This window comes from Armigeres subalbatus, chromosome 3 (genome assembly GCF_024139115.2).
Source record: "Armigeres subalbatus isolate Guangzhou_Male chromosome 3, GZ_Asu_2, whole genome shotgun sequence".
In the NCBI taxonomy this organism is placed as follows: Eukaryota; Metazoa; Arthropoda; class Insecta; order Diptera; family Culicidae; genus Armigeres; species Armigeres subalbatus.
Window position 1 is genome coordinate 218,199,742 of NC_085141.1, and position 1,065,041 is coordinate 219,264,782.

Consider the following 1,065,041-nt stretch of genomic DNA (forward strand, 5'->3'; position numbering starts at 1 on the left):
AACTGTGTGAAGATTTCGGGCGAACACTCCAGTTCGTTCGAATCGCGCCGGGGACTAAGACAAGGTGATGGACTTTCGTGCCTGTTGTTCAACATTGCGCTAGAAGGTGTCATGCGGAGAGCCGGGTGTAACAGCCGGGGTACGATTTTCAACAGATCCAGTCAATTTATTTGCTTCGCGGATGACATGGACATTGTAGGCCGAACATTTGCAAAGGTGGCAGAACTGTACACCCGCCTGAAACGTGAAGCAACAAAAGTTGGACTGGTGGTGAATGCGTCAAAGACAAAGTACATGCTTGTGGGCGGAACCGAGCGCGACAGGGCCCGCCTGGGAAGCAGTGTTACGATAGACGGGGATACCTTCGAGGTGGTCGAGGAATTCGTCTACCTCGGATCCTTGCTAACGGCTGACAACAACGTTAGTCGTGAAATACGAAGGCGCATCATCTGTGGAAGTCGGGCCTACTACGGGCTCCAGAAGAAACTGCGGTCGAAAAAGATTCGCCACCGCACCAAATGTGTCATGTACAAGACGTTAATAAGACCGGTAGTCCTCTACGGACATGAAACATGGACAATGCTCGAGGAGGACTTGCAAGCACTCGGAGTATTCGAGAGACGGGTGCTTAGGACCATCTTTGGCGGTGTGCAAGAAGACGGTGTGTGGCGGCGAAGAATGAACCATGAGCTCGCCCAACTCTACGGCGAACCCAGTATCCAGAAGGTAGCTAAAGCCGGAAGGGTACGATGGGCAGGACATGTTGCAAGAATGCCGGACAGCAACCCTGCAAAGATGGTGTTCGCTTCCGATCCGGCAGGTACGAGACGGCGTGGAGCGCAGCGAGCGAGATGGGCAGACCAGGTGCAGAACGACTTGGCGAGCGTGGGGCGTATCCGAGGATGGAGAGATGCGGCCTCGAACCGTGCATTGTGGCGTCAAATTGTTGATTCAGTGTTATCTGTTTAGATGTTAACTAAATAAATGAAATGAATGAATATATGTTCGTTGGAGGAAATGAGTCGAGAGTCCCCTTAATATTAGTGACCTGATAGGTTATAAATAATATGTATGCCGATAGAGATATATGATCATATTTTCATTTTAAATACTCTTGGTATCAAATGTGTGGTCTATGAATGATATATTTCGTACTAAGATGAAAACAGTGATGCATAAAATCATACCTACAAATAAAAATCCATGAGAAAAAAAAATTTCACCCCCTCAATATTTTTGGAAAGTTGAAGGGGGGTGACATAAAATAAATTTAATATTTGTATCGGCCTAAGTTGGTTTTTCAAAAATGGTTAAAATATTATTTTTACGTTTTTATCGTTTCGATTTTATGAAAGTACGTTAAATTTCCAATGGAAAAGGTACACGTCAATTTTTTTCTAAGTGCAGCCGTTTCTGGGATACAACGGTTTGAAGATAAAAAAACATTTTTTTTATTTCCAGTCTTTTTCGAATGCGTCTGCTATTGTCGAAATTAATTGATCAAAATGTAAGTATTGTAGCAGTGGTTGGTCATTTTCATGGTGGCATTATATGTGATAAAAATTTACTTTGTAAAAACCAAATATTTTGTTTTTTGAAACACACACTTAGATTCATATTTTTTATGAAAGAATAAGTCAACCATACTTCAATATATGTTATAGCGTAAAATTAATATCAATCTCTGCACATTGAGTCAAGATTAGTAAAAATGAAAATAGCAAGTAATTCCCGGAATGTAAATAAATTGATTTCAGATAATGATATGTAATATTCTATCCAAAAATAAATATTCAAGCAACGATCGCGTGTTATAGTTAGCTTGTAGCATAGAAGAGGAAGAGAATGATTAATCATAGTACATTAAGATAGTGTTCATTTAGCACTTCCACAGTTATTAACTGCGAGGTTTCTAAGCCAAGTTACCATTTTTGCATTCGAATATCATGAGGCTTGCACGATGATACTTTTACGCCCAGGGAAGTCGAGACAATTTCCAATCCCAATTCGCGTTTTACCGCACCGCTAAGGAGGGCCCCTTAGCATGAAAATTGCCCTATACCATGAAAATGACATACCACTGCCCCATTACTAGCATCTTGGACAATAAATGATGATTTCATTAACATTTGATTCTATGTTAAAATGTTAGATTTGAAAAACATTCGAAAATGACTGGAAATTTAAAAAATCGGTGTGTTGTATCTCAGAAACGACTGCACTTTGAAAAAAATGATGTATACCTTTTCCATTGGAAATTTTACGTACTTTCGTAAAATCGAATTGATAAAAACCACGGTCATCCACATAAATGCATCAATTAGTTGGTAAAACTCGTTAAAAGCCTCCGCTTTTGAATAGATAATGGAAAATGTCCTGGAAATAAAATATTATTAGAATTTTATAAAATCGAAGTTAATAGCAAATGCAAACGCTTTTTTATGTGCTTTTTTATTGTGCTACTTCAACCTGCTGATTAGATAGCACTATTATTAGCATACTCTTTCATTGATGGAGGACGAGCATCAGAAAATTTGGGGTTTATTATGCTGTCTTACTGCGTGTAGCCGTTTTTTTGTAATTCTACGATATTTTTTCTAATTTTCAAGGACTTTTCTTTCGAATTTCCACGAGAAATTCTTTTGAATAGTGATGAGGATCAATTCAGAACAATTTCCTTTGGTCATTCCAATTAATTTATCGTGAAAATTTGGAATGACAACGGCAAATTCTTCCGTATTTCCACGAGAATTTCATTACTATTTGAATTTCTCGTTGTATTTGAAAGAATTTCACGTAGGAAATTTGAAAAATAGCTGACTATTGACAAATACCCGATACGGATCACTTCTGAATCTTCAATGAATAACATTCATACACAGTAATATGATTCTAATATTTCTCCCTGAGCTCAAAAATATGAAGCTTTAACTTTTTTAGCTGACATCCTTAAGCAGACTGACATTGTATAAAACCCCATAAACCAGAAAGGTCCTCTTAGCGGAAATGATGTTTCAAATGCGAAGTTTTTTGTCTGTACTATGTTGGATGTGGGAAGACTGGATATCAGGGTCCATCGGCGAAAGCATCCGAAATCCACATTACAGGTCAGACAAGACTGCGGTCATCAACATAAATCCATTCAGTAGTTGTAAAATTTGTAAACCATTCCTAACTAAATGTTGGAAGGTGTTCTGGAAATAGAAAATCAATATGTTTATCAAATCGAGGTTGATAGTTCTGCAAATAGTTTTCTTGGGTTTTCAGTAAATAAACGAAATGAGATAGTTGCTTAGATACCATGCAGCGTCGAAAGCGGTTCGGCGTCGGAAGCAGTTTTCGTCAAATTATTTTATGGCAGTCGCCATTATGGCGAACGTGGAAAGCTTGATTATCTGCTACAAAACATCAAAAAATAAAAAATATTGAAAAATTCGTGTTGAGAAAATCGATTTTTATGTTTTATTTTCAATGTTTGCATATTTTTTTTCATAGTGTATATTTTTGATTACCTAAAACTTCGTCAAAGACACCAGAATGATCGGACAAGCCGTTTTCAAGTTATATTTTTTTGCAAGTGTTCAAGGTGTTTTTGCTTAGGCCCTTGTAAAAAGTTACACCAGAGTTAAAATGGCAAACACATGATGCAGATAAGTGCCCAATAGTGGACCCCAACCAGCCATTTTTGCATTATTACAGCACAATGTAAACATTTTGATATGAAATTCCATCGGGAAAACATACCTTGCAGTCCTATGATTTGATTACATGCATTGGAAATGCTATGGAAAGTAAAATTAAATGATTTTTTACAATCCTATAAAAAATAAACACGAGAGTGTCCATTATAGGAATATTTTGGGGAGTCGTTTCGTAAAATTTCAAATATTTCGCCAAAAAAAACAAGCTTTTAACGAAATTTAACGGAATTCCGCCTCGTACGGTCGTGCATTATCAAAAATTTTGGTTGCGCCGCTGAACAAAATCATAAAGCTGTTTTAAAATCCTAATGTTATTATTTCTTATAATTAGAGTTCATCACTGCAGTGTTTTATTAGAAATGTTGTAAACAGCTGGTCGAAGTCACCGAGGCAGAGGACCTCATTTCGTCTTTAAAGTTGCAGTGCGATATGGAAGTCGAGCGGTCTTCTATTCGTCTTAGAGGTGGGCCCTTTGGCACGCAGATAGCTTGGTTCAAGTTACCGGTAGCGGACGCCAAAAAGGTCCTGGCGGTCGGGAAACTGAAGGTTGGATGGTCAATATGCCCAGTAAGCATATTCCACTATTCCAGCCACCTTTAGTCGAAAAGTGTTTTAGGTGCTTCGAATCTGGTCACAAGTCATGGGAGTGCAAGGGGCCGGACCGAAGTAACCTGTGTCGTCGTTGTGGAGAGGAGGGACATTTTGCGCAGGCCTGCGATAAAGCACCAAGGTGCCTTATCTGCACTAGTAGGAAGCAAGCCCGTAACCATGTTATGGGTGGACCTACTTGTCCCTTCGGTGGTGGCAATAAGAAATCGCCGTGCGAGTAGCCATTGTGCTACTGCCCAGCAGCTGCTGTGGTAGTCGGTCTCTGAGTCAGAGACCGACGTCGCTATTCTTGCAGATCCGTACCGTGTCCCTGTCAATAACGGAAACTGGGTCGCGGACGACTCTAAGATGGCGGCGATCTGCACAACGGGCCGGTTCCCGGTCCAAGAGGTCGTACACACACCTGTCGAAGGTGTCGCCATATTGTAGCTGCTATGCCCCACCACGGTGGCCAATAGAGCAATTCACCCGGATGGTCGATAGGCTATCGCCCGACCTTGTAGGCCGGAAGCCGGTTGTCATAGCGGGGGACCGCTGCACCAATCAGAGAGGCGGGCGCCGCTGCACCAATCAGAGAGGTCAAGCTTTGTTAGAGGCTCTAGCAAAGTTGGAGGTTGTGTTAGCCAATGACGGCTCAACCAGCACGTTCCGTAGGAATGGGGTTGAGTTGTTCATTGACGTTACGTTCTGTAGCCCGTTCTGTAGGGGGACTGAAGTGGAGGGTCGACGAGGGCTACACCCACAGTGACCACCTAGCCATCCGCTACGTGATCAGCTGTGGTGTGCAGCAGTCGAAGTTGAGGAATCCCCATCAGGTCCGTGGGTGGAAGGACCAAAGCTTCGACAGCGAAGTTTTCACCGCGGCGCTGGGACTGGAGGGTAACACCGACAGTCTTACAGGGGACGCACTGACAGCTGTCCTGTCACGTGCATGCGATGCCAGCCGAGGAACGGTAGACCTCCAGCATACTGGTGGAGTGCAGCAATCGCTGACCTTCGGTCAACCTGCCTTAGGGCTAGGCGAAGGATGCAGAGAGCTCGCTCTGAGCAGTTGAGGGATGAACGCCGCTTGACGTTCAAAGCTGCGAAGTTGGCCCTTAACAAGGTCATCAGTAGCAGTAAGAGGAAGTGTTTTGACAACCTATGCCTGAACGCCAATGCTAATCCTTGGGGCGATGCCTACAGGATAGTAATGGCGAAGACCAGAGGGGGGCTGGCGCCTCCCGAACGGTCGCCGGAAAGGTTGAATCGCATTATCGAGGTTCTCTTCCCGTGCCACAAGTAATGGCGAAGACCAGAGGGGGGCTGGCGCCTCCCGAACGGTCGCCGGAAAGGTTGAATCGCATTATCGAGGTTCTCTTCCCATGCCACAAGCCCTTGGCCACCCCCAGCACAGCAGAACGCGAGTGCTGAAGTGGCAGCGGTGACGAACGAAGAGTTGCTTGCGGTGGCCCGAACCCTTGACACGAACAAAGCCCCGGGGCCCGACGGATTTCCAAACCTCGCTCTGAAGGCAGCGATCATGGCTAACCCGGACCAGGTGGAAAAGACAGAAGCTGGTGCTATTGCCGAAGCCCGGGAAGCCACCAGGTGACCCATCGGCGTACAGACCAATCTGCCTACTGGACACCACAGGGAAGTTGATTGAGAGGATTATCCTCAACAGGCTTACCCCGTACACCGAAGGTACGAACGGCCTGTCAAGCAATCAGTTTGGGTTTCGTAAGGGTAGGTCCACGGTGGATGCTATCAACTCGGTTGTGAAAACTGCGGAAGTAGCGATACAACGCAAGCGGAGAGGAACTTGATTCTGTGCGATAGTGACGCTCGACGTCAAGAACGCATTCAACAGCGCAAGCTGGGATGCCATCGCGCTCTCGTTACTCCGGTTGGGCATTCCGGTGGGCCTGTACAACATTTTGGAAAGCTATTTCCAGAATCGCGTACTCTTATACGAGACCGATGAAGGGGAGGGTAGTGCTTCTATCACTGCAGGAGTCCCTCAGGGATCTATCCTGGGCCCGGTGCTATGGAACACTATGTACGATAGTGTTTTAAGACTGAAGTTCCCCCCAGGTGTTAAGATCGTTGGCTTCGCCGACTATCAAGTGGCAACGGGACTGGGATAACTCTTCCAAGGGTAGGTGGACCCATCAGCTGATACCTAGCGTATCAAGATGGGTTAATAGGAGGCATGGGGAAGTTCACTTCCATCTGACACAGTTCCTGTCAGGCCATGGCTGCTTTAGGTGGTAACTACATAGGTTTGGGCATACGGACTCTCCCTAAATTTATGCTCTGCTTCTGTACCGTCGCTCTAAGAGATGTTATATTTGAATGCAGTGTTGGTCGTGGGATCCACGGCTCATCCTAAAAATCTGAGGGAATAAATATTATAAAATTACCTTCTCTAAATATTGTTTTATGTGCTTTCCAGACTACGAGCTATATCACTTGATATAGAGTAGTTTGACATCAAAGTTCACTTATCTTATTTTCACTGCAAATAATGCATATGACATCTCATGTCAAGATTCTCTATATCAAGTAATTATATCACCAGTCTGAACGTGGTATTAGAATATATTCCTTGGGTTTAAGTAAAGTTTTGCTGGCTTTTCCTCATATAATTTTCTAATAGTATACATTTTGTCGTCAACCTTTGCCAGTTCTTACTTTTTCAGTTAGTGGCGTCATGAATTTCCACTTAATTTTTCCGGAAAAATAGACCCAGATTTTTCCATAATTGCAAAAAATCCAACCTGTAGCTAAATTTATCATCAAAATCTGAGACCGTTGAGCCCATCTTGTACCACGGTAAAACATTTTTTTTGGATTTTGGTTAAAGCTTTACTGTACTATGGATATTGTGTTTCGGCAAAGATATATTGGTCCATTGTAGCAAGAGTGCCGAATTAGCGAAATCAGTGGATGGTTGTTAGAGCTAGTTCTGGTCCCTTCATGATCATCTATTTGTTTAAACGAGGCTAAACACTTAAAAAGTGTTGTTCTGTAATTGTGCTAACCGAAGTGTCATTTCTGTGTAAAGTGGCATATGCAATCGAGGAATTAACGATCGGAACAATTAGTGGGCTCTCCCAGGCGTGTGATACAATCACGTGCCTCATAATATACTTTGCTATCGCAACGCTGTATCATTATTTTAAATTGATATAGGGGTAATGACGGCTTTGGCAGGTTTTGTTCTATTATTGGCAGGGGGCTTTGCATATCAAAGAATATTGTGGCCAAATTTCATAAAATTCGGTCGACAAAAACTCCTCTGCCAATAATAGAACAAAACCTGCCAAAGCCGTCTGTTCCCCTATAATAATCCCATCGAAGATTCACATGTACGTACACCCAACTGAGAAAAAATGATGATTCAATCTTCTTCAATACCTTATTATGTTTGACGATGAATCTTAAAAATCTATTACATTCCTATCAAATGTGTAATGCTCTTGAGCGCTCGCATTCACATGAATGGAAGAGTCTCAAACACGTTGAGAAATGTTGACATCTCGTTTACTGAACGATTGAGAGGATGTTCTTTTATTCGTGCACCAGTTGTGAAATATTTATGATTGTGATTAATTCCAGTACCTACGTCGTATTGGTAAGGATAGCCTTTCTTGACACAAAATATACGCAAACGGAATGAGGTTTTGCTTTTCAGTGATCAAAATAATGTAGACACTGACAACTGGAAGGTTTAGAAGCAGAGGGGTTTTCGTGATTTATATTTTCATTGAGTTATATTTTCATTGAGTATAGCGAAAAATGCTTTTGTTTTAGAGTTGATATCGGTTGCACGTTACTCACAGTCACAAGTAATGCAAAAAATCGCGAAAAATAAGTAATTTTTGAGGTTTTTTATTGTTTTTGTGAAACGAAAATATCTTGAATAACTTTGTGGTCTATTTCTCGAGTTTTGATTTTGACCTCCTCAATTATGGTTGAACGGTATATTCATGCTTCTTCAATTAAACACAGCTAATTATGTTGTTTGTGTGGTAAAACTTATTTTAGGTTGATTATTGGCAGGATTGACCGCATTCGTTAGATATTATTTTGATTTTTTTTGTCATAACGATCCCTTGTTCCATTATTCCTTGAAACATTCAAGTTCATTGAAGTTTATGGGACACAAAGCACCATACAAGCGTTGTGAAAATTCTCTTGCGTCATCACAAAAGCTGACAGGTAGGATACTGAAAGAATAAAATCTCTCAAAGATTCGACACACGTGGAATTGTCGACCATCTCCCATTCCGTCGACGTAGTTTGAACCGCGTACATTTATATGCCTCAGGATGCAACAATGTTTGTATACCTCCCTCTGGACCAGGTGGTGAAACGACCTGGAACGGGGTCTGCATTGAAAAGAAATGGAACAAACATAACAAACACCTCCGTGATTTTGCGACGCGATAAGAAAATCCAAAGGGTGAACTTTTTCAGAAGAATGAGCTCCTGTTGCTGGAAGGGGTGATACATTTTGCAAACTTTATTTGTAACTGCACTAAAGTTTTTTTGCTGTGAAATATTGAGGTGGCAAATAGTTTTTCAAGTAGAGTGGTTTATCAAGCAGAAAGTGCTTCAAAAAGAAAAGATGTTTTACTACAGATGAACTCGTGCAGGAATCTTCTTCTTTTGCAACCCTACATGCCCACTGGAACTACAATCTCTCATTTCTTTTTGTTATTTTGAATTCTTTTTTGGTTTTTTTACACCAATCAGAGACTTTTTATGTCTGCAATATGACACATGAACAATTCTCTGTAAAATCGAAGGTCGATTTATTTTTGTATTTTTTATTTCTCTCAAATTTTGCATATACTTTCCTTGTGATCAAAAAACATAATTTGCATCATTGGTTTGCCATTTTGACTCTAGTCTAACTTTTGACAAGGGCCTAAGTAAAAACTGTTTTAGGTAATCATTGAAGCTCTGTGAAAAATTATACACTGTGAAACTAAATTATTCAATCATTGAAAATAAAATTTCTAAATCAATTTTCTCACGGTCACGGTACCAGATAATATATACTTTTTTGCGGATAATGGAGAAATGATGGACAAAAAAGTTATATATATTTTTTTAAAAAAAGCTGGGTTTTCAAAAATGGTCAAAATATTTGTTTTACGTTTTTATCGACTCGATTTTATGAAAGTACGCAAAATTACCAACATCGAAAGTGTACAAAAAAATTAATAGGGTTTAATTGTTGAAGGATTCAAACTTTTCCTAGTAAATCAATACACACAAAACGTTATTTTAACCTCTTTAGGATGTAGATCATGCTCATGGGTCTACATTATTTACGTTTGGGATTTTTTTTGTTTGGTTTTTGGTGAGATTTTTTTGATATTTTTTGGACTCTCGATAGACTGCGAGGTTGATGGCGACATGCAGACATGCCTTCTTCATCAGAATAGTCTATTCCTTTAAATAACAATACTAGTGAAATATAATAAATAAAATAAATAAAACAATAAAACAAACTAAAACGAATTGCCGCAAATCGAAACAAGTTGTTTAAACGATAGACAAAAATGAGTCAGTTTTGCGAATTAAAACATCATTATCCTTCCAACCCAACCAGAATAATCTAAACGCCACGATAATGAACTTTGTGCAGCACCAAGCTAATCGTTCCGCGGTACCTACCTGAGTACAGCAGACGGGAATTGGAGTTGGCAAATTTACATTAAAACTTCTCCATTGGCGGATAAATTTCCTGCGAATAGCCCACACGGTTGTAAATTGTTGAAAAGGTGAATGAATTATGTATGCCTTCGCCTCCCAGCCGGCGGAAGCCAGAGGTGAACCGTTTGGAGTTGACGCCTGACCCGACCGCCATTCGGATAGTACCTAGAGCCAATTTTCCGGCTGAAAAATCATACATTCCGTGTTGCGAGGCCATAAGCCTCGTTCCGTTCCATGAAAATTGCTACGACTGCCGTATGCTTACTCTCACTTTTCCATCAAGTGTGCTGGTTGAAATGCAAATGGAGGTGGGGGCTGGAGGATCACATACTAACACACCGCCAAGAACTGAGAATCGCAACTTTTTGGTGCATGTGGTTCGTGCCGAATTAAGTTTTCGATTCCGGTTGGCATGTAGGATTTTGTCAAGGCGGGTAATTATGAATGGGAAAGTTGTGAGTGCAGCAGCCCGAAAACTTTGTAGCTTTGTAGGATTCTTCCAACTCAAGCAAGCAGTCATTAGTAGGATTTAAGTATTCCCTTTGGATTGCATTCCACGTTGTTGATAATATGTCGTTAATTATGAAAAGCTGGGTGAATTTAAATTTTGCTGACACATGGCGACATGGTGGCGATTTTATATGGCGAGAAGACGGTGCCTCGATCCTCTAAGAGTAATAGGAAGAGGAGCAATTAGTCATGAGATCAAAGGCTTATTGCCAACTGTTGCACCAATAAAATGAAACCAAAAGCTATAAAACGGATTCGAATTATGGATGTTGTGAAGTGGTCGATAGTCCCTCTCCGCTCTCCCTTCCACTGCACCACTCATCTTTTAATCAGGAGTTCTTTATAATATTTAAAATTACAAATCATTTCGAAGCAAAGATTTTCTGAAGTTGCGAATTCGTGTTTCCTGTTACTTGATGCTTCTACAATCTCTTCTCCAGAAAAAAACTGCGAGTCGTCAAAATGTTGAGCGTTGCTAATTAAAACAAGCAGATTGCCGCAACAGAAATTGTAACTCAATTTCAATAAACAATCTAGTTCTGGAAGAAGAGCTGAAGTTGAATGTATTTTTGGTGCAATGTTATTTAATATTTTGTCTGAGCTCTGATCCCAGGTCACTTTGAAAAGCTGCCATTTTTGACGTAGAACTACGTCTGTCTTTTCTATATTGACAAAAAAACGAAAAACCTCATAAAAACATGATAGACTTTGATTGTTAATAACTCCGCCATTTCTTAATGGATTTTCAATTTTCTTGGACCATTCGATCAAGAAAGATTCAACGCTTCATACCCGATGTAAACACGGTTTTTAAGCGGTTGTTTTTTACACAAATCGTATATTATGCGATATTTTTTTCACTCGGATTTCGGGATTCGGGATATTTTGGGCTTTACGCGATTGTATACGTTGTTTCAACTTACGCGGCCCATATCCTTCGCGTAAAAACCGACTCCAGTGTGTTACAATATTTATACATGATAATATTTACTTTTGAAAACTAACAATCGGTTTCGGTGAATCAGTCAATCTCGCAAGTGCATCGCAAGCTTCTTCTTCCATAGCACTACATTCCAACTGGTCTGCTTTTCAACTTCGTAATCTATTAGCATTTCTTTAGTTACTAATTGAAAGCTTTCTATGCCCGCCATTGCATTAGTATGTATCTTGTGTGGCACATACAATTGATTCTGACAACCCAGCTTTAACGATGGGATTTTATTAGCCGCCGAAGGTTTAAACTGACTTAGTAGCGGGTGCTTAGTCTCCGTTCCAGTTTTCGTCGGTGATGGTTGCATCGGTACACTATCAGCCAGGGTTGCAGGGTTATTACGGGGATCTTGAAATATTTTCCGCTCCAAATCCGTGCCGACTAAAATCAAATCCGCGCCATTTCCGCGGGGAATAAAATCTAAATCGCGCCAAATCCACGCGACTTAGAAATAAATTTTGTTGTCAAATATCGGTTTTCTCTTTAAGAATGTTCTACAAATAGTTTCATATGATTCCAAACTACAACTTCAAACATCATATTTGGAAAGAAAGGAAATCACAACTAGTATTACAACCCTGCTAAATAGCCGAGGCTACTTGGAACTAAGCAGTTTAAACCTGGTCAAAATTATTTCTATGGGCACCGCTTTATACAGAAGATGATGGTTTTCACATCTTTCGTTGTGGGATTTTCGATGATCAAACTTTAAAAATTCGGCCCAAGATTCATAGATATACAAAGAATGTTCGGGCCAAATTTGAGTATTATTGATTATTACTAAATTGACAAAAATAAGAAAAATTCGCCAAAGCTGTCATTTTTCATGGAGCAGTAAATTAGAGACTTCGGTTTTTGATCAAAACTTCTATATAAACATTAAATAATTGAATTCGTATCCAAGAAGAAATAATTAAAAATCTAACATAGTTCCTCAAGTTTCGTTGAATGCAATCCAGAATCTTGAGCTTGAAGCAGAAATCTCTTCGGAAGCTTCGGAGGGAAATTTTAGGAATTTAGTCGGGAATATTTGCGGAAATTCTTGCTTCTTTAATTCATGTAAAAATTTTCACCAGGAGCTCACGCGGAACGCGGTAAATCCAAAAAGATTTACTAAGGTAATTTCTCCAAGATTTTTTACGGAAATTCATCAACAATTCCAGGAAATCCAACGTGTTTTTAGTCATTCCTGCGGCAAATACTTCGGGTTTTCGTTTCAGGCTCAAATGACGTAAGCTGTATTTCCCAAAGTATCAGCAGGATTACCATCGGATCGTATAACCCCATTGATAAGATTACGTGATCCCCAAAATTGTAGGTTGGCTACGAACGGATTTATTGCTAGAGGTGATTTTTTAAGCCAGCACAGAACTATTTGGGAATCACACCACAGTGTCCTACTTACTTACTTATGGATCCTGTACACCTCCGGTGGTGCAAAGGGCCGACTTGAAAGATCTCCATCCTGAGCGTTGCCCGGCTATCGGTTTAACCTGTTGCCAGGTTTAGGCAGACCAGACCATTTCGGTAAAAAAACGGGACAAACACACTTGCAAAACGGGACATGTCAAATAACCTAGTGACAGTATTCAAAAGCTGTAGAAATTTCAAAATGTATGGGCTTAATTTTCATTTTACGTGTAAAAAGTTGGAATGATTATTCACCATCATAATCTTCTATTGTATTAGTTATTTGGGAGAATACTTAACTACAAATATTTCACTCTTCAAAGGGGCGCAGACAAAAAGACAAAGGAACAAAAAAATAGGATTTATATTTTAAAAACTTGTAGAATTTCACCAATATAAAAAAATTATCCAATCCTGGACAATTGGAAATAACAAAAAATAGTCAAAGTATCCTGTCTAAAGCCGGTCTGGGTATTAGAGAGATGAGAAAAAATAATTTAAAAAAATCCCAAGGAACAAATGCGAAAAGAGAAATAGGGTTAGATTATTAATTCCCCGTGCTAAGACCCTTTTTCATGAATATAAGTGAGGGAAATCTGCTGATAAGAATAACAAGAATCTCAACAAGGAAAGGACATTAAAAAAGGTAATTTTAATTATTTCCATAAATATAGCGCATGTGAATAAATGTCAAATCTAATCAATTCATAGTCCTTATTGATAGAAATTATTTTTAAATGACGCTAAAAGTAGCCGAACACCATGTGCTTCCAAAAAGGCGGGATTCGTGCAATTTCGTCGCGAAAATTAAAACAAATCCTGGCTAATTTATAGGCTGGTTTTGAAACCATCAGAGACCCAGGGAGTGGAATTTAGATCCTAGACGAGGACCAGCAAAGCCCCAAGCTGCTGGTCTAGAGCCACGGCAGCTTCCGGGGTGGGCACTCAAGGCCTTCTTTTATTATTCTCCCTGGTCCTCAGGGTCGTTTTAATATTTACTGTGTTGGTCTTTGGAGATAATTCTTTTTGTAATTCTATTTAGTTTTATGTGGTGGAAAGGCGAACAATAACAAGGTGGACGGAAACAACGGAAAACAAGATTTCGTTTAACTTAATCTTAAAGGACAGCTGTGGTTCGGAGGGCCATACAAACTTTGATGAAATAAATGTTTTTTTTTTTTCGTTTTATTTAAAGACTAAAGAGTGGGTTGGGGTGTTCACAGGGTGAGCTCACCGGTACGTTGCGGCCGTTTCTGCTGCTGCTGATCCATTCGATGCTTTTTCGATGAGGTTCTGCATGCTTAGGCTAGTGAGCTAATTCCCGTCGTAGTTGGTAGTGCCTGGTTTTCAAATCTAATTTATACGCTATCCCAACTACTTACTCTAACTAAGTTGTATGTAACACGTATTTTAGAGTTCTTAGTTTTCATTGTGTACTATTAGCGCATTGAACAAATCATAGTTTATTGAGAATCGGCAAACAAAAACACCCTTCAAAATTTTTAAATATGTCTTATGAAAATCTGTTTACGTCCATGAGAATTTTCATTCGTCCAGTCTAAAATTCGATGGATTGCTGTCAAATAAATCTGTTGGTATTGGTGTGCGATTTCTACAAGTACACCAAATTAGTTTTTTATGCGGTATCATACCGTGTTAAATAAAAATAACAAAAAATTTAACCGTCTAAGACGTACTCTCCATTAGTAAGTACTCTCCATTTAATTCCACCAATTATTTTCGATATCTTTGCAGATACGTATTTCGACCACAACTGTGTGGTCGTCTTCAGTGTCTCGTACTTGACTCGACTAAAAGAGCTTTAAGTATTTTTCCAAAAAATTCAATTAATATTGGCCTGTTCTGAATATGATATGTGTACATTGTGAAACATAGAATAGAATATGTGTATGGAGCATGTTCGCGGTTATCCAAGAAACACCTGAAGTGGAGGCATTCAGATCTTTACGCGTAACCAATGATCTTCAGGCCTGTTTTGTAAATGTAATGTACCCATTGTGGTACAAATAACATAATCTGCATATGGAAAATCTTCGTGGTTATCCAAGAAATCTCTGAAGTGAAGGTCATCAGGTCTTCAGGCATAACTAATGATCTACAGGCCTGTTTTGTAAATGTAATGTACCCGTTGTGGTACATATGATAGAATCTGCATATGGAAGATCTTCACGGTTATCCAAGAAATTCATGAAGTGGAGGCCATCAGGTCTACAGGCATAACTAATGATCTACAGGCCTTTTTTGTAAATGTAATGTACCCGTTGTGGTACATATGGTATAATGTGCGTATGGAAGATCTTCACGGTTATCCAAGAAATCCTTGAAGTGAAGGCCTTCAGGTCGACACGCGTAACCAATGATCTACAGGCCTGTTTTGTAAATGTAATGTACCCATTAAGGTACATTTGATAGAATCTGCATATGGAAGATCTTCACGGTTATCCAAGAAATCTTTGAAGTGAATGCCTTCAGGTCGTCACGCGTAACCAATGATCTACAGGCCCATTGTGGTACATATGATAAAATCTGCATATGGAAGATCTTCACGATTATCCAAGAAATCCCTGAAGTGAAGGCCATCAGGTCTACAGGCCTGTTTTGTAAATGTAATGTACCCGTTGAGGTACATATGAATTATATGCGTATGGAAAGTCTTCACGGTTATCCAAGAGATCCCTGAAGTAAAGGCCTTAAGGTCTACACGCGTAACCAATGATCCACAGACTTGTTTTGTAAATGTAATGTACCCATTGTGGTACATATGATAGAACCTGCGTTTGGCAGGTCTTCACGGTTATCCAAGAAATGCCGGAAGTACAGGCTTTCAGGTCGACAGGCGTAACCAATGATCTACAGGTCTGTTTTGTAAATGTAATGTATCCATTGTTGTACATATGATAGAATCTGCATATGGAAGATCTCCACGATTATCCAAGAAATCTCTGAAGTGAAGTTGGAGTGAAGTACATATGATATAATGTGCGTATGGAAGATCTTCACGGTTATCCAAGAAATCCTTGAAGTGAAGGCCATCAGGCATAACCAATGATCTACAGGCCTGTTTTGTAAATGTAACGTACCCGTTGAGGTACATATGATATAATATGCATGTGGAAAGTCTTTACGGTTATGCAAGAGATCCTTGAAGTGAAGGCCTTCAGGTCTACACGCGTAACCAATTATCTATAGACTTGTTTTGTAATTATAATGTACCCATTGTGGTACATATGATTGAACCTGCGTATTGCAGATCTTCACGGTTATCCAAGAAATGCCAGAAGTGAAGGCCTCCAGGTCGACACGCGTAACCAATGATCTACAGGCCTGTTTTGTAAATGTAGTGTACCCATTGTGGTACATATAACAGAATCTGCGTATGAAAGCCGTTTGCGGATATCCAAGAAATACCTGAAGTGGAGGCCTTCAGGTACAAGACCAAGAACATATGCTGTAAACACATTCTGTTCTTTGTACTACAGAAAGCATGTACCATATTTGAAGCCGGAAAACTAATCTTTAGTTGCGTGTGTAGATCGAAAAGCCTTACTCCAGGGATTTCTTGGATGACCAAGAACATATTCTGTGAACGCATTCTGTTCTTTGTACTTTAGAGGGCATGTACCATATTTAAAACCGCAAAATTGATCTTCAGTTACGCGTGTAGATCAAAAGGCCTTACTCCAGGGATTTCTTGGGTGACCAAGAACATTTGCCTTAGAACACATTCTGTTCTTTGTACTACAGAGAGCATGTACCATATTTGAAACCGGAAAATGTATCTTTAGTTACGCGTGTAGATCGAAAGGCCTTACTCCAGGGATCTCTTGGATGACCAAGAGCATATGCTAAGAGCACATTTTGTTCTTTGTACTACAGAGAGCATGTACCATATTTGAAACCGGAAAATTGATCTTCAGTTACGCGTGTAGATCGAAAAGCCTTACTCCAGAGATTTCTTGGATGATCAAGAACATATGCTGTGAACACATTCTGTTCGTTGTACTACAGAGAGCATGTACCATATTTGAAACCGGAAAATTGATCTTCAGTTACGCGTGTAGATCGAAAAGCCTTACTCCAGAGATTTCTTGGATGATCAAGAACATATGCTGTGAACACATTCTGTTCGTTGTACTACAGAGAGCATGTACCATATTTGAAACCGGAAAATTGATCATCTACGTTTTCTTTCTCTGTACCACGAGGAGCATGTACCATACTTAAAACAGGACTGCAAATCTTTGTTCCTGAGCTCAAGCCATTTCTTGGATAACTGGACGACTTATCTGTGACTTTATGCAGAATAACTATCATTTCGGTCAATTTTGAAAGTCAAACTTAAAAGTTTATTTTCGGTTCCAGTTAACAAAAATTTCCTATTGCAATCCCATTTCGACCGCATAAAAATGGTTTCGATTGTGCTGCCATTCAGTTAAATGCCTCAGTCTGTCAAACAACTAACACACATGCTGAACATGTACGTGGGTAGTGCTGCCAACAGATTTCTGTTATGAAATTGTTTCTCCTGTTTCAAACTTTTGGAATAGTGGAAAATTTTAGTGTGAATGACGAGTGTGTATGAAAAATATTTATTTGGAAGACTTTTCTTTTATTACACTAGCGGAAAATATTTGAAAAACCCACTTTTATTGACTGCATGATGTATTATCAGATGTGTAATATAAGATTATTTCAGTTCAAACTGCCAGTTTGGCAACGCGTTTTTCGACTATAAACAAGGCGACGAAGAAAATAAATTTCAAACGCTCTAAAGTTTGAAAAAACACATCATTTGAACGCCTTCCGGCAGTTATTTTGCAATTATTATTCACTTGAGCAATAAACATTGCTTTTATTTAGTGCGCAGTGAGAAATTTATGTGAAAAAGTGCGGTGAAAATCAGTGAATTACGTTGATTGTACGATTTCCATCGTCGCACGGATAACGTAGGAAATTATGCAAAAGTCACAGCCGCAAAGTTAAATTTAACTGTATTTCAAGAAAGTAACACCGGAATGTAATTTAAATAAATGCAGATCGTGGTGTACACTTTTTTCTATCTCGCCAGATGATTAGTTCATTATTTTAGTTTACGATTCGCGAGTATTTAGTGATTTAGAATTTGATATGACGAATGCTAGCGCCATGGACGAATTAGCGCATAACCCTAGTCTCTCTTTCTCTCTATCACATTTCTTCTTCCGTTGTCTTCACAGAGTTCACAATATTGTCGGTTAGGCCGAAATAGTGTAGGCCATTGTTCCATGTCCGGGGAATAGTACACACGCGCGCAATGTTCTAATGGTCCATCAAGCGAGCCGGCACCTTTATTGAGCAGGACGACCACAGATTCGACGAAACACAATTGTTCTTTGTATAATATGTCCGCCCGACCACTTCACTGTAATTCATTTCCACACCACGGGCTCGCTTGGTATTGTTGCATGATTATGATTACCACGAGACTAACGCGACTAGAACTTACTTTAAACTTTTGGTGCATTTTTTCTAGCCGTTGTGGTGTATCTCGTTGGCAATCCATGCTATTTAAATTGATTTAGTTTTTTTAAGATTTAAAAGTGTTTTAACTGTGGATTTAGTTGATAGTTTTCTTTAGGTAGTTTTCTAGGTTAAATCTACACAGGAACTGTGGCAGTTAATTGTACATTAACACACCAACCGACATTGTCTTCACTCCTCCGGACGGTTCCAATTATACAACAACCCCTCTTTCTCGTTCATCCTTTTCTTTTTATATCTTTCTACGTTTCCAAGAATATTCTAGAAAGTTTCTCTCCCATCTTCTCACGACAATAGTTCTTCAGGTTCAGGATTTCTCTCTATAACGATGTCTTACACGCTAAACAAATAATAATTATTTTTAGGTAGGTGCCAAACTAATAATATTTAAATTCCGATTGTTGGCTACATGCAAAGCCTGTACAATCCTAACCGGACACTTGTTTTCCTTTTTTTCATTTCTTGTGAATAAATTTTTAGATATAAATTTAAATAAAGTATCTCAATAAATAGATTAATCATAAATAATGAATAATTAAATAAATAAATGAAATTAATAAATAAAGCCTCTGAATAAATAGTGAAATAAATGAATAAATAAATAAGTAAATAAATAAATGAATAAATAAATAAGTAAATAAATAATGCATCTGAATAAATAAATAAATTCTACAATCGGAATACATAACAAAAATGAATAAATAATAAATAAAGACACCTTAAGCTACTAAGCGTAAAATAAACATCGTAATCAAACACAAAAATGTGGAAACAGACGATTATTATACACTTAGACATTTAAATTAGAAATATAAACATACAATTTGAATAAAAAAATAACAATAAATATTCTCCAGACCATCAGCTGGCCTTTCCAACACATAACAACATTGTTACCAAAAACGGTTGGTAACAGTTTACAGATCGGACTCTCGGAGATTCCTGCCGGATTGTATTTTAAATAAATTGGTTCGATATTCTAATTTTCTGCAACAGAATCTCATAGATCCCGCATACTCATATGGAAGCGAAATTTTCGGACAAGCTCCTAATCTGTAAACTAGCCTTAAAGTACGTGAGGACCGAAAGCCGACGAAATTTTCCTTCGGTTTTAAACTGCTTTAATCTCGATTTAGCTGATTTATTAATTATTTTTTAATGTGGTCGTTTTTTCACAGTGGATGATGTCCAACCATTCAGAATTATTCAGAAACATTTTGAATAATTCTTAAATGTTCCGAAAAGAATCAAATGATTGAAAAATATGTATGTGGTAAAGCAGATTTGTAAAAAATAGAATTACCTACTTCGCAAGAAAAAATCGAAAGTGAACTTAATCTGGATATTAGAATGTCTGTCCCTGCGCTTCATTTATTGACGTTGAGGCGTGACCTGATTTTCAGGATATAGTTGCCTGACAAGTTACTAGACAAATTTTAATGCCCTCGGAATAAGCAGGAAAAGATCGTTGAAATAAAAGCGTTGAAAAAGAAAAGTCGATCCATGCAATATCCATAACGGCATAGATAGCATTATTTTAAAAGCAATTCTAATAACATAACATAACTTTTTTGATGGGTTTCGTCCACTTTCTCCGTATTTGGTTTTAGCTACATGCCTAAAATATTGAATTTGTTTGAAGGTCTTTGAAATAAATGAAAAACGGGACAAATTGAGGTTTTTGTAGATTACGACGGGACAGCACAATAAGGTCTTAAAAACGGGACTGTCCTGTTCAATACGGTAAGTATGGTTAGCCCTCCTGTGTGGACCATATTGCCACGCTCCGCCAGGTTAGATTTCGGTAGACTTCTTTTGTTTCTTTATTGAGGCTTCGCCGTCATGAGCCTCTGGGTCTGCCTCTGCTGCGATGTTCCGCTGGGTTCCAGTCTAATGCTTGTTTACAGATTTCGTTTCCGCCCCTACGTAGATTGTGGCCGACCCAGACCCACTTCCGATCCCGAATTTCTGTTGCTATCGGCCTCTGGTGACAATGACGATGGAGCTCGTTGTTTGAGATCCAGTTGTGAGGCCACCAGCCCCGAGTTATATACCGCAGGCATCTGTTAATGAACACCTGCAGCCGTTGAGTGTTCTCCACTGATACACACCATGTTTCGCTAGCGTATAACAGCACAGATTTCACGTTAGAGTTGAAAATTCATATTTTGGTGCGTTCACTTATCTGCCTGTTTTTCCAGATATTTCTTAAACTTGCAACGGTAGCCCTTGCTTTCTGTGCGCCTATGTCGATATAGGTACCGCCGTCTGACGCCATTTGGCTATCAAGATATTGGAAGCTTTCAACATTCTCCACTGATTGCCCGGCTACTGTGAAACCACCTTTGAGCCACCGTGTTTACATCCAACGATTTGGTTTTGTTGACGTCAATCGAATCTACCAGAATTTGGTCGATTACGATGAGGAACAATAACGGTGATAGAATACATCCTTGACACCAGCTACGACCCGGATAGGGTCGGACAAGATCCCATTGTGCAGCACTCTACACGATGATTTTCTCAGGAACCGCCTTGCGTCTCAGGGCGCCCCACATATTCTCGTGATTGAGACGGTCGAAAGCTTTTTCGTGGTCAATGAACACCAAGTAAAGGGACTCTTGGAATTCGTTGACCTGCTCTAGAATTATGCGGAGCGTGACAATATGGTCCACACAGGATCTTCCGGCACAGAATCCGGCCTGCTGCCGCCGGAGAGTCGCATCGATCTTCTCCTGAATCCGGGCTAGGATAATTTTGCATGGAACTTTGAGAACGATACACAGCAACATAATGCCTCGCCAGTTATCGCATACAGTCAGGTCACCCTTTTTGGGCACCTTCACTAAGATACCTTGCATCCAGTCGACCGGGAAAGTTGCGGTGTCGCAGATATTACGAAATAAACGATGCAGTAGTTGAGCGGATGTCATGGGGTCAGCTTTTAGCATCTCGGCTGATATGCGATCGACCCCTGGGGCTTTATTCGATTTCATCCTTTGGAAGGCTGTTTGAATCTCTAGCACTGATGGAGCTTCGGTATTGACGCGTGTTATACGTCGGATCCTAGGCAGATCATGCGAGGTGGTGGTGGCCTGGCTGGCACTTGAAAAAGTTGTTCGAAGTGCTCGAACCAGCGTTTCAGCTGGTCAGTTGGGTCGGTCAATAACTGATCATTCGCGTCTTTCACAGGCATCTTTGCATTCATCTTCGCCCCGTTTAAGCGTCGTGAGATATCGTGGAGGAGGCGAATGTCCTCGGTTGCGGCGGTTCTCTCTCCTTTGTCGGCCAGAGAATCTGCCCACGCTCGCTTGTCCCGTCGACATGAGCGTTTTACTTCCTTATGAAGAGCGGAGTATCGTTGACGGGCTAAGCCTTTGGCTCCTCTGGTTTTTGATCGCTCTATCGCGGCTTTGGCTTCTCTTCGCTCCTCTATCTTCCTCCAGGTCCCATCGGTGATCCATTGGAGGAGGAGGAGTATATATATATAGGCTTTAATTTTACAGAATAAAACATTCTCAAATTATTTGTGAGACAGGATACTAATAACATGGCTACGAAATTCGTAAGTTATTGTAAGCCATTTCCCAGTACACGATGCTCAAAAAATCTCCGCATAGTGACCGAAAAAGTATTTGATAAATTGAAATTAATGGAATGTAATATTCCTTTGTTTATTTGTGATTCGTGTAGACCGTTAAGGACATAGTTGGAAGAGTACCACGATGGCCGCCAATATGGCACCGGACCTTCCACGGGCCAACCCCACACCTCCCGCACTCCTCTCCCACCAACATTCGAATGCATCGAACAGCATCGAACAAAAGTTTAATATTCGAATTACTAACCTGCTCACAGCATATTTATTCACTTCCCGTGATAATGAACATGTTTATCCAAAGAGTCTTATGCATTTCGGCTCGAATAATATCATAAATTAGCAGTTTCGTGCCAATTTAGGGTAAGGGAGGTATTTTGGACCACCAGTTCGACGGCTCATATTTTGGACCACTCAGTGCAAATTTCTCGTGGTGGTTCAAAATAAAAGCCCCCGTAAGGGTGGTCCAAAATACATCCCTTACCCTATTAGCCGTTCGCGATTTGTTGGGCTTATCACTGCACTTCACTTCTTCTCAAAGGGCACTGAAAAAATCAACTTTTCACTCACTTCTCCGCACATGAGGAGCCCGAAATGTTGATGGAATGCAAATTAAACATCACTTTTCGAAATCAGTCACTTGTTTAAACCGAAAACTTAATATAAACTGCTTTTTCTGCCCGAAAAAAACGATTAAAAACTGATCGCGGAGCGAATGTAAACAACGGCACCGGCAGCAGCAAACTAATAATTAGGGTGATTCAAAAAATGATTTTGCTCCGCCACGCTCAGTCGATTGTGATTTATAATTTGGGTTCATCCGATGGTTTGGGCTGGTTTGAATAGAGGCTTACCGTGCACAAGTCGTTTCAGGTTTGTATGACAGTCTATATGGCGAGGTTGAATTTAACATTATTCTGATTGTGGTGCTTCGTCATTGGGCCCTGGCGAGGGGGGAGACCATATGACTGGATGATATATTCAAGAGCTTCAGCTCCATAGACAATCCATATTGAATGGTCGTTCCAATAGTTGCGAGTCGATTTTAATCGAGGTTGCGAATCTTTAGCATGATAATTAGGCTTCTCAGAAGGCATCAGTGAAACGTGCAATTCAACAAAATACCCAGAAATTTTCTGTGATATCTATCGCACCAGGGGCAGATACTGCTAGTCTAGTCTAGTCTACACTATCGCACCAGGGGCAGATGCTTCATACAGTGGGTCCAAAAAGTATTCGTCTAGCTGCAATTTTTTTAGTAAGATGTAAATCTTAGGCGTGATAGAAGTGAAATCAAAAAACTTTCTTCTAAATTTGGTAGAAAACTTATCAACACATGATTATTATTCAAAAACAAATAGAAATTTCAATTATTTTTTTTTGTATGTAGAGTAGACCTAAATTTCGTCAATTTCGCTTGCTCAAAAAGTATTCGTCTATTCAGAAAATAATCGAGCGAAATACGAATATAATAGTTTTATTCGCATGTAATTACACTAGCACACTCTAGTGATGTCTAGCAACATTTTGTCAATACTCAATGACAGATCAAATAATGTTTTTGTTTGTTTGTTTGAACTTGGCGCGGAAAACAGAAACACCATGGGTGGGAAAAGTAAAAATATGAGTCCCAATGAAAAAAAACTTATTCTACGCCTGCATAATTAGTGCAAATTGACTTATGACTTTGCAAGAAATGTGGGTAGACCAAGGGTAGCAAAAATTCAACCATTTAATTGGAGATTGGTCGCATCAGCGCAACAAAAATCTATCAAACAAAAAACAAGGTGCTCATCAGCGATGCTAAACTGATAACGATGAGCGATTTATTGTGCGGAGAATAAAAAAATCCTTAAAAACGAGTTCACCCATATAGGCAAGTGAGTTGGAGAGAAGAAGTGCTCAGATATGAACCAATACGAACAGAAATACTTGTGAAAAGTATGGGTATAATGGGCGAATATCACGGAAGAAAACTCAAGTGAGCCATCAAATTATCAAAAACAGCTCGATTTCAGCTAAAAATATCGCTGGAAGAAGGATGACTTTCGGAATCAAGTCATGTTATCTGACGAAAGCAAGTACAGCATATTTGGATCAAATGGCCCATGTATGCTATGGCGGAAAAGGAATATTGAGATACAGCCGCAGAATCTCTTTTGAGCAGTAAAGCATGGTGGGGGCTCCGTCATGGTCTCTGAGGTGCTTGAGCGCAACAGGTGTGGGAAAATTTTACATTATTGAAGGAATTATGTATCACAAAATGTTCATCCGCATTTTGAAAGAAAATTTTAACTCCATTGCTGAGAAATTAGGCTTACAGGGAACATATATCTTACGGGGTGATAATTACCTCGAGCACACAGCCCAAAGTACTAAGCTGTAGCTACTCTATAATACCCCAATCAACTCAAAACGCCTCTTCAGAGCCAAGATATGAATCCAATTTAACTCCATTTGAAGGTTCTGGACGACAAACTTTTCGTGAAATTCGTGAAAGTCATATTTCCAACAACAACGAATTGAAATTAGTGTTGAAAGAAGAATGGAAGTCCCTGGAATGTTGCTTTCAGCTATGTGGGTTCTCTTTTCGCCAGCGTATGGAGGGGAGGCACTGTAGCCAGTGTAATAAAAGGTTTAGTTTCCATACTAGTTTTCATACAAACTTGAACCGGCATGCGCTCAACCACTTTTTGTTCAAATCGGTTTTTATAGGACACTCGGAGCATGGGACGGAATCGAGTGAGCGTGGTGGAGCTGGGTCGTTTTTTGAACCACCCTAGTAATATTCTTTGTTTTTTTTAATACGACACCAATACTACTACAGTATATGACAGTTTTTATTGTACAAATACTTTCAAAGCATTGTTTTGGTACTCAACCCACCTTCACCTTAAAACAAGTGACTGTAAATGTTTATGGTGATGTGCAATGAGTGGACGAACAACAGCCACCGTTATCCGAATCACACCCACCAGTAACTGAACTAAACCCACCAGTCGATGAGCAGCGGCCATCTTGATCAAATAATTGTCTTGAAGAAGTAAGGTCAGCATCATCAATAGCATCGGCTTCATCTCAGGAAAGCGTTACACCGGAGTACTCCATTGCGTTAAGTGTTGAGACGTTGAACACTGGAATCGCTGGGATTAACGTTTCACCAGTATCTATGAGGAACCTAAACAAAACAGGTTACCTCAAACGGAACTATTTGTACATGCAAAAAGGGTTACGGAAGCATATCTTCAATTATTTTGAGCAGATGAAGATCTTGACCAATGGAAGCGCAAGGCTGCAATTTTCGATCAGATGATATCGCTGCTTCAAGAAAAATTCACCGAAGCAGGATGATAGAGAGTCGACGAATTAAGGCTAAGCTAAGCTAAGATGAATTAATACTCAAAATCGGTGGTGTGAACGTTGTGAAAAATAGTTCTCAAAAATAAATCTAAGATAGCGGCAATTTTACATAATTACTTATTAAGGCCACACTCTTCCTCTTTCCAATGACATGCTGACCTCTAAGATCAGTTGAAAAATGTTAGAGTTATGAGAGTTTTGATGAATCAAGAATTGGCTAAATTCGAGGGTCCAAAAAAGGAGGAATTTAACTCAAATCCTTCATATACTCGCCGAAAGCTTTCAGATGAACATAAAGACATTTTTGAGAACCTCGTGCAAATAGTGCCCCGGTCTAAGCGAGAATTACTCATAAGGGTTAAAAACAAAATTGTGCTAGTTCTTCGTTTATATATTCGTATCTTTAGCTCTTTCAATGAACCTAACGGGCGGTCCATATACCACGTGAACAGGTTTTGTTCAGTTTTAGATACCCCCCTCCACCAGCGTTACATTTGCCATACACCCCCTCTCCCCTAAACTGCCCACGTGGTATATGGATAGCCCCTAACCAAAAGTTACTCATGGATTTTTCCAAAATAATATTTTACATGTTACTTTTTCAACGCAAATTTAATTCAATGAACGTCGGCACTCACGATTCTGGTCATAACTGTTATCCTCGTCGTGTAATTCATCCGTTTGTACTTTCTATTTTCTTCAATTATTTAAAATAAAGACAAATTCTGTTACCTAACAACACAAATGGTGACAGCCGTACGGTTAAGCGGCGCCCATCGGACCGTAAATGTGTTATCACAGCCGCTCGTTAAATGAAAATATCTTTGACGCACCTGTCGTCATGTGCCATGCGATGTCTCATTTGCATCGCCGGCATCCATATTCCAAAACCCTCGAGCATCATACATAAATGCCGGCATACAACATATTTCGCCGTTCTGGTCGTTAGACAGATTGTTAGCGAGGTAGCGCGGATTGAAAAATGTTTATACTTCATTTAAATAATTTTCTGCTCATTTGCTTCGTGGTACCATGCCTTGGCAAGTGGTGACTTTTAGTCGTGGTGACAGCGCCATCGTCCTTTTGGTCGCACTTTGCACACTAAAGGGGTTGTCAGTTAAGGGAGCATGGGGTACTTTAATCCTTATACGAGAATATGAGGAAAAATCTTAATTAATTGTCTGCTTCTCACCCCAGGGGGGCTGAGTTTGATCCCAGTTGGCACTGTTGACATTTTTTTAAGACGAAAAATGTTTGTTCACTCCTTTCCTTGGATATGAAGTGAAGCCGTAGATACCAATCCAAAGTTTAAGGATACGATATTAGCGTCCAGGTGTGGGAGTCATCTTCCTGGCGGTGAAGAAGATATACGACGGAAGATATACGAAAGTTAAAAAAATCCACTTCAGCGAATCAATGGTCAATCAAAATCACGTGCCAACATGTAGCAATTATATTATATATTCAGGATTTTCGACTTTCAGTTCAAATAATTGACAACGTTTCGATCCGGATGATTTGGATCCTCATCAGAGCTCGAGATTAACCAACCCTGATGAAGATCCAAACCCCCGGATCGAAACGTTGGTAATGATTTGAAATTATCAACATTTTCATGTGACTGAAAGCCGAAAATCCTGAATATTAGCAACTAATCCAGACGAAATCCCCAAAAATCAACAATTAATAAAATATTTTAATGTTTTCATAATGTTGTTCGATAAAACACTAATAGCAGAAACAATAGATAAAGCTACTAAGGATGATTCCTAAACCTGAATTGCATCTTAATTTTCGAACCTGGTACGAACAAGATGCAATTTGTTTGTTCTTATCAATAGCAGAACACAATACCTGTATAACTTTTTCAAGACTTGACCACCATGTTCGGTATGCTAAAAAATCAATTTCCACTTGATAGACAAAACCTGCACTACATTGAAACATAGCTAATGAATTCAATTATGTTCAACAAACCCTATGAAATATTGCCCGTTCAGTCCGAAAGTGTAATTCTCCTCCACTGAATTCTAAACACGGAGCAAGGAATTTTCTCTTCCTATGTTATTTGATTTTACGTTCAGCTTGAGCTACATATGTACCTCAGTGTAGGAGTTCCACTGGCTAGCAAACACTTTCGAAAACTCAAGCATTTTGTTGGTACTTGGCCCCTTGCTATATTGAAAAGAAATGCTTGTTTCAAATTTCCTTCCGGGCTTGCACTCTGTGTCAAAAAGCTGAAAAACTATCACACAGAAGGACCAACCCCCACGGGGCACAACTGGGATTGTTAAAAAGCACTTTGCAAACAATGGAAGATGAACCCAGCAATACAAACTACACCATGGCATGGTAGATCTGCTTCAACATTCAACCGTTCATTCTAATTCCCTCATACGAGAACGAGGTATCCATCCTTGCTGCCAGCAGAGCCTCACCTCACTGACTGGCTAGATGCCGATGATGCCGAGAACGGAGCTCGACGAGAATGACACGAGGAAATATCTCTGGGATGTTTGCAGGAAGCAACAACTGTTAAGCATCCGTCGCTACGACGGAAAGTTGGATGGATTCTAATCATACTTCCAGTGGAAATGCATCGTATGTAACGAGGAATTTCATCCTTCTCCTGAAACAGCAAACATTTCACAGCTTTTATTATAAAATAGTATTCAACGGTCCATGATTATACGGGTCTGGAACGATTTCATCAATCGCATCAATTTAGTTTCGTCAGAAATATGTTTTCATAAAATAATAGTTTATTAGATTGAAATATGAGTTTGACAATATACCATTGAACTTCGGTACTAGCTCCGAATGAATGACCCATTGTCGCCACAAACTAGAAAGCTAGTCAAAAGATCCAATTAATACAAATCGGAAAGTTTTGACGGGTCGATAATTACAATTACTTTCGACACACATGTTCTATATAATTATCATCACAAATTGAAAGTTTCTCTTTCGACATGACATTTTAGAGGCACTGAACCGATGATGTGAAGCTGCTTTCATATTCTAACTTGGAAATGTAATACTCGATGCGGAGGTGTTATCCTATTGTGAATGGTGAGAACTATTGTTTTCCATAATTGGATGCTAAACGTGCTACCAGAGTGGACTATGGAACTTAATTATTCGAACCACAAAGCAGTGTGCTTCTAACTACCTCTGTTACGACCGAAAGCACTCGATGCTATGCGAATGCGATTGGAAACGAGAAGAAAGAGCCATGCTGAGGAACGTTTCATTTGGGTTGTTGGTTACCTAATGGATTGCATATTTGAACTATGTATTCCGAAGGGTTGGCACGGATAGAATTCTCTGGGAAAGCAACATCAGTGGGTTATTGCTTCGTGGGAAAATCGTAGGAAGACATGGAGAACAATTCAAACCATAAATCGTATGTGCAGGATTCAAATGATTCAAAATTTATTGGCGAGTTCAAATAATTAAACAGTTAGAAAAATCAATTGCACTAATTATTGCAAACCTTACCATGTTCCTCTATTTGAACCTTTTTTACGTTAGACAACGTCTTAAGAGCATGTACTGGCTGTTAAATCTGAATATGAAATTTGAGGATAATCACGGAATATAAAGAGATTGTCAAGATCGATTCAATTAATCTTAAGAAATTTTCCAAATAATTTGAAACTGCACCGAATGATCTCGATTGAGACATTACTTCCAACCTCCTTTGTTTCACAGGACCGGCCGGGGCTACAATTTCAAATTGTAAAATCCACTGTTCTCTTGTTTTTCGACCGATTTGCATGAAATTTGGAGGAAAGTTGCATTAAACCCTATATTTTTGTGTAGATGTTTTGATTTGATGATTGGGTCCTTGGGGATGGTTTTATGGAGGGGGTCAAATGGGGTCAAAAATAAGTCAATTTCATTTTAATCGTAGATAACTAGTAGTAAATGCTCTCAATAATGATGCAATCGTTTCTATTTATCATTTTGCAATACTGGGAATGGAAACTGCGCGTTTGGACCTCCAAAATCCGGTTACAGAACCTGGAACCTGGTTCCCCCAGGGAGGTGGTCACTTTTTGAGTAGTTCTAGACCCCATCTGCGAAACATCAAACTTCATGATTTTGCAACACAAATATAATAGAAGGCATTTGTAGAGCATCTGGGCACATTGGGCACTTCCGGAGATTCCCTGGGAACCTTGATGCCCTCAGAGAAGTGGTCGCTTTTTGAATAGTTCTGAAACTCAGCTTGCAACATATCAAATTTTCGCAACACAAATACAATAGAAGACAATTGCGGAGGTTCCCTGGAAACCTACTGCGTTTCACAACCTTGAGTGGTTAGTAGCTTGCGACACATCGAACTTGATGATTTTGTAACATAAATCAGTAGAAGGCATTTGCACAGATGTGTAGAAGGCATTTGCAAATGTGCACTCCATACTCGAGTATGCTACAAATTAATGCACAATATAGCGATTTTAGAGCATAGACATCATCGAACTGTGCCTGTGCCTTAGTGATGGTAACTGAGACATGTTCAGTGAAACGAAGCTTGCTGTCGAGAACGATTCCAAGGTCTTTGATCGATGTAACTCTCTGAAGCGCTGTGTGACTCAGTAGGTTACAGAAGATCGGCAGCGAGTGAATGTTATGGCTTTGCATTTCGTCGAGTTCATCTGCATACCATTGATCTTACACCAGTTTGAAACATATTCAATATCAGTTTGCAAAGCACAGCAGTCTACAAGTGATTTTATGGCACGGTAAATTTTCAGATCGTCAGCATAAAGCAGTTTTCCGGAGTCCAGGTTATTACACAGGTCATTAACAAAAAGAATAAAAATGAGCGGTCCTAGATGACTGCCCTGCGGTACTCCAGATGGAATGTCATAGGCATCGGACTTTACGGACTTACGATTTTAACCATCGAATGATCCAGGTAGGTAAGCCCAGTCGGTCAAGTTTTTCAATCGCTAGTGCATGAGGGACCTTGTCAAACGCTTTTTAAAGGTCGAAACAAATAGCATTGACTTGGCTACGGTTCTCCAATTCGCCTAGAACTGTGTGCTTAAACACCATTAGGTTGGATGTTCGGATGATGGACTGTAATGCTGTGTATAACACGCCATGCAAAGACATTTGTCGAATAGGACATTTGGCCGAATAGGACATTTGGCCGAATAGGATATTTGGCTGAACAGGACATTTGGCCGAATAGGAGATTTGGCTGAATAGCACATTTGGCCGAATAGGACATTTAACCAAATAGGACATTTGGCCGAATAGGATATTTGGCCGATAGGACATTTGGCCGAATAGGACATTTTGCCGAATAGGACATTTGGCCGAATAGGACATTTGGCTGAATAGGACATTTGGCCGAACAGGACATTTGGCCGAATAGGACATTTAACCAAATCGGACATTTGGCCGAATAGGACATTCGACCGAATAGGAAATTTAACCAAATAGGACATTTGGCCGAATGGGACATTTGGCCGAATACGACATTTGGCCGAATAGGACATTTGGCCGAATAGAACATTTGGCCGAATAGGACATTTTGCCAAAACAGGACGCATCCATTCAAAGAAAGCATTACTTACCCCTTCGCCTTATACCAGTCAAACACATTCTTTTCAAGATCAACACCTTTCGCCTTATGCCGGGCAGACGTATCCATTTAAAGTTTCCACTCCCTTTGTTTTATACCGAGAAGACGCGTTCTTTTAAAGAAGAATTTATCAACTCTTTCGCCTTATACCGGGCAGACTTATTGACTCAAAGAAGGTATTATCTTTCCCCTTTTGCTTTATAGTGGGCGGAAGCGTTAATTCATAGAAGGGACTACCTTTTTCGTTTATTTATACCGAGCTGTTGTCCATTCCATTATTTTTTTGACGTAGGACTACGTCTGTGTTTTCTATATTGGGGTACACTTTACGATTGCGAAAATCGGGGACCGTCACGAAAATATGATAGACTTTAAACTTTAATATCTAAGTTTCCCGATGGATTTTCAATTTTTTTGGACCATTCGATCAAGGATGAGTCAACGCTTCTTTGCATTTATTTGAAAATACTGATTTTTTACTGTTTATTATTGATAATTTATAAAAAGTTTAGAAACAGGCACACTAACCAATCACGTACATGCATCACTAGCACAGACATCAAAAATCAATCACTTGCGGGTTTGGATCTAATCCTCAGTTTTAACAAGATTTTACGCATAGCAGACATCAAAGCAATCGTAGCGGAGCGGACACAGCATCACGGTGGCGCTAATAACATTTTCAAAGAAAAGCCATCGCATTGGTGGTGGTGCTCGATGTGGTGCTGCAGATCATTCAACCTCAACGAACCAGAATTTCATATGAAGAAAAGGTTGACCATAAAAATAGCACTGTGGCGATCCCGCACCGCCAGCGCCGATGCTGAAAATTTATTACAAATTGTGGTGTCAGTTAGTTGGAAAGGAACATTGGGAAAAGAAAATTGGTTCTTCTCAGGACCAACATTTTATGAAAAGAAAGAGTTAATTGCAAAAATGGACTGTTTCGGTGGCATCGGGTTTGGCGTGGTAGCTTGGTTGCTGTTAGTGATTCCATCCATTAAAATTCACTGCATCATCTCCCTACGACGCGCTATCAAATTCGCTATTTACGATTGAGTTTTGCCCTTTGAAGAATGTTTATTTCGGATAGTCGGATCAACCTTCTTTTGTATAAAATCAATGAAGACGTCACCTCAGTGGAAACTTTCTACAGCAATCACCCATCGGTGAACGTCGCTCGGACAGACAGATGCCAAGAAATAATGTTTGGTAATATGGAGAAACTTCTTCTTGAATGAAATTTCTGCTGTTATTCCTCGTAACAATACGCATCTAAGATAAACAACATCTCATAACCAAATTCAGAATTGAGAAAATTTTATAGAATTGTCATTCATAGAATTTGTCATTCTGCGTTGTCGGGCCCGTTGTCTGCGGAATCCCGATCGAAATGGCTCGCGCGCGCTGAAAAGCAGCTTTCTTATATCTAATGAAGTAATTCCATTAGCCCCGCCCCTTCATTAATCGTTATGAGTGCACATTATATTTACACCCATATCAGCTCACAAAGGGGCGGGGCTAACGGGCTTAATTTATTAAATACAAGAAAGCTGCTGTTCTGCGCGCGCGAACCGTTTTGATCAAGATTCCAGAAAGAGCGGTTCGACATTCGATGCAGCGGAGCGGACACAGCAGCATGAAGGCGTGTGTGGCAGTGGCTATGCAAAAAATTTATTCCAAATTTTGGAGGCTTAGCGAAAAATCATAAAGTGGTGGTCGGACAGTTTCATCGCAAGGTGCCTTCAAGCGTTTTGGATGCAATTAGTTATTGGAAAGTCGCATTGGGAAATGAAAAATGGTTCTTCTCAGGACCAACAGCTTATGGAAAGAAAGAGTTAATTGCGAAAAAGGATTGCTTCGGTGGCATCGGGTTTGGCGTGATAGCTTGGTGGCTGTTAGTGATTCCATCCATTCAAATTTACTGCATCTTCTCCCTTTGAGGCGCTATCAAATTCGCTATTTACGATTGAGTTTTGTACTTTAAAGAAAGATTATTTCGGATAATTTTTAACATGTACAGTGATCGGCCGGCTTGACCCTCCAACTTCAATTTCAATTATTGTTATTATTATTATTATTTTTATGTTTTTACTTAATTTTTAAAATATAATGTATCATGACGGCCTTCAGGAGGCGGTAGTGTTTTTTTTTTAATTTGTTAACCTGACTACTATGTACACTAATATTTACAATAAAAATTTGATAACCTAGATTGGAACTAGCGCCCTAAGCGCTTCTTGGTCCGAGTGCAAGCAACGGACCCTAAACTTTTCTTTACACTCACCAAAGCGTTCATGTAAGGTTTTTATTCCAGCCAGACGGTGGACCTCGGATGTTCTTGTCCTGGGAGGGGTGTTGAGGATCATCCTCAGGAATTTGTTTTGGACCCGTTGAAGTTTGAGGTGGTGGGTTTATGCGCAGCTCTCCCAGACCGGCATGCCATATTCGATCACAGGGAGTATGATTTGCTTGTAGACAGCAAGCTTATTTTAAAACCGTCGTGCGCCTTCTTCCAAAAATAGCCAAAATTTATTCTTCCTGTTTCTTTGGCTTCCCTTTCAAATGTTAGTCTAGAAATAATATACATTACATACAGCTGCGTAGTTCAACCAACAGTTCAACGTCGCCTTTGCGTACAACCCGGTTGGGCTGAACCTTTGAGTGCACATTTTTTAAATATATATTTTTTTTGTTTTTTTTTTACGTAACTTTCAATCGCCAATATATAAATAAAAATGAGTTGTGGTTTCTTTTTGTGAGTAGATGTTGAAATATTGTGAGCAGAGTGTATGTAATTAAGAGTGGCGACATGTGCCGCATTTGACAGGTCTCCTGCTCGTTTGGAACACGATTTTATATGGGAATGACAGATGAATTTTGTTCCAATTCTGACAGTGTCGCCACTCTTAATTACATACACTCTGATTGTGAGGTAGATATGGAAACATGAGGACATGAACCCAAATTTAAGACTTTGATTAAACTGTTTATTGAATAAAATATTATTAAAATTTTATGTATAGTCAGTTACAGTTCATACTTTCAATGAGTTGTTTGAATCTTTAGTTTAGTAAATTACTGGAGAACATTCAATTGATAAAATGTACCCGTAACGCTGGGTAGACACCTTTACGTGGTGTGTTACGGGGTAAGTTCTACCATGGTCACATTGCCAGCTACAGGTACATCCTGGCCCAACAAATACCTTCCCAATATCCAACTCCGTGGTACTTTTCCCTTCTCTCCCTAGTAACGGTACAGATAAGCGTGGCCAGGAATAGTTATTCTAATGATTTTGCCATTTTGTCATAGATTGAAATTGAGGACTACACCCACCTTGATTTCTGATAGCAATCTAGACAGAGATTTCAAAGGAAACATGAGTATCACTAGTTTCCAGTCCACGAAATGATTTATAGTAATTTATTTATTTTCCATATTTCATTATAACTAATTTTTCATATTTCATTATATTTATTTTTCATATTTTCAAATTTTAACTTTTTAAGTTTCCATATTTTTATAATTTTATATTTTTACATTTTTATTATTTTTTAGTTACGTATTTCACACTTTCCTAATCTTACACTTTCATGTTTTATTATTTTTATGTCTTTAAATTTTCATATTATTTTGTTTTTATATTTTTATATTTTCATATTTCTTTAAATTTTACATTACACTTTCTTATTTGATATTTTATGTTTTAATATTTTTAAACTATTATATTTAATATTTTTGTATTTTCAGATTTATATAATTTCATGTTATTACACTTTCATATTATAATATTTTTATATTATCATATTTTCCATATTATATTTTTCCTATTTTTATACTTTTATATGCTCACATTATGATGCATTTATATTTTATATTCTCATACTTTCACATTTGTTATACTTGTATATGTTCATATTTTTATACTTTTGTATTTTTAAATTTAAAATTCCATATTTTAATCTTTTGTATATCCATATATGTGTATTTTCTATTTTCATCATTATATTTTAATGTTGTTATCATTTAATTTGCATATTCACATATTTCTATATTTTCATGTTTCCGGTATTTTTATATTTTTATTATTTAATTTTTTAAAACATTTATATTTCCATGTTATATATTTTTGTGTTTCAATATTTTTATATTATCTTATTTTCAGCTCTTCACATTGTCATATTTTCAAAATTTTATTCTTTAATATCATTTTTTATATTTTCAAATTTTCAATATTTTCATATTTTCATGTTTTTATGCTTTTTTGTACTAATATTTTTGTATCTTCATTTTTAATTTCTGTTTTCATATTTTTATTTTCATATAGCAATTTTATTTTTTATATTATAAAATTTTCATATTTTCATGCATTTATATATTTATATAAAATATCTACAAAACATCCCAGGAAGGAAAGCTTCACAACTCACCATGTAACCTTTATGCAGACGACTTCCTGGCACATGACCTGCTATCTGATACTCATAACATTCTAAATAATAATTAAACTCTTTACAATTTCCAGCTTTTTCTTCAAAAGATGTACATCCCGAGTTAACTTCGGCTCCCAGTTGATGTTAAATTCTACAAATATATATAAAATTTAATATAATTTCTTATTATAATGTTATTCATTTCACTACATATTTATATACATACAACTACCAAAATAAGAACTTAAAAGAACGCGGTGCGTATGGTACGGTATGTCCACGCATCCTTCAACCCCTGTAGATTCGTGATATGTATCACGTTGAAGTGACTACTTGAACACGATACATCTCGAAGAATCATCTCTGCGGCAAACACAACGCAGTGGGCCTGGCCGCTTTGACGTTTATGTCATACCACCGGTATGCTGTGAGCCTCAATATTGACAAGAAAAATTATTGGGCGTCATCTAACTCAATGATTTTCCAGGATGCTTTCTTTGTACTGGCTGCGTTTGTGTTCGATTAGATTAGATTAGATTAGATTAAAGAAAGATTATTTCGGATAGTTGGATCAACCTTCTTTTGTATAAAATGTTGGCTTTTGTATAAAATCAATGAAGACGCCACCTCAGTGGAAACTATCTACAGCAACCACCCATCGGTGAACGTCGCTCGGACAGACAGATGCCAAGAGATAATTTTCCAAACGGTGTGTTGTCTGCTGAATGCCGACCGAAATGGCTCGCGCGCGCCGAAAAACAGCTTTCTTATATCTAATGAAGTCATTCCATTAGCCCCGCCCCTTCATTAATCGTTATGAGTGCACATTTTATTTACACCCATATCAGCTCACAAAGGGGCTGGGCTAACGGGCTTAATCTATTGAATACAAGAAAGCTGCTGTCCGGCGCGCGCGAGCCATTTTGATTCGAGCGGTTTGACATTCGAGTAGTGGAACGGACACAGCAGCACGAAGGAGTGGATGGCAGTGTGGCAATACTGAAAATTTATTTCAAATTTTAGAGGCTAGGCGAAAAATCATCAAGTGGCGGTCGGACAGTTGCAACACAAGGGTTCGACAAGCGATTGGATGCAGTTCGTTATTGGATAGAATGCGCATTGGGAAAAGAAAATTGGTTCTTCTCAGGAACATCATTTTATGGAAAGAAAGAGTTAATTGCGTTAATGGACTGTTTCGGAGGTAGCTTGGTTGCTGTTAGTGATCCCATCCATTCAAATTTACTGCATCATCTCCCACCGACGCGCTATAAAATTCACTATTTACGATTGAGTTTTGTACTTTGAAGAAAGATTATTTCGGATAGTCGGATCAACCTTTTGTATAATGAGTTGGACAAAATGTGATGCAGCGGAGCGGACACAGCAGCACGAAGGCGTGGGTAGCGGTGGCAATGCTGATTATTCCAAATGGTGAAGGCTTGGCGAAAAATCATAAAATGGCGGTTGAACAATTTCAACGCAGGGTGCTGACAAACGTTTGGATGCAGTTAGTTATTGGAGAGATTGTGAAAAGAAAATTGGTTCTTCTCAGGACCAGCATTTTATGGAAAGAAAGAATTAATTGCGAAAATGGATTGTTTCGGCTGCATCGGGTTAAACGTGTTAGCTTGGTTGCTGTTAGTAATTCCATCCGTTCAAATTAATTGCATCATCTCCCTCCGCCGCGCTATCAAATTTGCTACTTACGATTGAGTTTTGCACTTTGAAGAAATCGGAAATCATATCGGATTGTCGGATCAACCTTCTTTTGTATAAAGACCTTTTTGGAGGACACCACACAAGTACCCATGGAGCTATATATGCTTGCAAATAATACAGCCATTAAAGTTGACTAAAAGTGGAAAAAGGCCCTTTTACGACCGAAATAATGCCTTATTACTTTGACATGATGAAATAAAACATATGTTATGTATCGCTGCATTCGTAACGCTGAACTAGTAGATCGTTGCTTGACAGGTGATGAATAAATGCATCTTTACATCAGTAAAACTAATCTAATGCGATTAGCATTTAATATGCTGATCTGTGATTGATTACATGCATTAATGAATGCTTGGTGGTTACTTGGGCATCCTTAAAAATGGCTGAAATAAAGCAGAAATAAGCAGAATCAGAAGTGGCGTGAAACCAAACGCAAATATATTTATTTGCAACGTTTGGTTTTCGCCCGCGATGTAAGCGTACGTGGCAAAGTAAGGATTGTGATGTCCCCGACTGAAAGCCAGTCGAGTGGCTTCAGCGGCCGATGGGTCATGTTAATTCCACGGTTAGAGACTCAAAGTCCATCCAACTGGGAACTATTATTAAACTTCTTGATTCAGTTGGCCTCCGAGCAGTTTGCTCAATGTTAATAAAACGACACAAATTATTATGGCAAATACCATCAATTTTGAATAGCTACGTAGTCCTACGTCACCTTTGCGTACAACCCGATTGGGCTGCACCTTTGAGTTTTTTATTATTTTTTTTATTTTTCCTTATACCGACCGGATGTGGTCATTCAAAGAAAGCTACACTGCCATAATCTGAAAAAGTGACGTATACGCCAAATTACAACACACACGTTTTCCATTTTTCTGTTTAAGAGCTCGGTGAGTACTACTCGCCAACACCATTTTTGGAAAATGGCGTATACGTAACTTTTTCAGATTACGGCAGAGCACCTTCTGTCTTACACCGATCAAGCGTGTTCATTTCAAGAAGGTAATATCTCCTCACTTTGCCTTGTAGCGGCCATTTCCTTCTTTCATTGCTTTAATCCACAATCGAATAGAATTTAGACCGGATTACAATAGATATTTCAATGATAATTTATTATTCTAACTGAATTCCGCCAAATGGCATTCCTCGGAATGACTTTCGGTGAAAGAGTACATTCCATGAAATGTCTTTCGGTGAAAAAATGCATTCCGCGAAACGTCTTTTGAAGAATTGGTACATTCCGACAAATGTCTTACTGCGAAACATAAATCCGCGAAATGGTTTTTGGCAGTCTTCACGAAAACATGAACCGCGTTTAAACAAGTGCAGTTTTCCCGTGTGCATGTTCACACTCAAACATGCATACTAGATCCAAACCGAGTTCATCATAAACCGAACCAAAATCGCACCCGGTTTGAACACGAGTGTGCGCCCAAGTTCAAACACACGGGTTTGAACATGGAAGTTTAAACATCAGTTTACACACAGCATGCTGTTCATCTGTTCATATTGGTCAAGTGGTTTCTCTTCTTCAGTAGCGGTGATGGCCTAGTGGTAACTCGTTTGGCGTTCACTCAGGGCACTAGTGTTTGAATCATAGTCTATGGATTTTATTTAGGAATGGCACATGAATAGTTTAAGTTTTATAAATGCCACTTTTCAGCCCTTGTCAGGTGGTTTGCGCTTGGTCCGATATCTCAATATCACAACAATTTGTTTATTCAACATTTTGCATACAATCTTCAGATATTATTCTTAATGTTTTTAACAACTGAATATTAGGTGCATTTTTCCGGTAAGACAACCGGCAACCTCCAATGTAATGATTATTTAAAGTGTCCTTGCGTTTATGTTCTAAACGAAGTAAAATACATAAGTCTCTGTTCGTCTGTCTAAAATGTAGCCCCTAATTATTTTATATCCGTAACATATGCAAGCATGCATTTTGTTTTGTTAGATACGATGGGATTTGCATATCGTGAATAAAATATAGATGTTGATTCCAAAAAGTTCTAAAACACATTTTTAGTGGGGGAGGGAGGTTGATAACCAAACATTCAAATTGATAGAAATTTAAATAGATAGTAGGGGGTCTGTTCATAATGTATTTTATATTGCTATGTATAAGTAATCAGAGATGCATCCTGAACAGAACATGAGCCAAGAGCGTGCCTTGGTGTTCTTAGTTTTGAACTCTGAACACAGTTCAGTGTGCACTGGGTTAATACGCAAGCAAAACGATCACGGTAACTAAGATTCCTTAGATTTGGAACAATGCAAAAACATACGAGCATGCTTGATTATTTTCTATCCGTTAGATGCCCACGTGCTCTACTTCTAGCCGAAAAATGTGTAGCATGCTGTCGCTTGAATTTGTTTTCCTAGGATACAAGTTGCTAGGTTAGGTCAGTGCTCTTGAACAGTGTGCAGTGTTCAGAACGTTTTGAACACGAACACGCGTTCTCGTGTTCAGATGCATCTCTGTAAGTAATACGCCGATGACATTATACAATACAAAGAAAATTCACAAACGATAGAGCTTCAGGTCAGAAATGAGCCCACAAATCCTAAAACATAAAAGTCTTATAAACTACATGGCTCTCATAAAAGTTAAAATCTCCAATTATGACAATCTAAAAAATTGCGAAACTGGAATTAAAGCCCCGTTGATCATAAGGTTCTTCAAAAAGGTCGAAAACCCTCTCTCCCTGGAATAAAGAAATCTCTATGCAACCCAGAACTTCGCTTCAGATTCTCAGTATATTTATCAAGTACCACTGCAAAGTAGAATAAATTATCCTTAAATTATCCAAAATTTTAGAAATATGAACTCACCAGTTTTTTGGTGGTTGCAGAAAAAGAATTGTTTTCAGAACCTCGAAAATGGAGCAAAAAGTTCCGCTCAGAGCAGATTCGAACCTAAGACGTCCTGAATCAAGACCTCACCTCTATAAATGCTTTGTTATGCAAGTGTGAAAAATTTGCACAACATGTTTCAATTTTTCAATCATACCTTCATTGAAGTTTGGTTAAATTCTCTTATTCGAGATATGAATAAAAGGCTGGGAAACGTGAAGAATCAACAATAGTTTCCCTAGCAACCCGTTAATTTGCCTATTCTCGTGTGCAAGCGCACATGTTTGAACCCAAGTTTAAACTCGATGTTTGAACATTGTACATTGCGCCTGGGTGTATCGGAGTTCAGGCTCGTGTTCAGATTGCTATGTGCAAGTTCGAACATAGCAAGCAATGTTTGATTGGGTGCACAAACTTACGTGAACATCTCACACATGTTGCACCTTGAAGATGGTTTTTGGTGTTTTAGTATACAACCAACTTTTGCCGATGTATGGCTCACTTCTCACTTTTTACATGAGCAGTGAGAAATGAGAAGTGAGTTCGTGAGACGTCCCACTTCTCACTCCTTATTTCTCACTTCCTACTGTAAAAAGTGAGAAGCGCGAAGTGCGTAGTGAGACGTCTATCTATCATTTTTTACAATGAGCAGTGAGAAATGAAAAGTGAGAAGTGAGTAGTCAGACTTCTAACTTCTCACTTCGAACTACTCACTTTACACAATGAGAAGTGGGAAATAAGTAGAAAAAAGTGACATCTATTTGGCTAAATGTCTTATATGGCCAAATGTTTTATTCGGTCAAATGTCCTATTCGTCCTATTCGGCCAAACGTCCTATCCACCCAAATGTTCTATTCAGCCAAATGTGCTATTCGGCCATGCGCCCTATTCGGTCAAGCGTCCTATTTGGCTAAGCGTCCTATTCGGCCAAGCGTCCTAGATGGCCAAGCGTCCTATTCAGCCAAGCGTCCTATTCGACCAAGCGTCCGATTCGGTAAAGCATCCTATTCGGCCAAGCGTTCTATTCGGCCAAGAGTCTTATCCGGCCAAGAATCCTATTCGGCCAACCACCCTATTCGGCCAACCGCCCTATTCGGCCAAACGTCCTATTCAGCCAAATGTCCTATCCGGCAAAATGTCCTACTCGGCCAAACGTCCTATTTGGTCAAATGTCCTATTTGCTCAAATGTCCTACTCGGCCAAATGTGCTATTCGGCCAAGCGTCCTATTCAGCCAAGCATCCTATTCGGTCAAGCGCCGTATTCGGTCAAGCGTCCTATTCGGCCAAGCGTCATTTTCGGCCAAGCGTTCTATTCCGTCAAGCGTCCTATTCGGCCAAGCGTCTTATCCGGCCAAGTGTCCTATTCGGTCAAACGCTTTTTTCGACCAAATGTACTATTCAGCCAAATATCCTATCCAGCAAAATATCCTATTCGGACAAACGTCCCATTCGGCCAAACGTTCTATTTGGTCGAATGTCCTTTTTGCCCAAATGTCGTATTCGGCCAAATGTGCTATTCGGCCAAACGTCCTATTCAGCTTAATTCCCTATCCGGCAAAATGTCCTACTCGGCCGAACGTCCCATTCGGCCAAACGTCTCATTCAGCCAAACGTCCTTCTTCTTCTTCTTCTTCTTATTGGCATTACATCCCCACACTGGGACAGAGCCGCCTCGCAGCTTAGTGTTCATTAAGCACTTCCACAGTTATTAACTGCGAGGTTTCTTAGCCAGGTTACCATTTTGCATTCGTATATCATGAGGCTAGCACGATGATACTTTTATGCCCAGGGAAGTCGAGACAATTTCCAATCCGAAAATTGCCTAGACCGGCACCGGGAATCGAACCCAGCCACCCTCAGCATGGTCTTGCTTTGTAGCCGCGCGTCTTACCGCACGACCGCTGTACCGCTAGACCATAATGTACAAACAACATTCTTCAACAAGATAACGAAGTACCACGACTTGGCGGAGGAGTTGAAGCAGATGTGGCACCTGGAGGACGTGCGTATAATTCCGGTTGTTATCTCAGCAACCGGAATCGTCCCGAAATCTCTTCTGAGATCCTTAGGAGAGCTGGAACTATCTCATAACCTCCATAGCATCCAAAAAACAGTGGTTCTTGGAACTTGCAATATCGTAAGAAGATTCCTGAACCACCATAACTAATACATCCGGTGCAAACGTTTATTATAGGATTTTAAGTCAACCGGCGAATGAGATCCACAGAGCCTAATCCCCTTTGGCATTCAGATTGCCCGGGGTAGGTGAAAATTCCCAGCACGCTTGCTGAGGAAGTGCCAAAACTCTATAATAATAATAATAATTGAAACTATGTGCGGTAATTCAAACTCAAACTCATGTCCTGAAACACGGTGGATGCACAAATATAGTCTACTCGAGGCACTCCATCAATTCATTATTTACTACAGCTGCGAAATTCCAAAGATCGTACTCCTTTCGATGTTCTTTGCAAACTATCCAGAACTAATCAAAAATGCATCCCCGTAATTCCGTGAAACTATGCCACATAAGTCAGCTGTAAAACCAAGAAAGCCTCAAGGTATCCTTCGAAAGAGCTTTTACAAGAAAACCGCCCTGGTATCGGTTATAATCAAGGTGAACCAAGCTAGCCGGTGGCACTTAGAAAGACCAGCGTTAATCGATAAAGAAATTAAAAATGTATGCCAAAGTCAACAGACTCGCATGACGACGGCAGTGAACGCTTTATAAAGCTATGGATTGAGTAACAAGACGAAACATTTCAAAGCTCTGGGACGTGCCCAACATGGCCCGACAAGTAGAATGTGTACCCTTGTGTACCTATGCGTACGTATTCCACCGTCTATATGTTCCCTCTGCTCCACACATCACAGTATGAGATGGAAGAGTTCATGACACTATGCCCTTTTGTCTGAGGCACAGCACGAACCCACGTCGCTTTATATCCCTTTTTGGATGAAATTACCTTTTGAAAGCTTCTTCCTCGGTGGGCATCAACTGATAACTGAACGAGATACAAACGAAGCACACGTTATGTGAAGGAAGATAGCGTGACAGCGTTCAAATGCGCATGCTCTCTGAGGTTGCTTGTATGGGGAAAACGATTGTAACCGAAGCAATTTGCTGATCTAACGGCTTCCACTGGGACAATTGTGTGTTCCAATTTACTGCTCTGCTGCAATTCTAGGTTGGCGGTTCTGTAGAGCCACGTTACAGAAAAATCTCTATGAGTAATTGATACAAAAAGGTATCGATATAGATTTCCGGTAAAACATAATTGAATTCAGTTCGTGAGAAAATCAATTTATATACCTACAGTTTCGGGAATTCATTACATAAGACATTGTCGAAAGAGTAATGCAAGCAAGATAACATCTTAGGTGGATACTCTCAGGTTATCACAAGGAAAGTTACAAGAAATGCACATTACCTAGCTCACGGCAGAATCATTCTACACATATTTCTGCCAAGTCATACCTACGTGATTTATAACCATTCAGCACGCTATTTTAGCGCCGCGGTGTGAACTCGATGTAGGTGCATGTATTGTTCATACACAAATTCTGCAGGGAAAAAAACGTGCTATCGCTTTCCGGTTCGGTACGCTCTGATGTATATTTCATTATGGGCCCTGGCATTGGCCAGTTACGCTCTGCAGACTTGCATTCTCACTGACCATGCAGTGAGCTTTAATATGGTCGGTGCGGTTCGACCTGTCCGAGCGAAAATTGAACTCAGTAGAGGCCGCTGCATCCTATGAAATAGATATTATCAAAAGCCATATAATTAACTATAAGTACACAATGGAATGAAAGGCTTCCGAATTGATGATGGATACACATTTACCGTTGAATTTGACTCAATATGATAATTCCTAATATTGGTTTAAATCCAACTTTCGCATATCGTCTAAAAACCACTGTGCCAAAGTAAATCTTTTTACTTTTACAAAACGAAATCACCAAATAAACACTTACCTGTAAATCGTCACAATCCTCAATACAATTATTATTCGGAGCTATCAATTAGCACACAATCAACATCACTTTACACACCCTTCCCAGAATATTTCCTCCTTCTACCCTACCTTCAACCTTCTACCCTACCCCACTACACTCATCATCTATTCATCGATATGATACAATCGATCGGGACCAGCCATGGCAGCTAATGCACGAACACGGATTTCCGGATAAACTGACACGGTTGATCAAGGCGACGATGAATCGGGTGATGTGCGTAGTTCGAGTTTCAGGGGCATTCTCTAGTCCCTTCGAAATCCGCAGAGGGTTACGGCAAGGTGATGGTCTTTCGTGTCTGCTATTCAACATCGCTTTGGAAGGGGTAATACGAAGAGCAGGTATTAACACGAGTGGTACAATTTTCAATAAGTCCGTCCAGCTACTTGGCTTCGCCGACGACATAGATATCCAAGCGGATCGAACTAGTCACCAACACGTCGAAGACGAAGTACATTATAGGAAGAGGTTCAAGTGAAGACAATGAGAGCCACCCACCGCGAGTTTGCATCGGTGCGTGATGACGAAATCGAAGTAGTAGGAAAATTTGTGAAATTCGGCTCACTGGTGACTGCTAAAAGTGATATAAGCAGCGAAATTCGGAGACGCTTAGTGGCTGGAAATCGTACGTATTTCGGACTCCGAAAAACGCTCCGATTAAATAGAGTTCGCCGCCGTACCAAACTGACAATCTACAAAACACTCATTAGACCGGTAGTTTTCTGCGGACACGAGACCTGGACGATGCTCACTTGGAGTTTTCAAAAGGAAAGTGCTGCGTACCATCTATGATGTGGTGCAGATAGCGGACGGTACGTGGAGGAGACGCATGAATCATGAGTTGCATGAGCTGTTGGGAGAACCACCACACCGTGAAAATCGGACGACTGCGGTGGGCCGGGCATGTAGCCAGAATGTCGGATAGTAACCCGGTGAAAATGGTTCTCGATAACGATCCGAAGGGCCCAAGAAGGCGAGGTGCGCAAGGTGGATCGATCAGGTGGAAGATGTCTTGCGGACCAGGGATGGGAAAAATCAAATTTTCAAAAAATCGAGTATGATCGAAGTCCACCCGTGATCTTACTTTTAAATTATCAAGTGATAAAAACTCGCAAGCGATTAAGAATCGTTTGAAACTCGTATCTTGATTTGAAGCATTTACCGTGACATTTTGAACTATTTTTCTTACTACCATTAAACCGTAACGACAAATAAAAGATATAACGGTACTGTAGAACAATTAGCTGATATTAGTAAAGATAAATGTTTGAATGAAAATTCTGTGTTTATAATCGTTTGAGTACAAAATTTGAGAAGTTGTCGCCGGCGACAACTCGCCTACTGTTTTCACGTGAGAAGTTTTCACATGAATATTGCAATCATTATCGTCTGATAATGATTCAGCACAACACTGTTGCGGACCATCCGTAGACTGCGTGGTTGGCGTCGTCGTCGTGGACCGAGCCGAATGGAGAAGACTCTTATGTACCGCACAGGCCACTACGGCCTTAGTCTGAAAAAATAAATAAATTCTACCCTAAGGTACTTAGGTACCTTCTATGACCACGTGATTTTTATCTCCTAGTGTAAAAAAAAACCTTATTTTGCTCAAAATATATGATTTACACGTTGATTTTTGAAGATGGACAAAAATCACTGGCGGTGCCAGAATACATGACTGTATGCGATAACTGGCGAGGCATTATGTTGCTGAGTACCGTTCTCAAAGTTCTGTGCAAAATTATCCCTGCCCGGATACAGGAGAATATGCGACTCTCCTGCGGCAGCAAGCCGGATTCCGTGCCGGAAGATCCTGTGTGGACCATATTGTCACGCTCCGCATCATTTTGGAGCAGGTCAACGAATTCCAAGAGTCCCTTTACTTGGTATTCATTGGCTACGAAAAAGCTTTCGACCGTCTCAATCACGAGAATATGTGGGGCGCCCTGAGACGCAAGGGGTTCCTGAGAAAATCATCGGCCTCATCGAAGCACAGTACGAGGCCTTTTCGTGTAGAGTGCTGCACAATGGGGTCCTGCCCGACCCTATCCGGGTCGTAGCTAATATGAGGCAAGGATGTATTCTATCACCGTTACTGTTCCTCATCGTAATCGACGAGATTCTGGTAGATGCGATTGACCGTGAACCAAACCGCGGGCTGTTATGGCAGCCTATAACCATGGAGCACCTAAACGACTTCGAATTGGCGGATGACGTTGCACTACTCGCGCAACGGCGCTTTGATATGCAGAGTAAGCTCAACGACCTTGCCGATCGCTCCTCCTCGGCAGGTTTAGTCATCAACGTCAACAAAACCAAATCGTTGGATGTAAACACGGTGACTCCTTCCAGTTTCACAGTAGCCGGGCAACCAGTGCAGTGGAGAATGTTGAAAGCTTCCAATATCTTGGTAGCCAAATGGCGTCAGACGGCGGTACCAAGATCGACATAGGCGCACGGATCAAGAAAGCAAGGGCTGCCTTTGCGAGTTTAAGAAATATCTGGAAAAACAGGCAGATAAGTGAACGCATCAAAATACGAATTTTCAACTCTAACGTGAACTCTGTGCTGTTATACGCTAGCGAAACATGGTGTGTATCAGTGGAGAACACTCAACGGCTGCAGATGTTCATTAGCAGATGCCTGCGGTATATAGTTCGGGCCTGGTGGCCTCACAACTGGATCTCAAACAACGAGCTCCATCGTCGTTGTCACCAGAGGCCGATAGCAACAGAAATTCGGGATCAGAAGTGGGGCTGGGTCGGCCACACTCTACGTAGGTCACACTCAATTTTTTTGTGGTTTCCCCAGAAAATCCCCAAGTAATTACGAAGGAATTTCCGAAGAAATTTTCAAGATGCAAGTTTTCTTTAAGGATTTTTGAAAAAGATTTGGAACTATTGGAACTTTTCAAGGACTTCTTTAAGAAAAAAAACTGAAGGAATTCTTAGAATTCCTTTTTTTAATTTTCGAAAGAATATCATGATGCTTTCCAAAAAAACCTGTATCTATCTCCGAAGTATTTTTCCTGAGAATTTGCCGAAAGAATGCCTTGAAGAAAATCCGAAAGATTTCATTGATGAATCTACAGAGAAATTCAAGAAATTCAAGTTCCTTTGGAAATTCATTTAGGTTTTTTTTTGGCAATTCCTGAAAGTAATTCCTGCGGATTGCTAAAGGAATTTCTTAAGAAAATTACCGAGGATTTTCCAAAAGAATTCTTAGACACATTTTGGAAGAAATTTGCGAAAGAATTCCTATAGGAATTTCAGAAGGTGTTTCTAGATTTATTTACTGAGGATTTTTGAAGAAATTCTTTGAGGAAATTATTAATGAGTCACTGGAGAATTACCGAGAGTAAATAATTCACGATGGAAATCCTGGAGGAATTTTTGAAGGTATGCATGAAAGATCATCTGGATGACTAATTTAATTAATTCCTTGGGGTATCTTCTCACTTTTGGATAAATTCATGAAATATCACCTGAATGAATACTCTAAGAAATTTCCGAAGGAACTCCTGAAGTAAATTCCTATGGAAATCTTGAGAATATCCGAACAAGTATGATGATGGATCGATCGATGTGTTACGGGGTAAGATCTACCACGGTTACATTGCCAGATACAGGCAAATCCTGACCCAACGAATATCTTCCTCATTAGTAGTAGTAAAATTCTTCCTTATTTAAACATTTTTTGTTCTACAATTATTTTTAAACATGTATAGTGATCGGCCGGATTGGCCCTCCAACTTCAATTTTAATTATTATTATTATTGTTATTTTTATGTTGTTACTTAATTTTTTAAATATAATGTATCATGGCGGCCTTTTCTTTACACTCACCAAAGCGTTCATGTAAGGTTTTTATTCCGGCCAGACGGTGGACCTCGGATGTTCTTGTCCTGGGAGGGGTGTTGAGGATCATCCTCAGGAATTTGTTTTGAAGTTTGAAGTTAAAGTTTGAGGTGGTGGGTTTCAGCGCAGCTCTCCCAGACCGGCATGCCGTATTCGATCACAGGGAGGATGATTTGCTTGTAGACAGCAAGCTTATTTTTCAGGGACAATGACGACCGGCGGTTGATCAAAGGGTACAGTAGTTTCAACAAAACGTTACACTTTGTCACCGTTTTGTCAACCTGTTGCCTGAAAATAAGCTTGCTGTCGAGGGTCAAGCCAAGGTAGTCGGCCTCATTAGCCCATTCCACAGTCGTGCCATTGAGGATGATTTTACAGTCCCCAGGCGGAACATGTTTAGGGGATTTAGAGTGGGGGAAAATGATGACCTGGGTCTTCGCCGCGTTGATACAGATCTTCAAGCTGATGAGGTACTCTGTCTGGGCATCCAGGCCTCGTTGGAGTTTTGCCACTAGCGCTCTGATCACTCTACCATTGTAGACGATGGAGGTGTCATCTGCGAACAGAGACAGAATGCCGCCTTCTGGAGGTTCTGGCATGTCGGAGGTGAACAGAATGAAAAGCAGGGCCCGAGGATACTGCCCTGGGGGACGCCTGCGACGATGTTGTGCGCATTGGAACTCGCTCCGCTGATTGAGACCCGGAATGTCCTTGCCGACAGGAAATTGTTGATGATTTTCATCAGGTAGCTGGGAAGATTGTAGCGTTGTAGTTTGTACACCAGGCCATCATGCCATACATTGTCAAATGCCTTCTCGACATCGAGTAAGGCCATGGTGGATGTTTTTGAGACAAACTTGTTCCGTCTGAGGACGTTGGTAACTCGAGTCAGTTGGTGTACAGTTGACCGACCGCGTCGGAAACCAAACTGTTCCTCGAGCAAGATGTTGAGATTTTCGGCAGACTCAAGTAACCGGTGATGAATAGCTTTTTTGAATAGCTTGGATAACCCTGAGAGAAGGCTGATGGGACGATAACTTCTGGGGGAGGAAGGATCCTTCCCAGGCTTCCGGATGGGGATGACTTTCGCTGACTTCCAGGACGATGGGAAGTAGCTGAGCTAGAGACACTGATTAAAGATCAGAGAGAAGTGCTCAAAGAACGGAGCACTCATGTGTTTGAGCTCGAGATTCAGGATGCTATCGAAGCCTGGGGCCTTCATGTTCTCCGATGATTTGATATAGGCCGTCAATTCGCCAGCTGAGATCTCCAACTCCTCCGAGAAGTCGTCGGGATTGCGATAGCGCAGAGCTGGCGGTCGATACTTTCTGGCGTCTCCGGACGCACCTCGTAATCGACGCACTGCTGGAACCGCTGCCAGTTCACTAGATGGTAGTTTCGCCGTAACTGCTGGTGCCGATTGACCGAGGAGCCCAGTTCCGCCACCACCGGATAGTGATCCGAACTGAGCTCCTGGTAGACGACCGGCTGCGAGACGTGGTCACTCAGGTTTGTTATGTAGAGGTCGAGGGTTGTGTGGACACTGTAAGAAGAAGCGACTCGCTCAGGGGTTCAATACAGGGTCGACATTCTCGGGAGGACACACTTTCTATACCTTAACTTTGTTACAACAGTGGACCAACACAGAACAAACAAGACACTCTTCCTAATTATTACAAAAGTTACAAACATTCCGAATAAGCTTACACGTATATTTTTCAAAGATACATAAGTAAAGGGGGGGTGGTATCGTTGCGGCCGTTCCGGATTCGTTGAGGTCTCTGGTTCGTGCATACATGCTAGGTGGAAGAGGTGTTATTAGCAGGTTACCTTAGCGATTGTGGTGGCATTGTAATCGAGCTGCAGGTCCGTGATTCGTTTGAAAGCTTCATACCGACGTTCCGCGTGCTCGCGACCGGCACAGTGGCACATCGGATATTGGGTAGCAACAAGCGGGGGCGGACCCACCGGGCCTTGCTGAACCCTCACCTCCATAGCTTTGGCCACTGCTCTCCGGGGCGTGTGGTGTGGCAATTACGGAGGCTTAGCAACCCCCAGCACGGGACTCGCCGATCCATCACGAGGGGGGGGGGGTGCTTCGGTCGTCCGTTCGGTATTCAATACTGCTTCTACGACATAATGTTGAACGATGATGCACATTCCATACGAGAGATAATCAAAATCACTCGACAGGATTATTCCTTGCGAATATCGATTGCGATAACGATAGCGATAGCGATAGCGAGAGATGTTTTTGGAGGTAAATCAAACCACTCGACCGTATGGGGCATCAGACTACCTTTTTTTTCAGGAATCGATGCTGCCAACCTTTACGACATCCGATTGTCAATTAGGTGATTAAGGGGATGTTAACAGTATTTTGAACCGTCTGAGACGAATTAAGTACTGTCCATTTAATTCCACCAGTTAATTTTCGTTATCTTTGCAGATACGTATTTCGACCACAACTGTGTGGTCGTCTTCAGTGTCTCGTACTTGACTCGACTTAAATGGACAGTACTTAATTCGTCTCAGACGGTTGAATACATTCCACTAAAAGAGCTTTATATATATTTTTCTGAGTATTTTGAATTTACCGTTCAATTTGTTTGTTAAGTTTGTTTTATAAATTCAATTTGGTAACATTATATTTAGTGTCTTGCTAACCTATACTAATTAAGTAATATTTACAACAATTTCTTCAAATAAATAGTTTGAAATTGAATCTAACAAATCTAGCCTTAAGTATTCGATATTGTATCGAACCATTGTTCCAAAGTTGTTGGTAACAACACCGGACCGACTCAGCCGAGTGGGGGAATCCGGGCTCAGGATCGTCTAGTGGCCTTCCTCCATATCGTTGCTCCAGATGGTGCCGTTTCGATTGCCGCGACTGTTGCCCCAGGCTTGATGTTTGGCTAGGCTGACCAGATCATTTCGGTGAAAAAACGGGACAAACGCGCTTGCAAAACGGGACAAGTCAAAAAAACCTTGTGATGAAATTCAAGAGAGCTGTGGAAATTTCAAAATTTATGGGCTTTATTTTCATTTTCCGTGTAAGAAATTAAAAATATTTTAGAGTGAATCATTCACCACCATAACCTTATGTTGTATTAAGTTATCTGTGGCAAAATACTTAACTACAAATATTTCACTCTTCAAAGGGGACGCGGACAAAAACACCAAGAACAGAAAATTATGCATCTTTCAATATTAAAACAAGGGAAATTTTGATAATTTATTTTAATCTACCTTAATGTACTATTAAGGGTTTCATTATTTACCAATACCAAAAACTTTTCCAATACTGAACAATTGGAAATAACAAACAATAGTCAAAGTGCCCTGCCTAAGGTCATTAGAAGGATAAGAAAAAATATAGTTTTAAGAGAAAATGTCGAGAGACAAACACTAAACGAGCAATAGGGAGGATTTTGAATATAAGTGGGAAAAAATCTGCAGATAGAATAACAAGAATCTCAACAATAATAAATAAAATAAAATGTAATTTTTTATTATTTCCATGAATATGGTTGGCACATGAGAAAAGATGACAAATATAATCAATTCAAAGTCCTTTTTGATCGAAATTAATTTAAATGACGCAAAAAGTAGCCTCACACTTCGAGAATCTTGTCCTTTGATTTTGTTCCCATGTATTCCCAAAAAAGCGGGACTCGGGATTGCAATTTCGTCGCGAAAAGTAAAAAAAATCTTGGCCAATTTAAAGTCTGGTTTACAGCTCGAACTATCGAAGATCTTCGCCAGATTGTATTTTGAATCGGGTTGAATTTTTAATTTTTCATAACGGAATCCCATAAATCCCGTCCACACACATATGAGCGAAATTTGCAGACAAGCTCCTGATGTGTAAAGTAGCCCTAAAGTATGTGAGGACCTTAAATCTAGCTTTTAATCCAACCAAATTTTCTCTTGGTTTGAAACTGCCTTAAACTCGATTTTGTTCAGTTGATGTATAAATTATTTTTTCATGCCGTCGTATTTTTTACAGTAGATGATTTGGAAATATTTAGAATAATTCAGAAAAACTTTGAATGATTCTTAATGTTTCGAAAATAATCAAATGATTGACACGTTGATCAATGGAAAATATAAAACGGCATAGATAGCATATTTTTTTGTAAGTCACTCCAGTAGCATAACATCTCACACTTTTCTATGGGTTCTGTTCACTTTCTTTGTTGAGAGATGAGCCAGCCGAAGGCAATTTTTTTTATCTTTATAAAAGAGATTTTCAGCCCTAGGCTTGCTCATCTTCAACATATTGGAGCTCTGGAAGAATCAATGAAAAAACGGGACAAATTGGGGATTCTTTAGATTACGACGGGACAAAACAATAAGGTCTAAAAAACGGGACTGTCCCGTAAAATACGGTACGTATGGTCAGCCTATGTTTGGCATTGAGGTCGCCGGCAATGATAAACTGACCTTGCCTCCGCGTAAGCTTGACGATGTCCCTCCGAAGGGCAGCCGATGATCCATCGCCGGCTTTGGCTTGCGTTGGGCAGTACGCCGCGATGAGCGCGATTGTGCCGACCGAATGGCCTCGATGACACTGAGCTGGAAGCTTGGAAGCAGACGACAGTTGATGTTGTAGCGAAGAGCGATGGCCACACCGCTTCCCCTGGTCGGCCGGTCGAGTCGCACGATGCGGAAGTCCGGGATGTTGACGTTCACCTCCGGTTTAGGTGCGTTTCGATGATGAACGCCACGTCTATTTCCTTCTCCTCAGGGAAATCCTTCAGCTCAATTATTTTGCTCTTTAGCGAGCAAGCGTTCCAGTTGACCAGGCTCACCCTAGCAGCCATTTTCAATGATGAACATGCCAATAGTGAAGACCTGGTCGAAGCGGGTTTTGCAGCCGCGCAGTCGAGTTGCGAGCTGCGCGAAGATAGGCATCAGTTGCTCCGGAGTGTACAGCGGGGCAGATTCTTCCGGTGAGATGGCTTCGTTCTCCGACTGCCGACGGAACCCAGGAGGAGGGAGCGGGGGCCATTCTCTGGTGGACGGTGCCGACGATGCTGGAGCTTGGCCGATGCAGCTGCCGCTGCCAGTCGCTAGTGCAGCTGTAGTGGTGGGAGTATTGGAATCACACGACGGGGAGCCGGAATGGCTGGAAAGTTCACCTCGTTGATTACAGGAACACGGTTCTTCTTCGGAATGGTCCTGGTGGAAGCCTTCTTCCGGATTTTTCAGGAACTCGGCTCGCTTTGGGCAGCCCTTTGTCGTGGCCCGATGTTCGTCGCCACAGTTGGCGCACTTGGGAACGGTCACCTCCATTTTGTCGCACTCGTCAGTCGGATGGGGTTCGCCACACTTGTTGCAGCGCGGCTGCATGCGGCAGTTCCTAGTGCCGTGCCCGAAATTGAAGCAGTTGGTGCATTGCGTGACATCGCGGTGCACTGGCCGATATCGCTCCCAGTCAACGACGGTGTAATTTATAACGCCAACTAGCTTCAGGTTCTTCCAGGTAATGGAGCCGTGCCAGATGGAGCCAGATGGATCAGGTAAAGCTGCTCGCGATATCTCCTCGCCAAGTCGTGACGAGCGATCTTGTGCACGGCCACTGGCTTCAGTCCGCAACTTTCAAGCTCTGCTTGGAGCTCTTCCTCCTTCATGTCGTGAAGTCATCGCAGCAAAACCTTGAGTGGCTTTGTGCCGGGGTGGTCATGAGTGTAGTACTCATACTTGTGGACCTCGAGGAACTCCACGACGGATTGGTGATGGTCCCTGTTTGGCGGCATCACTTTAACGCCCTCGCTGCAGAGCCGAAAAGTACATTTCAGCCCCTTAGCGATGAGCTGGCGAATTTTTGGGCGTAAATCAGGCGGATCGCCCTTCGCAAACACGGGCGAGCACTTCTCCTTGCGCGAGCAAAAAACACATCCGTACGTGCTGCTGTCTCGAACTGGAATGAGCTGCTCTGAGCGACACCTTCCTCATTATCCAACTCCGTGGTACTTATGAGGGTGCCGCTAAGTCGGTGGCCTCTCGTTAAGTAAGTACCACATCAACACTTTCTTCCTCTTCTTAGTTACGGTGAAGATGGGCTTGGCCAGGAATGGTAATCATGTTTTTGTTATTTTTATTTAAGACTGGAATCAAGAAGAAATTTTCAAAATGCAAGTGTTCTTTAACGTTTTTTTGAAAAGATTTTCCTATAGGAAAAGGGAAAAATCTGAAGGAATTCCTAGACTTTCGAAAGAATATCTTGATGCTTTAAAAAAAATTCTGTATCTCCGAAGTAATTTTCTAGATAATTTGCCAAAAAATTCGTAAGATTCGGTTCTCCATTTTAATTTCTCGGAGAGTTTTGCTATCAAGCCTGCAATTTCGAAGTAATTATGCTTCAATTTGTAATGTTATCACTGATACGACAACTGCAATGTCTATTTTTTTTAAATTTATCTTCAATCACGTGACTCAATATGTTAGGATATAGTCTGAAAGATGTCGAAAGACTTTGCCGAAGAAGGTACGTAGTTGGAAGCTTTACAAAAAATGTTATTACGCTTCGAAAATTGATAGTTCAAACCATATGCAAGAAATAAATGTTTCTGTCAGCACTACCGGACCAATGGGTGTCAGAGAGCAAAACCCATCTTCCTTCAAGTTGGAGTTTTTACATTGTGAAATGATTCCGAATAACTCCCATTGGCTCCAAAGCCCTTGTAGAAGCCTTGCGTATTGGATGAGCTACAACAAGAGCTATGTTGGACGCTCATTCCCAGACGTCGTCTGACCATTTCGAAACCATGGATTCCGGGAGGCTTGTTTTTAAACAACGCAGGGTCCGTTCTGCTACTATGAATAAAATCCATTGCTTACAGCTACGTAGTAGGGTAAAAGACCCAACAGTGGAGGAACTAAGCACGTTCCAACACTAATTTCTCGATTACTTCTAATCTATATTTCATTTCCCTTGAGAGTGCATCCGAAAGCTCATTATTTCAATTTTATCCAGAGCGTGTCATAATTGTATCAAAAGCCTTTTTTGTTACCAGAAATCAATCCTCCAATTATTGGTGCAGTGTTCCAATAGTTGCGGTGTTTTGTTATTCGTGTTCCTATAGTTATGAATCCCATAGGTTTTACATGGGATTCGCAACGCAATTATTGGAACACTACCACAACTATCTGCGCAAGGGAAAGAAAAAAATAAAGTATTTTAAAGATACTTTACCAGTTTAAATGGAATTCCAATGTTGTTTTTGTCTCTATCGTGTTATGACAGGTCAACTAATTGATTGTTAACGTGGGTTACTGAGTTTAATTGTTGGTTTCCTGCAAACCGTACTACCGCAACTGTAGGAACACCCACGACTATCGGAACTTTTCCCCTAATACGTTACCTTTGTGTACAACCCGGTTTAGTTGCACCTTTGATTCAAAAATTACCCCTTGGAAGAAATCAAAATGCGTAGTTTTTTTTGGAAGGCGATAATGCATATGAATTAATGCAAACAAATATGATTGGATAGGAAGAAAAGCCTTTTTAGGGAAAATCCATAAGGTACGTCACGCATAGATTATCGATTTCCAACCCCCTTCCCCTTTAGTCACACTTTCTGTATTGAACCTCTAAAATTTTTGTATGAAAGCATTAATTGATTTGTTCCACATATGCTACTATCATTTGCATTGATGATACCACGAAAAGACTCCATGAAAGCAAAGAGCAAACCGGCGGCAATCGAAGTGAGCGAAAAATAGTTATTACTCTCCAGGCTGTTTTTCTTTCCCGCAAAGTGATTTCTCCCCGGAAATTTGTGAATTTTTAGCATGTAGAGGGGGAGATCCAGTTGTGGGCACCGTTCGGTTATGGGCACCCCTACGTATTTTTTGACAGAAAACAGGTGCTGTCATTTTGACAACCGTTATTAGTTTGCTATTGTAACAAGATGTTTTGTGCTCCATGTCAAACCAAATGGGGATCTCTACTTTGAACTAGAGACAAATTATTTTTTTTTACAAAAAAAAACAACACGAAAGTCACTTGTCATAAGACGAGTTTATACAATCCCATTGAATTCCCCCACTTAATTGTATCTTGACAGATACGTATTTCGACCTCAACAGTAAGGCCGTCTTCAGTGTCTCGTACTTGACTCGACTCGTCGAATTCGATGGGATTGTATAAACTCGTCATATGACAAGTGAAGACATTCCACAAAAAAGCTCAAAATAATTTTCTTATCAACACAAAAGTGATTAATCAGGATTTTTGTTTGACTTGTAGGTATATCAATAAAACGTAAATCAATAAAAAAAATTGAAAGCCATTTACCTAAAGTGCTATTTTAGACTTTTCTCATGTGATTTTTTTTTTCAATATCCTCCCTAATGCACCGATGGAGGCATCATTACTGCTAGGTAGATTGATCTGTTTTTTAGTGCCTCCTGGCTATTAGAATAAATAAATTATTCCTTTTCTTTAAATCTGAGTAGTTTGTATTCATGCTTCTTTATTTTTAGTTGAGTTTTCAAGGGTGCCCACAACCGAACCACAAAATTGAAAAGTCCAAAATGTCAAATTTTCAAAATTGTCAATATTTTTTTCAAACCGATGAAATCAAACTATTTGGTATACAAATGTCGGCATAAGATCAACTTAGGCCAAACTTATGGATCAAAGACAAAAGAGTGCCCACAACCGAACCTCTTCCCTTACATATGTGACAAACCGACAAAAGTAGTTCTTCATTCTTGTTTTTCACGATGGAAAGAATTTATTACAACAAGATGAGAAATTTATTGCCGGACTGGCTGATGCCTCACCAACATTCCGATTGATGTTTTGCCAATTCAGCGATAAAGTGGATTTATTGAAGATTGCAGCTTAATATGTAATACGCTTATCGGCCAATACGTAACCCCAGATAATCTCTGGAAAAAGGCATTTCCATTTGCTTCTGATCCCTCGTCACACTACCAGTGCGTGATAGATGGCACGTGCTTCGAATAGAATCCGCCTGTTGATTGTAGCTTTTTTTTCTGTGTCGAACGAAAGGCTAAAGGTCACATTCTGAGAGAATCTTTATCCTCTGCACCGTGCGTGGAGCAACAGTGTCTAGCAACAACGTTCACGCTTCGGAATAAACCCATACAATTCCGCCTTCATAAGATTTGTTCAATGTGTTCTTACAATGACATATGCATCCTGCAATATGTTCGAGATTAACACAGTGTTTTGAATTAAAGAGTAAATTTTGTTTAATCCCCTAGTTTTATAACAACCAAAGAAATTATGGGCTTGCCAATCATATAAAATATATACATAGTATCATGTGTTATAAGTAGCTGAATTACCTTAGCATCCAATGTATTCAACTTATTTAACAAGTAAGGATTGATTTCGAAAAATTGATGTTCAGAATTCTTTCTATGCTTACTTGCTTTTTATTTGAAAGAAAATCCTTACTCACTCATAGTTTTACATCTCGGAACAAAAAGGGTTACAAGCCTGCTCTTCTGGCCCACATACTAAAGCGTATTCAGAACATAGCAAATGTTTGAGAATTGAGACATTCCTACATAAAAAGCGGCATTAGGTGTCAGCGAATAGAAGACTTTCCGTTTCGCACATTCTTTTCCTCATATGGTTTCCACGGACCACCAAAGCGTGAAACACTACGTACGTACGTATACAATCGTTTAGCGTCGTATTCGTATCTTTGTGGGTGAAATGTTTGATCTGCCGTGAGCAAAAATATGATGAAATGAATTTCCCATCTGAAATAGAAATTCTCTTGAGTATGTTCGCAGAAGACGAAGGATCAAAAACTGTTGCACCAAACACTTTCGGGTGTGACAAAGGGAAAAGGATACGGTAGCCAATGTGTACCAAAATGTTCCGGTTGATGAACCTAGTTTATTGCGGTAAGGCGCTATTTATAGAATTTCTTTCATCTTTAATAGTGCCGAATTCATTCATGGGTTATGCGGAGCACACGTCATATGTTTACCTTGGAAACATAAAAATTCAGCGAATAATATTGCTCTTTGAATAAATTAATGCATTCGGGAAATACAACGTATTCAAGTTCAACGTATTTAGTTCTTGCTACCGGTAACTGTGATTTTCCTGCTAATCAATATGTGTGTTTCCTGTAAGGGCCATGTATCAGATTTCGACATATTTCGTAATCTTAGCACGATTAAAGCAGGGCGATCAAGTCTCAATTTTGCTAAATGTAATGCTAAAAACAACAGAAGTAATGCGTTTCAATATCCAATGCTTGCCAGTTGAAGGAGTTGCTGAAGAGTACCAACAGATTGTGGGAAAATATCCACAAAGCTGGGATTGATGAGGAGTTAAAAGTCGATGTCCAGCGCAATTTTAAAATCAAAGATGGTGCCCATATACAACAATTGTTAGTCCTAAAGTTATGCAACCATTTCGTAGAAAACTTGAGGAACATTTCCCAAGACCTACGAAACTGAAGCTCTGCACTACCGTCGGCATATGGTATCGAAGTAATACACATGCAGCCAAGGTAACCAACCCATCTTTTGAATACCTTTGTAGTATCCAACCATGTATCCAGGCAAGAATTGTTTATTTTTGACCCACGGATTATTTGGACATCGGTATCAATCGACAGCATACACGCAAAATGAAGCGTTATCGAATTCGTGAACTAACAAAATCACGGTTTCAGGATCAATAGTAACGTTTACTAGAACGTTTTGGAAAACGTGACTAGACTAGACTTTGAAATAAATCACGTTGTAGTTTTTCTAGTTCACGAAATCGGGAATGTTTTCTTGCGTGTATGTTTTGCGAGAAAGCAGCTTGTGAACAACACATAATCACGTGGAATTATATAAATAAATCTCTATCTCTTCTTTTCTCTGCGCAGAAAAAATAAAGAACCTAAAAAAAGTTTAAAGAACTCAACTTTTAAGTTCTGTCCGAATATGACATTTGGCCGAATAGGACGTTTTACCGAATAGGTCATTTGAAAAGTGAGAAGAAATACGTCTCACTTTTCATTCCTTATTTCTCACTTTTCACTGTTATAATGATAAGCGCGAAGTGAGTAGCGAGACGTCTCACTATTCACTTCGTGCTTCTCATTTTTCACAGGGATAAGTGATAAATGAGTAGTGAGAAGAGAGACGTCTCACTTGTTAGTCCTCATTTCTTACTTTTCGAATGACCTATTCGGCCAAATGACCCTTTGGGCCAAACGACCCTTTCGGCCAAATAACCCTTTCAGCCAAATGACCTATTCGGTCAAATGACCCTTTCGGCTAAATGCCCCTTTCGGCCAAACAAACCATTCGGCCGAATGACCCTTTTGGTCAAACGACCCTTTCGGCCAAATAACCCTTTCGGTCAAATGACCCTTTCGGCTAAATAACTTTCGGCCAGATGGGTTTCAGCCTAATGGTTTGTTCGGCCTAGAAGCATTCTGCCAAATGGCTTTCGCCGAATGGGTGTCGTCCAAACGACCGTTCCCCAATCGATTCGTAGCTGTGCTGTGTTTTTGCATATGAAAATATAAAACATTTCGCTGGGTGAAATATATGTAGAGTTAATATTTTTTTTTTTTTTATTTATTTATTTATTTATTTTAATATTTTTTGGGAAGGGGAAAAGCCAAGGCATAAAAACCCCATGAAACAATCAGTACAATATTATTTCTTAACTTAACATAATTTCATTTTTGCAATTCACGAATTCCCAATTACTATGCATATACAAATACAACAGACCTCCGACAGTCAGAAGTGACTGATATTGAGGCCTTTCATTGACGGATTTTTTTGCATTCAAAGCCAACGGCGGTTTTTATACTATGTGCTCAAAAATATACACTTTAAGAGCATTTTTAAATCTAAAGAGTGGTGTGACGTTGGAAATATTTGTAGGTAAGTTGTTGTAGTATGAAATCGCGCTGTACATACATCCTAAACGTAGATAGTTGGTTCTTGGCGCCAATATGCGTAGATTATCAATCGAACGCGTTTGATAGTTGTGGTAGTCACGGCTACGTTGCAAATTCAAATTATTTTTAATTAGATTATTTTTTACTTTATAAACAAACAATATTGCTTCATATAACCTAATTTGTTTGTAGTTCATCATGTTATTATTGATGTAAAGATCAATTGTTCTTGTATCGGGATTGTTGTATTGCTCCCAAAAAATTACTCGCATAAATTTGTTTAGAGTTACAATTATTCTGTTAATAACATAAGTAGGAGCATTTTGCCAGATGATACTCATGTACGTTATCTGCGAGTGAACATGTGCGAAATACAATGATTTTCTTTCTTTTGATGGTAACATGTAACATGTGATGGTAACATGTAACTATTTTAGAATTAATGCTTTCAACATGGCTATTCCATTTCAAATTTTGCTGCAATATTAATCCTAAATAATTGTGAACAAGAATTCTTTCTACTTCATTAGTTCCTAGGAACAGATTGTAATTTATAGTACTAAAACGATCCGTGCTTGAAAAGATCATGTACTTTGATTTTGCAGCGTTCGTAGTAAGGCCGTTATTGTAAAACCAAATCTTCAAAAGATTCAGGTCATGCTGCATATCATCAAATAATCGATCTAAACTCCCTGCATTATAGACAAGAACAGAATCATCTGCGTACATTTTAAGCGAACCTTTTAATGGAACACGAAACATATCGTTAATATAGATAATAAACAAAAGCGGACCTAATATGGAGCCTTGAGGTACTCCATGACATATTCTGTTTTCCGAACTAGTAACGCCTTCTAACTGAACTATTTGTGTTCTGTTTTTCATGTATGATTCGATCAGGTTATATGCATTTCCTCTTATTCCGTATCTGTTCAGTTTTAACAACAGCATATCATGCGGGACACAATCAAAAGCCTTCGATACATCTATCTATGTTCGTTTGGATCTCATTAACTAAGCTGACTACCGCACTTGTGGTGTTAGAACGAGGCTGAAAACCGAATTGATTGCTATTGATCACATTATTATGAGTGAAGAAATCAAGCAGTCTCTTATGAATCAGTTTTTCAAACGGCTTAGACATATTAGAGAGTATAGAAATAGGTCTATAGTTTTCAACACTAGATTTGCATCCTTTTTTTGTGAATTGGTGTTACTCGTGCCCTTTTCAATTGGTCTGGGAACGCTCCTTCTACTATTGAGCGGTTGATAAAGGTAGTTAGCATCGCAAGAATAACATCAATATTTTGTTTCAAAAATTTGGTGGGAATCATATCTATGCCAGCGGAACTTGATGTCTTGATTTCTTGTACATAATTCCCTATTTCGTTGTTCGAGGCTGGCAGCATCATAATCGATCTGGATGAACTACTGGATAAAGTACAAACTCGTGGTCGGTTATTATATTCACATAATAGCGCATTTTGTAGTTGACATGGTATGTTTATAAAATATTCATTAAATACATTGCATTTTTTAATCGTATCTGTTACAGTGGTGTCTCCGATTATGATTTTCGTAAGTGAACTTTTGACATTTGTTTTTTTATTAAATACTATTTCGTTCATAATGTTCCATACTTTTCTAATATTTTCACGATTATTTTCTATTAATATTCTATAGTATTGTTTTTGTTTATATCTTGTTACCTTGGTAACATAATTTTTCTGTCTACAATAGTTTGCTTTAATTTGAGCATTATTGGGCCACTCTAAAGTTCTTCGATAAAGCTGTTCTCTTATGCGAATTTGCTCGAGAACATAATCATCTACCCATGGCACTTTACGCGAGTGTTTTTGTTTAAGTCTAATCTTTTGCGAACTATTTATGATTACATCTGAAGTTAGAACACATAGTTCACTTAAATTTGTTACTTGTGAAATTTTCTGACCGAGGTCAAAAGAAGCTTGTTCAAGATTGAATTTTGTCGCTTCGATGACTGGGTTCACTTTTAAGAAGTCAGAAAAGCATTTCAGACTGATCAACATTGCTCTATGATCAGTGAAACTAACATCGTGTAGGCCTATTGTATACTCATAGTTAACTATATTTGTTAATCCGTGGTCGATAATTGATCCTGACGATCCACTTCTATAAGTGAAACTAGACGCATTTATTTCGTTGAGAAATGCAAACCCATTCGATGTAACCATTTCCTGATAATGAGTTGATTGTGGGCTCAAAAGATTGATGTTATAGTCTCCAACACACACTAATCTATTATGAGTCTCCAACAGCTTGTCGAAGAAAGCAATACTAGCGACCAAATCAGCATGAGGTGGCCTATACACAACCGCAATTTTCAAATTTGGATTCTTCAGTTGAGTAACGATAAGACTTCCCTCAAGAAACTCCTCTTTCACTATGGTTTCAAATCCAATCGAACGATGAATGAAAATACAAGCTCCTCCTCCACTTCTCGTTGACCTCGGGCAGCATACTGCGACATAGTCATCTAAGTGACATAGATACAAATCATCCGGTCGTAGACGAATCTCAGTAACACATATTATGTGAACTGTCGATTGGAAGTTGGATATGTATAGCTTAAGTTCGTCAATTTTGTTTCTGATGGAGTTAATATTAATTGAAATAATATTCAGGTTGGCATTTGTGAAAATTTCATTATACGCTTTGTACCTAATAACAATATTATCATTAAGACCAACAGAACGGAGAAAGTCCCTTTGGTCGGTGGTATCCATTGCACTTATAAAATTCAAAACAGGTCAGCAACAACAGCAACAACAGCAGCGAGCAGCAGAGTCTAAGATCTTCTAGGACTCCGTAGCTTGTTGACATCCTCCATGACATCAATAATGTGTACGTTAGCAGCATCATCTCTTTTGCAGTAAACAACTCCCCTGTTGCACCATACATATTTGTATCCATGTGTAGATCTCAGAGATTTAGCCTCTCGAAAGATCATCCTAGTTTCTCCGGTTTGGTTTTCGTTAATGAAGACTTGAGAATGCTGGATTCGAGTTTTAGGTGATGATCGGCTAGTTCCAGCTTCCGTTGTAGCAGCGCTATCAAGACCAATCTCATCGAGGTAGAGAGATTTACCCTTCCCTGTTCGGAGAATATCGTTGCGGACCTTAGTATTGTTAAATTCGACATGTATCATACCGTTTTGAACACGTCTGGTTTTCTCAATATCCGGAGAGTAAAGCTGTACCCTACAGCAGCCGCGATTTTGGTAACGATGAGTGTTTCACTGAGAGCAAGAGATTTAGGCACACCGTTGATAATCAGTTCATTCTTTAATGCAGCTTGCTCAGCAATTCGTAATCTTTTCTGCACGTCACACACGGAAGATCTCAGAGTCGTGAGTTGACCATCATGTACGCTCATCTTGGTCGAGATAGTAGTACAGTCTGTTTTCATTTTTTCAAAGCTTGTTCGAATAGGGGAAAATACCTATTCTTGGCAGTCTAAGACATTCGCCAAATTGAATGATTAAAATAATGAATAATCTCGAACGACATTCCAGTTCGAGACAGCAACACGTACGGACGTGTTTTTTGCTCGCGCATTTTTCGAAGTGTTTTTTCTCGTTCTTTCGCTGTTTACGTTTTCGCTTGTCGCGTTGGCGTTATTTTCTCCCGGACCCGTCATGGGAGACTCGGTGGCCGATTCGGTCGCTGGAAAAGTGCCTAAGCGCACTGCTCTTGGAGGCGCGGGTAACCCCTCCAAGCAGCTTTTGCAGAGCAACGTGTTCTCGCCGTTGCCGCTTGATGACGCCGGCAATCCGCCGAAAAATAGGAAGAAGCAGCAATCGCAGCTGCCGCAGGTGCAACCGGAGCGGAAGGAGAAGTGCCCGCCCGTGTTTGTGAAGGGCGATCCGCCGGATTTACGACCAAAAATTCGCCAGCTGATCGCTAAGGGGCTGAAATGTACTTTTCGGCTCTGCAGCGAGGGCGTGAAAGTGATGCCGGCCAACAGGGACCATCATCAATCCGTCGTGGAGTTCCTCGAGGTCCACAAGTATGAGTACTACACTCATGACCACCCCGGCACGAAGCCGCTCAAGGCCTTGCTGCGAGGACTTCACGACATGAAGGAGGAAGAGCTCCAAGCAGAGCTTGAAAGTTGCGGACTGAAGCCAGTAGCCGTCCACAAGATCGCTCATCACGACAAGGCGAGGAAATATCGCGACCAGCTTTACCTGATCCATCTGGAGCACGGTTCCACTACCTGGAAGGACCTGAAGCTGGTTGGCGTTATAAATTACACCGTCGTTGACTGGGAGCGATATCGGCCAGTGCACCGCGATGTCACGCAATGCACCAACTGCTTCAATTTCTGGCACGGCACCAGGAACTGCCGCATGAAGCCGCACTGCAACAAGTGTAGCGAATCCCATCCGACTGACGAGTGCGACAAAATGGAGGTGGCCGATCCCAAATGCGCCAACTGTGGCGACAAACATCGGGCCACCACAAAGGGCTGCCCAAAGCGAGCCGAGTTCCTGGAAATCCGGAAGAAGGCTTCCACCAGGACCATTCCGAAGAAGAACCGTGTTCCTGTAATCAACGAGGTGAACTTTCCAGCTATCCCGGCTCCCCGTCGTGTGATTCCAATACTCCCACCGCTACAGCCGCACAAGCGACTGGCAGCGGCAGCTGCATCGGTCCAAGCTCCAGCATCGTCGGCACCATCCACCAGCGAATGGCCCCGCTTCCTCCTCCTGTGTTCCGTCGACAGTCGGAGAACGAAGCCGTCCCACCGGAAGAATCCGCCCCGCTGTACACTCCGGAGCAACTGATGCCGATCTTCGCGCAGCTCGCTACTCGACTGCGCGGCTGCAAACCCGATTCGACCAGGTCTTCACACTTGGCATGTTCATCATTGAAAATGGCTGCTAGGGTGGGCCTGGTCAACTGGAACTGCTTGCTCGCTAAAGAGCAAAACAATCGAGCTGAAGGATTTCCTTGAGGAGAAGGAAATAGACGTGGCGTTCATCACCGAAACGCACCTAAAACCGGAGGTGAACATCAACATCCCGGACTTCCGCATCGTGCGACTCGACCGGCCGACCAGGGGAGGTGGTGTGGCCATCGCTCTTCGCTACAACATCAACTGTCGTCTGCTTCCAAGTTTCCAGCTCAGTGTCATTGAGGCCATCGGTGTCGAAATCACCACTTCGGTCGGCACAATCGCGCTCATCGCGGCGTACTGTCCAACGCAAGCCAAAGCCGGCGATGGATCATCGGCTGCCCTTCGGAGGGACATCGTCAAGCTGACGCGGAGGCAAGGCCAGTATATCATTGCCGGCGACTTGAATGCCAAACATCAAGCCTGGGGCAACAGTCGCGGCAATCGAAACGGCACCATCTGGAGCAACGACATGGAGGAAGGCCACTACACGATCCTGAGCCCGGATTCCCCCACTCGGTTGAGTCGGTCCGAGGCCCACGCAACGCTCGACCTCTACGTAACAAACCTGAGTGACCACGTCTCGCAGCCGGTTGTATACCAGGAGCTCAGTTCGGATCACTATCCGGTGGTGGCGGAACTGGGCTCCTCGGTCAATCGGCACCAGCAGTTACGGCGGAACTACCACCGAGTGAACTGGCAGCGGTTCCAGCAGTGCGTCGATAACACCGTCGACTACGAGGTGCGTCCGGAGACGCCGGAAAGTATCGACCGCCAGCTGTTGTTACCGGCGGGTAACAAATAATAAATAATTTAGAATTATGATTGCGGGAAAATAGGGTAAATAATTGTAAAGTTTATTCGCGAGTTTTAACGGTCATTTTATATTGACGCGCATGGGGCAGGCGATATGTGCGTGAGGCGCACCAGGTGCGATGAAATCATTTGGGTGCTGAGTGGGTGACGAGATCCACTGAACTGGATATAAGAGGAGGAGAAAAGAAGCGATTATCGGTTTTGGGCGGGAAGGTGTTGGTGAACGCTTGGTATGGCAGTTGATGTAAACCTGCGAATTGTAAAGCATCAAAGGAGGATTGGCTTTTTTCTGTCCGCAAAGGAGCACATTTTCGATGACGATTGAGTGAAGCGATAGTGAGGGTTTTTGTCACCCAAGTTCGAACCAGAAGATTTCGGGACTGTTTTGGCCAACCAGGCCCCAGTGGACCGTTGAAGACGAAGCCCAGGACATCTGCAGTGCAAGTGTCTATTGATAGTGGCCCGTGTATTCGGAGTTAGCCACTCCGTGGTCATCCCCGTACCTCCGGATGATATATTCAACAGCGTCGGTTTATCAAACGGAGCCACCGAAGATTCCCCGCCGGAATCACTCCCGGGACCGCCATTCTCTGAATTCCGAGATTTTCAAGCCCGTTGCCGGCGAGCCCCGGCTGGTCTACGTGATTGTCAAGCCATCTCATCATCGACGCGGCCGCCATTTGGATTTCAACAAGAGAAACAAGCGTCAGTGAAGATCGACCTTCCACCCTTGAGGCCGCTGGTTTGCTTTCCAGTGCCCCACCCTTCGTTGATTACCGTCGTTGATACCGCTGTCGATGCTCGTGGCCCTCAGCATCATTCGACGATCGCCGATACGGGATTATACCAAACCAACCATCGTCCGGTGGATTTCCACCGGATCCGACAAAGCTACCGCTAGTCCACGTGATTTCTAGTTGTTCCACCATACGACGATCGCTAGGACGCAATCGCATCCGGGCCGTATTCTTCTCAGCCGCACACTTTATTGGATTACTGCCGACACCAACGAAGCCCCCGCTACGATTGCCTCAATAAAACCAAGTCCGACCGTGAGTAATTTGCGTAAGTTAGGTTCCCGTGATCCGAAAGCTCCCCCGCGTCCGTACGCCCTGAGACCCGGAATCCAAAAGAGGTCTTGAGCACCCACCCCACGGACTGCCGTTGGCTTTAGACCAGCAGTCTGGGGTCTGCTGCCGGTTTCCCTCCGAACCCGAGCTTTTAGGTTCCGGGGTCAAAAAGTAGGTCTTATACTGTGCGCTATCGAGGAGGCGATCACGGCGGCCCGAGAGCAACACGTACCGACGGCTCGGCAGGTAAGCAACTCCTTAAACATCGATACACTCACCAAAGATTTGATTCGATTGCGGGATGTCACTCGCAGGCAGTTTCAGCGTACTGGACTGCCTGAGCTTAAGGCACGCTGCAATCGAATCACAAAATTATCAAGGCCAGAATGGTGGACCTCAAAAATAACGACTTCTCGAATAAGATCCGCACTCTCCCAGATTATGCTAAGCCGTTCTGGAAAATGACCAAAATTCTAAAATCCAAGCCTCGGCCCATTCCACCTTTGATCCCACTAGACAATAATGGCTCTAAGGATCGCTTGATAACTCCTGCAGAGAAGGTCGCTGAAATAGGTCGTCACTTCGTCAGCTCACACAATCTTGGGCAGAACATCGTCAGTCCACACGAAGCAGCCGTCAACGATCATGCTAACAACATCCATTTGATTCCCAACGACTTCTCGGAGGAGTTGGAGATCTCAGCTGGCGAATTGACGGCCTATATCAAATCATCGAAGAATATGAAGGCCCCAGGCTTCGACAGCATCCTGAACCTCGAGCTCAAACACATGAGTGCGCCGTTCTTTGAGCACCTCTCGCTGATCTTCAATCAGTGTCTCCGGCTCAGCTACTTCCCATCGGCCTGGAAGTCAGCGAAAGTCATCCCCATCCGGAAGCCTGGGAAGGATCCTTCCTCACCCAAAAGCTATCGTCCCATCAGCCTTCTCTCAGGATTATCCAAGCTATTCGAAAAAGCTATTCATCACCGGTTACTTGAGTCTGCCGAAAATCTCAACATCTTGCTCGAGGAACAGTTTGGTTTCCGACGCGGTCGGTCAACTGTACACCAACTGACCCGAGTTACCAACGTCCTCAGACGGAACAAGTTTGTCTCGAAAACATCCGCCATGGCCTTACTCGATGTCGAGAAGGCATTTGACAATGTATGGCATGATGGCCTGGTGTACAAACTACAACGCTACAATCTTCCCAGCTACCTGGTGAAAATCATCAACAATTACCTGTCGGCAAGGACATTCCGGGTCTCAATCAGCGGAGCGAGTTCCAATGCGCACAACATCGTCGCAGGCGTCCCCGGGGCAGTATCCTCGGGCCCTGCTTTTCAATCTGTTCACCTCCGACATGCCAGAACCTCCAGAAGGCGGCATTCTGTCTCTGTTCGCAGATGACACATCCATCGTCTACAACGGTAGAGTGATCAAAGCGCTAGTGGCAAAACTCCAACGAGGCCTGGATGCCCTGACAGAGTACCTCACCAGCTGGAAGATCTGTATCAACGCGGCGAAGACCCAGGTCATCATTTTCTCCCACTCTAAATCTCCTGAACATGTTGCGCCTGGGGACTGTAAAATCATCCTCAATGGCACGACCGTGGAATGGGCTAATGAGGCCGACTACCTTGGCTTGACCCTCTACAGCAAGCTTATTTTCAGGCAACAGGTTGACAAAACGGTGACAAAGTGTAACGTCTTGTTGAAACTACTGTACCCTTTGATCAACCGCCGGTCGTCATTGTCCCTGAAAAATAAGCTTGCTGTCTACAAGCAAATCATCCTCCCTGTGATCGAATATGGCATGCCGGTCTGGGAGAGCTGCGCTAAAACCCACCACCTCAAACTTCAACGGGTCCAAAACAAATTCCTGAGGATGATCCTCAACACCCTCCCAGGACAAGAACATCCGAGGTCCACCGTCTGGCCGGAATAAAAACCTTACATGAACGCTTTGGTGAGTGTAAAGAAAAGTTTAGGGTCCGTTGCTTGCATTCGGATCAGGCTCCAATTAGGGCGCTAGTTCCAATCTAGGTTATCAAATTTCTTATTGTAAATATTAGTGTACATAGTAGTTAGGTTATCAAATTTAAAAAAACACACCAGCGCCTCCTAAAGGCCGTCATGATATATCATATTAACACTTAAATAACAATGTAAAAATAAAAATTTAAAATTGAAGTTGGATGGCCAAGCCGGCCGAGCACTGTACATGTAAAAAATAATTGTAGAACAGAAAATGAAACAATAAAGAAGAATTTTACTACTACTAATGAATAATCACACTAAAACACAGTTATAGTTCAACTGGTATACATTCGTATGCTCTTCCTTTGATGATTGGTGTTCACTTAATATAATATCTTTTACCACAAACTTAGTAAATTTAATATAAAGTAACAGGTCAACGTTTCTTCTATTGGCATAGCAATTTCTATTATCAGCAATGAGTTTGCTCTCTTTAGCAACTAGACATGGAAGTAGAAAACTGCTAATGTATTGGTGCCAAATGCTGGTTGTTTATATCCTACAGTAGTAAAATTCATTCATATTAATCGGCCGCACGCTTATCTCGCTTCACTCAATTTAGGAACAGACTTTATTATTTATCAAAACTGGCTTAAAACAAAACATGAATTTTTAGCCTTGGCATCAATTTTATGTCATGTAGACAGATAGGCAAAAGCATTTAAACACATTGTAAAACAAATTTAACCCTTATGCGGCCAACAAAAAACAGACGTGAATGGCAGATAGGGTACTAGTGTATTCAGATATTGACATTTTCATAACTTTTACCATTTTCAACCTATTTGAATAATGTTGGCCATTTTGGAGAAGGGAACTTATATGCTTTTTGTCCGCTGCCAAGATTTACATCTTTTGTCTTTTGTAATGCCTTAGAGTCGTAAGCAAAAGTCTATCAACCAGTTTCAAATATACAACTTGCTCATGTTTGTTTCATAAAAAAAATCATGGTGGTTGTGTACAAGACACGACCGGTCGACGTAAACTACGTAAAACCAAATCTATACACATAAGAATTAATTTTTGTCTGTTTGTCCTTATAGATTGGAAACGGCATGAACATTTGTATGTAGAGGTTTTTGGGAACGATAAAGATTCTTATGATGGTAATAGACCCCTCCTCTTCTGGAGGGGGGACTCCCATACAAATAAAGTACAAATTTCTGCTTTAATCGAAAATTAATCTAAAAAATAGAATCTAAATTTGCAAATTTCGAATAGGGTAACGGTACCAATAGTGGAGGTATTAGTAGATCCACAAAAGAAAATATTTTTTTAAAATTGATAATTATGGGAAATGCACTGCTTTAATATCTTAGTCAATAGATAAACTAATAAATTTGCTAACAAAAATGAGATAGATGTCATTTAACATCAACAATTATCAAATATTGCTTGCACCACTATGGGTACACTGTTCCTTTAGTGGCGGTAAAAATTAATTTTTGTTCCTATAGTGGTGCTATCCATTGGTTTCTTATGAGACTCGCCACTATTGGTACAGTTGCACCACTATAGGTGCAAGGGAGTCAATTTTGTTAAGGAAAATCATTGTTTTCAATAGTTTTTCAAGCGAAATCTTAAGATAAGTTGAATTTAACAGGATATTTAAAGCACGACGCATCAACTGAAACCATCGTAAACTATATAAATATGATAAATCTCATTAAAACCCCACTACCTCCACTATTGGTGCTACCTCCACTAAGGGTACGGTTACCCTAGTTCTATTAAATAATTTAAAAATATATAATTAATCAATTTTAGGTGAAACGAAGCTCGTCGGTTCTGGTAGTATAGTATATTAACAATATATTCCACCTCGTAAGTCTTCATATGTTGAATAATGGGCAGCACTGTCCTATCCAGCCGCTGGAGCCACCCCATTCTTACACTACGTTTCACAGTTGAATAATAGATAATACCCTAAAAGTAGGCAATTATTTATGGTTGAAATGCGCTATGTAGGAACGGAAATGGTTGATTTTTTTGATTTTTTTTGGAGCTTGGAAAGTATTGAAGTTGCAAAATGAAACGGTCCTGTCAGCCACATAAGGGTTAAAATACTACGGTGTTACTATCACTTTTGATATAATGCATGGTCTGTGTAAAAAATATGAAGCATTTGTATTTTAACACTTTTTTTTTTTAAATAAATGCCATCGCCGGATATTTTGTTCGTATTTTTGCTAAAATCAACTCACATAGAATTGTGCGTGGTATCTCCTTAGCGTGTGTTTGATATGCTCACAAACACATTCTCTCGCTCTATTCCGAAGTGTGCTGCTGTCAAAGAAAACGAACAGTCCCGATTTTATTTAGTGAAACATAAAGCAAATATTGCTTAAATTTGCTCTTTTCGGTTATAATTAAGTGGTGATAAAGTGTAAAAAGTTGTTTACGTACTTAATTTGTCGTGTCATACACAATAAAGAGAAAAAACAGGCGATCCAAAAAGTAAGTAACAGTTGGCTTTTCGTGTGCTGCTTTCTTGGGCGATGCAATAATGGCAAGGATTTCGTAGGTGCAAATTTGTTTCGATGATTAACACATCAAATCTTGCTACTTTTACACAAACAACTTATTGAAATCAAAGCTTAGACTTGAAATTGTGTGATTGAATCAACATTATGTTCAAAAATAGTGTATGTTTGCTTTAAAACGCAAATATTTTTGAGGGTGCCAACAACTGTCGCACCCTGCCAATGCCGTATTCTACCCTATCTTCGTATTGCTTGGCAATAAATTCTTGTGAGGATCTCACTTCCTGGACAGTTTTCTGCATTTCTGTTTGAGCAGCAGTAAGTTCACTTAGAGACGCGCCAAACTTTGCCATCAGACGATCATTCTTCTTGAGACATTCCGTATTAGCTTCACACTTCTCATCAACTTTATTTACGGATACTTGCAAATTTTTCACCGATAATAGCAACTCATCCATCTTTTTACTGTTTATGTGCGATGTCTCACACTGCACACTGGGGATTTTCAAAAGCAAAAGGCTCGAAATTCAATTACCCCAGCTGATGCTGCAAAATTTCGAGATAGTATATGTTTTCTGAAGGGAAAAAGTGCGATAAATCGATTGCGCGGGGTTTCATGCTGGTCAGACCACTTTAAAGTGCCCATTTTGCCCAAATTCCCCTAAAAATCACAACATTTCTACTATGCCTCGAACTGACGCTGATATTTTTTCAATAATTATAAGTTTCCTGAAGGAAAAAAGTGTGATAAATCGAATGCGAGGGGTTTCGTGCTGGTCAGACCACTTTAAAGTGCCCATTTTGCCCTAATTCCCCTGAAATCATAATATTTCTACTGTGCCTCGAACTGACGCTGATATTTTTTCAATAATTATAAGTTTCCTGAAGGGAAAAAGTGTGATAAATCGATTGCGAGGGGTTTCGTGCTGGTCAGACCACTTTAAAGTGCCCATTTTGCCCAAATTCCCTTGAAATCACAATATTTCTACTATGCCTCGAACTGACGCTGATATTTTTTCAATAATTATAAGTTTCCTGAAGGGAAAAAGTGTGATAAATCGATTGCGAGGGGTTTCGTGCTGGTCAGAACACTTCCAAGTGCCCATTTTGCCCTAATTCCCCTGAAATCACAATATTTCTACTATGCCTTAAACTGACGCTGATATTTCTCCAATAAATATATGTTTCATGAAGGGAAAAAGTGCGCTTAATCGATTGCGGGTGGTATCGTGCTGGTCAGACCTCTTTAAAGTGCCCATTTTGCCTTTTTTTTTTGCTTTATTAATGTGTAAACCCATTTTGCCTATATTTCCTTTAAAATCGATATTTCTGCTATGCCTCGAACTGACGCTGATATTTCTTTAATAAATGTATGTTTTCTGAAGGAAAAAAGTGCGATTATTCGATTGAGTGGGATTTCGTGCTGGTCAGACCACTTTGAAGTGTCCATTTTGCAAAATTCTCTTGAAAATCACAATATTTTCCCTTTACCTTGAAGTGACGCTGATATTTTCTCAACAAAAATGTTACGAAATGTTTCGGAAAAGACAATAAAATTCAATGAAGAACATTCTTCAGGAGGTAGAAACATATTGTTCAAACACACTTTGTCTTGTGCGATTCTTTCTTCAAAGGATGCATTTTCCCGGCATATGGTAAAAGGAAGATATGAATCCCTTTTATTCAAATGCTTCTAAAGTATTTTTTTTAAACTAGAATCAATGTTAATCAATTTGATTCCTTCTTTCAATTGATGTATTTTCATGGTTTATGACAAGGGAAGATAATAATAAGAAAATATAAGATATATTTGATTCCTTCTTTTAATTCGTGTAGTCGCTTGGTTTAAGGCAAGTCAAGCATTTGCCCAACAGAAGGCAAGAGGGAATATGGTTTTTGCCATTCTCGTGCAACAAAGTTGTACCGAAATGCTATCATTTCACTCCAATATCGAACTTTTTATAGAAAGCTCAGGGAACAGAGACCCATAATGTTATATACCAATCGACCCAGCTCGACGAACTGCGTAAGTGTCTGTTTGTCCGTGTGTATGTGTGTGTGCGTCTAAATTAACATACTAATTCTATACCGATTCTCTTACATCAAGTTACAGAGAATAAAGTGTAGTTGATCACTATTGAATTTCATAACGATTGCGCATTCCAAAAAATCTAAATATTAAAATAGTTATGAAACATAGTAATTAAGTTATAGCATGCCATAAAATGCCTTGAAGTATCAACCCATGCAAGCTCTTCTACTCGATTTAGTACACGACTTTACTGCCGTCATACGCACATTTGTCACATGTTTGCTTGGATTTCCTATATACATGGGACAGTTATGCGTATAACGGCAGTTTAGTATGTACAACAATTGAAACGCAAGCTTTGATTGCATACAAGTTACGACGCATAACACCAGAACGTTTCTGCAGCTTTCTGATATAATAAAAAATCTCGCATAAAACGCGCACGCTAATAATACTTTACTTAGTGATTTTAAAATTAATGTCACAAATAATTCAGCATTTCAACGAATTTTCCGATAATGCATTTGATTGTTTGATTGGGTTGTTTAATAATGCACGAGAAAGGCAATCACTGCTAGGTGGATCAATCTGGATTTTTTTTTCTTTGAATTCAGTCATTCGCTCGGTTTAAGGCTATATGATCCCTTCTCTGAGGGATGCATTTACCTGGAGGAAGGCAAGAAAGAATATGATTCTTATTTTAAATTCACATTTTCTCGGTTTAAGGCAAGAGGAGATATGATCTCTTTTTCCGAAGAATGCATTTTTACGGCTGACGGTAAGGTAGGATATGAAACATGCATTTCCCCTCTCTGTCATTCCTTACTTTTAAGCATTTATCAGTCTTGTCTTAGAACACATGTCTCGAATGAAGACTCAGAGTTCCATACATCAGCGTCAGTTCTATGCACAACTGAAATATTGTTATTTCAGAGGAATTGGGGTAAAATGGGCATGTTAAAGTGGACTGACCAGCACGAAATCCCGCGCAATCGATTTATAGTACTTTTTCACAATTGATTTATTACACGTTTTCCCTTCAGGAAACTTATAAATATTGAAGAAATATCAGCGTCAGTTTTAGGTGTAGCAGAAATATTGTGCTTCAAGGGGAATTGGGGCAAAATGGGCACTTCAAAATGGTCTTACCAGCACGAAACCCCTCGCAATTGATTTATCACACGTTTTCCCTTCAGGAAACTTATAATTATTAAAGAAATATCAGCGTCAGTTCGAGGCATAGTAGAAATATTGTGATTCCAAGGGAATTGGGGGAAAATGGGCACTTCAAAGTGGTCTGACCAGCACGAAACCCCTCGCAATTGATTTATCACACTTTTTCCCTTCATGAAAATTATATTTATTGAAAAAGTATCAGCGTCAGTTCGAGGCATAGTAGAAATATTGTGATTCCAAGGGAATTGGGCAAAATGGGCACTTCAAAGTGGTCGGACCAGCACGAAACCCCTCGCGATCGATTTATCACACTTTTTCGCTTCAGGAAACTTATAATTATTGAAAAATATCAGCGTCAGTTCGAGGCATAGTAGAAATGTTGTGATTTTTAGGGGAATTTGGGCAAAATGGGCACTTTAAAGTGGTCTGACCAGTACGAAACCCCTCGCAATTGATTTATCACACGTTTTCCCTTCAGGAAACTTATAATTATTGAAAAAATATCAGCGTCAGTTCGAGGACTAGTAGAAATGTTGTGATTTTTAGGGGAATTTGGGCAAAATGGGCACTTCAAAGTGGTCTGACCAGCACGAAACCCCTTGCAATCGATTTATCACACTTTTTCCCTTCAGTATACTTAAACTTATTGAAAAAATATAAGCGTCAGTTCAAGGCATAGTAGAAAGAATGTGTGTTTTCGGGGAATTTGGGCAAAATGGGCACTTTAAAGTGGTCTGACCAGCACGAAACCCCGCGCAATCGATTTATCGCACTTTCTCCCTTCAGGAAACATCTACTTTCTGGAAATTTTGCAGCGTCAGCTGGAGTAATTGAATTTCGAGCCTTTTACTTTTGAAAATCCCCAGTGTGCAACGGTATCACGACACACTAAATGTGCGAAATATTCGCGGTTTTAACAGTGTTTTTTGGGTATTGTCTACACTATTGCAATCGTCACATAAAACTACATTGGACGAAATGCAACATGTTATTTTTTCTAGCGGTTTTATTGCAGAGTTTATTCGTTTTAGAGAGCGATATAAAAACGCGGCGTTACTCTTGAATGCTCAACTGGCGTAATGATCTTCCTAGAGGGATGATTTTTGAGTTCTGAGAATAATCATCAAGCTCAAACTAATATCGGTCTAAAGTGCGACGCTGCAATCAACTAAACAATTGAAAGTTCGACCGAAAAAAAAAGCAATTCGAGCGAGATCGGGCAGGTTTGTCTAGTAGGTTATCTATAAATAATCTCAGACACCGAACGTTGGAAGATTTTTTCCGAAAATTCCTACCGAACATTTAAAAGGAATTTCCAGATGTTATTCCGGAAAGAGTTCTTAAAGTAATTTTTAAATGATTTCTTAAAGAATTTCGGAAGTGATTTCCGAAAAAATCCTGAAGGAATATCCGAAGGTGAATTTACAGAGGAATATCCGAAAGGATTCCTGAATGAAGATTTGAAGGAATTCTGAAGGATTTCTAAGAATTCTCCATCTTCCTAGAGGGATTTCTTAAGGAATTACTTGAAGAATTTCTGTACGAAATACCCGAAATAATTGCTAAAACAATTTCTTAAAAGCTGGAAGGTCCCTTCGAACCAATTTCCGCATGAATTTCTAAAGCAACTTTCAAAAAAAAAATCCGAAGCAATTCTCCTAAGGGAATTTAGGTTTCTCTAATACAAATTCCCAAAGGAGCTCCGAAGAAATTCTTTTTAAAAAACCGTTAAGAAAAATTCGAAGGAATCTCTTAAGGAATTTTCGAAGAAATTTTCAAGATGCAAGTGTTCTTTAAGAATTTTTGAAAAAGATTTTTCTGTTGGAATTTTTCAAGGACGTTTTAGAGAAAATCTGAAGGAATTCCTAGAATTCCTTTTTTGAATTTTCGAAAGAATATCTTGATGCTTTTCAAAAAAAATCTGTATCTATCTCCGAAGTAATTTTCCTGAGAATTTGCCGAAAGCATGCCAGGACAAAAATCCGAAAGAATTCCTTGATGAAGTTACAGAGAAATTCAAGAAATTCAAGATCCTTTGGAAATTCCTTTAGGAATTAGTTTGGCAATTCCTGAAAGTAATTCCAGTGGATTGCTTAAAGGATTTCTTAAGAAAATTCCCGAGGATTTTCCAAAAGAATTCTTAGACAAATTTTGGAAGAAATTTTTGAAAGAATTCCTAAAGGAATAATTGTCTAGTAGGTTATCTATAAATAATCTCAGACACCGAACGCTTACTATTTCTTGAAAAAAAATAAAAATAAAATAAAATGGATCCTCGACTCTCGTGGATAAAGATGTAGCATTGTTTATCAAAAGAATGTTAAATGTTTATCAGGAAAAGCATAACACGTGTGCATAAACAATGAATCTAATATCAAGAATGTCCGTCATGACTTGAGCCTTTGATGTTATACTGCGATGTTTTTCTGAAACGATTAATGTTGCATGAGATGAATTCCCTCAGAGTCTCAAAGAATGGGTGCTTATAAAAGCATGCCAACGCTAAACTTCCTGTTCACACTCCGTTATCTACCGAGGAAAGCAAAAATGGATCTACTCGACAAGCTGCAAAGATACCGCATTTTTCGATACGACTATAAAGGAGCGGATGTCGCTTATCTAAGCACCGTCGATCGCATCGAGTACTTCAGTGATTTCATGGGAATTAATTTGTTCAATCGGAAATTCAAAATCTGCAATTTTCGCTTTTTGTGGGGTGTTAGCACGCTTTTTATTTACGTCTACCTGGTGGTCACGTCTACTTACTACTATCGGAATGATATTGAAAAGGCTTTGTCGTGCGTAACAACCTTCGGATTCTCAACACAGGTAAAATATTTCAGACGTTCACGTCTGGAATGACAATTATTTTGATTAGATGACCAAGGAACGCATCATTCTTTTGGTATATCTTTACTACATCATAATGTTAAAACAAACGAAAATTGATTTTTGATCATATAACATAAAATGGGTTATAAAGGGGAAAAATAATATTCAAACTATTCGCAGGCAGCATCAAAAATATATTCATTCATCATACGGCGCAAAAAGGTTATCGAAATTCACGAAATAAATTTGGACTTCTTCAACATGGATATTGTTCAAAATGAAACGGTTAAAAAAGCGTTCAAAAGAAGTGTTCAACTAAGCCACGTCCTGCAGACGCTCACTATTTATGGGTACTGCATTCTCACCGGAATCATTGGCTTGGCACCGGAGATCTACGGACTTATCACGTCGAAGCAAGTGCTTTCCTTCGGATTTGAGGCCATCCATTCCGATGCCTGGTCGGCTTATGCTGTCAACAGTTTGTTCCAGGTCAATTGTGCCTATTATGTGGCCTTTCTGACTACGGTCACCGATTGTGCTTTCATTCTTTATCTCCTAACTGCGACTGGACAGATTGATGCCATCGTAGGGCTTCTGCATGAGTTGGACAACATGATGAGTACGGAGCATGAGAAGGAGCGAATTGACGGACAGCTCTACAAGATAATCAAGATGCATCAACATCATCAACTGTACATGAGAAAAGTGGAACATTTATTTAATTTGTACTTTTTGATTTCCATTGCTTCGCTTTGTTTCAACATGTCAATCTCGTTGGCAGCTTTAATTCTGGTAAGAACATTGTTCATGGGTAAGTGTTCGCATCACTAAGAAATGGATGCAATTGCAATCCACCTCCGTCTGCAGTCATACTATTCAACTCGGAGCAATTCTCCAAAGTAATTTATTTCAATGACTTTCATTTTCTGACTATTTTTCCTTGGACACACGCTTAGATCGACTGGTATCTTGGCATAGTGGTTTTCTGCTTCGCATCATCGCAAATATTCTACATGTGCTTTCTTGGAACGTACTACGAAACTAAGGTAGGTCAACTTCCCCATTAGAATGTAACAAATATTAAACATATTCGGTTTACTCATTTGATAATGCATTGAGACACAATGCGAATTAGTATTCAACTCTTCCGTTATCGTCATAATAATGAAAATAACATTTAGAATCCTGAAAGACAATTACTCAAAAAACTTATGATTATGAAAATCTGAAATGAGTTTAGGAACATTAAAATTTTCTCCGATATGGGCGGATATTTATCCATATGTAAACAATCTAATCTTGTTATCATGTTGTCAGATTTCGGACAAAACTTTCAAAATTTTTCTTAACGCTCAAGAGACCAAAACAGAAAGTAATCAAGGAACCAGTTCAAACAGCATGAATTGCATATTAGAGGCAAACTATTTAGAAAAGTGGATGTATAGACAAAAAAGGGTCACATTATAATTATCTTTTAACTAAAACGATTGTAATAAGATCCTTTTAGGCTCCAGTGTTGATCACATATGGGGGATTTTTAGTTTGCATACATTTTAAATCAACTCTTAATGCTGTTTCAATTTATTTGATAAAAAAACTCGAATTTTCTACTTACAAATTTTATAGAGTTTTAGGAGTCATCCAGCATTTTTTCCCTTTTTCCAGAGCGAATTCCTCATAATGAAAATTGGTTCATTCGATTGGTACAAGTTATCGGTGAGAAATCAGAAATCTGTTAAATTTCTACTCACTGGAACCCAGTCACCGATTTTGTTGACTGCTATTTTGGAGAATTTAAATGTTGCTGCTTATTTGAAGGTAATTTTAAAATTCACACATTTCTTATATTTTTTATCATTGTGATGTGGTTTACCATTTCAGATACATAAAACGGTCTATTCTGGATTAATGTTACTTCTGCGTGTTAAAGAGTAGAATAAAGCGCATTCTAGTTTGATTTAAAATAGCACTCTCTATTGGCAAAGGGTGACTGTACCGGTTTTGGCCATGGCTCCTAATTTGGTCAAATTTGCGGAAAATTCCGAAAACAAAGAAAGCTTTCAAAGTTTTTTTAGCTTTACTAAGAGATATATCTCTCAGGCGTACAAGATGAAAAGCTGTTGAAACTATTGGATTATGTTGGAAAAGGTGTATTTTTCAGGGACGGTCGAATTAGCACTAAACTTGCTTAAACTGGTGTGTTTACCCTATCACAATTGCATTTAACCGATCTTTTTGGAAGCCATTATAAACATAAGAAAAATAATAAATTTAAAAACCTAAAATTACATAAAATATAAAAAAAAATCTGATAAAGTGCTCAAGGGCAAATCACTTCAAATGTGTCTTAATTATACACCCAAAACATTTTTAATAACATTCAGTGCATTAAGCTTTTTGTATCAAATCTCGCTTGCAAACCGATCAGAGAATGTCATTCTTGTTATACCAGCTCATTGCATTAAGTCGGTTTATTTGGTTTCGACCAATACATCCAAACGACTCTCGTTGGCTCCTCATGGAACAAGTATATGCAATATAAGTTTTACCCACACAATCTTCACGATTCCATTTAGCTTAATGATGGAAAGGGATACAAATTTACATGGTACCAATTTCATTTGTATGACGCTGGGTGGTGCGGATAGAATCGATTTGGTTGTCAAACTGAAGCCAAAATTTTCTATTTTGCCGGAGCCAAACATTGAAGATTGTGGTTATGTTCGTTTCTGATCTAATATTGAGAAGTATTGTTATTATTTTGGGAAAAATAAAAATAAACTTTGTTTGAGTTTTGTATTCTTTGTAACAAATATTCTCACATTATATTTCGAGTGGAAAATTAGTGGGAATGCAACTAAAAAGCACTCGTTACGAAATTTCACGAGATTCAGCAGCTGATTGGAGCATGAATGTATGTAAACAATCGTAAAGTCATGTAGAGTCTAGCGCATTTGTGCGCCCTCATGCAGCGTGGAAAGAGAAATTCGAAGAGCGGGAAATATTTGACAGCCAAGTAACTGCAAAATAATTTTGTTTATGGGAGTGATTTCAAAATATCACTCTGCTCGCTTGAGCGCAGAAAAGCGGCTCTATCCGCAGCACCCAGGTATGACGGATTGCTATCCCTGTCACCCTTCTTCTTGAGTTTGATTGGTAATTATCACATCCACTTAACAAACAACGTGGATTATGATAGTCTTTGGTCACTGCTTATCTTACCTGGCATCAGGGCCGGATTTATGGGGGGGGGCCGGGGGGGCCGTGGCCCCGGGCCCCACAAATCTTATGTACTATAACCAACCTTTTTTGTACATTTTGGGGCCCCCACATACCGTCGGCCCCGGGGCCCCTTTCGGCTAAATCCGGTCCTGCCTGGCATATAAATCAGATGATTAGGGCGTCAGTCGAGAAACGCTAAGCGTGGAGAGTCCGGGTTCAGTACTCGTCTTTGGCCAATTTTTTTTGTAGGGTAGCTAAGGTCGAAATATACAGCATTTCATTCCTCGATGTGAGTTTAAAAATAGATTCAATGTAGACAACAAACACAAACAGTTCTTATTTTCTCGTGACCGGGGACCTAATCCAAGGGCCTGCTGATTGCTTAATACAATCTGAGCATTTGTCGCAAATTATGGCAAATTGTACGTGGAACTAATGCAAGATTAAAATAAAATCATGCACTCTCTGGTTGGGTGTAGAATCAAAAATGTTGGAAAATAAGAATTAAGTAGGCCCCCATAGAGCATTCGTGCAAGACATTGATTAAATCCACTTGATGCTTAAACTGCCGTGACGAATCTTGACAATTTAAAGCAGCAAGTTCTTGGTCAATTTTCAACTAAAATGCTAGTGGTTTCAATTGTGACCAAGGAGCATTGTGGTTCCAGAAGGTAGACGAGTAAATGCTAGCAACCGGGATAAACACGACCATTCGTGTCGCTGTCTCAAACTGGTATCTGACGAAATATGAGTGTCGGGAGTCGAGCAGTCGGCAGTAGTAGTAGTTTTATTTGCGATGCTTTAAAAGCTAAGCATCATTCGCCACATTCAAATCAATATAAATATTACATTCCATAACATTTTTTTAAATTTGCTTAATTAATTATATCTCTCTTCATTTCCAATTCCTAAAAATTCTCAAAAATCAAATCTCTATCGTGTTGGTATTTGTGGCAATCCATCAGCACATGTCGAACCGTCGTCCCCGCAGCATTGTGGCCTTTCATCTTTGTTCAGTATATAGCTATGGGTCAGCTTCGTATGTCCTATCCGAATCCTGGTGATTGCTACTTGTTCCGAAGTGTTGTTTACATCCTTCCAAGGCATTGTAGTTGCTTTAAAGCTGCGGGTGAATTTTTCACATTTCCGCCATTCCGCTTGGCGCAGTTGAGATTTGGAAAATGTTACAAAGTCCCTCGCCGGTACAGGTACGTCGGTACATTCTTTCATTCGTCCGTTGCTAGCTAGAGCATCAGCTTACTCATTCATTGCTCGCTACATCGGAATTGCCGCTGGAGGTGAAATTCGAAGCCACCGTAAAACCGCTCTAAGCTCGGACTTCACAGCTACACTATCCACGTGCGGAAACGAAGGCTGACACAAGAAAGAGAGGGATTTTCGCATTCAAGACTCCACGGGATTGCGTCCGCGAGTATTTCGATCTCCGCGTGGCAGCCACCTTCAGCAATTTCTCCGGTTGTGGCATCTAGTGAAGCGTATCTGGCCCTGTTATTAGCTTTCGAGAGGCACAATGCCACCAAGTGATCCGACTTTCTACCCGTGCTTACATTCGGCGACGAGCTGTATTCTGACGACGGGTTCAACCAAGCCATTCAAACATCAAACTGCCGGCCAACTCGTGGCTGATGGACCAACAGGGCATGTTTTCCTTAACGACGCCGACTCTGGCCGCCCACCGGCCGACATGGAGCGCCACTCCGAAGCTCACCCGAGTCCGACACTCCAAAAACGAATCCCTCAGATATCCGTAAACCCCGTTTCATCCGAAGACCCATCCCGGCTGTGTTCGCCGGTAACTGCCCAGCTCCGGACGACAGGTTTTATATTCAACCCGGAGAGATAAACTGGCCGGATCCGCAAAACGAACCCCCCCCAGGCGGCAAAGGTACCCACCGCCATCCAACATCTCGCACGGAGAGTTATAATTACGAAGGTATGACCAACAACAAACGGCCGCAACGGAACTAACAACAAACTAACCACTAAATCAAAACAAAAAGAAAAACATTCAGTTAAATAAATAAGTGAAATGTATCTCGATCTTTAATTAATTTCTCGCTTTCCTCAGCATGCAATTGTGTCGATTTTGAAGTTTTGTCCACTCCTCATCTTCTTCCTAGTCGTTGTGTCCCTCAAGCAGGCCTTTAGCCGGCCCTGAGAATTAAGACCCTTAGTGAGCTAGTTTGGGGACGTGTGGACGTCCACTGCCTAGACGTGTGGACGTCACCGACAGTTACAACCTTCAACTTGAGTATTCTAACAGTAATCTGCTAGAATTGGAAATGAGCTTGAGTTGCGTGCTCTTGCCTACGCAATGCGGTCGGGTCTGAGCTTGACGACCGACTGGCAAATAGCTTACACAACCTCACTTGATCAGTACCGTTGCTGATGAAGAATGTGTATAGCCGCCAGACATTCTAAATACTCACGCTCCTCTAATGTGAACGTGTACAATACACATGTGGAAGTATTGGCTTGAGATATGAATTGCGAGTGATTTGACTATGCGTCCAATTTGGCAATCTCGAGCTCGTTCAGTAGCCGCTAGGTTGCGAAGCCCGACGGAGGTCCTTCGTAGCTTAGTTGGTTAAAGCACCAGTCTAGCGTACTGTGTAGGGTCATGGGGTCGAGTCCCATCGAAGGGAAAGTGGTTACCTCCAAAACATTTTCCAAATCAATATCTTCCACATAACGTACATATTCACATATGAGTTTTCATAACATTGTAAATTAACGTCCAAGTCGGGTGGTTTAATCCCCGGAAATAGGCAATTACCTTTGATTGAACCGTAATTGAGTATTTGAACTAAAAACCCGAAAAACCAGTGCCGCGCCGTCGGCTTAGAACGCTTAATACATCGTAAAAAGGAAGTCCATTACATCAGTCAGTCGATTCAACCATTATTCTGCTGCTCTTTTAACCATTGGACAAACGCAACTTTCTTCAACATTTTGAAAATCGTTTCCCGGTTACCGCCACCATACCTCTTACTAATTTCTTTTAGAAGTTGCAGTCGGATTTGACATTCTTTGACAAGCTCATATGTGTGTTTCGAAAAAGTCAGCTTCTAGTCAAGGTGCACCCCGAGAGCTTTGGCACTCCTTACCTTCTTGACAGCACCATCAGCTGTAACGAGATCAGACAATTTTTTGTGTCTTCTACCTTGGCATATATGGAGAAAATTCGATTTTGCAGTGGAAAAGTGTAGTCCGTGCTTCTCAGTCCAAGCAACCACTCCGCTGAGCGCAGCCTGAGCTTCCGATCTGGCTTTTTTGGGGAATTTGCTAAACGCGATGAGTATCAAATCGTCAGCATAATTCGACGTATTGCATTGATCGCAATGTTGAACAATGTAGGCGCGATAACGGACACTTGTGGAATTCCATTTTCAAGCAATCGGCTATTATAAAAGCTTCATCGACGAACACTCAGAAGTTTCTTTCTTCGAGAAAATTGCTCACGTACCTTTGCATTCTGCTACCAAGTTGCCATTCGCTAACGGTGGTGATAATTGGATGTCTCCATGTTCGATCGAAAGCCTTTGACAAATCAAGCAGAACAACTTCCGCGTGTATACCGTTGTTGAGTGAGCCCTCCACTATGGTTTCAAGATGCGCAAGGTGACGGTCAACTTGTAGCACGCAAATGCGGCAAAAGGTTTTTCCCCTTTTCCCGTTCCGTTCCCGACTCCAAAAACAGACGGCTTAAGCGCCACCTCTTTTTTTATTTTTACAAGGGAGAATGCATTTACACACTAACCCAGTACACGTGCATTGTAGTTGCCAAACTACCACACGGAAGTGTACTGGAGTGTCGGACTCGACCATACCGGTAATACCGACTAAACTCCCTTGGGCTCCACCATCGTTTTCCCCAAGAACTACCTCCCAGTACTACTTCTGGGGGATGGCAGTACTAAACGTACTCGCTCATTCTCGCTCACACAGGCACCCGTCCCATGCGAGACTGACTTGGGTGCTCGCTCTATCGCACCCCCAAACACACCCTACATACTCTGTTGCACCTCTGTCATGCCGTGTGGGTCTAACTTGTGTGCCCACCCTTCTCATGCCATGTGGGTCTAACTTGTATGCCCACCCAAACCCTTGATTCATGCTCATACACTCTATGCTTGCACACACGCTAACGCTCCTATGGGTCTGACTTGTGTGCCCACCCTTCTCATGCCGTGCGGGTCTAACTTTTGTGCCCACCCTTCTCATGCCATGTGAGACTAATTTGTATGCCCACCTTTATCGTACCATGTGAGACTGCTCACCTCTTTCATTCAGTTCGCGCTGACACATACTACTCGAGTCATTCGACCTAACACTCCCTCTGGCATCCCTTGTGGGACGTTTCGCTTAGGTTCCCACTTCTGACATACCATGTGAGTCTGACTCACCTCGTTCATGCCATATGAGACTAGCTCAACTCGACTCAACTCATTCCTTTCGTACCATGTGAGACTGACTTGGATGCTCAAAACACACTCCTCTGCCACGCCGCGGGGTATCGGTAGTCGTAGGAACCAACATTCCTGCGCTACTCCCAGCGCGGCGTGTGCAGTCCATACATACACCTATTCATTCACACTTCTGTCATGCTTCGAGGTGACGATTTCGGTTGCCACCCGCTGCCCCATTACCTCTGCATGGGCAGACCATTCACACACTTCTTCGCGTTCGGCACTTTCGCTCTAACTAACCAATCACAAGTTAGTCATGCTTGTCGATTGTTGCTCGGCGCGCCAGATTCTCTGCAAGCTGCAGGCAATCTGAGTGGTTGCAGTCGAGACTGCGTTCCACTTCTCCACCGCTTGACACATCCTTTGGATAAGATTATCCGGAGTTGTGTCCCGGCCGCAAACGTCTAGCATTGCTCTTCTTTCGACGTCGAAACGAGGACATACGAACAGTATGTGCTCTGCAGTTTCGTCAACACCTGGGCAGTCAGGGCAGACGGGGACCTCCGCGTGCCCAAACCTGTGGTGGTACTGTCGGAAACAGCCATGGCCTGACAGTAATTGTGTCAGATGGAAGTGAACCTCCCCATGGGGTCTCCCCACCCAGCTTGATATGTTAGGAATCAGCCGGTGGGTCCACCTACCTTTCGAGGAGTTATCCCACTCGCGCTGCCATCTGCCAACCGAAGTCACCCTGGTACGCTCGCGGGCTCCTCTGGTGCCACGTAGGTCAAAACACTCCTCGTTTTCCCGGATGACCAGCCCGACTGGCATCATACTCGCTATCACGCAGGATGCGTCGCGCGATACCGTGCGGTAGGCCGATATCACCCTGAGACACATCAAGCGGTAGGTGCTCTCCAGTTTCTGCAGGTAACTGGTTACCCCCAGTGCTTTTGCCCAGGACCGGCCGCCGTACCTAAGAATAGATGCGGCAACGCCTGCCAGTAGCCTACGTCTACTGGCGCACACCTTGGAGCTGTTGGACATCATCCTCGATAATGCCGCCACAGCAGTCGAAGCTTTCTTGCACGCATATTCGACATGGCTACCGAAGGTAAGCTTGTCGTCTATGATGACCCCAAGAATCTTCAGACTCCGCTTTGAAGTGATCGCGACGTCTCCCACGTGTACAACTGCATGTTGTGCCGACTGACGGTTGCTGACGATAACTACCTCCGTCTTATGTTGCGCGAGATCAAGGCCTCTCGCACTCATCCAGTCCGCCACAGTGCTGATCGCGTGTTCTGCGGTTAGCTCTACTTCGGAATTGACTCCCCGTAGACCTCTAGGGTTACATCGTCAGCAAAGCCGACGATCTTCACACCAGGAGGAACTTTAGCTTCAGAACCCCGTCATACATCAGGTTCCATAGTACTGGGCCCAGGATTGACCCTTGCGGGACTCCTGCGGTAATAGGAATACTTTTCTGACCGGCATCGGTCTCGTATAGCAGCACACGGTTCTGGAAGTAGCTTTCCAAGATCCGGTACAGTCCCACCGGCAGGCTAAGCCGGTGTAACGAGAGCGCGATGGCATCCCAGCTTGCGCTGTTGAATACGTTCTTCACGTCCAGTGTCACCAACGCACAGTATCGAATTCCTCGCCTTTTCCGTTGGATCGCTACCTCTGCAGTCTTGAGGACTGAATTGATGGCGTCCACCGTGGACTTACCCTTCCGAAAACCAAACTGGTTACTCGACAGGCCATCCGTACCCTCTGCGTACGGGGTGAGCCTGTTGAGGATGATCCTCTCGAGCAGTTTACCCGTCGTGTCGATCAGGCAAATTGGTCTGTACGCCGATGGGTCACCCGGAGGCTTCCGGCCTTCGGCAGCAGTACCAACTTCTGCATTTTCCATCTCTCAGGGAAGCAACACTCATCCAGGCATCTCTGCATAGCTAGCCTGAACATGTTCGGGTTCGCTATGATAGCAGCCTTGAGCAGAGCATAAAATATTCATCTTCATGAAGCAATTTCAGTCCGAATTTTGACAAACATCGCATGACTATTCAAAACATAGAATGACATAGTCAGACGACTATTCCACCAATTCATTCATTCGGCTGTCACTGAATGTGCTTACAATGTGCAGGAAAAACATAATTAGCATTGTTTATATTGATGTTTACCGTTAAAAGTGCCTCGTGGATGAAAATCGGATTCAGTTCTATGTGATAAACTACTTTACTCATTTAAAACTTGTTCAGATTTCAGATAATTTATCAATTTGTAGAACGTACATAAATATTCAATGACTAATATTCAATCGAATATTGACAGTCCAGAGCCGACTATGAATGTGTCTGGAAGTGAGCTGACAAGTGAAGAGAGATGGACGTCACCAAAAATTTTCGATTATTTTACACTCTGGCCTTGAGTGCACTGTTTGGAACTCCATCGGGGCCTGGAGCTTTGTTCATCGCAAGAGTGTTAGCCACTGCGAGTAACTCTTCGTTCGTCACCGGAGCCACCATTTCGGCCACACTCCCAGCGCCACCTCTGAAGAGGACCGTCTGTCGAGGTTTGTTTGCCCGGCAAGAAACCCAACTCAGGGCGGGTTTTATGTATAAGAGTCCAAATAGCGATTTAGGGGACGAAACAGGAATTCAAACAAAAAACCTACTCGAGATTTCACCAACTTAGGTAACGCCTTAAGCACTTCACAAAAATGGTTGGTGCTAACCGTCGTTCTACCAGTACACAAAGACACCACTCACGCGTATCATCATTGGAAGACTTCTCTAATTCAGAAATTACCAGCCGCTTCAGACACGTGAGTGGAGAGACTGATTTCCCAGGCAGTCTATCCTGGCGTACAAAAAGAAACAGAAAACAACTAGGTAGAACGACGCGAACGTGAGAAATCTCGAAGACAAAAAAACTGTTACAGGGAAAGCGCTAACACATTACAAACTACAGCTTTAGTATAACACAAACAAAAAACATTTTTGGCTTTATTCACGTTTTCATTAAACCTAGGTTTTTATTTCATGTTTCGTGTTCCTTCTTCTCTTCTTTCCTCTCTAGCTTTCCCTACTGTGTGTGTACGGATTTCTGTTTCTAGTGACGTTTAACTACTAATATCGATCCTTGTCGATCTTCGAGCTCGGTTAAGGCTCAAGACTCCATCACAATGTTTTGAAAATTAATGACTGTATCGCTTGTTTGTAATAGTGATGCAATTGGCACAAAAAAGTGCAGCAGTGATAAATAAATTTTGTTTACAACTGAGGTGGGTGGAAATGGGGTGTTAAAAATATGCCAGCTGACACATAATGTTGCCAGACTTGACGAAATGTTTACTTTATATCATAACACATGTTCACGGTGTACCAAATATATGGATATTTATCGGTTTAAAAAATTTTATACACCACTTGGAATGTAATAGAAGCTTACATAACATGTTTAAATATTTATTTCTGGTTTATTTGTTCAATCCGACAAACAACAATGATTTTTTCCAATAAATAAATCTGGCAACGGTGAAGAGATGATTATTTTCTTGTGTATACACACCTTTGTTTGCGTGTTGGCTGGCGTATACGTTGTATTGTTCGGATTGAATGAAGTTGCATCGCGTAGATTTTGTACTCACCATTTCACTTATTGCGCTAGTGAATTTGAGTCTTCCGCATTTTATTACATTCACAATACGGTCGTCAAATTTGTCTCTCACTTCGATTTTTGGAAAGCAGTTTTCGACAGTTTTTGGACGTGAAGTGAATCAATTAGTGTCCAGGATTAAAGAAAAATGTGAAACTAAGTTAGTGAATAGTTTTTAGGAAAGATAAAATCACGAAAACAGTGGGAAAAAATCAAAGTGAAAAATCAAGTGGATGTGTATGTGTTTGATCCGAACGTTCGAACGTTAGTATGCGTTCGATGAACATACGAATGTCGGCCTAGGAAAAAGGCAGTTTTCAGCGTTTTTCCAGCAATTCCTTAGTAATTGCTAGTTTCAATAAGTGAAAAATTAATATGGAAATGCCATGAATATATTATGATGGCGGGTAAGTCGGTAAATAGCCCCAAAATATTAAATTTCTTTCAAAAGTGCATTAGTATTAGTGCGGATTTGAATAAATCATCGTCATTATCGGATTGATTACGGTTTATAGAGCCTTAATGTGTGTGGAGTTTACGCATGCGTATTGTTAATTATATTGGCTTGTTTTGTACTCACGGTACCCTTTGTCCGGCAGCGGATGAATGCTGACGGTAAAACAGAATTTATCGGCGGCGGCCGACGAAACGATGTTATTGCGGCAACCGTGCCAAATGTGGCGATGGTGGAGTTTACTCGTGGACTACGATGACGCTTGGTCGTAAAACGCTGAGTCGCTGCGCAACGGGAATTCCCAGACGGTGGTTGGTCCCGAACTGGTACTGAAACGCGCGCCGGCTAAAGATGGCGCAGATGACGACGATGGGGATCGTCGAAGGCTTGGTGGTGTCACGCTACGGGTCGTAGCTAAGAATAAGGCTTTCGCTGGCCACTCTGTCGGACGATAGTCCCTTCCGGCTTTCCCCTCAAACCGGGACTTCTGTGCGCTGAAGCGTGGGGTCGAGAGTCGCGTTTGGCTTGTGGATGCGGTGTGCCGAGTATGGGCCGTGGATCGCTAGAAGCGATTCCTAAATAAAAAGCCGTCGAACGGCTGTTCGACACATTTGTCAAAAAAATTCTCCACACAACAATTTCACTAATTACCTTTTTCTATTTACATTCGCACACACAACTTGACCGCACGTAACCCTTGGCAAAGGTCGTTAAACTTTGGCTACACTGAAGGAACAGAAAGTAACATTTAATAAAGACTTCTCACATTTTAATAAATTACCAAATAAAACACACCGCGACACTAAACAATTACACGCACTCTCGCCTCTTCCACGGTCCAGGTCAGAATGGACGAGTAGAAGTTCTTGAAGCCCTCAGAATAAGTGAGGACTTATTGCTTCGTGCCCGGAAGTACGTGAAATTACCGAAGTAGTTGAACGACTTGATCAAACGACGATTCTCATCAACAACGAATGTGAACCGATTAAAGCGCTACTCTTTTGCTTTCCTTTTCGTCTGAATGACCTGTCTCGCTTAATTTATCTTTGGACTCTTATACTTTTTAAAAGAGAGTAATGCTCGGATTGACCCTCGGGTTTTATAGCGGAGTGGGAATGATCGCATACGCTTTAATTAATGAAGGCGACTTGAATGCAAGCTATGCGGATTTGAAGTAGTGCATTTTATTGGAAATGGGGACACTGAATATCTCAAACATAAATGACTATGGGATGCAAGTGAATTTAACAATGAACATAAATAATTATAAAAAGAAAATAAATTAACATTGAGAACAAAAATAATAAATAGAACGGAAATATTTATATTAGGTTATTATATTATATGTACAATTTCACGATTATATTCAATAAATCTAAAAATAATATTTACAAAATAGTGACCATGTTACAAACTCCCATACCAGGACGAAAAGCAAACTATTTATTTCCGAGTCGATTTTTGGATTCGATTTCTTGTGATAAACGTCGATTAAACATTCGCTTCAATATTTTCCCGACGCAGCTGGTCTGATATGGGTCTGTATTCATCCGCTTCGTTTCCTTTTTTCCAGGTTTTTGTAGTGGTATAATCACAGTTTCTTTCCATTCAACGGGAATGTTCCCACTGCTCCAAGCACTATTGTATAAATTTAGAAGCAGTAGTTTTGCCTGGAGGCCCTCCTTAGCCGTGCGGTAAGACGCGCGGCTACAAAGCAAGACCATGCTGAGGGTGGCTGGGTTCGATTCCCGGTGCCGGTGTAGGCAATTTTCGGATTGGAAACTGTCTCGAGTTCCCTGGGCATAAAAGTATCATCGTGTTAGCCTCATGATGTTTTTTTTCTTCCTAAACAATGGAGGGGGAATCTGCTCAACAGACATCCTGGGTTGACCAGGAAGTGCGGGGTTGGGGATCACCGAGGGAGGCAGGACTACATCCCCGACTCGCTAAACCGTTTCCATTGCCGCCAAGCCTATAATCCCTTCGGTACAACCAGAAAGTAATGCTTCAAAGGGGGGCCAGTGCACAACGCACCCTCGAGGTTAGCTGCGTGTCCTTGCAGCACCGAACATCGTAACTCGCTTTTTTAGAAGACAACCATGGTATCGTGCCAGCGCGTTGCCGGCTTTCCAGGTGGCCTTACCACGCCCTATGTCCTCGGAAGGTGGGAAGGGTCGACTTCGCGCCTGCTTCCCTCTGCACGACTGGTATCAAGAATGATGATGCCGCGTGCACCCCAAATTGACCTTTCTGCGATAGGGCCATTCGCCAGCACACAGAGGGACTTGCCGACGCGAGGCCTACGCCTGCCCCAGCCTTGACGAGGACCCCTTTCCGTCCTCGGGCTCGGAACCCGCCCGGTTGACCGACGCCGCGAGAGCGACGATACCATGTTGTTCTTCGCGCGGCCACTTGTTCGATAAAAGGATCGAGTTCGACCACAGAGCATGACCACCGGTATGACCCATGAAGCCGACTCCGATCCCTTGGACCACCTCTTATTTGCGCCTGAACTAGCCATCCTTGAGTCTGTGTAGCTCCGAGACGATTTGGGCGATAGCCGATAAAACGGCGTTCCAGCCAACTTCATCTTTACACATCCTCCGAACTAGGTTGCCCGGGGTAGTGTCCAGACCACATGTGGCAAGCATGTGGTCATGCATTGCGCGAAAACGTGAGCACACGAACAACACGTGTTCCGCAGTTTCCTCTAAACCTGCGCACACCAAACACTCGGGCGAGGCCGAGCAAGTCAGCTGCGTTACCTGCACTTTGATTTTGCAGCACGCTTAAACGCCGGGCACATCGAACCCCCCATGGGGTGCTTGCTGTTTACAGCTTTGCTGGAACAAATCAAACAATTGGGAGGGTTCGTGCAGCATTGTGCCTTATGTCCCTCCAATGCGCAGCGTCGGCAGAGATTGCTTCTGTCAGGGCCTTTGCAGTCCCATTGCTTGTGCCCCGGTTCCAGGCACTTGAAGCAAACTTCGGGTTGCTCGTATATGCGCACAGGGCATACCGACCATCCCACCTTGACGCTCCCTAACTTGACTACCTTGGAGGCGTCCGCTGCAGATAGCCGAACCAATGCTACCTGCGTCCCTGCCGGACCTTTCCGTAGCCGAACGGCTGCGGTGGGCGTCTCCACTTCACACTGTCGCCGCAGTGCCGTGACGAGCTCTTCGACTTCAGTGATCTCGTCCAGGTCTTTAACCCTTAGATTCACCTCCGTCGTGAGTGCCCTCACCTTGACCGTCTCGCCTAGGACCTCCTCCGCCAACTTCTTGTAGGCGGCGCCCTTTTGCGAGACTTCAGCTTCAGCTCGAGTATCATCTCGCCCATCCGGGTACGTCTTATTCGACGTACGTCGGCGCCGAGTTCACCGAGCTTGACGTCACTCCTCATCGCCTTCAAAACGTCCGAGTACTTAGCCTCGTCCGCCGTGATGACTAGGGCATCGCCCCTGGAGCGATTGGCGCCTACCCTAGACTTCTTGCTACCCTCATTCGCCTGGGCCTTCTTTTCGGCCCTTGACGTCTTCGGTTTCCTCTTGTTCTTGACCAGGGTCCAGGAGGCGTCATCCCCCTCTATTTCCCTGGTCTGGTGCGGCTGAGAACTTTCAGCCTGCCGTAACCCCTTACCACCGTCTTTCCTGAGTGGACGGACCTTTCCAGGTCCTTCCTCCCCCGGTTTTGGAGGTACTTGACCGGGGTTCAGCTTCCCAGCCCCACTACCCTTGTTCGGGGTAGTAACCCTCCGCGTTTTGGAGCGGCCCCCAGGGAGCTCATCCCCTGGAGACTGTCTCCCCCGTTTTTGTGTCTGCTCCGTTGGAGCAGTCACCCCCGACGTACCCGCAAATACTTGAGCCTCAGTCTGGGTAGACTTTGGCACCACCGTCTTCGCTGGCACGCCTTCGGTCTATTCGACCTTGCCCGAGTCCGCGAATCCTTGGGCCTCAGTCTGGGTAGACCTCGACTCCACCGATTTCACGGGTTTACACTTGGCCGTCCCGACCGCCCTCTCCAGCTTGGCGTCCAGCATCGACTTTCGAAGTTTCTGCAAGCTCCTCTTGAGGTCCTTGCTGATATTATGCTTCGATGACGCACAGTCGATGATGGCGTCCAGCTGTTCCGTCGCCACCTCGAAGGCCGAAAGCCCATCGCGTTTGCGGTTCATCGCCTCCACAAGCCATGGGCCGTCAATAACCCCTACCGGCGTTTTTCTAGCCGAGAGGAAGGTTGAGTGACCCATGCTGGCGCTGCGCACTGAGCTGCCGACTATTGCCTCTGGCCTCCTAGGCGGAGACCTGAACAACCTACCTCTTGCGAAGGGGTTGTCGCCTACACTACTACCACTAATTGAGGATTGACTTGGTTTTCCATTTTGGTCCCACGAGTTGCTCGGGAAAAGAGGTCCACCACGCCAGAGCCCAGCATGACGCGGTAAGGGACAATTACTGTGGAGGGTGCCCAGGTACCCCACAGGCTCCGTTATAGGCCTAGCTTATTATTTCACCCCCTGGCCATGCATCCCCTTGGCACGGGTCGCTTGACGCCTTGGGATTAGGGGTTAGGGACGATGGTCCCGGTCTAACTCGCAGTGGCCATGGGGAGGGGTCGTCAAGCCCTTGGACAAAGTCCCTGCTGCCCCTGCCTCATGATGTACGAATGCTAAAATGGTAACCTGGCTTAGAAACCTCGCAGTTAATCACTGTGGAAGTGCTTAATGAACACTAAGCTGCGAGGCGTCTCTGTCCCAGTGTGGGGATGTAATGCCAATAAGAAGAAGAAGAAGAAGTTTCGCCTGGATAGGCGGCCAATGCTTGTAACTCTGTCTGGATTTGTAACCATCGATGAGCAATTCCCTTCTGTACTCCAAGGGACACCCCGTGCGTGGCTTTGTTGTGCGAACCTTCTAGGAGATACATTTCGTAATCCGTGATATTGGGAGCACAGTCTAAAGGTGTCTTTGTTTCTTGGATTGCCAGTATACTAGGAGAGTATTTATTGATTAGTAGCTGTCGAATGCTAGTTGTTCGTACCCGTTCCAACAGAGAGCGGTACAGTGTATCAAGGGCAGAAGAGTGTGATAGCTGAAGCGCAGAAAAACATGGATAGAAACGATATGCGGAGGTTTTACGCAATTGTCAATGGCGCGTGGCATAAGTCTGCGCCAGTGCCCGCCATGTGCAATGACCGAGAAAGGAATTTGCTGACAGACAAGACTATGGTGGCAGCCAGGTAGAAGGAGCACTTCAAAGATTTGTTGAACGGTGGAAATGAAGGTGTTTTAAGGAGCAGGAGATGGACATAGTCGGCAACGGCCAAGCAGGGGAACCACCAACGCTGGACGAGGTAAAGAAGGCTCTAAACGTGCTGAAACACAGTAAAGCTTCTGGGAAGGACGAGATCCCGGTCGTGCTTCTCAAACACTATCCAGAAAATATGGAAGGATGAAGAACTGCCTGCCGGCTGGTTGGATGGCCTCATGTGACCAATCTATAAGAAAGGGCACAGACTAGAGTGTGCCAATTACAGGGGGATCATCTTTCTGAACTCGGCGTACAAAATCCTGTCGCGTATCCCGTGTAACAGACTGATATGGCTTGAGGAGTCCTTCGTCGACGAATACCAGGTAGGTTTTCGTGAGGGCCGTGTATTAGACGTCTGTATTAGATGTCACTTCACGCTAAGTCCAATCCTTGGACTCTTGATACTGTAGGGTAAGAAAACTGCTCCGGACGGCGTGTCCGCACAACTAAACTTCTGTATCGAAAAGACTCAAATGGACTTCTTCATTATGGACTTGTAAAAAAACTTCTCTTTCGAAAAACTTCTATCAAAAGACTTCCTCGATGTATTTACACCAAGCTTAAATACTAGTTTACAGTTTACCTAGCCTAAGTTATTGTTATGCTACCTGATGATTGTTGTGTTACTGCGTTGATCGTTCGTTATGGTTTTATGGCCCTTGGCATTTTTGCCTGTTCCGGGTTTTTACTGTTGTAAAGAAAGTTTACCTAAAGAATGCAAGCGTTGGTGTTTTCGCTTGTTTGCCAAAAAGGTTGTTGATTATTTATAGCTCTTGAATGTGTGACTGTTTTGCTGGGTCATCATTAGTTTGGATTATTCAGGGGGAAACCCTGAACGTTGGGAAAATACAGATAGTTCGGTTGCAGTTTGATTGTATGATTATGTTTTAGGGAATTACAATATTAACTATGTTAAAGCATACTAGTTGCGTATGCTACAGCCGATCAACGACGGATCAGATGTTCAGCCTGCGGATGATCCTTGAGAAATTCCGGGAGTACAACTTGCAGACTCACTATCTGAAATGAGCTGTGGCAGATAATGTCCGAACATGATTTTCCGGCGAAACTGATTAGACTGATACGTGCAACGCTGGATTGCTCGAAATCAAGTATTCGGATTGCAGACGAAGTGTCAACCTCGTTTGTGACCTTAGACGAATTGAAGCAGGGTGATGCACTTTCAAATTTATTGTTCAACATTGCACTCGAAGGCGCTATTAGGAGATCTGGCGTGCAGAAGAACGGCACTATCATCACACGGTCGCATATGCTCCTGGGTTTTGCGGACGACATCGACCTTATTGCAAACAAGGTATGCTTTTTTTTCTTTTGCTATATTTTCTGTGATATTTATATCAGCACATATTATGAATCCTCAATACGATTACTGATTTTCTAGTACTCATGCTCACATAGTAGATCTATAACAAAGAAAGACATTACTCTTACTGTATGCGATTGCTTCTCTGATTGCTGATGCTGTGTGTACAGATGGAAAATCAGGAAAATAGATGATTATTCATTTTGAGCAGACAGGAGCATAGTGAAGATGCTGTAAATTGATTTGTACACTTGTAGATACGTAGGCATATTCAATGGAGCAAAAATAAGCGTCAAGCAGACGGGTTCTTGAGATGATTGCAATATAAAGCGAATCGATTGCTGATTTCTGATCGACAATTTGTACCATGAAATACCGTAAATTTCTCGCTGAAGTTCCTCGTTCTGAATAATTAGCAAAAAAAATTAAAATGTTGATAAATCTGTTTGAATTTGTTACCTTAATTGCAAGAATAGTTCCAAGAAAGCACCCAAAGAAGAGCTGATAGCTGACGAAAACAATGAACACGATACCTTGATACCATGATAGCTGAAATAGTAAAATATATTGTATATTTTATTATGAACTTTTGGCTCACAACCTTTTGAATTGTATTACCATTACAACTGCGTATAGCGATAAGATCAAACCCGCTGACAAGCTAACAAAGCTTATGAAAAAATTAACTCTAAACACGATTTCAACGGTTCGTAAATATCTACAAATATAACGTTATTAGTGGTGAAAGTTACTCATGCAGATCACTGACTTTACTTAAGATGTTCTTGGTGGCGTTGGATAATGTGCTCGATGCAATCATCCACTTCACAATCTCCTGCATCGACACGGCTGCTTAGTTCCCTCAATGATTCGATAATTAGGTCAATCTGCGTGAAGGAACTCATCGAAATAATCATATAGATGCAATCCGGACCCATATCGGCAGACGAAACATAAACTGTCATACAGATCTGAACCAAATAGTTGATTATGTATCCGAGCGTTGAGAATCTTTCGATGTGTGGAATGAAGAACCCAAATGGTAGTAATTTTGTTCCGGTGAAAAACAGAAACAGCAAAGGAGCGAAATCCATACAAAAACTCGTAAAAGCATAACACAGCAGCATCGCCTTCAAAATTACGCTCAGAAGGAAAACATTGTTCGTCAGTAGAGCTCTCGTTCGCGTGTTGCACTCCTCCCGGTACAGTGACTCTGTGTAGCGATGCAGCCAAACCAATTTCTTCCGGAACACCGCAAAGGTTACGATTTTCGACACAGCCTGAAATGCGACACCAATGGTCGTCCAACAGTCGATGAGATCTTCCAGACTGTGGCGCACTTCGTATGCTGATGCTGTGCTGATGTAAAAGTAAAATATCGCAAACACGATGAAAAATACCAGTTGGGTGTTGGGTATTTGGAAACCATCACTGAACACGTCCAAACCAGAAAACTTCGATATTAGGTTTGGATATTTTATTTGATGAGCATAAAAGTCAGCTGGTTCTGGAAACGAATGTTGAAAAAGTTTGAATCGGTGCAATTTCTTGATGATATTCATTCCTGAACGCTGCAACTGGACTGCGTGCAAGTAAACCACTTAAGTAAAATACATTGAAAATCAATCAAAGCATATCATTGATTTTCACCAAGAAACTTGCAAACCTATAACATAGCATTACTAGCAATAACTCATAACTGTAATTTAGTATCAGATGCGAGACTCCCATCACAATGCAAACAAACGCAACCAATAATCAACGCTGAAGAATGAACTGTGAAAACATATCCCAATAATTTTATTTAATCTCTTACTAGGAATGTTTTGTGATAGCAAGAGCGGAAAGGTTTTTAAGTATTTATAAACTTGTGTTTTTCCTTTTGAATGAAAAATCCTAGTTTATGCGTTTTATCAGCTATTACACAACTTTTTAAAATAATAATGAAATAGAAACAATCACGCTAGTTAGCCTTGCAAGCAAAGACGTAGGATTGACAATCCGAAGATGTCGAACCTAGGATGTTTTCGGGTGAGAAACATTCTTGGCTCGCTGGGCATAGCGTATCAATTGCGCTGGACAAGTGGCATACTTATGCATTGGTGGGAAAAGAAAGGCTTTCAATTAATAACTGTGGAAATGCTAATAGAATACTAAGTTTTACGGTTCTCAAATAGATTAAAAAACTAGAAACAGTTACTAGAAAAGGTGTTTTCGAAAGAAAGTGCTGCGTACCATCTATGGTGGGGTGCAGATGGCAGACGGTACGGTACGTGGAGAAGGCGAATGAATCACGAGTTGCATCAGCTGTTGGGAGAACCATCCATCGCTAACACCGCGAAAATTGGGAGATTGCGGTGGGCCGGGTACGTAGCCAGAATGTCGGACAGTAATCCGGTGAAAATGGTTCTCAACGCTCCGACGGGAACAAGAAGGCGAGGTGCACAGCGGGCAAGGTGAATCGATCAGGTGGAGGACGATTTGCGGACCCACCGCAGGCTGCCTGGTTGGCGAAGTGCAGCCTCGGACCGAGCTGAACGGAGAAGAACGCGGCACAGGCCACTTCGACCTTAGGCTGGTAATAAATAAAAATACTAGAAATGTATGTGTTAGCTAGGACGCCAAACAGACCTGACACGACGGCCCTCCGACGAGACAGGAGATTTGCGCAGGCCCAATAAGCCGCCTTTAAAAACAACCATTACGAACGACATAGAAGATAATACGACTCGATACAATCGGCAACGACCTGAGCGACGAATAAAGGATCACGATTGGAAACTTGGAACATGGAACTGCAAGTCGTTACGCTTTGCAGGTTGCGACAGGATAATCTACGATGAATTACATCCCCGCAACTTCGACGTCGTATCGCTGCAGGAAATCTGCTGGACAGAACAGAAAGTGTGGAAAAGTGGGTATCGAGCGGCTACCTTCTACCAAAGCTGTGGCACCACTAGGGTGGTCGGTATTGGCCAATTTTGACAAATACCGGTATTCGGTATTTACAATCACCTATATATATCATGGAAATCACCTAATCAAGTAACGGAGAACCAAATCAACCATGTTCTAATCGACGGCAAATTCTTCTCCGACATCACGAACGTACGCACTTACCGCAGTGCGAATATTGAATCCGATCACTATCTCATTGCAGTATGTCTGCGCTCAAAACAATCGACGGTGTAAAACACGCGTCGGAGTCATCCGCTAAACATTGGCCGGCTACAAGACGAAGACTGAAATGAAATTGGCACTCCCAAGTAGCTGAGTAGCTAGGCACGTGCCTCTTAAAGATATTCGATGCGCCATCGAATGCACCGCAACCGCTGCACTAGGCACGGTGGCCCCGGATCAGAGAAACGACTGGCATGACGGCAAATGTGAGCAGTTAGTTGAGGAGAAGAATGCAGCATGGGTGAAAATGTTGCAACACCGCAAGAGGGCGAACGAGGCACGATACAAACGGGCGCGGAACGGACAAAACTCGATTTTTCGGAAGAAAAAGCACCAGCAGGAAGATCGAGACCGTGAAAAGACAGAGCAACTGTACCGCGCTCGTAACACACGAAAGTTCTATGAGAAGTTGAACCGTTCACGTGAGACTGCCTGACATGTGTAAGGACATAAACGGGAACCTTCTTACGAACGAGCGTAAGGTGATCCAAAGGTGGCGGCAGCACAACGAAGAGCACCTGAATGGCGATATGGCAGACAACGGTGGCGGTATGGTAATGAACCTAAGAGCACGCGCGCAAGACATGCGACTTCCGGCTCCGAATCTCCAGGAAATCCATGAGTAGATCGGCCGGCTAAAAACCAACAAAGCCGCTGGAGTTGACCAATCAGGAAAGCTCTTTAAATTCAGTGGTGGGGGGCCCTGGCTATAGAGCGCTGCACTGGGTAATTACCAAGGTTTGGGAGGATGAAATTCGGCCTCAGGAGTGGATGGAAGGTGTCGTGTGTCCCATCTATAAAAATGGCGAAAAGCTGGATTGTTGTAACCAAGATTTTTTATGTACAGGTTATCCGACTTCGTCAATAGATTGGAATAACCAGCGCGGGGGGGGGGAACATACATTTTCAGTGCAAAACGTAAACAAACGAGCATAAATTCCCTACAAAAATCCAAGATGGCGGAGTTGGGGATATTGACAAGTCGGATAACCTGTACATAAAAAAATCTTGGTTGTAACTACCGCGCAATCACAAGGTACTCTCGCAAATTGTATGCCGCCGACTAACAACAATCGCAAAAGAGTTTGTGGGACTTTACCTGGCGGGATTTATGGGTGTTGGCCATACGTCAGGTATTACAGAAATGCCGCGAAAACAACGTGCCCACACATCATCTATTCATCGACTTCAAAGCCGCATATGATTCAATCGATCGGGACCAGCTATGGCAGCTAAGGCACAAAAACGGATTTCTGGATAAACTGATACGGTTGATCAACCCAGTTGCTATACGATGCAACATAATATGCTAAAGAGGAGGCGATATATATATTAGAGGGATACGGGAAAGTGACTATTAAACATCGCTTTGGAAGGAGTAATACGAAGGGCACCGGTTTTCACGAAGTCCGTTCAACTATTTGGTTTCGCCGATGACATTGATATTACGACACGTAACTTTGAGAAGATGGAAGAAACTTACATCAAACTGATGTGAGTGATTTAAAGCGGACTAGTCACCATTACGTCGAAGACGAAGTCCATGAAAGGAAGAGGCTCAACAGAGGACAATGTAAGCCATCCACCGCGCGTTTGTATCGTTGTCGGAATGGAGGAGGCTGAAGAACCCTGGTACTTAAGGTTATTGATGATCTTCGATAACGATATCACCAAGAAATTCAGAGACGCATTGTGGCAGGAAATCGTACGTACCGTGCAAACTCAAACTTCGGACGCTTAAGCACTTTCTGATATACAATCATCCAGTTTACTCACATTTTAAATCACACCGTTTAAATGAACATTACAATCACTAAGTACAGTATTCATTTTTGAACTACGTATTTAATATGTGTAAGATTTTGCGAAGAATGTTTGCAATTTATGATAATGTCCGGCTTCTGTTTGATTCAAACCTCGGACACCGGGTTGGATTCATATTTCGGACGAAAAGATTCAATCTTCGGACACCTGATTGCACAGTACCGGGAAGAATAATTGAAAACAATTTTCACTGCACAGTTTAGACTGTCTTTTAATCATTTCGTCGCATTGTTTTAACATATCTTATTAAAATGTAACTAGGGTAGAATACGGCATTGGCAGGGTGCGACGGTTGTTGGCACCCTCAACAATATTTGCGTTTTCCAGCAAACATACACTATTTATGAACATAATTATGATTCAATCACACAATTTCAAGTCTAAGCTTTCATTTGAATAAGTTGTTTGTGTAAAAGTAGCAAGATTTTATGTATTAATCACCGAAACAAATTTGCACGTACGAAATCCTTGCTGTTATTGCATTGCCAAAGAAAGCAGCGCACGAAAAGCAAACTGTTACTTACTTTTTTGGATCGCCTGTTTCTCCTCTTTATTGCATATGACACGACAAATTAAGTACGTAAACTACTTTTTACACTTTATCATCACTTGATTATCACCACAAAGAGCAAATTTATGCAATATTTGCTCTATGTTTCACTAAATAAAATCGGGACTGTTCGTTTTCTTTGACAGCAGCATTTGGGCTCCCCCCTTCCAGAAGAGGAGGGGTCTAATACCATCATAAGAACCTTCATCGTTCCCAAAAACCTCTACAAACAAATGTTCATGCTGTTTTCTAGTCTATAAGGGCAGACAGACAAAAATTCATTCTTATGTGTATAGATTTGGTTTTACGTAGTTTACGTCGAGCGGTCGTGTCTTGTACACAACCACCATGATTTTTTTGATGAAACAAACATATTATATGATATTATCATGTAAGGACCGCAAAGAGCAAGTTGTATATTTGAAACTGGTTGATAGACTTTTGCTTACGACTCTAAGGCATTACAAAAGACAAAAGATGTAAATCTTGGCAGCGGACAAAAAGCATTTAAGTTCCCTTCTCCAAAATGGCCAACATTACTCAAATAGGTTGAAAATGGTAAAAGTTATGATAATATCAATATCTTTGTACACGGGTACCCTATCTTCCATTCACGTCTGTTTTTTGTTGGCCGCATAAGGGTTAAATTTGTTTTACAATGTGTTTAAATGCTTTTGCCTATCTTTTGTCTGTATTTGCCTGCCTATCTACATCACATAAAATTGATGCCAAGGCAAAAAATCCTTGTTTCGTTTTAAGCCAATTTGATAAACAATAAAGTTTGTTCCAAAATTGAGTGAAGCGAGATGAGCGTGCGGCTGATTAATATGAATGAATTTTACTACTGGAGGATATAAACAACCAGCATTTGGCACCAATACATGACAAGTTTTCTACTTCCATGTCTAGTTGCTAAAGGGAGCAAACTCATTGCTGATAATAGAAATTGCTATGCCAATAGAAGAAACGTTGGCCTGTTACTTTATATGAAATTTACTGAGTTTGTGGTAAAAGCTGTTATATTTAGTGAACACCAATCATCAAAGAAAGAGCATACAAATGTATACCAGTTGAACTATACCTGTGTTTTAGTGTACTTAGTCATTATTTTTATCGTTCTATTTGGCGAATGTCTTAGACTGCCAAGAATAAGTATTTTCCCCTATACTAAAACAAGCGAAAACTATTAGTCTTTCCGACCCAGCTCGACGAAACATTTCGATGAAATATTTCAGAAAATTTCCCATACGAATTGAAGCGTCCAAAGTTTGAGTGTGTCCGAATTTTGATTATCCACGGTACTTTGGACTCCACAAAACGCTCCGATCGAATGGCTTTAGGGAGAACCATCCATCGTTCACACCGCGAAAATAGGACTACTACGTTTGGATGAGCACGTAGCCAGAATGTCGGACAGTAATCCGGTGAAAATGGTCCTCGACAACGATCCGACGGGAACAAGGAGGCGGGTTGCACATTCAGCAAGGTGGATCAATCATGTAGAAGGAGATTTGCAGACCCTCCGCAGACTACATGGTTGGCGACGTGCAGCCATGGACCAAGATGAATGGAAACGACTTTTATTCACTTCACAGGCCATTTAGATTTTAATATAAGAAAATAAATAATAACTACAAAAGACAAGTGAATACTAAAGTCACTAGATAAATAGTGACTTTAGTAAATACTATTTGAACCCCGATTATTACCACTCGTATTCGGCTGGTCCCTTTCCAATTATATGACAAGAGGCACAAATAGTAACCAGTTTAGTTTTTACCAAAAAAATACAAGTATTGAGACTGCTTCACTGGAGCTCATTTCGTAGTGACTTGTTTAGTTGGTTTAGTTGAAGTTCAAATGAATTTCCCGTGGGAATTCACAAAATTTTCTCATAGAAGTCAACATAATTTTACAAACTTGTAACCGTTCAGTTAAATATCTCTTAGATTTAATTTTAATTTTAATTTGCATGTCTTGTTTTGAAACTTTTTAGTTAATTTTAGAAATTGTGTAAAGAACAAGTATGATGTGAAAATCATCGCTGTCAATTTTTTGCATCATTTTCCATCAATTAAACCTAATTTTAAATATTAAAAAGCTTTCAATGAAGGATTCAATGTTGGATATTTATAAAAATAGTGAAGTACAGAGTATAGTGTCGTAAAGTAGAAAATGTGAAATATTGGGAAATATCAGTTGCGAAAATTTCCACGTTGGCATTCTGTCGATTTGAATAAAAAAATATAATATTGAAAAAAAGTGATTTTTTCAAGAACTACCTAGTGCCCAACCGTATTCAGTTTAAAAATTAAAAGTATGCACTCGCACAAGTTATAGAAAAAAAAATACTTCACCAAAAACCGGCATCACGGTATTGAAGGGTGAGGCATTTTAAACGGCCGTCTCAAATACACATCGACCTGGATTGCGCTGTTGGTTCTCGTGAATACTAAGGAAACTGTTCCGAGTACCAGGTGCATCCGACTATGAGTTCTGGACGACAATGATATTGAACGGAAAAGTTAAGTAAGAAACTAGGTTTGATATGGAAGGAATAACTGCTTGGGTAAGTCTGTTCCTTTTCATTTTCGTTCGTATATCTACTACTCAGGTTTTATCTGTTTTCTGCCCAACATATATTTTTATGTTTTTATAATCTATAAGGAATACCAGGTTTTTTATATTTTGAAACCTACAAAAACATATTCCTGTGGAAGGCTTTTAAACAACCGGGAAAGACATTAAATCTAGAAATAGTGATTTTCTTATTTGTGCTTCAGGAAGTGTCGGTGTTTAGACGATATTGAATAGGGTTTTTGTGAAAAAAATGTATGGACCACTTTGTGAGGGAAAAAATGTATGGAGAACTTTGTGGGGGAGCATGAATGTTCAGCTCTGGGCGGCGTTAATCACGGCTATTTGCCGCCTGTGAAAGCTCATTGAGTTGATTTTATAACAATCGGGCAGTGAATAATGTATGACGTGTCCAACTCTGAACAGAACTGGAAATCAAATGGTCAAATCAAGAAGACAACAAGTATCGCTGCAGTCGTAAACATCATGTACGGGACCAAAAAAAAGTGAAAGTTCGGTGAGATTAAACCAGTTTATTTATAATCTATGATTCATGTTCTATCAAACGTTCCCTATCGTTATTCCTTTCACATCAACACATTTAATCCTTTCTTGACATCCATGAATTATCTGCATATTTATTTCTTTCTTTTCCACCTCTTTTTTTTCTTTTCTTCTCATTATTACTACAATGAATATTAATAAGCATCGGTTAGACGGTTCTATGAAGTTGAGTAAATCACTCAAATTGATTCATCTCCATTCAATTTACGCTCAACTTTCGGCATTATGCATTATTGCACACTAAATATAATTGAATGCGTAATATTTTATTACACTACAGTACATTCACAATTGCAGTATTCTCAATTCATTTAATTCATTACAGTTGACACTCACTCTACAGCTAACGAGCCATAGAAAATGAATCCAGTATATTGTTACCCATATGCGATGTTTCAATTACAATCCAGGTTCATGAGCCCTAATTTCCATATAATTTTTTTTTTTCAAACTGTTAGCACATTGTTTAAAAGCGAGTCCCACAGTAAAACCTAGTAAGGGGTGTTCATAGTAAGAATTATGAGATTTTTAAACTCATTTCAATTTGAAAAGATCTCGTGCGATCTACGAAATTTTTAATTTAGTCTCATTTTCAATAACAGAAGATACAAGATGTGCAATAATCTCAATACACCCGATTCTGTTTTTACACGGATTTTTTTTACACGGCCGTGTAAAAAAAATCCCATACAATTTTTTTGCAAAGTTGCTCCATTTTGCATGATTCGTCGAGAAATCATAAATTTTTTTTTACACGGATTTTCAAATTTTGAACTGAAAACTTTTTTTACACGGAACGCATCCCCCGCGTAAAAAAAGAATCGGATGTACTCTTAATAATTCAAGTAGTGCGCGATCGGACACGTCTGGAAGCGCAGAACGATCTGGAGATCCGCGTTATGTTGTCCTGTCTTGTGTGGTCGGAAAAATAAATAACCAGTGCGCGATCGAACGTTTTTTGGCACAGGACGATCTCGAGATCCGCGTTATTTTGTTCTGCCATGTGCGGTTCGAAAGTAAAATAATTAGTGCGGCATCGAACGTGTTTTAATTGTAAGTGCAGAGCGATCTCGAGATACGCGTTATTTTGTTCTGCCTTGTGCGGTCGGAAAGATAATTAATTAGTGCGGGATCGAATGTGTTTTGGAAGTGCAGAACGATCTCGAGATCCGCGATACTTTGCTCTGCTTTGTGCGTTCAAACTAATTACACGTTACACACGGCATTCCGTTTACCAAAACGAACCTGGCTACAGTCCCTACCCCCTACATCCAATATCCCAGTGATTTCTCGTGGAAGTGCAGATGACTCGTCGGCTTCCATCAAAGCGAGTATCACGTCAACATTTTCCTACCCATTCCTCAATTGACCTGCATTCGGACACGGCCGGCGCCGGTATTGCTTAATTTTTGGTCACCAGTTTTTACACATTGAGGATGATGTTAATCAAAAATATCATCTGTTGGTTCTCTGTGTAATCACAGCTGGCCTGGCAATAACGGAGTAGCAACCGTGGGCGGTCAATCATGCTCATGTTCATGCTCAATTTTAGAAATTGTGTAAAATTAGTAGGAATATTCAAAAATATGTTAATGTAGACCTTGTTAATGTAAAAGTTATTTCTGTAAAAATTGTTATTGAAGAATTTTGTAGTGTAAAATTGTTAATGTATAAAAATCTCAAATTGATAATGTTCGAATTGTAAAATAAAATAATGGGCAAGTTGGAATGAATGGGTGATGATGTTCTACTGTTGGGGGAGAAAGACATCATGTTGGTTGACATGGAAGAAGTGGATAAGGATAATAGAAGCATGAACGATCGGGTGGGAAAACTCGATGGAAAATGAAAAGGTCTGCATACCTCTATGGTTCAGATTACTGCTAATTAGTAAATAGGCGTCCGTGCAAGTAAGCCGTAAGTGAAAGTGCCTCTGTAGTGGCTCAGTGATTTTTAAATAGAAGTGAAGAACAACCCTTCTCGGTGTGGCCAGTACGGTCTGTCGATTGCGTCAACGAAGGGCACGCCGAATTCTCCTCGATAGCGTCCTTACAAGTGGCAAGCTGCCGTTTCGACCATTCAAGGCTACCTCCGACCCTGCCATTGCATTGCCCTGAGCCGTTCAAGTAACCAACCCCCCATCTTCCTACCAAGCTGCCGTCGACAACCAACTCACCTGCTACCGCGAGCGCTCGCAAACTTCGTCCAATAGCACCACCAGTACGTACCGAACAATGGAAAACCAGAAAACCACCCAACATATGTCGTTTTCGTTTTTGTGGTGTAGCTACACCGGAAAGTGCATAATTTTGCACCACATAAACGAACATTTTCAGTGCAGTCCCAATAAGATTGCGAAAGTATGTGTGACATCGGTCATCTTCCATGCTTCTGTCATATTTGTTTTTGTTCTTGCTGCCTGCTTTGAAAGATGTATGTTATTCCAATCATTCTTGTTGGGATTAAATTGAAATTGTATGAATAGTGTTACTCTTATAGACATTTTACTTTTACTTTCTGTTTAATTGCATCGATTATCTAAAGCTGAACACAGTACTCACTGTCTGACAGATCATGAAAACGATGCATGATATTTCAAAACGAATCAAATATTGCAAAATTTCACGGCCAACGATTCATTAAGAGCTTCTTTGTTTCTGATGGAAGTATTAAAATATGCAAAAGCATATTCCAATTAATCACAATACAAAACTACAAGTAGATTGATTTTTAGGTTTTCATTGCGAATTCTTGGGCCATTTCAGGTTTTTGAGAAGAATGTTGGATTCTTAGGGAAACGTTTGTTTGTACTAATCTTAAATTTGCTATTATATAACAATGCGGCGAACTTCGGTTCGTAAGAGACATACATTTTTCTTAGCACTCACAAATTAAGTGGAAAGTAGAATTTATTATAAATAAAATTGGTTTCCAAAGTTTTCCAGTTTTATAAAATATTGCTTTGCAAAGATATTTATTAAACGAATTAAAAAAGTTCGAATCAGTTTATACATTCTAAGTTCGATTCTAAACTAATCTTGTTATACATGTACATTCGTGATATGCTGATTGAGATAATAGCCGTTTAAAATTGCGCCATTTATTATACATAATAAATATGATAAAGAGTAACTTGATGCCCATCCACATACATTCAATTCCACTTGTACACGATATTTATTAAGATTAATGGCGTAATCTGAACACATCGCCTCATCTATTGAATTTTATTTTTAAGGGGTGACCTGTCAGCCATTTGAACATATGTACTGCGACTTAAACATTACAATTCACAAATTATGTTCAATTATGCTAAATATGCTCAACTACGTTTTCAATTCCATGGATTAACCAGCAAAGGCTCAACTAAAAGGTGGCCCATGTAATAAAATGTGAGCTAGCAAAGCCAGACTGTAATTATTGCTATTGAGTCATTAGATTCTATAAGATAATAAAAATTATCAAAATCTCAATAGATCAAAGCTGAATATTCAAAATCTGAAGAGGTTGTAAAAATCCTTTGCAAATACCAAAAACTTGGAATTCAAAAGAGTTTATGGAATGATTCTTCACCTCAAGCTAGTTGATTTTTCCAAAAGATACTTCGAAGAACAAGTTCTGATGTTGGTTCAAAATTTTGGAACTATTTTCAAGTTCCACAAAAAAAACTTGTTTATTAGAATAATTTCATTCAAACCGATGGTCAAAGTAACGAAAGATAAAATTTAATAGCAGGAACATGAATTAGTATACAATACAACTGGTTGAATGTAATCAATTTCTTTTACCTTGATTCATCGCCTAACTTTTATAAACTAATCGATTAGTAAATGTCCTTCACTGTTTTTAATTATCCTTGTCTTATGACATACATAAAACTACATTTTTATTTATTTTGTATTAGATAAATAGAATTGAAATGCGCAATTACCATTCCCACTTTATTAAAAAAATCTAACTCCAACGCGCACCCGGTACATCAAAACCGAAGCCAAAACAAAACAGAATTTGACAGCAACAAGCGCGTGGCATGCGGCTGTATTGGTAACACCACCATTCGAACAAGCTACACTCTCGATTTTATGCGTGCTACACTTTCCGTACGGTGCACGAAAAAGTGGGGTTTGAGTGTAGAGCGAAAACCAAAAACGAACAATTTCAGTGCAGAAAGTGTACACCCGGTGCAGCTACACTGCAAAAACGAAAACGACAATAGATTTCAAAGTGCAATAGCCCAAGAAATTATATTCCTACTAACCACCTCCAAATAAACTGCCATAGTCATTTTACACAAAATCACAAAAAAATTATTCCAGAGTTTGTATACCCTTTGTTCGCGTAGCCCCTCCGAATTACCCAGTAGCATGCCAGTCCTGCGTCAAAGTTCAGGGGTCTCATGTTACTGAGCTATTGACCGGGTGTTGTTGATCCGCCTTGAGGCTTTAGAGCAAGCTCGTAAGTCTAGGAAAGTCTGTTCGAGAATGTCTCTGGGAAGAACAATCTTCAAAGTATGAACATAACCAAAATAACCGGCATTTATTGGTAACCCGCTTCGCAGAACCTAAAGAATAATTTACTCCTGTTCGATTTGATTCCATTCTTCAAAACGTTATTATTCAATATGTTAGAATGTGAATATTGAAAATGTGTAATGAAGGAAGCGTTATTCCAGTGAATCACACAATTATTTATTGAAACCAGATACCCAATTAACCACTCACATTTCCTGTCAATCAACTCCAAGTGCGATAATGAATTATGTGAATTCAAATTTCTCGTCAATTATTCAGACTGTTTAATAAGTACAGTAGAATGAGGTGTCTTTGATAGTTTTTTTTTTGCTTTTAAGAAGCATAATTGTGCGTAATATTTACAATTCACTAATTTTGTTAATCGTTTGAGGACAACCGATTTAACCACTTCTTCTGAGCTACAAATTGAAATCGAAATAAACGGTGCTGCCCATTTTCTGTAGGGGAGAATGTTCCCAAACCGACCCCCAAATGGCAGAGGCCATGAGGTCGCGAAAATTATTTTTTTTTGTAGTCTATACTGCAGCGGGAACATTATTCTATATTTCTGAGGCTTTATTGTGGGTGCAAATGTGGAAAGTTAGGAGATACAGGGGTAAAGAGAAAGTACATATACGTTTTCGAAATCGACACCTCATCTGGTCCAAAACTGACCTATATTACACACGCAATTAATTTGAATAATGAGAAACAAGAGTGCCGACAGCGCCAGCTACGAGAAAAACCGGGGAATCGGTATAGAAGTTGATGAAGGGTAAGACGGTGTAATCCCGAGTAGCACACATGTTACAAGTTGGTTGCCACGACGCTTATGTGACCAAATTTGGTCACAAAATGTGCTACTTGGGATGGTCGTCCCTGGCCAATACGCCCATGTGAGATTTCTAGAAAACTAGAACTAACTAGGGTCTACAATCAGTTGGTACCTTTAAATATTTGTAAGACCATCATACTATGTGAATGTGGAAGTATTTTTGTATTACATAATGAAAATATTAGCAAAATTCAAAAAGTTTTGATGTAGCTTCCAATGTTTGTTTGCTCAACATTATGGAGCGACGCTTGTATACTGTCCGCAAAACTTGCACTGCAGCCCTCAGTTGGGTAACTAAATAACTTTCCTCAGTAGTAAATCTATATTATAAAAATGAAATGGTCTGTGTTCGTATCCGCATAACTCAAAAACGGCTGGATAGATTTTCTTCATTCCTTCGGCAAATATGTTCGTTATCGTTTCCGACGGGTTTTTATGATATTTCCTAAGAAAATTACGGATTAGGTTGAGTAAATCGTGAAAAACCAACAATAAGATTCGTATGGAAATTTCATATGGGCAGTTCAAAACGCGCATTTACTCCTACTATGCAGGACAACGTCTGCCGGGTCGACTAGTATAATATAAAATTGCTTCCATCTTAAAAAATATCGCGTTTTATGAAAATATGTTTCACTGGTCAAGTCGCTCCCATGTAAGCAGGACGATATACTCTATTATTCCTACTGGACACAAGCGCGGCGTACTCAGCAGCAGTTGCTTCCAAATGATATGGAAACTATCGAATCGTAATTTTAATGTAAATAGTACTTAGGTTATTCAATTTTGAAACACGTCGGCGCCACCTAAGGCCGCCACGAAATAGTAAATTTATATTCTGAAAAATATTAAATAACATTTAAAAAATAAAAATCGAAATTGGCCCTTTATTTGTAAAAATATTTGTAGAACAAAAATTTATTAAATAAAGAAGAATTTTACTACCACTACACTATCGAAATGTAATTCAAACCTGCTCAAATGGACTTATGCTGTTTTTTTTAATGTCTAGCACATAGAAATTAGTAACTTTATGAGGCAGCTAAAATACTAATAAACGTCTTTGTAGTGGTATACATTATGGTGGGGCGTTTTGCCCAGGCTTTTGTTGAAACCCATTTTTTCATGACTTTTCATGAAAGCTTTATTAAGTGTTTTCTGTAATATTTTCATATGACAACTCACAGGCAATGCATTTACGGCTTAACACAAAGTTTTCCGACAACGAAGAGCAGGATGGATTACATTTTAATGCTCCATATGGTTGTGAAGAAGGTCAACTAATTCTAAGAGTCCCTCTGTTTGATTTCTTTTATCTACGAAAACGATTTTGACCATCCGAATTATGAGAATACGTGGGGGTGCCCTGAGATGCAATTTATTCATCAAGTCCAGAAAACTAAATCAAAGACTGGGAATACTGATAGCCTCCAGCTTCTTGGGCTCTAACGTCTAACGATGGCCGATGAGTACTAGGAAGGTCCGCGTTCATTCATTAATTTGTCTACATCTAAACAGATAACACTGAATCAACAATTTGACGCCACAATACACGGTTCGAGGCCGCATCTCTCCATCCTCGGATACGCCCCACGCTCACCAAGTCGTTCTGCACCTGGTCTGCCCATCTCGCGGAAGGTCCGCGTTGCATTTGCGAAAATCAGAAAAATATATATAGCTCTTTTAGTGGAATGTATTCAACCGTCTAAGACGAATTAAGTACTGTCCATTTAATTCCACCAGTTAATTTTCGTTATCTTTGCAGATACGTATTTCGACCACAACTGTGTGGTCGTCTTCAGTGTCTTGTACTTGTCAAGTCAAGTCGAGTCAAGTACAAGACACTGAAGACGACCACACAGTTGTGGTCGAAATACGTATCTGCAAAGATAACGAAAATTAACTGGTGGAATTAAATGGACAGTACTTAATTCGTCTTAGACGGTTTGCGAAAATCTTAACTCCGAATATTGAATTCCAACATAAATTAAAAAATTGAAGTACAAAGCAGTGCCATCTATCCTGAGACATCTGGTACATCTCATTACATGTTTTAAGAAATGTTATATCCTAATATTTTTACCATTATACATGTAAACATCGATGGGCATCAATGAAGTTACTACTGGAGAAATAAGTGGTAGCCAATAGGAGTCAAGGAAGGGAAGTAGTAGTCGTTCGCGTGTATTACTTTTATCTCAAACAATGACCTTCTTCGAACAAACCATCGTGTGTAAAGCTTGACAAGTTTTGCAAATTTCATTATTCAATTTGTTGCATCGTACTGCTGGAAGCAGATTCTTATACTCCCGTGGGTCTCGTCAAATATTATTTACAGGCATACCTCGATAGTACGTATCCTCGATAGTACGTACCCTCGATTGAACGTACAAAAAGTTTTTTCGTTCGATTTTCTGTACGATTTTAGTTAAAATTTGAATATGTTTTGATCCTGGCACATGCTTGGGGTCCTCCAGGAGTTCCTCCGTATGTTCATCCAGAAGTTCCTCCAGGAATTCTTCCGGAAGTTTCTCCAGTAGGATCTCCAGAAATTCTTCCAGAAGCTCCCCCAGCAATTCCTCCGGAAATACCTCTAAAATTTTTACAAGGACTCATAGGAGTGCGCTACTCAAATTTCTCCAGAATTTTTTTCTGTGAATTCTTTCGAAAATTCCTCCGAACATCCATCTTGTCCGTTAATTCTTTCAAATATACCCAAAAATTCCCCTATTACCTTGGTGATTTCTTCAACAATTCACTTAGGAATTCCCTTAGAAATATCTAGGTCTCCTTTTTCAAAACATCCACCAGAAAATTCCCATGTAACTCCTCCTGACTGGAGTTACTCCAGAAATTCCACCAAGCATTCTTCATTAATGACTTCGAGATCTTTCCAGAAGTACCATTTGAATTTCTTCAGTAGCTAACGTGGAAGCCCTCGATAGCCACCTCCTACTCACGCTCCGGGAACTCTTCCGAAAATTGCTCTAAGAACTCTCCCGTAAAATTGTTCAGGGATTTTTTCTTTGTGAATTCACCCGGAAATTTCTTGAGAAATTCGTCTACAAATTCATCTGTCTATTTCTCCAGATTTTCTTCTTAAAATTGCATCAAAACTCTTTCGGAGTTACTTCCAAAAATTCCCCTTGAAATTCCGCTGGAAATTATTAAGGGTATTCTCCCGGAACATCCTGCCTGAGTTCTCAAGGTTTCTGCGAATACTTCGCCTAAAATTTCTACAAAAAATATCTAAAAAGCTCTTCAGGATTTCCCGAGAACTACTTTCAAGAATTCGCATATCTTGAAACAATAACCCTGGACATTCTTTTAGAAACTCTCCCCCTTTTTCTTCCAGTAATTCCTTCATGGATTTTCCCAAAAAATCAGTCAAGAATTCCTTCGGGAATTATTTTAAAAACTCCTCCAGCAATTCCTTTAATAATTTTCCGGGAATTTGTTTCGAAAATCCCTCAGAAATTTCTCAAGATATTCTGCAGAAAATTCTTCCAAGAATTACTCTGGGTTCCTTTTTCAGGAATAATTTCGGGAGGAATTTTTGGAGGAGTATCCGAAGGAGTTCCCAAAGGATTTCCTAGAGAATTTCCTAAAGTAGTTCCTGAAGAAAATCGGAATGGAGCTCCTGGTTTGAGTCCCAGAAGGATATTTTGGATAAATTCTTGATGGATTCCCTAGAGAAACTCTCAAAGGGACTCCTAGAAGAGTATTTGAAACAAATCTAGAAGAATTCCTAAAATAAGAAGTTTTTCAAAATCAGAAAAAAATTGTATTAGCAATTTCAGGGGCCGTTCTAGAAGCTATTCTTTAGTTTCCTGAAGAACAATTTTCATATTTTAAGACAAAGTATCTTTATGTTTGGCCGAGAATATATTGAATAAAGGGGATCTAGTGGCCATGTTGCCAAAGATATTTTCTCACGTCGCACTTTTTGGCCAGAGCTCAGCTCCGCGCTAGTTGCAGTTGTGATTAGATCGCCACCCAATGCAAATAAATACTAAGGTATGGAAATCCATATATTGTGTGCGTGCCTTTTGTGTATGGCGAAAAATCTTTCACTACTACATTCGAACGAGCTCCCATAAGAAGCCGTGCAAATATGTACGTCACCATTTGCTGTTTACATTTTTCATCATCCACTAATACACTTGCATTTGGTCTTCTTCCTCACCTTCTATTTATTCTCATTGATCGCCACCCAAAGATTTAGATTTAAGGCTCCCCCAGACCTAAGCGATTTCATCGCCGCGACGCACAGTGCTTTGTCCCTTGGACAAAAATGGAAAAATTGACTCTCGTATTTAGTCGAATCAAGTAGACCATGATATTAACATATGTTTCAATTATGCTGTGTGCGCATTAGTATCTTTGTGAGGTCACTGGGACAATCAAAACAAATCGTGTTTGTAAACATTTCCATCGTTGAAAGTGGATGATTTAGCACCTGTTAGTTAAAAGCATCTTTTGCATTGCCTAAGTTTTCAAACGGCACCTTTCACTGTGAAAATCGATATGGAAAGCGTAAAATCAAGTAAATCAGATCCAATTTAATGTGTTTCAGTTTGACATATATCGATCATTGTTATGAGTAAAGCTTTCAAGTCATGGGCATGAAGTTATAAAGGAAGAAATAATCAACAACTTTAAACAGCTTTTTAAAAAAAGTACATCAAAACACATCTCTAAAAATCGCACCAGAGCTCATCTCTAGACCAACATTTGAAAAGGGCGTAACAGCCAAAATTTATTCCTTCTGATTTTTCGTCTACATATATAGCTATTTATGTAGACGAGGAATCTGAAGGAATAAATTTTGGCTGTTACGCCCTTTTCAAATGTTGGTCTAGATTTATAGTATTTTTAAGAGAATAGAAGTGATTCCAGCTGCTCTTATTTGCTCTATTAATAGCTGTTAAAGATTTTCTAGGTGATACTCTTGCGCTTAATAACATAGATATATACAAACAATAGCTTTCCATTGATCCGTCCCAACGAAAAGCTCATGTGTTGAAGTTTCTATCGGATTTATATAATCCAGATAATTTCACAGAGGAACTTGAAAAAGAATTAAAACAGTTTTACAAATTCTTTTGTTTGATCAAAAATGGTCACAACGCTTTCGATCATCCGAGAAATTTGAGAAGCAAAACTCTCGCGGATTGTCTTCGTTGGTAAATCTTCCTCGCAATCCGAATACAAATATTGAAAGAATTGCCGAGTCTTCATCCAACATCGCGAAAGGAAGACCTCAAAAACCGTTTCAGGAATGTTCAAATAAAACAAAGAAACAACATGTTGAAGACCTCATCAATAATAATGAACCTTAGGAGCTAGCATTTGCGACCAATATATCAAGTAGCTCAAGCGCAAATCAGGAAAGGTTATAACAGCGGCACAAAGACTGGCGTTGTACATCGACTTTGATTTATCCGAGAGAAAGTACAATCTGCTTCGAAGTACTTTAAACGAGGTTCATGCAAATCTGCTTTCAAGTCTTTAGGCGTTGAAACGTCCGCTGAGGTTGATTTGCAAGACCTAATGAATTGTACCTCGCTAATCAATAACCATGGCTCCGTAAAGTGTTATACACGCCTGAGCCTACAAAATAAACTTGGAAAAAACAAATTAACAACAACAAATTCCAATGATTTCTGATACCGTCGTTAAAAAAAACAATTCCTCAAATCATATCTAAGGATATCCTGATTCTATAGTATAAAACATTAGAGCGGGCGTTAACGTCACTTATGAGATGATCAATTGGAAATTGGTCAATTGTTGTAATAGAAACTCTTATCATACCTCATATTTTTCGTAAAAAGATCCTGATTCTTTAAGGCTTATCGTAAAATCTGGCGTCTACGGCATTTATGCAATTATTTATTCAACATAGGTCAATTACGCCAATATTAGTTTTTATCATAAGTGACAATTTTCCCAAATGGATCTCGATTATACGAAGCATATTATATGTTATGAAATTTGGCGTTTACGCCACTTATGCAATTATCTATTTAACATAGGTCAGTAATGTAACTATAGTAGAAAAAATAGTTTACAGCCATTTCCTCAAAGACACCATTAAGTTAAAACGTGTAGAATGTAAGTTGTGATTTTTGTCCCGTAGCTCCATACGTTCGAAGCACTGTGCGACGGCGACAACTAGTCGCCGCGATTCTATCGTTGGGTCGCTGCAGGCAATGTTTGATTTATGCTTCCATACCAACGGCAACAGAATCGCTGTCGCCAAGAGATAGAATCGCGTCGTGTAATTGGGGAAACCTTTAAAGACTTTATCGACAAACATTACATCAATTAGTCGAGCTAAGGTGATCGGTATATAAAAGCCTCCTATCAAAATTCTTGGAGTGGCCTCTATTCTTTTTTGGCCATATAGCTTTGACAGGGCTGTCGGCCCGCGTCCATTCTTGCTAAAAACAAGCGAACTAGTCCATCGCATTGAACGCGTTGACATGCGTCCACGCTTAGATCTTACTCTCTGCGCCGTGACACGTAAAAAAACGCGTCGACGCGCGTCGATCCTCGAATGAAATTAAAATAATACAAAACGTCAAATATGTGTTCCGTTAGACAAAAAAGCGATATAGAATTTAATTATTACCATATTTCTTTCGGATATTCCTACGCCATTTGAATCTTTGCTTCGCTCTGATGGGATTGTTCCTCTAGATCCAAACCAACCAAACTCTCGGGCGCATTACCACACCTCGTATGTACTTTAAACTCCATGAAGCTGTCTAGTGGCGAACAATATTGGTTGGAGCGAGGGTTGGAAGTCATAACAAGTGGGCAAATTGTATGTAACGAATATTAATGAATAGTAAATAAATTAATTAATAGTTCAAAATAAATTGTGTTATCAATTAAAAACTATTTATTTGGCTCTTAGCTTTTAAAATGTTAAAAGGTTACACAACGTTTAGATCAGGGCTGCCCAACGTACGGCCCGCGAGCCGGATGCGGACCTTGGCTCCATTTTTTGTGGCCCGCTGTTTATGAAATTTTGGCAATACGGATGAAACCGATTCAGGACGGAGAACTTGTTAGGAAATGCACATCGGCAGTTGGTGATATCGTGTGCTAAAACAAAGCCTCCTTCAGTAGTATTAGTTTCTGGTAAATCACGGTGAAAAGTTAAAGTTTTCACAGACGATTTGAAAAGTACGTTACGTTGAAAAGCCACCTGCTTCTGATTCTACCTGGTTGCAATCGATGAAAATACTTAATGCAAAAATTAAGGCACATGTAGCTGCCTCCATAAGGGAAATGTATGACCATATTCAAATCACAGAGGAATCAGAAGCTTTGATCCCAATGAAGGAAACGACTACCGATATCGGAAAAAACACTATCGTTGTGACACTTGAAAATTAAATCAATTTGTCTTTTTGTTAATCAATTGTCAATCAGCCACAAAAGTTGTTTTGTATATCTATGTGAACAACTCTTATCAAGAATGAAAGCAGTAAAAAGTAATTGTTGATCTTCATTATCTGCTTGCAAAATTCGACCACCGATTGTGAAATCAATATGCGTCGAGTATTGGAAAGAAGCCAACATTTCCATGTCCTGTTACGTAAAAAGAACAAAAAATAAGAACACACAAAAAAAAAAACGTTCAAACGCAAAAATGTCGTGTTAAGCTTTTCCTTTAAAAAACATTTCCATTCTGTTAAACTAAATGCCATTCTAAAAAAATGCTTTGGTTATTTTGAAAATGTATAAGAAATATGTACCGAATATTTCTTGGCCCGCCAGCGAATGGTCAATCTAAAAATTGGCCCGTGGCTTGAAAAGGTTGGGCAGGCCTGGTTTAGATCAACAAGCCGCTTCTAGAGAAGTTAAATCTGCATAGTTCTCATCAACAAATCCGAAGTGTAATGCGTATTCACAGAAATACATAGCACTAAGAACAAATTTAAGAATATTTTGTGTTTTCACAATGTGTTGATTATATTATTTTGGAGGTTATTTATGGATTACAAAACGTTTACATTGCATTGGAATAATTCATTCATTATTCGATTAAACTAAAAACCGAAACATATCCTGGGATCCCGAATAAAAAATACAGTAGAATAACAGTACAATTTATTGTAACACTACTATTAATAACATTAAATTGGCGATAGATTATATTGTAAATGAAGCCATAGAAATACATTTGAATGCATTGTTATGAACCATTTATTCAAATGTAAATGAAGTTTTTGCAATAGAATGTACGGGTTGTTAAGTATCGTAACTACACAAAATCTGAGATTTTTCCATACATTTTTTTCGTCACACAATAGGCAAATTTAATAAGAATCTATCCCAGAGTGTGCTGCGTTAGATTGAGTGAAACCGGCTTGTTTACATTCTAGTTTGAATTTTTGATTATCTAAATTATATCAATATTTATTCAACACACCTTCATTTTCCATTGGCAATGGGTTTTTCTATCGCTTATCTTTCTACTCTGACCAATCCTGTGTGATTACGATCGAAAATAACAATTCCGGGAGTTCATAACCTTTGGTCCGGATCGACATTTTTTCAAATTTTTCTCGAAAATTGTATGTAATAACTACCCGGATTGATGTGAATTGCAAAAAAAAAATTTATCTTCAATTTCCATAGTTTCTGATCTCCCAAAAAGTGTATTTTGATCAGAAAATCGGAAAATGTTCGTCTTTGGCATGTTTCCGTTGGATTATTTTTACACTCATCACGTTTTTCATAGTTTTCAATCTGACACCAGATGTCGAAGCGATCGCTGAGTTTCAAGTAAATTTGCCTATAGAGTGTTGAAATATCCGGACAAATCTGTCCAAAATACAATGGATTGTATTGTATTTGTATAGTAAAACAATACGATTTTTGATTTCTCAGTTGTCAGACCGCATCGTGCTTTCGTGCTGTGCGGTTCTTTCTCTCTTTGCGGAAGGAAGTTTTTAATACTACCCGAAGCTATTTTAATTTCAACGGTGCTTCTTAGCGCTATTTGTACCCACTGATCCCTGTTACGATCTTTGCAAGGACCCGTGCCTTCGTTTTACGTTGGACCCGTTTGCGGAAGTAAAATTCCGACAAGCGGTGGTAATCCTGCAGGGACACCGTTCTGGGAAAAAACCTCTTAGAAGGTCACGTCTCCACGCTCAGCCATGAGCATTAATAAAAACAAGAGGAAGAATCTCTGAATTCTTCACTTCCTTCAAAGAAACAAGGTTTCAAGACCGTCCTGCCTAAGCGCGGAAAAATAGAAGGAAGCTGGAGAATTCAGATATTCCTTCTAACTCTAATATCGGAAATAATTCTTCTCCAATCGAACTGAGCAATCAGTTCGATTTGATTAATGATGAAATTGAGCAAATCGAATATACCTCTAGCCCAGGTGATTCGATTCATGCGAAAAAGCAAAGGATTCCGCCAATTGTGGTATCTGTTGCCGAGTTTTCTGGTTTTCGGAATGAAATCTTGAGTAACCTTCAGGGGATCAAGGTTTCATTTCAGATTGCTAGGAAGGGTGACTGCCGCGTTTTGCCGGGATCCTTTGACGATCGCAAACTTCTTCTTCAGTATTTAACTGAGAAGCGCCATAAATTCTTCACATACGACGACAAAACTGAGCGATTGTTCAAAGTCGTCTTGAAAGGTCTCCCCAGTGATGACAAATCACTGGATGAAATTAAAACTGAAATTTCTCAATTACTTGGATTTTCACCAGTCCAAGTAATTAAGATGAAAAGAAATCCCACTCTGATACTTCTCAGAGGGGCATTTCTCAAGAATTTTATTTAGTTCATTTTAACAAAAGTGAACTAAATAATATGAAAAGTTGGAAAAGGCCTGTATTATGTCCCATGTCCGTGTTACATGGGAACATTTCCGCAGGCCTGGGGAAATTCAAAACCCCACCCAGTGCCGTAAGTGCCAAAAGTGGGATCATGGAACCAAACATTGTCACATGGATGCTAAATGCATGATTTGTGGTGGAACCTCTCACGCCAAGGACGCATGTCCTGTGAGAGAAGATTCCAATAAATTTAAATGTGCTAATTGTGGGGGCAATCATAAATCCAATTTCTGGGAATGCCCTTCACGCAAAAAGTTTTGAATTCCCGTGCAAAATTGATGACGGAAATTCCAATCGGATCCCAGATTCGACGGGTAGAAATTTTTCAAACGCTCAAATTTCGAAACCAGTTACCGGTCGAGCAATTCATACCCACCAAAATTCACAAACAAATTTTGCCGCTCATCAACGGGTAGCAAGCACTTCAGTAAATTCCAATTTTTCCAATGTACCTACGTATGCAAACATCGCTGCTGGTAGACAAAATTTCTCTTCTCAAAATGAGGTTTATACCCATGTCCCAACGGAAAATAACGGTCATGTTGCCGATTCAGGTAGCATGACTGCTTCCGATTTTGATTTTTAACTGAACAATTGCATCACATGATTGATGCAATGTTCAAAGCAAATACCATACCAGAAGCTGTTCAGGTTGGTATAAAGTACACACAAAAATTGTTATCGGACTCCGTTTCAATGGATCCAAATAATTGTGTGAAAGTTCTAAATTGGAATGCCCGCTCTCTAAAGGGTAAGGAAGATGAATTATTCAACTTCCTTTCAGTTCATAATGTGCATATTGCCATTATAACTGAAACGTATTTAAAACCAGGACTCTCCATTAAAAGAGATCCAAACTATTTTATCTACAGAAATGATCGTCTTGACAGCGCCTGTGGTGGGGTCGCCATCGTCATTAATAGACGTATCAAACACAAATTATTTTCTTCATTCGAAACCAAAGTTTTTGAAACCTTGGGAGTTTCTGTTGAAACAAATTTTGGACAATTTTCCTTCATTGCAGCCTACTTGCCTTTTCAATGCAATGGGCAGCAAAAGAATTTGTTGAAAGCTGATCTTCAAATTCTGACTCGCAACAAATCAAAATTCTTCGTAATTGGTGACTTCAATGCCAAACACCGTTCATGGAATAATGCTCAAAGCAATTCCAACGGCAAAATTTTATTTGAAGATTGTTCTGCGGGATATTATACTATTCAATATCCCAATGGCCCTACTTGTTTTTCTTCCAGTCGAAATCCTTCTACAATTGATTTAGTTTTAACGGATTCAAGTCAGCTGTGTGGCCAATTGGTAACTCATGCTGACTTTGACTCTGATCACCTTCCTGTGACATTTGAAATCTCACAAGAAGCCATTTATAATCCTATCAGCTCTACTTTAAATTATCATAGAGCTGGTTGGGATTTATATAAAACATATATCGATAGGAATTTTGATGTTAATATTCCTTTGGATACCAAAAGTGATATTGATAATGCGCTCGTATCTTTGACAAATTTAATTGTCGAAGCCAGAGGCATTGCAATTCCTAAATGTGAAATTAAATTCAACTCCATTATTATTGACGACGATCTTCAGCTTCTGATCCGTCTTAAAAATGTGAGGCGAAGGCAATACCAAAGAACTCGCGATCCCGCTTTAAAAGTTATTTGGCGAGATTTGCAAAATGAAATTAAAAAACGTTTCGCTATTCTGAGAAATACCAACTTTGAGAATAATGTCTCGAAGTTGGATCCCAGTTCGAAACCCTTTTGAAATTAACGAAAATTCTTAAAAACCTCAAAAGCCAATTCCAGCGCTTAAAGAGGGAAATAAAATTTTATTAACAAATGGCGAAAAGGCTCAAAAACTTGCTCAGCAGTTCGAGAGTGCCCATAATTTTAGTCTAGGTCTCACTAGTCCAATTGAGGATCAGGTTACACGGAGCTTCGAAGACATTCTCAACCAAGATAATGTTTTTGACCCTTCGTTGGGAACTAATTTGGATGAAGTGAGATCGATTATTAGAAAATTAAAAAATGGTATGATGATGGTATTTTCTACATACTTATCAAAAACTTCCTGAGAGTTCTTTATACTTTTTGGTTAATTTATTTAACAAATGTCTTCAATTGGCATTTCACTTCCAAATTTGGGAACCCCAATCGGTCGCGGAGTATGGCGTCTCCAGCCCCATATTCTTGACGATGCTGAAGTTATGAACGAGCTATCACGGAAGTGGATATACTGGGTTCGCGGTAGAAGAAACTACAGCTCCTGGTTACAGTGGTGGATTCTCTATACCAAACCAAAACTGATCTCCTTTATGAAATGGAAAACGTCAATCGTGCATCGCAACTTCAGGGATACGATGGAGTTGTATCGTTCCTTGTTAAAGGATGCCTACGACAGCTATTTGGGAAATCCCAATCGTCTTTCAATTATTAATAATATAAAAGCACAGATGCTTCGTCATCAGCGAAATTTTTCGACAAATTTTCGGAAAATCAACGAAACCTTCATCTCAGGGGAGTCAACAACACTTTTCCATGTTGCTCAAATAACTGGAAAAAGAGCGAAGAGTACAATCAATGTACTGCAGGCAGAGAACGGCAATGAATTACATGATCCCGCTGAAATAAGTGACACAATCAAGGCGTACTTTGAAAACTTGTACAACTCGACGGAAACAAGTAATTCGTTTAATTTTGAGCCAGCTAAATCGATTCCTGACAACAACCCGTCGAACGTAAATATCATGCAAGCAATGACACAAGATGAAGTTCTGGCTGCAATTAAAGGCAGCTGTTCTAGAAAGAAAGAAAGATGGTTTGCCAAAGGAATTTTACTTGAAAACGTGGCGCATTATTTGTTTCGAATTCACCAACGTTCTGAACGATGTTCTTCAAGGGCAGACCTTGAAACAATTCTTCGACGGTATCATAGTATTAGTTAAGAAAAGAGGGCGAGACAAAACTGTCAACGGATATCGTCCAATATCTCTATTAAACTATGATTATAAATTGCTAGCCAGAATTCTCAAATTGCGAATGAATAGCCTACTACCTCTCGTTCTCTCGGATCACCAAAAGTGTTCAAACGGGAAAAAAACTATTTTTGAAGCTACATGTGGTATTACAGATAGAATTGGACAACTTAAGCATTCTCGCGGACATTCACTTTTGGTATCCTTCGATCTGGATCATGCGTTCGACAGAGTAAATCAACAATTTCTGAAACAAACAATGCTGAAAATGAACTTCAACCCAGCGTTCGTGAATCTTCTGAGTTTGATTTGGAACCAATCCTTTTCAAAAATCTTGGTGAACGGACGTTTGACACAAGAATTCAAGATCAATCGATCTGTGAGGCAAGGTGATCCACTTTCGATGCATCTCTTTGTCTTGTACCTGCAGCCTTTAATCGACGCCATCACGCGTCGATTTCCAGATGCTGTAGTCAATGCATATGCCGATGACATCTCTATGTTTCTTGAGGACGAAAGATCGCTAATACAAGTAGCTGAGATCTTTAATCGGTTTGGCGCAATCTCTGGAGCAATCTTAAACATGCAGAAAACTGTTGCGGTAATGATAGGAAACATCAATCTTACGACTGAAACAGAATGGTTGAACATCGAGAATTTTGTTAACATTCTTGGAGTACGTTTTGGAGACAACATCAAGCAAGCTCAAAAAATTAATTGGCAAGCAGTGTTGACTGGATTACGAACTCGATTGTGGCTTCATCATCCAAGAAAACTGAATCTGATTCAGAAAATCATTCTGCTAAACACCTACATCAATTCCAAGCTTTGGTATATGGCATCCAATATACCATTGACAAAGGGTTTTACTAAAAAAATAAGGACAGAAATCGGTAAATTTATTTGGCATGGTCAAACGCTCCAGCGTGTAGCATTCAACAACTTAACGCTTCCAAAATGTAGAGGTGGGCTGAACCTTCATTGCCCCGAAATCAAATCTAAAGCTCTGCTACTCAATCGTTTGATTAGTCTTGTGGATAGCCTCCCATTTTTAAGAAGCTTTCTGGTTGACCCAAACTCCTATATTCCGCCAACGTATAAGCACATAACGCTACTGAGAGAAGAACTGCTCATACTGCCGGAACAACTGAAAATCAATCCATCTTCTCAAGGAATTCTTCAACATCTTCTTTCATTGAAACCGGATCCTGGAATTGTATCTGCAGCCCAACGAGAATGGAAAGCTGTCTTCAAACAACTTCATGGTAGGACTTTAAATTCATCACAGCGCTCAAATTGGTACATGGTCATGCATAAAAAAATTAAACATCGGGAATTGTTGTACCAAAGAGGCGTCGTAGATGATGACTACTGCCCAATATGCCCAGGAGAACCAGAAACTATCACACACAAATTATTCCGTTGTCAACGAGTCAGAGATGTGTGGAGCTACCAACGAAATCAAATGTTGAACTACGAGCCACGTCTACGGAGTTACGAGCCCGAAGATTTTGTTTACCCCAATTTTCGCAACATTAACCGTAATTCCAAACAGTACATTATCAAAGCTCTAGGAAACTACTTTAGTTACATGGTAGAAACGCCAGAAGACTCTATAAATGTAGATAACTTCATGTTTTATGTTAATGTAAATTATTAGCCTAGTGACAAATAAAAAATTTTACAAAAAATTGGCATACTTCCCAGATAAATGGAAAAACGCCAAAGTTGTTCCAATTTTAAAGCCGGACAAAAATCCAGCTGAGGCTTCTAGTTATCGTCCAATCAGTTTGCTTTCTTCAATAAGCAAACTGTTTGAAAAGATTATTTTAAATAGAATGATGGTTCATATTAATGACAATTCTATTTTTGCTGATGAGCAATTTGGTTTTCGCCATGGGCATTCAACCACTCATCAGTTATTAAGAGTTACGAACTTAATTCGGCTCAACAAATCCGAAGGATATTCGACTGGAGTTGCTCTTCTTGATATAGAGAAAGCATTTGACAGTGTTTGGCATGAAGGTTTGATTGTAAAATTGATGAATTTTAATTTTCCTCTGTACATTATTAAACTGATCCAAAATTATTTATCAGATCGCTCACTGCAGGTAAACTATCAGAATTCTAAATCTGATAGATTACCTGTAAGGGCTGGTGTCCCCCAAGGCAGCATACTGGGGCCCATATTGTATAACATTTTTACTTCTGACTTACCAGATTTACCACCAGGGTGTCAAAAATCTTTGTTTGCAGATGACACAGGTCTCTCAGCCAAAGGGCGAAGCCTTCGTGTCATTTGTAGTAGATTGCAAAAAAGTTTGGATATTTTCTCCACTTACTTGCAAAATGGAAAATTTCCCCGAATGCTTCCAAAACTCAGCTTATAATTTTCCCACATAAGCCGAGAGCTTCTTATTTGAAACCTTCTAGCAGACATATTGTCACTATGAATGGGGTTCCAATTAATTGGTCTAGCGAAGCTAAATATTTAGGACTTCTGCTAGATCAAAAATTAACTTTTAAAAATCACATTGAAGGCCTTCAAGCCAAATGTAACAAATATATTAGGTGTCTATATCCACTTATAAACAGAAAATCAAAACTTTGTCTTAAGAACAAACTTTTGATTTACAAACAAATTTTTAGACCTGCCATGTTGTATGCTGTGCCAATGTGGACTAGTTGCTGCAACACCAGAAAATGATTCTGAAGTTGCCTCCGTGGTATAGTACCAATGAACTTCATAGAATTTCTAATATTGAGACATTGCAACAAATGTCCAACAAAATAATTTCCAATTTTAGACAAAAATCGTTGCAATCTTCTATTGTAACGATTAACTCCTTGTACCCTTAGTATAAAATAGGTTAAGTTTAGTTTAAGTTGAAAACATTGTAATTCCTACATGGTTCAATTCAACCAGAGGAAAAATTCTAACTGCCAGAGGCAATTGAAGTGTACTAATAATAACTAAAAGCGTAACATAGCAAATAAGGATGATAGTGTTAAAAAAACACGGAACACCTAGTCTAAGAGATAAATGCATGTATTAGATAATTAGCAAACAAAATTAGTTAACAAAAAAAAAAAAAAAAAAAAAAAATTCTCAGTTGTGACAGCTTTACTGTTCAACATTAATCAACAATGCAATTTAAAGGGAAAAAATTCATATTTGGCGCTATGAGGCAAATATTGTTGAATAGTTTATATGCAATGTAATGAAACATTTCAAAAGTTATCAATGTATGAATCTTATGTACGAAAACGTTTCAAAAACAATTGCAAGTATTGTTACATTAGAGAAATATGTTGATGTATTGTATCCTCAGTGTTGATACAATCTGTGCAACCCTCAATAAACAATGTATCCTATTGTATACCGTACATGGTATGGTAATTCAATTGTTTACACTATTGAACCAATACTACATTTTTATCCGGGATGCCTATTAAAACATGTTGCAATTAAACGAAGAAAACAAACTTGTGAATGTTCGTTCATCGAGCTCTCATCGGACGCAACCCAGAAACCATTGAGGCGTATCCACAACTGGGTGCTGCGGATAGAGCCGCTTTTCTGCGCTCAAGCGAGCATAGGGATATTTTGAAATCACTTCCATAAACTAAATTATTTTGCAGTTACTTGGCTGTCAAACATTTCCCGCTCTTCGAATTTCTCTTTCCACGCTGCACGAGGGCGCACAAATGCGCTAGACTCTACATGACTTCACGATTGTTTACATACATTGATGCTGAATCTCGTGAAATTTCGTAACGAGTCCTTTTTAATTACATTCCCACTAATTTTCCACTCGAAATATAATGTGAGAATATTTGTTACAAAGAATACAAAATTCAAACAAAGTTTATTTTTATTTTTTCCCAAAATAATAACAATACTTCTCAATATTAGATCAGAAACGAACATAACCACAATCTTCAATGTTTGGCTCCGGCACAATAGAAAATTTTGGCTTCAGTTTGACAACCAAATCGATTCTATCCGCACCACCCAGATCCACAAGAAAGCCGCTACGGTCACTATCGCAGACAATAAAAACAACGTTTCAAAACGGAAACAATGGAAACGCTGAGCTTACTTGATCATGTTTCACAAAATGGTTCGACTTTGAATCACAAGTTGGCGCTGCTGTCGGAACAGTCTGTTCGCTAAATGGTGGTATGGAATATTGAAGAGTGGACTATCTTGTACTTAAATATCTTTGGTTTCGTGTAAGTGTCTCTGATTACAGGTCCGCCACCCTCATTTTTGGCCCATCATACAGCAATGTGTTGTATTCGAAATGATCAGTTTGGATTTCAAGGTCTATCGTCGGTATCTTCAGAGGCCGATTGCAACTGAAAATCGAAGGCGGAGGTAGAGCTGGGTTGCAGTATCAAAGTTGTTCCATGTTACGGTGCAATTTATCAAGACACATTAATAATGAACACTTCTATCACTTCTATTGCTTAGTGAAATTCTTATAGGCACAAAAGTGAATGAAGGATTGATACAGGTTACTATATCTGTAAAGTTTCAAAAGTTATCAAGACATATCAGACGATAAAGATTCAAGCATGGACATTATCAAGAACTTGAACAAATACTACGTGTTTCAATATGATATTCGCTCTGCCGACCAGTTCTACCGGGAAATGATAGTTCGCGTTTACAAACTTTCCAGATTGATGGGAATAAACTTTACGGATAGAGAATTCAGCGTCTTCAATGCAGTCTTTTTGCTTGCAGTAGTTTTTCATGGAATGTATGTTTACGTATTTTCCACGTCAATGTATTACTACCAGGACGATGTTAAAAAAGTATTGCTCAATGTGACCACCGTCGGGTTTTCAATTCAGGTACGTTTAGGTTCTTATATTAAGTTCTTCGTTCAACAAGATAATACCATGATTTCCTTGTCTCGTTTTCGTACAGATGATGGCAAAGCTTTATTTATTTGTATACAACCGTCTAAAAGTTATCAGTTTATGCGAACTGAATAACAAATATTTTGAGGAGCACCATTCACGCAGTAAGGCTGTAAAAGATGCCCTTTTTAAAAATGCTAAGTTGACATACGTTCTGCTACAGTTGGCCGCAATGTTTCCATCAGTTGTAATGTTCTTGGTGGTGACTTTTTCAATACTGTACACACTGATCACATCGAATAAGTTGCTGCCATTTGGGTTCGAGTGGATGCATTCCGACACGTGGACCGCCTACAATGTCAACATTCTGTTTCAAATCGTTTTATTGGTCTATGTCGTATTGGCCACTGTAGGCAGTGATGCTATTTTTATTTTATTCCTGTTGGTTGGCTCTGGACAAGTGGATGCCATTACAGCAATGTTGCAAGATTTGAATGCCATGATCGAGAATGACATCACTGAAGAGCAAGTTACAGAACAGCTTAGGGAAATAATCAAACTTCATCAACATCTTACTTTGTATATGGCGAAGATGGAGGACTCATTCAAAGAATATTTTTTGATTACATTGGCAGCACTATCGTTCTGTATGATAGTTTCATTGTGTGCAGTTCTAGTAGTATGTGTTTTCAGAACTATGCAATATGTAATTCAATTGATAAGTATTCATAACTTTATTTTTATTTCAGATTGGATGGGTCATGGGAATTGCGGTAATTTTATTTGCATCAAGTCAATTATTTTACGTTTGTTGCCTCGGTACATTCTGGCAGATCAAGGTACATAATAATTAGGAAAAATGATTATTCATAGTTTCAATGAAAATGTAATTCACAGTGCGACGAATTGCTTATTGAAGTATGGACACTGAAGTGGTATAAGCTATCATTGCGCAATGAAAAAGCGTTCCTCATGATGCTGAGTGCATCACAAGTCCCTTTAAATCTCACAGCAATATTCACATCTCTTGATATGTCTGCGTATCTCAATGTAGGTATAGTATTGCATCTGGTAAATGACATCATTCATCAAATCATACATCGATTGCGAACGTGAATCACTCATCTAGGTGAATAAATATTCTTTTCAGATTCATAAAACCTTGTACTCCATTTGTATGATCCTCATTCAGAGTACAAAATAGAAACACAGCACACCAGTGCTGTGAATCAACTTGTAATGATTGGAGCAGCACTTCATAGAACGGAAAACAAAGTATAATAATATGCAAGCAAGATAAATTATGTGTTTGAAGATGTTCCGCCTTTCCGCTTTCACGCACACTTATGAAAAACCTCGCCGTGTTTATTATGCAAGAAGAGATGAATAAAATAAAATGAAAACGTTCAATGCGAAATTATTATACGAAATAATCAAACAACCGAAAAGCTTGAGATGTTTTAGATTTGGCATCTCTTAAAATTCACCCGTTTATATAAAAAAAAACTCAAAGGTGCAGCCCAATCGGGTTGTACGCAAAAGTGACGTAGGACTACGTAGCTATACGAAATGGATGGTATTTGTCATCATAGTTTGTGTCTCTTTATCAACATTGATATTTCACTCTCGTATAAGCTCTTTCTTCCTCATCAATTATTGGTGGCCTTTATAAGAGCCGTTAGTTTATGGTTTCGATGGGAATCTGTGAATTCCGGTTATTTTTAGTGGATGCTGAAGTCCATTTCTCCTGCTTCGGTTGGTTGGTCCTGAGAAGAACCAATTTTCTTTTCCTAATTCCCATTCCAATAACTAACTGAATCCAATCGCTTGTAGACACCTTGCTTTGCAACTGTCCGACCGCCACTTGATGATTTTTCGCTAAGCCTCCAAAGATTGAAATAATTTTTCAGCATTGCCACACTGCTACCCACTCCTTCGTGCTGCTGTGTCCGCTCCGCTGCATCGAATGTCGAACCGCTCTCTGTGGAATCCCGATCAAAATGGCTCGCGCGCGCCGAACAGCAGCTTTCTTGTAATTAATAAATTAAGCCCGTTAGCCCCGCCCCTTTGTGATCTGATATGGATGTAAATATAATGTGCACTCATAACGATTAATGAAGGGGCGGGGCTAATGGAATTACTTTATTAGATATAAGAAAGCTGCTTTTCGGCGCGCGCAAGCCATTTCGATCGGGATTGAGAGATGCGTATTGTTGCGAGGAATAACAACCGAAATTTGACTCAAGACGAAGTTTCTCCATATTACCAAACATTATGTCTTGGCATCTGTCTGTCCGAGCGACGTTCACCGATGAGTGGTTGCTGTAGAAAGTTTCCACTGAGGTGGCGTCTTCATTGATTTTATGCAAAAGCCACCATTTTATACACAAGAAGGTTGATCCAACTATCCGAAATAAACTTTCTTCAAAGTGCAAAACTCAATCGTAAATAGCGAATTTGGTAGCGCGTGATGCAGTAAATTTGAATGGATGGGATCACTAACAGCAACCAAGCTACCACGGCAAACCCGATGCCACTGAAACATTTCATTTTTGCAATTAACTCTTTCTTTTAATAAAATGTTGGTCCTGAGAAGAACCAATTTTCTTTTCCCAATGCTCCTTTTTAACTAACTGACACCACAATTTGTAATAAATTTTCAACATCGGCACTGGTGGTGCGGGATCAGTGCTATTGTTATGGCCAACCCTTTCTTCATATGATATGCTGGTTCGTTAAGGTTGAATGATCTGCAGCTACACATTGAGCACCACCACCAATGCGATAGATTTCCGTTGAACATGTTTTTAGCGCCTCCGTGATGTTGTGTCCAATCCGCTGCGATCGCTTTGATGCGTCCGCTCTGCGTAAAATCTTGTTCAAACTGAGGATTAGATCCAAACTCGCAAGTGATTGATTTTTGATGTCTGTGCTAGTGATGCATGTACGTGATTGGTTGGTTTACCTATTTCTAAACTTCTTATCAATTTTCGATAATAAATAGTTAAAAATCAGTATTTTCATGTAAATACGTTGACTCATCCTTGATCGAATGGTCCAAAAAAATTGAAAATCCATCGAGAAACGGCTGAGATTAAAGTCTATCATATTTTCGTGACGGACCCTGATTTTCGCAATCGTAAAGTGTACCCCAATATAGAAAAGACAGACGTAGTCCTACGTCAAAAAATAGAGAAAAAAACCACCTGGCGATAGCAGTTGGATGGGGAAAGCCAACGTTAAGTTGAAGGTATTAAACTTAGATTTAGAATTTTTGAACCTGTTTGAACCTTGAGTTAGGTTTAAACAACTTGATATCTCGGCACGGAAGCTACTTAATCCCGGGTGGCACGACAAATGCTGGGTAAAGCGTACCATTGGTACTTCGCGTACCTAAAGGAATAAAATAGACCCCATCTCGCGGTCCTTAGCCTTTTACCCAGCAACTCCTATCCCTACCTCCCCGTGGTGCTGGCCGGGATACGAGCAACCTCAGGGAAGACCAACCCAACCCCGGTGCGGTGGGAACTATGGTCGTATGCTGACAGCGAAGGGAGGGGGTAGGTGCAAATCTCTCCGGAGGTGCAAATCTTTCTGAGCGTCTGTTCTCCATGTAAGGATCGGCTCACAACAGCGTCTGTTCTCCATGTTAGGGGCGGCTGATCATCGTCCGAGTACCAGCGAGGGACTCCAAGTGAAACTGTGCACCATGATCCACCGGGAATAAGGAGGAATGGTCCTCCGGAAATTTAGGGGGTTTGATGTAAGCCAGGCCCTGTAAGCCAGCCTTTAAAACAACATACGCAACGAACAATCAACAAGAGAGTACGGACCGGAACCATCGGCGAAGACCACTGCGACGAAAAGGGACTTGCGATTGGAAAAGGTTCGTGGAACTAAAAATCTCTCAACTTTATCGGGAGCACACGCATACTCGCCGATGTGGATTCGGCATCGTAGCATCGTAGGAGGTTTGTTGGAAGAGATCAATGGTACGGAAGATCAAAGTTGGAAGGTAAGATCAAAGTTGGAAGGTAAGATCAAAGTTGGAAGGTAATCATACCATCTACCAGAGCTGCGGCAACACACACGTTCTGGGAACAGCTTTCATAGTGATGGGCGATATGCAAAGGCGCGTGATCGGGCGGTAACCGATCAATGGAAGAATGTACAGGTTGAGGATCAATGGCCGGTTATTCAACTTCAGCATAATCAACGTCCATAGCCCGCACTTCGGAAGTACTGATGATGATGAGGCGCATTCTACGTGCAGCTGGAACGTCTGTACAACAGCTGCCCAAGCCACGACGTCAAAATCATCATAGGAGATTTGAACGCTCAGGTTGGCCAAGAGGAGTTTAGACCGACTATTGGAAAGTTCAGCGCACGAAAACGGCCTACGACTATCTCGAGGCAGCGTTGCCGGAAGAGGGTGAGCTCGATGGGGCCCCTCTTGAGGACTGCTGGAATACAGTTAAAGCAGCCATCGACTACGCAGCGGAGAACAACGTCGGGTATATGGGTCGAAGTCGGCGGAACGATTGGTTCAACGAAGAGTGCAGACAGATTCTGGAGGAGAAGGACGCAGCGCTGGCGGTCGCGCAGCAGCAAGATACCTGACAGAACGTGGAACGTTATAGACGGAAGCGGAGACAGCAGACCCGCCTTTTTCAGGAGAAGAAACGCCGCCTGGAAGAAGCGGAGTGCGAGGAGATGGAACAGCTGTGCCGTTCTCAAGAAAGTTCTATCAGAAGCTCAACGCATCCCGCAAAGGCTTCGTGCCGCGAGTCGAAATGTGCAGAGATAAAGATGAAAGCCCAAGCAACACAAGTCAAGTGAAATTAGTTGCAGCAACCCAATTGTGACTGAATCCGGTCACATATAAGTTACTGTGATCTTTGTGCAACATGTGTGCTGCTCGGGAACATCTTGACGGTCGAACGTTTGGTGATCGAAAGGTGGAAGCAGCACTACGAGGAACATTTGAATGGCGCTGAGAGTGCAGGCGGTGAAAGTCAAGGCAGCGGAGGAGATGACTACGTCAGTTCAGCGGGCGATGGAAGCCAACCAGCCCCCACCTTGAGGGAAGTTAAGGATGCCATCCAACAGCTAAAGACCAACAAAGCAGCTGGTAAGGGTGGTATCGGAGCTGAGCTCATCAAGATGGGCCCGGAAAAGCTAGCCACTTGCCTACACAAACTGATAGCCAGAATCTAGGAATCTGAACAGCTACCGAAGGAGTGGAAGAAAGAGGTTATATGCCCCATCTGCAAGAAAGGCGACAAGCTGGAGTGTGGAAACTTTCGAGCGATCACCATCCTTAATGCCGCCTACAAAGCGATATCCCGGATCATCTTCCGACGCATGTCACCATTAATGAATGAGTTCGTGGCAAGTTATCAAGCCGGCTTCGTTGACGGCCGCTCGACAACGGACCAGATATTTACCGAACGGCAAATCCTTCAAAAATGCCGTGAATACCAGGTCCCAACGCACCATCTGTTCGTTGATTTCAAGGCGGCATACGACAGTATAGACCGCGTAGAGCTATGGAAAATTATGGACGAGAGCAGCTTCCCTGGGAAGCTTACCAGACTGATCAAAGCAACGGTGGATGGTGTGCAAAACTGTGTGAAGATTTCGGGCGAACACTCCAGTTCGTTCGAATCGCGCCGGCGACTAAGACAAGGTGATGGACTTTCGTGCCTGTTGTTCAACATTGCGCTAGAAGGTGTCATGCGGAGAGCCGGGTGTAACAGCCGGGGTACGATTTTCAACAGATCCAGTCAATTTATTTGTTTCGCGGATGACATGAACATTGTCGGCTGAACATTTGAAAAGGTGGCAGAACTGTACAACCGCCTGAAACGTGAAGCAACAAAAGTTGGACTGGTGGTGAATGCGTCAAAGACAAAGCACAGGCTCGTGGGTGGAACCGAGCGCGACAAGGCCCGCCTGGGAAGCAGTGTTACGATAGACGGGGATACCTTCGAGGTAGTCCTTGGATCCTTGTTAACGGCTGATAACAATGTTAGTCGTGTAATACGAACGCGCATCATCTGTGGAAGTCGGGCCCACTACGGGCTCCAGAAGAAACTGCGGTCAAAAAAGATTCGCCATCGCACCAAATGTGTCATGTACAAGACGCTGATAAGACCGGTTCTCCTCTACGGACATGAAACATGGACAATGCTCGAGGAGGACTTCCAAGCACTCGGAGTATTTGAGAGACGGGTGCCTAGGACCATCTTTGGCGATGTGCAAGAAGACGGTTTGTGGCGGCGAAGAATGAACCACGAGCTCGATCAGCTATACGGCGAGCCCAGTATCTAGAAGGTAGCTAAAGCCAGAAGGGGACGATGGGGAGGGCATGTTGCAAGAATGCCGGACAGCAACCCTGCAAAGATGGTGTTCGCTTCCGATCCAGCAGGTGCGAGACGGCGTGGCGGCGCAGCGAGCGAGGTAGACAGACCAGGTGCAAAACGACTTGGCGAGCGTGGGGCGCGTTCGAGGATGGAGAGATGCGGCCTCGAACCGTGTATTGTGGCGTCAAATTGTTGATTCAGTGTTATCTGTTTAGATGTAAACTAAATAACTGAATGAAAGTACTAAGTTATTCCGATAATCTAAGTTATTACGATATCTGAGTGTCCACATGAGTGTTTTTTCGGCAAAATTAGCCTCTCAGGAGAAACGATAGGTAGGGATTTTGAAAACTGTTCAGGAGCATTTGAACTTAAGAACATATGGAGACGCATGGTACATTTGTGCGATGATTCATCTTGTGCCTAAACTTTTTACGTAAATTTCATCACATCCGTTTTATTAAATAAATGAACAAGTGTGCAAGCATTTGTATGGAACTTATATTATAAAAAATCTGATCATAATTGCTTGTTGTGTTGTGTTGAACACGCTTTTGGTTAACATTTCGAATATTGCGATTAATAAATCAATAGAATCATGATTTCAAACAGCTGGTTCTCAGGCGTCTTCAAAGTGATTTATAGAATTCTTTCCTGGTTGTCTTATTAATTTCATTCCAGTGGTTTGCAGGTTTTGTTATATTTCTAGGGAGCCATATTTTTGGATAGATCAGCTGGAGTACAGATGCTGTGATTTAAAAAAAATAGAAATTTTTTTTTTACCAAATTCAATATGAATAAAATTTACCTGCAAGCCCCTAAAGCCCTTGCGTATTATGTGCAGCCCAAATTAGTTTGATGCAGATGGTTCTCCAAATTGTTCCAGAATTCCGATCAATTGGTTCACCTGGTTAACTAACTCTGGTATCAAGCCAAAATCAATTCAACAAATCAAGTGACGTACTTTATAATAATTCAAAAATCACTATAATAAAGATTAAAAAAATCAACATATTCAAAGAAATTCCTAGATCCCTTGCATACTATATGCTGTTAAAGTTAGTTTAATCCAGAGTCCAGACGTTTTAGGTTCTTGAAATTATTCTGGAATTCATATCCATTGGTCTACAAGGTCAACAACTTTTGATATCCAACCGAAAGCAACCCAGCATGCCTAACAAACAGTGTTGGGAAAGGTACAGTAAACAACTATGGTTATCTGAATATTTACATTTTATTCGATTAAATTTCGTGCTACGTAACATCGAGACAATATGCCAAAAAATGTACGGTAACATTGTGACACTATTTTTCTCCATCCGCGGAATGTTTGTTTGTTGCTGCATGACAGTCTCGCGTCGTTCGTCCACACAGCATTTCTCTAGCTCGTGTGTAGCGCCGATTTCAATTTGATACCCGGCGTAGTTGAGCTGCTAAACCAATTGATATGATCTGCATCAAACTAATTTGGACTGCACATAATAAGCAAAGGCCTCTAGGGACTTGTTTCGACATGCTGGGTTGATTCCGATTGGATACCAGGCGTAGTTCATATTTTAGACCAATTGATATAAACTTCAGAACAATGTGGACCACCTCAACCATCTGAAACAAACCAATTTGAACCGCGCATAATACAAAAGGACTCAAGGGACTTGGATGGACATGCTGGGTTGATTTCGATTGGATACCAGAAGGTGTTGACCTTGTAAACCAAATGATTTGAACTCCAGATCAATGTGGAGAACCTAGAATATCTGCATCTAACTAATTTGGGCCGCACATAATACGCAAGGGCTTTAGGGGCTTATAGGGACAAGTTGGGTTGATTTTCCATTATGAAATTTTTGTCTGAATTGGTAAATTTTACTCATATTGAATTTGGTAAACCGAAATTTTCTATATTTTACATGACAGCATCTGTACTCCAGCTGATCTATGAATACGGTTCCCTACAAACATAACAAACTAGCAAACTACAGGAAGCTAGATGAGGTAAATAAGACAACCGTGAAAGCATTGTAAACATCGCTTAGGGAACTGCGGGTTGAAATCATGATTCTAATGATTTCATGTTAACCAAGAACATTTCCAGCATGCAATAAGGTTCAGGTTTCCCATAATGCATGTTCCATACAAATGCCTGCACACTAGTTTACTTATTTGATAAAATGGATGTCATGGCATTTGCATAAAAAATTAGTCACAAGCAGGGCTGACAATAGTCATCGTCATAGCACGAAATGCCACAGTAGCGACGAGTTGCATTGTCTTCATTGCTACTCTACACATCGTCAATGACGCGCACGACGTTAGCTTTCGTCGTGTAGCCAAATCGTCATGACCAGGGATTGAATCCTAAAGAGAATGAGCAAGTCTCTCACTTATCATCTCTGTATACATATACGATATGTAGCATCCCGCGAGAGACTTTTTTTTTCGCAAGTTGTCATGATAGAGAACTGATTCGGGAGGATATACTCCATGGTAAACTTATTTTAGAAAGCTCCAAATGCGGGAAGCACTGGCTCTGATGATGCATTTCAACTTGTTCTACACAGCCAACACGAAATGAGTGAAAATAAAGCGAGAATCATCATTTTTCTGTGGGGACTGCCTATCCGATTCTGTTTTTTCGCAATTGTATACAAGTTTGATAAATTTGTTATCATGGCTTGTTATGATTCGGAACAGTGTTTGCCTCTCTTTTATCGTTGTTCGTTATCTATTGAGAGCGATTTCTGCATCATCGGAGAACGAAGACTTCATTCCGTCATTCTTCAAGCGGCAGCTGCCATGCGAAGATTTTTATTAATCCTTTGTAATAATGAATTTGAAGTAACGTATGAAAGCGTTATGAATGTTATCGATACATTTATGTTACCAAGGTTCTAACTATTTCTTTATTTGAGACGCCATTATGTTTTTAACCAGTCGTCTATAATGAAGTGCAATCCAATGTGTGAAGAAGTAACGACGAAAATCGTCATAACTTTTGACTGCGCGACTATCTTCGTGGTGCGCATGCGGCGTGAAGAAAACGAATAGGTGTTGCGTCGTGCAATGTTACGACGAAGACTATATTTCTTTCGCTTTCTTCATACGACGAAAATGACTATTGTCAGCCCTGGTCACAAGTATAATCAACACTCAAATGTACCATGCGTCTCCATATGCTTTTATGCTAATACACTTCTGAACAGTTTTCGAAATCCCTACCTATCGTTTCCCCTGGGAGACAAATGTTGGCCTGAAAGCACTAGTGGGGACATTCAGAACTCGTATTATCTCATCTGAATATGCAATCATGCAGCCGTCAAGGCGATGAACCCTTTTCTACTTTGTGACCTAATAATCTTGAAATTTTCACATTCAAACAACAAACGCCAGTAACCACTCGATTGCAGAGGTCGAGAACAACAAAGGCAACACATGAGCATCGCGAATACCACCTTTTTTTTCTAATTTAGCCGTCCAGTTTTATCATCATGGTAAAGGGCGTTAGTTTCAAAGGTATGATTGTTTGCCAAGGTCTTTTATCAATCTAGCAGCTAATGGATTTTGACCTTTTGATTTTTTCACATCTTTGCCTCCAGACTATCCTATTTTTATCTTCGAATTCCTTCATTGTTTTTACTGATGTATTTGCCTGCGTTAATTGATTCCGTGTTTTCTGCATGAACTATTTCTTTTTCTTGTAGACAGTGTTGTTGAAGGAAACTATATTCTCTTTCACTCGTTAATGCGACAGAATTGACGGCAATTTATATTCGACTAAACATAACACAATTGAAACTTGATTCATACCAAAATAAACGTATTATTTACGAAGCCAATTATTCGACATCCTCGAGCCTCCAGTTGCCCGAACAACGATTAACGATAGAAAACAAAGTAATTTCCCCATTTGCTTGGGGACACTGACTGTTTGTTCGCTTGCACTAATTGGTGAGCTTCCAAGGTTTCCAAGGAAATTTCCTTCCCCAATCAAAGACCGGTACACGTGCTGAAAAAGTGTGTTTCATCGTGTTATTTTCCGTTGAAGTGTGGGATGTACTATCGAATGTTGCTTTCCAAGAAACGAAGTCTGGGATTGTTTTGCTTCGACGTAGCCTTCCTACTTCGTTACAAACTTGTGAAGCACTGTTACTGACTGTTGCCCACCTCATATGCAAATTAGGAAGCGCTTATTTTACACATTTGTTTATACTCATTGAAAAATTGTCTGCCAAAAGTAGGGTATCCAATAATAGTTTGAAAAAAAGCTTTCTTTCTCATTTGATTACTGTTGGTTAGATTACAGATACAAATTTGATTCATTCACACGAGACGAGCCAGCCCAGGGCTGAAAGTCTCGCTAGCATAGACAAAAAAAAAAGCTTTCTACAGAATTCCCTCATGTGTTCTATTTCATTTGGATCGTTGGAAAATGATAGCTCTGACGTGGTTATTTCAGCGTAAAGTACTTTATGAACCCTCTCAAACACAATTGAGATTATTGAGGATTGGATTGCTAGTAACTATATTTTAATTTGTTTTACAATTTTACATAGGACTAGCTTTTAAGTAACTTTATTTCAAAGATTTTATCTCGCTTAACTTTTCAAAAGGACCTAAGTAACGTTTTTTCTATGAATTGATTTGAATAATGCAATCAATAGCTTTCATGTTGTTCTGTTGATTGCGCTATTCAAATTAATTCATGAAAAAAATGTTACTTAGGTCCTTTTGAAAAGTTAAGCGAGTTATGATGTTTATGAAGCTAAAACGCTTCAAGGATCTTATAACGTCGTCTAACAAATTTTGGTTCTAAACACAAAGTGTAGGACACAAGAACGTAATTACAAAATTTTCACGAAGAGTAATATCCCGTCTGACCAACTTATACGATCATTGATTTTTTTCAGGTTCATGAAAATTTCGAATTGGAAAAAGCTTTTGGAAAAAGCTATAAATAAATAATTCTCACAATAACTAAATTACATTTCTCAACACTGCTCAAATCCAGAATATTCGAGTGATGAAAGAAAATCAATTGACGCTATAAAGAAAACTCCTTGAAAGTACATTTCTATACATTTGTCGATACATTTACGATGAAGCTTATATAAAAGCAAATTTTCTAGAGGAAGTTTTGTCGGAATTTTCTGTTGAAATGCTATGAAGAAGTTTCAAAGATATTCATAAGAAATCTCCTGAGAAGCTCCTGAGTGAATTCCCGGAGAAATTCCATGAGGGAGTCTGGGAAGGTGTTTCTGGGTAAATTCCTGGACCTGGATTCTCGGAGGAATCTGAAAGAATTTTCCTTAGAATTATCAAAAGACCTGATAAAATTTTCGAAAGAATCCTGAGGCTTTTTTACGGAGAGTTTTTGATTTTTTTGGGATGGCATTCCAAAGGAATTTCAGGAGAAATTTCTTGAAAATCTTTTGAAACATTCCTAGAGAAAATTCTAAAGGGTTTCATTAAGGAGGTATTTCTGAAAGTATTGCTGGAGGAATTTTCCAAAGGAATTCTTGGAGGATATTCGGATAAACTCCTGTTTTTTTTTGGAAGAAGTTTCGGAGTTATTAACGGAAGAATTGCTAGAGATTTTTTGGAAGAAGTCCATTAACAAATTCGCAAATTAATAACTTGACCAATTATCCCAAAAATATATAAATCAAATCTCGCGGGATTTTTGAAAACGTCGTAAGTCCAAAAGAGAGGCTTCCTTTATTTACTTTCTCTTTCGATTATTACAAAGCCATACTAACATTTACATTGGATTTCCAGTAATGATCTGAAGAAAATAGCTTTGTCTAGTGTGCTTAGGTGAAAATATTGCAACAAATTTTAAACTAGCCTAGATATTATCAAAAGAGAGCGTAATGAAAGAGAGTCTCTCATTTGGACCTACGACGTTTTCAGAAATCACGCGAGAAATATTCTTTATATTTTATTCTTTTACAAAATACATTGCTTTGAGATCTAACTTCATCAAAAATCAGAGACGGTTCATGAATGTATTAATATCGTTATTTCAGTTAGTTGTAGATGCGTTCGTCTTTGAAACGTATATCAACGATTCATGGTGATTCATATCATTATTCTTTTTCAGAAATGATTTAGTGTAATTAAATATCGACTAAATTATTTCCTTTTGCATAAATAACTTTGATAGAGTTTGTCGATGATTGGTCAATAATAATAAATAATCAGCTATGGGCCATTTTAGGAAGCAAATTCGGTTAGCTGATCAAAATTGTATTATTAACTAATAGGACGCCTAAATCTTTTGTTTCGCATTTTCTCAACTGTCTCTCATTTGACAAATAGAAAGTAATTTTGGTTTTACAAAAAAGGATTATATTCCTTCCAAGGGCGTAGCCAAGGGGGGCAGGGGGGTCGTCGCCCCCCCCCCCCTCTAAATTGGGGGAAATTGAACGGGTACTCCAATGAATTCCCCCAAACATGGGCACTTTACGATCCAATCATATCCAGAAATAGGGTTGAAATTCAAAAGATTCCCAAAAACACATTAGGGTTTCAAGGACCCATAATATATGAAAGTTCAAAACAACTCGGGCTCAGGAATTCTCCTTGAAATCCTTCTAAAAGCTCCCCTGGGAACTTCTGAATTCCTCCGGAAAGTTATCCACAAATTCCTCTGAAAATCGTTCGAAAATCCTTTTCATGTAATTGTAATTCCTCTTTATCTAGAAACCCCCCACTAAATTTTTTTTAGGAAATTCACGAGGAAATTCCTTGAAGATTTCTTTTCTCCTCTCCAAGATTTACTTCTGGATATTTCTTCGGCTATTCTTTCTTCAGGAAGAATCCCGGATTTCCTTCAGGCATGCATTCGAGAGTTCCGTCAAGAATACATACGGAATTTCTTCCAAAAATTCTACCAGAAGTTTCTTCAAAAATTAATGACGGAAACCCTCCGATTTAGCTCCATAATTTCTCTTGTAAATCTATAAGAAATTCCTTCGGAAATTCTTCTATGAACTTCTCCGGGCATTCCTCTAGGAGCTTTTCCTTTAATTCCTCCGGGATTACTTCCAGGAAATTTTCCGGGAATACCTCCAAACATTCAATAGCGAAATCATCTAGCATTCCAATCTGGAATTCTTTTCGCAATTACTTCAGAATATCCTTCAAGAAATCCTCTAGAAATATCTTCATGAATTTCTCCTGGAATTCGTCCAAGTATTTCCCCAGAAATTCTTACAGGTATTTTTTCGGGAGTTTCTTCAGGTACTTCTCCAGGAATTTCTTCAGGAATTTCTCCGGGAGATTTTCCGCGGAAGTGTACTAGAATTCCTTCCGGACTTCAATCGGAATTTACTCGGATATCTGCCAAGAGTTCTTCCAGAAATTTCTTCGAAACAATCCGCAGGGTTTTTTTCAGCAATTCATCTGGGAATACTTTCAGGATTTCATCTGGGAATTTCTGCTTTAATCCCTTCTGGTATTTTTCTGGGAATTCCTTCAGATATTTTCTCGGAAATTCCTTTAGGAACTTCTCTAGAAATTATTTCAGGACTTCCATGAGGGAATTCCTCCGGAAGTGCTTGTGGGAGTTCCTCCGGGAGTTCTTCCAGGAGTTTTTCCAAGAAATTCTCCGGTAATATCTCCAGGAACTTTTCAGGGAATTCCTGGACGATATTTGGCAGGAATTTCACGGGAAATGGGATTTTGGAGGTTCCTTCAGAAATATTTTTTCTCTTCCTCTAGGGTATTCCACCGGATGTTCCTCAGAAGTTCCACCAGTAGTTCATTCGGGAATTCAATCAGGCTTTCTTCCAGGAATTCATTTAGCATTTCTTTAGGCATTTATCTACAAATTCCTCCAGAAGTTCCTCGGAGAATTTCTCTGGGAGTTCTTACGGGAATTCCTCCAGGAGGTTCTTTTAAGAATTCTTCCAGGAGTTCCTCCTGGAATTCTCACGGAAGTTCCTTTGGGAGTTTATCCTAGAATTCTTACGAGAGTTCCTCCAGGATTTCCTCCGGAAATTCTTCCTGTAGTTTTTCAATAAATTCCTCCAGAAGTTCCACTGGCAGTTCCTCCGAGAATTCCTCTGATAATTTCTCCGGAAATTCCTATAGAAAATCCCCAGGGAGTTCCTCCGGAAATTACTCTGGGAGTACCTTTTCAGAGAAACACCCGGAGAAACTGCCGGTGAAACTTCCGGAGGGATTCTCGTAGAAACTGCTGGTGGATCTCCCGGAAGAATTCCCGAAGGAACTGCCGGAGAAGCTCCCGTAAGAACTCCCGAAAGGAGGAATTCCTAGAAGAACTCCTAGAGGACCTCCCGGATGAGCTTCCAGAGAAACTATCGGAAGAACTTCGGGGGGAATTTCCAGCTTAATTTCTGAAGAAAGCCTAAATGATTTCCTAAAAAAATCCTGAATAATTCCCTGGAATAGCTTCTGGTGGAACTCCCGGAGGAATTTTCTGGAAGAATTTCTGAAGAAACTCCCGGGAGAATTTTCAAAGGAACCCCGGGGAAACTACCAGAAGCATTCTCGGAAACAAGAGAATTCATCTTATAGACAAATCTCGTCTAGCTGAAACCGTTGTTGGGTTTTGTAGCTGGACCATCATCACCATCAGAGGACCTCCCGGAGAATTCCCTGAGGAGCTCGCAGAGAAATTCTCGGAGGAGCTTCTGGTGGAAAATCTATATAAATTCCTGAAGAAGCCTAAATAAATTCCAATTTTGCCGAAATTCCCGGGAGAATTTTCAGAGGAACTGCCGATAGAACTACCGGAATTATTCTCGAAGGAAATCCTAGAGAAATTCTTGGTGGAAATGCCGGTGGAACTCCTGGAAGAATTCCAGGAGGAATTTTCGGAGAAACTCCTGGAGGATCTACCAGTGGAAATCTTGAAGTTTCCACCGGAATTCTTTCAGGATTTCATTGCGAATTAATCTAGGAATTCCTCCGAAAATTCCATTGTTGATTTCATTTTCAGTATAATTTCTGTATAAATTTCCGGTGGAATTCCTGGGGAATTTCTTTGAAATTTTCACAAGAAATTATTCGAAACAATTCACGGAAAATTTTATGGAATTTACACAAGAAATTCTCAGGAATTCTCTGAGGAATTTCCACGGAATATTCTTATTCTTAAAAATTATGGGAAATAGCACGAAGTTATTTGAATTATTGCAGGGAATTCTGCAGAACTTAGAAGTTCGTGAAGATTTTCTTGGAGTAAATAATGGTGGAATTTTCGGATCAATTCACGGCAAAATTTATGGTGGAATTCCTGAAGACACTGCCGAAGAAGTTGCTGGAGACATTCCTAAAGAATCCCTGATAGAATTTCGGATAGAATGCCAGGAGCAATTGTCGAAGGAATTCCTGGAGAAAGCTTGCATATTGATTTTTCTGCCTATTTTATAATAAATATTATTTCAGTTTTCATAAACTTGTGGAAGAATGAAGATTTTTTTAAAATAATTGTTATAGTCGATTTTATATTCTTTCTGCATACTAGGATCGTTAATATTTTTCTCACTTTATTTAAAAATATCTGATGAGCAATAAATCACGCATTTTTAAATCCATTATTGTTTTAATCATTCTTGTTTCGATTTGGTTTGGATTTGGTTTCATGTGTTTTTATAAAACTACTATAAAGCTACTATAAAACTACGATTTAGAAGACCAAAAAAGTTGCCCCCCCCCCCCCCTCTTCTCGAAATCCTGGCTACGCCCATGATTCCATCAATGATATTTCCATCAGCTGATCAAAATGCGATCCAATTTTTTTTCTTCGCTGCCCCTATCGAAGGTCGGCACAGGCATAATTTATACCATGCTTTGATTTTTTTAACAGTGAATTATATTTGCGGTACTTGAATGAAATTTACCCAGCATTTTTTATAACTTTCTTATATGTAATTTTCACATCATTTGCAAAATCTTGATTTACAGAACAGTATTTTTAGTATAAATGCGTACTTCCCACAGCGATATATGGTTCATTCTTGTTGTGTATTTCTCTCTATTTTGTGTGGCCGAAATGAGATCATGGTGGTGTTTGACAGTTTCTAATTGAATAGCGGGAACATTTCTAATCAGAAACAAAACCTATGTGAGCGTACAGGATCGCAATGAAATAACAACACAAATAAAAGTTCCCTCAAACACACGCGACGCGATTCTATCGCTTGGCGACAGCGATTTGGTCGCCGTTGGTATGGAGGTGTAAATAGAACATTGCCTGCAGCGACCCAACGATAGAATCGTGGCGACTAGTTGTCGCCGCAGCAGCGATGAAATCGGTCTGGGAGAGCCTTAAATGCCAACAACCATACTCGCATCAGCCGAAATCTACCCGTACTGAAGGTTGTTCTCTCTTCGCTTTTCTTCCTATTCTCTCAGGTAAGAACAAAATGTATGTCTGTCACCATGCTCTGTACACTTACAGCGCTGTACGCTTACAGCGCATTTACAACAGTATGTCTGCCCCTAGTATAAGTAGAAAAATTGAGTGTTTCAAAAACGTCCTGAATTAGCGCTGAAATTCCCTCTCTCTAGAGGTACAATTTCAAAAAGCTCATAAAGTACGCATTTCATAACACAGGAGTGAGATCAATATATCACAAGGAAGCCATTTTTATCTGTAATCGATTTACATCATCGTACTATTGAGAATCAGTTTTAAATAGCAACATTTACTTACTTGATACTTGATGGGCTACAGCTCTTCGATGAACCTACGCCAACTGGTTTATCCTTCTCCACTGGACTCGATCCTGGGCCAATCGTTCCAGTCCAGCCCTGAACATTGAGCGCCCTCAGGTCCTCTTCAACTGCAAAACGCCATCGTGTACGCGGCCTTCCACAGAGCCAACGGCCTCTCTCGGGTCTCTACTAAATATTATCTTCGCTTGACGTTCCTCCGGCAAACGAACAACGTGTCCAGCCCACCATAGTCTGCTGTGTTGTATAAGCGTAACAATATCCAGCCCATAATATACCTGGTACAACTCGTGATTCATGCGACGCCGCCAGATACCGTTCTCCTGTTTACCTCCGACTATTGTCCGCAGCACCTTACGCTAAAACACTCCGAAAGCTCTCCGATCAGCCTCCTTTAACGTCCATGTCTCATGGCCGTATAAAGCCACCGGAAGAATCAGAGTAGTATACAGCGCGAGTTTTGTTTTCGTTTGCAGACTACGGGACTTAAGCTGGTTATGAAGTCCGTAATAAGCCCTATTTGCAGCTGCAATACGCCTTTTCACCTCGCGGGTAACATCATTATCGCACGTCACTAATGTTCCAAGATACACAAATTCTTCTACCACTTCAAATTTTTCACCATCCAGCACTATTTCGCTACCACCACCACTAATGAACCCACGTTGATTGCCAGCGACCATGTACTTCGTTTTGCTGGTATTGATCGTGAGTCCAATCCTCGCTGTCTCCCTCTTAAAAGGCGCAAAAGCCTCTTCCACGGCACGGCGATCAATTCCGATAATATCGATATCGTCCGCAAATCCCAGGAGCATATCCCGAGTAGACGAAAATAGCTCAATAATATCAAATGTTGATAAGATAGCAAAATGAGATATGGACATGATTGATATAAGAGATAAAAGATCAGACGACAATATCAATATTTTGCACTAAAATATCATTATGAGATCAGGTTATGTTATTTGTAATAAGTGATCAATATCATGTGCCATTAGTTTGTTCTTATCCATAGCATATCTTGATATTTAAATGATATTTCGGTGCAAAATTTTGATATTGTTGCCTGATCTTTTATCTCTTATATCAATCAAGTCCATATCATGTTTTGTTATTCTGTTCATGGCTTCTGCCCGGGATGCAATTTTGTGATAATGGTACCGCTTCTTTGCACACCAGCTCTCCTAATAGCTCCCTCGAGCGCTATATTGAACAGTAGGTTCGAGAGTGCATCACCCTGCTTTAATCCATCTAAGGTAACAAATGACGTCGATATTTCATCCGCAACCCTTACACTTGATTTCGATCCGTCCAACGTTATACGAATCAGCCGTATCAGTTTCGCCGGAAAACCATGTTCAAGCATAATTTGCCATAATTCATTCCGTTTCACTGAATCGTACGCCGCCTTGAAATCAATAAACAGATGATGTGTCTGCAAGTTGTACTCCCGGAATTTATCAAGGATTTGTCTCAGGGTAAACATTTGATCCGTCGTTGATCGGCCCTCACGAAAACCTGCTTGGTATTCGCCGACGAAGGACTCTTCAAGCGGTCTCAATCTGTTGAACAGAATACGGGACATAATTTTGTACGCCGAATTAAGGAGGGTTATTCCTCGGTAATTGGCGCACTCCAGTCTGTGCCCTTTCTTAAAGAGAGGGCAAATGAGGCCGTCCAACCAGCTAGCAGGCATTTCCTCGTCTTCCCATATTTTCGACATAATATGGTGCAGAACTTCATAAAGCTGCTCACTGCCATGTTTGAGAAGTTCAGCCGGGAGCTGGTCCTTCCCCGCAGCCTTATTGTTTTTCAGCTCTTTGACAGCTATTTTAACCTCATCTAGTGTAGGTGACTCCACAGCTTGTCCATCGTCGCTAATATTTATTCTGTTCACCGATGCACCGTCACTTCCTCCATTCAACAAAGTCTCGAAGTGTTGCTTCCACCTGGCAGCCACTTCAGTTTTATCTGTCAGAAAATTCCCTTGTTGGTCGTTGCACATGACGGGAGATGGCGCTGTCTTTCTCCGCACGCCATTGACAGACTCATAAAACCTCTGCATATCGTTCTGCTCCATTTCTTCCTGCGCCTCACTAATAACTTGTTCTTCGTACTCTTTTTTCTTCCTGCGGTGGGTTCGTTTTTCGGCTGCTCTTGCTTCCTTGTACCGATCTCTATTCGATCGGGTACCTGACACCAACATCCGGCTTCTGGCAACGTTCTTCTCGTCTGTCACTCTCTGACACTCCACATCGAACCAACCCGTCCTGGGTCGCCTCTGTGCAGTGCCTACCACTTCTCGTGCTGTTGTGCTCACCGCTCCATGGATCGACTCCCATAGATCGTTGATGTTGTCGCTAACGTTGATTGCACTTATCCGTTCGTCGAGCTTCTGGCGGTACTCAGCCGATACTCCTTCCGCCGAAAATCGCTGGATATTGTAACGCATCGTTCGCTGTGATCTTTCGTTCGATACAGCAAATAGCAACATTTATACAAGGTAAAAACTGATCATGGTTTGAACTGAAATGTGTCGTGGTTTGAACTTGTAAATGCAGTAATGTTCTACAGCTGTCCGCTAGCTGGAGCATTTTGTTTACATTTCTAATATGAAAAAATCGCAATTTTCATATCGATAGCTTAGACGATTTTCACACGTTTCGAATTACTAATCCAATGCGAGAAGATGAATAGTAAAACAAATTTGCTTTTCTATAGGTTTCCTCAGCGTTTCATGTGTGTAATTCGTATTATATTTAAGAGTTGATACCAGCAGAGAAATTCGGAGACGCATAGTGGCTGGAAATCGTACGCACTTTTGACTCCGCAAGACGCTCCGATCGAATAGAGTTCGCTGCTATACCAAACTGACAATCTACAAAACGCTCATTAGACCGGTAGTCCTCTACGGACACGAGACCTGGACGATGCTCGTGAAGGACCAACGCGCACTTGGAGTTTTCGAGAGGAAAGTGATGCGTACCATCTATGCAGATGGTGCAGATGGCGGACGGTACGTGGAGGAGGTGAATGAACTACGAGTTGCATCAGCTTTTGGGAGAACCATCCATCCTTCAAACCACGAAAATCGGACGACTGCGGTGGGCAGGGCACGTAGCCAGAATGTCGGACAGTAACCCGGTGAAAATGGTGCTCGTCAACGGTCCGACGGGCGCAAGAAGTCGAGGTGCGCACCGGGCAAGATAGAGCGATCAGGTGGACTTGCGGACCCTCCGTAGACTGCGTGGTTGGCGACGTGTAGCCATGGACCGAGCCGAATTGAGAAGACTCTTATATACTGCACAGCACAGGCCACTTCGGCGTTAGTCTGAATAAATAATAATAATAATATTAGAAGTTGCTGCCAGTAGTTCAAATCGGGTATACCCCGTTAGGCATAAGTACGTAAAGCATAAGGACGTAATGCATAAGTACGGTAGACACAATGAACGTTAGGCATAATGGACGTTAGGCATAAAATTACCCAAAGCCCATGACATAAAGAAGGCAGAATTATGCCAAACGTCTATTATGCCTAACGTCCGTTATGCCTAACGTCCGTTATGCCTAACGTCGCGGAGCCGTTCAAATCATGGTACGAATTTAATTCAAACCATGATCAGTGTAGTTCAAACCATGGTACGAATCAAAGTTATGTATTTATTTATTTTATTTTATTTTTCAATGAAACTAAGCATAAATATGTGAACCCAGGATATTTTTATAAAGAGAATGAACTAAGCTTCAATATAAACTAGAGTTCGCAGTTGTAACATGTCCCTATGATGAATGGAAATCTTTCAATTGAAACTTCCCCATCGACCTGATGTTGTTGAAATGTAAGATATTGTGGTAAAAATATTTCGAGATATTTGAATTTTCACATTAATTAACGATATTTTTCAGTGTAAAGTCATTGTTTTGAACAGAGTAATATTTTCTCGATACAACATTTTAAGTCACCTACAAATCGTTCTTCGAAGAAAGTTTATTCATGCAATGAACGGTTTCCGAGTAACATTTTTTTAATCCTGGAATCCTAAAATGTTAATATTCCCGATACGTCGTGTTGAAAAAAAGTAAAAGTAAATATAAAAAATTATTTGATTTTTTTGCAAACAGTTTTTACATTTGCAGTTATGTAAATCTGTTGATCTGAATATTGATTTATTTTCTATCATCTTACATGTGATGCAAAAACAGTATTTAATAGATCACGACACTCGTTGTACAAACCTTAGCTATTCGATGAGACTATCCCACCCGTTACTACAGATTTTGATTTGGGACTAATTACTATCTCTAAGTGGGAAGCCATTCTTAAACTGTCGAAATTAGCCCCGGCCATGTCCTTGCGGAAGGGAAAGGACGGTTAGTTGAATACCATATTAGATAAAAGATGCAGAGAACTCTACGAGCTCTCATACATCCTCGAGAGCTTTTTGGAATTGTTAGTTTGAAAGGTATTACAACAGGAATCGTTTTGCTTTGTTTCAACGCATAGCGCTCATCTCATCGCATAGCGCAAGCCATATGACAGTATAATCAATAAAAAGAAAATATTCATCTGACAAGAATAATAGTTGACCGTGAGAATATCTCAAGTGCTGATGACGATAATTCGCTGCTACATTGTAGCTTTGACCTTGTCCAAGGTAAATTAATAGTGTGAGCTAATAAGAAATGCATAATAACATACGATAGGCTTTTAGTTTTTGACGTTACATAACGTCATACTCGAAGGTGCTGGGTGTCAAATAAGAATCCTCAATCATCAAGAAAGAAAACTATATTCTTCTGATTATTTTGAATTCAAAGGGCAGCCTCACCAAATGTTCTAGAGAACACTGTTTTTAAGTGGGTCTAATTATTTCTCCGGGAGTGAACTTTTGCACTACCATGTGATATCTTCTTATTAAACAAAAGATCATTTTCAAAATAATGCGAATAACTTCCCCGATATAACTTTCGTGGCCATTATTTTTCTCGAAATAATTGCAGATACTCTTGTTATTTTTTAAATCTTAACACTGTTCTTTTAATAATTATAATAAAATCTCTCGGTTCGTATACTAACCCCCTGTGCCGAATGTCTATGGGAATATTCTATTCATTTTTTTATCAAACCATCATTGGTACAAATTTGTCTGTTGATGTAACAGCAATAAATCCAAACTCATTCGGCCGAAAGCCATTTGGCCGAATGTCACTAGGCCGAAAGGGTCATTTGGCCGAAAGGCTTATTTGACCGAAAAGGTCGAAAGGATCGTTTGGCCCAAAGAGTCATTTGCCTGGAAGGGTAATTTGTCCGAAAGGGTCATTTGGCCGAAAAGATCGTTAATCTGAAAGGGTCATTTGGCCGAATTGGTCATTCGAAAAGTGAGAAATGAGAAGTGAGAATTAAGACGTATTTCTTCTAATTTCCTAATTTCTCACTTCTTACTGTGAAAGGTGAGTAGTACGAAGTGGGTAGTGAGACGTCTCACTATTCATTTCGCGCTACTCACTTTTTACACCGAAAAGAGAAAAATGAAGAGTGACAAGTGTGTCTCTCTTCTTATTCTTAATTTCTCACTTTTCAAACGACCTATTCGTCCGAATGACCCTTTCGGTCAAACGACTTTTTCGGTCAAATGATCCCTTCGGCTAAATGACCCTTTCGACCAAATGACCCTTTCGGCCAAATGACCCTTTCGGCCAAATGACCCTTTCGGCCAAAAGACCGTTTCGACCAAATGATCCTTTCTGCCTAATGACCCTTTCGGCCAAATGATCCTTCTAGCCAAATGACCCTTTTAGCCAAACGACCCTTTCTGCCAAATGACCCTTTCGACCAAATTACCCTTTCGGCCAAATTACCCTTCCGGCCAAAGTACCTTTTCGGCCAAACGACCCTTTCGACCAAATAACCCTTTCGGCCCTTTCGACCAAAATACCCTTTCGGCCAAATTACCCTTTCGGCCAAAATACCCTTTCGGCCAAATTAAGCAAATAGGCAAATAATAAAAATAATAAGCAAATAGGCTAAACGCCATGATAGTATCGTTTCTGTCCCGTTCTCTATCTTTGCCATCTACTTTCTTCTCATACATTAACTAATTTGTGTCCAAAACTTGGACTTCCATGCCCTACGAAGCCTTACCCCCTTGTTGGATGTTTCCTTCAAAAAATCTCGTGGTAAAATTCTTTTCCCTACTTCTCTCTATAAAACTGTCACAACTCGAGCACACTTTCAAGTGTTTACTTTAGTTTATAAAAAAAGTTTTATAAATGTTTGGATTTCTTTGCATACAATTCTCAACCCTTTTTAATAAAAACATTTTCAATATGTCCCATTCTATTGTTCATGGAATAATGGAAAACAAATTCGTCTTGAAAATCTATTTTCGAACACAGCTTGGCTCATAATATCCTATTCTACATATTTATATTCTTGAAACAGCGCATCATATGGCTGAGCTATCGCTTTTTTGTGTGGAAATTATTCTCTCAAAATTCTAAATCGCATGAATAGAAATTGCAATATTAATCTTCCCCATTGTTAAAAAAAAGTTCAATTATTGTGATTTGACTTTGTTTTGCATCTTTATTAAGGAGGCCAAGGGCTGAAGGCTGGCTCACCTCCGGAAATTTGACTTCTTTATCATCTTCTTCTTCATTGGCATGGCATTATACCCCCCACTGGAACATTGCCGCCTCGAAGTTTAGTGTTTATTGTGCTCTTCCACAGTTGGCGATAAAATGTTTATCACGAATAATGTTCAACAGATCGGCGGTGCATAGTCAGGTGCGTAGGTTAATAGCGGGGGTAGCATTGTCTATCATCCGCTATGGCGTACCAGCAAGGGCCGTAGCACTAAATGCCGAGTACAACGTGAAGAAACTTATGAGAGTACATCGACTGATGTGCCTACGAGTCGAGAGCGCATATCGCACCATATCATATGAGGCGGTGTGCGTTATAGCTGGGATGATGCTGATAGACATACTCCTAGAGGAAGACGTGGCATGGATACAACCCCAGACAACCTCGTCGAAAGAATGCGTCTGGATGAAGTTCTATGGAATGCGGTGAACCCAGCATCCCAACAGATTAAGTCGGAACTGCTGCGGTGGTGATGCCTCGCTGCTTTTCTGATGGAAGTGTCACTTCCAGCTGATGCGCGTAGTCTTGGGCTAATCTACCGTCTTGTAGTGGCCCAATGTTAAGCCGTGGCGATTGACTTCGACGCGTGTTGTACACCGTCGAGCGTTTTGAGCGCAGGCATACTGCAACGAGGTAGTGGTCGGATTCAATATTCGCACTGCGGTAGGTGCGGACATTCGTGATGTCGGAAAAAAAAATTACCGTTGATCGATTTGGTTTTCCGTTTTTTGGTTGGGTGATCTCCATGTGGCCTTGTGGATATTTTTGCGGGTGAAAAAAGTGCTTCGGACTACCATCTTCTTCTTCTTCTTCTTCTTATTGGCATTACATCCCCACACTGGGACAGAGCCGCCTCGCAGCTTAGTGTTCATTAAGCACTTCCACAGTTATTAACTGGGAGGTTTCTAAGCCAGGTTACCATTTTTGCATTCGTATATCATGAGGCTAGCACGATGATACTTTTATGCCCAAGGAAGTCGAGACAATTTCCAATCCGAAAATTGGCTAGACCGGCACCGGGAATCGAACCCAGCCACCCTCAGCATGGTCTTGCTTTGTAGCCGCGCGTCTTACCGTACGGCTAAGGAGGGCCCGTGGTTGAATGGTACAAGCCTAGACTATTGTTTGAGAGAAGCATCACTTCCACCCGTTACCACAGATATTGATTTGACTTTATCAAAAACTTGAGTAACTTGAGGCTGTTAAAAAAGAAAAGAAGGAATCGAAATGATAAATCATGTAACACAGGAAGAATTGAGATTTTTGATACAAAGTAAGACTGGGATGAGGATGGGATTGAACCCACGAAATCCTGCCTATAAAACATAAGCGATAGCCACTAGATAATCGAGCTCGTATTGTCGTATAGCCCAAGCCATATGATGGTACAATCAATTAATATACAATTTTCATCTGGCAAGAATGTTTGTCGACCGTGGGAATATTCCAAGTGATGATGACGATAATTTATTTTGCTAAGTAGCGAACTACTACTATGCAATAATATTACATTGTAGCATTGACCTGCCCCAAGATAAATTAATTGTGTTGGCTAATATGAATTATATAATAACATACGATAGGCTTTCATTCTTCCATACCTCAATCATGCGATCTAGGTTTTGAGTGAATAGCTGATTGCTAATATTATCTAACTTGCGAGCAATGGTCAGCTCATTGCAGTTTTAGTATTATACTTATTAACGTACAGAGTTGGAAATCTTCCAGTCAGCGTCTGACCGGTTGTTGAGTCCAGTTGACAAAAACAAATTGGAAAAATGAACTTTATCAAAAACTTGAGTAACTATCGATCGTTTCAATACCCAATCAATTCGGCAGAACAGTTCCACCAGGAAATGGTATCCCGAGTCACCAAAATCACCGAGATCGTGGGAATAAACTTATTTGATCGAAAATTTAAGACGCTTAATATACCGTTCGTGGTAATAATGGTTTTATACGTTGCTTATTTTTATGTTTTTGCTACATCGATGATATACTATCAAGATGATATTGATCAAGTATTGCTCAACGTGATAACTATTGGATTTTCAATGCAGGTGAGATGCCTGCTTTAATTTTCAGAATAGATTTGTAAAATTCTTTTTCAATTCAACAGATGTTGGCTAAGCTAGTTATGTTTGTGTTTAGACGTGAAAGAATAATCGTTATGGAAGAATTGAATCGCAAATATTTTGAAACTTATCATTTTGACAGCGTCGGTGCAAAAGATACCCTTATCGAAAATGCATTGTTGACGTATATAGTTTTACGGGTTTTAGTGTTATTTTTGATTTTTGCTGCCTTCGTTATCCTGTTTTTCCCGATGTTCTACAGCGTCATTACACTGAATCAAATGTTGCCGTTCGGATTTGAATTGACACATTCTGACACTTGGGTTGCCTTCATCGTCAACTATTGTTTCCAAGTCAGTGTATCGTTTGTTGTTGTGTCAAGCACGGTGGCTAGTGATTCTGTTTTCATTTTATTTCTGTTAATGGGATGCACACAAGTGGATGTGATCTCTACCTTGTTGCACGACGTGAACACCATGTTTGAGAAGAATGCAAGCGAAGAGCAAATAACTAAAGAGATCAAGAAAATTGTCACCCTTCACCGGCATCTCATTCTGTACATGACGTATGTAGAAGATTCATTCAAAGTATACTTCTTGGCCACTTACGGAGCTTTATCAGTTTGTATGATCATTGCATTGTTCGCAGTTATATTGGTTCGTGGCTTAATAACAGCATGATGTATCAAGTTAAGAATTTATTTATTAACTTTCAGATAAACTGGTTCATGGGATTCCTTGTTATATTTTATGTGTCGAGTCAATTATTTTTTATGTGCTTTCTTGGTACTTTTTGGCAGACTAAGGTAAGTTCTAGAAATCAATAAAGTGCGTATCATAAAAAGAATATTTTATAGAGTGACCAGCTACTCGACGAAATATGGGGTTTGAATTGGTATCAGCTTTCCGTGCGGAACCAAAAGTCATACCTGCTGATATTGGAAGCTGCACAAACTCCCCTCAATCTTTCCGCAATATTCATACCTCTTGATATGACAGCTTATCTGAGTGTGAGTAGGCTGTCACTTAAGAAATATTATACTGGAAACTATTCTTTTTACAGATTCACAAAACGATGTATTCAATGTGCATGTTTCTGATCCAATCTCTTGAATAAATGGTTGAATATTAAATTGGACAGAAAATTGCTTCAGACATGCTTCACCTGACTGGGGTGCCCCAGCCTACCAGCACACAATTGTTGTAGCGATAACCAAACTAGCAAAAAACCAAAAGTATCTAAATCTAATCAAACACAAATATTTGATATGTGAAAAAAACAAAGAAGAATATAAACATAGATTAATCACCCTATTGATTACATACGCACTTGGGAAAATTAAGCTTTTTTTAAATTATTTTAATTTTTTATTTTAGGATTTCTAGAATATGAGATTTTTAGATATTCAGATTTTAATATTTTTAAATTTAAAATCTTGAGGTTTTTGGATATTTAGATTCTTTATATTTTTAAATTCTTTATATAAGGATCTTTAACTTTTTGTAGATCTTGAGAGTTTAGATTTTTAATTTTTGGATTTTTATATTTTAGGATTTTCAATTTGTTAGATTTTTTGATCTTAAGGTTTTTAAGATATTTGAGCTTTATTATTTTTAGATATTTAGATCTTAGGATTTCAAATTTCCTAAATTAGTAGGCTCTTTAGAATGCATTTTTTTTTTAAATTTTAGAATTGCTAGATTTCCAGACTGCTTAATTTAAGGATTTTAAATTTTATGGGATTATTGGATTTTTTAAATTTATATTTATTTCATTGTTTTTTTTTCAGCAGATTTTAGATTTTTAGATTTTTATATTTCTAGATTTTAGAAGTTTAAAATTTATAGATTTTGAGATTTTGAGAAAAAATAAGTATTTTTTAGGTTTCGAGATGTTTAGATATTAATATTTTGAAAATTTGAAGATTTTTAAAACATTTAGATTTATTATTTTTTTGTTTTTTAAGATTTTTAGATTTTGAGATACTTGGATTTAAAATTTTTTAAATTAAAAATTTATAAATTTCTGGATTGCCAGATTTCTGAATTTTAGAACTTTCAGATTTTATATAATGTTTCGTATTAAGATTTTTAGATGTTCTGATAAATATATTTTTGGATATAAAGATTTTTGAATTTGAAAATTTGAGATTTTTGGATTTGTATGCATTTAAGATTCTTGAATAATTACATTTAAGGTTTCTGAGATTTTTAGATCTCATGATTTTAAAATTTTTGAACTATTTGATTTATTTTTTAATTATAAGTTTTTTTTATTTCAAGGTTTTACCTTTTCAGATGATTAGATATGTAGGTTTTCACATTTATTGTTTCTAAAGTTTAAATTATATACACTGGCCGGCATAATAAAGTGCCCACTTGCCGTTTTTCATACAAAATGGTCAACTTTGGAGCTCTAGATCTCGGGTTCCCGTGAACCGATTTGGCTGAAAATTTTACCAGAGCTCAGATATAACTTGAATTTTAACATATCTAAGTTTCGACCATATTGATTCACAGGTTAAAAATTATTGCGGTATTACCAAAGTGAATTTTTTGGCAAAAATTTATTTTTAAATATCTTGAATTCTATAGGTTGTAGACTGATGACATATTCAGCAAAAACGCGTATTTTGCCAATACAAAAAGTTTGCTATATATACCTGTACACTTAGAGATGTAGTTTTCGAGGTATTTGAAAACAATTTTTGCCAAAAATTCACGTTGGTATTACCGCAATAATTTTTAACCCTGTGAGTCAATATGCTCGAAACATAGATATGTTAAAATTCAAGTTATATCTGAGCTCTGGTAAAATTTTCAGCCAAATCGGTTCACGGGAACCCAAGATCTAGAGCTCCAAAGTTGACAATTTTGTATGAAAAACGGCAAGTGGGCACTTTATTATGCCGGCCATGTACATTTTAGATTGCTGATTTTTTAGAATTTAGAATTTAGAATTTAGAATTTAGAATTTAGAATTAGATTTGGAATTAGATTTTGAGATATAGGGGTTTTATATTTTAAGATTTTTAGATCTTTAGATTTTTAGATTTTTGAGATTTAGATTTTGAGATTTAAATTTTTATGTTTCTAAATTTTAGGTTTTTAGGGTTTTAGATTTTAAGATTCGGTAGATGTTTGGATACCTAGACCCTTGAATTTAGGATTTTTAAGTTTTGTGATTCTCAGATTTTTAGCATTTCTTTGATTTTGAAATTTAAAATTTTCAATTTTCATATTTTTAAGATTTTCAGATGTTTTGAAATTAGAATTTAAAATTTTAGAACTATATAATTTTTGTGTTTTTAAGCATTTTAGATTCCTAATTCATTTTATTTTAGAATTTTGAGATTTTTAGATTTTATGATTATTGAATTCAGAGATTTTGTGATTTGAAGATTTCGAGATTTTTAAGATTTCTAGTTTCTTTGATTTTTAAATATTTAAACTTATTTTTTTTAGATCTTAAGAATTTTGAATGGTAACATATTCAGATTTAGGATTTTTCAATTTTTAGATTGCAGAGCATTTTAGATATTTTATGTATTCAATATTATGCTCTTGAAATTTTTAGATTTACAGATTTTAAAATTTGCAATTTTTTAAATTTTGTTTTTTTTTAGATAAGTTTTAGATGCGGTTTCGCCCTTATAATACTACCCGACCAGTTAGTCATAACAAAATTTTATCACAATTATATCAATATGTGTTACAAATAACAAAACTTGCAATTATTTTTGTTTTAAAATCTCTGCCAAAGATGGATGAAAGGAACTTTCATAATCGTCGTAACATAATGTATGTATAACATAATGTGTTATGTTTATTTTTTATTATTAAGTCAGTATGACTTGAACCTACATTCAAAGTTGAACCAGCTGGACAACGTTAATTGCCTACATTATGGATAATCATATTCTTTTCAATAACATAATTTGTTATAGTATAAGCTATTTTCACAACTTTTTCTGTAACACATCGAGTTATATTTTTGTTCAATTGATAACATATTTAGTAATTCATTTCATTTATTTAGTTAACATCTAAACAGATAACACTGAATCAACAATTGGACGCCACAATGCACGGTTCGAGGCCACATCTCTCCATCCTCGGACACGCCCCACGCTCGCCAAGTCGTTCTGCACCTGGTCTGCCCATCTCGCTCGCTGCGCTCCACGCCGTCTCGTACCTGCCGGATCGGAAGCGAACACCATCTTTGCAGGGTTGCTGTCCGGCATTCTTGCAACATGTCCTGCCCATCGTACCCTTCCGGCTTTAGCTACCTTCTGGATACTGGGTTCGCTGTAGAGTTGGGCGAGCTCATGGTTCATTCTTCGCCGCCACACACCGTCTTCTTGCACACCGCCAAAGATGGTCCTAAGCACCCGTCTCTCGAATACTCCGAGTGCTTGCAAGTCCTCCTCGAGCATTGTCCATGTTTCATGTCCGTAGAGGACAACCGGTCTTATTAGCGTCTTGTACATGACACATTTGGTGCGGTGGCGAATCTTTTTCAACCGCAGTTTCTTCTGGAGCCCGTAGTAGGCCCGACTTCCACAGATGATGCGCCTTCGTATTTCACGACTAACGTTGTTGTCAGCCGTTTGCAAGGATCCGAGGTAGACAAATTCCTCGACCACCTCGAAGGTATCCCCGTCTATCGTAACACTGCTTCCCAGGCGGACCCTGTCGCGCTCGGTTCCGCACACAAGCATGTACTTTGTCTTTGACGCAGTCACCACCAGTCCAACTTGTGTTGCTTCACGTTTCAGGCGGGTGTACAGCTCTGCCACCTTTGAAAATGTTCGGCCGAAAATGTCCATGTCATCCGCGAAACAAATAAATTGACTGGATCTGTTGAAAATCATACCCGGCTGTTACACGCGGCTCTCCGCATAACACCTTCTAGCGCAATGTTGAAGAACTGGCACGAAAGTCCATCACCTTGTCTTAGTCCCCGGCGCGATTCGAACGAACTGGAGTGTTCGCCCGAAATCTTCACACAGTTTTGCACACCATCCACCGTTGCTTTGATCAGTCTGGTAAGCTTCCCAGGGAAGCTGTTCTCGTCCATAATTTTCCATAGCTCTACGCGGTCTATACTGTCGTATGCCGCCTTGAAATCAACGAACAGATGGTGCGTTGGGACCTGGTATTCACGGCATTTTTGAAGGATTTGCCGTACAGTAAAGATCTGGTCCGTTGTCGAGCGGCCGTCAACGAAGCCGGCTTGATAACTTCCCACGAACTCGTTCACTAATGGTGACAGACGACGGAAGATGGTCTGGGATATCACTTTGTAGGCGGCATTAAGGATGGTGATCGCTCGAAAGTTCTCACACTCCAGTTTGCCGCCTTTCTTGTAGATGGGGCATATAACCCCTTCCTTCCACTCCTCCGGTAGCTGTTCGGTTTCCCAGATTCTGACTATCAGTATGTGCAGGCAAGTGGCCAGCTTTTCCGGGCCCATCTTGATGAGCTCAGCTCCGATACCATCCTTACCAGCTGCTTTATTGGTCTTTAGCTGTTGAATGGCATCCTTAACTTCCCTCAAGGTGGGGGCTGGTTGGCTTCCATCGTCCGCTGAACTGACGTAGTCATCTCCTCCGCTGCCTTGAGTTTCACTGTCTGTACTCTCAGCGCCATTCAGATGTTCCTCGTAGTGCTGCTTCCACCTTTCGATCACCACACGTTCGTCCCACCACACACCATATTTAGTAATATTTTTGTTAAAACTAGAATCGATTTTGTTACATTTTTTGTTATTTTAACAACTAATGGTACATGTTTTGCAACAACCGCTGTAACAACTGTAACAACTGCTGTAACAGAATAACAAGGTCTGATATAAATCTGTTATAATCTACTGGTCGGGTAGGCATGACACATGATTTTTTATTTTCTTATTTAGAATTTCATATTTTTATGTCTATGACTGCAGCATTCCTTAAATGACTAATTTGTAGTTAGACTCAAATTTTCATGTATTTCTTTCTTAGTATGTGTATTCAGATATTTCACTAAACCATTCCTGTTAATTTTCATGATGATTAAAACCATAAGATATCCATGACTATTTATATTCGAATCTCCAATTTCGCATTCAGCGTTTATTTTTTTCATCGAAGCAGGCAATTAGTTTTGCAGGGTACATCAAAAAGAACAGAAAATTAAGTTAGATTAATGTTTAAATCACCAAAACATTATGTCGTATAAAATTATATTATTTTTAAGAGTGATACCTTTCTATAAAATGTATATTGTTAAATAAAATTCCGTGGTTCTTTACAGTGGCCCCATATCACAGCATTTCAGTAAGTGTCCACGAAGCAAGACCGTGCTGACACAGCTTGGTCCGAAGGTGGTCGCTTGATGTCCACTTCCTTACACATTCATTGCAGTCACGCAAATTTCCTTCATCCAACGATGGTTCTGATGATTTATTAATTTGGGTTCGATCATTTGTCAATAACCGATTTCGAAAGATCAATTTCAAAATGTGTTGTATGGTAAACTTTTTGTACTATGTTTTTTCTACAATTCTGCTCAACGATTCGTTGTTTGAATTCCACTGGTTCCGGAGTCAAAGCATTCGTTGCAGGAACCTACGAGTAAAATGCATTTCCAGGTTCCTAGATTCCAATCGTGAGCTTTTCTTTGTTGCGTAGGTCTATGTCGCATCCTCTGTTATGTAAGTTCATGGTAGGAGTAAGTGATTCAAATCGTTCGGGGCTGTCAGTTTGAATATGAATCTGAAACATTCATTTTCCCAGCAGCTGTTCTAGATTCATTTTTTATACCAGTCAAATGTCAAAAAAATAAAACTGGTATAACGTTCCGTTCTATTTTCTGCAGATTTGAACCACGATTGATTCACGAGATTCAAATATTTTTCAATTGTTTTGATGTATGAATGCGTCATTTTATCTGCGGATCAATCCACTTTACAATTATGGCGCCTTTCTTGGCAGCAACATAATGACTTCATTTAATTGAAAATTTGAAAAACATGAATGGAACACTGCTGGAGAAACCAGCGAGTTTGTTCTTTTTTGCTCCAGATTTAAACTAGAATAGTGGTCGAAAATTTAGAATGAAACTGAATCACTACTGATTTCACTCTAATGATAGCAATCAACTACCGGTTTTGGTATTTATGGAGAATCGACTGCTCAGAAATTCACAATCGAGGAACCCGATGCAAGATGGTAACGAAAGAAGACATGGGGGCCACCTTTAATAAACAATAGAAGGATGTAACTGGGTCTGGGCTAGCAACTTGTCACAGTGCTGGAGGACATTCGTTCTAGATTAATGTGACCAGACGTCCCGCGTTTCGCAGGACGCTTGCTGGTTGTGGGGTTTGAGTAAGTTACCATCAGCGTGTCAATCGGCAAGCAGCAAGCCATGACTCGGCCTCTTCTTGTCAGATCTCCGTGGCGTGAACACGCACCGACGCTGTCTTTGCATTTCGCTCCAGCCATTTGGAGCCACACATTTTGGCGATCCTGCCGATTGTTTTTTGTGTCCCGACGCTTATTTCGAAAGGTGAGTTGAACTCAAGTGACTAATTTTCTGAAATAAAAGTATTTAATGGTTTGAAAGAAATAATGAAAGGACTAAAAAATGGTTTGTAGTTTGGAAAATCACCAAGCGCGTCGGGACGATCGCTGCAAAATGGATTGTGGTGTGGAAAATCACAAAGCGCGTCTAAAAGACCGCTGGTAAATTGGTTATGGTTTGGAAAATCACAAGGTGCGTCTGGGAAACTGTCGAAAAAAAGTGTTGCCGATCTAGAAAATTCCAGGGTGAGTCCTGAAAGCTTATATTTTGGTTAAAATAAATTTAATTTAAAATTCATACAATTGACAGTGTACATGAGAGCACAAGTTAAGGTTATTCTAACGAAATAACGATATGAATAACTATCATATGCCACAAAGTTGTTTGGAAGGCAAAATAGATTATCTTGAAGTTTATTCTGGGATTCACTGACATAGTAGTCATAGCGGAATTGCCCGTTGGATCAGATATCCGAAAACACGAAGTTAGTTTGGAGTTGTTAGCTAATAGTACTAGTTAACATAAGTCTAAAATTGAGGTATGATATCTCTATCTTTTTTGAATGAATATCATTTTTTAGGCGGTTGTTCGGAAGATTAACACCGACATGGTACCAACTTAGATTTCCATTTAAACGAGCATTCTATTTACCTCAATACAGTTGTTCATCGATTGTTAGACATGTTTATTTTGGAGTTCAGTTTTCAAATGTATTAATCGATTTTTCAAATGCCACATGTTCAACGTTCATCTTCGTCTAGCGAAAATAACTTTGAAAAAAAAAACACTGCTTCTACTGAGCTTAGAGAATGAAGGTTTGAATAATTTTGGAATTCTGAACGATCAACTAAAGTTGAGTTGAGTTGAAGAAATCTTGAAACCAATTAGAAGTAGCGACTGACTTTGGAAGGTGAATGAAGTCATACTTGATCGGCTGACAGTTGACCGTAAAAATAAAAGTTAGGAGTCCGTAGGCACAGACGGCCAATATGGGCCCTCTAAACAAATCTTCGAATTTAACGATGATAACAATTGAAAGAATGTATCCCCAACCACTAATTTAACTTACCATCTATAATACCCAAACAAAATTTGGACTAGAAACCAAGTATATTCCAAGAAAACGTTTTCACTTTGAAACGCTACATTTTCGTGCAAATTCAAACCATGCTGGTTGAAACGCGCCACCTCGAAGCTAAAACGCGCCAGCCTAAAAATGTAAACAAACGCAGTGAAACTGACAGAAGAATCAAGTATCAATAAATGAGTCCTATTCTCGTTTCCTCTCAAATGAAAGCTTTTTTGCTGAATTGTCGTGTAACAGGTTGATGTGTACAATGTGTACAATATATGTTTATTTTATAATTTATTTGGCCGGCGCATGTTACCTTGTGCATTACGGAGCCAAATCACTATTTTCTTTTCACGGTTTAACGCATCCAAGAAATTCCTGCAGAAAAGTCTTAAGGTCTACATGAATAACCAATCGGATCCATCGGACTGTTTTGAATATAGTATATGCTCTATGTGATGCGTAGACTAGAATGTGTTCACGGTATGAGTTATTTGCCGCCCAAGAAATCCCTGGAATATGGCTTCAGATCTACATGCAAAACCATTGTTCAATTTAATTGTTTTAAATATAAGAATAGAATGTATTCACAGTATGGGTTCTTGGCCGTTCAAGAAATCCCTAGAATAAGGCCTTTGGATTTACATGCGTAACCAAAGTTCAATTAGTTTGTTTCAAATATGGTGCATGCCCTTTGTAATGCAAAGAAGAAAATGTGTTCACAGAAAAGGTTCTTATTGGTCCAAGAAATCCCTGTAATAAGGCTTCAGATCTACATGCGTAACCATGGATCAATTGTATTGATCAAATCATAATGGTACATGTCCTTTGTGACATCAAATATGGTACATGCCCTTTGTGACACATAAAAGAGAAAGTGTTCACAGCATAGATTCTTGGGGGCCCAAGAAATCCCTGTAATAAGGCTTTTAGGTCTTCATGCATAGCTAAAGATCAATTGGATTGATTTAAATATGGCACATGCCCTTCGTGATACATGGAAGGGAATGTGTTCACAGCATAGGTTCTTGGTCATCCAAGAAATTCCTGTGATGCATAGAAAAGAATGCGTTTCCAGCATAGATTATTGGTCATCCAAGAAATTCCTGGAATAAGGCCTTTAGATCTACATGCGTAACCATAGATCAATTGTATTGTTCCAAATATGGCACTTGCCCTTTAGTGATGCATAGAATTATCATTTGTTACGCATGTAGATCTTAAGGCCTTACTCCAGGTTTGTCTTGGATGACCGACAACTTAGACACGTAGACACATCAGTAGATATAGCCGTAGACACATCAGTTTCTATAATTTATAATGAGCATGTACCTCATTTAAAATCGATCGATTTATCTTTTGTTACTCGTGTAGACCTGAGTGCCTATCTCAAGGGATTTCGTGGATGACCGAGATCCTAAGCTGTGAACTCATTCTATTCTATGTTTCACAAAAGGCATGAACCATATTTAAAACATCCCGATTGATCTTTAGTTATGCGTGTAAGCTTAAGGCCTAATTTCAGCAATTTTTTAGATGACCGAGAACCTCAGCCATTGACACATTCTATTCTACACATCCAAAAAGGCATGTTACAAATTATAAAAGCTCATTTTATCTTTAGTTACGCGTGTAGATCTTAAGGCCTAACTCAGGGTATTTCTTGAATGACCCAGAATCTCGTATGAATCTTTTCTACACATCCAAAAGGGCATGTGCCATATTTAAAATAGTTTGATTGATCTTTAGTTACGCGTGTAGATCTTTAGCCCTTACTCCATGGATTTCTTGGATGCGCAAAAATCTATGATGCGAAAAACTCTACTCTGAGTAGTCTCCACACTGTTCACTTCTCTCCCTTCAATTCTCCTCACACGTTTCCTTTCTCTATTCTCAAATTTCACTCCTTGCTTCCCATCTTGCATCTCTCACGTCTTGTATCTAACTTTTAACATCCCATTTATCAATTCACACATTCCTCTTCTTGTCTTTTCACTTCTAATTTTTCGCACAAATTATCTCGCTTAATATTTCGCACATTCTACTTCACGCTTCAAACTTTTCACTGATCACATCTTATTTCGCACTTCTTATTGGGGGGAAATGCTTATCTAATCTTCCGGTCAATGTCATCATATAGTGCATATACTCCTGTATATATACGATTGTGATGCATCACCAGTGCTACGATGTGCACGTATTACCTGGCAATCAAACTGCATTGATTGTCTGCCTTTTCAGAATTCCCAATAAAATTCCGTTGAAATATCACAAATGATGGTAATTGTTTGTGGAAAGGGAAAGAAAAGTGCAGTGGGTACTGGCCAAGTTCCCCTGGCGGTGCTAAAATGATAAGCGGAACAATGCCTAATTTCATTTAAATCTTTTAGTATTATTAGTGATTAGCACACGTTATTATTTTATGTGGGGGCAAGCATGGAACATATTTTTCAACGCGGGTGTCAGGCGGCTGACCCATGCTCGACCAAAATAGTAAAATTTAGCTAGAATATTTTAATTTTGTTTGATTGTTTGCTATTGAATTTTATATCAGAAATCGCGAAAATACATTAAATAAAACTTTGTAAAATGTTTAGTATAATTATCTTTAAAAGGCATGGTTTGATTTTTGTATTCGATGAACCTAGAAGAATCGTTTTGCTCACTGAGCAGAAAGTACAAATTTGGTAAATTTAGATTTGTTCAACGGATATTTGTTGATAGATTGAGGTTAAGAAATCGTCTGTAAATTATTTAAAGAATAAACTGTAAATAAAATTGATATTAGCATACTCTTTCGACAGCCGGCTGGCAAGAGTTTAAATAAAAACAGGTAAACAACATAGTCTGTGGGTCGAATTGCCAGCTTGAGGCAAACCTCCATGACCTACCTTACCCTACCAAACCACCAACTCCGTAGAACTTATGAGGGCGTCGCCAAGTCGGGGGCCTCTCGTTAAGTAAGCTCTACATCAACATTTCCTTTCCTATCCCTAGTTACGGTAAAGATGGGCGTGGCCGGGAGTAGTAAACCTCATGCTTATGCCATTTTTATCTTAGATTGGAATCAAGGGTAACTCCCCACCTTGATTTCCGATAGCAATCTGGATAAGGATTCCATAAGAAACATGAGTATCACTAGTGTCCAATCTACGAAGTATACCGTAACAACGCTAACGCTAACGCTAACGCTAACGCTAAACTTTTCACTGATCACATCTTATTTCGCACTCGCACTGCGTATCGTTTCTCACTAATAAATTCTCATCCTTTATTTATGCTTCTCCCATCATACTCCCCACTTCTCATATCTCAAACCCCAGTGCACAATTCCGGATTGATTTAAAAAAAAATATTCAGTGCTTTTAGTGGCATTTCCAATTTCTTCTTCTCACTTGTTATTTCTCACTTTTCACTTCTCACAACTCATAACTTCTCACTCACCACTTTTCACTTTAATCTTCTCACTTTTCAATTTCTACTTTTTCACTTTTTATTTGATAAATATTTAAAAATAAATTATTAGTGGCACATGGTCTTTTCATACCATGTCATCTATAGTCAAGCATATCTAACGAACGCTTTTTTATTAAAATTTGTGTTTTTATATGAAAACTGTAAAAATGTTAACTTTTTAGTAACTTGGCACAATCTATACTAATTTGTTTTTCCAAACATGTACAAAGATTATTAGAAAAATGTTTTTTTATTTTATTTTATTGTAGATGTCTTAACCATTATGTTCAATATGTTGATCTAGAAACATGTTTAGACTTCAGGTGCCATCGGTTATCTAACTTAACCCTGAAAATGCAATGGCTCATATTAGCTGACTGGCGCCTTATAAACCTAGTTCTCTTACTAACGCACAATCACGATTTTGTTCGATCATGGAATTCACTTTGCAAGTACACTTTTTTTCGTTCGCGCTCAAATGCACTGCGGCTCATTTTGAACCGTGTTTTGAGCCCTTCAAGAACAGAGTCAACATGCCATACTTTGATTCTCAGCTATTCTCCCGATGCTTCTTCTTCTTCTTCTTCTTGGCATTACATCCCCACACTGGGACAGAGCCGCCTCGCAGCTTAGTGTTCATTGAGCACTTCCACAGTTATTAACTGCGAGGTTTCTTAGCCAGGCTACCATTTTTGCATTCGTATATCATGAGGCTAACACGATGATACTTTTATGCCCAGGGAAGTCGAGGCAATTTCCAATACGAAAATTGCCTAGACCGGCACCGGGAATCGAACCCAGCCACCCTCAGCATGGTCTTGCTTTGTAGCCGCGCGTCTTACCGCACGGCTAAGGAGGGCCCCTTCTCCCGATGCTAACATACGTTGATCAATCTTGAATGATTTTTCCAAAACTTTTTCGGCAGGCTGATCCTCTAAGATAAGTTCAGTTTGTTCCAATTTCCGTTTTAAATTAAGGATCTCTCCGTCTCGCACTTGAAGTGGCTGAACGAATAGAAGGCCCGGAAACCCGATCGATCGATTCAGCTTGACGAATTGAGGTGATTTTTGTATGTTTGTGTGCGTATGTGTGTGTATATGTGTACAAAATGTGTAGACACACTTTTTGGAACTTAGTATTACCCGATTTACTCCCAACGAGTTGCATTCGAAGGGGAATGCGGGAATGCTATTGAAAATTGGACCGATAGGACATTGCATTTCGGAATTATTAAAAAATCATTGTTTTTTCCCAAGGATCTAGGTGGATTAATCTGTTTTTTTTCTTCTGTTGCTGGGTTTTTTTCTTTTCTTCCTAAACAATGGAGGGGGGATCTGCTCAACAGACATCCTGGGTTGACCAGGAAGTGCTGGGTTAGGGACCACCTCCAATGAGGGAGGCAGGACTGCATCCCCGACCAGCTAAACCGTTTCCATTGCCTTCGGTACAACCAGAAAGTAATGCTTCAAAGGGGGGGCAGTGCATAACGCACCCTCGAGGTTAGCTGCGTGTCCTTGCAGCATCGAACATCGTGACTCGCTTTTTTAGAAGAACACCATGGTATCGTGCCAGCGCATTGCCGGCTTTCCAGGTAGCCTTACCACGCCCTATGTCCTCGGAAGGTGGACAGGGTCGACTTCGCGCCTGCTTCCCTCTGCACGACTGGTATCAAGAATGATGATGCCGCGTGCACCCCAAATTGACCTTTCTGCGATAGGGCCTATTCGCCAGCACACAGAGGGACTTGCCGACGCGGTGCCTACGCCTGCCCCAGCCTTGACGAGGACCCCTTTCCGTCCTCGGGCTCGGAACCCGCCCGGTTGACCGACGCCGCGAAAGCGACGATACCATGTTGTTCTTCACGCGGCCACTTGTTCGATAAAAGGATCGAGTTCGACCACAGGGCATGACCACCGGTATGACCCATGAAGCCGACTCCGATCCCTTGGACCACCTCTTATTTGCGCCTGAACTAGCCATTCCTCGAGTCCACGCGCCACCTTCTGTGTAGCTCCGAGACGATTTGGACGATAGCCGATAAAACGGCGTTCCAGCCAACTTCATCTTTACACATCCTCCGGACTAGGTTGTCCGGGGTAGTGTCCAGACCACATGTGGCAAGCATGTGGTCACGCATTGTGCGAAAACGCGTGCACACGAACAACACGTGTTCCGCCGTTTCCTCTAAACCTACGCACACCGGACACTCGGGCGTGACCGAGTGTCCGAACCGGTGTAGGTACTGTCTGAAGCAACCATGGCCTGTAAGGACCTGGGTCAGGTGGAAAGTGATTTCCCCATGACGCCTCTTGACCCACGTACCTATCTCCGGTATCAACCTATGTGTCCATCTACCCTTAGTGGAACTGTCCCACGCACGCTGCCATTTGACCATTGAGGCCAACCTGACAGTCCTACGGATGCCTCTCGTTTCGAAGCACTCTATGTCTTCACCGATAACGATGTCAATAGGCATCATACCGGTGACGCAAAGTGCATCGTGCGACACGGTACGGTACGCGCTCGCATCTCTTAGGCACATGAGCCTATACGTACTTTCTAACTTCGTTCTGTAGCAGTTAATACGCAGGGCCGTGCCCCAAGCAGGCCCCCTATACCTCAGTATGGATAGAGCAACGCTAGCCAGAAGCTTGCGCTTGCTGGCATAAACCGCAGAGCTATTGGACATCATCCGGGACGTGGCTACCAAAGGTGAGCTTATCGTCGATCATTACCCCCAAGAGTTTGATGGAGCGTTCAGAGGTGACCGTGCAGTTGCCTGCCCTTATCACCGCTTGTTGCTCCGACTTTCGGTTGTTAACAACAACCACCTCAGTCTTGTGGTGAGCCAGTTCTAACTTCCTGGAACTCATCCACTCCTCCACAATTGCGATCGAGTGGGCTGCAGTCAATTCCACCTCTTCGATCGATTCGCCGTAGACCTCCAGCGTAATATCGTCAGCGAAGCCGACGATTGCCACGCCCACCGGGAACTTCAACCTCAAGACACCGTCGTACATGACGTTCCATAACACCGGACCCAGTATGGAACCTTGCGGAACCCCTGAGGTTATGTCAACGCACTTCTGACCCGAGTCCGTGTCGTTACCAGTACTCGATTCTGGAAGTAGCTTCCGAGAATCTTGTACAGGTACTAGGAAATTCCAAGACGCAGGAGCGCATCTGCAATAGCTGCCCAACTGGCACTATTGAATGCACTCCTCACGTCGAGAGCCACTACTGCACAATAGCGAACACCCCTCCTCTTACGCTGGATAGCTATCTCCGCGGATTTGGTAACCGACAAGATAGCGTCTACGGTCGACTTACCCTTTCGGAAGCCAAACTGGTTACTCAATAGACCACCCTCCGTGCGTATTAACAACCTGTTGAGGATGATCTTCTCGAGCACCTTCCCCGCCGTATCAAGCAGGCATATTGGTCTATATGCCGACGGATCCCCGGTGGTTTTCCGCTTTTGGCAATAGGACCAAGCTCTGCCTTTTCCATGCTTCAGGGAAGACTCCCTCGTCCAGGCATCTCTGCATAACAGATCTGAACATCTCGGGAGCCTCGGCAACGGCCGCTTTGATGGCCAGGTTCGGAATACCATCCGGTCCTGGCGCCTTACCTACACTAAGGGACTGTGCAATCCCCGCACCCCTGTTGCTGGGTACACAAATCAAAAAGTAGTTGTTTATCAGCATACGATTAATCATCGCTGAATGAGCACCTTTTCATAATGAAAAACATATACATCATCGACATGCTGCCAGTCGTCTTATTTCCGGAAGTAAGATCTGTAATTCGAATGATACCAACAAGATGTGTTTGTCTTTTACTGTTTTACATACCGATTATTGATTCTGCTTGCACTAGAGCCCACAGCTCTTCAACAGCATGCGATTCACGATCACCGAGCATCTTTCCATTATGGAAAAATCCCTACATCCATCGACATCGTTCATATTATAATTCGTAATGATGTAAACATGAAATGTGTTTGTCTGTTTGTTTGGATATGTTTGTCTTTTGCTGTTCTACATACCGATATTGATTCTGCACGCACTATGTCTGTCATTTGTACAACGCAAGGATAACCAGGAACTGCTTGAAAATTCTCCCACCTGTTCCCGTCAAAAAAAAGATCATTGTGATCGAAGTGAAACGGAAAATAAGTTAAATAATGAAATTATCAAATACTCTTCTCCAGAGAATCACTTACACTACACAGGCGTGTCGTTAGCGAAATTTGAAAATTCCAAGGCATTCCGCAAAACTCCAGCCATTTTGATGCTTATCCCTTTGCCAAATTAACAGTTTATCATTCTGTCGGCCTCTGGTTCTAGTGTTGCTAGTTTAGTTCAGTCTATACATGAAACTAAGGCTGTGGTATGGAGTCCCGTTCACAACATCTGGATCGATAGAATTGAGAAAATTCAATCAAAGTTCATAAAATACGTGCTTTGATTGCTTTCCCCTGAGCCCTAACGCTCTACCACCTTATAAGAACCGGTTCTGTTTGATAGGTATGGATACACTGCAGAAGAGACGAAAAGATATGAGCGCCACATTTATCTCCAAACCTTTATCCATGGATCCTCGATCAAATTAGCATAAATAGGATTTCTCCAAAGTGCAACATCTAGTGGCAAATTCTTGGCGTCCAGTAAAATTTTCACCCAAGATGCTAAGTGTTTTAGGTGCTGTTAGTGATTTAAAATGCGTATTATTGAGAAAAGTATCGATAGAAAATTGTTCTGTGAGATGAACCTTCTTCAAAGTACAAAACACAATCGCTTTGCGTCGGTAGCGGAATCATGGCGTCATTATCGGCCCGAGCGACGGCTGTCGACGAAAAGTGAAATTTTCTAGCTAGATTCTGACTTTGATTATGTTACTATTTTGAATCACTTAAAATGCGACTTAAGGCTCCCCAAGACCTAAGCGACGGCGACAACTAGTCGCCGCGATTCTATCGCTGGGTCGCTGCAGGCAATGTTCCATTTATCCTTCCATACCAGCGACGACAGAATCGCAGTCGCCAAGCGATAGAATCGCGTCGCGACTGTCGCGTCGCGTGTGTTTGGGGAAACCTTTATTGAAAATATATCAGTTGTTTTTAGGACTACTATTTTATACAAGAGAAGGTTGATATGTGATGAATATTCTTCTAAGTGCAAAATATAATCGCTAGGCGACGATAAGAATTTACCATCAGCAGCAGAATAAGTGCGCGGCGGAGGAAGGTGGTGCAATAAATTTATTCAAATGCATGACGTCTACAGAGATTATGCGGCCAATCATTGTCGAGCTGACAATAAACAATTTTCGTATTTTGAGATACGGCAGTTTTGTTCGTAACCAGTGACAGTGACATAATACTGTTGCATGATGGTACACAATCCTCAATGCATCAAATTGTTTTACGTTGTTATGCCGGACGATCGTGTCTTGTAAACAACCCTTCTGATTTTTGAATTAGAATCTTCTGAAAATTATATGGACCTCAACGCTCTTACTGAAATCCTCCCACCGCCTGAAGCGTTATGTTATTGTGAGTGGCCCCAAATAGCCTGATTCGTATGCGCAGACATCAGCAAAGCATGCGTCAGCGCAGGAAGTAACTGTCATAGCCGGCACGTGGAAACGTCAGCCTTTTGATTACCAATCGGAGGTTAGCCACAGGTACGCTGACGTTGCATCAAACATCCGGTCTTCGCGATTGCATCACCCGGGATCCAATCATTGAACCAGACTCTCCGTTGAGGCAGCAGTTGGCTGTTAGGTGGTCAGAGTTAGGTTACAAGGTTGGTTCAGTTAGGGCAGTCAGTTCAGTACGGCATTCGGATGGAACAAGACGTTCAAGTTTAGACAAATAATCAAAGATCCATAAGTTAAAAACTGTTAAACGAAAAATGTATAAACAGTGTGTGAAGTGATTCCAATGGTATTTGAAGTATTTTTATAAACCCGCTCACGTCCATGCAATATTAATAGCCGCCATCGGAAAATTCTACGACAATTCTATTGATTCTTCGGAATTTCCACAGACAATCCTGCGGATTAGAGTTTCCATCCCGGGACATCCCGGGATATAGGAAAATTCGGGATTTCCCGATTCCCGGGATATTATTTTTGAAATCCCGGGATACCCGGGACAAAAAATACTGTTTCATTTCCGGTTCGCAAACAGTGTAATTTTTCTTCTTACAAAAGTTATTTGTTTTGAACGCGAAACCCAACTTAGGTGATAAACTCATATATTCTTATACCTCCCATCAGACATGATTTTTTTTCCAAGTTCGTTTATTTAATAGGCTCAGCCATAATGCACAATCGATATCATCTTATTATTTAATTAGTAAGAGAGGGACAGACATGAAAATATCAGTGATAGCTAATAGAACACCTTCACAAAAGATATTAGATTCCTCTGTACCACTCAATGTAGGGCTAATGTCTGATACTTTTTCCAGCAGCTACTCTCTATTAATTAAACGACAAGTATCTACAGTACAAGATCAGCTACATCTATTTGGCACCTGCTTCCTACCCATCTCCCGTCTACAGCGATGTTGTGTACACTAGCTGTAATTCGCCTTGCTAATCTCCTTGCGCCACCCAACATTGAGGCAGTCTTCCTGAGCTTCTTGCCTCCAAACAGTTCTTGATCCAATTCATGTCCTTCCAATCGACGTTCGTACAACAAACTTTCCAGCACCTGCGCATGTATAAGTGGTTCGACCCCTATTTTTTTTTGGTTCTTGCTGCTGACCAGCTCTTGACCAAAGCTTCGCTTGGACTCCTTGGACCAACTAGCATAGAGGTTCCCAAACTTTTGGATATGCGACCCACCTAGCAGAATCCCATATTGCTTGTGATCCACCAGGTACCAAATGCATTGATTTTGTGAAATTAGTTAAAAATGAGTTCGCGTTAGATTGAACAAATCATAATAAATTACTTTTTATCCCATCATTGTATTTGTCAAAATTTCGTCAATTTTTTGGATTGGGTGTGGATTGGATTTGGATTGGATTTGGGTTGGATTTGGATTGGATTTGAAATTTATTCAAATTGGATTTGAATTGGATTTCGATTTGATTAGGATTGAATTTGGATTGGATTTGAATTAGATTTGGATTGGTTTTGAATTAGATTTGGATTGGATTTTAAATAGATTTGGATTTGATTTAGATTGGATTCGAATTGGATTAGGATTGGTTTTGGATTGAGTTCGGGGTTTAGATTTGGGTAGTATAAGTCTTATTTCTACTTGTCCAAATATCGTATAACTAAAAAAAGGCCATTGACCTCGTCAGATTTGTTGTTCTTTAATCATCCAATCATTACTTCGATCCTTTGATAGATAGATTTGTGATTTCTGAGACAAAATAGTAAGAGTAAGTAATTTAAGGACTACTTCGATAACGATAACGGTTGTACAATGATGTTTCGTTGACAATAAAGTGACCGTTGATTTAACATTATCGTTATCGAGTACCTACTCGTTGATTTATCGCCAATAATTAATTAATAATTATTATCCATTCTACTGCGCATCTTCCATCTTTCGTCACTAGGGTATTGAATGCAATCCCAGCAACTGTCTAAACCCAATGCATATTCTAAACAATGCAAACAGTCAAGCCGACTTCAACTGCCGGCGAACCCTTCTTCTCGGACTCGGCGATCATATATTCCAAAAGGGTACTCTTCCTTCCGAGAAAAACGTATATTTTAATATTATTTGCTTCTTGAAGTCGTTTTTTTTTTCGAAAAAACTGATTCAAATTAGAATTAAATTGAGTTCCAATTTGAACTCTGTATTATCAGGCCTTTCTAAAATAAGAACTTTACCCCTGAACATTGAATAAAATCGTTTTTGAATAAAAAAAAAAAGTTTTCTAAGGAAACATCGAAAAATCCCGGGATCCCGGGATTTCCCGGGATATACGAACGAGTTCATCCCGAATCCCGGGACAACGAAAATGGCCGGGAAATGGAAACTCTACTGCTGATTTCTAAAACATTAAATCGGTGTGGAAATTTTAAACGGTGGCGCATTTGTGCAAACATGTCAATGGCGGCGTGATGCCAAAAACTGTTGGCGCATACCTCTACCCCGACTTCCTGCATATAAGGCAGAAGTGGAAGTCACTACCGTGGCGCATCGAAATCCGTACCCTTAAGCACCTTGATATACGAAAAAGTCATTAGAAAATAAGAATCGAATGTAAATAAAACTTTTTTCATTGACATAGGAGCATAAAGGCTTCCACTTTTGAAGTGTTTCACATTTACTTATTAAAAACTACGAAAAACATAATAAAATAATGAATAAAATCAACTACTCCTGACTCGAAATCCGTCTACCGTGAACGGATTTCGAATCAAATTATCAAAATCCGTACAGCTATTTTTGAACTAAATATTTAAATTGAAACAGTCTGATTGACTAAACTACCACTGTAAATAGTTCGATACGCACCTTGAGAAGCGATCCCTTCGATTTGTATTCCGCTTATCTTATGTAATGATACGCAATTAGCAAAGAAACACAGTTACTTTTGGTGCAATACTGCTCTACCCGAAAACAAAATGGCGGCAAAAACTCTGCGTTTGGTGGGTGGCGATTTGTTTTTGATTTTTGTTGTTTTAATTTTAAAGCCTTCTTTCCATTCCTATGCCCTAAAATCTTACTGCCAAGTATCTGAACAGGACAGGATAAAATATTTCTACATTAATTACCTTTAACCCCCTTTAATTTATTGATATCTCATGAAGTGGACGGATTTCGGCGTTGCACGGATTTCGGTCCCGCACGGTAAACCACCGAGCTCGTCGTATCGCGCAATTTGAAGAAAATTTACATCTGCCAAGAATAATAGTTGGCCGTGAGAATATCCCAAGTGCTGATGACGGTAATTGATTACGCTACTCGTAGCCTTGACCTTCTCCAAAGTAAATAAATCGTATTGGCTGATATGAATTAATTAATAACATACGATAGGTTTTTGTTTTTTTCATACCTTGGATTCTCACCGTTTGGTATGAATAGCTGATTGCTAATATTAACTAACTTTCGTGCCATGGTCATCTCATAGCAGTTATAGTTTTACACTTTTTAACTTATAGAGTTGTACAACATTTTTAAGCATTTATTAGTTGGCAAAATGAACTTTATCAAAAATTTAGGCAACTATCGACTGTTCCAGTATCCAATTCATTCGGCAAACCAGTTCCACCTGGAAATGTTAATCCAAATCACCAAAATCACCGAGATCGTGGGAGCAAACTTATTTGATAGAAAGTTCAAGACATTCAATTTACATTTTGTGGTAGTAATTGTTTCATACCTTGTTTACAATTATCTTTTTGTTACATCAATGATATACTATCAAGATGATATTGATAAAGTATTGCTCAACGTGATAACTATTGGATTTTCAATGCAGGTATAATATTTGGTCTAATTTTCAGTATAGATTTATGGAACTACTCCTTTATTTCAACAGATGATGGCTAAGCTAAACATGTTTGTGTTTCGTCGTGAAAGAACAATCATTATCGAAGAACTGAATCGTAAATATTTTGAAATTTATTATTTGGACACCGTCGGTGCAAAGGATGCTCTTGTCGAAAATGCAATGTTGACGTACATTATTATACGGATTTCCGTGGTTTTTTCGATTTTTGCTGCCTTCATAGTAGTGGTTTTTCCGATGTTTTACAGCGTCCTTACTATGAATAAACTTTTACCGTTCGGATTTGAGTTGACACACTCAGATACTTGGGCTGCCTACATCGTCAATTATTGTTTTCAAGGCTGTGTATCTTTTATTGTTGTGGCATGCACAGTGGCAAGTGATGCTGTTTTCATTTTATTTCTACTAATGGGTTGCGCACAAGTGGATGTCATCACTACCTTGTTGCATGACTTGAACACCATGTTGCAGAAAAATAGCAGCGAAGAGCAATTGACTAAACAGATCAGGAAAATTGTCACCCTTCACCGACATCTCATGCTGTACATGATAAACGTGGAAGATTCATTCAAGGTATACTTCTTGGCAACTTTTGGAGCTTTATCAATTTGTATGATCATTGCATTGTTTGCAGTTATTTTGGTAAGTTGTAAAATAAAAACGCATGATGTATCAAGTTCAGCATTCAATGGCAATTTCCAGATAAACTGGTTCATGGGATTTCTCGTGATACTTTTTGTGTCGGGTCAATTATTTTTTATTTGCTTCCTTGGGACGTTTTGGCAAACTAAGGTGAGTTCTATTAATCAGTGAAATGTTTAACCCAAAAACAAATATTTTATAGAGTGACCAGCTTCTCTATGAATTATGGGCTTTGAATTGGTATAAGCTATCCGTGCGGAATCAGAAGTCATACCTGCTGATATTAGAAGCTGCCCAAACTCCCCTCAACCTTTCCGCAATATTTACACCTCTTGATATGTCGGCTTTTCTGAGAGTGAGTTAGCTGTCTCTTAAAAACTACCAACATCAATGGAAATTCTTCTTTTTTTCAGATTCATAAAACGATGTATTCGATGTGTATGATTCTTATTCAATCTCTTGAATAAATGGTTGCACTTCAAATTGGAAGAGGACCTTGCATATCAAGCACACATATGCTTCATCGCTAACCACACGAGCAAAAAACTCATACAAGAAGGGCCATTCACTACTTGGGCACAAGGACCACTTACCGGCACACTGTACAAAAAATGTATGGTGTTTGTTATTTACAAGTCATTGGATTATGATTAACAATTTTCAAAAACGTTTCCCGACTATCTTGCACAATCCTTAATATCAATCCATACTTCCTCACTTTGCCGAAACGCAACTGCCGATGACATTTTTTTTAATTTTTTCCAATCGATGAATTCGTTATCGCCCATCTGGAAACCTAGTGGAAACCATCGTACTGCTCCATCCAATTATTGTTTGTAACAAACAACACGACACAAATATATTTTAACTTATTACCGTCATATGTATTCACTGTATTAACCATACAAAAAAAAAACAAAGAAAAATAAAAAAAGCATTTTAAAAATACATGTTTAAACAAAATAAAAATCCACGGCATATCCATTGCCAGCTATATCGTGCTGCCAAATTTGCCTGAAGCATTTCAATATGATAAATAATCCTCGAATATACACCTAATACCTAATACATCCTTAACAAAACTAAAATTCCTAAAATTCACAGGGGAACAAAATTTAACCTTTTACGGGTCCTCAGTATATAAACATAATTTTAGGTCAATCAATACCCGAAACGGTATAAACACATCCCAAGTAACATTTAAAGTTTTATTTCGCTCTAGGAATGGATTTCAAGATCAACTTATACCCAAGTAACAATTTCCATGCTTCTTGGATTTATCTAATTCTCATTGCGGACTTATGACAGCAATCACCATAGCTAATTGCTCAGTTTTATTGGTGCTCTTATTGCTATCAATAAACCTGGCATAAATCGGCTTAAAAAAGCTTCAAACGTCAAATGCCTATTGACCATATGATTAGATCTATGGTTGTGATAAAGAGCGTAATAAATCCAATTTTCAACGCTCGAATAAAGCTACAATTTTTGGTCATAATGTGGTCAAATGAACTACCCGCATAAAAATGTTTGCATTGCGAAGAGTTTATGACGGTGTTTAATAAAAGCTAAATTTTTCTGATCAAATTCCATGATGACCATATTGAAAATGGAAATGCATTTCGAAGTCAGTGAAAAATATCACTGAAATTTATGATTAAACGTTGTTTTCACTATCATGCTTTTTCTGACAAATAATTTTATTTACTAGTAATAAATATTTTCAATTTATTTCCCTGAAGTACGTTATACTGCCGGCGCGTGGTGTTCAACCTTATTTTTTCACCAGCTTTGACCATGAAATAGGACGCGCACCTCATTTTCAATGGCAGTAAATCGAAAAACAAACCTAAAAGAAAATATTATTTTGTTATCATCATAATTTTCATCAACAGTCCATTTTGTTATTATTTATCGATGTAATTTTAATTATTTCCATAAATATGGTTGGCGCATGAGAATAAATATCAAATCTAATCAATTCAGTCCTTTTTGATCGAAATTAATTAAATGACGCTTAAAGTACCTCACACCTCGGGAATCTTGTCCATTCATTTTGTTCGCATGTGCTTCCAAAAAAGCGGGACTCATGTAGTTTTATCGTGAATATTGAATAAAACCCTGGCCAATTTATAGTCTGCTTTACAACTCGGACGTTCGGAGATTTCCTCTGGATTGGGAGCACAGATGGGAGCGAAATTTGCAGACAAGCTCCTGATGTGTGAACTACCCTTGAAGTACGTGTGGACCTTAAATCTAGCTTTAAATCCGACCAAATTTTCTCTCGGTGTGAACTGTCTGAAACTCGAAATTTTTTACAGTGGATGATTTCGAAATTTTCAAAATTATTCAGAATGTCTTTGAATGATTTTTAATGTTTCAAAAAGAATCAAATGATTGAACAATATTTGATAAAGCAAATTTGGAATGAAATGGAAACCTACTACGGAAGATTGAAAAAGAATATTCGAAAATGAACTTAATCTGAAAATTAGAATGTCTGCCTCTATGATTCTGTTATTGACGTTGAGCCGTGACCTGGTTTTCAGAAAATACTTGCCTACCAATTTACTAATTCCGTTTAATCCACTAATGAAATTAGCCAAATTTTAATGCCTCCAGAATAAGCAGAAAATATCATAGACTGTATAAAAAATCTCCCGGAGAAGCATCTGTTGTCATTCACTGTTAAAACATTAAGAAAAATTGATCAATGGAAAATACAAAACGGTATAGATAGCATTCTTTCAAAAGCAACTAATAACATAACATCTCATATTTTTTATAGGCTTCGCCCACTTTCTTTTTTAAGAGATGAGCCAGCCGAGGGCTATAAATCTCTCTAATAAAGATGCAAAAAACAAACACTTCCTATTTATGATCGATGTAGAATCAATGAAAAAACGGGACAAATTGAGGATTTTTTAAATTACGACGGTACAGCACAAATAGGTCTTAAAAACGGGACTGTCCCATTAAATACGGTACGTATGGTCAGCCTAATCATGAGGCTAACACTTTTATGCCCAGGGAAGTCGAAACAATTTCCAATTCGAAAACTGCCTAGACAGGCACCGGGAATCGAACCCAGCCATCCTCAGCATGGTCTTGCTTTCTAGCCGCGCGTCTTACCGCACGTCCATTTGTCGTCATTGCAAGAAAAGCGTGTGCAACTCGTTGCAAAACTTGATTTTTTCAGCCTTCGTAGTATTTATCCAACTTGGCAAGCCTCGTTCGATAAACGTACGACTCGTGCTGAAAAAATCATCTTTTTGCAACTTGTTGCACAAACAACTATTTTTATACGCGAAATGCGTTTCAAAAACTCTCTCTTTTTACGGGCATTTATTCTTAACCGATGTATTGCAACAAGTAGCATTTCACGTTGCTCTCCCATTGTTTTGTATTGAAAATGACCAACAAGTAAAAGTTATAGTTAAAATATTGGGTATTATAAACTAACTCATTTTTCGAGCACGATAGAGATCTGAGTAGGCAAAGCCGCGTTGTCGATAGCAGTTCTCTTCTACTGTAACGTATTTTTCCAAGAATATTAGAAAATGTGATCTCATAACTAGTGAAATATCAATAGAATATCAATACAAATACAGATTGAAGATTTTCTCAATTCACGCACAGAAATATTCCGAGGCGGAGCACTTTAAATGTTTATAAAATTGAATCTTTTGACGTCACATATGAGTTTTCATAACATTGTAAATTAACGTCCAAGTCGGGTGGTTTAATCCCTGGAAATAGGCAATTAACTTTGATTGAACATTACCCATTGCTTTTTTCAATTGCGTTTCTTTATGTTGATTTTTTGATTAACATTAGTCATCACTCTTGTTCAATTCGAATTCCGTGGACATAATCAAAGCCTTGACAGTTTATATGACAGATTTGATATAATTTATTCACGATCCAATTTTGCCATATTTTTTCCCAGAAAAATACTAAAAACAACTAATGATTTCCATCGTCTGTTGCTTATAATGAGTTATTTCAATATTGTGGAAGTCTAAAAAATAATAATAATCATTCCAAACGTTTTGGAAGACTATATTTATGACAGTAAAAAATCATTTGACTGCTTTATATTTGTGCAATTTTGACCTTTCCGCAAAGCTTCTCTCGATACATTTTATAATGGGCGAGAAAGGCATCACCGGTGGATTAATCTTGTTTTTTTTTCGGTTTAGAAATTGTCTCGACTTCCCTGGGAATAAAAGTATCATCGTGTTAGCCTCATGATATACGAATGAAGAAATGGTAAATTGGCTTAGACACCTCGCAGTTAATAACTATAGAAGTGCTTAATGAACACTAAGCAGCGAGGCGGCAATGTCTCAGTGAGGGATGTAATGCCAATGGAGAAGCAGAACCTTGATCGAGTTGCATTCGACGCAGAATCCTGTTCAATTGTTCCAGATCGGACTATAGGATCGGAAGTTATGGCCAAAATACAGATTTTAAAGTAAAAATCGCGTGAAAATGTCACTCATTTTTCAGGCATTTATCTTCATTTGATTTGCTCGCATCAAATTGCATTCGCCAACGCCAACATTGATCGTATCGTTCATCGTTCCAGAAGTAAAAAATCTCGCTTAACTTTTCAAAAGGACCTAAGTAACATTTTTTTCATGGATTAATTTGAATACAGCAATCAATAGCTTTAATGTTGTTCTGTTGATTGCGCTATTCAAATTAATTCATGAAAAAATGTTACTTAGGTCCTTTTGAAAAGTTAAGCGAGAAATTATCTATTCTTGTCTCTTTTCGTTTAAACATTTTTGGTGAGGATGGTAATAATGGTGCTAATATTCTGTTCAGATTACAAGCTTTATAACTAGATATAATATGAAACGATAATATAATATAATATGTGAACATTGACATCAAGATACTGTTTATCAATTGATAAAGCACTATTGCTGGCCTCTTTTGAACTTCTGATTGATTATTTGTTCAAATAAAAATGATTAAAATTTTATGACTTTAAACATTTTACATGGTATCATACCAAAAATGAATATGTACAAGTTACAGTGATGTCTCGATTTTTATCACGCCCCAATTTGGTCTGCCTCCGATTTCGTCTACCATCAATTTGCTGACAATTACGCCTGAATTTTGCCACATTTTTTGAACAGGATTTTATTTAAAACTTGTACTGTCAATAAATTTTTCAGCGCCAATCCATTTATTGATTTATATTTGTGAAATAAATGCATGCAATCAAATATGATGGAAATAATGGGATTGCTGTTTTGACTTCTTTAACTTTTCGCGATATATTTTATGATAAGCGAGAAAAGCATCATCACCGCTAGGTGGATTAATCTGTTTTTTTTTTTTAATAATTTCGACCTTCTGTCCCATCTTACCTTTTAATCATTCCAGCTTTCGGCCTTCGATCTTTTGACTCCGATTTTTTGTTTTGACCATTTGCCCCTTTGACTTTTTGGCTATTCGATCTTTTGCCCTTTCTATCAGTGTCAACCAGTCAACCAGTGAGCAATGCGTCAAATTTCAAAAAAAAATTGAGAATTGTTTTTAACGATAAAATTTGATCCTAATACGATTGCGATTGGGGGCAGCAGGGACTACGTCCAAGGGCTTGACGATCCCTCCCCAGGCCATCTGCGAGTTGTGGGGCTTGCCTAGGATGTGGTGGGGTTTGACAGTGGGCCCTGTTAAACCTCTATAAAAAGCTGCATGTATCCGCAAGTAGGCTCCGCCAAAGCGACCGTGTGCCGCTCAAAGCGCACAAGCCCAAGTCCTGGTGTTAGGTGGGACGCTAAACAGCCCTGACACGACGGCCCTCCGACGAGACAGGATGTTTGCGCAGGCTCAATAAGCCGCTTTTAAAACAACTATTACGAACGACATAGAAGATAATACGACTCGATACAATCGGCAACGACCTAGGCGACGAATAAAGGATTACGATTGGAAGCTTGGAACATGGAACTGCAAGTCGCTAGGCTTCGCAGGTTGCGATAGGATAATCTACGATGAATTACATCCCCGCAACTTCGATGTCGTAGCGCTGCAGGAAATCTGCTGGACAGGACAGAAAGTGTGGAAAAGCGGGCATCGAGCGGCTACCTTCTACCAAAGCTGTGGCACCACCAACGAGCTGGGAACCGGCTTCATAGTGCTGGGTAAGATGCGCCATCGTGTGATTGAGTGGCAGCCAATCAACACAAGGATGTGCAAGCTGAGGATTAAAGGCCGTTTCTTCAACTATAGCATCATCAACGTGCACTGCCCACACGAAGGGAGACCCGACGACGAGAAAGAAGCGTTCTATGCGCAGCTGGAGCAGACATACGATGGATGCCCACTGTGGGACGTCAAAATCGTCATCGGTGACATGAACGCTCAGGTAGGAAGGGAGGAAATGTATAGACCGGTCATCGGACCGGATAGTCTGCATACCGTATCGAACGACAACGGCCAACGATGCATAAACTTTGCAGCCTCCCGCGGAATGGTAGTCCGAAGCCTTTCTTCCCCCGTAAGAATATCCACAAGGCCACATGGAAATCACCTAATCAAGTAACGGAAAACCAAATCGACCACGTTCTAATCGACGGTAAATTCTTCTCCGACATCACGAACGTACGCACTTACCGCAGTGCGAATATTGAATCCGACCACTACCTCGTCGCAGTATGTCTGCGCTCAAAACTCTCGACGGTGATCAACACGCGTCGGAGTCGTCCGCCGCGGCTTAACATTGGGCGGCTACAAGACGGTAGACTAGCCCAAGACTACGCGCAGCAGCTGAAAGTGGCACTCCCAACGGAAGAGCAGCTAGGCGCAGCATCTCTTGAAGATGGCTGGAGAGATATTCGATCCGCCATTGGAAGCACCGCAACCGCTGCACTAAGCACGGTGGCTCCGGATCAGAGAAACGACTGGTATGACGGCGAATGTGAGCAGTTAGTTGAGGAGAAGAATGCAGCATGGGCGAGATTGCTGCAACACCGCACGAGGGCGAACGAGGCACGATACAAACGGGCGCGGAACAGACAAAACTCGATTTTCCGGAGGAAAAAGCTCCAGCAGGAAGATCGAGACCGTGAAGAGACGGAGGAACTGTACCGCGCTAATAACGCACGAAAGTTCTATGAGAAGTTGAACCGTTCACGTAAGGGCCACGTGCCACAGCCCGATATGTGTAAGGACATAAACGGGAACCTTCTTACGAACGAGCTTGAGGTGATCCAAAGGTGGCGGCAGCACTACGAAGAGCACCTGAATGGCGATATGGCAGACAACGGTGGCAGTATGGTAATGAACCTAGGAGCACGCGCGCAGGACATGCGACTTCCGGCTCCGAATCTCCAGGAAATCCAGAAGGAGATCGGCCGGCTGAAAAACAACAAAGCCCCTGGAGTTGAGCAACTACCAGGAGAGCTATTTAAACACGGTGGTGAAGCACTGGCTAGAGCGCTGCATTGGGTGATTACCAAGGTTTGGGAGGATGAGGTTCTGCCGCAGGAGTGGATGGAAGGTGTCGTGTGTCCCATCTACAAAAAGGGCGATAAGCTGGATTGTAGCAACTACCGCGCAATCACATTGCTGAACGCCGCCTACAAGGTACTCTCCCAAATTTTATGCCGTCGACTAACACCAATTGCAAGAGAGTTCGTGGAGCAGTACCAGGCGGGATTTATGGGTGAACGCTCTACCACAGACCAGGTGCTCGCCATACGTCAGGTATTGCAGAAATGCCGCGAATACAACGTGCCACACATCATCTATTTATCGACTTCAAAGCCGCATATGATACAGTCGATCGGGACCAGCTATGGCAGCTAATGCACGAAAACGGATTTCCGGATAAACTGATACGGTTGATCAAGGCGACGATGGATCCGGTGATGTGCGTAGTTCGAGTTTCAGGGCATTCTCGAGTCCCTTCGAAACCCGTAGAGGGTTACGGCAAGGTGATGGTCTTTCGTGTCTGCTATTCAACATCGCTTTGGAGGGAGTAATACGAAGGGCAGGGATTGACACGAGTGGTACGATTTTCACGAAGTCCGTCCAGTTATTTGGTTTCGCCGACGACATTGATATCATGGCACGTAACTTTGAGAGGATGGAGGAAGCCTACATCAGACTGAAAAGCGAAGCTAAACGGATTGGACTAGTCATCAACACGTCGAAGACGAAGTACATGATAGGAAGAGGCTCAAGAGAGGTCAATGTGAGCCACCCACCACGAGTTTCTATCGGTGGTGACGAAATCGAGGTGGTTGAAGAATTCGTGTACTTGGGCTCACTGGTGACCGCCGATAACGATACCAGCAGAGAAATTCGGAGACGCATAGTGGCTGGAAATCGTACGTACCTTGGACTCCGCAAGACGCTTCGATCGAAAAGAGTTCGCCGCCGTACCAAACTGACTATCTACAAAACGCTTATAAGACCGGTAGTTCTCTACGGACACGAGACCTGGACAATGCTCGTGGAGGACCAACGCGCACTGGGAGTTTTCGAAAGGAAAGTGTTGCGTACCATCTATGGTGGGTTGCAGATGGCGGACGGTACGTGGAGGAGGCGAATGAACCACGAGTTGCATCAGCTGTTGGGAGAACCATCCATCGTTCACACCGCGAAAATCGGAAGACTGCGGTGGGCCGGGCACGTAGCCAGAATGTCGGACAGTAATCCGGTGAAAATGGTTCTCGAAAACGATCCGACGGGAACAAGAAGGCGAGGTGCACAGCGGGAAAGGTGGATCGATCAGGTGGAGGACGACTTGCGGACCCTCCGCAGACTGCGTGGTTGGCGAAGTGCAGCCATGAACCGAGCTGAATGGAGAAGGCTTTTATGTGCAGCACAGGCCACTCCGGCCTTAGTCTGATGATAAATAACGATTGCGAAAAAATATGTTGTAGCTCAGAAAGAAAGGTGTTCTTTCGAAAGAATAGAAATCAACAAGTTTTTCAACTTGTCGTAAGACGAGTTTGTACAATTTCATTTAATTCCACCACTTAATTGTACCTTGACAGATACGTATTTCGACCTCAACAGTAAGTAACAGAGTCAAGTAAGAGACACTGAGGACGACCTTACTGTTGAGGTCGAAATACGTATCTGTCAAGGTACAATTAAGTGGTGGAATTAAATGGAATTGTACAAACTCGTCTTATGACAAGTGAAGACATTCCACTAAAAAGCTCAAAATAATTTTCTTAACAAAAGTTTTTCATAAATAAAAACTATTTATGCTTAATCGCATGATAAAGGTGCTATTAATTGAACGGCTAAAACACAATTTCCGCCGCCGCAACGATACATTTTTGATGGTAGCAACGGCGTTCAGCGCTAATTCCTAGTGCTGATGAGGACAATTAAATTCGCTTCTCACGAAGCCTTCACCTTGGATTATTGGCTAATATGAATTAAATAGTATGCTGTATAAGCTTTTGATTTTTTCATACTATCATTAGCGACACTCTCTGATTGCAGGAAATAACTAAATTGGTCAGCTCATAGCAATTTGAGGGTAGTACTGGATAAATTACAGAGTCGGAATTCTGCTAGAAATCGTTTATCTGGTTATTGCGTTCACTGTATCTTATTAACATGAACTTCATAAAAAAGTTAAGCAACTATCGACTGTTTCAATATCAAATTATTTCAGCGAGTAAATTCCACCAGGAAATTGTATCTCGAATCAGCAAAACCACCGAGATCGTAGGAGCGAACTTTTTTGATAGAAAATTTAAATTGTTCAATTTACCGTTTGTGGCAATAATGACTGTTTACATTGTTTATCACTATCTTTTTGTTACATCAATGATGTACTATCAAGATAACATTGGTAAAGTATTGATCAACGTGATAACTATTGGATTTTCCATGCAGGTGAGTTGTTTGTTCTTATTTTTCAGAATAGATTTATGGAATCTCTCCTCCATTTCAACAGATGTTGGCAAAGCTAGTTATGTTTGTATTTCGGCGTGAAAAAATAATCATTATCGAAGAATTGAATCGTAAATATTTTGAGGCTTTTTATCTGGACACCATCGATGCTAAAGACACCCTTGTTGAAAATGCAATGCTGACGTATATTGTTATACGGTTTTCCGAATTATTTTCAATTTCTGCTGTTTTCATATTCATGATTTTCCCAATGGTATACAGTGCCATAACTTTCAATAAAATTTTACCGTTCGGATTTGAGTTGACACACATCGACACTTGGACTGCCTACGCTACCAACTATTGCTTCCAAGCCTGCGTGTCGTTTATTGTTGTGACATGCACAGTGACGAGTGACGCTGTTTTCATTTTATTCCTATTAATGGGTTGCGCACAAGTGGATGTGATCGCTACATTGTTGCATGATTTGAACATCATGATTGATAAAAATAACAGCGAGGAGCAAATAACTAAACAGATCAGGAAAATTGTAACTCTTCACCGGCATCTCATATTGTACATGACGAATGTAGAGGATTCATTCAAAGTATACTTCTTGGCAACTTTCGGAGCTTTGTCAATTTGTATGATCATTGCATTGTTTGCAGTTATTTTGGTAAGTTTTTTTTACTCAAAAATAACAGCATGCTAGTTGAATATTTATTTATCATTTTCCAGATAAACTGGTTCATGGGATTTCTCGTGATTCTTTTTGCATCAAGTCAATTGTTTTATATTTGCTTCCTTGGAACTTTTTGGCAAACTAAGGTGAGTTTAGTAATTAATTAGTTCCTTCTCCTAAAACAAATATTTTATAGAGTGACCAGCTTCTCCATGGGATATGGGCCTTGAACTGGTATAAGCTATCCGTGCGGAATCAGAAATCATATCTGCTGATATTGAAAGCCGCCCAAGCTCCGCTCAACCTTTCAGCAATATTCATACCCCTGGACATGTCAGCTTATTTGGGTGTAAGTTATAAAATACCGATATAAATACCGACATAAATGAAGACTACTCTATCCACAGATCCACAAAACGTTGTATTCAATTTGTATGCTCCTCCTCCGTTCTATTGAATAAATAGTTCCACACAAAATTGGATACACTTCTTTTGCACGCGTGCTTCATCTGACTGGGGCAACCCAGCGTACCCATCACGCAAATGCTCATAGACAACTGACGTTTGTAAATGCATACCAATATCTTATTTCAATAATCTACATATTAAAAATGTATATGTGTAACACTCCCCTCTGTTTTTGTTCTAAATGTTAGTTTTAAGACGCTAGTTATATAATTTCACATATTTTTAAAATATTTATTCAGATTTGATTACTTAATCTTCTTTTTTATAATTTTCACTCCATATTTGTAAAGGCCTTATTATTGTTGAAAGATCTTCTTCTTGATATTGCATTGACAAATCAAAAATGAATAAAATTAAAAGATTATGCAACCTACTGCATACCACATGGAATCTTTATCGTTTTTGCTTTAATGATCCATGAAATAATGTCCTTTAATATAGGGGAACTGTTCAATTTCCCATCTCACTTATCGCAAAACAGAGAAATACAGCACCAATCTTGTCGTTTCTTTTTGCTAACATGCGTGCTCACTGCTGAAAAAAATCACAAAAATAAAAAAATAAATCAAATTCCTTTCCATTGCTTTGTTTTCGATGGGATGGAAGTAAGAGCTATGAGATGAAGTGCCGAATCGTTCCCCTATGTAAATTGAATTTCAATCTTTAATTTAATGTAAACTCCCATTATCACCTTCTAAGGACTGTTCAGTTTATAAAGAGGACACTTTGTATTGTCAATGTTTTTTAAACCATAAATCTTTTTCGAAATCTGTTTTCTTTTCGTTGAATATATTATCTGACCTTCTAGAAATGAAATCCAATTATCAACGAAACAATTCTAACTCAGAAATTTGGGATATTCATAACAAGCTCAATTTATTGGATTTTCAACAACTCCAACCGTTTATATTCCGTTTTTGGACTGCTGCAAGCTCTACTGTTTCTAGATATCGACATATCATTGAAAGTGTGTTTTTTCCGATCTTGATCATTTTGTTGACATGCCGATTTACAATTCTTTTACAAACTGTCAATTTTGCTTATAAAAAATTCTGTTGGAAAGCTTATGTTTACGCGAAATTTGAGAAGCTTTGACAATAGACGCCATTTTGTTGGATCTAAACTGTTTTATCTCTTTTCAAAAATTACAGATGATTGACTATGTAGGGGGAATGACGGCTTTGTCAGGTTTTGTTCTATTATTGGCAGGGGTTTTTATGACTGATTTTGCTCAAAATTGGCCTAAACATTCTTTTGCATATCAAAGAATATTGTGGCCAAATTTCATAAAATTCGGTCGACAAAAACCCCCTGCCAATAATAGAACAAAACCTTCCAAAGCCGTCTGTTCCCCTATTCCATTTATTTTCGTGATTAATAATGAAGAAATTACAAAAAAAAATAGAAATATTTTCTTTTGGGATGTGCCAGACCATCAAAACTGTCCTTGAGTTCAGAACTTGCGATCTACAGCCAAAATACAAGCTTTTTTCGTCATTCCAAGCTTGGATATGCATTCAACCATCTCCATAACATATTCCTGGAGATCAAGAGACATGACCAGATGGTTTTGGGATATCCTAGTCATCCAAACCGTCCTTGTTTTCAGAACTTGCTATCTACAGCCACAACACAAGCATTTTTCGTCACTCCAAGCTTAGATATGCATTCAACCCTGTCCATAACATATTCCTAAAGATCAAGAGACATGGTGAGATGGCTTTGGGATATCTTGGGTTATCCAAAGTGTCCTTGAGTCTATAACATGCGATCTACAGCCACGACACAAGCTTTTTGCGTCACTCCAAGCTTGGATATACGGTCGGGGTTCAACCAAACCACACCAAGCCGCTTTTCGAGTGACTTGTGATATTTTGTTCGCACAAGGACAACTGAAATAGTTTCATACCAATTTAAGCATGCATTTGCTGTAGTATATCCTCAGCTATGGGGTTGAGGGTTATCCGATACGATTTGCGATTAATTAAAGCTGCCAAACAAAAGTGTGAGTAGAACAATGGATAATTTTTCGTTGTCGCATGTTGCGATTTGGCTGAACCCCGACCATATGTTCAACCACATGCACATTTCTGAAGATATAAAAACATGTACAGAAGGTTTAAGGGGTTTCATGGGTTATCTAAAGCATCCTTCAGTTCAGAACTTGCGATCTACAACCACAGCAGTGGACTTTTCCGTCACTCAAAGCTCTAATTTACGTTCATTTGTAATAATCACATTCAAATAGCAGCTTTGGGAAAACATTTCTTAGCAACTGTAGATCTCTAGCTCCGAATAAAAGTATAGTTTAGATGAGCTAGAATTTACACACTTTATAACAATGACAGTAGAATTCAAGAAGATGCAATGGATAACCAGTAATTCCTCCATGAGTCAATGTTCTATGACTCGATATCAACTTATGGAAGCAAATTATTCCATATTGAAACATATTTTCTGGGTTACTGTAATGGTCTCTTCAAGCAGCTTTCCAAAGGTTTTCTATTCCACATCTCGATATTTCCATGAGTCGATAGTCCCTTCAATATCGACTCATGGAGGTTTGACTGTAGTTGAATACCTATTGTTAAAATGAGTTGATAGTATTTGTGAAACTAGCAACACTGTAAATTGAATGTGCTGAGGAAATGTAGAGTGCAGTTGTGATGAATTCGGCGGCTTGCAAATTGAATTGGAAACTAGATTGTAAGTTACTTTTATATTATATTTTATAGTTACTAATTGGAAATAAATTCCAGCTTTGAAGCTGTGTGTAAGACACTGCTATCAAAAGAGTTTCATTCAAGCCAATGAAAACCCATCGCAACATACTTCAAAGAATCTAACACTCTAGAAAGGATTCGCCATGGATGAGCTCAGAAGAAAGCTTGAGTTGCTAGAAGAGCAAAACAAGGCATGGCGGGCTGAACAGCTCGAACGAGAAAAAAGAATCCAGCTGGATTATGAAAGGAAACTACAGAAATTGGACGATGATTACGAGACTGCGGCAAAGGAAATTGAATCGGAATTTTGTGCACGAAGGGAGGCGGTAATTATGAAATATAGTAGGCGACACATCTGTGAAATAAAGCAAATTTCCACCGAAGAGGAAATTAAGCCACATAATAGTTTCGATAGTGTCTCCTGCCTGAATGCTAAAATTTCAATTACTTCTTCCGTGTCAACAATGCCCCTGCCGAAGCCATCGGGTGCCGTATCTGACGATACATTAGAAGCAGGAACGGTTTTGCGTAAAAATATCTCGACGAAAGTAAGTTCAATGGAATCGACAAGCACAATTAATTTCTATACGGATGATCATGGTGATGAGAGACCGACCGATACGGCCGGTATTATCCATTCGCGCACTGGGATGGAACAAAAACGTATTGAATTTCAACCGTTAGGTGTAGCGATTGTGATATATTTTCCAAACAAATGTGATGAAGCGGCAGCAGTAGTTCGAAGAAGCGCGGTTGAGTACATCAGTTTAAATGCAGTGGTGCAAGAAAGAAGCAACAGTAATTTAATTATGAAATTTTCAAAAGATAAACTAGTTTTCGATCCAGGAGGGACTAATAGACGCAATGTTTTCTTCAGAATGGTGAATAGAAAGATTTTGAATGCATAGTAGGTTTGTTTGTTACTAGTTTCACGGGAGGGAGTGTTAAAATGAGTTGATAGTATTTGCGAAACTAGCAACACTATAAATTGAATGTGCTGAGGAAATGTAGAGTGCAGTTGTGATGAATTCGGCGGCTTGCAAATTGAATTGGAAACTAGATTGTAAGTTAATTTATGTATTATATTTTATAGTTACTAATTGGAAATAAATTCCAGCTTTGAAGCTGTGTGTAAGACACTGCTATCAAAAGAGTTTCATTCAAGCCAATGAAAACCCATCGCAACACCTATCAAAAGCTTAAGTAGTAAATTAAGTAGCCACGGCTACAACTGTTGACTGCACCTCAAGGATAGTTTGGATGACTTAGAACATCTCAACTATCTACCGATCTATTTATACTTTCAGGAGATGTAACATTGTAAAATTGAGATCCAGTTCAAGAAGCCGGTCAAAGTGGATACTCGATTTCGCAATGAATGTGTGTCCAGATTCGGTACCGGTGAAGCAAGAGTCACGTGATACTTTTGCTGACAGGGATGGGATGGATCGCCCCTTCTCGATGATTGAATTCTAGCTTGCCCTCCTTTCATGTAACAATTCCACTCCAGTGATGGATAGAATCAGGTTCAATTTGTTCAAAAACCTCCCAGACGTCGCAAAGAGGCGCTTATTGAGCTTGTTCAATCAGTTACTGGAGTGCAACATTGTTCCAGATGATTGGAGGCAAGTGAAGGTTATAGCTATCCAGAAGCCCGGAAAACCCGCATCGAATTCATTGATTCGGTTTGCGTCGATGTCTTATCTGACAAACTCCACATGGGTGGACTTTCATAAAGTTTAAACAATTATTTGTACAATATGTTGTCAGAGAAGCGTATTAGTTTTTCTCATGGTGACTCGGCAACTTCACGAATTAGCTACATGGCTCTCAATAAACAAATAAACAAATCTGCAAGGACCGTTGCAAGATACTCTGGACAACTCTGGACAAACTCTGGACTACAAGATACTCTGGACCGGCTAAGTTCTCGCTTCAACTGATGAGTAAGACAATCACTCATAGCATGTCTTCTAAATACCTAGGGATCTGGTTAGACTCGAAATGCACCTTTGGGAAGCACATTGTGTATCTGACACAAAAATGCCAGAAACGGATCAACTTCATGCGAACAATAACCGGAACATGGTGGGGAGTGCACCCCGAAGATCTTATCATGTTGTACCGAACAACCATTCTGTCGGTTCTCGAATACGGTAGTTTCTGCTTCCAGTCCGCGGCTAAAGCATACATGCTGAAGCTTCAACGGATTCAGTACCGCTATCTCCGTATAGCGTTAGTTTGTATGAATTCGACTCATACGATAAGCCAGGAAGTACTTGCGGGAGTACTGCCTCTGACAGATCGTTTCGGAGAATTATCGCTCCGGTTCTTCATACGTTATGAGGTTCTAAATCCGAACATCCGGTCGTTGACAACTTCGAGAACAAAACCCTCAATCTCGATTCATGAGTATTTACCACTGATATATGACGCTGGAGGCAAGCCCATCTTCGGTTGACACCAATCGTGCTAACTTCTTAGACTCTGACTGTTCCTCTGCTACTTTTGATCTGTCCCTGAAGCAGGAGGTACATGGGATACCAGGCTTCTTTCGCGCGGAGGTTATACCTCCATTATTTGCAAACAAATACGGGCACGCCAGCGAGGAGATAAGCTTTTTCACTCCACTGGTTTCGGTATTTTCAATGCGCCTACTTTAAGCTCAAAGAGCCTAGTTCCGTGTATACTGCTGAACTAGCAGCAAAAGGTAGAAAATATTTACAAATTTCAATCACAGTAGGCCTTGATTCATTGAAAAACATTGGCACTCATCCGGTATCAACAAACAAACAAATTTCAAATATTTCTTATACGTTATTCAAGGATTTGGTACTTTTCTGATGGATTTTTTGTAATAATATAATTTTATTTTCTAGGAATGAAGCCACAAAAATCAACAAAACAATGATGATTATAATCATTATTTTTCTAAGGGAAATGAAATTTGCAACCGAGCACCTGGGTCAGGCGTTAGCCAGGTATTGTTAGGCTGGGTTTACTACGCTGGACGCATTAAAATAAACTTCGTTTGGCCTACCCAGATGCCTCCGGCCCCAGTCAAGAAATACTTTAAGGGGACTTTAAGGGGGATGGCGCTCAATGCTCTACGTGCACATCCACACTTATTGTATTCCCACCTTTCCCACTGAGTGCACAATAACGTTCTGGAAGCATATGTGCAACAATACTCCTTTAGTAGAGCGGCGGAAGTATCCTTGCAGCGGCGGACTTGAGGCACCTCACCTTAAGGTTGAGTCAATTTAGGCCTTATGTAATTAGTGAAAGAAACCCTTTTATAGATCCCTTAACAAATATCAGCACAATGACTTTAAACAGTTAATAATGGTTCGTCGCAGGTCAATTGTAACAGGTCTAAGATTCAGTAAGTGGCACATTTAGTTGTCTGCTAGAGGTTTAAAAATATTCGTAGTGAGGTGGGGCCGGAGGCAGCTGGATAGGGCAAATAAAGTTTATTTTAATGCGTCCAGCGTAGTGAAGCTAGCCTGACACTACCTGGCTATCGTCTCGCACAGGAGCTCGGTTGCAAATTTCCTTTCCCTTAGAAAAATACTGATTAATCATCATTGATTTATTAATTTTACGAGGCTTCATTCCTAGAAAATAAAATTATATTAGGGGAAGTGTACTGGTTTTGGCCACCTTAGTACCTAATTTGGCCAACCCTGAAAATGCATATTTTCCAAAAAAGATCGATCAGTTTCAACAGCAAAGACAGATAAGGGATATATCTCCTGTTAGAGCTAATGAAACCCTCGAAAATTTCTTCACTTTTTAAGATACGCGAAAAACTGGTCAAATTAGGAACATGGCCAAAACTGTTACAGTTACCCTATTACAAAAAAAATCCATCGGAAAAGTACCAAATCCTTGGATAACGTAGAAGAAATATTTGACACTTGTTTGTTTGTTGATACCGGATGAGTGCCAATGTTTTTCAATAAATCAAGGCCTACTGTGATTGAAATATGTAAATATTTTCTACCTCTTGAATGTCAAAAAGGCACTCATTTGGCCGCCATTATCGTGCGCAAAATACTGGATACACTATTCACTCGAGCAAATCGCATCCCTACCTCCTGACCACTTCTTCATCTTCACCGACAGTCTTAGACTACGTTCAGATTATGAGCTATATCACTTGATATAGAGTATCTTGACATCAGTGTTTGTACATCTAGTTTTCACTGGAAATAATGCATATGGCATCTCATGTCAAGATTCGCTATATCAAGTGATATAGCTCATAATCTGAACGTACTATTAGTTCCTTGTAGGTTGTTCGGTCAATGAAACCGATTAAGCACTCGTACACAGGAAAAAAAATCATTGATAGAATTAAAAAAACCATTGGTAAATTTAAAAAGTTGCGTTGGTTCTTTTTCGTAGAGAGTTCCGTATGGTCAAAATAAAAGTACGCCAACTGTTGCAACAATCAGGGTTCAAAAGTTGTATGACGCTCTATAATTAAAAGTTTGAACATTCAAAACTAAATTGTAGAACTGTCAGATGAAAATGTACGCACTGTAGAAAATATAGTAAAATATTTTTATTCAGAAAAGACTCATTTTCCAATTAAAGGTTTACTTCTAGCCCCCCTCTCGTACCCTTTATCTTTCAATTTTGACGTAGGACTTACGTCTCTCTTTACTATACCGGGTGTAATTTCAAAATATTCAAATCGACCGCGTTACGCTGTGTTGAAAGATTTTAAACGTTAATAGCATTCGTCTCAGTGGACGAATTTCTGCGGTAAGCCCCTCAATCGACAGATTTCAAGTATGCCTTCCATGTCCATGCTTGATAAGACCCGAAAAACTTGTTTCAATAGGCATGAAACTGTTTTCAATGAAAAACATTGAGCTCAAGGGAACCTATAAATATGGGTACCGCATGATTCTTGCATCATTCCATTACCACGTTCTGAGCAGCCGCTGGGTCTGCCGAGAAGCCATAAAATAGCGCAACGCGATTTTTCCTTTCATTCTGACCGGGACAAGCGAAGCAACTGCATCATCGATAGAACAGCACTTTTAGTAGGGAATGAAGTCTGCACCGACCGCTTTTTCGGCTCGTCACCATCGAAGCGACCATCATCATCCGAAACTTAGCCAGCACATCAGCAGTCCACCCTACAGACCCGACAAAACAGCAATGCTGAGCAGATACCGGCAGCAGCAGCAGAGTCGAGCCGAGACCGGCCGGCATCGGTGCTGAGCCGAGACAGGCTGAAGAAAAGCCACATGATGCAGCATGTATGTCCAAAAAACAAACGGTTCTTCCGAGAGCCAATAATAGAGATCAATATCAATGCTTTCAATACCCTTCGGGATAGAAATTGTACTTGGGTGCCAAATCCAATATTCTAGAGATAAAATTTTATGCGTGATTTTCATAAATAGCGTCAAAACTAACAGTAGATATTTTTTCTGATTTAACCGCGAAGTGGACGAAGGACTTCGCTTGACCATGCCTTTGAAGATTCATTAGATGTCCAAATCTCTCACTTAATCTTATTTGGATAAAGAAAACACCGATTACAGCTAAAACATTAATAAACTATCAATCGATTTTTCATCAAATGTTGGGTTTTTTGGCATTGATCAAAAAATATCTAGATAAACATTGTTTGCTACTGACCGCACACAAAGCGAACGTGACTGAATGATCGTCCCATGTTACCAATTCTAAATCTTATCACCCGAAATCCCATGTCCGGGTGTTTCCTTCCTTCTACTTCTAACAATGTTGTCTCAGAAAAGAACACGTACTTCCCACCTGAACTGCAATTCTAAGCTCGCTTGCCCGGCTTATTGGCCTGTATCTAGCGAAAAGTCCCTTCTCGAACGCGTTGATGATGATGACTCTTTGGCTGTCAAAGAAGCGGGATATAAGACACTAGCTGATTGGCCCACCAATTGGGAAACAGAGAAGATTCAAAATAAGGTATATAAGAAAAGTGCATTCGCTCGCAGAGCATTCAGTCTTTTTTATACCATCACTAGAAATTCGCGGTTATTTGAAAAGATCGTTTTCTTACTTTTTGCACTTAGCCGAAGCAAACAGCCTTTTTCAAGGCTCTAAGGGTTAAAAATAATGTTCTCCTTCAGTCGCTATCGCACGGATTAGAAGGCCCTTCAGTGGAAAGGCTGAGATACAGTCTACATCCCCTGCTGAGCCAACTTGTGGTTTATTTCAGGCAGTCCTTCAGTGGGAAGGTTGCCACTGTCGAGGTTAATATTTCGTGACCGGACAGATACTTCCTGAATTTTTTGATGATTCTTGTTCGAGGTAGATTTGATTTCTGTGTCGGTTTGATGAGAAGATTTTGCCAAGGAATGGTATGCAACCAACGACGAACCGACGTGTCACTGGCGCTCTCTGATTGTCTCAAACTTTTTAACGGTCATTCGTTTTTGCGGGCGATCGCTCCTGTCAAATGAGCTAAGACACAACGCCGCTGCAATGTTAATACACGTAGGTTGGTGGCTGAGCTACGAAAACTTCGCGAGCCATTATGGGGGTGGCGGTAGTGCTCGATGATTTTTCATCATGGCGTCGTGGGCAGCAAATTTGAATTATTGTCCATGGAGTGACACGTCGGTTCGTCGGTGATGCAACGCCGATTATTTATCCAAAATAGTTGATGTGAGAAATTTGGACATATTATGTATCTTGAAGGCATGGTCAAGTCAAGTCCTACGTCCACTTAGCGGTTATGTCATAGACATTACCCACTGTTCGTTTTTTAATTAAAATAAACAAATCGCAATGAACAGCTTATAATTTTATTCCATGATCGCATGTATTTTTTCACTAGTTGTAAATCGCAACATCTCTTACAATACGGTGGACCTTTGTACATTCCAGCTTAGGATCCGGTCCGTAGCCAGGATGAGGGAGAGCATCGTATCCATCTGTGGGTTTTGCGCCATGAATCCCCTGTCGGTTATCTAAAAAAAGAAAGAAAAATGTCTTAAATATTGTCAACCGACTCCGGTGCTTCAATTCCTAATTTTTGCTCACTAAAGTAACGAAGCATGATCTACAACACTTCATATTCTTGTTTAAAAAATGGCACCTACCTTTGTATTTCGTGATCAGTGCCGATTTCCACTGCCACTTTCATGCTGTCTTTGTTCGGGCATTCGACCACCCGGTGGATTTTCAACTTCTGCGCGGCGGCCCTCAAATTGGTGTTTTTTTTTCTCCCCTGTAGTGTGGGTCATTCAGGGCTGAAATCTTCCTTTATCGTCCCAGGAAGCAAATTAAATTGTTCGGCGGGACATTTCTGCCGTTTCTGCAATTAAACAACAAAAGTCTTCATAAGATTCTATCGAATGTCTAAAGATACACTCCGGACTACTGGACATTCATAAGAAATCAGAATAAATTCAATTTACTTACCATAAGAACGGTCCTTAAGTCGGCTGTTTTTTTTTTTCATATTATTCGCCAGGAGCGAGCCACGGAACAGAACAGAGGCCATCGTAACTGCCCGAATAAAAAATACCATAAAAAAACAATAACTTTTTTTGTTACCATAAGAAAGAATACATTAAAATTACAATAAAAAGTTATGTGATCTTCACAATAAAATTACAATACAATATATTGTGCAGCACCATAAAATTTATTGTTTTTGGGACTTTTACAATAGAATCATACGGTTGTTAGTTACCGTAACAGTAGAAAAATCATTTTTTTCTCATACATTTTGAAACCCAAAACAATTATTTCTATTGTTCTGATATTGTTACATTTTTTTAAACTAAGCAATTGAATTTATTGTTTATCAATTGTTTTTCATATTAAAAGGACTTATTGTTAATAAATTGCAGAACAATAAAAACAACTGTTCTTTTTTTATTGATTTTGAATTGTCATTCAATTAAAATACAGTAAACTAGGATATGATTTATACTGAAATAATTATTTTATTTCCTTAAATCACAATTTGTTTTTCACAACTTTAAATATATATTTACTTAATTACAAATATAAGTACAACTCATAAGGGTTCAATAACAAATTACATAACGTCAAAAAATAAATATAATGTCGTATATTATTTTTACTCATATACGTTCTACTTTTTAAATTGACAATGGTAGTATATGGACAAACCTACAAACATGCACTTAAGTTCTGTTCAAAAACTGTGAAAAAATATATAAATATCGTTTTATTACAAGATTAATAATCTGTGGAACATACTAGATCATCTTGGAAATAAAGTTCTCCATGCTAAACATTGCTATCATGTAACTTGCGTTTATCCAGCATTATGTAACAAAATCCTTCTACCTCATCTCATTTTCCTTGTCCTCATCCACAGTTCCAGTTCCTACACTCTAATTCCACCTACTTCCTGCCGCTGCACCATTTGGTTGAACAGTTTGATTCACAACACTAATGCGATTAGGTAATTGCTATTATTTAGTGAAGCAATGTAGTTTCCACCGAAGGTGGAGTACACATCCGCTTAAACTACTATAGTTTCGGGCTAGTTCATAGCGTCTCCCTTTTTTTAAATTGGTTCCTGGACATACACTTGCCGACCTATGAAAGGAAAAACTTTAATGAGTTTTAGCATTGAAGCACATTGAAGGATAAGGGGCGATTCAATGAATGCGTCTACTAATTTTTAAGATTTTTGGACCCCCTCCCCGCTTTTTGGTATTCTTAGTATACATGTACTGTCTCCCTTAAACTTTGGACTTTTTTGGGACAAATAAAATACGACGGACTTAGTAGAATCAATTTGGTCAATTGATGTAACTATTAAGAAAACATTTTTGTTGATTCTTAAGGTAGATTACGAACATGGACAAATAAAAAAAACCTACTAGGAACATTGCAAACGTAAAACCATATTTTCACTTACCATTTTTTGGTTCTACCACAGGTGACCGTCCTCCTGATTCGGCCAATTCGTTTGCGGTTTGCCTTCCTTTTATTCCTCGACGACGGTTGTACCAATTTGGCACGGTTCAGTGAACGACTTCTTTGACCTATTCAGTTCTGCACCTTCTTGACTAAATCGCTGGCCTCCTGGAGGACCGTATTGAACATGTTGACCGTCTCTCGGAATTCACAGGCGTACAGCATTGAAAGCGTTCACTTATATATTCTGAGTAAGATAAGCAACGACGAACTGGTTCCAGCCGACCCCGGCCTACAATCAATGAATTGAGAAATATAGTTTAATGTTAACAAGTATATTCAAAGGCATTTTGACATTTATTACCAGACACGTAAAGATGGTAGAAAAATATATAATAACCTGAGAATAATAACGATAAAAAAACAAAATACAGACGAATAAAAAGCAATAATGAAAAACTCAAAAGGAGAACAAAATAATTACGTGAGAAAGTACACTGAAGTCGGTTTTCAAAAACCGGAGTAAAAAAAGACTTCATCAAAAATCGGTTTTCACGTGTTCTCCTGAAAAATCGCGTTTAAAAAACTTGGTAGAAATTCGCATAAATCTTAAAGTCCGCGTAAAGATAGGCGCCTAAAATGATCCGCGTAAAAAGCGACCCAGTGTAAATTAAGAAAAAACAGAAAATGAAAAAAAGTGAAGAGATGATCTTAGTACCCTGATTTAATGGAATATCAACATTAAAAAACTTACAAGTGATTTTGCAGAGAGTTGTATGATGTCAAACTTGCCTCTGTTCTGTGTCCCTTCCATTTCCGGAAAGTGCAGATTGGTCGATACACAGTTTTTCGAGGGCGCAATCCTTTCGGCGACTGCCATTAATGTAGTTGTTTCTGCTGGCTGTGAATCCGAATTCTTTGGCAGCGTACATAAACTTAAGTTGCAACCTAACCAGCTTACAATATCTGTTGGGGTTTCTGCTGGAGCTCGATCACCAGCTGCCGTCGAATCAATCAAATTGCACTATTATTCTGCATCTGTAAACATTTATAAACAGTTTCAGGGCTGTATTATTCAAATTATTTCACTTCAACTTACCTTCTGTTAGGAATTACAAGAAGATTTTCTTGAATATTTCGAGTCATGAATGCTTCACGCTGGTGAATAACTGACACCACAACCGAGGCCACTCACACGGTGATTGAAAAATAATCAAAGTGGGATATTTATATTCGTAAATCTTTCGGATCAGCTCAATGGAAAAAATGTTTGTTAAATTTATATTTATTTGGATTTCAATTCCCGCGCGTCCTTTTTGAAGCCAAAACCGAGGTCAAAACAAATAATTTATCAGGTGCCAGCAGGATTCTCATTATCTGGTAAACGGTTTTGAAAATATCTGAAAATGTATGAGAAATCTTATACATTATTAAGTTGTAAAACTAAACAATTTTGCCGATATTCTGGAGGATATTCTTACCTATATTTTCTGTCATGTATCGGGACCTTTCATTTGCCAGTGTCAGCGACTATCAATCCAGTGACGTTGTCGGCGAAAAATATAGCTGTTTTTTAGGTTCTGTTAGAGGAATAAAACTTCTCGAGCTTTTTCAAATATTCATAAAGAGCTCCACGCTCCACTATTAGAAAGCGCATAAATTACTGTGAGAAGAAAAGCCCAAATGCAAAACCAATCGCTATTGAATTTCACAACAACAAGAAAATCTGTAAATTCGTGGTATGAACAATAAACATCATTGAAGGAATATAAATTATTGTTATTTTATTGTAAATACAATAGACAGGATTCATCGTTTAGAAAATCATACAATACAAAAACAATAATTTTTATTGTTACTTATAAATTGTATTGTTTTTTTACAGTTTACACCATGACACTTATGGTTTATTTTTATCCGGGTGAACTTTCTAAAACGCAATGCGAACTCGGCAACCAGACAAATTTTTCTCGCGCGCGAAAGGTAAATAATGTAAATAAACATGGCGATGTCCTCAACAGTGCGAGCCACCTCGTCTGAACTATGGGCGAATAGTAAAATAACAGGTGGCCAAAAAGATATATAGCTCACATCAACATTTCATTAAATATATTGCAGGTTGCAGTGGAATGTCAGAATGCATGAAATCTGGCTAGCAAATGTTGAGGAACGCCTGAAAATCTTGCAACCAGTGTTGTTGGCAATGAAAATAAAAAGGTTTTGGTGCTTCGCAAAACATTTTTTACAGTCTTGGAGGAGTCAAATGAAATCTTTGGTTTTCAGCCAGACTATATTCCAAGAAATATCAAATTTTCAAAGCAGTAAAATACTTAGTAAAACACGACAAATTTCACTTCAAAAACGTATTTTTTATTGTCGTAATTATACAATTAAAGTCATTTCTGAAAGTCTGGCATCACTGGCGCGCTTCGAAAACAAACAAACGGACAGCTGACGTCTAATCGTCCAAAAGATATTTTAGTTACTAGATAAAGATTGTCGCTGTCGTCGCTGTCCGGAACATCTTTTGCTGGCGAGGATAGGGGAGCTAAATGTCAAAGAAGGAAAATCCATACGATTTGACAGGTATGTACCACACATGTTTCGGACAGCAGAACAAAGGGAACAGTAGCGACAATCTTTATCTAGTAACTAAAATATCTTTTAATCGTCCTTCTCTTTCACGCTCATAGGAAGGATATGATTGGACACCAAAAAGTTGACAGCTCGCTGCTTGCATTTTGGTTGGAAACTTCTTGCAAGATCTTTGCATTTCGCGTTTTGGAAGAAATTTGCAATATCTACATAAAACTAAAAATGCACTAAAATCACTTAAATGCAATAAGAATCATTCCAACCTTTCTATAATCTTATGCTGTATTATTATAGTAAGGAAATTAATCGGAGACATTTTTGGTCTCGTATCGTTTCCGGCATCCATAGTGCAGTGAAATTTTCTTATTTTTTTCGTTTTGTGCCGTTTGTGCCAGATGATTTGACACTTCTACAATTCTTAAGTTCAGAGTGGAAACTTTTAAATTTACACGTTTAACAAGTAAAAACACTTTCAAATCAAACACATTGCTTTTACTGTAAGCAATCTAACTTTCAAAATTGACAAAATTAAACACTTTTCAATTGTAGAACACAACATTTTTATTGTAATCAATGTTTGTTTTTTCTGTGTATCTTCTGAATGGGATACGGAAAGCTTTGATTGCTTTATCAAAACGGTCTTATACAATCACCATGGCTTGGGTCCCTTCTCATTGCTCGATCCCGGGAAATGAGAAAGCGGACTCTTCGGCTGAGGCGGGCGCTTTGGAAGGTGATATTTACGATCGGAAAATCACCTTCGATGAAATTTTTTCATTAGTTCGTCAGGAAACCTTGAACAGCTGGCAACAGAAATGGACAAACGGGGTGTTGGGTAGATGGCTGTATACAATTCGCCCGCAGGTGTCGAAGCGTCCATGGTTCGAAAGAATTGAATATGCCCATTCCCTTGTCTGTCGTACCCCATTACGAATGTCTTCCGTTAGTTGTATATTTCAATGTCTGTCGTTAATCCCTTCCTGTTTGTGGGTGATATCAAGATCTGTTTTGGCGACTTCAATGCGAAGATAGGATCCGACAACTCGAACCATGAGCGCATTATGGGGCGCCATGGTCTCGGAGAAATGAGCGAAAACGGAGAGCTGTTCGCAAAATTTTGTAGTAATAACGACATGGTGATCGGGGGATCGCTCTTCCCTCATCGACCGGTTCACAAGGTCACGTGGGTCTCCCATGACGGCTTTACAGAAAATCAAATCGACCACATCTGCATCAGCCGAAAATGGAAACGGAGCCTTCTTGATGTACGGAATAAACGTAGTGCCGATATCGCGTCTGATCATCACCTCCTCATAGGCGAAATACGCCTGCGCATTGCGCGAATTCGTCGGCAGGAGGAAAGAGTTGGACGACGATTCAACACACGCCGACTGGAAGATGCCACGGTGAAACGGTCCTTCGTTGAAGAACTGGAGACGCGTGCTGCAGATATTCCGGAAGGTGGCAGCGTGGAAGACCAATGAACCACCATCAAGAATGCCTTCATCGCCACCAGCGAGAACAATCTAGGCGAACTGCGCACCCAGAGAAAACATTGGATCACCGATGAGACCTGGAGGAAGATAGAGAAGCGAAGAGAAGCCAAAGCCGCGATAGAGCGATCAAAAACCAGAGGAGCCAAAGTCTTAGCCCGTCAACGACACGCGGCTCTTGAAAAGGAAGTATAACGCTCATGTCGATGGGACAAGCGAGCGTTGGCAGATTCTCTGGCCGACGAAGGAGAGAGAGCCGCCGCAACCGGAGACATTCGCCTCTTTTACGATATCTCACGACGTTTAAGCGGGGCGAAGATAAATGCAACGATGCCTGTGAAAGATGCGAATGATCAGTTATTGACCGACCCAACTGACCAGCTGAAACGCTGGTTCGAGCACTTCGAACAACTTTTTCAAGTGCCAGCCAGGCCATCACCACCTCGGCATGATCTGCCTAGGATCCGACTTATAACACGCGTCAATACCGAAGCTCGTACATCCGCTCAACTACTGCATCGTTTATTTCGAAATATGGGACACCGCAACTTTCCCGGTCGACTGGATGCAAGGTATCTTAGTAAAGGTGCCCAAAAAGGGTGACCTGACTGTATGCGATAACTGGCGAGGCATTATGTTGCTGTGTACCGTTCTCAAAGTTCTGTGCAAAATTATCCTAGCCCGGATTCAGGAGAAGATCGATGTGACTCTCCGGCGGCAGCAAGCCGGATTCCGTGCCGGAAGATCCTGTGTGGACCATATTGTCACGCTCCGCATCATTCTGGAGCAGGTCAACGAATTCCAAGAGTCCCTTTACTTGGTATTCATTGACTACGAAAAAGCTTTCGACCGTCTCAACCATGAAAATATATGGGGCGCCCTGACACGCAAAGGGGTTCCTGAGAAAATCATCGGTCTCATCAAGGCACAGTAAGAGGGCTTCTCGTGTAGAGCACTGCACAATCGGGTCTTGCCCGACCCTATCCGGGTCGTAGCTGGCGTGAGGCAAGGATGTATTCTATCACCATTACTGTTCCTCATCGCAATCGACGAGATTCCATTGACCATGAACCAAACCGTGGGCTGCTATGGCGCCTATAACCTTGGAGCACCTAAATGACTTCGAATTTGCGGATGATGTTGCATTCCTCGCTCAACGGCGCGCTCTGATATGCAGAGTAAGCTCAACGACCTTGCCGAGCGCTCCTCTTCGGCAGGTCGTTGGATGTAAACACGGTGACTCCTTCCAGTTTCACAGTAGCCGGGCAACCAGTGGAGAATGTTGAAAGCTTCCAATATCTTGGTAGCCAAATGGCGTCAGACGGCGGTACCAAGATCGACATAGGCGCACGGATCAAGAAAGCAAGGGCTGCCTTTGCGAGTTTAAGAAATATCTGGAAAAACAGGCAGATAAGTGAACGCACCAAAATACGAATTTTCAACTCTAACGTGAAATCTGTGCTGTTATACGCTAGCGAAACATGGTGTGTATCAGTGGCTGCAGGTGTACATTAACAGATGCCTGCGGTATATAATTCGGGCCTGGTGGCCTCACAACTGGATCTCAAACAACGAGCTCCATCGTCGTTGTCACCAGAGGCCGATAGCAACAGAAATTCGGGATCGGAAGTGGGGCTGGGTCGGCCACACTCTACGTAGGGGCGGAAACGAAATCTGTAAACAAGCATTAGACTGGAACCCAGCGGGACATCGCAGCAGAGGCAGACCTAGAGGCTCATGACGGCGAAGCCTCAATCAAGAAATAAAAGAAGTCGACCGAAATCAAACCTGGCAATAGGTTAAAGCGATAGCCGGGCAGCGCTCAGGATGGAGATCTTTCAAGTCGGCCCTTTGCACCACCGCACCGGAGGTGTACAGGATCCATAATTAAGTAAGTAAGTTTGTCTTCCTCTCGTTGCTGTCTCCCAAGAATAAGTTGGTTTATCCCGTTTCAGATGCGAGCATCGCGAAGAATGTCAATTTTGTGAACATCAGCATTGTAATTACTTAAAGCCTGTCCACGTTAAATTTCGGACACCCATCTTCCAACGCGATTTTTTAACATTTTTACCAAACACTGAGACTAACTATTTACCCTTTCAAATAAACGAAAGATTTAAAAAATATATATTATTGATGGGGGTCCTCCTTAGCCGTGCGGTAAAACGCGCGGCTACAAAGCAAGACCATGCTGAGGGTGGCTGGGTTCGATTCCCGGTGCCGGTCTAGGCAATTTTCGGATTGGAAATTGTCTCGATTTCCCTGGGCATAGAAGTATCATCGTGCTAGCCTCATGATATACGAATGCAGAAATGGTAACGGGGCTTAGAAACCTCGCAGTTAATAACTTTGGAAGTGCTTAATGAACACTAAGCTGCGAGGCGGCTCTGTCCCAGTGTGGGGATGTAATGCCAATAAGAAGAAGAAGAAGATATTATTGATCGACATTAGAAACTTTTCGAAATCTGAACAATTGAAAATTACAAAAAAATAAAGGCGGTCTTGGGTGGTAGAGGGTGTTTTTGCATCAGAATAAATTAAAAATTAGCTTTTCAATATGCTTCTCCCATCATGAAATAAACTTTTTAGTCCCGCCTTATCTAAGGATCGATACCGCCACGCTTGTCAACAATTTGTCTTTACTGGAACACACACTGGAACTATTGATCATCACTCATAAAAGCGCCGCAATTACTATAGAAATACGTTTGTAGCGATCTTCTGGAAACGATCACGCAATTGATTACGTTGATTTGAGTCTCCTGAACCGGCTTACGATTATTGACAACTGTTTTTGTCTTGTGATGCGCTAGATCCAGTTTTTGAAATCCGTCTACTCCACTACTATGCTAAAAGCTGGTGTCGCGCCCAATTCACCCGATTCTCCAGCCATGGGACCAAAATGAATCCCTTAGGGACACTTGCCTGGCACTCGTCATATCTATCTATGTATCGTATGACATGGTTCTAAAAGTGGCTTTCATTTTCATGAATCTTACGCAGACTTTCTAGGACTCCCAGCCAGAGTGAGGCATTCCCAATTTTCGCCCAATCAGCGCTATTGAAGACGTTTCTCACATCCAGTGTTATCACCTGCCCGCCGTGGTGTATGATTTTCTTTAGTCTCGCCCGGTACTTTTAAGGAAGGAATAAACAAGAATTTACATGGCTTATTCAAGCGTGTTCTACCACAGTGAACTGGCTGAACTTTCTTTCTGAAATGAAAATTATAAGTCGTTTTCGGGCTGTGATTTTTCTTCTTTTGTCCTATCCATCACAGAATGCTAATAATTAACTGCATTTCCCCTCATGCCTTTGAAGGGGTGGCGAATTGTGCGCTGATTAAGCATGATGTGATTAAATCTTTTTAAACATTCATACATATATAATTTAATAGTGAGAACATCACAAGTGTTCAATTACCCAATCAATCAAATGGTAGTTCTGTACGAATGAATGAATGGATTTATTGTTCTAGATGCTTCTTTTTCCCGTGCAGAATATGCCCTTATATCCAATATAAAAACAGAAATACACAATACTCGCTAGCCAAAGCAAATCTTAACATGGAATTGATTAAAAAGCTGAGTAAATACAAGTTGTTCAATCGTGAAATCCGATCAGCCTCTAAATTCTATGAGGACATGATTTTACGTTGTAACAGAATCGCCCATATTATGGGGGTGGACGGCTCAGATCGAAAATTTAATTTAATAAATGGTCCATTTGTACTAGCAGTAATCATTCACGCGATGTATGTCTATACTCTCACTACGTCATCAATTTATTACCGCGAAGATATTGAACAAATTTTGCTTAATGTGATCACGATTGGTCTCTCAATTCAGGTAAGTTAGAATTGCTGTTCCATTATTGTTGAATTTGCTGAAGTTTACATACGTTCCAATTTCAGATGATGGCCAAAGTGTACCTGTTTGTTTATCGTCGCCAGAGTGTAATCGACATCGTTGAAATGAACTTCGAATACTTCAAAAAAGACTTTTTTGACAGCCGTACTGTACAAGCAGCGTTAGCCAACAACGCTGTGCTGACATACGTGATCCTACAGTTGGTCGGAATGTTTTCAATGATTCTAACGTTCCTATTGACAGCCGTTCCTGTGCTGTACAGTGTTACAACATCCAATAAACTTCTTATCTTCGGATTTGAATGGTACCATTCGGACAGTTGGACCGCTTACAATGTGAACGTCGCATTTCAGGTTGTTGTGATGCTTTACATTACGCTGGCAACAATATCCAGTGATGCTGTATTTATTATTTTCATGCTAACGGGCTGCGGCCAAGAAGATGCAATCGCAGCAATGTTGCAAGATTTGAATACCATGATTGAGAACAACGAAAGTGAGCAGCGGATGACAGAACAGCTTACGAAAATTATCAAACTGCACCAGCATCTTATGTTGTACATGTCCAAGTTAGAAAAGTTATTCAACGGATATTTCCTCACGACAATAGGATGTTTATCGTTTTGCATGATTGTTGCTTTATTTTCGGTCATACTGGTAGGTCAGCTTTGCATTTTAAGTTGTTTGAACGCTTTCTTACTGTTCTGTTATTTCCAGATCAAGTGGTTCATGGGAATAGTGTTGATTCTTTTTGTATCGAGTCAGCTATTTTACGTTTGCTTGCTTGGTACTTTTTGTCAAGTAAAGGTCAGCTGAACGAAACAAATGATTGTTTGAATTGCTTTCATACTATTAATTGTTTTCAGAATGACGAATTAAATCACGAAGTATGGTATTTCAATTGGTATAAGTTGTCCGTGCGAAACCAGAAGTCGTACCTGCTGATGCTGAATGCTGCGCAAAAGCCACTTAATTTGACGGCGATCTTTATGCCACTTAATATGTCGGCTTATTTGAGTGTAAGTATACTTCAATGACTTAACCAATTTTGTATTAACAGTGTCTCCACAAAAAGTTCTGATATAAATCCGGTAAATATTGAGGAAAGTTATTTTGTTGTCCCACTGAGTTCTCCAGTGGAAGTTTTGCGGACGCCGCTCCAAAATGTTGAGCAACCGAACATGGGAAGTTTAACTTTTTGAATTTTGTTATTACAGTAGATGTACCAGTCGTGGTTAAAGCACCAGTTGTCGCACTAGTGCATTATGACTAAAATAAAACTCCCTCTGAAAAATAAGAAATTGCCAATAAAGAAATCAGCGTATAAACAATATAATAATATAAAATGTCCACAAATAATGCAAAATTTCCACAAAGTAAAAACAAATTCGCACTTTTAAGAGGAAAAATTGCAATTATAGAAGAAGAATTTCCCATTAAAATGTTCCACGGGAAAACCCTTAAAATTCCATAAATAAATCAATATTAGTAATAAACAATCACAAATTTTCCACAAAAAAATAAAAACTTTCGACGAAAATATAGATAAAGAGCAATAAAAAAAAATATAAAATGGCCATAAAGAAATGTAAAAAACAATAAAACTGGGCATTTTTCGACAGATGAACCCTTGTGGGCTTCGTGGCCGTGCGGTTAGCGACGTCCATCGTCTAAACGCATGTGCTAGGAAGTGTGGGTTCGATTCCCGCCCCGGTAAGGAGGAAACTTTTCGTGATCGAAAAATTCTCCACTGGTCCACTGGGTGTTATGTGTCCGTTGTCTCATGCTAGGTGTTAAGTGTTCAGTCTGTACGACCTCTGGTCGAAGACGGTGTTCCTGTCTTTTTTTTTTCTTTGAAGGCGTTTAAAGTTCATCAAAAATTCTATCAATTTTATTGCTTCCTTATTTTTTATTGCTCTTTATTGATTATTTTGTGAAACAATTTTAATTTTTTATGAAAAAAAATATTTTGTGGAAAATTTTGTATTTTTTTGTGGAACATTTTGATTTCTTTATGGAAAATTCTTCTTTTCAAATTGTAATTTTTACTTTTAAAGCTCTAATTTATTTTTGTTTTGTGGAAAATTCTCAATTGACAATTTCCACATTTTATCTATTTGGTGGGCCACTGGGCCAGATGCAGTAAATTTAACCACAACTTCCTTTTTTGGCTCTATAAGTCCAACAAAATGTTGCTTTTTAGTCTCAATTCATATCATTTCGGTAGATTGGTATGTAGGGATTATGTCAGAACCAAAAATCATGCTGAGACCCGTTCCAGAAATGGCCAACAATGGCGTTTCTTCGAACTGACCCTTCGGGAACCGGCCCGAAAAGGACAGTTCAATATTTTTGCTCCACAATATGGGTATCAAACTTCAGCATTTTGGAAGACTAGTGGAACTATGACATCCAGATATGATTCTGGGGATATTAGCCACACTGTGGCCAGTTCCGAGGCCCATGAGGAAGCCTCCAGGAAAACCAAAATCGTCCATTTTCAAAATATCACAAACTATGGCAATATGCAGTGGGGGAGGTAGCCAGAGAAGGGCAGGGAGGGGCCGTCGCCCCCTCCCTTAAATGGCTGGAAGATTGAACGGGTACTGAATTGAATTCCTTTAAACATGTGCACTTTACGATCCAATCATATTCATATATCATATTCAAAAACTTATAAGGGTATCCAGGATCCATAATATATGGAAGTTCAAAACAACTCGAAACATTTCGGGCTCAAGAATTCTCCGGAAAGTTATCCACAAATTCATCTGAAATCGTTCGAAAATCCTTTTAATGTAATTGTAATTCCTCCTTATCTAGAAACCCTTCAGTAAATTTTGATTAGGAAATGCATGAGAATATTCTTTGAAGATTTCTTTTCTTCTCTCCACGTTTTACTTCTAGACATTTCTTCGGCTATTCTTCCAAAAATATCTCCGGAATTTCCTTCAGGAATGCATTCGAGAGCTCCTTCAAGAATACATATGGAATTTCTTTCCAAAATTCCACCAGAAGCTTCTTCAGAAATTTATGACGGAAATCCTCCGATTTCGCTCCACTATTTCACTTGGAAATCTATAATAAATCCTTCTAGGAACTTCCCCAGACATTCCTCCAGGAACTCTTCCTTAATTTCCTCCGGGATAACTTCCAGGAAATTTTCCGGGAATACCTTCATAAATTCAATAGCGAAATCCTCTAGGATTTCATTCTGGAATTCTTTTCGCAATTACTTCAGAATATCCTTCAAAACTTCCTCTAGAAATTTCTCCCGGAATTCGACCAAGTATTTCCCCGGAAATTCTTTCAGGTACTTCTCCAATTGTTCTAATTTTTCCACGGAATTCTACTAGAATTCTTTCCGGACCTCACTCGAAATTTACTCCAGGATTTCATTCGGAAATTAATCTGAGAGCTCCTCCAGGATATCTTACAAGAGTTCTTCCAGGAATTTCTTCAGAACCAACCCCCGGGAATTCATCCGGTAATTTTTTCAGCAATTCATCTGGGAATACTTTCAAGATTTCATCTGGGAATTTCTTCAGATATTTCTCCGGAAATTCCTTTAGGAACTTATCCAAGAATTATTTCAGGACTTGCTTGTGGGAATTCCTCCGGAAGTGCTTGTGGAAGTTCCTCCGGGAACACCTCCATGAGTTCTTCCAACAATTCCTCCGGGAATCCCTCCAGGAACTTCACAGGGAATTCTTGGAGGATATTTGGCAGGAATTTCACGGGAAATGTGATTTCGGAAGTTCCCCTGGAATTCAACTTCGGGTATTCTACCGGATTTTCCTCTGAAAAGGCTTTCTTTCAGGAATTCATTTAGGCTTTCTTTAGCAATTTATCTACATATTTCTCCACAAGCTCCTCGGAAAATTTCTCTGGGAGTTCCTCCAGGAATTCCTCCGGGAGGTCCTTTAAGAACTCTTCCAGGAGTTCCTCCTGGAATTCTTACGGAAGTTCATTTGGGAGTTCATCCAGGAGTTCTTACGAGAGTTCCTCCAGGAATTCCTCCGGAAATTCTTTCTGCAGTTCTTCAAGAAATCCTCCAGAAGTTCCACCGGCAGTTCCTCCGAGAATTCCTATGATAATTCTCCGGGAATTCCTGCAGAAATTCCTCCGAAAACTCCATTGTTGATTTCAATTTCGGTATAATTTCTGTTTAAATTTTTGGTGGAATTGCTGAAGAAATTCTTTGAAATTTTCACAAGAAATTATTCGAAACTTTCACGGAGAATTTTATGGAATTTACACAAGAAATTCGAAGATTTTTCGCGAAATTCTCAGGAATGTTTACTGGCAGTTCTGTGGAATTTTCACGGTGCGATTTGATAGCAGAGAAGAAACTCGACTGGTTAGGGAAAGAGCTTACAGTAGACAAGTTTATTACATTTTTAAAAAACGCAACGCTTACTTTGCTAACATCCCCCTTAAGCGTGAAGTTATATAACACCTAGCTTCTTCCTGTCTTCGGTATGCTTCGGACCAGATAACGATTTTGTTTGAATGTCAGTCGCTTCAGATGCTACGAAGACCAACTTGATGGTTTTGTCTTCGACTTGCTCCCGTACGTAGTGATGTCTTAAGTCGATATGCTTGCTACGTGCCGAGTAGCCAACTTCACGTTCTGCCAGGTTGATGGCACTCTTGTTATCGCAATGGATCACCAAAGCACCGTTCGTCCCGTGAAGCTCGCGGCGGTGCTTTGTCGTACATTACCAGCAAATCAATTTGTGACTGGGGTTCGGATCCGCACAGTCGCATCCCACAGGACGGAGAAAAGTCCAAATCGAAGAAGAGCATCTACACTAAATCGGTCCCATCGAAGATGACGCTCAAGCTGAAGGATGGCTTGGCCGTCGATCCTGATTCCGGTCTAGATGACGTGGCCCATGTGTACAAAAAGCACAAAGATGTGTTTACTGTGTGTACTGTGTACTTAACAAAGTCGACATTCAATCGGACAAAAACTCGTACTTTAAGATGCAGATCCTGGTTGCAGATAAGGGCAACAAGTTCTGGTTTTTCCGCTCATGGGGTCGTATCGGTACGACCATCGGTGGTAACAAGGTGGAAAATTGCGATACATTATTGGATGCGATGAATTCTTTCGAGCACCATTTAGAGGATAAAACCGGTAACAATTGGACCGACTACCGCCATGGTTCTTTCCATAAGCATGCGGGAGCCTATTACCCGGTGGACATTGAATACAATAATGAGGAAACCAAATCGTTGGCCGAAAACAGTAATATTAAATCCAAGCTAGAGCCAGCGGTACAGGACCTGGTGCGAATGCTCTTCGACGTGGATATGATGAAAAAGGTGATGTTGGAGTTTGAGTTGGACATGGAGAAGATGCCACTGGGTAAACTTTCGCAAAAGCAGCTACAATTGGCAATGAAAGTTCTTACTGAGATATGCGATTTGATTTTGAACGGTGGAAGCTATCCTCAATTCACCGATGCTTCGAATCGCTTTTACACGTTAATTCCACACAACTTTGAGGTGGAAACTCCAGCGGTTCTGGATACAGTCGAACAAATCAACGAAAAGCAGGCAATGCGGTAAGTCTGGTCAGCAGCTTTTGCAGCAACCCTGAACCGGCGCATTGGACAGTGGCGAAGAGGATACTTGAGAGGTACGAAGCACGAAAAGCTCACGTACACACGGACCGGAGAGACGAGTTTCCATGGCTACAGCGATGCAGATTGGGGCAACGATCCCGATACACGACGATCCGTAAGCGGGTATGCGTTCCTGGAGAGTGGTGGCGTTGTCAGCTGGAATTCGAATCGAGAGGCAATCTACCGTTGCACTTGAAGAAACTCGACTGGTTAGGGAAAGAGCTTACAGTAGACAAGTTTATTACCTTTTTAAAAACGCAACGCTTACTTTGCTAACACGATTTTTCAGATTTTTTATGAGAAACAGCACGAAGTTATCTGAAGAATTCCCTGCAGAACCTATAAAGGAGCTCGTGGAGGATTTCCTGGAGTAAATAATGGTGGAATTTTCGGATTACGGACATAATGCCTGGAGCAATTGTCGAAGGAATTCATGGAGAAGCTTGCATATTGTTTTTTCCTGAATATTTTATAATAAATATTATTTCAGAGAGGATTTGTTTAGGATTTCAGATGTATGGTTCTAGTTTTCTAAAACTCATGGAAGAATGCAGGATTTTTATAATTGTTATAGCCAATTTTATATTCTCTCTGAATACTAAGTTCGTTAATAATTTTCTCACTTTATTTAAAAATATTTGATGAGCAATAAATCATGCATTTTTAAATCCATTAGTGTTATAATCATTATTGCGTTGCATTGTGGGCGTGAATGCGTCACGTTCATTGGCGTTGCGTTTTAGTACAAAACGCAGAAATCAACGCCCAGCGCGAAGCGACGCGCAACGCGCTAATGTGAACCAGCATATACTGTTGGTTGTGGATTTGGTTTCGAAGTTTTGGGAGTTTAGAAGGAAATAGTGCCAAGTACTAATATTCATGTGTTTTTTTTAACTACGATTCAAAAAACCTAGAAAAGTTAGAACTTCGGGCACTTTATAGTCTCCAAAGTGCTCAAAGTTGTCTTATTTTTACCTTTTAGACTTTAAAGGATTTAGACTTTCCAGAGGTAACACGGTTGCTGAAATCTGCAAATGCGATCAATTATTTTTTCAGAAGTTATGATAAAGAAATCCGGACTGATTTTAGATTTGGGCGTAACTTATTTTGTAAACAAACATTAAAAGGTGAATTCCAGCTACAGCATTTCTTGAGAAAACCACGGTATGAATCCGATAGAATAGGCTTTAGGATAGGAAAGGAAATTAATTTTGGAGTTTGTTTACAAAATAAGTTACGCCCAAATCGCAAATCAGTCCCGAAATCACGTTTAAATGGATTATGACAAGCCCACATACCTAGAGGTGAGCCTGCCAATGGCTTCAAGCTTCTCTAATAAAGACACAAAAAAGCACACGGAAAATTATTTCTACAAACCTCAAAACATTTGTTGAAATAAGAAGAACCAGAAACATTATGAAGCCTGCTTAATGTATGCCTTTGTTCTTTTTGTGTTTCGCGTTCTACCAAAACGATTCTTCTGTTATAGCTTTCACACTAACAGTTCCAAAAACTCCCGTGAGAGATCTCTGCGTCTTTTTTAGATATAGATGTCCAACTAACCATCATTTATCTTTCTGCATTCACAATGGCATGGTCAGGACAGATCTCGACTGTTGGAGAGTGCCTTACTTCCATGTCTTCTTCTTCTTATTGGCATTACATCCCCCACTGAGAAGCCTCGCTGCTTAATTTTCATTCAGCACTTCCACAGTTATTAACCGCGAGGTTTCTAAGCCAAGTTACCATGTTTGCATTCGTATATCATGAGGCTAACACAATGATACTTTTATGCCCAGGAAAGTCGAGACAATTTCCAAACCGAAAATTGTCTAGACCGGCACCAATAATCGAACCCAGCCACCCTCAGCATGGTCTTGCTTTATAGGCACGCATCATACCGCTAGGCTAAGGAGGCCCCTACTTCCATGTAAGAGGAAGTAATTAATTCAATATCAATATCTATAGTTAAAAATGGCAGTGATGCTATTCTCATATAATAGTCTACCCTTGTAACATCTACGAATTCATGTGAATCGCTCAATGTTAATACTAGTACCAGAACTGTTGTGCAATTCAGCATTTCCTATTTGACTCGGAATGTGAATGCGCCTCTGGCAATATGGGTATCAAACTTCAGCATTTTTCAAGACGAGTGAATGTATGACATCCAGATACGCTATTAGCCACTTTGGGGCCAGTTACGAGGCACTTGGGGAAGCCTCTGGAAGCACCAAAAACAGCCATTTCAATAAAAAAATAGAAACGGGGGAATTATGAGAATCACACATCAGCATTTCGCAAGACAAGAAGAATCATGACATCTAGTAACGATTACGGAGATATTCTTCACTCTTAGCACATATCTAAAGTCTTTCCATGCAATAACATAATTTTGATTTGCAGATGCTGGAAAATGCCAGTTTTGGTTCCCCCATAGGTTTCTCTAAGGGCCTCGGAACAACAGGGTTGCCAATTTCCCCAGAATCATATCTGGATGTCACAATTCCACTCGTCTTCCAAAATGCTGAAGTCTGATACCTATATTGCCATAGTTTGTGATGTTTTGAAATTGGCCGATTTTGGAGCCCCCCAAGGGCCTCGGAACTAGATCCAGGGTGGCCAATATCATGTCTGGATGTCATAATTCCACTAGTCTTCCAAAATGCTGAAGTTTGATACCTGTTTAGGAGTGGCACAACCCACCTGGCTACAACCCTGGAATCAGAGTGCACTGCTGTGACCTATATATGAAAATATGGAACGAATTTCCAGCAGCATTCAATTGTTTCCTCTGCCATACCAGTCGAACAGCAGATAACACGCAGCTCAACTGATAGCAGAACGATCTCGTAGGTACAGTGCTATGTATGTAGATATATCGTAAGGCTAGGATGGTGGTGAATTTCACTGCCGATGGCAATATAGCAGTAAGAGAAGGAGCTGACTCTCTCAGAGCCCGAGATATATCATCGCACCGCGCCGATCGAGGTCGTGTGATGACGATTAGAATTAAGATTTCAGTTGCAAGTAAACAACCCACCTACCGTGTGTGGAGGATCCGCGCGAGGTCAATTTTATCCGTTTTTGTGTATAGCCCTAAGTTCAATGTTAAATTAAATGTAATAAATAAATATGTTAGTGAAATTATTCCTATGAATAAATGTAGTGTTGTGCCTAAAATGTCGCGTGTGTGTTGATTTGTTCGTGAGAAAAGTGTCCTTGATAGGCAGACAATTGGCAATTGGAAGGCAATTGAATTGCGCCACCAAAAATAATCCCTTCAAGTGTTGGAGAGCCAGGAAATTTATCGAAGGTATAGAAGGGCAAGTCGGTTCCTCAACATTTTTGGTCCTACGAACCGGATGATTGGACCCTGGTGAGGATTTGAAAAGGACTAAACTGGATAACGAAGCCTGCGGCAGGCTCGGATTGGCGCCATCACAAGTAGACTGCATTGTTAATCGCTATACCTCTACATAAGAAGTGAAGTCGCCATCGCACCTGGAATTTTGGCACAATTGATTCCACGCCATCATAGAACAACACTACAAAGGACATCCAAGGATAAAGCACCGATCCTCCATCGCATCTAGGCAGAAAAAACTTCGTTTTTGGACATGAATCGATTGTCTTGTTTCCACAGGTGAGTTGGAACAACTGCTATATGTCCATTCGAAGCTGGGAGATTGCGCCATCCTAACACACGCTGTTTTCGGTGTTTTTTTGTATCCTACAAAATAAACTGTACTTGGGGTGCCTGGATTTTCTGAGTTGGATATACATTCGAGGAACAAGTTATCTTTAACGGACGGACTCGGGCAAAAACAATCTTCGGATCACGGTATTTAAGCCTTTGGACCATAGGACGGACAACTGATCCAGCACAGGATTTACTTTTCCAGGTAAATATATTTTAGATCAGTGTATGTCCAGCCTTTTTGCTAGTGTCTCCGCAATACTAACGCCCAAATTTCGACGTATTTCCTCTACAATATCTATTATGCACTGAGCTGGAAGGAAGGAACTCACATACGAACATCAGTTTGTCAATCCAACGGGATATTTGGAACCTGAAAGCGGACAAGGACATCACCCCGTGAGGCCAAACTTCATTCTGGTCGTCTGAGCCGAGAATAGCTATTTTCGTGAGATGGATTGACGCATGGCAGGAAGAGGCGGCATCAAGTCTTGTTTTGTTGGTGAGTGCTACAAAAGTATATGTCTCCGAAGCGGGACTGCAGAAAATACACGTTTGTAAATGAATTTTTTGAATCCTCTTCATTTGCCACGCAATCCCTGAGCAAAACTGTTCGTCATTAGAACAATTGACTCATTCTGCCGCAAATTTTGGATGCTTGGATGGTTTGCTGAACGATTCGTGTGTGGATTAGTATCGACATTTGTTGCACGGGTTAGTTTGAACGGTATATGTTCTGCCGAAGCTTTATATATTGGATACTACATGGAAACTTTCCTCTTTCTGGATCCCCATCGGAACTGTGAATGAATGACGACGTGGCTGTGAATGAATTGCGGATGAATCATATTGAAATCGAGTTGGTGCTGCTGTTTGTTCTCATAGGTGAGCTACAACAGTATATGTCCGCCGAAGCTAGTCTCTGTATACTACAGTTGGTTTCCTCCTCATCTTTCCTTATTGGTTGAACGAGTACGTACTGTGCTACAACAATTGGTGGTGCGTCACAACGGAACTGGTTTAATTTGACTGAATTGTGGAGGACTGGAGTACAACGTTTGGTTCTCTCAGGTAGGCTTGAACGGTATATGTCAGCCGAAGCCTTGGACATTTCGGATATCTACACCATTCACTTCCTGTATTTATCGGTTCGAGGACGTGCGACTGCTATGGCGCCATCCCGTGAGAAGAAGCCGCCTGCGCTGAAGCTGTTGATGGTCCAGCTGAAGAACACCCAGACATCCATGGACGACATCTGGAGATTTGTGGAAGGCTACGAGCGGACAACAACTGCAAGTCAGGTCAACGTGCGCTTGCTGAGTGTTGATGAGTTGTGGCAGAAGTATGGGGAGATTCTAGCAGATATTCAGGCACACGATGATTTCGAAGATGAAAATGAGGCGTTCGATAAAGCGAGGCTAGTGTATAGTGATAGGTACTACTATTGTAAGGCGTTCTTGATGGATAGGGCTAAGGAATTGCAGGATCCAGGGGAAGCCGATCGTTCCGTACGAGCTAACGAGGCGTCAGCGCATGGTCATGGGACCCTAGACCATGTACGATTACCACAAATCACGCTGCAGGAGTTCAACGGAGACATCGATGAATGGATTAGCTTCCGTGATCTGTTCACTTCACTCATACATCGGAAGATAGACCTGCCGGAGGTGGAAAAGTTCCACTATTTGAAGGGATGTCTGCAAGGAGAACCGAAAAGCCTAATCGACTCGTTAAAAATCACGAAGGCCAACTATCAAATAGCGTGGGACTTGCTGCTAAAACGATACGACAACAGCAAGCTTTTGAAGAAGCGACAGGTGCAAGCTTTGTTCAATTTGCCAACGCTGTCCAAGGAATCTGTAGCGGATCTGCACACTCTGATCGACGGTTTCGAAAAGGTCGTGCAGAATCTGGACCAGGTGGTCCAACCGGAAGATTATAAGGACCTTTTGCTCGTTAACCTACTCACTTCTCGACTAGATCCGACAACACGCAGAGGTTGGGAGGAACATTCTTCAGCCAAGGATCAGGATACGCTAGCAGATCTCTCGGATTTCTTGCATCGTAGGATCCGAATTCTTGAATCGCTTCCAGTGAAGGCATTAGATTCCAGGACTTCGCTTCATGCTCCACAATCATCGAGACAGAAGGCGTCAGCTGTGAAGGCCAGCTACGGTTCTATACAATCGTCTGGGGGACGATGTGTGGCGTGCAAGGAGAACCATCCCCTATACCAATGTTCTTCATTCCTACGGATGTCCGTGCGAGAAAGAGATGCAGTGTTAAGAACGAACTCCCTGTGTAGAAACTGCTTCAGATCGGGTCACATAGCGACAGACTGTACGTCCAAATACAGGTGTCGTAACTGTAATGGTCGTCATCATACAATGGTATGCTTCAAGCAGCGGAAGGATCGTTCACCTAAGATTGTCGCTGCTGCTGGCAACAACAATCCTCCACGAACGGAATCTGGTGATGCACCCGTTCCTTCATCCTCCCAGGTGGTTAACATGGCAGCCACCGATGCAACAGTGTCCGGTTCTACCCATCAATTCTCCTCCAAGGTTTTGCTGGCTACGGCGGTCGTTATCGTGGAAGATGACGAGGGTAGTCAGTTTCCGGCTCGTGCTCTTTTGGATTCCGGCTCCGAGAGTAATTTCATCGCCGAACGATTGAGTCAACGCCTCAGGTCACACCGAGAGAAGGTTGAGATCTCGGTACTCGGCATTGGACATGCTGCTACGAGAGTGAAGCATCAGATCACTGCATTGGTCCGTTCGCGAGTTACGGCTTACTCGCGGAATATGAATTTCCTCGTCCTCCCAAAGGTTACGGTGGACTTACCTCCGGCAAAGGTGGATACACAAGGATGTTCGACGCCCAATGGGATAAAACTAGCAGATCCCATCTTTTTCTGTTCAAGGTCAGTGGACATGCTACTGGGTATTGAAACCTTTTTCGATTTCCTTGAGTCTAGCCAAAGAATTCCACTCGGAGACCAATTACCGACACTAAACGATTCGGTGTTCGGATGGGTGGTCTGCGGAGGCCTGCTAAACCCACACAAGGCCTACGCATCAACTGTAGTACGGCAACTACAAAGGTATTAGAGGAGCTAGTCGCACGGTTTTGGGCTAGTGAAGAAGTTGGAAATTCCAAGGTGCTTTCATCTGAGGAAAAATTGTGCGAGGACAACTTTCGGAAGTCGGTTCGTAGGGAACCCGACGGGCGGTACTCCATTTCGCTGCCAAAGGATGAAGACGCAGTTTCCAGGTTGGGCGAGTCACGGGACATCGCATTCCGGCGGCTTCAAGGCACGGAACGCAGATTGGCGAAGGATGCCAGTTTGCGGGAGCAATACCATCAGTTCATGGCGGAGTATATCCAATTGGGACACATGTCGAAAGTGGAGGAAGCAGGAAATCTCGTGAAACGATGCTATCTGCCGCATCACCCTGTCTTTAAGGAAGCTAGCACAACTACAAAGGTCCGTGTTGTGTTTGACGCATCGTGTAAGACGTCGTCCGGTGTCTCGCTGAATGACACGCTTCTAGTAGGACCGATTGTACAGGAGGACTTACGATCGATCATGCTCCGAAGTCGAGTGAGGCAAATCATGCTGGTGGCCGATGTGGAGAAGATGTTCCGGCAAGTCTTCTTGGTTGAGGTTGATCGGTCTTTGCAATGTATTTTGTGGCGTTTCGACCCAACAGATCCCGTGGGCGTGTACGAGCTTAATACTGTGACGTACGGGACAAAGCCGGCGCCTTTTCTCGCAACACGTACGTTGAACCAGCTAGCGATGGATGAAGGAGGGCAGTACCCAATGGCTGCGAGGGCAACCACGGAGGATACGTATATGGATGACGTAATCACGGGCGCGGATACGGAGGATGCCGCACGTAATCTATGTCAGGAACTCAACGAGTTGATGTCAAAGGGAGGCTTCAAACTACGGAAATGGGCATCCAATCATCAGACGGTGCTGCAAGGTGTTTCCGCAGAAAATCTGGCGATCTGTGTGGCGGAAGGAATTGACTTGGATCCGGATCCTGCTGTTAAGACGCTGGGTTTGACTTGGTTGCCGATATCCGATCAACTGAGGTTCCAGTTTTCCATTCCAACTTGGAATTCAGTGACGCAGCCAACCAAACGGCAAGTTTTATCAGTGATCGCTAGTTTGTTCGATCCTCTAGGACTTCTAGGTGCAGCGATCACAACGGGCAAGATTATTATGCAGCTCCTGTGGAAGATCCGGAATGAAGACCAAGCACTGGGTTGGGATCAACCACTACCTTCGACGGTGGGTGAGATGTGGCGAAAATACCATGAAGAGCTCCCGTTGCTTAACAATATTCGCATCGATCGTTGCGTCATGGTTCCAAGAGCAACATTGATCGAGTTGCATTGCTTCTCCGATGCTTCTACCAAGGCCTTTGGTGGATGCGTCTATATTAGGAGCCACGATTCAGAAGGAAGGGTCGTGGTTCGGCTGCTGTCATCCAAATCCAAGGTTGCACCCTTGAAGACACAGTCTATTCCAAGGCTGGAACTGTGTGGTGCGTTGCTGGTGACGCAGTTATACGAGAAGGTTCGAGATTCGATTCGAACTCCAGCTCAACCATTCTTCTGGGTTGATTCAACATGCGTTCTGCGGTGGATACAAGCCTCACCAAATAACTGGACCACTTTCGTCGCGAATAGAGTCGCGAAAATCCAAAGTATCGCAGAATCATCATCATGGCGGCATGTTTCTGGTAAGGAGAACCCGGCGGATTTGATCTCAAGAGGTATCTCACCGAAGGATATCCTAGATAATGCTTTCTGGTGGGAGGGACCAGATTGGTTGAAAGAACCTTCAGACCACTGGCCAGCGGCTTCATGCTCATCAAGCTCAGAAGAAGCAGAGAAAGAAAGGCGGCGTGCAGCAGTTTGCGCTGTTTCGGCGAACGCCGATTTCAACGATTGGTATTTGGAGAAATTTGCTTCGTATTCAGACCTGATCCGGAGGACAGCTATCTGGTTGCGTCTTATGAAGCTTCTAAAGAATAATTCTCAAAATAGAACACCGGCAGAATTTCTATCGGCCCAAGAGCTCAGAGAAGCGGAATTTGTGATTGTTCGACGCATCCAGCAGGAGGTTTTTGCTGATGAGTGGAAGGCACTATCCAGGGGAAACACTGTTTCGAGGAAATCTCCACTTCGGTGGTTCAACCCACGTATTTCCGAGGACCAAGTCATCCGAATCGGAGGGCGATTGAGTAACTCAGCAGAACGGGAAGCTACAAAACATCCGATGGTTCTTCCTGCTCGACATAAACTCACCAGGATGATTTTGAAGCACTACCACTTACAACTTCTACACGCAGGGCCGCAGTTGCTACTCGGAGTCGTCCGTCTAAGATTCTGGCCGTTGGGCGGAAGGAGTGGCACGGAACATCGTTCACCAATGTCTAAAATGCTTTCGTGCTAAACCAACACCGATACAGCAGTTTATGGGAGAGCTGCCTGTCCTGAGAGTCACCGTGTCTAAGCCATTTTCACAGACCGGTGTAGACTATTTCGGTCCTTTTTATGTGAAACCTGCTCCTGGACGTTAACTGGTGAAGGTGTACGTAGTGGTTTTTATATGCCTCAGCACTAAAGCGGTTCATTTCGAGCTAGTGTCGGACCTACGTACAGATCGGCACTGCATCGCTTTATCAGCAGAAGAGGAAGATCGGGATATATATTCCAACAACGGCATAAATTTCGTCGGTGCTAGGAATCTGATGAAGGATTTTGAAAAACTGTTGCAGAGCTCGGATCATCGAGATAAGGTCAGCAAGGAATGCACAGAGGACCGAATCCACTGGCACTTCAGTCCGTTCGCTCGGCGGAGAACCACTTTGTCAAGGTGGTTGGAGAAATACCAATGTCTCCTAAAGATTCTAATACTCTTTTGGTTCAAATTGAAGGGTGCCTTAATTCGAGACCATTAACGCCGATGTCCGACGATCCCTTAGATCTTGAACCACTAACCCCAGGCCATTTTTGGTCGGTTCCTCAATACAATCGCTACCTGAACCAAATTTAGAAGCAGTACCGTTAAATCGACTGAGTCAATATCAGCTAATACAACGAATGCTGCAGGATTTTTGGAAGAGGTGGAGAAGAGAGTATCTGTGTCAGTTACAGGGTAGGTCCAAACGCTGGAAGCCGGCTGTCAAAATAGAAGTAGGAAAACTTGTGGTCATACGAGATGATAATCTACCGCCTATGAAGTGGAAGATGGCAAGAATCCTTCAATTACATCCTGGGAATGACGGAGTAGTTCGTGTCGTCACGCTTAAAACTTCCACCGGATTGATGAAACGGGCAGTTGAGAAACTATGTCTTCTACCAACACCAATTGAAGATCGGCAGCATCAAGCATAAGCCTGGACAGCATTCGTTCAGTCTATTTTATTTCGTCCCGTCCAGAAGAGGATTCTGTTCTTTTTTCTTTCAGAAATCGGAAATTTCTGGGTGGGTGAGGATGTTTAGGAGTGGCACAACCCACCTGGCTACAACCCTGGAATCAGAGTGCACTGCTGTGACCTATATATGAAAATATGGAACGAATTTGCAGCAGCATTCAATTGTTTCCTCTGCCATACCAGTCGAACAGCAGATAACACGCAGCTCAACTGATAGCAGAACGATCTCGTAGGTACAGTGCTATGTATGTAGATATATCGTAAGGCTAGGATGGTGGTGAATTTCACTGCCGATGGCAATATAGCAGTAAGAGAAGGAGCTGACTCTCTCAGAGCCCGAGATATATCATCGCACCGCGCCGATCGAGGTCGTGTGATGACGATTAGAATTAAGATTTCAGTTGCAAGTAAACAACCCACCTACCGTGTGTGGAGGATCCGCGCGAGGTCAATTTTATCCGTTTTTGTGTATAGCCCTAAGTTCAATGTTAAATTAAATGTAATAAATAAATATGTTAGTGAAATTATTCCTATAAATAAATGTAGTGTTGTGCCTAAAATGTCGCGTGTGTGTTGATTTGTTCGTGAGAAAAGTGTCATTGATAGGCAGACAATTGGCAATTGGAAGGCAATTGAATTGCGCCACCAAAAATAATCCCTTCAATTGTTGGAGAGCCAGGAAATTTATCGAAGGTATAGAAGGGCAAGTCGGTTCCTCAACAATACCCATATTGCTAGTATGGAGCAAAAATATTGAACCGTCCACTTTAGGCCTGTTCCCGAATGGTCAGTTCGAAGAAACCCCGTTGTTGGCCATTTCTTGAACGGGTCTCACCATGATTTTTGGTTCTGACATAATCCCTACATACAAATCTACTGAAATGATATGAATTGAGACTAAAAAAGCAACATTTTGTTGGACTTATAGAGCCAAAAAAGAAAGTTGTGGTCAAATTTACTGCATATGACCCATCAGTGATCCACCGGAATAACTTCGGATAGGAGGACCACATCACAAGTCTCAACATGTATTCTGAATTATGGGATCCGTATGAGCAGAACAGTGATAAAACCAGGGCAATACGACAAAAAATGACAAAATGGCAGTGATTTGATTTTTTTTCCTTCACTCAGGCCGATACGGGTTAAAAGAAATTTATGAGCTTCCGATGGCAAACAACCATATTATGGAACAATTTATGTTCAAGATGGCGGCGAATATAAAAAACACCGATTTTATGCCGAATGCCAAACGATCCTTCCCCTTTTTGCGTTGCGTTGCGTTATAACGGAGTATTTCGTAGATTGCATACTGATAGTTGTCATGTATATTCTTTACCTTTCTTACCCCAATTGCTTATGGATTTCCATTTGGGATTCAATGGAAATCCAATTGGGGGTCCAAAATGATAAAACATGAAAGCTATCATTGCCGGCCACGCCCATCTTCTCCGTTACTAGGAAAGGGAAGGAAATGATGATATGACATCTACTTAACGAGAGGCCAGCCCAAACGATCCTTCCCCTTTTTATGCAAATATTACTTACAACTTGTTCGTACCACTTTGCTGCCATCGTTCGTCAGCCGTCCTGGTCCCGTGTCTGGGCCTGTGGAAGGGGTCTTCCAAGCCGCATCTGATGGCAAGTACACTATAATTCCGAACAATTCAAACCCTGATGAGATTACCGCTTCTAGTTCTTCGACGATTGGACAGCGACAACTAAGCAACCGCCAATGTGAATCCAGTGAAATCTCGATTTATTTCCAAACGTACGTGGAGTGCGGACGAAAATTGATGAGCTGTTTCTTGCCACCTGTGACAGCAATTACGATGTCATCGTTTTGGTTGAGACTGGTCTTGATGACTGCATCACTTCTCTGCAGCTATTCGGTACTTCCTACAACGTATATCGATGCGATCGTTGTGCTTTGAACAGTCTTAAGTCGCGTTTTGGAGGTGTGCTCATCGCTATTGCTCAACAATACATTAGCTCGTCGATCGATTTGATGAATGGTCAATCATTAGAACAAGTAAGCGTATCGTCTGTCATCAAGGGGCAAAAATTATGGTTAATGGCCGTCTACATTCCACCCGATCGAAGTCAAGATGTTTCGATAATTAACGCACACATCGCCTCTGCACAGGAGCTTCATGAAGAAAGGTTCATCTGACGACAAAGTTATTATTTGTGGGAACAAAAATCAGCCGCGTTTGTCCTGGTCTAAACAACCCAGAGGTATATGTTATGATCGTTCTGTGTCACTTCCTCTTGCGGCTTCCACACTGGTTGATGGTTTAGATTGCCTCAATATGATGCAAGGTAATTCTGAGTACAATCACCTTGGTAGAAAGCTCGATCTGGTTTACTTATCATGTGACAATGACGTTTATGTAACGAGAGCGGTTTCTTCTGTATTGCCAATTGACCTACATCATCCTCCGTTAGATGTTGCGGTTACTATTCCTTCTGAACAGTCTTAAGTCGCGTTTTGGAGGTGTGCTCATCGCTATTGCTCAACAATACATTAGCTCGTCGATCGATTTGATGAATGGTCAATCATTAGAACAAGTAAGCGTATCGTCTGTCATCAAGGGGCAAAAATTATGGTTAATGGCCGTCTACATTCCACCCGATCGAAGTCAAGATGTTTCGATAATTAACGCGCACATCGCCTCTGCACAGGAGCTTCACGAAAAAGGTTCATCCGACGACAAAGTTATTATTTGTGGGGACTATAATCAACCGCGTTTGTCTTGGTCTAAACAACCCAGAGGTATATGTTACGATCGTTCTGTGTCACTTCCTCTTGCAGCTTCAACACTGGTTGATGGTTTTGATTTCCTCAATATGATGCAAGGTAACTCTGAGTACAATCACCTTGGTAGAGTGCTCGATCTGGTTTACTTCTCATGTGACAATGACGTTAATGTAACGAGAGCGGTTTCTACTCTATTACCAATTGACCTACATCATCCTCCGTTAGATGTTGCGGTTACTATTCCTTCTGCAAGAAACATTCCGCTTTGTCATGATAACATTCGACGTTTAAATTATCGTCGTATCAACTTCGAAGCACTAACAGAGTATTTATCGAACATTGACTGGGCTACAATATTCCAAGACTCTAACGATGTAGACGAAATCACTGTGCGTTTCTGCGATACCTTGTGCGCGTGGCTTAATGAGAACCTACCGACGATTAGACCACCTGGTAAACCAGCTTGGGGCACCCCGGAGCTACGTAAATTGAAACGTCAGCGAAATGCCAAACAAAGGTTACTGCGAAAAAATCGGTCATATGTTAATCAACAAGCGTTTAACCTTTTGTCTGTGCTCTGGGGTCAATATGACCCCAGGCCACTTTGAGTGGCTGCCATTTTTTTAATTTTCAACCGATTCTCCTAATTTTTGGTAGTTTGGTAAAACTCGCCGAGATCTGTCTCCTAGGTGCAAATTCACTTAAAAAATCTTGAAAATATGCGTTACACTGTACTTTTTTCAAAAAACTTACGTTGTCTGTGCTCTGGGGTCAAATTGACCCCAAATTGAAATTGCTATAACTTTTTTAATGCTTGGCCAATTTTGGATTTTTGGGGCTGTTTCGAAAGATAATTTAATCATCTTTCAGGTCGTCACCAAAGATTGACTATAGGTGGGCGGGTACATCGCGGGGAGGGGTTTTCGTAAAAAAGGTACAAAAATAGTGATTTTTCATGCTTATTTTACTTATATCTGAAAATCCTACCCATTTTGAACTGCACCTTTTCAAAAAGGTTGTGCAGGAAGGCGTGTGCTTTGATATGAGGCATTGATTAGTTTAGAGCTTGGTCGCTAGGTGGCGGTATATTTGAATTCATTACTTTAGACTACTCAAGTAATTCCGATATATGGAATTTTCCTCATTGTAAATATTCTTATCGCACAAATTTGAAATTTATAAAGATGACGTCTTTAATAAAGTTCGTCTGGTGGGAATGGACTGTCATGTGACGAAATGAATAATTAGGAAATTTACAAATAGGCGGCGCTAGCGGACTTGCAATATTCTTGCATATATGAAATATTGCTTTAGCTTGAGATCCCTCATATCTACACTCAAGTTGTATTCGGCAACCTTTGTCAGGATGTCTAGCACTACAAAGCGGTGCTCAATATAATGAGTACGTCTTCCAATTTTTGAATTTGTGCGATAAGAATATTTACACTGAGGAGAATTCTATATATCGGAATATCTTAAGTAGTCCAAAATAATGAATTCTAATATACCTCCACCTGGTGGCCGAGTTCTAAACTTATCAACGCCTCATGCCAGAGCACATGTCTTCCTGCATAACCTTTTTAAAAAAGGTGCAGTTCAAAAATGGGTAGGATTTTCGGATATAAGTAAAATAATCATAAAAAATCACTGGTTTAATACCCTTGTTCACTAAAACCCCTCCCCGCAATGTACCCGCCCACCAATAGTTAATCTTTTGTAACGACCTGAAAGATGATTAAATTATCTTTCGAAACAGCCCCAAAAATCCAAAATTGGCCAAGCATTAAAAAAGTTATAGCAATTTCAATTTGGGGTCAATTTGACCCCAGAGCACAGACAACGTAAGTTTTTTTGAGCACAGACAGAAGGTTAAACTAGCTAGTGATGCATATCGTCAGATGAATGCTAACTTATATAAATCGCATGGGATGCGTATACAGTTCAGCTTGCGAAGAAATCCAAAAAGTTTTTGGAGCTTCATAAACTCGAAAAGAAAAAGCTCTTCCATCCCGTCGCACGTCTTTCTGGACGATTCTGAATCGATGTCAGCACAAGAGTCTTGTGCAATGTTTGCCAAACATTTCGCATCAGTTTTTTCTCCTCACATCACGTCCAAAACGGAAGCTAATGCGGCAGCGTCTAGTCTACCTGCTGACGCTGTTGATATTGAAGTATTTTCAATTTCTGCGGATATGATCATCGCTGCCTCAAAGAAACTAAAAAACTCCTACTCGCCTGGACCAGACGGTGTACCAGCCGTTATTTTTCGTCGCTGTGCTGCTCCTTTAGCTACCCCGATGGCCTTTATCTTCAATAAATCGTTTGAGCAAAAGATGTTTCCCACAGTTTGGAAGCAAACATTCATGTTTCCTGTGCACAAGAAAGGAGATAAGCGAAACGTAAGGAACTATAGAGGAATTACCAGTCTCTCCGCAGGATCAAAACTCTTCGAAATAATAGTAACCAATGCCATGCTAAGTGCCACAAGGAGCTACATTTCATCCAATCAACACGGATTTATGCCCGGTCGTTCCGTTTCAACTAACTTGCTGGAATTTACTAGTACTTGTATATCGCAGATTGAAGCCAAGGCGCAAGTGGATGCCGTGTATACGGACCTGAAAGCTGCCTTTGACGTGATTGACCATCGAATACTCCTGTCTAAGCTCTCCCACCTCGGTGCCTCTGAACGTTTTACGCTGTGGCTGGAAAGCTATCTTTCGAATCGTGTTCTGCGCGTTAAAATCGACTCGTGTGTATCCCGTCCGTTTAGTAATAAATCATGTGTATCACAAGGTAGCAATCTGGATCCATTGCTATTTACGCTGTTCTTCAACGATGTTACATTACTGGTAGGCTCGAAATGTGTGCTAGTCTACGCTGATGATCTGAAAATTTACTTGGTTGTCAAGACAATAGAAGATTGTTACCGACTACAAGGGCTATTGAATACCTTTGCTGAATGGTGTAAACTGAACAAACTTGTAGTTAGCGTTGACAAATGCGTGGTGATTACGTTTCATAGACTGAGAACTCCTATCACGTTTGAATACAGCATTGACGGAAATGCCCTCGAGCGCGTCGATCAGGTCAGCGATTTGGGCGTTCTTCTGGACGCAGGACTTACATTCAATCAGCACATTTCTTCCATTATATCCAAAGCTTCACGTCAATTGGGATTCATCACGAAAGTGTCCCGTGATTTCACCGACCCTCATTGCCTCAAAGCACTTTATTGTGCATTAGTACGAAAACTCAGCTGTTGTGTGGACTCCTTACCATCTATTGTGGATTGCCAGAATTGAAAGCGTTCAACGAAGATTCATCCGCATTGCGCTAAGAGATCTACCATGGAGAGATTCGCTAAATCTTCCTCCGTACGTAGAGCGTTGTCGGCTCTACGTTGGGACTCGATACGCTGCTTCGACGCCGAAAGATTCAGCAGGCTTCACTAGTTGCTAAAATATTAATAGGTGAGATTGATGCTTCTGAACTCCTGTCCCGCATCGAATTCCGTACCATTGGTAGACAACTGCGATCTTCGTCTTTGCTGATGACCAGATTCCATCGAACGACATATGGATTCCACGAACCGCTTACATCGTGTGTTCGAATTTTCTCTTCAGTAGACGATCTCTTCGATTTTGGGGAAAATAGTAGATTGTTCATTAGTAGGGTAGAAAAGTCCGGAAGACTAAATTAGTTATCTAAGACATTCATGTAGACTGCTGTCAGATGAATTAAATAAATAATAATAATAATAATAATACCGCCAATGCAATTGCTGAAATAGAACAGTAACCTATAATTATTGCTTTGGATCCTGTATATAGACACAAACAAATGATTTAGATGTGATTTATACAGGAAAGACTAAACTGTTCCATAACTGTGGGAAAATATTGTCTTGGTCACAATTATGGAACACTGATCAAATTATATTTTTTCAAATAAATCAAATTTAAAACAATTTAAGCATTTAAAGCAGTTGAAACTATGATGGGTTGATAGGTAGATAACTAATATTGCTGATTGGAATTCATGCACCATTAAAAATAGTAAATTTGATAGTTAATAGACTTTCCCAGGACTATAAATTAGTCACTCTAATATTTTCTCAAGTTTCACATGTTTTCAAACCATAACAAATCCACCTCATTTATGATCCCAAGCAAGTGTGGTTATGCTTACTCATATTTCTTTTACAAGACATGTTCCATGAATTAATCTGGGACATGTCGTGTCACAGTTAATCAATTATTGCCCACATTCCATAAAACACAAGTGTAGCAATTCGACTCCTTACATTGTTCCAAACGTTGTAACATTTTCAAAACACTTACCTCCCAGCCAATGAGTTAGTCATAAATCGGTACCGCAATGCACCATCAGACAAACGGTCCCATGGTGTCATATTGCATTTACATAACCCTCAATAAGCTATGCATTCTTATGCTTTCATATTAACTCCTCTTCGGTGCTGATCTATGCCAACAGCACATAGCTTGAGCCATACCAGTGTCACACTAAGTGTACACGTATTGGTATTTAACTATGTACCCTTCTTTTCTCTGATTGGACAACTAGTCAATAAGCTCCGGGTTTCTCTCCGCCTCCTACTATAGTACTAGAATTAAGTATCGAACAAACTGTAACTGTACTAGAATTAAGAACCAATCTAATTGTAACAAAGTTTCAATAAATTCATTCGATGAACAGCATTCAACAAGTGTAGTAGATGTTTTATTCCAGTTAAAAAGAAGTGCCTTCTCCAAGCATAGTTTATGGCGACCAGTGTCAGTAGAAGTCTTTGACTTCAAAAAGTGATTTTAATCCAACAAAAGTTCTAAAAATTTGAGTAAAAAAGTGTTGTGAAAAAAAAAAAAAATAAAGATGGGAATTTTCAGCGCGGACGAAATCGTGACCAACGCGAGTACAAGTGAGACGACTTTAATAGCCGTTACATTAGTGGTAATTGTGCTAATGATGATCATCTTCGTGTGTGCCAGGATGTACGCTAAGTTTCTGAAAAGTAGCGTAAATGAAAGTGCTAGGCGTGAAGTCCAGTTAGCCAACATCAAGCATACATAAAAAAACATTGTTTTTGAAAAGTGTTAAAATGGATAGAGAATTGTTAAACGAAATACGTGAGCGTGTGCACGTAGAACGATTAATTGACAATAAAGTTAGTGAGTACCGTGCGTCGGAAGAGTACCAAGATTTTCTTAATTCAACAAATCAATTTCACGATTTAATTTTCAATTATGAAGACAATCATGGAGTGATACGTACGACTAGAGTAAGAATATCGAAAACCAAAGAAAACTTAAACTCTAAAATGAATAAAAGTGAAAAATTCAAAAATTGCAAAAATTAATCATTCAAGAAAAATTGTGTTAAAAAATGATTATGAACATTGAACGTTAAGAAGACAGGCTTCTACCTCGCCTACGAAAGAGGTAAACAGTGAGAAACCAAAACAAAATATCAACAATGCAACCAGGAAGGCAATGCGAAGCTGAGCGGTTCAACAGCATATGGGAAGTGTGCTAACAGCTGACTGAAGTGACCTCGATGCATGGCAAATGCACCACATCAGCAGTGGACGCCGTGGACGAAATTTAATACCAACAACAGAAAGCTAAAAGGGAATGCTTGGCGGTGAGTTAATTTTATTTGTGTACTGTATCATGTTTGTTTTGAGAAGCCCATGCCTGTATAACATAATTACATATTATTTAAATTTGTATACATATTTTATTATTCAAACGAATGTCTGACGAAAAATATAAAATCAGATTACTAATAGAAAAGTTTGACAATTTATATAGCAATATTAGAAAATCTAAAATAACGTTAACAGCAAAATTTATTAGAATCCCAGAAATGTACTATAAATGAAATAATAAGGAATTTTAAAATTATTTTGAAGAAGCTTAAAAACGATATCCAAAGTATAGAATATAACGAATTCGTTCTTGAATATGAACAACTTTTAGTAAAAAGAGAGTACGTATTCGCAATTATAAATAAAAAACTAACAATGAGTACAGAAAATAATACAACTAGTACATTCGATGTACGCACAGCTACTGCTGTGATACAAATTTATGATGGAGCCAGTGAGAGCTTACCTGCGTTTGTTGACGCTTGTAATTTAATGAAAGACTTGACAGACAATACCCAACAATCAATGCTAATCAAATTCATCAAAACCAGACTAACTGGTAAAGCTCGTTACGGTCTGCCGGATAATGTCAATACGTTCAATGATTTAATTACTAACATAAAACAGAGATGTCAAGATTCGACATCTCCAGAGCAAATTGTTGCCAAATTAAATCTATTAAACAGAAAGAGAATTTAGACTCTTTCTGTGACCAATTGAATCTATTGCAAATAAGCTGAAATGCACTTATTTACAACAAAAAATTCCAGAGGATGTGGTAAACAACATGGTAAAGAAGGTTGCTGTGGATGCTCTAATTAATGGAGTATCCAACAGCGAAACGAAAATTATATTAAAAGCAGGAAATTTTGATACCGTGAAAGACGCCATTCAAAAAGTCCAAGAGAATAATTCAAACAATCAAACTTCTGCTATGTTTTCAATTTCAACACAAAGGCAAATAAACCATCTGGATTTCGAAGAAATAACATAAATAATTATCAACCCAAATTCAATAACAATACCAATAGCAACAATCATAATTATCGACCCCGTTTTGAGAACAATTTCAGAAATTATCAACGCGGTAATTCGCAGTCCAATCATAGAGGACGAGGACGACAATACAATAATCATAATAGCAATAGAAATCTTTCAGGCCGCATGCTAATAATGGGAGCAAATGAGGTGCATGTACCTTCTAATTATTCACAAGACTCTGATAGTACACATAATAACACGATTCATATGCAACCAACATCATTCAATCAACGAAATAATACTTTTTAGAACATCAGGATGCTGTAACTCGGAGTCAGGGTCAGCATCCAAACCGATTCTTTCAATGAATCTAACTGCAGCAAACTTTATTACTCTTTTCGTTCAGATGAATAATACGAAATGCACTTTTATCATTGATAGTGGAGCAGATATCTCAGTCTTCAAGTGGAGCGGGATATCTCCTACCCAACATATAAACCAGACAAAAAGACATACAATAACTGGAGTAACAGATGGTATTTTAGAAACACTCGGTGAAACAGCAACTCTTTTGAAAACTAGTAACGGACTAACTTTTCAGCATAGTTTCCAACTAGTACACGAGAATTTTCCAATCCCCACGAATGGTCTACTTGGAAGAGATTTCTTGATCAAGTACAAGTGCACCATTGATTATGAATATTGGTTATTAAATTTTAACTATGAAAATCTTTCGATTTCAATTCCAATAGAAGATAATTTGAATCGAACTATAGTTATACCACAGAGATGTGAAGTAATTAGGAACATCCAAACTATGCATATCCAAGAAGATATGGTTTTATTTTCGCAAGAAATTAAACCAGGAGTTTTTGTGGCAATTCAATAATATCGCCCAATAGTAAATACATAAAAATCATGAATACTACAACTTTTCCAGTCAATATAAATAATACCGATTTTAAACCATTCTTAGAGCCATTTAATAATTATGCGAGGATGAATTTCAAAACCAAAAGTAATAATCAAAAGAGGACTACCCAAATTCTGGATGAATTGGATATGACCAATGTTCCTGAATATGCAAAAATGACCTCATAAGTCTCATAAAACAGTATGCTGATATATTTTCCTCCAAGATGAACCAATAACAACTAATAATTTTATGAACAAAATATAAACCTTACTGACAAAATACCTATCTATATTCCTAACTATAAAACTATTTATTCTCAAGGCGAGGAAATAGAAAACCAATTTGGCAAAATGCTGAAGGACAACGTAATTGAACCTTCAATTTCTCCATTAAACAATCCCATATTATTAGTGCCAAAGAAAAGCGAGGACACTACAAAGAAATGGCGCCTAGTGTTAGATTTTAGGCAACTAAATAAAAAGATTCTTGCAGACAAATTTCCGTTGCCAAGGATTGACCATATTAGACCAACTAGGAAGAGCCAAATTCTTTACCACTTTAGATTTGATGTCGGGATTTCACTAAATTCCGTTGGAAAAGTGTTCCAGAAAATTTACTTCATTTTCAACCCAATCTGGCCATTACCAGTTTACAAGGTTACCGTTTGGTCTAAACATTAGTCCAAATAGTTTCCAAAGAATGATGACAATTGCGATGGCTGGTTTAACACCAGAATGTGCTTTTGTATATATAGATGACATAATTGTTATTGGATGCTCAATGCAGCACCATTTGCAAAATTTGTCAAGAGTCTTTGAGCGACTAAGAAAGTATAATTTAAAGTTGAATCTAAGAAAATGTAAATTTTTCAATAGAGAAGTTACTTATCTAGGCCATAGAATTACTGATAAAGGAATTCTACCGGATAGTACAAATTTTGAAACAATAAAAAACTACCCTGTACCGAAAAACAGTGATCAAGTTAGACGGTTTGTTGCTTTTTGAAACTACTACCGTAAGTTTGTGCCAAACTTCGCCACAATCGCTTATCCTTCAAACCAGTTACTTAAGGAAAATAAACTGTTTGAATGGACAGCTCAATGCAATGACTCATTCAATACTTTAAAATCATTTCTTATATCCCCTATGCTTTTACAATATCCAGATTTTAAAAGGGAGTTTATCTTAACGACCGATGCTTCAGATGTAGGGTGTGGAGCAGTTCTTTCCCAAATTGTCGAAGGAAATGATCTACCGATTGCATTCGCCAGTAAAAGTTTTACACCTGGCGAGAAAAATAAATCTGTCATCCTAAAAGAGCTTACAGCAATACACTGGGGGATGAACTACTTTAAAGCTTATTTGTATGGTCAAAAATTCGTCGTTCGAACAGACCATAGACCCTTAGTTTTTCTATTTAATATGAAAAACCCAACTTCAAAACTAACAAGAATGAGATTAGATTTAGAAGACTTTGATTTTAACATTGAATATATAAAAGGTAAAACTAATGTAGGAGCAGATGCTTTATCGCGCATCGTGAAGACATCTGAAGAATTGAAGACAATGAACGTGCTTGTCGTAAACACTAGGTCTATGACAAGAAAACAGAAAGGAAGTAATACATTTAAGAAAAACGATGACTTAAAAGACAATAGTGAGATTGATCACCTTGCTATTTATACCACAGAAAACCCGACAGAAACGAGAAAACTACCAAAATTTCAAGTGACGACCACCAATAACATGATAATATTCACGATATATCGAGGAACGAGAAGGAAAGCAGTACTGCATCAATTTACAATCAAAATGAAAAGTCAAACGTTAGCGTTTGCACTTTCAATGTTAGAAAATGAGATGAAACAAAAAATATAAGTAAAATCGCGATATCAAGTCAAGACAAATTATTCGAAATGATACCTATACAAATGTTTAAAGAGTTATCTCTTAAAACACTTAATCAACTGCAAATTATCATTTACAATCCACCAAAGTTCATTAGTGAACCCGGTGTAATACAACAGATCTTGAGAAATTATCATGCAATCCCTACTGGAGGTCATATAGGACAGCATCGTCTGTACCTCAAATTAAGAGAAGTCTATACATGGACTAATATGAAAGTTCTATTTCACAATTCATAAAGGCCTGTGAATTGTGCAAAAAGAACAAAATTATAAAACACACAAAAGAAAAATTTACCATTACTAGTACACCATCAAAACCATTCGAAGTGGTACAAATTGATACAATTGGTCCACTTCCAAGATCTAATAATATGAATCGATACGCTGTAACAATACAGTGCGAATTAACTAAATACATTGTGCTAATACCAATTCCAACTAAAGAAGCAAATATTATTGCTAAAGCTTTGGTTGAAAAATTTATTTTAATTTACGGGAAATTTATAGAATTAAAATCAGACCAAGGAACCGAATACAAAAATGAAATCCTCACGCAAATATGTAAATTACTTCAAATTAAACAAACATTTTCCACAGCCTATCATCCTCAAACTATTGGATCATTGGAAAGGAATCACAGGTGTTTGAATGAATACCTGCGCTCCTTTGTCAATGAGCATCAAACAGACTGGGATGATTGGTTACAGTATTATGCATTTGTTTACAATACAACCCCACATTCAGACCACGGGTTTACACCCTATGAATTAGTTTTTGGACTAAAGGCAAAACTACCACATGAGACACTCACAGACAAAATCGATCCAGTTTACAATATAGATCTCTATTCTCAAGAACTAAGATACAAACTTCAAAAATCTCATCAAATTGCGAACCAAAAGTTAGTACAACAAAAGAATATACGAAAAGAAAGTAATGATTCATCGGCAAATCCATTATTAATTCAAACAGGTGATATAGTTTTTCTAAAGAATGAAAACAGACGCAAACTAGATTCCTTTTACACAGGTCCATATAAAGTTAAAAGTATTAATAACCCGAATTGTGAAATCATAGATATGCAATCAAATCAATCAAATTTAGTTCACAAAAATAGACTAAGCAAATTTTAGGAAATATTCAACCAAAACAAAAAAAAAAAAAAAAAATTTCTTTGACTAAATTTTTCATTTACATAATAAGAAATACTAACAATTTACATACAGATATCAAATGTTGTGAAGAAACTTGGAGCAAATTTTTACATTTACACAATATGTTGACAACACTGAATGATTTCGCTATACTGCATCATTCACCGGAAGGGGGATGATGTACTATAATAGACTTTCCCAGGACTATAAATTAGTCACTCTAATATTTTCTCAAGTTTCACATGTTTTCAAACCATAACAAATCCACCTCATTTATGATCCCAAGCAAGTGTGGTTATGCTTACTCATATTTCTTTTACAAGACATGTTCCATGAATTAATCTGGGACATGTCGTGTCACAGTTAATCAATTATTGCCCACATTCCATAAAACACAAGTGTAGCAATTCGACTCCTTACATTGTTCCAAACGTTGTAACATTTTCAAAACACTTACCTCCCAGCCAATGAGTTAGTCATAAATCGGTACCGCAATGCACCATCAGACAAACGGTCCCATGGTGTCATATTGCATTTACATAACCCTCAATAAGCTATGCATTCTTATGCTTTCATATTAACTCCTCTTCGGTGCTGATCTATGCCAACAGCACATAGCTTGAGCCATACCAGTGTCACACTAAGTGTACACGTATTGGTATTTAACTATGTACCCTTCTTTTCTCTGATTGGACAACTAGTCAATAAGCTCCGGGTTTCTCTCCGCCTCCTACTATAGTACTAGAATTAAGTATCGAACAAACTGTAACTGTACTAGAATTAAGAACCAATCTAATTGTAACAAAGTTTCAATAAATTCATTCGATGAACAGCATTCAACAAGTGTAGTAGATGTTTTATTCCAGTTAAAAAGAAGTGCCTTCTCCAAGCATAGTTTAATAATACTTTTTGGCAAAAGTGTTCCATAATTGTGTTCCATTGTATGATGGTCGTACAAAAATTTAAAGGTATCAACTGATTTTTCCCTTTTGTTAGTTATAGCTTTCTAGAAATCAAACAGGGGTGTTTTGACCAGGAGGCATATTATACCGTCTTACACTATGTCGTATCGAATACTCGTTCTTCCCTATTTAGAACAACATCAGGTTCACATCGTATTAAGTGGTCGCTTACTAACATCGATTCTACGAATCAAAATAGACTCTAAATTGAACGCGATTGTTGAAGACAACCCGATAACAACCCGTATGACTGTTTGCAGAATTAATCTGCATCTATGGATGCTGTATGCCGTCACTGGTGGTGGTAAGCAGTGTTCTTCGAGCGTGTTGGTGGTCTATCAAACTACTTGAATCATTCGCTGAGGCAAAAACTTTGAACATGGACAGCTTACGCTTACAAGTTCGTCTTGAAACTAGAAATTTCAAATATGCCTTGAAAGACGCCTTTATTTGGGATCTTAATACCTACCGTTTCAACTCTCACTCTCATCTCCTTTATTCCGAGTTTCAGTGAATCAGTTCTAGGGTTCGGTGTTATTTGTTTTGCGCTAGATAACGCCGAAAGCTGTTGTTAATAAACGAGAAAGCTGATAGTTATCGGTTCAGAAGTTTCAGATTCCTACAATTCCAGTTGATCGGTGGAGAATCGTTTGAATAAAGTGGACGGCACTAGGATGTCAGTTGTAACCATTACCTATAGTGAACTACGGGTTCGACGAAGTTTCAGTCAAAAAACAGCAGCAAGAGCAGTTTAATTAAACTTTTCCAGCAATTTGATCGATCCGGAATCCGGATCTAAAAAGTTCACTTTTGTAATGGACCTCCATTACATTTAGAACGTTTGGAATCTTTAACTTTAGCTGATCTACAGCTTATGCGTCTCAAGTTGGCCAAGTTGATTCATAACCCATTCCGGTGAAAGGCTAAAGACGTATTTGCGTTTCATTATGCCTTCTTTAAGTGTTCTTCTCACCATACACCCCATCTTTTTCCTATCGTTTTCTTTCTTCGCATCATTTTGACTCGGGTAATATATGATAAAGACAGTGAAGGCGGTGGCACAAATCTCTCAATTTGAGGGGAACTGTGCCCCTCAACCGACTCCAGTGTTATTCTTTTTAATTTTTTTTTGCTTATGGATCCTGTACACCTCCGGTGGTGCAAAGGGCCGACTTGAAAGATCTCCATCCTGAGCGATGCCCGGCTATCGCTTTAACCTGTTGCCAGGTTAGATTTCGGTCGACTTCTTTTATTTCTTTATTGAGGCTTCGCCGCCATGAGCCTCTGGGTCTGCCTCTGCTGCGATGTCCTGCTGGGTTCCAGTCTAATGCTTGCTTACAGATTTCGTTTCCGCCCCTACGTAGAGTGTGGCCGACCCAGCCCCACTTCCGATCCCGAATTTCTGTTGTTATCGGCCTCTGGTGACAACGACGATGGAGCTCGTTGTTTGAGATCCAGTTGTGAGGCCACCAGGCCCGAATTATATACCGCAGGCATCTGTTAATGAACACCTGCAGCCGTTGAGTGTTCTCCACTGATACACACCATGTTTCGCTAGCGTATAACAGCACAGATTTCACGTTAGAGTTGAAAATTCGTATTTTGGTGCGTTCACTTATCTGCCTGTTTTTCCAGATATTTCTTAAACTCGCAAAGGCAGCCCTTGCTTTCTTGATCCGTGCGCCTATGTCGATCTTGGTACCGCCTTTTTAATGGATCTTGAATTCGTTTGTAATCTTTGTCCTTCGTACTGAAAACCGTTAGAAACTTTAGTTTAAATGTGTCATATTTGGGATTTGAGTCAATAAATATACATTCCATGCAGTAATTGTTTTGCAATCTATTTTAGCTTGTTGTATATTTAAGAATGGTAATATGATAAATTAAATGATTTTTTAATTGTTCCGTATATTGTTTATAGCCGCACAGTTGAAGTGTTAACCATATTTATTTATCTTTTCGCAGGTTCACAAAACATTATATTCGAGCAGCATGCTTCTTTTGCAAGCCACGGCATAATTTTAATGAGCTTCGCTACAACAACTTAATCAATGTAGACATAAATGAATAAATAAAAACCCACATTAATTCACCTAATAGTGATAAGGGCCTTTTAAAACCCCCTTGGCTACGCTCACTGGAAAAGGGGATCATCTGGTTCGGAAGAACAAACTTACCATCGTACACAACGTCATTCGTATGGAAAGAGTCCAGCGCTGTTTTATTCGATATGCACTTCGGAAACTACCCTGGACGGATCCAGACTGGTTGCGGCTTTTCATCTTAGATTTGCTATGAAACCTGAACCAAGATTTTTTTTATGTACAGGTTATCCGACTTCGTCAGTAGATGGGAATAACCAGCGCGGGGGGGGAACATACATTTTCAGTGCAAAACGTAAACAAACGAGCATAAATTCCATACAAAAATCCAAGATGGCTGAGTTGTGGATATTGACAAGTCGGATAACCTGTACATAAAAAAATCTTGACCTGAACTCCCCCCAATTGCTGAATAACGTTTCGTTTTATGCTCCTCCTCGCCAGCTGCGTGAGCGCGAGCTACTATTCATTAGACGCCATATAACTTCCTACGGAATACGGATTCAACAACGCCTTTGGTCAATGTCTTCGTTCTTTCAATAGTGTCAGTGCAGTATTTGATTTTAATATGTCAAAATCCGTTATTAAAAATAGGGTATATTTTATTCTTAAAAAATATACCCCATTTTTAAGAACGGACTTTGACATATTAAAATCGTATACTGCACTGACACTATTGAAAGAACGAAGACATTGACCAAAGGCGTTGTTGAATCCGTAGGAAGTTCTATGGCGTCAGCTCACGCTCACGCAGCTGGTGATACAGTCTGTGGAATTACGTAAAACATTCGAGACGGTAACTAATGAATTAGATTTCCAATTTTGATTTAAAAAATTCTCTATATTTTTTTTACACGGGTTTCAAATTAACGCGTTTTTTCGTAGAAAAAAAACAATCAGAGACACACAAATTGCCGAGTTTTCTTTTAAATTAGCTGATTCTAGTGGGTGCAACTGTACATGCACAACTTTTACCGGCAACGAAATGGCAATTGTGATTTACAAAAAAGGTTCATGTACCTTTTTTGCTGCTACGGTTTATTTGAGAGTGCAAAATAGATCAAGAATTAGGGTGACCATACGTACCGTATTTAACGGGACAGTCCCGTTTTTTAGACCTTTTTGTGCTGTCCCGTCGTAATCTGAAAAATTCTCAATTTGTCCCGTTTTTTCAATGATTCTACATTGATCATACATAGCGTTCTTATTAGAGAGATTTACAGCCCTCGGCTCTCTCAACGAAGAAAGTGGACGAAACCCATTAAAAAAGGTGTGATATGTTATGTTATTAGTGTTGCTTTTAAAAGAATGCCGTTTTGTATATTATATTGATCAACTTTTCTTAAGGTTTTTAATAGTTAATGACAACAGATACCTCTCCGGGAGATTTTTCTTACAATCAATGATTTTTTTTACTTATTCCGGAATTAGCAACTTGGTAGACAAGTATTTCCTTAAAATCAGGTCAGGCTTCAACGTCAACAAAATGAAGCGCAAAGACAGACATTCTAGTTTTCAGATTTAGTTTATTTTCCATTTTTCTTTTTGAAGCTTCCGAAGTAGGCACTTAATTTTTTCTTCAAATCTGCTTTACCACATGTTGTTCAATCATTTGATTCTTTTCGAATCATTCAAAGTCTTCTTAATAATTCTGAATATTTCGAAATCATCCACTGTACAAAAAAAGGACGGCATGAAAAAAATAATTTATAAATAATCAACTGAACAAAATCGAGTTTAAGGCAGTTTCAAACCGAGGGAAAATTTGGTCGGATTAAAGGCTAGATTTAAGGTCCCCACGTTACTTTAAGGCTAGTTCACACATCAGGAACTTGTCTGCAAATTTTGCTCCCATGTGTGTGGACGAGATTTATAGAATTCCGTTATGAAAAATTAGAAATTCGACTCGATATAAAATACAATCCGGCGGAAATCTCCGAGAGTCCGAGCTATAAACCAGCCTATAAATTGGCCTCGATTTTTTTACCTTTCCGCGACGAAATTGCATGAGTCCTGCTATTTTGATAGCACATGGGAAAAAAATCAATTGACAAAATTCCCGAGGGGTGAGGCTACTTTTCTTCTTCTTCTTCTTATTGGCATTACATCCCCACCCCACACTGGGACAGAGCCGCCTCGCAGCTTAGTGTTCATTGAGCACTTCCACAGTTATTAACTGCGAGGTTTCTAAGCCAGGTTACCATTTTTGCATTCGTATATCATGAGGCTAGTACGATGATACTTTTATGCCCAAGGAAGTCGAGACAATTTCCAATCCGAAAATTGTCTTGACCGGCACCGAGAATCGAACCCAGCCACCCTCAGCATGGTCTTGCTTTGTAGCCGCGCGTCTTACCGCACGGCTAAGGAGGCTACTTTTAGCAGCATTAAATTAATTTCCATCAAAAAGGACTATGAAATGATTGGTACTTTGACTATTGTTTGTTATTTTCAAATGTTCTGAATCGGAAAAGTTTTTGATAATCTTCTATATACATAAAAATGAATTTCTGTCTGTCTGACCCTTATGGACTTACGATAATCACTTATGGAAATTACTGAATCGATCGGCGTGAAAATCTGTAAGCCGAAGTTTTTGAGAAGGTTCCTAAGATGGTTTGAGACCCCTCCCACTAATGGAAAGGGGGCTCCCATAGAAATGAAACATCAATTTCTTCAAAACTCGAGAATTAATCACGCAAATGGAACCAAATCTGGCATGTGGAGGTTTTGGAATGGAAGATATGTTTCTGTGGTGGTTCAAAACCCCTCCCCCTTCTGGAAAGGGGGCTCCCATACAAATGAAACAGAAATTTCTGCATAACTCGAGAACTAATCAGAGAATAAATCAAATTTTGGCGGAACGAAGTTCGTCGGGTCTGCTAGTGGTCAATAAAAAAAACCTTAATGCATGTCTAAGATTAGATTAAAATAAAATTTCAAAATTTTTACCATATTTTTATATTGAAAAATGCATAATTTTCTATTCCTTCGTGTTTTTGTCCGCGTCCCATTGAAGAGTGAAATATTTGTAGTCTACATAATATTTTTCCACAACTAACTTAATACAATAGAAGGTTATGGTGCTAAATGATTCACTTTAAAATATTTCTAATTTCTTAGACGGAAAATGAAAATTTAGTGTCTTAAATTTTGAAATTTCCACAGTTTTTGAATTTTATCACAATTGTTATTGACATGTCCCGTTTTGCAAGCGTGTTTGTCCCGTTTTTTCACCAAAATGATCTGGTCAGCCTATCAAGAATGCAAAGGTTAATTAACTACAGCTTTGGAGCTTTAAGAGCACTTTTCTCGAGCGTTAGCAAGTTTATGTTCATTGGAAATGAGCCTTTACTTTTAATTCTTCAGTACAAGAATCGATACAATACAATAAGTTGCATGAAAGTGAGAAATAAACGGTGAACGCATGGTTGTTTGTTTGCATTGGAAGATTGGAACGAAAATTTTACGATGAAGTCCCTGATTAATCCACCTAGTGGTGTTAGTGACATTCTCGGGCGGTATAAGCGAAAAATAACGTCAAAATGTATAGTAAAAGTAAGAAAAGTCTGTAATATTACTGTTCGGTAGAGAGGGCCATTATTCACATTAGGTTCTACTCCCTTCAAGAACACATGTCGATTGCAACTTGATGCGAACAAATCAGATGATAAAAAGTGCCAACGAGCATTACCCATTAGCCAAACTGTCCAAGGTCGAGGCCATTTGTATTTCGGATGAAGTGGGATAGGGAAATCAGCACAACTTTCGTGTTAACTGTCTCACGTTTAATTTAATTTAACTTCAGAAAATAATACGCAGCCTGAGAAGTTAATAATTTTTCGGAAGTTAATCATATGGTCCGTACTCGCATATCTAGAAATCGGATGGATGTACATTATTCATTCCTTCAGCAGATATACATTTTGTTTCCGATGGGTTACTATGGCCTTATGTTGAGTAAATCGTGAAAAACTAGAATAAGGATTTGTATGGAAATTCTGCTGGGTTTCCAATAGCATTGCAAGCAAAGCGGTAGGATTGCCAATCCGGAGATGACGAGTTCTATTCTTGGTCCGGTCTAGGATGTTTTCGGGTGGGAAACATTCTCGACTCCCATAATCGCCTACTATGCAGGACAACGTCTGCTGGGTCAACTAGTTTCTTAAAAACTACATTTGAAAATACTTTTACTTCTTGAATTTCTCCATGGATTTCGTCAGAAATTATTTAAGTAATTCCTTCGAAAATATCTTCTTTAAGCCCATCGTGAAATCAAGAATTAATACAGAAAATTGTAAGGTGATTCAACCAAGGTTACCTTTTCAAATTTCTTCAAAGCTTTCATCAACAACTTTTTTATATTTTATTTGAGAATAACTCCAGAAGCTCCTTTGAGAAAATAATTAGAAGTTTCATTTGCGAAGCATTCCTTAGTCCGAAACTTCTTCAAGGAATCCTTCAAGACGGACATGTTTCATGAAATCTTTTAAGAACTCTTTCGAATAATCCCACAGAAAATCCATCGTGAATTCCGTCTGGAGGGACATACCGGAGCAGTTCCTAGAGGATTTTTTGAAGTATACCTTAAGGAGCTTATGGAAGAAGTTCAAAACAAATTTCCGAAGCAATTTATAGGAGAACCTATTGATAAAATTTAAAGAAGTATTCTTGAAGTAAATGCCACGGAAACTCCTGGAAAAAAACTAGAGGAAGAGAAGGCAGGAGTATTTGTGGAATAATTCCCAAGGCAGAAATTTGGTGGAAGGACCCGAAAAAAACTATAATTTCTGTAAATGATTCGGGAGAACTTTAAATATATAATATTCAGAGGATTTTCTAAGGAAATTTCATACAGGGTGTCTGCAAATTATCCGTACAACAAGACAGGTTTTTAAATATTTTTTGGAATAAATTAAAGAACCAGCATGCATTGCATGTTATTATAATAGGACTACATAAACTAAGCAGAATTTGTTCACATTAAAATGACCCCTGTATCCTGAGTTGTACGAATTCGATCGTGTTGGAAAAAAATCACGATGCCCGCATGTTTCTATACAGATACTTTTCACACATTTTCGACTATTGTGACATTTTGATGGCTGTTGATTTCAAGATAGACCATACCGAATGATAAATTCAATCCAAATTGGGTGAGTAGGAAGGCAATTCCTTTTTGTTCGGAAAACCGGAAAAAAAGCATTCACAAAGATTTTTGTTTTTATACGTGAAATGACGCTCAATGTCCTCAGAATATACATCTGTTACAGCCTGCTGAGTTGTTATGCCCATATAGCTACCGATTCAATCCATTATTGTCTGTTTTTGCTTTGTAGAAGCAAACTATCAAAATCTGTACGGATAATTTGCAGACACCCTGTAAACTATTCAACTGGGGCTTCTTGGAGGAATGCTTTGGGAAACTCCTGGAGGTATTGGAGGAAATCGCAATTGAATTTCCAAAAGTTTACCTAGAACAACTTCCGGGTGGTTGGGAGTTGCGTAATTTTATGTGAGATTCGAAAGAGAGTTCTCAAAGTAATTTAGGGAGAATTTTTGAAGCAGTTTCTGGAAGAATTCCAGGGGGAATTTTAAGAGATTCCCTGAGGAAAAACTTGTAGACAATTTAGAGGAATATCCGTAATAAATCTATATTTCTAGAGGAATTTACTGGGAAATTTTGTAATAGCTCCAATGAATTATCTGAACTCCTTAGAAATCGTTAAAAGGATTTTGGAGAAATAACTTCAAAAAATTTCAGAAGAACTCCTGCAGGAATCTAAGGAGGAATTATATGAGGTGATTCCGGACGAACTCCCTGAAGAAAGAATTTCTGGAGAATCTCCGAAAAAAAATCTCCAAAGAAGAAATTTTTATAGGAATTTTGTAGGAATTCCTGGAAAAATACTTAAAGGAACTTCCGCAGGAATTTCGTGGAGAAACTTCTGCTGAAATTCCTGGAGAGACATCTGGACGATATCCTGAAACTCCCGGAGGAATTCTTGGAGGAACTTCTGGAGGAAATCCTGGATGTACTTTCGAAGGAATTCCTGGAGGAACTTTCGGGTGAAATCCTGATGGAACTTCCGGCCGAAATCGAGGAGGAACTTCCGTAAAAAACCCTGGAGAAACTTCCGGAGGAATTCCTAGAGGATCTTCCGAACGAAGTTCTGGAGGAACTTTCGGGCGAGATTCTGGAGGAACTCCCGGATGAAATCCTGAAGGAGCTTCCGGCCGAAATCTTGGAGAAATCTTGCTGCTTTACAAGACTGCAACGGCCGAAAACGACTTGATTTTCAAATCTTAGAGAAACTTTCGGACGAAATTCTGTAGAAGATTCCGGGCGAAATCATAAAGGAACTTACAGACGAAATCCTGGAGGAACTTCCGAACGAAATCCTGGAGGAACTTCCGGACGAAATCCTGAAGAAACATCCAGACAAAATCCTGAAAGTACTACAGGAGGAATTTCTGGATGAACTTTCGGAGGAATTTTCGAACGAAATACTGGAGGTACTCCCGGACAAAATCTTGGAGGAACTTCCCGACGAAATCCCGGAGAAACCTCCGGAGAAAATCCTGGAGGAACTTCTAGAAGAAATCTTGAAGGAACTTTCAAATGAAATCCTGAAGGAACTTCCGGACGAAATCTTGGAGAAACTTTCGGACGAAATCCCAGAGGACCTTCGAAACGAAATTCTGGAGAAACTTCCGGAGAAGTCCTGAAGGAACTTCCGGACGAAATCCTGGAGAAACTTTCGGGAAAAATCTTGGAGAAACTCTGGGAAGAAATCCTGAAGGAACTTCCGGACGAAGTCCTGGAGGAACTTTCAGATGAAATCCTAGAGTATCCACCGAACAAAATCATGGAAACATTCCTGGACGAAATCATGGAGGAACTTCCGGACGAAATCATGAAGGAACATCCGGATGAAATCCTGGAGGAACTTCCGGAAGAATTCCTGGAGAATGTCCGAAGAAATATGTGGAAAAAAAATTCTGGGGAATATCTTAATGAGCTCCCCATCGAACTCGTTTAAAAAAATCCTGAGGAACACGTTAAGGAGCTTCTGAAATAAATCCTGAGAATTTTTGAAGCTTTAAATTAGTCCACGCCGATCCAAGCCGCCACCGACGGAAAATGATCTATCACGCCGCCGCCGGTAAGTTTTCAATCGGCGCACAGGTCTAGTCCGAGGGAGGCCAATGGGACATCCATGTGGACGAGGTCAACCAGCCGGTTTGTCAAACCACCGGTAAAAAATAAGAAGTAAGAAGTAAGAAGTAAGAAGTAAGAAGTAAGAAGTAAGAAGTAAGAAGTAAGAAGTAAGAAGTAAGAAGTAAGAAGTAAGAAGTAAGAAGTAAGAAGTAAGAAGTAAGAAGTAAGAAGAAGTAAGAAGAAGAAGAAGAAGAAGTAAGAAGTAAGAAGTAAGAAGTAAGAAGTAAGAAGAAGAAGTAAGAAGAAGAAGAAGAAGTAAGAAGAAGAAGAAGAAGAAGAAGAAGAAGAAGAAGAAGAAGTAAAAAGAAGAAGTAAGAAGAAGAAGAAGAAGAAGAAGAAGAAGAAGTAAGAAGAAGAAGAAGAAGTAAGAAGAAGAAGAAGAAGAAGTAAGAAGAAGAAGTAAGAAGTAAGAAGTAAGAAGTAAGAAGTAAGAAGTAAGAAGTAAGAAGTAAGAAGTAAGAAGTAAGAAGTAAGAAGTAAGAAGTAAGAAGTAAGAAGTAAGAAGTAAGAAGTAAGAAGTAAGAAGTAAGAAGTAAGAAGTAAGAAGTAAAAAGTAAGAAGTAAGCAGTGAAATATGAGTAGTAAAAATGAAGAAGTGAGATGTGAGAAGTATTAAACATGATATGGGGATTACTATGTTTGAAAACTTGATTTGTACAATTTCACAAGATTGGAAAGCTTTAGTTTGAAAAATGTATCGGAGAGAAATCACTTCATTCGGTGGGGTTTGAACCCTCGACCCTAGTATGCAAGACAACGCAAACCGAGGGGATAAGTGCAAAGTACGTGGGTGAGTTAGTTCGGAGAATGAATTGAGAGAGTTAGGAAATGTGTTTGGTGTTGGGAATTGTGACTCATAAGTACTTGCTAAGCTGTGGTGGACGACGGAGGCCTTCATAGCTTAGTAGGAAAAGCACGTAACTAGCATACTAGGGTCGTGGGCTCTAACTCCACCGAAGGAAGTGGTTACTCTCCGATACATTTTTCGAACTAATTCTTTCACATGTTGTGAAATTACACAAATCAAGTTTTCAAACATAGTAATCAATTGCCAGTCCGGATGATCAAAGCAACAAGGAAAAAAAGAAATAGAAAGAAACACGAGGTTGAAGGAAAAAGTAAAAAGAGGAAGAATGTTCAAGAATAAAAAGTATTAGAAAAGAAGGGAAGCAGAAAAGGAATGAAAAGAAAGAAGTAAGAACGATTGCAGGAAAAGAAATCAGAGGCAAAGCAAGATTCAGTCAGAGGGAGGAATGATCTACACCCAGGTTTTTTTTACACGGTTTGGTTTTAGTCGTTTAAGACCTTCAGCATCAATGAAACAATGAGTTAACCCCACGAAAAAATTCAGAAAAAATCAAAGAAAATTCAGGGGGTATTTAAAAAGCTGTGAAAGTTCAGGTTGACCGAGAAATTAATGAATTGCAACCGCGTAAAAAAAAACCTGGGTGTATTTGAAAAAAAAAATTGTAGTGTTCGGGCAAATAATATTTGTTCAGCAGCCTGAAAAGTGATAATTGTTTGAATAAAATCCAGATTAATCCACCTAGTGGTGATTTGTGCTGTGCTGTGGGTAGTCAAATAAACTGAAACTGGTTTAGTTTGTCATACAAATATGTTATTTCAATAGTTTAAATATAATATTGGCCAGTAGAAACCAACTACTTATGCAACCGTTCTATTTCCGAGCAAGTGAACCGCTCGATGCAACGCAGTCTTCAAAATACTGGTTTCGTATAAAAATCTGTTTGTGGGAATAACTCAAGTGTTCATGAATCGTTAATTATTATCCATTTGTCAGAACTAATAGAGACGCAAAAAATGGTTACTGGTGTTGATTAAAATATGGTTTAATTTATGTTGAATAAATAATATCCTTTGGTGATGAATGAATGTTGAAGTGCTTGAACGTGAAATGTGTGAAATATTAGTCGAATATGGATTTCATCGAAAGCCTGAACAAGTATTACGTATTCCGTCGCGAAATTCGTTCAGCTGATGAGTACTACAAAGAAATGATTTTTCGCACTAATAAATTTGCTAGCATAATTGGGGTTAACAGTGCCATTCGGAAGTATAAAAAGATCAATGGCCCGTTTTTGATTGCAATAGTTCTTCATATAATATACGCGTATCTTTTTTTTACTTCAATGTATCACTACCGTCATGACATCGAAAAAATATTGCTAAACATTACCACTATTGGATTGTCAGTTCAGGTAGTCAAGTTCTAATTTAGAAGATTTTTTTCGCTAATTGTATCACTTTTATGGAAGATGTTGGCCAAATTTCAGCTGTTTGTGCTTCGCCGCCACAGAATAGTTGACATTCACGAGATGAACCTCGAATATTTCGAAAAAGATTTCTTCGACAGCCGCACCGTGAAAGCTGCCCTGATCAAAAACTCAATGCTGACCAACGTCCTGCTGCAGGTGGCGACAATATTCTCAATAACATTGGCGTTCATGCTGATAGCCATTCCTCTGGCGTACAGTCTGGTAACGACAGAAAAACTCCTTCCGTTCGGATTCGAGTGGACGCATGCCGACACTTGGACCGCGTACTATGTGAACTACGTATATCAAGTGGTCTTAGTATTTTACGTGATGATGGCAACCGTGGGAAGTGACACGGTTTTCATTCTGAACTTGATGACAGGATGCGGACAGGTGGATGCCATAGCTGCCATGCTGATTGATTTGAATGCCATGATCGACCAAAGTGCCAGCGAAGAGCAAATTACACATCAGCTAAAAAAAATTGTCAAACTTCATCAGAACCTCGTGCGGTACATGACAGAGGTAGAAAATGTATTCAACGTGTATTTCCTAACAACTTTGGGTGCTTTGGCATTTTGTATGATTGTTTCTTTGTTTGCGTATGTATTGGTATGTATTAATTATTCTTTAAAAAGCCTGATAAGTAAATTAATTATTTTATTTAAAATTTCTGCAGATTGATTGGTTCATGGGAATAGTGGTGATTCTTTTCGTGACCAGCCAGTTATATTACGTCTGCTTTCTCGGTACTTTCTGGGATATTAAGGTAAGCCTTACTGTTAGTTTTAAAAACAAATGCAATTCTTTTTTGAACTTCTAGAGTGACCAATTATCTCTTGACGCATGGTTCTTCAATTGGCACAAACTATCTGTACGTAATCAGAAAACATATGTTTTGTTTCTGAATGCCGCTCAAGCTCCATTGAACCTGACGGCAATATTCACTCCGCTGGATATGTCGGCTTATCTGAGTGTAAGTAATTGCATTGTAGGGTGATGGTAATCGTTAGAAAACAGATTATTTGAATTTAGGGGCTCAAGTCACTGTTACTCTTTATTGGCTCACTACAGTTATTTGTTTCAGATTCACAAGACGTTATATTCATTATGCATGTTTCTTCTTCAAGCAACAGGATGAAAATATTTCCCACACAATCGCATATTGTTATAAGAGAATTAAGGCGAAAGATTTGAGGTGCTATTGTGGTGCACAAACATTTAAAATAAATATATATTATGTAATATAATAACTTATGAAATCGCCAACCCTTCCAAGTAGATGCAAAAGAATGTGTAATCCTTACAAAAAGTGTATCGTAAACATTATTTATGAACTTATTTATTTATTATAGAGTATGGGCACTTCCTTAGAAAACGTGCTGGGAATTTGGATCTCTGTGGATCTCATTCGCCGGTTGACTTAATTCCTATAATAAACGTTTTCACCGGATAATATTATATCTGGCCGATTGGCACGAAAAAGGATATCTATTATGATCTCGCGATCCCAGTACAACTTCACGAAACTGTTTTTCAGAACCGGGACGGGTACATATTTGTAGTAAGCGATAAACTGGTCAACCAAGTTGTGCTTTGAAGCCTCAAGTTTCTGGTTCATAATTTTGGCGACTTCGTTATGGCCGAGATAGGCTGAATCACCTAAGGCTGAACATCCGGACACGATATGCTCGATCGTCTCTCCTACTGAATTGCACTTCCTGCAGAGGTCTTCACATTTTCAATATATAGTGCCGATAATTATTTGTCGCAATTACCCAGTCCTGTTTCGCCATCATGAATCCTTCTGTTTGTGAGAAGCCACGTATTCGACGCCGCTTTGTTGATAAGTACATGCAACTCCTTCGGCTTCCACGATGCGATCATCTCGTCGACTGTTTTGATGTCACAATTCAGCTGATAGTCCTCCTGCGCCAGATTTAGGGCATTGAGTTTTCGTGGCGGTTCTGGCTTTCCACGAAGTATCTACGAAACTGCTAAATCTAGGAAACCCATAGTTCTTGTATATCGGTGACGCCTCTTCCTCCTACTGTATGTGGCAGGGTGATCCTCTCAAAAGACGATTTAGGATGGCGCATGCGATGCTTAGTGAACGCCACTCGTAATGCTCGTTCTAACGCCTCCAAGTCAGTCCTGGTCAACTTCACCACTACGAAACTGTACGTTAACAAGGGCACGGCAAACGTGTTTATCGCCTTCACTTTGTTTTTTACCGGCCGACAAGAAGCTTTTCAAAATACCGTTGGCACGATGCAAGAGCTTTTCCTGCAGCTCCTTCTTGGTCTCCGTGTGGCGAATTCCCTTCATTTGCAGGAAACCTAGGGACTTGTACGTTTCGCCTTCAATCATTTTTTTTAATCTCCTCCTGTTCTCGTCAACGGAAGCTGTCAGCATCCACCAGGTGACCCCGGTGTAGATGTTTGGATCGTTACTGAAGACCGTTACAACAAAAACAAACAAACAAACAATTTCAGCAACATTCCGGACTATTCTCGTTGATCGATGACCCTGCTTATAATGTGTTAATCGATCAATCTTTGATCGCAGTGCACTGTGGCGATGCGGGTCTCCAGACGTGCAAACACTTTGGGGCATACGCGTTCATCACTCTGACATTGCAGGCGCGTTTGCAATCCCAATGTCCTTACAGCATTCACTGCAGCCGAATACACGATAAACTGCAGCTCCTCAAGGTTCTCCACGGTTTCCCCGTATTGTGGCACAATATCCTGATTAAGGATGCTTACTGCACTCGTCAACCGATAGGATTACTGCAATTTGGGTATACGATGTCAAGACATGAGGTCTGTCCCACGGAACTGTGTAACTGTTGTAACTGTGTAATATGATTGGATAATTTGTTCTTCAATTGCTGTCGTTGCAATCCCACTGTTGGCTCTGGAACGGCGGGTGCAATCTAATCGCCACGATTACTTGCGATTGATGCATCCAACCCAACAGAACTCCTTCTCGACTTATCGCTCGATCTTGCCTCCTCCTCCTTCTCTCCTAGTTCCCTCTGTACTTCCCGCTTGTTGTACTCTACGTCTTCTGGACTCAGCATATTATGTGACATAATAGCTCTCTGGCGTATGTACAACCGAGAGAATCTCTCATTGAATATGTCCAGTATCGCCGGTCTGCTGGCCATATCCGTCTCCATCCTGGTGCAAACGTAGTAGTCATCGTTCGCTTTGCTAGCAGTAGTTTTACAGTCCACTGCTTGATTGTGTAACACAACTTCGTCATGTTTTTTGTAGCAAACCTCTAAAATGTATGGATCTTAAAGCTGTTCTGAACCCCCTTCTTTCATGCGTGACGTACTTTATGGTTGGCCCTCTAGGTGTAAAGTATTCAGTTTGTGCGACCTCTGGTCGAAGACGGTGATTCCGTCTTTTTTAGAAATATTCAGTTTCCAATCTGAAAAAAATCTGGAATGGTGAATATAACACAGCTCAATAATAATATTAAAAATACATAATCCTTCCGAAAAAAGCATGCATTAGCCGAGTATGAAGCAATAATAAATGTTATTTCTCCATTGAAAATAAAGCATCTATCGCGATGCGTTTGCCCGGGTGAGGGCAATGGTGGATGTTATCCCTTTTTTTTAAAGTAAGCGCTTGCCCGGATAAACTGAATGGTGAATGTGATCCTTTCTTCAAAACTTGTCGCTTGTTTGAATATGGGCCATGGTAGATGTAATCCCTTCTTTGAAAACAAGCGCTTGCTCGGATTGGTGGATTGGAAATGGTGGATGCAATCTATTTTTTATAAGTAGGCGTTTTCTCGGATTAAGACAATGATGGAAGTGATCTTTTCTTCAAAAGAAGGCGTTTGCTCGGCATTACTGCCTTTGTATACATAATTGTCCCATGTTACCTTTGAAGAAAAATCTCAAACTCGAGTCAATTTGTCCCACTGAAGAAATGAAGTTGTTGTTTGATGATAATAGAAAGTGAAAACCGATTAAATAATTAGTATTGGTGAGACAAATTGACTCGAGTTTGGATTTTTTCATCAAAGTGGGACAATTATGCGTAGAACGGTAGATTAGGCGTTGGTGGATATGACTCCTTCTCTAAAAGAAGACTTTCGGCCGGATGTATGCAATAGTGGATGTGATCCCTTCTTTAATAGTAAACGCTTGCCTGCACACTTAGTTTTTATTTCTGCAGCTCGGCAAAAATCCGCACAGCCGAGCCGTGCGCCAGCAAAATAAAAAACTGATATTTCAGCAAAAATGGCGTTTGTTAGCTGAATTTCGGCAAAATATTTGCTGATTTTCAGCAATTTTGACAGAAATCTCGGCAAAAAACATGTTTGCTGGGGCACGGCTGTACGAATCTCGGTAAAAGTTCAACATGGGCTTCGTGGCCGTGTGGTTAGCGACGTTAATCATCTAGACGCATGTGCTGTGGAATGTGGGCTCGATTCCCACCCCGGCAAGGAGAAAACTTTTCGTAAAGCGAAAAGCTCTCCACTGGGCCACTGGGTGTAGTGTAAATGTCCTGTCCGTTGTCTCATGCTAGATGTTAAGTGTTCAGTATGTGCGACCTCTGGTCGAAGACAGTGATTCTGTCTTTTCAAACATTTTGCTGAGATCCCGGTAAAAAAATAAATGTGTGGATTAAGGCAATGGTGAATGTGATCTCTTCGTTAAAAGTAGGTGCTTGCCCGCAAAAATGCAATGGGGGATTTGATCCCTTCTTAATTTCAAAGTGATTGCTTTCATGAAAAAAAAAGTTTGTCCAGAATACAGCAATGGTAGATGTGATTCATCCTTTGGATGTCGGCGTTTTCCTGGAATAAGGTGCTGAATTCAATCCCAGGCGTTGGCGCAGGGTTAGGCAATGGTGGATGTGATTCCTTTTTTGAATGTAGGCATTTTCCTGGATTGAGACAATCTTGGATTTGATCTATTCTTCAAAAGTAAGTGTTTGTCCGGAATCAAGTAAGGGCAATTAAGATTCTTTTTTTTGTATGTAGGCGTTTTCGTGGAATAACTCAATGACGGATATGATCCCTTTCTCGGAAGTAGCCGTTTCGTTTGTCAATCCTTCCGAGAAATGTCGATCATCAATCTAAATATATCAGAATATATCCTCGATCTACGCCAAATATGTGAAAAATACATCAAATAAACCTTTCCCTTTAACAGTTCCAAATTATGCCAAATGTCCGTTTGGCCAAATGGCCTTTATGTCAAACGACCCTTCTAATAATGGCTGGTGCCAGCCAGCAATACCAATAAAACATCTATCAAAAGTAATTCGATATCCGTCAAAAGTAATCTTGTTATGCGAGCAGGGTTATTTGAAAAATATTGAACTGTCACTTTTAAGCTCAATTTGATTTTTATTGACAGTATAATACTTAAATTGAAACAGACTGCTTCCGTACGAAAACCGGCTCCAGCTAATACGATTGGCGTCTCTACGAAAAAGACGTACATATATTTCTGCGAACAATGCTTCGACATAATTAACAATCGCAATGACTGTTCCGATCTCCTATAGCAGATTTGCTATTCTTGTTATATAAAAAATACACACTTTGATTGTAAAATTGATAATTAATATTCATTAAACTTATCTAACATTATTTATCAGATCGCCCACTGCAGGTAAATAATCTGGTACAAAATCTGATGATAATCTCTACGAACTGGTGTTCCTCGATGCAGCATGCTGGGACACATATTGTATAACATTTTTACTTCGGACTAACCTGATTTAACGGGATTTAATTACAAGCCTTTCTGCCTCTGCCTTCAACATATCTTAATTTATTGATAAATGTTTTTCACGTTTTTCGCAGTATTCCACACACTCAGCATTGATTATTGGTTGCGTTTGTTTGCATTCAATATCTGATGGGAATCTCACATTTGATGCTAAATTACAGTAGTGAATCATTGCTAATAATAATGTGCAGGATTGCAATTTTCTTGGTGAAATCCATATCCATAAAATGCAATGACTGAATTCCACTGCATGTTACTTCTGAGGTTTCCTTTGGACTTGCGGTGCTCAAGAATGAATCTCATCAAGAAATTGCACCGATTCAATGTTTTTCAACATTCGTTCTCCGAACCAGTTGATTTTTATGCACATCAAATCAAAATTCCGAATCTTATATCGAAGTGTTGTGGTTTGAACGTGTACAGCGAAGATTTCAAAATACCCAACGTCCAAATGCTATGCTCCGTCATGCTCACGACAATCTACTTTAGCATCAGCACAACTTCAGCATACGAAATGCGCGACAGTCTGGAAGATCTCATCAACTGTTGGACAACCGTTGGTGTCGCAGTCCAGGCTGTGTCGAAAATCGTAACCTTTGCGGTGTTCCGGAAGAAATTGGTTTGGCTGCATCGCTACACAGAATCACTGTACCGGGAGGAGTGCAACACGCGGACAAGAGATTTACTGATGAACAATGTTTTTCTTCTGAGCGTAGTTTTGAAGGCGATGCTAATGTGCTATGCGTTTACGAGTTTTTGTCTGGATTTTGCCCCAGTGCTGGTGCTGACTTTAACCGGAATAAAATTGTTACCGTTTGGATTTCACATTCCATACATCGATAGATTCTCAACGCCCGGATATATAATCAACTATTTGGTTCAGATTTGTATGACAGTTTATATTTCGTCTGCAGATATGGGTCCAGATTGTATGTACATGATCATCGCGATGAGTTCGTTCACACAGATTGACTTAATTATCGAGTCATTCAGGGAACTAAGCAGCCGCATTGATGCAGGAGATTGCGAAGTGGATGATTATCTCGAACACATTATTCAACGCCACCAAGAACATCTTAAGTAAAATCAATGATCTGCATGACTTACTTTCTCTACTTATTAAGATATGTTTGTAGATATTTACGAACCGTTGAAGATGTGTTTAGAGTAAACTTTTTCATAAGTTTTGTGAGCTTGTCAGCGGGCTTGATCTTATCGCTGTATGCAGTCGTAATAGTAATAATGTTCAATACGTAGTTAATCAAAATTCCAATATTCAATATATTTTGTTATTTCAGCTATCATGGTATCAGGGTATCGTGTTCGTTTTGTTCGTCAGCTATCAGCTCTTCTTTGGATGCTTTCTTGGAACTATTCTTGCCATTAAGGTAACTATTTCAAACCGATTTGTCAATATCAACATCATAGTAATTGTGTTGCTATTTTCCAGAATGAGGAACTTCAGCGAGAAATTTACAGCATTCCATGGTATAAATTTTCGATTAGAAATCAGCATTTGATTCGCTTTGTACTGCAATCATCGCAAGAACCCGTTTGTTTGTCGCTAATTTTTGCCCCGTTGAATATGCCCACTTACCTGCAGGTGTACAAAACAATTTACAGCACCTTCACCATGCTCCTCACTGTTCAAAATGAGTAGTCATCTTTTGGTACATAGCACTAACAGCAGATGAATAAGAATGTATCAAGCGTTAATTTTGATATTGAGGCGATTGCAATAAGAGTGTTATATAGAAAGTCTTGTATTCAGGAATAAGTATTTAAGTATCAGTCATTGGAGAACATAGGACAAATAGTAAAGGCATAAACAACACACCTTGTTTTCATTGCAAACAGAATATTTCACACAGATAACTAGAAAATCAAATCAACAGCAGCACGATGGCACTACTGGTAGCATTTTCAACGGAAAGCCATCGCATTGATGGTGGTCGTCGGCGTCGGTGGTCATCATTCAACCTCAACGAACCAGCATTTTATGTGAAGAAAGGGTTGATTACAAAAATGTCGTCTGTTGCAATCCCGCGTGATGCAGAGCCGATGCTGAAAATGTATTCCAAATGGTGGCGCCTTTCCGAAAAGTCATCGAGTTTGGTTGTAGTTATTGGAAATTTATTGCCTCATCTCCCTTCGACGCGCACTTGTGGTTCTGCTACTGAAGGGCAACTTTCTGTCGTAGCAAACGATTAAGTTTTGCAATTTGAAGAAAATAATCTCCGTTCAACCTTCTTTTATTTAAATCAAAGAACCTTGCTGTCATACTGACGTTTTTTTAGAACAATTCCATTTAATTCCATCACCTCGTATTACTTTTACATATACGTATTTCGATCTCAACTGTAAGGTCGTCTCCAGTGTCTTGTACTTGACTCGACTACGTAGACAGTACGAGACACTGAAGACGACCTTACAGTTGAGGTCAAAATATGTATATGTAAAAGTAAAGAATTAAATGGAATTGTACTAAACTCGTCTTATGACAGTGAAAACATTCCACTAAAAAAGAGCTAAATAATTTTCAAAGAACCTTGCCCAAAAGTTCATTTTCTGCTGACTACAGCCAAATCAATAAAGACGCTATCTCAGAGAAAAAATGCTATGTAGTCCTTCGTCACCTTTGCGTACAACCCGATTGAGTTGCACATTTGAGTTTTTTTTTCATCCATTTAAGCTATTGATTATCAACGTTAAACTATTGGAAATTTCAATTCCTTTCAAACCCTGTATTTTTTTAGAATCAACCATTCCCGTCCATACATCCTCTACATAGCGCGTTTCCATCATTCATGATTGCCTACCTTAAGGGTATTATCTATTATTAAACTGTAGTTTGAGCAAGGAGTATGAATGGACTGGTTCAAGCTGCTGGACAGTGGGGTCCCTTACAGAGTGAGAGGTATTGCTAAAGTCGGGTAAGAGTGTCGGTGGGATGGTACCTCAGTCCGCTGCAGGTTTGGGCACCGAAACGGAATTACATTCAAAGTTATTCACTTTGTTTTGTGAAGTAAATATGACAAGAAGATTTACTCGTTATTGTTTATTACTTCACATCTGAGTAATTTAAACAAAAAAATCCGTGTAATAACGCAATAATATTTCGGAGTCAGCGAATTGTTTTGTCTAGATTACGTCGTGCGTCCGAGTCGTGTACATAAACATTCTGATTTTTTGTTACTCCTTGGCGTACGAGAAAGGCAAACGACTCAGCCAAATCAGCCACACAACGTCCCCGCTCCTTCGTGTGCTCTCGCAAGGCAACCTTAACACCAACACGAGCTCGATAAGAAATGAGCAGCAAACAGCGAAAATGGATACCACCATCAGCGCTGCAATTTACTTATGGGTCAGGTACACCTCCCTTGGTGCAAAGGGCCGACTTAAAAGATCTCCATCTTGAGCGATGTTCAGCTATCGCTTGAACCTGTTGCCAGGTTAGATTTCAGTCGACTTCTTTCATTTCTTTATTGCGGCTTTGCCGCCATGAGCCTCTGAGTCTGCTACTGCTGCGATGTCCGGCTGAGTTCCATTCCAATGCTTGTTTACAGATTTCGTTTCCGCCTCTATGCAAGGTGTGGCCGACCCAGCTCCACATCAGATCCCGAATTTCTGTTGCCTATCGGTCGGTCTGGTGACAACGACGATGGAGCTCGTTTTTTGAGATTCAGTTGTAAGGCCACTAGGCCCGAATTATGTACCGCAGGCATCTGTAGATGACCACATGCAGCTGTTGCGTATACTTCACTGATACAAATTATGTTTCGCTAGCGTAAAACATCACAGATTTCACGTGAGAATTGAAAATTCGGATCACTTATCTGCCTGTTTATCCAGATATTTCTCACTCACAAAACCCTTGCCCTTGCTTTTTTATCCGTACGCCTATGTCGTTCTTGGTACCTGTCGCCTTTTGGCTACCAAGGTATTGGAAGCTTTCAACATTCTCCACTGATTGCCCGTCTACTGTGAAACCGGAAGGGGTCGCCGTGTTTACATCCAACGATTTGTTTTTGTTGACGTTGATGACTAAAACTCGCATATAATAGCGAATAAGTATACAAGGTGGAGGCGATATAGGCGCATGCCTCTATTTGACTCCATGCAAAATGTACGTATATGGCGTTCACTTTGTATACTTATTCGCTATGATATACGATCTTGTGTTTGCTGGGATGAGCTTACTCTACATATCAGCGCTCCAAGTTAATACCAATATAAAATACGCAATACGCAAAATACGCAATCATTTATTCAAAGTTACTGCTACTAACGCTATAGCTCCGTTATTAGTGGAATTCAAACAACAAACTGTTAGGCAGAGTTGTAGATAAACTTTTGCACTACAAGTCCACCATACAACACATTTTGAAATTCAGCTTCTGGAATGAGTTATTGACAAACTACTAAATGATCGAAGGCAGATTACTAAATGATCGATAACATCCTTGGCTCCAATGTGCCATCAAAATATAAGGAACACTGCACTTCTTTCGAATTCGGGAAAACTTCGGAATCGCGCACGGATTAAAAGATATACAACGACTTGTATTAGGCGTCTCCATTCAAGTAAAGTTAGGTACATGTGGATCGAAAATAAAAAACTCTTTACTCTATTCGCTACTGCTATCTCTTTCGTTGTGATCTTCGTACAGTGGGAAGGACATTGCGGCCGATGATGGAGCATTGCCACGGTACATGACACATGACAAAAAATCGGTTGGAATGCCACCGAGTATTGAACGTTGAGTAAAGGAGTTACTGTTCAAATTGAAAAGATCTTCAATCCCACTTTCTCGCAGATGGTCTCATAGAATGAAGTTTTCCTCAAGCGTTAGCAAAAGCAAACTTCATTCGTGCTTTGGAAACGAGCAGTTATTGAGCTTTTTCTTGCACGATACAAGCAGTGAATGAAAGTTGCACGCAAGTTTGTTACTCTGCTGCTTCAGTTGAAAAGGGGATGCGATGCCTTTGACGCTGCGGCAATAAATTTGGAAAGATTTGTTGGGCCGTATTGATTAATATAAAGTAGTGGAGGCATTCCACGGAGGCATGCCAGTCGATCCTGAGCGACCATTTCGAAAATATCTGAAACTTTGCACAGTTTTTCAATTTCATCTAAATCGTCCTTTTTCGATATCAAATCTTCACTCAAAATAATCCAAACGTCAATATTACGTGAAAACATATGTGGTTTTTTTCCATCACCTTTTTCACGTAACAGCTACGTGAAACGCAAGTAAACAAAAAATGAACTCATGAACACCCTGTTTACCAGAGTGCCACGTGATAGCTACGTGATTTTTAGGTGGCATCCACGATAACATGCGGTAGGCTTCAAATGATGTTTCAGTGGATTTTATATTTATTTTGAGCAAAAGACACGTAAAGTAAACGCAAGAATACTATTATTCTCGCTATTATTACCCCAAATTTCCTTTCGAGTGAAAAATATCATTAAAATAACATAAAATAAACTAAAATAAAACATAAGCAGCTGAGCTATGTTAAGCATATTTGTACATAAAGTTTTTTTTTACAATACCAGAAGGTCCTGAAAAAACTTGCACACTGGATAATTGATACAGCGCAAATAAAAAAGGTGTAGTTTGTAGCCCGGTAATTATTTTCTCAATTCGATTCAATAAAGTTCCAGCAAATTTATAGAACACTAGCTTTATGTACCCGGCCTTGCTCGGAATTGCCAGTTTGGTTTTCAGTTTTTTATAATCAGAAAAAGATTAAACCAATTGGTCAACAGAGTAATTGTGTTAACTTATTGATACTTCGTCATTTGACTAATAGAAGGCTTTTGGAAGCATTGACTAATCTAGAAAAAGGGATCGTTGGTTTGAATAGGCTTATTCCTGGCAAACGTCATTTGCTAAAGAAGGAAAAACATCCACCGATGCTTTATTCCGGGCAAACGCCCATTTTTAAAGAAGGGATCACACTCATCATTTTTTACTTATTCCGGGCAAATGCCTACTTTTAAAAAAAGCAATCACATCCACCATCCAGAAGGAAACACATTAATTATTGCTTTTCACTGGGCAAACCATGATTCCGATGAAGGGTAACAATAATCATTGCTCTATACCCAGCAAATGCATGCTTTCTATGAAAGATTTTTCTGATGCTGTTCATAATTATCCCAAATGCCCTTCATGTCAAATGACCTTAAGCCAAATATTGTTATGTTAATGGCCTGCTTCATTCAGGGATATGTCATTTTCAGGGAAGTTGAAGTTGAAGTCATTTTTGGGGAAATGTTATTAACGGGAAAATGTTATTGTCGAGGATTTGCTATTTTTAAGGAATTCGGAAAATTTGTTTTCGGAGCATTATACAATGTGAAAGAACCCCGAATGAACTAAATAAGAGGGATTTTAAATTAAGACGTTTTCTGAACAATACCTAACCCCAACAACCTCCTGTATTCCAAAAGTTTTTCCCAGCCTCTATATAATAGTTTTGGGCAGAGAATATGTTTTTACAAAATGGGTTTGAATTGACCCATGCGGTAAAAAGGTGTACTAAACTGTTCGTTTAATAAATATACCATCTCTCTCAATCAGCTATGACACTCCTATCCAGTCTGATATAGTCTTCCTTAAACAGAGAATATGGGCTCCAAATTTAGTGGACATCGGTAAATGGGTTCAAAAGTTATGCTGAATTGATCGATAACTAAACAGTACCCCTCTCTCACACCATCCCCTTTTAAAATTACCTACCCACATCCACTTGAGTTGTTTCCTTAGGACATACAATATTTGATACGAATTTAGTTCAAATCGATCATTGGGTTCAAGACTTACATTTAGTTGATCGATTGCTGAACAATACCCCTCCCTCCATACCCTCCCTTTTTCAAAGAGCATCCCTAATCACGCTATCGTCGTCTCCTTAATATGAAGAATGTATGTTCCAAATTTGGTTGAAATCGGCCAAGGGGTTCAGAGGCTACACTGAGTTTATTATTAACTAAGCAATACCCCTCCCCGCACATCCTCCCCCTTTTCCAAAGCGCATGCTTAGCCCCCTCCATTGTCGTCTTCTTAAGATAAAGAATGTGTGTTCCAAATTTGGTTGAAATCGGCCAAGGGGTTTAGAAGTTACACTGAGTTGATCGATAACTAAGCAATACCCCCATCCCCACACCCTCCCCCTTTTTCAAAGAGCATCGCTCACCCCCCTATCGTCGTCTCCTTAAGATAAAGTATGTGTGTTCCAAATTTGGTTGAAATCGGTCAATGGGTTCAGAAGTTATGCTGGAACATACATACAAACATACATACAAACATACAAACATTGAGTTTTATATATATATATATATATATATATATATATATATATATAAGAAGATAGAAGATAGAAGATAGAAGATAGATAGATTATATTTATTCCATTTAAAAGTACAGTAGAAAAAAACTTCTTTCACTTGCGTCCTAATTTTGTTTTGCGTCGCCATCTCGGGCTCCCGTAGTTTCCACAATCGATATTAACTACTACAGCAACAACAGAAGCATTAATTTTCATTCACGCTCAACATGCTTAACATAAAAGTAGCTATATCAATTACTATAGTAAGTTTTTAGCAATAAATTATAATATATAACAATATTATAAATTCCAAAATTCGAGAGCAACAACTCTTTCCGCCTAAATATTTAGAGTGAATGACGGCATCTGGTGTCAAAATTAACTTCAGACGTGTACGTGATTTTCACGTAGAAGTGATGAAACAATAAGAGTAATAGCGACGGGATGTTTGTTTAGATGCTATCTGATGATCAAGCTATTAAGCTACCTTCATCAGATGAAACTGTCAAGAAGTTCATTTCTAGCAATCTACGTGATTTTCCACGTACTATTAACGTGTGGATTATTTTGAGTGTTCATATTGAGTCACGGCTAACTTTTCAAAAGGGTGTATGTGAAAATGGTTCAAAAATATTTAAAAAGCTGCACAGCAAAAACGGAATGTTCGATTGTTATGATTTTCTCAGCAAAGTTAGACAACTAAATGATAGTTCTTAAGAAAATGTGCACAGTAATTTTTTTTTTTTTTTACCTTTCAAAATATCATTTTTGTCACAAAAACTCAAATATCTCAAAACCCTATCTTTTAAAGAACGTATACGTATAAAACGTATAAAACGGTCCATTATATTAGCTATCTATCATAAAAATTTGGTGATGGTAAACTAATAAACAAAAAAGTTATGACATTTCAAACATTTAACAATTTTCACATTTAGTAAAAAAAATTTTTTTTCCGTGTAGGTTATTTCGAAAATTGCAGTTTGATGCAGATTTTATTCCCCTGTCATAAGACGAGTTTAAACAATCCCATTGAATTCCACCACTTAATTGTATCCTGACAGATACGTATTTCGACCTCAACAGTAAGGCCGTCTTCAGTGTCTTGTACTTGACTCGACTCGACGACCAAGTCGAGTCAAGTACAAGACACTGAAGACGGCCTTACTGTTGAGGTCGAAATACGTATCTGTCAGGATACAATTAAGTGGTGGAATTCAATGGGATTGTTTAAACTCGTCTTATGACAGGTGAAAACATTCCACTAAAAAGCTCAAAATAATTTTCTTATCAGATTTTATTGTTAAGGGCTTTGCGTGATTTAAACAAGTTGTTTTCATGATATTTTGATTTAATTATTCATAGCATCTATAAGAAACTTAGACACGATCCAGTGTTATGGTCAAAAGTATTGATAATGTCATAATTTTCATTGTACGTGACTGGCGAAAAATTCTTTTAATAGTTTTGAAACCTGTTAATAATAAGAAACATATCAGAAATGTTATTTTTAAGACAAAAGCCAAAAAGTCATTTGTGATTTTTCTGAAAATTACAGCTTTGTATTGCAAGATGAAGTCCAGTCCCATCACTGGAACGTACAACAAGCCACAATTCATCCATTCGTTATTTATTTTAAAGGAAGTGCGCAAATTGAACACTTAAGTTTTATTATAATTTCCGAAGATTTAAGACACGATTCAGTATCCGTAAACTACCTAGTTCATTAAAAAAATGATTAACTTTTTACGCGTTGATAAGAATAAAGTAGCAGCGTCGCAGTACAAAAATCGTAAGAATTTTTCGAGCCTCTGTCAATTTAAATCAATGTACGGAATTGATGCAGAATGGCATTTTTTGCTACGTCACATGGCAAAGGTCCTTGTGATGCTATTGGAGGAACAATAAAGCGCATGGCCACAAGAGCAAGTTTAGCCAAAGAACGTGAGCATCCAATTAAAATTGCGAAAAAACTTTTTGATTGGGCGAATCGTAGAAAAGAAAAAGATTTAACCAAATTATCATTTTGTTTTACTACTACTGAAGAGTACGAAATAAAGGCTTCAGAGCTCAGCGAGCAATATAATAATGCAAAAACGATCCAAGGAACCCAAAAATTTCACTGTTTCATTCCATTGTCGGAAAATAAAATTAAAGCAAAACTATACTCAAACTGTGCTGATAATAATTCAAAAGTGTTCGATATTGTAAAAAATTTGAATAAAATAAATAAAAAATAAGTATTAATAAACTGTTTTCATGATATCATAACCCATACCGAAATTCAAACCCAAAACTCTTAGAGTTTCTATAACAACATTGTGTAACTGCCACATTTAATTTAATAATTAGGATAATATGATAGATCGAGTAGAGAGACTCATCGATCATTCTCTGCAAAAAAATATTCTGGTGCTGATATTAAATGTCAAATCTAAGATTATTTTTGTGATCTGTTAATTCATTTTTATTTATTTATACATATAATATACATAATATCGATGAATACATAAATATGGAATATCATAAAAACATCTTGTTTAACTCACGCAAGGCCCTTAACAATAAAATCAGCATAAAACTGCGATTCTTGAAAAAAAAAATACACGGAATTTTTTTTGTTTACTATGTGTGAAAATTGTGAAATGTTTGAAGTGTCATAACTTTTTTGTTTATTAGTTTACCATCACCAAATTTTTATGGTAGATAGCTAATATAATGGACCGTTTTCCCTAAAAAAACTACGTTCGTAAAAAGATAGGGTTTTGAGATATTTGAGTTTTTGTGACAACAATGATATTTTCTAAAGCAAAAAAAAAATTGTTTTACGTTGTACATTTTTTTAAGAATCACCATTTAGTTGTCTAACTTTGCTGAAAAAATCATAACAATCGAACATTCCGTTTTTGCTGTACAACTCTTTGAATATTTTTGAACCATTTTCACATACACCCTTTTGAAAAGTTAGTCGTGACTCAATAAAAAGATTTGATATCGAAAAATGACGATTTAGATGAAATTGAAGAACTGTGCAAAGTTTCAACTCAATAGGAAACCATGAATTAAAAATTTTGTTAAATTTTGATGCAGTTGCTTGGAATCGGTCAGTAACGTGATTAGTGATTCTATACACGGAGATTTTCGATTACCCATTAATAGGTACTTTTCTGTGCTATCTTTTTCTCTTTGCAGAAAAACTTACCCATTTTTTGAACTTCGGCGGCATAACTCATTAATGAAATGATATACTTGAAGATTGTATGAATTCAGCAGATGGTTTTGTTTCGCATGATGTGTTGCAGTTCATCGAAAGAGGTGTCTGTTGGATTGAGTTGAGGTTTTGCGTATCGTAGAGATTTTGTGAAATTCGTAAATTTTTCTGCAGACATAAAGAGATAGCAAATAAAAGTACCCATTAATGGGTAAATCGAGTTTCTCCGTGTACTGGAGTTGATTGTTACGCATTGTTTGTCTGGCCTTTTACGCAGTTTTTTAAGCGAATTGACTCTGGAAGTCTTCCGGCACTACTATTGTTTTCCGATGAAACCTTATCATACGGATATGTGCAACGCATGATGGCTTTAGATCAAGTATTCGAATGCAGTCGAATTGTTAACCTCATTTGTGATAAGAAAATTATTTTGAGCTTATTTGTGACCTTAGATGAATTGAAACAGGTTGAAGCGATTTCAAATTTCCTGGGCTTGGCTGATGACTCATTGGAATCGATTGCAGGGCAGTATCGGAGGCTTTTGTCCCGCTGAAAAGGTAAATGGCGAGGATATGATTATGCATGACCTTTCCTTTTTGATGTTGGTGCTAAGGTAGTGCTTGAAGGAGATGTATTTGAATTTGTTGAAGACTTTGTTGGCCTTCGAACGCTCATGACATGTGAGTCGATGTGCTTTACTACAGGTGTGGTCCAAACCCCAAAGTAGTATTTGTTAATGAACTTTCGCTCTTTTGAGAGAGAAACTCTCAGCTGGGCAACCGAATATGGCCGACAGCGACCGAATGTGACGCCACGTCACGTTTCGACTAATACAGGCATAGAGGACTTTGGCCCACACCTTTTCTGAAGCACATCGCATGTGAGTATGACCATCTACGGCTTACGTAATCAGCTTAGATTCCCATTTTTTCTTTATCTCAGTCCATATCCTTCGGTTGGGTAATAGTCCAGCTATTGATCTTTTGTTCCCAACTACTGAAAACTCTCCCCAGCTATCGTCGGCACCACCAAACGTAACCCATTTCAGTGTCCAGCTACTAAATCATTACCAACAACTAACATCACGTATCATCGCGTGTACACCCACGGCATCTCAAATGTCCTCCGAGACGGTCGCGCAATATTTGAGCGTAGTTGCATCTACCGACGACAACATCTTCTAGTTTTCATTTTCCAATCACTGCTATCGTCTTATCGGTCATTTTTTTTATTAGAGCCTTCTAATCATTAACACAGTTTTCGTGACAAGCACCTCGGAATCCAAAACAAAATTCACTCGCGTTTGCGCATGCTGCGAGGCACCAAAGCTGAAATAATAAAAACAAAAGTTGTCCGTTGCCTCCGTAATGAGTGGTGTGCCCTTGAAACCGTGAATGAATTTAGGTTTGGATTCTGTGGTGCGTGTCCTTAACGCATTCCGATTAACTCACCGAGAACTAAAAGAGTTGCACCAGCAGTTATTCGATGCTACTACCACAGAAACAGACGTCTTACTAATAGAGGTAATAAACTATAGAGAACGATTGTCGCGGCGGTTCCCTTTGTTATCGTCCCCAAACATGTTGGGTCAAAACGTACTGGTTTTTCCTTCGTTGACATTTAGTGCCCTATTTACTTACTTACTTATGGATCCTGTACACCTCCGGTGGTGGTGCAAAGGGCCGACTTGAAAGATCTCCATCCTGAGCGTTGCCCGGCTATCGCTTTAATCTGTTGCCAGGTTAGATTTCGGTCGACTTCTTTTATTTCTTTATTGAGGCTTCACCGCCATGAGCCTCTGGGTCTGCCTCTGCTGCGATGTCCCGCTGGGTTCCAGTCTAATGCTTGTTTACAGATTTCGTTTCCGCCCCTACGTAGAGTGTGGCCGACCCAGCCCCACTTCCGATCCCGAATTTCTGTTGCTATCGGCCTCTGGTGACAACGACGATGGAGCTCGTTGTTTGAGATCCAGTTGAGAGGCCACCAGGCCCGAATTATATACCGCAGGCATCTGTTAATGAACACCTGCAGCCGTTGAGTGTTCTCCACTGATTTACACCATGTTTCGCTAGCGTATAACAGCACAGATTTCACGTTAGAGTTGAAAATTCGTATTTTGGTGCGTTCACTTATCTGCCTGTTTTTCATTATCGGATTCTCGAACATATTGATGTTTCGGGAACAGTAGGTTGTTGGCCCAAGGTTCCCTATCCACCGGGATGGGGCTGCCATCTTAGGTGTAGCTTCCGGGGAATAGCATTTCATACATTAGTGCCCCATCCTCGCCAGCAAAAGATGTTTCGCAAGTGACGACAGCGACAATCTTCCTCTATAGTTTATTACCTCTATTGTCTTACTCAACACATGTTCCATCGTTCACCTTTTTGCCTTTCTCGTACAACTAAGTTGTACCGAAAGGCTATCATTTCACTCCGAAAACGAACTTTTTATAGAAGCCTCTGAGACCCATAGTATTATATACCAATCGACTCAGCTCGACGAGCTGAGCACATGTCTGTCTGTCCGTGTGTATGTATGTGTGTATGTGTGTGTGTATGTGTGTGTGTATGTGTGTGTGTATGTGTGTGTGTATGTGTGTGCACAAAAGCTATAAAAAACATTAGACAACTTTTCGTATAGTAATCCTTAACCGATTTTCTCGCAACAAGTTTCATTCGACAGGGGACAAAGCCTTGTTGATCACTATTGAATTTTATAACGATCGGTTATTTTGATTAAAAGTTATGAAGAAAATAGTACATCGGACCATAAGGTTGGTGTCTTAACTAAATGCGAGAGAGGTACTACCAACGCTAGGTGGATTAATCTGGGTTTTAATAGCGGATTCAGTTTCTAGGTGGTCAATCGGCCACTGATGGCGCTTCTATCGATATTACTTGTGTTTGACGTTTATGCACTACCGCCATCTGATTGCAGCTTGTTCAAACACAGTGGATTTGGAGATAATGATTCCGTGACGATAATTTTGTTTGCATTTTGTTCTAAGTGAGACGTCTGTTTCTCTGTGCTACTACCATTGAAGAGGAAAGGTTCGCGTTTTCATATTTAGTCTCTCAATCTTGTTAATGGTATGATCTATCGCAGTGTATCGTTGAACTGAAACATCTATCTTACTATGTCCTTCAATGCATCGTTTAGCTTAGCCCTGAAAGGTTCGATGAATATTTCTAGACCAACATTTGAAAAGGGCGTACCAGCCAAAATTTATTCCTGCTTTGTCCACATATATAGCTTTATATGTAGACGAAGAATCAGAAGGAATAAATGTTTGGCTGTTACGCCCTTTTCAAATGTTGGTCTAGATTTCTTTCCAAAAACATAAATTGGCCTGACCATAAGACGGATATTTTCGGGTAAGTCATTGTGAATCAAAGCGTGTTTCTAAATGTTTTTCAATATATTTTCAATTTCAATAATGTTTATTTTTCAATCACTACGTGATCTGCTTCAATATGTGTGTTTTGTGTACCTTCTTGTTTTTCAAATTTAATAGCATCGACTCGCTCGGAAAACAGATTTTCTTCCTTTATAGTATCGGACGCGAGTCGAGGTAATCAAACTACTATTCTACATTCTATACAGCTGTCGAAATGCGTTCCAAGTTGTTCATCAGTTGGATAAATACAAGTTTACATTAGCTTCCACAATATTATCGTTAAAGTGTATTCTAAAGTGCTGAAAATGCGTTTGGCTTCTGTTAAATTCTGTTCTGGTAATGCAAAAATTAAAAAGTGCGTTATATCAAAAACAAATGGTTGGTGTTTGTATCTGCATCAAAATAACTGAATTTCTACTGTCTCTATGTATTGCCGCTCAAAATGCTAATGCACCGTCATATTTCTTTTTCTGTAGTAAAGTTCTAATAATATTGCACTGAGTTTTTCCTAATTAAAATATTGAATTGCAGACTCCCATTTCACAGACCATTTTTGGCAATTCTCTACGAAACTTTTTCATATCAGCTTTATTTTCATTCGGTAACATAATGTCCAACTCGTGAAACCATTGCGCGACTCACATTATAGGTTTATAAACTTAGGATCGTAGTGGATACAGAGTAAATGTTCAACATATTCGGTATTATCACAAAATTACGATCTGTTATTCGGCCTGACGTTACGCTAAACATTGAAGCTTCTTCGATCGCATTCCCAGTTGCGATCCGCCAAATATTTTCCCCTCGCTTTCTGTACAAAGTTTTCTTCGTGGATAAAGAAACAATTATTGTCGCAATGCAAAATAGTACAAACTAGAAACGAAATTGAACGTTTCTGGACAGTAAGGAACTCAAATCGATCCCAATATTCGTTCTTCTATCAGATCTTCTTCGCCACATTCGAACAACGCTCTCCGCCATTCCACATCAGTACTAATAGAAAAGAATTAACTGTTGTAGTGTATAGCGGGATGAGGCTCGTTGGTATTCAAATGCATTCATCTGAAACACAAGCCGCCCATCCCAGCGAATAGGATTTCAAACGCTAGTAATTCTACTCTGTTTCTACTTGTTTGTGATCAGTGTGTATGTTTGGCTAAACATCTCTACGTTCAAACGATGATGCACTCGGATGACATCGGATTGTTGTTGCGGACAGCAACTTACAAGATCTGTGCAATGACCGGCTCCAGGAGGCACATGTGCTCAGCGCCCCGAACTGGCAGCCGGTTCAGACAAAAGTGCCGAATCATGTCCGGTATTGTCGGGAAGGGCCGGCTAAACTGGCCCAGGATGAATTGGCCCGTTTCGTGGTCGCGCTGTATTCGCATGTGCATGAATCCTTTTGCGCTCCTACGGATGATAGAAATGAATTGGAATTAGAGAAATCGAATGCATTGAATAATGGGATTTGTCGATCTTACTTCAGAGTGAGCGAATAATCCTGCCGAGTGGACTCACTGTTGCGTACCAGAAAGCTGCCCTCTCCCAAGGGTCGTAAGATTTTTTCCGCATCTATTCGGCTTATAGAACCGTGGTACCATCTGGAATTGTAAAACAACGCTTGTGAAAGAAATTGATTCCAAAAAATCAGTTTGCTAACATACCCTTGTCGATCCAGAGGAATAGTTGCGTCGATTAATTCAATGTTTGCTCTGACTGTGTTGAAATTGAGACCCAAGTCAAGAGTTCCGAATTTCTTCACAGACTTAGCATTGCATTCACCCAAGTTTAGCGTAAGACTTTGTTTGTAGAATCCTGAAAAAACAATAAGAAATCGAAATGCATTTATTTTTAATTATTATTTTGTTACTATTATGAATAACCATACGAAGAAACAATAATTAGTTCATATTGCATATTTTCATAAGGACAATGCTCAATACCATTTCCATTCTAAGATCTAACATGTTCGTGTCGATGATGGTCAATGATTACAACCCTCCAAACAAGAACCGCTGAATATTTAATACCACTGTATTCGATTGTCACTTGCAGTTGTTGTTAGCTTCGCTCCAAATGACCGCACCAGCTCTGTTGCAAAAAAAATGCCCTCGCAATTTCGAGGGGTTGCTCTTTGTTGTTCCGATAATTCAGGGTGGGATCGAGATGTGCCCACCAACATGTGTGGAATAAATAATGAATTTATCAGCCTTGAAGGGACTAATTACTCGTCGACCCATCTGGTGTTGTGCGGGAAGCATCGGAACCGTCGCGTTCGTGACTACTTTCGCGAAAGCAACATATGCCAAGCACGTTGCATTGATTGTTATAAGCGAATGAATCGTTGTTTTGGCGCGCAAACAATGTGTGATCAGTGATTGGATGAGATACGTGACGAGTGCGAAATTGAAGATTATTTCTGAATAGATTCCAAATTGCATGGTTAACTTTGTGCTCGTTTTTTCGAAATGTTAGAAGGAAAACCTTGATTCGATAATGTTTAAAATTAAATTATTCTTTCACTATACACAGTGTTGAATTTATTATCCTGGCACTCAAAACATTAATGATTTTACTTGTTGTTCTCATTTAGATCTGCATTATTGTTGGAGTACAATTTTAAGGTAGATGTGACATTCATGACAACCGTTTTTTTTCTGTAATTGATCTTAGATACAAATCATTAGAAAAAATTACAGCTCCTTATTTATTGTTTATTTGTGTGGGGGAAGGGTCATTTGGCCATTTGGCCGAATGCCACTAGGCCGAAAGTCATTTGGCCGAATGGGTCATTTGGCCGAAAGGGTTGTTTGGACGGAAGAGTCGTTTGACAGAAAGGGTCGTTTTGCCGAAAGGGTGGTTTGGCCGAAAGGGTCGTTAGGCCGAAATGGTCATTTGGTCGAAAGGGTCGCATGGCCGAATGGGTCATTTGGCAGAAAAGGGCCATTTGGCCGACCTGGGGAATTTTTATTATATGCTTCTGAGTGTTTTCCGAAAAAAAAACTTTAGCAGGAATACTTATTGGAATTTCAATAGGATTTATTAGATAGGAAATTTTGTAGAATAGAAAATCTTCTTTACATGAATTCTATACGGAATTCTTGGTATCAAAATGTACACGGGATTATTGAATATAATTAAATACTCATATCCGCCCAAAAGTAAATTCCACTCTCCGCAAAAATCAGTTCACGCACAACATTTTTATTTATCATAATCAGTCAAGGCCAACGCACTGGATGTCCTGGATCATATGCTTCGAATCAAAACTAACACGATGCTACGCACACCAACATATCCAAATGTCAGATGGAACTGAAAATGTTTTTTTTTATTCGGGGTTCGGATTGGCACTGACCCAGGTTTAAAAACGAATTCGACATAAATAAATGGGACATTGGCATTACCGACAAAACTATGGATTGGAGACTTTTGATGTCTCTTGTAGTGTGCTTTTATTTTTAGAGGGCCTTATTTGAGAAGTAAGAAAAATTGACTCAAAGGGGTGTATATATTGTTAGGATCATTTATATTGTATGGAGACATTGTAGAAACGGCAATTCCAAAACACTTTCTCGAAGACACTAAATTTCTATCTCTGAAGTGAACAAAGTTATAGGGGTGCAAAGTTAGACCCTCTAAAATTCATATTTTTTACTATAACTTTCGACATAAACTACGTCTAAGAGGAAGGCTTGGATACAGGGTGAAAAACGGAAGTTTCCAAATTCGAGACCGTCCCGAAATTAGGAGAGATTTCAAACGCTAAAAGCGTCTTTATCTTTCAATGGATTTCCGAGATTTTCTTATCAATCGTTAAATCATCGTTAAACTATTGAAAATTTCATTTCTTTCCAAACCTGGTAGAAAATTCATAAATAATTCCATTCATGCATCCCCAACACGGACGTCAGATTGATGTAAGGTATGGGCCTATTGGCCCACTGATTCGTTTTCCCCACCTATAACTAGATCCGTGTTTCTCGTACGCTTGTCAGTTTGTGACAACAGCGCGTACGGACGTGCTTTTTGCTCGTGCATTTTTTCCAAAAGGTTTTTTCTCGTTCGTTCGCTGTGTTTACGTTTTCGCTTCATTGCGTTGGCGTTATTTTCTCCCGAACCCGTAATGGGAGACTCGGTGGCCGATTCGGTCGCCGGAAAGGTGCCTAAGCACATTTGCGCTCGAAAATTCGCCAGCTAATCGCAAAAGGGCTGGAGTGCACTTTCCGGCTGTGCAGCGAGGGCGCACAGTGGCGGGCCCCCATACAAATGCCGGACAAAACCTAATATATTCTCGAACCTTCCACCAAAGAGTAATTTTGGGACGCTAAATTCATTTGGAGGTTAGAATTGTTATCCAATATATACTATTAGGGTGGTTCAAAAAATCGATTTTGCTCCACAGTGCTCATCTGATTCTTTACCATGTTCTGAGTGTCCTCTGAAAATTTGAGCTCATTTGGATTAAAACTGATTTAGCACAAGCCGTTGCAAGTTTGCATGCAAATTAGTATGGGGAAATTTATTTTTTCATTATACTGTTAATGACGTTTCCCCATTAAGCGCAGGTTAAAAGAAAACCTACATAGCTAAAAGGAATACTCTACTGCTTTCACTCACTGAAAACCGCATCTCAATTAATCGTTCCAATAATTAGTAATCAAATTTAATCTATACCGTGGTTTTCTGGAGCTAATTGCATAACTCATCAACAGGCAACATTGCTGCTCGTGGCGCGAAAGATAGCACACACAAATTCAGGCTACTATGTTGCACTGCACATTTCAGTGATGCCCTCAAAGAAGTTTCACGATCATGACTAAATATTCGCAACCTGTCTTAAAATCGATTACTAATTATTGGGACGATTAATCAACATGCGGTTTTCGTTGTGTAAAAGCTGTTGAGTATCCCTTTTAGCTATGTAGATTTTCTTTTAACCTGCGCTTAATGGGGAAACGTCATTAACAGTATAATGAAAAAATAAATTTCCCCATACTAATTTGCATGCAAACTTGCTACGGCTTGTGCTAAATCAGTTTTAATCCAAATGAGCTCAAATTTTCAGAGGACACTCAGAACATGGTAAAGAATCAGATGAGCACTGTGGAGCAAAATCGATTTTTCGAACCACCCTAATATACTATGCTACTCGAGTACTTCTGGAGGCGCAAGCCTCAAGGTCTGAAGCATTAACAGCGTCCTCATTCTACAATGAAGCAGTCAGTTTCCAGCTTTGGAGTAAATAGGAGCAAATCACCACACTAACCACCGGAAAGTAGCCCATAAATAGGTTTCAATACATGATACCAGATCGTTTCGAATTGCTCCCGAAAAAACTTTAGTCAAATTTTCTTTTTCCATACAAATTTGTTCGGGAGATGCTTTACAGCATTAGCTTCAACAAGCCAACAAAAATTAAATTTACAAGCTACAATCATCAAATTTTGGAATCAGTTCATTTAATATGTGTGTGAAATTTAAAAAATAAGTGTTTCACGAAACGAACCAAAAAAATGTTTGAGGATTTGTCCGGGCTTCCGCCATTGTGGGCGTGAAGGTGATGCCGGCCAACAAGGACCATCACCGATCCATCGTAGAGTTCCTCGGGGTCCACAAATATAGGTGTTTTACTCATGACCTCCCCGCTTAAAGCTTCGTTCCGTGGGCTATACGACAGGGGGGAAGGAGCTCATCGCTGAACTGGAGGGTTGTGGCCTCAAACCTGTTGCCGTCCACAAAATCGCTCGCCACGACAGGGCAAGAAAGTACCGAGACCAGCTTTACCTGGTCCATTTGGAGAACGGCTCCACCACGTTCAAGGACATGAAGCTAATTTGAATAATAAACTACACTGTCGTTGGCTGGGAGCGGTATAGGACTCTGCATCGTGATGTTACGCAGCGCACCAACTGCTATACAATTTTGGTCATGGCACCTGGATTTGCCATATGACCACACGTTGCAACACGTGCGGCGATCTCCACTTCACCAAGCAGGGCGACAAGATGGAGGTCGCGGATCCCAACTGCGCTAACTGTGGCGAAAAACATAGGGCCACCACGAAAGGTTGCCCTCAACGCGCTGGGTTCCTGAAGTCCCGACGGAAAGCTTCATTCAAGACTCTCCCGAAAAGGAATCGTGTTCCAGTAATCGACGAGGCGAACTTTCCGGCCATCCCGCCTCCCCGACGAGCGATACCAATACTTCCACTTTTGCAACCTTACAAACGACTGGCGGCCCCAGCCGCTACAGCATCGATTCAAACTCCCACACCACACGCTCCATCCACCAGCGAACCCGAGTAGTACACTTGTCACATATCAGTCACTGTGATTCATATGCGACCAAACTCAGTCACACTGGAGTTGCTGCAACCAAATCGATCTGAACTGTGCTACTAGGGAAAGGCCCCCATTTCCTCCCCCTGGATTCCGTCATCAGAACAATGAGCCCCTTCCGGCCGAGGGCGACCCACCGCTCTACACATCGGCAGCTAGTTCCGATTTTCACGCAACTGGCTACGCGACTACGCGTATGCAAAACACAATCTTCATCCTGGATATGTTCGTCATTAAAAATGACTGCTAGGGTGGGTCTCGTCAAATGGAACGCTTGCTCAGAAAAAAAAAATATATATATATATATATATAAAGCTCTTTTAGTGGAATGTATTCAACCGTCTAAGACGAATTAAGTACTCTCCATTTTACCTGGTGGAATTAAATGGAGAGTACTTAATTCGTCTTAGACTGACGCTTGCTCACTTAAGAGCCAAATCATTGAGCTGGCTGGTTTACTCGACGAAACGTGGCCTTCGTCACGGAAACGCACCTGAAGCCCGAGGTGAGTGTACATATGTGAGGTGTGGCTATCGCACTAAGGAACAATGTCAATTGTCGTCTGCTGCCAAATCTGCAGCTCAAGATCATCGAGGCCGTAGGGGTAGGAGTCACCACTGGAGCAACGACATGGAGGAAGGCCACTTCACGATCCTGAGCCCGGATTCTCTCACTCGGCTGAGTCGGTCCGGAGTCCGGTCCTAACATTACATATAGACTTGTACATAAACATACATGAACGATCACATCTCGCAGCCGATCGTGTACCAGGAGCTCAGCTCGGATCACTATCCGGTGGTGGCGGAAGTGGGCTCCACGGTAATTACCATCGAGTCGACTGGGGTCAGTTCCAAAGATGCGTCGACGACACATGGACTACCTGCGACACCCGGCAACACCGGAGGAAATTAACGAGCAGTTCCACTACATACAAGATCCATACATGACCCTTTGATTATTTAGAAGAAAAATGTTCTACCAAGTGCAAGTCTCTAGTGTAAGGAAGTCAATGAAAACAAAGTTTAACATCCCTTCTCAGAATATCGCTAGCTTCAAGCTTTTTATTTTAAAAACCGTCTGTACAAAAACACACAAGATGATAGATCGGCGAAGGTAATGATTATTGCGACAGGCGTTGTTAATGAATGAAAGATTCGACATGTGGAGTATACTCTATAGAGGTATGAAAGAGATAACAATTAATATGGATATGATGATCTGTTGTCCAAGCGGTTACGGGGCAAAGTGCAAAAAACGATGAATGAGTCAGTTGAGGGATTTCTCGCCAACTCGTATTTGCGGCTGGCAGCACCCTCTCAGATTTGAATGAAACTTTCTGAACATGTAAACTTTGTTACAAAAAGTGGCGTTCCGAGCGGAGACCATCTGCGGGTGGTTGCTGCAGACACTTATTGGCGTCTTATTATCTGCGGAAAGAGAAGCCTTGCCTCACTTAGGTTTATATTGTGCTGGACTCTGGATTTTGTCTAGGCCTCCATTGCTTCTAAAGACGCCCCTTAATCAGTACCAAATGGAGAGATTCTTGAAATTTATTGACCTGCTCCAGGATGATGTAAAACATGACAGTGTGGTTCTCACATGATCATCCGGGCGGAATCTTGCCTGCTGCCGTCGGAGAATTGTCAACCTTTCTCTATATCTGAATTAGGATAAGTCGTCAAAACTCGAAGAAGATGTTCTAAGTGGTCGAGCCAACGTTTCAGCTGATCAGTTGGATCGGTGAGTGACTGACATGTCGCGTCTTTCTCTGACATCCACGGATTTGTCCTTGCTCCAATCAGACATCGTCGTTATCGTAGAGGAGGCAATTATCGCCGGTTGTTGCGACTTTCCTACTCCCGTCTGCAGCCAACAACTTCTCTAGAGCCGCTTTTAGTTGTCTGGACTAGTATTTGGCTTCTCTGGAAATGGATCACCTAAAAATAGAGACGGTGCCTTCTTGAGTCCGTAATAAACGCAGCGATGACATCGCGTTTGACTGTCATCTTTTAATTGGCAAGATCCGATCACGCTATTCCAGAATTCAGCGGCGGGAGAATTCACTCGGGTGTCCTTTCATCATAGACCAACCAGAAGATCCAGCTGTGAAGAGATCGTTAGTTGAAGAATATGGAACCCAGGTAGTTGATGTTCTGGAAGGTGGTAGCGTAGAATAGAAGTGGGCGGCGAAGAATACTTTTATCGAAACCGGCGAGATCAACTTGGATGAGCTGCGCACTCAGTGAATAGAATGGATTCCAGATATAACTCGACTGGAGATTGAGAAGCGTATATAATCAAAGGCTAAGGAACGGGAAGAATCAGAGGAGTAAAGTACGAGTCCCGTCTACGGTTTGTATCTCTGTAAGTGGGAGTCGGGCGTTGCTGCAGACAGGACAGGCTGGCGTGGGTTGACATCCTGGCCGATGAAGAAAACATATGCTGCCTGTTTTGTCTGTCTGAATCACAAAAATCTGTTTGGCGCCCAGGGATGCAATGTATTTTCAAATAGGGTCAGAGTTTTGTCTGACCTCATTCGGGTTGTCGCTGATGTAAGGCATTTCATCTGCTCACCCAAGTAACATTTTAAGATTTATCATGCTCTATAAGAGGTTTTCATGACCAAACATTGGGCGGCTACAAGACGGTAGACTAGCCCAAGAATACGCGCAGCAGCTGGAAGTGGCACTTCCAACGGAAGAGCAGCTAGGCGCAGCGTCTCTTGAAGATGGCTGGAGAGATATTCGATCCGCCATTGGTAGCACCGCAACCGCTGCACTTGGCACGGTGCCCCTGGATCAGAGAAATGACTGGTATGACGGCGAATGTGAGCAGTTAGTGGAAGAGAAGAATGCAGCATGGGCGAGATTGCTGCAACACCGCACGAGGGCGAACGAGGCACGATATAAACAGGCGCGGAACAGACAAAACTCGATTTTCCGGAGGAAAAAGCGCCAGCAGGAAGATCGAGACCGTGAAGAGACGGAGCAACTGTACCGCGCTAATAACACACGAATAAACGGGAACAGTGGCGTAGCCAGAAAATTGGTGTGGAGGGGGTTTTCTGAACATTTTTTTTTTCGAAAAAAAAAATTTCTTCCAAAAATGTTGTCTCTGGGGGGGGTTTTATGCCCAAAACCACCCCCGTGGCTACGCCACTGAACGGGAACATAAACGGGAACCTTCTTACGAACGAGCGTGAGGTGATCCAAAAGTGGCGGCAGCACTACGAACAACACCTGAATGGCGATGTGGCAGACGAAGATGGCGGTATGGTGATGGACCTGGGAGAACGCGCGCAGGGCATAATTTTACCGGCTCCGGATCTCCAGGAAATCCAGGAGGAGATTTGCCGGCTGAAGAACAACAAAGCCCCTGGGGTTGACCAACTACCAGGAGAGCTATTTAAACACGGTGGTGAGGCACTGGCTAGAGCGCTGCACTGGGTCATTACCAAGATTTGGGAGGAGGAAGTTTTGCCACAGGAGTGGATGGAAGGTGTCGTGTGTCCCATCTACAAAAAGGGCGATAAGCTGGATCGTAGCAACTACCGCGCAATCACATTGCTGAACGCCGCCTACAAGGTACTCTCCCAAAGTTTATGCCGTCGACTAGCACCAACTGCAAGGGAGTTCGTGGGGCAGTACCAGGCGGGTTTTATGGGCGAACACTCCACCACGGACCAGGTGTTCGCCATTCGCCAAGTACTGCAGAAATGCCGCGAATACAACGTGCCCACACATCATCTATTCATCGACTTCAAAGCCGTATATGATCAAATCGATCGGGACCAGCTATGGCAGCTAATGCACGAACACGGTTTTCCGGATAAACTGACACGGTTGATCAAAGCGAGAAGATGGAGGAAGCCTACATCAGACTGAAGAGGGAAGCTAAGCGGATCGGACTAGTCATCAACACGTCGAAGACAAAGTACATGATAGGAAGAGGTTCAAGAGACGACAATGTGAGCCACCCACTGCGAGTTTGCATCGGTGGTGACGAAATCGAGGTGGTAGAAGAATTTGTGTACTTGGGCTCACTGGTGACTGCCGAAAATGACACCAGCAGAGAAATTCGGAGACGCATAGTGGCTGGAAATCGAATAGAGTTCGCCGCCATACCAAACTGACAGTCTGCAAAACGCTCATTAGACCGGTAGTCCTCTACGGACACGAGACCTGGACGATGCTCGTGGAGGACCAACGCGCACTTGGAGTTTTCGAAAGGAAAGTGCTGCGTACCATCTATGGTGGGGTGCAGATGGCGGACGGTACATGGAGGAGGCGAATGAACCACGAGTTGCATCAGCTGTTGGGAGAACCATCCATCGTTCACACCGCGAAAATCGGACGACTGCGGTGGGCCGGGCACGTAGCCAGAATGTCGGACAATAACCCGGTGAAAATGGTTCTCGACAACGATCCGACGGGCACAAGAAGGCGAGGTGCGCAGCGGGCAAGGTGGATCGATCAGGTGGAAGATAACTTGCGGACCCTCCGTAGACTGCGTGGCTGGCGACGTGTTGCTATGGACCGAGCCGAATGGAGAAGACTCTTACATACCGCACAGGCCACTTCGGCCTTAGTCTGAATAAATAATAAAAAATAAAATAATAATCAACCTAATTTATAATGGGATTTTGCTTATATTGGCAACTGAACACAGTATTTAAAAAATCCTCCAGGAATTCCTCCGGAAGCTCCTCAAGAATTTCTCCAGGACTTCTTCCGAAGGAATTTATGGAGGAACTTCAGAATGAATTTCTGGGGCAGTGCGAGTTGGCGATTTGCCGAAATTTTGTGTTTTGCATTGCGCGGCCGGTAATAAAGTTAATCAGTTCAGTGCGTGTTGGCTCTTGTTTCGGACGGTAGAACGATCGCGCGATTTGTCGAAATTTTGTAAAATCCAGCGAAACATTTGTAAAATCCAGGTTACTTTGTCCTCCTTTGGACGGTTCGTAAGTAATTTAAAACATAAATATATTTTATTACTGTTATTGACAAACGCTCTATATTGTCGAATAGAGCTCCCTATAATTCACCTTACCCACTAACACAAATTTTCCTTCCCGGGACATCTATGAAGGTAGTATGGGTTCCCTGCATCTTCACTAGTAGATGTTGAACTAACATTCCTTCCCTTCCTTCCGTGATTGTAAGGACGTGGCCAGGTATACAACTGCTACTGTATAGGAAAAGGTACTAATCCCAAGTACCAATTTGTGACAATATACAGAAAATTGTTCAATTGAGCATTGTATAGCCACCCACGATTTGTACAATCACATATGCTATGCTATGCTATGCTAACTTCAGAATGAATTTCTGGAGAAGTTTCCGAAGCAATTCCTGAAAGAACTTCCGGGGGAATTCCTAAAGGAATTGTTGGAGGAACTTCGAATTCCTGGAGGAACTTCCGGACGTTTTCCTGGAGCAATCTCCGAAGGAATTGCTGGAGGAACTTCAAATTCCTGGAGTAACTTCCGGACGTATTCCTGGAGGAACTTCCGGGGGAATTTCTGGAGGAATTTGCGGAGGAATGCTTGGAGGAACTTTCGAAGGAATTTTTGAAGGCCTTTCCGAATGCATTTCTCAAGGAACTTCTAAAGGAATTCTTCGAGGAATTCTTGGAGGAATTCCTGCAGAAACTTCTGTAGGAACTCCTGGCAGAACTTCCGAAGGAATTCCTTTAGGAACATTCGAATGAAATCCTGGAGGAGTATCCGAAAAAAATCTTGAAGGAATTTAGGAAAGATTTTCTGAAGGAACTCCTGAAGGAATTCTTGGAGGAACTTCTGGTGGAATTTCAGGAAGAACTTCCAGAGTTAATTGCCTATTTTCCGAGTATTAGGCCGCCCGACTTGGACATTAATTTACAATGTTCTGAACACTCAGATGTGAATATGTACATTATGTGGAAGATTATGATTTGAAAAATGTACACATAAATAAAAATAAAAAAAAAATGAAAAATGTATTGGAGGTAACTACTTTCCTTCCATGGAACTCGAACCCACGACCTTCAGTACTGAGGATCGTTGGTTCAAGTCCCATCGAAGGAAAGTAGTTACCTCCAATACATTTTTCAAATCATAATATTCCACATAATGAAAATATTCACATCTAAGTTTTCAGAACATTGTACATTTAACTTAGTATTCATTTCATCAGTTATTATTTGAAAGCTTTTCTATGCCCGCCATTGCATGAGTGGGTATCTTGTGTGGAAAGTACAATGGATATACAATGCTTAGGGAGTCAAGAATGTTTCCAACCCAAAAACATAATGTACCGGACAGAGAATCGATCTCGCAATCTCCGGATTAGCAATCGTACGTTTTTGCTCGCAAGGCTAACTGGACTCCGAAGCATTTTTTGTTTATTCCGGAGCGAGAGGACTCCGAGCCATTTTTTTATTTATTACAGAGCGAGTAGGACGCCGAGGCATTTGTTGTTTTTGCCCTGTTGGCAATGAGCGATATAAACGACGCCGTTCCAATTAATGCTGGGAGTAAAGATGTGAACGAACGAGTATGAAGTTCTTGATGAACTACTCACTATACGATGATGCAATAGCGGTTCGAAGAGGAGAAATTCGAATTACAGCAGATGGCAACCGAATCGGAAGCACTTAAACACTCGTCGTGAGCCGTTGAAAGGAAATCTCATGGGATACATCGATCCCGTTCCGGAGAACCCAGTTTGGAGTCAGACAGAATCAACATTCCACCAAATGACCGGTATGTGAAATTCGGAAACTCGACGACGAAGGAAAAAGTCCGAGGAGAACAACAACTGCTAGAGACTGTCGGAAGCCGTGATGTGAAAACATTCGCGATCCACTTTATTGGATGGCTTTGTAAACTAGTTTGATAAACCGATTTAAATAGTTCTCAACTGTAGTTTCATTATTCCGACCTCTTCTTTTTTACATACATTTAAATTCACAACATATTTTTTATCTGTGGATGTAACGATATTCAACTAAAAACGCTTGATAAATGAACCATCAAACGCGGGAGTAACTCATAGGCCACTTCTTACTGCTTCTCCAGAAAAACTTCAGACTAAGCTCTTTGGTACACTCAGCACACAATGCTACCAAAACACAAATTTGCAACAGTGACGTCTGCATGTGGTTTTTACGCCCACACCCATCATCTCCAAATCTAGCATTCAGAGGTTGCACTGGCACACTGCATTGATGTGACGACCCATTCTCAGGTTCACCGCCCGCCGCCATATGGCCAGCGAACCTCGAAGTCACCCTCTTTTGTTTGCACGCATGGCTTTGTCTTTCGCTAGCACACAGTCGTGGGGTGGGGGTGGTTTTCCACGTACCGTTTCATTGCATTGTTGTATCATTGCCGTCGGTTTTGCAAAAAGCAACGAGATTAATTCCTTCTCTGAATGCGTAATGCATTTGCCCCATATGTGACCATCGGATGTGCTAACTGATACAGTTCGATACATAATTCATCAACATTTTACGCATATAAATCATACCACCTGATACAGATGAAATGGCCATTAGATCAAATCTCCCCTCGCCACCCTCTGCCGCTTGAACGGAGCTTAGAAGGTGCGGCTATCGGAACATCCATTAGCGCGCATGTTACATGACTCAATCACCGATCGCCCATCGTTCGTCTGCATTGTGGCATTACCGAGAGTGAGACATTAATTATTAAAAGCGGGATGTGTTTCCCTGGTAAACGAACATGCAACCCTTTTTCTCATCGCTTGGTTACTTCTGATTGAAATGTTAACAAAAACCGCAACGTGATACGGCCATAAAATTTTAATGAACTGTATTGACGACGAACAGCCGTTTGTTTCGCGTCATTCCGTATGATTTGTGATGGGTACGTACCTCCAGCGATTGCTGCTTTATTGTCGGAATCCCTCATCGATAGACTGGAAGAAGCTTGCGATAGGCCACTGGATTCCGTGCTGGTTTGCAGAAGAATGCCGGATGTGGAGGGAATGGCTATTTGATTCGGATTTTGGGACAGTCGCAGTCGCCTTCGCAATTTTGGCATATCGAAAGGAAGATCGCCGACGTCCACCGATGTTACGCTTCCGGATGTGCAGGGCTCCTACAAATTGAAACGGGTTGCATTTAGAGTCAGACTTGTTAATATAAACTTGAAATAGTTCGTCGAACCTGCTGCATGTGGGCTCGTCGCCGCCTCAGCTTTGGCATATCGAATGGAAGATCGCTGAAATCTTGGGTTGGTGCCGATTTTCCCTGGTCCGACTTTTCCAACCCCAGGGATGCTCGCTGGATACCAAGATTGAGAAAATTCGTGCGAGATTTCACATCTTCTCGCGAGTGGAGCGATATTCCACTGTCGGATCCTTGAATTTCTGGACCTGAAAAGTTTGATCATGAGAAAGTATTACCCCCCACATTAAAATGAAACTCTTACCTGTGATCAGCAGAAGAGCCTTGTTCGGTACCGGTCGCCTAGGCTTAGGCACGATCAATTTCACAGCCTCGTTTTCCTCATTGTCCCTCTTGGATATTGTCCCGGTAGTTATCGCATCAACTGGAGACTGCTTCTGCGAATTGTTCCTGTTGATGTCCGATGTCTCCGAGCCCGGTTCCTGCGAAGATTTGTCCGAAATTGGACTGAGAATGTTCAACTTGTTGTGTACGACAACGGGTGCTCGCAGCGGAAAGGCAACTGATGGCCCCGAATCGGAGCTGTGTGAGCTAAGCGACGACGAGTGGCGTGAATCTGAACTGGATGTGCTGCGGTTTCCCTCACTCGTGCTGGATTTAAGAGATTCCATGCTGCCACCACTGCTGGAAGTGGCCATGCTTTCGGTTGAGGAAAAGTTCCTACCCCGTTGCTTATGACTCCGATGGCTGCGCTTCAGCTCGAGAACCCTTTCCGGCTCTAAACACATCGTTGATCGAGGCCTTTCACTGTTCTTAGGACTATTGTAGGAGGAATCGTTAATGCTACCATCACAACTGCCGGAAGGAGGAACTTCACTGTTTCGTATCGCCTGGATATCCAGACGAAGGTCTTTCAACCGCGGGTGCTGCGCTGCATTGGAAGAAGGGAGATTCGGTGCACTTTTGATGCTGTTGATGAAGAAGCGCTCATGTTTTCCGGGGAATTTCATGGGAAGTGGAGCAGTTGAAGGGGGAGAAGGCGTGTATCCGCGCAGTGGAAGTTGAGAGGAAGACGTTGAATTCGCATTGGTTATATTGTCTAGTTGTTTATCGATCTGAAGCTTCTCCAGATCTTGGGAAAGATTAGCATCTGCGTGATTTTCTATCTCCGCAGTTGTTTGGATTTGTGTTGATGAAGGCGCTTTCAAAGAACTTTTGGACCGCTTGGTTTCACCGCGTTTGCTACGGTCCCGGTTCTCTTTATTTTGGCTGGATACCATATTGCTGGTGCTGCTGTTGTTGCTCTTACTCAACTGCAGCAATACCGACTGGTTGGTCACTCGATCTACCTCATCCAAGTCGTCGTCCGATCGAGTGATCTTGGAATCAAATGCCGTCTCGTAGATTTGCCTGGTTCGTATGCTCGTCATATCTTCATTCACGATTGCGGAGTTATCGCTCAGAGTACAATCCGCACAGTCATGCGCACCCGGCTGGTGAACGTAGAATATGCTTCGGGGGCGGAAGAGCTCATCGTTGTCCTCGCCGAACGCGGGTGTGGCACAGGCACAGACTGCTGATGGTCCAAGCATTCGATGCGGTGGCATTGAAGGGTCTACCGACGATGGAAGGTTACAGTTCGTACGCACTATGGCCAACGCTTGCGCATGCCAATCTCTTCTTTTTCGACATTCAGAGCAGTCTGAATCGTCCGATGTGGTGGTCGATGGCGATTCGCAGCGGATGATCCGCACTCCTTCCTCTGTTATCGAGTAGCGCTTTGGAAGACAGACCTCCTTCTCTGCTGCCGGAGTGTCTAGACTGCTGCTTTTCCTGTATTTGGGATTGGGTTCTTTTTGACGGGTTCCTGTTGATGAAGCTCTGCTGTTGGCTCGTCTGGTTTCAGTTGGCACAGGTTGGGGTAGTTCGTTGCCAACCTGTTGTTCTTGTTGAGTTTTGTTTTTGAGTAAGTCCGAGTAATAATAGGGAGACGGATTTCGTTTCGCAGTGTCTGGGCCGGTTGTTTTGATGGGACTCTGGCGTGTCGGAAGTGGATTCACTAAATCTTCAGAGATACTGTCGGGAGAGTTGAGTTCAGGAATTTTGTTCAACTCGTCCTCTTCTTCGTCGTTATCTTCATCTTCAGATGTTATAGGTGCAGATGATCCTGAAACTTTGAAGCATACTTGAAAATAAAATACCCAATGAAAAATGAAACGATCTCACCAGAACTGAAATTCTCGTTGATGTATTTGACCTCACAGGTGCTATTCGGTCTTCTTGGTTGCCGTTGTTTCGATCGCCCGGTGCTTCGTTTGTAGCTTCGCCGTGTGTCGAAAATCTCCTCAACAGTTTTAATTGCTATTGTATGCGCAGCATTCTCGGTAACTGCCGCCAAAAAGGATGGTGGTAGATTCGTTGAGGGTTGTAGCTGCGGTTGGTGCTGATGTTTTTGCTCAAGGGTACCAGTCCCCAATACACCGACGCCAGTGGCAACACCGACTGATACCGGTCCCAAACTGTTGGTCGGAACTGCTGACAAGGGTTGTTGTAGAATTAATGGTTCTAGAAACGAAACCTAAAAGTGGAAAGAATGCAGAATAAAATTTCTACTAATTGATGCAGTCTGATTTCACCATTTCGCATCAATTTTAAATTGCCAGATTTTTAATGGTGAAGGATGCCTGTTGCTGTTTATATGATATCTGAACCCTTTCAGTGTAATTTTGAAATCAACTCAACTGCTGAACCCATCCCAAAACGAGCAATTTCAATCAAAATAGGACTTCAGCATTCACTGAAACGGTAATTATTTGTGAGTGGCGTGAGGATTCAATAGCTTTGGAGAGATGCTCAACGTTTCTCCCCTATCATCAAAACATCGTATTCGTCCATTGTGGCACGCGTTTTAATTGGCCACCTATTAGTAAGAAGTTAGGCTTCAAGTGCTGTTTAATGACTCCAGGTATGTCTTTCGCTAAATTGCTTGGTATGAGGGTGCACAAAATTCAATTAGGCATGTTAGACACAAACGCACGCTGTAATCGATGCATTTAATTTACAAACTCCTAGAATTTATCGTTGCTGGTACACGTTTCAGGATGTACAAAGGAAATTCCTCAACCTATCTAGAACAGAATGGACGATGGCAGCATTAGGCTATAAATTTTGCATTCATTGGAATGCAATAAGGCGAAATGTAGCATTCTTGAGTTGTCTTAATAAAATTATGTTTATGTTTACGATGTGAGCAGTTAGATAGTCATGTGCTTTTGTTCTTTTTGATACTAACAAAACTCAAAAAAAACTGTGCGGAGGATTGTTCAAAATGTAGATTTCAATAAAATAAAAGTTGGATTTCAACGAAAAATTGTTTGGAATTATTGGATTTCTTGGATTGGACGGGAAATTGTTTATACAGTAAACTTTCGAAAACTGAAAGTCATTTAACTGCAATGCTTTTAACTGCAATTCGATAGTTACATCAGTTCTGCAGCTATCGGACAGCTGAACTTTAATACGATTTCAAAGTCGATGATAGCTGCATTTAGGGTGACCATATGAAATTTTCCCAAAGGAGGACAATTCACCCGTATCGTAGCGAAAAAGGAGGACATTTGATCAAAAAGGAGGACTTAAAAAACTTCGATCGGTTTTTGTTTTTAACATGGTTTGTTAGACTTATGCACATTAAAGTTTATTGGAAGTAGTTTTTGTAAGTCGAGGCAAATACGGCATCTTCTTCTACTTCATTAACATTACATCTCCAGATGGAACATTTCCAACCCTCATTACTCAAGTGCTTTCCAATTATAAACTGCAACCACCACCCTTTGCGTCACATATTCAAGAAACATACCGTGCGATGCGTTCAAAGGGCAATTCGATGGGTGAGAAGTATAATATGCATTTTTTCCCTAATCCATTTTTTACAATTCCGATTCGTTTTGATATCTGCGACACCTGTATTACTGCAAATCACTGATTTATTTAGGATATTTACATTAAATTAAAAATATGAAAATATGTCTGATTAGAAACCAATGAAGTATGGATCTCTGTTGTAGTATTGTTTATTAATTTAATATTATTAAACTAGAATTTCTTCAGAAAAGGTTATTCATGCAACTGTTTTCTTAAAATATCTAAAAAGGAGGACATTTTTGTGCAAAAGGAGGACATCTGATTTTTAATGAAAAAGGAGGACATGTCCTCCTTTAGGATACCATATGGTCACCCTAGCTGCATTGCACTGCAAAATCAGGTGCACTTATATTGCATCTGACGTCGTCTGACAATCGTTTGACGTCTAGAATGCGTCGCAGTTATCGAACGGCATTCGCTAACTGAAACGAAAACATGTTGCAGTTATCGAATGACTAGTGTATTGTCCATTAGAAATTCTATTGACCGAAAGCGACATACGGCCGAAATAGTCATTTGACCGGGAAAGTCGTTTACCCTTACAGGTCGTTTAGTCGAAATGGTCGTTTGACAGAATTGAGCCATTTGGCCGAAAATATTATTTACGCCAACATGTCTTACGGCCAAATGTCAATAACTGAACGGGTAATTTAACGGTAATATCCATCCGTTTGGCCTAATGAAATTCACAGCGAAAAGGATTTTTTGTCAAACGACCTTTGAACGAAATTTCGTATTTTCTCTACTGCCCATACTGCCCTTCAAGCCAAAACACATCCAACTCAATACCATTAGGCCGAATTGAACGTAACTGTTATCAGGTAACTGGTAATTTAACCGAAAAAAATCATTTTTAAATGAATAGATCATTCGACCGAAAATACCGTTCGGTCGGAATGGTCATTTGGCCCGGAAATGTCCTTTTTGCAAAACAATTCTTTCGGACAAACGGCGTTTTCTGTCAAATTATCTATTCGGCTAAACGTCATTTTGGTAAAATGGTCAATTCACCAGAGCTACACTTAACAAAGAATGTTTAGAGAGAGGACATTTTTGGGCCAAATGGCTCTTTCTGCCAAATGACAATTCTTACCGAAAGACATTTTTGGTCAGATGATCTATTCGGTCAAAAGACTTTTCAGCCGAACGGCATTTTCAGCCAAATGTCCTGTTATGACAAATAACTTGCCAGACGTCAAAATCGTCATCGGTGACATGAACGCACAGGTAGGAAGGAAGGAAATGTATAGACCGGTCATCGAGCCGGATAGTCTGCACACCGTATCGAATGACAACGGTCAACGATACATAAACTTCACAGCTTCCCGCGGAATGGTAGTCCGAAGCATCTTCTTTCCCCTTAAAAATATCCACAAGGCCACATGGAGATCACCTAACCAAGAAACGGAAAACCAAATCGACCACGTTCTAAACAACCGTAATCCGACCACTACCTTGTTGCAGTATGCCTGCGCTCAAAACTCTTGACGGTGTACAACACGCATCGAAGTCGGACGCCGCTTAACATTGGATGGCTACAAGACGGTAGACTAGCCCAAGAATACGCGCAGCAGCTGGAAGTGGCACTTCCAACGGAAGAGCAGCTAGGCGCAGCGTCTCTTGAAGATGGCTGGAGAGATATTCGATCCGCCATTAGTAGCACCGCAACCGCTGCACTTGGCACGGTTCCCCCGGATCAGAGAAACGACTGGTATGACGGCGAATGTGAGCAGTTAGTGGAAGAGAAGAATGCAGCATGGGCGAGATTGCTGCAATACCGCACGAGGACCAACGAGGCACGATATAAACGGACGCGAAACAGACAAAACTCGATTTTCCGGAGGAAAAAGCGCCAGCAGGAAGATCGAGATCGTGAAGAGACGGAGCAACTGTACCGCGCTAATAACACACGAAATTTCTATGAGAAGTTAAACCGTTCACGTAAGGGCCACAGTCTGATATGTGTAAGGACATAAACGGGAACTTTCTTACGAACGAGCGTAAGGTGATCCAAAGGTGGCGGCAGCACTACGAAGAACACCTGAATGGCGATGTGGCAGACGAGGATGGCGGTATGGCGATGGACCTGGGAGAACGCGCGCAGGACATAATTTTATCGGTTCCTGATATCCAGGAAATCCAGGAGGAGATTGGCCGGCTGAAGAACAACAAAGCCCCTGGGGTTGACCAACTACCAGGAGAGCTATTTAAATACGGTGGTGAGGCACTGGCTAGAGTACTGCACTGGGTCATTACCAAGATTTGGGAGGAGGAAGTTTTGCCACAGGAGTGGATGGAAGGTGTCGTGTGTCCCATCTACAAAAAGGTCGATAAGCTGGATTGTAGCAACTACGGCACAATCACATTGCTGCACGCCGCCTACAAGGTACTCTCCCAAATTTTATGCCGTTGACTAGCACCAATTGCAGGGGAGTTCGTGGCGGGTTTTATGGGCGAACGCTCCACCACGGACCAGGTGTTCGCCATTCGCCAAGTACAACAGAAAGGCCGCGAATACAACGTGCCCACATATGATACAATCGATCGGAACCAGCTATGGCAGCTAATCCACGAACACGGATTGCCGGATAAACTGACACGGTTGATCAAGGCGATGGATCGGGTGATGTGCGTAGCTCGAGTTTCAGGGGCATTCTCGAGTCCCTTCGAAACCCGCAGAGGGTTACGGCAAGGTGATGGTCTTTCGTGTCTGCTATTCAACATCGCTTTGGAAGGGGTAATACGAAGAGCATGGATTAACACGAGTGGTACAATTTTCAATAAGTCCGTCCAGCTATTTCGCTTCGCCGACGACATAGATATTATGGCACGTAGCTTTGAAAAGATGGAGGAAGCCTACATTAGACTGAAGAGGGAAGCCAAGCGGATCGGACTAGTCATCAACACGTTGAAGACGAAGTACATGATAGGATGGGGTTCAAGAGAAGACAATGTGAGCCACCCAACTCGAGTTTGCATCGGTGCGGTGGTGACGAAATCGAAGTGGTAGAAGAATTTGTGTACTTGGGCTCACTGGTGACTGCAGAAAATGATACCAGCAGAGAAATTCGAAGACGCATAGTGGCTGGAAATCGTACGTACTTTGGACTCCGCAAGACGATCGAATAGAGTTCGCCGCGGTACCATACTGACTATCTACAAAACGCTCATTAGACTGGTAGTCCTCTACAAACACGAGACCTGGACGATGCTCGTGGAGGACCAACGCGCACTTGGAGTTTTCGAAAGGAAAGCGCTGCGTACCATCTATGGTGGGGTGCAGATGGCGGACGGTACGTGGAGAAGGCGAATGAACCACGAGTTGCATGAGCTGCTGGGAGAACCATCCATCGTTCACACCGCGAAAATAGGACGACTGCGGTGGGTCGGACACGTAGCCAGAATGTCGGACAGTAATCCGGTGAAAATGGTTCTCGACAACGATCCGACGGGAACAAGAAGGCGAGGTGCACAGCGGGCAAGGTGGATCGATAAGTGGAGGACGATTTGCGGACCCTCAGCAGACTGCGTGGTTGGCGAAGTGCAGCCATGGACCGAGCTGAATGGAGAAGAATTTTATGTGCAGCACAGGCCACTCCGGTTTCCCTTCCTGCTCTTTAGAACAAATGCAAAAACCGCAACTAAATTCGTGATAGTACCCAAAATTGCTTAATCCATTATAGGAATGCATGTTCACTATTCTTAATTTTGGTTCATATTATGACAAATACCATTGTTTTCTTATGGGATTGGCCATAATGGGATCAATAGTGCGACAATTAGTGCAAAGGCCGACAAAAATTGAGAAAAATCTTTTTTTACAATTATGGTTTGTTTGATTTGGAGGAGGTTTGATTTGGCGTTTGGAAGTGGCGTTGGTAGAAATAACAAAAATCCATTCACATTGACCATTGATAAAAAGAGTATGTCTGAAATACTTAAAAATCTCTTCCATTTGGAAAAATGTGTTTGAATAGCTGGTAGATTATTTATTCAATGAATTTCTTCGTACAGTAGCATTATAGTAACCGTCAAGAATATCAATGTTGAAATGGCGGATCAATATGATAAATCCCTGCTAAATAATTATAAAATACATTGGGGTTGCTTCACGAGCAAATTTTTATACGCAGATTTTAGAATTAAAATGGTTCCATATTACATGGTTATTTGAAAAGCACGAGGAATGGCTAAATCCACAATTTCTGCTGAAGTAGTAACTGCGTAAAATTTTTGGGATTTAGGTAAAAATAAACGTTTGCCTAAAAATTTTGATTTATTTTCATTATTATTTACATGCAGAGATTCTTGAAAACTTAAAAGATGCGTTTAAAAAATTAATTTACATATATCCATAGATATACGAATTGAAAAGTGATTGAAATGCATTTAAAGAAATCATATGCAAAAACTATTCACTATTAACTTTTACATGTTTCCCATAGTTAATATTTTCAATCTGAGGTCAGTTTCGGAAAATGTATGAGCTGTGGTATTGTCATATTGACAATGATCAATATGGTATATAAACATGTGAGTTTGGCTGAGAAATGCCTTAAGTATTGCTAAGTGAAATCCGGGTCAACATGACCCGAACACCGTAAGTGTGAGTTTTTTTAGCCGGCAAAATGTTTAGTTGTTTGACTTGAATTCCATAACACTACCACAAAACAAAAAACTTCTGCACGTAATTCGATCCACCCGACAACGGTCGTAAACTACGCCTTTTATGGTTATGAGTCTGTTCCGTTGTCATTAGTTCGCATTATCGCCAGATTTTGGACTGCGTCTACACGGAGTCAACCATTTCCGACAGCGGTAATGACATTTTTCCAAGCCCAGACAAAACGAGCTCATCCAACTACGTTCATCCCTTTCGTGCAATTTTCTCACACCGCGGCACCCGGCCGTGGTGGCAGCACTAAACGACATTCGCCGCCCTTTGTAGGTGAGAAAATAGGAAAACTCCATAATTAGTTTGTTTCTCGTTTATTATAACCATTTCCGTGATTCGACTTCAGTTTGTTGACAACGAACCATCTTCCAGGACCAGTTCAATTTTCGTACGAAAATAATACCCACTAGAGGATTGTTCGCAGCGGGGGATATGTTAATCGATTTGAAATTATGTAAATTTCGATAAAAATCTAATTCAATTGCTCAACTTTGAACCTGGAAGGCATGCAATTCCCGAAAAGAATCGTCACATCCCACTGAGGCACGTTTTTTGGGGAATCGGTGTCAAAATATTCATGAACCCAATCGAATTAACCTTCGGATAGAATATATTCAATTTTGCGTTCATCCCCCTCTTCATCGTTCATACATTTCTTTGATTCAATTTAAGCGTTCTCCAGTTCAGGGATAATTTTTCTATTGAAACAGACGTCGCATCGCCATAAATTAAAAGTGTCATAAATTACAGTCCTCGGTGGTTTGCTAAAGATGTCATCTGCTGAAAAAGAATCCCCGTGAATTCTCCCCGTACGAGGGGAGTCCTGGAAAGCTTTGCAGGTGACAGAAAAAACGAATCCGAGAGGAGGTAAAACACGCGAGGTAAAGCCCCCAAGGATCCATCAATTTTCGCGCTATCGCACGCACAGCCCCGTCGGCTGCCGGGCAATAATGCTGTAAACTGCATGCATCAGTAGGGAGCATCTGCCGAACGAAACTCCTGCGTGTGTGACTTTCCATGGAAAGTACCACCACGTGTCATGATCTCATCGTTATTACCGTTGCTTCGCGTGTGCTCCACAGAGTTGGGTATGTCGTCGCATGAAGCAACGGTTGATTCATACTTTTTGGTCGTGGAGTTTAATCAGTGCATTAAATCCGAAGGGTTCGCTGATCGATCGATGATGGATGCTCCAGGGAGATTATAGATAGCGACAGGAGAGTTTGTTCTGATTTCGATACACAAGAGGGAAACTCTTTAATGTGCGAATGTAACTCGAATCGATGGTTTGCCGATGTTGCCGATTTGTGTCACAATACATTGGCACTTTTGTACAAACAAAAACAGTGATGGAATCAATTCCCTCTTCAAGTGCAATTTGCTTCATATAGTTAGGAAATTATACATTTACGAATCAGGAAAAAAAATTCTACTTATTTGTACAATTATTCATGTTCCACATCTAAGGACATGTCCTCCAATTTCCAGTATACAGTCCCTCCAGTCAATGTGTCAGCCGAGAAGTGCAATTTATTTGCGTTTTAATTAAACTCTAATTGAATTAAATTATGGTAGTTCAATTTTTTGTCCATTTAAAAAGTAATTATTCGCACCACAGGCGCTATTTCCAACATCCATTGGGAGCTCAGGCGACGCAGAGAAAGAGGGACGATTCTCTTGTAAGGTACTCTGATTGCTTTCACTGGAGGCTGTTCATCGTTTTTGCGTTCGGCGGTGTGCTAAGCTGCCCTCTATGTATGTTCCACAGCCTCCAGTAAGGAAAATCATTTCGAACAGCAACAAACGGTGGAAAAGTCGAGTGCTTATGATTAAAACGCAGTTGAAATGGTAGTCCCCTAGAAAAAAATCGACCTCCCATCCATCCTTGATGATGACGATGACGATGAAGCTAGGCAACAGACATCCTCCACTCGTAAGTAACTAACGCAGAGAGAGTTTTAAAAGCTTCGATGGCGAATTTGCTTCGCCTATTTTCCTTCTGCATTAATTAAGGCAACGTTTCACCACCTCGCTTGGGGCGCGAACTTTGAAATTTTCTCGCGCTTCGCATTGCAGTACTTACGTGCTCCGATTGAGGACTGGGTGATGCCCAATTGTCTGGCAAACGCTCGGCTAGGCAGGGATCGAAACTGGACGGTCTCTTTTTGACAAAGTCTATCGGTAAGCTGTAGTCATCACAGACGGAAATCTAGAAAGAGAAACAATGAGAAGAATAGACAAAGTTAGTACGGTATGGAGAAGTTAAAGCGAACAAACTAAAAGGAAAAATCATCTATGATGTTTATGATAGGAATTAAGCTTGTAGGGGAAAAGTGGGGGTAATACGAACCCTCAGGGCAAGACGACCCTTTCGGCCGAAAACATTCTTGAAAATTGCTCTGAAACATCGCTAAACCATCAAAAGGTCGTTTTGCCCCAGGGGCGTTTAAGGACCTTAAAAAAGTGAGATTCAACCGATTAGTTTTTACCCTGAAAACGACGTTTAACGATTTTTGTGGAATGTTTTGGGTCGCAAATTTGCAACATTTTCAAATCATAATATTGCCTCCCCCATGCTTGGCAAGCTTTTGACAGTATCTTAGATCCAACCATTTTCAATGTGGCCTGAAATACAATACTATTTATGAAGAATGACAAATTAGTGGCTTTGGTTTTCAAAACGTAATGAACAAACAAAGGAAATCGTGAATGTCTATTTGTTTCGACTAACGCAAAATAACGCTTGTCAACAAAAACATGTCCGCGGGTAATAAATTCACAAATTATTGCTCATGTGCTTCTACTTGTTACATGATACAAATGACAAGCAGCGTCGTAGCGTAGGCCAGGTTGGCCCCGACAAGGGCACCAGTCTCTAGGGGCGCTGAAATCAATAAAAACGCTATGAGAAATTTATTAATTTCATTAGTTAAGGCACCGATAAATAACAAATCGACCTACAAAGTTCAAAATTTGTGTGACAGATGTTTTGGGTAGTTTTTAACAAACTAAAAAAATGGTCTGTTCTTCCACATCAACTCGTCTCATGGATTGGTCTAGGCTCTGACAACTATCATCCTCTACCTTTCTTAAAATAATAATCATCCATCCGAAGGTGACTCCAACCATCGACCAACCCACTTTGGTGATGGCCTGATGTCGATTTCAGCCACCAAACAACATATTCCAGATGATCCGACTAACTCTGATGAAGACTTCGATTATCGGTGAACACACTTCAGAGTTAGATTTCATTATCCACACTATGTAGAATGGCGTATTCAATCCACTGACAGACCTACTCCAGAGTTGGTTTTTCAAGTCCAGTGATTTTTTCTTGATCCGAATAGTTTCGATAGCGATTCGGGCTATCAACCTATCTTAGCTTAGCTTAGCTTGATTGACTGTACAATTCGTAGTTGCTAGTCGTGATTGACCGAAAAACAACAAATATGCACAGCTCACCAATTGAATAGCCTTCTTGGGATTAGAAAAAACATTCTTACTTTACAAACTTTGGAGATTTTTTAATTCAAGCCTAATAAGGATGCCGGCCACGTCTTCACAGATGATAAAGGATAAGGAACGGAAATTCAGTTCGACACCCACTGCTACAAAAGATCGAGGAATCCTCTGCATTTCCGTGAACGCCACGGGAAAGGGATAGCTGGTTAGGAAGTCGCGACAAAATAATTATTTTGCACAAAGATATGTCAAAGTGATTTCTCCACTCTCACAAAGTAAAACTAAGCATCTGGATGATTGAGCAATCGTTCTGCGAGAAAACATGAGAAAACGAGCACTCAAAACACGATCGATTGCGAAGTGATTGATTTACTTTCCGACCGCACAAAACAGAGCTAAACATCCGGATCTTGCGAAAGTTCTGCGTCCAATACGAAAGACGTTTGGTGGCGCCCTAATTGATTCACTTCTCGTCCGCACTGATTCATTAACTTTCCGACAGCACAAAACTGAACTAATAACGATTCCGGCTACCAACTTTCCAAAATAAGGTTTTCTTTATTCGACTGTAAGTCCGATAACGGATTTGGACATCGACCATCTAACTCCTCACATTTCTTGGCCTGAGTTGTATAGATTCGGATTGGTTTGTTAGCGATTCAGACTATAGATCGATGCATTTCAGATTTGACTTTCATTAACCCATTTAACTTAAATTCAAGCAATTTAACTTAAATCTTCAAGATATTTTTGAATTAAAAATAAAATTCTAGGAATTTTCTAACAAGCATGTTTGAACAATCAAACCTTTGAATCCTACTTCTTGAAGGTAAGATCCAAACTGCTCTCTAAATAAAACATACTGCACATATTTTATTTTTGTAAGAGAGGGGCACCCAACAAAAGTTTCGACAAGGGCACTGAGCGTCCACGCTACGGCTCTGAAGACATGTTATCCGGTGTCTTGTAAAGATGATACCATTTATTTGTTTTTAAATAGATTTATTGTACAGACTTTGAATAAATTTCATAAGATATCAGATGCACATGTTTGATCCAACACTGTATATGTACTGGGGTAGCTTTTTACGCTTTTTATGCGGTTCGCCTTCAACGCGATTTATTTTACGCGGATTACCGGCTTCACAGTTTTCTATTTTTACGCGAATTTTGGAATTAACGTGGTTTTTCTGTTCTGGAAACCCGTTAAAAACAACAAATAATCGATTTTCGAAAAGAAATTTTTTATGCGTTTTTTTTTATAAAAGCGGTTTTAATTTAAGCAGAACGTATCCCCGGCTTCATTGTATATAATTTTTTATTGTTTGTCCCTTAATTTGGAGAGTTTAAAAAATCTTATTTGTGAAAAATCACAAGTCCTTACTTTTTACCTCACACTTTTTATTTTTCATTTTTCACTTCTCACCATTCATCCTTCTCACTCCTCATTACTTCTTCTCATTCCTTACTCTTCACTTCTTATTTTACTGCCTTCTCATGTCGTACTGCTACTCCTCATTTCTTTTTGTATTTCTTTCCTCTCATGTCCCATTGTCAGAAGCAAGGAGTCAAAAACGGTTAATGAAAAATAAGTTGTAATTAGTGATAAGTGAGAAGTAAGAAGTGGAAAATGGAACGTCACTCTTCACGAATTTTTTACTTTCCCTTCCTTATTTCTAGCTGCTAGAAGTTAAACGTTTTCCTCAATAATTACCTCTTACTATCAACTTCTCACTTCGTTTTTCACTTCTTGGCCCTGCGAATTGCCCAGTTGAAAATCAGAAAAAATGATTTCTGAAGTGAGAAATATGGCTTCTTCCTTCATCTATAATTATTTGTTTATTCAGTCTAAGGCCATAGTGGCATGTGCAGTATATAACAGTCGTCTCCATTCATCTCGGTCTATGGCCCACGCAGTCTGCGGAGGGTCCACAAATCGTCTTCTACCTGATCGATCCACCAAGGTCACTGCGCACCTTGCCTTCTTATTCCCGCCGGATCGCTATCAAGAACCATTTCAACCGAGTTATCATTTGACATTCTGGCTACGTGGCCGGCCCACCGCTGTCTTCGTGGTTCGCGTCCTACTTGTACTGTCTACTTCCCGCCTTAGATGGCAACACTCTCCTCTCGAAAACTCCAAGTGCGCATTGGTTCTCCACAAGCATTGTCCTATTCGGCCAAATAGGACATTCCAGGCGCTGGTCTGGAATGGAGCAATGGTAATTGTGATTCCTTCTTTAAAAATAATACATTTGCTATGCAATAATGCAATAATGCAATTGTAAATGTGTCTCTTCTTTAGTGGATGGTTTCTCAGATAAATAATGTTATTATTCTTTCTTTAATAATGTATTTGCTCGAATCAGATAATGGGGGAAACGATCCATTCTTTAAAAGAAGACATTTTCACGAGGTAAGGCAATGGTACGCGGGCCCTCCTTAGCCGTGCGGTAAGACGCGCGGCTACAAAGCAAGACCATGCTGAGGGTGGCTGGGTTCGATTCCCGGTGCCGGTCTAGGCAATTCTATGACTGGAAATTGTCTCGACTTCCCTGGGATTAAAAGTATCATCGTGCTAGCCTCATGACATACGAATGCAAAAATGGTAACCTGGCTAAGAAACCTCGCAGTTAAAAACTGTGGAAGTGCTTAACGAACACTAAGCTGCGAGGCGGCTCTGTCCCAGTGTGGGGATGTAATGCCAAGAAGAAGGAGAAGAAGAAGAAAGAGAGGTCATCAGGCCATCTAATGTTTCAGAGTACATTTCTAACAATGTGACATTCGCGAGATTTGACTTAGTCCAAACCGAAAGTCTGGAAATTTGCCGGTATCTGTGGACATTCTTAGGCTTTGATCGTCCACTTCGTTTCGAATTGTGGAAGAGGCAAGAGTGATCGCTTCAGTGTGTCGTGTCGTGGTGTGCTTAATTAGGTACTTAAAACCATGTGAAATTCTTCAGTATTATTATTAATATCTTTATTAATGAGGTTTTCGGCCCTGGACCGGTTCGCCTCGTTTTTCTTGAGTAGATTTGCTAATTAAACTTTCCCTTTCCCAAGTTAATTGTTCCGTATAGACAAAACGGACTTAATAGTAGGCGGCAAGTGTGTGTTGTTTCTTTGTAAAAGAGGTAAGACAGTGGATTTTAAATGCAAAAAGTGGAGCACGTGTGTTGAGCTTGTCTTTAATAGGATTCGTGGCCGCGGAGGCCATTGCCGGCACATCTCCCAAAGTCAGAGATCGCTCTTTACCCCACCTTTCGATTTCGGAGGATACGCGGGACACGCGTGGCCGGCTCACTAATTCCGCACCCTGGACAGACAGGGCGCTACCAACAAACCGTGTCGTCAGCCAGCAACAGCAACCGAAGACGAGCTGGGACGATCTAACGCACGTGTCGCGTTCGCGCATAAGTCCGCGTATCCAGTGGAGAGAGGGCAAAATCGCATCGTCTGATTGCAGCCGCGATCGTATAGGACCGGAGTAGTGTGCTTCAGCAGCTTCGGTGCCGCCGCCACACCCATCGAAACACCCGCACGTAATTCCTAGGTTGTCGCGTAAGTACCAGGCAAGCATGCTTATTGTTTTTGTGTCGTCCATGCGCATGTGACCGAAAGGCACGAACAATAGTCGGTCCATCAACCGACCGTGTATGAATGGAGTCCATTGACCAAACCTCCGTACCGTACACCCATTAAATCTCGTCTCCCCTAAACACCGCCACCGCAGCATGTGGCTGAAATAGGTAGCTGCAGCGCCGATACCGAAATCGTGATGCAGAAAGTGTAGCCGTAGCCGCGGAAGTGATTCTTTGCTAGGAGCGCATGAGGGAAGTAGAGTAAACCTGTTTGTAGAACACACACGATAGGGATCGCCCGTAGAGAGCGAACAAGCGTAGAAGGAAAGGAAAGACCTAGGCGAGCATGTAGCGAAAGAGATCGATCGAGTGAAGAAATGTAAGAAGGTATCTACCAATAAAACCGCTGTGAATGAATGCTTTGTGTTTTGAGCTTGGCGATAGTTGCCACCTCTGTGGGATGATAGAATAAACAAGATCAGTAGTTCCCAAATATTTTTCTGTATGCGGTAGAGTACCAGAAAGAAATTAGTTTTTTGCTAAGGATTTTCATGTGGTCGTTTCGTTATTTTCGTGTTTAGATGTTGCTGGGTTAGTCGACCCGAAATTGACTTCGATCACTCTCAAATTTGAAGCCTTTTGTTCAAGGGATCTTCAAGCTTAGCCGATGGGGAAAACACACGGCACGAAACTTCAGTTCCGACGAATTATTAGAAGGGCATTTTGAAGTGTTGGGTGGCAGAAAAATTTTACCGATATATATTGTGTGAAGTCCGGCCTACAACAATGAATCTGATAGAGTAGAATCCGTCCAGCATCGCTTCCTTTGTTTCGCACTTTGAAAGCTTCCTTGGAGGGATCCGTTCCAGTTGCCGAGCTACGAGAGCAGATGTCGTTTATTAGATCTCGAGCTGCTCCGCACCAGAAGAGATACATCTTCTTCTTCTTCTTCTTATTGGCATTACATCCCCACACTGGGACAGAGCCGCCTCGCAGCTTAGTGCTCATTAAGCTCTTCCATAGTTATTAACTGCGAGGTTTCTTAGCCAGGTTACCATTTTTGCATTCGTATATCATGAGGCTAGCACGATGATACTTTTATGCCCAGGGAAGTCGAGACAATTTCCAATCCGAAAATTGCCTAGACCGGCACCGGGAATCGAACCCAGCCACCCTCAGCATGGTCTTGCTTAAAGAGATACAGCAAGGGCAATGACGATGGCTGACACGCTTCAGGGTCGAATTGATTGTGAAGCCATCTTGGGGTGAATTGATATTAACGTTCAGCAACGCACGCTTCGCAACAACGTAATGCTTCGGTTGCCTCTAAGACGTACTAAATATATAAAAATAAAACCGTCTGCATAAATACCCTCGCCGTTGCCATAACGAGCTACCAACTTGTTTCATATGAGCTGCTGAAAAGCTGATTTGTTTACCTCTTTTATGCGATCTCGTCTTTCGTAGCGTGAGTGGTGCTATCTACTTCAAACAATACACAACCATGACGGATCACTGTTTTACATGCAACAAGGAATTCTGTGCTGAGGATATCGTTGTGGCTCCACCCCAGTACCCCGAATCCCAGTACCCCGAATGCCATTACCCCGAAGGCCACTACCCCGAATGGTACAGTGCCCCGAAAGTCATTACCCCGAATGGGACACTACCCCGAAATCCATTACCCCGAAAGACAATTACCCCGAAAACATTTAGAATCTATACACGCAAAAAAATGTTGCGGTCGAAACTACCATTCCGAGGGTTAATTTAAGAATACGCACCGACGATTTTCAGCAGACAACAAACCCGTTTGATTTTACCATGCGCGCAGTAAAAATCAACTGTGGTCTTGGTGGAATGTTGTTGCATGAACTGAATCAGTGGTGAATTTGTCCGAATGCGTGGTTAATTTAACTGAAAATTTGTGGTTGTTTTAAAAACATGGCGTAGTCTACAAAATAGTAACCGTTACCATGGAATTTTTCTCAGTGTAGTATTCTATTATTATGTTTAACACCAACAGATATCGATGAATCGCAACAGTTTTTAACCAACCAGTTTAACCAACGGTTTTGATTTTTCTTCTAATTAGCTTTAACTGTCATTCCTGTCATTATGACCTGGAAAAGTACTATTCTACGAAATGGAGTAAGAGATCCTGTTTTTCCAACAGAACGCGTTTTCCCGGTATAAGGCGAACAGAGGAGATGCTGCCTTGTTTTAATGAACGAATTTGCTCGGTATAAGGCATATAGGGTAAATATGATCTTTTTTTTAAACGCGTTTGCCCGGTATAAGGCAGAAAGGGGAGATGATGACTTCTTTAAATGGACGTGTTTGCCCGGTATAAGGCAGACAGAGGAGATGATGCCTTCTTTAAATGGATGGGTTTGCCCTGTATAAGGCACACCGAGGAAATAATGCCTTGTTTAAATGAACGCGTTTGCCTGGTATAAGACAGACAGAGGAGATGACGCCTTCTTTAAATGGACGGGTTTGCCCGGTATAAGGCATACAGAGGAAATTATTCCTCGTTTAAATGAACGCGTTTGCCCGGTATAAGGCAGACAGAGGAGATGATGCCTTCTTTAAATGGACGCGTTTGCCCGGTATAAGGCAGACAGAGGAGATGATGCCTTCTTTAAATGGACGCGTTTGCCCGGTATAAGGCACACAGAAGAAATTATGCCTTGTTTAAATGGACGCGTTTGCCCGGTATAAGGCAGACAGAGGAGATGATGCCTTCTTTAAATGGACGGGTTTGCCCGGTATAAGGCACACAGAAGAAATTATGCCTTCTTTAAATGGACGCGTTTGTCCGGTATAAGGCAGACAGAGGAGATGATGCCTTCTTTAAATGGACGGGTTTGCCCGTTATAAGGCAGACAGAGAAGATGATGCCTTCTTTAAATGGACGCGTTTGCCCGGTATAAGGCACACAGAAGAAATTATGCCTTCTTTAAATGGACGCGTTTGTCCGGTATAAGGCAGACAGAGGAGATGGTGCAAAGGAACGTCTGCTCGATAGAAGGGGAAACGAGATGATGCCTTCTTTAAGTCAACGCAACTTCCCGAAGACGAAAAAGATCTTCCTCTCTCTCACTCTTATACACAAACTCTCACTCACTCACTTCCTCTGTCTCACTAATTATTACTCATTCACCCACTCTCATTCATTCACCCACTTTTACTCACTTAACCACTCTTACTCACTTGTCCACTTCAACTCATTCATCAACATTCAACTTTCAATCATTCGCTATCTCTTTCTCGTTCATTCTTACTCACTCACTCTTACTCGTTTACTCTTACTCGCTCACTCACACACTCACTCTAACTCACTCACTCTTACTCACCCATTCACCCCCTCGTCGATTTTGAGATTTAGACCACGCTTCATCCAGAATCCGTTGCTTTTACTACAGCGACCAAGGAACAACTTCTACCTAGTTGCCCTAGTAACCATGCTGACGTGGACCGCAATTGCCTCCAACTCTCTGCATTGTGCATGAAAACGTGCTGCATAATCTCCCCCTGCCATTCAGGAATCCTGAAGAGTGCCATACGAAGTGGAACGGGATCTTACTTAGTAAGAATATTTAGTTCCATTGCATTAAAATAGTTTCAGTTCCAATTATTGTTCATTTATATGAAATTTGAATAAACTTTTATTGAGTAACATTTTTTTCATTGAAATGAAGTATTAACTTGAAATAATGACTAATTCGGGGTACTGGCTCATTCGGGGTAGTGTCCCATTAGGGGTAATGGCATTCGGGGTAGTGACTCATTCGGGGTTGTGGCGTTCGGGGTAGTGGCCTTCGGGGTAATGGCATTATGGGTAATGGAATTATGGGTAGTGTCGTAGAGTCTATCGTTGTATCGTGTGACGGTTTTTGTGAAGAACACCACTATTTTCACGCAAAATGCGTCGGACTAACGTACGATGAAGGATGTGCTTGTTTGCATTCCAATATATTTTGGATGTGTGACTCCTGTAGGCATATAATCGAAAACGGACGCTTCAAACAGCATTCAAGTGAACCGACAAATAATCAATAGGACGAGACCAGTGGCATTCTAGCTAAAATTCCGCTTGAGGCCCTTTCAAATCATTTCAGCAACACTTGTACACCTGCTGGTATAAATTGCGATATTGACACTACCAAACGAGAGGTGGCGATGCTGTGTATTTATATCAATGTAATTCTGCATATACAGCAGTGACAACTGTTGTTGAATGGCGTAAGTTTTGAATGTTACTTTTGTACACTCTAGGTGGAGAGCAGTCATAAAAAAATTTGTAGTAAACCGCTCGAGTTTAGTATGGAGCTGTAATCAGATCTCATTTATTATTTAAAGCTGCAAAATGCAATAAGGGTATATAAAATCAGAAAAAAAAATTGTAGATTTTCTACCTAGGTCACATATCGCTGTGATGCGTTGTTAGTGAGAACGGGTGATTTGTCCATACAAGAAAATTCATTTTACTACAAATGTTGTGGCGCCATCTCTTTCAACCAGCACCTTTGGCCCTGTCCTATTGGCAACAAAAGATGAGGTCGTTCAATTGAAGACGGAAGTGGAACGCATAAGTGGAATGATGGAATCCTTGTTGTCGAATTCATCTAACACCGCAAGATTAGACAACCCTAAGCCCCTTCGTCAAGCTATAATTTCTTCGCCTTTAGTCTCGCCCCCAATAACTTCATCAAGAATCGTTGCCACGGATCTTCCTACCAATACAAATCTGCAACTTTTCATTACCAACATTGCGAATGACGTCACCAATGAAGAAATGGAGCTCATGGTTTGTGGAGCAATTGGAGCCGATCGAGTAATAAATATGAAATGCTTGATTTCGCCGTGGAAGAGCATATCCACTCTAGAATATGTGTCATTCAAAGTAGTTGTCGATGCACAATATCGAAATACAGCGCTGAACTCAACGAATTGGCCAATAGGAGTACGATGCCGTGAGTTTAAAGATTGCTCTTATCCAGCCTGGAGACCACCAAACAGAACGATTTAGTTATGTTATTATACAAATCATACTGACAATGTAATATATGTTTATTGTTGTCTCTCCTTTAATTTGTGGATGAAATCAAATGATACTGTCTTTTTGATGTAATTAGTTTTTAAGTGGTAGTCTGTACGACCCAGTCGAAGACGAAATAAGTTAAATATGGCCTGCAAGGAGGGGTTAGTGGCTTACAACGGATCTTCAATAGAGTGGCACCGTTGTTCGACTTCAACAGTACACGTGATATGCTTCGTCATAAGTTTTCGTCATTCTTTTCTAACAGGTCTCCGTGATACTGTGAAGATGATTGTAGATTATTGATTGTTATTTCTGTTCTATTTTTATTTTGTTTTACTTTTATTTGCCGACCTGATTTGTATCTCTATTTATTTTGTTTTATATTATTATTAACATCATTAGGGCTATCTTAACCCTGTTGATGGATAAGAAGAATAAGAAGAAAAAGCTATTGTATCCTATTTTTCTAATTTTTCTATTGTATCCTGAGGAAAACAAAATGCAACATTTTACGCCCAAACAACAAATTGAATCTTACTTAAAAGTAAAAAAGTTCAGAGGTTTGAAGATACTCCACGCAACAGTCAATATTGGGCAAATCTTCGAAATAAACATACAACCCCAAAGGTTTAAATTTTATGATATTCTTTGATTATATGCACAATAGAGTGATTAACTATGCACAATAGAGATATTAACTTTCTCGCTCCTTTCTAATCCTCCTAAATTTTTTGCTAGTTTGGTTGTAATTTGACTCAGCACGAGCAGTTTAAAGTTTGTATGAAAATTAATATGAAAGCAGTAACTTTTTATAAACCCGTTCCGCAACGTTGCCCATTAAGCTCTAGAAATATATGAATACATTGGCAAGAAAGGAAATTTAGCACGGCAACCGATCGTTTTTGTTGCGAAACGCAAGAAAAGTTAATAATATAGTACTGAATCGTGGAAAACTCAATTTAAAACAATAACATCAATATCAATATTGAGCATTTTTGTTTTCTTAAAGCTTTACTTACGAAAGTTAAATCGCTTTGCAACAACAACTGACTTTCAGTTAAGAAAGTGTTCTATAAAGTTGACGTGTTGATTGTATTCAATTTTTTACTTTCCCTTCCTTATTTCTAGCTGCTAGAAGTTAAACGCACTGTTGAATGAGGAGTGAGTAATGAACAGTGAAGCCCAATTTTCACTTCGTATTCCTCAATAATCACCTCTTACTATTAACTTCTCACTTATCGTTTTTCACTTCTTGGCCATGCGAATAGGACAGGGCCAAAGGTGCTGGTTGAGATGGCGCCACAACATTTGTAGTTAAATTAATTTTCTTGTATGGACAAATCACCCGTTCTCACTAACTACGCATCACAGCGATATGTGACCTAGGTAGAAAAACTACAAATATTTTTCTGATTTTTTATACTTTCATTGCATTTTGCAACTTTAAGCAATAAATGAGATCTGATCACAGCTCCATACTAAACTCGAGGGATTTACTACAATTTTCTTTATGACTGCTCTCCACCTAGAGTGTACAAAAGTAACATTCATAACTTACGCCATTCAACGACAGTTGTCACTGCTGTATATGCAAAATCACATTGATATAAATACGCAGCATCGCCACCTCTCGCCTGATAGTGTCAATATCGCAATTTATACCAGCAGGTGTACTAGTGTTGTTGAAATGATTTGAAAGGGCCTCAAGCGGATTTTTAGCTAGAATGCCACTGGTCTCGTCCTATTGCCAAGTTGAAAATCAGAAAAAAAAGATTTCATAAGTGAGAAATATGGCTTCTTCCTTCATCTATAATTATTTGTTATTCAGCCTAAGGCCGTAGTGGCCTGTGCAGTATATAACAGTCGTCTCCATTCAGCTCGATCCATGGCTGTATGTCGCCAGTCACGCAGTCTGCCGAAGGTCCACAAATCGTCTTCCACCTGATCGATCCACCAAGGCCACTGCACAGTGTGCACACCTTACCTTCTTGTTTCCGCCAGATCGCTATCAACAACCATTTCAACCGAGATATCATTCGACATTCTGGCTACGTGGCCGGCCCACCGCAGTCTTTGTGGATCATTCGCGTCCTACTTGTACTGTATTTCATCTGCTTCCCGCTTTAGATGGGAAGTACATTTGGCCGAATAGGTCATTTTGACAAATGTGTCATTTGGTCGAATAGGTCATCTGCCGAATAGGTTAATTTGTCAAAAGAATCGTTTAGCGAAAACATCATTTCAGCACCATCATTTCAAAAGGGTGATACTGCTTTTGTAAACAAGTATTTCTCACATCGCATCGCCATTTGGTCGAATGCCACTAGGCCAAACAAACCATTAGGTCAAAACCCATCTAGCCGAAGGTCAATTGGGCCTAACGGGTCATCCAGCCGAATAAGACATTTGGCCGAATAAGCCATTTGGCCGAACAGTTTATTTTGCCAAAATAACCATTTGGCTGAATAGGTCATTTGACCGAGCATGTCATTTGGCCGAGCAGGACATTTGTCCGAAGAGGTAATTTGAAAAGTGGGAAAGTCTCACTTCTCACTACATCGCATTGTGAAAAGTAAGTAGTGCGAAGTGAGAAGTGAAACGTCTCACTACTCATTTCTTACGTCTTACAGTGAGAAGTGAGAAATGAGGAGTGAGAAATGAGACGTCTCAATTCTCACTCCTCTCTTCTCACTTCTCACTGTAAAACTGAGAAGTTGAAAGTGAGTAGTGATACGTCTCACGTCTCACTACGCACTACTCATGATTCACAGTGAGAAGTGAAAAATGAGGACGCCTTACTTCTCTCGCCTTACGCCTCTGAGAAAAGTGTGAAGTAAGAATGAAAAAAAAAAAGAAATGATTGTTGTGAAATTTTTCTTCACTTTTAATTTTCTCAGCGAAACGTGAGAAATGAGAAGTAAGACATGATTAGTGAAAAAGGAGGCGCTCACTTTTAACTTCGCTCTTCTTACTTTTCACACTGAGAACTGAGAAATGATAAGAAAGTAGTGTGGAATGAGAAGTGGGACGTCTCACTTCTCATTCATCATTCCTGACTGCTCATTTCGCGAAATTAATTTATTGTGTTTTTTAGGTGATAATTATACTACTCGAAAGCGAAACGAGTAGAAATTAATGAATATACAGCTTAGATTGCACTGCAAGCGAACGGCTATTGTGAAATGAATAGAAACTGAAGATTAGCAGAGGACCATATGTGAGAACAAGCATTGTCGAATTCGCTGTTATTCTGCCTAACGTCCAACCATTTCACACTTCTCACTTCGCAATTCTCAATGCTTACAGTGAAAAGTGAGAAGTTTGAAGTTAGTAGTGATAAATGAGATCAGCTCGAGAACGAGTTTATTCTTCCGACCATGTAAAACGGAAAGCCGATTTGGGAAGGTTCTACAAAAACTCCCCAACTCTCCGTGCGGGCAACTGAGGTCTGGCTGAGAAAAGCCGCTGTGGTGAGGCAAAAAGAGGGAGAAAACTGCCGAAATCCAGAATTGTGTACATCTTCGATTTTCTGCCCAGCAACGAAGCAATCTGAATAAATAATTGAAGTTTTCTACATACCACGATAAGAATCAGGCAGGGTCCAAATGTGCAGTTGATTTTCTATCACACTAAGTCAAATGCAACAGATGGAATTGAGAAAGGTATCATCACGTTCCACTGAATTGCGTTTAGGGCTTAAGAGTAGTCTGTACGATCCAATCGAAGACGAATAAACAATTATTATCACCTCGGAGGATGAATTCGGGTGTTTCCCTTTCTCGTACAACATAGTTGTACCGAAAGGCTATCTACTCATTCCGTAAACGAACTGTTTTATAGGAGCCTCGGAGACACATAGTATTATATACCAATCGACACAGTTCGACGAGCTGAGCAAATGACTATCTGTCCGTGTGTATGTGTGTGTACAAAAGCTAAGGGGAATATTAGACAACTGTTCATATAGTAATTTTTAACCGATTTGCTTGCAACAGGTTTGCAACTATATATTTTTTGATGGTTGTTGCTCAAGTTGGCGCTTCGGTCGTTCGTATTTGATATTGTTGGTCAAATAAATTAAGTGTTTGTGCTACTTTTGGTAGAACATGGTGGATGCTTGACTTAACGAGGGGTAGAAGTGCTTGATCGTGTGTACGCTGCATGAAAAACCTTCCATGTAATAACTGGGGAAGTGCTGAATGATCATTAAACCGCGTGGCGGCTATGTCCGAGAAGAATAATAAAGTGAATGAAAACATGAATTTATGAAGGTGTTGAAAGAAGAGTTATTGTGGATAAAAAGGCCAGAGGAGACCCACTTGTAACCAGGGACTATTTTTATCATTTAATCAGAGTTTGACTCACTTATTCTCGAAAACATTTTCCAGAGGCTGAATTTTGAAATATATCGTATGATGGACTTTTTTGACGCGTTGTTTTTTCTACAGCTTCAACTTTTTCTAATATTATTTTGCTTACAGCCAAATATTTTCAGAATGAGAACGCTCAAGTCGTTTGGCATAAAGCTCGTTTGGTTTAATGATGGCTAAATGGTCTTTTGGCATAATAGCTGTGTAAGCATCGATTTCGGAACTAATGCAAAATATGTTTGATTCTTCATAACTATAGATGTGCAGAGAATCTAAATTATCATTTATAGAAATATATGTAAAAAAAAGGATTCAAACACCAGTATTCCGAATGCGCCTCAAACGAGTTACCACTAAGCCATCACCACTGCTCAAGTAGTGAAACCATTGGACCAACATGAACAGCATGCGGTGTACAACCTGACGTTTAAACTTCCATGCCTTAACCCGTGTGTTTGAACTTGGGCGCACACTCATGTCAATTTCAATCAATAATAGTGTCGTTATTAGTGCGAAGAACCTATCTGAAAACTTTGTTATATTACTGGACAATTAAATATCTCCCAAAAAGAAGGTTCAAACCCGACAATCAGTCACTCACGAACGCTGATATGTACGTCAATTGTTGGCAAAAGTGAAGTAGTGAAAATAAGTGAAAATAAACTCAAATTCGGCCCGTCAGTTTTTCTAGCTGGCTCGGGAAGCTCTTTTTTATTATTCATTATTTAATACATAAGTTTTAAATCAAAGCTTGAAACGTTTCCAATAAAGATTGGCACGAGTAGTTCACTTTCACGTTGAAAAAAGGAAGACCGGTTTGCTCAATTTGTTCAGAAAGTTTTGCTAAATTGAAAAAATAAAATCTGAATCCAAGCATTCTATGAAATATGATATTTGAGAAGGCTCAGGTACGAAACAAAAGTTGGTAGAACTTCAAAGGTAGGGCGCTCAATCGCATTACATTCATTCATTTAAATTATTGGTACAATGGATTATAGAAACAACAACTCTCTTTACTCAAGAAAATACGAAGTCAGAAAATGCAGTACGGGCCAGTTTTGCTGTTAGTAGGATTTTGGCAAAACGGATGAAATTTTTCAAGGACGGAGAGCTTGTTAAGGAAAGCATTTCGGTTCTTGTTTACAAGATCGTAAGTCTCAAGGAAATAGCCTCCTTCAGAAGCATTAGTTTGTGCGGAACACGGTGAAGAGTAAAAGTTCTCGCAGAAGATTTCAAAGCTACGTTACGTGAAATTCTCTCGCAAACGATGAAAATACTGACGTGAAAAACGTGGCATAGAGATGAGCCAGCCTAGGGCTGCAAGCTTCTCTAATAATGATAAAATGAAATTGTCACGTTGGCTGTATCTATAAGAGGAATTCATGGTCATTTTCGAATGACACAGAAATTGGCAGCTTCGAAACCTATACAGGGAACAACTAACGGGAAACCCTGAGGGCTGATAAGACCTGTGCGAAGGAACTATTTTTCTTCTTGGAAAACTAAGTGACCTTACGATTGATGCAGCACCAGCAATCAATGGCAGGAAATAATGATGGCGTTGTGATAATTCTAACGTTGACGGAAATAACGAATACGAAGACTTCCTGTATTATTGCGAAGGTACCATGCTTGAGAGATTTTTTTCGAAAGGAAAATGGAACTATTTTTACAAGATAAAGGAAACCCAGTACTCGAGCTGAATGATCCTGAATAGATGAGTGACTTGGCTTTTCTAGCAGATATCACCAAACATCTCAATGACTTGAACACGAAGCACTTTGGAACAGTGGGTTGCTGAAATCTGGTACATTTCTCTCATCCCGTTGAAAACAGTTCATGCAAATATGCTGGTAAAGTAACGAAATTCCCATTTTATCAACACCGTTTATCGATTTGAATAATTTACCTCAAATGTTTCAAATGGATTTCTCATGCCACGATCGAGTTTAGTGCTTTTAGATAATGAAAAAAAAAATACTGATAATTTTGAAAATTTTAAAAAAAGATATGTACCGAATATTTTTTGGCCCGCCAGCAAGTGTGAATTCTAAAAATTGGCCCGTGGCGTGAAAAGGTTGGGCAGGCCTATTTTAAAGAAAATGGATGTATTGTTTGTATATATATAGATTTGTGCTAAAGTAAGAACTATATCACACACACAAAACGCGACGCGAGACTGGACACAACACTTATGGTTCTTACAAACGAAAAAGGATTTTTTTTTAAATTTACCTTTTTGTCGACCGGTTTCGGGCTCGATGTTGCCCATCTACAGGACGTGGTCCAACTGTTACAATGCCATCTGCCATGCCATCTCTTTTTGACGTGTACTGTGCCAAGTACAAAAGTGTAATCGTCCCCATTTGTAACCAGTTGGACCACGTCCTGTAGATGGGCAACATCGAGCCCGAAACCGATCGACAAAAAGGTAAATCAAAAAAAAAAATCTTTTTCGTTTGTAAGAACCATAAGTGTTGTGTCCAGTCTCGCATCGCGTTTTGTGTGTGGATGTATTGTTGCCTGGGAATTATTCCAATGATAACCCTGCGCAGCATTTTGGATAATGAATGAATAATTTTCAGAGAAATCCTTTGACCTAAAGTACTCTTTTTGTTTTTCAAAAAAGTGTATTGCTGTTTGCAAATAATGTCATGAGTTAGAAGCTTATCATTTTTTTCAATAAAATACGATACGAATTTATCTACAGCCTTTATAACGGTTTCTAAATTATACCGATCAGTGGTTAGCCATTACTGAAAAATAACATCTTCTTTCCCACTATTACAATTAAATATCACTTCAGTTTCGTTTCGGCAACATTGCCAGTTTTCAGCGCAATTATTTGTTTTTTTTGTGAACCCAATTGCTTTTAAGTAACTTCGATACAAAAAGTCAGAGAAAATATAAACCCTTTTCAAATGTTGGTCTACATTAATGTTAGATTATGCTTAATTGCTTCCTAAACAAATTTTCCATATGTCCAAAATGTGTCATTGGTTGATGATAGGCTGTTGGACCTATATTTGCCACTGCAGGCATAAAACACGCTGATAAATTTTCACTTGATATGGACATGAAAAAAGTTTTTGTTAGAAAAACTTTTTTTTCCTTCAATATATCACAGGAACATTATTTCCAGAAAAGTTAGATAATTGACCTATCTGCAGAAAAAATTTCATCGATTTCTGAGATGAGGTTTTTTGTAATATCGATTTTAATTTTCAAAAAAAAATTTTTTTCAGCGTAGAAATCGGTTTTTTATTTTTTGGATATTTTTCCAAAAAACTTCTGGGAATTTCACGACAGTCGCCATACAACACTTTTGTGTAGGTCTTGTCATTTTAGAATTACATCGATTTAAAAAAAAATCAATGGAAAAAAATTAGGCCCTTATCAAATGTTACTCTTGACAATTTTTGAAAAACCATGTCATGAATATTGGAATATAGGTAAGTGGGAAAAAATCTGCGGATAAGAATAACAAGAATCTCAACAAGGAAAAAACATTATTTAAATGTAGTTTTAATTATTTCCATGAATATGGTAGGCGCATGAGAATAAAGGTCCAATTTAATCAATTCACAGTCCTTTTCGATCGAAATTTATTTAAATGATATTAAAATACCGCGCACCTCGGGAATTTCGTCCATTAATTTTGTTCCCATGTGCTCCCAAGAAAGTGAGACTCATGCAATTTCGTCGCGAAAAGTTATGAAATCCTGGCCAATTTACAGCTCGGACTCTCGGAGACATCTAGCGGAATGTATTTTGAATCGGGTCGAATTTCTAATTTTTCATAACGGAATCCAATAAATCTCGTCCACACACATGGGAGTGAAATATGCAGACAAGCTCATGATGTGTGATCTCGCCCTAAAGTACGTAGGGACCTCAAATCTAGCCTTTAATCCAACCAAATCTTCCCTCGTTTTGAATCTGCTTTAAACTCGACTTTGTTCAGTTAATTTATAAATTATGTTTTCATGTCGTCGTTTTTTTTACAGTGGATGATTTAGAAACATTCAGAAATATTCAGAAAGATTTTGAATGATTCTTAATGTTTCGAAGAAACATCAACAAAAGATTGAACAATATGTGGTAGAGGAAGATTTGAAACAAAAAATTAATTACCTACTTCGAAGGATTTCAAAACAATAATCGAAAATGAACTTAATCTGAAAATTAGGATGTCTGTCCCTACGCTTCATTTTATTGACGTTGAGACCTGATTTTCTGGAAATTCTTGCTAATTAATTCCGTTCAATCCACTGATGAAATTGGCCAAATTTTAATGCCTTCAAAATAAGCAGGCAACATCATTGAATGCATCTCCCGGAGAAGCACCTGTTGTCATTAACTGTTACAAACCTTAAGAAAAGTCAAATACAAAACGACATAGATAACATTCTTTTTAAAACAAAAATAATAGCATAACATCTCAAACTTTGTTTATGGGTTTCGACCACTTTCTTTGTTGAGAGATGAGCAAGCCGAGGACTGTAAATATATCTAATAAAAACGCAAAAAAAAAACACTTTCTATGTATGATCAATGTAGAATCAATGAAAAAACGGGACAAATTGAAGATTTTTTAGATTACGACGGGACAGCACAAAAAGGTCTAAAAAACGGGACTGTCCCGTTAAATACGGTACGTATGGTCAGCCTAGGCATATACAACTTCGAAAGATTCTAATACAACTGTTTGTATTATTCAAATAAAGTATCTGAGTAAAAGCATACATTTTTCGTATTACGTTTTATATAATATTTCAAGCTCTATCTGGAATAAGGGCAAATGTCGCAAGAGAGGATTCTCTTCGCCGACTTCCCCTCTTTTTAATAAAAGTGACAAGCAGTGGATTTCTTTGTGGTTCATCACCTCAGCACGATAGAAAACAATACGAACTTGCATTCTGAGGTGATAAACTCCAAAGAAATGCTCTGCTTGTCACTTTTATTTAAAAGAGGAGAAGGCGATTAAGAGAATTCTATCTTGCAAGATCTTTACCAGATAGAGCTTGATTTGTAATATTTGTTTTTGGGTTTACTTTCAAAGAAGGCATATGCCCGGTAGATGGTAAAATATTATATGATTCATTTTAGAAAAGCATGCATTTCCCTCTCTTTGATTCTTTATTTTGAAGCAAATTCACCCAGTCTAAGGAGAAATGCATGCAAAAAAAGGAGAATGAAATGCAAAAAGGAGAAATGCACCATGAGCAAGTTTGAAAAACTACCCTTTCATGGGAAATAAAACTGGCCACCAAATTAATACAATGCTGATAAATAGGCGTGTCAACATTTGAAATGTTTCTATTATTGGATCCTTGGTGGTGGTGGAAACAATGACAATTCTTATTCATCAATCATACAGCTCTAATAACAATTATGCCAAATGACCATTATACCAAACGACCGCCAAACAATCATGATGCCAAAAGGTATTATGCAAAACGGGGTACATTACTTTTAGTATATTAAGTTTTAATAAATTCAATATCATTTATTACATTTAAACAGTATTAGTGATCATGCATCTTAAATATTAGACTATCTGACAAAGTTGAAGGAAAAACACAAAGTTGCTATTACGGATATCCCACCAGACCACCCTTCAGGGCAAACATCAATATTCGTAAACATCCACAGTCTGGGCATCACGTCAAGTCCGTATGTCAACATTTTCATAACGCCGACAGTTGCTGGCCCGAAACCGACCGCTATGCGTAAATCAGCTCATAAACGCTTCCCCGAAGGCCTGCCGATATTTATTAAATATTTGCCAAACGAATTGCTAATAACGGACGATGATAACATTTCCCCGGATGGAAGGTATAATTAACAACGCAGGTCTCCCCCGGAGTTGCCATATATTTGCAAAAATAGCTATGATATTAAAATCTCGACATTCCCCCAAACTCCATCCCGTTGCGTTGGATGACAACGCCCCATCGCCAGAGTAGGTCTTTAATAGGCGAGATTATTTATTGAAAACTGATCCATATCCACCGAACCGGAAATGAAAAATTCAAACCATTTCTGTTTCCAACAAACTTTTCAACTTGAGGACTTTCACCCGGACCGGCTCTCCAGAACCTGACGTTTGTTTACAGTTATTACGGCTTAATAAATTTCATCATGAGCTCCCCTCGTGCTGCTGCTGCTGCTGCAGGTTCAATACCGGCGGAGCTGCAGTCCCCAATGCGAGTCGTCAGCCGACAGGCAGAACGCAGGATACTTGAAGTTTGCACGGCCATAGATCATATTTGCTGTGACCATGGCACGTTCGATGCTGAACGATGAACACCCATCCCACCCACATTCGGACGCACATTCCTGCCCAGCTGGGTTTATTCGTAGGTCTGCTCTGCACAGTCACAGCAAGGGCATACGTTTACAAGGGTGAGTTACCATGAGCAGCAGGTAAGTATGGATTTCCACCGGACGGGATAAGAGCCAAACTGGTCGCAATGGGAGGCGGCGAGAGGAAAAGTTGTTTGTTAGATCCATCCAGTTGGGTTCGATAAACGACGCAATGCAAGTGGGTATTTATTTGAATAAACAAAGCCCCTTTTTCATTAGGTTTTGTTTTCATTATCACTCTGTACTGGGTAAAGTTTGTTTCGAATGTTGTCTAGGAGTGGATGAAGTTAGGATGTTTCTATTCCATGAACAAAGAACTGTATTTGCTATTGATTTTCAATGCGATTTCAATCCGAATAAAATTATTTGCAAATAATTCATCGAAATGCAACCAGAAAAATAATCATTTTTTTTTTGATTTCTACAGAAATACTTTTTAGTTCCTATCAAAAATTTATTTAAAAATACCCTGAAATATTCCGGAGCAATTTTTTTTATATTTTCCGAGGCTATCGAACCATTTTTCTTGTTCACAATAACCTACGTTTGTAGTATGGACTGAGAGCCTATCTATCGATGAATGTGGAAATTCGTCTGATTTTTCCGAGGAAATCCAGCTTAACTTTTCAAAAGGACCTAAGTAACATTTTTTCATGATTTAATTTGAGTACTGTAATCAAAATAATTCATATTGGTCCGTTGATTGCAATATTCAAATTAAATTATCAAAAAAAATGTTTATTAGGTCCTTTTAAAAAGTTAAGCAAGAAATGTTTCATTTCATACTAACCATGTAAGCAAACATAAATTTAGGTAAAAACTACTTTGCAGAGATAAGTCGGCGAAAAAATTCAACATGTCCCTGAATCTTATTCGTCGTAGCTTGCAAATACAGTTCACCGAATTCCATAAAATGGCAAGTTAAAATCAATTCAAAGCCGCCCCTTTGGCCACCGTCGATTGCGCACACACAATGGATAAATAATTGCGCCGACATAAAAATTAATTCACATCGTACCGCCACCGCCGTTCAGTTCGACCTGCTGACATCATAAAACTCTGTCCGTTAACGAGATATTCTCGACCAGTGGGTGAACCATCCCGACGACAATTGCACCAAACGACGAAACCGGAACGGCAAGACGGATTCTGTGGACAACTAATGGCACCCCAAAACCAATTACCGCCAGCTCAGCCGAACCCGGCCGGCATGATCTGTCGCCAATTGGTCTGGCGTCCTTTTGCTAAATGACGTTCAGCCGCCACGCCGCCGGCTGGTGGACCGCTTTTGCGGAACCTTTCCATTTCAATGCCGACATCCGGACTGACTAACGCCTCTGCGGGCGAAAACAAAAGTTTGCCAAAGCAATAAAAATTCATTCCTACTGGCGTTTATGGACAATCAATTAAATACAGTGGCGATCATTAACATATTTGTACCGAGGTGATAATTGCTTTCTGTGGTTGCCAGCCGGTACCGAAGAGTGTCAGCTATGGTGTATTGTTATGAATGTGAGAATAGGCTCGGAAATGGATTCTTGTTTGGCAAATAGAAATGTGAACAGTCGTTGTTTATGACTTTCTTCTATATCAATGGACACTGGGTAACAAGATGATGGTAAATTGCTCAGAAAAAAGAATCTACCAATAAATAATAAAACTATGAGCACATCAATCAATGGAACTCTAAATGATTGCGATTTTTATTTGCAAAACGCTTCCAAAAAAAATAATTTTCTCATAATTCTAGACCAACATTTGAAAAGGGCGTAACAGCCAAAATTTATTCTTTCGGATTCCTTATCTACATACATAGACAAAATACCGGAGAGATCAAATTTTGGCTGTTACGCCCTTTTCAAATGTTGGTCTAGAATTAAAGAAATTATTTATAAATGAAGGATCTCAAAGATTCTTTCAGTAATTCTATAAGTGTCTGTATTTGTTTCCAGTTTATAGTACTTGATAACTCAAATTTAAATCTCATAAAGATAGAAACAGCTTTTGTCCAGAAATATTCACTTTTCATCGTGCAAAATAACCCCCCGTCGTTGGATTCTCGATTACTTTTAGCAGCTTGGCTTTGCGTGAAAAGAGACCAAATAATGGCTGGATTTCACCTGCCCTGTAGGATGCTGCAAACAATCTCACCGGTCGTCGTGTCGTTCGAAGCTGTTGTGACTGCATCGTGCGTTGTCCTCCCCCTCGCTCATCGTCGTCATCATCATCATCGTTGCCGGTTGGATACACTTTAATCTCTCAACCCAGCACCGTGCAGCTCATAAATCGTGAATTCTATTGTTTCGTTTTCATAATTCATTCCCCGTCCCACCGAAGCAAGGGACAAGGCTCTTGGTTCGGTGCTTGCGGTGAAAAGGGATGCGTAGGTCGCCTGGAACGGTATTTAGCAACATAAATACTGTGGCAGAATATGGGGAACCACTTGCTGCTGCCATTGGCTGCAAAAGACTATCGAACCATTTTCCTTGTTCACAATAACCTATGCCGGTTATATGGACTGAGAACCTATCTATTGATGAAAAATGTTTTGTGATATTGAATTCTGTGCTTCATTTGGATCATTCTGTAATTTCTATCGTGTGGTGATCCATTCAAGTGAAGCGAGCTGTGGTGCACAGATTAAAGTTCGAAGAAGGAATGTTTATGTGGACAGATTTTCGTGAAACACAGACAAAACGTCGGCCATAGATTGGAACAACGATTCACGATTTTTTAATACATTTCCAATTTTAAGATTATATTGGTACATTTATTCAAAGTTATGAATCAAGAGGCCTTCTTTTATTGATCATATTCATCTTTTCATGATATTCTGATCACCGTACTAACCAACGAATAAAGTGTATGGATTATTTGATGATTTTAATGTTAACCACCATTTTGATTCAGGGAAGAAGTTTCGATGAAATTCCGCCCTGAGGAAGATTTTGCCGATTAAATTATGAAGAAATTGTCGAGAATATTTTAAGGAATATGCCGGAATTTGTCGAGGAAATCTCGAAGTACTTGCCGAGGAAATCCCAAAGAATATCACAAGGAAATTTTGAAGAATTTGTCGAGAGAATTTTAAAGACAATGCCAAAAAACTTCCGCAGCAGAACTTTCTGTGGGAATTTTGAAAAATATGCTAAAGAAAATTTGAATAATGTGCCTGGCGAACTTCCCCAAAAATGTTGAAGAATTTCTAGAAAAAAGTCGAAGGCGAATTTTCCGAAACCAAATTCCAAATTATTACCAGAAAAAAAACCTTGAAGAATTTCCGTGGTAACTTTCGGAGTATTTGCCGTTGAAATTCCGGAGAGTTTGTCGAGAAACTTACGAAGAATTTTTCTAGGAAATTCCGAAGAGTTTTCAGAAAAATTGCTGTAGAAATTACAAAGAAAATTTTGACGAATTTACAGAGAGAGAAATTTCCAAAGAAATTGTTTAAGCAATTTTGAAGAATTTCCCGAGGAAATCTCGGAAATCTCTCTTTTTGTCGCGGAAATTTCAGAGCACTGGCCGAGGAAATTTCGTAGTATTAGGAGAGGACATTTTGAGTAATTTTCCGAAGAAATCCTGAAGAATTTTCCGAGAAATTTCCGAAGAATTTTCGAAGAAATCCTCAAAGAATTTCTGGAAAATATTTGAATTTGCCGAGAAAATCCCGAAGAATTTGTTGAGGAAATTCCTAAGCTTTTACTGATGATACTCCGGAGGGTTTTGTTTATGAACTTCCAAAGAGTTTCCCAAGGAAAATTCTAAGAGTTTGACGAAGAATTTGCCGAGGGGGTTTCCAAGAACTCCCCGATGAAGTTTCAGAGAATTTCTGCTGCTTGCACTGCCACAAAACATGATTAACAGCGTGACGCCGAAAATACCGTCGAGCAAAATTATGACAAACGCCTCCATCGACGTTTTCTGGGCCGGCGCACACCTCTACTTCTCACTTATCATTTCACACTACTCAAATGGCGTCGCGTAACCTTACTTTTTACCTGTGCACTGATACCAAAAATGGAAAATTTGATATTTTTACAGCCCAAGTGTAAAATAAAATTATCAGAGTTGCTTAAGCTAATAAAAATCTAGTAATTCTATGCATTTCCAAACAAAAAATCTTTAAATTTAAATGCAGTGCACAGGTAGATTGAGGTTACGGAAACGCCTCTGCACTACTCACAAAGAAGTAGAATTGTGCGGTGGTTCAGAAATTGGCCTTTCCCCCTCAAAAATTGTATCACGTTTTATTGTCTCAATCGATTCTTTGGCTTATTTAAGGTCAACGTTCGCAAAGAAACTATATTTTTTAAGCCTCTAACAATTAAAAAATAAAAACAAAAACCGAAAAAGTGCTGCCCGTATCACCCGGCCTGAAAAATCTACCCCAAGTTCGTTCAAAGTTGTGCAAATTTTAGGCCGATCCTCAAAAACAGCACTATTTCGATTTTTTGATTTAAATTTTCAAAATACGTGAAACATACGGGGTCTTTGGGAGAGTTGACCTTAAATAAAATAAAGAATCGATTGAGCGAATTGAATTTTTTCGCCAGGAAAGGTCAATTGTCGACGGTTGTTATTTTGGTCGACGGTTTGTTGTGATTTTGCATGGCGTCGTAAAAAGTAACAATGGATTGATTTGAGAAATCAGACGTTTCGAAAAATTCGAAAGCCTAATACTCATGAACAATTCAAATCAATCGTGATTTCGAACACATCCAATTTTGCATCTAAAAGCTCATGACTATGCCGAACCATCCATCAGTCCATCCAACCATCCATCAATCAGTAGTTTTCATTTGTTCTCCTCAAATATGCCTTCGCTCGCTTTTCACAGTGAGAAGTGAGAATTCAGAAATGGAAAGTAATTAATGCGAAGTAAGAAGTGAGAAATGAGATGATTAAAAAAAATCTATGGATCATATTACCAAATGCATGGATCATTTCACCAAGATTATGGATCGAATGATCAAAACTCTTACTTCTGCCATCTCATTCCTCACTTCTTACTTCGCATTAATTACTTACTCATTGATCAGCTCATTTATGAGAAAGAGAGAAGTAAGAAATAAGAAACAAGAAACATTTTTTTCCTTGCTTTCGTCTCGTTCTTGAAAAGTGAGAAAAAATATTCAAATTTGGAAATAATGGAGTTATTTGATAACCTTTAGTTTGTTCATATCTTGCACAGTATTCTTGGTGTAGTCTTGCTTCGAATAGTGTAAATACTAGTTACCAGCTGTAAGACGTTCCCAGGCAAAAAACAATTTTCAAGTGGTATTTATTTGCAAGTGAATTAATTTTATATTATTTATTTATTTATTTATTTATTTATTCATCACCGTCTTCGACACTACATCGTACAGACTGTACTTATCTCCTAATATAACCTATCTTATAACTAAAAAATTCCGTTCATCAGACTTTTAAAAACATGTTTGGAGATATTAAAATCGTAAACATCTGAAGCAGAGTTAAATGAGCGAATGCAGGAGTCTAATGGATTGTTATAACCATAATGCGTACGGTGATACGGAACGGCCAGTAAGTTAGAGCTCCGGAATCGTCTGGGGGGAACGTAAAACGGTATCTGCCCAAGGATCTCAGAACAGTCGATGTTGCCTTCGATGACGTCGAAGATAAATAAGCATTGCATTTTTATTCGTCTGGTAGATAGTGGTTCTAAGCCGATCAATTGGCACCTTTCAGAATACGCAGGAAGATTGTTTCGATCATTCCAGGGTAACAGCCGCAGTGCAAATCTAACAAACTTTTTCTGGACGCGTTCGATGGAAAGTATGTGTGAGACATGGTACGGAGTCCAAACTGGAGCAGCATACTCTAGAACGCTACGTACCAATGTGCAATAAAGCGATTTCAATGCGTATATGTCAGTGAATTCGGAGGCGTGACGGCAAATGAACCCTAAGGTTGACAGAGCTCTGGCAGTCGTTATCCCTACATGCTCCTTGAATTGAAGTTTACTGTCGATGATGACTCCAAGATCGCAGATGGAAGTAACTCGTTGCAATATTTCCGTTCCTAAAATGTATTGGTGGTGTACTGGGTTCTTGGAACGAGTGAACGATATGACTTTGCACTTATTGTTGTTCACGCGCATGCCATTATCGCTGCACCAGATCATCATGTTGTTGATATCTTCCTGCAGGGCGGTGCAGTCATCAGGGAATTCTACGACGCGAAAAAACTTCAAATCGTCGGCGAATGAGAGCAGCATAACGCACAGGTCATTCATTATATTATATTTTATTTTATAATATTATTAATTTACATCCCGGAACTTCGACGTCGTGGCGCTGCAGGAGATTTTCTAAACAGGACAGAAAGTGAGGAAAAGCGGGCATCGAGTGGCTACCTTCTACAAAAGCTATGGCACCACCAACGAGCTGGGAACCGACTTCATAGTGCTGAGTAAGATGCGCCAACGTATGATTGGGTCTACCAATCGACGCATGGAGGATAATGGCGGTATGGTGATGAGCCTGGGACAACGCGCGCAGGACATAATTTTACCGGCTCCGGATCTCCAAGAAATCCAGCAGGATATTGGCCGGCTGAAGAACAACAAAGCCCCTAGGGTTGACCAACTACCAGGAGAGCTAATTAAACACGGCGGTGATGCACTGGCTAGAGCGCTGCACTGGGTCATTACCAAGATTTGGGAGGAGGAAGTTTTGCTGCAGGAGTGGATGGAAGGTGTCGTGTGTCCCATCTACAAAAAAGGTGATAAGCTGGATTGTAGCAACTACCGCGCAATCACATTGCTGAACGCCGCCTACAAGGTACTCTCCCAAATTTTATGTCATCGACTAGCACCAATTGCAAGAGAGCTCGTGGGGCAGTACCAAGCGGGTTTTACGGGCGAACGCTCCACCACGTAAGTACCAGGTGTTCGCCATTCGCCAAATACTGCAGAAATGCAGCGAATACGGGTCCGCGACGTTAGGCGTAAGGACGTTAGGCATAAGTACGTTAGGCATAATGGACATTAAGCATAACGGACGTTAGGCATAACATACGTTAGGCATAATGAACGTTTAGCATAATTCTGCCTTCTTTATATCATAGGCTGTTCTTTGGGTCATTTCATGCCTAACGTCCATTATGCCTAACGTACTTATGCCTAACGGGGTATACCCGCGAATGCAACGTGCCCACGCTTTATATATTCATAGACTTCAAAGCCGCATATGATACAATCGATCGGGACCAGCTATAGCAGATAATGCACGAAAACGAATTTCCGGATAAACTGACACGGTTGATCAAAGCGACGATGGTTCGGGTGATGTGCGTAGCTCGAGTTTCAGGGGCATCCTCGAGTCCCTTCGAAACGAGTTAGGCAGAGGGTTACGGCAAGGTGATCGTCTTTCGTGTCTGCTGTTTAACATCGCTTTGGAAGGGGTAATACGAAGAGCAGGGATAAACACGAGTGGCACGATTTTCAATAAGTCTTCCCAGCTGTTTGGCTCGCCCACCGCGAGTTTGCATCGGTGGTGACGAAATCGAGGTGGTAGAAAAAATTGTGTACTTGGGCTCGCTGGTGACTGCAGAAAACGATACCAGCAGATTCGGAGACGCATAGTGGCTGGAAATCATACGTATTTTGGATTCCGCGAGACGCTCCAATCGAAAAGAGTTCGCCGCCGTACCAAACTGACAATCTACAAAACGCTCATTAGACCGGTAGTTCTCTACGGACACGAGACCTGGACGATGCTCGTGGAGGACCAACGCACACTTGGAGTTTTCGAAAGGAAAGTGCTGCGTACCATCTATGGTGGGGTGCAGATGGCGGACGGTACGTGGAGGAGGCGAATGAACCACGAGTTCTTGCGTGATTGCTGCTGGGAAAACCTTCCATTGTTCACACCGCGAAAATCGGACGACTGCGTTAGGCCGGGCACGTAGGCAGAATGTCGGACAGTGGTGCATACACGAAGCGTACCTTCGGAAATGCATCGGACGATGGCTTGCGGCAACGACAAACGGCTGCGAGAGCGAGTGCACCGAAACCTGAGTCCGCACTCGAAGTGGACTACACACCGGAACAGCTGGAAGCAGTCAAACGGATAAAAAAATGTAAAGATTACTACGAAGTGCTAGGAGTTACGAAGGAAGCTAACGACACGGACATAAAGAAGGCTTACAAGAAAATGGCCTTACCGTTGCATCCGGATAAGAACAAGTCCCCGGGGTCGGCAGAGGCATTCAAAGCGATCGGAAATGCGGTTGCCATATTGACCGATGCCGAGAAACGTAAGTCGTATCCCAAGTAACATTTTAAGTTTTATTCCGCTCTAAGAATGGTTTTCAAGATCAATTTATAAGATCTAAGGGCCCATTCACAAATTACATAACGCTTTAGGGGGTGGGAGGGTGTCTGTCCGAGCGTTACGGCAAGTTACGGTCCATACAAATTTTAGAACCCTTCCATGCAAAACACGTTACGAGGGGGTGGGTGGGGGTTGAAAATGGTCTATTTTAGCGTTATGTAATTTGTGAATGAACCCTAACAATAAAACCGAGTAATACACGGCAACCTTCTGATGACCACTATAAGAGTAAGATATTGCCAAGTAACCCTCTCCAGATAACCACTTTAAACCTATTATAAATGCATTTAGAAACCCTTTTTAAACCACCCGCAAAAAAGGGAATTTGGCTGCGGCAGCTGTCAAAATGTTGCATTAAAAAAAGAGAAACAAATCTTTGCAAAAAAATAATAACAAAATGGATTGTTGATGAAAATTATGATGATGACAACAAAATAATATTTTATTTCAGGTTGTTATTTCGATTCACTACCATTAAAAAGAAGTGCGCTTCCGATTTTATGGTCAAATGTTGTGAAAAAAATAAGGTTGAACACCACGCGCCGGCCATATAACGTAGTTCCGGGAAATAAATCGAAAATATTGATTACCACAACATCTAGGATGTCCACTAAATCGTTTAGTATTTTGCTCAAACTATTAATTAATAAAATTTGTTTATCGGAAAAAGTATGATAAGCGGTGAAAATTTCGTTAAATCATGCATTTCAGTGATATATTTCACTGATTGCGAAATGCTTTTCCGTTTTAGAATTTGATCAGAAAAATTTTGCTTTTATAAAACACCGTCATAAACTCTTCGCAATACAAATATTCTTATGGGGGTATGTCGAGTAGCGGACTGTATCGGGGTAGGTACGAAGTGGAATACGGAGATCCTTCTTAAATAAAACACTTAGCTTAATTTTAACACTAGATTTACTGCTCCATTTTTTAACAAAGATTTGGTAACATTAATAACGATTATAAATTGCTCCCGATCGCGACGGACGCTGAATGCTAACTGATCGCACACAAAGCTTTTTCTCCCAGCTTCATGCGCGCTAAAAATTCTCCTTTCTGCAAAGCTCCCACATCCGTGCTGCCAAATCGAAGTAAGCGGGTCATACATAGCTCAAACAACAACAGTCAAAAGTGAAAAATTCTTCGAGCTGTCAGAACGCAGCCCGAACATCCTCCCCCGGCGATGGCTTCAAGCAGGCTTCAATTATCCAGGATTGGAAGCGGCGCCAGCTTATGTATTGGCCGTCTTTGAATTCCAGATCGAGTCTGTAGATCGACGACACGTGTCAATCCATCCGCTCCAGGAAACGTCTTCTGAATGATTCCCATCTTCCAAACTTGAGGCGGTAAGTTGTCCTCCTTTATCATTACCACCATCCCCGGACGAACATTGGCAGCCTGTTTCGTCCATTTGCTTCTTACCTGTAGCTCTACTAAGTACTCTCGGTACCAACGCTTCCAAAAGTTGTCTCGAAGTTTTTGTACATACTGCCAGCGGGATAGACGGTTGATTGGTATTTCTTCGTATGTCGGTTCCGGTATTGCATTTAACGGACGATCGATCAAAAAATGACCGGGAGTGAGAGGTTCCGGGTCCATAGCATCTTCCGAATGAGCATAAAGTGGCCGAGAGTTTAGCAGAGCTTCAATTTTGCATAGCAATGTCGAAAATTCCATCATGGTTAGGGAAGCGGTGCTACATGTTTTCTTCAATATGGCCTTCATGCTCTTCACACCAGCTTCCCACAACCCACCCATATGAGGTGAACTGGGTGGAATCATTTTCCAACTAATTTCACGTGGTTGACAAAATTCAAATAATTTCCTTTCCGTTGCTTGCTCCTTAAACAGATTGGACAACTCCCGCAATTCCTTCTTGGCACCAACAAAATTAGTCCCGTTGTCCGAAAACACCTCTTCCGGAATGCCGCGACGAGACACAAATCGATGAAGTGCAGCGAGGAATGCATCCGAAGTCAAATTCTCGACAGCCTCGAGATGGATTCCCTTTGTCACCATACAGATAAACACGCAAACATATCCCTTAACTGGTGCAGCCTTCCTATGTGTTTGCTTGATTAGAAAGGGACCGGCAAAATCTAATCCCACCTTCTGGAATGCCGGGGCTCGATCGCAACGGCTTGATGGAAGATCTCCCATAAATTGCCCAGCCACCTTCGGATGGACCTTGAAACATCGGACACAGCCACGTGTAATTTTACGCACCGCAGAGCGACCATGCACAATCCAAAATTGTCTGCGCAAAGTAGCTAATAAGGCAGACGGGCCAATGTGCAAATTTTCACGATGGATGCACCTGATGAGGCTGTCTACTACGGAACTTCGATTTGGCAAAATCCACTGATGCTTGGTCGTATACGGTAGATTTGAGTGGCGTAGACGACCACCCACTCGTAAAACCCCATCGTCGAGATACGGATTCAATGATTTAAGTTTCTTGGGGAACTCACCTGCTTCCAGATTAGAAACTTCCGCTGGAAACTCATGGCTTTGCACCACACGTACAATTACCTTCAAGGCATTCTGCATCTCGCTTATAGTTGGGAACGATGAAATGATACGCTTCTGCTTATTCTTCTCCTTACAGTTCCGACAGAAACGCAGCACAAAAGAAACTACTCGCTGAAGCTTACGGAAACTTTCAAACTTTTCGAACACAGGTAACCATTCCAGTTCCACCATCGTGCCCAAGACGACAGCGGTCTTTAATTCAGGAATATCTTCATCCAGCAATGGTTCTGGAATCACTTTTCCGCAAAATTCCACCATAAATCACTAACTCTTCAGCAGGAAGCCCGCGTGACACAATGTCAGCTGGATTATGTGTAGTGTTCACATAACACCACTCAAAGTCAGAACCGTTAGAGGTAATCTCGCACACTCTGTTTCTTTCAAACAATTCTAATTGTTCTGGTTTCTTCTTTAGCCACGCAAGGACTATTTGGTTGTCCGACCATAGTATAACACGCCGGAAGGAGATATTCAACGTGGTCATCACCTTCTTCACTAGACGATATAACAGTAACGCCGCTAAGAGTTCTTTACGCGTAATCGTCAACACCGATTTTGGCACTATCTTCGACTTTGCAGTCAAAAGCTTCACCTCATATGGCTCCCCAGGAACAATCGATCTTATGTAGACACAAGCTCCGTACGCCTCCAAAGACGCATCACCAAATCCATGAAGTTCGAAAGCGATTGCACCTTGTGCCACTACTTGACGAGGAATTTGGATATTCTTCACATCACTCAAGCACTTTAGGAAGTAATTCCAACACTTTTTTAATTCTTCACTTAATTCTTCATCCCAATCAATCTGCTCACTCCATATGTTCTTCATTAGCATCTTTCCAACGAGAATCACCGGAGCAGCCAGTCCCAACGGATCGAACATGCTTGCAACCAACGACAGCACTTGACGCTTCGTCGGTTTATCTATGCCAGGAGACGGCTTTGCAACGAAGATCAATTTATCATCGGCCGGGTTCCACAGCAGCCCAAGCGTTTTGATGACGTCATTCACACCCATCCCTTCAATGCTGACCAACTCTTCACGATCTGATAGTGGTATCGTGCTCAAAAGCTGTTTACAGTTTGATGCCCACTTGTGTAAATGAAAACCACCTGCCTTCAAGAGCTGGATCAATTGCAACTGAGCTTCACGAGCTTCATCCAAGTCATCAAAGCCAAAAAGTGCGTTATCCACGTAAAAGCAACGTTTTATGATCTCTGCTGCAAGTGGATATTTGTCTTCATCATCAAGTGCCAACTGTAGCATCACTCTGGTTGCAAGGAATGGTGCCGAAGCTGTACCATACGTAACAGTTTTTAACTCCAACACTCTAAGCGGGTCCGATGGATTCAGGCGAAAGAATATTCTTTGCAGACGCCTATGTTCCTTCTCCAGAATCACCTGACGATACATTTTTGCTACGTCCGTAGTCAACACGTAGCGAGGAAATCGAAAACGAAGTGCAATCTCGTCCAAGTTACACTGGTTCAAAGACCCTATCATCATGATGTCATTTAAAGATATGCCCTTCACTTTAGCGGATGCATCGAATACCACTCGGCATTTAGTGGTGGTATTCGACGGACGTAAGATGGCATGATGTGGCAGGTACCATTTAACACCTTCGGGATCATCGCCTTCTTTGACCTCTTCACAGTGCCCGAGCCGCTCGTAGTCTTCCATAAACTCGGCATACTGTCGCTTCAACTCAGGATCTTGTTCGAGTCTTTTCTCCAGAATGAAGAATCTTTTAAGAGCCATCGAACGGGAATCACTTAACTCAGCAACATCCTTTTTCAAAGGCAATTGAACGATAAATCGCCCGGTTTCATCTCGACGATGAGTTTCTTGAAAATGTCGTTCACAGTCTTCAGCTTCTGATGGCGGAGCCGCACTCAATATTTCCTCAACTTCCCAGAATTTTTGAACGCAGCGATTCAGTTCGTCAAGTGTGAGTGAATGCGAATAAACTACGGGACCATACTTCGCGTCATTGCAAACACCACCGACGACCCAACCAAGCCGAGTCTCTCGAAGACATGGAAGATTATCCGCTAGTTGAACTTCACCAGGCAATAGAAGCTTCAAGAATAATTGGTTGCCTAGTAACAAGTCTACCTTTCCAGATTGGTAGAACAATGGATCGGCAAGTTGGACTCCGGGTGGAATTTCCCAATCTATGATGTCCACCGTTGACGATGGTAAATCAGCTGTAACCTTGTCAGTCACCAAGCACTTCACGTTGGCACTAAAACCGGAATACCTCGATCGGATATGAACTATACTGCTGCTTGACATTTGACTCTTGGTGTCATTAATCCCTGCTACGACGATGTTGGACGGATACTTCTTCACTCCCAAAACTTGGACCATACGATAAGAAATAAGATTGACTTGGGAGGCGCTATCTAATAAAATTCGACACGGGTGGGTTTTTTGGTTTTTATTAATAATGTTCACTACAGCTGTTAGAAGAAGCACTCGATGACAGGGTACATTATCGCTGCGACAGCTGGCAGATGTGGCTTCTTCGGGCGGATTCAACTGCTGATCTTCCTTCTTTGAGATCGGTTGGATCGATGGATTCGATTGTGCTTCAATCACTATTGGTTTCGACTTGTCCTCGGCGTGTAGCAGACTATGGTGGCGGCGCTTGCAGCGATTGCAAGTTTTATCCGACGAGCAGTTGCTACCTCGATGTCCTCGCTTCAGACAATTGAAGCACACATTGCATTCCCTGACCTTTGCAAGACGTTGTTGAACGGCTAATCCCTTAAACTCCGGACAAGTAAAGTTTAGGTGCCCTTTCCCACAGAAATCACACTTTGACTCCGATTCCTTCGTTACAGCTGCCAAAGACTTTTGGCTTGTCCTAGTTCCAGAGTTGATTGGTCTCGGTTGTGAGAACCCCTGTTTCATGGATGGACCATCACATCTTTCCATGGTGAAGCACTCCTCTTTGAGATACTTCATCATTTGATTATACCCGGGTAGGTCACCGTGTTTGACCGTGTGTTCCCAACGACGTCGGATATCCTTATCCAAGGCGGATGCCAACACATGGACCAAAATGAGCTCCGATACTCCTAGAAATTCTTGTTGTAAAAACTTCAAACTTTCGACGTGTTTCGAGCATTCGTCCAGCAAATTTCTCAGCTCATCGTAGGTTCCCCGGGACATCCTTTTGAGATTCAATAAGCCATGGATGTGTTTATCGATGGCATGACGTTTGTTCTCATACCTTTCCTCAAGTATCTCCCAAGCATGATTGTAATTTCCTTCACTGATGGTCTTTGCGTCAATTATACCAGCAGCACTGCCTGTCAAAGCCTTATCCAGGTGGTACAGCTTGACAGCAGGAGGATCAGGAGTATTGTCCACCAGGTCTTTGAACATTACTTTAAACTTTGGCCAGCTTTCGTAGCGGCCATCAAAGGTAGGAATTGGAATTTTCAGAGGCTGGTGAACCAATATGGGAGCATGAGGTTGAGATGGGGCAAAGGTAGCTCTAGACGCGAATGCAGTAGCAGAGCACTTGGCCAACTGCTCTTCCAGCTTAATGGAGATCTCATCTTGTAGTTCATCGAACTGAACATAATGCTGATCGTGCTCTTCCCTGTCGTCGACATGGACTAACGCAAGGATTTTTTCATGAAGGTCGTTGTACTCTTTGTGCGCTGCTTCTACCTTTTTTATGTAGTGTCGCACCTCAGCCTCATCTAACTGAAGTTCTTCTTCGTTTTCAAGGAATAGTTTGTTGAAAAGTCTAGTTAGCTTACCTTTTGCCAAACCGCGACGATGGACGAGAACGTTTGTCTGCTCAGCCTGCGCCATCGTTTCCTGCAAGTTGGTTTGCTTCTTATTCTTCTTAACGTTGGGTGTCTGTTGGCCTTGTGCCGCTACCACTTGAGGGGTTTTTTCCTTCTTCTTAGTCATGACCAGAGATTCACCGGAACATTTCGAGCCTTTTGCCCGAACCAAACATGGAAAACAGCCAAGTCTATAATCACGATGCTTGGGCGGAAGGTGCTCTCGTGGTCTCACTTCATTTCACTATTCTTCACCAATTATCAAGATGGCGTCTTCCACGCTCATCTAGCACTTGAACGCAATGGCGTCTTGTTCCCACTTCACTTTCGCCAAGATGGCGTCATCACCACGTTTCTTCACTTTTTATGAGATTTTCAACAAATTATGGCAGGATTCTCACTTTTCCGGCCGAATCTTCCTGAACTTTCACTTTTTCGACCGAATCAATTCTTCCGAAATTCAACTTCGCTCAACATCTATCGAACATCCGGCTCGAAGGACCATTTTATGTCGAGTAGCGGACTGTATCGGGGTAGGTACGAAGTGGAATACGGAGATCCTTCTTAAATAAAACACTTAGCTTAATTTTAACACTAGATTTACTGCTCCATTTTTTAACAAAGATTTGGTAACATTAATAACGATTATAAATTGCTCCCGATCGCGACGGACGCTGAATGCTAACTGATCGCACACAAAGCTTTTTCTCCCAGCTTCATGCGCGCTAAAAATTCTCCTTTCTGCAAAGCTCCCACATCCGTGCTGCCAAATCGAAGTAAGCGGGTCATACATAGCTCAAACAACAACAGTCAAAAGTGAAAAATTCTTCGAGCTGTCAGGACGCAGCCCGAACAGGATAATTAATTTGACCACATTATGACCAAAAATTGTAGCTTTATTCGAGCGTTGAAAATTGGATTTATTACGCTCTTTATCACTACCATAGATCTGTTCATATGGTCAATAGGCATTTGACGTTTGAAGCATTTTCAGCAGATTTATGGGAGGTTTATTGATAGCAATAAGAGCGCCAATAAAACTGAGCAATCAGCTTCGTGATTGCTGTCATAAGTCCGCAATAAGAATTAGATAAATCCAAGAAGCATGGAAATTGTTACTTGGGATGACTTGTACGGCGCCGATGAGCAACATCCGACCACGACCAGAAGAACCCGTGCCCTGTACGAGTACGCTTATTCGCGTGGTTTCGAAACAAAGTTGACGGCCGAGGAGTTGTTCAACATGTCCTTCGGAGGTAATATTCCCACTCAGCACGTTTACTTGAGGCAGCGCCGGTTCCACCGGGCTGAATATCAGCAACAGCACAGAGAGACGCAGCCGGGATATGCAGCACTAATCAATCTGTTGCCGATAATTCTTATCTACAGTCTGGCACCTAGCCTAGCCAAAAAAATCTCTGTTGCTCGCAAGGCCAATCAACTTAAGATCCCGTACTATGTGAAAGAAAATTAGCACTCGGAGTATCAAGGATCCGTAGGTCGTCTCGAGGTATCCGTCGAGGAAGAGTTTCTCAACAATCTGAAGCACTCGTGCTTTCGGGAATGAAATTATAAGGAAACCATGCTAATGAAGGCCCGCAACTTCGGCGACCGGGATCTCTATTACAAAGCGCAGCACATCAACATGTCCTCGTGTGATAAACTGCACAGCTTACACAACAACTAGTCACGGTCGATCGTCAGGGAGCTTTTATCGTCGTTGTCGTCGACCATTGTTAAATAGCGAAATTTTGTCAAACGAAGTCAGATAGGGACGCGGCAGGTATTTTCGTCTGTTTGTCATAGTCTCGAAAACCAATAAAAGAGACGCTTTTTTGTAAAACTCATACGTACAAAATCGTAATCTCAGGAGAAACGTTCTGCTATAGTGGAATTCTAGCAAATGTACGTTGCTTTCGTTGGTTTTAGCCCCTACGACGATGGACGGAAATACCTGCCGTGTCCCTACCATTTTATTTATTTGTGTGATACTGGAGATTGATAGCTATAAATGCTATAAATACGGTATCATAGTGTATAAAAATAAAAATAGTTTGGTTAAGTAGTGTTTAATTTTGCGAAAGGTGAGAGAGATATGACGTGAAAAATTATATATTTGAAATGGGATGTAAGACTAATGACTCACATTTTACTTCTCACCCCTAATCGCGTCAACCTTTTCTCAGTGAGAAGAAAAATGAGAAGTAAGAAGTAAAAATCTCACTTTGCCCTCCTCATTTTGTACTTCTAATTTCTAACTTCTAACTTCGCACGTCTCACGTTTCACAGTGTGTTCCCCTTCACATTTCTGGGTTGGGTCTGGCTGGGTTCGATTCCCGGTGCCGGTCTAGGCAATTTTCGGATTGGAAATTGTCTAGATTTTCCTGGGCATAAAAGTATCATCGAGCTAGCCTCATGATGTACGTTGCCAATAAGAAGAAGAAGAAGAAGAAGAAGATTGATTCTAATACAAAAATAGCATTTTTCAGCCCTAGGCTGGCTCGTCTCCGAAAAAAAAATTGCATTAAAATTCACGGTAATGGTTACGTACGAGACACTGAAGACGACCACACAGTTGTGGTCGAAATACGTATCTGCAAAGATAACGAAAATTTATTGGTGGAATCAAATGGAGAGTACTTAATTCGTCTTAGACGGTTGAATACATTCCACTAAAACAGCTTTATATATTTTTCTGATGATTAAATGATTTAACCCTGTGATTAAAGATTATGATTGATGATTAACCAGTTGTCGACAATGATTAATGATTAAGATTAACAATTAAATACCTTATTGACAATGATTAACGATTATGATTAATAAATAAAAAGTTTCGATAATGAATAACGATTAACGAATATGATTAAATATCGACAAAATATGTGTATGATTGATGATTATTTATCATATGATGTATTTGTATTTGTATTTGTATGTATTTTGGATCTCTAACTACCAATCCAGCAGTATACATTCTTGAAAATAGGTTTGAAACATTTGTCACAAATCTGTTTTTTAGAAATCCTTCTAGTAAATTTGCAATAAATCTCGATTTAATTTCAAATTCTAGTCTGTTGAGAACGATTCCACTAGTGCGCTTCTAATTTAGAGTTCAAATGTTATTCGATGAATGGTCGAAGATTGCTAAAATATAACACTGATGTAAAATGACGAATTAGTGGTTTTAATTTTCAAAACTTTACAAACAAAGAAAACCGTGAAGTTGCATTTATTCTGGAAACGCAAAATGAAGCTTGTCAGCAAATACAATACTGTAGGTATATTATATTGAGGCGATGTTCCAGGTGGTGTCAGTGAAAAGATACACCGACGTAATTGGATTATAAACTATTGTGCATGCACAAACAATGAAAGTTTGATTTGGTTACTATAGCCCAACAGTTCAATTAAATTTCCATGAATATCAGTAGCCACTCCTAAACCATCCTCTGACTAAAAGCAACCAAACTGATTATATTGAATCATTCAATTGTGGCGCCATGCTGTTGGATTGTATTCACATAAACCAATAATTTACCCAGCAGCCATTATTTTAATTCGCCACCGAAAACCATAGATAATGCTCGCAACAAGCACATAATTTTGAATTTAATTAAACGTTTTGAAATATGCTGCACCACGACACATGAGGAGAGCTTCCTCTGCACTTCCCAGCATATTGTGAGCATAAGCCATATGCATTGGCTGTGTCAGCGAATCGTGGGCCTTCCAGTTGCGGTGAAACTGTTCGCACCAGATTTGATGAACTTGTTTTCCCAACCAGCAACGACCAACGCCCGAAACCCCCTTCTCGATGTGGGTCCCGAGCGTGGTACCTCTGCTGCATGCAGCAAGTAGCAACAGAGCCATTTGCAGCCCCACACAGCTGGTGACAGTTTCGAAAGGTGGTTTGGGAACACAATGTCATACAAGCCGCCCTGATGTCGGCTAACGAAGCCGGGATTTATTCGAAATTACGCGGAACAAGCGCGACTACGGCAACATCGAAAAGGTAATCATTTGAATGGTGCGGTGCGCGATCGTTGGTTGGTGGTTCTAGTTCTGGAGGGCACAGAGTGGGACAAATTCTCTTCCGGAAACGATGCAGATTGCTTCGGTACTTAGGTGGTGTGGCACCACAGCACTGCCATATTGGTTGAACAAAATGTAGAAAATGTGCTTTGCAGCAAGAGGGGCATTCATGCGATGCAATAAATAAAACACAATTGAATACAATAAAATGAAATCAATTTCTTATGCTGAGAAGAGGGTTGTCTGACGGAACATTTGCATACAGATGGTGCGAAATTCAGACTTTTTCGGAGTGCTGCGAGTAGTTATTGCAATATGGAAATTATTGTATCTCTCAACTGAACTGAAGTAATGAATACTAATCAGCAAGTAGAAACACAAATTGCATACACTTCCGACGAACTTTTATTTGTTTAAATAGACCAAAATAATTTCGTCTCAGATTAAGAATCATTATTAGAAGCGAAGAATGAGCTTCAAATAAATTCAACAGAAAGGTGTCTTAATTTTGCACAAAAATCTAAATTGGGTCATCAGAGATGAGCCACTCCAGCCTTGAGCTGAAATTTTCATAAATGTAGAATAAAGGACAATTATTAGAATTTAGTTTATTATTCTTTTCAGTGCGCAAGATTTAAAACCATCCAGCTTTAAATCCAATATTTCAGAGTGAAAAAATATTTTCGAAAAAAATGGTAAGTAAAATCTGTGTAGCGGAGTAGCGTCATATATACTAGACGAATTTCGCGCCAACCCTTCTATGGGGCTGGCAGCACCATCTCAGAATCGAATGAAACTTTGCGGGCATAAAGATATGGTATTTCTAAGCCACTCCGCATACTTAGTTTTTCAAAAATTGTCAAGAGTAACAATTGATGAGGGCCAAATTTTTTTCATTGATTTTTCTAAAATCGATGAAACTGACGATGTAAAATGACAAGACTTACAAAAAAGTGTTGTATGGCGGACTGTCGTGAAATTAGCAGAGATTGTTTTGGAAAAATACCATATCTTCATGCCCACCAAGTTACATTCGGTTTTGATATGGTGCTGCCAACCGCTGGTCGAGTTGGCGCGAAATTCGTCTTAGTAGATCCCGTCCGATCTTGCTCGGGTTTGTATTATTTTGCTGTCAATAGATGAGCCCATTGCAGCGCCGCATTCTAAATCGACTTCAGTGCAAGCATGGTTTTTTTTATCTACAACACACCAGACCGTTGCATTTACATGATTATATAAAATTTCCCGCTTTTCCGTTCATACAAACACAGCGGATGCTAAGACGAATTGATTGGTGAGAAAACCGTACAAATCGGCCAACCCGTTCGTAAGTTATATTGCCTCAAAGGAAATACACTTTAAATAATAAATTTTCTTTTTATATATAGAAAATAATATATGAATCTGTCAATGGTACAATAAAGTGGTGGAACTAAATGGGATAGTACCAACTCGTCTTATGACAAGTAATAAATAACTATTGCGCTTGAGTTGTATTTAATTTTCGGGTTTCTGGATAATAGTGATGTAGATTTGATGATACATAATATGATATATCCGTTATTATATAAAAATAATCAATGTAGATAAAGTTAGTCGCTTATTCGTTATTATTTTCACCTCTCTATCGGCAATCAGATGGTCCTGCACATAGACCGAGGCATAACGTTTATCACGTAGTAAACCTTCGTCGCGGTAACAAAGTTTAATATAGTAAATTTTTCTTAATAAAAACTGTTCAATTTTCTGTTGGCGTATTGAAAGTAAACTTTGGGTCCAAGTGTGTCGTGTGGGAAATCAAGGACTAATTGGGAAACTGTGTTCCGTAGTATCCAAAACTTCAGAATATGTGTCGCGTGAACATTTGGTCCTTCGAACCGGATGAACGTTCCCGGTAAAGATTTTCAGACATTTTACGTTACGGTGAACAATTTAGTGAGAGGTGTGCGTTCACGAACGATGCCCACGAATGACACTTTTGTGACGATCGGTGAAAGTGTCACCATTTTCGATGTGAGCTTGCACCATCATGCCAGAACTAAGACAATCTGCAACAAAGTGATTTGCGAAGCTGGAAGATAATGTTGATTGGTGGATCCTGGGACAGAACGGAGGCCGAGTTTAGGATGAAAAAGCAAAGGGAATCAAGCAGATCAGGACCAGGATAGACGACTATGTGACGAACCGAGGAAGGATTAAAGTGCGTGTGTTGCTGCCTAAAACTCTGTGACAACATGACAAATACCTTTATTGGTTGCATGTGAGTCCATCTTATTTTTCGAGCAGTAGTTCTGTTTTCACTGGTTCTTATGATTTCGTTGGTTCCAACGTTGGTTATCATTGCTACTGTCAACTCAGATGATCCATTCTGTCAATCCTTTGATCCAATCCAAGATATTGCAGTGTTGAGAACTTGGCTTGACCAGTGTCTTGGAGTTCATTTAATATGAGAACAGCGTTTCCCAAACATTGTTACATTGTTACTTCACTGGTAAAGTGAGAAACGAACAGAATGCTGATTAAGCATAAGAAGCATCAGCTCCGGAAGTCGTTAAAAGCAATTCAGCAGTTTGGCGCTCAAGCAAGCAAGCAAGTAGAGATGCAATACAGGTCAGTGTACGTCTTGAGACATTTGAGGGTATATGACCAGTTCCTCGATATCCGTATGAAAACTGAGCTGATTTGGAAGCCACAGTTGAGAAGCGTAGCTTCAAGTAAGAAAACGGGTTAATAAAGCAAACGAAGAAACGAGACAGGAGTTTGAAGTCAACTGTGATTGTGTTGGTGGATTCTACGAGTCAAGCTGCCATCGTTTAGTGGTAAAATATACGGCTGGATGCCATCTAATAATGACTCCAAAGCCTTATCTACTATAACAGTCTCTCGGTTTGAGAAACAGTGAAACATTAAATTAATTTTCGCAGGGACTGTGGAAAAATGATCGAAGCAATCTCTACAATCGGACAACATGAACACGAAAGTGAGATAACATCACAGTTGATATTTTGGATGTCCTCAAGAACAAAAATTTGCAATCGCTTAAGTGGTAATTACGGGCGACGGAGAATGGTCGTTTGGCCGACACCCATTCGGTCGAAATCCAATTTGGCCGAATTCTACTACGCCAAACAAACCATTAGTCCGAAACCCATCTGGCTGAACGGGTCATCCGGCCAAATAGGAAATTTGGCCGAATAGGAAATTTGACCAAATAGGTCATTTAGCTGAATAGGACATTTGGCCGAATACAACATTTGGCCAAACAAAATATTTGGCTGAATAGGTGACTAGGACTAGGACTAGGACTGATATTTGCCAAATTTTGGGAGAACATCAATCTCATTCTTCAGGCTATTTTACATTATAGCACTTTTTTGACTTTTTGTATTCGATTATTGTAATAGTTAGAGGCGTCAAAAACATGCGTTCATCGGCAAAGTTGACATTAGTTAAGTCAAATAATCGACTGTGACAACAAAATGAGTTAATTTGTTTGTTGAAAAAGATTTAAAGCAGAAAAATGTTGGTTTAGGATTTGTACAAAATCTTATGAGTTCATTTGAGAAAAAGGTCCCAGCATTTAGATGTATTAAGGAATTAAAGTGAAATAATTTTGGAGATGCATATGCATATGCTTACATATGTATCGTATTTTAGTGTCCCTGCCAATTTCATGACAATCTGTTAATAGACTTGTTTTTGGCGAGTAGTTCTGTGTGTCGCAATTTGATTCCGTACACCCTTAAGGTCATTTCTCACTTCTCAGTGTAATAAGTAAGAAGTGCGAAGTGAGAAGTGAGACGTCTCACTACTCACTTCTCTCATTCTACAGTAAGCAGTGGAAATGAGAAGTAGTGAGACGTCTCACTTCTCACTTCTCATTTATCACTGCTGATTGTAGAAAGTGAGAAGCACGAAGTGGGTAGTGAGACGTCCTACAACTCACTTCTCACCTTTTACAGTGAACAGTGAGAAATGAAAAGGGTGTGGTGAGATGTCTCACTTCTCACCCCTCATTTTTCACTTCTTACTATGAAAAGTGAGTAGTGCGAAGTGTGTAGTGGAACGTTTCATTACTCACTTCGCGCTTCTTATTACACTGTGAAGTGAGAAAGAGGAGTGAGAAGTGAGACGTCTCACTTCTGACTTCTCATTCTCACTACTCACTGTAAAAAGTGAGTAGTGCGACGTCTCACTTGCCACTTCTCACTTCTCATTTTTCACAGTGAGAAATCTCAATTCCTACTCCTCATTTCTTACTTCTCAAAAAGTGAGAACGTCTCACTACTCATTTCTCACTTTTTACAGTAAGCAGTAAGAAATGAGAAGTGAGTGGTGAGACGTCTCACTTCTCACTACTCACTTTTCACAGTGAGAAGTAAGAAGTGAGAAATTAGTGAGTGAAGGTCTCTCTCATTTCTCTTTTTCAAATGACCTACACACTTAAATTATTTTGCTGACCTCAGCAAAATTTTTGCCGAGATTCCAACAGCCAACATTCTCGGTAATTTGTTTTACCGAAATTTGGTCATTCTTTTACCGAAATTTCGTCACAATTTTACTGAAATTCAGCAAAGTTGACATTTTACCGAGATCTCGGTAACGGTTACCGATGACTCGGTAAAGTTTACCTAAATCTCGGTAAAAAATTTACGAAATTATTGCCGAGATCCCGGCTGTTGGATTTTCTGCAATCGTAAAATTTCGAATTTTAAGTGTGTATTCAGCCAAATGTCCTATTCGACCAAATGTCGTATTCGACCAAATATCTTATTCGGCCAAATGTCCAATTCGGCCAAATATCCTATTCGGCAAAATGTCGTATTCGACCAAATGTCGTATTTGACCAAATGTCGTATTCGGCCAAATGTCGTATTCGACCAAATGTCGTATTTGACCAAATGTCGAATTCGGCCAAATGTCCTATTCAGCCAAATGTCCTATTCGACCAAATGTCGTATTCGATCAAATGTCCTATTTGAACAAATGTCTTATTCGGCCAAATGTCGTATTCGGTCAAATGTCGTTTTCGACCAAATGTCGTATTCGACCAAATGTCGTATTCGACCAAATGTCCTATTTGACCAAATGTCTTATTCGGCCAAATGTCCTATTCGGCCAAATATCCTATTCGGCCAAATATCCTATTCGGCCAAATGTCATATTCGGCCAAATGTCGTATTCGACCAAATGTCGTATTTGACCAAATGTCGTATTCGATCAAATGTCGAACTCAGCCAAATGTCCTATTCGGCAAAATGTCCTATTCGACCAAATGTCCTATTGGACAAAATTTCCTATTCGGCCAAATGTGCTATTCGACCAAATGTCCTATTCGGCCAAATATCTTATTCGGCCAAATGTCCTATTCGGCCAAATGTCCAATTCGGCCAAATGTCCAATTCGGCCAAATGTCCAATTCGGCCAAATATCCTATTCGGCCAAATGTCATATTCGGCCAAATGTCGTATTCGACCAAATGTCGTATTTGACCAAATGTCGTATTCGATCAAATGTCGAATTCAGCCAAATGTCCTATTCGGCCAAATGTCCCATTCGACCAAATGTCCTATTCGACCAAATTTCCTATTCGGCCAAATATCTTATTCGGCCTAATGTCGTATTCGGCCAAATGTCGTATTTGACCAAATGTCGAATTCGGCCAAATGTCGAATTCGGCCAAATGTCGAATTCGGGGAAATGTCCTATTGGGCCAAATGACCTACTCGGTTATATGACCCTTTCGGCCTAATGGTCTGTTCGGCCAAATGGTATATTCGGTCATACAACTTTTGGCCTAGTGGCCTTCGGTGATGGTCCATATTTTTTTTTTTTTTTTTTTTTAATCTTTATTTCTGTGTTTTTTTAATCTACAGATTAAGTTCAACACCAATGATGGTCCATAGGCCCCCTCATATCAGTTAGGTTATGTATTGTTATCATCTTATTATTCTACAGATATGCCTTCTTGAGCCCATTTTGGTCATATGGGATTCGGCCTTTTTTTTGTTCGGCCAAATAGCTTTCGACCGAATGACTTGCGGATAATTGGACGAAGTTCCTATCTAGGCAAGTCATTTTCTTCTTCAGGATTTTATTAGCACAGCATCTCCTCATTAAAAGCTCACCAATCATCTTCATAATCATCGAACTCGCTGCCTTGTCCTGAAAGGCAGGTAATTGAATGATGTTCCGTCTTGTTCAATAGGAGTGGAAGGCGAATCAAATAAGGAGAGGCCGCTTCGCTCAGCATAAAAAAATCAGAAATTATTTCATCCATCGAAGTCCTGAAAGAGCATCATCATTGAGATGTTCTACAATCCATATTCTGCTTTATAGTCGTCCTAACTTTTTCCAGGTTTTCCAAAAAATCTACACCAGAGGTTCCTAACCTTTTCGGGTTCGTGACCCCCTTTACGATTCGACAAGTGGCCCACGGTGCTCTGAAATCAAATTCAAACATATATTCTTAAATAATTTTATTTTAATATGTTTTTAACTTTCTTATATTTTTTTCTTCACCAGTGATTCATTTAGTATGCTATTTGTACTTGCATTTGTGGTACCTGTTTGGATATACGAGATTGCGAATCTCAAACCGTCCTCAATGTTTGATCTGTTTCTGATCCTTTGGTCTTTATCGTGAGATGTGTTGAAAATCCATTCTCGCAAAGTTATGTAGAAGCAAACGTTTTTGGAATCTTGAAGCTTGAAACACGACTTTGAGATATACTTCGAATAATGCACATCAAAACTGTTTTTTTTTTACCGAATTAAAGATACTATGAACCATTCCGCAAGCTAATGTAAACGCAAACGAATTGCGAACTAATGAAGCATCTTCTTAAATAAGCTCAAGAAAATATCAACCAAATTATTTCTGCAGTGAGTCAAGATGAGCCCTGAGTTCCAATTCGAGATCCGCATCTAAGTTGATTCTACTTCAATCAAACTGCACAGTTCATTAAACTTTGTAATATATCCGACATTAACTTTGCGTCACCAGATTTGGCTTGCAAATTGTCTCTGAATAGAATCAAGGTTTACATTGCTTATAACTGCAAGTTCAGCGAATTAAGTTCGCCAACGATGTCTGTCAGTGTCAGTGAGTAGCCGTTCAACAAATATAGTTTAAGCGTACAGTCGATCCATAATTAGGCAAGTTCACGTTTCTTCACGATTCTTAAAGCTCGAGATTCTCACGTACAGTCGATTTATAATCAGTACAGTTTGCTTCTATTAATCTTCTCTGAAATACTGATTTTATCCCAAGCATTGCTGGTGCACCATCCTTGAGCAGCACAAGCCAAACAAGAGAAGCTTACAGCAACTTGATTGTTACTGAATTTGATTACACTTGAGTTGCAGTAACATATGTGAAGCATGTGTGCGGCTAGGGTCAGTACAAATTCACACAACTTTTTCCTACTGAAAGCCATTAGATAAAAAAAATGTATTGTAGCTATGATGTACACACTTTTGGTTGGAGTTTTAGAGTCATTAAAACCTTTTCTTTCAAATCTCCTGATTTTGAGTAAAACTAATAAATTGATATTTATAAATACACAAAAAATAATATAATTATATTAAAAATATGTCCATAATAGTTGAACCACAGAAATGTACATTCTTTGCAAAGGTTCCCCGGCCCCCTTGGTACTGTCTCACGACCCCCTAGGGGGTCGCGGACCACTGGTTGGGAAACACTGATCTACACAATACTACTTCATCTGCAAAGTAATTGGCTCACGCCTATTTACGATTGTCATTCACGGATGACGGATGACGATCATTTGATTATTTTGCAGGTTGATGACAGCCATTAATTAGATAACCATACCGGGCCTAAATAATTTCCTAATTAAACGGTCGAAATGACTGATGCAAAATGTGAAAATGATTTACGTATGTATAACTATTTATATTTAATTCTTCATCGCATCCAAATGCTTTTTCCTAAATACACTCATTATACAATACTTGATTCAACATTCTTCTGCTTCATATCTCTCCCGTAAACAAAAATCTCGTTTTATTATCTCAGCCGATTAATTGACTCATGTATAGTTAACTCAAAGAACCCATATTGTTGACGCTTCTAACTATTTCAAAAATTAAAAACAAAAACTGGAAAAATGCTGCAGTGTAAACCGGCCCGAAGAATAAGCTTGATGCTCTCCCAAAATTTGGCGAACATCATATATTTTCGAAACTACTGAAAATATCGCAATGAAACACATGCTGAGGCCATATTACTAAAAAAAATAACCTTGCAAATGGGATGCAATGTGGACAACCTTTTAGCAGTAATGATAAAATAACATTACAAATAGATTTCTGCCAAAAGGTACTTTATGCCTGTTCGAGCGATCTCTTCAGAATGCCAATAATTCCATCTTAAAATTTCCAAAAATCATTATAAGCATTGCGAATAGTTCTTCAACTCCCACTCATTTGGTTGTCACCCAATCGCTGTCAACGAATCAAAGGTTCTAATCTGTCTTGAATAAAGACGGAAAGGGCAAACAAGTAGTAAAAACATTCAAATTGCCCCCATTTGTTCCACTGGGAGAATTTTATTGCTGTTGAAATTGAACAAATTCGTTGATTTGACATGCGAAGGGGTCGCGCCACCACCCGGCCAGCATCGTAGCGAAAGGATGAAAGTCGGAGAAAGAAATCAAATCAATTTCCGGCAATAAATCAAAACAAAGCGAGATGAATCCAATAGGATATACCAAGAGGTAAGTGTGCTGCTCCGCGAGTACTGTGTCGTTCGCGTTTTCTTGTATCGTTTCCTTGCTTATTACTTTTATCAGACTCGAGAGAAGTATTTGAATCGTTACCAATACAAGATTTACATGGTGTTTATGAATAAGTTCTATGAAGGCTGTAATAGAAGGACGTTGTAGATAGTGGGTCAACCCATGCTACCCGCATGGTACAATTTAGCAGTACTATATTGAAATTATGAATGTAGAATGGAATGTGTACTTACTTTGGGGTTGCATGAGGCTTTTACTAATTATCCAGACTAAACTAAAAGTATATTATACCTGCAAAGAAATAAATAATAATAACTAGTTTAGTGAGAGCGTAATAAACATGTTTGACAATTATTTAATTCGTAATAAATTTTCTGTTCATTATCCAGAAGATAGTAGAAGTATTAATTGTTCTAATGATAGTAGTCAGGTAGTTATTGAAGTTGTTATTTGATATTGATTCCATTAGATCAGAAAATCCCAGCAACTTTCATTCACTGTATTCTCCCACATACATAAATATATCTATAAGTGACACAATTTTTGTTTGAATAACAAAATATACCATAGTCATGTGGCTTGACAGAAAAGCTCTGTGTGCCTACAGAGTGATTGACCCAATGTTTCACGCTTTAACACCATACTTGTCTGGATTCGCCACAGCACGTTTCACTTTAGCTTTTAGCACCACATGTGTAAAGACGGCTGACCCATCCCTCGGTGAGTGCGGCATGCTTTCAAATCAACGACGGAAGGCACGGTGGTGCACGGTGTTATCCTTCACACTGGGACGACAGCATCTTGAGTCTGCTGTGACGTGTCACCCTCATCTTATCTGTATCGGTGGAAACTTTTATTTCCTTCGAGGAAAGTCTGCCGCAACTCTTTACACCTACATACATACTTATAGATATCTTCGAGGGAAGCCCTATTCGGACCACAGGGTATCACATCCCCCATATGGGTTGTACGACTCGTTTAGTTCTATCACGTGGGCTGCCACGGCCACGTGGATCAAACGATACGAATTCCCACTTTCAGCGCTTCTGCAGAGCCGGAGATTTATGGCGGCTCATTTGAATGTTGCGAAATTTTCGCCACCACTTTTCACTCGAACCTCGGTTCGATCAAGAGTCGACACGAACCGGCCGAGAGGGTGGCTCTCGATTTCAATTTCACACTTGCTCTTCTCCGGCCCAACTGGGCTCGGCATGCTGCTGAAATATGTAAATGGAATTTTATTTATTGAAAATACTATATTTACATTTTATATTTATGGCATGTAGCATGTCTTGTAACGGGTGCGATTTGTCTTGAGCTGTTGGTCCTGTGTATGGGGAATCATCCTGCCAATGAATCACCTGCCATGAATAGGCTTCATTCCATCTGATTACATTTTCCTTTCATCAGGTAAGCAATCAAGTTAGGTAGCAGCTTCCTTTTGTGTATGGTGGTAATCGTTCATGGTTAGCATGCTTTACTACCTTTCAATTTTTGAATATGTTAGACTCAAGCCAGGATGGTGGATAACTACATACATACATGTTTCACTATGAATATGTTTTAGCTGTATGAATGGAGTTAGATATATTTACTAAAATATTACTTTAAAATTGGGTGAATTATCCGATTTTTCATCAGTTAGGGGGTACATATGGCGCTTAAATTGCAATGACAAACAACCCAAAACCTTCAAATCTTATAAAAATTCCTCCGAAAACTACTGCGGGAGTTTCTCCAGTAATTCCTCCAGGAATTCTCGTAGAAATCTTTTGAGGAATCTTGGACGGTTATCATGATGAGATTTTGAACATTCGAGATTCCGTATCGAATCTTTTGATATCTTGATTCGAATCCTTTGGTATTTTGGATCGAACACTTCTAGAATAGCAAAATAGATCGTTTTGGAGTATCAAATCGAATTCTGTTGAAATTCCAGATCGCCTTCTTTTGGAATACCGTAGTGAGGTCTTTCAAAATGGCGATTCAAATCCTTTTGGCATTTCGTACCGAATTCTTTGGAATTCCGAATTGAATTGATTCGGGATTTCATATCCTTTTGGATTAGATCTTCGGGATCGAGTCTTTTTGGAATTCCGTACGGAATCCTTTTGGGATTCGGAGTCGAATCCTTTTGTGGTTCCCAGCTGAATCCGTTAAAAATTCCAGCCCTAGTCTTCTAATTTCGAACCGAATCCTTTTGGGATTTCGAACTGAATAAATTTTGGAATCTTCCGAAGAGAATTCTGTATTAAAAAAAAAACCACGGTAAATATTCCGGAAGGGATCCTGCGATTATGAAATAAATCTTTTTCTGGGGTTACGAAAGAAATCATGCCCAGGTCAAGGCTAGAGCGAGCAGCCGCCCAGGATGGAGATCTTTTTCGTTGACCTTATGCACCCCAAGGGGTGCTCAGGAAACATGAGTGAGCGAGTGAGTAAGTGATTGAGAATTGATTTTTTTGCGCTTTATTCAGTGATTTGATACATGTCAAAATGTTTCGATTCGGTGGGTAAGGTAGAAGGCGATAAGGCAAAACGTCAACTAGTATTTGGATTTGAAAATCACGAAAATAAAGTTTAGAAATAAAATTTACATAGTAGAATTCAATTCTACTCTCAAAACTGGCAACACGGCTTGTAGTGGATTAAACGGTGATTTCGCGCTCCGTTATTATTTGCATTTTTACTGTGAACAAACGGAGATTATTACTCAAAAAAACTTGTAGAACATTGCTTTCTTTGTGAAGATAACGCTGGTGTTATTATAATTGAACATAAAGTTGATAGTATAAACATTTTTCGTGTAATTTTGTTGGCCTATTTGCTACTACTTAAACTACATTGAATGTGGAGTGATTGTGTGACTGCTGCTGCTGTTGTGTGCGACTGTTGACTACATTCGATTATATACCTGGATCTGTTTTCATTTCTTTTTTTTATCGCGAGTATTCGTACTCTGTTCCGTGGCTCGAACGTTGTGATGAAAGTCTGCTCGAATTGTTCGCTGATCTAGTACGTTCTGATCGTACACTTCTAAGGTGGTTTTGCTTTGCCGGCAAGGGCCTATCCTCAATACATGACACTGTGCTCAGACAGCTTGTGTGTATATGAGGCGGCTGTGGTCGGAAAGAGGCAAATTTAATAATCGAACGGAAAGATCTATGAACGACAACAGCTGCTTGTTATGATAAGTAGTATCGTGGGACCTTTAAATCTGGAAGACAGAAGACAGTCTGGTGTCTAATCCATGTTGTAGTGATTCATTGGTTAGTTTGTTGTTATTTGCGTTTGTATATTGTGTTACTATTTGAGTGGTTTAAATAGAACAACAAAACAATCTTAATATCATTCATTCTATTTAGAGGTTTATTCATTGTTTTTAGAGTAATTTTAATCTTTTTTTTTTTTTTTTTTTAACTAATTTTATTTGCTAATTATCTAATACATGCATTCATCTCTTAGGCTAGGTGTTCCGTGTTTTCTTAACACTATCATCCTTATTTGCTATGTTACTTTTTAGTTATTATTAATACATTTCAATTGCCTCTGGCAGTTAGAATATTTCCTCTGGTTGAATTGAACCATGTAGGAATTACAATGTTTTCTACTTAAACTAATAGAAGATTGCAACGATTTTTGTCTAAAATTGGAAATTATTTTGTTGGACATTTGTTGCAATGTCTCAACATTAGAAATTCTATGAAGTTCATTGGTACTATACCACGGAGGCAACTTCAGAATCATTTTCAAAATTTTATTTTGAATCCTCTGAAGTGCCTTCTTTCTGGTATTGCAGCAACTAGTCCATATTGGCACAGCATACAACATGGCAGGTCTAAAAATTTGTTTGTAAATCAAAAGTTTGTTCTTAAGACAAAGTTTTGATTTTCTGTTTATAAGTGGATATAGACACTTAATATATTTGTTACATTTGGCTTGAAGGCCTTCAATGTGATTTTTAAAGTTAATTTTTGATCTAGCAGAAGTCCTAAATATTTAGCTTCGCTAGACCAATTAATTGGAACCCCATTCATAGTGACAATATGTCTGCTAGAAGGTTTCAAATAAGAAGCTCTCGGCTTATGTGGGAAAATTATAAGCTGAGTTTTGGAAGCATTCGGGGAAATTTTCCATTTTTGCAAGTAAGTGGAGAAAATATCCAAACTTTTTGCAATCTACTACAATGACACGAAGGCTTCGCCCTTTGGCTGAAAGACCCATGTCATCTGCAAACAAAGGGTTTTGACACCCTGGTGGTAAATCAGGTAAGTCAGAAGTAAAAATGTTATACAATATGGGCCCCAGTATGCTGCCTTGGGGGACACCAGCCCTTACAAGTAATCTATCAGATTTAGTATTCTGATAGTTTACCTGCAGTGAGCGATCTGATAAATAATTTTGGATCAGTTTAATGATGTACAGAGGAAAATTAAAATTCACCAATTTTACAATCAAACCTTCATGCCAAACACTGTCAAATGCTTTCTCTATATCAAGAAGAGCAACTCCAGTCGAATATCCTTCAGATTTGTTGAGCCGAATTAAGTTCGTAACTCTTAATAACTGATGAGTGGTTGAATGCCCATGGCGAAAACCAAATTGCTCACCAGCAAAAATAGAATTGTCATTAATATGAACCATCATTCTATTTAAAATAATCTTTTCAAACAGTTTGCTTATTGAAGAAAGCAAACTGATTGGGCGATAACTAGAAGCCTCAGCTGGATTTTTGTCCGGCTTCAAAATAGGAACAACTTTGGCGTTTTTCCATTTATCAGTAATTTTAATCTGTTTGTTCCGTTCCTTTACCCTATGTGTATATTATTTATTATTTATTAATTACTTAGTTGCTGTATAAATTTTAAAGTTTTCTGTAAACTACTTTATAATCATAATCATTTATTTTCTTTTTAATTTTATTTTCATTTTTTAATTTGTTAATTTGTGAATTGTAGTGTTTCTCTAGATATAGTTTAACTTTCTGTGTTAGGATGGAAAATCCCACCAGTTTGTGTTCGGTTTGCATACAACCAATTCTCGATATTAATAGCTCTATTACTTGTACTTATTGTTCCATAAGTACTCACTTCAAATGCAAGAATATTTCGGCAAAAGCAAAACATAAAATGAAACAGAATACCTATTATTGTGTTACAAAATGTGCTGAGCTATCTAAATGTGCAATTCAAAAGCAGGCCATAAAAACAACATTGACAACCCTGGTAAGTGCTGAAATAAAGTCCATAGTGCCTCAAATTGATAATGAAATGAAAACAGTCAGAGGGGAAATCCAGTCCGTAGCTACTGCAATTGAGAAATCGCAAGATTATTTGGCTTCAAAATTTGATATGATGGTCCAGGAGCTGAATAAGTTAAAATCTGAAAATATTACTCTGCGAAAACAAATTGATACTCTCAAAGAATCAGAACTAATTTTGAAATCCACGGTTGGGAAACTTGAAAATGCCTTTAACAAAACAGCGAATGATGCTATCTCCAACAATACTATGTTTCTTGGACTACCATTTAAACCAAATGAAAACGTTACTGGTCTAATTCGTAAAACAGTACAAACAATAGGGGTGATTCTGAATGATCACTCGATTATCTCAGCAACACGACTGTACTCTCCTAAAAATCTTAATAATGTGGCACCAATCAAAGTTGTGTTTAATTCCAAAGTTGAAAAAGAATCTATTTTTTACGAAAAAAACAGATTGGAAAGCTTATGTCCACCGCTGTTGATAACTCACTTCGTATAAACGGCCAGCCTTCTCGCATCGTTATTCGTGATGAATTGACTTCATCGACGATAGAGCTTTTGAATGAAATGCGTAGTGTACAACAAAAATATAAAATAAAATATATTTGGCCTGGCAGGTGCGGTCATATACTTATGAAACTAAATGAAAACGCGATACCTATAACAATAAAAAACCGTTACGATTTCGAATGTGCAATAAGTCGACTTTGTTAAAAACATTATTTCAATACTTGTGATTGTTATTTGTCTTATTGGTTTTGTACTTTTACTCAATAATGAATAATTTAAAGAATTTCTTCCATGACTGTGTAGACGACTTCAATGAAAATGTCACAGCAAACGGCTCGAATATGTTGAGAATTTTACAGTGGAATGTTAGAGGTATTAATGCTGTTAATAAATTTGATAATATTTTAGAATTTTTGGATAATTTGTGTGTTTCGGTGGATCTTATTGTGTTATGTGAAACTTGGCTTAAGGAGGTTAACGGCTCACTTTTCAATGTTCGCGGTTACAAGTCAATTTTTTTTTTGTTGGGATTCCTCTTCTGGGGGGTTGGCTTTATATGTTAGAAACTCAATTGAACATCAAATACATGTAAAAACTTGCATGGATGGATTTCACCATATGCATGTTGGCCTAAACTGAACGGTCTTCATTATAATGTTCATGGCGTTTATCGCCCTCCGTCGTTTGATTTCAATAATTTTCTAGTGATGTTAGAAAATTGGCTTTCTACAGCGTCTCAAACTTGTCAAACGTTTATTGTTGGAGACATAAACATACCAATTAATTTAATAAACAATAATGTTGTTGTTAAATACAAGAATTTAATTGAGTCATACGGATATCTTTGTACTAATACTTTTGCCACTAGACCGGTAAGTTGCAATATACTAGATCATGTAGTTTGTTCGCTTGGGTATGCTTCGGCGCTACAAAATGATACAATTTTCAGCAACATTAGTGATCATCTTCCCATTATAACTAGTCTTAAAATAAATGCGCGGAATGACCGAATGGAACTTAGTAAAAAAAAAATAAATCACGATCAACTTAATGCCGATTTCAAAGCCTATCTTGATAGTATTGTCTGCGTAAATGATGTTGACTCCTGCCTAACTAACATAGTCACACAATACAACAATTTATTACAAGATTGCACTACTATTGTAACAAAACTTGTCAAAATTAAAGTAACTCAATGCCCCTGGATGACCCTAGGTCTATGGCAACTCATTAAGATAAAAAACTATCACCTGAAAAAAGTTAAACGTAATCCCCAAGATAATCATGCAAAATCCATGTTAAACCATGTATCCAAAAGGTTGAGAAATTTAAGAATATTGCAAAAAAAACTTATTATGCAAACATTCTGAATAACACTACACATAGTAAACTTTGGAAGCATATTAATATAATTTTTGGAAGGTCTAAAACTGCAAATAAAATTGCTTTAAATGTGAACGGTAGTATCATTAGTGATAATTTGGAAGTATGTAATCTATTCAATAACCATTTTTCAAACATAGGGCGAAATTTGGCCAATAGTATACCATTAACTGATATACAGAATCCTATAGAACAGCTACATTCAATTAGAGAGTCTATATTTTTGCAACCTTGCTCTCCGAATGAGGTCTTTAATATCATTCATGATTTGAAGACAAATAAAGCCCCTGGACCAGATAATATTCCTTCACTTATACTTAAAACTAATGCTTCCGTTTTTTCTAATATTTTAAGTGAAAGTTTCAATAAAATAATTTCAACCGGGCAGTATCCCGAATGCCTAAAACTAGCAAAAGTTTCGCCAATTTTTAAGTCGGGGGACCCTTGTTTACTGGACAACTATCGTCCCATTTCAACGCTGTCTGTGTTCAGTAAGGTGTTCGAGGCATTGTTAGTCAACAGGTTGTTAAACTTTTTTGGGCGACATAATCTACTATATAAATTTCAGTATGGTTTTCGACAATCTTGTAGCACTACTGAAACGGCATTGGTAGAGCTTGTGGGCTTTATAACCAAAGAGGTAGATTGCAAGAAGATTGTTGGTGCTCTATTTATTGACTTGAAAAAAGCCTTCGATACGTTGGACCATGATATTTTGCAGACCAAGTGTGCTCCTATGGTGTGAGAGGTGTGGCCAATAATCTGTTAAGAAGCTATTTAAGTGAAAGAAAACAGTATGTCTACATTAATCATCACAAGAGTGCGATAGAACAAATTTCAACTGGAGTTCCACAAGGCAGTAACATTGGTCCTTTACTGTTTCTCATCTATATTAATGATCTTGGGAATTTACGACTAAATGGAACTCCTAGGCTGTTTGCTGATGATACGGCGTTATTCTATCCTGACATCAGTCCAACCACAGTCATCGATCATATTAATCAGGACTTAGAAAAAATGGAAATCTTTTTTGCCAGTAACCTGTTGTCACTGAACATTAATAAAACCAAATACATGATTTTTCAGTCACCTAGAAAGAGTTTACCGATTCATGATGACCCCAAACTCGGTGATATTGTAATTGATAAAGTCGACTCAACCGTCTAAGACGAATTAAGTACTGTCTCGACTAGTCGAGTCAAGTACAAGACACTGAAGACGACCACACAGTTGTGGTCGAAATACGTATCTGCAAAGATAACGAAAATTAACTGGTGGAATTAAATGGACAGTACTTAATTCTTCTTAGACGGTTGAATACATTCCACTAAAAGAGCTATATATATTTTTCTGAAAGTCGACTCGTTTAAATATCTTGGCTTACATCTAGATTCCAAGTTTTCATGGGAAATACATATAAAACACGTCGAGAGAAAGGTAGCCACATTATGCGGAGTTGTTAGTAGAGTTTCTTGTTTTGTTCCTCAGCACGTTTTATTAAAATTTTATCATGCTCATATCCACTCTCAATTGCAGTATGTAGTTATAGTATGGGGTCGTGCGTGTAGGTCTAAACTACTGCGACTCCAAACTTTGCAAAATAGGTGCCTTAAAATTATTTTTAAGCTGCCACCGTTACACCCAACCATTGATTTGTACGGTCGCAGTTCACATACAATTTTACCGCTTATTGGATTGTGTGAACTTCAAAGTCTCGTTATGGTCCATAATATAATCAATAATAGAATACATTCAAACATTAGCTTGCATTCTGTAAATGTACCACACAATACAAGACAAACTGGAAATTTAGCACTTTCTAGAGCATTTTCAAACCATGGCCAGCGTCGAATATCCTATATAGGTCCTTCAAAGTTTAATAGTTTACCAAATGAGCTGAAACTAATAACCAATAAATGTCAATTCAAATTGAAAGTTAAACTGTATTTGAAAGAAAACATCAATGAATTTATACTTTAAGCCATTTACTCCACTACAAGCTGTTTAGTTTAATTTCGATAAATCTTTGCATGTCATTTTTAGTAATTTCCTTTATTAGTGATAATTAATAATTTCATTTATGAATTAGAATTTTAAGAATCCCTTAAAAGGAGTTTAGACTCCACTGGGATTCGTATTTTCTAGTTAACTATATACTCTCTTTTCTTGTTATTCCATTTGCGTTTTTGACACTCAGCTCTTATTCATGTAGTTTTATTTTGTTCTTGCTTGTTTGTTGCCAGTTGAGCTGAGTTAGTTGCGATCATTTCCAGGGGGCTCGTCCCAGAGCTTCTTGGTGTAGGGGAGAGTGGCGGGTAAAAAAAAAGAAAAAGAAGAATTCAAATGTATGAGCTTTAACGTCTATCTACGGGGAATCGTTATGACATTCAGAAGCTAATCCTTCTGATTGTCCCATTGTTTGCTATTGGAAACTGGCGTAATCGGACAATAGTAACAGAAATTATGTCCAAAATATTAATTTTAAAACGTATACATTAATGACAACTTTCCTGATACTTTAATTTATCCGATTCGCTCGCAACATGTGTTCGAGTATAATCAAATATTTAAAATGTACGAACATTTTTTTTCGACAAAATTCTAAACATTTTGTAATTGGCAGGGGGGGGTATTTGTAAATTTTTCAAGCAAATAAAGATCATGTACACGGTCGAACATTTTAGGCTTGAAAATGTTTCGAAAACTGTCATAGCATTGTTTGGTCTACTGAGCTCCATTGTATACAAAGGTGATTGTAAGGCCAGAAACACGGAACAACTCATAAGCAGGATCAGAAGCAACATTCTGGAAATCGATACGGCTGATCCGTACAGCGGACATGTCATACCAGCAAAACTAAGTTGCGCCGCACGGCGAACCACGGACCATATGCTAATATTCATTAGTCTAAATTTGAAGACTAAGGACAACTCTTTACATAACATGTATCAGATTGAACTGTACTTCTTTGTAGTTTGATTCCCGAGCTATTCTTTTCATCCCAAATTTTTTAGTCGCCACCCGTTAGATGTTATGTTATTAGTGTTGCTTTTAAAAGAATGCTTATGCCGTTTTGTATTTTCCATTAATCGACTTTTCAATCATTTGATTTTTTTTGAAACATTAAGAATCAATCAAAGACGTTCTGAATAATTCTGAATATTTCCATATCATGTACTGTAAAAAAACGGCGGCCTGAAAAAATAATTTATAGATCAACTAAACAAAATCGAGTTTATGACACACACTTAAAAATATTCGTGTGAAATTATGTCGTTTATCATGCACATAAAAGGAGCGTCGCGTTTAGCATAAATTTATGTCAGGCTTTAAAATTACATGACGGTAAAAACCCAAAAAAAATACACGTCATGACGTAAAAGTGAGCTCACTCCTACGTCATGACGTGTAGTTAATTTTGATTTGCTATAGCCACATCACGGATGCTCCTTTCAAGTGATAAATACAGCACATATTTTCCTTTTGGAAAATTTTCGCACTGGCTACCTACCTTCGTTTAAATTTCGTCTGTTACTCGCTCATACGCCTAAAATCAACGTCACTTTAAGATGCAGCACTAACATTGTTCCTTAACCAGACTGATTAACACCAAGAGCGGATAAAATCATTTGTTAAAAAACATATTCCAGAGGTCGACCAGCCACAGCATAGTCTGGTGATTAATTGAATGCACTGCTTTTGATTATAAACAAGCGTCACAAGGGTCACGACACACCCGATATATATTTTCATTTTCTAGAAGCACACAATGGATGCACTTCTAGATGAGCACTAAAAAAACAACAAATGCATATACTTTTCCTTATCATCATTTGTTTTAGAAATATCCAAATACTCGTTAAACTTAGAGAGAAACTCCTGCAGAATAGCACTGATACGGATTAAATTTTTCACACCACGCACCGACAAAACGAAAATCAAAACTACTGATTGAACGACTGCAGATCTTTATGTAGGTTCGTGTAATCTTACGTGCAATGGATCCCACAAATCAGAACCTTGATGACAGTTCAAGGATATGTTAAAATAAACGTAATTTTATGCCCCTTTGCTAATTAAGTATCGAAATGTTAAGTTGTATCAAGAATTCAGTTACTTGTAGATTTCATGATTTTTAAGTGTGCAGTTTCAAACCGAGGGAAAATTTGGTCGGATGAAAGGCTAGATTTAAGGTCCTCTAGTTCTCCGCTAGTTTACACATCAGCAGCTTGTCTACAAATTTTGCTCTCATGTGTGTGGACGGAATTTATGGGATTCCGTTATGAAAAATTAGAAATTCGACCCGATTCAAAATACAATCCGGCGGAAATCTCCGATAATCCGAGCTGTAAGATTTTTTTTGTCTAATCTGGACGAAATTGCATCCGCTTTTTTTTTCGAGCACATGGGAACAAAATCAATGGACAAGATTCCCGCAGTGTGAGGCTACTTTTAGCGTCATTTTAATCAATTTCGATCAAAAAGGACTGTGAATTGATTAGATTTGTCATTTATTCTTATGCGCCAACCATATTCTTGGAAATAATTAAAATAACACTATATTAATGTTCTTTCCTTGTTTAGATTTTTGTTATTCTTATCTGCAGATTTTTTACCACTTATATTCATGAAAAAGGGACAGGGATTGCAGAAATCGCTCTCAATAGATAACGAACAACGATAAAAGAAAGGCAAAAACTGTTCCGAATCATAACAAGCCATGATAACAAATTTATCCAACTTGTATATGTCGTAGCCAAGCAAATCCGTCTTCCGACTTGCCTTTTACCAACGAAAACAAGCGCAGAATACCGAAGGATAATTCGCATGTTCAGCCCACTGAGATTGAATTTCAAATTTCTTCTCATTAGCTTCTTAGTATGCTAGCATTTTAAATGACTACTACGATTGAATTTCAAATTTGTAATCATTTTTTCAATTATTGTCATTTTTAAATATTTTAGTTTCGAGTGGGTGTACCAATTGTCGCCATACATAGGAACAACTATTTTTTTAAATAAGTAAAAGGCATGTGGGTGGACTTTATATATCAAGCGAAAGGTTTTACTTCCTGCTCCTTAGAACAGCTGTGAAAACTACAATAAAATTTGTTATAATCCTCAAAATTGATTAATCCATAATAGGAACGCGAGCACCAGTTACGGCACTATTCTTAATTTTGGTTCCTTATTTGGCAAATCCCATTGCTTTCTTATGGGATTGGCCAAATTGGGACCACTAGTGCGACAACTGGTGCAAAGGACGTCCAAAATTATCCAAAATCAATTTTTACAATTATGCTTTGCTTGTTTAGGAGGAAATCAAAGGTGTTATCGTATCATATGAATACGCTTTATCGATATGAACTTGGTTTGCGGTGACTTGATCGGCCATTTGATATAGAAAGCACTAGTGCGACAACTGGTGCTATAGCCACAACTGGTATACATCTAACCTATTTCATTAGTACATTCAAAGTTAATTGCCTATATGCCGGGTATTGGGCCACCCGGAGTGGAAATTAATTACTATGTCTGAAACTTGATTATGCATATCAACAACATGTGATAGATTTAGTTCGGAAAAGGTATTGGAGGGTAACCGCCCCTTCGGTGGGGTTTGATCCCACGACCCCAGTTCGGCTGGTACCTGGTGCTGGGAATTTGGTTTCATCAGTACCCGCTAAGCTACGGTGGACTACGGAGGTCCTTCGTAGCTTAGTAGGGAAAGCACCTGTCATGCGAACTGGGGTCGTGGGATCAAACCCCACCAAAGGGGCGGTTAACCTTCAATACCTTTTCCGAACTAAATCTATCACATGTTGTACATATGCATAATCAAGTTTCAGACATACTATTTCATTATTTTTATCGTGAAATAAGAAATACATTCCACTTTATTCATCAATGTAATCATCAATGTAATCAAAACAAGGCAGGCTCAGCACGTATGTAAACATTCTGTTTGAACGTAAACATGTGTGGTCACTACTGTCTTCGCACAAGCTGAACTGAGACGATGCTCTATGGTCTCAGCATGCTTACTTTTGTACTCTAACATGTGGTGATAAAATATGCGTCTCACTTGAAGTGTCATTTTTCCGTTTTTACTTTTCGAATATCTCAAGTGAACTGATGAAAAAGCTGTCGAACTGGAACGACGAAAAAAATTGTTTGACTGTCATATGACATGTCAAAAGCATCACGGTATACAGACAACAAGGTAGGCTTGTAAGAAAAGTGACACGTCAAGAGTGACGCCACATGTTAGAGTACAAAAGTAAGCATGCTGAGACCGTAGAGCATCGTCTCAGTTCAGCTTGTGCGAAGATAGTAGTGACGACACATGTTTACATTCAAACTGAATGTTTACATACGTGCTGAGCCTGCCTTGTTTTTTGTATACCGTGAAAAGCATCCTATGATTGAATCAAAACTAATAAAGAGATCATAGTAAACCGTATTATTTGTATATTGCTACATATTAACTGTTGGATTTGATATCATTTTATAACTGGCTCCATCCATATACTCCGACCAAATCCTGTAATTCAGGTAACCAACTCCATCGGAAATAAAAGCTATGTTACATAGAAAATATTCCCATTTATTTGCTTTTGAATTGTTTTTAATTTAAATTAAAATATTGGTGCAATCTTGATGAAATTATAACATGTGAAGAAAAAGTACCGAATTTGTACACTTTTTGACTATTTACTAAAACTGCAATATCTCAGCCCAGGAACAACATTTCTTGGATCTTTTTTTATGAAAATACTCCTTATAAATATCTCTTTGAAGTATGTAAGTTTTTCTGAGCGAGAAAAAAATATTTTTTGTGTAAGGATGAAATAACTTCAAAAATTAGTCAAAAAAATGTGCTTTTTTCGATGTTTAAAAAGTTCTGCAGACTGTAAACACGTATAATACCAAAAACTAATTCATGGAGAATATGGACAAAGATCCACAGAAAAATAAAAAAATATAAAACGAATGGGTGACCCTGAAAAAAAATTGTGAAAGGACCCAATATTTGATTTTTGACCTAAAAAAGCTCATTTTTCAAAAATCGATCTGGCGCGACCTCTAAACGATTTTCTAGAAATTCGGTTTGTTCTACAAAAATTATCCAGACAGGTATATCTTTCATTTCAGGGTTGAGCACCATGACTTTTCAAACATCGATTTTTTTTGGGACACCCTAATGAATATGTATCTTGTGTGGCAAGTGCAATGGATAGACTATGCCCAGGGAGTCGAGAATGTTGCCCAATCCTACATATTTGCACGCAAGGCTAATTGGAGACTTGCCACACAAGATACATATTCATGCAATGGCGGGCAAAGAAAAGCACTCAATTAGAAACTGAGGAAATGCTAATAGAATACTAAGTTAAAAATCAGGCCAAGTTGTAATGTAAAGCCATAGAAAAAGAAGACGAAGTCAAGTCTCCGTGTCAAGTCTCCGGAACTCTCGTTGTTGAATACACCGCTCATGAACTTAGAATCCCAGCTGGGACAAGATGGTAGGCGGGTCTGTCTCCTGACAAAAACAGATTGTGAGCATTCCCTTCTTTGCTCAAGGTTTTCTATTCCCAGCAGTCTGCAGCGATTTTCATTTCGTGGCAAACAGGATCACGCTATAGGAGACCACATAAGGGGTCGTACACTTATTACGTAAGCAATTTTTCTGGGTTGGCCAATGTAAGATTTTTTCATACAAATGATTTTTTATTTATATGGAGCGTAAAATATTGACCAAACCGCCCGCCCCCCATAAATGCTTACGTAATATGTGTACGACCCCTAAGGCATATCTGACAAAATTGTGCTGAATTGCTTCGATCCTAGCGATCCAAGCGGATTGATACGGGCATTACAAAATGACATTCGGTTCGAGTTTTGACGTCACTATGGGACAGCACAGAGATCGATAGCTCCACCAATACGGCTTGCCACACCGTCAATGCGTTGCGTGGTAGGATGAGTTGCATGCGAGTCGTTTTGTTGAATGAGTTTACAGAGATCTGTTAATCCCAGTTAATAACTGTGGAAGTGCAGAAGTAGACCGTGAATTAAGTCATGGTTTCAGGAACACCATCAGTGATGTTTTCCAGAACGTTACAGAGAAGGTGACTGTTGTTCCCGAATCCGTGACTCAAAGTATACCGTGAACATGTTAGTTCACGACTCCATGAACGCTTTTTTTACATTACGTATACGGCAGCGGTAATGGATTCGGGAAAGTTAAGACGCTTTCAGTAGGAAATGTATGCTAATGATTAATCGCTCTGTCCGCTAACGAAAGTCGTCGTATCAGGTGGTCTATCATTGTTATTGAAAATAGTACTGTTCGGTTATTTCGTTTTGGAGTTATCCACTTGTTGATCGCACTTGTCCTAATCAAGAACTTTTTACGAGCTCCGCAGCAAATCTCAGGCACTATTATTTATAATCGTAATATTACGTCAAAGCCCCCTCCATTTGTTATAGCTGCTCTTATATCTTTTTATTGTGAAAATAACAGCAGATATTTAGAAATATTTAAGAGGAATATCCCCAAGCAACCAGAAGTTCAGATTTTACTTAAATTTACTCTTAACCGAACTAATTGGTTCACATCAAGTTCCAAGCATCCTTAACGGAACTTTAAAGTTCACTTAAAGTTCCGTTACATACAAAAAATTACTTAAAATGAGAGCTGATTAAGCCAAAATAGCCCTTCTTATCCGAACTTCTGGTTGCTTGGGTCAGCTTGCAATGAAATGAATCACAAGTCGGACCTTACATCAATTAAGTATGTATACCAGCTGTTACCCGCTAGCTACACTGAAGCTAGGATGGGGAGACAAAAACAGGGTCGTTTACCTTCTCTTGCCACTACACACCCACAACCGAACTTACCTGCAGCAGGAGTTATACACGCACGTGTGTATCACGACACGTGCCCACCGGCGTGCTATGGTGGGACGATCGGCAAACTGGGTCGTATTCAATATGCTCAAAGCTGATCAAGCAGTGTATTCACCCTGGATCCCAACAAGCGAGGACTGGCGGCTCCTTTGTGAGCCCGAAAACGAGGTGAAATTACAAAATATAGTGAAAAGACTAATCAATCAAGGCCTAGCTCTCAATTAATGTACTCGACACCGTACTTCATCTTAGCATGCTAATTTATTTAGAGTTTTCATAGTGACGTCATTTAGGGTAGGGTACTTGCGGTTTTTCTTGACATTCTCTCTCAGTCCGGATGATTTTCTCTCAGTGCCACGGTGCATCGACGGAGGTCCTACCGTGCGGTTCGTCGCGGGCCGTCTGATGGTAGTTGAGAACCACCGTTCGCCACCGGTTCTTGATGAGCGTGCGATGATCGACGTTGCGTGGACTTGACCCACGATGACTGCTGAAAGCTAACCGCCGGCACTGGCGGAATCGTGAACCCACTTGGCGATGTCGGTGGTTGAACTCAGATGAACAATAGCGATGGCCACTCGAGGTTCTGGACGTTGACACGGGTGCGATCTCGGTACATGCGATGTTAGCGATAGATGGTGGTGTGGTGGCGATGGCTGTTCTAGGGCTCGACCGGTGACGTGCTTGCTCGCGATAGCGTCTTCGGCGACGATGGTGGTGGCAGAAAGGTGGGCGATGGCGTGGTTTGCAAACGCGTCTTCGGCGACGATGGCGATGGCAGAAAGGTGGGCGATGGCGTGGTTTACAAACGCGTCTTCGGCGACGATGGCGATGGCCGATAGGTGTGCGATGGCGTGGCGATGGCGTGGTTTGCAAACGCGTCTTCGGCGACGATGGCGATGGCGTGGCGATGGCGTGCTTAACTTCGCGTCTCCGGCGACGATGGCGATGGCCGAAAGACGTCAGATGGCTTGACGATTTCGTCAGGAATGCAGGGCGATCCCTGACTCCAAATAATATCCACCGATTACGCTGGCATTCACCAAAAGCACTGCTCGACAAACGAGTTGATGCCGGACTGTAACTAGTTCGGGAACCACTGGGAATCTGCCTTACGCACCACCGTACTACCTTGCCCTGGCTCTGCTATTCGAGAAAAGCAAAAATACACAGAAAAAGGCCCACTTGCTGGACCTACCCCTAGCATTAGTTCCCTGGTGACGTCACTGGTATTATCTTAACTCCACAACCGCAAGTACAAATAATAATTTACCTTTTTTCTTCTTGTTCTTCTTAATGAACTACAATTGTTTCTTTGTTCCTCGAGATGCTTGTTACACTTACACAATGGATCTACATACAATAAGTACAATAAATTATACAAAGAACACTACTGTTTCACTATTAACCGCACTGCGGATTCTTACTTTTAGGGCAACTTCTTCTACTTGGTGCACCTCTCGATCTAGATAAATCAACTAGTCACTTTCACTATTTTAATGTACAAATTTTTGGTTACAGTTAACTTTAACTTTATTCCGTCGTGCACTTCTATTCTTGGTGAAATCAAGAAACGAATAAACCGCTTGATCGTGTAGCTAAGCCATTTTATCTGGAATCCGACCAACCCGACAATAACCGAACCCTAATGGTTCCTATTCAGTTTGGCAACCCTTCCAACTGGCGGTCCCTGTGGGCAAGCATTTAACGTCTGGCAAGTTTTACTGTTTTTTCCTTGCACTCAAACCGCTGTAAACACATTCGTGTCGGTGGTGTGAGTGACAAATTGGTATTCACTTTTCTCATCGGCAAGGTGACACCCATTACCGATTGAAAGGTGAGATGTACAGTGGGCTTGGTGGAGGGAAAATATTACTTGTGGTGGAGCCAGCAAATACAAAAAATGAAACCACAGGTTACATTACCCTACCGTCCCCCTCCACGAAATGCAAAACAAGTATGCATTCGAATCCGCGATAGTATCAAATGATTTATCTGTATTTCGGTTGTTTTAATTACAACATTAATCTAATCTTGATTTATGTTAAATTTAACCTACTTTAGGTCCTCCTTGAAATGCCTGTTTATCTTCATCGCTCTCACGATGAAGAAAAAGGGAACTCAAAAAGTAATACCAACACTACTGTGTTGAGAACTGTCAAACCGTCTGCTTCTGTTTATCTCTCGACGCGAATATCGGCGACCGTGCATGCGGGCAGTCTGTAATTTCGCGTTGTTTACGGTTTTCCGCGAGTTTTCCGGTGAATTGGGCAAATTAGTGTCATCTGATAGCAGGATCTCAAGGCGCGCTTATATCCGCGATCGGAATAGCTCTAGCCGGTTATGTTGCCATTGGACTGTTGTGTGATCTGCTGATGGAGAGACGATGCTTTCAGAGGAGGAAATTCACCGCACCAGATATATTTTGTTTGGTTCGAACGAGATTTGGCTGACTAAAACGTTGACTGAAATATTACCGACGAATCAAGGATTGAGCAAAACTCGATGGTCGTCCGGACGACTCTGTCACGGTGAGTGTTTCCTAATCAAAACGGCTCACTTGAAGATTGTACTTAAGGCGATTTTATTTTAATTTTCAGGCTTCAAGTCGCATACTGAAAATACGCCAATAGGCTTTCCTGCTTCATCGGCCAGTTCATATGAACTAGTACCGACTCGCGCTAGGATGATACACGGGACATATAACGCATCTAGCTTGGCATTGTACCCGTCCGCGGCGGAAGACTGCCGGAAGTTTCGTTTAAATACCCTCTGACCGACGGAGTATACCGGCGCAAATTGTTTGGACCGAAGATTGTAGGTTTTGATGTTATTGTCATGACACTTTTTCAGATTTTTAGTGACCAAAGAATAAAGTTGCTCGTCGATTTTCCCCTTCCTTTCCAACCTTCTTTCCTCAGATACCTCTTCCTGTTCCCTATCCATTTTATGTTCCTCTCCTGATCCGATTACTTCATGTCCGAAAAGCACCCGATAGGGCGAAAAACCGGTAGACATGTGAGGGGTGATGTTTAGGCAGTGTTCGATTTCGGACACACGCGTGTCCCAGAGTTTCTGGTTGCTCTTTACGTAGGACCTGATACACGCGTTTATAGTACGGTTCAACCGTTCTACGGGATTGGACTGACTATGATGTCTTGAATTTTTCCAGTGCTGAACCTGGTATTTGGTCAGGAAAGCTTTGAACTCATGAGACAAAAGGTTGATGCATTGTCCGTTATTATAAATTCGGGCACTGAATACCTTCTAAACCAGGATTCCTCTAGAATCTTGGTGACTATCGGCGCAGAGATTTTCCTTACCGGGGTAAGTATGCACCATTTGGAAAACAGGTCCATGATTACCAAGAGGTGAGTATTGCCCTTCGGGCTGCGGGGAAGCGATTGAATGAAATCTAACGCGATGATTTGAAACGGCTTATTAGTTAGCCTTTGTCGGCCAGGCTCGGGAATTTGTGACCTGTTGGCTGGCTTATTTTGGTGACATAAACACGCTTATTCTGCGTCTCGCACGAGACGAAACGACAGTTCTCGTCTCGTTGTCGTGTGACACTTCTCGTTCTATTCCAAATGTCGACTCGCGCGAGGCGAGACGTTCATTTCGTATCGGGAGGAAGAATGAACCGGCATCCAAACGAAGTTCATTTTGAGAAACGTCAAACTGGGATAAGTTTATCCGTATTTCATGATAAGGGCCAAGCAAATTATGGTTGATTTACAATATGTTTAGAAGTATTATTTATTAGATATATTCGCAATGAAAAAGCCATCAATGCATGCTGTAATAATCATGTATGCGTTTTTCCGCCAGTTTAAAATTATCACATGATTTTTTGGAAGATTTTGCAACAACTTTTGTGAAAAAAGAGTGATTCGAAACACGCCCTTTTTTGTTCGTGATAGAGATTTGTTTTTGAAGTGTTTAGCTGAAATCTGATAATAGGTAATTATTAGTTACTAATAAAAATTAGTTTTACGGTTCTGTAGCTGATCGATCTCGTACCGGATTTCGTTTGTAAATTCATCATTGGTGGACTGCCTTTGTCGCTTTCTTCTGCATAAACTGTTACGATGGTTTTCGTCAGGTAAGTCAGGTAACGAATCTCTAGGTACTTGTACTGGGTGTTGTATTTTGTGATTTAACGTTATTTCAGGTCAAACCCGTCCGAGAATATTGATTGGGCAGAGATCTGGAGCAAATTTGGTCCCACGTCACTTTCAATAAACTGCTATTGTTCCTCCAGGTACACGGAACTCGCGGTACACTGGGTGATGATGGTGGATTTACAAGGCTGGGGATTTGTATGATCGAATGTGCTAACTGCTCCGAAAGTGATCCGGGCTTCGCATTAAAATGCTCGCTCTGCTTCCCTGCTTTCGAAGTGCAATGATTTGATGGAAGTAACAAGAGCTGTGCGGACTGGACGTTCGAATACCACACCTGCAGAAGAATTTCTACCGAGAAGAATTGTTGATGCTGACCTATAACCATGAAAAACATCTGCAATGCTTTCTACTTTGTCCAATGGTTATGAGATAGAAGTTGATCGTGTCGGTATATTGATAAATTGTGAAATATAAATAGAAGACTATAGTAATAATATCTAACAGTTATTAAACATGTCCATTAATATAACTATCTATAATAAATATTACCAAACAACCTAATCACATAACATCTTTTGCTTATTGCGACATTGCTTGTCTTTCCATGCTCCTATACATTCTACGGATGTCTTCTGAAAGCATTTATCGCATTACTACAAGATTTTTCAGGAATCATTTGAAGCATTTTAAGTTTTTTCTAGATTGAAAGGTTTTTTCTAGATTGAAAAATGTTTCATAAAATTCTACTGAAACTTTTTACAGGATACTTCGTGAATATTTCGCCGGGTTCTTCGGAATGATTTTGTAGAATTTTACTGAAAGGATTCAAAGACCTTTCCCAGGATTCTTCAGGAATTTCAAATATGAACCTTTAAGAATACACCTGGATTATTTAGGAATTTGTAGCAGGATTGTTTTAATGTATTTAATGGTTTTACATTTATGTTTTCATATTTTTATATCACATATTTCACATACATATATCGTTGTAACTCTGTTGTGAATTTGCATTATTAATTGCTGTCGGTTTTGTAGGTTTTGTATCAGGTGTGGTTAACCTGAGCAATTGATCTAAACTCGAGACTATTAAAGTTTGGAGAACTTAGAACACCTGGTTTTGACGTAACATAGTTACATTCCAGGCATGGTGTATCGATCCGTTGATAATCAGGCGTCAGTAATCAGCACTATAATTTGAGGGAAAACAGATACTACAGATAAAACGTTGTTCTTTCGGAAAGTCCTCCAGGCATCCGGAAACTCCCCCAGAAATTCATTTGAAAATTTCTCCAGGAATTCGAAAACTTGTCCATGAATTTCCTCCTGCAATTCGATAATGTGTCTTCTAAAATTCCTCCTCAGAAATTCTTCCAGAAGTTCGAAAATTCTTGCTCAAAAAAATTTCTTCCGAGGTCCTCTTCTGAAGTTCCTCCAGGAATTCCTCTGACATTTCCTCCAGGAATTTTCCGGAAATTCCTTTAGTAATTACTTCGAAAGTTGCTTAAGGAATTCCTTAGGAAGTAGCTTTAGGAAATCTTCCGGATGTTCCTTTAGGAATACCTCCGGAAGTTCCTTTAGGAATTCCGCCGGAGGTTACTTTAGGAATTTTTCCGGAAGTTCCTTTAGGAAGTCCTTTGGTAGTAGCTTTGGGAATTCTTTCGGTGTTCCTTTAGGAATACCTCTGGAAGTTCCTTTAGGAATTCCTCTGGAAGTTCCTTTAGAAATTCATCCGGAAGTTCCTTTAGGAATTCCTCCGGAAGTTCCTTTGGAAAACCTTCGGAAGTTCCTTTAGGAATTCCTCCGGAAGTTCCTTCAGGAATTCCTCCGGAAGTTCCTTTAGGAATTCCTCCGGAAGTTCCTTTAGGAATTCCTCCGGAAGTTCCTTTGGGAATTCCTCCGGAAGTTCCTTTAGGAATTCTTCCGGAAGTTCCTTTAGGAATTCCTCCGGAAGTTCCTTTAGGAATTCCTCCGGAAGTTCCTTTAGAAATTCCTCCGGAAGTTCCTTTAGGAATTCCTCCGGAAGTTCCTATAGGAATTCCTCCGGAAGTTCCTTTAGAAATACCTCCGGAAGTTCCTTTAAGAATTTCTCCGGAAGTTCATTTAGGAATTCATCCGAAAGTTCCTTTAGGAATTCCGCCGGAAGTTACTTTAGGAATTCCTTCGGTAGTAGCTTTGGGAATTCTTTCGGTGTTCCTTTGGGAATACCTCGGGAAGTTCCTTTAGGAATTCCTCCGGAAGTTCCTTTAGGAATAACTTCGGAAGTTCCTTTAGGAATTCCTCCGGAAGTTCCTTTGGAAATCCTCCGGAAGTTCCTTTAGGAATTCCTCTGGAAGTTCCTTTAGGAATTCCTCCGGAAGTTCCTTTAGGAATTCCTCCGGAAGTTCCTTTAGGAATTCCTCCGGAAGTTCCTTTAGGAATTCCTCCGGAAGTTCCTTTAGGAATTCCTCCGGAAGTTCCTTTAGGAATTCCTCCGGAAGTTCCTTTAGGAATTCCTCCGGAAGTTCCTTTAGGAATTCCTCCAGAAGTTCCTTTAGGAATTCCTCCGGAAGTTCCTTTAGGAATTCCTCCGGAAGTTCCTTTAGGAATTCCTCCGGAAGTTCCTTTAGGAATTCCTCCGGAAGTTCCTTTAGGAATTCCTTCGGAAGTTCCTTTAGGAATTCCTCCGGAAGTTCCTTTAGGAATTCCTCCGGAAGTTCCTTTAGGAATTCCTCCGGAAGTTCCTTTAGGAATTCCTCCGGAAGTTCCTTAAGGAATTCCTCCGGAAGTTCCTTTAGGAATTCCTCCGGAAGTTCCTTTAGGAATTCCTCCGGAAGTTCCTTTAGGAATTCCTCCGGAAGTTCCTTTAGGAATTCCTCCGGAAGTTCCTTTAGGAATTCCTCCGGAAGTTCCTTTAGGAATTCCTCCGGAAGTTCCTATAGGAATTCCTCCGGAAGTTCCTTTAGAAATACCTCCGGAAGTTCCTTTAAGAATTTCTCCGGAAGTTCTTTTAGGAATTCATCCGAAAGTTCCTTTAGGAATTCCGCCGGAAGTTACTTTAGGAATTCCTTCGGTAGTAGCTTTGGGAATTCTTTCGGTGTTCCTTTAGGAATACCTCGGGAAGTTCCTTTAGGAATTCCTCCGGAAGTTCCTTTAGGAATTCCTCCGGAAGTTCCTTTAGGAATAACTTCGGAAGTTCCTTTAGGAATTCCTCCGGAAGTTCCTTTGGAAATCCTCCGGAAGTTCCTTTAGGAATTGCTCTGGAAGTTCCTTTAGGAATTCCTTTGGAAGTTCCTTTGGAAGTTCCTTTAGGAATTCCTCCGGAAGTTCCTTTAGGAATTCCTTTGGAAGTTCCTCCGGAAGTTCATTTAGGAATTCCTCCGGAAGTTCCTTTAGGAATTCCTCCGGAAGTTCCTTTAGGAATTCCTCCGGAAGTTCCTTTAGGAATTCCTCCGGAAGTTCCTTTAGGAATTCCTCCGGAAGTTCCTTTAGGAATTCCTCCGGAAGTTCCTTTAGGAATTCCTCCGGAAGTTCCTTTAGGAATTCCTCCGGAAGTTCCTTTAGGAATTCCTCCGGAAGTTCCTTTAGGAATTCCTCCGGAAGTTCCTTTAGGAATTCCTCCGGAAGTTCCTTTAGGAATTCCTCCGGAAGTTCCTTTAGAAATTCCTCCGGAAGTTCCTTTAGAAATTCCTCCGGAAGTTCCTTTAGGAATTCCTCCGGAAGTTCCTTTAGGAATTCCTCCGGAAGTTCCTTTAGGAATTCCTCCGGAAGTTCCTTTAGAAATTCCTCCGGAAGTTCCTTTAGAAATTCCTCCGGAAGTTCCTTTAGGAATTCATCCGGAAGTTACTTTAGGAATTCCTTCGGTAGTAGCTTTGGGAATTCTTTCGATGTTCCTTTGGGAATACCTCGGGAAGTTCCTTTAGGAATTCCTCCGGAAGTTCCTTTAGGAATACCTCGGGAAGTTCCTTTAGGAATTCCTCCGGAAGTTCCTTTAGGAATTCCTCCGGAAGTTCCTTTGGAAATCCTCCGGAAGTTCCTTTAGGAATTCCTCTGGAAGTTCCTTTAGGAATTCCTCCGGAAGTTCCTTTAAGAATTCCTCTGGAAGTTCCTTTAAGAATTCCTCCGGAAGTTCCTTTAAGAATTCCTCCGGAAGTTCCTTTAAGAATTCCTCCGGAAGTTCCTTTAGGAATTCCTCCGGAAGTTCCTTTAGGAATTCCTCCGGAAGTTCCTTTAGGATTTCCTCCGGAAGTTCCTTTAGGAATTCCTCCGGAAGTTCCTTTAGGAATTCCTCCGGAAGTTCCTTTAAAATTCTTCGGAAGTTCCTTTAGGAATTCCTCCGGAAGTTCCTTTAGGAATTCCTCCGGAAGTTCCTTTAGGAATTCCTCCGGAAGTTCCTTTAGGAATTCCTCCGGAAGTTCCTTTAGGAATTCCTCCGGAAGTTCCTTTAGGAATTCCTCCGGAAGTTCCTTTAGGAATTCCTCCGAAGGTTCCTTATGGAATTCCTCCGGAGGTTCCTTTAGGAATTCCTCCGGAGGTTCCTTTAGGAATTCCTCCGGAAGTTTCTCTCGCAATTCCTCCGGAAGTTCCCTTATGAATTCCTTTGGCAGTTCCTTTAGGAATTCCTCCGGAAGTTCTTTTAGGAGTTCCTCCGGAAGTTCCTTTAGGAATTCCTCCGGAAGTTCCTTTAGGAATTCCTCCGGAAGTTCCTTTAGGAATTCCTCCGGAAGTTCCTTTAGGAATTCCTCCGGAAGTTCCTTTAGGAATTCCTCCGGAAGTTCCTTTAGGAATTCCTCCGGAAGTTCCTTTAGGAATTCCTCCGGAAGTTCCTCTAGGAATTCCTCCGGAAGTTCCTCTAGGAATTCCTCCGGAAGTTCCTCTAGGAATTCCTCCGGAAGTTCCTCTAGGAATTCCTCCGGAAGTTCCTTTAGGAATTCCTCTGGAAGTTCTTTTGGTAATTCCTCCAGGATTTGTTTTTCAGAAAGGAGTTTCTCCGGAAGTTCTTCCAGGAAATCCTCCGGAAGTTCCTCCAGGAAATCCTCCGGAAGTTCCTTCTGGAATACCGTCGAAAATTTATTCAGGAATTCTTCCGGAAGTTGCTTCAGAAATTCCGTCGGAAAATTGTTTAGGAATTTGGTCAGAAATTCTCCCTGGAACTATTTCGAACTTTTCTCCTTTAATCCCATTCGGGCCCTCCTTAGCCGTGCGTACTTTCAGAGTTATTCGAGATTTTTTGAAGGTTTCTTTCAAGATTCCTCGGCAAGATTATTTCAGAAGCCTTTCGCAATATTATTTGGCAATCTTCTGCAGGGATTATTCGGAAGCCTTTCACATTTTTTATTCCTTCTGAACTAGCTATTAGAAAGAAAATATGGAATTCCTCCAATAGTTCCTTCTGGAATTCCTCCGAAAGTTCCTCCAGGAATTCTTCTAGAAGTTCCTCCAGAAATTCTTCCGGAAGTTCCACCAAGTATTCCTCCGGAAGTTCATCCAGTTTTTTTCCGGAAGTTCCTCCAGTAATACCTTAATTTATCTAAATTCCTCCGGAAATTCCTCCAGAAATTCTTCCGGAAGTTCCTTCAGGAATTCTTCCGGAAGTTCCTCCAGGAATTCCTCCGGAAAGTTCCTCGAGGAATTCCTCCGGAAAGTTCCTCCAGGAATTCCTCGGAAAGTTCCTCCAGGAATTCCTCCGAAAGTTCCTCCAGGAATTCCTCCGGAAAGTTCCTCCAGGAATTCCTCCAGAAGTACCTGCAAGAATTCCTTCGAAAGTTCCTCCTAAAATCCCTCCGAAAGTTCCTCCAGGAATTCCTCTGGAAGTTCCCCCAGAAATTCCTCTGGAAGTTCCTTTAGAAATTACTCCAGAAGTTCTTCCAGGAATTCCTCCGAAAGTTTCTCCAGGAATTTCTCCGGAAGTTCCTTTAATAAATCCTTCGGAAGTTCGTCCAGAAACTCCTCCGGAAGTTGCTCCAGCAATTCCTCTAGCAGTTCTTCAAGGAATACCTCCGGAAAGTTCCTCCAGGAATTGCGCCGGAAAGCTCTTCCAGGAATTCCCCCGGAAAATTCCTCCAGGAATTCCTCCGGGAAGTTCCTCCATGAATTCCTCAGGATAGTTGCTTCAGAATTCCGTAGTAAATTCCTTCAGCAATCCCTTCGAAAATACGTCCAGAAATTTCGTCGGAAATTGTTTCATCGATTGCTTCAGAAATTTCACCAGGAATGACTTCGGAGATTTCTCTAGGATTTTTTTTCAGTAATTTCTCACGTATTTCATTTGGAAATTGATGTAGTACTCCTTTGGAAATTTATCTTGGAATTGTTTCGGAAGCTCCTCTAAGAATTTCTTCGGAAATTCCTCCAGGAGTTCCTTCAGAAATTTCTTCCTTCCTCCAGGAATTCCTTCAGAAATTCGCCCAGGAAATCCTTAAGAAATCCCTTTAAAAATTATGTAGGATGTTTTTCGGATCTTGCTTTACATTTTTTTCGGGAATTCCTCCTGGATTTCACTGGGAAATTCCTCCAGGAATTCTTCCGGAATTTCCCCTTTGAAATTTCTCCAGGCTGGAAATTCCTCTAGGTGTTCCGTCAGAAGTTGCTCCAGAGTTTTTTTATAGAATATCTTAAGCAAGTCGTTCCTTTTAGGAATTTTTCCGGAAGCTCCTCCAGGAATTCCTCCGGAGGTTCCTCCGCAAGTTACTCCAGGAATTCCACTGGAAGTTCCTCCAGAAGTTTCTTCGGGATTTCCCAGGAAAGAACTCCTAAACCGTAGGAATTCCTGGAAGAATTTTCAAGGATGGAAGAATTTTCTGACAAAGCACCCTTCAAAGAATTTTCAATTTAACATGCTGAGAGTTTTGTGGAACTAAGTAGAAATTCAGTATCTTTTTTCTTTGATCTTTAGATGTAACTTGCATGAAAATCTTAAATAGTTTTCCGAGCTCACTACCCTAAGAGGTTGTTCGGAGATACAAATTTATCTGGTAAAACCAAAAAACTCCCAAGAAATTAACGCAGAAATTCAGAATTTTTCATGAAAAAAAATCAGAGGATTTTCTCGAGGATATTTAAATTACATTTTTCGTTTCATGAGTCTTTCCAGGCTAAAAACATTGTTTTACTGGGAACTACGCTAATGTACGCCAGTTCAGGGTATAATTACTCTCAGCGTGATACCGGAAACGCCAAAGCTGCCGAGTAAAATTACAAAAATCACCGGTACTCACTTATATCCAGACCCTTCATTTATGGCAATGAAAATCGATTAATTCATTATTAGTTACGGCTATTTGAGTTTGGAGTCAATATGATACCAATTTCTATTACCCAAATTAACGGTTTAAATGTTGCGCAAAACTAAATGTTTTTTAATCACTAAATCTCAGAAGGGTACTCCCAAATGACAAATAAACATTTTTTAAACACTTAAGTTTAATCAGCACATGTAAGAACTTCATCATGGAATATCCGGTTTACTTCATTCTCCTTCGAAAAACTCTCGCCCTCAGCCCATCGACAAAATTTTCCCTCATCCGATCCCCCATCCATATTAGCAAAGTAAACAGATGTAAATTAATGGAAATAATTATTCATCCTCTCCAATGTTCTTATTTTATTACTTTGTATACTGCACGAGAAAAGCACTAGTATTACTAGGTGGATTAATCCGGATTTTTTCGTTTCGACCATTCTCGTTTGCTTCTGACGTACCGACAAATCTCGCATGAAATCCTCGCTCCAGTCAGACTTTTGTCGACATAGAACGACAATCAGAATGCACTGAGAGTTCATCGAGGTTCATCCACATCGACAGTTGTCACTTCATTCGACTACGGGAATCAGGTGACGCGTACGACTCGACTCGTGTCGATTCGCACGAGACGCAGAATAGACATGAAAGAGCATTTCCTAACATGTTTCCGAATATCTTCAACCATTTTTGGCCAGAAGTATTTCTTCTTTACTAAAGCCACGGTCTTCTCAGCTCCTAAATGCAATTTGTCGTCGTGCTCTTCAACTAGAATAGATTCTCGTAAAGATTCTGGAACGCAGGTTTTCCACGAGAACCGATAATCTAATAAGTCATCTTGTGATGAAACAAGTTTCTTTAGGACACCATTGTCGATTCGAAAATCTTTGTATTTTTCTGGGTCAGCTTTTACTTTCCTTTTAAGGTCAGCGTACCACCCATTGTCATCGGAACTCTGTAACTCCTCCACGGAACGCGACAGGGCATCGGCAACAATGTTATCGATCCCTCGGCGATGTAAAATGTCCATTTCAAATTTTTGCAATTCAATGCTCCATCGGCATAGCCTAGAAGAGGTCCGCCAATTGCTTCGCATAATATATGTAAGCGCTGATGCATCGGTGTAGACCGTAAATTTGCTGCCCTCCACGTAGCAACGGAACTTCTCAATGGAATTCAGGACCGCCAGGCCCTCTTTTTCCGTTGCACAGTATCGTTGTTGGGTGGTGGTTAGTTTCTGGGAGAAATATGCGATGGGCTTCTCAATACCCTCGTGCGTCTGCGTAAGCACGCCGGCGATGGCTGAATCGCTGGCGTCACAGTGAATCACAAAGGGCCGGTTAAAATCCGGATTTGTTAATAGAGGGGCGCTAATCAAAAGCTCTTTAATTTTCTTAAACGACTCTTCAGCCTGGTCGTTCCAACAGATCGTCTTCGGTTTATTTCTAAGAAGATCTGTCAACGGTTGTGTGTAACTACTATAGTTAGACAAAAATCTACGGTAGTAGTTACACATGCCTAAGAATCTCCTTAGAGCTCGCAACGAAGACGGACGTTCAAAATTGACGATTGCGGCCACACGGTCTGGGTTGGGCCTCAGTCCGTTGCGGTCTAGAATATAGCCTAGATAGGTCACCTCAGCCACACAGAAGTGTGACTTTTCTAAGTTTATGGACAGGTTTGCCGCTCCAAGTCTGGATGCCACTTCCTGTAGTATGGTCAGGTGCTCCTCAAACGTTTCGCTAATGATGATTATATCATCAAGATAGACGAATACGTTTGGTTCCAGCTCACCCCCGCCCAATACTCGGTCCATCAGCCGCGAAAGTGTGGCTGGGCTATTTACGAGACCGAAAGGCATCCGGGTGAACTGGAACAATCCCGTCCCAAGACAGAAAACGCCGTATATTTGCGAGATCTAGGGTGCAGGGGAACCTGCAAGAATGCCTTGGACAGGTCTATTGTTGTAATGTAATTCGCATGCCCTAGTCTGCTAAGTATACGGTCTGCATGTGGGAGGGGATAGGAGTCCCTGACCGTACGTTCATTAAGTTTACGTGCATCCAGGCACAAGCGTACCGTGCCATCAGATTTGTCCACAGGTACTAAGCGCAAAGCCCAGTCACTATAGGACTTCTCTATGATTTTGCACTCAAGCATTTTATCAAGTGCTTGATTTATTTGTTCCTGTTTCTTAGGAGAAGTTGGAAATGGATTCACTCTTGCGGGTGGAAGCTTCTTGGCCTCTTCTGAAAGCTCTATACGGTGACTTATCCAATCTGTCGTATTGAGTATACCGTCCTCTGCCACTTTAAATAGGGTCTTCACCTGGTTCAGACGAGCCAGTTGTTCCTCCGTTAATTCCTTTTCAGAATCGTTAGAAGTGGGTGGACGATTTGTTGTGTCGATTCCCATCTCTTCGACCAAAGATTGGCCAACAGTGGGTCGAATTTCGAAGGCTCGCCAAAAGTTCATTCCTAAGAGGATTCTTCTTTTGAGCGAGGGAACTACTAGCGCATCAATTATTTTAGTCACACCGTTGAAGGTGACTGGTAAATTAACTAGCCCAGTGACTTCCAATTCCTGTCCACTTGCAGTCCTTAAACTGACATCGGAGGGGAACATCTGAAGTCCGCATTTTCGTATTAAATTAGTGGCTCCAAATCCAAGAATACTTAGATGAGCTCCACTATCTAGTAATCCAACTAAGGGTATTTCTAGAACAGTTAGATTCACGAACGGCCTATCGTCGTTGTCTAAACTTACAATGGCTTCATTTATGTAGTACTTGTGTGTATGGACATAATCAGAGTTGGATACTTTTTCGAACCCTTGGTTCTGTAGAGTATCCGTGATGTTATTAAACATATTAAGGGACTTTAGTTCCTGTTGAACTGTCGGCCCTCTGCGACAGTTTTCAACCCGTTTTTTGTGCAGTTTGGACATGAAGCTGTTTCAACATTTCTGAGCCCACACTTCTGGCAGCATTTTTGTTCTATTTGGTCACAGTGTCTGGTGTGATGACCTTTAGAATGGCAATTAAGGCAGTATTTGGGAGTTGGTTGGTTGTATTGGGAATGAGATGATTGAGCAGTCTTTTGTTTCGGTTGAGCCCCGCTCTCGTATCGATTTCGCGACGGTTTATTGTCATCATCTGACCCGCGATGGTAGACCGACGAATTGTGGAACGTCCGCGATTTTTGACTGTCGTGCTCTCTTTTCGGTTTTGGTTTACGTTTTTCGCTCGCGTCAAACTCATTCACTTGAGCCGTTTTTCCACGTTTTTTTTTACGAATCGTTGGACTGCGTTTGGTATTTGAACCAATATGTTGCATCCAACCGTCTGCCGAATTTTTTCAGGTCAGCCAAATTATCTATTTCCGACGAAACCGCGTGTCCTTTGTAATCCGCGCGCATGTTTCGAAAAACGATCTCAAACTTACGACGCTCGGTCATAGGTTTGGTTAACGAGTTGAAGATTTTTTGTAATTCGAAAAAGTAGTCGTGAAACGTTTCGCGTGGACCTTGTCTTCTAGCAATCGCACGTACCTCGGTCGAATGATCGTGGTCAGGGCTCAAGAATTCCTTCTTGAGCTCTTCTTTAAGCTCGTTCCACGACGCAAAGTCTTCGTTGTCAAAACCGGCCATGAACCAGGTTTTCGCGGCACCGTTAAACAGGTGAATCGCGGATCTAAACAAATCTTTACTCGACATTTTCTCTGATTTTGCGTAAAATTCCACTTCGCGAAGGAATTTCATGAGAGTTAATCCGTTGTCCGAACCGTCATACTTAAGCTTCCAGTCTGACACTGGTCGCCGTTTCCCCGATTTATGGAAACGTTTCTTTTCGCGTAACGAATTTCGTGGTTCGTCTGATGACCAACCCTCTTCCGTACTGGAAGATTTTCTCGACTCTGAACTCAATCGCTGGGAATAGTATTTTGACCGACGCGACGATTTGGACCGAATGTCCTCTGGTTTACCGGGGTTTTGTTGCACATTTTGCGTATTTATGCGAAGGGTATTTCCAAAATACTCCGTAGCTTGATCTCTTACCATCTGCTTAACACACTTCTGAATTTGAGGGTCGTTCATTAACCACTGTTGAAACATCAATGGAATGGCATTTGGTCCCAAACTGAACACGTTGTTCTGATTTGGAGGCTCAATCATTGATTGACCTTTCCGCGTTTTCGCGTGAGAAGCTTCTTCGAGAGGCTCTTCTTCATCGCTGGGGGTTGAAGTATTTTTTTGTGGCCCGTTATTCGCCGCGTTTTGATTCGACGAATTCGAAATCAAAAGATTCGAAATAGATTGATTTAATTGTTCGATTCTTCCAAGTTGCCCATCGGATGCAAACATTGAAAAATAATTGTTAAACGTTTCGCGAATACAACTCATTAACCCGTCAATTTTCGCGAGATCGTCGTCATTATCCGTGATATCCGTTAAGCGTTTAGTTCGTTTGAAATAATGTGCTAACCGAGTTTTCAAACTTTCGCGTATTCCATCGAATTTGTTTCTTGGTGCAAGGAAACTCCGGATTTCCTTGACCTTCACCGTTATATTCCTTATTTCTTCTTCGGCTGAGACGTCATACCGCGTAATCTCAATATTGGCGTTCGAATCGACTTTAGTATGGTCTTTCAATCGTCTCATTAGGGCCGCGCGCGTTTCAGTTTCCGTATATGGAAGACCACGGATCGCGAGTTCGTATACTATTTCATCACGCTCAAGGTGATGAACTGATATATTTTGATACAATATATCAAATTCGACATCCATTTTGAGTTCTGATCGATAAGACAGTTCTAAACCAGTAAATGAATTACTTCGTTTGGAGGACGAAGATAAAAATTTTAAACAGGTTGCTGTTTAATTACTCCTACTGGAGGGGGTGGTAATGTAATTACTTTAAATTTTAGCTGGGCGCCAATTTGTTACCCGCTAGCTACACTGAAGCTAGGATGGGGAGACAAAAACAGGGTCGTTTACCTTCTCTTGCCACTACACACCCACAACCGAACTTACCTGCAGCAGGAGTTATACACGCACGTGTGTATCACGACACGTGCCCACCGGCGTGCTATGGTGGGACGATCGGCAAACTGGGTCGTATTCAATATGCTCAAAAGCTGATCAAGCAGTGTATTCACCCTGGATCCCAACAAGCGAGGACTGGCGGCTCCTTTGTGAGCCCGAAAACGAGGTGAAATTACAAAATATAGTGAAAAAGACTAATCAATCAAGGCCTAGCTCTCAATTAATGTACTCGACACCGTACTTCATCTTAGCATGCTAATTTATTTAGAGTTTTCATAGTGACGTCATTTAGGGGTAGGGTACTTGCGGTTTTTCTTGACATTCTCTCTCAGTCCGGATGATTTTCTCTCAGTGCCACGATGCATCGACGGAGGTCCTACCGTGCGGTTCGTCGCGGGCCGTCTGATGGTAGTTGAGAACCACCGTTCGCCACCGGTTCTTGATGAGCGTGCGATGATCGACGTTGCGTGGACTTGACCCACGATGACTGCTGAAAGCTAACCGCCGGCACTGGCGGAATCGTGAACCCACTTGGCGATGTCGGTGGTTGAACTCAGATGAACAATAGCGATGGCCACTCGAGGTTCTGGACGTTGACACGGGTGCGATCTCGGTACATGCGATGTTAGCGATAGATGGTGGTGTGGTGGCGATGGCTGTTCTAGGGCTCGACCGGTGACGTGCTTGCTCGCGATAGCGTCTTCGGCGACGATGGTGGTGGCAGAAAGGTGGGCGATGGCGTGGTTTGCAAACGCGTCTTCGGCGACGATGGCGATGGCAGAAAGGTGGGCGATGGCGTGGTTTACAAACGCGTCTTCGGCGACGATGGCGATGGCCGATAGGTGTGCGATGGCGTGGCGATGGCGTGGTTTGCAAACGCGTCTTCGGCGACGATGGCGATGGCGTGGCGATGGCGTGCTTAACTTCGCGTCTCCGGCGACGATGGCGATGGCCGAAAGACGTCAGATGGCTTGACGATTTCGTCGGGAATGCGGGGCGATCCCTGACTCCAAATAATATCCACCGATTACGCTGGCATTCACCAAAAGCACTGCTCGACAAACGAGTTGATGCCGGACTGTAACTAGTTCGGGAACCACTGGGAATCTGCCTTACGCACCACCGTACTACCTTGCCCTGGCTCTGCTATTCGAGAAAAGCAAAAAAACACAGAAAAAAGGCCCACTTGCTGGACCTACCCCTAGCATTAGTTCCCTGGTGACGTCACTGGTATTATCTTAACTCCACAACCGCAAGTACAAATAATAATTTACCTTTTTTCTTCTTGTTCTTCTTAATGAACTACAATTGTTTCTTTGTTCCTCGAGATGCTTGTTACACTTACACAATGGATCTACATACAATAAGTACAATAAATTATACAAAGAACACTACTGTTTCACTATTAACCGCACTGCGGATTCTTACTTTTAGGGCAACTTCTTCTACTTGGTGCACCTCTCGATCTAGATAAATCAACTAGTCACTTTCACTATTTTAATGTACAAATTTTTGGTTACATTTAACTTTAACTTTATTCCGTCGTGCACTTCTATTCTTGGTGAAATCAAGAAACGAATAAACCGCTTGATCGTGTAGCTAAGCCATTTTATCTGGAATCCGACCAACCCGACAATAACCGAACCCTAATGGTTCCTATTCAGTTTGGCAACCCTTCCAACTGGCGGTCCCTGTGGGCAAGCATTTAACGTCTGGCAAGTTTTACTGTTTTTTCCTTGCACTCAAACCGCTGTAAACACATTCGTGTCGGTGGTGTGAGTGACAAATTGGTATTCACTTTTCTCATCGGCAAGGTGACACCCATTACCGATTGAAAGGTGAGATGTACAGTGGGCTTGGTGGAGGGAAAATATTACTTGTGGTGGAGCCAGCAAATACAAAAAATGAAACCACAGGTTACACAGCAGGGGTCGTAAGAACCTTCAATCCTCCCTTTAATTCAGTAAATCGAATGAATATAGATAAATCCTGGCACGATTTAGCATAGAAATTGTGTTACAGTAATCAATGCTCATCGAACTGTGATTCCGATCGCCAGAATACCCGTTAGTAAAATCGTAACCCAATCAAAACTCCCCAGAGATCTGTCGTCATTTCCCACCGACTTCATCCAAGCCGAGAAACGAAGAAAAACTTTATTATTATATTCACAAACCGATTGCCGAAGAATAGCAAATCATTTTTCATCTTTCGCTTTTCCATATTTCTTTTCCATTTCCGAAACGGTAAGTAGTAGACGAACCGAGTCTTTTATTCTTGGAGATGACTTTTCTTAACCCTTTTCACGTAGCACCGGGGCTCCTCACCCGCACTCAAAGATGACGGGTTGATCTTCCTCCCGACATGAGAGCTCCAGTGCCACACCACCACCTTTTATCCGTTTGCATCTGAAAGACCGACTGCCACCGTCGCCGTCGGTGTTGGATGGATGTGGGAAATCATCCATCCCGGCGCGTCGGTGTCGGTGGGTTGGGCATCTGGGAGGCGCTCTGGGAATCTCGACATTGCCGCAAATTTACAGACGTTACGTGATTTTCCTCCCAGTCACGGCGCAGCGGGCTGCATCGTTCGACACACTTGAAGGGGGGTTCGAAAATAAAACTAAATATTGCTAACTGGAAGACGCTCTTAAGACGAATGTTTTCAATTTATCATCCATTTTTGCCGCAACCTTCCCAGAAGACACTGTGGTTCTCCATGGTTCTAGGCAAAGTGGAAGGGGATCGTTTTTGTTTGAAAGTTATGCTGAGTAATTCGATACGGCATTTACTAGATTAGGGATCATGTAATGGATTGGATAGACAAGCGGAGGGTAACTTACATTGAGCTAAGAACTTTGATGGTTGATAAGGAGAAACAACGCTGATGCCCCACCCCACCAGCGGGGGAGGAAAGTTTTCCAAAGTGGCGTGATAAAATTATCATGTAATCGTTACGTGCTGCAGGGATAATGCACACAACTTAGATTATTAGTTTGCCTAATTTTGATCGTCTATGCTGAAAGTTTCTCTTTACCTTTAGGAGCCGTTCATAACGTTCGCTACGCTAGAAGGGGTAGTTACGTGATAATCAATATGAAAAATCGAAACGATGGTACAAAATATATAACGAATTACACATGAAGTAATAAACAATTTTTACATGATGTATTTAATGAAACCTCATTTTCTTACGTATACAGTATCGATTTTGTTCCCCATGTTCATTCGATTGTGTCTCATGTTCTGAGCGTCCTCAGATAATTTGAACTGATTTGTATAAAAACTCACTTAACAAAAGCTTTACATGTTTTCCATTTCTATTCGTTGGTAAAAAAAATCTATAACAAGTACTGACTATAGCGGTTCGCCATGGAGCGCAAGAGAATAGAGATGTGGGTTCTCTGGTTGAAGTTGATGGCTATATTAAAGTGCTTCTACTTAACGAAAACACATCAATGGTTAATCTGTCTTCCTCACTTACCATCACAACTGAACTGCCCATGCCTTCCATTGACTAGGATCAATGCAGTTTTCTTTCCGACCCCACGCTTCCACTGTAGGTCAAACTTTGCCTTCAGTGGAATATTAACGGGTTTTGGAAAAAAAAAACTCCCAACCTGGAGTTTTTAACACATGACGATCCACCTTGGATCATTAGCCTTCAAGAAGCTCCCTTGGAGGGAAGTATAAGTGGATCTTCATGGTAAACACCAATATCTGACATTCCGTGGCAATCGGGAATCGGGATCCTTTGCGAGATCATATTTGACGTACTTTAGCTCAACGTAGATCTCTCAGTCGTCGTCGGAATTCGTCTCCGAAGCAGCCTTTCAGTCAGCGTGGTAAATGTGTATCTACCATGAGGCTCGCCACCGGGCATCCCACAGAAGGTTAGTGACATTATCAACGACTCTCGTTCCCCTATTCTCCTCTTTGGGCACATGAACGCTCATCATCCGGCCTGGGAAGACCCCAGGTTGGTAGCATTGAGCAATTCGCACAAATTCGTAGGTGGTACAAGCCAAGACTATTGTACTGCCCATGATTTCATAGTTGACGTATCAACCAGCTAAATGCGTGTGAGTCTACATAATTGGCTTTCCTATAAATGGTATATCATATGCATTTGCATTGTGTGACTTATCCAGTATATTTTATACTTCGCGTTTCAATGCGTTTTATAAAATGCATCGTATGTATGTATTATTGATTGTATGTACTCTCCTTTTGCAGAAATCTGTTCCATTCTCCTTTCCAACTTCACTTCCTCTTCCTTTCCCCTTTTCACTTTCTTTTCCGTCAGGTAAATGATGAGAAAGGCCAGTGAAGGCGATGGCACAAATCTCCCAAATTGAGGGGAACGTGCCTCCTGAGCCGACATTCTGATCAACCATTGAAAATTTCACCAAACTTATTGACTTATTACGCGTTTATTGGGGTAATTCAACCGCTGCAACATCGATACGATGCTTGTTCCAAACCTTGTTGAAGTGCTTACGGGTTAGAACGATTTAAATTCGCGATGCTTGTCCCTAAATTATTCGAAATATAGACGAAAGTGCAATGGTTGTTACGTCAACTATGAGATCATAGTCAGTGTATGAGAGTTGCTTTACTTTCATCCGTTACCTCAGTTACCTCAATACTGCAACATCGATATGATGCTTGTTCCAAACCTTGTTGAAGTGCTTGCGGGTTATAACGATTTAAATTCACGATTTTTGTCCCTAAAATATTTAAAATATAGACGAAAGTGCAATGGTTGTTACGTCAACTATAAGATCATAGTCAGTGTATGAGAGTTGCATTACTTTCATCCGTTACCTCAGTTACCTCAATATTGATTTGGGACTAATCACTATCTCTTAGATGGAAGCATTGCACTCTCCAATAGTAGATCTGTCCTGGCCACGTCCTTGCGAATGCTGAGGAAGGGGAAGGATAGTTAGTTTGCCACCTACTTAAGAAAGTTGCAGAGAACTCTACGACCTCTCATAGGTGTCACGGGAGGTTTTTGGGATTGTGTGGAAGGATATATAACAGTGTAGGAATCGTTTTGGTAGAACGTGAAACACAGAAGAACTAAGATAGAAATACAAAATAGGAAGGGGACTAGCCTGGAATTGAACCTACGACCTCCTGCTTATAAGGCAGAAGCGGTAGCCACTAGACCACCGAGCTCGTATACGATTAAAACCAGATTGGTAATGTATCAAATACATTTAAAACACATTTATACGTTAATTCAAATTCATTATTACAAAGGCTTAAGAAAATCTTCAAGTGATAGCTGTCGTTTCCGACCGACGATGCGACAAGCAGCAGTGAAGTCACATCAACTCATCGAAACTGTGGCATTTCGGGCTGCGACGATGCTTTTTGTCAGCCCTGGTTTTGGAATTTGTATTTGAGCCATAACTTTCATTTATATCATCCGATGGCCAATTTTCAGTTGAAAAGAAAAGGACAGGATATCGCGTCGAATGCAACCTGTTGCGAGTAAATCGATTAAGGCTCTATAAACCATAATCAATCCGATGATGACGATGATTTTATTCGAATCCGCACCAATACTAATAAAGTTTTGAACAAAATTCAATATTTTGAGGCTATTTGCTGACTTACCTCAATCATTGCATATTCATTACATTTTCATATTAATTTTTCACTTATCCAAACAAAAAAATACTGGGGAATTGCTGGAAAAACGCTGAAAACTGCCTTTTTCCTAGGCCAACATTCTCATTTTTATCGAACGCATACTAACTCCGAACTTTCAGAGCAAACACATACACACGCACTTGATTTTTCACTTGATATTTTCCCACTGTTTCCTTGATTTAATCACTCCTAAAACATATTCACTAACTGAGTTTCACATTTTTCTTCAATATTGACTACCAATTAATTCACTTCGCGTTCGAAAACTGTCGAAAACTGCTTTACAAAAATCGAAGTGAGAGACAAATTTGACGACCGTATTGTGAAATGCAATAAAATGCGGAAGACTCAAATTCACTAGCGCAATAAGTGAAATGGTGAATACAAAATCTACGCGATGCAACTTCATTCAATCCGAACAATACAACGTATACGCCAGCCAACACGCAAACAAAGGTGTGCATACAAAAGAAAACAATCATCTCTTCACCGTTGCCAGATTTATTTATTGGAAAAAATCATTGCTGTTTGTCGGATTGAACAAATATACCAGAAATAAATCTTTGAAGCTTCGTTATGTAAGTTCTGTTAACAATTTGCCAAACCTAGAACTGTTGATGAATAACAGTTTACCCTGGACCATTGTCCTCCAAGAAGTCAACCGTATTTCCTCCGCTGCTCTGGATATGTGAATGCAAGTGGATATGTAAGGTAGAGGAGGTAGTGGATTATGATCCTTCAGGAGATGTCTTTTGATACCCTCCGGATTAGCGAAAATTTTCCACTCGTAGGAATCCGACTCCGAGGAAGCATTCCCATCAATGTAGTGAATGTTTACCTCCCCTGTGGAGCAATCTGCGGCAATAATCAATAGGTGAGTAGTATCATTAGCGAAGTACCCTATCCCTTTCTACTTGTAGGAGACATGAACGCCCACCATCCGACGTGAGGTGGTTGTATGTAGGTCTGATCCCCGTGGCATCGCCCTTCTCGAGACCTTCAAGTAGGCCAATATTGCTCTTCTTAATGATGGTACCCCTGCCTTTTCAAAACGGCCACTCGGGCACCGCCATTGATGTGACCACTGTTAGCTAATTCTTTCTTCCTGTGCTGAAATAAAAGTTTGTCCCGAAACTCAACGGAAGCAACCATTATCTAGTCCAGGTCTCTGCGAACGTCTATCCCTCCGCTGTCACTAAGAGGCCTCGATGGTGTTATGATGCCTCTGACTGGGAATCATTCGATGGCAACATTGAACGCGCGTTAGAAATAAGCACCCCGCTAACGCTCTCCGACTTCTCCAATATCGTCCTTGACGCCGCTTGTTATTCCTGCAAACCAGTACATACTCGGCCTGGAAGAAGAGCTCTCCGTTGATGGTCTGATGAGATGCATCGAGTCGTCAAAGCCGCATTCCGAGAGCTCAGGAAGCTTCCCCCTGGATACTCAATCAAAGAACTACAAGTAAAAACACTGCGAATGTCGTACGATCATCCAAAACGCCAAAATAAAGCAGTGGGAAGACTTCCTTGACTCTGGACATACTAGTTCCTCCAAGAAACCAGCCATTTTCAGTCGTCGAGCTTCCCTTCGCTCTTGCCAGAAGCAACGGTAAGTATTTTGGCCCGGATGGAATAGGGTATCCAATGCTAACAAACCGCGACACCGCTGATTATCTGCTTATCTTGCTGACCTCCTATGTATCAAAGGTCGTCGAGAAGTTGTAAAACCGTAGGCTGCGTGAAGAACTTGAAACTGACGGAAGATTTGGCTTCCACCAACACGCCTTTCGCCCTGGGTGCGGGCGAGTTCGTACGTCGCCTTATTAGGAGGCGTACTCAAAACTACCTTCGACCAAGGGAAACGCGCCGATCTAGTTTCCCTGGATATTTCGAAGTCGTTCGACCGCACGTGAACCCCACTAGTGCTGAAGCAGCTAGTGGACTGAGGTTTCACTGGTAATATTTTGTCTTTTGTTCACAACTTTATCTCCCACCGAACCTTTCGGATCCTTATCGGCAACTCTGCCTCCAGGACACACCAGAACAGCTACGTCTTTGACTACGCGGACGACATCCTGCTGGTGGTCATCGGAGACTCTCCGGCGCGAAAGCGTATCCGAACCCACGCAGCGGTTAGTGCAGCCTCGTCGGTCGATGTCACCATGTCGGCCAAGAAAAATGTCCGCGGGCAATGGACGACATCGTCTCTCCGTCCCCAGTCTCAAGATGAATGGGCAGCCGATCCCAAACCGAAAACTCGTAAATGTCCTCAGAGTTTCCATCGACCGAGGACTGTCTCTCGTGCTTCATTTCCAAGCGGTCAAAACCGACTGAAAATTGGGGGTTAACCTTGTTTGAATCTTGTCAGGACCGCATAGGACAAACAACAGGGCCACTCGGTACCGTATAGGGTGCTTGTTAGTCTTCAATCAGTACCTCCGCATAGCTTCCGGACTTCTTCCCTCTACACTTGCTGAGGCTGCCTGCGTTGACCTGGGTGTCCTCCCATTTCGCCATTGTGTGCAGGCGGCTATTTGCCAAAAAGCCACAGCATACGCTCCCGCCACATCCGGAAACCACAGGGCCCTCCTCCTTGTTCAATGGGATCAGATCCTTCATACAATAGCCGTCGTCAGCCTCCCCCCAGCGGTTAGGGTCCACTGGCACGGAGCGTGGAGCTGGCACTCCTCCGCAGCTAACCAGCCATCCGAAAAGGGAGACATCACGGAAGTTCTACGATGATTGATCGCTGTGTTGCTAAACACCGAGTTTAGCAACCACGAGTACCGCGACACTAACGGCTTTATTCCGAGACAAGAGTCGGCTTAGGCGTTACTGGGAACAGCCTTCCTAAACAATGCAGCATCTTCTCAGCGGAAATCGCAGCTCTGTTTATTGCCGCTCCGACAAACCGGTCCCAGTCCTGATGGATTCGGCCAGTGCTATCGCTGCATCAAGTGGGTGAGCATGCAAGTCAGACTCAAACGGTATGAGAGAGGTGGGGGCAGCAGGGACTTTGTCCAAGGGCTTGACGACCCCTCCCCATGGCCACTGCGAGTTAGACCGGGACCATCATCCCTAACCCCTAATCCCAAGGCGTCAAGCGACCCGTGCCGAGAGGATGCATGGCCAGGGGGGTGACATAATAAGCTAGGCCTTTAACGGAGCCTGTGGGGTACCTGGGCACCCTCCACAGTGATTATCCCTTACCGCGTTATGCTGGGCTCTGGCGTGGTGGACCTCTTTTCCCGAGCAACTCGTGGGACCAAAATGGAAAACCAAGTCAATTCTTCAATTAGTTGTAGTAGTGTAGGTGACAACCCCTTCGCAAGAGGTGGATTGTTCAGGTCTCCGCCTAGGAGGCCAGAGGCAATAGTCGGCAGCTCAGTGCGCAGCGCCAGCGTGGGTCACTCAACCTTCCTCTCAGCTATAAAAACGCCGGTAGGGGTTATTGACGGCCCATGGCTTGTGGAGGCGATGAACCGCAAACGCGATGGGCTTTCGGCCTTCGAGGTGGCGACGGAACAGCTGGACGCCATCATCGACTTTGCGTCATCGAAGCATAATATCAGCAAGGACCTCAAGAGGAGCTTGCAGAAACTTCGAAAGTCGATGCTGGACGCCAAGCTGGAGAGGGCGGTCGGGACGGCCAAGTGTAAACCCGTGAAATCGGTGGAGTCGAGGTCTACCCAGACTGAGGCCCAAGGATTCGCGGACTCGGGCAAGGTCGAATCGACCGAAGGCGTGCCAGCTAAGACGGTGGTGCCAAAGTCTACCCAGACTGAGGCTCAAGTATTTGCGGGTACGTCGGGGGTGACTGCTCCAACGGAGCAGACACAAAAACGGGGGAGACAGTCTCCAGGGGATGAGCTCCCTGGGAGCCGCTCCAAAACGCGGAGGGTTACTACCCCGAACAAGGGTAGTGGGGCTGGGAAGCTGAACCCCGGTCAGGTACCTCCAAAACCGGGGGAGGAAGGACCTGGAAAGGTCCGTCCACTCAGGCAAGACGGTGGTAAGGGGTTACGGCAGGCTGAAAGTTCTCAGCCGCACCAGACCAGGGAAATAGAGGGGAATGACGCCTCCTGGACCCTGGTCAAGAACAAGAGGAAACCGAAGACGTCAAGGGCCGAAAAGAAGGCCCAGGCGAATGAGGGTAGCAAGAAGTCTAGGGTAGGCGCCAATCGCTCCAGGGGCGATGCCCTAGTCATCACGGCGGACGAGGCTAAGTACTCGGATGTTTTGAAGGCGATGAGGAATGACGTCAAGCTCGGTGAACTCGGCGCCGACGTACGTCGAATAAGACGTACCCGGATGGGCGAGATGATACTCGAGCTGAAGCGGGGGTCTCGCAAAAGGGCGCCGCCTACAAGAAGTTGGCGGAGGAGGTCCTAGGCGAGACGGTCAAGGTGAGGTCACTCACGACGGAGGTGAATCTAAGGGTTAAAGACCTGGACGAGATCACTGAAGTCGAAGAGCTCGTCACGGCACTGCGGCGACAGTGTGAAGTGGAGACGCCCACCGCAGCCGTTCGGCTACGTAAAGGTCCGGCAGGGACGCAGGTAGCATTGGTTCGGCTATCTGCAGCGGACGCCTCCAAGGTAGTCAAGTTAGGGAGCGTCAAGGTGGGATGGTCGGTATGCCCTGTGCGCATATACGAGCAACCCGAAGTTTGCTTCAAGTGCCTGGAACCGGGGCACAAGCAATGGGACTGCAGAGGCCCTGACAGAAGCAATCTCTGCCAACGCTGCGGATTGGAGGGACATAAGGCACAATGCTGCACGAACCCTCCCAATTGTTTGATTTGTTCCAGCAAAGCTGTGAACAGCAAGCACCCCATGGGGGGTTCGATGTGCCCGGCGTTTAAGCGTGCTGCAAAATCAAAGTGCAGGTAAAGCAGCTGGCTTGCTCGGCTTCGCCCGAGTGTTTGGTGTGCGCAGGTTTAGAGGAAACGGCGGAACACGTGTTGTTCGTGTGCTCACGTTTTCGCGCAATGCGTGACCACATGCTTGCCACATGTGGTCTGGACACTACCCCGGACAACCTAGTTCGGAGGATGTGTAAAGACGAAGTTGGCTATCGCCCAAATCGTCTCGGAGCTACACAGAAGGTGGCGCGTGGACTCAAGGATGGCTAGTTCAGGCGCAAATAAGAGGTGGTCCAAGGGATCGGAGTCGGCTTCATGGGTCATACCGGTGGTCATGCTCTGTGGTCGAACTCGATCCTTTTATCGAACAAGTGGCCGCGCGAAGAACAACATGGTATCGTCGCTTTCGCGGCGTCGGTCAACCGGGCGGGTTCCGAGCCCGAGGACGGAAAGGGTCCTCGTCAAGGCTGGGGCAGGCGTAGGCCTCGCGTCGGCAAGTCCCTCTGTGTGCTGGCGAATAGGCCCTATCGCAGAAAGGTCAATTTGGGGTGCACGCGGCATCATCATTCTTGATACCAGTCGCAGAGGGAAGCAGGCGCGATGTCGACCCTTCCCACCTTCCGAGGACATAGGGCGGTAAGGCCACCTGGAAAGCCGGCAACGCGCTGGCACGATACCATGGTGTTCTTCTAAAAAGCGAGTTACGGTGTTCGGTGCGGCAAGGGCAGGCAGCTAACCTCGGCGGTGCGTTGTGCACTGGCCCCCCTTTGAAGCATTACTTACTGGTTGTACCGAAGGGACTATGGGCTTGGCGGCAATGGAAACGGTTTAGCGGGTCGGGATGTAGTCCTGCCTCCCTCGGTGATCCCTAACCCCGCACTTCCTGGTCAACCCAGGATGTCTGTTGAGCAGATTCCCCCTCCATTGTTTAGGAAGAAAAAAAAAATGAAAGAGGTGGGCATACAAGTCAGACCCACATGGCATGAGAAGGGTGGGCACACAAGTCAGACCCACACGGCATGATAGAGGTGCAACAGAGCATGTAGGGTGTGTTAGAGGGTGCGATAGAATGAGCACCCAAGTAAGACTCGCATGGGACGGGTGCCTGTGTGAGCGAGAATGAGCGAGTACGTTTCCCGAGCAGCACAAGCCAGACAAAAATGGTTGCCGCAACTTGATTGTGACTGAATCCGGTCACATATAAGTTGCAATAACCAATATGGAACATGTGTGCTGCTAGGGTTAGTACTGCCATCCCCCAGAAGTAGTACTGGGAGGTAGTTCCTGGGGGAAACGATGGCGGAGCCCAAGGGAGTTTAGTCGGTATTACCGGTACGGTCGAGTCCGACACTCCAGCACGCTTCCGTGTGGTAGTTTGGCAACTACAATGCACGGGTGCTGGGTTAGTGTGTAAATGCACTCTCCCTTGCAAAAAAAAAGAGCTGTCGCTGCAAAGCGACTATCCGAAACACCCATGGATCCAGGCCATTCTTGCTTACGAACCACAGTCGACATCCTTGGCCTGGATGCCGGGGCACTGCGGGGTGCCAGAGAAAGTCACTGCGGACACACTTGCTGGAGTCGGGTACCAAGTCCGGCGTTTCACGATATCGGTTCCCCATGCTGACGTTAACGCCTGGATTAAAAAAAATCATCAGCCATGATTGATAGGACCAATGGGAAACTTCCAGGACCACGCAGACCACCATCAAGTCATCTTTCGCCTTCGCACAGGGCACACTCGATTCTCAGATAATTTCGGCGGAAAATCCTTTCGGTTTGTTTGTGAAATCTGCGAAGCAGAACATGTGATTTCCCGAACCCGGTACCGCAAGCCTATCATCTGCTTCCTCAAAGGGCTGTTCTACCAGATCTAGATTCAGCTTGGGACTCCCGGGCACTCCCTCCCAGATTTAAGTTCCACCGATGGAGGTGTGCTCATGTGTAGTAGGAACACAAAAATTGTCACTCTCAGAGTGAGCCATCTTTCTACGATATTCTACCTTTTGCTTGACTGCGATCTGAATATCGTCTTCGCCTGATCGATGTTCAGATCAGTTTTTTTTTTTTGCGGAAACCCTACGCTGCGAATAGTTTTTTTGGAAATCCTCCGCTCTAAAAAGATTTCATCTTGGTTTCAATTTTTGATCGGTTTTATGGATTGATGTTATGCACTAAGTTTGGGTTTTCTATCTGACTGCAATGATTAAACTAAACCATTGGATTCCTGGATACTCGATCAGCTATCTGTGGCTGAGCCATCTGGCCATCTGTGGCCAGCCGGCCAAAATTTGTTGATGGAGACTCCCCACCGTGGAAGCCAACCGTGATCTAAGCCTTTGTCCCGTTTTTTCGTCCAGCTTTTAAATTTCTCTTTGAACAAATTTTAATTAGGCCGTTACAAATATTTAATTAAAATTATGTTCTACTGGTCTCCGAAAGGTCAAGGGGGGGGGGGGGACAATAAAAAATAAATTTTAAAATGGAAAAAATCAATAAAACTCCTCGGATTTGTTAAAGAATATGAAAATCCTTAAAATTGTCCGAATTTTGTTGTTGCCCCCTCAAAATATTTTTTTTTTCGATGAAAAAACGAGAGGGAAGAGGGGGGAGATAATTGTTTTTAAATATTTGTATCGGCCTTATTTTTTTAAAGAGTGTTGTTTTAATTTGCTTGTCCTGTACTATAATTTATTCCACAGGCTTGCGGAAGATCCCTAGGTTGAACCTGCGCGTCGCTGCTTTCAGCCCCTTCCCCTACCAGTTGCTCACATAGCGCTGGCGATGCTATGACAGAACTGAATACATTTCAAAATTCACAGAACTAAAGGGCAAAAAATGTAACCGAATCCTGTTCCAATATTTCCTATTGAAAACCGGCGGGATCCCAAGTAAAATTTTTAGTTTTATGACGCTCTTCAAGACCATTATTTATTCTACAAGAGTGCCCTAAAACTATTATAAAACCAAAATGTTACTGGGGCGGGCTATGGTCTAGCTCACTGTTTTGCACTTTACCTCAACAGATCGTATTAGACGGTGAATCCTGTCCCATTCTTTCCTACTGAAAATGTATCAGTTCGGACCATTCCGCCTAGGCGGAATAATCCATTTTTTTTTTCGTAAAAATTCATACTTCCCTTATATTTAACATGAACATTTTGCAAAACTTTTTGTCCAAATTTAAAAAATCTCCCGTAAAAAAATTTAAGCGTTTTACCTGGATGTTCAAAAGAACTTCCCGAGTAATTCAGTACAAATTTAAAAGCCATAGTCTTTATTCCGTAGCACAACCTTTTTCCAAATCGAAGAACACAAATTCATTAGCCATCATCGCTTGTAAACCCTAACAGAAAAACGTCAAAACATCAAAACGAAGACATCCACCAATGGAAGCGTGCCAACGTGAACCTTCTGTGCTGACCGATTTCACTGTGATCATGGTTGGTTTAATATCGTGCTCAAAGTTAATATCCCATTTATGGGCTGTTTTCCGTTCCGGCATCTGCAATAGGATGTCACCACCAGCAGAGTCTCCTTCTCAGCTTTGGCTAACTTTCTGACATCAAAGCACGAGGAGCCCCGAATTGTCACGATACTTGGTTTTGGTCTATGTACGTACATCCCACCTCGAATCCAAAGCCAAACAGTCAAGGAGAGACGAAAGAAAAGTGCGATTGAGTGCGCCGTCAGTTTGTGTGCGTTCGATGGAGCAATTCTGGAAGGAGTTGTACGACCGCAATCTCAATTCTCTTCTTTATTTTTCCTCCATTTCCGGCCCGTAACAACTCGACAACGATAAGGACATTGCCGAATCTTCACCCACTGCAGTGTACCACGCCGTACGGTCATACAACGATTGGCACGAACGCAAGTGGAGCGAAGCATCAGATTCTCTCATCTTCACCCACCCGAGCCGACAGGGTGTTTAGCGCAATGAGGCGTCTTGCTGGCTAGGATTTACGTCAACGGCCAAGGGCTCATAAGTGATAGTGCCTCCGCCCAAGGCGGTCAAGATTCCGGCTATTAGAGTGACAGCGGTACGATGATGGAACCAAATAATGGCAGGATCAAGAGAAGGAAAAAAACAGCAGGGGACACGTCACCCACACCGAAAATAGTCACTAAACGGATTCAATAAACAGTTATGACTATCTCATTACTACAGGAAACGAGCGCTAAATCTTGGCATGTAGTTTTCGAAAATAACGTGGGTCTGTTTGTCCTCTTTTGTGTGTACCCTCGTTGACAATGCTGCATGGTCTCGACTTTTGCCACAAGATGCGAATATTTTTGTTGACCAATTCTGTCCGTATTTTGAAAAAGCTTACCAAGTCTTTAGTAGATTTTTAACATAGTTTGCCAAATTTGTGAGAGTTTTTGATAAAAACAGAAAAGCACTGTAAATACATTTTGTGTCTCCCCACTAGTTTTGACATAAAGGGGGAAAAGCGATGACAAAGAAAATTATGATTATTATTGAATCATTTTCTAGCTTCCTCTTTATCTGGCTGTCGTTTACAAAGCCGAACAAATCCCTTATCCTTTTATGTGTTGATTTGATTTTTCCGTTCCGACCGCCATTGGGGCAAGGAACCGTTTCCTTCGTGAATATGCATGGCAAATATACATATATGAGAAATGAAGATAAAAATTCAAAATATTTCACCGTCTGGAAGGCAAACATCAGTTCTCCTGCGCCGAGCGGAAGGAGTGACAAACTTTACTTCTTCAGTGGATGTTTCCATGCCGAAGACATACCACTTGGCTTGGAATGTTAAGTATCTCGCTGTGTGACAAGCTGCCATTCCGCTCTGCTCTGCTTAAACATCTATCGGACGGGAGGAACTTGTTCATCCGAGAAGAGGTATCATTGCTCGCAATAGCCGTCTGGCACACAAAAGCAATAGAACTCCAGAGCAACATGGCTGTCGAAAAAACTTTACCATAGAAATATATTAAGAATAATTTATCGCTTTTCGCGACGGGATGAGGACGACTGGCGAAGGAACTTTCCCGAAGAAACTCCTGCTCTCGATAGACATCGGCGAAGCACACATGAGCGAGTGGATTCCCCGGCTGTGAATCACTTGGAGTTTTCCAATTCGGATTATGTGGTCTTTCGAGAGGATAATTTATGTAATAATGAGCGTAATAATTTTCAGACACATCTTAGTTTTTGGTAATGTTTAGATCCCGAGTTTCAAGCAATGAAGACATGTCTGTTTGTAAGTATTCGAACTTATTTGCGAAAGCGTTTCGTAACACGATCCAGTTTTCTGATAAGGTTTATGTCATCAAAGCGAGTAGTCTACTCACTCAATTAATTTTACTGTATTCGGTGATATTTACCAAACTTTCAACAGCTGAACAACAGCTGGTAACTAATACCAAAGCGACTTTAGATTTTATTTAGAATTTTGAGAAGTTTGGTTCGAGAACCAAATAGTCTTTGCGTCAATCTGCCATAAAAATGTTCCCAAAACTTAACTTTGAAACCAATCCAAATCCAATCCAAATCCAATCCAAATCCAATCCAAATCCAATCCAAATCCAATCCAAATCCAATCCAAATCCAATCCAAATCCAATCCAAATCCAATCCAAATCCAATCCAAATCCAATCCAAATCCAATCCAAAGCCAATCCAATCCAAATCCAAACCAATCCAAATCCAATCCAAACCAATCCAAATCCAATCCAAACCAATCCAAACCAATCCAAACCAATCCAAACCAATCCAAACCAATCCAAACCAATCCAAACCAATCCAAACCAATCCAAACCAATCCAAACCAATCCAATTCGAACCAAACCAATCCAATCCAAACCAACCAAACCAACCAAACCAATCCAAACCAATCCAAACCAATCCAAACCAATCCAAACCAATCCAAACCAATCCAAACCAATCCAAACCAATCCAAACCAATCCAAACCAATCCAAACCAATCCAAACCAATCCAAACCAATCCAAACCAATCCAAACCAATCCAAACCAATCAAAACCAACCAAACCAACCAAACCAATCCAAACCAACCAAACCAACCAAACCAATCCAAACCAACCAATCCAAACCAATCCAACCAATCCAACCAACCAAACCAATCCAAACCAACCAAACCAATCCAAACCAACCAAACCAATCCAAACCAATCCAAACCAACCAAACCAATCCAAACCAACCAAACCAATCCAAACCAACCAAACCAATCCAAACCAACCAAACCAATCCAAACCAACCAAACCAATCCAAACCAACCAATCTGAACCAAACCAATCCAATCCAAACCAATCCAAACCAATCCAAACCAATCCAAACCAATCCAAACCAATCCAAACCAATCCAAACCAATCCAAACCAATCCAAACCAATCCAAACCAATCCAAACCAACCAAACCAAACCAATCCAAACCAATCCAAACCAATCCAAACCAATCCAAACCAATCCAAACCAATCCAAACCAATCCAAACCAATCCAAACCAATCCAAACCAATCCAAACCAATCCAAACCAATCCAAACCAATCCAAACCAATTCAAACACACCCAACCCAAATCCAATCCAAACGCAATCCAAACCAATCCAAACCGATCCAAACCACCCAAATCAAATCCACTTTAAACCAATCCAAACCCAATCCAAACCAATCCAAACCAATCCAAACCAATCCAAACCAATCCAAACCAATCCCAATCCAATCAAACCCTAATCCAATCCAAACCAATCCAAACCAAACCAAACCAATCCAAACCAATCCAAACCAATCCAAACCAACCAAACCAATCCAAACCAATCCAAACCAATCCAAACCAAACCAATCCAAACCAATCCAAACCAAACCAACCAAACCAATCCAAACCAATCCAACCTTAATCCAATCCAAATCAAACCAAATCCAATCCGAATCCAACCAAACCAACCAAACCAATCCAAACCAATCCAAACCAATCCAAACCAACACAACCAACCAAACCAACCAAACCAATCCAAACCAACCAAACGCAATCCAAACGCAACCAAACCAATCCAAACCAATCCAAACGCAATCCAAACGCAACCAAACCAATCCAAACCAATTCAAACCAATCCAAACCAACCAAACCAATCCAAACCAACCAAACCAATCCAAACCAATCCAAACCAATCCAAACCAATCCAAACCAACCAAACCAATCCAAACCAATCCAAACCAACCAAACCAATCCAAACCAATCCAAACCAATCCAAACCAACCAAACCAATCCAAACCAACCAAACCAATCCAAACCAATCCAAACCAACCAAACCAATCCAAACCAATCCAAACCAATCCAAACCAATCCAAACCAATCCAAACCAATCCAAACCAATCCAAACCAATCCAAACCAATCCAAACCAACCAAACCAATCCAAACCAACCAAACCAATCCAAACCAACCAAACCAATCCAAACCAATCCAAACCAATCCAAACCAATCCAAACCAACCAAACCAATCCAAACCAATCCAAACCAATCCAAACCAACCAAACCAATCCAAACCAATCCAAACCAATCCAAACCAACCAAACCAATCCAAACCAACCAAACCAATCCAAACCAATCCAAACCAACCAAACCAACCAAACCAATCCAAACCAATCCAAACCAATCCAAACCAATCCAAACCAACCAAACCAACCAAACCAACCAAACCAATCCAAACCAATCCAAACCAATCCAAACCAACCAAACCAACCAAACCAACCAAACCAACCAAACCAACCAAACCAACCAAACCAACCAAACCAATCCAAACCAATCCAAACCAATCCAAACCAATCCAAACCAATCCAAACCAATCCAAACCAACCAAACCAACCAATCCAAACCAATCCAAACCAACCAAACCAATCCAAACCAATCCAAACCAATCCAAACCAACCCAAACCAATCCAAACCAATCCAAACCAATCCAAACCAATCCAAACCAACCAAACCAATCCAAACCAATCCAAACCAACCAAACCAATCCAAACCAATCCAAACCAATCCAAAGCCAATCCAAACCAATCCAAACCAACCAAACCAATCCAAACCAATCCAAACCAATCCAAACCAACCAAACCAATCCAAATCCAATCCAAACCAATCCAACCAAACCAACTGAACCAACCAAACCAATCCGAACCAATCCAAACCAACCAAACCAATCCAAACCAATCCAAACCAATCCAAACCAAACCAAACCAACCAATCCAACCAACCAATCCAAACCAATCCAACCAATCCAACCAAACCAATCCAAACGCAACCAAACCAACCAAACCAATCCCAATCCAAACCAATCCAAACCAACCAAACCAACCAAACCAACCAAACCAACCAAACCAACCAAACCAACCAAACCAATCCAAACCAATCCAAACCAATCCAAACCAACCAAACCAATCCAAACCAATCCAAACCAATCCAAACCAACCAAACCAATCCAAACCAATCCAAACCAACCAAACCAATCCAAACCAATCCAAACCAATCCAAACCAATCCAAACCAATCCAAACCAACCAAACCAATCCAAACCAACCAAACCAACCAATCCAAACCAATCCAAACGCAACCAAACCAATCCAAACCAATCCAAACCAATCCAAACCAATCCAAACCAAACCAAACCAAACCAAACCAATCCAATCCAAACCAATCCAAACCAACCCAACCAAACCAATCCAAACGCAATCCAAACCAATCCAAACCAACCAAACCAACCAATCCAAACCAATCCAAACCAACCAAACCAATCCAAACCAACCAAACCAATCCAAACCAACCAAACCAATCCAAACCAATCCAAACCAACCAAACCAATCCAAACCAATCCAAACCAACCAAACCAATCCAAACCAATCCAAACCAATCCAAACCAATCCAAACCAACCAAACCAATCCAAATCCAATCCAAACCAATCCAAACCAATCCAAACCAATCCAAACCAATCCAAACCAATCCAAACCAATCCAAACCAATCCAAACCAATCCAAACCAATCCAAACCAATCCAAACCAACCAAACCAATCCAAACCAACCAAACCAATCCAAACCAACCAAACCAATCCAAACCAATCCAAACCAATCCAAACCAATCCAAACCAACCAAACCAATCCAAACCAATCCAAACCAACCAAACCAACCAAACCAATCCAAACCAACCAAACCAATCCAAACCAATCCAAACCAATCCAAACCAATCCAAACCAATCCAAACCAATCCAAACCAACCAAACCAATCCAAACCAATCCAAACCAATCCAAACCAACCAAACCAATCCAAACCAACCAAACCAATCCAAACCAACCAAACCAATCCAAACCAATCCAAACCAATCCAAACCAACCAAACCAATCCAAACCAATCCAAACCAACCAAACCAACCAAACCAATCCAAACCAACCAAACCAATCCAAACCAACCAAACCAATCCAAACCAATCCAAACCAATCCAAACCAATCCAAACCAATCCAAACCAATCCAAACCAATCCAAACCAATCCAAACCAATCCAAACCAATCCAAACCAATCCAAACCAATCCAAACCAATCCAAACCAATCCAAACCAAACCAACCAAACCAATCCAAACCAACCAAACCAATCCAAACCAACCAAACCAATCCAAACCAACCAAACCAATCCAAACCAATCCAAACCAACCAAACCAATCCAAACCAACCAAACCAATCCAAACCAACCAAACCAACCAAACCAATCCAAACCAACCAAACCAATCCAAACCAATCCAAACCAATCCAAACCAATCCAAACCAACCAAACCAATCCAAACCAACCAAACCAATCCAAACCAATCCAAACCAATCCAAACCAACCAAACCAATCCAAACCAACCAAACCAACCAAACCAATCCAAACCAATCCAAACCAATCCAAACCAACCAAACCAACCAAACCAATCCAAACCAACCAAACCAATCCAAACCAACCAAACCAACCAAACCAACCAAACCAACCAAACCAATCCAAACCAATCCAAACCAATCCAAACCAACCAAACCAACCAAACCAACCAAACCAATCCAAACCAATCCAAACCAATCCAAACCAATCCAAACCAATCCAAACCAATCCAAACCAATCCAAACCAATCCAAACCAACCAAACCAACCAAACCAATCCAAACCAATCCAAACCAATCCAAACCAACCAAACCAACCAAACCAATCCAAACCAATCCAAACCAATCCAAACCAATCCAAACCAATCCAAACCAATCCAAACCAACCAAACCAATCCAAACCAATCCAAACCAACCAAACCAATCCAAACCAATCCAAACCAATCCAAACCAATCCAAACCAATCCAAACCAACCAACCAAATCCAATCCAAACCAATCCAAACCAACCAAACCAACCAAACCAATCCAAACCAACCAATCCAAACCCAATCCAAACCAATCCAAACCAATCCAATCCATAACCAATCCAAACCAACCAAACCAATCCAAACCAATCCAATCCATAATCCAATCCAAACCAATCCAAACCAATCCAAACCAACCAAACCAATCCAAACCAACCAAACCAATCCAAACCAATCCAAACCAATCCAACCAAACCAACCAAACCAAACCAAACCAACCAAACCAATCCAAACCAACCAAACCAACCAAACCAATCCAAACCAACCAAACCAACCAAACCAACCAAACCAATCCAAACCAATCCAAACCAACCAAACCAATCCAAACCAATCCAAACCAATCCAAACCAATCCAAACCAAACCAACCAAACCAACCCAAACCAATCCAAACCAATCCAAACCAATCCAAACCAACCCAAACCAATCCAAACCAACCAAACCAATCCAAACCAACCAAACCAACCAAACCAATCCAAACCAATCCAAACCAATCCAAACCAACCCAACCAACCAAACCAATCCAAACCAACCAAACCAACCAAACCAACCAAACCAACCAAACCAATCCAAACCAATCCAAACCAACCAAACCAATCCAAACCAATCCAAACCAATCCAAACCAATCCAAACCAATCCAAACCAATCCAAACCAACCAAACCAACCAAACCAATCCAAACCAATCCAAACCAACTAAACCAACCAAACCAATCCAAACCAACCAAACCAACCAAACCAAACCAATCCAACCAATCCAAACCAACCAATCCAAACCAACCAAACCAATCCAAACCAACCAAACCAACCAAACCAATCCAAACCAATCCAAACCAACCAAACCAACCAAACCAATCCAAACCAATCCAAACCAATCCAAACCAATCCAAACCAACCAAACCAATCCAAATCCAACCAATCCAAACCAACCAAACCAATCCAAACCAACCAAACCAATCCAAACCAACCAAACCAAACCAACCAAACCAACCAAACCAATCCAAACCAACCAAACCAATCCAAACCAATCCAAACCAATCCAAACCAATCCAAACCAATCCAAACCAATCCAAACCAATCCAAACCAATCCAAACCAACCAAACCAATCCAAACCAACCAAACCAACCAAACCAATCCAAACCAATCCAAACCAATCCAACCAACCAAACCAATCCAAACCAACCAAACCAATCCAAACCAACCAAACCAATCCAAACCAACCAAACCAATCCAACCAACCAATCCAAACCAATCCAAACCAACCAAACCAATCCAAACCAACCAAACCAACCAAACCAATCCAAACCAACCAAACCAATCCAAACCAATCCAAACCAATCCAAACCAACCAAACCAAACCAATCCAAACCAACCAAACCAACCAAACCAATCCAAACCAACCAAACCAACCAAACCAATCCAAACCAATCCAAACCAATCCAAACCAACCAAACCAACCAATCCAAACCAATCCAAACCAATCCAAACCAATCCAAACCAATCCAAACCAACCAAACCAACCCAAACCAACCAAACCAACCAAACCAATCCAAACCAACCAAACCAAATCCAACCAACCAAACCAATCCAAACCAATCCAAACCAATCCAAACCAATCCAAATCCAATCCAACCAATCCAAACCAATCCAAACCAACCAAACCAATCCAAACCAACCAAACCAACCAAACCAATCCAAACCAATCCAAATCCAATCCAAACCAATCCAAACCAACCAAACCAATCCAAACCAATCCAAACCAACCAAACCAATCCCAAACCAAACCAAACCAAACCAAACCAATCCAAACCAACCAAACCAATCCAAACCAATCCAATCCAACCAAATCCAAATCCAATCCAAACCAACCAATCCAACCAATCCAACCAACCAATCCAAACCAACCAAACCAATCCAAACCAATCCAAACCAACCAACCAAACCAACCAACCAATCCAAACCAATCCAAACCAATCCAAACCAATCCAAACGCAATCCAAACCAATCCAAACCAATCCAAAACCAATCCAAACCAACCAAACCAATCCAAACCAACCAAACCAATCCAAACCAACCAAACCAATCCAAACCAATCCAAACCAATCCAAACCAACCAAACCAACCAAACCAATCCAAACCAACCAAACCAACCAAACCAATCCAAACCAATCCAAACCAATCCAAACCAATCCAAACCAACCAAACCAACCAAACCAATCCAAACCAATCCAAACCAATCCAAACCAACCAAACCAATCCAAACCAATCCAAACCAACCAAACCAATCCAAACCAATCCAAACCAACCAAACCAATCCAAACCAATCCAAACCAACCAAACCAATCCAAACCAACCAAACCAATCCAACCAATCCAAACCAATCCAAACCAATCCAAACCAATCCAAACCAACCAAACCAATCCAAACCAATCCAAACCAATCCAAACCAACCAAACCAACCAAACCAATCCAAACCAATCCAAACCAACCAAACCAATCCAAACCAATCCAAACCAATCCAAACCAACCAAACCAATCCAAACCAACCAAACCAATCCAAACCAATCCAAACCAATCCAAACCAATCCAAACCAATCCAAACCAACCCAAACCAACCAAACCAACCAAACCAACCAAACCAATCCAAACCAACCAAACCAACCAAACCAACCAATCCAAACCAACCAAACCAATCCAAACCAACCAAACCAATCCAAACCAATCCAAACCAACCAAACCAATCCAAACCAACCAAACCAACCAAACCAATCCAAACCAATCCAAACCAATCCAAACCAATCCAAACCAACCCAAACCAATCCAAACCAATCCAAACCATCCAATCCAAACCAATCCAACTGAATCCAAACCAATCCAATCCAAACCAACCAAACCAACCAAACCAATCCAAACCAATCCAAACCAACCAAACCAATCCAAACCAATCCAAACCAATCCAAACCAACCAAACCAATCCAAACCAATCCAAACCAATCCAAACCAATCCAAACCAACCAAACCAATCCAATCCAAACCAACTGAACCAATCCAAACCAACCGAACCAATCCAAACCAACCAAACCAATCCAAACCAATCCAAACCAAACCAAACCAATCCAATCCAAACCAATCCAAACCAATCCCAACCAAACCAATCCAAACGCAATCCAAACGCAACCAAACCAACCAAACCAATCCCAACCAAACCAATCCAAACCAATCCAAACCAACCAAACCAAACCAACCAAACCAATCCAAACCAATCCAAACCAACCAAACCAATCCAAACCAACCAAACCAACCAATCCAAACCAACCAAACCAATCCAAACCAACCAAACCAACCAAACCAATCCAAACCAATCCAAACCAATCCAAACCAATCCAAACCAATCCAAACCAATCCAAACCAATCCAAACCACCCAATCCAAACCATCCAAACGCAATCCAAACCAATCCAAACCAATCCAAACCAATCCAAACCAACCAAACCAATCCAAACCAAACCAAACCAATCCAATCCAAACCAATCCAAACCAATCCCAATCCAAACCAATCCAAATGCAATCCAAACGCAATCCAAACCAATCCAAACCAATCCCAACCAAACCAATCCAAACCAATCCAAACCAACCAAACCAAACCAATCCAAACCAATCCAAACCAATCCAAACCAATCCAAACCAATCCAAACCAATCCAAACCAATCCAAACCAACCAAACCAATCCAAACCAATCCAAACCAATCCAAACCAATCCAAACCAATCCAAACCAATCCAAACCAATCCAAACCAATCCAAACCAATCCAAACCAACCAAACCAACCAAACCAACCAAACCAATCCAAATACACCCAACCCAACCATCCAAACGCAATCCAAACCAACCAAACCGATCCAAACCACCCAAATCAAACCACCCAAACCAATCCAAACCCAATCCAAATCCAATCCAAACCAATCCAAACCAATCCAAACCAATCCCAACCAATCAAAACCCAATCCAATCCAAACCAATCCAAACCAAACCAAACCAATCCAAACCAATCCAAACCAACCAAACCAATCCAAACCAAACCAAACCAACCAAACCAACCAAACCAATCCAAACCAATCCAAACCAACCAAACCAATCCAAACCAATCCAAACCAATCCAAACCAATCCAAACCAATCCAAACCAATCCAAACCAATCCAAACCAATCCAAACCAACCAAACCAATCCAAACCAATCCAAACCAATCCAAACCAATCCAAACCAATCCAAACCAACCAAACCAATCCAAACCAATCCAAACCAATCCAAACCAACCAAACCAACCAAACCAATCCAAACCAATCCAAACCAACCAAACCAATCCAAACCAATCCAAACCAACCAAACCAACCAAACCAATCCAAACCAACCAAACCAATCCAAACCAACCAATCCAAACCAACCAAACCAATCCAAACCAACCAAACCAACCAAACCAATCCAAACCAATCCAAACCAACCAAACCAATCCAAACCAATCCAAACCAACCAAACCAATCCAAACCAATCCAAACCAATCCAAACCAACCAAACCAACCAAACCAATCCAAACCAATCCAAACCAACCAAACCAAACCAATCCAAACCAATCCAAACCAACCAAACCAATCCAAACCAATCCAAACCAACCAAACCAATCCAAACCAACCAAACCAATCCAAACCAATCCAAACCAATCCAAACCAACCAAACCAATCCAAACCAATCCAAACCAATCCAAACCAATCCAAACCAATCCAAACCAATCCAAACCAACCAAACCAATCCAAACCAACCCAAACCAATCCAAACCAATCCAAACCAATCCAAACCAATCCAAACCAATCCAAACCAATCCAAACCAACCAAACCAACCAAACCAATCCAAACCAATCCAAACCAATCCAAACCAATCCAAACCAACCAAACCAATCCAAACCAACCAAACCAATCCAAACCAATCCAAACCAATCCAAACCAATCCAAACCAACCAAACCAATCCAAACCAACCAAACCAATCCAAACCAACCAAACCAACCAAACCAATCCAAACCAACCAAACCAACCAAACCAATCCAAACCAACCAAACCAATCCAAACCAATCCAAACCAACCAAACCAATCCAAACCAACCAAACCAATCCAAACCAACCAAACCAATCCAAACCAATCCAAACCAATCCAAACCAACCAAACCAATCCAAACCAATCCAAACCAACCAAACCAACCAAACCAATCCAAACCAATCCAAACCAATCCAAACCAATCCAAACCAACCCAAACCAATCCAAACCAATCAAAACCAAGCCAAACCAAGCCAAACCAATCCAATCCAAACCCAATCCAAACCAATCCAAACCAATCCAATCCATAATCCAATCCAAACCAACCGAAACCAATCCAAACCAATCCAATCCATAATCCAACCAAACCAATCCAAACCAATCCAAACCAACCAAACCAATTCAAACCAAGCAAAACCAATCCAAACCAATCCAAACCAATCCAATCAAACCAATCGAAATCAAACCAAACCAATCCAAACCAATCCAAACCAAGCAAACCAATCAAACCAATCCAAACCAATCCAAACCAAAAATCCAATCCAAACCAATCCAAATCAAACCAAACCAATCCAAATCAAATCCAAACCAATCCAAACCAATCCAAACCAATCCAAACCAAACCAATCCAAACCAACCAAACCAATCCAAACCAATCCAAACCAATCCAAACCAACCAAACCAATCCAAACCAACACAAACCAATCCAAACCAATCCAAACCAATCCAAACCAATCCAAACCAATCCAAACCAATCCAAACCAATCCAAACCAATCCAAACCAATCCCAACCAACCAAACCAACCAACCAAACCAATCCAAACCAATCCAAACCAATCCAAACCAATCCAAACCAACCAAACCAATCCAAACCAATCCAAACCAATCCAAACCAACCAAACCAATCCAAACCAACCAAACCAACCAAACCAACCAAACCAATCCAAACCAATCCAAACCAATCCAAACCAATCCAAACCAACCAAACCAATCCAAACCAATCCAAACCAACCAAACCAATCCAAACCAATCCAAACCAACCAAACCAATCCAAACCAATCCAAACCAACCAAACCAATCCAAACCAATCCAAACCAATCCAAACCAATCCAAACCAATCCAAACCAATCCAAACCAATCCAAACCAATCCAAACCAACCAAACCAATCCAAACCAACCAAACCAATCCAAACCAATCCAAACCAATCCAAACCAACCAAACCAATCCAAACCAATCCAAACCAACCAAACCAATCCAAACCAATCCAAACCAATCCAAACCAATCCAAACCAATCCAAACCAATCCAAACCAATCCAAACCAATCCAAACCAATCCAAACCAATCCAAACCAACCAAACCAATCCAAACCAATCCAAACCAATCCAAACCAACCAAACCAATCCAAACCAATCCAAACCAATCCAAACCAATCCAAACCAATCCAAACCAACACAAACCAACCGAAACCAACCAAACCAACCAAACCAATCCAAACCAATCCAAACCAATCCAAACCAATCCAAACCAACCAAACCAATCCAAACCAATCCAAACCAATCCAAACCAATCCAAACCAATCCAATCCAAACGCAATCCAAACCAATCCAAACCAATCCAAACCAATCCAAACCAATCCAAACCAACCAAACCAATCCAAACCAATCCACATCCAACCAAACCAATCCAAACCAATTCAAACCAATCCAAACCAATCCAAACCAATTAAAATCCCATCCAAACCAATCCCAAGCCAATCCAAACCAATCCAAACCAATCCAAACCAATCCAAACCAATCCAAACCAACCAAACCAATTAAAAATCCCATCCAAATCCAACCAATCCCAAACCAATCCAAACCAATCCAAACCAATCCAAACCAATCCAAACCAATCCAAACCAACCAAACCAACCAAACCAATCCAAACCAATCCAAACCAACCAAACCAATCCAAACCAACCAAACCAACCAAACCAATCCAAACCAATCCAAACCAATCCAAACCAATCCAAACCAACCAAACCAATCCAAACCAATCCAAACCAACCAAACCAATCCAAACCAACCAAACCAATCCAAACCAACCAAACCAATCCAAACCAATCAAAACCAACCAAACCAATCCAAACCAATCCAAACCAACCAAACCAATCCAAACCAACCAAACCAATCCAAACCAATCCAAACCAATCCAAACCAATCCAAACCAATCCAAACCAACCAAACCAAACCAATCCAAATCCAATCCCAGTTCAATCTAAATTTAATCCAAATCCAATTGGAATCCAATTCAAACCCAATCAAAATCCAATCCAAATGCAAACCAAACCAATCCAAACGCAAACCAAACCAATCCAATCCAAACCAATCCAATCCAAACCAATCCAATCCAAACCAATCCAAACCAATCCAAACCAACCAAACCAATCCAAACCAATCCAAACCAATCCAAACCAACCAAACCAATCAAAACCAATCAAACCAACCAAACCAATCCAAACCAATCCAAACCAATCCAAACCAATCCAAACCAATCCCAATCCAATCCAATCCAAACCAATCTAAACCAATCCAATTCCAACCAACCAATCCAAACCAATCCAAACCAAATCCAAACCAATCCAAACCAAACCAAATCAAACCAAATCCAATCCAAACCAATCCAAACCAACCAAACCAATCTAAACCAATCTAAACCAATCCAAATGGAACCAAACCAATCCAAACCAATCCAAACCAACCAAACCAATCCCAGTTCAATCCAAATTAATCCAAACCAAACCAATCCAAACCAATCCAAACCAACACAAACCAATCAAAACCAATTCAAACCAACCAAACCAATCCAACCAATCCAAACCAATCCAAACCAACCAAACCAACCAAACCAACCAAACCAATCCAAACCAATCCAAACCAATCCAAACCAATCCAAACCAATCCAAACCAATCCAAACCAATCCAAACCAATCCAAACCAATCCAAACCAACCAAACCAATCCAAACCAATCCAAACCAATCCAAACCAATCCAAACCAACCAAACCAATCCAAACCAATCCAAACCAACCAAACCAAACCAACCAAACCAATCCAAACCAATCCAAACCAAACCAATCCAAACCAATCCAAACCAATCCAAACCAATCCAACCTTAATCCAACCAAATCAAACCAAACTAATCCGAATCAAACCAAATCTAATCCAAACCAACCAAACCAATCCAAACCAATCCAAACCAATCCAAACCAACACAAACCAATCAAACCAATCCAAACCAATCCAAACGCAATCCAAACCAATCCAAACCAATCCAAACGCAATCCAAACCAATCCAAACCAATCCAAACCAACCAAACCAAACCAAACCAATCCAAACCAATCCAAACCAATCCAAACCAATCCAAACCAATCCAAACCAACCAAACCAATCCAAACCAATCCAAACCAACCAAACCAATCCAAACCAATCCAAACCAATCCAAACCAATCCAAACCAATCCAAACCAATCCAAACCAATCCAAACCAACCAAACCAATCCAAACCAATCCAAACCAATCCAAACCAACCAAACCAATCCAAACCAATCCAAACCAACCAAACCAATCCAAACCAATCCAAACCAATCCAAACCAATCCAAACCAATCCAAACCAACCAAACCAACCAAACCAATCCAAACCAATCCAAACCAACCAAACCAATCCAAACCAACCAAACCAATCCAAACCAATCCAAACCAACCAAACCAACCCAAACCAATCCAAACCAACCAAACCAATCCAAACCAACCAATCCAAACCAACCAAACCAATCCAAACCAATCCAAACCAACCAAACCAATCCAAACCAACCAAACCAACCAAACCAATCCAAACCAACCAAACCAATCCAAACCAATCCAAACCAACCAAACCAATCCAAACCAATCCAAACCAATCCAAACCAATCCAAACCAATCCAAACCAATCCAAACACACCCAATTCCAACCATCCAAAACGCAATCGAAACCAACCAAACCGATCCAAACCACCCAAATCAAATCCACTTTAAACCAATTCAAACCCAATCCAAACCAATCCAAACCAATCCAAATCCAATCCAAACCAATCCAAACCAATCCAAACCAATCCAAACCAATCCAAACCAATCCAAACCAATCCAAACCAATCCAAACCAATCCAAACCAATCCAAACCAACCAAACCAATCCCAATCCAACCAAAACCAATCCAAACCAATCCAAGTCCAATCCAAACCAATCCAGATCCAATCCAAACCAACCAAACCAATCCAAACCAACCAAACCAATCCAAACCAATCCAAACCAATCCAAACCAATCCAAACCAATCCAAACCAATCCAATCCAAACCAATCCAAACCAATCCAAACCAACCAAACCAATCCAAACCAATCCAAATCCAATCCAAACCAACCAAACCAATCCAAACCAATCCAAACCAATCCAAACCAATCCAAACCAACCAAACCAATCCAAACCATCCCAAACCAACCAAACCAATCCAAACCAATCCAAACCAATCCAAACCAATCCAAACCAATCCAAACCAATCCAAACCAACCAAACCAATCCAAACCAATCCAAACCAATCCAAATCAAACCAAACCAATCCAAACCAAACCAACCAATCCAACCAATCCAAACCAATCCAAACCAATCCAAATCCAAATCCAACCAAACCAATCCAAACCAATCCAAACCAACCAAACCAATCCAAACCAATCCAAACCAATCCAAACCAATCCAAACCAACCAAACCAATCCAAACCAACCAAACCAATCCAAACCAATCCAAACCAATCCAAACCAATCCAAACCAATCCAAACCAATCCAAACCAACCAAACCAATCCAAACCAACCAAACCAATCCAAACCAACCAAACCAATCCAAACCAATCCAAACCAATCCAAACCAAACCAAACCAATCCAAACCAAACCAAACCAATCCAAACCAATCCAAACCAACCAAACCAACCAAACCAATCCAAACCAAACCAACCAAACCAATCCAAACCAATCCAAACCAATCCAAACCAACCAAACCAATCCAAACCAATCCAAACCAATCCAAACCAATCCAAACCAATCCAAACCAATCCAAACCAACCAAACCAACCAAACCAATCCAAACCAATCCAAACCAATCCAAACCAACCAAACCAATCCAAACCAATCCAAACCAATCCAAACCAATCCAAACCAATCCAAACCAATCCAAACCAATCCAAACCAATCCAAACCAACCAAACCAATCCAAACCAATCCAAACCAATCCAAACCAACCAAGATCCAATCCAAACCAATCCAAACCAATCCAAACCAATCCAAACCAATCCAAACCAATCCAATCCAAACCAATCCAAACCAATCCAAACCAACCAAACCAATCCAAACCAACCAAACCAAACCAAACCAAACCAATCCAAACCAATCCAAACCAATCCAAACCAATCCAAACCAATCCAAACCAACCAAACACAATCCAAACCAATCCAAACCAATCCAAACCAACCAAACCAATCCAATCCAAACCAATCCAAACCAATCCAAACCAATCCAAACCAATCCAAACCAATCCAAACCAACCAAACCAATCCAAACCAATCCAAACCAATCCAAACCAATCCAAACCAACCAAACCAACCAAACCAACCAAACCAATCCAAACCAATCCAAACCAATCCAAACCAATCCAAATCCCATCCAAACCCATCCGAATTCAAACCAATCCACATCCAATTCCAAACGCAAACCAATCCAAACCAATCCAAAACCAATACTAACCAATCCAAACCAATCCAAACCAATCCAATCCAAACCAACCAAACCAATCCAAACCCATCCAAATCCCATCCGAATTCAAACCAATCCACATCCAACCCAATCCAAACCAATCCAAACCAATCCAAACCAATCCAAACCAATCCAAACCAATCTAAACCAATCCAAACCAATCCAAACCAAACCAATCCAAACCAATCCAAACCAATCCAAACCAACCAAACCAATCCAAACCAATCCAAACCAATCCAAACCAATCCAAACCAACCAAACCAACCAAACCAATCCAAACCAATCCAAACCAATCCAAACCAATCCAAACCAATCCAAACCAATCCAATCCAAACCAGTCCAAACCAATCCAAACCAACCAAACCAATCCAAACCAATCCAAACCAATCCAAACCAATCCAATCCAAACCAAACCAATCCAAACCAATCCAAACCAATCCAAACCAATCCAAACCAATCCAAACCAATCCAAACCAATCCAAACCAATCCAAACCAAACCAAACCAATCCAAACCAAACCAAACCAAACCAATCCAAACCAATCCAAACCAACCAAACCAATCCAAACCAATCCAAACCAATCCAAACCAACCAAACCAATCCAAACCAATCCAAACCAATCCAAACCAATCCAAACCAATCCAAACCAACCAAACCAATCCAAACCAACCAAACCAATCCAAACCAATCCAAACCAATCCAAACCAATCCAAACCAACCAAACCAATCCAAACCAATCCAAACCAATCCAAACCAACCAAACCAATCCAAACCAATCCAAACCAACCAAACCAATCCAAACCAATCCAAACCAATCCAAACCAACCAAACCAATCCAAACCAATCCAAACCAATCCAAACCAATCCAAACCAATCCAAACCAATCCAAACCAATCCAAACCAATCCAAACCAATCCAAACCAACCAAACCAATCCAAACCAATCCAAACCAATCCAAACCAATCCAAACCAATCCAAACCAATCCAAACCAATCCAAACCAAACCAACCAAACCAATCCAAACCAATCCAAACCAATCCAAACCAATCCAAACCAATCCAAACCAACCAAACCAACCAAACCAATCCAAACCAATCCAAACCAATCCAAACCAATCCAAACCAACCAAACCAATCCAAACCAATCCAAACCAATCCAAACCAATCCAAACCAATCCAAACCAATCCAAACCAATCCAAACCAATCCAAACCAATCCAAACCAATCCAAACCAATCCAAACCAATCCAAACCAATCCAAACCAATCCAAACCAACCAAACCAATCCAAACCAATCCAACCAAACCAATCCAAACCAATCCAAACCAATCCAAACCAAACCAAACCAATCCAAACCAAACCAAACCAAACCAAACCAATCCAAACCAAACCAAACCAATCCAAACCAATCCAAACCAATCCAAACCAATCCAAACCAATCCAAACCAATCCAAACCAATCCAAACCAATCCAAACCAATCCAAACCAATCCAAACCAATCCAAACCAATCCAAACCAACCAAACCAATCCAAACCAATCCAAACCAACCAAACCAATCCAAACCAATCCAAACCAATCCAAACCAATCCAAACCAATCCAAACCAACCAAACCAATCCAAACCAACCAAACCAATCCAAACCAATCCAAACCAACCAAACCAATCCAAACCAATCCAAACCAATCCAAACCAATCCAAACCAATCCAAACCAATCCAAACCAATCCAAACCAATCCAAACCAATCCAAACCAATCCAAACCAATCCAAACCAACCAACCAAACCAATCCAAACCAATCCAAACCAATCCAAACCAATCCAAACCAATCCAAACCAATCCAAACCAATCCAAACCAATCCAAACCAATCCAAACCAATCCAAACCAATCCAAACCAATCCAAACCAATCCAAACCAATCCAATCCAAACCAATCCAAACCAATCCAAACCAACCAAACCAATCCAAACCAATCCAAACCAATCCAAACCAAACCAACCAAACCAATCCAAACCAACCAAACCAATCCAAACCAACCGAACCAATCCAAACCAATCCAAACCAATCCAAACCAATCCAAACCAATCCAAACCAACCAAACCAATCCAAACCAACCAAACCAATCCAAACCAATCCAAACCAATCCAAACCAATCCAATCCAAACCAGTCCAAACCAATCCAAACCAATCCAAACCAATCCAAACCAATCCAAACCAATCCAACCAAACCAAACCAACCAAACCAACCAAACCAATCCAAACCAATCCAAACCAATCCAAACCAATCCAAACCAACCAAACCAATCCAAACCAACCAAACCAACCAAACCAAACCAACCAAACCAATCCAAACCAATCCAAACCAATCCAAACCAATCCAAACCAACCAAACCAATCCAAACCAATCCAAACCAATCCAAACCAATCCAAACCAATCCAAACCAACCAAACCAATCCAAACCAATCCAAACCAATCCAAACCAATCCAAACCAATCCAAACCAATCCAAACCAATCCAAACCAATCCAAACCAACCAAACCAATCCAAACCAATCCAAACCAATCCAAACCAATCCAAACCAATCCAAACCAATCCAAACCAATCCAATCCAACCAATCCAAATCCAAATCCAATTCATCCACATCCTATTCAAATCCAATTCATCCAAAACCTATCCAAATCCAATTCATCCAAATCCAAATTCAATCCGAATCCAATCCAAATCCTGTCCAATTCAAATCCAATTGAAATCTTACCCAAATTTAATCTAAATAGATTAAAAAATTGCTGATATTATGCAAATACAATAAAGCAATTTATTATGATTTGTTCAATCTAACGCGGGCTCATTTTCACTCAATTAATTTTGTACCTGGTGGGTCACAATCATTACGGGATTCTATTAAATGGGTCGCATATTCAAAAGTTTAGGAACCTCTGCTCTAGATAAATGACTATCATATAGTTATTCATTTTTTGGTTGACAACTATACTATTTACACCAATAAAACGGTTTGTAGTTTTGGATCCTCAAAGAATTTTTTTCAGCGGTATTTTTTTCACAACACAAAGGCAAAAGCCTCTCCTACTGTGCGAAGATATCGGACGAAGGCTAAGTATGCCACTTCCGTGCATGTTGTTCAATATTGCGCTGGAAGGTGTCACGCGGACAGCCGGGATACGATTTTCAACAGATCCAGTCAATTTGTTTGTCTTGGGGTTGATATAAACATTGTCAGTCGAACATTTGGTGGCAGATCTGTACTCCTGACTGAAAAGTGAAGCACACTGGACTGGACTGGACTAGTGTTGAATACTTCGAAGACGAAGTATATACGAGTGCGAAAGGGCCTGCCAGGTCAGCAGCGTTATGATATAGGGGAAACCTTCTAGAAGGTCGAGGATTTCGTCTACTTTGGAACCTTACCAATAGATGATAATAATGTAAATCGTGAAATACGGAGGACAAATGTACCATGTACAAAACGCTCATAAGACCGATGGTCCTATACGGACATGGAACTTGGACCATGCTCGAGGAGGACTTGCAAGAACAACACCCTTTAATAGTGATGTGATTAATTCGTGTAGTGCCCCATTTCTTTATTCATCAGTGAGGTCGATATTAAATTGGATTTGAAGTGTATTTAGAAAGCCACTGTAATAAAGTCAAGTTTTTTCTACACATTGATAGGGTACATAAGAGGATGAATGTAGTGCACCAAGTATTGTAAGACTAAAATAGCTGGTGAGTAGTGATTTATGAAACAATATGAACAAGAAGGCAAAAATTTCTAAAGTAGAAACATCCAGTTGTCCAGTTGATATAATCTCCTGATAGTACGGCACATTCAAAATTCTTTTGTTTCATTTATAAAACAAAATCATTTTGTAGATATGTAAAACGCACTCCTAATTTATGAATTTGTGTAAATAATTATAAAAAAATCAAACATTTTAAAAGTCACTTTTGAATGGATCAGAAAAGAAAAACGCTGTTTGACATTTTTCGATAAACAAGTCATTTGCTGAAAACCCGGAAAGCAAACCAATTTTCGTGTCATGAAAAGAAAATCTCTCAATGTGGGCAGACTTCCAATGCAATGCAAGGGAAGATACTGCTAGCAATGAGCAAAAAAGGATGTGACAAACATCGGTGAAAGCGACAAGTAGGAGTAGATATTTTGTTTCAGCAGCATCCCATCTGCAGTGAATGGGGTTTTCCCGACTCCGGCGAATAAGAATCAGAACGGAATGATATACTCCTCCCGAACTGGTTGACTCTGTTGGATATGCATTAGAATCAGGTGAGGCTGGTTTTTGCTGAGCCATCTCGCTGGTCTAGGATTACGTGCCTGCTGCGGATACGTGTGATAAATTGAGATGTACACCGGAATGGGGCGGAGAGTGGGAGATGAAACTTTATACCTGAGAACAGGGATCTGTCGCAGCTGGGCCAGGAGCAGCCACTTATGGTGATGTGCGGATAGTACGACGACACCAGCCAAACATCAGCTCCTAGTCGGATAAAGTTCGCTCTAAAAGCCAGGCAGATAATGGTGATGAAAATGGATACCGGGAATAATAATGAGATGTTTTGACAGCTGCGGTTCAGTTAACATCAATTAGGACCAGACAGTACACAGGGAAAGAAATTTCCTCCATTCGTGGAGGGTGAAATGGAAATTTGCTGATTGTGTCATAAATATTGCATGAAGCCAAATGGCTTGCAGCTCACCTTGACATCTGGGGAGGAACAAATTAAGGGATCCGGTCAATATTTGTTCATTGAATCCGTGCAATTATCTGTAGGTTGAGAGTCGTTTGCGGTGTGACCACAAATGGGAACCACCGAGATTGAATTAAATGTCATACAGTTTGTGGTTGATTGTAGGGTTGTTATGGCGTAATACAGGTCAAATGGAATCCAGAATTTAGAAACCTCGACTTTTTCCCTGGGGGATGATGTTTCTTAAAACCATTTTAAACACACAACCGTTGCATTGTCTTATTAAAAGCTATACAGTATGGTTGATTAAACTTCGATGTTGAAAAAAACACTTTACCTGGAGAAAGTTACACATTTCAATTGAAGATTTTTATGTGTCTGTGGGAATTCATCCTGAAGAATTTCCATCATTGTGTTTCGAAGTCAATTAACTACAATCAGACATATCATGTGGAGGATTCATTTACTCACTCAAAAAGTCGGCCTCATGGAAACCTTTTTACATCGAGCTCAGTGAACCGGTACAAACCTGCAACAAAATGAAAAGAAAGAAGTGTATATTAAAAACCTATATGTTTCACACGGTTGCAATATCCCACAGGGAATGTCGGTCAAACGATCGGATCAAAAACAGAGCACAACGAAGAAAAGAATACCTTTCTTCTGTCCATGATACGAGCATCAAAGGAAAATCCTAACCGTAGCCAAAATACTGAAGACACAGGAAAAATAAAAAAGCACATAAATGTAAAATTCATGAGCTAGAAATTTTCAGCTCCCACGAAAAGCGGTTATTTTTTCCACTTTATCGGTCCCGATCACCGTCCAGTTTACCCTTCCACTAGGAACCACAGCAAAGGAACACGAACGGCCGAGGTATGACTCAACTATTTTGATACGTTCCCACCGGGTGGCTTGCTGACGTTGGATGTGAATCCCACAGGGGCCTCCACCGCTATATTGTAGGTGGAATTTGTTGCGGTGGCTTCGAACTCGGGTTAGGATGCGGATGGATGCGGGGTCGTCCTTTGAAAATGATAGGAACTCATGTTGAGCTTACGTAAGGCATAAACAACTTTACGACGGTCGGAAGGCATTCACGGCAAAGGAATGGCTAAACAATAGCTTTTCCGCCACATGGTGTAGCAAAATTGTGGTAGATGGAATTGCTAGAGAACTGGATTTTTAAGGAAGGATAGTAATGTATGTTATGTGAGCTTATCCTCTGCCGCACCTGCCAGCATGTACAGCATGGAGAAAAAGAAAACAAAATAAAGTACATAAGCGACGTTATCCGTTGCCCAATATAATTTATTCTTCACTTTGGTATATCAAAAGCATATTTAGGCAGTTTGGTGAAGTTCATTGAATGATTTGCATAACATCTAGCGTGCCATTTAAGTGAATTAATTTTTATCCGTTTACCAATGATTTTTTTGAATTAAAGAGATTTCTTCCTGACTACAAGATATTATAAAAAATTAAAATTTACTTCAGAATTCCTATCTTTACAAATCGTTCAATACCAGTGTTATCTTCTGTATCCCAAGATTTACTACAAAGCAATGCATTCCAAAATAGGAATGAAAAGCATAGACAAAAATTGGATTTGTTGGCTGGCAATAGTTTAGGGTAGAAATTATGTACGTTATACCTAGGCAGCTAGTGAGTCGATCCTAATCATAACTAGTGAGGAAGTTGAATTTGCTGCTATACCAAATCCATCAATTTAATGTGTAATATGACATTAAAAGAAATACCGATGGAAATGTTTTTCTTCATTACTTAATAACAGGATTACTTTTTCACTGCATGGTGAAGAATATGTGTGTTCTGATTCATATAAACCCATCTCGCTAACAAAAGCTTCTACGCGTAGCTGTAATGGTGTTTGTGAACTACAATAGTAACCAAGTCACATACCTGATAGCCACACGCAATGCCTAGGTTTTTTCCGGTCTATAATACCCGAATATTATGGAGTTTAATTATTAACAAAATTATGTCTACAGAACGCATATTTGCGCATATTTTTGAATTTTGCATTTTTCAGTTCTGGCAGTAGATTATTAGGATAGCTACAGATTCAAGTTTTTAGTTTTATGCACTTCTCTTCAAATGTCAATGTTCAAATAACGCAATGAAAACAATTTAACAATCAAAAATTTTGATTTTATTTTTCATTTTTACAAAAAAAAAATAATCAATTTTGATACACATAGCTAATTTTGCCATCAAATGTGTTTTCAATGAGACATTGCTTTAAAAAAAAAAGATTCGGCTGCCGGTGGGAATCGAATCCACACTATTCCATTAAGTACACGGACGTATTATCAATTATTCAACAACTGAAGAAGAAAAAGAAGACAACAGCTGACCTTATGAGATACTGTTGCAAAATCAGTAAATAAACAGGTTTGAGCTAACGGCTACAGTATGCTAGACAGGTTTTCTACCTGTAATCGCAAAAGTATCCCGTATGAACCCAACTGCTTGCCCTAATGCGACCGGAACTTGCCAAACTGCGCATTAGGGGTGGCTAAAATTAGTATGAAAAAAAAAAACAATTCCAATTTTTAGATGGGCCGCCCGCTTATTTCATTCTATTTTATGCCCTGTAGCTCTGGACAAAAGTTCAGCAAAATCGGTCAACTTTAAGGTTTATAGAATGAAGCCAGAAATCGGCCATTTTGTAAACCACGTGCTTTTCCAATATTTTTTTCAAGAGCACGAGATGAAAGAACCATAACGCGTATGGGGCTGAAATAATGGAAGATCGTTTGCTTAGTTATGCTGAACAATCATAATTTGAGTTTTGGCACTGTACGAAAACTATTACGCCAAATTTGGGCTTTTGGAAATGTATGTAAATAAGCGTGTGGTGAATTTGAAACTCACCACGGGCTTCATTCTATAATCACCTTAACATGGAAGTCAATATGGAAAATATATGGAGAAATCCAAATATTTTATTTCTTGCAAAATTCAACATTTAAGAAGTTACAGTTTTATGTTCCACCATGTTATTTTGACGCTGATTGAAATTTACAAGACAGAGAAAATTATTGGTATATATATATTGAATTGGTTGAATTTGGTTTCATCAGTACCCGCTAAGCTGCGGTGGACGACGGAGGTCCTTCGTAGCTTAGTAGGGAAAGCACCTGTCATGCGAACTGGGGTCGTGGGATCAAACCCCACCGAAGGGGCGGTTACCCTCCAATACCTTTTCCGAACTAAATCTATCACATGTTGTACATATGCATAATCAAGTTTCAGACATAGAAAATTAAAGTTTTTTTAATTTAAAGTAAATAATTTCCTGTTAATTCACTTTGATCTGGCAGTCAAAGTACCGGTTAGGGTGGTTCATAAAATCGATTTTGCTCCACAGTGCTCATTTGATTCTTTACCATGTTCTGAGTGTCCTCTGAAAGTTTGAGCTCATTTGGATTAAAACTGATTTATCACAAGCCATTTCAAGTTTGCATGTAAATTAGTATGGGGAAATTTATTTTTTCATTAAACTGTAAATGATGCTTCCCCATCAAGCGCAGATTAAAAGAAAACCTATATAGCTAAAAGGAATACCCAACAGCTTTCACTCAGTGAAAACTGCATCTCAATTAATCGTTCCAATAATTAGTAATCGAATTTAATCTATACCGTGGTTTTCTGGAGCTAATTGCATAACTCATCAACAGGCAACATTGCTGCTCGTGGCGCGAAAGATAGCACACACAAATTCAGGCTACTATGTTGCACTGCACATTTCAGTGATGCCCTCAAAGAAGTTTAACGATCATGACTAAAGATTCGCAACCTGTCTTAAAATCGATTACTAATTATTGGGGCGATTAATCAACATGCGATTTTCGTTGGGTGAAAGCTTTTGAGTATTCCTTAAAGCTATGTTGGTTTTCTTTTAACCTGCGCTTAATGGGGAAGCGTCATTAAGGTCGCTCCTGACGGAATCCAAGTTTTAAAGTGCTTGCGTTTTCGGGGGCACACCACTCGGTACGGAGGCAGCGCACAACTGTCACTTTTGTTGATTTAGCTTTGCTGCGTCGCAGCATGCGTGAAATAATAAAAATGACAGTTGTGCGTTGCTCTCGGTGTTGAACTTAATCTAGAATTAAAAAAACACCTAAATAAAGAAGAAAAAAAAAAAAAAGAAAAAAGTTGTGCGTTGCTTTCATATCGAGTGGTGTGCCCCCGAAAACGCGAGCACTTTGAAACTTGGATTCCGTCAGGAGTGACCTTAACAGTATAATGAAGAAATAAATTTCCCCATACTGATTTGCATGCAAACTTGAAACGGCTTGTGCTAAGGTACACCGGGGCAAGTTGAAATGCGGGGTAAGTTGAAACGGAAGCTGTAATTCAGATAGGAAACGACCGAATGCTCTGATATTTTTTTTCAACAAACTACTCGCCTAAACGCTTCTTCTGACGGCCATTCCCGAAAGATTGCAGCTTTCAAAAGCAATCGCTTGTTTATTTTTCGCCCTTTGCAAAATACAAACCAACTATTTGACGTGTCAATGAAACAGGTCTCAAACCGATGTTTGTAAGTGTTTTTTAATCAAATTTTCACGGTAGGTAATCAATCAATGTTGAATAAGCATAATTATTATGAAAAATCGATGAAAGACCCGTTTTAATTTTTGTATTTTGGTTGTTTGATATTGCTCTGCATGTTCAACTCATCGGGGCAAATAGAAATGCGTGGTACGGGGCAAGTTGAAACAATGATTTAAAACGTCACCCTCGCAATTAAAAGTATTTTTTCCAGAATTCAACATGGTCGGTCCGTAAATACATATATTCGAAAAATATAAATTTATAAAAACTTGCAAACTTCTGAACATAAAATTAATAAATTTCCGCCCATTCCGTCCTGAATGCAAACCTCCTACAATCTCCACTAGAATGAAAAGGGGTCATGTTTAAACTGCAGTTTTGAGATTCTTAATCTACTGAGCACTGACTCTCAGAAAAAGTACGTAGAGTACGTAAACATTTCGTTAACTCCACCTTTCACTTCCCCAGCTGCATTTTTCTCTAATCGAAGAGTTTATGAGAGATGTGATGGCTGGTTAATTAATGTGCATTTATTAAGAAGCCACAGCCGAATGAATCAACTGCGCAATATACAAGTGAACCAAATAATGAAGCATCCTGAATAGTAATCCGAGTGGTCACCAGTAGGAGGAAATCAATTTGATAAATTTTCAGCGTAGTGCGTTCTCCAAAATTTGGTCTCTGAAAATACGCTTGTGACTTTGTTGTACACTGCCCTTATTCGCAAAAGAGTCCCATGTCATTTTCGCCGACTTGAGTAATTTGCCGTTGAATTTATCAAACTTGTTTTACATTGAGAAATACAAAAAAAATGTAATAAATTGAAAAAACATTGGTATCTTTCCAAAAAATTGGCATAATATTCTTTATCCGTGTTAATTGTCCCACAATTGAATAGACCATACTTAAGTTTATTTTTTGTGTAAAAGAGTACCTATCAAAATCTGGAATCTGATTTTTATGAGAGTAAATATCAAGATGAGACAACAAAAGTAGGATTTGTTTTCAAATTTCTAGAACAAAGCCTACTATTTTATCATTTTTCCTTAAACAGAAGACAATTTTAAGCCAACTACTGAAAGAAAATCAAAATCGCAAAAAATCTTACATGGGACTCTTATGCGAATCCTAGCAGTATTATAGCCACCTTTACAACCTCGTGCTTCTTGAGTTGTATGTACTCAACATTTTGTTATTAATACGGCAAAATTAGCTTATATCTGAATGTAACGCAGTGTTTCAACTTGCCCCGATTCGCGGGGCAAGTTGAAACGATGCATATAAAAAAATAATTTAAATATAAAAAATATTTATAAAAAAGTTTGTTAAGGTTGCTTATTTTTTATCTATAATATTTGGCCCGAACTAGCAAACACCGCAAACGGATTCAAAATATATCAAAGGGTGATTTTTTTACAGCACTTCGAATTTCAACTTTGTAAAAATCGTTTCAACTTGCCCCGGTGTACCTTAAATCAATTTTAATCCAAATGAGCTCAAACTTTCAGAGGACACTCAGAACATGGTAAAGAATCAGATGAGCACTGTGGAGCAAAATAGATTTTTTGAACCACCCTAGTACCGGTACTACAATTGTCAAACCAATGTTGGTAATGAAACAAAACTTTCACTACAACATTATGCATAACAAACCGACAAGTTAGGCGTGTGGAAGCATATTTTGGCAAAATACTTTTAATGACTACAACGCCACTAGCGTTCTAGTACGTATGCTTCTACTATTTGAGCACGGTGCTGATACCAAATTGCAGCAAAAAAAGAACCTTGTCATGTTCCTAGGAGAAACGCCATCTAGAAGACTTGAATAGCGGGGCTGAAATTCATCAAGGACGGAACAATTTTGTAAGGAATTTCCTGTTTACACTTTCCGGGTTTTCTTTTTCTTCTTACTCTCTTCACCCTTGGGAACGCCGGGAATTTGTTTTCATACAGAGTGATCGTGTTTGCGGATCGGGATCTCCATTCGTAGTGTTGTATTTGGTTGAAATTGGGACAGGGGGGATGGGGGCAGCAGGGACTATGTCCAAGGGCTTGACGATCCCTCCCTAGGCCATCTGCGAGTTGTGGCGCCTGCCTAGACAGTGGGCCCTGTTAATCCGCAAGTAGGCGGAGCGACCGAGTGCCGCTCAAAGCGCACAAGCCCAAGTCCTGGTGTTAGGTGGGACGCTAAACAGCCCTGACACGACGACCCTCCGACGAGACAGGAGGTTTGCGCAGGTCCAATAAGCCGCCTGGAAAACCAATCATTACGAACAATATAAGAGATAATGCGACTCGATATAATCGGCAAAGACCTAGGCGACGAATACAGGATCACGATTGGAAGCTTGGAACATGGAATTGCAAGTCGCTAGGTTTCGCAGGTTGCGACAGGATGATCTACGATGAATTACATCCCCGCAACTTCGACGTCGTGGCGCTGCAGGAGATTTACTGGGCAGGACAGAAAGTGTGGAAAAGTGGGCATCGAGCGGCTACCTTCTACCAAAGTTGTGGCACCACCAACGAGCTGGGAACCGGCTTCATAGTGCTGGGAAAGATGCGCCAACGCGTGATTGGGTGGCAGCCAGTCAACGCAAGGATGTGCAAGCTGAGGATTAAAGGCCGTTTCTTCAACTATAGCATCATCAACGTGCACTGCCCACACGAAGGGAGACCCGACGACGATAAAGAAGCGTTCTATGCACAGCTGGAGCAGACATACGATGGATGCCCACTGCGGGACGTCAAAATCGTCATCGGTGACATGAACGCGCAGGTAGGAAGGGAGGAAATGTATAGACCATTCACCGAACCGGATAGTCTGCACACCGTATCGAATGACAACGGCCAACGATGCATAAACTTCACAGCCTCCCGCGGAATGGTAGTCCGAAGCACATTCTTTCCTCGCAAAAATATCCACAAGGCCACATGAAAATCACCTAACCAAGAAACGGAAAACCAAATCGACCACGTTCTAATCGACGGTAAATTCTTCTCCGACATCACGAACGTCCGCACTTACCGCAGTGCGAACCCGACCACTACCTCGTTGCAGTATGCCTGCGCTCAAAACTCTCGACGGTGAACAACACGCGTCGAAGTTGGACGCCGCGACTTAACATTGGGCGGCTACAAGACGGTAGACTAGCCCAAGAATAAGCGCAGCAGTTGGAAGTGGCACTCCCAATGGAAGAGCAGCTAGGCGCAGCGTCTCTTGAAGATGGCTGGAGAGATATTCGATCCGCCATTGGAAGCACCGCCCAATGGCACAGTGCCCCCGGATCAGAGAAACGACTGGTATGACGGCCAATGTGAGCAGTTAGTAGAAGAGAAGAATGTAGCATGGGCGAGATTGCTGCAACACCGCACGAGGGCGAACGAGGCACGATATAAACGGGCACGGAACAGACAAAACTCGATTTTATGGAGGAAAAAGCGTCAGCAGGAAGAACGAGACAATGAAGAGACGGAGGAACTGTACCGCGCTAATAACGCACGAAAGTTCTATGAGAAGTTGAACCGTTCACGTAAGGGCCACGTGCCACAACCTGGCAGCACTACGAAGAGCACCTGAATGGCGATATGGCAGACAACGGTGGCGGTATGGTAATTAACCAAGAAGCACGGCTGCAGGACATGCGACTTCCGGCTCCGAATCTCCAGGAAATCCAGGAGGAGATCGGCCGGCTGAAAAACTCAAAGGTTCAGCCCAATCGGGTTGTTCGCAAAGGTGACGTTGAACTACGTAGCTGTATGTAATCTACAGGTTTTCGACTATTCTGTGCGATGAGACCAAAGCAAGCGTTTTTCAAGCCCAGCCTGAATCTGTTTTCGATGTGATGTATATAATTTTTGGACCAACATTTGAAAATGAAAATAAAAATAAAATTTTCAAATAATCGAGGATGAACAACACTCTCAAGCGTTCACATATCCAAATTACCAATTGATAGAACTCGTTAGAGAGTAAGAATCGTTCGATAATTGTATCTCGATTCGAAGCATTGGTAACAATGCCAAACATCCGATTGAACTTCATTGTTGACATTAAATTGGTATTAATTAGGTTTATATTATTTTAAATGATAATCGATTACACAATTTGAAAAGCACAAGCCTGGCTGATAGTGTACAGCTGCAACCATCACCGACGCAAACTGCTACAGAGACTTACCACCCATCGCTAAGTCAGTCTAAGCCCCTGGTGGCTCATTACAGAAAAACCTATTGCGAAAGCTGGGCTGTCAACGGCGTTATTGATAATAATAATTATTCCTTCGTGAATTGCGTCGGACTTAGCGTTTAGTCCGGCAGACACCTACGAATCAGCAAAAACGAGCCAGAGAAAGTATACCAGAACGCATTCACTGCAGCAGCGAAGAAGATTCCGAGCCCCTCTACTGCATCAACAGACGTAAGCAAGAAGCTATCGTCAAATGTCCCCAAGCTTTCCAAGGAAAACCCACGTTTAAGTTAGCATAAACGAACTGTTAAAAGCCCTGCAATGGCGGACATAAAAAAAACTTTCAATGAATAACTAAAGAAATGCTGATAAATTACTAAGTTGAAAATCAGGTCAAGTTCTAGTTGGAATGTAGTGCTATGGAAGAAGAAGCTTGCGATGCACTTACGAGATTGACTCATTCACCGAAACCAAGTGCTAAACTGTTAGCAAGTTTTTAATAGTAAATATTATCATACATAGATATTGTAACACACTAAAGTCGGTTTTTACGCGGAATATATGGGCCGCGTAAGTTAAAACAACGTAAAAAACCGCGTTAATCCCAAAGTATAAGTATAAGCGTGAATAAAAAATCGCATAAAAAAACAATTCCTGTAAAAATAACCGCGTAGCAAACGACTTCAGTGTACATCGGGTATGAAGCGTTGACTCTTCTTTGAAAATCCATCGAGAAACGGCTGAGATATTAACGTTCAAAGTCTATCATATTTTCGTGACGATTTTCAATTTTTTGCAATCGTAAAGTGTACCCCAATATAGAAAAGACAGACGTAGTTCTACGTCAAAACAACAAAGCCCCTGGAGTTGACCAACTACCAGGAGAGCTGTTCAAACACGGTGGTGAGGCACTGGCTAGAGCGCTGCACTGGGTGATTACCAAGGTTTGGGGGGATGAGGTTCTGCCACAGGAGTGGATGGAAGGTGTCGTGTGTCCCATCTACAAAAAGGGCGATAAGCTGGATTGTAGCAACTACCGCGCAATCACATTGCTGAACGCCGCCCACAAGGTACTCTCCAAAATTTTATGCCGCCGACTAACACCAATTGCAAGAGAGTTCGTGGGGAAGTACCAGGCGGGATTTATGGGTGAACGATCTACCACAGACCAGGTGTTCGCCGTACGTCAGGTATTTCAGAAATACCGCGAATACAACGTGCCCACACATCATCTATTTATTGACTTCAAAGCCGCATATGATACAATCGATCGGGACCAGCTATGGCAGCTAATGCACGAAAACGAATTTCCGGATAAACTGATACGGTTGATCAAGGCGACGATGGATCGGGTGATGTGCGTAGTTCGAGTTTCAGGGGCATTCTCGAGTCCCTTCGAAACCCGTCGAGGGTTACGGCAAGATGATGGTCTTTCGTGTCTGCTATTCAGCATCGCTTTGGAAGGAGTAATACGAAGGGCAGGGATTAACACGAGTGGTACGATTTTCACGAAGTCCGTCCAGTTATTTGGTTTCGCCGACGACATAGATATTATGGTACGTAACTTTTAGAGGATGGAGGAAGCCTACATCAGACTGAAAAGCGAAGCTAAACGGATTGGACTAGTCATCAACACGTCGAAGACGAAGTACATGATAGAAAGAGGCTCAAGAGAGGTCAATGTAAGCCACCCACCGCGAGTTTGCATCGGTGGTGACGAAATCGAGGTGGTTGACGAATTCGTGTACTTGGGCTTACTGGTGACCGCCGATAATGATACCAGCAGAGAAATTGGGGTACGCATCATGGCAGGAAATCGTACGTTCTTTGGACTCCGCAAAACGCTCCGATCGAATAGAGTTCGCCGCCGTACCAAACTGACTATCTACAAAACGCTTATTAGACCGGTAGTTCTCTACGGACACGAGACCAGGACGATGCTTGTGGAGGACCAACGCGCCCTGGGAGTTTTCGAAAGGAAAGTGCTGCGTACCGTCTATGGTGCGGTGCAGATGGCGGACGGTACGTGGAGGAGGCGAATGAACCATGAGTTGCATCAGCTGTTGGGAGAACCATCCATCGTTCACACCGCGAAAATCGGAAGACTGCGGTGGGCCGGGCACGTAGCCAAAATGTCGGACAGAAATCCGGTAAAAATGGTTCTCGACAACGATCCGACGGGAACAAGAAGGCGATGTGTACAGCGGGCAAGGTTGATCGATCAGGTGGAGGACGATTTGCGGACCCTCCGCAGACTGCGTGGTTGGCAAAGTGCAGCCATGGACCGAGCTGAATGGAGAAGACTTTTATGTTTTGCACAGGCCACTCCGGCCTTAGTCTGGTAATAAATAAATAAATTATCGAGATTGGTGCCTCTGAAAACGCGAGGCATAATTTATCTGGATTCTGAACAGTTTCACCTTAAGCATAATTTAAAGTACCCATTCTTTCATTTCCAATTTCCTAAACACTCCGAAAATAGCGAATGCACAATAGTAATATTTTCCCAGAAATAACATTTCCTCAAATATGATTGTTGTCCGAAAATGGCATTTCCCTGAAAATAACATTCCCTCGAATATGATGTTTCCCCGAATATCAACTTTTCTCCGGGTGGGGTTTCTTACCCCATTTCCGGCCTAACATGCGTACGACTGCATTATTTAATTGATATTTATGACAAGGAGCATCTTTTCCTAAATTTTTAGGGCTGTGTAATATTGCAATGGGATTCACCTCTGCTTAAAAAATAGCTATTCTTGCTAAACGCCACTTGAAAAAGCTTTTATTTGATTTAAATTAACATGGTGCAGCACTCATTTCAGTCACAGCGATGGCTTTTCCGGCATACCCCAAGTCTCTTCGGCATACGCAATATTTTACTCAATCTCTCAACATCTTACTCTCATTCTCTCTCTCGGGACGGTAGAAAATGCGACGTAAACAAAAATATGCACGTTCCACGATAACGTGATGCCAGATGGTATTATTCATATTTTTATTCATAGGCTGAAAACCCAACAAAATATGGAGATCGGAGTTTTTTTTCTTCCCTTGTAGGGTATTTTAATCACTGCGACCATTAATTAGATCTATTGTGATATACGCTCCATTTGATCTAGCTTTGTCAAGTTGACGCATCATTACTATTTACAGCAATTGCATTACCTTGACTACCAGCGTTATCCCAATGCGGTATTATGGTCCTGATGAATCGTACTACCATATTGGGACTTGTTCCCCAAACTTCTGAGGGTTCTATCAGCCCCTTGTTGAAGATATTCTCTTTCTAAAAATTGCCGGATAATGGCATAACAGATGTTCCGAGTCTTCTACGTGTATGCCGCAGAAACGACAAACATCATCTTAAAGTTTTCCTAACAGCTTCAAGTGATATCGGCTTGGGCAATGGCCTGTTACAAGACCTATGTATGTGTTAAGATCTTTTTTTGAAAGATCAAAAATTTTGCGAGTTATAAATACTTTTGGTGTGATGAAACATTTTGACTGCTTTGCAATCAAGGTGTTTTTACAGTTGTCCTCTATTTTAGAAAGTTGATGAATGAATAAATAATAATCAAGATAAAAATTGTATCTTATCCTCATCCATCATCGTTGTTTGTGATAAGTGACTTGATATTTACTTTGTTTAGAATACTAGTCCTTTTAGGTCACCTTCGAAGAGGTTTGAATCTCTTTGATCTTCAAAGCACTCTTCTCTGCTTCTAACTGAATAAATTGATCCAATGGTAGCATGTGGAGCAAAGCATCTAGCGCTTTATTCAGCATGCTTCTCATTGCATTGATTGAAAGAGTAGTCAATCTTTGAATTTTTTCCAACTTTTTCTGAACCACCCTTTCTTTTGTTTTTGACCATCATATTAATGCGGCATATGAAATTCACAATCGCCGTATAAATCCATCGAATCATTTTTGGCTTTAGTTCCCACATCGGAGTTAAGACGACTTCCAAATACTTTAATGGATTTCCGGCAGAAGTAAAGTATGGAAATTATGAACAAAAACCGGTAAACGTACACCAAAGTGTTCCTTGATTTTTCAACATCTTTATCGCTATCGCACTAAAAAACTGTATCCTTAGAGAGTGAACAAGCTACTTGGTGCAAGATCGGACGTGTTTCAGGACGAGGAAATTGTCAAATCCGAGACTGTGATTGTACTTTGTGCGATCAATGAATAAAGAGTTCGCACCTAAACCTGCTTTGAAATAAATGTTCGATTTGCTTTGTGCAGCTGGGTGAAATAATTAGTAAGTGGAGGTTTAGTTCACGTTCAAACGTGCTTCGTCAAGCATGCTGAACGATCGTGTTATCATCGAAATAAATATTTGGATATTTGGAAATTAATTATCATGTGAGCGCATGTTCGTTCGTGTTTTCGTGAAGTATGCAGAACCATCGCACGATCATTCGAAATAATTCGTTCTGCTTTGTGCTGCCGTTAAATAAATTAATAGGTGCACGTTTGGTCGCATTAAAATAAAATATATTTTGAGGTTACACGCCGGTACGATAGGAAGTAGCATGAGTAGAATATTTTAAATGCGCATAATTGTATCCCATCCCATAGATCGTATCACTTACCGAAATGAATCCAGATAAATTTTCCTCTGTAACTAAAATAATACCCTATCCCAAGAAAATCATGGAGATGCAGAGGTATACTCGGTCTTTAGTAGCAACGAGAGTCGTACTAACAATCATTCCCACAACCGTAAGGACGTGACCAGCGCCGTTATTGACTGAAAATATTTAATCTTCCGAAACGTGTACATTGAGAATATGCAGCTAATCCCAAGCCCCATTCATTTAGTTCTTTGTACAATTTCGCGAGTTCTAGTCAACCACGGAGTAGCAACTACGAATTGTACGGTCATTATACTAAGTTTCTAAGTTACCATTTTTGCATTCGTACATCAGGACAGGGTAATGTTCGGAAAAATCCTTTAATTGGAGCAATAATTAAATATAGCCGTATTAAGTATGGTCTCGCTTAGAATTCGTGCACCTTACTGCTAGGCTACAAAAGACTTCTGAGTGAAGGGTTACTAGTTTCTTAACATTCCAAAATACAGCTATTTGTAAGGGTCATAACGTTTCAATATATCCCTCCACCTCTAAATCGTGACGCAATTTGTAATCAGTGCTGACTGCATCCAAAGCTATCTTTTTGAAACACCGGAAGCTGTTATAAAATATGAAATTAATTACGATTTGCATTTTTCGCCAATTAAGGTTTTCCTTTCACTCTTTTCACTCTACCTAAATATATTTGAGGGCTGCCGGTCGCTTGGTCGGATTACTCTTGGGAAGATAAAGTTATCCATTCGGTAAAGTGATTTTAATGAACATCAACGGGGCATTACTCCCCCAACTCCACGCGCCTCGTATGAGATGAGATTATGCAAATTGAGGACAATCATAGAGCAGCTTTTACCATCCAAGAGAATAGCAGCCATCGTTAAATAGATTACAGACGGGGCCAACTTTCTTGCGGTTACTGCTCACATACACACACACGCCACCGGAAGTTAACCACCGAAGATACAAGGTAGCGTCGTTTTGGAGTGGTGGGTAGACAGCCGTTAGTTGCGTCATTGTATGTACGATAGTAGACTCAATATCGAACATATGCTGCCATGCGATACCCAAGACTTGGTGGTTAAGCTTTTTGAACAGAACACGGCACTTTATTGAGCTGACGCGTCGTAGTCATCGTCGTCTGGTCTGACAGCTTCGAACCGGATCTACCCCACTCCGTCAAAGGGGGCGTCACGGCGGCCAGGCTTTGTTGTTTGGTTTTAATTAGGTAAACATACAACAGCAGAGATTAACTGCGGTGAATCATCCATCACACCGTTAATTATCCCAATCTGTTGTTGAAACCGAAAACCGATTTTGGGGGAGGAGAGAGGAGATCAACCTGTGTCAAGTAATCTTGGAAAGATTGTGGCGAGGATGCTATTCTACTAACAATCCCATCGAGTTCATGTTTCACGCTTTAGCAAACATTCGAGGAAAACGAATCTGTCACATCGTTTTGGTTATTTCACAATTTATGCAACCCTGAAACGGACGCCTAGGAGGTGAATTCACGCTAAGTCCTTCTAGCTGCGCTAGACGTTTCAATATCCTTCCTTTCTCTATTTGTTTTTGCCGATATTTGTTAAAAAATACCTTCTTTAAATCACCTAATTTTACATCAATAGTAAACAAAAGATCTGATTTTTTTTCTCGTCGTTATTATTTATTTATTACATCAACAGACTTGATACAGCCCCAATGATGGTTAAAAAAAATATATAAATACAATATCACATCACTACATTAAAAACATTGTCCTTTATTAGAATAATGTTTCCCAGAGGCCTTTCACTGAGCTGAAAAAATACTCAGATACAAAGCAGACCACACTGAAAGTGCCAAGTTAGAATCCCGGTGTGCCCTAACCACACTGAAAGTGCCAAGTTAGAATCCCGGTGTGGCCTAAACATGTTCGAATGGGTCGAACTTCTTTGTAGCTTATACAGGTCAGATATTATTGCAGGGTTAATGCAATATCAAATCGAGGGTGAGTTAGTTGAAGCAGTAGTTTCCAATCATCTCTGCTGTGCATATTTTTCTTCTTTTTCTGTGGCTATACATTCCTACTGGAACTTGGAATCAACTTAGTGATCTATTTGAATTTCCACGTTTATCAATTGGAAGCTTTCTATGCCCGCCAATGCATGAATATGTATCTTGTGTAACAAGTGCCAAAGATATACAATGCCCAGGGAGTTAAGAATGTTTCCCACCCGAAAACATCCTGAACCAGACCGAGAATGGAAGTTGCTATCTCCGGACTAGCAATCCTACGCCTATGCACGCAAAGCTAACTGGAAACTGCATATTTTTGTAATTTAAATTAAATATGAAAAAATGAAAAACGATTTAATGGTTCACGTACAATAAACAGAATATTCATACAAATTTTCCACACTATATACCTAGTCAGACACAAATTGAGAAACCCAGAATTAGTTGGCTGCAGTGGAGCTGTAACCACACCGCATCAGCCATGAAACGAGATTAAACTACGTCACACCGGTAGTGTTACCGGCCCGATGAACGCTGCCATTCCTAGCACTGCACTATCGTGGATCTCGTAGACTAGTTGCGGAATTGAGTTGGCAACTGAGCGTGAAATAAGATAATAATAGTGTGGCCGTTTGTTATTTTACACTTTTATCGTGCCCGTTCATACCGAATTGGCTTCCACAACGGTGCTGACTGACTGCAGCGGATGATAGTTCATTAGGAAGCAAAAGTCCCTCGGGAAAATGGAGTCGAAAGCCGCACTGTCAATGAACCATTAGAGATAGCAACCGGCGATGAATAGGATGTGTGTAGGATGAGCGATTTTTATTGACTCTAGTCGCGGTTATCTAGCGTTAATTAGAACTCGATCTGCGGATCAGACTGCAAATGACTACACGTTGTTGTTTTGTGGTTCATGCATGGTTGTTTGATTTTATGGCTGTGTCTAAACATTACCGCGATGCTAATGTTTTGTGTTTGTTGCACGAGCTGATTACAGACGACCATACCAATGTCCAACATTAACTGAGACCCATATGGGTGTTGATCCGAGGTGAAGTTCCATAAATGTGATTCTTAGTAGAAATTTACAGTGATACCTAATCTGAAAATTACAAAATGCATGTACGTCTGTAGAAAATCCAAACAATTGTACTTAAATCAATGTAGAATACGGTGCTGCAATATTTGCTAGTAACAATTCCATTACATATAACTGCGTAGTCCTACATCACCTTTGCGTATAACCGCATAGGGCTGCACCTTTGAGTTTTTTTTCTTCAAATCAGTTTATTTAATGGGCTCAGGTGTATATGATTTTATGTTATATGTACAATCAACATCATCTTATTATTAAAAGTTAGTAACCGTTGAAAATAAGCCAACGTACTCGTGGAGGTTACGTTTCCAATTTTTAGGTACGAGGCACAAGCAATGGTTTTCTCTGGGGGCGTTATTTTTTGTGCAGTACCAAACTACGAGATCGATTTTGCTAATTCTCGACGTCACACGAATTAAGCCTCGAGTTAAGTCCGCATCTCTGAACTACGCTCGCCCAGAAACTTTAGTAACCATGGAAAATAGCCACCGCCCAAGTTCACTGTGTGACCAATGAATTGGCCAATTTTGAAGAGTACTCTGATGGACTAATGGGAAAAACGGTCAGCACTGACCCAGGTTTAAAAATGAATTCAACATAAGTGATGGACGATATGCGAAGGCGCGTGATTGGGTGGTGGACGATCAAAGAGATAATTTGCAGGTTAAGGATCAAAGGCCGGTATAGGTGTGCGCATTGAAAGTGATGTCTGTGCTAGAGAATGCATGCATATTGAATGCCAGGTTGAATCTGGTAAGAAAATGCTTATTCCAAGATTACCTCTGTTTATTAGGTGCTGGGATAAAAGATTATATTCGATTGAAAATTTACTGAACTGTTAACAATTTTCATACTTATTCGAGTACGGCGTTGTTCTGTTGTTCCCAAACAATTATGAGTTGCACTTTGAAGAAAATTAGTCTTAACTAAAACTTCTCACATGTAATATAATGGTTATGATAAGAACCAATTTGTTTTCCACAATACGCTTATCCAATCACAAGCAGCAACAAAGCTAATGATTTGTACTTTGAAAAATATTTGTCTCGGCTCAACCTTCTCTCGTGTGAAATAATGATTCTGAAAAGAAACCATTCGTTTTCAAAAATGCACCATCACAATCACAAGCAGCGACAAAACCGAAGCAGAATCTAGAGAAAATTTCACTGCTACTGACCCCAATGTCAGCCACTCGATAAGCTACCGCTAAAACGTGATAGACACCATCCATGCGAATCAATTTTCGCAGCATCCCCCTCCGAAGAGCGCTTGCGCTGCTTTCGACGCCAAGCGATAATAATTTGCACTTTGAAGAAGTAAAAGAAGAAGAAGAAGAAGAGGCCCTGGTTATGTACGAAAGCACTGGCATCGAACGAACGAAAGGCGGAGCAAGCGAGCCGATGCCAAGCGATTATAATTTGCACTTTGAAGAAGTAAAAGAAGAAGGAGAAGAAGAGGTCTGATTATGTACGAAAGCACTGGCAACAAACGAACGAAAGCAAGCCTATGCCAATGATATGATACGTTTTGATACGTTTTCTCGATAGAATCGGCAGGACAATTGAATCGCAGCGCTAAACCAGACATCATCGAAGGCGTCGAGCATTATAAACAGCCTCGTAAACGACATCTTTGTGCGTATCGAGCTGGCCAAGCCCGCCGTCTCGGAGGGTTCCAGAGTCGTCACCAAGTAAGTCAGCTCCTAGTGAATGATCGAGGACGCAGCTCCACTTAAAACGGCCCTTTTCAGGACCACAGTCTCACTCAAAGAGGACAGGAATTTTCGTACCGCGCACGCTGGAAATCAAAATTTTGAAATGAATTTCCACTACTGATGCCGCTGTCAGCCAATTTATGATTTGCCGCTGCTACCGCATGGGCTGCTACCGACAAAGAACTTTCCCGTCACCAAGTAATTATGATTTGCATTTTTTGCACATTTTTGTCTAGGCTCAACCTTCTCTTGTGTAAAATGATGATTTTGTTTTCAATGACGCGCCTTTCCAGTAATAAACAGCAAGAATACCGAAACCAGAATCTTGGGAAAATCTCATTTGACTGCTAAGGCAACTCAATGATGTGAGACGTCATCATTGTTTACTTCCCGCACTTTTACTGCTACCTATTCCAACATTCAACCGTTGCCAAGCGGTTATGATTTGCACTTTGAAGAAAATATTTCGGCTCTACCTTCTCTTGTTGTCCAAAGATTGTTGCTTTTGGCGATAGCCTCTCGATGTTCCGCTTTCTGTTGAGACTGCTGCTACGGGCGTCATCGTTGTGTCCACTCTCCGAGAAAACCTAATTGAACTGAGGATTGGAGTCGAGCCCGTAAGTTGCACGATTTTGATGTCTGTGCTTGCGATGCACATACGCGATTGGTTGGTTTACCGATTTTTCAGTGCCTAGTAAAATTCAATTTTTCAATAGTTTAGCACATTGAATGCATTTTTTCGATGTTGAGCAAAATCGTAAAGATTTCTTCGATCAATTAACACCAAAATCTTTAAAATCGGTTGAAAGATGGCTGAGTTATTAGCTCATACTTCCTAACCACTTTTCGTAACGGTCTCAGATTTGAATCTGCAGAATGACCCTCTCCCCCCTATCTTCCGGAAGGACGTAATCCTACGTCAAAAAGTTGGCCGAATAGTTCATTCGGCTGAAATGGTCGTTTGGTAGAGAAGGGTCATTTGGCCATATTGGGCATTCAGCCGAAAATGCCGGTCGGCTGAATTGATCATTTTGCCAATGAAAAATCCGTTTTGCAGAAAGGAAATTTTCGGGACAAATGGCTTTTTCTACCAAACGACCATTTCTTGCAAACGACATTTTCGGTTAACGGGCTTGGTAGTCATATGGCTACTGCTTCTGCCTCATACGCAGGAGGTCGTGGGTTCAATCCCAGGTCCGTTCCATTCTCCTACTTTGTATCTTTCTCTTTATTTCTCATGTTCTAGCAATCGCTAGAACTGGAAATGGACTTCCATACCGTTTCCATTACTATTCCTATACCTTCAACTTGAGTATTCTAACAGTAATCTGCTAGAATTGGAAATGAACTATAGAGCTCGTTTCCTACATCCAACTAGAAATTCCATCAGTTACCTTCTCCTATCTATCACATTGGCAGCTCGTTAACCAAGACGGACCTCTGCCTCTCCAACCTAACCCAGAAATACCAACAAATTCCGCATGAACTCGTGGCAAGTGCAGAGGTATATTCGGCTTGCAGTGGGCGAGTGATTGCATCATCATTTCCTCCCCTTTCCCTACATTGACTTGCATTCTGACGTGGCAGGCGCCAGTATGATCTAACAAATGAGATCACCAGTACCTCCCAGGTAACCATTAGCATGAAGTTTGTTAGCCCTGTGGTAGCCTTATAGTCGCACGTATGGCTTATTTTAATGCTTATGGTTACCTGGGTTGTACATTGAAGATGTGTGCTAGTCCCGAGCAAACATCTGTTGGTTCCCTATGCAAGAACAGCTGATCTGGTCATAATGGAGTAGCAACTACGAGCAGTCAATCAAGCTCAAGCTCAAGCTCAAACGACCATTTCTTGTAAACGACATTTTCGGTCAAATGACTTTTTCGGCCAAGCTACTATTATGGCCAAATGGGATTTTCAGCCAAATAAACTATAAGGGCAAACAACTTTTTCGGTCAGATTATCTGTAAAGCCGAATTTTTGTTTGTCAAGGCTGTTTGTCACTTTCGACCAAATGTCATTTTCGGTTCAACCGTTTAGAGTTCGGCTAGAATTTGGCTAGATGACTTTCAGCTAACGGGTTATTCGGCCAAGTGGCTTTCGAATAAATGGCTTTTCGCCGGACATCTTTCGGCTAAACGACGGGTAGTGCTATTTGTCCGAAAGGTATTGGCTGTATGTCATTCGACCGAACAAACAATTAGACCAAAACCCATCTGGTCGAAAATTTGATTTAGCCGAAATGGACATAATAATCATTTGGCCAAAGAAATCGTTTGCCAGAAACGCCATTTGGCCGAAAATATAATCTGACCAACCGGGTGAATGTTTTTAACCATCTTACTTGTCGAGTAATCAACATTTGGCCGTTGGGCCAAATGACATTTTCGGCAAATGGCCCTTTTTTTCAAACAACCATTTCCGCCAAACGACATTTTCAGCCTTATAACCTATTCGGTCAAACGACCTGTTAGGGAAGACGACTTTTTTGGCCAAATTACCATTTCAGTCATATATCGCTGGGCCAGTAGAAATTTTTGGCCAAACTGTTTTCCGTTTTTTATCGACCAAAGGTTTTTTTTTCGGCCAAATGCAATTTGGCTTGATGACTACATTTGTTGTCAAATTGCTCAACGCTGACATCAATTGCCCCTGTCTTTTGTCACAGCTTAACTTTAGGACTTCAGAAAGAATGCTAAAACAGCGATCTCTGTTGCAACCGAACTTTCATCGCACTCTTTATGCATTGAACCAGCCAATTTGTGCAATGATCCGCATATTTACTTCCGTTGAACATATGTTTGACTTTTGTATATCGGCATCTCAATTCGCTTACAGAATAAGAAAATTGAATATTATGTAACCTAGGCATATTCATTGAGACTATTTAGGTTAGATGAATTAATTTCGGGGGCAGCAGGGACTATGTTCAAGGGCTTGACGATCCCTCCCCAGGCCATCTGCGAGTTGTGGCGCCTGCCTAGGATGTGGTGGGGTTTGATAGTGGGCCCTGTTAAACCTCTATAAAAAGCTGCATGTATCCGCAAGTAGGCTCCGCCAAAGCGACCGTGTGCCGCTCAAAGCGCACAAACCCAAGTCCTGGTGTTAGGTGGGACGCTAAACAGCCCTGACACGGCGGCCCTCCGACGAGACAGGAGGTTTGCGCAGGCCCAATAAGCCGCCTTTAAAACATCCATTAGGAACGACATAGAAGATAATACGACTCGATACAATCGGCAACGACCTAGATGACGAATAAAGGATCACGATTGGAACTTGGAACATGGAACTGCAAGTCGCTGGGCTTCGCAGGTTGCGACAGGATAATCTACGATGAATTACATCCACGCAACTTCGACGTCGTAGCGCTGCAGGAAATCTGCTGGACAGAACAGAAAGTGTGGAAAATCGGGCATCGAGCGGCTACCTTCTACCAAAGCTGTGGCACCACCAATGAGCTGGGAACCGGATTCATAGTGCTAGGAAAGATGTGCAAACGCGTGATTGGGTGGCAGCCAATCAACGCAAGAATGTGCAAGCTGAGGATAAAAGGCCGATTCTTCAACTATAGCATCATCAACGTGCACAGCCCACACAAAGGGAGACCCGACGACGAGAAACAAGCGTTCTATGCACAGCTGGAGCAGACATACGATGGATGCCCAATGCGGGACGTCAAAATCGTCATCGGTGACATGAACGCTCAAGTAGGAAGAGAGGAAATGTATAGACCGGTCATCGAACCGGAATGTCTGCATACCGTATCGAACGACAACGGCCAACGATGCATAAACTTTGCAGCCTCCCGCGGAATGGTAGTCCGAAGCACCTTCTTTCCCTGCAAAAATATCCACAAGGTCACATGGAGATCACCTAACCAAGAAACGGAAAACCAAATCGACTACGTTCTAATCGACGGTAAATTCTTCTCCGACATCACGAACGTCCGCACTTACCGACATCACGAACGTCCGCACGTGCGAATATTGAATCCGACCACTACCTCGTTGCAGTATGCCTGCGCTCAAAACTCTCGACGGTGTACAACACGCGTCGGAGTCGTCCGCCGCGGCTAAACATTGGGCGGCTATAAGACGGTAGACTAGCCCAAGACTACGCGCAGCAGCTGGAAGTGGCACTCCCAACCGAAGAGCAACTAGGCGCAGCATCTCTTGAAGATGGCTGGAGAGATATTCGATCCGCCATTGGAAGCACCGCAACCGCTGCACTAGGCACGAAAGTTCCGGATCAGAGAAACGACTGGTATGACGGCGAATGTGAGCAGTTAGTTGAGGAGAAGAATACAGCATTGGAGAGATTGCTGCAACACCACACGAGGGCGAACGAGGCACGATACAAACGGGCACGGAACAGACAAAACTCGATTTTTCGGAGGAAAAAGCGCCAGCACGAAGATCGAGACCGTGAAGAGATGGAGGAACTGTACCGCGCTAATACCGCACGAAAGTTCTATGAGAAGTTGAACCGTTCACGTAAGGGCCACGTGCCACAGCCCGATATGTGTAAGGACATAAACGGGAACCTTCTTACAAACGAGCGTGAGGTGATCCAAAGGTAGCGGCAGCGCTACAAAGAGCACCTGAATGGCGATATGGCAGACAACGGTGGCGGTATGGTAATGAACCTAGGAGCACGCACGCAGGACATGCGGCCACGAATCTCCAGGAAATCTAGGAGGAGATCGGCCGGCTGAAAAACAACAAAGCCCTGGAGTTGACCAACTACCAGGAGAGTTGTTTAAATACGGCGGTGAGGCACTGGCTAGAGCGCTGCACTGGGTGATTACCAACCCAAGCAGCACAAGTCAGACAAAAATGGTTGCAGCAACTTGATTGTGACTGAATCTGGTCACATACGAGTTGCAGTAACCTATGTGAAATATGTGTGCTGCTAGGGAAGGTTTGGGAGGATGAGGTTCTGCCGCAGTAGTGGATGGAAGGTGTCGTGTGTCCCATCTACAGAAAGGGCAATAAGCTGGATTGTAGCAACTACCGCGCAATCACATTGCACGGTAGTTGCTACAATCGCCACCTACAAAGAACTCTCCCAAATTTTATGGCAGCTAATGCACGAAAACGGATTTCCGGATAAACTGATACGGTTGATCAAGGCGATGATGGATCGGGTGATGTGCGTAGCACGAGTTTCAGGTGCATGCTCGAGTCCCTTCGAAACACGTAGAGGGTTGCGGCAAGGTGATGGTCTTTCGTGTCTGCTATTCAACATCGCTTTGGAGGGAGTAATACGAAGGGCAGGGATTGACAAGAGTGGTACAATTTCCATAAGTCCGTCCAGTTATTTGGTTTCGCCAACGACATTGATATCATGGCACGTAACTTTGAGAGGATGCAGGAAGCCTACATCAGACCGAATAGCGAAGTTAAACGGATTGGACTAGTCATCAACACGTCGAAGACGAAGTACATGATAGGAAGAGGCTCAAGAGAGATCAATGTAAGCCACCCACCACAAGTTTCTATCGGTGGTGACGAAATCGAGGTGGTTGAATAATTCGTGTACTTGCATGGCAGGAAATCGTACGTACTTTGGACTCCGTAAAACGCTCCGATCAAATAGAGTTCGCCGCTGACTATCTACAAAACGCTTATTAGACCGGTAATTCTCTACGGACAAGAGACTGGACGATGCTCGTGAAGGACCAACGCGCACTTGGAGTTTTCGAAAGGAAAGTGCTGTGTACCATCTATGGTGGGGTGCAGATGGCGGAAGGTACGTGGAGGAGGCGAATGAACCACGAGTTGCATCAGCTGTTGGGAGAACCATCCATCGTTCACACCGCGAAAATTGGAAGACTGCGGCCCTCCTGCGGGCACGTTGCCAGAATGTCTGACAGTAATCCGGTGAAAATGGTTCTCGACAACGATCCGATGGGCACAAGAAGGCGAGGTGCGCAGCGGGCAAGGTGGATCGATCAGGTGGAAGATGACTTGCGGACCCTCCGTAGACTGCGTGGTTGGCGACGTGTAGCCATGGACCGAGCCAAATTGAGAAGACTGTTATATACCGCACATCCCATTTCTTCCTTAGTTTGAATAAATAATAATAATGAAGAATTGTTTAGAGTAGCCAAGGAAGAGGTTTACTGTACTATTGAATAGAAAAATATTATATTGAAATTATGAGATAGAAGTGAGACAGAAGAAAAAAGTAGAGATTGAGCTATAAAAGAGAAAATAGAGATTAATAAAAGTAGAAAGCAAATATAGATAGACGGAGGAAGGACATAGGATTTGTAAGGCAGTACTTAACAATTCTTTTGTAGAAAAATATTTTAAGCTCTTTTAGTGGAATGTATTCAACCGTCTAAGACGAGTTAAGTACTCTCCATTTAATTCCACCAATTATTTTCTATATCTTTGCAGACACTGAAGACGACCACACAGTTGTGGTAGAAATACGTATCTGCAAAGATTTCGAAAATAATTGGTGGAATTAAATGGAGAGACTGAGCAAACCACAAGTTTTCAAGAGGATTATGTTAGCTGATTCCCACAGTCCGGTGTTCATTTGGTCAAAGTAGACTGTAGCCGTGTTGGTAAATCCGGCATAATCACTTGTCAACTTTCAAAAACCCACCCCGATCATAGCAATCCTAAGGGGCAAAAAAAAAATTACGCTGAAAAATTAAATTTCTAGAAATTTAGTATCATTACCGAAAAAATATTTGTTAGGTGCAATAGCGAACGCTTTTCTACAAATTAGTACCAAACTTTCTTTCAGGGAAAAATGGTACTTTTGAGAAAATTTCCGTTATATGCTTTTCTTCATACAAATTACTGGGGGTCAGCTTTTAGTTACCTTTCACAGATAAAAGTCAACGCTATGCTATTCGGAACAGTCAGTGGCTTAATTCGGTGAACAATCTTTCTGCCTCTGTTCATTCATGCTTAAAATGCTTAAAACGAAAACCGTTCAGTTCTCTCAATTTTCTAATAATTATGCCCCCAATAACACCAAAATGCACTCAACTCCCTACCGATAAACCTGTCCAATCAACTAAAAACGAGTCCTAAGCTGACACTAAGCCACAGCCAAGAATTTAAAAATTCATACGTTCAACAAACTCCACCGTATCCTTCCTAGTCCCGTCGCATTGCATATCAGGTTGTACCTTGGAATTACAGGTTTATGGTAAACGAGACGACAAAGGGCGGATTTTACCGCGTGAGCCACACACGTCGCCAGATTAAAGTTGTATCCCACGTTCCACCTTCGCTCGCCGTCATCCAGACACGGCCACGGGCAGGCAGCAGTGGTTCGATTCACTAGTCCTCGACCCGGCCGGGATAGGTCTGTTGATGTTGATAGGCGAACATGTTGGTTGGTCGACGAGCCGCCCAGTTCCCACCCAAACATCATCGTTCGCGAGCCAAGCTGCATATATGGTTTGTGGATGAAAGGGAGGAGTATGTAGAAGGTATGTTTTTCAAAACAACATACAGATTCCATGAAAAAAAAACTACGAGGGAAGCATTCCACTTTAATGAATTTTTCTCTTCCTGCCGAAACATTCGCCGTTCGAAACCAGCCACAACGGCGTCTAGCAGAACGGCACGATAAAAAAGGCCAAACCTTCCAGCCAGTCATGGGGAAAACGTGCTATTAGAGATAGTAAAAAGTGAAGTGTGTAGGTGTAATAAAAATATTGTTTTATAACTTCACGCCTTCTGGGCTGCTTGGAATGTTGCGACAAAAATTGGCTTGAGGAGCAAGTGCATGGGGCTACTGTTGCGTGTGACAATTGTATCCGAGGCAGTCGTATCAAGACCAAGCCAAAATATATGAATGCGTGGCTTCAGGCTTCGGAATCCGACAAAAGCCAATACAATAACATATTGATCCTTTGAGATCTGCGCCATAAAACGTTTAATTGAGTTTGGTGGCAGCTTGGATCTGGTGTCTGATTTGGACACGTTAACAAATTGTTTGTCCATGACATCAGGAAATGAATATTCAAAAGTCCGGGCTGTTTCCTTTCTACACAAATCGACTTGTAGGTACAATAAGGTTGTAGTCGTATTTTTACTTTTATGCAAACCCAACTGGTGGAAATGCCAGGCCCATAATTCACCATTATAAAGTTCGCATCAGGATGGCCTTAGGGTCAGACAGAGCCATAACAAACAACTGAGCCCAGTCGCGGTATTTTTCCGTTCCACTCATAAAGAGACGGAAGCACGTTGTCCATCCCCTAGCCAGGATCATATGAGTTGGACGATGGATGCTTAGACCGCAGCTGCTCCGTTAAATTTAATGTGCTCCACTCATCGTTTCACTTCCAACAACGCGCGCACGGATGTTTGCACGGCAGTTAGTCCGAAGCAAGTGAGCGATGATGGTTTTGCAAAGTAGATCCATCCAGCATCAGGGACCCAGACGAGGCAATTGTTTGTAATGGGCACTTGGCAAAACGTCGGAAGAATTGATTTATCTCGTTATCATAAATTGTTAACTGTGTTTAACATATTTCAAATATAAAAGGGGGTGACCCCGAGCTTTTGACAGAGGCTGCGTACGAATGATTTTCACTCGAAAAATAGAGTTTTCGTTAAATTCCAGCACTCCGTGGTAAGCATAGATGCCCAATGTCGTTTTTTAACGATACCACATTTGTCCAAACAATCAACTTCTCTAGGAATTCCTCCAGCGCAAAAAAAAACTGCGGTGGGGGCGTTTCATGGCGGTACTCACTACTCAGGTCTATCACTATTATGCATGTTCAGGTCTTCTCAGACTGCGTCTAAATCCCCGAATTAAGGTTTCTACAAATACACACGACGCGACTGTCGCTATCCCTGAGCGACTGCAATTTTCTGTCGCCTTTTTATGGAAGAGCGACACAGCAATATAGTCGCGACGACAGTCGCCCAGCGACAGCCACGTTGCGTGTGTTTGAGGGAACCATTTTTCTTAAGCTTTAGACTGGGTATTTTGATTTTGTTTTTTGTAATTTTCAATTGAACAGATTTCGAAAAAAAATTGATGTTGATCAATAATATAAACTTCAATGCATGTTTAAATGTGGTTTAAAGTTAGTTTTCAAAGTTCTACACATTTATAAGAAAAATATTGAAAATTGAGTAATTTTTTGTTCCTCCGTTATTTAATCCTTTAAAGAGTGAAATATTTGTAGTTGAGTATTTTTCAACAACTAACCTTATTCAATAGAAGGTTATAGTTGTGAATGTTACACACTAAATTATTTATCCAACTTGTTGCACGGAAAATAAAAAAACAGCCCTAAAAATTTTAAAATTGCAATAAGTCATAATTTAATAAGAATTTTCAAACTCTAAACATGTTGAAAAATCAAAAAAGATTAATGGATTCAAGAAATTATTTGATAGGATAAAAAAACTTGAAAAATAAAATTCTAAAAAATCAAAATTGTGAAATTGACAAAATCGCAAAATAAAAATCGTGTCTAGATCGATTTTAGAAAGCAAAATAGTGCTTTTGACGGAAAACAAATATTTGGGTTGTAGAGGGTTAAGGCTAACCCAACAGAAGGCAAAAGACGACATGGTTTCTTCATTCAATTCAGGCATTTACTCGGTTCAAGACAAGGAGAGATATGATCCCTGCTTTCAAAGAATGCATTTGTCCAGCAGAAGGCCAGAAAGGAAATAATTCCTTCTTTCAATTCGGGCGTTTGCACGATTTAAGGAAAGAGCCTTTATGATCCCTTCTTTCAAAGGATTCATTTGCCCGGCAGCAAGCAAGAGATGATATGACAATGAATACACTATGCTCAGAGAATCGAGAATGTTTCCCAACCGAAAACATCTTAGATCGGACCTTGAACCGAACTCGCCATTTCCAGATTGGAAATCCTACGCCTTTGCTCGCAAGGCTAATTGGAGGCATATCGCCCCGAGCAGCACATTTCAAACATTCTCAAGTAACATTTCAAGTTTTATAACACTCTTGAAGACCATAAGAGTGTTATAAAACCAGTATAAAACCAAAATGTTGGTAAAGATTGTTGCATCAGCTTGAATGTGACTGAATTCGGTCACATATAAGTTGCAATAACCTATGTGGAACATGTGTGCTGCTAGGGGCATGAATACATATTAAATATTTAACGAAAACAAACTAAAAACTGCATAAATTCCAGAGAATTTCTCAAAAAAAAATCCGCAAGATTTCCTGAGTGAAATTCAAAAAAAAAAAATCCGAAGAAATTCCTGAAAATTTGCAGCAAAAATTCCATATGGTTTCCAAAGGAAATTCCGTAGAGTTGTTCCGGAGAATTTTCGAGGAAATTTCGAAAAATGTTGATGAATTTTTTGAGGAAATTGCAAAGAATTTGCCAAAGAACTTTCGAAGATTTTTTGGAGAAAACTACAAAGAATTTTTCAAGAAAATCCCGAAGAGTTTGCCAAAGTAATCCAGACAATTTTTTGGACGAAGTATCGAATAATTTCCCGAGAAAATTTTAATGATTTTCTGGAAGAAATCGTACGAATTGGATATTTTGACGAATTTTCCAAGGAAATTCTGAAAAATTGGGAAGAAAACTTGGAAGAATTCACCGTGAAATTACGAACAGTGCAGTGAAAATTTCAAATACTTTTCCCAGGGCATTTCGAACAATTTACTGATGAGATTCCGAAGAATTTGCCGTGGAAACTTCAAAGATTTTGTTTGATAGTTTGCTTGATTTATTGTCAAGTAGCGTAAGATACAAATCTTCTAAAATATTACCTCCATTTCAAATCACGATAGCAAAAAAATCTGCCTTATGTCTTATTGTAATGTTTAAAGATAGTGAATACGAACGGAGATCTGGTTCAAACTGAGTGTGCGTACTACTAGGTTGAACCATGTCAGCATAGAAGTCTCCGATCAAGAAAATACAGTCAAACCTCCATGAGTCGATGTTCTATGACTCGATAACGACTCATGGAAGCAAATTATGCCATAGTAAAAAATATTTTTTGGGTTGCTGTGATGGTTCCTTCAAACGGCTTTTCAAGAATTTTCTATTCCACATCTTGATATTTCCATGAGTCGATGGTCCCTTCAATATCGACTCATGGAGGTTTTACTGTATGTTCATATCGTGCAGCGAAATCATTCAGGGATTATGCCAGGAAACACGAACAGTCATTGTTCGGAGGATTGTAGAAGGTAACCCGAAGAATTTTTTGACTATTTACGAGAAACTCTAATGACGTTTTAACTACGAATCCATAGTGATCTCTGTTCCGAGAACCTTTGGAACAAGTTAGATGTAGATTTTTTGTAGTAATCAATGATGCCTCGGAGATTTCTACATTACGATCACTATTCCCCTGTGCTAAGATTTGGCGAAGCAAACAAAACTTCTCGAACCTCGTCCAACTTCCGAGAATTGCGCGCGCAAAGACTCTGTGCATTACCGTGGAAAATGTTGATCTTGTTTGGGAAAAGCGCCGGGGTTCATCACTGCTCCTGCTATGTTCCTAAATAAGTGGATGTTTGACGGTAACATTACTCAACCTACAGGAGCAAGGGTCATGTGGCCGAAACCCATTCGGCCGAAAGCGATCAGGCCGAATGCCACTAGGCCGAAAGTTGTTTGGTCGAATATACCATTTGGCCGAACAGACCATTAGGTCGAAGTCATTTGGCTGGATGGGTCCTTTGGCCGAAAGTGTCGTTTGGCCGAAAGGGTCATTTGGCCGCAAGGGTCTCACTACTCACTTCACGCTTCTCACTTTTGACAGCAAGAAGTGAAAAATGAGGAGTGAGAAGAGAGACATCTCTCTTCTCACTCCATATTCATCACTTCTCGCTGTGAAAAGTGAGAAGCGCAAAGTGAGTAGTGAGACGTCTCACTACTCACTTCGCGCTTCTCACTTTTGACAGCGAGAAGTGAGAAATGAAGAGTGAGAAGTGAGACGTCTCACTTCTCACTCCCCATTTCTCACTTCTCACTGTGAAAAGTGAATAGTGTGAAGTGGGTAGTGAGACGTCTCACTACTAATTTCGCGCTTCCCACTTTTTACAGTGAGAAGAGAAAAATGAAGAGTGAGAAGTGAGACGTCTCTCTTCTCATTCCTAATTTTTCTCATCCTCACTTTTCAAATGAACTTTTCGGCTTAATGACCTATTCGGCCAAACGACCCTTTCGGTCAAATTACCCTTCCGGACAAATGACCCTTTCGGCTAAATGACCCTTTCGAATAAATGATCCTTTCGGCCAAATGACCTTTTCGGCCGAATTACCTTTCAGCTAAATGATCGTTTCGGCCAAATGACCTTTTCTACCAAATCACCTATTCGGCCAAACGACCCTTTTGGCCAAACGACCCTTTAGGCCAAATGACCTATTCGGCCAAACGACCCTAGAGCGGCGAAAAAGTATATTCATCCCCATTTCTAAGAACAGCATCTACTTCCGTAATGTCACGAAATACCGGCCCATCTCGCTGTCCTCTTGTGTGTCCAAGGTCGTCAAGAGGATGGTAAACCGGCGGCTGCGCAACAAACTAGAAGCTGAAGGTAGCCTCGGATGCTGGCTGCACGCGTTTCGCTCAGGGTATGGTAATGGTAACAATTGAGCGAGTATGGATTTTCCGGAACATCCTTACTTTTGTCCGGAATTTCCTCATAGGGCGCTTCTTCAAAAGTTCTAATTGGAAACCAGGGATCGAGGACTCTCCCGGAAGAGACTGCAGTTCCGTTCTGGCGGTGACTCTGTTTCTTGTCGCCAAAAACGGTATGTTTCTCTCACTTCCACCGAACATTTACGTCTTTCCCACACAGAAAAAAATTGTGAAAAGTAAACAACGCGTAAAACTTGAGATGCGGAAATCTACGCTATTCTACGCTGAACAGTTCTCTTCCTAACAAGTTTGCGTACAACTTGCAAGCAATATTGATGATTCACGTTAAATATTGTATAGATTTAGGCTATATCACGCGTGGAACTACGCTAGTAATGATGTTCCATTTATGTGCATGATTTTTAGTGTAAATTTCAGTGAATTTTGACGTAAAATACGTCTAAGGGGAAGACTCGGATACAGGGTGTAAAATGACAATTTCCAAATTGGGGACCGTCACGAAATCATGTAAGATTTGTAACATTAATAGGTCCTTTATCTTTCAATGGATTTTAAATATTTATATATCAATCAATTCGCAAACTCTCCACCAATTTGCCAGTAGTATTGAAACTTTTGAGCATCAGCGCTAGACTATTGAAAATTTTAGTTCTTTCATGTATCATGCATCTCCTATACAGCGCGTTCCAATCCTTTGTAATTGCCTACTTTTAGGGTATTATCAATTATTGAACTGGAGTGTATGAATGGGGTGCTCTAGCTGCTAGACAGTGGGGTCCCTACTCCCTTACAGAGGGGTGCTGCTAAAGCTGGGTACACAGCAAAAAAAATTTTGTAATATCACATCGGATTTGATGCACATCATAGCCGTCGTAAATCAGATGTGTTATTACATCCGTTTTGTGTAACAAAAAAGTGACGTAATTGGCATTTTCTAGCCAAAAGCAAGCGTTGTAAGAAATTTGTGACGTAATATGTTCGACGTAACGACAAAAAGGACGTAATAACCAGCCAAAAGAAACCTCGCTTCCGGCAGCTGGGTTAGGGATGTTCGGGAATTTTCTTTCATGCTTCAAAAACAGATTTCGAAAAATGTTATACATTTATTTATTTTTATAATTTCCGACAGTATACAATATAAAAAAAACATCGGGTTTTGCACAAAAAATATGAAAAATTTGGCAATTCTTTGATTCTCGGGATTTCTGGATTATAAATTCTTAGATTTTTAGTTTTTCAGAGTAAAAGTTAAGTGTTTTAGAATTTGTGATATTTTAGTGAACTTGTGACAATATTGTCGCCAGTGGCGTAATCGGTGTGACGACGTCACGGCGGCGTTGATCGACGTGAACTAATCATATACATTGGACTTTTTGCCTTTCTCGGAGTCAGGACTTTTTTTGTTTACATTTAATTTACTGAACTTTACCAAAAATTCATTCGAAAATTTCTTAAGGTATTCCTCCAAAATTCTTCCAGGAATTCCTCCCAGGACTTCCTCCGGAAAATGATCCTAGAGATCTTTTGGAATTTTCCCCGGAAATATCTCCAAGAGTCTCTCCAAAAATTCCCTCAAAAAATCCTCCCGAAAATCCTTCGTAAATTTCTCCAGAAGTTCCTTTGAAAGTTCTTCCAGGAGCTCCTCCGAAAACTCCTCCGGGAGTCACTTCAGAAATTACTCCAGGAATTTCTCCTCGAGTTTCTTTGGAAATTCCTCTAGAAGTTCATCCGAAAATGTATCCGAGAGTTCCTCCAGGACTTTTGGAAATTCTTCCAAAATGCCTTTCGGAGATCCAGAAATTCAGTTGTAATTTTCTCAAAAAGCTTCTTTGGAAAGTCCTCCAGGAGTTTCTCCAGAATTTCCTGAATAACTTTCTTTGAAAATTCCTCTAAAAGTTTCTTTAAAAACTCCTTTAGAAATTCCTCCAGGAGTTCCTTAGGAAGTCTCTGCAGAAGTGCGTCTGGAAATATTTCCGGAAAAGATCCCAAGAAATCTTCCAAAAATCCCTACAGAACGTTCTATTGTTGTTTCTCAAGACATTTCTCAAGGAGTTCCTACCAAAATTATTCCTGGAATTCCTCCAAAAAATTTCCCAGAAGTTCCTCCAGAAATTCTTCCACGAGTTTATCAAGAAATTTCTCCAGCAGTTCCTCATGAAACTTTGCTCTTTGAAACTTTGAAACTTTGAAAGTGCTCCGGGAGTTCTTCCTAAAATTGATCCAGTAGCTCCTCCAAAGCTCCTCCACGAGTTCACTCGAAAATTCCTCTAGAAGTTCCTTCAAATTTCTTCCAAGAAATTTCTCCAAGAGCTCCTTTTGAAATTTATTCGGAAATACCGCCAGAAGTATGAGAAAACTTCTTTGGAAATTACTCCAGAAGATCTTCTGAATTTTCAACAGGAGTTCTTCAACAAATTCTTTCCTTTTCAAAAAGTCTCCGGAAATACCTCCAGAAGCTTCCCGAAGTTCTTTCTGGACTACCTTCGCAAATTCCTCCAGGAAGTTTTGGAAATTCTTCCAAGAGTTCCTAAAGCAATTCTTCCAGGACTTTCTTCAAAGACTCAGTCAGATTTTTCCTCCTGAAACTCTTCCAGGAATTCCTCCAGAAGATCCTTCGGATATCTCTCAAAAGTTCCTTTAAATATTTCTCCATAAGATTCTCTAGATCTTCCCAGGAAATTCCTCCAAAAGTTTCTTTGGAAAATCCTCCCAAATTTGATCTGGAACTACCTCCCAAAATCCCTTCAGAAATTTCTCCGAAAATTTCTGCATAAGTTCTTTCGGAAATTCCTAACGGCGTTCTTCCAGAAATCTCACCAGGAGTTTCTCAAGAAATTCCTCCAGGAGTTCCTCCACTTTCTTCGGAAATTCCACCATAAATTACTTCAGGTGTTCCTTCAATAAATGCTCCAGAAATTACTCCCAGAATTCCTCCCAGAGAAAATTCTTCTTGGCGTATTTCCAAAGCCCCATCAAGAAGATCCTTCAGAAAATCCTCCAGGAGTTTCTTTAGAATTTTCTTCAGGAAACACTTTCAGGAGCTCCTTCGGAAAGTCTTCCGGAAACTCCTCCAAGAATCCTCTCAAAATTCCTACCGAAATTGCTCCAATAATTCCCCCAGAACATCTTCTAGGAGTTCCTCAAGAACCTTCCTCGTAGAATTCTTCCAAGAACGTCTTCGGAAATTCTTCCGGTAATTCCTTTTGAAACTCCTCCAGGAATTCCTATACATATTCTTTAAATATTCCTTCAAAAGATCCTTCAGATTTTTACCAGGAAATGTTTTCAAAAGATTCTTTGGAAAACCCTTCAGCCCCTCAAGAGCTCCACCGGAAATACCTCCAAAAGTTTCTTTCGGAAATTCCTCCCGAAGTACCTCCTGAACTTCCTCCCAAAATTCCTTCAAGAGTTCTTTCGGAAATTCCTCAGGGCGCTCCTTTAGAAATCCCTCAGTGAGATACTCAAGGAATTCCTCCAAGAGTTCCTCCGGAAATTCATCCAAAAGTCTCTTCAGAATTCTTCCAGGAGTTCCTGAGGAAATTCTTCTTGGCGTTCCTCCAAAAGCCCACCAAGAAGATCCTTCAAAAAATCCTCTAGGAGCTCCTTTAGAACTTTCTTCAGGTAACACTTACAGGAACTTCTTCGGAAAGTCTTCCGAAGCTTCCTCCAAGAATCCTCTGAAAATTCCTCCCAAAATCACCCCCACAATTTTCTTAAAACAACCTTCGCAAATTCTCCCGGTAATCCTTCAGGAGCTTTTTTTGGTACACCCTCCAAGTGTTCCTCCGGAAATACCTCCAGAAGTTCCTTCGGAAATTCCTCGCGAAGTACTTCCTTCAGGAGTTTTTTCGAAAATTCCTCCGGGCGATCCTCTAGAAAAACCTCCGTTTGATTCTCAATCAATTCTTCCAGAAGTTTCTTCGAAAATTCCTCCAGGAGTCCCTCCAGAATTTCCAAAGGATTTTATTTAGAAATTACTCCAAGAAATCTTCCGAAAATTCCTTAAGAACGTCCTAATAGGGTTTCTCAAAATATTTCTTAAATAGTTCCTCCAGGAGTTCCTCTGGAAATTCGTCTAAGGGTTCCTTTGGAAATTTATCTGGAAATTGCTCCAGGAGATCCTGAGAAAATTCTTCCAACAGTTCCTTTGGAAATTACTCTAGAAGATCCTCAGAATTTTCTCCAAGAGTTCTTTCAGAATTTCCTTTAAAAGTATATTTTTAATTCTTCGAAAATACCTCTAAGTCCCTCCGGATATTACTTCAGGAATACCTTCGCAAATTCCTCCAGTAGTTTTTTTGAAATTTCTCCAAGATTTCCTTAACTAATTCGTCCAGGAGTTCCCTCAAAAGCTCTTCAAAAAATTCCACCAAAGATTCACTAGGAAATTTTTTCGCAAATTTCTTTTGAAACTTCTCAAGAAATTTCTTTCAATATTCTTCCATAAGTTCCTGAGAACGTTCCCAGGAAATTCCTCCAAAAGCTTCTTTGTAAAATCCTTCAAGAGCTCCCCCGGATATACCTCCAGAAGTTCCTTCGGGAATTCTTCCCAAAGTCCCTCTAGAATTTCCTCCGCAAATTCCTCAAACATCTTAAATTCCACAGACAATCATCTTAGAAAGGAGAGATCCATTGTTTACGTAACGCAAACATTGGCCAATTGAGGACGAGCATAAAATCATCGTTCTGACTGAGTTTTTGGAATATACCAACATAAATTCCTTCAGAAGTTCATTCGAAAATTCCTCCAGGAGTTCCTCCGAAAATTCATCTAGCAGTTGCTTTAAAATTTCCAAAAGGAGCTGCTCCACAAATTCCTATAGGTGCTTCGTTGAAAATACCTCCAGAAATTCCTGCAGAAGTTTCTCAAGAAACTCCTCCACGAGTTCCTTCAAAAATTACTACAAGAGATTTTCATGTACATCCTCCAGGAGTTCCATCGAAAATTCCTTCAGGAGTTCCTCAAGAAATTCCTCCATCAGTTCCTTCATTTGCTCCAGAAAAAATAGAAAGCTTTCAAAACTTAAAAATTAGAAAAATTTAAAAATCATTTGTTTAGAAATGCAATCTCCTAAAATAAAAAATAAAAACGGGGTAACGTTTGGAGGAATTCCGTGGCGAACTACCGGAGGAGCTCCTAGACGATCTCCGGCGAAATTCCTTGAGGAATTCTCAGAGGAATTCCTGGATAAATTTGAAGGAGCTCTTGAACGAACCTCTGGGGGGCTTTCCGGAAAACTCCTGGACAAATTTACGAAAGAAATCATGGAGAAATTTTCGGAGAAGCTCCTAAAATTATTTGCTGAGGAATTTCTTGAACAACTTATGGATTATTTTTTGGAATTATTTCTTAAGGAACTTCATAGAGAATTTTTGGAGGAACGCCAGGAAGAATTTTCTCAGGAACTCTTGGAAGAATATCTTCAGAAACTGTTTTAAGACGTTCTGAAAGAATTTTTGGAGTAATTTCTGGAGAACTTTCTGAAGCAACACCTGAAGTAATTTATGGAGAAATTTCCGAAGAAAGTGGAGGAACTCCTGGAGGAATTTCTTGAGAAACTTCTGGAAGAACGCCTTTAGGAATTTCCGAAAGAGCTTATAGAGAAATTTTTGGAGGAAATTCTGGAGGAACTTTGGGAGGTATTTCCGGATCAAATTTTGGAGGATTTTCCAAAGAAACTTTTGGAGGAAATTTTTGAGGAGTTCTATGAAGAATCTTGTGGAGGAATATTTGATGGAACTTTTGGAACAATATCCGAATCAATCTTTGAAGAAATCACTTGAGAACTTTTTGAAGAAAGTTCTGGACTAATTGTTTTAGAAACTCCTGGAAGAATTTCCAAAACCTCCTGGGGGAATTTGCTAAGGTAGTCCAGAAATAGCTTCCGGAGAATTTTTGAAAAAAAAACTTTTGGAGGAATTCCTGAAGGAACTTGTTGAGGAGCTCCTGTTGAAAATTCAGAGGATCTTCTGGAGTAATTTCCAAAGGAACTCATATCCTGGAGGTATTTCCGAAAAAAATTCAAAAGGAGTTCTTGGAGAAATTTTTTGAGGAAGTGCTGGCGCAGATTTCGAAGGAACTTCTGAAGGAATTTTCTAAGTAACTTCTAAAGGAATTTTGGAGAGAACTCCTGGAGGAGCTTCTGGGTCAATTTCAGGTGGAACAATTGGGGGGTTGACAATTGGAGAGTGTACCAAAAAAAAACTCTTGAAGGATTACCGGGAGAATTTGCAATGGACTTTTTGAAGGAATTTCCTTGATACACCCTCCCAATCTAATTCACCTTCCTTGCACAGAGATAATATGTGTTTCAAATTTGGTGAAAATCGGTCAAGGGGTTAAAAAGTTACGCTGGATTGATCTAAAACTAAACACTACCCGTTCCCCTTTTCCAATGACATACCCACTTTCTCAAAAATTGTTTCCTTAGGACAGATAATATTTGTTCCATATTTGATTGAAATCGGTCAAGGGACTGAGGAGTTACACTGAGTTCGTCAAAAACTAAACAACACCCCTTTCTTCCCAAATTCCCCTCTTCCAATGACCCTCCCACCATCTCTATAATCGTCTCCTTGGGGCATGGAATTCAACAGTCTAGAACAAGTTTAGTACTTTCCATTTAATTCCACTACGTTTTGTACCGTAGTGGAATTAAATGGTAAGTACTAAACCCGTCTTAGACAGTTGAACACACAGAGAAACAGACGTCTAACTCAACACATATCCCATTGAAAACCTTTTAAACGATGGATTCAATTTTTTGTAACGATAATAAGTCTTGGGCTGAAAGAGATTTAATAAAGATTAAAAACAAAATTGTAGCTGGTCAATCGACCACCGATGGTGCTTCCATCGAATTTGCTTGTGTTTGACGTTTGCGCACTACCGCCATCTGGTTGCCGCTTGGCCACACACATGAATTTAGCATTGGGCGATAATGTTATCGTGACGATGATTTTGATTGCATTTTGTTCTAAGTGAGTCGTCTGTTTCTCTGTGCTTGCAGACATTCCACTAAAAGAGCTTGAACAAATTTTCTCATAGAATTTTGTTCAAATAGGCCAATTGGCTCAGAAGTAACACTGAGTTGTTCGATAGCTAAACAATACCCTTTTACATTTTCTACTTCTCTTCTTATGACCCTTGTCAATTCGTTCAGAAGTTATGTTTCGTTAAATACAAACAAACATATAAATATTGAGTTTTATATATAAAAACTAGTTTTGTACGGATTTGAAAAGTATATTATGCAATTCATATATTGAATTTATTGAAGCACCAAACGCACGCCCTTTGGAACAGAGAACAGAACGTCTTCTTAGAACAGAGTCTCTAATTTTGATCAAATAGATAGAGAGGTTCCCGCCATACCTGCTTTCTTTTCTAACCCTCTATAATCGTGTACTCAGTATAGAGGATATGTGTACCAAGTTTGGTTGAAATCGGTCCAGGTGTTCAAAAGCTACACTGAATTGTTCGTTTTCGAAACAGTACCCCTTCCTCCGGACCCTCCCCCTTTTCTTAATGACTCTAACACCCACCCCCATATAATCTTCTCATCAAAATAAAGAATGTGTGTACCAAAGCTGGTTGGATTCAGTCCAGGATTTCATAAGCTACACTCGATTCCGCATAGTGAATATGTGCACAAAGTTAGGTTGAAACCGGTTCTGGGAGCTGAAAGTTACACTGTATTGTACATATTCTTGACAAAACCCCTTCTCCTTTTCCTCATAACCCTCCCATCCATGTTATCTTCCCCTGAGGACAGAGAATGCGTGTACCAAATTTGGTTGAAATCGGTCAAGTGGTTCAGAAGTAGTTACCGAACTTACATACATACATAGATTAGTTTGTATATAGATAGACAATCGCACAACTCCCGTTTCGACGACAGCATCGCACAACTCCCGTTCCAAAGACAGCATCGCACATATCCTGTTCCGTTAATGGCTTCCGTGATTCCATTTTACCTCCACCCAGAAGGATTGTTTTGAAATTTTGTATGGATCTCTGAAATTGTCACAAATTATTTCCACGTCTGGGTAAAGATTAACATTGAATGACAAACGTACCTGAGATTCCCGTTCTATCCGATCATCTCAATGTGAACCGTGATTTCTGTTGAAAAACGGGATTCATTTCGGCTACCTCCGATTCGCCCGTCGCTTGTTTATGTACCTATAACAAAAAAAAGCTCTTCTCAATGTGTTTCTTTGATGAAAACTTCCGGCATTTTCGTATATACCAGGAAATTTCCTCACCTGAATAATTTGCTCTGTTTAAATGCCTGGGTCCCATCGTACAATTCACTTTTATTTATTGATAACACTCGCGAAGGAAACTTATTTTTTCAACAACAAAAAATCACTTTCGAACCGAAATGAAAACAAAATGTCAACAAACTGCGACCGGATTGTTTTGCATTGATGGTTTTGATAGGCGATATTACAATCATTATGTAAATGTACATTACTTTTGCGATAATTTTACCCCTTTTTTCGTACGAGAATGATGTGCCGCATTTTGAATGTAATCGCATACCAAATAAAGTAAGCAATTTTACGTTTTATTGACGTGAGAAGGAAAACATTTTCAGAAATTCGATCTTACGTTGAGTGATGTAATAAAGCGTGGATATGGCGTGAAAATACACTGAATCAGGTTTTACATAGAATTTTCGGGTACGTGTAGGGAAGTTACGTCACGGCATATTAATATATTTTTTGCTGTGTAGTAGTGTCAGTGGAATAGTTCCTTCTCTTCTATATAGAGCGAAAGGATTGGTTCATTGTACTATATTTGGTTTTACGTAGTTTACGTCGAGCGGTCGTGTCTTGTATACAACCCTATTTTTTTTCTATCTGTGCAGTCAACACAAAATCGCATATGCTAGCGAATAAGTGTACATGGTGGAGGCGATATAGGCGCATTCCTCCATTTGACTGCATACAAAATGTGCATATATGGCCTCCACTTTGTACACTTATTCGCTATGATATACGATCTTGTGTTTGCTGGGTTGTCTATGTCGACGATATATTGCTGGTAAACGTTTTCGACACTCCAGGCCGCACGCGGAAAAGAACCCAATCTGCCGGCAGGGTTGTCAATCGCTGGGCCAGCTAGGTAGACTTCATTATGACCACCGTTAGGTGCGTCAGAGGACACGTCTGCCGTTGGAGGAACCAGTTGTCCGGACCAAGTGTTGGGAGAGCATCCCATCCCTAACAAGTAAAAAGTGGAAATGTTCTTGGAGTGTCCTTAGACCGGAGCCTCTCATTCCTACCGCACTCAACTCAACTCTTACGTTCGAGCCGCTTCCGGGTTGCTACCCTCTACACCAGCTGAGTCTGCCTGTGCCGAGACAGGCATCTTGCCATTTAGTCCATCTGCCGCAAATCCGTCTCTTTCACCGCCGTAACTTCCGGAGAATGCAGGATTCCTCTACCTATCAAAGAAGACCGGATATTGCACCCGCTCGATTCTACTTGCATGGAGCGAAGAGCTGGCCCTCTTCAGATTGGTGGTTGAGTTATTAAACAGATAATTCTACAATTACAGACACTGGTATACGGATGGATCCGTTTCAGGTCGTGGAGTAGACATCGGGGTCACCGGGACCATCATGACTATCTCGGATAGTCTTCTGGACGTTTTATCGGTAGAAGCAGCTGCAGCTCTCATCGCCCCTACCTAACCGTTCACGAAGCCTCTCAACAAACAATTTAAGCTGAATAAGCTACTTTTTTGTGAGAGACGTTAAAGCCTGGATTAGAAAGACAGTACGAGACAGCTGGGAAACTGTCTACTACTTCCACTACTGGATAGCTGCGGAAAATAAAATGGACTAGGTCGGCCTGGACGGACCTAAGCAACCTAACAGACCAGCAAATCGTCTCTCAGCTCCAAACCAGCCACACGCTGCTCTCACGCAACTTTGAAGAGAGACCCTTCCGTACTATTAGAGATGTTTGCGGGGTCCACAACACCGTGGAACATTATGTATGCCAATGCCCCAAATTCCAGGTTCCTGGAGATACTTGCCAGCATCAGGGACGCGCTTTCGAGTGATGCAGCCAGTATCACTGCTTTTATCTGTTTCCTTAAAGATGGGGACTTATACAGGAACATCTTGAAAAAACAAGAGGTTTTATGCCTACGGGAGAAGGAGTGAAATTCATTCTTAACTCCACTCCCGCTGGCTTTTCCCTCTCAATAAAAGATAAAAGATAAAAGATCTTATCCAAACGGCTGCACGCGCATCCCGAGGATAAGCTCGGTATAAGACCTTCAACTAGAGGCGCTCAGGTTTTTCCTCATATTATCCCAAGATTGTAAGTACCACCGCCCCTCCCTTGAGATCTGGCAACACGAGAACCATAACCCGAGTTCTAAGCCCCCTTCTTCAACTTTAACTATGGAGTCCAATAAGGTCAGTTGGGGCCCTCCTTAGCCGTGCGGTAAGACGCGTGGCTACAAAGCAAGACCATGCTGAGGGTGGTTGGGTTCGATTCCCGGTGCCGGTCTAGGCAATTTTCGGATTGGAAACTGAGGCATTCCACGGGGGCATGTCAGTCGATCCTGAGCGACCATTTCGAAAATATTTGAAACTCTGCACAGTTTTTCAATTTCATCTAAATCGTCATTTTTCGATATCAAATCTTCATATTGAGTCACGACTAACTTTTCAAAAGGGTGTATGTGAAAATGGTTCAAAAATATTTAAAAATCTGCACAGCAAAAACGGAATGTTCGATTGTTATTATTTTTTCAGCAAAGTTAGACAACTAAATGGTGATTCTTAAGAAAATGTGCACAGTAAAAAAAAAAATTTTTTTGCCTTTAAAAATATCATTTTGTCACAAAAACTCAAATATCTCAAAACCCTATCTTTTTTCGAACGTAATTTCTTTAGGGAAAACGGTCCATTATATTAGCTATCTACCATAAAAATTTGGTGATGGTAAACTAATAAACAAAAAGTTATGACATTTCAAACATTTCACAATTTTCACATTTAGTAAAAAAAAAATTTTTCTGTGTAAGTTATTTCGAGAATTGCAGTTTGATGCAGATTTTATTGTTAAGGGACGTGATTTAAACAAGTTGTTTTCATGATATTTTGATTTAATTATTCATAGCATCTATAAGAAACTTAGACACGATCCAGTGTTGTGATCAAAAGTATTGATAGTGTCATAATTTTCATTGCACGTGACTGGCGAAAAATTCTTTTAATAGTGTTGAAACCTGTTGATAATAACGTTGATAGAAACATATCAGAAATGTTATTTTTAAGACAAAAGCTGCAAAATCAAAGATTTATATACACGTGTACGTCTATAGTTTACCTGCAAAAATATACCTCTTAGAGAATAGACTTTATGATCGGGAGGAAACGGGTATCTTCAACAACAACAAATGCATGATAGGTACATACCATGACAATGCTCACGAAAAAGCAAAAAAATTACTACTACTAAGGTTGTTAAAGATCTTATAGTAATTTTTTCTTCAGTCAAGCAAATGACACCAAACTAGTCAGTAAAAACTTAAAAGTGATTTTGTTTATTGAAATATTACGAACAACATGAGTAGCCGCTTTCTCAACTGTTGTAGGCCGTTTGATGGAAAAAGTGTTCAAAAGAGTTACGAAATCTCACCGAAAGCACCATAGATAAACTGAAAGCGACTGGTTATGCTCCAATGTCCACATTGAATACAAATTTACGCATTTGCACGTCCTGCCGTCTAAACGTTGACAAAAGAGCAATCTGTATATCATCGGTTGAGCAGAGCGCAGGAAGTTCGAAAACGACAGCAACTGAGGAATTGCCAGATGTATCGACAACAACTGAGGAATTACCAGAAGTATTAAGTGCTGAGAGCCTTGCCACCGTACCATCAGCGAAATCTGTTTCAACAAATCAATCGGAAGATGAGTGTATCCAAAAGGTCAACATCGAACGCTTTAACGAGGGCATAGCTGGGATAAAAGTGACTCCGATTAAATGGAGTAAGATGGACTACGTTTATTACCCGGAGAAAAAATACCGTGAAATAAACGAAGCTGTACGAAGAAACCTCTTCAAATTAGGACCTGATGATGTGGAAAATACAGACTACGATGAGGTAATTATAAATATGAAGGAAAGGTTCTCGAATGCAGCCACGACAAGGAAAGAAAAATTATTGATTTTGTCGATGCTGCCAAGTTCGTGGTCTATTCAGGATGCCATTGATGAGTTCAAAACCAATAGAAATACAGTAAAAGAGGCAAAACAATTGAAGAATAACTGTCTTTCAACCAAAAATACTAGGTCTAGTACTGCATTAACAGATGAGACAAAAGAAATAGTAGTTCAATATTTTGAAGATGATGAAGTAAGTCGAGCTATGCCTGGTCAAAAAGATTATGTATCAGTAAAAAAAGATGGAAAGCGTCAAGCAATCCAAAAACGATTAATGATGACGACTTTGAAAGAAGCGTACACACGCTTCAAGGAAATTCACGATAATATTAAAATAGGTTTTCCCTCATTTGCAAGCCTTCGGCCAAGGCAATGTAAGCTTCTTTCCAATTCAGGAACACATAATGTGTGTGTGTGTACACAACCCATGAGAATATTAATCTTATTTTACATAGTTTGAAAAGAATCAATTTAACAAAGGATATTAAAATGTTAACTGGTAGTCTTTTGTGTGAAAATACAACATCAAATTGCTATCTACGATCTTGTTCGGATTGTCCAGATTCTTCATCATTGGAAAATACTTTATTCGCTGAGTTTGAAGAAAAATATATTGATCAGTTATCATTTGAGCAATGGGTGACCACGGATAGGTGTGACATAGAAACTATTGTAAAACCTGTAGATGAGTTTGTGTCATATTTTTGCTTGAAATTAGAAAGTTTAATCCCTCACGATTTCATTAAAACAGAACAATCCAGCTTTTTAAAAACTACGAAAAATACATTACAAAATGGTGAATTTTTAGTCATTTGTGATTTTTCTGAAAATTACAGCTTTGTATTGCAAGATGAAGTGCAGTCCCATCACTGGAACGTACAACAAGCTACAATTCATCCATTCGTTATTTATTTTAATGGAAGTACGCAAATTGAACACTTAAGTTTTATTATAATTTCCGAAGATTTAAGACACGATTCAGTATCCGTAAACTTGTTCATTGAAAAAATGATTAACTTTTTACGCGTTGATAAGCATAAAGAAGTATTTCATGTCTGATGGAGCAGCGTCGCAGTACAAAAATCGTAAGAATTTTTCGAGCCTATGTCAATTTAAATCAATGTACGGAATTGATGCAGAATGGCATTTTTTGCTACATCACATGGCAAAGGTCCTTGTGATGCTATTGGAGGAACAATAAAGCGCATGGCCACAAGAGCAAGTTTAGCCAAAGAACGTGAGCATCCAATTAAAACTGCGAAAGAACTTTTTGATTGGGCAAATCGTAGAAAAGAAAAAGATTTAACCAAATTATCATTTTGTTTTACTACTACTGAAGAGTACGAAATAAAGGCTTCAGAGCTCAGCGAGCAATTTAATAACGCGAAAACGATCCAAGGAACCCAAAAATTTCACTGTTTCATTCCATTGTCGGAAAATAAAATTAAAGCAAAACTATACTCAAACTGTGCTGATAATAATTCAAAAGTGTTCGATATTTTAAAAAATTGAATAAAAATAAATAAAAAATAAGTATTAATAAACTGTTTTCATGATATCATAACCCATACCAAAATTCAAACCCAAAACTCTTAGAGTTTCTATAACAACATTGTGTAACTGCCACATTTAATTTAATACTTAGGACAATATTAATTCATTTTTATTTATTTATACATATAATATTTATACATATAATATACATAATATCGATGAATACATAAATATGGAATATCATACAAACAACTTGTTTAACTCACGCAAGGCCCTTAACAATAAAATCAGCATCAAATCTGCGATTCTTGAAAAAAAAATACAAGGAAATTTTTTTTGTTTACTATATGTGAAAATTGTGAAATGTTTGAAATGTCATAACTTTTTTGTTTATTAGTTTACCATCACCAAATTTTTATGGTAGATAGCTAATATAATGGACCGTTTTCCTACGTTCGAAAAAAGATAGGGTTTTGAGATATTTGAGTTTTTGTGACAAAAATGATATTTTTAAAGGCAAAAAATTTTTTTTACTGTGCACATTTTCTTAAGAATCACCATTTAGTTGTCTAACTTTGCTGAAAAATCATAACAATCGAACATTCCGTTTTTGCTGTGCAGCTTTTTAAATATTTTTGAACCATTTTCACATACACCCTTTTGAAAAGTTAGTCGTGACTCAATATGAAGATTTGATATCGAAAAATGGCGATTTAGATGAAATTGAAAAACTGTGCAAAGTTTCAACTCAATAGAAAATCATGAATTAAAAATTTTCTTAAATTTTGATGCTGTTGCTTGGAATCGCTCAACTGTCTCGACTTCCCTGGGCATAAAAAGCATCGTGCTAGCCTCATGATATACGAATGCAAAAATGGTAACCTGGCTTAGAAACCTCGCAGTTAATAACTGTGGAAGTGCTTAATGAACACTAAGCTGCGAGGCGGCTCTGTCCCAGTGTGGGGATGTAATGCCAATAAGAAGAAGAAGAAGAAGAAGGTCAGTTGAGAGGGCCTCAAACCACCAGAATTCGAACAACAACCAACCGCTCATTTGTTTGCAGCACCGCATGTTTGAAAATGCTGCCTTGGAAAACTTAAATGAAGTTCTCCAGCTGAATAACAGCGATCAGATATTATATTGTTTTCGTCTGCTACTAGGCGTTCTGTTCAGTCTAGAAGTCATTTCAGCAAAGAATTTCCCGAGGAAATTCCGAAGATTTTTGCAAGAAAATTCCAAAGAATTTTACGAGGAAATTTTGAAAAATTTGTCCGGAAATCTCCGGAGAATTTCCTGAGGAAATTATGAAGATTCTACCAAGGAACTGCTCAATGAATTTCCCGAGGGCGTTCCGAATAGCTTTTCGATGAAGTTTCAAAGAGTTTCTCGAAAGAACTATGAAGAATGTTCTAAAAAAATGAGATATTTTCATATTTCAACAATTTTCAGAAAATAAAATTCTGGAAAAATCTTTTAAAAATACAATAATATTTTGCCTCGCCGATTCACGCCACCACCAGCTAAAATGATCTCCAGATTTATGCCAAAAACACCGCCGTCCAAAGTCATGACAAACGCCGCAGAAAAACGGCGTTATGCTAAACGACTTTGTGCCAAACATCGTAAACATCAAGCCTAAAATGGCAATTAGAAAACATTTAATTTTCCGTTCAACAAAATCGTTGTGCTTTCCAACAAGACATCTATTAGGAATGACTCGATGTCTGTCGGAATGTATTTTGCTCTACGTGCAGTATTTTTCGCTAATTATTGAACTATCACTTGCAACTGAGTTCAATTCGGAAAATGGAAATGAGACGTAGCCTAAGTTGTTTAAACAGTGACCAATTCTCATTGAATCGGTAATTGAAAACTCCAGCGGAATTCCGCGACGACCAACTTCACGCGAGAACATGAACTCTAAGCCCAATTAATTCTTTAAGTAGCACCACTCCAACAATCGCGCATTCAACAGGATTCCAATACCGCATCAGCCCCATCAAAGCTGCGGTGCCGACCGAAACATGATGCCATGAAACCATTACAATTTGCATAAACTGTGCGAAATCAAAACAGGCGAAGCCGAAATGACGACGAAGGATACTTCACAGTTACGGCTAGTGCGGAGCTTTTCCTAGCAGCGACGAGCAGTTGCAAACTCAACTGAAACAATTCCACCACCACCACCAGAAACGATTTAACTTTATTTAACTGGTGGAAATGAAGCGGCAATGAAACCTTACCTCAGATCATCATAAATCTCGCATCCGAATATTAATTGTGGCGAAGCGAGTCTATGCCAACTCGGCCGCCGGAAGTTGCTGATAGAACGCTTATATAGGGTTGAAAGGTAGCCACACCTCCCTACGCGACGTCGAAAGTTGCTTGTTCTGACTGCCGGGCGGTCGTCTGTTGATGCGATATTGAGCGAACGAGGACCAAACTGAAGTGAAGTGGGTGGCAAAGTAAACAAACACAATTATTTGTATGCTGCGGGGCAGATCTGGGGCTGGACGGAGATCTGTCTGGAATGTAGCTTCTTCATTTCAGTCAGAAACGTGAATCGAAGGATGTTTGACTACATGCTTCCCCGAATGACTGTTATTGCATTATTCATAGTTTGTTCCGATGGCGTAGTTAGGGAAAAGCTTAGATGCTTAACTTTCATTTCTGTAAAACGTTGCAAGCACTGCTTTGATTTTTTCGTCGTTTTTCACTATGACTATTAGCATTTATAAATAAACCAACACTTGATGCACAGCAAATAATTGGGTCAGGCGTTTTCTATTCACTAGCTACGTCAAAGTTTGCAAACATGTATCAATTTATGTACGATTCTTGCATAGTCTCATTTCTCGAGAAGAGGAAGTGTAATGAATAGAAACATCCTATTTAAAGTGAATCGACAGAAATCACTTTAACAAACTCACGAGAACGGTATGCACTCTAAGTATGATTTATTGCTGGGTAAACTCTCTTTGCCGCTGCCTACATTCCATTCAAAATTCTTCCCAGGTTGGAATTAACTTTTCAACGGGTCGGACGTACCTATTCATACATTCATACGAGGCGAGTGGAGTACCCTGTTGTTGATAGGACGGGCAAGGCAATTCAAACCCCCTACCCGAAAGTTTGCGAGTGTAGACAACTCGTCCTGCTTGATAAGACTCCAGCATAGGGATAAAAGATTTCTCTAAAAAGGGATTTCAAATGGATTTTCGATGCTCTCTTCGATTCAGAAGCTGTGAACGTCCTCCTGCCCTGCCGGAGGATGACAAAGTTGAACCTTCCCAAATTAGCAAACAAGATTCCGGAAATCGTTATACTGTACGTCCGTACAGAGTTTTGACGTCCGTTTCCTATGAATCTGATATCCGGGTTCTTTAATCATCTAATCGTATCAATTTCATCATTTTAATCAACTGCCCCAGGCCATTGTCGTCAAAAGGATTTAATCTTAATGGAAAATTTCTGTTTTCTGATGAGAATCAGGCAGCTGTCGAGGAACGAACCAGACATAGCTTTGATGATGCCTTCGTCGCTATGATTGCCACGGATGTGTAGACGTCTCCGTTTTAAATTGATTCCATTTGTTTCAATTGCCTTGGAACAAATCTTCTCTGATTTTAAAATATAATTGTCTTCTCCAATGTCGTCCTTCGTGCCAGTACGAATCGTACAAAATATGACGAACCAATATCACATAAACATCAATTCGGTGAGCGAAGACATACCTAAGAATATTGAGCAATGTTCCTTAGTTCCTGGTAGACAAAACTATTCCTTTCGCTGTTGACATTATATCCCCCACTAGTATGTTGCCACTTCACACCCCGGTTATCGAAAGGCACATCCATATTTATTTACTCTGAGGTTTCTGAGCCAAGTAAGAACTTGTCAGGCTTTCTAGGAAACAGATTTTATTTCAGACACTTCCACCAATCACGATTGATTTAATGATTTCACTTTCAAAAGGTGTTGCACGGTAACGAACGAGCCGTCATTATGTTTCTGTTTCTTTTGATGCCATTTGGGTTCTCGTTCGATTTCAGGTTTTTCTGAAGCAGGAAAAGGTTCAGAAGAATACGGCGTTCATGCAATCAATAACATCAAAGCAAATATTATAATTAGTTGACTGGTTCCGATCGAGTGTATCGAAAGGGAATAGCCAATTCTATGAAGAGAATCGACGTTTTTTCTACACGGAAGTCGGATATTATCTAACCTTACTTTAATTTTTGCGTTTCCAGAGGGCAATCTGAAGATTTTTTCCGATAAAATTACGAAGTGTTTCCCGGAGAAATTCCGAGCTACTTCCCGAAGAAACTTCGAAGCATTTTTTGATGAGATTCCAAAGAGTTTCCTGAGGAAATTTCGAAGCGTTTGTCTAAGAAAATTCGAAGCGTGATTTCGAAGCGTTTTAGGAGGAAAATTTGAAGCGTTCCACGAAGCGTTTCTTGAAATAAAAATGGAACATTTCCTGATGAAATATTTTTACGCAATTCCCTAAAAAAATCCAGAGAGTTTCATGAAGGAATCAGGAAAGGTTTTCCAAGAAAATTCCTAAGAGTTTTCTGAGGAAATTTCGACGCGTTTCCCAAAGACATTTTGTCGCAATTCCCCAAGAAATTTCGAAGGCTTTCTCAATGCAATATTGAGATGTTTTTTAGAGGACGTTCTGAAGATTTTTCGGAGATAATTACTGACGACGTTCCCTGACGAAATTCCTAGCAGATTTCCGAGGAAACATCGAACCGTTTCACGAGAAAATTTCGATGCGTTTCGCGAGGAAATTTCTAAGCGTTTCGCGACGGAATTACGAAGTGTTTTTTCTGGGATATTCCAAAGCGTTTCCAAAAATTTCTCAAGGAAATTCTGAACCGTTTCCTGAAGAAATTTCAACGCAATTTTCGAAAATGTCCAAAAAATTTCCTAAGGAAATATCGCATGGTTTCACGAGGAAATTACAAAGAGTTTTCCGATGTAATTTCTAAGCGTTTTCCGAGTAAATTCCGAAGTGCAGAAATTTCTAGGTGTTTCTCAAGGAAATTCCAAAGAGTTGCCTGAAGAAATTTCGAAGCGTTTTCCGAAGGAATTATGAAGAATTTTCCAAGGAAATCTCGAAGCGTTTGTCTAAGAAAATTCGAAGCGTTTTCCTAGGAGATTTCGAAGCGTTTCTTGAGGAAATTCTGAAGCGTTTCCGGAGGAAGTTCCACAAAAATTTCCAAGGAAATTTCTAAGATTTCACGAGGAAATTTTAAACGACGTAATTCACGAAGAAATTCCAAGGAGTTTCTCGAAAAAATTCCAAATAATTTCCCAAAGGAATTACAAAGTGTTTTCCTAAGGGATTTCGAAACGTTTCTCGAGAAAATTCCGAAGCGATTCCTGAGGAAATTTTGAAGAAATTACGAAGAGTTTCTCTACGAAATTTCGTAGCGTTTCCCGATGAAATTTGATGCGTTTCCGAGGACATTCTGCAGATTTTCCGAGAAAATTGTTTCCCGAGGAAACTTCTAAGCGTTTCTTGAGGAAACTTCGAAACATTTCTTGAAAAAAATCGAGGCGTTTCTTGAGTAAATTCCAAAGAGTTTCCGGAGAAAATTTCGAAGCGTTTCCCGGAAGAATTACTAAGATTTTTCATAGAAAATTTCTTAGAGTTTTCCGAGGAAGTTCCTAAGAGTTTTCCGAGGAAATTCCGAGGTGTTTTGAAATTTTGAACAAATTCACCAAGAAATGTCGAAGAGTTTCTCCATGAATTTTTGAAATGATTTCCAGAGGAGTGTTTCCCGAAGAAATTTCGAGCAGTTTTCCGGGGAACATCGAAGCTATTCGGAAGGAAATTTCGAACCGTTTCGCAAGGAAATTTCGAAGCGTTTCCTGAAGAAGTTTCCGAGAAAATTTCGAAGTGTTTGCTCAAGTAAATTTCAAAACGTTTCCCAAGGAAATTTTGAAGCGTTTCCCGAGGAAATCCCGAAGTGTTTCCTGAAGAAATGTCGAAACAATTTCCGAACAAACTCCAAAGAATTTCTTGAGGAAATTTCGCATAGTTTTCCCAGGAAATTAAGAAGTATTTTCCGAGGAAACCCCTAATAGTTTTCCAAGTAATTTCCTAAGCGTGTTCAGAGTAAATTTCGAGGCGTTTCCCGAAGAAATTCCGTGCAGTTTCCGAAGTGTTTCTTGAAAAAATTGCAAGGCGTTTCATGAGGTAATTCCAAAGTGTTTCCTGAGGAAATTTCGAAGCGTTTCCCGAAGGAATTACGAAGAACTTTTTTGAGAAATTCCTAGGCGTTTTCCTAAAAAAATTAGAAGCGTTTTCCAAGGAGATTTCGAAGAGTTTCTCGAGGAAATTCCGAAGCGTTTCCCGAGAATGTTTTGAAGTATTTCCATAGAGCTTTCTGAAGATTTTTCCGAGAAAATTTGTGTTTCCCGAAGAAATTTCGAGCAGTTTCCCGATGACACTTTGAAGCGTTCTTGAGGAAATTTCGAGGCGTTTCTTGAGGAGATTCCAGAAAGTTTCCTAAGAAAATTCGAAGCGTTTCTCGCGGAAATTCCTAAACGTTTCCAAGAAAATTTTGAAGCGTCTCCCGAAAAAATCTGAAATGTTTCCTGAGAAAATTTTGACCTAATTCCCGAAGAAATTCCAAAGAGTTTCCCGAAGAAATTTCGCATAGTTTCCCAAGGTAATTTTTTAGAGTTTCCCGAGCAAATTTCCTGAGGAGTTTTCGACGCAATTTCCCAAGAAAATACGAAGAGTTCTCTATGAACTTTCGTACCGATCCCCGATAATTTTGAAGCTTTTTCATTGGATATGCTGAAGATTTTTCCGAAAAAATACGAAGTGCTTCCTTAAAAAATTCAGAGCAATTTCCTGAGTAACCCTCCAACTATTTCGCAAGGAAACTTCGAAGCGTTTCTTCAAGAAATTCCAAATAGTTTCCCGAAGAATATTGCAATGCGTTCCCCGAAGAAATTTTGAAGCGTTTCTCAAAGGAATTGAGAAAAGTTTTCCGAATATGAGGAAATTTCTAAAAGTTTTCCAAGTTAATCTCGGAGCGTTTCCGAGAAAATTTTGACACAATTCCTCAAGTAATTTTGAAGCGTTTCCCGAGGACATTCTTAAGATTTTTCCGAGAAAACTACGGAGGTACGCAGGCAGCTTTCCGAAGCAACTACGAAGCGGTTCTTGAGGAAATTTCGAGGCGCTTGTTAGGGTAATTCCAAAGAGTTTCAGTGAAGCGCTTTCCGAAGCGTTGAAAGGTACGATCAAGAACAAATTGATATCAAGTTGAGTGTATTCCAAAGGAATTTGTGAAATGCATTTAACTTCAAGCGGAAATAATACACTTATCTCATCAATCAAAGTTGAAGAATGAGAAATTTTAAAAGAAGGAGTAATTACTATGAAACAATATTTTGAATATCTAGATAGTTCTGTTAGAGATAAATAGATTATTGATTTAAGAAATAAATTAAACTTGTGTTGAGCGAGATGTGTTGGAAATTTCTTGACCTTTTGTCTCTTTCGACCTTCTGTCCCTTTCGACCTTTTGTCTCTTTCGACCTTTTGTCTCTTTCGACCATTTTCGCGTTCGACCTTTTGTCCCTTTCGACCTTTTGTCCTTTTCGACCATTTGTCCCTTCGACCTTTTGTCTTTCGACTTTTTGTTGTTCGACCTATCTATCGAGCTTTTGTCACTAACCCTAGAGGTGTGCGTAATTCCGTAAATCGACGGCGGCGGCGTTAGTCAGAATTTAGGTCGGCGGCAGCAGCATTTTCAGCGTCACGTCGAAAATCATTTTAGCCGGCGTAAATCGGAGTGGACATTTTTTATTACATTCGTTTCTTAAGCCTTTTTTTATTTTTACGTTTTTTTAAACATCAGCACCTAATCAAAGTTTTCTGGAATATTATTTTTTGAAAATTATGTATTTCAGTCAATCAGTCTGCTACAATTTAAATAATTGTTTAAAAAATAGCTGTACGAATTTTGATCCTTTGAATCGAAATCGTCCACAGTGAACGGATTTCAATTCAGGATGTGTTGATTTAAATTATTATTTGACTATGTGCTTAATATGTAAATATGGAACACTACAAAAGTAGAGACCTTCGTACTCCTGTATGAACAACAAACGTTTTATTTGCATTCGATTCCTATTTTCTAGAGACTTTTTCATACACTGAGGTGCTTAAGTGTGTACGGATTTTGATGCCTGACGGTACTTTTAAGTTTCGAGAATTGTTTAGAATTTCCAAGTGAAGCTCTTTGTAATTCCTAAGGAAATCCGTTGGGAATTTCAGCGAAAAATAATTCGTAATTTACATACCCGTAACGCTTTACGTGGTGTGTTACGGGATAAGATCTACCACGGTCACAAGGCAAATCCTGACCAAACGAATACCTTCCCAATATTCAACTCCGTGGTGCTTATGAGGGTGTTGCTGAGTCGAGAGCCTCTCTTCAAGTATTACATCACCATTTCCTTTCCCTCCCCTAATTGTGGTATAGATGGGCGTAGTCCGGAGTAGTAATCCTCACGCTTTTGTAATTTTTGTCTTAGATTGAAATCGAGGACCACACCTACCTTGATTTCTGATAGCATATCGTCATGTTGTAATATGTTTACATTTTCGTTTCTTGGCGCTTTGTATATGGTTATTTTAATCATATATTTATTTTTTCTTCCTTTCATATTCATTATTATTTATATTTTTTCATTTTCATATTATCATTTTTTATATTTTCATATTCTCATATTTTCATATATATAGATTTTGATCCCTTCATATTGTCATATTCAGGGATTGAATTCAAAAGAGAATGAAAAAATCTCTCACCTATAATCTCTGTACACCCAGTTTTTTTACAAGGGTGGATTTTGTTGATTTAAACGTTTAGCGTTAATGAAACCTTGGGTTAGCCCCATGAAAAAATTCACAAAAAATCAAAACAATATTCAGGTGGTATTTGAAAAGCTGTGAAAAATCAGGTTAACCGGGAAATTTAAGAATCCCAATAGTGTAAAAAAAATTGGGTGCGTATACATATACGACACGCAGCATACCGTGAGAGACTTTTTTGCGCAAGATGAAGCACTGATTCGGAGGCCTATACCCCATGATAAATTTCTTTTAAGGGGGAATGAAGGTTGGCAACACACCACTACATAAATCCGTATTTTTTTAATGAGTGTTTGTGATATTGCCCGGTGTTGCACTAACACAATCACAATTTTCCGAAGGACGGAAAGAGACAGACGACACACCGCCGGTGGTGAATCATTCAGAAAGCTGTTTTCTTTGCCCAACTTTCCTTGAGCCTTAAAAAGCTCCTAACGCAAGGATCACGGGTTGGGATGATGCATTTTAATTTGTTCTACACAGCTGTGTGGTTTCCAACTCAAAAAGAGCGAAAATCATCACTTCTTTGTGGGGGCTGCCTATCCGATTATGTTTTTTTCGCACTTGTATACAAGTTTGATAAATTTGTTATTATGGCTTGCTATGATTCGGAACAGTTTTTCCCTTTCTTTTATCGTTGCTCGTTATCTATTGAGAGCGATTTCTGCAGATCCTGGTCATATTTTCAAGTATTTTTCCATATTTGTATATAATTTTTTATCAACATTTACTAAAACTAGCCATCATTTACCTAGGTTGTTATTATCTGACAAAAAGTTGATAAGTTTGGTGGTCAAACTTTAGAAAAATGGGAGGAGCTGACAAGATAAAAAGGAAAGGAGACATTTCATATGAATACAATAGAGGAAACATATTTACTATTATAAATTTTACTATATATTTTTATAAGAATACGCGCAGCAGCTGGAAGTGGCACTTCCAACGGAAGAGCAGCTAGGCGCAGCATCTCTTGAAGATGGCTGGAGAGATATTCGATCCGCCATTGGTAGCACCGCAACCGCTGCACTTGGCACGGTGCCCCGGATCAGAGAAACGACTGGTATGACGGCGAATGTGAGCAGTTAGTGGAAGAGAAGAATGCAGCATGAGCGCGATTGCTGCAACACCGCACGCGGGCGAAAGAGGCACGATATAAACAGGCGCGGAACAGACAAGGCTCGATTTTCCGTAGGAGAAGTCGCCAGCAGGAAGAACGAGACCGTGAAGAAACGGAGCAACTGTACCGCGCTAATAACACACGAAAAGTCTATGAGAAGTTGAACCGTTCACGTAAGGGCCACGTGCCACAGCCTGATATGTGTAAGGACATAAACGGGAACCTTCTTACGAACGAGCGTGAGGTGATCCAAAGGTGGCGGCAGCACTACGAAGAACACCTGAATGGCGATGTGGCAGACGAAGATGGCGGTATGGTGATGGACCTGGGAGAACGCGCGCAGGACATATTTCTACCGGCTCCGGATCTCCAGGAAATCCAGGAGGAGATTGGCCGGCTGAAGAACAACAAAGCCCCTGGGGTTGACCAACTACCAGGAGAGGTATTTAAACACGGTGGTGAGGCACTGGCTAGAGCGCTGCACTGGGTCATTACCAAGATTTGGGAGGAGGAAGTTTTGCCGCAGGAGTGGATGGAAGGTGTCGTGTGTCCCATCTACAAAAAGGGCGATAAGCTGGATTGTAGCAACTACCGCGCAATCACATTGCTGAACGCCGCCTACAAGGTACTCTCCCAAATTTTATGCCGTCGACTAGCACCAACTGCAAGGGAGTTCGTGGGGCAGTACCAGGCGGGTTTTATGGGCGAACGCTCCACCACGGACCAGGTGTTCGCCATTCGCCAAGTACTGCAGAAATGCCGCGAATACAACGTGCCCACATCATCTATTCATCGACTTCAAAGCCGCATATGATACAATCGATCGGGACCAGCTATGGCAGCTAATGCACGAACACGGTTTTCCGGATAAACTGACACGGTTGATCAAAGCGACGATGGATCGGGTGATGTGCGTAGTTCGAGTTTCAGGGCATTCTCGAGTCCCTTCGAAACCCGCAGAGGGTTACGGCAAGGTGATGGTCTTTCGTGTTTGCTATTCAACATCGCTTTGGAAGGGTAATACGAAGAGCAGGGATTAACACGAGTGGTACAATTTTCAATAAGTCCGTCCAGCTATTTGGTTTCGCCGACGACATAGATATTATGGCACGTAACTTTGAGAAGATGGAGGAAGCCTACATCAGACTGAAGAGGGAAGCTAAGCGGATCGGACTAGTCATCAACACGTCGAAGACGAAGTACATGATAGGAAGAGGTTCAAGAGAAGACAATGTGAGCCACCCACCGCGAGTTTGCATCGGTGGTGACGAAATCGAGGTGGTAGAAGAATTTGTGTACTTGGGCTCACTGGTGACTGCCGAAAATGACACCAGCAGAGAAATTCGGAGACGCATAGTGGCTGGAAATCGTACGTACTTTGGACTCCGCAAGACGCTCCGATCGAATAGAGTTCGCCGCCGTACCAAACTGACAATCTACAAAACGCTAATTAGACCGGTAGTCCTCTACGGACACGAGACCTGGACGATGCTCGTGGAGGACCAACGCGCACTTGGAGTTTTCGAAAGGAAAGTGCTGCGTACCATCTATGGTGGGGTGCAGATGGCGGACGGTACGTGGAGGAGGCAAATGAACCACGAATTGCATCAGCTGTTGGGAGAACCATCCATCGTTCACACCGCGAAAATCGGACGACTGCGATGGGCCGGGCACGTAGCCAGAATGTCGGACAGTAACCCGGTGAAAATGGTTCTCGACAACGATCCGACGGGCACAAGAAGGCGAGGTGCGCAGCGGGCAAGGTGGATCGATCAGGTGGAAGATGACTTGCGGACCCTCCGTAGACTGCGTGGTTGGCGACGTGTAGCCATGGACCGAGCCGAATGGAGAAGACTCTTATATACCGCACAGGCCACTTCGGCCTTAGTCTGAATAAATAATAATAATAATATATTTTTATTGACACACGCTCTATATTGTCGAATAGAGCTCCCTGTTATTTACCCAACCCACTAACACAACTTTCCTTCCTGAGACATCTATGAAGGTAGTATGGGTTCCTTACATCTTCACTAGTAGATGTTGAACTAACATTCCTTCCCATCCTTCCGTGATAGTCAGGACGTGGCCAGGTATACAACTGGTTCTGTATAGGAAAAGATATTAATCCCAAGTACCAATTTGCGACAATATACAGAAGATTGCTCAATTGGGCATTGTATAGCAACCCACGATGTATACAATCACATATGCTATGCTATGCTTATATTATCAGGAATTTACATGAGAAATGCTTCAGAAATTCAGAGCTTTAGATCAATTATTCCACATTTGTACAAAAAAAAACTATCGGAATATCCATGGAAAGATCCGGTTGAAATTTTGTTAAGTATTTAAAAAAAATTACACTAATAATTCTTCTTAATATTTGCGAGAGACTCTAAGGGAAACTCGCTGGAATTTTCACCAGACATTCTACGGAATAGTTGGAAAATTCGTCACAACTTCCGCGGGAGATTGTTCAAAATGTGGATTGCAAAAATTATCCCAATTTCAATGGAAAACTATTCGAAATTCCCACGGGGATTTCTGCCAAAATTTGCACTAAAATTCTTCATAATTTATACGTGAAAAATAAATTTTGCCACGAAATCCGTTTGGTATTTCAACGAAAATTTTTTAGAAGGAATTTATTTCAATTTCTACGTGAAATTCTTTGTATTGTCCATAAGAAATTCCATGGAAAATTATTAAAAAAGGGTCGTTTGGTAGAAAATTTGACTGAATAACACGTAAAGCCGAAAGTCATTTGAGCCGAATTGCATTTGACCAAAATATACGTTTGGGCAAACCGATTATACATCGAAAACGGTTTGGCCTAAAATACCTTTTGACCGAAAAAGCCTTTACCCCTAACAGATCGCTTGGCTGAACAGGTCATATAACTGAAAATGCCGCTTGGCCTAGACGAGTCATTTGGCCAAACATGTAGTTTGGTGCAACGGATATTATAGCTAAACGTCAATCACAAAACGGATAATATTGTTGAAAATATCCACCCGTTTGGTCAAGGTACATCTTCGGCCAATAGCATTTCTGTCGGCCGATCAACCTTTTTGGCCTAGTAACCAGTTCAGTCTTTCGATGTTTTGGATCATTTCCATTTAGGCCAAAATGACAGTTTCGGCCAGATTGGTTTTGGCTTAAAGGTTTTTTTATGCCAGATGAGATATACTGCCTGTCGTTTGGCCAAAAGGAGAAAAGTTTTTTTTTTCGAATGCCGCTTGGCCGAATAACACGCAAAGCTGAATGTCATCGAGCCGAAATTCATTTGACAGAATTGAACGTTTGTCCGAAACGGATATTAGGTCAAAAATGTAATTTGGCCAAAAATGATATGCAGCCGAAATAGACATTCGGCCAAACTAGTAATTTGGACGAAAAAGTTCTTTGCTCTTAAAGATCATGTTAATGAAGATGCCGTTGGGTACAAAAAGCCATTTGGTCCGAAAATCCTGTCTGCAGTATTAAATCCTGTAATTATGCTTGGGGATGGTTTCGGGAGCGAGAATGATTAAAGATGCGGAGTCGTCGAGTGTTGAAACAGAAAGACCTTCTGGTCTGTTTCATTGTTTTGTCGCTTAGAATGAGTATTGTACAAATTGCCCCCATTAAACCAGTGCAACAGGCTAAGATTGCAAGATCTAAACAGAAAATGCTATTTCAATGTATGAGTAACATAAAATAACAGAATCCGCCACAATGATGAATTTAATCACCGCGAGACAATTATGCGTAGATATTGATGATGATGATGATGATGGTCCCGCCACATACCCCTACAAAGGTTTGAGCTAGACGATTTATCTTTAAGATAATTAATAATGATCAATTTTAATCAGATTTGGCAAACAATAAACGATCCGATTATTTCCACAGATATAAATAACATTAACATATAACATCGCTATACAGCAAAAAACATAAGTTAGTAAAAAGAAACAGTTGAATTCTACCACAGAGTTTTGCAAGCATCATCAGTGGTACAACGAGTCCGATTAAGATACAAAACTTGTGATACCTCTCGCATGATGCCAAAAGTTTCGTCAAGAAGCGCGTACTCAAACTATTCTCGCTAGTACCAAACAATTTAATTTACTCGAAAAATTCAAAACTTGTGTTACCTCTCCGTAGATACCAAAAGTCTCGATAAAATCGCGTTCTATCTGAGAGCTCACTACTTTTCATAGTATCCTTCAAACAGTTCCAAATGTTTCAAGTATTGATTATAAAATCGTGTCATTTATACCTGTATTTCGCGCGCGATTCTCAAACATTTGTAGACTACACAAAAGAATGTAAAAATACAACTCAATAAATAAAATACCATCATCATCATCGAGGCGAACAAAAATAGTCTATAAGCGCCTTAATGAAATAACAAATCATTTACATTTTTCAAGAAAAGATATCCGTTATCACAAACTTCGTCAAGATACACAATTAGTCAATACCAAAAACTTAAATATATGACTGTTTAAAAACAGCTTTTAGGTGTGGAATACAAAGTCTCTTGAACTGTGATAGTGTCCTTGCACGCTTGATGTGTATAGGCATCGAATGGAATACGTTTATACCTTTATAAAACTAGGAATTTTGTGATGCTCCATACAAAAATGTTGGTGTTCTTATTTCATCCGCGTTTCTAGTATTATATCTATGAATGTCACTTCCTCTTTCAATTCGATTACACAAATATCGGGGTAGCAATCCATTTATTATTTTGAAAATGAACACCATAGTCAAATAAACAATTCTCTGCTTCACTGATAACCATTGTAAAGCGTCCAACAAAAAGGAGGAGGAAGTGAATCTATTACATCTCAAAATCAAACGCATAACTTTATTTTGCAAACGCTGTAACCTCGATATTTGTGTTTCATTGGCCAGAAATAAAATGGAGGCGCAAAAGTCCAGGTGAGGAGAGATGATTGATTTGTACAACTGTATTTTACTCGCAACAGTTAATTCGTTTTTAATCGACATAAAATTCCATACTTCTTGGCTATTTTCTTGATGACATTGTTGATATGAGAATCAAATTTCACTTTATCATCAATAATCAAGCCAAGATATTTAATTTCCCGAACGCGATCAAGTTTTTCATCATCAATTCTAACAGAAACATTATCCATGATTCGATTTCGCGAAATTACCATGTATTTAGTTTTACTTATATTCAACTTCAACTGTTTGTACTTCAACCACCATCTACTTAAAGAATGCAAATCTGTATTCAAGCGTGAAACAATATCATCGATATTTCTAGCTGCAATGAATAATACTGTGTCATCCGCGAAAAGATTAATGTTGCAAAAACGTAAGACCCGTCCCATGTCATTAATATACATAATAAATAAAACGGGCCCTAATACACTTCCCTGTGGAACACCAAGATTACTTTCCATGGGATTTGAAACACAATCATTAAAAACAGTCCTTTGGATTCTGTCAGATAAATAGCTTCTGAACCATTCATACGCAGAACCCGAAATTCCAAAGCGCTTGATTTTTTCCAACAATAAGGGCCTAGAGATTGTTTCAAAGGCGCGTTTAAGATCTAAAAATACAGCAATGATAGTATCTTTACACTCCATGTTTTCTTTCCATTTGGCTAACACTAAGTTCAATGCGGTTTCACAAGAATGTCCTTCTCGATATCCCGATTGCTCTTGTATTAACAAGTTATTATTATTCAAATATGTTACTAACTGGCCTTTCACAACAAGTTCTAATATTTTATCTAATGTGTGCAACATGTTGATGGGACGAAACTCTTCGGCTTTAATCGTTCCAGAAATTATTATAAGAGATTCCTTCCAAACCTGCGGCACGTGCCCGGTTCTCAAAGATTCATTAATAAGGTCCAGCAGTTTGTGTCCAATGACATGAAAACAATCTTGTATAACTCTAGCGTTAACGTTATCAACTCCAGCCGTTTTGCCCAAAGAAAAGCATATATTTTTAAGTTCATCAAAAGTAATTGGGTGAAAACAATCAAATCTACATGTACTATTAACCGGCTGTTTTATTTCATCAGGCTCATCAACCAAATCGATAGACCGATTAATCGATGAAACACTATCGATGAAATAATCGTTAAAATTGCAAGCAATTACTTGTTCAGAATTTTCTAATGTGCCATTAAAAGTTATGGACCGCGGATTGGAACTATTAGGTTTCAACAAAGATTTCAAAATTTTCCATAACTCCCTGCTGTTATTCTGATGCTGATCAATTTTCCTCTGAATATAATCACAACGCGTTTTTTCAACGATTGTGAATACGTGTTCCGCGCATTCTTGTACCTGTTCCAATTGTTACAACTATGTCTTCTTAAAAATCTATTGTACAATTTATCTCTTTTACGTTTTAGACGCAGAAGATCTAAATTGTACCAGCTGTTCGAGTTATTTAATGTTACAAATTTATGTTCAATTAACTTATTGGTACTTGTTTTCAGAACGTTCGTTAGAACAGCTGATTTCTGATCTAAGTTTCCGGAAATATCCTGAAAATCCACGTTTCTCGCAACAAGATCCGAAACAGCTTGTTTCGAACATTTCTCTCAACACTTCAATTTAACAAAATCATTTTCGGTTATATCATTATTTTCTATATTTATCACTAATGTTTCATGATCGGTTACTTTTAAACAAATATCTGTAACTGAGTTTACAGAATCAAAGTTAGAATAAACATGATCAATTATAGTTCTACTGTGTCGGGAAATACGCGTGTAATCAACAACTTTTTGTTTCAAATTGTAAAACTCAGTCAGACGCTTTAAATGATTCGAATTTTCGTCACACCAATTAATATTAAAATCACCAGCAAGTACATTTAGTTTACTAAAATCGATAAAAATTTCTAGCCAGTTCTCTAAAATTTCAATAAAACGCTGGTCACTCGAACTGGGAGAATGATATAAAACACCATAATTACCCTTCTTCATGCCATGTGCAACTGTAATGCCTAAGAACCAATTTCCTTCACAGGCTTCGTTTAATTGAAGCTTGAATTGAACCGATTCTTTGGCATAAATAGCAACTCCGCCAGTATGTCTTGAATGTGATAAGCAAGCAGCGACTTTGTAACCCGGTATACTGTACTGATCAAATGATTCATACTCTACAATATGCGTTTCTGCTAAAAATACCAAAAATGGACGTTTTTCTTCTACAATCGTACGTAGAGCTACGTAGTTTGTAGACAAACCAGCAATATTAAAATACAAAACATCTAATTTGTTCACATTACTATTGGAACTTGGTTGCTATTCATTGAAACGCAAGCCGCTTTTCTTTTGATCAAACAATTTCTTGTAGATCTTACACTCAGTACTAAATGCTGGATGATTGACGTCCAACTTCATGTTACGTTCCCGATTCATTTTTAAACAATTTACGCATTTCAATACAGTTGACGTGCACTCAGAAGTTTTGTGACTATCGCTGCACTTAGAGCACGCAATGTGGTTTTTACATTCTGTACTCATGTGCCCAAATTCTCCACATTGGAAGCATCTCAAAACATTAATCGCGGGTACAACAAGGCACCGATCGAACCTTACATTAACCTTTTTCGCGGTCAACAAACAGCTATATGTATTTTTATCTACTTCAATTACGGCACTAAATTGCTTGTACTTAAAGCGTGGATTTTCATAGATATTTACTACTTTTACATCATTTATTGCGATGTCCTCATTCTGACTTTTTAGAAAGTCGATGAAGTCATCGGAGGAATATTTATCGCTCATACCCAACACTTTCAATCTTGGCACCGATGTTGGAACAACAGCAGTGTAGTTTTCACCCAAATCGTTTTGCATGCCATTTTTCACCACATCTACCAGTTGCACACTCTACAATAATGGAGCCATTTTTCCCGTTCCGAAAGTTACTTATCTTGTGTACTTTTGGATCTAACGTAGTATTCAAAAACTTTCGAGTGTCGTCACTACTCTGGTCGGACTGTTTCGGTTTAACCACAATGACAGGCCGAGTCTTACGTTCCTTCGCTTGTACAACTTTAGTTGCTTTAGGAGCACTTTTCTTATTTTTCCTTCTAACTACCGTAACAAAAGGAACATCGTCTTCGAAAACATCGTCATTATTATTAATTACATCATCATCAGCATTAACAAAATCGTCATTACTATTACTAATTTTCCGTTTTTTGCGCGAACTGCAAGTTGATTCAGAATGACTCAACCTAGACGAGTCCTTCGTGTTCTTCATTGCAGCTATTTTAACTTTATCCGAATTAAATTGAAAAAATGAACTAGTCATAGTTTCCATTTTTTTATTAATCATTATCTCAAGTCCGTTAATCGATTCCTTAACATTTCGGACAATTTCATCCATTTCATCCACGCGTTGCCTATCTGAGCAGACATTTGATCCCGAATGTCAACAATAGAGTCCGAAAGAGAAGAAATCTTCTTCATATCTTCCTCTATTTTGCCGGCATCCAGTGTCACTTTATTCTGCTCGCCACAACTTTGGCTAGACAGGCATTCATCACACTTGAAGAACACATTAACATTCTCCGTGATCAATCTTGCTGCTGCTTTATTTTCCAACGAGCTACAGTGCGCATGGCAATATCGCTCACATTGGAAGCAGAGCAAAGGGAATGCATTGATCGCTATCCCCACTTTACACTTGTAGCACTCCATTGCCTATGCCTTTACACAGCAGTGGACGCGCTGCATGCAAAGGCACACAGAGAGACAATCAAAACAATAAAATTCAACCACAGCCGGCTGACGAAATCGCCGTTATGGCTTCGTTCGCTACAGCTGTGGCACGTAAAAAAGCACAAAATTTAACAGATACAAGGTTTGGAGATGATTTATCTCCTACTTATCCTGCTACAAAACACTTATGGGCACACGTTAAAACAATTTTTTCGCGGCACTTCACCAATTTCACACGTAATTAATTAAACTAAACACAGTACGGCAAAAACAAACTACTTTGCACGCCATCACCACCGTATATGATTAAGAAATGGGACAAATAGACTTGATGTTGTTTTCAATGATTTTCCGAACAAAGTTCGAAATCTGTTAGAGTTTTCTAAAAGTATACATCAAAATAGACTGCTCTATGGTGAAAAGTCAAAATCCACAAAAACTAACATGGGACAACTATGCGTAGAAGGGCAGCACTGCTGTCATGCACTCTTATTATAATCTTTTCAGACTTGCTGTTGCAGTACACCATTTCGGCCAAACGGTATTTTCTGCCAAATGGCAAAATGATTAATTTCAACCAAATGGCCATTTCTGCCACACAACCATTCCAACCAGAAGGCATTCTCGGCATATTGAGCTATTCAGTCAACTGTTTTTTTTCAGCCGAAGGAACATTTTCAACCAAAAAACTTTTGACTAGATGGACTTTGACCAAATGGTTTGCTCGGTCAAAGTACATATTCGGCCTAACAACTTCCCGAGTAGCACAACTTAGGTCCATTTGATTGCAGAAACTCATATATTACTGGACTCGGTCGTGCATAGGTCACAGCTCACAGCAACTCATTTAAGACAAGCGTGCTTCTTGGGTTTCGGTCTTATGGCTTTCGCCCATATGGCTTTCTGTCAAACGAATCTTCTCCGTTCAAATATTCTATTTCAGCAAGAAATTCTTTGGATTTTATTTTTCGGAATTTCCACTCGACGTGCTTTTTTTTTTTTTAATCTTTTGTTTATTTGGAAGGCTCATTTGCCGTGAAGCGTTACGGAGCCGAAATCAAGTTTAACAATACATTTCTTGATTCTTATACATAGTGTTAGTTTTGGGGAACCGAAAGACTCGCGGTTTAGTCGAGGTAAGGGAATACAATAATACAGTAGGAAAGGAAAGGATTTTAGGGTTCTTAAGTAATTACGATGCTGATGTTCACAAAGTTGACATTCCTCGCATTTTTACACCTGTAACGGGACAAACAAACTTTTTTTGGGAGACAACGACGAGAGGAGGACATACGGAAGGGATTAACGACAGACATGGAAATGTACAACAAGAGGAAGACATTCGATATGGGGTACGACAGACAAGGGAATAAGCAGACAATGATTACAGTTTTACATCAGCAACTTTCAAAAATTGGTGGACCAGGGACATGTACTCTAGATCAAGGCGCGACAACACTTCCCTAATAGGCTTTGGTTGTTTTCCTCGGACCCGGAGATGTTCAGTTAGTGCAGATCTGGGGCCACGATGCTCCTCGCACGCCCACACGGCATGATCGATGTCCTGATAATCCTCGCCGCAAACACAGAGATTTCCTTCCGAGAGCCCCACTTTGAAAACATGTGCATTTAGAGTGTAGTTATTGGACATTAGACGACACATGGTTTGAATGAAGTCTCGTCGACTTCGACACCTGCGGGCGAATTGAATAAAGCCATCTACCAATCTCCCCATTTGTCCATTTCTGTTGCCAGCTGTTCAAGGTTTCCTGACGAACTAATGTGAAAAATTCATCGAAGGTGATTTTCCGATCGTAAATATCACCTTCCATAGCGCCCACCTTAGCCAAAGAGTCCGCTTTCTCATTTCTCGGGATCGAGCAATGAGAAGGGACCCAAGCCATGGTGATTGTGTAAGACCGTTGTGATAAGGCACTCAAAGCTTTCCGTATCCCATTCAGAAGATACAAGTGCTTAACCGGTTTCATTGACCGAACAGCCTCCAAGGAACTTAGACTGTCGGTGAAGATGAAAAAGTGGTCAGGAGGTAGGGATGCGATTTGCTCGAGTGAATAGTGTATAGCTGCTAGCTCAGCAGTATACACGGAACAAGGCTCTTTGAGCTTAAAATAGGCGCTATGAAAAACGTTGAAAACACCGAAACCAGTGGAGTCATCCATTTTTTACCCGTCTGTAAAAAAGCTTATCTCCTCACTGGCGTGCCCGTATAAACGGCGACGTGCTGATGTGAAAATACCGGTGGCAGTCGCGTGCCAAAAAAACTGTCGGCGGCGGTGGCGTGACGCAGCGGCCCACACCTCTGATTCCGAAGCGTTTTCTGAGGAAATTTTGATGCAATCCCCGAATAAATTCCAAAGAGTTTCCCGAGTAAATTTCGCATCGTTTCCCGAGGAAATTCCTAAGAGTTCGACGCCAATCCCCCAAAAAGTTTCTCTAGAGAATTTCGTAGCACTTCCCGTAGAAATTATGAAGCGTTTCTCGAGAACATTCTGAAGATTTTTCCGAGTAATTTACGAAGTGTTTCCCGAAGAAATTTCGAATAGCTTCCCGAAGAAACTTCGAAGCATTTCACGAGCAAATTTCAAAGTTTTTTCCGAGGATATTTCGAAATGTTTCCAGAGAAAACTCGGAAAAGCTTCCCAAAGAAATTCCGTGGAGTTTTACGATGAAACAATGAAGATTTTCTCGGGGAAGTTACGAGGAGTTTCGAGAAAAAATTCGAAAGGTTTCCCGAGGAAATTTCGAATCGTTTCTGAAGGAAATTTGGAAGAGTTTTTCAAGGATGTTCCGAAAAATTTTCTAAAGTCAAATTTCTGATAGTTAGTGGGGGAAATCCCGAAGAATTTTCTAAGCGAATTAAAAAAAATAGGAAATTACAAACACGAAATTCGCAAGGAAATCTCCCGAAAAAAAACACGAGATTTCTTGTGAGAACTCCGAGTTTGCTTTTTTGTTGGGAATTTAAAATGTAATAAATTACCCGTGCATATATCAGAAAAAATGTTCGTGAAATATCGGGAAAAAAACTTTCCGATGAAACCCAGTTTTTCGTCGAAAATCCGTGAAAACCCAGAGGAATTTTTTGGGGCCATTCAGAAGAACCTCCAGCAGAAATTCATCAAATTTTCCAAAATAAATTCAGAGGAACACTCAGAAAAAATCACAGGAACCTCCATAGAAAGATATCAAAGGACTGTAACCGCCAGTGACGTCCACACATCTGGGCAGCGGACGTCAAAACATCCCAAACTAGCTTACCTCGAATAATCTCAGGGTCGGCACTGTCCACTAGGGATTACCCACCTTTCTTGCCTGTTCTTAAAAAAACAACACTATTCACAAAAAAGGATGCATGCAAGAAGTGTAGTGATAAAAGAGGACTCGTCTTATATTGATACGTTGATGACCATTGTACGATTAGTTATTCACGAAATTCACAATCTAATACCTTGTAGAACAGGTTTCCGGCGAAGAATAGTAGTTGCTCGTCTTCCGAATAACGCAGGATGAGCAACAATGGCGAGGGCACGTGTGTTACTCACGCGAACAGGGGTTTTCATGGGCTGGGTTCTTCACGTTTACGCACTCTTGGAAACTAATCTGGGTTTTAAATACAGCCACCTGTAGGTCTACGAAGCGTCCCGTTGGCAAGCCAGCAGCACCTCGACAATCTGTGACGTCCGGGTGGATTCGGAACTAGTCCAACCGATCGTTTCGATCGGTGGACAATGACTTGTGTGGAGAAGTACAAGTCGATAAACAAGCTTGGACTGAACTTTACACATCATCAGTATTAGGGTACCTAGCTTCACGAGTTACTGTTAACGTATCACTAGCTCCAAAAATCTTCACTTTCTTCCCAGTCGGATTTAGATTATCCCCAACTCGATTACCACTTGACTTTGCAATATTCTGGTCGTTAAAGGGCCTTTCCAGTCCATTGTCGGCACCTTTATAGCTTTGAGGTAGATCACATCCAGTGCTTAAATCGGGCAACTCCTGAACGAGGTACATATTAAACTGCCATGCTGCTGCAATAGCCCTTCATAACGGGATCTTTGGCGTTCCATACGTGGTCAAAATTATACTTTAAATTCTTTTTTTTTTATTCAGAAAAAAAAATATAATTTATATAATACTAAACATCTTCTTGCAACAAATTTACATTTACTGACAATGTTTATTTTGAAAATATCAAATAACATTAGCATCAATTCTGTGGATTATGTGTTGTAAACTAGGACAAGGTTACAGGACCTTCAGTGAGAAATTTTATGTAATTTACGTGAGAATTCAAATGCAATTGCTTCGCCAAATCAAATGTTTTTCTAGTGGAATTTGAAAGAAATTTCCAGGAAAAGATGAGAAGAATTCTCACGAGAAATTGGAAAAAAAATTGGAAGCGTTTCTCGAAGAAGTTCCGTGGTGTTTCCCGAGGAAAGTTTGAAGCGTTTACAGAGGAAATTTTGACACCATTCCCTAAGAAATTCCAAAAAAATTCCCAAGGAAATTTCTTAGAGTTTTGGAGTAAATTCCCAAGAGTTTTCTGAGTAAATTTCTAAGCGGTTTCCGAGGATATTTCGAAATGTTTCAAGCAGAAATTCAGAGGAACACTCAGAAAAAAATTAATGGGAATTAACATAAAAAGAAATCAAAGGACCTTGAGTAGGAAATTTTATGTAATTTACGTCAGAATTTAAACGCAATTGCTTTGCCAATTCGAATAGATTTCAAGTGAAATTTGAAATAAATTTCCAGGTGAAAATACAAAGAATCCTCAGAAGAAATTAGGAAAAAAAATGGAGAGATTTCAAATTTCAAATCTTTTTTTTGCAAAAACGCCTGGCAAATGGCCACTTTTCCGGAAAACTTTAATAAATTTTCTCCGAAACTCCACGGGACGTTTAATCAAATTTTCACGAGGCGTTCATTTGAATTTTCTCGGGAAATTTATTCAGGTTTCCATAAGGAGTAAATTCGAATTGAAGTTGTGTTGGCGTGTTTAGAATTTGCGATAAAAAGGCAAAAATGACTATTATCAAATATACTATATTAACAATATGATTCACTCTCACGAAATTTTGGCGCCAACTCGCGTCCGAAAGGATCGATACACACGTAAATCGAACTACCCAAAATATGACGATCGTGTTACACACACTTCAAAATGTCATCATGAAAAAAAATAGGGATGCTTGATGTTTTTTTTTACAAACTTAATCGATTATGTTTAATCGAATGCAAACGGAAAATCAAATGTTGTAGCAGAAGTGTGGTAGGCATATTTTGTGGAAATGTATAATAAATTTGATATAGCTCGTTGAACTGTATCCGTGTACCATGCCGGTGCACCATATCGAAATTGACGCACGCTGAAGCAGTTGGAGAGCTACAGGAGGTTGCTGTGGAAGTTTACATTCGTCTAGCATTGTACCTACACGCTCTCTGTTTCGCACACCATGTTGCTGTTTGCTCATTTGACTGCAACACTTTTATCAAATCTCGGGTACTTATTCAAAAGGACGTATGCGATTTTGTAAACAAAGATTCAAACGTCGATTTGTCCAATCTGACGGCACTATCACGTAAACCAACACCACCAACAGGTAGCCGAAGACTTCCCCTACCTGTCTGAGGTGATGGTTTGCGTGGGAGTGCTATCAGATTGGACAAATCGACGTTTGAATCTTTGTTTACAAAATCACATACGTCCTTTTGAATAAGTACCCGAGAAATATACTATTGTCGCGCTAATCTTTTTCTACAATGTTGCGGTGGTCTTACACTCGCAGGCTCGACTGCGAAGGTAAACGTCAAGATAGCCGCCGTGTTAAAAGATAGGCAGAACTTTCCCGCTTAAAACGAAACCACGTGCTTTTCGCAAAATGACAGCATTGTTCGATTGTATTAGTGAGAGGCAACCAGAGTCACTGAGTAGATGGAGAGTGTTTATCATGGCAAGTGCATACGGTGGGTGAGATTTTCATTGACTCTGTTGGGTTTAGTGACCGTTGAGATTACCTGAGAAGCAACCAGCAGGAAGCCGCAGTATTCTATTTTATCTCGAGATGCATAATATATCAACAATATGATTCACTCTCACGAAATTCTGGCGACCCCACATGTGGCGCCAACTCACGTCCAAAAAGTTCGATACACGTTATAATTAAACTACCCAACATATGACGATCGGTATACACACACACTTACGGGGCCGAATTTATTGAATTCAACATTTGGCTAGCAAACATTACCGCTAGGCAATGGTTAAACTCACTGGTATTTTTTAACAGCAAGGAAGTGACCCTGATCAATTTACTTATGTTTTGTTACACTTTTTGAATTTAAATGTAAATTAACAAAATTCGTAGAGATTTATAGATTTATGATTTATAGATATATAGATGCATAAGAGTTTACAAAATGATTGTTTGAACTCGAAAAATGATGGAATTCCGACATTCAAGACTTAAGGATTTTTGAAAACATGACGATTTTTATCACATTTTCAAGGATGATATGATCAAAATATTTTACCTACTTGTGAAATGAGCATTAGGGTGGTTCAAAAAATTGATTTTTCTCCACAGTGCTCATCTGATTCTTTACTCATTTGGATTAAAACTGATTTAGCACAAGCCGTTTCAAGTTTGCATGCAAATTAGTATGGGGAAAATTATTTTTTTGTTGTACTGGTAATGACGCTTCCCCATCAGGCGCAGGTTAAAAGAAAACCTACATAGCTAAAAGGAAAACTCAACAGCTTTCACTCAGTAAAAACCGCATCTCAATTAATCGTTCCAATAATTCATGATTAGACAATGTTCTCACCACGTAAAACACTTTTTTGGTAGTTGATTTGCATTATAAATATATTAGGGAAAAATATCAATGTATTCAAGGGAGATCAGGGACATTGCTGTTACAATTATTTTAAACTAGCGGACCCGGTAAACTTCGTCTTGCCCAAAATTGATTGATTGAATGGTTACCAGCATTCACCATTCTACTTTTTACACAATTTTTGATCAAACATTTCCAGAGTAGATTTTTTGTGTGAACTAAAATTCTTTTTTACTTCGGAGTATCAGTATCGACTAAGGTGGTGTAGCGGCAAAACTATAGCGAGACGTGGCAAGGCTTGACGGCGGTGATTGAAGGGATGAAGGTCTGGCAATACGTGCTAATGGCAGGATCAATTGCTGGAAACTGGATAGAAACAGCAGTATACTGGCGAACCCTGGTGAGATCCTTCTAATATAGCTTTTTATACGTTTTTTTGTAAAGTGGCCCATTCACTACACCGGATTGTTTTCGAATGGAGTCGATACTTATAACGATGCTTTGGTGGGGCTTGTTTTATTAGTGCGTATTGCTTCCATGACATTTGTCGACTGTACACAATTGCCCCAGCCTTTGTTTGAGATGGTGCCCACAGGAATTGCTTCTGATTAATTGTTTTGTGGTAATCCGGAGGATCCTCCAATAATCTGGACTGCCCCTGAAATGGTCAGTTTGTAAAGTTCGTGAAATGGTCAGTGAACTTCGTCTCAGAAAAGCAGTTTTTTTTTCTAATTCTGTTTAGATTTATATTTCAACCGTTACTGTAATTGTTATCAAATCCCAATTGGCTTTCCGGAACAAAATGTGTATAATTCATAAATGTGCACCAAGCTAGTGAATTTTCTTCTGATAGTCGTTGAGTTAGCAAATGATAAAATTGAAATAATAGTGATAAGTGAGACATTAATCCAGCTTCGTTAATTTAAACAATTCTAAACTCCAATTGTTTAAATTGACGGACTGGATTAATATAGGCACTATAGTTTAAATATACTTGCCATTAATACCTGCAACTTGTTAAATGAAATTTATTTGTCTACTTGACGGTACTGAGCTTTCATAACTTAGTTACATCGCAGTTTAAAGCTTTAGAGTTATGTGTAGACTTAATGATAAGTATATTTGAATAGACTTGAATTCTATTACACTTGATATTAATATTTTTTTCTAATATTACTTATTTGCTAGCTCTACACTAGTACTGTATACTGACACAAGATGTCACGAGATGTTGCTGTTTTACTCTGCTGAATATAATTTTTTAATAAGTGCAGTGCACTTTGTGTTTCAGTTTCACTATTTTTTGCAACCGAACACCTAATTACCTTTTTCAGGCGCATGTTAATATTGTACTTCATTCAAGCCATTAAACAAAAAATGTGTAAAATACATGAGTTTAATATTTTAGCTCTATATTTTTACATATTTTCAAATTTAATATATTTTCGTATGCATATATTATGAAAAATATCAATAAAATATTTCATATTATTCTATTTTTATATACTTCAAATAATACATATGTATAAACAATAGTTGCGCCGGTTACTACTTTGACTAATATTTCAGTCATGACTGATAATTCGACCCCTCTTTCTCCAACAGCCTTTTCAAGTTAAGTCTTGCCATTTTTCCCCTTATCTATCCTAAATATATAATCTTGACTCCACATGCTGAATCGGATATTGGCAACGCATTATTGTGTCCTCAGATATCTTCCGGTATTCACAATTACAATGTAAACTAGTATGAAAGTATGAATTTTAAATTTATCAGGCATTTCGCTTAGATCACAATAATGCACATTCAACTCACCTGCTGGAGTTCTTATACAAAATTATTTCTGACCCAAGGAACATAAATGCATCCACTGTTTCAAACATCAAAAGTCCCATTTTTGCTTACGTGCACTCGAATTAAATTCTGTCTGAATTTTGAACGGATTTTTTTTTCGAATTCCGAGTGGAGTTCTGTTTGAATACCAACGGAAGTTCTTTCAGAGAGACTTTCAGCCCACGATCACAATATCACAGTATATAAATATATTTATTTTGGCCTTTGCTTGCCTTCTATTTTGACTATCTTTAAATCTTCCTTCTCATAGCCTATTTCAAATATATCTCTTTTGTCAACTATCTTCCTCGCTTTCCATTTTGTTAGTAGAAAATGCATTTTAGACATAGTTAATTCTTTGAAGAGTGGTAGAAATGCTAGTACCTATTAAGTTGGTAAGAAAATAAATCAGAGTGCGTTTTTATATGATATGCAGATTGTTCGCGATAATCAAGAGCTTTTGATCTGCTTGTGCGGTCGATATGTGAATAGATTTTATTAATCGCAATGCTGTACTTGGAAACATGCCTCAGAGACGTTTATTTAGGAGTATCAAATTTTCTGTCAGAATTGAGTGAAAAAAGTAGATCATGTTTGTTTGTTGCTTGAAAGACAAATGTTCAGCATTCAGAGGTCACGTTCAGTCGTGATTTATTTAGTACGCAGAACGATCGGCCGGTCATGACGTAATTTGTTCTGCTTTGTGCGGTTAGCAGAACGATCGCCCGATCATCGAAATGTTGTTCTGATTTGTGCGGGTGAGTAAATTATTTAGAAAGTGAAGATGCAGTTCGCGTCAGTAAGCAGAACGATCGGCCGGTCATCGAAAATATTGTTCTGCTTTGTGCGGTTAGCAGAGAGATCGGCTGGTCATCGACAATTTTGTTCTGCCTAGTGCGGTCGGTAAATAAAATAATTAGTGTTCGTTCGATTATGTTTTGAATTGATCAAACTACACGCTATACACGGCATACCGTTTACCAAAACGAACCCTGCCACAATACCTACCCCATATATCCAACATCCCAGTGATTTCTCGTGGAAGTGCAGATGACTCGTCGGCTTCTATCAAAGCGAGTATCATGTCAACATTTTCCTACCCATTCCTTAATTGACCTGCATTCGGACACGGCCGGCGCTGGTATTGCTTATTTTGGGTCACCAGTTCTTACACATTGAAGATGATGTTAGTCCCAAACTTCATCTGTTGGTTCTCTGTGTAATTACAGCTGACCTGGCAATAACGGAGTAGCAACCGTGGGCGGTCAATCATGCTCATGCTCATGCTCAATTTTTGATCAAACATTTCCAATTGAGCTTCAATAAACAAGTTATTTAGACTATAACTTGGTAATAATCGATTCCTCCTTATTTTTTTATATGATGATTGGAAAAAAAAAAATCGAGGAAACTCATTTAGTAGTGACGTGGTAAATAATTGACTGTTTTACAACTAAAAGGTTCCGTTTAAGGGAGAAAAAAAAGTTGTTTGGGACCCCTCGGTAGATTGTTTTCAAATAGTCACGAAATGAAAGCTTAAAGGGTCAAACACAATGGATACGTTTGCGTGCGTTTTGACAGTTTTCCCATGGGAAAACTGAATGAACTCAACAATTGACAGTAAGAATGCAAAATATAGTCGACTCTGTAAATCTCGATGTTCTATATCTCGAATCTCGATATCTCTCCCTATGTCGATGGTTTCCTCGGTCCCTTCAATCTACATACATTTTGGCTTTCTACATCTCGATAACTTCCCTATCTCGAAATCTTTCTATTCCGATGTGTTGTAATCGTATTTTGTGCTGGAATCACTCTCCTTATGTCGATATGTTCAGATTTTTAGGCTACTAGACTATATTTGGACGATAACAATACAGATCAACAATAAGTAATGATATTTGTTTTGTTGTCGTTTTTCATAGCAACAAGCTGATTTGGATCTAGTACCCATTTAAATTTTCCTTCCATTCCTCGATCTCTCCCTATCTCGATGGTCCCTTCAATATCGATATGTGGAGAGCGACTGTAGTATAATCCCGAGCAAGGTCGGGTACGTTCAACTATTTTTTCTTGCGAAAGTATCGAAAAATAATCTATTAAATCCCAAAAAATGGGTACGAAATCGAGAAAGCACAAAAAATAGGCGTAATTAAGTTTAGCCGAAATATCTCACCGTAATGCTACGCTTTGAAAGGGCAAGTTAATTGAACAACTTGGTTGATTGCAATTTACTTGCCAAGAGTTGAACATGTTCAACTTACTGTCCGTTCAAGTGAGTTGAGCGAAGGTGTTTGGACGCGTTTAATCCAAGCGACTTGTTCAATTTACTTTCGATGTCTAAATGTAACAAAATAATCATACCCATTATGATAAGCGCAACATAACAAAACGCAATTGGATGAGTGTCATCTTCATGGCTTTCCACTCAAGAAACATATTCATTCAATCAATGGTGGGCAGCAAAAAGTTTTCAATTCATAATAAGTTGAAACGCAGGTGTTAAGGTGGAGGTGGGTTGAGTACCAAAACAAAGCTTTGAAAGTATTGGTACAATAATATATATTACTAGTTGACTCGGCAGACGTTGTCCTGCAAAGTAGGCGAAAATGCGCGTTCTGTACTGCCAATACGAGATTTCCATACGAATCTTAATTTTAGTTTTTTACGATTTACTCAACCTTCGTAATTTTCGAATCAGGAAATATCATATATACCGTTACCGTCGGAAACTGAAGGAATAAAGAAAATCCATCCAGCCGTTTTTGAGTTATGTGGATACGAACACAGACCATTTCATTTTTATTATATAGATAATATATACATATATGTCATATACTGTAATAGTATTAGTGTCGTATTTATAAAAAAAAACAAAGAATATTAGTAGGGTGTCCAAAAAAACGACCCAGTTCCACCACGCTCCACCAGTTTTCCACGATTCCGTCTCATACTCCGAGTGTCCTCCAAAAGCCGATTTGAACAAAAACTGGTTGAGCATAAGCCGGTTCAAGTTTGATTGAAAACTAGTACACCCAGGTTTTTTTTTACACGGTTTGGTTTTGGTCGTTTAAGACCTTTAGCGTCAATGAAGCAATAAGTTAACCCCACCAAAAAATTCACAAAAAATCAAAGAAAATTCAGGGGGTATTTAAAAAGGTGTGAAAGTTTAGGTTAACCGAGAAATTAATGAATTCCAACCGTGTAAAAAAAAACCTGGGTGTATGGGAAATAAACCTTTCATTACACGAAAAGAGAACCCACATAGCTGAAAGCAACATTCCAGAGACTTCACTGAAGGAAAACCGCACCGCAGGAAAGATCCATTGATTACGTAACGCAAAAAATAGCATTTTATACCCTGCTCACCCCAATGTCACACTTTGTGTATGAAGTATCTGCTCCTGGTGCGATAGATATCACAGACAAATTCAGGCTATATTGTTGAATTACACGTTTCACTGATGCCTTCTAAGAAGCCTAATTATCATACTAAAGATTCGCAACCTCGATCAAAATCGACTCCCAACTGATGGAACGACCATTCAATATGCATTGTCTATGGAGTTAAAGCTCTTGAATATTTCCTCCAGTCATATGGTCTCCCCCCTCGCCAGCGCCCAATGACGGAGTGCCACAATCAGAATAATGTAAAATTTAACCTCGCCATATCAACTGTCATACAAACCTGAAACGACCTGTGCACAGTAAGCCCCTATTCAAAACAGCCCAAACCATCGAACGACACCCAAAATATGAAACATAAAAGACTGAGCCTGGCGGAGCAAAATCAGTTTTGAACCACCCTGTTTATTTGTTTGCTGCTATCGGTGCAGGTGTTTACATTCGCTCCGCGATCAGTTTTTAGTCGTTTTTTTTCGAACAAAAATAGCAGTTTATATTAAGTTTCCGCGTCAAACAAGTGACTAATTTCATAAATTGATGTTTCATTTGCATTCTATCAACATTTCGGGCTACTCATGTGCGCAGAAGTGAGTAAAAAATGAATTTTTTCAATGCCCTTCGAGAAGAAGTGAAGTGCAGTGATAAACCCACCAAAACGGCTATTAAATTGGCAAGAAACTGCCTATTTATGATATAATTCGAGCCGAAATACTCAGGAATCTGTGAAAAAACATGTTCATTATCAAGGGAATAAAGAAAATATGCTGTGAACAGGTTAGTAATTTGAATATTAAACTTTTCTTCGATGCTGTGCGATGTATTCGAATGCGGAGAGGAGTGCGGGAGGTATGGGGTTGACTCGTGGAAGGTCCGGTGCCATATTGACTGCCATCGTGGTACTCTTCCAACTATGTCCTTAAGTTCCAGTAGGAATTTAGGACACCGAAGAGGAAGAAGAATGATGCATTAGAATAATATCGATAATATTCAGAAAGAATTAATCAAATTTCTTGCTGAAGAAAATGATAGAAATGTTTACAGTGGAACAATCATTTTAATGTTTGCGGAACGGCTTTCACAGTTTGAACGATTGAAGCAAAGGTGTAGTTTGTCTGCTTCACACTGCTTCATCGAAATATTTACAGTAGTGTTTGCATTTAACAAAGTCGATATTCCGGTAATCGATTTATTGAAAAATGTATGGACATCCCCACACTGTAAAATGTCATCGAACATCTGTATGACTACTCACCGGAAGATGGCAGGAGGGTTTTCCAGCGCAAGCTAGAAAAAAACATGTTTAGATTCCTCTTTGCTCGCTAGATGATGTTGTTATCACCGGCAAATTGTTCGCCATTTCGTTGTATGGGAAAACTCGAAGTGAACCATATTGTTAATATAATATATTTGCTATTATTGTACCCATATCTTGCAATTACCCACATGTCAGATAAACATGTTAATGATTAATCCACGGCTTCTAAATTTAGTTCTTAATTGAAAGAAATAACTTAACCCTTTTTTCGTCCTTTTATTCCAAAACACTATTTTCATCATTGATACACATCGTTAACAATTCACCAAATGTACTGTTGCGAAATATTATTAAACATCGTATTTTGCAATTTTCTTGATATTTTCCTAAATGGAGACGCTACAAATACAGTATCCACCCCTACCGATGGTCGATCGCATCGCAGTTGTGTAACTAAGGGTATGCGATAACACTCTTTTTCCTAACGAAACGAAACGAAACGAAATTTAAAATGTCTATGTTGATTCGGATCGAAACGAAACGAAATATAGATTTCTTTCGAGACTTCGAAACGATACGAAATCAAGGTTCATTTATTTCGAAATTTTTCGAAACGAAACGAAATTTTAATTTTTTTCCGCGGAATTTTTATTAAATTTGTTTTACATTATGTACGCAATTCTGATTTCACTTTTTCGAAGTCGAATAACTGTTTTTGCGACCAAAAAAGTTATAATAACAGAAGAGGCAATCCTTGATAAATCGCCACATTCTCGCCGCATATACCATTGGCGATAAGGCAATACCCCAGCATTTGTGCCGTTTTCAAAGGAATTCATCGTGGAGCGTGTGTTCCCGTATCTGATCAATTTTATATCAGTTCAATTTCATATCAGTTTTAAGTACTAAATATGAAAATAAAGAAATTGTGGGATATACGGATTCAAATTTCGCTTAAAACCTTAGTTCACTTAAGAATTATGTAATTATGCTGAAGCATACTTCATATTGTCTTGTCAGCGTGGTTTTACAGTTTTGACTTAGTCAAAATTAGAAAATGAATGCTTAGATTTATTTTCTTATTTAGATACTCTATTATGTATCCACATCTGCCAGGCGTATACGTAGTGTAACTGCCAGTGACGTCCGCCTTCTATGCAGTGAACGTCTACACGTCCCAAACTAGCTCACCGTTGGGGTTCTCAGGCTTACCTTTACTTGCTCAAGGGATACACGACGGAAAAGCGAAGAGAAGTGGACAACACAACGAGAGTTCGACGCAATTGCATGCACATAGGGTCAGCGTTTGAAAGAACCGAAGATTTAAAGACACATTTCTAATTATATTTTACTTTTTATTTGATATTCCTTGGTTTTGGATTAGTGGGAGGAAAGGAAGGGTTGCGGCCTTACAAGGTTGGTCGACATTGTCAAGCTCAGGTGTTTTGACATACCTGGGTACTCAACGGTACCTGCAACGGGGTTTGAAGGAGCTCCTCCTCGGCTCCGCTAGTGGATTGCTGACCGGGCTGACAGTGGTTGGTAGTTTGAAGCAACTATGCTTCTTCAGGTCCTCTGGATAGGTTGCCGACAAGGCTGTAGTCTTGGACACGTGGAAGGGGAGGGCTCGATGACTCGTTATGTCGTCTTTTCGGCTCCGCGAGGTAGGCAGCCGACACGGTCCTAGCGTTGGACACGTCGTGGGCGGAAGCTTGAGGGGTCCTCTTGGGGATCGCAGCCAGCGATCTGCAGCGTTGTACACATAGGCGATTTGTCGAAGATTTTTTTTCGGCTTCACGGGGATGCCGCCAGTGATCTGCAGCGTTGGACACGTTGACGGGGGGGGGTCTTGAAATTCTCTTTGATACACTTTCACGGCCTCAAGGGGCCGGCAGCCGACGAGACTGAAATGTTGGACACGTGGGCGGATTGTCGATGCTCTGTCTCGGTTCCGCGGGATGAGCCGCGACGTTGAAAACTGCGACGATTGGTGATTCTTCGAGGTTTGTTCCCAGCTCGGTGGGATAGACAGCCGGCGAGACGGTAACGTTTAGCACGTGGATGCAGCTTGAGAAATAGTCGAGGTTTTTTTTCCGGCTTCGCGGGACTCACGTCACGACGCACTACGGGCTTTTCTATCGGAAATAATCATCCCGACGGGTAGCAGCCGTTCACCGCGCACACTCTTCAATATTCGGGACGTTCTAGGCTCCCTTCACCAGCACACTAAGTCCTCGCTAAATCAACGCTTCACAAGGATCTTCTTTTACAGCTTTTCTCCAGTCAATCGAGAGGCCTGTACCCGATCACAGTCAAAACACGACTCCTCGACTAGTCCACGACCACGATCTTTCGCTCGGCTCCCTCGATTTTCTCTGTCTCTGCACCCCTCCTTCGACGTTCGGCTTCGGTATAGCGGAAATGGTGTTTCCGTCTTTCTTTCAATTTTGCTCCAAGGGCCGAAATAGGAAGAGGGGATAGGACAGTGGGTACACTTTAACTATGTAATAGGTGAAAAGCCTCAATATTGTTTCCTATGTATATACATGTTATGCAAGTATGCCGATGGTTCGTCCATTGTTAATATATTCGGTAACAGTAGATAGAGAACTGATATTACTAGACCAACATTTGAAAAGGGCGTATCAGCCAAAATTTATTCCTTCTTATTCTTCGTCTACATATTTAGCATACCTTTCTAAAATGCACAAAGATATGTAGTTCAGATTGAATTTCACAGACCCATAGTTATATACAATCAGCTCGACAAACCGAGCTTTTTTCTGTGTGTCCTTGGCATATGAGAACAGCTGTTATGGTCAGTATAAGCTGAAAGCAATCATAAGTAAAGAACTTTCAGCAATTTTAATGATCTTTCAACCCGTTCTGGATTTTTTTTTGCAAATTCTATGCGAAGATCTAGAAATGCCTACAAATCTGCAATATTCCTTACATATTGTGCAAATAGTCAAAAAAAAGCTTGTCAGCTTGATTAACTGTACACATCGTAGTTGCTAATCATGATTGGCCGAGAAACAGCTCACCAATTAAATAATATTCATGCGATCCTAAAAAGTTATTCTTATTGTATGCTTGCTTGCTTAGTTTCACACTCATTGTTATAAGAGATCGAGGAATGCTCTGCATCTTCGTGAGCGCTACGGGAAAGGAATCGTTGGTTAGTTGAGAAGGTAATTCACTTGAAACCCCTTGGTAAGCGCCAAAATATTTATTGTGAACGAACTTATTTTGAAAACAAGAAGATGAAAAAATGTGTTTCGAATCAATCCAACGCAAGACCAATGTGCTTTGTTTAATAATCTTCTACAACACGATCGATTCCGCACTAAATAATTTTGTGCTCTTCGATGCAGACATTAGTTTTATCACTTCACGTTCTCCCACACTAGCTGGCGTGATCAGCATCAACACTATCGATTGCACACTAGTTAAACAAATTTCTGCTACGCGAGGTAGATTTTTATCACTTCGTGTTTTCCTGGACATGCTGCCGTCCCATGACCTGCAGCAACTCGATCGATTCCGCATTCCTATTGTGCAAATAGTAAAAAAAATTTAACAAAATTTGAATTTTAATCATGGAAACACTAAAGACGTTTTATAGAAGAAAACTACATGCATATTTGACGACTAAGAATGAGGTTATGTAGTAAGCATTAATAGAAAAAATTGTATAACAAAAAGTTTTGAAAACAACTTTATGGTTTTGTTCAGCGGCGCAGCCAAAATTTTCGATAATATAAAGTATGGTTTAAGTTTAAATTTGTTTCGAAATTCCGCGGAATTCCGTTAAATTTCGTTAGAAGCTAGTTTTTTCTAGCGAAATTTTTGTAATTTTACGAAACGAAACGAAATCAAGAAATCAGATTTCGCCATGCTCAAATTCCGCGAAATTCCGCGGAATTTCGTTTCGAACCACCTGAAACGAAATTTTTCGAAATACCGCATATGCTTATGTGTAACATCGCCTAGCAGCTTGTCGAGCCCACAGAACATAAACCATCTTTCCCTCCAAGTGGAGGAATGCATTCTGTATAGACCGAGACGGTGGAGGTGGTGGCGCCAGGGATCTTATTTATGTGCAACGCTCGTATAAATTAATACTGAACGCGTCATAAACGATGAACCACGCGGCGGCACACATGTTACGGAATATGTCGCACCTGCGGAGGTTGCGGTGATACAGCAGATAATAGATTTAAAATGTTCTCTTCGCTGCTGCTGCTTCTGCCGTTGCTGTTCGTTCGTGCAAACATAATGGATGATGGCTGTGGAAAGCGAACATGTGGCGCGCACCGAGGGAGTGGCTCAAAAAGTTTAAAGCCTTCAAGGGATGACGGAAGAGATGAATTGAAAAGTTAATATGGTTGAGTGTTGATCCCTTTGGATTAAAGAAGAATGTATATTCAGTGTAAATGTTTTGACAAGGATTTCGATTTTATGTTTCTTAAGGACATGTGTATACGATAAGAATTCAAGCAAAATATAAGAATCATTATCATGAAAAAATTTACTTACGTAACTTTTGATCGACAGTGCACGTATTTATTATCTCATATTTGCCAGTATTTAGAAGATGCATACCTGTAAAGAGAAATAAGATATGGTATTAGATTTGGTTATTTTTTTTTATTAGCAGTGAGTTTAAGACAGCACAAGAAAATCGGTTACAAAAATACACGGAAGTATCATCTTTCGTAAAAAGTAAAACATTTTGAATACTGTTTTTGCATTTCTTTTACACTTCTTACTGTGAAAAGTGAGAAGTACGAAGTTAGAATCGAGAGGCCTCACTCTTGCTCCGCATATCTCACTTTTCATTTTTCACGGTGGTCTTTTTTGCCAAAGAACATATTTGGCAAAATGTCCTATTCGGCCAAGTGACATATTCGGCTAAATGACTTTCGGCCAGATGGCTTTCGGCCGAATGTGTCTCAGCCATACAGCCCTTCCCGTTTTTGTTTGCTTCTAGCCAATGCATTTAATAAAACATGAAGTTGACCTCACCACCTCAAAAACACAAAAATCGAAGACAAAATCAATTATGAATAGATAGATAGGCCCGACTATTACAAATGCATATCAAATTATGAGGGAATTGTCTTAGAGCAATCACTTCATGTATTTCAACTTTTCAAGCACATACTTGCTCAACTTTAACATAGAAAATCCGAAAATGATTCTTTAGTTGACGAGGCTCCATTTTTCCGCCACTTCTTCTTGTTGCGCATATTCATCATTGAACATTTTTGTCACCTGCACGACATTGTAGGATTTCAGTAGAAAAAATTGCCGGAAGCCATTAGAAAATCATCATCTACCTACTTCCTTCAAGGCGAGAATAAAACATCGTCTCGTGATGAATGCTTTTTGGAACGTAAAGGAACAAGAATGAAAAAATGTATTCCGAATGAAAGCAATCCGATGAATGGATCTGGAAGTGTCAACGTATTAGTGGTGTTCCTTCAAAGTCACTCAATGCATGATGTCCGAAGAGAAGGCAAGACTGGTCGAAAGTTCGCGAGGGCAGAGCACGTTATAAACCTTCCAATTTCATGTTGCTGAAGGGTGTCGCATTTTATGACTTGATTACGGCTTCTCCAATGCTCAATGCGTCATAAAAAGCCAAACTTTTCCTTGCTTCGATTTTTTTTATTGGTAAACTGGCCAGTCGGTGTCCTTCGGTGGTTCCCCATGGTTCGTCGGATACATAAAATATTCGAATCATTGGGGGCGTATATTTGGAGGCCCTCCATCGCCAACCAAATGAGAGACGAATGATAAACTTTGATGTTTACTGAGTTGGATTTGCATAAACGTGCATTTATGACTTTCAGGAGGTGTCCAAGAGGATGGGCTTGAACGGAAAAGTTTCTGCCATAACAATTTTAGAATTATTGCGGCGGAAAATCGTCCAATAAAGGGGATTTTTTTTATCAGAACTCTGTCACATGACAAAATTTAATTGGCAAACAAATAGGCGTATCGCCATTTTGATCTAATAGAAAGTGTTCATTGAGGACTTACAAATGATATTTTGATGGTTCAATTTAAAATTTATTGCAAAACAAATCAAATTCAACGATTGGATAACTCCTTGTTAAATAATTTAAATTAAAGCAGTTTATTGAAAATCCTTCTAACCCAGCTTTAAAAAATAAACCCTAATGTCACAGGCTATTCATCGCAAGCACCATCGAGATTGTTTGTTGGGTTTAGGTTGAAGAATGCATGAGCAAATTTAAGGTCATACTCATCCACACCACATCTCACTCCGAACCAGCTTTTTAAAAGACCAGATTGGAGTGGTTTTCACTCCTGGAACCGCCTCACCACCCACCTTCAGCCCAGGTTCATGCAATTCTTTGCGAGCACCACTTCATTTTGCCTTCATCTTGTAGGCCTCAGTTGCGTGGGCGTCGCCATTCGGCTGGGTTTGATGTGTGAAGTGCGGAAAAGCAGCGGAGAAAGAACTCGTAACATAACATGAAACGATGTTTGCTTAAAAAGGTGCACCGGGTGTAACATTTGCTTTTTTGACGCCTGGGCTGAAGTTGGAGCAGCCAGCAACTTGGCTAACCAAGCCATCCATAAAGCCAACGAACCGTACCACCACCATGCCGTGGGTGAGTTGGGCTGGACGTGGCTGGAGGAAGGTGCATGAAGATGAAAATTCTTTTGAATGGCTATGGTTGGGTACGAACCCACTAGAAGAATGCAGTCATAGATGGGAGTCTAGTAGCGATGGTTCAGAATGCTGGATTACCAAAAGCCAGCAAATATGGAGAAAACGTGCAACAGCACTTTTGGTTGCGGTTAAAATTAAAATGCCTTCCTCAAGTAGAGTCCAACACAGCAGCAAATAAGCAGATTTTCGATGGACATTTATAGGGGCGTTTTTACCAACGTTGATATAGGTAAAATAGATATTATTTAGCATTCAGTGACTGGAATAATTCTCGTTGGTGGTCACAGTTACAATATGAAAGTAGTAGCATCACATTCGATCGTTGAGACAAACTAGTGTTGAGGGGAACCAAATGTAAAGTATGTGCAGATTAGATATTACTAAATGAAGTAACTACTGCTAACGGCGCGTCCAAGATTATCGAGATTATACTATAAGAACAACAAAAAACTCACATGGACAGTTCCGTCCAGATAAGCAGAAGCTCCACAGGTTCTGATCCCTGTGATTGATCATTAGCCATTGAACCAATCAAGTTACACATTATGTAGGTAGGCATGGTATCAAAACTCTCCGACAAAGTAATGCGGAGAACTAATAATAACGATAAGCGATAGACCTTGATGAGTAGTTATTTTTGTTTATATGTTCTATGTTGTATGTTTTCCCTTAACACGGTAGATCACTTTGACGTGTGTGTTAAGGTGTAAGATCTACCCCAGGCCTGTCCAACCTTTTCAAGCCACGGGCCAATTTTTAGAATTCAAATTTGTTGGCAGGCCAGAACATATTTTGTACATTCATTAATTTATTTAGTCTACATCTAAACAGATAACACTGAATCAATTTGACGCCACAATACACGGTTCGAGGCCGCATCTCTCCATCCTCGAATACTCCCCACACTCGCCAAGTCGTTTTGCACCTGGTCTGCCCATCACGCTCGCTGCGCTCCACGTCGTCTCGTACCTGCCGGATCGGAAGCGAACACCATCTTTGCAGGGTTGCTGTCCGGCATTCTTGCAACATGCCCTGCCCATCGTACCCTTCCGACTTTAGCTACCTTCTGGATACTGGGTTCGTCGTAGAGCTGGGCGAGCTCGTGGTTCATTCTTCGCCGCCACACACCGTCTTCTTGCACACCGCCAAAGATGGTCCTAAGCACCCGTTTCTCGAATACTCCAAGTGCTTGCAAGTCCTCCTCGAGCATTGTCCATGTTTCATGTCCGTAGAGGACAACCGGTCTTATAAGCGTCTTGTACATGACACATTTGGTGCGTTGGCGAATCTTTTTCGACCGCAGTTTCTTCTGGAGCCCGTAGTAGGCCCGACTTCCACAGATGATGCGCCTTCGTATGTAACTACTAACATTGTTATCAGCCGTTAGCAAGGATCCGAGGTAGACGAATTTCTCGACCACCTCGAAGGTATCCCCGTCTATCGTAATACTGCTTCCCAGGCGGGCCCTGTCGCGCTCGGTTCCGCCCACAAGCATGTACTTTGTCTTTGGCGCATTCACCACCAGTCCAACTTTTGTTGCTTCACGTTTCAGGCGGGTGTACAGTTCTGCCACCTTTGCAAATGTTCATGTCATCCGCGAAACAAATAAATTGACTGGATCTGTTGAAAATCGTACCCCGGCTGTTACACCCGGCTCTCCGCATGACACCTTCTAGCGCAATGTTGAACAACAGGCACGAAAGTCCATCAGTCCAACAGGCTCAAAGTCCCCGGCGCGATTCGAACGAACTGGAATGTTCGCCCGAAATCTTCACACAGTTTTGCACACCAACCACCGTTGCTTTGATCAGTCTGGTAAGCTTTCCATGAAAGCTGTTGTCGTCCATAATTTTCCATAGCTCTACGCGGTATATACTGTCGTATGCCGCCTTGAAATCAACGAACAGATGGTGCGTTGGGACCTGGTATTCGAAGGATTTGCCAAACAGTAAAGATCTGGTCCGTTGTCGAGCGGCCGTCAACGAAGCCGGCTTGATAACTTCCCACTCATTCACTAATGTTGACAGACGACGGAAGATGATCTGGGATATCACTTTGTAGGCGACATTAAGGATGGTGATCGCTCGAAAGTTCTCACACTCCAGCTTGTCGCCTTTCTTGTAGATGGGTCATATAACCCCTTCCGGCCACTCCTCCGGTAGCTGTTCATTTTCCCAGATTCTGACTATCAATTTGTGCAGGCAAGTGGCCAGCTTTTCTGGGCCCAGCTTGATGAGCTCAGCTTCGACACCATCCTTACCAGCTATTTTATTGGTCTTTAGCTGTTGAATGACATCCTTAACATCCCTAAAGGTGGGGGCTGATTGGCTTCCATCATCCGTTGAACTAATGTAGTCATCACCTCCGCTGCCTTGACTTTCAATGCCTGTACTCTCAGCGTCATTCAAATGTTCCTCGTAGTGCTGCTTCCACCTTTCGATCGTCTAGAACACGTTCGTCCGTCAAGATGCTCCCATCCTTATCCCGGCACATTTCGGCTCGCGGCCGAAGCCTTTGCGGGATGCGTTGAGCTTCTGATAGAACTTGCGTGTTTCTTGAGAGCGGCACAGCTGTTCCATTTCCTCGTACCGAACATTGTTGATTGTTTGGGCGCAGTTTAACCATCACCAGATAGTGGTCAGAGTCGATGTTAGCGCCACGATATGTCCTGACGTCGATAATGTCGGAGAAGTGCCGTCCATCAATCAGAACGTGGTAGATTTGTAATTCTGTCTGCAGTGGTGATCTCCAGGTGTACCGATACGGAAGGCTGTGTTGGAAGTAGGTGTTGCGAATGGCCATATTCTTGGAGGCGGCGAAATCAATTAGTCGGAGGTCGTTTTCGTTCGTAAGCCGGTGAGCGCTGAACTTCCCAACAGTCGGTCTAAGCTCCTCCTCTTGGTCAACTTGAGCGTTCAAATATCCTATGATGATTTTGACGTCGTTGCTTGGGCAGCTGTCGTACTCACGTTCCACCTGCGCGTAGAATGCGTCCTTATCATCATCAGTGCTTCCGGAGTGTGGGCTATGGACGTTGATTATGCACATTCTCTCATTGATCGGCCACCACCCGATCAAGCGCCTTTGCATATCGCCCACCACTATGAAAGCTGTTCCCAGCTCGTGTGTGTTGCCGTAGGATATCTGCGCCTTCGAATCGTAACGTCACAGACAGTCTGTGGTAACTTCTTCTTCTTCTTCATTGGCATTACATTCCCCACTGGGACATTGCCGCCTCGCAGTTTAGTGTTCATTAAGCACTTCCACAGTTATCATTTCTGCATTCGTATATCATGAGACGACGACGATACTTTTATGCCCAGGGAAGTGGAGACAATTTCCAATTGAAAATTGAAATGACACTCCGTTCCCAAGAAGCAAGGACGGATAAGAAATAGCACGCAGGACTCTCACTCAATGGACTCGAGTTCGAGCCCTGTGTTAAACTTTTCTTTTAATTTTTCAATCTCAACAACCAAATCGTAACGAAAATAGATCATGAAATCTTAAATTATATTCATGGTGTATTTTCATAACATGAAAACACGATAGATTCACGAAATCATGAATCATTTCGGGGAACGAATTTCTACCCGTGTGCTGTTCACATGGTAAGCGGAAGGTTTCCCCACCGACAATCCGACGGGCCTGTCCAATTCCGAAATTGGCAAAAAATATAACGCGGTTTTACTCGGAGCGTAGTAGCTCTTTCTGTCATCTCTGACATAAGCATTTACCTGCACGCTTAAAATCAATTACACAGAGATGTGTTTGCTTCACACAAAACGGACCTAATGCAGAACAACACCTAGATGAGCGACAGTTACACAGCCACAAAAATAGCTCGTGTGGTTTTATTGAAGCTTGTATTTCAATATTTTCAACAGTATTTGGTTCCTCATGAAACAAGGAATCTGTACAAACGTTTACATGTGAAAAAGGACCGTTATCACGACCGTACGATGCATTTTTGTGCCTGTGTAACTGTCGCTCATCTAGGGGTTGTTCTGCATTAGGTCCGTTTTGTATGCAGCAAACGCATCTCTGTGTTATTGATTGTAAGCGTGTGACAAAAGGAAAGAGAAAATGCGCAAAAATGGGCCAGCTGTTCGGAGTAAACATCATATGCACGCTTTCTGCAATCTACACAGCGAAGCAAATTAAAATAAATCTTAATTTGAGTAATGTCTTCATAATGCCGAGATCGATGATAAAAACTTCACGATCACTTACAAAAGCCTTTTGAATGATAATTCACATTTCTGCTGAACAAATCCAAGCATAAAACTTCTGATATTTATGACAAATATTCCAGGATGAAATGTAAACCCGAATGCGGATTGTTATTTGAAAGCTGATGAAATTAATTAATGAGTGCATGATCCACTTTGCCCGCACACATGAAGGAACTGTTGTGTAAATCATCGCGCAGATGGAGCTAGCTGATTAAATTGCCAAAAAAATTTAAGAACTGTATATGAGAAGGCACGTCGGTTCATCAGTGGTTTCCCTGCCTGCTTCTTTTGTAAAAACCGCATTAAAATTTGTAATTGTACCCAAACTTGCTTAATCTATAATAGAAACGCATGTACCAATTGTGGCACTATTCCAAATTTTGGTTCCTATTATGGGAAATCCCATTGTTTTCCTATTTGTTTCTTGTTGATTGCGTACCTTTATGTTTGTATAAAATAACACTTGTTACACTGGCGCCCAACGTTGAGCTTGATGAAATATTTATTACACTGGCGCCCAACGTGGGGCTCTTTTCGGCGGATCTTATTCCGTAGATTCGGTCATTTCGTTTGGTAGATGGTGATCGTCAGCTCGTTGGGGATTAGCACGAAGTTGGATTGCAGTTGTAACCGATTGTTACAAGAATAAAATTTGTTGGCTTCACCGCAAAAAGTAAATTGTCAAAATTATTTCTTCAGTGCATACCAAGTAGAGCATAGAGAGAGTGTCGGTTCTCACATAAAAGTGACAAGCGAGTCACTCACATTCCCTTTCTCGAATAGGTCTGTCTGAGAGTAAAATTTATTGTCAGCGGTTTAAAACTCATCCTACACACGAATGCATGTCCGAGTAAAATAAAAAAAATAAAAAACAGAGGTAACGCGAGTACTCAATCAAGAACGTACATGAGAAAGGTGGTAGGGTAAATGAAATGTCAAACGTCGTATTTCACGAGGTTTGCCCTACAACTTTCCCAAATTCTATATATATACTCAGCGATGCCAAAAGAGCTTTCTTTTCTGTCGCAAACCATTGGAAGCATAGTAGTGCGCGTCGTGTGTAATTTCGTAAAATCAGGTTAGGTGTACTGCAATAAGTACAATAGATCATTATTAAATTCAATGTGGTGTTTCGTTTTAGATTTGGAATAGTGGAAAAAGATAGTACGGGTGTAAAAGTACGGAAATAGGATAAAAAGAAAAATAGTACGGTCAGTTTCGTATTTAAAAATAGGCTAAAATGGTGTAAAGGTTAAAATATATGTTTGTTATTTCTGTGAATTTAGTACGGACAACATCGTCAAGAATTGCTCAAAGAGCTAAAATTTTGTTTAAATAAAAGAGCAGCACCAAGAAAAAGGTAAATTTCTACAAATATATGGTAAAAATTAGAGAAAGTGGAAGAAAGGACGTCACTTTAGGGTATTAATCCACGTGGCAGGTCCATTGGGCCTTTTTCTTTTGGGGAGTTCTTCGCGGAACGCCTATTTTACCCACAGGGAGCTTACGCCGGTCGTTAAACCGTTGGCCTGGTAGTGCGCACGAGCCTAAAACCAGAGACTTCCACCGTTAATAGGAGCGACAGAAGATATCCCAGGCCAACTAGAGCGTGTGCGTAGGATCGGAGGGCACCATTTTGTTCTGTGGGCACCCGCCATTGCGAAATCAAATCCATCGATTGTCAGACTTCGCAGTTCAGCCATTTTGAAGCCTCGACAAAACTCCCAACATCCAAACCAGTTTTGGCCTCCGCCGAGTCTCCTCGTGAGCCACCCGTACCGCCAAAGATCCGTCGGCCTCATCCGTCAAGCCATCGTACCCATTTCGGCCTCCGCCGAGTCTCCTCGTGAGCCACCCGTACCGCCAAAGATCCGTCGGCCTCATCCGTCAAGCCATCGTACCCATTTCGGCCTCCGCCGAGTCCCACCGTGAGCGGCCCTGACCGTCGAAGATCCGTCGGCCTCATCAGTCAAGCGATCAAACCAGTTTGGCCTCCGCCGAATTCCGTCGTGAGCCACCCGTACCGCCAAAGATCCGTCGGCCTCATCCGTCAAGCCATCGTACCAATTTCGGCCACCGCCGAGTCCCACCGTGAGCGGCCCGGGCCGTCGAAGATCCGTCGGCCTCCCCAAGCAAGCCATCCAACCAGTTCCGACTTCCGCCGAATCCCGTGGTGAGCGGCCCGTACCGCCGAAGACCCGTCGGCTTCACCAAGTCAAGCGTGTCCCCTACCGTCGAAGAGATAGAGGCCCCCGACAGCCCAGCAGTAAAGACACCCACCCACTTCTGCACCCCACCTAGTTCGGCCGTAATCGCCTTTGATCGTCGGCTGATACCGTCATCGAAATTTGACCGTGGGTACCCCGTACCAGCGTTTCCGACAGCTGTTGAACCAGCAAGCCTGCCATGTGTGACTCGTCGTCCCGGATCCGGGCAAGAAGCCCAAACGCAAGTATACCCTAGAATTAAGTGACGTCCATAGGGCCCATTCAGTTAATAAATAACTAATGTAGTTAAAATGTCAAAAGGGTACTAGACCTTATCATTTAACGTGCACCTCCTTGGTATAATAAGATCTTGTTTTTGATATCGTTCTCCGTGCTCATAAAGGAGCTTCCACGCCTCTGTTTGCTTTGGTCGTTTCGGGAAAATAGTTCTTTTTTAAGCTTTTGAGTGAAAACGGTGGAAAGGCTTTCTCTTGGAAACTCTTCTTTTGCGCGGGTTATCTCTAGGAGGTGTATTCTGCTTAATTCCAATTCCCGTTGGACAGTGAGTTACTCCAAGACTCCTAATTGGAAAAGGGAACACGGTTTGATCAGAAAACTACGACCCTGGAAATCTTATTTACATTTGTGAATGAGCGAGTTTCACAGTTCAAGCCAGGAAGTCACGCCAGGGCTCGCGTTGACCGTTGACGCCGAATGACGGCATACGTAGAAAGTATTGATGCTCAGTATACCTGCGAACTCAGCGAGAGATTGAAGCGTGGTCTGCTGAGTAGCCAGTAGAAGCGACGCGGGAGTCGGAAGGAGACCGAACTTTTTTTTTAAATTTCTTCTAAAAATGTTGTCCCGTGGGGGGCGGGGGGGTTTATGTTACTGTGTTGAATCAAAGCCAAATCTTGCATGATTAAAATCAAATGACTTACCCCAGGATTTTTTTTGTATTTTCACCTGATATCAATCAGAAATCGGAAAATTTGTGAAACGAAACGATTTTGCATGAAAAACTCAAGCGCGATACTTTCCTTTAAAATTGTAAACGAGCTTACTCATGCGTGACACCTTGATGAATAAAATTTGAAATGATTTTACCAGTAATACTTGGTCGGGGTTCTGCCAATTCGCAGCAAGAGACAATGGAAAATCTATCAGTTTTACGCGGAAATATGCGTTCAAGCAGTTCCAACTAGTAGCAGTTCAAAATATTCACAAACCGTTTCGAACATATTCCAGCTCAATAATTGAGGATTAAGAGTTTTCGGAGACGAGCCAGCCTCGGGCTGAAAGTCTCCTTAATAAAGACAAAAAAAAGGATTTAGAGAAAAATATAATTATATTTAAACACATTCTCGTGTTCTTTTTAAAAGCATAATCCCCGGCAGCCAGCTCCAGACCATTGTGGAGAGCTACGAACTTTTTTCTACAACCTCTGATGTAAAAATACTTTTTTTGTTATTGAAAATGATTGCTAAACATCGAATTATTTCCACTTGCAAAGTTTTTAAATCTACAATACGTCCCTTTGTTGAAAAAGCTGAAAAACAATATTGCCATTTATAAAATAAGACTGTTTCCAGAGTTCGCATTTCGAAATCATAAAATAAACACATTATGAACGTTAATGGACAGATAGGCAACGAGCGTAGTAACAAATTTAAATATATTTTTGCGATTTTGAGTTTGACGTAAGATGCAGAGGAAAACTTTTGAAGCTTAAGTTCAGTTAATTATAATTTCTAAATGAAAGTCTTAAATACGTTAAATTTGCAACCACAGTAATTCAAACTATAAATTTCCCAATCTTTAAAAATACAGTTTTTTATTGAATCTTTCAAAGTTTATGCAATTTTAAATGTACGACCTAATCATCAAAATGAATTTTGTGAAATTGTCAAGTGCTGATCGTTTGATCATTTGAGCAGTTCCTTGCTTGCTATTTCTTGAAACATCGGGAAGTTCATGTAGAATTAAAAATATTTAATCTGAATACTTCAATTGGTTATGGAGCTCAATAGATTGTTTAAAAGAGTTAGAAAATGAGCAAATCTTAGTTTTTTGCATATGTTTGGATTCACGATCCCATGACATAGAATCCGCCCAATATATTATTATTAACGTCGCGTCATATTATTGAAAAGCTTATAACCAAGTTAAAAGACTGGCCAAGTTTTGGTGAGAATTTAAAGACAAGAAGAAATAAAGAGCGACTTTCGGCATAACACGCCTTTAGGAGTTCATTTATTATACATCCATCAGTTCAATATAAAGCAATTATATCGACGAGCACACAAAAGTGTGACATCATTTGAAATAGCTTTCCCGTGATAGGTTGATGTACCTTACAAAACTTGATCCAATCTTGAGTTGGAACCCTAAGTTTTAACTTTGATCAAAATAGTTGAAAATAGTGCCTTTTTACGAGAGAAAGTGACTTTAGTGACTTGAGCTCGAAAAAAGAGACTTAAAAAGTGACTCGCTACCAGGCCTGTTGCCGAGCATCCAACAGTCGGGATCTCGACAATGATTTCGACGATAATTTCACCGAGATTTCGATAAACTTTACCGTATTATCGATAATCATTACTGAGATCTGGATAAAAAATCAATTTTGCCGAATTTCGGAAAAATATTGACGAAACTTCGACAAAGAAAAAAAAATCACAACTGGGGCACATGACTCTCCAAATTGAATTTTTTTTCTTTAAATTTGAATATATACGCCAATGATTTTCCAAGAAGAGCTTCTTGTATTCAGGAATTTCTTTGGAATGTAATGAAATTGTTTCGGGAATCCCTTCATGTTCTGCTTTAAAATGTCTTAAAAAGTTCCTCCGGAAATGTTTTAAGCAAGCCTCCAGAAATTCTTTTTAGAATACTTACAGGATTTTTTTTGGAAAATACTCCAGGAAATTCATCTAGAAGTAATTTAGAAAATTCCTCTAGCGATTCATTTATGAAATCTACCGGTAATTCACTCAGAAATTTAATTGGAAGTTTCTCAACTAGATGTTCTTTTAGAATTTTCTTTCAAGAATTGCATCGGAAGCTCCTTCAGTAATTCCTGGAAAATTATTTCTTTGGATATATTAGAAAATACTTCTAAAATTCCTTTAGGATTTTTTGGAAATTACATTTAAAAAAAACTGTCGGTTTTTTATTGTCTGTTATTTGTTCTAAGCTGGACTTATCTGTGTCATTTGAATTTATTGTAAATTTATGTACTTACTGGCAGTGACACTATTTTTTTTATTACCCCATCCCTTCCTTTCCTGATTTTTTTTATTAGTAACCCTCAAAAGGTAAATAACGTACTCGTTTAACTAACTCAAACAATGAGTTAAATATCAAAAAAACAATTACCACACAAAACATGCAATTATTTTTAAAAATCTTAAGGGAATTTGGATGGAATTTCTAAAGAAATTGTTAAACAGATCCACGAAGAAATTTCTAAATGTGCTTATGAAGGAATTCCAGAATAATTTCTGAAGGAATTCTTGAAGGCATATTTGAAGAATTTCTGAGAAAACTTTCGAAGCAATTACTGGAGAAAGTTAGCAATTTTAGAACAACTTTTAAGAATTCTTTCCGAAATTCGTTTCAGAGTTTATTCGGACGTTTCTTTACGATCTGTTTCGGAAGTTTCTAGAATTTCGTCATATAACTTTAGGAAGAATTCCTAGTGAGAATTTCGATGTATTGGAATTTCTGATTTTCTGAAGAAATTGTTGAAATAATTTTCGGAGGAACACTTGGAGGAATTCCCGGAGGAGTTTTTTTCCAGAATAAAGAATTTCAAAAAGAAATCTTTAAAATGAAAATTTCAAAGAAATTCCCAATGTTTTTATGAAGGAATTCCTTAATCAATTTCTGAAGGAATTTCTAAATGAATTTCCGGAAGAATTCCTTAAGAAATTACTTAGTTTTTTTTTTCAAATTGATTTCCGAACAAATTTCCGGAGAAGTAAATTCTTGGAGGAGTTTCAAAATAAATTTCTAGAGGAATTTCTTCTGGAATTCCTGAAGAAAATTTCGAAAGTATTTCTGATAAAATGCCTGAAAGAATTTTGGAATGAATTTACGAAAGAATTTCTTGAAGTATTTACAAACAAAATCTAGAGGATTTTCTGGATAAATTTCTGAGTTAACATCTTGATGATTTTTTGAAGAAATTCGTAAAGTTTGAAACTGCCTAAAGTAAGCCAAGAAAGGATTTAAGCATTTAATGTTATCAAATCTTCGAAGTTTCAGAATTATTGTGACATTATGTACATATTATATATACCGTCAACTGGGGGGAAGATGATCATTTTTAAGACAAAACATGCAATAACAATGTGTGTTTACATTTTGAATCGAAACAAATATTTTCAAAACATGTACTGCCATACGTTACAATAATCAACAACTTTAGTTTTCTGAAATGCGTTCGCATTTATTAAAATAAATTAAATTATCACACATTTTTTGAATAATCTGGTTTGGGGTGAAGTTGATCAAGACAACTCTACTAAAACCATTATGACCTAGTAGTCAAAATATACTAGGTTATTTGTATGAATGTTGAATTTACTAAGTAAAGAAGTCTAAGAAGTCAATATTTGAAACGAAAATAGCGTCATTTATGACTATCTCTCTCTTTCTTCCACAAAATACATTTTCATGATTATAATTGAAAAACTCGGATATCTACCTAGCGGTAACATTACTTGAACGGAGAATCAGGGATGGGAACGGTTGACATTTCTTTTTATCATTCTTTCTGCCACGCAGTAAAATAAAAACAAAATCACGGCAGCCGCAGCAGCAGCCACGACCAAGCAGACGACAGCCAGCACATGATTTTATTATTTTCTCTCCCCACAATTAACGTTTCTGTATGCTCATTTCAAGATGTATGACCGTTTTTGGTAGTAAATGATTATTTCATTACTCCTTGCTCATTTTAGAGACTAGAACTAATTAATTAGTACCAACGGCTAGCATTCTTTCTAAGCTTTGCGCCACAGGCAATAAAACCCGATTTTGTTCTGTTTGCGCTGCGCACGAACCGAAACAAGAAATCTCATGCAAATGCTGACCGCACCGACGGCTCGACTCTCACTCAGCAGTAAACAAACATTTTGCCTTATCGGCAAAAAAAATGTCACAATGAGGCGTACATTTTTTTTGGAAAACTGTTTCGGTTTGTGCGGTGCATGAAATTTGACTGGATAAAATGTAAACATTCGCATAATCACAGTGTTTTACTGTACATTTCCCAACACTGCGGAGAATATTGTTGACTACCGTTTCATAAAAAAATTTGGCACTTTTGACTGACGCATCAAATGATCATCTTCACCTCAATGATCATCTTCCCCCCAGTTGACGGTACACATCCTTTTTTCAAGAATCCATAAAAATCATCTGCACCATGCTTAACTTAATCCGTGAAAGCTTCTTCTAGAACTTATGCGTTCAACATATTTTTAGAATCCTGGAAAATTATTGAAAACCTTGGGAAAAAACCAGAAAAAATCAGGGAATTTTTATTTTGAAGATTAGTCAACACCCTGACTATGCTTAAAAAATTCGGTAAGGAGAACTTTATGAAATTAATCAATCTGTAAAATTATTTACCGAACAGTTCTGCTGGTGATATTTCCGTGAAATTTCAAAAAATCTGCGATTTACTTTAAGTGTGCAGTTAAAGTCGTTAAAGATGACTATTTCAGCGAACAAAACCATATGTACTCACATCACTCCTTAAAGCCATTTGTTCCTGACAGTATCTTCCAAATCTGCATACACGCAGAGGAGGAAAAATCAGATGGATGATCCAGCTGAGCTCCCAATATCCTGCAGCAATCGAAACACATTACATCGAGTGGATGTGCTTTCCCTGCTACATTTCCGCTCGTAACGAAGCAGAACCCGCTGCGAGCGATTTGCGTACGAACACAGCCCAGGGAGTGTCTAAAAATCAAAGCTTGTTTCCGGTCGCTTCCTGATGCCATCCTGGCGGCGCTGTTGGTTTTTGATCTCAGCCGGAATGGCACGTCAGGGGTGGTGTTTTTATAATACGGATATAGCTGCTTGAAACTATGTATGATTGAATTTTAATCAATCATACGATGGTCTAAATATTTCACGAATCAAAGGCAATTTTGATCGGATAAAAAACTGAAAAGCGATTAATTTCATAATTTTAAGAGTTGAACTCTACTGCAATCAGAATATCCGTTATATAAAACGAACAACCCTCGAACTCAAAAGAAAACTTTCACCATTGTTTGAACTTTCTCAGCCATAAATCATTGATGCATGTCATCTTCCATTCTACATAGGATGCAACCGAGAAAAGGAGTCACATCGAATTTTCAAGGTTCCTGTTTTGCTACCTGTCGACTAAACCCATGTATTCTGGTGAATATACTTCATCCATGAATGAGATGAGAATCCCCTCGTATATGATATACAGAGCCTATTCAACAATGCGAAACTTTTAGACGTAGACATACTGTTTTAGTGAAACGCGGCAAACTCATGGATGGGGAAGGTCTTTCCGCAGTGATTACCATCTTCACCATCGACCTTATCCCAACGTATTTCAATTACGCACTTTACTAAAAATAAAAAAGTAAAAGCGGAAAAAAAATCTTCCGATACATCCGAGAAATTGTGGTGCGGCTCGGAAGCGACGAAGCGGTGAATGGATTCTCATTCGAAAATCCTAAAAGTGCTGGAAGCGGTTTTCCGGAATGGTTGTTCCGTATCGCAGATCAGAAGCCCCATCACCATCATCATCGCCGTTGTCGTCGTCATCGACTATACGCGGGTATATCAGAGCTATCAGAGAGCAGAAAGGAAAGACCAGATGCACGCAAAATGTTTGAGATGATTTGATGCAGGGATGTTCCTCCATGTGCACGATTCGGCACGGAGCCTACTATCAAAATAATAAAATTTGCGTTGATTGAGTTACCATGCTGGCAGTGATGGGTAAGGGGATGAATCATGCCGCGTGTTGATCCTAATGAGTGTGGCTGATGGCAAGTGGGCTCCGGAAGATTGTATCGGGTAAAATGTCTTCGGGGGGATTTTGTTATATGTGATGAGTTTAGTGGGTGTTTGACATTCTAGGTTAGAACTGGTTTGAATTTTAAAGATACTTGTGGAGATGCAGTGCTTCATTGAATTCCGTTGAATAGTCTCCACAACTTCTAATCTTTTAGAGCTCCGATCCACCGTAATCGGAGTTGCCAAATCCGCAAAGTATACAGGCGTGATGATTTCCTTCCGTTTCAACTGACCTAGCTTATTATCGTGTAGGCAATCGGACGCTTTGACCGGAAGGTCATCGACTAAGGTTTTACTAAGGGACCCTACATCTGGAATGTTCATCTTCGTAGATAGCTTCGAGATCGGCAACCATCTTATCCATCCTGTAGGCTATTAATATTACAATTGTTTCAAACAATTGCGGAATTGCTGACAAAGCTGTTTTTCTAGAATGAAACTAACATGTTTTCTTCTTCTACTTCATCTTCTTTTTCTACTTATTATCCTTCTTCTTCTTCTTCTTTTTATTGGCTTCATCCCCCACTAGGACATTGCCGCCTTGCAGCTTAGTGTTCAAGCGCTTCCACAGTTATTAACTGCGTGGTTTCTAAGCCATGTTACCATTTTCGCATTCGTATATCATGAGGCCAGCACGATGATGCTTTTATGCCCAGGGAAGTCGAGAAAGCTTCCAACCCGAAAATTTCTTAGACCGGACCAGGAATCGAACCCAGCCGCTCTCAGAAACTGGAACTTGCGCAGAACATGTTTATTTATTATTTTACCTTAATTTGTCTTATCTGTACTGCCCATTTATCGGTTAATAAGTCTATATTTTCAGAACTTTTAAGTAAACTTTGCGTTGGTAATATTTTCACTTATGGATTTGTATGGACTCTAATTCATGTAAGTAGAGAATAATGAATAATCATAATTTACGGTATTCAAGCAATTTATCATCAAGTATCTCCATATCCCTACAAAATACAAGAGGATGAACAATGCAGCGTAAATTGTAGAATGTTGACAGAAAATAATGAGTTGAGAAAATTGATTTTGCTTCAGAAAGAAAATAATATTCTCCATCGCACCACCATTCAATCTGCGAGCAATGACGCATAAACGCAATCAATGTCATCGGAGCTCATCGTCAACGACGACAATGATGAAGCAATAAAAGTGCTTCGCTATGAATGCACCGTCGTCATCATCATCATCATCCCATCTAATGCGCAGCGATCGGCGTCATTCAATCGAACGCCAATCGTCAGCAAATTTGCATCAGCTCAATAAACGTAGCTGATCAAAATTGGCTTCTTTCTCGAACGCTTCGTCCTATCTTGCGCAATACCGCCATCATCACAAATCACCACCACCCACATCCACTGCAGCTGTAGGTTGGACTTGAATGAGAGGATTACGGTCCACGGGACGTCAAGTGCGATTGACAAGGGTGCTGAAAATATTCTAATTATCGAGAAAATTAACACTAATCCACTCTTAAAATTATGAATATCGGCTTATGGGGCAGCCCGGGACCATCAGTTCCGCTTCCCGCATCGAAAAGTCATTAAGTTTTTGAACCGAACGTAATCTACGCTGCAGAATGGGATGCTGCAATAAACGCCATGAATGGGCCGGGATTCCCATCATATGTCCATCCGTTCGCGGTGGGTTATTCAATTTCCTCTATTAATTGTTCGGATTTGCAAAATGAGTTTGAAAACTGACCATGCTGTGCCGGCCCTTTGGTCGGGATTTTAACGCCGTACGCCACCGCACCACGGTCGTTAGATTCGCCCGTCGCGTGGTCGGAGTTCGTTGCATCCGGATGGGCAAAAGGGACTCGCGAGCGCGATTGTTTATGACGCTTCGATGAATTAATTTAATTATGAAACGTTTTCCTCGTTGCGTTTCTCCACATTCTAACGGTTGGGCAGGGGATCCAGTTTAAAAATAACCAACTGGCAGAAAAAAAATCAAACCGTTTGTATATGCAAATGCATCCATAATGCAGTCTCTGGCAGTCGCTTAGATTTATGGAGGATTTTTTTGTGTACTGTTTTAAAGCACTGAATTGGATGGATTTCAGCTCGTCCGAGCACTCAAACTGGGATAGAAGCTGTGAGATGTCGTTAAATTTTTATGCACATCATGATGTTCTCGAGGTCGCGTTTTGGTGGCACAGCGTTTTCAATTTTGCGATTGGCAGCAATAAAGTCAAAACCACAGATATGCTATTATTCAATGTCATAAAAGTGAGGTGCAATACAAGAGCTTTTAGGGAAAACAGGAAGCGTGCGAGATAAAAATAGATAGTGAAAAAAATGTTATGGATATTGACGTTGAGGGGATACATTTGAGTTTTGGATATGTCTTATTTAGGTAGCTGGAGCCTTCGTTAGCCGTGCGGTAAGATGCGCGGCTACAAAGCAAGACCATGCTGAAGATGGGTGGGTTCGATTCCCAATCCGGTCTAGGAAATTTCGGGTTGTAAATTTTCTCGACTTCCTTGGTAATAAAAGTAGCATCATGTTAGCCTCATGATATACGAATGCAAACATGGCAGCCTGGCTTAGAAATCTTGCAATTAATAACTGTGCAAGTTCTGAATGGACACTAAACTTCGAGGCGACAATGTCCCAGTGGTGGATGTAATGCCAATTAGAAGAAGGTAGCTGAACATTAAAGTGCGTCTAAATTTTATGTAGATTTCGATACGGTTGAACTAATGTTATAGTTTAGGAGGATTTAAAAAGGTTCTATACATCCTTATAACTGTAATTTATATTGTACTACGTCCATTTGATTATTCAAATATCATCCTTGGTTAAGTATTGCTCCTATCTTACAAATTTTCTTTCAAATCAGGCCTAAATTTGCTGCGTGTTTTTTTCTTATTCAAGTCAAAATCAGAAAAAGGATAGCGAGCGTCGACACAATAATGAGGGTTATGTTCTTCTTCATTGGCGAAAATTAGGGATCAGGTTTAATTATTTTTCATGAAATTATAAATAAAGATAGGAAGGCCACGTGAAAAAATAATCTCGTTGTCCTCGACTGAGAACAGAAGCCACTGAGAGAAAGGTTCGGGTATAAACCTTCATGGGTTGTGTTTGGCATTGCAGATATAAAAAGAACCCTTTCACTATTTCAATAATAGACAAAAAATCAAAAGATACTGATAATTAAATTAAAGAATGATATGCAATCCAAAGGAAATAATAGATATTACGATCGCTTTGTCTTGAGGAGAATCCCCGATTTTTGTGTGCATGCTCGCTTTTCCGTCTATCATTGGCGCCTCTACCATTGCACAGTGTGCAAATTCGAGCCAAAAAACGGACGCAATTCAACCACGGTATGTACATATCTGGAGATTACCTTCAAAAAATCACAAAAATCCAAAGAATCTGATGGTGCCGACCCCTTTGCCGTTAGAATACTGGAAGTGTCCTATTTTGTCCAATTTCCCCTACAAATAGAGGATTTTACTAATACATATGTTCACATCAATCGAAAAGACAGGGAAAACCTTGACTTGTGTTATGGAAATATCATAATAGGCCTCCCATATATTTTTGAACACGGATAAGTGTCTCATTTTGTCTAATATCCCCTATAAAATGCTTCAGATGATACTCATTTAAGATTCGAGGAGATCATCAAATGAGTTACTGTCATTTAAGGAATTCAGGACGATGAAATAGTGTTATCCTCGGACAATTCACTGGGAATCTGTTTAGTGTCTGTTTTTGTCTGATGCCCCCTATATTTTAAAAATATTTTCAAAAGTATAACATCAAATCAGTTTTCATTTTAGGAAAATGTACTAACGTCGTTGAAGACTATTGTAGGCATATCAAAAGGCTATTCCTTTTTTGCAGGGTCCCTTCAGTGTCTCATTTTGTCCAATATCCCTATACATTGAACCTTTTTTCAATTTATCAGAACACAAAATTGAAAGCTCGAGAAAATTTTGTGAAAATCGGCGAATTATCTGGACAAAGAAATGTGACTTTTCCTAGGGGGTTGAATAGTGTCTGATTTTGCCAAATATCCCCTATAGTTGAATGAAATTTTAAAATCAGATAGAGCAAATCAATTAATAACTATGAAAATTATATTAGCATCCTTGCTTACTTAGTGGACATATTAAAGAGAGGTTTTTTTTCTTTTTCAGAGTGCATCGTCCAGTGTCTCATCCTGTCTAATACCCCCTATATATTGAAATTCTTTTAATGCACAAAAACATCAATTAAAGCTCGAGAGAATTTTGTGAATTGTGCTTAGCAAATCACTTGAATAATAAAATAAGGCCTTAGCCTCGGCCTTAGCTAATTAACAGGGAGCTGGGTAATGTCTGATTTTGGTCGATATCCCCTATATTTAAATGAATTCCAATAAATAGTAGAGCAAATCAATAAATAACTTAAAAAACTATATCAAGATCGTTGCATATTATTGTGGACATATTAAAGAAAGGTTGTTTTTCTTAGTGCACCGTCCAGTGTCCCATTCTGACAAATATCATTCTAGGAAACATTTTAATGCATACGAACACACAAATCAAAATAACTAAAGAATTTTGTGAAAATTCTGGAAAATTCTCTTTTGTGAAATTCTAGATCTGGATATAGTTTTCTAAGTTATTTATTGATTTGCTCTACTATATATTGGAACTTCATTTAAATATAGGGGATATTGACCAAAATCAGACATTTCCCATCTCCCTGTTAATTAGCCAAGGCCGAGGATAAGGCCTTATTTTATTATTCAAGTAATTTTCTCTCGAACTTTAATTGATGTTTTGTGCATTAAAAGAATTTCAATATATAGGGGTATTAGACAGGATGAGACACTGGACGATGCACTCTGAAAAAGAAAAAACCTCTTTAATATGTCCACTAAGTAAGCAAGGATGCTAATATAATTTTCATAGTTATTAATTGATTTGTTTCTATCTGATCTTAAAATTTCCTTTAACTATAGGGGATATTTGGCAAAATCAGACACTATTCAACCCCCTAGGAAAAGTCACATTTCTTTGTCCAGATAATTCGCCGATTTTCACAAAATTTTCTCGAGCTTTCAATTTTTGTGTTCTGATAAATTGAAAAAAAGGTTCAATGTATAGGGATATTGGACAAAATAAGACACTGAAGGGACCCTTCAAAAAAAGAAATGGCCTCTTGATATGCCTACAATAGTCTTCAACGACGTTAGTACATTTTCCTAAAATGAAAACTGATTTGATGTTATACTTTTGAAAATATTTTTAAAATATAGGGGGCATCAGACAAAAACAGACACTAAACAGATTCCCAGTGAATTGTCCGAGGATAACACTATTTCATCGTCCTGAATTCCTTAAATGACAGTAACTCATTTGATGATCTCCTCGAATCTTAAATGAGTATCATCTGAAGCATTTTATAGGGGATATTAGACAAAATGAGACACTTATCCGTGTTCAAAAATATATGGGAGGCCTATTATGATATTTCCATAACACAAGTCAAGGTTTTCCCTGTCTTTCGATTGATGTGAACATATGTATTAGTAAAACTTCTATTTGTAGGGGAAATTGACAAAATAGGACACTTCCAGTATTCTAACGGCAAAGGGGTCGGCACCATCAGATTCTTTGGATTTTTGTGATTTTTTGAAGGTAATCTCCAGATATGTACATACCGTGGTTGAATTGCGTCCGTTTTTTGGCTCGAATTTGCACACTGTGGCATTGTGATTAGAAAAAAAGCAAAAATGGAAATTTCGCGTTCAGTTGATCGTTTTCAGCACGAATCTACTGAGATTTAAATAGTTTTTACTTTATTCCTACTAGTACGCGTTCGTTATTAGTTTTGGAATGTTAGTTTTTAATTCAATAGTTGTGTGGCCGGTAATAAAGTTAATCAGTTCAGTGCGTTTTTTTTTCGGAGTAGCCATCGAGCAAGCGTTGTGAAGCGCGTGTCGTCGTCGCGAAGTAGTTAAGATATCGAATCAGTCTTCGGGAAAATACGTAAGACACGTGTTGCTTTCCGTTTTTGTATCATCATGAATATGCCGTCGTTCAAATCAAATAATTTGTCTCTTACCAAGGCGATTTCCAATATAGTTCCTTCCCAACTAACATACTATTGCTTTCCAGTGTGCTCATGGAAATGCAGATGATTCCTTGGTCTCTTGTAGCAATGAGTGTCGAACTAATTTTCCTTCCCTTATCCTAATTGACTGTGAGGACGTGGCCGGCATCGTTATTGGTATTGAATTAAAGAAACTTCGAAGCATGTACAAAGCTTTCTAGTCCCGAAAAAACTATTCAATAGGTGAGCTGTTATTTGTTGCTTCTCGGCCAATCACGACTAGCAACTGCGATGGGTACAGTCAATCAAGCTAAGTTAAGCTAAGCTTTATATTTGGCATAATGTTTATTTATTTATTACCAGACTAAGGCCGGAGTAGCCTGTGCAATACATTAAAGTCTTCTCCATTCAGCTCGGTCCATGGCTGCACTTCGCCAACCACGCAGTCTGCGGAGGGTCCGCAAATCGTCCTCCACCTGATCGATCCACCTTGCCCGCTGTGCAAATCGCCTTCTTGTTCCCGTCGGATTGTTGTCGAGCAGTCTTCCGACTTTCGCGGTGTGAACGATGGATGGTTCTCCCAGCAGCTCGTTCGCCCATAAAACCCGCCTAGTACTGCCCCACGAACTCTCTTGCAACTGACGCTAGTCGACGGCATAAAGTTTGGGAGAGTACCTTGTAGGCGGCATTCAGCAATGTGATTGCGCGGTAGTTGCTACAATCCAGCTTATCGCCCTTTTTGTAGATGGGACACACGACACCTTCCATCCACTCCTGTGGCAAAACTTCCTCCTCCCAAATCTTGGTAATGACCCAGTGCAGCGCTCTAGCCAGTGCCTTACCACCGTGTTTAAATAGCTCTCCTGGTAGTTGGTCAACCCCAGGGGCTTTGTTGTTCTTCAGCCGGCCAATCTCCTCCTGAATTTCCTGGAGATCCGGAGCCGGAAGTCGCATGTCCTGCGCGCGTTCTCCCAAGTCCATCACCATACCGCCATCGTCTGCCATATCGCCATTCAGGTGTTTTTTGTAGTGCTGCCGCCACCTTTGGATCACCTCACGCTCGTTCGTAAGAAGGATCCCGTTTATTTCCTTACACATATCAGGCTGTGGCACGTGGCCCTTACGTGAACGGTTTAACTTCTCATAGAACTTTCTTGTGTTATTAGCGCGGTACAGTTGCTTCGTCTCTTCACGGTCTCGATCTTCCAGCTGGCGCTTTTTCCTCCGGAAAATCGAGTTTTGTCTGTTCCGCGCCCGTTTATATCGTGCCTCGTTCGCCCTCGTGCGGTGTTGTAGCAATCTCGCCCATGCTGCATTCTTCTCCTCAACTAACTGCTCACATTCGCCGTCATACCAGTCGTTTCTCTGATCCGGAGCCACCGTGCCTAGTGCAGCGGTTGCGTTGCTTCCAATGGCGGATCGAATATCTCTCCAGCAATCTTCAAGAGATGCTGCGCCTAGCTGCTCTTCCGTTGGGAGTGCCACTTCCAGCTGCTGCGCGTAGTCTTAGGCTAGTCTACCGTCTTGTAGCCGCCCAATGTTTAGCCGCGGCGGACGACTCCGACGCGTGTTGTACACCATCGAGAGTTTTGTGCGCAGGCATACTGCAACGAGGTAGTGGTCGGATTAAATATTCGCACTGCGGTAAGTGCGGACGTTCGTGATGTCGGAGAAGAATTTACCGTCGATGATGTGCGTTTCCGAACCAATTGGAATCGGACCAGCCGAACTGCTAGAAGTTTATGGAGGAAGAAATGTGACTTACCTGTGGTCCGTGTGTAATCGATTGAAAAACTGAGGCTTCCGTCACGTTGTTGCCCATGGCCTGCTTGTGCATATTTCAAATTCAAATCAGTTGCGGCGCTTGCGTATATCGACTCACGTGGTGCGTATAGTCGATAAAGTGGATAATACATCATTAGATATCACACTTGCTACACACTTCCAAAAGAGAATAATAAACTAACAATTCATACCACACAGATGAGAACGTGGTCGATTTGGTTTTCCGTTACTTGATTAGGTGATTTCCATGTGGCCTTGTGGATATTCTTGCCGGGGAAAAAAATGCTTCGGACTATCATTCCGCGGGAGGCTGCAAAGTTTATGCATTGTTGGCACGTTGGCACGTTGATGATGCTATAGTTGTAGAATCGGCCTTTTATCCTCAGCTTGCACGTCCTTGCGTTGATTGGCTGCCACCAAATCACGCGTTGGCGTTTGCACACTTTCTGTCCTGCCCAGCAGATTTCCTGCAGCGCTACGACGTCTGCCATAGTTGCGGGGATGTAATTCATCGTAGATTGACATTTGCTCTGACACAACCTGCGAAGCCTAGCGACCTGCAGTTCCATGTTCCAAGCTTCCAATCGTGATCCTTTATTCGTCACCTAGGTCGTTGCCGATTGTATCGAGTCGTATTATCTTCTATGTCGTTCGTAATGGTTGTTTTTGAAGGCGGCTTATTGGGCCTGCGCAAACCTCCTGTCTCGTCGGAGGGCCGTCGTGTCAGGGCTGTTTAGCATCCCACCTAACACCAGGACTTGGGCTTGTGCGCTTTGAGCGGCACACGGTCGCTTTGGCGGAGCCTACTTGCGGATGCATGCAGCTTTTTATAAAGGTTTAACAGCCCACTATCAAACCCCACCACATCCTAGACAGGCGCCACAACTCGCAGATGGCCTGGGGAGGGATCGTCAAGCCCTTGTACATAGCCCCTACTGCCTCCTGGCATAATGTATTAATTCCAAATTCTTAAGAGGGTTTTGTTTTATTACTCTCCGGATTTTCGAAGGAATTCCCAGAGAAATTCCTAGAAAAATTCCCTAAAGGAATTATTGCAGGATTTTCTGAATTAATTTCCGAAATAATTCAACAATTATTTCAGTAATTCCTCCAGAAATACCTTTGGAAACTCCTCCAGGTTTTTTTTTTAATTTCTCCAGAAAATCATCAAGAAATTCTTTCAGGAACACCTCCAGGAATAATTTACAAAAATCTCCCAGTGATTCATTTGAATACTCCAAAGCTCATTGCATAAAACCCCTCGAAAGGCCTTTGTAATTATCTCCACATTTTTTTAGTACACCACTTCGCCAATACTGCTGCCAATATCAACGTCGCCGATACCGGGTGCAGGATCCGTAACACTAACAGTTTATTATCAAAACGTTGGTGGAATGCGCACGAAAACCAACGAATTCTTCCTTGCCGCTGCATCCAGCGATTATGACATTATAGTTATTACTCAAACTTGGCTCAGAAGTGATGTGCAAAACACCGAACTTGCTGATAATTACAACATCTATCGATGCGATCGCAGTAGTTCGACTAGTAGTCTCCAACGTGGTGGAGGAACTCTTATTGCAGTTAAATGCACTTTGACAAGTTTGTCGGTTCATCTATCGGAGAGTGAAACACTTGAGCAGGTTGTTGTGAAGGTTAAGCTGGCCCATAAATCCGTTTACATCTGTGGCATTTACTTGAGGCCGAACAGTGATCCCGATAAATCCCGAATCCCGATTACAACCTTTCTCGGCCCGAATGGTTATATGATGACGAAGTGGAAGGATACTTGCCAACTAACGCTTCTTCAGAGCAGGAGTTAACTCTAACTGAAACTCTGATAACTAGTGGTTTGAAGCAAATCTGCAATGTATTAAATTCAAACGGACGACTTCTTGACTTGGCATTTGTAAGCGACTGTCACGAAGCTGAGCTTATTGGAGCACCATATTCAATTTTAAGCTCTGACCGCCACCACAACCCGTTCGTTCTACGTCTGGACTTTCGTAACCCAGTTCATCATCTCCAATGTGCAGTGGAAGGAATGGACTTCGATTTTGACTTCTCTCGCTGTGACTACGAGGCTGTGAAGAACGAGCTTAATTCACTTGATTGGTTCCAGATACTCAGTGGAGAAGATATTAACACCTCGATTACATCATTCTACAACGCGGTCTTCGACACGATAAGCAGGCATGTTCCTCTTCGTAGATCTTTACCTCGGAAGACGTACAAGCAACTCTGGTGGAACGCTGAACTACAGCATCGACGTAACATACTTCGTAAAACGCGTCGCAGGTTTTTCCGTAACCGGACTGCGACAAACAGAGCCCTTCTGCAAACCGTTGAATCGGAGTACGAAAATTTCGTGTCGTCTACCTTTCGTGAGTATGTTCACCGTGTACAAAATGAAGCTAAATCAAACCCGTCAGCTTTCTGGCGTTTCGTCAAAACCAGGAAAAAATCGCATTCCGTGTTGTCCACTGTGAGTTTTGCTGATGTTACATCAAATGATATCGTTGAATCTGCTGAGCTTTTCGCAAGTTTTTTCAAATCGGTGTACAATACGAATCCTTCTCCAGATTCGGCAGACCTTCTTAACTCTCTTCCATCATACAACATGAACTTCCCGCGCCCCACATTCTCCGTAGCTGAAATTTCAAAAACATTAGGAGCTGTCGATCCATCGAAAGATCCAGGTCCAGATAGACTACCTCCTGTTTTCATTCAACGATGTGCTGACGTATTAGGATTGCCGGTTTGCATTTTGTTCAACATGTCGCTTGCGCTAGGAGTCTTCCCAGATGAGTGGAAAATATCAGCAGTTACTCCAATTCATAAGGCGGGTAGCTCCCATAATGTTAAGAACTATCGTCCAATCTCGATTCTTAGTTGTCTGTCTAAAACACTCGAACTGCTGATTCATGAACGTATGTATGTGGCTGCTAAACCTGTTATCTCTGAGTACCAACATGGCTTTGTACGAAATCGCTCAACTGTAACAAACTTGATGACCTACACTAGCATGCTGAATTCTAACATTTACATCGACTTTTCGAAGGCTTTCGATAAAGTTCCTCACGGATTAATTTTAAAGAAATTAGAACGTTTGGGATTTCCTGACTGGATTGTCACTTGGCTGCATTCTTACCTGATTGGTAGGTCATCCTTTGTTAAATTAGGCACTGCCTCATCCAATACATATCCTACGCCATCCGGAGTGCCACAAGGCAGTCACCTAGGGCCGCTGATTTTCATCATCTTCGTGAACGACTTATGCTGTAAACTTCGATCTCATCGCCTCATGTACGCCGACGATTTGAAAATATTTCGAATTATTCGATCATTGACCGATTGTCTTGCGCTGCAACAAGATCTAGATGTTATAGCCAACTGGTGTTGTTTAAATGGTATGGAGATAAATGCGTCGAAATGCAATTCAATAAGTTTTACCAAATGCAGAACGCAGATAAACTTTCGTTACTCGGCATGCGGAAACGAACTGAAAAGTGTGAGCTCCATAAAAGACCTGGGAGTTACGTTTGACCGCAAGCTGAATTTTAATGAGCATATTGCAACGACTACTGCCAAGGCTTTCGCCGTACTAGGCTTCATGCGCCGGAACGCTGCTGATTTTGATGACGTTTACACCCTGAAAAGCCTGTATTGCTGCCTCGTGCGAAGCATACTCGAATATGCTGTGCAGGTGTGGGCACCCTATCACGAAATCCAGATGACGCGAATCGAAAAGGTCCAACGCAGTTTCGTTCGTTTTGCCCTCAGGCGATTGCCGTGGGATAATCCTTTCAGGTTACCGCACTACGAAGAGCGATGCCAACTGATTCGACTCGAAACCCTTCGACAACGACGTGGAGATTTGCAGAGGGTTTTTGCATTTGACATTATAAACAACCACGTGGACTGCCCTGAGCTCTTGCAGCAAGTTAACTTTCATGTCCCAGCCCGTCGCTCCCGCCAACGTCAGCTCTTCCAGTCTGTCCGACACTCCACAATGTTTGGGCAAAACCACCCGCTGGAACGTTGCTTCAACCTCCTCAACGACATTGATTGGTTCGATTTTAATTGTAGCAGAACGATATTCAAAACTAGATTAAGGCAAATTTTAAGTTAGCATATAAGTTTTAAACCAGTCTGTACAGTTAACACTGAAGATGAAGGAAAAAAAACAATGTAAAATTCCTGCAGGAAATATTCCGGAAATTTTGTTGAAAAAATTCTTCCGGAAAATTATTGAAGAATGAAATAGGAAATCATTAAGGAATTTTCGATAGACTTTCTAAAGGAAATTCAAAAGGATTTCCTGTAAATTATTTGTAAAGAAAAAATCCCAAAACATTTTCCTTATTAAATTTACGAAAAATTCCTAAAAGAATTCCTACAGATGTTCAGAAGACATTCCCGAAAGAATGCTCAAAAGAAAATCCGTTCGAATTACCAAAGGAATCTCCAAATGTCTAATGGTATTTCTAGAAGAGTTGCTTGAAATGATCTGAAGGAATGACCGAGGGTATTACCACAGACAAACAGACATAACACTCGTCAAATTTTCATCGTTCACTGATTTACTACTCAATTCAAATAAGCATTAGTTGGTCAATCGGTCACTAGTGGCGCGCGCATCGGATTTGCTCGAGTTTGACATTTGCTCTCTACCGTCATCTGTTTTGTGATTTGCCCAACTAACTGGAATCAACAGATGTCGTTAGTGTTTAAATGACGATGAATTTGATGAGTGAATGTTCAATGTGTTATGTCTGTTTGTCTGTGGTATTACTATAAGAATTTTGGAAGGAAATCCAAGAATTTCTTTCAAGAGTTTCCGAAGGGATTACTTGAGAAGTACTGGCAGAATTTTTAAAATATATTCAAAAAAAATATTATATATTTTCTACGAAAATTGCATAATGAACTCTTTTATTTGTTAACAAATTGCATCAGAAATTGTTTCAGGATTTTCTCATACAAAATGCTTCCAGTAATTCCTAGAGGAGCGCCCCATACACACTCCGATATATTGTACAACTTTGACTCCACCCCCAAAAAATTGGGTTCAGTTGGAGCAACGTCGGGACCGTCTGTGAGCAAGTTGTACGACCGTTGAACAGTAGAACTTGCCCACAGACGGTCCGACTTTACTCCGACCGAACCAAATTCCCCGGGGACGGAGTCAAAGTCGTACAACATGGTTGAGAGTGTATGGGGCCCCTAAGAAATCCCTTCCAAAACTCTGGGAAGAAATTCTTGGAAATTTATTCAGAAATATTTTTAGGAATCATTCGGAGATTTAAGCTGGGAAATCTCTAAATATATCCGTTCAAAACCCTTCCGGAAACTTTTTTAGGATTTCCTTTCATTCATTCCTTCTTCATTTTCATTCTGTAATAAAAAAAATTCGAAAATAACTCCAAGAATTCCTCGGGAAGTTTTCCTTGCCATTTATTAAAATGACGAAACAACCTCAAATTCTCTTAAATTCCCTAGTTCCAATATATGCAGTGCAATCCTTAGCCCATCCTCCGTCTAACCCAGGGAGAAATGATTAGGCATTTGAAAATGGCGGATTTTTTCAAGAAAAACAGTGATGGCTTTGCAATCCACCAATATATTTACTCGGTTGTGTCATCAAAGCATGCATTTTTTATGCTCTAAAACATTGTACAAGATGTCACTTTGATAAAAAATAAAACTAAAAAATTACAATCAAAACATTGATTTTTTTTTATTGATTCAAACCCTAACATTATTATTTAAAATTATCATAACAAATGATACAAACGTACAACAATGGTTTCTTCAGCAAAGTGCCTCAAAATTAAATAAAGAACTACTTTCTAGAACATTGCACAATGCTAAAATTAGAAAAATATAACAGTTAAACATTTTATCTCAAAATGTAGTGGGACCACCGTTTTGCAACAAACTTCTAAATAAAGCTTAAACAATAAGCGTTGACTTTGCTGAAGACAGTTTGTTCCTAAACTATCATCTTCAAGATTAATTTTTTTCCCTCCTAATTTCCTAGCGTAACCCATCGTGCAATAATGGTGGAGTAGTTGGAGTCATACCTTTGCGGTAGAACACTTTGCGTCAAGATGTTTCTCATACTAATCTTCATATTAAATTAAAACGCTGTGCGAAAAGCGGGGATGCAACCAAACGAGCCCATCTTTTGCATGGTTGATTGGAGTCCCAAAATGAGTAAGAAGAACCTTTATCTCACTTGATTGAATGAGTTTGCTTTTTTTTCATTCAACTGCGCCCCACTTTTCTAAGACTTAAGGGTATTCTTTTTTGTTGCTTGTTTTTTGGCAAATTTAGCGACAATTTTCAATGTGTTGCTTTATCATCATCTCTATCGGATTTGCCGACGGGGATACACTCAGTAGTACGCGACCAAGCCGGGAGTCTGCGGGCGCAAAAGCGAAGTAGACCGCTAAAATGACGTACAGAAAGCGTCCCAATCAGTCTGCCCCGAGTGTCGGGTCAGTTGGCCGAATGTCATTTGGCTGAATAGTTTAAAAAAAATCCTCAGATTGCGCCTAGTGAAAAGTGAGCAATGAGTAGTGAGAATTGCGAAGTGTAATGCGAGAAAGGAGGAATTTGACATTTCTCACTTCACAAAAAAAATAAGATCTAAGAAAGAGGAAATGAACTAAGGTCTGTCTCATTTGGATAATTAAACTCAAAAGTGACAGTTCGGAAATTAAAAAATCACCCGGGCATAAGAATGACTGATGCTACCCAGCAATTCCAATAAGACAACGATGAAAAATGATTCGATATCTGTCAAAAGTAATTTTGCTCTGCGAGCAGGGTTATTCGATAATTATTGAAATGTCACTTTTAAGTTTAATTTCAGTTTAATTCTCCAAATGAGACAGACCCTAAGGAGTAAGAATAAAGAGTAAAGAGAAAGTAGTAAAAAGTAAGATATGCGAAATGAGTGGAAGAAGCGAAAAGTAAAAAGTGAGAAGCGAGATGTGCGATGTAAAATGTGAGAATATAAAATGGACAAACTAATCCTTATTCCTTCTTCATGCTTCTTCCGAATCTGCCAAGCGGTACACTGTCGCCACCCCGTCCGGCTTTGACATTTAGGGACGCCTTCCAGCGGTCACAACAGTGATGTAGGATAAGTAGATCAAGGGGTACGTGTCATTGCTGGACCAGAAGTTCAAATGGTTCAGCGAGTCAAGACCGTTGCAAGCAGGAGATTTGGTGTACGACATTATTGGAGCTAACCGTATGTGTTGGGTTTGTGGTGTGCTTGAGCAATAAGGGACCGACCGTTTACTTCGATGACATTTACTTCCAGGGTGCAGCAGCCATAAAAAGTGTAGACAACAACCTTCCGTGCACCATGTTTACGGTACTAGTCACTGAGTGGCGATACCGGCGTTTATATCTGTGTTGTTAAGCCTGCTACTCTATGTTCTGAGATTTTCAAAATTTTCACCATGAGCTCATGGAAGAATGGTAGTTGGAAATCGATAAAATGTATGGGAAAATCAAGTATTTTGCAAATTTATGGAGAATGGTGGTGTTTTAGAAGAAAGTAGTGATAAGGAATGGAGTATGAGGTGAAAAGATTATCTCCTGCACTTAGTTTGCACTAATTAGTAGTCTAATAGTGATGAAATTTCGATTTTACTACCATTGAAAAAACGCCATCTCTTGCAATAATCGTTTTGACTGGTACCTTATTAATCGTGTCATGATACGGAAAGGAATAAAGAAGATAGTAACTTGAGCCGAAGGTAGCCCTAGAGACCAGGGATTGAATCCAAAAGAGAATGAAAAAGTCTCTCACTTATCATCTCTTTATACATATACGATATGTAGCATACCGCGAGAGACTTGTCTCGCAAGCTGTCATGATAAAGAACGGATTCGAGAGGCTATACCTCATGATAAATTTCTTTTAAAAAGCTCCAAACGCGAGGAGCACTGGTTCTGATGATGCATTTCAACTTGCTCTACACAGCTGTGCGGTCACAAACACAAAATAAGCGATAACAAAGCGAGAATCACCACTTCCCATCCCACTTCTGCCTATCCGATTCTGTTTTTTTTCGCACTTGTAAAAAAGTTTGAAAAATTTGTTATCATGGCTTGTTATGATTCGTAATAGTTTTTGCCTTTTTTCATCGTTGTTCGTTCGAGAGCGATTTCTGCAAACCCCGCTAGAGACAGATTCATGGGCCCTTAAATATTATCCCAACAATTCCTGGCCGCAGACGCTTCGCAACCAGCGATTGAGCGATCAGATACGCCAATAACAGCTGACAGATGGTAAGAAGAGGGAGGGAAAAAATAAAAACGAGTGAGAGAGGCATACGCTAAAAGCATTAATAATGCTGCATTATAGTAGAAAACAAACAAATGGCCAAATTATATAAAGCACATAGACAGTAGCACAATTTAGACCGATTTAGTTATAGCAACTCATATATGACTGGATTGGGTCGTACATACCCGACTAGAAGGCCATATCAAAATTATTTCCACATATGTTATTATGTTATACTAAATATTTATAACAAAATTTGTTAGAAACATGGTGCAGAATGTTGTTAAAATATGTAAATTTCGATCGAAAGTTACACTAATCGAAACAAAAAACTATCAAATTTTGTTAATTACCTACCGTTGGGCAATCCGGTGTTAAGCATTTTTTGAATTATATTTTGATAAAAATCTGTTACAACATTTGAAAGATGATGGCTACTAAGAACGAAATTGTATCAAACTAAGTTATAAATATCACAATATATTGGGTAGGTTAGAGTAACTCGTTTATGATTAGTGTGCTGCTTGGGTGAAGAAAACTTGTGGCGAGAGTAGACTTAAGAAAATGGATTGAATAAAAATATAATTAGCGGCTCAGTTGAATTATGTTGTGTCTGGTCAACAGATCACAATTACGCAGACTTCACGCAGAGGTTGAGATGCAAATTAGTAGTGTGGGTGTTTCAATCGCCGCTGTACTTAAGAACAACTTTTTTTTAATAAATAAAAGGCATATGAATGGTATTTGTATGTCAAACAAAAAGCTTCCAGCTCCTTAGAACAATAGTGAAAATCCCATTTAAAATTGTAATTATCTTCAAAATTTCTTAAGCCATACTAGGAAAGCATGTACCTGCTGTGGCACTATTTTTTTCCTATTATGGCATTTGGCAAATCTCCAAGCAGAACAGACAACTAAGCACAAAGTGCACGGTAAGGAAATATTAGATATCATAAATGTTTGATAAACAAAATAGGAAAGGAAATTAAAATAGAGGTCAAACAAGAAGGGAAAAAGATTACAAGTAAAAATGACGAAAAGAACGCTAAAATAAACCCAGACCTAAGCGATTTCATCGCCGCGATTCTATCGTTGGGTCGCTTTAGGCAACGTTCCATTTACGCTTCCGCATACCAACGGTGACAGAATCACAGTCGCCAAGCGATAGAATCGCGTTGGAATTGTCGCGTCGCGTGTGTTTGAGGGAACCTTTATTCTCCAAACGTATGCACTTGCATTTGGTTGAACCTAATTATGTTTTTTTCACAACTAACATTTCCCTCACACAGATTTGTTGAACAACAAAAAAATTCAATATGTAAAATGTTTAAACTAACTTTAAAAGTTGTGTGTGACTGCCAAAAATAACGTTCGCCTCCATCCCATTTGAAGCTCTTTAGCTCCCAGCATAGAACAGCATCATATTTGAAACAATTTCCCAGTACCTCCGAAACTTTCCAACCATCGTACTTCTTCTGCTTCTTAATATGTGCGGCGCTACACCAGATTCCATAAACCCGGTGGGTGAAAACGTCGGCAAAAAACCACAAACATTTAAGAGATTTTAACATTTCAATTAACTTTTATGAAGCTACCAAACTGCAGCACATGCTTGGTCAATCACAACCCTTGGTCTGGAGTTTGCCTCGTGAGTGGGGATGTGTTGCGTTAAATTGGAGTAATTATTTCCACTTGTTTTCCATTTTTCGATATTTTGCTACAGTTTTGGAAATAGAAGTGTTAGATAATTGACAAGGGGCCGAGCAGTAATTACGTACAAAAATGTCTTCCAAGAGAGTTGTTACATGTTACATATATGCAAGAACCAGAGAAAACATCCTCTTATTGATTCGAGCGTACGATAAAAATGAAAAAAACTAAAGTAGCTAATGAGTAGCCCCGAAGGACGGATTATAACTTTTTAGCTTATGAAAGTAGTCGAGCAGGATGGGAGCCGAGATGGTGCTACTTCGGCAACTGCTTCTCACTAACTTCTGAGCACCGAAAACTACCGCAGCAACAAAAGTTTGTGAAGAGTTCATTAAAAATAAAATTATCTGATTCTGCTACGGGGGTTGAGTTTTCGAAGTGGAAATATTAGAGGTGGTTGGTGCATTTAAAACAGATTTCTTCTAGTCAGTACAACTTTGGTGTCAACGCCTCGGTCAACATTTATTTCATCGAAAAAGTAAATTGTAGTTTTTGTACTTTGTAAGTCGCGATTTATTTTTAACGGTGAAAAACTATCTTTGTCTATGCTATGCTTACCACCAATATCATTATCTGCTCAAGTTCACTGACCTGAAACAATAAAGAAAATAAATCGTTAACACATTGGTGTCTTCAGATTGAGAAATATTATATTAATGACCTGCTATGTACATAGATAACAACAAATCCCGATATTACACTTCTTATAAATACTCATTTGTAAGATCAAACACTGCTCTCTCATTCTGCAACAATCGCTGTCCGTCATCATCATCAATAGGTCATGCCAAGTTGGGACATTCTCGCCCGAAAAAGTTCATCAATCATATTTGGCAATATGATATCTTCCAATATCCCATCTATTTCGTGCAGCCAGCAGCATCTGCCAGAGACAGGCAACAGATTTTGCCCTCACCAAACACAATTCTGGCAACTACAAACACGTCCCGAAACTATAGCGCAAGAAAGATAGCGACCTACCAGATGCGAATGTTTGACACGCACATACTACCCCGTCGAAACCAGCCCATCATCATTAGGACGCCCGTCCTGGTCCCGGGCCCATCCCCATGATTTGGCGATGAAAGATAAATGAAGGGAAAAGTATTATGTAAACATCCGTTCTGCAATATGCTTTCAGATTCAGGAAACAAAATTGAGTGGGCTGCTAATAAACCCCCCGGATGTCTACTTCTGCGTATCGTCGTCGTCGCCTTGCGAAATGGGACAAGAGCACGACGCGACCGTATCTAAACGCGAATTCCGGCGAGTCGCGCGGAATGCCGGGACGTCCGTTATTGAAATATGATTTTGGGTATGAATAAACAAATAAGACGGGAATTATAATCGTTTTGTGTACTCGATCAAAATGGATATTTTTGGAAGCGGGTGATTAGACAGACGACGCGACGGAAAATCTTCCGGAGAGGTGAAGAAGCTATGTTGTCTTTTCTCTTCTCTTTGGGATTGGGATAATACGCTGGATGTGAGGATAAACACTGGTGGGGGTGCAAATGGAAATTGAGTTTGAGTTAAAGGGACGCAAAATCAATATAATACAGATTTGGAAAATATGATTTCACATCTAATGTTAAAGTATATATTTTCTGTTTCTTGAAGATTAAATTACGAATTAATTTGTACGCTGATTTAAAATCTGAAGTCATTCACAATAAATGTGCCCATCTCATAGATTAAACCTTTTTTTGTATCTTTATTAAACTTGGTGAAGATTAAAATTATGTTTAGTTCACAAGTGGATGAAACTGTAATCGAAACTAAGCATGGTGTTTGTAATTTTTTGGTCACTGTTGGGTGTGATGATTTATATTGCTATGTCATCGGTGATGAACAACTGCTACAAAAGATTGAAAGAGTACTTTGTAAGGGAGGCCAAGACTCAAATTAATTTGAGAGTTTTCAAATAGTCTGGGGCAACACCCAACATTCCGAGCAGAAGAAAATAGCTCAATCATATTAAATCGTGATTTGACAGCAAAATGAGATATAGATATGATTGATATCAGAGATAAAAGATCAGGTGACAATGTAAATATTTTGTATTTAAATATTACGAGAATATCATCTTATGCTATTTGTAATAAATAATGAATATCTCGTGCTATTAGTTTGCTTTTATCTATAGCACATATTGATATTTAAATGCTATTTCGGCGCAAATTTTTGATCATGTAGCCAGTTCTTTTATCTCTTATATATCAATTAAGTCCACATAAGCAAAACAGCCTTCTTGGTGGATGACAAGATGGAATTAGTACCACCAAATAAAGATCGCCTTTTTCTGTTCTCCTTTTCTTGATTTCATAACATTTTTCTTGATAAATCTAACCAAATTTCTTGTGGAAATTGCATGAGCATGATGATCGTGCATTTCGTAGTTGCTACTTCGTGTTCGATCAGAACAATCCCAATTGCATAGGGAACCAATGGATGGAAGCATGGGATTTGCACTCCAACCTCAATGCACAGTCCGAGAGCTCTAGTATTTTGGAAGGTCGATAACGGCGCTGGCCACGTCCTCACGGTCATCGGGGATGGGAAGGAATTGACGGTGCAGTCACTCGCTGCAAGCCGAGAACACCTCTGCACTCGCCACGAGTTCCTGCGGAATTTTATTGGAATCTGGGGGTTAGGTTTTATGGCTGAGGTTCGTCTTGGTTAACGGGTTTGCCAATGTGATAGTAATGAAAGGGTGGTGTACTATTCTAATTGGATGCCGAAACGAACTTTTTCGCTCATTTCGAATTCTAACAGTTACCTGCTAGAACTAATCTAGTTGTAGTTATAGGGATAGAAGATAGAAACGGTATGAAAGCCCATTTCCAGTTCTAGCGATTGCTAGAACATGAGAAATATATGAAAAGATACAAAGTAGGAGAATGGAACGGGCCTGGGATTGAACCCACGACCTCCTGCGTATAAGACAGAAGCGGTAGCCATATGACCACCAAGCCCGATAATCTAACCAAATTTCTTGTGGAAATTAAATGAATATTTTTTGAATCATTGATAAAGAATCCATTAGAAATTTGCAAAAAATATTCAAAAAAGAAATTTTGCCAAACTTTTTGAAAGGAACATTTTATGATTTTTTTTGAGTACTGCAATCAAAAGCTTTCATATTGCTCTGTTAATTGCAGCATTCAAGTTTTTTCATGAAAAAAAACTTCGATCCTTTGAAAAGTCAAGCTAGAAATCTATGTAAAAATTTAAAGAAACTCGTTTGAAATTTCTTAGGGAAATTTAAGGCATTTTTTCACTTGCCCTCTAATGCTAAAACATAGAATAGAGTATTTTGCTTAGATCAACTATCCTCAGGCGCTCCTAGGAAGACGGGAATCCTCAAGAGAAACATTTGAATGACCAATAGTGTTGAAACATCTGAGAAGAATGATAGTTTGGTGCTGAAATCCTCATAAAAGAAATTTGAAAGTGTTAGAGGAGCCTGCTCAATAGTTCTGAAGCATCACAGGGATTTTTTTGTTTTTATTTTTTTAAAGCGCCCCAGGGATGGTAAAAGTTGAAAAAGTTATAGCCCAAATTTTGAGAGATAATGCATGTTTGGATCAAACGGTTTTTGATAAATCGTGAACTTTTTTTTTAACATTGAGGTCTCCACACAGATTTTACCAAAAGTATCACAAAGGCATTTTTTCGCTGCGCTGCACACTGAATCAAATTTTAAAAAAATCATTCTGTCAATCTGTCAGACAGATCATGCGTCTAGTTAAAATTTGCGAAGCAAACAAGGAAAAACTGGTAGTTCTATGGCAATGGCAATGTTTTGTAAATACTCTACACATACGGGTGGAGGAAAACCTCAATAGGTGTCCAGTGGAAATAATGCCTTCTTTAAATGAACGGTAACGGATGAATGCACAGGACAAACAGACGATAATGGTTTAAGGCGAACATAGTTGGTAATACCTTCTTTTAATGAACGCATTTGCCCGGTATAAGGCGAATATAGAAGATAATGCCTTCTTTAAACGAACGCTTTTGCTCTGTTTAATGCGAACAGAGATGATAATGCCTTGTTTAGATGAATGCATTTGCCCGATAAGAGTCGAACATAGTTGTCAATGCCTTCTTTTAATGAACGCATTTTCCCGATTTAAGGCAAACACAGGAGATGTTGCCTTCTTTTAACGAACGCATTTGCTCGGTTTAAAGCGAACAGAGCTGAAAATGCTTGCTATTGAAAAACGCGTTTGCCCGGAATGATGCGAACATAAAAGATAACACCTCCTTCAAATGGTTGCGTTTGCAAGGTATAACGAAACTATGCCTGTTCCTTGCCATGGGATGAACATGCGTATTCGACGAACAAAAGAGATTTCCTCATTCTAGGGTCTTGTCGCCATGCCCAAAAGGAACTTTTCTACCCCTTTATTCTGTTTAAATACATGTTCACGAGCCGTCTAAAGCCCAGTCGACGTGGTCCAAAATTTCCTCCAGCTCCCTACATTGAGCATGAGAACGTTCTGGTAGCACATGATATGTAACGGGAGTTTTTGGAACAAGTTCTATTCGTTCTATACTGTTTTCAAACAGTTCTAGTTTGATGAAACGAAACGCTAGTCCTACACGATGAACCTTGTAAGACTGTTTCAGGGTACTGGCTCATTCGGGGTAGTGTCCCACTCGGGGTGATGGCATTCGGGGTAGGGACTCATTCGGGGTAATGACGTTCGGGGTAATGGCATTATGGGTAAAGGAATTATGGGTAGTGTGAAATAGTCAAAATAGTTCCTTCTTTCAATTCAGGAATTTGCTTGGTTTAAGAAGACACGGGAAGATATTTCCATTCTTTCTAAGGGTGCATTTGCCCGGCAGACGGCAAGAGACGGTATGATTTTTTCCTTCAATTCAAATATTTGCTCGGCTTAAGGAAAAGGAAACAATGATTCCTTCTTTCAAAGGATGCATTTGCCCTGCAGAAGCCAGAGAAGATATGACCCCTTCTTTCAATTCAAGCATTTGGTTTGCTCGGTTCAGTACAAGAGGAGATATGATCCTTTCTTGGAAACCGTTTGCTCATAACAGAGAGAAACAGGCAAATATTTTGGCTGCTAATTTAAGGCTGATCTATCTTGTCAACATTTCAAATGGTCCTTTTTTGACAAGAAGCTTCATTATTCTCAATTTGTAACGCCGTACAATTCCGTTCCCATTTATCATGTGTAGCCCATATGAAGGAATTCACGTGACTGAATGATTAAACAAATCCTACTTATCCATTACACAGCCTAAAAAACAATTATGCCAAACGACCATTGTGCCAAACGGAGTACAATCACTTTTAACTATAGGTTCCGCTTGTAGCTGCTTTCTTAAAGAGTAGGCAAATGGGCCTTCCAACCAGCTAACAGGCAATTCTTTGTCTTCCCATATTTTCGACATAGGAAAAGGGGGGGGGGGGCAATATGCCCTAGCTAAGCAAACACTGGTTTATTGTCTTATTTGTAACGCTGTTCATGAGTATTTTTACATTATGCATCAGTTAAACAAGATAGTTAGTTGATGCCATTCAAAAATTTAAAAAAATCTCAATCATATTGATAATATTCACATTTAAAAAAAAGTGGTGTAATTCTGTTGCCGGAAAACTCATGAGGCAAAACGCCTTCTAGCTGGCAGCTCCTAGGGAACAAAGCACCATGCGTCGGCGAATCAGCATTTTGGTATGGATAGTGCGTGGAGACGCAAGTACATTGTAGGTTAGTGCCACTAGGGCGTTTTGCCTCGCCAAAATGTTAGATGTTTCTTCAAAATGTGGAAATTTTCGGTTTTTCCGACCTTCCCATACACTATTTTTAACCTTTTTTCGCCTAACCTACATAATTTTAGATCTAGTTTTGTCACGGACATTTTAATGACGGTAAATATGAGGGAAACCACAAAACGCGTTTGGCCTGGGGGGGGTTGCGTTTTGGGGCCTCTTCCCCTAATATGGTACAGAACTTCATAAAATTAGGAAAAAAAAACTTTAAAAGAAATTCCTTGAAGAGTTCCCAAAGAAATTTCTGAAAGTTTTTCTGAAGAATTTTAGAAGCAATTTCTGGAGGGATTTCCAAATATATTTCAGGAGAAACAACCGGAATAGATTTGGGACAATTTCTAAACGAATTTCTGAAGCAATTTCCTAAAGAATTTACATTTGATTCGCATTTTCTGGAGACTTTTCTTATACTGAAGTGCTTGGGTGTACGGATTTCGATGCACCACCATATTTTCTTTTGTTAATGTCCGAAAACTTGTGTTGTATGAAGTTAAAACATATTATACAAAACATGTTTTTTCGTAGAAAACTGTGAAAAAGCGTTTGTTAAGAGCACATCTGTTGATCATACAAGATGTTACTCACAAGGGTGATGGTCAGGATGGTTTCTGATACTTATTGTTGTTTTCTGGCATTAAAGGATGGAGAATAATGAAGGAAGGAGAAAGGGAGAAGAAAAAAGAAAGAAAGAAGAAGGAAGATGTAAGAAGAAATAATAAGAAAATAATAAAGCATAAGGTAAAAACAATAAGAAAGAAGGAAAAACTACTAAAAAAAATAAGAAAGGAAGAAGGAAGAGGGAAGAAGAAATCCGGAAGAATTAGGTGGGAAGAAGAAAAAAAGGATACACTCCATCGTGTTCGCTGTGCGCGCACCCGCAAGTATTTGGCGTGCACCATTTTGTCAGATTGAATTTACATTTAGAAAACTCAAATATCCATTTATTAGTTGCACTCACTGAATAAATTTTATTTAATTGTTTAAAAAAGCAGATTTTTTGCTAACTGTGTAGGACTGTGTAGGCACGCAAGAATTTTTGAAAGTATTGCCAAATGAATTTCTGCAGGAAATTCCAGAGGGGTTTTCTAAAAGAATTCGTAGTCAATTTGAATGAATTTCTAGAATAATTTGCGGAGGATCATTGAAGAAATTCTTTAAGGAGAGAGAAAATTCGCAATGGAATTCCTGAAGGAATTTTTGAAGGTAAGCCTGAAAGAATTTCTGGGTGGCTAACTGAATTAATTCCTGGGGAAGGATTTTCCTAAAGAACTGTTGATTAAATTCATGAAATATCACCTGAATGAATACAGAAGAATTTTTCGAAGTAACTCCTGAAGTAAATTCCCAAGAAATTCTCGAAATTACCCGAAGATGTATAATGATAGATCGACTGGAATCCCGATCCTTTTTTTGCAAGTCTTAATTCTAGACTCAAAACTGGTTTTGTTTTACTACTGTCCGATTTTTTAAAGGACTTCTTTCATGTGTCCTTGAAGGAAATCTTTAAAAATCTAAAAATTTATATGAAAATTCCAATAGAAATTTTTATGCAAGTTCCGTAAAATTCTGTCGAGGAATCATTGAATAATTCTTTAGGAAATTCCTTTAGAAATGCGTTTAGAAATTACTGTCCCAAATATATTCAGGTTGTTCCTCCAGAAATTTCTTCTAAATTTTTTTCAGAAAATCATCCCGAAATTTCTTTGGGAGTTCTTCCAGGATTTTTTTTTTGAAATTTCTCTTTAAAATCATCCAGAAATTTCTTTGGGATCTCCTCCAGGAATAATTTATAAAAATCCCCTTAGGCATTTGGCCTAAGGCCTTTGTAAATTTCTCCAGAAATTCCAATGTAAAATTCCTTCTCAAATTTATGCAGGAATGATTCCAGAATTTGATTGTGCATTTGCTATGCTCGTGCCCGCGTGGCTCCTGCGTGTATTATTTGACAGACATTGACAGATCGAGGTGACATTTAGAAAATTCAAATATCCATTTATTAGTTGCACTCACTGAATTTGTTTTTTTATTTGCTAAAAATTGTGAAAGCAGATTTTTTGCCAACTGTGTAGACTGTAGGACATCTCTGCTTCCAGGTATTCTATAGGAAATTCCAAACCATCGGCTCTTGTAGTTCCGCTGAAATTTCTTTCAAGAATTTCCAAACGAATTCCTAAAGGAGTTTATAAAAGAACTCCTGGAGGAGTTTCCGAAATTTACCAAAAACTAAGGAATACCGGCGCCGGCCGTGTCCGAATGCTGTTCAATTAAGGAATGGGTAGGCATATGTCAACGTGATATGTCTTCTTCTTATTGGCATTACATCCGCACACTGGGACAGAGCCGCCTCGCAGCTTAGTGTTCATTAAGCACTTCCACAGTTTCTTCCCTTCTTCACTTGCTTTGTAGCCGCGCGTCTTACCGCACGGCTAAGATATCTACTCGCTTTAATAGAAGCCGACGAGTCATCTGCACTCCCACGAGTTATCACTGGGATGTTGGACATACGGGGAATCTGTGCCAAAAGGTCGAAGGACAAAAGGTCGAAAAGACAAAAAGTCCAAAGAACAAAAGGTCAAAAGGACGAAAGGTCGAAATAACAAAAATTCGAAAGGACAAAATGTCGAAGGTCAAAAGGTCGAAAAGATAAAGGGTCGAAAGGACAAAAGGTGGAAATGACGAAAGGTCGAATGAAAATAACTTTTTCAAAAGATCGAAAGAAAAGAAAGGACAAAAGATCAAAGAGGCAAAAAGTCGATAGACAAAAAAGTCGAAGAGGCAGACATTGGAGGTTTAATTCTATTAATCATAGGCTGTTTCTACGAGTTGTGCCTTATATTTTTAATAGACGCTATTCTTTAGAGTTTACTTAATCCTCTTAAACCCAAATTTGCGTTCTCGCTCAAAATCAATATTTTGCTTTCTAAAACCAATCTGAACACATTTTAGGCAATTTTTTTGCCACGATTTCATTCATTTCATTTGTCATAAGACGAGTTTGTACAATCCCATTGAATTCCACCACATAATTGTATCTGGTGTAAGTGGTGGAATTCAATGGGATTGTACAAACTCGTCTTATGACAAGTGAAGACATTTCACTAAAAAGCTCAAAATAATTTTCTTATCATTCATTTCATCTTTTTAGAATTTTGTATGTCTAGTTTAGAATTTTTTTAACCAGATTTGAACAAGCATTAAACATGTTTATATTATTGATTGACTAAAAAAAACTTAAAAATCTTTTAATAATTCTTCCAAAAAAATATTAACGTACCCCGTCTGAAGACGCTCTTGGGCGTTGAACGCTTACTAGTTGACTTCAGTAAATGAAGCAATAATGAAGGTCCATTAACAAATTACGTAACGCAAATTTGGGCAATTTCATACCCCTCCCCACGTTACAGCATAACTAATAATTAAAGTAAAATTTAATATATTTGTTTATATTTACTTTAAAACAAATTTACTCACGTAAGAATGCATATTCCTTAGAGCACATGAAATTAAAATTATTATCACTAGAAGATGGTATATTGAGCCACAAATGATACAGGGGAACTGCTCATTGAATTCATACGATGTACCCAAATCAATACCATTCGAAAACAAAGAATTGTTGCGCAAATTGTTTTATTTCTCATTCTTGTGATTTTTTCCAACAGTGAGCACGCCGGATAACAACAAAACACGTCACAAATTGAGCCTAAACAGCCTGTTTTGCGTTTCAGCCTTTTATCCCTTCGACCTTTTGACCCTTCGAGTTTTTGTCCTTTTGACCTTCGATCTTTCGTCCTTCGACCTTTAGACCTTCGACATTTTGTCCTACAACCAATAAGGGCTAGGAAGGTAGCGAGGTTCGTTTTGGTAAACGGTATTTTTTTTTTAGTAGGGTGGGAATCTGCATCCAGACACCGGTGGGCTACCGGTGAACGGGGTCTAGCTACTGCCGACCCACTAAAACCACCCTGTTCACAGACCCTGAGTCTCCCCGGAACAGTCTTTTCGGCATTACTTCTGGGAGGGGTCCATGCAACAACGCACGCCCACATACTAGCTACCCACTAGCTTCAAATCACAACTAGCTACCCACTAGTTCCTCTACCTCATAACTAGCTACCCTCTACTTCTTAACTAGCTACCCGCTGGTACCTCACCCTCGAGACTAGCTACCCAATAGTCGGCGCTATCCGACTGCTGTTCGGCGCGCCAATTGCGCTGCAAGATGCTGGCAATCTGAGTGATAGCGACCGAGACCGCGTACCACTTTTCAACCTCTTTACACATCCTCTGAATAAGATTATCCGGAGTAGTGTCCCTCCCGCACACCTCAAGCATTCCGCTCCTAACATCGATGAAACGAGGACATACGAATAGTACGTGCTCGGCAGTTTCGTCGACCCCTGGGCAGTTCGGGCAAACGGGAGAGTCCGTATGCCCAAACCTATGTAGGTACCACCAGCCATGGCCTGGCAGGAACTGTGTCAGATGGAAGTGGACTTCCCCATGCCTCCTATTAACCCATCTTGATACGTCCCGTTGCCACTTGATAGTCGAGGTGACTCTAATGGCTTTACGGGCTCCTCTGGATCCGCGCATGTCGAAACTAGCCTCGTCTTCCCGTATGACTAGTCCAATGGGTAACATACATGCAATCACACAAGCTGCATCCCGTGATACCGTGCGGTAGGCACTTGTCTCTCTGAAACACGCTAGCCTGTACACTCTCCAGCTTCTCCAGCTGTCGAAGCTCTCCTGCAGGCGTAATCTACGTGACTGCCGAAGTTCAGTCTATCGTCGATCAGCACCCCGAAGAGCTTCACTTCCCGCTTGGAAATGATCTCACAGTCGCCCACGCGAACCACTACCTCCTCTACCGACTTACGGTTGTTAACATCAACCAACTCTGTTTTGTGATGAGCTAGCCCCAGCTGCCTTGAGCTCATCCATTCCTCTACTATAGCGATCGCACGGGCCGCCGTCAGTTCCACCTCCTCAATAGACTCTCCGTAAACCTCCAGCGTTATGTCGTCAGCGAAACCAACGATCTTAACACCTGGGGAGAACTTCAGTCTCAAAACACTATCGTACATAGTGTTCCATAGCACCGGGCCCAGCATAGATCCCTGAGGGACTCCTGCGGTAATAGAAGCACTACCCTCCCCTTCATCAGTCTCGTATAAGAGTACGCGATTCTGGAAATAGCTTTCCAAAATGTTGTTCAGGCCCACCGGAATGCCCAACCGGAGTAACGATAGCGCGATGGCATCCCAGCTTGCGCTGTTGAATGCGTTCTTGACGTCGAGCGTCACTATGGCACAGAATCGAGTTCCCCTCCGCTTGCGTTGTATCGCTACTTCCGCAGTTTTCACCACCGAGTTGATAGCATCCACCGTGGACCTACCCTTACGAAACCCAAACTGATTGCTTGACAGGCCGTTCGTACCTCCAGAGTAGGCAGATTCGTCTATATGCCGATGGGTCACCTGGTGGTTTCCCGGGCTTCGGCAACAGCACCAGCTTCTCTTCCACCTATCGGGGAAACTGTGCTCGTCCAGGCATCTCTGCATGGCTGTCCTGAACATTTCCGGATTAGCCATGATCGCTGCCTTCAGAGCGAGGTTTGGAATTCCGTCGGAACCCGGAGCTTTGTTCGTGTCAAGGGTTCAGGCCACCGCAAGCAACTCTTCGTTCGTCACCGCTGCCACTTCAGCACTCGCGTTCTGCGGTGCTGGAGGTGGCCAAGGACTTGTGGCATGGGACGGGAAGAGAACCTCGATAATGCGATTCAACCTTTCCGGCGACCGTTCGGGAGGCACCAGCCCCCCTCTGGTCTTCGCCATTACTATCCTGTAGGCATCGCCCCAAAGATTAGCATTGGCGTTCAGGCAAAGGTTGTCGAAACACTTCCTCTTACTGCTACTGATGGCCTTGTTAAGGGCCAACTTTGAACGTCAAGCGGCGTTCATCCCCCAACTGCTCAGAGCGAGCTCTCTGCATCCTTCGCCTAGCCCTAAGGCAGGTTGACCGAAGGCAGAATTTCTCATTGAAGTTCAAAACAATTTCTCATGGGAATTCGGAAAATGGCTTTATAGCAATTCGAAAGAATCTCGCATGGACATTCGGATTAATTTCTCATAAAAATTCGGAAAAAAATTCCCGTAGAAATAAGAAAAAACTTCCAGTGGAAATTCAAAAGAAAAACTCTCTGGAAATACAGAAAAAATCTGTGGAAATTTTGAAGCATTTCTTATGAAATGCAATTATCTCGTAGAAATTTAGAAGAATTTCCCATGGAATAGAAGAAAAGTTTTCCATGGAAAAACGAAAAAACATTGCGTGGAAAATTGAGAGAATTTGTCATTCGGAAGCCACACAAAATCCAGGTATTTCGTTCCACCGTGTATCTTCCAAATCTTTGCCCATCATAAATTAAGAAATCTAATCTTCGTGAGCTTTATCTTCTAAGCTCTCGAAGACGTACAACATGCGTGTAGTTACATGCGTGATGTTTCCCAAAGGGTGGCATCTTTACGGTTATGCGTTTCCGTCTGTCTCATCGACCCTCCGAATGGACTGCTACCTGCCCTTATTACACAGACGAAATTGCCTACTCCGGAGGGGGGCCACGGTGCGGTGGCCCAGTTATGAAAGCTTTTCGTCCCACACGGCAGGAAGATTTCTGGGAGTTTTTTTTTCTTTTATTACGGACCGAGAAAAATGTACATACCGACGACGTTGTACCTGTGCTGTCCGGGTTGATGTTTGCGACGATTCGAGGCAAGGAGCCGCAGCCGTAAATGTAGTCAAGGCCCTGGGGCGGCTCTAGCCTGTTCGTGGTTTTAGCGAACAGGAAAATTATTTTTTCCACAAACTCATAAACTGAGCGCCCTTCATCCCAGTGGGTAGCGATGCTAACCCATTTGCGGTGGGAAGTGGGGTGGACGCGTCGATATGCTCTCCTTGAACCGTTCGTCCCCACAGAAGTCGTCATTGCTTTGAAGGGAGAGGGTTGATTTTTTTTTGCTCGGCTTTGCCATGGGTGGAAGGTGGAAGGGTAACTCGAAGATAATGGTGTCTTTTATGGCGCTTCGTCTCGGGAGGTGGCGGCAGTGGTAGACACAGGCGCGTGTGGCGTTCTTATTCAATATTTATACGCAATTTATAAGTTATCATAAATAAAAGCAAGACGTCAGAGTTCTGGCCGGTGGACCGGCTGGTGGAGGGTAAACGGTAGTCCGGGACCGAGTTGATGGAAAAATAGCGACTGCAGGGGATGACACTTGAACGGCGGACGGATCACCACAGCAGCAGACTTTGAAGGGGTGATGAATGAATAATGAAAGCATGTAACGCGCTAAGAAGATCAAACTTCAGTTCGAAGAAGCTGTTTGGCGAGATAAGGGTGTATTCGCCTCCGGAAGTGTAGGCATCATTTTAGTCAATCCTGTATTTTGGAAACTCTCGTGAAAGTTGCCAGAGGGGATGACAAACGTTCACATTTTTTTTGAGGTGCTACATTTGATCCACTGCAAAGCGCGCGTCACCCTTCAATAAAGAAAGTTTGGTTGATTCGAGCAATCAGATTTATGGGGACAGAAACAACTGCGTGATTGAATGCAGTTGTTTCATTGTTCGGTGTTTCTTTTTTGGAGCGTCTGTGGGTGGTGGTAGAAAATTGTCTGTTAAATATTTTTGGTGTATTCACAAAATAGACATATAAACAAATAAAGCTATATCTGAAAAGAACGTTGTTTGAATTGAGAAAATCCATACTTATGATAACTCTTACTTAGTAAATTAAAAAATCTTTAATGAATAGAAAGTTATTTAGGGCCTTTACTGAAAAATTCGACAACGAAAATTGAGTTCATTCAACTCTATTGCTTTGTGTCTGACAATCCAATTTCTTATTTATTTTGCATAAAAAATGTAAAAGTTTTCTTAAACCTGTAAAAAAAAATACTATGCCGAATAAGGTTTCAGATTCGCACAGCTGAAAAAAGAGGCAATATATGCTCCAAAAAGCTCAAAGTGAGCGATGTAGGATTTTCTCTGAAACAATGTAACAGTTTAATTGAAACAATTATTTGCACTTATCTCGAAGATTCCCTCATTCTCCAGCTTTTCTCACAAAGAAACACGTCAGCGTGGAGAAATAATTGCCGTCGGGCTACTGAACGATCCCTGAATGCCATAAATTCACTATTTCACTTCCGAACATAAAGAAAAATTTCTGCTTCGGCAACACTTTGACTTCTTCGTATTTGCTTCCGTCGCAGCACGAAGCAGCATCCAACCAAACGGGAAGACAATCATAAACCAACCCATAAGACGACGACGACCACATTCCCCATCACCAAAAGGTAGCTCCTACCCCTCACGTCTAATTAGAAGAAGAAGAGTGTTGATGAAAATAGAAAATCTTGCACTTTCTTTTGTTATCATCGTCGCCAAATGCCACCCCACCCACCAGCGAAGGATTTGGAAAATTCATTGACTTAACGACCGCTGGCTTGACTTGGCTCGGTCGGCTGGCTGAGGACTCGATGCCGTGAGTACGACGGCACTGCAATTACTCTTGTAAATTGATTTCGGCACGCGACGCCATTGACCACGAAAAGAGGGTTGAAATGTCTTTCTCACGTGACAAATTGCTCCTTTCGGGTGAATCTAATGGAGATTGAACGCGGAAGGTCAACGGCTGTTGCGGAGTAGAGCCCAACATTTCAATTGAAAGTGGTAGAAAGTAATTCATGCTCGAAAATCTTAAAATTGTAAGGATGTTCGACTTTGAATGGAATGGATGCATCATTGTCATGAATCTTCTTCGTTTCGCATTCCTACGAAGCACAATTAATCAAATCTGTCATGCTTTTGTTACATATCCATCTTGGGGATAGAGCGTCCCAAGTGGAAAAAGATTTTCGGTAGATTCAATTCCCGCGGGGCCTGGAGGCAATAATCCAGACAAATGAATGTAATTATCTTAATAGAAGATAATCAAACGGTCCACGCACTAATTTACGACACATGCGAGTAATTCGTTTTATCTGCTCTTTTATCGGGGGTGACTCTTGAAGGGTACGCTGGACGATTCGAGTTGGAATGAGCTATTTTCCAATGTTTGACAACGGATAGTGCTGACACAATAATATTGCAGATGAATTTGATCCAAATCTGTTCGATTCCAATGACCGATTATGTCTTCGTTTCTTTAACCCTTATGTGAGTGACGATTTTTCCCACCGTAAACGGGTGACGGGGTACCCGGGTACCCAACCGCCTTACAATGGGCATTTATGTGTCTGTGGGTGTTTGTATGTGTGTATGTCGGTGTGTATCGCTGTGTCTATGTATGCGCTTGTGTGTGAGTGTGGTTTCAGAGAACAGGTTGTATTCAGAGGCCACCGGGTGGTCCCCTGGAAGATCCGGAACACCCGTAAAAATGGTCAATTCGTAAATTCCATCGTAAAGCGACGGGATTTTTTTAGAACAATTTTCTGCCGAACCCTGAGTATGGAATCGATGCTTTGACCTACATACGGACCATTGTGTCCACTGGGTGGTCCCCTGGAAGATCCGGAACATCCGTAAAAATGGTCAATTCGAAAATTCCATCGTAGAGCGACGGGATTTTTTTAGGATTTGTTGTTTGCCCAACCCTGAGTATGGAATTAATGCTTCGACCTGCATACGGACCATTGTGTCCACTGGGTGGTCCCCTGGAAGATCCGGAACATCCGTAAAAATGGTCAATTCGTAAATTTCATCGTACAGCGACGGGATTTTTTTAGAACAATTTTTTGCTGAATCCTGTGTAGGAAATTGATGCTTTGACCCACTTCCGGCCTTTGTGTCCACTGGGTGGTCCCATGGAAGATCCGGGACATCCGTAAAAATGGTCAATTGGTAAATTCCATCGTAGAGCGACGGGACTTTTTTAGAAGGTTTTTTTGCTGAACCCTGAGTATGGAATTGATGCTTCGACCTGTATACGGACCATTGTGTCCACTGGGTGGTCCCCTGGAAAATCCGGAACATCCGTAAAAATGATCATTTCGTAAATTCCATCGTAGAGCGACGGGATTTTTTTAGAATTATTTTTTGCCCAACCCTGAGTATGGAATTGATGCTTCGACCTGCATACGGATCATTGTGTCCATTAGGTGGTCCCCTGGAAGATCCGGAACATCCGTAAAAATGATCAATTCGTAAATTCCATCGTACAGCGACGGGATTTTGTTTTAACCTTTTTTGCTGAACCCTGAACAGGGAATTGATGCTTTGACCCACTTCTGGCCTTTGTGTCCACTGGATGCTCCCCTGGAAGATCCGAAACATCCGTAAAAATGGTCAATTCGTAAATTCCATCGTAGAGCGACGGGATTTTTTAGGATTTGTTGTTTGCCCAACCCTGAGTATGGAATTAACGCTTCGACCTGCATACGGACCATTGTGTCCACTGGGTGGTCCCCTGGAAGATCCGGAACTTCCGTAAAAATTGTTAATTCGTAAATTCCATCGTACAGCAACGGGATTTTTTTTATAATTATTTTTTGATGAACCCTGAGTATGGAATTGATGCTTCGATCTGCATACGGACCGTTGTGTCCACTGGGTGATCCCCTGGAAGATCCGGAATATCCGTAAAAATGGCCAATTCGTAAATTCCCTGGAAGATCCGGAATATCCGTTAAAATGGCCAATTCGTAAATTCCATCGTAGAGCGACGGGAATTTTTTAGAAGGTTTTTTTGCTGACCCCTGAGTATAGAATTGATGCTTCGACCAACATACGGATCATTGTGTCCACTGGGTGGTCCCCTGGAAGATCCGGAACATCCGTAAAAATGGTCAATCATGATGAAATTTACTAATTAACCATTTTTACGGATGTTCCGGACCTTTCTGGGGACCACTTAGCAGACACAATGGTCCGTATGTAGGTCGAAGCATCATTTCCCTACTCAGGGTTCAGTAAAAAATGGTTCTAAAAAAAATCCCGTCACTGTACTATGGAATTTACGAATTGACCATTTTTACGGATGTTCCGGATCTTCCAGGGGACCACCCAGTGGACACAATGGTCCGTAAGCAGGTCGAAGCATCAATTTCATACTCAGGGTTGGGCAAAAAATAATTCTAAAAAAATCCCGTCGCTCTACGATGGAATTTACGAAATGATCATTTTTACGGATGTTCCGGATCTTCCAGGGGACCACCCAGTGGACACAATGGTCCGGATACAGGTCGAAGCATCAATTCCATACTCAGGGTTCAGCAAAAAAACCTTCTAAAAAGTCCCGTCGCTCTACGATGGAATTTACCAATTGATCATTTTTACGGATGTCCCGGATCTTCCAGGGGACCACCCAGTGGACACAATGGTCCACATGTGGCACAAAGCATCAATTCCATACTCACGTTTTGGCAGAAAATGGTTCTCAAAAAATCGCGTCGCTTTACGATATAATTACGAATTGAACATTTTTACGTATGTTCCGGATCATCCATGGGACCACCCAGTGGACACAATGGTCCGTATGCAGGTCCAAGCATCAATTCCATACTCAGGGTTCATCAAAAAATAATTCTAAAAAAATCCTGTTGCTGTACGATGGAATGTACGAATTGACCATTTCTACGGATGTCCCGGATCTTCCAGGGGACCACCCAGTGGACACAATGGTCCGCATGTGGCTCAAAGCATCAATTCCATACTTAGGTTTTGGCAGAAAATGTTTCTCAAAAAATCGCGTCGCTTTACGATGTAATAACGAATTGACCATTTTTACGGATATTCCGGATCTTCCAGAAGACCACCCAGTGGACACAATGGTCCGCATGTGGCTCAAAGCATCAATTCCATACTCAGGTTTTGACAGAAAATGGTTCTCAAAAAATCGCGTCGCTTTACGATGTAATTACGAATTGAACATTTTTACGTATGTTCCGGATCATCCAGGGGACCACCCAGTGGACATAATGGTCCGTGTTTAGGTCAAAGCATTATTTTCATACTCAGGACTCGGCAGAAAATAATTCTAAAAAAATCGCGTCGCTCTACGATGGAATTTACGAATTGACCATTTTTACGTATGTTCCGGATCATCCAGGGGACCACCCAGTGGACACAATGGTCCGTATGAAGGTCGAAGTATCAATTCCATACTCAGGATTCAGCAAAAAATAATTCTAAAATAAATCCCGTCGCTGTACGATGGAATTTACGAATTGACCATTTTTACGGATGTTCCGGATCTTCCAGAAGACCACCCAGTGGACACAATGGTCCGCATGTGGCTCAAAGCATCAATTCCATACTCAGGTTTTGGCAGAAAATGGTTCTCAAAAAATCGCGTCGCTTTACGATGTAATTACGAATTGAACATTTTTACGTATGTTCCGGATCATCCAGGGGACCACCCAGTGGACACAATGGTCCGTATGTAGGTCGAAGCATCAATTCCATACTCAGGGTTCAGCAAAAAAAACCTTCTAAAAAGTCCCGTCGCTGTACGATGGAATTTACGAATTGACCATTTTTACGGATGTTCCGGATCTTCCAGGGGACCACTCAGTTGACACAATGGTCCGTATGTAGGTCGAAGCATCAATTCCATACTCAGGGTTGGGCAAAGCATAATTCTAAAAAATCCCGTCGCTGTACGATGGAATTTACGAATTGACCATTTTTACGGATGTTCCGGATCTTCCAGGGGACCACCCAGTGGACATAAAGGCCGGAAGTGGGTCAAAGCATCAATTACCTACTCAGGGTTCGGCAGAAAATGGTTCTAAAAAAATCCCGTCACTGTACGATGGAATTTACGAATTGACCATTTTTACGGATGTTCCGGATTTTCCAGGGGACCACCCAGTGGACACAAAGGCCGGAAGTGGGTCAAAGCATCAATTCCATTCCCAGGCTTCGGCAGAAAATGGTTCTAAAAAAATCCCGTCGCTGTACGATGGAATTTACGAATTGACCATTTTTACGGATGTTCCGGATGTTCTAGGTGGCCACCCGTTGGCCTTTAAAACACACACACCTTCAAAAATATGTACATGCACTTGAGCAGCCTTTGTCCCAGTGACATACGCAATGATTCATATAATCAAACACGCATATAAATATACAGTCCCTCTGTTATATGATTGGGTACCCGGGTACCCCGTCACCCGTTTAAGGGGTATAAATAGTTTTCGACCCCTAATATGCGCTCTTATCGCAACCTGGACCTCAAACTTTGCCCATCGCTTCGTCTCAACATTCTACGAGATGTCAGAAAGTTTCAAAGTATTTGAACTTATCTACAACAAGTTATTTATCTTTCAATATCAGAATGGGTACCCGGGTACCCCGTCACTCACATAAGGGTTAACAAGAAATTTGAAATAAGGATAATAGAGAATAGCTATCCAAACGCATTGGAAATAGACGTACTAAGAACGGATTAGAAAAACATAAATTTAACCAACGAACTTTTATAAAACAGAAATTTTCGTAAAACGAGGGGAAATCATGACGCCGTTTTTTTCTGCTGTTTAGCAATCACATTGGTGATGATTTCGCTTATTGTCGAATTGCTAGTCGGCAGTCATATTGTAAGTGTAATAATAGAAAACACAACACACCCCAATGCACCCGAGTTGAATGCGAATCAAGGGATTCCTATCGATGTCTTACAAGAGGATGAAGCATCACCCCTGCAGATGGAGTGTGCGTAGGGGAAAGTCAAGAATAAAACTATTACAAGAAATTATTTTAAGGATTCCGACGCTTGCATGGTCGAGTGCATTCCCCTCCCGGAAAAACTATACCGCATAAAAGATGGGCAATCAGCAGCATGTTCTTTGGATGGGACAGAAGCTCAGAAAGAAAGCAACCGGAATGGGAAATTGTCGATTTGTCGCCTTGCGGTGGGATCCGAGGCAGCGGGTGTTGTGTTTGCTGGATGAAAGGAGCCAGACAAATAAGCAGACCAATAAATAATATTTCTTATTGCCTTCTGTAGGGCGGTTGGATGGGAGATGAGGCATGTAATATCGGTCTCATTTCAAGATTTTGTCGAAATAGTTATGGGACATTGTGGTATTGCAATTTTTCTTGAATGTTGTCGCTATTTTCATCAAATTAAGTGACAATTTGTTTCGTTTGTTTAACTTCTTCTTCCACTCCTTCTTCTTTTGCTACACCCAACCAGGGATTGTTAGATTTTCTAACAATTCTGTATAAGAATCTACCAACACATGTATAAGAACCGGGCATATGCGAAATTGTTAGATTCTCATACAAAAAATGTAAGAAAAGCTTACAACATTGTTAGATTCTTATACAATATTTGTATAAGAATCTAGCAATTTCGCATATGCCCAATTCTTATACAGGTTTTGGTAGATTCTTATACATAATTGTTGAAAAATCTAACAACCGCCGGTTGGGTGTACTTTTTATTCTTTGGTAGTCCTATTGGAACCTTGAACAATATAGTGGCGCTTCAACAGTTGTTCTTTACGATATTTCCAATTTTATATTTAATGTTAATAATAGACCACTATCTAATTTCATTTTTTATGTCCTGTTGTTCTAGGCATGCTCTTTTTACCGCTTTTATTTATATTTCGAACATGACTCAGGTTGTATGACATTCGCCAGAAAGTTATTTGCCAGAAGGCATTTTGCCAGAATCAATTTGCCAGAATGGACCATTCCCCAGAAAGTCGTTTGCCAGAATGCACCAAAAGCCATTCTCCAGAATGTACCATTCCCCAGAATGCACCATTCCCCAGAATTGGTCGCCACCTATTTTCCATGCGCGCGTTTGCCCAGTATGCACAATAATTCTTAACGCCATGAACTTTAGGCATAACTACGAACAGCGTTAAAAGAGAGGGTCATTTGGCATAAGGGACATTTTTTGTAATTTTGCTTTCTTGTTGTTGTATACACCCAGGTTATTTTTTACGCGGTTGGAATTCATTAATTTCTCGGTTAATCTAAACTTTCACAGCCTTCAAAATACCCCCTGAATTTTCTTTGATTTTTTGTGAATTTTTTCGTGGGGTTAACTCATTGTTAACCGATTGTTGACGCTGAAGGTCTTAAACGACTAAAACCAAACCGTGTAAAAAAACCTGGGTGTAGTTGTTTTCTACTGAGGAATAAAACACCGCACCGGTCGATAATAGAATTGAAAATACCTAATCTGTACATAAGACGTATGCATACATAAGCCAAGTATAGGTCATTGCGCGCGGAAACCTAACCTCACTATTTTGACAGGTACTGGTCCTGTTGTTTACGTTTCGGACTTAGAATTTTTTTGATTCAAATTAAATCTGCATATTTCACGATGTTGAAGACATTCCGTACATTCCGCATTCAAATATTGGTAATTATCGATAAGTTTAGGTAATTATCGATCAGAAAATTCAAAGAATGATAGAAGTATCTCAAAGTTAAAATAAAGTCGTCTGTAAACAACAGGACCAGTACCTGTCAAAAGTCGTACGTGACGTCACTGTGCAATGGAGTATAGCAACTTGCCTGGATCAAGGCAAAAATGGCGGATGTTATCCTTTCTTTCAAATAGGTGTTTGCCCAGATTAAGGCAATGGTGGGTGTGATCCCTTCTTTCGAAATAGGTGCTTACCCGGATTAAGGTAATGGTGGATGTGACTCCTTCTTTAAAAATAGGCGCTTGCACGGATTATGGCAATGGTGGATGTGATCCCTTCTTTAACCCTTAAATGCGCAATGTTGTTTTAAAACAACAAACCGAAAATACGTTTAATGTTAATGATTTCAATGGTTATTTACGTTAAAAATATTTCCGACGATTTCTAAAAAAATCGCCTTGCGCCTTTAAGGGTTAAAATCAGGCGCTTGCCGGGACGAAGGCAACGGTGGATGTGAACCCTTCTTTAAAAATAGGCGATTGCCAGGATTTAAACAATGGTGGATATGACCCCTTCTTCAAAAGAGGCGCTTGTCCGAATTAAGGCAATGGTTAATGTTAATTGATACCTTCTTTGAAATAAGGTGCTTGCCCGGATCAAGGCAATGGTTGATGTGAACCCTTCTTTAAAAATAGGTGTTCGCCAGGAGTAAGGCAATGGTCGATATGATCCCTTCTTCAAAAGAAAGCGCTTTTCCGGATAAAGGTAATTGTGCATGTAATTCATTCATTAAAATAAGGCGCTTGCTCGGATTAAGGCAATGGTAGATGTAGTCCCTTCTATGTCGTTCGTAATAGTTGTTTTTAAAGGCGGCTTATTGGGCCTGCGCAAACCTCCTGTCTCGTCGGAGATCCGTCGTATCAGGGCTGTTTAGCGTCCCACCTAACACCAGGACTTAGGCTTGTGCGCTTTGAGCGGCACACGGTCCCTTCTTTAAAAGTAGGCTTTTGCCTCAAATGAAGCAATGGTGGATGTGATTCCTACTTTAAAAGTAGGCGCTTGTCCAAATTAAAGCAAAAGTGGATGTGATCCCTTCTTTGAAAATAGGCATTTGTCAGAAATGAAGCAATTGTGGAAATGATCCATTTCTTAAAAAAAGGGCTTGCTCCGATTAGGGCATGGATAGATGTTATCCCGGTGTCCTCCTTAGCCTAGCGATAAGATACGCGGCTATAAAGCAAGACCATGCTGATGGTGACTGGGTTCGATTCCCGGTGCCGGTCTAGGCAATTTTCGGTTTGGAAATTGTCTGGACTTCCCTGGGCATAAAAGTATCATCGTGTTAGCCTCATGATATACGAATGCAAAAATAGTAACTTGACTTAGAAACCTCACGGTTAATAACTGCGGAAGTACTAAACGAACACTAAGCAGCGAGGCAGCTATGTCCTAGTGGGTATGTAATGCCAATGAAGAAGAAGATGTCATCCCTTCTTTAAATGTAGGTGGTTGCCCGTGTCCGTGTTTGAATATGTCAATTGTGGATATGATTCCTTCTTTAGAAATAGACATTTTGCCTAGACTTGTAGATATAACCACATATAACTTCATCAATGAAAACAAATGGCGTCTAGTATGACTTGAAATGATATTATCCAATTGTAGATATGATTTAATTTTGAAAAGAAGTCTGCGTCTGCAATGAGACGAAGAAATATGATATCCATTCGTAACCAGTTTGTTTGGTATTAGATAAACATGATTTTTTTTTGATAAATAATATCCATCTTTCTGAAAATTGTCTAATATGTCGAATAATCCCTTTTATGAAAATTAATTATACCGCAAATCCCTTCATTATTAAATAATGCCCAATCCACCAAATAATGCAAAATCACCTTCTTTATATATTTTTTCTATTCTTTAGCAATCAATAATAATTGGAATTTCCAGTTTTACTATTTCTGGGGAATGGTACATTCTGGCAAATCACATTCTGGCAAATGGTCGATTCTGAGGAATGGCTTTCTGGCATATGGTGCATTCAGGCAAATGGGTTTCTGGCAAAAATCATTGTGGCAAATTGATTCTGGCAAATGGTTTTCTGGCAAATGTCATACAATCCATGACTCATATTCAAAAAGCTCGATTTTGGCCCATTACTCACGTCATTCATTTTGCCTAATCTTTATTCGCTTGTAATCTAGTCCCTCCAAGCTCAAAACTAATGAATATTCTGCTTTAAGGGTGTTCGGATATGAGTAATTATTGACATTGCATCAAATCAGAGAATCGACGACAAAAATTCTGCAGCAACCACGCCTATAAAAGATATAAAATAATATAAAGACCTATAAAAGACCTATAAAAGATCACAAAGGGGCGTGGCTAATGGACTTACCTTATTGAAAGTAAGCAAGCCGCAGGTACCGTGACCAATTATACCTCGTCCATCTCGAGCATGGATCCACCTCGCTCACGGACCTGAAGGCGATTAAGGTGGTTAACAGTACCGTAATCGAGTGGACAAAATACAAGCCCGTGCATCGCGACGTCACGCAGTGCATGAACTGTTTTCAGTTCGGTCACGGTACCCGTAACTGCTTCGTGGCTACCCGCAGCAATGAGTGTGGCCAAAACCACAGCATGGAGGAGTTGGACCTCAAGTGTTCCAACTGTGGGGCAAAACATCGTGCCCCAACGAGAGACTTTCCCAAGCGCGCCGAGTTCGTGGAAATCCGTAAGAGGGTGTCCACCACAAACAGCCTATGCGACGAGCAGTTCCACCCCGGCGCTTACTGAGAGGAATTTTCCGGCCATTACGCCTCCCCGTCCCCCTCCACACCTCCCCGTTACGTGACAAATAAGAAGTTTTTCCTTCCTTCTTTCATCTTCCTCAATTTTTTTCACTTCTTTGTTCTTCGCTGTTCCTTGTTTCTTCTTTGCTCTACTTTTTTTCTTCTTTCTTCCTTCTTCCTATTTTTTCTTAATTTTTCCATTTTCCTTCTGTCTGCTCCTTTCTTTCTCCTTTCTTCTGATTGTATTACATTTGCCAGAATGATTTTTGCCAGAATGGACCATATGCCAGAAAGCTATTCCCCAGAATAGACAATTTGCTAGAATGTACTATTCCCCAGAAATAGTAAAACTGTAAATTACGATTATTCCACCAATAATAAAGAATAAGAATGAATTATATAAAGAAGGTAATTTTAAGTAACGGAGATTTGACATTATTTACTAATTAATGGATTCTCGGTATAATAAATTTTCATAAAAGGGGTTATTTAACATGTTAGACAATTTTCCAGAAAGATGGATACAATTCATAAAAACATACATGTGTAAGCAGTCGACTGTGACTGAGGTTATGTAGACAGTTCATGGCTTTCAGTCTCACTATGACCATAAACGGATATCCGTTCTAAACCTGACGATTGGGTCACATTTATTGTGCCTTTTTCCAAAGGATAGAAAACACTCCGTTCATTCGTTTGATCAATGCCCTCAGCATAATCGTTCGTCAATATCACCGGTGTTGCCAATCCGTTTTGCGTTGGCGGTCTTTTTCCAGTTCAAAATTCAAAAATATTTAATTACATCCTACACTTCTTCTGCAACGTCACTTGGACAGTAAATACTCCACAATCGAAAAATACATTCATATTTGCCTAATACCAAACAAACTGTTTACGAATGGATATCATATTTCTTCGCCTCATTCCAGACGCAGACTTCATTTCAAAAATTGAATCATATCTACAATTGGATAATATCACTTTAAGTCATACTGGACAGCTATTGAAGAAGTTATATCTACAAGTCTAGGCAAAATGTCTACTTCTAAAGAAGGAATCATATCCACAATTGTTATATTCAACCACGGGGACGGGTAAAGACCGACTTCTAAAGAAGGAATAACATCTACTCTTACCTTAATCGAACCAATCGCCTTCTTTTAATCATATACACCATATGCTTCATTTCTGGCAAACGCCTATTTTAAAAGAAGGGATCTCATCCACCGTTGCTTTAATCCGGACGAGCGCCTACTTTTAATGAAGGAATTACATACACCATTGCCTTAATCCGGACAAGCGCCTTATGAGGATGACTCACCGCTCTACACATCGGAACAGCTAGTTCCGATTTTCATACAACTGGCACCGCGACTACGCGGGTGCCAAACACGCTGCGACCAGATCTACACCCTGGGCATGTTCGTCATCGTCCGCTTGCTCACTTAAGAGCAAAACTATTGTAGAGGGAGATCCACGTGGCTTTCATTACGGAAACACACCTGAAGCCCGAGGTGAAGGTACGGGTGGAGAGACTCGATCGGCCAAACGCCAGGGGAGGAGGTGTGGCTATCGTACTGGGAAGCAAGGTCAATTGTCGTCAGTTGCTAAGACTACAGGGTATCTGTAAATTATCCGTACAACAAGACAGGATTTTAAATATTTTTTGGAATAAATTAATGATCCAGCATGCATTGCATGTTATTATAATAGGACTACATAAACCAAGCTGAATTTGTTCACATTAAAATGACCCCTGTATCCTGAGTTGTACGCCTTCGATCATGTTGAAAAAAAAAATCACGATGGCCGCACGTTTCTATACAGATACTTTTCACCTTGCTTTTCACACATTTTTGACGATTGTGACATGATTTCAAATGTCTCGATTATATGTTCGGTGTTTTGATGGCTGTTGATTTCAAGATGGACCATACCGAATGATAAATTCAATCCAAATCGGGTGAGTTTGAGGGCAATTATTTTTTGTTCGGAAAACCGGAAAAAAGCATTCACAAAGAATTATTTTTTTTTATACAGAAAATGACGCTCAGTGTTCTCAAAATATACATCTGTTACAGCCTGCTGAGTTGTTTTGCCTATATAGCTACCGATTCAGTCCATTATGATCTGTTTTTGCTTTCTATAAGCAAACTATCAAAACCTGTACGGATAATTTGCAGACACCCTGTTCAGCTCAAGTTCATCGAGGCCGTTGGGGTAGAAGTTACTATTTCCATCGGCGTCATCACACGCATCATGGCATCATGGCCCAAAGCAAGCCAAGGAGATCGATGGGACATCGGCTGCCCTCCGTAGAAACATCGTCAAGCTTACACGGTGCCAAGGACAGTACACCATTGCCGGCGATCTGAATGCAAGACATCAAGCCTGGGGAAACTCTAGAAGCGTTCAGAACGGCGTGATATGGAGTAGCGATCTGGAAGAAAGCCATTACACCATCCAGAGCCAAAATTCACCCACCCGCCTGAGCAGATCCTGGGTTCAATCGACGCTCGACCTGTTCATCACAAACATGGACAACCACATATCGCAGCCGGTCATCTATCAGAAGCTCAGCTCCGACCACTTTCCGGCACGGCATACAAAAACAAGGCACTATCGACATGTATGTAAACATCAATTTTCATTGTAAACAGTTGACGTCATCGCTATCGCTGCTCAGGACGAAGCAGGCCAACGCTCTACGATATAATTTGGCCTTCTTTTGCACTCGTTCATACTGCGATAGCAATCACGTCACTTTGAACTGTCATTTTCTTTACGAGCCTACCTTGATTCTGAAACCGGTGCATCGATCAACCGACACCAACTTTTCAGGAGAAACTACCATGGAGTGAACTGGCAGAAATTTCAGCAGTGCGTTGACAACACCATCGATTACAAGGTGCGTCCATGGACTCCGGAAAGTATTGATCACCAGCTGTGTGCCATCGAAGAGGCAATCTCGGTGGCCAGAGAGCAGAATGTCCCAACTGCTCGTCAGGTAAGTAGCACTCTAACCATCGACACCCTCACCAAAGATCTCATTCGTCTTCGCAATGTTGTTCGCAGATAATACCAACGTACTGGGCTGACTGCACTCAAAACCCGTTGCAATCGCATGACCAAAACCATCAAAGCCAGAATGGTAAAAATAATGAATTTTCCAATAAGATCCGCACTCTCCCAAATTGTGCTAACCCGTTTTGGAAGTTGACAAAAATCTTGAAAACTAAGCCTTTGGCCACCTTTGATCTCGCTAGACAACAATGGCTCTGCGGATCGCTTGATCACTCCTGCTGAGGAGGCTGTTGAAATAAGTCCGCATTTTGTCAGCTCCCATAATCTTGGACAAAACATCGTAAGTCCACAGGAAGCTGCTGTCAGTGAGCATGCAACAACCTCCATCTGATTCCCAACGACTTTTCGGAGGAGTTGAAAACCACAGCTGGCGAAATGTCGGCCTATATAAAATCATTCAAAAATAAGAAGGCCCCAGGATTCAACAGCATCTTCAACTTGGAGCTCAAGCATTTGAGTGTCCAGTTTTTCGATCTCTTCGCGTTAACCAGTGCCTTCTCTTTGTGGTGCTATTGTTCGACGCTACTCGATGATTTTTCGCTAAATTTTCAGCATCACCACTGGTGGCGCGGGATTGCAACAGACGCCATTTTTTGTAGTGAACGGCCACTCGCCACTACTGCTGGTCAACAGGATGCTGGGTCATTAGGCCGAAGGCCATTAGGCCGAAGGCCATTAGGCCGAATGGTCATTAGGCCGAACGGTCATTAGGCCGAATGGCCATTAGGCCGAATGAGAACTGGGGAGTGAGAAGTGAGTAGTGCGCAATGAGGAAGAAGTAGAAAGGAAGAAGGAAGAAGGAAGAAGGAAGAAGGAAGAAGGAAGAAGGAAGAAGGAAGAAGGAAGAAGGAAGAAGGGAGAAGGAAGAAGGAAGAAGGAAAAAGGAAGAAGGAAGAAGGAAAAAGGAAGAAGGAAGAAGAAAGAAGGAAGAAGGTGAAAGGAAGAAGAAAGAAGAAAGAAGAAAGTAGAAAGAAGAAATAAGGAAGAATGAAGAAGAAAGAAGAAAGAAGGAAGAAGGGAGAAGGAAGAAGCAAGAAGCAAGAAGCAAGAAGGAAGAAGGAATAAGGAAGAAAGAAAAAGGAAGAAGGAAGAAGGAAAACGGAAGAAGGAAGAAGGAAGAAGAAAGAAGGAAGAAGGAATAAGAAAGAAGGAAGAAGAAAGAAGAAAGAAGAAAGAAGAAAGAAGGAAGAAGAAATAAGGAGGAAGGAAGAAAGAAGAAGGAAGAATGGAGAAGAGAGAAGGAAGAGGGAAGAAGGAAGAAGGATGAAGAAAGAAGAAAGAAGGAAGAAGGAAAACGGAAGAAGGAAAACGGAAGAAGGAAGTAGAAAGAAGGAAGAAGAAAAAAGGAAGAAGAAAAAGGAAGAAGAAAGAAGGATGAAGAAATAAGGAAAAACGAAGAAGGAAGAAGGAATAAGGAAGAAGGAAAAGGAAAGAAGGAAAAACGAAGAAGGAAGAAGGAAGAAGGAAGAAGGAAAACGGAAGAAGACAGAAGAAAGAAGAAAGAAGGAAGAAGGAAGAAGACAAAAGGAAGAAGAAAGAAGGAAGAAGAAAGAAGAAAGAAGAAAGAAGGAAGAAGAAAGAAGGAAGAACGAAGAAGGAAGAAGGAAGAAGAAAGAAGAAAGAAGGAAGTCGGAAGAAGAAAGAAGGAAGAAGGAAGAAAGAAGAAGGAAGAAGAAAGAAGGAAGAAGGAAGAAGGAAGTAGGGAGAAGGAAGAGGGAAGAAGGAAGAAGGAAGAAGGAAGAAGGGAGAAGGAAGATGGAAGAAGAAAGAAGGAAAAGCAAAACGGAAGAAGAAAGAAGGAAGAAGAAAGAAGGAAGAAGAAAAAAGGAAGAAGGAAGAAGAAAGACGAAAGAAGGAAGAAGAAAGAAGGAAGAACGAAGAAGGAAGAAGGATGAAGGAAGAAGGAAGAAGGAAGAAGGAAGAAGGAAGAAGGAAGAAGGAAGAAGGAAGAAGGAAGAGGAAAGAAGGAAGAAGGAAAAACGAAGAAGGAAGAAGGAAGAAGGAAAACGGAAGAAGACAGAAGAAAGAAGAAAGAAGGAAGAAGAAAGAAGAAAGAAGAAAGAAGGAAGTCGGAAGAAGAAAGAAGGAAGAAGGAAGAAAGAAGAAGGAAGAAGAAAGAAGGAAGAAGGAAGAAGGAAGAAGGAAGAAGGAAGAAGGGAGAAGGAAGAAGGAAGAGGGAAGAAGGAAGAAGGAAGAAGGGAGAAGAAAGAAGGATGATGGAAGGAGGAAGAAGGAAGAAGAAACAAGGAAAGGGTGAAGGGAGAAGGGGTGAGGGGAAGAAAAAAATTCTCATTTTTCACTTCTTGCTGATTCGGCCTAATGGCCATTCGGCCTAATGACCATTCGGCCTAATGACCATTCTGCCTAATGTCCATTCGGCCTAATGACCTTTGGCCAAATGGCCTGACACCGGTCAACAGGGCTATTGCTGACCAAAAAGCTATCGTTGAGATTGAGTGATCTACAGCAACCATCCCGACGACCACCACCAATGCGACGGTTTTTCGTTGAAACTGCAACAAGCGCCTTCGTGCTGCTGTGTTCGCTCCGCTGCGTCGGCTCTGCGTGAAATCTTGTTCAAACTGAGGATTAGAACTGCACTGGCAGTGTTCGCGTAGTTAGTGGAAAAGTTGAGAAAATTTCCACGGATATTACATCATCAATCCTGTGGTTTAAGTTGTGTTTTCCATGTTTGTACTCTAGTCGCACCTAGCTTGAACGTGCTGTTCATGTGCTGTTGAAATCGATGAAGTCCAGGTCGAGTGCCAAGGTTTTTGTAAGGCTTGAAGATTAAAACAAGATGTATATTTGTCCGACGTTTCGACACGGGAATGGTGTCTTCATCAGGGGAACACAGTATTTTTCCCCTGATGAAGACACCATCCCCGTGTTGAAACGTCGGACAAATATACATCTTGTTTCAATCTTCAAGACTGCGTAGCCGTTCTTAAAATCGAATTATGAAAAATTCGTTAGTATTCTGGTTATGTCCTTCATGCTCAAATTTGATGAAGGAAATGCGCTTCCGTAATGCTATTGAGATGAGTGACGTTTGACGCACGCACACTAATGTGCGATTCTGCATGTGTAAACATATGTTTGTTTTCCTTCTGCTCATAACCCCGAAATTTATAATTTTTTAAATTTATTATGATGGCAAAGGAGTCAAAAAATATTTGAAAATATACTCATTTTAACCCAAGATTTGTTGAATTGCACCATCAAAGAGTGTTTGTTTTCCTTTTATCGGCTCTCACACATTCGGACGTGAGAATCTCAATGAGGTGCACTAAACTCGCACGGTGATATCATGCTGAACCTGAAATCTGAGATTTTAGAAGAATTGAAAAAGGGTTTCAGACAAATTACGCGACAAATTTTTCAAACTCGTGCACTCCTAAGACATACATGCCCGTTTGCTCCATCCTACTTTACAGAAGCCGACGATTGTTTAGTGTGGTTGATGACAACAGCCTTCAATGATGATCGGAACCGGTAGCACTCCCTCTCCATCGTTTGGAATTGCCACCGTTCCTGTAGTTCAGCCCAAATTTTGGTTATATTTGTCTCGGATCGCCAGAGATGTTACTGCCGATCAAGTGTGTGCCTTAGCTAAAATACGTCTGGGCAGCGAAGACATACAGGTTACTCGTCTTGTCGCCAAGTGAAGAAAGCACTTCAAGCTTTGTATCCTTCAAAGAGAGGTTGAGCATGGACTTGAATTCCAAACCATTACCAACCTCCACATGGTCGAAAGGAATTGTCTACAGTGGGTTCTGCGACAACAGATCTGATGAAAATCTTTTTCTTCTTCTTCTTCTATATACATAAAAATGAATTTCTGTCTGTCTGAACCTTATAGACTCCGAAACTACTGAACCGATCGGCGTAATAATTTGTATGCAGAGGTTTTTGGGGCCGGGGAAGGTTCTTAAGATGGCCCCCTTTGGAAGGGGGGGCTCCCATAGAAATGAAACATAAATTTCTGCATAACTCGAGGACTAATCAGAGAATAAATCAATTTTAGGCGAAACGCAGTTCGTCGGGTCTGCTAGTGGTAAATAAAATAAGAAATTAATGAAATTGCTGATGAATTTAAAAAAAAAAATAGTAACTCTGTGTATGATTCAATCGAGCTGGTACTTATGCATGTACTATTGAGTCAAGGCTTTTCCATCTATAATTACGTTCGTTATAAATAAAATGATCATGCTTCCAATATATTAGATGATTTTGATTTTGATTATAATTAATCCACAAGTGGATTTTCTACATCCAATCTCCTTCGGAACAGAAACAAAAGTCCCGAATATTTATGTTGTGGGTTAAATCCTCTTGTAGCCCCACTTCCTTTGTCAAACCCACTAGCGGAGAGCAACAGCGAGACCAATATTGCGTCATTAGTAGGAGAAAGGACAGATTTCACCACAACCGGAGCGGAACCGAAGGGCGAAGCAACAAGACACGGAGGCAGTCAGTGCAAAACGGCAACAAGAAAAACATTGTAATAATGTGATTGACTTGGTTGCCACCGTCGTCGTCGGACGGACTCGAACCGAGGAAGCAGCAGCGAGGAAGGAGGTCCATCTAATGTGTCTTTTCGCCCGAGGGGAAGAATCAGCCGAAAGCTGTAAGATTTGAACCGTAAGATCCGAGCGTTGCTTACTTCAATGGCCCTCTCGAGACTTGCTGATGATAAGTTATGGCTGACATTTTCAACGCCTGGTCAAACGGTGTGCCTTGCAGGAGGCAGTGACATCGCTTGCTCGCACCGGCGGCGGAGTGGTGTTATTGAATTAAATTAATGATTTTGGGACTGTTTGTCTTGATTCTGCGATGTCTGTACCTACCTGGATTATAAGGATTGCGGAGGAACAATTAGGTGGGAACGAGATTTCGGTGTTTTCTTAATAATGTTGCCGGCTTATCCATACCTTGGTGTGGTTTATTCGACTAATATTAGATAAAATAAGATTATTAGGCAAACCTTATTTTTTAGACGATACGATCTTGTATTCTATCTTGTATTGTACGATACTTGTATTGTGAACCAGGTTGTGATTTTTATGTTCATTCAAATAAGGTTTAACCGGAAGTGTCAATTAACGCTCCTCGTTAAAATGTTGGAGCATTTCCAACTATACTCGTCCATTAAACAAGATTGTAAATTTTCTCGTCTAATTCCTTCCCAACTTTTTCCGTGCGATCTAAGCTATAAAGCAGCAGAAGCAGGTCAGAAACACTTCCGCATTGTCCAAGCTAAGCCCCATAATCGTTACACAGGCTTCAAAAGCAAGTAATGATAATTATGATTAAAATTAATAATTCAACAGTTATTACTCAGGAAGGCCTATGCTGGAAATCCTCACCGAGTTGTTGGGGTTGAACCTTCGTAAATTTTCACCATTTCAAGGCGTAAATTACGCATTTACACCGACTGAGGCCCAGACTGGGTGCTGCGGAACGAACGGAGGGACTTTGGACGATGTTTCAATTTTTGCCATTACCATCACCACCACCGACCGGCTCCAGTTTCTGCGTGAACCGATGTAAGTTACCCTAAATGGCGGACAGGGATTACGAAGAAAGCCAAGTTTTACGATGGCACCGCGAGAATATGTCTCACCTGATGCTCAACAATGGGATCCGCAAGTACCACATCGAATCTCAACCCTTTTTGGGTGATGTCTCATAAAATTACATTGTGGATGCAATTAAGGCGATGAAGTATCTGCGCTCTGATAATGTGTTTTTCAGCAATCAAATTATAAACTCAATTAGGCAGAATGGAATAGAGGGTTGCTATTAATCTGTCTAACAATATTTTTATACAGAACCAAGCAATGGTATTTAAGTTTTTCGATTTTGAAAATTTAATTAAATACTACCTACAAAAAGTCATTCTGCGCAAATTATTCAAACGGCTTATTTACGCTTCATATGGGCTGAGCTCAAAATGAAGCGATATTCAAAAGTGTGACTTTTATTTTAATTACCCTTTTGCAGATTCATGCTATCATATTGCAGAATACTGCAGGGGGAGAAAGGGGTCCGGTCAAGCACTACGGTTTATACAAATAAATTAAATCATCCATACAAAAATTGTCCCATTTATCGTTCTTTTACTTGTGAACAGTCCCTATTGTGTCTACTAAATTACTCAAAACGAATATAATGGTTTGCGCTCTATACATAAAAATAGTAAACCAATTCAAGATATCACGAAATTCTATACAACTATCTTACAAAGGCACCCTTTCATATCACACCACCTAATTGACAATCATCATAATAACCGGCAACGCTTGAGTCAACACAACCCTTTCAGTAACGCCGTTTACTTCCCTTATTCCTGTGTTCCATTAGCCTCAACTATTGCACATTTATTTTTATTTGATTTACTGACTCTTCCGATAATAGATTTACTACTGCCCTTCCGGCTTTTGCAATCCAATAAACCCACACGTCCAGTCCGATTACATTGCAATCGAAGGCTCAACTCCCGAAGCATTTCCGCTCTAGGGTTGTCTTCACTATTGACTTAATTCCCGTCCATCGACAAAGAGCGACGGCAGCAACAGTAGTAGCAATTGTTTTTATTATCGTCTTAATTTGATGAGGCCGTTTTGCGGTGGCCAACGAACGGTTGGGCTTGCCCCCTGTCCAGTTCAATAAAGCCGTCGTCGTTGAGAACAAGAGTGCAGAACGATGATGCCGAAGGATGGCAGTAAATAATCCACATTGCCGTATCCTTCCTGGGTTACTCCGGAAGCCGTATGAGATCTGCTCAGGAATAAATCAAAGTTTTCCCCCCAAACGACGCTTATCGGAACCTACCTTGGGCTATCCGTGCAGAGCCGATGCTCCACAGTGAGTTCTCTCACACGGAAAGGTAATCAACGTTCTTGCTCGGCAGGAGAGGGAAATAAATTTTCCGGCAGAACAGAAGCAAATATTGGCTTGTAATTAAAATCCCATCCGTCTTGGCATCAGCCAGCAGCGACTCAGTGAAGCAAACATGTGTAGGAAGGATATGATGGAGAAAAAAAATCCTGCGGCAGCATCAACATGTGACCACAGCCGAGGAGGGTTAACGCGTCAGAGCTTTTCACGGCATTCCTGCACAACGTATGTAGGGTACGATAAGTCTGCGTTCCGCATATGGAAGTCGCACTCGTCAGGTATGTATTTACTGGGAGGAAAAGTCTTCCTTGGAAGGTAAACACAAACACATGTACTTGACGGAACGATGATTAAATATTGAATCGCCAGAAAATCGCAAACAGCAGTGGCAATGTTCTTCGTATTGACTTGCATTCAACTTCTTCGAAGATTTTTTCTCATTTCTCATTGGGACTTTACCAGCATCATAGCTTGGAAGGAAGGTGTCGTAAGTCCCATCCACAAAAAGGGCGATAAGCTGGATTGTAGCAACTACCGCGTTATCACATTGCTGAACGTCGCCTCTCCCAAATACCATTTGCAAGAGAGTACGTGGACAGTACCACCTAAAAATCTTCTAAACAAATAAAATGAATTTCTGTCTGTCTGACCCTTGTAGATTCGGAAATTACGGAACCGATCGGCGTAAAAATATGTATGCAGAGGTTTCTGGGGCCGGAGAAGGTTCTTAAGGATAGGCATTACAGAACCCAAAACTAAATTCACTCGCGTTTTCAAGGGCCACTCAATACTCAATAGTGGTGTGCCCTTGAAAACGCGGGTGAATTTTGTTTTGGATTCCGAGATGCTTGTCCTTAAAATGGTTCAAGACCCCTCGGCGCTCTAGAAAGGGGGCACCCATACAAATGAAACACATATTTCTGCATAACTCGAGAACTAATCAAACAATTATGAAACGAATCTTTGTATTAGAATGTATTTGAAGGCAAGAAATCTTACTGTGGTTGTTCAGGACCTCTTCACTGGAGAATCGAATGAGAAATATTCAATTTTGGGCAAAACGAAGTTCATCGTGTCTGCTAGTAAATAAATAATCTACCGAAGTTCGCCAGGAAGGCTTACCCTGGAGGGAAGTTCCCTAGCAGCACACATGTTCCACTCAGATTACTGCAATTCATATGTGACCAAATTCAGTCACAATCAAGTTGCTGTAACCTTTTTATTCTTACTTGTGCTGCTCGGGTTGTGAACCCTAAAAAGGCGAAAAAGAAGCGAAAAGCGGCAGAGGAAGCGAAGGTGCCAATGGCCAAGAAGGGGAGTGCCCGTAGAGGAAAGGGCACACCTTCCAATGGTCATGACAGGAAAACCAGAGGCGAAGCAATTATCGTCAAGGCTGATGGTAAGAGCTATGTTGACGTTCTGAAGGCTTTATGGGGCGATACAAAGCTCACTGGCCTAGGGGATGATGTCAAATGCAACCGTAGAATGCAGATGGGCGAGACGTTCCTTTCCTGAAATGGGATTCTGCGCGGAAGAATTCCGCGTATAAAAAGTTGCCAGAAGAGGTGCTGGGTGATGCGGTTCAGATGACGCCCAATGGAGGTAATCCGATGCCGCGGCCTAGACGAAATTACCGAATCCGATGAACTGGTAGCTGCACTGAGAGATCACTGTGACGTTGAAATCCAGGATACCGCGATTCAGATGCGAAAAGGTTATGCTAGAACGCAGGTTGCCTCATTCCAGGTACCTCTGGCTGACGCCAAGAAGATACTGGATAAGGCCAAGCTGAAGGTGGGTTGGTCGGTGTGATCGGTGAGTGCAAACCAACAACATCAGGCCTGCTTCAAGTGCTTCGATTACGAATGACTGCATATGACTGCAAATGTCCTGATAGGAGTCGGCTTTGCCGGAGGTGTGGAGCTGAAGGTCACAAGGCTCACACCTGCCAGGCCGCACCGAGGTGTTTGATCCGTGGTCCTGGCGAATCTATGTTAAAAGGTCGAAGGTCCAAAGGTCGAAGCTCAAAAGGTCGAAGGACAAAAGGTCGAAAGGACAAAAGGTCGAAGGGTCAAAATGTCGAAAGGACAAAAGGTCGAATGGACAAATTTCGAAGTCTAAAGGTCGAAAATGTGTCATAACGTCGATGGTCGAAGGACAACAGGTCGAAAGAACAAAAAGACAAGAAATGAGATGGGAGTTGTGAGTGAGATAAATGAGAAGTGAGAAGTGAAAAGTGAAAAGTGAGAAGTGGGAAGGAAGAAATAAGAAGTACACAGTGACAAGTGAAAAAAGTGATGTGAGAAGTGAGGAACGGAGAAGTAAGAAGTGAGAGGTAAATAAGAAATGAAAAGGGAAAAGGAAGAAAGGAAGAAACATATATAGTAGGACAGAGAAAGGAAGAAGGAAAAAGAACAGAAAAGGAAAAAAGAACAAAGAAAGAAAGAAGAAGGAAGAAGGGAAAAAGAAGGAAGAGAGAAAGAAGGAATGAAAAGGGAAAATAGGAGAAGGAAGAAAGAAGGAAGGAAGAAGAAGAAGGAAAGAAGACCCAATGAGGCAAAACAAAAGAAAAAAGGAGGAAGAAGTAACAGGAAAAGAGAAGAAAGTTGGAAGAAATGAGGAAGAAAGAAGAGAGAAATGAGGAAGAAAGAAGGAAGAAAAAAAATAAAAAATAAAGATGGAAGAAAAAAAGAATAAAGAGCTTGAGCTTGAGCTTGAGCTTGATTGACTGCTCGTAGTTGCTACTCCATTATGACCAGATCAGCTGTTCTTGCACAGGGAACCAACAGATGTTTGCTTGGGACTAGCACACATCTTCAATGTACAAGTACTGGTGATCTCATTTGTTAGGCCATACTGGCGCCTGCCACGTCAGAATGCAAGTCAATGTAGGGAAGGGGGAGGAAATGATGATGCAATCACTCGCCCACTGCAAGCCGAATATACCTCTGCACTTGCCACGAGTTCATGCGGAATTTGTTGGAATTTCTGGGTTAGGTTGGAGAGGCAGAGGTCCGTCTTGGTTAACGAGCTGCCAATGTGATAGATAGGAGAAGGTAACTGATGGAATTTCTAATTGGATGAAGGAAACGAGCTCTATAGTTCATTTCCAATTCTAGCAGATTACTGGTAGAATACTCAAGTTGAAGGTATAGGAATAGTAATGGAAACGGTATGGAACTCCATTTCCAGTTCTAGCGATTGCTAGAACATGAGAAATAAAGAGAAAGATACAAAGTAGGAGAATGGAACGGACCTGGGATTGATCCCACGACCTCCTGCGTATGAGGCAGAAGCAGTAGTCATATGACTACCAAGCCCGCTGATGGAAGAAAAAAAGAATAAAGAAGAGAGAAATAAGAAAAAAGAAGAAAGAAAGTAGGAAGAAAGAAAGATGAAAAAAGAAAGAAAGGAAGAAGGAAAAAAGAAGGAAGAAAGAAGGATAAAAGAAGGAAGAATGAAAAATAAAGTAGGAATAAAAAAAGGAAACAAGGAAGAAGAAAAAAAGAAGGAAGAAAGCGAGAAAAGAGAGAAGAAAGAAAGGAGAAAAAAGAAGAAAGAAGGAGAAGAAAAGAAGCGGAAGAAGAGAAGAAAAAGAAGGAAAAAAGGAGAAGAAAAAAAGGAGAATAGAAAGAAAAAAGGAAGAAGAAAGAAGGTGGAAAGAAGGAATAAAGACGGAAGAAAAAAAGAAGAAAAAAGGATGGAAGGAAGAACGAAGAAAGAAAGAAGAAAAAAGAAGGAAGGAAGGAAGAAAAAAGGAAGGAAGAAAAAATGTAGGAAAAGAAATACGGACGAAAGAAAGAAAGAAGGATGAAAGAAGGAAAAAAAGAAAAAAAGGAAGAGAGAAGCAGAAAAGAAAGTCAAAAAAGGAAAAAAGGATATAGGAGGATAATAAGAAAGAAGGAAGGAAAACAGGAAATAAAAAGCAAGAAAAAAGGGAGTGGAGAGAAAGAAGAAAGAGAGAAGAAATAAAGAAGAAAGGAGGAAAAAAAGAAAAAAAAGGAGAAAGCAAGTAGGAAGAAAAAAGGTAGAAAGAAGGAAGCAAGATGAAGGGAAAAAGGAAGAGTCCGACCCGTACCGCATCCCTGCCAAACATAGCAGTTGGGTTGCGGATAAGTCCGGAATGGTGACCATCTGGACTTGAGGGAGGTACCCCATGCAAGAGAGGCGGATTGGGATTGGGCTTCTCGGTTCACTAACGCTAGAGGTCATATCCTACTAGAGTCTCTAGCGGTACTGAACGTAGTCCTGCTGAATGAGGGCCAAGCGTCAACGTTCAGAGGACCGAATTGTGAGTCATGCATCGATGTGGCCTTCTACAGCGCAGGATGGACGGCGGAGCCTGAATGGAGGGTTCACGAAAGGTATACAGTCCCATCCCGATTTTGGCAACACCCGTTTTTGTCTACCCCCGATTTTGGCAACACCCGTTTTTGGCAACATTTTCTTCCCGATTTTGGCAACAATCTCAAAAATATTTTTTTTATTGCTTTTTAGAGCTAAAACCTTTTTATTAATATGTAGTAGGATAAACAAAACCAAAAGTGAATATCATTAAGGTTTATATGCGTATTATGGGCTCTGTACGAATAGTGGGCACTTTCACTGAAATAATGAATCACCACTCGTATCACCGCACATTGCAAACAATTTCTATTGAAACTTTTCTACTCTTTTATTCACGTTTTCCACGTACCTATTCGCACTACCTTAATATAACCAGCCCACCGTAGAATGTCGTATTTTTTAGCATTCTTACTGATTTTGTCGTCGATAAGATGACTCACACCGTTGTACATAGTACAACACATATTAAGCGAAGCCTTACATCACAATGCAACCGATACTTCATGAGTGATCCAGGAGCAATTGCTAGTGATTAGCACATTCGATTTTCTAAATACGCTATATGGCCATCAAGTCGTTTTTCTCATTATGCGTTTCTTTTCAGATATCAGCCAAGAAATTGTCATTTTATCATTTTATCCGTATTTCTGCTTCATTCCCGTATAGATAATAAGCATATTAAAGAGTCTTATTGTTTAAAATTGACGCAAATTTGTCTAGCGATTAATATCCGAACACTGTTGGCTTTTCCAGTTTCCTGATGTGTCAATTGCTTAACGACCCTTTTGATTCCAGCATGTTTACAACAGTTCAATAGTAATGGTAAGAGTTTGGTAACATGTAACCGTAAGGTTCTCAAGCAGCCATTAAAAAAACATGAGAAAAAATCTGGTTAATCTAAGCCAACTTGATGCTGGGGCAAGTTATGAGCTTCCTAAGATCTTTGAATCGTAGAATCGTAGAATCCGCGTTTTTAAAGGCACACCACTCAATATGGGAGCAACGCACAAAAGTCGCAGCGAAGCTGAAATAATGAAAATGACAGTTGTGCGTTGCTTCCGTATTAAGTGGTGTGCCCTTAAAAACGCGAGTACTTTTAAATTTGGATTCTATGATGCTTGTCCCTAATGATCTTCAACGCTCACCAATGGGAGCCTATTGAGTGAAGCGAATCACTTGCTAGCACAACAATGAGCGTCGATACGGTGCGCTATTACAAGAAGACATTCAAGCATTCTAAAAATGAAGACCTCTAAGAGTCTAAAACTCTAGCACACTGAATGGGAGGCGTTGATGCTTTCTCTGGACTATCTTATCACCTTGAAAGAAGAGCGAATAAAGCAGAACGCATGATGTGGTTTGATTGCCTGGCTTCATTGTACTAGAGCAAGGGGCAAGCAAAAATCGTAGCTTACATGGTTACATGGCTTGGCTTGTTAGACGGTGTTGCTCATTGTTTATCACAGCAACGATCGCTCCTACTCGTTGTTTGGCATCCATCTGAGCGAGGCAGTTCACTCATTGGCTATGGATGCTACGATTGCTATAGATCAATGCTCACTCACACTTCCAATGCCTGCTCTCGAGTGTTCTGTTTGTGATGGCGAAGTATCAGAAGTGGAGTACCTCCTGTGAAGTTCCCATGAGATCGCTGGTGTAATTCTAGCTGCTTCGATAGGCGAGTGATGCGTCAGATGTGAGGGTCTACGGAGGGTCCGTAAATCGTCTTCAATCTGATCGATCCACCTTGATCGCTGCACACTTCGCCTTCTTGTGCCTGTCGGATCGTTGTAGAGAACCATTTTTACTCCAAGTGCGCGTTGGTCCTCCACAAGCATTGTCTAGATCTCGTGTCCAAGGAGGACTACCGCCACCGGTTTAATGAGGGAGTCTGTTTGGCGGCGGCGAACTTTATTCGATCGGAGTGTTTTTGGAGTCCGATGTACGCTTTCCTGCCACGTTGTGTCTTCGAATTTATCTGTTGGTATCGTTATCGGAGGTCAAGTGAGCCCAAGTACACGAATTCTTCAACAACCTTGATTTTGTCGCTATTAATACAAGCTTGTGGTGAATGGCCGTTGTCTTCTTTTAAGTCTACTTCGTCTTCAACGTGTTAATGATGAAGCTGGTGATTTTTCGTGGTTTTCGTTGGTTAGTTATTATTAATACATTTCAATTGCCTCTGGAAGTTAGATGTCAAACCTAATTTTTTCTCCAAATACATACCAATTTCGTATCAGTTTCGCGGGTGAAATGATAAATATGCTACTATCCTATAAGTGCTTTTCCGAATCAATTAGGTATATTAAGTGAAAAATATCAACCAAATCCAGGCAAAAACCAGGCAGCTATCGGAAATGGACGGTGCGCCGCGGCGCAATAGGCGTCCCCCCGGATATACACAAGATTTCTGCAAACGATGCCAAGAAGATCATTTTATTATCCGGTGAGCTAATTCCATGCTTTTTTCCACGTATAACTTTCCATTGCGATATATAATGAATTAAACTAAATACGCGCTGGATTCAAAATATATTATATATATCTTATGAATCCGGAAGTTTGATTGTGATATCTTTATCCATTTGATAAACGGTAGCATAACCAGGCGGGGCTTACTGTTAGTGATAGTGACCTCGGAGTGGACATGAAATACCAGGCACTCTGAAATGGGTCACTGGAGCTGCAGTAGAGCTAACACTTTCTAACTCCCGGATTAAATCTGACTGTTTTAACAGACAGCTTTCTTCCATAACATCACTGCCAGACAGTGGGGGTTAGTTTGTATACACACACATACACACACACTTCGTCTTCAACGTGTTAATGTTAGTCCGATCTGCTTTGCTTCCCCTTTCATTCTGATGTAGGATTCTTCCAACTACATTGGATACGCTTGACCAATGTGCAGAATGCAGATTTCTGTTACCATTTTCTCAAACAATGGAATGTGTTATGCCTTGCGTTCATTTTTTCCATAATGTCAGCTAAAATTGTGCACAGAACTTTACTCTTAATCACACCGACCACAAAAGTTTGCCTACAATTGAAAGGTTTTTTTATCACCACAATTTTTTGTAAGGACGTGGCCGACGCTATTGTTTATTTCAAATATTATTTATTATTCAATTTTTATTATGAAATTGACGAAATATGAAATTGGAATTGGAGATTGTTTCAATTTTGTGTAATCTACAATCTCCGAGTTATGAACAATATCGCAAAAATGTCAATTATGATGACGTGCATCACTTAAACACACTTCACATACTTTGTAGTACATATTCTAAGTATTTAGCTTCAATCATGCAAACAAAAAAAAAATGAAATTTTGTATGAAATTTTTTTCCCGTTTTTGGCAACATCCCCATTTTGGCAACATTAAAATCCGGTCGTGTTGCCAAAATCGGGAAGGGACTGTACTGCTAGTAACCAGCAGGAAATACGTTTTATACTCCCAAAAGAACCGCAAGACGGGTCAGTAAAGCTGACCTAGGATGGCGTACCTCGCAGCTCGATCCAGAACTGTTGGAAGAATCACTACGGTGGGAAAATCGGGCTCTAGGCCTTAGTGGTGATGAGTTATCCGATGTCCTAACACGAGCATGTGACGTGACAAGGCCCAAAAGGACTATGCCAACCGGGCGAGCGGGCCATTTGGCATAAAGTCATTTGAGATAACGCCATTTGGAATAAGATCATTTGGCGTAAAGTCCATTTGGTTTATTGGACATTTGGCATAACTGTGAACAGCGATAAAAGTGAGAGTCATTTGACATAACAGACATATGTATAGCATAATTTATTTATGATCATTAAATTAGTTACAGACCAAGTGGTGCTGAAAAAACCGGGATGGTGAATATAACACAGCTCGATAGTATTAGTAAAAAGACATAATCCTTTCCTAGTATGCATGCATTAGACGAGTATGAAGCAATGATAATTGCTATCTCTCCATTGGATGGTTTATCCAGAAAAGGCTAAAATTATTGTGTTTTCTCCTTCAAAATGAAGCATCTATCGTGATGCGTTTTTCCGGGTTAATGAAATGGTGGATGTGATCCCTCCTTTAAAAGTAGGCGCTTGCAGAATTAAGGCAATGGTGGATGTTATCCCTTCTTTAAAAATATGCGCATGACCGGGTTAAGGAAATGGTGGATGCAATCCCTTCTTTAAAAGTAGGCGATTGCTCGGATTAAGGAAATCGGGGATGTGATCTATTCTTCAAGAGAAGGCGTTTGTCCGGCATAAGGCGATGGTGGAAACCCAGTCAACACAAGATCGTGTATGATGTTACATAAGATGCTAAAGTGGACGCGATATAGGTACTTCCCCATACAACTTGTACGTATATCGCCTCCACTTAAGCATCTTATGTTGTATTATATACGATTTTTTGTTGATTGGGTACGATCCCTTCTTTAAAAGTGGGCGCTTGCCCGTATTAATGTAATAGTGGATGAAATACTTTTTTCAAAAGTATGGTGAACGTGATTTCTTCTTTAAAAATAGGCGCTGGCCCGGCATGAGGTAATAGTGGATGTGATCCCTTTTTTAGACATAGGCGGTTGCTTGAATCAAAACAATGGTGGATGAAAAAGTAGGCGCTTGCTTGGATTAAGGCATTCGAGGATGTGATCTTTGCTTCAAAAGAAGGCGTTTGTTCGGCATAAGGCGATGGTGGATATGATCCCTTCTCTGAAAGTGTGCGCTTGCCCGTATTAAGGTAATGGTGGATATAATCCTTTCTATGAAAATATGGTGGATGTGATCCCTTCTTCAAAAATAGTCCCATGTCCAGCATAAGGTAATAGTGGACGTGATCCCTTCTTTAGAAGTAGGCGCTTGCTCGGATTAAGGCAATCGAGGATGTGATCCCTTCTCTTAAAGTAAATGTTATTTAATTTTTTTATGGAAAGGGATGTTTGTCAAAAATAAGGCAATTTTTTTATGTGAATCGGCCTCTGGATGTGGGCGTCTGCCCAGATTGAGACAATCTTGAATTTGGTCCATTCTTGAAAAGTAGATGTTTGTCGGACATCAAGCAACGGGAATAAAGATTCCTTTTTTGGGTGCAGGCGTTTGACTGAAATGAGTAAATGATGGATGTGATCCCTTTCTCAGAAGTAATTCTGCCGTTTCGTTTGATCATCCTTCCAAAAATGTCAACCACCAAATCTATCAGAACATCTCCTAGATCTACTCTATCTATGTGAAAGGCATATCAAATTACCCTTTCCTTCCACAGTTCCAAATTATGCAAAATGTCCGTTATGCCAAATGACCGACTTTTTTGTTGCAGTTCAAAATTATGCCAAATGTCCGTTATGCCAAATGGGTTTTACGCCAAATGACCTTATGCCAAATGACTTTATACCAAATGACCCAGACCGGCCAACCGGCAACCACAAACCAGTGGACGAGCACGATAGCTGATGTTCGCAGAACCTGTCTTAGAGCTAAAAGAAGGTTGCGCCGTGCTAGAACCGAAGCGGACAGACTAGAAAGACGCCGGGTGTCAAACAGCGAGCAGAGCTCTGAACTGATAGGCAAACATGATAGTGATGGCTAGAACCAACAGCACACCCCTAAGAAATCCCCGGAGATGTTAGCCAGGATCATTGAGGGTTTGTTCCCGAAGCATGTCAGTGAACGTTAACGTGGAACGTCAGTGAACGTGGTACCGCTAGTGACTAACGATGAGCACGCGATTCTTGCCGCTCCACATATGTTCAGGAGCTGCCTCCAACGTTGCCTGGACGAAGGAAACTTCCCAGATAGTTGGAAACGGCAGAAATTGGTGTTATCTAAGCCTGGGAAATCGCCGGGGAGCCTTCGGCATACAGACCAACTTGCCTACTCGACACAACTGGTAATTTGTGAGAGAAGGTGATCCTGAATAGATTGACGGACTATATGGAGTGTACTGGTGGCTTATCAAGCAACCAGTATGGGTTCCGCAAAGGCCGTTCTACCATCGAAGCAATTCGGTCGGTAACGGAAACGGCTAAGACAGCGGGTGGTTTAAATAGGAGAGGTATTAGGTATTGTGCATTGACTACACTAGATGAAAAGAATGCATTCAATAGTGCTAGCTGAGCAGCTATAGCTGATTCCCTGCATTGCAATGCATTGTTACAGTCTCGGATTATCTGTGCAGGATTCGGAGAAGCTTTTTTCAGAACAGGATATTGCTAGTCGACACCGACGCTGATCAGCAGTCGATTGAAGTGTCAGTGGGTGTGCCACAGGGATGGATCCTCGGACCGATTCTATGGAATATCATGTATGACGGAGTATTACGCTTAAATCTCTCGGCAGTAACTCGAAGTAACTCGAAGATTATTGACGTAAAACTCAGGCTTCAGCAACCACGTAGAATACGTCTGCGCTTCTACAGTAATTACGGCGCTTTTAAGAATGATGGCCAACAGATCGTGGTGCTTCAGTAAACTAAAGCTTGCTGGTATAATAAAAAGCGTGTTGGTATAATAAAAAAAATAAATCTTCTATATAAATAAAAATTAAGATTTTAACTTTTAATATGTATATCACGTATCTGTGGAAAGTCTGATTCAATGCTCTTGTTTTCGATGATAATATTATTTTTGTTTTATCCTTTTTAACTTCACTCTGTTGTTCCGAACAAATTAAAAAAACTCTTTATGACTGCTCCAATGAAGCTCATTTTCCTTTTTCACAATCTTATTTCCCTCGCGACCAGAACATCACTGGGGAACTTTCGTTCGAACAATTTTAATATGAAAAGAAGTTATTTGCAGCAAATTTTCCCAGCTTCATTCGGCGGCGTATGTTTGCAGATGTGTCTGTTAATGGGAAAAGAAATAAAACTCATCCCGCGCAGTGGCAGCAGAAATGTTCGAAGGTTTCTCCTCCCCACCCCCGAATACCTTGCTGTAACGAAAAAAAAACCCAAAACACCCTGCAGCAGCCGCGTGCGTCCTTTCCTAACTACACCCAAAAGACCAATGCGAATGCTGTGGGTGGATGCCTACTACAAGAGCCATGCAAATTAGTTAGGAAAACGTCGGGATAAGAGAGTGCAGAAAGACAAAAGAATTTTGCTTTTTGGGCCCTTCTGAAAATGTTGAGAAGTGCCAACGGAGAAAAAACTTGATGTTGAAACCATTGTCTTAAGTAGCGAAGCGTCTGTTGATGTTCGCCGAAAAACTTTACCATCCGAGAAATTTTGTAATAAATAATAATGCCGTCGCTCCAGATCCGGAATGTCCCCGATGGATGGGTGGTTTGAAATGCTGCAAAGGCGAGACCTTTCCGCTTCACTGTTGGTTCTCGCAGAAAATAATGCCACACGCTTCAAGTACCATTCTGTTTGCCTTCGTTCGGACTGAGCTGACAGACTCTCGAGGAAGGAAAGGTAGATACTTCGCCCGGTCTCAAGTGGATAGGATGGGAATTAGTGTTTTTGGCGGATGCAAATTTACGCAGCAACTCTCATCGAGTGAAATGCTTACACTTTTACAGAACGTTAAACTTTACGTCTCGCTTGTCCTTGCGGGAGCATCCTCTTGATCCGCACCAAGAAGGATAGCAGACAGGGATAGGCGGAATCTAATGGAAGATTTTTCGCCGCAACCAGAACGATAAAGTTGCACGCTTAACCGGCACTTAACACCTTTTGTGACGACGGACTAATTTGGATTGGTGCGTGTATCTCTGGAGCTGATGTCAACTCGCATTAGGAGCCCTCTGCAGGGGTGGTCGACGAGGTGGATTTGCGAGGAAAATTAGGTTTGGGATCAGTAGGAATGTTTTGTTGTTTGTTACGCAGGGAAATAGCTTCATACATGTGAGGATTATGCTGATTGCCGAAAATATGATTTTCAGACATGGCATCCGTAACATTTTATGAGGCCAGTGCGTGTTAATAAAAATGTTTATTATCAGTAAAGTTTATCTGGAGTGGAATGTTGCTATGTATTTAGTACTGAAAAGGATTATGACAGTACACTTTGATGGTTGAGCAAGCGTCCAGAAAGCCTAACACATAAATAAAGAGAAAAAATCCAGTAAGCCATTTAACCGTTATGTTCAGTTTAAGAAGCCTCATCGATTATAAATTTTTGTACCACCGCTCTCATACAATTTTGGTTAGAAAGGATTGGTGTCTTCATGATAAAGGCAATACCACTAGATAAAAAAATATATTATTAATTATTTCGATTTATTTTATTTTTAAATTGAAAATTATAATAATGATAAAAATTAAAATTTTAATTGCCCTCAAAGATACATCGCAGTGCAGTGTAACTGACCTGTAAAAGAGACAAAACAACGGAAGAAGATACAGACGATATTCTTATAGAAAAACACGCGTTTTAAAAAGCCTCAAAAGTTTTCAGAAGGTGACATCCGTGAAAAATAAAAAAATAAATGAGCAGATCATAAATATTCTTTTTGAGGGACACCCTAATCCTGGTAAGTAAAATTACTATAAACAAGTGAGCTTAAGAGCTACATGCAAAGTTTATATAGAAAAGTTTATGGGAAAAAGCTGCGCTACAACTTTGTGGAATATTTTATGTCAATTTTCCGCAAAATAAAAGAAAAGAAAATTTCACTTTTTTATAAAATGGCCCACCCTATTTTCCAGTAACTCTATAATAAGGGCCCAAGTATCCAGAACAACTTTGTAGAACAAATTTTGTTTCTTAAAAGTATGCTTCAGACCGAAAATGCATCTTTTCTCGTAAATCTTGCAATACGATGATAATGATAAAATTTAAAAAGTGTTTAAGCTGTAGATTTTTTATTTTTCATTTCTCACGAATGTCATCTTCTGAAGACTTTTGGGGCTTTTCAAAACGTGTTTTGCTATAAGAATATCGTCTGTATCTTCTTCCGTTGTCGAGTTATATTAATTTATTTGAAAAAAACATGATTTTAGTAGAATTGTTAAAACTTGAGATAAAAAAATAACATATCCCCAATTTTGTGACATAATGAAGAATATTAATTTCTCTTTCACATGCCGTGTAAATATATATTTTTGGTCTGCCCTAACCGGAGATATCAACTTATGAAAAAAATGTAATTTTGACAAAAAAACGATTATAACTTTTGATCGGAAAAAGATATTGAGCATATTTACCCATCCCAATTTTTGCATTTTTTGAGCTCTAAAAGTCACCTGAAGACTTTTCGAGAAATGTAAAACAAAAAAGTAGATCAAAATACAGTTTTTTTAGGTACACCCTAATCCAATTAGGTAAAATTGCTCTAAATCAGCCATCAGCTACAGAAATTTTTTTCTAGCAAAATTGATTGGAATAAGCTACGCTACAACTTTGTAGAACATAACATGTCAATATTCCGAGAAATAAAAAAAAAATATTTTCTATTTTTTTTATATGATGGGCCAGCCTAATTTTTGGTAGAACCATAATGATGGCCTTACTATTTCGAACAATTTTGTAGAACAACAGTTTTTTCTAAAAAATATAGTTTTGGCGTAAAATGCATCTTTCCGCGTAAATCTGTATCCTGGACCATAGCGTATTGATGGGAAATTGTTAGATTTTAAGGTTCTAACATTTTTTAATGCTAAGGGATGTAACGGTTTATTCCGGTGGAGTCATCATACTTGATACTTGATGGGCCACAGCTCTTCGATGAATCTACGCCGAATGGAGTATCCTTCTCCACTGGACTCGATCCTGGGCCAATCGCTTCCAGTCGCCCTGAACATTGAGCGCCCTTAGGTCCTCTTCAACTGCAAAAAGCCATCGTGTACGCAGCCTTCCACGAAGCCTGCGGCCTCTTCCGGGTTCTCTACTAAACATTATCTTCGCTTGTCGTTCTTCCGGCATATGAACAACGTGACCAGCCCACCGTAGTCTGCCGTGTTGAATAAGCTTAATAATATCCAGCCCTTTATACACCTGGTTCAATTCGTGATTCATGCGACGCCGCCAGATACCGTTCTCCTCTTTACCGCCGAGTATTGTCCGCAGCACCTTACGCTCAAACACTCCGAAAGCTCTCCGATCAGCCTCCTTTAACGTCCATGTTTCATGGCTGTATAAAGCCACCGGAAGAATCAGAGTAGTATACAGCGCGAGTTTTGTTTTCGTTTGCAGACTACAAAGACACAAAAGCCTCTTCCACGGCACAGCGATCAATCCCAAATCGATATCGTCCGCAAATCCATGTGCATATGCGATCTTGTGATAATGGTACCGCTTCTTTGCACACCAGCTCTCCTAATCGCTCCCTCGAGCGCTATATTGAACAGTAGATTCGAGAGTGCATCACCCTGCTTTAATCCATCTAAGGTAACAAATGACGTCGATATTTCATCCGCAACCCTTACACTTGATTTCGATCCGTCCAACTTTCAGCCGTATCAGTTTCGCCGGAAAACCATGTTCAAGCATTATTTGCCATAATTCATTCCGTTTCACTGAATCGTACGCCGCCTAGAAATCAATAAACAGATGATGTGTCTGCAAGTTGTACTCCCGGAATTTATCAAGAATTTGTCTCAGGGTGAACATTTGATCCGTCGTTGATCGGCCCTCACGAAAACCTGCTTGGAATTCGCCGACGAAGGACTCTTCAAGCGGTCTCAATCTGTTGAACAGAATACGGGACATAATTTCGTACGCCGAATCAAGGAGGGTTATTCCTCGGTAATTGGCGCACTCCAGTCTGTGCCCTTTTTTAAAGAGAGGGCAAATGAGGCCGTCCAACCAGCTAGCAGGCATTTCCTCGTCTTCCCATATTTTTTACATAATATGGTGCAGAACTTCATAAAGCTGCTCACTGCCATGTTTGAGAAGTTCAGCCGGGAGCTGGTCCTTCCACGCAGCCTTATTGTTTTTCAGCTCTATAACCGCTTTTTCACCTCATCTAGTGTAGGCGACTCCACAGCTAGTCCATCACTAAAAACTTGGCTTTTGGCGATTACTCTAAAGGAATTGCCAAGATTCATTTTAATTTGCCCAGCTTGCTAGTCGGCCACGTGCGTCGTGGTCCGAAAACCGCTATTGCAGAATCTACTCCATCATATTCACTTTCAACACTAAACGATTCGTTAACAAAACGTCAAACTTAATGCGAAATTTATTAACCGAATCATATATAAAGCTAGCCTACACTTTCACTTCGGATCCAAATTCCGATTAAAAAACCGACCGCTGTGCGCTGCGGAGTACAAAAGTCGCAAATATTACACAGCGTGATCTTCTAATCTGCACTTAACTTACGTCGGTTTTCGGTTGCATGGTGCTTATGATATCACTCGCCCACATCGTCACCACATGTTGCAAAAACTATTTAATAGCAACCTTTCGAGGCGAAAAATAACTCGCTCAAGGAAAGATTGGGCAAACATTTATGGCTTTGTTGCCTTTGCTAAGGGACAGTTTCACATTTCAAACGTTTGAATGGCATTTTCGCTCATTAACATTTAAACATAAAACATTTATTAACTACAAAATTTTTAATTTTTTGGAGATCCCCCAATGGCGGACACATAAGCCATTTAACAAAAATCTCACTAACTATACGGATTATGAACTGGTATACCATATACACCAAATATGATCATTGATGAATCATATAAAGTATACATGAGCATTTGAACACGTTTTGTGACAATGTATTTTAATGATGAATTTTAATGGAAAATTTCACCTTTCAGAAAAGCGTACTCTAGTACCGGACACTTTTGCATCATGTTCAAATATAACGAAGTTGCTATTATATGAGTAGAGACATCATTTAGAATAGCAATATTTTTCACTTGCTTTGAGTTGTGGATATTAAAATGTGTTAATAGAGCTTATTCGAGTCTCCAGCTAAATTTCTTACATCCTACTCCGAATTCTCACCTTTTTTCAATGCCATCTTCAAATTTTCGTTCTACTTATTTCTATGGCTTCCTGATACTTTAGTATGAAGAAGCAATTAAATTGAAGTAAGTTTAACAAAACAGGTGTAAAAATGACTATTTGCTTACACAAGAAACTGGCTGTCCGGACACCCACAGCTGCCGGATAGACGAAATTGATTTTGCACCACAATTACTTAACATGCCTAACAAATCATGATCGTTATTCAAAATATGGATGATATTTGGCCATCTCTACATAATTAGTATGCTTCCCATCGAATTTGATCTTGTTGATTCAAACCTTCTAAAGTAAGGTGAAACAAGAAAATTTTGACCATTTTTTTACAATCCTAAATTTTGAACAAAGCTTTCAACCTAAATATCAAATTTTTCCTACAGGTAAAAGACTTTGAAAAAGCTATCCTTTGCACTACATTAGATGCAGAGTTGCTCAGTATCACCATCACGACAGCATTTTTTGAGACATTGATACTGGTGTTAGAAACAAAATCATTTTTGATCCAAGCAGTCAGTATGTTCCTAGCACACTATCAAATCATTTATGATATTGATAGGTAGGTCCGTGATATTTGAGGAAACGCCTGTCACTGACAGCGAATAAACAGTATTCTATTATCAATAACTAAACTTATTATTTTAAAGAGCTGAACATTGAAAAGGGTTTTTATTCACAAAACAGATTGCAAGGTGACATAGAAGTACTCCTGGGTAATTTATAGTGTACAACCGAATGCTGACACTTATCTTATGGACCACATCTGTTGCATAACAGGGATAGCAAAATTTTGCACCTATAAATGAAGAACGTGTCTATAATATTGTCATATAGAAACTTGTTTATCAAGTGCGCATGTCCTCAGAAGAAAATAAAAGTAAAGAACATAGATTGAAGTCATTGAAACTCAAAGGCAAACTTAAGCCTAGTATTTAGGGGCATGTTGCATTATATGAAGTTCATACCATTTTATAATTTTTCATACTCACTTCAGCTACATTACACATCCCGGTCATGAGTTTAGGGGAAACTTTTAAAATCATGACAATTTTATTGTCACATCTATTGCCAAATTTTCGATGGAATTTGGCTCACGAGCATTTTAGATTTACTGTGGCGAAGTCCCGTGCCCCTTATCTTAGTTTCTTCTTCTAGTTAATTAGAAAAAAAAAATAGTCATCCCGCAGAGATGATCCAGCCTCGGGCTGCAAATCTCTTAAATAAAAATAAGACAATAGTCATCCGCCTAGCAGCGGATTTTCCATTTACTGCTTTTTGGAAAGGACTCAATAAAATCAGTTCGACGAAATGGGCAAAAAGGGGATTCGAAGAACAGTGTTTCTTCAGAGTTCTCGTTAACTCTGTTAACGATACATATTTGTTAAGTAAATTAAAACAATTCTTCAACATATTCCTGGACGAGTTATGCTAGTCATTAATATATAGTATAGTATAGATCCGGCAAAATTTTTTCTGCAACATCCATATTTAATTTGCTTAGCAAAATGTTCTCCAAGGTATCCTCTCTTAAGCCTGTACGAGATGAGATAGCACAATAGACCGCTGAACGACCTTTCCACAGTTGCTTGAGTGGATGGTATGGCAAGAATAACCATTGCCACGGCGTAAAGCTCAGGGTGTGATTTCTTTCTTGCTACCCAATGAGTCCACACATCATACGAATGTGTTTGGCGTGGTTCTACTTCCAAAGCTGTTTACTGACGCTGCACTTTCTGACAGTACAGAACCTCCAAACATCTCCGTAAGAAAGTCATCGGTATCGTCATTTGACCTAAATTCCACGGCTACAGATTGAGTGCTTGGCGAACCTTGTAACGCAGAAATTCTGTCCCAAGTACTAATGACAAATTTCTGGCGAATAAGAATTAAATTTAATATTATTATGTAGAATTTGAATTCAAGGCTTACCTGAACTTCATCTTTTTCTTCGGCTTGTTGGAAAACAGTTGAATACAAGAAATTGAACCTCGGATCCAAATATAATGATGCTTTGAAAACCAGGTTGTCACGAAGCATTTCTAGCCGCGTATTCAAGGCTGTTACCAATTCATCAGAAAAAGGATTCATTCTAATATTTTGACCTGTTTGATTGCAATGAGCCAGTCAAGGTAAAACTGAGATTTATTTATTTATTTATTTATTTTATTGTTACCTCCATCTGACTTATAGTCTTAAAGAAGTTTACTAACAGCTATTCACACATGTCTACAAAATAGTCACAGAAACTTACAAAACAGTCAATAACTATAAAAAATCTACATTTATTTCTACAGCATCTGTTGTTTTCCGCGCACCTTCACATTCGCAGCCTTAACTGGTTAGCAAATAGAGAAGCTCCCTCATCAAACTCGAAAAACCTAAATGCGTCGTTGAAACGCAAAGCCTCGAAAGGAGCGAGATACAGGAAATTTCTGCGTCGTAGAGGTCGTTCTGGAACATGGATATACTATTCAGCTAGAATAGCAGGGGCATCGATTTCGCCGGTCAGTATTTTTGCAACGAAGACTGCTTGTATCGTGGTCATTCTTATCTCCAATGTTTCGATTCCGAGCAGCATGCAGCGATAACGGGTAATGATGGTACATTCGTATAGAGGTTTATTTGCATAATCTTTCATGAATCCCATTTGTTCATTAGATAGGCCAACAAAATAAGTTGATAAATCATCTAGGTATATTTTTACGATTAAAAACATACTTAACTCCGGATATTGAGTTCCCAAATCAATGAAAAGTGATTCTTGCATAACAATGCTTGAAAACATTTTGAATTTTCCTCCCCAACTTGTAGGTGACCATAACGGCGGAAGCTTCATATTATTCATTTCGATGAATAGTTTGTACTTTATCTGTCCCATTGCTTTAACAACATTGGTTATAGATTTCATGTTCGGATCAACCTTCGAAAAACGTCGTTGATGGGTAGTTGTAAAGTGTGAACACTGCATCTGACAAGGGATATTTGTTTTTCCATTTCAACAGAAAGCTTCATAAGAAAATTATTTTGAGCTTTTTAGTGGAATGTCTTCACTTGTCATAAGACAAGTTTATACCATCCCATTGACAATTAAGTGGTGGAATTCAATGGGATGGTATAAACTCGTCTTATGACAAGTGAGAAAGCTTCAACTTCTTCTTCAAAATCGAAATAGTTCTCACATATGGATTGCTCTAGTGCCTTTTGCAATTTTTTGACAGCTGCCAACATATTGCTTCCATTGTCGGTTGTTACTGAAAACACTTGATGTGACTTGTGAATCTCAATCATTGCTGAAAATGAGCATAAAATATAGCCGCAAAATTGAATCAGTCAAATAAATCTTACCAAGAGTTCTGATGACCAATTTGTCATTCAACGAGTACTGAATACTGATACCTAGAATATGTCTTCCCAGCCGAGTCGCGCTGTCCAGCATAAATGATATTAGTTTATCACGTGCTTCTGAACTGATTGCTGCTCGGATTTTAGCTGCTTTTCGAAATGGAGCTTGATATTAGAGCGTGTGATGTTGATTCCAACTGCTGCGTCCAATGGATCTAAAAGCATTTTCAAACCATCCCAATCGAAGCACCTTAGTGGTAGGTTGTGTTCCGCTACCAACTTAACGCACGCCTCCACGACCAACCTTCTATCTACAGCTACTTGCTTCTTCGTAATGATTCGCTGTTTCTTCTCCGGAGGATCATTTTTCGCCATTCCATAGGCTTCAGCCAATGTGGCATGCTTCAAGCGGAAATGTCGGATCATATTTCCGGCTTCATACTTCGCTTGATAGTACTGGCATCCACTGTCTTCATCTATTGCACAATAGAATTTCCCGTCATCCTTTTTTACAAACTTCTCTGCCAGCTCAACGAAGGCCCTTGATGTCTGACTCCTCTTGTGGGATTGGCCAATGTTTTGAATTTCCTTCTCTTTGTCTGCGGACATCTCGATAAAAACGATTTAAAAAGGAGAGCTTGACACCCAGTCTCTATCAGTGGAGGCTGCTTCACTGTCAGTGACTGAGGTTGACTGATAGGGCAGACGACGATGTCAGTGCATATGTGATAGCTGGCATTTATAAGTGATATTTGATATTTGATGGGAATCACAAATCAGCCTACGCTGTAGATATTGTTCAGCCCTGATTAGATGATGGAAGGACCTCTGCAAGTATCGGTTTGAGAAGTGTCCGGTGTTGGGAGGTGTCCGGCGCTGGGGGATCTCCCCCTATCAGAATTGAGCAGCAGTCGGTTGCATTTTAATCACAAACATGTGCTTCTATGTGTCGTATTGATGCGGTCAGCTTTTCTATAATTGGTAATGGGTGGGTTCAAGTCCCACCGGCAGCCGATCCTTTTTTTGCAATATCGTATAAAAACATCTTAAAATGGGAAACTTAACTATGTGTATCAAAATTGAACATCTTTTCCAAAAAAGAAAAAATCTGACTTCCCTCACAAGTCATAAATCAAGAAAATTAAAAATTATAAGATTCGTTTTTCATGATCCATCATCTTGCCAGAAATATTTGACCAAATTTTGCCAAAATATTCAACCAAAGTAATTTTAGTTTTCAGTCAAAAAAGTAGTGCCATCTTAATTTTTTAATAAATTGACTATAATTATAGATGTTCTCATCTTGCGGAATTTTATCGGTGGCTACGCACGTTCCAGAGCATGAAAAGATTTTTTTTAAACAAAAGCTCTTTTCTAGGATGAATTTTATGAATTGACCACTTTTGTGGATGCCCCGGATCTTCTGGGGGACTCCGGTGACCGTTCAGAAATTGACCCTTTTGTTATTCATAGTACGATAATTTATTATTCAGAGTACGATAATGAAAATCTCGGAAATAAACTGCGCTATTTTATAATGAGTGTCATAAATTGACCAATGTTTACGGGCTTTTCCGGATCTCTGGTAGAACTCCGGTGGCCACTCAGGTCCATCAAAATGGATCACCACAAAAGTTAAACACGCGCCGCCACGCCACGATGACATCAACAACAACATAATGTGAACATACGCCTTCCTTCCAATACCATTCAAACCAGTCAAACAACTAATTTAGTGAACATAAAAAAAATGAAACTGTCCGTTATGCTTAACGACCCGCAATTTTGATGCTATTAACAATTATGCCAAATGACCGTTATGCCAAATATAACGTTTATATTATTTAATAGTGCTAATCAAGTGCATAAGTCAATAAAGGATATTATCCCTTCCAGGTAAGTAGTTCTGCCGTTTCGTTTGTCCGTCCTTCCAAAAAATATTTGCACGGGAATGGTTATCATACAGTCCCGCTTCTGCCTCATACGCAGGAGGTCGATTTGATCCATTCTCTTACTTTGTATCTTTCTCTACATTTCTCATGTTATTGAAATCGCTCGAACTGGAAATGGACTCCTATAGACACGTCCCCCCGGAGCATTTTTTTTTTCTTAAAGCCATGTTGTGTACAACGAAGTGCTTTCTCTGATGAGCCTCTTATAATTTTTAAGTTAATTTTAATTTAAAGCAGTCTTAATAATTTAATTTTATTTTTCATGTTTCCAATATTTTTGCCAGAATGCTATTTTGATTAAGAACTATGTTTTCTGATTTTTTAGGAAACAAAAAATAAGCAGCTGCAGTTTTGAAAAAAAAAACAAAATAAAAAAACCGCCTATAGCCCAGAATAGAAGGAGGTTTTGTGACGTGATCCTTTCAAAGCATTCTAATAAAACAGCAATGGTCATGCCCTAGTAGCACAATTAAGATCTATTTTGTTGCAGTAACTCCACTATGACTGGATTTGGTCGCATATGAGTTTCAGTCACTGTTATATACCTATGACAAGTGTGCTACTCGGGTGCACAATATCGGTTAAGATTTTTTGAATATTCGTAAAAAAGTGAGCACAATCCGTTGCGCTCATTATTTTATTTGCAAAGAAAACGCAAAGATTCTGGATCACTGCTTCTGTAAGACGTGAGGCACAGAGCTAGACAGAAAAAAAATAAAATCAGTTTTTGAGATGAAAAATTATCAAACGCAATTAGGAACTCACACTTCCCCGGCCAATTTTCTGGATACGCTATTGGATCGCATCATTATTTTTTACTTATCTTTTCCCTACACTGACTACAGATTTGTACGAAAAGATACTTTTTACTCCAAAACTATATTTTAAAGAAAAAAAAAAAGTTGTTCTACAAAGTTGTTCGGGATAGAAAAGCCGTCGTTATGATGCTATCAAAAAATAAGAGTGACCCATTATATACAAAAAATAAAAAATGTTTTTTTTATTTTACGGATTACTGACGTGTAATATTTCACAAAGTTGTAGCACAACTTGTTCCAATATTTTTTCCAATAAAAAAAACTTCTTTGAGAGATAAAACGGCCTACTTTTCCATACCAACGAAATGTGTGCTTTAATGATCATAATGCAACTCAAATGGGTTTCAAAATGCTCATTATAACACTCATTTGGGTGCTATAATGAATAACCAACATCAGAACAGTAGTTAGATGACTATTTTTTTGATGAATTAGCTTGGGTAAGCGTTCAAATAGTGTATTCTCTGCGTCGCGTAATAAATTAAATAGTTTGATGGACATTACATCAAAAATTTCCAAAGGCAAGTACATCTATCGCTTCACGGCTTATCGAACTATGCAATGTGTCACGGTAACACGGAATCTGATTGTTCTCTCCAGCAACTTTTTTTTTTATCGCACCACAATTATGGCCTTACAATTCCAAACAACTTTTTAGAACAACATTTAATTCTAAAAAAATATAGTTTTGGCGTGAAATCATCTTTCCGCATAAAACTAGGGTAAAGTGCCCAATAGTGGACCCCCAACCAATAGTGGACCCTCCAGCCATTTTTGCATTATTACAGCACAATGTAAACATTTTGCTATGAAATTCCATCGGGAGAACCTACCTTACAGTCCTATGATTTGATTACATGCATTGGAAATGCTATGGAAAGTAAAATTAAATGATTTTTTACAACTCTTTAAAAAACGAAACACGAGAGTGTCCATTATAGGAATACGAGGGGGTCCATAATAGGGAAGAAGAACGTCCCGGAACAGAACATAAAAATCAATAAAGTGTCGACTATAGGGAAGCGAATTCCTATTATGGATCCCCAGGGGGTCTACTATAGGGCGAATTCAGTCAGACTTTAAAACGTTAATTTAGACGAATAACGTCGTGTATTTGAGTGTTTTATGTATGTATTGTGTAGAGGAGATGCAAAACTTGGTATTAGATGTCAAGCAGAATTAATATGTTGAAAATATCTACTCCTTATGACAAAAATGTTGGAATATCAGGTAGTGTGCGACGCTTCGCTGTAGATCGAAGATAGATAGGAGGTAGGCGCCAGTTGGTTGTAGTTGCTCTTGGGTAGATTAAGGAATATTGTTATGGATGTATTGTAGATACCTATTGTTGAATAAAGAGAACTGCAGCTACTGGCAGAAGTATCAGTCAGTAGCCTGCCGTGGTGTAGAGAGGGAACTCTAGTTGTTATTCTTTGTGAGGGGGTTCCCTTCTTATGGCCAACAAAAAAGAGCAAAATTTCGCTACTAGGGGTCCACTATTGGGCATTTTACCCTATATCCTGGACAATAGTGCAGTGTGACCAAACATTGAAGATGAGCGCTAGGGTTAAATGCTCAAGAGTGGACCCCCTAGTAGCGGAATTTAGCTCTTACTGTCATAAGGAGTAGAAATATAAATTTTGCTTGATATCTTAAGTTCTACATATCCTCTTCACGATGCATACATAAAACACTATATATACACTATAGTAGACACCCTGGGGGTCCATAATAGGAAATTGCTTTCCTACAGTCGATACTTCATTTGATTTTCATGTTTCGTTTCGGAACGTTCTTCTTCTTTATTATGGACACCCCCCACCCCACTTCCAAATATTCCTATAATGGACTCTCTCGTGTTTATGTTTTATAGAATTGTAAAAAATCATCTTTTACTTTCCATAGCATTTCCAATGCATGTAATCAAATCATAGGACTGTAAGATAGGTTCTCCCGATGGAGTTTCATAGCAAAATGTTTACATTATGCTGTAATAATGCAAAAATGGCTGGTTGGGGGTCCACTTTTGGGCACTTTATTCTAGTCCCAAGTAAACATCTGTTGGTTTTTGTACAAAAACATCTGAACTGGTCATAATGGGATAGCAAATACAAGCGATCAATCAAGCTTAGCTCAAGCTCAATAGTGAATAAATACAACGCAGGATTATACATTTTCCGAAGAAAATCAACAAAAATCCCGGCAGAAATTCCGAACAACTAACATCCAACCACAGACAAGTCTGTGATTCAACAATTTCCCTTAGAATTTCGGAAGAATTTCCCGCCCCATAATTTCATGAGAATGCTTATTATTTCGATTATTGATTCATATAACTTTCGTGGGAGATGATAGGAGGAGAAAATATTCAAATTCAAATATGTATAAATTGTAAAATCGATTAAATCAAAGCAAGGAAAATATTAATAATTTCAAGGAGAGATTATTAAAGGACACCATGAATCGAATTGTTGCCAAGGTTTGATTTGTAGTGACAGCACTAATCACCAGCAGACAAAATCATTCAAATTTAGGTTATTGTAATACCTGCTCGAAACCTTTGGGAATTCTCCAAATCTTTTAGCTGAATCCTGCGATTCCTGTAAGTAATAAACAGCTCCGGAAATACTCTTTTATTTCTTTTTGCTGTATATTTCTCAGAAATAACACGAATGAAAACTAATCGTTCTTCAACATAAATAATTGTGCTGTAGAAGTTCACCTACATACACCTACCAGCTTAAAGAAAACACAAAAGCAAAACTTTTTGTTATCAGAGGGAAGTTAATCGCTTCAATCATTCAAACGACAAATTGCTGACATCGGCACGAGCTTCCAAGGACTGTTGCTGCCCACGCTTCTCTCCTACCAAACAAAGTGCGTCCATCAAAGTCAGATCAACTGAAAAACTTCGCCCTCATTTTTTTTTTGTTGTGTCCTACCCTCATACATTCTGTGGGCGCAATACCCGAAAATAATTCGATACGATTTATCAAAATTAATTTGATATGAGATTTTAAACTCGACCATCATCAAAAGCGTACATCGCTCGTTGCCCTTCGGGTTACTTTTGAGGAGAAGAGATTTTTCCTAACAAATCCGCAGGACAAGAAAGGATATTATATTACGATCCACTAAAGAGCCACTGGTTTCCTTTTTTGTTGATGCCGTGCTTCTGCCAATATATATCCGGGCTTTTACTTTGGAGATTGGAGGAATATTGAATTAGGTACAATCCTTCGTATGACTTCATACCGCTTTGTATGGCGAAAGGTAGCTTCTCCAATGTTACCAAGTTTGTCTATCTTGTAATACGATTGTAAGGGTCCCACAACAACGAAATTGACTACGCTGACTGAAATTTGACGCAAGATTTCCTTTACGACAAACTTTGTTCGCATATGGGAAATTGTAAGAGTATCATAGTAAGTTTAACTTCCTCGTTTATAACGTCCATCGTACGCATTCCAGAATTCTATTTTCCAATCTTTTATTATTAGTACCTTGCCTCAATTCGATAAAAATCTATTGTCACTTTTGTGGAGTATTGAAAATAAATAAAAAACATTAAATTCAACATTCTTGTGTTACATCAACCCTGGAAGACTTATTTAAATTCCAGAAAGTTGTTTTCTTGGTATTAGACAATCTTCGGCATGGATATACTACGGACACGGTTAATGGTTTCCAAGTAACAGGCAATTAGACTACGGATATGTACGCTAATTTTCGTTTTGTTTCGAGACCCGTCATCATCATTAATCAAACAGGATACTCATAACCATCCGGTGGCCAATTTGATTACGATTAATGATGCATAAATGAAAAAAAAATCTCAGACTATGTTCCAGCATTTTTTTCCATATCTGCTCATGTAGCTCCACTCGCTCGGAAGCTGGATGATCTGATTACGCTTCAAAAAGAACTGTCAACCCATGCAACATACACAAACAAGGTCGCAGGTATCGCAGTTTGTTGGTGCTCTTTTCGCATGGTCCACGCTCCTGTAATGAGGGCACATAATTTAAATAAATGGGATTATGATGAATGACTTCGTAACAGGTCGGAAGGTGATGTCACGTTCCTTCGTTCCTTACAACCTGGCGCTATTTTGCGATGCCTTGCTCCGACTGGTTGGTAAGCTGTTATTGTGCTCACAATCATCGCCAAGAGCGGCTGCAATTATCTAAGAAGGTAGACATCACCGAGAGTGACGAGAGCATGGCATGGGACCATTGTTGCTGGGCATTTGCGATTGCGAAACTCGTCACGGTTCACCGTCGATGGTGATGGCATGATGATGGGGGTGCGACGCTTTGGAAGCGGAGGTTCCGCGGCTTGGAAGTGCGTTCTCTTTGTTATTCTGTGAGGGTGGTTGCAGATCAATTAGTTGATAGGACGGATTTGTTTAGTGATTAATTACCGGTTGAATGTTTGAAGAGGTTATTATTTTTTCCATGGTGGTCATCCTGTACATTAGTCTAAAGTATTCAAGCATGCTGTAAATTGGCAAACCATTTGTTGTTGTGTTCGAATTAGGTAGCTCCCAACCATAAAAAAAATGTTTAAAAAAAATGATAAATAAAATAAATGGTCTGGTAATTCTAAGCTACCGCCAAGTGTGACGAATCTGGATGGTGAAGATGATTTACGGATGTTGAATGTTAAACTATCAACTGATTACCAGATCTACACAAAATTGTGCTGCGTAGGTATCTTATTTAAAAAAAATCGATATTAGGCACATCGTTTATTTCCGCATTCAACCAATACAATCAAACATTTCAAGTTGAGCGTTTTTTTGTATGCAAATGTATTTAAAGACTAATAGCAGACCAAGCATAAAAAGCACAACAATATTAACTGATCATCGCCGTTTCGGCCAAACGTCAAATTGGCTGCATTGGAAATGCAAATGTTATAAACTTGCCAAGATAGACCAGGAGAAGAGCACCGACTTTTTGTGAAAATCTAAGCCCCCCTTAACCCTTCCGATACCAAACCCCCTTTTGAAAACGAATCTAAAAATCTTTTTGGCTGTAACTTTTTGTCTTTCAACTTGTGACCCCGTAACAGATTGCGGTGAACGTCCGGAATCCGGAATACAGGCCTCATTTTGTACCGATCAAATTACAGATCAATTTGGCATATTTTATGCGTCGTTTCCATTCAAAATATCTAAAATAATCCTTTCCAGACAATGCATTCTGGAAATGGCCAAGGGCTAATACCCATTTTAAAATCCGGAACTACGTGGCCAGTCCTGAAAATCTAGGTCCTGAAACTTGAATAAATTCCACTTCTTTTGTTGAACGTTTACGAAAAAAAATATTGAAAGCCAAAAAAGTTACATTTTTATTTTCCTTTTTTGGTAACGGAAGAGTTAAGAAGGAATTAAAAAAAATGAGAATCGGGGAATTCCAAGTTAGAAGATGCAATGTCAGTAAAATAAAAAATAAATAAAATGATGTGTATATACTAGTTATACGGAAAGCCTATGTTTACTGACCAGCGGGTAAAAACTTTGTAGTAACAGGAGTTATATAATTCTCAAGTTTACGCAGTTGTTTGAAATACTTTTGCAGATTTTCTATACCCTCGAACGAACAGCATATTTACTGAATCGCGCGTAAAAAAATTTTCTCTTGCAGAGTGAAATTGTGGACAATTACATCATCCAAAAGTGGTCCTTTGCAACCAAATGCTTTATAAAGCTGGAAATTTGAATTTTATTTATAAACTTTACCAAGTCGCAATTTGCTTAGGGGACCATTCCACTTGCTTTACACCTTCAGAGAACTTTCTCCAACGAAGTGCACATTGCAGTTACTCATAACCACCCTTCAGAAACGGTGGTTTTATTTTTTGGTAAGCACTGTTCTTTTTTCAGTCGACGGGGAAAGTTCAACAGAAGTAACACATAAAACGAAAACTGACTTGGACCACCGGGAAAGCTGAATAGTTTCACAACATAAAAGATTAACTCAAGTGGAAACAATGAACAGAGCAAATATTTGTTCCATGCGAAAGTGGCATTCGATGGCTTGGACTGTTTTGTTGGAAGTGCTGAATGATGCCTTTATTTAAAAATGTTTCTAAATTTTGCTTTTAAATGTAAAACTCAATGACAAAGATAAATGATTTGAAACAGCGTAGGGTCGACAATAATAACTAAATGAAAAATATACCTTCCAACCTAAAGAAACATTCCAGTAAGCATGTTGTCAACTTTGTATACCCCTTAAAGAAAATTCTTAAATCAACAGGCTTTTCAGAGCTAACATTCATCTTGGGAAGATGCCAAAGATAATACCTCCAAACGTCTTTCATCTTGGTTTCCCCAACTCCCTTCTTACCCAAACTCTACTGCTGATCACAATATTCCAGTAAGAATGGAGATGGCGATAACGGCGACAACGACGGTCTCCCGCTCGTTATTATCCCGAAATGTTGTGGCGAAAACATTGACCAGCGAAAAGCGAGCCGGAATATTTCTTCCAATGAAAACAGGTATGCAATGCAATCCACCCCAATCCCATACCCGCCAGTCCCCCGTCAATTTGCGGTTTTGCCGCCACAAAGAAAAGCGGTTCAACCAAAAAGGTCTTAAAAATAAATTATAACTTTCACTTGGAATTTGCGGACAGTTTCGGATGCTTTCCCACACCGATCCCATTTGGTAGGGTGGAGCGCTACTTCGGTATGGGGGCTATCATTTCTTGGCACTCTGCGTCTTTGTTTTTGATTCGATCTAATTCCGTTGGCAACCTACTTGAAGAAAACAAACGAATAATTAACTACAACGACAAACAACGAACAACAGTCAAGATCGATAGATAAATAATTTCGAAAGCCAAAATGAAAGCAGAACGCAATACCCTGTAGGAAAACTTTCTTCAAAGGAAATCGTTTTATTGAAGAAGAAACGGTAATGAATAAAAGTAAATGAGAGTATGGAGAATGGTGGTTCCGCGGACGAGGCAACAACAATAACCATCAACATGATGGCTTTGTGGATTTTCAAACAAGATTATGGTGATAATGTTTTTGATTTATCAAAGAAAAACAATCCTAAAGATGAAATGAGAGTTTAATCTGTAGACAAACAAAGAATTGATGGCTTTGGATATTTATTTGAAAACATTAGGTACATCATTCAACAACGATTTTTGAAGACTCCACAAAATAAGACGTTGCGCTATAGCTTCTTCTTCTTGTTCATTGGCATTATATGCCCCACTGGGATATTGCCATCTCGCACCTTGGTGTTCATAAAGCACTTCCACAGTTAGGATTCTCAGCCAAGTTACCATTTCTGCATTCGTATATCATGAGACTAACACGATGATACTTTTATGCCCAGAGAAGTCGAGAAAATTTCCAAACCGAAAATTGTCTAGACCGGCACCGGGAATCGAACCCAGCCAAACACAGCATGGTCTTACTTTGTAGCCGTGCATCTTACCGCACGGCTAAGGAGGGCCGCTATAGCTACAAAGTGAATTATTTTCAAATATACATCAATAGGCAAACATTTCTGTCTCAACCGTGCGTTGGTCAGACAGAGTAGTACCGGGTCAGACCCCAAGATTGTTCGTGTTGATCACGTAGCTCAAACCTCTTAGTAACTAGCCCTTTTTCTTGAGCAGGTGACGTAAATTATAAACATTATTGACTTCCAAAAATTATCTTAAAATACATAGAGAAGAAACCGACTGTAGTTGTAGACCAGATGGAGAAGGAATACGAGAGCGTGGAATGCAATAGACTAGGAAGACTTCTATTTCGTCAGAAAAAAAATGATCAGTTGCATGCAGTTTGACTAAAATATGAACTTCTCCCAAAGATTTATCAATTTTCCATAAGGAATTAGGAAATTTCCAATAAAGAAATCAGGGTATCTTCTATATATAAAAATTAGTATGCGTTTCCTTTGAGGCAATAAAACTCGCGAACGGATAGACTGATTTGCAAGATTTTCTCACTAATCGGTTCGTCTTGGAATCAGAATTATATGTATGAAAAGATAGAACATTTCGCTGGGAAAGTTTAAGTTTTGTCCAGAATCCAAATAATTTTCATCTCGCATTTCCAAAAGCACAAAGAACACACAAAGCTACGAATGGCTGTCATCTTTTTATTTCAGCTTTGCTGCGTCGCAGCAAGCGTTGAATAATAAGATGGCAGCTGATCGTTGCTTCATTATTGAAAGTGTTGCCCTTGAAAACGCGAGGTGGAATAAAATTGGATCCAGAAAAGTTCGTCCTTAACAAATGTAAAAATACGTCATAAGTTCTGAATAAATTTATCAGCTCGAATTGAAATCGATCTAGAGTGCCACGCTGCGATCAAACAAACAATTGACAGTTATATAAAAAAAAATCACGAGCAAGATCGAGCCAGTTTGCCAATAAGCAATAAATAATTATAAAATTTACCTAAATAATGCCATAAACAATTAAGAATTTTCCGCAAAACAAAAATAAATTAGCACTTTTAAAAGCAAAAATTGCGATTATAAAAGAAGAATTTCCCATCTATTTCCGCAAAAAACTATTCGTCAGTTAGGCGATGACGATATTCAGATCGCAGTCAAGTTAAAGGTGAAATATCGCAAAGAGCATGGCTCACTCTGAGAGCGACAATGTTCGTGTTCTTGCTACACAGGAGTTCGACGGTTGATGTCAATATGAAGAAACGATGTTAGCAAAATCGGTGAGGAAAAACCCTCCAGCTGACCTTGTTGATATGACGATTTAGGAGCAGGGGACTTACGACCCGGGTTGGGATGCCCGAGTCACTGGAAGAGAAACTTACAACGCTGGAATGACCCGTGAGGCCCCCCTGCCTTCATGTGTGGGATTTACACCAGGTATGGAGTGCCCGGGAGGCCCCAGCTGAATCTAGATCTGATAGTACAGCCCTCCATATTTGAGGAGGCTGATAGGCTTGCGGTATCATCAGCGATGGCATCTCGTATATCCCGTCCCGTAGATGAATCGAGGATTGTCAAACTTTGGACAACGCTAAATCACATGTTTTACTGAATTTTCAACTTCACAAATTTCACAAACGATCCGAAAGGGCCTTCCGCCAAAATTATGTGAGATTCGGGTGTGTCCTGTGCGAATCTGGAAGATGACTTGCAGGTTCTTGAGACTGGGCATGTCGTTCCAGGGTGCCGTGGGTTGTTTGACCTTCCGTAGCTGCGTGGTTCTGTAAGTTGCGCATTGGTTCTCCCGCAGTGACGTCCCCTGGCATCACAGGCGAAGCTTGTGGTTTGCAAACGAGAATGGCCTGAATCCATGGGTTGTTTCGGGTGGTCACTGGTGCAGCGATGGCACTGGCCGAATTCAGTCAGGACTAGAACCGGTTTGTCGGAGGGAGGGGTAGCGGCAATAAATAGAGCTGCGGTTTCCGCTTAGAAGAAGCTGCATTGTTCAGGAAGGCTATCCGACACCGTTAGGATGTGCCCAGTAACGGCTAAGTCGACTCCTTGCCTCAAAAGGAAACCGTCAGTGTAACGATGCTTGTGCTTCCATAACTCGGTTTTTAGCAGCTCGGCGGCCGATCTCCACGTTGGTTGCGGAAGAGTTCCAGCTTTTCGCTCCATGCCAGAGGAATCTAGTCCCTAAGGAGGAGGGGCTGACGCCGGGCATCGTATGCAGGATCCGATTTCCTTGAAGTAGGAGAGCCGCCTCCACATGATGGCTTAAGGGATAATGCCCGCATCGGGACAGGCAGCCTCAGCAGGGAAGAAGTCCGTAAGCTATGAGGAGGTACTGGGGAGAGTATGCTGACAAGCTCACGACCTGCTACACAAGTCAGCTCTAGCCCGTAAAGTACCGTAAAGTAATCAATGCTTGCCCGATACGATACCGAGTGGTCTTGTTATTTGTCCTACGCGGTCTTGAAAAAGTTAATAATAAGGTACACAAAGTTAATTCTCGATATGCAGCCGGTTTTGAAATGAGGAGCGAAAGATAATCCTCAGCACCTTGAAGAGTTTCCGGTTTGGGATCGACTGCCGATTAATCTTAAAACTGGAACCGGGAAGACGGTGTTGACCGTTGCACAAATGCCCGCGGACACTTTCCCCGGTCGACATGGTGACGACGAGGCTCATAGAACTGCTGCACTAACCGCTGCTTGAGTAGTTTTTTTTTTTGCTAATAGTTTTTTTAAAGAGACTCGATAAGTATTGTCTATCTCTTCCCCATTATGTATTTTTTGTTGTAAATCGTGTTTCGGAAATTCAGCGACATCTCAAATGATGATGCTGAATGCCAATAATGTCGCAAACTCGCGGTCAACGACTTCTGCACAGTTGAAATATGAAGCGTTGTGGCTGGATGGCTCACTCTGGTTGAGACAAAACCATGCAATGTGACCAAGCAGCTCATCCCTTCCAGCAGATGTCGAACGATCTGTTCTATAGAAGCGATCCACTGTCGCACTCCCAATTTTTGACAAACTAGCTAAGCAAAGTTTTCGTTTACTGATCTTGTTTACGCACATAAGAGCGTCTCTGGTGGATTGTCGGTGTTTGATTACCACTGGAGTTCCACAAATGATAATTGAATAACGACTGTTTGAACGAGTCGGTTTATTGGTTAGCGGGTCAGTACTACACGGTTTTACACAGAACAGATTGCTTCTATTTCTATTTATGACTAAACACAGCTACTTATCTTAGCACAAGAACATTGACTTGTATTTCATAAACTTGGAAGGTGGACTGTAACACTTGACGGAATTACTGAGACCGGACATTACAGTAACTAACAATGATTACTATCAATTTCGTACTCTTTCACCATGACTCGTTTATTAAGACGGACTATTTCGACGGACTATTACGACAGACTTTTTATTACGGACTATGGTTAAATACCCTTCGAAATGTATGGAATCTAATAGCTAATTGTTTCTCTTACAATGTGCTTATTTACATCGGTCATTGATCTGCAGTGTCTTGAATATCGTTTATCTATATTGGCGGGAAAATACTTTAAGTATTTATGAGTAATTCTGGTTGCATAGTCAGGCAATTGAAATCAAATCTTATCGTTATCAACTGATGCTTTCAATTTTCAATGAGATCGGTAATCTACTTTAGACTGGTGCATTTTCTGTAAGGCCTAAACAGATCTCATCAGATTCTTCGCATGCTTCCGTCGATTCTTTCAAAACGGTTCCCCCACAATCGTGTCAGCAAGCGTTCAGAGTCAATCAAGTTATAAGAGCAATGAAGCGACTAAAATGTGCGGTTACAAAGCAAGCCCATGCTGAAGTTGGCTGGGTTTGATATCAGGTCTGGTCTAGGAATCTTTTGGGTTGGATATTGTCTCTATTTCGCTAGGCATAAAAGTATCATCCTATAAGTCTCATGATATACGAATGCAAAAATGGTAACTTGGGTAAGAAACTTTGCAGTTAATAACTATGGAAGTCGATTGTAGCTAATTATTTCTATGTTTTCTGATGCTAATTTGAAAGAATTGAATCATGACTGAAAGTGGCCGTTTGCTCAATTTGATTCTTAAAATCCATTGCGGCTAGCTAGGGTAACGGTACCAATAGTGGAGGTATTAGTAGATCCACAAAAGAAAATATTTTTGAAAAATTGATAATTATGGGAAATTTACAGCTTTAATATCTTAGCTAATAGATAAACTAATAAATTTGCTAATAAAAATGAGATAGATGTCATTTAACATCAACAATTACCAAATATTGCTTGCACCACAATGGGTACACTGTTCCTTTAGTGGAGGTAAAAATTAATTTTGGTTCCCATAGTGGTGCTATTCATTGGTTTCTTATGAGACTCGCCACTATTGGTACAGTTGCACCACTATAGGTACAAGGGAGTCAATTCTGTTAAGGAAAATCATTGTTTTCAATAGTTTTCCAAGCGAAATTTTAGGATAAGTTGCATTTAACAGGATGTTTAAAGCACGACGTATCAACTGAAACCATCGTAAAGTGTATAAACATGATAAATTTCATTAAAACCCCACTACCTCCACTATTGGTGCTACCTCCACTAAGGGTACGGTTACCCTAATAATGTTTTTGACCCTTCCTTCGGAAGTGTCTATAATTTCACTTTGTATGCGTTACGCAGGTGTGTTACGTATTAATCTATCAAGAAATCTCGTTAATTATTAAATAAAATGTATGGTATTTGAAACAAATTCACTTTGACATTGAAAATATAATTATAACAAATGATATGTTATGGAATTATGCCTATTTTTCTGATTTGTGTCAAAGAAACAAATGATTTTTATTGAGGAACATATAGAAGCATGTACAAAAAAATCTTCTCAGAAACGCGTAAAAATTGAAAGGGATTTCAAAAATTTCTTCAGTAGAAGCTAGATAACAAATGTGAGCATGTTTTGAGACACTAATAGATCACTTGTATGCATGTATGTGTGCGTATGTGTGCAAATTCTGAAATTTACTACCATAAAAATCTCGCTCATTTTTAAGGTATTGAACAAGTTTAGTTTTACCAAATTAGGCATCCATAAGGTGAAATATATGTTATTATTGAACGCTATTGAGTTTCGCTCAGATCAATGACTGATTTAGTTAGTTCTGGATTAATTAATATCAAGGTCTCTGGAAAGTACGAGTACGATATATGCAACCAGCGTTACGATAGTTGCTATCCATGTCACAATAGTTATTCAATCCGACGAGCGCCTTATAGATAGGCAGCATGAAGTACAGTACGTTATCATTCGTTAAGTTGTCACTCAACCCAAGACATCCGCCTTTGGGTAGGCAATTATTTTGTCACTTTCACGGTAAATCGCCGTGGGAAGGTGAGTAGTTTTATCTCGTTTTATTTTCGTTTACTGGAGTCTGGAAAAAATTCCTTATAACTAAGGAAGGGTCAAAATCTCACTGTAGGTGGATTAATCTGGTTTTTGATGCTAAATTTACCCTCACACGGGAAAATTTTCAGCTTATATCAATAATTAAAATGTAGATAGTTAGGCGCAATCGATTTAAAATTGTAGCTGTCCTAGAAAAAAATTATATTTAGAGGCAAATGGGCGTGAGCATTATGACCGTACAATTCGTAGTTGCTACTCCGTGATTGACTGGAACTTATGAAATTGCACAGAGAAACCATGTGAATGGAGCATGGGATTTGCTATCCATTCTCAATGTACGCGTTTCAGAAGCTCGCGTATTTTAAGTCAATAACAGCGCCTGCCATGCCCTTACGGTCATATAGGAAAGGAATGATGGTAAGTTCGACTATCATTGCTACTTAAGACCGAGAACACCTCTGCATCTCCACGATTGTCTTTGGATGAGGTATTGTGTTAGTTGTATAGGATATTTTATCTCGGTTCACTTTTGGGAGGGGATTATATTGAATGCAAATATAAACGCCCATTAATTGATTTACTTACTACTACAGTAGATAACAAAACAAAATTTTGGATCGCGCGTCCGATGGCACAGAATAAAACTAAAGACCCGAATTCGCGTCCGATACATAACATGCTCAATCAAGGACTAATAGCTTCACTTATCGACAGCGTTCCGAAACACGTTCAATCCCGAGCTCTGTATTTGTCTCGACCAGAGCCAAACACAATACAGACGCGCGGTTTATAATTTTCTATTGCAAACTATTGAAGATCGCGCTTGTTTCGACCGGAGCAGAGCGCAATACATGCGCATGAGCCACCGAACACAAACTACAGTCGACTCTCTACGTCTAGATGTTCTACATCTCGATATCTCTCCCTATGTCGATGGATTTTTCAGTCCCTTCAATCTACATACATTTGAGCTCCTATCTCGATGAGTTCTGATCATATTTTGCTCAGGATTTACTCTCCTTGTGCCAATATGTTCAAATTTTTAGGCTACTAGACCATTTTTGGACAATAACAAACACATCAACAGCAAGAAACGACATTTGTTTTGTTGCCGGTTTTTCATTTCATAGCAACGAACTTTTTTGCATCTAGTACCCATTTTAATTTTCCTTCCATTCCTCGATCTCTCCCTATCTCGATGGGACCTTCAATATCGAGATGTGGATTGGCGATTGTACACCCAAAAAACAAATCTGACAATTATTGTATAAAATCTGGGCATATACAATTCTGTAAGCTTTTTATACAAATATTGTATTAAAATAATACAATTTTCAAGATCAATTTATAAGATCTAACAATAAAACCAAGTAAAACACGGCAACCTTCTGATGACCACTATAAGAGTAAGATATTGCCAAGTGGCCCTCTCCAGATAACCACTATAAACCTATTAGGGTCTGTTCAAATATTACGTAACGCAATAGGGGGTGGGGGGTTGTTTTATTTTTGTTACGATTTGTTACGCAAAATATAGGGGGTGGGGGTCCTTCGAGAAATTGTTACGCGTAACAATGAGAAAAAATATTTAAATTTTCCAAAAAATAGTTGTTGTCTTTAAAATAGCATAAAATACACAAAAAATAATAATTTATTGTATCGTGGTTCAAATTCTACCAAAAACAAGATTTTTTTTCAAAAAAAATGTTTTTGTTACGCGTTACGCATGGGGGTGGGGGTAGTTCTTAATTTTGTTACAGATTGTTACGAGGGGGTGGGGGGTTCTTAAAAACAACGTTTTTCGCGTTACGTAATATTTGAACAGACCCTTATAAGAGCATTTAGAAACCCTTTTTAAACCACCCGCAAAAAAGGGAATTTGGCTGCGGCAGCTGTCAAAATGTTGCTTTAAAAAAAGAGAAACAAATCTTTGCAGAAAAATAATAACAAAATGGATTGTTGATGAAAAATATGATGATGACAACAAAATAATATTTTATTTCAGGTTGTTTTTTCGATTCAGTACCATTGAAAAGAAATGCGCTTCCGATTTTATGGTCAAATGTTGTGAAAAAAATAAGGTTGAACACCACGCGCCGGCCATATAACGTAGTTCAGGGAAATAAATCGAAAATATTGATTACCACAACATCTAGGATGTCCACTAAATCGATTAGTATTTTTGCCAAAACTATTAATTAATAAAATTATTTATCGGAAAAAGTATGATAAGCGGTAAAAATTTCGTTAAATCATGCATTTCAGTGATATATTTCACTGACTGCGAAATGTTTTTCCGTTTTCAATATGGCCATCATGGAATTTGATCAGAAATTGTAGCGAGCATTGAAAATTGGATTTATTACGCTCTTCATCACTACCATAGATCTGTTCATATGGTCAATAGACATTTGACGTTTGAAGCTTTATCAGATTTATGGTAGTTTTATTGATGGCAATTAGAGCGCCAATAAAACTGAGCAATCAGCTTGCTGATTGCTGTCATAAGTCCGCAATAAGAATTAGATAAATCCAAGAAGCATGGAAGTTGTTACTTGGAATATTTTATCTTCTTTCTCGACGACTAAAACACGCAATGCACTTATTTACTCGATGGCTACTGCAAACTATTTTCCAAGTAAAAAAAATATGTTTAGATGCAAATGGGGCAAAACGGCCACTTGCAGCCATGATCCAAGGCCGGAATGTTTAACTTCCGTATTTTCTTTCAAATTAGCACTAGAAAACATAGAAATACATAGGTAGCCGCATTTGATTTTAAATCATGGCTGTCATTTTTTGTATGGATTTCTTTTTGGAAAATGGGGCATATTAACCATTTTTCGTTACGATCCAAGGTAGGAATATATATCATTTGTAGTTCCTACTGAATTTGCATCAAGAATCATAGCACCGCAAATTGTTCCATGTTTTCCAAAAGCTTCTGAGTCCCGTAAATGGGTGATGTGTTACGGAGTAAGATGTACCACACTGTGCTCTAGTTCTTACAATTCTTGTTAAAACTTTATGAGTGATGGTCGGAAAAGTATGGAACGGCTATAATAATGTTTTTAAATTATCCACTTATTCCACCTTTTAAGATGGAGTAAATTATATAAAGAAAAAGCCTTTCAATACCCCTTAGGCTGGTTTCGAAGTTGACGACATGAATCACTAAGCTCCAGAGCGCTCATCAATTAGGAAAGAAGCGGATACGAATTTGGTGGATACACTCTGACTGATATGACTGTGCTAAGGTGAGATTTCCAAATGCCAAATGCAATGAAATGTGGATTATGGACGGCTACGGTAGAATCTTTTAAGGTACATTTCTGTAAAGTCGTTGGGAATTAACAGCTGAACTACAATGAGGTCCACACTATTGTTCAGCATATCGCGGCGGTTTATTATTCGCGCCCGCTAACTCCTCTCAGTAATGACTCCAACGTCTACGCTGCACTTACCCCCGGGCACTTTATCGTAAGAAGAACTCTGACGGCAATTTTGGAACTCTATACCGGAAATAACGGGAAAATCGCTTATCCATCTAATAGCAGTACCAAGGATTCACGCAGAAGCTTTGGCCAACGAGGAAGGTCCAATACCTTTTGGACCCACATGATAGGATCGAATGGACGAAGAAACGCTTGATTGATACAATGGTTCTACTAAAGGAGGACAATCTAAATTCAGAAATGTATCGCTAAGAAATGATTATATTATTGCCAAATGTCATAGCACTTCATCTCCAGCAAATTCTTTCCGAGCATTAGGTACCTCTGCTCGGCATCGCTGCAAATCTAATAAACGCGTCATCCACAGAGCCTGATCAACCTGATTGGAGGGCTAGTCATCATCATCACAGTTTCGTAATAGACCGCTCCTGAACATTCTGCTTCATTTAGGGAAGGATTTCCCGATGTCAGGCAATTTGGTCGAACGGATCGTGCGACTGAATGCCGTTTGACCGTGAAAAAAAATTACATTGTAAAAATTCCATTGCATGCATCCTCACAATCAGGGATTGAACTTATCTTTTCATTATCATTTAGTATTCAGCCAATAACTCATTCCAGAGACAGAATTCCAAAAAGTGTTGTATGGCGCACTTCTAGCGCTATTTTCCCTCTACAACTTTGTCTAAGTGTACATTGCTCTATTGCTAATATTTACAGCGTGAAACGCTAGTATCACTTAATATACTAAATGATAATAAGTGTTATTATCATTTAGTATATTGAATGATTTTAGTGTTTCACGATGTAAATATCAAACATAGAGCAATGTACCCTTGGACAAAGTTGTAGAGGGGAAATAGCGCTAGAAGTTCTACATACAACAGTTTTTATAATTCCGCATCTGGAATGAGTTATTGGCTGAATACTAAAAGATAATGAAATGATTAGTTCAATCCCTGCTCACGATCCCTTCGACCTCGAGATTTTCTCTTCGAAGGGCGGCATAACACCAATGATGTCGCCAATAGCTGCTTTGTTGCTATGATCCGCCATTTCAACGAGGTGTCGTACCATTCGACTTCAACATCAGTAACTGAACTGTTCATCTGCGTTTCGTCAACGGCTAAACAGACATTTTATCAACTGACCTTTAGATTTAAGTTTTCATGTAGACGACACAGTCAGATGATATAAGCAAAATAAAGAAGTCGGAAGTGACAAATAAAAAGTAGACAAGTGAAAAGTGAAGAGGACGAAATGAGTAGTGAATAGTGAGAGATGTGAAGTGAGAAATGAAAAGTGAAATGTTAGAGTGAGTGAGTGAGACAATAGATGAGAGAATTTTTTTTAGTTGAGATATTAAAATGAGAGAAGTTACAAGTGAGAAGTAGGAAGTCAGAAGTGAGAAGTGAAAACTTAGAAAAAGCAATATCTGGAAATACCTCTACAATTTGTATGAAATCAGATCAGGCGTAATCAGTGCCGTAGCGTAGACTTCCAGCGCCCTTGGCGAATCGTTTGGTGAGCGCCCCTTTTCTACTAAGAGAAATCAAATGCTAAAATTTTACATTTGGAAAGCAATTTGAATCTCATACCAACAAAAAAAAGTTTAATCAAACATGCTTTAAATAGCGTTCAATATTCAGAGATGTAGTGGAACCTAATACCTGAAATACACATAGAAGGATTGACCAGAATGATGCAAATAAGCAAACTTGTAGAGCCGGGTTAGAATCTCATTAAAATTGCTGAAACTTTTTACGGCCATCTCTAAAGTATATTAAGAAGAAGATGGGATTGAGTTTTATTTTATTTTTATTAAACAAATGAATTCTTCTTTGAAAAAAAAGTTTTCCGGCACCATTCATGAAATTTTCTAAGGAATACCTTAAGGGATTTCTGGGAGAATTCATGGAGGAATTTCTAAAAAGAATTTTTGAAGTAAATTCGCTGATATTACTGGATATTTTTTTGGGAGAACTCTTTGAAGATCTAGTGGAACAAAAATTGGGAGAATTTCCAGGGTAAATTCTTTAGGATATTCTGGGGTGAGTTCCAGGAGGAATTTAGCGGAAAAAATCCAGAAAGTTTTTCTGGTTGAATTCTTGACAAACTGTTGGGGATTACCTGAAGAACTTTTTAGAGGAATTACGGCAGTAATGTTTGGATATGGGAACCTAGTAATTTTCCATATAAGAGTTAATGATTGAAGTAGTACTTTTAAGATTGGAGTCTTCCGGCGAAAGCAGTTTTAATAAGTATTAATAAATACGATTTTTGCTCCGACATTTTGATTAGCCGGATTTGATGATGGATTCTCATAAGAATATCCAAAGATGTTTTTCGGATTTTCGGAAGAATTTTTGTAACATTTTCTGTAGGAATAACCCCCTGGATTTCTGAATTTTGTAGAATAAATCCTTAAGGAACTTTTTGAGCATTTCTAAACGCTTTCAAGTAGAGTTCTTGATTTTTTTTTGGCGGAAATACCTGGAAGAATTTCTAGTAGAATTCTCAAAAGCTGGATGGTAGATGGGTATAAATAAATTCTAAATAAGTGAATTTCGAAAGGAATTCAAAGGGAACCCGGGCAGAGGCCATGAACAGCATAACAAAACATGATATGGACTTGATTGATATAAGAGATAAAAGATAAGAGATAAGAACAGGCAACAATATCAAAAATTTGCTCCGAAATATCATTTAAATATCAAAATATGCTATGGATAAGAACAAGCGAATAGCACTTGATATTGATCACTTCTTACAAATAACATAACATGATTTCCTCATGATATTTTAGTGCAAAATATTGATATTATCGCTTGATCTTTTATCTCTTATATCAATCATGTCCAAATCTCATTTTGCTATTTTATCAAGATTTGATATTATTGAGCTATTTTCCTCTGCTCGGGAATATCAGGAGAATTCTCGAAGTAATATATTGAAAGTTCTTGTACCTGTGAAATAATCTAATGGAATTCTCATGTGAATATCTGGAGTAGCTCCTAGTGGAACTCCTGGCGGAGCTTCTGAAAGATTTCCTGAGGAAATTCTGCAAACATACTGGACGATCTTCCGGAGGAATGGGGGGATAAACTTCCGGAAATTAAGTCTGATCAAATTTCTGGATGAAATCCTGCAATAAAATCCGGAGGAATTTCTTAAGTACCTTTTTTAGGAATTCTTGAAGAAATTATCAGATATATTTTTGGATGAACTTCCGGAGGAATTCCTGAGGAACTTTTGGAAGAATTCCTCGAGGAACTTTCTGAGGAAATGCTAAAGGAACTTCCGGAGGAATAACTTGATAAAATTCCGAATGAATTCCTGGAGAAACTTCTGGAGAAATTCTTGCAGAAGCTTTCAAAGAAATTCTTGGAGGAACATTCGGAGAAATTCCTGTAGGAGCTTCTGGAGGAACTAACGAAGGAATTCTTGGAGGAACTACCGGAGGAACTACTGGAGGAACTGTAGGAAGAATTCCTGGTATCAATCATAGGAGCAAAAGGGCCCTCGGAATTTGGTCAATCGCTTATTTGTGGACGTATTCATTTGAAGGAACCCACATGGAAAAACTGAATCATTTCTTCACTATTCACTCCCCAATGCTGAAACATTACGATTCCGAAAAACTCTCGGTGGCCATAATAGTGACCAAAAATATTACCAATTGCAATGTGGATATCAAACATATTGATATTCAAATAACTTAAAAAGATACTCTCAGATTTTTTCTTATTCAATTGGCTCCTTCAACCCGGTCCCAGAGATCCCCGAGAATCCTGAATAGCAGTCGAAGCTAAAACCATGTAGAAGTGAAATAATGAAAAATATTCTTTGTTTGCTCCATCTAGATTACGCATCTACCATATACCTATAGGTCTTTGAACCAACCGATAGTTGGTTTGGTTATTACATGGCCTTTAAGTAATAAAGTAATACAACTGTTCTATTTATTTTAGAGCAAATAGTGATTTTGTCGCCCCCTGAAGGCTGGCCAACCGCACGCTACGGCGCTGGGCGTAATATTTTTTCCGGTGGCATAGCCTAACCATTCATTCTATATTGATAATCACCCATATTCTTGTTTACGCCAATCAGCATTCTTTTCAATATTCATGCTAACAAATTGCATTGTAATGGAAATCAGCCAACTTTCTCCAAAAAGCGAATAGAATCAAAACGATTGAAGTTATGAACATCGACCGGTGGCCATAGAATTGAAACGCAATGGAAAACGTTGAACGTGCTTCCCATAATTAGGAAGCCACAATTCAGTAAATAACTGCTGGACAATAACAATCGAATCATATTCCCACCCGTGTTCATTTTTTATCGCCAAATGTAGTAAGTCATTGCCACCGCCTCGTTTTATTTCAATGAGTGGAAACATGTACCTTCTAACTTGTGAGCTTTCCAAGATCCGGTTCATACCTGAAAAAAGGGAGAAAAAAAGTTTATTAGCACATGACAAAGAACATTGGCCAGATCGAAGAACCAACCCACATCACGAAAACGTTGCCCGGAATGATTCTCAGAATTGAAAAGCAATGCTTTCGCCTTGCGTTTTCTGGCAGGGCAAACCACTTAACGGCTTTTATGTTTAAATTTGATCCGTCATCGTTTCGCATCTTCGACCAATTTCATGCCCAATCCAAAGGTCAGTCGAACTCAATTTGTCACCTTCGATGGTCCGCACGGAGACCGCTATAGCGACAGGAACCACAAAAAAAAGCTTTATTGTTCCAGATCCGTTTACGGCCACTTTGAACTTGGCGGGTAGGAAAAATTGTGATTCCTTTTTTTTGCAACAAGCTTCTACCTTGCCGGATGCGGCTTACGTACGACCGACGAAGCGGCGTAGTGAAGGGAATGTTTTCAGATTCGCTTTTGCTAAATTGATGGGTCATCTTCATGTCCATCTTCATCAACGACGTCGTCATTCGGCGGTTGTGCCGGTTGGTTGTGAGATAACAGGAATATCATCATTTTGTTTTGTTCTTATGTTTCGGTCTAATGAATTGTTTCAAGTTTTTTTTCTATCACATTAGCTTCAGATCTTAATTAATTCAGAAAGGGGAGTTTCTTGGATGTTTTGGACCTGTAGTCTGTATTATTAGCAAAAACGTGAGATCACATTTGTGTGCGTCAAGCAGAAGAACTCCGCCCTGCTCACAGTAGCAAAGCAATACCTACATATTTTTACTTCAAAGAATATACATCTGTGCCATTGCGAACCTCAAACTCTTCAACCTTTTATGCACAACTATCAAGTACTTCATTTTCCTTGATTTTATGCTTGAGCTTAAATCCGCAATAATTTAGTGATAGAATTCTCTTTCATGTGCGAATCATTTCAATTTAAGAGAAATCGTGTTAAGGTATTTTAATTCACGAAGAAATTGTGCCTTATCATGTCCAAAAGAAATTCAATTAAACAGTTCAATTTCCTTCACAGATTGGCAAATGTGTACTCTAATTGTATTCTTGTGTATTTCTTTGAGTTGTCACACACCCACTAGAGTAGCTCTCCAGACACACTCGAATTTCCGAACAAATTAACAGTCCTAATTAAGATTTATAGCCATCGTTTGCAGTGCGAGCTGCGAAGCACTCAGTAAGGGCCAACTCCAGCGACAATTACTGCGGCACAGTTTCAGATTTTCCTCTTCCACATTCAGGGGCTCTTCAAAAGATTAACCCCTTCCACTACGTATACAGCAGACAAAGACTAAAGACTTGCCGAAAATTGGAGTCGGACTCTCATCGAATCGTGTGTCACCACTTGCTTCGGTTGGCTTTTCGCTTTATGCGGAGTATGGTTCAACATGGAATGGATTCCGCTATTTTTCTTCCAAAGTAGATAGAGACTTGGCAACCACTACTGGGATCGAAGAGACGCAAACACAAACCAACGCTAATCCAATTTCTTCCTTGCCGCATCTCAGCAGCTTCGTAGTACAAACAAGCTTTAATGAACTCTCGAAAATAGATGACTAACCTTCTCCGCCCTTTTTCTATCTGCGTGGAAAAAATAGCTTAGTGTAGATGTAATGAATATCGCACGGCAAGCATGCCGGGGGTTGATTAATATTTTATTTCAAATAATCTTATCATTAGCAGCTGAGGCTTTCGAGGCCTGATCCGAGCTTATCTTCAACAGATGAATCCGATTGGTAGACGTGAGAACAAATTCAACGAGCCCGCATCATAGCTCAATCAAAACGAAATCTCATCGACCCCGGATTGGCAATATTCTGCCATCCTACGTCTGAGTCACGTTCATCTAATCTCAGCTTTGGATTTGGGCCAATTCGACCGAAAAAAAAAACAAAATGACGGTGGGAAATAATACTGAACGTTTGGATCGAAATATTGATTAGAAGACCAAGATGAAATCATGTCACCACCGAGAGGTGGAGAGCTGTGGGTCACAGCCCGACAGCACGATTAGGTCGCATCAAGCTCCAAAATTCAATTAGTAGTATCAGAACGGCGAAAGAACTTTTGGGTTTTCTCAATGCGTGGTTCGAGTCAAATTATGAAATAATAGACGCATGAAGTTTTTTTATCAACTTGATCCTTTAGAAGATGACTTTATTGAAAGAAGAAAATATTTGTTAAATAAGTTGAAGTTTTCTTTGTCACGATTTTAGTCGCAAAATGATTGCTCGATTCGCAAAAATGTTTAATAATCAATTCATCTAGGGATTTGCAGTATTTATATATACAAAAAGATAGTCAAATTGACTAGAAAAGTAACGAAATGGTGGAAATACAACTTAAGGGCCGGTGGTTAAGAAAAACTCGTCTAAGACATATTACTATGATCAACTCGAATAAGGAAAATTGTCTAAAGGTTTATATTACAAATTGGAAACGGAATTTTCCCACTTGTAACAATTCCCGAGTAGACGAAGATAGCTCAATAATATCAAATGTTAATGATAGCGAAATGAGATATTGACATGATTGATATAAGAGATAAAAGATCATACGACAATATCAATATTTTGCACTAAAATATCAAGTTATGCTATTTGAAGAAGTGATTAATATCATGTGACAGTATTTTTTTTTTTCTTATCCGTAGCATATATTGATATTTAAATGATATTTCGGTGCAAATGTTTGATATTGTTGCCTGTTCTTTATCTCTTATATCAATCAAATCCATATCATGTTTTGTTATTCTGTTCATTGGTTCATTGGATACATGGCATGGACAAACGGACACAACGGACTTACGATTAAATGGACTGGCAACGACAACAATACTGATGAATGGAAATCTAAAAATAGATTCTGTGTGGATTCTGTACAGCAGAATACCACAGTAGATTTCGGCACAGTAGCGGTTAAGTAACACAGAGTGCCTAACAAATAAAGCAATTAATAAAAAAGGCCGCAGTAGCCTTTTATGTACATAAGAGTTGTCCCTTTCAGCTAGGTCCATGGCTGTTGCAGCTCTATCGCTTACCTCGAAGTCTACGTAAGGACCGCAAGTCAATACAAACAGCACCACACCAGAGTTTCTCCTTAGCCGGGTGTTTTCCTGCTCTCCTCAAGTTGAAACATCTAATAAGAAATCTGGCACGACAGCCAAAATCTCCGCCATCAGTATTGGGGTCGGTGTACGAGTGCCCAACATTCCCAAACGGAGTCTCACCTGCCTGACCAAGAAAACCCAAAAAATCCAGCGTATTACAAATAAAAACAGTGGCGTCATCTCCTAATCGCATCTTCACAATTCGCATGTTGCCTTCTCCAAAAACAAACAATGGTACTGCCGGGGCTTCCGGACTTCATGAGTCATGACCCCACCGGATCGAGCTGGTCAACCTCCGCATCCGGGACCATCGTCCCTAACCCCTAATCCCAAGGCGTCAAGCGACCCGTGCCGAGGGGATGCATGGCCAGGGGTGAAATAATAAGCTAGGCCTTTAACGGAGCCTGTGGGGTACCTGGGCGCCCTCCACAGTAATTGTCCCTTACCGCGTTATGCTGGGCTCTGGCGTGGTGGACCTCTTTTCCCGAGCAACTCGTGGGACCAAAATGGAAAACCAAGTCAATTCTTCAATTAGTGGTAGTAGTGTAGGCGACAACCCCTTCGCAAGAGGTGGGTTGTTCAGGTCTCCGCCTAGGAGGCCAGAGGCAATAGTCGGCAGCTCAGTGCGCAGCGCCAGCGTGGGTCACTCAACCTTCCTCTCGGCTATAAAAACGCCGATAGAGGTTATTGACGGCCCATGTGAAGGCGATGAACCGCAAACGCGATGGGCTTTCGGCCTTCGAGGTGGCGACGGAACAGCTGGACGCCATCATCGACTTTGCGTCATCGAAGCATAATATCAGCAAGGACCTCAAGAGGAGCTTGCAGAAACTTCGAAAGTCGATGCTGGACGCCAAGCTGGAGAGGGCGGTCGGGACGGCCAAGTGTAAACCCGTGAAATCGGTGGAGTCGAGGTCTACCCAGACTGAGGCCCAAGGATTCGCGGACTCGGGCAAAGTCGAGTCGACCGAAGGCGTGCCAGCTAAGACGGTGGTGCCAAAGTCTACCCAGACTGAGGCTCAAGTATTTGCGGGTACGTCGGGGGTGACTACTCCAACGGAGCAGACACAAAAACGGGGGAGACAGTCTCCAGGGGATGAGCTCCCTGGGGGCCGCTCCAAAACGCGGAGGGTTACTACCCCGAACAAGGGTAGTGGGGCTGGGAAGCTGAACCCCGGTCAGGTACCTCCAAAACCGGGGGAGGAAGGACCTGGAAAGGTTCGTCCACTCAGGAAAGACGGTGATAAGTGGTTACGGCAGGCTGAAAGTTCTCAGCCGCACCAGACCAGGGAAATAGAGGGGGGTGACGCCTCCTGGACCCTGGTCAAGAACAAGAGGAAACCGAAGACGTCAAGGGCCGAAAAGAAGGCCCAGGCGAATGAGGGTAGCAAGAAGTCTAGGGTAGGCGCCAATCGCTCCAGGGGCGATGCCCTAGTCATCACGGCGGACGAGGCTAAGTACTCGGATGTTTTGAAGGCGATGAGGAGTGACGTCAAGCTCGGTAAACTCGGCGCCGACGTACGTCGAATAAGACGTACCCGGATGGGCGAGATGATACTCGAGCTGAAGCGGGGCGTCTCGCAAAAGGGCGCCGCCTACAAGAAGTTGGCGGAGGAGGTCCTAGGCGAGACGGTCAAGGTGAGGGCACTCACGACGGAGGTGAATCTAAGGGTTAAAGACCTGTACGAGATCACTGAAGTCGAAGAGCTCGTCACGGCACTGCGGCGACAGTGTGAAGTGGAGACGCCCACCGCAGCCGTTCGGCTACGGAAAGGTCCGACAGGGACGCAGGTAGCATTGGTTCGGCTATCTGCAGCGGACGCCTCCAACGTAGTCAAGTTATGGAGCGTCAAGGTGGGATGGTCGGTATGCCCTGTGCGCATATACGAGCAACCCGAAGTTTGCTTCAAGTGCCTGGAACCGGGGCACAAGCAATGGGACTGCAAAGGCCCTGACAGAAGTAATCTCTGCCGACGCTGCGGATTGGAGGGACATAAGGCACAATGCTGCACGAACCCTCCCAATTGTTTGATTTGTTCCAGCAAAGCTGTGAACAGCAAGAACCCCCAGGGGGGGGGGGGTTCGATGTGCCCGGCGTTTAAGCGTGCTGCAAAATCAAAGTGCAGGTAAAGCAGCTGGCTTGCTCGGCTTCGCCCGAGTGTTTGGTGTGCGCAGGTTTAGAGGAAACGGCGGAACACGTGTTGTTCGTGTGTTCACGTTTTCGCGCAATGCGTGACCACATGCTTGCCACATGTGGTCTGGACACTACCCCGGACAACCTAGTTCGGAGGATGTGTAAAGACGAAGTTGGCTGGAACGCCGTTTTATCGGCTATCGCCCAAATCGTCTCGGAGCTACACAGAAGGTGGCGCGTGGACTCAAGGATGGCTAGTTCAGGCGCAAATAAGAGGTGGTCCAAGGGATCGGAGTCGGCTTCATGGGTCATACCGGTGGTCATGCTCTGTGGTCGAACTCGATCCTTTTATCGAACAAGTGGCCGCGCGAAGAACAACATGGTATCGTCGCTTTCGCGGCGTCGATCAATCGGGCGGGTCAAGGCTGGGGCAGGCGTAGGCACCGCGTCGGCAAGTCCCTCTGTGTGCTGGCGAATAGGCCCTATCGCAGAAAGGTCAATTTGGGGTGCACGCGGCATCATCATTCTTGATACCAGTCGTGCAGAGGGAAGCAGGCGCGAAGTCGACCCTGCCCACCTTCCGAGGACATAGGGCGTGGTAAGGCCACCTGGAAAGCCGGCAATGCGCTGGCACGATACCATGGTGTTCTTCTAAAAAAGCGAGTCACGATGTTCGATGCTGCAAGGACACAACCTGCAAAACCTAAAACTGTTGACGAACAACAGTTCACTGTGGATCATAACCCTTTGGAAGGCAACAGTGTTTTCTTCACTTCCCTGGACCGTTCCCGGACCGGAGGTAAATACAAGTGGCATATGGCATATGGCAGGTAAGAATGTCCAGCACTCATAGCAGAATTTTCTAGTCACGCCGGACTTACAAAGTTCTTCAATTAACCAGCCCTTTTCATTTCCTACGCTCTTACCAGAAACAGCAGGAAATCTCCTGGCTCCAATGGAACATGATTGAACCTGTGCACCGATTGGAAATTTACCGGCGGCGGCGTGATAGATCAATTCTAACCAGCGGCGGCGGCGTGGCGGCGTCAAGCCGTTGGTGATCGGCGGCGGTGGAGCGTAAGCGTGGGTCGGCGTGAACTGATTTCAAACGACAAAAATTCTTCAGTTTCTTCGGAAGTTCCTCAACGAGTTCGATGAGAAGCTCATCAATAAATTCCTTTGTACATTTCTCCAGGAATTCCTCCGGAAGTTCCTCCAGAAATGCCTCCGGAAGTTCCTCCAGAAATGCCTCCGGAAGTTCCTCCAGAAATGCCTCCGGAAGTTCCTCCAGAAATGCCTCCGGAAGTTTCTCCAGAAATTCCTCCGGAAGTTTCTCCAGAAATTCCTCCGGAAGTTCCTCCAGGAATTCCTCCGGAAGTTCCTCCAGGATTTCCTCTGGAAGTTCCTCCAGGAATTCCTCCGGAAGTTCCTCCAGGAATTCCTCCGGAAATCCTCCAGAAATTCCTCCGGAAGTTCCTCCAGGAATTCCTCCGGAAGTTCCTCCAGGAATTCCTCCGGAAGTTAATACGGAGATTCCGGCAAGAGTTTTTTCGTAAGTTCATAAAGTAATTCCTCCAAATTCCCTGTAAAAATTCATGTGGAGTCCAGAAATTTCAATAAAGCTTTTATGAAATTACTTCCGTGACTTCCTTCAAGAACGTACTTGTCCCGTCCCGTAGTCCCGTAGACTATCCGCCATTTTTTTCTCTATGATCCTCTCCTGAAATTTTCGTTGGAATTTTCCCATAAATTCCTTCACGAACTCTTCATAAATCACTTTGAGAACTCTTCTGAAATTTCCACTGAGCTCCTTAACTCACATAGAATTCACTGAGAAAATCACTGGCGGCGGCGCACAGGTCTAAATAGGATATCCTCAGGCCATCGTGTAGGGAATCATCGTTCTGGTGAAGAAAAAAGTGGAGATAACACAGGCCGATCGTACATGTGGATGTTTCTGTCCCGCATTCTTAAAAAAACAGCTCGAATGCGTCAGGCAACCCAACCGCTTTCTGAGCGACGGACAGAAATGTTCAAACTCAGAGCGTATCATCTTCCAAGCCAGTCTTGTGGCGAAGATCGGATCATCAGTTTCCACTGTCATGCCGATAAGCTTATCAAATTAGATATCAAGAAGGCCTTCGATCAGGTTACGATGCGTCTTTTTCGTCACTATGCGGTCGTTCAAGTTCAACGAGGAACTCATCGCTCTGCTCACGCGTCCGTTTCATTATTTAGAATCTTTATTTTTTTGACATTTTTGAAACAGTTCTTCCTTAGGCATTCATAAAGCTATGTCCATTTAGAATCCGAAATAATAAAATCATTTGTATCACGGTAACGGAATGACGTACAAATAAGGTTAATACATCAAAACAAGGGTAATTCACTGTACTTTAAGGAAAAAATATTGATACAACTCATTTCTTCTTGCTTCTAGTGAGAATACGCACCTTCTTTATTATTCTTATCAAAAGTTGCACACCTCCGGAGTCAACTTCTTTCGCACTTTTGTTCCACATTTTGATCATCTGAGGCGCGTCTCGAGCTGTTTTTCCACTTTTCTTAAGCTTCCGCTTCATTAATGCCCAAAATGTCTCGATGGGTCGGAGCTGTGGGCAGTTGCGTGGATTTATGTTTTTATCGATGAAATCTTCGTTATTATCGCGGTACCACTGGATGACTTCTGTAGTGTCTGTAGTGTCTTCTGTAGTGACAACTCGCCAAATCTGGCCAAAACTTCACGGGACCTTTATGGGCTTTCTGGAAGGTAGACCGCGGACTTTGAGACATTCCTCCTTGTACAGCTTCGAGTCCACCGTCTTATTCGTCACGTTTTCTCTCATTTCGGCTTCCATCGGAATAATTTTTGACTCGCTGCACGAAACATCGTGAAATTTATACCACAGCAAGTGGGCGCCTAGGTAGACAAACCGCTGAAAAAGAATTCTTGCAGCGGTCACTTTCCGTGCCGCTGCAATACAATAAATGATTCCGGATTCTAAATGGACATAGCTTTACATGAGACATGACAATTTTTCGTCCTACACTGCTTTGCTGGACAATTTGAATAATAATCATTGGTAAGCTCATCGATCACTCATGGCGCGCGAATTGGTTTTGCTTGAGTTTGATGTTGGTTCACTACCGCCACCTGGCTCGTGATTTGGCTTAGTTGATAAAAACAACAGCTGTCATTAGTGTTTGTGGTACTATAAATTCGATAAGTAAATGTTCCATGTGTCATGTCTGTGGCTCTTTACTTAGTCCATTTCTCGGCTATTTTTACGGGCTCATTTACAGGCGCCTTTCTATTCTATTCAAGATTACTCGCTCGCGCCCTTTTATATGAGCGACCTTTCAATATGAGTGACTCTTTCCACTGAAAATGGCACCAATACATTATTTTTTTCCTTCGATTTCTTTTGATTTGGTGAAAGACTTAGATTGCCAACAATTGGTATTTTTCCTCAAATAAATAACCTGATCGAAAAACGAAATTCGTCCATGCAAGGTATTTCAATAGTAAAGTACAGAGTAATCGCTTCCTATACTGCTGTTGCAGTCATACTCATCTATTTAAAATATCCGAATCATGTCATCATGCAACTGACTGCTCTCAAATAGAGACATTAAATATTCTCCAATGGGCCATGTCATAAGTTTGACCGTGGCACAAAACTGATTCTCCCCAATTTTTAGTCAGCATCAACAAAATCGCACACTACCAACAGTTGGATATTAATGGAGAAGTTTGCAAATCCTCCCCCGAGGCCAGCAACAAGCTACCTTTCTGAAAGACAAACTTTTCCATCACAAAACATTCGGTTCGCAACATTGTCCCCCACACCCTGTGAAAAGACAGCGTTCCCCTGAAACCTGGCACTCACACTCAGTTGCAGAAACGAAAACGACCGACCTTTCGGGTCAGCAACAATTTGTAAATATCGTATTTAATTAGCATCTTGACAAGTGAAGGGTCCTCTCCTGTCGTTCGGTTTGCGTCACGTCACGAGCGAAAACTTTTTGCCGATTTTCGGATAACCCCCGGTTCCCGTTTCCGTTCACGATGAGCCCAACGGACACGGTGACGAACAGCGACGGCGAAACGTGGAATTGTTCCCTTTTTGAGGAACGCAAGGCAGGTACAGAAATCCTTTCCTACTCCGGTATTCAATTATCTCGTGACAATGAAGCTGTTTTAGGTTCTATGGCCTTTTGGAGATCAAACAGCAGACTCATGTCGGTATAAAAAAGGACACTCCGAAAAGGTGTCAATGATGAAAGGGATACTTTGTAATTGAAATTGATTTCAAGCAGTATTGATCTGAAGTGGGTTAACGATATTTGCATGTTTGAATGAAACTGGGTGCTCGTAATTTTGAAATGGAAATCGAAATAATCAATATTTGGAAAATAAAAAGAAAAAATTGTTAGATTCTAAATAAACCAGTTTTTACTAATAGGAGTGAACCAAATTACCAGGACCCACCATAGGTAAATCCATGCTATCACCCTCAGAGCAATTAATTTTAAATGAAGTTGCTTTGCTTAGATCAACAAGCAGTTTTTTTTTGTTCTACTAATACGCTCCCCTTGTTTAGTTAGAAAGGTAGAAAAAAAGAACGACAATCGTACCATCGTCGACCGGTAAATTAGAGCATGAAAAATTAATCCTTTGACACCAAGCTTCGAGCATAGTTTCCTGATGTGGTTCTGGTGACGGGTGGATTAGTTCAATCGTCAGCAAGGACAAAGGGAACAGAAGTCAGTCGTTGATGCTTGGAAAAAAAGAAGTACAACACAGAAAGGGGACAAAAGGGTCACGACCCTTGGCGCACGAAGGTGGTCACGGTCACCGTGATCAAAGGGGAGCGCAACAACTCTACCTCCATTCCATGTACCGACGAGTAGGAGAAGTAAATTTGCATAATATATCGTTGCATAATCAAAATAAATGACACGCATTTCGTCCTGCACTATAGTGTGTCACTCAACGCAAGAGGGTTTTTTATTGGACTCACGTACCGTGAGTTTTGGCGAAGTGTAATATCAATCACTTATATGGATGTCGAGTGTTGTGTGGAAAAAAACTTAATCAAAGTGAAACGCTTGGTGGTGAATTGTATTATAGTGAATGCTCAACAAAGCTCCGTTCATTTGTCACATTGTTTTGGTACGAAGACCAGAAAATTTGCCCTTTCATTCAGTTTATGTAACACTTGCCTTAATCACTAATCATTAATAACTTTTTACAAAAGTTTGTTACTGTTATCTACCTTTATAAGTTTGTTCCCTTCAATTATCTGGAGATTTCTTTGCTAATTTTCTAATACTTGTCATTTAGTAAAATGTCGTTCGCCGTCATAGGTCATATGACCAAAAATGTAATTTGGCCGAACGGGTCATACAATCGTAAATGTCGTTTGCTGATCGGGTCATAAAGCCAAAACTATCATTTGGTCGAACAATAGTCAATGTAAAAAGTGTGAAGATATTAACGATGTCCCTTCGAAACCCGCAGAGGGTTACGGCAAGGTGATGGTCTTTCGTGTCTGCTATTCAACATCGCTTTGGAAGGGGTAATACGAAGAGCAAGGATTAACACGAGTGGTACAATTTTCAATAAGTCCGTCCAGCTATTTGGCTTCGCCGACGACATAGATATTATGGCACGTAACTTTGAGAAGATGGAGGAAGCCTACATCAGACTGAAGAGGGAAGCTAAGCGGATCGAGGTTCAAGAGACGACAATGTGAGCCACCCACCGCGAGTTTGAATCGGCGGTGACGAAATCGAGGTGGTAGAAGAATTTTTGTACTTAGGCTCACTGGTGACTGCCGAAAATGACACCAGCAGAGAAATTCGGAGACGCATAGTGGCTGGAAATCGTACGTACTTTGGACTCCGCAAGATCGAATAGAGTTCGCCGCCGTACCAAGCAGGCAATCTACAAAACGCTCATTAGACCGGTAGTCCTCTACGGACACGAGACCTGGACGATGCTCGTGGAGGACCAACGCGCACTTGGAGTTTTCGAAAGGAAAGTGTTGCGTACCATCTATGGTGGGGTGCAGATGGCGGACGGTACGTGGAGGAGGCGAATGAACCACGAGTTGCATCAGCTGTTGGGAGAACCATCCATCGTTCACACCGCGAAAATCGGACGACTGCGGTGGGCCGGGCACGTAGCCAGAATGTCGGACAGTAACCCGGAGAAAATGATTTTCGACAACGATCCGACGGGCACAAGAAGGCGAGGTGCGCAGCGGGCAAGGTGGATCGATCAGGTGGAAGATGACTTGCGGACCCTCCGTAGACTGCGTGGTTGGCGACGTGTTGCAATGGATCGAGCCGAATGGATAATACTCTTATATACCGCACAGGCCACTTCGGCCTTAGTCTGAATATATAAATAATAATAATATTAACGATGTATGCAGGTTGTAGATTACAATCTACTTACATATGCTCAAAAATGAGTTTAACGTGTTTATCAGACGTTTCGGTCACCTTAAAAAGTGAGAAGTGTGAAATGAGGAGCAATTCTCACTTCTCACTTTAACTACAGCTGAGAACATCAGGGAGTTACAATTAGAGGTTCCAAAATCGGCAGCGACGACGGCGTCATTATTTTGGTCGGCGGTAGTGGCGTTTCCGGCGTCAAGCCAAAAGCCATTTAGGCGCCGGCAGCGGTGGCGTGAAATTTTTTTTATTACGCTCGTTTATTTGAAAAAATCTGGATTTTTTTCAGGACATTCTCAAGTGGTTAAAAGGAATAACTTCGCAGGAAAAATTAGAAGATGTCTGAGCAGCAGTTTAAGGGTTTATTGGTTGAAAGGAGTATTCATTATCGCTGTACGAACCAGGCTGTTATTGAAGATTAAGAACAACGATTATATCACTTTTGATGCGATTACCAAGGGAGAGTCAGCGGCTCATCGATCTGAAAAACGATACCAGTGATGAACTCACAAAAAATCACAAAAAAAGCCAAAAGGTGTATGCATTTAGGTCCGCTGTATCCTCGAAAGTTTCGGAAAAGGGAAATGATTTTACTCCTGGAGAATTTGCTCGGCCCAGAAAAGAACCTAAACCAGCCGCTCTTGACCCAACGTTCGCTTTCGGGGAGAACACCAAAAATCTTATTTTGTCTCCCGTATCCCTAGGCGGCAAAATCGAATTTTGACTTATGAACATTGGCAGAGTAAATAACGTCGATTCAGTGCACCGTGCGACGCAAACAACAAGAGCCGGGGCTCGATTCTTTTAACACGAGATGACCAATCCACGTCGATAGGGGATAAATGGCTACAGATGGATGGACTTTCTTGGCCAACTTCACTAGGTGGATGATTGCCGAACCACTTCTCTACCGCTTGACACATCCTCTGGGTAAGGGTATCCGGGGTTATATCCCAACCGCAAACGTCTAGCATAGCTCTTCTTTCGACGTTGAAACGTGGACATACGAACAGTACAGGTTTGGGCAGACGGGGACTTCCGCGTGCCCCCGCGTACTGTCGGAAGCAACCAAGGCCTGACAGGAATTGTGTCAGGTGGAAGTGAAATTCCCCATGGGGTCTTCCCACCCAGCTGTATCGTGTGGTAGGCAGATATCACTCTGAGACACATCAAGCGGTACGTGCTCTCCAGCTTCCGCAGGTAACTGGCTTCCCCCAGAATAGATACGGTAATGCCTGCCAGTAGCCTACGTTTACTGGCACACACCTTGGAACTGTTGGCAACACTGATGAGTTAAGCTGTCTGCAAATTATAGCTCCTCTTTCCCGCTTGTTTTTATGTTTTTACGTCGTCCTAAATTCGTTCGAGTTTGTAAGCGCATATTTATATGTATATTGACTTTGTGAAAGTGATTTGTTTCCCTTCATCTCTAACACCTACCCACACGTTCGTTTATCTTCGGAAGCGCCATCTACCAGCAACAAATTGAAACTACTTGCTGAGCTTTTTAACCTCGGACGTGAAGCGTATTGCATATGCGTGGGCGACCGACAAATCCGTAAATCAACCGGTACATTGCGACACTTTGTAACGGTATAGAAAACTTCACAAAATGGATCCGTGTAAAATTTGCTCCAGAACTATCGATTCAGCAAGAGTAGTCACGTGCAGTGGATCGTGTGGCTTTTCATTCCATTTCACATGCGTGGGGATGACAAAGTCTCACTATTCTGCTTGGACAACACCCAAGCCGCACAACTTGTTTCACTACTGAACATTTCACTGTGTTGCAACTATTCGGAAAGAAACAATCTTTGCGTAAGTGCCATCAAATTTCTTGCAATCTAAAAAGCGCAAGAGGTGGAGCCAACGGAAACATTCTTCGATTGCAGTAAAATTGCAATAATGTAGCAAAATACTACAGCGAAAAAAAATAAAAATATAAAACTGGATTCGATTTATGGATCTTCCGATTGATAGCCCTTCACTCTACCACAGCACCATTCAACACTTCGAATGGACTGCATATCGGCTCACCATAAAAACCATACGATTATGAAGTTTTGTACTCGGGTTTTCTGTTACTTGATTGCACCATCACCGGAAAAAAATGTAAGTTGTCAAAACGTTAAACGATGCTAACTTAAACATGGAGACACACTCAGCTTATTTGCAACTTAATTCAAACAAACAAATAAATTCCTAAAGACGAATCGAATTTACATGGTAAAAAATATGCAACTTGATGATTTCGTTTCGTGTTTGCAACATAAAGTGCAGTATTCTTTGGTTGTTTGTTTCCAAATGTCAAACACGTACTGCATTGCAATGTTAATGAAACATTGATCACAACTCGAACGGTTTTGACATCTTGATGCAACTTTTTCGTGCTTTGATGTTTTTCTAAAGCATTTAATGAAACTGAATAGAAACAAGGTGCTTTTTGGAAGATGTTGCATGTGCTACTTGGGCAAGAATCGGACTACTTTGGTTTTGCGAAACGTGTCGTCTGAACTATGATCCAGCTGTTTACGACCGTGAGAAAAGAATAATGAAGGCCCTCCGTGAGTTACTAATTCGCACTGACTCAATGGACACAAGACTCGGAAACTACGGTGAAAATCTTCGGAAGTTGAATAAGACTATTTACGGGTCACGACTCAGTTGCAAATTCACCAATCCGTCCGATCAAACAAATTTTCTCGATAGTATTAACAAGCTGAACTTCGACGATCCCATCGGCGATCCCATTAACCGATCAAGGTCCTGTGAAGAGACGCCTTTTTTCGAGGTCCTGGATGAGATAAATAGCTCTATTGCACACATCCCGGAAAAGTTTGTTGTTGGATCGCACAAATGTGTGCAGATTATCTCTGATCGTCCAACCTGCTCCAAAAATTCTACAACAAAAACAACAGGAATCAACATTTCTACACCATCTCACCGATCTAATTCAACGTTTGCTGGTAATGTAACGCGACTCAAAACTCAATGGCAACAGTGATGCAACAGTTCCCAATACTAGCCCTAACATTCGTAGTTCTACAGAATCCCATCGCACATCGCTAAAAGTAGCTTCTGCATCTCAGCCTTCTAATGATGTCCATTCATACTATCATACTATCATAAATACTGATCAGAATGAGGAGGATGTCAAGAAACACATCATGGAAATCTCTAACGTACACTCGTCTCTAGTAAAAGTCACGAAGTTAGTACCTCGCGGGAAGCAGATTGAAGACCTCTCTTTTGTCTCTTTCAAAATCAGCATCGATCGTATCTTGTTCGAGCTCATCACAGCACGTCGTGAACACACATATCGATTCCGCCATCAGCCCATCATTATCAAGCAAGCTTACCTCAGTACACTCAACATCATCGAGATGCACGCCTGCTAGCCTCGTGGAAGACCCTAATCCTTTCGTCACAGTCGAGCCACTACTGCCAGAGTTCAGCAGCCATCCCGGCCCCGTGTACGAGTTCGGTGAAGGGGTCTTCCAACCATCCATCACAGGCAAGTATGCATGCAATAATAGCATTTCGGTTCCGGTAACATTGGCTGATTCCAGCAACTGTTCAACTTCGATGCCAAGCAATGAACGAAATTCATGTTTCTCGAAATACCACCAGAATGTAAGAGGCCTGTGCACCAAAACTGCTCAGCTACGGCTACTTTTAACCATCTATGATTATGGTGTTCTGGTTTTTACGGAAAATTGGCTACGAGAGGATATTAACAGTGTTGAAATTTCATCCGAGTATGTGCTGTTTCGTTGCGATCGAAGCATATTAACCAGCCAGCACTCACGCGGCGGGGGCGTGCTGATTGCAGTAAAAACACACATCCGCTGTGAGTCCGTTCAATTGTTAAATACCGAACAACTCGAGCAAACCGCAGTGTGTGTGAAGTCGAAAACGCGTTCGATTTACATTGTCGCTATTTACCTTCCACCTAACTCGCACGCTGATTTGTATGCCGCTTATGCTAATGCAGCTCATCATGTCGCTAACCATGCTTCTGATGTAGATGTAATTTTGTCTCTGGATGACTTCAACCTCCCAATCTTGCATTGGCAATAAGACGACGAAATTAATGGCTACATACCTTTAACGACCGTTTCCGATAAGGACCATCTCTGCTGGTCAGTATGTCAGTTTCGTGAACGTCAACGGAAAACTCCTTGATCTTGTTTTCGTTAGTCTTCCTGAGCTAATGTACACATTTGAGCCTGTAACGCCATTGCTACTCGTGGACAGACATCATCCTCCAATCGGATTACTAATTGATATTAGCGACCATAACTTGATATCACCTGTAAGCGGCATCGATCATTTCGTTTACGATTTCATATCGTGCGATTACACTCTCTTGAAAGCAGCTTTCTTACTTACTTACTTATGGATCCTGTACACCTCCGGTGGTGCAAAGGGCCGACATGAAAGATCTCCATCCTGAGCGTTGCCCGGCTATCGCTTTAACCTGTTGCCAGGTTAGATTTCGGTCGACTTCTTTTATTTCTTTATTGAGGCTTCGCCGCCATGGGCCTCTGGGTCTGCCTCTGCTGCGATGTCCCGCTGGGTTCCAGTCTAATGCTTGCTTACAAATTTCGTTTCCGCCCCTACGTAGAGTGTGGCCGACCCAGCCCCACTTCCGATCCCGAATTTCTGTTGCTCTCGGCCTCTGGTGACAACGACGATGGAGCTCGTTGTTTGAGATCCAGTTGTGAGGCCACCAGGCCCGAATTATATACCGCAGGCATCTGTTAATGAACACCTGCAGCCGTTGAGTGTTCTCCACTGATACACACCATGTTTCGCTAGCGTATAACAGCGCAGATTTCACGTTAGAGTTGAAAATTCGTATTTTGGTGCGTTCACTTATCTGCCTGTTTTTCCAGATATTTCTTAAACAAAGGCAGCCCTTGCTTTCTTGATCCGTGCGCCTATGTTGATCTTGCTACCGCCGTCTGACGCCATTTGGCTACCAAGATATTGGAAGCTTTCAACATTCTCCACTGGTTGCCCGGCTACTGTGAAACTGGAAGGAGTCACCGTGTTTACATCCAACGATTTGGTTTTGTTGACGTTGATGTCTAAACCTGCCGCAGCTAAACCTGCAGCAGCTTTCGCTGAAACAAATTGGGATGCTCTGTTGCGGTTTGGTACTATTGATGAGGCGCTTTTTGCTTTCTACAACAAGATCAATTCTATTTGCTATGGCTTGGTACCACGAAGAAAACTGTCCTTTAACTCTATATCCAACAAACCCTGGTGGACCTCTGAGCTCCGTAATCTCCGTAACACACTCAGAAAAGCAAGACAGCGATTTTTTGTCACGAAGTCCGAGGATGCTCGCCATGTTCTCCGCGAGGTGGAAGTAACGTACAAGTCTACTCTGCAATTCACCTATGAAAACTGCATAGCTGAAGTCGAGACCAACGTTAAACAGAATCCATCACGTTTCTGGGATTTTGTAAAAGAACGGAAATCATCAGCCAGAATTCCTTGTAATGTCAGCTACAACAATACGCAAGCTTGTTCAAATGATGAAGCCGCCAACCTCTTCTCTCTGTTTTTCGAGAGCGTATTCAGCAAGGTATCTCCAGTTCTTCGCCAAGCTTGCTTCGCCCATATTCCCTCGTACAACATCAACCTACCCGTCACACAGTTCTCTCTAGATGAAGTGTTGTTAGCCATTGAAGAGCTTGACTCTAAGAAAGGGTCAGGTACGGACGGATTTCCTCCACTGTTCCTGAAAAAGTGCTTCACTGAACTAGCAACTCTGAGCACGGTTTTGTTCAACCGGTCGCTATCTCCTACTATGACGCCCGGCTTACGACCCACTAGGTCAGACGATAGCTCATCGATCATCTAGTTGAACTGTTCTAATGGCCACCTTGGTGGGGCATAGCAGCTACAATTGAACACACCATTGATCTTGGCTATCGGGGCCTGGGGGTCTCCTTAGTTATTGGGGCCATCCTTGGTCGTGTGGTAAGATGCGCCTCATGATATACGAATGCAGAAATGGTAACTTGGCTTAGAAACTTCACAGTTAATAGGGGAAACCGCCAAATGTTGAACGGTTAATTTTGTCGCCTATTGTTGAACTCCCATAAGAAATGCACGTGCGTTCAACAATAGGCGAAGAAATTAGCCGTTCAACATTTGGCGAATTACCCTAATTGTGGAAGTGAATAATGAGCACTAAGCTGCAAGGTGGTAATGTCCCTACGGGGGATGTAATGACAATGCCGAAGAAGAAGATATGTTGTTACTAAGTTATTCCCAATCTTGAGTAGGTCATGACTTTAGTAGGTAGTTTTAGGCATACTGATCAGCCGATCTTCAACTGCCCTCCCTCCATTACCTTTTTGGCTTCCGCGACTAGTGACCTAAGGTAGGCTACCTACCTCCCAAAGGGACCGCCTCTGAGGCGTACAGAGGTCTTCTTGACCGCTGTACCGCACTGCTCTCTAACGGCAGAGACGACATCGTCCGCGTCTGTGACATCGCCCAGTTCCTTGCACTGGAACGTAACGTCCGCCTCTAGCGACCTCACATCGGGGAATTTGTACTAAATTCCTTGGACATAGTCCCTGCTGTCCCTAATCGAAGAACCCCTAAATAACTTCAAGTGTACCACTGGGGCACTGGCAACTCAGATGCAGATTATCAAAGGGCTCACTGCAGACAGGTGACTGTCGTACGAATATACAGACGACAGATGTGTCAAAACTCGCCATCTCGCCATTGAACGAGTTCCACGAAATATATATTAATTGTATCATAACATAAAGTAATTATTAACCGTAATAAACAACCTCGTACCGATATGACACTTTCAGACTCTTTAATAGAAACAAGCGGTTGCACGAATAATTTTAAACACTTTCTGGATATTTCAGATGACCATCAACCACCCGGCAACCTCACGTCATAAATTTGTTCCAGCAGAAACTGTTGAAAAAAGATAAATATGGTAACCAGGCAAAACATAATGTTGGAACCATATTGGTAAGGCTTTTCATAATAAATATTTAATGATACAACAGATTAATAAATAATGCAGGTCAGTGATCTTCTTTATAAAATCATTGAATTATATTCAACAACCCAAAGGATTGTTTTTCATTCCACTGGACTACGGAAGTCGTTCAACTTACATCATTTGTTAAATTATGATAACCAAAGCAAGAGCCATTAGTTCACAACAAGAAGAGTAAATCTATATGCATACAAAGCATTTCGGTGAATTATTAACGGAATACATTTTCATTGCTTATTCTAACTTCTGTCTGACAAAGGAACGGAACAAAAGAAACTCTGTATCGTCCATACCATCCTTAAGCAGCAGATTCAGTACGGAAAACGGAAATTTGCATGCAAATGTTCTCGACACTTGTTAAAGTATTCTTGCCACGCTTGTTCTTCCATCTAATGAAACAAATATCCAAATGTATGTAGATGATATCCGGATGTAGCAACCATGAACCCACCCACCATACAAGCAACCGGGACCGGTCCACCTGGCAAGAAAACTATAAATAACGAAGGCTGATGTGTATCTCGTCGACCGGAAATGGAAAGCTTGCCAGCCGGCAGCTGGATGTTTCACAGCAGTCGTAATTAAATGATGAAATGGGGAAAAAGCGGCTCACCGCTCTTCCACCGGGAATTTCAACTATTTCCCCGCGTAATAATTAATTAGCATTTTCGGAAAAGAAGAGTTAGACAGCAGCCGACGTCTTGAGGCAAGCCAGAGAAAAATACTTCAAAAAAGTGCTGCGAACTCACCGAAGCGGCAGTGTGGGAATAATCCCAAAAGAAAACATGCTCCGGCATAATCCACTCGAACATCCTCTTCGACTTTTTTCCCCCAAGCAAGGTAGGATTGTGATGCTCTTCTTTTTTCTTTGGTTCCTTTGCCACACGGCAGCAACAGGGCAGTAGCTCCGTTCTAATTACGGTCTTGGTAGATCAATTTGCTACTCTTCGAGTGTTGTTTCATGGAACAACCCGGAAAAACAGCGTCTACCCTAAGCTCCGAGTAGGGAGGTTCTGTGAAGCAAAGCAGGTACTTCAGGTCCTGCCCGGTGGATCAGTCAGAATAGAATAATGGAGTGAAAATGTTTGCGGCAACAAGGAAAGCTCCAAAGCAACGATGCGCTGGGGGTAACGTTGTCGTGACGAGATGTTGCTTCTGCGATGCCATTGGCTGTAGAGTGAAAAATAATTTTTATAAGCCGATTATGCCATTCAAGAGCTTAGTGCGCTGTTCGATTGAAAATTTCTTTATTTGCGAAGGTGGCTTGGTAATAACTAGACATACTATTTGTCAATGTCATAACAAACATCGAATGTAAATGAACAGTTAATTAGTTCGAAGGATTATCTCATGAAGGATAATTGCATCTGCATAGACCAGTGATCGCAATTCTCATGCATTCTGAAGAACAGAGAATGTTTACTCACGCAGATATTCGGCTAGATATCGTTTTGTGGGAAAGAAAAAAGGTCTGATGGTAGATAACCATTTTTCCTCACTGCCAGTGCCAGTGCTGCAAAAAGTTGATTTGGCAGCCATCCTTTTTTTGTTATCACCAATTGCAAAAAGATTTGCCTTTATAGAACAGACAACCTAAATCATATATGCAGTCGATGTGGTGGTATGGCTAGAGTGACCGCATTCTAGAATCATTATAGTGATGTTCAAATCCCGTTCCGGTCATAAATTTTGTTATAATTCCTTCCTGTTCTCGCGAGAAGTGAGTGAGGCATAAATGGTGGAACAAAAAAAGAATGTATGTCAATAAGTAACGATTTTCGTTTATTTTCCAGGTTCGTGTGAATGAAAGATGTTTTTCACCACAAACTACGAAAACGATTCTCCTTCGACCCAAAAATCGCTTGATTTTGTCTCATCGAAACTAAAAGTACGAACTCTGGCAGAGACCAATAGTTTTATATAAGCAAATGCTATAATGATTAAATCAGTTGTAACTTGTGATTAAATTTAGAAAAAAAAAATTAGCATAAACATATCAAAACAGCCATTTCCGATCCGCCACAGGTTCTGATGCAGTTGAGGACTACTTTGCATCCTTTGTTTTGGCAGGTTGATACTTGCCCAAGCTCTACCCGATGCGCCTTCAAGTCCAAGTACCCCCTGCACTTCGTTGAAAGGTTGGTCATCCGACGACTTCGTGAAAAGCTGGAAACAGATGGAAGACTAGGTTTCCGAAAACATGCCATTCGCCCTAAGTACGAAACAAGTTACTCCATTTTTAATAATTTTCTTCAATTTCAAATTTTTTTGAAATTTTTGAATTTTTGAATTTTTAAACTTTTTGAATTTTAAAATTTTTGATTTTTTTTTTGTATTTTTGAATTTTTGATTTTTTGAGTTTTTAAATTTTTAAATTTAAAAATTTTAATTCCTTGAATTTTTAAATTTTTGAATTTTTAAATTTTTGAATTTTTGAACTTTTAAATTTTTGAATTTTTGAATTTTAGAATTTTTGAATTTTTGAATTTTTGAATTTTTGAATTTTTGAATTTTAGAATTTTTGAATTTTAGAATTTTTGAGTTTTTGAATTTTTGAATTTTTGAATTTTTGAATTTTTGAATTTTTGAATTTTTGAATTTTTGAATTTTTGAATTTTTCAATTTTTAAATTTTAAAATTTTTTAAATTTTAAATTTTTAAATTGTTAAATTTTTGAATTTTGAATTTTGAATTTTGAATTTTTGAATTTTGAATTTTGAATTTTGAATTTTTGAATTTTTGAATTTTTGAATTTTTGAATTTTGAATTTTTGAATTTTTGAATTTTGAATTTTGAATTTTGAATTTTTGAATTTTTGAATTTTTGAATTTTGAATTTTTGAATTTTTGAATTTTGAATTTTGAATTTTTGAATTTTTGAATTTTGAATTCTTGAATTTTGAATTTTTAAATTTTGAATTTTTGAATTTTTGAATTTTGAATTTTGAATTTTGAATTTTTGATTTTTGAATTTTGAATTTTTGAATTTTTGAAATATGAATTTTTAAATTTTGAATTTTTGAATTTTGAATTTTTGAATTTTTGAATTTTTGAATTTTTGAATTTTTGAATTTTTGAATTTTTGAATTTTTGAATTTTTGAATTTTTGAATTTTTGAATTTTTGAATTTTTAAATTTTTAAATTTTTGAAATTTTGAAGTTTTGAAATTTTGAATTTTTGAATTTTTGAATTTTTGAATTTTTAAATTTTTGAATTTTTGAATTTTTGAATTTTTAAATTTTTAAATTTTTAAATTTTTAATTTTAAATTTTAAATTTTAAATTTTAAATTTTTAAATTTCTTAATTTTAAAGTTTTTAAATTTTTAAATTTTTAAGTTTTCAAATTTTTAAGTTTTTTAATTTTTGAATTTTGAATTTTAAATTCTGAATTTTGAATTTTAAATTCTTGAATTTTGAATTTTTGAATTTTTAAATTTTAAATTTTTAAATTTTAAATTTTAAATTTTGAATTTTTGAATTTTTGAATTTTGAATCTTGAACTGTTGAATTTTGAATTTTTGAATTTTGAATTTTTGAATTTTGAATTTTTGAACCTTTAAATTTTGAACCTTGAACTTTTGAATTTTGAATTTTGAATTTTGAACTTTGAATTTTGAATTTTTGAATTTTGAACTTTGAATTTTTGAATTTTTGAATTTTTGAATTTTTGAACCTTGAACCTTGAATTTTTAACCTTGAAATTTTTGAATTTTGAACCTTTGAATTTTTGAATTTTGAATTTTGAACTTTTGAATTTTAAATTTTGAACCCTTGAATTTTGAACTTTGAACCTTGAATTTTGAACCTTGAATTTTTGAATTTTGAATTTTGAACCTTGAACCTTGAACCTTTGAACTTTGAACCTTTGAACCTTGAACCTTGAACCTTGAATTTTTGAATTTTGAATTGAACTTGAATTGAACCTTGAATTTTGAATTTTGAACCTTGAACCTTTGAATTTGAACCTTGAACTTTGAACCTTGAATTTTTGAACCTTGAATTTTGAATTTTGAATTTTTGAATTTTGAATTTTGAACCTTGAACTTTGAACTTTTGAATTTTTGAATTTTGAATTTTGAATTTTTGAATTTTTGAATTTTGAATTTTTGAATTTTGAATTTTGAATTTTTGAATTTCTTGAATTTTTTAAATTTTTTGAATTTTGAATTTTGAATTTTAAATTTTAAAATTTTGAAATTTTGAATTTTTGAATTTTTGAATTTTGAATTTTTGAATTTTTGAATTTTTGAATTTTGAATTTTGAATTTTTGAATTTTTGAATTTTTGAATTTTTTTTAAATTTAATTTTTTGAATTTTTGAATTTTTGAATTTTTGAATTTTTGAATTTTTGAATTTCTGATTTTTGAATTTTGAATTTTGAATTTTGAATTTTGAATTTTGAATTTTTGAATTTTTGAATTTTTGAATTTTTGAATTTTGAACTTTGAATTTTTGAATTTTGAATTTTTGAATTTTTGAATTTTGAATTTTTGAATTTTTGAATTTTTGAATTTTTGAATTTTGAATTTTGAATTTTGAATTTTGAATTTTTGAATTTTGAATTTTGAATTTTGAATTTTGAATTTTTGAATTTTTAAATTTTGAATTTTTGAATTTTGAATTTTGAATTTTGAATTTTTGAATTTTTGAATTTTTGAATTTTTGAATTTTGAATTTTGAATTTTGAATTTTTGAATTTTTGAATTTTTGAATTTTTTGAACTTTTGAATTTAAATTTGAATTTTTATTGGTATTTGAATTTTGAATTTGAATTTGAATTTGGAATTTGGAATTTGGAATTTGAATTTGAATTTGAATTTGGAATTTGGAATTTGAATTTGGAATTTGGAATTTGAATTTGGAATTTGAATTTGGAATTTGGAATTTAGATTTGAATTTGAATTTGGAATTTGGAATTTGGAATTTGAATTTGAATTTGGAATTTGGAATTTGGAATTTGGAATTTGGAATTTGAATTTGGAATTTGAATTTGAATTTGGAATTTGAATTTGGAATTTGAATTTGGAATTTGAATTTGAATTTGGAATTTGAATTTGAATTTGAATTTGGAATTTGAATTTGGAATTTGAATTTGAATTTGGAATTTGGATTTGAATTTGAATTTGAATTTGGATTTGGAATTTGGAATTTGGAATTTGGAATTTGGAATTTGGAATTTGGAATTTGGAATTTAGAATTTAGAATTTAGAATTTAGAATTTAGAATTTAGAATTTAGAATTTAGAATTTAGAATTTAGAATTTTGTATTTTGTATTTTGAATTTGGAATTTTGAATTAAAATTGAATTTTGAATTTTGAATTTGGAATTTGGAACATTTTTCAGCAGGGAAAACATAATCAACAAGATGCAAATACATCCTATTTCAACTAACGATAATTCTTTCAAAACTTCCTGAATCCCGATTATGCATGCGCAGTATACCTACATAGATAGATTCTCATTTTGTACGACCAGTTAGTCACTTCCATCTAAAGCAGAATATGTTGCTCGAGCACTATCTGCCATGAACGGAATTTGAAAAGGAGTGATCGAAGCATTTTTTAATCCTTTCCCTTTGACGATGCAAGCGAGAACATTCTAAAACGATGATAAACTTGTACCGCATACCATTCTAACAAGCACACCAACCGAGGATGGGTCCATAACATAAGAAACCATTCCAACCGAGAGGGTGCTGTTGCTCTTTATAGCATCCACTAACTCAGATATGTATTTCCTAGGAGATTCCAACCGGAGACCGTAGATGCTCGGGTCGTGTGATCCATTCTCCTTAACACTAATTGGAGGTAGGATGAAACGAAATTGGAACGATGATAGCGGTTACGACGATGCTGATGGCGATGATGGCAATGTCCACCAGACGGACAAATGGCGTTCCAGAGACCATGTGGCGGGTAGTTTGAAAAAGCTGCTGCTGTTGTTGTCATCGGCGTCGCTTTAGCACGCTTAACCACCGAGCAATAATGTGACAAAACTTTCACGTCGGCACTTCATTAGTTTGTCGAAATGACCCCTGTGTCGTTGGGATGGTCATAGACTAGAAGTATACGATTCCCTGTAATGGTGTCTATTTCGTTAACCTTCCTAAGGATAATATGGTAACACGATAATAACGCTTGAATGATAATACTAAAATCTCCAATGCAATGAGTGTATTATGTTAATAAATTGTTACCTACAAAAATATTCATTACATCAACAACATGCTCCGATTTGAATTATTGACAAATTAGCACATCAATGTAAATACCTGAACACCGCTTCTGTTTCAAGGCTACGCTCGATAAACAAACTATAAACTGCATGTAAACCCATTTGATGGGCATTGTAATACACTATGCTGACAACTATTCCCAGTCCCAAACAACCTCACCAACCAACCAACCAACCAACCGGAAGCACCTCGTCATCGGCAGCAAAGGCACTCTACACCTAGTTAACATTTACTTGCTCTGCAGCATCGACACGAAGTGCACCGATTTATGGCCAGTTATTTATAGTGCCTACCCCAAAAGCCTCCCAAATCATTTATGACTGGCAAATGCTGTAAACTGTAAGCACCGAATCCAGTAACCGACCATCTACACAGTTCTAAGCATAGGTCATCCTTCTGTTTTAGTGCTGCAGCAGTGCTCAATCATCGTGTCACTACAGTATTAGAGTTGAAACACGTCACTCCGCACATAAATTCGTACATATGCGACGTACCGAACAAATGCACAAAGCTGCAACCAAATGGAGCGGAATAACCAACATGTAGATATCCATTGCGCAAACAACAACAGGCTAGAATGCTGTCAGTCCCATATGTTAGGTGCCGCGTAGCATTCCATTGCTGGTTCACTGGTCCCCGTCGATGAGTCATAATCGGTCCCAGCCCTGTCACCTCCGGCTGGGTCTGGGTGACACCTTCGGCACCGACGAACGAACGCGATGGAATGTGAGCAACAGAAGAACCAAGTAATTGAACATTAATAAATCGATATTTGTCGTCATCATCGTCATCGGGCAATCATTCACTTGTGCCGTTGTTGCTGGTGGCAAAAGCTCCCCAAAACGGACGGAACAGGGTTTGAGGGAGAACCCTTTACAGCAGCTGGTTCGGTGGTGGTTAACTGACTACATTGTTGATCGACTGAAGTGCTACTCTCCTTTGGGCGGAGGCGGTTACACAACCTAATTCTGTGTTATCGCTGGCTCCGGAAGAGTACTTTCTGCTATATGCGAAACAGGGTTGAAATCTGTGTTAAGAGATGTGAAAACTGGCTGTTTTTTGCTGATTTTTCATATACACCATTAGTGCTGATGTGTTGAGATAACGACAAACGGTTAATTAAGGTATGCATACACACTTAGCTCATTTTACAGTATTCGGTAAATTTTACCGAAATCTCAACAGCAGATCTGTTCGGTAATTATTTTACAGATTTTTTGTAATTTTTTCCATTGTTCACCTGTCAAAATAACCGAAAATCAGTAAAATTATTTACCGAACAGTTCTGCTGTTGAGATTTCGGTAAAATTTTACCGAATTCGGCGATTTAATCTAAGTGTGTATGCTTTGGCACAAGTGTTCCGTGTTACAATCCATTATTAAAAAGCGTAAAAATCTAAGAAGTAATTCCGGTGTGATTTTTGGTGAATTTTACTTAAATCTGATTTATTATAATTTTTTTCGAGTCTATGGCTCGAAACAAAAACCCATGCTGCTACGAGCTCCTCGAATTTATTCAAAAAGAGTTTTGCTAAATTCACACCCACAAAAACTACTCGATGTAAGTCGAATTGATCTGAACGTCAGAGGCAAATGTTATTCAATGAAAAGAGCTATATTATTGTCAAACCCATTCGAAAATTTGTATTCTTATTTCGCAATTTGAACCAAGTATATAATAGTAGTTTGTGCAACTAGTTGCGAAAAAATCGAGTTTTGCAACGAGTTGCACACGCTATTTTTTGCAATGACGAAAAATGGGCTTACAACTCGACGTACAACTCGTGCTGAAAAAATCATCTTTTTGCAACTAGTTGCACAAACTACTATTATGCAACCCATTTGGGTTGCATAATGGTCATTAAAGCACCCATTTGGTTGGTATGGAAAAGTAGGCCGTTTTATCACTCAATGACGTACTGTAAACCAGGTATTATGACCAGGAATTGCAAAAAAACTTTTCCGTGGCTGAGATATAAACAATGGTATCGAAATTCAACTATATTATTACTCTAAAAACCGTCAACTGTTTTTCTATCATTAGCACATCGTTTATTTGTTCATCTTATAAAAAGCCAAGCAAATGCAAAGGAATTTGATTTGTGACGAAATTTGTGCTATACATATGTTTTTAGATTCACGATGAGATAAATATATGTACAGTGAGATGGTCATAATATGGTCTCAGCCGCTCTACTTTGAGTGAATCTGTTTGTTTGTTTTTGTTTCGAGTTATTTAACTATCGTATCGATTACTATCGATATCGGAATCGGACCTTTCCGGTTTCCCAATAACACGTTCAAGCATTCTGCTTTGCTTATGATGAGCTTTGTCATGGCTATGTAATAACGCATTTTTTCATTAGCTAAGAACTTGGATACAATATAATAAAGTGTTGATATTGCCCATGAAGATCGTCTTACAAAAGGCTTAAATATTTTTTAACTAGCAGACCCGACAAACTTCGTTTCGCCTAAAATTGATTTATTTTCTGATTAGATCTCGAGTTATGAAGAAATTGGTGTTTCATTTGTATGGGAGCCCCCCTTTCCAAAGCGGGGAGGGGTCTCGAGCCATCTTAAGAACCTTCCCCGGCCCCAAAAACCTCCACATACAAATTTTCACGTCGATCGGTTCAGTAGTTTCCGAGTCTATAAGGCACAGACAGACAGAAATTAATTTTTATGTATATAGATTAAAGATTAATTAAAATATCTAATAAGCTCTATGAGTAAGCGGTAGTTTGTTTCAATTTTTCTCTATTTCACGGGACATCATTTAGAAGTAAATGAAATGCGGGACACTTTGCAGCGCGGGACAAATGATGAAAACGCTGGGAGTGTCCCTCACCAATGTATCCATTCATGGTTTGAACTAGTGTAAAAACGTTTCATGGTTTCAACCATTTTGAAATCATTCGATTTAGCATCTCATTGGAAGGAAATTAACCTAAAAAAGTTTTAATATCATAATTAGTATTGGTGGTATTTAGTGATATAGATAATTCAAACATTCAACCAGCTAATTTAAATATTCAAAATTAGACGATTTTAAAGCGTCCTGAAATCGTTACAGTTTTTTCAAACCAGAGTGTCACAATTTAAAAAAGCGTGCAAAGGACGCATTTCATGAGACAGAAGTGAGATCAATATAATATATATAAAACAAACTAGCGGTGTTGATGCCTTTCTCGCTCATTAAAAAATGCATCGTCAAAAATCATTAGAGAGGTCAAAACAGGACAAATAAAAAGCAATTAATGTCATAGCGCTGAAAATAAATATACCGTACGTTGTGCCGGGCATATGTTTGTAGTTGTAATATAGACTTCTAAAAAATCTAGAAACTTCCCAAGTTCATTTCAGGGGCAGTCAAAATTTCTTCTTATTAGAAATCGTGTCATCACTGTAAGTCCCTATTCTCCCTCCGAGAATCTATTCTCAAACTTATTTTTACCGAATCCTTTTAATCCTTCCATACATACCTATCAATAGCTGTAGGCAAAACACGAATACCAGATCGAAAACTGCAGCAATAGCTCTTCAACCCCCTAACGACCAAGACCACCTTTAGACGGGTTACTTACTTACTTTCTTTTGGATCCTGTACACCTTCGGTGGTGCAAAGGGCCGACTTGAAAGATCTCCATCCTGAGCGTTGTCCAGCTATCGCTTTAACCCGTTGCCAGGTTAGTTTTCGGTCGACTGCTTTTACTTCTTTATTGAGGTTTCGCCGCTATGAGCCTCTGGGTCTGTCTCTGCTGCGATGTCCCGCTGGGTTCCAGTCTAATTTTCGCTTTCATCCCTACGTAGAGTGTGGCCGACCCAGCCCCACTTACGATCCCGAATTTCTGTTGCTATCGGCCTCTGGTGACAACGACGATGGAGCTCGTTGTTTGAGATCCACTTGTGAGGCCACCAGGCCCGAATTATATATCGCAGGCATCTGTTGATGAACACCTGCAGCCGTTGAGTGTTCTCCACTGATACACAGCATGTTTCGCTAGCGTATAACAGCAAAGATTTCACGTTTAGACGGGTTACTTTGATTATTTTTTGGAATTTTCAATCATTCATTTTTCGATGTCGATCAATAATGTAAATCTTAATGCATGTTAAAATGCGGTTTAAAGTTAATTTTCAAAATTGTACACCTGACTCAGATGACTGACTGAGGTGAGCCATCCTAGGGCTGAAAGCCTCTCAAATAAAGACACACAAAAATCATAAGCTTTGCTCTGGAAGAACAGAATTATTTTCCATTACGCGTCTTTCTAGTTACTAACAGCAATAAAATCAAATCAGAATCTTGATGTCGAATTCCACATTTCTGATTCTTTATTTCTCTATTTCTTTGGAGCAGGGAAAAGCCCGTTTGAGTAGAGCACTTTGCGCTTTTTCTCAAATGGGCACAAAACCTCCTTTTCTTTTCATATCACCAGAAAATACAATGTTTCCAAATTATACAATTTTAGCTTAATACTACTATTCTTATCTATTATATAACAACTTCTATTTACAATTCCATCTACAATCTATTTAACCAGTTCATTTTGATGTTACGTGTGGTGAGGTGGGGATAATATTAGGAGAAAACTTCTTCGAAGTGCAGAACGAGAAAGAGAAAAGTCAAAAGTAGTAGAACATTGATTAAATATACGACACATGCTTATAAAATGCTCATTATGTGCGTAATTTGTTCGGACACCCCCGATGAAAATAATAAAGCTTGAACGAAGCTCTCGAGTAGGAATATGGAGGTTTAAATTTGATAGCAAGGACGGACAGTCTATTGTAGATTGCAAAACGTTAAAAATAAAAAGTGCTTTTGATACCTGACACGTCCACAGGATTCTGTTTTTACACGATTTTTTTTTTTTCGCTCGTGTTTTTGATCGTGTGACTTCAATTTGCTACCAAAACCTTTGGAACATGTTTCAAAAAATCCTAAATAATTTAAAGAAAAATCACATGGTAATTAGAATGCGTTAAACATTTAGGATGGGTGCAAAATTGAGAAAATGTAAATCGTGTAAAAACAAAATCCAGTGAACTTGAGAGCTCTAAGCCTATCAGTCCGCATCGTTCTTCGTAACTGGGCAGATTATTTGGGTCGTTCCAGGGAAGGCGACGCAGGGCGAAGCGTACGAATTTACGCTGAATGGACTCAATGCGCAATATTCTATTTTGGTAATAAGGGGCCAATACAACACACGAATATCCTAACAAAGACCTCACCAATGAGCAATATAATGATTTGAGACAATGAATATTATCGAATTTTTTTGCTATGCGAAAAATAAAACTTAGACTCTCTTAAGACTTGTAGAACTAATTTTGTAATTGAAGTCGATTAACGTGCACTTACGGGAAAATGAATTTATGGAGCATTTTTCAGCATTGAGAACCATGCGATCTAATTCGCACCATTCAGTAAAAACTTAAAGCTGAGATTGTAAAACTAACGCATCACGGACACCGTTGATGACCCAGTATAGTTTAAAGTCGTCAGCAAAGGAGAACTTAAAAGATTTAAGTTGCATATTTACATCATTGAGATAAACCAGATAAACCATATCAACGGCCCCAAATGACTTCTTTGCGGTACACCTGAGGTGGCGGGAAAATAAACTGAAATGGAATCACCAATCTTAATGGCCATTTCACGGTCACATAGTTACGAATCGAGCCAACGAAGAAATGATCCAGAAAATCCAAGGCGTTCGAATTTGGCAATAGCAATTTTATGATTAACTAGCAGACCCGACGAACTTCGTTTCGCCTAAAATTGATTTATTCTCTGATTAGATCTCGAGTTATGAAGAAATTGGTGTTTCATTTGTATGGGAGCCCCCCTTTCCAAAGCGGGGAGGGGTCTCGAACCATCTTAAGAACCTTCCCCGGCCCCAAAAACCTCTACATACAAATTTTCACGTCGATCGGTTCAGTAGTTTCCGAGTCTATAAGGCACAGACAGACAGAAATTCATTTTTATGTATATAGATTTTATCAAATGCTGCCGAGAAATCAGTATAGATGGAGTCCACTTCTTGTCCTTTCTGTAGAGCTTGCGTGATGAAGGATGTGTAGACAGTCAGATTGGTATTTTTTGACCGCTTTGGCATGAACCCATGAGTGCTCGGAGATAAAGTCTTTGCAGTTGTGGAACAGAAAACTGTATACTACTTTCTCGAACAACTTTGAGATTGCACATAGAGCAGCTATCCCACGATAATTGTTACCTTTTTTAAAGACAGGGAAGATATACGATTTTTTCCAATGATTGGGAAATATTCCAGCTTGAAACGATGTGTTAAATAGGCATGACAATGGTACGGATAGACTACTCGAACATTGTTTTAATACGAATGCTGAGATACCATCTGGTCCAGGATTAGTTGAGGTTTTCATGGAACAGCACATATTTGCTATTGTTTGCGCATCAACTAAAGGATGGTCACCTACTGGAGGACGCGGGGGAGTGAAGTTGGCGGCTTTGGAAACATAACTGACACCAAGTGATTCTTGCGTAAAAACACTCGAGAAATGGCTTAGGAACAAATCGCAAATTCCTTTTGGAGATGAACATTCTTTGCTTCCCTTGAACATGACTGTAGGTAGACCAGACTCGTTCCTCTGTTGATTGACGTAGCTCCAAAAACCTTTTGGATTGTGACGAAGTTTCCGTTGAACTTTGCGTTAGTAGGCGAAAAAAGTTTGTTGTTCAGGTGTTTATAGCGGACATTCATGGAGTTATATACTGATGTCATCCATGCGAATAAATTTTTGCATCTTTCTCCGACGCGAGCTTTTGATTCAGCCACGGTCAGCAACTTTACGCAGTCGCCAAACAATTAATTTTCACTTTGAACCAAATTCGTCCAGGCTCAACCTTCCCTTGATTCTATACTATTCTATTGGTCCTAAGAAGAATCGATTAATTTCCAATAATGCGCCTTCCGAACCACTAACAAACAGCAACCACTCAATAGTTCGACGCGCGCTTGTGATTCTGCTGCCGAAGTCAAATTTCTGCTGTCGCCAAGCGATGATGTTTTGCACTATGAAGAACGCTGACGCCGACAATAACCACTAAATACACTCTAAAACTCAGAGCAGCAGCGCCTCCGTGATATTGACTCATTTTTGCCATCTCCGTAGAGCAGGTGACAATTGAGTAAATCAGTTCTAGGCGTTTGAGGACTAAAATAAATACTCCCCCTCAATAATTAGAAAATTCCCATAAAAAAATAGAAAATTGCCAATAAAGAAATCAGGGTACCTATGAGCAATAAATAAATATAAAATTTCCACAAATAAACCAAAATTTCCATAAACAATTAAAAAATTTCCACAAAACAAAAATAAATAAGCACTTTTAAAAGCAAAAATTGCAATTATACAAGAAGAATTTTCCATAAAAAAAATTAAATGTTCCACGAAAAAAAATACAAAATTTCCAGATATAAATCAATATTGGCAATAAAAAGTTACAAAATTTTCCACAAAATAAATATATTTTTTCCACACACACAATAAATATAAAAAAGCAACTCAAAATAAAACAATTCAAAAACTCAACTACCTCGAAATAGTTATAAGGCGAAATAATCTGAGATAGGAAATTTCGATTTCATTTTCCGTTGCCTGGGAAGCTGATTCCCGGGAAAATTTGAAGCCCTAATTCTACTCGATCTGTTAAATAATATCAAGTGTACTCAATTTTGAGCAAAAGTGTGTTATTCAAATTTTAGCTTCGAAGAAATGTCAAAAGAAATTCAAAGCATTTTACTTATTTGCGAGGAATAAAATAGTATAATAAAATTACTTGAAATAGGAAGGAATAAAATAGTCAAAGAGATAAATGTTTGCAGCATAGAAAACGAACAATTCTGTGTAACTTTTAATTCCCTAGACCAATTGCAACCAAATTTTGTACACATATTCACTATGAGGAGACGAGCATATGGGAGGTTAATTTGGAAAAGGGAGAGAGGTCTGGAGGGGGGTGTTGTTAAAAAAACGGACTATTCAGAGTAAATTATGAACCCCTGGACCGATTTCAACCAAATTTGGAATAAATATTCTTTATCTTATAGAGAGGACGATAGGGGCGCTAGGAAGACTCTTTGGAATAGAAGGAGGGTGTGTGGGGAGGAGTATTGTTAAGTTATGGATCAACTCCAACTTCTGTGCCCTTTTGCCGATTTCAACCAAATTTGGAACACACATTCTTTTTCTTAAAAAGGCGCATATAGGGGTTAGGGATGATATTTAGAAAACGGGAAGGTTGTGGAGGAGGGACTGGCATTGTTCCACTCTCAATCCCCTCAGTGTAGCCTCTGATCTCCCCTTAGCGAATTTCAGCCAAATTTGGAACACACATTCTTCATATTAAGGAGACGACGATAGTATGTAAAGGATGGAAAAGGGGAGGGTGTGGGGATTGGTATTGTTTAGTGATCGATCAATTCAACCCTTCATCGAAATCATGTTTTGCCCAGTGAAAAGCAATTATTAATGTGTTTCCTTCTGGATGGTGAATGTGATCCCTTCTTTAAAAATAGACGTTTGCCCGGAATAAGACATCGGTGGATGTTTTTCCTTCTTTAGCAATAGACGTTTGCCCGGAATAAGGCGATTTTGACTTTGATCTCTTCTTCAAAATCAGTCAATGTTTTCAAATGAAATCTGCCTTCTTATAACCAAATGATGAAGTATCAATAAGAAAACACTATTATCCTGTTGACCAATTGGTTTATCCACTTTACGATTGTGAAAAAAATGCGAATCAAACTGGTAAATACGCAACACGGAGAAAAAAATGTGGTAGAACCAACATGACTCTGCCTCAAATCAACAATATATTTGCATTGCAATAACAATATTTATTGTTGATACAACCAAAAATTGGGTTGAATAAACCATACGCGATAGCTGATTCAACTCTTGTATATATTTGTTTCAACCATGCTTTCCAGCTGTCACTGTCAAATAGTTCATCAGAAAACAACAATATCCATGATGACATCAACAAAAGAAGAAAAAGTTACAGGAACAGAATCGATCTAGTTACATGAGGAGTCAGAGTCTCTCTGCTCCATTCTTACTTCATGTGGAGAGTATGATTTATGTGATCAGTTTCTACAGATTCTCCACATCATGAAATGGTTGTCAAAAGAACGATATTATTATTGTTCCAATCATGTGATGCAGAAACAAACTAATAATTTGAAATTTGAAACAACAATAATGTTCATTTGAATAAAGCAGTGAATCAGCATTGAAACAACAACTTTGAAGGTTCATACAACAAAGTCCACGTTGTTTGATGCAACAATCGAAATAGTGGTGTCAATCGTACAAGATTCTTCTGCGTGAAGGCCGGGTACAAACAGATAGCGTCGAATGCGACTTGTTGCAAGCAAATCGTATTAAGATAATTGCCAGACAAATGAGCTAGACTTTTTCACTCGTTTTCGGCTAGAGGATGTATATTTTAGCACTTTTCCATTTAATTCGACTCTAGTCAAGTACGAGACACTGAAGAAAGCCCTACAGTTGAGGTCGAAATACCTATTTGTAAATATTACAACGTGGTGGAATTAGATAGAAACGTACCATACTCGTCTTATGACAGGTGAATGAGACATAATTCCCAGTCGATTGCAACTTGTTCTGAGCAAAGGCTAAGTACCAAAAAAATCGTATTTTAACCATAATTTCTCAGCTCATAGTCCGATCTAGGATCCTATATTAAGAGATGTGCGAATACTTTTCCAGACGATTTAGCAACGCTGTTGCTTTTGTAAACAAACGCTGCCAGCACTTGCCGTGGCGCAAAATGTTGGAGCTCGAACATGACTTTGCGCATAATGGCATTTTCAGATTTCGTTATCTAACGTCCAACAGTGCATTATCACTAAAATAAAAGTGCAATACAAATGAACAAAGTATCATGCATAAACTAGACTACTTTGACTTACAAATGTAAAACAAATTGTTTATTGGACAAAACTTTTCGTAAAATCTTTTTCATTACAATCGCAATACCTTTCAATCTGCAACAATAACAATGTTCATTTGGCTCAGATTCTGACAGCTCTCAATGCTCGATTGGCTCAAGATGGCCACTTTCGCATATCTCTGAATGTAGGAACCCTAGTCCGATCCGGCCAATTTTCAATAGGAACAATTGGACAGGATTCCTCGTCGAATGCAACTTATTGCGAGCAAATCGGCTAAGGTTAAGTACCACAAAGTGAGCTAAACTTTTTTACGAGCTTTTTGAATGATAAAATCGTAGTTTGCCCATACACTGCAATGCACTGGCTTGGTGGTCATATTAAATAAGTACTTAGGCTTGCCAAAAACTCCTCGCCGAGTAGAAAATGAGCAAGAGCAAGAGTTTTTTGAGGATCAGAAATAAGCATCAAAACTCACAACACTGTGCATCATAAAACCCGAGCCTGTGCGTCGCAAAACAAGAGCGAGTCTATCTGTTCATCTTTTTCTTGTGGTGCGTCACTCACTTACACTCACACTCAAAACAGCCTCCAAGATGTTTTCATATACAAAGCGTCACTTCGGAGGCTCAATGAGTGCTCTTTCGCCCGACGCCTCACTCACATGTGTTTTTATTTTGCTTTTCCTCACTCTGTTTTTTGTACCTCTGCTTTTTTACGCTACCACTCAATTGTGAGCATGCGAAGGCAGCATTTTGCTGATGATGATTTTATTTGACTCTAGCGAGTGTAAGGAGTTTTGTCAAGCCTGATAAGTAGTGGGGCCACCCTATTGCAACAAACTTCAAAATAAAGTTTAAATACTAAGCTTTGATATTGCTGAAGACAGTTTGTTGCTAAAATATTATCATCATGGTGAAAATATTTTTTTCCTCCCAATCTCCCAGCGTGGCCCAATGTGCACTGGCTTGGTGGTCATATGGCTACCGCTTTATACGCAGAAGATCGTGGGTTCAATCCCAGATCCGAATCTATCATTTTTCATTTGCCCATTTTTTATACAGGTTTTGGTAGGTTCTAATACAGGAATGTTAGAAAATCTAACAATCATCGGTTGGGAACTCGAAAACGGCAGGATGAATTATCTTCATTCCTTCAGTAGATATGTTCGTTATACATAGTTTCCGACGGATTTACATGATATTTCCTCATGCAAAATCATGAAAAAAAATTGAGTAGATCGTGAAAAACTCAAATTATGATTCGTATGGGCATTTTGCATAGGCAGTTCACAACGTACATACTCGCCTACTATGCAGGACAACGTCTACCGGGATGACACGTGCCTCTCAGCCAAAGGGCGAATCCTTCGTGTCATTTGTAGTAGATTGCAAAAAAGTTTGGATATTTTCTCCACTTACTTGCAAAAATGGAAAATTTCCCCGAATGCTTCCAAAACTCAGCTTATAATTTTCCAACATAAGCCGAGAGCTTATTATTTGAAACCTTACCATACCTTTAGCTTATTATCAAAAACTAGTTTCGACACATTAAAATCGAATACGGCTTTTGCACTATTAAACGATCGAAAACAGACTCCCAGTGGGTTATTATATCCGTATAACGTCCTGTGGCACTGAATCATAATGAGAACGCGTTCACCCAGTTGCCGAGAAAGAAAATATAGCATTTTGCAATAAATAAGGACACTGCACGTTACTTTTTAAAACATCTAGCACAAACAGCCTTTGCAAATTAGTCCGATGAATCGCCAGCGTCTCCAGTTCTATAAGTGTGCAGCGGGAGGTTTTTCAGAGTCATTCCAAGGAAGACGACGGAGGGCATATCGGATTGAACATCGTTGAAACTTTTCAATCCTGATAGCTTGTGTCGCGTGGTATGGGGACCAAGGATGTTATCGATGATTTAGTCTTTAAATTTAGATCTTCTGGAATGAGTTATTGACAAACTACTAAATGATCAAACGCAAATTACTAAACGATCGATAACATCCTTGATGGGGACCACACAAATACTGCATACTCCAAGATACTTTGAACTGTGAAGTCCTTTGTATTGCGACGAATGAATCCCATTGTGTCCTCATTGAAACGAAGTTTATTGTTGTCAATAGTCACTCTCAAGTCATAGATTAATTCTTCACGTTCTAATTGAGTGGAACCTATCATATAACCATTTTGTGTGTGTTTTGGCGAGAGAACGATATGGTTTTGCATTTGCTTATGTTGAGAGCTATTCCATTTTCCGAACACCACAGTTGGAGTTCGTCTATGTCGGCCTGAAGCACAAAACAATAAGTTATCCAATCGGGAAAACCCAGATATTTGAATTTCTGAACAGTGAGCTCTTGGGGAACTGTGTTGAAGGCCTTAGAGAAGTCATCCAGCTTCGATATCTTTTGAAGTGAAACTCACATACGACATTAACTTCGATGTGGTCGATCGCTTCTTCACGAAACCGTGCTCAAAATCAGTTAGCAGTGACTGGCCTGCGGCGCACAACACGTTATGGACAAGCTCTTCGAAGACTTTTCCAACTTCATGTGTATCACCTGATTTTAAGATTAGGGTGATGATGGCGGCTGTTTTCCATAATTCAGGAAAAGTCCCTTCATACAGTGACTTATTTAAGATCACCTCCATTGGAGCCTGCAATGACACAACGCACTCCTTGATGAACATCGGCGATTTTTCAGCAGGTAGAAATAGATAGCAAAGAAAAAGTACCCATTATTGAGCAAACTTTTTTTTTCGGGTGCAACACAAGGTTATATACAAATTTTATTGGTCTTTAGAGAAAATCCAGTTCAGCGCTGAAAATCTGCCTTATTTTGTTGAATATATACATTCTACGATTCGTTTTTCTAACATATCATTCACACCCTGTTTCTAACATTACCACATATGTATTATCCGCATAACAATTCTAAACAACAAACGATACTCCTAAAGCAATGATGCTCTGCTTCTTCTCTTCTTCAATAGCCCAATATTTAAAAAGGAACATGGATTGCTTTCAGTTTAGTGTTGCATAAGCAATTCCACAGGTTATTAATTTGTCTGCGTCTGCAATTGCATGAAAATGTATCCTGTGTTTACACTATATTTACACTATGGTCCTGAAATTTATAACATTTCCAACGAGAAAATATCCTACACCGAACCAAGAACCGAAATCACCATCACTGGATTAGCAAATCATAAGCCTTTGCTTTGGGGCCCTCCTTAGCCGTGCGGTAAGACGCGCGACTACAAAGCAAGACCATGCTGAGGGTGGCTGAGTTCGATTCCCGGTGCCGGTCTAGGCAATTTTCGGATTGGAAATTGTCTCGACTTCCCTGGGCATAAAAGTATCATCGTGTTAGGCTCATGATATACGAATGCAAAAATGGTTGTTAATAACTGTGGAAGTGCTTAATGAACACTAAGCTACGAGGCGGCTCTGTCCCAGTGTGGGGATGTAATGTCAATAAGAAGAAGAAGAAGAAGCCTTTGCTTGCAAGGCTAACTGGAAATACAATCTAAGGTGATATTAGTGTTAAAGCAATACAAAATAAAAGTTTATAAAGCGTATTTCATCTTAGACGCTGTAATGTAGAATATAGAATTCTTGTTGGAAATAATGGAACGGATGCAATAATTTGCGTGCCGAACCCTTGAATGTTTATGCATGATTAAAATCATTTCTGAAATGTTAACATGAAATATTTTTAGTTAAAGATAAAGCGTACAAGTTCTGATCCTAATGAATTCTTTGTTGGTTTACGTTCGCCCACTGGAACATTGCCGCCTCGCAGCTTAATGTTAATTAAGCCCTTCCACTTTTATTAACTGCCAGGTTCTTAAGCCAAGTCACATCTTGAGGCTAATACAATGATACTTCTTTGCTCCGGGAAGTGGAGAAAATGTTCAACCCGAAAATTTCCTAGACATGGTCTTGCTTTGTAGCCGCACATCAACTCACTAGACATTCGTTTTGAAACTCCAAATTACTCGGATTTTTAAATGTCAAACTATTTATAAATTAAAGAAATCTCAGTGCTTCGATTCTAAGAACTGCGTATTTCAACCCTGATTCAACCACTATTGAAAACAAACGTGATGTACCATATATACACATCTGAACAGCTACTAAACACCATGGCTGCTTTTTGCCTAACTCCTCTTCGCATTCAATATCACAGGATCCGATAAAGACTCGTCTAACTGGGAGAAGGAAAAAAGCAAACCAATCGCCCACAAGCAGTAGTTCGTAAAGATAAGACAGGCCCGCAAAAATAAACATCACTTCGCCGGAAGGAATTTTGACATTTCTCAAAGTCGTGAAAAGTGTTATGAAAGCAAAGCAAATCGAGAGCGGCGGCGGAAGATCCTTGAACGTGCCGTGGCACAGCGGATAGGTCGATGTGGTAAGCGCGTGTGGAGCATTCCTTCACATTGGCTTGGGCTCCAATGTGGGAGCAGTCCCCTGTGATGGCGATGATGGTGATGGAATCACAGCTAGATGGTAAAATCACTACCACAACCGCAGCAAAGATTCTCTCCCATCATCATTTCGAGGACAAACGCATGGGACGTTAATTGGCACTCTCCGAAATCACTTCTCCACGCAAATCGGGAAAATTTTCTACGTACCTTATTTTTCTTTCATCCTGTCGAAACGGCTCTCGAATTCGGGATAGTCGACCAACGAATGGAATTTATTTTTACACTGTCAATCAAACGTTAAACCCAATAATTATGGGTCACGTTGCCACCACAATTCTGTGTGGAGTTGGTCTATTTATGTCTCCGCCGTATTATGATACCAGCAATAGCTCGCGCTGTTACCACTCCATGTCACTCTTGGTTCGATTCTTCGCTGTTTTCCGCTCTCCGTCACTCGAGCAGTGCCAGACGTTGTATATCTATATCTCTGTTTATGAATCAAAGGGATGACTCATCCGAGGGCCACCGTACGTACAAACAACGTCACGTAATAAAGGAAATCCCCAAATTCGTTTCCACTCACACTATCTTGGAAATCCGCACGTTGGTTGGAAAATAATCACCACTGAGAGAACACTCGGAGAGTACGAGGATAAATGTATTCGCAGCAGATAGATGTGTACAGTTGGGAAGCACGACACGAGAGCGGAGAAAAGTGCTTTCCCCGTTTGTTTTTGCTATCAAAATTTTCACACTTTGAAAAATTCAAATTTTCCACTAACCACTAGCACTAATCAGTCATATTTCACAAGATTTGATAAGTAACACCACTCACTATCGCAGATGTTTACAATTTTCCACGTTCCGTGCGCCGGAAAACACGACATTCATCGTCAATTATCGATAAGAGCTCAAAAGAAGCACGCACGCTGGAGGGTGGTAATGGGCGGAAAACACTTCGAACAACTACGGCCTCTGGAGCCACCCCGGGAGGCTTGTACGACTGACGTTGCGAGAGCACTGCAGACAACTGAATGATGTCATAGGCGAAGCCGGACTTTTAAAAATAAAACCTGCCAAAGACCGACCGGGAGCGGAAGCACCACCAGCCAGCAAGGAGAGAGTTTTCCACCATCAGCAGGTCGAATTTTCCTTCGAACATCCCTTCACCGGGCCAGAAGGGAGAGCGAATTTGGCACCCTTTCGGTTCAGCTTCGTTCGTCGGTCGGACATCGGGGCTCTCAGCTAACATTGAAAACCTCTGGCAATGACGTTGTTTTCCGCCAATGTTTAGGATAACAGATGGGAGAACCGCATGCGCAGGATCCGCTTCCGACGTTGCCGTTTCTCTACCTTCGGAAGGAACTGATGCTGTGTATCTCCTGTTCATATGTTTCAACCTTATCTGACACTTTCCCTCGAAACACCACCATAGTATAGGGCAACGTTCGGTGCTGTTCTCCATGACATCTATCTGCTTTTGGTAGTGCTGGCAGTTGTCTGCCAAAAAGTCAGAGACGACATGTATGACATTTCAATGCTGGATGCTGTGGGTGTGCAGGGTGAACCCAAAACATTTAGAATAACCAACTATTATATATCCTGAACAAATTTATACCGCTTTTTATATCGAAGTTGGATTTTCCTCCAGATACAGGCAACTTTCCCAACTCAGGAAGTAGTGCGTCGGATTCGCCTAAAGATGCGCTAAACAACGCATCAACTTGTTGGACAGATAAAACTTCGGAAGAAAGTTCGGTTCGGAAGTACCGACTTCCGAATTCTAAGTTGGTGCTACGCCGACAATAATAAAAATAATCATGAGGTCGTCATCAAGGAATTGTACATTAATTATAAACGATATTTTCTAATAACTGTTATCCTAAAGAAAGAAGTACTTTATTCCAAAAAGAAGTGATCAGAAATAATAAGTCATTGGGATTTGTTTTTTACCTCTCCAACTGAAATTTTTAAATAGTCGAGTTTCTGCAAAACCGCACCAAGCGCCTTTTTGATTGATTATATCACTATATGTTCGTAGGATTATTATTATTTATTCAGACTAAGGCCGAAGTGACCTTTACAGTATACACAGATAGAAAAAGTTGTTGAAATTTACACGAAAGTAATGCACATAAAAGGAATGCCAAAAAGAGTGTAATTTTAAATGATATTTTTGCTTGAATGTATGCAATTTGTATTGCATTATGTCACTATTTATTCGATTAAGTGGTATTGCATACATTTAGGGCGAAATCGATGGAAAAGATTCATGTATGCTCAGAGTAGTGTAATTTTCCGCGTCTGTATTTTTTACGCGCTGATTAGTTTTCATTATTTTTTTCTGTGTATGAAAGATGTAGAGTGTTCGCAAATCGTCTTCCACCTAGTTGATCCACTTTGCTCGCTGCGCACCGTCCGAATGTTGTCGGCAGAACCATTTCCATCGGGTTACTGTCCGACATTCTGGCTACAGTCGTCAGATTTTCGGGTGTGAACGATGATTAGTTTTCCGAACAGCTGATGCAAATCGAGATTCACGTGCCTGCTCCACGTGCTGTTCGCCATATGCACCCTACCATAAATGGCACGCAGGACTTTCCTTTCGAAAACTCCATGTGCGCGTTGGTTTTCCACGAGCATCGCGACCGTGCAGGCCTTCTCTCTCTCTTCTCTTCGTTGGCATTACATCCCCCACTGGGACATTGCCGCCTCGCAGCTTAGTGTTCATTAAGCACTTCCACAGTTATTAACTGCGAGGTTTCTAAGCCAAGTTACCATTTTTGCATTCGTATATCATGAGGCTAACACAATGATACTTTTATGCCCAGGGAAGTCGAAACAATTTCCAATCCGAAAATTGTCTAGACCGGCACCGGGAATCGAACCAGCCACCCTCAGCATGGTCTTGCTTTGTAGCCGCGCGTCTTACCGCACGGCTAAGGAGGGCCCCGTGCAGGCCTTATATCCATTGAAGACTACCGGTCTAACGAGCGTTTTAAGCGTAGACGGCGGCAAACTCAATTCGATCGTCGTGCGAAATCCACAGTACGTACGACTTGACACAATGCTCCTCCGAATTTTTCTGCCTCGACGATGACTAGTGAGCCCAAGCATACGAAATCTTAAACCATTTTAAGTGTGTTCATTTGAGAGATGCAGGGCCACCGCGATTTCATCACCACCGATGCAAAATCGATGTAAGTACTTTACGTTGTCTTCTCTGGAGCCTATTCCTATCATGTACTTCGTTTTCGAAGTGTTGATGACTAGTGCGATAGTCAATAATAGATAGAAGTCATTCACCCAAGTGTCCTGAGCAGCCGTAAGGGTACATAGCTCCAACGTAAAAGATCTCCATCCTGGACGGCTATTCGCATTAGCCTCGGCCTGGGCCAAGATCAGATTCCTGTCGACTTCCATTATTTCTCTTTTGAGGCTACGTCGCCACGAGCCCCTGGATCAGCCCCTGCTGCGATATCCTGCCGAATTCCAGCCCAGCACTATCGCAGAGGAGGCGAATATCGCCAGTTGTTGCAGCTTTCTCTCTAATCGTCGGACAGGGAGACCACCCACATTTGCTCATCCCGTCTTTCCACTCACTGCTGAAATTCTCATTGTCCTGTAATTCGGCAATAAGACTTCATGTTAGGGACGGACTCAAAGTGAAACTGTGCATCATGGTCCACCGGTAATAAGGAGGAATGGTCCTCCGGAAATTTAGGGGCTTTTGCAACGAATAATCAAAAAGAGAGTACAGACCGGAACCATCGGCGAAGACCACTGCGACGAAATGGGACTAACGATTAGAAACTCGGTTCGTGGAGCTGTAAATCTCTCAACTTCATCGGGAGCACACGCATACTTGCCGATGTAATCAAGGACCGTGGATTCGACATCGTAGCGCTGCAGGAGGTTTGTTGGATCCATGGCGCGAACGTTTAGAGGTGGGAATAGCTTTCATAGTTTAACAAGATTTGTTTATTTTGAAAAAAAAAAATAAAGAAAAGGGAAAAGCCCATTGGACCTCTTCGCTTTTCGTACCAACAGAATACAATTTCACTCCAAATGATACACAATACAGTTATTACTTACAACTATTTACAATAATTAACTTAGCCTAGATCTAGTTTCAACAATTTAAACTAACCTTTCTAAACCCTTCTAAAAGTGTGGCAGGTTGAGAGAAAACCTTTTCCGAAGAGCGTTACGACTCAGGAGAAAATCGAATTCATTTGAGCAGCGATTTAAAATTCTGCACATGCTCAAAAATGGTTCGTTTTGCCTGTAATTCGTTCGGGCACCGCTTATTACCTTTTTTGAAGACAGGAAAAGTGCATCATTTTTATTAATATTCCGGAAAAACTCCTGAACGTAACGATATTTATATGATTGACAAAGGTAACGACAAACTTGTAGAACATTTTTTGAGAATAGTTGAAAGAATTCCATCCGGGCCCGAACTGGTAGATGATTTTAGCGACGAGCAGCATTCATCGACGTATTCTGCCGTGATTAAAGGATGTTGACCGACTGGAGGACGAAGGGGTACGCTGGCAGCAGCTTGCTGTACTAGTTGTTTAGTAACCGACTGATAAGAAAATACACCGGAGAATTGCTTTAGGAAAAGGTCACATATTCCCTCCGTGGATGTTTGTTCTATGAGTCCATTCGTCATGACTGTTGGGAGACCAGATTTTTTTCGCTGATTGTTCACATAGTTCCAAAATCCTTTTGGGTTACGACTAAGTTGTTGCTGGATTTTTCGTTGATACGATTTGAAAAGTCTTTTTGTTTCACGCTTATATCGTTGGTGCGCGGAGAGGTAAACTACTTTGCTAAACCGAGATTTGTACTTGGAGTAATTTCTCAAGGCGAACTTTTTGATATTTTTCAGACGTTGCGAGTAACTGTTGCTCCAGGGAGGGCTTATAAGAGAGGATGATAAGCATTTGGGGACGAATTGGTCAATAGAATACAGTGTGATACAGCATGTTGAGAGGAGTTTAATAAGTTGAGTGAAACTGGCAACACTGGTGGTTCAATAATATCAGATTAGTGATTTAGAGTGGCGATGGAGCCTGGGATTAGTGAATTTAAGCGAAACTAGATTGTAAATCATGCACATGTATATTGAGTTTATAATTTATTGATAGATAATAAATTCCAGTTTTGAAGCTGTTTGTAATGGAAGACTGCTGTCAAAAACGGTTTCTTTCGACCCAGGAAAATCCCATCGCAACACAGCACAATATTCGATACTTATGTAACGGCTGAGTTGACATCAAAGTCCACAAAGATATCATGTCAAATAATGTTTCCAAAAAAAACGATTCATGCCACAATGGTCACCATTTCGAAAGTTGCAGTTTAAGTGAAATGGCTTCAGAGAATTAATTTTGTTGGAGGTATAGAAAAGATTTGGGGATTTACGAACGTGAATGTTCATGACTGCAAGAAAACGTGGAAAGAATAATAAGGTCCACAGATGCGGAGCATTGTGTAACATTACATGAGCAGCATTTTCAAAATGAATTGCTGACAGATTATTGAATGCTCTTCTTGAAGAACGAATTCAAGAGAGACTTTTTCCGCCGACCTTTTTGATTTTTTGAATAACCCTGCCGTAAAACAATCGATCGGAAACGATTTTGACATTTTCTTCAAGACATCCGGGACTAGGTACTTGATGAGGTATGCGGACTAGATTCTAAAGCGTTTAATCATTCCTGATGCGATCGTCGAAGCCAATATCGAAGCTAAGACAACGACCACATCGGTACGAAGGAGATGCCTCTATGGAACCAAAAAATGGTTTATCGGCTGATGAACCAATCGTGAAGAGACTGCAGTAAATCATAATCAGTACTATTAAAATGAAGGGATCACGGACAAGTACTTGACACTTTTTTAGACTTTATTAAGGTGTTTTTTGTTTAAATTTTAGATTAAATTCAACACCGCGTACTTGACACTGATTTTTCATGCTCTTGGAACCATTCTTCCAATTTCGGTTGAATCAGAGAGGACATTCTCAGCAGCAAGCATTACTAACAAAATCCGATGCGGATTAGGTGATGGATCGCTCAGTATGTAATGTCTACTGGAGTTTCACTTTTCCCAGCTCAACAATTAATTATTTCAACATTTGAAGTTTGTCAATACATATTGTTTTTAACCCAAATATCCAAATCAAATCTTACCCAAATACAATCCAAAACTAAGCGGTGTTGAACTTCATTACTAATAAGATTTAAAAACAACCTAATAAAGATAAGAAAATCCATGCTAATCAAAATCCAATCCAAATCCAATCCAAATCCCAATCAAACCCAAATCAAATTCAATTTCAATCCAAATCCAATCCAAATCGAATTTAAATACAATACAAATCCAACACAAATCCAATCCAAGTCCAATTGAAATCCAATCCAAATCCAATCCAAAACCAATCCAAATTCAATAAAAATCCAATCCAAATCCAATCCAAATCCAATCTAAATCCAATCCAAATCCAATTAAAATCCAATCCAAACGCAATCCAAATCCAAATCCAAATCCAATCCAATCCAAATTCAATCCAAATTTCGTTATATCATAGCTCAATTGGTAGTCTCATGTACACTAACGCCGCCAAGTGGCTACATGAAATCTAAATCTGTTTTTACCAAAACCATTGCTCACAGGGCTTTGAGATTTTCTAGATCGTAAATCATTTTCCGTTGGTCTTTCATACGCATCTTGTAGTTTCACAAAATGCAATACATTGTTTGGCCACCATTCTGGCACGCCTTATAGTTTTCTAAACCACAAACCATTTTCCACCGGTCTTTCGGTTATGGGAAAATGAAATTAAAAAGAAAACCAGGATTTAAATTATCAATTGGTAAAAACTCGCCACCGTGTGCAAATCGTATTTTGATTTGAATCATTTACTTACTTTTACTTTTGAATGCATTTTTCTTCATACCTGTTGACATTTAGCTAGTATTAGTAAGGTTTATATTAGAATGATAATTCTGTGTTTATTATTGTTTGATACTATCATTCGAAATGGTGAGGGGGGCTGCGAAATGGTGAGTTGACATCCGGGAAGGGGCGCCTAACATAGCTCTGGTCCTCACAAGTTCCAATACTCACGCTTCCACGGGTCTTCCGATGACAATTGACCGCCAGCTAAGGGTTGCGTACTTAGCTGGTAGTGCAGCCTGGGCACTGTTGTCCTTCTGACATCAGCTAGAGTGAGAGGGTGCGTCCTGTGGGGTCTGCCTAGGATGTGGTGGGGTTTGACAGTGGACTCTGTTGAACTTCTATAAAAAGCTGCATGTGTCCCCAAGCAAGCCCTATCAAAGCGCACTAGCCTAGTCCTGGTGTTGGGTGGGACCTTGAACAAATTTTACCCGACTGATCGAGCATCTGTCCACCAAGGAAGTGCGGCTCCAACAACGTCTGTTCTGGCATCCAGCGGCTGAGTATGAAATGCTATTCCCCGGAAGCTACACTTAAGATGGAAGCCCCATCCCGGTGGATAGGGAACCTTGTTCCAACAACCTACTGTTCCCGAAACATCAATTTGTTCGACGGCGATGACTCTTAGCGCGAAACAACGGACACGAATAGGAACATGGGACGTTTTAACCCTAGCCCAGCAGGGTAAATTGGCACAACTTGCCAATGAGGCACGCCGCATGAAGCTTGAGATCCTGGGACTGAGTGAAGTCCGTTGGCCAAACTTTGGAGAACACAGAACGCCGTCGGGACAAGTTCTGCTATACTCTGGTTTACGAGGTGAACACGCTCCCCGGCATTGCGGAGTTGGCTTCCTACTAAGCGCTCAGGCACACTCTGCGCTTATGAAGTGGGAACCTATAAGTGAAAGGATAATCGTTGCCAGATTTAGAACACGGGCCCGAAACCTTACTATAATCCAATGTTATGCGCCAACCGATGCTGCCGATCTGCAAGACAAAGAGAACTTCTACAGTCAACTCAATGCCGTCGTAGATATAATTCCGAAGGGTGATATCATGATCTGTTTGGGCGACTTCAATTCGAAGATCGGATCCGACAACTCGAACCATGGGCGCATTATGGGACACCTCGGAGAAATGAGCGAAAACGGAGAGCTGTTCGCAGAATTTTGTGGTAATAACGACATGGTGATCGGGGGATCGCTCTTCCCTCATCGACCGGTTCACAAGGTCACGTGGGTCTCCCGTGACGGCTTTACAGAAAATCAAATCGACCACATCTGCATCAGCCGAAAATGGAAACGGAGCCTTCTTGATGTACGGAATAAACGTAGTGCCGATATCGCGTCTGATCATCACCTCCTCATCGGCGAAATACGCCTGCGCATTGCGCGAATTCGTCGGCAGGAGGAAAGAGTTGGACGACGATTCAACACACGCCGACTGGAAGATGCCACGGTGAAACGGTCCTTCGTTGAAGAACTGGAGACGCGTGCTGCAGATATTCCGGAAGGTAGCAGCGTGGAAGACCAATGGACCGCCATCAAAAATGCCTTCATCGCCACCAGCGAGAATAATCTGGGCGAACTGTGCACCCAGAGAAAACAATGGATCACCGATGAGACCTGGAGGAAGATAGAGGAGCAAAGAGCAGTCAAAGACGCGATAGAGCGATCAAAAACCAGAGGAGCCAAAGTCTCAGCCCGTCAAGGATACTCGGCTCTTGAGAAGGAAGTAAAACGCACATGTCGACGGGACAAGCGAGCGTGGGCAGACTCTCTGGCCGACGAAGGAGGGGACATTCGCCTCCTCCACGATATCTCACGACGCTTAAGCTGGGCGAAGATGAATGCAACGATGCCTGTGAAAGACGCGAAGGATCAGTTATTGACCGACCCAACTGACCAGCTGAAACGCTGGTTCGAGCACTTCGAACAACTTTTTCAAGTGCCAACCAGGCCATCACCACCTCGGCATGATCTGCCTAGGATCCGACGTATAACACGTGTCAATACCGAAGCTCCATCACTGCTAGAGATTCAAACAGCCATCCAAAGCATGAAATCGAATAAAGCCCCAGGGGTCGACCGCATATCAGCCGAGATGCTCAAAGCTGACCCCATGACATCCGCTCAACTACTGCATCGTTTATTTCGTAATATCTGGGACACCGCAACTTTCCCGGTCGACTGGATGCAAGGTATCTTAGTGAAGGTGCCCAAAAGGGTGACCTGACTGTATGCGATAACTGGCGAGGCATTATGTTGCTGTGTACCGTTCTCAAAGTTCTGTGCAAAATTATCCTAGCCCGGATTCAGGAGAAGATCGATGCGACTCTCCGGCGGCAGCAAGCCGGATTCCGTGCCGGAAGATCCTGTGTGGACCATATTGTCACGCTCCGCATCATTTTGGAGCAGGTCAACGAATTCCAAGAGTCCCTTTACTTGGTATTCATTGACTACGAAAAAGCTTTCGACCGTCTCAATCACGAGAATATGTGGGGCGCCCTGAGACGCAAGGGGTTCCTGAGAAAATCATCGGCCTCATCGAAGCACAGTACGAGGCCTTTTCGTGTAGAGTGCTGCACAATGGGGTCCTGTCCGACCCTATCCGGGTCGTAGCTGGTGTGAGGCAAGGATGTATTCTATCACTGTTACTGTTCCTCATCGTAATCGATGAGATTCTGGTAGATGCGATTGACCGTGAACCAAACCGCGGGCTGTTATGGCAGCCTATAACCATGGAGCACCTAAACGACTTCGAATTGGCGGATGACGTTGCACTACTCGCGCAACGGCGCTCTGATATGCAGAGTAAGCTCAACGACCTTGCCGATCGCTCCTCCTCGGCAGGTTTAGTCATCAACGTCAACAAAACCAAATCGTTGGATGTAAACACGGTGACTCCTTCCAGTTTCACAGTAGCCGGGCAACCAGTGAAGAATGTTGAAAGCTTCCAATATCTTGGTAGCCAAATGGCGTCAGACGGCGGTACCAAGATCGACATAGGCGCACGGATCAAAAAGCAAGGGCTGCCTTTGCGAGTTCAAGAAATATCTGGAAAAAACAGGCAGATAAGTGAACGCACCAAAATACAAATTTTCAACTCTAACGTGAAATCTGTGCTGTTATACGCTAGCGAAGCATGGTGTGTTCATTAACAGATGCCTGCGGTATATAATTCGGGCCTGGTGGCCTCACAACTGGATCTCAAACAACGAGCTCCATCGTCGTTGTCACCAGAGGCCGATAGCAACAGAAATTCGGGATCGGAAGTGGGGCTGGGTCGGCCACACTCTGCGTAGGGGCGGAAACGAAATCTGTAAGCAAGCATTAGACTGGAACCCAGCGGGACATCGCAGCAGAGGCAGACCCAGAGGCTCATGGCGGCGAAGCCTCAATAAAGAAATAAAAGAAGTCGACCGAAATCTAACCTGGCAACAGGTTAAAGCGATAGCCGGGCATCGCTCAGGATGGAGATCTTTCAAGTCGGCCCTTTGCACCACCGGAGGTGTACAGGATCCATAAGTAAGTAAGTATCATTCGAGAAGTTATCGCCGACGACAACTCCCCTACTGTTTTCACCTGCAAATTTTTCACCTGGAAACTGCAATAATTATCGCCTGAGAATGATTCAGCACAACACTGGTTATGATAAAACTTTTACTCAGTGAATCCAACAGTCCATTCTTTACGAATGTGGATAAACTTGAACATATTTTTAATCAACCTATCTAGCTAGCATTAAACGTAGCTACGCCTCATCGTCTTAGAAGAAAAATATTGCCGAAAAGAAGAGATCTCGCATCATTATGACTGATGAAAAAGGCCTCTGTCTGACCGCACTATCATTCAAGGCTCCAAGGAACGATGTACAGTCACTCTCAAAATTGAGCGTACAGTATGGATTAGTTGACTACATTCGAAAATTTCATAGGAAATTAAATGGTTGGCTCGGTTGTTTTCAATGCATTTCAATATTCATCCCTTCCTTTAATGTATGCGTACATAAAATTGTTGAAATTTTTTCTCTAAAGTTCATTTATTTGAAAATAATCTAAAAATACGCCTATTAGAAGTGACAAAATTGAGCGTACAGCATTTTTTTTTCTATAAAATTTCTTATTATAAACACGATTAATGTGTTTTAATATTGTTTTTCATTATTATATTTATAATAATAAACATCCGCTACTTAAACATTCAATGTTTTTAAATTAAACCATGTTTTAATCAAAATGGCGAACAAGTAAGATGTATAAACAATGCTATTTAACAATTCAATGCTGCTGGGCAAAATAGATGCTTTAATTTGTATGTTTCATCGGCATCGTGTCTTATATATGATAGATAATCGAAATCGAGTGAGACATACGATAAATTTCGGAAAATTCAGTCGGTAAATGAAGAAAACAGATGTAAACGTACAGAGAAAACGACAAATGTTAGGAATGACAAAATTCAAATTTGCTATGTCTTTAACTTAAATTTGTTTTAAAGCTCGATTATCGTCTCAGGTCTATCATTAAGAGTAATATTATTGAATCCAATCATTCACAGTCAATTCCCCCCCCCTAAATTGTGGAAAGATTGAACGGGTACTGAAATGAATTCCCTTAACCCTTATGCGGCCGACGGGGTACCCGTGTTCCTTTTTCAAATTCAAGTGGTGATATTTCAATGAATTTTTATAGCTGAAAGCTGAAACTCGGTGACATCTAAGAACTCCATAAAATGTAGCGTCTGTGAGAAAATCACGTTGATACAGTGAGGAGGGACGTGGGGAGGGGCATCTGATTTTTTTTACCACGTGGATGGCCGACAGGGTACCCGTGTTCCACTAAATTGATATTTTCATAACTTTAACAATTTTCATCCGATTTAGAAAATTTTGACAGTTTTGAAAACAGAAACTCATATACTTTTTGCCCATAGTCAAGGTTTACAGCTTTTGTCCATGGTTATACAAGAACTCTTTGAAGTAAGACTTAAGAGTCTACACACGTAACCGAAGGACTATCAACCAGTTTCGAACATATTACATGCTCATTGCGCTTCTTAGAATAGTCGGTGTTCACAGTATATATTCTGGGTCTCCAAAAACCCCTGGAGTAAGGCCTAAGTCACTCAAAAAATCCCTGGAATAAGATCTTATGGTCTGCTAACGTAACCAAAGGTCTATCGTGTAAATTCAAAAACGGTACATGCTCTTTATGGTGTTTAGCATATAATGCTTTCACAGTATATGTTCCGGGTCATCCAATGACCTTTTCTTAAAACATGTTTGCATTCCAAGTAGTTCTTGTTGCTGTCATTGATTCCAGGTAGTCTACGAACTCTATACAGTCAAGGTAGGAGGCAGTTAACGAAGAATAAACCAGTTGCGTGACCCCTTCTTGGTATATATATCTGTTTTTCATGTAGTTCTTGTTGTTGTCGTGAGTTCCAGGTAGTCTACGAAATCCATACAGTCAAGGTCTTCGGATCAATCTCCGTGATGGAGGCAGTTATCGGAAAATAAACAAGTTGCATGACCCCTTCTTGGTATATGTTTGTATTCCAAGTAGTTCCTGTTGTTGTCGTGAGTTCCAGGTAGTCTACGAAATCCACATAGTCAAGGTCTTCGAATCAATCTCCGTAATGGAGGCAGTTATCGAAGAATAAACAAGTTGTGTGACCCCTTCTTGACATATGTTTGTATTCCAAGTAGTTCTGGTTGTTGTCGTGGGCTCTAGGTAGTCTACGAACTTCATAGATTCAAGGTCGGTGGATCAACCTTCGTAATGGAGGCAGTTATTGAAGAATAAACATGTTTTGTGACCCCTTCTTGGCATATGTTTGTTTTTCATGCAGTTCTTGTTGTTGTCGTGAGTTCCAGGTAGTCTACGAACTCCATAGTGTCAAGGTCTTCGAAACAATCTCCGTAATGGAGGCAGTTATCGAAGAATAAACAAGTTGCGTGACCCCTTCTTGGTATATGTGTATATTACAAGTAGTTCTTGTTGTTGTCGAAGACTCCAGGTAGTCTACGAACTCCATAGAGTCAAGGTCTGGGGATCGACCTCGGTAACGGAGGCAGCGTTTGAAGAATAAAAAAGTTTTGTGACCCCTTCTTGATATATGTTTGAATTCCAAGTAGTTCTTGTTATTGTCGTTGGCTCCAGGTAGTCTACGAACTCCATAGATTCAAGGTCGGTGGATCAACCTCCTTCTTGGTATATGTTTGTATTTTATGTAGTTCTTGTTGTTGTTGTGAGTTCCATGTAGTCTACGAACTCCATACAGTCAAGATCTTCGGATCTATCTCCGTAATGGAGGCAGTTATCGAAGAATAAACAAGTTGCATGACCCCTTCTTGGTATATGTGTGTATTCCAAGTAGTTCTTGTTCTTGTCGAGAACTCCAGGTAATCTATGAACTCCATAGAGTCAAGGTCTTCGAATCAATCTCCGTAATGGAGACAGTTATCGAAGAATAAACAAGTTGTGTGACCCCTTCTTGACATATGTTTGTATTCCTAGTAGTTCTGGTTGTTGTCGTGGGCTCTAGGTAGTCTACGAACTTCATAGAATCAAGGTATGTGGATCAACCTTAGTAATGGAGGCAGTTTTTGAAGAATATACAAGTTGTGTGACCCCTTCTTGGTATATGTTTGTATTCCAAGTAGTTCTTGTTATCGTGGGCTCCAGGTAGTCTATAAACTCCATATGTTCAAGGTCTGTGGATCAACTTCCGAAATGGCGACAGTTATTAAAGAATAAACAAGTTGTGTTACCCCTTCTAGGAAAATGTTTGTATTCCAAGTTGTTCTTGTTGTTTTCGTGAGTTCCAGGTAGTCTACGAACTCCATACAGTCAAGATCTTCGGATCAATCTCCGTAATGGAGGCAGTTATCGAAGAATAAACAAGTAGCGTGACCCTTTCTTGGTATATGTTTGTATTCCAAGTAGTTCTTGTTGTTGTCGTGGGCTCCAGGTAGTCTACGAACTCCATAGAGTCAAGGTCGGTGGATCAACCTCCGTAACGGATGCAGTTATTGAAGAACAACTGGGAGGGACGGAAGGTAGCGGTTTTCCTCCAATACCTTTTCCGAACTTAATCTATCACATGTTGTGCATATGCATAATCGAGTTTCAGACATAGTAATTAATTTCCACTCCGGGTGGCTCAATACCCGGAACATAGGCAATTAACTTTGAATGTACTGAACTCGAAAGGCGATCTCTCTTCGCTTATGTGGTCGGGTGGGGATCTGACGACCTACTGGCACAATCTCACACAACCCTACTTCATCGAGCGCCGTTGGTGATGAAGCAAGTGTGTAGGAGCCAGATAATACTAAATACTCATCCTACTTGGTTGGCATTGTACAAAAACATATATGAGAGAGTTAGTTCTGAGAATGTATTGCGAGAGTTCGGCTACATGCACGGTGCTGTGAGTTTGTTTTCATCAGTACCCGCTAAGCTGCGGAGGACGACGGAGGTCCTTCGTAGCTTAGTAGGGAAAACACCTGTCTAGCGTACTGGTAGTTCTGTAGATCAATCTCCGTAATGGAGGCAGTTGTCGAAGAATAAACAAGTTTTGTGACCCCATCTTGGTATATGTTTGTATTCCAAGTAGTTCTTGTTGTTGTCTTGAGCTCCAGGTAGTCCATGAAATAGAGTCAAGGTCGATGGATCAACCTCCTTAATGGAGACAGTTATTTGAAAATAAGCAAGTTGTGAGACTCCTTCTTGGTATATGTTTGTATTTTAAGTAGTTATTTTAATTGTCGTGGGCTCCGTAATGAAGGCAAGGCAAAATACGTGAATGGAATCCGTATTTTTTTGTCGAAGAGACGTACAAACTTATTAACAGGTACTCATAAATGATTCATAATAAGCTACAGGCAGTGAAAGTTATTTCATGAAAATCTTTATTGTTTGCGGCAAATTGGGTCGAAAACGTGATAAAATCGGGTTATGCAAAATCAGGGGTAGACAAAATCTGGGAGTGACAAAATCGGGTCAACCTCATCTGATTGAATATACGCATTCCTAGTACAGTAGCCGTTCGATAACTGCAAAATGTTTACTTTTCAGTTATCGAATGCCGTTCGATAACTGCAACGCACTCTAAACGTCAAACGGTTGTCAATCGACGTCAAATGCAAGAAAAGTGCATCTAAATGTGCAGCGCAATGCAGCTGTCATTGAGTCTGACATAGGTTTGAAGTTTAGCGGTCCGATAACTGTAAAACTGTTGCAACTATCGAATTGCAGTTAAATGACTTGCAGTTATCGAACGTCTGCTGTAGTTTTTGTTTTTGCCATGGTACTAGGTAGTCTATGAACTCCATATAGGAATGATCTGTAGATCAACCCACGAACGGAAGGCTATTGGTATATGTTTGCATTTCAAGTAGTTCAAGTTGTTGTCATTAGCTCTGGGCAGTTATTGAAGAATAAACAAGATGTGAAACCTCATCTTGATATATAAGCATTCCAAGTAGTTATTGTTGTCTTGTTGTTGTTGGTTCCAGGTAGTATACAAACTTCATTGATATCACTAATATGAAGTTGTCTATGCTTTGGAAATGCAAAATGTAAATAAATTGGAACGATACAACTTCACGCCGAGAACGTGAGGGAAAAAACGAACTAATATCGCAAAGATCATGTACCATATTAAAATTAGATAAAGGACACTCCTCACGGAATCCAAGTTTCAAAGTGCTCGCGTTTTCGGGGGCACACCAATCGATACGGAGGCGGCACACAACTGTATTTTTTGTTGATTTAGTTTTGCTGCGTCGCAGCATGTGTGGAATAATAAAAATGACAGTTGTGCGTTGCTTCCGTATCGAGTGGTGTGCCCCCGAAAACGCGAGCACTTTGAAACTTGGATTCCGTAAGGAGTGACCTTAAAGACCCTCTAGATATTCGTGTAAGCCTAGAAGTCTAACTCCATAAATTTCTAGGATGACCATTAGCATATGCCATGAACGCATTTTATTCATGGGCCCCAAAGGCATGTACCAAATTTAAAACAGGCTGAATTATCTCTGGTGTAGATCCTAATGCCTTACTTTAGGGTTTTCTTGGATGACCATGAACATTTAAAATGGGTGCATTCTATTCTACGTACTATAAAAGACATGTATAACTATTCAACTAGGCCGAAAGAACTCTGGTTACGCGTGAAGTTCTTGCTGATTGTTCAAGTGTTCTCTTGGATACCCATGAACATATGCAATGAAAGCGGTATATTCTATGTACCACAAAGGGCATATGCCACTTTTGAAACAATCCGAAAGGTTACGTGTGAAGATCCTGAGGCCTATTTTAGCATTTTCTTGGAGGACCATAAACATATGCAATGGACGTATTCTATTCTATATACCACAAAGGGCATGTACCACTTTTGAAACAAGCCAAAAGATCTCTGGGTACCCATGCAGATTTAAAGTCCTACTCCAGGGTTTTTTTTGGATGACCAAGAACCTATGCAATGGACGCAATCTATTCTATGTACCACAAAGGGCATGTAACACTTTTGAAAAAATCTGAAAGATCTTTAGTTACGCGTGTAGATCTTAAGGCCTTTTCCAGGGTTTTCTTGGATGACCATGAACATATGCAACAAAGGCGTTCTATTCTATGTACCACAAAGGGCATGTACCAGTTTTGAAACAATCTAAAAGATCTCTGGTTACGCGTGTAGACCTGAAGGCCTTTTCCAGGGTTTTCTTGTATGACCATGAACATATGCAATGAAGGCGCCAGAGGACTTATCCGAGAGATTTCTTCGATAGCGCAGAACATATGTAGTGATCACATTTGATTTCAAGATGCGCAAAGAGCATGTACCACTTTTGAGACAAGTCCATAGACCCATGGTTACAAGTGTAGACCTTAAGGCCTTACTCCAGAGATTTCTTGGATGACTCGGAACATATACTGTGAATGCATTCTATGCTAAGTACCACATTGCATAATAGACCTTTGGTTACGCGAGTAGATCTTTAGGCTTTACTCCAGAGATTTCTCGGATGACTAAGACTTCATTTCAGGAATTTTGCATTACCCGAAGCATATACTGTGAACACCTTCAATTCTAAGAAGCGCAAAGAGCTTGTAGCATATTTGAAACGGGTTGAATGTCCTTTGGTTACGCGTGTAGACTCTTAAGCCTTAGTTCAAAGATTTCTTGTATAACCATGGACAAAAGCTGTAAACCTTGACAATGGGCAAAAAGTATATGAGTTTCTGTTTCCAAAACTGTCAAAATTATCCAAATCGGTTGAAAATTGTTGAAGTTATGAGAATATCAATTTATGGGAACACGGGTACCCTGTCGGCCATCCACGTGTGTTTTTTTTGTTGGCCGCATAAGGGTTAAACATGTGCACTTTACGATCCAATCATATATAGAAATAGATGGTTGAAATTCAAACGAATTTCTATTCAAATTCAAATTCAAATTCCTTGAAGATTTCTTTTCTTCTCTCCAAGTTTACTTCTAGATATTTCTTCGGTTATTCTCTCTTCAGGAAAAATCCGGCATTTCCTTCAGGCATGCATTCGAGAGCTCCGTCAAGAATACATACGGAATTTCTTCGCAAAATTCTACCAGAAGTTTCTTCAAGAATTTATGACCGAAATCCTCCGATTTAGCTCCATAATTTCACTTGTAAATCTATAAGAAATTCCTTCGGAAATTCTTCTAGGAACTTCTCCGGGCATTCCTCTCGGAACTCTTCCTTTAATTCCTCCGGGATTACTTCCAGGAAATTTTCCGGGAATACCTCCAAACATTCAATAGCATTCCAATCTGGAATTCTTTTCGCAATTACTTCAGAATATCCTTCAAGAAATCCTCTAGAAATATCTTCATGAATTTCTCCTGGAATTCGTCCAAGTATTTCCCCAAAAATTCTTACAGGTATTTTTCGGGAGTTTCTTCAGGTACTTCTCCAGGAATTCCTTCAGGAAGTTCTCCGGGAGATTTTCCGCGGAAGTGTACTAGAATTCCTTTCGGACTTCACTCGGAATTTACTCGGATATCTGCCAAGAGTTCTTCCAGAATTTTTTTCGGAACAACCCGCAGGGATTTTTTTTTCAGCAATTCATCTGGGAACACTTTCAGGATTTCATCTGGGAATTTCTGCATTAATTCCTCCTGGTATTTTTCTGCGAATTCCTTCAGATATTTTTTCGGAAATTCCTTTAGGAACTTCTCTAAGAATTATTCAGGACTTCCATGTGGGAGTTCCTCCGGGAGTTCTTCCAGGAGTTTTTCCAAGAAATTCTCCGGTAATACCTCCAGGAACTTTACAGGGAATTCCTGGACGATATTTGCCAGGAATTTCACGGGAAATGGGATTTCGGAAGTTCCTTCAGAAATATTTTTTCTCTTTCTCTAGGGTATTCCACCGGATATTCCCCTGAAGTTCCACTAGTAGTTCCTTCGGGAATTCAATCAGGCTTTCTTCCAGGAATTCATTTAGCATTTCGTTAGGCATTTATCTACAAATTCCTCCAGAAGTTCCTCGGAGAATTTCTCTGGGAGTTCTTACGGGAATTCCTCCGGGAGGTTCTTTTAAGAATTCTTCCAGGAGTTCCTCCTGGAATTCTTACGGAAGTTCCTTTGGGAGTTCATCCTAGAATTCTTACGATAGTTCCTCCAGGATTTCCTCCGGAAATTCTTCCTGAATTTCTGAATTCCTCTAGAAGTTCCACCGGCAGTTCCTCCGAGAATTCCTCTGATAATTTCTCCGGAAATTCCTATCGAAAATCCTCCGGGAGTTCCTCCGGAAATTACTCTTATTAATTTCAGAGAAACACCCAGATAAACTGCCGGTGAAACTCCCGGGGGATTCTCGTAGAAACTGCTGGTGGACCTCCCGGAGGAATTCCCGAAGGAACTGCCGGAGGAGCTCCCGTAAGATCTCCCGTAAGAACTCCCGGAGGAATTTTAAGAGGAACTCCTAGAAGAATTCCTAGAGGACCTCCCGGATGAGCTCCCAGAGAAACTATCGAAGAACTTCGGGAGGAATTTCCAGCTTAATTTCTGAAGAAAGCCTAAATGATTTCCTGACAGAAGCCTCAATAATTTCCTGGAATAGCTTCTGGTGGAACTCCCGGAGGAATTTTCTGGAAGAATTTCTGAAGAAACTACCGGGAGAATTTTCAAAGGAACCCCGGGGAAACTACCAGAAGCATTCTCGGAATCAAGAGAATTCATCTTATAGACAAATCTCGTCTAGCTGAAACCTTTGTTGGGGTTTGTAGCTGGACCATCATCATCATCAGAGGACCTCCCGGAGAATTCCCTGGGGAGCTCGCAAAGAAATTCTCGGAGGAGCTTCTGGTGGAAAATCTATATAAATTCCTGAAGAAGCCTAAATAAATTCCATTTCTGCCGAAATTCCCGGAAGAATTTTCAGAGGAATTGCCGATAGAACTACTGGAATAATTCTCGAAGGAAATCCTAGAGAAATTCTTGGTGGAAATGCCGGTGGAACTCCTGGAAGAATTCCAGGAGGAATTATCGGAGAAACTCCTGGAGGATCTCCCAGTGGAAATCTCGAAGTTTCCACCGGAATTCTTTCAGGATTTAATTGCGAATTAATCTAGGAATTCCTCCGAAAATTCCATTATTGATTTAATTTTAGGTATAATTTCTGTATAAATTTCCGGTGGAATTCCTGGAGAAATTCTTTTAAATTTTCACAAGAAATTATTCGAAACAATTCACGGAAAATTTTATGGAATTTACACAAGAAATTCGAAGATTTTTCGCAATTCTGCGGAATTTCCACGGAATATTCTTTTTCCTAAAAATTATGGGAAACAGCACGAAATTATTTGAATTATTGCAAGGAATTCTGCAGAACTTATAAAGAAGTTCGTGAAGATTTTCTTGGAGTAAATAATGGTGGTATTTTCGGATCAATTCCCAGCAAAATTTGTGGTGGAATTCCTGAAGACACTGCCAAGAAGTTGCTGGAGGCATTCCTAAAGAATCCCTGATAGAATTTTGGATAGAATGCCAGGAGCAATTGTCGAAGGAATTCCTGGAGAAAGCTAGCCGATTTTATATTCTTTCTGAATATTAAGTTCGTTAATCTTTTTCTCATTTTATTTAAAAATATCTGATGAGCAATAAATCACGCATTTTTAAATCCATTATTGTTTTAATCATTAATGTTTCGATTTGTTTTGGATTTGGTTTCATGTGTTAATGTTAATGTGTTTTTATAAAACTACTATAAAACTACGATTTAGAAGACTAAAAAAGTTGGCTCCCCCCTTCTCGAAATCCTGGCTACGCCCATGAACATATCTACAACACAATCGATATAGCGATATTAAAAAATCGGTGGTTGCAAACCTAGCGGAAAAATAGTTTTTAAAAATATATCCAAGATGGTAGCCAAATCCAATATGGCTGCCCCATTTTTATTATTGCAAATTGAGGATACACTCTTCCTCTTTCGAACGATTTACTGATCTCTAAGATCGATTGAGGAATGATGGAGTTACGACAGTTTTGGTGAGTCAAGAATTGACAAAAATTGAAAGGTCCATAAAAGTGATTTCGTCTATAACTAACAAGGGGTCCAGCGAATCGATATTAACGTTCAACAACGCACGCTTCGCAACAGTGTAATGCTTCGGTTGCCTCTACGACGTACCAATTATGGCCTGCAAGGAGGAGTTAGTGGCTTACAACGGATCTTTAATAGAGTGGCACCGTTGTTCGACTTCAACAGTACACGTGATATGCTTCGTCATAAGTTTTCGTCATTCTTTTCTAACAGGTGTTCGTAATACTGTGAAGATGAATGTAGATTATTGATTGTTATTTTTTGTTCTATTTTTATTTTGTTTTACTTCTATTTGCCGACCTGATTTGTATCTCTGTTTTTGTTTTATATTATTACCAACATCATTGGGGCTATTTTAAGCCTGTTGATGGATAAATAAATAAATAAATAGATAAAGATAGGAGTGATGTCACCATAGGGACTTTTATGAGCGAAAGTGTAGGCCTAACGTACAAAACAAAATTGAATACACGTAGAATGTACTTAAAGTTCCTATTGGCTTAGTTTGATAACGAAACCCAATCGTCATTTGAGGTTTTTTATTTAGTCGTCTACTTAAACATTCCACAAATTCCATCCTTGCTCTCTCATTGAAGGATCGGGTTCGTTGATGAAGAACTCTTGAGGATTTAGTTACGTTTGGGAATGTGTTATTGATCGCGTGTGTGTTTGAGGTTTCTATTAACTATTAACCAACCTTAGATAGGGTCTCAGCCGGGAAATCTAACAAGCCTCAGTGGTCTCTCCTGTCGAGTGGCGCTAAAGCCACTGTTGGTTGCATCGCTCAAGTTCATTCCTTTCGTGTTTAGATATAAGCTAAATAAATTAAATGAACCGGAATATAGCAATACCTCGACGGTAGTTTGTGTCCTCCAAAGTTTGGCCAACTGACTTCATTCAGTTCCAGGATTCCGAACTTTATGCGTCGTGCCTCGCTGGCGAGTTGTGCCAGCATACCTTGCTGAGCAAACGTTATAACATTCCATATTTCAATTTGTGTCCTTTGTTTCATACCAAAGTTGTTGCCGTTAAATCAATTCTCAAGCGTTCTTAGTTGGACTCTTTTCAATGATTTATATGGCGTATCAGTCCGACCAGACTAAACGCCAAGTAAATCACCGAAAAGAACATCGCAAGCAGTCGACATCATCAAACCATAAGTTGGATTCTCTGATTGTTTAGTGGGTTGACTTTGATCGGCACACAGTTGCTATAGTAAGGCCTGCTTTTTCGTATACATGCTGCTTTTTATAGAAGCTCAACAGAGCCCACCATCAATCCACATCCTAGGCAGACCCCATAGGGCACACCTCCTCAAACTAACTGATGTCAGATGGACAACAGTACTCAAGCCAAGGACCGTCGTCTCAGGTCTCTTAAGAGTTTTACTTAAAGCGCTTTGACCGATACACGGCCGCTTTTGTGAAGCCTACTTGCGGATACATGCAGCTTTTCATAGAAGTTTAACAGAGCCACCACAGAGTCAAACCCCACCACATCCTAAGCAGGCACCACAACTCGCAGATGGCCTGAGGTGGGATCGTCAAGCCCTTAGACATTAGTCCCTTCTGAACACTTCAATTTCGTACATACCCAATTTTATACAGAGTTTGAAAGGTTTTTATATGATCATATATGTGAAACGATTGCCAAAAGTCAATTCAACTTGATAAAAGAATGATCAAATCAAACAACTAAGGACTAAGAAATAATCAACCGTTCCACCATAAGCAACACGTTTCATTTTCATACCGTATTCATTTTTACAATCCTTCGATACTGACGTTTGCGTCTACACCCCAGGTTTTCCCTCCCTTACCCACAACAAAAAAGCTAACGAAGGCCCAGAAGGCGGAAAATATCCGTTAGACTCGCAATGAGCACATTCAGAGAAAAAAAGTGTTTTCCATCGTGTTTTCTTTTTTCGATTCAGCCGTCGTCTCTACAGTGCAGTCTGTCGTACCCCGTAACATAAAGAACCGAAATCGGAGATAACGAAACGCACCAGCAGCCGAGCCGAGAAGGAAACTTTCATTGCCAATCCGGATTTCATATTCTGTTTTTAATGGCATTGATGTTCGACCTGGTGCCGACGGGTTTTCCCCTTTATCTCTTCTGAACCACTCACACCGCCGGGAACATTTCGCGTTATTGTGTCCATCCTCATCCCTACACCGGCGTGCATCAACACTGTTAACGAGCGCAAAGGAGCAGATTTTTTTTTTCAATTTCTTTCCGTTCCCTCAATTCAAACAAATTTGAATTGCTTAATTTTCTTTTGGGATGCCGGATGTAGACACCCGCTATTCAGACTCCTCGAAATGACGATGCGTGCGTGAATGTTGGAATGGAATGATTTCCCTCCCGCAGCTCATTACTCAGCTTATCTCTTATCAAATATTTACACTAAATTTATTTGCTAGCTGTGAATTATTAAGTTCACGAGCATGAGTTTGCCTACGTCTGCCGAGCAAGGGGGGAAAGTGAAACTAACCGAAACAAAAACAAAACCGGGAAAACCAAACAAAACTGTGACACACAGGAGCAAGAAGGAAAGCATCACGAGCAGAATGGAACTGATTTCATAAAAGTTTTCCACATGTTTCTCGTTACGGCTTTCTGAATCCGTGTTCGAATGGGCGCTATTTGTTTCACTTCCGGATGTTTGTTGGCACCCGGGGTATTATAATGCAGAAAAAAAGTGTTAATGACTTGTTGATTTTGGAAACTCAGTGCACACGTGCTTGTTCCAGCCTTGTCCCGCAGATCATTTCAACTTGTGTCTGCTCAACACACTTCTACGTCAAATTAAGATAGTGTATCTATTTCAATTTGCATCATTTAGAAGACAAACATTGTGCTACTTTGTAGCTACACATTGGATCCCATAACATATAGACAACGTGTTCTTATTGTTGCACCAGCTGAAACGATATGGAAGGCTGTACTATAAGTAATTATGACGAATAGCCATATTCCTGGAGGCGACGAAATCAAATAGTCGCAGGCCCGTCTCGTTCGACAGCCGATCGGCGCTGAACTTTTCAGTAGTAGGCCTAATTTCCTCCTACTGGCCAGCAGCTGGCCAGTTGTCGTAGGTACTGTGCGTGGAATGCGTTCTTATCATCATCTGTGCACCCGACATGTGGGCTGTGGACATTGAATATGCTAAATTTGAAGAACCGTCGGCAACCACAATGAAGGAAATTAGGAAATTAGAAATTTCCACGAATTTTACGAAATTTTAACTAAAACTGTTCAGAACTTCTACGTGACTTTTTTATATTTTTGTACGGAAAACTGTTCGGTTCAACGAAGAAATTTGGATTTCTACAGGGAATTCTTTGTGTTGTCCATAAGAAATTCTTCGGAAATTCAATGGAAATTACAAAAAAAGAGAAAGGGTCGTTAGGTCAAAAATTATTTGGCGGTCGAAAGTCGAAAATCATCAAGACGAATTGCATTTGGCCGAAATGAATATTTGGATGAAACGGTTATACAACAGAAAACTGTTTGGCCAAAAATTTCATTTGGCCAAAGCTACATACGACCGAGTTGGTAATATGGCCGAAAGAGCACTCTTCCCTATCACGTCGTTCGGCCGAATAGATTATAAGCTGAAAATGGTTGATTGACTGACGGCCAACTAAACGGGTTATATGGTCGCAAAACATCCACCTGTTTGGCCAAACGACTTTTTCGGGCAAATGGCTAGTCGGACGAACGACATTTTTGGCCGCATGTCCATTTCGGCCAAATACAGCCGAAGTTTCTGATACCTGATACCTGATGTATTATTGAATGTATCCTCCTTCTCCAGAAACCTGTTCCATTCTCCTTTCCCACTTCACTTCCTCTTCCTTTCCCCTTTTCACTCCCTTTTCCGTCAGGTAAATGATGAGAAAGGCCAGTGAAGGCGATGGCACAAATCTCCCAAATTGAGGGGAACGTGCCTCCTGAGCCGACGTTCTGATACCTGATATGTCCATTTCGGCCAAATAAATTTTTTGGCTAGATGGGTTTTTGCTGACTCTACCTGTCGTCTGGCCGAAAGTCTTTCGGCGAAAAGCACACGTTTGTCCGAAACGGTATTAGGTCGAAAATGACATTTAGCCGAAAGTGACAAGTAGCCGAAATTTGACCAAGGAGTTATTCACCCTAACAGTTCGGCTGCAAATGTCTCTTGACGTCGTTTTGCAGAAAGAACCATTTGGCCGGAAAATGTCCTTTCTGCAAAACAACCATTTCGGCCAAACGACATTTTCTGCCAAATGACCCATTCGGCTGGACGGTTTTTTGGCGAAAAGACCAATTTTTGACTTGGCAATATTCCATGCATTTATCGGCAAATTTACATGTGTGACAGTTTGCCACTTCTAAATGAAAAAAAAAATAGCGTAAAAACCGCCCAACAACCAATATTTTACTGCTTTTTTCTCGAAAACGTTCTAAGACTATTTAACATGTGATGGAAAATGTGACGCAGGCAATACTCTCGCAGCTGTTCTAGATTCTCTAAATCATTCTAGACTTTTAATTCTTTGCCTAACATTTCAATTTAAAAAAAATAAATAAAAAAACGGCCATTTCAATTACGATTAGTACAAAATTGATAGTAACCCATCATATCCATACCGGCCTTTAGAGACTATCCGTATGATTTATAATTTGGATTTGTCCAAATGTTGATGTTCTAAGTCCTCCGAATCATTCTGTATTTCAGCTCAATTGGTCTACCAGGTCAACTATGTTCGGAACCAAATGGATAGTAAATCATCATGTCCTTACAAGCTTTTTAAGGCCATGCATATACTTTTTGATTTAGAAATGACCAAATACGACGATCAAGTCCCTCAAATCATTATGGAGTTTGAACCAATTGTTCTACTAGGTCAACTAGGCACGGCTGGAAATTTATAGCAACGCATCATGTCCAATCAGGCTTTTCGGGGCCATGAGTATGTTTTCTGATTTATACATCATCAAATACGATGGGGCCCTCCTTAGCTGTGCGGTAAGACGCGCGGCTACAAAGCAAGACCATGCTGAGGGTGGCTGGGTTCGATTCCCGGTGCCGGTCTAGACAATTTTCGGATTGGAAATTGTCTCGACTTCCCTGGGCATAAAAGTATCATTGTGTTAGCCTCATGATATACAAATGCAAAAATGGTAACTTGGCTTAGAAACCTCGCAGTTAATAACTGTGGAAGTGCTTAATGAACACTAAGCTGCGAGGCGGCAATGTCCCAGTGGGGGATGTAATGCCAACGAAGAAGAGAAGAAGAAGAAATACGATGATTTAAGCCTTTCACATCGTTCTGGACTTCAAACTAATTGTTCTACCATGTCAACTAGACTCGGTAGAAAATTGATAGCAAGTCATCATGACCATACAGACCCTTCAGAATCCTTTCGTACAACATCCGGTGCGTTTGCTATCGATTTTCTAACAGGCCTAACTGACATGATGAATGAATTGGTCTTATGGTACGAACGATTTGAATGACTTAGAAAATCGTGCTTAGAAACAAGGAAATTTCATTTGTTTGTCACATGGCACTCGAATTCCGAAAGCTCAAGAAAAAATTGAATTTTTTTTTCATAAATAGAGAAACATAAATTCTCTTTCTCTTTAAACCGTATTCCGATAGATTGTTTGCGAAGAAAAATATTAGCTTACATATTTTCACTAGACGTCTTTTGACAACTATTCGTATAATGATTGTCCTCATATCTTATATATAAAAATGAAATGGTCTGTGTTCGTATCCGCATAACTCGAAAACGGCTGGATGGATTTTTATCATTTCTTCATCAGAAACATTCGTTATAGTTTCCGACGGGTTTATATGATATTTCCTTATGCAAAAATTATTAGTTAAGTTGAGTAAATCGTGAAAAACTAAACTTAAGATTCGTATGGAAATTTTGAATGGGCAATTCACAGCGCGCATTTTCGCCTACTATGCAGGACAACGTCTGCCGGGTCGACTAGTCGAAGATAAAACTTTCTATCGCTTAGTATTACCGAAATAATGCTTTAGCTTAGCTTCAGCTTAGCTTTAGCTCAGCTTCAGCTTAGCTTAAGCTTAGCTTTAGCTTAGCTTTAGCTTAGCTTTAGCTTAGCTTTAGCTTAGCTTTAGCTTAGCTTTAGCTTAGCTTTAGCTAGCTTTAAACAGCTTTAGCTTAGCTTTAGCTAGCTTTAACAGCTTTAGCTTAGCTTTAGCTTTTGTTAGCACCTGCTTTGGCAGCTTAGCTTTAGCTTAGCTTTAGCTAGCTTTAGCTTAGCTGTTAGCAGCACCTTTAGCTGTTAGCAGCTGTTAGCTGGCTGTTAGCTTAGCTGAGCAGCCAGCTGAGCAGGCTGTTAGCTGTTAGCACTCCCAGGCTGTTAGCTGTTCCCAGGCACACCAGCAGCTGCTCCCACCCCACACAGCCCACTCCCAGCTCTGTTCCTGTTCAGGCTGTTCCACCCCACCTGAGCCCTGTTCCCACCACCAGCTGTTCCCACAGCTGCTGAGCCCAGGCAGGCACCTGTTCCAGCCCCAGGCTCCAGCTGTTCACCTGTTCCCAGGCAGCTGAGCCCCAGCCCCACCCCAGCCCAGCTGACTGGCCACCAGCTGTTCCTGTTCCCCCAGCTGTTCCTGTTCAGCTGTTCCACCTGTCTGTTCAGCTGAGCCCAGGCTGTTCCTGTTCCCAGGCTGCCCAGGCACCCAGCCTGTTCCTGTTCCTCCCACCCCTGTTCTGCAGGCCCCAGCTCAGCCCCAGGCCAGCCCCACACTGCAGGCTGTTCACCACCCAGCTGTTCCCAGGCTGTCTGAGCTGCCACTCAGCTGTTCCCACCACTGAGCAGGCTGTTCCAGCACCAGGCCACTGTTCCAGCTGTTCAGCTGCCCACTCCAGCCCCACCCCAGCACCCCAGCACCTGAGCCAGCTGAGCAGCTCCAGCCCTGGCTGAGCTGTCTGAGCCTGTTCCCACCCCACCAGCTGTTCCTGTTCCCACCCAGCTAGCTCAGCCCACCCCACCCCAGCTGTTCCAGCTCCTGTTCCCACCTGTTCCTGTTCCCCAGCAGCCCACCCCAGCTCAGCTGAGCAGCTCCCTGTTAGCTTAGCTGTTCAGCTTAGCTGTTCCCAGCTTAGCTTAGCCCAGCTTAGCTTTAGCTTAGCTGTTAACTGTTTCCCAGCTTAGCTTTAGCTGTTAGCAGCTTAGCTTTAGCTTAGCTTTAGCTTAGCTTTAGCTTAGCTTTAGCTTAGCTTTAGCTTAGCTTTAGCTTAGCTTTAGCTTAGCTTTAGCTTAGCTTTAGCTTAGCTTTAGCTTAGCTTTAGCTTAGCTTTAGCTTAGCTTTAGCTTAGCTTTAGCTTAGCTTTAGCTTAGCTTTAGCTTAGCTTTAGCTTAGCTTTAGCTTAGCTTTAGCTTAGCTGTTTTACCATGATATTCAAATGATCGAATGTATTGGAATGCTTGCCTTGAATAAAATTTAATCAAATAATCAATCCAACGCGATGCTTCTTCTTTTTCAATGGCGCTACATTCCAGCTGGTACTTGGCGTGATTTACGGTTCTATTAGCATTTCCACAGTTGTTTATTGCTTTTCTTACTGAAGAAAAGATTACTGTGCAAATTTGTCGCAGTATCAAAACAAATGCTCACGGCTCCACCCCATTACCCCGAATGACAGTACCCCGAATGCCATTACCCCGAATGGGACAGTAGCCCGAAAACCATCACCTCGAATGGGACACTACCCGGGAATCCATTACCCCGAAAGGCAATTACACCGAAAACATCTAGAATCTGTAGTATTCTATTATTATGTTTAACACCAACAGGTATCGATGAATCGCAACAATTTTTTAACCAACCAGTTTAACCAACAGTTTTGATTTTTTTTTCGAATTAGCTTTAACTGCCATTCCTGTAATTATGAACTGCAAAAGTACTATTCTACGAAATGAAGTAAGAGATCCTTTTTTTCAACAGCACGTGTTTTCCCGGTGTAAGGCGAACAGAGGAGATGATGCCTTCTTTAAATGAACGTGTTTGCCTGGTATAAGGCAGACAGAGGAGAGGATTATTATTATTACTTATTCTTATATATATATAAGAGTCTTCTCCATTCAGCTCGGTCCATGGCTACACGTCGCCAACCACGCAGTCTACGGAGGGTCCGCAAGTCATCTTCCACCTGATCGATCCACCTTGCCCGCTGCGCATCTCGCCTTCTTGTGCCCGTCGGATCATTGTAGAAAACCATTTTCACTGGGTTACTGTCCTCACAGAGGAGAGGATGCCTTCGTGTGGAGGAGAGGATGGACGTGTTTGCCCGGTATAAGGCACACTGAGGAAACCTAGACCAACATTTGAAAAAGACGTAACAGTCAAAAAAAGTCCTTCTGATTCTTAGTCCACATATATAGCTATATGTGTAGACGAAGAATCAGAAGGAATAAATTTTGGCTGATACCCGATTTTCATATGTTGATCTTGAAATAATTCCTTGTTTAAATGAACTTGTTTGCCCGGTATAAGGCGTTCATTTACCCACTCTTACTCACTCATCCACTTTTACTCACTCATTTACTCTCAATCATTCGCTCTCTCTTACTCACTCACTTCTACTCACTCACTCTTACTTATTTACTCCTAATTGCTCGCTCACTCACTTTTACTCGCTCACTCACACACTCACTCTTACTCACTCACTTAATCACTTACTCACTCTTACTCACCCATTCACCCACTCGTCGGTTCTGAGATTTAGACCACGCTTCATCCAGAATCCGTTGCTTTTACTACAGCGACCATGGAACAACTTCTACCTTGTTGCTCTTGTAGCCATGCTGACGTGGACCGCAATTACCTTCAACTCTCTGCATTGAGATTCTCACGTCCGAATGTGTGAGTGGCGATAAAAGGAAAACAAACACTCCTAGATGGTGCAACTCAGCAAAGATTGGGTAAAAATGAGTATATTTCCATATATGTTTTGACTCTTTTGAAATCATTGTGATGACCCGATCATTTTTGAGGTTATGAGCAGAAGGAAAACAAACTGCGTGCGAGCGCTAAACGTCACTCATCTCTATTGTGCATGAAAACGTGCTGCATAATCTCCCCTGCCCTTCAAGACTCTTGAAGAGTGCCATTCGAAGTGGAACGGGATCGGAGTAAAAATACTTAGTTCTGAACTGCATTTAAACAGTTTCAGTTCCAATTATTGTTAATTCCTATGAAATATGAATAAACTCTTATTGCGTATCATTTTTTTCATTGAAATGAAGTATTAATTTGAAATAATGACTAATTCGGGGTTGTGGCGTTCGGGGTAGTGGCCTTCGAGGTAATGGCATTATGGGTAATGGAATTATGGGTAGTGTCGTAGAGTCTCACACGTCCAATGCTCCAATTATATAGAAATCAGCGAGGGCACAATCCAAAACACCATTCTTGCATCTTTTTTCACACCCCAAAAGCACTTTCTTTCAGTTAAGATGTCAATCATATATGCTAACATTTTTTGTTAGACAATATTTTTTTAACGGGAGTCGAACACGGCGCAAAACTTGATATACTTAAAACTTTTCTATGCTTGCCATTGCATTAGCATGTATCTTGAGTGCTAATCAAGTACAATGGATGCTACCCAGGGAACCGAGAATATTTCTCACATTATTGTACACTCATTATGGGAAGTGAAGACTCAATTATAACGTCAAATTTCATCCCAGAAAAATCTCTTATCTAATTTCTCCCAAAAAAATTTCGAAGAAATTTTAATACTCGTTTTCTTTTTCATCTGTCAAAAAAATTCTTCCACACTTTCGTCGGAATTTCAAAATAAGAAAATTTTCAAAATCTCTTCGAGAATTTATTTTCTAACAAGAGATTTTTCAATCGGAATTCGGTTGCTGGTTTGGACATATCTAAATCGTAAATTATTCACATTTATTGTGTGTATTGTGTCGATATGATGAGTTGTTATTGATTTTGTACCGCACGTTATCGACAAAAAAATTAATTCAAGAATAATTTGGAGATTATCCGCAGGACTATTGGCTGCATAACGTTTATCATTATGTGTAAAATAGTTTTAGTACATTCTCCAGAAAAACAGTTATCAAATCGTAGTTGCGCGGTTTTATTGTGCAATTTCTGTGCATATAAAAGTGCCAATTATCGATGGCCGATCATTAATCTGAAGCCAGTTTCGAGAAATTAAAGAGCTGACGATTATGTATAGGTATATAAACATATAAATTTGGCTGAGAAATGCCTGATATATTGCTATGTCAAATTCGAGTTAATATGACCAGAAATGAGTGTGTTTTTGGACACTGTAGGAAGGTTAATCTTAATAATATATAACATTTTAAACAAACAATTTCAATTCAGGCAAAATACATGTTTAAGAAAGTGAGTTTCCAAACAAAAGGTCAAGAACTGTACTTCTGACAATATTCGGCTAAAATTGATTTTAAACGCAAATCAAGATATTGACCCAAACTGATGATCGGTTCACCATATAGTGGGTAAACTTTTGGCCGATGCATACCATGCACTTGAGTACACATTTTGATCTTTAAAAATGAAACAAAAATTTTCCGCCGAAATTTTATCCATACCTCTCAAAGATAATTAAAATTATGTTCCATTCCACTTTTTATTTCGATTTTTTTTTGGCTCAATGCCGAGAAAAATCAACATATTTTTACAACATAAATTTAGGAAAAATGTGTAACTTAAGGTAATATCTTAGTAGATAAAATATAAAAATTGTTCATGTGTTTCAAACACCTACAATTCAAAATCTATTCATATATACTGAGCTAACATTACCCGAAATCGGATGTAATACGGCCAAAAACTTTTGCGTATATTTTTCGGACATTTGGCCGGGAGTGTATATAATAAACAATTTATCGAAGTCAAATCGGCGCATAATAGTCGAAAAGTTGGCAGCTCATGTAACTTATTGAATTCTATGTTTAAGTAATTGGATTGGAGTTTCAGAAAATTGTGATCGATCGACGTATTGTACAAATTCAAAACCCTGAAATATGGAAGGAAAATCACCGTTAATGTAATGAAGACTTGATTTTCTAAAAAGGGGCAAAAAATAAATCACTTACAATTGGCAGCCCAATTAGGAATTGTTTTTTGTGACCTACCTTTTGACATAACAAATCTATACTGCATCCTGCATCATTGCCATTTTACTGACCTGCAAAATAAAACAAAAAGAAAAATCGAATCAAATGCTGATGCCCATTATCAAGAAATTGATCAAATTGATTTTAAAGAACAAACAGCATTTAATTACGTAGGTTATAGCTTGCAAGCGAGATGTTTCAAAGCGAATCGTGCTCTTTGAGGATAGCTTCGTTGCCTGACTGGCTTCAGGTTGAAATTGATTATGAAGCAATATTTATTATTATTATTTATTTATTTATTCACAGTCTTCGACATATTTACATCGTACAGACTAAAACTTAAATGCTAATTCGCGACTTGAAAACATCTCTACTAATATCGACTTCCATACAAATGATAAACATTATTAAAAGAAATACAACAAGCATCCAGCGAATTGTTCTGTCCATATTGCGTTCGGTGTGCTGAGCGTCTGAAGAATTCACTGCGGCGTATCGTCCTTCTGGGAGCGTTGAAACCAAGCCTTTCCAGAAGTGTGGGACAGTCGATGTTACCTTCAGCCTTTGGAGCAAGGTTCTCCTCTCTCTCAAAGTAGGAAGATTTATAAGTGCACAATGGTGTTCATAGGGTGGTAGCTGTTGTCGATCCCGCCATGGAAGTCTTCGGAGAGCGAATCTGATGAATGCTTTCTGTACTCGCTCGCTTATACAGCGGCAATCTTCACGGAACCGCAAATCAACTCAATTTATGGTTCCATTCATTCAAATCTGCCCTTACTTATTTATTTATTTATTTAGGAGCAGGGAAAAGATCTCTTGAGATGAATATTGTAAACTCTTACTCAAGAGAGCGGAAAACCTTCTCATCTTCTCTACCAACAGAATAATACATTCATAATGACAGATTTACCTTATATCTAAATACACCGAAATATACTTAACAAAACATAATAATCAACCACGGGACAGTAAACGCAAAACATTTTTCTTGATAGTATCCCTAGACAAATTAAAATCAACGACATTGAAACATTTATTAAAAATTCGACACATGCTCAATAAAGGAGAGTTGAAGTCCTTGTAGCCGGTATGCGCAGAAATTCATTATTCCTAAATATTCTTCGTCGGATATTGATGTTGATCTGGCTCAGTACCCCCGCACAGTCTATTCGGCTAGCCAGAAGATCAGAAACAAACATTGCTTTAGATACGTTCCTGCGCACTCCAAGGAGATGCAGGTTGATTAAATGGCACCGATCCTCGTAGGACGGCAGATTGTCTGGGTCGTTCCAAGGCAATAACCTTACAATTTTTTTCTACACAGCTTCGATCCTCATACAACCGATCCTCATTGAATCCTAGGCGGGAAAGCTTTGCGACGGCTATTTGATGATTGATGTTGTCGAATGCGGCCGAGAAATCGGTGTATATCGCATCCGTTTGGTGACCATGATCCATTTCATGAATAATCGAAGTTGTATAGAGAACCAGATTGGTGACTGTTGATCACTTCGAAGTAAATCCGTGTTGATGTTCAGATATTGAGCTGGAGCAGCTGTGTTTCATGTATCCGAGAACAAGCTTTTCAAAGAGCTTCGATGCTGCACTTAAAGATGCAATTCCGCGGTAATTTGAAACAATCCTTCTGTTCCCTTTGGGAAAATGTATGATTTTTTCCAGATATCAGGAAAAATACCATACCTGATTGATTGGTTCAAAATATCTGCTAGAGGTTGTGAGATAGATGAAACGCAATTCCGGAGTATAATGGAAGGGTTCCATCTGGGCCAGGATTCGTTGATAATTTCAAACATTTTCCGATTGATTCAAGCTGCTGAACTGATACCGAAGCCATTTCGTCACAAGCTGGATACGGAGAAACGTTTGAAGCTGCATGAAGCACGTCGCCATCGGACAGCTGTTCATCGGAAAAGACGCTACGAAACTGCGAACGGAATAGTTCAGCAATACCTTCTATTGATGACGCCTCCTGGCTATTGTTAGTCATTGTAGTCGGAAGACCCGTCTCTTTGCGCTGTTCATTTACATGCTGCCAAAAGTTCTTGGGATTCGATTTAAGTTTCCGCTGGATTTCAGATTGATGAGCATAGTAAAGCTTTTTGTTGAGATTCTTGTACCTTTTATTGATCGCAAAATACACGAGCTTGTTTTGGATCGTTCTATGTTTCGAATATTTCGCCAGAGCCTGCCTTTTGTTTGCTTTAAGCATTTTCAGCACGGCATTGGACCAAACCGGATACACGGAATAAGCCAAAAGTAAGTAAAGTGCGAAAAATATCCGGTGCGTACTTTACTTCCGTTTTGAATTTTAACCCCCCACTAGGTATCACCAACTCAAATTTATTTTATTTTCATTCAACCGGGACTATAGTAAAAACAAATTTGGCTTCTTGTACGGAACAGCACACGGTCAATGCAGCTCTCATTCATTTATTTATTTATTTATTTATTTACATTATTATTCATCAAACTTTTTTTAGATACTTTATTATTCTTTTGTTGCCACCGATATTAACTTTTTTGACTTTTACATAGGAGTGTATTGTCTGACCATTAAAAATTAAATCAAATTAAACAAACGAATGCAAATGATATTTTACAACACTGAGTCTGATGTATTTGCGAATGCAGATAAATAATAACAAACTTCTTGATGATCACATATGAAACCAATTTGTTCAGTTGTATAAAATCAGTGGCTCAACTGTAACATAAAAATTAGTCATATCATCCAAATATCTCATAAAATGCTTCTTTTTGAATAACTCGGCCAGAAATGCGCAACATCCACTCAAGTCTTTAATCCTCATCATATCCTGTAACAAGCATAAACGGTGTCTCATCCTTGCCAGAGCCATTAACTCATTTATCATTTTTATTATAGTCAAGTCTAATTCAACACCGAACAACAGCCCCGAAGCTCCAGCACCACGAAGAGGTACCCAATGGAGGTATTCGAAAACGAAGGACTGCCAAATTCTGTCATCCCAATTTCCATTGTATTTAGCATGAATTATGCCATTTTCCCTTTCCACCATTGCCGGTGGTGGTGGTGCTCGATTCGTTGGATGCTGACGCTGTGCCGCAACCGAGCGGATTAACAGTTTGTATCGCAAACATCGTCCGACGGATAGGCGACCCTTCGACCCGGAATCGACCCAGCTGGAGGTGGAAATTTTACAGAACGTGTGCGCGCGTCCACCAAAAGAACATCCCAGATGGAGCGGAACAAATGAATTGATTAATCGAAGATGAGACAACTCAAGTGCAACTCCGGGCCCAGTTGCGACGACTTCGCTGCTGTGTGCCGGCAGATCCGGAACAGCAAAGCGTGAAATAAGCGAAAACAAAAAGTGTTCAACGAGCACCGATCTGAGATGTTATTTGAATCGCAGAAGAAGGGTTATACGGAGAAGCGTGAAAAAGTTGAATGGGGCTGTTTATAAATGAGTGAAAAATAAATAAGCGAATAAAGATGATTGAGCAATTATCATCACGCATCGTATTAAAGTTGAAATGGGGACTGAGAAACGAGTCGAGAAGATCAAAAGATTGCCCAAAGGTACTGACAGATTTTTTTGTCCTGCGTGGTATAATTTTGTTCAATTGTGTTGATTTCAGCGCGCTACCCTCATTAGTTTTGAAATCAGATGGACACTTCTTGTTCACGAAACAAACGATTTCGTTCTTGATGGGGGCTTTGGCAGAACGTGTAGGGTTTGACTTATCTTTTTAGAAGAATTGAACTTATTTGCTCTAAAAGAAGATCTTGTAGTTGAATTGGGAATAGTATAGCAAATCGGTGCAAAAAATTTTCATTTCTGCCAGAATGTGTACCTTGATCGTGCGCGTTTTGGAGCAACTCTTCCAAACCAACATACCGTACTCAAGCACGGGAACAATAATTGTCGGTTGGTAGACAACAATTCTAATTTTTATTAGCAGTTTCCATTTTCGTCTGATACATTGATACACAATTTTTTTAGCTAGTGAGGAAACCGTTAGAACATTTGGATCTTGATGGTATATTCATGTTAGATCGCACTTCACCGCTGAAAAAGATAAAATAGTCGACAGCATTCAGGACGGCCGAGGTTGGTGAAATTGACTTTTACAGTTTGTTGATGGTGGTGATTCGAATTGACTGGTAGACGCTAGATCAACCTGGCCAGAATCCAAACTAGGGGAAAAATGCCGATCTCCATCTCACTGAACATATATTCATTTTATCGCGAAGCAAGTAATACAGCGCCAAATTTGTCCCTTCTTTTTGTCAACATGCGTGCTCACTGCTGGAAAAAATCACAAAAATAAGGCCGTTACAAATATTTAATAGACTTTTTGTACTACTAGTCTCCGAAAGGTCAGGGGGGGATAATAAAAAAAAATATTAAAATGAAAAACATCAAAAAACTCCTCGGATTTGTGAAAGAATGTTTTGAAAATCCTCAAAATTATCCGAATTTTATTTTGTTGCCCCCTTAAAATATTAATTTTTGCTTTGTTTTCGACGGGATGAATATCAGAACCATGAAATGAATTCCAGGAGCAGTTCCCCTATATCTCGAGAAGAATATTATTTTGTTCGGCAGGTTGAAGAGAATGACGATAAATTCATTTTTCAAACAGCTTGGATAATCCAGAAAAAAAAAGACTGATAGAAAAGTGGCTTTTAAAGAAAAATAAAATAATGAATGCAGATTAGCGTCAAATGGTCGAAGAGTTGGATTCCATGGTTGGCTGGAATCTACATGTTTTTGGGTAGATAATCCATCAGTCGAGATATGCAATTTGTCCGAAAGGTAGTTGAATTACTTGCTCATTGATGGTAGAAGGTCAACAACGACTAACCTGCTGCAATTTGTATCATTTTCGATAAACGCTATAGATAGAGGAAATTATGTTGAAACTATATATACAGATTTCAATAAGACGTTTGACAGAGTTGATATTCCTCTCTTACTTTTTAAATTATCCAAGCTAGGCCTTAATCCCAGGTTAATAAAATGGATTGAACCTTTGAATTGAATTACTTGAATGTTTCAGTTTATGCAGATGACATGAAACTCTTTTTTGGAAATACGTAAACAATCTGATCTAGTAGTGTTTCAAAATGAAATCAACGATTTTTATAAATGGTGTAAGAAAAATCTGTTACAACTGAATGTAAAAAAAGTGCCATTCAATCTCGTTTACAAGAAAGATCAATACGGCAAAAGAGCAAATATACATAGGCCAGAAAACAGTTGAAAGATGCAAACTAATTAGAGATTTAGGTATCATTCTGGACTCCAAATTATCGTTCATAGATCACTACAATCATATTATTTATAAAGCAAGCAACATGCTTAGTTTTATCAAAAGATTCAGTTATAATTTTAATGATCCTTACACAATCAAAACTTTGTACGTTGCACATGTTAGGCCTCATTTAGAATACTGCAGTGCAGTCTGGAATCAGTTTTTAAACAGTTTTTAAATCAGTTTAAAACAGTTTTTACTCTTTGCGCTTCGAAAACTAGGTTGGACGTCACTACCATTGCCTCCTCATGAATCACGGTATTCATTAATTAACCTAGAAGAACAAAAAATGCAGGGAATTCTCAATGATAGCTTTCATAAACGATATTATCGCACAAAGAGTGGATAGTAGTGAAATTTTGGCAAATATTAATTTTTACGCTTCTATCCGTCCGCTTAGAAATAGATGTCTATTTTATGTCAATAATCAAAGAACAAACAAATGGGCCAATAAATAAAATGATGTCATGTTATAATGCACATTGTGAAACAATTGATGCAACGATGAGTAAAACCGATCTAAAAAAAGTGTTCTTCTCTAGACAAGTTAGGTAATGACTGAACTACACATAGACTAGATAATAAGTATTTATTGTACTAAGTATAATTGGTCTACATTTGATTGACGACAAATAAATAAATAAATAAATTAAATAAATTATGAATCAAAAATGATATGTTCAAATCATGAAAGCCTATTAAGGCACTTCAATTTTCCGATCGTAAGTATAGGATAAGGGAGGTATTTTGGACCACCAGTTCGACGGCTCATATTTTGGACCACTGAGTGCAAATTGCTCTGAGTGGTCCAAAATAAGAGCCCCCGTAAGGGTGGTCCAAAATACATCCTTTACCCTAGTTAAGACCTAATGTGTAAAAATAATTAGAAAAGGAGTGGCTTAGAAACCTCGCAGTTAATAACTGCATAACCACATGTGGAAGTGCTGAATAAACACTATCGGCAATGTCTCAGTGGGGAATGTAATGCCAATGAGAAAAATAATGTGAGAAATTTCAAGCGATCGCCATCCTAAATGCCGCCTACAAAGTGATATCCCAGAGATCATCTTTACTCGTTTGTTACCAATAGTGAAAAAGGTTGTGGGAAGTTATCATTCACGGCTCGACAACAAACCAGATCTTTATTGTACAGAAAATCCTTCAAAATATTCCTTGAACAGCAGGTCCCAAAGTAAATATTTGTTTATCGATTTCAAGGTGGCATACGACATAATATTATGGACGGAACATAATATTATGAACGCTCTACCACAGACCAGGTGTTCGCCATACGTCAGGTATTGCAGAAATGCCGCGAATACAACGTGCCTACACATCATCTATTTATCGACTTCAAAGCCGCATATGATACAATCGACCGGGACCAGCTATGGCAGCTAATGCACGAAAACGGATTTCCGGATAAACTGATACGGTTGATCAAGGCGACGATGGATCGGGTGATGTGCGTAGTTCGAGTTTCAGGGGCATTCTCGAGTCCCTTCGAAACCCGTAGAGGGTTACGGCAAGGTGATGGTCTTTCGTGTCTGCTATTCAACATCGCTTTGGAGGGAGCAATACGAAGGGCAGGGATTGACACGAGTGGTACGATTTTCACGAAGTCCGTCCAGTTATTTGGTTTCGCCGACGACATTGATATCATGGCACGTAACTTTGAGAGGATGGAGGAAGCCTACATCAGACTGAAAAGCGAAGCTAAACGGATTGGACTAGTCATCAACACGTCGAAGACGAAGTACATAATAGAAAGATGCTCAAGAGAGGTCAATGTAAGCCACCCACCACGAGTTTCTATCGGTGGTGACGAAATCGAGGTGGTTGAAGAATTCGTGTACTTGGGCTCACTGGTGACCGCCGATAACGATACCAGCAGAGAAATTCGGAGGCGCATCGCTCCGATCGAATAGAGTTCGCCGCCGTACCAAACTGACTATCTACAAAACGCGGTAGTTCTCTACGGACACGAGACCTGGACGATGCTCGTGGAGGACCAACGCGCACTGGGAGTTTTCGAAAGGAAAGTGTTGCGTACCATCTATGGTGGGGTGCAGATGGCGGACGGTACGTGGAGGAGGCGAATGAACCATGAGTTGCATCAGCTGTTGGGAGAACCATCCATCGTTCACACCGCGAAAATCGGAAGACTGCGGTGGGCCGGGCACGTAGCCAAAATGTCGGACAGTAATCCGTTGAAAATGGTTTTCGACAACGATCCGACGGGAACAAGAAGGCGAGGTGCACAGCGGGCAAGGTGGATCGATCAGGTGGAGGACGATTTGCAGACCCTCCGCAGACTGCGCGGTTGGCGAAGTGCAGCCATGGACCGAGCTGAATGGAGAAGACTTTTATGTGCAGCACAGGCCACTCCGGCCTTAGTCTGATAATAAATAAAAAAATGTAGGAAGATGTCTGCTACTACGCCTACCACATATTTTTTCGATTGAGGTGCTTATTTTCGAGATATTAAACTTTAGATGCCTTTCGCCATACTGATTTCCGAAAGTTAACTCCTAGTGTGCCGCTGTAAACACGTTCAAAGTAGGCGATTCATTAAGTCAAAATCACAAATTTAAATTATTTGGAATTAATTAAATGATAAAATATTACGTAAATCATTTGCAAACCGGACGAAAAGAAATTTGAATTTTTATTTGTATGTCGATTACAAGGTTTCAAATCTGGAAAAGTAAAATAATTATGCACCCGCTTTCTACCTATGTCATTTTGACAAACTTTTGACATTACATTGGACACAATGCACCATAGTTTCCAACCAATAACAACTCATACTTACCTAACGAAAGTAAAAAATATATGCGGTCATTGTGCGTCTTGTCCTTGGAGACATTCAATAATAACACCGGAATTTTTGGCTATTGAAAATTGAACCGTCTAAGACGAACTAAGTACTCTCCATTTAATTCCACTAGTTAACTAGTGGAATTAAATGGAGAGTACTTAATTCGTCTTAGACGGTTGAATACATTCCACTAAAAGAGCGTTATATATTTGTATTGAAAATTGGCCCAATCGGTCACCGCGTTCCGAAAAAAAAAATTCAAGACTGCTGCAATGCATTTGAATAAACGTAAATGAATGTTAATTGATGGAAATTGTTGAATCTATCTCCCTAAAGTGAAATTTTGACCCTTCTTATGTGCTTTTCTTGTTACCATTATGTGTTTTCGTTCTTGTGTTATAATATACACGAGAAAGGCACCATCACCGCTAGGTGGATTATTCTGAGTTTTGGTGAAGGTTACGAAAAATTTACAGCCAAAAATATTTATATTTTCGTTTTCGAAAGGTTGGTAACGGAAGGGCTAAACAAAACTTTTTACGACAATATTAGGAGCACTCGTTGTCAAATTGCTGTCTACGATTTTCATTTGAAGCAGCACATTATAATTGCCCACCTTACGGCTTTTACAAACGATTTATCGTGAATGATCCAACCTTTCATGGGTTGAAAAAGCATCCAACACCAGTGCTAGGAAAAAAAATTGTAGAACAATTCTCGCTTAACAATTGATTAGGGCCTACAATGAAAAGTAAACAAATTCAATTTTAACACCCTTCGATAGTATCCTATAATAGCTACTAATAGTATAAAAATGTTCCGCATCCTCAATTAAATTACTTAGAAAAAACTACAACGTGTTATTTTCAAAATATGTGTAGGTCCACCCTAAATAACGGCCAAGCCACTTGTTTTTTACTGTCTGGGATAAGCCTTCTCCAACTTCGGGCCGATAACGGGAATTTTTTCAGAACTGTGATCGGCCCGACCTCGGAGAGAGAATATTCCCCCTCCCGAAAAGCCTTATCACGTGTTTACTTTCGAAAAATGCCATAAACAAAGGGTCTTTGAATGACAAGCAAATGCAGAATGACTTATCAAGAAGTAGAGGTGTGCGCCGCCGCCGCCGACAATTTTTCATCGGCGCGCCGCCATTTTCATTTTTGTCACGCCGCTGATCTATAAATTTCCACGCCAATTCAAATTCAAAGAAGTCCACAAAACTTCTCGATAGATATCCCCAACTCATCGCGCTGAAAGTCCACTGAATTTTTCGTGAAAATACCAATGATTTACTCGTAAAAACTAAGAAGAACTTCGAGTGCAAATTCCGAAGAATTTACCGTTGAAACCCAAATAATTGCTGCTTACTGATAACGCTGCTGCACATTGGTAAAACCACAATGAACACCATCGGAACCAATCTTGTTCACCGGATATGCGATATCGTACAATTATCAGAGAAGACAACAACAGGAGCATAGGATGCTCCCTCACGAAAAGTTTCGGAGAGAAATCGCTTTTCGGGAAAGAAAAACAACCTGGAGAATGATAACCATTTTTCTCTCACTTGGATTGCCGCCAAACGTTGGTTTGCTCTCTTGCTTTCAAGTACGAGTCTTGTCGTGGTATCATCAATGCAAATGGTAGTAGCTTATGTGGAACAAATAACTTATTGCTTTCATACAGATATCGTGGTGGTGGAGCTACATCAAGCGCATCCCTACGGCCAGGGATTGAATCCTAAAGAGAAAGAACAAGTCTCTCACTTATCATCTCTGTATACATATACGGCCGAAAGCCAAATGTTGTTTGGCCGAATATGTCCTTTGACCGAACAAACCGTTTTGCCGAAGCCCATCTAGCTTAAAGATTTTTCACCGAAAATGTCATGTCGTTCGACCGAACAGTTCCTTCGGCTGAATAGATCAATTGGCCGAAATGGTCGTTTGGCAGATAGAGCCACAGTTAATTTCATATTATTCGGCAACTCGGCCGTACGAAAATATTTTTTTTGTAAAATATCTTGGCTGTGCATATGTACAGCACATATTTCGAAATGGACAAATTGATATGAAATTTGCGAAAAAGAATCCACGTGTCTTGGAGAGACTCGAACCCTCAACCTCCCACTCTCAAGATAGCCGAGTAACAACCCCCACTGGGGTTAGTTTTTTTGCAAATTGAATATTCAATTTGCAAAAAAAGAGCTAACTACGGTGGATGTTGGTACTCGGATTCTGATAGCTTTTGCGTTTGCGGAAACGGAACCTTTAAGTGGTCTTGTTGTGTAGGGGTTATCACGCAGGAGTAGGAGATTAGGGTTCGAGTCCCTCCAAAATACGGATTCTTTTTCGCAAATTTCATATCAATTTGTCCATTTCGAAATATGTACTGTACATATGCACAGCCAAGATATTTAACAGATAGGGCCGAAATGGACATCTGGTCAAAAGTGTCGAAGTGTTTTGCAAAAAGGTCATTTTCGTGCCAAAAGTCTCTTTCTGCAAAACAACCATTTCGGCAACGGCATTTTCGGAAAAAAATATGCTAAGCTCGCTTCATTTCATTTCATTAAGGCATTTTCGACTCAATGATTTATTCGGCAGAACTATATTTTCGGTCAAACGATCATTTCGGACAAACAGCAGTTTCAGCCTACTAGGGCAAACATTTTTGTTAGCCAAATTACTAGCTCGGCCGAATGTCCCTTTCAGCTGTATATTATTTTCACCCAAATTAAATTTTTGGTTAAACCATTTTCGACCCAACAACCTTTTTGTACAAACGTTCAGTTCAATTCCCAATGGAGTTTACCGTGTTATTCTGCCAAGCGGCATTCGAGCAAATGGCTTTTCGCCGAATTACCAAATGATGGGAAGGTCTATTTGTCCGAAAGGTATTTGGTCGAATAAACCATTAGACCAAAACCCATCTGGCCGAAAACGCCGAAATTGGACATACAACTGAGAAAGTCGTTTGGCCAAATTGGTCATTTGACTGAAAATATCGTACGCCGATTTGGTCCTTTAGCCAAAAAGGTCATTTGATCGAAATGGCCGTCTGGCTGAAAGGCCATCCATTCGGGCAAATGGCGCTTTGTGTCAAACAACCATTACGACCAAACGCCATTTTCAGCCGGCTGACTTATTCGGTCTAACGACCATCTCGGCAAAACAACCTGTTGGAGACTTCGGCTTTTTCGACCGATTGTTACTTTGGGCAAATTTAATTTTTAATCAAACCATTTTTCATAACCGTCTCGGGAGTTTCGTTTCGACCGTCTTCCAGTGCGGTTGGTTTTCACGCTCTACGCTTGTGCGGCAATTCGCACAAAAGTAGAACAATATAACCAGTGCAGTGACCGCGGTCGAAACAAATGTGTAGTACAATAAACCTATAATAAAAGTGCTACAGATGCTGAAGACGCGCGCATGTTCGTGCATGCATGGGCTGATCGATTATTATCAAGGGCAATGCCCTTGCTAATATTGTGATCAAGCCAATTTAAATGCTCAAACATGTTCAGCGGCAGAATAACTGAGGAAAAGAGGTAAGGCTTTGATAATCTGTAAATATATTTAAACACGCATACAAACGCACATACATTCACATATACATACATACACTGAAGAACATAGTATTAATCATGTTTTTTTAGTAATCTATATGAAAACATGATGAATGCTTTTGTCTATCCGTGTACACTTATAAACACACATACACACATGTACATACATACAAACATGCACACAATTTGTATTATATTGATATTAGGTACTTAATAGGGTGGTTCAAAAATCGATTTTGCTCCACAGTGCTCATCTGATCCTTTACCATGTTCTGAGTGTCCTCTGAAAATTTGAGCTCAATTGATTAAAACTGATTTAGCACAAGCCGTTGCAAGTTTGCATGCAAATAAGTATGGGGAAATCTATTTTTCATTATACTGTTAATGACGCTTCCCCATCAAGCGCATGCTAAAAGAAAACCTACATAGCTAAAAGGAATACTCAACAGCTTTCACTCAGTGAAAACCGCGTCTTAATTAATCGTTCCAATAATTAGTAATCGAATTTAATCTATACCGTGGTTTTCTGGAGCTAATTGCATAACTCATCAACAGGCAACATTGCTGCTCGTGGCGCGAAAGATAGCACCAAGGGGCAACTAACTCTAAACTTTCGACAGTATCCAAAAATACTAACAAATACTAGCGAAAAACTACGTCGTATCTACGGTAAATTGATCGAAGAGCTCTGGTTGGGAAAGCATGAAACACAACGCCACCCAGTCGATACAGTCTACCCAGTTTTAGGCAACACATGATTTCAGTCTCCTTTAAATTCTTAAAAAATCACTGAACAACTATTTCTATTACTATTACTTTTTGAGCAACCTTTGGAGCCAACGTTTTGGTTTGATGGTATTAGAAACATAAAATGCGGTTTGAAAGTTTTCTAGAATCTGTGGAAGGTAGAAATCAGGTGTTTCCTATACGGGGGAGCACTGTGTTTCATCAACTAGCAGAGAATCGCCATGACAACCAAACTAGCAACCGTTTTATTGTTTGGCGAAAATCGTGGATACTAGAAATATCACGAAATACTATTGCGAGACAATGAGTGATATTATCGCAAAGTTTAGAGTTACTTGCCCCTTGGATAGCACCCACAAATTCAGGCTACTATGTTGCACTGCACATTTCAGTGATGCCCTCAAAGAAGTTTAACGATCATGACTAAAGATTCGCAACCTGTCTTAAAATCGATTACTAATTATTGGGACGATTAATCAACATGCGGTTTTCATTGGGTGAAAGCTGTTGAGTATCCCTTTTAGCTATGTAGGTTTTCTTTTAACCTGCGCTTAATGGGGAAACGTCATTAACAGTATAATGAAAAAATAAATTTCCCCATACTAATTTGCATGCAAACTTGAAACGGCTTGTGCTAAATCAGTTTTAATCCAAATGAGCTCAAATTTTCAGAGGACACTCAGAACATGGTAAAGGATCAGATGAGCACTGTGGAGCAAAATCGATTTTTTGAACCACCCTAGTACTTATGTATTTGGAAGCGTTTGGTACGGGAAGTCCACGCTTTCTTCCTTTACCTTTGATTCCAAGCTTAAGTGACTTTTGGTATTCCTGAAGTCGCTCAATATCTAGGAGTCGTCTCTGCGTTACATACTGTGTAGTTGGCCTGGCGGTATGAAAAGAAAAATATCGGAGTTCAGAAACCGTCATTTTCCAGGATGCTTTCAAGTATTGGCTACGCAAGTATGAGATTAGATTAGATTAGAAACCGTTTTTCATAACCGTTTCGCTAGAAATGTTTACTTCGCATATTCCGCAGAATTTCCGAAAAATTTTCCGTGGATATTCTAAAAATTTTCTTGTTGAAATTTGGATCGATTTCTCATAGAAATTCTGAAGAAATTCTCTCGAATAATTTTCCCGTGAAAAATTGGAAAATAATTTCAAAAAAATTATTTTGGAGGAACTGAGAATTTTGTAGCGAAGTTCCTTAGACTTTTCCGGTTAATGTCTTGAAAACATCTAAGACAAAACTATTTAAAAATGAATTTAATAAAAAAAAATTGCCACGCCAATTCACGCCGCCGCCGCCGGCTAAAATGGCTTTCGGCGTGACGCCGAAAACACCGCCGCCACCGGCCGAAATTCTGACAAACGCCGCCGCCGACGATTTTCGGACCGGCGCACACCTCTAAAGAAGGCCTATTCCGGAGAAAAAAATGAAAATATACTTAAAATTTTATTTTAACGATTTCGACACATTTTTGCATGTTTTCAATGCACTTAAGGTTATGAATGGATAGATAGTGTTGATTATGTGCTTTTAGGAGTTTTTGCTGCTTAAAATATCATAAACCTGGGAAATAGGAATAGAAATTGTGATGCATTTTTTTCGAACGGCATTTTCTCAATGTTTACGTTTTGGCTGTAGGCCGTTTTCAAATGTTACGCGAGAATTAATCCTTTTCGCTCGAGACTGTTGATGGATTGAATAAGAGATTTTTGACTACCTACTTGGTGTAATAACCAAAAGTAATCGATCGGGTGGCATAATTTTGGTTAGAGCTTCAATATTTGAAGATTTACAACGATAAATATGCTCAACCACAGCATATTAGGCTAAGGTTTGAGCCATCTTCGTTATGTGATTGTCAGTGCTAGTTAAAGCATATTTCCACCCAATTTTCGTAATTATGAATGACACACATAAACAGCAATTTTCATCTTCATCATCACCGGGGATTCCCTGGTGTAGGCAATGCGTGACTCACCCTCTCTAGTCAGATTGAAATGATGCGAAACGACGAAAGCGATTAGTCTGATATCGCCATCAAGAAGCCAGCTTTTGCTTCAATATGTTGCTGCTTTCTCTTTCCGCAGAGCCTGAAACGAGCAAACTTCTTAAACCCGTTTAAATTAAATTACTCGAGTTAAAGGGCGTGGTTATAAGCCCTCTTATCCAAAGTAAGTGGCTATGATTGTTTTTATTGGAATATCTCAAAAAGAGTGTACGAGCAACAGCAGCTAGAATCACGCTGCTCTGTACATGAAAACATTTTTGCGAAGATTATGACAAAATTTCATGCTCCGGAAATTATTCATAAAACTTAACATGCTGCTTACTGCCGCTGCTGGCAGCCAGTACAAAGCTACATGAACGAACGGAGACTGGGCGCCGACTTGCCTCCCAGCGTAAGCTCGATCGCCTCGAAACGAAACGGAGGGATGAAACGAAATCGTAATCATCATCGCTATATTTACCATGTCGTGATCCAAATCCTTCTTATTAGGTACCCAGCGCAAAACGCCGCCACCTTCCCCCGGCTCCGGTGCCCTGCAGTCGAATCGTCAAGTGTCGATAAACAAAGCGTCGTAAAATCGTGAGAATGAGGTCCGTGTTAAGACAGCTTATTATTCAAGTTCGTTAGAATTGTACAGCTGAAACCTCAAACGGATTCGGGCTCACGCCAGACAGGGTTATTTCGAAAGATGATACAGTTCTTACCGAAATTGGTCGCGTCACCTTGAAGCCGGATACTGAACATGGAGCCTTAAAAAGCTGGAGCACGCGCATTCACAATGATAAATGACCTGCATATGTACTTATTCGTTGGAGCAGCTTCCGGGAACTGTTTGCGGCAGGATAAATTTAAAAGTTCAACGCAATCACCGCTGATTACAATGAATTAATTTATTGAGCTTTGGGCGATCTTTTGTAACGACTTCCACATTTTTTATTGTAAATGATGCGAGCATAAAGAATAGGATGTTTTGATTGAGGACATTGAAACATTTTGGTATAATTTGTTTTATTTTTTATCGAAGAGGTTTTCAACCCTTAGTGGGAATAAAAGGGCCCGTAACAGTACTTATTTAGATGCCGCTATTTTAGAGGTCCGGAAAAGACCCATTCTTATGTAAAAAAATCCAAGGAATCGACTGGTGATATTTTCACTGCAGACAAACCATAGGAAAGGGCCCATTTTGCCAGATTTTCCCCAAAATACAAAATAAAAACGAATTATTCAACGGAAAATCTTATTTGCCGCTCCCGGAGAGGACTCAAATATTACTCAAATGTTGATAGAATATTGGTGAAATGGATTGCATTGAATTCTGTGCGTGACATAACTCATAATTAGCCTATTTTGCCCGATTCTCCCCATAAACTCATGATTTAGGAAATAAAAGCTTCTGGAAAGTAATTTCTCGCGTTTAAAATGATCTTTGCTGGTGCAAATCCATTCAAAATACATGCAGACAGATATATTCTAATATCAGGTTATCAGGAACAATTGATTAATGCTGTTTGATTATTATAGCCATTAATTTAGAAAATTCCTGATAACTGACTTCCCAACAAATATTGCAAGCTGAAAGAACGCTTATTAAGTTGAAAATAGGCTTCTTCAGCCAAAAAAACATGCTTATTCAGCCTAAATTGTTTGTTGGGTTTTTTCATAAGAAAATGCAAAAATGTTCTACATCGGATTCTGTTTCTACACAATTTACATTTTCTCAGTTTTGCGCTTATCTAAAATCATTACTGAACCATACCGTACCGTACATTTTAATTATTTCGGATTTTTAGGAACATGTTGCATAGATTTTGATGGTAAGTTGTAGCCACACGATCAAAAATACAACCGAAGGAAAATCGTGTGAAAACAGAATCCTGTGTATATGATCAGTTTCGGCATCTATAAATAATAAAACACATAATTAGGCCCTTGCAGACCTTCACAAAGAAAAATGTATTTGGTTGTGTTAGATTGGATCATCGTCGTCGTCGCTGGATTCTGTGAACTCAGATTCAGAATGAGATTCTGAATCGTAAGATTCGTCGAAATCCGTTTCCGAAGTATTGTCGGTAAGGCTTTCTTGTGTAGACTCTTCAAAGTAGAACCTCATCTTTCTCGAGAAATTCGTGTCGCTAATTTTCATCTTCTTCCCAGTGCGGTTCGATTGGAAATCGATATGGGCCAACTTTGGATCCGACCATGCCAACGACATTCGCATCATGTCAATCAGGTTGGCTTCCGGAGACGTTTTACGGGCAAGATGCATTCTAGCATGTTTATATCGCTTGTGACATCGTTCGCCCGATTGCTCATCAATGAAACTGAGCGGATACGGCTATTAAAAAAAATTGATTAGAAAATTATTCAGAGCTTTTTAGTGGAATGTCTTCTTTTGTCATAAGACTACTATCCTATTAAATTCCACCACTTGATCGTAACTTCACAGATACGTATTTCGACCTCAACAGTAAGGTCGTGACTTGAGTCGAGTCAAGTACGAGACACCGAAGACGGTCTTACTGCTGAGATCGAAATACGTATCTGTAAAGTTACAATCAAGTGTCTTATGACCAGTGAACATTTATTTGTTTATTGGTATTATTCAATATTACTTATCAACAATAATATGTGTACTATACGTTCATTTTCATAAACATAGAAAACGAACGCAATTATTTATTCATTTGTACACTTTTTGAAATACAAGGCATATAAAAAATAACTTACCAATCGTTTGATGAATTCCGGTAAGTGACTGTATTTGTGCAGGCTTGGTGGAAGGCGTTTAACGAATTGAAATTCCTCCCTACATAGCGCCACAACTTCTTCGTATAGATCTTCTACCTTTTTCGCGTCCAGTTTTGATGATGAAAGAGCCAAGCAGCTTATTAGGCGAATTTTGTCTACTAGTTTTCTATTTACTCCCAAAATCTTCGAAAACCGCACCGGATCGTCCAGAAGGCGGCGAGCCATATTACCGTTGTTGCTGCTACCGCTTCCTCCAATCTTCGGTCTATTTATATTCATACCGAAAGCGTGTTCCAATTCGTTGGCAATTTCTCGAGCTTTGGCTACCACTACAGGATTTGCCTGAGCTGGATGACCGGTAACCTGTTTTTGTGCCGCTACTCGAATCATCCATTCTACAACATTCAAACGTGAATGAAAAAAGGACGGTCCAACACGTGGATCAGCTTCAGGAGCGCATAAGGGACATACGTGGGTTGGGTATTACGATTGTTGACGATCGCGTTGGCCGCTTTACCATCAATCATGGCATAGAATGCACAGACCTTGATTCGGACACGTTTTCCATGAGACTATAGATAAATAATAAATAATATGAATATGTAAATGGCGCAAAAAAAATTATAAATACCATGCAGTCGACGACGATAGGATGCTGGTTGATTTCCTCCACTTCACAGTAGAATTCATGAAATATTTTCTTGGTACGAGTGTCAGTTTCCTTTCCCCAAGTCATAGACTTCGCATGACAAAAGCTATCCGATTGAGGATTAGGATTAACCCACAGTTTTGTATTTTCTTCTGTTACGTCAAAGGCATTACATGCTCCGACAGAAGAGATTCGTCCTGTTTGAGGATAGTGCTCTGGTTGTAATGTGCAAAGCCAGTACCGGAGTCTACTCCTGCGGAAACATGTAGTGTGCAATGGATTTTGTTTTCATTTTCGTTAGTGGTTAGATCGGTCAGCCGCTCTGCTACTTCATCCAGTTCGAAAATTCGTTTGACATCGCTAGTTACCATGTCACGTAAAGTAACTTTAGCTGTTAATGCTCCATCAATTTTTGCAGGGTGAGAAATCGTTGGCGTTATTGTACTCCGGTGCTCGTGAATTTCGCCACTGCCACATATTTACGTTTGCTCAGCCCAACACGCGTTTTCAGTAACAAGGATGCTTCAACGCAATCCCGTTTCGTCCTACCGGTGTTTTTCAAACATTTTTTGGCGAATGCTTCACCAGAAGTTCGGAGGCTTAGGAGTACTTTAGCAACGTTTCTTAACGAATTCCGAATTCCGCGCCAATTTCTCAGCCGACCGTAAGAGGTTCTCTAATGTTTCATTCTTGGCCAGGAGTTTGCTGTATTTATTCTTCGTACTTTCTGCTAAATCAAACTAAATTCGATGCTTTGGGCCACGAACGCGACGATTTTGGGGAGTCATTGGAGTATCAGACGACTGTGCAGATTGCTGATTCATTGTACTTGAAGTTTTTGGAAAGGTGAAGAGATGATAAGGGAATTTAATGTGCACATTCATTGGTATTAAAAAAAATATTTGTTGTCAATTACTTTGTCGTCGAGAATTCCTACAGTACATTTCGCCGAAGGCAAACAATAAATGATTCGTAGGATAATGTACCAAATAAAGTTAACTTCATTATAAGTTTTCGAGAGAATTGGAAAGTGTAGTAAATCATTTAAACTAACATATTAAATAAAGTGCTGTGATCTCTTGTTTAATTCATATATGGTCAGGGTTCTGCCAATTCCACCAAGCGCCAATAAAAAAATACCTACTTTGTATGTCCAAGTTTACGTGCAGTAGTTCCAGTTGATCACAAATCGTATCTGAGGTCCCTCAACCCTGTACCTGAGTAATTTTTTTTTGCTTTGTTTGGCTGATTTTTTTAATACAAATTTTAAGTTCATCGTCAATACCTGAGTATATTATGTGACAAATGTGTACATAAATTATGCATTTATTTTCTTTTTATTTAATAAAAGAAAATATTTCAAATCAGTAAAAAAAAACGTTTAGTACAGTTCCTAAAAACCCCAACAATACAGAAAATATAATTAAAATTATATGCTTTATTTTTACACAATCATTAAATTTTACTCCAAATTCAATTTGAAATTACCGCAAGTTTGTTAAAATTTCACTGTAAACCATTCACTCCAGTAAAAGACAGTGGTCATATCACGACAACCAGTGTTGTCCTACACTCTGTGCAAAAAAATCTGCTCTTTGATTTTACTCCATCTAAACGATTTTATAATCTTAGCTAAGTAGATGTAACTAATAGAGGGATATTTGAATTTATTAAATGTCATGTCAAACTATTGAAAAAATGCACACCAGTGCCACAGGAGCGCGCGCGCTGAAAATACACTGTGGCTATGGCGTGCATTGTTTTGGAAGTTTGACATGACATTCAGAAAATTCAAATATCCCTCTATTAGTAACACTTACTTAGCTAAGATTATAAAATCGCTGAGATGGAGTAAAATCAAAGAGCAGAATTTTTCGCACTGAGTGTAGGACAGTACTGACGACAACCATGATGTTCCCAAGAGGATCTCTCTTTGTGATTGATACAGTTATGATACCAAAAATGGTTGATCGATACATAAATATATCTTTGTAATTTTAGAATCTAATTATTCTATTAAATTGTTCAAAAAGGTCTCTTATATTTTGATCTTCTGAGGGCAGATGCATTCAATCTATTCTACAATCATTCTAAGTAGCTGAAACAGTGACCCATTCTCATTGACCCATTGCCTCCCCCGACGACGGTACATCGAGATCGCCAGACTACTACCAATACCACAACCGTGATCATACTAGGATGATGACTTCATACATCAATATGGTACTATCACGCATCATCATTTTTGTATTGCGTGTTATTATTACACAAATGCGATTTCTCTTAAACGACTGACCAAAAGATATTGAATGAGCCTATTATTGAAAATTCTTTAAGAAGATTTACAAATAAATGTATGATTGTAAGCAAACCTCCTAGTTCAAACGGAAAAAAATTAATACCAGATCGAACAATACTGATTTTAAACCCTGTGATTTGTTGAGTATTTTCAAAGCTTAATTTACTCTCTTTTTCATTGAAAATAACGTTAAAATGCATTTAATAAAACTAATCAAAACTAAGTATGTTCAAATACACTTTGTTCTGGTTGAGGAAATAAGGCTATTGAGAAATTCAAATTGCGCGTGTATTGTCTGATTGACAAAATTAAAGAGAAATAAAATTTGTTTATACTTTTTAACTAGAAAATAATTTTAACAGATCAATTAGTTACATACAATACAGTAATATGCGACGGTATACAACAAACGCCTTAATGTATGCAATATCGGGATCAAGTGTGTCCAAACTGTGGGGGATCAAGTGTGTCCATGTTGAGTATTTATCTTGTTTTGTTCTTTGTATTCAATAGAAAATAAGCAATAGTTAATTGAATGAATTTATTCAATTCTACAATAATAAAACTTTGTCCAGTAAAAAATTGGTACGTTTCGGTTGCACATATTCAAAGTTATTAAACTTTTCTCCTTTGAAGAAAAAAAGGATTGAGAATGCTTAAATAATAAAACCTCTCTAAAACCCATACACATAAAGTAACTAATATCAAATGTTACTCAGATTCAATAATCTATCTAACGGATTAGTTTGCACATATCACTGGTATAAAAAAGTGATTAGTTTTCGAGAAAACACGGGGGGATCATGTGTCCCCGGGGATCATGTGTGTCCAGTTTCCCCTACTGCATTCCTGCACAATAGCACTGGAGTAATTCGACATGCACTTATACACTAAGGATACGGATAATGCTACAATAGATCTAATAACTGGTCGTAGAGGCACACCTGAAGAGGAAAATAAATCCCAAAAAATTTCTTTTCCGTGCTATTTTAATATTTGATAATACAGTTTCTTTACTTGGAAAATGAATTTACTACATACCTCGAATGCTTTGTCGAGCCAGTCGGTTACTTTTCAAAAAAGCGATCTTTCTTCCTATGAGACATACTCCAGCGTCGTGTAAACTGTTTGATCCAATTTGTCACATCTCTCGATACACTTTCTTCACTACTTAAATCTCTTGCAATAAGTAGTTGCTCTACTTGCTGTCTCCGGTGTTGAGAATTTAAGTAGAATTCCACAATATCTCTGTTCAACATTTTGTAACGACCACTTTCAGCTGATAACTGATACGGTTTGAATTATGTTGATATCCGTCAGAAAGGACCGGCTAACATGATGAGTAGTGTAGTTCAAGTTTAAAAAATATTCGAATTTGGTAAATCATTCACTAAATTTGTTAGTGATTCCAATAATGAAGGCTCTTTTTGTGGGAATACACTTCTTGTGTTTGTATGTGATTTTGGATGGAAAAATACAAATCAAGCTCTATCTGGTAAAAGGGCGAATGTCGCAAGAGAGGATTCTCTTCGTCGACTTCCCCTCTTTTAAATAAAAGTGACAAACAGAGAATTTCTTTGCGGTTTATCACCTCATAACGAAAGAAAACAATAAGAACTTGCATTCTGAGGTGATAAACCGCAAAGAAATTCACTGCTTGTCACTTTTATTTAAAAGAGGGGAAGTCGACTAAGAGAATCCTCTCTTGCGACATTCGCCCTTTTACCAGATAGAGCTTGAAATACGATTTTCTTTAATACTGATATGGGAACAGGCATGTTAATGAATGGCATGAATGACATATCCAACTTTTACACAACAGATAATGCTTTGTTTCACACTCGGTTTCAGATAAAAAAATATGAAATGATTGACATCTTTAGATGTGTAAAAAATGAAAGATTTTCGTATTATTGCCTTTATAATATAACAAAGTTGTACCGAAAGGCTATAGGATCACTTCAAAAAACGAGCTTTTATAGGAGGTCCGGATTCCCATAGTGTTATCCGATAAAATCAGCTAGAAAAAAAACGGGCAAAATGATACATTTCGTAAATCTTCAATCACGAAACGTTTAGATTATGTCTGTTTGCATGTATCTTGAATAGAATTGTATCAGCAAAGATCATTTTAAACGCGAGAAATTACTTTCCAGAAGCTTTTATTTCCTAAATCATGAGTTTAGGGGAGAATCGGGCAAAATAGGCTAATTTTGAGTTATGTCACGCACAGAATTCAATGCAATCCATTTCACCAATATTCTATCAACATTTGAGTAATATTTGAGTCCTCTCCGAGAGCGGCAAATAAGATTTTCCGTTCAATAATTCGTTTTTATGGTGTATTTTGGGGAAAATCGGGCAAAATGGGCCCTTTCCCTTTTGGGCTGCAAAATGGTGGGTTGACATCAAGGAAGGAGCGCCCAACAGAGCTCTGGTCCCCACAAGTCCCTATCTCACGCTTCCACGGGTCGTCCGATGACAAAAGACCGCCAGCTAAGGGTTGTGTACTTAGCTGGTAGTGCAGCCTGGGCACTGTTGTCCTTCTGACATCAGCTAGAGTGAGAAGGTACGCCTCGAGCGTCTGTTCACCAGGAGGTGCGGCTCAAACAGCGTCTGCCTGGTACCCAGCGGCTGATTAACGAAATGCTGTATCGCGTCAGCTATACCTAAGGTGGCAGCCCCATCATCGCGATGTAGGTAACGCGACCCCGGTAAGGTAGCTTACTGAAGTCTCTCAAATACCACGAAAATGGAGATAGAAGAAAAGAGAACGTTATTTTTGGCAACCGACCCGGCAACGAAATAAGGACTATGATTGGAAACTCGGTACCTGGAATGTCAGGACCCTAAATGAACCTGGACGAGTGAGCCTTCTGGCTCGTGAACTGCAGAAGGTTGGAGTGAACGTGGCTGCTATTCAAGAAGTCCGATGGCCTAGATCCGGAGAACGTGAATTCCGAGCCGTGGACCCCACGACCAATACTGCATTCAAGTATAACATCTATAACAGCGGCGGTAAAAAAGCAGAGCATGGAGTTGGTTTCGTAGTGATGGGCAAGCAGATGAAGCGAGTGATGCGGTGGAAACCCATTAGCGAACGAATCTGTGTGTTGAGGATACGGGGCAAATTCTTCAATTACAGCCTAATCAACGTTTACGCACCGACAAACGATAAATCCGACGACGTGAAGGACACGTTTTATGAATGTCTTGATAAAGCCTATGGAGAGTGCCCAAAGCATGACGTGAAAATTGTTATCGGAGACGCTAACGCCCAGGTCGGTAGAGAGGACTTTTTCCGTCCCATAATCGGTAGGGAGAGCCTTCACTCCGCTACCAATGACAACGGCCTACGGCTAGTAAATTTTGCTGCTGCCAGAGGGATGGCCATCAGTAGCACCTACTTTGCACGAAAGAACATCCGAAAGCACACCTGGAGACACCCAAATGGTGAAACTTGCAACCAGATAGACCATGTTCTAATGGATGGGCGCCATTTCTCGGATGTTATCGATGTGCGGACATTCAGAGGTCCGAACATTGACTCTGATCACTACCTCGTTGTCAGTAAAATTCGATCACGGTTGTCAACTGTATCGAACGAAAGATCACAGCGAACGATGCGTTACAATATCCAGTGATTGTCGGCGGAAGGAGTATCGGCTGAGTACCGCCAGAAGCTCGACGAACGGATAAGTGCAATCAACGTTAGCGACAACATCAACGATCTATGGCAGTCGATCCATGGAGCGGTGAGCACAACAGCACGAGAAGTGGTAGGCACTGCACAGAGGCGACCCAGGACGGGTTGGTTCGATGTGGAGTGTCAGAGAGTGACAGACGAGAAGAACGTTGCCAGAAGCCGGATGTTGGTGTCGGGTACACGATCGAATAGAGATCGGTACAAGGAAGCAAGAGCAGCCGAAAACTGAACCCACCGCAGGAAGGAGGAAAGGGTAGGATGAACAAGTTATTAGTGAGGCGCAGGAAAAAATGGAGCAGAACGATATGCGGAGGTTTTATGAGTCTGTCAATGGCATGCGGAGAAAGACAGCGCCATCTCCCGTCATGTGCAACGACCTACAAGGGAATTTGCTGACAGATAAAACTGAAGTGGCTGCCAGGTGGAAGCAACACTTCGAGACTTTGTTGAATGGAGGAAGTGACGGTGCATCGGTGAACAGAATAAATATTAGCGACGATGGACAAGCTGTGGAGTCACCTACACTAGATGAGGTTAAAAAGCTGTCAAAGAGCTGAAAAACAATAAGGCTGCGGGGAAGGACCAGCTCCGGCTGAACTTCTCAAACATGGCAGTGAGCAGCTTTATGAAGTTCTGCACCATATTATGTCGAAAATATGGGAAGACGAGGAAATGCCTGCTAGCTGGTTAGACGGCCTCATTTGCCCTCTCTTTAAGAAAGGGCACAGACTGGAGTGCGCCAATTACCGAGGAATAACCCTCCTTAATTCGGCGTACAAAATTATGTCCCGTATTCTGTTCAACAGATTGAGACCGCTTGAAGAGTCCTTCGTCGGCGAATACCAAGCAGGTTTTCGTGAGGGCCGATCAACGACGGATCAAATGTTTACCCTGAGACAAATCCTTGATAAATTCCGGGAGTACAACTTGCAGACACATCATCTGTTTATTGATTTCAAGGCGGCGTACGATTCAGTGAAACGGAATGAATTATGGCAAATTATGCTTGAACATGGTTTTCCGGCGAAACTGATACGGCTGATTCGTATAACGTTGGACGGATCGAAATCAAGTGTAAAGGTTGCGGATGAAATATCGACGTCATTTGTTACCTTAGATGGATTAAAGCAGGGTGATGCACTCTCGAACCTACTGTTCAATATAGCGCTCGAGGGAGCGATTAGGAGAGCTGGTGTGCAAAGAAGCGGTACCATTATCACAAAATCGCATATGCTCCTGGGATTTGCGGACGATATCGATATTATCGGAATTGATCGCCGTGCCGTGGAAGAGGCTTTTGCGCCTTTTAAGAGGGAGACAGCGAGGATTGGACTCACGATAAATACCAGCAAAACGAAGTACATGGTCGCTGGCAATCAACGTGGGTTCATTAGTGGTGGTGGTAGCGAAATAGTGCTGGATGGTGAAAAATTTGAAGTGGTAGAAGAATTTGTGTATCTTGGAACATTAGTGACGTGCGATAATGATGTTACCCGCGAGGTGAAAAGGCGTATTGCAGCTGCAAATAGGGCTTATTACGGACTTCGTAACCAGCTTAAGTCCCGTAGTCTGCAAACGAAAACTAAACTCGCGCTGTATACTACTCTGATTCTTCCGGTGGCTTTATACGGCCATGAAACATGGACGTTAAAGGAGGCTGATCGGAGAGCTCTCGGAGTGTTTGAGCGTAAGGTACTGCGGACAATACTCGGCGGTAAACAGGAGAACGGTATCTGGCGGCGTCGCATGAATCACGAATTGTACCAGGTATATAAAGGGCTGGATATTATTAAGCTTATACAACACGGCAGACTACGGTGGGCTGGTCACGTTGTTCGTATGCCGGAAGAACGTCAAGCGAAGATAATATTTAGTAGAGAACCCGGAAGAGGCCGCAGGCTTCGTGGAAGGCCGCGTACACGATGGCTTTTTGCAGTTGAAGAGGACCTGAGGGCGCTCAATGTTCAGGGCGACTGGAAGCGATTGGCCCAGGATCGAGTCCAGTGGAGAAGGATACTCCATTCGGCGTAGGTTCATCGAAGAGCTGTAGCCCATCAAGTATCAAGTAAGTATAAATATTCTACTTATTAGCGTAAATCCGGGTCAGCGACAAGGTCTGAAACGATTCTTGAATTAGTATCAGCTATTCAAAACTTTGTAAACCATTTGCAAATCGCACTAGTACAAGAACATTTCTCAGACCAAAAGTATGACATTGACACATTTTCCTCTAGAAGTAGCTGAATTCCAAAAAAAAATGTTTCGCGTATATTTCTGATGAAATTCAAATGGTTAATTACAGTCGACTCTCCACATCTCGATGTTCTATATCTCGATATTTCTCCCTATGTCGATGGTTTTCTCGGTCCCTTCAATTTACATACATTTGGGCATTCTTTATCTCGATAACCTCCATATCTCGATATCTCTCTATCTCGATGTGTTCTGGTCGTATTTTGCTCAGGATTCTCTCTCTGTATGTCGACATTTTCATATTTCTAGGCTACTAGACTATTTCTGGACAATAACAAACTCATGAACAACAAGAGATGACATTTATTTTGTTGTCGTTTTTCATAGCAACGAGCTTTTTTCAATCTAGCACCCATTTCAATTTTACTTCCATTCCTCAATCCCTCCTTATCTCGATGGTCCCTTTAATATCGAGATGTAGAGAGGCGACTGTATATATTTCAAACCACTATAATCAGAATCCAGAATGCAGTAACTATTTTTCACATATTTATTATGGTGATTGCTATTATAAAATGACGTTCCATGTTGAAATAAATAATGTTTTAACATTTTTAATTTAATAAACTAACATCGAGCAAAAACAGTGCCTTGGTAATTGTTTCAAGAGTAATTTCAGAAAGTGGTTCGAACTCTCACAGGAACTTCCTCTCAAGCACGCGAGTCAATCCAGCCAACCTCAAGTGTCAACGAAGACTGATGAGTTTCATTTGCTCGCTATAGAAAAAACGCAATCATTTATCTGATTTATCTTTCTAAGATGACACAAGGATAGAAATCAACTGAAGTTTGTCACTTCACTGCTGAAACCTTCACTTTCAGTTCATTTCGGCGTGTACAAGATTGCCTCCATGTGTACTAATAATGCATCACCGCAAGCAATTTTAAAATCAAGGCCAATCTACTGGATGTGGTCTACCATACGTGCGATTCTTGAAAGTTGTGCACATTTGAATAAACCTCATTTTTACGATAACCGTATCCGATGTTAAATTGGACATTACCAGCCTTTTAGTGATGCTGATACCCGTACGAGCTGGCACTGTTCCATGCTCCGAACGAACGTACCTATCCCAATTCATCGGATTCCGCAGAGATGAGATCGAGCTGCTACCGGTTGTACGTGCCCGCTTCTCGTCGCCAAAAGGCTGCATCTTGGCTATCTCGAGCATCGGCGGCATGCAGGCAGAAAAGTTTCGCATTAAGGCAAACATAAAGGCATTGCATCGTTCGCTCGTTTAACCACTAAACCATTATTACCGCCCCGAGAATCATTGAGTAAACAAACAAATTGTTGAAGTCTAAGTTTTCTGAACTTTACGGTTGTTATTACTGTGGCACGATTCAGTTCACCAATAGTCTTGAGACATCATGCTTGAATGGAATGGACCGCCCACAAACGCAACGTGGCACAATGTTCCTACAGAACAGTTTTAATGGTAGCTTGTTAATATTTCATCCCTTTTGCTGTTGAGTACCTGTCTGATATTCATTGTGAAAAACATTGTGTATGTTTCGTTATTCATGTTGCTCTAACCGATCGAACGTCCGTAATTAGGATTATTAATTAGGATATGATTTGATTCATCCATCAATTACACTTAAAACTGCAACATTGGTGGTGAGCATCCACGACAGCTGTTCTGCGTGATGCTGATGATGTAGCTGCTGAGAAGTCTTTCAAATGCAGATGCACTGAATCGTGATGTTATTATTGATAGTTCTGCTCGTCACAGGAATTAATCAACTCGATGAGCCATTAAATGTGTTCACCGAAGTTATGGAGAGGAATTTCAAAGGAAAATCACGCCCATCAAAAGCGAATTATGACGCACTCGTGAATTCTAGCATGCGGAACATTTTGATAAACCTAAGTTAAGTCCATAGTAATTCAAACAGGCGATACATTTTGTTTCTGCGCTAATTGAAACATGCAAGTTGCATCATGTCACTTCAGGAGCCGTTTCAAAACTAATGGTCACTTACTTAAAGTCTCGTTAATCAACTAAACCTTTGATTATTACTTCTTTTGGGGCGACAGTTTCCTAAGGGTGTGTAGTGTGCTATGTTAGAAGATTGGCGTGCACATTATTCGTTCCGAGGCCAGTTTTTTTTTTAAATTTTTGTTTAGTTTTAGTTAGTTATTTAGTCTAAGGTGAAAATCAAAAGTTTGCTAGTTGTGCTAGGAGAAGTGCAGCGGTTTTGGCCAGCTTAGTGCCTAATTTGGCCAACCCTGGAAAATGCTTATTTTTCCAAAATAATCGATCAGTTGAAAGCAGCGTTGAACCGGATATATCTATATATATCTTTTGATGGAACTAATAAAACCCTCGAGAATTGCTTTATTTTTGGAGTTATTCGCAAAATTGGCTAAATTAGGAACATGGCCAAAACCGGTGCAGTTCCCCTAGTATTATGCATGCTAAATTTTTGTTTAGTTTTAGTTAGTTGGTTAGTCTAAGGTGAAAATCAAAAGTTTGCTAGTTGTGCTAGTATCATGCATGCTGCAGCATAAACGCTGACAGAATGGATGGTTCCAGAGTGCCTAGCAATGATAGAAGACGTTTTTACTATGATTTTACTGTTGCCATCGTGCAGAAATTTGGTGATTTTTGTCCATTACTGTTGTATGAACGTAGATTTGTTCTTTAGAGAATCCTTGTCGTAGTTATACCGATCGTTCTTATCTTTTTTCCTTTTACCTCAAATCTTTGAAATGATAATTTGCGTACAATCCAACGGTGTTTTTAGTGTTCAATATTTTCAATACGATTTTGAAAAAGTAGCTGAGGAAAGAACCAATTACTCTAATTTCCTTTACAATGTTCTGAAAGCTCATATGTGTATACAGCGATTCCACGGGAAAAGAATAGAGTTGAAAAAAAAAGTTGTCCAATTTTGCTCAAAATCGCTTGGTATGTTCTTCATCGAAAATAATTAGACCCGTATTTTTTTATTTTTTTATTAGGGTGACCATGTTCGATATAGGGTTACCAGAAAAATCGCTATTTTTCGAAACTTTTTATTTTAAAAAAATCATAACTTTTGAACCACTGGATCGATTTGCAATATTTTTTTATGGATAGAAAGCTTATTACTTCTAGTTCTTACTAAAATTTTTGGTTTGGTGTATTGGTGTACTCAAATTTGCTAACATGGTCAAAATATTCGTTTTTTAAGATTTTTTAAATGTTGGACCACAACGACTATATATTTTATATTTTTTTTATGAAAATTTAAATATTTTTACATAACATATCAAAAAATAAGAAATGTTCATCGGGCCATTTTTAATTTACATTTTTTTGAAAATTTCATGTTTTCTGCCCATACACACATGGAATGAACGTTATTCTCCACTATTTCAAATAGCTCAAATTAAATCAAAAGTATGAAAATGTTATTCAAGAGTGTTTGTTTGGTCTCGTTTATTAGAAAAATTTACGAATCGCAATAGTTGAAAATAATTCAATCGGAATAGTCTGGTGTTGTTACTGATGACTTCATTCTCCAAAATCGGCAAAGCAATATGTCGTTTTTCAAAAGGTTGGTTTTCAGCGATCCATACAATAGGTTACCTACTTTGTTTATATGTTTTCAATATTTTTGATGCAGGTAATTGATTGTATTTTCTTTTTGATTATGATTCATCTGTCTCCTTTTCCTTGTTCACTCTACCTAAATGATACCCAAAGGGACTATTTAAAGTGGTCTATAAGATAAAGTATATGTCAGTCAAGAAAATCAGTGAAATTGTCCAGTTGCCTTACTGAAGAAACGTTTAATACAATGAAGCACGAATGCTCAAATTGCCATGTTTGGAGTAATTGTTACAGGAAACTTACTCCTAAACTGTATGATTATGCAGCGGAAAGGAGAATAAAATTGGATAAAAGCTGTTCCTACATTTGTAATACCTGCTATTGCCGACTTTATCGCATTATCAAGAAAGGAAACGAGCCAGCAGCTCCAAGTGCAGTTAATATAGAATGTGAAAATTAAGAACTCACCGTTTCTGAACCATCGAAACTTGATGATCTCGCCGTTGCCGGACCATCAGACACCAATAATTTCGCCGTGGCGGGACCATCTAGAGTGAACAATTTCGCCGCACCAGCAAACATCAATAATGGTGGTTTCGAAATAATCGATCCCAATGCCGCTGGATCATCGGAAATTGACGCTGTTCCTAGTGTTGGTAAGTAGAATAATCTCTTCTTTTGTTCATTCAGACATCATGATTTGCTACGTTATACTAGTTGTACTCGATTATTCAGAAAATTGAAAAACATCAGTTCCGTATAATCTTACCTAATCCGACCTAGTAGCTCAATTTGTAGAGCAGTTGCCTATCATGCAACAAAATAGAATAATCGAATACAATATGTATTACATTATATGAAGAAACATGCTCCTAATAGTTATTTTTCCATCTTGTTTTCAGAATCTTTGTTTTCTTTGGAATCAACGAGTGCTGAATCAATTGGTAGCGCTGGTGCCCAGAAACCCGGAGACGGTCAGGAAATTCTTCAACAAATGAAGGCAAAATTTGATGAAATATCTGACAGAAACGATCGATATAGGATTCTAACTTCCCTTCCCAAATCCTGGACTGCATACAAAATGATGCAAGAATTCGGTGTTTCGCAACGAACTGCTCAACGTGCAAAGAAATTACAGATTGAAAAAGGTTTTATGAGCACACCGGAGACCAGAGTAAATATGTTGGCTTTGAGCGATGATACTCTAACTGTAGTTAGGGACTTTTATAATAGTGACGAGATAAGCAGAGCATGTCCTGGGAAAAGGGATTTCGTTATTGAAAATATGGCAGGAGAAAAAGTGCATGTACAGCGCAGGTTACTTTTATGTAACCTTCGAGAAATTTATTCAATTTTCAAAGAGCAATATTTTACTTTTAAAATTGGTTTTTCCATGTTTTCCAGCAGCCGCCTAAAGAATTGTATTCTAGGTGGTTCAAGTGGAATGCGTACTATCTGCCTATGCATTTATCATTAGAATGTTAAATTAATGTTTAAAACCCTTAAGGACAAGAAACTTATTTATAACCATTTAAAAACGTATCATGACTTGTTTTTTAAAATACTTTGTGAAAATCCTACAGAGAAATGTTGGTTGAAAACCTGTGATCATTGCCCGGGTATGCAGACACTGGAGAATGATCAGATGAATTTTCTTGAAAATGTCGATTCCTTAGAATTTAAACAATGGAAGCAAACAGATCGTTGTCATTTAAATTCAATGCGAATGGATGCAGAAGAGTATGTGGAAACATTTTTAGAAAAATTAAGCGAATTATCTCCGCATAATTTTATTGCAGAGCAACAAGGAAACTACTTAAAACAACTTAAAATTAATTTGGAAGCAACTGATTGCATTATAATTGCTGACTTCTCTGAAAATTACTCTTTTGTTATTCAGGACGCTATACAAGGTTTTCATTGGGCAAACGCTCAATGCACAATCCATCCTTTTGCCATATATTATAAAGATGAAGCACAAAATTTAAAGTTTACAAGCTTCATAGCAATCGCAGAATTTACTAAACATAACCATGTTGCCGTTCGGCTGTTTATAACAAATTGTGTGAATTTCATTTAAAAAAGCTACCTTACCTGAAAAATATCCGTTTTCTATTCTGATGGATCAGGCAGTCAATACAAAAATAAGATGACTGCTTTCAATTTGTGCCACATGTACAAAGACTTCGGTCTTAAAGCAGAGTGGAACTTTTTTGCCACTTGCCATGGAAAAGAGCCTTGTGACGCTTTAGGTGTTCTAAAGCGAAACGCTTCAAAAGTAAGTTTACAAGGCCATCATATTACAACTGCGTACGAACTTTACTCTTGGGCTGTTTCTAAAGTAGATTCCAAAATATATTACGAGTTTTTCTCGGAAAAAGATTACAATGCAATGGAAAAGAAAATAAAGAACCGTTATACTCGTGTAAAACAAATCTCTGGGACACAATCGTTTCATTACTTTAAGCCACAAAATGAAAATTACATTATCGTGACACGGTTTTCGTTTTCAGATGAAGAAAAGTGTGTTAAATTGTAAGAATTTTGTTATGTAATATTTTTTTTGACGAATTATGAAAAATAAAAATAATCAAATTAAATGCTGAGTTTTAATTGAAGGTAATCAGAGAAAACCATTGCTTGTAGCCTAAAGCTTTGAGATTTGAGCTACCATTCCTCAATATAGCAGAGCTAAGATTCTCTCAGACTCTCAGACTCAGTAAAAACTAGAAGTAATAAGCTTTCTATCCATAAAAAAACATTGCAAATCGATACAGTGGTTCAAAAGTTTTCAAAATAAAAAAAATCGAAAAACAGCGATTTTTCTGGTAACCCTATATCGAACATGGTAACCCTAATAAAAAAAATAAAAGGTACGGGTCTAATTATTTTCGAAGAAGAACATACCAAGCGATTTTGTGCAAAATTGGGCAACTTTTTTTTTCTACTCTATTCTTTTTCCGTGGAATCGCTGAACGTTCATTCCATGTGTGTATGGGCAGAAAACTTGAAATTTTCAAAAAAATGTAACTCAAAAACGGCTCGATGAACATTTCTAATTTTTCGATATGTTATGTAAAAATATTTGAATTTTCATAAAAAAATATAAAAATATATAGTCGTTGTGGTCCAACATTTAAAAAATCTTAAAAAACGAATATTTTGACCATTTTAGCAAATTTGAGTACACTAATACACCAAACCAAAAATTTTAGTAAGAACTAGAAAGAAATAATCTTTCTATCCATAAAAAAATATTGCAAATCGATCCAGTGGTTCAAAAGTTATGATTTTTTATAAATAAAAAATTTCGAAAAATAGCGATTTGCTGGTAACCCTATATCGAACATGGTCACCCTAATAAAAAAATAAAAAAATACGGGTCTAATTATTTTCGATGAAGAACATACCAAGCGATTTTGAGCAAAATTGGCCAACTTTTTTTTTCAATTCTATTCTTTTCCCGTGGAATCGCTGTATATGTACATTATGTGGAAGATATTGATTTGAAAAATGTATTGGAGGTAATCACTTTCCCTTCGATGGGACTCGAACCCACGACCCTCAGTGAGCGTTGAAGCAATAAAAACGTGGACGTTTTTCCCAAAACTCGAGTGAACAATCACCCACTCGAAAATAAAATGATTAGTGCGCGATCGAACGTGTTTTTTGAAGTGCTTAACAAACTCGAGATCCGCGTTGTTTTGTTCTGCGTTGTGCGATCAAAAAGAAAATTATTAGTGTGCGATCGAACGTGCTTTGGAAGGACAAAACTATTTCGGGATACGCGTTGTTTTGTTCTGCCTTGTATGGTCGAAAAAAAAAATGATCAGTGCGCGATCGGACGCGTTTTGAAAGCGCAGAACGATCTCGAGATCCGCGTTGTTTTATTCAGCCTTGTGCGGTCGAAAAGAAAAAATAAGTGCTCGATGAAACGCGTGGGTTCAAACTAACTACACGTTACGAAGCTAGCTACACTCCCTACCCCCTATGTCCAATATCCCAATGATTTCTGGTGGAAGTGAAGATGACTCGTTGGCTTCCATCAAAGCGAATATCACGTTAACATTTTCCTACACATTTCTCAATTGGCCTGCATGCGGGCACGGCCGGCGCCGGTATTGCTTAATTTTTGGTCACCAGATTTACACATTGGGGATGATGTTAGTCCCAAATATCATCTGTTGGTTCTCTGTGTAATCACAGCTGGTCTGGCAATAACGTAGTAGCAACCGTGAGCGGTCAATCATGCTCATGCAACATCATTCTTTTTCCTTAGTAAGAGAGGAGCGCCTAATAAATATTTTGTTAGAGCACAGAAGATCATTTTGTGCGAATAGTTTATAGCTAAATTCTTTTTTCATAATTCAGACAATTATTGCTTGCAAAAAGCATTTGATCTAAAATGTGGCATAGAAAAGCGTTTTTTGACGTAGGACTTACGTCTCTCTTTACTATACCGGATGTCATTTTAAAATATTCAAATCGACCGCGTTACGCTGTGTTGAAAGATTTTAAACGTTAATAGCGTTCGTCTCAGTGGACGAATTTCTGCGGTAAGCCCCTCAATCGACAGATTTCAAGTATGCCTTTCATGTCCATGCTTGATAAGACCCGAAAAACTTGTTTCAATAGGCATGAAACTATTTTCAATGAAAAACATTGAGCTCAAGGGAACCTATAAATATGGGTACCGCATAATTCTTGCATCATTCCATTACCACGTTCTGATTGGTGCAGACACCAGCGAATGAGCAGCCGCTGGGTCTGCCGAGAAGCCATAAAATAGCGCAACGCGATTTTTTCCTTTCATTCTGACCGGGACAAGCGAAGCAACTGCATCATTGATTGAACAGCACTTTTAATAGGGAATGAAGTGTGCACCGACCGCTTTTTCGGCTCGTCACCATCGAAGCGACCATCATCATCCGAAACCTAGCCAGCACATCAGCAGTTCACTCTACAGACCCGACAAAGTAGCAATGCTGAGCAGATACCGGCAGCAGCAGCAGAGTCGAGCCGAGACCGGCCGGCATCGGTGCTGAGCCGAGACAGGCTGAAGAAAAGCCACATGATGCAGCATGTATGTCCAAAAACAAACGGTTCTTCAGAGAGCCAATAATAGAGATCAATATCAATGCTTTCAATACCCTTCGGGATAGAAATTGTACTTGGGTGCCAAATCCAATATTCTAGAGATAAAATTTTATGCGTGATTTTCATAAATAGCGTCAAAACTAACAGTGGATAATTTTTCTGATTTAACCGCGAAGTGGACGAAGGACTTCGCTTGACCATGCCTTTAAAGATTCATAAGATGTCCAAATCTCTCACATAATCTTATTTGGATAAAAAACACCGATAACAGCTCAAGCATTAATAAACTATCAATCGATTTTTCATCAAATGTTGGATTTTTTGGCATTGATCAAGAAATATCTAGATAAACATTGTTTGCTACTGACCGCACACAAAGCGAACGTGACTGAATGATCGTCCATTCTAAATCTTATCACTAGAAATCCCATGTCCGGGTGTTTCCTTCCTTCTACTACTAACAATGTTGTCTCAGAAAAAAAAGACGTACTTCTCACCTGAACTGCAATTCTAAGCTCGCTTGCCCGGCTTATTGGCCTGTATCTAGCGAAAAGTCCCGTTAGGTAATAGACGCCAGCAGCGAGCAACAAGCGTAAAAAAAAGAAGCCCTTCTCGAACGCGTTGATGATGATGACGCTTTGGCTGACAAAGAAGCGGGATACAAGACACTGGCTGATTTTGGCCCACCAATTGGGAAGCAGAGAAGATTCAAAATAAGGTATAAAAGAAAAGTGCATTCGAGTGGACGATCACATCTTGATGTGGATAGACGCGTGTGTTCACTCGGAGTTTAGCTTTGTTGTTGTTTTTATCGTGCGCGATATACGATACTGCCGATTACAATGTCTGGCATAGTCGCTGTGAAAAACACGCTGGCGTTTTTGTTTCCCGACGGTGCCTCTCAACCATCTTTGGCTGATATGGCCCGTTTCGTGAAAACATTGAAAAGTGATAAGCTGTCGATGGAAACAGCGTACAAAATAGCCGATGAGAAATCCGTATTTATTCGTTTTAAAAGTGTGGAGGCAATGGAAAATACTTTGCGAAACAATGATGAGATGCTACCGTTTCATTACGCCAATGGAAAGATGGTAACGGTGCATATGAACGTAGCCGGAGGAAATACTCGGTATGTGAGAATTTTTGATCTGCCGCCGGAAATTTCGGATTCCGATTTATCATCCGTGATATCAAGATTCGGTAAAGTTAAACGCGTAGTACGTGAGCGGTTCCCAGCAGAATACGAACTTGATATGTTCACTGGAGTCCGTGGCGTTTATGTGGAAGTTGAAAAGGAGATTCCGGAAATTCTATATTTTCGAAATCTTAAAGGAAGAATTTTCTACCAAGGGTTAAAACCAAAATGCTTCATTTGCAAAGCCGACTCGCATATGAGAAAGTCGTGCCCGGTGGTGCTAGAACGACGGAGCACGTTACAGCGAACGAACAAAGAGCTTGCTGATAATATAGCAAAACAAGTCACAAAAAAGATAGAAGTTAGTGCTGTTGCCGTCGATCCAGTTGCGCACGGCAGTGGAACACAAAAGACCAACAAATTGGGAAAGAATGCGAAAAAAATAATAGCTAAGCGACAACGTTCATCTGGCGCGGAGTGTGCAGATATCGAATCGAAAAGCGCAAACGAACCATCATCGAACGAGAAAACAATCAGTTCTGTCATCGTTCCGAACGCAACGCCTGAGAGGACGAGGTGTAGAATCCCTTCATATGAATGGATAGAAGACGCAGACGAACGACGGGAGGTGATAGCATACGATAAGATTAGATTAGCCACGTTTATGAATTTGAATGTGGATGAAATTGAATTTTATATTGATAACTAGATTAAAACGATTGTATTGTATTATCATTGTAATGCATCAGATTTGTGGCTCTGCAAAGTGTTTTGTTGCACGACTGAGCCTTTAAATAAACTACATGGTAAAAAAAAAAAAAAAAAAAAAGAAAAGTGCATTCGCTCGCAGAGCATTCAGTCTTTTTTATACCACCACTAGAAATTCGCGGTTATTAGAAAAGATCGTTTTCTTACTTTTTACACTTAGCCGAAGCAAACAGCCTTTTTCAAGGCTCTAAGCGTTAAAAATAATGTTCTCCTCCAGTCGCTATCGCACGGATTAGAGGGCCCTTCAGTGGAAGGGCTGAGATACAGTCTACATCCCCTGCTGAGCCAACTTGTGGTTTATTTCAGGCAGTCCTGAGAAGGTTGCCAGATACTTCCTGAATTTTTTTGATGATTTTTGTTCGAGGTAGATTTGATTTCTGTGTCGGTTTGATGAGAAGATTTTGCCAAGGAATGGTATGCAACGCCGATTATTTATCCAAAATAGTTTATGTGATAAATTTGGACATATTATGTATCTTAAAGGCATGGTCAAGTCAAGTCCTACGTCCACTTAGCGGTTTTGTCATAGACATTACCCACTGTTCGTTTTTACTCAGGAAATTGAAACACGTGAGAGTCACAACAGCAGATCGAACTGGCAGGCCTCCGGTAACGCTTAACACCTGTCACCTATACCGGTGGGTAGTAGGTTCAGATGTAACATTCCTGATCTACGTCGATCCGGCTCTGAACACAGTGCTATAAGGCACCGGAGTCAACCCTTGCATGGACCTCACTGTTTACAAAGGCACCCATGGGATCCCAAAATGCGACTATCTACAACAGGTAGAGATAACGGCCCGGAGGGGGGACCCTATGGAAACGAATACAAAAACAACAAAGGAGCAGGCGGAGCAATTGTTTTCGCAAAAAGTGGGAAGCTGCAGCGATCTCCAGTGATGGCGCAGGCAGCAGTAGCAAGTACCAGCACTTTGGCCAAGACTTCTGAGAACCAGGCAGGCCAAAAGGAGCTAGGATCCGAGAATAGGGTGTCCACACCAAAATCGGCAAGTAGTGTTATTCAGGAGGAACTACAACTTGGGAGGTCCAACCTGATGGAGGTGCGGAAGCGAGTCAACGAGCTTTATGACTTCGTGAAGGACAAACACAATGTCCACACTAAGATAAAGGTTCTAGTGACGAGCATCAAATCCGCCGTTAAAGCTGCCGAGCACGAACAGAACGCGCTCAAAGGAAGAGTTGAAGCAGCTGAGAAAACTCTGAGAGAGGGAGCGGAGCATACAGCAGACACCAATAAGCATCCAAAATACTCGCACAGAGAAGCGAAGCAGGGACTCACCAGGAGAGCAGGAAGTCCCGAAGAAGCAGCGGAACGTGCACGATTGTAGAAAGCCAGCGAGATAAGAGGAAGAAGCAGAAGGTGACTGTGGAAAAGAAGAAGGAACAGAAGAAGAAAGAAAAACGTAGATCTCCACAGGAGAGGGTCAAGGGCGACGCCCTGATCATCGAAGCGAGCGATAGGACGACGTATGCAGCAATCTTAAGGAAAGTGAGAGAAAACCCGGATCTCAAGGACTTGGGAGAGAAAGTAGTGAGGACTAGGCGTACCCAGAAGGGGGAGTTGCTGTTCGAGCTGAAGAAAGATCCAACAATCAAAAGCTCGGCCTTCCGGGAGCTCGTTGTCAATTCCTTGGGCAGTGAAGCAAACGTAAGAGCTCTTACACAGGAGGCAGTAGTCGAGTGCAGAGACCTGGACGAGATTACGTCGAAAGACGAACTGAGACTCTTGTCTCGCAATGTATGCTGAGTGAGGTGCAGATGACGATCCGGCTGAAGAAAGCGTACGGTAGTACACAAGTAGCAGCGATACGATTACCAGCAGTTGCTGCCAACAAAATGGTGGAGGTGGGCGAGGTGAAAGTCGGATGGTCGGTGTGCCCGCTGAGACTCACTCCGCGGGTCACCAAAGAGATGGAGCGATGCTTCAAATGCATGGCGTTTGGACACCAGGCGCGAAACTGCAAAGGTCCGGATAGATCCGGTCTATGTAGAAAATGTGGCGAAAAAGGACACGTTGCTAGGGACTGTACGAAGCAACCGAGATGCCTGCTCTGCAAATCGGAGGATGGAAACGACCATACGACGGGTGGCTTCCAATGCCCTGCATACAAGAAGGCGATGACGGGCCGGGATTAATGGAGATCATATCAATCATTGCGACAACGCACAGCAACTGTTGTGGCAGTCGACAACAGAAGCAATGTGCGACGTGGCAATTATTGCTGAGCCGTACCGGATCCCTTCTTACAACGGCAACTGGGTGGCGAATGTTACGGGGATTGCGGCTATCCAAGTGATGGGCAGATTCCCTATCCAAGAGGTGGTAGACAGCTCTAACGAAGGTTTTGTTGTCGCCAAAACCAACAGGATCTTCGTGTGAAGCACTTCGAGTTGACAGCGGCGCAACAAATCTGGAAGCAGATGAACTGACGGAAACGTTAGCGAGGGCTTGCGATGCGTCGATGCCAAGGAAAATGGAGTCATTGGACATCCGACGCTAAATTACTGGTGGAATGAATCTCTTGTCAATCTTCGTGCTGGCTGTTTCAAGGCCAGGAGACGTTTTCAGAGGGCAAGGTCTGAAACGGTAAGAGAAGGGCGTAAGATAGTTTTTCGGGAAGCTAGAGCGGCTTTCAAACGGGAGATCAAAGTCAGCCAGTCCAACTGCTTCAAGCAGTTGTGCCAAGAAGCTGACGCTGATCCTTGGGGCAATGCTTATCGTGTGACAATAACGAAAATCAAGGGTCGGGTGACGCCAGCGGAGATGTGTCCGAACAAGCTGAAGATCATCGTGGACGGTCTTTTCCCGCAGCATGATTCTACGATGTGGCCGCCTGCACCGTACGAAGATGAAGACCAAGTCACCATTGCAGGTATGCAACTGCCTGGAATGCGGGTTCCTGGCTATTTGTGTAGAATCCTTAAGAGCTACTTCGAAAACCGGATTCTGGTCTACGATACGAATTCGGGGCAGAAGTCGATTAGGGTTATGGCGGGTGTTCCGCAAGGCTCCATACTTGGCCCAATGTTGTGGAACGTTATGTACAACGGAGTGCTAAAGCTGAAGTTGCCCAAAGGCGTGAAGATCTTCGGATTCGCGGATGATGTCGTTCTAACGATAACCGGAGAGTCGCTGGAAGAGGTAGAAATGCTGGTGGCGGAGACGACCGACGCAGTTGAAAACTGGATGAATGGAGTCAAGCTGCAGCTTGCTCACCACAAAACAGAAGTGATGCTGGTCAGCAACTGCCGAATCATACAGCGAATGCCGATTATCGTCGGAGAGCACGACATACCGTCCGTGCGGGCTTTGAGGCATCTAGGAGTGATGATCGACGACCGTTTGAATTTCAACACCCATGTCGACTATTCCTGCGAGAAGGCGGCTAAGATGGTCACTGCGATCATGCCGAACGTTGGCGGACCGAGAGGCAGCTGTGGGCGTCTTCTGGCGACCGTATTATCCTCAATACTGAGGTACGGCGTTCTAGCATGAGGAGCTGCGCTCAAGACGAAACGTAATCTCAGAGAATATCGAGTGCTACCAACAAAGAGGTACCAGAAATGTAAGGGAGACGGTGAGACTGGACTCTATAGTGAAATGGCAGCAGTAGTGGGTCAATGCAGACAGTGGAAGGTGGACCCACCGGCTTTTAATTTTTTTTTTCGTCGGTTTCGGGGTCTAACCAATTTCTTTCACGAAAATTTTGATATTTAGGCGTCAATCTTTAAAAAAATACGCGATGTTTCTACAATTATTTTTACGTCGGTTACGAGGCTACCAATTTTTTTACGAGGATTACGATATTTACGTGGTTTATAAACAATATCAAAAACAAAATTATAAAAAAATAAATTTGTGTTGTCAAAATCGAATGGTTGTTGCCAAAATCGAATGGGGTCTGTATCTAGATTTCTAAATTATCAATTTTGTAATTAAAAGCTTTTAGTTTTCTTCTTCTTCTTTTTCATTGGCATTACATCCCCACTGGGACATTGCACTATGGTCCAGGCTACAGATTTACGTGGAAACGTGCCTTTTACGACAAAACTATATTTCTAGAAAAAAAGGTTTGTTCTACAAAGTTGTTCGGAATAGTAAGGCCATGAACAGAGGCGCGGCCACGTTCCGTGACGTGGGTAGGACAAAAAATCAAATAAGAGAAATTACAAAGTTCTTGTGTTTCACATGTTACATGTCGAAAATACATTTTCTAGATCAAAATAATATTGTGTTACGTTGAAACTACCCTACTGACATAAAGAAAAATGAAATTTGAACCAATGATTTAAGACTTATTCAATTTGGATGAAATATTATTGTAGACTATCGCTAGCTAGTAACTAGCGGAGCTGTACAAGTTCTAGCTGAGGTATCAAATTTATGGAATACTTTTGAGGAATTTCATGGACTTTCCGGAGATTATCTTGGATTACAAGAGATTTTTCGAACATCCTCAGATAAGTTATAAGGTTCAGGCAACATTACATTTCCAGAGTTTATAGAGCATTTTTAGAAAAACAAGATCTTCGAGCATCTTAACAAACTTCTAGAAGTGGTTATTTACTTACTTACGGATCCTTTACACCTCCGGTGGTGCAAAGGGCCGACTTGAAAGATCTCCATCCTGAGCGTTGCCTGGCTGTCGCTTTAACCTGTGGCCAGGTTAGATTTCGGTCGACTTCTTTTATTTCTTTATTGAGGCTTCGCCGCCATGAGCCTCTGGGTCTGCCTCTGCTGCGATGTCCCGCTGGGTTCCAGTCTAATGCTTGTTTACAGATTTCGTTTCCGCCCCTACGTAGAGTGTGGCCGACCCAGCCCCACTTCCGATCCCGAATTTCTGTTGCTATCGGCCTCTGGTGACAACGACGATGGAGTTCGTTGTTTGAGATCCAGTTGTGAGGCCACCAGGCCCGAATTATATACCGCAGGCATCTGTGAATGAACACCTGCACCCGTTGAGTGTTCTCCACTGATACACACCATGTTTCGCTAGCGTATAACAGCACAGATTTCACGTTAGAGTTGAAAATTCATATTTTGGTGCGTTCACTTATCTGCCTGTTTTTCCAGATATTTCTTAAACTCGCAAAGGCAGCCCTTGCTTTCTTGATCCGTGCGCCTATGTCGATCTTGGTACCGCCGTCTGACGCCATTTGGCTACCAAGATATTGGAAGCTTTCAACATTCTCCACTGGTTACCCGGCTACTGTGAAACTGGAAGGAGTCATCGTGTTTACATCCAACGATTTGGTTTTGTTGACGTTGATGACTAAACCTGCCGAGGAGGAGCGCTCGGCAAGGTCGTTGAGCCTACTCTGCATATCAGAGCGCCGTTGCGCGAGGAGTGCAACATCATCCGCCAATTCGAAGTCATTTAGGTGCTCCATGGTTATAGGCTGCCATAACAGCCCGCGGTTTGGTTCACGGTCAATCGCATCTACCAGAATCTCGTCGATTACGATGAGGAATAGAAGTGGTTATGGATTTCTGTAAATTTTATAAAATATTTATTCATTAAGCAATTATTACTAACTTCTAGGAATTTGTACCTTGTACATTGCTACGATTTACCAGGAAAGAACGATCAATAATATTTCAGGGTGTTCAATACTATTGAGAGGTTTGAGTACATTTTCAGAAGTTCCGAGATTGTTTGTCCGAATTTTAAATATTTAACTTCTAATACTTCATGAAATCGTAGGTATATTTGTGATTCACATACAGATTCTAATCAACTATTTGAAGTTTCCAGAGCTGTTTTCCTCATAGGCAACCGGATGTGCTACAATTATTATAAACTACTTCATATTTGCATAATCGTACGGTTTCCTAGCATATCCTTGTTTAGATTTTGAGCTTTTGGAAAAACTCGCTAGTCTAGTAACTACAGACAGGAGGTCGTGGACTCAATCCCAGGCTCGTCCCTATTTATAAAAAAAATGGCATAGACTATTCATCATTTTCCATAGTGAATAATCGATCTCTATCCTACCGAATTAACCAAATAACGAAACTTTCTGTGATATCGTGGGGATGCACAGGTATTCTCGGTCTTTAATAACAACAATAACTATAGACTAACATTTCTCTCTTTTCCCAACTGACTGGCGACGTTATTGCTCAATATTTGAGGGCTGCTGAAAAGTGTCCTTCTAGAATATGGTAGATCCCAATTTTTATACATTTGGATCGTAGTGCAATTTACACCAGTTCTGATCTGATCCGGAGTAGAAACCATTGACAAGTACAACCCCGTAGGATAAATTAAGCTACGCTACATAATTGTTTATATATCCAACTTATGCTTAATTCACCTGCTCTGGAAAATCTCATAAAATTTTATAAATTCACTTAGCCTTGCCGAATTTTTCAACAATTTTATGGAAGACTTCTTGGAAAATCTCAATACATCATTGAGCATTTTTTAGAATAGAAATCCTCACATGATGAGCCTTTCGTATTTTTTCCTTTACTATTACGGCCGTACGGAAACCATGAAACTTTCAAATCTCTGATTACCTTTGAATGATATTTTAAATTGATAATATTAGATCCTTTAGATATCCATATGATATGTTCTTACCAAAATCATGGGTAGGACAATGCTTCGACTGTCCTACCCAGGTATTTTCATGCGTAGGACATGTCCTACTTGTCCCACCCACTCCCGGCGCCACTGTATATATATATATATATATATATATATATATATATATATATAGATATATATTTTTTTTCCTTCCTAAACAATGGAGGGGGAATCTGCTCAACAGACATCCTGGGTTGACCAGGAAGTGCTGGGTTAGGGGCCACCTCCAATGAGGGAGGCAGGGCTGCATCCCCGACCAGCTAAACCGTTTCCATTGCCGCCAAGCCCATCGTCCCTTCGGTACAACCAGAAAGTAATGCTTCAAAGGGGGCCAGTGCATGACGCACCCTCGAGGTTAGCTGCGTGTCCTTGCAGCATCGAACATCGTGACTCGCTTTTTTAGAAGAGCACCATGGTATCGTGCCAGTGCATTGCCGGCTTTCCAGGTGGCCTTACCACGCCCTATGTCCTCGGAAGGTGGGCAGGGTCGACTTCGCGCCTGCTTCCCTCTGCACGACTGGTATCAAGAATGATGATGCCGCGTGCACCCCAAATTAACCTTTCTGCGATAGGGCCTATTCGCCAGCACACAGAGGGACTTGCCGACGCGAGGCCTACGCCTGCCCCAGCCTTGACGAGGACCCCTTTCCGTCCTCGGGCTCGGAACCCGCCTGGTTGACCGACGCCGCGAAAGCGACGATACCATGTTGTTCTTCGCGCGGCCACTTGTTCGATAAAAGGATCGAGTTCGACCACAGAGCATGACCACCGGTATGACCCATGAAGCCGACTCCGATCCCTTGGACCACCTCTTATTTGCGCCTGAACTAGCCATCCTTGCGTCCACGCGCCACCTTCTGTGTAGCTCCGAGACGATTTGGGCGATAGCCGATAAAACGGCGTTCCAGCCAACTTCGTCTTTACACATCCTCCGAACTAGGTTGTCCGGGGTAGTGTCCAGACCACATGTGGCAAGCATGTGGTCACGCATTGAGCGAAAACGTGAGCACACGAACAACACGTGTTCCGCCGTTTCCTCTAAACCTGCGCACACCAAACACTCGGGCGAAGCCGAGCAAGCCAGCTGCTTTACCTGCACTTTGATTTTGCAGCACGCTTAAACGCCGGGCACATCGAGCCCCCCATGGGGTGCTTGCTGTTCACAGCTTTGCTGGAACAAATCAAACAATTGAGAGGGTTCGTGCAGCATTGTGCCTTATGTCCCTCCAATCCGCAGCGTCGGCAGAGATTGCTTCTGTCAGGGCCTTTGCAGTCCCATTGCTTGTGCCCCGGTTCCAGGCACTTGAAGCAAACTTCGGGTTGCTCGTATATGCCCACAGGGCATACCGACCATCCCACCTTGACGCTCCCTAACTGGACTACCTACCGCTGCAGATAGCCGAACCAATGCTACCTGCGTCCCTGCCGGACCTTTCCGTAGCCAAACGGCTGCGGTGGGCGTCTCCACTTCACACTGTCGCCGCAGTGCAGTGACGAGCTTTTCGACTTCGGTGATCTCGTCCAGGTCTTTAACCCTTAGATTCACTTCCGTCGTGAGTGCCCTCACCTTGACCGTCTCGCCTAGGACCTCCTCCGCCAACTTCTTGTAGGCGGCGCCCTTTTTCGAGACGCCCCGCTTCAGCTCGAGGATCATCTCGCCCATCCGGGTACGTCTTATTCGACGTACGTCGGCGCCGAGTTCACCGAGCTTGACGTCACTCCTCATCGCCTTCAAGACGTCCGAGTACTTGACCTCGTCCGCCGTGATGACTAGGGCATCGCCCCTGGAGCGATTGGCGCCTACCCTAGACTTCTTGCTACCCTCATTCGCCTGGGCCTTCTTTTCGGCCCTTGACGTCTTCGGTTTCCTCTTGTTCTTGACCAGGGTCCAGGAGGCGTCATTCCCCTCTATTTCCCTGGTCTGGTGCGGCTGAGAACTTTCAGCCTGCCGTAACCCCTTACCACCGTCTTGCCTGAGTGGACGGACCTTTCCAGGTCCTTCCTCCCTGGTTTTGGAGGTACCTGACCGGGGTTCAGCTTCCCAGCCCTACTACCCTTGTTCGGGGTAGTAACCCTCCGCGTTTTGGAGCGGCCCCAGGGAGCTCATCCCCTGGAGACTGTCTCCCGTTTTTGTGTCTGCTCCGTTGGAGAAGTCACCCCCGACGTACCCGCAAATACTTGAGCCTCAGTCTTGGTAGACTTTGGCACCACCGTCTTAGCTGGCACGCCTTCGGTTGACTCGACCTTGCCCGAGTCCGCGAATCCTTGGCCCTCAGTCTGGGTAGACCTCGACTCCACCGATTTCACGGGTTTACACTTGGCCGTCCCGACCGCCCTCTCCAGCTTGGCGTCCAGCATCGACTTTCGAAGTTTCTGCAAGCTCCTCTTGAGGTCCTTGCTGATATTATGCTTCGATGACGCAAAGTCGATGATGGCGTCCAGCTGTTCCGTCGCCACCTCGAAGGCCGAAAGCCCATCGCGTTTGCGGTTCATCGCCTTCACAAGCCATGGGCCGTCAATAACCCCTTCCGGCGTTTTTATAGCCGAGAGGAAGGTTGAGTGACCCACGCTGGCGCTGCGCACTGAGCTGCCGACTATTGCCTCTGGCCTCCTAGGCGGAGACCTGAACAACCCACCTCTTGCGAAGGGGTTGTCGCCTACACTACTACCACTAATTAAAGAATTGACTTAGTTTTCCATTTTGGTAACACGAGTTGCTCGGGAAAAGAAGTCCACCACGCCAGAGCCCAGCATGACGCGGAAAGGGACAATTACTGTAGAGGGTGCCCAGGTACCCCCCGTTAAAGCCTAGCTTATTATTTCATTCCCCCTGGCCATGCATACCCTCGGCACGGATCGCTTAACGCCTTGGGATTAGGGGTTAGGGACGATGGTCCCGGTCTAACTCGCAGTGGCCATGGGGAGGGGTCGTCAAGCCCTTGGACAAAGTCCCTGCTGCCCCCAATATATATATATATACGCTAACGGATGTGTGTGGTGTTGACATTCTGTCACTTGTTGTTTGTTTATTACGCGCGTTGAAAATGGATTGGGTCATCGTAAATAGCCTTATTTGAAGGTCAAAATCATTGCGGTGTACTACAAAACTGAGGTTTTGGAGACCATTGATACCCCCAGTGGCCTGGTGATAAGACGGAGATCAGCCCTACGTATTACAGTAGGACGATAACCCTTTATACTCGGAAAATGCGATTTAAGCCTTATATGGGGACAATTTCATCGACTTTTTGGACAAAACTTTACGACCTCTCCGCTTCCCGGATTTGAACCCTCTTAGCTTTTTTGTTTGAATACAAGGTCAGTAACTTGGACCAGCTCAAGACGTAATTCTCAAAATTTGGAACGAAATGCCCATGCAGACCGTGCGTGCCGCTTGCGATGGGTTTTAGGAACGTTTGAAGCTCTTGAAGAAGTACAAAATAGAGGTCATTCCAAAAGAAATGTTACAAATGTTCCTTATAAACAATACTTTCAATGAAATGAAACCGGAAAAAGAAATAATTTAATCTCAATTTTTAAACATTTTTTGAAAGTGTATTCGAACTTATTGAACACCCTGTATTAAAACAAAAACAAATTAAGATAGGAGGCACATTAGCAGTTTTGCAATGTTATGGCCAAAGAAGATAATGCATTGCATTGACATTCTACTGAATCATGATATTTGGTGAGTAATGGTGAGTTTTTAAACCAGAATTTTGGCCATAACTTTTGATCCCATCAGGTATCAGGTATCAGAACGTCGGCTCAGGAGGCACGTTCCCCTCAATTTGGGAGATGTGTGCCATCGCCTTCACTGGCCTTTCTCATCATTTACCTGACGGAAAAGGAAGTGAAAAAGGGAAAGGAAGAGAAAGTGAAGTTGGAAAGGAGAATGGAACAGGTTTCTGGAGAAAGAGGATACATTCAATAATACATACATACGATGCATTTTGTAAAACGCGATGAAACGCGAAGCATAAAATATACTGGATAAGTCACATAATGCGAATGCATATGATATACCAAAAACACTGAGGACGTAACAATGGACGAACGTCAAAGACGAAACACAGAGTGCACTATGAAAAACGCATAATGCCAATGCTTATAGGTGAAAATTGAAAAACTAATTGAAAAACCTTATTAGACCACCCTAACCATTCATTCGTAGGCACGGTAAGCATAAAGCCACAACACACTGAGATTTGGGGGTCACCTGTATGGTGGACTTTTACCACTGAAACAGTCAATCCGTTATGTAATTACAATCAGCTAACCAGCTGCTGACACCACACGGCTATCTAGGCTGTTCGTGGAGAGAAGTTGACATTGGCTTTACGTCAACTTTCAATGTGGCCGAACAGCCCTTTTTTTAGTTATTTTGATATTTCTGGATTGTAAGTTGTGAATTTCTAAATTCTTAGTTTTTTTATTAATTAAAAAACAAAATTAGATAGGAAGCACATTAGTAGTTTTGAGATGAAGATAATGCATTGCATTGACATTCTACTGAATCATGATTTGGTGAGTAATGGTGAGTTTTTAAACTAGTATTTTGGCCATAACTTTTGATCCCATAGTCAGATTTCACCAATTTTAATAGGAAACAATAGAGTAACATTCTCCGTCAATTGCAACCTTGTACCCTTAGTAATAATTGGGTTGAGTTTAGTTTAAGCTAAAAACATTGTAATTGCAACATGATTTGATTCAACCAGAGGTTAAAAAACTGTATTTGCATTATATAGGAATGATTATTCAGTATAGCGTTAGTAAGTAATTTGTACTGTATATTTTACTTGAAACTTGTTTACCGTTACTGTATTTCCAACACTGTTTTTAATCTAAAATATTCTTTTTTCAATCCTTTGGATCAATAAATGACGTGCTTTGCTATATTTTGTGGAAATTGAAATCAGCATAACTTTGCTTGAAATAATCTGAACAAACTGAAACCAACAGACGCGGAAACACGTCCAGTTTAATACCAAAACTAGTCACTTATCCGGGATTACCTGGAACCTACCATAACACCACAATACCAACTCCAATGACCAAAATGATCCTGAAAATGTGTCTACAATCATCGTCTCGTGAAGCCACGAGCTTTGATACCCACAATCGCAGGATTCAGTATAATGGCAGAAAACTAGAAGGATTTCTGCGTCTGCATCAGACGTAGTGGTTATCAAAAGACTATTTTAAACAAAGTTGTGCTTGATTGAATTTCGACAAGTTTTTGTCTATCTCAACCTATTTGCCTAACCCCTGTAGATCAGATAATTATGGAAGTGCCGACAACTGAATACTTACTAAACAATGCGCTACAATACCAAGTTCCCAGAACCTGTCGCCATTAGCACCTGGAAAGCCAAACCCCTAAAAGGTACAATAACTGTCATAATCGGACATTAATAACCGAAACAAACATTGTCACAAACAGCGCAATTCCAAACCATTCCATTCCGCGAGAAGCCATAATGTCTCCCCAAGTATGATTTATTAATTAATAAATTTGCACCAACCCAAGCGAGAATCAAGCTGCTTCCTGGGCCCAACGACACCGACGCGACGCACGTTACACCACATCATCTGCCGGTGCAAGTTCGCACACTTTAATTACAGAAATAATTTGCATCACAATCGCATATCGCATACCGTGCCCCACCCCACCCAACGCAACGTGGCTCAGCTCAGCCACTCGATCATTAAGCCGAATGGGGTGTAACAAAGGGAGAAGGAAAAATGCACAACAAACGAAACAATTAGCCACCCTCAAGCACCAACTCACCACCGACCGGCGGTGGGCAGCTCTTTATGGAAAGAAAAAAGAACAGTTTTCTATATGCGGAACGTGAAGTAAAAAGTTGAAAGCTTCCTGAGTACAAGGGACGTACTTATGAACCGCAGATTGAGGAGAGTGACCGTAATCGTGCACATTAATGTGACATAGTAATAACAAAATCTTATTGTCTGATTACTGAAAATGTCGATGTTTTAATTTAATCACTCGGTCGAAATTAGAACAGTTGACACATTAGTAGGAATAAATTAAATTCACAGAACATCAAAATTAGTACATATTAGTGTTTTCTACACAATATGAATTATTATTCTTCTAACAGACATTGGGAAGGATCAGTTTATCAAGCTGTCATCATCATGCCCTTTTTCTCGGGACATACTCTATGTTATCGTGGCGATCGGAAAATGCAAATGGGAAATCTTTGAGCAGGCATGAGGCGCGACCAGAGAATAATTGTTTGGCAATTAATGTTTCATAATACGATTGGCCATATATACCTACGACGACGACCGTTGGTGGGGGAACGATGATTTCAGGGAGCAAAAGACCAACTCTTGGAGGAGAATGTATACCAGAACCTACGGTGGATACGTACTACGCGTAACGAAGCTGCACGAATTCATATTCACGACACGCACGATGTGATGTCATAATGTGCTGCAAAAAGTGTGTGTTTTTTTATTTTCTTGTCGAAGCGATGTGAAGTCTGACATTGGTTCTGAAAAAAAAATTACTTTTCTATAGGACTCCGTGGCTAAGGGAGGAGACCGGAAGTATAGCATAATGCATAATTGTGATTTTTACAGTAACAGAACCTGAATTCAAACCATTTGATGAAATTTGTTTTAAAAATTCTGGAAGGCTGCGGAAATTGTATTGCTCTGACTACTAGACTGGACTGCTTCATTTCTAATCGAAAATGTAATTAATTGCATATTATTCGGCAACTCGGCCGTACGAAAGCCATTTTTTTGTTAAATATCTTGGCTGTGCATATGCACAGCAAATTTTCGAAATGGACAAATTGATATGAAATTTGCGAAAAAGTATCCACGTGTCTTGGAGGGACACGAACCCTCAACCTCCTACTCTCAAGATAGACGTGATAACCCCTGTACAACAAGACCACACAGTCAAAAATTATGAATATTACACGCTATGGAAATATTTGAACTCATATTTTTGTGTTCAATAGCCTTTAACTTTACATCCAACTTTTTGTTGCACCTGAATACATTTTGTTCAGACCTGAATACAAGCTCCATAGTAACGACATCCTGTAATTTTAAAAATTGATGGAAAATTGAATCGAATCGAACGGAGCCTTTTTGTTACATCATACATGCATTTTTATACTGTGCACTTAATGATCACGTTTGCGGTCATGTCCCTCCTGTGCATATGCACAGCCAAGATATTTAACAAAAATGTAAGTTCGAATAAAATTATAAATTAAACCGGGTTTTTCCGAAACCCATTCGGCCGAAAGCCATTTTGCCGAAAAGGTCATTAGGCCGAAAGGTCATCAGGTAGGGTCCATGACCTTGTGCTTCAAACGAAAGGGTCATTTATCATTTATCCGAAAGGGTCGTTTGGTCGGAGGGTCATTGGCCGAATAGGACATTTGGTCATTTGAAAAGTGAGAAATAAGGAATGAGAAGAGAAACGTCCCACATCTCACTCTTAATTTTTCTCTTCTTACTGTAAAAAGTTAGAAGCGCGAAATTAGTAGTGAGACGTCTCACTACTCACTTCGCACTATTCACTTTTCACAGTGAGAAGTGAGAAATGAGGAGTGAAAAGTGAGACGACTCACTTCTCACTCCTCATAAGCTGATAACAGATGCTTCCTCATTCGATGCTTGGGCTGGAGAGCAACAAGGACAAACAATGCACTATGATCTAGGATACAGATTGTTACCGACAAAATCGGCAACAGTGCCTTAATGAATTTAGATTCTAAACGACTAAAAAGTATCATGGAAAAACAAAAATATAACTTCTAAGAACTATATCTATAAACTAATTAGAATGGGAAACAAATAGAAATATTATTGTTAGTAGATTTAAAAAAAAACTTAAATAATTATGTAAAATATGTGGGAACTGTAAAATATGTGGGAAATTAGATTCAAAATTTGTATGACACAATCTAAAAGTAAACCCCTCGGTTTATATGAAAAGGGAATTATTTGAACCCGACAACACAAGATGCGGGAGGAAACGAGACAAGCTGGAGGAATGGTGGAGTTGAATATAGGAGAGGAGATGGTTATGGGGAGATTGGAAAAAATAGGCTGAAGAAGGGACTTCAGTCCGGGATAGCTAGCAAGCTTCACGTTGTTTCGGAAACGCTAGACAAAAAATTTTATGGTTTGAAGCGGTGTGTTCTTTTCTGAGCTTGTCGTATGCTCACTGTGTGAGGTGATCAGAGTTGTGCTCTATTAAGATGGAGACGAGATACTTAACCGCTACTATGCCGAGATCTACTGTGGTATTCTGCAGCCAGAATCCACACAGAATCTATTTTTAGATTTTTCCATTATTTATTGTTGTTGTCGTTGCTGGTCCATCTCGTCGTGAGTCCATTGTGTTCGTTTTGTCCATGTCATGTATCCAATGATCGTTGCATTGTCCGGTTGCCATTTATCCGGGTAACGTTGGAGGAATGCCTCCGAGAAGAACAAGTTGTCAGTCTACATCAGGCTGCCGTGACGGTGAGGCGTGCACCCCAATACGCTACCGCATAGGCTGCGCATCCGGCGACTGACGAGGGTTTTGGTGAAGGGGCTGGGAATCTATGAATATTGGCCTTCCCTAGTTTGCTCGATAGTTGGCAGGCAAGTGTAGGGTTGCTCAGTTTTCCCCCGTCCAAAGCCGACCCTGAGGTAACTTTTATGGTGAGCTGGCCTAGGCGTATGGACGTCGACACCTCAGGACGTGTGGATGTCCATCGATAGTTACAAGATTTACGCGGAAAGATGCATTTTACGCCAAAACCTTATTTTTTAGAAAAAAAACTGTTGTTCTACGACATTGTTCGAAATAGTAAGGTCATCATTATGGTGCTATCAAAAAATAGAGTTGCCCATCATATTTAAAAATAGATTTTTTTTTATTTCTCGGAATACTGACATATTGTGTTCTAAAAAGCAGAGTCTCTTAATTCTCGTGTATACATGGATGAGACAGTGTGCCATGAGCTACAAAAGCTCACGTAGCACCGATTCTATGCGACGAGAAAAGCTAGCGCGCGCATAAAATAACTGAGTAAGCGTGTCTCAATGAACGTCTCATGAGACTTATCGCTAGGAATGCATAGTTGGCGTTACTTAGGCGACGATATTATTGAATAAAAATTTCCCGCCCAAGCTGTTTTACGCACCTTTGCTGTTATTTGCAAAGGTTTGCCATGGTAAACAGCGTATGAGCTGATCGCATTGAGATGCCTCAATGAGACTCACCAATGTAAATGTGAGGTACACAAGCTTCATGAGACTCGCGTGCGCTAAATTTTATGTGCGCGAAGTAGTCGTTGCTCAATCTCATCCTTTTTTGTGCGCGTGCATTATGTCTGCTAAAAAGTTGTAGCGCAGTTTATTCCAATAAATTTGGCTAGAAAGCTTTTTCTGTACCTCTTAAGTTGGCTGATTTAGATCAATTTAACCTAATTGGATTAGGGTGCACCTAAAAAAAACATTATTTTTGATCTACTTTTTTGACGTAGGACTTACGTCTTTCTTTACTATACTGGGTGTCATTTAGATTTTTGAAAATCGAGAGCGTTACGCTGGAAGGGAAAATTTTGAACGTTTCTAGCGCCTTTATCTTTCGATGGATTTTAAAGATTTATATATCAATCGACTCGGACACTCTCCACCATTTTGCCTATTTCATTGAAACTTAAGATTATTAACAATAAGCTATTAAAAATTTCAATTTTTGTCAAAGCCAGTAAAAATTTCATATGTAAGCAATCCCGTGCATTCCTAACACGGACATCAGAATGCGGTATGTCACTGGCCTTCGGGTCCACCAGAAGATTTTCTTTGTGTATAAAATAAGCAGTGCCTGCCGTGTGCGAGTCATTACAATTTGTGACAGCAGCGCGTACCGACGTGCTTTTTGCTCGCGCATTTTTCGTTTCGTTCGTTCGTTCGCTGTGTTTACCTACACAGCGACAGCATGCAGTCACCAGCGGTAAAACTGCCGGTGGGTCTGCGAATATGCATGAAAGAAGTGGGCCCATTTTTTGCCATTCTGTGCTTGATGATGTTCGGATGCAGTGGTGTCGGTTGCGATGGATGCAATCGCCCATCGCATCGCTCGGAGTTCACGGCTAGAGGCCGATGATGGCTAAGGCAGCAAGGGCAGCGGCGGTGGATGAAGAAGAATAAAATTAGAGAGATTTGGTCTGCTCATCCAGGTGATTGGTTTCATAATCCACATGATTCCGGGATGGGTACGAGTCATGTCATATGACTGACCATATGTTAAGTTGTGCTTCGTACTAAATGACACGTACATTAAAACATGGTTATACCACAGTTCTGATTCCCCAGCAAAAAATCAATGAAAATAAAAATTTGATTAGAATAATTACTTTCATTTATTTGCAGAAGGCATTAGCAATTAAAGATGCACAATCAGCAATAGTGTTAATATCCATTTTAGATTTGAAAATTTCGCTGTATTACATATGAATGTTTTGAAAAAAGTCCGCAGAAAATAATTTCCAGAAGAATATTTAAATAAACTTTATCTTATTCTTTGTTTTTCATTTTCTGAGAAATTGTATTATTAAACTTGACGTAGACTCGGAGTTTGGAATCAAAACATAAAATAATTTTTCGTTGACGTATTAGCAGTACCTCCTCTATTTAAGTAGGGTTACTGCTCCTTGACTTGTTTCTTACTGTTGTGATTTTTTTCAGCAGTTAGCACGCATGTTAGCAAAAAGAAACAATGAAATTGGTGCTGTATTTCTTTGTTTGGAAAACGGGACAGTTCACCTAAATTAGCACATTTTGCCCAAGTCAGAAAATTTTATAAATAGAATTTTTAAACTTCATATACTATCATCAATAAGAAATCTATAAAGGCCCTACATTTGCTTAAGTAAAGCAATTCTTATAATGTATTTAATTATTAGTTTTATTTCCAGAAATTTTGAATAAACAAATTGCTAATAATTTTACAAAACATGGATGTTGTCGTTTCCAATATCTATACCTAAAATCAAAATCCATGGATCCAAAAGTTAAATGTAAATACGTTACATTTATATAAGTCCTACGTCTACTCGCGATTATGTTGAAAACATTACCCATTGCTTTTTTGTTTTACATCTCTCGTCTTCAGGTGACATTTAGAGTTAAAAAAATACAGCTTTTGATGGGTAAAAATACTCAATATCTTATTTCGATCAATAGTTAGAATCGTTTAACTATCAAAATAACATTTTTTTCAAAAGTGTATATCTCCGGTTCGGGCAGACCAAATTTATTGAAATCATGTTTTTTCAAGTAAATTGATATAACTCGACAATGGAAGAAGATGCAGACGATATTTTTATAGCAAAACACGCGTTTTGAAAAACCCCAAAAGGTGACTTTCGTGAAAAATGAAAAATAAAAAATCTACGGCTTTAAAAATTTCATTACTTTTATCATCATCACCGTATTGCAAGATTAACAAGAAAATATGCGATTTCGGCCTAAAGTATGCTTTTAAGAAAAAAAAAAGTTCCACAAAATTGTTCTGGATACTTGGGCCCTTATTATAGAGGTATTGAAAAATAGTGTGAGCCATTTTATAAAAATGTGAAATTTTATTTTCTTTTATTTTGCGAAATATTGACATCAAAAGTTCTACAAAACTGTAGCGCAGCTTTTTCCAATCAATTTTGCTATATTTATTTTGTATGTAGCTCTTAAGCTCACTTATTTAGAGCAGTTTTATTTACCTCGATTAGGGTGTCCCTCAAAAAACAATATTTATAATCTGCTCATTTCATTTTTCATTTTTCACGAATAGCATCTTCTTTTGGGGTTTTTCAAAACGCGTGTTTTGCTATAAGAATATCGTCTGTATCTTCTTCCGTTGTCGAGTTATATCAATTTGTTTGAAAAAAACATTACTTCAGTAAAATTGGTAAAACTTGAGATAAAAAAATAACATACCTCCAATTTTTTGACATAATAAAGAATATGAATTACTCTTTCAAATGCCGTATAAACATATGTTTTTGGTCTGCCTTCACCGGAGATATCCACTTTTGAAAAAAAATGTAACTTTGACAGAAAAACTATTCTAATTTTTGATCGAAATAAGATATTGAACATATATACCCATCAAAAGTTGCATTTTTTTAGCTCTAAAAGTCACCCGAAGACGACTTTTTCGAGAAATGTAAAACAAAAAAGTAAATCAAAAATACTGTTTTTTTGAGGTGCACCCTAATCCAATTAGGTAAAATTGTTCTAAATCAGCCAACTTAAGAGCTACAGAAAAAGCTTTTTTAGCAAAATTTATTGGAATAAGCTGCGCTACAACTTTGTAGAACATAACATGTCAGTATTACGAGCAATAAAAAAAAATCTTTTTTTTAATATTATGAGCCACCCTATTTTTTGATAGCACCATAATGATGGACTTACTATTTCTAACAATTTTGTAGAACATCATTTTTTTTCTAAAGAAATATGATTTTTTATTTTCATTTGAAACAACTCAATTATAATGTATTTAAATCTAGCTTAACTCATATCGGAATTTGAAAAAAAAAAGTGAAAACACGCCTAATTGTTATTAATCAAGATGGCGTCTTTCGTGGCCACATTTTTTTACTCAAAATGAATGTTCTTTATTTTACTAAACTCAAGAAAAAATCAACATTTGCAAAATTCTGCTTTGTTGCGTACAAAAATATTATACACTAGTTTATTTGCGGACGCAGTAGCGCCCGTGGTAAGTGTTTTTTTTTTCAATATAACGGGTCTTTAATGAATGCATTAAAAAAATCAAAATTTTCAACGTCTGTTATCTGTGATTTCTCGCTTAACTTTTCAAAAGGACCTAAGTAACATTTTTTTTTAAGAATTAATTTGAGTACTGCAATCAAATGCTTTCATGTTTTTCTGTTGATTGCGCTATTCAAATTAATTCATGGAAAAAATGCTACTTAGGTCCTTTTGAAAAGTTAAGCGAGATTTTTTTCATCAAATGCTGTGTCTGGTTGTCTAAGGTTATCACTGGTTTTGTTTTCTGCATCTGATAGTAAAAAAGAATGTCAAATATTTTATTTTTGTAAAAATTTACCCGCGAGCTGCGTCTGGTTGGCTAGTCACCGGACAGACCAACAGGGCTATTATATATAGTATTATACATATTTATATTGCGCAACACACGTAAAAAACGTAAAACTATTTTCAGAAAAATATATTTTTATCGGGTAAATGTCAATGCACACCTAGTTTCTCGACTGTATTTTATGTATTTTTTCAGCTTTCAGATGGTGTACTCAGAATTTGGATTGAGCGGTGCGCTCATAGTGAAAAATCGATATTTTCGATAGAATTCAAGATGGCGGCCAAATTCGAGACGGCGCCAAATTTTTTTACATCAATTGAAAATTTTATTTATCCTCTATACAACAGCAACAAGTTCTGAAGATGTTTCATTAAAAAATTGTATGATATAACTTGATTACTTACCTTGAAATTATCAAAAAAAAATTACAACATGAACAGCCCTTTAGAAAACTAGGGGTCCATCAATTTGACTTAATCAAAGCGTTATTCATCTAGCTTCAATATATTCTAACTAATAGCGATGGAAATTCTAAATCAAAAGATATGTGCCATTGGCGGCCTGGCTCCAGCGAAAATTACTCAAATGAGAAAAGAGTAATTTTAATAAAAGAAAAAACCGAAGAGAAGAAGGAAGAGAGGAACGAAAGAAGAAAGAAAAAATCGGAATGAAAAAAGAGTATTAACAGAGAAAAAATAGCGAACAAAAACAAATTAAATTTGAAAATAGAGAGAAGAAGAAATGCAAATATGAGGAAAAAAGGATAAGAAATAACAATTGGATTAAAAAAAGAAGGCAAAAGATGGAAAATGTTTAAAGAAAACATAAAGATTGAATTTGGATATAACAAAATTTATATACGTAAAAATGGATTTCTGTCTATCTGAACCTTATAGACTCAGAAACTACTAAACCGATCGGCGTGAAAATGTATATGCAGAGGTTTTTGGGGCTGGGGAAGATTCTTAAGATGGTGCGAGACCTCTCCCCCCCTTAGAAAGGGGGGATTCCATACCAATGAAACAGATTTTTTTTGCACAACTCGAGAACTAATCATAAAATAAATCAATTTTAGGCGAAACGAAGGTCGTCGTGTCTGCTAGTCAATAATAAAAGAAGGGCAAAGAATAAATAAAGAGGACAGAGGAAATTGGAATTGGGATTTATGGGAGAGGAAATATAGAAGAGTGCCATGACATCTAGAAACAATGCTGTCATCATTGATCAGAATAACTCAGATAGTCAATAGCACCGACCAATATCCATCTATATGCCAAATGTCAAAATGTTTGTATGTAGACAATGCCAAAAAAAGCACCATCAATAGCCCAAACTCTATCTTATTTGTACGCGTATGTCGCATTCGCAAAACCTTTGTCCCAAATAAATTTAATTAAAGATTCTGCATTTCATCATCTTTCCTGTTTCTACACTGTATTTGCTAGTCTTGCAAATAATATACTCCTTAAATGATAGTATGATTCCTATTTCAATTTCAAATATTCGCTGCTCCAAACTGCTTACATTAAAAAAAGAATCCAAAGTATTGTCAATGCACCGCAAGAGACTTCGATCAATATAAAACTGAATCAAAAACAAAATCTGAACAAAAAAATCCATCTATTCTAGTTTCCGTACTATCCACGATGGCATCCCCTCGCTTGAAAGATAAAACACCATGTCCATCACTTCCCAAGTAGAAAAGTAAAGACAAACTTTTTCTGAGCTTCCCTGCCTCGCACAACCCGAAATCAAAATGAACAAACTTTCCGATAGTTTATTATCTCCAACAATGTTTGCGTTGGGCAGTTTATGTGGAGCAGTTTCCGCTTTTGTATGTAAATTTATCGACCAGCTTTCAAGAGGACATAAAAGAAGCAAATCACCCGCAACCGAAGCAGCGACTCCCCGATAATCGTTTTACACCCCAGTGCTGCCATAAACAGAGGGTTCATTGAAAAGCATCGATGCTCGTAACCGGAAAATAATGCTAATTATAGCATCTTCCCTCCATTTGATAAGAGAACTCAATCGCCACCATGAGAACCCTTCAACTGAATGGAGAACAACAAACATGTTGAAGATCAATACACGGCTCACGAGGGCCCTCCGGTTAGGATGAGCAAAAATTACTTGGTGGTGAACGTCTTCAGCTCTAATTGAGCGGTGTCTTCGATTTATTTATTTTTTACGATTCAATCGCTTAACGCTGCCCAATTGCCACCATAGGAAAAAAAACCACGAAATGATAAACGATTCGCCGATCAGATGGGGCCAAACAACCTTGCGCGCCCGGTGAGTGTGTTTGAACTGGATCCAATAATACGATAAACTGAAACTCTTGTAGCATGTACCATGATCCGGTCATCCCATTTGGAATGGATAGTATTTTTGCACGGCTGTTGCTGCATGGCACACAGTCGGGCAGGTGACTGATACCCATTAGCCAAGTGAGTGCAGCGAGTGGCCTTGGCATTTGACGACGATGATGGTGCCGCGGTGCGTGTCTGCCCTCGAGTAACAGAGATCATCATCGGTTATAGTTTCAATGAGGGTTACTGGGAAAGGATTAAGCCGACTGATGGTGGCGGCGAAGGCATTCCCAATTGATGTCGCGCACCAGATCGATCCGCAGCAAATGAACTCATCTGAGGCATTCCTTTCACCACGGGTAATTAGTTGGAAGCTGTTGTGATCACCCCAGGCGATGCAGTGAAAAATGTGCAACAGCGGCGATATCAAGTGTCACGCGGAACATGGTATGTTAATTTGCATGCTGTTTAACCCTTTGAGAATTATTGGGCCATATTTTGCCTTTCTTGTGCATTTTTGTTCAAAAGACAACCCTGAAATTTTCATAACTTCCATCTGGTGACTGATTAAATTTAGTTCAAACCATGGTATGAATGACAATTATGTAAATATTAAACTTATTCAGGCCATCACAAATATAATTGATTTTTTGTTGTCTTGATGACCTCATGATGGTCAAGGGGTGGAAAATCTTATATATAAAAATGGATTGGCTTATGTGCATATTCATACAACTTCAAAACGGTCGGGTGAATTTTCTTCATAACATTGAAGACAGACACCAGTGGTAAATCTCCTACCGTCCTCCTCGCTCTCAAAACGATTGTGCCTCGAGTATCACTCCCTCAATGTTGGAGTTGAGTTCAGAGTTTCTAAAACTCTTAAACGGGGTCTCACCTGACGCTAAAGACCCAGAAATGCTCCGAAAGCCCACATCGTCAGCACATACGCAGCCCTTACTTTGTTTCATTAAACGCATTGGCGTAAATAAGGGGGAAGGCGGGGGGGGGGCTTCTACACAAATTAGCCACCCTCCTTCTTTGGATTCGAAATGTAAATTAGCAGTAATATAAATTTTCGAAATATAGCATAATGAACTACTGAAAATGTTTGAAGACAAAGGTGTTATCCCCCATATTCACCATATCATAATGAAATGAGTGGAAGACAAAAGAGCTTGTTTCTCATTTATGATAAAGATTCCTGTGTGGCAGTGAAATTGCACTTGGTGTTAATTATGAAAAGACAATATCCAATTGATTTGAAAGTATCAAAGTAACAACAACAACAACGAAAAGCCACCAAAATATCAATCAAAGCTATCGTGGTCAAAGACATGTGGTCAACCATCGCGAACTGAAGTGACATTTTATCAGCAGACTTTCGCTTGCCTAGCAGCATGACAATCTCAACAATTCCCATCAACATTCGAACAGGATTTTTATCAGAATCCGAGAGGAATTCTCATCAGAATCCGAGAAGGATTGTCATTGGAATCTCTAAAGGAATTTAAGAATCATCGAATTCAAGAATTCACAATGGATTCCTTTCGGTATCGTTGAGGGATACCCTTGGGAATCTGTGGGGGATAACCTTCATAATCCATGGAGGATTAGCTTCAGAATCTCTCGTTGATTTGCTTCGGAAATACGTCATACTACGGAGTCATTCGAAGATTTGTTTCGAAATCTTTTCGAGATTTGCTTCGGAATTTCTTGACGACTTCTTTACCAATACTTCGACGATTTTCTTCGGAATCCCTTGAATATTTTATTCGGAGTCTTTCGACGTTTTGCCTTGGAATTCCTCAATGATTTGCTTCGGAATCAGTCGACGATTTGCTTCAACATCCTTGGAGGATTCCCTTCGGAATCATTGGATGATTTTTTTCGGAATCCCTGGAGGATTAATTTGAAGTCCCTCATCTTTTCACTTCGCCTTGGAATCCCTCAATGATTTGCTTCGCAATCCTTCGACGATTTGCTTCTACATCCCCGGAATATTGCTTACAAAATCCCAGGAGCATTCACGTTGGAATTCCTGGATGATTTACGACGGAATCTCTGGAGCATTCTCGTTGGAACTCCTGGAACATTTCCAACGAAGTCTTTGGAACATTCTCGTCGGAATCCCTGGAGCATTCCGGTCGATATCCCGGGAGAATTTAGAATCCCTTGAACAGCCTTGAACATCCTTGGAATCCCTGGTGGATTGCCTTCAGAATCCCTGGAGGTTCGCTTCGGTATGCTTGGAGGATTCCTGTCGAAATCTCTAGAGATTCCTCGCGGAATTCCACAAAAATTCCCATCAGAATCAATAAAGGATTCTCATCGGAATCCTTGGAGGATTCCCGTCGGAATCTCTGAAGGAATGTTGCATTACTATTATTCATTTATTTTCATCTTTTTGTAACGTTTTACGTTTATTTCGATTGAAATTTAAATGAAAATATTCGATTAAAACCGATAAAACAAAAATAAATTTTGAATTTTGTTTCAATTTATGATCATGTGTCGTGTTCGTTTGCGTTCGTAAAATTTGTTCGTTTCAGTGTCAATTTCAGGTTTATAGTTTTTGTTATAAAAGCTCAACTCATTATGGCACGCATGTGAGCTGCAAATAGGCGGCAAACAGGCGCCATGCCTCCGATCGCCATGCTAATCGGTTGGCGCAATTTTATTTGAATATGCTTTAGAATTAGAAATTGAGTGATAGCTCAGATTTGAATAGTTGAATGGTAAAATGATTTCAAAAGATTCAACATTTCTTGGCGCAAATACGACTCAGACTCGCTCATTTCGTCTACGAATCGGCTGGAGAGCAGAAGTGCGCGAATAAAATACTTACGCTCAGTTCTTGAAAGTTTAAGATTTTGCTTGAGTAATTGTAATAGTAATTGTTTAATTTAAGGGTAAAATTAGTGAGTGAGTTTTAAAAAGATAAGTGGTGTCTGTGTGTTTCTTTCTAGCTTAGTGGATCGAGGTCCAATCGATTGCGTTTTCTGCTCAGATAATTTTATTAAAGTGAATTATTACGAAAAAAGGTAATTAAATTTAATTAAGTTGGCAATTCCTTAAATTTAATGTGATTTCGAAAAAAAAGAAGAAAAAAAAAGAAAAAGAACTGTAACCGTTCGGGGAATGTTCTCGAGGATTTGCTAAACGGTGGCTTTAGCGCCACTCTCAAAAAGAGACCACCGATTGACCACCGTGTTCGATTTGCCCGGCTTTTGGAGACCTTTTCGCTCAGGGAAACTTCTCGAACGGTTCACGGAATAATAATCAATTTCGTAACGCATGCACTGTTTCTGACTCTCTCTTAACGAAACGAATCCGCAATCGCCTTAGGTGGTAGGAGCAGATTTATCACATTACCACTAAGATAACTTAATGAGGTGGTAAAATGCTCGATGATTTTTGAAAAAAAAGCTCAAAAGAGAGAAAATATATGAAGGAGCTATAGCCCCACCTTAGACATCGAGGTTAGTTACGCCAAATCTCCCTGCTGCCGCCGACGTATGACATAGGGGACAGGGGGGATTAAAAATGGTCATTTTTACGTTACGTAATTAATGGATCTTCCCTAATGATAAGATGAATATTTTCATTTTCAAAAGAATCACCCGGTGGCCAAGGTGATCCATACACAATGTCATGCTCAGAATATCGGGCAATAACCTGGTGAAATTTTTTTCTGATCCGCAGGGGACAAGAAGGCGAGGTGCGCAGAGAGCAAGGTGGATCGATTTGAGGTCCCTCCGTGAACTACAAAGTTGGCGACGTGCAACTACAGATCGAGCTGATTGCAGATGAATTTTATGTATTGCAGAGGCCTAAGTTTGAATAAATCAAATGAAATAAGTTCCGACGTTAGAATGTCAAATAGTGCTATGCGATGAAATTAATTATTTTTTGTTTTATTTATTTCATGGCTGTTCCGGAATTTCCGGAAGGCCACGACATCTGAAAAATCTTGGTGCAAAACGTAAAATTTAGAAAATTTCATTTTTTGGGATCCTCCAGATTTCCCGGAGGACCACACGGTGGTTAGAGATGTGCGCCGTCACCACCGACAGTTTACGGCAATCCCGTTGAAACTCCAGAGGATTTCTCGTGAAAAAAGCTATTTTTCTTGAAAATTCCATACAATTTTTCGTTGAAAAATCGAAAAAGCTTTTCGTAAAACTAAGAACTTTCATTACAAATTCCGAAGAATCTCCTTTGATATCTCGAAAATACTAGCGTTGATATTCTGAATAAATTTCCTTGAAAATTTGGTAGATCTTTTTGTAGAATTTAAAAGAAAAGAAGAAGGGATCACCGTCTTTGACCAGGAGTCGCACAGGCTGAGTTCTTAACACTTAGCATTAAACAACGGACAGCCCACCAGATGCAAATTCCCGAAATTTCCCGGGTAAATTATAAAGAATTTCCTTTTGGGAATCTCAAAAAATGTCATTAACCTGAAACTCGACTGGCATTTGGCCGATAATGTCGTTCGGCCAAACAGGTCATTTGGGTGAAAAGGCGGCTAATCGAATAGGTCATTTAGCCAAAAAGGCCTAGATGGTCGTTTGGCATAAAAGTGCCATTTGGCTGAAATGGACATATGGCAGAAAGTGTTGTTTGCCAGAGCTGCCAAAAAAATTCGTTTGACCGAAAATGCTGCTTGGCCGGACGAGGTGACATATGGTCGAAAATGGTTTGGCCAAAAATGTCATTTTGCTGTAAGCGACGTACGGCATATGGCTTTTTCAGCCAAATGACTTGTTTGGTCGTACCGTCAAACCGTTTTCCACTTAACCGTATCGAACAAATGGAATTCCGCTAGATAGCTTTTAGTATTCGGTCAAATGACTTTCCACCGAATGATTTTCAACCAAACGACCCTTCGACTTTTGAAATTTTTCATGTTGAATTTCCGAAGAATTACTAATGGACAACATAAAAAATTTCACGTAGAAATCCAAAGAAATTCCAAAAAAAATCCAGTTGAAATTCCGTTGGAAACAGTTTTTGTGAAACTTAAAAAAATCACAAGGAAATTCTGTTTAGTGGAAACTCCGGAAAATTCTCGACGAGAAAAAAAAATCGAAGCATGCATGCCCGGTGGCATAGGCAAACTTCTAAACAATTTCCCGTGAAAATTTCAAAGAAATTCCGGTGAAAACTTTAGAGCATTTCCTGTTGAAAATTCGAAAAACTTGGAAGAATCTCCTGGGACAGTTCATTAGATTTTTCCGGCGAAATAAAAAGATTCTCCCGTTAATGTCTTAAAAATATCCTGAAAAAAAACTTTACGTTACGAACGTAATAAATAAATCGCCAAGCCTTCGCCGACCAAAATTATGACAAACGCCGCCGCCGTGGTTTGACAGAAAAAGTCATTTTGCCAAACGGGTCACCAAATGTCAATTACTGAGCAGTTAATGTGAACTCGTCTGACCAATAAGGTCAAAAATGTCCTTTCTACAAACCAAAACTTTTTTTTTTGTAAAAAAAAACTCAAAGGTGCAGCCCAATCGGGTTGTACGCAAAGGTGACGTAGGACTACGTAGCTATTCGAAAAGCCATGATAAATTGTGTTTCTTTATTAACATCGAGCAAACTGCTCGAAGGACAACTAAATCATGAAGTCGGATAGTTGCTCCCAGTTAGATGGACTTTGGTGGGCCCTCCTTAGCCGTGCGGTAAGACGCGCGGCTACAAAGCAAGACCATGCTGAGGGTGGCTGGGTTCGATTCCCGGTGCCGGTCAAGGCAATTTTCGGATTGGAAATTGTCTCGACTTCCCTGGGCATAAAAGTATCATCGTGTTAGCCTCATGATATACGAATGCAAAAATGGTAACCTGGCTAAGAAACCTCGCAGTTAATAACTGTGGAAGTGATTAATGAAAATTGAACACTAAGCTGCAAGGTGGCTCTGTCCAAGTGTGGGAATGTAATGCCAATAAGAAGAAGAAGAGAAAGAAGAAGAAGAAGATGGACTTTGAGTCTCCAACCGGGGAATTAAAATGACTCATCGGCCGCATCGCCGCTGAAGCCTCTCGACTGGCTTTCAGTGGAGGACATCACAATCCTAGAAGACACCATCCTCAAAAATGTCCGGAATAAAGAAGAAATAAGCAGAATCAAAAGTAGCGTGAAACCAAACGCAAATATATTTATTTGAAACGTTTGGTTTTCGCCCGCGATGGAAGCGTACGTGGCAAAGTGAGGAGAACTTCAAGAATTAATTACACACAGTCCTCGATGATTTTTCGCTAAGCCTCCACCATTTGGAATAAATTTTCAGCATTGCCACTGCTATCCACGCCTTCGTGCTGCTGTGTCCGCTCCGCTGCATCAAACTTTGTCGAACCGCTCTTTGCGAAATCCCGACCAAAATGGCTCGCGCACGCCGGAAAGCAGCTTTCTTGTATTCAATAAATTAAGCCCGTTAGCTCCGCCCCTTTGTGATCTGTATGGGTGTAGATAAAATGTGCGTGCACTCATAACGATTAATGAAGGGCGGAGCTAATGGAATTACTTCATTGAATATAAGAAAGCTGCTTTTCGGCGCGCGCGAGCCACTTTGCTCGGGATTCCACAGACAACGGACCGTTCGGAAAATGACAAATTCTAAGAATCCTATGAAATTTTCTTGCAAGATTCTGAATTTGGTTATGATATGTTGTTTATCCAAAATGCGTATTGTTGCGAGGAATAACAGCAGAAATTTGACTCAAGACGAAGTTCTTCATATTACCAAACATTATCTCTTGGCATCTGTTTGTCCGAGCGACGTACGCCGATGGGTGGTTGCTGTAGAAAGTTTCCACTGAGGTGGCGTCTTCATCGATTTTATACGAAAGCCACCATTTTATACAAAAGAAGTTTGATCCGACTATCCGAAATAAACTTTTTTCTAAGTGCAAAACTCAATCGTAAATAGCGAATTTGATGGCGCGTCGGAGGGAAATGATGTAATGAATTTTAATGGGTGGAACTACTATCAACAACCAAGTTACCACGCCCAACCCGATGCCACCGAAACAGTCCATTTTCACAATTAACTCTTTCTTTTCATAAAATGTTTGTCCTGAGAAGAACCAATTTTCTTTTCCGAATGCTCCTTTCCAACTGACACCACAATTTGTAATAAATTTTCAGCATCGGCACTGGCGGTGCGGGATCGCCACAGTGCTATTTTTATGGTCAACCCTTTCTTCATATGAAATGCTGGTTCGTTGAGATTGAATGATCTGCAGCAACACATCGAGCACCACCACCAATGCGATGGATTTTCTTTGAAAATGTTATTAGCGCCTCCGTGATGCTGTGTCCGCTCCGCTGCGATCGCTTTGATGCGTCCGCTCTGCGTAAAATCTTGTTCAAACTGAGGATTAGATCCAAACCCGCAAGTGATTGATTTTTGATGTCTGTGCTAGTGATGCATGTACGTGATTGGTTAGTTTACCTATTTCTAAACTTTTTATCAATTATCGGTAAAAAATAGTAGAAAAATAGTATTTTCATATAAATACAAAGAAGCGTTGACTCATCCTTGATCGAATAGTCAAAAAAAATTAAAATCCACCGAGAAATGGCTGAGATATTAAAGTTTAAAGTCTATCATATTTTCGTGACGGTCCTCGATTTTCGCAATCGTAAAGTGTACCCCAATATAAAAAACACAGACGTAGTCCTACGTCAAAAGGCCAATTCAGCAGAACGACACTTTCGGCCGAATGTCCATTTTAGCCTAATTGCTCTTTCTGCCAGACGATCATTTGAGGTAAAGGACATTTTCGGTCAGTTGAGCTTTGCGGCAACCGACCTTTCCAGCCAAAGGAACTGTTGGACCAAATGACATTTTCGGCCAAATAAATTTAGGTTTGATGGCTTCAGCCAAATGGTTTATACAGTCAACCAACATTTGCGGCCTAACAACTTTCGACCTTGTGGCCTTCGGCCAAATGACCTCCTGCCAAACAACTCATAGCTATGAGTAATCTAGTAGAAGAAAATAGACGGCAATACAATTTTACTCAGTCACTGAGTAGATGAAAGTTAGCGTGTACGACGGTTGTAGAAGTTCTTGTCTTGCATATCGGCAGCATCGGTTGGCGCATAACATTGGATCTTCTTCTTCTTCTTCTTATTGGCATTACATCCCCACACTGGGACATAGCCGCCTCACAGCTTAGTGTTCATTAAGCACTTCCACAGTTATTAGCTGCGAGGTTTCTAAGCCAGGTTACCATTTTTGCATTCGTATATCATGAGGCTAGCACGATGATACTTTTATGCCAAGCGAAGTCGAGACAATTTCCAATCCAAAAATTGCCTAGACCGGCACCGGGAATCGAACCCAGCCACCTTCAGCATGGTCTTGCTTTGTAGCCGCGCGTCTTACCGCACGGCTAAGGAGGGCCCCTCATTAGATACATTGGATATAGTAAGGTTTTGGACCCGTATTCTAAATCTGGCAACGATTATTCTTTCACTTATACTTATATGTTCCCACTTCATAAGCGCAGAGTGTGCCTGGGCGCTTAGTAGGAAGCCAACTCCGCGATACCGGGGAGCGTGTTCACCTCGTGAACCAGAGTATAGCAGAATTGGTCCCGACGGCATTCTGTATTTTCCAAAGTTTGTCCAACGGACTTCACTCAGTCCCGGGATCTCGAGCTTCATATGGCGTGTCTCATTGGTGAGCTGTGCCAATTTACCCTGCTGGGCTAGGGTTAAAACGTTCCATGTTCCTATTCGTGTCCGTTGTTTCACGCTAAGAGTCGTTGCCGTAAAATCCGTCCGTATTCTTTCATTGTCGGATTCTCGAACAAATTGATGTTTTCGGGAGCAGTAGGTCAGACCGCATCGTGCTTTCGTGCTATGCGGTTCTTTTATCTCTTTGCTGAAGGAAGATTTTAATACTACCCGAAGCTATTTTAATTTCAACAGTGCTTCTCAGCGCTATTTGTACCCACTGATTCCGTTACAATCTTTGCTTGGACCCGTGCCCTCGTTTTACGTTGGACCCGTTTGCGGAAGTAAAATTCCGACAAGCGGTGGTACTCCCGTTCTGGGAGAGAAAACCTCTTAGAAGGTCACGTCTCCACGCTCAGCAATGAGCATTTATAAAACAAGGGGAATCGCTGAATTCACCACTTCCTTCTAAAAAACAAGGTTTCAAGGCCGTCCTGCAAAAGCGCGGAAAAAATAGAAGGAAGCTGGAGACTTCAGATATTTCTTCTAACTTTAACATTGAAAATAAATCTTCTCCTATCGAACTGAGCAATCAGTTCGATTTGATTCATGACGAAACTGAGCAAATCGAATCTACCTCTAGCCCAGGTGATTCGATCCATTAGAAGAAGCAAAGGATTTCGCCAATTGTGGTATATGTTGCCGAGTTTTCTGGCTTTAGGAATGAGATTTTGAGTGACTTTCAGGGGATCAAGGTTTCATTTCAGCTTGCCAGGAAGGGTGACTGCCGCGTTTTGCCGGGATCCTTTGACGATCGCAAACGTTTTTATTTATTTATCATCAGACTAAGGCCGGAGTGGCCTGTGCTGCACATAAAAGACTTCTCCATTCAGCTCGGTTCATGGCTGCACTTCGCCAACCACGCAGTCTGCGGAGGGTCCGCAAGTCGTCCTCCACCTGATCGATCCACCTTGCCCGCTGTGCACCTCGCCTTCTTGTTCCCGTCGGATCGTTGTCGAGAACCATTTTCACCGGATTACTGTCCGACATTCTGGCTACGTGCCCGGCCCACCGCAGTCTTCCGATTTTCGCGGTGGATGGTTCTCCCAACAGCTGATGCAACTCGTGGTTCATTCGCCTCCTCCACGTACCGTCCGCCATCTGCAACCCACCATAGATGGTACGCAACACTTTCCTTTCGAAAACTCCCAGTGCGCGTTGGTCCTCCACGAGCATCGTCCAGGTCTCGTGTCCGTAGAGGACTACCGGTCTAATGAGCGTTTTGTAGATAGTCAGTTTGGTACGGCGGCGAACTCTATTCGATCGGAGCGTCTTACGGAGTCCAAAGTACGTACGATTTCCAGCCACTATGCGTCTCCGAATTTCTCTGCTGGTATCGTTATCGGCGGTCACCAGTGAGCCCAAGTACACGAATTCTTCAACCACCTCGATTTCGTCACCACCGATAGAAACCCGTGGTGGGTGGCTCACATTGACCTCTCTTGAGCCTCTTCCTATCATGTACTTCGTCTTCGACGTGTTGATGACTAGTCCAATCCGTTTAGCTTCGCTTTTCAATCTGATGTAGGCTTCCTCCATCCTCTCAAAGTTACGTGCCATGATATCAATGTCGTCGGCGAAACCAAATAACTGGACGGACTTCGTGAAAATCGTACCACTCGTGTCAATCCCTGCCCTTCGTATTACTCCCTCCAAAGCGATGTTGAATAGCAGACACGAAAGACCATCACCTTGCCGTAACCCTCTACGGGTTTCGAAGGGACTCGAGAATGCCCCTGAAACTCGAACTACGCACATCACCCGATCCATCGTCGCCTTGATCAACCGTATCAGTTTATCCGGAAATCCGTTTTCGTGCATTAGCTGCCATAGCTGGTCCCGATCGATTGTATCATATGCGGCTTTGAAGTCGATAAATAGATGATGTGTGGGCACGTTGTATTCGCAGCATTTCTGCAATACCTGACGTATGGCGAACACCTGGTCTGTGGTAGAGCGTTCACCCATAAAACCCGCCTGGTACTGCCCCACGAACTCTCTTGCAATTGGTGTTAGTCGACGGCATAAAATTTGGGAGAGTACCTTGTAGGCGGCGTTCAGCAATGTGATTGCGCGGTAGTTGCTACAATCCAGCTTATCGCCCTTTTTGTAGATGGGACACACGACACCTTCCATCCACTCCTGCGGCAGAACCTCATCCTCCCAAACCTTGGTAATCACCCAGTGCAGCGCTCTAGCCAGTGCTTCACCACCGTGTTTAAACAGCTCTCCTGGTAGTTGGTCAACTCCAGGGGCTTTGTTGTTTTCAGCCGGCCGATCTCCTCCTGGATTTCCTGGAGATTCGGAGCCGGAAGTCGCATGTCCTGCGCGCGTGCTCCTAGGTTCATTACCATACCGCCACCGTTGTCTGCCATATCGCCATTCAGGTGCTCTTCGTAGTGCTGCCGCCACCTTTGGATCACCTCACGCTCGTTCGTAAGAAGGTTCCCGTTTATGTCCTTACACATATCGGGCTGTGGCACGTAGCCCTTACGTGAACGGTTCAACTTCTCATAGAACTTTCGTGCGTTATTAGCGCGGTACAGTTCCTCCGTCTCTTCACGGTCTCGATCATCCTGCTGGCGCTTTTTCCTCCGGAAAATCGAGTTTTGTCTGTTCCGCGCCCGTTTGTATCGTGCCTCGTTCGCCCTCGTGCGGTGTTGCAGCAATCTCGCCCATGCTGCATTCTTCTTCTCAACTAACTGCTCACATTCGCCGTTTCTCTGATCCGGAGCCACCGTGCCTAGTGCAGCAGTTGCGGTGCTTCCAATGGCGGATCGAATATCTCTCCAGCCATCTTCAAGAGATGCTGCGCCTAGCTGCTCTTCCGTTGGGAGTGCCACTTCCAGCTGCTGCGCGTAGTCTTGGGCTAGTCTACCGTCTTGTAGCCGCCCAATGTTAAGCCGCGGCGGACGACTCCGACGCGTGTTGATCACCGTCGAGAGTTTTGAGCGCAGACATACTGCAACGAGGTAGTGGTCGGATTCAATATTCGCACTGCGGTAAGTGCGTACGTTCGTGATGTCGGAGAAGAATTTACCGTCGATTAGAACGTGGTCGATTTGGTTTTCCGTTACTTGATTAGGTGATTTCCATGTGGCCTTGTGGATATTCTTACGGGGGAAGAAAGTGCTTCGGACTACCATTCCGCGGGAGGCTGCAAAGTTTATGCATCGTTGGCCGTTGTCGTTCGATACGGTATGCAGACTATCCGGTCCGATGACCGGTCTATACATTTCCTCCATTCCTACCTGAGCGTTCATGTCACCGATGACGATTTTGACGTCCCGCAGTGGGCATCCATCGTATGTCTGCTCCAGCTGCGCATAGAACGCTTCTTTCTCGTCGTCGGATCTCCCTTCGTGTGGGCAGTGCACGTTGATGATGCTATAGTTGAAGAAACGGCCTTTTATCCTCAGCTTGCACATCCTTGCGTTGATTGGCTGCCACCCTATCACGCGTTGGCGCATCTTTCCCAGCACTATGAAGCCGGTTCCCAGCTCGTTGGTGGTGCCACAGCTTTGGTAGAAGGTAGCCGCTCGATGCCCGCTTTTCCACACTTTCTGTCCTGTCCAGCAGATTTCCTGCAGCGCTACGACATCGAAGTTGCGGGATGTAATTCATCGTAGATTATCCTATCGCAACCTGCGAAGCCTAGCGACTTGTAGTTCCATGTTCCAAGCTTCCAATCGTGATCCTTTATTCGTCGCCTAGGTCGTTGCCGATTGTATCGAGTCGTATTATCTTCTATGTCGTTCGTAATAGTTGTTTTTAAAGGCGGTTTATTGGGCCTGCGCAAGCCTCCTGTCTCGTCGGAGGGCCGTCGTGTCAGGGCTGTTTAGCGTCCCACCTAACACCAGGACTTGGGCTTGTGCGCTTTGAGCGGCACACGGTCGCTTTGGCGGAGCCTACTTGCGGATACATGCAGCTTTTTATAGAGGTTTAACAGGGCCCACTGTCAAGCCCCACCACATCCTAGGCAGGCGCCACAACTCGCAGATGGCCTGGGGAGGGATCGTCAAGCCCTTGGACATAGTCCCTGCTGCCCACGATCGCAAACGTCCTCTTCAATATTTAACTGAGAAGCGCCATAAATTCTTCACATACGACGATAAAACTGAACGATTGTTCAAAGTCGTCTTTAAAGGTCTCCCCAGTGATGATAAATCCCTGGATGAGATTAAAATTGAAATTTCTCAATTACTTGGATTTTCACCAGTCCAAGTAATTAAGATGAAAACAAAATCTCGCTCTGGTACTTCCTAGAGGGGTATTTCTCAAGAATTTCATTTAGTTCACTAAATAATATGAAAAGTTTGGAAAAGGCCTGTATTATGTCCCAGACCCTGTTGGTGAACCTCCTTGGTGAGCAAACGCTCGATCAGTCGAGTCAAATTTATTCCAAGTCCCACCCAACACCAGGACTAGGCCAGTAGGCTTTGAGCGGCGCGGCGCACGGTCGCTTTGATAACGCCTACATGCGGATACTTGCAGCTTTTTATAGAAGTTGAACAGAGCCCACTGTTATGTTGGACTACACCAAAACTTGACGAGACCAGTGATCGCAATATACATCTAGATCCTAAATTACTCAAACTCTGTGGAGCTAACAAACAAGACTCAAAACATATTTAAAGAGTCTTTAATAAATATAAAAAAATACCTACAAGAAAACAAAAAAAAACTCTAAAGGGTTAACAAAAGTTGTCGCTTGGACTGACAAACTCAGTCGAGTAATTCTGATACAATTAGGAATTGCCTTAGAAGCATATTGTACCACTGAACCGATACAGATCATATCTGGCAAAGTAATGCGAGAAACCAGTCTAACAGCATCATAAATAATGACAGCACTCTGCACATTCAAATCGCCTCAATATGGTCAGCCAATCGGTAAGGCAAAAGTCATCATCGCTTTAGAATGTACGCCAAATAGTAGCGCTCTGCTGCCTCTCCAAGAATCCAGATCTAATCTTCATCATCGGCCCCGAAGGTAAATAGTTCGGCACAAATTAATGTTATTAAAGCGAAAATCACGTTTTAAATACCATTCAAACTTCCATTTACTCTTTGCCGCTGCTGGGTGATGGCACTTGTCGACTTCAAAGGACTGTGTGCCTCCTCGCGATGCAATTTCAGTTTCATGATAGGTAAATACCTGTGCGAACTATAATTTTCGCTAGCTGCAGAACCGCACAGAAGGTACTCTCAAAAGTGATTGTAAACCATCCAATAATGACTGTAATGATCCCGTGAAATGGATTCATAAACCTTTCCGATAAGCCTTCAAGCAATTTCGTTAATTCTACGCCGCGTCCATAACGCTATAAGATTAAGTCATAAGAAGCGTTCCCGATTTCTAGAGCAAGATTGGACCCGACACCTTTCATTAAGGCTCAAGCAGCTATAGGCGCCCATCAACAGGTCATCATTGCGAAAAAAAACTGAAGCACTAAAACCTTCCGCTACGGGAAGTCACTTAATCACTTAGGAGTCATGTAAATTGCGGCTGACATCCATCAGGCACTTCACGTTCGTCATCCGGTCGCTTCGGGCCGATCTTCATGGCGTCTCAGAGAATCAACGCGGAAACAAATTAATCAGTTACCACAGAGCTGAATGTCTTTGTTTTACTTCTCATGATTGACATGATGTGCTCCTGCGGAACATTTGCGGCCACGGCTTTCCACCTACTTAGACTTAATCGCCGGTTTGAGCTAAAAGCGTAGCTACAACGAAAAAGGAGCAACACTTGGCAGCGATAACAATGAAGTCGTCAATGTTTCAGTACATCGCGTGCTCCAGTAAAAATTTTGTCGAAATGGTTCAACAGGAAATATTGCGTGATGGTAGAGTAATTGATTCGGGAGGTGGTAATTGAATTTATTATTTTTAAACGTAACAAAAGTACAAACGCCGATAAACTAGCTAATTTGGTATTTGATAATAGAGGTAGAAGTTCTGACATTTTGGAAATATTAAGCACGAAAATATAAATTGAAATTAAATTACGTGACAAGTTTATGATTGAATGAAGTTATGTTCTAAGAGAGCGTAAAATTCATAGATTTAATCAAACATTCAAATCATAAGTAAAGTTACTTGGTAAAAGTTGGGAAATCTATTTCATTTTAGTGCCCGCGAGCCATTTATTTTTATCTTTCATTTATCTAAATTATAGATACCTAGTCAGGGGTCATATTTAATTCGAATTACAACTGTATATAACGTTCTCTATTTCAATGCTATGTAGCATATCACTCAATGAGAGCATTTGACATATTTCGACACTCTCGATTAAGCACACAATTCATCACTATCAGAAAGAAACGTGATCTTCCAGTGGCCGGAAAATTTCCGCGTCTGGCCCACCCAAGGGGTGATGAATTAGCTTCGACGGTAGCACATCAAATGGCACGACCTCTTACGAAGAACACCGCATATCTACTTTCAAGATCAAATCACCGCTCCGGTCATCCGGAACCCTCGCCCCTCTTTCTCATCTGGCGCAAGAAAGACGATACTATTTTGTATTGAATTAAGCCATGAACCTCATCTACCTTCCTGCGACTGCGGCCAGCAACGGCGCTTGGAAACCCAATGCTTTCGTTTGTTCGTTGCTACTTGGCTATTTTGGCAACACAACAGGATCAAACTAAATACCCGCTGCAAATAACGAACCTCATCATCGGCAGCCATCATCGGTAGTGCCTACCCTTGGACTAAGGCGTGAATGGTGGCTGATTGATTACATCGCCATTAAAGCGAGAGAATGCTGATCGAAAAGTAGCACCGTTTGGCTTATTGGATGCTGGGGAAACATGATGACTTCTTTTGCCCATCAATTAATAGCAGATTCGACGGGGTTTTGACGCGGGATTCATGTTTTTTAGGATATTTGTGCTATTATGAAAACTCAGATTTCTTCGTATTTTCTTTGAAAGGTTGAGGATGGGTAGAACATTTTTTTAATTCTTTATTTTAGTGATTTTTACTGGCGACCATTTTCCCTGAAATTATATATGCAGTCCCTCTTCCGTTGTGAACGAGTAGCGTGCTTTTTTCGAAGGTGTTGTATCTTTTACAATGGCCCGAGCCCCGAAGGTTAAAAGGCCTTTTTAAGACCATCCGGAAATTCCTTCGTAACTCCCTTTTGCTATTAGTAAAACCATTCAAAAATCCTTCTGAAATTCCTGCATTCCTGAATTATTCCGGAAATTTTACTGTTTGCAGTAGTCATCGGACAAGTACAGTGCGTGTTTTGTTTGTCGCAAAAACGAAAAGATATCTTTATTGTGTTCGGGGGATTGCACGCTTATAAAGTATTTCCTATTTCATACTTTAACAAATTCTAGGAAAAATTCTTCCAACATAATTTCCGGAATAGTTCCTGCAGGTATTTCCGAAGGAATTCAATATGGTTTTACTAAAAGAATTTCCGAAGGATTTCTTGAAGGAAGTTTCTAATGAATTTTCAGAGAATTCCGGGAGGAGTTCCCAAAACAGTTTTCGAAGGATTTCCAACAAATCCCGAAGAAATTCCTAAAGGATTTTCCTCAGAAATTCCTAAAGGATTTTCCTCAGAAATTCCTAAAAAAAATCTGATACGGGATACCTTAAACATTCTGTGTAGATATTCCTGAGGAATTTGGTATTTGCGAAATAAAGATCAAAAGAGTTTCAAAGAAATTTACAAAATAATTTATAAAAGAATTTCTGAAGAAATTCGAAAAAGAATTCGTAAATGAATTTCCGAAGGAATTTTCTAAATTTTCTGAGAATTGCTTTTTTGAATTTGTCTTAAGGAATTTCCAAAGGAATTTCTTGATTTATTCCCGAAGTAATTTTGAGAGAATTTTCTGGAGAAACCCATGGAGTAAATTCCGAAAAAAAAATATTTGGGTGAATGTCTAAAAAAAATAATTGGAGAAATTTAAGAAGGTCGGAAATACCTTCAAGCGCTTCTTTACACATTTCGTTCGAAAACTCCTAAGGTAATTCCTGAAACTTTGACCTACAAATGATATAGAAAGAAATTTATATTTTCTTTTCTATTGAAATGATATCAAACTATATATATATATATATATTTAGTATATATTTAGTTATCAATCATTATCAAGTGATAACTGAATAATAATAAATTTTATTATCAATACAAATTCGTTATATGCTCAGATATCGTGCTACGCTTTCTTTTCTTTCAAAAATACTAACTTCTGCTAAATGTACCCGGCCTTGGTCGAAAATTGCCTCTTCCTATTTACAAAGTCCAAAATGAATAGGACAATGAATAGGAGTATGCAAATGAAAATATGGGACATATTATATAATGAATGAGGCTGACCAATATGTTAAAAAAAATGGAAAGCAAAGCAAAAACTATCAGGGAGATATGTTAACACATTAAACAAAATGTACGAGATGACCCGGCTAAGGGCCGATAATCTCGTTAATAAAGACAATAATGATTAAAAAAACAAAACGAAATCCTAAGTTGGCTCCCCATTTTATAAATAGAAAAAGATTAAAATCAGATGGACTGGCATTTATCTATGTGTTTTACATAAATGCATTAAAAAAAATCTTTCGAAATTTGTCAGTAACTTGAAATAAAATTGGTACCGCCAACGGGGATGACAATGGGTCTGGGGGTGAGAATGGGTCATCGCTTTCACCGGCAGCCTGGAGGTCGTAGAGCAAAATCGTTCAAAAATGTCTTTTATATTTTAGTCTTCTTGCCCTCAAATACATTTAATCCATTCTACAAGCATTATAAGCATGGGCGTAGCCAAGCGGGGTGCAGGGGGGGGGCGTCGCCGGAAGTTCCTTCAGAAATATTTTTTCTCTTCCTCTACGGTATTCCACCGGATGTTCCTCTGAAGTTCCACTAGTAGTTCTTTCGGGAATTCAATCAGGCTTTCTTCATTTAGCATTTCTTATGACATTAATCTACAAATTCCTCCAGAAGTTCCTCGGAGAATTTCTCTGGGAGTTCTTACGGGAATTCCTCCGGGAGGTTCTTTTAAGAATTCTTCCAGGAGTTCCTCCTGGAATTCTTACGAGAGTTCCTCCATGATTTCCTCCGGAAATTCTTCCTGAATTTCTTCAATAAATTCCTCCAGAAGTTCCACCGGCAGTTCCTCCGAGAATTCCTCTGATAATTTCTCCGGAAATTCCTATAGAAAATCCCCCGGGAGTTCCTCCGGAAATTACTCTGGGAGTTCCTCCGGGAGTTCCTTTTCAGCGAAACACCCGGAGAAACTGCCGGTGAAACTCCCGGAAGGATTCTCGTAGAAACTGCTGGTGGATCTCCCGGAGGAATTCCCGAAGGAACTGCCGGAGGAGCTCCCGTAAGAACTCCCGGAGGAATTTCAGGAGGAACTCCAAGAAGAATTCCTAGAGGACCTCCCGGATGAGCTCCCAGAGAAACTATCGGAAGAACTTCGGGACGGGAGGAATTTCCAGCTTAATTTCTGAAGAAAGCCTAAATGATTTCCTGAAAAAAGCCTGAATAATTTCCTGGAATAGCTTCTGGTGGAACTCCCGGAGGAATTTCCGGAGAAACTCTCGGATGAATTGCTGGTGGAATTCCCGGAGGAACTCTAGAAGGAATTTTCTGGAAGAACTTCTGAAAAAACTCTCGGGAGAATTTTCAAAGGAACCCCGGGGAAACTACAAGAAGCATTCTCGGAAACAAGAGAATTCATCTTATAGACAAATCTCGTCTAGCTGAAACCTTTGTTGGGGTTTGTAGCTGGACCAATCATCATCAGAGGACCTCCCGAAGAAAAAAAAAGCTCGCAAAGAAATTCTTGGAGGAGCTTCTGGTGGAAAATCTATATAAATTCCTGAAGAAGCCTAAATAAATTCCATTTCTGCCGAAATTCTCGGAAGAATTATCAGAGGAATTGCCGATAGAACTACCGGAATAATTCTCGAAGGAAATCCTAGAGAAATTCTTGGTGGAAATGCCGGTGGAAATCCAAATCCAATCCAATCCAAATCCAATCCAAAACAAATCTAAATCCAATCCAAAACAAATCTAAATCCAATCAAAAACAAATCTAAATCCAATCCAAAACAAATCTAAATCCAATCCAAATCCAACTCAAATCCAAATCCAAATCCAAAACAAATCTAAATCCAATCCAAATCCAATTCAAATCCAAATCCAATCCAAATACAATCCAAATCCAATCCAAATCCAAGCCCAATCCAAAACCAATCCAAATCATATCCAAATCCAATCCAAATCTAATCCAAATCCAATCCAAATCCAATCCAAATCCAATCCAAATCCAATCCAAATCCAATCCAAATCCATCCAAACCAATCCAAACCAATCCAAACCAATCCAAATCAATCCAAACCAATCCAAACCAATCCAAATCCAATCCAAATCCAATCCAAATCCAATCCAAATCCAATCCAAATGTAATTCAAATGCAATACAAATCGAATCCAAATCGAATCCAAACCCAATCTAAATACAATTCAAATCCAATCCAAATCCAATCCAAATCCAATCCAAATCCAATCCAAATCCAATCCAAATCCAATCCAAATCCTATCCAAATCCCATCCAAATCCAATCCAAATCCAATCCAATCCAAATCCAATCCAAACCAAATCCAAATACAATCCAAATCCAATCCAAATCCAATCCAAATCCAATCCAAATCCAATCCAATCCAAATCCAATCCAAAACAAATCCAAATACAATCCAAATACAATCCAAATACAATCCAAATCCAATCCAAATCCAAGCCCAATCCAAAACCAATCCAAATCATTTCCAAATCCAATCCAAATCTAATCCAAATCCAATCCAAATCCAATCCAAATCCAATCCAAATCCAATCCAAATCCAATCCAAATCCAATCCATATCGAATCAAAATCCAAATCGAATCTAAATACAATCCAAATCCAATCCAAATCCAATCTAAATCCAATCCAAATCCAATCCAAATCCAATCCAAATCCAATCCAAATCCCATCCAATCCAATCCAAATCCAAATACAATCCAAATCCAATCCAAATCCAATCCAAATCCAATCCAAATCCAATCCAAATCCAATCCAATCCAAAACAAATCCAAATACAATCCAAATCCAATCCAAACCCAATCCAAATGCAATCCAAATCCAATCCAAATCAAGTCCAAATCCAATCCAAATCCAATCCAAATCCAATCCAAGTCCAATCCAAATCCAATCCAAATCCAATCCAAATCTTATTCAAATCCAAATCGAATCAAAATCCAAATCCAATCCAAATCCAAACAAAATCCATTCCAAATCCAATCCAAATCCAATCCAAATCCAATTCAAATCCAATCCAAATCTAATCCAAATCCAATCCAAATCCAATTAAGATTAAAAGGTAATCCAAGATGTTATAAAAAGTAAGACTAGAACTGTTTCCATATACTGAACTGAAATTTCGTCTAAGCAGACGGTGATTTTCCCCGTTACCAACGCTATCTATTGATTTGTTTATTTCTCTATCAACAAAGGAACTTGTGCAAGAGTTCAAATTTTCTTGGGATATCTGATCCATTTGGGTCATTTGGCCGAAAGGGTAATTTGGCCGAGACGGACATTTGGCCAGAAGGGCCATTTAGCTGAAAGGGTCATTTAGCCGAAAGGGTCCTTTAGCCGAATAGTGAGACGTCTCACTTCTCACTTCTCATTTCTCAATTCTCGCTGTAAAAAGTGAGAAGCGTGAAGTGAGTAGTGATACGTCTCACTACTCAATTCGCGCTTCTCCCTTTTTACAGTGAGAAGAGAAAAATTAAGAGTGAGAAATTAGACGTCTCACTTCTCACTCCTCATTTCTCACTTCTCAAATGAACTATTCGGCCAAATGTCCTATTCGGACAAATGACCCTTTCGGCTAAACGACCCTTTCGGCCAAATGACCCTTTCGGCCGAATGACCTTTTCGGCCAAATGACCCTTTCAGGCAAATAACCCTTTCGACCAAACGACCCTTTCAGCCAAATAACCCTTTCGACCAAATGAACTTTTCGGCCAAATAACCCTTCGGCCTAATGACCCTTTCGGCCAAATGACCCTTTCGGCCAAACGACCCTTTCGGCCAAATGACTTTCGGCCTAATGGCTTGTTCGGTCAATGGCTTGTTCGGCCTAGTGGCATTCCGCCAAATGGCTTTCGGCCGAATGGGTTTCGGTCAAATGGCTTTCGGCCGAATGGGTTTCGGTCAAACGATCCTTCCCCTAGTTGTTGTGATACCATAAAAGGCGGAATAAATCCAATTTTCGCAACAATGATTAAATTTAGTTACAGATAAGTTGAGTGTATCTTCATGTTTGATGTCGCATCGTTCAACGTTTTGACAACTCACAATTTGTTATGGTGATGGTGCAATCAAGTAACAGGAAACATGAGTACAAATCTTCATAATTGTAAGGTTTTTATGGTGAGTCAACATGCAGCCCCTTCGAAGTGTTGAATGGTGCTGTGGTAGAATGAAGGACTATCAATCAATTTCCGCTGTAGTATTTTGCAACATTATTGCAATTTTACTGCAATCGAAGAATGTTTTCAATTTTGAAAGACTCATTGAAGTTGCATGGCAAAAAATATGCAACTTAATGATTTTGTTTCGTGTATGCAACAAGCAGTGCAGTATACTTTGGTTGTTTGTTTCTAAACGTCAAACGCGTACTCCATTGCAATGTTAATGAAACATTGATCACAATTCGAACGTTTATGACATCTTGATGCAACTTTTTCGTGCTTTGATGTTTTTCCAATGCCTTTAATGAAACTGAATAGAAACAAGGTGCTTTTTGGAAGATGTTGCGTATGCTACTTGGGTCTCTACGGACACGAGACCTGGACGATGCTCGTAGAGGACCAACGCGCACTGGGAGTTTTCGAAAGGAAAGTGCTGCGTACCATCTATGGTGGGGTGCAGATGGCGGACGGTACGTGGAGGTGGCGACCGAACTACGAGTTGAATAAGCTGTTCGGAGAACCATCCATCGTGCACACCGCGAAATTCGGAAGACTGTGGTGGGCCGGGAACGTAGCCAGATTTTCGGACAGTAATCTGGTGAAAATGGTTCTCGACAACGATCCGACGGGAACAAGAAGGCGAGGTGCACAACGGGCAAGGTGGATCGATCAGGTGGAGGACGATTTGCGGACCCTCCGCAGACTGCGTGGTTGGCGAAGTGCAGCCATGGAACGAGCTGAATGGAGAAGACTTTTTATGTATTGCAAAGGCCACTCCGGCCTTAGTCTGGTAATAAATAAATAAAGGGCAAATCTATTACCGATTTTTAAAAAATATGTTGCTGGTAATAAAGAACCAATCTTTGGAAATGTTACACCTTAACCCTTTCAGGCCCACGGGGTCATATATGATCCCAACAGAAAAATGGATGTATAAAGTCGCACGATGGATAAAAGTGAACACTCTATTCAGCAAAATTGCTTGAAAATAACTCCCCTGTCAGGGAAAAATATAAAGCATGGGCGATCAAGGCCCTACGACAACCTAGAACGTCATGAAGATTTTTATTCAAACGTATCCGTAGAGTTACTGTGATGTACTATTTTTTAAGTTCCATGGATGTCCTAGGCCATCCAAACATTTATTTAGTTTAGTTGAAAGCTTCAATATGCATTCAATTATATGCATTACATCTTCCGGGAGGACAATGGATATCGCAGGATAGTTTTGAGATATTCTGGGCAATCTAAACTGTCATTGTGTTTATCATTCATTTTTCTTCCTTCGTCCTTCTTCTTTTTATGCTTATTTACCTTCCTCTTTTCTTCTTCTTTTTTCCTTCTTCCTTCTTCTCCTTTCTTGTTTCTCCTTTCTTTTTCCTTCTTCCCTATTTCTTCTCCCTTTTTTCTTCTTTTTTATTTGTTCATCCTTCTTTCTTTCCTTTTTTTCTTCTTCATTCTCCCTTCTTATTTTATCCTTCTCCCTCCTTCCTTTTTCTATCTTCCTTCATCCTTCTTCCGTCCTTCTTCTTTCTTCCGCATCCCTTCTTTCTTCTTCCTCACTTCTCACTGCTCACTTCCCGTTTCTCACTTTCCACTTATTTGGTTTGATAGCCATTCGGCCTAATGACCGTTCGGTCTAATGACCATTTGGCCTAATGACCTTCGGCCTAATGATCCAGCATCTTCCAAATGCTCCGAAAATGTAGAAGCAGATTGGATAACTGTGAAGCTCCTAGGATTGATCAATTAATAGGATTTTAATTCTGAAAATTACACGCTATGGACATATTTGGACCCATATTTTTGTGTTAAAACTAACGTTGTTTACATTCAACTTTATGTTGCATACAATATTGAATGCAAGCTCTACAGAAATGGTAAACTGTAATGTTAAAAAATGGAAAAATGAAAAATGAGGCGAATCGAATGGAGCCTTTTTGTTACATCATATATGCTGTAACATTTGTATACTGCGTAGCTACTAAAATACGATGGCGAAACATTATTGACAAGAGCACCGCACTGGATAACAGCCAAGATTTAGAAGCAGGAAGTTCTATCGGTAGAATAAGTGAAAGCTTCCGTATATCCTATTTATAAAAAAGCGCGGTTAGCTCGACTGTTGCAATAACAATACATGTCGAACTTGAGAGTGATGAAAAAATATATCACTTACTAGTCTCCTTAGCCGTGCGGAAAAATGCCCGACTACAAAGCAAGACCATGCTGAGGGTGGCTGGGTTCGATTCCCGGCCCGGTCTAGGAAATTTTCGGGTTGGAAATTTTCTCGACTTCCCTGGGCATAAAAGTATCATCGTGTCAGCCTCATGATATACAAATGCAAAATGGTAACTTGGCTAAGTCGAGTCAAGTACGAGACACTGAAGACGGCCTTACTGTTGAGGTCGAAATACGTATCTGTCAAGATACAATTAAGTGGTGGAATTCAATGGGATTGTACAAACTCGTCTTATGACAAGTTGGCTTAGAAACCTCGCAGTAAACAACTGTAGGAGAGCTTTAATGAACACTAAAATGTGAGGCGGCAATGTCCCAATGTGGGATATAATAACAATGAAGAAGAAGAGCTGTTTACACATACACCGTTACATAATGTGTATGTAGGAGCTCCTTATTTGCCATTTTTTTTTTGTTGCGGCTTGGAAGTGGTAGACCCCTGATTACTATTAACTATTCCCATCTTGTAGGTTGATCACCATTTATCAAGTAAACAGCATATGACGCGTCTTTTCCCAGTCCGGCCAAATTGAATTAATAAAACCCACTACCTTAGTGGATTTGCAGTCCACATTTCTCTTGGTTAATAAAGTCACTATTTAGAAATTTAGATCTATACTTGTGCAAAGCAGATGTTACGAGGTTTCACGTTCCATTGTACAGAAACCACAAATATCATTCTGAACCTGGCCAATATTTTTCAAATGATATACACTCGGGCAATGTCCAGTTATTAGGCCTGTAAAGAAGCAAATAGCTTTCTCATTAACCTTCCGCAATTCGCTTCAACTTTTATAACACTAGAACTCGCGTGTTGTAAAAAGTACAACAGTCCAAAATCCATTATTTTGAAGCCAATTAGAATGATATCATAGGGCCGCATGGAGATATGTGGGAATTAGAAAGTTGCCATCTTCAACAAAGTTGTTGAAGGATTTTAAACCAATACGTTGAGAAACTAGGGTCTCCAGTAGCCTTGCGAGCAAAGGCGTAGGATTGTCAATCCGGAGATGGTGAGTTCGATTCTCGGTCCGGTCTAGGGTGTTTTCCGGTGGGTAACATTCTCGACACCCTGGGCATAGTGTTTCCTTGTACTTGCCACACAAGATACATACTCATGCAATGGCGGGCATAGAAAAGCTTTAAATTAATAACTGAGGAAATGCTAATAGAATACTAAGTTGCAGAGCAGGAACTATCCAAAATGACCATTTTTCGGACGTTCCGAATTATACGGCAGGCCGTCTGGTGGCCACCTGTGGTTATAGCTGAGTAAAAACTGTAAAATATCTCCAAAATCTTAGAAAAATTGTACTACTCCTAGACCAGGGGTTCTCAACCTGGGGTACATGTACCCCTGGGGGTACCTTCGCTGGCCTTAGGGGGTACCTCGGACAAAAATGCGTAATGGCGGATGCATTACAATTCCAATCAAAATTAATTGATAAAGTGTAATGTTTTCAATTTCAAAACATTGTCTTGTACATAATATGCATAAGTAAATCAAAGCCTATTGAATCCTGCCCTCCACAACTCGCTCAGTGTATGAAGGACTGTGGACAACAGATCAAAAGCACAAAACGTCGAATGAACATTTTTTCAAAATTTCAATGTGATTGAAACAAAATGTTGAATACTATGTTAAAAATATGTTTCCGAACTAAAATCTTGAGTCTTAAGGTCCGGAAACCACAATTTGAGAGACATGCAGTTTTTTTTTCTCGAAAAGCTCAGTTGCTTCTTTGCAAAACGTTTGGAAGCATTCTTCTATGCTTCTCAAAACCTCTTTCCAAGCAGCTCAGGAGCCAGCTTTCAAGAGGCTCGAAGATGCCTCTTTCAAGAGGCCCTTTCAAAAGATTCGGAAGCCTACTTTCAAGAGTTTTGAAAGCCTCCTTTCAAGGGACTCAGAATTTTTCTTTTAAGAGGCTCAGAACCCTCCTTTTAAGGGGCTTGGAAGCCTATTTTTAAAAGGCCCGGAAGCCTCCTTTCAACAGGTCCGGAAGCCTCCTTTCAAGAGGTCTGAAAGGCTTTTTTCAAGTATCCCGGAAGCCTTCTTCCAAGAGGCCCGAAACCCTCCTCCCAAGAGGTCCGAAAGGCTCCTTCCAAGAGGCCTGGAAGCCACGTTTTAAAAGGCCCGGAAGTCTCCTTTCAAGAGGCCTGGAAGCCACATTCCACGAGGCACGAAAGTCTCCTTTATAGAGGCCTGGTAGCCTCCTTTCAAGAGGCCCGGAAGCTTCCTTTCAAGAGGCCCGAAACCCTCCTGCCAAGAGGCCCGGAAGCTTCCTTTCAAGAGGCCCGAAACCCTCCTGCCAAGAGGTCCGAAAGCTTCCTTTCAAGAGGCCCGGGAACCTTCTTTCAAGAGGTCCGGAAACCTCCTTTCAAGAGGCTCGGAAGCCTCCTTTCAACAGGCCCGGAAGCCTCCTTTCAAGACGACCAAAAGGCTCCTTTCAAGTGGCCCGGAATCCTTCTTCCAAGAGGCCCGAAACCCTCCTCCCAAGAGGTCCGAAAGGCTCTTTCAAAGAGGCCCGGAAGCCTTCTTCTAAGAGGCCCGGAAGCCTCCTTTCAAGAGGCCAAGAAGCCACGTTTAAAAGGTCAGACAGTCTCCTTTCAAGATGCCCGGAAGCCTCCTCCCAAGAGGTCCGAAAGGTTCCTTTTAAGTGGCGCGAAGGCCTCGTTACAAAACGCCTGTAAGCTACTCTCAAAAGGCTCCAAGGCCTCCTTTTAAGAGGCTCGGAAACATTCTTTCAAGAGGCTCGGAAGCCTTTTTTATAAAAGCTTGGATGGCTCCTTTCAAGATGCTCGAAATGCTCCTTTCAAGAAGCTCAAAGCCTCATTTCAAGCGGCTCAAGTGATTCGAAAGCCTCCTTTCAAGAGGCTCGAAAGACTTGTTTCAAGAGGCTCGGAAGTCTCCCTTCAATTGGTTCGGAATTCTTCTTACAAGAGGCTTTTAAGCGATCTGTCAAGATGCTAAGAGGCCTTCTTTTAAGTGGCTTGAAAGCCGCCTATTAAGAGAATCGGAAGTCTTCTTTCAATAGGCTCGGAAGCCTCCTCCTAAAAGGTCCAATGGTCACGAAAGTCCTGTAGGAAGCTTGATCTATACACTTACGGAGTGATGAAAATTTTAGCCAACTTTTTGGAGAGCCATAAATCCCGTTAGGTTTCAGGTCTATTTTTCATATATGTTATGAGTTACGCTTTTTTTTTCATTTACAGCAAAAAATAGGAGGTACCTCAATTAATGAAAAAGTTCGAAGGGGTACCTCTCAAGAAAAGGGTTGAGAACCGCTGTCCTAGACGAATTATCCAACATGACCATTTTACGGACGTTCCAGTACTTTCAAGTAAAGTTCCAGGTCAAATATCTCCATCAAAAGGGCCCTCCTTAGCCGTGCGGTAAGATGAACGGCTGCAAAGCAAGACCATGCTGAGGGTGGCTGGGTTCGATTCCCGGTGCCGGTCTAGACAATTTTCGGATTGGGCATAAAAGTATCATCGTGTTAGCCTCGTGACATACGAATGCAGAAATGCTAACTTGGCTTAGAAACCTCACAGCTAATAACTGTGGAAGTGCTAAATGAACAATAAGCTGCGAGGCGGCAATATATCAGTGGGGGATGTAATGCCAATGAAGAAGAAGAAGAATCCCCATCAGAAATGGTTTAGAAAAAAACGATGCTCTAGGAAGAGCTTCACAAAATGACCATTTTTACGGACGTTCCGGATTATCCAGAAGGCCATCAGGTGTAAGAACTGTGTTGTAGCTCAAATATCTTCATCAGAAATGGTTTTAAAAAAATGCGCTGCTCCAGGACGAAATTCACAAAATGACCATTTAACGGACGTTCCGGATTACCCGGAAGGCCGCCTGGTGGCCACCTGCGGTCATAGCAGTATGACAACTGTGTTTAAGATCAAATATCCCCATCTAAAATAGGTTAGAAAATAATGCGCTGCTCTAGGACGAACTTCATAAAATGACCATTTTTACGGACGTTCCGCATTATCCGAAAGGCCGTCTGGTAGCCACCTGCGTTCATGGAAGAGTAAGAACTGTATATAAACTCTAAGGTCACCGTTTAAAATTGCTTAGAAAAAATTGCGCTGCTATAGGACGAACTTTCCAAAATGACAATTTTTACGAATGTTCCGAGTTTCTCTCCACCTACGGTCATAGGTGAGTGAGAACTGTTGATTAACTCCACGGTTATTTTCAGAAATGATATAGAAAAAATCGCGCTACTTTAGGATGAATTGTTAATGAAATAAATGAATAATTCATTATTGGTCATTTTCCCCCGTTCACCTGAGCCTTTTATTTAGCTATAAACCCGAGCCATCTATCGAATAGCTTTTATTATCTTCTCAATTGATAAAGAACTAATTTTGTGAGGAATACATGGTGGTTTGTTGCAAATTGGTCAACTGACTAAAAAGATATCTCATTTTTACTCAATGTGTTGTACTTTTTACAACAATGCGAGTCCCGGAATGTTAAGCTTCAAGAGCTTTTTGGTTTCTGAAACATTGGGAATAATAAATCTCTTTGATTGAACACACTTTTTGGCGACCAACATGTTGGTCATCAACCTTTGTGCTACCTAGGATTTCAATTCCACGTTTATGGCACAGTCAGCCCTGCCGTCCTTCTTAGTCACACTTGGTCGACAACTAAGAAGCTTTGCCCAAATCCAAAAATTTCTATTAGTCTCTTTAGGCTATATGTGTGGATGTGAGCGTGTATGTGTGTACAAAAAATAGTGTGCCGTACGGCCGAACACCTTTACAGTCTCTTTAAAATGCTCCCACAGGTGCGGATTCGCACTGCTGCCGCCCTCATGGGTTCCAATGATGCACTGTTGGTTACTATCAACCCCCCCAAAGCCAACATTTTGTGCCTCCGCGGGCGCGGATTCGCACTGCTGCCGCCCTCATGGGTCTCAATGATGCACTGTTGGTTACTATCAACTCCCCTCAAAGCCAACATTTTGTGCTCCCGCAGGTGCGGATTCGCACTGCTGCCGCCCTCATGGGTTCCAATGATGCACTGTTGGTTACTATCAACTCCCCTCAAAGCCAACATTTTGTGCTCCCGCAGGTGCGGATTCGCACTGCTGCCGCCCTCATGGGTTCCAATGATGCACTGTTGGTTACTATCAACCCCCCCAAAGCCAACATTTTGCGCTCCCGCAGGTGCGGATTCGCACTGCTGCCGCCCTCATGGGTTCCAATGATGCACTGTTGGTTACTATCAACCCCTCCAAAGCCAACATTTTGCGCTCCCGCAGGTGCGGATTCGCACTGCTGCCGCCCTCATGGGTTCCAATGATGCACTGTTGGTTACTATCAACCCCCCCAAAGCCAACATTTTGCGCTCCCGCAGGTGCGGATTCGCACTGCTGCCGCCCTCATGGGTTCCAATGATGCACTGTTGGTTACTATCAACCCCCCCAAAGCCAACATTTTGCGCTCCCGCAGGTGCGGATTCGCACTGCTGCCGCCCTCATGGGTCTCAATGATGCACTGTTGGTTACTATCAACTCCCCTCAAAGCCAACATTTTGTGCTCCCGCAGGTGCGGATTCGCACTGCTGCCGCCCTCATGGGTTCCAATGATGCACTGTTGGTTACTATCAACTCCCCTCAAAGCCAACATTTTGTGCTCCCGCAGGTGCGGATTCGCTATACCAGCACCCAGACTGGTCCCAGTTTCGTATTGGAAGTATTGATTTGTTCCCCTAAAATACCATTTTCACACCACATGAAAAAATAGTTTATTTTGGGATACTTGGGTCATACAGCCCTGCCGTCCTTCTTAGTCACACTTGGTCGACAACTAAGAAGCTTTGCCCAAATCCAAAAATTTCTATTAGTCTCTTTAGGCTATATGTGTGGATGTGAGCGTGTATGTGTGTACAAAGTATAGTGTGCCGTACGGCCGAACACCTTTACAGTCTCTTTAAAATGCTCCCACAGGTGCGGATTCGCACTGCTGCCGCCCTCATGGGTTCCAATGATGCACTGTTGGTTACTATCAACCCCCCCAAAGCCAACATTTTGCGCTCCCGCAGGTGCGGATTCGCACTGCTGCCGCCCTCATGGGTCTCAATGATGCACTGTTGGTTACTATCAACTCCCCTCAAAGCCAACATTTTGTGCTCCCGCAGGTGCGGATTCGCACTGCTGCCGCCCTCATGGGTTCCAATGATGCACTGTTGGTTACTATCAACTCCCCTCAAAGCCAACATTTTGTGCTCCCGCAGGTGCGGATTCGCACTGCTGCCGCCCTCATGGGTTCCAATGATGCACTGTTGGTTACTATCAACCCCCCCAAAGCCAACATTTTGCGCTCCCGCAGGTGCGGATTCGCACTGCTGCCGCCCTCATGGGTTCCAATGATGCACTGTTGGTTACTATCAACCCCCCCAAAGCCAACATTTTGCGCTCCCGCAGGTGCGGATTCGCACTGCTGCCGCCCTCATGGGTTCCAATGATGCACTGTTGGTTACTATCAACCCCCCCAAAGCCAACATTTTGTGCTCTCGCAGGTGCGGATTCGCACTGCTGCCGCCCTCATGGGTCTCAATGATGCACTGTTGGTTACTATCAACCCCCCTCAAAGCCAACATTTTGTGCTCCCGCAGGTGCGGATTCGCACTGCTGCCGCCCTCATGGGTTCCAATGATGCACTGTTGGTTACTATCAACTCCCCTCAAAGCCAACATTTTGTGCTCCCGCAGGTGCGGATTCGCACTGCTGCCGCCCTCATGGGTTCCAATGATGCACTGTTGGTTACTATCAACTCCCCAAAGCCAACATTGTGCGCTCCCGCAGGTGCGGATTCGCACTGCTGCCGCCCTCATGGGTGCCAATGATGCACTGTTGGTTACTATCAACCCCCCCAAAGCCAACATTTTGCGCTCCCGCAGGTGCGGATTCGCACTGCTGCCGCCCTCATGGGTTCCAATGATGCACTGTTGGTTACTATCCACCCCCAAAGCCAGCATTTTGCGCTCCCGCAGGTGCGGATTCGCACTGCTGCCGCCCTCATGGGTCTCAATGATGCACTGTTGGTTACTATCAACTCCCCTCAAAGCCAACATTTTGTGCTCTCGCAGGTGCGGATTCGCACTGCTGCCGCCCTCATGGGTCTCAATGATGCACTGTTGGTTACTATCAACTCCCCTCAAAGCCAACATTTTGTGCTCCCGCAGGTGCGGATTCGCACTGCTGCCGCCCTCATGGGTTCCAATGATGCACTGTTGGTTACTATCAACCCCCCAAAGCCAACATTTTGCGCTCCCGCAGGTGCGGATTCGCACTGCTGCCGCCCTCATGGGTCTCAATGATGCACTGTTGGTTACTATCAACTCCCCTCAAAGCCAACATTTTGTGCTCCCGCAGGTGCGGATTCGCACTGCTGCCGCCCTCATGGGTTCCAATGATGCACTGTTGGTTACTATCAACCCCCCCAAAGCCAACATTTTGCGCTCCCGCAGGTGCGGATTCGCACTGCTGCCGCCCTCATGGGTTCCAATGATGCACTGTTGGTTACTATCACTACCCCCTTACCCAACATTTTGCGCTCCCGCAGGTGCGGATTCGCACTGCTGCCGCCCTCATGGGTCTCAATGATGCACTGTTGGTTACTATCAACTCCCCTCAAAGCCAACATTTTGTGCTCTCGCAGGTGCGGATTCGCACTGCTGCCGCCCTCATGGGTTCCAATGATGCACTGTTGGTTACTATCAACCCCCCCAAAGCCAACATTTTGCGCTCCCGCAGGTGCGGATTCGCACTGCTGCCGCCCTCATGGGTTCCAATGATGCACTGTTGGTTACTATCAACCCCCCCAAAGCCAACATTTTGCGCTCCCGCAGGTGCGGATTCGCACTGCTGCCGCCCTCATGGGTGCCAATGATGCACTGTTGGTTACTATCAACCCCCCCAAAGCCAACATTTTGCGCTCCCGCAGGTGCGGATTCGCACTGCTGCCGCCCTCATGGGTTCCAATGATGCACTGTTGGTTACTATCAACCCCCCCAAAGCCAACATTTTGCGCTCCCGCAGGTGCGGATTCGCACTGCTGCCGCCCTCATGGGTCTCAATGATGCACTGTTGGTTACTATCAACTCCCCTCAAAGCCAACATTTTGTGCTCTCGCAGGTGCGGATTCGCACTGCTGCCGCCCTCATGGGTCTCAATGATGCACTGTTGGTTACTATCAACTCCCCAAAGCCAACATTTTGCGCTCCCTCATGTACGGATTCGCACTGCCTCCGCCCTCATGGGTTCCAATGATGCACTGTTGGTTACTATCAACTCCCCTCAAAGCCAACATTTTGCGCTCTCGCAGGTGCGGATTCGCACTGCTGCCGCCCTCATGGGTCTCAATGATGCACTGTTGGTTACTATCAACTCCCCTCAAAGCCAACATTTTGTGCTCCCGCAGGTGCGGATTCGCACTGCTGCCGCCCTCATGGGTTCCAATGATGCACTGTTGGTTACTATCAACCCCCCCAAAGCCAACATTTTGCGCTCCCGCAGGTGCGGATTCGCACTGCTGCCGCCCTCATGGGTGCCAATGATGCACTGTTGGTTACTATCAACCCCCCCAAAGCCAACATTTTGCGCTCCCGCAGGTGCGGATTCGCACTGCTGCCGCCCTCATGGGTTCCAATGATGCACTGTTGGTTACTATCAACTCCCCTCAAAGCCAACATTTTGTGCTCTCGCAGGTGCGGATTCGCACTGCTGCCGCCCTCATGGGTCTCAATGATGCACTGTTGGTTACTATCAACCCCCCCAAAGCCAACATTTTGCGCTCCCGCAGGTGCGGATTCGCACTGCTGCCGCCCTCATGGGTTCCAATGATGCACTGTTGGTTACTATCAACCCCCCCAAAGCCAACATTTTGCGCTCCCGCAGGTGCGGATTCGCACTGCTGCCGCCCTCATGGGTTCCAATGATGCACTGTTGGTTACTATCAACTCCCCCAAAGCCAACATTTTGCGCTCCCGCAGGTGCGGATTCGCACTGCTGCCGCCCTCATGGGTTCCAATGATGCACTGTTGGTTACTATCAACTCCCCCAAAGCCAACATTTTGTGCTCTCGCAGGTGCGGATTCGAACTGCTGCCGCCCTCATGGGTCTCAATGATGCACTGTTGGTTACTATCAACTCCCCTCAAAGCCAACATTTTGTGCTCCCGCAGGTGCGGATTCGCACTGCTGCCGCCCTCATGGGTTCCAATGATGCACTGTTGGTTACTATCAACTCCCCTCAAAGCCAACATTTTGTGCTCCCGCAGGTGCGGATTCGCACTGCTGCCGCCCTCATGGGTTCCAATGATGCACTGTTGGTTACTATCAAGCCCCCAAAGCCAACATTTTGCTCTCCCGCAGGTGCGGATTCGCCCTGCTGCCGCCTCATGGGGTCTCATCACTGTTGGTTAGTTTCCTCCCCCCAAAGCCAACATTTTGCGCTCCCGCAGGTGCGGATTCGCACTGCTGCCGCCCTCATGGGTTCCAATGATGCACTGTTGGTTACTCTCAACTCCCCTCAAAGCCAACATTTTGCGCTCCCGCAGGTGCGGTTTAGCACTGCTGCCGCCCTCATGGGTTCCAATGATGCACTGTTGGTTACTATCAACCCCCCAAAGCCAACATTTTGCGCTCCCGCAGGTGCGGATTCGCACTGCTGCCGCCCTCATGGGTCTCAATGATGCACTGTTGGTTACTATCAACTCCCCTCAAAGCCAACATTTTGTGCTCTCGCAGGTGCGGATTCGCACTGCTGCCGCCCTCATGGGTCTCAATGATGCACTGTTGGTTACTATCAACCCCCCCAAAGCCAACATTTTGCGCTCCCGCAGGTGCGGATTCGCACTGCTGCCGCCCTCATGGGTTCCAATGATGCACTGTTGGTTACTATCAACCCCCCCAAAGCCAACATTTTGCGCTCCCGCAGGTGCGGATTCGCACTGCTGCCGCCCTCATGGGTTCCAATGGTGCACTGTTGGTTACTATCAACCCCCCCAAAGCCTGGGGCAGCAGGGACAGCATGATGTCCAAGGGCTTGACGACCCCTCCCCAGCTGTCTGCGAGTCAGGGAGAACTGCCTAGGGCGTGGTGGGATTTAGCAGTGGGCTCTGCTAAAATCCTCCCAAAAACCACAAGTGCCCGTAAGCGGACTCTATCAAAGCGACTGTGTGCCGCTTCAAAAGTACACGCCCAGGGAGGGAGTGCCATCTGGCATGTGGAGTGTCCCTACTTCGGTAGGGTAGTGCGTGAGCTGCTTCGGCAGGGAGTGAGTGATCTGTTTGTGCTGAGGCAGGAGTGTCATAGCGAGTCGCCGCCGCTATGGCAGCCTCGAAGCGCAGCAGAAGTCTGAGTATGGACTGCACATGCTAAGGTAAGAGTGTCGTAGCGTTGCTACCGCTATCGACACCTCGAGGCATGGCAGTGGAGTGTTAGAATAAGTTGTGGAGTGTACCTACTTCGGTAGGGTAGCGCGTGAGCTGCTTCGGCAGGGAGTGAGTGATCTGGTTGTGCTGAGGCAGGAGTGTCGTAGCGCAATATCTGTAGGCCCAGGCAGTTACCGCTATTGACACCTCGAGGCATGGCAGCGGAGCGTCCGGGAGAGCATCCAAGTAAGACTCAAATGGAGTGAATGGTGTGCGAGCACCCAAGTCAGTCTCGCGTGGGACGAGTGCCTGTGTGAGCGATAATGAGCGAGTACGCTTAGTACTGCCGTCCCCCCAGAAGTAGTACTGCGAGGTAGTTCCTGGGGGAAACGATGGTGGAGCCCAAGGGAGTTTAGTCGGTATTACCGGTATGGTCGAGTCCGACACTCCAGTACACTTCCGTGTGGTAGTTTGGCAACTACAATGCACGTGTACTGGGTTAGTGTGTAAATGCATTCTCCCTTGTAAAAAAAAAAAAAAAAAGAAAAAAAAAAAAAAAAAAAAAAAAAAAAAAAAAACCCCCCCAAAGCCAACATTTTGCGCTCCCGCAGGTGCGGATTCGCACTGCTGCCGCCCTCATGGGTCTCAATGATGCACTGTTGGTTACTATCAACTCCCCTCAAAGCCAACATTTTGTGCTCCCGCAGGTGCGGATTCGCACTGCTGCCGCCCTCATGGGTCTCAATGATGCACTGTTGGTTACTATCAACTCCCCTCAAAGCCAACATTTTGTGCTCCCGCAGGTGCGGATTCGCTATACCAGCACCCAGACTGGTCCCAGTTTCGTATTGGAAGTATTGATTTGTTCCCCTAAAATACCATTTTCACACCACATGAAAAAATAGTTTATTTTGGGATACTTGGGTCATACAGCCCTGCCGTCCTTCTTAGTCACACTTGGTCGACAACTAAGAAGCTTTGCCCAAATCCAAAAATTTCTATTAGTCTCTTTAGGCTATATGTGTGGATGTGAGCGTGTATGTGTGTACAAAAATAGTGTGCCGTACGGCCGAACACCTTTACAGTCTCTTTAAATGCTCCCACAGGTGCGGATTCGCACTGCTGCCGCCCTCATGGGTTCCAATGATGCACTGTTGGTTACTATCAACCCCCCAAAGCCAACATTTTGCGCTCCCGCAGGTGCGGATTCGCACTGCTGCCGCCCTCATGGGTCTCAATGATGCACGATCGGTTACTATCAACTCCCTCAAAGCCAACATTTTGTGCTCCCGCAGGTGCGGATTCGCACTGCTGCCGCCCTCATGGGTTCCAATGATGCACTGTTGGTTACTATCAACTCCCCTCAAAGCCAACATTTTGTGCTCCCGCAGGTGCGGATTCGCACTGCTGCCGCCCTCATGGGTTCCAATGATGCACTGTTGGTTACTATCAACCCCCAAAGCCAACATTTTGCGCTTCCCGCAGGGGCGGTTTCCCGCTGTTGCCGCCCTCATGGGTTCCAATGATGCACTGTTGGTTACTATCAACCCCCCAAAGCCAACATTTTGCGCTCCCGCAGGTGCGGATTCGCACTGCTGCCGCCCTCATGGGTGCCAATGATGCACTGTTGGTTACTATCAACCCCCCCAAAGCCAACATTTTGCGCTCCCGCAGGTGCGGATTCGCACTGCTGCCGCCCTCATGGGTTCCAATGATGCACTGTTGGTTACTATCAACCCCCCCAAAGCCAACATTTTGCGCTCCCGCAGGTGCGGATTCGCACTGCTGCCGCCCTCATGGGTGCCAATGATGCACTGTTGGTTACTATCAACCCCCCCAAAGCCAACATTTTGCGCTCCCGCAGGTGCGGATTCGCACTGCTGCCGCCCTCATGGGTTCCAATGATGCACTGTTGGTTACTATCAACCCCCCCAAAGCCAACATTTTGCGCTCCCGCAGGTGCGGATTCGCACTGCTGCCGCCCTCATGGGTCTCAATGATGCACTGTTGGTTACTATCAACTCCCCTCAAAGCCAACATTTTGTGCTCCCGCAGGTGCGGATTCGCACTGCTGCCGCCCTCATGGGTTCCAATGATGCACTGTTGGTTACTATCAACTCCCCTCAAAGCCAACATTTTGTGCTCCCGCAGGTGCGGATTCGCACTGCTGCCGCCCTCATGGGTTCCAATGATGCACTGTTGGTTACTATCAACCCCCCCAAAGCCAACATTTTGCGCTCCCGCAGGTGCGGATTCGCACTGCTGCCGCCCTCATGGGTCTCAATGATGCACTGTTGGTTACTATCAACTCCCCTCAAAGCCAACATTTTGTGCTCCCGCAGGTGCGGATTCGCACTGCTGCCGCCCTCATGGGTTCCAATGATGCACTGTTGGTTACTATCAACTCCCCTCAAAGCCAACATTTTGTGCTCCCGCAGGTGCGGATTCGCTATACCAGCACCCAGACTGGTCCCAGTTTCGTATTGGAAGTATTGATTTGTTCCCCTAAAATACCATTTTCACACCACATGAAAAAATAGTTTATTTTGGGATACTTGGGTCATACAGCCCTGCCGTCCTTCTTAGTCACACTTGGTCGACAACTAGAAGCTTTGCCCAAATCCAAAAATTTCTATTAGTCTCTTTAGGCTATATGTGTGGATGTGAGCGTTTATGTGTGCACCAACAACAGTGTGCCGCACGCCCGCACTCCTCTACGGTCTCCCTAACACGCTCCCACAGGTGCGGATTCGCACTGCTGCCGCCCTCATGGGTTCCAATGATGCACTGTTGGTTACTATCAACCCCCCCAAAGCCAACATTTTGCGCTCCGCAGGTGCGGATTCGTACTGCTGGCGCCCTCATGGGTCTCTAAGATGGTCTGCTTGTTACTATAAACCCCTCACAAAACCACCATTTTGGGCTCCCGCAGGTGCGGATTCGCACTGCTGCCGCCCTCATGGGGTCCAATGATGCACTGTTGGTTACTATCAACCCCCCCAAAGCCAACATTTAGCGCTCCCGCAAACGCGGATTCGCACTGCTGCCGCCCTCATGGGTTTCAATGATGCCCTGTTGGTTGCTATCAACTACCCCAAAGCCACCATTTTGTGCTCCTGCAGGTACGGAATCACACTGCTGCCGCCCTCATGGGTTCCAATGATGCACTGTTGGTTACTATCAACCCCCCCAAAGCCAACATTTTGCGCTCCCGCAGGTGCGGATTCGCACTGCTGCCGCCCTCATGGGTTCCAATGATGCACTGTTGGTTACTATCAACTCCCCTCAAAGCCAACATTTTGTGCTCCCGCAGGTGCGGATTCGCTATACCAGCACCCAGACTGGTCCCAGTTTCGTATTGGAAGTATTGATTTGTTCCCCTAAAATACCATTTTCACCACATGAAAAAATAGTTTATTTTGGGATACTTGGGTCATACAGCCCTGCCGTCCTTCTTAGTCACACTTGGTCGACAACTAAGAAGCTTTGCCCAAATCCAAAATTTCTATTAGTCTCTTTAGGCTATATGTGTGGATGTGAGCGTGTATGTGTGTACAAAAATAGTGTGCCGTACGGCCGAACACCTTACAGTCTCTTTAAAATGCTCCCACAGGTGCGGATTCGCACTGCTGCCGCCCTCATGGGTTCCAATGATGCACTGTTGGTTACTATCAACTCCCCTCAAAGCCAACATTTTGTGCTCCCGCAGGTGCGGATTCGCACTGCTGCCGCCCTCATGGGTTCCAATGATGCACTGTTGGTTACTACCAACCCCCCCCCCGGCCCCCGCTTTGCGCTCCCGCAGGTGCGGATTCGCACTGCTGCCGCCCTCATGGGTTCCAATGATGCACTGTTGGTTACTATCAACCCCCAAAGCCAACATTTTGCGCTCCCGCAGGTGCGGATTTGCACTGCTGCCGCTCTCATGGGTGCCAATGATGCACTGTTGGTTACTATCAACCCCCAAAGCCAACATTTTGCGCTCCCGCAGGTGCGGATTCGCACTGCTGCCGCCCTCATGGGTTCCAATGATGCACTGTTGGTTACTATCAACCCCCCAAAGCCAACATTTTGCGCTCCCGCAGGTGCGGATTCGCACTGCTGCCGCCCTCATGGGTTCCAATGATGCACTGTTGGTTACTATCAACCCCCCCAAAGCCAACATTTTGCGCTCCCGCAGGTGCGGATTCGCACTGCTGCCGCCCTCATGGGTCTCAATGATGCACTGTTGGTTACTATCAACCCCCCAAAGCCAACATTTTGCGCTCCCGCAGGTGCGGATTCGCACTGCTGCCGCCCTCATGGGTTCCAATGATGCACTGTTGGTTACTATCAACCCCCCCAAAGCCAACATTTTGCGCTCCCGCAGGTGCGGATTCGCACTGCTGCCGCCCTCATGGGTCTCAATGATGCACTGTTGGTTACTATCAACTCCCTCAAAGCCAACATTTTGTGCTCCCGCAGGTGCGGATTCGCACTGCTGCCGCCCTCATGGGTTCCAATGATGCACTGTTGGTTACTATCAACCCCCCCAAAGCCAACATTTTGCGCTCCCGCAGGTGCGGATTCGCACTGCTGCCGCCCTCATGGGTCTCAATGATGCACTGTTGGTTACTATCAACCCCCCAAAGCCAACATTTTGCGCTCCCGCAGGTGCGGATTCGCACTGCTGCCGCCCTCATGGGTTCCAATGATGCACTGTTGGTTACTATCAACCCCCCAAAGCCAACATTTTGCGCTCCCGCAGGTGCGGATTCGCACTGCTGCCGCCCTCATGGGTCTCAATGATGCACTGTTGGTTACTATCAACTCCCCTCAAAGCCAACATTTTGTGCTCCCGCAGGTGCGGATTCGCACTGCTGCCGCCCTCATGGGTTCCAATGATGCACTGTTGGTTACTATCAACCCCCCCAAAGCCAACATTTTGCGCTCCCGCAGGTGCGGATTCGCACTGCTGCCGCCCTCATGGGTTCCAATGATGCACTGTTGGTTACTATCAACCCCCCCAAAGCCAACATTTTGCGCTCCCGCAGGTGCGGATTCGCACTGCTGCCGCCCTCATGGGTCTCAATGATGCACTGTTGGTTACTATCAACTCCCCTCAAAGCCAACATTTTGTGCTCTCGCAGGTGCGGATTCGCACTGCTGCCGCCCTCATGGGTCTCAATGATGCACTGTTGGTTACTATCAACTCCCCTCAAAGCCAACATTTTGTGCTCCCGCAGGTGCGGATTCGCTATACCAGCACCCAGACTGGTCCCAGTTTCGTATTGGAAGTATTGATTTGTTCCCCTAAAATACCATTTTCACACCACATGAAAAAATAGTTTATTTTGGGATACTTGGGTCATTACAGTATGATACGCCGCGGAAAGGTTCTGGGCCAATAAACTGTGTGTTTGAACTTTGTTTCGCAAGCTCGTCTGCCTTTTCATTACCTTCAATGTCACAATGTCCCGGAATCCAATACAGATTTACGGAGTTCTCTTGACACACCTTTCGCAATGAATGCATTCCAAGTTTCAGCGTACATTTAAAGCTACTCAATACTTTAAGTGCCACTTGACTATCCGTGAAAATACAAATATTTTTTTTTTGACAAGATACCTCACATTAATCCACACAAATGATCGTGAAATCAAATCAAAATCAACTCTTGGAAAGCATCATATTCCAATCGATGAAAATCCCTTCGTAGAAGTCGTTAGCCAGAATCCATCCTCCAATAAGTAAACCACCCACAGCTCGTGCAATGGTCCTGAATGAATAACAAATCCCTTTTACCTACCCTTGACTGGCTGAGCAGCTGCACAGTTGGAGTCTTGGAATCACCGACAGAAATCGCGTCGTCGTCATCATCGTCGTCCCGCGCTTTCTCGCGGAGCATCCAAACACAGACCGATTTTGCTGGACGTGATTTTTACACCACGCGGCGGTGGCGGTGCGCCATCGATAAATATTTATGGAAGCGCATTTCCGCTGGCATAAGTTCAAACAATTTTCAAACTGGGAAAAATCCCGTCGGATCTGTTCCGATATGCTGCTCATGTCAAGTCGATTTTTCATACCCAGCTATTCGCAGAAATACGATTTATGTGTATCGATGTGTGTATCCGACTCCGGCGGCAACACCTGCCGCATCAGTTAGGATGTGATTCGTTTACTGCATCTTACTAGCGGTGATCTGCTAGGATCACGGTGGGAAAATGTAGGAAATTAAACAAAACTGTTCAAAGCCATAAATGGGGAAGTATCATGCAAAGCCTCCCGGTGTGCTAGCCGGAGTGGGTGGGGAAATTTTTATCCCGGGTAATGCAACAAAATTTATCGCCGAAGGTGTGATTTCCACTTTTATTCTCAAGTGTTGCTTTCGGAGAGGAATATACAGGGAGGAACAATATTGCAGCTGATGTTGGAGTTTGGGGTTTGAGTGCCCCACCAAGGTAGGTCCTATTTGCTGAAGCTCGTTTCGTCGACGCGTTACTGCTCAGCGTGTTTCCTTTGCGGGGCTGATTTCGCCACAACGATGCCGTATTTCATCTCAGACGCTCTTCACTAGATGAAGAAAGTAATAATTTATGTATGAGTTATGAATTCATAAACTGCGAAAGGGATTTCTCCAGGAAGTTGGCATAAGAATTGTTGCATTTGTTTGTCTGCAACGGCGGTTGGCAATGCTCTGTCTGAGGTATTATTGTACTTGTCGGGAACGACCCTGAAGACAGAATTACGGATGTTCCCCGGGCAATTTTGCGAGTGTGAGGCAATATCATCAGTCATTCCGAGTTGCGATTGGCAGTAAAATACTCCACGCCAGTCGTTTCTGCTAGAGCAATGAATCATATGAATTGTTATACATTGCGTGTGTAAGAAATAGATTAAGAGTAGCCGAAACAACCATATTACGATTAGTGTTACATATTAGAGATGTGAAATAATTCAAAATCGCCGGCAAAGATTAAAATGAAATTAAATCGCATTTTATCATTTTAATGAAAATAAAGTTTTAATTCCGGATTTGACTTTATCCATAGAATGAGCCTTGAACATATACGAAAATAGTACACACAATCAATATAATTCGATAACCTAATGTGGTTCAAGCAACCTGTACAGATGTATGGCAACACAAACCCTAAAGTTCTCATTACACTCACCAAAGCGTTCATGTAATGTTTTCATCCCAGCCAGACAGTGGACCTCAGATGTTCTTGTCCTGGATGGGTTGCTCACAATCATCCACAAGAATTTGTTTTGCACTCGTTGTAGTTTTAGATAATGGGATTAGTGTAGCTCCCAGACCGTTAGGACGCATTCGATTACGGTGAGGATAATATGCTTATAGACAGCGAACTATTTTTTCAAGGACAATAACAACCGGCGGTTGATTCATGAATACAGTAGCTACATCAAAACGTTGCACTTGGTCACTGTTTTATCAGTCTAGGGTTAAGCTAAGATAGTCAGCCTCATTGGCCCATTCCACTGTCGTGCTATTGAGGATGATTTCAAAATCCTCAAACAACAAAAACAACATGTGTTTTAGGGGCTTGGAGTGAGGAAATATGATGATGTGGGTCTTCGCCTGAAAATAATTTTCCAGCTGGTGAAGTACACAATGAGGACATTCAGGTCTTGTTGGAGTTTCACCACTAGTGCTCTGATCATTCTACCTTTGTAGATGGAAAAGATGTCATATGTGAACCTTCTAGAGATTCTTGTATGCTGGAAATGAACAAGTAGAACAGGTTATTCCGCTGATTAAGACTCGGAATGTCCAGATCGACAGATAGTTCTGGATGAATTTCATCAAAGAGCTGGAAAGATTGTAGTGAAGAAGTTTGTACAACAGGCGTGTGCCAAACATTGTCGAATGTGTAAGGCGTAGCTTTTCGAGGCACATTTGTTTCGCTTGTGGACGTTGGTAACTCAGCTCACTTGGTGCATGATTAATCGACCGCGTCAGAAAACAAAAAGCCAGCGGTCAATCGCATTTTCAAATAGCTTTGATAATCCTGAGAGAAGGGTGATGGGACGATAATTTTTGGGAGAAGTAGGATAACTTTCGTTACCTTCCTAACTTCGAAGGGATGTAACTGAGTCGTAGACACTAATAAAAGATCAACGAACAGTGATCGAAAAACGGAGCACTCATGTGTTTGAATTCAAACTTCAGAATGTTGTCGAAGCCTGATATAGGCCGTCATTCCGTCGGCTGAGATTTCCAACTCCTCCAAGAAGTCGTTGAGAGTTAAACGGATGTTGTTACTACTTATTTACGTTGCATACTCATTTACGGCTACTTTATTTGTACTGACGATATTCAGTCCAAGGTTGTGCGAGCTGACGAAGTGGTGTCCTATTTCGGAAATCTTCTCTACTAAAGTTATTTAGCGATACGTTGAGACGTCGCTGCTGATGAAATGATTTGAATTTTAGTGGATCAAAATATTGTTTTTTAACGTTGATTTTCCAAAAATTTATGGATCATTCGTCGTACGTTCCTGACAAAACTGTCATGTCCAAAAGAACATATTTTCCTATTGATTGCTTAATTTGAACGTAGTTATAGAACTTATAAACATTTCCTATGGGGGTTCACTATGGATTTCTGGTAGCGGTTTTTACGGAATAATCAGGTTTTTATTTAAAGATCAATTTTTATTTTTTTACGCGCTAAAAAGTAAAAACACGGGAACAACACTCAACAGTCACGTTTTCTGGAACGTTCTGAAAGTCGTGACTGAATCCATGTTTTTTGTCTTTATTTATGTGAATTTTGATATTTGGATCAGTTCTTCACTCGTCATAAGTACAAATACCAGGGCTACTAGTAAAGGGGAGGGGGCGTGAAATGGCCACCCTCAGATCCAACCTTCGGACCTTCCATAGGCAAAGTTTTATTAAAGAATGAATATTTAGTCATTGGTGAAATTAAGAACTACCGTCGACGAGGATCAAATGGGAATGAGAATGGGCTACTGTTTTACTTAGAATGCTTGTAGAATGGAGTGAATGTATATGATATCCAGAAGACTAAAATATGAGAGAGCTTTTTGAACGATTTTGCTCTCCAGGCGACTTTTCATGACTTCTGGAGTATGTCTTTATTTTTAGAGCACTTTATTTGAAGAAAAACTTGCTTAAAAGGGTGCACCCCAAGATTTTTTTTTTGTATTTTGTTTCAAAATTATTTACATTTAAAAAATGACTACTACAAGACACTTTGTCGAAGATACCAAATTTCTATCTCTGAAGTGGACACAGTTGGAGGGGTATACAGTAGACCTCTTCATGTTTTCAAAAAGTATCAAAAATTCAATCGGTCAGCCCAGCATCACAATTCTTATGCTAAAATAAGTCTCCTGTCAAATTTTCAGCTAATTCGGATAAAATTTCGAGATGGCTCAAGTCGATTTAGTGTTTTTGGGCTATTTTCAATTTTGGAAAAAATCTAACAAGAGATATAAACGTCGAAAACTATCGCAACAACCTCTATACGGAAGCTTTTGGTGTGCTCTACAAGTCTTGTGAACATTGCGATTCGTTCCGTTCACGTTTTGTCCATGTTAAAGTGATTTTCAAGCTTTTAAGTGCATAAAAATACTGTTTCCCCCAAAAGTCGTAGTTCTACAAAATTCTTGAGTTTATAACAAATGATTGTTAATTTATTATATTATAGTTCCCCTTTTTTTCCCTGGAAATTTGAGTAATATAATTGCCAATGTGCGATTTACCGTTAAATTCTTAAAAATCAGAAGCTGAACATTTGTCATAAATTTGCACGCTGAGATTTCTTCAAACAAGTTGTTCAAACAAAGAAGCTTCGATTTCACTTGTTACTACAATGCACTCAATGTTGAAAGCATGCAGACATATGATGAATTTAACAAAATTTGGAAGTCGTTTGTTGTAAGCATCAAATATCATATGATTTAATTTATGTTTTGTTCGAACAACTTGCTTGAAGAAGTCCTAACGTGCAAATTTATGACAAATGTTCAGCTTCTGATTTTTAAGAATTTAACGGTAAATCGCACATGGGCAATTATATTACTCAAATTTCCAGGGAAAAAAGAGGAATAATAATAAAGTAAATTAACAATCATTTGTCATAAACTCAAGAATTTTGTAGAACAACGACTTTTGGGGGAAACAGTATTTTTATGCACTTAAAAGCTTGAAAATCACTTTAACATGAACAAAACGTGAACGGAACGACTCGCAATGTTCACAAGACTTGTAGAGCACACCAAAAGCTTCCGTATAGAGGTTGTTGCGATAGTTTTCGACGTTTATGTCTCTTGTTAGATTTTTTCCAAAATTGAAAATAGCCCAAAAACACTAAATCGACTTGAGCCACCTCGAAATTTTATCCGAATTAGCTGAAAATTTGACAGGAGACTTATTTTAGCATAAGAATTGTGATGCTGGGTTGACCGATTGAATTTTTGATACTTTTTGAAAACATGAAGAGGTCTAGTATACAGTTAGTACTGCCTTAAAATCCATATTTGTATTATATATTTTTTATTTTAATTTTTCCAATGTTCCACAAATTTGTGGGTGCTGCCCAAATACATTTTGTCGTAGACGAAAGTAGTTTTTCAACACTATTTTTAAACGGGTGTACCGGGATTCGCGTAGAATCCCATCGGGATTCGAGTAGAATCCCATCGGGATTCGAGTAGAATCCCATCGGGATTCGAGTAGAATCCCATCGGGATTCGAGTAGAATCCCATCGGGATTCGAGTAGAATCCCATCGGGATTCGAGTAGAATCCCATCGGGATTCGAGTAGAATCCCATCGGGATTCGAGTAGAATCCCATCGGGATTCGAGTAGAATCCCATCGGGATTCAGTAGAATCCCATCGGAATTCAGTAGAATCCCATCGGGATTCGAGTAGAATCCATCGGGGTTCGAGTAGAATCCCATCGGATTCGAGTGGAAGCCCATCGGGATTCGAGTAGAATCCCATCGGGATTCGAGTAGAATCCCATCGGGATTCGAGTAGAATCCCATCGGGATTCGAGTAGAATCCCATCGGGATTCGAGTAGAATCCCATCGGGATTCGAGTAGAATCCCATCGGGATTCGAGTAGAATCCCATCGGGATTCGAGTAGAATCCCATCGGGATTCGAGTAGAATCCCATCGGGATTCGAGTAGAATCCCATCGGGATTCGAGTAGAATCCCATCGTGATTCGCGAAGAATCCCATCGAGATTCGAGTAGAATCCATTCGGGATTCGAGTAGAATCCCATCGGGATTCGAGTAGAATCCCATCGGGATTCGAGTAGAATCCCATCGGGATTCGAGTAGAATCCCATCGGGATTCGAGTAGAATCAATTCGTTGATCTTTTATTAGTGTCTACGACTCAGTTACATCCCTTCGAAGTTGGGAAGGTAACGAAAGTTATCCTACTTCTCCCAAAAATTATCGTCCCTATTGGATTCAAGTAGAATCCCATCGGGATTCAAGTAGAATCCCATCGGGATTCGAGTAGAATCCCATCGGGATTCGAGTAGAATCCCATCGGGATTCGAGTAGAATCCCATCGGGATTCGAGTAGAATCCCATCGAAATTCGCGTAGAATCCCATCGGGATTCGAGTAGAATCCCATCGGGATTCGAGTAGAATCCCATCGGGATTCGAGTAGAATCCCATCGGGATTCGAGTAGAATCCCATCGGGATTCGCGTAGAATCCCATCGGGATTCGAGTAGAATCCCATCGGGATTCGAGTAGAATCCCATCGGATTCGAGTAGAATCCCATCGGGATTCGAGTAGAATCCCATCGGGATTCGAGTAGAATCCCATCGGGATTCGAGTAGAATCCCATCGGGATTCGAGTAGAATCCCATCGGGATTCGAGTAGAATCCCATCGAGATTCGAGTAGAATCCCATCGGGATTCGAGTAGAATCCCATCGGGATTCGAGTAGAATCCCATCGGGATTCGAGTAGAATCCCATCGGGATTCGAGTAGAATCCCATCGGGATTCGAGTAGAATCCCATCGGGATTCGAGTAGAATCCCATCGAGATTCGAGTAGAATCTCATCGAGATTCGAGTAGAATCTCATCGATTCGAGTAGAATCCCATCGAGTTCGAGTAGAATACCATCGGGATTCGAGTAGCATACCATCGGGATTCGAGTAGAATACCATCGGGATTCGAGTAGAATACCATCGGGATTCGAGTAGAATACCATCGGGATTCGAGTAGAATACCATCGGGATTCGAGTAGAATCCCATCGGGATTCGAGTAGAATCCCATCGGGATTCGAGTAGAATCCCATCGGGATTCGAGTAGAATCCCATCGGGATTCGAGTAGAATCCCATCGGGATTCGAGTAGAATCCCATCGGGATTCGAGTAGAATCCCATCGGGATTCGTGTAGAATCCCATCGGGATTCGTGTAGAATCCCATCGGGATTCGTGTAGAATCCCATCGGGATTCGTGTAGAATCCCATCGGGATTCGTGTAGAATCCCATCGGGATTCGTGTAGAATCCCATCGGGATTCGTGTAGAATCCCATCGGGATTCGTGTAGAATCCCATCGGGATTCGAGTAGAATCCCATCGGGATTCGAGTAGAATCCTGTCGGAATTCGAGTAGAATCCCATCGGGATTCGAGTAGAATCCCATCGGGATTCGAGTAGATTTCGGGTAGAGTTCCGTCGCGATTCGAGTAGAATCCCATCGGGATTCGAGTAGAATCCCATCGGGATTCGAGTAGAATCCCATCGGGATTCGAGTAGAATCCCATCGGGATTCGAGTAGAATCCTATCGGGATTCGAGTAGAATCCCATCGGGCTTCGAGTAGTATCCCATCGGGATTCGAGTAGAATCCCATCGGGATTCGAGTAGAATCCCATCGGGATTCGAGTAGAATCCCATCGGGATTCGAGTAGAATCCCATCGGGATTCGAGTAGAATCCCATCGGGATTCGAGTAGAATCCCATCGGGATTCGAGTAGAACTCCATCGGGATTCGAATAGAACTCCATCGGGATTCGAATAGAATCCCATCGGGATTCGAATAGAATCCCATCGGGATTCGAATAGAATCCCATCGGGATTCGAGTAGAATCCCATCGGGATTCGAGTAGAATCCCATCGGGATTCGAGTAGAATCCCATCGGGATTCGAGTAGAATCCCATCGGGATTCGAGTAGAATCCCATCGGGATTCGAGTAGAATCCCATCGGGATTCGAGTAGAATCCCATCGGGATTCGAGTAGAATCCCATCGGGATTCGAGTAGAATCCCATCAGGATTCGAGTAGAATCCCATCGGGATTCGAGTAGAATCCCATCGGGATTCGAGTAGAATCCCATCGGGATTCGAGTAGAATCCTATCGGGATTCGAGTAGAATCCATCGGGATTCAGTAGAATTCCATCGGGATTCGAGTAGAATCCCTATCGGGATTCGAGTAAAATCCCTATCGGGACTCGAGTAGAATCCCTATCGGGATTCGAGTAGAATTCCTATCGGGATTCGAGTAGAATCCCTATAGGGATTCAAGTAGAATCCCTATCGGGGTCCGAGTAGAATCCCATCGGGATTCGAGTAGAATCCCATCGGGCTTCGAGTAGAATCCCATCGGGATTCGAGTAGAATCCCATCGGGATTCGAGTAGAATCCCATCGGGATTCGAGTAGAATTCCATCGGGATTCGAGTAGAACTCCATCGGGATTCGAATAGAACCCCATCGGGATTCGAATAGAATCCCATCGGGATTCGAATAGAATCCCATCGGGATTCAAATAGAATCCCATCGGGATTCGAGTAGAATCCCATCGGGATTCGAGTAGAATCCCATCGGGATTCGAGTAGAATCCATCGGGGAATCCCATCGGGATTCAGTAGAATCCATCAGGTTCGGGTAGAGAATCCCATCGGGATTCGAGGAGAATCCCATCGGGATTCGTAGAATCCCATCGGGATTCGAGTAGAATCCCATCAGGATTCGAGTAGAATCCCATCGCCATTCGAGTGGAATCCCTTCGGGATTCGAGTAGAATCCCATCGGGATTCGAGTAGAATCCCATCGGGATTCGAGTAGAATTCCATCGGGATTCGAGTAGAATTCCATCGGGATTCGAGTAGAATCCCATCGGGATTCGAGTAGAATCCCATCGGGATTCGAGTAGAATTCCATCGGATTCGAGTAGAATCCATCGGGATTCGAGTAGAATCCCATCGGGATTCGAGTAGAATCCCATCGGGATTCGAGTAGAATCGCATCGGGGTTCGAGTAGAATCGCATCGGGATTCGAGTAGAATCCCATCGGGATTCGAGTAGAATCCCATCGGGATTCGAGTAGAATCCCATCGGGATTCGAGTAGAATCCCATCGGGATTCGAGTAGAATCCCATCGGGATTCGAGTAGAATCCCATCGGGATTCGAGTAGAATCCCATCGGGATTCAAGTAGAATCCCATCGGGATTCGAGTAGAATCCCATCGGGATTCGAGTAGAATTCCATCGGGATTCGAGTAGAATCCCATCGAATTCGAGTAGAATCCCATCGGGATTCGAGTAGAATCCCATCGGGATTCGAGTAGAATCCCATCGGGATTCGAGTAGAATCCCATCGGGATTCGAGTAGAATCCCATCGGGACAGTTGTGTTCAGTCTAACTGGTACCAGATGAAAAAAATATAAAATCAGAACGCTTGAAGATTTCGAAAGCAGCATTTTCAAACTTGCGGTGCTGCAAGAAACGACCAGGAGATAGATGGAGCGGGTTAGGCGACGTTGTTGGAATTGGGGAGGTGTGAGGCCCTCCCAGCTGACCTTATTGGAAACCATGGTTAAGGTTGAAGAAGAATGGGACTTAGAAGCCGGGTTGCATGGTCACTGGGGAGTGGGGACTTACAACCTTGGGAGAATTCAAGGAAAGCCCGAGCGTCTCGAGTTAAGGGTCTTATACCGAGCTTATCCTCGGGATGTCAGTGAAGCCGTTTGGAGAAGATGTTCCCATTTTTAGGGAAAAAGATAAGGGCAGTGATGCTGGCTGCATCATTTGAAAGCGTGTCCTTGATGTTCACGACGCACTTAAATCACGGTGTATTTTTGCTGGTTCACGAATTTTAGATTTTTTGCGTGTATGGATTTGCCTTTCTTTGCTGATTGTTAGGACGTAGACGTGAGTCAATAAAAAACTCATACATGAAAAATACTTGTCAATCCGGTCAGCCATTTAGTCAATTTATTATGACTAATGTCCAAATTCATACGCTGTATATTGGTTTAACATATTTACAATGTCTACAACGTTTATTTAGCTGAGTAGCACCATTTTATCTCATAAATTATTGCAGATTAGTCCGGAATCATTCCATTCGACGACGCAAATGTATAATTTGTATTTTACAAAGTAACTGTTTTCTGCAAAAGTTGTTCAGGAGATTATTTCATGTATAATATAGGATCCATGACGAATCAAATTGAACACATCAACCATGGAGCGAATATGTAACACAAACAAGCTGTCGATTATAATCATTAATCATGTTGAGCCTATATTGACATACCGCAGAGTAATTTGTTAAGTTCACTAATCACTATTCAAGGAATTACAAGTCTTAAGCAGAACCATCCACTGAACACCGGAAGTTAAGCCGATTCCACCCAGGGAGTCTTCACGGGTTCATGCTGATTGGACCGATCGCACACTGTCAAAAGGTTACCCCAAGGTACGTCGTTCCACGCGATTTGCCATCAAACTTCAATTAGACTGACCGAAAACATCGATCAAGTCCGAACATCAATGTCATATTACTATCTACTGGTTACCTTACATGTGATCGCGATCTTCGCTCTGCTCTATTAATTCCTTCTGCTTCTGCATACCAACCGAAGCTCTCGATCAGCAGCTGAGCGCGGCATCACTTTCAACGAACGATATTTATGATGCTAATCGACCTCATCAGCATCGTCACAGCCAGCGCGGCATGGTACCTACCACTAACCAAAGTGCCAAGAAAATCCCCGGAGGGCAGTGCAGTAATTGCACGAACACAGAGCGCAGTTCATCCAACTTTACAGCCCACCACCCACAACGGCTTCTCGCGGAACTGGCCCAAGTTCTGATTGAGTGGCATCTTCACCTGTTACTTGTCGTAAAGCAGTCGGGGAGCGAGTATGCTGTCGACCAATCAATGACGGTGGTGTGGTGAACGATGATCGTGTGGTGTTTGCGGTGATGATGCTGCGCTACCCGCTATGATGATTGTGCATGATGAGCTATGAAGTGGAATTCGAACAGTAAGTATCTGAAAAATGTGATCATCATAGACCGCACTGTGGAGACTTGTCTGGCATAACACTTCTATTAAATAGAAGTATTTTATTTCTCCGTTGTATAATTTGTATTAAAAGTGAAGACAAAATTATACTATTCCAAAATTTGCATGTATAAATTCCAGGATTGTACCCCGTTTGGCATAATGGTCATTTGGCATAATTATTATTATAGCTTTATGATGGATGAATAACATCAAAACATTCAGCTTCGTTGATGTTATTAGTTATTAATTGAAAGCTTTTCTATACCCACCATTGCATGGATATGTACCTTACGTGGTAAATACAACCGATACACTGTGACCAGGGTGTCGAAAAAGTTTCCAACCCGAAAACTTCCTAGACAGGACCAAGAATCGAGCTTGTCAGTCAATGTTGTCAGTCAAATAAATCTTGTTCGCTCATGCGTCCTGAAAAATATTTTTTGAAAAGGAATATCATTCGCTCATGCATGAAAACATTACTTCTATTTGTCGATCTTATTCACCATCGGCACCATATGCTGCATTTCCTACCTTACCATTAGTCGGGCAAATGCACTAATCAAAAGAAGGGATCATATCTTCCCTATCCTTATACTAAGCGAATGCCTGAATAAAATGAAGGAATCATTTCATCTCTTGTCTTATACCGGGCAAATGGCACGGCAAATGTTGGGTAAAGCGTGCCATTGGTACTTCGCATACCTGAAGGAATAAAAAAGACCCCATCTCGCGGTCCTTAGCCTCTTACCCAGCAACTCTTATCCCTACTTCCAAGTGGTGCTGGCCGGGATACAAGGAACCTTAGGGAAGATCGGGTAACCAACCCCGGTGGGAACTATGGTCGTATGCTGACAGGGAAGGGGGGGGGGGTTTGCTTCTCTACGGAGGTGCAAATCTTCCTGAGCGTCTGTTCTCTATGTCAGGATCGGCTCAAAACAGCGTCTGTTCTCCATGTTAGGGGCGGCTAATAATCGTCCGAGTGCCAGCGAGGGACTCTAAGTGAAACTGTGCACCATGGTCCACCGGGAATAAGGAGGAATGGTCCTCCGAAAATTTAGAAGGTTTTGTGTCAGCCTCAGGCCCTGCAAGCCAGCCGTTAAAAAAAACAATAGCAACGAGCAATCGACAAGAGAGTACGGACCGGAACCATCAGCGACGACCACTGTGACGAAAAGGGACTAGCGATTGGAAACTCGGTTCGTGGAACTGAAAATCTCTCAACTTCATCGGGAGCACACGCATACTCGCCATGTGCTCAAGGGTCGTGGATTCGGCATCGTTTCGCTGCAGGAGGTTTGTTGGAAGGGATCAATGATGCGAACGTTTAGAGGTAATCATTCCATCTACCAGCAGTGTTGCATTGGATTTTCATTGCGAAAGAAAATCAACGCTTTTTTGCGATCCGTCAATCGGCAACATTCATTTCCTAAATGACTTAACATGAATCGCATTCGAAAAAGCGAATGAGAAGCATAAAAATGAACAACAACATCACGTCGATAACTCCGTTCAGTGTCCGTTCATCCGTAACATTTCTCTTCGGGCCGAAGTTCATTCGAGCGCTTCATGGCGATGTTTTAGTTGTTTGCGATTTTTGACAGCAGCAGTCACATCATCGGTATCAAAACAAAAATGGAAAGTTCGCGAGTGGTTTCGAAAACCTTAAAACAAATTATTCTAAGTGCGGTAGAAGTACGGAGTGATGGAAATAAGGTGTCCTACATTTGTTGTGCCAACGGGAAAAAACGGAAGTCGGTGTGATTACGGGCAGAAAGCTTTGGTTACAAGTAAGCAATAATTTTGTTTTGATCCAATAGGGTAAGAGAGTGAATGATGCTGCCATCTGGGAAAGTGTAAAACGAAAATTTAACAAGGCAAAAAAAACTTCCTATATCTTGCATTATTAAATTTTCATTAATCTTTATTTTCTATTGATTAGCTACCCTACTACTGCCAGTGTGTTCCACTAGAAGATAACTGTTCTTTTATTTCTTGTTACAGAAAATTTTAAGCGACATTTTATATGTAACCATCCAGATGTAGCTATCAACATGGGCCTGGCAGAAGAACACATTGGGGAACCGTTCACGAAGAAATCGAAAATAACAAAGATCGTTGTAGAAACGAATCGGGTTAATGTTATTCAAGGAACACTAACCTTGGACACATCGAACAAAAGGGTAGGCTTTCCAGATTGGGAAGGAATGATCCTTCTGGTTGGACCGCTGTGGAAGGTGGCGAAGCTAGTGATGTCCCGGGAAAAATTGGCCGATATGGTTAGACGTTCAGCCGCCATTGTCAAAGACTTGATGATGTCCGAAATTCGGGGAAAGATTATCCACGCAAAAATTGACTCAGAAACACGACGAGGGCGCACGTTTTTCGGTATAAACTTACAGTTTGCCAACGAGCAAGGCTGTATCGTCGTGCGACACTTGGGTATGTTGACAAGACATTTATATTTGTATATATAAAACTTTGTCTTTGTATGTTTTTTTATTTGAGATTGTAAGCCCCTGGCTGCTCAATGGGCAAATTCGTTTGGGAAATACTGCCGAGCACGGGGTCGCTTATTACTAGTTGCACTGTCAGAGACCCTTACAACACTCCTTCGGCACTCACCTGATCAGAAGCTGGATTCTGGACGTCGATTGTCAAACTCAGGTACTCATAACCAGGAGAATCAATCAAAGTAGAAAATGTTCGATTACAGCGGACCAGCCAGATTAAGGACTGCGTACCATCATTCAACACGTGAAAGGAAAATGATCCCAAAGAGCATATAATGGGAATTGCGTTTTTGAATAAAGCTAACTATCGAGTTTAAAGCTTACATTCTAAATTTATTTGCTCACGCAGGAGCATGGTCGTTCATAGGGAGGTTGTTACATAATGGTGTACTTGCGGTTTTTTTTTTTGATGACGACGTTGGCTAGCTTGGTGTATTGTCCGGAGGATGATGGCCAGGCGACTGGGGGGGGTGGGGACTGACGTTGTTATAGCTGTCAGTTTCGCAGATCGGACGGTAATGATGGCCGGAGTATCGGGTGGGCTGGTGGCGGATGACCACGGTAGGTTAACCCTAGCAGCGGGTTGTCCGTTGGGCTCGATGGCGGTGGTTTACGGTCGGCTCGCACACGAAGCGGCTAAGGTTTGGAAGAGTAATTGGCTCTGGACACAGATTGGTCGGAACATCCGACAGGCCGTCCACTTTCGACCGGTTCTCGGAATCGAATTCTTGAAAGACGAGGGAACAGGTTGGCTGGACGATGTGGTGAGTTGTCCGGACGGAGTGCCTTCGAGGCGGGTTGGCCACGAAGAAGCGAGAACTGCCGAATTCCAAAATGGCGGACTGTGGTCGTATGTGCCTGTTTCCAAGATGGCGTCGATGAAACACTCGTGGCCGACGAGTTCGATAACGGTTGCCCAATCCTGCCTATAAATGTGGCCCAATCCTGCCTATGCTCTCGGGAAACCTATTGGCCGTAGTCGGATCTCCGGAATGAACTCCAGACGTCCAAAAGAAGAAAAAGAAAAGGCCCAATTATGGACCTGCACGTGGATGATTAGTCCCGCAATTACACCTTGCCACACTCCCTTTCACACATCACAAGTACACCATAACCTCCGAATCGCAATTAAACAATATAATTACCTTTTCTTATTTGATTCTCTGTACTATTTTACACTTGTTTTTTTTTCTTCTCATCAATTAGCTATTAAGCAAAACACATTATTATAAATACAATTACTTTGATTTTAAATGGCCTTTTTTTACTAACCGTACTAATAGCACGTAAATTATTGATTTTATCTCCGTTTGTCTTATCACTTGATTTTAACAGCCAATTTTTACTAAAAAAAACACAAGAAAACATTATATACACTTTTGAATACTTTTTAGATTTCAACAATTACTTTTATAATTTTGTTTTAAAGCAACGCGCACTTTTTCTAACTGGTCTAGGACAGAAAAGAAGCTTCACGAGGTGATTCATTCCTTTTTATAATCTGTAGGTAGTAAATTCCATACAAACCCGAGGTTTGACAAATGTATCCCTTCGGCTCAAAATCTGGCTACCCTTCCAAGTGTAACCCAATTTTGATTTGTGGGGTTACATACGACCTTAACCCGAACCGCTGTCAATGAGTGTGAGTGCGAGTGGCTATAACGAGTGCGACTGTCTTAAACGGGTGGCTCTGCGCATTTTTCCTGACAGCTAAGGATTCAGCCACCAGTGAGGCTGTCAGTTATATTTATTAGGGTGGGTCTAGGAATTATAGGTTCTCACTGGCAGGGGTGACTTTTAGGCAGGGAACTTGTGGAGGAGCCAACAAGCTTAAAAGTTGGAACTAACGGTTACAATTACCCCGTCATCCCAGTTCAAGAAAAATGTAGATCATTTTTCTTGACTAAGCAAGAGGTGTAAGTTTAGTGAACATTCAAATCAACATCAAATTTGTTTTATTTCAAAAGCAAGTTGTGTTGTACGAATATTTTGGCAACACTGTGCCGCAGATGTAACTCTTTCACTCATTTGGAAAGACCACATACATGAGTCGCTCACCAACACAAAAACGCATAAGCTGTCAGAAGCTTAATCAAAACAACAAGGGTAACAGAAAATACGGAGATGGATTGGGAAAACTATATTTTTCAGGTAAGTAACCATTAAAGTTAATATAAATAGATGGTGAATGAGTTATTTCATTGTATGCCCCTGAAAGAATTTGTGCACACATTCGACAGGTGCTTTATTGTGTTATCAGTTGAGGTACCATTCATGTTTGTTTATCGCATCCTGCTTGGGGGGAGCAAACAATGAAACGAGTCATTCTAGGGTTTTGGATCTCAGTGAAGCTAGTTTTGTGAGCGTGCTTTGGTTTTTGATTGTAAGACTAGTATTTTTTTATTTTTCTTTTATTTACAGGTGAACTACATCCCTTCAGCTTCGGCCGCAGCAATTTTCAGGAGAGTTATATGCGATACGTATCGTTCGAATGTTAAGTTGAAGAGTTCTTGTTTGTTTACATTTTTTTTCAGAGATTTCCGGGCTTCAGGTCTGCTGCTGAAAAAACCCCTATGGATTTCCCGTTTTCGTTGGCCAGTTCATAAGAAGAGGAACCAACACGGGCAAGGACAGTACACGGCAGGTAGCAAGGACCTAGTTTAGCATTATAGCTATTCGGAGCAGAAGATTGGCGAAAATTTCTCTTAAAAACCCTTTGACCAACCGAGAAAGTGGGTGCAAAGAATTTATGCCTCAAATTGTACGATTGTGAACGCTTTTCAAACTGTTTACGCAGATTTTTGTGAACTAATTCGTAAATAGAACTATCTATTTCACGCTTTCTTTTAATTCGCTCGTCCTCCGAAAGTTCCTCGACGTCCCTATCTAAACGGTGCTCATCTCCTCGGCTCACGATTTCGTGACCGAAAAGTATACGGTAAGGACTAAATCCGGTAGCTCCATGAGGAGTTGTATTAATAGCATACTCTATTTCGGGAACACGAGTGTCCCATTGCTTTTGATTGGACCTTGCATAGGTTCTAATGCAGGCATTAATGGTACGATTCAAGCGTTCCACTGGATTCGCCTGACTGTGGTGTCTAGGGTTCGTCCAGTGTGCGATGCGGAATCTTAGTAGAAGGTCCTTGAATTGGGTGGACAGAAAAGTGGACGCATTATCCGACATAAGGAATTCTGGTGCGGAATACCTCCGGAACCAACTAGTTTCCAGGATTTCGCATACTAGGGGTGCCGTGATTTTGCGCACTGGCGTGAGAAGACAAAACTTGGAGAATACGTCCATCACCACGAATAGGTGTGAGTTTCCGGTTTTGCTTCGGGGTAACGATTGTATAAAGTCTATGGCGATCATTTGAAATGGCTTCGTCGCGAGTCTGGGGGAACCAACTGCAGGATGTTGCGATTGATTAGAAGGTTTACTTTCGAGACACACTGTGCACTTGCGAATATGGGTACGAACGTCATTGGAAAGGTTTGGCCAGTAGTACTTCTTCTTAATCCTGGCAATCGTTTTATCCGTTCCAAGATGTAGAGCATCGTCATGCTCTTCTACAAGAACATTTTCTCTCATTTCCTTAGGGACACACATCTTCCACTCAAAGTGGTAGTCCAGTGAGTCACCTTGGGTGGATACGAACTTTTCTAAAGTCCCGTTTTCCAAGCGGAAATCTTTATATTTTTCAGGATCATCATTGACCTTTTGTAGTAGCTTTGTGTACCAATCTGTGCTCTGTTGATTCAGTGATAAAACTTCTACGGACCGCGAGAGCGTATCAGGCACGACGTTGTCTACTCCTCGCCGATGCTTAATAAGCATATCGTGTCGTTGGAGTTCTATACTCCACCGACAGAGTCTAGATGACGTACGCCAACTACTGCGGAGAATGTAGGTGAGGGCCGAGGCATCGGTTATTACCGTGAACCTCGATCCCTCGACATAACACCGGAACTTTTCTACGGATTTTAGGACGGCTAATGCCTCTTTTTCTGTGGCAAAGTATCTCTGTTCAGGACCGGTTAATTTTTGGGAATAATAGGCTATTGGCTGTTCCGTTCCCTCCAAGTCTTGGGTCAAAACTCCGGCGATTGCCGTATCACTGGCGTCGCAGTGTATGCAAAAGGGTTTGCTAAAATCGGGGTTAGCGAGTATTGGAGCACTTATCAATAACTCCTTGATTCTGGTAAACGCCAGTTCGGCGGCCTCGTTCCATCTGATGGACTTAGGCTTGTCCTTCAATAAATCGGTTAATGGGCGCACAACTTCACTAAAACTGGCAATGAAGCGCCGGTAATAGTTACACATTCCCAAGAAACGACGCAAAGCGCGAATGCTATGCGGCCGTTCAATGTTGATAATCGCTTCCACACGGTCCGGATTTGGTTTAAGACCTTGGTTTGTGAGAATGTACCCGAGGTACGGAAGCTCGGAGAGACAAAATTTGGATTTTTGAATATTGATGGACAAATTTGCCCGGTTTAGTCGTGCTGCAACTTCGGTTAACAACCTGATGTGGTGCTCGAAAGTCTCACTGACGACGATTATATCGTCCAAGTAGACAAAAACGTGTGGTTCGAGCTCACCCGCCCCCAATACCCTGTCCATTAACCGTGACAGCGTTGCTGGGCTATTGACAAGCCCAAAGGGCATGCGGGTGAACTGAAATAATCCCCGACCGAGTACTGAGAAAGCGGTATACTTTTTTGATTTTGGGTGGAGGGAGATTTGTAAAAAAGCTTTAGACAAATCAATTGTGGAAATGAATTTGCATGGCCCTACTCGGCTAAGGATTCGGTCCGCATGGGGTAATGGATATGAATCCCTGACCGTACGCTCGTTCAACTTGCGAGCATCTAGGCATAGGCGGACGGTGTTATCCGGTTTGTCTACCGGAACGAGTCTTAGTGCCCAATTGCTATACGAACGTTCGATAATGCCAGCCTCGAGCATACTATCGAGTTCGTTATTGATTTGCTCTTGTCGTTTCGGAGACGTTGGAAACGGGTTAATACGGACAGGACCCGACTGTTTAGCTTCGTCAGTCAACTCAATTCGATGACATATTAGAGGAGTCGATTCTAACTGACCTTCAACTGCCACTTTAAATTGATTCTTGACCAATTCTAGTTCGTGTAGTTGTTCTTCAGTCAAAGGACGGTCTTCTTGGAGAGTTTGTATTTCTTCCACCGCGGCTGATTGGACACTGGGAACAATCCCAAATGCCTTCCAGAAGTCGGTCCCTAACAGTAGGCGCCTTCGTAGCTCTGGGACTACTAATGCCTCGATTAATTTCGTTTGGCCGTTAAAGGATACAGGAAGGTGGACGAAACCCGTAACCTCAAGCTTTTGTCCACTGGCCGTTACCAGGTCCACATTGGACGGAAATAGTTTTAGTTTACAAGCTTTGATAAGTTTCAATGAACCAATACCCAGAATGCTACGATGTGCTCCGCTATCGAGTAATCCGATAATTGGATTGTCGAAAACGGTTATTTGAACAAAGGGACGGTCGTCATCCTCTAGATGGACAAAAAGTTCATCGAGGTAGGCTACATCTGTGGAGATATACTCGTTGTTTTGGACTCGGCGATAGCCGGATTGAAGGAGTTTAGTGGGTAACGTTGGAGTTGAGGGTTTTGAATGGATTTTGGACTGACCTGCCCTCCCAGACAGTCTATTGTGCGTTTTTTGCACAGTATGGGCAATCCTTAGTGTCGACCCTATGTAAGCCGCACCTAACACAAAATTTGTACCTAGGCTGGTTACATTCTTTGTGTGTATGACCATTTCTCCTGCAATTGAAGCAGGTGCCGGCTTTTGGGGGAACATGATTGTCAACCCACGACTGAAATTCAATAGATTCTTCGGTTCTAGTAGTGTCCTTCGAGTTTCTAGGAGTCTCACGCGACGGTTTTCTCGATTGTTCTTCTTCTTCCGAGCCATATCGCGGCGACCGGTAATAACTTTTAGATTTGTACGTTCGTTTCGATTCAGCTACCGGTGGCTTTGCCTTCTTTTTTGGCTCACGGGCGAGTTCGTTCACTTGCGACTTATTTCGCGACGCGTTTTGCTCGGGATTGTTCGTGGTGTATCTATACCAATAGGTAGCATCGAGCTGCCTACCAAACCGCTTAAGATCGGCGAGGTTATTTATATTCGACGCCACCGCGTGACCTTTATAGTCTGATCGGAGGTTTCGATTCACTATTTCGAATTTCTTGGCCTCAGACATCGGTTTCGTGAGTGAATTAAAAATTCTTTGCATCTCCGAAAGATAATCCGAAAATTTTTCTTTCGGGCCCTGTTTTCGCGATATTGCCTTGATCTCGTTCACGTGATCGTGATCAGGACTCAGGAACTCGCGTTTCAGTTCCGTGACAAGTTCATTCCAGCTACCGAAATCTTCATTTTCTACCCCGGACATGAACCAAGATTTCGCTTGATCCTTGAAGAGGTATATCGCGGAGCGGAAGAGTTCCCTTTTTGAAACGTTTTCTGATTTCGCGTAAAACTCGACTTCTTTAATGAATTTCATTAAATTTTGGCCACTGTCTTTCCCATCATACTTGATGTTCCAGTCCGATATTGGCCTGCGTTTATGATAATCGCGGCGGCGGTGATCTTTTTTCTTTCTACCCACGGAATGATCTGACGACGTAGAAGATTTTTCGGATTCTGAATCTGTAACTGATTCAGATGTCTCAACCTGTAGAATAGGTTTTGACTGCTTCTGCAAAGGAAATTTCCGTAAGATCTGTTCCGACTGATTCGTGTTTAAACTTCCGTCCGGACACGGCCATCCGAAAGGATATGGCGGGAAACCGAATGGATAATACGCGGCAAGACCTCCTAAGTCTTTGTTAGAGGGTTGCTTGTACGACTTTAAAACGCGGTGACTCGAAGACTTTATAGGACCTACTGCACCCAATTCTTCTTCTTCATTTTCAGAATCCCCATTCTCCTGTGGATGCTTCTCCTTAGAGTGGTGTGGTGTTCCTGTGGAATTTGGTTTCGATTGGTTCGTCTTGGGAATTGCTCCCAGTTTTAAATTTGAGACTGATTTAACAATTTCTTGTAACATCTCATTTCTGACCGAGTGTATCGGTGAGAATATTGAAAAGTAAGTATTCATTAATCCCCGGATCGCACTGATGAGTTTGTCAAAATCAGTTAAATCCTCGTCGTTCTCAGCGTGCTCTTGCGCTCGACGAATTCGGGCAAAGTAATGTACCAACCTGGTTTTAAGGCTGTCTTTTAACCCTTCGAAGCGGACTTCGTTGGTTAAATAAGCTCTTATCTTCTCTACATTAGTATCTATAATTTTAATTTCTTCGTCTACCGATATATTGCATCTAAGGAAGCTTGTATCTTCTGCACTAGAATCCTTTTTTAGGTGATCCCTGAGTCTCCTCTGAATCGCAGAACGAGACTCGGTAGAATCGAATTGAACTGCTCTTACGGTTAATTCATATTCTATTTCGTGTTTCTCTAAATGATGTACCATCAAACGCTTATACTGCAACTCTAGATCCAAATCCATTTTGTTCAAAATCGCTATTTGGTTTGAAGAACCGACTGTTTAAAACAAGAAGTGTTTTCTCCCCCTCCGTTAGGGAAAATTTGTATGCTGACAAATGCTACTAAATTTTTCGCTGGGCGCCAATTTGTAAGCCCCTGGCTGCTCAATGGGAAAATTCGTTTGGGAAATACTGCCGAGCACGGGGTCGCTTATTACTAGTTGCACTGTCAGAGACCCTTACAACACTCCTTCGGCACTCACCTGATCAGAAGCTGGATTCTGGACGTCGATTGTCAAACTCGGGTACTCATAACCAGGAGAATCAATCAAAGTAGAAAAGGTTCGATTACAGCGGACCAGCCAGATTAAGGACTGCGTACCATCATTCAACACGTGAAAGGAAAATGATCCAAAAGAGCATATAATGGGAATTGCGTTTTTGAATAAAGCTAACTACCGAGTTTAAAGCTTACATTCTAAATTTATTTGCTCACGCAGGAGCATGATCGTTCATAGGGAGGTTGCTACATAATGGTGTACTTGCGGTTTTTTTTTGATGACGACGTTGGCTAGCTTGGTGGATTGTCCGGAGGATGATGGCCAGGCGACTGGGGGGTGGGGACTGACGTTGTTATAGCTGTCAGTTTCGCAGATCGGACGGTAATGATGGCCGGAGTATCGGGTGGGCTGGTGGCGGATGACCACGGTAGGTTAACCCTAGCAGCGGGTTGTCCGTTGGGCTCGATGGCGGTGGTTTACGGTCGGCTCGCACACGAAGCGGCTAAGGTTTGGAAGAGTAATTGGCTCTGGACACAGATTGGTCGGAACATCCGACAGGCCGTCCACTTTCGACCGGTTCTCGGAATCGAATTCTTGAAAGACGAGGGAACAGGTTGGCTGGACGATGTGGTGAGTTGTCCGGACGGAGTGCCTTCGAGGCGGGTTGGCCACGAAGAAGCGAGAACTGCCGAATTCCAAAATGGCGGACTGTGGTCGTATGTGCCTGTTTCCAAGATGGCGTCGATGAAACACTCGTGGCCGACGAGTTCGATAACGGTTGCCCAATCCTGCCTATAAATGTGGCCCAATCCTGCCTATGCTCTCAAAACCTATTGGCCGTAGTCGGATCTCCGGAATGAACTCCAGACGTTCAAAAGAAGAAAAAGGAAAGGCCCAATTATGGACCTGCACGTGGATGATTAGTCCCGCAATTACACCTTGCCACACTCCCTTTCACACATCACAAGTACACCATAACCTCCGAATCGCAATTAAACAATATAATTACCTTTTCTTATTTGATTCTCTGTACTATTTTACACTTGTTTTTTTTTTCTTCTCATCAATTAGCTATTAAGCAAAACACATTATTATAAATACAATTACTTTGATTTTAAATGGCCTTTTTTTACTAACCGTACTAATAGCACGTAAATTATTGATTTTATCTCCGTTTGTCTTATCACTTGATTTTAACAGCCAATTTTTACTAAAAAAACACAAGAAAACCTTATATACGCTTTTGAATACTTTTTAGATTTCAACAATTACTTTTATAATTTTGTTTTAAAGCAACGCGCACTTTTTCTAACTGGTCTAGGACAGAAAAGAAGCTTCACGAGGTGATTCATTTTATAATCTGTAGTTAGTAAATTCCATACAAACCCGAGGTTTGACAAATGTATCCTTCGGCTCAAAATCTGGCTACCCTTCCAAGTGTAACCCAATTTTGATTTGTGGGGTTACATACGACCTTAACCGGAACCGCTGTCAATGAGTGTGAGTGCGAGTGGCTATAACGAGTGCGACTGTCTTAAACGGGTGGCTCTGCGCATTTTTCCTGACAGCTAAGGATTCAGCCACCAGTGAGGCTGTCAGTTACATTTATTAGGGTGGGTCTAGGAATTATAGGTTCTCACTGGCAGGGGTGACTTTTAGGCAGGGAACTTGTGGAGGAGCCAACAAGCTTAAAAGTTGGAACTAACGGTTACAAGATTTTAGTCTTCTTATGTTCAAAAAATCAAAACCTTAAATCAATACCAAATTTTCAAAACAACTTATCTGCTTTCGTAAACAAAGATTCAAACGTCGATTTAACGAATCTGATAGCAATCCCACGCAAACCAATACGATCAACTGATAGCAGAAGCCTTCCCCTACGTATTGAAGGTGTTGGTTTGCTACTACCAGACTACCAGAGCTGCGGCAACACACACGAGCTGGGAACAGCTTTCATAGTGTTGGGGATATGCAAAGGCGCGTGATCGGGTGGTGGCCGATCAATGAAAGAATGTGCAGGTTGGGAATCAAAGGCCGGTTTTTCCAACTTCAGCATAATAAACGTCCATAGCCCACACTCCGGAAGCACTGATGATGATAAGGACGCATTCTACGCGCAGCTGGAACGTGAGTACGATAGCTGCCCAAGCCACGACGTCAAAATCATCATAGGAGATTTGAACGCTCAGGTTGGCCAAGAGGAGGAGTTTAGACCGACTATTGGGAACTTCAGCGATCAATCATCATCACCGAGGCGATCGTTGTAGTCGTTAATGCCCCAAAAACAATAAATAAAATCAAATAAAAATACACAAAAGTGTTCGTTGGGTAAAACTTCGTCACCACTGCAGACAGAATCACAAATCGACCACGTTCTGATTGATGGGCAGCAGTTCTCCGACATTATCGACGTCAGGACATATCGTAGCGCTAACATCGACGCTGACCACTATCTGGTGATGGTTAAACTGCGCCCCAAACTGTCCGTAGCTGTTCGGTTCCGACGACCGCCGCGGTACGACCTAGAGCGACTGAAGCAATTTGATGTCACCACTGCAAACGCACAGCATCTTAAGGCAGCATTACCGGAAGAGGGTGAGCTCGATAGGCCCCCTCTTGAGGATTGCTGGAATACAGTCGAAGCAGCCATTAACGACGCAGCGGAGAAAAACGGCAGGTATATGGCACGAAGTCGACGGAACGATTGGTTCGACGAAGAGTGCAGACAGATTCTGGAGGAGAAGGACGCAGCGCGAGCGGTCGCGCTGCAGCAAGGTACCCGGCAGAACGTGGACCGTTATAGACGGCAGACCCGCCTTTTTTAAGAGAATAAACGACGCCTGGAAGAAACGGAGTGCGAGGAAATGGAACAGCTGTGCCGTTCTCAAGAAGCACGCAAGTTCTATCAGAAGCTCAACGCACCCCGCAAAGACTTCGTGCGGCGATCCGAAATGTGCAAGGATAAGGATGGGTGTGGTGATCGAAAGGTGGAAGCAGCACTACGAGGAACATTTGAATGGCGCTGAGAGTACAGGCAGTGAAAGTCAAGGCAGCGGAGGAGATGACTACGTCAGTTCAGCGGACGATAGAAGCCAACCAGCCCCCACCTTGAGGGAAGTTAAGGATGCCATCCAACAGCTAAAGACCAATAAAGCAGCTGGTAAGGATGGTATCGGAGCTGAGCTCATCAAGATGGGCCCGGAAAAGCTAGCCACTTGCCTGCACAAACCAATAGTCAGAATCTGGGAAACTGAACAGCTACCGGAGGAGTGGAAGGAAGGGGTTATATGCCGCATCTACAAAAAAGGCTTGTCGCTGGAGTGTGAGAACTTTCGAGCTTAATGCCGCCTTCAAAGTGATATCCCAGATCATCTTCCGACGCCTGTCACCATTAGTGAATGAGTTTGTGGGGAGTTATCAAGCCGGCTTCGTTGACGGCCGCTCGACAACGGACCAGATCTTTACTGTACGGCAAATCCTTCAAAAATGCCGTAAGTACCAAGTCCCAATGCATCTGTTCATTTGTTTCAAGGCGGCATACGACAGTATAGACCGCGTAGAGCTATGAAAAATTATGGACGAGAACAGCTTCTCTGGGAAGCTTCTCAGACTGATCAAAGCAACGGTGGATGGTGTGCAAAACTATGTGAAGATTTCGGATGAACGCTCCAGTTCGCTCGAATCGCGCCGGGGACTAAGACAAGGTGATGGACTTTCGTGCGGTCGTGCCTGTTGTTCAACATTGCGCTAGATAGTGTTTTGCGAAGAGCCGGTGTACCAGCCGAGGTACGATTTTCAACAGATCCAGTCAATATATTTGTTTCGCGGATGACATGGACATTGTCGGCCGAACATTTGCAAAGGTGGCAGAACTGTACACCCGCCTAAACGTGAAGCAACAAAGGTTAGACTGGTGGTGAATACGTCAAAGACAAAGTACATGCTTGTGGCGAAACCGAGCGCGACAGGGCCCGCCTGGGAAGCAGTGTTACGATAGACGGGGATACCTTCGAGGTGGTCGAGGAATTCGTCTACCTTGGATCCTTGCTAACTGCTGATAACAATGTTAGTCGTGAAATACGAAGGCGCATCATCTGTGGAAGTCGGGCCTACTACGGGCTTCAGAAGAAACTACGGTCAAAAATGATTCGTCACCGCACCAAATGTGTCATGTACAAGACGCTAATAAGACCGGTTGTCCTCTAGGGGCTGTCCATAAACCACGTAGACTCTTGAGGGGGAGGGAGGGGTTTCGAAAAAGTCTACGTTAGTCTACGATGGGAGACGGGGAGGTATACCAAAAGTCTACGTAGACTTTTTATTTTTTATTTTTTTGGAAAACAATTTATACAGAAGCTATGTGCACAGTTCACTTGTTCGATTTTTCAGGATCTTCCCAAAAAATTTTGCAAGACTTTATCGAAATAATCTAATGCAGAGATTCCCAAACTGTGGGTCGCGACCCAGCTGTTCAGTGGTGGGTCGCGAAAGACAAATCTTAATTATTACTGTTAAAAATTATTTTGAGATTTTTAGTGGAATGTCTTCACTTGTCATAAGACGAGTTTGTACCATCCCATATAATTCCACCACTTGATTGTACCTTGACAGATACGTATTTCGACCTCAACAGTAAGGTCGAAATACGTATCTGTCAAGGTACAATCAAGTGGTAGAATTAAATGGGATGGTACAAACTCGTCTTATGACAAATGATTTTGTTACTATTTTGTCCCACAAATCTATTCCATATTTAGAATTAGGATCTAAGTAATGATTGGATGATTAAAGAACAACAAACCTGACGAGGTCAACGGTCTTTTTTGTTATACGATATTTGGGCAAGTAAAGCGAAGTCCTATATAATCCAAATCTAAACCCCGAACCTAATTCAATACCAATCCTAATCCATTTCGAATCTAATCTAAATCAAATCCAAATCTATTCAAAATCCTAATCCTAATTTAATTCAAATCCAATCCTTATCAAATCGAAATACAATCTGAATAAATTCCAAATCCAATCCAAATCCAACCCAAATTCAATTCAAATCCCATCCAATCCAAAAACTTGACGTAATTTTGACAAACACAATGATGGGACATAAAGCAATTTATTATGATTTGTCCAATCTAGCGCAATCTAATTTTTATCCAATTTCTTAAAATCAATGCATTTGGTACCTGATGGGTCGCAAGCAATATGGGATTCTGCTAGGTGGGTCGCATATCCAAAAGTTTGGGAACCTCTGATCTAATGAATTTCACTTAAGTAATAGTCTGAACTACGGCTTAAAACTATATGGATATTCCCAGGAAATTCTTCTGTACTGAGCAGGAAAATTCTACGGAGTATTCTATAAAAACTTTCGAGAAAATTTCAAAATTTCCACTTGGACTTTATTGTTATTTTTTTTAAATTTTCCTCGTGATTCTTTAAAATTTTCAAAATTTCCGGGAGAACCCTTCACTGGAGATTTTCTGAGAGGTCTCCGGGAATTTTTTCTTAATTGCGGAAATTCTTCGAAATTTTCGCGTGGAAACTGCTCAGAAATTGCTCAGAAATTGCTTCAAATCTGCAAGCAAGAACGTAGGAAACCATTCCAAAATTCCACGGGAAATATTTCGGAATGTCCATTTAAACTTACAATTACCGGAAAATAATTCTAACTTTTCATGGAAATTCTGAAAATTCTTCGGTTTTATACAAATTTGAACCGGCGTGAATAATTGTAGGTCAGATGTGTGACAGATTTTAAGCAGTGGCGCGCCGATGCAAAAGTGTCGGCAACGGTGGTGCACACCTCTAGGAGGAATCGAATTCAACAGAAATTGAATTAATTGACTTTGAGGTTTGGTTTCAGGAGCAGTGGACAGAGGATTAAATTTGATTTCGATTTTGATTGTCTAATCACATATGGTATTTTGTAAAATTTGTAAAAATCTACGTAGACTTCAAGTGGGTGGAGGAGGGGTTTCGGAAAAGTCTACGAAAGTCTACGAGGGGGGAGGGAGGGGTTTGAAAAAGTGAAGTTTCAGTCTACGTGGTTTGTGGACAGCCCCCTACGAACACGAAACATGGACAATGCTCGAGGAGGACTTGCAAGCATTCGGAGTATTCGAGCGACGGGTGCTTAAGACCATCTTTGGCGGTGTGCAAGAATACGGTGTATGGCGACGAAGAATGAACCTCTACGGCGAACCCAGCATTCAGAAGGTAGCTAAAGCCGGAAGGGTACGATGGGCAGGGCATGTTGCAAGGATGCCAGACAGCAACCCTGCAAAGATGGAGTTCGCTTCCGCAGGTACGAGACGGCGTGGAGCGCAGCGAGCAAAGTGGGCAGATCAAGTGCAAAACACCTTGGCGAGCGTGGAGCGCATTCGAGGATGGAGAGATGCGGCCTCGAACCGTGTATTGTGGCGCCAAATTGTTGATTCAGTGTTATCTGTTTAGATGTTAACTAAATAAATAAAAAATGAAATGAATGGGGTGGGATGAAAAAGAAATCGAGACTTTAAGGAGAAGTAACTAATCATTGAAATGAGAAAGAACTTCTGAGCTTTAGATGGAATTCTTATAAAACTCCACATTCTTCTTTAAATTTGCTAAGCTACTAAAATTGTCTAACCATATCTAGTTTTTTTGGGAGATCAACGATATTTTTGATTTTTTTATGTCAGAACTAAGCTTTGTTAAATATATTTTGTAATGTTCAAGTCATCAATGAATGCGCTAATATCTGGTAGGCCAATTTACAAACAGTATTCATAGTTAGGTTGAGCATCAAGGTGATTGCTCAGCCAGCGAATCGCGTAAATATAATAAACGATAACTTTTCTGCTTTTTTCTATGAATTCAAAAAAGCGCGACAGAAGAGGAGGGGTTGGCAATCTCAAAAAGTAGTGGACGTCATATTTGAATAGTCTCTGATTATGCCAATGATTAGACAAATTATATTGTAAGCATTTTCAAATATAACATTTAACCATGCAAAAAAAATCTCAAAATCATACACTAGCATTGATCACATCATCAGCCCTGTATCGTGGTCTATTGCAAGCCAAGCTGTACCAAAACTAATTGTAGCATCGAAGTGAATGCACGGTGGTGTGAATGGCCGAAATTGCAAACCTTTAAACTTAAGCTTCACGAGGCAATTGGTCGAACACAGTCCTTCCTCCAATTCGTTATACTAAATCTATTTATGTTGATGTCATTAGAAAGGAAGTTCTTGGAAGTTTTTTTTTCTAGTGACACAGAAAAGGAATTGAGTTTGGTTAGTTTGTCAATGCTCAATCGCAAGGTTTTTAACATAATCTTTGACGCGTTGAAGTCAATTGAGACTTGAATTATAGAAGAAATGTTACTATCTCAATAATATTGTCCCTATATTGCTTTTCATACTGTGAAATTGACTTTTACTATGTTCAATGTCATATTACAAAACTATCTTGCTGACACTTGAATCATTTACTTGAGAAGTTTTATAAATAATCCCTTTAATCCGGAGAAATCAATAAATAATGCTTTTCACACATGACACTTAAGTTTTTTTCTATTCTCATCAATTGAGTTTGAGTTCGATTGGCATAGCGATATCGAGTGAAAATTTATTAAATTTGGCTGATATGATTCCGGACGAGGTAAATGTAACATTATTCGGAAGCCTGAACCTTCGACCAAATTTGTAAAATGCTATTAAATGCATTCTAAAACTTATCTCAAAAGCAACCAATAATTCTATGGAGAGCCTTTCAATATGTCACATATAGGTTAGCACATATGTTCTAGATGAAACCAATGCGTAAGAAAATGTATCAATTGTAAACCTTCCGACCATCCGCTCCGCCAGAGGCTAAATCGACCCATGCACGATGTTCACCACGCTGATGACTGCTGGAAGAACCTAGCGGTGAACGGTGATGATCTGCTCTTGTCAGTGCGAGGGCTTCTTTTTTTCTGACTGAACCGCGCGCGCCAATCTTGGAACGGTTGGACGATGCCGCGCCGTCATCCGGCAGTTAGAATCGATTGTCTGTTTGTATAAATTCGCAAACTCATCTTTTTCCAGCATTAGTCGCTTCGATCAACTCATCCTAACAGCACACAAATTGGCTCGTCCCCTAAAAGCTTGAGCCTCGCGGTTTCTCGGAACGTCAATCTACTTTGATCTCATTATCCCGATCCAGCTGGGAAAATTGTTGGGAACATCCTGTTTGCGAGTTTTCGGTTCCTATCATGATTAGCAAAACGGTTCGTGCAGTTCCGTGATTCGCATATTTTGAAATCAAGATCCGGGATACTAAAGTGATTTATTTTTTCTCAATGCCATATGTTGGTGATCCTTAATAGATCCTGTGGTGTGCCCTGGTGGGAAGTGTTTTGTCAGCCCGCCTGGATAACCTTTATGGGGCCCCAGCCCCCGCCGGTGCCAGCCGTGGCGGTGGAGGTGATGGCAATTTCCTGAATGCTCCTCGCCAGGACAACCAGTTCGGGGGAGCACCCTCGAATCAGTATCTGCCTCCGACTGCCCAGGCTAGCAACCAGGGCGGATATGCTTCGGTGGCTCCTTTGGGAGGTGGTGTCGGACACAGTCAAGGGCAAGGCCAGTTTGGCTTCAACGCCCCGCGATCGCAACCGCAGCAACCTCAGTCGTACAGCGGTGGCGGGCAACCCGGAGCCGGATTCCAGGGAGGCTTCCAGCAACCACGCACCACACCGATCCCCATCCTGCGATATGAGAACGTGAACAACGGCGATGGAAGCTATCGATTCGAGTGAGTATGGGCCCGCGCGGGGTTGTTGGTTGTGAGCCCGAAGTGAAACAGTGGAAAGCCACGTGAGGTCAAACCAGATGAACTTTGAAGAGTGATTACCTCGGACTGGACTGTTATAGTGATGAAGGGTGAAATGTGAATTGTTTTGTCGTATTGTGCATTGTGTTGGGAGATGCAAACTCATAATCAGCGATAAGGATAACTGGGGAATTGTATAGTCTAGAAGTGAATTGGGAAACGGACTTATAATGTCAAAGTTTGTTAAAACAAAGGTATTAAGTGTACAAGTGCAATGATCTTTATTTTACCAAAACAACTAAGTTAAAAATGGTGGAAGCAAGAATGTAGACGATTTTGATCAGAGTTTGACTGATTTGCCAATAACTGATCCCAGGAGCTAAAATTCGAAACGTTTTGCATAGTCGTCTTTTGGTGCAATGTTTTTTCCTAGAAGTCGGTCTTAAGAAACATTTCTTAACGTCTAATATTTAAAACTTGAAAGTTACTTAACTTAACGAGTGGTTCGACCCGAACAGAATTAGATTCAGTCTTCAAACTGATGAACAAAGTTGTATGAATAATACAATTCTGTAAGCTCACCATACAACGCATTTCAAGATTCAGTTTCTATACATCCGGGGCTTGAAGCGAACATTCAATTTTTTTTTATAAGTTTGGAATCATACTTCCCTTATGTCAGGTGAACTTTCCAAAATATTTCATACTTTCATGCCTTATTTTAAAATATTAAAGAAAAATTAATAAAGTGCCGCAACAATTGTTTGCCCGACATTCGTCCGATTGTTGACCAACATCTGGTAAATTATTCAGCTCGGTTCACACTACAGCGCGTTTTTATTTTCAATTCATGAAACAGTTAGAAGCATAAAAATATACTCTCTTTTGGAAAGTTGATTCTTAAGAAATTCCACAGAAATTCTCGGAAAATTTCCCGAGGAAACTCCTAGAGGTCTCTCGCAAAAATTTATAAGAATTTCCGTGGAAATTACAACGAACTTCCTCGGGAATTTCGAAGAACTTTTCGGGGAAATTCCGAAGAGTCCCCGTGAAGATTCCAAAGATGTTCTTTTGGAAATTGAAAACCGCTTTCTTTGGAAATCCGAAACAATTTCCGGTGAAAATTCTTAGAATTTCTTGTAAAATTTCCAAAGAAATTCTTGCGGAATACATTTTTATTCGCTCATTCGATTCTTCATTCTATTTAATGAAAGCTTTCTCAAAGAATCTAAAATGTTTGACGCCTCTACTGCCGCCATACGCATATTTGTCCCATATTTGCTGGGATTTCCTATGTACATGGGACAATTATGCGTAGAACGGCAGTCTAAGTATGTATAAAATTGAAAACAAATAATTTAAAAAGTGCTGTTTGTGAGATTGGCCTAACATTTGCCCGATTTTGAACGAAGATCGGGCGAATTTTTCAGGTCGGATAACACTTGCAGCACATTTTCAGTTTTTGTTTTCAATTTTTAAAATAGTTAGAGGCGTTAAGAAATATGGGTTCTTTGGGAAAATTGAGTTCAAATAATCCGAAGAATCGACTGAGACAATAATTGTCAACTGTCAATTGTGAATACAAAAAAACATGTTTTTGGTATTACTTAATAATTTTGGGCAAGACGAGATTCGACGGTTCAGTTAGTTTTTAATCCAGTTTTCCGCGAGCAGTAATGGCCGCCAGCTTGCCTGCGGTTTTAGCCCCAAACGCAATTCAACGGAACGGCGACGGAATCGGAAAATTTGACGAAAATATATGGACTAACTGTCAAATTTTCCGTTTCCGTCGTCGTTCCGTTGTATTGCGTTTAGGGCTTTAGTCTCTGATTTGACATTTCTGGAGGTCAACTGCACCCACCGTTCGAGCATTTTGATCAATGTGGTATATAAGAAAGCTTGAATTCACTTAATCAGCACCTTCTTATATCCCACATTGCTCAGAATGCTCGGAGCGGTGGGTGCAGTTGACCTCCTGAAAAGTCAAATCAGAGACTAACCCGCAGGCAAGCTGGCGACCATTACCGCTCGCGGAAAACTGGATAAACCTTGGAAATAAGAATTTTTACCTTTGAGTTTCAAAAAAAATCCTAGAAATTTCCACAAGTATGCTTTTGAAGTTTAAATGGAAAATAATCCGAAATTGTCTCGATAAATTCGCTAAAATTTCCATAGGAATTCTCCAGAATTTCCTCGAAAAATGATTTAGAAAATCTTGGAAAATTGCTCGATATTGCAAATTCCTCGGAAAATAATTTGGAATAAGGTATACGCCTAACACCTTATAGTTTATTATGCTGCGGTTGAGCATATTTATTGTTGTATATATTATCCCATCAGGCGACTTGCCTACTTTTGGTTACTGCGCCAAGTAGTTAGGTAAAAACAACGATAATTGCCCACAATTTCTTATTTAGGCCACCAAAAGTGTCGAGCGCAATGGATAAAATGTTGTCTAGTTTTCCTAATATGAGCTCTATAAATAGGGGGATTTTGTTTTCGGCCCACTTTGTGGCTGTTGATTTCAGGTATCTGGCACCCCCAATCCTACCCACTATGTTTGACAATAGCCAACATCTTTGAGTTTCCCATTGTTCGGTTGAAATTGGGTTTCCCACTGACAATTCTATTTTGTAAACAAACCACTATTCCGAAGTGATTTTTTCCAAATAGACGTAATTATTTTTCATCATTTTTCGAGAACTTGTGCAAAAGTATGAATGTGAGGTGTATTTCAACAAGAATATTGATGCCTTTAATGTATTTTCATATTTCAATCTGCACCAAGCGCTCTACTTCGCCAAAAATCATGATATTTAAAACATATTTTCAATGGCAGGTTTTCGACGACTATGATTACGCCTTCATATTAAATTAATCGATGATTTTGATGCTGGCATCAAAACCATGGCCGCTTCGCAGACCCCTGGTTGATTTCGAACATTCGAAAGATAAAGATGGGTTGCTCTTTGGTAGTTTTCAATCTTAAGGTTCCCCCAAACACACGCGACGCGATAGTCGCGACGCGATTCTATCGACTAGCGACAGCGATTCTGTCGCCGTTGGTATGGAAGCGTAAATAGAACATTGCCTGCAGCGACCCAACGATAGAATCCCGGCGATTAGTTGTCGCCGTCGCGGCGATGAAATCGCTCAGGTCTGGGGGAGCCTTTACTTACATACGTTGAACAAAGGCAGCATGCAAACGAAAGTTTTTTTCCCAAAACGTAAACAGTGTGTTAGGTGGGAATGCCGAAAAAACGCACCAACGGAGAAATTCAATTGTAAACGTTATTCTAGGCTATTATTTGCTTATTATTTTGCATAAAAAGCTAGAACTCTTGTTTTCGATTGCATTATATTGATGTTTTTAGTTTAGTAAGTGTGTCTGATACCACTCTTCATCGACCATTTGTTGTGAATCCCCTCAAAACTCTCACGTCTTACAACTTCTCGAGTAAAATAAAAAAGCTTTTCCATCAATATAGTTCAGGTGAAATACTTGTTGCAAGCGAATTGTTTGAATTATGGTGAAAAACTAAACGCACGAAATGAGATTTAAAGTTCTTCTAACAGAATAAGCGATCCTGAACCATTATATCGTCGGATTATTATAAGAGCAAATGATTTTCGAATTTCTCCTGCTGCTATGGTCCAATGCACCGAGTTCATCATTGACGTTTGAGCGGTGCGCTGTTTACTAAGAATGAATACTTTTTCATTCACCGAGTTCATTCAAGTGTTAATTTTTGGTAAATAGCGCACCACTCAAACGTCATTGTGTTCATTCAGTGCATTTGACCATGCAAGATGAATACACCGCTAGGTGTTCCAATCTGCCAAATTCACAATTCAGCCATCTTGGATTTTAGTATGGGAGAGCCAGCCGGTTCGTTTTCGTTTTGCACTGAAAATGAATTTTACACATCCCAATAGACTTATGCAGGGGTTCATCGAATTCACTCACCCGATGGATTTTGACATTTGAGCGGGTCGTTTTCTCGAACAAAAGTTCATTTTGCGTTCATTATGCGACCCGCTCAAACGTCATAATTTCTTGGGGGAGTTCATTTTGCGTTAGTCTATCTTCTTCTCTTCCACAAACTTGGCAGATTGGAGCACCTAGTACTGTATTCATCTTGGGACCATAGTCCAATAGGCCTTTTCATGTAACACTGTCAGAACTGCTCTTGTTTACAACCGCTGAGCAAACCGTTCAAATCCGACGCTGTCACTTCCATAGAAGAACTGTCAATTGACGGTAAAATCAGCTGTTTTCAAACGTCTCTTGAAAAGGCCTATGCACCAAGTTCATCATTGACGTTTGAGCTTTTTCATTCATCGAGTTCATTTTAAATGTTCATTTTTAGTAAACAGCGCACCGCTCAAACGTTAAACGTGGTCCAATGCAACGAATGAACACAATGACGTTTGAGCGGTGCACTGTTTACTAAAAAATAACACTTTGTCATACGTCAAGTTCATTCTAAATGAATTTCGGCACCGTTCAATAATGAACCTATGCACCGGGCCATGAATCAAAATCGCATACTGTTATGGTCCAATGCACCGAATGAACACAATGACGTTTGAGCAGTGCGCTGTTTACTAAAAATGAACACTTGAATGAACTCGATGAATGAAATATTCATATTCTAAGTAAACAGCGCACTGCTCAAACGTCAATGATGAACTCGGTGCATTGGACCATTCGGCAACAGGTGCCCCCAATATAAACCAAAAAATTTTATCTGATGTACGAAAATAGGTAAGTTCATTCAGAATATTCCATTATTGGGCGGAAGAAAAAAATCTTGAACAGACAGTCGATCAAGCATAGCTGCTAAAAAAAAACCATGTTGAAGCGATTTTTCACGCAAGTTTATTGCGTTTATCAGTTAAAAAAGTGCAGGAATCTAGCGTAGTATAACTAATATGTGCTCGATACACCTTTATAAAGCAGCGGTGATAAGTATTTCCCTACAAAACGATGTTTTATCGCAAGATTATGTGCGTGAGGAGCCAAAATTCTAAAAAAAAATATGAGGAGGGTTCGACTGATGTTGGTATATCGGAGCTACTTCTAACGGCGTTGCAGTCTTGGATTATCAAAACGAATGTTTTAGATTTTTTCCGACGTTTCGACTCTATTTCGAGTCTTCTTCAAGGGGAGACTGTAAATGGGGGGTATTTATTTTTGGACAGCATATCATTATGTTTAGACTTACATTCTACGAAATCGTTTGTCGTTTAAAGGTACATACTACAATCAATTCGGAAAATATTTCAAAAATGATAATACAATTATGCATCCACCATCTTCAAACTAACCGTTTTCGCCTTCGGGGAAGATAGAAGTTTAGTGAGAATCAAGTGAGCAACTAAGTGAAATTAACTGTTACAAAAATCGCTTCGTTTCACTTAGTTTAATATGTAAGTGACATAGCTTGACCAACATGACATACAGCCTTGAAACACTCTCCATCTGTTCAGAGAAAATATATTATAGGAATAATATATTTTAAGAATTTTGGCAGTAATTTCTTCCTGGTTGGGTTCCCAAAAGAATAACTGGAGGATTATCTGAAGAAATTTTAGAAGAGATTCGTGGAGGAATTTCCAAATGTTTTTGGAGGAATTCCTGAAAGAATTGTTGAAGGAATAAATCTAACCGATTTAATCCGGTTTTTATTATCGTCGTATTTCAACATAAATTTTTGACATACTGCTTCAAAAGCGGATGCAAACCTTGAAAAAGTAGAAATACCGGGGAAGATATTTAATATGAGATATGAGATCTTCTAGGGCTTCCAAACCACCCTTGAGTTCAGTTCTTAATGATCTACATAAACAACAAAGCGTTTTACGGGGCCTCAATCCTAATTTGAAGTTGGCAATGTTACTTGAGAAAGAGTTAAACCATTTTTATCAAATCGCAGTGTTACCGAAACATCAACGGTACTCCAAACCAAAAAAATTCTTGAGTTCGGATCTTGAAGGTCTACAAGACCAAAAAGGTGATTGATAGGTTCCAGAGCTGTTAGTTGTTAGTGTTAGTTGGAGCAACCTCATGGGACAACATTACACCAGTATATACATAATGCAACATACCCAGAATATTTACAAACGATTCTTTAATTCAGATATTGAAGGTCTACACGACCAACAGAGTAATTCATAGGGTTCCGAGCTTGAGTGTTAGTAGGTGAAGCCCCTTGGGACATCATTACACCAGTACAGTAGACGTTCGATAACTGCAAGTCATTTAACTGCAATGCTTTTTAACTGCAATTCTATAGTTGCAACAGGTTCACAGTTATCGGACCGTTAAACTTCAAACTGGTATCAAATTCAATGACAGCTGCATTGCGCTGCACATTAAGATGCACTTTTATTGCATCTGACGTCGATTGCCAAACGTTTGACGTCTAGAGTGCGTTGCAGTTATCGAACGGCATTCGTTAACTGAAAAGTAAACATTTTGCAGTTATCGAACGGCTACTGTATATACAAAATACAATATTCCCAGAATATCTACGGTACTCCAAACCATCCTTGAATTCAGATCATGGGAGTCTACAAGACCAACAGAGTGATTCAAAAGCTACTGAGCTTATGTGTTGGTTGCAAAAACCCATAACATTCCCAGAATATGTACGGTACCATACATAAGTTTAGATATTGGAGGTCTAGTTGGAATTGCTCCAATGGACATTACACGTACTGTGTAGTGATGACCATGATTTTTTTTCTTCCCTTTTATTGTCAATAGAGTTACAGAATAAAGCTTAGTCTACGGGGACCAAGGCGTCCCTTGATGACCGGCTGTACATGTGAATTGTTGCTATTCCAGAATCGATCAGAATTAGAGTAAGTTGCACACGAAGGCGTTGGCACTCTCATACTTACTTGCTTCATACTTATTATACATATGATATATTTTAAACATATTACAGTGTTGTCAATCAGAACTGCAATTGAGTTTTAAGCTTGAGGTTCTATACGATCACGTACGATGTACGATATGTTTATCATTTCTATAAGTATTGAAACCACCATGTGGTATCATGAGATAGTCTAAGCAAAAAATGAAGATTGTGTACATAGAACTGAATAAAGCACGCTACACATTCAAGTAAGTAAAGTAATTGAATAATTTTATAAAATATTACTTCAAACGCTTTTTACCATACTTATCCCTAAATGAATAAAATGTAATTGCTAAAACATGTTTCAAAAACAGCCTATCTCTCAGTTCCTCTGCAATTATTTGATGTGAATCTGCGAGATTGTCAACAGAAGACGCTTCAGTAAAACTTACATTTTAGCTGTGTAATCATCAAAACAATCAAATTTGAATCGACACGTTAAGCTCTGGTGCACTGCTGAAAACATGCAGTACACTAGAAGTAAATTTTTTTGAAGCTGTGGTGAAGGTATCAATAGTTCAGTTTCTCAGGGTCTGTCTCATTTGGAGAATTAAACTTAAAAGTGACAGTTCGAAAATAAATAAATAACCCGGTCGTAAGAATGGCTGGTGCTACAGCGATGCAAAATGATTCGATATCTGTCAAAAGTAAGCTTGCTCTGCCAGCAGGGTTATTCGATAATTATTGAAATGTCACTTTTGAGTTTAATTTCAGTTTAATTCTCCAAATGAGACCTCAATAATAATCTTCTTCATCGAAAAAATATTTTGTAGACTGGAGACTTTCGAGAAATCCTACTATTTTTGATGAAACTTGTGTGAGATGGCCATTCATAAAGTACGTCACTTCCTTACTGATGCGTGAGCGTGACTGTTAATAAAAAAATACTAGACGTTCATTACAAGAAGTATGAGGGAGAGGGTGGTGTTGAAAATGGTAATTGTTTTGCGTGACGTACTATATGGACCTTCCCTAGATGTCCTTCGCCATACAAATTTTTGGCGGTAAATTTATGCTTGACCATCATAGATCTTCATGTTGATCGATTTGAATATTTAGATCTGAACTCATGGACAGTTTAGAGATCGAACGAATTCTGTAATGCGTCTATAATGGTGTAACAAAATCCATTGGAGCTAGTCCAACTCACAAAAACAGTTCAGACATCGAAGATCTTCATGTTGATCGATTTGAATATTAGGATCTGTGCTCAAATACAGTTTGGAGTGTCGTAGAAGTCGAACGATTTCTGTAGATTGTCTGTAATGGTGTAATTAGGTACCGTGGAGCGATTCCAACTCATAAAAAGAGTTCAGACATCAAAGATCTTCATGTTGATCGATTTGAATATTAAGATCAGTACTCAAGGATAGTTTGGAGTGTCGTAGATGTTGAAAAAGAGCAGTATAACAGCTGCTCGACAGGCGCAGGAATTTATCATAAAGCATTTCAATTTCAATTAGGGTTGCCCGAATTGTGACAATCCATACATTTTTTTAAATGATTCATACGAAAAGCGTGACATGGGGGGGACGGGGATGAAAATGGCCAATTTTTGTGTTACGTAATTAATGGATCTTCCCTTATTTAACCAGAATATGGTAAGGTATGGTGTGATTCCATAGAACAGCAAAATTACAACTCAAGGATAGTTTGGATGCTAGTGCCCGTAACCTGACCTGTGCAATATTTTTCCTGGATAGAACAGTTAATTTTGAACATTTTTGCTGAAGAAAGCAAGGCTGTATATCTTGAAACTGATTTTTAACAGCTGATTTTCGTCTTGGGTCATATATAAACCATCCGTATTGAATCAGCTAAAGAATTATTAAAGGAATCCACGAAAGATTCTCTAATGGAATGTTCATGCAAATATCTTTTGGAATTTTTATATCAATGTCTAGATTTCCAAGATTTTCATTCGGAAATTACTTCAGAAACTTCTGCAAGAACTCCTTCAGGGAATTCTTCTAGGAATTTCTCCGGGAATTCTTTTGAAAATCCGGACAGTAGTAAGACAAAACCATGTTTTGAATCCAGGCTTAAGACTTCATGCCAAATATAAAAACCCAAACATATTGATATTGCAGTCAATCCATCATCACATTTCTTCGGATATTCACAATAATTCCTTAAGTATTCACTTCTTCGGAAATTTCTCCAGTACTCATTCAGATGATATTTCATGAATTCATCCAAAAATTCGTTCGAAAAATACTCCAAAAAAATTTTTCGGAAAAAAAACCCCAGGAAATAATTCGGTTAGTCATTCAGAAAATATTTCAGGTATATCTTCGTTAATCGGAAAATCCTCCGAAATTCTTCAAGGACTTTCTTCAAAAATGCTCCACAAATAAATCTAGTAATACTTTCAGAAATTCCTTAAGGAATTCTTCCGAAAATTTATTCAAAAATTTGTCTAAGAATTTTTTTTAGAAACTCCTCCGAAATTTTCTCCAGGAATTCCTTTAGAAATTTCTTTTACAATTTTTTCCAGATATTCTATTCCCTCGGCTCCCGCAATTTCAGGAATTTATGAATGAATTCCTCAAGAAATTTCCGAAGCTCGTTCTACATTCCTCCAAGATTTTTTTCGAATTTTTCTCCAGGGATCCTTTCGATAAGTTCAGGAAATTATTTCGAAGATAGATCCAGAAATTGTTTTGTAAATGCATCAAGATATTTCTTCGAAAATTCCTATAGGAAAACCTTAAAAAATACTTAAGGAATACTTGCGTCTTGAGAGTTTCTTCGGAAATTACTTCCAAGATTTCTTCAAAAATTCCTTCTAAAATTCTTCTAGAGTTTCCTTCAAAATTTCTGTAACGAAATATTTTCAGAATTTCTTCGGAAATTCTTTTATTATCAGAAAATCTTTTGGAAATGTGGTCTTATGGAAAATTCTTCGGAAATACCTACGGAAATTGTATGAGGGAAGCCTTCCGAAAGAAGGATTTTTTTTTTATGATTTCTTTTAGAAATTGCTTTAAGAATTCCTGCGGATATTGGTTTTCAAAATCCCCCGAACTTTTTGAGAAATTTTTCCACCAATTATTTCAGGAATTATATAAAGAAATTCTTCCAGTTATTTCTTAAGAAATACCTTCTGAAATTCTAAGAAGAAATTCTTGTCTTTCGTTTGTTTTATGAAATTCTTCGGACATTCCTTCGGAAATTTAATTAAATATTCTCTGATACTTTTGGATGTTCCTTTAAAATTTATTTCGGTAATCACTTCAGAAATTCATTCAAAAACTCTTCTAGGAATCATCCGAAAGTAACTTCAAAAGTTATTTTCGAAAAATTATCTGGATATTCCTTAGAAATTTCCGGTAAAAACTCTTTTGAAAATTCCCTTTCATTGCTCTTTTATTCTTTAATAAATTTCAAGAAAAATTCTCTCGACAAAATTTCTAAAATAATTCCTGCAGGAATTTCGGAAGAAACTTCGTATGATTTTCCCAAAAGGATTTCCGAAGAAATCCTAGGACGAATGTAAAGAGGAATTCTTGTTGTATTTTTCTACATTATTCCTGGAAGAGTTCTTAAAAGAAAGAGAAATTTCCCAAAATTCCTGAATCAATTTCCCAACAAATTTCTAAAGAAATTTCCAAAGACATTCTTGAAATTTCCTAAGGCTTTCTTTTAAAAGAATACCGAAGGTATTTCCAAAACAATTTAAGGGAGTAGTGCTGAAGAAATATCTGAAGGTAATTTCCGAAGAAATTTAAAAGGCGTTCCTAAAGAAATTTCCAAAGAAATTTTTGAAAAAAGTCTGTGAATAATTTTCTTAAAGAACTCGTGAAAGAATTTTCGAAGAAAATTTCAGAATTGTCTTCGAATTTTCAAAGAAATCCCTTTAGATATTTTCAAAGGAATTTCTGGATTTATCTCCGAAGTAATTTTTGAATGATTTTCTGGAGAAATTCCGAAAGAATTCTTGAAAAATTCAAAACTGTCGGAAATGCTTTCAGGAATTCCGTTAAAAGATAGTTCGGCAACTTCTAAGGAAATTCCTGAAATTTTGTCCTACAATTGTGGACAGAATCCTAGCTGGAAATTCCGGAGGAATTACTGGAAGATTTCTGATGGAATGGAATTTCCGATGGTACCCGAAGGAATACCTGAAATAATTTATGCAAGAGTTTCTATAGGAATTTCCGAAAGAATTATCGAAGATTTACGAAAAAAAAGTCAGAAGTCAATTTCCAAGGAATTATTGAGAATATCCTAAAATTGTTGCTTGCTAGCCAAATCCCCCTAAAATGTCGCAATTACACTCTATCTATTATCAAACAAAAATTGGAAGTTTTTGGAAAACAATTCCAAAAAATCCTAGAGGCTTCTCAATTATAGACGATAAAATGCAATAAAAACTTCGTAATACATATTTGAAACTGCCTGGTATTTTTTATTTAATTTTTCGCTTGATTGATTAACGCCTCTAATTATAGTTCTTACTACTGACGCCAAATTATAAATTACGCCAAAAAATGCTGGTGGCCTCACTATTACCAAAACTCTGGTGCCGCCAGTGCCCCTGACTCGTACAGGACATAAACTCGACATTACAAGGACAGAGAAGTCTTGTAATTTTGCGCAAAAGACCAGACTCTCCATCCGGAGGAACACAATTGGTGAACACTCAGAGCAGCAACAGCTTTGATTTTGCTCTCAGATCACTTTGCAAAGGAAAATCGCAACTCATAGGAACGATAGGCTAGATTTGATCACTTCTTCTGGTGTTCAGAAACTTTGTGGTCACTTTTTACGCGCTCTATGATTCGAAATGGTCAAGTACAAGTAATCATAGAAGATTTTGAAACAGACTCGTTGGGAAACTAACAAATTGAGTTCACAAATTCATGAAAGGCATTACTGTTAACCCCTTAAACCCAAATTTTTGTTTTCGCTTAAAATCACAATTTCTTTCGTTGTGATTTTATTTTGTGCAATTAAAATTTTAAATTAGCGATTTTATCAATCTCATATTTTAAAGATTTAGAACTTTGCTTATCAGATTTTTAAGTTAAGTGTTTATTTTTTTGTTTTCCGCGTGAGAAGTTTAAGCAATATTTTACCACCATGACCTTTTATTGTATTAGGTAGCGGACAAATATCAAACCACAAATATTTCACTCTTCAAAGGTATGTAATGGAAACACAAAGGAATAAATTTTCAATATTTATATATAAATGTGTATACAAATTCTATAGAATTTTATTTTGAACCACATTGGAACATTTTATTTTTAAATTTAAATTATTGATCAAAATCAAAAACATTTCAAACTTTTTGACTAGCTAACATACATCCTCATCTACATCTACTAGGAATCCTAAAAATGATCTACTTAATGAGTACAAGGTTTTCACCTAATAATATCATTGTGCTATAGAATAAAATCTGTTTTGGCCAATGTTTAAAAAAAATCTCTTAAGGAGGACCTGAATGATGAAATCAACAAAGAAGATGTACAGAAGTCGACATAAACCTTCGTGATCAAGTCAACTTACCAGCACCCAGCCCGTAACTTCCGACTTTGATTTGTATAGAAGTTGAAAACATACGTGTCAATGTATCATATCTGATACTTTGACAAATATGGTTTCTACTTCCATAGTGAAACAGAAATAACAATAGAAACTTGCTTTATAGTTGCGCATTTTAACGATGGTCTACGGAAGGTCCCTGTCCAAATGATGTTTATAAAATAACGTATAAAAAACTTCCCTAAGTAACATTGATATGAATCAATTGAAATGTCGTCCACTCAAACCAATTCTCTCAAGTACCATCACCTTGCAAAATCACAACGTCACCCGTTGACATCTAATTGATCCAAAAAAGTGTAAAGATGTCAAGTAAACGACCAAAACCTACATAATGCCAACGGCCAGCAAGAGAAACCGGAATCAGAAGAGGCGTCCAGCAATTATACAATGGTTTCGTACCCTCGTCACAATCCACCAACCTACCCGCCCCTCGACAAAGCTTCGAATGAGTTATTATTGCTCCGTTATTGGATGTATGTACGTTGCTTTCGCGCGCTCGCGCACTCCATCCAACCAACAACAACGCGACGGCGCAAGTTCAAGCCGATGATCGCCGTCGTCGCGGACAGCGCTGAAACCTGAAACTGCCGTAGGGCTATTATAACAACCAATCCAATTGCGACTCTCCGCATGACCTCGACCTAGACCAATGAATCATCTCGGCGGGCCGCGAGCACGTCTTCGTCGTTATCGTTCCCATCTATCAAGATACGGACGGCGCGCGGTGGGGCTAATTAATAATTTTATATCGTATTAGCTTGATGATCGCTCGGTACTTTGAAGTGATTGATGCCGCGCGATCCTTCGTCACTGATGGAAGCGGAACTAAGCAGTCGTTATCAGAGTTAATAATTGTCGCTTTTCCATTATGAATCTCTTTACTTCTCAGCTATGCCACCGGTAATGGAATTCAGCACCAGGAAGAGGGCTACAATCGCAAGATTGGACCCGAACTGGGAGAGCAGATCGTTTCCGGAGGATACTCCTACACCGCTCCGGATGGTAAATTGTACAGCATTCAGTACAAGGCCGATGCCGGCGGTTTCCAACCCGTGGGAGATCACCTGCCCACTCCGCCACCACTGCCTCAGGAGTTGCAAGAGTGAGTACAAACTTTTCCAAGCTGTGGTAAAACTTTGAAAATAGCGTTTATCAAACTTTTGTTGTGACATATAAGCCGTTGCTTTGAAAGTGACTACAGATTTACTATAAATAAATATTTGAAACAGATTTTAAGACCGTGATTAAGATGATTAATTTGTTTATCGGCTTTATCGGTCAGTCCTACTCAAAGTGTGAGGGAGAGGATAATCGAAAGTAATTATTTGAAAATCAACAGATTGAAAATCGTCTGCTATGGCGCGAACAAGTATGAAGCGACAGGATGTGAAAGGGAGGCAACGAGACCATCTATTGAACAGCACGCAATCGAAGCATGACTCTTCTTGCCTAACATCCTAACGACTTTCAATCTGTTAATTTAAAAATAATTACATCAATCTACTATTGAGTAGTGCTAATAGTATTGAAAAACTATATCCCTTTCCATAACTTTTCAGAGCATACAATCTACATGCCAAACTGTTCGCCGAAGCTGCCGCTCGCCCCAAGAACCCCGCTTACCAGGGCCCACAAACCTACAACCAGCCTCAGCCAAGCCAACAGTACGGTGCTCCACAGACTCAGTACCAATCGCCCAGTCAGCAGTATGGAGCACCTCAGCAACAGCCACAATACCAGGCACCGCAACCGCAGCAGCAGTTCCAAAATAGCGCCACCGCAGTTCAAGGCTATCAGTCGGCGCCAGCCAACCAGTACCTGCCACCCACTAGCCGGCAGCAGAGCTTTAACCCACAATCCGGATACCGGTACTGAGCCAAAGTCAACACACCACAACTGCCTGCCGTGTCCACCATGACCCACCTCGGATCGCCATAAGCCAAACCATGTATCTACTTTTTAAAAACCCTATCGAGGTGACCAGACCGCTAATCTGGACCAACCCACAACCGCGAGCAACCTCTCTGACAATACAACAATGGAAAACAAATTTGCAACGATGCGATGATGCGTTATCGATGGGCGATAAATTAGCCACGATGATCCCAGGTGAAAAATCCGCGCTCCAAGCGACCATGTCGAAAACGCATCATTGATCGGCAACGGAACGCACCGAACAATAGGACAAAGGAAAAAAAATAACCAAAATGCTGCCTCGTTGGATGGCCGCTACTGGAAGACATACACCCGCGACCAACGTGAGATAAGATCGCATAACAAGTGGTACGTTAATTTTCTTACCGGTAATTAATCATGAAATTGTAGACTTAACAACAAAGCAAAGAGATAAATCCAATAAAACAACGAAACCAGTGAAATCGATAAACCGTTAAATGATTCCTTCGATCCAGTCCCAAATGAAAAGTGGTTTAATATGATAAAATATGAAATGTGTCAAGAATAACCTCGAAGTTGAACCACCATTATTCTGAAAAATATTATCTCCGATTCCTTCCACTTTTTATAGTAATTTGAAAGAAAAAACCCATTTTAATTCACCGAGTAGTGATGCTGCCTTACTCGCATTTAGTCAAGACACCAACCTTATGGGCTTATATGGTTCGATGTACCATTTTCTTCATAACTTTCAAACGCAGCGGTCGATCGTTATGAAATTCAATAGTGATCAACAAGGCTTTGTCCCCTATCAAATAAAACTTGTTGCGAGAAAACCAGATAAAGATTACTATATGAAAAGTTGTCTAATGATTTTCTTAGCTTTTGTGCACACACATACACGCATACATACACACGGACAGACAGACATGTGCTCAGTTCGTCGAGCTGAGTCGACTGGTATATAACACTATGGGCCAAATTTGATTGATTCACTCCTTTTTAGTACCAAGCAATAAAGGAAAGACAATATTTGTCATCGCTGTCAATGACAGTCCATAGAAAATACGAATCGAATGCAAATAAAACGTTCAACATTGGTACAGGTGGAAGAGGGCCTTTATTTTTCTTGTGCACATCTTTTACGCATTAAAAACTACAAAAAAATAATCCACCTAGCGGAGATGGTGCCTTTCGTAAGTTACGTAATTTGTGGACGCTCCCAATAGCCTAAAATGATGATTTCATTCATAACGCTTGCTGGCGGCCAAATTATAAACTAATCAATGCCTCATGTTAAAGCACACGCCTATCTGCACAATTCCTATGAAAAGATGCAATTTTAAATGATCGGGATTATCAGATAGAAGTAACAAAAGTATAAAAAAATCACTAATAATACACCCTCTTTTACGAAAACCCCTCCTCGCGAGATACTCGCCCACATATGGCTAATCTTTTGTAACATTTTGATAGATGTTTAATCTATCTTTCGAACCCCAAAAATCCAAAATTGGTCGAATATTAAAAAAGTTATAGAAATTGAAATTTGGAATCAATATCACTCCAGAGCACAGAGAACGTAAGTTTTTTGGTAAAATTATACTGTAGCGATTATATTCAAGATTTTTCAAGCGATTTAGCACCTAAAACTATGGTTTACAACCTCCAGTCTCCAGTCTCCAAAAAGTTGTCTTGTCTGAAATCTTTTTGAGTTCAAATTGGCTTCCGAGCCTCTTGAAAGGAGGCTTCCGAGCCCTCTTGAAAGGAGGCTTCCGAGCCCTCTTGAAAGGAGGCTTCCGAGCCCTCTTGAAAGGAGGCTTCCGAGCCCTCTTGAAAGGAGGCTTCCGAGCCCTCTTGAAAGGAGGCTTCCGAGCCCTCTTGAAAGGAGGCTTCCGAGCCCTCTTGAAAGGAGGCTTCCGAGCCCTCTTGAAAGGAGGCTTCCGGGCCTCTTAAAAGGAGGCTTCCGAGCATTTTGAAAGGAGGCTTCCGAGCCTCTTGAAAGGAGGCTTCCGAGCCTCTTAACAAGAGGCTTCCGAGCCTCTTGAAAGGAGGCTTCAGCGCCTCTTGAAAGGAGGCCTGAGCCCTCTTGAAAGGAGGCTTCCAGGCCCTCTTGAAAGGAGGCTCTGAGCCCTCTTGAAAGGAGGCTCTGAGCCCTCTTGAAAGGAGGCTTCCGAGCCCTCTTGAAAGGAGGCTTGAGCCCTCTTGAAAGGAGGCTTCCAGAGCCTCTTGAAAGGAGGCTTCCGAGCCCTCTTGAAAGGAGGCTCTGAGCCCTCTTGAAAGGAGGCTTCTGAGCCCTCTTGAAAGGAGGCTTCCTGAGCCCTCTTGAAAGGAGGCTTCTGAGCCCTCTTGAAAGGAGGCCTGAGCCCTCTTGAAAGGAGGCTTCCTGAGCCCTCTTGAAAGGAGGCTTCTGAGCCCTCTTGAAAGGAGGCTTCTGAGCCCTCTTGAAAGGAGGCTTCTGAGCCCTCTTGAAAGGAGGCCTGAGCCCTCTTGAAAGGAGGCTTCTGAGCCCTCTTGAAAGGAGGCTTCCTGAGCCCTCTTGAAAGGAGGCTTCCAGGCCCTCTTGAAAGGAGGCTTGAGCCCTCTTGAAAGGAGGCTTCCTGAGCCCTCTTGAAAGGAGGCTTCTGAGCCCTCTTGAAAGGAGGCTTCTGAGCCCTCTTGAAAGGAGGCTCTGAGCCCTCTTGAAAGGAGGCTTCCTGAGCCCTCTTGAAAGGAGGCTTCCTGAGCCCTCTTGAAAGGAGGCTTCCGAGCCCTCTTGAAATGGAGGCTTCCGAGCCCTCTTGAAAGGAGGCTTCCGAGCCCTCTTGAAAGGAGGCTTCCGAGCCCTCTTAAAAGGAGGCTTCCGAGCCCTCTTGAAAGGAGGCTTCCTAGCCCTCTTGAAAGGAAGCTTCCTAGCCCTCTTGAAAGAAGGCTTAATAGCCTCTTGAAAGGAGGCTTACGAACCTCTTGAAAGGAGGCTTCTGAGCCCTCTTGAAAGGAGGCTTCTGAGCCCTCTTGAAAGGAGGCTTCCGAGCCTCTTGAAAGGAAGCTTCTGAGCCCTCTTGAAAGGAGGCTTCTGAGCCTCTTGAAAGGAGGCTCTGAGCCTCTTGAAAGGAGGCTTCTGAGCCTCTTGAAAGGAGGCTTGAGCCTCTTGAAAGGAGGCCTGAGCCTCTTGAAAGGAGGCTTCTGAGCCTTTTGAAAGGTGGCTTCCTTAGCCTCTTGAAAGGAGGCTGCTGAGCCTCTTGAAAGGAGGCTTCTGAGCCTCTTGAAAGGAGGCTTCCGAGCCTCTTGAAAGGAGGCTTCCGAGCCTCTTGAAAGGAGGCTTCCGAGCCTCTTGAAAGGAGGCTTCCGAGCCTCTTGAAAGGAGGCTTCCGAGCCTCTTGAAAGGAGGCTTCCGAGCCTCTTGAAAGGAGGCTTCCGAGCCCTCTTGAAAGGAGGCTTCCGAGCCCTCTTGAAAGGAGGCTTCCGAGCCCTCTTGAAAGGAGGCTTCCGAGCCCTCTTGAAAGGAGGCTTCCGAGCCCTCTTGAAAGGAGGCTTCCGAGCCCTCTTGAAAGGAGGCTTCCGAGCCCTCTTGAAAGGAGGCCTGAGCCCTCTTGAAAGGAGGCTTCTGAGCCCTCTTGAAAGGAGGCTTCTGAGCCCTCTTGAAAGGAGGCTTCCTGAGCCCTCTTGAAAGGAGGCTTCCTGAGCCCTCTTGAAAGGAGGCTTCCTGAGGCCCTCTTGAAAGGAGGCTTCTGAGCCCTCTTGAAAGGAGGCTTCCAGGCCCTCTTGAAGGAGGCTTCCTGAGCCCTCTTGAAAGGAGGCTTCCTGAGCCCTCTTGAAAGGAGGCTTCTGAGCCCTCTTGAAAGGAGGCTTGAGCCCTCTTGAAAGGAGGCTTCCTGAGCCCTCTTGGAAGGAGGCTTCTGAGCCCTCTTGAAAGGAGGCTTCCTGAGCCCTCTTGAAAGGAGGCTTCTGAGCCCTCTTGAAAGGAGGCTTCCTGAGCCCTCTTGAAAGGAGGCTTCTGAGCCCTCTTGAAAGGAGGCTTCTGAGCCCTCTTGAAAGGAGGCTTCCAGGCCCTCTTGAAAGGAGGCTTCTGAGCCCTCTTGAAAGGAGGCTTCTGAGCCCTCTTGAAAGGAGGCTTCGAGCCCTCTTGAAAGGAGGCTTCCGAGCCCCCTTGAAATGAGGTTTCCGAGCCCTTTTGAAAGGCGGCTTCCGAGCCCTCTTGAAAGGAGGCTCCTGAGCCCTCTTGAAAGGAGGCTTCCGAGCCCTCTTGAAAGGAGGCTTCCGAGCCCTCTTGAAAGGAGGCTTCCGAGCCCTCTTGAAAGGAGGCTTCCGAGCCCTCTTGAAAGGAGGCTTCCGAGCCCTCTTGAAAGGAGGCTTCCGAGCCCTCTTGAAAGGAGGCTTCCGAGCCTCTTGAAAGGAGGCTTCCGAGCCTCTTGAAAGGAGGCTTCCGAGCCTCTTGAAAGGAGGCTTCCGAGCCTGAAGCTTGCATACTCAAAACGCTTGAACAATCCCAGTATTCAGTTGATTATTTGTACAATTTCACTGATTCTAGTCAACCACGGAGTTGGCAATCTTGGTGAGGATGTGCTTTTGATTTCTGTTTAATAAATAATAAAAAAAATAATTGAATAGCCTTCTTTCCTTTTCAAGTAAACATGAAGCTTACAGCTTCAGATACACGAACAGTCTCGTATGAATTACTTTTAAATAAATGACATCGAACATCCTTAAATTTATTAATATCTAATGAAATGAACGGAATTCGGTGCTGTACAGATTTCGGCCCCTTCTTTAATTTAATTATTCGTCTACTTCTAAAAGGGGGACGATCGTCAGGAATATGTCCAAAAGTAACATATACATGGGTCATTCCGCGCCAAGTGACCGAGCACGCGCAATTAACCTATTTAAAAATAATGAAAAATACCTAGCACATATTAGTTTTGGTCCATTATTTTGAATAACCATATGACCATGGTGATTGAACCGCCCCTTCGACCAAAAACCCCTCCCTGTTTTTGGAGATTTTAAAAAACATGCTATTTTCAAATATCGATATCTTAGCCCCCGATAAAGCTACAAGAAAATTTAATACCAGTTTTCCGCTTGAAATTTGATGAAGTTTTTAGAAAAAATACTTTAAATGCTGAGCAGTGTTGCCAACTATATTATTTTCTTCACAAAATAATAAAATAGCATTTTTCTCAAAATACGTATATTTTTTTCTTCGATTTCTCAACGGATTCGAGCTTAACAGACTTTTTCCAGTTGGAAACACTTATCGATACGAAGTAAAATGCGCCGTTGCTGAGATATGGCAGCTTTAGTAAATCTTATTTGGGTCATTCCGCGCCCAGTGACCGAGAAAAAGTGAAAACTTGCAGGTGAATACTATGAATTCCAACCAAATCAGGTGTATCCACTTACTTTGGGTCCACATTTCGAAAAAGTATTCGATCCGACCGTTTGAGCCGCCCCTCCGGCCAAACACTCCTCCCTGTTTTTGAAGATTTTTAAAAACATGCCATTTTCAATAATCGATATCTCTGCCCCTAATAAAGCTACAAAAAACGTCAGTACCAGTTTTCCGCTTGAAATTTTGTGAAGATTTTACAAAAAATATTTCAGATGCAAAGCAGTGTTGCCAACTACATTATTTTTGTAAAAAAAGCATTTTTATCAAAATACGTATATTTTTTTAAATTTCTCAGCGGATTTGAGTTTATTAGGCAATTTTCTGTCAAAAACACTTATCGACCCCCAGGGTAGTCGCGGGATAATCATTGATATGCCGCGAAAGACAACTCTTGATTCATACTTGAGTCCCTTTTTTTGTCCTAAAAATGTATACCAGCTTTTAGATTTGAATCTTATAAGTAATGATTAGATTTGGAATACTAATAAACAAATGACTAAAGAACAACACATTTTTAGAAGTAAATAGCCTTCTTTAGGTATCCAAAACAGGTGAAAATATGAATGCTGAACTGAGCTGGTCGTCAAAATCCATGTCCAAAAACATTATAAATTCAATTGAAAAATCTATTCGAAATCCAATCCGTATCTAAACCAAATTCAAACTAATCAAAATCCAGTCAAATCATATACAAATCCAATTTAAATCAGATCCAAATTCAATCTAAATCTAATCAAATCTAAATCCAATCAAAATCTGATCCAATTCAGATCCAAATCTAATCAATCCAAAGCTGATCGAAACCCTTTCCAAATTCAGTCCAATACAAAACTAATCCAAATCGTTTGAATTTCAATCCAAATCTAAATCCAATCCAATCTAAAACCAATCCAAATCCAATCAATGCAGGAATATAAAGTAATTTATTATGATTTGCTCAATATAACTCACTTTTTATTAAATTTCTAAAAGTCAATTCATTTTGCACCTTGTGGGTCGCAAACAATATTGGATTCTGCTAGACCCACCTAGCATATCCAAAAAGTTTGGGAACATCTGTACTATGGAATTAAAGAAGATGGGGTTCGAAAATGTAGCGTGGTTTATGGGCCACCCCTTATTGATTATAAATTTATGTTCTGACATAATTATCAAAATTTTATTATCTTCAGACGAATTTCAGTGTTCAGAAAAAATGCGTTGACACAAAAGGTATTTTGTGCTGCCCCAATCTTAAGAGGGGTAATCCCCTCCAACATCGTTCAAAAAGTTCAGGGAAAAAAGAGTACAACAGCGTGCGTGAAGGAGGAAAACGGGTGCAGAAGCAGAAGCGTTTGGTTCTAGCGAATCTGACTGAAATATTGCCCTCATCAAGGACATTTTTTTTTACTAAATTGGATTTATCAAATTCGACGAACATTGGCCGCCCGAATGCGTTTTAGCAGGAGTAGCAGGCACTTATACAGTATGTGTTTGTGTAATCCACGAGTACTTCAAACTGATGTTTACGGGAGCAAAACTTGATCTCTCTTGAAACTTGAAGTTAATGGAATCAAAGCATTCCCCTCGTTTCAAGATCTATTGAAACTGAACCTTTGTAGCCCACAAGCAGAGCTAATTGAGCAAAATGTAGTCATGTAACTACTGTCCTAATGTTGGTTTGTCATTACAGCACCCAAATGAGTGCTTTAATGAAATTTATGCAACCCATTTGAGTTGCATAATGGTCATTAAATCACCCATTTCGTTGGTATGGAAAAGTAGGCCGTTTTATCAATCAAAGACGAACTGTAAACCAAGTATTATGAACAGGAATCGTAAAATAACTTTAAACCATTAAAACATATTCAGTGGAAATCTGGCATCACTGGCCTCAAAAGCATTATGTGCTGCAAAAATATGTTTTTTTTGTAAATTATTCGAATAAAACTAAAAAACTACATTATCATAGTTGTTTACCTTTACAGAACGAATTGAACGATATGCTGAATAAAAACCTTCGATTATGCCTAACGAAAACCGTCATAACTCAGCAACTACTCATTTTACTTTGTAACGATAAGTGTTCCTGACAGGATATTGCCTGATAAACTCAAATCCGCTGAGAAATCAAAAAAATATTTATACGTATTTTGAGAAAAATGCTATTTTTTATTTTTTTTATAAAAATAATGTAGTTGGCAACACTGTTTTGCATCTGAAATATTTTTTGTAAAATCCTCACAAAATTTCAAGCGGAAAACTGGTAGGGGAAAATACCTATTCTTGGCAGTCTGAGACATTCGCCAAATAGAATGATAAAAATAATGAGTAAATACACTAAAACACAGGTACAGTTCAACTGGTATACATTTGTATGCTCTTTCTTTGATGATTGGTGTTCACTAAATATAACAGCTTTTACCACAAACTCAGTAAATTTAATATAAATTAACAGGTCAACGTTTCTTCTATTGGCATAGCAATTTCTATTATCAGCAATGAGTTTGTTCTCTTTAGCAACTAGACATGGAAGTAGAAAACTGGTAATGTATTGGTGCCAAATGCTGGTTGTTTATATCCTCCAGTAGTAAAATTCATTCATAATTATCGGCCGCACGCTCATCTCGCTTTACTCAATTTTAAAACAAACTTTATTGTTTATCAAATTGGCTTAAAACAAAACATGGATTTTTAGCCTTGGCATCAATTTTATGTGATGTAGACATATAGGCAAAAGCATTTAAACACATTGCAAAACAAATTTAACCCTTATGCGGCCAACAAAAACAGATGTGAATGGTAGGTAGGGTACCCGTTATGTTTGTTTCATCAAAAAAATCATGGTGGTTGAGTACAAGACACGACCGCTCGACGTAAACTACGTAAAACCAAATCTATACACATAAGAATGAATGTTTGTCTGTCTGCTCTTAAAGACTAGAAAACGGCATGAACATTTGTATGTAGAGGTTTTTGGGAACGATGAAGGTTCTTATGATGGTATTAGACCCCTCCTCTTCTGGAAGGGGGGCTCCCATACAAATGAAATACAAATTTCTGCTTTAATCGAAAATTAATTCAAAAAATGGAATCAAAATTTGCAAATTTCGAATACTTGATCGTTTTTTAAATTAAAAAATATATAATTAATCAATGTTAGGTGAAACGAAGCTCGTCGGTTCTGGTAGTATAATATATTAACAATATATTCCACCTCGTGAGTCATCATATATGAATAATGGGCAGCACTGTCCTATCCAGCCGCTGGAGCCACTCCATTCTTACACTACGTTTCACAGTTGAATAATAGATAATACCCTAAAAGTAGGCAATTATTTATGGTTGAAATGCGCTATGTAGGAACGGGAATGGTTATGATTGTTTTTAAGAGCTTGGAAAGTATTGAAGTTGCAAATGGAAAACGGTCCTGTCAGCCACATAAGGGTTAAAATACTATGGTGTGGCTATCACTTTTGATATAATTCATGGTCTGCGTACAAATCTGAATAGAAGCATTTGTATTTTAACATTTTTTTTAAAAATAAATGCCGTCGCCGGATATTTTGTTCGTATTTTTACTTAAATAAAATCACATAGAATTGTGCGTGGTATCTTTTTAGCGTGTGTTTGATATGCTCACAAACACATTCTCTCGCTCTATTCCGAAGTGTGCTGCTGTCAAAGAAAACGAACAGTCCCGATTTTATTTAGTGAAACATAGAGCAAATATTGCATAAATTTGCTCTTTGTGGTGATAATCTAGTGTTGATAAAGTGTAAAAAGTAGTTTACGTACTTAATTTGTCGTGTCATAAGCAATAAAGAGGAAAAACAGGCGATCCAAAAAAGTAAGTAACAGTTTGCTTTTCGTGCGCTGCTTTCTTTGGCAATGCAATAACAGCAAGGATTTCGTACGTGCAAATTTGTTTCGGTGATTAACACATCAGATCTTGCTACTTTTACACAAACAACTTATTCAAATGAAAGCTTAGACATGAAATTGTGTGATTGAATCATAATTATGTTCATAAATAGTGTATGTTTGCTGGAAAACGCAAATATTGTTGAGGGTGCCAACAACCGTCGCACCCTGCCAATGCCGTATTCTACCCTATTTAGGTTTTTTGTAGCTTCATCAGGGGCGGAGATATCGATTATTGAAAATGGCATGTTTTTAAAAATCTTCAAAAACAGGGAGGAGTGTTTGGCCGGAGGGGCGGCTCAAACGGTCGGATCAAATGCTTTTTCGAAATGTAGGCCCAAAGTAAGTAGATACACCTATTTTGGTTGGAATTCATAGTATTCACCTGCAAGTTTTCACTTTTTCTCGGTCACTTGGCGCGGAATGACCCACATATGAGTAAACGTGGAAAGCTGTAAAGAGTGAAAAATCTCTATTGAGGAATTCTATTTCAATTCTGCGGCAATAATGACATACATATTATGTACAGGGGTTAGACAAAAAGGTTGAGATAGGTAAAATTATGTCAAAATTCAAATCAACATAACTTCGCGTAGAATAATCCGATTCTGATAAAACCAGGACCATCAGAAGCGGACACTCTTCTAGTATACTGCTCCTTACAAAACCTGAGATTGGTCCTTGGCCACCGGAGATGTTCCGGGGTTTCCGAGGGTATGTTCAAAATGCATGTTTTCCACTGCTTGTCATTTTATATACTGTTTTATGCTCTCTCCAAAAACTATATTAGTTCTAGATCAATGGTGGCTGTAGATCGAGAATCCATCTAAACTACGCAGAGATATGGCCATTTCCGTAAAAACGGTTCCGGGAACATGAAGAAATGATAATGCAAATATGAGTATCTATCTTCATAGCTTTGCGGACGATGGTTACCGAATCATTTCCAGAATGATAGAGTCCACTGCCACCCTTATAGCAAGTTCCAAGGGCCTTCCAGGAGGTGTCGGTTTTGGCACCATCTGGAACCATGCGGGTGTCTAAATTCATGTTTTCCAAAGACAATGAATATAGGGTCTTTATTAAAAATATATTTTGATTACAGTAAGACTCTCTGGTCAATTTGCAATGGGTTCCGGGTGTTCTGCAAAAGTGACATTTGTTCAGGGTGTATGGCCCATCCCGTACCGTTTTTACGAAAAAGCCATATCTCTGCTTATACCTAACGGATTTCCGATCTACAGCCAGCATTGGTCAACATACTAGTTCTAGTTTCTGGGGAAAGCATAAAACATTATGCGAGTAAACGTCACAAAAAATGACAAGCAGAAGAAAAAAATGCATTTTTGACATACCTTCGGAAAACCCGGAACATCTTCGGTGGCCAATGCCCAAGTTTTGCATGATGACAGTATACTATAAGAGTTTCCGCGTCCGATGGTCCCGGTTTCATCAAAATCGGACTATTCTACGCAAAGTTATGCTGATTTGAACTTCGACAAAATTTTGCCTATCTTAACCTTTTTGTCTAACCCCTGTATCTATGCGGTCTATGCGAAACAGCTGTTTTTCTCGTGTTTATCTACTTTGAAAATTAGTGGGAGCCCGTTTGTTTGGTAAATTCGCGCTGAACATCCCGATGGGTCCCATCATCAATTTTGCCTGTTTAACTTTTCGTCTACCAGGGCTTTAGAACAAAGTGTTTCATATTATTCTTAAAACATGTCGTTAGATTATTCATGCCAGAGTCTATTATATAGAGTTACGCAAAGAGGATCTTCTTACATTTATTCTGAATTATGCTCTTATTATTCTGTTGCCAACTTTCAATTTTGTTCAACCCTTCAAGTGACTTCACGGGAGCGTTCACTTCTAAAGCTTTTAAATTCGATAACCTAGTCACCCACAGAGTGCAAATACGTGAGTTTCTTGTTGCTACTTTATTGCGGGGAATGTATTGATGTTTTTTGAAGCTGTTTCTAGATCAAATCTAATACGTTTCAATTCATGCGTTTTAATTCGCCATAATAATCATTAGGCGATAACAATACTTCCGCCTCACCAAAAAGCATTTGTTTACTTTGCTCGATAGGTAGACGGTTTGACAGTTCAATAGGTAGATTTGGCTTCACTCTTTGCGCTACTCTATAAAATAGACTCTGATTCATGCCATTGCATTCTAAACATGAAGCTGAAGAAAACTCGAATGAAAATTAAAACGTTACAAACATTATTTTGTGTTCGGACCTAACGGAATGTTCACGCAGAATCATACCAAAACAAAACATTAAAAGTAAATAATCGGGCCACCGCGAAACGTCTCATAAAATACCTTATGGAAATGTTAAGGGCTGTGACGTCATATGCCCATTTGTACGGTCGAAAAAAAGCGACTCAGCCATGCTTTCGCTCATCTATAGATTCCACTATCTATAGTTACAATCAAATTGAAGTTTATAAAAGTTGTAATGATGAGAGGAACATTGTTATGTTTAATTCTTAAAAACCAAATCTTCGAAAATTCTTGCAGCTAAAGCAGTATTATATGAAACATTTATAGTACGACATTTTGATTAAGAAATTCAAATGGTAGTTGTTTAAGGTTCTGATAGTAAAGTTACGCAAAGAGCATCTGCTAGCACTGATTCTGAAATTTGAGAGCATGTATTGCCATTTATATGTCTCAAGGTGCTTTCAAATATTCTTGCGTGCACCCTGCGAAAATGGATACGAAGCTTTCTTGATGTCCGGAATAAAGGTAGCGTTGACATCTCGTCAACTTGCAATGTATCAAAATTAGTGTTGGCGTAAGCCAACGAAGTACGGTATTGTACCTATTTGGCAGCTTCAAAGCTGCAAATATATTAAAAACTAATTAGTACATATTACATTTGAGGAAATTATGATTGATTTACATTTCTATGGAATCTTCCCTTCTAACAATCTACACATTGATAAAACTCATTATTCTAAATACGTTCTCTTTACTGCAGAGAAACGTTTGGCACATACTACGTACCTAAAGAAAACTACACCCAATTGGCGGTTGTTAGATTTTCTAACAATTCTGAATAAGAATCAACCAAACCTGTATAAGAACTGGGTATAAGCGAAATTGTTAGATTTTTATACAAAAAATGTAAGAAAAGCTTACAATATTGTTAGACTCTTATACAATATTTGTATAAGAATCTAGCAATTTCGCATATGCCCAGTTCTTATACAGGTTTTGGTAAATTCTTATATAGAATTGTCGGAAAATCTAATAACTGCCGGTTGGGTGTACCGCTCATGATAAAGACAATACAAATTACTTCTGCTTCTGCACTATGATCGTGACGTTTGAATATCATCAGTTTGGTGTGGCTTTTTAAGCGATGGGAACTGCCGGTTGCTTCACCAGAATTATAACACTGTTTGTATTGCACCGATGGTGCGGCAACAATTAGTATCAACAAGTTTTTGAAGTGAATAATATTTTGTCTATGGGCCCAAAAACAATTTCCACCTAGCATATGATAAACCCCCGTACGAATATAGCGGTAATTAACAAATTGACAGCCATCGAGCCCTGAAGAAGATTCCATCCCTGGATAGAAACGTCGGCGATGAAATAAAATTGTCATCAATATGACTGAAAGCCACTCCGAAATTCGAAATACAAAATTAACAGTCGAAGTTTTGTAGAACTTTCGCACGTCGTTTCTGGCAAAGCTTCTCTCTGCCTCCGAGAGTACTTTTTCGTCACACCCCCGTTTCTTTAATGCCAGTGGAGATTTTTTTTCAGCTGATCATCCTACTTTCAGTTTGGTCTACTCTAGTACCGCCGAAGGAATCTGAAACGTAGCCACCAGGCTACCCCGTTTCCATACCGAAATTATCCTCATTCTCAGCTGCATTTTCCTCTCATGGTAGCTTGACAGCCCTTTTCTCCCTGCATTTCTTCTGGAAAAGAGGTCCGGAATATTAAAGAACTCTCTCCAGAGCAAGCAATCCTTTCAGCCAATGAAGCCAATTTAGTTTTTCCATGATCGATTCAACCCCACTAGAAACATAAATCAGAGCCAAAGCAGCTGCCGGTCGCTGGCGTGAGGGCTTCATATTATGAGAGAACTTCTACAAGTGAGACATTCTAATATGACATGATATTCGGTTGCAAAAGCAAAAATTCTCTTCTACAAATGCAATCATTTCGATTTTTTTACGAAGAGATAAAAACCGAAAGAAGGCACGTGGGATTGCATATCCACATTGCGATGCAGTCATGCACATCGAACCGCTCAGAAATCGTTCCAGTCCGGTATCAATAAGTGACTATTACAGTCATCGTAAATTTTTTCACGACATAAATTATGATAATTGTGGGCTTTCGCACTGATTTATCGAACATCGTACTTCATAAAACTAAGCCTCACTGCCGACAGGTTTCGCTCTTCAGCTGCCGCATAACTACGAATGTACGTACAACTGCATTACTGGCCGCGCTGCTCCAGCTCAGACGGAACCGTTGGTGATCGTATCTCATCGGATCGGCACTTTGCCCAGATGCAAATTGGCCGCTAAATGGATGGCGCTATTTCAATCGTAGGTAGGTACAGCTGCTTGGGGGCTCGTTGCTGCGCGTTGGTTGTCATACCTTTAACTAGGTGATGAAATCGGCGTACGTGCCAGTGCGACATGTAGGTATTCGGATAAATGATGAGGCGGTTTCACGTTTTTATGTGGGTGGTGCTTTGATACAGCCTTTGTTGTGACTATTCGGCTGTGGGGATGAGTATGGAAATGCGGAACCACGAGGATCCGGAATGGGATTGAAAAAAATTGAAAATGACAAGTTTTCTATGAAGATTACTTGTTTCTTAATCATGTAAGGGAACTGCTTCGTTTTCCATCTCACTGAATTAGGTTAAGTTTAATTTAAGTTTTAAGCATTGTAATTCCTACATGGTTCAATTCAACCAAAGGAAAAATCCTAACTGCCAGAGGGAATTGAAATGTATTAATAACTAGTCGACCCGGCAGACGTTGTCCTGCATAGTAGGCGGAAATGCGTGCGTTGCGAACTGCTCATGCGAAATTTCCATACAAATGTTATTTTTAGTTTTTCATGATTTACTTAACCCTGCCCATGATTTTCACATCAAGAAATATCATATAAACCCGTCGGAAACTATAACGAATGTTTCTGCTGAAGAAATGAAAAACATCCATCTAGCCGTTTTCGAGTTATGCGGATACGAACACAGACCATTTTATTTTTATATATAAGATAACTTTATTTCTTTATTTCTTTATTTTCTGGAGCAGGGAAAAGCCCATTTGAGTAGAGCTATTAATAAAAGCTCTTTCTCAAATGGGCGCAAAACCTCCTCTTCTTTTCATATCAACAGAATACAAATTTCCAAATGATACATACAAAATTTGCTTAATAAATTATCTAACTAACTAACTAACAACTAACTATCTAGCTAACACCTCACGATAACGATTCTTATTGGTGACACGAGACAAGTGGAAGTCAAAAACAGGATAACAGCGATTGAACGCACGACACATACTATTTATAGGATCATTATATCCGTAGTTTGTACGAGAAGCAGGAAGGCGAAGAAATTCATGAGAACGGAGATGACGACGACGGATGTCAATATTTAACATATCTAGTACACGAGGACAATCAATGTGGGACTGAAGAACATCAGAAATAAACGAGGCTTTAAAAACATTCCGACGTGTTTCCAATAACTCAGATCAATTAACATACATCGATGTTCATAAGGCGGAAGGTTCAGCGGATCGCTCCATGTAAGTCTTCGAAGGGCGAAGCGAATAAACTTGCGTTGGACTTTTTCTAATAGTTGAATTCCATTTTGATAGTAAGGAGCCCAAACAACGACAGCGTATTCCAAGATAGAACGTACCAAAGAGCAATAGAGAGTTTTTATGCAATGGATATCATCGAAGTGTTTTGCAGCGCGGAAAATCATGCCCAAGCACTTGGATGCTTTGGCCGTAATGTAGCGTATATGCACCTTAAATGTTAGTTTAGAATCTAACAGAACACCAAGATCCTTAATGGTGCTTTCTCGTTTGATTGGAGTGGAGGAAATACAGTAGTTGAATGACGTTATTGAGCGTTTTCTGGCAAAAGAAATCACGGAGCATTTGCTTGCATTCAAGCTCATTCTATTCAGTTTGCACCAATTGACAAAATTATCTAGTTCCTTCTGAAGAAAAATAGCATCTTCGTGACATGAAACTATATAATAAAGTTTGAAGTCATCAGCATAGGAGAGTTTGAAACATTTCAGGATTCGGTTGACATCATTCAGGTATAATAGAAACATAAAAGGCCCCAAATGACTCCCTTGAGGAACACCTGATGTTACGACAAATGGGTCGGAAGTAGTGGATCCTAATTTGACTGACACTGTTCGATTGTGTAAATATGAACGAAACCAATTTAATATTGGATTAGAGAATCCTAGACGTTCCAATTTTGCTATCAATATTTGATGATTTATCTTATCGAACGCAGCAGAAAAGTCAGTGTAAATCGCGTCGACTTGTTTACGGTTTTCTAACGCTTTGATGACGAAGGACGTGTAAACAAGAAGATTAGTTGACGTTGACCTTTTCGGAAAGAATCCGTGCTGAGTTTCAGATACGTAGTCCAAGCATTGGTGTTTTAGGAAATCAAGAACAATTAGCTCGAATAGCTTAGATGTAGCACATAAAGCAGAGATTCCCCTGTAGTTGGAAATGTCCTGTTTGTCACCTTTCTTATAGACCGGAAACACAAACGCCTTTTTCCACAAACAAGGGAAACAACCGGAAGATAGAGAAAGGTTGAATAATAATGACAGTGGCTGTGAAAGAGTACCGCTGCATTTCTTCAGTACTAGAGCCGGTATTCCGTCGGGACCAGGATTGGAAGATCCTTTCAAGCGGGAACATGCAGATTCAACAGTAGTTCGTGAAACTAAGGGATGAGTGCTCACAGCAGAGGAACGTAAAGGTACATTTGTAGCAGCGTGGATAACATGATGTGGATCCAGAAGTTCGTCTGTGAATACAGAGGAAAATTGTTCCCTGAAGAGGTTCGTTATTGAAGAGCGAGAGCAAGCTTCCTTGCCATTCAACACCATGGTGGCCGGAAAACCAGTTTCTTTTCTCTGTTCATCGACGTATGACCAAAACTTCTTAGGGTTGCGTTTCAGATTTCGTTGGGTACGGCGAATATGTGAGAGGAACAGTTGGTTGTTCAATCGTTTGTATCTACTACTAACATAAATATAGTTCAGTCTGGTATGTGGAGTATGATAGTTCGAATGTTTTCTAAGAGCTGACCTTTTTGCAGATTTTAAACGTTTCAGAGAGATATTCGACCAAGGTGGATGCATGTGTGTTTTGGTAGCAATTCTTGGAGTATAATGGTCAATTGCATAAACTACAATTGATGTGTACACTTGAACTGCTGTTTCTAAACTCAAGTCTTTCAAAATTTCATCCCAACTGATAGTGGAGAGAAAACGACGCATTTCTATGAAGTTGATTCATTCGTAGTTGTAGCGGCTAGTTTCAACTACTGGTTGAAAATTGTGTGGAACACATTTCCGTATATCCAACTGTAAAGGCGGATGATGGGAGCATTCTTTTACGAGGGGGACAGGGGCCTTTGTGACGGTAACATACTGCATAAGATCAGTACTTGCAAAGCATAGATCGAGCATTCGCGCTCTATGATTGTGGACAGCGTTTAACTGAATGAGACCTGCTAGACAGTAGTCAGCCAGTAGTTGATTCTGAATCCTGCTCATTGAAGATCGAGCCAGATCAGGGAACAGATAACCAGCTGACCCTTGTTTCCAATTAATTGTGCGCATGTTGAAATCTCCCAGAATAAGTATTTTGTCAGTTATACTCATTTCAGATGTAATCCATGTTAATGATTCGGAGTGATGAGCGGCAAGTACTGGATCGGTGACTCGATCAGGAGGGATGTATAATACGCAAATGTATAAGGTATAACCATGTGCATGAAGCGCCACCCACAATTGTTCAATAGCGGCACAATTCGGAGGGTGTAATATGCGGCATTTGTAGGAGGATCGTACAGCTAAAAGTACACCTCCTCCTGATGACTTATTACTAGTTTGGTTCGACCGATCTGATCGGAAAATGACATGCGTGTTACTAAATACTTGAGAGGACAGAGTGTTGCTTTTCAGCCAGGTTTCAGTGAAAGCGTATATGTCATATAGTCCATCGGAACAGGCAAGCGAGTATTCAGATAGGGTAGTATTCATGCCACCGAGATTTTGGTAATAACACAATAGTCCATTTATACTAGAGTCACCCTGTACTTGGGTTTTACCATCCTGAATGGTGGGGCTAGTTGTCTCGGAACTGGGGCTGATTTCAATGTAGGTGGAATGGGATTCAAAGACGGGATGCTCTGATATTGGCGAACTTGCTCCTGTATTCGATGGCGGGGCGTCGATAGTGTGCGAGTTGTAGGTGTGCGTGGAGACAAACGAACTTGTACACGAGGTCCAACAGGTTTGCTGTTGTTTGATCTCCTCTCTAAAAAAGGAGCAATTGCAACCCCACTGGGCCAGAACTGTTCAGATAATATGATCTGCTCAAAACTAACCGGAACACTGATTTTAAATGACAGAAAAGATAGTTGTCTAGTATCATATCCCTCTCTTACAAGCTTATGACAGATGACTTGATTAGGATTGCAATTGGCACGACGTGCAATATAGTTGATTATGTTTGCTTCTGTTTCATGAGGTAGGAACCGCGTTAGATAATACCAGTTATTACTACTATTGGTTTGTATTGGTGTCGATGGTGCTGGAGGAGCAATAGCTAGTTGCGGCCTGCTAGAAGATGTCACAATTTGCAAATTATTCGTGGCAGTATTAGAAAACGAAGGTAGGACATTTGTATGAAGTGAGCGATTATTCGATACAATATTGCTTACGGAACTATGGAGTGGATTAGATGTGTAAATACCGTCAGATGAAGTCGCAGTTGTCAAATCAATAACATCATGCTGAAGTGGTGTCATTGATTGTTGAACGGAAGGCGTTGGGTTCGTAACTGTAGCTGTAGTGTAACATAGAAAACAACATAGCTGTAAAATGTAACATAGAAAATAAGAATGATAGTGTTAAGAAAACATGGAACACCTAGTCTAAGAGATGAATGCATGTATTATATAATTATCAAATAAAATTAGTTGCGTCGCTTCTTTTTGCTAAAACGTGTGCTCACTGCAGAAGAAAACACAAAAATAAAAAAACAAATTGAATTCCTTTTCATTGTTTTGTTTCTGGTGGGATGATAGTCGGAGCTATGAGATGAATAACCCTAGGTACTCACCTTGTACAAAGTACCTCAAAACTAAACATATTCCTGAAATTATCTGTTGTCCAAATTTATGAAAAGCTCACTGACCTGTAAAGAAAAAAAAATAAAAGGTGCTGTTGTATTTCAGATCTGACAAATTTTATTAAAAATTACATGCGCACTGCGGTTATCTGAAAAAGTGACGTATACGCCATTTTCCAAAAATGGCTCATACTCATCTCATCTCTTCAACAGAAAAAAAAATAAATATGTAGGTTGTAATTTGGCGCTTACGTCACTTTTTCAGATTACGGCAGTGCAGTAAACATGTTTATACACATGTACTATACACATATGGAAGTATTGGCTTGAGAAAATGGCTTGCGAGTGATTTGACTATGCGTCCAATTTGGGAATCTCGAGCTCGTTCAGTAGCCGCTAGGATGCGAAGGCCGACGGAGGTCCTTCGTAGCTTAGTTGGTTAAAGCACCAGTCTAGCGTACTGTAGGGTCATGGGTTCGAGTCCCATCGAAGGGAAAGTGGTTACTTCCAATACATTTTCCAAATCAATATCTTCCACATAACGTACATATCCACATATGAGTTTTCATAACATTGTAAAAAAAATGAGAATGATGTTTTTAGGATTCCTGGCCCACTCGAATCCATTCCGGCCACAATCCGGAGGACCTACGGAATGGCCATTTTCTAAAAGGATTCAAAATAGGTCGTGCGACACCATAAACTTCATGATTTCACAAAGCAATGATGGGAATGATATTTTTAGGATTCCTGACCCACTCGGATTCAATCCGGCCACATCGGTCACAACCCGGAAACCAACGGAATCGTGCGACACCTCAAACTTCATGATTTTCCAAGTAATGATGGCAATGATATTTTTAGGGTTCCTGACCCACTCGGATTCAATCCGGCCACATCGGTCACAATCCGGGGATCAACGGAATGGCCATTTTCTAAATTGATTCAAATTAGGTCGTGCGACACCTCAAACTTCATGATTTTACAAAGCAATGATGAGAATGATATTTTTACACTACTAAAAATCCACACATATTTATTGGCAAAAATCCATAGATTTAACTTATGATGTATATCAGCGCACACATAACCATTCTCCACGCGAACTACGTAACAAAATATATATCCAAATAAACTTTATGTGTGGTATCGAATAAGCAATTATTCAATTTATGGGTGGTTCTGTATCAATTATATTTGGGTGGAGCTATTGCAAAAAATTACATCGGCGACACATATATCCTATATAGATATTTTTGGCAGTGTAGGGTTCCTGGCCCAATCGATTCCATTCCGGCCACAATTTGGAGGACCTACAGAATGTCCATTTTCTAAATTGATTCAAAATAGGTCGTGCGACACCTCAAACTTCATGATTTCACAAAGCAATGATGAGAATGATATTTTTAGGGTTCCTGGCCCACTCGGATTCAATTCCGAACACATCGGTCACAACCCAGGGACCCAGGAATTCCACCGAAAATTTATACAGAAATTATACCGTAAATGAAATCAACAATGGAATTTTCGGAGGAATTCCTAGATTAATTCCCAAAGAAATCCTGATAGAATTCCGGTAAAAACTTCAAGATTTCTACTGAGACATCCTCCAGGAGTTTTTCTGAAAATTCCACTTGGAGTTCCTCCGAGAATTCCACCGGCATTTCCTTAAAGAGTTCCTGCACGATTTTCTCCGAGAATTATTCCGGTAGTTCTATCGGCAGATCTTACGGGGGTTCCTCTTCCGGGATTTTCTCCAGAATTTCCTTCGGGAATTCATTCAAGCTTTCTTTATGGAATTCATTTAGGCTTCTTCAGCAATTTATATAGAAAATCCTCCAGAAGCTCCACCGAGAATTTCTCTGGGAGCTCCTGAAGGTAATCTCCGGGAGGTTCTCTGATAATGATGATCCAGCTCAGCTACATACCCCTAGAAAGGTTTCAGCTAGACGAGATGTGTGTATAAGATGAATTATCCAAGATTTTTTTCGAGCATTCTTCTGGTAGTTTCACTGGCAGTTCCTTCAGAAATTTAGCTGGAAATTCCTCCCAAAGTTTTTCCAATAGTTTTTCTGCGAGTCCCTTTAGGAGTTCCTCCTGAAATTCCTCCGGGAGCTCTTACGGGAGCTCTTTCAGCAGTTACTACGAGAATTCCTCCGGGAGATCCACCGGCAGTTTCTATGAGCATTCCTCCGGAAGTTTCTACGGCAGTTCCCCCGAGTGTTCCTCTAAGAAGGAACTCCTGGAGTAATTTCCGGAGGAGCTCCTGGAGGAATTTCTGGATGAATTTCCGGAGAAATTATCAGAGGATTTTTCGGAGAAACTTCTGATGGAACCTCAGGGGGAATTTCTTAAAGAACTACAGGAAGAATTTCTAGAGTAACTCTCGTAAGAACTCTTGGATGAACTCTCAGATGGACTTCCGTAAGAATTCCAGGAGGAACTCCTGGGAGAGTTCTCAAAAGATCTCCCAGAGCAACTCCCAGAGAAATTCTCCGAGGAACTTCTGGAGGTATTTTGTAGATAAATTATAAATAAAAGACTGAATGAATTCCCGAAGGAGCTTCTGCTGGAACTCTCGGAGAAATTTTCAGAGGAACAGTCGTTGGAATACCCGGAGTTGAATTTCTAGAGGAACTTCCGAAATCCCATTTCCCGTGAAATTCCTGCCATATATCCTCCTGGATTTCCCTGTGAAGTTCTTGGAGGGATTCCCAGAGGAACTCTTGGAAAAACTCCTGGAGGAGATCCGGAGATAGTTCTGAAGAAATACTTGGAAGAACTCTTGAAAGATATCTTGGAGGAACTCTCAAATTAATATCCGAATGAAATTCTGGAGTGAATTTCTGGTGAAGTCCGGAAAGCATTCCAGGACAATTCCGCGGAAAAATTTCGGGAGAAATTCCTGAAGGTATTCCTGGAGAAGTACCTGAAGCAATTCCCGGGAAAATACCTGGAAGAATTTCCGAGGAAATATATGAACGAATTCCTGGATAAATTTCTAAAGAAATTTTTAGATGAATTCTTGAAGGATATTCTGAAGTAATAGCGTAAAGAATTCCAGAATGAAATCCTAGAGGATTTCGCTATTAAATTTATGGAGGTATTACCGGAAAAACTGCTGAAAGTTATCCTGGAGGAATTCCCGGAGAAGTTCCTACAATAATTTACGAAGGAATTTCTTATAGATTTACAAGTGAAATTGTAAAGCGAAGTCGGAGGATTTCCGTCATAAATTTCTGAAGAAACTTCTAGCGGAATTTTGGAAGGAAATTCCTTTGTATTCTTGAAGGAACTCTCGAATGTATTCCTGAAGGAAATGCCGGAGGTTTTTTTTTGTAAGAATAGCCAAAGAAATGTCTAGAAGGAAAAATTAGAGAAAAAAAAAACTTCAAAGAATTTCCTAAAAAAACAAATTTAGTGAAGGGTTTCTAGATAAGGAGATATTACAATTACATGAGAAGGATTTTCGAACGATATTCAAAAGAATTTGTGGATTACTTTCCGGAGGAAATTAGAAGTTCCCAGGAGAGCTTCTAGAAGGATTCCAAGGAGAATTCTTGAGCCCAAAACTTTTCGAGTTGTTTTGCTGGCTACGCCCTTGTATCATTCCCAGCATTGATATGTAAAATCATGAAGTTTGAGGTGTCACATGACCTATTTTGAATTAATTTAGAAAATGGCCATCCCGTAGGTCCCCGGATTGTGACCGATGTGGCCAGATTGAATCCGAATGGGCCAGGAACCCTAAAAATATCATTCCCATCATTGCTTTGTGAAATCATGAATTTTGAGGTGTCTCACAACCTATTTTGAATCAATTTTGAAAATGGCCATTCCGTTGGTTTCCGGATTGTGATCGATATGGCCGGATTGGATCCGAGTGGGCCAGGAACCCCAAAAATATCATTCCCATCATTGCTTTGTAAAATCATGAAGTTTGAGGTGTCGCACGACCTATTTTGAATCAATTTAGAAAATGGCCATTCCGTTGGTCCCCGGATTGGGACCGATGTGGCCGGATTGAATTCGAGTGGACCAGGAACCCTAAAAATATCATTCCCATTATTACTTTGTAAAATCATGAAGTTTGAGGTGTCGCACGACCTGTTTTGACTTAAAATTGTAAATGGCCACTTATTCCGGGGACAACTGACCCCAACGGAATCTGGAATAATTCTGGAACCGTACTGTGGATAGCCTCGAAACTAGTATTAATCAAAAATTGGGATCCATCCGGATGGAATGCAACTTTATGCGAAAGAATCGGTCAAGAAATGCGATTTTTACAGCAGTTTAGATTGTTGAAAGCCCTTAAAAACAGACGTTGGGGACGGAAAGGTTAAATATTAGGAGCAATATGAACATCACTGAATCAAGATTTTTTTTTCAAAAATCAAGATTAATCCAGCTAACGGTGTGAATTATATAATAGAAACCCAATATCGCACTGATAGATAAGATCCATCATTCATCACATTTATTAACATTCTTTGGAAGATAATGTTATGATATACCTACTCTTGCTGTAGGTATTGAGTTGCTTAGAAAATGAGAGACCGCGGTGAGCAATAGATAATCTGTTGAGCATAACTTTTGAATGGGTTCACGGATCCGTCCCATTTTCAATAGAAAGCAATGAAACAAGAATTTTCGGGTTCTTATTCAAAAGGACGTATGTGATTTTATAGACAAAGATGCAAACGTCGATTTGTCCAATCTGATGACACTCCCACGCAAACCAACATTATTCTACCACGGCACTATGCTATGATGAATTTAACGTTTCAGCGGGAATACTCGTCAAGACATCCAGGCATCGTTGTAGCTTTTTTTCTGTGAGGATTCTGCTCGTTTTACAATTGGAAATTGTAACCGTCAAGAGGGGCCCTCCTTAGCCGTGCGGTAAGAAGCGCGGCTACAAAGCAAGCCCATGCTGAGGGTGACTGGGTTCGATTCCAGTTTGGAGATTGTCTCGACTCCCTGTGCATAAAAGTATCATCTTGTTAGCCTCATGATGTACGCCTGTAGAAATGGTAACTTGGCTTAGAAACCTCGCAGTTAATAACTGTGGAAGTACTTAATGAACACTAAGCTGCAGGGCGGCAATGTCCCAGAGGGGTTAGTAATGCCAATGAAGATGAAGAAGAACCATCAAGCGATATGGTTAAACGTATATCTATGGGAGATTTGTTTGTGGTTGTAGGAATATATTTGGATACAAGGTTGTGTTTTAGTTTGAATAAAACCTATAGCACTGAAATCGATTTACAGTATTCAAAAAAGAGACGATGAACTGTATTTATCCAAATTAATTGCCGATTCGCTATTTTGAATGAAATTATTTCTGTTATGTTGACTAGTAATTTAACCCAAAAGATAACAATTCCAGTTATCAATATTTATCGGATAATAAAGTTTGTTATTAACAAATTATTCTACCTTGCTCTCCGTCCTCCTCTCTGTTATTTACACAAAATGGTCATGGTGTCATGATATGACTATAAACAGTTTTCAGTAAATGCAAAATTGTAGAAAGCGTAGTGCTCATGTATTCTGCTCCACAAAAAAGCGTAATTGGATGGGTGCCATGCAACGACGCCGTACAATCACTCGATTCGAGTTCGAATCCCAGTGATTCCACCATTTTTTCAAAACGTAACAAAGTCGGCAAAAAAGATTTAACTTTTTCGGTTGATAAAATAGTGATGGCTGATAACTAAATTATACACGCAAAAAATATTGCAGTCGAAACTATTCCGAGGATTATTTTAAGAATATGCACCGACGATTTTCAGCAGATAATAAACCCGTTTGATTTTACCATGCGCGCCGTAAAAATCAACTGTGGCCCATGCGGAATGTTGTCACATGAACTGAAACGGTGGTGAATTTCTGTGAAACCATGGTAAAATTTACTGAAATTTCATGGTAGTTTTAAAAACAGAAACTATTCAGAAACTATTCGATTCCCAGCCCTAAGCATATGCGGTATTTCGAAAAATTTCGTTTCAGGTGGTTCGAAACGAAATTCCGCGGAATTTCGCGGAATTTGAGCATGGCGAAATCTGATTCCTTGATTTCGTTTCGTTTCGTAAAATTACAAAAAAATCGCTAGAAAAAACTAGCTTCTAACGAAATATAACGGAATTCCGCGGAATTTCGAAACAAATTTAAACTTAAACCATACTTTATATTAGCAAAAATTTTGGCTGCGCCGCTGAACAAAATGGTAAAGTTGTTTTCAAAACTTTAAGTTATACAATATTCCTATTAACGCTTACTCCATAACCCATTATTATTCCATTATTAGTCGACAAATTCATATGTAGTTTTCTTATATATGAATAAGGAAACGATCGTGTGCAGTGTAGTGTAGTGCAGTATACAATCGATCGTGTTGATGCTGATCACGCCAGCTAGTGTGGGAGAACGTGAGTGATAAAACTTATGTCTGCATCGAAGAGCACAAAATTATTTAGTGCGGAATCGATCGTGTTGTAGAAGATTATTAAACGAAGCACATTGATCTTGCGTTGGATTGATTTGAAACACAGTTTTCGTCTTCTTGTTTTCAAAATAACTTCGTTTACAATAAATATTTTGTCGCTTACCAAGGGGTTTCACACGAATTACCTTCTAAACTAACCAACGATTCTTTTCCCGTAGCGCTCACAAAGATGCAGAGCATTCCTCGGTCTCTTATAACAATGAGTGTTAAACTAATTTTCCTCATTCATTTTTTAATTTTGACTAAGTCAGTACTTAGTCCACGCTGACAAGACAATATGAAGTATGCTTCAGCATAATTACATAATTCTTAAGTGAACTAAGGTTTTGAACAAAAAATCCGTACATGAAAAATCCCACAATTTATTTATTTTTATATACTTACTGATTAAAACTGATATAAAATTTGATCAGATTCGGGAGCACATGCTCCACGATAAATTCCTTTGAAAGCGGCGCAAATGATGGGGTATTGCCTTATCGCCTATGGTATATGCGGCGAGAATGTGGTGATCTATCACAGATTGCCTTTTATGTTATTGTAACTGTTTTGGTCGTAAAACCGTTATTCGACTTCGAAAATGTGAAATCAGAATTGCGTACATAAGGGGCTGTCCATAAACCACGAAGACTCTTGAGGGAGGGGTTTCGAAAAGTCTACGATAGTCTACGAAGGGGGACGGGGGTGTATACCAAAAGTCTGCGTAGACTTTTTAATTTAATGTTTTTTAAAAGTGATTTATACAGCAGCTTCGTGCGAAGTTCACTTGTTTGATTTTTTTAGGATGTTCCGGTTTTTTTTGCAAGACTTTACTTTACTTGCATTTCTCCTTAAAAATTTAATGAATTTCACTAAAGTAGAAGTCTGAGCTATGGCTTAAAACTATCATGGATTTCACCAGGAAATTCTTCTGTGTTGAGCGGGAAAATTCTCCAAAGTATTCTATAAGAACTTTCGATTTTTTTCTCAAAATTTTCACTTGGATTTTACTGCAGATTCTACTAGAATTTCGTTTGATTTTCGGCAGGAACTTCTATGTAAACTATGGAAATTATGTCGTACTTCAACGGATTTTTTTGGAATTTACAAAGGAAACGTTTTGGAATATCCGAGAAAAGTCTTTGAAATGCCCAAAACATATTCTTTGGAACTTGTAAAGGGAATTCTCCGAAATTTCCGCGAAAAATCCTTCAGAATATTCACTGGAGATTTTCTGGGAAGTCTCCAAATTTTTTTTTGCCTAATTTCGGAAATTCATCGGAATTTTCGCGAAGAATTATTTGCAAATATAAGCAAAATTATTCGAAATGCCCGTGAAAAATTCTCCTTCGTAAATTTCTTCGACAGTTCTAATGCAAATTCTTTGGAATTATCGATGGAAAATTTTCGAAATTTCTATATAAATTGTTGAAAACTTCCTCGAGAAATTATTTGAATTTCCCACCAAAAACAGTTTGAGTTTCCAAAAAAATATTTGCAATTTTTGTAAAATAGCTCTTCTAATTTTCGTGAAAATTTATTCGAAGAAATTCACAAAAAGTGCAACTGAAAATTCTCCATAATTATCTACCGAAAATAATTCAGAAAATATTTTTTGGAATGCCCATAAGATTTATTTAAATTTCCTTAAGAAATTGTTTCAAATTTGCAAGAGAAATTAAAAAATATCATAGGAAACCATTCTAAATTTCCACGGGAAATATTTCGGAATGTCCGTTTAAACTAAAAATTACCTCAGGAAATAATTCTAAGTTTTCACGGAAAATTACTCGGTTTTTTAACGGGGAAACTTTTGGAATTTAGAAGAAAAATCTTGGGATTCAACAGATGATTATTCAGCGAGATAATGAATGGAATTTTCAAAAAAAAAGCATCGGAATTATCACGGAGAGTTCTTTGGAGTATTTCGAGGTCATCAATTGGAAAACTTTTTGGAGTGTAGACTAGACATTCTCGAAATTTCAACTCGAATTTTTTTTCCAAATTCTGAAAATTCACGCTTTTCACAATTGTGAACCGGCGTTGAGAATTATAGGCCAGATGGGTGACAGATTTTATCAGTGGCGCGCCGATGCAGAAATGTCGGCAATGGCACACCTCTAGGAGGAATTGAATTCAACAGTAATTTAATTAATTGGCTTAGAGATTTAATTTCGTTTCAATTTGATTTTTGTTTTGTTGGATTTTGTTCAGTGTGATTTTGTTAAGTTTGAAATTTGAATTTTGTTGTGAGATTTACATGGAAATGGAATTGAATAGCTGAATTACTTAAACCGTGGTTGATTACCATATTTATCCAATCGCGTATGATGTTTTGTAAAATTTGGTAAAGTCTACGTAGACATCATGGGGGGGAGGGAGTTGTTTTGAAAAAATCTGCGAAAGTCTACTAGGGGGGACGGGGGGGTTTGAAAAAGTGAAATTTCGGTCTACGTGTTTGGGGCCCCTAATGTAAAGCCAATTTAATAAAAATTTCGCGGAAAAAAAATTAAATTTCGTTTCGTTTCGAAAAATTTCGAATTAAATGAACCTTGATTTCGTATCGTTTCGAAGTCTCGAAAGAAATCTTTATTTCGTTTCGTTTCGATCCGAATCAACATAGACATTTTAAATTTCGTTTCGTTTCGTTTCGTTAGGAAAAAGTGTGTTATCGCATACCCTTACCCAGCCCCTCCACCAAGCCCTCGCCAGTCGCCGGATCCGCAGGCCCATGCGGTGGCGTTCTGGGGTACGCGCCTTACCGTCAGGGCTGCCTGATGACGACTGACGACTTGTTCTTCTCGGTGGCATTCCTCCAACGTTACCCGGATAAATGGCAACCGAACAATGCAACGATCACTGGATAGACCACATGGACAAGCGGATACAATGGAGTCACGATAAGATGAACTGGCAACGACAGCAATAAAGAAAGAATTATGTATAACCTAAAATAGATTCTGTGTGAATTCTGCACAGCAGAACACCACAGTAGATCACGGCACAGTAGCGGTTAAGAACACAGAGTGCCTATCAAATAAATATACGAATAAAGAAAAATTGAGATCTCCCATGTGAATTGTTCCAGTTATTCTGCTGAACAACTGCAGGATTTACTTCGAGAATTTTTCCAGACAATATCAGATGTTTCACCCAGCGTTTCTCCATGAATTTATTCAGAAATTTCTTTAAGATTTCCTCCAATGATTTTCCCAGAATTTCCTTAAAGTAAGTGGGTTCAACTCATGGCACGGAGAAGAAAGTGTTTTTATCTATGCATCTGAAGACTAACATCAAGTTAGTTTTAATTCCTGGGGCAGTTCGATAGTGTTGATGCAATGTCCGTCTAGCTGGCAGGCCACTTATCATAAAATTGAAAATAAATACCTCTAAGTTGATGTACCAAATGCGTACCTATGCGTACCTCCGGGGATTTTGAACGTACCTCAATATTTCCTAGAAAATCGGTGGCCTGCTGAATAGACGGTCGAATCTTCGTAAAACTTCTCAATTTTATCGCTAATGTAATGTACCAAGTACGTACCTTCCGGAATTATATTTGTTTTTCAACGTACTTCAAAATTTCCCATACTTTCTTATACTAAACTTTTCAAATCGCTTTATATGTTAGATAACTCGACGGAATCGGATTCCTTGGAAAATTCTAGGCCGGAAACATATATAAAACCTTATACTTAAGTTGAATAATGGCAGTTTTATACTAAAAAGCGTGATTTCGGGCCAAAAATCATATAAATACATTAGAAAACTCCTAAATACACACCAAAACATAAATAAGAGCTTACGCCTGAAAGTAGGCAATTAACAGAACGCTCGGATATTGTATAAAATGCATTTCCAACAATTTTCAATTCAAAACGAAATTAAAAACCGATAAGATATACATATATAGTTCAAAAATGCATATCAATAAGGTACATTGCACAAATCGACCAAAAATGTACATCTGATCCTTCAAGGACATTCTCAGGTATCCCAAGTTTGTCGCAATTGCATGGCAACGTACCTCGATAGAAATATTTCTTATCAAATTATTTAATAAAAAGTCAATTATTCCAGATTAAATCCAATTAATTCGAATTTCTTTAAGTACATTGCACAAATCGACCCCAAATGTCCTTTTGATACTTCAAGAACATTCTCAGGTATCCCAAGTTTGTCGCAATTGCATAGCATGCCAACGTACCTCGATAAAAATAATTTTAATCAAATTATTTAATAAAAAGTCAATTATTCCAGATTAAATCCAATTAATTCGAATTTCTTTAGGTACATTGCACAAATCAACCCCAAATGTCCTTCTGATCCTTCAAGGACATGCTCAGGTATCCCAAATTTGTCGCAATTGCATAGCATGCCAACGTACCTCGATAAAAATAATTTTCATCAAATTATTTAATAAAAAGTCAATTATTCCAGATTAAATCCAATTAATTCGAATTTCTTTAGGTACATTGCACAAATCAACCCCAAATGTCCTTCTGATCCTCAAGTACATTCTCAGGTATCACAAGTTTGTTGCAATTGCATAGCATGCCAACGTACCTCGTTAAAAATAATTTTAATCAAATTATTTCAAAAAAAGTCAATTATTCCATATTAAATCCAATTAATTCGAATTTCTTTAGGTACATTGCACAAATCGACCCCAAATGTCCTTCTGATCCTTCAAGGACATTCTCAGGTATCCCAAGTTTGTCGCAATTGCATAGCATGCCAACGTACCTCGTTAAAAATAATTTTAATCAAATTATTTAATAAAAAGTCAATTATTCCATATTAAATCCAATTAATTCGAATTTCTTTAGGTACATTGCACAAATCGACCCCAAATGTCCTTCTGATCCTTCAAGGACATTCTCAGGTATCCCAAGTTTGTCGCAATTGCATGGCAACGTACCTCGATAGAAATATTTCTTATCAAATTATTTAATAAAAAGTCAATTATTCCAGATTAAATCCAATTAATTCGAATTTCTTTAGGTACATTGCACAAATCAACCCCAAATGTCCTTCTGATCCTTCAAGGACATTCTCAGGTATCCCAAGTTTGTCGCAATTGCATAGCATGCCAACGTACCTCGTTAAAAATAATTTTAATCAAATTATTTAATAAAAAGTCAATTATTCCAGATTAAATCCAATTAATTCAAATTTCTTTAAGTACATTGCACAAATCAACCCCAAATGTCCTTCTGATCCCTCAAGGACATTCTCAGGTATCCCAAATTTGTCGCAATTGCATAGCATGCCAACGTACCTCGATAAAAATAATTTTAATCAAATTATTTAATAAAAAGTCAATTATTCAAGATTAAATCCAATTAATTCGAATTTCTTTAGGTACATTGCACAAATCAACCCCAAATGTCCTTCTGATCCTTCAAGGACATGCTCAGGTATCCCAAGTTTGTCGCAATTGCATAGCATGCCAACGTACCTCGATGAAAATAATTTTAATCAAATTATTTAAAAAAAGTCAATTATTCCAGATTAAATCCAATTAATTCGAATTTCCTTAAGTACATTGCACAAATCGACCCCAAATGTCCTTCTGATCCCTCAAGGACATTCTCAGGTATCCCAAGTTTGTCGCAATTGCATAGCATGCCAACGTACCTCGATAAAAATAATTTTAATCAAATTATTTAATAAAAAGTCAATTATTCCAGATTAAATCCAATTAATTCGAATTTCTTTAGGTACATTGCACAAATCAACCCCAAATGTCCTTCTGATCCTTCAAGGACATGCTCAGGTATCCCAGATTTGTCGCAATTGCATAGCATGCCAACGTACCTCGATAAAAATAATTTTAATCAAATTATTTAATAAAAAGTCAATTATTCCAGATTAAATCCAATTAATTCGAATTTCCTTAAGTACATTGCACAAATCGACCCCAAATGTCCTTCTGATCCTTCAAGGACATTCTCAGGTATCCCAAGTTTGTCGCAATTGCATAGCATGCCAACGTACCTCGATAAAAATAATTTTAATCAAATTATTTAATAAAAAGTCAATTATTCCAGATTAAATCCAATTAATTCGAATTTCTTTAGGTACATTGCACAAATCAACCCCAAATGTCCTTCTGATCCTTCAAGGACATGCTCAGGTATCCCAAATTTGTCGCAATTGCATAGCATGCCAACGTACCTCGATAAAAATAATTTTAATCAAATTATTTAATAAAAAGTCAATTATTCCAGATTAAATCCAATTAATTCGAATTTCTTTAGGTACATTGCACAAATCAACCCCAAATGTCCTTCTGATCCTTCAAGGACATGCTCAGGTATCCCAGATTTGTCGCAATTGCATAGCATGCCAACGTACCTCGATAAAAATAATTTTAATCAAATTATTTAATAAAAAGTCAATTATTCCAGATTAAATCCAATTAATTCGAATTTCCTTAAGTACATTGCACAAATCGACCCCAAATGTCCTTCTGATCCTTCAAGGACATTCTCAGGTATCCCAAGTTTGTCGCAATTGCATAGCATGCCAACGTACCTCGATAAAAATAATTTTAATCAAATTATTTAATAAATGTCAATTATTCCAGATTAAATCCAATTAATTCGAATTTCTTTAGGTACATTGCACAAATCAACCCCAAATGTCCTTCTGATCCTTCAAGGACATGCTCAGGTATCCCAAATTTGTCGCAATTGCATAGCATGCCAACGTACCTCGATAAAAATAATTTTAATCAAATTATTTAATAAAAAGTCAATTATTCCAGATTAAATCCAATTAATTCGAATTTCTTTAGGTACATTGCACAAATCAACCCCAAATGTCCTTCTGATCCTTCAAGGACATGCTCAGGTATCCCAGATTTGTCGCAATTGCATAGCATGCCAACGTACCTCGATAAAAATAATTTTAATCACATCATTTAATAAAAAGTCAATTATTCCAGAATAAATCCAATTAATTCGAATTTCTTTAAGTACATTGCTCAAATTGACCCCAAATGTCCTTCTGATCCTTCAAGGACATTCTCAGGTATCCCAAGTTTGTCGCAATTGCATAGCATGCCAACGTACCTCGATAAAAATAATTTTAATCAAATTATTTAATAAAAAGTCAATTATTCCAGATTAAATCCAATTAATTCGAATTTCCTTAAGTACATTGCACAAATCGACCCCAAATGTCCTTCTGATCCTTCAAGGACATTCTCAGGTATCCCAAGTTTGTCGCAATTGCATAGCATGCCAACGTACCTCGTTAAAAATAATTTTAATCAAATTATTTAATAAAAAGTCAATTATTCCAGATTAAATCCAATTAATTCGAATTTCCTTAAGTACATTGCACAAATCGACCCCAAATGTCCTTCTGATCCTTCAAGGACATTCTCAGGTATCCCAAGTTTGTCGCAATTGCATAGCATGCCAACGTACCTCGATAAAAATAATTTTAATCAAATCAATTAATAAAAAGTCAATTATTCCAGATTAAATCCAATTAATTCGAATTTCTTTAAGTACATTGCACAAATTGACCCCAAATGTCCTTCTGATCCTTCAAGGACATTCTCAGGTATCCCAAGTTTGTCGCAATTGCATAGCATGCCAACGTACCTCGATAAAAATAATTTTAATCAAATTATTTAATAAAAAGTCAATTATTCCAGATTAAATCCAATTAATTCGAATTTCCTTAAGTACATTGCACAAATCGACCCCAAATGTCCTTCTGATCCTTCAAGGACATTCTCATGTATCCCAAGTTTGTCGCAATTGCATAGCATGCCAACGTACCTCGTTAAAAATAATTTTAATCAAATTATTTAATAAAAAGTCAATTATTCCAGATTAAATCCAATTAATTCGAATTTCTTTAGGTACATTGCACAAATCAACCCCAAATGTCCTTCTGATCCTTCAAGGACATGCTCAGGTATCCCAGATTTGTCGCAATTGCATAGCATGCCAACGTACCTCGATAAAAATAATTTTAATCAAATTATTTAATAAAAAGTCAATTATTCCAGATTAAATCCAATTAATTCGAATTTCTTTAGGTACATTGCACAAATCAACCCCAAATGTCCTTCTGATCCTTCAAGGACATGCTCAGGTATCCCAAATTTGTCGCAATTGCATGGCAACGTACCTCGATAGAAATATTTCTTATCAAATTATTTAATAAAAAGTCAATTATTCCAGATTAAATCCAATTAATTCGAATTTCCTTAAGTACATTGCACAAATCGACCCCAAATGTCCTTCTGATCCTTCAAGGACATTCTCAGGTATCCCAAGTTTGTCGCAATTGCATAGCATGCCAACGTACCTCGTTAAAAATAATTTTAATCAAATTATTTAATAAAAAGTCAATTATTCCAGATTAAATCCAATTAATTCGAATTTCTTTAGGTACATTGCACAAATCAACCCCAAATGTCCTTCTGATCCTTCAAGGACATGCTCAGGTATCCCAAATTTGTCGCAATTGCATAGCATGCCAACGTACCTCGATAAAAAATTTTTAATCAAATTATTTAATAAAAAGTCAATTATTCCAGATTAAATCCAATTAATTCGAATTTCTTTAGGTACATTGCACAAATCAACCCCAAATGTCCTTCTGATCCTTCAAGGACATGCTCAGGTATTCCAGATTTGTCGCAATTGCATAGCATGCCAACGTACCTCGATAAAAATAATTTTAATCAAATCAATTAATAAAAAGTCAATTATTCCAGATTAAATCCAATTAATTCGAATTTCCTTAAGTACATTGCACAAATCGACCCCAAATGTCCTTCTGATCCTTCAAGGACATTCTCAGGTATCCCAAGTTTGTCGCAATTGCATAGCATGCCAACGTACCTCGTTAAAAATAATTTTAATCAAATTATTTAATAAAAGTCAATTATTCCAGATTAAATCCAATTAATTCGAATTTCTTTAGGTACATTGCACAAATCAACCCCAAATGTCCTTCTGATCCTTCAAGGACATGCTCAGGTATCCCAAATTTGTCGCAATTGCATAGCATGCCAACGAACCTCGATAAAAATAATTTTAATCAAATTATTTAAGTACGACTCAATTATTCCAGATTAAATCCAATTAATTCGAATTTCTTTAGGTACATTGCACAAATCAACCCCAAATGTCCTTCTGATCCTTCAAGGACATGCTCAGGTATCCCAGATTTGTCGCAATTGCATAGCATGCCAACGTACCTCGATAAAAATAATTTTAATCAAATCAATTAATAAAAAGTCAATTATTCCAGATTAAATCCAATTAATTCGAATTTCTTTAAGTACATTGCACAAATTGACCCCAAATGTCCTTCTGATCCGTCAAGGACATTCTCAGGTATCCCAAGTTTGTCGCAATTGCATAGCATGCCAACGTACCTCGATAAAAATAATTTTAATCAAATTATTTAATAAAAAGTCAATTATTCCAGATTAAATCCAATTAATTCGAATTTCCTTAAGTACATTGCACAAATCGACCCCAAATGTCCTTCTGATCCTTCAAGGACATTCTCAGGTATCCCAAGTTTGTCGCAATTGCATAGCATGCCAACGTACCTCGTTTAAAATAATTTTAATCAAATTATTTAATAAAAAGTCAATTATTCCAGATTAAATCCAATTAATTCGAATTTCCTTAAGTACATTGCACAAATCGACCCCAAATGTCCTTCTGATCCTTCAAGGACATTCTCAGTTGCATAGCATGCCAACGTACCTCGATAAAAATAATTTTAATCAAATCAATTAATAAAAAGTCAATTATTCCAGATTAAATCCAATTAATTCGAATTTCTTTAAGTACATTGCACCAATTGACCCCAAATGTCCTTCTGATCCTTCAAGGACATTCCCAGGTATCCAAGTTTGTCGCAATTGCATAGCATGCCAACGTACCTCGATAAAAATAATTTTAATCAAATTATTTAATAAAAGTCAATTATTCCAGATTAAATCCAATTAATTCGAATTTCCTTAAGTACATTGCACAAATCGACCCCAAATGTCCTTCTGATCCTTCAAGGACATTCTCAGGTATCCCAAGTTTGTCGCAATTGCATAGCATGCCAACGTACCTCGTTAAAATAATTTTAATCAAATTATTTAATAAAAGTCAATTATTCCAGATTAAATCCAATTAATTCGAATTTCTTTAGGTACATTGCACCAAATCAACCCCAAATGTCCTTCTGATCCTTCAAGGACATGCTCAGGTATCCCAGATTTGTCGCAATTGCATAGCATGCCAACGTTCCTCGATAATAATAATTTTAATCAAATTATTTAATAAAAAGTCAATTATTCCAGATTAAATCCAATTAATTCGAATTTCCTTAAGTACATTGCAAATTGACCCCAAATGTCCTTCTGATCCTTCAAGGACATTCTCAGGTATCCAAGTTTGTCGCAATTGCATAGCATGCCAACGTACCTCGTTAAAAATAATTTTAATCAAATTATTTAAAAAAAGTCAATTATTCCAGATTAAATCCAATTAATTCGAATTTCCTTAAGTACATTGCACAAATCGACCCCAAATGTCCTTCTGATCCCTCAAGGACATGCTCAGGTATCCCAAATTTGTCGCAATTGCATAGCATATGCCAACGTACCTCGATAAAATAATTTTCATCAAATTATTTAATAAAAGTCAATTATTCCAGATTAAATCCAATTAATTCGAATTTCTTTAGGTACATTGCACAAATCAACCCCAAATGTCCTTCTGATCCTTCAAGGACATGCTCAGGTATCCCAAATTTGTCGCAATTGCATAGCATGCCAACGTACCTCGGTAAAATAATTTTCATCAAATTATTTAATAAAAAGTCAATTATTCCAGATTAAATTCCAATTAATTCGAATTTCTTTAGGTACATTGCACAAATCAACCCCAAATGTCCTTCTGATCCTTCAAGGACATGCTCAGGTATCCCAGATTTGTCGCAATTGCATAGCATAACGTACCTCGATAATAATAATATTTTAATCAAATTATTTAATAAAAGTCAATTATTCCAGATTAAATCCAATTAATTCGAATTTCCTTAGTACATTGCACAAATTGATTTAAATGTCCTTCTGATCCTTCAAGGACATTCTCAGGTATCACAAGTTTGTCGCAATTGCATAGCATGCCAACGTACCCCGTTAAAAATAATTTTAATCAAATTATTTAAAAAAAATCCAATTATTCAGATTAAATCCAATTAATTCAATTTCCTTAAGTACATTGCACAAATCGACCCCAAATGTCCTTCTGATCCTTCAAGGACATGCTCAGGTATCCCAAATTTGTCGCAATTGCATAGCATGCCAACGTACCTCGATAACAATAATTTTCATCAAATTATTTAATAAAAAGTCAATTATTCCAGATTAAATCAATTAATTCGAATTTCTTTAGGTACATTGCACAAATCAACCCCAAATGTCCTTCTGATCCTTCAAGGACATGCTCAGGTATCCCAAATTTGTCGCAATTGCATAGCATGCCAACGTACCTCGATAAAAATAATTTTCATCAAATTATTTAATAAAAGTCAATTAGTCCGGATTAAATCCAATTGATTCGAATTTCTTTAGGTACATTGCACAAATCAACCCCAAATGTCCTTCTGATCCTTCAAGGACATGCTCAGGTATCCCAAATTTGTCGCAATTGCATAGCATGCCAACGTACCTCGATAAAATAATTTTAATCAAATTATTTAATAAAAGTCAATTATTCCAGATTAAATCCAATTAATTCAATTTCTTTAAGTACATTGCACAAATCGACCCCAAATGTCCTTCTGAGTAAGGACATTCTCAGGTATCCCAAGTTTGTCGCAATTGCATAGCATGCCAACGTACCTCGTTAAAAATAATTTTAATCAAATTATTTAATAAAAGTCAATTATTCAGATTAAATCCAATTAATTCGAATTTCTTTAGGTACATTGCACAAATCAACCCCAAATGTCCTTCTGATCCTTCAAGGACATGCTCAGGTATCCCAAATTTGTCGCAATTGCATAGCATGCCAACGTATCTCGATAAAAATAATTGTCATCAAATTATTTAATAAAAAGTCAAGTATTGCAGATTAAATCCAATTAATTCGAATTTCTTTAGGTACATTGCACAAATCAACCCCAAATGTCCTTCTGATCCTTCAAGGACATGCTCAGGTATCCCAAATTTGTCGCAATTGCATAGCATGCCAACGTACCTCGATAAAAATAATTTTCATCAAATTATTTAATAAAAGTCAATTATTCCAGATTAAATCAATTAATTCGAATTTCTTTAGGTACATTGCACAAATCAACCCCAAATGTCCTTCTGATCCTTCAAGGACATGCTCAGGTATCCCAAATTTGTCGCAATTGCATAGCATGCCAACGTATCTCGATAAAAATAATTTCCATCAAATTATTTAATAAACAGTCAACTATGCCCGACCAAATCCAATTAATTCGAATTTCTTTAGGTACATTGCACAAATCAACCCCAAATGTCCTTCTGATCCTTCAAGGACATGCTCAGGTATCCCAAATTTGTCGCAATTGCATAGCATGCCAACGTACCTCGATAAAAATAATTTTCATCAAATTATTTAATAAAAAGTCAATTATTCCAGATTAAATCCAATTAATTCGAATTTCTTTAGGTACATTGCACAATCAACCCCAAATGTCCTTCTGATCCTTCAAGGACATGCTCAGGTATCAGATTTGTCGCAATGCATAGCATGCTAACGTACCTCGATAAAATAATTTTAATCAAATTATTTAATAAAAGTCAATTATTCAGATTAAATCCAATTAATTCGAATTTCTTTAGGTACATTGCACAAATCAACCCCAAATGTCCTTCTGATCCTTCAAGGACATGCTCAGGTATCCAGATTTGTCGCAATTATAGCATGTACCAACGTACCTCGATAAAATAATTTTAATCAAATTATTTAATAAAAGTCAATTATTCCAGATTAAATCCAATTAATTCGACTTTCTTTACGTACATTGCACAAATCGACCCCAAATGTCCTTCTGATCCCTCAAGGACATTCTCAGGTATCCCAAGTCTGTCGCAATTGCATAGCATGCCAACGTACCTCGATAGAATTTTTTTTTTTTTTTTTTTTTTAATAAAAAAAAAAAAAAAAAAATTATCGAGGTACATTGGCATCTTAATTTGAGATGAAACCTGAGAATGAGGGATCAGAAGACATTATTCGATTAATGCAATGTACGTGAAGAAATTCAGTTAATCTGGAAGACTTTTAAATAATTTGATAAAAATATTTCTATCGAGGTACGTTGGCATGCTATGCATTGCGACATACCTGAGAATGTCCTTGAGGGATCAGAAGGTGAAGTCATTTGTGCAGTAATACGTGAAATTCGAATTGGTTGGATAATCTGAATAATGACAATTTGATAAAAATATTTCTATCGAGGTACGTTGGCATGCTAATACGACAAACTGGATACCTGAGAATGTGAGGATCAGAAGGATTTGAAAGTCATTGTGCAATGTACTGAAATTCAATTAGATTTAATCTGGAATAATTGACATAAATAATTTGATAAAAGTATTTCTATCGGTGCGTTGGACATGCTGATGCGACAACTGAGATACCTGAGAATGAGATCATTAGGTGCAGTGCGAAATTCAGAATTAGTGGATGGAATAATTGACTTTTATTAATTATTATGTTAAAAGTTTTATCGATGCGTTTGGAATGCCATGTAATTGCGACAAAGGCTGGGATACCTGAAATGAGGATCAGAAGGACATTTGAGAATCGATGCAATGTGCGTAAAGAAATTCGAATGGTGGATTTAATCTGGAAATTGACTTTTATTAAATAATTTGATGTCTATTTCTATCGAGGTACGTTGGCATGCTGTCTATGCGACAGATACCTGGAGAATGAAGGATCAGAAATTGAAATTTGGAGTCAGTGCAAAAGAAATTATGGATTAATCTGGCATAGATCAATGATTGAAATGAATAATTGATAAAAATATTTCTATCGAGGTACGTTGGCATCATGCTATGCGACAAACAGGATACCTGGAAATGTCGGAAGATCAGAAGGACATTGAATTTGCAAAATACCTTTCGAATGGTTAATCTGGAATGACTTTTATTAAATAATTTGATAAAATATTTTTATCGAGGTACGTTGGCATGCTGTGACAAATGAAGGATCAGAAACTGAGGATACGTAATGGATCTGGATGACTTTTGATAAATAATTTGATATTCTATCGAGGTACGTTGGCATCTTGCAATTGCGACAAACAGGATACTGAGAATGTATGAGGATCAGAAGGACATTGAAGTCATTTGTGCAAGTACATGAAATTCAGATTAATTGGTTTAATCTGGAATGAACTTTAATTAAATAATTTGATAAAAATATTTCTATCGGTGCGTTGGCATGCTATGAAATGCGGATACCTGAGAATGTCATCAGAAGGACTGATCAGAAGAAAATTCGTTAATTTTGACTTTTTATTAAATAATTTGATAAAATATTTTATCGAGAGTGCATGCTAGTGCGTGTGATGAATCTGGATTTAATTGATAAATAATTTGATTAAAATATTTCTATCGAGGTACGTTACATGCCATGCAATTTCAGATACCTGAGAATGTCCTTGAAGGATCAGAAGGACATTTGGACATTTGTGCAATGTACCTAAATAATTTGAATTAATTGGATTTAATCTGGAATAATTGACTTTATTAAATAATTTGATTAAAATTATTTTTATCGAGGTACGTTGGCATGCCATGCAATTGCGACAAACTAGGATACCTGAGAATGTCCTCAGAAGGACATTCGAATTGGATGACTAATCTGGAATAATCGATTTATTAAATAATTTGATTAAAGAAATCGAATTACGTTGGCATGCTAATCTGAGACAAACTGGATACCTGAGATAGAATTGCAATAAAGTTGATTAAATTTTATCGAGGGTACATTGCGACTAGGATCAGGACATTTGGGGTTGATTTGTGCAATGTACCTAAAGAAATTCGAATTAATTGGATTTAATCTGGAATAATTGACTTTTATTAAATAATTTGATTAAAATTTATTTTATCGAGGTACGTCGGCATGCTATGCAATTGCGACAAATTTGGGATACCTGAGCATGTCCTTGAAGGATCAGAAGGACATTTGGGGTTGATTTGTGCAATGTACCTAAAGAAATTCGAATTAATTGGATTTAATCTGGAATAATTGACTTTTTATTAAATAATTTGATAAAAAATATTTCTATCGAGGTACGTTGGCATGCTATGCAATTGCGACAAACTTGGGATACCTGAGAATGTCCTTGGAGGAGCAGGGGGAGAGTTGGGGTCGATTTGTGCAATGTACCTAAAGAAATTCGAATTAATTGGATTTAATCTGGAATAATTGACTTTTTATTAAATAATTTGATAAAAAATATTTCTATCGAGGTACGTTGGCATGCTATGCAATTGCGACAAACTTGGGATACCTGAGAATGTCCTTGAAGGATCAGAAGGACATTTGGGGTCGATTTGTGCAATGTACGTAAAGAAATTCGAATTAATTGGATTTAATCTGGAATAATTGACTTTTTTATTAAATAATTTGATAAAAAATATTTCTATCGAGGTACGTTGGCATGCTATGCAATTGCGACAAATTTGGGAAACCTGAGCATGTCCTTGAAGGATCAGAAGGACATTTGGGGTTGATTTGTGCAATGTACCTAAAGAAATTCGAATTAATTGGATTTAATCTGGAATAATTGACTTTTTATTAAATAATTTGATTAAAATTATTTTTATCGAGGTACGTTGGCATGCTATGCAATTGCGACAAACTTGGGATACCTGAGAATGTCCTTGAGGGATCAGAAGGACATTTGGGGTTGATTTGTGCAATGTACCTAAAGAAATTCGAATTAATTGGATTTAATCTGGAATAATTGACTTTTTATTAAATAATTTGATGAAAATTATTTTTATCGAGGTACGTTGGCATGCTATGCAATTGCGACAAACTTGGGATACCTGAGAATGTCCTTGAGGGATCAGAAGGACATTTGGGGTCGATTTGTGCAATGTACGTAAAGAAATTCGAATTAATTGGATTTAATCTGGAATAATTGACTTTTTATTAAATAATTTGATGACAATTATTTTTATCGAGGTACGTTGGCATGCTATGCAATTGCGACAAACTTGGGATACCTGAGAATGTCCTTGAGGGATCAGAAGGACATTTGGGGTTGATTTGTGCAATGTACCTAAAGAAATTCGAATTAATTGGATTTAATCTGGAATAATTGACTTTTATTAAATAATTTGATTAAAATTATTTTTATCGAGTACGTTGGCATGCTATGCAATTGCGACAAACTTGGGATACCTGAGAATGTCCTTGAAGGATCAGAAGGACATTTGGGGTCGATTTGTGCAATGTACGTAAAGAAATTCGAATTAATTGGATTTAATCTGAATAATTGACTTTTTATTAAATAATTTGATAAAAATATTTCTATCGAGGTACGTTGGCATGCTATGCAATTGCGACAAATTTGGGAAACTGAGCATGTCCTTGAAGGATCAGAAGGACATTTGGGGTTGATTTGTGCAATGTAATGTACTAAAGAAATTCGAATTAATTGGATTTAATCTGAATAATTGACTTTTTATTAAATAATTTGATAAAAAATATTTCTATCGAGGTACGTTGGCATGCTATGCAGTTGCGACAAACTTGGGATACCTGAGAATGTCCTTGAAGGATCAGAAGGACATTTGGGGTCGATTTGTGTAATGTACTTAAAGAAACTCGAATTAATTGGATTTAATATGAAATAATTGACTTTTTATTAAATAATTTCATAAAAAATATTTCTATCGAGGTACGTTGACATGCTATGCAATTGCGAAAAACTTGGAATACCTGAGAATGTCCTTGAAGGATCAGAAGGACATTTGGGGTCGATTTGTGTAATGTACTTGAAGAAATTCGAATTAATTGGATTTAATATGAAATAATTGACTTTTTATTAAATAATTTGATAAAAAATATTTCTATCGAGGTACGTTGGCATGCTATGCAGTTGCAACAAACTTAGAATACCTGAGAATGTCCTTGAAGGATCAGAAGGACATTTGGGGTCGGTTTGTGGAATGTACTTGAAGAAATTCGAATTAATTGGATTTAATATGAAATAATTGACTTTTTATTAAATAATTTGATAAAAAATATTTCTATCGAGGTACGTTGGCATGCTATGCAATTGCGACAAACTTGGGATACCTGAGAATGTCCTTGAGGGATCAGAAGGACATTTGGGGTTGATTTGCAATGTACTTAAAGAAATTCGAATTAATTGGATTTAATCTGGAATAATTGACTTTTTATTAAATAATTTGATTAAAATTATTTTTATCGAGGTACGTTGGCATGCTATGCAATTGCGACAAACTTGGGATACCTGAGAATGTCCTTAAAGGATCAGAAGGACATTTGGGGTCAATTTGTGCAATGTACCTAAAGAAATTCGAATTAATTGGATTTAATCTGGAATAATTGACTTTTTATTAAATAATTTGATTAAAATTATTTTTATCGAGGTACGTTGGCATGCTATGCAATTGCGACAAATTTGGGATACCTGAGCATGTCCTGGAAGGATCAGAAGGACATTTGGGGTTGATTTATTGCAATGTACTTAAAGAAATTCGAATTAACTGGATTTAATCTGGAATAATTGACTTTTTATTTAATAATTTGATTAAAATTATTTTTATCGAGGTACGTTGGCATGCTATGCAATTGCGACAAAGTTGGGATACCTGAGAATGTCCTTGAAGGATCAAAAAGGACATTTGGGGTCGATTTAATGCAATGTACTTAAAGAAATTCGAATTAATTGGATTTAATCTGGAATAATTGACTTTTATTAAATAATTTGATTAAAATTATTTTATCGAGGTACGTTGGCATGCTATGCAATTGCGACAAACTTGGGATACCTGAGAATGTCCTTGAAGGATCAGAAGGACATTTGGGGTCGATTTTGCAATGTACTTAAAGAAATTCGAATTAATTGGATTTAATCTGGAATAATTGACTTTTTATTAAATAATTTGATTAAAATTATTTTTATCGAGGTACGTTGGCATGCTATGCAATTGCGACAAATTTGGGATACCTGAGCATGTCCTTGAAGGATCAGAAGGACATTTGGGGTCGATTTGTGCAATGTACTTAAAGAAATTCGAATTAATTGGATTTAATCTGGAATAATTGACTTTTTATTAAATAATTTGATTAAAATTATTTTTATCGAGGTACGTTGGCATGCTATGCAATTGCGACAAACTTGGGATACCTGAGAATGTCCTTGGAGGATCAGAAGGACATTTGGGGTCAATTTGAGCAATGTACCTAAAGAAATTCGAATTGATTGGATTTAATCTGAAATAATTGACTTTTTATTAAATAATTTGATTAAAATTATTTTTATCGAGGTACGTTAGCATGCTATGCAATTGCGACAAATTTGGGATACCTGAGCATGTCCTTGAAGGATCAGAAGGACATTTGGGGTTGATTTGTGCAATGTACTTAAAGAAATTCGAATTAATTGGATTTAATCTGGAATAATTGACTTTTTATTAAATAATTTGATGAAAATTATTTTTATCGAGGTACGTTGGCATGCTATGCAATTGCGACAAACTTGGGATACCTGAGAATGTCCTTAAAGGATCAGAAGGACATTTGGGGTCGATTTGTGCAATGTACTTAAAGAAATTCGAATTAATTGGATTTATTCTGGAATAATTGACTTTTTATTAAATAATTTGATTAAAATTATTTTTATCGAGGTACGTTGGCATGCTATGCAATTGCGACAAACTTGGGATACCTGAGAATGTCCTTGAAGGATCAGAAGGACATTTGGGGTCAATTTGAGCAATGTACTTAAAGAAATTCGAATTAATTGGATTTATTCTGGAATAATTGACTTTTTATTAAATAATTTGATTAAAATTATTTTTATCGAGGTACGTTGGCATGCTATGCAATTGCGACAAACTTGGGATACCTGAGAATGTCCTTGAAGGATCAGAAGGACATTTGGGGACGATTTGTGCAATGTACTTAAAGAAGTTCGAATTGATTGGATTTAATCTGGAATAATTGACTTTTTATTAAATAATTTGATTAAAATTATTTTTATCGAGGTACGTTGGCATGCTATGCAATTGCGACAAATCTGGGATACCTGAGCATGTCCTTGAAGGATCAGAAGGACATTTGGGGTTGATTTGTGCAATGTACCTAAAGAAATTCGAATTAATTGGATTTAATCTGGAATAATTGACTTTTTATTAAATAATTTGATAAGAAATATTTCTATCGAGGTACGTTGCCATGCAATTGCGACAAACTTGGGATACCTGAGAATGTCCTTGAAGGATCAGATGTACATTTTTGGTCGATTTGTGCAATGTACATTATTGATTTCGATAGAGTTGACATCTCTTTATTACTCTTTAAGCTTCAGCGATTAGGTTTTTCGGAATATTTGGTTAGATGGATTGAATCATATCTTAGAGATAGAACACAGTTAGTGCGCTTCCATAATAAATTGTCTTCGCCAATTAAAGCTACTTCTGGTGTACCACAAGGATCACACTTAGGTCCATTATTGTTCATTCTTTTTGTTAATGATATAACATTCATATTAAAACGCCTTAAGGTCCTTATTTATGCCGATGACATGAAATTGTACATGGAAATTTGTGATGATGCTGACTTAGCCGTATTTCAACAAGAAATTGACGATTTCTATAACTGGTGCTCAAAAAACCTTCTCGATATAAACGTGAAAAAATGTAGCATAATTTCATTTACTAGAAAGCAGATATTACAAAACATTACCTGTAAGCTAGGCCAGGAACGAATTATACGATGCACAAAAGTGAGAGACTTAGGGTTATTATTAGACTCCAAGTTGACCTTTGTAGAACATTATAACGTCATTATTCATAAAGCACATAACATGCTTGGATTCATTAAACGTTTCAGTTATCATTTCAATGACCCTTACACGATAAAAACACTCTATGTGTCCTACGTCAGATCAATATTAGAATACTGTAGCATTGTCTGGTCACCCTATCAAGAAGTCCACTCAAATCGAATCGAATCAGTACAAAACAGTTTTGCTTTTTGCTCTTAGAAAGTTAGGTTGGTCAACCCTACCGCTTCCGTCATATGAATCTCGGTGCCTACTAATTAATATCGAAACACTTAAGAAAAGAAGAGAAGTTGGTTGTGTAACATTCGTTAATGGTTTAATCTCACATCAGATAAAAGCAGAAAGCCTTCTGTCAGGCTTGAACTTTTATGCACCTACGCGTACCTTGAGAAATCGTGACTTATTTCAACTAAATCTGCAACGCACATCCTATGCTAAAAATGGACCGCTCAACTCTATGATGAACATATATAATAAATATTGTGAGGTCATCGACATATCAATGTCTAACACGCTAGTGAGGAAAACAATGAATAGTATTGCATAATAGTTGTCTAGTGATTAAAACAGATAGTGTTTAAGTGAAACAATGTGTTTGTAGTCTACAATGCTTGACGAAATAAATAAATAAATTAAATAAATTAGATATGCATTTTTGAACTATATATGTATATCTTATCGGTTTTAATTTCGTTTTGAATTGAAAATTGTTGGAAATGCATTTTATACAATATCCGAGCGTTCTGTTAATTGCCTACTTTCATGCGTAAGCTCTTATTTATGTTTTGGTGTGTATTTAGGAGTTTTCTAATGTATTTATATGATTTTTGGCCCGAAATCACGCTTTTTAGTATAAAACTGCCATTATTCAACTTAAGTATAAGGTTTTATATATGTTTCCGGCCTAGAATTTTCCAAGGAATCCGATTCCGTCGAGTTATCTAACATATAAAGCGATTTGAAAAGTTTAGTATAAGAAAGTATGGGAAATTTTGAGGTACGTTGAAAAACAAATATAATTCCGGAAGGTACGTACTTGGTACATTACATTAGCGATAAAATTGAGAAGTTTTACGAAGATTTTCGAAAAATCGACCGTCTATTCAGCAGGCCACCGATTTTCTAGGAAATATTGAGGTACGTTCAAAATCCCCGGAGGTACGCATAGGTACGCATTTGGTACATCAACTTAGATGTATTTAATTTCAATTTTATGATAAGTGGCCTGCCAGCTAGACGGACATGTTGATGCAGGGCACGTCAGCTAGTCCGGAAGAACGCGAAGTGAAAAAGTTAATTTCTGCATTCGGTGTTGAACTTAATCTAGAATTAAAAAATCACCTAAACAAAGATTAAAAAAAAAATCTGCTTCGAAGAGCACAAAATCAATCAGTTCGATACCCGGGTAGACGATAATGGCTCATTAACAGTAAAACGTGATATTGATAACAAAACATGATATTAAATTGTTTGAAATAAGAGTAAATTAACAAGCGAAAATAACAAAAAAATGCACCGAAATATCATAAAAATATCAGGTTTAGCCATTAACAAGAACTTATCAATATCTTGAGCTATTAGTTTGTTCTTGTTAATGGCAAAACTTGATATTTTTATGATATTTCGGTGCATGTTTTTGTTATTTTCGCTAAAGACACTATATACAAGGACGATCCCAATCTGATCCCTGAGCAAATAATTCGACAGGCAACCCTGAATGCGCAACACTGCTCATATTGCATAAAGTTTTCAAATTGGTTTTCAAAAAAATGATTAGTAACGCTTATACCCACGCAAATCAGATAGCAAATACAATATAAACAAGTTGAGAGTCATTTTCTACCATTTGTAGGGGTTTATTATGCTACATTGATCCAAAAATAATACAACAATAATTTAAACATGTTTATTTGCGGAAGTTAAATTAGCCCTTACCAAATGTTCTGCGTGATTTTTTGGAATGACAGGTCTTCTGCTCGATTGAAATAGCACTGGAATTCCAATTGGAACATTTCTCGTCTTTGTTTATAGTGTCTTTAATTTTCGCTTGTTACTTTTTACTCTTATTTCAAACAAGTTAATATCATGTTTTGTTATCAATATCACGGTTTCTACTCGGGTGGTGTTAATTCTCTGGGCAGGCCAGCTAGTCCGGGAGAATGCAAAGTGAAAATGAAAAAAATATTTTCTGCATTAAAGTGCATAAAGGGATTAGTGCCGGTTCGATCGTGTTGGTGCTGGGCACGCCAGTTAGTCCGAGAGAACGCGAAGGGAAAAGTTACGGTTAGATTTTTAAAAAATTGACATAATTGCCGACCCGCATTGACGAAACCCATTTAACCCATGAGTCAGCAGACAAAATTTGACAGCTCTATCAGTCGAATTTTAACCATGAAGCAACTCCGTTAAGAAGTGTGCGCGGCACGTTGAAAATGGTCATTGTGCGGCACTTTGTGGATGCTGAATACGCCCGTTTCCGGCATCTACAACATCTGGAAACTATTGAAAAACAATCAGAGCATAGAAGAATAAGCCCGGTTCCGGACGGCCGACGACTCTGAACGACAAGAAGCTCCAAAGGAAGCTGAAAAGGAAGACCGAAGAAAAGTGGCTACATCGCTGGGTGCGCTTGGCCGGGAGTTCGATGCACCCGGCCAAACAGTGAAAAAATACCTGGCGAACCTTCCATGGGTAATTTATCAAAAGCAATTATCTGTCTTAGCTTTTTTTTATCACTATCCGGAAAATCTCATTTTTTTAAATGCAAACGTTATATTCTGCATCGAATAGCAGACAACTTATTAGTGCGGGATCGGTCATGTTGTGGAAGCTTATCAAACGAAGCATATTGATTTCGCGTTGGATTTATTTCAAACATGGTTTTCGTTTTCGTGTCTTGAAAATAACTTTGCTCACAATAAATATTTAGTCTTGGTGATGAATTCGGGTGACCTCCCCTTTTTATCTTCTCAACTAACAAACTATCCCTTTCCCGTGGCGCTCACAGAGATGCAGGGGATTCCTCGGTCTCTTATAGCAATGAGTGTCGAACTAATTTCCCTTTCCTAATCCTAAACTGACTGCGAGGACGTGGCGTTATTGGTCTTGAATTAATGAAACTCCAAAGCATGTACAGTGAGAATAGTTTTCTAATTCCAAGAAGGCTATTCAATTGATGAGCTAAGCTGAGAACTCCTGGGGCAGAAATTATGCAGAATTTCTGGAGATGGAAAGACCCAGAATTCATAAAGCTAGAATTTCTCAGAATCTGATTGTTTATCAAACGAAAATATTGAGTTTTTTAATCAACGCATGCAGCACATTTTAATGGTTTCCGACATATTTTCTATTTACTAGAGAAACGTTTTTAAATGTTTTTAAACATTTGAAAATAAATCATAGAATGATTCTAACATTCTACGACATCTCATCATTCCAGTTCGAGACAGCAACACGTACGGACGTGTTTTTTGCTCGCGCATTTTTTCGAAGTGTTTTTTCTCGTTCTTTCGCTGTTTACGTTTTCGCTTGTCGCGTTGGCGTTATTTTCTCCCGGACCCGTCATGGGAGACTCGGTGGCCGATTCGGTCGCTGGAAAAGTGCCTAAGCGCACTGCTCTTGGAGGCGCGGGTAACCCCTCCAAGCAGCTTTTGCACAGCAACGTGTTCTCGCCGTTGCCGCTTGATGACGCCGGCAATCCGCCGAAAAAGAGGAAGAAGCAGCAATCGCAGCTGCCGCAGGTGCAACCGGAGCGGAAGGAGAAGTGCCCGCCCGTGTTTGTGAAGGGCGATCCGCCGGATTTACGCCCAAAAATTCTCGCTAAGGGGCTGAAATGTACTTTTCGGCTCTGCAGCGAGGGCGTGAAAGTGATGCCGGCCAACCGGGACCATCATCAATCCGTCGTGGAGTTCCTCGAGGTCCACAAGTATGAGTACTACACTCATGACCACCCCGGCACGAAGCCGCTCAAGGCTTTGCTGCGAGGACTTCACGACATGAAGGAGGAAGAGCTCCAAGCAGAGCTTGAAAGTTGCGGACTGAAGCCAGTAGCCGTCCACAAGATCGCTCGTCACGACAAGGCGAGGAAATATCGCGACCAGCTTTACCTGATCCATCTGGAGCACGGCTCCACTACCTGGAAGGACCTGAAGCTGGTTGGCGTTATAAATTACACCGTCGTTGACTGGGAGCGATATCGGCCAGTGCACCGCGATGTCACGCAATGCACCAACTGCTTCAATTTCGGGCACGGCACCAGGAACTGCCGCATGAAGCCGCGCTGCAACAAGTGTGGCGAACCCCATCCGACTGACGAGTGCGACAAAATGGAGGTGGCCGATCCCAAGTGCGCCAACTGTGGCGACAAACATCGGGCCACCACAAAGGGCTGCCCAAAGCGAGCCGAGTTCCTGGAAATCCGGAAGAAGGCTTCCACCAGGACCATGCCGAAGAAGAACCGTGTTCCTGTAATCAACGAGGTGAACTTTCCAGCCATCCCGGCTCCCCGTCGTGTGATTCCAATACTCCCACCGCTACAGCCACACAAGCGACTGGCAGCGGTAGCGGCATCGGTCCAAGCTCCAACATCGTCGGCACCATCCACCAGCGAATGGCCCCCGCTCCCTCCTCCTGGGTTCCGTCGGCAGTCGGAGAACGAAGCCGTCCCACCGGAGGAATCTGCCCCGCTGTACACTCCGGAGCAACTGATGCCGATCTTCGCGCAGCTCGCCACTCGACTGCGCGGCTGCAAAACCCGATTCGACCAGGTATTCACACTTGGCATGTTCATCATTGAAAATGGCTGCTAGGGTGGGCCTGGTCAACTGGAACGCTTGCTCGCTAAAGAGCAAAACAATCGAGCTGAGGGATTTCCTCGAGGAGAAGGAAATAGACGTGGCGTTCATCACCGAAACGCACCTAAAACCGGAGGTGAACGTCAACATCCCGGACTTCCGCATCGTGCGACTCGACCGGCCGACCAGGGGAGGTGGTGTGGCCATCGCTCTTCGCTACAACATCAACTGTCGTCTGCTTCCAAGCTTCCAGCTCAGTGTCATCGAGGCCATCGGTGTCGAAATCACCACTTCGGTCGGCACAATCGCGCTCATCGCGGCGTACTGTCCAACGCAAGCCAAAGCCGGCGATGGATCATCGGCTGCCCTTCGGAGGGACATCGTCAAGCTGACGCGGAGGCAAGGCCAGTATATCATTGCCGGCGACTTGAATGCCAAGCATCAAGCCTGGGGCAACAGTCGCGGCAATCGAAACGGCACCATCTGGAGCAACGACATGGAGGAAGGCCACTACACGATCTTGAGCCCGGATTCCCCCACTCGGCTGAGTCGGTCCGGTGTCCACGCAACCCTCGACCCTCTCGCAGCCGGTTGTCTACCAGGAGCTCAGTTCGGATCACTATCCGGTGGTGGCGGAACTGGGCTCCTCGGTCAATCGGCACCAGCAGTTACGGCGGAACTATCACCGAGTGAACTGGCAGCGGTTCCAGCAGTGCGTCGATAACACCGTCGACTACGAGGTGCGTCCGGAGACGCCGGAAAGTATCGACCGCCAGCTGTGCGCCATCGAAGAGGCAATCTCGGTGGCCAGAGAGCAGCATGTCCCGACGGCTCGGCAGGTAAGCAACTCCTTAAACATCGATACACTCACCAAAGATTTGATTCGATTGCGGAATGTCACTCGCAGGCAGTTTCAGCGTACTGGACTGCCTGAGCTTAAACACGCTGCAATCGAATCACTAAAATTATCAAGGCCAGAATGGTGGACCTCAAAAATAACGACTTCTCGAATAAGATCCGCACTCTCCCAGATTATGCTAAGCCGTTCTGGAAAATGACCAAAATTCTAAAATCCAAGCCTCGGCCCATTCCACCTTTGATCCCGCTAGACAATAATGGCACTAAGGATCGCTTGATAACTCCTGCAGAGAAGGTCGCTGAAATAGGTCGTCACTTCGTCAGCTCACACAATCTTGGGCAGAACATCGTCAGTCCACACGAAGCAGCCGTCAACGAGCATGCTAACAACATCCATTTGATTCCCAACGACTTCTCGGAGGAGTTGGAGATCTCAGCTGACGAATTGACGGCCTATATCAAATCGTCGAAGAACATGAAGGCCCCAGGCTTCGACAGCATCCTGAATCTCGAGCTCAAACACATGAGTGCTCTGTTCTTTGAGCATCTCTCGCTGATCTTTAATCAGTGTCTCCGGCTCAGCTACTTCCCATCGTCCTGGAAGTCAGCGAAAGTCATCCCCATCCGGAAGCCTGGGAAGGATCCTTCCTCCCCCAAAAGTTATCGACCCATCAGCCTTCTCTCAGGGGTATCCAAGCTATTCGAAAAAGCTATTCATCATCGGTTACTTGAGTCTGCCGAAAATCTCAACATCTTGCTCGAGGAACAGTTTGGTTTCCGACGCGGTCGGTCAACTGTACACCAACTGACTCGAGTTACCAACGTCCTCAGACGGAACAAGTTTGTCTCAAAAACATCCGCCATGGCCTTACTCGATGTAGAGAAGGCATTTGACAATGTATGGCATGATGGCCTGGTGTACAAACTACAACGCTATAATCTTCCCAGCTACCTGGTCAAAATCATCAACAATTACCTGTCGGCAAGGACATTCCGGGTCTCAATCAGCGGAGCGAGTTCCAATGCGCACAACATCGTCGCAGGCGTCCCCCAGGGTAGTATCCTCGGGCCCCTGCTTTTCAATCTGTTCACCTCCGACATGCCAGAACCTCCAGAAGGCGGCATTCTGTTTCTGTTCGCAGATGACACCTCCATCGTCTACAACGGTAGAGTGATCAGAGCGCTAGTGGCAAAACTCCAACGAGGCCTGGATGCCCTGACAGAGTACCTCACCAGCTGGAAGATCTGTATCAACGCGGCGAAGACCCAGGTCATCATTTTCCCCACTCCAAATCCCCTAAACTTGTTCCGCCTGGGGACTGTAAAATCATCCTCAATGGCACGACTGTGGAATGGGCCAATGAGGCCGACTACCTTGGCTTGACCCTCGACAGCAAGCTTATTTTCAGGCAACAGGTTGACAAAACGGTGACAAAGTGTAACGTCTTGTTGAAACTACTGTACCCTTTGATCAACCGCCGGTCGCCGCCTACAAGCAAATCATCCTCCCTGTGATCGAATATGGCATGCCGGTCTGGGAGAGCTGCGCTAAAACCCACCACCTCAAACTTCAACGGGTCCAAAACAAATTCCTGAGGATGATCCTCAACACCCCTCCAAGGACAAGAACATCCGAGGTCCACCGTCTGGCCGGAATAAAAACCTTACATGAACGCTTTGGTGAGTGTAAAGAAAAGTTTAGGGTCCGTTGCTTGCACTCGGACCAAGAAGCGCTTAGGGCGCTAGTTCCAATCTAGGTTATCAAATTTTTATTGTAAATATTAGTGTACATAGTAGTTAGGTTATCAAATTTTAAAAAACACACTAGCGCCTCCTGAAGGCCGTCATGATACATTATATTTTAAAAATTAAGTAGAAACATATAAATAATAATAATAATAATAATTAAAATTGAAGTTGGAGGGCCAAGCCGGCCGATCACTGTACATGTCAAAAATAATTGTAAAACAAAAAATGTGTAAATAAAGAAGAATTTTACTACTACTCTAACATTCATTCCAAGTAGCAGTTTTGGTTTTATAACGTTCTTAAAAACCTTTTTTTGCTCTACAAGAGACTTTTAAAACCAGTATAAAACCCAAATATGACTGGGGATAAAATGCCAATCGGCATATGCAGTAATGCACATAGGAATGTAGCATAGGAGTGATTTTCTATAATTTGCATAAGCGTCTTTGCATATGACACCACCGCACCTCAATTAAATTGTTGGAATCTCTTGTGTACCCGCTATTTGGTAATTTTGGAAAATTAGGTCATACTAAAGAACGGTGGAACCCTTAATTTACCTTAGAAAACCGACCTCCTGGTGTCCCATAACGAAGCTCAGTTCTGACCAACGACACATTTCACCCAACTTTCCGTCGGCCAGTGGGACGGAGTTGGCATAGCGTAGACCTCGATGTCCGATACCGGCAAGTGCGTCAGCACTTGATCAAAACAGTCTCGTAAAATGACATTTACAGTTTTTATCGGCGCGCCTAAAATTGATCGGCAGCGTGTTCTTTAAATTGCATCCCCATTAGACGGCCCTTCCGTACATATATCCGTCATCTTCGGTGAAGAATCCTGCGAGTTGCGTCAACGGTCGACGGTTCCTTGAGGACAACGGGCCGTACTGAAAACGGTATCAAAATGATGGTGTCCTCTGCGATGTGAAACAATGATGTCGTGCAGACAGATATTTCGATCGGAGTCTATTATATAAAGTTGCGCAAAGAGTGTCTACCTTTACCAATCAGAACGTACCAAGGCCTTAGTTTTTACAAACATTGAGTCACTGACTCATGCATAATGAAAATGATGGGCCTTTATTGGTTTTGCTTCGTCACCGTGCATCTTACCACTAAGAGGAGGGAGGCCTATGTAGAATGTTCTTCTAGTAAGTCTTATTTCGGGACTATAATGCCAAATTAAGTTATTGGATGAGATGAGATTCCATTCCCTACTTTTGAAACTTCGCTAAAACATGAAGAAAAATTAAATTGAGTGGAAATTTTCGTAAAAAAAATTCCTCCAATTTCGTGATTGAAACGACAAAAAAGTTTCGGACTACTCGCAGAATATTAATATGCAGACTGCGACCGACTAAATCAACCGTCTGTCATATTCTGCATTGGGAATGCTCACAAAACTGGTCACCACCATCCGCACGGACAGATAATACATACACCGTTTAAACATTGCCAATAAAAATCAAACTATACGCCTCGTTGCACCTAGGCGACGCTGCCCGCAATCTAAATTCAACTAAAATTACGGGTCGGTACGGTCGGATAGAATAGAGGAAAACCTTGCATTTTCCACGACTGGGTGGGTACTGATCAGCAGCTGAGAGCAAAACTGTGTAAAGAAGTCGCTGCCTCGGAGACATCATGAATATTCAAAAAATGCAAACAAAAATGAGAAAGAAGGAAAGTCGGCTGAAATTTGCCAGGTTTAGTGGAGACTGTCCTTCGTATGATGATGTCTAACAGATATTCAACACATCCGTACTTCTCACCTCGGTCATTGGCAACACGTTCTCCAACTGAACTTTGGTCATCGGATAAAAAGCAAAACATTCATTCTTGATCATATACCTACCAACATTTAAGTAATCGGGGACAAAAATCCAGAACGATGGTAGCCCTTACTCTCCATAATCTTGGTTCCGACATGAATGAGAAGCAACATTCAGGTGCTCTTTTCTGCGGTGCAACTCATTACAGAATCGTGTAAACGACTGTCGCACAACCGTTTTCTGCTTCCGTCGAACATCCCGTTTCGAGAGGCGAAGAGAACGAGATGAGAATGGCAAATAAAATAGACGAAGGCATTTTTTTATGCTTTCGACAGCGAAAGCTATGGAGCACCCAACATATCCGGCCGTAGTCAGTCTGTTGTTTTATGTGTTTGGGAACAATTGATTATTTTATGCTGAATACGGAGAACATGCCAAAGAGCAGTGTCGCACTAATTAAAAGTGCAAATAAAGGAAAAACTAGCAGACGTGATGACGCAGTTAGTTTTCTGTCTGAACAAGGATGAGATTATTAAGATTTTGAATTCTATCAGCCCAGGAATGAAAACTTAAATGATATGAAAGGATTTTTTTTACTGAACCCTTGGAAGATCTATTAATTACGTAACGCAGACATTCGCCATTTTCAGACCCCCCCCCCTCCCTAAGTCGCTCTTTTTTGTATAAAGCTTCCCCCAGACACGCGCGACGCGATTCTATCGCTTGGCGACTGCGATTCTGTCGCCGTTGGTATGGAAGCGTAAATGGAATATTGCCTGCAGCGACCCAACGATAAAATCGCGGCGACTAGTTGTCGCCGTCGCGGCGATGAAATCGCTTAGGTCTGGGGGAGCCTTTAATTCTTCAAATTTTTTGTATGGATTGTCACACTGTGGACAAACACCCCCACCCTCCCCCTGTATGCGTTAAATAATTCATGGATGCTTGCAATAAGCTTATCGGATAGTTATGAATGATTTATGAATAAAGTGAATGACGTAATCGCATAATAGTGTACTTATTCTGGCGAATTGAAGGTTGGATTATGAATGAATTTATTGGTTAGCAAAGAAATTTATTGAACCTTCCTTAATGCTAAGTTACATTACAGGATTCACTCGAGACATAAGAGAATACCATGAAAATGGTAGAAGTAAAGAACTGGAGGTGCCTGGCAACATATATACTAAGAATTTATTACAGTTGACAACCTGCCGAGAGCTGCGGATAGTGGTGAAATTCTAACAGGCGTAATTTTGGTTCTGTAAAGAATGCATCGTTGGCGGTTGCAACTTGGGAGTTCTTTGCCGCGTTGCAGGACCTTGCCGATGGGAAATATTGTTGCCATGCCACATCTGTTGGCAATATGCAACACAACTAATTTATGCACCACAGTAGCCACGGATTTGGGATGAAACACAATAATGGTCTTCCGAATGAGTGGGCGAAATCTTTACTCACAAAGGTCTATATGTCACCTTCGTCTGTCACCTATAGCACTGGTCACCTTCGCCAGTTTCACTACGCCATTAGGGTGATTATTGTCTATCCCGAACAAAGTTAGAACACTTTTTATACCGAAGCTGGATTTTTCTCCAGATACAGGCAACTTTCCCAACTTCGGAAGTAGTGCGCTGGATTCGCCTAAAAATACGCTAAACAACGCATCAATTAGTTTGACAGATAAAACTTCGGAAGAAAATTCGGTTGGGAAGTCCCGACTTCCGAATTCTAAGTTGGTGCTACGCCGACAATAATAGTAAACCAGAAAGAAACTTGGAACAGAGAAAACCGGTGTTGGCGCCAATAACTAACGATTGCTGGCACTGAAAGGCACCTTGGCTTCTGTGGGTAATCTCCCTATGGCCTTATACACTGATTAAATAAAACACTGATAAATGTCTGTTATTTGATAACGATTCGATACAACTACTCTCTCTTTATTTCATTCGATAGATTATTTATGCTGGAAGACTTGTAGGAATTGGTATGGATCTGTATGATTATAAATTATTATTATATATTACATAGTCATGATAATACAAGGATTTGATAATGGAAAGATTGACTCTATCCTTCTTGTTCTTGACCTACTGTTCTGCCGTAATCTGGAAAAGTGACGTAACAGCCATTTTTCTCCATTTTTCTGTTGAAGAGCTCGATGAGTAGTACTCGTTAACACCATTTTTGGAAAATGGCGTATACGTCACTTTTTCAGATTACGGCAGTGTTGGTACACTAGGAGAAAGGTCGTTTGGCCGAAAGCACTAGACCGACCAAACCATTAGGCCGAAACCCATCTGGCCGTTTTACCAATTCGGCCGAACAAGGCATCCGGCCGAATAGGTCATTTGGCCGAAAAGGTCATTTGGCCGAATAGGACATTTGACCGAAAGACACTTGGCAGATCATTTGGCTGAATAGGTCATTTGACCGAATAGGTCATTTGAAAAGTGAAAAATGAGGTGTGAAAAGGGAGACGTCTCCCATCTCATAACTTATTTCCCACTTCTCTCTGTGACAAGTGAGTAGTGTGAAATGAGAAGTGAGACGTTTCACTACTAACTTCTTTTCAGTTCTCACAGTGAGATGTAAGAAATGAAGACGTTTCAATTCTCTCTCCTCATTTCTCACTTCTCACTGTAAAAAGAAGTTTCGCTTAATAACTTTAACAATAAGAAGTGAGAAATTAGGAGTGAGAAGCGAGACATCTCACTTTTCACTGCTCACTTTTCACTTCTCACTGTGAAAAGTGAGTAGTGCGAAATGACAATGAGTAGTGACACGTCTCACTCTTCATTTTTCACTTCTTACTGTAAAAAGTGAGTAGTGAGACGTCTCACTTCTCACTTCAAACTACTCACTTTTTACAGTGAGAAGTGAGTAGAGCGAAGTGGGTAGCGAGACGTCTCACTGCTCACTTTGCGGTTCTCACTTTTTACAGTGAGGAGGGAGAATTGAGACGTCTCACTTCTCACTTCTCATTTCTCAATGTAAAAAATGAGAAGTGAGTAATGAGACGTCTCACTACTCACTTTTTACGTTAAACGTTTGCTTTTCACACCTCATTTCTCACTTTTCAAATGACCTATTCGGCCAAATTTCCTGCTCGGCCAAATGACATGTTCGGTCAAATGTTCTATTCAGCCAAAGGTGCTATTCGGCCCAATGTCCTATTCGGCCCAATATCCTATTCGGCCAAATGACCTATTCGGCTATATATCTAACAATTTCGACTTTTATGTTTGTGTTTACATCAATGTTACAATAATTTAATTTAAAAAAACTTATTCCTGGTATAACGGTAGTATTCACTGGCTTATCATTGATTTTTAGCTATTTTTCTGAACGATGTGTTTTCCTTGCTCCACATTTTGCCACTGATAAAATAGATAGCGTTGTGGCTAGTGAGCAGGGATCTTGGTGGTAGTACATCAATGAATGTTCGTATCGCGATACAGGAAAAATTTATTTCCAAAGAAAACAGTAACAAAAAATACCAGAATTCACCTTGGCAGAATGAAGAAAGGTCATGATTATGACCTATCCAAATTCAAAATAATGTCGAAAGGAATAATTTGGAAACCCTCCAACAAGGGCGTAGTCAGAGGGGGGCAGGGTGGAAATATTGAACGGGTACTGAAATGAATTCCCTTAAACATGTGCACTTTACGTTCCAATAATATTCAGAAATAGGTGGTTGATGTAATGCCAATGTGTGGGGATGTAATGCCAATAAGAAGAAGAAGAAGAGGTGGTTGACATTCAAAAGATTCATAAAAACTTATTAGGGTTTGAAAGTTCAAAACAACTCGAAACATTTCCGGCTCAAGAATTCTCCTTGAAATCCTTCTAGAAGCTCCCCTGGGAACTTTTAAATTCCTCCGGAAAGTTATCCACAAATTCCTCTGAAAATCGTTCGAAAGGAAGGAAGTTTCTTCAGAAATTTATGACGGAAATCCTCCGATTTCGCTCTATAATTTTACTTGTAAATATATAAGGAATTCCTTCAGAAATTCTTCTAGGAACTTCTTCCTTAAATACCTCCGGGATAACTTCCAGGAAATTTTCCGGGAATACCTCCATAAATTCAATAGCGAAACCCTCTAGGATTTCATACTGGAATTTCTTCCGAAATCACTTCAGATTATCCTTCAAGAATTCCTCTAGAAATTTCTTTAGACATTTCTCCAGAATTCGGTAATTTCTTCAGCAATTCATCTGGGAATTCCTGCATTAATTCCTCCGGGCATTCCTTTAGATATTGCTCCGAAAATTCCTTCAGGAACTTCTCCAAGATTTTTTTCAGGACTTCCTTGTGGGAATTCCTCCGGAAGCGCTTGTGTGAGTTCCTCCGTGAGCTCCTCCAGGAGTTTTTCCAAAAGTTCCTCCGGGAATCTCTCCAGGAACTTCACAGGAAATTTCTTTAGGGTATTTGGCAGGAATTTCACGGGAAATGAAAGTTTCCCTAGAAATTCAACTCCGCGTATTCCACCGGCTGTTCTTCTGAAGCTTCCTCCGGGAGTTCCACCAGTAGTTGCTCTGAGAATTCATTCAGGTTTTCTTTCTGGAATTCATTTAGGCTTTCTTTAGGAATTTATCTACAATTCCTCTAGAAGTTTAGGAGTTTCTGAAATTCCATCCGTAAAAAGTCGGAGTCTTCCTTTCAGTGGTAATTTGCAGATATCATTAATGAATAGCAAAAAAAAACTTTTGCCCCAAGCGGGCTATTCGTATGTCCATTAGTGACAAATTGAAATCGATTCATAAAGTAACTCTCCATTATCGGCTTTGCAACACCTCTGAGCCCAGCGTTTCCAATTTTTTAATCAACATCCTGGGGTGTACAGTGTCAAATGCCTTTTTGAGGTCGATTAAAATTGTCGTAGTAATATGTTTCTGGTCCAGTGCATTATGGATGTTGTCTACTAGGTCCGTACAAGCTGTCAGTGTATTTGATCCGCTTCGAACCCCATACTGAAAGATTGAACTGCTTCGTAAACTTGATGATTCTTGAAGCCTACAATTTTTCAATAATGATGTCCAGTACAGATAGACAGGAAACAGGGCGGTAGTAGGGCGGCAGGGGGCAGCAGGCACTTTGTCCAAGGGCTTGACGACCCCTCCCCATGGCCACTGCGAGTAAGACCAGGACCATCGTCCCTAACCCCTAATCCCAAGGGGTCAAGCGACCCGTGCCGAGGGGATGCATGGCCAGGGGGGGGGGTGAAATAATAAGCTAGGCCTTTAACGGAGTGCGCAGCGCCAGCGTGGGTCACTCAACCTTCATCTCGGCTAAAAAAACGCCAGTAGGGGTTATTGACGGCCCATGGCTTGTGGAGGCGATGAACCGCAAACGCGATGGGCTTTCGGCCTTCGAGGTGGCGACGGAATAGCTGGACGCAATCATCGACTTTGCGTCATCGAAGCATAATATCAGTAAGGACCTCAAGAGGAGCTTGCAGAAACTGGCGTCGATGCTGGACGCCAAGCTGGAGAGGGCGGTCGGGATGGCCAAGTGTAAACCCGTGAAATCCGTGGAGTCGAGGTCTACCCAGACTGAGGCCCAACGGTAATTGCACCAAAAGTAACTGTGTTTTAATTTCTAATTGCGAATCATTACATAAGATAAGCGGAATACAATTCGAAGGGGTCGCTTCTCAAGGTGCGTATCGAACTATTTACAGTGGTAGTTTAGTTCAATCATACTGCTTCAATTTAAATATTTAGGTAAAAAATAGCTGTACGGATTTTGATCCTTCGATTCGAAATCCGTCCACGGTGGACGGATTTCGAGTCGGGAGTGGTTGAATTTATTCATTATTTTATCATGTTTTTCGTAGTTTTTAATGAGTAAATGTGGCACACTTCAAAAGTAGAGGCCTTCATGCTCCTGTGTTAATGACAAACGTTTTATTTACATACGATTCCTATTTTCTAATGACTTTTTCATATACTAAGGTGCTTAAGTGTACGGATTTCGATGCCCCACGGTATCGTCGCTTTCGCGGCGTCGGTCAACCGGGCGGGTTCCGAGCCCGAGGACGGAAAGGGGTCCTCGTCAAGGCTGGGGCAGGCGTAGGCACCGCGTCGGCAAGTCCCTCTGTGTGCTGGCGAATAGGCCCTATCGCAGAAAGGTCAATTTGGGGTGCACGCGGCATCATCATTCTTGATACCAGTCGTGCAGAGGGAAACAGGCGCGAAGTCGACCCTTCCCACCTTCCGAGCACATAGGGCGTGGTAAGGCCACCTGGAAAGCCGGTAATGCGCTGGCACGATACCATGGCGTTCTTCTAAAAAAGCGAGTCACGAAGTTTGATGCTGCAAGGACACGCAGCTTACCTCGAGGGTGCATTGTGCACGCCCCCCCTTTGAAGCATTACTTTCTGGTTGTACCGAAGGGACTATGGGCTTGGCGGCAATGGAAACGGTTTAGCGGGTTGGGGATGTAGTCCTGCCTCTCTCGTTTGCTATTGGAGGTGATCCCTAACCCCGCACTTCCTGGACAACCCAGGATGTCTGTTGAGCAGATTCCCCCTCCATTGCTTAGGAAGAAGAAGAGGGCGGTAGTAATTGAGATCTTTGTAACTCTCAGACTCGAAAATAGGAACTACTCGAGAAAGTTTGACACACATCGGATATTGACCAGTTTGAACAATTTCGTAGAAAACATCCGATAGCAACTGAGCAAAGAATCTCGGTCCTAAGTAACATTTTTTCATGAATTAATTTGAGTACTGCAATCAAAAGCTTTCATGTTGTTCTGTTGATTGCGCTATTCAAATTAATTCATGAAAAAAAATGTTACTTAGGACCTTTTGAAAAGTTAAGCGAGAATTGGTAGTGGGTTTTAACGAAACTGGCTGTTATGTTATCAAGGCCACTTGTTTTATCAATGTCTAGATTATTAATCAGTATCAAAACTCCATTGTTTGTTGTTTGGTAAAAGGTAGAGGAAATTTTTATGTGGTTCAAGTTTGCCAAATTTGTGGATGCCAGAATCGCTATTAATGTGAGCCGCTAAAGATTAAACTATGTTGCAGTAACTTGTTGCTTTCCTAAACTACGGTTTATGAATCACCACGCTGCTTTGGAGTCGACCTTTAGTTGTTTATAATAATATACTTTTTTACACCGTGCTTTTCGCTGCTGCAATAATTTTGACGCTGCCGCCAACTACTCCTTGGCGGAATGGCGGGCATATATTAACTTCCACAAGAAGACTATTTATCTAACTTGATCGACGGGAAATTTTTATTCCGTTCCACTTCGTCGATTGTGCTCCTCATATCGTGTATCTCCGCTCGTGTAGCTTGAATTTCCTTTAGGACTGTGCGCGACATTTGTGAGTCCGGTGTTGAACTTCGAGTAGATCGTTGGAAGAGTTCTTTACATCTCCTCGAACAAAAGTAGGTATTCCTTTTCTTTCAGCTTCCGTATCGCTATGCTAAAAATGTTGCGGCACTTATAATGATCACACTTATGACACTGAACATACCCAATAACATGTTTTACCCTTTTCCTCCTTTTTACATGAAATGCAAATAATTAGATCTTCTGACATTGTTGACGATATTTACAGGATAATCTCAGTGAATTAGTATAGTTATATTAGAATTTACGATTATCTGTATTGTAACTGTGAAGCATTTTATTGCTTCAGACACAAAATATACCAAAAAAAAAATTATACTTGAACAATGTTGATCTGTTGCTCTACTTGAATGGCCGTTTTTTTGCAATTGCCGGCACCCGTTTTAACAAATTGCACTGAACCGACGTGACAACAAATGTGAGTTCCGTGGGAAGAGGCCGTGTCCTGCCTTGAAATAGCGAAAACGGTTATGAACCAGCGACACAGCATTCGGGGGAGACCAGTTGACACATGTGGTCACAGTGGAGTGGTATTCGTTGGTCAAAAGTGGACGGTTTACGCTATAGAGACCAAGTCCTTGAATCCAACATCAGGAACTGCGGGACGAAACCACGCATAGACAAAATGAAAATATTTGAATACATTTTTCATCCCTTCCTTTTCCTGCTCTGGCCGGACCGGGATTTGCAACAGAAGCTTCGAAAATGCTAAACACATGGTAATGATCCGGTCCCACTTGCTGGTGGCGCATTTTTGGCGAGTGGAGATGACAGCTGGGGTTTATTCGGCGGTCGGCTTGATGCTGCAAGGTTCCGCATGACGCTGCGTCCTGTTTCTGTGTGTCCCGATTACGGAAGGATGATGCTGGAACCGATGACGACGACGACGACAACAACGACGATAATGATGCGGAGGGAACGGTTTAATAGCACCGGGAGATTTCTGGATGAGAGTATGTATGCATGCATCCGTCGTGTATCGTTGAGAGTCCTTAGGGACGTGTTGAAAAGTGAAGTATAAATAAAATAAATAAAATTATTATGCGGGAGAATATTTGATGTTTCCTTTGAAAACGAGACAGTCGAAGGAAGATATTGCATGGCTTTGAATATAAAACGATTTGTTTTTCTGTGCAGGCGATTGAACGTGATGTAGAAGCTGAAATCTTTCACGAAATGTCTCTTCAGTATAGTTTAACTGGCCGTGTTCTGTATCACTACATTTGCAAATGCATTTCAAGCGAAATCTCAATATTTGGATTTCGGTACAGATAACCACCCGTGATATAGTTGGTACGTTTGGCCTAAATGTCTTTAATGTGATTTTTTAAAGTAATTTTTTTAGATTTTTCGGCTGATTTATTAAAACATTGTTTTAAGTCCAATGTTTCAAGACCGGGTTCGATGTCTTTTTTTATCGAAAAAAATGTTTTTTTTTCTATAATAAATATGATAGGTGTTCTGTAACGGTTAAGTTGATTTTTGGCCGATATGCATCTTATAGGTTTCATTTATTTATGATTATCATCACAACAGTTTTGTCACATATAAAAACATTAATCATAATTATTATTGACTATTGAAAGCTTTCAGAAGAACTAACCGTAAACCAAAACCGTAATAGTATTATAATTAAAACAAGTATTCATTGGTTCAGAAAATCGTTGTAATTAACTTGCTGTATCTCAGTCTTTTTTCAACCAATTTTCTTAAATTTTACGATCGCTGGAACATTCATTCCCCCACATATCGACATTGGCTACACAAGATGCAGAACCCGCAACTATTATCCGTCCCCGATGCTGTATGAACCGCAGGCTAATGGACCACCTTGTACAGCACAAATGACTGGACTTCAAACAGCATGTTTTCCGTCCTGGCCTTGGCATTGGGACGTACCTGGATTCCCTTGACCAGATCTTGGACGACTGCTTGAAGAATGGCGAGCATGTTGAGCTTGCATCCCTTGATCTGCCGAAAGCCTACAATCGGACGTGGATTACGGGGGTCCTGGAGAAACTCATGAAATGGGGCATTACTGGAAATATGCTGGCTTTTCTGCGGAACTTCCTAGATGGACGAACGAGCCAGGTACTGGTGTGAAACCATAAGTCCAAAGTGGCGCAGGAAGAAACCGGGGTCCCGCAAGGATCGGTTACGTTGATCCTCGTGGTGGCGATGAGCGGCGTCTACTTGGTGCTTTCAAAAGAGGTGTTTATTCTAGTTTATGCTGATGATATTCTCCTGATCGTCACCAGTAAGCACCCCAGGAGCACAAGCAGCAGTGACAGCAGTCGCCAGTTAGGCCCAAGATGAAGGTTTCGACATTGAAGCAGGTAAGTGTGCCAGGCTTCACATCTGTGACTTGAGGCATACACCACCGCGTGAGCCCATCAAAATCGCATGTAACCCGATCCCTACTAATAAGACCCTAAAAGTTCTCGGAGTGACACTCGACCGGTACCTTACATTCCGACCTCACTTTAAGAGGATTAGGGAGGCATGTAGGACTCGGATCAATCTACTACGGGCAATCACCAATAAACGAGCCAGGAGTGACCGAGACATTCGGAGGCGTTTTGCTGACGCTATTATCAATAGCCGCCTATTGTATGGATCGGAGATCATGAGCAGGGCATTCGACGAAATGGTGCAAAAACACTCCCCGACCTATAACGTGGCCATCCGGACCATCTCTGGGCTTCTCCCATCAACTCCAGCCCTTGCAGCCTGCGTGGAAACTGGAGTATTACCATTCCGATCCAAACTAGCAGCGACAATCGGATGCAGAGCAGTTGGATTCTTGGAACGTACATGGAGAAATGGGCAAGCTTGCTTCCTGCAAACCCAAACAAACCTTGCCCTAAACGCGGTGGCCAAATCTAAGCTTCCCCCGGTGGCTGAGGTAGGATCGGGAAGCTGAAAGGCCAAAGCCCCAACCATCGACTGGGCAATCAAGGCGCAGCTGCGGAAGGGTACCCGATCAAGAATGCATAACAAAATTACAACAAGGGAAGTTATTTATTTCAGAAAAAATATTGTAACAAAATGTGTTATAAATTTTGCTGGTTAGTTGTTTATTATAATTATATCAAAAATACCTCTAGCCGTAACATAATTAAAACAGAGGTTGATACCTTCATATCAACATTATAACAAACGTTGATATAATTTTTCTGTACAAAAATCTACTTTCAAGGTAATTGCCTACATCACGGATAGAAATCTGGTACGCTACCACGCCGGATTTCCATCCATAATGTAGGCAATTAACTTTGTTCCAGCTATGTATTAATATCGAGCGGGTTCAAGTTATACTGAAGGTGATTACCTCCGATTTTTTTTTCCAATGTCTACAAAAAATGTAGGCAATTATTTTGTGAAAATATTTATAACTAATGTTGTTATAATTTTGATATGAAATAAAACTGGCCGAAGACACATTTTTATCGAATTATAACACACGTTGTTTTAAATAACAACAATTGATAGAATTGAGTTATAATTTTGTTATGCATTCCTGATCGGATACCAACCCAACTGCCAAAGCAGTCTTCAGTAAAAGGATCCGACACAAATACCAAGACGCGGAGATTCGGTACTCTGACGGATCTAAGGCTAATGGTTCAGTGAGGATCGGTGCCTTCGGTTCAGATCTGCAGATACACCTGAGACTTCTTGACCAGTGTACGCTCTACTCAGCCGAAGCAGCGGCCTTATCCAATGCAGTATCTGATGCAAATGCGGCATCCACTTTGATCGTTTCAGACTCAGCGAAACACCCAGAACAAAGCACCCGTGGATCCAAGCCACACAGGATCTCGTGCAAACAGCTGACAGTAACATCACTTTCCTATGGGTACCCGGTCACGCCGGAATCCGCGGAAACGAGGAGGTGGATAAGCTGGCCAACCTGGGAAGAAACAGCGCCTACCTCACGCGACAGTTCCCTGGGTCCGATGCCAGAAACGAAATAAGAAGGGCAGTGAAAGATTCATGGAAAACAGAGTGGTGGGGAAACCGAGGAACTTCCGAAGGAATTTGTAACAAGTGGTGTGTCTTGTGTTTCGAGGTGTGTGAGATTTTCGCGTTTTTGATTCCGTGTAATAAATATATGTATTGACAAACCAAGAACATGTTTGAATATGCGCTAAGCATCACAACCACCCATCACCCACCGGAAAGGATGCAGCCACACCACACACAGTTCCGCTATTCACCACCAGTTGTAGGATCACGGAAAACTGGGCGGCCATTGGGGGGGTGGCGTAGAAGACGCCATGATAAGCGAAAAGCTTGGAGGGGAAATGAGCTAGGTCGAGGGTATGAAAAAGAGTCGCGCCATTGCTAGGGATCATTATCCAATCGACAGCCTGGTTCAACAGACGTGAGCGATAAAGCAATAAAGTTAAAAAACCAAATTGAAAATTTTAAGCAAAGTTTGTGAGACAGTGGAAGCGACAATGTGGAAAAACCATCCAGGTAAAAAAAACCTCGACCAGAACTCAAACCCCTCCCTAATTGAAACGGTATCTATTACCACCTTTCCCCAATGTGCTCGCAGGACCCCTTATTTACCTTGTGGTAATTCTTACCGTGGGTAATACCTCTGATCTCCTTCCGATCGGGTCAGAACTGACAGTGATCACGTTTCCGGCCAGAAGTGCGAGGATTCGGAAGCAACGCTCGAGCCATCATTTCCGATCGAGTAGATCCACAGAAGCCTTGTTCGTGGGAGCCGCCATTTTGGCCATCAGTTTCGGGACACTGTTAAACCTGTCCGCGATCAGCTCGAGCGTGATAGAACCGTGACGGCACGAGGAGGAATCGAGAACACTACAGAAGTGTCCGTGAATGTGTTCGCGGCAATAACGGGGAGAAAGCAGGCGAAGAAGCGGAACGGAGAAGGGGACCCGCCGACAGTTGGTACAACGCGAACAGTGTGGAGGTAGGAGATAGACGATTAAGGAAGTGGGAGAAGTGAAGGTACCTGTGTGCTTAATAAAGTGGGAAGGTTGCTAAACAGTATTCAGGTATTTTCTTGGTCGCGAGAGAATCAAGCGCGTATGCCGACCCTGAGGTTTTGAGGAGGGAGTCTCATGTGTGCCGAAGTGAGGGCTGCCCCATTAGTTACAAATTCCAGGAGGAACTTCCGGAGGAATTCCCGTAGGACCTTCCGAAGGAATTCACGGAGGAACTTCCGAAGGAATTCCCGCAGGAACTTCCGAAGGAATTCCCGGAGGAACTTCCGAAGAAATTCCCAGAGGAACTTCCGAAAGAATTCACGGAGGAACTTCCGAAGGAATTCACGGAGGAATTTCCGAAGGAATTCACGGAGGAATTTCCGAAGGAATTCACGGAGGGACTTCCGAAGGAATTCCCGGAGGAACTTCCGAAGGAATTCCCGGAGGAACTTCCGAAGGAATTCCCGGAGGAACTTCTGAAGGAATTCCCGGAGGAACTTCCGAAGGAATTCCCGGAGGAACTTCCGAAGGAATTCCCGGAGGAACCTCCGAAGGAATTCAAGGAGGAACTTACGAAGGAATTCCCGGAGGAACTTCCGAAGGAATCCACGGAGAAACTTGCGAAGGAATTCACGGAGGAACTTCCGAAGGAATTCACGGAGGAACTTCGAAGGAATTCACGGAGGAACTTCCGGAGGAATTCCCGGAGGACCTTCCGAAGGAATTCCCGGAGGAACTTCCGAAGGAATTCCCGGAGGAACTTCCGAAGGAATTCCCGAAGGAACTTCCGAAGGAATTCCCGGAGGAACTTCCGAAGGAATTCCCGGAGGAACTTCCGAAGGAATTCCCGGAGGAACTTCCGAAGGAATTCCCGGATGAACTTCCGAAGGAATTCCCGGAGGAACTTCCGAAGGAATTCCCGGAGGAACTTCCGAAGGAATTCCCGGAGGAACTTCCGAAGGAATTCCGGAGGAACTTCCGAAGGAATTCCCGGAGGAACTTCCGAAGGAATTCCCGGAGGAACTTCCGAAGGAATTCCCGGAGGAACTTCAGAAGGAATTCCCGGAGGAACTTCCGAAGGAATTCCCGGAGGAACTTCCGAAGGAATTCCCGGAGGAACTTCCGAAGGAATTCCCGGAGGAACTTCCGAAGGAATTCCCGGAGGAACTTCCGAAGGAATTCCCGGAGGAACTTCCGAAGGAATTCCCGGAGGAACTTCGTACAGAGATCCAGTATAGCCCCAGAATTCAGCTCCAGGTATAAGTTTTGATGGAGAATTTTTTGTGTTAATAACGGTCAGGGGAGCACCGTGAGCGTCGTTCTGGCGGGCTGAATTGGGCAATTTTCTCTCTCAGAGAGTGCTACCACGTGCTTTTTTAACGGAAAACCCTTCCCTCAGACCTTAATAACTGATGAGTAGCAGAGTCCTCATAGCGCATATCAAATTTCCCATCGGCAAAAATTAAATTATCATGCAGATGAGACATCATTCTATTCAAAATAATCTTTCCAAACAGTTTCCTTATTGAAGAGAGCAAACTGATTATGCGACAACCAGAAGCCTCAACTTGATGTTTGTCCGGTTTCAAAATTGGAAACACTTTTGAAGTTTTTTTTTCATTTAAGTAGGGGAATTGTTCCGATCTCCTTATATCACGCATGCTGCGACGCAGCAAAGCTAAATCAGCAAAAATGACAGTTGTGCGCCGCCTCCGTATCGAGTGGTGTGCCCCCGAAAACGCGAGCACTTTGAAACTTGAATTCCGTGAGGAGTGTCCTTAAGTAAACTCAGCACTAAGTATAAAGAATACTCAGGAAGTTTTTTGATAAGAATGTAGAAAATACCATCGTGACGTGCCTGGACCTTTCATATTTTAAATATTTGGGTGCTCTTAAACTGGTTAAAAAAATATTTCCTTCTTCAAGCGCTTCTTAATGGCTTTCCGGTTTTTAGCGTTTCAGTCGATTTCCAAAAAGGTTTCTAGACTAGGATCCAGTTTTAAAGCACCTTTCTCAAAATTGGCACTGTTGCATATGAAATATTAATAATTAATTCCGAATGTAGAATCATTGAAGAAGAAGTGGTAAAGCTTCAAATGCACATAGATCTAACAAGTGATAAAACAAGATTTATTCTTTGCTCTTAAGATAATTTCATTCGCGTGACTAGATCAAATCAATAACACTAAAGTTCACATGATGTATAGCACACATCACGCCAACTGAACAAATTATGAGCTCGACTGAGAAAAACTTAATCCGCTTTTTACCACTGGTAATCCCGTGGTCAGAGATCACTTCGGAGGTGAAACAACTTTTTTCAATCTCGCAAGAATGGAAGGAAGCGATAAATGAAGAAAATTTTAGATATTGCTGTTTGCTATAAGCTTTCACTAATCTAACAGAAACTTTACGTGCTCAAGTAACCATGTATGTAGCCTGATGTTTTACTGTATCCAGTGATGGATGAAAATAAAACAAAAAGCTAGCATTCCTTCGTTCATTGTATTGATATCAGGGTAAGTAGGTATACTTGTAGATTTATTTTATTATTTTTAGTAAGCAGAAAATAAATTCTACCTAGAAATTAAATCATTTCATACTAAATGTATTATCACAATTATGATTGATTAACAAAACAAAACATTAACAAACAGGGATAGCACTAAAACTGAAAGAAGGCAACACAGTTGAACAAATTCAAGTTTCCCGCAAATAGAAAAAAAAGCTTGGCTTGATTTATGCTATCTCAGTTCTTTCTTAACACTCAGCATGCTTGAGAACCTGCTCACTTTTCCATTAGCTGATATTACTTCCTTGTTCCTAAGGAAAGCATGTTTAGAACTATACACACAACTAGGAATCACCAGTCGCCCTGTACGTCGTTGACGCCCTGGCCCTGAGTCGCGTGGTGGAAGGAGTCTACTCCTCAGACGATTATGAGGAGTAGCGAAACATGTAATGAAATAAAAATAATGTGAGAGCGCCGGAAAAAGTGTCTGCAGTGTGCCGAGGAATGGCCCTCCGGGGAAAACAAGACAAAGGTGAACCAAATAAAATTTGTGCCATTACAGAGTTTTTCCGGCTGCACTTGCCGTTGCTGGTTTCACACTTAGATACGCTTCCCAGTTAGCCGTAGAAGAACAAATAGCTACTTCCGAGTAATGTTGAAATTGTGTAAATGATAGCATTAAATGCTTCTACTAATCGGTACGGTTATGGTCAATGCAGGAAAAAAGTTAATTGCTTTTATTCCAGCGATTAAGTCGCCATCGTACCCATTTGTTGCTGATGCGAAATATAAAAACAATTCAAAGTCGTTTCTTCCGAATGGCGTACGGCAAACAAAGCATCCCACAGAGGAGAGGTATTTCAATATCACATCATAACATATCGACCATCGACCGAACAGACGATTTAAAAAAGCTCAATTTCACGGATTAGCCATAAGTAAATTCAATTTTGCCGTTTTCCATTGTACACTTTATTTATTCAATTTAGTTTTCAATTCCCTATCCCGCCGACCTACGACTGCTGAGGGTAGGTAATCTTTTTTCTCGCCACGAATGGCCGGACTAGGTCTGGTCTCGTTATGAGATTAATCAGTCTGAACCCAATTGATTGGTATTTTATGCGCCGGTGGCGATCATCTTGATTCCGATGCCCTTTTTCCGCTCTCAATTGCACCAGGCCTCAATAATGTCAACAGCAAGTTTGTATCAGTCCCAAAGCAAATAGCCACCAGGGTGATTGGCGAATTAAAACCATCTGGCAGGACCCGTTGTCGTAAAATCAGACACCGGTTAAACTTGAGCAAATTTGGATTCAATCACTAAAAAAAAGGAGAAAGGAATTCAATAAAAATGTAAATTTTCTAGCTTTTTCCTAGAAGGAACTGAGCGGTGGATGTCTATTTGTACTGTCTGTTTGGCGGAATTTCTTTTTTCGGAGACGGAGAGTTCGATTTTTGGTCCGGTTAGGGACTTTTTGTGTGGGTATGATTTTTATTTCATGAAATGAAAGACATAAAAGGCTTCAATTGATACCTGTGGAAATACTATTCAGCACTTTTAGATAATGACATTACACGATCTGGACACACTTGTTATGTGTTTAATAATTGTCCTCAATAAGGGTGAGCTAAGCATATTGCCAGCAACGACTGGGTAGAGCCACAATCTCGGATTACTGAGAATAGCTTTGGAATATTCGACGAGGTTACACGTACAGATAGTCATTAGGCAGCTGATCAAAAAGGTTGTCTCGTTTGTCGAATCTATACAGATAGTGCTTGTGCAAAAAATTAAAACCTGTCCATTTGAAAGGCTGTGTTTCAGCGAAAAACGGAACAAACGACAGTTTTTAATTCGCAACATTTCTCCTAGTCAACAATGTTTAAAGAACAATCTTCAGAATGATTCTTGTCTAGTGATGGACCCCGTGCGTATAATGGAACCCCTGAACAAAACTTCAAATTAAAAACTAGAATCGACTATTTTCTGCAAACTTCCGTTGGACGGAGAGAACAGCAGTTTCATACATTTGTTATGGACTGGGGAACAGGAATTTAGTTATATTAACTAATTTGTGAATGAAAATACGCTATAGGGTCCCTTACTAGCACACAAGGGAGGGGGGTCCATAATAGGCACAAGGAACATGTGGAAATGGAACATGTAAATCAAAAGGGGGAAACCAACATACGTTCGAAGATGACAGGCCATTTGGAGTAATGTCGTTTTGCCGAATGCCGTTTGGCCGAATAGTTTAAAAAATAGACCTCAAATTACGAGTAGTGAAAAGTTCTTCCTTCTTCATCCTTCCTTCTTCCTTCTTCCTTCTTCCTTCTTCCTTCTTCCTTCTTCCTTCTTCCTTCTTCCTTCTTCCTTCTACCTTCTTCCTTCTACCTTCTTCCTTCTTCCTTCTTCCTTCTTCCTTCTTCCTTCTTCCTTCTTCCTTCTTCCTTCTTCCTTCTTCCTTCTTCCTTCTTCCTTCTTCCTTCTTCCTTCTTCCTTCTTCCTTCTTCCTTCTTCCTTCTTCCTTCTTCCTTCTTCATTCTTCCTTCTTCCTTCTTCCTTCTTCCTTCTTCCTTCTTCCTTCTTCCTTCTTCCTTCTTCCTTCTTCCTTCTTCCTTCTTCCTTCTTCCTTCTTCCTTCTTCCTTCTTCCTTCTTCCTTCTTCTTCTTCATTCTTCTTCTTCCTTCTTCCTTCTTCTTCTTCCTTCTTCCTTTTTCCATCTTCTTCCATCTACCATCTTCCATTTTCCATTTGGCTGAAAGGGTCGTTTGGCCGAAAGGGTAATTTGGCGTCTCACTAACAACTTCGCACGACTCACTTTTCACAGTGAGGAGTGAAAAGTGAGACGTCTTACTTCTCACTCTTCATTGTTCTCTTCTCACTTTTAACAGCGAGAAGTGATAAATTAGAAGTGAGAAGTGAGACGTCTTACTTCTCACTCCTCATTTATCACTTCTCGCTGCAAAAAGTGAGAAGTTTCGCACTACTCACTTTTCACAGCGAGAAGTGAGAAATGAAGAGTGAGGGATGAGACGTCTCACTACTCACTTTTCACTGTGTACACTGAAAAAAAAATGTAGAGTGAGGAGTGAGAAGTCTCACTTCTCACTCCTCATTTCTCACTTCTCACTGTAGAAAGTGAGTAGTGCGAAGTTGGTAATGTGATATCTCACTACTCACTTTTTACAGCGAGAAGTGAGACGTTTCTCTTCTCATTCCTAATTTCTCAACTTTCAAATGACCTATTCGGGTCTCCAGTAGCCTTGCGAGCAAAGACGTAGGATTTCTAATCCGGAGATGGCGAGTTCGATTCTCGGTCCGGTCTAGGATTTTTTCAGGTTGCAATAATTCGCAGCTCCCTGAGCATAGTGTATCCATTGTACTTTCCACACAAGATCAGGGATTGCATTCAAAGGAGAATGAGAAAATCTCTCACTTATCATGTCTGTATACACTCTCGATAGGTAGCATACCGTGAGAGACGTTTTTCGGTAACTGTTAGGATAATGAACTGATTCGGGGGGCTACAATCCATGATAATTTTTTTTTCGTTTAATAAGCGGGGGCACCGGTTCTGATGATGCATTTTAACGTGTTTTACACAGCTGTGCGAAAAAAATATGGTCCCCAACATGAAATGAGCGAGAACAACGCGATTTATCAAACCCCATCGGTGGGGGCCACCAATCCGAATCAGTTTTTTTCCAACTTGTATACAAGTGCGCTAGTTTTGTTTTCATAGCTTGTTATGATTCGAAGAGGTTTTTGTCTCTCTTTTATCATTGTTCGTTATCTATTGAGAGCGATTTCTGCAATCCCTGCACAAAATACGTACTCATGCAATGCACAGTGTTGCTTTTTGCCGATTTCGTGCGCTTTTTTAATAACATCGTATCTGTTGATTTTTTCGCTGTAGTTTGTTTGGAGAAGACGTTAGATATGAAAAGGGCCTGTCCGCTCGGGGCCTACCTTCGATCATCGCGAGAATGGTCCACACTCGCGGCTAGGCTCCAACAGCCGACTTTAACATCCTTGTACACAAACCGATTTGCTAGTACAATTCCCACGGATTTTCCAGGAACAAAACGACCACCCAGCACTACTAGAAAATACTGCACCTCCAGATGAATAATCGGTTAATATCTACCCCAGGACAACGCACGATATCGTTTTTTTTCTGACCGAAATGAATTAAAATAGGTTCTGCACTTAAACTATTATATTCACTTATTCTTAGCTAACGTATAAGGTTGATATAGGATAACCGCGCACTTCGTTTGGTTGGAGTGGACTGCCAGCGATATCATCATCAGATTTAGCCAACCATCCACCTTTCTCTGATGATCGATATCGGTGACGTCATATCTCTGAGATACAGGCCCGGCAGTTCGAGAGTGATTCTCCAGATGATCACTATTCTGTTGCTGCTACCACATCCATGCCCTGTAGATAGGTATCCTGATCGTCGTCAGAGCACAAGCAGAGCAGCAGCAATAATAATGAGTATGGTGTTGTTCGGCTGTGTTTTCACCATCCGCCGAAATATAGAGAGCAACAACGATAGCGTATTGTTCGCCTATCCATCCGTTCATCCATCGCAGTTGTGATCAGAGCGTGCATTACGTAATTTTGATATTGCTGGTCCAACCAGCAGCAGAGTTGTTCAGTGACGTGCGTGGGGGGTGAAATCCCAAACAGGGCCTTTTTTGAGAAAATCTGTAAAATGATTAATCCACCATTAATCCAGATAAAAATTTTGCTTAACCATCGAAACCAGATATGAGCCTAGTGTCTTCAGGAAAGTTGTAGCGGATGGTATTTCAAGCCACTTTGCCAAAGAGACCCCATACCTATGACTTATATAGTACGAGATATGTAACATTTTCCGTGGAAACCCGAGCAGGAGCTACGACCTCGATAACAGAAATTGGTATGATTCAGCCTTGCATAAGAGGTAAAATACCAAAAAATAATACCAAAAACTTATATGCAGAATACTTGAGGTATACCATGCTTAGGTATTTCAATACCAAACGAATAATACTTGTTTATGCATTTGGTATAGAAATTCAATTTAATAACTGAGTTTGTTATGGCTTAATAATTGTGCATATTAGTTTTTGGTATTATTCGGTTGGCATTTTACCTCTTATGCAGGGCTTGATCATAACACAGTATGGTATCAATAACATAATTAAGTATTATTGAGCCAATTTCTCCTGCTCGGGAAGTCCCTGAAATCAGTTTTTTGAGCATAACTTTTTTTTCTATGTTTCAGGCATTTTCTACCACCTTCTACAAAGTTATTTGGCTAACAATAATACACGTTTTTTATTTTCAATAATAAATAATGAACTCAAATTCTATGAAAAATTGTTAATTGCTGATTTTCAAAAATGGGTCTATAAAATGTTTAAACATACTCACATACACACGAATATACACACATACAGACATCAGCTCAGTTTATCGTGTTTCAATATACTAAGGGCCTAGTGACCATCTATCAAAGGTTAATTTTTATTGTAATCCTATAGCATTTACATAAACTTAGTGTACAAGTTGAGCAAAAAGTGGGACATTTGAAATCTATAAAAATCACGTGTAATTTTGTGAAAACACAAGCTTCAACCGCGAGATAAGAGTAGACATAGAGCAGTTTCAGTGTACTAAACAATTGTTTGCGCCATTTTGCGCCAGAACAAGTTACACGACTCTTAAACACCCCTAGAAAAACACATTTTCTCAAATAACTTTTCAATTTTAAGAGCTAGAGCTTCGCAATGTTCTAAAAAAACGTGAATTATTGTTAACGTTGTTTGTAGCAGGTGGTAAAAATGCCTGAAACATTGAAAAAAAAACTTGAAAACTTGAGTAAGTTGAAAAGCAGGCCTAGTTCCAGTTAGAATGTAGAGCCATTGAAGAAGAAGAAGATTCGGCTAAATGTCCTATTCGGCCAAATAACCCTTTCGGCCAAATGACTCTTACGGCCAAATGACCCTTTCGGCCTAATGACCTGGAAGTAGTTAAACTTCATCCGGTGCTAATCTTGAAGCTCCGGCGCCCAAAATCGATCCAACTCTAATTTGATGTGCAACATTGTTGCACAAGACGGTCAGACGCAGCACAAGCATAAATGTGCTGCCAACGGTCCATCAGCAAACATTGACTGATGGACAAAAAGCGCCCGCATCAGCACTTCACGTGCTACAATATTGTCAATACAAATTCGCAGCAATCAGCGGCATACATCCGGCCGACCAGCGGTCACGACCGCATGGGTCCAACGTACATCGATATTACCGCTGCCTCAGCAATGCCATGCGCCGCCTATCAACTATAAACTGCGCAACAACCATGCAAAGCGCAATCAGTAAACTCATCATTCACCGGCGCACCCAACCAACGCAACGTAGCAACAATGTGGCCCTTCAGCAGCGATCCGGTAGAGCAAGGCAGCGCAACGACTGCCAACGTTCACGATATTATATCGTACTCGATTGATGGCGGGTTTATCGCCATAGTCATCGTCGTCATCATCGTTTGGAAGTGGTGGCGGAACCTGAGCCGCATCAAAAACCTGGAGACAGCGACAAGAAGGAACAACCTCCAGGCGGTGTGAGGGGGACATCCGACACCCTGCCCGGCCATCCATGTGGAAATAGTGCACACGGCACTAAAGTGTAAATTCTATCCCAAAACTCTGTAAGTGAAGAATTCAATAAAGTTCAGTTCTAGTTTAGCATTCGCGGTGGTTGGAACTTTATTTCTGATCACACTCCCGGTTTTCGGTGGTCAACCGTTCTTTCACTTTTAGTTGTCCCTGCGGAAGCGGGACTTTAACCTAAAGTCGAAACCTTCATGACCCTTTCGGCCAAATAAAAGATGGAAAAAGGTAGAAGGAAGAAGATGATAAAAGGTAGAAGGAAGATCGAAAAGTGAAGAAGGAAGAAGAAAGAAGAAGGAAGAAGAAAGAAGAAGGAAGAGGGAACAAGGAAGAGGGAACAAGGAAGACGGAGAAGGAAGAAGAACAAGGAAGAAGAAGAAGGAAGGAAGAACTTTTCACTACTCGTAATTTGAGGTCCATGGCAATCCTACGCCTTTGCTTGCAAGGCTACTGGAGACCCGAATAGGTCATTTTAAAAGTGATAAATTAGGAATAAGAAGAAGAACGTCTCACCCCTCATTTCTCACTTCTCGCAGTAAAAAGTGAGTAGTGAGACGTCTCACTACCAACTGAACACTCCTCACTTTTCACAGTTCCACAGTCTCACTACTCACTTAACGTTCCTCTTTTTTACAGAGAAAAGTGAGAAATGAGACATAAGACGTCACACTTCTCACTCCTCATTTATCACTTCTCGCTGTAAAAAGTGGAAAACGCAAAGTGAGTAGTGAGGGGTCTCACTACTCCCTTCGCGCTCCTCATTTTTTACAGTGAGAAGTGACAAATGAGGAGTCTCTTCTTATTCCTAATTTCTCACTTTTCAAATGACCTATTCGGCCAAATGTCTTATTCGGCCAAATGACCCTTTCGGTCTAATGGCCCTTTTGGCCAAATGACCCTTTCAGCCAAATGACCCTTTCAGCCAAATAACCCTTTCGGCCAAACGACTCTTTCGGCCAAACGACCCTTTCGGCCAAACTACCCTTTCGGCCAAATGATCCTTTCGGCCAAACGACCCTTTCGGTCAAATGACCCTTTCGACCAAACGACCCTTTCGGCCAAATAGTATATTCGGCCAAACAAGTTTCGCCCTAGTGGCTTCGGCCAAATGGCTTTCGACCGAATGGGTTTAGGCCAAACGACCCTTCCCCTATATCGCCAGTTCTAGGAAAGCAGTTGACAGGGGAGGAGGCTGAACGTAGCAACCATCAGCTTCACCCTAGGTATCAGAACGTCGACTCTAGGGGCACGTTCACCTCAATTTGGGAGATTTGTGCCATCGCCTCTACAGCCTTTTTCATCACACACCTGACGGAAAACCGGTGTTGAACTTAATCTAAAATTAAAAAAAAAAACACCTTAATGAAGAATTAAAAAAAACCTAACGGAAAAGGTAGTGAACAAAAAGGAAAGGAATATCAGTCAAGTCAATTTCATTAAGTAGGTATTTACCAAATATTTGGAAACGAAATTGCGCATAGACTGGGCAGTTACATATCAGATGATAAGAAGTTCCATAATCGGATTCACAACTATCACAAACGGTCAAGGTGAGGGCACTCACGACGGAGGTGAATCTAAGGGTTACAGACCTGGACGAGATCACCGAAGTCGAAGAGCTCGTCACGGCACGCACTGCACTGCTACCGTTCGGCTGCGGTAAGGTCCGACAGGGACACAGGCAGCATTGGTTCGGCTATCTGCAGCGGACGCCTCCAATGTAGTCAAGTTAGGGAGCGTCAAGGTGGGATGGTCGGTGTGCCCTGTGGGCATATACGAGCAACCCGAAGTTTGCTTCAAGTGCCTGGAACCGGGGCACAAGCAATGGGACTGCAAAGGCCCTGACAGAAGCAATCTCTGCCGACGCTGCGGATTGGAGGGACATAAGGCACAATGCTGCACGAACCCTCCCAATTGTTTGATTTGTTCCGGCAAAGCTGTGAACAGCGATGTCCCCGGCGTTTCCCTGATAAAAAATACAATAGAATTGCAACAAAATATCATAAAAACACAATAGATTTTATTGATGAGCATTAAAATCTATTGTTTTTATATCATACCAATTAAAGTGCCATTTTGTTATTCAAATATACGTACAATAAATTCTATTGCCAGTGAAAGTTTGGCAATAGAATTACAATAAATTCAATTGTAATGGCAAAAATTTGTTCGAGAAAAAATCGATTTTATTATTGTAAAGATACATAACAACCCCTATTTTCTATTGTAAAATTGCCATTTACAATCGACTTTATGGTGGAAAACAATAGGCTTCAATGTAATTCTATTGTGAGCCACAATAGAGTTTAATGTAATTACTATCAATTTCAGCGTACTGTCACAATAATTTCTATTGTAATTCTTTTGGGAATTTTTATTAGGGTTAAGCGTGCTGCAAAATCACAGTGCAGGTTACGCAGCCGACTTGCTCGGCCTCGCCTGAGTGTTTGGTGTGCGCAGGTTTAGAGGAAACGGCTGAACACGTGTTGTTCGTGTGCTCACGTTTTCGCGCAATGCGTGACCACATGCTTGCCACATGTGGACTGGACACTACCCCGGACAACCTAGTTCGGAGGATGTGTAAAGATGAAGTTGGCTGGAACGCCGTTTTATCGGCTATCGCCCAAATCGTCTCGGAGCTACACAGAAGGTGGCGCGTGGACTCAAGGATGGCTAGTTCAGGCGCAAATAAGAGGTGGTCCAAGGGATCGGAGTCGGCTTCATGGGTCATACCGGTGGTCATGCTCTGTGGTCGAACTCGATCCTTTTATCGAACAAGTGGCCGCGCGAAGAACAACATGGTATCGTCGCTTTCGCGGCGTCGGTCAACCGGGCGGGTTCCGAGCCCGAGGACGGAAAGGGGTCCTCGTCAAGGCTGGGGCAGGCGTAGGCACCGCGTCGGCAAGTCCCTCTGTTTGTTGGCGAATAGACCCTGTCGCAGAGAGGTCAATTTGGGGGTTTGCCATGTGACAGTCGGCAGTGAACTGTCAAGCCCTTGACTAAGAATCTGCCATTCTCTTTAGACAGGTTAGCTAAATAGCCTGCAACTACTGGAGTCAGCTTCCGGATATACAATTTTAATTGATGATGTGAATCCAGACTACTTTAATGCCATTTGGGCTGAACAACAGCCCAATAGTTAACTAAAAGCTTCACCCAACACTTGGATATTGGAATAGCTGGCTCAGGACCATTATAAAGTCATGTGATGTTCCATTATGAGCTAACTCATCAGCTAATTCGTTTCCAGCTATGGAAGAATGGCCAGGTACCCATATAAGGTGTAAAGTATTAACTTAATTCAGTTCCTCAATGTGAGTTCGACATGTGATTACTAACTTCGACCTTGAGTTGGCCGAAGCGAGAGCTTTAATAGTTGGTTGGCTATCTGAACAGAAGTATATTACTTTGCCTATAATGTGTTGCTGCAGTGCGGATTGCACTCCACACATAATAGCGAATATTTCCACTTCAAAGACAGAGCAGTGGCTACCCAGTGAGTGGGACTGTTCCAATCTTAGCTTACGCGAGTAAACACCTACACCTGCTCTACCTTCTAAGAGGGATCCGCCAGTGTACCAAACAATGCTGTCTGACATACTTCTCTCCAAATAGCCAGATGTTCACTCATCCCTCGAGGAGAATTGTGTTGAAAATGTCCTATAAGGAAAACTACTAACGAGTGTGAGATCACTTGGAGTGAAGACAGTTTTGTCCCAATCAACCATGAGCTGTAACAACAAAGTGTGTGTAGAGCTAGCAACTAGAACTAGAACCTAGCAACTCCGTCTGTTCTCGAAAGTTCTGCTGCGTTATGGCAGGCGAACAATAAGTTCGGGTTCTACTCGGGTTTAATTAACTAAAACATTTCTGTCATTTCTGGGACGAGTCGGTGTTTGATGAAACTTTGTAAGTTCTCCTGCTTCGGGTAGGGTCCGAATTCAACCTTTGAGAACTCGCATCCTTGCAAAAAGTGTAATACCAATGAAAGTTCGGGATGGTTCAAAGAAATGTATAAATTTATTTTGGGTTCTTTTGACAACCAGCGGAGGACTCAGCGCCCGGGACTGCAACTAGTATTGGAGATAACAGTATCTTGCATCATTCTGAGCGCGAGACGTCAGAGTCTGGGATCTGAAGGTGGACTAGATTTCGTCGTCGTAGTCTTCCCAAGTGGCCTGATCCAAGTCATAATCATACAAAACGTATTCCTCCTATCATCCTATGATGAAGAAACCATGTTATTTCTCCAGGGTAACTCCTGCTAATTAAATCAATAAACAACCCCCTTACTCGCACTTCCCTTTCCATAACTTTTATCACATTTTTGAACATGTGTGTATGCTTGCGCGATTGCGGGTGACACATATTGGAAAACGAGCAAACATCACCCCACTAGTGGCGCGACAATCTGCGCTCGTTAATCTTCTCCGCAAATAAATTTCATTGCTGGTCGAGATGCTGTGGCCAAATAAAATTTACTACATACTTCACTTTCTTCGTCCTTGCAGCGATGATGACGCCAGCCAAAGTTACCTCTACCTCTGCGTTGGAAAAGTCACAAGGATTCCCTTTCTCCGCCGTGACAACCGGACGGGAATGTTCATTTGTCTTGAAGGCAAAACTGTATGCCGGCGATTAGTTTGGGTGGAAAATTTATGACCCCGTGAAGCTTTTGTCGCGCGGCACTTATTGTGTTGTTGAGCTGTCGCTGGCGAGTATGTGCGATGTATGGAGCGGAGGTGATCTCATTGGCTCGGTCGGTAGAAAGGAACCTGTTGCCTCCTGGCAAATGCCGGTAACTTTAAGATAGAATATCAATGGTGCTTCTTTGATTATAAAATAATTTTATTCTAGAATTTCTCCATTGAGTTGAAATCCATCAAAAAATAAAGTGCAGGTGCAGGCTTTATCCCAAAAGAGTCACATACCTTCGATTAAAAAGAAGAACATATGAGAAGGGAAATACTGAGTGCAAAGGCTAGACATGTGACAGATGCCGGATGGTGCAGTCTTTTTTTCCTCAAAGCTACCATAGATTCGAACAGCCCAATAGTGCTATAAGTTATTGCGACAAGGAATTGGATTAAATGGGAAGTTTCGTGAAAAAGTGGATTGAAAAAGTTTCGATGGTGGGAAACTTTCCCTATACGATGCTGCCCATTTTTCTCAACATCGTTATACTTGGATGTAGTTATAAGATCGCTAGAGGCAAGCTAAGAAACCTTGGTGGGGCAATGATTTGTTGTAGAAGCAGAGTCCTTCATACGAAGAGCTTTCTTTGACTTTTTCGAAAGTATGAATGACAAATCATGTTGTCTGAAACTTTTGTAAATCTGTACTTATCATCAAAATAAATCTGTTTGGAGGCTGCGCCAAAGTGCTATATCTTGAGGAAACTAAATAATCTACCAAACAATGTATCCGGAAACGTCGTGATCATAGAAACATAAATCTTTTAATATTATGAGTTTTATACAATATCGGATACATCGGAAGGTAAATAAAGTAGTGACGTGAACCATATCGAAAACGGGTAGAAGCAAAATACTGCAGATTACAGGATACAAATTACAAAATACGAGAAATATAAACACATGATTAAATTGAACAATAATAAAATGGAAAAGGTTAAGAAAACGAAGTAGTTCTGATGGCTGCCCTAAACAAATGCTTGAAAAGTTTCCTTGAGTGGCAAATCTCACGAGAAATTATTTCCATTATTATTTATTGGAAAATAACTCTTCCGCTCGCTGACTACGAATCGGACGGAAAAGCACAGGTACACGCTAAAGAACTGTTGAGCTTGCCCTGTGTTGCAGAATCATGTAGGGAATTCCGATCGGTGTTGCCCCGAAGAAGGAAGGAATGCTATTCCTGAAGATGAAATATGTTTTTTGTTTTCTATTCGATGGCACTACATCATTTTTTCCTCGTTTGCAGCACTACGTGATTGCCACATGTGTGCGTCGGGGTGGGTGGAAGCACGTCCTTTGCACCATTGTGTTGTTGTATTATAAGTGGACATTCATCCCGTTCGTGTCTATGGAGAGTGTGGGGAAACTTTTCACGGAAAAGCGACTCTTGTTGTTGGGAGAAACAAATTGAAGTGTTATTGCTTTTGGCTGTTGGCATCACTACAGGATTCGGAATAAGCTGGAAGCTATATCATTCGTGATCGGAAGAAAATTTTACTAAATGGTTTGTTGTTAGCCATGTTGATAGATTTTTTAAGAATAATAGATTTGTTAGAAAAACATTAATTAGCACAAATGCTTGATAAAAAGAACTCGAAAAATTATTAATGTATATCTATTAATTAGCTTATTCGATACTGAATATTCGCAAATCTTAATACACTGCAACTGCAACACATACATTTGTACGTAAAATCGGGTTATTTTTCATTAGCTACAATTTTTTTTTAATTTTGTAATTTTGTAATTTTGTAATTTTGTAATTTTGTAATTTTGTAATTTTGTAATTTTGTAATTTTGTAATTTTGGAATTTTGGAATTTTGGAATTTTGGAATTTTGGAATTTTGGAATTTTGGAATTTTGGAATTTTGGAATTTTGGAATTTTGGAATTTTGGAATTTTGGAATTTTGGAATTTTGGAATTTTGGAATTTTGGAATTTTGGAATTTTGGAATTTTGGAATTTGAAACTTTGGAATTTTGGAATTTTGGTATTTTGGAATTTTGGAATTTTGGAATTTTGGATTTTTGGAATTTTGGAATTTTGGAATTTTGGAATTTTGGAATTTTGGAATTTTGGAATTTTGGAATTTTGGAATTTTGGAATTTTGGAATTTTGGAATTTTGGAATTTTGGAATTTTGGAATTTTGGAATTTTGGAATTTTGGAATTTTGGAATTTTGGAATTTTGGAATTTTGGAATTTTGGAATTTTGGAATTTCGGAACTTTGGTATTTTGGAATCTCGGGATTTTGAAACTTTGGAATTTTGGAATTTCGGAATAGTGGAATTTTGGAATTTTGAAATTTTGAAATTTTGGAATTTTGGAATTTTGGAATTTTGGAATTTTGGAATTTTGGAATTTTGGAATTTTGGAATTTTGGAATTTTGGAATTTTGGAATTTTGGAATTTTGGAATTTTGGAATTTTGGAATTTTGGAATTTTGGAATTTTTGGAATTTTGGAATTTTGGAATTTTGGAATTTTGGAATTTTGGAATTTTGGAATTTTGGAATTTTGAATTTTGGAATTTTGGAATTTTGGAATTTTGGAATTTTGGAATTTTGGAATTTTGGAATTTTGGAATTTTGGAATTTTGGAATTTTGGAATTTTGGAATTTTGGAATTTTGGAATTTTGGAATTTTGGAATTTTGGAATTTTGGAATTTTGGAATTTTGGAATTTTGGAATTTTGGAATTTTGGAATTTTGTACGTGAAATCGGGTTATTTTTCATTAGCTACAATTTTTTTTTTAATTTTGGAATTTTGGAATTTTGGAATTTTGGAATTTTGGAATTTTGGAATTTTGGAATTTTGGAATTTTGTAATTTTGGAATTTTGGAATTTTGGAATTTTGGAATTTTGGAATTTTGGAATTTTGGAATTTTGGAATTTTGGAATTTTGGAATTTTGGAATTTTGGAATTTTGGAATTTTGGAATTTTGGAATTTTGGAATTTTGGAATTTTGGAATTTTGGAATTTTGGAATTTTGGGATTTTGGGATTTTGGGATTTTGGAATTTTGGAATTTTGGAATTTTGGAATTTTGGAATTTCGGAACTTTGGTATTTTGGAATCTAGGGATTTTGAAACTTTGGAATTTTGGAATTTCGGAATAGTGGAATTTTGGAATTTTGAAATTTTGTAATTTTGGAATTTTGGAATTTTGGAATTGGAATTTTGGAATTTTGGAATTTTGGAATTTTGGAATTTTGGAATTTTGGAATTTTGGAATTTTGAATTTTGGAATTTTGGAATTTTGGAATTTTGGAATTTTGGAATTTTGGAATTTTGGAATTTTGGAATTTTGGAATTTTGGAATTTTGGAATTTTGGAATTTTGGAATTTTGGAATTTTGGAATTTTGGAATTTTGGAATTTTGGAATTTTGGAATTTTAGAATTTTAGAATTTTAGAATTTTAGAATTTTAGAATTTTAGTACGTGAAATCAGGTTATTTTAAATTTAGCTACAATTTTTTTTTTAATTTTGGAATTTTGGAATTTTGGAATTTTGGAATTTTGGAATTTTGGAATTTTGGAATTTTGGAATTTTGTAATTTTGGAATTTTGGAATTTTGGAATTTTGGAATTTTGCAATTTTGCAATTTTGGAATTTTGGAATTTTGGAATTTTGGAATTTTAGAATTTTGGAATTTTTTTTGGAATTTTGGAATTTTGGAATTTTGGAATTTTGGAATTTTGGAATTTTGGAATTTTGGAATTTTGGAATTTTGGAATTTTGGAATTTTGGAATTTTGGAATTTTGGAATTTTGGAATTTTGGAATTTTGGAATTTTGGAATTTTGAATTTTGGAATTTTGGAATTTTGGAATTTTGGAATTTTTGAATTTTGAATTTTGGAATTATGGAATTTTGGAATTTTGGAATTTTGGAATTTTGGAATTTTAAAATTTTGGAATTTGAAATTTTTTAAATTTTGGAATTTTGGAATTTTGGAATTTTGGAATTTTGGAGTTTTGGAATTTTGAAATTTTGAAATTTTGGAATTTTGGAATTTTGGAATTTTGGAATTTTGGAATTTTGGAATTTCGGAATTTTGGAATTTTGGAATTTTGGAATTTTGGAATTTTTAAATTTTGGAAATTTGATTTTGAATTTTGGAATTTTATTTGAATTTTGGTACGTTTGAAATCAGGTTATTTTCATTAGCTACAATTTTTTTTTTAATTTTGGAATTTTGAAATTTTGGAATTTTGGAATTTTGGAATTTTGGAATTTTGGAATTTTGGAATTTTTGGAATTTTGGAATTTTGGAATTTTGGAATTTTGGGATTTTGAAATTTTGGAAATTTTGGGAAATTTTGGAATTTTGGAATCTTGGAATTTTGGAATTTTGAAATTTTAGAGTTTTGGAATTTGGAATTTTGAATTTTGTAATTTTGGAATTTTGGAATTTTGGAATTTTGGAATTTTTGAATTTTGGGATTTTGAAATTTTGGAAATTTTGGGAAATTTTGGAATTTTGGAATCTTGGAATTTTGGAATTTTGGAATTTTGGAACTTTGGAATTTTGGAATTTTGGAATTTTTGGAATTTTGGAATTTTGGAATTTTGGAATTTTGGAATTTTGGAATTTTGAAATTTTGGAATTTTGGAATTTTGGAATTTTGGAATTTTGGAATTTTGGAATTATGAAATTTTGGAATTTTGGAATTTTGGAATTTTGGAATTTTGGAATTTTGGAATTCAGGAATTGAGAATTTTGGAATTTAGAAATTTAGGAATTTTATGAATTTAGGAGTTTTGGAATTTTGGGAATTTTGGAATTTTGTTTGTAATTGTGTAATATTGTAATTTTGGAATTTTGGAATTTTGGAATTTTGAAGTTTTTGTGATTTTGGAATTTTGGAGTTTTTGTGATTTTGGAATTTTGGAATTATAGAGTTTTTGAATTTTGGAATTTTTGAATTTTGGAATTTTGGAATTTTGGAATTTTTTAAGTTTGGAATTTTGGAAATTTGGTAATTTTGATTTTGGAATTTTAGATTTTGGAATTTTGAATTTAAATTTTAATTTTGGATTTTTAGATTTTGGAATTTTGGAATTTTGGAATTTTGGAATTTTGGAATTTTGGAATTTTGGAATTTTGGAATTTTGGAATTTTGGAATTTTGGAATTTTGGAATTTTGGAATTTTGGAATTTTGGAATTTTGGAATTTTGGAATTTTGGAAGTGGGAATTTTGGAATTTGGATTTTTGGAATTTTGGAATTTGGAATTTTGGAATTTTGGAATTTTGGAATTTTAAATTTTGGAATTTTGAATTTTGGAATTTTGGAATTTTGGAATTTTGGAATTTTGGAATTTTGGAATTTTGGAATTTTGGAATTTTGAATTTTGGATTTTTGGAATTTCGTAATTTGGAATTTCGAACTTTGGAATTTTGAAATTATGGAATTTTTGAATTTTGGAATTTTGGAATTTTGGAATTTTGAATTTTGGAATTTTGAAATTTTGAATTTATTTTGGAATTTTGGAATTTTATTTTGATTTTGAATTTTGGAATTTTGAATTTTGAATTTTGAATTTTGGAATTTTGGAATTTTGGAATTTTGAATTTTGGAATTTGGAATTTTGGAATTTTGGAATTTTGGAATTTTGGAATTTTGGAATTTTGAATTTGGAAATTTTGGAATTTTGGAATTTTGGAATTTTGAATTTTGGAATTTTGGAATTTTGGAATTTTGGAATTTTGGAATTTTAAATTTTGGAATTTTGGAATTTTGGAATTTTGGAATTTTGGAATTTTGGAATTTTGAATTTGGAATTTTGGAATTTTGAATTTTGAATTTTGGAATTTTGGAATTTTGGAATTTTGGAATTTTGGAATTTTAAATTTTGAATTTTGGAATTTTGGAATTTTGGAATTTTGAATTTTGGAATTTTGGAATTTTGGAATTTTGGAATTTTGAATTTGGAATTTTGGAATTTTGGAATTTTGGAATTTTGAATTTTGGAATTTTGGAATTTTGAATTTTGGAATTTTGGAATTTTGGAATTTTGGAATTTTGGAATTTTGGAATTTTAAATTTTGGAATTTTGAAATTTTGAATTTTGGAATTTTGGAATTTTGGAATTTTGGAATTTTGGAATTTTGAATTTTGGAATTTTGGAATTTTGAATTTTGGAATTTTGGAATTTGGAATTTTGGAATTTTGGAATTTTGGAATTTTGGAATTTTGGAATTTTGGAATTTTGGAATTTTGGAATTTTGGAATTTTGGAATTTTGGAATTTTGGAATTTTGGAATTTTGGAATTTTGGAATTTTGGAATTTTGGAATTTAGGAATTTTGGAATTTTGGAATTTTGGAATTTTGGAATTTTGGAATTTTGGAATTTTGGAATTTTGGAATTTTGGAATTTTGGAATTTTGGAATTTTGGAATTTTGGAATTTTGGAATTTTGGAATTTTGGAATTTTGGAATTTTGGAATTTTAGAATTTTGGAATTTTGGAATTTTGGAATTTTGGAATTTTGGAATTTTGGAATTTTGGATTGTATTGTGATATTGGGATCTCGAGATTTAAAGATTTTGGGTTTTTGGGATTTTGAGATTTTGGAATTTTGGGACTTTCAGGTTTTGGCATTAATGGATTTATGATTTTCTAATTTTTGGATTTTTAGATTTTTAAAGATTGAGATTTTGGGATTTTAGACGTTCGTGGTATCAGGGATTTGGGATGTTTCGGATGGGTGTTTCGGAATTTTGGGATTTTGTGATTTAAGATGTTAAGATTAGGAGATTTTGGGATTTTGTAATTTCGAGATCTTGGCATTTTGGGTTTTGGGGATTGTGTGATTTTGTGTTCTAGGGATTTTTGAATTTTTAAATTTTGGGATTTGGGAATTAGGGGTTTTGGAATTACGTGATTTCGGAATTTTAGAATTTTGTAATTTTGAGACTTAGAGATTATAGAATTTTGATGTACTGGGATTTTATTCTATGGTTTTGGGATTTTATGATTTCAGGGTTTTGGAATTTTGTGATTTCGGGTCATTTGGATTTTGGGATTTCGAGTTTTTAGAATTTTGGGATTATGAGACTTTAGGATTTTAATGTTATGAGATTACGGGATATGAGAATTTCTAGATATTAGATAAAGTCTCGATAAATAAGACAAGAAAAAAATAGAATTTGTGATTCTAGGATTTCGTGATTTTGATATTTGGAATTATTGTGATTGGGATTGGCTTTGGATTGAAATTTTGATATTTCGAAATTTTGGAATTTTGTAATTTTACAATTTAATAATTTTGGAATTTCAAGATTTAGAATTTTGATTTTTTTTTAATTTTGGAGTTTTTGGATTTATGGTTTGGAACTATTGGTTTCAGGAATTTCTGTGTGAGGATTTTTAGATTTAGGAATTTCGGTATTCTGGGATTTCGGATCTATGGGCATTCGGAGTTTTAGGATTTTTGGATTATATGGTTTTGGGATTTTTGTGTTTCAAGATTTTAAGATTTTGTTGGAATTTTGGGATTTTAGGACTTGGAGAATTTTGAGCATTGCGATTTTGGGATTTCAGGGTTTTAAGATTTCTGAATTTAAGAATTTTATGATTTTCGTTTTTTTTTTGAAATTTTGGATTTTGGAATTTTTAGATTTTTGGAGTTTGAGATTTTGGGATTTGGACATTCGGATTTTCTGAATTTTGGGCATTTGGCAGGATTTGCAGAAACCGCTCTCAATAGATAACGAACAACGATAAAAGAAAGGCAATAACTGTTCCGAATCATAACAAGCCATGATAACAAATGTATCAAACTTGTATACAATTGCGAAAAAACAGAACCGGATAGGCAGCCCCCACAGAGAAGTGTTGATTCTAGCTTTTTCTCGCTTATTTTGTGTTGAGAACCGCACCGCTGTGTAGAACAAGATTAGGAGATCTTGGGTTATTATAATTTCTAAGTCTTGGAATTTTTGGTTTTTGATATTTTGGGTTTTTGGGATTTTGAGTTTTTGTGATTTTTGAATTTTGAAGTTTTGGGATTTTGGAAATCTGCGACTTCGGGATTTCAAAATTTTAAGATTTCCGAAAGTTTTGGTTATTTTAGATTTTGGAACTTTAAGATTTTAGGATTTTGATGTTTCGGGATTTTATTCTATGATTTCGGGGTTTTGAAATTTTGGGATTTTATGATTTCAGGGTTTTGTGATTTTGGAATTTTGTGATATCGGGATATTTGGATTTTGGATATTGAGATTTTAGAATTTTGGGATTTTGGGTTTTAGGATTTAGGGATTTTATAATTTCGGATTTTGGTAATTTGGAATTTTGGGATTTTGAGACTTTATGATTTTAAGGTCATTTCAGGTCATGATGGGACTTGAGAAATTTTAGATACTTGGAGTTTCGGTATTTTTACGAGACTAACCAGCCTCGAGCTGAAAGTCTCGATAATTAGGACAAAAAAAGTTATAGATTTTGGGGTACCAAGATTTGGATTGGGATTGAGATTGAGAATGGAATTGGAATTGGGATAGGAATTCCCAACAAAATTGCTTGGTTTGGTTTTGGATTTATTGGTTTCAGAAATTTCTGTGTGGGGATTTTTAGAATTAGGAATTTTGAGATTTTGGATCTATGGGCATTTAGGGTTTTAGGATTTTTGGATTTTATGGTTTTAGGATTTTTGTATTTGAAGATTTTGAGCATTTGTTGGAATTTTGATATTTTAGGACTTGGAATTTTAGATTTTTTTACATTACGATTTTGGGATTTCGGAATTTAGGAATTTTAAGATTTTGTGATTTTTGCAATTTAAGATTTCGGAATTTTGGGACTTAAAAGTTTTGGAATTATTGGATTTAGGATTTTTTGATTTTTGAATTTTAAGATTTTTGGAGTTTGAGATTTTGGGATTTTGAACATTTGGATTTTTAGAATTTGGATTTTGAGATTTTAGAATTTTGGGATTTTGGATTTAGGGATTTTATAATTTCGGATTTTGGTAATTTGAGGCTTCGGGAAGATTTGGGATTGGGATTGGGATTGGGATTGGGATTGGGATTGGGATTGGGATTGGGATTGGGATTGGGATTGGGATTGGGATTGGGATTGGGATTGGGATTGGGATTGGGATTGGGATTGGGATTGGGATTGGGATTGGGATTGGGATTGGGATTGGGATTGGGATTGGGATTGGGATTGGGATTGGGATTGGGATTGGGATTGGGATTGGGATTGGGATTGGGATTGGGATTGGGATTGGGATTGGATTTGGATTGGATTTGGATTGGATTTGGATTGGATTTGGATTGGATTTGGATTGGATTGGGATTGGGATTGGGATTGGGATTTGGATTGGATTTGGATTGGATTTGGATTGGATTTGGATTGGATTTGGATTGGATTTGGATTGGATTGGGATTGGGATTGGGATTGGGATTGGGATTGGGATTGGGATTGGGATTGGGATTGGGATTGGGATTGGGATTGGGATTGGGATTGGGATTGGGATTGAAACGTGAATTGAGATGAATCGATTAGAAATGGAACGAATCGTTTATGATTGAAAGCATTTGGTAAAAATATCAAACGAAATGGATAATGGGTAGAGAAAAATTAGTTAAATTGTTGACGATGCCTTCAAATGCTTTAAATTTGGGAGCCTTGTCAGCAAGAGACAACTGCTCCGAATCCGAGCCAACGAACGATACACTCATCGCTAGGAAGCAACAATAGGTTGTAGATGCTGTTAGAAGTGATAGAATTTATATACAGGCTACAGATTTGATGTGCATTTATTCTCTTAATAATTTAGATATGGAATATTCAATTATAGTTACACAAGTCAATCATTTGAGTGCCCAAAGTGCGTGGTTTGAAATGATTGCGGTCTAGTGGCCGTGGTTTTGCTAAGATCGTAAACTAGCATTATAGGTTGGCTAACTATTTATCCTGTTTAATACAGAACAAAATAATTAAATTCATTTGAACAAAGTTTAAATAAAGATTTAACTTAAAAATTTCCTAAAAAACGATTATTTAGAAAAAAAAATATTTCATGAAAATAGCTGATAATCAAGTCTGACTTTGGAATAAAGTTAAAATAAGAACCAACATGATTACTATTGACTGAAATGTACAATTTGAAAAGCATCCCATTTCATTTTATTCTACCGAGAAAACAATAAAAAAATGCGGTAATTTGTTTCAATTCGCGTATCTTAATGCCTGCAGACAAACCAATTGGGAACGGCTGATAACAGCAACTACTTCTTCCAAAGCTGAATAGCCAAAGCTTAGCAATCGAGCTTTTGCTAAAACTGAAAGCACGACATAAGCGACACTACATTTGATTGTGAGAACCAACGCAATCCACAATCCTGTTCCTCTCCTTTACACATCTCATTCTCATCTCTCGACCGTTTCAAACCCACCCATAACCAACCCACACAGCTGCCATACCACTCGTGAGTCGTGAAACGTAGCACAGCATCATCCATCTATCTAGCGTTTGAAGGCATGTAGCACCTAATCGGCCGTAGCCGTTATGAATGGACGTGTAGCATTTTCCGCTAGATATGTGCAGACCAACCTGTCTACTATCGTTGTGTACATATTTTCCCATTGAATGCACGTATCAACATAGAAAAAAAAACTCACCTGTTTTCGCAATGTCCTCGATCCAGTTTCGCCCTGCTCCTTGCGCTCGAAGCGCTCGAATTTGAAACTGTTGGAGCGGTACAGTTCGTTGTCCTCGCCTCGGCGATTGCGGCACAGCCTCCGTGTGATGATGTTGCCGCTCTTCGGACTGTTGTCGGAGAAAAGGAAATATCCAGAAGACGGTTTTAGCAAAGTATCCGTAGCCAACAGCCCGTTTTACCACAACCATTCAGGAAATTGGGTCATGGTGGTTTACGAGTTCCGACATAAAGATTGCTAACGTTAGATTGAAAAATGTACGCGCCATAGTAAAGCGGATTTGGGTTTTAAAGCGAATTCAGTATTTTCCTATGAAGTAAATTTCTGTTGAGAAAAATTATCAGACTTTCGCTTTATTCACCCATGTGAATGTTTTATAGATATTCGCTTTCCAACGTTAGATTTTTTTAATAATACTAATTTCTACTTTACTATGAAGCGTTTGGTTCTAGATCCAAACAAAAATGAGAGCCTGCTGCAGACAGATGCAACATTAGATAAATGAATTGTACCTACCCGCACGGTTTGCACTGGTTCATATGTAGGTCCCAGTTGAGGTTGAAGTTGAACATTTTCAGTCGGGCAACGGCTCGCTGTCTCAGCGATTGTTCGTTGCCCGCTTGGGTCATTAGGCCTAGCTGAGGATTACTACGGCGGGAAGACGACGAATGGTTCTTGTGGTGACCGGTTGATGAGTGACCGCCAGTTCCACCACCCTGCGAATTTCTGGAATACAATAAGAAAACAAAAACGACATGTTTACATATAAAATATAAAAATATAATTCTAGTTTGATTATATAAAAACACTATTTCCATGGAAAAGGTTTTCGAAACAGGTTACAAACAATAAATTTTTATTTTTTGAGCTGTGTCTAAGATTTCCTGACCATTTGGCGACGTATTGCTATGATCCAATTCTTCCTTTTCTATTTGGGCATTTGCCCAAACATCTTAACTATACTTGTCAGCAATTCATGCTCTCTCTGAAATTCATTGAAACTTACAGTGATCGAGAAAGGGGTCGCATAAAAATGAGATGGGACAACTATGCTTAGGAGGCAGAAAGATTCTTATCATATAATATTCAAGGCAAAGAAATTAGTTTCCAAGCTTTATTTATTTATTATAAAAAAAGTAAAACAAAAGTTTAAATAGCGAAAAAAGTCAACGGAAAGAATCGCATTGTTACTTCTTTACCATAGGAAAAAATAAACGAGATTTAAACAAATACAACAATTACCACTTTTTTCTATACTTCCTACACTGAACAAACTGGTCGGAAACCTACTTCCATCTTTTCATACTACTTTTCGAAAGTAGGTAGGTGCATTGGCATGAACTGCCACCTTCTCGACTAGACCTGAAAGCCCACCAGAGGGAATAAAAAGCGTTCGGGAAAGCAGACGACAATTTTCAGCACCAGCATTGGCCAAAAGAGTTGCTAAAGCGACACAGATGTGTGTTCACACGTCATGCTTAAGTGTATAATTTAATTTCAATTTGCGAGATGGTGAGCTTGATCCTACGTAGTGTTGTGATATTGGATTTAAAACTAAAATTAACAGTTTTATTCAAGCTCAGCTGTTTTTCCTGTTTTCAATCTCCGCATCCGTTTTCTGTTATCAGTTAGAATCTTATATCTATTTTAAAAACAGCATCCAGTAATTAAATTAAAATTGTATTCAACCTAAAGATATTGAGCTGTTAATGATGAACTTACACTTTAATTAAGAAATCACTATAAAAAGTTTAAAAAAAAAAAGTTTAGCTGGGTCGAGCTCAGAGTCACCGGCCCCTATTTGATTCTCTGTTGAATATTGTTTTCGCTATTCTTTCTTCCGACATTCGCTCTAAGTGCCAACCCACTGAAGTCTATCGTATTTTATACGATTCACAATATTTTCTTCTTTGTATACTTGATACAGCTCATGAGTCATGCGTTGCGCCACACACACCATTGTCTAGTTTCCCTCCGAGTATTGTACGCAGCACTTTTCGCTCGAAAACCCCGAAAGCTCTCCGGTCCGCCTCTTTTAACGTCCATGCTTCAAGTTGTTACATGAATGAGATTATGCCGACAAAATGCAACCCAAAATTTTCACTGTGTATCCCGCAAGACAAATACAGCCCTCGAATACATGTTGATGGTTTCTCTCTTCATTCCCAACAACCAACGCTGACCATTACTCCCAAATGACCAACACACTAGCACATACATGCGCGCGATCACAAGATCGGACTCACTGATCCAACAAGCCATCACTATACCTGATGCCAAGTTGGCGTGTGGCAATAAGTGCATGGTGTCATCATAAAGTGACCATAAATCAAATGCAAGTGGCCGAAAACGCGGAATAGTTTATTGCCAAGAAGTCAATGCATGTGACTTAAAGAGTGAGCATTATCGGAACAAATTCTTTTCTGATGCAAGGAACGGCCATGATAGGCAATTGATCCACGTGCTTTTTGCAAAGTGTTGATCGGCCGCGGCACAAATCAACTGAAAAGATCTTCGATTAAGCTCGAACAGCAATCCCAGAAGAAATCAATGCAGGCACACTAGAACCCATCAGAGGTCAATTGTTGCATGTACCGCAAAGCCAACAAACCATCTGGCGCAATCCAAAGGCTCTCATCAGAGGGCCTTTTAATTACAGGCTCTGAACAAACTCGACTCGGCTCAACCACGGCACGGGCTGCCCGCAGCCAAGAGATCGTTCATCCCGCGTCGGGAGCGAGCGGCAGAAGCGCGTAAGGGTGTGGAGTGGACGGGTGGTTAGGCTGAAGGTGTGTTGGGGAGCAACGCCATCGCTCGCATGCTTGGGCGGCGACGGAACGACAGAAGCAAGCGCACGCTATTGTGAACGGACAACATCGGCTACAGTCATCGCAATAATTGTTGCAGCATCTAAAGACACATGCAACGTGTGCAGTCCAACGTGTCACGTAGCGTCGCACTCTTCATCGTGTGACAACATCGAGCAGCAGCGATAGACTGGCCAGCAAGGCTTGCTGGTCGCGCTACATCCATAGGTGCATCGGCTGCGACAACGTTGGATATATGCAGCAAGTGTGACACAACGGGGCCCCCAACGAGTAGTTTGTAACTTTAATTCGTGAGTAGGAGAATTAGCAAGTATGTATGCAAATAGAGACCACCAATTACCTAGACCCATTATCGCCATGCCTATATTTCATTGTTTTGAGTTCATGTTATTGGAGAGTTTGCGCACACTGAAACTGCAGCTCATAGATGCAGTGTAGCTAGCCGGACTGAAAGGTGTGCTTTGACTTGACGAGTCGTGATCCATTGCTTATTTTGGTCACTTCATAAATTGCACTGTTACAAGCGTTGATGAGCCATTGCCGTGTCGGTCAAAATACGGGAGATCTAATAGAAATCAGTTTCAAAGTCCATAAAGGGCAACTGGTAGAATCAGAGTTTTGTATAGAGCAAATATCGTTTCCGTCTGCATGTTGCGGGATTTAAGCTTAATTCGCAGCAGCAATACGTCTTTTCAATTCACGGGAAACGTCATTGTCACAAGCGTTCCAACAACTTCAAACACATCCCCACCAAGCACTACCTCAGCACCAACACCTTCCTCTATCTCTATCTGCCACCATGTAGTTTTTCTTGGTAGAGTTAATGGTTAACCCTATCCTCGCCGTGTCCCTCTTCAGTGGGACAAAAGCCAACACTACTACACCATATATTAGGCATATGAGGCCATCCAACCAGCCAGCAGGCAGCTTTTAATCCTGCCATATTTTCTGGATAATGCGATTGATGCAGCTGCTCACTATCGTGTTTGAGAAGCTCGACCGGGATCTCATCCTTCCCAGCAGCGTTACTGTTTTTCAGCTCGTTTAGAGCTTTCTTTACCTCGCACAGCTTTGACAACGGCTCAAAAGTCGATTGCTCGAATTTTCGTAAGACTGACTTCCGATTGCTCCGTCTCAGCTTGTCCAGATTCGACTGGAACATTTTGAATGACTTGGACATCGATACAGCAGCTAGCCGTTTAATTTGCTTTTTACGCGATTGTGTGTCTGCCTGTGTACCGAAGCAAAAACCTCCAAGAAAGCCACCATGGACTAATGCTGCTCTACGTAATCTCAAACGGGCCCGCGCTAGAGCACTCTGTGCTCTTACTAACCGTCGTTGTGCTATAACCAAAGGAAACTTCACTTTCGCCAGCAATTGTTATCGCCGCTATAACATGCAACTTTACAAGCAGTATGTGTGTCGCACGTAGAGTCTTCGACGTCACCCTAAGAGGTCTTGGGCGTTCGTAAACAGCAAGAAGAAGGAATTTGATCTATTTTTTTCGTAGTTGCCTTTTATACCGTATATTCCGAGTTTCCGAAACCTGTTCGGTGGTCATCCGGAGGCCAAAATATGTCTATTTGGCGATTGTTGTCAACCATTCACATTGACAATTAATTACTTATACTAAAATACCTGTTATGACGTTAAAAATTTCAAATACTGAACATTTACGCTAAAAAATCCAAATAACCTTATCTTTTTCCTTATGGATCCTGTACACCTCCGGTGGTGCAAAGGCCCGACTTGAAAGATCTCCATCCTGAACGTTGCCCGGCTATCGCTTTAACCTGTTGCCAGGTTAGATTTCGGTCGACTTCTTTTATTTCTTTATTGAGGCTTCGCCGCCATGAGCCTCTGAGTCTGCCTCTGCTGCGATGTCCCGCTGGGTTCCAGTCTAATGCTTGTTTACAGATTTCGTTTCCGCCCTACGTAGAGTGTGGCCGACCCAGCCGACTTCCGATCCCGAATTTCTGTTGCTATCGGCCTCTGGTGACAACGACGATGGAGCTCGTTGTTTGAGATCCAGTTGTGAGGCCACCAGGCCCGAATTATATACCGCAGGCATCTGTTAATGAACACCTGCAGCCGTTGAGTGTTCTCCACTGATACACACCATGTTTCGCTAGCGTATAACAGCACAGATTTCACGTTAGAGTTGAAAATTCGTATTTTGGTGCGTTCACTTCTCTGCCTGTTTTTCCAGATATTTCTTAAACTCGCAAAGGCAGCCCTTGCTTTCTTTATCCGTGCGCCTATGTCGATCTTGGTACCGCCGTCTGACGCCATTTGGCTACCAAGATATTGGAAGCTTTCAACATTCTCCACTGGTTTCCCGGCTACTGTAAAACTGGAAGGAGTCACCGTGTTTACATCCAACGATTTGGTTTTGTTGACGTTGATGACTAAACCTGCCGAAGAGGAGCGCTCGGAAAGGAGCTTACTCTGCATATCAGCGCGTAGTTGCGCGAGGAGTGCAACATCATCCGCCAATTCGAAGTCATTTAGGTGCTCCATGGTTATAGGCTGCCATAACAGCCCGCGGTTTGGTTCACAGTCAATCGCATCTACCAGAATCTCATCGATTACGATGAGGAACAGTAACGGTGATAGAATACATCCTTGCCTCACACCAGCTACGACCCGGATAGGGTCGGACAAGCCCCATTGTGCAGCACTCTACACGAGAAAGCCTCATACTGTGCCTCGATGAGGCCGATGATTTTCTCAGGAGCTCCCTTGCGTCTCAGGGCGCCCCACATATTCTCGTGATTGAGACGCATATATTGAGACGTGATTGCATAGAACTTTGAGAACGGTACACAGCAACATAATGCCTCGCCAGTTTTCGCATACAGTCAGGTTACCCTTTTTGGGCACCTTCACTAAGATACCTTGCATCCAGTCGACCGGGAAAGTTGCGGTGTCCCAGATATTACGAAATAAACGATGCAGTAGTAGAGCGGATGTCATGGGGTCAGCTTTGAGCATCTCGGCTGATATGCGATCGACCCCTGGGGCTTTATTCGATTTCATGCTTTGGATGGCTCTAGCAGTGATGGAGCTTCGGTATTGACGCGTGTTATACGTCGGATCCTAGGCAGATCATGCCGAGGTAATGATGGCCAGGCTGGCACTTGAAAAAGTTGTTCGAAGTGCTCGAAGCAGCGTTTCAGCTGGTCAGTTGGGTCGGTCAATAGCTGATCATTCGCGTCTTTCACAGGCATCGTTGCATTCATCTTCGCCCCGCTTAAGCGTCGTGAGATATCGTAGAGGAGGCGAATGTCCCCGGTTGCGGCGGCTCTCTCTCCTTCGTCGGCCAGAGAGTCTGCCCACGCTCGCTTGTCCCGTCGACATGAGCGTTTTACTTCCTTCTCAAGAGCCGCGTATCGTTGACGGGCTAAGACTTTGGCTCCTCTGGTTTTCGATCGCTCTATCGCGGCTTTGGCTTCTCTTCGCTCCTCTATCTTTCTCCAGGTCTCATCGGTGATCCATTTTCTCTGGGTGTGTAGTTCGCCCAGATTGTTCTCGCTGGTGGTGATGAAGGCATTCTTGATGGCGGTCCATTGGTCTTCCACGCTGCCACCTTCCGGAATATCTGCAGCATGCATCTCCAGTTCTTCAACGAAGGACCGTTTCACCGTGGCATCTTCCAGTCGGCGTGTGTTGAATCGCCGTCCAACTTTTTCCTCCTGCCGACGAATCCGCGCAATGCGCAGGCGTATTTCGCCGATGAGGAGGTGATGATCAGACGCGATATCGGCACTACGTGTATTCCGTACATCAAGAAGGCTCCGTTTCCATTTTCGGCTGATGCAGATGTGGTCAATTTGATTTTCTGTAAAGCCGTCACGGGAGACCCACGTGACCTTGTGAACCGGTCGATGAAGGAAGAGCGATCCCCCGATCACCATGTCGTTATTACCACAAAATTCTGCGAACAGCTCTCCGTTTTCGCTCATTTCTCCGAGACCAATCCAAATAATACTCCCTCTTTTTACGCTCCAAATTCGAAATAACGCTCCCTCTTTTTACCCCCTATAGGAGCGTAAAAAAAGTTTCAAGCTTTTACATGAGGCAAATTTGGATTAGTTTCGGAGGTTGTTTTTAGATGATCTAAGTGTTGTGACCGGAGGTATCCAAATCTTCCATTCATATTTTTCTTCAGCTTCATGAATCATCCTTCAAAACAGAACTTCACTCATCCAAATAAGTTGAAAGACTGATGATTGAAGGATTGATCATTTTCATCTATTATTTATTTTTCCAAAGGTATCTATGTTTTTTAAATCCATTTTTTAATCAAATTGTAAATATACATTAGTGCCATATTTCTTAATCCAAATATCCAACCATCTATACATCACTACATTACCCCCCATCTATACTCTTTTGTTATTTTGTTTCAATATCTTTGACCAAACTACATACTATAAAATACTCTTTGACTCGTTTTGTACTCCTCCTGTTTTTTTATCACGTATTCCTGTATTTATTTAAGTATCTAGCACGTCTCTACAAACAGTATGTCTTTCATTGAATAATTTGCCAACAAGAAAATCTAACTCATTCGATGTCCATGTTCTTACAAATCTTTAGTTATCAAACGTCAAATACAATTTATTATTATTTTCCAGGACTGATTTGAACAGGACTGTGCATGAATCAAGCTAATTAAGTTAATGCTCAGTTTGCTTTGCTGGAGATATTTTCTACCGAGCTCTGTTCGCATAGTTGAGAATCTTCGATTTTACTCAATTACTCAAAGTTCGTTTAAGTCGAACTCCATAGAGTCAAGGTCTTTTGATCAACCTTCGAAATGAAGACAGTTATTAAAGAATAAACAAGTTGTGTGACCCCTTTTTGGTATATGTTTGTATTTGAAGTAGTTCTTGATGTTGTCATTGCTGCCAGGTAGTCTACGAACTCCATAGAGTCAAGGTATGTTGATCAACCTTCGTAATGGAGACAGTTATTGAAGAATGAACAAGTTTTGTGACCCCTTTTTGATATATGTGTGTATTCCTATTAGTTTTTGTTGTTGTCGTGGGTTCCAGGTAGTCTACGAACTCCATAGAGTCCATGGATCAACCTCCGTGATGGAAGCAGTTATTGAAGAATAAACAAGTTGTGTGACCCCTTCTAGGTATATGTTTGTTTTCCAAGTAGTTTTTGTTGTAGTCGTGGGCTCCAGGTAGTCTACGATCTCTATAGAGTGAAAGTCTGTGGATCAACCTCCGTAATGGAGGCAGTTATTGAAGAATGAATAAGTTGAGATACCCCTTCTAGGTATATGCTTGTATTGCATGTAGTTCTTGATGTTGTCGTGAGTTCCAGGTAGTCTACGAACTCCACAGAGTCAAATACTAGTAATCAACTCACGTAATGGAGACAGTTATCGAGGAGTGCACAAGTTATGTGACCCCTTCTGTTTTTTTACAAGTACCACTTTTGAAACAAGCCGAAAGATCTTTGGTTACGCGTGTAGATCTTAAGGCCTATTTCAGAGTTTTCTTGGATGAGCATGAACCTATGCAATGGACGCATTCTATTCTATATACCACAAAGAGAGTGTTCCACTTGTTAAACAATTCGAAAAATCTCTGGTTACGCATGTAGATGTTAAGTCCTATTCCAGAGTTTTCTTGGATGACCATGAACCTATACAATGGACGCATTCTATTATATGTACCACAAAGTGGTTGTGCCACTTTTGAAACAAGCCGAAAGAGCTCTGGTTACGCGTGTAGATTTTAAGGCCTATTCCAGGGTTTTCTTGGATGAGCATGAACCTATGCAATGGACGCATTCTATTCTTCGTACCACAAAGGGGTTTTATCACTTTTGAAACAAGGCGAAAGATTTCTGGTTACGCGTGTAGATCTTAAGGCCTATTCTAGTTTTTTTTTATGACCGTGAACCTTTGCAATGGACGCATTCTATTCTTCGTACCACAAAGGGCTTCTACCACTTGTAGAACAATCCGAAAGATCTTTGGTTACGCGTGTAGATCTTAAAGACTATTGCAGAGTTTTCTTGGATGACCATGAACCTGTGCAATGAACGCATTCTATTCTATGTACCACAAAGGGGTTGTACCACTTTTGAAACTAGGCGAAAGATTTCTGGTTACACGTATAGAAAAACCTTTTTCAAGGGTTTTCTTGAATGACCATTAACATATCCAATGGTTGCATTCTATCCAATGTATCACAAAGCACAGGTCCAAGCTCCAGGAGGTTCTCGAAAAACTTTAATTACTTGAAAATTATGATGAACGTCTTACTGTACGTCATCAATGATCTGCACCAATTATGACTTCTTGATTTCTTGGCGTACCAAGAACATCTTAAGGCCTCAACACTCAAACAATTGGACGACCATGATAAAGAAAACAATTTAGACGACCCTAATACCAAATTTGGTAAGATACACATCTTAAGACTAAAAGTGAGTTAAATATCAAACTTTGCTTACCTAAAAGATTGCAAACTTTTTTTACGCTCCAAATTCCAAATAGCGCTCCATCTTTTTACGATCAAAATTCCAAATAACGCTCCCTCTTTATACGCCCTAAATTCGAAATAACGCTCCCTCTTTTTATGCTCTGATTCAATTTACGCTCCCCCGTTTTGGGCACAAAGGAATCGTTTGGTTGCTGATATAAATTGTAAAGACGTATAATTGAAAATAAAACAAACATTTCTGATGAATCTACTTTATTGGATATAAGAAAGCTACCTTCCAAAGCGCCATTCACTCAGTTAATGATTGAATGTTCAATTTTGCTCGGCATCAGTGATGGCCGTCGACGGAGGTTGCTGTAGAAAAAAATATTAGCCGCGGTAGCGTCTATATCCATAAGGTTGGTTTAAAAAATCGATTTTGCTCCACAGTGCTCATCTGATTCTTTGCCATATTCTGAGTGTCCTCTGAAAATTTTAGCTCATTTGGATTAAAACTGATTTAGCACAAGCCGTTTCAAGTTTGCATGCAAATTAGTATGAGGAAATTTATTTTTTCATTATACTGTTAGGGGGCCCTCCTTAGCCGTGCGGTAAGACGCAAGACCATGCTGAGGGTGGCTGGGTTCGATTCCCGGTCCGGTCTAGGCAATTTTCGGATTGGAAATTGTCTCGACTTCCCTGGGCATAAAGTATCATCGTGTTAGCCTCATGATATACCAATGCAAAAATGGTAACCAGGCTTAGAAACCTCGCAGTTAATAACTGTGGAAGTGCTAAATAAACACTAAGCTGCGAGGAGGCTCTGTCCCAGTGTGGGGATGTAATGTCAATAAGATAAAGATATTGTTAATGACGCTTCCCCATTATGCGCAGGTTAAAAGAAAACCTACATAGCTAAAAGGAATACTGAACAGCTTTCACCCAACGAAAACCGCATGTTGATTAATCGCCCCAATAATTAGTAATCGATTTTAAGACAGGTTGCGAATCTTTAGTCATGATTGTTAAACTTCTTTGAGGGCATCACTGAAATGTGCAGTGCGACATAGTAGCCTGAATTTGTGTGTGCTATCTTTCGCGCCACGAGCAGCAATGTTGCCTGTTGATGAGTTATGCAATTAGTTCAAGAAAACCACGGTATAGATTAAATTCGATTTTTTTCAAATTGAATTTTCTTCAAATTGAAAGTGACGATGATGGCGTCGATAGCAGTCCCAGCAGCATAAGAGCTGCCCGTTGGCGGTGGTTGCTGCAAAAAATCGTCCGTAGCTATTCAGCAGTATAAAGAGAAATCTTTTCGCAAATTCAAATTCCAATAGGGTAAATCGCCAAATGTTGAATGGTTAATTTTGTCCCCTACTGTTGAACTCCCGGTTTCCCCTACGGCTAATCAAACCCTTCGCTTTGTATAGTAATGGTCCTGACAAAAAGTGCGTACCTTACATCAGTCTGATGTCCGTGTTGGGGATGCATGCATGAATGCAATGCATGAACGGGATTGGATGGCACTGAAACATTTACCACAGACAAACAGACGTAACACAGAGAAAATTCTCATCGACCATTAGCTCAACGGTCGTTTTAAATTCAACTGCTTGCGAGTTTCACATCCAGGGGCGCGCGCATCGTATATCTTTGTATATGACATCTCACACTAGCGCCTTCTGTTGACATTATCGTACTAAACATTGTTTCGTACAACATGCACGTTAGGTGGTGGTAAAATAACTGGGCAATGGATTTTGAAACAAATTGTTCTAGTTGTTACGTCTGTTTGTCTGTGCATTTACCGTGCGTGAAGGATTTATTTGTTTAATAGTTTGACGTTGATAATCAATAGTTTTATTGTCTGATTTTCTCAAAATTGCACGCGGCGTACCCTTCATGAAAGGTACCGCCGCACTTTCTGCACTCCGTTTACTTGATTCTTATGGGTGAATAGCAGGGAATATTTTTTTTTGAATGCGCATGCGAAACAAGCGACAAAAGAGAACCAACGACAAAGCTTTGTTTTTGTCGGAGATAATAATGACAAAGATCCGAAAAATTTTGTCAGCAACAAAAAAGAAGACAATCTTATTGCTAACTTTTCATCCCGTTATTTTGCATTATTTCCAGAGCAAATTTGGGTTTTATGCTATCATAGCTTCTGCTTTTATTGAAATATTCGAGAATCGAACAATGATTACTAAATTAGCATCGTATTTTCGGAAATATCAGAGCATGCAAGGCAAATGATTCTTGTCATATTGTGTTTGGTTTCTGATAAAGGTTTGTCGCTAGGTGCGTTTGTCAGTAACAAACAGGGATGCCAGATTTGAAGACATGTCTTCAATTTGAAGACATTTGAATCTCTGTGAAGACATTTATTTCATGAAGACATTTTGAAGACTTTTTAAAATATTTGAAGACTTACCTTCTTATTTAAAGATACTTGAAGACAATCAACAAGCCAGCGAATAGAAAATATTGATCAACAAGCCAGCGAATAGAAAATATTGAGAAAATATTTGATGACTAACTTATAAATTTTGTGACTTCTATATGCAGATCATATAAATTTTTCCAAAGTTATACATAATAGACAAATGTCTCGGGCTTAAAATTTCAAACGTAAAAACACATTTACACTAGCCGGTTGATGAGGTTGACAACAGCAACACATATTAGTTATGTGCTGGTTTAAAAATTCTCGATGGCAGCATTCGTTTAAATTTTCCTTGGTAGCGGTGGCGTTTTCGACGTGTCTGCGAAAAAGGTATTTCGATCATTGTATCAGAACGCAATGACCGATCTAATTTATTTCAAACGGAAAAAAAGACAGAATTTTACTGTTGTTGGGCTAGAACCGTTTTTTAAATTTATTTATAAATCATCTGATCTTTCGGTATTCCCAGAATAAACGTCGAGAAAGAGAATAAATTTTGAAGAACTCGATGAATTTTCCGTGGATTTTAGAAAAATGAAGATTCGTTTTAAAAAATTAATTCGTGTAAAATAAGGAGAATTGGGTCCCAAAGTCCTACCTCGTTTATGTTTGCAAACGATAGTGCATCGGTCAGGAATACTTGAACCGAAGTTATAAAAATTCTGGTCAAAGTCTAAATCAGTAAAATAATATTTTTGTTTAAGGGCCGATTTCTTCACCCTCGCTTAGTCACTAAACTAGGTTTAATCGTATGGGTAAGCGCCGCTTAAGAGTTAAGTGAAGGTGAAGAAATTGGCACTAAGACATATTAAGGCAAATTGTGGGCTGTCCAACATTTCAGAACGAATGACCCAGGCCCATATTTTAACTGTCAAAGGTTGAGTCAAGTGTCCTGCGGTGTTTTGATAGTGCGTTTGAATCATATTATTCCGTACGTCAAACAAGACCGAAAATGTCGAGGAAGCATTTTTCATCTATTTTTAAATTTCAAATTAAACAATGTTCCTTTCGATTTTTGAGTCAAATGGAAAACTGACGCGTTCAGGATGATTAACTTCATCGTTCTCTGAAAGAAATTGAATATCGATTCTTCATTTTGGGACCCAAAAAATCGTGTAAAATAAAGAGAATTTCCCATTAATAGTCCGAGGAATTTCTCATAAAAATTCAAGAGAATTGAAATTGGAAATTCTTTTCAAATTATCTTGGAAATTTATAATAATTCCAGTATGGGCAGTAAAGGAATTCCCCCAAAATTTAAACGGGAAATTCATCTTAATTTCCACAAAATTATTTCTAAGTTCTTGCAGGAAAATCATCTGAACTCCTACAAAGAATTCATGTTTATTTCCACAAGAAATTTGTCTACATTTTCGTGGGATGTACTACGGATTTGTATTTGAAAGTTAAGGGATGTCTCTTCGAAGTACCTGGAAGTAGCAGCTCCTCCATAAGTTCGTCCAGAAATTTCTCCGTTAGATCCTCCAAGAATTCCGTCGGGAATTCCTCCAGTCGCTCCTTCAGAAATTCCTTAGCTTGTTTCTTTCACGACTTTTTCCAGCAGATCTTCCAAGAATTACTCTCGAAGCACCTGCAGGCATTCGTTCAGAAATTCCTCCAAGAATCCTTTCGGAAGTTTCTCCAGGAATTCCTTTGGGTGATGCTCCGAGAATGTTGCCGAAAGATTCTACAATAATCCCAAGTAACCAAAAGTTCCTTTAAGAGTACGTTTTTCGCTTAATCAGCTTCACAGAGCTGCTACAGAAGAATTCCACAAGGAAATTCAGTTAGAAAAATCCGTTGGAATTATATTTAAAGACTCATTAGAAAATCCAAGGGAAAGTCATTTCCCTTACTCATGAAAATTTAAAAGAATATTCTCTTGAATTCTAACAATTTGAGTGTTAAAAAATAAACGATACATAAAACAAGGAGATGATTGAAATTACAAACCTATTGGATTTTGAAATTTTTTCACTGCTAATCATAATTTTGATATTGAAGACATTTGAAGACATTTTTACTCGACTGTGAAGACATTTGAAAATATCCCCTGGCATCCCTGGTAACAAACTCTGTTGATGACAAAGAGTATATTGTTAGGCGTCGCTCGAATATTGATTTGAATAGCATTGCACAATGGTTCCAGAGTCAAATCTAGCAAGACAAAAATGTTTGCGCCAAAACTATTAGTTTTAGATATATAGTGTCTTTGGGAAAAAAATTCATATTTTTTGACGATTTTTTTCCATATAATGAAATTAGGGTGGTACCTATATTTCAGAAGTTCATAATATCAACTTTTTTATTTTTTGGTAAAGACTTGTGCAATGTTCCTCAAAGTTGTAGAGCAATTAATTTTGAGCAACTTTGTCGAAGAAACCATTTTTCTATCACTTTAGGGCGGTCCCTAAAAATCGGTATTCTTCACATAACTTTTTATACATTAATTTCTCGCATAAACGAGCACTTTTAGAACTTTTGAAGACCCACATTTTTGTTTAAAAACCATGGATCTATCTCTTATAACAAAAAAGTTATTCGAATTTTTGTATGAAAAACATGTTTTTTTCATATGCTTATATTTCAAAATGGAGCAAACCGATTTTCAATCTATTGGTTCTATTCGAAAGCTCCCACTTTTCTGTGTTTATGGTGGGAAAACTGAAAGAGTGTTTTTTGTTTAAAGCGTTTTATTTCATTTTGAAAAAAATATGTTTTAAAATCAAAAAACGGCTATAACTTGATAAATAAACGAGATAGGTCCATGGGTCTTCAACAAAAAGATGTGTCTTCAGAAGTTCTAAATGTGGTCCATACAAAGTATCCCTCAAAAATCAATACATAAAAATATATTTAAAAAAAACGGGTTTTCGTAAGGAAATAAACATTAGATCAATCAAAGTAGGCTGAACTAGAGAGAGAATTTTCTCGGTTAACCGGTTCATTCATACTGAATGTTCACATACGCGTTAAGACTGCCATGTCTTTTGTGTGCCATGCTAAACATCAAACAGAAAATCAGGCTACTATGCATATTAATGGTAGTAGCTTGGTTTTCTGTTGGATATGTAGCGTTAAAAGTACGTCACTTTTGAATTATAGCCTTTGTTACAAGCCTACCCTGTTTTGATTAGATTTTTTTCGGTATCGCCAGTGGGAGAAAGCGAATATGACCAGTGGTTAGCTACTGAAATGTTTTTATTACTATTACGTTAAAAGCAAATCTTCACCAGGTGGGAAAATCTCAGTGGTTTGCATTAAAGTTCGAAATGTTATGGAAGGCAAGTAATACAAAAAACGAGCATTTCTTGAACGCAACAAACTTGGCTAAGTACACCAGGTACACCAGGAGAAATTCCGGAACGGAAAACCTTGAAACGGCGCAAATCTTCATCAAGCACGAAATCAGAGTTGTAAAAAGGGGTGGGTAGGGGTTGAAAATTGTCTTTTTCGGCATTATGTAATTTGTAAATGAACCATGTACTGTACTGCTCACTCTTCTGCTCATTTTTGGTCGCAACGGAAAATACGCGCCAGATAGTCGCCTAAGAAAAATATACATCCATATAAAAAAGCTACTTCGACATTGTTTTAAATTTGGCCGCCACGTGGTACATCCTAGCGGTGAATACTCTGATAGCACGTGCTATTTGTACTGCGGAGAAATTTTTCACATCTATGAAAGCTTTGGAAAATTATCACGAAAGTTGTAATTTTGTTGCAAGGCACAGTAACGTTAAAAAAAATCATACGCTCTGTCGACCAGCCTACTTTGATCGATCTAACTTTTATTTCCTTACGAAAACCGTTTTTTTTAAATATATTTTTATGTATTGATTTTTGAGGAATACTTTGAATGGACCACATTTAGAACTTCTAAAGGTACATTTTTTTGTTGAAGACCCATGGACCTATCTCGTTTATTTATCAAATTATAGCCGTTTTTCGATTTAAAACATATTTTTTTTAAATGAAATAAAACGCTTTAAACAAAAAACGCTCTCTCAGTTTCCCCACCATAAACGCAGAAAAGTGGGTGCTTTCGAATAGAACCAATAGATTGAAAATCGGTTTGCTCAGTTTTGAAATAAAAGCATATGAAAAAAACATGTTTTTCATACAAAAACTCGAATAACTTTTTTGTTATAAGAGATAGATCCATGGTTTTTTTTAACAAAAATGTGCGTCTTCAAAAGTCCTAAAAGTTCTCGGAACAAAGTTTATGCGAGAAATTAATGTATAAAAAGTTATGTGAAGAATACCGATTTTTAGGGACCGTCCTAACTTATTTATTGAAAAAGCTCATAACTTGTGAACCATAAGTGATAGAAAAATGGTTTCTTCGGCAAAGTTGCTCAAAATTAATTGCTCTACAACTTTGTGGAACATTGCACAAGTTTTTACCGAAAAATTAAAAAGTTGATATTATGAACTTCTGAAATATAGGTACCACCCTAATTTCACTATATGAAAAAAAATCGTCAAAAAATATGAATTTTTTTTCCCAAAGACACTATATATCTAAAACTAATAGTTTTGGCGCATACATTTTTGTCTTGCTAGATTCGACTCTGAGACCATTGTGCATTGCGGTGTATCGTTTGACGCGGCCGTACCTTTCGAGAGTCATTCGTTGCATGAGGTTTTGTGCAAGTACGTATTTGGGAACATTACAAAAGCCGCGCAGTGTATAATATCCAGAAAATCTAACAATATTAAAAATGGCAAATTGGTGGAAAGTGATTTTTTTAAGTAGGTATGTAGTTATAAAGTTCATCACTGAGTTTGCGAATTGAATGATACATAATTCTTGAAAATTAATCGAGAGATAAAGGAGTAATTCTTGCTGAGACCGGGTCACTATTTGCACGAAGTTCTTAAAAATTTCTAAATTTATGTTTATTCGTAAGCTTTTGGCGAGTATATTAGGGATCCGAGTTAAATTCTTCAAAAAGATAGACCCCTCGATAGTTATACACAAAATCTTCTTCTTATTGGCATTACATCCCCACACTGGGACAAAGCCGCCTCGCAGCTTAGTGTTCATTAAGCACTTCCACAGTTATTAACTACGAGGTTTCTAAGCCAAGTTACCATTTTTGCATTCGTATATCATGAGGCTAACACGATGATACTTTCATGTCCCGGGAAGTCGAGACAATTTCCAATCTGAAAATTGTCTAGACCGGCACCGGGAATCGAACCCAGCCACCCTCAGCATGGTCTTGCTTTGTAACCGCGCGTTTTACTGCACGGCTAAGGAGGCCCCCCACAAAATCACGGAGCCGTATTCAAGTTGTTGTATTAAATAATTCAAGAATTTTTATTGGTAATTCGTACATAACTCTTGATAGAAAAACATACACCTGAGATTTTCGAACACAATACACAATATCTGCTAAGCTAAGCTTTCCATCGATGTATTAATATTCAAAATCGATGGCATATGAGCAAGTCAAACCACCTTCCTTTTGCCAGTGGAGATATATCAGCTTCCACACTGATATTCTTCCCTCCCCCTTCATACGGGAGCTTGGCAGAAGGAAGGTCGTGTGATATGTGCCATCACAAACATTGCCCTCCGCTCGCTTTCAAATCGACTTCTATAAAAACATTCTTCATGCCTGCCGTATCCTAACGGAACTATCAATTCTATACTTTCGCCTCTAATGCTATCATGAACATGTACGTCCAAGTTTGGAAGATGATATTAGCATTTCCATATCCAGACCGCATCGTGCTTTCGTGCTGTGCGGATCTTTCTCTCTTTGCGGAAGGAAGTTTTTAATACTACCCGAAGCTATTTTAATTTCAACGGTGCTTCTTAGCGCTATTTGTACCCACTGATCCCGTTACGATCTTTGCAAGGAGCCGTGCCTTCGTTTTACGTTGGACCCGTTTGCGGAAGTAAAATTCCGAAGAGCGGTGGTAATCCTGCGGGGACACCGTTCTGGGAAAAAACCTCTTAGAAGGTCACGTCTCCACGCTCAGCAATGAGTATTAACAAAAACAAGAGGAAGGGCGAGTCTCTGAATTCTCCACTTCCTTCAAAGAAACAAGGTTTCAAGACCGTCCTGCCCAAGCGCGGAAAAAATAGAAGGAAGCTGGAGAATTCAGATATTCCTTCTAACTCTAATATCGGAAATAATTCTTCTCCAATCGAACTGAGCAATCAGTTCGATTTGATTAATGATGAAATTGAGCAAATCGAATCTACATCTAGCCCAGGTGATTCGATTCATGCGAAAAGCAAAGGATTCCGCCAATTGTGGTATCTGTTGCCGAGTTTTCTGGCTTCCGGAATGAGATTTTGAGTAACCTTCAGGGATCAAGGTTTCATTTCAGATTGCTAGGAAGGGTGACTGCCGCGTTTTGCCGGGATCCTTTGACGATCGCAAACGTCTTCTTCAGTATTTAACTGAGAAGCGCCATAAATTCTTCACATACGACGACAAAACTGAGCGATTGTTCAAAGTCGTCTTGAAAGGTCTCCCAGTGATGACAAATCACTGGATGAGATTAAAATTGAAATTTCTCAATTACTTGGATTTTCACCAGTCCAAGTAATTAAGATGAAAAAGAAATCCCATTCTGGTACTTCCCAGAGGGGCATTTCTCAAGAATTTTATTTAGTTCATTTTAACAAAAGTGAACTAAATAATATGAAAAGTTTGGAAAAGGCCTGTATTATGTCTCATGTCCGTGTTACATGGGAACATTTCCGCAGGCCTGGGGAAATTCAAAACCCTACCCAGTGCCGTAAGTGCCAAAAGTGGGGTCATGGAACCAAACATTGTCACATGGATGCTAAATGCATGATTTGTGGTGTAACCTCTCACGCCAAGGACGCATGTCCTGTGAGAGAAGATTCCAATAAATTTAAGTGCGCAAACTGTGGGGCAATCATAAATCCAATTTCTGGGAATGCCCTTCACGCAAAAAGTTTTGAATTCCCGTGCAAAATTGATGACAGGAAATTCCAATCGGATCCCAGATTCGACGGTAGAAATTTTCAAACGCTCAAATTTCGAAACCGGTTACCGGTCGAGCAATTCATACCCACCACAATTCACAAACAAACTTTGCCGCTCGTCAACGGGTAGCAAGCACTTCAGTAAATTCCAATTTTTCCAATGTACCTACGTATGCAAACATCGCTGCTGGTAGACCAAATTTCTCTTCTCAAAATGAGGTTTATACCCATGTCCCAACGGAAAATAACGGTCATGTTGCTGATTCAGGTAGCATGACTGCTTCCGATTTTGATTTTTTAACTGAACAATTGCATCACATGATTGATGCAATGTTCAAAGCAAATATCATTCCTGAAGCTGTTCAGGTTGGTATAAAGTACACACAAAAAATTGTTATCGGACTCCGTTCCAATGGATCCAAATAATTGTATGAAAGTTCTAAATTGGAATGCCCGCTCTCTAAAAGGTAAGGAAGATGAATTATTCAACTTCCTTTCAGTTCATAATGTGCATATTGCCATTATAACTGAAACGTATTTAAAACCAGGACTCTCCATTAAAAGAGATCCAAACTATTTTATCTACAGAAATGATCGTCTTGACAGCGCCTGTGGTGGGGTCGCCATTGTCATTAATAGACGTATCAAACATAAATTATTTTCTTCGTTTGAAACCAAAGTTTTTGAAACCTTGGGAGTTTCTGTTGAAACAAATTTTGGACAATTTTCCTTCATTGCAGCCTACTTGCCTTTTCAATGCAATGGGCAGCAAAAGAATTTGTTGGATGCTGATCTTCAAATTCTGACACGCAACAAATCAAAATTCTTCGTAATTGGTGACTTTAATGCCAAACACCGTTCATGGAATAATGCTCAAAGCAATTCCAATGGTAAAATTTTATTTGAAGATTGTTCTGCGGGATATTATACTATTCAATATCCCAATGGACCAACTTGTTTTTCTTCCAGTCGAAATCCTTCTACAATTGATTTAGTTTTAACGGATTCAAGTCAGCTGTGTGGCCAATTGGTAACTCATGTTGACTTTGACTCTGATCACCTTCCTGTGACATTTGAAATCTCACAAGAAGCCATTTATAATCCAATCAGCTCTACTTTTAATTATCATAGAGCTGATTGGGATTTATATAAAACGTATATCGATAGGAATTTTGATGTTGATATTCCTCTCGATACCAAAAGTGATATTGATAATGCTCTCGTATCTTTGACAAATTTAATTGTCGAAGCCAGAGGCATTGCAATTCCGAAATGTGAAGTTAAATTCAACTCCATTATTATTGACGACGATCTTCAGCTACTGATCCGTCTTAAAAATGTGAGAAGAAGGCAATACCAAAGAACTCGCGATCCCGCGTTGAAAGTTATTTGGCGAGATTTGCGAAATGAAATTAAAAAACGTTTCGCTATTCTGAGAAATACCAACTTTGAGAATAATGTCTCGAAGTTGGATCCCAGTTCGAAACCCTTTTGGAAATTAACGAAAATTCTTTAAAAAAACCTCAAAAGCCAATTCCAGCGCTTAAAGAGGGAAATAAAATTTTATTAACAAATGGCGAAAAGGCTCAAAAACTTGCTCAGCAGTTCGAGAGTGCCCATAATTTTAGTCTAGGTCTCACTAGTCCAATTGAGGATCAGGTTACACGAAGCTTCGAAGACATTCTCAATCAAGAGGATGTTTTTGACCCTTCGTTGGGAACCAATTTGGATGAAGTGAGATCTATTACTAGAAAATTTAAAAATATGAAAGCCCCGGATGATGATGGTATTTTCTACATACTTATCAAAAAACTTCCTGAGAGCTCTTTATCCTTTTGGTTAATTTATTTAACAAATGTTTTCAATTGGCATACCTCCCAGATACATGGAAAACGCCAAAGTTGTTCTAATTTTGAAGCCGGGCAAAAATCCAGCTGAGGCTTCTAGTTATCCTTAATCAGTTTGCTTTCTTCAATAAGCAAACTGTTTGAAAAGATTATTTTAAATAGAATGATGGTTCATATTAATGACAATTCTATTTTTGCTGATGAGCAATTTGGTTTTCGCCATGGGCATTCAACCACTCATCAGTTATTAAGAGTTACGAACTTAATTCGGCTCAACAAATCTGAAGGATATTCGACTGGAGTTGCTCTTCTTGATATAGAGAAAGCATTTGACAGTGTTTGGCATGAAGGTTTGATTGTAAAATTGATGAATTTTAATTTTCCTCTGTACATCATTAAACTGATCCAAAATTATTTATCAGATCGCTCACTGCAGGTAAACTATCAGAATACTAAATCTGATAGATTACCTGTAAGAGCTGGTGTTCCCCAAGGCAGCATACTGGGGCCCATTTTGTATAACATTTTTACTTCTGACTTACCTGATTTACCACCAGGGTGTCAAAAATCTTTGTTCGCAGATGACACAGGTCTCTCAGCCAAAGGGCGTAGCCTTCGTGTCATTTGTAGTAGATTGCAAAAAAGTTTGGATATTTTCTCCACTTACTTGCAAAAATGGAAAATTTCCCCGAATGCTGCCAAAACTCAGCTTTTTATTTGAAGCTTTCTAGCAGACATTTTGACACTATGAATGGGATTCCAATGAATTGGTCTAGCGAAGCTAAATATTTAGGACTTCTACTAGATCAAAAATTAGCTTTAAAAAATCACATTGAAGGCCTTCAAGCCAAATGTAACAAATATATTAAGTGCCTATATCCACTTATAAACAGAAAATCTAAACTTTGTCTTAAGAACAAACTTTTGATTTACAAACAAATTTTTAGACCTGCCATGTTGTATGCTGTGCCAATATGGGCTAGTTGCTGCAATACCAGAAAGAAGGCACTCCAGAGGATTCAAAATAAAATTTTGAAAATGATTCTGAAGTTGCCTCCGTGGTATAGTACCAATGAACTTCATAGAATTTCTAATATTGAGACATTGCAACAAATGTCCAACAAAAATAATTTCCAATTTTAGACAAAAATCGTTGCAATCTTCTATTGCAACGATCAACTCCTTGTACCCTTAGTATAAAATAGGTTAAGTTTAGTTTAAGTTGAAACATTGTAATTCCTACATGGTTGAATTGAACCAGAGGAAAAATTCTAACTGCCAGAGGCAATTGAAATGTATTAATAATAACTTAAAGCGTAACATAGCAAATAAGGATGATAGTGTTAAGAAAACACGGAACACCTAGTCTAAGAGATGAATGCATGTATTAGATAATTAGCAAATAAAATTAGTTAAAAAAAAAAAATAATAAAATATAAAAAAAAAAAAAAAAAAAAATGCATTTCCATATCATTCAAAATCGTTTTCAAAAAGAAATCCGAGATAGAGGCCAAATTCAATATGGCTGTCTCTATTTTTATTATTAAAAATTGAGGATACACTCTTCCTCTTTGCAACGATATGCTGATCTCTATGATCAGTTGAGAAATGTTGCAGTTATGACAGTTTTTGGTGGGTCAAGAATTGACAAAAATCGAGGGGTCCATCAAAATGATTTCGTGTATAACTAACGAAAGGTTCATCTTTCTGAAGAATTTCACTCGGATCCCTAATATACTCGCCGAAAGCTTTCGAATGAATATAAATTCAGGCATTTTTAAGAACCTCGTGAAAACAGTGGCCCGGTCTCAGCGAGAATTACTCAAAGACGCTATTAACATTTGAAATCTTAAAAATCTTGCTATAGGAAGCAGAAATTACTCTGCCACGCAGTTCATTCCTTCTGGATATCATTATCTGTGCACCCAACCGGCGGTTGTTAGATTTTCTAACAATTCTGTATAAGAATCTACCAAAACCTGTATAAGAACTGGGCATATGCGAAATTGCTAGATTCTTATACAAATATTGTATAAGAATCTAACAATATTGTAAGCTTTTCTTACATTTTTTGTATAAGAATCTAACAATTTCGCATATGCCCAATTCTTATACAGGTGTTGGTAGATTCTTAAACAGAATTGTTAGAAAATCTAACAACCGCCGGTTGGGTGTGCAACTTCATTTATTAGGTACTTGTGCACACCCGAGCAGCACAAGTAAGACAAAAATGGTTGCAGCAACTTCATTTCGACTAAATCTGGTTACATATAAGTTGCTGTAACCTGTGAGGAACATGTTTGCTGCTGGGGACATGCTCAGGAACTTATGCATAAGTGTACGAAAATCTATCATCCGCTGGTTGGGTGTAGAATTTAATTATTCCGTATGTGCAGTATTTTAAAGATATTAAATAATTGAGTTGATTAGATGTTACCAAAATAGTAATTTTCATGGGTTAACAAAATTACTGTCACTTACCCATCTCTATTTGGCCGGCTTCGTCTCCGTCGCCGTCGCCTCTTCTCCGAGGAGGCAGTTGTACTTCCCTGTGGTGGGTTCGATCGCCGTCTCTGCTGCACGGCTACGACTTGTGATTCACCACCGAATCCGGCCGAACTCGTTGTATCGGTAGAGTGCTGAAATCCCGGCACCGGAAGGCAGCCCGTTGTCATTGTGGCACTTGAGGCTACCGTCTGTGCAGGTTTCGTTGACGATGATCTCATTGTAAGGCCCTGATTCACTTTTCGCCACACTCGCTCCATTTTTTTAAATCGGAATTGAATTACTGTTGCAAATAACAAATGCTTATTCTATCGTTCCAACCGATACAATCTATTATTTCGTATTTTATTATTCACAGCTTTACTCCATACTCAACGATGTGATTCCGAGATATTTACGCTACTCTTCACACTTTCAAATCTGTTAATCACTTTCATTCGAACACATTGGCATAACACTCCCACCCAAATTACACCTTCATGAATTTCACCCGTCACAACAACGAAGATTAAATCTCCCAACGTACACTAATCTATAATTACTCCATTCAGCTTTTGCTTAAATTTGCACGCGAAGATCCATTAAAGATATTACAATACTCATGCAATGACACATTCACTCTCATTTGGACTGTTTTCCTGCTCTTTTCTTTTGTCACTTCTCCCGAAGCCGTATGCACATCCGTTCTATATTACCTTCAGCCGGATTCCGAACGCCTCGGATTTTCCCACGACCCTTAACAACAAAGTAAGACTACATTTGCTCCATCTTCAATAGGAGCAACTTTTTCATCTGAAAATAGAAGCTTTCGTTGTTGGGAAAATTTTCATTCATTGCTTTTCCTGTCCGATTCCGTCAGTCAGATGCTGCTAACAGAACCACGGTAGGTCCTTTGCACACAACCATACACAGCAACATATCACTTCTCTTCACAGTGCCTTTCCCGCCGACGTTATCGCAGAAACTCTCACTTCCATTCGGATTCAATCCACAAATTGCGCGAGAAAAACATCGAGAAAATGTGTTTCCGCAACATTTACAGCAAGCATTTGACTACTTCCCACCGACCTGGTGTTGTTGTTGTCATTGTTGTCGTTTCCCACGTACCAACACAAATATGCACGTGCCACTGAACCAGGAAACTGACTTTCCTCTCCTAAACAGGAACGATGAAACCCATTATTCTGAGCTCCTGCAGCATGCCACATCACTAAACGCGATGATGGTTCATACAACCGTGAGAAGCGTGCAGTGGATTCGATTAGTAATCTCGGAACCATGTGGATAGGGTTGTCGATTTTTATCAAAAGTTTAGGTCAAATTGCGGACCACATACCAGGCCTGCTAACGTTTTCACTATTTATTCATTGTTTTATTACAATTGTTATTTGAGCAGCGAGTGAAAGCTTCATGGAAAGCGGATCACTGCAGGTATTTTGCCATTCTAAAAAGAATGCTTAAAAGTAAAGTAGAATAACAAATTTTATGATACAGAAGACAAGTGTATCATGATCATTATGAAGATTTAAAAAATCCCTTATATACTCCAAAAGAGAGGATCTCTAGAAAGATTCCCACACCTTCCCGACACTTTTTTCCATTCCACCTGTAACTGGTCTGTTTTCCCAGATGTGCAGACGAGTGGTCAGCTTGTGCTTGTTTTTATATACATATCTGCATAACCGTGTGCCGCTCAAAGCGCACAAGCCCAAGTCCTGGTGTCAGGTGGGACACAAAATAGACCTGACACGACGGCCCTCCGACGAGACAGGAGGTTTGCGCAGGCCCAATAAGCCGCCTGGAAAACCAATAATTACGAACAATATAAGAGATAATGCGACTCGATATAATCGGCAAAGACCTAGGCGACGAATACAGGATCACGATTGGAAGCTTGGAACATGGAACTGCAAGTCGCTAGGTTTCGCGGATTGTGACAGGATGATCTACGATTACATCCCCGCAACTTCAACGTCGTGGCGCTGCAGGAGATTTGCTGGACAGGACAGAAAGTGTGGAAAAGCGGGCATCGAGCGGCTACCTTCTACCAAAGCTGTGGCACCACCAACGAGCTGGGAACCGGCTTCATAGTGCTGGGTAAGATGCGCCAAAGTGTGATTGGGTGGCAGCCAATCAACGAAAAGGTGTGCAAGCTGAAGATAAAAAGTCGTTTCTTCAATTATAGCATCATCTACGTGCACTGCCCACACGAAGGGAGACCCGACGACGAGAAAGAAGCGTTCTACGCACAGTTGGAGCAGACATACGATGGATGCCCACTGCGGGACGTCAAAATCGTCAGCGGCGACATGAACGCACAGGTAGGAAGGGAGGAAACGTATAGACCGGTCATCGGACCGGATAGTCTGCACACCGTATCGAACGACAACGGCCAACGATGCATAAACTTCACAGCCTCCCGTGGAATGGTAGTCCGAAGCACCTTCTCTCCCGCAAGAATATCCACAAGGCCACATGGAGATCACCTAACCAAACGGAAAACTAAATAGACCACGTTCTAATCGACGGTAAATTCTTCTCCGACATCACGAACGTCCTCACTTACCGCAGTGCGAATATTGAATCCGGCCACTACCTCGTTGCAGTATGCCTGCGCTCAAAACTCTCAACGGTGTACAACACGCGTCGAAGTCGGACGCCGCGGCTTAACATTGGGCGGCTACAAGACGGTAGACTAGCCCAAGGATAGGCGCAGCAGCTGGAAGTGGCACTCCCAAGGGAAGCTAGGCGCAGCGTCTCTTGAAGATGGCTGGAGAGATATTCGATCCGCCATTGGTAGCACCGCAACCGCTGCACTTGGCACGGTTGCCCCGGACCAGAGAAACGACTGGTATGACGGCGAATGTGAGCAGTTAGTTGAGGAGAAGAATGCAGCATGGGCGAGATTGCTGCAACACCGCACGAGGGCGAACGAGGCACGATACAAACGGGCGCGGAACAGACAAAACTCGATTTTCCGGAGGAAAAAGCGCCAACAGGAAGATCGAGACTGTGAAGAGACGGAGCAACTGTACCGCGCTAATAGCACACGAAAGTTCTATGAGAAGTTGAACCGTTCATGTGAGGGCCACGTGCCACAGCCTGATATGTGTAAGGACATAAACGGGAACCTTCTTACGAACGAGCGTGAGGTGATCCAAAGGTGGCGGCAGCACTACTAAGAACACCTGAATGGCAATGTGGCAGACGAAGATGGCGGTATGGTGATGGACCTGGGAGAACGCGCGCAGGACATAATTTTACCGGCTCCGGATCTCCAGGAAATCCAGGAGGAGATTGGCCGGCTGAAGAACAACAAAGCCCCTGGGGTTGACCAACTAGCAGGAGAGCTATTTAAACACGTTGGTGAGGCACTGGCTAGAGCGCTGCACTGGGTCATTGCCAAGATTTGGGGGAAGGAAGTTTTGCTGCAGTAGTGGATGGAAGGTGTCGTGTGTCCCATCTACAAAAAGGGCGATAAGCTGGATTGTAGCAACTACCGCGCAATCTCATTGCTGAACGCCGCCTACAAGGTACTCTCCCAAATGTTATGCCGTCGACTAGCACCAATTGCAAGGGAGTTGGTGGGGCAGTACCAGGCGAGTTTTATGGGCGAACGCTCCACCACGGACCAGGTGTTCTCCATTGGCCAAGTACTGCAGAAATGCCGCGAATACAACGAGCCGACTCCAAAGCCGCATATGATACAATCGATTGGGACCAGCTATGGCAGCTAATGCACGAACACGGATTTCCGGATAAACTGACACGGTTGATCAAAGCGACGATGGATCGGGTGATGTGCGTAGTTCGAGTTTCAGGAGCATTCTCGAGTCCCTTCGAAACGCGTAGAGGGTTACGGCAAGATGGTGGTCTTTCGTGTCTGCTATTCAACATCGCTTTGGAAGGGGTAATACGAAAAGCAGGGATTAACACGAGTGGTACAATTTTCAATAAGTCCGTCCAGCTATTTGGCTTCGCCGACGACATAGATATTATGGCACGTAACTTTGAGAAGATGGATACTGAAAAGGGAAGCTAAGCGGATTGGACTAGTCATCAACACATCGCAGACGAAGTACATGATAGGAAGGGGTTCAAGAGAAGACAATGTGAGCCACCCACCTCGATTTTGCATCGGTGGTGACGAAATCGAGGTGGTTGAAGAATTCGTGTACTTGGGCTCACTGGTGACCGCCAGTCTGAATACATAAATAATAAATAACAATGCAGTTGTGTCATTCCACTCCTTGAGTAAAGCCGAGTGATACCGTCTTGAAATGGCGTGTGGGCTAATGCCACAACTGCTTTCCGTCCCGTAAAACAGTGGAAGTCTTTGGGGCATACCAGCCCAATCCAGCCACCTGGCTCACCCAACCAGGAGTAGGAACAGTTGATTCCTTTCTGGATTTCGCCAATCCGGCCCTACTACCGAGGCTGAAGGAAACGAGTGACGGAGCAAAGGTCGAAAAGAGCGTTAACGGTGCCGGCATGGAGCAGCACAATACGGCCTGAAGCTGAACCTGCTTAAGCTTCGCAATTTGGTTCTTGTTGCAAACCAGGAACATGAAGAGCTTGCGGCTAGCCTGGAAGGCGTCTCCTCAATTATCGCACAAGAAGTGTTAGATTTTCCACTCATCGATAGAGCTACAGAAAAGAGGACAACCAAGCGATCCGGTGACTCGTCCGGCAATAAGCGTAACTCACAGAACGCAAAAAGGTGTCAGGCGAGCCCAGACCAGGAAAGCAGGTCCACGAAAGTCGCAAGACAGGTCGACCGACGTGAGAAAGCTTGCCGAAACATGCCAGTCGATCACCGAATGCGAAAAGCAAACCCGACCAAGCCAACCAGCGGTTGGACGGTCCCTGACAAACGATAACCAGGTAATCAAAGAAGGAAAAAGCGGTAACCACGCGCCCGGCGAGAGCTAGTGAGAAGAGGAAAGCGCTTCTTATAAAAACAAATAAAGACCGCAACGCCGACGTGCTCAAGTCGAAATGCAGCGCTGAGAGGCTGGCGGACATCGGTTTTCAGGTTTTCAAATAAGGCGGGCGAGAGCGAGCGAGATGATCCTTGTCCTCATATTGAGCGCTAGGCCAGGTGGTCTTAGCAGACCACAGGAGGTAGGAGCAGACGACGAAGAGGTGGCGAATGTGTCCCTCGACTCGAGTAAAGCACCTGGTCCGCATGGGATCCCGAACATTGCGTTAAAGGCATCCATAATGACAAATCCGGACATGTTCAGGTCAGCCATGCTGAGGTGCCTGGACGAGTGGATATCCCGGATATATAAAAGAGACAGCGTTTGGTACAATCATCGGAATTTGGCAAGCTACCAGAAGTCCTGTCAGCGTACAGACCAATTTGTCTAATAGATACTGCAGGGAAGCTACTAAGAAGTTAGTCCAGAACATGCTGTAGTCGTTCGTTGACATTAAATGCAAGCGGCACGGTATCCGCTTTTCCAGTTCGGAGTACCGGCAGGGTTGTACACGATTCTGATAAACTACTACTGATCTGGTACTGATCTTCGAGACTGAGGGATGCTTGGCTAACGCTCCCATCATATAACGGAGATGGTACTCTACTCATTCACAACCGAAGATCGGTGCAGGAGGCGTCAATTCGATCTCTTAAACAATTGGTGATGATGCTCGACGATAAGCTGTGCTTCAAAAGTCATTTCGACTACGCATGCAAGCGCGCGTCAACGGCGATAGCGGTGCTATCGAGGATGATGGTAAACAGCTAGAGGATGTGCTCTAGCAGGCGAAGGCTGCTAGCAAGCGTAGCGGTTTCAATGCTGCGGTACGGAGGTCCAGTCTGGGGGTCGACGTTGAGCGAAAACTGCACCGACCGAAGGCTGGAAAGTCATCATCGTTTACCGCACCGTGTTAGAACATGAGCCAAGAGCGCGCCTTGGTGTTCTTGGTTTTGAACTCTGAACACAGTTCAGTGTGCACTGGGTTGGTATGCAAGGAAAACGATCATGGTAACTAAGATTCCTTAGATGTGGAACTATGCAAAAAACATACGACCATGCTTGATTTCTATCCGTTAGCTGCCCACGTGTTCCGTTACTAGCCGAACAATGTGTAGCATGCCTTCGCTTGAATTTGTTTTCCTAGGATACAAGTTGCTAAGTTAGGTCAGTGCTCTTGAACAGTGTGCAGTGTTCAGAACGTTTTGAACACATTCCCTGTGTCGCATCGGACCGAGTCAGACGCATTTAGTTTGGATCTCTCACGCGAACTCGATCAAGTGCTTTTATAAGTTGCCAAATAAACGGCACCGAAGTTTCGCAAGGTGAATTCCTGGCGACCAGAAGGAAGCGGGCTGTAATTGGTAAATTACCAACCGGTAATCATTACAGTGCCGTGAATATCAGCATTCGGACAGAGCATCATCCATCCCCGTACGACGACGTTCGTAGGCACCTACAAAGGCAGAAACAAAACGGCTAAGTACCTATTCGCTTTGTATTGTTTGCATGCGGTGGAGTTGGGTACACTTTTTTCTCGACAGAAAGAATCGGACAGTGCAGAAAGAGTGGGCATTAGCCTGGTCCAAAAAAATATTTTTTTCTTAAATAAATTTATTTATTACTATGTCTGAAACTTGATTATGCATATGTACAACATGTGATAGATTTAGTTCGGAAAAGGTATTGGAGGGTAACCGCCCCTTCGGTGGGGTTTGATCCCACGACCCCAGTTCGCATGACAGGTGCTTTCCCTACTAAGCTACGAAGGACCTCCGTCGTCCACCGCAGCTTAGCGGGTACTGATGAAACCAAACTGGCACAACCTCACACAACCCTACTTCATTGAGCGCCGTTGCTGATGAAGCAAGTGTGTAGGAGCCGGACAATATTAAATACTCATCCTACTTGGTTGACATTGTGTACAAAAAAAAATACATTTGAGAGAGTTAGTTCTGAAAATGTATTGCGAGAGATCGGCTGGTACCTGGTGCTGGGAAATTGGTTTCATCAGTACCCGCTAATCTGCGGTGGACGACGGAGGTCCATCGTAGCTTAGTAGGGAAAGCACCTGTCATGCGAACTGGGGTCGTGGGATCAAACCCCACCGAAGGGGCGGTTACCCTCCAATACCTTTTCCGAACTAAATCTATCACATGTTGTACATATGCATAATCAAGTTTCAGACATAGTAATTAATTTCCACTCCGGGTGGCTTAATACCCGGCATATAGGCAATTAACTTTGAATGTACCAAATTTATTTAAGTTTTGACGTAGGACTTACGTCTCTCTTTACTATACCGGGTGTCATTTCAAAATTTCTAAATCGGCCGCGTTACGCTGTGTTGAAAGATTTCAAACGTTAATAGCTTTTACCCTAGTGAACAGATTTCTGCAGTTAACCCCTCAATCGACAGCTTTCAAGTATGCCTTTCATATTAATGCTTGATAATATCCGAAAACTTGTTTCAATAAGCCTAAAACTGTTTTCAAAGCAAAACATTGAATTCACGAAAACCTATAAATATGGGTACCGCATCATTCTTGCATCATTCCATTACCACGTTCTGATTGGTGCAGACGTCAACGAATGAGCTCACGCTAGGTCTGCTAAGAAGGCATAAAATAGCGCAGCGCGTATTTTTCCTCTCAATCTGACCGAAACAGGCAAAGCAATAACAGCATCGCATCGTCGGAATTTTTGAACGGTTGCATCATCGTCTCAGCCACGCATTCGCAAACCTAAAGCCTTTTCAAGAGCAAGGTAGAATCGTCAGCATCATCGGTATTTTCAGCCCGGCATTGTCGAGAAGCCAACAGTAAGCGCGGCACGGCGGTGTGTGACGACAGAGTGTCGACGACAACACTACTGATCAAGTTTTCTCGGCCGATGGCAGCAGCGGTTAAGCGTTTGGTATTCCTGCAGACATCGATTCATAATGTTTTAAACAATCATAAACTCCCAGTTGAACCGCTCAAGAGGAAATTTACATCTAACATTATGAATGGATCTTTTCAGAACCACTAATATACTTACTAAAGAGTTTTTCGCAAAAGAATCATTTTGAAAATGTAGTACAATCAACTAATTAGAGAGCGTTTGCGTGATAATTTTATTTTCAAATAAACGTCCTTAGATATAGAATTTCATTTGTTGAAATGCTCCTAAAACTAAATCCGCACAAAGTCCTAAAGTCGTTATGTAAATCCGCGCCGAATCCGCGAAAACCGCAAAATCCGCGAAAATCGCGAAATTCGCTTAGTCGTAACAACCCCGAAATTGTACTTGGGTGCCAAATCCAATATTCTAGAGATAAAATTTTATGCGTGATTTTCATAAAGCGTCAAAACTAACAGTGGATAATTTTTCTGACTTAAACGCGAAGTGGACGAAGGACACTTGACCATGCCTTTAAAGATTCATAAGATGTTCAAACCTTTCACATAGTCTTATTTGGATAAAAAACCACCGATAACAGCTCAAACATTAATAAACTATCAATCGATTTTTCATCGAATGTTGGATTTTTTGGCATTGATAAAAAAAATATGTAGAAAAACATTGTTTGATACTGACCGCACACAAAGCGAACGTGACTAAATGATCGTCCCATGTTATGAATTCTAAATCTTATCACCCGAAATCCCATGTCCGGGTGTTTCCTTCCTTCTACTATTAACAATGTTGTCTCAGAAAAGAACACCCTACTTCCCACCTGAACTGCAATTCTAAGCTCGCTTGCCCGGCTTATTGGCCTGTATCTAGCGAAGAGTCCCGTTAAGAAATAGACGCCAGCAGCGAGCAACAAGCGTAAAAAAGAAGAAGCCCTTCTCGAACGCGTTGATGATGATGACGCTTTGACTGACAAAGAAGCGGGATACAAGACACTAGCTGATTGGCCCACCAATTGGGAAGCAGAGAAGATTCAAAATAAGGTATAAAAGAAAAGTGCATTCGCTCGCAGAGCATTCAGTCTTTTTTATACCATCACTAGTAATTCTCGGTTATTTGAAAAGATCGTTTTCTTACTTTTGCACTTAGCCGAAGCAAACAGCCTTTTTCAAGGCTCTAAGAGTTAATAATAATGTTCTCCTTCAGTCGCTATCCTTTTGGATTAGAAGGCTCTTCAGTGGAAGGGCTGAGATACAGTCTACATCCCCTGCTGAGCCAACTTGTGGTTTATTTCAGGCAGTCCTTCAGTGGGAAGGTTGCCATTGTCGAGGCTAATATTTCGTGACCGGACAGATGCTTCCTGAATTTTGTTTTTTTTTTATAATTCTTGTTCGAGGTAGATTTGATTTCTGTGTCGGTTTGATGAGAAGATTTTGCCAAGGAATGGTATGCAACGCCGATTGTTTATCCAAAATAGTTGATGTGAGAAATTTGGACATATTATGTATCTTAAAGGCATGGTCAAGTCAAGTCCTACGTCCACTTAGCGGTTACGTCACAGACATTACCCACTGTTCGTTTTTTTTTTATCTTTGATACATGGACGAAGTGAGTGGAGGCGAAACGCCTCCCAAAGACAATGTCGTTCCGCGCGATTTTTCCAAGCCCCATCATCTGGTCCCTGGGTTGTTTACTTTCGGCAGAAAGTGAAAAGTATTGATTTTTTAGGAATCAAACGTAACTTGACGCGTCGTTTTCCGAAAACTGATTTTCATCAGATCAATCGGAACAAACTACGTGTAACCGCCCCTACATACCAGGATGCAAATGCTATCGCAAAGACCAGAACTATAATGTGGAATCTTTGGTTTATGTCCCCTCGCGGGAGGTCGAGATTGAAGGCGTAATTAACGCAGCGAGCCTGACTTGCAAGGATGTACTTGCAGGAAAAGGCCGTCTAAAGAATGCCCTGCAGTCTACCGTGGATATTCTGGACTGCAAGGAATTGCATTCAGCAGCTATGGTAGATGGTAAAAAAGTATATTCGAAGTCAGGTTCGCTACGGGTAACGTTTGCCGGTTCGATACTCCCAAAATATGTAGATATCGAAAATATGTTGTTTCCGGTGCGTCTTTTTGTACCCAGAATTTTCAATTGTACCAACTGCAAACAGTTGGGGCACACTGCCGAGTTTTGCGACAACAAGCCCCGTTGTGGCAAATGTTTTGAAAGCATAGGAGGAGTCCTGCCAACAACAAGTTACAAAGTGCGCTTATTGTGGCATGGACCCTCCTCATGGTTTGCAAGAATGCCCGGTGTACAAAAAGCGTACCCAAAAAGTTAAGCGCTCGTTAGTACAGCGCTCTAAGCAGTCGTATGCAGAAATGGTGAAGTCGCAAGACACATCCGCAACTGCCAACGCAACGGCTGCTATTTCAGCTGCCGTTCAAGTAAGTGATTTTTATGATGTCATTTCCATAGACGAATCGGACTCTGACGTAGCCGATATGGATGATTCTGCGGAGGTACACGTACCCGAAAAGAGGAAGAAACTGTCTTCCCCGGGATTGCGCCGTAAGAAAACCAAAATCATCCCTAGAAGCTTGCCTAAATCTGATGGTAATGGGGGATTATTTAAAATTCCGAAGCAACCTGTCTATACTGCTCCTTTTGACCCATGTTGCAGTAAGACATTCCCGCCATTGCCTAAAACTGATGTTACAAAGAAACATCAGTCAAGGAATATCTCTGAGCAGAAAACTGCTACTCGCACTTCCAAGAAAAGAATCTCGTCCAAGCGAGGATTGATATCCTTTAAGGACCTTGTGGATCGTATTTTGAACTTATTCAATATTCCGAATTCATTGAAGCCAATCATTGACCTCTTTATTCCAACAGTTGAAAGTTATCTGAAGCAATTGACTGTTTCATGGCCCCTTCTTGCAGGACTTGTATCTTTCGATGGATAATACGGCCATACAAGATACAATCACTGTGCTGCAGTGGAACTGTCACAGTCTGAAACATAAATTGGACGTGTTTAAGTTTTTAATTCGCAACTCCGATTGCGATATATTTGCACTCTGTGAAACATGGCTTTCTTCTGAAGATGAAATCAACTTCCACGATTTTAACATTATTCGCCAAGATCGGAATGATCATTATGGTGGCGTTCTTTTGGGAATCAAAAATCTCACACTTTCTACAGAATTCCCATTCCGACTGTTAATGGTTTAGAAATCGTCGCTTGCCAAGTAAATGTAAAGAATAAAGACCTTTGCATAGCTTCAGTGTATATTCCCCAAATGCCTCACTTAATCGTCGGCATCTTTGGAGCGCAGTCTCTCTTTTATCATCCCCAGTTTTAATACTGGGTGATATGAATGCACATGGTATTGCATCGGGCGAAACTAGAGACGATAGCAGAGCGCCTATTTTCTATGATTTGTGCGACGATTTCAACTTGAATATTTTGAACACAGGCGAAGTAACTCGAATAGGACCTCAAGGTCAGGAAAGTCGAATAGATCTGTCTTTATGCTCTAATTCACTATCATTAGATTGCACGTGGAAGGTAATCCAAGATCCCCATGGTAGTGACCACATGCCGATAGTCACCACAATCAAAAGTGGCTATCAACGATCAGTGCCAGTAAATGTTACTTTCGACCTCACGAAAACATCGACTGGGAAAATTTGCATCGGCGGTAAAAATTGGTATTGAATCAACTGATACTCTTCCACCTTTGGATGAATATCGATTCCTTACTGAGTTAATTCATAAAAGCGCACTAGAAGCTCAGAAACGACGCGTTCCAAGTACATCTGTCATAAGAAGACCAGCCACCCCTGGATGGGATGATGAATGTACTAAGTTGTATTCCGAGAAATCTGATGCCTTCAAGGCTTTCCGTAAACACGGAAGGTCTGAGCTTTTCGAAGAGTATTTGAGGCTTGAAAGAAAGCTCAAAAATCTTCTCAAGGCTAAAAAAGTAGCTACTGGCGACGTTTTGTTGAGGGACTATCACGAGAAACCTCAATGACAACACTTTGGAAAACGGCCCGCAACATGCGGAACCGCATTTCCACCAATGAGAGTGAAGAATACTCCAATCGGTGGATATTCAACTTCGCAATAAAGGTCTGCCCAGATTCCGTACCAGCAGAACCGCTATTTCGAGAATCAGTCACTGATCCCGGTTCTTTGGGTGGACCATTCTCAATGCTGGAACTTTCTATGTCTCTTCTTTCATCAAACAATTCTTCTCCGGGATGCGATAACATCAAATTCAATCTTCTTAAAAACCTCCCAGATATCGCAAAAAGACGATTACTTGACCTGTACAACTGTTTCATGGAGTACAACATCGTACCACCAGAATGGCGCCAGGTCAAAGTAATAGCTATTCAAAAGCCTGGGAAACCAGTGTCTGATCACAATTCATACCGACCGATTGCCATGCTATCGTGCATGAGGAAATTATTGGAGAAAATGATCCTTTCAAGAATTGACCATTGGGTCGAGCAAAATGCATTACTGTCAAATACTCAATTCGGGTTTCGAAAAGGTAAAGGAACAAATGACTGTCTAGCGCTGCTCTCTTCAGATATACAGCTGGCCTTTGCGCACAAGGAGCAACTGGCTTCAGTTTTCTTGGATATTAAGGGCGCTTTTGATTCTGTTTCCATAGAAGTACTGTCGGAAAATTTGCACAGTAGTGGATTACCCGTTATTTTGAATAATTTCTTGTACAATTTGTTGTCAGTAAAACATATGAACTTTACTCTCGGCACTCTGACAACTTCCAGAAATAGCTACATGGTCCTTCCCCAAGGTTCATGTTTAAGTCCCTTGCTTTATAATTTCTATGTTAAAGATATTGACAACTGTTTGGAAGGACAATGCACGCTTAGACAACTTGCAGATGATGCCGTGATCTCCCTAAGAGGTTCATGTGCAAATGTCCTGCAAAGACCATTGCAAAATTCCCTAAATAACCTGACTGTTTGGGCCAGACATTTAGGGATCGAGTTCTCTCCACAAAAAACTCAATTGGTAGTGTTTACTAAGAAGCGGTACCCAGCTCAACTGAAACTAAAGCTGTTGAAAGATGACATAAACCAATCTTTATCTTCTAAATACCTTGGGGTCTGGTTTGATTCCAAGTGTACCTGGAAAACCCATTTTGATTATTTGTTAGAGAAATGCCGAAAAAGGATCCATTTTCTCCGTTCTATCTCTGGAACTTGGTGGGGCGCTCACCCGGAAGACCTCATCAAACTTTATAAAACGACTATTCTCTCTGTTTTAGTGTATGGCTCTTGCTGCTTCCTCTCAGCAGCTGATTGCCACCTGATCAAATTGGAACGAATTCAATATCGTTGTTTGCGTATTGCCCTTGGCTGTATGCATTCAACGCATAACATGAGCCTGGAGGTGCTTGCTGGAGTCACTCCTTTAAAGCACCGTTACTGGGAAGCTCTCACTTAGAGTACTGATCAAATGTGGAACAATTAACACACTTGTATTAGAAAACTTCGATAATATGCTTGAACTGGCTCATCGTTCAAGATACCTGCGAGTCTATCTCAACTACATATCGACAGATCTCTGTCTTCCATGTTATAATCCACCTCGAGTTCACTTCGTCAACGACAGTTCCTCAATTGAATACGATCTGTCCATGAAACACGCTATTCAAGGAATACCAGATCATCTTCGACAAATATCTATCCCTTCCACTTTTTCTGAAAAATATGAACATGTCAATTGCAATAACAGATATTTCACTGATGGTTCTCGCATTAACGGATCCACTGGCTTCGGTGTTTTCAACGTAAGCTCAACCACCTTCCGAAAACTTCAGGAACCGTGTTCGGTTTATGTTGCTGAGCTGGCAGCAATTAACTTCGCTTTGGGGATAATTTCCGATCAGCCCGTAGACCATTATTTCATCTTCTCGGATAGTCTTAGTTCTATCGAGGCACTCCGGTCGATGAAACCTGTTAAGCACGCATCTTACTTTCTTACAATCATAAGAGAGCAGATGCGTGATTTGGTTGAAAGATCATTCAAGATTATCTTTGTATGGGTCCCGTCCCATTGCCTAATCTATGACAATGAGAAGGCGGACTCGCTAGCAAAGGTGGGCGCACAGGAAGGTGAAGTTTATGATAGACAAATCTCGAACAATGAGTTTTTCCTATTAGTCCGTCAGAATACTCTTCAAAATTGGCAAATGAATTGGTCACACAATTGGACGATGGCTATTTTCCATAGTTTCCAAAGTTGCTGCGCGAGCGTGGTTCAGAGATAAGGACTTAAGTCGAGGCTTCATTCGCACGATGTCGAGACTTATGTCCAATCACTATTCACTAAACACACATCTCTACAGAATAAACCTGGTCGATAGCAACCTATGTAGGTGCGGAGCCGGTTACGATGACATCGATCAGTTTGGTATTGCTCGGAAAATGACGCCTTAGATACCCTTGTGGCCCGAGGTAAACAGCCCTTCCGGGATATAAGAGGTGTTTTGGGAGATCGCGATGTGATATATATGCAGGCCATCTATGCCTTCCTGTGCTTGGCTGACATCAAAGTTTAATGCCTATATTCTTCTCTTTCTCAGTTTTTTTTTCTTGTCCGATTCTGTTTCTCTGTACCATGTACCCCGAAGCTTTGGCCATCCGGAAGATGTTCCATGACGAACCAAAATCGAGCACGACGCCACGCAAAATCGTTTTCAACGTTCAACGTTAAACGCCCGGATGAGCAGCTGAAATAACCTAAACCCAAATCCCTACCCCGTCCGTCCTGTATTAAGTTTTTTAACCTTGAGTCGCCACGAGTATTATGGTCTATGTCCCCTCCCAACTAACTGTTAAGATAAGATGATATACCATGTAAAAATATCATACTTGAGAATTGCGGCTCCGCAAAGTGTCATACACGACTGAGCCTACCAAATAAATGAACTGGTAAAAAAAAAAACTTTTTGAACACGAACACGCGTTCTCGTGTTCAGATGCATCTTTGGCCATGCGTATTCACGTGCATGATGCCCATCAAACTGGTGGTCAAGAAAGACGAGGAGTGCACAAACGCCAGCTACATCCCGTGGGAACCTAGCGAAGTCAGCATGTTTGAGGACATGCATAGTTACAGCGAACCCCGCATAAGCTGTTACTAACCCTAGCAATAAGGCAAATGTAGTACTAACGGGAGCCCTCCTTAGCCTAGCGGTAAGATGCACGGCTATAAAACAAGAGCATGCTAAGGGTGGCTAGGTTCGATTCCCGGTGCCGGTCTAGGAAATTTTCGGTTTGGAAATTGTCTCGACTTCCCTGGGCATAAAAGTATCATCGTGTTAGCCTCATGATATACGAATTCATAAATGGTAACATGTCTTAGAAACCTCGCGGTTAATAACTTTGGAAGTGCTGCATGAACACTAAGCAGCACTTCCACAGGGGGGTGTAATGCCAATAAGAAGAAGAAGAAGTACTAACGTGAACGACAATGAATCATTCTGGTAAAAACAGTCGAACGTCGAGGTTATTCGCAACGAATCGATGACAGTCCATCGGAGTAGGTTTGATCCACCGCCGGGGACTATCCGAGTAGTCCGCGATCAAGGAGGAAGCTGAATGGCTCAACGGTTAAGCAGGAAGCCAAATGCTTCAAGGGCAATGGAAATCTGTTAATCGGGGTATGCTCGGTCTACCACCGCGGACTACATCGTGGCGTGCGAATGCACCGGCTTCGGGTCGTCGGGTCACAATTAAACCGGAAGCTATCTCCACCCGGAATCTTTGGACCAACCTCAATACTCGTCCGTAAGCTGATCTCTAAATATGCTGATCACACACATCGCCTCAATTTGTCGAGCTGGGTCAATTGGTATATAACACTATGGGTTTCCAGGCCAATCTATAAACAGTTTGTTTTTGAAGCCAACACATAGCCCTTAGGTACACATAGATAAGAAAATCAAAACATTTCTTTTAACTTTATATATAAAAAGTTATTTTTTATAGAAATAGATAATAAGCAGTGTTGGTTAAAACTCAAATTCTCAAATCTGATCCACGATTCAAAACAAGCGCGAGACAAACCTCACCAGACTCATGGCCCAGAGAATCGTCCATGATTCGACTCGCAATTTGCATCATTACGTGATTTTTGCGTGTTCTTCTTCGTTAATTTCATCGGAATAACTTTCTTTGCTTAAAACAATGGATGGAACAAATCCATACGTAAACATAAAATACGCTTCGATTGGGTATTGACACTTTTTGGAGCGAAATCATTTTTCGACGAATGAGCGAAACGATGCGTGATGCTCTCCATGCAGAATCGCAAGCGAGTCAGCTCGTGCATGAGTCTTCGGTGAGCCAAAAAAAAAAATCAGTTCTATTATATCTCATGTCTAGTACAGTCATGACTATAATAGCTTTTTTTTGCCGAAGCCACGAAGTACATAAGTTAGGGTCCGAAGATGTACCTCGATGCTTTGTTTGTCCGGTTGAAAAATGAATCGGCACTGGTGGCATTTGGTAAAGAAACATTGGTTTCTAATTAATTTCTTATGGGCCAAGACCCTCTGAACAAATTTGCTAAATAATACATGTGAGAAAAAATATGATTTATGAGAAATATTAACGACCTTACAGTTCTTCTAGATTGTTAACATGAATAAAACAATGAGTGGAAACCAAAAAATAATCAAGGAAAATTTAGTTAGGGTGGTATTTAAGAAGTAGTTAAAGTTCAGGTTAACCGCGTTAAAAATACCAAGATGTATCTGGACTCAACGATATACATAATAAATACGAATATAAAAATCTACTGGAAACCGTATTCCTTGGCGATCGGCGGCATTGTAACGATTGAAAACAAAAGTGTACATGTGTCTCCCACACGCTACATCGCGGAACAACACCAACACCAAGTCAGGTGACCGTATCTTCTCTCCCAGCCAGTAATCACAGCAGCTGCGGGAAAAGTCATTTTCTCATATTTTCCTGATGGCTCATATCCTAGTCTTGTGGCTGATTTGCAATCTTCATCCCCAGCACTAATGGTCCCCATTTCAACGAATTATCACTCAGTGGAAAGATTTTCGCAAACAGCAACACAACCGGCATTCACCCAAACGGTCAGGGGTCTCTAATTGTACCAAACTCACTCACTAAACCCGACACCAATTTGCGACGCTTATCCGGAAACAGTCGACCAAACGCACGGAAATTCCAAACTAAAACGTCATCGTGAAAAATTTTTGACAACAATAAACGATTCAATCTTCTTCCCTCGCTCTCGCATAGACTCCGAGACTGTGACACAGGATTTGCTCTCAATTGGCACGCAGTCAGTCGATGGATGCCTCTGCTCTTCCTGTTCGGAGGGGGTGGTTGTCACTCGTATTCCTTTATAGTCTGTTGCATCAGCCAGACCACCACCAGAGATTCCCTCCACTTGCTTTTGCTTTCTTCTAAGCCGCTATAATCACGTATCCCACTCTCCAAACTCGACCTGTTCTCACCTTGCAAGGACCTCGCTCTCTGCTCGATGGGAAAGTCACGCGTTTTCATAGTGTGAAGGAATGTGGATCCACGTGGGCGGAAAGGACGTCTATCAATGTTGAATCGAAAGCTCATGGTGCGAAAGCTTTGACGGTGTAATGGAGCTTTACAGCAATTATCTTAATGATAAGACAAAGTTTATGCCATTTTAATGAAATTATGATTGAATTAATTTTATTGAAATTGAGAAATATTTCTTCGAACTTGAGTAAACTTGAGTAAACTATCGTTATTTGATAATTTGAAAATCAAATATTTAACCACAACAAAGACTCCTAAAGATTATCTAGTGAAAGCTTTGGCGGTGTAATCGAGCTTCATAATATTCTAAAATATATTTTGTTTACTACTAGGTAGATAGGAATTCAACCAAAGATGGGTAATTTATGCTTTTATGAACAGTAAAGACAAACTGTGCTTTCTAAGAGCACAGTAGTTCAACAATTGCAACCAATAAAGATTCTTATTAGTAATATGATTCCAACATAAAAGTGTAAAACAAATGATAGATAAATACGAGATAGTCCACTCTTGAATATCCCATCCAAGTAATTAGCGAATAACTTTTCTTGCACCCAAAAAAACAAATCTTACAATTATTGTATAAAATCTATACTATATGGTTCTGCAAGGTTTTATACAAGAAATGTAAGATTTTTATACAAATACTGTATTAAAAACCTAGCGGTAATGATGCCTTTCTCGCTCATTATAAAATGTGTCGAGAAAAAATCTTTAGAGAGGTCAATAGAACAAATATAAAGCAATTATTGGGTTGTGACTGTCATATAGACTTCCATAAATGTGGCAAAATTGGATCGTGAAGAAATCATATCAAAACTGTCATGAAACCGGGTGTAGAAGAAAACAGGGGCAGATAAAATTCGAACATGCTAAAAATCGAATCATCACCGTATCTTGTACATATTCGTTCATGGTATGATACTATGGCATTGGGCAGTATGGCAGTAATTTTATTTGAAGTTAAATTGTAAACAAATAATAAATCAGAAGCCTGAATGCGTGCATTTTTGAAAAAATAAAAACCAAAAATAGTGAACTATTTAAATTAAACATGTTCCTAATTCTGAAAAAAAATCACGGTGTCTTCGAAATATTGAGAATGTACTTGTAGACGAGTTTGTACAATTCCATTTAATTCCACTACTTTATTGTACCTTTGACAGTACGTATTTCGACCTCAACAGTAAGGCCGTCTTCAGTGTCTCGTACTTGACTCGACTCCTATTTAAATTTGTATTTGAGCGTTATTCATCATCATGGGATAATAGTAAAAGAGTAGAAAATGGGATTACCTGATAACTTTTCCCTAAAACCACAAACGCTCATTATTGATGGAATTTATTCATTTAACGATAATTCAAACTACGGACAAAATTAGCTCAAATCCTATTTTTGGTTGCGTATGAAAAGCTTGTGGTAAATAGAAGACGCCGGAGGCTAACTGGGTGACTAAATGCTTTGAATTGCTCCGATTAAAGCAGTCATCTTCTAACTCACTTACCAATTGAGTCGCTTAGCCAGATGTATGTGAATAATAGACAGTCACATATACATTCCTTCCAGTCGTTATAAATTATGAGCCCAAGCACAAAACGTCTGACTAGAATCTCGTAAATAGGAATAATCTCTTGTTATATTATTATTTATTCAGACTAAGGCCCAAGTGGCCTGTGCGGTATATAAGAGTCTTCTCCATTCGGCTCGGTCCATGGCTACACGTTGCCAGCCACGCAGTCTATGGAGGGTCCGCAAGTCATCTTCCACCTGATCGATCCACCTTGCCCGCTGCACACCTCGCCTTCTTGTGCCCGTCGGATCGTTGTCGAGAACCATTTTCACCGGGTTATTGTCCGACATTCTGGCTACGTGACCGGCCCACCGCAGTCGTCCGATTTTCGCGGTGTGAACGATGGATGGTTCTCCCAACAGCTGATGCAATTCGTGGTTCATTCGCCTCCTCCACGTACCGTCCGCCATCTGCACCCCACCATAGATGGTACGCAGCACTTTCCTTTCGAAAACTCCAAGTGCGCGTTGGTCCTCCACGAGCATCGTCCAGGTCTCGTGTCCGTAGAGGACTACCGGTCTAATGAGCGTTTTGTAGATTGTCAGTTTGGTACGGCGGCGAACTCTATTTGATCGGAGCGTCTTGCGGAGTCCAAAGTATGTACGATTTCCAGACACTATACGTCTCCGAAATTCTCTGCTGGTATCATTTTCGGCAGTCACCAGTGAGCCCAAGTACACAAATTCTTCTACCACCTCGATTTCGTCACCACCGATGCCTACTCGCGGTGGGTGGCTCACATTGTCTTCTCTTGAACCTCTTCCTATCATGTACTTCGTCTTCGACGTGTTGATGACTAGTCCGATCCGCTTGGCTTCCCTCTTCAGTCTGATGTACACAGTATTAATATTCCTGTAAATTTACGTTTATTTTCATGCACATATTTGGAGCATGAAAATAAACGCAAAAATGAGTCAGATAGGAAATTTACACGGATTGAAACTGTAGTCATGTGAAATTACATGACATGTAGTTTCAATTGAATCTTTGTAATTGTTTAATTTTACACGATCGTGTAAATTTAAACAATGATTTAATTTTATATTACGTTTGTTGTATTTTTGCTTTGAATATTTGGGGCTTTCTGCAGAAAAAAATTTAGGGATTCAAATGGTCGATTTAAGCAAAAATTAGAAAAGGGCGTAACAGTGATCATTCCATATACATAAACGCAGAACTGATATCTTAACATTTTGGCTTCAAGTATTGGTCTGGAGTATTAATATGCAATATGAAGGTACCGTACATTTGTATAATGTTTTTTCTTCCTCAAACGAAAATTTTCCTCGAAATAGTCTGTTTTTCTAACCAATTAGCTTGAATGGAATCGTATGAGTTAATAAAACAGTTGGAATCGAGTTCTATAAATTTACTAGTCGACGCGGCAGACGTTGTCCTGCATAGTAGGCGAAAATGCGTGTTATTAAGGTCACTCCTGACAGAATCCAAGTTTCAAAGTGCTCGCGTTTTCGGGAGCACACCACTCGATACGGAAGCAACGCCCAACTGTCATTTTTATTTTTTCACGCATGCTGCGACGCAGCAAAGTTAAGTCAACAAAAATGACAGTTGTGCACCGCCTCCGTATCGAGTGGTGCGCCCCCGAAAACGCGAGCACTTTGAAACTTGGATTCTGTCAGGAGTGACCTTAACTGCCCATGCGAAACTTCCATACGAATTATAGTAATAGTTTTTCACAATTTACTCAACTTAACTAATAATTTTCATATCGTTCCCGTTGGGAACGATAACGGACATATTTGCCGAAGAAATGGAGCAAATCCATCCAGCCGTTTTAGAGTTATGCGGATACGAACACAGACCATTTCATTTTTATTATATAGATTTATAATTCATACATGCAATTACACAAATCATTTCTTAATAATGCTAGTTTATCAGGGTATCAGCCTCTCATTTCAAATTTCGACAAATCAGAATAGGCAGAATACTTGGTGTCTAGAACTCAAGTGTTTGGTCATATGTCCTGCCACTGACTTAACACTTTGTTCCAACGAATCACAAGATAAAAACGAACAGCGGAAAACACGCCGAAACTTCAAATTGAATTATTGCTGACGCAGATGCCTTTTGAATAAATCCAAAGATTTGCACAATAATCCACACTCCGGAATTGCATTTTCCAATCACTTTAACTGTGCAAAGTTAAACATGTCGTAACAAAAAAATGATGCACCACCGCATTGAATGAGAAAAACTGAAGTGCTATGCTTTCTGATGTTGCTGTAATTTTACACGATGATTGAAAATTAAATTGATATTGATTGAAAATTCAACGAATATATATTTATTTTTAAAGTAGCTTTTGAAAAATACACTGTACTGTAAAATCATGTGGAATAAAATTTAAAATTATGTGTTTTTCGATGCTCTAATTATGTGCATTAAAATACACTCAATTTTCAATCACATTAAATTTCAATCAGTTCATTATTACAGCAATTATAAAAATCTACTCAATTTTCAATCAAATTATTGATTCAATCAATTTATTATTACATTATTTCTAATTTACAGGCCATGTAAATTTAATTATTTTTTGCTGTGTAGGCTTCCTCCATCTTCTCAAAATTACGTGCCATAATATCTATGTCGTCGACGAAGCCAAATAGCTGGACGGACTTATTGAAAATTGTACCACTCGTGTTAATCCCTGCACTTCCCCTTCCAAAGCGATGTTGAATAGCAAACACGAAATACCATCACCTTGCCGTAACCCTCTGCGGGTTTCGAAGGGACTCGAGAATGCCCCTGAAACTCGAACTACGCACATCACCCGATCCATCGTCGCTTTGATCAACCGTGTCAGTTTATCCGGAAAACCGTGTTCGTGTATTAGCTGCCATAGCTGGTTCCGATCGATTGTATCATATGCGGCTTTGAAGTCAATGAATAGATGATGTGTGGGCACGTTGTATTCGCGGCACTTCTGCAGTACTTGGCGAATGGCGAACACCTGGTCCGTGGTGGAGCGTTCGCCCGTAAAACCCGCCTGGTACTGAACCACGAGCTCCCTTGCAGTTGGTGCTAGTCGACGGCATAAAATTTGGGAGAGTACCTTGTAGGCGGCGTTCAGCAATGTGATTGCACGGTAGTTGCTACAATCCAGCTTATCGCCCTTTTTGTAGATCGGACACACGACACCTTCCATCCACTCCTGCGGCAAAACTTCCTCCTACCAAATCTTGGTAATGACCCAGTGTAGCTAGCCAGTGCCTCACCACCGTGTTTAAATAGCTCTCCTGGTAGTTGGTCAACCCCAGGGGCTTTGTTGTTCTTTAGCCGGCCAATCTCCTCCTGGATTTCCTGGAGATCCGGAGCCGGTAGAATTATGTCCTGCGCGCGTTCCCCCAGGTCCATCACCATACCGCCATCTTCGTCTACCACATCGCCATTCAGGTGCTCTTCGTAGTGCTGCCGCCACCTTTGGATCACCTCACGCTCGTTCGCAAGAAGGTTCCCGTTTATGTCCTTACACATATCAGGCTGTGGCACGTGGCCCTTACGTGAACGGTTCAACTTCTCATAGAACTTTCGTGTGTTATTAGTGCGGTACAGTTGCTCCGTCTCTTCACGGTCTCGATCTTCCTGCTGACGCTTTTGCCTCCGGAAAATCGAGTTTTGTCTACCACGGTTGCGGTGCTACCAATGGCGGATCGAATATCTCTCCAGCCATCTTCAAGAGACGCTGCGCCTAGCTGCTCTTCCGTTGGGAGTGCCACTTCCAGCTGCTGCGCGTATTCTTGGGCTAGTCTACCGTCTTGTAGCCGCCCAATATTAAACCGCGGCGTTCGACTTCGACGCGTGCTGTACACCGTCTAGAGTTTTGAGCGCAGGCATACTGCAACGAGGTAGTGGTCGGATTCAATATTCGCACTGCGGTAAGTGCGGACATTCGTGATGTCGGAGAAGAATTTACCGTCGATTAGAAAATGGTCGATTTGGTTTTCCGTTTCTTGGTTAGGTGATCTCCATGTGGCCTTGTGGATATTTTTGCGGGGAAAGAAGGTGCTTCGGACTACCATTCCGCGGGAGGCTGTGAAGTTTATGCATCGATGGCCGTTGTCATTCGATACGGTGTGCAGACTATCCGGTCCGATGACCGGTCTATACATTTCCTCCCTTCCTACCTGCGCGTTCATATCACCGATGACGATTTTGACGTCCCGCAGTGGGCATCCATCGTATGTCTGCTCCAGCTGTGCGTAGAACGCTTCTTTCTCGTCGTCGGGTCTCCCTTCGTGTGGGCAGTGCACGTTGATGATGCTATAGTTGAAGAAACGGCCTTTAATCCTCAGCTTGCACATCCTTGCGTTGACTGGCTGTCACCCAATCACGCGTTGGCGCATCTTTCCCAGCACTATGAAGCCGGTTCCCAGCTCGTTGCTGGTGCCACAGCTTTGGTAGAAGGTAGCCGCCCGATGCCCGCTTTTCCACACTTTCTGTCCTGTCCAGCAAATCTCCTGCAGCGCCACGACGTCGAAGTTGCGGGGATGTAATTCATCGTAGATCATCCTGTCGCAACCTGCGAAACCTAGCGACTTGCAGTTCCATCTCTTGTACTAACCAGACAACCACACATCGCATAAGAATGCACGATCAAAATCGTTTACCGATCCAAATTTCATCAAAATTACATTGTTGTGCGAAGCTCATCAGTTAATTAATAAATTTACACGCACAGTAGGCTATTTTACGAGTTAATTCCAGTTTCATTTGTTGACATCGCATATTCCTGCAATCAAACTCAAATGAAATCGGATTATCTGTCAAACAGAGTTTGTTATCACAAACTACATCGCAATGTAGAACGAACAAATTCGCATAAAAATCGTGCACATCGCATAAACTAGCGTGCAACGTCGGATAAGAAATACACATATATCGCCTCCACTTTTGTACGTAAAAAGCATTTTCGCGACTGGTAAGCGATGAAATTTGTGCGCATGGGCATCGTATATGAGAAAATCAATTCTATTATGCATGCATTCTGGTTGTCTGGGTATCATATAATTATTCGACATCTATACGCTAAGAAAGTGAGATGGTAAATTCATCACACCTGGAAATAACTTGCATTTCACAGAAAAATTCACAAAAAATCGTATCACAACTTTCGAGACCCCGATTTTAAAATGGCGCAAATTTGCGCAAGATTTTATTTCGGGATTACAAAATATGGATGTATATCTAGAGGCTATGTACTGAAATATTACCGAAAATCGCCAAATAACGATATGCCAGACCAATGAAATTGTGAGTTTTTCATCTTTTTTTTATTCAAAAGTAACAACTATTAATTCCTCCATATACACTCAACCCTCTTTTTACGTCACTTATTGGGGGGACGTGAACCGAATGTGACGTAAAAAGAATTTTTGCTAAAATTTCAATTATTACACTTAATTTATTGATCGTTGGATACTTTTAAATACCTTCACTTGTGTCTTACATGAGGTATTGTAGGATCTCTTCACATTCAGGCGTATGAGATGTAATACGATCTCCAAATTGTCCTGGAGTTTGAATCAAATGCTCTACCGAATCAACCAAGGCTTTCACGATGTTCCCAGCCTCGGTGTCAACTCAATTTTGTCCTTCGATTATTTGTCTTTCACTTGCGTCTTCAATTCTTCCATGTATGAAGTTGTAAGATCTCCAAATTGTTCTGGATTTTGAATCAAATGGTCTGCCGAAGCTACTGAGGCTTGCATGATGTCCTCAGCCGCGGTATCATCCCAATCATGCCCTCTGAGTATTTGTCTGTTACTTGCGTCTCAAGTCCAGATATATGAGAGGTTTTAAGATCTCCAAATTTGTCCTGGAGTTTGAATCATATGGTCTACCAAATCAACCAAAGCTTTCATGATGTCCTAAGCCGTAGTATCAACCCAAACATGTACTTCAAGGATTTGTCTTTCACTTGCGTCTCAAAACAAGACATACGAGGTGTTGTAAGACCTCCAAATAGTCCTGGAGTTTGAATCAAATGGTCTAATGAATCAACCAAGGCTTCCATGATGTCCTCAGCCGCGGTGTTAAACTAAATTTGTCTTCTTGGTTTTGGTCTTTCACTTACGTCTCAAATACAGGCATATGCGATGTTGTATAATCTCCAAATTGTCCTGGAGTTTACATCAAATGGTCTATCGAATCAACCGAAGCCTTCATGATGTCCTAAGCCGTGGTATCAACCCAAATATGTACTTCAAGGATTTGTCTTTCACTTGCGTCTCAAAACAAGACATACGAGGTGTTGTAAGATCTCCAAATTGTCCTGGAATTTGAATTAATTATTATTATTTAATCAGACTAAGGCCGAAGTGGCCTGTGCGGTATATAAGAGTCTTCTCCATTCGGCTCGGTCCATGGCTACACGTCGCCAACCACGCAGTCTACGGAGGGTCCGCAAGTCATCTTCCACCTGATCGATCCACCTTGCCCGCTGCGCACCTCGCCTTATTGTGCCCGTCGGATCGTTGTCGAGAACCATTTTTACCGGGTTACTGGATTATCTCTTATATTGTTCGTAATGATTGGTTTTCTAGGCGGCTTATTGGGCCTGCGCAAACCTCCTGTCTCGTCGGAGGGCCGTCGTGTCAGGGCTGTTTAGCGTCCCACCTAACACCAGGACTTGGGCTTGTGCGCTTTAAGCGGCACACGGTCGCTTTGGTGGGGCCTACTTGCGGATACATGCAGCTTTTTATAGAGGTTTAACAGGGCCCACTGTCAAACCCCACCACATCCTAGGCAAGCCCCATAACTCGCAGATGGCCTGGGGAGGGATCGTCAAGCCCTTGGACATAGTCCCTGCTGCCCACAAATTTGAATTTGAATTAAATAGTCTACTAATTCAACCAAGGCTTCCATGATGACTTCAGTCGCGGTATCAACTCAATTATGACCTCCGAGTATTTGTCTTTCACTTGCGTCTCAAAACAAGACATATGAGGTGTTATAAGACCTCCAAATTTTCCTGCAGTTTGAATCAAATGGTCTAATGAATCAACCAAGGCTTCCAGGATGTCCTCAGCCACGGTATCATCAAAATCATGCCCTCCGAGTATTTGTCTTTCACTTGAGTCCCAAGTCCAGGTATATGAAATGTTTTAAGGTCTCCATATTGTTCTGGAGTTTGAATCAAATGGTATGCCGAATCAACTAAGGCTTCCATGATGTCCCCAGCAGCGATGTCAACCTAATTTGCGCTTCTGAGTATTAGTCTTTCACTAACGTCTCAAATACAGGCATATGAGATATTTTAAAATCTCCAAATTATCCTGGAGTTTGAATCAAATAGTCTACCGAATCAAACAAGGCTTTCACGATGTCCTCAGCTGCGGTGTGAAGCCAATTTTGTCTTTCACTTGCGTCTCAAATTTTAGCATGTAAGATGTAGTAAGATCTTCAGATCGTCCTGGAGTTTGAATCAAATGGTCTACCAAATTAACCAAGGCTTCCATGATGTCTTCAGTCGCGGTATCAACTCAATTATAATCTCCGAGTATTTGTCTTTCACTTGTCTCAAATCAAGGCATATGAGGTGTTGTAAGATCTCAAAGTTGTCTTGGAATTTGGATAGCTTTCGAATTGCGTCTCAAATTCCGCCATGATGTTGAAAGACCTCCCAATTGTTCTATAGATTGAATCAAATGGTCCACTGAATCCAACTAGGCTTGCATCTTGCCCCAGCCACGATATCAACCCCATTATGTCCACTAAGTGTATTTAGATTACTTTCCAAATGAACAACGACTTCCATGATGTCCTTAGCAACGGTATCACCCCAATTGTGTTCTCCTAGTATTGATGGTTTACTTGCCATCCTACAAATTGCCCTAGAGTAGGATCCAAATAGTCTACCAAATCAAACTCGCCTGGAACTATGTCCCAAATGAAGATGTGTTCCCAATTTTTTTTATCTTTATAAGCGAGGCTTTCAGCCCTAGACTGTCTCACATCGGTTCCCAATTATGTCATCCGACTACATGTACACAATTTATTCATGAAGATGACATGTTCCGGATCTCCAATCTGCGCTATGTTCCCAGCAACCAATCGCGTCCTCCAAGCACATTTCTTGTATATGAAATGCGATATTCTGAGCCTTCCAAATTGATCTGGAGTGTGAACAAATAGTCCTCAGTCCTCTAGTCCGTGTCCTTAGAGCCCATGCACGTGTTTTGTATATGCCTGGATTTGAGACGCAAGTGAAAGAAAAATATTCGAAGAACATAAATGGATTGATACCGCGGCTGGGGACATCATGGCAACATTGGTTGATCCGGTAGACTATTTGATACAAACTTCGGGATAAATGGAGATCTTAGAACAACTCATATCCTACATTTGAGACGCCAGTGAACGACAAATACTCAGAGGACATAATTGTATTGTTTCCGCGGCTTGGGACATCTTGGAAGCCTAGGATGATTCGGTAAACCATTTGATTCAAACTCTAGGACGATTTGGAAATTTTACAACATCTCATATAGCTGGATTTGAGAAGCAAGTGAAAGAAATATACTCGGAGGGCATAATTGGGTTGATACCGTGACTGGGGACATCATGGAAGCCTTGGTTGATTCGGTAGACCATTTTATTCAAACTCCAGGACGATTTGGAAATCTTACAACATCTCATATGTCTGGATTTGAGACGCAAGTGAAAGAAAAATACTCGGAGGACATAATTGGGTTGATACCGCAGCAGAGGACATCATGAAAGCCTTGGTTGATTCGGCAGACCATTTGATTCAAACTCCAGGACGATTTGGAGATCTTAAAACAACTAATATGCCAACTTTTGAGACGCGACTGAGCGATAAATACTTGGAGGACATAATTGGGTTGTTATCGCGGCTAGGGACATCATGGAAGCCTTGGTTGATCCGGCAGACCATTTTATTCAAACTCCAGGACGATTTGGAAATCTTACAACATCTCATATGTCTGGATTTGAGACGCAAGTGGAGGAAAAATACTCGGAGGACATAATTGGGTTAATACTGCAGCAGAGGACATCATGGAAGCCTTGGTTGATTCGGCAGACCATTTGATACAAACTCCAGGATAATTTGGAAATCTTAGAACAACTCATATGCCTACATTTGAGACGACAAACGACAAATACTCGGAGGACATAATTGGATTGTTATCGTGGCTGGGGACATCATGCAAGCCTTGGTTGATTCGGAATAGACCATTTGATTCAAACTCCAGAACGATTTGGAGATCTTACTACATCTCATATGTCAGGATTTGAGACGCAAGTGAGAGAAAAATACTCGGAGGACATAATTGGGTTGATACCGCGGCTAGGGACATCATGGAAGCCTTGGTTGATTCAGCAGAACATTTGGTTCAAACTCAAGGGCAATTTGGAGATCTTAGAACAACTCATATGCCTGGATTTGATACTCCAGGGAATTCTCGGATAACCTGGAACGGTATTTGGTTTTATATATCAAGTAGGACATGAACCATTTTTAAAAAGAGATAACAGCTCTTTCGTTACGCTTGTAGACCTTAGGTCCTTGGTTACGCGTGTAGACTCCAGGAATTTCTTGGATGACCTGGAATGGAACAATAGTTGAAGGCAAATGATGAATATACAAAGCATCTACTTTGTTTTTTGGGTTTCTAAGAGTGCCTTCTTATAGGCTTACTTTTGGATGTCAATAATGTTTCAAATTCTTTTTACGACACGTGCCGTAGAAAGGAGGCCGTAAAACGAAGTGACGTAAAAAAACTGCCGTAAAAAGAGGGTTGAGTGTATCACAAAACAATCGATTTTTTCTTTGAAATTAATATGTATTGACTACTATATTACCACCATAATCATCGTCAGTGATAATAATGTGAATTCAGGTTATACAGAATGAACACCGAAATAATTAATTTCGTTCTATGAAAACGTAAGCTGCAAAAATAAAAATGTTAGTTAAAAACAGCAAAGTTTCAAAGAGCGTATAGCAGTCAAAATATCATTGCAAATAAAAAAAAATATACAGATAGCAGGTCCCACACTATTAGCTAATTTTTACATATTTTTGCACCACGAAAAAGTCAACCTTTTTCCGGCTAGATTGGCAAAATACTCCTATGTGCGTCGATCATACCTAGGACTCCTACACACCGAATGAGATTTAAGCGCAACACAAGAAAATTCCGAGTGCCAGATCCCGGTATTAGTCCCTGCTAGTGCTAAATCGGAGGTCGGTCCGGTCCGGTGGTGCAAAACGGGATATTTTCCATTACGCTGCGATTCCGTAAGTACTTTTATGGTTTTACTGCGGACGTACACTCAAAAAAATATACACGTTCCTATAAAGTGTTTTGCACTTTGTTTTGCCCTACTGGTCAAATTATTCATTTTGAAGTTCAAAACACTTGAGTTTGTATCATAATGAACCACATTTTTTCCAACAGCAAAACACTTTCTATCATAGTGTTGTTTCCTTGAAATACACTATATCTAGGGATGGATTTGAATACATATTGGAGTGTTTATCAATATAAGTCCACTTCAATTTAAAAGGATAGATGCTTGAAAAACAAATGAAATGATATTGTATAATAAATGATTTTGTCTTGAATTTGAGATTAAAATCTATTGAAATGCAATGGTTGTTGCATGTCGTATACAAGCGCGAACTGAATTATAGCTAGAAAGACTATTGGGACAGTACCCATATTCCCGTCCCCAACGTTTATTAACCAGCCGCGTTTCAACTAAATCACTTGGTTGTTGGTACATCAATAAAAACTTATTCAGCAATTAATAATTATGTATTAAGTAATTCGGTTGAAATTCGTCCGAGTAATAAGAAATAAGCATATGCGGTATTTCGAAAAATTTCGTTTCAGGTGGTTCGAAACGAAATTCCGCGGAATTTCGCGGAATTTGAGCATGGCGAAATCTGATTTCTTGATTTCGTTTCGTTTCGTAAAATTACAAAAATTTCGCTAGAAAATACTAGCTTCTAACGAAATTTAACGGAATTCCGCGGAATTTCAAAACAAATTTAAGCTAATCCATACTTTATATTATAAAAAAATTTTGGCTGCGCCGCTGAACAAAATCGTTAAGTTGTTTTCAAAACTTTAGGTTATACAAATTTTTCTATTACGGCTAACTAACCCTATTCTTAGTCGACAAATACGTAAGTAGTTTTCTTCTATAAAACGTCTTCAGTGTGTCCATGATTAAAATTTTGTGATATTTTTTTTACTATTTGCACAATATGAATGCGGAATCGGGCAGCAGGGACTATGTCCAAGGGCTTGACGATCCCTCCCCAGGCCATCTGCGAGTTGTGGGGCTTGCCTAGGATGTGGTGGGGTTTGACAGTGGGCCCTGTTAAACCTCTATAAAAAGCTGCATGTATCCGCAAGTAGGCTCCACCAAAGCGACCGTGTGCCGCTCAAAGCGCACAAGCCCAAGTCCTGGTGTTAGGTGGGACGCTAAACAGCCCTGACACGACGGCCCTCCGACGAGACAGGAGGTTTGCGCAGGCCCAATAAGCCGCCTAGAAAACCAATCATTACGAACAATATAAGAGATAATGCGACTCGATATAATCGGCAAAGACCTAGGCGACGTATACAGGATCACGATTGGAAGCTTGGAACATGGAATTGCAAGTCGCTAGGTTTCGCAGGTTGCGACAGGATAATCTACGATGAATTACATCCCCGCAACTTCGACGTCGTGGCGCTGCAGGAGATTTGCTGGACAGGACAGAAAGTGTGGAAAAGCGGGCATCGAGCGGCTACCTTCTACCAAAGCTGTGGCACCACCAACGAGCTGGGAACCGGCTTCATAGTGCTGGGTAAGATGCGCCAACGCGTGATTGGGTGGCAGCCAATCAACGCAAGGATGTGCAAGCTGAGGATTAAAGGCCGTTTCTTCAACTATAGCATCATCAACGTGCACTGCCCACACGAAGGGAGACCCGACGACGAGAAAGAAGCGTTTTACGCACAGCTGGAGCAGACATACGATGGATGCCCACTGCGGGACGTTAAAATCGTCATCGGTGACATGAACGCACAGGTAGGAAGGGAGGAAATGTATAGACCGGTCATCGGACCGGATAGTCTGCACACCGTATCGAATGACAACGGCCAACGATGTATAAACTTCGCAGCCTCCCGCGGAATGGTAGTCCGAAGCACCTTCTTTCCCCGCAAAAATATCCACAAGGCCACATGGAGATCACCTAACCAAGAAACGGAAAACCAAATCGACCACGTTCTAATCGACGGTAAATTCTTCTCCGACATCACGAACGTCCGCACTTACCGCAGTGCGAATATTGAATCCGACCACTACCTCGTTGCAGTATGCCTGCGCTCAAAACTCTCGACGGTGTACAACACGCGTCGAAGTCGGACGCCGCGGCTTAACATTGGGCGGCTACAAGACGGTAGACTAGCCCAAGAATACGCGCAGCAGCTGGAAGTGGCACTTCCAACGGAAGAGCAGCTAGGCGCAGCATCTCTTGAAGATGGCTGGAGAGATATTCGATACGCCATTGGTAGCACCGCAACCGCTGCACTTGGCACGGTGCCCCCGGATCAGAGAAACGACTGGTATGACGGCGAATGTGAGCAGTTAGTGGAAGAGAAGAATGCAGCATGGGCGAGATTGCTGCAACACCGCACGAGGGCGAACGAGGCACGATATAAACGGGCGCGGAACAGACAAAACTCGATTTGTGAAGAGAAGAGACGGAGCAACTGTACAGCGCTAATAACGCACGAATGTTCTATGAGAAGTTGAGCCGTTCACGTAAAGGGCACGTGCCACAGCCTAATATGTGTAAGGACAGAAACGGGTACCTTCTTACGAACGAGCGTGAGGTGATTCAAAGGTGGCGGCAGCACTACGAAGAACACCTAAATAGCGATGTGGCAGACGAAGATGGCGGTATGGTGATGGACCTGGGAGAACGCGCAGGACATAATTTTACCGGCTCCGGATCTCCAGGAAATCCAGGAGGAGATTGGCCGGCTGAAGAACAACAAAGCCCCATGGGGTTGACCAACTACCAGGAGAGCTATTTAAACACGGTGGTGAGGCACTGGCTAGAGCGCTGCACTGGGTCATTATCAAGATTTGGAAGGAGGAAGTTTTGTCGCAGGAGTGGATGGAAGGTGTCGTGTGTCCCATCTACAAAAAGGGCGATAAGCTGGATTGTAGCAACTACCGCGCAATCACATTGCTGAACGCCGGCTACAAGGTACTTTCCCAAATTGTATGCCGTCGACTAGCACCAATTGCAAGGGAGTTCGTGGGGCAGTACCAGGCGGATTTTATGGGCGAACGCTCTACCACGGACCAGGTGTTCGCCATTCGCCAAGTACTGCAGAAATGCCGCGAATACAACGTGCCCACACATCATCTATTCATCGACTTCAAAGCCGCATATGATACAATCGATCGGGACCAGCTATGGTAGCTAATGCACGAAGTCGGACTTCTGGATAAACTGACACGGTTGATCAAAGCGACGATGGATCGGGTGATGTGCGTAGTTCGAGTTTCAGGGACATTCTCGAGTCCCTTCGAAACCCGCAGAGGGTTTCGGCAAGGTGATGGTCTTTCGTGTCTGCTATTCAACATCGCTTTGGAAGGGGTAATACGAAGAGCAGGAATTAACACGAGTGGTACAATTTTCAATAACACCGTCCAGCTATTTGGCTTCGCCGACGACATAGATATTATGGCACGTAACTTTGAGAAGATGGAGGAAGCCTACATCAGACTGAAGAGCCAAGCGGATCGGACTAGTCATCAACACGGCGAAGACGCAGTACATGATAGGAAGAGGTTCAAGAAAAGACAATGTGAGCCACCCACCGCGAGTTGGCATCGGCGGTGACGAAATCGAGGTGGTAGAAGAATTTGTGTACTTGGGCTCACTGGTGACTGCCGAGAATGATACCAGCAGAGAAATTCGGAGACGCATAGTGGCTGGAAATCGTACGTACTTTGGACTCCGCAAGACGCTCCGATCGAATAGAGTTCGCCGCCGTACCAAACTGACAATCTACAAAACGCTCATTAGACCGGTAGTCTTCTACGGACACGAGACCTGGACGATGCTCGTGGAGGACCAACGCGCACTCGGAGTTTTCGAAAGGAAAGTGCTGCGTACCATCTATGGTGGGGTGCAGATGGTGGACGGTACGTGGAGGAGGCGAATGAACCACGAGTTGCATCAGCTGTTGGGAGAACCATCCATCGTTCACACCGCGAAAATCGGACGACTGCGGTGGGCCGGGCACGTAGCCAGAATGTCGGACAGTAACCCGGTGAAAATGGTTCTCGACAACGATCCGACGGGCACAAGAAGGCGATGTGCGCAGCGGGCAAGGTGCATCGATCAAGTGGAAGATGACATGCGGACCCTTCGCAGACTGCGTGGTTTGCAAAGTGCAGCCATGGACCGAGCTGAATGGAGAAGACTTTTATGTATTGCACTGGCCACTCCGGCCTTAGTCTGGAAATAAATAAAACTGAAGTATCCCTCCTGTAAAAACCGACTTCAGTGTACTTTTTTATTCAGTTCAATCATTTTTAGCTTAACGTCTCAGTACTTTGTATGATAATTTTGTTTTTTAACCTATTATTTTATATTAATGTTTTGGAGTTATTCACAAATCACAACCTTCCTGGACGCCCTTTAGCAACTTTCCAACTAATAACAGAAAGACTTGTATTGTATTGGATTTATGAAATTAAAGTTGTGAATAATCGACAGTCACAGATACATTCCTTCCAGTCGTTATAAATTATGAGTCGTTTTACCCCATGTTCCCCAAGCACAATACGTCTGACTAGAATCTCGTAAATATGAATAATCTCTTGTTATATACTATCATATAATTATTCGACATCTATACGCTAAGAAAGTGAGATGGTAAATTCATCACACCTGGAAATAACTTGCATTTCATAACTGCAGAAAAATCTCAATCGTATCACAACTTTCGAGACCCCGATTTTAAAATGGCGCAAATTTGCGCAAGATTTTATTTCGGGATAACAAAATATGGATGTATATCTTGAGGCTGTGTACTGAAATATTACCGAAAATCGCCAAATAACGATATGCCAGACCAATGAAATTGTGAGTTTTTCATCTTTTTTTTATTCAAAAGTTACAACTATTAGTTCCTCCATATATCACAAAACAATCGATTTTTTCTTTGAAATTAATATGTATGGACTACTATATTACCACCATAATCATCATCCGTGGTAATAATGTGAATTACGGTGATACAGAATGAACACCGAAATAAATCATTTCGTGCTATAAAAACACAAGCCGCAAAAATAAAAATGTTAGTTAAAAACAGCAAAGTTTCAAAGAGCGTAGCAGTCAAAATATCATTGCAAATAAAAAAAATATACAGATAGCAGGTCCCACACTATTCAGCTAATTTTTACATATTTTTGCACTACGAAAAAGTCAACTTTTTTCCGGCTAGATTGGCAAAATACTCCTATGTGCGTCGATCAACTCCATTGAGAAAATGATGCAACAATTGGAGTATGGAGGAAGTACCGGATGTGTTTCCCGTTTCACCCGAACAATTGTCATGTGAAGCACATTTTATGTCGAGATACGAGTGTAATGAAACCGGCAGGTTCGTTGTGAGATTACTCTTTAAAGACAATGTACATAGAGCTGCTAGTTGTCGTTCTCTGGCATTGAAACGGTTTCTTATGCTTGAGAAACGCTTAGACCGCATTCCAGGGCTAAAGCAACCATACTGCGAATTCATCAAGCAATATGAAGATCTCGGTCACTGCCGGAAAATCAAGGAGGCTGACGATCCACCGAATTTGAGCACCTACTCCACTCCTCCACACCATGCAGGCTGTTCTACGACCATCGAGTTCAACCACCAAGTGTCGTGTGGTATTCGACGCTAGTGCTAAATCGGAGGTCGGTCCGGTCCGGTGGTGCAAAACGTACTTTTATGGTTTTACTGCGGACGTACACTCAAAAAATATACACGTTCCTATAAAGTGTTTTGCACTTTGTTTTGCCCTAAATGAACCACATTTTTTCCAACAGCAAAACACTTTCTATCATAGTGTTGTCTCCTTGAAATACACTATATCTAGGGATGGATTTGAATACATATTGGAGTGTTTATCAATATAAGTCCACTTCAATTTAAAAGGATAGATGCTTGAAAAACAAATGAAATGATATTGTATAATAAATGATTTTGTCTTGAATTTGAGATTAAAATCTATTGAAATGCAATGGCGTCCGTCATTTTTCCAACGATTTTCAAGTTTTTCAAGAAAAAGTGAAAATTGTTTGTACTGGATTCTGTCAAGACCAGAATATTTTAATTACACCCGAAGACTGCAGTAATCAACGCATTTCCCAGATTGGAGAGGAACTTTGTACCTACTCGCTCAGAAAGTAGCATTTCAAGCGTACGCGTAGATCAGATGAAATGGGAGCGGACGGAAGAAGCCTTATCTTTATGAGGAATACCTAACGTGTCGAGATTTTTTGGAATGAGAGCTCTACAGTGATAATCAGTTGTAATATGGACGAGGATATATCGGACGAACTGGCTAATTAACGGCATCACAAAGCGAGAAAAACAACCTGCAACGCATCACCACCAGCTATTAAAAGACACTCGGCGGATCTCCGACACGTTCACCACACCAAATGAACGGTTCCAAGTGACGGAACATCTCACCGAACGTTTGCTCTTAGTCGGATATCGATACAGGATTTGCAGGTATTAAGAATATAAGAACATATTTGCTCTGACATCGTTAAGGTAAGAAAATTTCATACTTTTTTCCAAAACATTATATATTTTGATCTATGTATTTAAACTAATCACATGTTTAGAAAAAAACAACTTTTGCTCACTAAGTAGACTTATTTTTGAAACTTTGAACGTGGCCCATTTTTGAAATATGATATACATTAATCTTCACATGTAACATATTAAAAAGTTTATTGATGAGGGCCATGGTTATTTTTTTATAATAATTTTACAGTCAATATATCTCAATCCGAGATTTTTCATCACTGCAGCTTATTTTTCACCAAAATTTCAATTTTTAGTGATGCAGCTCTGATTAATTTCAAAATATTTTTCTTATTTTAATCTGAAAAAATAGAACAAAGTTCATGATTTCCCCAGCAGCAGTAGTGTTCTATTCGTATTAAAAATGTGTTTCTATCAAATAATTTACTTAGTTGCTGCTCAGAAAAGTTACACAGTGGATTTATCAAAAAAAAAAAATGAAACATTCATACATCAATGCAATTGCAAAACTTCTGAATTTTCCGATTTATTCTTAGTTAAAAGCTGCAGAGAATAGAACCAAGCGGTATTACATTTTTTTTTTATATTATTCTCAAGTGATAAAGAAATTTTCTATGAGGTACACTGGTGTAAAAATCATTATCATATCAGGGGGGAAGGGGAATTTAATTTCTTTTTGCTCTTTTTTCGTTTCAGAGAGCGAGCAAAGGCGCTTAAACCTAGGCTATTAGCCAGGGCAAGGCTAATACCTTCGCCCCATCCGAGGAAAATCATCGGCAAAGATAATGGAGTGAGATAAATTTCTTAGCAAAGTCACTCCCAACGTATTTCCACAAATTTTCTATCATTTGCTTATAATGATACTCCTAAACCACATACCCTACCCACCATCCAATTCCTTGACATCTATGAGGGCGTCGGTGAGTCGCTGGCCTCTCGTTAAGTAGATGTCATATCATCATTTCCTTTCCTTTCCTAGTAACGGAGAAGATGGGCGTGGCCGGCAATGATAGCCTTCATGTTTTGTCATTTTGGACCGCCAATCCTTTGAATCCCAAATGGAAATCCATAAGCAATTGGGATAAGAAGGGTAAAGAATATACATGACAACTATCAGTATGCAATCTACGAAATACTCCGTTACAACGCAACGCAACGCAACGCAACGCAATCTATTGAAATGCAATGGTTTTTGCATGTCGTATACAAGCGCGAACTGTATTATAGCTAGAAAGACTATTGGGACAGTACCCATATTCCCGTCCCCAACGTTTATTAACCAGCCGCGTTTCAACTAAATCACTTGGTTGTTGGTACATCAATAAAAACTTATTCAGCAATTAATAATTATGTATTAAGTAATTCGGTTGAAATTCGTCCGAGTAATAAGAAACCATCCACAATGTACATCACGCTTTCAGGAGGAGGGGGATTCTGAGCTGCGTGACGATTCGGGGTTGAAAATCGTCAATTTTTGCGTGACCTACTTTATGAATCTTCCCTAAACGCTGGGTACATGAATGAGGATGCTGACCAAATAATCTTTATCTATATAAAAGATATTTTAGTTACTAGATAAAGATTGTCGCTGTCGTCGCTGTCCGGAACATCTTTTGCTGGCGAGGATAGGGTCGAGCTAAATGTCAAAGAAGGAAAATCCATACGATTTGACAGGTATGTACCACACATGTTTCGGACAGCAGAACAAAGGGAACCGAAGCGACAATTTTTATCTAGTAACTAAAATATCTTTTATCTATATTTAAACGAATATGATTGTATTTAATTTAATTATGTGGAATATGTCTCACTACATTTCCTACATGACTATCACATAAAGATTCATTAAGGTAGTATCGCCAATAATGATTCATAATTGTATAAACCATATCAGTGCTTTTTAATTGTAATTCATAGAATACGTGTTGTGAAAGAAACTATTACAATTTTATTCTCAATACTTTTCTTATAGATTGGGAACTCGTATATGATAATAAAATACCCGTTTATATAAAAACAAATTTATTGATTATAGTCCACTAATTAAGAATATGTTGAAATGATCAGTTTTTGTCACATCTTTCTGTACGAACAATACATCAAATAAATTTTCATCTAATTTAATATTTATACAGTGATTTTAAACAAGTTCTTACGCATTTATTCTTACAAAACACATTCTTATCAACTATTCTTCAAGCTTCATTGATTTCGTAGATAAAATTACTTTTTTTTCTATAATAGAGTTGATTTTTAATGGAATGAATCATTAGTGGTGGACCATCGAAATCTGAAAGAGCTGATATTTTAAAAAGTTGTGAACATTTGCATACTTCTGTCGCTAAATAGTGTTCGTTGAAGTTACCGCACTGCCATAGTTGTCCTACTACAAAATGTAGATCATTTGATTTTAAAATTTCTATTATTTCATAGAGTTCAGTAACTCCATTTTGTGTGAGTGTTAAAAATTAACCATTTTTGTATGATGTGCCGTTTATTTTGCAATTGTAAGAAGATTTGCAATTTTGTTCTAAGTTTACTTCTTCTGAGTAAACTAATTTAGCAAAATATGAACGAGACGTCAGATTTATGTCAGTAAAAGAGTCATTAGAGTCAGATTGAAAAAAAGTTTGATTTAGTACGTCATAACTAAATTGCAGGGCAGCTTTGACGGCTAAAGTGTAACAAATATTTTTCCTGGATGGTGTTATGTGTGCATACTGTTTAAATATTTTATGTTTAGCTTCATACCTGAAGCACATCATATTGACTATTGGCCCGCTTTTTGTAATAACTCTTCCATAATGCAATATATGATGATGCTTTGGGCGTAACGTTTCATTATCAAAATTTCTTAAGAAAAGCTCATGATGAAGCTTGGCACTTTGGTTAAGGCGATCAATGTCAATGAATTCAAAAGATGGCAGTAGAATAATTTCAACCAAATTAATCAGACTTTTTACATATTCCCATATAGGTTCATCCACAGGTACAAATGGTCCAACAATAAACGTGAAAAAATGGCAAAAGGATCTCATTTCAGCGGCAGTCGTTCTTAATTTATAAGATTTTGTTTTGCTCTCATACTCTATATCTGGCATTCTTGATAAGGAATCGTCCAATGTTTGTTTTGCCAGAATTCTTCTTCGGGTGTTAATTTGACTCAGTGTCATGTACTTCTTGGTTTGGATAAGCTGCTTAAGAACATTTTGGAAGCCTATTTTGCATATGCCACTACTAAATAAATCATGCATAGCATCGACGGAAACATTTTCAGTTATTCTAAATGAAGGTAATTTGCTGAACTCTGATTTTCCTTTAATTCCAGTGTCTTTTTGCGTTCCAGACCATAGATCTTCATTGTAATTCTCTTCGCTCCTTAGAAAACATTCAAACTCTTCTACGTCTTGCTGTAAATCTAATTTTGGACGTTTGCAAAAACGACAGTAGAAGGTTGCACTAAAACCACCAGCTAACATTAACATACTATGTATGCCTAGGTTATCACCCTGAACTAGTATTAAAGGAAATCTTACTAGGAACTGCTTATTCCCTATATTTAGTAAAACACCCCTTTCTTCTAGTAGTTTCAATTTTTCAATCACTTTTTCAATCATAGCTATTTCATTGATATCCACCTTTTGAATGAAACCGGCCACGAATATGTTACACAATTTGGAAGAAAACTGTTCTGGGATCACTGGACAATTGTAATACATCCCGCATATTGAATGTCGTTTATTATGCGATGACAAATTGTCATTTATTTCAAACTCGTCAGCATAAAAAGAAAGTGGAAAAATGAAATCCGCTGGATACTTACTTTTCACGCTTTCCCACGTAGTGCCGTTGATATAATTCCTAATTCGATTCGATTCCTCTAATTCTTGAATATAAGCAACAGTTTGATCAAATAAATTTGGTGTTTCAAAATATGCTTTTAACTGGAAATCAATGTCCATTACTACTACGTGGTGTTTTTTGTCTTCTATGCTCAGTAAATATTCTGGGTCGAAGCTTACAGTTTCCGTTACTTTTTGATCTCTTGTAACTATTATTGTGGGAGGATGATACAAATTTTGTAACTTCAAATGGTAAAAAAAATTGTGATCAGTATTGATAAAATCGAATGTGGATTTGTGGATTTCATTTTATCGAGAATCGATAATTTGTTTCAGCATCGTTTAATTCGATTGGCAAATTACATATTTCATTGGCTATAGTACCATGAACTGTTTGTGATTTTTTCTGGATTGACCTAACATCTTGTCTAGTTAGATTATTTTTACTATGCAAACTGAGAGTGAAGTTAATTGCTGCCATATCAATGTTTTTCAGAGTTTATTCGAATTTCGGAGTGAGGTCTAGATCTTTATTTATGGGTTTTATTCTCGAAGACGATGGTTCAGGATTATCGTTGTCATTGCGCTGGACTACTTCACGATGAACTTCCTGTTGAACGTTCGTTGATTTGTGACTTGATAAGTGGCGCTTGAATCTACAGATGTTGTTGAAGACTGATATACATTTCTGGAACGTACATGGAAAACGATATTGTTTTGGCACTCCATGATCCGCCTCCAGGTGATGTACATACAGTAATGACGATGAGAATTTCTTATTACAGTGTTCAACGAAACAGAGAAAAATAGAGAAAATGTACTGCCAAGGGGCCATCCACAAAGTACGTCACGCTTCTACAGGAATTTTAGAGGTTTGTTACAAAAAGCGTGACGAAGGGGGGACGGGGGGTTGAAAATCGCCAATTTTAGCGTGACGTACTTTATGCATCTTCCCCAAGTGATTATGATGCCAGAGGACAGACCCCAAGTACCATTTCAAGACAAAATTTTCAAAACGACTTATCTGCTTTTGTAAACAAAGATTCAAACGACGATTTGACGAATCTGATAGCTCTCCCACGCAAACCAACACAATCAACAGGTAGCGGAAACCTTCACCTACCTATTGGTGGTGTTGGTTTGCGTGGGAGAGCTATCAGATTCGTCAAATCGTCGTTTGAATCTTTGTTTACAAAAGCAGATAAGTCGTTTTGAAAATTTTGTCTTAATTTTAAGTTTTATACCGCTCTTGAAAACCATAGTTTACTCTTAAAGAGTGTTATAAAACCAGCATAAAAACCAAAATGTTATCAGGGACGCTTTCTTCGTTGCTTCTGGAGATCTGATCCTTCCCATTCTCTACGGGAACTTGCATATGAATTACATGGCTTCGCTGATGCATCGAATGTGGCTTATGGTGCGTGCATCTACACGGATAATAATAATAAAACTAAATAGATTAAGATAGACTAAGCCGTGCGGTAAGACGCGCGGCTACAAAGCAAGATCATACTGAGGGTGGCTGGGTTTGATTCCCGGTGCCGGTCTATGCAGTTTTCGGTTTGGAAATTGTCTCGACTTCCCTGTAGGCATAAAAGTATCATCGTGCTAGCCTCATGATATACGAATGCAAAAATGGTATCCTGGCTTAGAAACCTCGCAGTTAATAACTGTGGAAGTGCTTAATGAACACTAAGCTATGAGGCGGTTCTGTCCCAATGTGGGGATGTAAAGCCAATAAGAAGAATAAGAAAATAGATTAAAATCTAATCTAGAACCATATTCTGTCTATCCACTCATTCGGAAGATTAAAGTGGTATTAAGTTTGTGACTGATTTATCGAAGTTTAATCTATTGAATTATTTTTCAACTCTTATCTATGAAAGATTACTGTTCATTGATTCTTCGAAATGAGTTGTTTTCATTGAAAAACAAGAAATATTTGACATTTGAAATGAAATTATGCAGTGAATTGAAAGTTATGTCTTATAGGTTTTTTATTTCGGCTCTACGAAATGGTGAGTTGACATCCGGGAAAGAGCGCCTCACATAGCTCTGGCCCTCACAAGTTCCAATACTCACGCTTGCACGGGTCTTCCGATGACAATTGACCGCCAACTAAGGGTTGCGTACTTAGCTGGTAGTGCAGCCTAGGCACTGTTGTCCTTCTGACATCAGCTAGAGTGAGAGGGTGCGTCCTGTGGGGTCGGCCTGGGATGTGGTGGGGTTCGACAGTGGGCGCTGTTGAACTTCTATAAAAAGCTGCATGTGTCTCCAAGCAAACCCTATCAAAACGACCGTGTGCCGCTCAAAGTGCACTAGCCTAGTCCTGGTGTTGGGTGGGACTTTAAACAAACCGACTGATCGAGCGTCTGTCCACCAGCGGCTGAGTATGAAATGCCATTCCCCGGAAGCTATACCTAAGATGGCATCCCAGCCCGGTGAATAGGGAACCTTTGGTCAACAACCTACTGTTCCCGAAATATCATTTTGTTCGAGAATCCGATAATGAAAGAATACGGACTGATTTAACGGCAACGACTCTTAGCGCGAAATAACGGACACGAATATGAACAGGGAACGTTTTAACCCTAGCCCAGCAGGGTAAATTGGCACAACTTGCCAATGAGACACGGCGCATGCAGCTTGAGATCCTGGGACTGAGTGAAGTACGTTGGCCAAACTTTGGAGAACATAGAACGCCGTCGGAACAAGTTCTGCTATACCCTGGTTTACGAGGTGAACACGCTCCCCGGCATCACGGAATTGGCTTCCTACTAAGCGTTCAGGCACACTCTAATCATTGCCAGATTTAGAACACGGGTCCGAAACCTTACTATAATCCAATATTATGTGCCAACCGATGCTGCCGATCTGCAACTCAATGCCGTCGTAGATAGAATTCCGAAGGGTGATATCAAGATCGGTTTGGACAACATCAATGCGAAGATCGTATCCGACAACTCGAACCATGAGCGCATTATGGGGCGCCATGGTCTCGCAGAAATCTGCGAAAACGGAGAGCTGTTCGCAGAGTTTTTTGGTAATGACGACATGGTGATCGTTGGATCGCTCTCCCGTGACGGCTTTACAGAAAATCAAATCGACCACATCTGCATCAGCCGAAAATGGAAACGGAGCCTTCTTGATGTACGGAATAAACGTAGTGCCGATATCGCGTCTGATCATCACCTCCTCATCGGCGAAATACGCCTGCGCATTGCGCGAATTCGTCGGCAGGAGGAAAGAGTTGGACGACGATTCAACACACGCCGACTGGAAGATGCCACGGTGAAACGGTCCTTCGTTGAAGAACTGGAGACGCGTGCTGCAGATATTCCGGAAGGTGGAGGCGTGGAAGACCTTCATCGCCACCAACGAGAACAATCTGGGCGAACTGCGCACCAAGGGAAAACAATGGATCACCGATGAGACCTGGAGGAATATAGAGGAGCGAAGAGAAGCCAAAGCCGCGATAGAGCGATCGAAAACAAGAGGAGCCAAAGTCTTAGCCAGTCAACGCGCTCTTAAAAAGGAAGTGAAACGCTCATGTCGACGGAACAAGCGAACGTGGGCAGACTCTCTGGCCGAAGAAGGAGAGAGAGCTGCCGCAACCGGGGACATTCGCCTCCTCTACGATATCTCACGACGCTTAAGCGGGGCGAAGATGAATGCAACGATGCCTGTGAAAGACGCGAATGATCAGTTATTGACCGACCCAACTGACCAGCACTTCGAACAACTTTTTCAAGTGCCAGCCAGGCCATCACCACCTCGGCATCATCAGTTGGCAACCGCTTCTCGTGCGCGATAGTCGTGTTTTCGGATAGCTCGCTACGTTCTTACAGTTTATAGCATTTTTTTGTGGATCCTGTCGCGAAACATTTTTTTGCATTCGTCGCAAAATGTCTTCGAACAGGCGAAACACGCTAGTCGTCGATTTCAGTGTTCTTCCGACACGACCTACGCTGGAACAAGTGAAGGAAGTAATCGACGTCGATCTTAAACTCAACATGGCGGATGTTAGAAATATCCAATTGCACAACTTGCGAAACTGTGTGCTCATCGAATTGAACGATGCAGGGTTGGCAATGCGGCTGCAAAAAGAGCACCATCTGCGATACACATTCCGATGCCAGGGTATAAAGTATTATATCCCTATATATGTAGATGGCCCCACTACCACCGTGAGGCTACATGACCTGCCTTCATGTATGTCTAATACAACCATCACCCAACACATGGAGCAGTATGGAAAAGTTATCTCCATACAAAACGAAGTTTGGAAGAATTTCTTTCCTGGGGTACCGAACGGTGTCAGAGTGATACGGATGAGGATGGAAGTGCAAATACCATCGCGTATGGTGATAGACAACGAATCTACACTAGTGACAATCCGAGGCAAAAAACAAGTGACATCGAGCGGAGGAACTCAGCAAGAAAAACGAACAGCTTCAAACATCGCCGAAAAACAGAGCAAAGACGTGGACGAAAACGAGTATCGCACCGATACAATTGAAGCTACCCCGCATGCGGCAGATCACAACATCAGCGACAACGATGAGAACGACGACGACGACGACGACGCACACAACAACCCACAATCCGGAGCCACGGCAAAGAGACGGCTGTCGACTGGAACAAGCGAATCGATCGAGGCTAGATATGAACAAGATAGGAAAAGATCGTGTGACGATGAGAGCTGCCGAGAAGAGTTGCAGTACAGTGGAGAAAATCTGTCCGATTCAGGATGGAAAGTGTACAACACTAGGTCGAAGAAGAAATGAAATGTTGTATTGTAATGGGTAATGGGAGGGATATTTTTGGATACGGCATGAATGCACTCTAGTAGTGTGAAATGCCGCTAATAAAAACAAACAAACAAAAACCAACTCGGCATGATCTGCCTAGGACCCGACGTATAGCACGCGTCAATACCGAAGCTCCATCACTTCTAAAGATTCAAACAACCATCCAAAGCATGATCGATCGCATATCAGCCAAGATGCTCAAAGCTGGCCCCATGGCATCCGCACAACTACTGCATCGTTTATTTCGTAATATCTGGGACACCGCAACTTTCCCGGTCGACTGGATGCAAGTTAGATACCTGAAGGTGCCCAAAGGGTGACCTGACTGTATGCGATAACTGGCGAGGCATTGTACCGTTCTCAAAGTTCTGTGCAAAATTATCCTAGCCCGGATTCAGGAGAAGATCGATACGACTCTCCGTCGGCAGCAGGCCGGATTCCGTGCCGGAAGATCCTGTGTGGACCATATTGTCACGCTCCGCATCATTCTGGAGCAGGTCAACGAATTCCAAGAGTCCCTTTACTTGGTATTCATTGACTACGAAAAAGCTTTCGACCGTCTCAATCACGAGAATATGTGGGGCGCCCTGAGACGCAAGGGGGTTCCTGAGAAAATCATCGGCCTCATCGAAGCACAGTACGAGGCCTTTTCGTGTAGAGTGCTGCACAATGGGGTTCTGTCCGACCCTATCCGGGTCGTAGCTGGTGTGAGGCAAGGATGTATCCTATCACCGTTACTGTTCCTCATCGTAATCGATGAGATTCTGGTAGATGCGATTGACTTACTTACTTACTACCTATTACCTACTTACTTACCTATAACCATGGAGCACCTAAACGACTTCGAATTGGCTGATGACATTGCACTCCTCGCGCAACGGCACTCTGATATGCAGAGTAAGCTCAATAACCTTGCCGAGCGCTCCTTCTCGGCAGGTTTAGTCATCAACGTCAACAAAACCAAATCGTTGGATGTAAACACGGTGACTCCTTCCAGTTTTACAGTAGCCGGGCAACCAGTGGAGAATGTTGAAAGCTTCCAATATCTTGGTAGCCAAATGGCGTCAGACGGCGGTACCAAGATCGACATAGGCGCACGGATCAAGAAAGCAAGGGCAAGGGCTTTGTGAGTGAGAAATATCTAGAAAAGCAGGCAGATAAGTGAACGCACCAAAATCCTAATGTTCAATTCTCACGTGAAATCTGTGCTGTTTTACATTAGCGAAACATGGTTTGTATCAGTGGAGTATACGGAACAGCTGCATGTGGTCATCAACAGATGCCTGCGGTACATGATTCGGGCCTGGTGGTGTCACCAGACCGACCGATAGGCAACAGAAATTCGGGATCGGAAGTGGAGCTGGGTCGGCCACACCTTGCTTTGCACTCCTCAAGACTTCGCTGTCATTCGAAATTGACCATCTACAAAACGCTCATCAGAAAGGAAGTTCTCCTCTAAGCAGCACACGAGACCAGACCTGAACAATGCACTATGTTCCAGGATACAGATTTACGCGGAAAGATGAGTTTTACGCCTAAACTATATTTTTTAGAAAAAACTGTTGTTCTACAAAATTGTTCGAAATAGTAAGGCTATCATTATGGTTCTACCAAAAAATAGGGTAGCCCATCACAGGGCTGGTAGCGACCGAAGTCACTCAAAAAAGTGACTTTAGTGACCAAAGCTGACGAAAAAAGGGACCAAATAGTGACTTTCAGTTGCAGAAAAAGTGACCAAATAGTGACTTCCAATTCCAGTTGCAAGCTCAATGAGACAAAATCAAGCGTTTTTAGGTCGAAGGAGAATAATTTGTGGCGAAAAACTTCTTTCACTAACCACTCTTTTCTCTTAGAACAAACTCAGAAGAGAAACGATAATCGTACACGCTAACTTTCATTCACTCAGTGACTAAGAAAAATTGTATTACCCTCTCTTTTAACCCCACGAAAATTTCGCTCAATATCAGGCGAAAGCAGGACTACTCAAACTCACTGGACTGGAAGTGGACCACTGGAAGTAAGCGGAATATGGTTATCACTCATAACTCCTGTTTTTCTTTCCCGAAAATGATTTCCCAGCGAAAATCTGCGTGAATGAGCATTTTCTTCTTCCTTTAAAATTGAGTGAAAATTACGATCATTGGATTAGCTGAACACCTGCTTTACAAAGATGCAGAGAATTATACGATTTGTCTCTGGTCCTAGGGGAAAAGTGGGTAAAACCGACACCTTAAGCATCTTTACAGTTCTCTAATCTATGAAGCAATTTTACGGTCTAGAAATTTCATACAAACATACTTTGTCTCTTCATGCATCAGTCCATGAGGTCTCAGGACAATATTTCTTGATAGAATTTGATTTATTATGAAAACGCGAACAGCCCATCTTCCAGCCCAAACAGCTGGGGTGCGGGTAAGTTCGACACCACATGAGGGTAAAACCGACACATCAAGTCTTAATGGAATTGAACTTCATAACAATTCTAAAAGATGTTACAACATAATAGAAAATGTTTAACAACATTCGTTTTAATATTTGCGTATGAAATTCATGTTTAGGGACCACTCATAAACGATGGTTGAACAAAATTTTATATATTTATAATCATCACCACATATCATATTTTATTTAGGTAGTTCTTTAGTAGGTCGAGTGAAAAATATATCTTCTTATATATAAAAATGAAATGGTCTGTGTTCGTATCCGCATAACTCGAAAACGGCTGGATGGATTTTCTTCGTTCCTTCAACAAATATGTTCGTCATCATTTCCGATGGGTTTATATGATATTTCCTCATGCGAAAATCATGAATGGGGTTGAACAAATCATGAAAAACTAAAATTAAGAAATGTATGGAAATTTCGCATGGGTAGTTCACAACACGCATTTTCGCCTACTATGCAGGACAACGTCTGCCGGGTCGACTAGTAGAGTATAAGAATGTTAGTAACAAATTTACTAACTACTGTAAATATTGACCTACATTAAAATTCACTTATTTTAAAAAGTTGTTTATAACGGCGATTTAAAATAAATGCGTATAGTGCAGTTATGACAAAAAATGAAAATGACCAGTTCTGTGACAAGCTACATGTTTACAGGGGTGAAAATGGATCACGAAAGAACAACACTAGAGAACGGGTTGAATATCTCTAAGAGCAAAATAAGCCTAAAAATACGGTTCTTCTTTGAGTACTATTGTTATCCGACCTGCAGGCTTTCCTTGATGACCCAATATTACCCACTAGAATATTACCCACTATTGTCACGCCCAATGAGGATATGGTATTTAATCAGTCTATGATTAAGTTATATTCCACGGCGCCTCGTTTTCCAATACTTGAATGATATTATGCAAATGATAAGTATAATAAAACAGAGGTATTTCGTGATTCGATGGCAGGTGTCGAATTTACCCCAACTGATATCATAAAATGATGAGATACATGTGGATGTTTATAATTAGAAAAGCTAACTATTTTTCCACAACATACACCAAATGATGTTCAATTATGGATCGGAGATGAATTAAATACTGAAAATAAACAAATTATTGTCGAAAAAGCTTATACACCGATCCCAAAATTTTACATAACTTATCTCCTCAATGGTGATCAATGCTAATTGTATGTTTATTATGACTCTTACACATCTCCACCAATTAAAAAATGATTTGAAATACAAGAAATCAAACGTTTATTCAAAGTGTGTTGAAATTCTGTCCGATAATCACTTGAAATCAGAGATTTGAAGTGGTGTCGGTTTTACCCGCAGTGTCGGTTTTACCCACAATTCCCCTACGGAAGTTTTTATAATTTTTAGTGCGACGGGAACAACACTGCCCATGATTTCATAGTTGTCGTATCAACCATTGCACTTTCGCATATATTTAGGATGATTCAGGGACAAATATCGCAAACCTGAAATATTCTAACCCGTTGACACTTGAATGAGGGTCGAAACTTTTTTTTTTTTTGTATCTTTATTAAGGAGACTTCAGCCCGAGGCTGGCTCGTCTCCGGAGGGTTGAAACATGCCACCTATCGATTTTCGCGTAGTTGAATTACCGTTGATAACGCGTGGTAAGTCAAATTCGGGGAAATTTTGAATGATTGTTACGTCAACTATGGGATCATGGGCAGAACAGTACGGATCGTTTTGGTAGACAACGAAACAAAAATTAAGAAGATTCATGTACAACGAGCCTGGGATTGAACGCTCGACCTCCTGCTTATAATGAGGACCATGCTCTCTGAACTTTTAAATATTTTTCCTCCAAAATACGCAGATTTTCCGACTTGCTGTGCGTATTCATGGACGACGTTTGCTATGAAATTCGACAGTACATGCAATCTTCAAAATTGAGAAGACTTGATCTCCTTTCTATGATATCTACTCAATATTTTTTTTTTACAGCTACCCTTCATTACAACTGTCCAATTACAAAAAAATGAGAACAAATTATATTTTCTTAAAATTAATTGCATATTATTCGGCAACTCGGCCGTACGAAAACCATTTTTTTGTTAAATATCTTGGCTGTGCATATGCACAGCATATGTTTCGAAATGGACAAATTGATATGAAATTTGCGAAAAAGAATCCACGTGTCTTGGAGGGACTCGAACCCTCAACCTCCTACTCTCTAGATAGGCGTGATAACCCCTACACAACAAGACCACTTAAAGGTCACGTTTGCGGAAAAGCCATCAGAATCCGAGTACCAACCTCCACCGCGGTTAGCTCTCTTTTTTGCAAATTGAATATCTTTCGGATGCTTGATTTGCCCAATCTCCACATTTGCTTTACTGTTGTATATCCACAGCCAAGCGAGTGCACATTGTTTATTAAACGAGAGGATCGCACTCCATGCCCCCCAGCAACGGACTGGGCGGGACGGTATAGAATGCGAATTCAATCGCACTCTGCTGTGCCAAAGGCTTGCTTGCGAATAATATGCAATTAATTGTAATCAAGTGTCGGTCTTTCACCGTCATTAGTCGTCTGAGTACACGCGACCGTTTACGTAAAGGCAATCAAACTCATCAAATGCTTTAGCCAAGCAAGCCTTTGGCACAGCAGAGTGCGATTGAATTCGCATTCTATACCGTCCCGCCCAGTCCGTTACTTGGGGGCATGGAGTGCGATCCTCTCGTTTAATAAACAATGTGCACTCGCTTGGCTGTGGATATACAACAGTAAAGCACATGTGGAGATTGGGCAAATCAAGCATCCGAAAGATATTCAATTTGCAAAAAAGAGAGCTAACCGCGGTGGAGGTTGGTACTCGGATTCTGATGGCTTTTCCGCAAACGTGACCTTTAAGTGGTCTTGTTGTGTAGGGCTTATCACGCCTATCTAGAGAGTAGGAGGTTGAGGGTTCGAGTCCCTCCAAGACACGTGGATTCTTTTTCGCAAATTTCATATCAATTTGTCCATTTCGAAACATATGCTGTGCATATGCACAGCCAAGATATTTAACAAAAAAATATATTTTCTTGAAATTTTTAGACACATTTTTATATAATATTATATATGGATGACTAATGAGGGATCAAGTCTCCTCAAATTGAGAGGCAATAACTCAAAATCCAAAAATCCTGAAATTGTGGTGGAATGTTGGCATTTTTATCTCTCCATTAAGCATATTTATGGATTTATGCTGTGAAAAAATGATAGCATTTGGTCAGCATCGGGAGAAATTGTTTAAATTTTGCGGGGCCACTAAAAAACATCTTTCGGAGAAACAAAACACAGTAAATAATAGAGTTAATGAGGTTGTCTATCAAAAAAATAACTCGCCACATAACGATCATTTGTTTAGAGGATCTATTTAAAAAATACGCTATTATAACAATACTACTTTAACAACAACAATTGGCAGGAATTTTATTTATTTTTCTTTATTTATTTATTTATTGGCTGTTGATTCGACATTATATAAATTCACAATTATTCTTATGCAGAGATTTGTTACACTTACAGCTGCGATTAATGCTGTGGCTTATTTAGAAAATTGATAGTTCATTGGCGAGATAGTTCACAAGGGAGAAAAATATTTAAAAAAAACCCTGAATTCAACTTAGATGCTTATACTAATTTTATCACAGATATGCTTATGGGAAAATGTCCAGTATTAATGGATTAGCAGACGATTCACACGATATTCTAAATCTTGCTGAAACTTTCTCTACAAAACAATTTATTGTTTCCACTTCCGCTATTTGGTGGAGGTCTTCAGTAGGAAACCAGGGATTTAGATTTAACATCATCTTCAAAAGCTTATTTTGTTTCACTTGTAGTCGTCTAAGATGCGATAGGGCACATTGTTGCCACACCGGGCAACCATAAGTGAGAACAGGTCTGAACACACATTTGTAGAGAAGGAGCTTGTTGGATAACTGGAGGGACGCTCTTCGGTGGATCAGCGAGTAAAGCGAGCGTGATAAACCGTTGATTTTAGCAATTGTTCGATTGATGTGCTTGTCAAAAAGTAGTTTTCTGTCTAGAGTAAGTCCAAGGTAATTTACTTCTTCATTCCAAGGGACGTTGTTCCCATTGATGGCGATTTCATCTGATGGAAAGTATCTCGGTGAGCGCTTTCGACTGAAGAAAATAGCTTGGGTTTTAGAAGCATTGATTTTGATGCGCCACTTCTGCTGAAATTCTTGGAGTTTATCCTGAGCATGCTGAAGTTTACAGGTGATGGTTTGGGGATCTTCGTCGGTTGAAAGGTAAGCAGTATCGTCGGCGAAAAAGGCATAGGTGACTCCGTCTACCATTAGCACGTCACTGGTGAATATATTGTAGAGTGTGGGGCTCAGCACAGAACCCGGAGGGACGCCGCAAGGTATTTTGAGGGACTCCGACTTGCAGCCATTGACATGCACTGCGAAAGGTCTATCAAGAAGAAATGATTTCACTAGCTGCACTATGTACAGAGGGCAGTTAGCTTTGTGTAGTTTGAAAATTATCGCTTCTTGCCAAACAGAATCATACGCCTTTTCCACGTCCAATAAAATCATGCCAGTAGATTTTTGTGTGTTGAACCCTTGTTTCACAAGTTTTGTAATACGGGCAAGCTGATGATTCGTTGAGTGGCCAGTCTTGAATCCGAATTGTTCATTGGGGATCACAGGGTTGACTTCTAGATGACGTTCCAAGCGGTTGAGGATCAATCGCTCAAGAATTTTACTCAAACTGCTCAAAAGACTAATCGGGCGGTAGTTTGTAGGGAGAGTGACGTCTTTGTTAGATTTTGGGATAGCTATTACTTTTCCGTGTTTCCATTTGTCGGGGAAATACATTAGTTTGATGCACGCATTGAAAAGTTTCGTTAGGTAGACCAGTCCTTTACGAGGTAGCCTTTTCAGCATGACGTTCCGAATCCCATCCTGTCCTGGTGCTTTCCTTCCTTTCAATCGATGTATGATTTTCTTGACTTCGCTGGGTTTTGTGTATGTAGCAGGGTCGATGTTGATGGTATTATTGTACACGAGGTCTTCCATCGAGCGCCGTACCTCAAGAGTTGTTTCGGGATCACTAACCAGTTGATTGTTGTGTGCTCGTGCAAAACTTTCCGCCAGAGTATTTGCCTTTTCTGTGTCGGTAACAACCAGTCGATTATCGTTACGAAGAGGGGGTTGGTATTTGATTTTATTTCGAAGATTTTTGCTAATTTTCCAGAACTTAGAACTGCCGTTTGTTAAATTGTGGATGGTGGTTCCAAAGTTTTTGAATTTGTGTGCCGCACAATCGTTTCGAATCCGGATATTAAGATTGTCTACGATTCCTTTCAGTAATGGATCTTTTGAACGACAAAACTGTCTTCGTCGCAAATTCCTTAATCGAATAATAAGTTTCGTTTGATCTGGGAGCTGATATTTGCGAGGAGTAACGATTTCGACAGGAACTGCATCGTTCTCGGCGGTATTTAGTGCAGATTCAAGGTACTCGAGAGCAGCATCGACTTTCTCCGTTGAATTCAGACTGTTGATTAAGGGTGATGTGAGGTCGAGTCTTCTTGAAACAGAGCTGTTGAATAGTGACCAGTTGGCACGTTTATAGTTTTTGAATCTCTTCACCTCATCCTTGAATGGTGTATCGGCGTTGATAGTGAACAGAACTGGAAAATGATCCGAAGAGAGATCGTGAATCGTTTCTGGAACCGACATTCCAATAAGATTGTTGGATAGGACTAAATCTAAGGTGGAAGTAGTTTTTCCGTTGGGAGACATGCGTGTATAGCTATCCGGAAAGTGTATGAAAAAAATTGAAGACTCGTATTCGCGAAATAGTATTCTACCCGCCTTGTTCATTCGATTACACTTCCAATAACTATGTCTGGAATTAAGGTCGCCAATAACAAAGAATGGTTCCGTGAGACGAGTAAGGCACCGCAAATCTCGATGAAACTTGTTGAGAATAGTTGAGCTCGCCGATCCGGGAAAATAAGCGGCAATCAGATGAACTGTTGTGGATGCGGTGTAGACAGTGATCTGTATAGCCTCGATAGCACTGGTGTTTAGTCCGTCAGCTTGGGAAAATTTGATACCTTTACGCACGAAAATTGCAACGCCACCGCCTCGGGTTGCTATCGTAGTGGAACGGTCTAAACGGACGCATGTGTAGTTTGGGTGATATATTGACATGTGTGGGCGTAACCATGTTTCCGTAACAATAGCTACATCAATATTACGGTTATCCAATACATTGAAAAAATCATCTTCTTTGTTGCGAATGGAACGACTGTTCCAATTAAGTATGTTTAGGCTGGTGGTATTATCCATTGTAAACATACTTTATCATCAGCTCAAACAGAGCGAGGAATTATGATGCTTTCGATTTGCATGTGGCGAGACGTGAAAAGAGCTCGTTAGCTAAATTCAGGAACTCGGAGAGCGAGAAAAGTTCCGAGTCGTTGGTTCTAACGTCACCTCCTGTCGCAGCAGCGGCAGCGCCAACAAAGCAGTCGTTTTTCTTAGTGGCTTCGGCGAACGTTATATTCGGGGATACGAATGTAGATCGAAAAGTGCGTCCTGTGGTGCTAGCCATTTGACTGCGCCGTGTAATCTGTACCTTTTTAGTTGCAGTCTCGTCGATATGTTTTTTTCTTGCAGGACAGCCTTCGAAACTGGATGTATGGTTCTGACTACAGTTTGCGCACCGTATCTTCGGGAAGATTGATCGTCGGGAGTTGAGCGTGACGGTATGCTGCAATCCTTCGTGAGATGTAACTCGCCGCACACACCTGGCTTGCATATTGCAGTTCCGCATGCCGTGGCCAAACTGTTGGCATCGGAAGCACTGGACGATTTCTCCAATCTTCTTAGAAAAATAACGCCAGCTAACAATGACGTTGAAAAGGGCCTTCTGTTTTTGTAGCTCCTGTAGTTTTATCGCGCCCTTGCGAAAATTGAGAAGATACAAAGCGGAATCACCTTTCTTCGATGAGTGCAGCATTTTCACCTCCACCGGGAAAATGTTTTTGCACTTTAGTTCTTCTTGTACATCCTTCAAGTCGAATGTCGGTAGGCCAGCTAGAACTATTCTTATCGGAATCTCATCGCTAGTGCTGTGTGTAAAAAACTTCACATCGTTTGATTTGAGGGCAGCAACAACTGTGTCGAACTTTGCCTTCTCGTTAATTTGCAGTCGGATTCCATCTCTGATGATCTTCTGCGAGTAGTTTTTTTTACCTACTTCTAATGAGGACATAAGCTTGTTGATGTCAATCACGTTCCAATTTTGCACAAATATTGGTGGGCAGTGAATCCGTGCAGTGGGTTGTGGTGTTGCACCCGTTTCGTGCGAACTGGTGGGAACATTGCCAACATCCATCAGTGAGTCGTATGTGTTTACAGTTGGCACATTGGGAACTGCTACCAGTGTATTATTGACACTACTACAACCGGCCATCGGTTGGGATGCGAGTTGATGTCTGCTATTTGTCGGATCCGGGTGCTGCACGGTGCAATCGCCCATTGAGTTGCTACGGCGTCTTTGCTGAGCATTTGAAGCTTGCAGATTTCTCTCGATCATATCATTGATCGCTGGTTGAGTTGAGGTTATGCGAACCTTGCTTTTGTCGTAATTTTTGCGGATCATTATGGTATGTGGACCATTGGTACCACTTTCCGAACTCGCGACGTTACACGAACCGACCGTGGTGCGTTTACCCAGAATTCACAGTTTTTAGGATTATATTTCGAGAAAAAAAATAAATAATAAAGCAAGTGTGTGTAAACAATCGTTCTAGTCTTGCTGACGTTTAGACGTAAACTGACAATACTACTTTAGTTCTTGGTAAAACAGGGGAGAATCATGTCTCCCAAGGGGTCAAGTCTCCCCACTACTGTATAAAAATTGAGTTTTAAAAAAACTTGTAATCGACAGGTCTCCTGCTTGCATGACTGTATACCAATTTATAAATTGTGACGTAAAACACCTTCAATGAAATGGTGAAATGCCAATAAGAGCAGCAAGTTAAATGGATCGCGAAGTTTCAGAGCGATCGTTTTTTCCAAGATCCGTAATTTCATTTCCGTCATGAACAAAGCATCATCCGATGGATACATAAAGCTTTATAAAAAAAACTTGGTCAATAGTTTCAAAATAGTTGAAAATAGTGACTTTTTGTGAGAAAAAGTGACTTTAGTGACTTGAGGTCGAAAAAAGAGGCTTTTTAGTGACTAGCCCGAAAAAAGTGACCAAGTCACTTAAAAGTGACCCGCTACCAGGCCTGCCATCATATAAAAAAAATTAGAAATTTTTTTTTTTTTATTTCCCAGAATATTGACATGCTATGTTCTACAAAGTTGTAGCGCAGCTTATTCCAATCAATTTTGCTAAAAAAAACTTTTTCTGTAGCTCTTAAGTTGGCTGATTTATAGCAATTTTACCTTTTAATTTTACAACAATCTCTTTAGACGATAATAAAAAGTGAAAGCAGAATAATATCGGTGATCTGTGGGCTGTGATCTATATTGAAGACAGTATTTTATTTTGATTCACGAGATCCTTCTACTAGAAGAATTACGTTACACAGATAGCGTATTATATTTTTCTGCTCGTCTGATGATTAGACATATTTAATATAAACAAGTAGCCTTTTCCTCAACGGGTATTATAGAGTTTACAGTAAATAACTAAAGAGTGCATGATGCTTACATCCTTTTTCTTAACCATAAAAATAAATAAAAAACATATAATTTACTTTTTTTAGCTTTAATCAAAACTTAAAACATTGCTCAAGTCCTGACTATATAACAGAATATAGAATCAAACCATTTGCACGCCTCCTTTTTTGCTTACAACCTATCTGGGACTTGTTCTCGTTCGTACGTTTATTTCCCTTCACACTACAGAACCCTGCTATTAACTTTCGAACCATACAGTGATAACTAAAAATGTACAATTATTTTTACATTTTTTTCTCTACTTCTTACAACAAAGAGAAAATCCATCGAATTGGACAGTTCCTATTATTGACTGCGATTTTTCTCCACGCTTCAGCTGGAGCAAAGTAGTTTCGCTCACTAAGAGTACTTAACGAAGAAACATATATAAAACGAATTGCTTTCAATCTTTTTTCCCTTGCTTCTTTGCCAATCGATTTTCTCTTCTTACAGATTAAGATTTCTTTTGCCCTTCGACCGTAGGGAGAATCATTTCAAGTCTATTCAGTTCTTTTAGTTTTGCGCTTTCTGCTAGATTATATTACGATGTTTTTTCCTCTTCCTGCGAGAATTATTTTCTAAGGATTCGCTGTCCTTATTTTTTCCTAAATTTACAGTTTAATGCTTATAGTGAGTTTTTTCTTCTTTTGCTTCTCAAGTTATAAGTTAAAAATACAAATAGTAGTAACTTTAGTTTTCGATATCTCAAGTGCTGATGTGAATAGCATTTTGATTTGCTGAAGAACAATTAGTAAGAGGACAATGGGTATGGAGAGTTGTTTGAAATAGCTGTGGCCGATCGTGTCGAGCCATTGGATCACTTCTGTATATAGGAAGCATGGAGAGCAAAAAATTACTTAAGTATCAATTTCATACGATTTGATTAATGCTATGCTTCTTTTGGTTACATAATTACTGATCATGTTACTGACAGGTTTGCAATTCTACGGGTTTGTGCTGAAAGTACCAGATACTGCTGATTTTTGGTTGAAAGAATGGATCGAGGATCCGTTTTCTACGCTTCGACACTAAATTATGAAAATTAGTCGCTATTTCCATGGAATCTTTTATTTCAACAGTTATTTGAAAGAGTTTGAGTATAATTAAAAATGGAGCTCCAATACTGCTAGATGCTACTGACTAAAAGGTATCGCCGCTATACCAAGGATGAATCCAGGGCGCCGAGGGTGGGGGGGTTGGCGGATAAATGGTGGGTGACGGCAGAGCACAAGAACGAGCAGCGGTTACGGCAGAGCTGTCATACGATCCGACCTGCATCGGACCGGTGGCATACGATCCGGCTGTGAAATGGGGCGAGAAAATCGCCGCACTGTTGGCCGCTGTGAGTTGTTGAGCGGCGGCAGCAGCAGCTGCTTGTTGAGCGGCAGCAGCTGCCACGGCAGCTTGTTGAGCTTGCTGCTGTTGTTGCTGGGCGGCGGCAGCAGCAGCGGCTGCGGCAAGAGCTGACTCCTGGAACGAATATGCTGAAGATGATGCTTGCGCTAGCATTCGACTAGATGCGTCCTGATAGAAATCAGCCTTTTCTTGCTGGTACCGGCAAGAGGAGAGAGCTTTCTTGTCGAAATTTAGTGGATTCGATGGGGAAGAAAATCCGCTACTGCTGCTACTGCTGACAATAGCGGCCGAAGTGGAACCGGATGGCGTTGATGAAGATGAAGATGATGACTTTTTGCCGCTCGCCGAGGGAGACGTGGGCGTCAAGCTCCAGGAAGCGCTGACCCCTGCTACGCCGCTTGAATGGATGCTGCTGCTGATGCTGTTGGTGATGCTGCTACTGCTGGTTATCAGATCGGATACTACTGTGCTCTGAGGGCACTGCTGCTGTACCCCCCACCCCAATTCCTAGCTGATGCGGGCGCGCTTGTTCGCTGGCGTCTCTTGGCCCACTTGGCCCCGCACCATGTACTGCAGCTGGGGCATGAACTGCATCACGTCCACCACCTGCACCAGGGGCATCTTGTCGACGTTCGTTCGGCCAGCTTCCAGGAGGGCTTGGTATTGCAGGCTGTAAGAAGATAAACAAGGGTATCTATTAGTTGGCGGTTTCGGGGAGGTGATGATGAAGATTATGGTCCCGCCACATGCCCCTAGGTAACATCACATCCCTGTAACTTTAGAACACATATTCTGTGAAATAATTAAAATTCGTGTTACTTCGACAGATCTGCATCAGTGAGTATAGAAGTGAACAATAAACTGACAATAAACTTGAACACATTGGACGTTGCAATCAGCAATATTAAGCGTATTGTTCAAAAAGAACTTCAGCTTGAGACACTGTTTGATCGGGTGGTCGGTGGTTTAGCCGACACTACTAGCTGGAGGTACGATGTGAATCGCAGCAACGTATTTAAACGATCTCGTCGAACGTTTTTGGGAATCCGAAGCGGTACCCACCGCTTCAAGTATGTCCTCTGAAGAGACGGGGCACATGGCTTTGTTCTTTGAACAAAAATGGAAAAACCAACCCTCGTATTCAGTCGAATCAAGTAGGCCATGAAATAAGCTGTATGGACATTAGTATCTTACAAAACAACTCGTGTTTGTAAACAATTCCATCGCTGAAAGTGGGTGATTTATTCCTTGTTAGCGGAAAGCATCTTTTGCATTGCCTAAATTTTCGAACGGTACCTTTCACTGTGAAAATCGATATGGAAAGCATAAAATCGAGCAAGTAAAATTCATTTCAATGTTTTTGAAGTCTGGGATGACGCAGCATTGTATTCGACCCTTTACACGGTGAAGCTCTCTTCCGTGACAATGTGAGTCAACTTGGCGACTCGAAGCAGAGAAATTGATTCATCTGAAGGATTCTACCTGCCCCACCGAGGTATACCGAAGTTCATCTACAACCAAGCTAAGAAAAGTATTTGATGCTTCGGCACCATCAAGTTCCGGTCTGAAATTTATTTATTTATTTATTTATTTATGGTGTACATCAACAGATTGTTCGTAATCCTAATGATGATTTAAAACTAGTATGGTCATTACAATAATAACTTATTAACAAAACAGTAAAAACACAACGAAAAATAAACTTGTCATGGGACTTAAATACACTTATCTAGCATATGCGCGTCAGCTACTACGACGAAAAACATTTACAAAACTACGGCGAAGCGCATCTCTTGTCAAGTGGTAGTCAAATACTGATGCCACCCTATTAAAAAATCTCTGTAGCCCGTTCAGTGCGTTGCCCAGACCATAGATGGTACGGCGAAGGGGAAGTCTCAACATTATGCTATTCCGCAATGGCCGATGTTGCACATTAAGGTTAATTTATTGCAGAATGTCTGGACAATCGATCCTTCCTTGTATAATGTCAGCGACGGTCAGTGCTCTGCTTAAATCCCTACGGATACGCAACGGAAGAAGGTCGATCAGCTGGCAGCGATCCTCGTAACTAGGGAGGCAAAATGGATCTCTCCATGGTAGTTTGCGCAATGCAAAACGAGAAAAGCGGCGTTGTATTGATTCGATGCGTTCCGAACCGTTGTTGTAGTAAGGACACCAGACCGCCGAGCAGTATTCCAACGTCGACCGGACGAGAGAGCAGTAGAGTGCCTTAAGGCAATGTACGTCGGTGAAATTTTTCGCCACCCTGAACACAAAGCCAAGCGTTCTGGCCGCTTTATCGACGACAAAGGATATGTGCTGGGTAAATGTAAGTTGCGAATCCAGAAGAACTCCCAAATCTTTCACGCAATGCACTCGGTTAATGGTCGTGTCGAGAAGAGAGTAACTAAACCGGATCAGCTCCTTCTTTCGTGAAAAAGTAATTACCGAACATTTCGCCGGATTGACCACAAGTCGGTTCAGAGTACACCAGTTGGCAAACACTGTGATCTGGTTTTGGAGGGATTGGCAGTCGGCTATTGAGCAGATGCGAAGAAATATCTTCAGATCGTCCGCAAAGGATAGCCGTGGTCCATCGATTACATGGTGAACATCGTTGAAGTAAAGCAGGAAAATTAAAGGCCCCAAGTGGCTGCCCTGCGGTATACCAGACGAAGCGCGGAAACTATCTGAGCGACAATCGCCAAAAGCAACCACAAGCTGGCGTCCGGTCAGATATGATCGAAACCAATCGAGAAGATTTCCACCGACTCCAAGTCTGTCAAGCTTGGCGATTGCAATTTTATGGTTCAGCTTATCGAATGCTGCAGAAAGATCCGTGTAAATCACGTCCGTTTGAGTGCGTGCAATCATGCTATCCGTGACGTACGACGTTAGGCACAACCTTTTAGTAGTTGTTGAACGGCCAGCTGTAAAACCATGTTGGTCAGCGCAAAGATATTGTTTGCAGTGGGCATTCAGCGGGTCCATGACAACCAGTTCAAAAAGCTTCGCTATTGCACTAAGCGATGTAATACCCCGATAATTGTTCACATCACACTTGCTCCCCTTTTTGTAGACCGGAAACATATCTGCAGTCTTCCAGCAAGATGGGAATGTGCCGCTGGATAGAGAGAGTTGGAATAACAGGAGAAGGGGTTCCAGCAGACAGGTAATATTCTTTTTGAGAATCATCGATGGAACACCGTCAGGACCAGGCTTAGATGATGTCTTAAGCTTTGACATCGCTCTCGAAATGGCTTCGACATTCACCTCGATATCACCGAGCGATTGATTAGAATGGGACGTTTCTGGCAGCGGTGGTCACGACATCAACAGGTAGTTGTTCGTCTTCAAACACACTGGCGAATTTAGCTGAGAACAGGTTGCATATACCTTGTTGGGTGTCTCTTTGCGCTGTTCATTTACGTAGCTCCAAAAGGACTTTGGGTGAGATCTTAGTCGTCGTTGTATCCCTCTTTGGTAGCGTAGGAAATGATAACGACTGATCCGCTTATACTCGTTGTTGAGTCTAACATAGTGGAATTTGAGTGGCAACGTACGGTGTTTCGTGTAACTTCTGAGTGCAGCTTTCTTGCACCTTTTCAGCGACCGGAGAGCATTCGTCATCCACGGGATACGAGAGTCTGATCGAACGGACTTTTTTGGGACATGCCTGTCGATGATGTACACCATGATGTGAGAAAGCAGAATTAATGTCTACTGGATCAAGAATATGTTCCCAATCCATATTTGATAGCACTTCACTGCCCTTCTACGCATAGTTGTCCCATGTTAGTTTTTGTGGATTTTGACTTTTCACCATAGAGCAGTCTATTTTAATGTATACTTTTAGAAAACTCTAACAGATTTCGAACTTTGTTCGGAAAATCATTGAAAACAACATCAAGTCTATTTGTCCCATTGCTTAATTTCTACGCATAATTGTCTCGCGGTGATTAAATTCATCATTATGGCGGATTTTGTTATTTTATGGAGCAACACACATTGAAATAGCATTTTCTGTTTAGATCTTGCAATCTTAGCCTGTTGCACTGGTTTAATGGGAGTAATTTGTACAATACTCATTCTAAGCGATATAATCACTTCAACCACGTGGAAGGTTCACTTCCATAGATAAAGCATGTGGAGACATATGTTAATCGCAGTAGTCATTCACGAAATCATGCATTGAGCGGGGCTGATATGCGTAGAAACCATAAAACAAGTCCTCTATTTCTCGGCATAACTGTCCCGCCAAACTTTTTTCATGATCGTTGTCGCAAATTCAATTTGTGAGTGAAAAATAAGAACGATTTCAATGAAATGAAGTCTTTTGAATGGTTCTGTGATGTAATAATCTTATATTGCATCATGGTTATAAGCCAGCAATGAAAATTAGTGTTCAATTTCAAATGCCATTTTCTCATTTGTCGTTTTTTGAATTTGGTACAAGTATGCGTAGAACGGCAGTTCAGTAATACTGCGATGGTCCGCCTTATGGAAATCGTACGACACCACGGCTGCGGGGTTGAAGAAATCACGCATAACATTATCTTCGACGGCAATCACTAGAGGGTGGTGATGAGCAACATCCTTAACTAAGGGTGCAGGAGCCAAACAGATGGAAGGTGCCGTGGTACGACCACTCACGAAGCAGAGGTCCAGAGAACGATTATTCTCGTTAACCTCGCCATTGATTTGAGATAGCGTTGCGATACTGTAGTTATCCAGAAGTTTAACGGCACCTGCGTGGAACGTGGAGCTTTCAAGATCCGGACGGAAGAAGCCGCTGTGAATAGGAGTCCATGTAATGCTCGTAAGGTTGTAGTCGCCCAAAATCACAACCTCATCACAAGGCGCGGCCATATCTGAAGCACAAGATACAGATCGGCAGTGTGTGTCAATGAGATCCAAGTCGCGAGTCCGATCCGGAGGGATGTACACAGCACAGAGGAATAGTTGCCTGTCACCAAGCTGAATAACAACCCATACTTGCTCAACGGTGTTCCAAGAATCGTCCTCAAGCATTTTTGCTTTCAAGCTGGAGTTAACTGCAACAAGTACGCCACCTCCGGTAGTTTTCCTGCTATTCTCCGTGTTGCGATCACAGCGAAAAACTTCGTAGCCGGCTTCAAAAACGTAGCTCGAAATAGTTCGAGAATCAAGCCAGGTTTCAGTAAACACTATGACGTCGTAGTTCTGATCCAGAACAGCTAGCCTATATTCGTCCAGAAGGCCGTGGTTTCGAACACACGCCTTCGTGTTTACAACTGACATCTCTATGGGCCAATTTCTTCAACTCCGCTTAACCCTTAAGCGGTGCTTACCCATACGTTTGAACCTGGTTTAAGGCCTAAGCGGAGGTGAAGAAATCGGCCCTAAAATGTATCGCATGGTACGAGTGCTCGACGAGCATACTAAATTTCAACGGATAATATGGCGATCAGACCCCACAGAACAATGTAAGACACGCGAACTATTGACCGTCACTTATGGGACGGCATCAGCACCGTATTTGACTATTCGCACTTTGTAAAAATTACCACACGATGAAGGAGAGTCTTACCCTTGCGCAGCCAAAATAATCAAAAATGATTTTTCAATTTTTACATTATCGTTTGCTCGCACAGAATTGGCCGAGGTAATAGACAAGGGTGGATTTCAACTGCATAAAAGGTGCTCAAATACTATCGAATTCCTACCAGAAGATCAAAAAGAGCATCGAGTGTCATACGAACTGAATGGCGTGAGCAACATGATCAAAACCTTGGCATACTAAGAAACTCTACAAGTGACACTGACCTAACGCAGCCGGTATCGAAACGATACATTCTGTCTGAAATCGCCATATCCTTTGATCCATTGGGTTTACAGGCACCGGTCTGTGTCACTGCTAAACTCATAATGCCTCAGTGGTGGAGAGGCAATCGCGTTACATAGAATTGCATTAAAATTACACTCATTTTTGGATGCGTAACAGGAGGCCTATAGCACATGCGTCTACGTGCTCAGTATTCCTGCGGACTACACTCACAAGAGTTCATCAACTCGTCAATAAATCTCATGTTGGTACCGAAGGCTACAATACCAAGGCTCGAACTGGGAATACGATGCTATTTTTGTAATCAGCGTTAGATTCTCGAATATTTCAATGGAAGTAGAAACTACGATAGCATAAAACCGAAATTTGCTCTCGAGAAAATGCAAAATAACGGAATGAAAAGTTAGCAACAAAATTGTTTTCTTTTTTGTCGTGGACAAAATTTTTCGAATCTTTGTCATTATTATCTCCGACAAAAACAAAGCTTTGTCGTTGGTTCTCTTTTGTCGCTTGTTTCGTATGCGCATCGACGAAAAATTGATTCCCTGAGAATGGAACACACTCTTGACGCAAATTGAAGAGATAATCAACTCGTGAGCTCTGGTTCCTCAAACAGCAGACTCAGACGACTACAATGTTATAACGCCCGGTCACTTGCTAATTGGCCGTCACAGCTATTCCCGAGCCATTCTATGATCAGCTCAAACCTGGAACATTGTCTAGATGGCAACATATTCAGAAGATGTGAACCGACTTCTGATGGTCAGCAGACTATTTGTCCGAATTGCAACAACGGTCCGAGGTCAAGGTTGGTGATTTGGTGATACTCAAGGAGGACAAAATCCCTCCTATGAGTGGAAACTTGGCAGACTAGTGGACACGCACCGGGCCAGATTCGGTAGCGCGAGTAGTAAATGTGTTGATTTCACGGAAATCCAATGGCTGGATGTTTCGTCAAATCGGTGCATTTGGCAACGCTGTCAAGAATGACATTCCGTTTTTTTTTCATTTTCATAAAAGAGAAAAAGATAACTTCGGGATGTGGAAAACTTCATAGAAATTCCTAGAGAAACATACTGCCATTGAAGAGAATTTCTTAAACATATTAATACGAATGATTTTTTTAAACTTCATTATGAAACAACTATGTCGATATATCCTTATAGAGCTTAATGAGCAACGTTGCGGAACGGGTTTCCACAAAAAATACTGTTTTCATAGCAATTTTTATACGAACATCAAACTGCACGTGCTAAGTCAAATTACTTCCGAATCAGCTAAAAATTTGGGAGCATTATTAACACAGCAAGCATCATAGTTTAAGCATAGGAGAGCGTCATAACTAAAAAAATTCGACTTCAAAAATTAAAAGTCAATTTGCAAAAAAAACACCTCTTTTGATTTGGACGAAATGTTGTCTCGAGATAGGTAATTATGTTCCCTATCAACCGTCCATACATCGCAAGCTGGGCACCTTGAAGGAAAAAAAAAGGTTGTATACTGTTTCGCCGAAAAACATTTCGCGAAATTTTTTTTCGCGGTACGACATTCCGCGGAATGTATCAACTCTCCGAAACACATTTCGCGGAATGCACCTTTTTCCGAAAGACATTTCGCGGAATGTACCTTTTCACCGAAAATCATTCCGCGGAATGCCATTTGGCGGAATTCAGTTAGAATAATTATCATTCAAATATTTACCGATTTCTGCTTAATTACATGAAATCTGGGCTATTTTTTTGGATTTAATGCAAACCCGAACCCGACATAATTAAATTATTTAAGCCCGCACAAAATTTTTCCCTAAAATATCTAATTAGATATTTTCTGGTTCTCTTGATTCTGAGAAAAATGTAAGCCCAAACAACGAACTAGCTTCACGATTAACAAAACTGAATAAAATAATTTTCAGTATTTTATTTCTTAAACCCGTACTCGACCCGGACCCTATTTTTTTGTCTCGCAAACCCGTGCCCGACCCGAACCCGATATTGTTCGACTCGGGTTGCGGGTTACGAAACCTGAAACCCCACCATCTACCGCCCGTTACAAGGCGAGAGGAGTTGCTAATGTTTTCTTTCAAAGAACACGTCTTCCCGGTATAAGGCGAAGGGAGGGGATACGTCTTCTTTAAATGGATGCATTTGCCTGGTATAAGGTGAAAGGAGTTTATAATGCCTTCTTAAAAAGAATGCGTCTGCTCGGTGTAAGGCGAAGGCAGGGGTAACGCCTTCTTTAAATGGATGCATCTGCCCGGTATAAGGCGGCGAAAGGATTGATAATGCCTTCTTCAAAAGAACGCGTCTGCCCGGTATAAGGCGAAAGGAGTTAATAATGCCTTCTTAAAAAGAATGCGTCTGCTCGGTATAAGGCGAAGGCAGGGGTAACGCCTTCTTAAAGTGGATGCATCTGCCTGATATAAGGCGTAGAGAGTTGATAATGCCTTCTTTAAATGAACGCTCCTGTCCGGTATAAGGCGAAAGGAGGGGTAACGTTTTCTTTAAATGGATGGTTCAGCCCGGTATAAGGGGCAGTTGAAACTATTTCTAAATATTCTGGGAGGCGTTCCTTAGCCGTGCGGGAAGATGCGTGACTGCCAAGCAAGACTATGCTGAAAGAGGTTGGGTTCAACTTCCGGCCCGGTCTAGGAAATTTATCGTTTTTTCGGCTTTTATAAAAATTTCAACGTGTTAATCTCGTGTTAAACGAATGCAAAAAAAAACGGTAACTTGGCCTAGAAACCTCGCAGGTAATATTTGTGGGAATGCTGAATGAACAAAGGCTATTATTATTAATATTCCGCGAAATGGTGCATTCCGCGAAACGGTACATTCCGCCAGAAGCCATTCGGCGAAAAGGTACAAACCGCAAAATGTCGTACCGCGAAAAGTTACAAACCGCCAAATGTCATTCCGCGAAATGTTCAACCGCGAAAATGAATTCCGCGAAATAGTTTTCGGTGAAATGTTATACAATCGAAAAAAATGTTGACGTAGGTTAACATTTGTCTTTACTATATTGGGGTACACTTTGCGATTGCGAAAATCGAAGACCGTCACGAAAATATGATAGACTTTGAACTTTAATATCTCAGCCGTTTCTCGATGGACTTCCAATATTTTTAGACCATTCGATCAAGAATGAATCAACGCTTCATTGTATTGTTCTAAAAATACAGACTTTCAACTATTAATTTTTGAAAATTGTCAAACAGTTTAGAAATATTAAAACAACCAATCTCGTGCATGCATCGCAAGCACAGACATCAAAATCAAGCAACTTGCGGGTTTGGATCCAATCCTCAGTTCGAACAAGATTTCACCCAGAGCGGACACAGCAGCACGAAGGCGATGGTAGCATTTTCAACGGAGAACCATCGCATTGGTGGATTTCTCGATTTTCGCGGTTTTCGCGGATTTACATAACGATTTTAGGGTTTCGTGCCGGTTTGGCACGGATTTAGTTTTATGTGAAAATTTAATAAAAAAAAAATTCTAGATCTAGGAACTATAATTTAAAATTTATTTTTAAGTCTATCTAGATGGGCCTTATTTTTATTAGCAAATGTTGTTGAGAACAAAACTTACGTTTGAAGGCTGTTAACCTTATTTTTAGGAATTATACAAGCCCTTCTTAAATGGATTACAGTCTTAAGCATTCTTTAAACAAATATAATGAGGAACATTCTGAAACATGACGCACACAAAACATGTCTATTAAAGGACATGAACATCTATTTTCTGATTATTTCTTTTACGATGAACCACTTTTTCATTTTTTCGTCAGGAATTCTTATATAGTTGGAACATTTTATATTGCTTTCATAGCATATATCTAGAACGAGTAAGGGGTTATACAACAATTGAAAAGACAAAAATATTCTTTGTTGTGATGCCTCATTCTATTAAGTGCTTCCGCAGAAAGTCGTTCAAAAATTAGAAGATGATTCTCTAAAGTTATTTCTGGAGCATTTTTGCGATATTTTCGGATAACTCCGATGGTATTTGTATAGGATTACCAACAGACCTCATGAGGATCCTTGCATTAATTGCTAGTAAATAAATTTCCACAGCCTAAAGAGGATTTCTACAGCATTTAAAATTCGAAAAATTATAATGAAATTTTGTAAAAAAAAATCCGCGGAATTTCTTGGAGCGGTGACAGCAGGAATGACTTAAAAAATACCTAAGAATGCCGCCTTGAATACACAAAAAAAAATCAGGAAGATTATGAATAGGCGAAAAATATTTCAGGATCTCGGTAACAACCCTGTTCTTTTGAAAAAAAAATGATGGTCCGGGAAAAATTGAATTAATTTCCAAAAGAAACAAAACCAAATAATCTTGCCAGAAAATTTCACTTTCCGTCGACGACAGCCAAGGGAAGATCCATAAAGTACGTCACGCAAAAATCGGCGATTCTCGACCCCCCTCACCTCTACGTCACACTTTTTGTAATAAACCTCTAAAATTATTGTTGGATCGTCACGCTGCTCTGAACCACCCTCCCCCCTAGAAGCGTGACGTACTTTGTGGACGGCCCCAAATCGATGAAGACGCCATCCATTCGTTTAGCTGCTTTAGTGTTTGAAATGGCGCATTATTCAAAAAAGGATCTTTACATAATCGTCATTGTCGTTTAAACGGATAAACTCGAAAACTTTTTGTTTGGGTGAAGATTTTTCCCAATACATCTTCTTGGATAAATAGTTTAAGTCTTGAAAAGGACTGTGACTTGTGAGTAATTAATTCTTGAAGTTCCTCTCACTTTGCCACCAGCGCCATAGAAAACGATGCACGTGCGCTTCCATCGCGGGCGGAAAATAAACGTAGCAAACAAATATATTTGCGATTGGTTTCGCGCCACTTCCTATTCTGCTTAATTCTCCTTTATTTCGGACATTTTTGAGGATGGTGTCTTCTAGGATACTGATGTCCACCACTAAAAGCCACTCGAGTGGCTGGCGGCGATGCGGACCTTCTCCACGGTTGAAGACTCAAAGTCCATCCAACTGGGAGCTACTATTTGGCTTCTTGGTTCAGTTGACCTCCGAGCAGTATGATCAATGTTAATAAAAAGACACAAATTATGATGACAAATATCATCCATTTCATATAGCTACGTAGTCCTACGTCACCTTTGCGTACAACCCGATTGGGCTGCACCTTTGAGTTTTTCTTACAACAGTTTTTTACTATCCAAATGCAGTTTAGTTGTTTCCTATTGATTGGCCCGATTATTGCGTCCCAGAGTTTTTTAACAAAACAAAATCTTTTTGAACATTTTCAAAAGATAGTCTAGATTAAAAACTTAGTATGGAAAGTGGCTTTTTGTGACAGTCTACTTGTCCAGAAAGTTTAATTGAAATCTGAGAAAAAGCTGCCAACATTTGTTCGATTTGGCGCGAAATCTCTCACATACGGTTTACAGTCAAACCTCCATGAGACGATATTGAAGGGACCATCGACTCATGGAAATATCGAGGAGTGGAGATGAAAATCCTTGGAAAGCTGTTCGAAGGGACCATCACAGTAACCCAGAAATATTTTTTTAGTATGGCATAATTTGCTTCCATGAGTCGATATCGAGTCATAGAACATCGACTCATGGAGGTTTGACTGTAAAACAACACCAACACTTAATTTTTAAAAATTGATAACATATTTTTGGTATCGCAAGTATTTTAAAAATGTGGTTATTTTTCAAAAAATTCATCAAACAATTCAATAGTTTTTAGATTTTTTTTCGCTAATGTTAAAATATGTTGAAAGAAAAAAAATGTCACGAGATTCATTACGTAAAATCTAAAACATTTAGCTATAAACATTGAAAGCAAAATTTGTTTTTTTTTTGTTGCAAAATTACAAAAAAAAATCGTCGTGAAAATAATTCGATGACAAAATTTTCATAATTTCTTGACGTAATATTTAAAATTTATTTAAAGTCCAAGATAACTTTGGAAAATTCAAATTGTCGTTGCAAAACGACGAGATTTTTTTTTAAATTTTATTTCCAGATTTTGAGTATTAATTTGGAATTATGAAGCAAAACTGTTTAGACAGTATCCGTTTAAGTGTTCTCGAATGTTTGATGAAGGATTGAGCCCATATACAGTAAATTGAGATCACCAGCGTCTATTCACCAATTGGAACATGTTTTATCGATTTGAGTCAACAATTCAGACATTATGAATGGCTCAACGATAGCGATCCAATATCTGTTAACAACCTTCATAATTATGAATCCAAAACACTATCAATCTACCATAGAACTCACCTATTTCCAACGAACAGGCTGATTTCCAACGCGTTCAGTACCCTCCGGCACACATCCAAGCTAATGTACGGGAAGAACACGTCCTTCAGGTCCTGAATGGTCATCAGGTAGTCATTGTTCCGGTACGGGGTCTTGTTGATGCAGTAGATCGTTTTGTTCTCGATCGGCTTCTTAACCACCTCGTACGGTTTGTACGGGGTGCCGGCCATGGTCATTTCCGGCAGCATCACGACATTGCCGTGCCGCGTTCCGCCGGCGTCGATGCTCATGGCGGCCGCTTGCTGCTGGGCGGCCACGGCGGCCTGCTGGTGCTGCTGCAGTTGCTGCTGTAGGACCGCCGCCGACGAGCGGTAGTTGTTGTTCGAGGTGATGGTCGTATTGGACCGACCGTTGGTCATTGCGGCAGCAGCTGCAGCATTGGAACGTTTCTGTTGCTGCTGCTGTTGCTGGGACATTGCCGCTGCAGCAGCCGCTCCTGCCATGTTTGACCTTGGAGGGGAAGATAGATCGATTACATCCATTGCTGCTCGTGAGGTAATTACGCTCTTATATCTGGTATTGTCTACATTAGATTTACTCGCTACAGGGTTGGACAGAAAGGTAGAAGAAGAAGAGGGTTTGGGGAAGGAAGCAGGATTAGGAATAATGGCACCATACGCTGCAGCAACTGCGGCCATACTTGGATCATTGAGTAACTTTCCGCGTAAAAGCTCGCCTGGTAGCAGCCTGTTGCCATTGTTTTTGGTGGCATTGCCGGCAGCTGAGCTGACCGGAATCAACGCCGGTGGGGGCTGCCGCGCCTGGACGCCTTTCGGCGAGGCTCGTGTTGGCGATGCAACCGGAACGGCCGTTATCGAGACCGGATGTTTGGGGTAGGCCGGTGCTTTGGCACCGCTGCTATGACTGTTAGAACTGTTGTTGTTAGCTGGTGTGATGGTGATGTTGCTATTCGTAGCCGTGAGTTGGTTAATTTGCAACTGATTCAGGTGCGACAGATTGATGGTGCCATTGGGACTGCGGGAGGTGGCAAATATGGACAGTTCGGGATTGAGGTAAGGGGTCGGAGTAGTGCTACTGCTGTTGGAGCGTATTGACGATGAACCACTTGACCTAGAAACATTACAATGCGTTTATCGGTTTGAGCAAGTGTTCGTTTCTTATGCGATATTTAGAAGAGGGTATAAAAAGGTCGTTAATCTGAATGGTATTAACTTAGCTCTCTCTCAATCACAGGAATTATTGCTTGCTGGCTTGCTTAAGATTAAACATTAGACGCGGACACGGACTGTTGTTGTTATGATTGGATGGTTATATTGATTATGCTCACGCGCGGGCAGTCAGTGTGTGTGTGTAGAAAGGAAAGGCAATGGACAAGGATGAACCAGAGACGTGGGAGCAATTTTAGTTGGAAAGTTGAACCGGTTTTCCGAGCGACGAAAGGTGAGTGGTTTGAAAAACGCATAATGAATCTAGGGAGCGTACATCGTACTTTGGCTTTCAAAATCTCTACTCCAATGTGCGGTAGCTGGCGCTGGTTTGCCACTGTTTTTGCAAATAGAAGTCAGATCGGTTAATGCATGGTTAGGGGAAGGTGTGTTGAGCTTATTAGTGTGCTACAAAAATAGAAGCCAAAGAATGTGCAGCTAATACCAATGAAAAACTAAACTACAAATGAGTTCTAAAATAGATGTATATAGTAATAAGCGAAAAATCTAAATATGTTCTAGTGAATATAAGAAACTATAGTCTACAAATGTTTACCTATAACAGCTATAATAAAAAAACAGTGGATTCAGTGCAGACTGATTGTAATAAAAAATAATCTTCAACTTGTACATATATGCGTAAGGAACTGACAATTAAACAATATGTAGTCTTCAGAATCGTAGGGATCTTTAAAAATGTATAACCAGTATTTACTAAAGGGATTGCGTTAAGTGATTACATACAACATCATATCATTGATTATAACGTTTGAAGTACTAAATTAAAATTTGATTAATCAATGTGGATAGAAATCAACTACGAGTTACATCTGTTTCTGAGTATGATGATTCAACTAGCTTTTTCATAGACGCAACAAATTTCTCATCGTGAATAATACACCTTTCTACGTGGAATTATCCCAGCAGCATATTTTATCCTCTCAGAAGGCACACAAAGCTTTCCTTTTAACGAACAAACCTGTTATCGGAAACCCACTGAGCCTGTAGGCAAGATTCCTTTTTGTATTTTCACAAGAATCCTTTTTGGCTAATTACATACCAATATTCATACACAGTCTTTACGCTTATCATTCATCCTCATCTACAACGAAACGATAAGAGCCCGGATATATCTAGTCACCCTTAAGTTCGGAAGAATCGTTTTCCGAGCTAATTCCACCGTAAACCTTGCATCATGTTTAGGTATATAGCGACTTAACCTTCGGGTGACCTCATATGCAGTTCAACAGCTCAACTAAGCGAAGCTCTGAACTGACGTCATCGAAGGTAAGCGAGCTACCGGCTGGCTGGCTGGCTGGCGGGCGCAAATGAACGGCAGACACACCGCACCACACACTCTCGGAACCCATTATGCGCACCTACCAAGGTACAAACGAAGCACAAACACAACCGACCCAACGACGATGACAAGCCGCTACAAACACGGGATTGTGGCGGCAAAAATTGAAATAAATAATAACGCGTGTTCAAGGGAAAATCACCTGCTAATCAGTTGCTGATTGCTAGGTGCTGCGCGGAGCCGGCCCATGTGCACCGTAAATAACGTTTACATGTAACACAGACAGACGGTAGGTGTAGGGGGACTACCATGCGATCTGTTGGAGCGCTGGTTGTGGAAACATTAGAACTTGGTTTGCACAATGTTAGTTTTGCACTGCTCTGTCACCACTGCGTGGACAAATCATGTAATAATTTTGGGGATGAGAAGCGGCGGGATCAATGCGTTATATGCGAAAAAATTGTAAACCCCTGAAGTAATTTTAAAATTGCATTTTGACATGATTTACTTTCCGCTCTTTCGAGTAGCATATAATATAGCATAGAAAATAATTTAATTTGAATAAAACTCGCCTTCAGTCCTTCCACATCAAATTATTGTTTAACTATTTATCGTTTTGAGAAAACTTAATTGTATGAAAAAGGCAAAACAAAATCTGATCGAAGGTTATGCCTGACATGATGCAAAGAGGAAGATAATCTTTTCTTTGAAAGAACACGCCCCTAGGCATAAAGGTAGAATGAAAATATAATCCCTTCTTTAACAGAACACATCAGCAATCAATCTAAATAAAAAAAATCATGGGTTACAATTTGCTTTGAACCGAGTCCAGTTGATTTTGTAGATCAATTGCTCTGAACTCAAGATTGATCTGGAGAACTTCGAATCAAGGACGGAAATCTTCATTTTACTATTACTTGCATCGACTCTCTTCAGTCTTTGACTCGTGATTATTTTGATCAGACGTTCGGCAATGGAGGCACGAATATCTCGCAGCATGCTGTCACACATCCAAACAATGAATATTTTGAAATGAATATTTTGAATTGTGATTAAATGAAATATGAATGATCTTCAATATGAAATATATAATATGAAATGATCTTCAAATTTTGAAATTTCAAATTGAGTATCAATGTGCCAAGCTGAAATTCAATTTCGACACAGCACGCAACAAAACTGATACCGAAGGTCAACGCTTGCTGCTGTTCATACATATTCCTCTCACACATATCTCTCCCTATGTATGGTTTCCTCAGTCCCTTCAATCTACATACATTTGATCTTCCTACTTCTCGATAAGTTTCATTACTTTTACCTGTCACTCACTTTTCGCGTGAATTATCGCAGAACAATTACAAAATTGCCAGTTTCATCACAATCTGTACTAAATCGTCTTCATAAGAAAGGTCTTAAGGGCAGAGTAGCGCCATGGTTGTTTGCAAAAAATATTAAAAGTGGGCTCAGGACCACACTCCGTGGTTATGGTCATGTGATGGCTCAGACAGTCAGACGAGAGACGAAAGTCTAGAAAATAGCGGTGAAAGTTTGAAAAGGAGTGTTTGCGGCCTACAGTCAAGCAAGGCGGTGGTGATACTTTACCTTCATTGATTTTACAACCAACTGAGCATGACTTTGATTTTTTTTCTGCAGGTCGTAATGTGGGGTCCTATGGCTGCACCCGGTGTTGGAGAACTTGAGCTCATCGATGGAATCATGACTAAGAAGATTTATATGGACATTTTGAAGCGAAAACTACCTGTGGCCGCACAAAAGCTAAAGGGGGAGGCGCAGATATACGTTCCAACAATACGGATATCCGAAGCACTTCTCAAAGCTGGTTTCATAGAGGTTCAAGGAAAAGCGTTTCAAGGTTATGGAGCGGCAAGACCTTAAGCCGATCGATCATCTCTGGTCAATTTTGTGAATTAAGGTCCAGAAACAAAAAGCAACAATCATCCAGTAGTTCCGTCAGGTAATCACCGGCACGGAAACAACTGCTGAGCTTGTTGAATTCGATGTCACGACGATGCTGAGCAGTTATTGAAGCCAAAGGTGGTCACACGAAGTTGAGCCACTGGGGTGAATATACCTTTTTTTCGTATTACATATTTCTATACACTTTTTAATGATTAATAATAATAAAATCTCAGAAAACAAAAAAATGGAAATTGGTAGGTGTGGATAAACTTTTGTTATTGTATTTGTGCTATTCGAGTGGTCACTTGAAGGTGACACATGGCTTTCGCTTCTAAGAAAACATTCGCGAATTTCAATCCATCAAACGGCACCAATGTGCTCAATTCCTTTGATTAAAAATCACTTGAAAGTATACGACATGAGTATCACTCGCTTCTGAGAAAAGATAAAAAAAACTTAATTTAGTGTCACAAATGTTAAGTTGTCAAGAGACGTCACAAATGCTCAGTTCCGTAACTGTCTCCTGGCAGAACTGGTTCCAGGTGCACCTCCTGAAGCTGACTCAATTGGCAGTATTATGCCGCCAACACTAAATTGATTTCCAACTTCCGACGTTTTACTTCCGAACTTATTTCCGACATCATGGCTGTCAAAATAAAATTTCAGTTTGACACCAACAAACTGTCGGAAGAGTGCTCGGAAGTGTGGAAATCGACTTCCGAACTTCAATTAAATGCCAGTGACGCTGTCAGCCGCATAACAACGTTCGATTTTGCGATAAATAACACAGTGCAGTGCTGCATATTTATTTTAATTTTTCATTTGAATCTCGTCAGGGCCTTGGGCCTTGCTGTCAGCGTCAAATATATTGTTTTGCTTTGTTCGGGTGAATAAATGAGAAAAAAAAAATTTGAGGTTGTATACAAGACACGACCGCTCGACGTAAACTACGTAAAACCAAATATAATACACTTAACTAGCTATTCCGCTCTATATAGAACTCAATATAGAAGAGAAGGAACCATCGACAACCACGACAATACTACCCAGCTTTAGCAGGATCTCCCAATCTATGAGGGAGATAGCGACTTCACTGTCTAGCTGTCTGGGGGGCCACCCCATTCATACAACCCAGTTCAATAATAGATAATACCCTAAAAGTAGGCAATTACCAAGAATTGGAACTCGCTGTATAGGGGATGCATGGTGCATGAAAGAACTAAAATTTTCAATAGTTTAGCGTTGATAATCAATAGTTTCAATACTACTGGGAAATTGGTGGAGAGTTTAGGAATCGATTGATACATAAATCATTAAAATCCATTGAAAGATAAAGGACCTATTAATGTTACAAATCTTACATGATTTCGTGACGGTCCCCAGTGTTGAAATTTTCATTTGACACCCTGTATCCGAGTCTTCCCATTAGACGTAGTTTACGTCAAAAATAATGCGCGTTTGATCGTGTTCTCATTAGCTTGAAGAACAATCGCGCGACAGTCAGAAATGTGTTTTCCTGGTTTATTCGAGTGAGAGAATTAAGAGTACGCTGATAGTTTGCGCGATCCGAGTTGCCACCCGAACCATCGCGATCCGATAACTTCTGCACATCGGGCATGTATGGTGGTTTTTTTTCTCGTCACAGAACAATGAGAATACACTGGATTTTGTTTTTACACGATTTACATTTTCTCAATTTTCCACTCATCCTAAATGTTTAACGTATATTAATTGTCATGTGATTTTTCTTTGATTTATTCTGGATTTTTTGAAACATGTTGCGAAGAGATTGGTGGCAAATTGAAGTCACACGATCAAAAATACGAGCGAAAAAAAATCGTGTAAAAACAAAATCCTGTGTAAATAAATAGCGGATGTGGCATATGTGTTCAGCATCTATTCGATCGAGATAAGCAACACAGTTCAAAAGCATTTTTTTTTCAACGCGTATTGCAATTCAATAAAATTACTGAGAAGAAAACGTATTTTACGGTCGCATGACTTATTAATCCAACCATGCCTAAGCTAAGCTACCAAAGGATCGAACATTTTGGGTTCTAGAAATCTCAAATATGGATAAGAGTCGTTTGACCGGATCCCACTTGGCCGAATAACACGTTAGGTCGAGTCATCTAACCGAGTAATATTTGGCAAAAATTAACGTATGACCGAAACGTTCGATTTAGGAGCAGGCATTGCAATATCATCTGAGCACAGGATATCACCTTTGCTTGTGCAAAGATATTATCCCTAATCAAAGAGTACTCTGGTAAGATATTATCATTTGAGCATTTGATGATGATCCTGATAGCCAGCGCGGTTTGTTCATGTTGCGCGGGCGTTGCTACAACAAAAACAGTGAAAAAACTTTTCCTCATGGCGAACATTGCACTTTGTTTACTGAGCAGATAGATAACTAAGATCGATATCCCAGCATATCATCAGTATCTTTGCTCAGAAGATCGAATGATGGGATAAATTGCAAAGCCTGCTTAGGAGACTATTTCAATCAAAGGCATGTTTGACCGAATAACCTATTCGAAGAAACGGCTTTTCGGCCAAATTACCAGTTTGGCCGTACATCCATTTCGGCCAGATGGGTTTCGGCTTAATTTGTTTTTTGTAATTTTATTCATTTGTAATGGTTTGTTCTGTCGAATAACATATTCAGCGAAATAACTTTCGGCCAAATGGCTTTCGCTTAATTGACTTTCTGCTGAACGACCATTTCCCGATGGTATCGTAAAGGGTAAGCACGCGGAATACATTAAGCAAATATTTGAACTAGTTAACCCCCGCGATACCATGATAGTCATGGGCGACTGCACTGCTATTTTTGTTGTTGTTCTGGGTTCAAATCCCGTTGCGATCATAAATTTTATATAAATTGCACACTGGATATTTTCGCGAAAACTCAGTGATTCGTAAGAATGATGAAACGAAAACAGAATTTCATTAAATAAGCACGATTTTCGTTTATCTTTCATGCTTGTTCTATAGAAAAAAGTAGCGAGTGAGGGATGTTTCTCGCTACAGACTTGAAAAAAAAATTCTCCTTCGGCCCAAATCGCTTGTTTTGCCTAACCGAAACGAAAAATACGTCATTATCATGAATTTCTGATTTCAGCCATGACGTTTTATGCAGGTGTCGCGTAACCTTACTTTTCACTTGTGCACTGATACAAACAAATAAAATTTTGATGTTTTGGCAGCCTAAAAGAAAAATAAAATAAACTAATCAAAATCTTGTTATTCTATGCATTTCCGCACATCAATTTTTCAAATTTAAATCCAGTGTGCAGGTAGAGGTCAGGGGTCAGGGAAACGCCAGTGGTCTTATGGGAAAATAACATGTTTGGGCGAAAGCGCCACTTTTCTAGTATTCATCAATGTTTCTGATCGGAATGAACTCTTTGGACCGCCTGCTGCAAATTTGTAATTCTACCACATTCTACCATTCCCACCACCCTCTAGCCTCGACACGTGTTTATTTTTTATGACAATGTTCTTCAAATAAATTGTGACACTTGTCCCGTTGATGAACGTCGTAGAATGTCTGCTAAGTCCATCAAACATAATGGAGACCGCAGTTGTGCAAATTAAGAGAGCGTCAACGAGAGTTCCGTGAACATTTTTTACGATTCGAGATAGCTGAGAACAAGTACATTGTTGAAAATCAGCAAAAAGAACCAGCTGCATTATTGAAAAAGATGACATCAGATTCCCACAAAGAGCTGTGAGCCCTGTTTAACGAAGCTCTTCACCTTGTAAAAAGTACATCGTACAAGAATTGACTGGTGTGTCGGAGCACATTATTGAGTATCTAACCATCACAGCGCTTGACAAATCAACACGATAGGCCTGAAAGGGACCCAGAAATAAGGAGATCTTTCGAAGTTTACGCAGATGATCAATTTCCTGAAGTCCAGGTGTCAGATCCAGGAAGATTGTGACGCAGTCTTTCAAACAAGCAGCTCTACAATGGAAACAAAACATTTCCAGTCACTTTCCTAGAGTCCACCTTAAAAGAGCCATACAGTTTCTGTCATGGTGTGGCAAACGTGCGCAATGTGTGATGGTTCTCATCGACACGTACATTACACAGCGTTGAGCAAACTGAGCGCTTCCCAGAAGAACGAAATGGTTCGGACCATAGAAGTTCAATTTTCACTGAAAATCCATTCTTACTCCATCAGACAACATACCGTTTCTATGAGACAATCATACCACGATGGACAGCATCCCAAGCGTTCTCCAGCTTTCTACCAAACAATTGGCATACGATTCTCCCTTTCTGTCTCTATCAACGAAATAGGTTTATCGTGAGGCTGGCATTCAAGAAAATTCTGGTCAGCTAGAAGATTGTCGCACTCTACCACTGAAGAGGGTTTCAATGTTGGAGAAGCGACTAATCCCCATTCCTGCTCTACAGTTGCAGTATGTGGAGTTCCTCCAGAAGTACGAAGCACATGCAGGTACTACACTGCCTGTAATCGCATAGTTTTTCCATCTTTGCTGTGTCTCCTATTCATATGGGACAGTTATGCGATTACAGGCAGTACATGTTTCTCAAAACTCAAAGCCAGCAGTCTTGATTTGACGTCGTGGATCGTCAACTGGATTGATCGTATTAGACTTCTAGGAAACACTTGCTTCGTTAAAAATTTGTAACGCCACATACAATGAAATTGAAATTCCGTCTGGCATTTCACAAGAAAGTTACTAAGAAAGACCTCTATTTTTTGTTTTATTTATCAACGACCTTCTACTATATTGTGGGATCGAATTTCATCAAGACACTTGATTTCTTCTTCTCCAATAGAATACCAATTTGACCCATTGCTGTGACCAATCGTCGAATAATATGCAATCAGTTGTGAAAAGGTTCTAACTATAATTAATTACATCCAGAGATACTGAAGTATCATAAAATGGCAATATGAATGAACATTAGGAAAAATGCGACTAATTAGCAAGGGAAAGTAAAATTCTGCAAAATGCCAAGTTCTGCCACTGGGCATAATTTAAAACTTTAGTAACTTTTATTAGTAAACTATCGGAATAGAATCAATATTTGGAATGCAACTTGAGAATATCATATTGAAATAGTCTTAAACAATGCGACGGTTTCGTACGACGGTTTCAGTGCAGCAAAAGCATTAAGTGCGAGATATTTATGATCTTACACTAGGGGTAAATGAGCATATCTGTAAATATGTCAATAATTGATGAAATTAAATAAGACTCCAAAAACAACTTCTCATGAATAAGCTACATCACATTTAAGATTTCTTTGTCTTTAACTGAAAAAGAACACAGTACGTCCGGCCGGCATTCCGGTGCGGCACAATCACCTTTTATGACACATCAAAATTCACGCAGCGATGACATCACAATCTATATCAACACGCGCAAGATCCAGTGAAAATTTCGCATGACTCATCATAATCATCACCATACCATATCATGTTCAGTTCCTGTTGTCTCGTGATTGAACACACGGAGAGTAACATTAACGTGGGTGGACGTCGGTCGGTCGGACAGACAAACGTGTATTCAACGCGACCTGACAGAAGGACACACCGGCGGACGAAATTTGGGTATCCATAGTTTCATGAAAACAGAGAATGCCCTGGAAACGGCGGCTAATCATAGATCTCTTTGAAAAAGGAAAATCGATTCCCAAGGTTGCCATGGCAACTCCAAGCCATATCGCCGTCGCCGTTTGCTTCCAGCGCTGGCTATTTTGATCGCACGATGATAGGCGACTAGGTAAGGTAGGAATGGGGTTTGTTCGTTACTTTTTTGGGAGCGCTCCATTCTCCTAGAATTACCTTTTCATCTCGGTATCGGTGAACCTTTTCCCAGGCTTTGTTTTTGTTCTTCGAATAACGATTTTATATATTTACTAGCGATATGTTTCTAGCATTGTTCGGGTTTATATATCAGTTAGACTTTGTTGAACATGCCCACAATTTGTGCTATTTCAATATATTTAACCAAATGGCGAATGTTCACAAAACAGCCGCACTCTTTTGATTATGATGGTTTTGCAGTTATTGCTAACAAAAGTTGTGAGTTCGCATACATGGAACCTTCGTTTGTCACTGACGGTATTTCATACTGAAATACCCTACACATTATTGAGTTCAAACCTGTTGGCGAGTCATTTTTACATAATGATTATGCTCTCTAATTGTTAATTTGTGAATTCCGAAAGGAAATCTAAAGATTCGCGAACAATGATTTCAGACACATGAATTTAACAAAACTCAGAATAATGTACTTAAAAGTTTCATCAACTCAAACAGAAACCTATTTTCGTCAAGAATGAATTATATTTCTCAATGCATTTCTAATATTACATGAAATGCTTAACTTTTCTTTAAATTCTTCATGACCGTTAAGGCCTCGGTAAGACTGGGGGTCGTGGGATCAAATCTCATTAATAGAAAGTGATTACCTCCTATTTTTTTGAATAAAATCTTCTATATACTGTACATATAGTTTCCAAATATTCTAAAATTAATATCCATATCAGGTGGTCAATACACGAAAAATAGGTAAATAACTTTGATTGAACTAGAAAAAAAGTGTAATCAATTTGAAAACAATTATGTATTAAAAAAATCAATTTGAATATAAAATTACTAAGCAGTTCCAAAACTTTATAACTTTTCATAACTTTTCGAACTTTCCAATCAGCAGTAAGCCAGTCCCCCGGTACATGTGCGCTATTTTGGGTTCCCCTTCAAACAAAAGGCACAATCTACTCGCCAAGGACCGTTGTTTCGAAAAAGCAATTCTATCGTGATCTCATCTCATAGCTAAGGATAAGGGTCTGCTGCAGTATAGATAAGTACATATGGGAGACTACACCGAAGGCGCCATTTGGCGAGAAAACATAACAGCTGGCGGTGCCGTCGTCGTCGTCATCTTCGTCGTTTTCTGTTCGCGCGTTTGTTTGTGCTATGTTGTTTCCCAGTAGTTGCAGCACCCCTCAAAATGTATCTGCTTCGGCCCGATGCCCACGTAGCGTATTTTCAACGCTGCGTCCACACGGCGTTAAAAGGACGCATGTGTGCATCGGGAAAAAGCGGTAACGCAGCGTCGCCGCACCAATGCACACCTGCGTTTTTTCAACGCCACGTGCACGCAGCGTTGAAAAAACGCTACGTGGGCATCGGCCCTTCATGTTTCTGTCGAAGCGCTTGTTTTCAGCTGCGGCAGTTGGCCGGGCGAGAGTGTGTGGTGGGTGTGAAGCGCGAGCCTACACATAGTGGGTGTTTATCTCGACATAGCGAGAAATGAGACCCAGACTAGATGTTTTGTCTGATATTTATGTAATATCAAGTTTCGGAAAATTGGAACACAAAAATAGAATAGAATTTGCTGGTTGGCAAAGTAACTAAAGCACACCCACCCTACTAAAAATGTGAATTAACCGGACCTACATTTTTGAATGATGCAGAAAACCGTAAATCAAATATGATATGTTAGCACGACCAGTAGACAGCGGAACGTGGTTGGAAGGTCGTTTACCCAATCACACCGAACGAACAACTCCCACGATAAATATTAACTTTGTCTAACTCACATAGAACACACCATCACACACAAAAACAGTACCCAACAGTTCCCAAACATATAAGTAGAAAGAGAATTTCACGGCAGTCTGCACTGTGGTCCGTCCACCAAAAATTAAATGCAATGGATGAAAAGAGGTTAAGCTAAAACAGTAAAACAACATCAACAACAACTAACAGTACTACGAGAAAAATCAAACATATTAGATATTCCTAATATCAACAATTAAGGATAGAGAGTGATATACGAGCTAAGAGAAAAGCAAACTAGTGGGACATTGTGTGGAGGAGAAGAAAATATTCATAAAAGGTGACGTAATGGATACTTACATGTGGGCTGCTTGCGACTGCGAGGACCGTACCAGCGGTGGTGGCACTGCCTGGTTTTGGGAAGACCTCGACGACATCGACATAGTCGGGTTCATGTAGGAGTTGTATTGCATCGGATGCATATTTTGCATGCTTCGGATTTGAGCCTGTGCTTGGGCGGCCTGGCGGGATAGAAAAAGAGAGAGACAGGGCGTGGATGTAGCGAGTGGATTTTTGAGTTATTTAAAATTCGAATAGCGAGTTCATCGGACAGATGGATATTTTAGAAAGTTATTGGATTTTACGCCCCTTTTAGACGACACGACATAGTTGAAGGGAGGGTTCTTCTACCAAAGTAGTTTCTGTCAAGAAGGTTAACTTCACCAAAAAATTTCGATTATTTTACACTCTGCTCACTAGCTATTTACAAAACCAAACGTTAAGCCTTAAGATTCTAACATGACCCTAAGATAGACATGGCATTTTAAAACGAATTTCTTGTTAAGCAGGGATTTCTGGGATACTGAATGCATTATTGATATTTCAATTGAAAAGCAATATTATCTTTTTAGATTTTTTAATTTATTTTCTTAGGGCGATACAAATACCGGGTTGTTACGGAGATCCTGAAATATTTTCCGCGCCAAGTTTGCGTCGACTAAAATCAAATCCGAGCCGTTTCCGCCCGACATGAAATCCATTCCGCGCCAAATCCGCGCGAACTGACTTCTCAAATATACGTGAAATATTAATTTTGATTACCACAATTAACTGAACATAATTTCTTCAAGTTTTTTTAAATAACATTATTGATATTAAATACTATTTTAAACTTCAACTTTACTCAACTGCCGTTATGCGCATAACTGTCCCATGTACATAGGCAATCCCAGCAAACATGGGACAAATATGCGTATGACGGCAGTCAAGTATGTAGCAAATTGAAAATATGGCTAAAAAAACGCAGTTAATATAAAAACATTTCTAGACGATCCTTTTAATCACTAGAAATACTGAAAATAAGTGAACAAGAACTAAACAGCCAAAACTATTTCAGTAAGCACCGCTTTTTCGATAGGTTGCTGGTTTGGACATGTTTTGTTTAATTATTTTCAGTGGGTTTTTTTGTTGATCGAACTATACGAGATGAATTTATACACAAGGAATGTTCAGGCCAGATTTGATCATATATAATTATATATAAACTTGGCAAATAATAAAAAATCTGCCGAAACCGCAATTTCTTCTCAAGTAACAAATTATGCAGCTTTGTTCTAATTTTTGATCACAAGACATACTTGCGTTGAGATTAGGCAATTAGACCGTACAATTTAGAGATGGGCAAAACAGCTCATTGCAGTGAGCGGATCTGATCCGTTCAATTCATTGAAAAGAGTCAGCTCCTTGGATCAGCTCTTCAGTTCTTCAATGCTACATATAATAAAACATAATTGTTAATATTATTATTTTAATTATTGTTCAAAAAATTGAAAAATTTATGTCATTCATTGATTTATTCATTCGTTCATCATTCATCTATTTACCTTTCTTTGAAATTTTTAAAATGTTTAGCTACAGTGATGTAATAATTTCTATTGAAAAACCGACAATTTTAAACTAATAACATTTATTACGCTTTTTCTGAACGTCTAGTTTTGAAGTCTAGGAGTTCATTTAGAACTATCACATTTATTTCTATACAAAAACTAACTCAACATTATTTTCTATTCATAATTCTAAGTTACATTTTGTTGATAACGTTTCTCAAATCGTTAATTTAAATAATTCAGTCCCTAGTCTCTGATATGTATATGAACCATATCACGTGTCATAAGTTTTCTCTTCATACTAGGTGCAGTAAATCAATGTCTTGTTTGCGCGCTTCTAACCCTTCTAACCATGCGTAGTTGACATTTTCATACAAGCGAGCCCATTCATCTATATTGGTTCCCGAAATGCGAGAGAAATAAAAACAAGAGAGTAAAAAAATACAGAGCACGGTGCTACAAACAAACCGAGTGCACATGTAGCAGTATGCTGGCGGGAAAACCCGTCGCAAGTAAAAGATCGGCTCCGTGCAAGACACAGCACCCAGCTCGGTTCGTTTGAACCACACGGTTCGCTTAGAGATGTCGTAAAATCCCGATTAATCGATTAGTAACTAATCGATCACTTTCGATTCTTGTCGATTATTGAATCGATTAATCTTTGGATAGTAATCGATTCAAAATTAATTGATTATCACAAAGATGAATCGATTAATCGAAGTAATCAATTAATTTGCGACATCCTTATGATGTCGTAAAATTCTGATTAATCGATTAGTAACTAATCGATTACTCTAGATTCCTCTCGATTATTGAATCGATTATTCGTTGGGTGATAATCGACTCAAAATTAATCGATTATCACAACGTTGAATCGATTAATCGAAGTAATCGATTAATTTGCGACATCTCTAGGTTCGCTCGCTAGAATCGGTCGCGACTGATCCGGATCGAGATCCGTGTCGCACGGATCTGAGCTAGTGGCGCAGCTCTCGCTCCCATGTCACAGCAATTTCGAGACGGACGACGACATGAGCGGAACTGAGAGTTGTTCGGATCTTCGGATCTTTTGCTTAGTACGGTTCGTTCGCTACCGCACTACTAGGTATCTTTTGTGTGTCCGTTCGTAGCGCCGAGTATGTGGGTATGGGTTAAGAAATAGGCGGCAAGCTAGATTATTTTTGCTTGTGTGTTTCTTATTCCTCTCTGCAGCAGAAATGATTTCTGTTGCTTGGCTAGATGGTTCTGTCGCTTGGCTTGATGGTGCTTGAGGTGCAAATAATAAACGATCAGCACGTGCGCGGTACTGGACTGGAATGCTCGTACAAACTCGCTTGTGTTGTGTACCGAGAGCGTGGTATTTTCGATTGTGCTGTACAAAATACAACAGCGCGCGTACTCGAGTGCGTACGCTCGAGGGAGTTTCTCTAGGCGCGTGTTTGACAATGATTTCATCAATTTAAAGTGAGCTGCTGAGCTGGGCTTCTTTAAAAAAGATCCATGGCTCATCAGCTCAATGTAAGGAAGCGAATCTTTGGAACAGCTCCTGAGCGGAACGCCCATCTCTAGTACAATTTCGTATTTAAACAAAACTTCTGTAAAACAATAATTTAAATTTGTATCAAGAAACCAATAATAAATGTTTCAGCAGAAATTTTCATCGGAAATTTTGTAGAATAATTAGCTTAAAATCCAGCAAAATATAGTCCGGAATTTGTGCGGAAAGTCCTTCTTCAATTCTTGTGACAAGTTTGTCTAGATGTTCATGAAGGAAATTCCGCCAATTAACATTTTTAACACCCATTTATCGTAATTTTCAGCCAAGAATTCCTGTGTCGTTTTTTACTAGAATTTCAACAAAAAACTCCGAGAATATCCACAAAAATTCCTGCAGAAAGTCATTATTCACACACATTCATCCCGGAAATTTCTACGGAATACTTTGGGAATTTTTGGGGAAATTATCCTGGAATTATTTCTGTAAAAATGGAAATCCAACTGCTCTTGCAGAAGTCGTTCCAAAATTGTCTGCAAAAATCGCTTTGGTCATTCATGCAGAAATTGATTGAAACTCCCGGAGAATCTTTCGTTAAAATCTAGACGCAATTTATGAAGATTGTTTAAAGAAATTCCTGTGATCGTCGCTACAGGAATTTCTGAGGAAATCGCAAAGTGAATTTTTACGGAAATTTCTCTGGGAATCTGTAAAAATTCTTCCGGAAATACATTAGGAACTTCCTTCATGAATTCCTGTGGAAATCGCTTTGGAAACTTCTGCAGACATTCTTTGGTGAATTCCTGTGGACAACCTTCCGAGAATTGCTGCGAATTTTTTACAGTAATATCTGTGGTCAGTGCTCCAAGATTTTTTTGCAGAAACTCATCCACAATTTTAAAACTTTTCGTATTTAAAACGCTTCAGGCTGCATATTCCTCATAGAATCCTTGTGAAAATTCTTCAGGAGGTTTCTTAAATTTTGTGTGAATATTCCTGCGAAAAAATTACCGGAGTTTTCTGAAAATATCGCAAAAAAATGCTCCTAGAATCACTGCGTTTTTTAAGCAATACCTGTTGAAAATTACATTCCAATGTTTGAACGAATTCTGCTAAAGTACTTATTTAAATGAGGCATCTGCATCAATAAAGTAACATTTTTGTATTTTCTATTGACCTTTCCCGTCAAAAATCTCGTTTTATTGTCTTAGTCGATTCTAGGGTTTATACAACAATTGACCTTTTCCGCGTCAAAAATTTTTATTCACTCAATCGATTCTTTGGCTTATTTAAGGTCAACTTTCCCAATGAACTCATATTTTTTACGCCTCATAGTATTTTTAAAATTTAAAACAAATATCGAAAAAGTGCTGTTTTTTTAGATTGCCCCGATTTTGAACGGTTCACACGTGCAGCACTTTTTCGGTTTTTGTTTTCGATTTTGAAAATACTTAGAGGCGCCAAAAAATATGGGTTCATTGGGAAAGTTGACCTTAAATCGAGAAAAAGAAACGATAGAGCGAGTAAAAATTTTTGACGGAAAAGGTCAATTGTTTTATAAACCCTTATTCTTTTTCGATACTACATATATCAGAATTCCTGACGAAAAAACTTTCGAAAAATGCTATGTGGTTCATTTTATGATAATCAATCAGAAACTGACAAATATCTCGGGTGTTCATGTCCTTCAACAGACATGTTTTGTATGCGGCATGCTTTTTTTAGAATGGTTTAAAAGTGACAAAAAGTGGCGCCACTCTCCTAAGCGCCTGTGAATATCCGAAAAATAATGTGAGTAATTTACTTCAAACGTAAATTTTGCTCTCAACAACATTTGCTAACGAAAATTAAACCCATTTTCAAACAAACATCCTTAGATCCAGTATTTTATTTGCTAAACTTTCACCTAAAACTAAATCCGCGCGAAGCCCTGAAATCGTTATGTGAATCCGCGCCAAATCCGCGAAAACCGCGAAATCTGCGTAGTCGTAACAACCCTGAAAATATTTAAAATCTATTTCGTCTCAGGGCTGGTAGCGATGAATTCCGTTCAAAATAGTGACTTTAGTGACCAACGATGACGAAAAAGTGACCAAATAGTGACTTTCGATTGCAGGAAAAGTGACCAAATAGTGACTTTTGTATGAAGTTGGGTAAAGAGCTACAAGTTGCATTAGCATTGTTACGGTACAATTCGTAATTTGCAAATTAAAGTTTTATTTTTGAAAGCCTTATCTAGAATTCTATCAGAAATCAAGGAAAGACAAAAACAAGCAAGAATCCAGTGAGTGACACTTTCATAAGTACCACGGAGTTGGATATTGAGGATCGTATTCGTTGGATCAGCCAGAAGATAGGAATGTGACCATGGTACCTCATGTTAAGTAACACACCACGAGAAGGTATCTACCCGGCGTCTCGGGGACGGGTAGTGAGTTACAAGTTTGGTCACAACATTATATTCATAATTACAACAACATTATTGTATAGAATGATATAAAATAATGTTTTAATAAAATTTTTGGACCCACAAAGCTTATAAATCTTTTGTAGGACCATTTGTTTGAAAAATATAAAGTTATTATAACAATGAAGAGATTTTAAATGTACGATTTGACCCTTTGACTATGTTTGAATAACAAATTTAAATGAAGCTTCTGAGATTTTTAGCTCGACGTGGTATTCTGAGGAAAATTTTGTGATTGATATTTGATAGAGCACCACGTGGCGTAAGAACGCTCCCTTTGTGAACTACAGGGTACTTGCGACGAGTGGTGCCCACCTCTGGGTCCGCCAATCTTCAAGAATAAAATCTGTTGTGTGCTGTGTGTATGATCTTTCTTATGTTAATCTTCATTCTTGGATTATTACTTACTAAATTTTCCGAATTCGCCAAATGCTGAACGGCTAATTTCTTCGCCTATTGTTTAACGCACGTGCATTTCTTATGGGAGTTCAACAATAGGCGACAAAATTAGCCGTTCAACATTTGGCGGTTTCCCCTACTTTGTTTATTTACTTCGACTATATAAATTTGCAATAGAACAATATTTAAGTCCCCGGATAATGTTTTGTAATATCACATGGAGGGGATCCAATATATACGGAATGCAATTCAATCGCTTTATTTGTTAATTCCTTCGTCGTGGATGACAATTGGTCTGGGTCTGGGGGTGAGAATGGGTCAACGCCCTCACTGACAGTGTGGAGGTCTGATAACAAAATCGTGTAAAAAGGTGTCCTATAAATACAGTCTCTTGTTCTCAGAAACTTTAAATCTCTTCTACAAGCATTCTACATATGTAGTTGGAACAGTGACCCATTCTCAGCCTCATTTGACCCATTGTCACCCCCGGCGGCGGTAACATTTTACATCCCAAAAATGCATATGCTTCTTATGTATCGGTGCGTTCATCCAAGCCTCACTCTTCCTTGAAAACGAAACATAATTTATGTTAGCTTTGTCGCACCAAACTATGATTATTTAATTTTTTTTGCACAACAATTTTTGCAAATTTCACTATATTGAAATAAAAATAAGTCACGATTGCGTGAGGATGCATGAAATGTTTCTTGTGGAGTTTATTAAGGAAACTCCAATCTTTCCAACACTGACAATTTCATTGCTTGGATGGGTTTGGGACCCAATCGAAAGTTTGATTTTGTGAAACATATTATTCATAGTAAAAATGGCAGAAAAAGGCTTGCAATTAATATCATGATTAAAGATCAGCTGAAAACGGTTTCTGATTGAATCATGTTTAAAAACGTTTTAGTTACCCTCCTAATTGATACCTATATTGATTTTTATCATGGATATTATTATAATCCAAGAAAACACAATTATACGTGAACATTTTTTCATGCACATTTGCGATTAAACTAATATCCTATGGCAAATTAGTATTACTATTTGACAGTACAAAAATGGAAAATAATTTGGTAAATTAAAGAAAATGTTTTTGATTTTTGGCCAGGATTTGGCTGAAATACTCCTCAGTGTGACGTTGAGAAACATCAAATCTGATTGTCATGTGATAAAACTGAGGCTATCCATTATCTTGTCACCGGAGGGTATTAACGCTCACCAGCAGATGTGGTTCTGGTTCCAATATTCCTCATTTCCGTACTCTATACCCGTGGTCAGCCTTTCGCATTTTAAACAAATTCCATTCGTGAAGAAAAAGATCATAGTTGACATGAATCGGAAATAACCTCACAATTTTCAAAAACATACTTTAAAATTTTTTTGGTGCATATATATTGCTACCAGACTTACATTTGATTTGACTTTTAATAATAGTAGGTACAAATGATATTTATTTTGAACTTCATTACAAGGCAATGGAAATATAGTGACTTTAGTGACCATTTTCCGAAAAATAGTGACTTTATCGACTTTTGGATGCAAATAGTGACTTTATAGTGATTTGACTCAAAATAGTGACCAAGTCACTAAAAAGTGACTCGCTACCAGGCCTGCGTCTCCCCCCCTCGAATTTTTTGCCAAAAAATAATATTTTTAAGGGGGCAACAAAATAAAATTCGGATAATTTTGAGGAATTTTTTTTTTCATTTTAATATTTATTTTTTAGTATCCCCCCCCCCCCTTGACCTTTCGGAGACCAGTAGGACAAAAAGTTAATTAAATATTTGTAACGGCCTTATTTCAAAAAGCTTTTTTACCACCAAAGACTACACAAAGCTTCTTGAGATTGATGAAAAAATCGAGTTTTTAAGAAGGCTAAATCAAGCCTAACTGTAAAATGGATTGAGAAAGAACTTGCTAGCTTTCAGATGGAATTCTTCCTGAATGGTTATTGAAACATCATCGATATCTCTTGTGACCATCCTTAGCATAGAGGTTAGACGCGTGGCTCAAAATCAAGAGAATGGCTGGGTTCGATCTTCGGTCGATGTAGGCAATTTTCGGGATGGAAAATGTCTCTTCTTCTCTGGAAATAATACAGTGGTAAACTTGGCATGAACACCGCGCAGTTAACATAAGAACTGATGAAGTGCTTTATGAAGCTGCGAGACAGCAGTGTCCCGGCGGGGGATGTAATGCCAACAAAAAAGATGAAGAAGAAAAATAGATATCTTTTGCGCTTGCCCTTAGAAAACCTTACGATTTTCTAAAAGCAACATATTTTTTTAGGGAATTTTGCATTTATAATTTTTTAAATCCAATGCAAGCACAAACATCATTTATGTTCATTCAAATTTAATTGCCTTTGTTCCGAGTATTAAGCCACCCGGAGTGGACATTATTTTAATTGTCTGAAACTCTGAAATAAATCGAGTTTCAGATATAGGTATTAATTTCCACTCCGTGTGGCTTAATGCCCGGAACATATGAAATAAACTTTGAATGAACTGTTCCATCTTATTTTCACAAATTCTTATCATCTCGAAATAAAGAAAAGAAGCAGCAGTTTTATCAGTGCTTTTTCTTTGCTTATATGCTGCGTTGTACTGACGGCTAAAAAAAATAAGATATCAAGCTATGAGAAGAAAACCCGAAGCAGTAACCTACTGCAATGAATAAAGCCCTCCGTTATTTGGTCGTTATTTGATGATTACCTGAGATGAGATAAGACATCTTGTTGTCCTTTCTTACAACCACTTTGCTGTCAGAAAAAACCAATTTCAAATCGTCGATTAGACAAACGCCGACTAGCAAAGCGTCGCGTTATTTCCCAGGTGGGTAATTGGCAATTAAAAGTGAGGTTAGGTTTCGAAAAATTTCAAAACTGGAATCAAACTTGACGCTCTCTTATCACTTCAATTATAAAAATCAAAGAAGGGTTTCCATTATCGAACATTTTCTTCAATTTTAAACACAAGAAACAGTGCATAGAACGCGTCAATCATCAATTTATCGAATGATGATCCTTCGTTTTTAACCTCACTTTTATCTGCCAATTTGTTATTGCTTTCGCCGTGCTGCTAGTAGTCGGGGATTTTTGTCAATCATCGATCTTGTCCATAACAAGTGAACTCGAAAAAACACTTATTTCGCGGTTGTGAATGCAAAATGGAATGAAAATATATTTGTTGTAATTATGTTAACAATCGCAGTTAGGAATTATCGTTTGAAGGATTAGTATTCTATAATTATTGGTGCACTGCACTCGTCGTGGTGAACATTTTGTGAGGGCATTCAGCTTTGAGTTGTTTTATCTCATCTCAGATTATTACTCATTGCAAGAAAAATTTGGAATCCTGGAAGCGCCATCGACGAAAATTTTCCTGGCTGTTGATCAAAGGAACCAAATGTTTTTATTTGTATTTTTGACATTTCTGTATTTTAAAACCATCTTAAGAATAACAAGTTCAGTTGGTATTGTTGGGATAGAATTTAGGCCTCCTAAACTTTGAATGGTAGAGGAGATGGGTAATAAAAAAACAAATAAATAAATTGAAAATCCTAGCTGATCAGTTTTCTTTAGCTATTTTCTGCTTAACCAATAACATTTGGAGCCGAGTTACCATGCAAAAAATCAAACTTGTCGACAGAATTTCAAGGAAGAGGAAACATAAGTTGAAAATTATATCCGATTTGTCCTTGATCATACGTCGGGAAATGAACAATCCAATCACGGGGTGAAGCGGCCTCGTTACTAAAGACGAGTAATAATAATAATGAAATGAGCGATCCTCACTGCACAAACGAGAAGCACTATGTCCCAGCGTTTTAAGACCTCTCCCCTGGCCACTGCGAATCGAATTCTGCATGTATCCGCAAGCAGGCTCTACCAAACCGACTGTGAGTCGCTCAAAGCGCATTAGCCTCAGTTCTAGTATAAGAACAGACGATGCCCCGGCGAGATAGGTTTCGATTCTTGTCGATTATTGAATCGATAAATCGTTGGATAATAATCGATTCAAAACTAATCGATTATCACAACGGTGAATCGATTAATCGAAATAATCGATTAATTTGCGACATCTCGGCACGCCTAATAAACCGCCTGTAAATTCAATCATTATGAACAACATTTTCGGCATGGAACTATACGAATGCTTGCTGATCTAATGGGCTACTGCATATTCGATACAGTTATGGTCAAACTGATTAAATAATCATTGAAACTTTTCCTCTCAAATGTAGGCCAACGGCCTTCAAATTATTGGGCTTCATGACATTTGACTTGTATGATTGAACTTAATTCAACGCATAGTATTCTATTCCGAAATTCCCCTCTGCGCATTATTTCCAATTTTTTCTCCGTAATATTTGGCGTACTGTTGATGTTTTTAGTAATTGTGGTATGCTGTTCAGGTGAAAATGAAACCATTGCAAAGGACCATCAATAAATTTGGTGAGATTATTTCATTGTGGTTTTACTATTATTCCATTTTAACGAATAATCTAATCCGAATTATAATCTCAAAACTAGATACGCGCTGGATTAGACTATTCGAAAGTTTGTCTATGGATCCTTTACCCAATTGATAATGGTAGCATAAACCGGCGGGGCTTTATGTAAGCAAAAGTGACTTCGGACTGGTCATGAAATACCAGGCAGTCTGCAACGGGCCACATGAGCTGCAATTAATTTCTTCAATGATATCACTGCCAGACAGTGGAGGTTAGATTGGACACATAACTACGTATAGAATTGCAATGATAGGCGTGGATTAATTTTTGAAAATTAAGAGAAGAATTAGTCTACTTTGACTAAATAAATACCGGACCGTAGAAATCAGCTCACATAATCCTTTTAAAAGATATGTGTCTCCAGTTAGCCCTGTGTGCAACCATTAATTGGAAGCTTTTCTATGCCCACCATTGCATGAGAATGTATCTTGTGTGGCAAGTATAATGGATACACTATGCCCAGGGTGTCGAGAATGTTTCCCACCCGAAAACACCCTAGACCGGACCGAGAATCGAACTCGCCATCTCCGGATTGGCAATCCTACGCCTTTGCTCGCAAGGCTACTGGAGACCTTGTTGGTTAAATGAGCACAATTCCGATGCAAGTAAAGAAGGATGAGAAATGCTAAACTGCATAGGGTAAAACGACATATTATCGAGGGGTTAAGCACCGTGTCAAAACAAAATTGATTTCAAAAATTCTTGTTCCTCCTTTCCACATTGCAGTAGTCAAATAGGTTGCTCGTTAACTATAGTTTCGCAAATATTACATCAATAATTGTGCAAAACTTGGGGTGTTTTGTTTTTATCACAATAAAAACAAACTACAGCAATAATTGGACGCAGTTGCCGCAGATCGTTGCGACATTTTTTTTAAGGTCAGTCCTATTGTTGCGGTATTACATGTAATTCTTATGGAAATCGATACCACAACAATAAGACCTTAGCACTACCGCAATAATAGGCACAAAGGATTCAAATTTTTAATAAAAAATGTTGATTTTTTACAATTTTGAACGGAATTTTGTCAAACAAAAACTTTTCTAGTCATTAATTTGATGAGTTTTAGCATATCCACTATTGTTTTTTATGCTATTATATCCAGAATCGACTATTTAAACACTACCGCAACATTAGGACATACCACAACGATAGGACGTTTTACCCTAACACATCGTCTCGTAAATTCCTGATGCGTCCTGTTCAAACTGTAGCTATTCCAATAGTTGTGAAAATGATGATCACTTTCCAATTCTTTTCTATCTTTTTTTTATAAATTTTAAAATTGAAAATTGAACGCTAAATACGTACAGGACATCGTTTTTATTTATTAAATTTGTAAATCAATTATACTTAGTACAATATTTATTATCAAGTCATGGTGTAGTCCAGCCATCGCCTGACTTGTCTAGAGAAGAACACATTTTAGAGCAGTTCTACTCATTGTCACATCATTGTTTCGCAATGCGCATTATAACATGCCATCATTCTATTTATTGGGCCATTTCTGCCATAGTTTGTTTGGTTATTGATATAAAATAGGTTTCTATTTCTAAGTGGACGGAAAGAAACATGAAAATTAATATTTGCTAAAATTTTAGTAATATCCACTCTTTACTGAGAATTCCCTGCGCTTTTTGAGTTCCTCTAGTTTTGCTACTATCGCCGCGGATATTGTGCGAGTCCCAGATTATCACGCTTCAGTTAATAACGATGGCTCTTCTCGACATTCTATTCCCTAAATAGTTAGTACGAACAAGGGCGTCATTGTGAAGTTTTGCTGTACCTGTTATAAACAACTAGTACATCCCGTTCCCTACACGTCCTGAAGAAACCTTTCTTGCTTCAAAAGTCAATCCTTTTTGTAGTACAAGTCTTCGTAACAAAAAGAGCACCATTACGGAGCATGAGATATGATCAAATTATTCGTAGTACTACTTGTCCTACGCCCCCAGCTGGGTGAAAGATAGAGGATAACATACACACATAATAATGAAATATTTCAAATGAATCTCTCTGCGTCGAGTGTTCGAAATATGAGTCTGTTTGGGATTTGAGTCAATACGGTATAATTTAGAAGTTTTTCTACCAGCTTTAAATAATATAGACTCGGGCAACCAACCTGTGCTGTATAAGTGTTCAGGTTTTTTAGATAATTACGAGTAATTGAAACATTTAGAATGATAAAACGTTTCAATTGCCTGGCATTAGTTGTGTTCCTAAATTAGGTTTCTATTTTCATAAATTCACATGCCTTCAGCTCTATACGAAGAGAAGAAGTTGGTACGCTGCAAATAGGTTCTGGTCCTGTAAGCCGGCTTTATTATCCGATTACACATGCGTGTCCTGGAACCCAATATAGGTTGACTTGATTGCGACAAGACAATTCTTGGGGTGACGTGGTGTTTTGAAGTGTAAGTTGCCGACTTGAAAGTTTTCAAAGTAGCTTGGCTGTCGGACATTATGCACATGTCAAGAAAATTATTTTGAGCTATTTAGTGGAATGTCTTCACTTGTCATAAGACGAGTTTGTACCATCCCATTTAATTCCACCACTTGATTGTACCTTGACAGATATATAGTCTTATGACAAGTGATTATGCACATATTTGAATGTCTGTAATTTCTCTGCAAGCAAATCACAGAACACTCACCCTTCGTAACGCTTTTTATATTGATTCTCAAAAAAAGAATGTATCGTCATGCATCTTACCCTAAAAGCGTGGCGTACTTTGTGGGAGGCCCCTTAGTTTTGTTTTAGTCATTTTATAAAATGCCAGATTTTGCCTTACAACTCCGATTTCCTTCATCTATCTATTAATCTCTACTTTTATCTTCTATTTATCATTCTCCACATTCATCTCCTATCTTACGAATTGAATCAGCATGTCATATAAATCGAATTTTCAAATTGTTTGATTGATTTTCCAAAATTGAAAAAATTTTTTGGCTTTTCTCAAATAAGTTAAAATATTTTGAAATTGCCCAGGCAGAATAAACGATTTTTTTCGCATATGGTTTGAGCAATCAATGTTCAAAATGTCAGAACTTTTTTGTAGACGTTCCGCGATGCGGAATTAAATAATTAAATTTTTACCATTAATTAAATTTTTCATTGAACGGAATTGATTAGTTGGTATATGACACTCAGCCCTATAATCAACACTTCTATTGCAGTATACACATTACTATTCAATAAACCTTGATGTAACCGCTAAAGGCCAAATCGAATGTGGCAGCTTTCCCACGGAGTCATAATTTTAGAAAAGTTGTCGCTCTTCTTCTCCACATTTTCCGACCCGAACGATATTGTTCCAATTCACAAGAAGTAGTCTCCCACTTCAAACGGGGCTCCGATTAATCCACCGAGCACTTCGGCGGCGCTCGTTTCGAAGGTTTTTTTTTTTCAAACGTTTCAAAGTGGGTTGGATGATTTGGTCGAATGGGCAACCAACACAACCTACCCATGTACCATGTACCTATAATATGTACTGCCTTTTTGGAGAAGGATGAAGTGGCAGAACGACTTCGAAAACGAACACGAAAGTAAGAGGACGGGCCATGGTCTCCGTTGAATGCAGTGGTACATATGAACCGTAATCCGGGGGCCAGTTGAGCACTTTCCAACTTCATTTTTATGGGTTTTTATTTTTGGTTAAGAGCAACAGATGATTAAGTTGTGAGCTTTTGAGCCAAAACAGACAGACTGTTTACAGACTTCTGAAGATCATGCGATAGAAAAAGAAAATTCTTTTGGACAGATTCCAAGAAACAATGGATTTTTTTGAACATTTTCTTCTATTTTCAACTATCAGAACGTAAAATACATGGGGCAGCTGTTCTACCAGGACGAGATGGGCGAATTAATTACCCGAGCTTCTCTAAGCCTAGCGATAGGATGCGGGGCAGCAAAGCAAGACCACGCTGAAGGTTTTGCCCAAAAAGTTCAACAAATTGATCTAAAGTTTAGATTCTATCCCAATTGGCATATTTGATCCGATGTATGTGGACTATTTGAATGCTTTCGATCGAGTTTCTCATCAACTTAAAGGTGGAGAAATTCAGAAAAATCGGTTTCCCATACTGGCTGATCGCTTCATACATCGACATCCCGTAACGTTGGGTAGACACCTTTACGTGATGTGTTACGGAGTAAGATACACCACACTGTGCTCTAGTTCTTACTATTCTTGTTAATACTTATGAGTGATGGTCGGAAGAGAATGGAACATATTTCAATTGTTCAGATTTCGGAAAGTTTCTGATGTCGATCAATAATATAACATTCAATGCATGTTTAAATGTGGTTTCAGATTAAATTTCAAAACTCAACATTTTTATAAAAAATATTGAGAATTGAATGGCTTTTTGTTCCAAAATTCCAAAATTGATGAAATAGCGAATTTAAAATTTTACATGCCCAAAACGTGTTCTGATCGATTTTAGAAAGCAAAATAATGATTTTGAGCGGAAACAAAAATTTGGGTTTTAGAGGGTTAACTCTCGTTTAGTCTTCTATACGATTTAGAATATTGTCTAAGACTGTAAATAAATAAATAATGCAATTTGGCACAATGCCGTTTAGCAAAGGCCATAACAAGTTGGCCATCCAGGAGTAATTTGACGTAAAGATTGTTTTGTATTTTGCCTTATTCTGGGCAAATGCGTGATTTTTATGAAGAATAATAAGAAGACTATTACGCCCTAAAAAATGATTCCATTCCAGCTCATTCCGGAATTTCCTGAAGTATAGCCCTTAAGGTTTACATGTAGAACACGGTCAGTTTCGATCCGTAGAACCAAATTGGATGGTCTGAACAATTGTTCCATGCCATGTTATTAAAAAACTCCCTGGAGAATAGGCCTCAAGATCTGTTTTTAATGGTTCATGTCCTTTTTGATCCATAGAACCAAATTGGATACGCCCTTAACAATTGTTCCATGCCAGATCATCCAAGAACTCATTGTAGTATAGGCCTTAATGTTCTACATGCACAACAAAAGGACTGTTATCTCTTTTTAAAAATGCTTCAGGCCCTTTTTGATGCTTAGAAACAAATCAGATACGCCTTCAACATTTGTTCCATTCCAGGTCATCCAAGAATTCTCTGGAATACAGGCTTTAAGGTCTACACGCATAACTAAAGAACTTTTGTCTCTTTTCAAAAATAGTTCAGGCCCCTTTTTGATCCATAGAACTAAATAGAATGCGCCCTCAACAATTGTTCCATTCCAGGTCATCCAAGAATTCCCTGGAGTACAGGCCTTAAGGTCTACACGCATAACTAAAGGACTTTTGTCTCTTTTTTGTCATCCAAGAATTCCCTGGAGTACAGGTCTTAAGGTCTACACGCATAACAAAACGACTTATTATCTCTTACAAAACATGGTTTATGCCCTTTTTGATCCATAGAACCAAATTGGATACGCATTCAACAATTGTTCCATTCCAGGTCATCCAAGAATTCCGTGGAGTACAGGACTTAAGGTCTACACGCTGAACTAAAAGACTTATGTCTCTTACTAAAAATGGTTCAGGACCTTTTTGATCCATAGAACCAAATTGTTCCATTCCAGGTCATTCAAGGATTCCCTGAAGCACAGGCCTTAAGGTCTACACGCATAACAAAAGGACTTTTGTCTCTTTTTAAAAATTGTTTAAGCTTTTTTTGATCCATAGAACTAAATTGGATACGCCTTCAACAATTGTTCCATTCCAGGTCATCCAAGAATTCCCTGGAGTACAGGCCTTAAGGTCTAAACGCATAACAAAAGGACTTTTGTCGCTTTTTAAAAATGGTTCAGGCCCTCTTTGATCCATAGAACCGAATTGGATACGCATTCAATAACTGTTCCATTCCGAGAATTGCCTGGAGTATAAGCCTTCAGGTTTACGTGTACATTCCCTGGAGTACAGGCCTTAACGTCTACACGCTGAGCTAAGTGACTTTTGTCTCTTTCTAAAAATGGTTCAGGACGTTTTTGTTCCATAAAACCAAATTGGATACACATTCAACAATTCTCTGAATTAATTTGAATAGCGCAATCAACAGAACAACATGAAAGCTATCGATTGCAGTATTCAAATAATTTCATGAAAAAAATGTTACTTAGGTCCTTTTGAAAAGTTAAGCGAGAACTGTTCCATTCCAGGTCATCCAAAAATTCCCTGGAGTTCAGGCCTTCAGGTCTACATGCATAAGTAAAGAACTTTAGTCTCTTTTTTAAAATGGTTCAGGACCCTTTTGATCCATAGAACCAAATTGGATATGCCTTCAACAATTGTTCCAATTCAGGTTATCCAAGAACTTCCTGGGGTACAGGCCTTAAGGTCTACATGCATAACTAAAGGCCTTTTGTCTCTTTTTAAGAATGGTTCAGACCCTTTCTGATTCAAAGATCCAAATTGGGTTATCCAAGAATTCCCTAGAGTACAAGTCTTAAGGTCTACACGCATAACTAAAGGACTTTTGTCTCTTTTTAAAAATTGTTCAAGCCCTTTTTGATCCATAGAACTAATTTGGAAACGCCTTCAACAATTGTTCCATTCCAGGTCATTCAAGGATTCCCTGGAGTACAGGCCTTAAGGTCTAAACGCATAACAAAAGAACTTTTGTCGCTTTTTTAAAAATGGTTCTGGCCCTCTTTGATCCATAGATCCGAATTGGATACGCATTCAATAACTGTTCCATTCCGAGAATTGCCTGGAGTATAGGCCTTCAGGTCTACGTGTACATCCTCTACATATTCTACATTTATTGAATGGTTCAGTCAGGTCCTTTTTGATCCATAAAACCAAAATGGATACGCCTTCAACAAATGCTCCATTCCAGGTCATCCAAGGCCTGCTCAAGTCCTTCTTGATCTGTAGAACCAAATTACCTGGAGTATAGGCTTTGAAGTCTACACGCATTACCAAAATGCTGTTTTCTTTATAAAAATGATTCATACTTCTTTGATGCATAGAGATAGAATCAAATTGGATAAGCCTTCAGCAATTATTCCATTTCAGTTCATCCAATAATTCTCTATACCAGAAACTTTAACAAATTGAGCATTCTGGGGAAGCAAGTCTATAGATAAACGAATAAAAAAATGACACAAATGAGAACAAATAAACGAATATAAAAAACGTCCCCCTCGAGTGTAAGTATGGAACAAATATATAAAACAGCACTGATGCCATCGAACAACTTTTTGGCAGCATAAATGTTTCAAAATTGTATTTTGATAATAATTTTTTAACTCCTTGTCAAACAAAGCCAGTTTTTAATAAAACCAATGGGTCTGGATTATTCTTCGAATGCAAAAATGTTGCGGTCAAGAATTTATTTAGAATCGCCTATCGAGAGAGTACGATTCTCGGTCCGATTTAGGATGTTTTCGAGTGAGAAACATTCTCGACTCCATGGGCATAATGTGTCCGTTGTACTTGCCACACAAGATACATACTCATGCTATTGGCTAGCATAGGAAAGCTTTCAATTAATAACTGACGAAGTGCTAATAGAATATTTAGTGAAAAAACAAGCCAAGTTCCAGTTGGGAATAAAGAGCCATAGAAGTAGAACAATCGTTTAAGGAGAAGTTGAACCCATAACTTCGGAACCCAATGTCTAATGTAAAACATTCGTCGATTAGTGTTGAGTAAACTATCCCTTACTCGATGTTCTCTGACTCAATGTAAATCCTGGTTCCTGGGTTTTCTGATAAATTTCCTTTTCCAATTAATTCCAGAATGTAATTGGGACGTTATCCAATATTTCGAAATATTGCATCTATTTGCATAGAAGAACTCTTTTAATATATTTTTAATAAAAGTTGAAATATTTTAATAAACGTTGGACAATTTGTTAAACAAATGACGCAACAAAGCAATGCCAAAGGTTATCAATCTAGTAGGGCCAATCCGTTACCACATAAACAAACATTCAAAAGCATACCTGCTGTGCTTGCGTTATCCTCAGTAACTGTTCCTGCTGCGCTGCCGACAGCATATTGGCATGGTTCGTTAGGTTCCAGTTGTTCGTTAGGGCCTGAAAGTGCAGCAAAAAAAAACATTCGTGTTATTTACAACGATCCGCAATTCGGGGCTTGATCGAGCCCGATGGAGCCTCGCTCGAGACTATACCAACCTGCACAGCTGCCGAGATGTTTGGCATTTGAACGTTGTTTTTCTGCAGGTTCTGCTGTTGTTGTTGCTGTTGTTGCTGCTGCTGCTGTTGCTGCAGCGCCTGGTACATGTTGTTGGCCGTTTTCCGAACCTGTGGCTGCTGTTTGGCCATCGTGTTCATCATGTTGGTGGGTTGTTTGGGCGGAGGTTGTGCAGGTTGCCTGGTCCAATGAACGGTATTGTTGGACTTTGGACCGGACAGCAGTTGCGAATCGACCACCTTGCTCGGCCAGTAGTCTTCGAACTCGGTTCCCGGGGGGAAGTAGCCCTTGATGTCGGTCAAACTGATGACGGCGACCGAGTCGCTGGCGAACAGTTCGTTTCGGATTCCTTGCACCTTGCAGCAGAACTTAAGATAGGATAGATCCCAGCCGGACAGGTAGTCGGCTTTCAGCTTAAGATTATCAGTCTCTCCTTCGAAGTAAAACAGTGGTACCATTTTTTGATTATCTCTAACGGTGTAAGGAACTACGGATTCTTTGTTGATACGGATGAAGCCACATTTGTCATTCGGTGTACTGCAACCCATCAGTAGCTTTTTGTAGCATACATCCAGGAACTGGTAGAACTTGTAGGCGTCCGACAACCTGACAACCAAATCCTTGAGCGTAAACATCTCTCGTCCGAACTGGAAATCGCAATGTTTGGTGTTGATTTCGTTGAACAGCTTGCTCTCCGCCTCCGTGATGTAGTACGACCGGACACAGGTGCAACTGTAGATGTCCTGATGCAGATAGTTTAAATACTTATTGAGCAGTTTCATTTCCACCATACGCACAGCGCAATATCGTTCCGACTGTCGGAAAATGTACGGAATGTGAATCTTCCCGGGAAAGGTTTCCCAGCCAAAGTGTCCCTTTTGACTTTCCTCGTCGCATGCTTTCTTCTCCCCGTTCGCTTCATCAGTCTTTGCGGCATTTCCATTCGTTTGTGCACTTCCAATTGGAGCTATCGTAGTGGCCCCGATGGACTGTGGCACCGCCTGACCCGGTTTCCGCGTCAAATAATTCAATATGTTCGTTTGTCCTGCCGGGCCATTGCCCGTCACACCGGGCACTTGACCGGCTCCTCCAGGTCTGACAATCTGCTGTTGTTGCAGGGCAGCTTTCGCCGTCTGCTGCTTATGCACTTCCATCATTTTTGCAGCCAACTCATTGATTTCAGCTTCATCATGCCGTTCCTGTTTGACTGTTGCCACCGGAACGGACATTTTTATCTTTTACGTTTTTTCCACCTCTTATTTTCCTGTCGCTGGACAGTATTTTCACTTAATTCACTACTCTCACTTAACTACAATGCAGCAATAATTTATTATCATTCACGTGGATTCATTTCTTCTTGCGGTTTCACTAAACTTTATATTAAGAATTTCATTTTCATCACAAATATTGATCACTAAAACGATCATTCCCCGTTTGTCAAGAAATTTTCACCATTTCGGGTAACTATTTATTCCTGTTTCATTTACACTCACTGCGTGCTCCAATAGAGTATTGTCATTAGCTTATTAAGTACCTTGAGTGTAGTCTCCCGTACGGTAGGTACTATCTTATTTACGTCCACGCGTAATAATTAATAGCCCCAACAGCCTATAATTGAACACCAGCTACAACAATCATCCCCCGCACTCACGTTTACATCTATTTATCGGACGACAACGACGACGACGGTGGGCCGGAAATGCAACTTGTCGCGCGCGTCCCGAACAAAAATACCCGGACGGCAACAAAAGGCGGATAGGATTGCAAAACCGATAGGCTAGGGGTAGGTGTGGGAGTGTACGCCCGGACCCAGTGAAAAGTGCCTTCCTTTTTAGAAAAACTCGCGAAGAACGTCCAACGCACTGCGGCCTCTAGCTCTGCCCTCGTGGACTCCAATATTTTGTATGAACGACCAACACGAACACAGCAGGCCGAAACCCCCAGAGCAGCCAGCGGTTATAAGGAATAGTCTCGCACAGCGAGGCCCTCCAAATTTATGCACACACATAAACGTCGCTAGTCGCACTGTTCCGAGGCGCCCTCATTTTTCTCTTGATGGTTTTTGCTTTCGGTTTTGTCGTTCGTAGCCTGCTTTTGCTTTCTGCTGTTGCCATGCCATCAGAGAGACTTCAGCTGGTATCTCTCTCTCTCGCCCGTCTTGTGCTTGAGTCCATGTGTGTATGTGTGCACATTCACACGCGGTTCGTGCATGCACTCGGACCAATCACCGTGGTTTGTTCTGCTGAACATTGTACGGGAAAAACAGCTACGCAACCACTCGAACGCCGTCGTCGACGAACGGGACAAAGATTGACAGACAGAGAGAGAACCGCTGCTCTCGTCGTTGCCGTCGCCGCCGTCATGCCATCATCATCAGCCGAAAAACGAGATTGCGGGGCAGGCTCCTTGGTCCGGAGAGGAGACTACACCTTGATTAAGCTACATATCTCATAAATTATTCATACAATCTTTTCCTTTTTCTTATGCGTTTTTTGTCGCTATCGCGCTGTGGGATTTCTGGCTTTGGCAACAGCAATAGCAGCGGTTCACGCTTGAATTGAGTTTGAATTTTTCGTAGCCTCACTTTGGACGCCATGCCATGCCAGGCAGGTTTTTCTTGTTTCCACGCTCCGGAGGCCGGCGCCCCCAATTTAAAAAAAAAGTGAATGTTAGATGGCATGGAAACGCGGTGATCGTTTGCCTGTTTATATTTTTTTAGGGAGAATAAAAATCGACTTATAAACATAATTTATTGAATATTGAAGAACATTTATTAGTGTTTTATATTTTGCTCAAACACGACCAAATATTATTAAATAAGAATAATAAATAATAATTTCATTCTTTATAAAAAGTATACAGTAACCATTCACTAAATTAAATATATTCACATTAGTATTGGAACATGTCATTCGCGAATTGAAACACATCAAACTTCCAATGATTACCTATATTTAGGATGCTTTGCCGAAGGAGTAGATGGAATGTGTCGTGTGTCCCAACCAGTGATGGGAAATATCAGAAAAATGTCATGTGATTGCTATTACTAATTTGTTAAAAACTTGTTTCAAAAGTTACTTACAATTCGATTTTTTCGATTAACATGCTCAAAGGATCCTAGAACCCTAGAACTTTGTCAAACAGATCATTGTTCTAAATACAAAGTTTGAGTCATGAGAGCGAAATTTAAAAAAAAATGTCATGAAATTATATCCTTTAACCACAGACAAACAGACATAACACTCGTCAAATTTCCATCGTTCACTGATTTACTGGTCAATTCAAATAATCATTAGTTGGCCAATCGATCACTCGTGGCGCTCGCATAGGATTTGCTCTAGTTTGACGTTTACTCACTACCGCCATCTGGCTCGTGATTTGCCCAACTAACTGAAACCAACAGATGTCGTTAGTGTTTGAACGACGATGAATTTGATGAGTGAATGTTCAATGTGTTATGTCTGTTTGTCTGTGCTTTAACATTAATTCGGCTCTCACGCCGCCAATATCAAATTAAGAGAAATGACCCTTAAGAAAAAGTTTTAGGGTCCTTTAAGGGCTACATTAGACTGGCCCCGCTTAGTATGGGGAGGAAAAAAAGTTATCGAGTTACACCGGGCATCCCCAGGATTGTTTCTTTTGGTGAGAAAATCATTCTCTCAAAATTTCAGCTCAATCGCTTGTTGCATAGGCTGGCGTATTTGATTTGAAATTTGTATGGGGATTTCATCGTCCTTTTTGTCCATCTTTCTCCCACGTCTTGGTAATTATCCAGTGCAACGCTCTAACCAGTGTATTACCACCGTATTTAAACAGCTATCATGGTAGTTGGATTTTAAGCCAAAATACCATTTTTGCATTCGTATATCATGAGGCTAACACGACAACACAAAACGATAATACTGTTATGCACAGGGGCCAGGGAAGCCGACATAATTTCCAACCCAAAAATTTCCTAGCATCGTTTTGCTTTGTAGCCGCGCATCCTACCGCACGGCCGAGGAGGTCCTCTAAGGTTCGTCACCATACCGCCCTCGTTTTCTGCCACATCTCCATTATGGTGCACTTCGTAGTGCTGCTGCCACCTGTGGACCACCTCACGCTTGTCCGTGAGAAGATTTCCGTTTATGTCTTAACACAAATCATGCTGTGACACGCGGGCCTTAAGTGAGCGGTTCAACTTCTCATAGAACTTCTTGATGGCGGTAAATAGTTTTGTATCTATGGGACTCAGAAGCTGCTAAAAGTGAAATGTTGCAAACGAAATACAGGCTTTACGACTCTCATTCTACGGTAAAGCGAAACAAATTCAAAAGAAGGGGGAACATCTATACGGAAAATGGGTAAACCGTACCTTTGGTATTTCGTGTAGCTGAAAAAATAAACTAGACCCCACCTCGCGGCCCTTAGCCTCTTATCCAGCAACTCCTATCCCCACCTCCTTGTTCTGCTAATTCAGATACGAGCCAGAGAAGCCTAGGATACGGATACGAGCCTAGAGAAGATCGAGTAACCAACAGGGAAGGAAGAAGTTTGCTCCTCTCCGGAGGTACAAATCTTACTGAGCGTCTGTTCTTCATGTTAGGAGCGGCTCACAACAGCGTCAGTTCTCCATGTTAGGGGCGGATGATCATAGTCCGAGTGCCAGCAAGTCCACCGGAAATAAGGAGGAATGGTCTTCCGGAAATTTAGGGGGTTTGGTGTCAGGCCCTGCAAGCTAGCCTTAAAAAACTCACCCAACGAATAATCAACGGACCGAAACAATCGGCAAAGACTACAGCGACGAAACATATGAACAAGCTTTTAACTATCATGTGGATATTTTGGCGCAGCTTAAGTCTGAGATACTGACGGAGCTGAAATCTGAAATCCAGACGAATTTTACCAAATTAATGAACTCTAACTTGCTCACCCCGAAGGCAATGAACAGAGTCATATTGGAACCCCGGTTTACGAAGAAACGGCGCCTTTTAAGTATGATTAACGATTCTGTCCCAGTTACGAAACCTAATCTTCTGCTCGGAACCGGCAGCATTCTTTCACCTTCATCAGAAATCAAGACCGTCCCTGAGCGCCAGCCTAAATTCTGGCTTTATTTGTCGCGGAATGCACCAGACGTTTCAGCTGATCAAATTGGCGAATTGACAAAAAAGCGTATTGAAACCAATGACGTTCAAATAGCTCGTTTGGTGCCTAAGGGGAGAGACATAAGTTCGCTATCTTTTGTCTCATTCAAAATTGGAATAAATGCCGAATTGAAATCAAGAGCGCTTTTGAGTTCGACATGGCCTAAAGGAATTCTTTACCGAGAATTTTGCGACGACAACTCCAGAGAAAATTGTTGGCGACCAAAACCTCCACCTGCGACCAACGATCATTTTTGCCGCTAGTTTCATGGAAGACCCCAATCCCTCAACACAATCGAGCCTCCTCCCTGCCAGCGACCTGCAGCCGTCCCGGTCCTGTGTTTGAGACCGGAGAGGGGGTCCTCCAAAATCGTCCTTCAGGCAAGTACGCTCCTATTCACAACATTTCGCTTCCTGGTTTCCAGTCGCCTATCAACTGAACAATCGCCTTCAGTTCTAACCGTTTCGACAACTGCACGTAAATGTACTACAAGTTCTATGGAACAATTATATCCTTTGAAAACTGTATGCAATCCTTGATGCAATCACGTGAACCGCGAAATCTCTACGCCCGAACCCACTGTTGTGTGCGAATCCATAGAGTCATCTGACAAAAGAAGTTGTCTTGGAAAACTGAGCAATCAACAACCGTTATTCTGCTGTACATCGGGATGCACTCTTACCCCTAGTTATGAGGAAGCCCCTATCTCTCTCATCGCAGTCGAGCCCCTCCCGCCATCGACCATCAGCCATCCCGGTCCTGCGTTTGAGTTGAGAGACGGGGTCTTCCGAACTCCTCCTGCAGGCAAGTACGTTGTTATTACGAACAATTCTTTGCCTGAATCGATTAACGTTTCTAGTGGAACTTCGTCAAGTCAAACATCTGCTGCTAACGGAACACCGGGACGCTTCAGTATCACAAGTCCTAAGGAAGACCCTATTCCTCCCATTGCAGTCGAGCCCCTCCTGCCAGCGTCCAGCTGCCGTCCTGGTCCTGCGCATGGGAAGGGAGACGGGGTCTTCCGAATTCCTATTACCGGCAAGTACGATCAATCAACCACCGCCTCTCTTCCTGATACTATCCCGACTTCCAGAGCAACAGCCCCCGTTCTAAATCGCACGTTACTATGTACTATCAGAACGTTGGCGGAATGAATAGTCTAGTGGAAGATTATCGACTAGCGATCATGGATCATTCTTACGATATCATAGTTCTGACCGAGACTTGACTAGACTCTCGCACAATTTCGAGCTATATTTTTGGAACTGGGTACGAGGTTTTTCGATGCGATCGAAACTCGAATAACAGAAGGAAATCGACAGGAGGTAGCATCATAATCGCTGTAAGTTCTAGGCTGAAGGCATCAGTAATCGAAGACGATTCGTTCAACACCGTGGAGCAGGTTTGGGTATCTATTCAGCTCGGAGGCCCTAAACTATTTGTTTATGCGGTGTATATTCCTCCAGACCGAACTCCAGACGAACTCGGCACGCACTGCCTATCAGTCTTCTTTGCGTCGGAAATAGCGTCTCCCAACGATGAAATCATCTTTCTGGGCGACTTCAACCTTGCAGGAGTCGCGTGGGTTCCAACTCACAACGGTTTCCAACGGTTGCCCTGATCAGGAGCATTCCTCGTTTCACCCGGGAGCTCTCAGGTTGCTGGATAATTACAGTACTGCAACTTTATCTCAAGTTAATTGCATCGTAAATGAGAATAATCGCTTGCTAGATCTGTGCTTCGTCGGCGGTTGTTACACCGCTCCATTTATTTCCACTGCACCTGTTGCTTTGGTCAAGGCTGCCCCTCACCATCCTTCTTCTTCTTCGTTGGCATTACATCCCCCACTGGGACATTGCCGCCTCGCAGTGTTCATTAAGCACTTCCACAGTTATTAACCGCGAGGTTTCTAAGCCAAGTTACCATTTCTGCATTCGTATATCATGAGGCTAGCACGATGAATACTTTTATGCCCACGGAAGTCGAGACCATTTCCAAGCCGAAATTTATCTAGACCGGCACCGGGAATCGAACCCAGCCACCCTCAGCATGGTCTTGCTTTGTAGCCGCGCATCTTACCGCACGGCTAAGGAGGGCCCCTCACCATCCATCTCTAGTAATTGGAGCTGAGAATGACGACGTCCGCGACTATGTTGGTACTTCAACGGCTGTGTCATATGTTTTTCGCAAGGCGAATTATCGCAGTACTACCGAAGTGCTGTCTAACTTGGATTGGCAGAGTATCCTCGACCTGGCCGATGCTAATATCGCCGCACAAACTTTTTCTCATGTCTTGGCATATGTCATTGACAGACATGTTCCAAAGAAGATTGCCCATACCGACTCTAGGGTTCCGTGGATGACAAATGACCTTCGTTCGTTATTTTTATTTATTATCAGACTAAGGCCGGAGTGGCCTGTGCTGCACATAAAAGTCTTCTCCATTCAGCTCGGTTCATGGCTGCACTTCGCCAACCACACAGTCTGCGGAGGGTCCGCAAATCGTCCTCCACCTGATCGATCCACCTTGCCCGCTGTGCACCTCGCCTTCTTGTTCCCGTCGGATCGTTGTCGAGAACCATTTTCACCGGATTACTGTCCGACATTCTGGCTACTTGCCCGGCCAACCGCAGTCTTCCGATTTTTGAGGTGTGAACAAACAGCTGATGCAGCTCGTGGTTCACTCGCCTCTTCCACGTACCGTCCGCCTTCTGCACCTCACCATAGATGGTACGCAACACTTTCCTTTCAAAAACTCCCAGGATCGTCCAGGTCTCGTGTCCGTAGAGAACTATCGGTCTTATAAGCGTTTTGTAGATAGTCAGCTCATCAAGATGGGTCCAAGAAATCTGGCCACTTGCCTGCACATACTGATTGTCAGAATCTGGGAAAGTGAACAGCTACCGGAGGAGTGGAAGGAAGTGGTCATATGCCCCATCTACAAGAAAGGCAACAAGCTGGAGTGTAAGAACTTTTGAGCGATCACCATCCTTAATGCCGCCTACAAAGTGATATCCCCGTTCGTGGGAAGTTATCAAGCCGGCTTCGTTGACGGCCATTCGACAACGGACCAGATTTTTGCTGTACGGCAAATCCTTTAAAAATTCCGTGAATACCAGGTCCCAACTCACCATCTGTTCATCAAATTCATGACGACTTACGACAGATAAGAACAGGTTTTTTGAGAAATGTATCAGACTGATCAAAGCAAAACTGTGTGAAGATTTCGGGCAACACTCCAGTTAGTTCGAATCGCGCCGGGGACTAAGACAAGGGGATGGACTTTCGTGCCTGTTATTCAACATTGCGCTAGAAGGCGTCAGCCGGGAACGATTTTCAACAGATCTAATCAATTTATTTGTTTCGCGGATGACATGAGGCTGGGTCGGCCACACCTTACATAGGAGCGCAAACGAAATCTTTTAGCAAGCATTAAACTGGAACCCTGCGGGACATCGCAGCAGAAGCAGACCCAGAGGCTCATGGCGGCGAAGCCTCAACATTTGAAAAGGTAGCAGAACTGTAAACCCGTCTGAATTATGAAGCAACAAAAATTGGACTGGTGGTGAATGCGTCAAAGACAAAGTACATGCTTGTGAGCGGAACCGAGCACGACAGGGCCTGCCTGGGAAGCAGTGTTACAATAGACGGGGATACCTTCGAAGTGGTCGAGGAATTCGTCTACCTCGGGTCCTTGCTAACGGCTAAGATACCTTGCATCCAGTCGACCGGGAAAGTTGCGGTGTCCCAGATATTACGAAATAAACAATGCAGTAGTTGTGCGGATGTCATGGGGTCAGCTTTGAGCATCTCGACTGATATGCGATCGACCCCTGGAGCTTTATTTGATTTCCTGATTTGGATGGCTGTTTGAATCTATAGTGATGGAGCTTCGGTATTGACGCGTGTTATACGTCGGATCCTAGGCAGATCATACCGAGGTGGTGATGGCCTGGCTGGCACTTGAAAAAGTTGTTCGAAGTGCTCGAACCAGCGTTTCAGCTGGTCAGTTGGGTCGGTCAATAACTGATCAGTCGCGTCTTTCACAGGCATCGTTGCATTCATCTTCGCCCCACAAAAGCGTCGTGAGATATTGTAGAGGAGGCGAATGTCCCCGGTTGCGGCGACTCTCTCCTTCGTCGGGCAGAGAGTCTGCCCACGCTCGCTTGTCCCGACGACATGAGCGTTTTACTTCCTTCTCAAGAGCCGAGTATCTTTGACTGGCTAAGACTTTGGCTCCTCTGGTTTTTGATCGCTCAATCGCGGCTTTGGCTTCTCTCCGCTCCTCTATCTTCCTCCAGGCCTCATCGGTGTTTTGGCTCTCATCCATTGTTTTCTCTGGGTGCGCAGTTCGCCCAGATTATTCTCGCTGGTGGCGACGAAGGCATTCTTGATGGCGGTCCATTGATCTTCCACGCTGCCACCTTCCGGAATAGCTGCAGCATGCGTCTCTAGTTCTTCAACGTCAACATCTTCCAGTCGGCGTGTGTTGAATCCTCGTCCAACTCTTTCCTCCCTGCCGACGAATCCGTGCAATGCGCAGGCTTATTTCACCGATGAGGAGGTGATGATCAGACGCGATATCGGCAATACGTTTATTCCGTACATCAAGAAGGCTCCGTTTCCATTTTCGGCTGATGCAGGTGTTGTCGATTTGATTTTCTGTAAAGCCGTCACGGGAGACCCACGTGACCTTGTGAACCGGTCGATGAGGGATGAGCGATCCCTCGATCACCATGCCGTTATTACCACAAAATTCTGCGAGCAGCTCTCTGTTTTCGCTCCTTTCTCTGAGTCCATGGCGTTCCATAATGCGCTCATGGCTCGAGTTGTCGGATCCGATCCTCGCATTGGAGTCGCCCAAACAGATCTTGATATCACTCTTCGGAATTCTATCTACGACGGCATTGAGTTGACTGTAGAAGTTCTCTTTGTCTTGCAGATCGGCAGCATCGGTTGGCGCATAACATTGGATTATAGTAAGGTTTCGGACCCGTGTTCTAAATCTGCAAACGATTATCCTTTCACTTATAGGTTCCCACTTCATAAGCGCAAAGCGTGCCTGAGCGCTTAGTAGGAAGCCAACTCTGCAATGCCGGGGAGCGGGTTCACCTCGTAAACCAGAGTATACCAGAACTTGTCCCGACGGCGTTATGTGTTCTCCAAAGTTTGGCCAACGGACTTCACTCAGTCCCAGGATATCAAGCTTCATGCGGCGTGCCTCATTGGCAAGTTAGGTTTGTTGGCTAGGGTTAAACGTTCCATGTTCCTATTCGTGTCCGTTGTTTCGCGCTAAGAGTCGTCGACATAAAATCTGTTCTTATTCTTTCATTATCGGATTCTCGAACAAATTGATGTTTCGGGAACAGTAGGTTGTTGGCCCAAGGTTCCTTATCCACCGGGATGGGGCTGCCATCTTAGGCATAGCTTCCGGGGAATAGCATTTCATACTCAGCCGCTGGATGTCATAACAGACGCTATTGGAGCCGCACCTCCTTGGTGAACAGATGCTCGAAGTCCCACCAAACACCAGGACGAGGCTAGTGCGCTTTGAGCGGCACACAATCGCTTTGATAGGGCCTGCTTGGGAACACATGCAGCTTTTTATAGAAGTTCAACAGAGCCCACTGTCGATCCCCACCACATCCTAGGCGACCCCACAGGACGCACCCTCTCACACTAGCTGATGTCAGAAGGACAACAGTGCCCTGGTTATACTACCAGCTAAGTACGCAACCCTAAGCTGGCGGTCAATTGTCATCGGAAGATCCGTGTAAGCGTGAGTATTGGAACTTGTTAGGACCAGACCTATGTTAGGCGCTCCTTCCCGAATGTCAACTCACCATTTCGTAGCCCTCAGTTAGCTCTACGTCATGTTTCTTCTTCTTCATTGGCGTTATATCCCCCACTGGGACATTGCCGCCTCGCAGCTGTTCAATTAGCACTTCCACAGTTATTAACTGCGAGGTTTCTAAGCCAAGTTACCATTTCTGCATTCGTATATCATGAGGCTAACACGATGATACTTTTATGCCCAAGGAAGTCGAGACAATTTCCAATCCGAAAATTGTCTAGACTGGCACCGGGAATCGAACCCAGCCACCCTCAGCATTGTCTTGCTTTGTAGCCGCACATCTTACCGCACGGCTAAGGAGGGCTCTACGTCATTTTTAGTAGCTTCGATTATTTCGTCAAGCGAGATAGCTATAACGATAGAGAGATAGCTATAATGAAATTAAACGAACTACTTTATCAGAGATTCCGGTATCTTGACACAATCTAGAAAGAGTGTCCGCAATGTTTGACTTCCCTGGTCGGTACAAAACTTTGTAATTGTACGACATTAGCCGAAGCTTCCAGCGCTCAATTCTAGCGGATGGCTTAACTCTATCGCCAAAAATTGAAACCAATGGTTTATGGTCAGTTATTATCCAGAATGGCATCCCATAAATATAATAATGGAATTTCCAACGCTAGTGCTTCTTTCTCCGTCTGTGTATAACGTCTCTCGACTTCTGAAAGTGTCTTCGAAGCATAGCAAATTATTTTAAACAATCCATTTGGAGCTTTCTGATAGAGAACCGCACCTAATCCTACGGGACTAGTTTTGGATTCAACGAATGTCTCTAATATAGGAGCAAAAAAATGCTAGCGTGTCAGACCGGCTCATCGAATTCTTCAGCTGATTGAATGCCTCCTTATGTTCTTCTGTCCATATAAAAGGACACCTTTCCGAGTCAACGTATTGAGCGGGCTCGATAGAGAAGAAAAATAAGACATGTGTCGATTTACAAACGTTGCCAAATCCCAAGAAGCATCGAACTTCTTCAGCGGATCTTGGTTGACGAAACTTTTTGATTGCCTCCATTTTTTTTAACGATAGCTTAACTCGTCTCTGCTGACAGATGGAATCCAAGGAGTTCTAATTCGTTTGCACATTCTATCGTTTTTTCATGGTTCAGAATCACGTTATGCTCTTTTAATCGGGTTTTAACCAAAGCTTCCCTGACTGATAATGTCTTAGCGTCTGGAGCATGGATCAATACATCGTCGATAAAAATTATGACCCATGATTATGGTTTACATACACTTTTGAAACAATTCCGGGGCTGCAGATAGACCAAAAACTAACCGTATATATCGCATTAGACCTATTAAAAATGTCTTGCTTGAAATTTGTTACTATTATTCCGTGACATCTTACCTAATGGTTAAATAAATGTAGTTATGTAGCGGCGATCTTCCCGCAACATAAGTTGATAAAATGCGTGTTTAATATCGAATTTGGAAAACACTTTACCTGGCAGTCATTTATTCCATAGTAGGTACCGGATGTACTTTCCGAACTATGGCCTTATTGGCTTCACGCAGATCAATCATTATCCCTACGTCTTTTGAGCGTTTACGTTCAACGAGCATGGGAGAAACCCATTCGCACGCCTCATTCACCCGCTCGATTACATCTTGGCACAATAACTCTTGGCACAATAACAATAACAATAATCTCCTCCAATGAAATTGGTATACGACGATAGCCTTGTCTCACCGGGGATAAGATTTTATCAATCTTTATAGAGGCACACATGCCTAAATTAATTGATTTGTGGAACAGTTATTAACAAGATCTTCTGGGTAAAATTAGATTACGATGACTTACCTTTAATAGATGGAAACGTGTCATTTCCTAGCGATCTCAGAAACTTCATCACGCCTAGACGTTCCGTTGTTCGTCCAGTTAGGAGCGAATGTTTTCCATCTTGAATAACAAAAAACGTTGTTCGGTAGGTTTGTTCTCCCACTGCGATCATTGCGTCTACCTCCCCTAAGACGATCAACGGTTTGTTTGATCCGTAGGGTTGAAATATTTTATCGCTTCCCTTTCTGATGTCGTAAGCTTCAAATCCAACTTGTTTCAAAGTGATCCAATCGTTTATGCTAAGTACATTCTCATCAGGTTTCCTGATTCGTGTTTCGATGATAAGCCCCACCTACTGCCGCGATTGTTGTACGCTTTCCGTTCAAGTGGAAAAGTTCTCGAATTTCCACACTTTTTGTGACGTCATCAACTTCCCGCACGAACTTCGGTTTTGGATTTGCATAGCTTCCATGACTTTGTTGATCTGACTTTGGCTTCCGACCTTCAACGGATTTAGGCTGTTTTTGATATGGTTTCTTTACACCTCTACAACAGCGTGCATAATGGCCTAATTTATTGCATCTGTTGCATCGTGATCCTCGGGCTGGGCATAAAGGATCTACTGACGTGTGATTTCCCAAACATCTGACGCAAGACAATTTCTTTGTTCTATGTATAATGTCGGTGTTAAGGATAGCATAGCCCTCTCCATCCCCATTGGTGTTGGTGCTGTGTTTACAAAATTTTCCTTTGTTTGCTGTTAGAACTGTCATATTTTTCTTGTTTGCTGTTAGAAAACAACAAACAATGCGTGGAAACACTAAGGAAACTATCGCAAATTTAAACTAGACATCAAGTGAAAATGATAATTTTCATTTTGATTCAGTGTGCAGCAAAAAAAAATTCACTCTGTGATAGTGTTGGTAAAATCTGCTTGGAGACCTCAATTGACTTCAACGTTATCAGGAGTCTTGAATCGAATTTCTTGGAAGTATTTCTAAGAAGTTTGTAAATAAACGTAGATTTTTTTTAACGTGTTGGCTTACAGTTTCATACGTGCGATCAATTTTCAACATTTCGTCCAATGTCGTGTCACATTCCAAATACTTGGCCCTTAGCTTGTCGTCAGTATGAGTGGCATAAACGATTTGGTCCATAACCATGCTATCTGCCCCATCACCAAAGCTACACATTGCTGCTTGAGTTTCCATGCGCACTACAAACTGATCCAATTTCTCGTTTGGACTGAAGGTCATTTGCCGAAACTTGAACCTTTCGTAGCGTAGAGACATACGTGGTGAGTAATAGTTGTCGAGCGCTTCCATTGTTGCACGATATTGGTTGTCCATCAAATTGTTTGTAACGACAACATATTTTGTTTTTCATCACAGATACGTACTTGCTTTAAATCCAAATAAGCCACAAAATGATCTCGCCATTCCAACGGGAATTGGTAGATCCAGGTCCGTGTTCGCAGAATGGCACGATATTATACGTCAACTGCAATATACGTAGATCTATCACATGTGTAACCAACCATGGTGGTTTTTCTGTTTCCATGGTATCGTATCGAGCGTTATGCAAAATCTGAGAATGTTTCCCTTTTTCATGGTAACGGTTTTCTGTTTGTAATTTTTCTCTTTCTTCAAATAGACTAGGATAAGCCAGAGGTGAAGCCAGAGTGAACGCGACGTGCGATGCGACGCGACGCGACAGTGCCATTTGACAGCCTGTTGATAATGATTGTTAAGCCCCAAACGCAATACAACGGAACGGCGACGGAAACGGCAAATTTGACAGTTAGCCCATATATTTTCTGTCAGATTTTCCGTTTCCGTCGCCGTTCCGTTGTATTGCGTTTGGGGCTTTATTCTTTTACGTGAGTCGCGTCGCATCGCACGTCGCGTTTACTCTGGCGGGCACCTAACGTGTTCATAGAATAAACAGGGTGTCTACTCATCTGTAATAACAAAATTCCCTGATTTTTCCAGGTTTTTTCCAGGTGTTTCACATTAATTTTCAGGTAAAAACAAACGTGCGCAATATATAGATATTAGCAGCAAAATAATAAACTCAAAAAAGTAAATATTGCGAAAAACATTGTTTTGAAAAACTTTTTGGTAGCCTCACATAAACAATGTTGTAAATTACTTAAGAAATTCCTCCAGGAATTCCTTCGCAAGTTCACCCAGAAATTGCTTCAGCCATTCATTCAAAATTCCTCCAGGTATTCCTTTGGAAACTTCTCCATAGATTCCATCGGAAAATCCTCCGGATTTTAAGAATTGAGTCAGAACTTCTTCCAGGATTCAATTTGAAAATTTCTTTCCCAAAATTTTGGAAAACATTTCAAGGAATTGTTCCGGAGACTCCTTTGGAGATGCATTTGGCGATTCCTTTTTTTTAAATACCTTTAAGTATAGGTGTTTGGTGTAGGAAATTTGGTTAAGAATTCTTCCCGAAATTTCTTAGAATTTTATTTCAGCTGTTTTTTTTTAAAGAAACTTAGGAAAACTTCTTAAGGAAATGTTCCGGAAATATGTTTGGGAATTTCTTGAGGAAATCCTTCAGAACTTCTTACGAAAACTCCTTCAAGAAACGTGTTGATGCAAAAATATGAGATTGCTGGATCCATGACGTTAGGCATAATACCTTCTTTATGTCGTGGGCTATTTTGGGACTATTTTATGCTTAACATCCTTTATGCCTAATGTACTCATGCCTAACGTCCTTATACCTGTTCGCGTGACCAACATCTAGTTTTCTTAGACCTAGCAGCCAAAATACCGGTACTATAAGTGTCAAACGGCCAAGTTATAGCCTATTCAGATTACGCCATTTATGATCATAAATATCATGATAAACAACAACCTGATCCCATCCCCATACATTCAATTTTCTTTCTCAGCTTTAACACGATATTACGATAAATAATCTAATTGTAATCTGAATAGGCTATTAAGCTTATTGAAGCATATTTTGGTAGAATAATTTCAATGGTTACAGCGTCACAAGCGTTCTATTACTGTTTTACTGTAAAAGCCTTCGGTAAATGCGGATATTCTTTTGAAATTCCTTGGGATTTTTTAGGAACTCATTCAGAAGAATCTTGAGGAAAACTTTAGAAAACACATGGAGGAGTTTTTTCGGATATTTTGCTTTTAAGAATTCGTTGGAAATTCTTCGAGAATACCTTTAGAAACTCTTTTGAAAAATCCATTCGGGATTCCTTCGGCTATTCTTTCAAAAATTTCTCTAGCAAAAACCCTTCACAAATCACTTAATTTTTTTTTTAAATCCCTTCAGGTTCCCTTTCGGGAATTTCTTGAAGAAACCATACGAAAAATCGTCCGGAAATAGTCCGGAAATTCGTTTTGAAATTCCTCCGGGAATTCTTTTCGGTTTTTACGGTTTTTATCTAGGAAATTCCTCCAGAAATAATTTAGAAAATTGCTAATCATTCTTGTACACTCTCTGATTTCTTTGAAAAATTCCTTTCATCTTCTGAAAGAATTTCACTCATGATCACCGGGTATTGAAATTTCCCTGATTATGTCAGGAATTCCCTGATAATTCCAGGTATTTTCCAGGTGGAAAGAAATTCCCTGATAATTCCAGGTTTTCCAGGTTTTTCCAGGTAGTAGACACCCTGATAAAATTCCATAAAAATCCTTCTTCGAATTTTTGAAGAAATAAAATGTGAAAACTACAAAGGTAATTTTTGGAGGATGTTCCAAAGAATCCTTGGAGGTAGTAGTTGTTGCAAAAATTTCCAATGGAAAACTTTTAGGAATTTCTGAAAGTATTTAAAGATGTTTCAGAGGCAGCACGAGGGAAATTTCGAAGTAATTCCAGAAGAATTTTTTTGGATTCCTTTGCAGAAGATTTTTTAAAGGAATTCTTGTAGGAAATTGAGAATGAATTACCGGTGGAATTTTCGAATGAATACCTGTAGGAATTTTCGATGGAGCTCCTGAATATATGGATGACATACCAAATTTATTCGTTGAAGCATTTTCTAAAGAATTATTTAAAGTATATCTAATATCTAGAGTATTGTTTTTTTCCTTAAAATTTCCATATTGTTCATTTTTTATATCTGCGTGTTATTAATTAGTCTACGTACATACATATTACTTAGTTTCGCGGAAATTTATGATTTTGAAAAGAAATACAAAAACAAGTTGTTAAAAACAAACGTCACTTTTCAATTTATTCGGTACCTCTTGTGTGAGACTAGTGTGATTACTTTCATTCGTCATGGAAGATTATTTTTCAGGGCCTGTATTTTCTTTTGCTTCGGTGCCGGTAGGGTGCTTTGCCCACACGCTGCTACCACGCCCTCCTTTCATGTGTTCCATCATATTGCTTTGGTACCAAGTTTGGTACAGTATGGGTGATTAATAAATAAATAAGCTGTTGGATGAACTGTTTGTTTACCGAACCAAAGCATGTACAGTTAAGTAAAATAGAAGCCAATAACTATTTTTAACAGAACCGATTAACATAAGATTCAGCCAATTGAATTAAAATATCGAATTTGAGCGAAATGACTTGATAAATAAAATATGTATCCCATTGTTGTTTCATTTTTTTTACTTTGAATACCAGGTCCGAAATAGCTTTTACAGAAGTTGTAGGTCACTTCGCATCTGCCTCTCCTCAGAAGTAATTTTCATTGCAATCATCGAACACGCACGCAATATTCGTTAATTCGGATAAGCCGGATAACCGTTGATAATGGCTCTAGGAATTGGCTTAATACGGCTCCATATTCAGACGTTTCTCCAGCTCCAATACATACTGCTCGGTACGTGCCGAATTACACCTGATGTATCGAAAACCATTTCACCCGAACATGTTTTATGATCAAATCTATTGTCATTGCGCACACATGATTGTGTTAGCAAAACTTAAAGAGTTAATTTCTGTTAAGGCAACCACTTCTTAAGAAAACACACATCAATCAAAACAAGCCCAACAAACATTGTAAGGTTACAGAGCGCTTAATCAACCAAAAATAGTATTTTCTCTCAGGCGAGCTTTCAGGTATGGGGCCGTACACTTATTACGTATTATTCGACCCCCCCCCCCCCAGGTAAGATTTTTCCCATACAACAGATTTTTTATTTATATGGCGCGTAAGATATTGACAGACCCCCCGTCCCCCCATAAGTGCTTACGTAATATGTGTACGGCCCCTATTCTCCAGCTAAGAAACTAGCTTATGGTGAAGCGCTGTGACACTCAAATTGTAATGTGATTGTGTCATAAAAATCATCAGCCATAGATTTGTAGTGGTGGAAACTTCCAATACCAATTCAGTAAGCATAAACGTGGGATTCATTTTTTGTTAACATCCGACAACAGTAAACATTGCAAGCATTCGGAAGAATTCAGCCCAATTTGGAAGCAGTATTAATAAATACAGTCTAAGCATGGGATTTACTGTTAGAATTTGTCAGAAAAGCATCAGTTTTTCTTTGGTTTAGGTGAATATTTATGAATTATGTTTTCACGATGCTGGCTGTTTATGCTTACATCCTCAACTGTTGTTGCCAGCTGCTCAAACGCACCAATAATAAGATCATTTTTCGCCCCGATTTTTCAATTTTTACAATGCACCCCAAAACAAAATCAATAAGTTATTATTAATGCATCAATACATAATGCGTTAGGAAAAGATTGATTCATTAAATCGATATTTTACATGTTTCCGCCATGATTTCACAATAGTTCATATCGACATCACTGTCTGCTGCTGATCAATGATTGCTTGCATACGACGCTACCGACAACGTGCAGAGTGTTGAAACCAGCGACGTCTCGTTGGCATAGTGCGTTACTGGGGGGAATTTTTTCACTTTGTTCACTTGCTTATATATCTTCCCTAAATTAGCGCTATGTGATAATAACATCATACCGCCGCATAGATTGAACTTAGAACTAAGTCCAGATTTACTTTTTTAGTGAGAAGATGGTCAGGTATGTAGGCAATATATGAATTAAATTTATCTGTGCATATCGGGATGGGTGGGGTGGGTGATTGTTTGACTGTGTTGGTAAGCCGCAAGGCAGCCATTCTGAATGACATGGCATGAAGCCTTATTCAGCTAAAATTGTTTGTTCATTTTGTTTGAGTTTTGAATAAAACCCTGATAAATCTGGTTAGCGGCAATATTGCCTTTCTCGTATATTGTACACGGCGTATACTTTTGAGCCCACAGATCAATCTGGCCCATTTTTAATGGGGAATAATGGGACAAGGTTCAATCTCGCATGCAATCGCTTGATGACAAGTGCAAAAGTGAGCTAAACTTTTTACGCGCTTTTCACGATGGGGAAATATTATTTTTTCAAAATCAGTATCTCTGAAATACCCGCTACGCGAAATTTAATATTCTCCTTTTTAATGTCGTAGGTAAACTAGAATGTTCTATCGGGGGATCTAGAATTTGCTATTAATTTAAAATTTAATGTATTTTGAAGATACATAACTTTTGAGTCCATATTCCTATTCGGCCAATATTCAAAAGGAAACAATGGGGATAGGATTCTCCGTCGCCTTCTAAAAAAGTTTGTTTTTGAAGTAAACATATATTAAAAAATTTCTTAGTATACGAGAAAGGCAAGACGTTTGAGCTCTACGAAATCATTCAAGACAAAATTTTCAAAACGACTTATCTGCTTTTGTAAACAAAGATTCAAACGACGAATTGACGAATCTGATAGCTCTCCCACGCAAACCAATACCATCAACAGGTAGCGGAAACCTTCACCTACCTATTGATGTTGTTAGTTTGCGTGGGAGAGCTATCAGATTCGTCAAATCGTCTTTTGAATCTTTGTTTACAAAAGCAGATAAGTCGTTTTGAAAATTTTGTCTTGCATTAAAACAAATGTTTACAAAAGCAAGTACGCCTAAATCGCATAGAACAAATAAAATTATTTTTGAAATCTACACTGATGATCATAAGTATTCGTCATAATTTCATAGTAATCTCTATGAAAACATGACGAATACTTAATGTCCATTAATGTACTCACCCATTCCTAGACAACGAATTCCATCTACCAATCGATTTATTTAGCTGCGTAATAAACAAAAATAAATAATAGTATTTATTCCTATGCAACCATAAAAATTTTATTGCTTTGAAAAAATTCCTTTGTCACGAAAACGTCAGAGCAAACATAGTCTCGCATTGTAGGGGCCGATAAATTTCCAACTTGACGTTGTTATAACCTCTACGGTACGATGAGTTCAAATTTGTACAGCTAAACATCATTCACTCGAACGTCAAGTTTACATCCCCATGCATACACACAAACAACAATCGCGGCTGGTGGTGAAGTGACTCGCACATTTTGTGCCACTCTTCAATTCACAAAAGCGCCCTCGAGGAAATTGTGAATGAGAAACTGGGGTGAAGGAAAATTAATTAGTTCATACATATAAGGTAAGGTGAATAATTTGAATGTTTTTCGTTTTCTTCTATTTTGCTGTTTACATGGGACTGACATATAAAGTAAATGAGTTTAAATGTGTCATATATGCCATGTTCACTCAATAGAGCTGATTTATGAGCTTATTTATATGCTTTAATCATGTTTATATGAAAGCGACTTTTGTTATGCTTTTTGTCATACAACTTAAAGTTATCATATCTTTTTGCTGTTATATATTTACTACATATAAAAAAATAATTTGAAAAAAAAATAGACAAAACACCAAAATAAACCGATTGTACAACTCCATTGTAGTCTCGCCGGTAGGCGCCTGTAAATGCTTAAGAGCTGGGTATTAAATGGCTTCCCTTTCTCGCTCTCGTCTCTTTTGGCTTTCGATTCGAGGCCCAGCAGACACGACGCGGACGAACGAAACCCGACAGCAAACGACGCTGTGTGTGATTGTGTATACGGCCCGGAAAGCCCGGGACGGCTATTGTGAACGAGGGTGTACGGTCGTTTGCGGTACGAGCTGTAGGCAAAGGGGGTGGCGTGGGGTGGCACGTAAAAAGATGAAGAAATTTCCAAGAAAAACATGATCTACGACCGCTCACAACGTTGTTATTAGCTGGCGGCGGAATTCGTTATCAGCACGAATTATGTTCAATCAGTGGGAGATCAGTTATGAACTGTGTTTCGGTTGTTTCGGGATTTTCTTAGCACAACTCGTTGATGGTATGATTGAATCAAAGATTGTATTTCACTTTAACGCAAACACAAATATTTCTTTTCACAAATTTCTTAAAAAACTCCCATTGTTCATCATTTATTTTCAATATTATATACAAATTAACCAGAAAACAAATTGTCCCAATTGAAACTATCAATTTACAGTATTTCTTATTTCTTATTCTTCTCATATAATTGTGTTATTATTTGTCCTATACCGCTATAAGTATGACAAGGCTACCTAAACCTAACATCCAGCATGGTAGTTCATGTCAAAAGGATCATATTGCACGGAATGAAAATGCGGGAAAATAAAAAATAGCGGGAAAAGTCCCACATTTTTGGCCTCTTTAATATCAAGCGTCGATATGCTGTAGAAGTGTTTTAAGAAAAGATATTTTAGTTACCAGATAAAGATTGTCGCTGTCGTCGCTGTCCGGAACATCTTTTGCTGGCGAGAATAGGGGATCTAAATATGTCAACGAAGGAAAAATACATACGATTTGACAGTTAGGTACCACACATGTTTCGGACAGCAGAACAAAGGGAACCGAAGCGACAATCTTTATCTGATAACTAAAATATCTTTTGTTTTAAGTGTTGTGGAAACAGTGAGAAACCCCACCCTGTTTTCCTAGAAGGAGCTAGATTGCACATAAGGGAAACATATTCAGGACCTCTTTCCTTACCTCTTTTGTACAGTAGACGTTCGATAACTGCAAGTCATTTAACTGCAATGCTTTTTAACTGCAATTCGATAGTTGCAACAGTTTTGCAGTTATCGGACCGCTAAACTTAAAACTGGTGTCAAACTCAATGACAACTGCATTGCGCTGCACATTTAGATGCACTTTTATTGCAGATGAAGTCGATTGACAACCGTTTGACGTCTAGAATGCGTTGCAGTTATCGAACGGCATTCGTTAACTGAAAAGTAAATATTTTGCAGTTATCGAACGGCTACTGTACTGCCAAGTCGTTCAGCACACGAGTTTGCCCGCGGCGCTCCCAATACGTCGTCCATCATCGCACGAATTCTCGAATTCATCGTGGGCCTTAATCGTATAAAGGAGAATTTCCCCTCTCGGCTGTTCAAGGTGGCCAAGCCATGGCCGACCGATCGGTACGTGATCAATAAAACTAGCAACCTGGGGAATCAGGCATTTCTCTACCGACGCCGGAATGAACAAGGTTATCGCTTCCCAGCATCTCGCCGGCGGATCCCCGCCAAACATCCAAAGTATGAGCTCACATTTGTAAACGGCCGCAACGATTCTTACTAACCCGAACTAACCACTAAATCTAAAAATGAGAAAAGAAAATTAAATTAAATTAATTTAAGTAAAATTTATCAATTCTGTTCCTTCATTAGAACTACTAGCCCTGAACTGCATGGGATTGTCTTGGCTCATTGTGGTTGTCCGCTTTAAACCGACTTAAAAGGTTTAAACCGACCCTGAGAACCCTCAACGAGGCGAGCTAGTTAGGGACGTTAGGACGTCCGGTCTACAGACGTGAGGACGTCGAAGAAGTTTGTTTCAAAATTGCATTAGACGCAGAATCCAGTCCCATTGTATGCTATTGAAAATTGACCCGATTGGATTTTTTCGGAAATAGCTGCAATGCATTCAAATAACCGCAAATAGATATCAATTGATGAAAATAGTGGAAATTGTCTCCCTAAAATGCAATTTGACCTTTCTTATGAGTTTTTCCTCATATTTATTTCAGGGTGGCCACCAAACCGGGGGGCCCTATGGGGCCCTCCTTAGCCGTGCGGTATAACGCGTGGCTACAAAGCAAGACCATGCTGAGGATGGCTGGGTTCGATTCCCGGTGCCGGTCTAGGCAATTTTCGGATTGGAAATTGTCTCGACTTCCCTGGGCATAAAAGTATCATCGTGTTAGCCTCATGATATACGAATGCAAAAATGGTAACCTGGCTTAGAAACCTTGCAGTTAATAACTGTGGAAGTGCTTAATGAACACTAAGCTGCGAGGCGGCTCTGTCCCAGTGTGGGGATGTAATGCCAATAAGAAGAAGAAGAAGAAGAAGGCCACCAAACCGGGAAGAACGGGAAAAGCGCAAAAAAAAAGACGGGAGCGTGTGAGCGTGCTGGGAGGCAGTTTCTAGGGAAATGATGGTTGGAGTCCAAGGGAGTTTAGTCGGTATTACCTTCACTGATCGAGTCCGACACTCCAATACACTTCCATGTGGTAGCTATGCAACTACGTGTGATGAATCGTGCGTCAATGCATTCTCCCTTGTGAAAAAAAAACCCAGAGCAAAATTACTTTTGACAGATTTCGAATCATTTTTGATAGATGTTTTGCTGGCATTGCTGGGCAGCACCAGCTTTTCTTATGACCAGGTGATTTTACAATTTTTGTACTGTCTCTTTAAGTTCAATCTGAGTTTAATGGGCGTTTTTTGAAAAAAATATCGATACTGCCGGATCGATGTTTTGATTGTCGAAATATCGATGTCGAAAAATATCGGCTCTGAAACATCGATATTCCGATATATCGATACGTTTGGAAAACTAAAAGCACGACCAAAAAAAATTGAAGCTAGGTTTTCTATTTCGCTTCTTGTTTTTTCAACGGATTGTGTCTGATGTTTGCTATATTGTCCACTTTTTTTGTATAACAGATAATGTCTCTTAAATTACAAATATCGAAATCCGATATCAGCTACAACAAATTGATACGGTCAAATATCGAACATCAAAATACAAAATATCGATTAATCGAGGTAAAAATATCGATTCCCGATATATCGTATCGGTATCGCCCATTCCTAAATTCGTGAATTAAACCGAAGCCTAAGAAGGAAATATGTACCTTAAGTGGGTATGATCAAGGAGTGTAATTGTTGCTGAAAAATGCAAAAAAAACAAGCAACAAAAGAGAATAGCGATAAGTCTTTGTCCTCATCTGCAGAGGATAAAAACAAAGTTGCGTTCCATTTTATTTGCAACAAACATGGAGAGGTGGTTGTTGTGAACTTTTCAAACTGCGATAACTTGTATGCTTCAGAAGTAGAACACAAATCATGTTAACAGATGGTTAAGTTTATGTCTAAACATTGATAACTGATACTTATTTAACTAAAAACATTATCGAAAACCGACTACTTTCAATAAATGCGTGGCAGGCGATCATTGTCTTATTCTATTGCAGTTTGGGACAACAACATTTACAAGAGAGGACAATGTTGTTGTCATTGGCAATGCTGTTGTTTTACATTTCCTGCAGGAAATACCATGGGTATGATACATCATTGAGTTTTATTCATTCGAGTAATCGGCGCCACAACACACTTGTTATGTGTCAGCCAGACTACGAGCAATATCTCTTGATATAGATATTGATGTTTGTACATAACTAGTTTTCACATGAAACAACGTATATAAAATTTTGTATAAAGAATATGTATGTATCTGTATCAAGTTGTCACATTGCCAGCGGATGGCAGATTTTAATACAGTTCTGCATAAGAACCTTACAGAAATTATATAATAATTTGGCATATACAATTTCGGAAGATTTTAATACAATTTTTTGTATTGAAATTATACAGATTTGTATTATTTTAATACAATATCTGTATAAAAAGCTTACATAATTTTATATAATAATTGTCAGATTTGTTTTTTGGGTGTAGTGATAACATGATATTAAATATCATGTTATCACTAGAAATACTAGAATAAGAGATCGGCGAAGACGCCATCTTGTTTCCAATCGAACCGTCAAAAGCGGTTCCAATTCGACTTGTTTACTTTTTGCTTCCATAAGAAGCAAGCAAGAAGTTCAAGTGCTGCCAGTAGATTTTAACCGATTTCATGCATTTTCATACGTTGCCATTTCGTCAGTTTTTCACTCCGCCGGTCTCTGGTTATAGGGTTGCTAGTTATCACTACACCCAAAGAACAAATCTGACAATTATTATATAAAATCTTGGCATATACAAATACAAATAAATTTTATTTCCGTGCCCGCCGTATCAAAGAACTATAATAGTTATAGTTATCAAGACTGAAACATTAAATATATACGCATGTTATCAGAAATATAGGAAGAAATATCATTTGGACATCACTCCCCATATTCCCATCGCCAACGTTTATTACACAGCCGCAATCCAACAAAAGGGGTTGATTTCGTATTTAAATAGGAAGCTGAAGATACTGACCATGTACTGAAACCCAAATAATTGTACGTATTGCGTCCTTGTATGTAATAAACATTGGGGACGGTGATCGGGCCCGGGCGTGCTGCCCAAATAATCCCTCTCCCATTTATGTATGAATACATATCAAGACAAACAAGAAAGACAAAATAAAACAATTGAGAACATCTAGAAAAAAGCCTTGCAAACTTAAGTGCATATTGAATATACTTACAGTGGTCAAAATCAGAAGTAATCCAACTTTTGGTCACAGAGCGCACATGCATGCAATCTCCCGCAATGAATTGGGGAAAATGGCTCAAAATTAACTATTAGTCTGTCTAGTGAATCTTCCGATTAAAATGTGTGTGTTGAATCTAGACGTACGAGTGCTTTGTAGTACCTCTTATTATTGTATGAAAGTTCCAACCATCTAATCAAATTTGTACACCGTTTTACAATAAAGTTGTACCGATAGCCTATCATATTACACTTTGGGAAAGTTGACCTCAAAAAGGCCAAATAATAGACTGAGGTAATGAAACGAAGTATAATTTTTAACGGAAACAGCAATTTGATAACGATCGGACATTTCTTTCAAAAGTTATGAAGAAAATAATGGTCGCTAAAACGGGAAACAAACGTTTGCGTTGAGAAAGGCAGAATTAGCTTACATTCCTGATAATAAGAAAATACGACATTGAATGTCGGTAGAAGACCAAATCTATGTAGCTTAGAGGATGCATTCAATACCACCCTCCCCACAAATTTAGTCTCGTGAGTGGGACTAGTCGTGTTTTGAACCGCAACGGTCTAAAATTTCCATCAGCGAAACCGATGCTGCTGTAGTCTCGCTGGAGCTGGGTGCCTTTTAAAGCAACGCCGCCGCCGTCGTGTGTATGTGGGGGATTTGTGAGGAAGGTCTGGTACTTTTCGAGCTCCACCACGTGAATAGAGTGCGAGTTGTTTACAGACGCGGAGACGCTGGCGAACGCGCGTATTTCACGATATGGGGTATGATAGATGATAGATGTGTGGGAACGCATAGCATTTTTGTCTATTTTAGCCAACAGCAAGGTCTTTTCGCAAACAGTGAAACTGCATTTGCAATAATAGTTAGGTATTCGATGAAACCTTTTAGGTACCAGCAATTTATCAAACAGAACATCCTCAACAAATAGGAGACACTTTATTTGGTATCTAGAGAACTAAACACTCAAACTAAAAAAATAACGCTTCTATCTATCTATCTATCTATCTATCTATCTATCTATCTATCTATCTATCTATCTGCTACGTTGTCTCGATCCCTCGGCGGTCGTACCGCAAACTTCCTCACTCGAATCCTCCTGACTTCCCCCAGCGTCGAGGGTGGTCCACCAGTTCCGGTGAAGGAAACTTCCGCACTGATGGTGCCCCGACTACCGGCGGCTATCGCAGGGGACGCTTTCGCGCATTGCGCCGTCTTCGTCTTCGGGTTGCAGAGGTGGTCCGACAGTTCCGGTGGTGGATAACGTCCGCACTGGCGGTGCCCTACATACCCGAAGCACTTCCTTCTTCTTTCTTCTTTCTTTAGCAGGTTGGCAATTCAAGTGCCGAGGTCGGTCCAACGATTCCGGTTGGCAGTAGACTTCCGGTTCGCTGGCGCCCCGACGACCCGAAACCAAACACTGCTCACTGTGCTGGATTTTGCTCCAAACCGACGCTTATTTGCTGGTCCCTTCTCCATTGACGCTGCCGCTCTGACAGTATTTGCGTCACGACTCTGCTTACTGCATTCCACGTACCCTCATCGCGACACATTCGCTCTGCGATGTTGTCCGCCCGTAGGGCAGGCATTCCTCTACGTACTTCCGCAAACCTTGGGCAATCGAATACCACGTGTTCTGGAGTCTCCTCTATGTTGATACACGCCGGGCAGAATGGCGATGACGCATGGCCACACCGATGCAGATAGTGACGGAAACAGCCATGTCCGGAAAGGAACTGTGTGAGGTAAAAGTTCACCTCTCCATGCTCCCTATACACCCACGTCGACACATTGGGGATGAGCCGGTGGGTCCACCTTCCATTATCCGCATTGTCCCACTCCTGCTGCCACTTCACCATAGAGTCCAGTCTCACCGTCTTCCTCACATTTCTGGTATCTCTCCGTTGGTAACACTCGATATCCTCTGCTAGGGTTATGCAGATTGGAATCATCCCTGCGATAACGCAAACTGCCTCCGAGGAAATGGTTCGGTACGCACTCGCGACTCGAACGGCCATTAGGCGAAACACGCTGTTCAACTTTCTGCGGTTACGTTTCGTCTTGAGCGCAGCTCCCCAGGCTGGAGCTCCGTACCTCAGTATCGAGGATGCTACTGCTGCCAGAAGACGTCTACTGCTGCTTTTAGGACCACCCACGTTCGGCATGATCCTTGCAAACGCACTGACCATTTTAGATGCCTTTTCGCAGGAATAGTCCACATGGGTGTTGAAATTCAACCGGTCGTCGATCATCACTCCTAGATGCCTCAAAGCCCGCAAGGACAGGGATGTCCATCTCCTCAGTGTGGTGAAAAGAAATTTTAATACACTCACACGCACCGTTGCATTTGAACGGGAGCGCGCCTCTTACGTTTGAATTCACCACAGCTTTGGAGAAGTGTGTGATAAAAGAAGATCGAACAAAATGAACCGAGCGCACAATCAACAGCAGAACAGTGCAGTGTAGAAAAAGGGCCCTAAAACGCACTGCAGTGAGCGCTGATAAATACGCAGCCGCGCGCACGGCCGTGTATACGCGCCGGTGGCATTTCTGTGTGAATATTACTGCTGAGCTAATAGAATTAACCGAGCAGTTCGTAGCGAATTTTTTTAGGAAATAATATTGAATGTTCTTAAGTCTTTTGTTTTTCAGCTTAATCCATTTGCATGTAAAGCATTATGATTGCCCTAATGAATTATTTTCTCACACGGCACTTTTTCGGTCATACGAAAAATCTAATTTTACTGAAAATTTACAAATTCTATAACTGCCGTATAATGCAAGGCAAGTGGGTTGGACAAGACGCTTGAATTGAAATCGAATTGAGCGTCTAAACACCTCCATACAATTCACTTGAACGAAAAGCATCGTGGAGCATCGTGGAATAAAAACCGAGTTTAAACAAATGTATTCATGATCCCCTTCGATGCAGGGTACTGCAGAGAGCATGCACGCTACGTTGACTGGACAATTAGTGGACATCAAACCTTAGAGGAGTGTACTAAAGCGCAAAGGCCTGCCGAGAATATTAATCATTTTCCCACATATAAATTAGGATTTTGGAAATTACAATGAATAGTAAAATTCACGTAAATTTCACTAGCATCACTAACCACATAGAAAATTAATCTATTTTACGATTCTTGCGACTGACATACTGCAACTCCATACTCGATTTTTCCAGTTTTCAGGCCACGCACAACATTTTTGTTGAATCCCAATCATCTGAGCAAGGGTCATAGTGCCTTTCGTATCACGACCAAGTTTTCTCGAATTTAGCTAATAAATATGGGGTAAATTGGTTCGATGTTACATTTTGGGTAAATTATTTTAATTTTGGAATACAAACTTCACTGCATTTGACTAACAATCCTTCTGTAACTTATGATATTGAATTTGGAAACTTAAAACTCGCTTGAGAAATCTCATCAAGTCACCCAATAAAAAAGCCAAAAATGGCAATGTAGGGTATCAGCCGGTATTCCCAACATGGTATTGCGCTACATATTTAAGTTCCAATGCAAGTAGCTGTAACATAAATTCTCGAGTGGGCACAACGAAGGAGTACAGAGTACAGAGGAGTTTTGGCAAAAAAATGTTACCATTTTTAGTTTTTCAGCCGGTGCCGGGAATACCACCCGCAACCCCATAATTTTTATCAAATCTCTTCGAAGCCTACACGGAAGAAATAAACTACCCAATAGTGAGTTTAATTCACCCAACCTCGAACATCCGTACGGGAAGCCAAAATTGAGTAAGTAGGGTCGAAGTAGTTTGCCTTTAGTCCCATGTAAAAAAAGTACCCAACGCAAAATTTATTGACCCAAATTTAAGTTTAATTCACTCAATTTCGACCTCAGGTAATAAAACTCAAAATTGGCTTCCCGTATTGAACTGGCGTCGTTGGATTGTTTGGCTCTTTTGTTTTTGACAACAAAAGAAAGAGTGGATGAAAGCGAAGAGAAAAAATAACTCAAAAGTAAGTTCAAAAGTACTCAATTTTGGGTACTTTTTTTCTTCCGTGTACGGAAATTCCATATATGTACAGTGGACTCGAATACCTACAGGGTGGAATTGTGTTTGATAATCACAACATAGGGTTCATTACTTCTAGTGATATTTTTATAGGCATTTTTTAGGTAAGGTTCCATTTACGCAACTTTAAACTGCAAAAAATGGGAATCCAGCCTGGACTCCTTAAATGGCTTGAAGCATATCTGACCAGTCGCAATCAAATAGTTAGGTTCAAAGGAAAGCAATCTGTAGCTATTCATACCACATCGGGAGTCCCGCAAGGCTCTCATTTAGGTCCGCTATTGTTTATTTTGTTTGTAAACGACTTGTCCTTCATTCTAAAACATCTAAAAGTATTGATTTACGCTGACGATATGAAACTTTTTATTGAGATCAAAGACGCTGAAAACATTAACACATTTAAACACGAGATTCAGATATTTCATAACTGGTGTATAAAAAGTTTGCTACAGCTCAATATGTATGTATAAAGAAATGTAACTTAATTACTATAAGCAGAAAACGAAATATTCCAAATATGACAATCACTTTGGGTAGCCAAAAGGTAACAAGATATGATAGAGTTATTAGGGATCTTTTCATAATTATAGACTTGAAGCTTATGTTCATTGACCATTATAACACTATTATAAACAAAGCTAGTAATATGTTAGGATTCATAAAAAGGTTTGGCTACAACTTCCACGATCCATACACTATAAAAACATTATATCAAGCAAAATTTTTCATAACGACGTATGTAACAAAAGTAAACAAAACGGGGTTTTTAATACAACGTGACAATCACACGCGGCTTTATATAATACGCATCGATTTTACTGATTTCAGATCTTAAAATTCTTTAATTCGATCTTTTGCGAATCGACGTATGTAAAATTTCTATTTTGAAGTCTCACTGTTACATACGTCGCTTTAACATATGGGAACTGAGAGCGACCTATGTAACAAAAAAAGCAAAACAAAACAAAACTGCAGTTGCGTCAATCGTGCAACTATGGAAAACCGACCAATGTACACCGACGTACGTGTAGCATACCGGTGTATGTATAATTTTATCGTTTTTCACAGTGAATTTGAATGAACTGAGCTTTGCTGTAAAGCACGCTTATTACGTGTCATGTAATGATGCATGCCAGCGGAAAAAAGTATTGAAAAAAGATTTAGTTTTAAAACAGTTTTAGAAAAAGTTTTGCCAACTTTCTGCAAATGATTTCTCGAATCCTCATAATTGTTACATACGTCGTTATGAAAAATTATGCTTGATATATTGCTTATGTCAGATCGATACTTGAATATTGCAGCATAGTTTGGTCACCTAACACAGTCACGCATGACACAAGAATTGAGTTGGTACAAAAGCAATTTTTATTATATGCACTACGCAAGTTGGGGTGGACTCAACTTCCACTCCCGTCTTATAAAGCACGATGCATGCTAATTAGTATACAAACATTGAAGGAACGACGGGAATATGAGATGCGCGGGTACAAAGCAAGACCATGCTGAAGGTGGCTGGGTTTGATTTCCGGTCCGGTCTAGGAAATTTTTGGGTATCGGGCATAAAAGTATCATTGTGTTAGCGTCATGCAAACGAATGCAAAAATTGTAATTTGGTAATCCCAGTGGCAGTAAGGGGTCGTACACTAATTACATAAACATTTTTCCTGGGTTTTTCGAACCCCACCTCCCTTCATATAAGATTTTTCCCACTTAAATGATTTTTCGTTTATACGGAGCGTAAGGAAATGACAGATCCCCCTTCCCTTTAAGTGTACAGCCCTAATGCCAATAAGAATAAATGCTATTCTTCATGATAGGCCAGAGCTTACAAATTTTCTAGGGTTCAGGGTCTCCAGTAGCATTGCATGCAAAGGCGTAGGATTGGCAATCCGGAGATGGCGAGTTCGATTCTCGGTCCGGTCTAGGATGTTTTCAGGTTGGACACCCTGGGCATAGTGTATCCTTATACTTACCACACAAGATACATACTCATGCAATGGAGGGCATAGAAAGCTTTCAATTAATAACTGAGGAAATGCTAATAAAATACTAATTTGAAAAGTAGGCCAAGTTCCAGTTGGAATGTAGAGCCATTGAAGAAGAAGAAGAAGGGTCCAGATAATCTCTCAGGTAATAAAAATTACGAACACTTTGAATTTAATAATTCTTTTTGTTGACCGCATGAAAAAATACACAATTCGAAGAAAAATTAGGTGGTATTAAAAAGTTGTAGGAATTGCTGTAACCCGAGAAATTTTGTTGAAGCCGATACTGAATAAAAGGCGTGTGCCTTTGGGGGATGGCGTAAACCAGGAATATACTTAGCGAAACTTTAATCTAAAGTAGCCTCGAATATAAGAAATATGTATCTGCATAAAAAGAGTGCTTCATTTCTTGTCAATAGGAATGGAGTGAGGGGTCTCCAGTTGGCCGCGAGCAAAGGCATAGGATTGCCAATCCGGAGATAACGAGCTCGATTCTCGGTCCGGTCTAGGATGTTTTCGGGTGGGAAACATTCGCGACTCCCTGGGCCTAGTGTATGCATTGAACATTCCATAAGAGGATAACCAATAGTAAAGTTAACGTTGTCCACTGTATCCGCATGGTGATGGAGAGTGCTCTTATCTTTATAATGCATTGATTCAATTAACTTGTAATCTCTGATGAATTGAATAATATCTACATTTCGATTTTTGGGGTATCCAGTTAGCTTTGCGAGAAAAGGCGTAGGATTGCCAATCTTAAAATGACAAGGCCGATTCTCGGTCCGGCCTAGCATGTTTTCAGAAGACAATTATTTGTTTAGCATGTTTTCAGAAGACAGTATTTTGTACAACATTTATGAAAAAATCATCGCTCGTGGTACACAGCACGAGCGAGCCTGCATGAGCGTTTCAGGATCGAGAACGTCTTAACGGTTAAAATAAATCATTCGATCTCTTACCCATCGCACCAATTTACTGCTGCGATCCTGAAAGAGCGCACACTGGCGTGTACACGGCAGTGAATACGCAGCCGAGCGTGTGCGAGCGTTTTTCTAAGCACAAGTTTGGTACACATGCACTGTAGCATGCAGGCACCTACATTCCAAATAATCTAAACGTTGTTTCCACCTGAATTTTCAGGTACATTTTACGTGCACACGTAACTGCAAATGCTTCAGAAAATTCAGGTGAAACTTACGTGTCCGGTGAATTCTATCCAAAACTCTGGTAGAACTTACCTGATTTTCACGTAGAATGCAAATTCTATCGACGAATCAGGTAAAGGTTACGTGAATTTCAGGTGGAAAAAAATCTACGTACTTTTTCAGGTGGAAACAACGTGCAGATTTTTTTGGGTGTACACTCACCGGCGTTCGGCAAACTCACCAGCGAAAGAAAGAGTGGGTCGCATAAAGTGTGGTGAGTATTGTTTGTAGGCTCAATTTTTTGCATTTCTCATGCGCTACAGTGCAAACACTGTGATGAAATGCCATCTCTGCGCACGGACGGTATGTTGTGCCCTCCTATGGTAAGCTGGATCCGCTGGATCTCGCGGAAGTTGCTAATCAACATCACTTCTGTTTTGTGGTGAGCAAGCTGCAGTTTGACTCCATTCATCCAGTTTTCAACTGCGTCGGTCGTCTCCGCCACCAGCATTTCTACCTCATCCAGCGACTCTCCGGTTATCGTTAGAACGACATCATCCGCGAATCCGAAAATCTTCACGCCTTTGGGCAACTTCAGTTTTAGAACTCCGTTGTACATAACGTTCCACAGCATTTGGCCAAGTATGGAGCCTTGCGGAACACCCGCCGTAACCTTAATCGACTTCTGCCCCGAATTCGTATCGCAGACCAGAATTCGGTTTTCGAAGTAGCTCTTAAGGATTCTACACAAATAGCCAGGAACCCGCATTCCATGCAGCGCTACGGCGATGGCCTCCCAGCTGGCACTGTTAAATGCGTTTTTGACGTCAATTGTTACTACGGCGCAGAACCGATTGCCGCACCTCTTTTTCTTGGATGCTTTCTCTGCAACTTCAACGACCGCCTTAATTGCATCCACCGTCGATCTGCCTTTTCGGGATCCAAACTGCTTCTGCGATAAGCCGATCTCGCCCTCCGTGAACTGCGTCAGCCTATTAAGGATAATCCTTTCCAGAAGCTTCCCCAGTGTATCCAGCAGGCATATGGGGCTATACGAAGCTGGACTCCCCAACGGTTTTCCTGGTTTCGGCAGTAACACCAGTTTCTGAATCTTCCACCTATCCGGAAAGTTACCATCTGCTAGGCATTTCTGCAGCACCATCCTGAACAAATCTGGAAACGCCAGTATCGCAGTTTTTAGAGCCACGTTTGGAATTCCATCCGGACCCGGAGCTTTCTTCATCTTCAGACCTTTCGCCACTGATGACAGCTCGTCGTTGGAGACTTGCATACCTGCAATGGTTACTCCGTCTTCATCTTCGTACGGTGTAGGCGGCCACATCGTAGAATCATGCTGCGGGAAGAGACCATCAACGATGATCTTCAGCTTGTCCGGACACATTTCCGCTGGCGTCGCTGGACCCCTGATCCTCGCTGTTACGACCCGATAAGCGTTGCCCCAAGGATCAGCGTCAGCTTCTCGGCACAACTCCTTGAAGCAGTTGGATTGGCTGACTTTAATCTCCCGTTTGAAGGCCGATCTAGCTTTACGGAATATTATCTTACGCTCCTCTCTGACTGTTTCAGACCTTGCTCTCTGAAAGTGTCTTCTGGCTCTGAGACACGCAGCACGAAGGCTAGCAAGAGTATCGTTCCACCAGTAATTTAGCCGCCGGCTTTTCCTTGGCTCCCGTCTGCTTGGCATCGTCGCATCGTATGCCCTCGCAAGAGTTTCTGTCAGCTCGTCTGCATCGAGATTTGTAGCGCCGCTGTCTGCTCGGAGTGCTTCGATAAAAAGATCTTTGTCGAAGTCCTTCGCCTTCCATTTTCGCCCGCTATTCCTAATCTCTCGCCGTACCGTCGGCATTCGTGTTCCAACACAATACCGGATCGCCTGATGATCACTATGTGTATAGTCTTCACTAACTCTCCAGTTCATGTTCCTCACCAGCGACGGACTGCAGAACGTGACGTCGATGATGGACTCCCTGCCATCTCTGCGAAATGTACTAACGGTACCTTCGTTGCACAGCCTGACGTCCAGCTTTGCCAACGACTCCAGCAAACTGTAACCTCTGGGGTTAGTCAGCCTGCTTCCCCACTCCACTGCCCAAGCGTTGAAGTCGCCTCCGATGATTACCGGTTTTCGGCCGATCAGCTTCTCCGTGAGTGAGTTCAGCATCCGGTTATACTGCTCCAAAGTCCATCTTGGGGGTGCGTAGCAGCTACACACGAAGATCCCGTTGATTTTGGAGATAACGAAACCTTCGCTTGAGCTGTCTACCACTTCTTGAATAGGGAATTTGCCCATCACTTGGATAGCTGCAATCCCCGATGAATCCGCCACCCAGTTGCCGTTGTCAGAACGGATCCGGTACGGCTCAGCAATAATTGCCACATCGCACATTGCTTCTGTTGTCGACTGCCACAACAGTTGCTGTGCGGTGTCGCAATGATTGAGATTCAACTGGATGATCTCCATTAGTCTCGGCCCGCCATCGCCTTCTTGTATGCAGGGCATTGGAAGCCACCCGTCGTATGGTCGTTTCCGTCCTCCGGTTTGCAGAGCAGGCATCTTGGTTGCTTCGTGCAGTCCCTAGCAACGTGTCCTTCTTCACCACATTTCCTACATAGACCGGATCTATCCGGGCCTTTGCAGTTTCGCGCCTGGTGGCCAAACGCCATGCATTTGAAGCATCGCTCCATCTGCTTGGTGACTCGTGGGGCGAATCTCAACGGGCACACCGACCATCCTACTTTTACCTTGCCCGCCTCCACCATTT

At 40.4% G+C, this 1,065,041-nt stretch overlaps 10 protein-coding genes, 4 long non-coding RNA genes and 1 pseudogene across 14 annotated transcripts; 7 read left to right on the top strand and 8 right to left on the bottom strand.

Annotated features, from left to right (window-relative positions):
* Positions 1 to 76,942: 76,942 nt before the first annotated feature.
* LOC134222298 (uncharacterized) lies at positions 76,943 to 79,185 on the top strand. Its single transcript, XM_062701441.1, has 5 exons — positions 76,943 to 77,224; positions 77,408 to 78,019; positions 78,184 to 78,273; positions 78,893 to 79,045; positions 79,109 to 79,185. The coding sequence occupies exons 1-5, from the start codon at positions 76,943 to 76,945 to the stop codon at positions 79,160 to 79,162; spliced, it is 1,191 nt and encodes a 396-aa protein (XP_062557425.1). The 3' UTR covers positions 79,163 to 79,185.
* Positions 79,186 to 127,119: 47,934 nt separating this feature from the next.
* On the top strand, positions 127,120 to 128,614 carry LOC134227539 (putative odorant receptor 83c). Its single transcript, XM_062709105.1, has 5 exons — positions 127,120 to 127,401; positions 127,478 to 128,089; positions 128,160 to 128,249; positions 128,308 to 128,460; positions 128,561 to 128,614. Exons 1-5 carry the CDS (start codon positions 127,120 to 127,122, stop codon positions 128,612 to 128,614), a joined length of 1,191 nt encoding a protein of 396 aa, XP_062565089.1.
* Positions 128,615 to 197,219: 68,605 nt separating this feature from the next.
* Positions 197,220 to 199,855, bottom strand: LOC134225519 (uncharacterized). Its single transcript, XR_009983264.1, has 4 exons — positions 199,197 to 199,855; positions 198,852 to 199,135; positions 198,099 to 198,389; positions 197,220 to 197,773 (listed from the first exon to the last, which is right to left on the bottom strand). It is a non-coding gene; the product is annotated as an uncharacterized LOC134225519 (long non-coding RNA).
* Positions 199,856 to 214,424: 14,569 nt separating this feature from the next.
* Positions 214,425 to 216,401, top strand: LOC134225521 (uncharacterized). Its single transcript, XR_009983266.1, has 3 exons — positions 214,425 to 215,332; positions 215,485 to 215,888; positions 216,272 to 216,401. It is a non-coding gene; the product is annotated as an uncharacterized LOC134225521 (long non-coding RNA).
* Positions 216,402 to 267,514: 51,113 nt separating this feature from the next.
* LOC134222300 (uncharacterized) lies at positions 267,515 to 319,672 on the bottom strand. Its single transcript, XM_062701442.1, has 9 exons — positions 319,379 to 319,672; positions 292,669 to 292,794; positions 284,213 to 284,564; positions 282,291 to 284,153; positions 282,026 to 282,234; positions 281,732 to 281,957; positions 269,180 to 269,330; positions 268,997 to 269,116; positions 267,515 to 268,925 (listed from the first exon to the last, which is right to left on the bottom strand). Exons 1-9 carry the CDS (start codon positions 319,670 to 319,672, stop codon positions 268,736 to 268,738), a joined length of 3,531 nt encoding a protein of 1,176 aa, XP_062557426.1. The 3' UTR covers positions 267,515 to 268,735.
* Positions 319,673 to 321,353: 1,681 nt separating this feature from the next.
* On the top strand, positions 321,354 to 329,822 carry LOC134222301 (dnaJ homolog subfamily B member 1-like; annotated as a pseudogene).
* Positions 329,823 to 357,335: 27,513 nt separating this feature from the next.
* LOC134222302 (uncharacterized) lies at positions 357,336 to 359,083 on the bottom strand. The gene is made up of 4 exons (XM_062701443.1): positions 359,049 to 359,083; positions 358,417 to 358,454; positions 358,263 to 358,342; positions 357,336 to 358,132 (listed from the first exon to the last, which is right to left on the bottom strand). Exons 1-4 carry the CDS (start codon positions 359,081 to 359,083, stop codon positions 357,338 to 357,340), a joined length of 948 nt encoding a protein of 315 aa, XP_062557427.1. The 3' UTR covers positions 357,336 to 357,337.
* Positions 359,084 to 410,382: 51,299 nt separating this feature from the next.
* On the bottom strand, positions 410,383 to 946,769 carry LOC134219929 (uncharacterized). Its single transcript, XM_062698833.1, has 5 exons — positions 946,711 to 946,769; positions 929,615 to 930,430; positions 907,100 to 907,309; positions 906,545 to 906,692; positions 410,383 to 410,459 (listed from the first exon to the last, which is right to left on the bottom strand). The coding sequence occupies exons 2-5, from the start codon at positions 929,896 to 929,898 to the stop codon at positions 410,430 to 410,432; spliced, it is 672 nt and encodes a 223-aa protein (XP_062554817.1). The 5' UTR covers positions 929,899 to 930,430; positions 946,711 to 946,769; the 3' UTR covers positions 410,383 to 410,429.
* LOC134219386 (uncharacterized) lies at positions 783,387 to 784,230 on the top strand. Its single transcript, XM_062698108.1, has 2 exons — positions 783,387 to 783,543; positions 783,758 to 784,230. Exons 1-2 carry the CDS (start codon positions 783,459 to 783,461, stop codon positions 784,228 to 784,230), a joined length of 558 nt encoding a protein of 185 aa, XP_062554092.1. The 5' UTR covers positions 783,387 to 783,458.
* LOC134225568 (uncharacterized) lies at positions 784,606 to 786,227 on the bottom strand. The gene is made up of 4 exons (XR_009983275.1): positions 785,675 to 786,227; positions 785,539 to 785,611; positions 785,412 to 785,472; positions 784,606 to 785,308 (listed from the first exon to the last, which is right to left on the bottom strand). It is a non-coding gene; the product is annotated as an uncharacterized LOC134225568 (long non-coding RNA).
* LOC134224625 (uncharacterized) lies at positions 793,091 to 793,436 on the bottom strand. The gene is made up of 3 exons (XR_009983004.1): positions 793,356 to 793,436; positions 793,221 to 793,293; positions 793,091 to 793,154 (listed from the first exon to the last, which is right to left on the bottom strand). It is a non-coding gene; the product is annotated as an uncharacterized LOC134224625 (long non-coding RNA).
* LOC134219923 (pupal cuticle protein 36a-like) lies at positions 800,162 to 815,749 on the top strand. Its single transcript, XM_062698829.1, has 4 exons — positions 800,162 to 800,336; positions 800,436 to 800,860; positions 814,253 to 814,465; positions 814,923 to 815,749. The coding sequence occupies exons 1-4, from the start codon at positions 800,322 to 800,324 to the stop codon at positions 815,236 to 815,238; spliced, it is 969 nt and encodes a 322-aa protein (XP_062554813.1). The 5' UTR covers positions 800,162 to 800,321; the 3' UTR covers positions 815,239 to 815,749.
* Positions 946,770 to 973,215: 26,446 nt separating the features above from the next.
* LOC134222303 (uncharacterized) lies at positions 973,216 to 974,170 on the top strand. Its single transcript, XM_062701445.1, has one exon. It carries the CDS (start codon positions 973,289 to 973,291, stop codon positions 974,168 to 974,170), a length of 882 nt encoding a protein of 293 aa, XP_062557429.1. The 5' UTR covers positions 973,216 to 973,288.
* Positions 974,171 to 986,512: 12,342 nt separating this feature from the next.
* LOC134222304 (ice-structuring protein 4-like) lies at positions 986,513 to 986,881 on the bottom strand. The gene has a single exon (XM_062701446.1). It carries the CDS (start codon positions 986,879 to 986,881, stop codon positions 986,513 to 986,515), a length of 369 nt encoding a protein of 122 aa, XP_062557430.1.
* Positions 986,882 to 987,016: 135 nt separating this feature from the next.
* Positions 987,017 to 1,031,679, bottom strand: LOC134219932 (uncharacterized). The gene is made up of 5 exons (XM_062698836.1): positions 1,029,710 to 1,031,679; positions 1,029,518 to 1,029,610; positions 1,011,170 to 1,011,330; positions 998,829 to 999,317; positions 987,017 to 987,398 (listed from the first exon to the last, which is right to left on the bottom strand). Exons 1-5 carry the CDS (start codon positions 1,030,955 to 1,030,957, stop codon positions 987,236 to 987,238), a joined length of 2,154 nt encoding a protein of 717 aa, XP_062554820.1. The 5' UTR covers positions 1,030,958 to 1,031,679; the 3' UTR covers positions 987,017 to 987,235.
* Positions 1,031,680 to 1,065,041: the final 33,362 nt, after the last annotated feature.

Coding starts and splice junctions, on each gene's coding strand:
- LOC134222302 (XM_062701443.1), bottom strand. CDS start 359,083: ATGAAGATAAACAGGCATTTCAAGGAGGACCTAAA. Junction 358,455..359,048: donor CATTTCAAGGAGGACCTAAA/GTAGGTTAAATT, acceptor TGATTTATCTAG/ATCGAGAGGTGCACCAAGTA. Junction 358,343..358,416: donor TAGAAGAAGTTGCCCTAAAA/GTAAGAATCCGC, acceptor TATTGTATGTAG/ATCCATTGTGTAAGTGTAAC.
- LOC134222300 (XM_062701442.1), bottom strand. CDS start 319,672: ATGAATGACCTGTGCGTTATGCTGCTCTCATTCGCCGACGATTTGAAG. Junction 284,565..292,668: donor CCAGTCCTCAATCGGAGCAC/GTAAGTACTGCA, acceptor TTCCACTTTTAG/GTTTCGTTTCTAGAACCATT. Junction 268,926..268,996: donor GATTATTCGCTCACTCTGAA/GTAAGATCGACA, acceptor TATCATCCGTAG/GAGCGCAAAAGGATTCATGC.
- LOC134222303 (XM_062701445.1), top strand. CDS start 973,289: ATGTCTTCGAACAGGCGAAACACGCTAGTCGTCGATTTCAGTGTTCTT.
- LOC134219929 (XM_062698833.1), bottom strand. CDS start 929,898: ATGGAGCGAGTGTGGCGAAAAGTGAATCAGGGCCTTACAATGAGATCA. Junction 906,693..907,099: donor AACCAGTGCAAACCGTGCGG/GTAGGTACAATT, acceptor CTCCGACAACAG/TCCGAAGAGCGGCAACATCA. Junction 410,460..906,544: donor CGAGGACATTGCGAAAACAG/GTGAGTTTTTTT, acceptor ATTTTGTTGCAG/GTTTGTACCGGTTCACTGAG.
- LOC134219932 (XM_062698836.1), bottom strand. CDS start 1,030,957: ATGTCCGTTCCGGTGGCAACAGTCAAACAGGAACGGCATGATGAAGCT. Junction 999,318..1,011,169: donor CAGTCGCAAGCAGCCCACAT/GTAAGTATCCAT, acceptor TTCCCCTCCAAG/GTCAAACATGGCAGGAGCGG. Junction 987,399..998,828: donor AGCCTGTTCGTTGGAAATAG/GTGAGTTCTATG, acceptor ATCTTCTTACAG/CCTGCAATACCAAGCCCTCC.
- LOC134222298 (XM_062701441.1), top strand. CDS start 76,943: ATGGATCTACTCGACAAGCTGCAAAGATACCGCATTTTTCGATACGAC. Junction 77,225..77,407: donor CCTTCGGATTCTCAACACAG/GTAAAATATTTC, acceptor AACTATTCGCAG/GCAGCATCAAAAATATATTC. Junction 78,274..78,892: donor GAACGTACTACGAAACTAAG/GTAGGTCAACTT, acceptor CCCTTTTTCCAG/AGCGAATTCCTCATAATGAA.
- LOC134222304 (XM_062701446.1), bottom strand. CDS start 986,881: ATGCTAGCGCAAGCATCATCTTCAGCATATTCGTTCCAGGAGTCAGCT.
- LOC134219386 (XM_062698108.1), top strand. CDS start 783,459: ATGGAAATAAGGTGTCCTACATTTGTTGTGCCAACGGGAAAAAACGGA. Junction 783,544..783,757: donor GCAGAAAGCTTTGGTTACAA/GTAAGCAATAAT, acceptor TTCTTGTTACAG/AAAATTTTAAGCGACATTTT.
- LOC134227539 (XM_062709105.1), top strand. CDS start 127,120: ATGGACATTATCAAGAACTTGAACAAATACTACGTGTTTCAATATGAT. Junction 127,402..127,477: donor CCGTCGGGTTTTCAATTCAG/GTACGTTTAGGT, acceptor GTTTTCGTACAG/ATGATGGCAAAGCTTTATTT. Junction 128,090..128,159: donor CATTGTGTGCAGTTCTAGTA/GTATGTGTTTTC, acceptor TTTTTATTTCAG/ATTGGATGGGTCATGGGAAT.
- LOC134219923 (XM_062698829.1), top strand. Junction 800,861..814,252: donor GATGGAAGCTATCGATTCGA/GTGAGTATGGGC, acceptor TTTACTTCTCAG/CTATGCCACCGGTAATGGAA. Junction 814,466..814,922: donor CTGCCTCAGGAGTTGCAAGA/GTGAGTACAAAC, acceptor ATAACTTTTCAG/AGCATACAATCTACATGCCA.